General features: G+C 40.9%; 366 protein-coding genes and 4 non-coding genes across 370 annotated transcripts in view; 170 read left to right on the top strand and 200 right to left on the bottom strand.

The window, feature by feature from the left end:
* ATC70_012700 (uncharacterized protein) overlaps nucleotides 1-156 on the top strand; it is a gene marked incomplete at both ends in the record, with an annotated part of 1,939 nt that extends 1,783 nt beyond the window's left edge. The window contains one exon of the mRNA XM_064831871.1: nucleotides 1-156. This exon is cut by the window's left edge and continues 1,134 nt beyond it. Coding sequence (XP_064678151.1) covers nucleotides 1-156 — 156 coding nt within the window.
* A 393-nt stretch (nucleotides 157-549) lies between these two features.
* On the bottom strand, nucleotides 550-3,837 carry ATC70_012699 (uncharacterized protein; the record flags this gene model as incomplete). Its single annotated transcript, XM_064831870.1, has 8 exons — nucleotides 550-639; nucleotides 698-2,890; nucleotides 2,951-3,080; nucleotides 3,142-3,335; nucleotides 3,390-3,529; nucleotides 3,595-3,663; nucleotides 3,721-3,735; nucleotides 3,804-3,837. 8 exons carry the CDS (start codon nucleotides 3,835-3,837, stop codon nucleotides 550-552), a joined length of 2,865 nt encoding a protein of 954 aa, XP_064678150.1.
* Nucleotides 3,838-5,527: 1,690 nt separating this feature from the next.
* On the top strand, nucleotides 5,528-7,059 carry ATC70_012698 (uncharacterized protein; the record flags this gene model as incomplete). Its single annotated transcript, XM_064831869.1, has 4 exons — nucleotides 5,528-6,141; nucleotides 6,198-6,357; nucleotides 6,419-6,521; nucleotides 6,581-7,059. The coding sequence occupies 4 exons, from the start codon at nucleotides 5,528-5,530 to the stop codon at nucleotides 7,057-7,059; spliced, it is 1,356 nt and encodes a 451-aa protein (XP_064678149.1).
* A 373-nt stretch (nucleotides 7,060-7,432) lies between these two features.
* rpl13_2 (60S ribosomal protein L13) lies at nucleotides 7,433-10,335 on the bottom strand (the record flags this gene model as incomplete). Its single annotated transcript, XM_064831868.1, has 3 exons — nucleotides 7,433-7,589; nucleotides 7,668-10,205; nucleotides 10,274-10,335. 3 exons carry the CDS (start codon nucleotides 10,333-10,335, stop codon nucleotides 7,433-7,435), a joined length of 2,757 nt encoding a protein of 918 aa, XP_064678148.1.
* A 210-nt stretch (nucleotides 10,336-10,545) lies between these two features.
* ATC70_012696 (uncharacterized protein) lies at nucleotides 10,546-11,431 on the bottom strand (the record flags this gene model as incomplete). The annotated part of the gene is made up of 3 exons (XM_064831867.1): nucleotides 10,546-10,838; nucleotides 10,889-11,243; nucleotides 11,303-11,431. The coding sequence occupies 3 exons, from the start codon at nucleotides 11,429-11,431 to the stop codon at nucleotides 10,546-10,548; spliced, it is 777 nt and encodes a 258-aa protein (XP_064678147.1).
* Nucleotides 11,432-14,307: 2,876 nt separating this feature from the next.
* ATC70_012695 (uncharacterized protein) lies at nucleotides 14,308-15,924 on the top strand (the record flags this gene model as incomplete). Its single annotated transcript, XM_064831866.1, has 1 exon — nucleotides 14,308-15,924. One exon carries the CDS (start codon nucleotides 14,308-14,310, stop codon nucleotides 15,922-15,924), a length of 1,617 nt encoding a protein of 538 aa, XP_064678146.1.
* Nucleotides 15,925-15,993: 69 nt separating this feature from the next.
* ATC70_012694 (uncharacterized protein) lies at nucleotides 15,994-16,776 on the bottom strand (the record flags this gene model as incomplete). The annotated part of the gene is made up of 5 exons (XM_064831865.1): nucleotides 15,994-16,102; nucleotides 16,159-16,281; nucleotides 16,347-16,496; nucleotides 16,557-16,666; nucleotides 16,741-16,776. 5 exons carry the CDS (start codon nucleotides 16,774-16,776, stop codon nucleotides 15,994-15,996), a joined length of 528 nt encoding a protein of 175 aa, XP_064678145.1.
* A 6,970-nt stretch (nucleotides 16,777-23,746) lies between these two features.
* Nucleotides 23,747-24,994, top strand: ATC70_012693 (uncharacterized protein; the record flags this gene model as incomplete). The annotated part of the gene is made up of 2 exons (XM_064831864.1): nucleotides 23,747-23,990; nucleotides 24,051-24,994. 2 exons carry the CDS (start codon nucleotides 23,747-23,749, stop codon nucleotides 24,992-24,994), a joined length of 1,188 nt encoding a protein of 395 aa, XP_064678144.1.
* Nucleotides 24,995-25,183: 189 nt separating this feature from the next.
* ATC70_012692 (uncharacterized protein) lies at nucleotides 25,184-26,763 on the bottom strand (the record flags this gene model as incomplete). Its single annotated transcript, XM_064831863.1, has 10 exons — nucleotides 25,184-25,281; nucleotides 25,341-25,463; nucleotides 25,533-25,652; nucleotides 25,710-25,792; nucleotides 25,853-25,871; nucleotides 25,981-26,019; nucleotides 26,074-26,115; nucleotides 26,175-26,310; nucleotides 26,395-26,472; nucleotides 26,533-26,763. 10 exons carry the CDS (start codon nucleotides 26,761-26,763, stop codon nucleotides 25,184-25,186), a joined length of 969 nt encoding a protein of 322 aa, XP_064678143.1.
* Nucleotides 26,764-26,899: 136 nt separating this feature from the next.
* On the bottom strand, nucleotides 26,900-27,620 carry ATC70_012691 (uncharacterized protein; the record flags this gene model as incomplete). Its single annotated transcript, XM_064831862.1, has 2 exons — nucleotides 26,900-27,447; nucleotides 27,509-27,620. 2 exons carry the CDS (start codon nucleotides 27,618-27,620, stop codon nucleotides 26,900-26,902), a joined length of 660 nt encoding a protein of 219 aa, XP_064678142.1.
* A 278-nt stretch (nucleotides 27,621-27,898) lies between these two features.
* On the bottom strand, nucleotides 27,899-29,274 carry ATC70_012690 (uncharacterized protein; the record flags this gene model as incomplete). The annotated part of the gene is made up of 2 exons (XM_064831861.1): nucleotides 27,899-28,974; nucleotides 29,037-29,274. The coding sequence occupies 2 exons, from the start codon at nucleotides 29,272-29,274 to the stop codon at nucleotides 27,899-27,901; spliced, it is 1,314 nt and encodes a 437-aa protein (XP_064678141.1).
* Nucleotides 29,275-30,510: 1,236 nt separating this feature from the next.
* Nucleotides 30,511-32,041, top strand: ATC70_012689 (uncharacterized protein; the record flags this gene model as incomplete). Its single annotated transcript, XM_064831860.1, has 9 exons — nucleotides 30,511-30,535; nucleotides 30,600-30,770; nucleotides 30,830-30,978; nucleotides 31,036-31,099; nucleotides 31,159-31,394; nucleotides 31,465-31,483; nucleotides 31,553-31,801; nucleotides 31,856-31,912; nucleotides 31,968-32,041. 9 exons carry the CDS (start codon nucleotides 30,511-30,513, stop codon nucleotides 32,039-32,041), a joined length of 1,044 nt encoding a protein of 347 aa, XP_064678140.1.
* A 2,920-nt stretch (nucleotides 32,042-34,961) lies between these two features.
* ATC70_012688 (uncharacterized protein) lies at nucleotides 34,962-35,930 on the top strand (the record flags this gene model as incomplete). Its single annotated transcript, XM_064831859.1, has 1 exon — nucleotides 34,962-35,930. One exon carries the CDS (start codon nucleotides 34,962-34,964, stop codon nucleotides 35,928-35,930), a length of 969 nt encoding a protein of 322 aa, XP_064678139.1.
* A 422-nt stretch (nucleotides 35,931-36,352) lies between these two features.
* On the top strand, nucleotides 36,353-39,061 carry ATC70_012687 (uncharacterized protein; the record flags this gene model as incomplete). The annotated part of the gene is made up of 4 exons (XM_064831858.1): nucleotides 36,353-36,396; nucleotides 36,457-36,562; nucleotides 36,626-37,489; nucleotides 37,550-39,061. 4 exons carry the CDS (start codon nucleotides 36,353-36,355, stop codon nucleotides 39,059-39,061), a joined length of 2,526 nt encoding a protein of 841 aa, XP_064678138.1.
* A 1,101-nt stretch (nucleotides 39,062-40,162) lies between these two features.
* On the top strand, nucleotides 40,163-42,004 carry SCS2_6 (phosphatidylinositol-binding protein scs2; the record flags this gene model as incomplete). The annotated part of the gene is made up of 4 exons (XM_064831857.1): nucleotides 40,163-40,402; nucleotides 40,452-40,620; nucleotides 40,677-40,817; nucleotides 40,875-42,004. The coding sequence occupies 4 exons, from the start codon at nucleotides 40,163-40,165 to the stop codon at nucleotides 42,002-42,004; spliced, it is 1,680 nt and encodes a 559-aa protein (XP_064678137.1).
* A 1,011-nt stretch (nucleotides 42,005-43,015) lies between these two features.
* ATC70_012685 (uncharacterized protein) lies at nucleotides 43,016-43,393 on the bottom strand (the record flags this gene model as incomplete). The annotated part of the gene is made up of 1 exon (XM_064831856.1): nucleotides 43,016-43,393. The coding sequence occupies one exon, from the start codon at nucleotides 43,391-43,393 to the stop codon at nucleotides 43,016-43,018; it is 378 nt and encodes a 125-aa protein (XP_064678136.1).
* A 3,923-nt stretch (nucleotides 43,394-47,316) lies between these two features.
* On the top strand, nucleotides 47,317-47,595 carry RIB2_1 (DRAP deaminase; the record flags this gene model as incomplete). Its single annotated transcript, XM_064831855.1, has 1 exon — nucleotides 47,317-47,595. One exon carries the CDS (start codon nucleotides 47,317-47,319, stop codon nucleotides 47,593-47,595), a length of 279 nt encoding a protein of 92 aa, XP_064678135.1.
* A 38-nt stretch (nucleotides 47,596-47,633) lies between these two features.
* On the top strand, nucleotides 47,634-49,188 carry ATC70_012683 (uncharacterized protein; the record flags this gene model as incomplete). The annotated part of the gene is made up of 3 exons (XM_064831854.1): nucleotides 47,634-47,909; nucleotides 47,987-48,213; nucleotides 48,267-49,188. 3 exons carry the CDS (start codon nucleotides 47,634-47,636, stop codon nucleotides 49,186-49,188), a joined length of 1,425 nt encoding a protein of 474 aa, XP_064678134.1.
* Nucleotides 49,189-49,519: 331 nt separating this feature from the next.
* On the bottom strand, nucleotides 49,520-49,840 carry SPT23_4 (SPT3 Dosage dependent suppressor of Ty-induced promoter mutations-like protein; the record flags this gene model as incomplete). The annotated part of the gene is made up of 1 exon (XM_064831853.1): nucleotides 49,520-49,840. One exon carries the CDS (start codon nucleotides 49,838-49,840, stop codon nucleotides 49,520-49,522), a length of 321 nt encoding a protein of 106 aa, XP_064678133.1.
* A 318-nt stretch (nucleotides 49,841-50,158) lies between these two features.
* On the top strand, nucleotides 50,159-51,778 carry SRP40 (jun-like transcription factor; the record flags this gene model as incomplete). The annotated part of the gene is made up of 5 exons (XM_064831852.1): nucleotides 50,159-50,215; nucleotides 50,272-50,340; nucleotides 50,398-50,602; nucleotides 50,657-50,879; nucleotides 50,935-51,778. 5 exons carry the CDS (start codon nucleotides 50,159-50,161, stop codon nucleotides 51,776-51,778), a joined length of 1,398 nt encoding a protein of 465 aa, XP_064678132.1.
* Nucleotides 51,779-51,892: 114 nt separating this feature from the next.
* On the bottom strand, nucleotides 51,893-54,754 carry ATC70_012680 (uncharacterized protein; the record flags this gene model as incomplete). The annotated part of the gene is made up of 2 exons (XM_064831851.1): nucleotides 51,893-52,851; nucleotides 52,912-54,754. The coding sequence occupies 2 exons, from the start codon at nucleotides 54,752-54,754 to the stop codon at nucleotides 51,893-51,895; spliced, it is 2,802 nt and encodes a 933-aa protein (XP_064678131.1).
* Nucleotides 54,755-54,943: 189 nt separating this feature from the next.
* On the top strand, nucleotides 54,944-55,829 carry ATC70_012679 (uncharacterized protein; the record flags this gene model as incomplete). The annotated part of the gene is made up of 3 exons (XM_064831850.1): nucleotides 54,944-55,221; nucleotides 55,277-55,471; nucleotides 55,526-55,829. 3 exons carry the CDS (start codon nucleotides 54,944-54,946, stop codon nucleotides 55,827-55,829), a joined length of 777 nt encoding a protein of 258 aa, XP_064678130.1.
* Nucleotides 55,830-56,333: 504 nt separating this feature from the next.
* ATC70_012678 (uncharacterized protein) lies at nucleotides 56,334-56,975 on the top strand (the record flags this gene model as incomplete). The annotated part of the gene is made up of 1 exon (XM_064831849.1): nucleotides 56,334-56,975. The coding sequence occupies one exon, from the start codon at nucleotides 56,334-56,336 to the stop codon at nucleotides 56,973-56,975; it is 642 nt and encodes a 213-aa protein (XP_064678129.1).
* A 174-nt stretch (nucleotides 56,976-57,149) lies between these two features.
* On the top strand, nucleotides 57,150-57,698 carry ATC70_012677 (uncharacterized protein; the record flags this gene model as incomplete). The annotated part of the gene is made up of 1 exon (XM_064831848.1): nucleotides 57,150-57,698. The coding sequence occupies one exon, from the start codon at nucleotides 57,150-57,152 to the stop codon at nucleotides 57,696-57,698; it is 549 nt and encodes a 182-aa protein (XP_064678128.1).
* Nucleotides 57,699-58,042: 344 nt separating this feature from the next.
* ATC70_012676 (uncharacterized protein) lies at nucleotides 58,043-58,705 on the top strand (the record flags this gene model as incomplete). Its single annotated transcript, XM_064831847.1, has 1 exon — nucleotides 58,043-58,705. The coding sequence occupies one exon, from the start codon at nucleotides 58,043-58,045 to the stop codon at nucleotides 58,703-58,705; it is 663 nt and encodes a 220-aa protein (XP_064678127.1).
* Nucleotides 58,706-58,926: 221 nt separating this feature from the next.
* Nucleotides 58,927-59,610, bottom strand: ATC70_012675 (uncharacterized protein; the record flags this gene model as incomplete). Its single annotated transcript, XM_064831846.1, has 1 exon — nucleotides 58,927-59,610. The coding sequence occupies one exon, from the start codon at nucleotides 59,608-59,610 to the stop codon at nucleotides 58,927-58,929; it is 684 nt and encodes a 227-aa protein (XP_064678126.1).
* A 2,830-nt stretch (nucleotides 59,611-62,440) lies between these two features.
* Nucleotides 62,441-63,326, bottom strand: ABD1 (mRNA cap guanine-N7 methyltransferase; the record flags this gene model as incomplete). Its single annotated transcript, XM_064831845.1, has 6 exons — nucleotides 62,441-62,560; nucleotides 62,621-62,848; nucleotides 62,901-63,022; nucleotides 63,085-63,136; nucleotides 63,195-63,228; nucleotides 63,289-63,326. 6 exons carry the CDS (start codon nucleotides 63,324-63,326, stop codon nucleotides 62,441-62,443), a joined length of 594 nt encoding a protein of 197 aa, XP_064678125.1.
* A 2,137-nt stretch (nucleotides 63,327-65,463) lies between these two features.
* Nucleotides 65,464-66,415, top strand: APR1_3 (aspartic proteinase precursor; the record flags this gene model as incomplete). Its single annotated transcript, XM_064831844.1, has 3 exons — nucleotides 65,464-65,563; nucleotides 65,637-65,747; nucleotides 65,832-66,415. 3 exons carry the CDS (start codon nucleotides 65,464-65,466, stop codon nucleotides 66,413-66,415), a joined length of 795 nt encoding a protein of 264 aa, XP_064678124.1.
* A 435-nt stretch (nucleotides 66,416-66,850) lies between these two features.
* On the bottom strand, nucleotides 66,851-68,111 carry ATC70_012672 (RRM domain-containing protein; the record flags this gene model as incomplete). The annotated part of the gene is made up of 8 exons (XM_064831843.1): nucleotides 66,851-66,927; nucleotides 67,002-67,099; nucleotides 67,152-67,297; nucleotides 67,360-67,463; nucleotides 67,526-67,638; nucleotides 67,699-67,778; nucleotides 67,868-67,985; nucleotides 68,068-68,111. 8 exons carry the CDS (start codon nucleotides 68,109-68,111, stop codon nucleotides 66,851-66,853), a joined length of 780 nt encoding a protein of 259 aa, XP_064678123.1.
* Nucleotides 68,112-70,842: 2,731 nt separating this feature from the next.
* Nucleotides 70,843-72,836, top strand: ATC70_012671 (uncharacterized protein; the record flags this gene model as incomplete). Its single annotated transcript, XM_064831842.1, has 6 exons — nucleotides 70,843-71,214; nucleotides 71,275-71,428; nucleotides 71,497-71,923; nucleotides 71,985-72,173; nucleotides 72,231-72,388; nucleotides 72,445-72,836. 6 exons carry the CDS (start codon nucleotides 70,843-70,845, stop codon nucleotides 72,834-72,836), a joined length of 1,692 nt encoding a protein of 563 aa, XP_064678122.1.
* A 52-nt stretch (nucleotides 72,837-72,888) lies between these two features.
* GGA2_2 (ARF-binding protein) lies at nucleotides 72,889-75,071 on the bottom strand (the record flags this gene model as incomplete). Its single annotated transcript, XM_064831841.1, has 2 exons — nucleotides 72,889-74,769; nucleotides 74,829-75,071. The coding sequence occupies 2 exons, from the start codon at nucleotides 75,069-75,071 to the stop codon at nucleotides 72,889-72,891; spliced, it is 2,124 nt and encodes a 707-aa protein (XP_064678121.1).
* A 362-nt stretch (nucleotides 75,072-75,433) lies between these two features.
* HRR25_2 (serine/threonine protein kinase) lies at nucleotides 75,434-76,105 on the bottom strand (the record flags this gene model as incomplete). Its single annotated transcript, XM_064831840.1, has 1 exon — nucleotides 75,434-76,105. The coding sequence occupies one exon, from the start codon at nucleotides 76,103-76,105 to the stop codon at nucleotides 75,434-75,436; it is 672 nt and encodes a 223-aa protein (XP_064678120.1).
* A 7,748-nt stretch (nucleotides 76,106-83,853) lies between these two features.
* On the top strand, nucleotides 83,854-87,884 carry EXO1_8 (Rad2 nuclease; the record flags this gene model as incomplete). The annotated part of the gene is made up of 3 exons (XM_064831839.1): nucleotides 83,854-84,454; nucleotides 84,512-85,551; nucleotides 85,614-87,884. The coding sequence occupies 3 exons, from the start codon at nucleotides 83,854-83,856 to the stop codon at nucleotides 87,882-87,884; spliced, it is 3,912 nt and encodes a 1,303-aa protein (XP_064678119.1).
* A 1,220-nt stretch (nucleotides 87,885-89,104) lies between these two features.
* On the bottom strand, nucleotides 89,105-90,467 carry vip1_3 (Protein vip1; the record flags this gene model as incomplete). The annotated part of the gene is made up of 4 exons (XM_064831838.1): nucleotides 89,105-89,458; nucleotides 89,513-90,057; nucleotides 90,111-90,317; nucleotides 90,386-90,467. The coding sequence occupies 4 exons, from the start codon at nucleotides 90,465-90,467 to the stop codon at nucleotides 89,105-89,107; spliced, it is 1,188 nt and encodes a 395-aa protein (XP_064678118.1).
* Nucleotides 90,468-91,689: 1,222 nt separating this feature from the next.
* FAA2_6 (medium-chain fatty acid-CoA ligase faa2) lies at nucleotides 91,690-92,061 on the top strand (the record flags this gene model as incomplete). The annotated part of the gene is made up of 2 exons (XM_064831837.1): nucleotides 91,690-91,723; nucleotides 91,790-92,061. 2 exons carry the CDS (start codon nucleotides 91,690-91,692, stop codon nucleotides 92,059-92,061), a joined length of 306 nt encoding a protein of 101 aa, XP_064678117.1.
* Nucleotides 92,062-93,328: 1,267 nt separating this feature from the next.
* ATC70_012665 (uncharacterized protein) lies at nucleotides 93,329-95,006 on the bottom strand (the record flags this gene model as incomplete). The annotated part of the gene is made up of 6 exons (XM_064831836.1): nucleotides 93,329-93,433; nucleotides 93,483-93,927; nucleotides 94,002-94,204; nucleotides 94,308-94,493; nucleotides 94,546-94,614; nucleotides 94,692-95,006. The coding sequence occupies 6 exons, from the start codon at nucleotides 95,004-95,006 to the stop codon at nucleotides 93,329-93,331; spliced, it is 1,323 nt and encodes a 440-aa protein (XP_064678116.1).
* Nucleotides 95,007-98,676: 3,670 nt separating this feature from the next.
* Nucleotides 98,677-100,635, top strand: PFA3 (palmitoyltransferase for Vac8p; the record flags this gene model as incomplete). The annotated part of the gene is made up of 9 exons (XM_064831835.1): nucleotides 98,677-98,766; nucleotides 98,831-98,910; nucleotides 98,962-99,118; nucleotides 99,173-99,243; nucleotides 99,319-99,334; nucleotides 99,394-99,497; nucleotides 99,558-100,030; nucleotides 100,087-100,256; nucleotides 100,312-100,635. 9 exons carry the CDS (start codon nucleotides 98,677-98,679, stop codon nucleotides 100,633-100,635), a joined length of 1,485 nt encoding a protein of 494 aa, XP_064678115.1.
* Nucleotides 100,636-101,000: 365 nt separating this feature from the next.
* Nucleotides 101,001-101,650, bottom strand: ATC70_012663 (uncharacterized protein; the record flags this gene model as incomplete). Its single annotated transcript, XM_064831834.1, has 4 exons — nucleotides 101,001-101,054; nucleotides 101,113-101,214; nucleotides 101,272-101,359; nucleotides 101,418-101,650. 4 exons carry the CDS (start codon nucleotides 101,648-101,650, stop codon nucleotides 101,001-101,003), a joined length of 477 nt encoding a protein of 158 aa, XP_064678114.1.
* A 1,619-nt stretch (nucleotides 101,651-103,269) lies between these two features.
* Nucleotides 103,270-105,118, bottom strand: ATC70_012662 (uncharacterized protein; the record flags this gene model as incomplete). The annotated part of the gene is made up of 5 exons (XM_064831833.1): nucleotides 103,270-104,341; nucleotides 104,436-104,501; nucleotides 104,567-104,920; nucleotides 104,979-105,020; nucleotides 105,072-105,118. 5 exons carry the CDS (start codon nucleotides 105,116-105,118, stop codon nucleotides 103,270-103,272), a joined length of 1,581 nt encoding a protein of 526 aa, XP_064678113.1.
* A 1,044-nt stretch (nucleotides 105,119-106,162) lies between these two features.
* ATC70_012661 (uncharacterized protein) lies at nucleotides 106,163-106,589 on the top strand (the record flags this gene model as incomplete). Its single annotated transcript, XM_064831832.1, has 2 exons — nucleotides 106,163-106,320; nucleotides 106,373-106,589. The coding sequence occupies 2 exons, from the start codon at nucleotides 106,163-106,165 to the stop codon at nucleotides 106,587-106,589; spliced, it is 375 nt and encodes a 124-aa protein (XP_064678112.1).
* Nucleotides 106,590-106,842: 253 nt separating this feature from the next.
* Nucleotides 106,843-107,966, bottom strand: ATC70_012660 (uncharacterized protein; the record flags this gene model as incomplete). Its single annotated transcript, XM_064831831.1, has 3 exons — nucleotides 106,843-107,306; nucleotides 107,369-107,452; nucleotides 107,513-107,966. 3 exons carry the CDS (start codon nucleotides 107,964-107,966, stop codon nucleotides 106,843-106,845), a joined length of 1,002 nt encoding a protein of 333 aa, XP_064678111.1.
* A 542-nt stretch (nucleotides 107,967-108,508) lies between these two features.
* Nucleotides 108,509-109,606, bottom strand: ATC70_012659 (uncharacterized protein; the record flags this gene model as incomplete). Its single annotated transcript, XM_064831830.1, has 1 exon — nucleotides 108,509-109,606. The coding sequence occupies one exon, from the start codon at nucleotides 109,604-109,606 to the stop codon at nucleotides 108,509-108,511; it is 1,098 nt and encodes a 365-aa protein (XP_064678110.1).
* Nucleotides 109,607-112,107: 2,501 nt separating this feature from the next.
* Nucleotides 112,108-113,441, top strand: ATC70_012658 (uncharacterized protein; the record flags this gene model as incomplete). Its single annotated transcript, XM_064831829.1, has 3 exons — nucleotides 112,108-112,207; nucleotides 112,490-113,282; nucleotides 113,342-113,441. 3 exons carry the CDS (start codon nucleotides 112,108-112,110, stop codon nucleotides 113,439-113,441), a joined length of 993 nt encoding a protein of 330 aa, XP_064678109.1.
* Nucleotides 113,442-113,568: 127 nt separating this feature from the next.
* ATC70_012657 (uncharacterized protein) lies at nucleotides 113,569-113,907 on the bottom strand (the record flags this gene model as incomplete). The annotated part of the gene is made up of 2 exons (XM_064831828.1): nucleotides 113,569-113,605; nucleotides 113,678-113,907. The coding sequence occupies 2 exons, from the start codon at nucleotides 113,905-113,907 to the stop codon at nucleotides 113,569-113,571; spliced, it is 267 nt and encodes an 88-aa protein (XP_064678108.1).
* Nucleotides 113,908-114,663: 756 nt separating this feature from the next.
* ATC70_012656 (uncharacterized protein) lies at nucleotides 114,664-116,028 on the bottom strand (the record flags this gene model as incomplete). Its single annotated transcript, XM_064831827.1, has 1 exon — nucleotides 114,664-116,028. The coding sequence occupies one exon, from the start codon at nucleotides 116,026-116,028 to the stop codon at nucleotides 114,664-114,666; it is 1,365 nt and encodes a 454-aa protein (XP_064678107.1).
* Nucleotides 116,029-117,055: 1,027 nt separating this feature from the next.
* NAR1 (Cytosolic Fe-S cluster assembly factor nar1) lies at nucleotides 117,056-118,018 on the top strand (the record flags this gene model as incomplete). The annotated part of the gene is made up of 1 exon (XM_064831826.1): nucleotides 117,056-118,018. The coding sequence occupies one exon, from the start codon at nucleotides 117,056-117,058 to the stop codon at nucleotides 118,016-118,018; it is 963 nt and encodes a 320-aa protein (XP_064678106.1).
* A 1,018-nt stretch (nucleotides 118,019-119,036) lies between these two features.
* Nucleotides 119,037-121,347, bottom strand: ATC70_012654 (uncharacterized protein; the record flags this gene model as incomplete). The annotated part of the gene is made up of 3 exons (XM_064831825.1): nucleotides 119,037-120,387; nucleotides 120,441-120,999; nucleotides 121,056-121,347. 3 exons carry the CDS (start codon nucleotides 121,345-121,347, stop codon nucleotides 119,037-119,039), a joined length of 2,202 nt encoding a protein of 733 aa, XP_064678105.1.
* A 3,628-nt stretch (nucleotides 121,348-124,975) lies between these two features.
* ATC70_012653 (uncharacterized protein) lies at nucleotides 124,976-128,083 on the bottom strand (the record flags this gene model as incomplete). The annotated part of the gene is made up of 8 exons (XM_064831824.1): nucleotides 124,976-125,334; nucleotides 125,414-126,294; nucleotides 126,346-126,505; nucleotides 126,563-127,388; nucleotides 127,443-127,571; nucleotides 127,622-127,727; nucleotides 127,779-127,936; nucleotides 127,997-128,083. 8 exons carry the CDS (start codon nucleotides 128,081-128,083, stop codon nucleotides 124,976-124,978), a joined length of 2,706 nt encoding a protein of 901 aa, XP_064678104.1.
* Nucleotides 128,084-128,387: 304 nt separating this feature from the next.
* On the bottom strand, nucleotides 128,388-131,270 carry ATC70_012652 (uncharacterized protein; the record flags this gene model as incomplete). The annotated part of the gene is made up of 5 exons (XM_064831823.1): nucleotides 128,388-129,540; nucleotides 129,602-130,409; nucleotides 130,468-130,724; nucleotides 130,778-130,896; nucleotides 130,950-131,270. The coding sequence occupies 5 exons, from the start codon at nucleotides 131,268-131,270 to the stop codon at nucleotides 128,388-128,390; spliced, it is 2,658 nt and encodes an 885-aa protein (XP_064678103.1).
* Nucleotides 131,271-131,683: 413 nt separating this feature from the next.
* On the bottom strand, nucleotides 131,684-132,417 carry ATC70_012651 (uncharacterized protein; the record flags this gene model as incomplete). The annotated part of the gene is made up of 4 exons (XM_064831822.1): nucleotides 131,684-131,993; nucleotides 132,052-132,191; nucleotides 132,241-132,309; nucleotides 132,370-132,417. The coding sequence occupies 4 exons, from the start codon at nucleotides 132,415-132,417 to the stop codon at nucleotides 131,684-131,686; spliced, it is 567 nt and encodes a 188-aa protein (XP_064678102.1).
* Nucleotides 132,418-133,054: 637 nt separating this feature from the next.
* ATC70_012650 (uncharacterized protein) lies at nucleotides 133,055-134,430 on the top strand (the record flags this gene model as incomplete). Its single annotated transcript, XM_064831821.1, has 2 exons — nucleotides 133,055-133,816; nucleotides 133,867-134,430. The coding sequence occupies 2 exons, from the start codon at nucleotides 133,055-133,057 to the stop codon at nucleotides 134,428-134,430; spliced, it is 1,326 nt and encodes a 441-aa protein (XP_064678101.1).
* Nucleotides 134,431-134,433: 3 nt separating this feature from the next.
* ATC70_012649 (uncharacterized protein) lies at nucleotides 134,434-135,421 on the bottom strand (the record flags this gene model as incomplete). Its single annotated transcript, XM_064831820.1, has 2 exons — nucleotides 134,434-134,810; nucleotides 134,863-135,421. 2 exons carry the CDS (start codon nucleotides 135,419-135,421, stop codon nucleotides 134,434-134,436), a joined length of 936 nt encoding a protein of 311 aa, XP_064678100.1.
* A 1,572-nt stretch (nucleotides 135,422-136,993) lies between these two features.
* On the bottom strand, nucleotides 136,994-138,739 carry ATC70_012648 (uncharacterized protein; the record flags this gene model as incomplete). Its single annotated transcript, XM_064831819.1, has 1 exon — nucleotides 136,994-138,739. The coding sequence occupies one exon, from the start codon at nucleotides 138,737-138,739 to the stop codon at nucleotides 136,994-136,996; it is 1,746 nt and encodes a 581-aa protein (XP_064678099.1).
* Nucleotides 138,740-140,157: 1,418 nt separating this feature from the next.
* On the top strand, nucleotides 140,158-142,130 carry ATC70_012647 (uncharacterized protein; the record flags this gene model as incomplete). The annotated part of the gene is made up of 4 exons (XM_064831818.1): nucleotides 140,158-140,185; nucleotides 140,238-140,482; nucleotides 140,540-141,838; nucleotides 141,897-142,130. The coding sequence occupies 4 exons, from the start codon at nucleotides 140,158-140,160 to the stop codon at nucleotides 142,128-142,130; spliced, it is 1,806 nt and encodes a 601-aa protein (XP_064678098.1).
* Nucleotides 142,131-145,550: 3,420 nt separating this feature from the next.
* On the top strand, nucleotides 145,551-146,191 carry ATC70_012646 (uncharacterized protein; the record flags this gene model as incomplete). The annotated part of the gene is made up of 3 exons (XM_064831817.1): nucleotides 145,551-145,660; nucleotides 145,760-145,886; nucleotides 145,940-146,191. 3 exons carry the CDS (start codon nucleotides 145,551-145,553, stop codon nucleotides 146,189-146,191), a joined length of 489 nt encoding a protein of 162 aa, XP_064678097.1.
* A 2,692-nt stretch (nucleotides 146,192-148,883) lies between these two features.
* Nucleotides 148,884-150,303, top strand: ATC70_012645 (uncharacterized protein; the record flags this gene model as incomplete). The annotated part of the gene is made up of 6 exons (XM_064831816.1): nucleotides 148,884-148,905; nucleotides 148,970-149,154; nucleotides 149,215-149,301; nucleotides 149,369-149,610; nucleotides 149,673-150,160; nucleotides 150,233-150,303. 6 exons carry the CDS (start codon nucleotides 148,884-148,886, stop codon nucleotides 150,301-150,303), a joined length of 1,095 nt encoding a protein of 364 aa, XP_064678096.1.
* Nucleotides 150,304-152,429: 2,126 nt separating this feature from the next.
* ATC70_012644 (uncharacterized protein) lies at nucleotides 152,430-153,038 on the bottom strand (the record flags this gene model as incomplete). The annotated part of the gene is made up of 1 exon (XM_064831815.1): nucleotides 152,430-153,038. One exon carries the CDS (start codon nucleotides 153,036-153,038, stop codon nucleotides 152,430-152,432), a length of 609 nt encoding a protein of 202 aa, XP_064678095.1.
* A 544-nt stretch (nucleotides 153,039-153,582) lies between these two features.
* ATC70_012643 (uncharacterized protein) lies at nucleotides 153,583-157,154 on the top strand (the record flags this gene model as incomplete). The annotated part of the gene is made up of 7 exons (XM_064831814.1): nucleotides 153,583-153,712; nucleotides 153,772-154,088; nucleotides 154,168-155,295; nucleotides 155,361-155,458; nucleotides 155,515-156,476; nucleotides 156,531-156,853; nucleotides 156,912-157,154. 7 exons carry the CDS (start codon nucleotides 153,583-153,585, stop codon nucleotides 157,152-157,154), a joined length of 3,201 nt encoding a protein of 1,066 aa, XP_064678094.1.
* A 46-nt stretch (nucleotides 157,155-157,200) lies between these two features.
* On the bottom strand, nucleotides 157,201-157,728 carry ATC70_012642 (uncharacterized protein; the record flags this gene model as incomplete). Its single annotated transcript, XM_064831813.1, has 1 exon — nucleotides 157,201-157,728. The coding sequence occupies one exon, from the start codon at nucleotides 157,726-157,728 to the stop codon at nucleotides 157,201-157,203; it is 528 nt and encodes a 175-aa protein (XP_064678093.1).
* A 302-nt stretch (nucleotides 157,729-158,030) lies between these two features.
* On the top strand, nucleotides 158,031-161,548 carry ATC70_012641 (uncharacterized protein; the record flags this gene model as incomplete). Its single annotated transcript, XM_064831812.1, has 4 exons — nucleotides 158,031-159,455; nucleotides 159,517-160,787; nucleotides 160,843-161,231; nucleotides 161,289-161,548. The coding sequence occupies 4 exons, from the start codon at nucleotides 158,031-158,033 to the stop codon at nucleotides 161,546-161,548; spliced, it is 3,345 nt and encodes a 1,114-aa protein (XP_064678092.1).
* A 644-nt stretch (nucleotides 161,549-162,192) lies between these two features.
* On the top strand, nucleotides 162,193-163,625 carry ATC70_012640 (uncharacterized protein; the record flags this gene model as incomplete). Its single annotated transcript, XM_064831811.1, has 3 exons — nucleotides 162,193-162,892; nucleotides 162,953-163,432; nucleotides 163,492-163,625. 3 exons carry the CDS (start codon nucleotides 162,193-162,195, stop codon nucleotides 163,623-163,625), a joined length of 1,314 nt encoding a protein of 437 aa, XP_064678091.1.
* Nucleotides 163,626-165,526: 1,901 nt separating this feature from the next.
* Nucleotides 165,527-167,930, top strand: ATC70_012639 (uncharacterized protein; the record flags this gene model as incomplete). Its single annotated transcript, XM_064831810.1, has 8 exons — nucleotides 165,527-165,709; nucleotides 165,770-165,812; nucleotides 165,870-165,929; nucleotides 165,995-166,111; nucleotides 166,165-166,952; nucleotides 167,002-167,148; nucleotides 167,215-167,502; nucleotides 167,559-167,930. 8 exons carry the CDS (start codon nucleotides 165,527-165,529, stop codon nucleotides 167,928-167,930), a joined length of 1,998 nt encoding a protein of 665 aa, XP_064678090.1.
* Nucleotides 167,931-178,216: 10,286 nt separating this feature from the next.
* Nucleotides 178,217-178,504, top strand: ATC70_012638 (uncharacterized protein; the record flags this gene model as incomplete). The annotated part of the gene is made up of 1 exon (XM_064831809.1): nucleotides 178,217-178,504. The coding sequence occupies one exon, from the start codon at nucleotides 178,217-178,219 to the stop codon at nucleotides 178,502-178,504; it is 288 nt and encodes a 95-aa protein (XP_064678089.1).
* A 696-nt stretch (nucleotides 178,505-179,200) lies between these two features.
* ATC70_012637 (uncharacterized protein) lies at nucleotides 179,201-179,593 on the top strand (the record flags this gene model as incomplete). Its single annotated transcript, XM_064831808.1, has 1 exon — nucleotides 179,201-179,593. The coding sequence occupies one exon, from the start codon at nucleotides 179,201-179,203 to the stop codon at nucleotides 179,591-179,593; it is 393 nt and encodes a 130-aa protein (XP_064678088.1).
* A 249-nt stretch (nucleotides 179,594-179,842) lies between these two features.
* Nucleotides 179,843-181,713, bottom strand: ATC70_012636 (uncharacterized protein; the record flags this gene model as incomplete). Its single annotated transcript, XM_064831807.1, has 2 exons — nucleotides 179,843-181,481; nucleotides 181,643-181,713. 2 exons carry the CDS (start codon nucleotides 181,711-181,713, stop codon nucleotides 179,843-179,845), a joined length of 1,710 nt encoding a protein of 569 aa, XP_064678087.1.
* A 529-nt stretch (nucleotides 181,714-182,242) lies between these two features.
* Nucleotides 182,243-182,587, bottom strand: ATC70_012635 (uncharacterized protein; the record flags this gene model as incomplete). The annotated part of the gene is made up of 1 exon (XM_064831806.1): nucleotides 182,243-182,587. One exon carries the CDS (start codon nucleotides 182,585-182,587, stop codon nucleotides 182,243-182,245), a length of 345 nt encoding a protein of 114 aa, XP_064678086.1.
* A 9,309-nt stretch (nucleotides 182,588-191,896) lies between these two features.
* ATC70_012634 (uncharacterized protein) lies at nucleotides 191,897-193,551 on the top strand (the record flags this gene model as incomplete). The annotated part of the gene is made up of 5 exons (XM_064831805.1): nucleotides 191,897-192,139; nucleotides 192,208-192,765; nucleotides 192,823-192,982; nucleotides 193,040-193,281; nucleotides 193,351-193,551. 5 exons carry the CDS (start codon nucleotides 191,897-191,899, stop codon nucleotides 193,549-193,551), a joined length of 1,404 nt encoding a protein of 467 aa, XP_064678085.1.
* A 246-nt stretch (nucleotides 193,552-193,797) lies between these two features.
* ATC70_012633 (uncharacterized protein) lies at nucleotides 193,798-195,729 on the top strand (the record flags this gene model as incomplete). Its single annotated transcript, XM_064831804.1, has 1 exon — nucleotides 193,798-195,729. The coding sequence occupies one exon, from the start codon at nucleotides 193,798-193,800 to the stop codon at nucleotides 195,727-195,729; it is 1,932 nt and encodes a 643-aa protein (XP_064678084.1).
* Nucleotides 195,730-196,002: 273 nt separating this feature from the next.
* Nucleotides 196,003-197,259, top strand: ATC70_012632 (uncharacterized protein; the record flags this gene model as incomplete). The annotated part of the gene is made up of 7 exons (XM_064831803.1): nucleotides 196,003-196,178; nucleotides 196,232-196,334; nucleotides 196,390-196,589; nucleotides 196,648-196,763; nucleotides 196,826-196,969; nucleotides 197,024-197,083; nucleotides 197,147-197,259. The coding sequence occupies 7 exons, from the start codon at nucleotides 196,003-196,005 to the stop codon at nucleotides 197,257-197,259; spliced, it is 912 nt and encodes a 303-aa protein (XP_064678083.1).
* A 100-nt stretch (nucleotides 197,260-197,359) lies between these two features.
* Nucleotides 197,360-197,681, bottom strand: MRPL2_3 (54S ribosomal protein L2 mitochondrial; the record flags this gene model as incomplete). Its single annotated transcript, XM_064831802.1, has 2 exons — nucleotides 197,360-197,379; nucleotides 197,435-197,681. The coding sequence occupies 2 exons, from the start codon at nucleotides 197,679-197,681 to the stop codon at nucleotides 197,360-197,362; spliced, it is 267 nt and encodes an 88-aa protein (XP_064678082.1).
* Nucleotides 197,682-197,948: 267 nt separating this feature from the next.
* Nucleotides 197,949-199,784, bottom strand: ATC70_012630 (uncharacterized protein; the record flags this gene model as incomplete). The annotated part of the gene is made up of 3 exons (XM_064831801.1): nucleotides 197,949-198,367; nucleotides 198,433-198,848; nucleotides 198,910-199,784. The coding sequence occupies 3 exons, from the start codon at nucleotides 199,782-199,784 to the stop codon at nucleotides 197,949-197,951; spliced, it is 1,710 nt and encodes a 569-aa protein (XP_064678081.1).
* Nucleotides 199,785-200,032: 248 nt separating this feature from the next.
* On the bottom strand, nucleotides 200,033-201,439 carry ATC70_012629 (uncharacterized protein; the record flags this gene model as incomplete). Its single annotated transcript, XM_064831800.1, has 5 exons — nucleotides 200,033-200,424; nucleotides 200,481-200,695; nucleotides 200,749-200,812; nucleotides 200,869-201,199; nucleotides 201,257-201,439. 5 exons carry the CDS (start codon nucleotides 201,437-201,439, stop codon nucleotides 200,033-200,035), a joined length of 1,185 nt encoding a protein of 394 aa, XP_064678080.1.
* A 432-nt stretch (nucleotides 201,440-201,871) lies between these two features.
* Nucleotides 201,872-204,032, top strand: ATC70_012628 (uncharacterized protein; the record flags this gene model as incomplete). The annotated part of the gene is made up of 7 exons (XM_064831799.1): nucleotides 201,872-202,143; nucleotides 202,203-202,325; nucleotides 202,376-202,884; nucleotides 202,947-203,177; nucleotides 203,238-203,342; nucleotides 203,395-203,778; nucleotides 203,839-204,032. The coding sequence occupies 7 exons, from the start codon at nucleotides 201,872-201,874 to the stop codon at nucleotides 204,030-204,032; spliced, it is 1,818 nt and encodes a 605-aa protein (XP_064678079.1).
* Nucleotides 204,033-204,038: 6 nt separating this feature from the next.
* On the bottom strand, nucleotides 204,039-204,783 carry ATC70_012627 (uncharacterized protein; the record flags this gene model as incomplete). Its single annotated transcript, XM_064831798.1, has 3 exons — nucleotides 204,039-204,444; nucleotides 204,519-204,691; nucleotides 204,754-204,783. The coding sequence occupies 3 exons, from the start codon at nucleotides 204,781-204,783 to the stop codon at nucleotides 204,039-204,041; spliced, it is 609 nt and encodes a 202-aa protein (XP_064678078.1).
* A 728-nt stretch (nucleotides 204,784-205,511) lies between these two features.
* CPR2 (Peptidyl-prolyl cis-trans isomerase B) lies at nucleotides 205,512-206,026 on the bottom strand (the record flags this gene model as incomplete). The annotated part of the gene is made up of 3 exons (XM_064831797.1): nucleotides 205,512-205,562; nucleotides 205,620-205,726; nucleotides 205,777-206,026. The coding sequence occupies 3 exons, from the start codon at nucleotides 206,024-206,026 to the stop codon at nucleotides 205,512-205,514; spliced, it is 408 nt and encodes a 135-aa protein (XP_064678077.1).
* Nucleotides 206,027-208,202: 2,176 nt separating this feature from the next.
* On the top strand, nucleotides 208,203-210,808 carry UBA1 (E1 ubiquitin-activating protein; the record flags this gene model as incomplete). The annotated part of the gene is made up of 5 exons (XM_064831796.1): nucleotides 208,203-208,383; nucleotides 208,440-209,357; nucleotides 209,415-209,776; nucleotides 209,829-210,221; nucleotides 210,275-210,808. 5 exons carry the CDS (start codon nucleotides 208,203-208,205, stop codon nucleotides 210,806-210,808), a joined length of 2,388 nt encoding a protein of 795 aa, XP_064678076.1.
* A 38-nt stretch (nucleotides 210,809-210,846) lies between these two features.
* ATC70_012624 (uncharacterized protein) lies at nucleotides 210,847-212,265 on the bottom strand (the record flags this gene model as incomplete). Its single annotated transcript, XM_064831795.1, has 4 exons — nucleotides 210,847-211,436; nucleotides 211,498-211,879; nucleotides 211,937-211,989; nucleotides 212,061-212,265. The coding sequence occupies 4 exons, from the start codon at nucleotides 212,263-212,265 to the stop codon at nucleotides 210,847-210,849; spliced, it is 1,230 nt and encodes a 409-aa protein (XP_064678075.1).
* A 2,931-nt stretch (nucleotides 212,266-215,196) lies between these two features.
* CDC15_4 (Protein kinase of the Mitotic Exit Network) lies at nucleotides 215,197-216,489 on the top strand (the record flags this gene model as incomplete). Its single annotated transcript, XM_064831794.1, has 3 exons — nucleotides 215,197-215,320; nucleotides 215,385-215,482; nucleotides 215,533-216,489. The coding sequence occupies 3 exons, from the start codon at nucleotides 215,197-215,199 to the stop codon at nucleotides 216,487-216,489; spliced, it is 1,179 nt and encodes a 392-aa protein (XP_064678074.1).
* Nucleotides 216,490-216,515: 26 nt separating this feature from the next.
* On the bottom strand, nucleotides 216,516-217,276 carry ATC70_012622 (uncharacterized protein; the record flags this gene model as incomplete). The annotated part of the gene is made up of 3 exons (XM_064831793.1): nucleotides 216,516-216,997; nucleotides 217,048-217,161; nucleotides 217,222-217,276. 3 exons carry the CDS (start codon nucleotides 217,274-217,276, stop codon nucleotides 216,516-216,518), a joined length of 651 nt encoding a protein of 216 aa, XP_064678073.1.
* A 988-nt stretch (nucleotides 217,277-218,264) lies between these two features.
* Nucleotides 218,265-219,748, top strand: ATC70_012621 (uncharacterized protein; the record flags this gene model as incomplete). Its single annotated transcript, XM_064831792.1, has 4 exons — nucleotides 218,265-218,420; nucleotides 218,477-218,571; nucleotides 218,627-218,917; nucleotides 218,980-219,748. 4 exons carry the CDS (start codon nucleotides 218,265-218,267, stop codon nucleotides 219,746-219,748), a joined length of 1,311 nt encoding a protein of 436 aa, XP_064678072.1.
* A 239-nt stretch (nucleotides 219,749-219,987) lies between these two features.
* ATC70_012620 (uncharacterized protein) lies at nucleotides 219,988-222,070 on the bottom strand (the record flags this gene model as incomplete). The annotated part of the gene is made up of 3 exons (XM_064831791.1): nucleotides 219,988-220,292; nucleotides 220,346-221,033; nucleotides 221,096-222,070. 3 exons carry the CDS (start codon nucleotides 222,068-222,070, stop codon nucleotides 219,988-219,990), a joined length of 1,968 nt encoding a protein of 655 aa, XP_064678071.1.
* A 605-nt stretch (nucleotides 222,071-222,675) lies between these two features.
* ATC70_012619 (uncharacterized protein) lies at nucleotides 222,676-224,208 on the bottom strand (the record flags this gene model as incomplete). The annotated part of the gene is made up of 3 exons (XM_064831790.1): nucleotides 222,676-223,219; nucleotides 223,276-223,841; nucleotides 223,897-224,208. The coding sequence occupies 3 exons, from the start codon at nucleotides 224,206-224,208 to the stop codon at nucleotides 222,676-222,678; spliced, it is 1,422 nt and encodes a 473-aa protein (XP_064678070.1).
* A 3,525-nt stretch (nucleotides 224,209-227,733) lies between these two features.
* Nucleotides 227,734-229,584, bottom strand: ATC70_012618 (uncharacterized protein; the record flags this gene model as incomplete). The annotated part of the gene is made up of 5 exons (XM_064831789.1): nucleotides 227,734-227,988; nucleotides 228,042-228,091; nucleotides 228,154-229,048; nucleotides 229,124-229,283; nucleotides 229,346-229,584. The coding sequence occupies 5 exons, from the start codon at nucleotides 229,582-229,584 to the stop codon at nucleotides 227,734-227,736; spliced, it is 1,599 nt and encodes a 532-aa protein (XP_064678069.1).
* Nucleotides 229,585-229,878: 294 nt separating this feature from the next.
* Nucleotides 229,879-233,124, bottom strand: ATC70_012617 (uncharacterized protein; the record flags this gene model as incomplete). The annotated part of the gene is made up of 2 exons (XM_064831788.1): nucleotides 229,879-232,977; nucleotides 233,029-233,124. The coding sequence occupies 2 exons, from the start codon at nucleotides 233,122-233,124 to the stop codon at nucleotides 229,879-229,881; spliced, it is 3,195 nt and encodes a 1,064-aa protein (XP_064678068.1).
* A 1,555-nt stretch (nucleotides 233,125-234,679) lies between these two features.
* On the bottom strand, nucleotides 234,680-235,972 carry ATC70_012616 (uncharacterized protein; the record flags this gene model as incomplete). The annotated part of the gene is made up of 5 exons (XM_064831787.1): nucleotides 234,680-235,170; nucleotides 235,225-235,375; nucleotides 235,435-235,652; nucleotides 235,707-235,856; nucleotides 235,918-235,972. The coding sequence occupies 5 exons, from the start codon at nucleotides 235,970-235,972 to the stop codon at nucleotides 234,680-234,682; spliced, it is 1,065 nt and encodes a 354-aa protein (XP_064678067.1).
* A 2,377-nt stretch (nucleotides 235,973-238,349) lies between these two features.
* On the top strand, nucleotides 238,350-239,446 carry ATC70_012615 (uncharacterized protein; the record flags this gene model as incomplete). Its single annotated transcript, XM_064831786.1, has 2 exons — nucleotides 238,350-238,820; nucleotides 238,874-239,446. The coding sequence occupies 2 exons, from the start codon at nucleotides 238,350-238,352 to the stop codon at nucleotides 239,444-239,446; spliced, it is 1,044 nt and encodes a 347-aa protein (XP_064678066.1).
* A 341-nt stretch (nucleotides 239,447-239,787) lies between these two features.
* ATC70_012614 (uncharacterized protein) lies at nucleotides 239,788-243,279 on the top strand (the record flags this gene model as incomplete). The annotated part of the gene is made up of 9 exons (XM_064831785.1): nucleotides 239,788-239,894; nucleotides 239,957-240,581; nucleotides 240,673-240,705; nucleotides 240,754-241,076; nucleotides 241,188-241,525; nucleotides 241,588-242,134; nucleotides 242,205-242,472; nucleotides 242,524-243,007; nucleotides 243,062-243,279. The coding sequence occupies 9 exons, from the start codon at nucleotides 239,788-239,790 to the stop codon at nucleotides 243,277-243,279; spliced, it is 2,943 nt and encodes a 980-aa protein (XP_064678065.1).
* Nucleotides 243,280-243,712: 433 nt separating this feature from the next.
* Nucleotides 243,713-244,277, top strand: ATC70_012613 (uncharacterized protein; the record flags this gene model as incomplete). The annotated part of the gene is made up of 3 exons (XM_064831784.1): nucleotides 243,713-243,779; nucleotides 243,838-243,865; nucleotides 243,920-244,277. 3 exons carry the CDS (start codon nucleotides 243,713-243,715, stop codon nucleotides 244,275-244,277), a joined length of 453 nt encoding a protein of 150 aa, XP_064678064.1.
* A 284-nt stretch (nucleotides 244,278-244,561) lies between these two features.
* On the top strand, nucleotides 244,562-246,114 carry ATC70_012612 (Sphingomyelin phosphodiesterase; the record flags this gene model as incomplete). Its single annotated transcript, XM_064831783.1, has 5 exons — nucleotides 244,562-244,732; nucleotides 244,798-245,232; nucleotides 245,294-245,582; nucleotides 245,645-245,734; nucleotides 245,792-246,114. The coding sequence occupies 5 exons, from the start codon at nucleotides 244,562-244,564 to the stop codon at nucleotides 246,112-246,114; spliced, it is 1,308 nt and encodes a 435-aa protein (XP_064678063.1).
* An 8,373-nt stretch (nucleotides 246,115-254,487) lies between these two features.
* Nucleotides 254,488-258,198, bottom strand: ATC70_012611 (Peptidase_M24 domain-containing protein; the record flags this gene model as incomplete). Its single annotated transcript, XM_064831782.1, has 1 exon — nucleotides 254,488-258,198. One exon carries the CDS (start codon nucleotides 258,196-258,198, stop codon nucleotides 254,488-254,490), a length of 3,711 nt encoding a protein of 1,236 aa, XP_064678062.1.
* Nucleotides 258,199-258,367: 169 nt separating this feature from the next.
* On the bottom strand, nucleotides 258,368-259,921 carry ATC70_012610 (uncharacterized protein; the record flags this gene model as incomplete). The annotated part of the gene is made up of 1 exon (XM_064831781.1): nucleotides 258,368-259,921. One exon carries the CDS (start codon nucleotides 259,919-259,921, stop codon nucleotides 258,368-258,370), a length of 1,554 nt encoding a protein of 517 aa, XP_064678061.1.
* A 905-nt stretch (nucleotides 259,922-260,826) lies between these two features.
* ATC70_012609 (uncharacterized protein) lies at nucleotides 260,827-265,955 on the top strand (the record flags this gene model as incomplete). Its single annotated transcript, XM_064831780.1, has 17 exons — nucleotides 260,827-260,992; nucleotides 261,045-261,160; nucleotides 261,233-261,316; nucleotides 261,377-261,544; nucleotides 261,603-262,021; nucleotides 262,084-262,201; nucleotides 262,257-262,712; nucleotides 262,772-262,991; nucleotides 263,055-263,222; nucleotides 263,281-263,603; nucleotides 263,653-263,750; nucleotides 263,804-264,055; nucleotides 264,111-264,145; nucleotides 264,201-264,612; nucleotides 264,674-265,168; nucleotides 265,225-265,619; nucleotides 265,684-265,955. The coding sequence occupies 17 exons, from the start codon at nucleotides 260,827-260,829 to the stop codon at nucleotides 265,953-265,955; spliced, it is 4,197 nt and encodes a 1,398-aa protein (XP_064678060.1).
* A 198-nt stretch (nucleotides 265,956-266,153) lies between these two features.
* ATC70_012608 (uncharacterized protein) lies at nucleotides 266,154-270,745 on the top strand (the record flags this gene model as incomplete). The annotated part of the gene is made up of 10 exons (XM_064831779.1): nucleotides 266,154-266,489; nucleotides 266,551-266,601; nucleotides 266,654-266,702; nucleotides 266,758-268,163; nucleotides 268,230-268,334; nucleotides 268,409-268,720; nucleotides 268,772-268,807; nucleotides 269,010-269,238; nucleotides 269,303-270,346; nucleotides 270,402-270,745. 10 exons carry the CDS (start codon nucleotides 266,154-266,156, stop codon nucleotides 270,743-270,745), a joined length of 3,912 nt encoding a protein of 1,303 aa, XP_064678059.1.
* A 180-nt stretch (nucleotides 270,746-270,925) lies between these two features.
* ATC70_012607 (uncharacterized protein) lies at nucleotides 270,926-271,597 on the bottom strand (the record flags this gene model as incomplete). Its single annotated transcript, XM_064831778.1, has 2 exons — nucleotides 270,926-271,475; nucleotides 271,542-271,597. The coding sequence occupies 2 exons, from the start codon at nucleotides 271,595-271,597 to the stop codon at nucleotides 270,926-270,928; spliced, it is 606 nt and encodes a 201-aa protein (XP_064678058.1).
* A 592-nt stretch (nucleotides 271,598-272,189) lies between these two features.
* Nucleotides 272,190-273,034, top strand: ATC70_012606 (uncharacterized protein; the record flags this gene model as incomplete). The annotated part of the gene is made up of 3 exons (XM_064831777.1): nucleotides 272,190-272,239; nucleotides 272,323-272,356; nucleotides 272,438-273,034. 3 exons carry the CDS (start codon nucleotides 272,190-272,192, stop codon nucleotides 273,032-273,034), a joined length of 681 nt encoding a protein of 226 aa, XP_064678057.1.
* A 4,364-nt stretch (nucleotides 273,035-277,398) lies between these two features.
* Nucleotides 277,399-279,436, bottom strand: UGD4 (UDP-glucose 6-dehydrogenase 4; the record flags this gene model as incomplete). Its single annotated transcript, XM_064831776.1, has 3 exons — nucleotides 277,399-277,895; nucleotides 277,950-278,757; nucleotides 279,065-279,436. The coding sequence occupies 3 exons, from the start codon at nucleotides 279,434-279,436 to the stop codon at nucleotides 277,399-277,401; spliced, it is 1,677 nt and encodes a 558-aa protein (XP_064678056.1).
* Nucleotides 279,437-282,407: 2,971 nt separating this feature from the next.
* ATC70_012604 (Protein phosphatase) lies at nucleotides 282,408-282,788 on the bottom strand (the record flags this gene model as incomplete). Its single annotated transcript, XM_064831775.1, has 1 exon — nucleotides 282,408-282,788. One exon carries the CDS (start codon nucleotides 282,786-282,788, stop codon nucleotides 282,408-282,410), a length of 381 nt encoding a protein of 126 aa, XP_064678055.1.
* A 279-nt stretch (nucleotides 282,789-283,067) lies between these two features.
* On the bottom strand, nucleotides 283,068-283,502 carry ATC70_012603 (uncharacterized protein; the record flags this gene model as incomplete). Its single annotated transcript, XM_064831774.1, has 2 exons — nucleotides 283,068-283,086; nucleotides 283,156-283,502. The coding sequence occupies 2 exons, from the start codon at nucleotides 283,500-283,502 to the stop codon at nucleotides 283,068-283,070; spliced, it is 366 nt and encodes a 121-aa protein (XP_064678054.1).
* Nucleotides 283,503-286,906: 3,404 nt separating this feature from the next.
* Nucleotides 286,907-288,090, top strand: REV3 (DNA polymerase zeta; the record flags this gene model as incomplete). Its single annotated transcript, XM_064831773.1, has 4 exons — nucleotides 286,907-287,178; nucleotides 287,231-287,249; nucleotides 287,308-287,412; nucleotides 287,464-288,090. The coding sequence occupies 4 exons, from the start codon at nucleotides 286,907-286,909 to the stop codon at nucleotides 288,088-288,090; spliced, it is 1,023 nt and encodes a 340-aa protein (XP_064678053.1).
* A 4,616-nt stretch (nucleotides 288,091-292,706) lies between these two features.
* On the top strand, nucleotides 292,707-293,314 carry GLO1_2 (Lactoylglutathione lyase; the record flags this gene model as incomplete). The annotated part of the gene is made up of 2 exons (XM_064831772.1): nucleotides 292,707-292,782; nucleotides 292,854-293,314. The coding sequence occupies 2 exons, from the start codon at nucleotides 292,707-292,709 to the stop codon at nucleotides 293,312-293,314; spliced, it is 537 nt and encodes a 178-aa protein (XP_064678052.1).
* A 27-nt stretch (nucleotides 293,315-293,341) lies between these two features.
* On the bottom strand, nucleotides 293,342-296,078 carry ATC70_012600 (uncharacterized protein; the record flags this gene model as incomplete). The annotated part of the gene is made up of 3 exons (XM_064831771.1): nucleotides 293,342-295,443; nucleotides 295,502-295,597; nucleotides 295,655-296,078. 3 exons carry the CDS (start codon nucleotides 296,076-296,078, stop codon nucleotides 293,342-293,344), a joined length of 2,622 nt encoding a protein of 873 aa, XP_064678051.1.
* A 345-nt stretch (nucleotides 296,079-296,423) lies between these two features.
* On the top strand, nucleotides 296,424-296,636 carry ATC70_012599 (uncharacterized protein; the record flags this gene model as incomplete). Its single annotated transcript, XM_064831770.1, has 1 exon — nucleotides 296,424-296,636. The coding sequence occupies one exon, from the start codon at nucleotides 296,424-296,426 to the stop codon at nucleotides 296,634-296,636; it is 213 nt and encodes a 70-aa protein (XP_064678050.1).
* A 64-nt stretch (nucleotides 296,637-296,700) lies between these two features.
* On the bottom strand, nucleotides 296,701-297,863 carry vma16 (V-type proton ATPase subunit c''; the record flags this gene model as incomplete). Its single annotated transcript, XM_064831769.1, has 6 exons — nucleotides 296,701-296,764; nucleotides 296,851-297,179; nucleotides 297,235-297,333; nucleotides 297,393-297,585; nucleotides 297,638-297,726; nucleotides 297,780-297,863. 6 exons carry the CDS (start codon nucleotides 297,861-297,863, stop codon nucleotides 296,701-296,703), a joined length of 858 nt encoding a protein of 285 aa, XP_064678049.1.
* Nucleotides 297,864-298,542: 679 nt separating this feature from the next.
* ATC70_012597 (Importin subunit alpha) lies at nucleotides 298,543-299,906 on the top strand (the record flags this gene model as incomplete). The annotated part of the gene is made up of 4 exons (XM_064831768.1): nucleotides 298,543-298,555; nucleotides 298,614-298,712; nucleotides 298,772-298,945; nucleotides 299,002-299,906. The coding sequence occupies 4 exons, from the start codon at nucleotides 298,543-298,545 to the stop codon at nucleotides 299,904-299,906; spliced, it is 1,191 nt and encodes a 396-aa protein (XP_064678048.1).
* A 1,150-nt stretch (nucleotides 299,907-301,056) lies between these two features.
* Nucleotides 301,057-306,220, top strand: ATC70_012596 (uncharacterized protein; the record flags this gene model as incomplete). Its single annotated transcript, XM_064831767.1, has 15 exons — nucleotides 301,057-301,123; nucleotides 301,188-301,468; nucleotides 301,883-302,210; nucleotides 302,262-302,503; nucleotides 302,561-302,648; nucleotides 302,720-303,479; nucleotides 303,533-303,664; nucleotides 303,723-303,954; nucleotides 304,012-304,091; nucleotides 304,167-304,311; nucleotides 304,362-304,622; nucleotides 304,678-304,774; nucleotides 304,836-304,931; nucleotides 304,983-305,920; nucleotides 305,975-306,220. The coding sequence occupies 15 exons, from the start codon at nucleotides 301,057-301,059 to the stop codon at nucleotides 306,218-306,220; spliced, it is 3,993 nt and encodes a 1,330-aa protein (XP_064678047.1).
* A 3,751-nt stretch (nucleotides 306,221-309,971) lies between these two features.
* Nucleotides 309,972-310,964, top strand: SFU1_4 (GATA type transcriptional activator of nitrogen-regulated proteins; the record flags this gene model as incomplete). Its single annotated transcript, XM_064831766.1, has 1 exon — nucleotides 309,972-310,964. One exon carries the CDS (start codon nucleotides 309,972-309,974, stop codon nucleotides 310,962-310,964), a length of 993 nt encoding a protein of 330 aa, XP_064678046.1.
* Nucleotides 310,965-311,629: 665 nt separating this feature from the next.
* ATC70_012594 (uncharacterized protein) lies at nucleotides 311,630-312,856 on the top strand (the record flags this gene model as incomplete). The annotated part of the gene is made up of 1 exon (XM_064831765.1): nucleotides 311,630-312,856. The coding sequence occupies one exon, from the start codon at nucleotides 311,630-311,632 to the stop codon at nucleotides 312,854-312,856; it is 1,227 nt and encodes a 408-aa protein (XP_064678045.1).
* A 149-nt stretch (nucleotides 312,857-313,005) lies between these two features.
* Nucleotides 313,006-314,810, top strand: ATC70_012593 (uncharacterized protein; the record flags this gene model as incomplete). Its single annotated transcript, XM_064831764.1, has 6 exons — nucleotides 313,006-313,015; nucleotides 313,087-313,106; nucleotides 313,187-313,232; nucleotides 313,290-314,131; nucleotides 314,204-314,489; nucleotides 314,551-314,810. The coding sequence occupies 6 exons, from the start codon at nucleotides 313,006-313,008 to the stop codon at nucleotides 314,808-314,810; spliced, it is 1,464 nt and encodes a 487-aa protein (XP_064678044.1).
* A 637-nt stretch (nucleotides 314,811-315,447) lies between these two features.
* ATC70_012592 (uncharacterized protein) lies at nucleotides 315,448-316,825 on the bottom strand (the record flags this gene model as incomplete). Its single annotated transcript, XM_064831763.1, has 6 exons — nucleotides 315,448-315,723; nucleotides 315,779-316,228; nucleotides 316,295-316,362; nucleotides 316,424-316,484; nucleotides 316,540-316,625; nucleotides 316,690-316,825. 6 exons carry the CDS (start codon nucleotides 316,823-316,825, stop codon nucleotides 315,448-315,450), a joined length of 1,077 nt encoding a protein of 358 aa, XP_064678043.1.
* A 2,064-nt stretch (nucleotides 316,826-318,889) lies between these two features.
* On the top strand, nucleotides 318,890-321,416 carry ATC70_012591 (uncharacterized protein; the record flags this gene model as incomplete). The annotated part of the gene is made up of 6 exons (XM_064831762.1): nucleotides 318,890-319,237; nucleotides 319,296-319,409; nucleotides 319,473-319,943; nucleotides 320,005-320,666; nucleotides 320,721-321,158; nucleotides 321,218-321,416. The coding sequence occupies 6 exons, from the start codon at nucleotides 318,890-318,892 to the stop codon at nucleotides 321,414-321,416; spliced, it is 2,232 nt and encodes a 743-aa protein (XP_064678042.1).
* A 10-nt stretch (nucleotides 321,417-321,426) lies between these two features.
* On the bottom strand, nucleotides 321,427-323,004 carry ATC70_012590 (uncharacterized protein; the record flags this gene model as incomplete). The annotated part of the gene is made up of 7 exons (XM_064831761.1): nucleotides 321,427-321,755; nucleotides 321,825-322,074; nucleotides 322,126-322,355; nucleotides 322,409-322,493; nucleotides 322,554-322,702; nucleotides 322,791-322,842; nucleotides 322,894-323,004. 7 exons carry the CDS (start codon nucleotides 323,002-323,004, stop codon nucleotides 321,427-321,429), a joined length of 1,206 nt encoding a protein of 401 aa, XP_064678041.1.
* Nucleotides 323,005-324,253: 1,249 nt separating this feature from the next.
* On the bottom strand, nucleotides 324,254-325,221 carry ATC70_012589 (uncharacterized protein; the record flags this gene model as incomplete). The annotated part of the gene is made up of 8 exons (XM_064831760.1): nucleotides 324,254-324,373; nucleotides 324,434-324,509; nucleotides 324,564-324,735; nucleotides 324,794-324,816; nucleotides 324,873-324,910; nucleotides 324,983-325,042; nucleotides 325,098-325,121; nucleotides 325,177-325,221. 8 exons carry the CDS (start codon nucleotides 325,219-325,221, stop codon nucleotides 324,254-324,256), a joined length of 558 nt encoding a protein of 185 aa, XP_064678040.1.
* Nucleotides 325,222-325,958: 737 nt separating this feature from the next.
* Nucleotides 325,959-327,370, top strand: CDC53 (ubiquitin ligase (cullin) of SCF; the record flags this gene model as incomplete). Its single annotated transcript, XM_064831759.1, has 5 exons — nucleotides 325,959-326,080; nucleotides 326,152-326,303; nucleotides 326,359-326,831; nucleotides 326,884-327,025; nucleotides 327,081-327,370. The coding sequence occupies 5 exons, from the start codon at nucleotides 325,959-325,961 to the stop codon at nucleotides 327,368-327,370; spliced, it is 1,179 nt and encodes a 392-aa protein (XP_064678039.1).
* Nucleotides 327,371-327,883: 513 nt separating this feature from the next.
* Nucleotides 327,884-328,914, top strand: ATC70_012587 (uncharacterized protein; the record flags this gene model as incomplete). The annotated part of the gene is made up of 5 exons (XM_064831758.1): nucleotides 327,884-327,950; nucleotides 328,009-328,031; nucleotides 328,091-328,139; nucleotides 328,191-328,314; nucleotides 328,377-328,914. 5 exons carry the CDS (start codon nucleotides 327,884-327,886, stop codon nucleotides 328,912-328,914), a joined length of 801 nt encoding a protein of 266 aa, XP_064678038.1.
* A 25-nt stretch (nucleotides 328,915-328,939) lies between these two features.
* ATC70_012586 (uncharacterized protein) lies at nucleotides 328,940-329,949 on the bottom strand (the record flags this gene model as incomplete). The annotated part of the gene is made up of 2 exons (XM_064831757.1): nucleotides 328,940-329,697; nucleotides 329,757-329,949. The coding sequence occupies 2 exons, from the start codon at nucleotides 329,947-329,949 to the stop codon at nucleotides 328,940-328,942; spliced, it is 951 nt and encodes a 316-aa protein (XP_064678037.1).
* A 753-nt stretch (nucleotides 329,950-330,702) lies between these two features.
* On the bottom strand, nucleotides 330,703-333,208 carry ATC70_012585 (uncharacterized protein; the record flags this gene model as incomplete). Its single annotated transcript, XM_064831756.1, has 6 exons — nucleotides 330,703-330,837; nucleotides 330,900-331,256; nucleotides 331,314-331,664; nucleotides 331,718-332,916; nucleotides 332,972-333,016; nucleotides 333,070-333,208. The coding sequence occupies 6 exons, from the start codon at nucleotides 333,206-333,208 to the stop codon at nucleotides 330,703-330,705; spliced, it is 2,226 nt and encodes a 741-aa protein (XP_064678036.1).
* Nucleotides 333,209-345,743: 12,535 nt separating this feature from the next.
* ATC70_012584 (Arrestin_C domain-containing protein) lies at nucleotides 345,744-354,441 on the top strand (the record flags this gene model as incomplete). Its single annotated transcript, XM_064831755.1, has 14 exons — nucleotides 345,744-346,362; nucleotides 346,426-347,396; nucleotides 347,449-347,763; nucleotides 347,828-349,033; nucleotides 349,089-349,391; nucleotides 349,449-349,691; nucleotides 349,754-349,916; nucleotides 349,976-351,114; nucleotides 351,172-351,472; nucleotides 351,533-351,840; nucleotides 351,902-352,402; nucleotides 352,464-353,124; nucleotides 353,177-354,113; nucleotides 354,174-354,441. 14 exons carry the CDS (start codon nucleotides 345,744-345,746, stop codon nucleotides 354,439-354,441), a joined length of 7,935 nt encoding a protein of 2,644 aa, XP_064678035.1.
* A 2,460-nt stretch (nucleotides 354,442-356,901) lies between these two features.
* ATC70_012583 (uncharacterized protein) lies at nucleotides 356,902-358,644 on the top strand (the record flags this gene model as incomplete). Its single annotated transcript, XM_064831754.1, has 3 exons — nucleotides 356,902-357,907; nucleotides 357,964-358,037; nucleotides 358,117-358,644. The coding sequence occupies 3 exons, from the start codon at nucleotides 356,902-356,904 to the stop codon at nucleotides 358,642-358,644; spliced, it is 1,608 nt and encodes a 535-aa protein (XP_064678034.1).
* A 7,084-nt stretch (nucleotides 358,645-365,728) lies between these two features.
* On the bottom strand, nucleotides 365,729-366,511 carry ATC70_012582 (uncharacterized protein; the record flags this gene model as incomplete). The annotated part of the gene is made up of 2 exons (XM_064831753.1): nucleotides 365,729-366,141; nucleotides 366,319-366,511. 2 exons carry the CDS (start codon nucleotides 366,509-366,511, stop codon nucleotides 365,729-365,731), a joined length of 606 nt encoding a protein of 201 aa, XP_064678033.1.
* A 665-nt stretch (nucleotides 366,512-367,176) lies between these two features.
* Nucleotides 367,177-369,964, top strand: ATC70_012581 (uncharacterized protein; the record flags this gene model as incomplete). The annotated part of the gene is made up of 13 exons (XM_064831752.1): nucleotides 367,177-367,293; nucleotides 367,362-367,465; nucleotides 367,533-367,633; nucleotides 367,692-367,821; nucleotides 367,898-368,300; nucleotides 368,358-368,489; nucleotides 368,549-368,616; nucleotides 368,671-368,802; nucleotides 368,856-369,025; nucleotides 369,080-369,292; nucleotides 369,344-369,481; nucleotides 369,538-369,645; nucleotides 369,699-369,964. 13 exons carry the CDS (start codon nucleotides 367,177-367,179, stop codon nucleotides 369,962-369,964), a joined length of 2,082 nt encoding a protein of 693 aa, XP_064678032.1.
* A 58-nt stretch (nucleotides 369,965-370,022) lies between these two features.
* On the bottom strand, nucleotides 370,023-370,633 carry RBG2 (Ribosome-interacting GTPase 2; the record flags this gene model as incomplete). Its single annotated transcript, XM_064831751.1, has 2 exons — nucleotides 370,023-370,438; nucleotides 370,495-370,633. 2 exons carry the CDS (start codon nucleotides 370,631-370,633, stop codon nucleotides 370,023-370,025), a joined length of 555 nt encoding a protein of 184 aa, XP_064678031.1.
* Nucleotides 370,634-370,878: 245 nt separating this feature from the next.
* On the bottom strand, nucleotides 370,879-390,918 carry ATC70_012579 (uncharacterized protein; the record flags this gene model as incomplete). The annotated part of the gene is made up of 11 exons (XM_064831750.1): nucleotides 370,879-372,785; nucleotides 372,846-384,635; nucleotides 384,699-385,214; nucleotides 385,274-387,766; nucleotides 387,836-388,132; nucleotides 388,214-388,723; nucleotides 388,793-389,035; nucleotides 389,103-389,339; nucleotides 389,402-390,160; nucleotides 390,211-390,570; nucleotides 390,699-390,918. 11 exons carry the CDS (start codon nucleotides 390,916-390,918, stop codon nucleotides 370,879-370,881), a joined length of 19,332 nt encoding a protein of 6,443 aa, XP_064678030.1.
* Nucleotides 390,919-394,221: 3,303 nt separating this feature from the next.
* Nucleotides 394,222-396,181, bottom strand: ATC70_012578 (uncharacterized protein; the record flags this gene model as incomplete). The annotated part of the gene is made up of 8 exons (XM_064831749.1): nucleotides 394,222-394,646; nucleotides 394,701-394,774; nucleotides 394,825-394,949; nucleotides 395,007-395,469; nucleotides 395,551-395,687; nucleotides 395,745-395,830; nucleotides 395,898-396,027; nucleotides 396,086-396,181. 8 exons carry the CDS (start codon nucleotides 396,179-396,181, stop codon nucleotides 394,222-394,224), a joined length of 1,536 nt encoding a protein of 511 aa, XP_064678029.1.
* A 265-nt stretch (nucleotides 396,182-396,446) lies between these two features.
* Nucleotides 396,447-397,283, top strand: PRP24 (Splicing factor; the record flags this gene model as incomplete). Its single annotated transcript, XM_064831748.1, has 6 exons — nucleotides 396,447-396,481; nucleotides 396,538-396,625; nucleotides 396,681-396,763; nucleotides 396,817-396,900; nucleotides 396,960-397,140; nucleotides 397,194-397,283. The coding sequence occupies 6 exons, from the start codon at nucleotides 396,447-396,449 to the stop codon at nucleotides 397,281-397,283; spliced, it is 561 nt and encodes a 186-aa protein (XP_064678028.1).
* Nucleotides 397,284-398,379: 1,096 nt separating this feature from the next.
* Nucleotides 398,380-399,310, top strand: ATC70_012576 (uncharacterized protein; the record flags this gene model as incomplete). The annotated part of the gene is made up of 7 exons (XM_064831747.1): nucleotides 398,380-398,485; nucleotides 398,547-398,690; nucleotides 398,754-398,774; nucleotides 398,844-398,912; nucleotides 398,970-399,005; nucleotides 399,065-399,119; nucleotides 399,184-399,310. 7 exons carry the CDS (start codon nucleotides 398,380-398,382, stop codon nucleotides 399,308-399,310), a joined length of 558 nt encoding a protein of 185 aa, XP_064678027.1.
* Nucleotides 399,311-399,985: 675 nt separating this feature from the next.
* Nucleotides 399,986-400,694, top strand: ATC70_012575 (uncharacterized protein; the record flags this gene model as incomplete). Its single annotated transcript, XM_064831746.1, has 2 exons — nucleotides 399,986-400,237; nucleotides 400,293-400,694. The coding sequence occupies 2 exons, from the start codon at nucleotides 399,986-399,988 to the stop codon at nucleotides 400,692-400,694; spliced, it is 654 nt and encodes a 217-aa protein (XP_064678026.1).
* Nucleotides 400,695-402,781: 2,087 nt separating this feature from the next.
* Nucleotides 402,782-404,049, top strand: GAA1 (Glycosyl phosphatidyl inositol protein transamidase complex subunit; the record flags this gene model as incomplete). Its single annotated transcript, XM_064831745.1, has 2 exons — nucleotides 402,782-402,913; nucleotides 402,976-404,049. The coding sequence occupies 2 exons, from the start codon at nucleotides 402,782-402,784 to the stop codon at nucleotides 404,047-404,049; spliced, it is 1,206 nt and encodes a 401-aa protein (XP_064678025.1).
* Nucleotides 404,050-404,306: 257 nt separating this feature from the next.
* Nucleotides 404,307-406,027, top strand: ATC70_012573 (uncharacterized protein; the record flags this gene model as incomplete). Its single annotated transcript, XM_064831744.1, has 3 exons — nucleotides 404,307-404,895; nucleotides 404,950-405,112; nucleotides 405,163-406,027. 3 exons carry the CDS (start codon nucleotides 404,307-404,309, stop codon nucleotides 406,025-406,027), a joined length of 1,617 nt encoding a protein of 538 aa, XP_064678024.1.
* Nucleotides 406,028-406,166: 139 nt separating this feature from the next.
* DUS1_2 (tRNA dihydrouridine synthase) lies at nucleotides 406,167-407,235 on the bottom strand (the record flags this gene model as incomplete). The annotated part of the gene is made up of 4 exons (XM_064831743.1): nucleotides 406,167-406,223; nucleotides 406,277-406,534; nucleotides 406,587-406,892; nucleotides 406,945-407,235. The coding sequence occupies 4 exons, from the start codon at nucleotides 407,233-407,235 to the stop codon at nucleotides 406,167-406,169; spliced, it is 912 nt and encodes a 303-aa protein (XP_064678023.1).
* A 2,602-nt stretch (nucleotides 407,236-409,837) lies between these two features.
* Nucleotides 409,838-410,600, top strand: ATC70_012571 (uncharacterized protein; the record flags this gene model as incomplete). The annotated part of the gene is made up of 2 exons (XM_064831742.1): nucleotides 409,838-410,188; nucleotides 410,256-410,600. 2 exons carry the CDS (start codon nucleotides 409,838-409,840, stop codon nucleotides 410,598-410,600), a joined length of 696 nt encoding a protein of 231 aa, XP_064678022.1.
* Nucleotides 410,601-410,927: 327 nt separating this feature from the next.
* On the bottom strand, nucleotides 410,928-412,217 carry ATC70_012570 (uncharacterized protein; the record flags this gene model as incomplete). The annotated part of the gene is made up of 2 exons (XM_064831741.1): nucleotides 410,928-412,043; nucleotides 412,107-412,217. The coding sequence occupies 2 exons, from the start codon at nucleotides 412,215-412,217 to the stop codon at nucleotides 410,928-410,930; spliced, it is 1,227 nt and encodes a 408-aa protein (XP_064678021.1).
* Nucleotides 412,218-413,283: 1,066 nt separating this feature from the next.
* On the bottom strand, nucleotides 413,284-414,582 carry RPS5_2 (ribosomal protein S5; the record flags this gene model as incomplete). Its single annotated transcript, XM_064831740.1, has 1 exon — nucleotides 413,284-414,582. The coding sequence occupies one exon, from the start codon at nucleotides 414,580-414,582 to the stop codon at nucleotides 413,284-413,286; it is 1,299 nt and encodes a 432-aa protein (XP_064678020.1).
* A 638-nt stretch (nucleotides 414,583-415,220) lies between these two features.
* On the bottom strand, nucleotides 415,221-415,625 carry ATC70_012568 (uncharacterized protein; the record flags this gene model as incomplete). The annotated part of the gene is made up of 1 exon (XM_064831739.1): nucleotides 415,221-415,625. The coding sequence occupies one exon, from the start codon at nucleotides 415,623-415,625 to the stop codon at nucleotides 415,221-415,223; it is 405 nt and encodes a 134-aa protein (XP_064678019.1).
* Nucleotides 415,626-415,985: 360 nt separating this feature from the next.
* On the top strand, nucleotides 415,986-417,282 carry ATC70_012567 (uncharacterized protein; the record flags this gene model as incomplete). Its single annotated transcript, XM_064831738.1, has 3 exons — nucleotides 415,986-416,031; nucleotides 416,094-416,460; nucleotides 416,520-417,282. The coding sequence occupies 3 exons, from the start codon at nucleotides 415,986-415,988 to the stop codon at nucleotides 417,280-417,282; spliced, it is 1,176 nt and encodes a 391-aa protein (XP_064678018.1).
* A 97-nt stretch (nucleotides 417,283-417,379) lies between these two features.
* On the bottom strand, nucleotides 417,380-419,259 carry ATC70_012566 (uncharacterized protein; the record flags this gene model as incomplete). The annotated part of the gene is made up of 4 exons (XM_064831737.1): nucleotides 417,380-417,798; nucleotides 417,857-418,629; nucleotides 418,683-419,181; nucleotides 419,244-419,259. 4 exons carry the CDS (start codon nucleotides 419,257-419,259, stop codon nucleotides 417,380-417,382), a joined length of 1,707 nt encoding a protein of 568 aa, XP_064678017.1.
* Nucleotides 419,260-419,843: 584 nt separating this feature from the next.
* Nucleotides 419,844-420,463, bottom strand: ATC70_012565 (uncharacterized protein; the record flags this gene model as incomplete). Its single annotated transcript, XM_064831736.1, has 2 exons — nucleotides 419,844-419,978; nucleotides 420,038-420,463. The coding sequence occupies 2 exons, from the start codon at nucleotides 420,461-420,463 to the stop codon at nucleotides 419,844-419,846; spliced, it is 561 nt and encodes a 186-aa protein (XP_064678016.1).
* A 19-nt stretch (nucleotides 420,464-420,482) lies between these two features.
* On the bottom strand, nucleotides 420,483-421,811 carry ATC70_012564 (uncharacterized protein; the record flags this gene model as incomplete). Its single annotated transcript, XM_064831735.1, has 3 exons — nucleotides 420,483-421,513; nucleotides 421,569-421,613; nucleotides 421,670-421,811. 3 exons carry the CDS (start codon nucleotides 421,809-421,811, stop codon nucleotides 420,483-420,485), a joined length of 1,218 nt encoding a protein of 405 aa, XP_064678015.1.
* A 2,133-nt stretch (nucleotides 421,812-423,944) lies between these two features.
* Nucleotides 423,945-425,701, bottom strand: ATC70_012563 (uncharacterized protein; the record flags this gene model as incomplete). Its single annotated transcript, XM_064831734.1, has 4 exons — nucleotides 423,945-424,629; nucleotides 424,689-425,230; nucleotides 425,308-425,431; nucleotides 425,499-425,701. 4 exons carry the CDS (start codon nucleotides 425,699-425,701, stop codon nucleotides 423,945-423,947), a joined length of 1,554 nt encoding a protein of 517 aa, XP_064678014.1.
* A 482-nt stretch (nucleotides 425,702-426,183) lies between these two features.
* ATC70_012562 (uncharacterized protein) lies at nucleotides 426,184-427,151 on the bottom strand (the record flags this gene model as incomplete). The annotated part of the gene is made up of 4 exons (XM_064831733.1): nucleotides 426,184-426,328; nucleotides 426,387-426,528; nucleotides 426,586-426,887; nucleotides 426,943-427,151. The coding sequence occupies 4 exons, from the start codon at nucleotides 427,149-427,151 to the stop codon at nucleotides 426,184-426,186; spliced, it is 798 nt and encodes a 265-aa protein (XP_064678013.1).
* Nucleotides 427,152-427,436: 285 nt separating this feature from the next.
* On the bottom strand, nucleotides 427,437-428,163 carry ATC70_012561 (Plasma membrane ATPase; the record flags this gene model as incomplete). Its single annotated transcript, XM_064831732.1, has 2 exons — nucleotides 427,437-427,969; nucleotides 428,025-428,163. The coding sequence occupies 2 exons, from the start codon at nucleotides 428,161-428,163 to the stop codon at nucleotides 427,437-427,439; spliced, it is 672 nt and encodes a 223-aa protein (XP_064678012.1).
* Nucleotides 428,164-428,661: 498 nt separating this feature from the next.
* On the top strand, nucleotides 428,662-429,557 carry YEATS4 (YEATS domain-containing protein 4; the record flags this gene model as incomplete). Its single annotated transcript, XM_064831731.1, has 2 exons — nucleotides 428,662-429,264; nucleotides 429,324-429,557. The coding sequence occupies 2 exons, from the start codon at nucleotides 428,662-428,664 to the stop codon at nucleotides 429,555-429,557; spliced, it is 837 nt and encodes a 278-aa protein (XP_064678011.1).
* Nucleotides 429,558-430,087: 530 nt separating this feature from the next.
* CHS3_3 (Chitin synthase, class 3) lies at nucleotides 430,088-431,368 on the top strand (the record flags this gene model as incomplete). Its single annotated transcript, XM_064831730.1, has 2 exons — nucleotides 430,088-430,552; nucleotides 430,610-431,368. The coding sequence occupies 2 exons, from the start codon at nucleotides 430,088-430,090 to the stop codon at nucleotides 431,366-431,368; spliced, it is 1,224 nt and encodes a 407-aa protein (XP_064678010.1).
* Nucleotides 431,369-433,549: 2,181 nt separating this feature from the next.
* On the top strand, nucleotides 433,550-435,083 carry ATC70_012558 (uncharacterized protein; the record flags this gene model as incomplete). The annotated part of the gene is made up of 4 exons (XM_064831729.1): nucleotides 433,550-433,647; nucleotides 433,705-433,837; nucleotides 433,895-434,798; nucleotides 434,854-435,083. The coding sequence occupies 4 exons, from the start codon at nucleotides 433,550-433,552 to the stop codon at nucleotides 435,081-435,083; spliced, it is 1,365 nt and encodes a 454-aa protein (XP_064678009.1).
* A 183-nt stretch (nucleotides 435,084-435,266) lies between these two features.
* Nucleotides 435,267-436,827, top strand: mge1_2 (GrpE, mitochondrial; the record flags this gene model as incomplete). The annotated part of the gene is made up of 5 exons (XM_064831728.1): nucleotides 435,267-435,396; nucleotides 435,450-435,583; nucleotides 435,639-435,845; nucleotides 435,898-436,126; nucleotides 436,187-436,827. The coding sequence occupies 5 exons, from the start codon at nucleotides 435,267-435,269 to the stop codon at nucleotides 436,825-436,827; spliced, it is 1,341 nt and encodes a 446-aa protein (XP_064678008.1).
* Nucleotides 436,828-437,086: 259 nt separating this feature from the next.
* ATC70_012556 (uncharacterized protein) lies at nucleotides 437,087-437,521 on the bottom strand (the record flags this gene model as incomplete). Its single annotated transcript, XM_064831727.1, has 1 exon — nucleotides 437,087-437,521. One exon carries the CDS (start codon nucleotides 437,519-437,521, stop codon nucleotides 437,087-437,089), a length of 435 nt encoding a protein of 144 aa, XP_064678007.1.
* A 994-nt stretch (nucleotides 437,522-438,515) lies between these two features.
* On the bottom strand, nucleotides 438,516-438,956 carry ATC70_012555 (uncharacterized protein; the record flags this gene model as incomplete). Its single annotated transcript, XM_064831726.1, has 1 exon — nucleotides 438,516-438,956. One exon carries the CDS (start codon nucleotides 438,954-438,956, stop codon nucleotides 438,516-438,518), a length of 441 nt encoding a protein of 146 aa, XP_064678006.1.
* Nucleotides 438,957-439,588: 632 nt separating this feature from the next.
* On the bottom strand, nucleotides 439,589-440,065 carry ATC70_012554 (uncharacterized protein; the record flags this gene model as incomplete). The annotated part of the gene is made up of 1 exon (XM_064831725.1): nucleotides 439,589-440,065. The coding sequence occupies one exon, from the start codon at nucleotides 440,063-440,065 to the stop codon at nucleotides 439,589-439,591; it is 477 nt and encodes a 158-aa protein (XP_064678005.1).
* A 906-nt stretch (nucleotides 440,066-440,971) lies between these two features.
* On the bottom strand, nucleotides 440,972-441,367 carry ATC70_012553 (uncharacterized protein; the record flags this gene model as incomplete). The annotated part of the gene is made up of 1 exon (XM_064831724.1): nucleotides 440,972-441,367. The coding sequence occupies one exon, from the start codon at nucleotides 441,365-441,367 to the stop codon at nucleotides 440,972-440,974; it is 396 nt and encodes a 131-aa protein (XP_064678004.1).
* A 6,798-nt stretch (nucleotides 441,368-448,165) lies between these two features.
* Nucleotides 448,166-448,842, top strand: ATC70_012552 (uncharacterized protein; the record flags this gene model as incomplete). Its single annotated transcript, XM_064831723.1, has 2 exons — nucleotides 448,166-448,178; nucleotides 448,241-448,842. 2 exons carry the CDS (start codon nucleotides 448,166-448,168, stop codon nucleotides 448,840-448,842), a joined length of 615 nt encoding a protein of 204 aa, XP_064678003.1.
* A 21-nt stretch (nucleotides 448,843-448,863) lies between these two features.
* ATC70_012551 (uncharacterized protein) lies at nucleotides 448,864-449,583 on the top strand (the record flags this gene model as incomplete). Its single annotated transcript, XM_064831722.1, has 1 exon — nucleotides 448,864-449,583. The coding sequence occupies one exon, from the start codon at nucleotides 448,864-448,866 to the stop codon at nucleotides 449,581-449,583; it is 720 nt and encodes a 239-aa protein (XP_064678002.1).
* Nucleotides 449,584-450,062: 479 nt separating this feature from the next.
* Nucleotides 450,063-450,734, bottom strand: ATC70_012550 (uncharacterized protein; the record flags this gene model as incomplete). The annotated part of the gene is made up of 1 exon (XM_064831721.1): nucleotides 450,063-450,734. The coding sequence occupies one exon, from the start codon at nucleotides 450,732-450,734 to the stop codon at nucleotides 450,063-450,065; it is 672 nt and encodes a 223-aa protein (XP_064678001.1).
* Nucleotides 450,735-451,614: 880 nt separating this feature from the next.
* On the bottom strand, nucleotides 451,615-456,498 carry KCH1_3 (Potassium transporter; the record flags this gene model as incomplete). Its single annotated transcript, XM_064831720.1, has 1 exon — nucleotides 451,615-456,498. The coding sequence occupies one exon, from the start codon at nucleotides 456,496-456,498 to the stop codon at nucleotides 451,615-451,617; it is 4,884 nt and encodes a 1,627-aa protein (XP_064678000.1).
* A 7,792-nt stretch (nucleotides 456,499-464,290) lies between these two features.
* Nucleotides 464,291-465,729, top strand: TGL1_2 (cholesterol esterase; the record flags this gene model as incomplete). The annotated part of the gene is made up of 6 exons (XM_064831719.1): nucleotides 464,291-464,308; nucleotides 464,369-464,417; nucleotides 464,477-464,546; nucleotides 464,605-464,639; nucleotides 464,708-465,641; nucleotides 465,696-465,729. 6 exons carry the CDS (start codon nucleotides 464,291-464,293, stop codon nucleotides 465,727-465,729), a joined length of 1,140 nt encoding a protein of 379 aa, XP_064677999.1.
* A 147-nt stretch (nucleotides 465,730-465,876) lies between these two features.
* Nucleotides 465,877-468,815, top strand: FAR11_2 (Factor arrest protein 11; the record flags this gene model as incomplete). Its single annotated transcript, XM_064831718.1, has 10 exons — nucleotides 465,877-466,029; nucleotides 466,083-466,139; nucleotides 466,230-466,328; nucleotides 466,422-466,464; nucleotides 466,513-466,635; nucleotides 466,687-467,513; nucleotides 467,575-467,687; nucleotides 467,751-467,955; nucleotides 468,013-468,282; nucleotides 468,336-468,815. The coding sequence occupies 10 exons, from the start codon at nucleotides 465,877-465,879 to the stop codon at nucleotides 468,813-468,815; spliced, it is 2,370 nt and encodes a 789-aa protein (XP_064677998.1).
* A 1,331-nt stretch (nucleotides 468,816-470,146) lies between these two features.
* On the top strand, nucleotides 470,147-470,830 carry ATC70_012546 (uncharacterized protein; the record flags this gene model as incomplete). The annotated part of the gene is made up of 1 exon (XM_064831717.1): nucleotides 470,147-470,830. The coding sequence occupies one exon, from the start codon at nucleotides 470,147-470,149 to the stop codon at nucleotides 470,828-470,830; it is 684 nt and encodes a 227-aa protein (XP_064677997.1).
* Nucleotides 470,831-471,302: 472 nt separating this feature from the next.
* ATC70_012545 (uncharacterized protein) lies at nucleotides 471,303-471,632 on the top strand (the record flags this gene model as incomplete). The annotated part of the gene is made up of 1 exon (XM_064831716.1): nucleotides 471,303-471,632. One exon carries the CDS (start codon nucleotides 471,303-471,305, stop codon nucleotides 471,630-471,632), a length of 330 nt encoding a protein of 109 aa, XP_064677996.1.
* Nucleotides 471,633-471,971: 339 nt separating this feature from the next.
* PTH2_2 (Gluconate transport-inducing protein) lies at nucleotides 471,972-472,807 on the top strand (the record flags this gene model as incomplete). The annotated part of the gene is made up of 2 exons (XM_064831715.1): nucleotides 471,972-472,682; nucleotides 472,748-472,807. 2 exons carry the CDS (start codon nucleotides 471,972-471,974, stop codon nucleotides 472,805-472,807), a joined length of 771 nt encoding a protein of 256 aa, XP_064677995.1.
* A 68-nt stretch (nucleotides 472,808-472,875) lies between these two features.
* Nucleotides 472,876-475,623, bottom strand: ATC70_012543 (uncharacterized protein; the record flags this gene model as incomplete). Its single annotated transcript, XM_064831714.1, has 8 exons — nucleotides 472,876-473,066; nucleotides 473,124-473,232; nucleotides 473,288-473,691; nucleotides 473,752-473,837; nucleotides 473,897-475,047; nucleotides 475,101-475,238; nucleotides 475,289-475,441; nucleotides 475,528-475,623. 8 exons carry the CDS (start codon nucleotides 475,621-475,623, stop codon nucleotides 472,876-472,878), a joined length of 2,328 nt encoding a protein of 775 aa, XP_064677994.1.
* A 320-nt stretch (nucleotides 475,624-475,943) lies between these two features.
* Nucleotides 475,944-477,329, top strand: ATC70_012542 (uncharacterized protein; the record flags this gene model as incomplete). Its single annotated transcript, XM_064831713.1, has 7 exons — nucleotides 475,944-476,135; nucleotides 476,188-476,247; nucleotides 476,307-476,492; nucleotides 476,548-476,588; nucleotides 476,643-476,730; nucleotides 476,783-476,866; nucleotides 476,922-477,329. The coding sequence occupies 7 exons, from the start codon at nucleotides 475,944-475,946 to the stop codon at nucleotides 477,327-477,329; spliced, it is 1,059 nt and encodes a 352-aa protein (XP_064677993.1).
* Nucleotides 477,330-477,872: 543 nt separating this feature from the next.
* On the bottom strand, nucleotides 477,873-479,951 carry ATC70_012541 (uncharacterized protein; the record flags this gene model as incomplete). The annotated part of the gene is made up of 8 exons (XM_064831712.1): nucleotides 477,873-478,027; nucleotides 478,087-478,438; nucleotides 478,494-478,629; nucleotides 478,686-478,799; nucleotides 478,856-479,187; nucleotides 479,249-479,412; nucleotides 479,470-479,547; nucleotides 479,606-479,951. The coding sequence occupies 8 exons, from the start codon at nucleotides 479,949-479,951 to the stop codon at nucleotides 477,873-477,875; spliced, it is 1,677 nt and encodes a 558-aa protein (XP_064677992.1).
* Nucleotides 479,952-480,150: 199 nt separating this feature from the next.
* On the top strand, nucleotides 480,151-481,324 carry ATC70_012540 (Mitochondrial pyruvate carrier; the record flags this gene model as incomplete). The annotated part of the gene is made up of 5 exons (XM_064831711.1): nucleotides 480,151-480,419; nucleotides 480,478-480,606; nucleotides 480,669-480,762; nucleotides 480,823-480,927; nucleotides 481,001-481,324. The coding sequence occupies 5 exons, from the start codon at nucleotides 480,151-480,153 to the stop codon at nucleotides 481,322-481,324; spliced, it is 921 nt and encodes a 306-aa protein (XP_064677991.1).
* Nucleotides 481,325-481,762: 438 nt separating this feature from the next.
* Nucleotides 481,763-482,352, top strand: ATC70_012539 (uncharacterized protein; the record flags this gene model as incomplete). The annotated part of the gene is made up of 3 exons (XM_064831710.1): nucleotides 481,763-481,866; nucleotides 481,920-482,079; nucleotides 482,137-482,352. 3 exons carry the CDS (start codon nucleotides 481,763-481,765, stop codon nucleotides 482,350-482,352), a joined length of 480 nt encoding a protein of 159 aa, XP_064677990.1.
* A 38-nt stretch (nucleotides 482,353-482,390) lies between these two features.
* On the bottom strand, nucleotides 482,391-482,999 carry OAC1 (Mitochondrial oxaloacetate carrier protein; the record flags this gene model as incomplete). Its single annotated transcript, XM_064831709.1, has 1 exon — nucleotides 482,391-482,999. The coding sequence occupies one exon, from the start codon at nucleotides 482,997-482,999 to the stop codon at nucleotides 482,391-482,393; it is 609 nt and encodes a 202-aa protein (XP_064677989.1).
* Nucleotides 483,000-486,603: 3,604 nt separating this feature from the next.
* Nucleotides 486,604-488,826, top strand: MET10 (sulfite reductase [NADPH] flavoprotein component; the record flags this gene model as incomplete). The annotated part of the gene is made up of 3 exons (XM_064831708.1): nucleotides 486,604-486,799; nucleotides 486,862-487,134; nucleotides 487,190-488,826. The coding sequence occupies 3 exons, from the start codon at nucleotides 486,604-486,606 to the stop codon at nucleotides 488,824-488,826; spliced, it is 2,106 nt and encodes a 701-aa protein (XP_064677988.1).
* A 348-nt stretch (nucleotides 488,827-489,174) lies between these two features.
* TVP38_4 (Tlg2-vesicle protein) lies at nucleotides 489,175-489,866 on the bottom strand (the record flags this gene model as incomplete). Its single annotated transcript, XM_064831707.1, has 3 exons — nucleotides 489,175-489,279; nucleotides 489,335-489,737; nucleotides 489,799-489,866. 3 exons carry the CDS (start codon nucleotides 489,864-489,866, stop codon nucleotides 489,175-489,177), a joined length of 576 nt encoding a protein of 191 aa, XP_064677987.1.
* Nucleotides 489,867-490,054: 188 nt separating this feature from the next.
* On the top strand, nucleotides 490,055-491,217 carry TVP38_3 (Tlg2-vesicle protein; the record flags this gene model as incomplete). Its single annotated transcript, XM_064831706.1, has 6 exons — nucleotides 490,055-490,152; nucleotides 490,211-490,336; nucleotides 490,392-490,545; nucleotides 490,601-490,751; nucleotides 490,818-490,859; nucleotides 490,931-491,217. The coding sequence occupies 6 exons, from the start codon at nucleotides 490,055-490,057 to the stop codon at nucleotides 491,215-491,217; spliced, it is 858 nt and encodes a 285-aa protein (XP_064677986.1).
* Nucleotides 491,218-491,246: 29 nt separating this feature from the next.
* PEX11_2 (Peroxisomal membrane protein PMP27) lies at nucleotides 491,247-492,449 on the bottom strand (the record flags this gene model as incomplete). The annotated part of the gene is made up of 2 exons (XM_064831705.1): nucleotides 491,247-491,418; nucleotides 491,479-492,449. 2 exons carry the CDS (start codon nucleotides 492,447-492,449, stop codon nucleotides 491,247-491,249), a joined length of 1,143 nt encoding a protein of 380 aa, XP_064677985.1.
* A 175-nt stretch (nucleotides 492,450-492,624) lies between these two features.
* Nucleotides 492,625-494,197, bottom strand: SET1 (histone methyltransferase set1; the record flags this gene model as incomplete). The annotated part of the gene is made up of 9 exons (XM_064831704.1): nucleotides 492,625-492,932; nucleotides 493,007-493,155; nucleotides 493,229-493,269; nucleotides 493,341-493,472; nucleotides 493,538-493,545; nucleotides 493,619-493,768; nucleotides 493,829-493,988; nucleotides 494,047-494,057; nucleotides 494,116-494,197. 9 exons carry the CDS (start codon nucleotides 494,195-494,197, stop codon nucleotides 492,625-492,627), a joined length of 1,041 nt encoding a protein of 346 aa, XP_064677984.1.
* Nucleotides 494,198-498,478: 4,281 nt separating this feature from the next.
* CCT8 (T-complex protein 1 subunit theta) lies at nucleotides 498,479-499,406 on the top strand (the record flags this gene model as incomplete). The annotated part of the gene is made up of 6 exons (XM_064831703.1): nucleotides 498,479-498,620; nucleotides 498,677-498,776; nucleotides 498,829-498,948; nucleotides 499,010-499,091; nucleotides 499,141-499,283; nucleotides 499,343-499,406. The coding sequence occupies 6 exons, from the start codon at nucleotides 498,479-498,481 to the stop codon at nucleotides 499,404-499,406; spliced, it is 651 nt and encodes a 216-aa protein (XP_064677983.1).
* A 102-nt stretch (nucleotides 499,407-499,508) lies between these two features.
* Nucleotides 499,509-500,946, bottom strand: ATC70_012531 (uncharacterized protein; the record flags this gene model as incomplete). The annotated part of the gene is made up of 5 exons (XM_064831702.1): nucleotides 499,509-499,918; nucleotides 499,977-500,236; nucleotides 500,293-500,408; nucleotides 500,463-500,879; nucleotides 500,944-500,946. 5 exons carry the CDS (start codon nucleotides 500,944-500,946, stop codon nucleotides 499,509-499,511), a joined length of 1,206 nt encoding a protein of 401 aa, XP_064677982.1.
* An 884-nt stretch (nucleotides 500,947-501,830) lies between these two features.
* IAH1 (isoamyl acetate-hydrolyzing esterase) lies at nucleotides 501,831-502,635 on the bottom strand (the record flags this gene model as incomplete). Its single annotated transcript, XM_064831701.1, has 3 exons — nucleotides 501,831-501,854; nucleotides 501,924-502,206; nucleotides 502,622-502,635. 3 exons carry the CDS (start codon nucleotides 502,633-502,635, stop codon nucleotides 501,831-501,833), a joined length of 321 nt encoding a protein of 106 aa, XP_064677981.1.
* A 350-nt stretch (nucleotides 502,636-502,985) lies between these two features.
* ATC70_012529 (uncharacterized protein) lies at nucleotides 502,986-504,320 on the top strand (the record flags this gene model as incomplete). Its single annotated transcript, XM_064831700.1, has 1 exon — nucleotides 502,986-504,320. One exon carries the CDS (start codon nucleotides 502,986-502,988, stop codon nucleotides 504,318-504,320), a length of 1,335 nt encoding a protein of 444 aa, XP_064677980.1.
* A 129-nt stretch (nucleotides 504,321-504,449) lies between these two features.
* ATC70_012528 (uncharacterized protein) lies at nucleotides 504,450-505,741 on the top strand (the record flags this gene model as incomplete). The annotated part of the gene is made up of 7 exons (XM_064831699.1): nucleotides 504,450-504,495; nucleotides 504,551-504,650; nucleotides 504,710-504,778; nucleotides 504,837-504,949; nucleotides 505,004-505,115; nucleotides 505,166-505,306; nucleotides 505,366-505,741. 7 exons carry the CDS (start codon nucleotides 504,450-504,452, stop codon nucleotides 505,739-505,741), a joined length of 957 nt encoding a protein of 318 aa, XP_064677979.1.
* A 312-nt stretch (nucleotides 505,742-506,053) lies between these two features.
* ATC70_012527 (uncharacterized protein) lies at nucleotides 506,054-507,428 on the top strand (the record flags this gene model as incomplete). The annotated part of the gene is made up of 6 exons (XM_064831698.1): nucleotides 506,054-506,320; nucleotides 506,379-506,430; nucleotides 506,486-506,535; nucleotides 506,585-506,854; nucleotides 506,912-507,108; nucleotides 507,161-507,428. The coding sequence occupies 6 exons, from the start codon at nucleotides 506,054-506,056 to the stop codon at nucleotides 507,426-507,428; spliced, it is 1,104 nt and encodes a 367-aa protein (XP_064677978.1).
* Nucleotides 507,429-507,452: 24 nt separating this feature from the next.
* Nucleotides 507,453-508,243, bottom strand: ATC70_012526 (uncharacterized protein; the record flags this gene model as incomplete). Its single annotated transcript, XM_064831697.1, has 4 exons — nucleotides 507,453-507,569; nucleotides 507,658-507,851; nucleotides 507,909-507,981; nucleotides 508,043-508,243. 4 exons carry the CDS (start codon nucleotides 508,241-508,243, stop codon nucleotides 507,453-507,455), a joined length of 585 nt encoding a protein of 194 aa, XP_064677977.1.
* A 134-nt stretch (nucleotides 508,244-508,377) lies between these two features.
* ATC70_012525 (uncharacterized protein) lies at nucleotides 508,378-509,704 on the top strand (the record flags this gene model as incomplete). Its single annotated transcript, XM_064831696.1, has 4 exons — nucleotides 508,378-508,752; nucleotides 508,814-509,173; nucleotides 509,237-509,502; nucleotides 509,557-509,704. 4 exons carry the CDS (start codon nucleotides 508,378-508,380, stop codon nucleotides 509,702-509,704), a joined length of 1,149 nt encoding a protein of 382 aa, XP_064677976.1.
* A 269-nt stretch (nucleotides 509,705-509,973) lies between these two features.
* Nucleotides 509,974-513,790, bottom strand: ATC70_012524 (uncharacterized protein; the record flags this gene model as incomplete). Its single annotated transcript, XM_064831695.1, has 11 exons — nucleotides 509,974-510,174; nucleotides 510,226-510,374; nucleotides 510,432-510,575; nucleotides 510,627-511,253; nucleotides 511,307-511,757; nucleotides 511,814-511,981; nucleotides 512,037-512,603; nucleotides 512,661-512,888; nucleotides 512,947-513,303; nucleotides 513,368-513,624; nucleotides 513,676-513,790. The coding sequence occupies 11 exons, from the start codon at nucleotides 513,788-513,790 to the stop codon at nucleotides 509,974-509,976; spliced, it is 3,264 nt and encodes a 1,087-aa protein (XP_064677975.1).
* A 2,687-nt stretch (nucleotides 513,791-516,477) lies between these two features.
* ATC70_012523 (uncharacterized protein) lies at nucleotides 516,478-517,590 on the bottom strand (the record flags this gene model as incomplete). The annotated part of the gene is made up of 3 exons (XM_064831694.1): nucleotides 516,478-516,923; nucleotides 516,989-517,098; nucleotides 517,523-517,590. The coding sequence occupies 3 exons, from the start codon at nucleotides 517,588-517,590 to the stop codon at nucleotides 516,478-516,480; spliced, it is 624 nt and encodes a 207-aa protein (XP_064677974.1).
* A 2,394-nt stretch (nucleotides 517,591-519,984) lies between these two features.
* On the top strand, nucleotides 519,985-521,857 carry ATC70_012522 (uncharacterized protein; the record flags this gene model as incomplete). Its single annotated transcript, XM_064831693.1, has 9 exons — nucleotides 519,985-520,108; nucleotides 520,170-520,279; nucleotides 520,336-520,457; nucleotides 520,512-520,589; nucleotides 520,641-520,795; nucleotides 520,859-521,089; nucleotides 521,166-521,285; nucleotides 521,338-521,531; nucleotides 521,591-521,857. 9 exons carry the CDS (start codon nucleotides 519,985-519,987, stop codon nucleotides 521,855-521,857), a joined length of 1,401 nt encoding a protein of 466 aa, XP_064677973.1.
* An 812-nt stretch (nucleotides 521,858-522,669) lies between these two features.
* Nucleotides 522,670-523,129, bottom strand: ATC70_012521 (uncharacterized protein; the record flags this gene model as incomplete). Its single annotated transcript, XM_064831692.1, has 3 exons — nucleotides 522,670-522,725; nucleotides 522,786-522,931; nucleotides 522,993-523,129. 3 exons carry the CDS (start codon nucleotides 523,127-523,129, stop codon nucleotides 522,670-522,672), a joined length of 339 nt encoding a protein of 112 aa, XP_064677972.1.
* Nucleotides 523,130-526,882: 3,753 nt separating this feature from the next.
* cct1_2 (chaperonin-containing T-complex alpha subunit Cct1) lies at nucleotides 526,883-528,000 on the bottom strand (the record flags this gene model as incomplete). The annotated part of the gene is made up of 2 exons (XM_064831691.1): nucleotides 526,883-527,467; nucleotides 527,521-528,000. 2 exons carry the CDS (start codon nucleotides 527,998-528,000, stop codon nucleotides 526,883-526,885), a joined length of 1,065 nt encoding a protein of 354 aa, XP_064677971.1.
* A 590-nt stretch (nucleotides 528,001-528,590) lies between these two features.
* Nucleotides 528,591-533,921, bottom strand: ATC70_012519 (uncharacterized protein; the record flags this gene model as incomplete). Its single annotated transcript, XM_064831690.1, has 10 exons — nucleotides 528,591-529,834; nucleotides 529,892-531,541; nucleotides 531,600-532,077; nucleotides 532,132-532,411; nucleotides 532,480-532,550; nucleotides 532,600-532,794; nucleotides 532,887-533,063; nucleotides 533,117-533,254; nucleotides 533,309-533,698; nucleotides 533,760-533,921. 10 exons carry the CDS (start codon nucleotides 533,919-533,921, stop codon nucleotides 528,591-528,593), a joined length of 4,785 nt encoding a protein of 1,594 aa, XP_064677970.1.
* Nucleotides 533,922-535,018: 1,097 nt separating this feature from the next.
* Nucleotides 535,019-536,816, bottom strand: ATC70_012518 (uncharacterized protein; the record flags this gene model as incomplete). The annotated part of the gene is made up of 3 exons (XM_064831689.1): nucleotides 535,019-536,392; nucleotides 536,470-536,525; nucleotides 536,588-536,816. The coding sequence occupies 3 exons, from the start codon at nucleotides 536,814-536,816 to the stop codon at nucleotides 535,019-535,021; spliced, it is 1,659 nt and encodes a 552-aa protein (XP_064677969.1).
* Nucleotides 536,817-537,268: 452 nt separating this feature from the next.
* ATC70_012517 (uncharacterized protein) lies at nucleotides 537,269-544,456 on the bottom strand (the record flags this gene model as incomplete). Its single annotated transcript, XM_064831688.1, has 6 exons — nucleotides 537,269-540,832; nucleotides 540,887-541,442; nucleotides 541,498-541,978; nucleotides 542,036-542,411; nucleotides 542,473-543,361; nucleotides 543,420-544,456. 6 exons carry the CDS (start codon nucleotides 544,454-544,456, stop codon nucleotides 537,269-537,271), a joined length of 6,903 nt encoding a protein of 2,300 aa, XP_064677968.1.
* A 5,479-nt stretch (nucleotides 544,457-549,935) lies between these two features.
* Nucleotides 549,936-550,247, top strand: ATC70_012516 (uncharacterized protein; the record flags this gene model as incomplete). Its single annotated transcript, XM_064831687.1, has 1 exon — nucleotides 549,936-550,247. The coding sequence occupies one exon, from the start codon at nucleotides 549,936-549,938 to the stop codon at nucleotides 550,245-550,247; it is 312 nt and encodes a 103-aa protein (XP_064677967.1).
* A 2,917-nt stretch (nucleotides 550,248-553,164) lies between these two features.
* RPN6 (26S proteasome regulatory subunit rpn6) lies at nucleotides 553,165-554,292 on the top strand (the record flags this gene model as incomplete). Its single annotated transcript, XM_064831686.1, has 1 exon — nucleotides 553,165-554,292. One exon carries the CDS (start codon nucleotides 553,165-553,167, stop codon nucleotides 554,290-554,292), a length of 1,128 nt encoding a protein of 375 aa, XP_064677966.1.
* A 451-nt stretch (nucleotides 554,293-554,743) lies between these two features.
* Nucleotides 554,744-557,283, top strand: RPN7 (proteasome regulatory particle subunit; the record flags this gene model as incomplete). The annotated part of the gene is made up of 4 exons (XM_064831685.1): nucleotides 554,744-554,768; nucleotides 554,824-554,855; nucleotides 554,913-554,987; nucleotides 555,043-557,283. The coding sequence occupies 4 exons, from the start codon at nucleotides 554,744-554,746 to the stop codon at nucleotides 557,281-557,283; spliced, it is 2,373 nt and encodes a 790-aa protein (XP_064677965.1).
* A 1,257-nt stretch (nucleotides 557,284-558,540) lies between these two features.
* ATC70_012513 (uncharacterized protein) lies at nucleotides 558,541-560,087 on the bottom strand (the record flags this gene model as incomplete). The annotated part of the gene is made up of 2 exons (XM_064831684.1): nucleotides 558,541-559,938; nucleotides 560,064-560,087. 2 exons carry the CDS (start codon nucleotides 560,085-560,087, stop codon nucleotides 558,541-558,543), a joined length of 1,422 nt encoding a protein of 473 aa, XP_064677964.1.
* A 3,309-nt stretch (nucleotides 560,088-563,396) lies between these two features.
* On the bottom strand, nucleotides 563,397-564,445 carry ATC70_012512 (uncharacterized protein; the record flags this gene model as incomplete). The annotated part of the gene is made up of 4 exons (XM_064831683.1): nucleotides 563,397-563,572; nucleotides 563,635-563,832; nucleotides 563,895-563,981; nucleotides 564,040-564,445. The coding sequence occupies 4 exons, from the start codon at nucleotides 564,443-564,445 to the stop codon at nucleotides 563,397-563,399; spliced, it is 867 nt and encodes a 288-aa protein (XP_064677963.1).
* Nucleotides 564,446-568,231: 3,786 nt separating this feature from the next.
* ATC70_012511 (uncharacterized protein) lies at nucleotides 568,232-568,990 on the bottom strand (the record flags this gene model as incomplete). The annotated part of the gene is made up of 1 exon (XM_064831682.1): nucleotides 568,232-568,990. One exon carries the CDS (start codon nucleotides 568,988-568,990, stop codon nucleotides 568,232-568,234), a length of 759 nt encoding a protein of 252 aa, XP_064677962.1.
* Nucleotides 568,991-569,101: 111 nt separating this feature from the next.
* ATC70_012510 (uncharacterized protein) lies at nucleotides 569,102-570,472 on the bottom strand (the record flags this gene model as incomplete). The annotated part of the gene is made up of 1 exon (XM_064831681.1): nucleotides 569,102-570,472. One exon carries the CDS (start codon nucleotides 570,470-570,472, stop codon nucleotides 569,102-569,104), a length of 1,371 nt encoding a protein of 456 aa, XP_064677961.1.
* A 1,985-nt stretch (nucleotides 570,473-572,457) lies between these two features.
* Nucleotides 572,458-574,753, top strand: ATC70_012509 (uncharacterized protein; the record flags this gene model as incomplete). The annotated part of the gene is made up of 4 exons (XM_064831680.1): nucleotides 572,458-572,503; nucleotides 572,561-572,668; nucleotides 572,727-572,782; nucleotides 572,855-574,753. The coding sequence occupies 4 exons, from the start codon at nucleotides 572,458-572,460 to the stop codon at nucleotides 574,751-574,753; spliced, it is 2,109 nt and encodes a 702-aa protein (XP_064677960.1).
* Nucleotides 574,754-575,089: 336 nt separating this feature from the next.
* On the bottom strand, nucleotides 575,090-576,536 carry STE24 (zinc metalloprotease; the record flags this gene model as incomplete). The annotated part of the gene is made up of 8 exons (XM_064831679.1): nucleotides 575,090-575,141; nucleotides 575,194-575,269; nucleotides 575,327-575,375; nucleotides 575,428-575,465; nucleotides 575,524-575,708; nucleotides 575,766-575,920; nucleotides 575,983-576,040; nucleotides 576,100-576,536. 8 exons carry the CDS (start codon nucleotides 576,534-576,536, stop codon nucleotides 575,090-575,092), a joined length of 1,050 nt encoding a protein of 349 aa, XP_064677959.1.
* Nucleotides 576,537-576,860: 324 nt separating this feature from the next.
* On the bottom strand, nucleotides 576,861-577,713 carry ACU9_1 (Malate synthase, glyoxysomal; the record flags this gene model as incomplete). The annotated part of the gene is made up of 2 exons (XM_064831678.1): nucleotides 576,861-577,232; nucleotides 577,300-577,713. 2 exons carry the CDS (start codon nucleotides 577,711-577,713, stop codon nucleotides 576,861-576,863), a joined length of 786 nt encoding a protein of 261 aa, XP_064677958.1.
* A 335-nt stretch (nucleotides 577,714-578,048) lies between these two features.
* Nucleotides 578,049-578,997, top strand: IPP1_4 (Inorganic pyrophosphatase; the record flags this gene model as incomplete). The annotated part of the gene is made up of 3 exons (XM_064831677.1): nucleotides 578,049-578,253; nucleotides 578,319-578,590; nucleotides 578,641-578,997. The coding sequence occupies 3 exons, from the start codon at nucleotides 578,049-578,051 to the stop codon at nucleotides 578,995-578,997; spliced, it is 834 nt and encodes a 277-aa protein (XP_064677957.1).
* A 34-nt stretch (nucleotides 578,998-579,031) lies between these two features.
* GPA2_4 (Guanine nucleotide-binding protein alpha-2 subunit) lies at nucleotides 579,032-580,394 on the bottom strand (the record flags this gene model as incomplete). Its single annotated transcript, XM_064831676.1, has 2 exons — nucleotides 579,032-579,584; nucleotides 579,646-580,394. 2 exons carry the CDS (start codon nucleotides 580,392-580,394, stop codon nucleotides 579,032-579,034), a joined length of 1,302 nt encoding a protein of 433 aa, XP_064677956.1.
* A 249-nt stretch (nucleotides 580,395-580,643) lies between these two features.
* On the top strand, nucleotides 580,644-582,069 carry ATC70_012504 (uncharacterized protein; the record flags this gene model as incomplete). The annotated part of the gene is made up of 8 exons (XM_064831675.1): nucleotides 580,644-581,059; nucleotides 581,110-581,167; nucleotides 581,227-581,284; nucleotides 581,343-581,439; nucleotides 581,495-581,717; nucleotides 581,776-581,824; nucleotides 581,884-581,959; nucleotides 582,018-582,069. 8 exons carry the CDS (start codon nucleotides 580,644-580,646, stop codon nucleotides 582,067-582,069), a joined length of 1,029 nt encoding a protein of 342 aa, XP_064677955.1.
* Nucleotides 582,070-582,147: 78 nt separating this feature from the next.
* Nucleotides 582,148-583,014, bottom strand: ATC70_012503 (uncharacterized protein; the record flags this gene model as incomplete). The annotated part of the gene is made up of 5 exons (XM_064831674.1): nucleotides 582,148-582,363; nucleotides 582,425-582,623; nucleotides 582,682-582,772; nucleotides 582,860-582,927; nucleotides 582,986-583,014. 5 exons carry the CDS (start codon nucleotides 583,012-583,014, stop codon nucleotides 582,148-582,150), a joined length of 603 nt encoding a protein of 200 aa, XP_064677954.1.
* Nucleotides 583,015-583,245: 231 nt separating this feature from the next.
* Nucleotides 583,246-584,166, top strand: ATC70_012502 (uncharacterized protein; the record flags this gene model as incomplete). The annotated part of the gene is made up of 1 exon (XM_064831673.1): nucleotides 583,246-584,166. The coding sequence occupies one exon, from the start codon at nucleotides 583,246-583,248 to the stop codon at nucleotides 584,164-584,166; it is 921 nt and encodes a 306-aa protein (XP_064677953.1).
* Nucleotides 584,167-584,361: 195 nt separating this feature from the next.
* On the top strand, nucleotides 584,362-585,755 carry ATC70_012501 (uncharacterized protein; the record flags this gene model as incomplete). Its single annotated transcript, XM_064831672.1, has 2 exons — nucleotides 584,362-585,287; nucleotides 585,347-585,755. 2 exons carry the CDS (start codon nucleotides 584,362-584,364, stop codon nucleotides 585,753-585,755), a joined length of 1,335 nt encoding a protein of 444 aa, XP_064677952.1.
* A 12,250-nt stretch (nucleotides 585,756-598,005) lies between these two features.
* DCK1 (Deoxycytidine kinase 1) lies at nucleotides 598,006-599,913 on the top strand (the record flags this gene model as incomplete). The annotated part of the gene is made up of 1 exon (XM_064831671.1): nucleotides 598,006-599,913. One exon carries the CDS (start codon nucleotides 598,006-598,008, stop codon nucleotides 599,911-599,913), a length of 1,908 nt encoding a protein of 635 aa, XP_064677951.1.
* A 132-nt stretch (nucleotides 599,914-600,045) lies between these two features.
* Nucleotides 600,046-600,833, bottom strand: ATC70_012499 (uncharacterized protein; the record flags this gene model as incomplete). Its single annotated transcript, XM_064831670.1, has 2 exons — nucleotides 600,046-600,686; nucleotides 600,740-600,833. The coding sequence occupies 2 exons, from the start codon at nucleotides 600,831-600,833 to the stop codon at nucleotides 600,046-600,048; spliced, it is 735 nt and encodes a 244-aa protein (XP_064677950.1).
* Nucleotides 600,834-601,310: 477 nt separating this feature from the next.
* SVP26 (erv26 superfamily protein) lies at nucleotides 601,311-604,434 on the bottom strand (the record flags this gene model as incomplete). Its single annotated transcript, XM_064831669.1, has 4 exons — nucleotides 601,311-603,156; nucleotides 603,224-603,866; nucleotides 603,925-604,138; nucleotides 604,315-604,434. 4 exons carry the CDS (start codon nucleotides 604,432-604,434, stop codon nucleotides 601,311-601,313), a joined length of 2,823 nt encoding a protein of 940 aa, XP_064677949.1.
* A 1,026-nt stretch (nucleotides 604,435-605,460) lies between these two features.
* ADE2 (phosphoribosylaminoimidazole carboxylase ade2) lies at nucleotides 605,461-606,499 on the top strand (the record flags this gene model as incomplete). The annotated part of the gene is made up of 4 exons (XM_064831668.1): nucleotides 605,461-605,700; nucleotides 605,765-606,018; nucleotides 606,084-606,195; nucleotides 606,260-606,499. 4 exons carry the CDS (start codon nucleotides 605,461-605,463, stop codon nucleotides 606,497-606,499), a joined length of 846 nt encoding a protein of 281 aa, XP_064677948.1.
* Nucleotides 606,500-606,807: 308 nt separating this feature from the next.
* Nucleotides 606,808-609,184, bottom strand: CLP1 (Cleavage polyadenylation factor subunit clp1; the record flags this gene model as incomplete). The annotated part of the gene is made up of 6 exons (XM_064831667.1): nucleotides 606,808-607,001; nucleotides 607,053-607,164; nucleotides 607,223-607,914; nucleotides 607,969-608,224; nucleotides 608,276-608,739; nucleotides 608,806-609,184. 6 exons carry the CDS (start codon nucleotides 609,182-609,184, stop codon nucleotides 606,808-606,810), a joined length of 2,097 nt encoding a protein of 698 aa, XP_064677947.1.
* A 2,189-nt stretch (nucleotides 609,185-611,373) lies between these two features.
* On the bottom strand, nucleotides 611,374-614,778 carry CSN12 (COP9 signalosome (CSN) subunit; the record flags this gene model as incomplete). The annotated part of the gene is made up of 1 exon (XM_064831666.1): nucleotides 611,374-614,778. The coding sequence occupies one exon, from the start codon at nucleotides 614,776-614,778 to the stop codon at nucleotides 611,374-611,376; it is 3,405 nt and encodes a 1,134-aa protein (XP_064677946.1).
* A 475-nt stretch (nucleotides 614,779-615,253) lies between these two features.
* ATC70_012494 (E3 ubiquitin-protein ligase) lies at nucleotides 615,254-616,756 on the bottom strand (the record flags this gene model as incomplete). Its single annotated transcript, XM_064831665.1, has 1 exon — nucleotides 615,254-616,756. One exon carries the CDS (start codon nucleotides 616,754-616,756, stop codon nucleotides 615,254-615,256), a length of 1,503 nt encoding a protein of 500 aa, XP_064677945.1.
* Nucleotides 616,757-618,007: 1,251 nt separating this feature from the next.
* On the top strand, nucleotides 618,008-619,806 carry ATC70_012493 (uncharacterized protein; the record flags this gene model as incomplete). Its single annotated transcript, XM_064831664.1, has 3 exons — nucleotides 618,008-618,644; nucleotides 618,704-618,776; nucleotides 618,831-619,806. 3 exons carry the CDS (start codon nucleotides 618,008-618,010, stop codon nucleotides 619,804-619,806), a joined length of 1,686 nt encoding a protein of 561 aa, XP_064677944.1.
* A 271-nt stretch (nucleotides 619,807-620,077) lies between these two features.
* Nucleotides 620,078-621,500, top strand: toa2 (Transcription initiation factor IIA subunit 2; the record flags this gene model as incomplete). Its single annotated transcript, XM_064831663.1, has 5 exons — nucleotides 620,078-620,177; nucleotides 620,239-620,397; nucleotides 620,456-620,572; nucleotides 620,634-621,116; nucleotides 621,175-621,500. The coding sequence occupies 5 exons, from the start codon at nucleotides 620,078-620,080 to the stop codon at nucleotides 621,498-621,500; spliced, it is 1,185 nt and encodes a 394-aa protein (XP_064677943.1).
* A 132-nt stretch (nucleotides 621,501-621,632) lies between these two features.
* Nucleotides 621,633-623,802, bottom strand: PAB1_3 (Protein phosphatase PP2A regulatory subunit B; the record flags this gene model as incomplete). The annotated part of the gene is made up of 2 exons (XM_064831662.1): nucleotides 621,633-623,496; nucleotides 623,552-623,802. The coding sequence occupies 2 exons, from the start codon at nucleotides 623,800-623,802 to the stop codon at nucleotides 621,633-621,635; spliced, it is 2,115 nt and encodes a 704-aa protein (XP_064677942.1).
* Nucleotides 623,803-624,630: 828 nt separating this feature from the next.
* PIN3 (protein that induces appearance of [PIN+] prion when overproduced) lies at nucleotides 624,631-624,964 on the top strand (the record flags this gene model as incomplete). Its single annotated transcript, XM_064831661.1, has 2 exons — nucleotides 624,631-624,773; nucleotides 624,829-624,964. The coding sequence occupies 2 exons, from the start codon at nucleotides 624,631-624,633 to the stop codon at nucleotides 624,962-624,964; spliced, it is 279 nt and encodes a 92-aa protein (XP_064677941.1).
* A 374-nt stretch (nucleotides 624,965-625,338) lies between these two features.
* ATC70_012489 (uncharacterized protein) lies at nucleotides 625,339-625,617 on the top strand (the record flags this gene model as incomplete). Its single annotated transcript, XM_064831660.1, has 2 exons — nucleotides 625,339-625,500; nucleotides 625,558-625,617. 2 exons carry the CDS (start codon nucleotides 625,339-625,341, stop codon nucleotides 625,615-625,617), a joined length of 222 nt encoding a protein of 73 aa, XP_064677940.1.
* A 3,843-nt stretch (nucleotides 625,618-629,460) lies between these two features.
* Nucleotides 629,461-630,954, bottom strand: ATC70_012488 (uncharacterized protein; the record flags this gene model as incomplete). Its single annotated transcript, XM_064831659.1, has 6 exons — nucleotides 629,461-629,673; nucleotides 629,734-629,780; nucleotides 629,853-629,984; nucleotides 630,048-630,089; nucleotides 630,154-630,861; nucleotides 630,915-630,954. 6 exons carry the CDS (start codon nucleotides 630,952-630,954, stop codon nucleotides 629,461-629,463), a joined length of 1,182 nt encoding a protein of 393 aa, XP_064677939.1.
* Nucleotides 630,955-631,335: 381 nt separating this feature from the next.
* LSC1_2 (ligase of succinyl-coa) lies at nucleotides 631,336-632,581 on the top strand (the record flags this gene model as incomplete). Its single annotated transcript, XM_064831658.1, has 7 exons — nucleotides 631,336-631,341; nucleotides 631,404-631,550; nucleotides 631,611-631,683; nucleotides 631,738-632,065; nucleotides 632,130-632,236; nucleotides 632,294-632,422; nucleotides 632,475-632,581. The coding sequence occupies 7 exons, from the start codon at nucleotides 631,336-631,338 to the stop codon at nucleotides 632,579-632,581; spliced, it is 897 nt and encodes a 298-aa protein (XP_064677938.1).
* Nucleotides 632,582-633,205: 624 nt separating this feature from the next.
* On the top strand, nucleotides 633,206-634,546 carry ATC70_012486 (uncharacterized protein; the record flags this gene model as incomplete). Its single annotated transcript, XM_064831657.1, has 2 exons — nucleotides 633,206-633,823; nucleotides 633,896-634,546. 2 exons carry the CDS (start codon nucleotides 633,206-633,208, stop codon nucleotides 634,544-634,546), a joined length of 1,269 nt encoding a protein of 422 aa, XP_064677937.1.
* A 1,835-nt stretch (nucleotides 634,547-636,381) lies between these two features.
* ATC70_012485 (uncharacterized protein) lies at nucleotides 636,382-636,702 on the top strand (the record flags this gene model as incomplete). Its single annotated transcript, XM_064831656.1, has 1 exon — nucleotides 636,382-636,702. The coding sequence occupies one exon, from the start codon at nucleotides 636,382-636,384 to the stop codon at nucleotides 636,700-636,702; it is 321 nt and encodes a 106-aa protein (XP_064677936.1).
* A 430-nt stretch (nucleotides 636,703-637,132) lies between these two features.
* Nucleotides 637,133-638,416, top strand: ATC70_012484 (uncharacterized protein; the record flags this gene model as incomplete). The annotated part of the gene is made up of 4 exons (XM_064831655.1): nucleotides 637,133-637,288; nucleotides 637,772-637,909; nucleotides 637,965-638,112; nucleotides 638,169-638,416. The coding sequence occupies 4 exons, from the start codon at nucleotides 637,133-637,135 to the stop codon at nucleotides 638,414-638,416; spliced, it is 690 nt and encodes a 229-aa protein (XP_064677935.1).
* Nucleotides 638,417-638,725: 309 nt separating this feature from the next.
* Nucleotides 638,726-639,869, top strand: ATC70_012483 (uncharacterized protein; the record flags this gene model as incomplete). Its single annotated transcript, XM_064831654.1, has 2 exons — nucleotides 638,726-639,658; nucleotides 639,726-639,869. 2 exons carry the CDS (start codon nucleotides 638,726-638,728, stop codon nucleotides 639,867-639,869), a joined length of 1,077 nt encoding a protein of 358 aa, XP_064677934.1.
* Nucleotides 639,870-640,932: 1,063 nt separating this feature from the next.
* On the top strand, nucleotides 640,933-642,252 carry ATC70_012482 (uncharacterized protein; the record flags this gene model as incomplete). The annotated part of the gene is made up of 1 exon (XM_064831653.1): nucleotides 640,933-642,252. One exon carries the CDS (start codon nucleotides 640,933-640,935, stop codon nucleotides 642,250-642,252), a length of 1,320 nt encoding a protein of 439 aa, XP_064677933.1.
* A 599-nt stretch (nucleotides 642,253-642,851) lies between these two features.
* Nucleotides 642,852-646,253, top strand: ATC70_012481 (Fungal_trans domain-containing protein; the record flags this gene model as incomplete). Its single annotated transcript, XM_064831652.1, has 1 exon — nucleotides 642,852-646,253. The coding sequence occupies one exon, from the start codon at nucleotides 642,852-642,854 to the stop codon at nucleotides 646,251-646,253; it is 3,402 nt and encodes a 1,133-aa protein (XP_064677932.1).
* Nucleotides 646,254-647,935: 1,682 nt separating this feature from the next.
* ATC70_012480 (uncharacterized protein) lies at nucleotides 647,936-648,565 on the bottom strand (the record flags this gene model as incomplete). The annotated part of the gene is made up of 1 exon (XM_064831651.1): nucleotides 647,936-648,565. The coding sequence occupies one exon, from the start codon at nucleotides 648,563-648,565 to the stop codon at nucleotides 647,936-647,938; it is 630 nt and encodes a 209-aa protein (XP_064677931.1).
* A 341-nt stretch (nucleotides 648,566-648,906) lies between these two features.
* Nucleotides 648,907-652,461, top strand: ATC70_012479 (uncharacterized protein; the record flags this gene model as incomplete). Its single annotated transcript, XM_064831650.1, has 16 exons — nucleotides 648,907-649,071; nucleotides 649,130-649,261; nucleotides 649,312-649,525; nucleotides 649,584-649,729; nucleotides 649,789-650,060; nucleotides 650,111-650,232; nucleotides 650,288-650,750; nucleotides 650,805-650,909; nucleotides 650,961-651,004; nucleotides 651,056-651,206; nucleotides 651,261-651,291; nucleotides 651,342-651,426; nucleotides 651,482-651,619; nucleotides 651,674-651,888; nucleotides 651,939-652,365; nucleotides 652,421-652,461. 16 exons carry the CDS (start codon nucleotides 648,907-648,909, stop codon nucleotides 652,459-652,461), a joined length of 2,751 nt encoding a protein of 916 aa, XP_064677930.1.
* A 153-nt stretch (nucleotides 652,462-652,614) lies between these two features.
* Nucleotides 652,615-653,754, bottom strand: ATC70_012478 (uncharacterized protein; the record flags this gene model as incomplete). The annotated part of the gene is made up of 1 exon (XM_064831649.1): nucleotides 652,615-653,754. One exon carries the CDS (start codon nucleotides 653,752-653,754, stop codon nucleotides 652,615-652,617), a length of 1,140 nt encoding a protein of 379 aa, XP_064677929.1.
* A 433-nt stretch (nucleotides 653,755-654,187) lies between these two features.
* On the bottom strand, nucleotides 654,188-655,438 carry ATC70_012477 (uncharacterized protein; the record flags this gene model as incomplete). The annotated part of the gene is made up of 3 exons (XM_064831648.1): nucleotides 654,188-654,713; nucleotides 654,781-654,886; nucleotides 655,312-655,438. The coding sequence occupies 3 exons, from the start codon at nucleotides 655,436-655,438 to the stop codon at nucleotides 654,188-654,190; spliced, it is 759 nt and encodes a 252-aa protein (XP_064677928.1).
* Nucleotides 655,439-656,473: 1,035 nt separating this feature from the next.
* Nucleotides 656,474-658,263, top strand: ATC70_012476 (uncharacterized protein; the record flags this gene model as incomplete). The annotated part of the gene is made up of 3 exons (XM_064831647.1): nucleotides 656,474-656,800; nucleotides 656,864-656,977; nucleotides 657,028-658,263. 3 exons carry the CDS (start codon nucleotides 656,474-656,476, stop codon nucleotides 658,261-658,263), a joined length of 1,677 nt encoding a protein of 558 aa, XP_064677927.1.
* A 285-nt stretch (nucleotides 658,264-658,548) lies between these two features.
* Nucleotides 658,549-659,072, top strand: ATC70_012475 (uncharacterized protein; the record flags this gene model as incomplete). Its single annotated transcript, XM_064831646.1, has 2 exons — nucleotides 658,549-658,587; nucleotides 658,644-659,072. 2 exons carry the CDS (start codon nucleotides 658,549-658,551, stop codon nucleotides 659,070-659,072), a joined length of 468 nt encoding a protein of 155 aa, XP_064677926.1.
* Nucleotides 659,073-659,342: 270 nt separating this feature from the next.
* On the top strand, nucleotides 659,343-660,443 carry ATC70_012474 (uncharacterized protein; the record flags this gene model as incomplete). Its single annotated transcript, XM_064831645.1, has 4 exons — nucleotides 659,343-659,761; nucleotides 659,822-660,223; nucleotides 660,280-660,350; nucleotides 660,409-660,443. 4 exons carry the CDS (start codon nucleotides 659,343-659,345, stop codon nucleotides 660,441-660,443), a joined length of 927 nt encoding a protein of 308 aa, XP_064677925.1.
* A 2,455-nt stretch (nucleotides 660,444-662,898) lies between these two features.
* On the bottom strand, nucleotides 662,899-663,187 carry ATC70_012473 (uncharacterized protein; the record flags this gene model as incomplete). The annotated part of the gene is made up of 2 exons (XM_064831644.1): nucleotides 662,899-662,990; nucleotides 663,046-663,187. 2 exons carry the CDS (start codon nucleotides 663,185-663,187, stop codon nucleotides 662,899-662,901), a joined length of 234 nt encoding a protein of 77 aa, XP_064677924.1.
* A 695-nt stretch (nucleotides 663,188-663,882) lies between these two features.
* ATC70_012472 (uncharacterized protein) lies at nucleotides 663,883-664,495 on the top strand (the record flags this gene model as incomplete). Its single annotated transcript, XM_064831643.1, has 4 exons — nucleotides 663,883-663,972; nucleotides 664,032-664,103; nucleotides 664,203-664,307; nucleotides 664,388-664,495. 4 exons carry the CDS (start codon nucleotides 663,883-663,885, stop codon nucleotides 664,493-664,495), a joined length of 375 nt encoding a protein of 124 aa, XP_064677923.1.
* A 147-nt stretch (nucleotides 664,496-664,642) lies between these two features.
* ATC70_012471 (uncharacterized protein) lies at nucleotides 664,643-666,102 on the bottom strand (the record flags this gene model as incomplete). The annotated part of the gene is made up of 3 exons (XM_064831642.1): nucleotides 664,643-665,155; nucleotides 665,214-665,260; nucleotides 665,319-666,102. The coding sequence occupies 3 exons, from the start codon at nucleotides 666,100-666,102 to the stop codon at nucleotides 664,643-664,645; spliced, it is 1,344 nt and encodes a 447-aa protein (XP_064677922.1).
* A 2,264-nt stretch (nucleotides 666,103-668,366) lies between these two features.
* On the top strand, nucleotides 668,367-670,115 carry ATC70_012470 (uncharacterized protein; the record flags this gene model as incomplete). Its single annotated transcript, XM_064831641.1, has 5 exons — nucleotides 668,367-668,445; nucleotides 668,500-668,610; nucleotides 668,683-668,906; nucleotides 668,964-669,234; nucleotides 669,295-670,115. The coding sequence occupies 5 exons, from the start codon at nucleotides 668,367-668,369 to the stop codon at nucleotides 670,113-670,115; spliced, it is 1,506 nt and encodes a 501-aa protein (XP_064677921.1).
* Nucleotides 670,116-670,392: 277 nt separating this feature from the next.
* On the top strand, nucleotides 670,393-674,228 carry ATC70_012469 (uncharacterized protein; the record flags this gene model as incomplete). The annotated part of the gene is made up of 5 exons (XM_064831640.1): nucleotides 670,393-670,529; nucleotides 670,588-670,663; nucleotides 670,722-671,096; nucleotides 671,183-671,266; nucleotides 671,325-674,228. The coding sequence occupies 5 exons, from the start codon at nucleotides 670,393-670,395 to the stop codon at nucleotides 674,226-674,228; spliced, it is 3,576 nt and encodes a 1,191-aa protein (XP_064677920.1).
* A 2,907-nt stretch (nucleotides 674,229-677,135) lies between these two features.
* CCDC25 (Coiled-coil domain-containing protein 25) lies at nucleotides 677,136-678,440 on the top strand (the record flags this gene model as incomplete). The annotated part of the gene is made up of 5 exons (XM_064831639.1): nucleotides 677,136-677,226; nucleotides 677,299-677,347; nucleotides 677,407-677,452; nucleotides 677,525-677,637; nucleotides 677,729-678,440. 5 exons carry the CDS (start codon nucleotides 677,136-677,138, stop codon nucleotides 678,438-678,440), a joined length of 1,011 nt encoding a protein of 336 aa, XP_064677919.1.
* A 637-nt stretch (nucleotides 678,441-679,077) lies between these two features.
* On the bottom strand, nucleotides 679,078-681,658 carry IPP1_3 (Inorganic pyrophosphatase; the record flags this gene model as incomplete). The annotated part of the gene is made up of 4 exons (XM_064831638.1): nucleotides 679,078-679,419; nucleotides 679,475-681,038; nucleotides 681,101-681,542; nucleotides 681,601-681,658. The coding sequence occupies 4 exons, from the start codon at nucleotides 681,656-681,658 to the stop codon at nucleotides 679,078-679,080; spliced, it is 2,406 nt and encodes an 801-aa protein (XP_064677918.1).
* A 409-nt stretch (nucleotides 681,659-682,067) lies between these two features.
* Nucleotides 682,068-683,047, top strand: ATC70_012466 (uncharacterized protein; the record flags this gene model as incomplete). The annotated part of the gene is made up of 5 exons (XM_064831637.1): nucleotides 682,068-682,326; nucleotides 682,379-682,546; nucleotides 682,603-682,698; nucleotides 682,754-682,928; nucleotides 682,981-683,047. The coding sequence occupies 5 exons, from the start codon at nucleotides 682,068-682,070 to the stop codon at nucleotides 683,045-683,047; spliced, it is 765 nt and encodes a 254-aa protein (XP_064677917.1).
* Nucleotides 683,048-683,409: 362 nt separating this feature from the next.
* Nucleotides 683,410-684,831, top strand: ATC70_012465 (uncharacterized protein; the record flags this gene model as incomplete). Its single annotated transcript, XM_064831636.1, has 1 exon — nucleotides 683,410-684,831. The coding sequence occupies one exon, from the start codon at nucleotides 683,410-683,412 to the stop codon at nucleotides 684,829-684,831; it is 1,422 nt and encodes a 473-aa protein (XP_064677916.1).
* Nucleotides 684,832-689,885: 5,054 nt separating this feature from the next.
* On the bottom strand, nucleotides 689,886-690,688 carry ATC70_012464 (uncharacterized protein; the record flags this gene model as incomplete). The annotated part of the gene is made up of 2 exons (XM_064831635.1): nucleotides 689,886-690,464; nucleotides 690,509-690,688. 2 exons carry the CDS (start codon nucleotides 690,686-690,688, stop codon nucleotides 689,886-689,888), a joined length of 759 nt encoding a protein of 252 aa, XP_064677915.1.
* A 498-nt stretch (nucleotides 690,689-691,186) lies between these two features.
* Nucleotides 691,187-692,575, bottom strand: ATC70_012463 (uncharacterized protein; the record flags this gene model as incomplete). Its single annotated transcript, XM_064831634.1, has 1 exon — nucleotides 691,187-692,575. One exon carries the CDS (start codon nucleotides 692,573-692,575, stop codon nucleotides 691,187-691,189), a length of 1,389 nt encoding a protein of 462 aa, XP_064677914.1.
* Nucleotides 692,576-694,517: 1,942 nt separating this feature from the next.
* SUL2_6 (Sulfate permease 2) lies at nucleotides 694,518-694,813 on the bottom strand (the record flags this gene model as incomplete). Its single annotated transcript, XM_064831633.1, has 2 exons — nucleotides 694,518-694,681; nucleotides 694,732-694,813. 2 exons carry the CDS (start codon nucleotides 694,811-694,813, stop codon nucleotides 694,518-694,520), a joined length of 246 nt encoding a protein of 81 aa, XP_064677913.1.
* A 923-nt stretch (nucleotides 694,814-695,736) lies between these two features.
* ATC70_012461 (uncharacterized protein) lies at nucleotides 695,737-696,642 on the bottom strand (the record flags this gene model as incomplete). Its single annotated transcript, XM_064831632.1, has 2 exons — nucleotides 695,737-695,847; nucleotides 695,920-696,642. 2 exons carry the CDS (start codon nucleotides 696,640-696,642, stop codon nucleotides 695,737-695,739), a joined length of 834 nt encoding a protein of 277 aa, XP_064677912.1.
* Nucleotides 696,643-697,082: 440 nt separating this feature from the next.
* Nucleotides 697,083-700,452, top strand: APR1_2 (aspartic proteinase precursor; the record flags this gene model as incomplete). Its single annotated transcript, XM_064831631.1, has 6 exons — nucleotides 697,083-697,449; nucleotides 697,518-697,790; nucleotides 697,866-698,558; nucleotides 698,642-699,153; nucleotides 699,234-699,526; nucleotides 699,600-700,452. The coding sequence occupies 6 exons, from the start codon at nucleotides 697,083-697,085 to the stop codon at nucleotides 700,450-700,452; spliced, it is 2,991 nt and encodes a 996-aa protein (XP_064677911.1).
* An 835-nt stretch (nucleotides 700,453-701,287) lies between these two features.
* Nucleotides 701,288-704,211, bottom strand: RPL6_2 (60S ribosomal protein L6; the record flags this gene model as incomplete). The annotated part of the gene is made up of 2 exons (XM_064831630.1): nucleotides 701,288-703,217; nucleotides 703,274-704,211. The coding sequence occupies 2 exons, from the start codon at nucleotides 704,209-704,211 to the stop codon at nucleotides 701,288-701,290; spliced, it is 2,868 nt and encodes a 955-aa protein (XP_064677910.1).
* A 664-nt stretch (nucleotides 704,212-704,875) lies between these two features.
* ATC70_012458 lies at nucleotides 704,876-704,958 on the top strand. The gene has a single exon. It is a non-coding gene; the product is annotated as a tRNA-Tyr (tRNA).
* Nucleotides 704,959-705,787: 829 nt separating this feature from the next.
* On the bottom strand, nucleotides 705,788-706,975 carry CRN1 (Coronin-like protein crn1; the record flags this gene model as incomplete). The annotated part of the gene is made up of 3 exons (XM_064831629.1): nucleotides 705,788-706,573; nucleotides 706,639-706,848; nucleotides 706,910-706,975. The coding sequence occupies 3 exons, from the start codon at nucleotides 706,973-706,975 to the stop codon at nucleotides 705,788-705,790; spliced, it is 1,062 nt and encodes a 353-aa protein (XP_064677909.1).
* Nucleotides 706,976-707,127: 152 nt separating this feature from the next.
* On the bottom strand, nucleotides 707,128-708,147 carry ATC70_012456 (uncharacterized protein; the record flags this gene model as incomplete). Its single annotated transcript, XM_064831628.1, has 1 exon — nucleotides 707,128-708,147. One exon carries the CDS (start codon nucleotides 708,145-708,147, stop codon nucleotides 707,128-707,130), a length of 1,020 nt encoding a protein of 339 aa, XP_064677908.1.
* Nucleotides 708,148-708,293: 146 nt separating this feature from the next.
* Nucleotides 708,294-712,289, bottom strand: ATC70_012455 (uncharacterized protein; the record flags this gene model as incomplete). Its single annotated transcript, XM_064831627.1, has 12 exons — nucleotides 708,294-708,424; nucleotides 708,481-708,713; nucleotides 708,779-709,179; nucleotides 709,235-709,284; nucleotides 709,346-709,514; nucleotides 709,581-709,683; nucleotides 709,737-709,826; nucleotides 709,886-711,394; nucleotides 711,449-711,765; nucleotides 711,818-712,035; nucleotides 712,094-712,211; nucleotides 712,269-712,289. 12 exons carry the CDS (start codon nucleotides 712,287-712,289, stop codon nucleotides 708,294-708,296), a joined length of 3,360 nt encoding a protein of 1,119 aa, XP_064677907.1.
* A 161-nt stretch (nucleotides 712,290-712,450) lies between these two features.
* On the bottom strand, nucleotides 712,451-714,926 carry ATC70_012454 (uncharacterized protein; the record flags this gene model as incomplete). Its single annotated transcript, XM_064831626.1, has 4 exons — nucleotides 712,451-712,862; nucleotides 712,924-714,625; nucleotides 714,687-714,756; nucleotides 714,816-714,926. 4 exons carry the CDS (start codon nucleotides 714,924-714,926, stop codon nucleotides 712,451-712,453), a joined length of 2,295 nt encoding a protein of 764 aa, XP_064677906.1.
* A 259-nt stretch (nucleotides 714,927-715,185) lies between these two features.
* ATC70_012453 (uncharacterized protein) lies at nucleotides 715,186-716,883 on the top strand (the record flags this gene model as incomplete). Its single annotated transcript, XM_064831625.1, has 8 exons — nucleotides 715,186-715,284; nucleotides 715,350-715,436; nucleotides 715,499-715,552; nucleotides 715,621-715,748; nucleotides 715,809-715,930; nucleotides 715,989-716,092; nucleotides 716,165-716,720; nucleotides 716,786-716,883. The coding sequence occupies 8 exons, from the start codon at nucleotides 715,186-715,188 to the stop codon at nucleotides 716,881-716,883; spliced, it is 1,248 nt and encodes a 415-aa protein (XP_064677905.1).
* A 3,190-nt stretch (nucleotides 716,884-720,073) lies between these two features.
* Nucleotides 720,074-720,961, bottom strand: ATC70_012452 (uncharacterized protein; the record flags this gene model as incomplete). The annotated part of the gene is made up of 2 exons (XM_064831624.1): nucleotides 720,074-720,490; nucleotides 720,545-720,961. The coding sequence occupies 2 exons, from the start codon at nucleotides 720,959-720,961 to the stop codon at nucleotides 720,074-720,076; spliced, it is 834 nt and encodes a 277-aa protein (XP_064677904.1).
* Nucleotides 720,962-721,909: 948 nt separating this feature from the next.
* On the bottom strand, nucleotides 721,910-730,193 carry ATC70_012451 (Alpha_adaptinC2 domain-containing protein; the record flags this gene model as incomplete). The annotated part of the gene is made up of 16 exons (XM_064831623.1): nucleotides 721,910-722,100; nucleotides 722,160-722,448; nucleotides 722,498-724,012; nucleotides 724,069-724,815; nucleotides 724,869-725,102; nucleotides 725,159-726,394; nucleotides 726,450-726,652; nucleotides 726,703-727,037; nucleotides 727,091-727,757; nucleotides 727,813-728,030; nucleotides 728,093-728,628; nucleotides 728,684-729,002; nucleotides 729,065-729,303; nucleotides 729,361-729,546; nucleotides 729,606-730,018; nucleotides 730,079-730,193. The coding sequence occupies 16 exons, from the start codon at nucleotides 730,191-730,193 to the stop codon at nucleotides 721,910-721,912; spliced, it is 7,443 nt and encodes a 2,480-aa protein (XP_064677903.1).
* A 2,683-nt stretch (nucleotides 730,194-732,876) lies between these two features.
* Nucleotides 732,877-733,848, bottom strand: ATC70_012450 (uncharacterized protein; the record flags this gene model as incomplete). Its single annotated transcript, XM_064831622.1, has 5 exons — nucleotides 732,877-733,043; nucleotides 733,095-733,303; nucleotides 733,362-733,505; nucleotides 733,564-733,752; nucleotides 733,820-733,848. The coding sequence occupies 5 exons, from the start codon at nucleotides 733,846-733,848 to the stop codon at nucleotides 732,877-732,879; spliced, it is 738 nt and encodes a 245-aa protein (XP_064677902.1).
* Nucleotides 733,849-734,390: 542 nt separating this feature from the next.
* PHO91_4 (low-affinity phosphate transporter) lies at nucleotides 734,391-735,569 on the top strand (the record flags this gene model as incomplete). The annotated part of the gene is made up of 5 exons (XM_064831621.1): nucleotides 734,391-734,415; nucleotides 734,477-734,660; nucleotides 734,726-735,333; nucleotides 735,387-735,423; nucleotides 735,494-735,569. 5 exons carry the CDS (start codon nucleotides 734,391-734,393, stop codon nucleotides 735,567-735,569), a joined length of 930 nt encoding a protein of 309 aa, XP_064677901.1.
* A 123-nt stretch (nucleotides 735,570-735,692) lies between these two features.
* Nucleotides 735,693-736,511, top strand: ATC70_012448 (AIG1-type G domain-containing protein; the record flags this gene model as incomplete). Its single annotated transcript, XM_064831620.1, has 1 exon — nucleotides 735,693-736,511. The coding sequence occupies one exon, from the start codon at nucleotides 735,693-735,695 to the stop codon at nucleotides 736,509-736,511; it is 819 nt and encodes a 272-aa protein (XP_064677900.1).
* Nucleotides 736,512-737,763: 1,252 nt separating this feature from the next.
* ATC70_012447 (uncharacterized protein) lies at nucleotides 737,764-739,980 on the top strand (the record flags this gene model as incomplete). Its single annotated transcript, XM_064831619.1, has 9 exons — nucleotides 737,764-737,806; nucleotides 737,886-737,969; nucleotides 738,029-738,265; nucleotides 738,316-738,438; nucleotides 738,495-738,617; nucleotides 738,684-738,806; nucleotides 738,870-738,998; nucleotides 739,050-739,547; nucleotides 739,628-739,980. The coding sequence occupies 9 exons, from the start codon at nucleotides 737,764-737,766 to the stop codon at nucleotides 739,978-739,980; spliced, it is 1,713 nt and encodes a 570-aa protein (XP_064677899.1).
* Nucleotides 739,981-740,349: 369 nt separating this feature from the next.
* On the top strand, nucleotides 740,350-741,509 carry SEC11 (Signal peptidase complex catalytic subunit; the record flags this gene model as incomplete). The annotated part of the gene is made up of 8 exons (XM_064831618.1): nucleotides 740,350-740,429; nucleotides 740,517-740,526; nucleotides 740,588-740,713; nucleotides 740,785-740,876; nucleotides 740,932-741,073; nucleotides 741,142-741,216; nucleotides 741,279-741,384; nucleotides 741,457-741,509. 8 exons carry the CDS (start codon nucleotides 740,350-740,352, stop codon nucleotides 741,507-741,509), a joined length of 684 nt encoding a protein of 227 aa, XP_064677898.1.
* A 104-nt stretch (nucleotides 741,510-741,613) lies between these two features.
* ATC70_012445 (C2H2-type zinc finger transcription factor) lies at nucleotides 741,614-743,406 on the top strand (the record flags this gene model as incomplete). The annotated part of the gene is made up of 7 exons (XM_064831617.1): nucleotides 741,614-741,840; nucleotides 741,914-742,017; nucleotides 742,068-742,160; nucleotides 742,224-742,541; nucleotides 742,589-742,770; nucleotides 742,821-743,152; nucleotides 743,211-743,406. 7 exons carry the CDS (start codon nucleotides 741,614-741,616, stop codon nucleotides 743,404-743,406), a joined length of 1,452 nt encoding a protein of 483 aa, XP_064677897.1.
* A 247-nt stretch (nucleotides 743,407-743,653) lies between these two features.
* ATC70_012444 (CUE domain-containing protein) lies at nucleotides 743,654-744,360 on the top strand (the record flags this gene model as incomplete). The annotated part of the gene is made up of 3 exons (XM_064831616.1): nucleotides 743,654-743,714; nucleotides 743,777-743,883; nucleotides 743,938-744,360. The coding sequence occupies 3 exons, from the start codon at nucleotides 743,654-743,656 to the stop codon at nucleotides 744,358-744,360; spliced, it is 591 nt and encodes a 196-aa protein (XP_064677896.1).
* Nucleotides 744,361-744,496: 136 nt separating this feature from the next.
* ATC70_012443 (uncharacterized protein) lies at nucleotides 744,497-746,355 on the bottom strand (the record flags this gene model as incomplete). The annotated part of the gene is made up of 6 exons (XM_064831615.1): nucleotides 744,497-745,358; nucleotides 745,437-745,639; nucleotides 745,706-745,916; nucleotides 746,004-746,080; nucleotides 746,133-746,228; nucleotides 746,287-746,355. 6 exons carry the CDS (start codon nucleotides 746,353-746,355, stop codon nucleotides 744,497-744,499), a joined length of 1,518 nt encoding a protein of 505 aa, XP_064677895.1.
* A 1,268-nt stretch (nucleotides 746,356-747,623) lies between these two features.
* SUB2 (Suppressor of the cold-sensitive snRNP biogenesis mutant brr1-1) lies at nucleotides 747,624-747,899 on the bottom strand (the record flags this gene model as incomplete). The annotated part of the gene is made up of 1 exon (XM_064831614.1): nucleotides 747,624-747,899. The coding sequence occupies one exon, from the start codon at nucleotides 747,897-747,899 to the stop codon at nucleotides 747,624-747,626; it is 276 nt and encodes a 91-aa protein (XP_064677894.1).
* Nucleotides 747,900-751,479: 3,580 nt separating this feature from the next.
* ATC70_012441 (uncharacterized protein) lies at nucleotides 751,480-752,703 on the bottom strand (the record flags this gene model as incomplete). The annotated part of the gene is made up of 1 exon (XM_064831613.1): nucleotides 751,480-752,703. The coding sequence occupies one exon, from the start codon at nucleotides 752,701-752,703 to the stop codon at nucleotides 751,480-751,482; it is 1,224 nt and encodes a 407-aa protein (XP_064677893.1).
* A 1,784-nt stretch (nucleotides 752,704-754,487) lies between these two features.
* On the bottom strand, nucleotides 754,488-756,985 carry ATC70_012440 (uncharacterized protein; the record flags this gene model as incomplete). Its single annotated transcript, XM_064831612.1, has 7 exons — nucleotides 754,488-755,510; nucleotides 755,564-755,658; nucleotides 755,734-755,869; nucleotides 755,935-756,282; nucleotides 756,341-756,449; nucleotides 756,509-756,783; nucleotides 756,848-756,985. The coding sequence occupies 7 exons, from the start codon at nucleotides 756,983-756,985 to the stop codon at nucleotides 754,488-754,490; spliced, it is 2,124 nt and encodes a 707-aa protein (XP_064677892.1).
* Nucleotides 756,986-757,622: 637 nt separating this feature from the next.
* Nucleotides 757,623-758,650, top strand: ATC70_012439 (Fungal_trans domain-containing protein; the record flags this gene model as incomplete). The annotated part of the gene is made up of 4 exons (XM_064831611.1): nucleotides 757,623-757,782; nucleotides 757,846-757,913; nucleotides 757,979-758,258; nucleotides 758,316-758,650. The coding sequence occupies 4 exons, from the start codon at nucleotides 757,623-757,625 to the stop codon at nucleotides 758,648-758,650; spliced, it is 843 nt and encodes a 280-aa protein (XP_064677891.1).
* A 1,076-nt stretch (nucleotides 758,651-759,726) lies between these two features.
* Nucleotides 759,727-760,249, bottom strand: ATC70_012438 (uncharacterized protein; the record flags this gene model as incomplete). Its single annotated transcript, XM_064831610.1, has 3 exons — nucleotides 759,727-759,840; nucleotides 759,902-760,099; nucleotides 760,148-760,249. 3 exons carry the CDS (start codon nucleotides 760,247-760,249, stop codon nucleotides 759,727-759,729), a joined length of 414 nt encoding a protein of 137 aa, XP_064677890.1.
* Nucleotides 760,250-766,093: 5,844 nt separating this feature from the next.
* Nucleotides 766,094-766,924, bottom strand: ATC70_012437 (uncharacterized protein; the record flags this gene model as incomplete). Its single annotated transcript, XM_064831609.1, has 1 exon — nucleotides 766,094-766,924. The coding sequence occupies one exon, from the start codon at nucleotides 766,922-766,924 to the stop codon at nucleotides 766,094-766,096; it is 831 nt and encodes a 276-aa protein (XP_064677889.1).
* Nucleotides 766,925-771,023: 4,099 nt separating this feature from the next.
* Nucleotides 771,024-771,848, bottom strand: ATC70_012436 (uncharacterized protein; the record flags this gene model as incomplete). The annotated part of the gene is made up of 3 exons (XM_064831608.1): nucleotides 771,024-771,479; nucleotides 771,536-771,622; nucleotides 771,846-771,848. The coding sequence occupies 3 exons, from the start codon at nucleotides 771,846-771,848 to the stop codon at nucleotides 771,024-771,026; spliced, it is 546 nt and encodes a 181-aa protein (XP_064677888.1).
* A 710-nt stretch (nucleotides 771,849-772,558) lies between these two features.
* JAZF1 (Juxtaposed with another zinc finger protein 1) lies at nucleotides 772,559-774,006 on the top strand (the record flags this gene model as incomplete). The annotated part of the gene is made up of 7 exons (XM_064831607.1): nucleotides 772,559-772,701; nucleotides 772,757-773,038; nucleotides 773,351-773,432; nucleotides 773,492-773,596; nucleotides 773,651-773,806; nucleotides 773,875-773,928; nucleotides 773,989-774,006. 7 exons carry the CDS (start codon nucleotides 772,559-772,561, stop codon nucleotides 774,004-774,006), a joined length of 840 nt encoding a protein of 279 aa, XP_064677887.1.
* A 149-nt stretch (nucleotides 774,007-774,155) lies between these two features.
* Nucleotides 774,156-775,217, bottom strand: ATC70_012434 (uncharacterized protein; the record flags this gene model as incomplete). Its single annotated transcript, XM_064831606.1, has 1 exon — nucleotides 774,156-775,217. The coding sequence occupies one exon, from the start codon at nucleotides 775,215-775,217 to the stop codon at nucleotides 774,156-774,158; it is 1,062 nt and encodes a 353-aa protein (XP_064677886.1).
* Nucleotides 775,218-780,852: 5,635 nt separating this feature from the next.
* Nucleotides 780,853-782,372, bottom strand: ucp10_2 (UBX domain-containing protein 10; the record flags this gene model as incomplete). The annotated part of the gene is made up of 8 exons (XM_064831605.1): nucleotides 780,853-780,944; nucleotides 781,016-781,103; nucleotides 781,161-781,271; nucleotides 781,331-781,651; nucleotides 781,713-781,838; nucleotides 781,895-782,029; nucleotides 782,097-782,220; nucleotides 782,278-782,372. 8 exons carry the CDS (start codon nucleotides 782,370-782,372, stop codon nucleotides 780,853-780,855), a joined length of 1,092 nt encoding a protein of 363 aa, XP_064677885.1.
* Nucleotides 782,373-782,679: 307 nt separating this feature from the next.
* ATC70_012432 (uncharacterized protein) lies at nucleotides 782,680-783,595 on the top strand (the record flags this gene model as incomplete). The annotated part of the gene is made up of 2 exons (XM_064831604.1): nucleotides 782,680-782,752; nucleotides 782,817-783,595. The coding sequence occupies 2 exons, from the start codon at nucleotides 782,680-782,682 to the stop codon at nucleotides 783,593-783,595; spliced, it is 852 nt and encodes a 283-aa protein (XP_064677884.1).
* Nucleotides 783,596-783,696: 101 nt separating this feature from the next.
* Nucleotides 783,697-786,315, bottom strand: ATC70_012431 (uncharacterized protein; the record flags this gene model as incomplete). Its single annotated transcript, XM_064831603.1, has 4 exons — nucleotides 783,697-785,096; nucleotides 785,153-785,446; nucleotides 785,513-785,648; nucleotides 785,710-786,315. The coding sequence occupies 4 exons, from the start codon at nucleotides 786,313-786,315 to the stop codon at nucleotides 783,697-783,699; spliced, it is 2,436 nt and encodes an 811-aa protein (XP_064677883.1).
* A 2,114-nt stretch (nucleotides 786,316-788,429) lies between these two features.
* On the top strand, nucleotides 788,430-791,461 carry ATC70_012430 (uncharacterized protein; the record flags this gene model as incomplete). The annotated part of the gene is made up of 3 exons (XM_064831602.1): nucleotides 788,430-789,000; nucleotides 789,170-791,319; nucleotides 791,387-791,461. The coding sequence occupies 3 exons, from the start codon at nucleotides 788,430-788,432 to the stop codon at nucleotides 791,459-791,461; spliced, it is 2,796 nt and encodes a 931-aa protein (XP_064677882.1).
* A 280-nt stretch (nucleotides 791,462-791,741) lies between these two features.
* ATC70_012429 (uncharacterized protein) lies at nucleotides 791,742-793,191 on the bottom strand (the record flags this gene model as incomplete). The annotated part of the gene is made up of 3 exons (XM_064831601.1): nucleotides 791,742-791,811; nucleotides 791,875-792,596; nucleotides 792,670-793,191. 3 exons carry the CDS (start codon nucleotides 793,189-793,191, stop codon nucleotides 791,742-791,744), a joined length of 1,314 nt encoding a protein of 437 aa, XP_064677881.1.
* Nucleotides 793,192-793,337: 146 nt separating this feature from the next.
* Nucleotides 793,338-794,759, bottom strand: ATC70_012428 (uncharacterized protein; the record flags this gene model as incomplete). The annotated part of the gene is made up of 1 exon (XM_064831600.1): nucleotides 793,338-794,759. The coding sequence occupies one exon, from the start codon at nucleotides 794,757-794,759 to the stop codon at nucleotides 793,338-793,340; it is 1,422 nt and encodes a 473-aa protein (XP_064677880.1).
* A 102-nt stretch (nucleotides 794,760-794,861) lies between these two features.
* Nucleotides 794,862-795,464, bottom strand: ATC70_012427 (uncharacterized protein; the record flags this gene model as incomplete). Its single annotated transcript, XM_064831599.1, has 1 exon — nucleotides 794,862-795,464. The coding sequence occupies one exon, from the start codon at nucleotides 795,462-795,464 to the stop codon at nucleotides 794,862-794,864; it is 603 nt and encodes a 200-aa protein (XP_064677879.1).
* An 8,664-nt stretch (nucleotides 795,465-804,128) lies between these two features.
* Nucleotides 804,129-807,692, top strand: ATC70_012426 (uncharacterized protein; the record flags this gene model as incomplete). Its single annotated transcript, XM_064831598.1, has 8 exons — nucleotides 804,129-804,341; nucleotides 804,395-804,500; nucleotides 804,553-804,930; nucleotides 804,991-805,193; nucleotides 805,247-805,801; nucleotides 805,867-806,117; nucleotides 806,172-806,274; nucleotides 806,328-807,692. 8 exons carry the CDS (start codon nucleotides 804,129-804,131, stop codon nucleotides 807,690-807,692), a joined length of 3,174 nt encoding a protein of 1,057 aa, XP_064677878.1.
* A 2,122-nt stretch (nucleotides 807,693-809,814) lies between these two features.
* Nucleotides 809,815-811,530, top strand: ATC70_012425 (uncharacterized protein; the record flags this gene model as incomplete). Its single annotated transcript, XM_064831597.1, has 4 exons — nucleotides 809,815-809,942; nucleotides 809,999-811,118; nucleotides 811,169-811,315; nucleotides 811,387-811,530. The coding sequence occupies 4 exons, from the start codon at nucleotides 809,815-809,817 to the stop codon at nucleotides 811,528-811,530; spliced, it is 1,539 nt and encodes a 512-aa protein (XP_064677877.1).
* A 118-nt stretch (nucleotides 811,531-811,648) lies between these two features.
* Nucleotides 811,649-813,076, top strand: VMA8 (H(+)-transporting V1 sector ATPase subunit D; the record flags this gene model as incomplete). Its single annotated transcript, XM_064831596.1, has 5 exons — nucleotides 811,649-811,951; nucleotides 812,010-812,040; nucleotides 812,101-812,131; nucleotides 812,189-812,270; nucleotides 812,330-813,076. 5 exons carry the CDS (start codon nucleotides 811,649-811,651, stop codon nucleotides 813,074-813,076), a joined length of 1,194 nt encoding a protein of 397 aa, XP_064677876.1.
* A 73-nt stretch (nucleotides 813,077-813,149) lies between these two features.
* VAC7_4 (Vacuolar inheritance and morphology protein) lies at nucleotides 813,150-814,436 on the bottom strand (the record flags this gene model as incomplete). The annotated part of the gene is made up of 1 exon (XM_064831595.1): nucleotides 813,150-814,436. One exon carries the CDS (start codon nucleotides 814,434-814,436, stop codon nucleotides 813,150-813,152), a length of 1,287 nt encoding a protein of 428 aa, XP_064677875.1.
* Nucleotides 814,437-814,800: 364 nt separating this feature from the next.
* On the top strand, nucleotides 814,801-816,598 carry ATC70_012422 (uncharacterized protein; the record flags this gene model as incomplete). The annotated part of the gene is made up of 4 exons (XM_064831594.1): nucleotides 814,801-814,922; nucleotides 814,993-815,056; nucleotides 815,118-815,312; nucleotides 815,378-816,598. The coding sequence occupies 4 exons, from the start codon at nucleotides 814,801-814,803 to the stop codon at nucleotides 816,596-816,598; spliced, it is 1,602 nt and encodes a 533-aa protein (XP_064677874.1).
* A 90-nt stretch (nucleotides 816,599-816,688) lies between these two features.
* ATC70_012421 (uncharacterized protein) lies at nucleotides 816,689-817,594 on the bottom strand (the record flags this gene model as incomplete). The annotated part of the gene is made up of 1 exon (XM_064831593.1): nucleotides 816,689-817,594. The coding sequence occupies one exon, from the start codon at nucleotides 817,592-817,594 to the stop codon at nucleotides 816,689-816,691; it is 906 nt and encodes a 301-aa protein (XP_064677873.1).
* Nucleotides 817,595-817,953: 359 nt separating this feature from the next.
* Nucleotides 817,954-818,208, bottom strand: ATC70_012420 (uncharacterized protein; the record flags this gene model as incomplete). The annotated part of the gene is made up of 1 exon (XM_064831592.1): nucleotides 817,954-818,208. One exon carries the CDS (start codon nucleotides 818,206-818,208, stop codon nucleotides 817,954-817,956), a length of 255 nt encoding a protein of 84 aa, XP_064677872.1.
* Nucleotides 818,209-818,965: 757 nt separating this feature from the next.
* Nucleotides 818,966-820,351, top strand: ATC70_012419 (uncharacterized protein; the record flags this gene model as incomplete). Its single annotated transcript, XM_064831591.1, has 1 exon — nucleotides 818,966-820,351. The coding sequence occupies one exon, from the start codon at nucleotides 818,966-818,968 to the stop codon at nucleotides 820,349-820,351; it is 1,386 nt and encodes a 461-aa protein (XP_064677871.1).
* Nucleotides 820,352-823,448: 3,097 nt separating this feature from the next.
* ATC70_012418 (uncharacterized protein) lies at nucleotides 823,449-825,131 on the top strand (the record flags this gene model as incomplete). The annotated part of the gene is made up of 1 exon (XM_064831590.1): nucleotides 823,449-825,131. The coding sequence occupies one exon, from the start codon at nucleotides 823,449-823,451 to the stop codon at nucleotides 825,129-825,131; it is 1,683 nt and encodes a 560-aa protein (XP_064677870.1).
* A 669-nt stretch (nucleotides 825,132-825,800) lies between these two features.
* ATC70_012417 (uncharacterized protein) lies at nucleotides 825,801-826,695 on the top strand (the record flags this gene model as incomplete). The annotated part of the gene is made up of 3 exons (XM_064831589.1): nucleotides 825,801-825,960; nucleotides 826,016-826,119; nucleotides 826,174-826,695. 3 exons carry the CDS (start codon nucleotides 825,801-825,803, stop codon nucleotides 826,693-826,695), a joined length of 786 nt encoding a protein of 261 aa, XP_064677869.1.
* Nucleotides 826,696-826,731: 36 nt separating this feature from the next.
* Nucleotides 826,732-827,331, bottom strand: ATC70_012416 (Fumarate hydratase; the record flags this gene model as incomplete). Its single annotated transcript, XM_064831588.1, has 1 exon — nucleotides 826,732-827,331. One exon carries the CDS (start codon nucleotides 827,329-827,331, stop codon nucleotides 826,732-826,734), a length of 600 nt encoding a protein of 199 aa, XP_064677868.1.
* A 690-nt stretch (nucleotides 827,332-828,021) lies between these two features.
* ATC70_012415 (uncharacterized protein) lies at nucleotides 828,022-828,897 on the bottom strand (the record flags this gene model as incomplete). Its single annotated transcript, XM_064831587.1, has 2 exons — nucleotides 828,022-828,558; nucleotides 828,895-828,897. The coding sequence occupies 2 exons, from the start codon at nucleotides 828,895-828,897 to the stop codon at nucleotides 828,022-828,024; spliced, it is 540 nt and encodes a 179-aa protein (XP_064677867.1).
* A 2,364-nt stretch (nucleotides 828,898-831,261) lies between these two features.
* ATC70_012414 (uncharacterized protein) lies at nucleotides 831,262-832,911 on the top strand (the record flags this gene model as incomplete). Its single annotated transcript, XM_064831586.1, has 1 exon — nucleotides 831,262-832,911. One exon carries the CDS (start codon nucleotides 831,262-831,264, stop codon nucleotides 832,909-832,911), a length of 1,650 nt encoding a protein of 549 aa, XP_064677866.1.
* Nucleotides 832,912-833,029: 118 nt separating this feature from the next.
* ATC70_012413 (uncharacterized protein) lies at nucleotides 833,030-834,289 on the top strand (the record flags this gene model as incomplete). The annotated part of the gene is made up of 6 exons (XM_064831585.1): nucleotides 833,030-833,143; nucleotides 833,207-833,377; nucleotides 833,433-833,554; nucleotides 833,604-833,685; nucleotides 833,733-834,041; nucleotides 834,101-834,289. 6 exons carry the CDS (start codon nucleotides 833,030-833,032, stop codon nucleotides 834,287-834,289), a joined length of 987 nt encoding a protein of 328 aa, XP_064677865.1.
* Nucleotides 834,290-834,462: 173 nt separating this feature from the next.
* On the bottom strand, nucleotides 834,463-836,659 carry ATC70_012412 (uncharacterized protein; the record flags this gene model as incomplete). The annotated part of the gene is made up of 7 exons (XM_064831584.1): nucleotides 834,463-835,142; nucleotides 835,216-835,509; nucleotides 835,569-835,632; nucleotides 835,688-835,797; nucleotides 835,863-836,145; nucleotides 836,211-836,398; nucleotides 836,467-836,659. 7 exons carry the CDS (start codon nucleotides 836,657-836,659, stop codon nucleotides 834,463-834,465), a joined length of 1,812 nt encoding a protein of 603 aa, XP_064677864.1.
* A 2,206-nt stretch (nucleotides 836,660-838,865) lies between these two features.
* ATC70_012411 (uncharacterized protein) lies at nucleotides 838,866-841,031 on the bottom strand (the record flags this gene model as incomplete). The annotated part of the gene is made up of 8 exons (XM_064831583.1): nucleotides 838,866-839,193; nucleotides 839,248-839,414; nucleotides 839,467-839,876; nucleotides 839,952-840,093; nucleotides 840,152-840,370; nucleotides 840,440-840,562; nucleotides 840,618-840,773; nucleotides 840,834-841,031. 8 exons carry the CDS (start codon nucleotides 841,029-841,031, stop codon nucleotides 838,866-838,868), a joined length of 1,743 nt encoding a protein of 580 aa, XP_064677863.1.
* Nucleotides 841,032-841,482: 451 nt separating this feature from the next.
* Nucleotides 841,483-847,488, bottom strand: ATC70_012410 (uncharacterized protein; the record flags this gene model as incomplete). The annotated part of the gene is made up of 6 exons (XM_064831582.1): nucleotides 841,483-841,827; nucleotides 841,884-841,991; nucleotides 842,057-844,722; nucleotides 844,782-845,591; nucleotides 845,649-847,125; nucleotides 847,189-847,488. 6 exons carry the CDS (start codon nucleotides 847,486-847,488, stop codon nucleotides 841,483-841,485), a joined length of 5,706 nt encoding a protein of 1,901 aa, XP_064677862.1.
* Nucleotides 847,489-852,427: 4,939 nt separating this feature from the next.
* Nucleotides 852,428-853,707, bottom strand: ATC70_012409 (uncharacterized protein; the record flags this gene model as incomplete). The annotated part of the gene is made up of 2 exons (XM_064831581.1): nucleotides 852,428-853,542; nucleotides 853,611-853,707. 2 exons carry the CDS (start codon nucleotides 853,705-853,707, stop codon nucleotides 852,428-852,430), a joined length of 1,212 nt encoding a protein of 403 aa, XP_064677861.1.
* Nucleotides 853,708-854,842: 1,135 nt separating this feature from the next.
* ATC70_012408 (uncharacterized protein) lies at nucleotides 854,843-857,838 on the bottom strand (the record flags this gene model as incomplete). The annotated part of the gene is made up of 7 exons (XM_064831580.1): nucleotides 854,843-854,964; nucleotides 855,026-856,686; nucleotides 856,755-856,960; nucleotides 857,024-857,333; nucleotides 857,392-857,478; nucleotides 857,582-857,631; nucleotides 857,692-857,838. The coding sequence occupies 7 exons, from the start codon at nucleotides 857,836-857,838 to the stop codon at nucleotides 854,843-854,845; spliced, it is 2,583 nt and encodes an 860-aa protein (XP_064677860.1).
* Nucleotides 857,839-860,787: 2,949 nt separating this feature from the next.
* Nucleotides 860,788-865,316, bottom strand: ATC70_012407 (uncharacterized protein; the record flags this gene model as incomplete). Its single annotated transcript, XM_064831579.1, has 2 exons — nucleotides 860,788-865,152; nucleotides 865,227-865,316. 2 exons carry the CDS (start codon nucleotides 865,314-865,316, stop codon nucleotides 860,788-860,790), a joined length of 4,455 nt encoding a protein of 1,484 aa, XP_064677859.1.
* A 1,536-nt stretch (nucleotides 865,317-866,852) lies between these two features.
* Nucleotides 866,853-868,415, top strand: ATC70_012406 (uncharacterized protein; the record flags this gene model as incomplete). Its single annotated transcript, XM_064831578.1, has 5 exons — nucleotides 866,853-866,910; nucleotides 866,981-867,144; nucleotides 867,214-867,457; nucleotides 867,523-867,888; nucleotides 867,967-868,415. The coding sequence occupies 5 exons, from the start codon at nucleotides 866,853-866,855 to the stop codon at nucleotides 868,413-868,415; spliced, it is 1,281 nt and encodes a 426-aa protein (XP_064677858.1).
* A 2,354-nt stretch (nucleotides 868,416-870,769) lies between these two features.
* On the bottom strand, nucleotides 870,770-872,461 carry ATC70_012405 (uncharacterized protein; the record flags this gene model as incomplete). The annotated part of the gene is made up of 2 exons (XM_064831577.1): nucleotides 870,770-871,800; nucleotides 871,846-872,461. 2 exons carry the CDS (start codon nucleotides 872,459-872,461, stop codon nucleotides 870,770-870,772), a joined length of 1,647 nt encoding a protein of 548 aa, XP_064677857.1.
* Nucleotides 872,462-872,500: 39 nt separating this feature from the next.
* Nucleotides 872,501-873,982, bottom strand: ATC70_012404 (uncharacterized protein; the record flags this gene model as incomplete). Its single annotated transcript, XM_064831576.1, has 1 exon — nucleotides 872,501-873,982. One exon carries the CDS (start codon nucleotides 873,980-873,982, stop codon nucleotides 872,501-872,503), a length of 1,482 nt encoding a protein of 493 aa, XP_064677856.1.
* Nucleotides 873,983-875,329: 1,347 nt separating this feature from the next.
* On the top strand, nucleotides 875,330-879,325 carry ATC70_012403 (Trimeric LpxA-like protein; the record flags this gene model as incomplete). The annotated part of the gene is made up of 1 exon (XM_064831575.1): nucleotides 875,330-879,325. The coding sequence occupies one exon, from the start codon at nucleotides 875,330-875,332 to the stop codon at nucleotides 879,323-879,325; it is 3,996 nt and encodes a 1,331-aa protein (XP_064677855.1).
* Nucleotides 879,326-881,223: 1,898 nt separating this feature from the next.
* ATC70_012402 (uncharacterized protein) lies at nucleotides 881,224-882,647 on the bottom strand (the record flags this gene model as incomplete). The annotated part of the gene is made up of 2 exons (XM_064831574.1): nucleotides 881,224-882,188; nucleotides 882,428-882,647. The coding sequence occupies 2 exons, from the start codon at nucleotides 882,645-882,647 to the stop codon at nucleotides 881,224-881,226; spliced, it is 1,185 nt and encodes a 394-aa protein (XP_064677854.1).
* Nucleotides 882,648-883,764: 1,117 nt separating this feature from the next.
* ATC70_012401 (uncharacterized protein) lies at nucleotides 883,765-885,871 on the top strand (the record flags this gene model as incomplete). Its single annotated transcript, XM_064831573.1, has 6 exons — nucleotides 883,765-883,786; nucleotides 883,854-883,882; nucleotides 883,937-884,006; nucleotides 884,066-885,085; nucleotides 885,198-885,335; nucleotides 885,393-885,871. The coding sequence occupies 6 exons, from the start codon at nucleotides 883,765-883,767 to the stop codon at nucleotides 885,869-885,871; spliced, it is 1,758 nt and encodes a 585-aa protein (XP_064677853.1).
* Nucleotides 885,872-886,119: 248 nt separating this feature from the next.
* Nucleotides 886,120-887,173, bottom strand: ATC70_012400 (uncharacterized protein; the record flags this gene model as incomplete). Its single annotated transcript, XM_064831572.1, has 5 exons — nucleotides 886,120-886,305; nucleotides 886,394-886,450; nucleotides 886,507-886,765; nucleotides 886,843-887,046; nucleotides 887,112-887,173. 5 exons carry the CDS (start codon nucleotides 887,171-887,173, stop codon nucleotides 886,120-886,122), a joined length of 768 nt encoding a protein of 255 aa, XP_064677852.1.
* A 919-nt stretch (nucleotides 887,174-888,092) lies between these two features.
* ATC70_012399 (uncharacterized protein) lies at nucleotides 888,093-889,759 on the bottom strand (the record flags this gene model as incomplete). Its single annotated transcript, XM_064831571.1, has 2 exons — nucleotides 888,093-889,225; nucleotides 889,447-889,759. 2 exons carry the CDS (start codon nucleotides 889,757-889,759, stop codon nucleotides 888,093-888,095), a joined length of 1,446 nt encoding a protein of 481 aa, XP_064677851.1.
* Nucleotides 889,760-890,077: 318 nt separating this feature from the next.
* On the bottom strand, nucleotides 890,078-891,001 carry ATC70_012398 (uncharacterized protein; the record flags this gene model as incomplete). The annotated part of the gene is made up of 4 exons (XM_064831570.1): nucleotides 890,078-890,326; nucleotides 890,388-890,488; nucleotides 890,547-890,900; nucleotides 890,989-891,001. The coding sequence occupies 4 exons, from the start codon at nucleotides 890,999-891,001 to the stop codon at nucleotides 890,078-890,080; spliced, it is 717 nt and encodes a 238-aa protein (XP_064677850.1).
* Nucleotides 891,002-892,800: 1,799 nt separating this feature from the next.
* gsk3_3 (glycogen synthase kinase 3) lies at nucleotides 892,801-893,850 on the bottom strand (the record flags this gene model as incomplete). The annotated part of the gene is made up of 3 exons (XM_064831569.1): nucleotides 892,801-893,028; nucleotides 893,087-893,486; nucleotides 893,744-893,850. The coding sequence occupies 3 exons, from the start codon at nucleotides 893,848-893,850 to the stop codon at nucleotides 892,801-892,803; spliced, it is 735 nt and encodes a 244-aa protein (XP_064677849.1).
* A 1,913-nt stretch (nucleotides 893,851-895,763) lies between these two features.
* ATC70_012396 (uncharacterized protein) lies at nucleotides 895,764-896,699 on the bottom strand (the record flags this gene model as incomplete). Its single annotated transcript, XM_064831568.1, has 2 exons — nucleotides 895,764-895,874; nucleotides 895,947-896,699. The coding sequence occupies 2 exons, from the start codon at nucleotides 896,697-896,699 to the stop codon at nucleotides 895,764-895,766; spliced, it is 864 nt and encodes a 287-aa protein (XP_064677848.1).
* Nucleotides 896,700-897,139: 440 nt separating this feature from the next.
* Nucleotides 897,140-900,512, top strand: SFB3_2 (COPII coat Sec23p-Sfb3p heterodimer component; the record flags this gene model as incomplete). The annotated part of the gene is made up of 6 exons (XM_064831567.1): nucleotides 897,140-897,506; nucleotides 897,575-897,847; nucleotides 897,923-898,615; nucleotides 898,699-899,210; nucleotides 899,291-899,583; nucleotides 899,657-900,512. The coding sequence occupies 6 exons, from the start codon at nucleotides 897,140-897,142 to the stop codon at nucleotides 900,510-900,512; spliced, it is 2,994 nt and encodes a 997-aa protein (XP_064677847.1).
* A 488-nt stretch (nucleotides 900,513-901,000) lies between these two features.
* Nucleotides 901,001-903,127, bottom strand: ATC70_012394 (uncharacterized protein; the record flags this gene model as incomplete). The annotated part of the gene is made up of 1 exon (XM_064831566.1): nucleotides 901,001-903,127. The coding sequence occupies one exon, from the start codon at nucleotides 903,125-903,127 to the stop codon at nucleotides 901,001-901,003; it is 2,127 nt and encodes a 708-aa protein (XP_064677846.1).
* A 425-nt stretch (nucleotides 903,128-903,552) lies between these two features.
* POM1_4 (serine/threonine protein kinase, CMGC, dual-specificity) lies at nucleotides 903,553-904,566 on the bottom strand (the record flags this gene model as incomplete). The annotated part of the gene is made up of 1 exon (XM_064831565.1): nucleotides 903,553-904,566. One exon carries the CDS (start codon nucleotides 904,564-904,566, stop codon nucleotides 903,553-903,555), a length of 1,014 nt encoding a protein of 337 aa, XP_064677845.1.
* Nucleotides 904,567-908,644: 4,078 nt separating this feature from the next.
* ATC70_012392 lies at nucleotides 908,645-908,717 on the bottom strand. Its single transcript has one exon. It is a non-coding gene; the product is annotated as a tRNA-Met (tRNA).
* Nucleotides 908,718-908,865: 148 nt separating this feature from the next.
* ATC70_012391 (uncharacterized protein) lies at nucleotides 908,866-910,527 on the bottom strand (the record flags this gene model as incomplete). Its single annotated transcript, XM_064831564.1, has 1 exon — nucleotides 908,866-910,527. The coding sequence occupies one exon, from the start codon at nucleotides 910,525-910,527 to the stop codon at nucleotides 908,866-908,868; it is 1,662 nt and encodes a 553-aa protein (XP_064677844.1).
* An 844-nt stretch (nucleotides 910,528-911,371) lies between these two features.
* On the bottom strand, nucleotides 911,372-917,173 carry ATC70_012390 (uncharacterized protein; the record flags this gene model as incomplete). Its single annotated transcript, XM_064831563.1, has 1 exon — nucleotides 911,372-917,173. The coding sequence occupies one exon, from the start codon at nucleotides 917,171-917,173 to the stop codon at nucleotides 911,372-911,374; it is 5,802 nt and encodes a 1,933-aa protein (XP_064677843.1).
* Nucleotides 917,174-917,608: 435 nt separating this feature from the next.
* On the bottom strand, nucleotides 917,609-920,587 carry ATC70_012389 (uncharacterized protein; the record flags this gene model as incomplete). Its single annotated transcript, XM_064831562.1, has 1 exon — nucleotides 917,609-920,587. The coding sequence occupies one exon, from the start codon at nucleotides 920,585-920,587 to the stop codon at nucleotides 917,609-917,611; it is 2,979 nt and encodes a 992-aa protein (XP_064677842.1).
* A 555-nt stretch (nucleotides 920,588-921,142) lies between these two features.
* On the bottom strand, nucleotides 921,143-924,784 carry ATC70_012388 (uncharacterized protein; the record flags this gene model as incomplete). Its single annotated transcript, XM_064831561.1, has 1 exon — nucleotides 921,143-924,784. One exon carries the CDS (start codon nucleotides 924,782-924,784, stop codon nucleotides 921,143-921,145), a length of 3,642 nt encoding a protein of 1,213 aa, XP_064677841.1.
* Nucleotides 924,785-925,439: 655 nt separating this feature from the next.
* ATC70_012387 (uncharacterized protein) lies at nucleotides 925,440-928,809 on the bottom strand (the record flags this gene model as incomplete). Its single annotated transcript, XM_064831560.1, has 6 exons — nucleotides 925,440-926,292; nucleotides 926,366-926,658; nucleotides 926,739-927,250; nucleotides 927,334-928,026; nucleotides 928,102-928,374; nucleotides 928,443-928,809. The coding sequence occupies 6 exons, from the start codon at nucleotides 928,807-928,809 to the stop codon at nucleotides 925,440-925,442; spliced, it is 2,991 nt and encodes a 996-aa protein (XP_064677840.1).
* Nucleotides 928,810-929,249: 440 nt separating this feature from the next.
* On the top strand, nucleotides 929,250-930,182 carry ATC70_012386 (uncharacterized protein; the record flags this gene model as incomplete). Its single annotated transcript, XM_064831559.1, has 2 exons — nucleotides 929,250-929,999; nucleotides 930,072-930,182. 2 exons carry the CDS (start codon nucleotides 929,250-929,252, stop codon nucleotides 930,180-930,182), a joined length of 861 nt encoding a protein of 286 aa, XP_064677839.1.
* Nucleotides 930,183-930,660: 478 nt separating this feature from the next.
* Nucleotides 930,661-931,401, top strand: ATC70_012385 (uncharacterized protein; the record flags this gene model as incomplete). Its single annotated transcript, XM_064831558.1, has 5 exons — nucleotides 930,661-930,702; nucleotides 930,751-930,869; nucleotides 930,934-930,958; nucleotides 931,043-931,187; nucleotides 931,238-931,401. 5 exons carry the CDS (start codon nucleotides 930,661-930,663, stop codon nucleotides 931,399-931,401), a joined length of 495 nt encoding a protein of 164 aa, XP_064677838.1.
* Nucleotides 931,402-932,002: 601 nt separating this feature from the next.
* On the bottom strand, nucleotides 932,003-933,505 carry ATC70_012384 (uncharacterized protein; the record flags this gene model as incomplete). The annotated part of the gene is made up of 1 exon (XM_064831557.1): nucleotides 932,003-933,505. The coding sequence occupies one exon, from the start codon at nucleotides 933,503-933,505 to the stop codon at nucleotides 932,003-932,005; it is 1,503 nt and encodes a 500-aa protein (XP_064677837.1).
* Nucleotides 933,506-933,869: 364 nt separating this feature from the next.
* ATC70_012383 (Cytochrome b5 heme-binding domain-containing protein) lies at nucleotides 933,870-935,033 on the bottom strand (the record flags this gene model as incomplete). Its single annotated transcript, XM_064831556.1, has 1 exon — nucleotides 933,870-935,033. The coding sequence occupies one exon, from the start codon at nucleotides 935,031-935,033 to the stop codon at nucleotides 933,870-933,872; it is 1,164 nt and encodes a 387-aa protein (XP_064677836.1).
* Nucleotides 935,034-936,421: 1,388 nt separating this feature from the next.
* On the bottom strand, nucleotides 936,422-941,300 carry ATC70_012382 (uncharacterized protein; the record flags this gene model as incomplete). The annotated part of the gene is made up of 5 exons (XM_064831555.1): nucleotides 936,422-936,703; nucleotides 936,757-936,893; nucleotides 936,952-940,581; nucleotides 940,642-940,936; nucleotides 940,989-941,300. The coding sequence occupies 5 exons, from the start codon at nucleotides 941,298-941,300 to the stop codon at nucleotides 936,422-936,424; spliced, it is 4,656 nt and encodes a 1,551-aa protein (XP_064677835.1).
* Nucleotides 941,301-941,936: 636 nt separating this feature from the next.
* Nucleotides 941,937-943,595, bottom strand: ATC70_012381 (uncharacterized protein; the record flags this gene model as incomplete). Its single annotated transcript, XM_064831554.1, has 1 exon — nucleotides 941,937-943,595. One exon carries the CDS (start codon nucleotides 943,593-943,595, stop codon nucleotides 941,937-941,939), a length of 1,659 nt encoding a protein of 552 aa, XP_064677834.1.
* Nucleotides 943,596-945,856: 2,261 nt separating this feature from the next.
* ATC70_012380 (uncharacterized protein) lies at nucleotides 945,857-946,519 on the bottom strand (the record flags this gene model as incomplete). Its single annotated transcript, XM_064831553.1, has 1 exon — nucleotides 945,857-946,519. One exon carries the CDS (start codon nucleotides 946,517-946,519, stop codon nucleotides 945,857-945,859), a length of 663 nt encoding a protein of 220 aa, XP_064677833.1.
* Nucleotides 946,520-946,654: 135 nt separating this feature from the next.
* Nucleotides 946,655-948,211, bottom strand: ATC70_012379 (uncharacterized protein; the record flags this gene model as incomplete). The annotated part of the gene is made up of 1 exon (XM_064831552.1): nucleotides 946,655-948,211. One exon carries the CDS (start codon nucleotides 948,209-948,211, stop codon nucleotides 946,655-946,657), a length of 1,557 nt encoding a protein of 518 aa, XP_064677832.1.
* A 179-nt stretch (nucleotides 948,212-948,390) lies between these two features.
* On the bottom strand, nucleotides 948,391-950,322 carry ATC70_012378 (uncharacterized protein; the record flags this gene model as incomplete). Its single annotated transcript, XM_064831551.1, has 3 exons — nucleotides 948,391-949,003; nucleotides 949,057-949,773; nucleotides 949,847-950,322. 3 exons carry the CDS (start codon nucleotides 950,320-950,322, stop codon nucleotides 948,391-948,393), a joined length of 1,806 nt encoding a protein of 601 aa, XP_064677831.1.
* A 381-nt stretch (nucleotides 950,323-950,703) lies between these two features.
* ATC70_012377 (Rab-GAP TBC domain-containing protein) lies at nucleotides 950,704-951,003 on the bottom strand (the record flags this gene model as incomplete). The annotated part of the gene is made up of 1 exon (XM_064831550.1): nucleotides 950,704-951,003. The coding sequence occupies one exon, from the start codon at nucleotides 951,001-951,003 to the stop codon at nucleotides 950,704-950,706; it is 300 nt and encodes a 99-aa protein (XP_064677830.1).
* A 2,549-nt stretch (nucleotides 951,004-953,552) lies between these two features.
* Nucleotides 953,553-954,492, top strand: PRO1_3 (Glutamate 5-kinase; the record flags this gene model as incomplete). The annotated part of the gene is made up of 4 exons (XM_064831549.1): nucleotides 953,553-953,762; nucleotides 953,829-954,124; nucleotides 954,222-954,304; nucleotides 954,365-954,492. 4 exons carry the CDS (start codon nucleotides 953,553-953,555, stop codon nucleotides 954,490-954,492), a joined length of 717 nt encoding a protein of 238 aa, XP_064677829.1.
* A 142-nt stretch (nucleotides 954,493-954,634) lies between these two features.
* On the top strand, nucleotides 954,635-955,519 carry RPT6 (26S proteasome regulatory subunit 8; the record flags this gene model as incomplete). The annotated part of the gene is made up of 2 exons (XM_064831548.1): nucleotides 954,635-954,904; nucleotides 954,962-955,519. The coding sequence occupies 2 exons, from the start codon at nucleotides 954,635-954,637 to the stop codon at nucleotides 955,517-955,519; spliced, it is 828 nt and encodes a 275-aa protein (XP_064677828.1).
* Nucleotides 955,520-955,621: 102 nt separating this feature from the next.
* Nucleotides 955,622-956,831, top strand: ATC70_012374 (uncharacterized protein; the record flags this gene model as incomplete). Its single annotated transcript, XM_064831547.1, has 2 exons — nucleotides 955,622-955,656; nucleotides 955,712-956,831. The coding sequence occupies 2 exons, from the start codon at nucleotides 955,622-955,624 to the stop codon at nucleotides 956,829-956,831; spliced, it is 1,155 nt and encodes a 384-aa protein (XP_064677827.1).
* A 54-nt stretch (nucleotides 956,832-956,885) lies between these two features.
* On the bottom strand, nucleotides 956,886-958,587 carry ENP1 (snoRNA-binding rRNA-processing protein; the record flags this gene model as incomplete). The annotated part of the gene is made up of 3 exons (XM_064831546.1): nucleotides 956,886-957,848; nucleotides 957,937-958,196; nucleotides 958,242-958,587. The coding sequence occupies 3 exons, from the start codon at nucleotides 958,585-958,587 to the stop codon at nucleotides 956,886-956,888; spliced, it is 1,569 nt and encodes a 522-aa protein (XP_064677826.1).
* A 1,019-nt stretch (nucleotides 958,588-959,606) lies between these two features.
* ATC70_012372 (Non-specific serine/threonine protein kinase) lies at nucleotides 959,607-962,817 on the top strand (the record flags this gene model as incomplete). Its single annotated transcript, XM_064831545.1, has 8 exons — nucleotides 959,607-959,652; nucleotides 959,709-959,914; nucleotides 959,974-960,132; nucleotides 960,206-960,639; nucleotides 960,696-961,606; nucleotides 961,659-961,778; nucleotides 961,833-962,525; nucleotides 962,582-962,817. The coding sequence occupies 8 exons, from the start codon at nucleotides 959,607-959,609 to the stop codon at nucleotides 962,815-962,817; spliced, it is 2,805 nt and encodes a 934-aa protein (XP_064677825.1).
* A 105-nt stretch (nucleotides 962,818-962,922) lies between these two features.
* ATC70_012371 (uncharacterized protein) lies at nucleotides 962,923-963,594 on the top strand (the record flags this gene model as incomplete). Its single annotated transcript, XM_064831544.1, has 2 exons — nucleotides 962,923-963,104; nucleotides 963,159-963,594. 2 exons carry the CDS (start codon nucleotides 962,923-962,925, stop codon nucleotides 963,592-963,594), a joined length of 618 nt encoding a protein of 205 aa, XP_064677824.1.
* Nucleotides 963,595-965,921: 2,327 nt separating this feature from the next.
* Nucleotides 965,922-967,070, top strand: ATC70_012370 (uncharacterized protein; the record flags this gene model as incomplete). Its single annotated transcript, XM_064831543.1, has 1 exon — nucleotides 965,922-967,070. The coding sequence occupies one exon, from the start codon at nucleotides 965,922-965,924 to the stop codon at nucleotides 967,068-967,070; it is 1,149 nt and encodes a 382-aa protein (XP_064677823.1).
* Nucleotides 967,071-967,125: 55 nt separating this feature from the next.
* ATC70_012369 (uncharacterized protein) lies at nucleotides 967,126-968,685 on the bottom strand (the record flags this gene model as incomplete). The annotated part of the gene is made up of 4 exons (XM_064831542.1): nucleotides 967,126-968,305; nucleotides 968,364-968,503; nucleotides 968,571-968,587; nucleotides 968,658-968,685. 4 exons carry the CDS (start codon nucleotides 968,683-968,685, stop codon nucleotides 967,126-967,128), a joined length of 1,365 nt encoding a protein of 454 aa, XP_064677822.1.
* A 3,275-nt stretch (nucleotides 968,686-971,960) lies between these two features.
* On the bottom strand, nucleotides 971,961-972,033 carry ATC70_012368. The gene has a single exon. It is a non-coding gene; the product is annotated as a tRNA-Lys (tRNA).
* A 676-nt stretch (nucleotides 972,034-972,709) lies between these two features.
* Nucleotides 972,710-973,870, top strand: ATC70_012367 (uncharacterized protein; the record flags this gene model as incomplete). Its single annotated transcript, XM_064831541.1, has 1 exon — nucleotides 972,710-973,870. One exon carries the CDS (start codon nucleotides 972,710-972,712, stop codon nucleotides 973,868-973,870), a length of 1,161 nt encoding a protein of 386 aa, XP_064677821.1.
* Nucleotides 973,871-974,583: 713 nt separating this feature from the next.
* ATC70_012366 (uncharacterized protein) lies at nucleotides 974,584-980,463 on the bottom strand (the record flags this gene model as incomplete). The annotated part of the gene is made up of 1 exon (XM_064831540.1): nucleotides 974,584-980,463. One exon carries the CDS (start codon nucleotides 980,461-980,463, stop codon nucleotides 974,584-974,586), a length of 5,880 nt encoding a protein of 1,959 aa, XP_064677820.1.
* Nucleotides 980,464-981,803: 1,340 nt separating this feature from the next.
* ATC70_012365 (uncharacterized protein) lies at nucleotides 981,804-982,973 on the top strand (the record flags this gene model as incomplete). The annotated part of the gene is made up of 1 exon (XM_064831539.1): nucleotides 981,804-982,973. One exon carries the CDS (start codon nucleotides 981,804-981,806, stop codon nucleotides 982,971-982,973), a length of 1,170 nt encoding a protein of 389 aa, XP_064677819.1.
* Nucleotides 982,974-985,334: 2,361 nt separating this feature from the next.
* On the bottom strand, nucleotides 985,335-987,434 carry ATC70_012364 (uncharacterized protein; the record flags this gene model as incomplete). Its single annotated transcript, XM_064831538.1, has 1 exon — nucleotides 985,335-987,434. One exon carries the CDS (start codon nucleotides 987,432-987,434, stop codon nucleotides 985,335-985,337), a length of 2,100 nt encoding a protein of 699 aa, XP_064677818.1.
* A 9,769-nt stretch (nucleotides 987,435-997,203) lies between these two features.
* ATC70_012363 (uncharacterized protein) lies at nucleotides 997,204-1,000,606 on the bottom strand (the record flags this gene model as incomplete). The annotated part of the gene is made up of 7 exons (XM_064831537.1): nucleotides 997,204-997,466; nucleotides 997,520-997,862; nucleotides 997,913-998,307; nucleotides 998,365-998,504; nucleotides 998,569-998,743; nucleotides 998,800-999,370; nucleotides 999,449-1,000,606. 7 exons carry the CDS (start codon nucleotides 1,000,604-1,000,606, stop codon nucleotides 997,204-997,206), a joined length of 3,045 nt encoding a protein of 1,014 aa, XP_064677817.1.
* Nucleotides 1,000,607-1,003,209: 2,603 nt separating this feature from the next.
* Nucleotides 1,003,210-1,004,836, top strand: ATC70_012362 (uncharacterized protein; the record flags this gene model as incomplete). Its single annotated transcript, XM_064831536.1, has 4 exons — nucleotides 1,003,210-1,003,470; nucleotides 1,003,535-1,003,861; nucleotides 1,003,921-1,004,263; nucleotides 1,004,325-1,004,836. 4 exons carry the CDS (start codon nucleotides 1,003,210-1,003,212, stop codon nucleotides 1,004,834-1,004,836), a joined length of 1,443 nt encoding a protein of 480 aa, XP_064677816.1.
* Nucleotides 1,004,837-1,005,273: 437 nt separating this feature from the next.
* On the bottom strand, nucleotides 1,005,274-1,006,784 carry ATC70_012361 (uncharacterized protein; the record flags this gene model as incomplete). Its single annotated transcript, XM_064831535.1, has 2 exons — nucleotides 1,005,274-1,006,542; nucleotides 1,006,650-1,006,784. The coding sequence occupies 2 exons, from the start codon at nucleotides 1,006,782-1,006,784 to the stop codon at nucleotides 1,005,274-1,005,276; spliced, it is 1,404 nt and encodes a 467-aa protein (XP_064677815.1).
* A 285-nt stretch (nucleotides 1,006,785-1,007,069) lies between these two features.
* ATC70_012360 (uncharacterized protein) lies at nucleotides 1,007,070-1,009,620 on the bottom strand (the record flags this gene model as incomplete). Its single annotated transcript, XM_064831534.1, has 9 exons — nucleotides 1,007,070-1,007,280; nucleotides 1,007,333-1,007,465; nucleotides 1,007,528-1,007,648; nucleotides 1,007,806-1,008,156; nucleotides 1,008,215-1,008,235; nucleotides 1,008,299-1,009,007; nucleotides 1,009,074-1,009,344; nucleotides 1,009,396-1,009,530; nucleotides 1,009,596-1,009,620. The coding sequence occupies 9 exons, from the start codon at nucleotides 1,009,618-1,009,620 to the stop codon at nucleotides 1,007,070-1,007,072; spliced, it is 1,977 nt and encodes a 658-aa protein (XP_064677814.1).
* A 795-nt stretch (nucleotides 1,009,621-1,010,415) lies between these two features.
* Nucleotides 1,010,416-1,011,007, top strand: ATC70_012359 (uncharacterized protein; the record flags this gene model as incomplete). The annotated part of the gene is made up of 3 exons (XM_064831533.1): nucleotides 1,010,416-1,010,451; nucleotides 1,010,515-1,010,611; nucleotides 1,010,700-1,011,007. 3 exons carry the CDS (start codon nucleotides 1,010,416-1,010,418, stop codon nucleotides 1,011,005-1,011,007), a joined length of 441 nt encoding a protein of 146 aa, XP_064677813.1.
* A 2,092-nt stretch (nucleotides 1,011,008-1,013,099) lies between these two features.
* Nucleotides 1,013,100-1,014,618, bottom strand: ATC70_012358 (uncharacterized protein; the record flags this gene model as incomplete). The annotated part of the gene is made up of 4 exons (XM_064831532.1): nucleotides 1,013,100-1,013,177; nucleotides 1,013,230-1,013,508; nucleotides 1,013,565-1,013,926; nucleotides 1,013,988-1,014,618. 4 exons carry the CDS (start codon nucleotides 1,014,616-1,014,618, stop codon nucleotides 1,013,100-1,013,102), a joined length of 1,350 nt encoding a protein of 449 aa, XP_064677812.1.
* Nucleotides 1,014,619-1,015,635: 1,017 nt separating this feature from the next.
* Nucleotides 1,015,636-1,017,793, bottom strand: ATC70_012357 (uncharacterized protein; the record flags this gene model as incomplete). The annotated part of the gene is made up of 6 exons (XM_064831531.1): nucleotides 1,015,636-1,016,191; nucleotides 1,016,291-1,016,343; nucleotides 1,016,712-1,016,951; nucleotides 1,017,020-1,017,102; nucleotides 1,017,164-1,017,336; nucleotides 1,017,393-1,017,793. 6 exons carry the CDS (start codon nucleotides 1,017,791-1,017,793, stop codon nucleotides 1,015,636-1,015,638), a joined length of 1,506 nt encoding a protein of 501 aa, XP_064677811.1.
* Nucleotides 1,017,794-1,018,027: 234 nt separating this feature from the next.
* On the bottom strand, nucleotides 1,018,028-1,019,223 carry ATC70_012356 (uncharacterized protein; the record flags this gene model as incomplete). The annotated part of the gene is made up of 6 exons (XM_064831530.1): nucleotides 1,018,028-1,018,121; nucleotides 1,018,180-1,018,469; nucleotides 1,018,530-1,018,739; nucleotides 1,018,793-1,018,897; nucleotides 1,018,953-1,018,977; nucleotides 1,019,030-1,019,223. The coding sequence occupies 6 exons, from the start codon at nucleotides 1,019,221-1,019,223 to the stop codon at nucleotides 1,018,028-1,018,030; spliced, it is 918 nt and encodes a 305-aa protein (XP_064677810.1).
* Nucleotides 1,019,224-1,019,663: 440 nt separating this feature from the next.
* Nucleotides 1,019,664-1,020,314, bottom strand: ATC70_012355 (uncharacterized protein; the record flags this gene model as incomplete). Its single annotated transcript, XM_064831529.1, has 1 exon — nucleotides 1,019,664-1,020,314. One exon carries the CDS (start codon nucleotides 1,020,312-1,020,314, stop codon nucleotides 1,019,664-1,019,666), a length of 651 nt encoding a protein of 216 aa, XP_064677809.1.
* Nucleotides 1,020,315-1,024,491: 4,177 nt separating this feature from the next.
* Nucleotides 1,024,492-1,026,523, top strand: ATC70_012354 (uncharacterized protein; the record flags this gene model as incomplete). The annotated part of the gene is made up of 6 exons (XM_064831528.1): nucleotides 1,024,492-1,024,754; nucleotides 1,024,833-1,025,138; nucleotides 1,025,195-1,025,366; nucleotides 1,025,422-1,025,558; nucleotides 1,025,622-1,026,360; nucleotides 1,026,410-1,026,523. 6 exons carry the CDS (start codon nucleotides 1,024,492-1,024,494, stop codon nucleotides 1,026,521-1,026,523), a joined length of 1,731 nt encoding a protein of 576 aa, XP_064677808.1.
* A 101-nt stretch (nucleotides 1,026,524-1,026,624) lies between these two features.
* On the top strand, nucleotides 1,026,625-1,030,269 carry ATC70_012353 (50S ribosomal protein L19; the record flags this gene model as incomplete). Its single annotated transcript, XM_064831527.1, has 8 exons — nucleotides 1,026,625-1,026,889; nucleotides 1,026,944-1,027,095; nucleotides 1,027,157-1,027,506; nucleotides 1,027,562-1,027,771; nucleotides 1,027,826-1,029,588; nucleotides 1,029,643-1,029,909; nucleotides 1,029,965-1,030,143; nucleotides 1,030,204-1,030,269. 8 exons carry the CDS (start codon nucleotides 1,026,625-1,026,627, stop codon nucleotides 1,030,267-1,030,269), a joined length of 3,252 nt encoding a protein of 1,083 aa, XP_064677807.1.
* A 1,716-nt stretch (nucleotides 1,030,270-1,031,985) lies between these two features.
* Nucleotides 1,031,986-1,032,931, bottom strand: ATC70_012352 (uncharacterized protein; the record flags this gene model as incomplete). Its single annotated transcript, XM_064831526.1, has 4 exons — nucleotides 1,031,986-1,032,260; nucleotides 1,032,318-1,032,561; nucleotides 1,032,624-1,032,748; nucleotides 1,032,802-1,032,931. 4 exons carry the CDS (start codon nucleotides 1,032,929-1,032,931, stop codon nucleotides 1,031,986-1,031,988), a joined length of 774 nt encoding a protein of 257 aa, XP_064677806.1.
* Nucleotides 1,032,932-1,034,505: 1,574 nt separating this feature from the next.
* Nucleotides 1,034,506-1,035,497, top strand: ATC70_012351 (uncharacterized protein; the record flags this gene model as incomplete). The annotated part of the gene is made up of 3 exons (XM_064831525.1): nucleotides 1,034,506-1,034,642; nucleotides 1,034,760-1,034,775; nucleotides 1,034,838-1,035,497. The coding sequence occupies 3 exons, from the start codon at nucleotides 1,034,506-1,034,508 to the stop codon at nucleotides 1,035,495-1,035,497; spliced, it is 813 nt and encodes a 270-aa protein (XP_064677805.1).
* A 3,028-nt stretch (nucleotides 1,035,498-1,038,525) lies between these two features.
* EAF3_2 (Esa1p-associated factor) lies at nucleotides 1,038,526-1,040,189 on the top strand (the record flags this gene model as incomplete). Its single annotated transcript, XM_064831524.1, has 2 exons — nucleotides 1,038,526-1,038,630; nucleotides 1,038,687-1,040,189. 2 exons carry the CDS (start codon nucleotides 1,038,526-1,038,528, stop codon nucleotides 1,040,187-1,040,189), a joined length of 1,608 nt encoding a protein of 535 aa, XP_064677804.1.
* Nucleotides 1,040,190-1,040,929: 740 nt separating this feature from the next.
* Nucleotides 1,040,930-1,042,439, bottom strand: ERG10_2 (erg10, acetyl-CoA C-acetyltransferase; the record flags this gene model as incomplete). Its single annotated transcript, XM_064831523.1, has 2 exons — nucleotides 1,040,930-1,042,041; nucleotides 1,042,103-1,042,439. 2 exons carry the CDS (start codon nucleotides 1,042,437-1,042,439, stop codon nucleotides 1,040,930-1,040,932), a joined length of 1,449 nt encoding a protein of 482 aa, XP_064677803.1.
* A 1,311-nt stretch (nucleotides 1,042,440-1,043,750) lies between these two features.
* RAV1_7 (regulator of (H+)-ATPase in vacuolar membrane) lies at nucleotides 1,043,751-1,044,698 on the bottom strand (the record flags this gene model as incomplete). The annotated part of the gene is made up of 1 exon (XM_064831522.1): nucleotides 1,043,751-1,044,698. One exon carries the CDS (start codon nucleotides 1,044,696-1,044,698, stop codon nucleotides 1,043,751-1,043,753), a length of 948 nt encoding a protein of 315 aa, XP_064677802.1.
* A 5,538-nt stretch (nucleotides 1,044,699-1,050,236) lies between these two features.
* Nucleotides 1,050,237-1,055,279, bottom strand: ATC70_012347 (uncharacterized protein; the record flags this gene model as incomplete). Its single annotated transcript, XM_064831521.1, has 1 exon — nucleotides 1,050,237-1,055,279. One exon carries the CDS (start codon nucleotides 1,055,277-1,055,279, stop codon nucleotides 1,050,237-1,050,239), a length of 5,043 nt encoding a protein of 1,680 aa, XP_064677801.1.
* A 394-nt stretch (nucleotides 1,055,280-1,055,673) lies between these two features.
* PKP2_2 (putative protein kinase) lies at nucleotides 1,055,674-1,056,231 on the bottom strand (the record flags this gene model as incomplete). The annotated part of the gene is made up of 1 exon (XM_064831520.1): nucleotides 1,055,674-1,056,231. One exon carries the CDS (start codon nucleotides 1,056,229-1,056,231, stop codon nucleotides 1,055,674-1,055,676), a length of 558 nt encoding a protein of 185 aa, XP_064677800.1.
* A 156-nt stretch (nucleotides 1,056,232-1,056,387) lies between these two features.
* On the bottom strand, nucleotides 1,056,388-1,056,852 carry FBP26_3 (Fructose-2,6-bisphosphatase; the record flags this gene model as incomplete). The annotated part of the gene is made up of 1 exon (XM_064831519.1): nucleotides 1,056,388-1,056,852. The coding sequence occupies one exon, from the start codon at nucleotides 1,056,850-1,056,852 to the stop codon at nucleotides 1,056,388-1,056,390; it is 465 nt and encodes a 154-aa protein (XP_064677799.1).
* Nucleotides 1,056,853-1,057,527: 675 nt separating this feature from the next.
* On the bottom strand, nucleotides 1,057,528-1,062,645 carry ATC70_012344 (uncharacterized protein; the record flags this gene model as incomplete). Its single annotated transcript, XM_064831518.1, has 1 exon — nucleotides 1,057,528-1,062,645. The coding sequence occupies one exon, from the start codon at nucleotides 1,062,643-1,062,645 to the stop codon at nucleotides 1,057,528-1,057,530; it is 5,118 nt and encodes a 1,705-aa protein (XP_064677798.1).
* Nucleotides 1,062,646-1,063,009: 364 nt separating this feature from the next.
* ATC70_012343 (uncharacterized protein) lies at nucleotides 1,063,010-1,064,695 on the bottom strand (the record flags this gene model as incomplete). The annotated part of the gene is made up of 1 exon (XM_064831517.1): nucleotides 1,063,010-1,064,695. The coding sequence occupies one exon, from the start codon at nucleotides 1,064,693-1,064,695 to the stop codon at nucleotides 1,063,010-1,063,012; it is 1,686 nt and encodes a 561-aa protein (XP_064677797.1).
* A 60-nt stretch (nucleotides 1,064,696-1,064,755) lies between these two features.
* ATC70_012342 (uncharacterized protein) lies at nucleotides 1,064,756-1,068,172 on the bottom strand (the record flags this gene model as incomplete). Its single annotated transcript, XM_064831516.1, has 1 exon — nucleotides 1,064,756-1,068,172. One exon carries the CDS (start codon nucleotides 1,068,170-1,068,172, stop codon nucleotides 1,064,756-1,064,758), a length of 3,417 nt encoding a protein of 1,138 aa, XP_064677796.1.
* Nucleotides 1,068,173-1,068,652: 480 nt separating this feature from the next.
* On the top strand, nucleotides 1,068,653-1,068,725 carry ATC70_012341. Its single transcript has one exon. It is a non-coding gene; the product is annotated as a tRNA-Met (tRNA).
* A 2,456-nt stretch (nucleotides 1,068,726-1,071,181) lies between these two features.
* Nucleotides 1,071,182-1,071,880, bottom strand: ATC70_012340 (uncharacterized protein; the record flags this gene model as incomplete). The annotated part of the gene is made up of 3 exons (XM_064831515.1): nucleotides 1,071,182-1,071,306; nucleotides 1,071,371-1,071,609; nucleotides 1,071,669-1,071,880. 3 exons carry the CDS (start codon nucleotides 1,071,878-1,071,880, stop codon nucleotides 1,071,182-1,071,184), a joined length of 576 nt encoding a protein of 191 aa, XP_064677795.1.
* Nucleotides 1,071,881-1,072,724: 844 nt separating this feature from the next.
* ATC70_012339 (uncharacterized protein) lies at nucleotides 1,072,725-1,073,624 on the bottom strand (the record flags this gene model as incomplete). Its single annotated transcript, XM_064831514.1, has 1 exon — nucleotides 1,072,725-1,073,624. The coding sequence occupies one exon, from the start codon at nucleotides 1,073,622-1,073,624 to the stop codon at nucleotides 1,072,725-1,072,727; it is 900 nt and encodes a 299-aa protein (XP_064677794.1).
* Nucleotides 1,073,625-1,073,803: 179 nt separating this feature from the next.
* ATC70_012338 (uncharacterized protein) lies at nucleotides 1,073,804-1,075,108 on the top strand (the record flags this gene model as incomplete). The annotated part of the gene is made up of 4 exons (XM_064831513.1): nucleotides 1,073,804-1,074,334; nucleotides 1,074,388-1,074,628; nucleotides 1,074,682-1,074,867; nucleotides 1,074,921-1,075,108. The coding sequence occupies 4 exons, from the start codon at nucleotides 1,073,804-1,073,806 to the stop codon at nucleotides 1,075,106-1,075,108; spliced, it is 1,146 nt and encodes a 381-aa protein (XP_064677793.1).
* A 1,267-nt stretch (nucleotides 1,075,109-1,076,375) lies between these two features.
* Nucleotides 1,076,376-1,077,190, bottom strand: ATC70_012337 (uncharacterized protein; the record flags this gene model as incomplete). Its single annotated transcript, XM_064831512.1, has 2 exons — nucleotides 1,076,376-1,076,699; nucleotides 1,076,762-1,077,190. 2 exons carry the CDS (start codon nucleotides 1,077,188-1,077,190, stop codon nucleotides 1,076,376-1,076,378), a joined length of 753 nt encoding a protein of 250 aa, XP_064677792.1.
* A 270-nt stretch (nucleotides 1,077,191-1,077,460) lies between these two features.
* Nucleotides 1,077,461-1,079,050, bottom strand: IRA2_2 (Ras GTPase activating protein ira2; the record flags this gene model as incomplete). The annotated part of the gene is made up of 3 exons (XM_064831511.1): nucleotides 1,077,461-1,077,512; nucleotides 1,077,564-1,077,652; nucleotides 1,077,710-1,079,050. 3 exons carry the CDS (start codon nucleotides 1,079,048-1,079,050, stop codon nucleotides 1,077,461-1,077,463), a joined length of 1,482 nt encoding a protein of 493 aa, XP_064677791.1.
* A 1,304-nt stretch (nucleotides 1,079,051-1,080,354) lies between these two features.
* On the top strand, nucleotides 1,080,355-1,081,221 carry ATC70_012335 (uncharacterized protein; the record flags this gene model as incomplete). The annotated part of the gene is made up of 1 exon (XM_064831510.1): nucleotides 1,080,355-1,081,221. One exon carries the CDS (start codon nucleotides 1,080,355-1,080,357, stop codon nucleotides 1,081,219-1,081,221), a length of 867 nt encoding a protein of 288 aa, XP_064677790.1.
* A 1,589-nt stretch (nucleotides 1,081,222-1,082,810) lies between these two features.
* Nucleotides 1,082,811-1,084,289, top strand: PHO88_3 (phosphate transporter (Pho88); the record flags this gene model as incomplete). Its single annotated transcript, XM_064831509.1, has 4 exons — nucleotides 1,082,811-1,082,989; nucleotides 1,083,053-1,083,430; nucleotides 1,083,488-1,083,574; nucleotides 1,083,638-1,084,289. 4 exons carry the CDS (start codon nucleotides 1,082,811-1,082,813, stop codon nucleotides 1,084,287-1,084,289), a joined length of 1,296 nt encoding a protein of 431 aa, XP_064677789.1.
* A 450-nt stretch (nucleotides 1,084,290-1,084,739) lies between these two features.
* ADI1_2 (1,2-dihydroxy-3-keto-5-methylthiopentene dioxygenase) lies at nucleotides 1,084,740-1,087,013 on the top strand (the record flags this gene model as incomplete). Its single annotated transcript, XM_064831508.1, has 8 exons — nucleotides 1,084,740-1,085,048; nucleotides 1,085,108-1,085,158; nucleotides 1,085,207-1,085,276; nucleotides 1,085,327-1,085,451; nucleotides 1,085,514-1,086,307; nucleotides 1,086,359-1,086,472; nucleotides 1,086,523-1,086,616; nucleotides 1,086,675-1,087,013. The coding sequence occupies 8 exons, from the start codon at nucleotides 1,084,740-1,084,742 to the stop codon at nucleotides 1,087,011-1,087,013; spliced, it is 1,896 nt and encodes a 631-aa protein (XP_064677788.1).
* A 131-nt stretch (nucleotides 1,087,014-1,087,144) lies between these two features.
* Nucleotides 1,087,145-1,088,278, top strand: ATC70_012332 (uncharacterized protein; the record flags this gene model as incomplete). The annotated part of the gene is made up of 6 exons (XM_064831507.1): nucleotides 1,087,145-1,087,267; nucleotides 1,087,333-1,087,469; nucleotides 1,087,521-1,087,677; nucleotides 1,087,737-1,087,824; nucleotides 1,087,888-1,088,025; nucleotides 1,088,079-1,088,278. 6 exons carry the CDS (start codon nucleotides 1,087,145-1,087,147, stop codon nucleotides 1,088,276-1,088,278), a joined length of 843 nt encoding a protein of 280 aa, XP_064677787.1.
* A 4,633-nt stretch (nucleotides 1,088,279-1,092,911) lies between these two features.
* On the top strand, nucleotides 1,092,912-1,094,266 carry ATC70_012331 (uncharacterized protein; the record flags this gene model as incomplete). The annotated part of the gene is made up of 3 exons (XM_064831506.1): nucleotides 1,092,912-1,093,137; nucleotides 1,093,227-1,094,099; nucleotides 1,094,163-1,094,266. 3 exons carry the CDS (start codon nucleotides 1,092,912-1,092,914, stop codon nucleotides 1,094,264-1,094,266), a joined length of 1,203 nt encoding a protein of 400 aa, XP_064677786.1.
* Nucleotides 1,094,267-1,097,534: the final 3,268 nt, after the last annotated feature.

The raw sequence follows: 1,097,534 nt of genomic DNA, 5'->3' as shown, positions 1-1,097,534 counted from the left end.
GCACAAGCGATCAATGTCAATTCAAATCATTTGCAAAACTCATTTGGTGGTCGAACAGCAAATCGTGGTGGAGAGGGCTTATTGTCAACTACGTTGGTTGGATCGCCTATTTTTGAAACAAATGTCCTGCCTACATCAACTGATAGCAATGCATAATCACACTCTCTTCTATTTCTTTTCTGAGGATACTCCTCTGTAATACCACATGTGTACATTACCTTTTTTTTTTCTTCTTCTTCTCTCTTACTATATATGCTATATCATTTCAAAGCATTTTCCCTCTCCACAACAACACCTCTCACACGCACACATACATATACTCACCCACACCCGACCCATTTAGCATCCACATTTAGACAGATGTTATACTCGTAATTTCAGGTGCCAATAAAGCATTTTGTATAGTACACACGTTGCATGAATTGTAAATGTTAAAGGCCAAGACAGGGCACACACACACACACAATAAGCTCTGCCACCTGACATGAATGCCATTTCCAATTCATAGTGTGTAAATGTACTTTATTGCTGCACACGTCATTATATCAATTAGGCTCCATTTGTAAGAGGTCTCTCCAAAATTTCACGAATAACAGTCGATGCACCTTCTGTAGGTGTTCTGATAGTGAGACGATACATCTATACAACATGTGATGAGTTCCAACACCCTCCACAGGCCACAACTAGAAGCACTTACGTTTTGTTCCAAGTTCGGTTCCAGCCGTAATAAGATACCAATTTTACCGCCTTGTTTTCCAGAATCCACAATACCAGCACCCACGAAATTATTTGGATTTGGGTCCACACCAGTCAATAACCCAATACCAAAGCCTTGTAGTAAGGATGCTGCTGTTGATAGTTGGATGGGTATCTCGCTTTTGAAAATGACCTGATTCTCACGAGGAGGGCCGCCGATTTGGTTCCATCGCTTGAAAAAGTTGGTGCCGTCCATGGTGGTAATGGGTTCCTGGAACTTGGTCAGGACAATAGGCAACTTGAGATGCAATACTTGTGTTTCAGGGCCCACCGTGTAGGCAATAAAGACCTCTGGTGAGTTGATAAAGACATCATTGCATTCAACTGTGATCAAGCGTTGTAATTGAGCTCCTGCAGACAAGAAGCTGTTACCTTCCAATGGCGCTAAATTGGTCTCTAAACCATCTGCGGGTGTAATCATCACGTTGATATCAGACATGATGTATTGCGTCTTGTTGGTCAAGTACAGCGCAAGTCGGCCTTGTGAGCCATGGTATTCGGATTTGATGGAAGCTTGCATTTGCGAGTCTTCGTATAGCACGCCTTCCGCATTGTACTGCAGTAGTTGGTATCCAAGCTCGTAACCAAGAGCCAGAGGTGTGTTGGTGTTGATGTTGGCAATTTGCTTGGGTTTACTGGTATTGTCTAATGACAGATCATTAAAGTTCAGAAGGTCTGGTTCATCGGATAGCTGTGATACGGTGGTGAGAGGCATTGTGTTGGAGCGCGTGGGCATCGTGGCGGCGGGTACAGCAGGTGATGCAGTGCCTGCTGCTGTCTGAAAGTTGTCGGCAGAACTGGAGCGAACAGACACCATACGCTTGAGACTATCTTGACGCTCCATATTGGCTTCACGACCACCAATGACCCATACACGCTTATCTTCCGTATCACCTTGCTTTTGGTTCAGCTTGAGCAGTAGAGTCGATTCTCTCTCGGGGAAGGGAGGCATTTCTTCGCAGACTGTCTGCAGCATGTCATCAGATGGCATGGTTGAAATCGAAAAGTATTCACAAGCACGTTGTTGAAGTTCTGCATCCAATACGTATCGATACTGGTTGAGCACAGGCAGAATCTGCCCCTTGATCTCTGGAAAGAGGTTGACAAATTTAACATAGGTGGTCAAGAGCAGAGCGCGGGTTTGAAGGGAGCAGAGGTTGAACTTGGCATGAACAGCATTGAACTGCTCAATAGGACTGCAGCCAGCAATGTTGGCAATCAAATGGCCGAATTCGCCAAGGATATAACCACCTACTTTGACCATGGTTTCGTTGTATTGAGGCGATCCCAGGTAGTTCAATACCGTCTTGGCTGCGTATTCTTGCAACTCTTCATTATTGGTGACTATTTGCACGACACGGAACCACACCTCTTCTCCCACTTGCTCGCCAGCCGTTGAGATTAATTGCAAGATGATGTCCACATACCATGAATAAGTGGATGCAAATTTCTCTGCCAGAATAGCAATCTTGAGCACCATTTCCTCTCGCATGGCATAGTCAGCGACTTGCAGGTATCGCAACAGTTCAGACACCACAATCTTTGCATTGGATGTATCGCACATGGAGTACAGGAGATCCAAACCACGTCTACGCACACTGATATCCTTATCACGAAGCGACAACAAGATGGTTTCCTGGTGTCGCTTGATGGGCTCCAATGAATCGACACAAGCTGCTAAATGTGCCATGGTCTCTAAACCAAGGTATCTGACATTAGTCTCTTTACTAGATATGAATCTACCTAAAAGGGCTGCTGCTTGAGCACAAATGCTGGAGTTGCTGTCGAGATGGATAGCGAGGTTGATGGCTTCGAACAAAACTGCATTTTGAGCGTTGCTGTGTTGCACATTCTTGGGAGAGTCTTGTGAGTTGGTGATGATGATTTGCAAGAGTTCGCTGATGTCTGAGCGTAATTTAGCATCATCAGGTGGAGGATAGTACTGCAAAAGACGAAGACACTTGACTTGCAACCAAGGTGTAGGCACTTTGTAGTAGATGTAATCCAAGCTGTAGTCTCTCTCTACTAAGATCCTCTTTAATCGGTTCACAGCTCGTTCGTAACATCCACTGTATTCGACTGGGAAACTCTGTGCTAAAGCAAGCACCAACGTCGTGACACTAAGTGCAACACCCTAAATAGAGGGTATGTTATCATACACAATTTTGTCAAAAACAAGCCATCAAATCTTTACCAAGTCATAGTCGTCCATCAGCGAGATGATTCTCTCTGCCCAGTCAGTAACAGGAATGACATCTGGATGCTTACGGAATAAACGCAACAAGGTCAATGCTGCCTTCTTTTTGACAAAGCTCTTGGATGTACTATTCACAGTGATTACTATCCAGGTTGGTCTCGCCATCTGTTCCATTATTAAATGCTTACGGTGAAATCAGCAGTCGATGCACATCCACAGCAAGACTCTCGGCCATTTCTCGACCACCAATATTGGCAATCGCATGCAATGCTAAACAGTTGTTAATCTCGTTCATATCATCCAAATCCTTCTTTGTTGAATTTACGACCAGTCGTACAAGGTCGCTGTTTTCGTGAAATAGAAGCGTAACTGCCAAATAACCCTACACAGCCATCAATAAACCACTCTTGTCTCCTTTGGACGAGAAACCACCTACAATTTGCTTTTCGCTGTATTTCTGACTAGAGATGAGATTCACAGCTTCAAGATGACCGAAATCGATTTCCCAACCGAGAATATACATGTACAGTAACTTGCAAACGTACTTTTTCTTTTGGTAGCCGTTCAAGTTACCCTCTGTCGTGATCCAATGTGTTAGTGTCTGATGGTTTGTAGAAAGCGTGTGCAGCAGCTGCTTGTACCTTTGAATTTGGATCTGATATTGGCCATCTCCTTGTTGATTCTTTTTTCTTCCAATTCTCGAACTCGACCTAATAGGTATGAGTTTAGTATCAAGGAACACACCAACACCAACACATGATGCCTACATTTTCTTATATCGGCTACAATGGGATAATCAACGCAACATGAGTACAGACACACACATAAATATCAATTGATGGCTATTTACCAATAAATACCGTCAAGCCACGCATAGCACTCATCTTGAATAAAACGAGAAAAAGAGGGAGGATTACGAAAGAAAAAGAACGCAAACCAGAAGGAGCAGACAAACTTAATAAAGCGGAGTGCGTTAATAATTGGAGGTGCACATTTTGATTGCCCAATGTGGTAAATGCTTGAGCATCTCAATTAGAGGCTTGTGATTTGCTGACTGTGCCTATATTGGAGCTTATGTCATGGTAGAATGGCTGTTTACCTTTTTGCTGGATAAGAGGCGACAGCAAAATAATATCTAGTAACCAGCAGTCGCGATGGCACTGCTTAGAATGGCGCGAACGTTAGGTGAGGATTTGTTGTGGATGCGTCAGGACATTTGGAGGAAACTATGGCTTGAATGTATCGGTCTTCGTAGATGCTACCTGCTATTTCTATTGTAACCCGTTGCAAGAGCAAGCCAGGACATCAAATCCACAAAGCCCATCAGGATGGGAATCCAAAGCAGATGCAAGTGCTGTCAAAATACCTTCAAATCACTCAATTTGGCGTATTTTCACACTATAATCGCCAAAATCATGTAGATAAAAGCCATTTCCAGCGTCGAAAATAGCACCAAACGAGTGCTACAGAGTAGTAAATTCGATTTGGTATCATTTTGCAATTTTTTGGCGACCTTTTTTTTTTCACCTCAAAATCTGGCCATTTTACCCTTGTAATAGCAAGGAAAAAAATCTCGAAATCGACAAAGAATGATTTTTCAGCTCAAAAACGGCATTTTCCACTAAGGTATATATTAGACGAATTTGCTCCAGAAACTTGTCTTTATCTGATGAAAAGCTTTATTTGGAACATGCAAGCCAACTTTTTCGACTTTTCCCCCAAAAACTGAAAAAGCAGTTTATTGAGATTATCTCTGTAAATTTCCATGGTATTTAAAAAACAAAAAATATCATGAGATAGAGCACATTTGACTCTATGTATTTCATCAGAATGCCCAAGCATGTTTAGTATGCCAATTGGGACGAAAAAATTCTTTAAAGATTACAAAATTTCCAAAAATGACAATTTGGAACAAAATCGATCCAGATGAACAAACCGTTATTCAAACTCCGTTAGCATTTGTTTTAATGTGTTTCGCACAAGACGGCCTACCAAATCAGCGCTGTTCTGTCAATATGAAATATATTAAATTTTAAAAGGAACAGACAAGAGAACACAGTGATTTTATGCGTGTACTAGCGACATTTGATTAATGTGCATTGTCTGTTCCTTGGTCGTGGGCAAGCTATACTTTTATAGGCCCAAGCGTGCTATGCAGATACATCCAGCTTCACGAGAACATGCTTTTGAAACTTGAAAGTGAGCAGCGATAAATAGAAACATTTGCAATCAAGTGGCGTGCACGTTGCAAAACACAGCACATGCTTGGAATACATCTCCTCTGGCAGTGTTGCTTATATTTCACATGGAGAATTGCTGCCAGTTTGCATATACCCAATATCCACTTGCTTAGCATGCCAAGCTTCATGGAACCCGAGTTGGCACTTTGACGTGCGTCATGATAACCTCTATTCATGTTCGCTCCAGGTTTATCCAACCAATGAAGGGTTGATGTACTTCTGTCAAAAATGGCATTACGTGCAAACAAGAAACTCAGCAAAACCATATTTAGTATTTAAATCATCATTTCAATTTAGACATTAGTTTCTCTCTTTTTTAAAAATTTTTATAACAATGACTTCCATCGTATTCCCCACCAGTTTGAGCCTCGATAACCGCAAGCCAGCACACGCAGGCACCTTGACAGCCGATCAGGTAGACATGCTCAAGAGCATGTGGCTGCGTCTTCTAACCTTGTTCCAACAATCTGGACAAGAAATACAGCTTGCTCATCGTCAGCAAGAATCTCAAGACAACAGCACCAGCAAGAAGGGTGGATTCTTTAGCTTCGGTACCAAAAAGGAAGAGCCAGCGCATGATTACTTTTTGGGAGCTACCAGCGATCCTCGATGGACCAGTTTACCCCTAGAAAAAGCATTGCCCATGATACCAGGTAAATTGTTGCGCGAAGCATTTTGGGGCATGGTAGCGACAGACAACCCAGACTCCACCTTGCTGCGTTTTCTCCGTGCACGTAAATGGGACTTGGACGCTGCTTACAACATGTTGACCAACACATTGCGTTGGCGATTGGAGATGAGAATCAATGAGATTGTGTCTCTTGGAGAAACTGGGCTGATTGAGGAATTGGAAAAGGCCAAGAAGGGATTAGGAGCGGCATTCAAGAAGCAATTGGAGCAAAAAATGGTGACATTGGGTGGCCCTGATAGAAGAGCTCGTGGCGTTTGGTAATTTAGCGTATTAGGGTCGATATCTTGGATACTCATACTGTGGATTTGTCTAGTTTTGTCAATGTCCAAATGCACCACAAGGACGATCAGCCTTTGGAAATCATGAAATTATTGACCATTTATGTGATGGAGACATCTCGTGTCATTTGCGATTACCCTATGGATACCGTGTGCATTGTTTTCAACCTGGAGAATTTCACAATGGCCAACATGGCAAGTATAGACAATGGCATCCCCAACATTTGTGGTTTAACAGCGCCTGTGTTTTCTTTAGGACTTTGAAGTAGTCAAATTTTTGGTAGGCTGCTTCCAAGCATATTACCCAGAGACACTTGGCCTTGCATGTGTGCATAAGGCGCCATGGGTCTTTTCCACCAGTAAGTGATTAAAAAATAGCATGCACGAAATGTTGCCTATACTGAACGCATGTCACTAGTCTGGAACTTGATTACACCTATTTTAGATCCTGTAGTTGCCAGCAAGATTGTGTTTACCAAGAATGTAGATGAACTTGAGAAATACGTAGCCAGTGATAGTTTGCCGATCATCATCACAGGTGACAAAAGCCACCCAGCCATGGATGATCTGAAAGCAGAGACCACACCCAAAGCAGGTTATCGCTTATTGCCAGCCACTGATCCTCGCATCATGAACTATTGGAACACAGTAGTAGACTATGAGAACAAGACAGAGAATTGGTGCAAGATTCGCGAATTCGGTGGAGATGAGGATGCTATGGATCGTTTGAAATTGGGTCAGAATTACCGTGTAACACGAGTTAAAGCAGAAAAAATCATGCGTGGAGAAACTGTGTACCATGTCAAGGGGCTGATTCGAATTGATGACAATGATAGACTTATCATCAACTACAATACCAGCACATGGAGCGAGAAAGACATTACAGATTGGGTATAAGCCATCTTTTAGACATAATAAAATATAGACAATAGAATATCAGCAATTTACATATGAGCTGTCATTTGGTTTGATGGCTGCTTTTGTGCAACATGATGTGCCCACGGATGATTTTGTTGGCTCGACAGCAATTACATGAATGATTAATTTAAAACACATTAGAAACGCTATCCCAATGAAGCTACAAAGAGACGTCTCCCATTTGTCTGCTTGATTACACGATGAAACATGATTTTCGAAGCGGGCGGCATGTTTGACGGTTGAATGATGTAGTTTTGATACAACTTTATTAGTACGAATGAAATGCAGTTGAGAATACAGAGTAATAATGTACAACATAGAGAAAAGACAAAATACAAGCAGAAAAAGCAACTTAATAGCCAACGCCAGAAATGATACCGTAGCCAAGGCAAATGGTAATGACGGCAGCGACACACGACGCAGGCACACCACACAACAAGAAATCCTTGATAGTCAAGTAAGGTTTGCCAGTGGGATCTTCTAGCATGATAGCATTCATATTTGGAAACCTAAATCAGAAACATTAATCACCACATGTCTCTCTCTCTCTCTCTCTCTCTCGTGTCAAACTCTATTAGCAAACTTACCCGGAAACAGGAAGACCCATGGCCACCGAAGACACAAGGCCAGCCACCATGACCATCAAATTGGGACGAGGCACGGGCAACTGACTTCCCACTTGCTTCACAATAGGCAAGATAATCAAGGCAGCGACGGTATGGCTGACAAAGGTAGCAAACACCAAGACCAGCATACCAAAGATGAAGATGATGGACAGCACGGGAAGACCATCGACATTACTAGCAATCTGATGGCCAATGACATCCAACAGACCAGAGCTACTGACAGCAAAACCCAACGCCATACCACCTTGAGCCAGTGTCACTACAGACCACAAAAAGTTGTTGAGATCACTCTTGCTAAGCATATTGGTACCAAACAAGAGTACAAAGGGAATAGCAGCAATGACACCGTTATTGCCCCAGAATTCGTTCATGGAGGATTCAGCACACCAGAGAGCAATGGTAGCCAAACAGACGATACAGACCCACAGTTGAGACCAAGAAGGACGGCTGAAACCGGCAGATTTAATGACATTCAAATGAGGTGTATCACGATCAGGACGGAAATAGAGGAGCAGCAGTAACCAGGTAGTGAGCACAGTGATCACACCGCAAGGAATAGCACCAGCAAACCAGATGCCCCACCCAGGATTGGGGTCCATCAGATTGATGGTAACGATATTCTGAGGAGATGAAATAGGCGATGCCAGACCACCGATACAACTCGCAAGAGCGATGCCCATAATCAAGCAGGGACCCACCTTGGAGTTGGGCTTCAGCGTTCTCAGAATGGGGTCAGCCAGAGAGAAACACAGCACAGGGGTAGCAACATTACTAATCCACATACTGAGGAAGGTAGCCAGATACATGTTTGTCAAAATCACCCAACGAGGCCTAGAACCTGCTTTACTCAGTACTGTAGCAGCAAAGGCTTTAGCAATACCGTGCTTACTAAGGGCAGCAGCGATAGCAAAACCACCAATCAAGACCATGATGGTATCACTGAACATGGCAGAAAAAACCTGCTTGGCAGCCGCGGACGCTGCAAGTACGTTGCCCTCGCTATCTTTCACCAAGTGCATAGGAACCACCATCAGTGGAATCAAAAAGGCAGTAGCAAACAAAGGGATACATTCAAAAGCCCACATCAGAGCAGCAAACACCAGCAGTGCCAGACACTTACTCGCTTCGTACTGGCCCATGGTATCAACGCACATGAGGATAATGTAGATGATGATGCTGACCATGAACCCAAAGATATTGAACATGGTTTTGCGACTGACAAAGACGTTGATTTTTGGAATTGTGATGCCCTTTTGTGCCAGAGAAGCATGAGCGTCTAATTGCTGACGCTCTTTACCGACCAAGTCTTTCCAAACAGTGGTACGCTCAAACTGGATGTGATCACGCATGTGCATCTTGAGCTCGACCTCGGCATTGCGCTTCTTGCCCATGGTGAAAATAGCAGCATACATGCTCAGCACTTGATCCAAGGCAGTGTCGATACGCTGGAAGTTCTCAGGTGTGAAGGCGTCTGATGAATCGACAATCTTTTCAAAGTATACCTCTCGCAAATTGGAGTTGGTCACCTTGTCCCATTTCTTGAGAATCTTGTCAAAGGCAGTGCGATTGGTGCTGGCATAGGCTTTGAGTTCTGTCAGAGAAATGAAGGTGGCAGCACAGCGCACGCGAAAATTGTAGTACTGGTTGAATTCATTGACATCTTCAGCTTGATGCATTGATACGTGAGAACCTCTGCGACGACGGAAACGAAGACCAATGGCTTGCATGATACGCGTAGGAGGTTTCGCAGAGACATCCTCGGCATAGGCAGGCATTGCATCATGCTGGCTCAGTGTTCTCTCGATTCTAGAGCCACGACGAGAGCGAAAATTGGAGGCGCTGATGGTGTTGGATCGTGTGGGAGCATAGGCTGATGAGAATTTCTCGGCTAATGGAGGCAAGTTCAGTTTCTTGGAGTCGTCTGAATCATTGGATGAGATGGCATTGGGTTGGTCGTGCAGGGTATCGGTTGTACTGTGTCGTAGTTGAGCATTGCTATACACAGGAGCAGTAGCAGTAGTAACAGTGGAGGCGCTTGGCTCATCGTCATCTAGATCAGAACCAGCAACAGAGGAATTGAACGTGGTGTAAGTATCTCTTGTGGGCGTTTGATGCAATCCAGAGTCCAATCGCTCGAGTGCACTGGTCTCTGCAAAGCTGGTGGCATTGGGGTTGTTGAAGCTGTCAGGCAGTGGTATCTGGAACGTGTTGAACTCGGTGCGCAGCTCTTGAGCATCCTGCAGAAACTCTTGCTCTTTGGCAGTAAAAAACTTGGTTACTTTCTCCAGCTGTCTATCCAGTTCTTGCAGAAACGCTTCATTTTCACTCTTCATGACCAACTGATCTGAGCCAGATGACAGGCGTTGATTCATTTCCAAGCTCTGCTTTTCACCATGCAAACCGCTTTCAATCTTTTCATCCTGACTCTTTGCACCTTGGTTTTGCTGGTCGACTTGATCTCGTTCTGCCTGATAGACCATCTTTTTGAGTCGATCATAACTAGACATTTCAAACACCAATTCAGTTTAATTTACTTGATTTGGTAATTTAATTGGTGGTATATTTACTCGACGTATTTATCAAGCCATTCCGGCACAGCATTCAATACAATTGAATGTGCAAATTTCATTTTGTAGGTTTTTTTTTCAAGAGAACGACCAAGGAATAAAGTAAGAAGAACAAGAAGAGCGGCAGCATTGGTTTAAACAGGGTTTTAATATGTATTTTTTTTGAATAGTGAAACCTATCTAAAATTCGGGTAAAAAAAAAAAAAAAAAGACAGAAAATGTCAAGTATCAAGGATAAATCCACGCCTAAACATTTATAAGCGGGGCTTTCCTTACTGCATTTGACAGGCATTTGACATGGAAGACCAAGCATCCTTGATACTCTCCTTGATAAAGTTAGATTTTTGCTCTTCGGTAGGAATCACCAGAATTTGTCTCAACCAGTTACAGGTGAATCGTTTGCCGCTGTTGCGTGATTCACACATGCCAACAGCGTGGTATAATTCTCGAATGTGTCTCTGTGTGTAGCTGCTGGATCTGACATTCTGCGTAGAAGTGAATATGACGGAAGGCTGGAATGATCTAGGTAGTTTGTAGATTCTTCTAATTTCAGCCACAAAGCCATCTACAAATCCCATTAGAAGCCAAGCTAGCACATGGATGCTGAGCACTCACCATGACTCTCGGTCACTGCATCAATATTGTCCTCTAAATCATCTCTGAAATTCTCATCCACATGTGTAAACACAATCACTACGAAATTCCAGAAATCTTTACCGAGCAATTGATGAAACAAGATGAGCATGTTTTGCGTATAGGCATCCAATCTGATATCGTTGATGTTGAATACCAAGAAGAATGCACTGACACCATTTTCGAGGGATTTAAAGTATCGAGTCATCTCTTGGATACTCTGTCGATCTTGGATATTGGAGTCGATCAAACCAGGTGTATCAATCAAATGGCAGTACTTGAGTGAAGGTGCATATTTCCACTCTTTGACTAATCCACGCACTTCCTTTGTCGTTGCCTGTGTGTCCTTGCCAATCAGTACCATCCAAACGCTACTAGAATGCAGCTTTTACTCACATTTGTGCCATCTCCCGTTTCAAAGGTGTATTCAGCAGTAATGGCGTTCAATAAACTGGATTTACCCGTGCCTACACCACCAAGTGCAGACACGACATACGTATTTCTTTCTTCTCCGCCTTCAAGCATGATGTCTATCGAAAGAGGCACATGAATATTCGATCCATCACCTTTATCACTCATACTTACTTGAATTAAAAACTAAAAAGACAAGCAAAGAAACCCGTCTGGTAACTTTTTTTTTTCAAAGCCTCGCAATTTTTAAATTTGTTTACGTAGTCCATTCCATGTTGTACAAGTAGATAGTGATGATTTCGATAGCTTCCATAGTGGCATTGTACGCTTATAAACATCTTTTTTTTTCTTTCTCTTTTTGAGTGCCCCTTTGTTGAGATGGCAAACGTTGAAATTTTTAGCCGAGAACCGATAAAAGCCAACCGCGGTAAATTATCTGGATCAAATGCCATTTTGGCTTTACTGCTTACGCTGACATTACCTTTCAGACTCTTACAAAACGTTGCTTAATCAAAGACTACTTTAACAGTTTTGATATGGTACAACGTGAGATGAATTCTGTCAAACAAACAAATCCTCATCGTTGCCTCATGATTTTTACTCAAATCCACTGAGTCTCAAAAACAGGAAATGAATGTAACATGGCATAGCGATCCCGCTATCAAGTACAAATAAGCAGCATATACAGATCTGAAGCGATGGTGCAGTCGTGGAGCAAGGAGATAGGGGAAAGCTGATACATGAGTAAACCACGCTTCCATTGCGCACATACACACAAGAAAACAATGACTTGAACTCACATGGATGGCTTGCATTTCATTCAGCTTACAAGCATGACTACGATTAGCTACGCATTGGCTTTGGAGCTTTACATAGATTTAAAGTCCTTGAATGCAAGCTGATATGGCACTCAAAATTGTCTTGTGTATGGTCAGTCCATTATTACCGATATGAACGATCAAAATGGAATGGAGAGCAGCGAAGATTTCATTCTCAAGAATCGCATCTTCATTTAGGGAAAAACACCAGCTTAGTTCTATCCTTTGCTGCATCTATTACAATGTGAAAACTGTCTGCTTAGTATATGACTGAATCAGAATCATGACCATGGCACATTCGAGAGAAAGCTGCCATTTTTGTGTTTGGTGTGACTACGGCACATTTGATAGAGACCATATTGTTGAGAGAAGATTTGTGCTATTCTCGTAATGGATAACAACTTTAGCAAAGGCGTCAAAGTGCAGTGTCTCTTGTGGTAGCAACTGGCATTCTCGCAAGCTGTACAAGGCATTCTTCATATAGCTACTAATATATTATAGACGAGATACTCTATAGACATGCACGCGATATGCTACTGTCATGCTATATGCCCAGATATGTACTTGAGATGAACACTTCATAACATTATACTCAGGACGTCATTCTTGTTTTCAGATTTTGTCAGCCATAGTATGTTATGATTGATTAGCTGATATAGATTTTACTCTTGTTTATCAAGACTTGAAAAAGAAAAAAAAAAAAAAAAAAAAAAAAAAAAGACTTACAGGATGAATGTTCGATTAGAGAGAGAACGCAACAAGAACAGGGTAAAAACTATGATTTTGATAAATGGTCGTGGTATGATATTCATTTGTAAAAAGCTCTTGTTCTAATTCGCTTGAAAGATCCAAAATCCCAGAAATGCAGTATGCGCACAGAACTTGTTGACAATCCTTCAGGCTTCTGAAACGAGCAAAGAGCTTCTTGCCCTCTGATTCCAGTATTGAAGACGTAGACTGACAGTAACTTCGGTGGCCATAACGATCTGTCGAGGTGAGTTCGCAAGTAAGGCAGATGTATTCGGAGCAACGTGCAGTGCCATTGGAACACCTCTCTTGATGAAAAGGTATAATCGCAAGATTTGTCATCACATAGGCTGCCATCTGCTTGGCTATTCTAAGTTCGTTCTATGTATAGACGGAAATCGAGTTGATACGAGGTTTCATGATTTTCAGCTGGATACAAACCCTTAAAGGTGTTGGAATAGCGTGTTTCAGAGAATTCGCTCATCACAGATGCGGGTTAGTGTCTAGTAGATCCATATTCTGATAGGTCTGGTTTCTATTTTGTATACTTGCTGATTTCGATACCGAATGGCTTCGTTTTCTTTGTTTGGACAATCAAGAAACATGATATACTCAAACATCCAGTTTGCCAGAGGTCAGTCGCCATTTGTCAGGTATATTACAGGTATAACTTTTAAGCATCAATGCAAACTCGCGTCTTCTGTTTCTTTCGTATTTATTTTATACCTTATTTTTCGCGTAAAGGATGGTATGCTACGCTACCATTGAGAAATACCTACCGACACATGCGTTGTGAGAGGTTTTCTTGTGTTTGTAGTTTGATGTTTACTGGGATTCTATAAATATGAAATGATCTATTAATAGACAGTGATCGAAACTTGCTGCAAATCATTGTGAATCCGCCCAGTACAACAGGATGATTGCAACAGAATTGCATTATCCGCCTATTTGACAGCTTAATACGGTTAATAGTATGAGCTTTGGATCAATAAACTCTGAGAGAACCTTGTGTGGAATTTGCGTTGTACAGCTTCAAATTTTATGGTTTAGCCGTACATTGAAATGCGGCAAGTAAGTCAATACAGATTTTTCTATGCGACAATTGCATCCGATATGGAGCAAATACAATGCCCATTCAGTCAAGAAAAGCACTTATAGTTGAGAGTGCATTCACAGAAAGGCACTTGGATTCATTGCACTGCAATTGAAACTCTTTTAGCACCATGTTTTCTATATTTTACTTGATCAAGCAAGAAAGTGAAATGACAAATTACTCGTTTTAGAAAGAACGATTAAAGTTAAGGTCTATTCTCACCATAAACAAGAAAAACCAATAATAACAATAACATCATCGGTTTTTTGTTCGTTTCCTTTTCCTTTTCTCTCTTCTCTCTCTCTTTTTTTTTTTTTTTTTTTTTCTCTAAAATGGCTCAAAGCATCATTTCAGACACTGAAGAGCTACCCATAGCAGCTCATATTTTTGAAGGCCACCTGTATATCAAAGATGAAAGATCAAACAAATGGCTATGGAGGCTGTTTCGCTTTGACGGCACTTCCTTGACATGCTTATCGTCCAAAAAGAACAAGCTGCCGCCGCATACATTGCTGGATAAACCATACCACCACAGCCACAGCATCTCATCTCGTCCTGTCAGCTCATTGACCCACTCGGCATCCACGCATTCATTTACGTCGCCTATATTAGCGACACCCAAACACCGAGCGGATAGAATACTTGCATCTTCTACAGTATCAGCATCATACGACGACAATAACAGCAGCAACAGGAATTCTCAGCCCATCTCTGCAAGCTACTATCAATTGCCAAAATGGACAATCGAGATGACAAACATTGCCTCCATCTCATTACTGAAACCAAAACAAAAGAAATCAAAGCCATTCAAGATGCCCACTACCACCAAGCCGAAATCATTCACCATTCGCACTTATGACGGCGCTTGCTTCCTGCTCAAGGCAAATAAGCAGCATGATCTCGAAAGGTGGATATTTGTGCTGGCAAAGATGTGGAAGTTTGCTCAAGTTACTCGCCAAATGCTGTATAATGGAGCAAGAGATTCAATTGTACCACAATTGAATCCGAACAACGCTATCGCATTAGCAGCAATCGGCTCGGGTTCTACAAGTAATTTAGCATATAATGCCACTGATCAAATGACTACTAGTCCAATCCAAGTAAGCCAGGAGCAGCCATACCACTACAACAGCCACCACTTACCCATGAACGCATTACAGGCTAGCCATGTTGGACAATCGCAGAAGCATCATCATGATACCATGCTTTCAGACGAAAAAGCCCTCTGGATCGAGAATTGGGTGAAATCTCTGGCTGAATTGGAGGCACATACTCCTGCCGAATCATACAGCGATGTGGTTGATATTGTCACCAATACACCTGCTCATATCAACCCGTCAAAGAGGACTTCATCTCACCACCATTGCCAGCAATCTCATATGGGTGACGATGCGCATTCTGTACAGAAACTGCCATCAAACCGCGGTAATCACAGTACGAAAAGTTTTCTCAATGCAACCAAACCAAAACCTAAAGCTTGCCTTACTCGATACCATTCTGACTATCAAAGTTATTTTCAAGACACAAAATCGGTGTATACAAATGAAACCACCAGATCCATCCAACAAGAACCAAAGCCATCACTCAAATACCACACTTCCGTGCGAGGAAAACCCATCCGCAGCCATACAACAGGGCACGACATACCAATGCCGTCCTCTGTTATCATTTCAAACACGCATGAATCATTACAGCATGGATGCTCTCCATTGGCACTACTCGAATACAAGTACAGTCAAGGCGAGCAACAGCTACCCTCACCACCAACGACACCAGCTGCATTTCATGCCACAGGATTGGAAAGTGACGAAGATGTGTGTCTGGCAGATGTCCGAAGATCATTGCAAAGCCTGGAGATAAGCAAGATGCAAGCAGAACAAAATCTGATTGCTAAGCGACAATCAGCGTCAATGATGGTGAATGCCTCCAGGAGACACAGCGATTGGTAACTCGTCTGGATCATTTTCATCTGTATATATATATATATATATAAACATCTGTCATAAGAAACACATCTTTTATTCTCTGTGAATAAGCACAAATAAACCAAGTACACCTAGTAATGCAAATTTCATCCAAGGATAATCGTTCATTAGAATAGTAACCATGCCAACGTAAGGCAAGAATCTAAGGAATTGTAGTTGGTTTCAGCATTTTTGCATAATTGTATAGTCGCATCTTACCCTCTGACTTTTCCTACAACATGCTCTCTGTTGATCCACATCTGCCCTCTGTTGTATAAAGCACGGTCATCTCGAGCATTGTTATCACCCTTTGTCAAAATGTATTCCTTTTTCGTCTTTGCGCTATAATGTGCGAATACAAAATTGTCAGTTTTTTTTTTTCGCCCGTGTTGGTACAGTGTCATTACTCTTCGTGAATCTTGACAACTCTGTGTACAATGGGAATAGGTCTTTCTGGTAACTTGAATACGCAAATATCGTTTATTTCAACAGGTGCTTTTCTTGGTAGTGTAAGAAATAATAAATCACCACGATGAAAGGCTGGCTCCATACTGCCACTATCAAATTGTGTTGCATTAATATCTCAATCGTGTGCTGACAGATATCAATGCTCTTACCTCAGAACCACTACGATGGGACTCTCTGTATTTGTGACAACAGCCAATCCCTTCCAAATCATGAGCGCAGATGCTGCAATTGTCAGGATGTTCAAGAATTGTAAGGCGACCTATTCAGATAATTTACGCGTACTGCATCTTTAGATACATCTAATTCGATGGCAAGAGCTTGCGAGACAACTACCTGTCGCACGTTCATTCGACGTAATTCACTAAACATGATGGATTGTATGTGCTAGATGTTGTGTGGTTGACGAAATGAGAAAGAAGAGTGTAAAATGCGAGAGTGATGAAGAGAGGAGATATAAAATCGAAATGAAATTCGGATGAAGCCACTCCTTGCCGTTGTCTGTCTTCCCTTGAATTTGTATTCGGGAATAGTTTAAGTTTCATGAAATACCATACCATCAATGGCTATGCCACGACACAGTAGAATATTGGCTAATTGATTTCATCATTGCTCAGTGTACACGTTTTAACCTTTTTATGTTAAACCATCAATAGATCATGTTCAAGGTACATATACCACGATAACAGTTTCTATTGGCTTGGTTTGTCGTACGGTACACCAATGGGGATGCACATAAAACAGGGCACACTCGTGTGCTGGTTGGTATTAGTGCATGAATATGAAAATTTGTATTCGGAAACTCTGCTGGAAAAGATCAACACTAAGCTGCTTTTTTTTTCTTCCAATTTGATTTACAGAGCTTTACATTCACTCGTTCATAGTTAGGCTACGCATAATTTCAGTAGCACGTCAAGTAACCCAGTTTTATGCTTGTCAGTTACCTGTTTATGTGACCACAATCCGTGCATCCAGCATTTTTTCTCTCATTTTTCGCTTCTTTGATCACTGGAAACCATTCAAAGTACATAATGTCGAATCCAATTGTAGCTGCACTGTTCAAAATTGCTTCCTTCTTGGATATACAGCAATCTCTACCGATCACCATGACAGATCAAACGGTTCAGCAAGTAGATCCAATTGAACAAAGAGAGGCAATAGAGAGAGAGAGAGCAAGCCGACTTGGATGAGCAAACTCGAATGTCACAGGAGATTGAGCAATGCCAGTGCATTTACCAAAAGATAAACGGCTTGTTTGATGTATTGCTTGCCAAGAGAGAACACATTGAAGGCAAAGTGGAGACTCTGTATATGAAGCTTTACTGCCGTATTCATGCGACAATTGATGGCAACAACGATGATGTTTCTCAAGAAAAATATCAAGGCAGTAACGAAGCATACACACAGACGGGCCATCAGAAATGTAACTTGGAGCGTCGGCTTGCCGAAATTGACGGGGAAATCGAACGGCTGGATGTTGAAAAGGATGAAATCAGTGAAAGGAAAGAAATATTGCTAGAGGAACAACTGGATTTGGGTCTAAGGAAAAAGAGCCTTGATGAAAGAAAAAGGTCTGTTGAGTCAGAAATGCTTAACAAATAAATATAAAACAATTGAATGATGGTCAGTGTTTCTTCCATTTTCTAGTAGTTTAGTTCATAACCACGGACCTTTGTCCATAAAATACCTGAAATTTACACATAATAAGTTGTACATACTTGGTGGTGAAAAACAGTTAGCATCACCTATTATGATGACTCTATTCATAAGCAAAACAGTCATAATCACAGATGCAAAATGAATGTTGTAAATCACTTATTGTCGGTTGAGCGCTTTGTATGTATACATTTCATCTCCAAGTTTGTCGAGCACTGGATGATAAACATGTGGAATACATCCACTCTGATCTGCATTCCGACAATTCATCCAGTTACCAGATTTAGATATAAACTGTATGTACACTGGATTAGATGTACGATATCGATTTATACTATAAGAAGATATGGACTTCAGATACGCTAGTACTATAAGATTCATACTATGTAAGATATAGGCTATAGATGGCACCACGGACATGGATGGCGCTATAGACTTATACTTGTATTCCGACATTGACTACGGATGTTTACCATATCTGGATAGGCACCACCAAGATTAATGCAATATGAGCTTGTTGCTTCAGATGTGCACTTTATGATCCACGCTATAAGACACATGCTTATATCCGTGATACTAGCTACAGATACGTTATGTACTACAGACTTGTGCTATATATGAGACATGCTATAGACATGCATACTGTTAAGCACAAAGAATAAAAGGATTATTATTTGTAGCTTATAAAAAATGTTCGATATTATAAAAACAAGAAAAGACTTATTTGAATAAGATCAGACACAAAAACTAATGATTTATTGATGAAGACAAGAGTTATTCTATTTATACTAAGTTCTGAATGCCAAAGTAGCAATTTATCTTGTACAACGCTTATCACATCTGGTGAACCTCAGTATTTAGATAGCTGAGATGCACTTCACTTATCATAGCTTGTCCATGTTGTTGCACAACACAGACATATCTACCCATCAAGAATACCTTAATCTTTATAGACAGTTGTAGCCCTTCTGGCACAACACATACGATGTGCTATAGACATGCCATATATCCAGATACATGCTAAAGATGTATGCTTAGCGATATACACTCAGATATGTACTATAGATATAGACTAAGGAGACTGTACCTATCGGATACATGCTACTAGATCGATATTAATTATCCTTATAGAAAGGATAGATCAGGGTGCTTCGGATGAGAGTCTAATTATTCATCCAGGCAAAAGCCAAATCATGATTAGCTTGCTGGGGTTGTCTTTTAGCATGATTAGACATTAGTTGATCTGAGTTGACTTATTTGTTAATCTAATTAATAGAAGTTTTATCCATTGTTATAGTATATAAGAAGGACCATCCACCTGGCCAGTAGAGAGACTTCAGTTTACTTTACACCTGTCAGTTTGATAATAAAACATACCTTTATCAAGTTGACTTTTCTGTTTTTTTTATTCTTTTTTTTTTTCCGTGAATTTTAGTCTATCAAGCCTCAAATTCCACAGTGAGATCAAGTCAAGTTTGAACACGAAAATACCCCCACTGCACAATTTCCAATTAGATTGCCGCAATTACGGCTGTCACTGCAGAAGACTGAGGCCAAATCTACTGGTCGTGACGTCGGATAAGGCGCCTTCTCATTTTCCATACATCCGTTTTTTTATCCTTTTTGCAAAACGCGTTTAATATCAAACCATAATGGTTTTGGAACCCTTTTGATTGAAAATAGCATTCTAGCTTCTGATAACACGGTCTTGTACTGTTAATAGTACTTTATACTGCTTCTTTGAAATGGAATATGGTAGGTAGCATTCCATAACGAGCACTGGAAAGCATAGAATTAACACTAATTGAATTTGTTTATTAGGTTTTGATAATTTTTTTGCCTCTTTGACGTCGATGCTGCCGCCATCCCTTTTCTGCTATCTCTGTTGTCTGCTTTTTTGGTCTTTATCCGGTCTCTGCTGGTGTCGTTTTTTCTTTGGTTTTTCTATGGTGCTGGTGTTGCTGCTGCTAGTCAAGTCTTTTCTGGTCTACTATTTTAGGCGTAGTATGCTCGTTCTCTGGTGCATCTCTGGTGATTCCATATTCTGAGGTCTATCTGTGGCTGTGGTAAGTGGTAAGTATCTTTTTTCTTCTGGCGGCGATAATATAAATCTTCTTTGAACGTTTGTATTATTGCTTGCTTTATCGTGATATTGCATTCGTAATGTTTGCCTTGTTGCGCTTTTTTTTTCTTTCTTTTGTTGGCTGTGATATGATCAGTTCAACGGATGCTTGCAATGTCGTTGCTTCTTATGTATGAACAACAAGCATGATGTGCTGCTATATATCTGTATTGCCGTTGCAATACTACTTTGTTATATGGCCGTGGGTTGTTGTCTGTGCTGCCTCTGTCGCTTCACATGAAACACCATTAGTCATTATGTTGTATTACACAATTATACTACCACTATTGCTCATGCAATTATGTATGTTTGTGTTCCTTTGCATCAGACTATTATCATGCACGTTGCTCATGTATGCATCTTTGTTGCAACAACAGCGAGCTGTTCTCAACATTCTTTGATGTTGTATTTCTTATTCTTTTCTTTAACTCACTTTTTTTTTTACGTGAGTGTTGCTTTTTTGCCTACATACTACTACTATAATACTCCTATAGTACTGTAGCATGTTCTTTTCTTTTTCTTTCTTTTATCATGTTTCTTTGAAGCATACCTTTTTTTACGTTGTGTGGATGTGCCTATCCCTGAAGCTCAACAAGACTCTATCCGAGGCTAGGAGATAGATAGGCCGCCTCCACTTGGTTATCACTACTTACTTTAGTGATGATTGAGGGTCCCAATGCCTGAATCTAAAGCTAGGTGGTGTAAGTAAGGCATGCTTTAGCACTTGGGGGAAGTTTGATGATAGCGGCGGCTATATTGCTATTATAACGGCGCTTAAAATTTTGCCTCACATCAAAACAGAGGGAAACCCTCGCAAATTTTTTTTTAGGTCAGCGGAGTTTTCAAGCGATTTGATTGGCTCAGAGGTTCAGGGACCGAAGGATTCTAGCTAGTTGATTTTCTGTTGACCTGCCATATAATATGATTTTGTATTTGTAATAAAAGGGTATCTAAATAATAGATACAATTAGCGTTCTTCTTTATTCAAAAATAAGGCGAGATTCAATTATTTGATCTGGTATCTATCACACAGTTTTATGCGAGGGATATCCTTTTTTTTTTATGAAAGATGTGGAGAAAACTTGCACAAAAGATATCGTTTTAGGCGGGAAAGTATAAAATTGTTCTAATAAGATGTTTTGTGGAATTTGAGGCTTGAGAGACTAAAATTCACGGAAAAAAAAAGAATAAAAAAAAAACAGAAAAGTCAACTTGATAAAGGAATGTTTTATTATCAAACTGACAGGTGTAAAGTAAACTGAAGTCTCTCTACTGGCCAGGTAGATGGTCCTTCTTATATACTATAACAATGGATAAAAGTTCTATTAATTAGATTGACAAATAAGTCAACTCAGATCAACTAATGTCTAATCATGCTAAAAGACAACTCCAGCAAGCTAATCATGATTTAGCTTTTGCCTGGATGAATAATTAGACTCTCATCCGAAGCACCCTGATCTATCCTTTCTATAAGGATAATTAATATCGATCTAGTAGCATGTATCCGATAGGTACAATCTCCTTAGTCTATATCTATAGTACATATCTGAGTGTATATCGCTAAGCATACATCTTTAGCATGTATCTGGATATATGGCATGTCTATAGCACATCGTATGCATGTCTATAGCATGTCTCATATATAGCACAAGTCTGTAGTACATAACGTATCTGTAGCTAGTATCACGGATATAAGCATGTGTCTTATAGCGTGGATCATAAAGTGCACATCTGAAGCAACAAGCTCATATTGCATTAATCTTGGTGGTGCCTATCCAGATATGGTAAACATCCGTAGTCAATGTCGGAATACAAGTATAAGTCTATAGCGCCATCCATGTCCGTGGTGCCATCTATAGCCTATATCTTACATAGTATGAATCTTATAGTACTAGCGTATCTGAAGTCCATATCTTCTTATAGTATAAATCGATATCGTACATCTAATCCAGTGTACATACAGTTTATATCTAAATCTGGTAACTGGATGAATTGTCGGAATACAGATCAGAGTGGATGTATTCCACAGGGGGAAAATTCGTACCTTAAGTTGCAAATCTTAATATGAAACTGGCAAGTAAATACGGCTCTTTTCGTACGCTCCAATTTTTCAAATGCTTAGTTAAATGCATGCTAGTGTGGTGTACACATGCGGAAGGTCAACGGAGCTTCAATTTCGATTGTTCTGAATGAGGATCCAGGGGATTCCGAAATATATCGACCTTAAAATTACGCGTTACGTGATAGTAAACACCCCTTCAAATCTATATGTAACTTGTAGAAAATTCAAAGGAAAATACAATGGTATACATATCAAGCCTCTGGTCTAAATTGATCACCGAATATTTGCTGCGATTGGTTTTGCAATTTTTTGACTGTTTTCTGAAGATTAATCACTATATGTCATCAAAACATTTTGTTGAGCATTACTAAACATTGTAGACCAAAAAATTTCCTATCGAATGAGCTATTGCTTGAAGCTCTGGCATAACTCTGTCATAAAATATGGACAATATTGTCCTGATCAAAAAGAGATCACCCAAATTTTTCGCTTGGTATCACAGGCAGATTTTGAAGGAAAATCAGTGATTTTGCACAATACCCCTTTTTGGCCGTATCGCGACAAATACTCATTGGATTTGCACAAGACAAAGACCATTCGATAGCTCTATATTATATCCATCCTAATGTAGGAGCTTTAGGTACCAGATGTATCTCCCCTTCATGAATTTGCCCAAAACTTTCTATTTTACGCTCTCCCGCCACGGCAGATGTCGAAAGATTCATGATAACGTTATATTATTATCCACGCAACTCGTTAAGGATTGAAATACCTGCTAAAAAGGATCACTCACGTAAGTAATCCTGCGTGATAAAAGCAAATTTTATATTGTATCTTATTGTTAGACAGAGGAAATACGACTATTGTATTATGTTCTTGTTCCATGCTTTATTAACGTGCGTTGTTATGTCAAAATGCAACGTAAAATTGAATTTGCTGCCAAAGAATTACATTTTTACCAAGAATATAATACATCCAGAGAATGCATTTATATACTTTTCATTACGCTAGGGCTTACAGCATGACGCTGAATTGCTATACAAATAGGTTTACTATCTACCTAGCAAATGATTCGTAAGTCATAATTAGCATGATTTACCCCAAAAGCCTAAGAGTAGCTCGAGAAGCCCTTGAGTGGGAGGCCTTCTTGTTAGGGCATTTGATATAACAAACGTAGCTACAAATCCCCTACTACAGATAATTATTTTACCAGGACATCACAGTTCATGGCATTTCCTAGCTTCTTGCAGCATTTTTGATTGATATCCTTAACGTTGGCAATGAATTGTTTGGTGTCAATTTGCAATTAAAGCTGGAGTGTAACGAAGATTTATGGTTCCTGGATGACCTGGCACGCGCAATTTGAAACGACAAAAAAAAAAAAAAAAAAAAAAAATACATGAATAAATTTTTCCATATCCGTATCCCCTTTTCATTATCATTTGTTTTCTTTTTATTTATCTTTAACAACATCATTTAACCAATTTAATTCATTATATACCATGCTCAAATTGGATCCCAAAGATGAAGCCTTTGCCATTAAAATAGAAGAGCTAATGAAACAGGCGCTATCAGAAGAGCTTCAAGAAATGTTAGGAGATGAGGGCCAGCTCGTGGATCTTGCAACAGATGATAATGATGAGACAATTACCGAAGAGGAAATGATACGGATTGTCAAGAAAGAGCCAAACGAAAAGCCATTATCTATGCAAGATTTTGCTACTAATTCATTAACAGTGGAGCAGGGTAATTGTTGGGATGCAAACGATCTTCATTAGAGAGCTTACATGTATCCGGTCAATGTAGAGCCAGAGAGCGAGCCGCTTGAGAATGCACAATACGTTGAACCAGATCATTGCCACAACTTCCGTCGGCCGAGTCAAACTCAAAGTCAAGAGAATGCAGAAGACAATGACGGGGATGCAAGCGAACAACAGAATCCAGCTGCAACTGTACCTGACATGACTATGCCAGAGCCAGAACGACTAGCTGAACGAGTCCCAAACGAACCTGCTTGCATGGATTTAGAAGCAATATATCAAGAAACACTCGTTGATACGAAGCCAACCTCCACAACCAAAGGCGTTGATTTTTCCTCTGTTGAATGCAAATCATGCCAAATCACCTTCAATGACAATTACGGTTTTCGAAGGCATTTGAATCATCTCCATCCGCATGATCCTGACCACATAGAAAGGAACAATGAATACACCTCATACGTAGAATCTGATAGTGGACGATCCTTAAGATCAAGATCTAGGCCAACAGCATCGTCATCAACTTCTTACGCCTTGCACAAAAAGAACCCAAAGTGCAACATCAAGTTTAAACGGCAGTTTCGAGCAAATCTCAAATTAAAGCATCTCAAGACGATCCCACTTCCAGAAACGTATGAAAAACCAGCAGTTGAAATCCAGTGCCGATTCTGTCAACAGGGAGGTTGGAAGGAGTCAGAGTACAGAGTCCATTTATTGCAAAGACACTCTCGAGAACTGAACCCATTATCCAAACAAATTGCAGATTCCAACAGCGAGAGACTCAAAGAAACAGAGGTTACTACGAGTAGTACTGCTGCCAAAAACACAGCATCAACGTCAAATAAGTTGTCCGTTGCAACAAACGGCTCCCCAGCCACAACAGATCCAGATATCATCATGCTAGATATACCCTACGACCCAATCAAGGACATTTCCGAAAACCAAAGACGAACGTATCAATTTTTCCAAAACTACATGCTGGACATCAGTTGAATAATTTTTCTTTGCAGAAGGATCGCTCGCCAATGTATGGTTTTATTTTGTCTTGAAATCTTTAGAAACACCATGCGTTTATAATCTCAAAAAAAACATTCTTTTTAGCAGTTTCAAGCAATAAATCAATCAAATACCATGCATAAATGCCCAACCTAAACACTACTAGTAGATTCAATAGCAATTCAGTCATGTCAGGTTGACAATGGTATCTCGTTGAATTTCGCTGTAAGCAGGAGGAGGTAACTCTGGCTCCTCGAATGGATTGAAAGAAGGTATATCGTTTTCTATAGTGAAAACAAGTCAGATTCACACAGCAATGGCGCTATGCATGTATGATTATTACCTGAAGCAGATCTTTGATTTGAGTTGTTGGGCAGGTAACTATGTCGCTGTGGTTGCTGGTGCTGTGGCTGTTGCTGTGTAGCTGATGGTGGCACAGGATCTGAATGGAAAGGGTTTGTGGTACCTACAGAGAACACAGAATCAAACCATTTTAGTGCCCAAGGTTCTATGACCCAATGTTCTATGCCCTTACCTGTATTACTCTGTCTTCTTCTCGGTAACTCTGGTCGATAAGAGACATTGACTGTAGAATGATGGTCAGGTAATCGGCCCAAGGGAGTTAATGTACCATTTGGATGGCTATTGCTTCGATCTAGGTAATAAAAGAGTGAATCCAGAATTCAATCAAATTGAATCTAAGAGTATTTACTATGCGACTGATAGTTGACATTGGGTGTACTAGCCGAAGATCGAATCCCAGATAAGCTGCCCAAAGGTTTAGGTGGTAACGGACTAGAGAAAGATATCAGCAGGCCATCCCTTGTTACAGAAAAGCTTAAATCTTCAACATACCGTTGATAGCTTGCATGTGCTATAAATGTGATGAGAACAAGATGGATATAAGCAGTTAGTTTTTCTTCTCTTTTTACACACAAACACACACACACACACACATCTTTGATAGCGAGCGTTCGCATTACCTTGGGTATGACTTGATCTGTGGTTAGTGTTGTTACGATCTAGATTGTCGCAGTGTAAGCTTCATTTTTGCGAAGGTTGTAATGGGATTTTACCATGATTCAAAGAAGCCCTGCTTAAATTTGATTTGAACATGTCTAAACAGAGATAGGCATTAGAAACTACATTCTAGTATGGTCTGAATCAAGATGCTTACTTGAAAATGATAGATTTGGAGCAGATGCTGAAGTGGATGCCATTGCTGCTGTAGCTCTCTGTCTACTTTCCTCTCGAAGATCTTGGCGCCACTGAGCCAGTTCCTCCCGAACAGTTAAAGGCTTGGCAACACCAGGCTAAGAAAAGTTCAGGTACCATAGCACATGTTACATAACAAGCAACTTGCAAAAAAAAAAAAAGATAGCACATACACCACTTACCACTAGAAATGGATTTGTTTGACTAATTCTGCTTGCCTGAGATTGATTGTTCGCATTGGATGTGTTGCAAGAGTAGGGCTACAGCCATGAATTGTTAGCAGTTTCGATAGACATGCTCCACTAACGACTACAGCTTACTATAGAGTTGATGCTGCTGCTGCTTCTTCTTACAGGAAGTGGTGGTACCTGCGGCAAAGGCTTGGCTCTACTGTCATGGATGGAGGGAGAGTTCATGTCCAACAGCATATCAAATGCACTGTTTAAATCTCCTTGAGCCGAATACAAGACATCATTGATGATGGAAACATCGACTGTTGGAAACGCTTCTTTCAAGGTAGTGAAGTCTGTGCTTTGAAATGGATTCTCCATAGATTTTTGGCTATACACAAAGGAGTGAAGAGAAGAAGATAGAAAAGAAAGACAATTGTTCATACTGTGGTAATGGCTAATGTAATTTATTTATAGCACTTTAAATCAGTCACTTTGATCAGCCTACATGGATTGTTTATCCATAGCGAATACCAGCATAAAATCCAATCAAAAAGGTAGACTTGAATTGGAGGTTGTTTGTCAAAAAGTTGACAAACTTTTGCCATCTGGATGTAAGATCACGCTTGCTGACCTTGCCGTCCTTATCGACATCCAATGCATTGGTATATCCACCCTCCAAACGATCCCAATGAATAGTGACATATCCCTGCTGAGAGAGATATTGCAAAAACACAAACCCAGTGCCCACAAACGCAGCAAAAATCTTGCCCACCTTCTTTACCAGAAATCCGGTGCAAATACCAAGAAACGTACCGAATGTAAGCTCGCCCTTGTTGAAGAGAGGCTTGCTGTGGTGCGCATTGATCTTTTGGTTCTCGTAGTTAGCGGCTTCAAATGTGTCATGGATAGAATTGAATTTAGCAGCAGCAGCTTGACATTGCACGGAAGGTTTGTAAAACAATGGAGCAGAGGCGGCCGTGGTCATAGTAGCTAAAGCAACAATCTTGGAAGCACCGAATGATGTTGGTTCAAAGACGCGCTTGGCAGGAGCAGCCATCACAGCTATTACACGCAACGATTTAACCGAAATGATTTATGCGCATTTCGCAATTGTGTATATTACCTGTCTTGGCATGTAGCATGGAATAATTTCTCATAGGGATACTCTTTGCAGCATGTTGACGAGCACAGCCCTTGAGCGCATGAGCGTTGACGAGACGAGGAAGACGAAGCATGTTCAATGTGGAATAAAGAGGGGGGGGGAAAAAGGAAAAAAAAAATGCAAGCATGCTTTCATCATCGTCTTTATGCTTTATAAGGAGACACATTCAAAAGTCCTACTGCTTTAATTCAATTGGAAAACTAGTAGTTTATTTGATATTTCGTCATAACCAAGGGAAAGGGTTTTGGAATTTGTTTGGATGGGATTTGGTCTGATTTGCATGTTATATTATATGTGTGAAAAAAAAAATAAGGTGCGAGTGAAAAAGAGAGAAAGGGTTGATTTGTGAGATTAAGAGGTCATGTAGGTGTTGAGATCAACTTCCTCAGGAAGTGGGGAGATGTTGACTTCGAATCTGCTTTGAACATCGTTCAAGACAGCTGTATCCTTCTCATCAGACACGAATGTGATACCAAGACCCTTGGTACCAAAACGACCAGCACGACCCACTCTGTGCAAATAGGTGTCGGCACTGTCGGGCATATCGTAGTTGATGACAATGTTGACTCTTTCAATATCGATACCACGGCCAAAGATATCAGTAGCAACCATGATACGCTTCTCAAAATCCTTGAATGACTTGTAGCGCTTGATACGTTCATCTTGGCTCATTTGAGAGTGGATACAGATACTGGGGAAGTTACAGTCGGACAAGATGCGATTCAGCTCGTTGGCACGAGAGACGGAACGCACAAAGATACAGACTTGGTTGAATTCCAATGTGTCCAAGAGATCGTTCAGCTTGCGGTTCTTTTCTCTTTCCTCCATCTTGATGTAGAATTGTTGCAGACCGTGAAGAGTCAACTTGGCTTCATCATCGACATAGATTTCCAAAGGATTTTGCATGAACTTTTTGCAGACGGGACGCATCTCCTTGGCCAAAGTGGCAGAGAACATCATGACTTGCTTGTGGTGAGGAGTGGCACGGAAGATATCTTGCACATCACGACGCATGTCCAATTGCTCCAACATCTTGTCACATTCATCGAGCACAAAGTGCTTGACATTAGCCAACTTGAGGTGCTTGTCGCGGACCAAAGCCAAAACACGGCCGGGAGTACCAACGAGGATGTGGGGACATCTGGCTTTGTCCTTCAAGATCTCGACATCCTTAGTCATGGGAACACCACCATAAAAGACTTCGGTACGGATATCAGGGAGATACTTGGAGAAACGAGCGTATTCGTTCTTGATTTGGAAGGCCAATTCACGTGTATGACAGAGAACAATGACAGAGACCTCACCGTTGACGGGCTCCAGTTGTTGCAGAGTAGCCAACACGAAGACGGCGGTCTTACCCATACCAGACTTGGCTTGACAGAGGACATCCATACCCAAGATGGATTGAGGAATACATTCTTGTTGAACTAAAAGAGGGGAGCGCGTCAATCACCACGGATTCTCAAAGAGAACAACACGAGGAGCTTACCTTCAGAGGGATGCTCAAAACCACAATCCACAATACTTCTCAAGAGTTCAGGCTTCAGCAAGAAATCACGGAAACCAGTAGAGTGAATACCAACGTAGGAACCCTTCTTGTCCTTTTTGTCTTCATCATCCACATTCAAGGCGTCAGCTTGTTGAGCGGCGGCAGTCTCTTGTTGGATGGTTTGCTCATCCTCCTCCTCGTAGTCGATAAGATCATCAGCGTGGTCGGCAGCAGACATGTTATATACTGAGAGAGAGAGAGTTGTAGAGTATGAGGGTGAGTAAAGTTACATAATCATATACACATGTTTAACAACACAAAAGCGTCTGTCTGATCTTCTTGCTCTTCTTCATCTCAGTCTCTCCATGACTAAACACCTTGCATGTTATTCTCCAGCGTGTGTGTGTGTGTCTACGTATGCTGTTCTCGACTAGTCATATAGACAAAGGGTAAAAGAGGGCGAAAGGGTAGTGGATGACACGTGTACTAGTGGGTGCAAAAAGAAATGGACTATACTAATCAACACATACAGGTGCAACGCAAAAAAGAGAGAAAAGAGAGGTGAATCTCCATGTTGTGTGTATCACTGTACTTCTTTTGGTGTATATATATGGTGCTTGTCAACATCCTTCCACAATACAGAATAGGACAGAGAGAGAGTATAAAAGCGTGTTTTAAGCGTGATATATCATTTCAATGTTGAGCCATTTTAACCACCAAAAAAGTGAGCCTTTGTTCAAGGGATGTAATGTATGTGTGTGTGTGTGTGTGTGCAAAAAGTGTTATGATTACACGGCTTCATCAAAGGAGAGTAGTAGTAGCAGTAGAAGAACAGAGCCCAGTTGCCAAAGTACAAGTTGTTGTTGATGACATACCTTTTGTGATAGATGAGAGATTGGTTTTGGTTTAAAGGTAGTTTGTTGTCGAGATGGATGGATGGTTTCTCGTGAAAAGGTATAGAAAAAAGAGATTCAATGTTATTCTTTTAGAACCAACACTAAAACACCCCTGTGCGAATGAGGGCTACGTGGCCATTTGAGTGCAATGTGTCACCTGATTTCAGTCTCTCTGTGGTGTGTCTTTGGCCATGTCGACGGATGGCCGCCTGTTTAAAATGGTGCGAACCGGGAGAGATCAGTTTCAGCAGTTCATGTCAATGCAAGCACAATGAGTTCTGGCAACATTAACATTAGATCATGAGCAATTGAGTTGCAAACAATGCGCTGCTAGATCAGTGCTACCTTAATGTGAGTAGAGAGTGAACAAAGAGACGGATAAAAGCTGAAGGCGGATACAATGATGAAACGGAGCTACAACTCAAACTGTTCTATATCTTCTTGTTTTGGTAAACTGATAGATGAATCATAGTTATAAAAAAAAAAACCGGGGAAAATCCATATAAATTTGATTTGCAAGTTCATATCAGCTAGTTTGGTTACCTTTCTCTTCTTTTTCTCTAATACAAAGAAAAATCATGACTGACAAGATTGTTGTTCTCGGTACAGTAGGGCCCTATGGAGCTTGATATGGCATAAAAAATGAGTAACATGTTCTATTCAACAGGTGCTGGTGTTACTGGCTTAACATCTGCCATTAGTCTATTGAGAAAAGGCTACAAGGACGTTACTGTTGTCTCCAAGCATGTCCCTGGAGATTGGTCTAGTGAATACACTTCTCCATGGGCTGGTGCTTCCATTCTCACCATCGCTGCTCATGATGACTATCGTCTCCAAGGTATAGTGCGATCTGTTCATGCTACATGTGGCCATGTTGCTTAGAAATGTCTGTTTTAGAGATGGATCTGTACACAATGAAAGAGTTTGAGCGTCTTTCCAAAGAAGAACCCGATGCTCATGTTATGCCCTGCAAAGGCATTCAATATTGCGAGGATCCCGCTTTACCTGGTGAAGACCCTCATTGGGTCCGCAAGATTTACAAGAATGTGAGTACAGTAGACCCAATGCCGCTTCTAGCAAGGAATTCATCCCACGCAATATAGGTCAAGGAGATCCCCAAGAGTGAGTTGATTCCTGGTGTGTCTTATGGTTACACTTTTGAATCTTGTAAGGTTTTTCTCACGAACATGTATGTGGGAGAGATGTTAACCACGACATGTATCTAGTCACTGCCAATGTGCCCAAGTATTTGCAATGGTTGGTAAAGACCCTTAGATCCCTCGGCGGCCGTCTTAAGAGAAAGTCATTTGAGAGCATCCAGCAAGCCATCGAAGAGTTCCCCGAAGCTACTGTCATTGTCAACTGCACTGGTTTGGGATCTTACTATTTGACTGATGTCAAGGATCACACAATGTATCCCATTCGTGGACAAACCGTTGTCGTCCGTGCTCCTCACATCAAGGTAAAGCTGCATACGTTACATGTACCGTGTATCAATCAATGCTAATCAGCACATCTGCTTTTACCTTTAGACCCAACATTATATTGATGGTAAAATTGACCATGTGGCCGTGTAATCTTATCTAGAAACTCAAAGCTAACCTTAACTCCATTTTATAGCCAGCAATCGTTGGACCTACATTATTCCTAGAGACGACGGAACCGTAATCTGTGGTGGCACAGTAGATCGTGAAAACCGCAGTACATCTCCAGATGATGCCATTACCAAAGACATCCTGGAACGTGTCTACAAGTTGTATCCTGAAATCACACACCACAAGGGCCCTGATCATTTCGACATTGTTAGCGTTAATGTAGGTTTCAGACCTGGACGTGAGGGTGGTATCCGTCTCGAGAAAGAGACGAGACGTAAGTATCTATAGTGTGGTTGCTAGATTATGCTACTAACTCCTGTCTCAAAAGGTCGCTCTAATGGTCAAAAGGTCACTGTGTGCCACAATTATGGCCATAGCTCTCATGGTAAGTTGCAACATGAAATTGAGATATCTAGCGTCTATTCTTATATGATGAATAGGCTACCAATCTAGCTGGGGCTCTTGCGCGAAATTAGTAGAATTGGTTTCCAATGAGCGACTTTCCAAACTTTAATCCTGATGTATCCCAATAAAGATAAACTTCTGTTATGCAAGACTACCTAGTTCCCTATCTCAAGCGAGTTATACTGTACATGTAAAACTATGAGGCCCTTTTGTTACGTATTTAAGGTCTTCAAACCAATCTATATCATAATGCTCACAATGCGTCGAGCATCTCTTACCCAGTGCAAATGCTGGCGCAAAACGGGGGATTCACGTACATCTATAGACATAAAGGTCCCCAAACACACTAGTGCGTTCCTTGCTCTGCAAAAATAAGGGACTTTCCTGCATGCCTATGTATCTCTTAAAAGCTTATCGAATCAAGATGCATTCCATATCTGATCTGTAGCCCTCTTCCATTTGTATGTTGAATTCTCCAAAAACAACGAGGTGTCTACCGGGCCCATAGGCATCTTAGACCTTAGTATTTCTTGCTTTTTTTTTTTCTAGCAATTGAGATCTTGAAACGTACTCCCTCGAAAGAAAATCAAAAATTGCTCATCAAGGCTACTCTCATCTCTGCCTTTGTTTCCGTTGCAACTGCATCTACGTGTCTCTATACCAAACGCTGCTATGGTATCGCCTATGGTGGTGACTATGTTTGCGGTCAAGAATATCCTGATGGCGGTAGAGCTACTGGTAAAAAGGTAGCCTGTCCTGGCTTTGCTTTGTACGCTCACGAGTGCTGTGGAATCACCAAGGCTGTCACGAAGGAATGCAAGTGGTCTTACTGCTGTGGCGCCCTTGTTGAAGGTCGAACAACCTGCAATGATAATTTTGGTATATCTGGTTGATTTTAAACAACCAGTTAATTAGTTAGTAAAAGAAAGGTTATATCAGAGCCAGGAGGAGGAGGAGAAGAGGTATCTCCCTCAGCATCCTTTTTGCTTACACTGATATCAAACGAACCCTATTATTGGGACAATGTGAAAGAAAACCCAGGTTTTATACATCACGATCGCCATTTTCTGATAATAGAATTGCCGTACCATTCGCTGCGGCTGATGCTCTTAATAAGATGGCGACATAAGGCTGGCCATAAGTAAACACAGGACTTGTGTAAGATCTACAGCGACTTTTTTGAGATATTGTTATTGCAAAAGACACCTTCATAAGGCAACGCTTCTGAAAAAAGTGTTTGCGCTAAACACTTTCCCTTTCAACCTCATTTCCCCCCCCCCCATTTAATCAGCACCGCAATCATCATTGTCATCAACAGAAAGGCATTTGGGTCAGACAGCAGCAATGCCACCGCCAAAATTAATTCAAACTCAGTTTATTTTTTTCCTGTTCAGGATTGGACAGATATTGTCTTTTTTTCGACTTCGTTAATCTATTTTATGATGTTTGACTATATAAACTGTAATGATCACCCTACGCTTCCTAATACATTCTTGAAGTACTTTTCAAGACGCTTCCAATGATGGTAACTGTATCAAGTGTTTTGACTGAACTTATCGAGCGATTTAATAAAATTTGAAATGAGGTTTTTAGCGAAGATAGCCATGTTTTGCATATGAAAACCTCATAAAAGTGGTTTCAGAGGTTGCTTTGGATCGAGAAAAACATTTTGATTTAATATATATATATATATATATACCATAGTAAAAGTGTTCATGTTCGAGGTCAAAAACGCGATCGTTTGATTTTTGATGAAAATCATGAGGTATCCCTCATGGTTTTTGGTCGGTTTTCGACGATCCCAAAAGAGTTGAGCAAAGGTGCCAGAAAGTAAGTCCTAATCGAGAGCAATTGTTTGGTGTTGCTCTGGCAGTATAAAACGGTTTTTAACGCGAGAGATTACGGCCGAAATGCATCTAACTTTAGCTGTGTTTTGCATACATTTGAGTAATAGAGATAATGCAAGTAAGCTGTCGTTTGTAGTTGCATAGTCCTTATTGGTACAGGCGTGGAGCACTCTAAAAGAGCCAAGTTCAGAAGCGTACGGATGGATCTCATGTGAAAGTAAGTGAAATTTGAGCATATATTGGTAGAGCTCGTCAGGTCAAAGCATTTGTATTAACAATAAATTTAATTGATACTAGCAAACCCCTTTCGATCCGGTAAGTGTGTCTGGCGCACTTTTGAAATAGGTCATGTCGAGTTGTACAAATTGATTACGAAAACCAACTTTGTTTAATTTACATTGAATTAGAGTCATTTGAGGGCCAATTTACAGAATGTAGCTACCATGACAAAGTCTATGCCAAGGCGTCCATTTTGTTATTTACATTGTCAGGCTCTAGCAGTCTTAAGGACACCATGAACCCCTTATTGTGATTCATCATGAAAATAGGATTCTCAAACCAGTCGGATCCAAATAGACCAAATGTTTTGATTGACCAATGCGAGACAGATCCCTTGCATCATTCATGGTACCACCAAATCATTTATAGATTTGGTTTGGTGTCCTCCGTGTATCCAAGGGAATAACAGTGTCTTTATTCAATTTCATGTGGATGCATCCACATCATCTGCCAAGAGACAAGCCAGAAAAGAACGGTTACTGCGCTCAGTACTAACCCTCACTAATCAAATCTGACCCAAGTCATGGTTTGTACCAAGATGAGCAACTCTTTTTATTGTATGCAATTTTTTTTTTAAAAAAAAAAGGAAAGTGTATCTTGAATTTTTTTTTTTTACCCCTTCCATATTTAATACAATTACACAATGAGGCTGCGAATGATTGTTCCATTCAGTCCCATATATAGAGCTAAATTGGCCATCAACCATGTTTGACTTTGAATATCGCAGGATGGATTGCAAGAGAATGTTAACAGTGTATCGCCAAGAAAAGGCTGATGTTTTCTATAAACGAAGTGTTCTAAAAATAACGCCCAAGAAAAAAGTCCTAATATAAAATAAATAGCTTTCTGTTTCCCTTTTATCCCTTTTTTTCTCATTCTCTTTCCCTCTTCTTTTTCACTTTAATGTATTCTCACAACAACAACTCTAGCCATCCTGATCCATTCGCTGGCCAATATCCACCTCCACCTCCACTCCAATCTCCAGTAGTAGAACATCCACCAACGACTGCAGCTGGCGCTTATTATCAAGAACCATCTTATCCTGTCTATTCTACATCAACTCCACCCATTTTATCACAACCACAAGTAGAGACCTATGTCCCATTGCCACCCCCACCACCCGTGGTGAATGACTATTATCAACAGCCCTATAGCCACCGTTTAGATGAAGAAAGCCATGTACAGGGCGTGAACGACTACAATGATCCTCATGGACAATCCCTTGATGAATACTTGAGACAGGAAAGAGAAGAATATCTGCGACAGAGCCAACAACCCACATCCTATCATAACGAATTTGCGGCATCTCCACCGGTACCAGATGTAACTAATGTATCCCCTAGACCAAATCAAACCATTCCATTGAATTCATTCGCCAAAGAGGACTATGAAGAGGCCGAAAAGACACCTATGGTACAAAAACCCATTCTAAGCAAGAAGGAACAAAAGAAGCTGGATAAGATGCAAAAGAACCAACAGTATCAACCCTATCTAGCTAGACCTACACTTGCGCCCGAGAATGAAGCAGAAACATACAAATATAGACCTACACAAGAAAAGGATCGTGGTGGCTGCAACTGCTGCTGTTACAATCCAGCTATTACATGCTGCTCCTTCTTTTGCCTGCTGGTTAGTTGTGCTTTTGTTGCAGCCGGTGTTGCCATGATGATTGCTTCCAAGGTGGTGCGGGATAAATGCAATAATCAATGTAGTAGCGTAGCTGAGGCAGCACAAAATGCATGCGGCACTTTATGTAACACAGTTCTCCATGATGGTTTGCTCTACGGTGGTGCTGTTGTTGCTGGTTTAGCTGGTATTGCAGTGATCTGGAAGCTCATCATGTGGACCTGTGCTGGATACTCAAAGCGTTAAACTTTGGTGATTTCTTTTTTCATCCACAGTTTCGAATGTTGAAAAATCAACAATGATTTTCCAATTGCTGTCATGTTGGATTTCATTACTCAGATACCGTTTTCCCTTTTTTTTTCGCAGTGTACATATATATATATATATATCCTTCACTATTTTGCATAAATGTATATCAAATAAATTAATTCTGATCCAAGCAATGCTTTGAATCAACATGCTCCAATTGGACATGGTGTGTAAAATACGAAATAAACATGAATCACACTGTTTCTGAGTCTTAACCAGTATCATACATCTGTGTTTCTGTTTGATGATCATTTTTTTCTTTCTTCTTCTTTTTGTTTGACATTTCCTGTGAAAATACTCTTTTATATATATATATATATTTCTTTTTTTTTGTATTTATTTAAACAAGAAATACGAAAATGCCGGATGAACATAGCAAACGTCAACGTGTCAGCAAAGCATGGTACCATAAGCATGAACCTTGTCGTCGCAATTGATTTACTCAACATTTGATATTCCATAGTGAGCAGTGCCGAAGGAAAAAAGTCAAATGTGATGGCGCTCAGGCTGTGTGCAGTAATTGTGTTTCATTAGGGCTGCCATGCACATACAAGGAATCAACAAAGAAGGTAAGCTGCTATAGCAACCATGCAGGCATCATATGGCCTGACAGTCGCTGTGCATTCGTGTAGAGAGGACCTCCCAAAGGTTACATTGAAGCCATTGAAGGAAGATTGCATAGATTGGAAGCTCTCTTGGGCAGCATTATCCAAGAAGATGATCCTCGCTCTCAAGCTATTCTGGCCGAATTGAACGCTCCTCTAGAAACTGCTTACGGTGAACTCGTTCGACCTCGTCCTGCTCGCAAGGATGGCCTCGACGATCAACTACATACCACCAATGAAGCTGTGTTACATGATGCACCGTCTATTTCCATTACAAACAATAATGACGAGCATATGCCGCAAGCCAATTCCACTGAAGAGAATGCCAACGAAACCTTGGGAAACCTGTCTATTGATGAGAGCGGTCAGCTGCGCTACTATGGCAAATCATCCGGCTTTTACATGTTGAGAGGTAGTAAAAACTTTCAGAATGGTGCCTTCCATTTCAACTCCAGAGGTTATCATCGTACAAAGCGTCCTGACGGTCAAAAGGTTCTGCCAAATCCCTTAGCCGTAGATCCATTCGAGCTGCCTCCTCCTGATTTATCCAAGCATTTGCTCGATTTGTATTTCACTCATTTCTATCCATTATTGCCACTCCTACACAAGAAATCCTTTTTGGCTTCTCTTGAGCCCGATCAAACACCTCCTCCACCCCTGCTGTTGAATGCTATCTATTGTGTGGCATCTCGTATCTCACCTGACGTCAGAGTGAGATCTGATCCAGCACTGCGTGATACTGCAGGTGATATTTTTCTGGAGAGAGCCAGGATTTTGCTTGATTTCGAGTGGGATGATTTCAGAGTATCCACTGTGCAGTCCTTGTTGCTACTGAGTAGCCATCAAAATGGCGCTTTAAAAAATATCCGTGGTTGGTTGTATAGTGGTTTGGTAAGTAGGTGGACACTATTTGAGATTGCACAATATTGACACAAGTTTCTGATTCGATAGGCCTTCCGAATGTGTCAAAATTTAGGTTTAAACAGAAATTGTGATACTTGGAACCTATCAGATGCTGAAAAAGAAGAGCGGAAGCGTGTGTTTTACTGCAGTTTTGTAGTGGATCGATTGACATGTGCCATGCATGGAAGAGCACCCATGATTGACGCCCGTGATCTGGACACACCCTACCCCTCTGAAGTCGACGAAGACGACAAAAACAACAAACCCACCATTATTGAAGACTTTCACCAACTGATCAAATTATGTGAAATTCTAGGCGAGATTCTGTGCCAACTGTACATGGTCAAGGGACGAAAGCAAATTGCTATGATGGCTTCTCCTGATGCAGTGATATCCAAGCTTGATCGTGCTCTCAACAAGTGGATGGCCAAATTGCCCGCTTGTCTGCAGTATCGACCTCCCAATACTCGCATGGCCGAGAAAGCGCCTGCTCCCAAATTGGAGATCTGTCAAATCCACATGCTCTTTTACACCAGTTTGATCCTGCTCCATCGACCATTCATTCCTGGCCCCACACAAACTGGTACGCCTTCTGTATTCCCATCAGCATCGATCTGTACATTTGCTGCCAACAAAATCCTGGATATTGTCGAATGTTTGATGGCAGAAGGAAGACTGAAGAATGTCAACAACTACGCACTCTATTTCATGTTCACAGCTGGCATCATCTTTATCAACGATGCCCTTTCATCCGATGCCATGTTTGCCTTTGAAGCAAAGATCAGTATCAACAAGATTATCCGTGCCATGGACGAAGTAGAGACTACCTGGATTACATCAGCTCGCCATTGCAATATTCTCGGTGAGCTGGCAGGTTTGAGGGATATCAACTTGGAGAATGTGGATGAGGGATACAACAGGCCAGCGCCTGCTAGTGACGCATTGAAGCCACCAGAGGCATTATCCATTGCAGTGCCAAATTCACCCATCATACCACTCAACAACGACGCACCACCACCATCACCACTGGAATTCAGAAACCCCATCGATGCTCAACGAGGCACCGAGCACAAGTTTCCCGAATATCTTACTCAATACGCGAATAATATGCCAGTGAGCATCAAGAATGAGAGTGTAACAGATTCGCCGTACAATAACAACAACAATACAGCCAGCGCGCAATCTACACCACTCACCTATAACACCACACCGCCAAACAACAACTACGCATCGACGCCAACTAACAGAGGGGACAATGCTAGATTGAGCTATCCTAGCGGTGATAGGCCATTTGATCCCATTGGCACTGCCTTCTGGGGTGTGCCCATGTCGTTTGATATCGATGAGTGGAATAGCTATTTCAGCAACCAGAATTTCAGATCTCAACAACAGCAAGACCAGCCCTCGCAGAACACAAATGAGCCACTGTCCGCCATGAACATGAATCAATCACAGCCTTCACAACAGCAGCAAACACAATTACAATTACAGCAGCAATACGAGCAGCAGCAGCAGCAGCAGCAAAATGCAGGGCCACAACAGCAAAGTGGCATGTGGTAACCTATTCTTACATTAAATGCATTATAATAATTAATTTAGACGTTTTTCTCTCTCTCTCTCTTTTTTTTTTTTTTTTACTCTTTTCTTCTTTTTGTATAAATAAATATATGATACAATACCAGCCGATAGCAAACCACTGGTTTACAAGTCATTGGTAGTGCACCGCGTCTAATAGATTGACCTTGGTGATACACTTTCAATATCACATGAACAAACTTGTGAAATCCGTACACTACTTTACCAAGATAGAGCAGCTTCTTCACTCTTTGAAAGCCTTGAGGTTGTCCAGTCTACTGTTCTCTCTATTCCCGCCATTGTGCACAATTCTCTTTCCTTGGAGCTGCTCATTTCCATACGTATGGCAACCCACCTTGTGTATCCTATGTTTGCAGCTATGCAACATAGAGCTACATCACGACTTACCACAATCCAGATTACTAGGCGTTCCACTTTAGGCATGCAATCGATCGTTTGTTAATTCTAAAAAGTCAATAGTTACCTTTTGGCATGTTTGCTTCTAATGTAGTTCACTTGGAGAGCAAGAGAGAAAGGGAAAAAAAAATTGCTGCGGATCAAATTTTATATCAATTCTTTGATCTGATGTCAAAGCACTTGCATCATCTCGTGGAATCGGATAAAGTGTGTCATATCGTCTGGGAAAAGCTGTTTGCCATCTACTTTATCATGATATCTAGCCGATAAATGGATGTTGTCCTTTTGAGATGGTACTATAATCAGCAGTATCGATGGCCATGCGCGGTTGATCGGGTCTAAGTCGCCGCAATGACCGTAGAGCAGTTTGCATGATGGGGCTCAGATCATTGTATGACAACATTTGCTGATTTTAGACTCGTATTCGGTAGAGAAGAAGTGGAATGATATTGGTATGCATTTTACACGAAAATATTTGAGTCATATAGCTAGCACCATGAAACGTATGAGCTTTTACTTTTTAAAGCAATTTCTCGTACCTGAAAGACCCTGGATGTTGTTGCGCTTTTTCCGCCTGCTTTGTCTGGGGCATTCGATTATCCAATTTCTCCAGAATATATAAAAAGGACACAAGAACCAAACCTTCTGGATGTCCCCTTACACTAACATATGAAACTTACTTTTAAACCAAAGCCATTCTCTGCTGCTTTATGCGCTGTCAGTATACTTGCTGCCTCCACAGCTCAAGCACAGTCGACGTTGCTGGAGCTCAAATCAACAATTCAAAATGCCCAGCGCAAGAACATTGCCTTTTTCTCTATAACGGGTGGTACATCTCACTATAACTGGGTTCTGAGCATCGGTCAGGAGCTTGGCCAAAGGGGACACACGTTTTACTTTTTGTCAGCTGTAAGTATCTTTGCTGCCTTGCTTATTGAAATACTGATTGGCGTTATAGGATGAAGATGCTAAATATGGCGAGCCTTTCACCCTGGTCAAAACTGTGCCAACCGGGCCTAGTGTTGACCAGAGAACAATGGACACAACTGTCTTTGAGGATCCCAACTTTACCTTCTTTCAGTTTATGAAGCCTCTACTTGATAGCATGTTCATCAACTTTTCTAAAGGCAAGTACTCCAACAATATTACAAAAGATACAGCATCCATAACCTTAGCATGCTAGATTTTACATTTGCGAAAAACTTCTTTGCAGAGAACCAGATTGATTTGGTCATTTGCGATCACATTGCGGAATCTTGCGTAGAAGCAGCAATCGCTTCAAATCTTCCCTTCATTGTAACTGCAACTGCTGATTACACAAAAGGTAGGTATCATACTCAAGCACCACAATGTAAGTACTTTGTTAACAGATAACACATAGAATCAAGCGCACCATACATCAATAATGATATCATGATTATGAAAAATCCAACGACAGAGAACGAATCCATTGCTACACGCTTCAACAACAAATTTGTAATGCCTTTGAAGGGCTTTTACCACCTGCTTCCTACAATGAGAGGTTTGGTTGCTCAGAAAAAGCTACTTGGTATCGACGCTAAACTAGAAGATCCTTACAAAAAATGGCAACACTCACTCAAACTAGTCAACAACCTGTACGGATTCACTGCTCCAAGACCCATGTCTCCCATGGTAGAGATGGTGGGCCCAATCATCCCTAAAAAGTACAAGCCTCTTACACCAGACCTTCAAAGCTTTCTGGATGCTCACAAGAAGGTTGCTTACGTCGCTTTTGGCCAGTCCAGCGTGCCATCTACAAACAACATCAGGTTACTTTTGACAGCTGTCATGAATGGGATTGAACGCGGTGCATTGGATGGGTTTCTTTGGGCAACTGTAGGTGCTACAATGGATAGATTCCCGAGCGAAATCAAGACATTGTCTGGTAAGACCTACTTGATGCAAGACATCTTCAACCAAGTGTACCCTCATATGCGTATGGAGAAATGGACACCTCAAACTGCGGTTCTTTTGCATCCCTCTACCACACTATTTGTCTCGCACGGTGGATTGGGCTCTTGGTATGAGTCAATGTATGCAGGCAAGCGAATGATCATGTATCCTTTCTATGGCGATCAACCTTTGAATGCAAATGCTATTGAAAGCAGCGGATTGGGAGCAATCATGCGACCCTATTTCAACCCTGAACAAGCAGCTAATTTGGTTTGCACTGTAGCAAACAGCGAGGATATTGGTAGAAATGTGCAGCGCTATCAAGCACTTGTCCATATTCACTCGGATCACGGTATACTTCGAGGTGCAAATATAATCGAAGAGGTTCTGTACACTAGCAAAGACGGCCGCCTCCCTCATCGTGAAACTGCGGACAAGCGAATGACATACATCAAGGCACATAATATCGATATTTGGTGTCTATTTGGTGTGGCTATATTACTTTCTGTGGCAACCATCGGCGTCTTTTGTGTTGGCACTTGGAAGTTGATACGCAGCAGAAGCTTGGTAAAACAAAGAAAGACCAAACAGAGCTAAATACATGTTTGCAATAAAAGAGCTACTATTCATAGCGTTAGTAATCTGTTTAAATGGGAGTTGAGCATTTTAGCAACACCAACAAGTGATACACACGCAATAAGTCCCTTTGCATTCCTTTGTAACAGACTGGGCCGTACCACAACATTCGTACATCTTGCCTAATTCATTGGCACAAGGTCCAGATTTGCCACAAGGTGTGAAACCGTGAGGAGGTTCCTGGTGACAAGCATAACCATTGCCGTAAGCTGTACCAAATCAAACAGGTGTCCATCAACGCGTAAATGCAGTTGCAACGGAATCGAAGGCAGAAAGGAGAGCTGCTTTGAGAACCATGATCATCGTAGATTTTCAACAAGTTATGTATACATGTACAGTGATAATGCGTAACATTGCATGCACAGTGGCGTAATAATAAACCCTGGTTTTTAGAGTAAACATTAGAAGACACTGGGTTACAGAGCTTGCTAGAGATTGTATCACAATGTACATTCGGATCCCATCCCAATTGTCTTGTAGCAAAGACTAGTTAAACAAAACAGCACACAAACAGCAAACCACAAAGTAGTCGTCTTCCATCCTTACAAACACGTAAAGTAAAGAAAGCGTGTAAACATTCTGATTACCCCTTGTTTGTGTTTGCTTACCTGTAGATCCCACTGCTCGTCTCCTCTTCACATATCTGCATTTTGAGGATTTGCAGAATCCTGTTGCTTTATGTATCTAGATGAAATGTGATTACCAACAGCAGAATCTTCAGATCTCAGGTATGAACAGATTTCCTCTCTGCATTAGCTTCTGAAACTGAGTAAAGTTGAACAGATCTCAGCACTGAACATTGTATCTTTTAGATTATCTTGATACAACATATGGCATAAAGGACGGAGACTCTCGATTCCTGATACTTCAATAATCAATGAATACAGCCAAAGTTTATAATTTCATTAGCACACTCTGTCTCAGAATGTGGGTGTTCAAATTTTATTGATGTATAGCAGAACTGGATCTACACTAGTATGATTGTTCTTTACAACATTCGACTCTTGAATTGGTGAATTTACAGTCAGAAGGCTCGTATTTACCACTGTACTTCCAGCCGGATCCGAAGCTGTCATTGCAAGTAGTTTGACCTGCAATTGTGAAGCCACCACAGTAAGACCACTTGCATTCCTTCGTGACAGCCTTGGTGATTCCACAGCACTCGTGAGCGTACAAAGCAAAGCCAGGACAGGCTACCTTTTTACCAGTAGCTCTACCGCCATCAGGATATTCTTGACCGCAAACATAGCCACCACCATAGGCGATACCATAGCAGCGTTTGGTATAGAGACACGTAGATGCAGTTGCAACGGAAACGAAGGCAGAGATGAGAGCAGTCTTGATAAGCATGTTTGATTTGATGTTTTTGAATGTTGAATTTTGTTCAGAAACCAAGATATTTATATACCTGTGGTCCCAAGCTGATGGCAAAGATTGTTTGATCAAGGAGGGTGATCAGTACCTGATGACACGCAACAAGGCGCGAACTGCATGCACACCATGACTTTACGTTCATCTTCTACAAAGTGAGCGTATATAAACATGGAAGACACGGAGCTTTCGAGATTGCAGATCATATGTAGGTTGCAGCATCCAGGCACGTCATTGGTTATAGGGATATATATGATTGGATAGTATGAGACTACAGTATCAAATCATTTGCGTAATAGAGCGAAGCCAAATTCTCACAGTTTGCACAAGACTTATGCGATGCTCACTTATCCAATGTTGCTAGTATAGGTGCGTGAGCAATTGCTAATTTGAAATTATCCCCGAGAAACCAAGAGCATTGTGTGGCAACATCAAGGGTTACATAACATTGTTTTACAATCTACCATTTGCAAATGCGGTACAAATAAGTATGAGTGCATTATGCTATCAGCATTTGCAAGCTAGCACTACAAACTAATGCAAGAGTGAGCACTGCGTTTGAGATTATAGCATGTAGGTTTGTGTAGAAAAGACTATGATTTCTCAATCAAACTGTTCCAATTTGCAGTATTTGGCCGTTGCATTGCTTGAAAAGAGACCGCGACTCTCAGTGTATTTATTAACATATTTCAATCAGCACCGTAGTCATTGCAAGTCGTTTAACCGTCCACACCATGCGGCGTTGGACATCCCGCAACATGTATGAGAGTGATGTCAAATACCTTCTGTTTGCCTGAGGACTTATATACTATCATCAGGATATTTTTCGTTGCAAACATAGGCATTACTGGAGGCGGTACCCTAGTAGGGTTTCGGTCAAAGGTACACATTGGATGCAGTTGCAACGCATATGAAAGCCGGTATGAGAGCTGTCTTGGGGAGCATGTTTGATTTGGTATTTTGAGTGTCGATTCATGGCTAGAAAGAAGTCGAGATTTTTCTGTTTCTTATCAAGGCAAAGCTTATATTTGGGAAGAGGTGAATGTATACGAAATCAAGGCGTAATTTGAGTATATTGTATTTGCATTACGACTTTATATGCAATCTTGTTTGTCTGGGGGGGGGGAAGAGTATACAAGCATGACATTGCGTTTTCCATGTCGAATACGGCAGGATGCCCTTCAATGAAAACAAGATTCGTGCTTATTGACTATAAGCTCACCAGTACTTGGACATGATGGCATACCAAAAGGAATTGCTTGCGACAGGTAGTGATGCCATATTCTATGGAGTAGACAGCGAATGATCTGTATTACTATACATCTCTTGATGTATCTGTATTTTGCAAAACTATCAATCCTTGTATAGATTTTGTACACTCATATTTTGTGGTGAAAGCATTTTGAGTTGTGCTTTTTTTTTTGGATAGAAGCTAGAAATCTATGCTGGATACATTCAAATTGTTTATTTATACGCTTTTTGGCGGCTTGTGCAAATTGTTATAGGAGGAAAACAGCATAAAGAATTAAAAGTTAAGGCTATACAGTGCTTTGATGCAGGCTTGTAGCATTGCTGGACTGAAAATGAACGTTTTGAACATTGCGATCATCATTTTGTATCTTGTCTGATCCGTTTTTGTATTTTAAGCCTAGCAATCATGCAAGCTGTTGTGTGTCAATCTAAGCAAGCTCATTTCGCGTTCAGTTACTCGCCACAATCGCTCCAAAATGCTCATCCATCTTGTCTTGGTGGAATTTATTTGGGTCCCAAACTTCACTGCTGCTGGTAACGGCTTCTGGCTGTATGATAGATAATGAATAATCAAAATGATCCCCAGTAACAAAGCAAAGGGGTTTGCTAAGACTGTAGATGTGGAGTTGTGCTCTGCTATTTGTTGTATCCATTTTATTATGCTGCTTAGAGATTGAAATCCTGATTGGTATTCATTTCACGCCATGTCTTCCAACTGCAATCCCCAGAGCTTGATCCTGAAGAACATCTGCTTGTGATATTTTTGTTAAACCAAGGAAATGCCGGCATGCTTTTTTACAATATCAAACTTTGCATCGATGTTCACCGTATAAAGGACCTCAATAATTTCAGAACTGACGAACCCAGATTCAGACACGACGAGGAATACTGAATTGCCATTTTCAGAGCATATTTAATAAATTAGTGGGTGGCCGAATGGCAGTATGTGTACGAGCCTTTTTGTTACTCTCTAGCCATTGAAACTGCGGATTTGACTTTTCTGCGATGCTTTCCATCTGGATCAACGAGAAAATTTTATGCACGGGATATCCAATACACTGATATTACCTTTTATTGCTCAAATGTATGCAAAACACAGCTAAAGTTAGATGCATTTCGGCCGTAATCTCTCGCGTTAAAAACCGTTTTATACTGCCAGAGCAACACCAAACAATTGCTCTCGATTAGGACTTACTTTCTGGCACCTTTGCTCAACTCTTTTGGGATCGTCGAAAACCGACCAAAAACCATGAGGGATACCTCATGATTTTCATCAAAAATCAAACGATCGCGTTTTTGACCTCGAACATGAACACTTTTACTATGTTATATATTAAATCAAAATGTTTCTCTCGATCCAAAGCAACCCCTGAAAACTTGTTTGCAAGACCTTGGTACGTAAAACCTCGACTTTTTGGCCAAAATAGCAATTTCATATTTCTATAATTTTCTCAATAACTTTGTTCAAAACTCCTCGCGTAAATAGCACCATTGGATGTGCCTTGAAAAGATCTTTAAAGGTGCATTAGGAAGTACGGGATGATCAGCACAATTTTCATAGTCGAATTCGCAAAACAAATAAAATCAAATCGATATTGAACAAAATCAAGCCAGTCCAGAAAGAAAATACGAACCGAAGTTTTAAATCGTTTTGGCGTCTGGCCAGAATGTCCCTCCTATGAAGAAAATCGATGCTTCTGAAGCGAATAGGAAGGGAATTGCGATCTCAAATGCAATGTGACATAGCCTGACACATATCGCTTGATTCGGTTACGTATCCTCATATCTCTGCTTTTTTATCGCTATAAATTGCTCACTAAATTGCGGTTCCTAATGTAAATGTTACCTTGTCTAACACTGTATGTGATTTTGAGTCAATTTTACATTTATAAATGATGAAAATATAGGTTGGAGCCAAGTTTCCATCAATTTTAGCTAATTCAAACGATTAGTGTTTTACTACTCAAATATCGAGGAGGCAAGAAACGAAGCAGAATGCCGACTAAGTTGCGATGTCGCTGGCGATGGCATGATCAGAGCGAAATAATAGAACATTGAAAGATATCAACAAGCTGTATTTTTAAGGCAATCTCCATCCGAGTCCCCATGTTTTGCAATGAAACCGCATGCATAATACCTGGTTTATGAATCAAATGTTTTCAAGCACGTAAAATTGAATCCAGGCAAGATTCCTAAATCTGGTGTTATATACAAATGTCGCAAGTTTCCCCATCCTATTCGCCATTTGCAACCAAAAAAGACATTTGAAAACTGACAATTTGGTTGTCATTAGAGATGTGGTTGAGGGTCAAACACACACACACACGCAGTTCTAGTTGGTCTCAGGTCTCAGTGTATGATGAGTTCATTACTGTTGTATTGGTTGGAACAGATTCTCATTGGCCTGTATTGCAGCTGAAAAAGAATCCTCCCTATCAAATGTGGAGGATAAAGAAGGGAAGAAAAAAAAAAAAAAAAAAAAAACACACAAACAATTTTTTTTTCTATTCATACAAATATAGAAAAAAAAAAAAAAAAAAAATATGGTAAAGCATAATTAATTTATTTTTTTTTTTGGAGGAATTCCATCTCGAATTTACTCATCTTCTCCTTGACTTCATAGTATCAGCAAGTATATGGTTATGGTCAACATGGCCAAGGAGAACGACAACAACAACAACAACAACAGCAACAACAACAGCAACAAGGGCCATCCAACGGACAATCAGCTCAAAACCAAGGCCTTCATCAACAGCAGCAACAGCAACCTAAACAGCAACAACAACAACAACAACAACAGCCATATCCATACAGTCAATCTTCTTACCCACCTACATCTGATCATACTCGTGGCGCGAGCCTTCCGAATTTCCACAATTACGTTTCTGGTCAATCTGGCGATAGTCCTAGTGCCACTCCAAAGAATCTGAATGAATCATCCACGGACAGCAATAATGCATCGCCTCATATGGCTTTCAACAAGCCCAAAAGCACATCTTTGTTAGCACAGCAGTATCCTTACAGCTCTATCAGATCATCAAATGGACCACCTAATGCAGGCGCTGGTCAGTCCTCGCCTAGCCAGAGAAATGCCTTTCGCAACAACCAAGCAAACGCTGGCAGCCCTGCCGTGGCCACGAATGCAAATGCAACAGCATACAGAAACACGAGCTCTCCTGTTGCTTCGCCCACGGCTCAACTTCAACAACAGGGATCGTACACTAACAGTAACCACTTCCATTCTGTAAGTATATGGCAGTGCGCAAGCATCCGGTAAACGCGTAGTATAGAAATTTAACTTTTTGACACCATCTATCGCAGCAAGATATCGTGGCAGGCTTGACACAGCCAAACTACAACAGCAACGGAAGTAATGCAGTCGACATCAGCCGGATGGTACATACTAACGCCACAGGGACGAATAACGGGAGCGATCTGCCTACTTTGCCGCCTTTGAATTCGCCATCCCCTCACATGAAGGCAAGTAATGGAGCGCATCATCAGCAATCACAGCAGCAGGAGAAGTGGATGGCAGAGAAAAATAAGAGGTATTGTAGAGAGGCTAGATGTTTAAGGTTTGATATTGACATGACAGCGATAGATCTCCCATGATACCACCACCACCCTTAACAACGTCTACAGCACAGTTAGGTCAACAACAACATGCAGATCCAACCGTCTTGATGCAATATCGAACTATGCCTACCAACATGAGAGACGACCGTGGTAGTCGAGTCATGTCCACATCAGCACCTTATCCTCAAAATCCACAACAAAGACAACAATTGCAGCAGCAGCAGCAGCAGCAGCAGCAGCAGCATCAACCGCAGCAAACAACACAACAATCAGCCAATCTGTTCAACAGCAATGGTGAGATTGAAGCATATGGGTGTGGTGTGGTTGGATGCTTTGCTACTTTTTCAGCATCCAATGGGTTATTTTATCATATGAAAAGCGCTCATCCCAATGCAGAGGAGGTTTTCAAGCCCTATCGATGTGCTATGCCAAACTGTCCAAAGCGATACAAGAACATCAATGGGCTGCAATATCATCTACGTGAAGCCAAAGGGTCGTCGGGGCATGGTAACCTAACAGCTGAGGGTGATACTGCCAACGCTAAACCTTATCAATGCCAAGCGCCTGGTTGTAAGAAAGCCTATAGAACTGCGAATGGGTTACGTTACCATCAAGAGCATGTCCATCAGCAACAACAACAACAACAACAACAACAGCAGCAGCAGCAGCAGCAACAGCAACAACAGCAGCAGCACCATCAACAGTTTATTGAAGCTGCTGCTCTTCAGAGACAGCAAATGATGCAACAAACACCTCCACCTCACTTACTGCATTTGCAACAACAACAACAACAAGCTATGAATCAAGCTCATGCTCAACAGCAAGCCATGAATCAGGCACAGGCGCAAGTCATGAGTCAACCTCATTCTTCTCAATCAACACAATTAGGACAGCAGCAACAATATAGCTTATCCCGTGAAAAATGGCAATTGAACAATAACATCTAGATCCATACTATTTTTTTGATCTCTCATATACAATTTACACAATAATCTCCCACCTCTTTCTCATATATACATAGTATACATCAATCTTTCTCAGAACACTAATAAACATCAAAACAACTCACCACTGGCTGTCCATTTGATGTTCTGATACCACTCTCCTCGTTAAATTTCCTACCTCTCCTGACCGCTCAAAGCTCTTCTGATTACACATCAATGGCAACAAAAACAGGACAGATTGATTTGGATGAAGTATAAAATACTGTATGGGGGGTTGGACATTTTATTATTACGAGGTGATAATAAACATTCAAATCTTTTAGATTGAAGCAATTTAATCAAAGAGACCGAAACCCATATCGTCATCAGATTCTTCCTTCTCCTCTTCCTTCTCTTCAGCAGCAGGGGCATCAGTGGAAGCGGCAGCAGCACCGGAAGCGGCAACAGCACCACCAGTAGGGACAGAGGACATCTTCTCCTTACCCTCAGCAATGAGTTCCTCAACATTCTTCTCGGCGAGAGCAGAGATCAAAGAGGAAACACGTTCCTCCTCGGATTCAATACCAACAGAGCTCAAAAGAGACTTGATATCAGCAGCAGCAGGGTTGGCCTTACCACCGGCGTTGAGAAGAAGATAGGCAGCGAGATACTTCATTCTATAGATTTGTTGGTTAATCCATCCATCCATCTACCCATTGATCCATCCATTGAGTGGATGTCTTTGTCAACTTACTTTGATGATAAACTTGCGTAAGTAACGATTTAACTCCTTTGAGATACGAAACGCTCGGAAGATACAGAAAAATGCTTTTCATCATTTTGAATCTGATTTTATTTCAGATTTCGGTGGCGGTGCTAGTATATCAGGCATAGACGGGAGAGCCGCCGAACCACATTGGACCAGCAGTGTACAAACAAGCAACGTATTCAAGGGCCGTTTCAATGGGCTTTCCCTCCTTCATGTGTATTCATTATGGACGCTTTGAATAGTTTAACTGATCATCAAAGAAGCGTTTTAGAGCAATACCAAGTAGGTGAGATGTCTCGTAAACCTCTGACATTGGCTAATAAGTTGCGTATGAAAAGAGCAGAACATATTCAGAAGACATCACAACATCTATTCGCATTTTAAGAGAGAACAATTGGGACATTGAGGTGAGTACCTAGACACGCTGAGGAAGGAGCCTACGCTGATATACATAGCAATGCTAGCTTGCTGAACAAAACTCTTATCAAAATACGGATTCCAGAAGCTACGCAGCCCATCATGAGCAAGATTCCCTTTCCTCCACTTCAGCATTGCTAGGCAATAATGCAGGCACAAATGCCAGTTCCTCGAATAAACGGCTTTTGTGGATATTCATGTGGCCATTTAGCTTGGCATGGCGTATTATTGGAAGTCTGTTTCATTTCACAGGTAAGATGAATGCCAATTGCTGTGTTTTATAGTGGCTCATCATCCCGTTCTTAGCTCGCCTGCTATATCGACCTTCCATCACAGGACCCCGACGAGATGCTCGAACAGAAGCTGATAGATTCTTGCGTGATTTCGAATCAACCTATGGCACAACACACCCAGAATTTTTCAGCGAGGGAGGATACACACAGGCATTGAAAGCGGCCAAAAAGGAATTGAAATACATGCTGGTGATTTTATGTAGCGAGGAGCATGACGATAACAATGCATTTTGTCGGTTGGTATTCCACTGAACAGATTGACTGAGACAACATCTATTCACACATATCTAGAGAGACATTGACAGATGTAGAGCTGTTGGATTTTTTGCACCAGAAGCAAGTCATTTGTTGGGCTGGCAATGTGCGATATACAGAGGCATATCAAGTAAGCAACACACTCCAAGCAACAACATACCCATTTCTGGCAATCATTGCTCTACAACAAACCAACGGCACCTCCAAAATGTCTGTGGTTGATCGCATGGAGGGCCCTCTGTCAGCATCGTCCATTATGCGTCGTTTCGATAGTGTCATTGCACGTATTGGCCATTCGCTCGATCATTTGCGTGCGGAAAGAGCACAACGAGAGACAGAACGTCGATTGCGACAAGAGCAGGATCAAGCTTACAGAGAGAGTTTGAATGCAGATCAACGAAAGCAAGAGTTACTACAGAAAAAGAAGGACGCTGCTCTCAAGGCCAAACAAGCCAAGGAGACATTGGCTCGTAAGCGTCGACAATACATTCAGTACCTTTGCCAGCATGCGTTGAAACGAGATATTACACCGGATCAAAAGGCAACTCGGATCAGCTTTCGATTATCCAACGGCGATCGTGTGATTCGACAATTCAGTGGCGATGATACATTGGCGTCTCTGTACGAGTACATTGAAGCGTATTCTCATATGGACAGTATTGTCAGCGATGTGCCTGTGTCTTTGCCCGAGAACTATGTGCACCAATACAAGTTTACCATGCACTCACCGTTTCCAAAGACTGTCTATCTCCCTGATCCAAGTAAAAAAATCATAGATGAAAAGGGATTGTGGCCTAGTGCTACATTGATTGTGGATACCAATGAAGAAGAAGAAGAAGAGGAGGAGAGTCAAGATAGTCATGAGGAAGACGTAGATTAACTTGGCAAATACAATAATAAGAAATGTAATGTAGTTTTAATGAGTAGGCTATGACAGAGAACAATGATATGAGTAAAAAAAAGTGATATGATTTAAATGAACAAATTATGAAAATTAAGTGTCTGTAGAAGTGGTAGTGGCATGAGCAGCAACAGGAGTTGGCAGGGTTTGACTTCGAACAATGGGTGATTGACCACGCAAACTGTTTTTCATGTTGAGATAGACGATCGCTTCATCCTCCACGAGCTCGCCCAAACCGATCAAGTCAGCTAGTAAACAGCCAGTGTAAGGATCCACCGTAGCTACATCAGCACCGTTTTGAAACAAGAACTCCGCCATGGAGAAGACGCGCGACTTCGTGGTTGTGCAACTAGGGCTGCTGCTATGCGTGCTGCTTTCATCACTACTCATACTACTCATGTTACTGGCACTGATGGAAATATCATCGACAGTAGCATTGGACAAAGGACCGACAACACCACTGGCACTGCTGCTGCTGTTACTTTCAACGTCCTCCAACTGGTACTGCTGTGGCGATAATAGGGCGTAATGCAACGCATACCTCACAACAAACAAGTCTTCCCCCTTGGGTGGATGTTGCTCCACGTCAAGCGTGCGACCTGGATACTCATTCCCCTGTGCGTCCAAAAGAGGCAACTTGAGTAGCGAGGATTTCTTCTTTTTGATGATAGGCACTAACACATCACTTGGTAAGGGCTCGTTGACATTGGCTCCTAGTGCAATAGCGTACAGTGCGCTTGGGATATCATCGTGTTCAATGGCCCTGAAAAGCAGTTTCATGGGATCCAGGATGCCCGATGTGGGCTTGACTAGAGATCTATCCACGTATTTTGCTTGGATATACTTCAGTTTGGTATCTCTGGTATCGGTTGGTATAGGTTTGCTGATGGCGGAAGTGTCATGGAGTTGTGATTCCCAAACTGCATTTGATTTCGCATTACCGATAGACAGTAAGAGCTGAACAATGTCTGGTGTGAATGAAGCGCTGTCCAGTGTCAATGACCTTACTTTGGAGATGTGTGTTCCGAGACTGCGGTGGATACCCGAGCATTCTATAGACAACTAGTCATTTAGATTTGATATCATCTGACGACACGACAATCGTTACTGACCTATACAGATAAGAATGCCCAAGTTGAGAGAACACCAATCTGGATTCTTGGCTGAGCAGTCTGCACAAATCGTGTTGGACAGATCCCTTCTTAATTGCGCTAGTAGCTCAGTGTTGGGTGCTGTGGCTGTGGCTGTCGGTTCATTGGATGTGGTATGATTGCCCGTAGAAAATGGATAATTGGGCAAAGGAGGTGAAATGACTAATTTTTGATCGCCGTGATGATGGTGGTGATGGCGATGACTATGTCTCTTTTTCAAATACTTGTCCTTGGCAGCTGCTAAACCACTCAGGGCACCGCTCAATGATCTCGCCTGCTTCCATGTATTTGATTTCTTTAAGGTGGTGCCATTCTTGAGATCTGTGGAGCTGCTCATCCCGTTCAATAGGCTGCCAATCGCATTGTTGATGGTCGCCATCCAGCTGGACAGCTCCTCGTTGGAAGTCGCTTGATACATTCTACGGAAATTGGGTGTAATGATCTCGAAACAGAACCGACGATCAGCATTACGTGCTTCTCTCACAGTGGCAAACCTTAAATCGATAGGCTCCATGTGCGTTTCCAAGTGCTTTTTCCAATTACTGTACTCGTGCAAATGCCCACCACTCAACACGCACCAGTACTTGTGCCAATTGACGGTCGACGACATGTCAAATGAAGGCGTGTTGGTGTTCTTGATGGGTTTGGAGGGCGCAAATAGAAACCCTTCCTTTTTGCGTCCACTGCTGTGAATCAGATCTTGATCCTGTTGCTCCAGATCACGGATGCCTTTGAATTTACTGTCTGTTGGTGCTGACGCATTAGACACATGAATGCCCAATCCAACAGGAGGAAGTGGTGGCGGTTCATTGGTATCAGTTGCACTTGATCCAAGGTCTAGATGAGGTGGCGACGTGGGTGTATTCAAGAGCGATTCGTAGTTGGTAGGTGATGTTGGGCCCATAGAGGTTGGTGACAGCATGGCATACAGTGATTTTCTCTTGATTTTTTCGTCTTCTGTCGGATTGGGTGTGGTGTATTTCTCTACTAACATCTTTCTCTTTTCATGTCGTTCCTGATTCACGGCTTTCTGCTCACGGGAAGCTTCGGCAATGATGGTTGCCAACTGATCCAAGCCTTCTTTGTGAGGCTCCAATGTCTTTTGCACTGATTGATAGTAAGCATATTGCTTTTCATGGTGATTTAACAAATGGTACAAGATCTCTTGCTCTTTTTTTCCGCCATGAAGATCCCTCAAGAAGGTGTAGTAGTCAAATCGTACCAGATCAAATTCGCTCTTCTTCACCAGGAATTCAGACTCTGTCTTTTGCTTTTTTGTGTTTCCAGGAGTCTTTATGCTGAGGTATTTTGATAGATTTGAATAGTATTCCTTACTGACATCCTCAAATCGCTTTCGTTTTGCGTCCACTGTCTTGATGTCCATATCGTACAGCTTTTGTAGTGGGCTGATCAGCAGGTTCTGCATACAAAACGACAGTCTTTCTTGTTGCTCATGGAGCTTGGACCATGTTGAATCAAGGTAATGCGTAAACAATGGCTCTGTGAAGGGGGCTTCTTTAAGTGCTTCAATGAAGAGCTTGTCTTGTTCTAGCAGGTTGTTTTTGGCTTCCAATGTCGCACTGGCTGATTTGAGAATACGTTTCAAATGAGCTTTCAAAGCACTGGTCCGGCCTTCGTATTCCTTGATGGTTGCTCTGAATAAAGGCCCATCTTCAAGGTCAACTTCACTTGCTGATGCTGCTGCTGTGCCAAAGGGGCGAGCTGCTGTGGTGCCAGGATCGGAACTTTTTGATTCTGGCACATCTGGATCAAGAGGTGCTGTAGCCATTGACTGTTCGTTCATTTCAAGATGAAGAGCCAGAGAGAAAAAAGAGAATGAGAGTATGAGAGAAGAAAGAAAGAAAGAGAGAAATGACTGTTTTAAGCAACTTGTTTATCCAGTTTGTAGCAGCATGAAATAGGACTCCGGTTATTAAACTCATGTGCTCTACATCAATTGCCCCACGTTTTTTTCTCGTTTTCTGCTAAAAATATGCCATCCAAGGTCATCATCATCACAGGTGCCAGCAAGGGTATCGGTAAGGCTGCTACTCTGGAAGCCATTGAGAAATTCGATGCCAAGGTCGTTGCCATTGCTCGCAGTGAGGCTCTGTTGGAACAGCTCAAGAAGCAAGTCCAAGCTGACTATGGTAAGGGAAGCCATTTGGAGTACGTTGTGGGCGATGTTTGCGATGAAAAAGTCATCCACAAGGCTGTCAACATGGCTGTGGACAAGTGGGGTCAACTTGACTCTGTTGTCGCCAATGCAGGGTAAGCATATCTAGCATGGCATCGCTGTTATGATGACTGAGAACGATTTGTCTAGTGTGTTGGAGCCCATTGCACCTGTTGCTGACGGCCCTCTTGAAGGCTGGAAGAGACTCTTTGATATCAATGTCTTTTCCATCATCACACTTGTGCAAGCTGCCTTGCCTCATCTTCGCAAAGCCAAGGGATCCATCATCATTGTGTCTTCCGGTGCTGCCCTCAAGGGATACAAAGGATGGGGTGCTTATGGCGCGTAAGTAAAAGTTCATGTCAAACGCAACTGTCAGCTAAGAAATGGTTTGAATAGATCCAAGGCCACCATCAATCACATTGCCAATACGCTTTCTGTAGAGGAACCAGAGGTCACTACCATTGCTATTCGTCCTGGTGTTGTTGATACCGCCATGCAAGACCTTATCCGTGCTGAAGGTGAACAGGGCATGAAGGAGGATCATGCCAAGTTTATCGAACTCCATCGCACAGGCAAATTGGTACAGCCCGAAGATCCTGGCCATGTGTTGGTTGCTTTGGCCAACAGCCCACCCCAGGAACTCTCTGGTAAAATGTACAGCTGGAATGACGAGGAAATGAAGCCATTCAATCGCTCGTAGACGTTTGATTTTGTGATTTAATAAAGGTGCCTGATTCTTTTGATTCGTTTGACAGGCGATAGTGCTTATACTTTTGTGGCTTTCATGCTGTGTATGATTCGAGGTTTAGAGATAGTGATGTTGGTTGTGGAGAGCTCCTATGTCGCTGTGAGTGAGATGCATAAGCAGCAATGATCAAGTGACAAGTTTCAAAAGCGTTGCATTAATCCATCGCTTCACTACGGGCACTGTAGTACTCTGTGCAAGATTTTGATGCCAAACTATGGTTTGAGCCATCTGCTGCTAATTCAAATGTAACTGCTGTTCTGAATTCAACAAGACCACATTTTCTGCGATTTACATCAACAAAGATCAGAGCTCGAACAACGTTATCAGCTTGTACCACAGGCATTGAGACTTTTCCTAGCGCTGTTGATCCAGACACACCCTGCCAAGAAAGTCTTGCGCGTATTTAAGACCAACCGAATACACAACCTTCTTCTTCCACTAACCATCGTCAGAAAAATGGCCAACCCATTCAACACAAGCGACGCCAATGTTTCTTTTGAGCAAGATCAAGACGCTATTCTGCTCACATCACATGTCCTAGAGACGCACACGACGACGATAGTTACTCCAGAAAAGCATCTTTTGTATGTGGAAAATTATGATAGCATGCCCCCATCTTACAGTGATACACAACAACAAGGCCAGCAGACACTGCACATGTCGAGTGAAGCAGTGCGGGGCGATGTCTATGATAATAGCAGTAGATTGAACGAAGAGCCAGAGCTAGAAACAGCGCCTCTGATGGCAGCAGAACAAGCACAAGATGATCATTACCGCTACCCGCCCACAGCGCCATCCATAGATCAAATGGAGTTTGGCTTACGTCGTGATTCCTATAGCAACCCAAAGACGACAAAGACAAGGAAGAGGTGCTCCGTGTATCGCGCGTATCTAGCATTCGCCATCTTTGCCATAGGCACCACACTCATGTCTGCCATTCTCGCTGTCATTGATTGCTACAACGTTTGCGAAGAAAATCAAAACTGTGATAGATGTCCAAGAGTACGTCGAGAAGGATTCACAGCGTTTTGTTACATTACCTTTATCTTGGCTAGCATTGCCGTCATGGGCAGGGCGGCTCAATGCATCTTGTCCTAATTGCTGCTGCTATTATCCTACCCATTATACCTCTCGTTATAGTTTTGCCTGCTTCTGAAACTGTTGTACTATGTGCGAAGCTTTTCTGGGAGTCTCATCAAGAGATTCTTGTGTTAATAAATGCAGCAATTATATAAAGCTAATCTGAAAGTCTACAGTTACCTCATCCGCATCATGTCGAATACTATCAGTCAAACAAACATCCTCTCTCTGCATCATCAAAACCAAGATGCAAACTCCATCTCTGATATTCTTACTCCTCCTCCCTACACGCTTGATGAAGAGAGACAGGACCATGTGTCTGACGATGAGAAACGATTAAGAGCCATATGCCCAGATGCCGATGATTGTCAAAATGGCAATGCACCTCAAGCTCCTGTTCCAAATCAAGCCGTCTTCAAGGAAGAGTTTTATGAAAGCAGGCCGTACCATCAACGGCGAGTGTGCTGTTTGTCCTTATTCTGGTTTGCCGTGATTTGCGATATCTGCGCAACTGTTGTGGCGTTACTGGGCACTATGGGCGCTACTCTCCAGTGCAGAGCGCGTTGTGTGGATAACTGCTATGACATTTGCAACCCCAAGTCTGAAAAGGGTCTTATTGCAAGCTTGGTGATTTTTGTCATTTTGAGTAGTGCCATTCTTGTGTTTAAAGTATCATGTTGTTGTAGAGGACGCAAGACGAAATTGCAGCATGGTACTGATGATCCACCTGCTAGCAAATAGACATAAATAGCTTCTATCGATCCCTCCTTCTCCTTCTGATTTTTGTACAGTGCCAATTTGACCAAATAAACCACCACCAAATGCTTGATTCTGCAGATTGTGAAATGATACACTGAAATTGCCACACTAAAAATACACTCACTGGGTGCTTGAAATGATCTTAATATGGAGAATGTACTGCCTCGGGAAGATGCAACACGTACCCTTTATTTCTTTTAATTGGACATGTCCAGAAGCCGCCAAGATTTGAAAATTTTGATGGTATTACTAGTTTAACTTTAAGGGGGGTGCCATTATAATGTTTCTTTTTTCCTCACAGCTATCATCGATAGGAAGCTATAACCATGTCTACAACACCAAGTCATCTACATCAGCACACAGAAGAACCCGAGCAAATCGTTGCTTTGCATAATCCATTTCTAACACAACCACCATCAGCACCACCCTCACAACGACAGCATGTAGAGAAACACATTGTCTACTTTGATGATTATGGCCTGAGTCCGCCTTCTTACAATGTAGCACAGGAAAGCAACCACCACAACCCATTAGAAGGAACACACCCCTCAGATGGAGATTATCACAGATCTGAAGACATCCCATTACATACTTACTCTGAAGACACGTTCTCTTCAGTGTCTGACACAGCTCCATTAATGATGGAGGAGCCTCGACCACTGGCCAGCGACTACACACCGTCAGCACCATCACTTGATCAAGTACAAGAAAGTAGGTTCGAATCCATGGACGACAAGACACCCAAAAAGAAGAGCAAATTGACACTGACTCGCCTGTTTCTTGCCTGCTGCGTATGGTTTGTGGGCATTACATTCATGTCAGTCAGTGTCTTTGCATACGAGTGCTTTGACAAGTGCAAAACCGATGAAGAATGCCATGGTTGTGTGTTGGGTATCCGGAAGGGAGGCATATCGCTAGCATATACCTTCTTTGTCCTTGGCTGTGTATTCACTACCTATAAAGCTGTTCGTTTCACCCTGTCTGCATAATGAACCGTCTGCCAAACACCATGATACCTGTTTTTTCTCTTTTTACCGTCTGTGCATGTAGAATCTCTTTGAATAAATCGTGCTTTACAAGTGCAACGTAGACAATGCCAAGATGCTGTGTCTAGTTGATATAATCCATACATTGACTATAGGCGAAAGAGCAGGATGCAAAAATGATATTTATTGATGAGTTCTTTTACAAATGATATATGTACAGCGTGTTAGAGCACTGCGTATTTTATGAATCTCCAGATAATGCAAAGGCTAACCAAGATGAAGAAGCTGAAGCCAGCTGCCTGGATTCCTTTCTTAGTCGTGTTTTCGCATCGCTCACAATCCACATCATCCATACATCCATCATTATAGCATTTAATGGTGGCGAGTGCCGTTGCCATCAGTATCACACCCACCACAAAGACGGCGAAAGCTAAAATGAACCTGGTAACAGAACAATGTCGTACTCGTCTGGATCTATCCAAAGGATTGTATACACAAACTTCTATTCGATCGGATAATGGTGCTGTTGGTGGCGAGTGTCTATCTGAATCAGTCTCCATCAGTGGAGCTGTCTCTGGCTCGGAGGGTAGCTGTGCATGATATGGGTCTAAAGGAATTGCATCTGGTGTTGACGCTGGAAACCCTCTGGCTGGTGCTCTCATGTCCACATCTGAGCTATGATAAGCTTCTTCTTGTCCTTGTTCTTGCGCTTTGCTATAGGACGGCGGATGATCTTCTTCTGTCGTATAATCATCAATGTAAAGCACATGCTTTTCATTTCTACGAGTCGTCGATGGCGCTGGTCGATAGGGATCATGCTGATCTAAATTGCTAGTCTGTGGTATCTGCTGGTTTATCTGTGGTGCGTTTTCATTGACGTCGATTCCGTTAAGATATGGATTGTGCATTTTCTATCAATTGTTTGTATAAAAGAACGAAAGAAGAGGGTTTAGTTTTATGGACCAACAAGCTTTTATAAGTTTCAATAATTCTTGGCGGGGTGAATAAAGTGAAAAACTCGTCTATAGTGAACAAAATCACTGCAAAATGTAGGCAACCCTCCATAGTATACCATCTAATTTGGGCATATCACAGAACTTGGCCTATTGATATCTATTAGCATTTAATTTGAAGAACAGTGTTGCATCCTAGTTTCCGGAATGCGGATCAAATGAAAGAGTGGTGGGCCTTTTTGAGCTCCTTTGCGGGATGATGTACATCTTAAGGTTGGGAGATTTCAGGCTTTTCGCTCTCCAATTGTTCTGGACATGATGCTTGTCTTGAGCTGAAAAAGTGTATCAAGCAGTGAAATAAAGCTGGAGTGGCAATGGAGGTAGCTTTGAGTATGATATACAGTTTTTGGCAACGGAGGACATGCCTACAGCTTGATCTTTGGGCTTACATCGCACGTATTAGACTACATGTGGCGTAGATACAGTGAAAAAGCTTACCGATAGCTTACCAGAAATAGTGCTGCAATCTATATTACTTTCTTGGCAAATACACAAGCTCGCATGAGCTCTCGTGTCAATTCGTATATACCTCCAGTAAAAAGATGCTTGGCATGGCCAATATGTGGTGTGCGTGTGATTAAATTACAAATCTTCTGCTTTGAGCCATATCCACAGTATGCTGAGCAAACGTTCTGGCATTTACATCCACAGGGATACCCACAATAGTGATGGAGGCCATCAAAGAAACCAAAGCTAGTTGCGACTCCTTTTCAGTAAGGTACAAAGGTGGTTCCTTAACATTAGTGTCGTTCAAATCTTCATCTTCACTCTATATACCGTAAAACATTCAAAAGAAGTAGAAAAACAGATCATATCTTTTCAAAAATTTAAAGAATTGAGTACCGTACAAGGTAAATGAAGCTGGCATTGGGGAGAGGGTTGGAGGAGGTGCTAAGCCGATCCGCCAAAAACATAACGCATCTAATTCAACATTTGGCAACATTGACCTGTGAGGCAGTTTTGCCGTAGCGAAGTGAAGTTGAAAAACCATGGCAACTAAGCTTCTAACCCAACATTTGGTAATATTAATCTTAAGGAGGAGTTTACCGAAGCGAAGCGAAGGTGCAAGACCATGGTATTCAAGCAGCAAATTCGGTTTTTTATTTCCTTTACTATCAAGCTTACCAACAACATAACATATCAAAATTTGCATGAATTAGTCTTACCAAAATCAATATGCTTCCTATTCGAATTAAAAATTGCTCATCAAGTTACAGAACTGCCTTTCCAGTAAAGTGCAGCCACCAAAGATGTGATTTATGCCGTGTAAATAAATTCTATAAAGCAATACATAACCAAATTTAACAGCTTTCAAGCCTTCATTTCTCGACATGTAGATCTTTCTGAGCAACCAGAATGACGCCAAACAATTGTACTTGAGTAGTAGTAACTTTCTAGTACCTTTGCTCAACTTTTTGGGCCAAAAAAAACATGGTCAAACATCGGCCAAAAAGCATGAGGGGTACCTCATGGTTTTCGTCGAAAATCAAACGATCGCGTTTTTCACCTTGAAAATGAAAACTTTTATTATGGTATGTATTGGATCAAAATGTTTCTTTCTATCCAAAGCAACCTCTGAAACCACTTTTATGAGGTTTTCATATGCAAAATAAGGTTATTTTCGCTAAAAACCTCATTTCAAACTTTATTAAATTGCTCAATAATTTCAGTCAAAACACTTATTACAGTTAGCACCATAAGAAGCGCCTTGAAAAGTATTTCAAGAATGTATTAGGAAGCATAGGGTGATCATCACAATTTATATAATCGAATATTATAAAATAGATTAAAGAAGTCGAAAAAAGACAATATCTGTCCAATCTTGAGCAGAAAAAAATAAGCTGAGTTTAAATTGATTTTGGCGACGGCGCTGCTGCTGACTGACCCAAATACCTTTCTGACGACAATGATGACTTCGATGCTGATTAAATGGGGGAAATGGGGTTGAAAGGACAATTGCTTAGTGCAAATACTTTTTTTGGGGGAGCTTTGCCTCATAAAGGTGTCTTTTTCAATGGCAATATCTCAAAAAAGTCGCTGTAGATCTTACACAAGTCCTGTATTTACTTATGACTAGCTTTATGTCGCCAACTTATTAAGAGCATCAGCAACAGTGAATGATATGGCAATTCCACTATCATAAAATGGAGATTGTGGTTTACAAATGCTGCATAAAGCTTGAATTTTCTTTCACAGCGTCTCAATAATAGGCTTCGTTTGATATCAGTGCAAGTAAACAGGGTGCTGAGGGAGATACCTCCTCTCCTCCTCCTCCTCCTGGCTCTGATATAACCTTTATAATATCCAATTTAAAATGTCTTCAGTGAGAGCCCGTAGGGCAACGCCGACATCGAGCGTAGCGAGATAGATCGACTAGTCGCATTTGGGTGAAAGAAATTGTCCATTTCGTTATAAGCACTAGTTTTTTTTTTTTGCTATAATTTACAGGAATCAACAACATTTACTCTAGCAAATGATCCATTTTATTTATAAAAGCAACGAATAAATATGTATTATGGTAGTATGGGTAAAGATGACAAAGGGGGCAGGATCAAAGAGTAATTTTAATGGATGTGAGTGTATGTAAAAAGGAAGGTACAAGGGGTGATTATTTATGTGCAAAAGAAAAATATTTAACGAAGCCTAAAAATGGGCTTCAAACATGTATATCTGTGAGTATATACCATCAAGCTGATTCTATTCAGCCTTGTGTATATCTGTTGGACTAAAAGAATTCAGTCTTGCTGGGAGGCTCAGGGAAATCCTCCAGATTGCGAAGCTTCTCATGCATATTCGTTCTACGCAATCTGGTAGCGTAGGCGCTGATGGCTGTGGCAAAGTAGAACTACGCAGGGTACAATCAAATTAGGAAACGAGTTGTGTGGCTGATTCTCTAAAAGCGTACCTGAATAAAGCTGATCACTATTGACACGACGCAAAAGATGATCATAAGGGTTCTGTATCCTACAGAACATGTATCTACTGTTTCCTCTGGATAAAGCGCCGCACAGTTATTAACGATATCTGTTCTCTTTACTGCAAGAATGATGATTGCAGCTACAGTTACAATGAATTGTACAATTGCTACAAACCAGTATGATATTTTGAAGGTGGCAATCATTTTTCTATGTTGCTATAAAGATACATCAGCTTGCTGTGGTAGAGAGTGTGCTAATCCAACTTACTGTAACACTGCCAAGGACACCAAAGAGAGAGGCAAGAGCAAAGATAATAGAAACAGCGATGAATGTATAGTAGACGCCATTGACAATTTTCATGTCAACTTCAACATTTTCGTAAGTTACGCCTAGTTACCAAAATCTCAGTCCTTCAGACTGCCAGGCAGCTTTTGAATGTATGTGCACTTACCAGAAGAAGGCTTCAACATGAACAAACCAACAGTGGAGGCTATGTAAAGAGCCTAAGCGAAATCAATTAATTGAATTGTTCAATGAATGATGGGGACATCTGAGACTTACAGCAGAGAGCAAAGCAATGATTAAAACACCAGCCCTATCAGATGTTTCAAAATTCAATTCAGGTTCTTGACCCAGGCATAATGTCGACAGTTACCTGACGGGAATGCAACAGCAGCATTTGTATTGACCCATTTTATCGACGATTAATGTATTTACTGAAAGAAAGATGTTTGGGTAGTTTTTTTTTTGTTGTATAAACCGCTTTTGTTTATCAATAAAAGTAACTAAGAAAAAAAAAAAGAAGGCAATAGCTTGGATCAGGCTTTATATATGTAATTGTTTTCGATTCAAGCGAAGCCTCATGATAACAACTATAACGAATTAAGCAGTGAGTGCAAAACCAAAATTAAGCCCAGACGAGTTACACTGGTTCTTTTTATAGTGTGCTCTTGCCATCAAGCCAAAAAGATAGAGCATTGTTCTATTTTGGGTGTCTTCAGTTCTTGCTCTCTGCCTCTCTCCCTTGTATTTTGGCTGATGAGTCTGTTTTGCTAGTTTGATAAATCCCTCCATCTTGAGTGATGGGGCTTAAAATGAATGATCCATCCCAGCAGGGATTGCTTCTTTTTTGTAAATATTCGGCTGATCTGTAAGACATTGGAGAATTCCTGGTAAATTAAGAGTTTGCAAAAATTTAGCAGCCAAGTCCAATCTATGTGCGCGTCAAGGATGGTATAGATACATGAGTCTGGCGTCAAGGAGGGCATTAGATAGTCGATTTACAGTTGCAGCTCTCGGAGTATGTTCCAAGACAAGCTCATGTGTTATGTCAAGCTACATGTCACCATTCAGGTGGGTTGCTAAAGGCCTCCATGATAACAACTCGGATCAGGAAAGCTTTTTGTTTCCTCACGGAAGCGGAAGGACGCCCAAGTTTGGTAACGTGTAACCAACAAGCTTATACCATCACAAATCATCTTAGCACCATTTGTGCACCATAATGTGAGCACATTATTTTTAGCCTACTGAATTTGCTGTATTCATTAGAGGGGATTTGATAGGGTCATATGCTTGTGATATTATAATTAGGGCAATACCAAGTGCCACATCCTGGTGTGAAGTTGCAAGACATTGCGAATGATCCTGCTTGAATCGATAGGCTTAGTTGAGTGCATTGATAAAATACCGAGATTTGCAAATGCAGCTTCAGTGCTGAAACAAACTTTTAAGCAGAGATTTCAGGGGCATCATTGCTGTGTGTTTAACATGAGAAATGTGCCAAGCGATGGCATTGGATTTATATGTATCAAATACCATGCTTTGAACTAAGCTTAACTGTAAATCATCAACTTTGTCACATTTGTTATGGATCGTAGAGATAATCCTAGATTTGCTTTTACGACTTTCTATCTTAAGGATCCAGGAACGATTCAACCTTCTTATGCTGCTGAACATCAATGTATTCAAAGAAGGATTGAAATGAGTATAGAGCATTCCTTTCAAAGCCTCCCAGAATATGCTTGGTCGACCAAATCAATAACATTTATATGCAATTTGTCCATTCATTAATATAATTTAATCTGATTAGTACAAACTGATAATTCAGGATTGTTTCCAGAGCTTCCTGATGGCCAGACACAGACAGTTCATCTCAAGTTTCCTTGATTTCTCGAGGAATGCATTATTCCCTCGAGTTGAACGTTGGTAATGGTACATGAATCACTGCATTTCCTCATACAATTCAAGCATTACAAATGCAACAGATAAAGTAATTGAGCATGGAGCTTATTTACATTTGACCGCCTTGTCGTTTATGTGAAAACTTAATGTTGTACTGTCTAATAATTTGTAAACCCAATTTACAATATTCAGATGCCCCAGGGAGATCTACCGCCCTGAATTCTAATACCTCATCCCCGCTTATCAAACTAATAAAATGAGTGCAAACCCCAAGATGAAGTGATGCTGATCTCCATTACTCAGTGCTTTGGCAACAATAATTTTAGTTGACAGGCCATGTATTTATATCTAGAATAGACGTCATTTGTTTACCGGTACAGTTCAGAACCAAAAAGAAATGCCAAGGTATCACATTTGAACGACAAGAATCTTTCTGGTGATGGCAAGTATTTTTAAATCGCCTCTTATGGGTTTCTCGAGCAGAATAGAAACATCTAACTCGATTCTTCCTGTTTGTGCATCCGTTCAGTTGCTATTTTAATACATCTTGAAACGTGATTAAAATACTGTTTCCTGTCCTTCTTCATTGTTCCCCCCCCTCTTTCTCTCTTTTTTTTTTTTCTTGGTCTTTCTCGATAAACTACAAATCATGGTATCTTATGCTACATCACCATCACTGCTTAGTTTGCTAGGTCTGGTTGCTGTCACCAGCAATGTGTGGACCGGCGTTAGAGCCCAGGACAATGGAGGTAGGGATCGACATTGAAATGACATTTTTTTTTTTTTTTTTTTTTGTATATGAATGTTAACATCAATGATTAGAATACGATAATGGACAGAGCGATGGAAGCTATGATGGCGAAACTACTGATGATAGTGGAGATGACACAGAGACTACCACCACGAGTTATAATGATGGTCAGTGGACATCAGGTAATATACAACAGACATATGCCCCTACCCCATATGAGATATACCTTGTCATGTCTAGGTTATTAATAGCAATTTCATTTACAGATGCACCAACCGCTACAACAGATTATGTTGAAACTACAACTACCAACTGGTGGGATACAACAACGACATCAGATCCCAACGATGAAACCACCTCCACATCAGATCCATATGCAACTCCTTCAGTTTCGTCCGATTCATCCGTGATGCCAGAGACAACCTTAACAGAGGCTCCAGCCATCACTTCATCTCAACAAGTTGAGCCATCCTCGACTGACATTCCTGCAACCTCTTTATCAGCATCATCAAGTGCTATACCCTCTGCTACTGCCTCATCAGTGCCTCAAGACTCATCTTCTTCAACCAACAAGGGTGCTATTGCTGGCGGTGTAGTTGGTGGTGTCGTCGGTGTCGCACTCATCGGTGCCATCGCATTTTTATTGATCCGTAAGAGAAAAGCAAAATCAGCAGCTGATCAAGAGGTATTTAGACCACAAGACGACGATGATGAGTATCAACAGCAGCCAATCCACCAAGACGAAACTACATGGAGAAACTCAGAGTCTAGCAACTATCCTCCCATGTCCAGCCCAGCACCTCCACCTCCTCGCCATACTTATTACGCAGGAGAAGATCAAAGATATTAAAGCACATGTTGTGTGTGCTCTCAACACTGCCATATGTTGATTATTTATTACATTACAATTTATATATTACACTACTTAATCCATCCCTCTTTCTTTCCACCTTAAAACAAATGTATCTGTATTTTTATATATACGCTCTTCATCCATTATCATCAAAACCAAAATAAATACAAAGCGAGATTTCTTGATGAAATTGATTTTCAAACAAGATCCCGTTCTTAGAAATGTGAAAACACTCTTTTTATAGCGTACTTGTGTAATGTAGAGCGCCATCACGTTTCCTTTTCCTTGTTCGAGCGTATGCTACATCAGAAAGTCTAGATGCTGTTCATCATTTTTGACATGTTGCATGTCGACGCACTGACTGATTTCTGTTTCAGGTACATAGTTTCTTTTTTATTGGGTAAATCGTTGACACAAACGGGTGCCGTTTATCTAGAAAATAAGATCCTCATCTTCATGATCCAAGATATCAAGCTGTCCAGTTTCATTAGCTGTTTGAAGTGTTGGTGCTAAAAGTAGATGGATCAGTATGCATGAATATAGCACTCTCTCTCTCTCTCTCTCTCTCTTTCTTGCAACTCACTCTCTTGACCGACCAACTCGGCATCGGCTGCTTCCTTGGCTCTGACAGCATCTTCAGCAGCAGCACGCTCCTTCTTCTTACCTTGAACCTTCTTCAATCTACTCGTAATATCAGTATATGGTATTCTGCACCGACGATGTGCAGTGTTACCTAAAGAATTCTTCTCTGTCTTGCTCATCCAATTCAGAAATGATATATTTGATGGTATTTTCGTAGCGAGGAATGATGACATGTTCAATGGCGTTGACACGGCGGTTAGTGGCCTTGATAACTTCATCCAAGATGACGAAGGCAGTCTATATTGAAAATGGTCAACATGAGTGTCATCCATGTTACTTTATGCATCTGGATAAAGTACCTGCAAACTGGCAAGCTCGACTAGCGTCTCAACAGCTTTGGTATAAACCTCTTTGGCTCTTTGAATCTGTTGTCCACCACGGCCGAGACCAGTGAATTCAAAAGCTGGATGACAGGGTTATTTGAGTTGCATGATTTCGCTGGCAAAATGTTGATGGTGCGCTTACCATTGCCACCTTCATTGTACATTTCAAAGGCAGGAAGCATGACACCAGATACGTTTTCTTGCTTGGCACGAACACGCAGTTGAGCAGACTTTGAGGATTCTTGAATCTGATAACTAAGAGCCAACACCATCTCATTACAATCTGTTGATGTGCGCTTTGCAAAATAGACCTACCTGATATCACCAGTAATATATTGAACTTCAGCGAGAGAGAAAGAAGCAAGTTGCATAACTTGACCCATCTTGCGCTTGAGCTACGATATGTATATAAAAGATAAACATGTTAATCACTATGGCTAGACTGAATGTGCCGAGAAACATGAATATTCCATTTTTGATTTACCTCGTCAATCTTGACTGTGATACCTCTGAAACGTTTAGTCAAAGCTTCTGACTTTCTCTTCAAGAGAGAGTGGCCAGTTTGAGCTCCTTTCAGCTTGAGCTTCATGTTGGTGAGAGCCCTATTCATAAGATGGATAGCATTTGAGTCGACTTGAAACATCAAAGGATTACAAAACAACAATAAACTGTATGCACACATACATTCGCGTAGGGAAAATGTTGAGACGAGCGTTGTTTCCAGACATATTTTCTAGTTATTTGATAGTCAAGAGATTTGCAAGTGTACAGGTTATTGAAAGAGAAGAAGAAGATGAAAAAAAAAGGCAAAACTTGTTATCAAACGCTAGGAAAAAAAAAGGGGATGATACACCTCTTTTTTTTTTTTCATACCAAACAAAATTGTCTTGTTTGGTAAGAACGACTGCATCTCCGCCTTGTACGGTGGTCATCACGTCACTTCTTTGTGTGTATGTTGCAACAGAACATAGATCAGGACGCTTGGACATCACTGAATGTGCAGTTTGGGCATAGAAGATCGAGGCTTAAGACTACTACCGCAAGACGTAAACTTATGTGTACATTGACAATGAAATTGAGAAGAGCAAGAATGATCTCGATGGACATGGCAAGCTCAAAGATGCTACCTTCGAAATAACGTCGAGATGTGAACTTCTACGCATAAACAGACGGAAACCAAATGATTCAGAGACCGTAGTGCATCTATTTCTTTTGTAGCTACCAGAGAGAAACGGTATGAGTCGAAGACCTAGATGGCCAAGCATGAACGAGCACTGATGGGCGAAATCATCGTACTAGTGGTAGTATTCTATATAGCAGCCTCTTTAGCCATTGAAAACTAGACATTAAATCCTGCCTTCTATGTTTGAAGGTCTATTATGCATACTGCTTGAACAAATCTGACTTGATTGCATTGCAAAAAATCGGCTACTATCTTTACATTCAATTGAATAAGCCTTGAATATCATCTAGCTCCTTGTATGCTAAAATAAAGACGATTTTTAGGTATGGAACTTTGAATAAGAGCATCATGAACGTCGAAACGCATTCAAGCTCAAGTTATACAGGATAAAGCGCCATCTAATGCAATGGTACCAAAATGCTTCGCAACAGAAGCGAGATCTCGCACAAGCCAACTAGAACGATTTTCCTTACCTGTACGATATCGATGCTTTGAACCATGCTCATGCCAATCACGGATGACAAGCCTGCTTCATTTTCTTGTATCTCACTGCCTCTTGTTCCATCTATATTTGCTTCAATGTTAGTCTACATTTCACGTTATAACGCGAAATCTATTTTGTGTGTATATTCACTGATCCAAAATATTCTATTTATCTATTGGATGGATGTACATGTTTAATTGATAACACTCTTTCACTTTAGATCCGTTAATAATATGGATTTGACTTTTCTTTCATGCTCTAAATCTATATACGCGAGAAAAACTTGTCTATAAGGCACCTAACGTACTAACATTAACTCTTGCTTGCCCAAAAATATGCAAAGCACAGCAAAATTTGAGAGCATCTGGATTGTAATTTCTCGCGTTAAAATCCATTTTAGACTACCAGAATATCGCCAAATCATTGCTCTCGATTAGCACTTACTTCCTGATGCCTTTGCTCAACTTTTTTGAGAGTGACGAAAATCGCCTACGAACCATGAGGGATACCTCATGGTTTTCACCGAAAATCAAACAATCGCGATTTTGACCACGCAAAATTTGACTTTTACTAAGGCATATATCAGATCAAAATGATCGCAACTATCCAAAGCAGCCTATGAAACCTTAATTGCGAGGCCATAATATGTAAAATTTTGACATTTCGGCCCAAAACCTTATTTCATATTTTCAAGTATTGTTTATTAAGTTTATTCAAAACACCTGTTTTATTTAGCACCATTAGATTCGTCTTAAAAAGTGTTCCAAGAAAGCTTAAGCGTTCATGGAAAGATCATTACAATTTATATAGTCGAATTTAGCAAAATAATCTGAATTGGGTCGATTTTGAACAGAAATGAACAAATCAGGAAATAAAAAAATCGGAGTTTGGATTAATTTTTGGCTAGGAGCGGGGCGAAATCAACGCCATCCCACACCTTAAAAACGTAATGGACACTGTTGCAAGTCCATGAAAGGGAGGTTGCCAACTGAGCAGTATTATACACCAATAGTATAGTCTCTATGCTTTAGTTTGTGGAGGCGTTTTTGTATTTGAACTTCTTAAAAATTGCTGCTCCAAACGCGAAATCCAATGCGAAATGCTGATCCTTATATTCAAATAGACATCGAAAGACATGCGTTCGTTGGAATCAGCATTGTGTCAAACAAAAGCTTTGCTTGCCCAATCATGCAATTGTAAATGAGTGTGAAGTTAACCCAAAAACCTCTTAGGTTACGCCAGTTGCGGCTATTTATTGGTTAGACTTGTCCCTCTTAACAATTAGAGTATTTAAATGAAGGGTCTCTGATGTTCTTTTCGTCTCTAATCTTCCATGACGTTTGAAGTCTAGAACACCATCTCTATGGCTACATGCAAGCATTGGGTCGATAGTTTCTAGCGTTGTCTGTAAGTTTAGAAGTCGAAAGTATATTTTGTGTGATGGCAAAAAGTAGAATACATCATTTCATCCATTCGTATACATAAACAAACACACCATGCACGCAGATACACAGAAAACCGCAAATCCAGGTCCCACGTGAAAGTGCCCCTTCATGTAGAAAAAAAAAAAAAAAAAAAAAAAAAAAAATACGAGAGAGACCCAGACCTCTACACTTTTTTTTTCTTAGGTAACCTCATTTTGATGATATTACAAATGTAATCCTTTTGTTGTTTATTAACAAAAAAAAAAAAGAGGATTTATGTTTTCTTCCTTTTTTTTTTTTTTTTTTTTTTTTTATCTCGCTCTCATTTTCACTTTCCACATTACCCTCAAAAGTTTCATCTTGTTAACATGAGTGCATCTTACAACACCAATCTACCATCTGCAGACGGACTTTCGCCAGTGCACAGCAATAGCAGCAATGGCAACAAAAAGCTACTAGACACATTGCCTACTGTAAGAAAGAGTGTATCTCGACACAACATGAGCAATGGCACCAACAACAATAACAACCTTCACATCAATCACTCTCCGACATCGACATCCAGAGCCTTCCACAAGAATGCTTCAGATCAACAACTGCTACAGAAACAACTGACAGTAGAGACTGCTGTGTTTCCAGAGCATCAATCAAACTTGTTTCATAATACATCCAACGATGGTCATTCCTTGACCAAGAAATCCAGCAGTACACCAGTCATTGCACCCAATGCCACGACAACCGTAAATAAATACACTGCCAAACAAATAATAAATATTCTAATTCTTGTATTTTTGCTATAGGGCGATGCACGCAGCGTTGTATCCGGCAGCGAATCGACTAGATCTATTTCAAATAACAACAAGCGCAAAAAGAAGGCCAACATTGCATCGAGTTTTGTGAACCCTACCGACATTTTTGCTCAGAATCTGAGTGATGCTGTGATGGATGCTGATGGTGCGGTAAACCAAGATCAGGCTGATTGGATGGCATAACTGTCAAATGCTGATACTTTTGCTATATAGATTCGGATGATTTAGAGTCTTATGTGTACCGCGATAAGCCAAATCCTTCATATACCGTACCGCCCTGGACCTACAACAACAGCACCAACGACCATATGCTAGATCATTCGTATTATGATCGACATTATTCATCGACAGGCACAGAAAGCAACACGGACGGATGTGATTACAATTATACAAAGGAAAAGTTCTTTTCATCTAGAAGACCGGTGCTTCGATCCACTGTATCAGAGATACGGCCCACATCCTCATCCTCCCTGAGCAACAAGAATAGCAAAAAGCTGAGGCCCTCTTACAAGTACCAGACATCCAGTTACTATTACGGCGTTGCGCCTACTAGCGACGATGAGTTTACACCGCTTGTTAGATTGAGACCAGCGCGCAGAAGGAAAGGGTCGAGCAACCATGGTAGCCATTCTGGATCCAGGTAAGAAAGATGGAAGCTTATCGCGATAATGCAAAACATGGTGGATCTAACAGTGCTATAGTAACAACAGCTGCTGCAGAGCATGCTTCACTCTACTGTTTGTGCTATTAGGCTGTGCTTTCTCACTGTGTTTTGTGTGGCTATTGGTTGCTATCTATGCTAGCCCTTTGACGGATGTAGAGGTTGTTGGTATTAGTAATGTATTAGGGACGCAAAAGGAACTGATATTCAACCTACAAGTGCGAGCAAGGTTTGTGTTTGGCACCGACAGTCGACAACCTCCTTGAAATTAACAATGCTCAAATAGAAATAGCAATTGGTGGACCATTCGTATGACAAACACTGCCTTCAGCGTATTTGCATCTAGCCATTATGTGCCCACCACTCTCATGTCACTTGACAATAATACACATCATAATGACACTGTATCAGCATCATACAGTGATAGCAATATAACTTCTTTTGGTACGTGTATATCTGATAACTTTACAGCATACATTACTCACATCATGATTGTACAGGAGCAGATCCAGCAGAGTTTCTAGGAACAATCTATCACCTTGAAGATCCACTCATCTATCAATCAGGAAGTCTGTTCAATCCAGTGCTCAGTACAGCCACAAGCCAAATTCAGATAAGAAACCCGGGCTCTACCAAAGACGATAACAGTGGCAATGAGAGATGGTCCTTGTTGATCCGCTATCCTTACGAATTGACCGTCAGAGGTGTGCTCAAGTACCAGATCCTGCCTTATTTACCAACACTCACACAACTGCACTCTGTTCGTGTATGCAAGATTTCTCGCATTGATCCTGCTACAGGCAAGATTTCAGATGATGTTACTATACCCAAAAAGTCGATATGCGATGATCCTTCCCCGGTTGAAGGCTCTAAAATCAACCATTTTTCATAGACTCAACCATTTTATACCCTTTTTTTTTATCATTATTCTCATATAAACACAATCAAGCCCAAACATCTTCTTGGTATCTATTTTGCTTTTTGAGATCAGCAACGAAACGGATGGCGTCTGCCTCGGTCATGCTGCCATGTTCGATAACTACATCGATAATACAACGATATACATCACGCGCCATCTTGTTGGCGTCACCACAAACATACAAATGGGCTCCATGACTAGATAGTAGATCCCAAACCTCTTGACCATGGATCTTGATTTGATGCTGCACATACATTTTAGAGGCAGTCTCCCTAGAAAAGGCAGTGATGATCTTGGAACTATTGCCTAGTGTTTTGAACAATGATGGCCATTCATCCTTGTACAGATAGTCTTGATGGTTACGACAGCCGAAAAACAAGATGGTGGTACCCACTTGGGCATTGTTTGATTGCTTCAGGAAGGCACGCTCACGCACAAATCCTCGGAAAGGTGCTACACCAGTTCCAGGGCCGACCATGATGATGGGAATAGAAATGTTTCGAGGCATCTTAAAATTATTTGCTTCCCGGATGTAGATAGGCAACTTGTTTTCAGTTGGTGCAGCGTACCGAATGGGTAAGATAGACTCAATATGCTCGCTGTGCTCATACACACTCCAAAGGTAGTTGGTGTTGATGCCGTATACGGTGCGTTTGCTGGATTTTATGGGCTGATACTGAAGGGTGACACAGGTTACGGAGGCTGAGGACGCATTTTCCGTGTTGGAGGATGAGATGGAATAAAAACGAGGTTGAAGTCTTGCAAAAATGTCAATTAAAAGAGCAAATGGAACACTACTAAAGGTCTCGCCTTCTTTGCAAACTAGATCCAACACCTCCACTAATGTCAAACGTGCATCAACAACAGTTGTTTTGTATCGAATCAAATCACCAGCGAGTTCAGCAAGCAGTGTTTTGGAAGCAGCAGATGAAGCAAAGACATTGATTAGTTTCAAATCTTGACGGCTGGGAACTTTAGAGATATCAAGATGGCGGCGAAGAGCTGTTTGGTATGTAGTTGGCGTAGGGAATGCTGATTTTCCGATTGTATTTTCTGCTGTGGGTATAATGTGGATGACGGTGTCGAGTTTATCGGCAATACCAAACATGCTAGCTGTTCTCTGGACCATTTCCTCGGTATGGATTGGAAACATGGCTATGTGATCACCAGCTTGATAAGTGAGATTAGATCCACTTAGGTCGATATCAATATGCATGCAATGTCGCTCGTTGGAATCGTTATTGTCTAGTAAGCTGCGAATCTGGACAGGAGCAAGGTATGGGTTGGACGAGCTGTATGAAGCCTTATCACATGGAGAGCTTTGCTCACCAAGACATACGCAATCTGCCTTCAATTTCTCAATCTCTGTTACTGTGTATGTTGTCAAGATGGAGGCAACATCATCCTTATTATGATCTGCATCTACTGTCAAGCTCAGAGCTTTCTCCAATTGTGGCCACAGAACATGATTAGACCATTGCATGAAATCTTCTTCCATAGAGCTATTGTCATCTCCCTGGCCTCTTTCACCAAGCCGTTGTGCACCCAACTGATTCATCCTTCTATCCAGCGTCTTGGATGCTCCATTGAACACCGGATAAGAGCTGTTTCCCAATCCAAATATGCAGTAACGAAGATGAGAGAAAGGCAGATCATTTTTGGCAGTGTATCTATCCAGAAGACTGTAAAAAGAAGCAGCATTGTCTGTGGGCTCTCCTTCACCATAAGAGGCAACAACAAAAACGGCAATTCCAGGGACTGTGTCGAGATATTTCATGTCATACTGATCGAGACAAGCAACCATGGCATCCAGATGATACTTTCTCTTGTAGTCTTTTGCAATCCTGTGAGCATAGCCTTCAGCCGTACCAGTTTGAGAGCCGTAAAAGATGACGAGCTGCTGATTCTGAAAGTCAAGTTAAATAATCATGTCGCAATGTTGAGTTTTACATTCTATAAACATACGTTTGATTTCATAATGGATGAAATGGTGTTCAGTGTCTGCTGCTTGATAGCATTCTTCTTTTTCTGCTGCTTTTTGTTTTCGTCGTCAACAGTGTACAGTCTTCTTAGCATTAGAATGGCGGTGCCCAAAGAAAACAAACATTTCACGAAAAACGTCAGCATTCGATATGGTGCTAATGCGAGAATAAAGCCTGATCTTTTGCGTTTGTTTCTTCTTACGGAGGTCGATGAAGAAGAAGCCATTTTGTGTCGTAGAAGGAGAACAAGAGTTGAAAGAAAAGTATTTTATTTTATGGCCTCATTTTGTAACTGCACTTTCAAATGTCAAACCTTAGACTTTGAGGTGTCACTGAGATGCAAATGAGAGAGCTTAACTATTGTTTGGCAATATAAATGTTAAACAGATTGATCTATTTAGATCACGTATGCATATTATGTATGTGTTTTCTGTATCATGATATGAAGGCTATATTAGATTTTAGTTATTCTTAAAGCCATAGAGACTGACCATTTTAATGAGCAACAATATTCCTTTATTCAGCTGGTTTTACAAAAGACATATTATGTAGCATAATAGCGTGATTAACGTACGTTCTCATCTTTCTTCAGATGTTTCTTGCGCGTGCTATGTCAGCATTGATTAACGGATACTCTGAATACGAGAAACATGCCTTCAACTTGTCTTCAAAAGCAAGTCTTTGTTCAGATTTATTGAGTTTTCCTATCCATATAGCGCAGCCCTCGCCTGTAAACCAATTAGCATCCTTCGTGTAGTGAAGGTGAAGACATTCAACCATTCCATGCTGATTCAAAACTTCCAGCAAGACATCTCGATGCTTCAAGGGGTCTCCTAGTTGTTCAACATCACTTATATGGAGTTGGTAGGCTTCGCCATTTCCTTTGTTTAAAGTCTTGCTGAATTTGATAGCTTGGCTTTTTATTTCGAAAGGTCTTGACAATGCTTGGGTGAGCAATGCCTTTGAGTCAAAAGCAATCTCTAAATATCGCTTTGTTTCACAATACTGCAACCTATCTCTTCTAGCGACAACGGATCTTGAGCGCTCAGTGATAGCAACACCTTCTGGAAATTGATTTTTCAGTAAAGATAGCAAGCTTGAGGGCCCACTAGAGTCAAGTTTGAGGCTATCAAACTGGGAAGTCTCCATAATAAGTGAATAAGGTTTGCTGCTTGAATAGAGCTCTGGTGCAGGGCAGCTATCTTTTATTTCCAAGTATTTTGCCTTGATGTCTGCGTGTTTGATGTTTATGCCTCCCATGCAAAAGTGTTTGAAAGAAATGGGGGATAATAATTTCATCATCAAGTGATATTCATACATCTTCCTTGCAAAGCCTCTCTGTTTGACAGGGACCTTGGTTTCAAATCAGCTTGATGTAGCAGTTATTCATCACAATGGAGGATGTTAATAGCAAAGAATGAGATCCATGAAATCAAAAAACATGCCATAAACAATCTATATTACTTTTCAAATTGAATTAACATTTATAATAATTTAAAAGCTACGTATAGAGATTGTGGATGTCTGACAGCTGCTCATACCAGATGCTGCACACTTGCCGTGGGTAGAAATGTAGTTTTACAATAGACTACTTACGAATGAATATGATTTTTGATTTAAAGTGGTAATCAATGCAAGAGCACTGGCCATAAGGGTCGATTTGAGTAACCTTGATGGGCTTGGGTGAGCTATCGTCATAGCATGATTTAATGTAACCTTGATGGTTTAAAGTGTGATGTTTGTTATTGAAGTATGGAACCCTTTATCTGAGATATTGTGTAACTATGGCAGCGGGGCATAGTTGTCATATTTGAATATGCCTGTTATTGATTTGATTTTATTTGGATAAAGATAACATCTCTTGTTACGACCATCATGGGTGTGATTGAATACACTGTGATCAGGAGTGATTCATTCACACGATGTGCGATATAAGCGTGCATCTTTACTTTAGTATGTTTAAATGGTTTTTTGATGTATATTTGAGCGCTTTTATTAATAGATCCAAATAGCATGAATTTGAATGAGTGCTATTTGATGAACTTCGGTTTTCAATTAAGTTGCATTTGGGTGGCTATTTCATTACATATTGTATAATATATTTGCCTCTCAGATATGATCTATATCCAAAACAGAACAACGTGTGTAAACTTTATTAATTCTTCTAATTTCACGGCTAGATATGGCATCTCTGTGTGGACAACCATTAAAAAGTGTCCTGTTAACCTGATAAACATCTTGTTCAATTTGCGCAGGTTGTTAGATTGAGATTTGCATAATATCATTATTGACGTTCAAGTTATGCAATTACTGTAATCGCGCATTTCAAAAAGAAAGATCCGAGCCTTAGAATTAGAATAAAAGTGTCGATTGCCTAGGCGTTGAGCTCCGTACAATGCAGAACATCAGAGACATCAGACAGAATGTTAGTCTATTTACTTCTCTGGCAACACAACCTACTACGACTGAATTTTAGGTCGAATTTTGTTCAAATCTAGCCATTTTCAAGCACAAATAACTCATGCCACAGAGCGTTCTCGGCGCTTGGAATAGCGCCAAAAGGCTCTTCTTTGTTGTATTCACACACCTAACTGTTCCTGAATCACAATATCGTAGATTGAATTCAGTAATAAACTATGCACATATGGAGCATATGTAAATAAACTGTATCAACATGTAAACGATAACCATGATATTCACATAATCTAAGTTTCAGTAAGCTATTCTCTATATGTCAAAAGATAGCAGATAAGGAATGTAAGTAATTAACGTTGCCAAGAGCAACTAAAGATATTTAGACTGATCATCTATATCTGAAATAATTACCATTTAGCATAAGTGAGGATTGACACTAAAACTTAGCATGAGAACACCATTCTAGACGGGTGTGTAAGCAATCCATAAATCATACATATAAATAGCAGTAGACATTCACTCTTCCCTCTCCTCTTCATCTGATTTTACTAAAATAAACTTATATCCATTCTCACGTACTTCCAGATTTACAACATTCTTTGATACGCTTTACTTACTGATGCTTTATCTCAAAATTTTTTAGGTCATTGCAAATTCATGAAAATCCTCATTTCTACATGTGTACTAGCAAAGGAAAATTCTTGAAAATCAAACGATCGTGTTTTTCATCCCAAAAATGAAGACTTTTCCTATGATACATATTAGATCAAATTGATCCTAAAGATAAAATGCAACATTGGAAACTCTTTCTATGAAATTTGTATATGCTAAATTTTGACATAGTCACAGAAAACCTGTTTTCATATTTTTGCAAATTGCTTATTATTTTTGGTCTGAGAGCTAAATGGAACCAGCACCATTCGATGCGGCTCCTTTAACCCCGTAGAAATGTATTAGAAAGTTGGGCGTCACAACGAGAGTTTACATAGTCAAATTTAGCAAAAACCTTTAAAGGATGTCAGATCAAGTCAAATTTGAACACGAAAATACCCACTGTACTGCACAATTTCGAATTTGAGTGCCGCAGGGACAGCTGCTGTGGCAGAAGGCTGTGGCCTAATCTACTGGTTGTGACGTCGGATAGAGCGCCCTCTCATTTTTCCATTCCCCCATTTTTTTTTACCTTTTTTGCAAAACGCGTTTAGTATCGAACCATGGTGGTTTTGGAAACCGCTTGATTGATAATAACACTTTAGCCTCTGATAACGCTGTATTGTACTGTTAGTAGTACTTGATACTGCTTCTTTGAAATGAAATATAGTAGGTACCATTCGATAACGAGCACTGGAAGGCATAGAATTAACACTAATTGAATTTGTTTATTAGTAGGTTTTGATAACTTTTTTGCCTGTTTGACGTGGGTGCTGCTTCCATTACTTCTTTGCTATCTCTGCTGTCTGCTTCTTTGGTTTATTATGTCTGGTAGTTGCTTCTTTGGTCTCTATCTCTGACGGTTGCTTCTTTAGCCGTTGTCTGGTCTCTGGTGACGCTCGTTCATTCTTTGGTTTTTCTATGGTGTTGGTGTTCTTGCTACTGGTGCTGCTCGTGTTGTTGCTACTGGTGTTGTTGCTACTTACTGGTGTTGTCGCTACTGGTGTTTCTTCTGGTGTTGTTACTGCTTGTGTCGTTGCTACTGGTGTTGCTTAATGGTGTTGCTGCTGCTAGTCTTCTGGTCTTTGTTGGTCTGCTATCTCTGTTGTATGCTTGTCCTTTGGTCTATCTCTGTTGATTGCCTATTCTCCGGTCTACCTCTTGTGGTTATGGTAAGTGGTAAGTATCTTTTTTCTTCTGGCCGCGATAATATAAATCTTCTTTGAACGTTTGTATTATTGCTTGCTTTATCGTGATAATGCATTCGTAATGTTTGCTTTGTTGCGCTTTTTTTTTCTTTCTTTTGTTGGCTGTAATATGATCAGTTCAACGGATGCTTGCAATGTTGTTGCTTCTTATGTATGAACTACAAGCATGATATGCTGCTATATATCTGTATTGCCGTTGTAATACTACTTTTTATATGGCCGTGGATTGTTGTTTGTGTTGCCTCCGTCGCTTCACATGAAACAACATTAGTCATTATGTTGCATTGCACACTTATACTACTATTGCTCATGCAACTGTGTGTGTTTGTGTTCCTTTGCATCAGACTATTATCATGCACGTTGCTCATATATGCATTTTTGTTGCAACAACAGCGAGCTGTTCTCAACATTATTTGATGTTGTATTTCTTATGCTTTTTTTGATTCACTTTTTCGTGTGAGTGCTCCTTTTTTTTTACCTACATACTACTATACTACTACAGTACTCTAGTATGTTCTTTTCTTGATTTCCTTTCTTCTATCATGTTTCTTTGAAGCATACCTTTTTTACGTTGTAGTGGATGTGCCTATCGCTGAAGCTCAACAAGGCTTTATCCGAGACTCGGAGGTGGATAGGCTGCCTCCAATTGGTTATCGCTACTTACTTTAGTAATGATTGAGAGTCTCAACGCCAGAATCTAAAAGCTAGGTGGTGTAAGTAAGGCATGCTCTAGCACTCGGGGGAAATTTGATGATAGTAACGACTATATTGCTATATATATCGGAGCTTAAAATTTTGCCTCACATCAAAACAGGGGGAAACCCTCGCAAAATTTTTTTTAGGTCAGCGGAGTTTTCAAGCAATTTGATTGGCTGAGAGGTTGAAGTAACGAAGGGTTACAACTAGTTGATTTTCTCTTGATCTGCCCATTTAACATTATTTTATCTTTTGTATTAATAAAACCTTAATCAAATGGAAACGATTTAAATCATTATTCGTTCAAGTATAATGTAAGTTGCAATCATTGAATTCATCATCCATTAAATAATTTTATGTGAGCGATGTTTTTTTAAATGTCTTTTGAGGGGAAATTCTATAATACGCATTACAGTAGTACACTGGGTACAACGTCATCCTAGTGTAATGAAATAGCCACCCAAACGCAACTGGATTGAAAACCGAAATTCATTAAATAACACTCATTCAGATTCATGCTATTTGGATCTATTAATAAAAGCGCTCAAATATACATCAAAAAACCATTTAAACATGTGGAATACATCCACTATGATCTGCATTCCGACAGTTCATCCAGTTACCAGATCTAGATATAAACTGTATGTACACTGGATTAGATGTACGATATCGATTTATACTACAGTGCGCGAAAAAAACGTTCCAGTGTTTTGCCAAATTGCACTTATAGCCAGTTTTCTCTGCAAATATCAAAGCTACTGAGGTTTGCTTAGTTTCATAAATAGCCTAAGTAGTTGGCTATCAGATGATATATTATGCACTTTATTCACGTAATTAGAAAAAGAATGGTAGCCTCATGAAAAGTGAAAAGTCGAATTTATTAAATCTTATAAAAAAGCTCAATATTTAGTTGGACCATGTTGTGCCAGAAGGGCTACAACTGTCTATAAAGATTAAGGTATTCTTGATGGGTAGATATGTCTGTGTTGTGCAACAACATGGACAAGCTATGATAAGTGAAGTGCATCTCAGCTATCTAAATACTGAGGTTCACCAGATGTGATAAGCGTTGTACAAGATAAATTGCTACTTTGGCATTCAGAACTTAGTATAAATAGAATAACTCTTGTCTTCATCAATAAATCTTTAGTTTTTGTGTCTGATCTTATTCAAATAAGTCTTTTCTTGTTTTTATAATATTGAACATTTTTTATAAGCTACAAATAATAATCCTTTTATTCTTTGTGCTTAACAATCATCATTCAAAATATTAGAAATTGTATCTCCGTTGAGCTTTCGTATGTGTACGCCACACATGTATGCATTTCAGCAAGCATTTTAAAGATCGGAGCGTACGAAAAGGGCCATATTAACTTGATGGTGGTTTTAAGTTGTCAATAGATACTTGACATGATGAAAAACCTTGCTTTGTTCAAGAATAATAACTTTCCCAATTTAAAGTATTTATATTCCCCCCGCTTAAAGATAGCATCTCCAATGTCCATTATCTCATGAAGCCGGAGTTTTCGATACTGCTTCCCCACCCTAAAAAGTTCTTTCGATTTTCAGTTTTTTCGAAAATAATTTTACTCCTCTTCTTCACATATGGCTAGGCGATGCTCCCGTCTTTATATATAAGCTTTTGGTCCGGTCGATAAGGGGTTGGCCGCTATTATGGAGATTGGTGGTTCGACCCATGGCAGTTTCGATTTTTCGCATTTTTTGAGATAATGTGAGACGTTAATGACCATTGTGCTAGAGCGTGCTCGTATTACCTGTGCTGTACAGAAATTAACTTTTTACCACTTTTGTAAATGGCCTGAAAATTGCTAAATATATATTTTGCGCAACAGAAAATAGGAAATAAAGATCTGGTAACAGCTTATTTGAATGATATATGAGGAATTGTATCTGACCATATGTGCAAGAAGGATTGGGAACTGCTGGTTATAACATGTGCGAAAATTAGAAGCATGATAGAAAATGAAATTAAAGAAGATGTTTGAAGAGGACATATTCGCTACTTGGAGCCTTGAGCAATGATCCGCAGACCTGAACACGTCGTGTTCTGTAACATTACCAAACTTAAACTCAGGAATTTATGAAATATGATCTTCATAGTCACCCACATTCTGTCGGATAGAAACCGTACCAAAGCCCTTGATAGCTCTTTGTCCCTCTCTCATCTCAAGAAACAGCACCTTTCCGAATTTCTTCAATGCAGTTTGTAACACATCGATGTGTATGCCTTGCTCTAGAAGCGTCGAAGACAGACTGATCTTATGCACTGTATCTGTGTGGACAATATCTTTGCATGCCAGAGCCTTGGTTTGCATTGAGCCATTGTGTCTATACGGTACGCCATTGATTGGAAATGCTTATTCAATAATCTCCATTGGGTAAATCGCCATCTACGATACCTTGGTTGAGATTATACTTAGCTAACACCCCATATTTCCGGAAATGAAAATTAGATTACTGCTTATCCCAATTCCAAGTCCTTCAATTGAGACAAAAGATTTTTCGTGGTGGATTGTCTTTGTTCAATACAGGATCCAACTCTGCCTCCTTCCATAGATTCATTGCAGCTGGGCTTCTCAATGACTAGAGTATAACCTATTATTAATGCCATCTTTCTTGTGGACGTAACTATACCGACATTACCTCATAGCCCCCTGTCTATCAGCCACTGCCCAATCCCTTAAAAGCTGATTCCTTTCGTTTTGTTAACCGCATTCTTGGTTTTCACAATATCTGCCTTGGGCTTCTCTGTGTCGCTCTGGATGATTTGCATGACTTAGGCGGATGCGTTCGTTGGATTTCTCTCTGTTTGAAAGCTTCAAAGAAATCTTGAATACCTAACTCGCTGTAAGGGTAGGGCCATTCGCACCGCCAATATTACTGTTTACAATACAATATTATTTTGAGTACAAAAGCAATAAACATCTGAAATTGATCCTGTTGTTTACCTTTCCGATAAACTGGCTTCTACTGGTGAGATCAAAATGAGTAAGAAGCGAGGAAAAATAGCGTTGTAAATGCGGTTTTATACATAATTTATGGTATATCGAAGAGATCACTAAATTAAACAGTGCGCATAGTATTTTGTTAAGAATCAGGAGCATTTACCGCTCTTGAAACCCCGGACGGCGCATAGCAGCGACCCCTCTTCTTGAAAAGATATTTTCATCAATGGAGGCATCAGAGAGAAGAGTTCCTTCAAATCACCCAGATACCCAATTTATATAAAAAGGTTGAAATTTGAAACGTTAAATATATAATGTTCTTATTGTAAACAAAATTATCATAGCCACAAGGCATGATTTGAAGCAAAGTTTTTTTCTACTGTTACCACTACCGAATATCCAATTTTTTTTACAACAAGGTTGTGTCATATCACACCTCTCCTGCTAAAATCCATGCCATTAACTCCATATAGATCAGCAGTTCAGACTAGAAAAATGCACAGTATGCATAAACATTACTTAGCAGAGTGTGATGGATATTACGGACTAATTTTCATTTGACCATTCAGGAATCATGTACGTGGATGATTACAAAATGAGGTATCCTGTCATATATTGAGTCTTTAAAGTTGGTGCCATGTTTATTTGGTGACCCGTCAGAAAAGAATGATTCAAGTGGTACAACGCCATTTCGGAAGGACCGCCGCACCAGGCTTCTATGAAAATCGTGTGTTTCTGCCTTCGGCGCATAAAATAGACTTGGAAACAATGAAGATCAGAGTATTGCCTAAAGATGTTCAATAAAGGATCCTATAAATATATGTTATTCATATAAAATCATTGCAAATCCAGTTGTCTTCATTCATTGTTTAAGCTAGCCTAGGTATGCTTGCAACATGGGAGTTGGCCGATGGAAGATGCTTGATTTTCTGCGTTTCGCTGCGGTACTTCATTGCATCCTTTGTGTCTTGAACAGGAAATCGGCAAATCTCTTATAAATACCCTTCATTTTTGAAAATATTTCGATCTGGTAAATCACTCTTTTTACTATATCTTCATTTTCGTATTTAGCATGTCAGACACAACAAGTATAGAGCTAACAAGCACAAACACAAAGCTACCGCTCTCTCCGAATACTGCTTCAGATGTTTCTTCTGCTGCTGCCCCTAAATCAAAATCAAAAAACAAGGAAAGCGTCGCCATGTTGAAACTGTTTCGATTTGCTACACCTCTAGAGCGCATCCAAATCATCATTGCAAGCATATGCTCGGCTGGCTCTGGTGCTCTACTACCTGTTTCCATCATCATTTATGGAGCTTTCATATCGAATGTAACCACATCTCTTGACGACTACAATGCATTGCTTAATGCGACATACCCAGTGATTCATACCATGACCTACATGGGAACTGCCATCTTGGTGGCGTCTTATATCTCCAACTGTTTGTGGATCATGACGGGTGAGAGTCAAACTCGTCGTATTCGTACTCTTTATCTCCATGGTGTTCTTCGTCAAGATATGAGCTGGTTTGATACAGCTACCGAGGGGTCATTGAATACAAGATTGGCTTCGGATACACAAATAATTCAAGACGGCATCTCTGAAAAGTTTGGACGCTTCATCATGTCACTGTCTCAATTCATCACAGGCTTCGTTGTAGCTTTTGTTCAAGGTATGTACTTGCTTGGTCAGTATGGCAGTAATGTGTACTCATCGAGCTGATATGTAGGTTGGCGATTGGCTATTGTCATGTTTGCTGCTACTCCATTCATGTTCATTGTTGGCGGATTGATGGGCCATTTTACCACCAAGTATACTTTGGCTTCTCAAGATGCCTATGCTCAAGCAGGCACTGTTGCTGAAAATGCTTTCAATTCCATTCGTACCATCTACTCATTTAACCTAGAGAGAAGATTTCTGAACCGCTACAAGAAAGAACTCGATAATGCTTTCTCCAGTGGTCTAAAGCGCGCCACTGTTTCTGGTCTCGGAATGGCTGCTAGTATGTCTTCCATGCTCTGCATCTATGCTCTGACCCTTTGGTACGGCTCCACACTGGTCATCAAAGATCAATTAACTGGCCCCACTGTCTTTATCGTTCTTCTCAGTATGATTCTTGGGTCTGTTGGCTTGTTTACCTTTCCTATCAACCTCGCTGCCATCTCTGCCGCTCAAGGATCCGCTTACAGAATGTTTGCCATTATTGACCGCGTACCTGATATCGATGTTGATGCTAAGGATGGTATTATACTTGATTCTATTACTGGAAATATTGAGTTCAAGAATATCATGTTCAACTATCCCACTCGTCCTGGTGTCACGATCCTGAACAATTTGTCATTGAAAATTTATGCTGGCATGACGGTAGCTTTTGTCGGTCCAAGCGGTTCTGGTAAATCAACCGCTATCCAACTAATGCAACGATTCTACGATCCTCTGTCTGGCTCTATTTGTCTCGATGGCCATGATATCAAAACACTGAATGTCAAAAACTTGCGTCAAAATATCGGTATCGTTCAACAAGAGCCTACACTATTCAATTTGAGTATTCGCGAGAATATTTTGATGGGGTGCGACGAGAAGATCTCTGATGAGGACCTTGTGTCTGCCTGTCAAGAGGCCAACTGCCACACATTTGTTTCACAGCTACCCGATGGCTACAACACGCTGGTTGGCGAACACGGTGGTATGTTGTCTGGTGGTCAAAAGCAGAGAATTGCTATTGCTCGTGCTATTGTGAGAAATCCTTCTATCTTGCTATTAGATGAGGTACGTTAATCGTCATATAGACCCACATTCTTAACAGTTGCTAATATGCATACTATCCTTAGGCTACGTCTGCGTTAGATACTCAATCAGAGCGTCTTGTCCAATCTGCCCTGGATAAAGCCTCTTCTAGCCGAACAACAATCGTCGTTGCACACCGTTTATCCACCATCAAGAATGCTGATCTCATCGTTGTCTTGAATCATGGCTGTATTGTTGAGCAAGGCAAGCACGATGAATTGCTTGAGAAGCATGGTGTTTATGCTGATCTCGTCAGCAAGCAAATGATCACTGATATAACGGATGACAGTGTCAAGTCGGAAGATGCAGAAGTCCTTCTTCAACAAGAGAAACTGGACGTGCAAAAGCAAGCTAAAGTGATAAAGAATGAAGTAGCTCTCAATCTCTCGCAAACGGATACTTTCGCCTTCCAAGACCACAAGAAGATTCTCGAAATTGAAGGCAATTCCCCTGTTGATGTTGCTCACACCACTGCTGCCTATGACCTTAAGCTCAAGACTCTCCAGGAGGAGAAAGAAAAGCTCAAGAAACAAAAGGCACCCTTCAAGAAAGTTTTCATGCAAATGCGTCCCGAATGGAAATATCTAGCCATAGGTGTTCTCAGTGCTGCTATTGCTGGTGCAGTCTATCCCATTTATGCGTTTTTGCTTTCCAGAGTTGTCACTATTCTCAGTTTACCAGGCGTTGATATCAGTCCTGGACCCATGCAAGGCGCTAATTTGTATGCTTTCTGTTTCTTTATGCTGGCTGTTGCTTCTTTTGTTGGCTACGGTGGTCAAAACTTTTCCTTTGAGCTTGCTGGTGAATTCTACACAAGACGCTTACGAGGCGAATTGTTTGCTGCTTTTTTGCGTCAAGAGGTTGGTTATTACGATCAGAGCGAAAATACAGCTGGTGCCCTTACCACTCGCTTGGCCCTGGATACACGCAACGTGAATGAAATGATTACCAAATCTTGGGGTGATGCCACTCAACTGATTGCTACGGTCGTCGTAGGCTTGGTAATTGCTTTTGTTCATAGCTGGGCTCTTACCTTAATTCTTTTGCTCATGGCACCTTTCATCATCGTTGCTACTGCCTATGAAACCAGTGTTCATCGTGGATTTGAAGATAAAACGCAGAAGGCCAACTCGCTCTCAGGTGAAGTGGGCGGTGAAGCAATTCGTGAGGTCCGTACCATTGCTTCTTTAAACAAGCAACTCTACTTTGAAGATCGCTTCTTTCAAACAACCGAGCATCCCCATAAGCTAGCTCAACGCAAGGCTTACTTGTCCTCCATTGGTTTCGCTTTAAATCGTGGTATTGGTCTGTACACAAATGCTGTAAGTTTTTATGCTGGCATGCGCTTGATCGTCAATGGCACCATCTCGTTCCCCCAAATGTTCACCACCATGACAGTGATGATCAGTACTTCTGAGAACATTGGCAACAGTTCCGTGTTTGCTAGCACCCTTGCAAAGGCTAAATACTCGGCACTGGCTACTTTTGAAGTTCTGGAACGTCAGCCAAAGATTGACCCTCAACTGGAAGGCATTGAGCCTGCTCATGACACTGTTGATGGAGATATCAGCTTTACAAATGTTCAATTTGCGTATCCTGCTCGTCCTGATGTTGATGTTTTCAAGGGTCAATTCAATCTTTATGGTAAATCTGGTCAAACAATAGCGATTGTAGGTCCCTCTGGCTGTGGTAAATCGACCACTATTGGCATGCTCCAACGTTGGTACGATGCTCAATCTGGTACTGTTGCCCTGGATTCACACAATGTCAAGTCTTACACTCTGAGCAACTTGCGAAGTCATATGGCCATCGTCATTCAGGAGCCAGTTCTCTTTGACATGTCAATCATTGACAACATTCGCTTCGGTGTGGATGATGGCATTGAGGTCACTCAGCAAGAAGTCGAAGATGCCTGTAAAGCTGCTAATATCCATGAATTCATCATTAGTTTACCAGATGGATACAATACCAAAGTCGGAAACAAGGGCTCTCAGCTCTCTGGCGGTCAAAAGCAAAGAGTCTCTATTGCCCGCGCTCTGATTCGTAAACCAAAGGTGCTTTTGTTGGATGAAGCGACTAGTGCTCTTGATAGTGACAGCGAGCGTCTGGTTCAAGAAGCTCTGGATAACATCTTGGAGAAAGGAGGAAGAACTACTATTACTATTGCTCACCGTCTCTCTACAATTCAAAATTCAGACTTGATCTGTGTCGTGAAGGATGGTCGTGTTGTTGAACAAGGCTCCCATCAGTATCTGTTGTCTTTGAATGGCATCTACTCTGAGCTTGTTCATGAGCAGTCGCTCAAGGTAATATAAATTTGTATATAGATACTCATCGGTTAGCTTCATACATATTGGAACATACCATTTACTTGTAATAAAGCAAAAATACTAAAGCACAAAGTCAGTGATGATGCGAATATTTATTAATATAAGCGGGTGTATCTACGCTTCGGCGAAAACCAACCTGCGCAGCTGCAGCTCGTGCTACCAACTGCTCCTACTGATCTTATCAAAATTATGCTACTTTCATTTTAACTCTTATATTATCTGTGGACCTGACTCTTATGCGATGCTCCACATCCGTATACACGCAGATATTTCATATACAGGCAAGTAGCATATAGATATTATCCCTTTTCAGTCCTTAGTGTCCCTGATACAGCAAAACTTGGGTGTATTCGTGCTGTGTTTTCTCGCGTTAAAGGCCATTTTAGATCGTCAAAATAACACCAAATAGTTGCTCTCATCTGGCAGTTACTTTCTGACACCTTTGCTCAACTTTTTGGGGACCTAAAAAACATGACCAAAAATCATGAGATACCCTTCATGGTTTTCATCGAAAATCAAACGATCGCGTTTTTGATCTTGATAATGAAGACTTTTAATATGGTGTATCTTGAATCAAAATGTTTCTATTGATCTAAAGTAATCGCTGAAATTATCTTTGTCGGACTTTGGTATGTAAAATTTCGACTTTTTGGCCAAAAACCTCTTTTCATATTTTCGTAAATTGCTCAATGAGTTTATTCAAAACATCTATCTTACTTGATATCATTGGAAGCGCCTTGAAAAGTACTCCAAGAAAGCTTAAAGGAGCATGGGATGACCATCACATTTTTTAGTCGAATCTGGCAACATTGATCGATCAAGTCGAAAATTCATTAAAATTTGGCCAATCTGGAGTAGACTAAGAGTCTGAGTTGAAACTAATTTTGGCGGCTGGTTGTGCCAACTGAAAAACCCAATGCCCTTTCCATCATGAAGGCAATACAGTAATAGATGAAGTAGTGTATGGAAAGTAGGTGGCAAATTACATAACACTATCTTCAATCATACTATTTTTCTTGTATTATATACTTAATAACGCTAGTCTCTTGACATACTTGCTAGATCAACTTTTTTCTTTAATGAGATTTGAAAAGTATTTAGGGGGGCAAAAATTTTTAATAATGATGTGTGTATTAAAGAATAAGAGTGATATTACAAATAAACGGATATTACTTTTACATTGCACTAGAGCTGCTACTTATAACCTAAGCCCATTCGCCAATCAATGACATGAGACCAGCACCAATGTACATTGAAACGAAACTGCAGACCTTTCTGATCGTGGATGCGTTTTGGAAAGCAGTGCTATGACTGATCTCCATACTCATGAGTGATACGTAGGCATTGTAGAGTAAAATACCAGCTGAAAGAGAGTCGAGAATAGCAGAAGACAACACAGCAGAGTAAGAGTTGGGGTTGAACGAAGAGTGAATTCCAATACCAATAGCAATACCAATAGGAGTCATAATAATGTAGAGTAGACCCATAAGAGCAGGCTTGTACCATTGCTTGTAGCTCAAATCATTCAAACGAGTTCCGAGAGCCATGCCTTCAAAGAACTAGTTGGAAGCTTAATCAATATATTGTATTTTATATCAAGACCAAACACATACCTGATGGAACACAAGGGCAATTAAAAGTGTAGTGAATTCGCTATTTCCAGTTGTAGACAGAGTAATACCAATAAGAATAGAGTGCATCACAATACCAAGCTCCAGAATATATGTGCCAATATGTTTATAGGCATCCTCTTCCTCCAGAAAAGCGCCGCCATGAGAATGGCCATGGCTATCGCCAATATGGTGGTGATCATGAGTATGCAATTCAATTCTCTCTTCATCAGCAATAGTGTTCTGCTTGGAAATTTGAGAGCCATGTACATAATCAGAAGGTATTTTCTCTTGTGCGAAGTTGTTGTAGCGATGCATGTTGCCTAGCTCAGCATCAACTTTGTCTTGCTTTCTCTTGCGAAGTTTGTTCATGTGAGCGACAGATACCACTTCCAGTAATTGAAGAGCAAATGAAGCAAGCATACAGAAGACACCAGCAAAAGCACCATAAGAGAGCCAGCCTTGTGTCAAACAGGGGCTACTAAAGTTATTAAAAGCGTCAGGAAGCATATGGACAAAAGCGGTGGCCAAGATGACACCAGTACCAACTAGAGAAACGAAGATGTTAGATGCTGATATTACATATCGAATGATTACTTACAAAATTTGCCTACGGTCAGAAGCCAATCACGGAAATCACCAGGCTTGTAAGGACTGATACGATGCAAAAGAATAGGAAGGTATGTTCCAACTGCACTAGTTCCCAAGATAATAAAGATGGATCCCACTCTGAGGCCCATGTTATAGTCTTCCAGGGGCAAAAGTGCACAGGCATCTTCTTCTTCACCCGAAGCATTGGTTGCATCAGCTGAAAAACACAATAGATTAGAATGTTTGTTAAAATGTTTGTGTATGAAATGTTCAATTACAACTCACCTTCAGTATTAGACTGAGCATGCACTTGGGACAAGTATAATAACACCAAACAAGGTATTAAAACGTTAATGTATTTCGCCATATTTAGTTGTTTTGTATATAAAAAAATAGAAGGTAAAGAATGATAGGAACGGTAAAGCTTTCTCTTGGTCTATTTATACAAATAATGACTTGAAACCAACATAGAGCATGCAACATGGCACATCTCGTAAAGATCAGATAACCGATAAGGTACATACAATTTTAGTACCTTCAAGGTGACATGCAGCCAATCAATGCCAAAAATTTCTAATATTTAGTCACGAAAAGGTCAAGACATCACCCACAAGGTACACAAAATCACTATTACGCCGAGGCTTTCAGTAGATGAGAAGGTTTCAAACCAGAAATATTTCCATTTCAAGTAATTGAATGTGGTACCATTTGGGTGAGATGACATTTAAAAATATCAAAAATTTCTGTTGCTATGGATATATTACATCACAATCAAGACGTTACTATGGTAATTTAGCTGATGTGAGACACATTAGTTTCTAAGATGTCGACGGCAATAAGAAGGAGAGCTGTTCGATATGCGTTGCATGAAGCTATGATACTCTATGAGCCATAGACAGTAAGCAATAGTAATAATTTTTGAGGTTACAAATCAAACAAAATGTTCCTATCCAGGCAAAATTTTCTATTTGAAATGTGGATTATGATCCCGCAGAAATTTTTGGGTTTAGGTTGATGATCTAGTGCACTAAATGCTGCAATATGCTGATGTGATGAGTAGTAAATCTTTATAATCCCAATTCTACGTACATATCTAGTACCTGTATATTTGATTACTGGATGCAGTCTATAATTTTAGGTATCTCAGCAGTCGCTTGCAAGTGCACTATGTACTATTCATTGGAAAGTGGAATTTTTGTACTCAACGCAGCGTCTATATTAATAAGACAGCTATTTGTACAGTGCCTCCAGTGCCAATTCGCGCTTTTGAAAACTCACTCACGCATTTGAAAATCTCAAATGGCGTATTTCTCAAGACCCAATTCGCGCTTCCCAATAACCCAAATTGCGTTTTTCATTATCTTAATTAGCGTTTATGGTAATCCCAAATGGCGTATTCAATAAGTATGAAGTGGCATCCAAAGCAGCGCCCGTTGTCCTTTCTTTCGTTTTCACTGTTGTGATGAGCTTGAAGTTTTCAAAGAAGATGGGCTTGGAGGCGTTTACAATGAAGATGGAAGTGAAGCAATGGATTGGGATGAAGTAGTTGACAATCCACACAGAACGCAAACACTTACTTCTCTACAACAATGGCGATCACATCAATTAGTTTTGGAACCAGAGGTCCATAATCCAGCAAGAGTAGATGTTGTCATTGGCAGAGCTGAAAACCAACATCGCACGTTCAAGCAAAATCCTACAACGCATATTCCGATGAGCAAAAGGAACTCTTCTTATATCTGCTTAGGTTCAAGTTTTTGAAGGCAAAACCTGCTGCTCAGCGGGCTGGAATCAATCCTAGAACAGCTCAAGGATCGGTAAAGCGAATGAACGAGGAACCAGAGTGGGATATCTACGGCAAGCTTACGAATAAAGTCAATCGTGCTGGATCTCAGTTGCAAGATGAACACAAGCATTTCTTGCTGATGCCCTCGCCGCAGCCTTCGAAGGCTTCAGTTTAAAGGAGTCCCAGGTGGTTACATTCATCAAGAATTAATGCAACTTGACAGTGAAGCGTATCACTCGACATCTCAAGATGAGAAACTCTCCCAAAACGCTTCTCAAAAGGAAAGAGTGGGTCGAAAAATAATCGCAAATAGACATGGGCTACCTGAGCAATTGCGTCTTTGTGGATGAGTCTGCATTTGATATCAATATGAGGCCTTCAGCAGCAAGATCTGCAAAAGGCACACCAGCAATTGTTACAGCACCTTCACCTTGTCCAGTCAGTCATACCATTCTAGGGGCCATCTCTGTTATAGGCGTGGTGAATATTGAGATTAAATAGATTGCCCAATATGAAGCCAAAGAGAATCAAATTCGATGACACTCGCAATAGAAAACAACCGTAGCCTAAGAAGGCGTTGTCAAAGGGTACTGTCACCGGCCAATACATGTTATTCTTGCAGGATATAATGAATTTGATGGACCAGTATCCCGATATGAAGAGTTTCTACATCGTCATGGACAATGCCCCAATACACATTGCTAACATGAGTGGCCGAGACAGGTAATGGAATGAGAGCTACCGCCCTCTTGAATGTGAGCCAGCATTCTGTGAACATGTTTGACAAATGTCTTTGAACGTAGCCTATTTAATAAGTTTTACTGCAATTTTCAGATACATTTCTTGTAAAAAGATCGGTTTTGTTTATTGAATACGCCATTTGGGATTGCCATAGATGCTAATTGAGATGTAAAAAAGCGCGAATTGGGTCTTGTGCTGGGCATATTATGTACCAGCAGGAGTAAGGCTTATGGATTATCTTTAGATAATAAACAATCTGAACTAAGTTGAAACCTAGAGACAGAAATAAGCGTCTGCTGTTTTCCTCTTGCTCTAAATTTAGAGTACACTACATCTTGTAAATTTCATAAAAAAACTATTCTTTAATGAACAAAATTGCTGCCGCAATATAGAGAACATCCTAAATCCGTTCCTTTGAATCATCAGTGCGATAATACATCTTTTTGGATGAATCAATTTTGTAGAAACTCTTGCCAGTAGTCTTGAGAGCTTGAACCGTTTAGCATTTTCATTAGAAACATTTACAGGACTACTGATAGCAAGAGCACCTAAGATGCAACTTGCAAGCAATTGTTATTGGGCTTGAGGGGTAAGCAAATTGGATTTATTAAACTTTAACATGATTGATAAGACAAGATGGATGAGGGAGTGGTATATATTAGAGATGGAATTATATAGAAATTTTTTGATATACTTAGAGGTTACAACAGGCAATGGGCTACAGTTTCGTGTTCGGGCACAGGCACTAGGCCCAAGTTCACCAGTTTCAGCTGTTTGAAGACAGATTGTTGTTTTTGAATATCATCCTATCAAATTGTTAGACAAAGCTGTATAGACACCTGCTTCAAAACTTACCAACATGTATGCGAAGAGTTCAAAAACTCTCATATAATCGAAGCTGTTTTCAATAGTGAGTGGCGCTGAAGCTGAACGGCATTCAACGACTTTCCAAGTTGTTCGACATTTGACAGCGTATTTTATCAGAGTGACCTTGTCCTCAATGATTTGGCAGGAGAAAATGTTCACCTTCTTGATGGTATCAAAAGAGGCGTTTCGGTACTGACTAAACAAATACTTTAAATTGTCATGGCCATTCTTGATATTCTTGAGAGTATCGTTGAGGGAATGAGGGACCATCTTGTCATTGCTAAAACCGCTGCTTTCCATTACTAGGTATGTACTGTCAACTTTCACCAAGGTGCCAACGCCATCAAGTAGTTTCAGATTATCTTTCTTTTCCCTGGAAAAATCATTTGACACAAGCCAGACGAAATCAGCATCCTTTGCTTTTTTTTCACACCTATATGTTGAAAGTTTGAAATGTTGATTATATTTACCAGTGTCATATGCCTTCTACTACTCCAGTTGGCTTACCATGTATAGTTCAATGCACTAAGGCAGTTGCCAAAAGCTTTGAATATTGGGATATATACTTCACAAAAGATGCTGCGTTCGTCGCTTTTTCCATTAAAACTACCTGGTTTCAGTAGATTCAAAGTGAAATCAATCAGGGTGTACTGGACAAATTCAGTAAAAGCACTTGATTCAGCAGGGAGGTCCATAATTGCCTTCTTCATCTTCAGACGATCTTGGATGTCCAGAATCACTGGTAGTTTGTCATAAAGTTCACCAGGCACTTTTTTTAAGAAACTTGTACATTTTTTGTTCCTTCATGCAAACCATAAACTCTTGCTTGGTTTCTTCGGTAGCCTTATCTTGACTTGTCCCAATGCAGATGTCAAAATAGTTCTTCAGAACACCTAAATCGTTTGCTTGAATGATGGGTTTGTGAGGTGAAATAATATTCTGCGCTGGTGCTTGGTACTTGTATATGTTTTTCTCTTTAACAACCTTCAGAGTTGGGAACTAATTTTAATCGTTAGAACTCACGTCCATAATGTAAAATGCGTGAACATACCTCCTCCTCCTCTTCGACGAACGGGTCATCGAGGGTAGCAAACGTCTGGTCATCAGGGGTAGCAAATGTCTAAAGTCAAAACCAGTGTTAAGATATGCCTTTCTCCTTCACTAATGACCAAAAAAGTCTACGCCAAATTAACTTACCTGTAAATCTCCTGATTCTTCAGTCTCATCCTCGTCAAACATTTGATCCAGTTTTTGCTGCATTGTTTGTCTATAAACTCTAGCCTCCACTGTAGTCAAGATGCGACTTGTCTGACGAGCTTCAATCTCTGCTTCTTTCTCCATCTCCTCAATTTGTTGTTCGTTAATCAGCTTCGTGTATTCCTTTCTGAATCTTTGCTTGTTTTGCTCGGTTTCAAATTGTTTGGTGAGAGATAAGCTATAGTCTTTTAATCTTGCATCAGCATCCTTGTGTTCGACTATCTTGCGAAAGGTGCAATTTATCATAGCTATCATCTGGTTTGGTGAGTTCTCCGGGCTGTATGCATTTTGGATGTAAGAGCGCACCAAAGAAGCCTCCTTCTTCTATTCACGTGCTTGCAATTGAGAGATAAAAATGGGAGCCTTTATTTGCTTTGCAAAATCCTCAGTCAGGATAAAGTCGCCTGGAAGACTTTTCAGACAAGCGCGCTTGTTGTTACTTGGTAATGCTTGTGTTGCAGGTTCTTTTTGCTTTTTTTTTATTCGTGGTCATGATGAATGATGGGAAAAAAGTGATAATGAGAGAAGGAACGCGATGATATAGTTCAAACATGCAGGTGACGTCAGCTTATAATCTATCATTTCATTCCCACACAAAAAGTAATAAAATTTCATTGATAGTTGGATATACAATTTGTTTCTAGGATATTATGTACCAACAGGTGTAAGGCTTATGGATAATCTTTAGGTAGTAAACACCCGAGCCAAGTTGAAACCTAGAGATGGAAATAAGCGTCTGTTGCTTGCCTCTTGTTCTAAGCTTAGAGTATACGTACTTTTTGTTAAGGGGATAGCAACCTGAGCAAGTTGCAGTGCATGATAATGCTGGTTATAATCATACATTCAAATCAAGGTAAGCTATGAGCAGCAGCAAACACTGTTTATCATTGCAACTAATGCCTCTTCTCCTGGCGCGTATTTTTCAAATTGTGGAAACGTTGTATTCAATACCAAATGATGCAAGCTTTTGTTAGTCTACAGATTGTATTCATGTCGCTCAACCCGTGCAATTGATAGACATGTTGTATAAGAGTAGCTTAAAGTGTATTTCCGCTAAGCACATTATATACGTATTTTGTGTTATGAAGATGGCAATTCGTGGGATACGGCATCAGCAATGTTCAGGTATTGGGCAACAGGTGTGTGGAAATAACGGCTTTTATTACCATTTGCCAGAGTAATGAAATTGATGGAAGCAATTATATCTGCTATATATCTTCTCGGCGCTTGGTTCGGGAGCTTTGCTTCATTATAAGGCGTTGGCAACAAGATAATCTCTGTGCAATGCTACACATCGCTGCCATTCACTCTACGTTCAAGTAAGTGGACACATTCCTTGCAAATTTATTTATTACAAGCTTCTCACACATATACATAAGTATATACTTGAATGAACATTTGGCGATCTTTAGCTGTTGCAGCTTCCTATCAGCCTTGTGAAAATATCCGCAGTGATCTTGCTATTGCCATCTCGATCTGATTTTCTGGATGAAAGCAACGTACTTGCGCTAGTCACGTCTTCTTTCCCCTGAGATAGCATGCGTGTGATGGAGATGGCGATCTGCGCACAGTAAGTCTTGATTGGTATATGAGCTGTGATAGAGTCTGGTCTCTGCCATGGTTGTGCTTAATAGTTGAAGTCAAGTGTTGCCGTCAATGCCTGGTTCTGCAAAGGCTGGAAAGGTTTTGGTATAGTCATTATACAATAATGTCCTGATCTAGTTGTATTATGCAATTAGCAGAGCTATATAAGTGTGTAACTCTTCTTTCATGCTACAGAAGGCTCCTTATCATATCATATCATAACATATAATAAATGTTCAGTCTCTAGACACTTTTACAGCCCTAATATGAAAACTGAGTTGCCTGGCATCTGTCAAGCCTGGCTCATATATGATTAACCAAAATCACTACATTATAGACAGCAGTTTACTCAAATGATCTCACTTTTCTAATCCTTGATGAATGCTAAATAGGCCCTCAATTAGCATCTATGGCAATCCCAAATGGCGTATTCAATAAACAAAACCGATCTTTTTACAAGAAATGTATCTGAAAATTGCAGTAAAACTTATTAAATAGGCTACGTTCAAAGACATTTGTCAAACATGTTCACAGAATGCTGGCTCACATTCAAGAGGGCGGTAGCTCTCATTCCATTACCTGTCTCGGCCACTCATGTTAGCAATGTGTATTGGGGCATTGTCCATGACGATGTAGAAACTCTTCATATCGGGATACTGGTCCATCAAATTCATTATATCCTGCAAGAATAACATGTATTGGCCGGTGACAGTACCCTTTGACAACGCCTTCTTAGGCTACGGTTGTTTTCTATTGCGAGTGTCATCGAATTTGATTCTCTTTGGCTTCATATTGGGCAATCTATTTAATCTCAATATTCACCACGCCTATAACAGAGATGGCCCCTAGAATGGTATGACTGACTGGACAAGGTGAAGGTGCTGTAACAATTGCTGGTGTGCCTTTTGCAGATCTTGCTGCTGAAGGCCTCATATTGATATCAAATGCAGACTCATCCACAAAGACGCAATTGCTCAGGTAGCCCATGTCTATTTGCGATTATTTTTCGACCCACTCTTTCCTTTTGAGAAGCGTTTTGGGAGAGTTTCTCATCTTGAGATGTCGAGTGATACGCTTCACTGTCAAGTTGCATTAATTCTTGATGAATGTAACCACCTGGGACTCCTTTAAACTGAAGCCTTCGAAGGCTGCGGCGAGGGCATCAGCAAGAAATGCTTGTGTTCATCTTGCAACTGAGATCCAGCGCAAACATTGATCAGGATAATGATTAGAATTTGCTAAATATACGAATGCTCACATCTTAGTACGCGGTTAGGCTAACCAGCACCTTTACTAATAGCTAATACATGAAAATCAGCTTTAGTTTCTTAGATATGTGGGCGAGGATAACAATGGCCCAATTTGTAGAATTACTGACTTAAAAAAGATGCCACATTGGCATATAATACTGTATTTATGTCTGAGGTCAGGATTAAACGTAGAGATATCGCTGATTTGACTATGTGCACAGTATCCAAACATTTGCAGTGAAGCGAACAGTTCATAAACAACATTGTGGTGGTTTTGAATCCCAAGCCATCTTTCATTTCCATGGCTAAATCTGGTATCTCCCATAAGCAAAAGCTATGGATGGGTTTGGTCACTTGCAACATGACATACAACGCACAACCCACACAGCCGGAAACTGAATCACATCGTTTTTGAAGATTTTCAATGGGCTGCTGTCCAAACCATTATTTTGCAATATGATTTACTCACCAAAGGCTTGAATTCAGCTTAAGCGCTTCGAAACGCCTGAAACTACTCTCACTCCCGAGATGAAACCTGATGCCTTTACTTAAGCGAACAACTATAGAAAGCTACTAGTTTCTGGAATAACAGAAAGGCAAACATCCAGAAAGCATTCAATCCCATTCCATGCTCGTAGTGTCACAAACAATGTCTTGCGTTACAAATATCGAAAATATGACAAATATCAGACAGCCAGACACACGGAAGATATAGGAACAGTTTTAAGGGGTAAAAGTGGGGGTCAGAATACACAGCCTTGTCAATTGGAAAAAGGTAAAGAAACAACCTGCAAACCAAATCCTCAATTGGTAGAAGGCTCCACAAGTAGCAATGCTTGCAAGAAAGATATCATTCGCTTATGAGAAAATGTGGGGTGGTGGATCGTTCAGACGTCATTTTCAATCGGAGAAGTGCCCCTTTCATACTAATCCATGAATCATCATCGTTGAAATCAACAATGCGGAAAGGAAGCATGAAAAAAGGCACCCCGGTCTATTTCACCAAAATTTAAATAGAGTATAAAATTCGCGGAGAAGGGCTTGCCTCTCTTCTTTTCTTTCAAATCACACACTCTTTTCACATTTATCAAATGTTGCGTGCTACTTCAACCAAGTTCTTGGGCCAAGCTTCTGTTCTCAACCGTTCCAGCCGTCTCTTCAGCAGTGCTTCTATTGCTTTGGTAAGCAATTGGTACCTGAATTTTTACCATTATCTCTCTTATCGTAACCTTTACCTTTATATAGCAAAAGTTCCGTGCTGAGCGTGATACCTTTGGCGATCTTCAAGTTCCTGCTGATAAATATTGGGGTGCTCAAACTCAAAGGTAATATAAGAAACTGTCAATGAAGAACACTGTGATGCTGACTACATGCAGATCTCTCCAAAACTTTGACATTGGTGGTCAACATGAGCGTATGCCCGAACCTTTGATTCGTGCTTTCGGTGTCCTCAAGAAGGCTGCTGCCACTGTCAACATGACCTATGGTATGGATGCCAAGGTCGGTGAAGCTATTCAAAAGGCTGCTGATGAAGTGAGTTGATTTGATGGTTCTGAACGAGTACAAATGAGTGAACCAGTTGGTTAGGTTATTGATGGTAGTTTGATTGATCACTTCCCTCTTGTTGTCTGGCAAACCGGTTCTGGTACTCAAACCAAGTAAGTTGTGCATTGAACATGTAACAGCATGTTGGACTGACGGACCTGGATCCTGTTTCTGTTTGAACAATTTAGCATGAACGTCAACGAGGTAAGGCATTGATAATATATGAGTGCAAAGAGGATGATGAGATTGAATGGATTCGATAGGTTATCTCCAACCGTGCTATCGAACTTCTTGGTGGTGAACTTGGTTCCAAGACTCCCGTTCACCCCAATGACCATGTTAACATGAGTCAATCTTCCAACGATACGTAAGTTTTGCCTTGATTTAGGCATCTCGAGCCAGTTCTCATCTAATATCCCGTCTTTAGTTTCCCTACTGCCATGCACGTTGCTGCCGTTGTTGAAATCACTCACCGTCTCCTTCCTGCTTTGAACACTTTGCGTGATGCTCTCGATGCCAAGTCCAAGGAATTCGATCACATTATCAAGATTGGTCGTACTCACTTGCAAGATGCTACTCCTTTGACTCTCGGCCAAGAATTCTCTGGTTACACTCAACAACTGACCTATGGTATTGCCCGTGTTGAAGGTACTTTGGAACGTCTCTACAACCTTGCTCAAGGCGGTACTGCCGTCGGTACTGGTCTTAACACCAGAAAGGGTTTCGATGTAAAGGTCGCTGAGGCTATTTCCAACATCACTGGTCTTCCTTTCAAGACTGCCCCCAACAAGTTTGAAGCTCTTGCTGCTCACGATGCTATTGTCGAAGCTCATGGTGCCATCAACACCGTCGCCTGTTCTCTCATGAAGATTGCCAACGATATCCGTTATCTTGGTTCAGGTAAGAACTGCATATGTATAGAGATGTAGAGACATGAGATTTGATATGTTGCATAGGCCCTCGTTGTGGTCTTGGTGAGCTTTCATTGCCCGAAAACGAACCTGGATCTTCCATCATGCCTGGTAAGGTTAACCCCACTCAATGTGAGGCCATGACCATGGTCTGTGCTCAAGTCCTTGGTAACAACACTGCTGTTTCTGTTGCTGGTTCTAACGGTCAATTCGAAGTAAGTTTGATACGTGTTCGGATCCCTTTACCAATTTACTAAATTTGAATTATAGCTCAATGTGTTCAAGCCTGTCATGATCAAGAACTTGATCCAATCCATCCGTCTTGTCTCTGATGCCTCTACTTCCTTCACCAAGAACTGTGTTGTTGGTATTCAAGCCAACGAGAAGAAGATCAACAACATTATGAACGAATCCTTGATGTTGGTCACTGCCCTTAACCCTCACATTGGTTATGATAAGGCTGCCAAGTGTGCCAAGAAGGCACACAAGGAAGGTACTACTTTGAAGGAGGCTGCGCTTTCTCTCGGATACTTGACCTCTGAGGAATTCGATCAATGGGTCAGACCTGAAAACATGATTTCTGCTTCTGATTAGATTGTTTGATCTACATCCTCCTTTATCGTAATTTTCCTCCCCCCCTACTTTTGCTTGTCTCTTGTTATCTCTTTTGTATTTCATATTCTTATAGATCTGTGCTGTTGAACCAAATAAAGAGCTTATACTACTTTTTTGCAGACAGAATTGAAAATGACTAAATAGCGTAATTAATATCAATATTTATTCACTAGTTTTGGATTTTCTATAGCATATGTAGGCGTCTTCACATCCACAAAATCATCAACCAGAAGGCCATTCAAGAGACATTCACAAAACCATCCAGTTGACCAAATAATCTGGAAGCATTGATCCACATTATTGAGACTGTTTCATTGATTAGTAATGATATTGGTTTTCAGCAATTAGTTCTTGGAGATGTATTCCAAGATTGTGTTGGCAACCAAGTTATGATCGTCCTAATTCGCATGACCATATTCGTTAAATGAGATCCTCGCTGCTTATTCGATCACTTACCTCTTGAGAAAGGCCGGAAACAGTAATTGTGCCAACAACACCCACATTCTTGATCTTCAATGGAAAAGCGCCGCCATGGGTAGCATAATCTTTTTCGCTGACCTGCAAAACGGTATCAATACACAACCAATCCAAACATGCCGAGGGTTTGCCACTTACAAAGTACTTTTCTTCGACGGTTTTACCTTGGCTAGCAATATAACGACCAACATAAAAACTGGAGCGACCGAAACGGTTGACAGTATTACTGCAAGCACGAGATACATGTCAGAAAACCCTACATCTATTGACAGGAAAACACTTACTTTTTACGACGAACCCATTCATCATTATCCTTAGATGTACCATTCATGGCATAATGGAAGAGTTGGTGTCCATTTAAGGCGATATCAATAACGACAGACTTCTTGAAAGGTTTGGCATTTTCCAGAAGAGCAAGGCCCAAACTGAGAGCATCTTCAGAGGTAAATGAGGTGAATTGACACTTTTCTTCTTGGTCAATGATGGTTTGAATGAGTTGTTTGAGTGAATCAGACATGATTTAATATTTATATGAGAATTGGATAAAGAAAGAAAAAGGGAAACAACGGGATTTTGGATGCTCTTCTAGATACCGAGGAAATAGACCATCAACCGGAGTGTTTTTTTCGCTCCATTATTACGTAGTTGAAGATCTTCCCAGTTCGCTAGTTCAGGGTTGGCGAGAAAGATCATCAAAATTCACTGATATTTCAACTACTAACATGCCCTCATGAGGGGCCTGCAAATGTGAATCCGGCTCTTCTAGGATGCTCCACATTTGTATGCAAAAAAAAAAAAAAATTCATACACGGTCAGACTGCATGCGTACATTACCTCTTAATCCTCAATTATATGCAGTACACAGCGAGATTTTTATGTACTTGGGTCAGGATTTCTCGCGTTAAAAGCGAGTTTGGGCCTTCAAAATAACACCAAACAGTCGCTCTCGTCTAGCCCTAACTTTCTGACACGTTTGCTCAACTTTTTTTGGAATTGTCAAAAATCGACCAAAAACCATGAGAGATACCTCATGGTTTTCGTCAAAAATCAAACGATCGCGTTTTTGGCCACAAAAATGAAGATCTCCACTATGGTATATATTAATTCAAAATGTTTCTATCGATCCAAAGCAACCCCTAAAACCATATTTGTAAGATCTTCAAATGTAAAATTTCGACTTTTTGGTCAAAATAGCATTTTCATATTTTTACAATTTGCTTAATAGGCTTGTTCAAAATACCTCGCATAAATAGCTCCATTAGATGCGCCTTAAAAAGTACTCCAAAAAAGCATAAGGGAGTACGGGATGATCAGCACAATTTGTATAGTCGAGACTCGGGAAAATAGACAAACCAAGTCGAAATAATCAAAATTTGACCAATCTGTTGAAGAAGTGAAACGGGGTTTAAAATATTCTGGCAATGGCCAGGTTGTGTCTCTAATGAAAATCATTGATGTGTCCTTGGTGGTTGGGCATAGTGGTAGAAAGTGCGTTTGCCAAACGCAAGGTCACCAGCTCAAATCTCGATGGAAGCAAGAATTTTGGTATGCAGAGTATGATACTGTAGTCGCATTTTGGTGTTTAGTTGTTTATCAGGTGTTACAAGTATGACAAAAATTAGCAGCCGCATCAAGTGCCCTGCTCTGGACACTGCCCTCTCTGGTCGACGAAATCTTTCCCAATTGCACTCTCTTCTTGAGGAACTCCAGATAAAATTCTTCAATCATCGAGACCACTTGATTGGCTTCTCAGCCTCTTTCTCAATTCAGATACACTTTGCTTTACATAACGTTACGTAGGAGTTTTGTAAGTATTAGGTCAATCATTAAATAAAAGTATATCCACTACGGTTACAATATATATATATATATATAAAGAAAATCATTGATGTTTGTGAAGCCAATGAGGAAAGGATTGCAGATCAGAGGATACTATAGCTCAAGCTGATTACCCTCCTTTGCTTTGACTAAGTTAGCTCAATGAAGTTCTATTCACAATGTATAATGCATATTTGTATCTGGTAGTTTTAATCATTGCAAATTGCTTCTCAAACCCTGGATTCTACTGCGAAATGCAAACTATCATTGAATATCACGCTGAAAACATAAGCGTTTCATATGTACAGAAAGTCAATTTTATTTACGTTCAAGATCATGAGGAGTAAAATGATTTGAGTGTTGATGAACCGACTCTACAGCAGGCTCATCATTGCGGTTGAGGGCTCTCGATTGCATGGGAGGCGGAGGCATAGCCAGGTCTGGTTGGTAATGCTGTAGTGGAGATTGTGGTACTTGCTGCTGTTGTTGATGCTGGTTGATGGCTAATTCATCAACTTCATATGTGCTGTTACTTTGTTGGAAATTAGCAGTTGGCTTCTCATCGTTCGATTGCTCCTGCAATGTTGAATTTGATTTGATGCCTAGTGGCTCCAACGGCAGTGCATTAAAGTTATGATGATACGGCTGCTGCTGGTATCGACTGTCTTCATCGTAAAGCTTGTTGTTTTGTAGTGATGGTGCTGGTTGAGCCAAGTATTCATGAATAGACGTAGCACTCTCGAGCGCCGTTGCAGTCTCTAGATCACGGTCAGAGGGCGATAATAAATTATGTTCGTCGTCGCTAAGTCGTCTTTCTTTTCGTAACTTGATGCGCTTCTTTGCCAGCACAACTGTATCTCCACCGCACATGAATACATTCTTTACAAATTGTGGTATATAAGCCAAGAATCCATCTGATACTGCCTCGAAATAGCTGAATTCGGGGTCTTCTGTTTGGTATTCCTTTGCATCTAATCCAAAATAAATCTGCATGAGCATAGCGACAACGGCCATACAAACGCAGATAATCAAAACATAATACCCATTTTTGATAGCTGCTGCAGTCCAGTAGGTGCCACCAGGAGTACTAGCTGGCTTATCCTTTATCACATTAAAGTATCCCAAAATGGCCAACAGAATATCTCCAAAGTAGAAAATCACCATGATGGGTCCTTTTACACACCAAAACATACCATGTGCTCGAATATTTCCCTCCTTCCATTCGTCGTTGTATACTGACAAGTAGGTGAAAAGTGCCATCAGGATAATGGAAAGCGATATAAATTGAATGGTGGCCAAATAAACGTATGCTCCATGAGGGCTGAACTGGCCATCGCAATAAACACCTTTGATTTGTGTAAATATTGATATCAATGCAGATATGATGTTCCTGTAAATATAAAAAGTCAATTAATGAACTCTATTCATTCATTTTGTGAATGCAATCATTCTTTGAGTGAATGATTGCTTGCTTGATTGATTACCAAATAGGGAATTGAAGCACAAGAATGTCTGTTATTACTCGAAAGTGAAGGCCCCATTTTGATTGACTACAAAAACAGGGAGCGCGAGATTTAGGTATGCAGCGCATTTCATGTGAATATAGAGCACTTACAGCTTGAAGTTATAAAATCCAAAGACCTTTGTGGAAATAGGCTCTTTTTTGCCTTGATTTCTTAGTCTGTATGGCTGTAAATATGACTGTAGACACATGTATAGGTTATATACAGCAAATGATTCGAACAGACGAGCGAAAAATAGAATCACTGTTTCATAGTCATATTTCAAGTACGACAGCCAAGCTAGAATCGCATACGCTGCTGGATACGCTATTACTCTCACTTTATGGCGTTGTATATCTGGTGTGCAATAGTGATGAAGATGCTCGTTGATTGTATGCGATGCGATGGTTGTGGTTACCAAGACAAGAAATCCTGATACTAACCAACCCCAAACATGCATTGTATTACTAAAGTTGTGCTCAAAGTTAGTAAAGAGCTTGGTTATGTTGTATAATCAGGAAATACTTTGGATTCAACACAAGTTGCTTCAGATCGAATTCTGGATTACTATGCAGCATGATTAGCCGAGTTCAATTCATTCGAATAGAATCAACCTACAATCCATTCTCACTTAGACCGCCCAATGTAGGACAATGTTCAGCCATGATGTGTGTTCAAAAAAAACAATAAGAAAAGGGGTATAAGCAAATGAAAAAGAAAAAGGGAAAAAAGGAATGAAGTGCTATTTAGTTTCAATCAAAAGTGTAACATTGATTTGAATGTGTGCAACTGTGAGTGAGGCTTGTTTTGGACCTTTTTTCACCCATCCCTTCTATTTCGCTTTAAGGTTTACATTTATACATTTGCTGGGCCACGTTACCAGGCTTTTAATCATATCGAAAAGGAAATTAGCCCCTTTTAATCCAAGACAGCAAAGCCCAGACTTCCATGCAGAACACATTACGACAAATAGATCTGAACAATAGCTACTGTAGTAGATTGGGAGCACTTTTGTTTAACCTTTTCTTATGTACAAGATGGCACATAGTTTCAAGCGATCCATAACTACGCGTATGTTCCGCATTCCTGAATTGAAAAAGCGAGGTTATGCCAAGAAAACTCTTAGATTGCAGCAAGATTTGGTTAGGACTTTAACAATACTCATGATCAGAACCTTTATACTTGCAACTACTTGCTTAAATGTCGTTTGTATAGATGGTTATTTCTTTTCTTATCCACAATCTCGAAGGTATCTCATAATTTCCTTTTTTGAAAATTATTAACTCCGACATATAACCGTATATGATTGGCCGTATATTGTCGGCCAATAGCATTCCAGGGATCCCCAGAACCAACAGATGTTATAAGAAAAGGATTTTTATGCTATCTGTCGTAGGATCCTCAATAAACTAGTATAATATAGACCTAGGAATTAGTATATTAGCATTTTTAAATTCAAGACTATAGTAAATTTTTCAAGTTATGCCGAAATTTGTCAATTTCATCAAATGAAAAGTAAAACATCACTTGCAACTCTCATGATGGACTTTTGAAGGTTCAGGACCAAATATCGAGCTGCTGACGTCACGCTAGATGTTCAAAGCAAGGAAGGGTGAGTTTTTTTTTAGTTTATTACCCCATTATTTAAAAAAATCAAACCTTTCAATAATACATTTACTCCCCACTCTCTTAATATAAACTAATAGAACATGGCTCAAGACTTGGCTCCCGCTCAAGGATATCCCGAGATTAAATATCGTCGTTACTTGCCTAAGCGTGGCCCATCTGGTATGGTCATCCTTGCAGGTGTCACCGCCTTTTGTGGTTTTGGTTTTTACAAAGTCTTCCAAGGCAATCTTGAAAGAAGGTAAATGACATCTGCCATCACACAGCGACCATTGATTAACAGACTAATGTAGAGAATTAAAGCGTGAAAACCTCTGGGCTCGTATCAACCTCGTCCCACTTTTAACTGCTGAAGCAGACCGTGATACTTATCGTCGTACTGAAGCAGCAAAGGCTCGTGAGGCAGAAATCATGAAGGATGTTAAGGATTGGAAGGCTGGAGAATCAGTTTACAACAACACCAGATATTACAACACACCAAAGTTCGTCATTGTTCCTGAAGAAAACTAAATGCAATAGTCAGCAACATCATCAAAGATACATCGCAAAAGAAAAAGAGATCATGTTTGGATTCCACTCATCCCCGGGTTTTTTTGGATTTAGATATATAGTATATTCATTCATCTGTTTTTTTTTAAAGGAAAATCAAATATACATAATTTATAACCCTTTTCATTGACACGATTTGTTTGATTGACTCGAACATTTGGTTTATTGGTATTATAAATACATAGATGTCTAACTACATTCTAAGAGGGATCGATTAAAGATAGCAAGCCAGCATGACAAGAGCAGTAATAGAATACAAAAAGACGGGTAGAGTCAGTGATGCAGCAGAATTATCACCAACTGGATCAGGTGTGTTGCCAGTACTGAATTGGATATTCTTGTAATATGTTGATGTGTCAATGGGTGTCGCATAATCTGCTGTTCCTCCACCAAAGAATGTACTAAACATCATACTAGAGATGCCGATATCGTTACTGGATCTGAACTGAATTGCTTGCTGATTGATCCTCAATGAACCGTCTTGCCATACTTGTAAAATGCCATTGGCATTAGAGCCAGAGTTCAGCTTGACGTAGATCTCCATACGAGTCCATTTTGCAGGCGAGAATTGAATGATACCACGGGAGAATGATGTACCGTAATCACTATTGCAAATGACTTGTTTTGCTTTACATAAACTGTCAGAAGTTGGGATATAAGCATAGGCTTCACCAGCACCTGTTATGCACATATATCCTGAATATCTCGCTGTATACATCATGCTCGCGTAGCTACATTACCTGAACCTCTCCACATTAGTCGAACTGAGAAGCAATTGGAACCTGTGGCCTTCTCCCCACCAGAACAACCCTTACCAGGAGCGCCTAGAAATTCAACTCATTAGATTATGAATTAGTAGAAATGACGTTTAGTGTACTACATACCTCCAAAGATACCTGGAAGCTTCCCTCCTTTGACCCAGTCAAAGCCAGGATCAAATGCAAGATCATAACTCAAAAGAGCAGTATTGTAGTAAGTTCCACTATCAGGAACAGAATAAAATTCAAGGCCACCAGTGGTTCCTGTATTGTCGTTTTTTGTGCCAACAGGAGCATATGAGCCAGCTGGGTAGAGCACTTTGACAACATTCTCTGTGCTATTCGCCCCAAAAGGGTCCTGGACAAAGCTCACATCATTGGCACCGTACAGCGATTTACTTGATGTGAACCATTTTTCAGCAATGTAATTAGCGGCCGATGATGTAGCAGCGTTGGATAATGGAATAGGTGCATTCCATGTCTGAGTAATATTCAATGACGCTGCCCTCGCTGATGCTGTATCAGCTTTTGCAATTGGATATAGAATCGATGCAATGAGCAGGCTCTTTAAGATAATCATTGTCGATTTATGTGGTTGTATGGTTAAAGAAGAGAGGGAAGTATCTATAAGAAACAAATATTTTTTTATTTTATTTTTAGTTTCTTGTGAGACTCGTCCATTGAAATTTCGTAAGGAGGAGGGTTTGATGGATTCAAGACATGTAGAACACGCGGGCATTGTTATTGGATGTAATGAAATTGCCATTGTAATGGTAATTCATATTCGAAAATGGCTAATAGAGCAGATCTCCTGCATCAAAACGATCTTCCAGCGCCTCATGACTATCGAAATGCCAGTATCAGCAATCAAATATGAATCTTGCGAGTTTAAATTACGTTTTTTATTAGCTTGGGTTCAGCTGGCACAGCATCATAGATTGTTAAAAGAGTATAAAAGGGGCTTCTTGCTTGCATCTTTTCTTTATAGTTTTTACATGTCATAAAGTGTTGTATATATGAGTATTAGAATTGGAATTGTTTGCATAGAATAGAAAATCAAAAAAAGAGAATATCATAAAAGGAGTGTAATTTGAGCATTGTCAGGGGCAAGTTGTGTGATCCTCAAGATCGAGTGCAACCACGATGACTGTAATTTGGTTGATTCTCATCACTAAAGTCATCGTCGTCGTCGTCTTCTTCGTCTTCGAAATCAATATCTTCTTCAAACCTATTGTTGTGAGTGTTCGCGAAGAATGTTGAATTTGACTGAGGTTGTGGTTGATTGTTGGCAGAAGAATAAGAGCCATCACTGTCGCCATTATATTGATGCGCATGCTTGGCTGATTCGTGATAGTGCTGTCCATTGTCAATGTTATCGTAGTCTTCATCAAGGCCATCCATGGCATCTTCATCATCGCCTTCATCATCAACAAATCCTTGCAAATCATCTGCTTGTGGATGCTCACTGTGCAACAGCTTTTTAAGCATTTTTTCAGCCATCATCTTGCCACGAAGTGTGTCACATGTAGCTTTCAGTTTATCGTTATCTCTTCGTACATGATCTAGTTGTCTTTGTAAGAGATCATTTTCTTTTGTCAAGGAAGAGATGATCATCCGCATTTCACCATGCTGTTGGTTCTTCTTTGCCCTATATTTAGCAGAAGCAGCCTTGTTGCGCTGTCTTCGCTCCTTCAAAGTCAATGGAGGCGCTGTGGCAGATGTGGCAGATGATATGGATGATGATCGGGTCGTGCGATAATGGCCGTACTGATTACTGTTGCTATGTAAGTTGACAGGGTAATGAGAGGCCGCACAATTAGTGTCACGTTGCTGGTAAGAATGATGTCTGCTTTGATGATGTTGATCGATATGATATGGCATATAACGGCGCTGCTTCTGTTGCTGATGATGGTTGTGATATTGGGGATGGGGATGATGAATAGCAGCAGGAGATGTATGTTGGAAAGTAGGGCTATCCGGAGAGTTCGGCATAGACATTGGATAGTATAGCGTGGGCGAGTTGGGTGACCTTGAGCTGTACTTATGACTCAAGGGAGGGGATGACAAGTCCGTATTTGTCTCTGTTGGTGAATTAGTAGCTAAGCTTACAGAATTAGGGAGCGGAGAAGAGGTGATGGATGAAATAGACATTGGTTTCTGCTGAAGATGCTGCAAATTGTTGGATGTACCAGTTGAATTGAGGTTGACTGACAGCGACATGACAATGCTTCGTTCTTTTGTAATAATACGCCCAAGAAACAGAATATACAGAAGAGATACACAGAGAGAGAGAGAGAGAGAGAGAAAGAAAGCTGAATCAAGGTACTACTGCTATTATATATGTTTATTTCGTCTCGATCTGAACGGCCTCAATGCATCGATTTATTTAGGGTATATTAAAAATATCCCAGGTTCACATTAAAAACATTGGTTGGAAACGCCACTAGTTTGTAGTTTATATGGCAGATAGTTAAGCATTAAAAATTTAACAACATATGATGAGTGCCGTTAAAGATGCAACCATATTATCCTTATTTATCTTTTGTAGGTAGATCAATTATCAATGTCACTAGACATCTCAATTAATACCCATCAAATTTTGCATTGAAGAGTGTAACAATCAGTACCGATCATTATCTTGAGAATGGTGATGGTATCATAACTTTAATATTTCGAGTACAATCGCTGCCTATGTTTCTAATAGTGGTCCTCACTACCTATTTCACACATTTAAAGAACATCCAACGGCTTGAGCGAGCTCAATCACTGTCAATAATTTCTTTCTGCATGAAATCAAGCGATAGTATCGGGCATCAACATGACAATGTACTTGGACTAATTACCCAAACAACAGCAGTCGACCCTTATAATACAAATGCTATACTATCCTTGGCAGCAAGAGCTTTTTACAACTGGTCTAATTTGACAGTAATATTGCTAATATCAACCATGCTCAGCTTTTATTAGTCATATATGTGAATAGTTCAATTAAGATGCATGCATAATGAAATGCCAGGGTTTTGAATGCTTGGGCTCCAATGGATCAGTCGACGTGGTAGAATTTAGATCTCTATGTACAACAAGATGAACACCAGTAGCTTAAACTCCTATGGAGTAACTGTAGTGTATCTCAAAGCAGTGTGTCATTAAACCATGATTTTTTAAAATAAATCATACAATCGTGTACAGCATCAGCTTGTGTGTGGATAAATCATATAGTACCAATAGTATATGGATGAGCAAGCAAAAAGAGAGAGAGAGAGAGGAGTCAGTCGGTTTGCATTGTAACCTGCATCTCCTATTATGGTAGCTACATTTCGCAAACAACTGTTTACATTTTGAGAGGTTTTCGATGTAGCAACTGCATCGATAAAAACTGCTTCTCAACCTGATCGACTCCTTTGTATTATGAACTAGTTTTCTAGAGATCTGGATAGACATTTTGCATGTATGATTACGAACTTGTTGCAAAATCAATCGAGAAAACTGATCTACGAGTAAACTAGATTATTTCATGTCAAATCTTGCATCAGATATACGCATTTCTGGATGATCTGGAGCGATTTGCTGGCAATTCAAAGTAATTTGTTGAATACTATAGTACGCTAGTGATACAAAACCGCATTTGTAGCAATTGATTGCTGATTTAGAAGAGATTTGCGCTTACTGAATTACGTAAGCAACAAGTACAGAATGCTGGTTACAGAGAATCAATTTGTGGTGATTGCATTTACGATGCAGCAAAGAACACATCAAGCTACGTATGAAAAAAGACGCAAATACTATCAAGTTATTGCACATATGTAGTGCATCTGTTACAGCTATTTCCTCTCCTTTGATAGAATCAAATTGGGACACAGGAATCTCGAGATATATGAAGCGTAACATGAGATCCCAATATAAAATGCGTTGAAAATGATGGGTACTGTACATAGTAGACGCTACCATAAATAGCTCGGAGAATTTGTTTGTGTAAAGCTCCATTCGTTGTCATATGGCGAATACTACGTCTTGCTGAATTGCATTTTGTCAAAATGTACAGGCAATAGACATTGGAGGGTGATTAGACAAATAATCATGTTTCTTTCTAAATTTTTGTATATACCATTCAATACTGCTAACCTTCTAGCTCTGATAGAATAGAGAGCAATGCCTTAAAATCTAGTTCATGCTCCCCCCCCCCTTCTTATTCAATTTACATTACGATATTACAAATGCGATTATTGGGTCTCCACACCACCACATGCTTGAGCTAAGGCCTGCATACATCATACGAACATAATGCGATATGTATGCAGAAACTGACATTTACACAAAATGTATCAAAAAAGAAGGTCGTATTGCTAGAGTGCACCATTTACTCCTAGTTTTCAGATTACACAAGTTGCAAATGAATTGAAATAAATTTCATGTTTTGTCGCACAACATACGACAAGATGATCAGCTTGCACCGCCACACTTTCAACATGTCAGGGCAAACGTCGAGACCATACACCAAATGTAACACCAAGGGCAATCCTGAAAATGCCGAGGTAACATCGATAAATTATCACAATAAACATATCTTAATGAGAAGCACTGTTGTAATTTATCCTTTGTACAAGCACATTTTCATTTACTTTTTGGTACATCCTCTCAAAAAGTGTATATAAGCCATGTCTCGAATCAACAAATTGTTCAAATTCATCCAAATCATTCCATTCCTTCTCGTTCAATAAAATATGAAGTTCACTGTCGCTATCACTTCAATCGCTGTTGCACTCGCTCTCAGCTCTTCTGCTGAAGCTGCTTCTTGCAGCTCTGTCTATGGTCAATGTGGTGGTAAGTAAACGTTCAATTTCACTTCAAATGCACTCCCCCCCCAATGATTTACACCCATCACTTTCTTTCAATAAAGGCATTGGCTGGACTGGTCCTACATGTTGTGATGCTGGATCAACTTGCGCTGCTCAAGAGAATAACAAGTACTATTCTCAGTGCATTCCCAATTCCAAGAGTTCCTCCTCATCATCATGTAGTTCTGTCTATGGTCAATGTGGTGGTATAGATGATTCATTTTACCAAGTTTCGGCATTCGATATTAACTCAATCCTCACAATATAGGCATTGGATGGAGTGGCCCTACCTGTTGCGAAAGTGGCTCAACTTGTGTAGCTCAAGAAGGCAACAAGTACTATTCTCAATGTCTTCCAGGATCTCACAACAACAATGCCACAACCACTAAAAAGACTACTACTAAGGCATCTACAACTACTACCAAAGCTACTACCAAGGCCACTACGACTACCACCAAGACAACCACCAAAACTAGCACTACTGCCGCCGCCACTACTTCCGCTTCCTCTTCTGCTGGCTACAAGGCTATCTCTGGCGGTAAATCCGGTAGTGGCTCCACCACTCGTTATTGGGATTGTTGTAAAGCTTCTTGCAGCTGGCCCGGAAAAGCTTCTGTCACTGGTCCTGTCGATACTTGTGCTTCCAACGGTATCTCTTTATTGGATGCCAATGCTCAAAGCGGTTGTAACGGTGGCAATGGTTTCATGTGTAACAACAACCAACCTTGGGCTGTCAATGATGAGCTCGCTTACGGTTTCGCTGCTGCATCCATTGCTGGTTCCAATGAAGCCGGGTGGTGCTGCGGCTGTTACGAATTGACTTTCACCTCTGGTGCTGCTTCTGGAAAGAAGATGGTTGTCCAAGTTACCAACACTGGTGGTGATTTAGGTTCCAACCACTTTGATTTGCAAATGCCTGGTGGTGGTGTTGGTATCTTCAATGGCTGTGCTGCTCAATGGGGTGCTCCCAATGATGGCTGGGGAGCTAGATATGGTGGTGTCAGCTCTGTCTCTGATTGTGCTTCACTTCCCTCTGCTCTTCAAGCTGGTTGTAAATGGAGGTAAGCATGTCAACATAGAAGCAGATAAACTTGAAACTGAAACTGACATTTTGAAATAGATTCAACTGGTTCAAGAACTCTGATAACCCTACTATGACCTTCAAGGAAGTTACCTGTCCCGTTGAATTGACCACTCGCTCAGGTTGCGAAAGAAAGTAGATAGCGCAACGAGTTGCTAGCTTCAAATATGACATTTTCATTCCTTTACAGCTTGAATACATAGAAAGAAAAAAAAAACAATGATATCAATTCAAATTAAAACAGTAATTTTATTCATTGAAAGCTTTCAAATTGGAACAAATGCAGAATCATCTTCAACTTGTCTATATAAGATAAAAAAAAAAGTGAGGTTAGCAAAAAACACTTTAAACTAGAAATGTAGTAATCGATCTTACTCTTTGCTTTCAGACACCTTGATGAAAGGACTATCATCAGACTCCTTGTCGACAACAAAATGTTTATCAACGTTGACATTTTCAGAAGAATCTTGCTTTCCAATTAATTCATCAGGATTAGCTGAAATTCTGCGGCGAGGGGCTGCTTCATTATCACTCTCGGCAGCAGAAACAGTACACAAGACTGTAGAAATGGCAACAACCAAAAGTAGAAACAAGGATGTACGCATGCTGTAATGTCAAATATGTCAAGATGGAGGAAAAAAAAAGAAGAATTGCAAAAGCAAGCGTTTTGTCTGACCAGATTGCTTAAACCCCAGTCCAAATGTCCACACCCTATTAGCTTATCAAAAACATTGCATGACTGGATCATGATCCTCATTTGTGTGATTTGATGTTTTGGTTGAATTGAAAATGTTCAGAAAACAATCTTCTGCTGAATGTTTCAGAATATATTTATTCTGCCATTTCCTAAACAAAAATCTTGCTCCTTTATTACTTAGAATACTATTAGCCAAGAGAGGCCAGTCGGAATGTTCCGACGTTATCTTTTGAAACAAGGATTATACCAAAGATGATTGTTGCTTACAGGACATGCTGATAGGGTAAAAATAAACTCCCTATTTTCTGCTCTTTGGTTGATCTAAGCTTTTGATGGAAACCGGTGCTATTTTATGCAGTCAGTTACACTAGATGTTACATGAATCGGCATTGGAAGAGCGCATGTCCTGACAAAATGAATGTTCCTGGTACTCCAAAGTATACTGGACATTCTCCACGAACAACACCGTTCTATACCTCATGTTGATCTATAAGAATCAGTGGTTTTTTAAGATGTGTTTTTAATTTTGAGTTGATTTATGCTGTAAACAATACAAGCCCTGACCAGGAAATGGGATTATCTTGCACAACACGCATTGCAACAGTACATGGAATTTTGTTCAGCTAATAATTGGTATAATATAACGATGAAATATGGCAGAGAGCTAGTCCAAGCAGATAGTTTGACTGAATATCTTGTGATTTCCTTCGCCGTGCATATGTAAATGGTGCAGCGAGTAAACTTGAACAGTGATGACAGATATCTTTGCCGAGCGAACTCTGTTTCTCTGAGCGGCATGGCTGGTATATCGACTAGTGTCATTTCTTGTAAACAAATGAGCTCTACTCCACTTGCTTGTTCTGCTATAGAATACAGTGTCCTCAGAATTTTGAGCCTCGATTGCTACTGACATGCTATTGACTTGGGTGTTGAATGAGAGGATGGTGGTGAAATCAATAGATAAGTAGTCTAGCTCCAACTCGCTCAAGTTCAATGTAAGGTTGCTGTTATTATCCACAATACGATTCAAACCACATGAATGAAAGACAATCACTCTCAAATTACGAAAGTTCTCATTGAGTCCTAGGACTACACTGCGAGATACATTAAAGCCGTCTGCAAATATGATGCGTCTAATGGGCAAGACTGTATCCACTACAAGTGCTGTATTGAAGGCGTTATCGATTGCTGCCAAATTCTCGAAAGCGCTGTGATTTACTGTCAATTCGAAGAGATCACTTGCTCTATCGTGAAGATATTCAAACAGCTCCTGGCTGATGTGGTGAGCGCTCATATCTAAATAGATGAGCTGGAAAGGACCATTGTTCTGTTGAATGGTGGTCTTGTCTTCGTATATTCTGAGACGGCTTGACGAGGAGGCGAAAATCAGCTGCAATGACGCCAACTGGGGACATGCGGATAACAAGCTATGAATATAGATGGTACAACTGAACTTTAAGCTCAAAGTTGTCAGTGCTTTGAAGTGATCCAGATACGAGTTCAAACTGTTGGCGTATTCAAATCCATTAAAGGTGCTATTCAACACTAAGAGGTGCAGTCGATTAATGCGCTGATGGTAATGCCAGTTTACAAGAAGGTAGCTGTTGATGTTTGAGTATTGCCCGTTGATATATTGCAATGAATCCAAATGTAAGGTGTTTCTGTATCGAATCATGTACTCCAGGTAAGCTGTATCAAATGTGGCGTCCTTGAACTCGAGCGTTCTGAGGTTGGTACATTCGCTCAAGATACGCAAAAATACCACTCTGTTGATCTGGGCTTCAGCGAGCCGACTATTGTGAGACAGTGAAAGATGGCGTATGGTGGAGCCTTGAACTGAGCTATTTCTTTGACAGAGCTTTTCAAACAGAATGATGGTATCGTTGGTGTTTCTGAGATGGATGGTGTTATTCAAGACTGACAATGCTGTTGCGCACCATGATTTGCAAACGATAGCACATTGCAGTTTATTTGAACGGGAAAGATGGCCAAATACTTTAATCAGTATTTCCACTGGTAAATCTCGCATTTGAAAGTGGTGTTGAGAAGAGAAGAAAGAGGATAGACAACATTTTGGGCTGCTCATCAGAAATCAATGCCTGCATTGACTCCGACTCACTATTGGTACTATAATATTCACTGCGTGCCTCCCTCATTGACTTGATTCATTGCAGCAACATGATAGATTGTGTTCATGACATCAGAGGCAATAACTAAAATTGTACTCCTGTATCAAAGTTGATTTGATCTACATGCACGCTGGCCATCAAACAATCAATTTTGCATGAAGATCTTCTCCAGACACATTCTGTGAATTTTGCTCTTTTGATTTCACGTTACCTCCCCCTCCCAATTCATCTCACACACCCAAAGGTTTCTGGAGCTTCCAAAGAGGAGCATCAAACACAGTAAATGCCTCCAAATAAAGTTCAAGCTGGCAAGTATCATAACATAATCAATCTATAGACCCTAGACACTTTTACAAACCTAATATAAAACTGAGTTGCTAGACATGGTTTATATATGATTAGACATTTTATATTAAATCACTATCAATCATCAACCAAGTTTCTTCTCAAGTTTTAGCTATTATTAGTTTTGCAATATTAGCAAAAGATCCGCAGTAGCGTGAGCCACCTGAACGTAGTTTGGCTTCCATCTAAGCGAAGCGTCGATCAGGAAACCACCCAAAGAGTCGAAATGCTCATCGTAACGTAATAAATGTATGATCCCTAAACACTTTCAAAACCTCATCAAAAACGAAAGAAGCTGATCTACTAGCAAGCATTTTGATAGACTGGCGTTATTAAATATATAATGCAAGTAAACTAGCATGCTATTGATAGCATTATATAATTTTCCATCTACTTTCCATACGCCTCAAAAGCATCTATAATTGTATTGCCTTCGTGGTTAGAGGGGGCATTGAATTTGCCAGCTGGCCCCACAAGCCAAAATTAATTCAAACCTAGAATCATAGTCTGTTTTAGATTGGCCAGATATTGATCGTTTTTCGACTCGATTGAACTATTACGGCAGATTCGACTAAGTAAAGTATGACGATCACCCTATGCTCCTTTAAGCTCCCTTCTACTCACCCCCATTTCTCTTCTTTCACAGCTCCAGATCAACTGTTTGACCGACATCACGCCGTCCAGAAACTGCTCGCAATAGATGTGTTTACCTTTGACTTCGACTTACAAGTGATCCGTCTTAGAAACTGGACCTTCCTTGAGTTTTGCCATTATCCAAGAATATCTCATCGAGTTGCCCGTTGGATTGAGGAAGGCCAAATCTACCTCCAACCATTCTTTCTCGCTCTCTGCCGTCAGGCCCCTCGCCATTCATTTACCAGTGCCTCCTTTGGTGCCAACCCCCACAACATCCGCCCACTCATTCGCCGTCTTATCAAACCTATAACACCACTACCTTCAACAGTGCCACTCAACAGTATTCAATACTACAAACACTTGGTTTCCACTGACATGCCCACCATCAACACTTCACCTCTTTCCCCCTCCCAATGGCGCCTCTTTTGGAAACTACCTATTCTCCTACAATCCCGAACTGTATGGTATAGACTTATCCATCGAAAAATTCCCTCCAAATCGATCCTCCACCACTTCATCCCCACAACTCACCCTTCACCTTCGTGTCCTCTCTGTTTGACCCAGAGCCCGGAGGATATCCAACATTTCTTCTTTACTTGTCCTCTCAAACTCGCTGTATGGCGGTTCCTTGCCACTACATACCTATCCCACACACCGATGACCGACGACGTCCTTCTCCCATTCCTCCACGGCATTCAAACTCTATCCATAGCTGAACCCACTCGCTCTGCCTCCTTACCTTTTCCAGAGCTTACCGTTTACCAAGTTTTCGCTACCAGTCTACTCTGTATATGGCAAGCCCACTGGCGCTCCATCTTCGACCATGTCCCTTTTGTCACCCTCAACGTTAACACATCTATTGCCCGTTCTCTGTCTCGATTGGAATCGGAATTACAGTTTGATTTGTAAGTATGTACCCCCACGTATTTTATGGTCGTATTCCACTTCCTTGCTTCCCTTTTTCATTTCCTTGCCTTTAAAAATATATCCAGTCTTCTTCTTCCCTCATCATGACATTTAGAGGACTTTAAATAAAAAATGGAGTACAACTCCCCTACAAAAAAAAAAAAAAAAAAATGCTCCTTTAAGCTTTCTTGGAGTACTTTTCAAGACGCATCCAATGGTACCAAGTAACGTAGGTGTTTTGAATAAACTTATTGAATAATTTATGAAAATATGAAAAGAGGTTTCTCGTCAAAATGTCAAAATTTTGCATATGAAAGTCTCATTTAAGTGGTTTCAGAAGTTGCTTTGAATCGAGAGAAACATTTTGACTCAAGATATACCATGGTAAAAGTCTTCATTACCAGGGTAAAAAAATGCGATCTTTTGATTTTCAATGAAAACCATGAGGGGTATCTCATGCTTTTTGGTCGATTTTTGACCATGTTTTTTTGATCCCCAAAAAGTTGAGCAAAGGTGTCAGAAAGTAACTGCCTGATGAGAGCAATTGTTTGGTGTTATTCTGATAATCTAAAACGGTCTTGAACGCGAGAAAACACAGCACGAATACACCCAGGTTTTGCTGTATCGGGGACACTAAGGGCTAAAAAGGGGAAATACCAATATGTTGCTTGCCCGTATATGAAGTAGCTACGTGTGTATGGATGTAGAGCATCACATAAGAATCAGATCCACAGACAATATGAAGGGTTTTTATGTGTAGGTAGAGGGTCAGCATGAAAGTAATAGTATTTTGATAAGATACGCAAAGGCGATCGGTAGCGCGAGCTGCCGCTTCACAAATTGGTTCTCGCCGAAGCGAAGCAAAGGCAGAGAGCCATCCCAAGCATAAACACTCTTATAAATAATAAATAACTTGATTTTATTAATAAGTTAAAGAAAAGGATGATTAGAATAAATCTAGAATGAAAGAATGAGTAACTATGATGATAAATAGTACAGTATTTAAATAGAATAATATAATTTAAATAGCAGAATCCAAGGGCAAACGAGACCAGTATCTTTGTTGGATAAGGGCAGCTTCGAAAGCCTTTTCAGCATTAGCTTCAGAATCAGCAACAATGACACCATCCATCTCAGCAGTAGAGTTACCAGCAGGAGGCATATCAACACCAGCGTACTCAAGAAGCCTGGAGCCTTCAGCAGAGGTAGCGATAGGCTTACCGTGACGGAAAGCATCGAGAACAAACATCTTGGGTTCGTCATAAGGGAACAAGGAAGAGCGAGAGGTCATGACTTCAAGAGACTTGTTACCACCAGGAACGTAGACAGCATCCCAGAGAACAGAGGAAGTAGTGAGGTAAGACTCAGTGATGTTGAGACCATCTTGAGTGCCTTGACGAATACCAACAAAAGCGGGGTAAGCGCCTTTCTTTTCAAGGAAATCGTACATGGCTTGAGCATCAGAGTTATCAGAGCCAGGGGCAGTAAGGATGGCAACAGTACGAGTTTTGATGCTGTCAGCCTTGGGATACTCCTCAATGGAGATACCAACAGAGGTTTGGTTTTGGTTTTCAACAATCTTGTCGGGGAGATCAACGCCAATAGTGTAGGCAATACGACGAGCCATGTCGTTATCAACGTGGTTAAGTTGGTTGATCATTCTCTTACGGACATCCATGGAGGCAGATTTACCGATTTCGAAACGAAGACCATCAATCAACTGTTGCTTCTCAGCAGCAGTCAAAGAGTTGTAGTAGAGTTGAGGTTGAGAGTAGAAATCAAAGAACTTGGAGGAGCGTCCACGGATCTTGGTAACGTTGTTGATCTTCTCAGGGTATTCAATGTAACCGCCCTTGTCGCCATCAACCATAGAAGGAGTGTTACCTTGCAAGCCGTTGGGGAAATAAGCGACTTCGCCCTTGTGAATTTGCATTTGCATGAAGCCATCACGTTGGTTGTTGTGGACGACGTTGAGAGGACGGTTGATAGGCAATTGCATGTAATTAGGACCACTCATACGGTTAAGCTGAGTGTCGAGGTAAGAGAAGAGACGGCCTTGGAGAAGAGGATCATTGGTGAAACCAACACCACGGACGACGTGGCCAGGATGGAAAGTTACTTGTTCGGTTTCGGCAAAGTAGTTGTCAGGGTTGCGGTTAAGAACCATCTTACCAAGGGGCTGGAAGGGAACCAAAGACTCGGGTACAAGCTTGGTGGGATCTAAGAGAGAAAAATCGTACTTGTTGACGTCTTCTTCAGGAATGAGTTGAACACCCCATTCCCATTCAGGGTAATCACCCTTCTTGATGGCAGTGTACATGTCGTTACGATGGAAATCAATGTCTTTACCGGCAATCTTTTGAGCTTCATCCCTATGAGTAAATGTGAGTACATAATTTGGTAGCATTTCAAACAATCAACGTACCACAACAAGTTGGAGAGACCTTGCTTGGGCTTCCAGACAAACTTGGCATAAGTAGAGACGCCTTGCTCGTTGACTAAACGGAAAGTGTGGACACCGAAACCTTCGATTTGACGAAGAGATCTAGGGATACCACGACCAGAAAGAGCCCAGAGAACAGTGTGCATGGTTTCAGGGAACTCGGCAAAGAAATCATAGGCAGTTTCGTGAGCAGTACCAGCTTGAGGAGTCTCAGTATCAGGCTGAGGCTTACCAGCATGAATGAGATCCGGGAACTTGATGGCATCATGCACAAAGAAGGGAGGTACGTTGTTACCAACAAGGTCAAAGAGACCTTCATCAGTGTAGAAACGAAGAGCGAAACCATGGACATCACGCACAGTATCAGGAGAGCCACGAGAACCGAGGACAGTAGAGATACGAACAAACATGGGAGTTTTCTTTCCCTTTTTCCTCAAGAAACTGGCAGCAGTGATGTTGGAGTAGTCGCCATAGGATTCAAAGTAGCCGTGCAAACCAACAGCACGAGCGTGAACAGCACGCTCAGGGATTCTTTCATGATCTATGCCAACATGTTAGGATAATCGGACGACTGTCGCAAGTATGATAGAAACCTACCAAAATGCATAATCTTTTCTCTCAGTTGAAAGTCTTCGAGCAGCGAAGGACCATCCAAACCAGCCTTCAAACTGTCAGAATTGTTGATCTTGACACCAAATTGAGATGTTTCTTGTCCACCGTTGTCAACAATGGTGAATTGAGCAAGCTGTTCATCCTTGGCATTGACAGAACCGTCGTTGGTAGAACCAGTGAGAGCACAAGCGGCATCAGTGCTGGGATCAGAAGCAGCAGCAACCAACTGAGCAGCCACGAAAAGGCTGACAAATGAAGTGATAAAACTTGTCTTCATTGTTGTAAATGTTTGCTAATATAAGGCTTGATATATCGGTTGGTAGATCGAAAGTTTTTCTCCTGTATTTATACAAGAAATCGACAGGCTGTTTCATTAGCTCGACAATAGAGTTCTCTGAGCGCCTCCGAGATCACTGCTTTTAGGAACCATCTAAGACCGTTAGGGGCCATACATAAAATACTGTGCATTTGTTTCGCATCTCGGCATTTCAAGATACATGAGCCTTGGCCCAAGCGAGGCTTGTTGAGATATCACTCACCTTACTATCTAAATACGGAAATAAAGAGTTGCAGTTTTAGTGTATAATACAAACGTTGCTGTTCATTGTCTATATTGTCTTTTTTGACGGATGTAAATACAGATATCCCGCTAGAAAGCTATTCTATGTAGCATTGCTATTTCAAAAGACATATTCAAGCTATACGCAATTGATCCAATAGGAGATTGCTTACTGATGCTTCGTGAAATCAGAGCCAATCATTTTTGTATTTGTCATGGATACCATAGTACGATGTCTTGTGTGATTTATACAATGTACTACAATACAGCATGAGCAACCGGATAAAATGGATTCCACGTGAGGGAGTTCATTCAAGAAAGACAATGCAATACCTTGTCATTGGCTGTGGTTACACTCAACATCAGACCACTTTTGTGCATTGATACATGAGTATACTCATATCTCTCATCACCGTTGAATGAATGTAAAACCTTTTTACTGTTTGAAGATCTTAAAAAAAAAAAAAAAAAAAAAGAGGTGGCCTTTAAACCCTTGCTATTAACAGGGCTACATACGTTAAGCGTACTACTGAAACTCTCCATTGCACTGCACATATTACCATAAATCCTACAGTAAGCTATATATCACATAGATTTGAAAAATCAATTTACTACCCTAGGCGCGTCCGACTAAAACAGAAGTCTAGGATACTTCCTGAGAATCCGCATTGTTTGAGTTATCGTAAGTTACATGAACCAGGTATCTGATCATGTAAAATACACCCATTCAGAACTTCAATGTTTAGTAATAAAGTATGCTATATCACATTATTACGAGAAATAAGCTACCAGAGAATGTCTTGATAATACGCTGCATTGTAGCATGGATTAATTTGATATAAAGTGCTTATTTCAGCTCGAATAATGAGCTTATAGTTGAAGAAACGTGGATGCATTTTACGCCAAATTTACCCGATGAAAGCACCTTGGTTTCATTGAATAAGAAATACAAAAGCTGAATCAACACTACCTTACCCTGAATTACGTATGTTATCGATAGCGCATGCCAAACCGTTTTTCATGTGTTGCTGCCGCAATTACTAGCTCATTTAGCAGCGTTGACATATTGGAGCTACACACCGAGAACCGTTTTTTTTCCATTACATACTGCGTGTAGTTGGCATCCCTCTTTTCAACCAAAATATGCTTATGCCCCTTGTGTTTGACATTCGATTTGAGTTGCACCAATCAATAAACCAACGCTTGCAATCTAAAATTGACATTGCATTTTACATAGATATAGTTGAATAGCCTTATGTATAAGCGTTGCCCCTCTTCATCGCCTTCCTCGTGGACAATGAAAATAATGGCATTCTGTCTTCAAATCCGTGGTATCACTCACTTGAGGTTTTTCTCCTTTGTCACGGCTTACAAATTGCGATCTGATATGATTAAACTATATGAACATGTTTACCGTAGTCCACACCTTTTTGACAACGGTTGTCGAGATTGGTATTGATAAGCCATGTTGGAGCTTTGTTTGTAAAGTTAGTGTATAAACGAAAACCTAAAATTTGCATATGAAACTGGTAAAATTCAATACACAATGGAAGAAAAAGAAGACAAGGTTTACAGATTAAAGGCATGTCAATTAAAGACACTGCTTCATATGGGAAAGCAGAATGCATTATGTATATACGTGTATTGCAGCCTGTCAATAAGTAGAGCCTGCCTCTGTCCATCAATGGTAGTTGTGGTTAGACGCAAACCCCCCATCCCCACAGCCCAAATCGTTGTGTTATTGTCTACAGAATCCGAACTCTACAATAGCACGCCATTCTTCCTGATATATGAAAAATAGTAAAACACGATACCTCTTTGATGGATGCAAAACGCATTGTTACCAAAACGCCAGAGATCACTGTACAATCCTTTGCATAGTTTCTATCCACAGCATGCTAAATTACATAGGTTATTGTAAAACCATCTACAAACCATATGTCAAATCAAAATCAGAGATTCAGAGTGGTTTTTTTTTTTTTTTTTTTTTTTTTTTAGCTATGTTGTACCTGAACTGATACAACTACTATGTACTTGACATGAATATTGTGTGCATTGTAGTTTTCATGACGCGAAAGACTGTGCTCAATCAGCAAAAAAAAAAGTCATATGAAAATATAAATCAGTGCGATGGTAGATGCATACTCACGCAAGGAATGCAATTTCCAAGCGTAAACCATCAATGCGAGGTTGACTGGTCTATGTACATGATATGTAATAGATTTTTGGCATTTTAACGCGCAACAATGATTTATCTCCTTAGTTTATTGACACGTAATCCAAACACTGCATCAATCTCTACGTACAGCATTGTTACAGCTCTACAGATGCTTCATACATCGGATGGATCTTGATACAATAGGCTAAGAGGCGCGCAGCAGAGGGATTTCAATTGATAGCTCGTGTAGCACTGTCAAAGCTTGGACCAGTGCATTCTAGCCAATGAGTATACTATCTCTTCTGGAATTTTGCAGTATATGATGCGTTTGAGATGCTGAAAATCATGTATCAGGCCATTGAATGCATTCTACACCGGCGTCTGGCACAGCACATATGTAGTAAGTGCCTAATCACAGCAAAATCGCCAAAATCAGCACCTTTGGCGACGTGCTTGTTACGTTTTAGGCTGTTTCCAATGCTCAACATCGTACCAAAAGAATCACCTCATGCAACGACTTCGATTTGATCCATTTCCACGTTTTTTTTTTCAAATATCAAAAACATGGCCATTTTCCATGAGGTATACCTCATCCAAAATCGTCGATCGACAAAAATTGGATTTTTCTGCCGTAAAATGCAATTTTCATCAAGGTGTTGCTAGACATACCATACCTAAAACTGAGCCCTCTATTATCTGAGAGCATTAAATTGAAGTGTTTTATAGGGTGTTTCTGGACTTTTTTTGCCAAAAGTCGAAAAACCGAATTTTCCAAATTTTCACCATGATCCTTGCTTGATTTTCAAAAAACAAAAATACAGCCGTGTAAAGCATCCAATTTTGCGTAGGCCTTGATAGACAAGCGTTGGTGTTTGATAGTGCCATTGTGCCGAAAAAATTCTTTAAAAGTTGAAAATTTTCCAAAAAAATGTCAAATGAGATCCCAATTCACATCGTCCGCCACCTAATTTCAAATCCCGCATATGGTTGCCAATGCATTGTAAATCTGCCAAATGATGCCAACAAGTTATAATCAACGGCCATTTTCGCTTTCATCGACCACTCTTGGGCATACATGACTAGTACAACCAGCATCCATAGATTTATGATCCATATTCTTTATTGCATTTTTTCGTTAATAATTATAAGACGAAGACGTCATCCTTGATTCCACGACGACGACGACTATTACCAGGTACGAGTGACAAACAAATGATAGGTTTTCGACTTGTATTCAGGAATGTTTGAATCTGGCTTTGTACAGTTCGCAGTGACATTGATCTTGATAATGTTGGTTCCTCGTGTCAATGGAACCGTTTGCCATTCAGCCAATGTAGGTGTATTTAATTTGATGTTATTTTGCAACACAATGATGCTGAGTCGTCTCTCCTCTGCCTTGAGCGCCTTCACCAGTTCAGGCTGAATCAACAGTGTTTCGACGTTGGAAGGAACACAGACGGAATGGTTGGTGTATTCGCCGTCAATGGTCATGTTGACAGTGGTGTTGTGTGGGCTTGTGATTTTTAATTCATTTATAAATAGGTTTACTAATGCACACGAGGGAGATTAGTCCATATTTATATATATATATATATATATGATAACATGACAGCATTCAAAACTTACATTCATTTTGACATGTAGCATAGAATTCTTTGGATGCTTTGGGAAATGGTGAATTGGGAGAAGATTGACTGACATCTGCAGAATAGATGGAAGGCGATGCTTTGTTAGTATTGTTGACAGCAGAGGCAGCTGCAGCAGCGGCAACGGCAGCAGCGGCAGTAGCAGCATTGGAAGCAGCCATTGCGTTGGTATTGGCATCAAAAACTTGTTGCTGTGATTGCTGCTGTTGTTGTGGAAGAGGTAATGATGGAGGGGGCATCATCATGATAGGTGTACCTATGTGAGGTTGTTGAGATGGAGCTTGTGCTACCATTCGCTGCTGCTGCTGTTGCAATAAGAGTTGCTGTTGTTGTTGCTGCTGCTGAAGCATCACTTGCTGCTGCAACACCTGTTGAGGTGTTTGCTGTTGTTGCTGTGGGAGATGGGGATGGTGCAACATGTAGGCGGATTGATGATCTGTAGGCGGTTCACTGCTCTGTGTTCTCGACTTATTATTCGACAGGAACCGTTTAATTTTACGTTTATCTTCACTCAATGCATCCACATCAAAAGGTCGACTGGTCAAATCCAAGCTAAACACAGCGTCTTCCTGGCTGATAGGTACCAACAAGCGTGCCAAGATACGTTCCTTGAGGCGATGTAATAAACGCAACAACAGTTTGGCGTCACGGAATATTCTTGATCCAGGTTCGTTGTAATTGAGCGCATTATCAAACACTAATTTCATATCCACCATCCATGCATTCAAGTTGCGATACGCTTTGGTCTGCATCTTTTCAGCTATTTCAGTCAATGATCGTGGCTTCTTGATCTCCTTGTAGTAGTCTGGATATTCTCTGCGATCAGGCAAATCTTCAAATTGTTCAGAATACAGACGGCCCCTAGGAGGGTTTTATTACTACTGCATTGAACGTCTTTTGAAGCTTACTTACTGGTTGTCGGTGTGGGTTCGAATAGCGTTGAATAATTCAATCTCAAAAGCTACAGGATCAAACGTACTGATATCGATTTCTGCTGTGGGTCTAACAGAGGCTGCGTCTGTCTCACTCTTGGGTGGTCTGCCTCTTCTCTTTTTAATCATGGATCCATCACCTGTATCAACATGTTTAGGCTGGTACATGTGTGCTTCAAATGTGGTTGAAATCCTACCTGCAATGTTGTTATTCGTATTGGCGAGTGGAAATCTCTGCAACACAATTTGTTGCTGTTGCTGCTGTTGCTGTGCTGGTGATGCTGGCTGCTGATTAGGTTGTAATTGCTGATGCTTTTGCGCTTGCTGCTGCTGAAGCACTTGTTGTTGCTGCTGCTTTTGTTGCAACTGTTGTTGCTGTTGCTGTAATTTAGGTGGTAAATTGATAGTATTGGTGTTGGCAGCGGCGGTAGCTTGCTGTGGCTGATCAAAAAGCCCTACCCATCGAGGGTCTTCTTGATCCGACACCACGTCAAAGGGCACTTGCCCATGCACATTTTCTGCTTTCGTATTTGCATTGTATTTCGACACCAAGAGTTTAACTACCTTGTCTCTATCACCAAATGCAGCCCAACCCAGTGGTGTTGCAGAATACCATGTGTCATTCAGCTCAATGTCGGCTCCTCTCGCTATTAATGCCTCTACTAATTTGACATCACCGTAATAGGATGCTGCGTGGAGTGGTGCCCAGGTGAATTTGTCATTGAACATTTCGACGGATATCAGCTCATTTGGATCCAAGCTGGGATCTTCCGCTAATATTTCCAAGCATCGCTTCGTTTCTCGTCTACTAATAGCTGCCATTAACGTCTTCGTATTGCTCTTGGACTTTTGCTTATCCACTGCTTTCAGTTTGATGGCTTTGATCTTGGAGGGCGGTGAAGTAGTGGCGCTCGATGCTGCTGTGGTGTTGGCATGCTTTGACGATGAGGATGACGCTGTTTTCGCTGGAAGCTTTACCGCCGCCTTTCCTTTGGACTGTGGTTGCCAATGCTTCACGAATTTCTGTAGCTGGATGTAAATCACACTAGACTCAAATTATCACTTGTGCTCTTGTACCTGGATTTTAACTGCATCTTCGTACACTTGAGATCCCTTGACATTGTACTTTTTTGCATTCGTGGCCATTTGATCGATATCTGCTCTGAATTGAGCCAGTTGTTTATATTCGCGTGCATCAATTTTGGCCTATTGAAATGGGTTAGAGACATGACGCGTCGATAATGTGTTTACTCTACCTTGATAACTTGTAATGCAATTGGGTGTCTGATGATTTCATAGTAGTCTGGATATTCATCTTTGGAAGGCAGTTCCATAAAGATGCCACAAAGGTCGTATTCCTCACTAATGAACAATGAGTGATGCGTTGTATCTCTAGTGTCTAGGCTTGCTTACTCTTCTGGATCCTTCAATTCCAATAACTCTTTGTAGATACTCTCAATTGTACCTTGAACGTTGGCGTCCTCTTTGGATTCTGTTTCCTTGCTGCTGGACTGATCCTTTGTGCTGCTTGCCTTGGTGTTCACTTGCTTGTTGTTGGTGGCGGCAATGGGCTACACATCACAATTGAGATACGCATCCAAAATATTTCCATTTTACAGATGATGCCTTACATTGTCAGTACTGCTTCTTCTTCGAACTCGCTTCCGTTCTCTATAGTCTTTTTCTACAGCGTTGGAGCGCTTTGGCCTTCCTTCCATGGTCGTCTGTTGCTTGATGTTTTAATAATTGAAAGAGAAAAAACGCCCTAACGTTGTAGGTGAGTATGCTGTTTATGACAACATGAGATGCCTCCATTACCGAAAAATTAATGCTCAGAATATTAATGTGTGTGTGTTTTGTATTAAATAGCTTAAGAAAAAGCCATTGATTAGGTGTTTATTAAAAGAGGCAAAATTAATACAGAGAAAGAAAAGGTAAAAAAAAAAAAAAAAAAGATAAACTGCGTATGCTCTACTACTGGTAAATTTTTCCAACGGGATTTGAATAGCTACAATCAGCACACTACTCCAACACGATCTCTGGTGAGTACCAAATGTCATAGTCCTGATCATTGTCCTCGTTACCAAATGGCTTGAGTGCCATCACCTTGAGTCTGTAGACACCTTTCTCTAGTTTGGTGCCAATTTGAGAGACATGCTCGTTGATGGCTGTAGCAGAGAGATCTTTTACTGACGCCTTGATATCCTGTGTCTTGCTCTGTCTTGAAAATGGGCTCAATGAAGCTTGCTCCGGCGTAGTGGCAATGTTGCCGTACCAAGACATAATCAGTACATCCGTAGGGTCATCGATGTTGTTTTTTCCTACATATCTTGAATAGCCGCCAGGAATGAGACCGTAGTTTTGATTGATATCGGCTGCATTGACGACGGATACACTGAGGAGTGGCGATGGCTCTGCTAGTTGCATGGATAAAAGAGCAGGCGAGAAGACGTTGATGCGTTGACTGAGGAGGTTGGGTGTTGTACTGTTGATTAGCAATACAGGGAGCTGTGAAAGGCTGCTTGTAAATCCAGCATAAGGCACGTACTTGACATCTTCTCGTTCGTTGCATTTACTGATGGCAATGTATCCTGAATAGATGGAGGGTGGTATGGATGCAGCGTTGACTGGAGGTGCAATACGAACAGTGACATTGAGCTCTTCGTTGGCCTCTACCAAGACAAGTGGGCTGTAAATGTCGACCACGGCATCCGCTTCGTGATTGGAGAGAATGATGGGCTTCTCGAGGGGGAAGATGGCCTTACTGGTGCCCTGCATTCTGTATCCTTGTGCAGTGCTGGCTGCCATGTGGCTGATCGAGTATTCTGAGGCGAGTCGACCATTGTTTCTGATAGTAAACGTGTATTCATTGTTGTCAGCACTATGTTCTGCATCGTTGAGACGGATCTGCTCAGGATAGACGGTGGTATCCGACTTGATTGCATGGTAGACATCGATAAGACCCGATCCCTGTCTTGCTACAGATTCCAGTGATTCAGAATTGAGGATCTTGAAAGGATGGCCGTTGTTGATCAGCATTGTTCGCACCTCCTTGGCAGAAATAGCACGGTTGCCGCCTCTGGACTCCTGAAGCAATGCGACGACGCCAGCGACATAGGGGCTAGCCATACTTGTGCCACTAAGGGTTGCATAGCTACCAAGGTTCACAGGATATCTAGTTAGTAACAGCATGGTTAGTAACAGCTATAAGCTACTACTCTTGCTTGCATACTCACATCGAATAGATTTGTCCTCCAGGAGCACTGATATCAGGCTTCAAGCTTAGATCAGGCCCTAGACCCCATGAACTGAACTCACTAATGGAGCCAGCCGTTGGCACAGGGAAACTCAAATCTTGCTTCAAGAACTCTACCAAGTCAGCATCTGGATTTTTCTTGAGGTAGTGAAACAACTCATCACCGTCTGCCTTGGAGATACCGCCATAGTCAATATTCACCTTGCCATCAGGAATCGATGGAGTCACTGGACCAGGGATATTGTTGTAGATGATAGCACCAATAGCACCTGCTTCTTGTGCGTTTAGGATCTTTTGAGAAAACATGCAACCACCACGGTTCATCAAGACGATTCTCCCCATAGCATTCACCTTGAGTGGGTCGCAGCCATCTCGATCAGCCAAGAATTCATCAGACGACGCAATGAGACGGGCGGTTGTCGTATTAAAAATGGCACCACTGGCCGTCAAGTACCCAAATGTGAGGTTGTTTTGCAGTCGAATGGTGTGAGAGAGCACATGCATGTTATCAACACTGGCAATGGATAAGGCGTGTTTACCAAGTGAAGGAGCACCGACTTCAAACATACCCTTGGACCCTTCGTTTCCAGCAGCAGCACATACAATCATGCCCTTCAAGGCCAGTTCGTCAGCCAATAAGGATGCAGGCGATTCTGGCCATCCAACATCTCCCAACGACAAATTAATGATATCCATACCATCAAGGTAGGCTTTTTCCATGGCTTTCATAATCACGTCGTCCGAGCTGCTGCCAGAGCAGCCAAAGATTCTATAAGCACCAAAAGTAACTTTAGAGGAGCATTAGCAACCGAGTAAACAGCTTCATTGCAAAAAAAAACAATTTACCATTAGGAGCAATGCCTGTAAAATGCAATGTTGTGTCCCTTGCACCAATGATGCCAGTGACATGAGTGCCATGGCCATTGCATGTATCTCTAGGATCGTCATCAGGATTGGGTGTGTTTTCTCCAGTATAATCATCGCCCACGAAATCATAGCCATAAGCAACACGACAGTTTTCACCAAAGCAACCGCCCAAAGCGGGATGCATATAATCCACGCCTGTATCGATGATACCTACTTTGATGCCTTGGCCTGTGATGCTACAGAGATGTCAGTATCTAGGTATCTGGCTGAACACCAAGTATACACATACCCTAATTCATCCCTCACTCTGCTAATACCAGTGGCATTGTAGAGCTCAAACAGCGATGAAACATGATCATTGCTATCATGGCTTTTTGCATGATACACGCTTGGCTTGGACACCGTATTCTAAATCTTTTGTTTTAATCGTCCGTTCACTTTCAGTGTTCATGTTCACCTACCACAGGCCATGCTTTTTTGACACCCAATGCCTTTTCAAAGAACAGAGAGGAATCTTGTGGTGATTTAAACGCAATGGACACTGCATTGATCACTTCATATTCATGGCGAACCTGGTAGCTAATGTTGTACGCTTCCAATTGCTGGTAAAATATCGATCTTTTGCTAAGGACATGTCGCTTTGATGCAAACGAGTGGATGGGTCGATCGAACTCAATGACAAATGTATTGGGTACAAAATCGACTTGTGCTGCGTCTATGCAGACTGTGCAAAATATGAGCACACAGGCTACCGCACACCACAAAATGCTGCGATGGCACATTGGTGTTGTTTTGATGAGTAGGAAGAAGAAGATGCAAATAAGACAACATCATCGATGACACCTTTTCTTTATACAATAAAAAAAAGGGCCTAGGTGGATCCCTACCATCTTGACAGGCTGGTAACTGCCAGAATTAAGCTTTTCATTGTTTGTTCATAATGTGGGGTCAAAAGGAAAAAGGAATTCGTTTGGATCAGATTGAAATCATGCGTAATTGACGAGGCATATTTCTAGTCGGTGGCCCTGGACACTACCACATTGTCTTTTCTAATTTCAAAGGTAATCACTCGTGGTATCTCTTGGTGAGCTACTGCACTGTCTCAGTCAAGATTCTTCCCCTCCCCCCCCCCCACATTTCCTACACGCATGATCCCACGGTAGAGTCTTGATGGTTCTGGTGGTATTTTATTAATTTAATCTTTAGGTATGAATTTAGCGTAATAGTCTTTTGTCTTGTTCTCGTACAACTCCTGTGTGCATTCAGGCAGCTCATCCTGATATTTTCCTGGTGATCCAGAATAGACACTGAATGATGGCACAACTGTGTTTGGTGGTATAATCGTATTGTCTGTAATGGAACAGCAATCCTTAATGATGGCAAATCGTCCAATGATGCAATTCTTTCCAATGTTGACATGCGATCCAATGGTGGCTGCCTCCACAATACTGCCCTCGCCTATAGTGACATGGTCTCCAATCTTCATTGGATAGTAACTAAAGATGCTTTGTATGTCCCTCTAGTCAACATCAAGCAAATTTGCAATGTGCATGCCTACTCTACCCTTTGTATGTCTTGTAAGGTGGCCGTATAACCGAACTTTGAGATAGCAAGCAATATCTACCAATAGCTATAACTACCGCATGCCCACCTCCCGTGCGACGAAGATCACCGCGAATCACACAATCTGTTTGGATGATAGTCTGCTATTCATTAAATGTTTGTTTGTAGACGGAATCGATCAAGACGTACTTTTCCTCCAAGGATGATGTTCTGACTACCACAAATGACTGATTTTCTACTGACTTTGTTTCCTGTATCCTGTTGGTACATGGTATCTTAATGTCGTGATGTCTCTGCATAATAAAGCCTTCCACTTACGGTCTCGATATATTCAGCACGGTTATAGTGAACAATAGGGGCCTCCATGTTGATAAAGCTAAAGTTGTAGCAAACAAGAAAAAAAAAAAAAGAGGAATTGAGGAACAAGCAAACAAAATTTAAATATATAGCCCCGAAGACGAAAAGGATGCCGTCCAGCCAAATGTGCCAGCATGATTCTCCTATCAGTAATCTTAAAGTGTGCCTGTCTCTACAGTGCGACAAACAATTAGTGCTGTCATCTTTAGCGATTGACCTAGGAAATGCCAGCAAATATTAATTACAGCGTAGCAAGGGACGCAAAATTTAGCACTTGTCATGACGGTTGTCTTGTTGGCAGATCTAACTGCTATGATATTTACTCACGGCGTTAAGAAATCAAGCTATTTGATGCTAGTTTGATGATGCTTGCTTTAGCCTAATGTGCTCGATGATAATCTAATCCAGATGACGAGCTCTGGCATTAATGTAATTTCCATGTTTTTTCCAATTTTTTTTTTGGGTAAATGACAGAGAGAGAGAGAGAGAGAGAGAGAGAGAGAGAGTGTGTGTGTGTGTGTGTGAGATGGAAACAAACAAAAAAAAAAAAAGTCAATAGACGACGAAAGGGTCCATTTTGAATGTTGCATTGGCATAATCCATCTTTTCGTTTTTCATCTCTGATTTTGTGCGTTTTGCGAGTTTGATGAACAAGCGCAAAGAACTCTATTCTTTTGTTCCGCAAGAGATCACTAGGCATTTTATTGAATCCAACACAAGACCATCAGATCCAGCTAATGACGCTCATGCGACATCCATCGCCACCACGACAGCCATTCCTGCTACTATTCTATTGAATCAAGACATTGACACTTCGTCCTCCTCTTCATCACTATCAACAAACCAAGAAGACGACGACGACGACGACGACGACGACGACAATGCAGAGCAAGATGAAGCGACATTGTATGAATATGAGTATGACTACAGTGATGAAGACGACTCGACGCTATGTGATTCTTGCTCTATACAAGACAGCAATAGGAGTATAGAAGAACATCAAGGCTCGGATTTAGAAGTATCTCAACCACAGAAGCTGTCGTTCATGCGTGGACTCTTCTCCAAATTGAGACTCCATAGCGACAACCAGCAATCATCGCCACAGCAGCACCAAGAATTTGGAGATGCTTCACCCTACTTGAGCACCTATGGCACGTTGATCAACAAACGCATCGGAGCAGGCGTATCAGCCACCGTACAGCTAGCCCATCGACAACAAGATGATGCCGTGTTTGCTGTCAAGATATTTCGAAAACGCAAAAGAAGAGAGACATTGACTGGGTATATGAAGGCATTAGCTGGCGAGTTTTGTATCGCATCTGCTCTGAACCATAAAAATATTATTAAAACCTTGGACTTTGTGCGCATGGACCATGACCATGAACGATACTGCATTGTGATGGAGTTTGTAAGTTAATAGCGCCACAGAGCTGGCTTGATCTGACACGTTCTTGCTAGTGCCCAGAAGGCGACATGTATTCTCTCATCAAGCAAGGCAAATTACAAGACGACAGGATTTACGCTTATTTTAAACAGTTGCTGCTTGGTCTCAACTACCTTCACTCACTGGGTGTTGCACATCGAGACTTGAAACCAGAAAACTTGCTGGTGCACAAGGGAGTACTCAAGATATCTGATTTTGGATCTGCGGATGTGTTTCGAGTAGCCTGGCAAGAGCATAGCCGACTCTCGGATGGACTCTGCGGCACCACACCCTACATGGCACCTGAAATCTTCTTGGATCAAGGCTACTGGGCAGCACCTGTGGATGTATGGGCTGCAGGTATCATTCTATTTTGCATGAAATTCGACGGTGTTCCCTTTGGATCCGCCTTGTTGACAGACACCAATTATCCCATCTATCTACGTAAACGGCCGTTACGACAATATGACCCATTCAACAAGCTGGCAAAAGAGCCTCGTACGCTCATGTACGCCATGTTGAATCCTGATTGTAATAGACGTATTACCGTGCAAGATGTGCTGAATATGCCTTGGATGCAAACGATTGTATTGCCATGAGCTTTATTCTTGCATTTTTAATTTCAATGTTTGAGGATCATAGCCATGAACACCCAAATCGTTTCTCGTTTCAGAGGGATCATCTAATGTTTGCTCTAAATAAAATGCTAAAAAGCCCTCCTTTGTTAACCATCCCTTCTTGTTGGCTCCAAAGCGAAGGCCTATTTGACGTAAGAATGCTGGTGGCGGATGTGCTCCGTTTGTAGTAAAGATGAAACTGTCCAGTTCTTTGGCATTCAATGCGCCGTCGTTGTCTGCGTCAAACTTGCCAAACACTTCCTCCAATACGTGTGTCAATGCCTCTGATAGTTGATTGTCGCGCAAGAGCTCTTCTTCTCCTTTGTATCCTTTGACAATGCGCTCAATCTCCTCCTCCAACACTGTGTGATGTCAGTAATCAAACATGATGTCAGCCTCTCCCCACTCACTTACCATCCACTGGCTCAAAGTTGGGATCTACGGCTCTGCTCATTTCCAATAAAATGATAGCTTCTTCCAGCTTGTTCAGCACAAACAGGATGAAGCCCAGAATATAGTAGCATCCTGCATGACCAGGAAAAACGTCCAAGATCCACATCATCTTGCAAGCAACTTGAACCAATGTTTCGACATTGCCGTCTTGTTGGAATGATTCAAGCTGTGTTTGTGCATTGGCGTATTCTTGATCAGCTTGATCCATCAGAGCAGTATCGTTGTCATTCACTGTGCTGTTCTTTTGTAAGTAGTATTTACGCCAATCACTAGGCTCTTGGCTAAATTTCTCGGTTAAAGCAGAATCCAGAGTGAAGCCTGTTGCTGTAGTAAAGATGGTATATATTTGGAACAAGTCTCCAAAGTCGTGCAAGGTTTTGCTCTTCCATACATTGTTGTCCATAAAAACTTGATAGAGCGATTTGGATGCAAGACCTAGCTGAAAGAGATCCTTGGGCTCCAAAATAAGAGCCAGATTTTCTATAACAATAGCAGGGAATTGCTCGATATGAAAGACCATGTTGTTTTATAGGTAAAGTACAGCTGAAGAAAATAGGTTGGGCCAGCAAGAAAAAGTTTTGGGCCAGTCTTAAAGAGCTGGGACAGCAATATTGAAAATGGGACACTCTTTTGAAAAAGGGACAACGTCTGGAAATGTATTATTAGTGCTTCAAAAATGGAACAGCCATGAAACAGAACAACGATATTCATGAGGGAAGTAGATAGCATCCAATGAAACAAGATGGGTATTCAGCCTGCTTCGCGCTGGCTTCCCTTTCCCCTTCATCAAAGCTGTGATCTCTCTTTCTCTTGTCTAAATTAACCGAGTCCAACTTCCTGCATCTTTGGAAACTGTGATACGACTCGCTCCAATCCATTGTTGCAGAGCGTCGGATCAATGTGATTTTGAGGTACAAAAATATAGATCAGGAACAGGATATCGCACTTGACTTGAGCATAGGTTGGTCAATTCGACCCGTTTAGCAACAGGACGCTTGTTTCTCGTTGATATTTTTATAATGAACGAGCCTTTCGACACTTTGGGTGGTTTCCTGACCTACGCTTCGCTTCAGTGGAAACCAGCCTACGTTCAAACGGCTCGTGCTGCCGTAAGCCTTTGGCTAATATCTCAAAATTAATAATAGCTAACATGTTAGAAGAATCCTGATTGTTGATTGATATATAATCACTAATCATATGAGAGTTCATGCTTCGGATGGTTCTCTACCTTTTCTTCGCTTCAGTAAAAACCAACCTGCGCAGCGGCAGCTCGCACTACCGGTTACACTTGTGTATCTTTTCAAAACACTGCTACTTTCATTTTGATCCTCCACTTACACATGAAAAGCCTTTATATTATCTGTGGATCTGATTTTTATGTGATACTCTACATCCATATACATGCAGCTATTTCATATACGGGCAAGTACAATACAGATATTATCCCTTTTTAGTCAAGAGTGTGCCTAATGTACAATAGAATCTGAGCGCATTTGAGCTGCGTTTTCTCGCGTTCAAAGCCGTTTTAGATCGTCAAAATAGCACCAAACAATTGCTCTGATGTAGCAGTTACTATCTGACACCTTTATTCAACTTTTTGGGGATCAAAAAAACATGGTCAAAAATCGACCAAAAAGCATGAGGTACCCCTCATGGTTTTCATTGAAAATTAAACGATCACATTTTTCACCTTGAAAATGAAGACTTTTACTATGGTATACCTTGAGTCAAAATGTTTCTATCGATCTAACGTAACCCTAAAATTGTCTTTGTGGGACCTTGATATGTAAAATTTTGACATTTTCGCCGAAAACCTCATTTCATATTTTGAAAGGTTGCTCAGAACGCTTATTCAGAACATCTATCTTACTTGGTACCATTGGATGCGCCTTGGAAAGTCCTTCAAGAATACATTAGAGAGTATTTTTTGTAGGGGAGCCGAGCTCCATTTTTTATTTTAAGTCCTTCAAATGTCGCTATGAGTGATAGGAAAGACTGGGTATGATTACAAGAGGATCGGAGGAACGAAAGAAAAAAAAATAAAAATAACAGATAGAAAAGAGCAAATGGATAAAGAGGAAAAACTGAATACTTACGAATCTAGCTTTAACTCGGCATCCAAGCGAGCAAGAGAGCGAGCAAGACGATGTTGAACAGTGTCAGCGATGAACGGGGTTCGGTCGAAGATCCAGCGCCAGTGCGCTTGCCATATTGTCAGCAGAGTAGTTGCGAAAAGTTGAGGAATAGAGAGATCATTGAACGAGAGAGAGAGATCACGATCAAGATAGGGAGAGGAACAGAGTAATATTTGTTGGAAGAAATGAATCAGATCAACATCAGAGATTGAGGAAGAAGCAGAGAGATAGGTGTGGTACATGTGTCGCCAGACCAATAACTTGGGAGGGCAGGAGAACAGAGTATGGGTGATATCCTCCGTGGTAGAGGCAGAGCAGATGGTACATAGGGGAGAAGGGTGTTTTTCGGGGATGCGTAAATGTAGCAGAGCTCTTGAAGGGATTTTTTCGTAAATAGCTCGGTACCAGACCGTGCGAGCAGCCAGGGGGATTGAGATTCTCCAGAAGGAGAGCCATTGAGCCGGCCGGAGAGGAGAGAGTGAGGAGGAGGTAGAGGAGAGGTTTTGACGTAGTTTTTTGAAGTAACGAATGCTGTTGAGCGGCAACCGGCCTCGCGAAGGCAAGGAAGAAGGAGGAACGATAATGCTACGGCAGAACGCTCGAAGGGAGGGAGGTTGATGTGGGTTGAGGGTTGGACGAGGAGCAATGAAGCACTGTTGTGCAAAGAAAGGTTGGAATAGTAGTTGACGCGACTGAATGAAATCAGCAACACGTTGGGATACAATAGGATGGCGAGCGAATTGGAAGGAAGGACGAACACGAAGCACCTGATGATCAATATCTAACTGGAAAACCTCGCTTACAAGAAGCTTTCTGGCAACGTCAGAGCCATCTAAAAGAAGATTCGGTGGTATAAAGCTAGAAGAATATAAATTGTTAATAGTAGGAGGAGAATGTAAAAGTATTTCATAAAGAGGGAGTGAGTAGCAAGTAATAGCATCAACATATAAGTTACGACGTTCTGACATCTGAAAGATGGACAAGCAGGACTGAAGATTAGTGATTGGATTGAGATAAGTATTGCGACGGGATGGACTTTGAGGAAACCACCACCGATGGCGAGCATGCCGAAACAAGAGGTAGTAAAAGAAATGAGAGAAGACGGTAGAGGAGTAGCACCAAGAAAGAGTATAAGTTAAGACAGGAAGCGAAGGAGTGTTGTACTTGGAGAAGGCCGGAGAGTCAAGATATTGAAGCAATAGAGGGCACACCCAGTACCATTGCAGAGCTTGTTGTTGAGAGAGAGGATCTAGGAGCCCCAAACCACCGGCAGAGCGAGGTAAAGAGAGAGTAGCAAAAGAGAGTCTAGGGAATATACGAAAATTAATGAAGGCGGTACCCAGGCTTCGTAAAGAGAGCAACTGGGCCTTGGTAAATGTTGTGAGTCGTAAAACATGCCATAATTTGGAATAAATGAGTGAATTGAGAATGGTGACCCGGCCACGGATAGAGATATTGCGTTGGGAGTGGATAGCAATAGCGTTACGGATGGAGTCATACAGTTTTTGAAAGGCAACATTGCGTTGAGTAATGCTGGAACAAATTGGATAACCGAGATAAATGAGTGGAGTGGTGGATGTGCGATCATGCCAAGCGGTGATGCCATAAGATGAGAGCAGGGCTTGCCAAGTTGTTGATGGTTTACCTGAAAGAGATGTAGCTACTGTTTTGTGATAATTCAATAATGCGTTAGAAGCTTTCATGTAAGTAGTGATGGCAGCCTGCAAACGATGGAAATCGTGCGTGTCGCGAAGATACACCAAAGTATCATCCGCATAGGCAAGGATTTTGACCGCCAGAGGCGATACATTAGAGAGTATGGGATGATCATACCATCTACATAGTCGAATCTGGCAAAATAGGTCGAATCAAATCCAAAATGTTAGAAAATTGACAAATCAGAACAGAAGCCAAATCTGAGATTAAAATGGATTTGGCTGGCAAACTCTGTGCTATACTTATCCTTCTAGGCATAAATGATGGTCTTGATAGCCCATAAAAAGGGATTGTGAGTGAAAGAGTATCTACTACAATAGCTTATCCAAGCTAGCTTTTGCTTATCTCATTCCGTGTTTCCCCATTCAAAAGATTCAGCTATTACAAGATGCTCATCCATTGTCGAGGAGCCATCCTATTCAACGTTCCGGAGCACACGTACGAGTCTCAGATGAGCATTACAGGGATCCGAATATAATGTGCTAATTTTAGTTTTATGGATGAGGTTGCAGATAACATTGTCAGTACATTCTCCGGACGTCATGCTATAGGTGATTTTATTATATAAAAGGCAGGAGTAGAGAGACAAGAGACAATCAGATTAGAGACTTCAAGAGACTTATTCAGAATATATAATAGGATTAATGAATGGCATAATTGACGAAGAGAGAAAGGAACTGGGAAATTAGGAAGGGTATTTATAAAAAAAACGTGAATGGGTTTAGTTCTTGTAGAGAACTAGGTGGAATAACATTATGCTCTACGTTATTGAACTGATGGGGATATGCGTTGGTCGATAGTAATATATCAACTCTTCCAGTGTAATTCCCATATGTCTTTTGATTGTAAATAATATTTTGTTGTGCAGTACGTTGTGATGACAGCCGCACTATATAAGCAGTAATTTGACAGGCGGGGTAGCTATGATGGGGATAGGTTACTTATAGAAGATCTGCAATATAGCTGTGTTAGTAATTGAATAGCTTGGCAGGTTCATAACAGCTATTGTTGTATTTCTTATATTGCTAAGGTTTGGACTCTATTCTTTCGTTAACAAGTAATAAGGATTCAAATGCATCTTCGTCTTGACAAATGTCGACATTTTCAAAGTTTTCCAGTTTCTTCAAAAGATTTTTCATATTAGACTCTGTCTAGACTTAACAGAAGAAGGTGCATATTGCCTGATCTCTCGTTGTATTTTTGACTATGAGTTTAGCAGCCAAGGGTGGGGAAAGACGATCCAAAAAAGATGAAAGCAAACTTGACCTTTCGAAAAACCAAGTATGGGAATTGGATTGATTAGGGAAGGATGAGTGGCTTGTGGTCTCTGAAAAAAGTAAAGCGGTGTACCTATCCAAAGTTGGTGCTTTTCTTTCTTTACCACACTTTATTACACACCACGACGATGGATCCCTATAGAAACAATCAATACGGTAAGCATCGCATGAACGAGTGCACGTAAGATGTCATCTAACACGAGTATAGGCTTTCGACCACCACCATTACAGCAACCACCTGGAGGATATCCTCCAGCTCAAATGCCACCACTGGGAATGCCACCCAATGCAGCATCGCCTATGGGGCTTCCACCTGTTGCTGCTGGCCCACCATCAGCTGCACCAGTGCCCAGTACACCTCCCAGAGACGCACAAAAAGATAAACTAAACACACTATTCGTCGGTGCCATTGCAGCTGGCGTGTCTGATGAATGGATTGAAACATTGCTCAAGGTAAAAGAAGCGTCCAAATGGGAGAGGGTTCATAGTGTATACTAATGGTATATCTAGACATGCGGTAATTTGGTGCATTGGAAACGTACCAAAGACCCCTCTGGAAACCCCAAAGGGTTTGGTTTTGCCACCTACGATGATCCAGACAGCGTGTTGTGTGCTTTGCGTGTTTTAGGTGGTGAAAAGACAGATGGTGTGACATTAAAAGCACAGGATGGCAGCAACGTTGAAAAGAAGATGATTGTGAAGGCAGACGATAATGTACGTACACATTTAGAGGGGCATCAACGTCAACAGTTACAACAAGATGAAGCTAAAACTGTAGCATCAGATGATGAAAAGTACAATCTCGTTCAACAGTACATTCATGCCATCAATGCAGGCCAACAACCAGCATCAGCAGTAGCAGCAACACCTGAAAACGCCGAGACCACGGCTGAAGCCTCTATTGATAAAGAGCTTGCCTTCTTCAAGGAGCGTGCTGCAGAGAGAGACGAGCACCACCCTCAGCAACACCAGCAACGACAACAGCATGAGGGACGCAGAGATTCAAACGACTATCCAAGACGACGAGGCGATGGTTTTGTCAAGGGGCCCACCGAGTATCATTCACATCAACCACCACCACACCTTCAGCATCAACAGGACATGGCTACAGATGAAGAGATTGAGAGAAGACGACAGGAAAAGCATGAGCGTGATGTGGAGAATGCTTATTATCAACGAGAAAAGCGATTCGAGACAAGAGAAAACCAAAAGCTACGTGAATACAAAAAGGACATGAAGCGAGAACTGGAACTGGAAGAACGAGAGATCAAAGACAAAGCCTACTGGTTGGAGCGTCTGGCCAACTGGGACGACGACGTAGAGATAGCCAAAGGGGAGGAGCCTTATTACCACGACCGATCCAGATGGAGACGTATGAGAGAATCACAGCGCAGAAGAGAAGAGGAGCGTGATGAAGAAGACAGACGCAGAGAGATACAAGAAGCTGAAGATGAACAGGCTCGCTTGGAGGAAGAAGAAAGACGCAGAAAGGATAGCAGATTCCTCAACAGAGAAGCAGATGATGGCAAGATTGCTTTGAAACCTACCAAACTCAACTTCAATATGCCCATTAAGAGAAACACATTGGGTGGTGTTGATGAAGATGAGGAAGAGGAAGCCAAAAAAAAGCGTCGTGTCCTTGTCCCTCTGGATTATGGAGACATTGATCAAGTCAAGACGGATTACGACGACGAAGAACCTATATCTTCAGAGGAGAGACAGCGCAGAGTGAAGCAATTGATTGATTCTATACCTAGCTCACAGGAAGACTTGTGGAAATATACAGTGAAATGGGATGAATTAAATGAGGTAATATGCGGACATCATTGCCCCTACTTGATTGTGCCTAACAAGGTGGATATAATAGGACTTGATCGAAACAAAATTGCACCCATTCGTATCCAAGAAAATTGTTGATCTACTAGGCATGGAAGAGGATGATTTGGTTAAGTTTGTTTTGCAGTTTATCAGAGAGAGGAAAGGCCCCGATGAGCTTGTGAGTGAATTAGAAGGTGCTCTAGATGAAGATGCCTTGGTGTTTGTGATGAAATTGTGGAGAGCTCTTATTTTTGAGACAGAGAGAAAGTACAAGAGGTTGTAGAGTTACTCTAGTTTATTACTATACTATATACATGCAAGGAAAAGTAACTATTTTACTACAACAATAAACCTTGACATTTCAATGACATCAAGTATCATCATAATAATCTTGAAGGACACTACAAACAGCTGCACCTGCGAAAATACAGCATTAGTTATTCCACCGCGAATTACCAACGAAGCTGCTTCGTCTTCAATTGAGATCTCTAAAAAAAAAAAAGTTAAAGATGCTTATCAACATTGCATGAACCAATGGGAACTGGCGATAAAGCAAAAAGAAAAGAGTTTAATGCGCAAAAGAGCCAAAATAGAACGCGAGGAACTTATTATTGCAAAGAGATGTAAAAGATCAATTTAGTCAATGAGATACTTGAATCGTAACTAGCTGCCTCGTATACTTTTGTTGAATAAAATAAACATTTAACGCTATTCACAAACTATTATATTATACTGGTTTTGCGAATTCCATGACAGTTGGTTTTCGAACGGCATGGATACTACACGTAAATTTCATTAGGTGAACTTGTATGATACTAAATGCCCATACTCCTTCACTTGAGACGATGCCATTGGAGTGCTTGGTCCATGACAACCAGGTATGGTATATAAATGAAGAACACCGCCGCTATTGTTTGCTATATCGTAAAATGGAGCCTTCTTTACTTGATAGCACTTGTTGCTCACTATATTTGCCTGAGGAACCCCATTGACAGTAACTGATTTCTCGATAGCAAAGACAGAAGTGTGGAGACAAGCAACAGCAAGCAATAATAAGAATTTGACCATGACCTATGTGCATATAATGAATAAATGAGATTCGAGATGTAATTTTCATTACCTACCAAAAGTAATGAGAATGTAAATACAGGTGAAATACAAGAGAAAAGTTTTTGATGGGTTATATACTTTTTTCTGCTTGAAAATCTTGAAATGTGAGCTGCAGATCATTTACAAGACCCTTGGATTATCAATTGACTCCTGAATCTGATGTTGCATAGAAAAAGTTGGAATATCATATGCAGCTCTCAATGGCAATGGTTCATCAACGATAATATGCAATTTGTCAATAACAAAGCTGACTATACAGATCTGGAGTAACCCACTGAGCCTAGAGTATCGAGGTTCAGGAACACGAAGCTGCCAGAGAAATGATATTCAGGGGCAATGCTAAAATGTACACTAGCCAGCAAAATAAGCTTTGAATGTTGCATAATTCAACTGTTGTCAATGCACGATTTAGGTACAGTAATCTCTCAACTTTGGTTCAATAGATCTAAAAGGATTCAAATTATAAGTGATTTACCCAATTCTAAGTTTATGTTTATTGTAAATTTAAATAATATCAAGTAGATACAGATGCAGCCAGTACACACTTCGTTTTTATATTCTTGAACTCTTTTTCTTTAGACTTTGCTATTGCTTTGTCTTTGTCGTTTATGTGGCCAAGTAGTTGTATGTTCAAAATGAAAAAGCCTCTCATTCAACATTTGTTCAGTCATCAGGATAACTTTGATGCTTCTGCTCCTTTTCTCTTCATATCCAGGGGCTAATGTGCTTGTCCAAAAACGCCAAAAACCACCAATGCCACCGATGCCAGAGTCTTGAGGTTACTAAAAATGAGCTTGCTGTAAACTGCTTAAGACAGAGATCTTCAAGCTTTTCCTTGCAAAAGAATCCAACCAAAGCGTTACAGAGAGAGACGTTCTCGTATGGGCAAAAAAGAGAAAAACAACATCAGTTCCATCACATTACATACCAAGATTGAGTATAAAACGTATTACCTGCACGTGGCTGTGAGCGAATCAGTTGCAAGAAGAAATATTAACACCTAGACGGACATATTCATAACAACAAAGCTTGTTGGAAGCGATGTTCTTACAAATAAGTGGGGTTGTCGCTTCTCAAGGGATAAGTGGCCAAGTCTAGCTTATGCTGTGTTAAGCAGGCGGGCATCTTTTATCTTATATTCCCAGAAGGAATCCCTTAACGATAAAAAGAAGCCGGGTTGTCGAACTTACCTCATAGTTGAATATGAGGTGAAGAGTCCTAGCCTGTCTCCTTGCTTTTGAAAACAAAACATTGGTAATATTAACACCTAGACGGACATATTCATAACAACAAAGCTTGTTGGAAGCGATGTTCTTACAAATAAGTGGGGTTGTCGCTTCTCAAGGGATAAGTGGCCAAGTCTAGCTTATGCTGTGTTAAGCAGGCGGGCATCTTTTATCTTATATTCCCGGAAGGAATCCCTTAACGATAAAAAGAAGCCGGGTTGTCGAACTTACCTCATAGTTGAATATGAGGTGAAGAGTCCTAGCCTGAGCAATGTTTTGCTGATTCTTACAGAAGAGATGAAAAGCCATTTCTTTTTTTTTCTGTCGCGTTTGAATTGTTGAGATAGTGACGTATGCGTTGGAGAATATATTATTAAGCGATTGTCACAACGCATTGCACAAGGTTAATGAGTTTTGTTAGAGTCTGCATAGTTTCTTAAAAGCATCATCGATGCTGTACCTATGCGCGACTATAAACACCTTAAGTCAAAAGATAGTTTCTTATCAGAATACCCTCTTTCTGAATGGGATTTGCCTAACTACATTAAATATTACGAAGAAAAACACACAAAAAAGAGTAAAAAAGCCCTCAAAAGTACATTTTTATACCATCTGAAATGCATTGCAAGAAATACATCAACCAGCGAGGAATTAAAAGACTTTGTAAACAATATCGTTGAAGAAAATGAAAACAAAGATGAAAGCCAGGTACGTGAAGGAAATTTATAGTAAACGGTTAGGTTATTAAGCATTACTTTGCATCGATGTCTTGTTAAGGATGAGTCAAGTAACTGTATAAAAATAAACGGCAATGTGATCTCTAGCAATATTAGCCTTGTCGCGTCGTCAAGCAATACCACTATTGAAAGACAAACTACTGAAAACCTTATTGAAGGAAAGCAAGAATTGAGGTATTTATTCAAATAGCAACAACTGCAAAATTAATTTAATGACAAAATTTTTCTTAAATGATGTAGAGATGAGGTCGACGACCTTTTTGTAAATATACAAAAGACAACAGTTACGTTTATAAGCATAACATAACTTTGTTTTTTATAGAATCCGCTTCCAACAGGAAATGCTGCAAATAAAAGTATGTATATCCTACTTGAAAACTCGATGTCTTTTTCTGATAAGATTTTACTTGGTAGGAAAAATAAATCAAACAGAAATACTCTGCGACTCCGTCAACAGACCGATCATCCTAGCATCACAAGTTCGCCACGAGGTATATTTACTTGGAGTAAAAAGGGTGAATCATTCATCTAGAGAAATAACTATGTTATTAGGTCGCTAATTTCTTATATTTATAATTACTATAGCTCCATGGTTCTTTAAGCCAAATTGAAATCTCCACTCTCGAAAAAATGACAAAAAATTCAAAACCTACCACAATGGCCGAAGAACTGGATCTCATGTCAGCCAAATTGATACTGGATCTGAATGATGGAGACATTAATGAAGTAAGTGCCTTGAAGTAAGTAAACATTTGAAACCATTACTCTTTTAACGTTTAACACTATATCTCCTTTCTCTTAGACCCCCTACCAAAAATTGTGAGTCTCATCAACTTTAGCACTTTGAAAGTTTTCCAAAAATATGTCAAAAACGAATCATTTTGGGAAGAGGTCAGCAGTGTAAATATAGAGCTCGCGCCTGCAATGTCCGTTACATCGGAGGAGGTCTTTAACCGTGTGATTGAGGTAAGCTATAATTTTTCATAATGAAATCCATCACTGACTTCTTCCTTTATTAGCTTAGCAAAGATCCAAAAGGCAGGCTTGCTCTCAAGCAGTTAAGATTGACCATTGCAAAAGAAAAAGTCAAGGCAATTGAGGAGAATGAGGACGACATTACTGCAGTTTTAGACATAATGGAAATTATAGCCAGAAATGTTGTAGCTGACGACACATTAAAGCCAGACGAGAATGATTCAGAACTGACATGCTATAGAAAAGTGGCATCCATTCTGGATATTCTACTGAAAGATTTGAACTTAACTTGCTAGAGTAAGTAGCTAACATAAAAGCCCTTTTATTAACGCTGACCCGAAATGTGCTTATTTGTCTATTCTCTATAGTGGCGAAACAACATGTAAAGCTAGCAAGTCTATTGCAAAAGACCATGAAAACATCTATGGAATTAGCATACCTTTAAATCGAGGCTTCGGTCGTCGAATCGATCTTTTATTGTCAACAAAAAATATTGAACTATCAACTAACGAATGGAAGCGAAAGAAAGCTACTCAGAAGCAATGCCTGGTTCAGCAAGTAAAAAACATTAGAATGAACAAAGCCATTCTTAGTAGACTCCTTGAGCTACCCCTTTCTGAAAACGATTCTAAAGATGTTTATACGCTTGGTATGGACTGGGTTGGTAAGTTGATTCCCTATTGTTTCTAGTACATACATACATACATACATACATACATACATACATATATCTAAATAATAGGATTGCTGACTATTTAAGAGACTCATAGGCCCACGTGGTTACATGTTTGCTGTAAAGAAAGTCAATAATATCTACATAGCCAAACACACCAACAATCTTTCCACGCCAGAATATCTATATCAATTGCCTTCGTTTATAGCCACTCTCAAAAACTTGTATATTTGGGAAAATCATCATACCAAGTTACAGGATACAATCTTAACAGGAGTGATTGCAAAAGAAGAAGGCGACTTTTTTATAAGCATCGCTGGTGGTACTGATGATGTTGGGTGTACCTCAAAAGAACCATCACCAAATATATATTTAACTTCTACAAAGACAAAAAAAAACAATTAAGACTATCAAAATGATACATGAAGAAGAGATAAGAATATATATAAATTAAAGATATTTATTAAAACCAACTAAATGTAATGTTATTTGAATTGAGCTTGCATGAATTAAATTAAGTATAAAAAGCATACCTGGCCACTACTGCTGATTTGTCTTAAAACGTTGTATCTGTAAGTACAGGGAAATAATTGTGGAAAGAAGATAGGAAAGAAGTTTTTATACCTCAATCGAAAAATCAGACGAAGCTGACATTGGGAAGAGGCGAAGCCCCTCCACCAAGAACATAACGCATCCAATTCAACACTTGATAGTATTGATTTATAAGGGGTTTTTACCGTAGCAAAGCAAAGGCGCAAAATCTTGGCGACTAAGCATTTAATCCAGCATTGGATAGCATTGATTTATTGGGGGGGGGGGTTACCATAGCGAAGCGAGTAGCAAAACTATAATATTCAAGCAGCAAATTCGATTTCTCATTCTCATTATTAACAAGCTTACGAACAATATAACGCATCAAAATTTGCTTTACCAAAGTCAATATGCCTCCTATTCGAATTAGAAGCTGTACAAGCTAAAGAACTGCTCTTCCAGAAGACTTCAGCTACCAGAGATGTAACTCATGCCGTGTAAATAAAGATATTATAAAGCAAAAATACAGCCAAATTCGATAGGTTTTAGGCCATCATATCTTGAAATGTAGATTTTCCTGAGCCGCCGGAATGACACCAAGCAATTGTACTTGAGTAGTAGTAACTTCCTGACACCTTTGCTCAACTTTTTGGGGACTCAAAAAAAAAATGGCCAAAAATCGACCAAAAAGCATGAGAGGGGCCTCATGGTTTACATCGAAAATCAAATGATCGCATTTTTTACCTTGAAAATGAAGACTTTTACTATGGCATATATTAATTCAAAATGTTTCTCTCGACCCAAAGCAACCTCTGAAACCACTTCTATGAGGTTTTCATATGCAAAATATGACTATTTTCGCTAAAAACCTCATTTCAAATTTTATTAAATTGCTCAATAATTTAAGTCAAAACATTTATTACAGTTAGCACCATTAGAAGCGCCTTGAAAAGCACTCCAAGAATGTATTAGGAAGCGTAGGGTGATCATCATAGTTTATATAGTCGAATATCATAAAACAGATCACAGAAGTCGAAAAAAGACGAAATCTGTCCAATCTTGAACAAAAAAATAAACTGGGTTTGAATTAATTTTGGCGGCGGCATTGCTGCTGGCTGGCCCAAATGCCTTTCTAAGGGTGACAATGTTGGTTGCGATGCTGATCAAATGAGGATCACGCATTTGAAAGAACAATTACTTAGCCCGAATACTATTTTTATTGGGAGTTCCTCCCTGTAAGGTGTCTTTTGCAATGGAAATATTTCAAAAAAGTTGCTGTAGATCTTACACAAGTTCTGTATTTACGCATGGCCAGCTTTATGCCGCCATCTCACGAGCAACATCAGCGAATGGATACCTCTCCCCTCCTGACTCTGATATAGCCTTTTTTTTTTTTTTTACTATTAATTGATTGTTTAAAATCTACTTTTATGCCATATTTTTATTATCTCTAATTAGGAATCTTTTCAGCGAAAGCCTGCAGGGTAACGCCGTCATCGAGGGTAGCGAGATTGATCGGCTAGTTATACTGTATACAGTACGAACTGTGCAACACTCTTTTTTTAAAAGCGCGACATCATTTTGGTAAAAGGTGTATATCCTTGACCACAAACATGGCATCTCAGTTCCCCCAAATCTAAATTATTAAAATCACACACGCAAACACGCACGCACCAACCAAGAAGCCCTTTCTCCTATTTGCACATTTCCCTTTTTCTTCTCTTGTTTACTTTTTCTTTTATCTTTTTCCTTTTTCCCCCTCTCTTTTAAATCTTATATAAATCATGAATGGTTTGAAACTATCAGGTACGCATGAACAAACATCTCATAGTAATAGTGGAGCTGATTTCAACCTCAAACAACCCAATAGCAGAACCGTACAAAGTAACTAAAGTCTCGGCCAAAGACGGTAAAACTGGACAAGATATTCAACTGCATTATACAAAGTACAAGGTGGCTGGCAACGGCTCCTTTGGTGTTGTCTATCAGGCCAAGCTACTTCAAACGGGCGAAGATGTTGCTATTAAGAAGGTGTTGCAAGATAAAAGATTCAAGGTACACAGTGCATTGTATAGGAGGAATGCAAGACAGCTAACAATGAACTGATATATTCAGAATCGTGAATTGCAAATAATGAAAACAATCTCTCATCAAAATGTGGTATCCTTGAAAGCGTTTTTCTACTCTCAAGGTGATTCCAAGGTAAGATTTTCAGGCTCAAATTCATGTGTGTCATGCCGAAACTAAACTCGTAACATCAAACCAACAGAAGGACGAGGTATATCTTAATCTAGTATTGGAGTATATACCAGAAACCTTATATCGTGCAACCAGACATTATGCTAAATCAAAGCAACTGATGCCACCTCTCTATATTAAACTCTACACCTATCAAATCCTGCGTTCGCTTGCTTACATCCACTCGGTTGGTATTTGTCATCGTGATATCAAACCACAAAATTTACTCTTGGATCCATCTACTGGTGTAGTCAAATTATGTGATTTCGGAAGGTACAGTCAATTATCAGTATATAAACAAACAGTGAATCTAAAATCCAAATCCAAACAAACAGTGCTAAAATGCTTTTACCTGATGAACCCAACGTATCTTATATTTGCTCACGTTATTATCGCGCTCCCGAGCTTATATTTGGTGCTCAGAATTACACCGTAACTATCGACATTTGGTCGACAGGATGTGTTATGGCTGAACTCATGTTATGTCAACCTTTATTCCCAGGCGAAAGCGGTATTGATCAATTGGTAGAGATTATCAAAGTCTTGGGTACACCCACCAAAGATCAGCTATTATCCATGAATCCAAATTACACCGAGCATCGATTCCCACAAATTAAAGCTCATCCGTTCGCCAAGGTATTCAAATCGAAAACACCTCAAGACGCTATTGACTTTGTTGGGCTATTGCTCAAGTATTCACCCAATGAACGATTAACTGCATTTGAGGCGATGGCACATCCTTATTTCGATGAGTTGCGTGACCCAAATGTCAAAATGTTGAGTGGATTAGCGTTGCCAAAGTTGTTTGATTTTACAAAGCAAGGTATTTAAATTGTGTTGATACGGTCGTGTGTATTTGGAGCATTGATGGTGTTAACATGATATACGACATTAGAACTTGCATCAATAAGGCCAGAGCTCTTATCCAAATTAGTACCATCTCATCATTCACAAAAGGCAGTTTAAATATCTTGTCCATTCAATACCCCCATACTCCATTATTATATTACTATTTGTATCAGAAATTAAATTTAGGAATCTTATCTTGTATTCGCTTCATGGTTTAATCGGGATTCGGTTGTTTGAGAGAGAGAGAGGTACATAGAGATGCAAGGCAAAAAAAAACAGTATTTTGCCTGCTCATTCGGGCAGAAGCTATCTCATACCGAATACATACAGTGTTTTCAGTTTATCAGTCAATAGAAAACATTTTGGCTAATATTTGAGATGAGGCAATCAACCTTTGGTTAAATTGGCTACAAGAGGCTCTATATTTATGCTCAAATTTTCATAAATCGAGTGCAAATAACGTAGCCTGTATATTTAACAGAGCCATCTATGGCAGTTTATTAATGCTCTTGTTGATAACGTTCACAACAAACTATTATGCTTGCTGCTCCTACTCAATGTATGTCATGGTAATGCAAAAACCCTTTCTTCTTTTGAGCATTTTGATGCTCTGTATAAAGCGCTAAACATGAACAGACATATGTGTTGCAAATCAGCTGAAGTATACATAAATTTTGCTTTAGATATTGCCCCACACTCACTGTTTCCACACTCAAAGCCTCGTATGCAATTTTGGATTGGATAATAGAATAGCAGTTCTACATTTCACAGTTAAAAAGGAGCAATTTGCAGCGATCAAATATAGGTATCAAGTAATGAGCTCTCAAAAGCATATATAATAAGCCCTTAAACCAGAGTGGCATACAAATTGCCAGCCAAAAACACCAATATTCGATGCGTATTTTTTCTGATGATTTGCTGATTTTTGTTCAAATTCGACTTTGTTTAAACTGTTTTGTCAGATTCGACTATGAAAGTAATGCCAATTGACCTATACTTCCTTAAGCTTCCTTGAAGTACTGTTCAAGGCGCGTCTAATGGTGCTGAATAAAAGATGTCTTTTGAATGAACTCATCTGGCAAAGTTTGAAAATATAAAATGAGGTTTTTAACCAAAATGTTGAGATTTTACATATGAAGGTTGCACAAACAAAGTTCTAAGGGTTGCTTTGGATCGCGGAGGACATTTGGATCTAATATATACCATAGTAGAAGTCTTCATTTTTGTGGTCAAAAACACGATCGTTTAATTTTCAATGAAAATCATGAGGTATCCCTCATGGATTTTTGGTCGAATTTCGACAATCTCAAAAAAGAGTTGAGCAAAGGTATCAGAAAGTTAGTGCAAGTTGAGAGCAATTGTTTGGTGCTATTCCAATGGCTTAAAACGGCTTTAAGCATGAGAAAACACGATTCAAGTGTATCTGATTTCTGCTGTGATTTGCATACTTTTGAGCATTAGAAAGCAATGCAGGTGTACTGTATGTCTTTATACGGATTACTCCCATTGATACAGATGTGGAGCATTCGAAAAGGGTCAGTCCCACAGTTATAAGGGCTTCTCATGCAATAGCAGACACTTGATAGGTCTCTATTTGCAGGAGATTTGTTGAAGGTTCCAGTATTCTAATGAAATGAATCAGGGTAATCAGTGATACGTGCCGCTGCTGTTCAGTAAATATTTCGGATCCCTGTCATTCCTTTTCAGATGAGAGGCATCGATACTTTAGAGGATACAGAAGGTGATGTTGACCGACATCAATAACCATCAGCCTGTAAGAAAGCCTGCATTTCCATGGTCAAATTCTATTCTATCACTCTGGAATTCGAAAGTAATTAGGTTTCTTATTCTCGATATCAAACACGTCTGTTGCACCAAACTTTCAACTAAAAATTTATGCTTAAAGCCTCATTGATGACGACCAAGAGAACGCCAATGTTATCTATGCTTGATAATATCCACCATGCGATGGTGGCTTTTGAAGTTACAAGATATTCGTATGATCAAAAATGGTACATGCAAATCTGACCAAGACATCAGCTTTGGTTGCGTTCCACTGATAGAATCAGTAATGCGTATTGGCAAAGGGCTTTTGTTTCCAAAAGAAAAGAAAGTTTATTTCATATATCAGTGTAAAGATGGACATCTGTTGAGAAAAATGAGATGAAAAGATATACAGTAGCTCTTGATGAGAATGATTTATTAGCTATAAGGGAAAACAGATGACCTCATGAGCGACGTAACTAGCCTTGTTGTTTGTTGTTGTCGTTGTTCATGAGGGCTTTGAACATTTCAGTAAGGTCGACCACTCTTTGATAGATGTCATTAATACCCAATTGATTCGTATCCTTCTTCTTGTTCTTGGGCTGAGCTTTGGCTTTGGTTTTCGGTGGCTGCTTGTTTGTCTCCTCCTCCTCTTCACTCTCCAATCCATCTGTCTCTTCGCCATCGCTATCTACAGGTAAGATCTTGCTTCTGGAAACATAATTGACTTGAGGAGCTCTGATAAGACCATTCTCATTCTTGCCAGGGTCCACATTTTGAGGGTTATGAAATTCATTGATATGGTTAGCGAGGGCGGTGAGAGCATTTTCGTCACAAGAACAATGGAACCAGCAGGAGGGGCATGAGCAATGGTAAACTTCAAAGTCGGTTCTCTTCTTAGGGTCATTAATATAGACAAAGTTAGGGTTTTCAGGTCGTCTGCGACCTACAGAGCGACCATTGATCTTGTAGCCATGAATGTTTTCAAGGTGATTGATAGTTTGCCTTGCCTTGCTAAGAACACTACCACAGATGTAGCAAGGATATTCAAAGGCAATCTTTTGCTTGTACTCTTTGGAATATACCATTCTGTGTGATGGGTGAATGGATTGTTAGATGTATAGAACGAGAGAGAAAGAAACAAAGCACTCGAGCCTGATCCATTTGTTATTTATAAGCTCCAGTTATCAATGCAGCTCGTAGGTAGTTCGCACAGGTATATATCACACTGACCACTTTTCTACATACGAGTTTTGTCTTTTTAACATGCAGAGATGTACCAGCAAATAACGGGTTTAAGAGGGTGTGAAACAAATCAAGCATTTTCAACAGAGTAAATTGGAATCCATAGCACAACCTCTTTGATGTTAGGTAAGGCCATGCTGATTGAAATGACATGAGTCGACTGCCCCCCCCCTTTTTTTTTTGATCCATGCTTCACTTTTGATTTACATAAGCAACATGTGTACCTTCATCAGCTCTTTACGGTCACTGCTCCATTTCAACTCAGTGATAATTTGTCTGTTATACAAAATGCATCACAAGTTTACACGTATCTACTGTTATTTCTACAGAGCTTTTTTCTTGTTTTTCTTTTTCTTTCTTTCTCTGTTAAACACAAAATCAACCAATATGGAACAGCAAAGACCATCACAGATGGGTGTTCGACCAACCACTCCCAATGGGATGCAACCACAGATGGCGCCTCATCCACAGCCTGGCGTACCTGGTGTTCGACCTCTACATGTTGTTAGTGGTGGAGGTAAGCTTCTCTCGCAAAGACAAATGTCGAGATCATTCTAACGAGGACAATCACCGTAGCTCCCATTCGACCCGTTATGCAAGGACAACCGATGCGTCCTGTGGGCACTCCTCTAGGTGCTCGACCACCCATGATGAGACCCAACATGAACTCGCCTACGAGGCCCCCTATGATGTTGCCTCAAATAGCACAACAGCAGCAAAGACCAATGATGTCTTCTCCTCCTCCTCAGCAACAACAAGCACAACAAGCAATGAGACCAGTCGCTTCTCCTCCTCACATGAGGCCTTTATCGCCACAACAAGGCAATTTGGTTGCACCTATGCAAAGCATGAACATCCAGCAACAACAACCAACAATGTCGCCTCCTCAAATGGTAAGTGTTTCTTTGATAGCTATACTTTCGTTGTGTGTGTGTGTGTGTTTTTTAGCTGATCCCAATCATGTAATATTAGCAACCACCTGTTCCTCAGCAACAAGTGCGTCAACCAACAACTGGCAAATCGAGACGTGTCTATGTCAGTCATGATACCAATGTTATGGGTCAACCTGCTCCATCTCAACAACAACAACAGCAGCAGCAGCAAGGTCCTTGGCCCAACAGCCTACAACAGCAGCACCATAACCCACAAATGCAGCCTCAACAACAACCATTCCAGCCTCAAGCCATGCAGCAGCAACAACAACCTCAATTCAGCCAACCTAGGTTCCAAACACCTCAGCCAACCTCTGTTGCTTCTTCTCGCTCTCACCACGCACACCATCACCAATCTGCTGCTGCAGGTGTTGGTTATACCAATGCGCCTTACAGCAACACAGACCAGCAACTCCCACCTGAATTACGACCTCCCACACAACCACGTCCACGCATTGATCCCGATCAAATGCCTGCACCTGTTCAAGTTCGTGAGCAAGATCAAGAGCTCTTTGAGGACAAGTTTTTCGGTACATTGGAGCGAGATCGAGTGCCATTTGCTACCACCAACTTTATCGGTCTAGACCAAGGTAACTGCAATCCTCGATTCATGCGATCTACCGTGGATCGTATGCCATGCAACAAGGAATTGGCCGACAGGTCCAAATTACCACTGGGTCTGGTGGTTCAACCATTGGCTAAATTGAGATCGGATGAAGTGGGTATTCAAGTCGTGGATCACGGTGAGGAGGGGCCTATTCGTTGTAGTCGTTGCAGAGCTTACATCAATCCTTGGTGCGTGTTTACACATGGTGGTTCCAAGTTTGAGTGTAATATTTGCACACACTCCAATGCAGTGCCTGATTGGTACTTTGCCAACGTGGATATGTCGGGTAGACGTGTGGATGTCAATGAGAGGCCTGAACTGCGCTATGGATCCGTTGAATTTGAAGTGACCAAGGACTATTATTCCAAGGACAGACCTCCTGTTGCTCTCAACTATGTGTTTGCTTTGGATGTTTCGGTGCAAGCTATTCAGAGTGGTATGCTCCAGAGTGTGTGTGAAGCCTTGAAACATGCTCTCTATGATGGTCAAGGAAACCCTAAATTGAACAACAAAATCGGTATTTTGACATTCAACAAGGATGTCCATTTCTACAATTTGGCAGTAAGTTGATCTGGCCAAGGATGTTGGTAGCATGACATTGATTTGTTGTATGTCTTTTATGATAGCCTGGATTAGCAAGTGCTCAAATGTTGGTGGTATCAGATATCAATGATGTGTTTGTGCCTCTTCAAGCTGGATTTTTGGCTGATCCCTTCGAGTCAAGGTAAGCGTCTGCATATCAAGTTACATCTAGCTCGCAATTAACCTCTGGATCTATAGACATGTCATCATGGAACTCTTGGATAGTTTACCACAGATGTTCAAAGACACCACCCGTGCTGAATCTGTGTACACGGCTGCTGTTCGTGGCGGTTTACAAGCTCTCAAGGACACGGGTGGACAGATGTTTGTCTTCCAAACATGCCTCCCCAACTATGGCTTGGACCTCTTAAAGTCTCGAGACGACAAGTCCTTGTATGGCACAGACAAGGAAAAGAACCTATTAGCAGCACAAAACGACAGATACAAGGAGCTGGGCGAGGCATGTGTCAAGAGCGGTGTGTGCGTCAATACCTGGGGCTTCCCTCATCAATACATGGATGTAGCTACACTCAACGTAGTCTCTCACTTGACAGGTGGCGATTTCCGTTATTTCCCTAACTTTTCTCTGGCTGAAAAATATCGCATCATCTATCAACTGGACCATGATTTGCACCGTGAAACTGGATTTGATGGTATCTTCCGTATTCGTTGTTCTGACGGCTTGCAAGTGATGGATCATTTCGGTAACTGCCACATGAGTGTATACACGGAATGCGATGTGGCTGGTATCGATGAAGACAAGACGATTGCAGCTGTACTGAAGCATGATGGCAAGTTGGATCCCAACCGAGGCGCTTCCTTCCAATGTGCGCTACTGTACACCACCCGAGATGGCCATCGTCGTGTCAGAATCCACAACTTGCAACTGGCTGCCACCGAGCAAATTGCAGACGTCTTCCGATATGGCGATGTAGACACCACTGTCAGTATTATGCTGAGACAGGTCATTTTTGATTTGCACCACAAGAATAGAAAGGATCTGCACAAAAAGATGACCGATGCTTGTGTGGATATTTTGACAGCGTATCGACTGAACTGTGCTGCCGCTACATCTCCTGGTCAGCTGATTCTACCTGAAGCCTTTAAGCTGCTCCCTGTTTATGTTCATGGTGCTATTCGATCTGCAGTTTTGAGAGGAAGTGAGTATGGTATAGATAAGTGTTTGTAGGCAGTAACTCATCGATGTATTATAGCTGGCAACGACGTCAACATTGATTCAAGGGCTGCTGGTATGAGCATGTTCAACACACTCAGCGTAGCTGAACTGGTGTGGACTCTATATCCTCGCATGTATCCTTTGCATGACCTCAGCCTACAATACAACACAGCAGATTTGAATGGGCAAAGCAAGCTACCCAAGATGATCCGATGCTCGTATGATAGACTGGACAGTAAGGGATGTTATTTAGTAGACACAGGATCTGATCTGTACCTCTGGTTGGGTAAATCACTATCCACTGAATTCATTGAAAATCTGTTTAATGTCAAGACGCTGGATGAAGTGGACCCCAATATGGTAAGCTGTCGCTCTTAGAGTGAATCATAGCCAAATGGACTCAATTACCCTGAATTAGATTACACTGCCTGTGCAAGCCAATGTGCTGTCTGAAGAAGTGCACGGTCTGATGAGACAGCTGCAAGCCTCTCGCGTTAAATATCTGGCGCTGCATGTGGTCAGACAGGAAAAGGATGCTCTCGAATTCATGTTTGCTACTTGGATGTCAGAGGACCGCAATGTCGAGGTTCAGACGTATGTGGATTACATGTGCGTATTGCACCGCAAGATACAAGAAGAGATGAAAAAGAATAGCAATTAATTGCAATAAAAAGAAAAGCAGCAGCAGACAGCATGATTCCACTGATTTATTTTGGTATATCACTGTTCTTTGTAGCACCAGCAGCAGCCTCTGCCGCAGCTGAAGCAAATGTCACTGGCATGCCTCTGTAACGACTGAAGGCTGTGGTATTTGTGCTTGCGTTTGCATGCGTTGAGTGGGCCAGTATGGCATTGGGTGCTTCCAGGATGGAATTGAAGCCAAAGTAGGTGCCTTGCGAGATGCTTGTATAGCTGGGAGGTCCGTCTCCCCAGCCATCTTCTGTTACAGTCGTCTGTGATGGCGTATGATTCCAATGGCTGGTAGATGATGATGATGGATCCCAGTCCGAGGTTGTATCTGTGTTGAGGTAGTTGGTTTTGTTCTGCACGTCTCCACTGTAAAAAGAAGGCTGCTGTGATGGTGATGGCTGTGTTGGCTGTGATGGAAGACTAAAAATGGATGGCACAGTGGGTGTGGATGCTATGTGTGTCTTGTTCAATGCCTCTGTAATCTTTTCTTCGCTTGAGGATATGGAGAAGCTATTCAGTTGTTTGGAGAGATCATCCTGGTTCATTTTAATGAGAGCGAGACCGAGAGAAGAAAGAGAGATGAATTCATGCCATGAACTAGTTATATGACTCGCTTTCATAGAGAGACGTTGATACAAACACGTGCTACAGAGACAACTGATGTGAGAGTAACCCGACATTGTTTTATCAAGCAACACAAGCTAAAAATACAGAGATACAATCAGTTGTGTGCACATCAGAAACTTTAAACGAGAAAGCTCCTTTTATCTAGAGATATTTTTAACTCATTTAAATCACCTTTCTTCTCTCTTCTTCTCTCGCTCTCTTTCTTGAATCCCTCAAATACATGTCCTCCTCTGAACAAGACGATACATGGGCTTACATCAATCATCAGCGAGGACAACCACATACCAGACGATTGACTACAAGTCGTTCGTCCAGCACCGTCTCCACCTCTCGCTTCTATAACAGCAGCACAACGCCTACTGCTACAGCCAACAAACCAGCAGCAACCAAGCCTGAGTGGCTCACCACTCAAATGATGCCTCCACGCAACTCGTCTGATTCAGAGGTGAGCAACCTTGTGCCCTCTTACCTGGACATCTTGAACAACACTCTAGAGCACGATTGGCTAGACACCTACGACTCTCCTCATCCACAAGAAACCACGGCTATCCACCAGCAGGACGCTCCCTCGAGATCCACCAACCGACGCACATTCCACCACCAAAACCCCACCACTGAGAAGGAGCCCATCACTGTTCGAAAGACCAGATCCATGAGAGACCATACGCCCAGAACAAAGCTAAGATCGCCTCCACCTCCACCGCAACATCCAGACATCTTTCATGACCAACCTCGTCTACCAGAGAAAAAGCAATCCATGCAATTCATGAACAAAGTCAAGCGAAAGCTAAGCTTCAGCAAGGACAAAAAGACGTCGCCTCAGCCAAGCAGCAATGATCGACTCAGTTTGCCTGCTTCAACTCGTGAGCCGAGAAGAACGGTGTCTTCCAGCATATTACCACACGATGCTCCTCCAAAGTTACCCCAATCTACGAATACTACTACTACTACTACTACTACTACTACTACTACTATTACTACTACTACTACTACACCTAATCATAATACTTCTAATATTAATAATGGATTGTCTGAATATCAGGGATATTCTCGTCATAGTCGACATCGATCATTCACCTATTCCCCACCGCCACCTCGAACGAGCAGCCTGAATGCATCCGACGTACCTGCTGTGCCTCCCATTCCAGCCGTGCCCAAGCTGCAACAAGCATTGAAATCGAGAACAAATTCAGTTGTTGTGCGAAAGAAAAAGAGTGGAGATAGTACCATCAGTGGCGGCAGTGATTTGTCCAGTGCAGTCAGCAGTAGTCGACCTACCAGCGATAATAGCAAGATACAGCATCGACAGCAGACAGCAGACAGTAAATTGACATCACCTACACTGACGCCCATTGAGCAAACCATGCAATTGACCCCAGCAACCTCTATCTATGCCATGAACCTGAGTCATGATCTAGCAGAGATTGAAAAGGACATCAAGGAGCTGGAAATACAAAGAGACAGGCACTCGTCGTTTATTAATGCGAGCGAGCTCAAGGCAAAAAGGCATGAATCCACAGTGGATCCACCTGTGCGGGAACAGTCCTTGCCTCTATCACAGTCTATGTCTCAGCACGCCATAGCAGCAGCACCCGTCTCCAACAGCAATACGACCACCAAAACGATCGGACGTAAGCGAGGAAAGGTAAATAGCATGTCTCTCCTTTTTAGAAGCAAAACCCCCTAATAACTGTATGTACCATTAGACATTGCCTGGTAGTTTGGCTACACCTCCACCTATACCAACGATGCCATTACCCCCAATGACCTTGAATCCTATACAAATGACCATTCCCAGCAACTTGCAAAAGAAGCCTTCCACAGCTGCATCGATACAACTGCGACAAAGTACGTCGACAACGCCTTCTTCAAGTAGTAACAAGATCAAATTGGCTCATCTCTCGTCACTGGATGATTTCTCTCCTGCAAACAAGAAACAGCCATTAACCAACAGCCATGCCAAAGCGCCTCCTGGCCACGATCTTGGCTCGGGTGGTCTGGGATACGACATTAAACGACTGGAACGGAAACCATCACTATCCAATGTGATGCCCAAACGAAAGAGCCATATCCCCACGTCAAACACCAGTAAAGATGTTTCATTGACAGCAGCAGCAAGTAGTAGCATGAGTACGTCTGCCAGCACAAAGGTCAGAAGAGCTGCTAGTTGCCGTCAGCCGAATACCCAGCATCAAGTGCCCATACAGGCTGCACCAGCAAAGATACACCTGAGTCAGCAGTTACTTTTGCAGCAGCAGCAGCAACAGTACCAACAGCACCAACAACAACATGCGCACCATCATCACCATCACCATCACCATCACTCACATCGTCATCATCACCATCACCATAGCAACAGCAATGCCAGCAAATCTGCAGCTACACCTCCACCACCTTCAGCCAGCGCTAATGCTGCAGCTGCTCCCTCCCCTTCAGTCGTCGAAGGGGCCAGATCGCCCAAGAGCATCTCGACCGCTCTCAAATACTACGGCCAATACCTGAGCGACTATGAAAAGCAAATCGAGATTCACGATTACAGCCAAATCTACTTTGTGGGACCCCACGCACAGACAAAACACACAGCTGGTGAACACAATTTCGGATTTGACGACGAAAGAGGAGATTACAAGATTGTGATGCAAGATCATTTAGCCTATAGGTACGAAGTCATCGATGTCCTTGGGCGCGGTTCATTTGGTCAGGTTGTCAAATGCTTTGATCACAAGACGGCACAAATGGTAGCCATCAAGTTGATTCGCAACAAGAAGCGGTTCCATGCGCAAGCCATTACAGAAGTGAACATTCTAAAGAAGCTGGTGGAATGGGACCCACAAGACCAGTTTCATACCATACAGATGACGGATTACTTTTATTTCAGAAATCATCTGTGCATTGCCTTTGAATGCTTGTCGATGAACTTGTACGAGTTTATCAAGAGCAATCATTTCCAAGGTTTTAGCTTGAGTTTGATTAGAAGGTAAGCTTCAGTTGGACAAGTGGGAATACATCCATGCTCAATCTTTATGGAATAGGATGACTTTTCAGATACTGCAATCACTCTCCATGCTGGCAGAACACAATGTCATTCACTGCGATTTAAAGCCTGAAAATATCATGTTGAAACATCCTGCAAAAAGCTCAATCAAGGTCATTGATTTTGGCAGTAGTTGCTTTGAATCAGAGCGCGTGTATACTTATATTCAAAGTCGATTTTACAGATCACCTGAAGTTATTTTGGGTATTTCATACCACAAAGCCATCGACATGTGGAGTGTGGGTTGTATTATAGCAGAGTTGTATACGGGATTGCCATTATTTCCTGGCGAAAATGAGCAAGAGCAATTGAGTTGCATTATGGAGACCATGGGATTGCCGGATAGACACCTTGTTGAACGATGCTCGCGAAGGAAGCTGTTTTTCGGTAAGCTCGCCACGCTGCAATGCTACTCGCATGTATAGACTCATTTGTATCCTTTAGATTCCATTGGAAATCCTCGCATCGTGGCCAATTCCAAAGGCAAGAAACGATATCCAGGTACACGATCCCTGTTCCAAGCACTCAAATGCCATGATCTTGTGTTTATCGACTTTGTTGAACGCTGTCTGCAATGGGATCCATCCAGACGTATGACGCCGCAAGAAGGCCTGAAGCATGAGTGGATCACCCATATCAGCGCCAACGATGCCAACCCAGTGTCGTTTCTGTCTTCATCGGCTCTATCCAACAATAGGTATTGAAGACAATAAAAAAAAGTGATCTTGCTTGATGTATATATAAATACTTGCTATTTGTCTTACCTTCGGGTTAACCGGCAAAAACAATCAGTATTTGACCCTGTGACAGAAATCCAACTACCTTGTTTGTATCACAAGCGTAAGATGTGCTACTCTATATCACAACCCATTTGTCATGGTACAACGCTTGATGCTCCTAGTTGAATGTCCATCAAAGCCAGCTTGGAAGAATCCATCATGATGAAATGTCAAGTGGCTTGAGGCGAACAGGGTTGGATAGGAAAAGAAGAGTGATCTGGGATGACACAAGTGGGAAGCTACAGTAGAGCGTCATTAGACCTAAAGTGAACTGTGTGGGGATCGATATCACATTGTCGTTTTTTTTTTTTTTTTTTTTTTTTTTTTTTTTTTTTTTTTTTACTGTAAAAAAAGGTACACAAACTCGGGTCCGGAGTGAATACCGACCGAAATGAGGGATAGTATAGATAAATAGAGGGGTTTGCTGAATAAGGCACGCACAAACACACACACACACACACAAAGAAAGAAAGAAAGAAAGTGAGCCATTACACAGCAAGCCAACGTTTTAATTATTGTTTCTTTCTTTCCTTCTCTTTCTTTTTTTACATCTGCTCTCGCTCTCTAACATGCCTTTTGAATCGCCTCCTACCTCATCCTCATCCTCATCCTCATCGCACAGCCAACAGCAACCATATCAACATGTCAATCAACAGCAACAACAACCACAGCAAAAAGTGTCAGTGGGCCGACTAAATTCGCTCAAGAAATCCTGCGAGCAATGTAGAAAACGACGACGTGTCTGCAACTCGGAAAGACCCTGCGCTCACTGCAAAGAGGCAAATCAAGATTGCGTTTACAGCGTAGTGACAGACCATTCTCGAGGCGTCTTTTCAACGCAGGCAGCTCGAAGACTCAGTTCAGGATCAGCTTGTGAGACATGTAGAAGAAGAAAGACAAAATGTGATGGAGCAAGTCCATGTAATTTCTGTGCAACGAACAATATTGATTGTGTAAACAATTCAGAGCGAAGACATGTTAATAAGCACCATGGTGGCGGCAAATCGACCATCACTGGCGCAACAACAGCGGTTGCTCCAGGTGAAGCCATGGATCGTATTGAAGATAGACTCAGACGTATTGAAAGACTAATGACTGCATTCACGCCCAGCCCTCTTTCCACCCCTTCATTGCTCATCACAAATGATCCTCATCATCTAAAAACAGGTGGTAGTCATAAGGTCAGGCCTTGTCGTCATTCCGTGCAAGGCATCAATGTAGCCAAAGAGCAATTGGAGCTGAAGAGCAAATACGAAATCAAGCGACGAGGTAAGTCTGTAGGAAATGCAATCATGATCTTTAGTGATGCTCACTCTCGTATCAACGCAGCTTCGCCTTATTCATCGCCCACACGCTATGGCTCACTTTCCCCGCCTCCTCATCCATCCACACCTCCTCCGCTGCCTCCTACATCACCCGCGACAACAAGCCCAGTTTCGATCATGCGACCATCCAATTCACAAACAAGTATAGCACATTCCATGCTCAACCTCTCGATTTCGCCCTCCTCATCGTCCACCATGTCCAGTGGCGTAAACCTGAGCCAACCTTATCCACTCGCTTCCACTTCATCACCCTCTATATCCACACAGTCCCCCATGTCCATGTGGCCACTGTCACCACCCTCTTCTTCGGGAAGCACTAGCAAGCGGCATGAACTGGATAAGTTTTTGATGGAGCAGCAGCAACAGCAACAGCAACAGCATCTGCCAAGTCCACCGACCTCTGCACGCAGTACATCGTCCCTTAAGCAGCAGCACGATCACACCAATGAATGGAAGACTTCAGGTGCGATTCCTAGTTTGATGGGTAAGCGTTGCTATGTGCCTTGTCTACAATGCAATCAAATGACTGATCATTTTACATAGATCAACTCTCTAAAAGAACATTTGCTACATCAGCAGTAGATTACACCATTACACATTATCCCATTTATCCACTCACTCCACCGCCGAGTCAGTCTCGTACCTCGCCATCATTGCAACGACCCACATCCTCATAGTCATTTTCTTTATTTGTCAGTTTAAATTTAATCTCTTCTTCTTCTTCTTCTTCTTCTTCTTCTTCTTATTCCTCCTTAAAAAATAAATATATTTATGTCTCTTTCAACATTTGATATGCACCTTCATCATTTTCATTATGCTGTAAAATTTATAAACAAACAAATGTGATTTACGGACAAAAGCATCAAGAATTTGAGATGGCAACAGATCGCATGTGCAGCAACGGAAATTATCCCGCACACACTTACACATGCAATGATCAGCACAGACAAACGACGTTAAATGTGGCCAGCATGAGGCATGTTGTGTTATGCAATGTTTGTAAGCATCCAAGGCTGTAGCATTTCCAAGGTTAAACTTTTGCTAGCAATGCAGTGTGGCGTCTTACAATCACCTTTATCCAGTATAATCTCATCTGAATCAGCTTACGGTCAGTTGCTGCACAGGGCCCATCCATCAGACGTAGCTTCCAAGCATGGATGATGCGCCACCTGGATCAAAGCTGGGAATAGCACTGCAAAAGCGTCACGGAACATTGCTTTAATTGTATCGTATCACAGGCGACTTGAATTATCCAGGGCCCTTCTTTCACTTTTTTTTTTTCCTTGCATTGTATACTATGGCATCTACACTCAAGGCAGCAGCTACACAAGCAACCAAAAGCACAATTACACCCACCCGTGCCTTCTTCCGAGTATCTGACAATATTCCTAGCGTAGCACATGCTCGGGAAGTCTTCAAGACATTGGGCTCTTATGGTGACATGGTGGAATATAAATTACTGAGAGTAAGTGATGGTAATGACATGGCAAGCATGACGATTGAACCCACAATGATAGTGTCCCGAAACATTTCAATACCTCCGTTATGGTTTCGTTGTATACAAGCATAATCAAGACGCACAAAAGGCCATGGCAGACCAATTCATCAAAGTGCAATCCGAATTATTCGATAAACCATTAGATGTCAAAGTGGAGAAGTCTGTAAATAACAATAATAACCGTAGAAGCAACAATCACTATGGTAACAATAAGCAACAACGCCAACAACAACAACAACAACAACAACAACAACAACAGCAGCAGCAATAAATACATAAATAAAAAGAAATGACATGTTGAATGTCTGTGTACACTATGTTTTGATAGATCAACATCCCACCATCATCGTCATTCATAGAGTGAGGGTCTATTTTTTTTTTTTATTATTCAAGGGATAACTTGTGGTGTATATGGATAAATAGAATCGTCATATAGAGACTCGAGTTTAATTTGAAAGAAAACCGTGTTAATAGTTTATACTCAAGGGGTAGGGATAGATTGACTCAATTTGGTAAATATGAAATTTATGACAAATATAAGCACTGTCGTAGAGTGAGAGAGAGGGCGATGCATAATGTTTATATGCCCTGATGAATAAATTTCCTATCCACGAATTTTCTGCAAAACCAAGATCAGCATGACATGTTGCTTTCTTATAGAGAGAGAGAGAGAATCAGAGGCACATTCGATTTTTAATGATTTTTAATTTATTCATTTCAAAAGGGGATATAGCTATTAGAGCATTGATAAAACAACCAGCTACGAAAAAAGGACATATTTATTACTATATTTGAGGTGAAATAGACCATTCCAACGACACCAAATCAAGTAAAAGACTCGATGTTTCATGTTCTTTTTGATTTGTGAACAAAGCTTCACCAGGGAATAATACAGTTACAACTGCAATTTGCACATGTATATCTATTTTCATATATATACACGGCTCACAGACGCAAATACTGCACTCATCACAACAAATCTTTTTTCCACTGGTATAAAACCCCTTTGGGATTTTTTGGTGTTTATTTACTCTTTTTCTTTCCTTTCTCCTTTCTTCTTTTCTCTCAATTCAAGACATCATGTTGGCTTGCGCTCAAGATATTTTTTTCGCCTCCAACAACAACGACTCGAATGGGAGCAACGATCACTTCAATGGCTCAAAAGACAAAAGATCACGCCAATATCGACACGTCAATAATCAGTTTCAGCCACGACAGCACATGTTACAAAAGGACATGAATTCAAGTAAAGAAAAAGAAGAGGTTTGTTATTGTCTATATGAAAAAGAAAGCGCATCTGTTCCTAATGATGCCGTTGTACAGCAACAAGTGTGGCCACCAGATGTTGAAGATGCGTTCATCAAAGGTACATTTTAATTTTTAAAAGCTCTTGTCATTTTCACTGACAAAAACTGTATTTTAGCATTGGAGACAATCCCAAAATTAGGCAGAAGAAAGATCCTAGTCAACGGAAAGCCGTGTGGTAAGCGTTTGATGCCATTGTTCTGATCTGACTCGTGGAATATTTATGCAAATTATGATTTTCAGGGCGAAATGAATTGATTTCTGATTTTATTTTCCGCAAAACGGGCAAGGTACGCACCAGAAAGCAAGTATCATCGCATATCCAAGTCTTGAAGAATACTCGCAAAGGAGATCCTCACTGTAAGCTTGCCAGCATTTGTTATTCCAAACAAGAGACTCAAACTATCATCTAGTTATGCGTTTATTGACTGATTCCATCGAAGATGAAGGCTTTGCCACAACAACTCAGACGCATAGAAAGCCTAAAATAGCCACCATGCCTCGCCGTCAGAGCAGCAATACTAACACACACCATCATCACCACCAGCAAAAGCTTAACTTGACAGATCTCTCCTCTGATGAATCTTCCATGTCTTCCTCTCCGTCGCCGGCCGACTATGTTTTTGACATCATGTATAATGATCAACAAGCCTCGCTTTCCATGTTGGATATCAAAGATCCATTTTATGAGCCTTTCTTTGGTACTCTATCCAATGGCAATGCCAATAATAGCAACAACAGTGGCTCAACAGCAAACACATCCGCTTCATCAGCAGATGCAAGTGTTGGTGGCATGGCTACTTCCTTGTCATTTCAAAATCTCGCTAATGCCACTACCAATGATGTATTGCAACAATTGTTTCCTTACGATAATGCGTCAAATGCAAACCAGAAACCCACAGTAGTCGACTTGTTAGACTCTAATTTTGGATCTTCCTCTGTAGTCAAGCAGCTCAAAAAACCCAAAAAGCTGAACACTGCTCGAAAATACAACAAGAAACAAAAGAAGCCTTTTGCTATGAACAATAATATGCACTTTCATACTGCTGCCTCCTCTAATATACACATGATGATGGAAGGTCCATCAAGTATGACACTACCTAGCAACTCTAACAATATCTGGATTGATCCGTCCATCTACCCTTTATGGCCAAATTACATATGCTTATACCTCGAATACTCACTTCCCTATGACCCATCTGTAAGTGTTCATCAGGGGCTAGCTGTCATCTTGTACTAACGTGTTTTAGATTACTATTCCCCATACACTTGCCAATTTACCAGAATGTGTACCTAATTGCATCCCTACAATTGATGCATCTTTGGTCGCCAAGAACAAATGTCCCTCCCTGACGGATCTTTCGACTAACCCGGCTGTCACTACATTAGCCGCCAAGGTACAGTAGGAGCGTAAAAAAAAGGAGTGCTTCATCATACTTTGAACTCACATAGTTGACATTTAGGTCAAACTTGATTTGAATTTAAACATGACAGATTTCTTCTTCAATAATACTTCGTTTTTCGAGACACAAGACCGTCGCACCATTGAATGCACCACCACCATCTACTCGTTCGGCAATGTTGTCTTGGAATCAAAGGAAGTGCAGCAGGCTCTCTGGATCAATGAAGGCAAATACATGTACAGCTTTGTCTATGTCAATCAATTCTTTGATGCCTTTATGAAGGGTATCCGCTCGCTGCAATCTTGGGATGAAGTGGATATCGCAATCAACAATTTATGTGTCGTACAGGTAGGTCGACACATAGTGATTAGATGTAAACATAGACACTTACTCCTTAAATGCAGGTGTTTGAGGATATTGAATCTAGAGTAACACAGCCTATGGAAGGAATGCTCTCTAGTAGCACTGACATAATGACAGATGATCTCACTCCTGCTGCAGTTGCTCCAGAATTTACCCCTCTCTTAGTTATGGTGTATGAATTCGAACGTGGTCAAGGTACAATGGAGATGAGCATCGTGGATACCTTGTCTAGTATCAAGAAGAATTTTGTTGATTTTCTGTCAACTACCCAGGCTACAACTCATGGTAATGATACAGTAGCATCAACACTATTGCCGGCATCTTCGTCGACTCTTTCTCCCCATTCCCAACATCCGTCTTCTACTCCTCCATCTTGTTTATCGCCTTCCAATATTGCCCATGTAGATATGTAATAGCATTTCATACCATAATTCATCAGCCCATCCATCTCTCATGCTATGCTCCCTTCTCCCCCCTTTATTTTCTTTTTCTCCTCCATACATTTCTCTGAAAGCCCTCAATAGTTTAAGAATTCTACAAAAAATTAAATGCTAAAAATAATAATCACCATCATTCCGTTATTGATCTTCCCTGTGCTCCCCTTTCCATTCTTGAGCCAAGTCAACCTTTACAATAAAACATTACAGCAAACACTGTATGTACCCGCCATACTGTGCATGAACGCTTTAACCTGGCACTCTTCAGGTGTGGCCAAAGAACTTGACAGAATAATTAATCATTGTGTCAACGCTTAACAATGTCTATGGGTGAGGATGGCTGTATCCATGAAATTTATAAGTGCATGCCATGATTTTAGCCTTTTCATCATCTCATTGGGTTGCCGCACTAGGAATGATATCCTTCCTTTAATCCTCGTCTGACCATTTTCTCACAATCAGCGACAACACTGCTTTCTATGATCGACTTTTATAGCATCTGGCTGACACTTGCATTGCTAGCATACATGCACACAGCTGCAAACGTTGCTTGAGATAATAGTCAGCTTGGCGGCAGGTTCAGGACGTTTATATTTCAAGGCGGGAGACCAGAAGGAGCTCATAGGTATAGGATAACAGTAGATTTGGATGAAACACAATTTTGCCAGATGTGATAATGACCAGCATCGAAAATTTTCGAGCTGCTATCGACAATATTTCAAAAACCAAGTGTCAGGCTGGTCATAGCAAAATTAGCATTAAATACAACGTATTTAATCTTGGTCAGAAACCAGAGAGTTATATCATCTGCAGTATACACGAACTTTTAGGAAGAGCTCTTTTACAAACAGCAAACATTTTTATTGATAATCCTGTATTATGTCAAAACCAAAAACAAAACTTAATATTAATGTAATATGGCATTTTTTGTATCGTTCTTTGTTTTATATGTCAATTGATGTAACGTTAAAACAGCTCCCTTGCGCCAACACTTATATTCCAACGAAATGGATACAACTATTGGCATGCAATCATTTTTGGACCAAATACAGTTCTCATGGATCTACAGCGCTCAATAAGTTAGTCCCTGTTAAACTGTCAAAAAACGGTCGCTCAAGTCTTGCTTCTTTGTGCGCTAGCATTAGTCGATGCATGCCCTGAATTTATATCATAGACTTGAACACTGTATAAATGTTTCCGTGCTGTTATTAAAGAAAAGGTTTTGTGCCACTGTAAACTCCAATTTGAAGGGTTGGAATCCGATTTTTGAAAGTAAGTATCGTAATGGGTGCCCAAATGATGCCTCCTTTGGTAGAGCAAGCAAAAAGGAGAAAGATCTTATTCATGGAAACAGACTTGATTGAGTTGGCAGTACTACAGATAATAGCGTCTAACCACTGTTTTTTGTAATGTTGGTTACGTTACATTTTACTCGCTTATTATCTGACAGCCATTGTAGCGACTGAAAATCCGTTTATATGTTTGTTAGCGACCCCTCAAAATAAGCATACGATTACTGTGATACGAAATCTCTAACATAAGCATATGGCGTGAAAACCCTATTCTTCTCTTTTGATGAAATGTGCCGCACACCTTTGACCTTTTACCAAATCATAACGGACAAAGGTTTAACCAAAAGGTTTTGACTACAAGGTTTTCAGTACAAGGTTTCACTAAAACGTTTCCCAATGCTAATCCATCAATCTACCGCTCGCAATCTCTTGTAGCTACCAGCTTCCAATAAGTTTTATACGTAGACCTTTGCTCAAAATTGTCTTCTTTCCAAAATCTTTCGTTGATAATCAGTAACTCATCATCCCTCCTAAAAACCAACTACACTTTCGTTTTTCTCCCTTAAATTTGGTATACAAGAAATATGCTACCTTCAAAGCGAATTTCAAAATCGAGCTTCAAAACTTGATTTTATAAATGATGGCCCAAACCTGAAAACCGGAAACATTTTGTACATCCAGAGTTTGATGTGAGGTAAAAGATAGCAGCCCATAGAAGTGAGACATGTGGGAAATCGGTGATAAACGATAGATGCTTGTTGAGACGTTTAACACTGGAAGGGTCTGGTGCCTAGTGTATTGCTATACTTATACTGTATATGTTCCCACAACGTAATACTACATTTAAAAGACATAACTCACTTCGAACTGCGTAATAGATGCCAGATTCAGCAACTTTACCTTATATCACTTTTGAACAGAGAAGGACTTAAATTATGTTTATTTGGCTACTACGCACTTTTACTACAAACACAAAATCATGGTAATAAATGGCAGGTCAATAGGAAATCAACTAGTTGTAACCCTTTGGTACTTCAACCTCTCAGCCAATCAAATCGCTCGAAAACTCCGCTGACCTAAAAAAAAAATTGCGAGGGTTTCCCCCGGTTTTGATGTGAGGCAAAATTTTAAGCGCCGCTATAATAGCAATATAGCCGCTGCTATCATCAAACTTCCCCCAAGTGCTAGAGCATGCCTTACTTACACCACCTAGCTTTAAATTCAGGCATTGAGACCCTCAATCATCACTAAAGTAAGTAGCGATAACCAAGTGGAGGCAGCCTATCTACCTCCTAGCCTCGGATAATGTCTTGTTGAGTTTCAGGGATAGGCACATCCACACAACGTAAAAAAAAGTATGCTTCAAAGAAACATGATAAAAGAAAGAAAAAGAAAAGAACATGCTACAGTACTATAAGAGTATTATAGTAGTAGTATGTAGGCAAAAAAGCAACACTCACGTAAAAAAAAAGTGAGTTAAAGAAAAGCATAAGAAATACAACATCAAAGAATGTTGAGAACAGCTCGCTGTTGTTGCAACAAAAATGCATATATGAGCAACGTGCATGATAATAGTCTGATGCAAAGGAACACAAACATACATAATTGCATGAGCAATAGTAGTATAAGTGTGTAATACAACATAATGACTAATGTTGTTTCATGTGAAGCGACAGAGGCAGCACAGACAACAACCCACGGCCATATAACAAAGTAGTATTGCAACGGCAATACAGATATATAGCAGCACATCATGCTTGTTGTTCATACATAAGAAGTAACGACATTGCAAGCATCCGTTGAACTGATCATATCACAGCCAACAAAAGAAAGAAAAAAAAAAGCGCAACAAGGCAAACATTACGAATGCATTATCACGATAAAGCAAGCAATAATACAAACGTTCAAAGAAGATTTATATTATCGCCGCCAGAAGAAAAAAGATACTTACCACTTATCAGAACCACAACAGATAGGCCTCAGAATATGGAATCACCAGAGATGCACCAGAGAACGAGCCTACTACGCCTAGAATAGTAGACCAGAAAAGACCTGACTAGCAGCAGCAACACCAGCACCATAGAAAAACCAAAGAAAAAACGACACCAGCAGAGACCGGATAAAGACCAAAGAAGCAGACAACAGAGATAGCAGAAAAGGAATGGCGGCAGCACCGACGTCAAAGAGGCAAAAAAATTATCAAAACCTAATAAACAAATTCAATTAGTGTTAATTCTATGCTTTCCAGTGTTCGTTATGGAATGCTACCTACCATATTCCATTTCAAAGAAGCAGTATAAAGCACTATTAACAGTACAAGACCGTGTTATCAGAAGCTAGAATGCTATTTTCAATCAAAAGGGTTCCAAAACCATCATGGTTCGATATTAAACGCGTTTTGCAAAAAGGATAAAAAAACGGATGTATAGAAAATGAGAGGGCGCCCTATCCGACGTCACGACCAGTAAATTTGGCCTCAGTCTTCTGCAGTAGCAGTCTTAATTGCGGCAATTTAATTTGAAATTGTACAGTGGGGGTATTTTCGTGTTCAAATTTGACTTGATCTCACTGTGGAACTTGAGGCTTTACAGACTAAAATTCACGGAAAAAAAAGAATAAAAAAACCAGTAAAGTTAACTGGATAAAGGTATGTCTTATTATCAAACTGACAGGTGTAAAGTAAAACTGAAGTCTCTCTACTGGCCAGGTAGATGATCCTTCTTATATACTATAACAATGAATAAAGGTTCTATTAATTAGGTTGACAAATAAGTCAACTCAAATCAAGTAATGTCTAATCATGCTAAAAGACAACTCCAGCAAGCTAATCATCATGATTTATCTTTTGCCTGGATGAATAATTAGACTCTCATCCGAAGCACCCTGATCTATCCTTTCTATAAGGATAATTAATGTTAAGCACAAAGAATAAAAGGATTGTTATTTGTAGCTTATAAAAAAATGTTCGATATTATAAAAACAAAAGACTTATTTGAATAAGATCAAACACAAAAACTAAAAATTTATTGATGAAGACAAGAGTTATTCTACTTATACTAAGTGATATATCAGAAATAAATTATTTATAAAAAAAAAGAGTATGAAATTAATCAGGTAAAGAATATCGTTTATTACATTGAAAATAAGAGGGTTTATATACTATTCAAATTGAGGGATTTGATGTGAGGATAAGGTATTAGATGGGTTGATTTGGGTGATAGGATAACAGATCCAATCCATTATCCTGAACATGCCATGATATGGATCGTAACTGAATCCTGTTTCACGTCAAAGTTTATGATCTGATGTGACCGGTGCTTGAACTGCTTGTTTCTACGCATTTGGAGATCCGGTTTAGAGAATGATACATCAGTACACATGCGAAGGCCAAACGGAGATTGAATCTTTATTGTTCTGGATGATGGTCCATGAGTTTTCTAAATCTATTATCGACCTAAAACTATTTGATTCTTGATAGTAAACACCCCTTCAAGCTTATATAAAACTTGTAGAGAATTTAAAGCAGAATACAATGGTATTTATATCAAGTCTCTGGTGTATATTATTCACCAAATATTTGGTACAATTGTTTTTGGGATTTTTTGACTGTTTTCTAAAGATTAATTACTATCTGTCATCAAAACATATTGTTAAGCATTACTAATCATTGTAGACCAGAACATATCCTACCGAATGAGCTATTGCCTGAAGCTCTGGCATAACTCTATCATGAAATATTGACAATATTGTCCTGACCAAAAAAAGGTCACCAGATTTTTTGCTTGCTATCACAGGCAGATTTTGAAGCAAAATCAATGATTTTGCATGCTACCATTTTTTGAACATACCTCGACAAATACTAACCGGATTCGCACAAAACAAAGACCATTCAATAGCTTTACATTAGATCCATCATAATGTAAGGGTTTCAAGTACCAGATGTACGTTTTCTTTATAAATTTGCTGAAAAATATAAATTTTATGAGCTACAAGCTAATATATTCAACAAGGTGCTAGATAACTAAAGTCATACAAATGAATGTATCAGTAAATTATCAGTTTATCATTCTGTGCAAAATTAAGACGATCCTTTATTGAATGAATTGTGTGGTCCCATTTATATCTTTGTGAATAATGTCAAATCCTGAGGTGTAAAGACAAGTGTGATGATCCAGTAGATTTTCGTAAATGATATGTGTAGATAATCTACAGTTAAGTGTAATTGTAACCGTTCTTGTATGTCATTGAATTAAATGATATTGTTTCAGTAATAGTCATCCTACTAGTTGACTATTTGTTGGGTCTTGATGTGCGTGTAGACTGTAGTTTGATGTGCGTTTAGTAGTGTATGTAAAAACCGATGGGATGTTGATGGGTTGTATTAGGTGTAATATAATGGATTATGGTGTGAATTGCATCAAATGAAAATAAGAAACCAAATTTACTGCTTTATTATGGCTTTTCACGTTTGCCTCCTTAGGGTTATTATACCTGTTTAAGGTCAAGGTCAGCAAATGTTGCCTTGACACCACAAATCACTTAATCCACAGCTAAGTATAGCAGGTATTACATCATTAAAATTAGATGCAGTGTGTTCTTGGGACAAGGGCTTGCAGTCTCTAATTTGCTACTACGACGCTTTTATGTTCAAAGCTTCCAGTATTTATTACTTGCCCATTCATCTCGCTACGCTCGATGTCGGTGTCGCCCTGCTGGCTCTCATTGAAGCCGTTTTAAATCAGACATTATAACATTTTGGTATATCAAGTAGATTTTAAACAATTTATTATTAGTTAGTAACAGAAAGATTGTATCAGAGCCAGGAGGAGGAGAGGAGGTATCTCCCTTAGTATCCTTTTTGCTTGCGCTGATATTAAACAAAGCCTATTTTTGGGACAATGCGAAAGAAATTCAAATTTTATGCAGTATTTGTATATCGCAAATGCCATTTTTTGATAATAGAATTGTCATATCATTCACTGCTGCTGATGCTCTTAATAAGATGGCGACATAAAGCTGGTCATAAGTAAATAAAGGACTTGTGTAAGATTTACAGCGACTTTTTTTTGAGATGTTGACATTGCAAAAGGCTCGCTTGTAACAAAAGCACCCAAAAAAGTATTTGGGTTAAGCAATTACCCTTTCAATTCCATGATCCTCATTTAATCAACATCGCAATCATCATTATCATCAACAGAAAAGCATTTAGGTCAGCCATCAGCAATGCCGCCGCCAAAATTAATTCAACCTCAGCTTATTTTTTTCTGCTCAAGATTGGACAGATTTCGCCTTTTTTCGACTTCTTTAATCTATCTTTTGGTATTCGACTATATGAACTATGATAATCACCCTACGCTTCCTAATACATTCTTGAAGTACTTTTCAAGGCGCTTCCGATGGTGCTAACTGTAATAGGTGTTTTGATTGAAACTATTGAGCAATTCAATAAAATCTGAAATGAGGTTTTTAGCAAAAATAGCCATATTTTGTATATGAAAGCCTCATAACAGTGGTTTCAGAGGTTGCTATGGATCGAGAGAAACATTTTGATTTGATATATGCCATAGTAAAAGTCTTTATTTTCAAGGCGAAAAATGCGATCCTTTGATTTTCGTAAAAAAACCATGAGGGGTACCTCATGCTTTTTGGTTGATTTTTGGCCATATTTTTTAGGTTTTCAAAAAGTTGAGCAAAGGTGTCAGAAAGTTACTACTACTCAAGTGCAATTGTTTGGCGTTATTCCGGTGGCTCAGAAATGTCTACATGTCAAGATATGAAGGCTTGGAAACTGTCCAATTTGGTTATGTTTATGCTTTATAGCTTTTATTTACACGGTATAAACCACATCTTTAGTAGCTAAAGCCGTCTGGAAGGGCAGTTCTGCAACCTGTGCAACTTGTAATTTTAACAGGAGACATATTGATTTTGTAAGACTAATTCATACGAATTTTGATGCCCCATGTTGCTGGTAAGCTTATTATTAACAATGCAAATGAGAACCCGAATTTGCTGCTTGAACATTATAGTTGTACACCTTTGCTTGGCTACGGTATATTCGATCAGGACTAATATCAACAAATGTTGAATTAGATGCAATATCACTACACTTGACGACGGTGTCACCCTGCGGGCTGTCGCCGTAGACATTCCAAATCATTAACAATAATAAACTCAGCTATAAATGTAGATTTTAAACAATCCATTATTAATAAAGAAGGAGAGAAATCGAATTTACTACTAAGATACTACGATTTTGCATATTCGCTTCGCAACAATCAAGCCCTCGTATAGATCAATACTATGAAAGGCTGGACTGGATTATATGTGAATACAACACGTAGAAAGACATGGCTTACAAATTTACTGAGTTTATTAAAGATGCATGCATTGAATACCCCAAAGAGTAGCACACATTATTATGTTGCCTTTGTTGCAGAAGCGGGCCCATACTGTTTAATTTCATTAATAGGATGCTATCTATTGCACGGCATGAGATAGTAAAAAGATAACATACATGAAAAATTGTCTTTTAATACTATACGATACAATGTTTGCCATAATATTCATTAGATACTGTTTCTCAATCGCTTGATGACCGTGTGAAATATACAAAATAATCCAATCAGACTGTAGATAATAATCTTCATAAACTGCTACTGTAGTGGAATTAGGTTCTCGAAACTTTGTGGTACTATATTCGCTTTTACTATGCCATCGCGTTGTTGAACAGTTCGTAATATATGAATGTTATTTTGAATGTGTACTAGAGCTGATTCGTTTAAAAGTTACTGGCAGATAAATGTAAAATTATCAAATAGTTTCCGCATAGAATGTTACAAAGTGTTTGTTATTTAATGGTGTTGTGAGTATAAGTAACAGATTTAGATAAATGTATATGTCTCAGCAGTATAAGTGAGAAAAAAAATAACCTTTATTATTTTTGATATTCATATTAACTATAAAAGTTACTAACAAAGTCTGTGTGCACCTGTGTCGTGTGTATAGGTATAGTTTTAGAGTAGACTTAGATAAATGTATATAAAAGAATAGAATTGAGATATAAGATGATCTTTATTGTTTTACAAACTAAGTTGATATTTATACTAAATTAAAAAAAGTTACACACAAAGTCTGTGTGTACCTGACACCTGACAATGAAAAAAAAAAAGGAGGGGAGCTTGCTTCTTTTATACTGACGCCGAAAGCTCACGTCTGGGCCACACTTCTTTATATAAAGACGCTGATGGTCTCACGTCTGACATTTAACTAACATTGAATTCTTATATATGGTGAGAAAATCTTAGTATTGTCAAATTGTGGTTTTTTTTAAATTTATCACATTTTCATGGGTAAGAATGTAATGAATTGAAAGGTTTGAAATTGTTTTGATCGAATTGACTATTCCCAATAACGGAAAATAATTTAGTTAAAATGTAATGGCAGAAGGTTCTTTAAATTATTCCGGTAATATAAGTATTGCTGGTTGCTGACTAGCAAATTCAGAGTGAATTCTTTTGGAGTTGTACTGTATAAACGTGCATTCAACTACTATCAAGGTAAGCTCTAGGCCATGGTATGGTATAGCACCACGGAGGTTTCATATATCGGATACTGGAAAATATGAACACAAAAGCGCTATCGTAGTTAATCAGAGATTAAAGGCCCTTCTTCCCAGAACATGGCGTATCTGATCAAGTGATTTCTTGTTTGCTATTTGGCTATGGATTGCGTGATATGTTGTTTCAAGGCAACACTTGTTGGTATCATTGGCCTTGAAGGGGTTATACTGTAGTCAAACGAAGGTGAATGGCCATTACAGTCCAGCATTTAATCCAACTTTTGTTAGCATTAATTTATATAAGGTTTTATCTAGGGAGGCGAAGGTGCAATACCAAAATAGTATTCAAGCATCTGGCCCAATACATGATAACAGCGATTTTAAAGGTGGTTTTACCGTAGCGAAGCCAAAATGTAAAGGCTTGGTGTTTAAATAGCATATTCGGTTTCTCATTTCCATTATCATTTTGAACTGGTTTTACAAGCTCATCGTCTATCAATCCATGACAACTGGGAAAGAATTGTACCTGTGGAATACATCCACTATGATCTGCATTCCGACAGTTCGTCCAGTTACCAGATTTAGATATAAACTATATGTACACTGGATTAGATGTACGATACCGATTTTTACTATAAGATATGAACTTCAGATGCGCTAGTACTATGAGATTCGTACTATATAGGATATAGGCTATAGATGGCACCACGGACATGGATGGCGTTATAGACTTATACTTGTATTCCGACATTGACTACGGATGTTTACCATATCTGGATAGGCACCAAGATTAATGCAATATGAGCTTGTTGCTTCAGATATGCACTTTATGATCCACGCTATAAGACACATGCTTATATCCGTGATACTAGCTACAGATACTTTATGTACTACAGACTTGTGCAATATATGAGACATGCTATAGACATGCCATATATCCAGATACATGCTAAGATGTATGCTCAGCGATATACACTCAGATATGTACTATTGATATAGACTAAGGAGACTGTACCTATCGGATAATACATGATACTAGATCGATATTAATTATCCTTATAGAAAGGATAGATCAGGATAGATCAGGGTACTTTGGATGAGAGTTTAATTATTCATCCAGGCAAAGCTAAATCATGATTAGACATTAGTTGATCTGAGTTGACTTATTTGTCAATCTAATTAATAGAACTTTTATCCATTGTTATAGTATATAAGAAGGATCATCTACCTGGCCAGTAGAGAGACTTCAGTTTACTTTACACCTGTCAGTTTGGTAATAAAATATACCTTTATCAAGTTGACATTACTGTTTTTTTTTATTCTTTTTTTTTTCGTGAATTTTAGTCTATCAAGCCTCAAATTCCAGAGTGCCAGCCAAGTTACCAACTGGAATGGCTTGTTGGTATACAAGCATGGTTGCTAAACAAGGTCGTTTAACTTGGTCCGAATTCCGTACAGCAGTTATCAACAAGTATGGTCGATCAAGCATTGATATGAGAGATGCGGCAAGAGAGCAGTTGGAACGACTAGTGTATCAACAAGGAGAGGCTTTCAATCAATTTGTTGACAAATTCCAACAATTGCGCAATCAGGCTGAAATCCAGGATGAGGATAGTATCGTTCGTTATTTGATCAAGGCCCTTCCAGAAGAGTTGGCGAACTACACCAAGTTTTCTCTCAATACCAATTCTAATAAGTAGGAGATCACCGTGGATTTGGTGGTCAACAAGATAACAGCTATCTACAACGCTCTGTTTAAGGACAAGTGGGAAAGAGAACGTAAAAAAGCAACTCCAGTAACATCCTCCGCCTCAATTTTGAATAACAATAGTGCTAGCAAGTGTTTAGGATATAGATCATCTCTGAGAGGCAAATGTATTAGGCGTTGTATATTACATAAGAGGATCTGAGAATGAGCTGAGATGCATAGTAGAAGTGAGAGGTCTTTATTCAAGCAGCACGAAGGAACATGAGTGGTGCCATCAAATGGCTAATCTATATCCTTCGTTCCTGGAGAGTGGTAGCCTATGGCCTTTCGTCCCTGGAAGTGGGTTTCAATTCCGACAAATGTTCTTCCGTCAAAGCTATTAGGAAGAACATTCTATCCTGGATTATCTTTGTTGTTTATCCTTGACTGGTGGTTCATGAGTTCTTATGCAGCACATCCTCGTTAACTGGTTCAAGGCTTATAATACAATTATCCCGCATTCAAGATCAAGGTCCTATTGCTGCGGCACTGTCAAATAACTTTAAATACCTTTGATATCTACACTATTTTTGATCCCTATTCAATCTTGGAATAACATAATAAAAATATTCAGTTCTAATTGTATTTACTCTGTCTATATTTCGTTCTTCTAAACACCAAGGTCACCAGTCACTCACCCAAACGATGCATGTATCATCCGAATGCCCACAATCATCGCACCAAGGATTGCAAAGCATCTGACAGCATGAAAAAACGAATCGATGAGGCACAAAGGAAGTTTGGTGAGGTCAACACTCGTATTTGTCACGATTGCAAGGAGTCAGGATGGACTCCAGCGCACAGGGCCGTGTGCAAGATGAAGAATAATCAACCAAGATTTCGAAGTAAGGTCGTCAAGAAGACGATCGTCCCTGTGCCCAATCAGCAGACTGATTACAACTCTGATGACAATATGGATACGGATACGGAATCCGAAGAGCAGAGCATGACCTTCGCAGCCATGAGCATTGTTTGGTCTTTGTCTAGTCTTTGTCCGGTCTTTGTCTGGTCTTTGTTTAGTCTTTGTCTGGTCTTTGTTTAGTCTTTGTTTGGTCATTGTCTGATCTTTGTCTGATCTTTGTCTGGTCTTTGTCTGGTCTTTGTCTGATCTTTGTCTGATCTTTGTCTGGTCTTTGTTTGGTCTTTCTCTGGTCTTTGTCTGGTCTTTGTCTGGTCTTTGTCTGATCTTTGTTTGGTCTTTGTTTGGTCTTTGTCTGGTCTTTGTCTGGTCTTTGTCTGATCTTTCTCTGGTCTTTGTCTGACCTTTCTCTGGTCTTTGTCTGATCTTTCTCTAGTCTCTGTCTGGTCTTTGTCTGATCTTTGTCTGGTCTTTGTTTGGTCTTTGTTTGGTCTTTGTTTGGTCTTTGTCTGATCTTTCTCTGGTCTTTGTTTGGTCTTTGTCTGGTCTTTGTCTGGTCTTTGTCTGATCTTTGTTTGATCTTTGTTTGGTCTTTGTCTTATGTTTCTCTGGTCTTTGTTTGATCTTTCTCTGGTCTTTGTCTGATCTTTGTCTGATCTTTGTCAGGTCTTTGTTTGGTCTTTGTTTGGTCTTTGTTTGGTCTTTGTTTGGTCTTTGTTTGGTCTTTGTTTGGTCTTTGTTTGGTCTTTGTTTGGTCTTTGTCTGATCTTTCTCTGGTCTTTGTCTGGTCTTTGTCTGATCTTTGTTTGGTCTTTGTTTGGTCTTTGTTTGGTCTTTGTTTGGTCTTTCTCTGATCTTTCTCTGGTCTTTGTCTGATCTTTCTCTGGTCTTTGCCTGGTCTTTGTCTGGTCTTTGTCTGGTCTTTGTCTGATCTTTGTTTGGTCTTTGTCTGGTCTTTCTCTGGTCTTTGTCTGATCTTTGTTTGGTCTTTGTTTGGTCTTTGTCTGGTCTTTGTCTGGTCTTTGTCTGGTCTTTGTCTGGTCTTTGTCTGATCTTTCTCTGATCTTTCTCTGGTCTTTGTCTGATCTTTCTCTGGTCTTTGTCTGATCTTTGTCTGATCTTTCTCTGGTCTTTCTCTGGTCTTTGTCTGGTCTTTGTCTGATCTTTCTCTGGTCTTTGTCTGATCTTTCTCTGGTCTTTGTTTGGTCTTTGTCTGATCTTTCTCTGGTCTTTGTCTGATCTTTGTTTGGTCTTTGTTTGGTCTTTGTCTGGTCTTTGTCTGGTCTTTGTCTGATCTTTCTCTGGTCTTTGTCTGATCTTTGTTTGGTCTTTCTCTGATCTTTCTCTGGTCTTTGTCTGATCTTTGTCCGGTCTTTGTCCGGTCTTTGTCTGGTCTTTGTTTAGTCTTTGTCTGATCTTTGTCTGGTCTTTGTCTGGTCTTTGTCTGATCTTTGTCTGGTCTTTGTCTGGTCTTTGTCTGGTCTTTGTCTGATCTTTGTTTGGTCTTTGTTTGGTCTTTGTCTGGTCTTTGTCTGGTCTTTGTCTGATCTTTCTCTGGTCTTTGTCTGGTCTTTGTCTGATCTTTGTCTGGTCTTTCTCTGATCTTTGTCTGGTCTTCGTCTGGTCTTTGTCTGGTCTTTGTCTGATCTTTCTCTGGTCTTTGTCTGATCTTTGTTTGGTCTTTGTTTGGTCTTTGTCTGGTCTTTGTCTGATCTTTCTCTGGTCTTTGTCTGATCTTTGTTTGGTCTTTCTCTGATCTTTGTCTGATCTTTGTCTGGTCTTTGTCTGGTCTTTGTCTGATCTTTGTTTGGTCTTTCTCTGATCTTTGTCTGGTCTTTGTCTGGTCTTTCTCTGATCTTTCTCTGATCTTTGTCTGATCTTTGTCTGGTCTTTGTCTGGTCTTTGTCTGGTCTTTGTCTGGTCTTTGTCTGATCTTTGTTTGGTCTTTGTTTGGTTTTTGTTTGGTCTTTGTTTGGTCTTTGTCTGATCTTTCTCTGGTCTCTGGTGTCGTTTGTTCTCTGGTTTTTCGATGGTGCTGCTATTGCTGCTGCTGTTGCGAATCTGGTCTTTCCTGGTTTACTGTCTTTGGTGCATGCTTCTTCTCTGGTCTATTTGTGGTTGTGGTAATTGGTAAGTATCTTCTTTCTTCTAGTCGGAATGATATAAAACTTCTTTGAACGTTTGTATTATTGCTTCCTTTCCCGTGATAATGCATTTTATCATGATGTTTACTTTGTTGCGCTTTCTTCTTCTTTTGCTGGTTGTGTTGCCTCTGTGGCTTGACATGAGACAACATTAGTCATTATGTTGTAGTGCAAATTTATACCACCATTGCTTTTGCAGTTGAGCGTATTTGTGTTACTCTACATTCGACTATTTACCATGCACTTTGCTCATGTATGCAATTCTGTTGCAACAACAACGAGCTCTTTTGAACATCTACAGTGCGCGAAAAAAACGTTCCAGTGTTTTGCCAAATTGCACTTATAGCCAGTTTTCTCTGCAAATATCAAAGCTACTGGGGTTTGCTTAGTTTCATAAATAGCCTAAGTAGTTGGCTATCAGATGATATATTATGCACTTTATTCACGTAATTAGAAAAAGAATGGTAGCCTCATGAAAAGTGAAAAGTCGAATTTATTAAATCTTATAAAAAAGCTCAATATTTAGTTGGACCACCTTTACTCTTGATAACCGCTTTGATTCGGCGTGGCATGCTGCCTATGTATTTAAGACAGTCTTCTTTTGTGAATTTATAACATTCCTGTTCAATTCTGTCTTCTAACTCAGAAATGCTGGTGGCCCTAGTAGGGTACTTGTTCAAACGACGTTTTAGTTGATGCCAGACATGTTCAATGGGGTTTTGGTCAGGGCTTTGGGGGGAGGCCAATCAAGAACATTTTGAACAGAGAATCCGTGATGCGTGAACCATTTTTTAATGGGACCAGAAGTATGTGGTCTTGCGTTATCTTGCTGGAATCTAAACGTTTTCTTGTCCAGCCCATAGTACTTGATAGTGTCTAGCAAAGATGAGTCCAGAATTTCAGCATAAACTTCTGAGTTAACAGTTCCTTCGGTAATGGTGGAACCATAGCTTGGTTCCTCCGCTGTTATCATGCCCCAGAAAACAACGCCACCACCATCTCCCTGAACTTGAGCCTCAGTTTGATGAGGCATCAACTCAGTGGGCCTGTCAGTCCAGTAGAAAGATTCGCCGTCAGATCTGTTGTAACTGTCTGAAATACGTGAGAATGGATATGTCTTTTTATTTTCAGTAAAATCAGATAGAGAGAAAAGGGAAGGGTGAATGTCTACTGCTATTTATATGTATGATTTATGGATTGCTTACACACCCGTCTAGAATGGTGTTCTCATGCTAAGTTTTAGTGTCAATCCTCACTTATGCTAAATGGTAATTATTTCAGATATAGATGATCAGTCTAGATATCTTTAGTAGCTCTTGGCAACGTTAATTACTTACATTCCTTATCTGCTATCTTTTGACATATAGAGAATAGCTTATCGAAACTTAGCTTATGTGAATATCATGATTATCGTTTACATGTTGAACAGCTTATTTACATATGCTCCATATGTGCATAGTTTATTGCTCAATTCAATCTACGACATTATGATTCAGGAACAGTTATATGTGTGAATACAACAAGATCCCCACATGTTGACCCTGGTTTCATCGGAAAATCCCCATTTACGCCAATCGTCCGCAGTCAAATGTCGATGTCTCTTGGCCCACACAAGACGCTTTTTCCGGTTCTCCGCAGACACGAAATTGGTCTTTACCTTTCTTTTAGCCTTGAACCCTTTGCGCTTGAGTATATACTGTATATTCCTCAAAGTCATCTGAACTCCCATATGAGCAAGGTAGCACTGCACACCCTTGGGGCCGTCTAAATTACCATTGCGGAGATTCCTCTCAATGTAGTTCATATTTTGCGTAGTGATTTTGCTGCGTCTTCCGGGTTTGGCATGTTTTGAATGACCAAGAAACTTCTTCCTATAGCGAGAAAGTACACTGACGGACAAATTTGGGAAGATTTTTTGAATGGCACGGAGGGAACAACCTTGGTTGAAAAGAGCCTTGACAGATCCTTGAACCTCCTGAGGAATGGGACGTGTCATGTTAAAAAAAGTGATGAAGTAAAGATGGTAAAATATAATGAGGGAAAAGACCAAAATCTCAGGCTTCTTTATACTTTTTTAAGCATTCCTCGGATAACTAACATTTTAAACATAACTGATATAAAAAATTACGGCTCTCAGATTATTTTCGTGGAATGTATACAAACAATAAGGTCATCAAGCGATATTTCCAATTTTACAAAATCGAAATTTTTTACTTTACGTCAGTTGCACTTGCTTAATATCTAGTGTATCAATTATTTTAGTAGCTCATTTTGTGGCTAAAAACTCAAGCTTTCGTAGTCTTACTTTAGTTTTAAAACTGAAAAAAATTGACAGAGCTGTAAGTGTAAAACTACGAATTGGCAAAACACTGGAACGTTTTTTTCGCGCACTGTATGCATCCACTATGATCTGCATTCCGACAGTTCATCCAGTTACCAGATTTAGATATAAACTGTATGTACACTGGATTAGATGTACGATATCGATTTATACTATAAGAAGATATGGACTTCAGATACGCTAGTGCTATAAGATCCATACTATATAAGATATAGACTATAGATGACTCCACGGACATGGATGGCGCTATAGACTTATACTTGTATTCCGACATTGACTACGGATGTTTACCATATCTGGATAGGCACCAAGATTAATGCAATATGAGCTTGTTGCTTCAGATGTGCACTTCATGATCCACGCTATAAGACACATGCTTATATCCGTGATACTAGCTACAGATACTTTATATACTACAGACTTGTACTATATATGAGACATGCTACAGACATGCATACGATATGCTATAGACATGCCATATATCCAGATACATGCTAAAGATGTATGCTTAGCGATATACACTCAGATATGTACTATTAATATAGACTAAGAAGACTGTACCTATCGGATACTTGCTACTAGATCGATATTAATTATCCTTATAGAAAGGATAATAGATCAGGGTACTTCGGATGAGAGTCTAATTATTCATCCAGACAGAGCTAAATCATGACTAGCTTGCTGGAGTTGTCTTTTAGCATGATTAGACATTAGTTGATCTGAGTTGACTTATTTGTTAATCTAATTAATAGAACTTTTATCCATTGTTATAGTATATAAGAAGGATCATCTACCTGGCCAGTAGAGAGACTTCAGTTTACTTTACACCTGTCAGTTTGATAATAAAACATACCTTTATCAAGTTGACATTACTGTTTTTTTTATTCTTTTTTTTTCCTTGAATTTTAGTCTATCAGGCCTCAAATTCCACAGGTGTGATTGAATACACTGTGATCAGGAGTGATTCATTCACACGATGTGCGATATAAGCATACATCTTTACTTTAGTATTTTTAAATGGTTTTTTGATGTACATTTGAGCGCTTTCATTAATAGATCCAAATAGCATGAATTTGAATGAGTGCTATTTGATGAACTTTGGTTTTCAATTAAGTTGCGTTTGGGTGGCTATTTCATTACAGACTTTAATGTTTTTTTATTCTTTTTTTCCGTGAGTTTTAGTCTTATAAAGCCTCAAATTTCACAACAATAGCACAGAAGCGTTTATAAGGTGCTCAAGTCTATAAAAAACTCCAGGGCATGTATTGACTAATATTGGCGCAAACCAAAAAAAGTATATGCGCCCATATATTGTAGCAGAAAACAGTGTTTGAGTGATTGATTTTGGAGCATTTGCCTTTTCGGCAGTGTAGTTCCGTGAATAATCCATTTAAACCCGATTTTATCGTAGTCTGCTTATGCCGACCATTGTATTACAAAAGTTACAGGTATTATGAATCTTTGTTTATTAGTCAATTTTGATATATTGATATATAAGTTTGTTGTTTGCTTCCCACATTGTGTTAACAACACCGACTCGGCGTGTTCGGTCCCAGTCATTATTTGTTTTGAGTTATGAGTCTCCAACATTATGGATAGGCTTTAAACTTAGTTATATAGCGTAATATCGAATCATCTTGTTGTGGACGACCGTCAACAGTGTACTGCTGACCAATGATTATCTCGTTTAATCCAAGCAAACTGTCAGATTCAAACTTGCACAATATCATTGGCACGCAAGTCTTCAAATAACTATAGTCGCGCATTTCAGGAAGAACGTTCCACGCTTTAGAATCAGAATGCAAGCTCTTATCACTTGCGCTTTGAGTTTCTTCGTAAATACAGAGCATCTAGATCATCAGACAGTTTGTGATTTACATACTCGCTCGGCAATACAACCTCCTGCACCATATTTTTAGGTCAAGTTTTGTTCAAATCTAGCCATTTGCAAGCACGAATAACTCATGCCACAGCGCATTTTGGGCACCTGGAATAGCACCAAACGGCTTCTCTTGGCTGCGCTTTACTTACTGGTGCTTTATCTCAATTTTTTTTGGGTCATTGCAAATCCATAAAAATTCCCATATTTTCACGAGTATTAGCAAGGGATAATTCTTGAAAATCAAACGATCGCGTTTTTCACCCGAAAAATGAAGACTTTTACTATAATACATTTTAGACCAAATTGATCGCAAGGATGTAATGCAGCATTGAAAACTCTTTCTATGAGGCTTGTATATACTAGACGTTGACATATTCAGAGAAAACCTGTTTCATATTTTTTCAAATTGCTCATTATTTTCGGTTTGAAAGTTGAATGTAATCAGCATCATTCGATGCGCCTTTATTGACTCTTTATGAATGCATTAGAAAGTAAAGTATAACAACGATAATTTTCATAGTCGAATATAGCAAAAACGTTTAAAGAATGTCAGATCAAGTCAAATTTGAACACGAAAATACCCCCACTGCACAATTTCAAATTAAATTGCCGCAATTACGACTGCTACTGCAGAAGACTGAGGCCAAATTTACTGGTCGTGACGTCGGATAGGGTGCCCTCTCATTTTCCATACATCCGTTTTTTTATCCTTTTTGCAAAACGCGTTTAATATCAAACCATGATGGTTTTGGAACCCTTTTGATTGAAAATAGCATTCTAGCTTCTGATAACACGGTCTTGTACTGTTAATAGTGCTTTATACTGCTTCTTTGGAATGGAATATGGTAGGTAGCATTCCATAACGAGCACTGGAAAGCATAGAATTAACACTAATTGAATTTGTTTATTAGGTTTTGATAATTTTTTTTGCCTCTTTGACGTCGGTGCTGCCGCCATTCCTTTTCTGCTATCTCTGTTGTCTGCTTCTTTGGTCTTTATCCGGTCTCTGCTGGTGTCGTTTTTTCTTTGGTTTTTCTATGGTGCTGGTGTTGCTGCTGCTAGTCAGGTCTTTTTTGATCTACTATTCTAGGCGTAGTAGGCTCGTTCTCTGGTGCATCTCTGGTGATTCCATATTCTGAGGCCTATCTGTTGTGGTTCTGGTAAGTGGTAAGTATCTTTTTTCTTCTGGCGGCGATAATATAAATCTTCTTTGAACGTTTGTATTATTGCTTGCTTTATCGTAATAATGCATTCGTAATGTTTGCTTTGTTGCGCTTTTTTTTTTCTTTCTTTTGTTGGCTGTGATATGATCAGTTCAACGGATGCTTGCAATGTCGTTGCTTTTTATGTATGAACGACAAGCATGATGTACTGCTATATATCTGTATTGCCGTTGCAATACTGCTTTGTTATATGGCCGTGGGTTGTTGTCTGTGCTGCCTCTGTAGCTTCACATGAAACACCATTAGTCATTATGTCGTATTACACAATTATACTACCACTATTGCTCATGCAATTATGTATGTTTTTGTTCCTTTGCATCAGACTATTATCATGCACGTTGCTCATATAAGCATTTTTGTTGCAACAACAGCGAGCTGTTCTCAACATCCTTTGATGTTGTATTTCTTATGCTTTTCTTTAACTCACTTTTTTTTTACGTGAGTGTTGCTTTTTTGCCTACATACTACTACTATAATACTCTTATAGTACTGTAGCATGTTCTTTTCTTTTTCTTTCTTTTATCATGTTTCTTTGAAGCATACTTTTTTTTACGTTGTGTGGATGTGCCTATCCCTGAAACTCAACAAGACATTATCCGAGGCTAGGAGGTAGATAGGCTGCCTCCACTTGGTTATCGCTACTTACTTTAGTGATGATTGAGGGTCTCAATGCCTGAATTTAAAGCTAGGTGGTGTAAGGCATGCTCTAGCACTTGGGGGAAGTTTGATGATAGCAGCGGCTATATTGCTATTATAGCGGCGCTTAAAATTTTGCCTCACATCAAAACCGGGGGAAACCCTCGCAATTTTTTTTTAGGTCAGCGGAGTTCTCGAGCGATTTGATTGGCTGAGAGGTTGAAGTACCAAAGGGTTACAACTGGTTGATTTCCTATTGACCTGCCATTTATTACCATGATTTTGTGTTTGTAATAAAACTGTGTAGTAGCCAAATAAACATAATTTAAGTCCTTTTTTGTTCAAAAATAAATTAAGGTATAGTCATTTGATCTAGTATTTATTAAACAATGGCAGGTGAGGGATGTTCTTTAAACTTGATATCATCATCTTGTGGGGGGCAGGAAAGTCATATAGGTAGAGTAATACACTACCGTAGGTACCAGAGGAGAACCTAATACCATATGCCCCGCCAAACATGCGTTGTTGTTTATTAATATTAATATCCAGCATGTTTCAATTTAATGGGTTGCTATTATTATCTTGTACCTCATATCAAAAATTTCGGATGATGTACAAAAGTATTTGTTGTCTTAAGGGTTGGGACATCCAAAATCAAATTTAGATTATTATTGATGCCAGAACTTTGAAAGTATAGCATGTTTGTACAGACAAATTTTTGCGGAAAGAAGGATGACGGAGGAGTAACTATTATTGAAATTTAGAATGGATGAGTAGTTGTTAGTAAGAAATAGAGAGATTTTCAAAATAAGGCGAATCTGAGTAAGGAGGAGGTAGATATATAAAAATCTGATAATTACCTGCAATTGCTAGTTATCAACTGGTTCTTGTATGTAGCTCAGCCCTCAAATTTGGCTTATTTTGAAGAATTCGCCGTTTCTTACCAACAACTCATCCAAACTGTGATTCAATTACACCATCGTTCGTCTTGCATATTTTGGCTGTACGGATGCGATACTCTTCAGCTAGCTTCTTTCGCAAACCAGGCTTCTTCTCATGTCCTGACTGAGTAGTTTATAGCTTCCTCACGCGAAGAAGCGTAAGGGATTAACGTTTGCTTTTGTTTTCAAATGAGGTTTTTATTAGAAGTTCCTACCTATTAACGTGTAACAAAGCTCGTAAAAGCTTGGCCACTCTCGCTATAAGCCTTTGCTTAGATTAACTTACTAGTAACTGCAGACTAATGCCTGTATACAAGACCATGAATTGGCTTCGTAGTCATGAAGTGCTTGAGTCCGTCTCAGCAAAGGATGCAATTTTGAGTATAAGATCGATATAAACATGGGACAGAACTAACGATCTGTTTTAACAGCGGGCTATGATCAAAAAGAAGATATGTATAACGGGATATATTACAAATCAGTTGTGTATGTTGATGCAAAATCGTCGTGATATGATGTACATTGAGCTTTATTCATGAAGCTTTTAAAGTAAGGGATGATACAACTTACGTTCTATCGTATGGTTTCCTCGAATAAAAAGGTATAATCACATGTCAACTGTGGCGGCTCTCGTAGACACTTAAATTATCTCACCTCATCGGTAGCTCTTGTACACTGCCACCAAGATTCTAGCAATACTCTGTTGATTTTTCATGATGAAATTGGCAATGTTTATGTAGATTTGGATCGTTTCCATCGCAATCTCATTCACAGAGCATTGTTCTGGCTTGTAAAGTACGTGGAGCTTTTACTGCAAGACGCGTAATGGATAGAATCAAGACCGCGATTAGTGAAGATATCTGAATAGTTGCTGTAATCAATATATATATATACGCACAATCAATGCCCCAAATCGGTCTCGCTGCCTGTCTGTAGCCACACTTTTATCATTTGCGGTAACAAAGGGATTTTACGGTATATAATTGTTGAATGGTTGAATCATGTAATACAACAGACTACAGATGTTACGTTTTTTAACCGTGGTAAACATTATGTACTCCTGTAATAGGTGGAACACATACGGGAAGAACCTAATTCCCTCGGATCTACTTTTTAATGTTTATAATGAAGTTTATTGTCAATGATAAGTAATGTAATAATGATTTCTATGTGTAATTCTATTGAGGTATCTATTGTGTTGTATATTTAAAGGGTACATATGCTTGTTGCTTCTTTTCTAAATCAAAGATGGACAAGAGGTATTTTTTTTTATAGATCAATTGATAGCAATTGTCTTGTTTGTGCTCTATAGTGCATGTGGCAATAATCGTAGTAGTGGCATAAGCAAGATGTGGAAAACTAGGGGGATACGGGACAATTCTATAGATAGACATTAGTTTATAGTCTAGCAATCAGAGGGTTTGAAAGCACTTACTCTTGTCATATGTACAAAGGAACCGCAAATCAAACAATTCTTACCGCCATTTTGTTGCTGACTGTAAGTTGATGCTAATGTTGATGCAAGGTCAGGGGTGCCAGAAACAGCAGAAGCAGAGTTTCTTTTCACAGTAGAGGTAAGAGTGATTATACAGGGCATTTTCTGTGGACGATTTTGGGTGTAGTGTGAAAAAAGAAGAAAAAGGCAATTGAGAAGAGGAATTGGGGCATATTTATATCTTTTTATAACTTGAACGTAATGATGATGACAATAAGGCAATAATGGCTATTTCTAATATTACTTTATCATCTCTTAATAACGGTTACACTATTAATATACAACGTGGAACTGATATTGAGACAGGTAGGGGATCTTGATGGAGAAACACATTGCCCGTCATCCCACTTTTTTGTAACTACGTTTACCTTTTTCTTACAAATGTTGCAAGGGGTAAATCATTGCTCGAGTCAAAGGCCAGGTCGCACTGTCATCCGTTAAGCGCTTGTGATGGCATGTCTATATGACATTTACTGTTGATTAACGACTGTATAAATAAGGTCTAAATTTGATTTAATAATGCCTTTAAAACGTTCATATGCCTGTGTGTTACATGCTTGCTATAATTGGATAAAAATGGGGAAAAAGTTTAAAATGATTACATATGAATATTGCATTCATCCAAGAAGCCACTTCTCAATTTTAGATAATATGAGAAGAAAAAGAATCCTTAGAACAACTTGCTTATTTAATAGTAGAGCCGCGGCCAGCTATTTGCATGGGGCGTATTAGAAGCCTGGAGAGGCGGACAGCTTGTCAGACCATGATCAATATACGATAATCCTTCGGTAATCAGGAAGAAAATCTTGTGATAATCCCTAAAAGACGCTTGTCTATGGAGTCGAACAAAAAATCACATGTTAATTGAGCAACTGTCATTCATGACTAATTGATACCTCAAAAGGTGGTTCCAACTTTCTTAATCTGATTTATACATTGTATTCGTATCCATGGATCAGGATTTTTCTTAGATCAGTTTTTTTTACAGGGTCTTTGACAGATCTCTCTTTTTTTTTCAACAAATGTACATTTACCTCGAGGTATGAATGTTTAGGCAATTATAAAAAGAAGTGATGTATTACAATGAAATGGGTATCACAGAACCTTGGAAAAATGAGTAATTCTTTATTTTTGTTCACTGATAAGGGGGGGTAACAAGGCGCTCAGATCGTATCTTTATCTCGTTGAATGACACAATTCTCCTTGATGATCCATGATTCTGATACATCTTGAGGCGATAGTAGACACACTGAAATACGTCGATGCGGGTTGTCTACTGTAATAAATGAGGAGGCAGATTTTGAGCGAAAGAAGGATCTCTCTGTCTTCAGAATGAGTGTTGTTGCTGCTGCAGTTTTATGTGTGGCCAATTCAAACTGATGTGGACTGGTGCTCTTTGCCTGCTCTTTTGCACGACATGATCTGGAACAAAAATTACTACCCAACAGCTAGTTATCAAATAGACATATGAGTCCAAGCACCCTATTTTATTTGATGAGCCATCTCCTAGTTACACTACTTTTTCAGACAATTGATTTTCACAAAATAAACAAATCTCGGTATTCATGACCTTCTGCACAATCTAAAAAAGATAAAGAATTCAAAGGAGCATATCCTTCTGTGATATAGAGATTCGGAGCCTTTTCAGCATTTGCTATGGATGATTCTGTCAGATTTCACTGATTCAACAAACATGCACATCATTAACACACCAGTGATGGTCACATTGAAAAAGGAACTCAAAAGCAGGATGCAAAAAAAAAGATGTGCATGTAGCTCTTGTTCTCTCATTTACTATTAGCATTTCATTATATTTGGTGTACGATGGTAGCTGCTGAATACAGGCCTTTAGAGGGCGATGATGATATACCCATCCACATCAATGCAACACCACCAACAGCGACAACAACAGCACAATCGACATCAACAGCTATCACACCACATCATTTCATTCAACCCGCCACGATCTATGTACAAGACTATGAACAGCAACATGCAACTGCTTCGCCGTTTAGTTGCGTTATCAATCTAGCAAATACTATCCTGGGAACAGGTATGCTTGCTATGGTAATAAGAAGTATTTCCCCATCATCCGTTAACTACAAGATGTATTAATCACTGTTAAACACATACAGCCGTCAGCGATGGCATCTGTGGGTATTTTACCCGGTATTTTGTTGATTGCCTTTTCAGCACTGGCGTCAGGAACGGGGCTTTACTTTTTAACGAGATGTGCAGCACGAACAGAAGGGAGAAATGCATCCTTTTTCGCCATATCCAAACTGACATGGCCCAAAGTAGCTGTGCTGTTTGATTTAGCCATCGCCATCAAGTGCTTTGGTGTAGCCGTGTCTTATTTGATCATTATCGGTGATCTCATGCCGCAAGTAATAGGTTCATTCTCAAACCATGCCAGTATTGCCTATTTCCTCACAGACCGACGTTTCTGGATCACGATATTCATGTTGACATTAGTATTACCGCTGAGTTTCCTGAGGAAACTGGATTCACTCAAATATACGAGTTTAGTGGCATTAGTAGCTGTTGTATATCTCTGTGTCATTGTCATCTATCACTACTATTCGCCTACATACCCATCGCCACCATCAGATGCCATTCAATTGGGTACTTTCAGCATCAATGTCTTGGGACATATACCGGTATTTGTGTTTGCATTTACATGCCACCAAAATGTAAGATGTGGGATTAGACACCCAACCACAACCACGACTCATCACACAGTTGGGTAGATTTTTTCGGTTTACAATGAGCTCAAGGATAACAGCAAACAATCAATTACAAATGTGATTACAGTGTCCATTGGCAGCTCTGCCTTTATCTATGAAGCCATTGCTATTCTCGGATATCTGAGCTTTGGCAAGGATGTGAGGGGAAATATCATCATGGAGTGTATAGTATAGCGTTTGTTGTGAGTGCATGTCGATGGATGGCTGAGTCTTTGTATAGATCCTCCCAGCTACTTTGTTGCCGGTGGTCGATTAGCCATTGTGATATTGGTGATATTCAGCTATCCATTGCAAGCTCATCCGTGTAGAGCATCACTGGATAAAGTGCTGGCCTGGGGATCAGCTTCAGCAAGAGGATCCAAAGTACCACCACCACCATCTGCTTTTAAATACTTTGCCATGACAACGTCCATATTGATCCTGAGCTATATTGTCGCCATCACCGTAACCGAGCTGGATCTGGTAAGAGCACTCTAGAACAGGGCACCATACAAAACCATGAAAAAGACTCATTCATGCTTGTTCAATTAGGTCTTGTCTTTCGTTGGATCTACTGGATCGACCACCATCTCATTCATATTGCCAGGCTTGTTTTACTACAAGATACATGAAAATGATTCCTGGAAACCAGGCAAGATTATTGCTGTATTATTAGCTTCCTATGGTATCTTTGTTATGACAGTATGTCTAACATTTAATATTATGCGCCTCACCAACCATGTTACAGCATGAAGCCCTTCATAGACAAATAGCCCCTCTTTTTTTTTTTTTTTTTTTTTTTTTTTTTTTTTTTTTTTTCTAATAATGACTACCATTCGCAATGGAGGATTCCTTATTGTACAATGTAATTTGAGATTCATTATCCTTGTATTCATTCATAACATTGGCATCAATCTATCTAATGGTGTATATATATACTTGCTCTGTTTTCAAAACGTTGGTCAGTCTTTAATCGTTCTTTTTTTCCCCCCTCTTTCAATGTTTAATTCATCTGCACTTTCACCCAACACTCCCCCTACCATGTCCAGAACCCAGAAAGAGCAAGATGCTGCCAACAGTCTTGTTGAACTTCAGCAAATCTTCTCCAGCAACGACAACACTATGCAACCCAACAGCGGCATAAACTCTCCAGCAAAGTCACCTATTGAGCCAAATCATCCTGCTACTACTACTTCTCATTATATCAACCCTCAACAATATCCCCGTGATGCGTCTGCCACTATCAGTCCATTTTCTCAGCAAGCGCCTCATCCTCCTGGCTATGAATTGATCATGCTGCCATCCATTTACAGACAGAGAGAATCAGCTGTCAGATCCTCTTTGAGTCGCTCTTTGCCTGCCTTTGGCTCGCTGGTCCATAAAGAAGATAAAGAATTGCGTCGAGAGTCTGCTATCCAGAATGACCGCCCTTTCCCACAAAGGCAAGCTCAACTACCTTCCAGGAAGCAATTGAAGTTATTCCAGGCACAGTACCGTTCAGTCTATCAGGTCCATCACTCACATCAAGGGCCTTCATTTCAATCTCGCCTTCCTCATCGGCTTCCCCAACTGACTCCAGCTCAGGCCTTTGCTCATGTTCATGCTCAGGCTTATTACTTGGCTCATGCTAGAGCTCAAACTTTTGGTTATCCTCAACAACAGCAGCATCAGCATCAGCAGCCCTCTCCAATCAATAATCAGCAACAACCTATTATGAATCACTATGTGCGTGCGTTAGAGGATCGTCATAACAATCAGCCTTGGCCAGAATCAAACAGCAACAAAAGCAGTAGGCCAGCCAGAGCAAATGATCCAACATCTATGCAAACTTCTTTCTCTATCCGTGGCAATGGAATTCATATCCAACGCAGTACCTTGCATCCGGATCAACAACCTACACCATCTATTCCTTCTCGTCAACATCAGGCTACCGATAGAAGCTCGTCCCAGCAGCAAATGGCACATCAAAAACAACAACGACTTGCAGCCGTTTGCTCTCGAAAATCCAATATACAAGCAGCTCCATGTAATTTGGATCAACAGGGGATGTCACGCAGCAAAACGTCATTGAATCCAGTTACCTTTTGCCATCCTACTACCAACATTACTCATCAAGTGTACAACCAAAGAGAGGCCATTCAACAGCAAGCTCACCGCCAACACCAGCAAGCTCACAAACAAGCTGTTCACCAGGTCAATCAGCATTTCAAGCAGCAACATGCAAACCAGCAGCACCGCTATCACTTACAGCAACATCAACAAGCCATGCATCAAAGCATGGAGTCATCTCGCCAAACTAGAGAAGAGATAGCTCAGCAGGAATCACTGCCTCATTGTCAACCATTCACACAACGGCAGCCACAACAAGAGCAGCGTGCCATTACCATTTCACCATCCACGACCTCTGAAACTGTCTTGACTACAGAAGCTGAGGAAGATGAAGATGAAGAAATGTATGGATTGGAAGAAGATGACGAGGAAGACGATGAGTATTTTGAAGAAGGAGACGACAGTGATCCCGAGTTTCAAGGTGCCAGTAAATTAAAAAAACACAGTGGTCATAGCAGCAACAGCGGCAGCTCCAACCACCATCATCACGACAGCAATGGCAGCAGCAGCCACACCCGCAACAAGAAAGGTAAATACGTCAAAGAAAAGCCTCGCTGGACAGCTGAAATGCGTGAATCTTTATTGAAAGCCGTGATTACTTACAAAAACTTGGATGACATGACAAGCTTTCATTGGAGTCAAATTGGCAAGCAAGTGGGTCGATCAGGTAAAGCTTGTAAAGACCAATGGCGAAGAGCACTCTTACCCAAGATTCAACACACATTTGATCGCTGTGATCAAGATTTCAACACCGGTACTCCTGGTGCGTCCTCCTACCCTGCCTCTCTGCAGCCACAGCAACAGCGTAACAACAAACAATAGATAAACATAGATGTAGATATAGATAAAGAGATGCAAAAACGCACTTTGCACTTGTTGAAATTGGAAACTTAATAAACCCTTTCATCTCCCTATCCATCTCTATTATACGAATTAACGCATGTAACCCTTGCATGGCCCACACTGATAAGAGCCGTTTTGTTTACATTCATTTATCATGAACACATCTCGATAGCATAAATAAGCGCATAGAGTTATTTTTCTCCTCCCCCCCTCTTTTTCTTTACACTTTCCACCTTTTGTAGCTTCCACGTAATGACACATTCATCCAGATATGAAAACTTCAACGGCAAGGTTGTCGTGCTTACAGGTGCCAGCCGTGGTATTGGTAAAGCAGTTGCCGATGCACTTGTTGCAAATGGAGCACACGTTGTCATTGGAGACCTTTTGGAGAAAGAAGGGCAGGCTGTTGTCGATGCGTATAATAGCGAGTACGTACACATCCATCAATGCTCATACTGGGACTAATGTATCTATACCGCAGAGCTAAATCAAAGGTAGCAGCCTTCCTCCGCACTGATGTTACAAAATACAAGGATAATCAAGACTTGTTTAAGCTGGCAGAAAGTGAATTCGGTGGCGTTGATGTTGGTTCAAACTGGTAGAGCAGAGGAATACATAAGCTAATGATATATTGTACAGCATGCTGTTCTGAATGCTGGAATTGCACTCAACTCCAATTCTTATTTCAGTGAAATGGACGACGATCTGGAAGAGAAAATCATTGATGTGAATACTACTGCTGTCATCAAAGGGACCAAGGTTGCTCTTTTGCATATGGCAAAGAGAGGGGGAGGAAGCATTATACATGTAGCCTCAGTTGCAGGAATTGTAGCTTCACCGTAAGTGGAGCTAGATAGAGATCTATGTGATGAATGATCTACTGACCGCAGAGAATAGCTCTTTAGCAAGTTACAATGCTTCCAAACATGGCGTGATTGGATATACTCGATCCTTTACATTGATGCCATACATTTGCAATGTGCGCGTCAATGCTATCTGTCCCTTCTATGTTGGTAAGTCTGGCTTTTATTTGAGTCTCATGGCTAGAGATTAAATATCAATACCTATCGTGTAGACACTGATCTGGTGAGCACCCAGCAGAAGAATGAAACAGAGACGAACACGTCTCTTCGCAAGCTTATCTATACATTTGAGTTTACGCCCATGAGTGTAGTAGTCGAGGGAGCATTGCAACTGATGGCGGACGATACAAAAAATAGTGAGTAAACTATAACGAGAGAAAGCCGACGTCTGACAAAAGCCTCGATTTTAGCTGAAACTGTATTGTGTTTACCAGAAGGAAATATACCAATGGAGCGGCCCACTTTGCCAGGTATTTACCAAGTCTATTAGATGTAGATATAACTAGATCGCTTAGTCTTTTAATGCTCCATAGGATCTCTTACAACAAAAGAAAAGACTGAATCACTTAAACAGTACGCCACGGAAGTGTCTATCCCTCTTGCTAAATCCGCATTGAAAGGAGCATTGCAGCGATATGGTATATAATGAAGCGATCTTTATATTATGATATGATAGCCTTGTATTTCTCGAAAAAAACACTTTGGTAGAGGAATAAATAAATAGTTTATTGAATGGAAGAGTGGGTTTACAACTTTGATTTGGTTGCTATGACGGATTTTACTCAGTGAAAACGCTCTCATCAGTCATCACATCAACTTACCTTTGGTATCAGCATCACCAATGACGCCAATTTGCATAGGAAGACCAACTCTTTGCATGATGGCATCGTTGTGGAATGTGTTGAATTGCTTGGTAGCGTCCTTTCCTGCCATCTTGGTGAGGACCTTCTTACCGCCTGGGTGCTCATTGATAAATTCAGTCAAATCAAAGACTTTCCCATCAACAATGATCCAAATATCTTTGGCAGTGTTGTGTTGAGCGACTTGTTCAATAGTGTAAGATTTCATTTTATGTATAGTAAAAGAAAGAAAAAGCTAGGATGACACCAATAAATCGCAGGGTCGGTTCAAAGATGGATATATGCTGAGTGATGTTGAATCGAAATTTGTAGTCCAGATAGCATTGACAGTAATCCATCAGCATGTGATGTGAGATAATTGACATGTCGAGCACGTGAGCGTGGTAGTTAACAGGCACCAAAGGTACAACAATACACTACATGATGATGAAACATCAAGCCAAATAAAGTAAATGGAACTGTAGTATAGTATCATTTATTTAGCAGTGGCAGCTGAGCATTTTCTAGCATAGACATGGTGCATGTTCATGAATGCCTTTTGTGAATCCATTTCTCTATTCATGGCCTCTATATCCTCATTGTAGGAAATAGTATCACTAAAGCTACTGATACTTTCATTATCACTGGCCTCTGTATTTTGGTCGTCATGTAGACAGAAATCCGTAAACAAATCATTGATGCTATCTCTAAACATGACGCCCAATCGTCCACCCCATACACCCAATGGTAGCGATGTGTAATTTGAACTGTAGTGCTTTTTCTTTTTGCTTCTAATTTGATCTGTATCTTGATCTAACGGTTCTTGTCTGTGAGTATCAAATATATCAGACGTTATATCTCCTATTTTTCGAGCTAATCTTGGGTTTAAATTGTGTGTTTCCATGGTTTGAAAAACTAGATGGCCAATGTGTGAATACAACAGCATCTCTGCACACACTTGATGATAGCAAAAGCCTTACCTTTGGCATTGAGTCTATGCGTCACAGGTCCAGCCTTGGGATTGCCATAGATTCTCATATCTAATTCGTAGAGTTCGAGATAACCCTCTGGTTTGCAGATACGATGACACTCTTGCACCAACTCTTGATAACAATCATCGCCGTACGCATCCAATAAAAACCGAGCATAGATAAAGTCGAATGAATCTGCGGGGATGTCTTTGAGTGTCTTGAGAATGTCGTAATAGCATCGAATGTATTTGAAGTTTTTAGGCACTTTTCGTTGATCAGGAGAGTAACCACCTGTCGTGTCATCCATACCCACTACGAGCCAGTTGGGGAATAATTTGGCTGTATCTGTGCACCAGGAACCATCTCCACAACCAACATGCAATACATGCTTCTTTGAATCGGTAGGGATGGGGCTTTGAAAAGGCCTATATATTGAATGATGTCAATGCATTTGCTCTCACATTAGATCTCGCTAAGCATATTTACCCATTCAAGGCAAGTCGAACCAAGTCATTACGTATCACAGATCGTGTAAACAACCTTGATTTTGCATATTCTGTTAACGGCTGATTGGTTTCATCGTAATCTTCATCACGCTCCTCCATGAACGTGCTCAATTCATCCCAATCGATCATGTCACCGTCTTTTCTGAGCTTCTTGAATCCCACCTCAGGCTTGTCAATGTCCTCAGGGAGTGAAAAGACTGAATTTTCTCGACTGGCACCTGTAAGACTATGCGTACTAGCACCATCATCACCGTTGCTCTGCTCCACTGCCTCACTAATGTGTGTATTGCATAGACAAGGCGGGTGCTTGGTCCAGTCCTTTGAACGGACACTGTCGTTCTCTGCTTTCTCTGGCTCCTCGTGCTCATCATCCGCATCATTAGTAGAAGTGCCATTGGTGTTGCAACAGGCACAGCAGCTGCTATGTGAATCTGTCGAATTCTCGCTGCCCTGGCGCTGCTGGTCTTCTTCGTTTTCGCGGTGTTGATGATCATGATCCGCCTGGTTTGCGTGGTTCTGGAACAGAAGCCCGTGAGGTCTGTGGAAGTGAATCAAGTTGTTTTTGAACTTGCGAGCACCATTCAGTGAGAAGATGGAAGCAGGCTTGCTCTTGGTGGAAGACTTGTCATCGTCATTGACACTGTTGGCATCGGCACTGGCACGAGCAGCCACTGGGGGCTCTACATTGGCTATCACAATGGGCTTGCCCTGATGCTCGTGTTCCTCCATGATGACCGGATCACTGACTACATACTTTTGTTCATTGGGAGTGACAATGGTGACAGACGGTCTCTTGTCATGGTGATGCTTGATGTGCTGTAACCAACTTGTAAGACTGAGGTTTGCCTTTGACATTTTGCTTGAGATAAAATGTTGAAAAAGGAAAGAAAAAAAAAAGAAAGAGAAAAGAAGAAGAACGGAAATCCACGGAATTTATGTAAACAGAGTATCCTCTTTCATCACTGCCAAACTGAACATCTAATAATATCATGCCATTATCACCCCACTACATCATTGCCAATGTTGGCGGCCTTTTTTTTTCCCCCCCATTCTATCAAATCATGTTGCAGTTCTTTTTATTCTAAACATGTTCCAGAAGCTCGTCATTCTTTACTAGAAGCAGAAGAAGAGGGGGCTTCCGCTACCGTCTTTCTTCGATCTCGTTTAATAGACTCCCAATCTATGCCTGAATTCACTCTTTGCTTCAGCCTCAAACTGGTCGATGATCCAATAGCAGGTGCGTTCTTTTTCCTCTCCAGTTCCTCCTGTTGCTGGCGAGCATGTTCAGCTCTGGCTCGCATCGCTGCATTTTGTCTGGGCTGTTTCAAAATGACAGATGCGGATCGAGTGGGTGGCGCGGTCGATGTGCCTGAAGATGAAGGTGATGCGGTTTTATTTTGACGTAATTGTTGTTGTTTCGCAGCTGTTTGAACGAATTTGGACGACGGTGGGGCTGGAGCGACCGTTGCTACAGGAGAATCACAGACAGGTGGTGCTAAGAAATGGAGAGGATGAGCGTTTATAGATGTCAGACTGAATCAAACTCCTTACATGATGTACGGCGCTTTGGTTTAGCCACCACTGCCTTGGAGTTGGATACATTGGGAGGTGACCCTGCGGCTATCGCTTTCGTATGGGTGGTATTTAATGAGCATTTCTTCTTGCTGCTCGCTGCCGCCGAGGATGAGTTGGAGGAAGGTGCAGTGCGAGATGGGGTTAGTTTGGAATCTTCAACGAGATAGGATCGTAGGTCTGGTATAATCTGGCTATATGTTCATTGTTCAATGGTGGCTTGCAACGCCGTACAATGTGTCCTCACCTTCTTGCTCTTTCCATACGATGATGTGTCGTTGTTGGCGTGGAAGTAGGTTGCTGATTCTCCCCTGAATGACATGACATATCAGTATAGACTGGGCCGTGAGTCTTTTGCTCCACTTACATGATATCCACGAAGTGCCAAAGCTCTGAGGCAATGTCTTGTCTTCATGTTCACCGTGCTGAATGGTCGTTTCTTTGCGCTCTACTTTATGTGGCTCTGATTCACGATGTCCCCACCACTCTGGAAATGTATTCGGCATGTTGGACTTGTCAGTTTGTATGGTTTCTCCTGTTCGAATGTTGTAGAGAGGTTTGGCTTTGAGTGCTTGTATTTCATGCTCGGACTCTTCTGCTATGGGATCAATGCGCTTTTCTACAGGTACAGTGACATCCTCCTCCTCTTCCTCCTCCTTCTGAGTAATGTCGTCGTTTTCAAACTCATGTTGGTCCTTCTATTCACTCTGGATGAGTGCGCAGTTGACCTGTTGCGTGAGTTCGTTTATACTTACATTTTCTGATTGCTGTCTTTTCTTTAAAAAGTCGCTTGTCGACTGATTTAGTTTATCACGATCTTCAGAATACAGCACAGCAAAGCAAATCAGCTCTCTCAGCAAGTTGAAGACATCTGTGGGGGGATATCTGTCCAGAAATTCATGGACGTACGGTGGTAATGTTGTTAAAAATGCTTCCATTTTTAGTGAAACAAAGAATGATGAAAAAGAAGGCTGGCGAGTCTCTTTTTATTTGTATGAATTCAAGGGGCAGCAAATATCAATCTGGTCGTACAAGATACATACAATTTGAGAATTGGCTTTTGCAGTGCAAATGTGCATAAACTCATGCTTTAATTTAATGAATGGTTCGCCTAGCTAATCCTAAAGACACCGCCATAGCAAGTGTGATACGTGGCAGCCACAAGCAGAATCCATGATGCCCTGAATAGAGAGTGTCATTTGAAAGATGATACGCAATCCCCCGTCTTGCCTCAATATAGAAATCCCAGCTACGACGAAACAGTAAAATTACGTGGAAGCGAAATTACTAGAAAAATCAACTTCTTAAGTCGTATAAAACATTGCTTTTCTTTTGCTTTTATCTTTCTTTTTCTTTTTCATTAATCACACATGTCTGAATCTGTGAAACTCTACGTTTATGATCTATCTCAGGGCATGGCTCGTTCCATGTCCAGACAACTGACAGGCAAGCAAATTGATGGTATTTGGCACACTTCCGTAGTCGTATTTGGTCAAGAGTTCTACTTTGGTCAGGGCATCATGACCTCAATTCCTGGAACAACACAACATGGACGTCCTTTAGAAATTGTGGACATGGGCCAGACATTCTTGCCATTGGAAGTTGTTGTCGAATATATCGATAGTCTTCGCTCAGTCTATAGGTAAGCCATGATTCAATGCGATTCAGGCTTGCGTGTCCTCACCCACTCTATCTTCATAGTGCCGAAAAGTATCACTTGTTAGACTTCAATTGCAATACATTTTCAAACGACCTTTGCCAGTTCTTGGTCGGCAAAACTATACCTAGCCATATCAGTGATCTGCCTGCTGAATTCCTCAACACGTAAGTGCAGCTGTGGATGAGAGGTGTGCCATGACCTAATACCATGCTAGACCTTTTGGGCAGTCAATCTTACCCATGATAGAGGGAATGTTTGGGCAATCCAAGCTGAGCAGCAGTAGCGGCAACGCAGTAGCACCACAGCAACCATCAGCAGAAGCAGCATCCATGTTGCAAGGCATCTCTTCTGCTGCGATATCTGCGGCACCAACAACAGTGAATCCAGTACAAATTGCCAACACAGCAACTGCAGTAGACGGCTTTATCTCGGCCTACAAAGCAGTTATTGTGTTCTTTACATCAGCATCATGTCCTCCATGTCGTATGATTAAGCCTGATTTCGAAAACTTGATCCGAGAAAAGAATGGCGATAGTGAGAAGATCAAAATATTGGGCGTTATAATGGATACCTCCATGGCACCCGATGCAGCGAAATACGGTATTCGTGCTACACCTACTTTCCAGTTGTTTTTGAATGGACAAAAGTATTCAGAATTCAAGGGTGCAAACTATGCAGAGTTGAAAAGCCAAGTGGATATCTTGCTGTTTGAAGCATTTCCTCGTAAGTTGTTGGTTTTGGGAGCGGGAGAAAGAGCGATGGATTGACCGAACCTTTTAAAATAGCTCATCCGCATAGAAAAATTCTGCTTAGAGCTGTGGTGGATCAACCCAATGTGCCTATCTTGTACTCTACACCAGGAAAATGGGAGATGATCTACACTAAATTGCACTCGTTTTTGGAGACACAAAGTATCACTTTGGATGCGGATCAAAAGAGCGTGCTGGATCAATCCAAGGCTTTTCTGGAAAAGAAGGATACCAACTTGAATGCTGGTCAATGGAAGCTGTTGGTTGGTAAGCTATACATACAGAGGAGAGTGACGCTATCAAGAGACTCAATTGCGATTCTTGTAGATGTATTGTTGCAAAAGCTGACAGTGGATCAACTCTTCCCTTTGTTTGATATCTATAGGTCTTTATTGCTATCAAAGACTGTCTCTGATTTCTACGTGAATGATCGTAAGTAACCAGCATTACACAGTGGATACGGATGACTCACATCATGTTGTAGCTTCTCAAATCGCAAGCATTTTGGAAATCGCATCCCAGAACGAAACACCTGCCAAAGCAACATGGCTTATGATTTTGAGAATTGCTTGTAATCTATTCGCCAACACAACATTATCCACCACACAATTCACTTCAAATCTTGCGGCATCGCATCGTTCTCAGCTTACACAACTCTTGGTTACAAGCCTATTGGCCTCAGATGCTCAAGTCAGACAGGCAGCAGCCTCTTTAGCATACAACTGCTCCACTTGCATTGCAGTCGAGAGGTTGGAAAAGGAAAAGGGCACGTTCTCAGGTATGGCTGAGCAAGAGGACGATGATTGGGAAGTCGAGCTATCCAGTGCTGTAATGGACGCATTGATCAAGGAGATGGATGAAGAGATTAGTAAGTGCACTTCATGCCATGTGCGACAAGTATGCTAAATATTGACACTATGCTACCTAGTTCATCGTCTTTTGGCGGCCATGAGTAAATTCTTATTCCTGGCACCTCAAGATAGATCCTCAGTCGCTGATCTGCTCTCTGCATTAGACATTCAGCATGTGATTGAAGAGAAAAAGACATCCAAAGTGATCAACAGCAGCAAAGTGCTGGCATTAGGGCGAGATATATGTGAATTGGTAAAGCAAATAAACTAGGTTTTATTAGGCTGATTTATCCTCTATCAAATAATTTGGGTTGGACGCCAACTTCCTTGACAGATTCTCGTACCAGGTTTGGAAGGTCTTGAGAGGTAAATAACCATTCTCTGTCAATTGGCCCAGTGGTATGGCGTTGGGTGGTAAATTGTGTGTTGCAAATGATGTACAGTAATTATACAAGTTTTCTAATACGCGTCCTGCCATTTGACCCACTTGAGACACATTGACGCCAGGCTTGACTAATGCAGATGATGTAAGGGGTTGGTTGATGGTGGATAGTTCTTGTTCGACCACTTGAATGGGCTCTATGGAAATGCCGAGGGTTGCTGATGTAGACATTTGCATGCTGTTGATGGCTGATTCCTTTGTTTTAATTCTAAAGATGGCACTTGGCTTTTCGTTGGATAATCTATAATGTGATACAATGTGATGTGAGTGATTTGGATATCAAAGCAATTATCGTTGCTAAGTTCAGCAGCTTACCCTCCCAGCAATTGCCAATCTTTATTTGGCCACAGTAAGTGCACTGTAGCAGCAAATCCAGGCTCGAATGGAATCGTGCCTAACAAGAAGACAGTGATGTGGTTGATGGCTTGTGCATCAGCTAATTCAAAAACGTATTTATTCACATCCACTTGCTGTAAGTTTGTTTGTACCTACAGGATCATGTTAGTGCCTAGACAAGAGACTAACATGCCAAGTAATCTTAAATACTTACTAAGCGGCCAGCAGCGATACAGCCAAACATATTTAGGGTATGTCTCTAGTGCTGAAAAGAGTATAATGATGAAAGAAAAAAAAAAGTGGCTCTTTATAACGAAAAAAGTGGCTCGGGTTCATTTTTTGCTGGAAGATTTTAGAAGTTTCCTTCCTTACATCATGTCCATTTCGAGCTGCAACCCCGCGATTTATGCGTAATTGATATGGCCTCTCAATCACTAAAAGTATTTCACCAAGCTTGTGATTATATCCAACAGTGTTGCCGTGTATCAGCATGCAAAGGATACAGATAGATGTATATCTAGAGTATGATTGCCAGTACTCTAGGAATACAGCCCTTCATTATTAGATCAAAGCTCAAAATTAAACATGTTCCATGGTTTCTCACAGCAGATTCGAAAGCTCGAAAGCCCACTTCACATCCCCAAAGCATTTAGCTAACAGATCTGTCACATTTCTTGGTGACCAACAAGCTTGCTCCAAGCAACCTCACCATCATAGCGATTACGAATATGAGTACGTGACGAGGATGTAGGCGCCATCACTCAATGATGATTGCCCTTGCTTTACAATAGGACTTTTGAAGATTTCGCAACTTTTTGGATGCTTCGTTTGGTCGAATATCGGGAATACTACCAGATGAAGCCAAACATCTGGTGTGGATTCTGTTGTCGACTTTTCGAGATTTATTCTTGTGAATTAAATATATAGATATATACAGTGGTAGTAGTGAAAATGTATGCGGTGATGTATCATCTATTGCTCAACAGCTGAAACAGTGCTATATTGCTGTCTGGTAGCACGTTCCTAAGCATTCCATTGATATCAGCATCCATGAATCTATAATACTTGGAAATAAAATACCTTTTGCCACTTGTCAACAAATGGCTTTATGATCGAAAAGAGGATCAGGCCAATAGTGATAATTAAAAATGATCGAACAATGATTTCGTCTTTATAAGAATCGCGTGCTGTATACATGGTTAGCGTTTTGGCTCGACATGCGTTGGAAAATAGTTACCAAAGCAGGCTGTTTTAAAATCGTTACTAGGACATGTTGCATCTGCAATGCCATCACACATGCCATCTTTGACATTATCCAAACAGAATTGCTTTGTACAGTTGCCGCAAGGTTTTGGATCAAGCAATGGGAGCTCGAACACTGTAGAGTTTGACCCACAAAAGCATTTACAGAACATCTTTATGTCGGCTGCATGTATCGAGGCAGCCAATGTACTCAAAGCAAGCAGTAATAGTAAGTAGTGCTGCATTGTGCTTCCTAATTGTCGTCTATTCAATGTTGTATTGAGTATAGATGATTTGACTCTGCAAATACGATGGGATGAGCAGAAAGAAGATCATTTTAAACATGGAAGCCATCTGCTAGCTAAATTACTAGATTTGAGCATCCGCTGTGTCGCGCAAACGTGTGTAGCTATTGTATCCTAGTAAAATAAACCTTTTTGATGTGTATATTATAAAGTCGACTAGAGAGAAAAACTCAACAAGCTTAGTTTATTCAACTATAGTCAGTAGAAGAGTACTGCTTGAACAAGAAACATCATTTTCGTAGTGCCATGGACAGTAAGAACATTGCAATGCTCTAACAGTAATCGTCGGCATGGTGCTTGGGAGATATCGAGGTTAATCTGTACTGAATTGGCTATGTGGATGAAAAATGGGTTCGAGATTGGGTCAAAGATATTGATAGTAAATGAGTCCTCTGAAAGAACTACCTCATTCTTCAAAAGCTCTTTTAAAATGTCGCCTGTATGTTCGTTCTGAGTGCAAGCCCACTCGAAATCCTGAATTATATATGACACAATCTCCTCTTGACTAAACTCATAAATCTCAATATATAATCTTCTATAAACTTGCATAACATCGTTCCAAATGTCTGCATCGATGTTGTGTAAATTCTGCTGTTCTAAAGCGAGTAACATGTGCCATTTAGCGATAATGCTTGCGCACATGAGTTGAGTCGAGGTAATTCAATGGCTGAGGAAGAAAAATAGTTGAACTTCATCAACAGGTCAGGCACAAAATCTGCAAATGGTACCATCTGACAAGGAATGGGATCCTCGACCACATTTTTCAACAGTGGATTCATATCGATCTATAGGAAAAGAGAGTAGTTGAGAAATACTTTCAGTTGTTAGGCTAGAGAGTCAGGTACATACTAAGCGGATAGCAATGTTTCGTTGAATGGACGATTTCGCCTTGATTTCTTCCACTTCTTAAAGCATTGATGAGGCACTTTAACCACTTCCACAGATGTATGATTGCATCTAAGATAGTACAACATTTGGTAACATGGACCTGTGAGGCAGTTTTACCGTAGCGAAGCAAAGGTGCAAAGCCATGGTAATAAGGATTCTAATCCAACATTTGACAACATTGATCTGTATGAGGGCTTGATTGTAGCGAAGCAAAGGTGTAAAACCATAGTGTTCAAGCAGCAAATTCGATTTCTCATTTCTATTATTATCAAGTTTACCAGCAATATAACGCATCAAAATTTGTACGAATTAGCTTCAAAAGAATCAATATGCCTCCTTTTCGAATTAGAAGTTGCACAGGCTGCAGAATTGCCTTTCCAGAAGACTTCAGCTACCAAAGATATGATTTATGCCGTGTAAATAAAAGACATAAAGCAGAAATACAACTAAATTGGACAGTTTTGAAGCCTTCATATCTTGACATGTAGATCTTTCTGAGCCACCGGAATAACGCCAAACAATTGTATTTGAGTAGTAGTAACTTCCTGACACCTTTGCTCAACGTTTTGGGAACCCAAAAAACATGGCCAAAAACCGCACAAAAACCATGAGGTACCCCTCATGGTTTTCATCGAAAATCAAGCAATCGCGTTTTTTACCTTGAAAATGAAGACTTTTACTATGGTATATCTTGAATCAAAATGTTTCTTTCGATCCAAAGCAACTTCTGAAACAGCTTAAACGAGGTTTTCATATGCAAAATATGGCTATTTCCGCTAAAAACCTCATTTCATATTTTACCGAATTGCTCAATAAGTTCAGTAAAAACATCTATTACAGTTAACACCATTGGAAGCACCTTGAAAAGTACTTCAAGACTGTATTAAGAAGCGTAGGGTGATCAGCACAGTTTATATAGTCGAATATCGTAAAATAAATTATAGAAGTCGAAAATAGACAAAATCTGTCCAATCTTGACACCCCTTACTAACTATCACTTCCGATTAAAAATCGAAAAAAAAAATCAATTTTGGGCAATCGCGGCAAGTAAATGTCGCCTCTTCGAATCAACATATTTAAGCAATTTCGCAGGGCAGAAATCTAATAAATTGTTGTACCTCCTTCGTGTATCTTGACTAATTTCTTGCTTCTTTCTCTCTTACTCTTTTGTTTTTCCTCCCTCTTCCTCTTTCTCTCTGGCTTTACACGTTGTACAATCTCACATTCAATGACAAAAGTAATCGATTCGGCAAACGATGCAATTTTGCAAAAGGAATTCCTGCCGGAACAGCAAGAAAGCATCAATTTTTACTCTGATGATTCCACAGACGAATATGAGTTTCATGGTACGGACTCCATTGTTTTGAAAGCAAAGGCCAATAACAAGCAATCTATCACTGAATCAGACAGTAAATATAGTATAGAAATCAAAGATTTAATATTAGATTTAATAACTATAAATTAGACTCAGTTATTGTAGCAACCTCAACACCACTTGCTGAAGATGATGATTCCTCATCTGTAGCATCATCCATCGATTCCACCTCTTATTTTGAGAAGCCATTGCGCACATATTCAGAAGATACCATCCTCACACCACCCATTAAATTACCAAGCGACAAGAAAGAAGTGATTCAAGAGGAAAAAGAGGAACAGGATGCAACAACAACATCTTCTCCTATTGTGGATCGTCCTCCCTCTCAATCAGAATCTCGCCAATCAATGTCTACCATTTCATCACTATCTGATATGAACGACATTTCATTAAATGATCAGCAACCATCTTCATTACCCAGTGAAGAAGAGAAAGAGGAATACAATCCACTGAAAATCATCACATCTGCTCTTGTGAGTGGCGAGAAACCACAAATTACCGCTGTCCCTGTACCCACCCGCCTTCAAACATCCGCTCCACCACCTCCTCCGAAAGATGTCATCTATGAATCAGCGATATCTCCATTGTCTCAAGCGCCATCACCTCCTTCATCTCAAAGAGACAGCATTGACAATGAGTCCATTGCCAGTACATCGACAACCCGTTCTATATTCGCCCTTTGGTCACCATTTCGCTCCTCCTCTTCCGCAAACACATCGCCTGCATCGTCCAGAAGGCCATCCAAACAGAATACTGTTCCTATTATCAATACCACACCTGCAGCTCCTCGACCCTCAGCATCATTTGCAGCTAGACAAACCAGATTGTCAAGGCCTACCAGCATTATCTCACCTTTGCCCGGCTTCCAAGAAGCTTTATTAGCACAAATGGAGCAGCTCAACGTCTCCAACACCAACGATCCTAAATCCAAAGTTATCAAGAATCTCAAAAGACAATCTATACGCCATAGCCTCGTGTCTCAAAACAAAGGCGACGGCTACGATTGGGGTAAGACAGCTTTGCAACCAGTATGCACATGAGATTTACTTATACACACCTTTCCAGACTTTTGGGCCGGCGTCATGTGCGACTTTCAGAACCTCAACAAGGTCAATAAAGATCTAATTAAACACATTCGATTTGGCATCCCACCTTCTATTCGTGGTATGGTTTGGCAATTACTGGCCAAGTCAAAGAACGAAGAGTTGGTTACAAAATACATGGATTTGCTGAAGCTGCCAAGCCCGTATGACAAAATGATCCAGCGCGATTTGGCTCGTACATTTCCAGGACATACTTACTTTAAAGAGACTGACGGACAGGGCCAAGAGGGTCTCTATAATGTTGTTAGAGCTTATAGCTTATATGACAAGGAAGTTGGTTACTGCCAAGGTTTAGCGTTCATTGTGGGACCGATGCTATTAAATGTAAGTAGTTGTTGATTTATTCAGCATTACTTACTGACAATATCAAACATAGATGCCGGACGAGGACGCATTTTGTGTGCTCATTCAACTGATGAACAAGTATGGTCTACGAGGACACTTCACACCCGATATGGATGGACTTCAGTTGCGCTTATACCAATTTGATGCGCTGGTCCAAGAGCATCTTCCACATGTAGCTCGTCATTTAAAGCAACAAGGCATCAATTCAACAATGTATGCCTCGCAGTGGTTTATGACGCTCTTTGCTTACAAGTTCCCTCTGAATCTTGTCTATCGTATATACGATGTCATTTTCACCGAAGGCATTAGTTCCATCTTCAAGTTTGCCATTGCGTTGCTAAAGAGAAACCAAACAACCATCCTCGGCTTTGATTTTGAACACTTGCTAGACTTTCTAAAGAACGGGTTGTTTGAAGAATACAAGGTGAGCACAGGCATTTGCATGAAAGGTTCATTTGCTTACTTCAATCCCACCAGGATGATGACCGTCGCTTTGTCAGTGATGCTTGCGAATTGGAGTTCCCAGCAAAGAGATTGTCGCAACTAGAGAAAGAGCATAAAGCCCTGATACAGAAGGAGCTAGCAGATGCCAGTATCATTGAAGAACTACAGAAATCAAATCTCGAAATGAAAAAGCAACTGAAAGCACTCGAAGCAAAGAAGAAGACACTCAAACAAGAACATAAGGATGTCGATAATCAGTTACAAGATACCTTGCGAGAGCTCAACACACTCAAAGATGAAGGCTCTTCGCTGAAAACACTGGTAGCTTCGCTGGACAAAGCTGTTGCTGAACTGCCAGAAAAAATTGAATCAAAGACCAAAAACCAGTTCGAAGGGTTATGCAGTGAAAACGCTTCATTGATTGGCCATAACTCTACGCTGGAAGATCAGTTACAGAAAGCAGAATCTGTCCTGATTGACATCAAGATACGCTATGCACAGAGTGAAAATGACAAGGAGGAACTACATAGACGACTTTATGAATTAAAGAAGCTAATGAGCTTTTAATAGTATGAATAAAATTACAAATGATAAGGGCTAGTTCTTTAAATTTCATCAATGGTTCTAACGAGATTATCGCGATGAATTACACAATCCGCATCGACATAGCCCAAGATATTGGGAATTTCTGTACTACGGCAGCGCTTGATGCGATTGATTTCAATGCTGGAATAGTTGGCCAGACCCTTTCCGATAACAGTGTCTTCAAATTTGCCGTCTGCTGTCTTTTTACGAAGAGTAATGGCAACTGCTTGTTGTGCTACAAATTGACCTTCGACCTGAATGATACCAGCAGCAAACAAACTGCTCTTTAAACGAGGAGTCAACATGGCTTTGGCTGCTCCTTCGTCCACATAGATGGTGCCTGCTGTATGCAAACCGTATTGGATCCACCATTTGCGATCCAGCAAAGGATTATTTTTAGCAGCGAAGCGAGTGTGCAGAGGATGATCAGCAGTGAATTCAGTCGTGGTGCTATTTTGTGTATCGGCTTCAATGATTTTGGCAATATTATAGGTTTTGGATCCATTGGTGATGATGGTGGTTACACCAGCTGCAATGGCCAGATCAGCGGCAATCAATTTGGTTGCCATGCCACCTGTTCCAAGAGATGAGCCCATTGAAGCGACCGAAACTAGTATCAAGTTGAAGGGGTTAATAATCCAAGCAATTGAAATCAAACGCCAAAAAGTTACCTTGCTCTCTCAACTTGACCATATCGTCGCACACAGTAACAGGTTTAGCGTTAGGATTAGTACGAGGATTATCCGTGTAGAGACAATCGACATCAGTCAACAAGAAGAGATAGTCGGCCTTGATCATGCCAGCCATTACTGCTGCCAAAGTGTCGTTATCACCGAAACGCACACCTTGAGTCGAAATGGTATCGTTTTCATTGACAATAGGTACAACTCCCATATCCAATAGCTCTTCCAAACAGTTGACCGCATTCAGATATTGTGACCGATCAGCAAGATCATTTTTCGTTAATAAGAGTTGGGCAACAGGTTGATGGAATTGGCCAAATAAATCATCGTACAGCGCCATCAAACGGCCTTGACCTACAGCAGCAACAGCCTGCAATGATGGTTAATTGCTGAACAGGCTTTTGAGAAACATGCCTTGTTGATTTACCTGTTTAGCTGCCAACTTGGAAGGTTTATCTGCCATGTTCAATCTACGAAGACCTGTGTTGCAAATGAGGATCCATGAGCTGGCTGTTTGTCTGATCGAGGCCAAAAAAAAAACGACTATTTACCTGTTCCAATAGCAGCACTTGTAACGAGGATCACACGATGTCCACTGGCCCTCAAGCTCAAGACGGTCTCCACCAAGGCTGACAAGTTGGACAACAATGGGAAATGTGTCTTTTCATTACAGATGGATGAGGTACCAATCTTGAGCACAATTGTGAGTGAGGATTTGCAGCTACGATGATTGTTTTGTTGGTTTTTATGGAGCATGCTGGGAGATAAAGAAGGAAGAAATCACAAGAAATTGAGAAATGACTCACAGTTGCTTATAACCAAGAGAAAAAATTTAATCTAAACAGTTGATGGATGGACTCCGCCCACTGTTTCTCGCATATCCATTAAATGTTTGTGCTCTCCAAAATGATATTCCGTTGCCATCACAGGCTAGTATAATAAAAGTGTAGATCTCGACAGCAGCTAATGTTTCATTGACTCCTGATTGCTCTGAATGTATGTTTACAGTAATCTAGCCAGACTTGCCTTATATATTCGTCACATCTCACAACATGGGCAGCATTTGGTTCATGTAGAAGATTGTAAAGGTAAATAGTTTAAACAATGATTGCTGCCGCAGCTTGTATTACATGTCAGGTAGGCATGTGTGTGTATTCTGGGAATAGCTGAATACCAAGATTCCTTGTTTGATCAGACGAATGAGCTCTCAGGGCAGTCTATAGATTTGAAATAAGGTTTTTAATCTTGTAGGCTTCGAAATCCGGTTAGGTGTGCTACATCATGTCAAACCGAGAGATTTGTTTGACCAGTGCACTTGAATTTCACAAGGTGTAATAATCGTTTATTTCTGATTGATTTGCGACTTGATTAATCTATTCTACACATTTCGATTGTATGAATTGCGATAATCATCCCGTACTTACTAATATTTTTCTATAGTACTCTATAAGGCGCATCGAATGGTATTAATCAAAATAGGTAGTTTGAATAAGCTTAAAGAGCAATGCTTGAACATAATAAATGAGGCTTTGGGCCAAATTGTTGAGATTTTACATATGAAGGTCCTATAAATGTGGGTTCAGGGGGTTGCTTTGAAACGACAGAAACATTTTGGTTTAATATATATACCATAGTAAAAGACTTTATTTTTGGGGTCAAAAATGCGATCGTTTGAATTTCAATGAAAACCATGAGGAGTAACCTCATGCTTTTTCGCCGATTTTTGACGATTCCAAAAAAGTTGAACAAACGTGCCAGAAAGTAAGTGTAAGTCGAGAGCAAATGTTTGGTACTGTCCCGACAGTTTAGAATGGCTTATAACATGAGAAGTCATGAATAAATGCGTCCAAGCTTCGCTGTATTTTGCATGCTGCTTATCCGTATATGATTTTTTTTCCATCGATCCAGATATGAAGTATCCCAGAAACGTCAGATTCACAGACCCGGACCAGTTATAGATAATTTTCACACAATAGTTACAAGCTGAAACGCGAAGCCTTAGTAGCAATCGGCAAGTCTGATTTTTAATCCCTTGGATCAATCGTGATCCATGATCATGGCAGTGTGCTAATCACTACATGACAGTTTTACCGTAGCGAAGCCAAGGTGTAAAACCATAGTGTTCAAGCAGCAAATTCGATTTCTCATTTCTATTATTATCAAGTTTACCAGCAATATAACGCATCAAAATTTGTACGGATTAGCTTCAAAAGAATCAATATGCCTCCTTTTCGAATTAGAAGTTGCACAGGCTGCAGAATTGCCCTTCCAGAAGACTTCAGCTACCAACAATATGATTTATGCCGTGTAAATAAAAGACATAAAGCAGAAATACAACTAAATTGGACAGTTTTGAAGCCTTCATATTTTTGACATGTAGATCTTTCTGAGCCACCGGAATAACGCCAAACAATTGTACTTGAGTAGTAGTAGTAGCTTTCTGACACCTTTGCTCAACGTTTTGGGAACCCAAAAAACATGGCCAAAAATCGCCCAAAAACCATGAGGTACCCCTCATGGTTTTCATCGAAAATCAAACAATCGCGTTTTTTACCTTGAAAATGAAGACTTTTACTATGGTATATCTTGAATCAAAATGTTTCTTTCGATCCAAAGCAACTTCTGAAACAGCTTAAACGAGGTTTTCATATGCAAAATATGGCTATTTCCGCTAAAAACCTCATTTCATATTTTACCGAATTGCTCAATAAGTTCAGTCAAAACATCTATTACAGTTAACACCATTGGAAGCACCTTGAAAAGTACTTCAAGACTGTATTAAGAAGCGTAGGGTGATCAGCACAGTTTATATAGTCGAATACCGTAAAATAAATTATAGAAGTCGAAAATAGACAAAATCTGTCCAATCTTGAACTGAAAAAACAAACTGAGAATGAATTAATTTTGGCAGTGGCATTACTGCTGGCTGACCTAAATGCCTTTCTGTTGATGACAATGATGATTGCGATGCTGATTAAATGGGGATCATGGAATTGAAAGGACAATTGATTAGCCCGAATTCATTTTTAGGGGAGTTTTGCCTCATAAATAAAGGGGTCTTTTGCAATGGCTATATCTCAAAAAAGTCGTTAGAGATCTTACACAAGTCCTATATTTGCGCATGGCCAGCTTTTTGTTGCCAACTTGAGAGCAGCAGCAACAGCAGCCAATGGTATGACAACTCTACTGTCAGAGAATGGAGATTATGGTGTAAAACTGCTGCATAAACTTGGATTTTCTTTCACATTGTCTCAACAACAATAGGCTTCGTTTGATATCAGCGTATAAGCAAAAAGGATGCTGTGAGAGATATCTCCTCTCCTCCGCCACCAGATTCTGATATAACCCTTCTTTTACTAACTAATAAGTGGTTGTGTCAAAATCTACTTGATTTACTAAAATTTTATTATAATTGATTTGGAATATCTTTGGCGAGAGCCTGCTGGGCGACGCCGACATTGAGCGTAGCGAGATAAATCGGCTAGTTTCTGAGATACTGAGAAGTTGTCTCTCTGCCAGTGAAGTAACACGCCGTTTGAACATCAGTTACAATGTAACCTGGTGACGTATGTTGAATTGAATTGAATTTGACGCGCAATACTCTTTAGAAAAAGGCATAGAATGCTTTGATTTTATCCTTTCCTTTTCTTTTTTTTTCGTATATACACCTCCCTATTAATTGCAAAAATGAAGAAAGAAGGTATCAAATCCTATTACCAAGCCAAAATCGAAGAATGCGAGTTGGTCATGAATGAAAAGTCTCAAGATTTGAGACGTTTAGAAGCACAGAGAAACGCTTTAAACGCCAAAGGTAATTTTTGATGCCATTGCTCTGTAATCTTGACATGTTGGCTCACATGGTGTTGCCCCATTAGTTCGTCTTTTGAAAGAAGAGCTCCAATTGTTACAAGAACCTGGATCTTATGTTGGTGAAGTTGTCAAGGTGATGGGCAAGAAGAAGGTCTTGGTCAAGGTACGGATGCGTTGGCCATACAACACTGCATAGCATTTACATTAGAATAGGTCCATCCTGAAGGAAAGTTCGTCGTAGATCTCGGCTCTGATATTGACATTGCACAACTCACACCCACAACTCGTGTTGCTCTTCGCAACGATTCGTATCAACTCCACAAAGTATTACCCAACAAAATCGACCCTCTTGTATCTCTCATGATGGTTGAAAAAGTACCTGATTCCACTTATGAAATGGTCGGTGGTCTTGACCAGCAAATCAAGGAAATCAAGGAAGTGATTGAATTACCTGTAAAGCACCCAGAACTCTTTGAAGCACTCGGTATTGCTCAACCTAAGGGTGTCTTATTGTACGGTCCTCCTGGTACCGGTAAGACACTTTTAGCAAGAGCTGTCGCTCACCACACCGATTGCCGTTTCATTCGTGTATCCGGCTCAGAATTAGTGCAAAAATACATTGGTGAAGGTAGTAGAATGGTTCGTGAGCTCTTTGTCATGGCTAGAGAGCACGCTCCTTCCATCATCTTTATGGATGAAATTGATTCCATTGGTTCAGCTCGTATGGAAAGTGGTGGAGGTGGAGATTCTGAAGTGCAAAGAACCATGCTGGAATTATTGAATCAGTTGGATGGTTTTGAAGCAACAAAAAACATCAAGGTCATCATGGCAACCAATCGTATAGATATCTTAGATCCTGCATTACTGCGTCCTGGACGTATTGATCGTAAGATTGAATTTCCTCCACCAAGCGAGGAAGCCCGTGCTGATATTCTAAAGATTCACTCTCGCAAAATGAATCTGACTCGTGGCATCAACCTTCGTAAAATTGCAGAAAAGATGAGTGGAAGTAGTGGTGCTGAAGTGAAGGCTGTTTGTACAGAAGCTGGTATGTTTGCCTTGCGTGAGCGTCGTGTCCATGTCACCCAAGAAGATTTTGAAATGTCAGTTGCAAAGGTCATGAAGAAGGATTCTGATGCTAATACCAGTCTGAAGAAGCTTTGGAAGTAGAGTAATCATAATAAAAAAAATACAGTTTATTTCTTTTCATTCAATTTCTTTTCTAATTCGGCTAATTCGGCTTCTAATGTCTGTAATTTGGTATCTAATAATTCGTTGTATTCGTCCTCTGATAGCTGATGAATAGGAAACCACGAGGGCAGGTTAATGTACTTGAGCAGACTGAATCCCTCCTTCTTCTTTTCCTCCTCCATGTTGTTCTGTTTCATTGTGAGCTGGAAAGTGGGTCCATCCAGTTTGCCACTTTTTAGAATGGACTCTTGTCTCCAATTATTGCCTGCTGTGAAAACTGCTTGGATGCCTGTACAAAGAGCACCAAACATTACTGCTCCTGACACTACGCTCTTTGGCCCTCTATAAGCAGCTGATAGTAAGCCTCCAGTAGTTGCTCCTGCCATTGCACTGCTAAATAGATCATCAAAATCTCTGGTCTGCGAGTCTTTTAATCCAAATTGTGAGTTTTTCTGTCTTTGATATGTGATAAATGTTTCTCGGACCACTACATGAAAGTCAGTAAATACTTGTGGTATAGTAAACATGCAAACTCACAGAAGAATGTGGCACCGAATACACCGCAATTCAAGCCTGTAGATACTGTCCATTGCTTTACGGGCGCATTCTTGAGAACAGCAACGGTAGCACCTGTAGTGGCACCTGCCAAAGCTATCACAAACCATTTCAACAGATGATTCAAAAACACCATTGTATTGCGTATAGTAATACCTGTTAATCCTGATCCAATAACGACACTTTTTGCGGTTTCTGTGCTTCTACTCATGTAATCAATTATTTAACCAGGGGCAATATGTATGTAGAACGAATTAAGATGGAGAAGCAGCAGGTTGAGAGGTAGATTTCCTGTTGATCCCGAGAGTAATTCGAGTCACAGGATGTTCATCACAATGCAAACATGAATTTGATGCTTATTAGCATTTGAATTTGCTTGCAAACAAGCAATTCAGGGTTTCATTGTATGGCAGATCAGGACCAGATGTTTTACAGCATAATTGAATTCTTAGAGTATGAGTGTAAGATCGAGGGCAGAAGAAATTTCTGGAGACATTGCACTGCCAAAGCATCACTTGCATGATGCTGATGGGTTAACAAGCTCAATAGAGCTGTCATATGCTAGATTCTAATACTAGACCACGCACAGTACTGTCTGAACACAAGCTACTTTTGATTGTCTGTCAGTGGAGCTTCCGACTACATGTTGAGAGTGTTACTGCACATTGATTGACATCAAGGGATATGAACGCATAGGCTATTGTAAAGACATCATTCCAAAACTTTGCAAAGCTTATTAGACGTAGTTAATGGCTCTTAAAAATGTTATATGTAGAAAATCATATGCTCTTGAGCGTGGTAAATCGCAGTAAACTGATTAAACACTGCGTAAACAATGCATTGATAGTTTACCATCAAATGTCGCATGGCTGCTTTTTGAAAGCATGTTGTTTAGCTGTTTGGAATCAGATTACTTTAAAAGAATCAGCCCCTAGACACTACAGCAGGTAATCAAGATGCTAGCTAGTTTCTAACAAGATGTTTGTGCACGACATGCTCATAATGAGCCTTGAGAAATCAAGGCACCATAGATCATGAAGCGGATAAAATAGTCACCTGTCATACCACAGTACTTGTTCTTTCTCCCTTTCACAAGCCTCTTTTTTTTTCTTTTTTTTTTTTTTTTTTTGACAATTAACAAGTTTGATTGATCAAGCAAATCTACTTTCTTTCCTTTATAGACACAAGCAATATACATTATGGGTAAAGAATCCACAAAACAAAAGGGAAGCCGTGCCCAGCGCCATGATCCTTTGCATGTGCAACTGGCTGATATGCCAGAGAACAATACCTTGAAAAAAGCTCCCCGTCAAAAATTTATAGATCGTAATAACAGAGCTGAGGAAACCGGCGAGGTAATAGCAGCAGCAGCGCCACTGATTTGGAGCATCTTCTGATAGTCTACATGTAGGAATACTTGGATGCTAAACTCTCCAAGAAAATCTTGAAGATTGCAAGAGAGCAACAAGAACAAATCGAAAAGCAAAATGAGGATGAAGAAGAGAGGTACCAGCTATACACACATCTAGCAATGACTACGGCTAATCACCCCATACCACAGAGATACTTCTGCTGAAGCCAAGAAACACTATCCTTTGGGCTTTGACATTGACGAGGAAGAGATTGAAGAGATTGATCAATACGCAGACTACGAGGAATTAGAGATTGATGCTGCTGATGCTGATGTATTGGAGAAGTTTTTACCCAGTGCACCTAGAGAAAAGAAAACTTTGGCCGATTTAATCATGGAAAAAATCAATGAAAAGAACGCAGCTGAAGGTAGAGAGGCTAATGAGGATGAAGACGAATTATCGCCCACTGTCAATCCCAAGGTGGTTGAAGTATATACAAAGTATGTGTCGAGGGGACCCATTTGATCATGGTACAATGCATCATCTAACACTTTTTGTAAAGGGTTGGCCAATTATTAAGTCGTTATAAGTCTGGTAAATTGCCCAAAGCTTTCAAGATTATCCCCTCATTGGGAAATTGGGAAGAGATTTTATACTACACTGCACCAGAGAGCTGGACACCTCACGCCACCTACGAAGCCACTCGTATGTTTGTCTCCAATCTCAAGGCTAGACAGGTTCAACGTTTCTTTTCTCTTGTGCTCTTGGATCGTGTTCGTGATGACATTGCTGAAAACAAAAAGTTGAGCTATCATCTCTACTTGGCACTCAAGAAAGCACTCTATAAGCCTGCTGCTTTCTTCAAGGGCATACTGTTTCCTCTTTGTGAGTCTGGTAACTGTACATTGAAGGAAGCCGCCATCTTGGGTAGTGTTCTCACAAAGGTGTCTATTCCCGTGTTGCACTCTTCTGCTGCTATTTTGCGTCTGGCTGAAATGGAGTACACAGGTCCCAACTCCTTGTTTATTCGTATCTTGCTTGATAAAAAGTATGCTTTGCCCTTCAAGGTGGTTGATGCGCTTGTGATGCACTTTGCTCGTTTCATGAACGATCCTCGTGATATGCCTGTTCTCTGGCACCAGTCCATGTTGGTCTTTGTTCAACGTTATAAGCAAGATTTGGTAGGTGAGCAAAAGGATATCTTATTAGAGGTGATGAAGAAGAAGTACCACAATGGCATTTCCCCTGAAGTGCGCCGTGAAATTGTTCACTCTGAAGCAAGAGACGAAATGTTGACCGAAAGAGACGACGATATCATGATGATGGACTAAACAACAACATTATATATACACACACACACACACACACACACACACATTACAATCATTTTGCTATTGCTATTTTTCTAATTCTTCCTTCCCAACCTCTTTTTTTTTTTGCACATATTTTCTATATATAAAATCATTATTCACATAAAAGCGGAATGGCTGTATGATATGGCGAGTTTTATTATATATACGATACTTGTTTATAGTTGGGTGTTTGATATTAGTATTAGTTATTCCATGATTTATAATATGAGCGATGATGATGGTGGTGGAGGTGATTGCGCTGGTTGTGATGGAGGCGATAATGGTTGCTGTTGACTAGCGGCCAATCTTTTACCCTTCAGCATGTTCTTTAATGCTCTCAAGGCAAACACAGTTAATCCAATGCCAGCCCAGTCTTCATCGTGCAAGTCCCGCAAATCACCCACTGTCATGATGTCTTGATTCTGTAGCTTTCTAGCCCATTCATGTGCTTTATCTGCTCCACGATGAGATGCTTGGGCACAATCTGCTACAAATACACCGATATCAGTATCATCTGAGTATTCTACATGATCATTGTCAGCACAAGAAACAACACTATAGTCAAATACACGTTACCATCCAAGATGTGGTTCACTAGTTTCTCGCGTTCTTCTTGTGAGTGTCCATTAACCAATGACATGGTGGACACTGTGTCGCTCAATCCGCTTTCTGACAAAGAGGTAGGGGACTTTAACTCTTCCAATTCTCGCAAGTTTCTCAAGGCATCTCGGTATCTGTTCTCTGCGGCACGAGCTCTGTTTTCGAAATCATCACATTTCAGTTCAATCTCGTGCACACGATCAGTAGCATGATTCAGCTCATCACGCGTACGGTCCAATTCGTTGCGAATGTCGCTTTCTCGTCTCCAAACAGATCTTCTCACTTGTTCGGCTTGCTCTGACTCGGTGGGCTTATCGATATCACGCAGAATGCGGTTGATTTCCTTTGTGATGTGATGTTGATACCGTTCAGGCAGCACTTGTTCTTCGATCATTTCACGCACAACTTCTTCGGCTGTATCTGTTTCCACATTAAAGTCGAATTTGACAGATAGCTTGTCCATGCCCTTGAATACGACTTGGAGAGTGAGGTGAACATTGTCTGGATCTGCAGCCAGCAAGACCACATCGGGCTCCACTGCTAAAAACGAGTGTTCCAAAATTTCCTGGGCTGACATACGTTCATCTTCGTTGCTGAGACAGTTTTCAATCACATTCAGCACCTCAGGATTCTGCACTTTTAAGAGACAAGCAGGTTTGATGCCCTTGAAGAGAGATAAAAACAATTTAAGCTGATGATGCTTGAGAATAACGACACTATACTTACAGCAGAGACCTTTTTGTAAATCTGTGCCGCATTTTTGCATTCGCCATAGGGGTATTCGCCTGTCGCCATCTCCAACAAACACATGCCAAAAGCATAAATGTCCACCTTCTCGTTGTAACCTTGTTCCTCGTACATTTCTGGTGCCATAAACTCGGGAGTACCAATCACAGTGTATTTTTTACCCAATTTCATTTCTGCTGTACCCATATCGCCAATCTTCACCTCGCCATGAGCACCGTTGATAAAGATGTTGTCGCACTTGATATCTCTGTGGATGATAGGAGGATTATGGCCATGCAGGTAAGCCAAGCCCTTCAAAATTTGACGAGACCAACGCTTGATGATTTTGAGGTTGGGCAATGGGGCCAGTTTTCGAATGTATTCACGCAGTGTGCCAGAGGTCATGAGCTCTGTGATAAAGACAAACTCATTCTCGCCATACCAAGCATCATGAAAGGCGATAATATTTGGATGACGGACAGACTTTAGAATTTGTATTTCATGCTCCAAATCCTTGTTGTTGGGCGATTGCATCGATTGCATTGTATTCCATGCTACCTCGTATCCTTCCTCACGATCAATGGCTTTGTACACTACCTTGTAGGCACCCTTGCCGAGCAGTGTATTCAGCTTGACATAGCGTTCGTTGGGAGATACTTCAACTACCTTTTCAGAGTCGTGAGAGCTGGACTGATCGTTAATTTCGCTGGGTGGCGGAAGCATGCCGTATGAGTTATGCTGAAATGATGCGCGCGTAGGGTAACTGTTGTATAGATCATCTAAGTTTTGCTGTTGGTTTTGGATGGTATCATTGGCACTAAATGATTGTGAGAGTGGTGCATAAAAGTTGGAATAGCCTTCGTTGGGTTTATCATCGAATTTGGAGGTTGTTGTTGCTGTTGAGCTGTCTGGACTGAAAGTTACGTGTAAGTTGTTGTTCGGGTCCAGCGATTGTTGCTGATTATCAAAAGACATGTTGTAGCAAGATAAGAGTTGGAGGGGGGGGGGGAAAGAGAGGAGACGTATTTGGATGATAGAAAGAGAGGGGAGGAGAAGTGGTATTGATAAAAATCTAGAGCTTTTTTTCTCTTTTTCTTTTTCACAGGAATTTTATCTTTTTATACGGCTTTTGCAAGATGAGAATGATACAAAATTGTGTACAGAATCAGTTCAGACGATTTTTTAATCAGATGCAGAAGATGGCGTTTTTCTTCAAAATGGATAAATGTGTGTGTGGGGATGTGGAAAGATAACAGAAAAAAGAAAGAGAAAGATTCAAAAAAGAAAAAGGCAGTTTTGTGTGTATCGGCTGAATGGCGCTTAAAGCTGGGCTTTGGTAATGAAAGTTTTACTATTGGTGTTAAATATTATTAATCTGGGCCAGAGATGATTAATACAGCAGTGAGCAAGCTCAACATGTTACATAATAGAATGGCTCTTCCTTCATTTCCCGCAGGCCCCTTTGAGTAAAATCAGGTTTGGGAAGAAAGATATATACTGTAACCTTCATCTCGAGTATTTTTCATTTCCGTCAGCACAACTGTACCATCAACATGAGTAATGCAAAAAAAAAAAATAACTCAAGCCAGCTCTTTAGTTTTTATTTTTCTTTGATAACTGCCACTCGGTGGATGATTTAATGATGACAATACATTTTGCAGCCGTAATAACTCGGATTCCGTGTCAATCGGCTGAGTTAGGTTGGCAACGGTGTCTCTTGTGGAAGGCGGCTGCTTGTCAGCAGTAACCAGTGAGTCTAACTCATTTTCTAAATCCTCATTCGTCATGCCTATCGTTTGATTGGATATCTCTTCATTGCCTATCGTCATAGCCTCCTCAACTTGTTTTTGATCTTCCAATGTGTCCTGTAACTTGTCCATCGTCTGTTCCACAGTGTCCTTCTCACTCAGTAACGACCTTAGTGTGTTTGCGCCCATATTAAATGCCTCGACTACTTGTAAATCGTTTTGGGATGTCTCTATTTTCAACAGGATCGTCTCCATTGTTTCCAATGTCTTGAATCTACGATCCAGAATCCCTTCAATTTGCTTCTTCTTTCGTAACATGTAGACTGCTTGAAGCTTCTGATTTTTCTCGTTGTACTCTCGAGTCAACTTTAAAAATCTATACATGGCATGGGTTACTGCAGCTATCCATCATTCATCGCATTTGCTACTCACTCTTCGCTCTTTGATTGTAGTTCATCCACCTGCTTATGCAATGTGGAACACGCAGTCTTCAAGTTGATGATAGCCTTGTCATTGTCTGTGATTCTGGCAGTTACTTTGACGGCTTCGTTTCTGTCTGGAAATTTGATGACTGTGCTACTGCTAGTTGCTGCTCCAAACATCTTGACCGCATCTGCAATTGCAACACCATAACAATGATGCAAATATCTGAGAATGACCCACACATCCAAACTACTCAACTGTACAATTGTCTCTTGATGGCAGGTTAGCGTTCCGTATTCCTCTCGAAACTCCAGAAAGGTAAATAGATTGTCTAGAGAGCTACATAAGGGTTTGCTGTAATGTCGTTGAAGGATTATCTTGGCATACTCTTGCACTGTGGGTAAGACAATGTACAAATGTGCTGATGCCTCGGGTATAAGCCAACGATATGGTGTATGATAGATCCATTGTAGCCATGTGAGCTTTTTGCTGGATGGGTTTGTTGCTTGGATAGGGTATCGTTTTTCATACTCTTTCTGGGTAATTAAGTCGTGTGTTTTTTCAGTCATGTCTTCCTATTCTCAAGCTCATAAATATCATCATTCACGACACACGCTCTGTATTACTCACAACGACATGGCTCAGTGAAAGAGGTTTGCCCTTTTTAGGTCGATAAAATAAATCTGCAAGCTCGTCTTTGTCTATGAAGCAGCTGTAGTCCTTTGTTGTCAAATAACCATGAAGATTGCAGTCCAAAATAACGGCTCTCCAGTAGTTTACATTCGCATCGTACCCATATGGATTCAAGATTTTGAGTTTGGAGAAATCAGAGTATAGTGATTGTAGACGATCTGTTGTTGTCTCTCGATCAAAATCTACATATTGTGAGGAAAGATGATCTTGTAGACGTGTGATCCTCTCTGTTAAAGAATTTGAATTCATGGATTCTAGCAGAAGAGAATATATTAGAGAAAGAAAAGGTAATCCATATTGGGTATTGTTCAAATAGGCCTATGAGCATTGAGGGATGCTTGTAGGGGCATGAGCTACTAAACATAATTTTAAGGGCCAAAGAATCAAAGGCAAGGCCTGCTTAATCTTCGGCTTTTTTTGCACACAGGATCACGCAATCCGCAAATAAACCCCCAAAGCTGCAAATATTTTACCTATAGGCCATCAACGCTCATTTTCTACTACACAGAATATCTTCCTGTTGTGAAGGCGGGTACTCTTTACCAGATAATTGGTAAAAAAAAAAAAAAAAAAAAAAAAAAAAAAAAAAAAAGGTCCACATGCTGGTGGTGGTTTTGACTATCGAAATACCAGACCACAATGTCTTGCTGTTATCCATGAGTATCACAATACGCCTAACATAAATAAACAGTCGATGCCTTGCTTTTGACAACTTAAATGCAAAGAGTCCATAAAGAAGCCTCAAAAACTGAATATTATTTATCATCAGCTGCTTTCAGTGTGTCCGCAACTATGGGCGTGAAATTGCTACTTTCCCAACTATTTCCTCGTAATTGCAAATAGCAGACAAGTAGATAAAATGTTGGAAAGCAGAGAAGTTGAACCGCTTGACCGTAACTCGCTTCGTTGTGGTGTGGTGATATTATCAGTGAAAGGCACTTACGTAGGAGATGTTTTATGAGTCTGGTAGTAGAACAGCCTCAACAAAAGACAGAATATAAAGGTTTCAACATATGCTGTCGCACAGTGCTGTGTATAAACGGTCCAATATGACTTGTAAATAGATTGAGTTGTAGTCAGGGCTATACCTTGGAACCATCGCTCACGCACCTTTTTCTCTAGTTCTTACGCTTTTCTCTTTGTCATCTCTTTTGAATTCTCTGAAATTCGCTTTGAAGGTAGCATGTTTCTTGTATACCAAATTTAAGGGACAAAAACGATAGTCTAGTTAGGTTTTAGGATGGATGATGAATTGCTGATTAAAAGCGAAAGATTTTGGAAAGAAGAAGACAATTCTGAGCAAAGACCAATGTATAAAACTTATTGAAAGCTGATAGTTGCAAGGGATTGCGAGTGGTAGATTGATGGATTAGGCGCTGGGAAACGTTGTAGTTAAACCCTTTTGGTTAAACCTTTATCCGTTATTATTTGGCATAGACTCAAAGCTGTGCGGCGCATTTGATTAAAGAGGAGAATAGCATGGCTGCTAGCGATAGTACTATTATGTCATTTGCCACCTACTTTCCATACGTTTCAAAAGAGTCTATTACTGTATTGCCTTTATGATAAAAAGGGCACTGAGTTTGCTAGCCGGCCCCACTACTAGCTGCCAAAATTAGTTTCAACTCGGACGTAGTCTACTCTAGATTGACCAGATTCTGATGGTTTTACGATTTGATTCAACTATTTTGACAGATTCGATTATATAAAATACGATGATCATCTCATGCTTCCTGATACATTCTTGATGTGCTTTTCAAGCCGCACCTAATGGTATTACGTAATATAGATTCTTTCAATAAACATATTGAACAATTTATGGAAATATGAAAAGAGGTTCTTGGTTGTTTTTAAGCCGGGGAATATACATACTTTAAATTGGAAGACTCATTATAATCGAACAAAGCAAGCTACAACTGTCTAGTCTCAAAAGCAAGATTCTCCAACATGTCAAGTATCCATTGATAATTTGAAACCAGCAAGTTAATATGGCCCTTTTCGTACGCTCCGATTTTTCAAATGCTTAGTTAAATGCATGCTAGTGTGGTGTACACATGCGGAAGGTCAACGGAGCTTCAATTTCTAATAATCTGAATGATGATCCACGGGATACCGAAATCTATCGACCTTAAAATTACGCGTTTCTTGATAGTAACCACCCCCTTCAAACTTACATGAAACTTGTAGGGAATTCAAAGGAGAATGCAATGGTATACATATCAAGTCTTTGGTGTACATTGCTCAACTGGTTTTTGATGAGATAAAATTTGCGATTTTTTGACTGTTTCCTAAAGATTAATCAGTATCTGTCATCAAAACATTATTTTAAGCATTACTAAACATTGTAGACCAAAGAATTTCCTGTCGAATGAGTTATTGCTTGAAGCTCTGGCATAACTCTATCATGAAATATTGACAATATTGTCCTGATCAAAAAAAGGTCACCCAATTTTTTCGCTTGCTACCACAGGCAGATTTTGAAGAAAAATTCATGATTTTACATAGCAGGGTGCCACAAAGATGACTTCAGGCGCTACCTTAGATTGATAGAAACATTTCGATTTAAGATAGAATAGTATGCTGCTTGCCCTATACAAAGTAGCTACGTTTATATAGATGTAGAGCATCGCATCAGAGTAAGCTATAAGGTCAACAGATAATATGAAGGGGTTTCGTGTAAGTGGAGGGTCAAAATGAAAGTAGCAATATTTTGATAAGATACGCAAGGGCAATCGGTAGCACGAGCTGCCACTGTGCAGGTTGGCTTTCACCGAAGCGAAGCGAAGGTAAAGAATCACCCGAAGCATAAACTTTCATCTGATTAGTGATCTTACATCAATCAGCAATCAAGGTTCTTCTAACATTTTAGCTATATCAACTTTGCGATATTAGCCAATGGCCTGCGACAGCGCTAGCCGTTTGAACGTAGGTTGTTGGTTTCCACCAAAGCGAAGCGTAGGTCAGGAAGCCACTTGAAATGTCGAATGGCTCGTATTCAATAATAAATCTCAATTTCTTATTGATAGATATAAATATGCATCCGTGTTTGATGGCTCACTCAATAATATGAGTACAGTTTTGGTACGCTTCTACGATTACATGGCAGTAGGCATCATTGTAGAGACTTTCCGATGTAACAATTTGGCCAAACGTTGGGAATATCAGTGATCTGTATCAATTGGAAGAACAAATATGCGTATTGAGCTATCAACCTTTAGTGTATTATGGATGAACATTTGAGTAGGATTCTAATAACTAGCGTTTTCGCAGCAACAAGCTTTCCTGGATGCACTGTCTACTTGATCACTTTGAATAGGCCATGCAATGAGGAGATGTCTCGTAGATACGCATGCTTTCAATGCAAACGACAGCAGGTTCTACACAACTTGGCGTTTACGAAGAGGCCAAGCTCCAATTGCTGCTATAGATTTGAAATTATCAAATGATTTTTGATACAAAAGATTGGAGCAATACACAACTGCCAGCTACTGTGCAACAAGATATCAGGCACACTAAAGATTTATATTCGCATGTAATGTTTGTACATTTTGACTGTTTTAGCAAACAATTATATATATATATGCAGTTTATACATGTACAATATGTAGGCACAGTAGTAACCACACATACACACATGGACATGACACGGATCAATTGCAATCCTATATTGTTTATTAATAGAAACGTTCTGAATGACTATTATGATAGTGTATAATAGGTATTAATTATGGTATGAAGAAATAATAGTGGTATAACATGCGAATATCTATCTATCTAATGCACGGTGGGTGTCGATTGTCTCTTGTACAGCCCTTTGCGGTAGATCGCCAGCGACAGAATAAACGTACACAAACAAGCTGATAAGATACCAATGAAAAACGTCATTTGATAACAGCCGGACCCATAGCATTCACCCGACTCTCCTTGTCGCTTGGATTCCTTTTCGTAAAATGTACCGAAAATGACATTGAATAACTGACTTCCAATAGCTGGAGCACACAATAGCCAGCCCCAATTGCGAGCAAATGCCTATACTCGAAGGATCAGCAAACGAAATGTAACACAAAGCTCCACAGACAAACCTTTGTTCCGAATTCACTGATAATTGCTGGTGCACAACCGAATGCAATACCTATCGATAGCGTGCGTGTGAGTGAATCAGTATATACAACACGACATCGCACTACAACATACCATATACGATGGCCGTCATGATGGTACATGAGATTAGCTCAGCTGCAGTTGATACAGAAGTAATAAGATAAGTCATGGACATCACCAGACCCATTGCAGCACACCAAAAGAACCATAGACGGTGTACCCCAACTCTCCTTTGCAGAATATCGCTCAATGTACCAAACACAGCTCTGGCCCCGCAATTAGCGATGCTAAAGATAGAGACATGCACATTGCGAACATGCTGTGCCTGTCCCAATGAAATATCTGCTGGCGATACGGACAGGACCAATTGACCCAAGTTGGCTAAATACACATACCCCAATCCCAAGATGACAAGCAACGCAAAAGCAAGTGAGAACCCAACTGGATCAGTGAAAAATGCAATACCAGAGATGCTGGGTTCTTCTTCAATTCTGATATCTGGTTGATATTGATTTGCCATCTTTTTGATCATGGAGATGTTGTCAGCAGACACAATGACATTTTTAGAGATCAAGGGCCTCTCTTCCCCGTCTCCTTCTTGTTCCTCTTCCTCGTAGCGTGTAGATGAAGTACTGAAACTGCTGATACTTTGCGTGTAGGTGTGGTAATTGAGATTGTGTGTCACTTCATCTTCCTGCTGTTGTTGTTGTTGCTGCTGCTGTTGTTGCACAAGGTCATTGGGTACTGATATCGCTTCGGATTTGTCAACAGGGCCCAAAACAAATGAACCAAACAATGTCACAATGAAAATACATGCACCTACAAAGATCAGGAAATCAAATGTACTGGTGTCTTGCTCCCCATGGCCGTCTTCTGCTTGTGATTTGAAGAAATGGTCATTGATTTGCGAAAAGATCAATCCGCTGATACCCAAGGAGGCGCTTGTAAGCCCCATACTCATGCCTCGATGAGATTTAAAGTTGTGAGCCTAGATAAACAAGTGGTTAATATGATGGCATGATGCGGTAGTAGGGCACAATTGATGTATTGCTATGTTTGTTACCTGAGAATCCAGAGCGCACAAATAAGAAGCAGCACCAGCAGCACCGGTGCATGCCAAATAAATAGAGCACAACATGTAATGGCTCGACAAGTATCCTGCATAGGTCTGGGCTAATAGAAACAATCCTGTAAGTGCTGTAAATGCGGATATTGCCAAGGTCCTGTTTGAGGCGATTGTTTAGCTTCACATTCTATTCATACCAGGTCAATTAGATGCACATGCCTTCTAAATCCAAGGGTCTCTAGCAACCAAGCGCACAATGGGCCCGAGAAGGAGACACCTACAAATGTCGCTGTGCTGACCATGCTGTTCTCCACACCATTCCAATGAAAGCGGTTCTTCAATGAGGTGCCGTATGTGGGGTAGATGTATTGTGGTCCAGATACATTAGCTACGGCCAATGCTGTAATGAACGAAATGGCAAGCCATTTCTTTGATGAATCAAATGGAATAAGCGTCATCTTTTTTTTTTATGTTTATGAAAAAAGAAAAAGAAATGGGGAAAAAAAAAAAAAAAAAAAAAAAAAAAAAAAAAAAAAAACCACTAAATGTTGCCTTTAATAGTGGATTGGATAAGGGTGTTTCTAAACGCATGATTGGTTTACTCCTTTTATACTACAAAAGATGACTCTCATGCGTACAGTAGGTTTAGCTGGCAAACTGAGCTCCACGAAACATGCATTAGTAGTAGTAGTAGTAGTTGTTGTTGTTTATTGCAAGTAAAAAGTGTTTATTTCTCTCTCGCTCTCTTTGATTTAAGCAGCATCTTCCCAATCACGATGTACTCTCTTTCTACCATTGTTTGTACCATACAACATATCCGCTTCATCGCCTGTAGGCGTACCACCAGGCTGTTGTCCTTGCTGTTGCTGTGCTTGCTGTTGTTGATATGCAAAGCTAGACATGCCAGCATTATTGTACAACAAGGCACTCATGGTAGCAGGATCCATATTCATTGAACCAAACAAGTTGGCGGGATCGAAATTAGTAGGTGTATTAGTAGAATAAGGCTGTGGTTGTTGCTGATGATGTTGCTGCTGTTGCTGTACTGTGGTTGTGGTTGTGGTTGTTGGGATCCCAAATAGTTCCGTATTGTTTAAAAAGTTGGGGTATGCATTGGTAGTGTTGTTTGAATTATTAGAATTATCTGCGGTAGTAGATGTAAAACTAGTCTGTGTATTAGTATAGGAACCGGCAAAGGTCTCTGTAAAGGGTGCTGCAGAAGAAGCACCGCCGCCGCCAGAAGGGTAGTTTGTATTGGTATTAGGTGCGTTGCTGGTACTGCTATCAAACATGCTGTATATTCTGCCATCACCAGGCCCACCAGCACCACCAGGCGTGGTCGGGTTGTTCAGATCAAAGCCCATGTTTCTTAGCAACAACTGATCCATGTCTCCACCGCCCTGAGTTGGCATATTGAATCCCATTAAACTGGTAGGGTCGTTCAGAAACATGCTGGGTTCCACCATCATGCCCGAGCTATTATACACACTGTTGTTGGGTTGTTGCTGTCCTGCAGCATTGGCTGACGAAGAGGGTTGTTGAGAGAGGGTTTGCTGTTGAAACATGCCAGAAGCGAGTTGCGAAGGAACACGTATGGTTGACGACGAATGTTGAGATTGAGGTGAATTCATCATTGTGTGCTGTGATTGTACAGAAGGTGATATAGAACCAGAATAAGACATCGTCTGTGGTTGGTGGTGATGTGGGGGCTGTTGTTGTTGCTGCTGCTGCTGCTGCTGAGGTGGTGGTGGTTGTGGTGCTTGATGTTGATGTGCTTGTGTATGATGAGGATGATGTAGAGGTGCTTGATGGGATGGTGGCTGATGCTGGTGTGGTTGCGGTTGAGACATCATGTGTTGCGACTCAAACACAGCAGGATGGAACACAGAAGAGATGGATTGTTGGTTGATGGAGTCCTCATTGACAGCAGGCAAATCACTCAATTCAGATGACAGACCATTCTTCTTCAAGAAGCCTTCAATGCTCTCGATGATTTCGCACACTTTGACCATGTACATCAATGGCGACTCCTTTAGCACACTGGCAGTAATGATTAAATTGCGTTGGGCCAAGCAAGACACCTCCTTTTCGTTTGAAAGTGCATTGACTTGATGAATAGTGACACTCGCAATGATGCCATCCATGGCGTAAAAGAACTGGCACCAATTCAAGCTGGAAGCATAGATACTGAGCATGCGCGTAATGAGGTTGGCAGACTTGGTACAGATGTTGAGAGACAGCAGAGCAACGGGCGTGGCAGTTTGATCTTGCTTTGGCAAGAAGAACTTGTGCAGCATGATCCAAGTGGTTTGGTACTGAATGTTAAGAATGAGACACGCTTCATCTCTGAAGGAGCCCGTCTTTTGGAACACAGTGGATTGGTCATCATAGTGCAGATCTTGAGGTAACTCACTCAGCCAATTGGTAAGCGCATTTTCCAGCCTGGAGATGGCAGACAGCAGCGATTGACCCGACTGTTCAGAGGGCAGATGCTTGGTGATGTCCTTTCGGATACGCATCAGTTTGATAGAGTACACTGTAAAGTGAATACGATAGCCGGTCTCTTCGTCCTCATGATCCAGGCGCACAGGGTAATCCAGGTCGCAATCTTTATCATCCACCATGGTAGGACGGTTGGATTCAAGAGCAGCACATAAATCAAGCCAGTAAGCAGACCACCACAATCGCTTGTTGGTCTCACGTTGATTCAGATCAGCCGACATATGTTCCTTTTTGTGAAACTTTAGATCCTGAGCCATACGGATAGCAAGGCCAATGTACAGATAAGCCAGGCTTGATCTTTCACTGCTCAATTGATACATGTACAGGTTCAAAAGAGCATGAATGGTAGTGGGACTACTGATATCAAAGCATTTCTTCAGCAACTGACGAGCGTTTTTAAAGTAGACTTCGCCCATGGTGGTTTGCGAGTTGCCGCCATTGGCATTGTGATAGATGCAGCCGTGCTTTGATACCCAAGCGTTGATAGAATTGGTTAAAAGGGGGTCCAGTCCTTCGTCTGACAAGTACTGCTGCATGAAATGGTCCTTGTCCACTACTTGGTAGGCCAAAAAGCACGTATGATAGCATGTGTGCATCAAATTATCAAGCACTTCCTTGGGCAAGGTATCTTCGTTGGATTTCTTTTCTTGCAGAATCTTTCTGGCTTCATTATCGTCTACTTCCCATAAGCGCCCTCCTTTATCGTTGTTGTCCATCATGCCTGCATCCAAATAACTCGTTGTGCTGCGTCTGCTGTTGTTGCTGCCTGCACTGCTTAAATTGGCTTTTGTTGGCTGCTTACGAGCACCTACAAATGGGTTGGCAGAGGAAGCAGAGTTCGATGACGAGCTTTCAGGATTGAATAGACTGGTGGTGGAATCATTGTTGATGTTGAGTTGACTGATGCCGTTGAGCAAGATGCGGTAGAGATCAGCTACACTGGCAATGTTGGTGTCAATTCTGAGGCCAGAAGGCGAGAGAGATAGTTTCCAGGTAACTGATTGATCAGAGGAAGACGAGGAGGAGGTGGCCAAAGCCATGTTGTTCTGACTACCATCCGTCATCATCATGTTGGGCGTGGAATGGCCTGAATCCATATCATCAGGGTTGGCAGTTGCGGAGGTGGATGCAAATGGGTGTAGGTTGTTCTTCATCATGGCGAGTTCTGATTGCATCTTTTGCATTCTTTCTTTAAGCTCTTCTACATGGTTACCAAGTTGATCGAAAGCGTGTCCATCTACTCTGCGGGGAGGCGTGGCATAGCTACAGGGCAAACCTGCAATAGCGCAACGTCCACACGTTGGCTGCACGAAATCACACTTGACCTTCTTTTTGCGACAACGAATACACTATAGAAACATCAGTAATCCCTCTATGCGAATGGCGCCTGCCAAACTTACTGCTAAGCTGGATCTGGGTCGTTTGGGTCTTGCTTGTTCAGGCTGTTTCTGCTGTTGTGGTGAACCGCTGTTTTCGGGTACAAATACAGACGACATGAGGGTTTGACGTTGAAAATGAGTTGTGTATTAAAAAAAAAACTTTTTTTTTTTTTTTTCTTTCTGTTTCTCGAGACTGGGAGGCAAGTTTGTAGCAAATGAAACGTATTTAAGCTTTTTTTGTAATGACGAGGATTTGTATGGAGAAAGAAACAGGAGGAACAACTGAGAAAGAAGAAAAGAGAGAGAGAGAGAGAGAGAGAGAGAGAGAGAAGAGAGAAGGTAAAAGAAAGATTTGAAATGGTGTGTGTGTATTTTTTGTTTGCAATCAACAACATGAGTGATTTGAAACGACGATGCAGCAGCAATCAATCAACACCGTCTCTACCGGTGCTATCATCCTTTTACTAGGAACAAATCGCGTTTGAATTGAGTCATCCGCAGAGAGGGTGTTGAGTTGCGGATCTATAGCATGGATGGTGAATGAATCGCTGGCCATGTAGCATCGATGGTAATAATCAACATGAACGAGCCCATTTTAAGGTTCGACTAATAAACGCCAAGGTCCTATCCTGTATAACGTTATCACCAAGAACCAATTACACATCGATAAAGGTGCAAAAAAACCAAACGAAGTTTGCATGTATTAGCCTTTAGTGGCATTGTTGTTGATCTTATTATAAACTTATCATGTTGTGTTCAATTGATAATTCCAATCACATGGCTAAAACGGTGTGTTCGCTACTCTTTTACTTGTTCATTCAACATGTAGACTAACGCCTCAAGGCGTGCATGTCTACAGGTGTTACACGCTCCAGTTGAAACCAACAAGCACGCACATCAACAAGTACAAAAGCCAATTTACATGTGTGTTTCCTCACCTACCCTCATCAATCCCTTCTTCGTTCTCTTCTTGCTCTCTATTTCTTGACCCGAATGAGCGAAAGGGAGCTTCATTACGGAAAATCACATTACCGAAACCCCGTATGCAGTTGAGTAATACAACTGTGCATCTCTTGATAACTCGCCATGACTCACTCTTGACCGTATGAGATGTATATGTGTGCCAGCAGTGATATCCCACTGTAGTATATACCTAATCTCTCATTGACAGTGGTCTTCTTGCATTCGCGTTATTGACATGCGCGTAAAAGATGTGTCAGGGCAAGGCACGGTATGCCAACATCAAAGGCTCGACTGGAGTGGGTGTGGCCCTCGTAAAGTCATAGCCAGAAGCATTGCTGGAACTTCCTGCTCTCTACCAGCCTTTCATCTCCATGGTAACACTCGTCTGGCCGCATTTTAGTCTAGCATACTTTTACCTATCAAGTAATTAACGGATGGAATGCCTAGAGGAAATACACCTGGAAGATGAGGTTAATCTGTTGATCTCACTAAGGATACGATGGTGCAAGCCAGATTAAAGCCCGGCGTAAAGCATATGGAATATTCCAAATCTTCAACAAAGCCGCAGTAAATTGATACAAACACCTTGAAGTTTTTGTCTTACGGTGATCTTCCGTTTTCAATTCTGTTAAGGAACATTGTGCAACGTGAAAATTACAGAAAAAAAGCTTAAACGATAAGCACTGTCGTCAATGTCATTTACTTCAAATCAATTCTTCAAAACAAATCTAAATCTGGGCTTTCCGGCCTTAAAGTCCTTGAGAGCCTCGTTGACCTTGGACATGGGATACGTGGTGACCCAAGGAACAATATTCTTTTCTACAGCAAAAGCCAGCATCTCACCCATCTCTTTTGGGCTACCAATAAAGGAACCGTGAATGTAGACTTGATGAAAGATCAATATGGCTGGATTGATAGGAGGAAACACCCAATTGCCCAGCATGACATTGACAAAGTGGCCATTGCTTTTGATAAGACTGAAATAGTCATTCCATTGAAAATCGGCTGGGTTGGTGCCAGTGCAAAGAATATGGGTCATTTGTTTCTTGTAAGAGGACATGGCCGTAGCATCACTGGTAACAAGAAATTCGTCTGCGCCCAACTCCAAGGCAACGCTGCGCTTGGATGCAGTTTGAGACATGGCAATGACCTTGGCACCCATGGCCTTGGCAAATAAGACAGCAAAGTGACCCAATCCTCCTATAATGATAATGAGCAGACTATCCACAGAGGCACACATACCAAATTATGTACCTATACCCATGACATCCACTACAGACGTTGAATCTACATTGGTTCTCCTCAAAGGTGAAAAACAAGTCAATCCAGCGCACAGGAAACTACTAGCGGCGACCTCACTTGGCATAGAATCAGGTATTTTGCAAACAAAGCGATAGTCTCCTCTCTTGAAATTAATTAAGAATTAGCCAAACATATATACGTATGTGCCATTCAGATACTAACCCAACGGTTGGCATAGCCTCCATACGTTTTTTCGCCGCTAAACCATTTGTCATTATACGTCAAGACAGGGCGAACAGTGCACATATTCTGATTCCCATTCAAGCATTCTTCACATTTACCACAAGAATCAACTTGACAACCAACACCAGCTCTATCACCCACATTGACATTGGTGACATTCTTACCCACTCTAGTGACCTTACCCACAATCTCATGACCTTGATAGAACCTTAGTAAGTGCATCAAACGTCATTCAATGTTGACATATATACCAACGACACATGGCCAGAGAGTGCCAGGGCCAACATTTTCTTCAAGGATATGAAGATCAGTTCCGCACATACCGCAACAAATAATATCCATATCTACGCAGTTTTCATCCCAAGTTTTGAGAGGTAACTCCATTTCTCGCAGCGGTTCGCCTAATCCACAGATATAGGTTAGCATTTTTGAGCGCTCTACTTGACTAAACCATCAACTTACCTTTGGCAGTGCAAGCCCATCCGGTGAAGGTATCGTTAGTAAAATCAGACAACATGTGTTGAAGATAAAAGTAATAAAGAGGAAAGAAAAGTAAGGTGCGCATCTATTTAATACTCTGCTATGTTTATGCGTGCGTGTATGTACAAAGAAAGACAATCAATATAGTGTAACTTGTATGCAGTAAGGGCTACCATTTCGCCATACCATGTCGAATTCGAATCCAATGATGCCCTCTGCAGTTACAGCTCGTTGAGTTCAATTATATTGACTCTATTTAAATCAGTTGGATTATAAGCTACTATAATATAACGTGTTATCATATCGCATGCCCATAGAATATGCGACAGAACAAAGAAAGTGTATTTACATGCATTATTAAAAGGCCTCCTCGAACATTTACTCGTGTCACCTAGATCAGGCATTGGATATGTCGGATATTCATAGCATTTAGTCTTGTATTGAGTTGTGCATACGTGGCTATTCTTTGTTGCAAAGTTTAAGCTTCAATGGATCGTGAAAAAGGGATATTGCATGCTTTCACGCAAAAGCAAGTAGTATATATCCTGATAAGGCCTCAATAGGGTTTAGTTATTACTCAACATATAACGCCCTCAGATACAAGAGAATTTTTGAGTCGACTACACCAAAGTGGTACATAAGTATAACATATACTTGGAGTGTGGCATCACAGGTAGGGTGGTCGAATCTGCATTTCGAATCAAGATCTGTATTTGGGCGAACAAATTACTCTGGCGAAAGCTGATGGCTATACAAATTCATTGCAAAACTAAAATATAGTATCCAACAGACTACGCGATATTACTTTTCAATTCGCAATCCCTTTTTCATGAGCGTTTGAAAGCATCAATTACCTCAATGATCAGGATGGCATTGACCTCGCCTGTTGCCGCCTATCAAATCGATTCATTCTCCGCTCGACATTCTGTCCTGATTTGTGAATTTTTGGACTTTCTGAACACGATTCGACCTATTTTGGCAGATTCGACTATGAAATAGTACGAATTTTCCAGTACTGCCTTAAGCTTCCTTGAAGCACTTTTTAAGGTCTATCTAATGGTACTAATTATAAGAGGTGTTTTGAACAAACTTATTGAGCAGTTCATGACAATACAAAATGAGGCTTTCGTCGAAAATGTTGAGATGTTGCATACAAAAGTGACACGAACAAGTTTTCAAGAGCTACTTTGGATCAGTACAATCATTTTGATTCAATATATGCCATAGTAAAAGTCTTCATTATGGTGGTCAAAAACTCGATCGTTTGATTTTCAATGAAAATCATGAGGTACCCCTCATGGTTTTGAGTCAATTTTTCGCGATGATTTTTTGGTTCCCAAAAAGTTGAGCAAAGGTGTCAGGAAGTTACTACTACTCAAATACAATTGTTTGGCGTTATTCCGATGGCTCAGAAAGGTCTACATGTCAAGATATGAAGGCTTCAAAACTGTCCAATTTAGTTGTATTTCTGCTTTATGTCTTTTATTTACACGGCATAAATCATATCTTTGGCAGCTGAAGTCTTCTGGAAAGGCAGTTCTGCAGTCTGTGCAACTTCTAATTCGAACAGGAGGCATATTGGTTTTGGTAAAGCTAATTTATGCAAATTTTGATGCGATATGTTACTGGTAAGCTTATTTACAATGGAAATGAAACACCAGAATTGCTGGTGAATACTATGGTTTTGAACCTTCGCTTCGCTACGGTAACCCGCCCCCCCCCCCTATAAATTAATGCTATCAATTGTCGAATTAGACACGTTATGTTCTTCCCCCCCCAAACCCCCCCCCCCTCCCCGCTGCCGGCTTTGCTGATGGTTTTATTCACCTTGTACGGCACACAATTCTACAAAATTTTGAAAGGATATGATTTGTTTGTCTACTTTTTTTGAATGTTTTACAGTATGTATATTAGTTTCGTATATGAGTTGTTTCCATTGAAGCAGACGCGGAGCACTGTATAAAAGTCAAATTTGCAATTCCAAGGTGTCTATGGAGGGACATTTCAGCAAATAATAATGGTATGCCTCAATACAGCAACATCCCTTCATTTCAACCAAGAGGTCTTTGCATAGAAGTTTGTATCCATCCTTGAAAACCCACTTGCTATCGTCTTGTGAGGAACTTCTGACCCGTATAGAAATTCATACGGTTGAGCTAGTTCACTAGCGTCAAATGAAACTGTCGGTGCGTTTTATCCTGCACTTTTGGCAATTCGAAAACGTAAGTTGATGTACATAAAAGGTAACATTCAAACTAAACCCATGTTCTTGGTAATACCATGTATCGAAAACGGAAACTGTCAACGTAATGTCCCCTATAGGGCTTGTAATGAAAATGAATATATAAAGATGGATGTATTTCTTTTGAATCCATATCAACTAAATCAACTTTTATATTTACCTTTAAAAAAATATGCTCAACACCACCACTGAAGATTTCCCCAAGATGGAGTATGTTCGCCTCGGAAACACTGGCATGAGAGTCAGCCGTCTTTGTCTCGGATGTATGTCTTATGGTAGCTCAAAATGGGCTTCTTGGGTCAAGGACGAAAAGGAAGGTATCGAGTTTATCGAAGCCAGTTACAAACTTGGTATCAATTTCTTTGACACGGCTGATACTTACTCTAATGGTGAAAGCGAAAAGGTGCTTGGTAAGGCCTTGAAGAAGATTGGTGCTCCTCGATCTCGTGTTGTCGTTGCTACCAAAGTGAACTTTCCCGTTCATAAGGATGTGGGTACTTTTAATATGAACATTAAAGACGATGCCGAGTATGTCAATGAATTTGGTCTTTCTCGCAAACATATTTTGGATGCTGTCGATGCTTCCTTGAAAAGACTTGATACAGACTACATTGATTTGTACATAATTCATCGTTTTGATCCCGTAAGTTGCTATATGGCAGGATTGTGATAGTCTACTGACTGATTGTTACGTAGAATACACCTATTGAAGAAACAATGGAGGCTTTGAATGATGTTGTTCGCTCTGGCAAGGTGAGATACATTGGCGCCTCCTCCATGTCTGCATGGCAATTCCAAAAGATGAACTATATCGCTGAAAAGCACGGATGGGCCAAGTTTGTTTCCATGCAAAACTTGTACAACCTGATCTATCGTGAAGAAGAAAGAGAGATGGTGCCTTATATTTGCGATGCAGGCATTGGAATGACTCCCTGGTCTCCTCTCAGCGGCGGTGAACTTGCTGGCAAGAACAGAAACACAAAGCGTGAAGAGTCGCCCTTTACCTTAAAGAACCTTCATCCTACTACACAGCATGAATCTAATGAAATTATTATGGACAGAATTGGCGAGTTGACAAAGAAGTACAATGCTACCTACGCTCAAATTGCCATGGCATGGCAGTTTACCAAGCCCTATGTCACTTCTCCCATCATTGGTGCTAGTAAAATGGAGCAATTGCACGATTTGGTTCGTTCACTGAGCATCAAGCTGACAGAGGAGGATGTCAAATATCTGGAAGAGCCCTATGCTCCAAGAAATGTTATTTAAATTGAAATAAAGCTATATTTGATCTGTAATTTTTATCCCTGAACGAACACTTCCTGGTAGACAGCCCCTTTCCTTCTTTACTGTAGCGGCAGAGGTCCATCATGTCTTGTATATATGGTGATAAATATGGTCTGTATTTCAAGGCATTTATGGAACACACTGTGGCCCATGGTAATTCTGCAATTTATATCTGTAATGCGCATACATCTTAATTACTTTTTCTCTCTTGTTTTTCTTCTTGCTTTGATCATATATTACAATATTTGAAACGATTATAGACTTGAATGCCTACGATTATATCATTAGTATAGGTGAGTACGCCATAAATGCAGCTCATTGCAATGCTGCCCACTCACTACTCATCTGCCGTAGATCTGGGCAACACATTTTCTGGAAGCTGCTACACTTGCACCAAAGAAAAGGATGCGATTGTGCACGTTACAGAATGGTAATGCAAGATGACGAACCAGAGTACTAAAGAACACGCTTATCCACTATTGTGAACCACAGGCCACATCAAGAAACATTCGAAAAGACCCCCTCAGTTTGTCTCTACGATACAACTCAGCACCCACCTGCAATGATAAAGTGGAGACAAGCAGCAATGGACCACGCGACACTGCATCCCAATGATGCGAACACGCTACTCATGTCAGACTTTAAGTTTAAATTATTCAACCTGGACTCCACAACAGATGCTGCTACTACAGATTTAGCTGTCTCATACCACACTGCCGCCGTTGATTATCTACGAGCAACCCACACCTATACATTGCAGCAGTTATTGCAAAACAACCCAACAGCCAACGAAGCCCAAGTTCGCTACGTGTTAACCATCCCTGCTACATGGGTGAACAGCAACTCGGAAGACCTACGTCAAATTGCCATTGAAGCCAATGTCGTCAGTGCATCAGAACCAGAAGCAATCCACAAGGCTCGGTTAGCAGTTCTCAGTGAAGCTCATGCTGCGTCGTTATTCTGTGAACGAGAATATTGTGCTACATCTGTCACACAGTTGCTTAAAGGGCATCGTTACACTGTCGTGGACTTGGGAGGGGTTACTGCTGCTCTGGCGACATACGAATGTACTGAAAACGGACAGGAACACTGCCAGTTGGCGTCGGAGTCAATGGATGTATGTGGATCTACTATCTTGGATCAACATATGGAATCGTGTCTTAAAGACGAGATGTTTTTTCGGATACTCTAATGAGCGTTTGTTCAAGGTATTGATAGAGCAATTCAAGACCGAGATAAAGGTATTGCTATCAATTTATTTTTTAATGTGTACTAAGTCAAGACAATAGCACTGTTTCGGCGAGGATAGTAGTTATGTACCACCAGCGACAAAGCAGGCTGTCGAGCCAGACATTGCAGGCGACACTCACTTGATGGTAGTAACGGAAACAAAGGTCCCAACGTACATGATGGATTATCAGCAAAATGGCCACGGCAACAATGCATTTGACGATTCTTATTACTCTGATGACTTTATCAATGATGCGCTGGACGAGAGAGAAAGTTCTTTTGAAGATAATGACAAAGATTTCGCAGGCAATCAAGAAGATGCAAACAGTGATTTCGAGCAAGTCCATGAAGCTGATGTTAGCCATGGCGAGATAGACGAAAAGTATATTTATTTATCATTGCCACCGAACGTTGAAGTCTTTCTTCAACCATGGGTCATTGAAAACTTGCAAATATGAAAGGACTTGACAGCAACAAATCAAATCCGCGTTAGCCATACAAAGATAGCCAAGCATGTGTTTGATCCTGTGGTTGACAGAGTCATATCGCTGATCCGCGAGCAGATTAGAGAATCTGGCACAACAATCGACATCTTGTTCTTGTTGGGCGGCTTTAGCCAGTCTCCTTACTTGCAAAAGAAGCTGCACGAAGGGTTTATCACGAGAGCTGGCTCTGTTCAACGCATCATTGTGCCCGAAAATAGGTACAGAGCTTCCATGCGCGGCGGCATTCATTATGGCCTGGATTGTGCCAAAGCAATTCCCGAGTATTATCTCAAGGATAAAGCTGGTAATCTGATATACAACAATTATAATAGACTCGTATCAATAGGTAAAGAGGGAGAGGTGGACGAGGAGACAATATAGCAACGCAACTTGACATGTACTTGCTAGATTTCAACTTTGATGAAATGACAGCCATGTATTCCATCATCAAGCTGAATGACTACTCTAAATCGTTGCTTACATCAAAACTGAAGAAGAAGATCCGCTCAGCAAGCATCAATTTCGGCATGCTAAAAGAGGGTGACAGTGAAACACGCTTTGCTCTGAACTTGCATGCAAAACACTCGTATTACATTCGTAATGGCGGTTTAGAGAATATGAAGAATTACGAGACAAGCAAGGTGATCATATTTCATTTATCGTTCGCAGAGTTTGGATCGCTTCATAAACCAAACGAGGTGCAGAGTCGGTTGTCGAGTCATTCAAGCGTCAATCTAGCAGCAGCAATGCAAACTCAGAAACGGGGTCTAGACAAAGTACATAGCATGGAAAGAGGAAGCCTGCTTACGCACAATGCTGTGACATTCTTTGAAGAGCTAGATTTTGCTGGTATTCTTCAGCAAGAACCAGAGACGTTTTTAACCAGTGCCGTCGAGATCTTAGAGCTGATAACCGCCGGAAACTTTCCTGTCCACCATTTGCTGACTTTTTTTGGGTACAGAGACTAATTTCATGTCGAGTGAACATGTCAGGGGCTACGTCAAACAGCAGGTAGATCTTTCTAGGCAGAATGCAGTGCACATAATTGGTGATGTCTTTTTGGAACCAAACACGGATAATGTAGTGTCTATTGAATACCAAGAAGCAAGCGGCTCGATGAAAACAGCCATCGAATATGCTATTCTAGTCCTCAAGAACATGACATTCACCACCAAGCATGTCACAGAGCTCCTGTTACTTCCCTGGATAAGGCGTGTCTTGGCGTCAGCCGTCATGAAGGCGCATTCGAATACTTTCAAGAGGCCGGAAGCGTACATACAACATAATACGGCTGTCAGAGAAAGTGTCTTTGTGTTTCCTGAGCAGATTATTCAAACGAATTAGCAAAGCCGGCATCAGAGGTTTTTAAGCAGCAACAGACAGGATAGTGCGGCTTATCTTTTTGAGGCTCTCAAGAGAGAGGTTAAACAGCTCACACTGAGTCGCTCTTTGCCAAGCGACAATGAGATACACAATCTAAGCGAGGATGACGCGATATACGAAGACGCTGGTTGTATCATCAATGTAGTCCGTATGCCTAGGCAGCAAGAAGCTACCAGAATTGCCAGGAAAACGTACGCCATTCAATTCTTCAAATACTTTGTCCAAAGGCCCAGCCAAGCTGCAGCAGTTGTTCAAGGTCAGGCAGATGCACAAGACGCACAAGCAGAGGATGGAGGTCCTAGTAACAGGCAGGAAATAAACATCGGTGTTCAAGATCACCTGACGCTGTATCCATTGATACAAAAAGATGCAAATCTCGCGACTGAATGCCACAAACTAGGTAGTAACCGATATTGCATCCAAGACAAACGCTCTGTCGCAACAGGTAAATATACGCACACACAGACACCAATCATTTCAGAAACTCATATTTCAATAGTGTTGTATGTTTCTGATGAGATACCGCTACCTGACCAATATTACACTTCAAATACGAGCTTCCGGGAATTGAACCAGTTCATCATCCCTATTGAGGACCCCACACAACCCATTCGCATTCAATGCACACCCGAGGATTACTCGATTCTGTTCACGATGAGCCAAGGAGATGACTATAAAGATGGTTTTAGATGCCATGACCTCATGTACTATGGTTAATTATGAATATACTATAAATTTAAATATTACAAGCACATTTCATACATGCAAGCCCTGAAAGAGGGCTTGTAATGCAACAAACACCATTTGTCGATTTTCTGCTTGAAAGAGCCAATGACTTTTGACGATTACTAGTAAACTGTTTCAACATCATGATTCACTGTAATATCCACCTAAAACAGTGGCAGTAATCATTTCTCATGAAACTCACCGAGTGATACACGCCACTTGCAGCGATATTTGACTCAAATCAAGATGACCAGCTACAATGGACATGGGTTCTTGAAGTAGATGGGTGTCAGGCGAGACTCAAAAAGGATATGGATCATAAAAGGTATCGGAGGAAAATCACAGTGCAGCAAAAGAGTATAAAAAGGCAGAGAGATGAAGCCAAAGCATGCATAATTTTTCACCTATACAGAACTTTTCAACAATGAACGCTAAATTATTGATTGCTCTTGCTGCTGTCCTTGCTCTTGCTCAAGTAGATGCTCAAGGAGGTACATGTGAAAATCACACATAGCTTATATGTATTAAACTCATCTTTAAATCTTGTAGTTCCTGCTCTTAGCTCTCTCTCGAGCAAGTAAGTTGATTGACATGTTACCCCAATATACGTTTCTTAACCAGCGTGCATTAGGATCGATTCCATCTCCTCTACTGTCAGTGGTAATACCAGAACTCCCTTGTTGAGCTCTGCCTCTTCTGCTCACAGCCGTGTCTCTGCTGGCATTGCTTCATCCGCCATCAGAGGTTCTTCCACTCAAGCTGGCGCCATTAGCTCTCAGTCTGCTTCTGCCTCAATGGCCTCAAGCTCTGCTGCTAGTGCTCAAAGCTCTGTCAGTAACGCTCACAGCTCTCTCGCCTCCTCTGCCGCTGCTTCGCAAAGCACTGCTTCCAATGCTGCCAACCCCTTGGTTGGCGGTAGCAACTACTTGCTCCAGTTGTCTGCTTTGGCCGCTGTCTTTATTGCCAGCTTTGTTGCCATCCTCGCTTAAGGGATGCAAGTCTCTCAATGTGTCTTGACACTGTTTGATTTAATGTAAATACTAATTTTAATAATAAAACTTGATAAAATGATCAGCTTATCACAATGAATGGGATCACCATGGTTATTGTGAGCCGAATGTCCGCACATCTCATATATCTCCCCGGTTTCATGTTGAATATCTAAAACCCTTTCTATTTTTTTTCCTTCTCGTTAAGACACACCATTTTGATGCGACATCCCGGGGCCATTGCTATTGTTCCCTTTTTTTTTCTCTTACCTTTCTTGCCAATCATGGATGCGCATCAAGAGGATGAATGGGAGAGACTTCCACCCAGAAGAAGGAGATCCATAGCTTCATTGGCCGCCAGTGCTAAACCTCCACCAGTGCACTTTCATGCTCTGCGAATGGGCCAAGATCAAATTTCAGCTATCCAAAATAAGGCTGTGAGGGATTTTTACAAGGTTTGTGTGCTGTCTACGCCATGCGTTTAAGACCTAGCTATTGATGTGCTCCATGTACGCAACAGCATCAAAATGAGATGATTGATCGATTTGAGGAGGTGGATAGAATCATTGAGCGTATCCAACAATCCCTTGAGGCTCTCAATTATGGATCTGTTTCCACTGCCAGCTCAACTGTGTCTGTCCAAAACCTGAATACAGAGCAAGATGAGGAATCAAATGTGGGAACACCACTGTTACGGAAACCAGCTTCTCCTACCAACCCGAATGCCAACGGAGGACCCTCGCCCACATGGCTTATTCATTTAGCCATCAACTTGTCCATGGTGGCCAATGTCGCCTTGTTTGCTACAAAAATCTTTTTGGCTGTCTTGTCAGGCTCCATGGCTATCTTGGCTTCTGCGTTTGAGAGTTTCTTGGATATCCTTAGTAATGGCATCATTTTCCTTACCATCCGAGTGATTCGACAAAAGAATCTTTATGATTATCCGGTGGGCAAGGTAAGATCTCCCATCGGACATGCTAGCAATTTACTGATCTCTCTCTCTCTCTCTCTTGTAGGCTAGAATGGAGCCATTGGGCATCATTGTATTTGCTGTTGTAATCACCACATCTTTCTCTCAAGTCTTGATTTCATCCATTGAACGTTTAACCGAGAGTTCCCCTACATCTGAACCCATTGATTTGGGTCCAGTCGCATTGACGCTGCTCGTAGCCAACATTGTTATCAAGGGTATCTTGTGGTTATGGTGTTTGACAATCAAGGGAAGCTCGAGTGTCCAAGCACTGGCACAGGACCATGAAAATGACGTTGTGTTCAACATTGCCAGTACAATTTTCCCTGTTCTTGGTAGGTCAAACATGTGGCAAGGCGACAAAAATGCCCGATGGAACTCATATGGCATATTGTAGCTGTTTGGGCAGAATGGCCTTGGCTGGATCCTGTAGGCGCTATTTTGCTTTCTCTGTATATCATTTATGAATGGATGATTGTGCTGCTAGGTAAATTTTAGGATGTGGCTTGCCCGCAGCATCTAAAACTCACTTTCCAATTTGCAGAAAATATTCGAAGACTGACAGGCCAAGCAGCCAGTGTGGATGATATCAAGCAATTGACCTACATGGCGTATCGATTCTCTACCAAGATTGTTTCAATTGAAACTGTGCGTGCGTATTACACTGGTGATCGCTGTATCGTGGAAGTCGACATTGTGTTGCCTCCTGAATGTCCGTTGCGAGAGGCTCATGATGTGGGCGAGGCGTTGCAAGATGCCTTGGAGCTACTGGATAATGTAGAGCGTGCATTTGTTCATTTGGATTTCACATCTGAGCATCAAATTGAGCATCGACGTGTAGTTGATGATGTTGGCTTTGGACAGTAGATCATGCCTTGTTTCTTGACAATGTGCCATATCCTTCTTTCCCTCTTGTCATTCCCTCCTTCTCTTTATTAAATGCCTACTTTTCTTAATGGATCTAACGAGTTCCTATGTGTGTCTTGTGGTTTCAAATTGTGATGGAACTTGAAATGGGTTTAGCGTGCGACATCTCATATCGAAAAAGTGTCCTACATGCCCAGAAATCATATGCAAGATGTGGATTTTTTGGGCTCTGGGGCTGCATTCTGATGTCTACATAGTGGCATGCGTACGGATCAAGCGTTTTCTCTGGTTTGCTATCTGTAATTGGCATTCTATCCATGACAATCAGAAGCGATATGGAGTGACGTAGATGCGAATAATGAATATCCGACTATGGTGCGGTCTGTCTTGGCTCGCTGCTGCTGCTCCTCCTTTTTGAAATGGGAAACTTTGTGCACTGAATAGTGTCCCAAACTCAGGGAAATCAATAGCTTCTCTTTTTTCTCTCCCTCCATCTTTCTCTTTCTCTTTCTCTTTTTCGATATTCCTTTCTCTCTATTTTTTTTGTCACTGAAAAAAATAAGTTAAACATATCCAAGAAAAAAAAGACTATTTCTGTTCTGCTTGTTGCAACATTTGAACGAAATATAAGCTTATAGTCACCCACCACACCCACCCACACAACACACCCTAAAAGGCGATACATACCGGAACAACACCTTTTCTAAAACAACTCAAGAGCAAAACCCCCTTGACCTTTTCTTTTTCTTTTTTCTTTTTTCTACTTGACAAACTCACATCATGGCTCAGTCGCAAAACAGGAGAAACACTTGGGAAGGGTAAATATCATATTGTGGTGTGCTATGCAACAAGAACGGGCTGTTGTATGCGACGAGGAGATTGCAGGGCGAAAATGCAACGACGCAATGAGGCAGCAAAGATGGTTACATTTGCTTATGCTCTTGATGGCGATTTCATTGTATCTCTGTTGTTTTCTTTTGCTTTGTTTGGGGATTATATTTATATATTAAATAAGGAGTATCTCTATTGACACACACACCTCGTTTGATTTCTTTGTAGACCTAATGGACGTCCAGCTGAGGCCAAGGCAACGGAACTCTTGCATCTCTACATATACGATTACTGCAAAAAGAAGAAGTTTGTACAAGCTGCTCGAGCATTTTCATCAGAGGCCAATGTACCAACAGATCAAGCCCCTCCCTTTGAGTCTTCAACTGGTTTTCTGGCTGATTGGTGGAGTGTGTTCTGGGACATTTATTTTGCTAAATCAAAGGAAGCTGAAGCAAGTAAAGAAGCCAATGTGATGGATGAGGTAAACTATCAGTGGTTTGCATGAGCGTGTGTCTTTGTGTATTTACAAGTGTCATTTCCATAGTATCGCAGCTTCCTCCGCACGAAAAGAGAAGAAGTATTACAACAGCAGAGAGCATTTAATTTACAGCAAGCGCAACAACAGGCGCAACATCAACAGCAGCAGCAGCAGGCTCAACAACAAGCCCAGTTACAAGCGCAACAGCAAGTACAGCGTAGAGCCTCTGAGGCTCAGAGAGTTGCTCAGTCTCCTCAGCTGTCTGCTCATCAACAACAGCAACAGCAGGATCAACAGCAGCAACAACAGCAAACACCTCATTTGCAGCAACAGCAAAGCGTCGCTTCACAACAGGCTCAACAGCAACAGCAGCAGCTGTCGCGAGATGTGAGACCATCGCCTGCTAGTAGTACGGCTTCCTTGCCAAATAACGGTGGTATGCCACCACCTCCTAATAATAACAACAACACTATTGTAAATACGCCTCAGAGCATGCCAGCTAATTTGCCTCAGCAACATATACCGGGAAGACATACTGCATCCCCTTCATTTTCACCTCAACAATTGCAACGCGGCGTGGAAGTGATGGCTGGAGGAGGAGGACCTCATCCACAGCAGCAGCAACCACCACCTCAACCTCAACCACAACCCCAGCCTTCCACTATGGGACCTGAAGGCATGATGACCTCGCCTATGGTGGGCCAGCAAATGCCAATGCAACAGCAGCAACCCATGATGACGGCTGCTCACAGAGCGCAACAACAAAACGCGATTGTCAATGCTGCCATGAATTCAGTTGGTTTGGGAGGACGTGATCAGAGCTCATTGACACACGAGGAAAAGGTGGACATTTAGAGAAAGAGAGCTTCAATAGGGGAGAAATACTGATGTTTTTTTTTTATTGGTGTAGATCATCTTGCACAACCAGATAAGAAAGATGACCATGAACCAGCATTTGAACATGATGAGAAATAACCCGTACGTTATGTGCCCGTGAAAGTTTGGAAGATTGCGTATTGATATTTTGTTTGAATAGCATGCTAGCAAACAACCCTCAAGCTCAAGCGAGACTTCAAATGCAACAGCAAACCATGCTACAGCAACAGCAGCAGCAGCAGCAAGCCATGTTACAGCAACAGCATTTACAGCAACAACAACACGCCCAGCAGCAGCAACAGCAGCAGGGCATGCCCCCACAACATGTCCAGCAACAGCAACAGCAGCAGCCTCAAGGTACACCTCAGCAGCAGCATCAAATGCAACAGCAGCAACAAGGAACACCACAACAGCAACAGGCCCAATTGCCTCCTCATACACCACAACAGCAACATCCCATGGGCGCAAGCCCTCAGGTCGATCCTGCTCAGCGTATGGGTCCTGTAGGTCCTCCTAGTAAGACATCTATTTATTTGTTTATTGTTTTTTTTTATATATACTTACAACATTTGTAAAGTGAATGGACAACCGAGGCCACACATGGTAGGTCCTGGAGGTCAAATGGGCATGAACCCCAACATGCAAAGCCCTAACCTAATGAATGGTGGTATTCCATTTAATGGTGATGGTAAGTCAAATCAAAAAAAAAAAAAAAAAAAAAAAGGACAGCATAGGACATGTTACTGAATGGGCTATATCCACTGTATAGTCAATCTGATGCTAGCTCAACAAATGATGAATAAAGGTCAAATGCCAGCTGGATTAACACCTCAACAGCAACAGCAACATCAGCAACAGGTAAAGTAGACAGGGCAGGGCGTTTTTTTTGTGGATGGCAGTATTCATTATAGCTCATAGATGATGGTTGCTCAACAACAACGTGTGATTGCACAGCAACGTCGAATGATGCAACAACAACAAGCACAACAGGCACAGCAAGCGCAACAGCAGCAACAACAGAGCCAAGGAGGAGGGCCTCAACAACTGCCAGCAGGAGGGCCACCTCATTCTCAACAACCCACACCACAACAGCAGCCTCAACCATTACCGCCTGGTGGAGGTCAAGGTGGTGCGAATGGAGGACCCCAAACACCCCCTAACATGGGAAGCCCCAATCCTGCTGCTATACCCGGTAGTGGATCTCCCGAAGGTGGAGACAAGAAGAAGATTGCAGTTGCATTATATCAACGCCGTCAGGTACACCATGCCATGCAACAGCAGCAACAAGCGCAACAACAGGCTCAATTCGTTCATCCTCCACCACAAAAGAGACAACGCACCAACAACAATAACGATGATACGCCTGCCACTACACCGCAACAAATGCAGCAATCCCCTCAATTACAACATAAGATGAGCCCACATGTCATGAACGCGCAGCAACAACAACAGCCCAATCCCAATGAATCACCCGTCATGGCCATGCAACAAAGACTCGCTGCTCAGCAGAGAAGCCAATTTGAACAGCAACAGCAGCAACAAATGAACTCTCCTCAATTGACGCGCAACAGCATTTCAGGTACTCCGCAACAGCAACAACAGCAATTGCACCAGCAACAGCAGCAACGCATGTCATGGAACCCAGATATGGACCCGCCTATGAATGATATGCAATCCCCCGCCAATAACATGAACAATCCAGGTGGCATGGCTGCTGCTGCCAATGCTGCTGCTGCTGCTGCCGCCGCCGCCGCTGCTGCCAACGCAGCTGCTCAAAACAGCAACAACACCAATGCCATGAACAACAGCAATGTTCTTTCATTTGATTTGGAGCGTTTTATGATGGGCGATAGTGGCGATTTTGGAGAAATGTTTGCAGCAGGAGACGAGAATCCCGACCAGAATCTATTGATGGGAGGCGATGGCGCTGATTTGGACCCATTTGGAGGCGGATTTCTAGCCAGCATGGGAGGAGGCCTCGACTTGGACAGTGGTATGGGCAATGGCAACAATAGTGGAAGCAACGGTGGTGCACCTTCTTCTCATGCCATTAATATGAGCGTCAACACTGCATTGCAACCCTACGCCGACCTGTCTGGTCACACCAACAAGGTGTCTACAGCTGCATTTTCGATGGATGGACAATGGCTGGCCAGTGCGGGTCATGACCGTAAAGTGATGATTTGGAGTGTGCAGGACAAAAAGACGTTGTATACGCTGGATGGACATACTGGAAATATCACCTGTGCTCGATGGAGTGCTGATAACCGAAATTTGGTGGCGACGACATCGTATGACAAAACACTGAGAATTTGGGATGTGGGATCTGCTCTCGCGGCGTCAGGAGCTGGTGTCGCTAAAGAGGACAAGGAAGACGACTCCAAAATTGATCATGCCACAACCAACCCCAAGCAGTTGGCAAAATGGGATTGTAGAGCTCAAGTGACAGCTGTGGATTTTGCCCCAGATAGACCTGACACCATCTGTTCTCTGGATGCAGAGGGTGAATTGAAGGTCTGGAATTTGAAAACCTCCAACTGTGAGAAATCACTCAAAATGGTAAGTTCGTTTAGCATAGTCAGGCACCATGGACTAACCTCATTTGAATCTTTAGACACAATCCAAGTCTGGGTTTGCACCCAACCCTATGCGCTTCCATCCACGAACAGCGTCCGTCCTTGCTTGTGCAGTGGGCAATCAAATCAACATTATTGACATTACCTCGTCCGGCAAGAGCAGCAGCGGCAATAGCAATAGCAGCAGCAGCAATAACATCATCAATGCCGATAATATGGGTGTACGCACCATTGCAACAGATCACGGCAAGAACATTTGTTCATTTGATTGGTCTCCTGACGGCCTTTTCCTTGTCGCCTCCTCTGAAGATAAGATCTGTGTCTATGAAACCTCTCATTGGAAGTGCGTGATGAACCATATTCCCCAATCCAAAATATCAGGCTGTGCATTTGTGAACGGGGGCAGTGAAAAACTGCGTTTGCTGTATGGTGGTTATCAGGATATCTTTTTATGGCAATGTGGCATTCCAGGTGCTCAGCCAAAGAAGGTCGGTTCTCAGTCTGGTATGGTGGTGAGTATTGCTTGTTGCTCGGTGGCAGCAGGTCAGACGCTCGTCGCTTCGGCTAGTCATCATCAAAAAGAAAAGAACCTTATGCTATGGACAATTTAAAAAGATAATATCATACATATATATACGATCACACCATTTCTTCCATCTCCACCATCATATTTTCCATGGTCCTCCTGCTCCCTCTTCACGCCGTCAACAATGCCAACCCACTTCATATCTGTTTCTCTCTCCCCCTCCTCTTTTTCTTCTTCTCCTTAATACTGATGCCCATCTTATCTCATTATATATTTCCCTTGTCTTCAGACACACACTCTTATTATTTCAGTCTCTAGTTTCCAAGAAACTACCAAAAAAAAACTTTTTTTTCCTCTTTTATATATATACTATAAATCATCAACAATATTCAGAGCAATCTTGAGAGCAAAAAAGAACTTTGACATCGTTTGTGTACCATACTTTGACTCACAAGTAGCATGTGTAGTTGCAAAAGTTTGAAGCTATTGATGGATATATGCTATGTAAAGATGCCACAAAGGCAGCTGAGACAGCTCTATCCAGCATCACTGTATCGAGCAGTAGCCTCTTGAAAACCTGGTCCTCCTCGTTGCTATAAGCATTAATTCCAAGATCAAGGGAAAAAAAACCAAATACATACTGCCTGATCACACTGGATGTACGGATTAGATGGGCCATGCCAGTCAATGTTGAATCTGTTCGGCAAAAAACTACAGATGATGAGAACAATGACAATGATTCGGATAAGCAGGTATCTCATTTCACTGCATAGACTGGCTCCACATCGAGGCAGTTACCTAATTATTGCATGATAAATTTTCTCGCTTACATTAACTGTATTGGAGTTGTCGTCCTACTGAAAAAGCTCATCCTCCTACCTAATATTGTTCTCAATAGACGCCATCATTTGGTGCATACAACAGGTTTGCCTATCGTTGTTTTGGTATAGAGAAAACCCCCTAATTGCATAAAATCAGCATGACGATGTGGATCCGCAGACAGAATGGTTGAAATGAACTTTCGTTCTCATTGAGGCTGACATCGATGCAGTTGGATATTCTCGAATTTGTAGTCGGTTTGAAAGGTGGTGGCATATAAAAAACAGAACAGTAGAAAGTTTACTTGTGTCTGTAATGACTTTGTGACAATGACAGTGCCTGTGAGAAATTGGTTCAGTAAGTGACATGACAATAGCAAGCAATAGCAGTATTTCTGCGTTGTCTTCTTTCCATATAGCTCATCCTATCAAGCTAACTTCACGCATTCAACTTGGTCAAAACTACAGTCTTGGTGTCAAAGAGTATGGCTTGTTAAACAAACTGCTACTGGAAGGTATCAGAAAGGTAATCCTTCTTGAGGTAAGCCGCCAAACGTTATAGAACGATGGTAGAGCAACAAAGCCTGCTGATGCTTGATCACCGAAAAAGAAAAAAAAAAGAGCAAAATGGAGGTTTATTTATACGCTTTTTGGCGGCTGGTGCAAATTGTCACAGGAGGAAAACAGTAAAATATTCAAGGTCATAGCCATACGGTGTATTTAATACAGGCTTGTAGTATTGCAGTGATAAAAAATGAATGTAAATTCGATATTTTGGAAGATTGTGATTATCTGATCAGTTTCTGTATGCCTCGCACAAACTCTAGATATTTTAAATCCAAACAATCATGCAAGCCGTTGATTCAATCTAATCAAACTAATTTCGTGTTTACTTACTCGCCACAATCGCTCCAAAATGCTCATCTGTTATCAATTTTAAAATGTATGTGTCTTTGATAGATAAAATACACTATAATTTTATGTGCAGAATTCTCAAGAACATGTCTTTGCCTACCACTCGACATGCACTGCCTCGTATTTTACCATTCATTGTAATGAATAAAATGGTTCTCAGTAACAAGGCAAAAGGTTTTGCTGAAGCTGTTGATGCGGGACTATGCTCTGCTATTCGATATATTCATCACATTATGCTGCTTACTGATCGAAATCCTGATTGATGTTGTTTTCATGCCATGTATTTCATCTGGCAATTTCCAGAGCTTGATCCCTTGATCCTGAAACATTCACCGATGCTTCCTCTTGCGATATTTTTGTTAAAACCAAAGAAAAGCCTGCATATGACACTTTATATAATATCAATCCTAGTAACAAAGTTCATCCCATGAAGGTTCTCAATAATTTCAGAAGCAAAGAGCCCTAATTCAGATACGTCTTGGAAAATTGAAATGTTATCTTCGAGGTATACTTAATAAATTGTCATTTGTATACGATTTTAGTATTGATTGGGGGGGGGGGAGTATATGTATGCTTCTTGGAGCTGTTGAAACTGTGGATTAGACTTTTCTACAATGCTCCACATTTTTATGAACAAGAAACTTAATGTACGGGGCATCCAATATACTAGCATTACCTCTTACGACTGAAAGATATGCAAAGCACAGCAAACACAGGGCACATTTGAGCCGTGATTTCTCGCATTAAAACCCGTCTTAGGCTGCCAGAATAGCACCAAACAATTTCCCTCATCTAGCAGTAACCGTCTGACACGTTTGCTCAACTTTTTTTACGATCGTCGAAATTCGACCAAAAAAGCATGAGGTACCCCTCATGGTTTTCATCGAAAATCAAACGATCGAGTTTTTGGCCGCTATAATGAAGACTCTTACTATGGCATATATTGAATCAAGATGATCGTATTGATCCAAGGTAGCTCTTGAAAGCTTGTTTGTGTCACCTTTGTATGCAACATCTCGACATTTTCGACGAAAACCTTATTTTATATTTTTACAAATTGCTCAATAAGCTTGTTCAGAACATCTCTTATAACTAGTACCATTAGATAGGCCTTGAAAAGTGCTTCAAGGAAATTTAAGGCAGTACTGGAAAATTCGTACGATTACATAGTCGAGTTTGGCAAAATAGGTCTTTTTTTTTTTTTTTTTTTTAAATTTTGTTTATTGATTGAGCCGCGTACACTAGGAGTACTGGGTCGAAGTGAAGAGGCGGGTGCAATTAAAAAAGAGATAATAAAAAGAAGGTGAAATATTAACTAAACTAAACTAAGCAGAACTATCGAAACTATCAAAACTACAAGAGGGAATGGATTTGATCCTCATCCACTGTCTGGCGAACAGTGGAGCGGACATTCACCAGAATCGCCTCAGGGACAAGGATGATGTTGTCAAAAACAAAGCGCATATGGGCTAGCCATATTTGAGACAGGGTGATAAGTAGGATTCTGTAAGGATGGATGCCTTTGACTTGGGAGTACCAGATATCCGAAAAGTCCAGGGACAGAAGAGCCTCTTTGATGTCAGTGATGGACGTCGTGGGCCATAGGAATTCAAAAATGACGCCTAGCCATACCTTTTCTTTGGATGGACAGTCAAAGAGCAGGTGGCTGGCAGTTTCATTGGGAGACAAGCAGACAGGACAATTGTGAGACTCGAAGACTCCAGGCATCATGTAGTGTAACCTGCTTCGAGAAGGGATACAGCCTGTGATGAGCCGGTATATCACATTACGTTGAATGTAGGTAAGAGACAGGGACCAAAAGAATTTCCAATGAGAAGCTGAGACATTCTGCAAGGCCAAGGGTTGTTCCATCGACGACAGCACGGACAGACGAAATGTTTTGGCCGAAGCCTGAGCATTTCCAAGGGGTTGGCCATCGTGTAGACAAAATTGATGCACTAGAGGCGCAAAGGAGACATCAGAATCAACCAGGGGAGCAGGACTACACACTGGATGGAAGTAGGGTTGAAATTTCAGCTGGGCAGACGCAAGACCTTTGAACACTGTAGAAGGAGCACGTTTCCAATTGAGGAGGGAAGGGTCACGAGTATCTTTCCAATGAACAAAGTTGAGCCGAGCATCATATTGAAACACATCAGAAACCATCATCGCTTTGACTCGACGAGGAACCACCAGTGAAGAGGATGGAGGGACATAGAAGGCAGCCTGTAGTGGGAGAGCCATGGCAGTAGCAGTATTGATCCGAGCAGCTTCATACGACTTGGGAAGATAGTCGACTGCACGATATAACATATCGACAGTTCCCGTGCGCTGTGTTTTCAAACCCTGATTGCGACGAGCAAAGGGGAAGAGGAGCGGAATATGGTGATACTGGTATCCATTCATGTTGCGTAGATGGTAACTGAGAAGGTAGGACACCGGGTGGGCATCAATGACAGATTGATCATATACCAGCAACGGATGTAGCCAACGAAAATACAGAGCCGAAGCTTGAGTTTGGATGTCGACAACACCCAGTCCACCTTTGTCTTTTGGGAGAATCCATGTTTTCCAAGGAATGACAGGGAAAATGTTCTTTCTCAAGAAAAGAATTGCCAGTGACCGCAGCTGCTTGACATCGGGCTGGGTGAGAGGAGTAACACGTAGAACGTACCATAACTTGGACAGAAGCAGAGAATTCAGCACAGTGGCCTTTCCAACAACTGACAGGGATCGGACAGAGTGGATCTGGATGGCCGTCTTGATCTTGGTTGTCAGTGCACCCATAAAGTTGACCCGCTGGATCCTGCTTTGTACGAGAGGAAATCCAAGATATATCAAAGGTTCATCATCTTCCACAGAATGCAGATGGGTGATGTGGGCATGCGATAACGGAACTTGCCAAATGTCCCATGTATCCCGACCAGACACCGAAAAGGCTTGCACCTTGTCATAGTTGAATTTGGCGTTGGAAGCAGCACAATAGCGAGACATATGAAGTTGTAAGCGAGACAGGTCCTGTGCGTCATGGACAAATACCAAAGCATCGTCCGCATAACACAATAACTTGGTAGTAGCAGTACCCATCGTGTATCCGTGAAATTGACGATCATGCAAGATTGCCAGTAAAAAGGGTTCGAAGGCCAGGTTGTACAGGATAGGCGAGAGAGGATCTCCTTGCTTGAGTCCACGCAGCTTGGCAACCTCTGTTGACATATGGCCATTCAGATTAATCCGTATGAGATTGTCGCCCATCAGTTTGTATATGCACTTGATGAGGGGACGAGGAAACCCAAACTTTGTCAAGACTTTCTTGAGATAGTCCAAATTCACACGATCGTAGGCCTTTTCTTGATCCAACAAAAGACCGATATCTGCATCCAAGTTGCGAAAGGTGGGGTCGTCATCCTGTTGTTCCGCAATTGTCCATTTCCTTTGAGCATCTTCCATGATCAGTTGACAGATCATGCCATTTTCAGCAATAAAGCGTCCAGGAATAAATCCAAGCTGATGGCGACTAATCAATTGAGAAGAGACAGCCATGATACGACGATTGATGTTGCGAGTGAACAGCTTGTAATCCGAATTGGCCAGAGACAGAGGACGGTAGTTCTTCATTTCAGCCGGATCACCCTTCTTGTAGAGCAAACACATGACAGATTCGTTCCAAGATGGCGGAAACTTACCCTTCGTCAGTGCTTCATTGTAGACTAGGTTGATGAGTGAATGAAATGGTGGGAATTTCATGATCAGGTACAAAATCTCATATGGCAAGCCATCCGGGCCAGGGCTGCTAAGGCGTCGAGTGTGTTTGCTGTCGGCCAAGAGCTCGTCTACATCAATCGGCAACATCAGTTCCTCCTGTTGTTCGCTGCTGATCTTTAAGTGCTGAGGGATGCTTCGAATCACGGTACTGAGTGCTGTTGAATCTAGAGCCTCTGGTGTGAATAATGCAGTGTAAAAATCAGTTGCAATGGCAGATATGCCATCCTGTGCCTGACACATTGAACCCGTAGAGGGGTCTCGCAGCGCCACAATGGACCGACGGTTCTCTCGAGACACCGCAGAGCGCTTGAGGAATCCGGGTGATTTCTCACCATGTTCACGATAGAACTTGCCTGCCTTCAAGATTTCTATTTCTGCAATTGAGTGCTGCAGGGACTGAATTTGCTGGTTGATGGAGTCCAATCCCTGAAATATCAATCCTCGATGCTTCTTATGTCTCATCATCTTGTTCCTCTTTGAAAGCAGTCGATGTAGTTGTTTCTTCCTCCAGTTCAAATCCTCAATTTGATACTGCTTGATGAATAACTTGACCTCTGCTTTGATCCAATCCCATTGTTGTTGGGGAGATGTAAACCGCTTGATACCTGCTCTTCGTTCCTCACTGCCAATGAGGAATTCCGCCAGTGCCTTGCGAAAATCTTTGTTGCGAGCCAAGTAGGGATTAGCCTTCCAGACACCAGGGCCACGACCATTGGAATCTTGAAATTGATAGGAGAACCCCAAAAGCTCATGATCAGTCCACTCCGGAGAGAGGTATTGTTGACTAGTACTAGTTACAAGGTGATGAGCATTGGAGCTACAAAAGATATAATCCAAAATCCCAGCATTTCTGCCACTATGCCAGGTGTTGTGCTTGTCATCCCCAAATACATCAATGTAATAATCATCCAAAAGATCAGTCCATATCACAGGTGCACTGATGAGAGAGCCATCAGTTCGCCGATCCTTGTATTGATAGTTGAAATCGCCCATTATAAAGATAGTGTTTGTTGTATTAGTGATAGTGTCCTTGACAATTGGTATATCAAGTAATTCTGAATAAAATGCTGTGCGTTCGGTGTGAGCTGACGCTCGACCGTAAATGTTGAGTAGAGTTGCTATTGGTGGTGTTGTTGCTAAAAGTTGTACATCTCGAGTAAGGTGAAGGGAGGCCAAAATAAAACGACCGCCATCAATGCCTTCTGAGATGTGTTGAAGTGTATAATTGGTGTTAAGTGATATAATGCCGCAATGTGGAGTCCAAAGACTCGACTTGGTGTTGAATTGTGTATTGAGCATGTCTATAATAGTGGAGTCTGTTGCATGTGTTTCTTGGAACACTAAGATATCATAGCCTAGTGTTCTAAGGTATCTAATAAATTGTTGTCTTTTTTTTGGGTTATCTATTTTTTTGAGGCCACGGCAATTGAGGGTGGCAATTTTCACTGTATGTTGTAAATTCATCATATTAATGTTGAGATGGTGAGGGTGGGCCTGTCAAGCCTTGTTGTTGTCCCTGTGCTGCTGCTGTAACTGCAGCCTGTTGCTTGGCAGAAGTAAAATCATCCGCACCATCAAATTTACCTATTTTCTTCACTGGGTGATCCAGCGCATTCTCGGATGCACTAGTAGGATTGGCAGGAGATTCACCCATTTCAGTATCAGTAGACTCAGTACCAGTGGTATTGTCAGAGTCTTGAGCCAGAGGGAGCTCGTCCATGTCGGCATCCCTATCAGCACCTTGCTTTTGAGCAATGGTTTGGCTATCAGCACCACCTTGTACGCCGCTGTGGACCACATCTTGGGCACCACCTTGGCCATCACCTTGATTGTTACCTGGAACAACACCAGAATCACCACCACCGGGAGACCCACCACCAGCAGTATCACCACCAGGAGTACCAGAACCAGCACCAGCACCAGCAGCTACTGGAGGAGCTTTGGAGACCTTGGGAGCGGCTTTCTTCTTACCAGATGATGTACCGCTCTTTGCCTCCTGAGACACTTTTCGGGGCTTCGAAGCAGCCTTACTGTCTACCGCACGGACTTTGTTTGGACTTGTATTACGGGGACAGTTGTACTCCACATGACCATATTCATCACAGTGGTAGCACTGGATCCACTTCTTGTACTCAGGGCAATCCGCCCTACAATGATCGGCACTATGACAGATACGGCAAAAGTTGGGCATCTTGTCCCATTGCAGCAGAACCATTCGCTGATCGGCTGAACGAGGATCCCAGATCATCACTCGGCTGAGTTTCTCCAGGTGTCGATGACCAGGGCAGGGCTTGTCTTCGGGGTGCAATTCATCACAGGCATAATCAGGGGAGGAAGGCACAGTAAGGTTAAGCGTAGCATAACCTTCACCTTGGAAGATGCCATTAGTTCTTGAGATGCCATGATCCAGGACATCACCATATCGGGAGAGACGAGTCGCCATTTCCTCCTTGAGTTGCAAAGCTGGCAAGAAAGGGAGATTCTGTAATGTCAACTTGACAATGGTGGCATCGCCAGGGTAGGATGGAAAGCCCCTCAAATAGGTACCATCTTCCAGGGTAATGCCGTCGTTGATGAGTGTGGTGCGTCCTACACACTCAGGCAGCCACATTGTCTCGAGAAAAGCATGGCCAAGGTAATGTCTTGGTTTGCTACGGTAACCAAGAAAGTCTTCATAAAGTTCAGAGTTGGTTGTAGCTTCATTGAACTTGAGAAGGGCCTTGTTCAATAGATTACGATCTTTGACAGGTGTCAGATCGATGAAAACCGAATCCTCCTCGATACCCTTGAGGAATGGACGTATGACAGCCATAGGTCCTGAAGAGGCCTCTCCATTGATGGCCTGTTGAGATGCCTCTGCCTCCGTAACTGGTCGTTGGATGAGCGTAGGATTGAAAGAAACAATGGATTGCTGTTTCTTGCTGTTGCCTTTGCGTTTTGAGCCGACTACATGAGTCCACAGCAGAGGGGTCTCAGCGTCGGGTTGAGAGGGAGAATGATGTATATGACTAGTGTCAGACATATTCAAAAGATGATAGGATACAAAATAGATTGCAAAATAGATCGATCCAAAAACGTTTAAAGGATGAGCAGAATAGATTCACAAAAAGTTTGCCAGAATAGGTCGAACTATGTCCAAAATGCTTGAAAATTGGAAAATAGGTCGAATCGTGTTCAGAAAGTCCAAAAATTCACAAATCAGGACAGAATGTCGAGCGGAGAATGAATCGATTTGATAGGCGGCAGCAGGCGAGATTAATGCCATCCTCATCGCAAAAGTAATTGAAACTCTGGAAGCCCTAGAAAAGGAACCACGAAATAAAAGATGTTGCTGCCAAGACAAAGCTTTTCCCAAATATAGTAATCGGTTATTGCCTACAGGCATTCAAGAGATAAAAAAAAAAAAACTGGCCCAATGTCTTGATACAGCACATCAAGCTGTATGTGGACATTGCAATCCATTTATGATACAGTGCTCAATAAGCTTTATCAGGTTTGATAATCATATAAACTTTTTTTTTCATGCAAAATCTTGGTATCTTTGGTATTTCATCCATTAGATCCATGCGTGTATGCAATAATTTATTGAAAGAAGGGGTATCACAGATACATAGTTTATGAATCCATACTACATGGGATCCTTGAATGCGGACTCCAATCTGGTGTATGATATTGGGATAAATGTTGCAGTTGAATTAATATCTTGCCATAATGTCCCATTATTTAAAAAACTCATTCCGCATATTGCATGGAGCAGTGTTTGATCGCCCCTGATTATACATTGAGTGGCCAATAGATACGTGTGGGTAGTGTGTTGAACTAAATCAATTAAGATATGCGGCACTCGAATCTGATGAATTAAAGCTTATTGTAATAATCCACTCCCTCTCTTTTTTTCTCTCTCGTACTAATTAAACACTCGAAACCATGGACCTCGCCCTCGATATCACATCAGCATGTCGAGTACGCGTACTGTTAGTCCCTGTGTCTCCCATCAAAAAGTCGACATTTTGGCATCATGTTGAACTTGTCCGAAAATTCAGTCTTGTTCGTCTCGGGGATGTTACGCCTGACCTCCATAAAGGTGCAAATGGTATGTTGACAAGCTGCAGGGAATGCAGTAAACTCATGTGTATCATGTATAGCCAAGTTCAGTAGCCAAGTGTTTCAAGAAGGACAAATGCATTTCCAATTTGTGACAAAGTACAACCGAGATCATTGCCATTTGGAAGATTTTCAGCCACATAGACGTATCTTTGGTGTAAGTTGCTATGTGCTATTTTTGCCCCTGAATTTCAAAAAAGCTGGACCTCTGAAACCGACACATGTATAGGTTATTGGTATCATGGATTGTCAAGAATGGAAGGACAAAGACCTAAGTGAAGGGTATAAAAAGTTTGTCGACATGTTAAGCCAGGTACCACCACCCAAAATGCATGTGCATCATCGGATTCGAATGCTAAATGCAAATATATAGTATCCAACGGCAGTCGCTACGAGATGCTTTGCTTTCGATCCAAACGAAAATCAACCAGATGATACCAAGGGACTCATTATGATTCCCAATGTAGGCAACATGTCATTCTATATGAGCACCATGATTTGTGATTTTGCAAGCGAAATTTTGGATCAATTTGCTTCCATCGTAAGTGCTGTTAATTGGACCTGACATGTACTATTGTCTTAGCCTATTTTGAATATAGGCAGAACGTATTGAGAGCTTAAAGGTTTTGGAATCACCCATTCCTGCTGGATATATACCAAGAAGTTTTGATACCAGCAATGGCAACAGTAGAATGATTCAGCCTCAACCTTCCAGCAGTTCACCTCATCAGCCCAATCGAAACTCCCAGCCTGTAGGACCAACACCCACATCCTCTATATCTTCGTCTTTCCTCAAAAGAGCTTCTACCACAGCCGCCAATTCTCGCAGGAGCCTTGCATCCGCCAATTCACCACCGACACCGAAGCCCTCCTTGTCTCGATCTACTACATTTACAGGATCGCCCATGACAGTCGCTGGTGACGCTGGCCGTACATTGCAAAGAACACCTGGACGTATCAAAAAGCTGCTGGCTGATTTTTATCTATTGGCAGGAAGACTACCAGATGCAGTCAAGCAGTAAGTAATTTACAGATGCCCCTTTGCGCTGCAGTAGCATTGATTAACTTTTGATTCAACAGTTACCATGAAGCCATTGCTATGGCACAAAACTCGTACGACTACTTGTGGCTCGCTAGTGCCAAGGAAGGATTAGCATGCACAAATATACTATTAGCATTTCTTCAAGCAGATACTGGTGTATGTTGAGAAAAGTTGAAAGAAAAAAAAAGAGGTTATACTGACATTTCTATAGCATATTGTATCGAGACAAGCACTAACAAATGAAGATGATGCTGTTGCAGATCCCACACCCACGAATACCACGACAACACCGCCCAACGAAGAAATCAAAAAGCCGCTTACTATTGTCACTGAGATCACTGATATGTATGAAGATTTACTGCAGATCTATGTCAAAGTCAACACAACCACCAGTATTCCCATCCCTAAACTCGTTTTTGCCGAAGCTTGCTTAAAGATCGCGAGGTTTCTAATGATCATCTTTTTGAACGGCGGATGGAACGACACGTTACTGACGAAAATAGTGCAATCATCACCATCAGAGAGCATTTTGAAGCGAGAAGGAAGATTTATGTCTGTTTCTGATTTGATAAAATGCAAGGGAAGCGGGCTCGCTCGATTTTCCATTGCAAAATGGATTACCAAAATCTGGATTATGGATGTGGATGATATGCCAATGATAGATCAAGTAAGAGACATAGGTGGGGGGGAGAGAGGGAACATGGCAGCTCAATCACCATTCCATAGATCAATGTCATGACTCAAATGTCTTCCGTCTTGTCCACGATTGGCTATCATCGCAAATCGGCGTGGTTTATGTATGAAACGTTGAACCGCATGATCCCGCTACTGATTCAAGGTAGAGCCGCAATGGCTAGCTCAGGTCCCAACAAAAAGGAAGCTGAGAAAGGAGATGACGGCATTTTGGAAGTGCTGAAGAGGATATGCGAAATATACGGTATCGGTGGTAAGGCAAAATCAGCAGAATGGATAGACGGAGGAGGCGTTTAACCAGCGTATCATTCAACAGAGAGTAATGTACAAGACGGAGGCACGCTTCAAATGATGCAGAACAAGTTTAACAGCCACCAAGAAAAGACAGATCATGCAATCAAGACAGATATTGTAGGCTTTGGCTGGGCTGTACTACAGATTGATATTTTACGAGAATGCATTGTTATTTCAGAGGCCATCCAAGGTAAATCTATAGGGCGTAACTGAAGGATGGGAATCACGAGATTGACGTGTCTGCGCAGATCATGCCTCTATGCTCTATTATACTACAGTGCTTTTAAAGAACCTCTACCAGCACATTTCCAAAGATGAGCAAATCCGACTTGCTTCCTCGATCCAGCGCATAGTCAACATCAGTAAAAGGTCCGGCCAAGTGGACAACAATGTCAACTACTGGGGATTCAACATTGTAAAATCGATTCAGCCTATCCCTCCCATACCACGAAAAGCCATCTACCAACATCCGCTCTTGATTGCCAAGGCATTGGCTGCATCGAAAGAAGGTCGCGCTAGCTCGGGTGACCCTTTCATCTACAATCCCTTTGCCAAAAAGAAGGACGACAAGGTGAGTATGCATGATGCTTTCAATTAGTATAATTCTTAATCAGTAGCAGCCTCAAATCAACTTGATAAAAGACGAAGTGTGCGAATTCAAAGTGGTTTTGGCCAATCCATTTGGATTTGATTTGGAGCTGAGTAACGTTGTATTAAGGTAAATCAGCAAATGCAATATGCACTTGAGCTTTCGTCTAATAATAAGGGCAGTACATCTGGCATTGAGTTCTCAGCTATACCTACTGCGACAACTATTCCTGCAAATGAAACACTGGCTTTGAGACTGATGGGTACACCTCTGGAAACTGGCTCTCTGGTCATCCGTGGCTGCTTCATCAAAATTACCGGTTTTGCAGAGCAAGAATTCTTGAACGAAAAACAAGAGGTGAAGAAGGTAGAACAGCCAAAGAACAGCAAAGACATTGTGCAGCAGTCAATTGAATCAGAGCGATACAAGTATACGTAAGTGCGCACGCTCATCTGCCATATGTGTGATGTTTAACCATGTCCTGCATAGCGGCCTTCAAGCACTGTCCAAAAGATCAGGTCCAGGCAAGTAAACCATAAAAACGCATCAATGACGTATCTGCTTACAGTTGGGAAACAGAACACAAGCCTTTAGAGAAAGAGACAGCAGACGCTGCTACGCAGCAAGAAAGTTTAAATGTCATTGACGATCAGCCTTTGCTAAAGATCAGATCCACCTCACTTTTGCACGGTGCAGTCATGCTGTTTGAGGGAGAAATGACGCATCTGTCTATCCAGGTGGAGAATATTGGCAACATCCCTGTGGATTTCCTGACCTTGTCCTTTACGGATTCTACTACGATTCACCCCAAACCTATCAATCCAGAACTACCAACCGAGGAACAGTACGAGATTGAGCTGTACACCAAGGGAACACCTGTCTTTTCTTGGGAGGGCTCCAAGGCGGACAGTAATCAAATTGGCAAAAAGATCAATCTGCCTCCAGGTGAACACACAGAGATCATTGTGAATATTTACGGCAAGCAGGGATGGTAAGTGACTCTCTACCAAGAGAATGACAGCGATAAACTCATTCCGTTATGCTACTAATAGTACGGGTGGTGCCATTCATGTGGATTACGGCTACTTGGATAGAGCAATCAAGGATCAATCAGAGAAAATGTCAGGAGCGTCAGCAGCGAATGACGATCTGCCCGCCACCTTGTACACAAGACAGCTGTACTTGCCCATCATGATTACCGTGTATCAAAACTTGGAACCTTTGCATTGGGATGTTTTGTATTTGCGAGATAACATGTCAGTGACAGAGTCTATGGTCAACCAAGCACAAGAAAAGATAGCAGGTCAGACTATTCGACAAGTGGAATCAGCCGAACAGCCAGTAGAGCAATTGCTCGTAATAACACAACAAGCCAACGACAAAGATGACAAGAACCCTTACTGTTTGTTGACACTCGATGTTAGAAATACATGGACCACACCATTTGATATAGAATTCACAGTGGATAATTCCAACGACAAGGATGATACGAGTGCAAACAGCTTGCTCAAGTCGGTGGTCACCATACAACCAGCCCTCACCAAGCGGTACATATGAGATGTGTGTATATTCTGATTCGCTGTAACTAATACTATCTGCTTAGAATGGTGCTGCCGCTAAAGAAGCTGTTCCTCACGTCTGAAGAAAGGCTACAGCCGATCCCAAGCTTTGATCTGAACAAGCAATTTGTCGTATCTCAGGCACCCAAGATGGCACCTGAGCAAGAACGTGCTCGACTGCAAATGTTCTGGTACAGGGAGCAATTGCTATCTCGCGTCAAGGCTACCTGGCAATGTAGATCAAATGGTCGTGGCGGTATCATCAATTTAAGACCATCGTTGCGATTGACTGGCCTTCAATTGAATGTGCTCAAGAAACAAGATATTGAGTTCATTGTAGACATGTCAAAAGAGGGTGCAGAGACAACTGGACATCGACAATTTCGATGTCGAGTGAATTCTTTTGTACATATGAATGTCACGATTGCCAATAGACAAGGTAAGCGCACTTGTGGCACTCATTGCTTGCTGTATTATGCTAATCGTCATTTGAATAAATGTAGTGCGTCCTGTCAAGTTAATACTTCGCGTGCAGCCAGTGCAGAGCTACAATGATGGCGCCAAGGAGTATGACCTCACAGAGAAGCTTCTAATGCAAGGTGTTTCTCAACTGGTCCTACCAGAGATACCACCCAACGACGAGATTACACATGAGATACCTCTTTGCTTCTTATCGCGCGGTAAATTTGAATTCTTGTATCATGTAGAAGACGTGCACACGCGTGAAATGTACTATGATCATGATTGGGCTTTTGTCAGTGTATTGGATGAATAAACCAATATCTGTACTCACGATTAAGGTTCTTATCGAATAGCTGGGATGTCTGCTATCCTAGTTAATGATGCGTTGACATGGCAACCAATCTACTACAGACACTGCTTCAATTGTATTTAACCCGGCTAGTGAATTAATGTTTCGGGCTTGTTCAGCTCTTTCCTTTCTTCGTTATCTTGCTTTTTTGTCCCATATCTCATGTCAGATATTCATGCACCATTAATCTCCCAAAGAAGGACTCGAGAAGAGCAACGACAGGAAGAGGAAGAAGATTACGACCAACAGGCCGATTTTCACGAGCCTGATAGACATACAACAGACTACGGCAGTGGGGTGTATCATTATCCACCCCACCTTCAGCCTGGGCACTTTACATCACTCGAGAAGCTGTTCTTCTTCCTGTGTTCATTACTGCTGATATTGCTGTTTATATTTGTGGGATTGTATGCAAGAAGCAGCCAAAAGGACGATGATGATCCGGCGTCCAGACTGCCATTACCACCCAAGATACCCAAGAATCACACCCAAAATCAGGTACGAAATGGATTATGAGATTGTACATGATTATTTATTTGTTTGTTTTCCTGTGTGCTAGTCTTATTGTTTGGACTATAGTTGTATCATCACAGCAGCTCATATATTGCAGGCAAGTGGCTCTCGTTTGGCTTGTTTGCTGTTGCTGACTGACTCAATGATAGGATGTGGATCGTGAATTGGATCCTTGTGATGACTTTTATGCATATACTTGTAAAGTGCTCCTTAAAATCAACTGCAAATCAGCCACTCACACTCATTTGATTAGGCAATAAATGGGAGCAGAGACATCTGATACCTGACGTGAAATCAAGAATTGACGTGCAGTCCATGACAACAGACGCCATCCATCATCGACTAGATCAAATCTTAAGCCGAGACTTTGGCAAGATCAACCCCACCGATGGAGAAGAAACAGAGCTACCCAGTCCTGATCGCATTCTGGATAGACAGCTATTCATCAAACTGAGCGACTTTTACGCATCTTGCATGAATCAAGATGCCATTGAAGCAGCAGGAGCAGCACCGCTCTACAGACTATTCCGCACGATCCGCCAACTAATACCATTAGACCAGCCTGTTAACCCTGACAGTTTGCACAAGACGCTGGCTTACTTATCAGATCGAGAAATTTGGGCCTTGTTTGAAATGAAGATTGTGCCTGACACACTGCATCCCTCGAAACCAAGTCTCTCCTTGTCACAAGGCCAAATAGGGTTGCCTCATCGAGAATTGTACGATGATCCTGACACCATGGCAGTCTACATGAAAGCGGTTACTTCGATATTGGATATCATCTTTCGAAAGGACACAGACAACGAGTTTGGATGGAAATCATGGAGCACGATTGCAACAGCACGTCGCATTGTGGAATTCGAAAAGAGATTGGCACAAGCAACCTTCACTGATGTCCAGCATCCCGAGCGATGGAGCTTAGCACGACTTCAGGAGGAGGTACCGAGCATTGACTGGCAATCATTCATCCAGCACCACACAGTGGTGCCTGATCACATCCTGATCCCCACACCCACATTCATTGAAAACTACAACAGTGTTTTGAGATCATCGAATGGACGCACCCTGCAAATGTATCTGATTTGGCGTACTATTTGGAAGTATTTGGATGTCATGGGAGAGGAATTCGTAACGCCTAAAAGAACATTGGATGCTAAATTGAGTGGGATCCAGCCTAGAGCAAAGCCAGAGCGTCGTGATACTTGCATTGATCTCATTGATCAAAGCGCCATGGGCTTACTGATGGGTCGCTATTTCCTCCAGGATCATCAACAACAACATATTATGCAAGCCAAATCAAAAATCCAAGACATGGGACACATGATTGTACAAATGCTGCAACAGCGTGTGCCTTATTTGGAGTGGATCCCGAAGGATGATGATGCCACTCGTAATGAAATCATGACCAAACTGCAGCACGTCGAATTTGAGGTGGGGTATTCTACAGCAGAGCCTAGTATCGACAATGTTATTTCGCTGGCTGAGCACTTTGGAGATGTGGTGATTGACAAGGACGATTTCTTTGGCAATATAATGGGAAATAACAAGCATCGTGTGAGACAAACATGGGCATCCCTAAGTCAAGTGAGCACTGATAAACACGCATGGAAGATAAATGCTCAGAGCGTGGATATATCATACAATAGAGAATTGAACAAGGTAAAAAGAAAGAGAGGAAAAAAAAAAAAACGAAACCCGGGAACCTGATGCCTTTAATGTCCCAAGGTGATCATACCTGGAGGCCTATTACAGTTGCCCTATTTCGATACAAACGGACCTCACTACTTGTATATTGGAACTATTGGATGGCTAATCGGCCACGAAATCATGGTAAGTTTAAATTTAAATGCCCAATCATATGATACAAATCAGCTCGTCTGACCCCACGTGCATTATTCATGTAGCATGGATTTGATACAATAGGAAGGAACTACAACACCGAGGGAATTTTCGGGCAATGGTGGACAAATGATACAATTGTTCAGTTGGATTCTCAGAATCAGTGTTTAATAGACCAGTACAATGCGTTTGGAGTGAATGGCGAGAGAACGCTCAACAACAATTTTGCGGATCATGGTGGACTCTTGATAGAATACCTGGAAGCAATTCCAAATAACTCCACAAAGATACCTGGTTTAGATCCTTGGACACACGACCAATTGGCTTATATTCAATTTGCTCGAATGAAATGTAGCAAGAGTACAGCTGAGCAAAAGGTAAAATCCATGATGATCATGATGGATACAGTCGACTCATCTGTTCATTAGCTGCTGGAAAAAGACTGTGCGCCTGATCGACTCCGTGTAAATGGTCCGTTGATCAATTCAAGACACTTTTCAAAAACTTTTCAATGTAGAAAGGGTTCGTTTATGAATCCGAAAAGAGAAAAATGTCAAGTTTGGTAATTTTTTTCTTTTTTCTCTTTCTTTCTTTTACTTTTCTTTTGGCTTTTTTCATCCTCTTATAATTTAATGATACCTTGAAAATAAACATCTTGAAATGAAGTTTGGCAAGCAACTTGAAACTGAAGCTGAAGGTATTCCTTCAGAATGGAGACCCTACCTCATCCAATACAAGGCTCTCAAGAAGCTGATTACAAAGGTTGCCGAGGAAATCGAAAGTAGAGGTCTGTCTACTTCGCTACTGCATGAGTGTTTAGAAGAGGATGGTGGATTGTCTACTCTGAATGATGAGGAAGATGAAAGTATTCCAAAAATCAAGTATTACTTTACTGGTAAGTCTGGGATACATGGAGTGTATCATTGCTAGATTACAGAGACTGAGCGACCATGATGTAGGCGAGCCTCCTAATGTCAAACCCAACATTGAATTCACCTATGATTCAAAAGAGCCAAAGGTGCAGAAAGTGCTCGAGAAACTATTGTCTTCATCCACATCAACATCTGATCAGGTAGAAAGGCCCAAATTGGAATTCAAGAGGAGCCACAACAACAAGGATTTTTTCGCTCTGTCGCCAGCTGTTACTGCCGCTCATGATGGCGCTTCAGCAAATGACAAAGGTGCGGATCAACACGATGAGACAACACTGGATGATCATGAACAACAACAGCAAGAGGAGCGTAGTTTGATTAAATCTCCGGCTGTAAAGAGACAGAGAAGAAGCTCGACAGTAACGTTGGTCAAGGAATTACTGACATTGACTTTGGAGGAAAAGGACAGAAACAAGGACGCCGAAAGGGAAGATCAGGAAACAGAGGAAGACCAAGAAAAGCACGAAAAACACATCAAAACATTGGTGGTTGAACTGGAGCAGGACGATGAATTCTTCAAAATGCTGATGGAAGAATTACAGCAAGCAGCCATGCTGCAAGATGTTACCACCCAGAAATTTCAGCATGACATATCTGATCTGGAGACAAGGATGACGAAAGTAGCAGCACCTACACAAAAGACAGACATGTATAATTGGCGCAAGATATTCTCGATTTACATGGACGCACAGATATTTCAGGGAAACGCAGAATCAGATCGAACATTTCGCTCAGTGGAAAGAGCCAAGAAGCAAATGACTTGGTTTCTGGATCAGTTGGGCAAATCCAACTTGCTCAACAAGTTGAAATCCAAAGAATCCAAATTTGCTTTCGAACAATTCGTGGCGTTAAATACCGAGCTGATTACCATGAAACACTACCAAATGTTGAACCAAACGGCAATGCGAAAGATCCTCAAAAAGCACGACAAACGAAGTGGATTAACGGCTAGCCAGAGCTTCCCGGAAATCGTATCAACAGACGCATTATTCAGTCCAAAATTGGCAAAAATGCTGTACTCGACCATCACAACCAAATTAACCACCATTATACCACAACCCGAAGATTATGGTAAGCGGTCTCGAGCTGTATTAAGAAGCAATGATGTACTGACCTGTATACACAGCATGTCCCGTTTGTATGTCTGTAGCATGGAGACCTATCCGATTGGCTTGCAACCATGTCTTTTGCGTCCGGTGTCTGATCAAAGCACAAAAAAAGAAAATGGACAGCTGTCCTCTGTGTCGACATCCTACCGCCGTGAGATCTGCCACAGCGCTGAATTTAGACGAAGGTTTACAGAACTTTCTCAAACTCTACTTTCCACAAGAAATCAAGGAAAAGAAGCGAGAGAACGAGCGTGAGCAAGCCATTGAAGATGTGCAAGCAATGACTGGGAAAAAGTACACTGAAGAGCAACTGCTGCGAATGAGTCAAAATCGCTCTAATTCCAAATGTAACATTATGTAGACTTGTAGGAAAATAATACATGTAATTTATTAATATTAATTCGAAATAAAAAAAAAAAAAAAGAGAGAGAGTAGAATAGTAAAGAGCTGGGATATATGTGTGCTTATTGACAAGTATGTACAGGGAGTTATGTTGGAGTTGTTGCTTTTTGTTTATGGTTCTCATGGGCATTATTCAGGTTTAAGGCTGGTAAGGTGGAGGTGGTAATAATGAATTCGGGGATGAAGAACTGGGTGATGAAGATGCTGTTTGATGCAGTGTTGTGGGTACGATTAGATGTGGGTCAATCATCAGCTTTCTTTCTTGTTGCTGTGCCTTTTGTTGCTGTAACAATTTCAATTGCAATTGGTATTGTTGCATCATTGGACTAATGTCTTCCACATGAGTCACTGCTGGTTTGGGTGGTTCAACATGATTATCAAAATCACTGGCAAACTGGCCAAATCTCAAATTATTGCTATTTTCAATGCTTGTTTGGGTCATATTGCTTTCAATGTCGTTCGCTGCACTGGCAGTAAATGCTTTCCTGTTGTGCGAATCACGGCGACGATGACGCTTTCTTTTACACATGAGAAATATGGTCACTGCCATGGCAACAGCACCAACAATACCAATGACAGCGGCGATTATATGTACAGTATTAAATGCAGGTGTATGTTCTGTATGTGCTGCAAATGTAGAACCTCCTGAGGCTGATCTTTTAACGAGATGACTACGGTGTCTTGTTACACTAACGAAAAAAAAAAGGTTCAGATGAGGATTTCTACTTTTTACAATTTTCTGTTCAAAAGTTTACCTCTTGACATGAGGATGAACAAGGTCTTCTTGTATTGGAGCAATTATTGGCTTCATGGCTGGCTGGAGTTTATTTTGAATGATGGTATTTTAAAGCGGGTCGAAAAAAAGTGAAAAACAAGAATTGTATTTGATGAGATGGCTCTTTGTCACTCCAAACTTCAAGGAAAAAGGCAGTAGATGGTATGAATGTAGAAGAACAACAAAAAAGAAGAAGGAAGAACCAAGTTTATCACAAACGACATTTTATGGGTGTTTCGGGCTTATAAAAAGCAGCTCAGAAGGTAAAGAACGTCAGGAAGATACTTGAAAGTTATATTACATGTATACCACTACGCTTCCATTCTTATTTGCACTGCGAATGCTTGGAAATCTGTGAAATTTGCTATGACTTTAGGTAACCATCATTCGCTGTAAAAATTTGGTAACAGCACTTGATTGGGCAATGTGAAATATATATCACACTCATCGGGGCCCCCTTTTTCCAATGTGTGATTTAGATCTCTTTGTCTCTCCTTAATGCTTGGATATAATTACATTCATTTTGAATTATCATATAGCAGATGCAATGAAATAAAAAAGATCCATTACCTTTTTCTTTCCTTCTCTCTTCTTTTGCCAGTACAAAAACATAAACTTCTTCTGTCCAATGTTGCTCAAGCGATTGCAATCCTTGTTTAATGAAGACAAATCCATCAAGTAACTATTGATTAATCTTGCGGGATGGATTGGCTGTGTTATATTTACACACACGAAAAAAAAAACAAATTTGTTATTTTTAGGGCTCAATTGTATTCTCAAGAATCTATTCAACAGGTAATAAAAGAACAGAAAGAAGGAAATCATTCTCCTATTTTTTTCCAATGCTGTGTTGTATTGACCACTGTGGTTCTTTAGTCGTCAGCCTCTTTACCTTGTTCCATAGCAAGATCAGCCATCAAAGACCAGCAGATAGACCAGCATGTCCAATCTGGCATTCAACATCATGAACTAGGCCAACTGGAAAAGGCGACACATTGCTTTCGATTAGCATCAAAAGAAGGCTGTCCAATTGGTATGTTTTTATACGGCATATCTCTGCGCCATGGATGGGGCTGTAGATTAAATACTTCGCTTGCGTTTCAGTATCTACAAACAGCAGCTGAGCATGCTGTGGATGATCTTTTGCACGGGGATGAATATGCACTTGCATCCAAAGGTGAACTGATTATGGCAATCTATGAGTTGGGAGTCTCATTTCAGCAGGGCTGGGGTGTTACGAAAAGCAAAGAAACTGCATTTTATTACTTTGAAATTGCTGCCAAATTGGGCGATTGCGATGCTATGAATGATTTAGCATTCTGCTACCACCATGGACATGGTGTGAAAAAGAACATTTATAAAGCAGCGCAATACTATAGAATGGCTGCAAGGCAGGGTCAAGGCCAAATTGGAAATTCATGGATTTGGAAAGAGAAATACAACATTGTAGATGATCCTGACTGGGAGAAATAAGTGCTCTTTGTTTGGCGTATACTGTTCTCCCTACCATTCTTATTATTTATTAATATATTACATTGTTGTTTATTTTTTGCTTGTCTGGTTCCCTCCCTGCTCTCTTTTCTTTTCTTATTGGTAGCAACGATTTCCAAGTAGCGTTTTCTCATCTTCCATGTCCATTTTTTTTTTTACACCTCTGGTTAGCTCAGGAATGGCGTATCTTGACGTATTTAGATCTTTATAGCAGAAATATAGATTCGACATGTCAAATCATTTATTCTAAACAGAACCTATACCCTTATTCTATTATGATCGCACAGGAAAACTTTTCAATAAATGTAACATGGAGAACTTCGGAATCAATTTTAAAAGGAACAATAGATGTTGTATTAAATTTTAGGTTTGGGGCGATAGATACCATCTATCTTTTTTCTGTATGACAGGCAATACCAATCCCTCATGTTGCTGAAACACGCAGAGCTACCACATGTGCAATTTAATAAACTAAACATCTTAGTTTGCATGACTATAGACTATTGTGATACATCGATTAGTCTCGATAATCTTGGCTATCATTGAATTCTGTGGAAATCTTTTTAATTCTGCATACAAGAAAGTTCCTTTCGCATATAAATGTCGTATTTAAGTCCTTCTATCATGGGTAAACGCTATCCGTGCTACACTCATGCGCCTATAGAGCCATTAACCATATGATGATGCTATGATGCCAAAGCAATGTCCCTTTCTTGTAGGTTGACTGAGCCTCCAGGCGCTAAAAGCATGCAATCAAGGTCTGGTACATAGCACACAACGTGATCTGATGCGTATTGATGTATAGTATGCTTCTAATTGTGGCAGATAGATTCATTCTATTAGATGGCCATAGCAGATCTTAAAAGCATCCAAAGATGAGAAAGTACCGAGGATTTCACACCAATTTAGCGATTAGTTACAATTTTGATATTAGAGCTTACGGTGCCTGGTCGCAGCACAGAGCTTGATTGAAGAAACCAGGCAAATAGTTTTTGAAAATAACAGGCCTGCTTGAATATAATGGATTTAGCCGAGATTTTAGGCATGTGAAGCTCTATGGTGATGTGAAAGGAGATTATAGTGGCAATATTTCTTTACTATACATTAAGTTTTGGATATTATACGGGCCACATATATTTCAGCTAAATTTAAAGTATAGTTTTACGAGATGCAGACTATCTCGCCTCACTAATAAGCTGTATCATTGCGCTATGATACAGCAATACAGCATGGCTACTCAATCTAATATTTCTAGTTAAATATTTGAATGTAACAGCATGCTCTAAATCAAGATTAATGCACACAATGTTTTTGCACGTTTGTATCATAACAAACACGCGCCTATTGACAAGCAAATGTATAAACACAGCCAAATTTGACAGCTTTCAAGCCTTCGTATCTTGACATGTAGGCCGTTCTGAGTCACTACAATAATGCCAAACAATTGTACTTGAGTAACAGTAACTTCCTGGCACCTTTGCTCAACTTTTTGAGGACCCAAAAGACATGGCCAAAAATCGACCAAAAAGCATGAGGGGTGCCTCATGGTTTTCATCGAAAATCAAACAATCGCATTTTTCACCTTGAAAATGAAGACTTTTACTATGGTACATCTTGAATCAGAATGTTTCTCTCGATCCAAAGCAACCTCTAAAACCACTTTTATGAGGCTTTCATATGCAGAATATGGCTATTTTCGCTAAAAACCTCATTTCAAACTTTACTAAATTGCTCAACAATTTCAGTCAAAACACTTATTACAGTTGGCACCATTGGAAGCGCCTTGAAAAGTACTTCAAGAATGTATTAAGGAGCGTAGGTTGATCACCACAATTTATATAGTCGAACATAATAAAATAGATTAACGAAGTCGAAAGAAAGCGATATTTGTCCAATCTTGAACAGAAAAAAATAAACCGAGTTTAAATCGATTTTGGCGGCAACATTGCTGCTGGCTGACCTAAATGCCTTTCTGTTGATGACAATGATGATTGCGATGCTGATTAAATGGGGACCATGGAATTGAAAGGACAGCTGCTTAGCGCAAACACTTTTTTGGTGGAGCTTTGCCTCATGAAGATGTCTTCTGCAATGACAATATCTCAAAAAATATCGCTGTATATCTTACACAAGTCCTTTATTTACTTATGGCCAGCTTTATTTCGTCATCTTATTTAGAGCATCAGCAGCAACGAATGGTATGACAATTCTATTATCAGAAAATGGAGATTATGGTGTACAAATGCTATATAAAACTTGAATTTTTTTCATATCGTCTCAATAATAGGGTTCGTTTGATATCAGTGTAAGCAAAAAGGATGCTGAGGAAAATACCTCCTCTCATCCTGGTGGTTTTAATATAACCTTTCTTTTTTTTTCTTTTTTTACTAATAATAAATTGTTTAAAATCTACTTGATATGCCAAAATTTTATTATGACTGATTTAAAATGTCTTTGGCGAGAGCCCACAGGGCGACGCCGGCATCGAGCGTAGCGAGATAGATCGGCTAGTGTTAAAATACTGCAAATCATGATTAGGAAGTTGCTATTACAAATATCTTGGTGGCGAGCCAAGCTGACTGGCTTTGTCAGATATAAAAATGCCCAAAAAAAGCAAAAGAAAGTATTCAGGCTAAGTGGTAGTTCTTTCAATTCCATGGTCCCCATTTAATCAGCATCGCAATCATCATTGTCATCAACAGAAAGGCATTTAGGTCAGCCAGCAGCAATGTTGCCGCCAAAATCGATTTAAACTCGGTTTATTTTTTTCTGTTCAAGATTGGACAAATATCGCTTTCTTTCGACTTCGTTAATCTATTTTATTATGTTCGACTATATAAATTGTGGTGATCAACCTACGCTCCTTAATACATTCTTGAAGTACTTTTCAAGGCGCTTCCAATGGTGCCAACTGTAATAAGTGTTTTGACTGAAATTGTTGAGCAATTTAGTAAAGTTTGAAATGAGGTTTTTAGCGAAAATAGCCATATTCTGCATATGAAAGCCTCATAAAAGTGGTTTTAGAGGTTGCTTTGGATCGAGAGAAACATTCTGATTCAAGATGTACCATAGTAAAAGTCTTCATTTTCAAGGTGAAAAATGCGATTGTTTGATTTTCGATGAAAACCATGAGGCACCCCTCATGCTTTTTGGTCGATTTTTGGCCATGTCTTTTGGGTCCTCAAAAAGTTGAGCAAAGGTGCCAGGAAGTTACTGTTACTCAAGTACAATTGTTTGGCATTATTGTAATGGCTCAGAACGGCCTGCATGTCAAGATACGAAGGCTTGAAAGCTGTCAAATTTGGTTATGTATTGCTTTATAGAGTTTATTTACACGGCATAAAATACATCTTTAGTAGCTGAAGTCTTCTGGAAGGGCAGTTCTGTAGCTTGAGCAATTTTTAATTCGAATAGGAGGTATATTGATTTTGGTAAAGCCGATTCATGCAAATTTTGATGCGCTATGTTGTCGGTAAGCTTATTAACAATGGAAATGAAAACCAGAATTTGCTGCTTAGATACTATGATCTTGCACCTTCGCCTCGCTACGGTAAACCCCTCATTAAGATTAATAATACCAAATGGTGGGTTAGAGGCTTAGTTACCATGGCTGTTCACCTTCACTTCGCTTGGTAAAACTGCCTCATAGGCCAATGTTACCAAATGTTGAATTAGATGCGTTATGTTTTTGGTGGGTGGACTTAGCACCTCCTCCAAACCTTCTCCCCAATGCCGGCTTCATTCACCTTGTGCGGTACTCAATTCTTTGAATTTTTGAAAGGATATGATTTGTATGTGCTTTTTTTTGAATGTTTTACAGCATATAGAGTGAAGATGGCGTATAGGCGGTATGGGTTTCATCGGTTCATTTGAAAGAGACTATAAGAATTTGATGTGGTCTATATCAAGCTTATTAATTTTCCACGTTTGTAGTAATCGTCCTATCCCTCATGCAAGCCAGGACGACTTTCGAAGGTATATTTGTAAGCAGCCTTTGTATGCAATGCACGGTAAATATTTACTCTATGTATAAGCTATTCCGTCAACGCAATACGATAGATTTTTAGATAGTGAATTAATCATAATAGAAAGACTTCATTAGTGATCAACCACATGTTTGAAGAAACAGTAGTACAACCATCGTTTCCTCAGATATGTATGTCAGAAAAAAGAGTACATAAATATTTATTAATAGCGAAGCAATCTAGTAAGTGTTATATTACAATGAAGAAAAGGGAAGGATACTATACAATGATGGTTGTGAGCGTGGGAGGATAATAAACATGCTATGAAGTAAGTGGCTAAAGTAAAGAATCAACCTTCTTATGCCTTTTTCTGTAAACTGTTTACGTTCTATGTTTAGCAAATACAGATTCACGGGTCCCCAAGTGGGCTAATTCTTGATAGGGCTTCTTTGGTGGTGGAAAAGGGCCTTGGAACAAGAGCAAAAACGCTTTCTTTATGAATCCTTTTTGCTTTGTATTCGGCTTGGCTTTCTTAGGTTTGGGTTCTTGAGTAGATGATGTCGAAGAGGATGGAGTAGTGGTGTTGACACTGTTGGATCTACGAATGGATCTGCTACCAAGTATGCTTCGCTTTTTTTGTTGTATGTTGGAAAGTGGCGGACGTCTTGCTGCTGTTGTGTTGTTATTGTTGTTGATAAAAATGGGTCTATTGGCTTTCATTGTGTTACCAGTATGGTTATTGTTGTGATTGTTACCATTATGATAATGATCCAATAACAGCGGCCTATAGTACTTGATCCAAGGATGATAAATAATCAAATCCAATGACGCGCGTGAAGAATCAGGAGCCAGCATGCGTTTGATAATATCTTTGGCATCTACAGTTCCATGTCAGTTCTCAGGCCATCGCTTGTATAACAATAACAACTTACCATCCGATAGCTCATTGGGGATACTAAAATCGCTGTGCAACATCTTTTTGAACAGTTGCTGATCATTTGCAGCAGAGAAAGGATATTTTCCAACCAGCATGCGATACAAAAAGACACCCAACACCCAGATGTCTGCGAGTTCGCTTTGATACTCGACATTTACCGAGAGTTCAGGTGGAACGTACTGAGAATTGCCACAGAATTTGTGATATTCGGATTTTCCCTGACGCACCATACGCATCATATCAATGTTACCATCCACATCAAATAATAGAGCCATCTGACTAGGCCTCTCGTCTTGTTCTTGTGCTCGTTGTTGTTGATTTTGAAACTTGTTAGCAGCGAGCACCATCTTGGCGAACTTCCTTTTGCAAAGTTCTTCGTTACCTACAAGATCAAGTGGCATGTACCGGTCGCTAGGAGTCTTTTGAACTGCTTTAATTTCAGGCCATGGTTTGCTTGAATCAGTATCCAATAAAGAGGAAGAAGCAGAAGGAGCAGCAGGAGCAGCGGAAGCCAATATTTCGGGTTGCTGTTGTTGATCTGCAGAAGGTTCCTGAACACTAGAAACAGCAGCAAGTGAAACTGTTTGCTTGTTGTCAAGATGGTCGAGTTGAATGGATGAGGAAGAGTCAGTTGCTGCATGACTTGCTCGAGATGAACTGTGCTGTTGTATTTGACTGTTGCTGTTTAATAGGACATTGGATTCGTTTGAGTCTGTTGCCATGGTTTCGCTTTCTTCGAGGATCGGACACAAAGGTTGATAGTTGTCGACGGTATTATTTCTACTGTTGGAAGCAGAAGAGGACTAGAAGAGAAAGAAAGGAGACAGAGGTCAGTACGAGTGGGAAATTATTATATACACGCAATGCTGGTGTTATGAAATTCTCATTGTAGGTAAAACAATAACAACGAATGTGAGGGATTCGATTGTTGCCACCATTATAAATAGCACTCGTATTTCGGAAGCCATAATTCCGGGTGCTAAATGGTGTGTGCAACATCAAAAAAAGAGAGAGGAAATGTCATGTAATGTACGATGGGATAGATGCATGGTGTAAAACGTGGCATATAATGCATTGTATAAATAGACGAAGAGAAAACAATGTATTTACCTTGGGTATGCTATTATTATCTTTGGTATTTTTACTATTGGAGTCTATGCTTGGGTCAATTAATGTAGTGTCTGCTAATAATGCTGGTATAGATGATATAGGTTTTTTATCGATGAGGTTGTCATTATGGACGGATGTGGTGGATGAATTGGATGAGTTATCGGACAGAAAGAACGGGAGTGGAGGACGATCAGGAGAGAGAGATCTCCAATCAAGCGTTGTTTGAGAGGAGGAATCATCTACACTGCTGGATTCGCTGTTCCTCTTGAATTGATGCCACCATGATTTGATTTGTGTTTTGGTATTTCGAAGATCATTCATAAATAATCGAGGCATTCTGTTCTTTGGTTTTCGAGTATCATCATTCAACATGTGCTGAGTCTATTAAGGATCATAAAACCAGCAGCGTTTGTTTAAATAGATTGAAAATGTCAGGCACCAAACTGAATATTCAAAATGAAGATGCCAATATGGCTGGATGTGGTTGAGAAGAGAGAGTGGAGAAGAGAATAAAAGAAGAAAAGAAGGCAGTTTTGAAAACGACATTTACAAGTTTTTTATTTTTTTAATTCTCATACCCGAGTAAAATTTACTTTTCAGGCAAATAGGCTCTACTTTTCTTGTGTGCTTCAAAGAAATACAAATTAAATCTTGTATTCCTACACAATATTGATATCATCATTCTTTGCTACTTTTGTTGTATAGTTTCTACATGCATTTAGAATATACAGCATAGCTCTTACATAGAAAAGCTGAGTACAGCCCAAACTTTTATAATTTAAATGTTCATTTAGCTATGTGTATATGATAGTAGATCATCATTCTCACAAAAAGAAGACAGCCCCTTAAAGGTTTTGCCACGCGAATTTGAATAATAATTCATGGCAAATTAGCACTCTTGTATTGCAATGACACCATCATCACTCCCTGTAAAGAGTGATCATCTTGTTTATTCTAAATGTATATTGAATGGCAATTTGTCATAGTAACACTGGGCACGTTTTTTCTCTTTCTTATTCCTTACAATCATTTTTATCGGGATTTCAATTTATCAGTGACGATGATGGCAATGAAATCTATTAAAAGGCACGACAGGTACAATATATATATGGTCCAAGTTACATTAAGGCGCGCGGGTTTATTACATAACCTCCTTGATCTTCAGTGTTACCAATCAGGTAAATAGATTGTGGAGTCATGTCATGTAAGAGTCAAGTGCTCGCAGCATATCAAGCAATGCTACTTTGAGGAACTGTTTCAAATACAATTCAAGCGTAAAAGAAATGCTATATGATGTAAGCGAGCGGTTTTGACACGTCAAGTTCATTCAAATAATAGATGGTTTGCAATAAACAACATTGAAGGGTGCAGTAACAGGTAATTCCGCAAGATCTCCTTGTGCAGCATGTTTGTTCTGGTGCAACATTCTAGTCAGTTACCGTGTTAATGAACGAGAACGTATAATCTCAGTCTATTTCATATTCTGCTGTCATCGTGCTTACGACCGATCGAAAGCCAACATACGAAAAGCGTATACACGCTTATAATGCGAATATGGCCATGTTGATGAAATAAAAGGAGCTCACACATCTGGTTGTTGTTTTCTACTTTTTCAAGCAGGAAGCAGCGTAAAATGTGCTGCATCCTACGCATTTCCATTCTAAAACATACACCAACGGCAACAAAAGTCAAATCAAAAGATAAATAGATACAGTATCTGTGCCAAGTCAAGGCACTTCACTGATAATATACGTACTCTGTAGTTTGTTGTCTGATAGTCGGGCTCCACAAGCTAAATAATTAGATGAAGCAAGCAGCGCCTACTGTTCATGACACAACGATATTATATTAATACGATATTGGTGCATTCCACAGCACAGAAACAGGTTTGTTTAGTCCAATGCTTTTCAAGTCGCTGCTAAATATGCATTACTACGTCCGGTGTCTATTAAATAGATTCTGTCCTTTATATTAAATGAGTATCATCCTCATTCGCGCATCCAATACCCAGAGAAAGTGTATTACCTCACTGTGGTGTATCACCCAAAATCAAGCGCATAGCGTTACAGGCTAAAAAGGATCGCCATTAGCGTGGCACTTTCTTTTCGAGTTGCACTATCATCGAGCCCTTCCATATACGATTCTGTCATAATGTATAAAAGAATGGTACCGAATTGATGTCGATTTACTTTCAGTGCTTGCACTTAGTATGCCCTGCCGATGCCAAACTATTATCCACAAAAAGGGAGCTCATGCGAAATACTAATTTTTAATAATAAATCATTCTTTATTGTATAGTAGCCAGTTTTCTTTTTTATCTCCTGAAATTCCATAAGATTGACATTTACTATACCTATTTGAAGATAAGGCACAAACGGAGAAAAATACCTCGCTCATTCATCTTCATCTTGGTATTCTTCTTGGTACTCTTCTTGGTACTCTTCTTGTTCTCCGTCTTGAAGTTCAGATTCGACTCTTCTTCGGCGAGATCGAGTAGGCGTCAATGATGAATTTGTAATAACAGTCGATGATAATAATCAGTTGTCAGCTGTATCTAAAACGAAAGCAAAGAGCTTCTTTATTACAGGGCATCTAACTAGTTTAAACATGATAGATCCTTGGTAAATGATTACTACGTTGAGATGGTATATAAATAGCTGGCCACTGGGGCTTTATGGATTGTTGGTATAACTTGTTGAGAGGCCACCTAAGTCGATATGTCTCATGTAGTGTAGGTGGATCTCGATATCTTGACATTAGGAAGATTGAATCTATTGTAGTTCCTGAGGCACCCGTGCACACACAATTGACTGGATTTGTAAACATAGATGTAATGTGATACGATAAACATCATCTATGTTGCTACACTGTAAAAAGTGGCTTGAGGAGAAAGTGAATGTACCCTAAGATGCATGCTTGTATGCAACAGTCAAGTAAACATTGGGTGAGGTATCGCCATCAGTATTGGTGGTAGTAGAGGAGCCAAGCACAGAGGAAAAAACTTCTCTTTTTCGCGTTTACAGAGAGCTTTGAGAACAATATCCTTGATATGAACATGATAATTACGCCATGAATAAAGATGGTCAAGAGTATCAATAAAAGCAGGCAGTTCATCAATATATGTGGTTATAGCGAGCGTACATAATGTTCTAGCGACAAAGACATCATCAAGTGGCTTGACAGCAAACATGTACCCCAAAGTGCTCGTCCAATCCATTCCAACAGTTACTACCTTGCTCTTGTCAGTTCACTTGCATCGTCATTAGGGCAAATGCCACGGTCAGTAAGACAATGTTTGGTGACTACGTCGAGTATATCCAAGATTTGTAAGCATTTTGCCTGGTCAGACTTCAGCATTGACAGCTTTTTCTTCCGCAATTGCAATTCTTATCTCCTTGTCGAGTTTGCCATTCACAGTGCCTCTTGTCAGTATGTCTTGGTATAATTGCTTATCGGCGGTTGACATTCCTTCACTTATATTCATATCTATATCATTTATTTTCTCCCAAACCTGATTGTTCAAGTATTGACGGAATACAGACATAACACCATTGTTGACTGTGTCAATAATGCGGGACAGCGATAACTTCAAGGTATTGACTTGCGTGATGTCGCTTAGATCGATTGCCATCGCCAGCTTCGCCGACATTACGTCTAGCTGTTCATCAAGTGTTGTAGGGTTAAATGCTTGGATAAGTTTTTCTAGGGCAAAAGCATCTGCCATGTGGAATGTTTTAGACAACTATATAATCATTGTCAATAAGTTAACACCAAGCATTTTCTTCTAAAACATACGGCTTTAGATCCGTAAACAAGACCCGAATGGGTCCGCGCGAGGTGTCGTCTAAGCAAAAGTTGCGAAATCGAAATAATCTCTATCTAGGCAGGTCAAATACATGGAATTTTGAAAGTAGTTGGTATTGTTACGATGCTGGTGTGTCCGCGGCCTCGGCTGGTAGGATAACCCGTGTCCCCTCTGTCCCTTTACAGGCCCTTATCAATCTTAACTTGTATACACTTTGCTATTATCGCGTTAAAAAAATTAATAAAACTGCTCCACTTGGCTTTCACTTTAGAAAAAAAATACATACACTAAACTTCGGAATTCTGAAGGAGAAAACGATGGTATAGGGGCTGAAAGAGGATTGTTAAAGAGACTGTCCAGGACATCAGAGTCGTCAAGCGGTAAAGGGGTCTGCAATTCACTACTTTCTTCAACCTCAGTGGCTTTTCTTTTTCCATTGTTTGGAGCTGGCATTTTGCTTGGCACAGCCGTAATTTCTGTTCTATTTGAACCACTTGGATCTGGATCTGAACTCTTGTTTGACGCTAGTGAATAAAAAACAACACTTGCATTTCCTGAACTCGATACAGCACATTGAGAGTAATTGTTTTTAATATCAACTTGAGCAGCTTCTTTGTCTTTGGAAGTTTTCATCTATATAAGAGAACGATTTTGTTAATTCAATGCATTTACTATTGGTAAAATTGAATTTAGCAAGCATTTAACATTATTAGGAGTTTCTTCACTCTTTCTGATAGTTTCGAGCGTGTTGAAGACTTGTTATGAGCATTCTCCAATCTTTTTCACGCTAGAGCTAAGCTGTGTGTGTTGCGCAAAACCCTGAACACTCCATCTGCTTAGTGGCGTAGATTTAAAATATGAAGAGCATTCAGTAGTAGAACTGTCTGGCACATGGTAGCTCAGAGGGTCGTTATTCATAATCAGTTTTTGAAGTTACAGGAAAGAAAAGAATATTTAGATAACACGGAAATAAACGGGACACTGTTTATGTTTATCAACATCTGCGTAGTATCTTTCTCCCACCGATTCTTGAAGAAAGTCTTTTTTCAACTGATGATGACAGACATTGACTGGTAACGCAATGTTTTTTTTATATATAAATTACCATCAATCAACAATCAAGTTTCTTCTAACGTTTAGCTATTATTAATCTTGCAATATTAGCCAAAGGCCCGTGGTAGCAAGAGCCACCTGAATGTAGGTTGTTTTCCTGACCTACACTTCTCTTTGGTGGAAACCAACCGAAGAGTTGAAATGCTCATCGTAACGTAATAAATTTATGGTCCCTAGACACTCTCAAAGCCTCAAAAAAAAGGAAAAAAGTTGGCCTAACAAGTATTCTGATAGACTGGCATTATTAAATATAGAGTGCAATAAAATAGCATGGTTAAAGATAGTGCTATGATTTGCCACCTACTTTCCATATGCTTCAAAAGCATCTATTACTGCATTGCCTTCATGATGAAAGCCGGCATCACTAGTTAAATTTAATTCAAACGCAGATTCATAGTCTGTTCCAGATTGGCCAAATCTCAATGATTTTGGACCCGATTGAACTATTTTTGCAGATTCGACTAAGATATGATGATTACCCTATGCTTCTTTAAGCTTTCTTGGAGCGCTTTTCAAGGCGCATCCAATGGTACCCAATAAGATAAATGTTTTGAATAAACTTATTGAGCAACTCATGAAAATATGAAAAGAGGTTTCTGGTCAAAAAGTCGAAATTTTACATATCAAGGTACCACAAAGATGATCTCAGGGATTACGTTAGATCGATAGGAGCATTTTGATTTAGTATATACCATAGTAAAAGTCTTCATTATTGGGGTGAAAAACGCGATCGTTTGACTTTCGGTGAAAATCATGAGGGGTATCTCATGCTTTTTGGTCGATCTTCATCCATATTTTCTTGGTCCCCAAAAAGTTGAGCAATAATGACAATAAGTAATTGCCAGATGAGAGCAATTGATTGGTGCTATTCTGACGATCTAAAACGGCCTTGAACGCAAGAAAATGCAGCTTAAATGCACTCATATTTCGCTGTATCAAGGACACTAAGGACTAAAAATGGGAAACACCAGTATGCTACTTGCCTGTATATGAAGTAGCTACGTGTATATGGGTGTAGAGCATTACATAAGAATCAGGTCCACAGATAATATAAAGGTTTTCATGTGTAAGTGGAAGGTCAAGATGAAAGCAGCAGTATTTTGATAGGATACGCAAGAGCTATCGGTAGCGCGAGCTGCCGCTGCGCAGGCTGGTTCTTACCGAAGCGAAGCGAAGGTAAAGAACCATCCGAACCATAAACACTCGTAAACAATAATAAATATATTTATTTCGTAACAAAAGCTTTAATTTTGGGAGCCACCTCTGCTGAAGGTCTCATCAAAATTAGCTCGAGGAAGCCTATACTATTTTTTAAAGAAAAGAAGGCTAGATGGTGGCAAAAAGCAGTAAACAAAGGGCACAGTAACCAATTGTTATGTTAATTTCATCAAAGACATTCTTGCTGAGATTGACAAGTTTCCTGAAATGAAGAACATTATCTGATTATGGATGGTGCGCCAATACACACAAGCAAAGCAATTGGTGAAATGACCACTTTACTCTCCAGAAGTCAACATAAGAGAACAATTTTGGTTTGTTGTTAAGAGTAGTGTGAAAAGGTTTATACGCAAAAAGGATACTATTACCTCTAATAATTGCAAATGTTAGCAACCAAGCTACCGAGTCATCTTTTGAAAAGTTTCAAGAGATGTTACCAGTGCTCTGTGAATAATAGAGATTTTAGTGAATATCTTCATATTCTGCAAATGAGCATTTTCCTTGGCTCGCATATACCAGGTAATTTCTGTATTTTAGATGATCGCCTTGGGGCCTTTTTGCCAGTTGCATTTACAGATTGCAATAAAAATAGGTCAAAATAATGGCATCTAGATAGATACCATGATGTTCGTAGTACGACATTAGGATTAGCAACTCCAGTAAGATACTTGCAGCCGTGCACTCTCTGTGGATATCAATAGAGTATTTGAGCAGCTATAAACATGCAATTTATCGCACAGCAATCCATAAATACTTGGCTAGATGCATAGGTATTCAGAGGCCATCAACTGATTGAAATGCAGTCAGACCCCCAAAAAGTAGGTGCGTATTTGATACAACAGGCGTTTAAAATCCTGATCTTGGCATCTACATATACAGAATCTGGTTAAACCTTAAAGTGATTGATACAAGAACAAGTCCAGCGGCGCCAAATCAACGAAGATCTCCAGTGTCTTGGGTCAGTTTAAGAGTGTGCGCAGCTTCATCCAATAGCTAAAGTCTTCATGTATATCTTCCACTTGATGGCATACCTTGGGTCATTTGAATTTGGTAAGAACATTGATTACCCTGCTGGAAGACTTGATCTTTCACAGGTGGTTTTATTGAGTAGGAGATTATCCTGGGTGTCACTAATCAGAAATGAATTTGAAACTCGCTTTTGGGCCCTGCCATATCAGAAGGAGTGAACCTTTTTCATTTTCTGCAAGCTTCATTGTGTTTCTGATACTGTATTCGCATCCTCGTGTTACCTATTCCAGTGTATTGTTTCTAAAAGTAACGAAATGATGAAAATTACCCTTTGCTGAAGCTCGTAGTGATTCCAACAATAATGTCAATTTAGGAAAATTTTGGTCCCTGGAAGTTTCTATTCCTTGGCTGGGTTGAACCAATTTCAATGACGATATGTATCATGTACCGTACATGACCAAGCTGTAATCTATATGTAAATTTGAGTTATATTTGTAGTATACGCCTCTGTATCATTAAGGGGTTCAGAGGGAGGACACCAAAAAGAAAGGCGCAAGCTCTAGATCATTATTTATTGGTAATTAGCCCGAAATGGAATACGAGATTAACCTTTTTGTTGGTGCCAAACAAAAGAGACCAAAAAAAAAAATATATTTAAATAGAGCAACAAAGCCTGATTTCGATATCATCTTTCTTCTCTCTTCTTTCTTTTCCACATTAATATACCACAAAGAAAAATGGCAAGCAAGATTGATTATGGTTACATGTGGTTGGGGTTGTACTTTATCCTCAACTTATCATTAACGCTTTATAATAAGATCATCTTGAACAATTTCAAATTTCCATACACATTAACTGCCATCCATACATTATGTGGCACGATTGGCTGCTACATCCTCTATCTTATGGGGGTTTTCACTCCTGCAAAGTTGGGCGATCGCGAAAATATCATCATGGTCATGTTCTCCGTGCTTTATACCATCAATATTGCTATTAGCAATGTGTCATTGTAAGTCAAATTGCAGTGTCTTGTTGCTATTTTTACTAACATTGTATCATAGAAATCTTGTATCTGTGCCCGTAAGACAATCTTTCTGTGATGACAACATTTTCACATAAGGCTAACATCTAAAAATAGTTTCATCAAGTTGTCCGTGCTATGACACCAGTGTTTACTGTCATCATATCCATCCTATTCCTCAGAAAATCATATCCTAATCAAATCTATCTGTCTTTAATGCCTGTAAGTACTCTACATCTACATGTGTGTGATACAATGCTAATGGAAGGTTAGGTCGTTCTTGGCGTCGGATTTGCTACTCGTGATGAATACTCGTTCACTTATATGGGATTCTTCCTGACAGTATTAGGTGCAGTATTAGCTTCAGTTAAGACAATTGTGACAAATCGTGTTCAAGTGGGCAGACTCAAGTTGAATCCTCTCGATTTGCTATTTCGTATGTCACCACTTGCATTCATCCAATGCATTGTTTATGCATACGCCACTGGAGAATTACAAAGTGTGAATGAATTTGCTGGGGAGAACATGACCATGAGGTTGGCCTCTGGCTTGTTGCTGAACGGTCTTATCGCATTCGCATTGAACATTGTCAGTTTCACTGCCAACAAAAAGACCAGCGCTCTTACAATGACTGTCGCTGGTAATGTCAAGCAAGTGTTATCTATCGTCTTGTCGGTCGTACTGTTTGATTATATCATTACCGCAACAAATTCATTCGGTATTATTCTTACTTTGGTAGGTGGTGCTTGGTACGGGCATGTGGAATTAAGCTTGAAGAGAAACGCTGCTCAACAATCTGTATTGCCAACAACTACTCATATCCGTGATGATAAATACGAGCAAAATGCTTCCCTGCTTCATGAATCACACTCCATGTCTGAAAAGAGAGATGTCGTTTAATAGAAAGAGTTACCACCTAGAGCGTGTATATTTTGTATATTTTAATTAAATCAATAAAAAAGCCCAATGGTCATAAATGTAACATGGGGCTATTAGATAATTTTTCGCAACCCAGCCTCATCATTTGCATTGATTTTCAGAAGCTTATGGACTGATAAATCATGCTTTATATCTTTATAAAAAGACACCGTAGAATATTGCTAATTTATTCATCAATTTGCATGTAGATGCCATCAACATGTTTAATCCTGGTAAAAACAAAAAATTATCGGTTACACCGCGTTGCTCTTTGTTTGTGTAAACGGTTTTAAAGCCGTTGGCACATGATAAATTCTATCAAAATACTTAGCTGCTATTTTTAATATTTGTCTAAAAATGATGCATGCAAATAGAGCGACTCATTAGACATCAACAATTACGTACCATAATAAGTTTCAATTTTAAAAGTCGGATTTCGACCCAAGTTTGTCCATCACATGAAATACTAGGGCTGAATTCTTCTGCAAGTAAATAATGAATTTTAAAAGAGATAATAGACGATGCAGTGCTTATCATCTTTTGCTTCAGATACCCTGAAATTAAACGTTACTAAATAGGTTTAGAGTCCTGTACTATGCAGATGTCGACTCTCTATTTGATTTAAATATGAAGTCATTTCAAGAAGATAAGATCATATCTTCATGGGTATAGTACATAACCCTTTAATATACCACAAAGATGCTTCGAAAGCCTCTTCTGTCTGTATACGCAAATAGATATCAAAGAGTAGAGCTTTGACTGTGAGGTTTGCATGCAAGAGCGTCAACTCTAAAATCCAAGTAAGCCTTTCTATGCAGACCTCATCCGCATTATAAACCGTCTTACTTCTGTCGATTTTACAACGAGAACTGCCTTATAAAAGAGAAAAACGCCAAGTTGTCTTAGACAAGAAGATTGCTGAAAAGCGGTTCTTGACGAAAGCGCGCCTTTAGCGAATAAAATAAGTTTGGTTTGCATACATAACAAGAAACGAAAAAGAAAGCAAGAGCAAGCTTTCCTGATTATTGGGTAGCGACTGTCTACTAAATACAAGAAAGAGTTCAACACTCTTTTCTGAAATGAAGAAATTCAAATAAAAGCATGCACAGTGGCATCCTCATTAATCAAGCTATCGATCACTGATAAAGGTAGATCATTAGACTTTATCCTAGCATCTCCTCCATATGAAACACAGTAGCAAAAGCAGAAAAGTTGGACTCACCGAAAGTTTTCTGCAGTCGCCTTTATGACAAATTGAACTGACATCTTTCTATGCCAAAGAAACGGTTGTGCAGCGTAAGTTTGCGTAGCCAGTACAGTAGCTAGAAAATTCATGACTTAAGAGGTAGGTACTGAGCAGATACTACTAACTGCTTATGAACAAATATAGTAAACGTTGCTCGCAATATGTTATTAATATCGCCTGGCTGAGAAGGGTATTGAATGGAAAAAGCATAGAGCGGTCGAAGGGGTACAGGTTTTAGTTTCGAGGTAAAATTTGGTCGACCATTGTATATTATCTGTTAATTACGAATGATCAATCCATAAACGAAATGCAAGAAAGCACCCTAGTCAAAACCTCTTTGGCGTGATAGAAGTTGAGTTTGCAGTGTGCCATAGCCTCCCTAATAAGCTGTTGATCTCAAGTTATCGGTGAATACATAACATGCTGATGATTCATGGTTTCAAGACTAGATGGTTGTAGCTTGCCTTGCTTCACTCCATTTGGCCTTGTGGCATAATGTACACATATTTTACCCATAAAATATGCCATTCGTACAATGCCGCCAAACTTGTCTAATAGGTCTCCCAAGCTTCCCAGTAATCAAGTACACTTTATTTGTTATCACTGTAAAACGGAGTTCACTATTGTGTGATGTTATATCTCACCTCGCATAAGGTCTTGAATGTAAAAAACTGCCATCGATGTCAATGCTTAAACAATCCAAAATCGAGTTTGGAGGGAGGTATTACCGCTACAGCTTCTAAACTAGCATGTTCACAAACTAGTCTGTTGCCAAGAGGAAGATGCTCTAAAGAAACTTGCCTAAGTAGCATGGTTGTTAAGAAAAAAAAAAGATTTTAGAAAATAGTTCATTTTGAATAGATGCTGCTAGTAAAACTTTTTAAATTACTATATGAATATGGAATGTATGTGTAGTAAAAGTTGTAGAGGGTACTTTGATTGACTAGGACATGTTTGATGTGGAGCTATTGGTGGCGATGTCAATGAGTAATGATGGAAAATGTTCAAAATGACCGATTTTCAAAGGGCCATACCTCTGGATTTTACTAAGTGAACGAGAGCATCAGACTTAATAGCTTCTGTTTCTCTTTCAATTCTCTATACGATAGTATGATTATTATAGATAAATAAAAAAAAATTGAATATCTCCTGCTTGTAGCTCATAAAATATATAATTTTGAACAAATTTAGGAAGGGAACGTACACCTGATACTTGAAACTCTTATATTATAATGGATATAACGTAGAGTTACCGAATGGTCTTTTTTTTTTGTGCGAATCCAGTGAGTATTTGTCGAGATATGGTTAAAAAAAAAGAGTATCATGCAAAATCATGGATTTTTCTTCAAAATCTGCCTGTGATAGCAAGCAAAAAATCTGGTGATGATTTTTTGATCAGGACAAGATTTTCAATATTTCATGATAGAGTTATGCTAGAGCTTTAAGCAATAGCTCATTCGATAGGAAATTTTTTGGCCTACAATGTCTAGTAATGCGTAACAAAATGTTTTGATGACAGATACTGATTAATCTTTAGACAACAGTCAAAGAAATTGTAAAGTTTATCTCATCAAAAATCAGTTGAGTATTGTACACCAGAGACTTGATATGCATACCATTGTATTTTCTTTTGAATTCTCTACAAGTTTCATATAAGTTTGAAGGGGTGGTTACTATCAAGAAGCGCGTAATTTTAAGGTCGATAGATTCAAGAATCCCATGGATCCTCATTCAGAACGATATAAATTGAAGCTCCGTTGTCCTTCCACATGTGTACACCTCACAAGTATGAATTTGACCAAGCATTTTAAAAATAGGAGCGTACGAAAAGGGCCATATAAACTTGCTGGTTTTAAGTTATCAATAGATACTTGACATGTTGGACAATCTTGCTTTTAAGATTACACAGTTGTAGCTTGCTTTGTTTGATAATAATAAGTTTTGCAATTTGGCGTATGCATATTCCTCCGCTTAGAAATTGCATCTCTAATGTCGATTAACTCATGAACTAAGCCATTCATTGCCACTTTCTCACTTACAGAACTCGCTTATTTTCTGTTTTTTTTAAAATGCTTACGTAATGTTGTTGATAGCTCAGTGGTAATACATCTTGCTACCGATGGAAAGTTTTAGGTTCAACTCGGGAACTGTTGTTCTATATCTGCTTTTACTGTTTTTTTGAATATCGTGAGTTGTTACTAGGTTTGTTTCTGTTATTGCCGTTTTTTTGTTGGTGTCGTGTGTAGAGATATTGTAAGATTAGACTTAGGTAAGTGTATATGAAGGGATATATATATATAGGATAAAAGATGGCCTTTACCATTTTGCTAAATGATTTGATTTTTATGCTAATTAAAAGGTTATACACAAAAAAATCTGTGTGTACCTGAAAACCGAACGATATAATTCAATAGGTCTAATAATGGGCGCTCTAGGTAGCAAATTCCTGGAAACTTACTGAAGAATAAGAAAAAGCCACGGATTGAGTGTCTTACACATCATCCCAAATAAAAAACGATGATCGTATACTAGTGATCTCTCAAAACCTAACTTTATTATGACACATAATAACGCTACAGTGCAGTATAAGGCGATATATGCTCTCTCGAGCTTTGTCCGCTTTATGTTCCCATTTGCAATAGCTTAAATCTCTTCACAGCACCTTTAATACCGAGTGAAGAGGTCATCACCTCTGAAGAATTATTTTTTACGTTTTGTTGATCAAGTTATCTCATTCGCTGTTTTCTTTGCTCCATGGGTAATAGACATAGTAGTTCTAATAATGCAAGCTACATGTCTAAGTATATGGTCAAGGATCAATGTCGTTCAGTCATATTTTGATTAGATGTTGCCTTTTGTGACATAATCCAAGAGCTCTTCACTCAACCCATTGCGATATGTGTAGTTTTGCTTAAAGCGGTTGGCACGTACTCGTGCGATAGACTCGAATATTATACCTGTGTTCTGCGTTTTTACATACAATTAACATTGATGCTACTATGATTCATTTTTTGTCAAGGATCTCAGCCGATTGCCGGCTCTAATCTTTATTTCCAATAAATAACGATGTTAGGTATCCCCAATCAGCTGGTATTGCTTTGATTCTTTATTATTTGCTGTATAAAAGTTGCGGTTTGCGTTAATCAAGCATTTTGCGTTTGGAATGCTGGCTACTATAGGTTAACTGACTGCTTGTGACTGGAACAACAATACCCCCCCTCAACTGGCATCAGATGAGAAGTAAAAACAAAAAAAAAAAAAAAAGTATTGCCCCTACTACTTTAAGCTGTCTACCGGGGTTTTTTTCTCTTTCTTCATTTTGACATTTTCCAATCGAAACCAACTCTAGAAGATGAACGCACTCAGAACTGTAGCTACTAGATTATCCACACAGACCTTGCGCCCATGCGTCCAAGTTGCCTCCAAATGTAAGTCTTTTTGATTGAGACTCTTGTATCTTGCTTAAAAGAGAAAGAAAACCAACGCAAGCTATCCATAGACAACTACACAACAGCAGCAGCAGTTACAAAAGTACCTAAAATCAATGTCATGGAACAAATCACACAACAACAAATCGAAAAATCCAACATGGATGGTCGTCGTGAGCTCTTTAGCCGCAACAATCCTCAAGGCGTGAAGCCTGGATCTATTGTCCTTGTCGAGACATTGAACGGACCTGGAGAAACCACCTCATCCACCTTCATGGGTGTTTGCATCGCTATTCGTAGAAAGGGCATTGACACAAACTTTACACTTCGCAACATTGTTATGCGTGTTGGTGTCGAGCAGAGGTATTCGTTATATTCACCATTATTAAAGAGCATCAAGGTCATGCAAAAGCCCAACGAAATCAAGTTTAGAAGAGCCAAATTGTTCTATTTAAGAGATCAACCTGGTAAGGCTTTCCAACCTCTTCAAGCCTTGTGGAAGCAAGAACAATTAGAAAAGAGCAAGAAATAAATTGGTTTATTAGTTGTAATAAAGGATCTAGCTGATCGTCTCACTATATAATGGGATGGAGGGGGAATAGTGAACCTTGGCGAGACCAACACCGCCTCGGATGGTCAACAGGGCGTTGTAAGGTAGATTGTCTCTGAGGGTAGTGAAGGCAGGTAATTCACCTTGTGTCCAGTCGTCATAGATGCAGCTGAATTGAGCTTCACCTGCTGATCCCTCTGTTTGGTGAGCATCATAGGAGAGATCCCAATGCATAGTGCTTGCTTGCTTCTTGGAGTAGGCAGTCAATGCATGAATAGTATCGCTTTGTCCTGGCTGAATATGATTACCGTTGATCCATGCTTGCAAGCCGTCCACCTTGGGGTTATTGAACTGCAGTTGACACAATAAACTGTTCTCGACTGTGGTGGTGATATTGAGGCTACACGTTTTGGAATCACAGATGACTGGCCAGTGGAAGACCTTGATTTCCTTCTCGGGGTGTCTGCCGTAGACAGGTGTCAATGCTGATTGGAATGTACAGCGTGTCTGATACGTCAAGTAGCTCTCGCATGCCATTGTCTCGTATTCTGATGCAGGCAACACACTCTTCAAGGTTCTTTGCAAGACGCCAAATGAAGATCCAGTGATGAGGGCGACTGTTGACATGGCTTCTGTAGCATTGTACTCTTGAGTGAAGAGAATACGGTTGGGCGACAACTTGCCATCAAAGGGAGATGCCATCAAGGAAGCAATAAAGAGCACAACAAACACAACGGCGGCGCAAGCAGTTGTTTTTTGGAGTTCACCCGCAGCATGAACCCAAGGCAGCAGATGAAGAAGGATTAAAATGATGGGCGTAGCAAGCAAGACGTAAATGGCTCCTTCAGGTGTGCCATCTGCTGTAGTGTGACGCATGGAGTCCATGCCAAGCAGCAGAAATTCAGTCATCAAGATCACAGGCATCAACACTTGGATCAAGAAGGCAATGGACCAGAAACGACTGACGCCAGCAGCCACTTCACTGCCGCCTTCAATCGCCTTGGGAGGAGTGCCTACCAAGAGCACCGTCGCCAATGTACTGCTGATCAAGAAGTAGACTGCAAAATAGACAGCAGCTACCTTTTGAGATCCCAAATACGTGGCAAACACGAGCAATAACCACCAAAATCCAGTGAGGCCATAAAATCCAACTTGCATGTTGGCCAGATTATTTCCAAACGACGTTGAGCATCGAACCATAGCCCACTGAGAAGACACCAAGCCCAAAAATGCAGCCACTGTCAAGTAAAGCGCCACCAAGTTGACGCTGCCATAGGTGACAGAGGGGTTGATCACAATCATGAGCCAAGCAAAAAAGGCAGTGAAGACTACCATAAACACCAAAGCAGCCAAAGCAGCAATGAATCCCTTGCCGATGAGGAAAAGATTGCCCTTCAACAAAGCCTTCTTGTCTTCAATATTGGTCGTAGTAGAGAACCAGAACCAAGTGAACAAACCGAGAGGCACGCAAAACAAGGCCAGCATGTTGATCAGTTGACAAGTAAAGAAGCTATAGACCAACATGATACGACCCAAAATATCGTAGTAGATGACAGGCTCAGGAGCACCTGCTTGATCCAACATGGTATCGCTGTTATCAATAGCCAAGACAGATCCTAATGCCATTTGGCCCATGTGTTGAAGGGATTCAGGGGTGGTGTGAGCCAAATCATCACGCTGTGTGTGGTAGTGGGATCGAGGCGTGTAAAAGGCAATGTCGAGGCCAGGAACGCCGTGCTTGGTGAAGGTAGTGTAGTCGGTATCACTCTTGAGCAGCTTTGCTTGCAACAGGTCGTTTCCCAGGGGCGATGCGTGCAAGAGTCGAGCACCAGAAGCAGCTAAACCATGGACAGCTGCCAGCGTATTGCTTCTAAACAACAAAGCACGACCACCAGCACCTGTTCCCTCCAAATTGACAAACAACTTGATGGTAGAGAACCATGGATGCTGGACAAATGCATCAGCACCGATTAGACCACCTTCCTCAAAGTTGTTGAACAGGAAAATGACGGTATGTTGAGGTGGGTGTTGTACAAAATAGCGTAGTAGTTCGATGGCAACTGCTGTTCCCATACCGTTATCAGTAACACCATGGCTGGTGGATACACTGTCTATATAAACGTTGGTCAGCGTGTTGGATACACACCAGGCTCATCAGGCGCTCCTTACCATAGTGGGCGTTGACGAGGAAAGATTCGCTCGTGTTGTTGGATTTGCCAGTAAGTCTGATAATGACATTTCTTGATTCGACCAGCCAATACTCGTCTACGATACATCCCAATGTCAGTAAAAAGTCGATGGCTTGTGAGCAGTAGATCTTACCAGTGCTAAACTTGTTTCTCTTGGATACAAGATCAGTAGGATCATCCTCAATAATCTCCATAGGCACACCATTGGCAGTAGCTTCGATCTTGAACTCATGTGCCAACTGGACGATCCAATCCTTGATCACTTGGTTATTCTTTTGGTTGGCAGAATGCGGTTGATTGAAATGAGACAAGTACTCGTTGTAGCAATGAATACCGGGAAAGTCGTTTAATTCACGAGCTTGTACATCAGACAAGGGCGTTGGCAAGGTGCTTCGAATGTTATAGATAAAGGTCACCAGCAACAGCAGGAGACCAAAGACATATAGGTAGATGAGCTTGGTTGTGTTTTTTCGTTCCGGAACATGAGGTGTGTCTACTATCCTTGATAGCAGTGGTGTTGTCTCTTGCGCTCTTGTAGCAGATGATGGAGAAGCCATGAGAGAGAGAGAGAGAGAGAGAAAAAAAAAAAAGAGCCAAATGTAAATTCTCCTGCTACTGTTGGCGTGTGTATATTTTATACCTCAAGAACCTCTTTAAACTCCATTGTATTCATGCGGCTAAACCATTGTTTGAAGCTCATAAGCTTTTCTTGCAGCTGGATGTGATGAGATTCATACAGTACAGACAGGTTTTGTTTATATTGCCCATTAAATGTTTATTCGAAATGAATCTCATGTTTTAGATGTTTTTTTTTTCTTCTTTTCTCCTTTTCTCTCTCTCTCTCTCTCTCTCTTTTTATCCTTTATTTCTTTGTGTTCTCTTGCCCTGCTCGACCTTATAAGATGGCCCTCCACTACATTATTGGATTCCTGATACTATTAAAGATCATTGTCAACTACCTCAAGCGCCACACACAGCTATTGGCAGCAGAGGAAAAGCCCCACAAACAACAGCCAGCACAAGATGACAACACAGCAAGCAAACAGCTGCACGATACGAGCCATCTTGGTGGCACCTCATCCAAATACATGTCGACCCTAGCTGCCACGATATAAGCTCTCATCATTGCAATGTACAATATATACCCCACTTTTTTATTACTAGACATGACTTGTTTGTTTACTTTGCATGTGAATTTTGATAGTCGTTGATAAAGTAATCTCGTTCATGATCCTGAATAAATCTGTATATTCGCCGCCTGTTAGTCTTTCTTTCTTTCTCTCTCTCTCTCTCTCTCTCAATGCGTGGCAGAAAAGCCATGTAATTTACCTCAATGTAGCCTCCAGCTTTTCTCTCACTTCCAGCAATGTATCTGCATCCATGTTGGTCTCTACCACTAGGCTAGGCATTTCAACAAATAGACGCAGCAAATGCTCTGCTCCGTAAATACTGCTAGGCTGCTTTCCTGGCTGTTCACCGAATATTTCGTCGTACTGCTCATGTTCGGTTCTGTATAGTAGTTGTGTATGTAATGTCTTGTTGAAATAAAGCTGAATGCCTTGGATATATTCATCTAAAACCTCTCCTTTGTCTGATCTGGATTGCTTGAAATCGCTCAAGATGTTGTCTACTGTCACCTCCCTTGGTAGTTCGTGGATCTAGCAGTGTCTTAGCATTCGCATATCACCACAACACATCAGATTGTCCCCCTACCTGTCTGTTCTTTGTAACATGCTCCCAATCATCTACCAATAATCCTTTGAGTGCATCTGGTATTGCTAATTTGAAATCTGGCTTCTTCGTTTCTTCCTCCTGAAAGGGTCGTGTATCCATGAGAAACGGTATTCTGGCGTGGTATCAGCGTTGCTTACCATTCTTGCCTTGTCTATACTCGAATCACGGTTTCTCTTTCTGCTTCTAGATTCTGATGAATCGTGTAGTGCTGATGTACTGGCAGGTCGTGATGGTTTTCTTTTGGAGTTCAACTCTTTGAGTTGCTTTTGCTTCTGCAAGTTGGCCTCTGTATACTTGAGGACACGGTCTTCTGTGATCCATTCATCCCATCTACATATCATTTTAGCCGTTACAGTATATAGTGCTAATGGGCCTGCCTTACGTCTGCTTCCAGCCCTTGTAATGAACAAAGTACTGGTATGATTCTTGTGGCTCTTCGCCCTCTTCTTCCTTCTTCTCTCTTTTTAATATCTACGATAAAGTCAAGTTAACAATTAGCTCCTCTTCCCCAGGTAAGCATTTACCTTGGCTTCGTATATGAAAGGGCCGTGATAGCACAGCACTTTTTCGTCCTTTTCAAACGTAAGCTTGCTCTCGTCTTTTGCCATGGTTGTATACTATATGAATTGTAAAGAAGCGTCTCTCCGCGTCAGAAAGTGCATTTTTAACAGGCATCCGGCTATGCCACTCCTTAATTATAGTCACGCAGGTGAACATCTCGCTTGGTGGTGGACACTCTCCACATCTGTTTCATGCAACATTGGGTGCAGCGTATCTTCTGCCAACTGCGCGCATAGTATCCTGAACATTCGATATTCATTTGAAGCATCCTGGATTCGTCATTGAACGTTGGTTCACAACAGTTGGAACGACCAGACATTGGGGCCAATGATCAGCGGAGTAAATAGTGGATCAGAAGGCCTTTCCACAATGAACGAGCCAATGCTGGACACACATGCATTGACTCTGCTAGCAACACAGAGACCCCCACTATCAATGCGACTAGAGTAACCATGCTTCTCTGCACTCAGTTCCATACCATACATGTAAACGGGCATCTTGCACTCGGTTTAATTCATCTTCCACCAGGTAAAACCTGTTTGTCAGATTAGAATTGATTGGGCTAAAATTCAGTTTGGTTTGAGACAATGGAAAGCATCCAAACCCTGCGTCCTAAAGGATAAAAGAACGCGTCGAGGCAAGTTCCCACTCTTTTTTTTTTTTTTTTTCCTCTTTTCCCAATCCATATTTATTTAGTCCTCATCTTGATATACAGCAACTGTGAAAATGGCTTCTCGTGGTATGTAACACAAATCCAGAGCAAAAACATCAGATCAAATGATTGATCCCTGATACAGACGTATACATTTCTGCTGTGAGCCGTACTCCTATTGGAGGCTTCAACGGTTCCTTGGCTTCTCTTCAAGCAACTAAGCTTGGCTCCATCGCTATTGAATGTAAGATGGCAATTGAAATGGAATGCAATGCAAATGGTGTAACATTTGGATATGATTAGCTGCCATGAAGAAATCGACTGTCCCTGTGGAAGCCGTTGAAGAAGTCGTTTTTGGTTGCGTTTTACCTGCTAATCTCGGCCAAAACCCTGCTCGTGTTGCTGCTCTTGGTGCTGGTCTTCATGACACCACCATTGCTACCACTGTCAATAAGGTGTGTGCTTCTGCTATGAAAGGTATGGCTCAGTCCAATGTGTGCCAAGATGGATGTCTCATCTTGTGATTTGCTTAGCTGTCATTATCGGTGCTCAAACAATCATGCTTGGGCAAGCAGATGTCGTTATTGCTGGTGGTATGGAGTCCATGTCAAATACACCTTACTATCTCCCCAAGCAACGTTTTGGCTCCGTCTATGGTAACACTGAAGTCGTTGACGGTGTTGTCAAAGATGGTTTGTATGACATTTACAACGACTACTTGATGGGTGTTGCTGCTGAAGAATGTGCTACTGAATATGGCATCACGCGTGAGCAACAGGACGACTTTGCTATTGAATCTTACAAGCGAGCTCAAGCTGCTCATGCTGCTGGTCTTTACAAGGATGAGATCGTGCCTGTCGTTGTCAGTGGTGGACGTGGTAAACCTGATCGTGTCATTGAACAAGATGATGAGATGCTTAAACTGAACGAGGATAAGTTGCGTGCTGTTCGCCCTGCTTTTGCTGGCAAGGAGGGTACCGTCACTGCTCCCAACTCTTCTCCGTTGAGTGATGGTGCTACTGCCATTGTGCTTTGTTCCAAAGAGGCTGCTGACAGGTACGGTTTAACCTTGTTGGCCAAGATCAAGGGCTGGGGTGATGCGGCTCAAGCACCCGCCCGCTTCACCACCTCTCCTGCCTTGGCCTTGCCCAAGGCCATCAAACATGCCGGCTTGAAGCCCGAGGATATTGAGTACCATGAAATCAATGAAGCCTTCTCTGTTGTTGCTTGTGCCAACTCCAAGATTTTGAAACTGAATAAGGAGCATGTCAATATTTGGGGCGGTGCTGTTGCTATGGGTCATCCCTTGGGTTGTTCTGGTGCTAGAATCATTGCTACATTGACCTCTGTGTTGAAGCACAAGAAGGCTAAATATGGTGCTGCTGCTATTTGTAATGGTGGAGGAGGAGCATCCGCTATTGTCATTGAGCGTGTATAGCGTGATTGTACACCTTTTGCCAAAATGATGTCGCACTAACAAAAATTTTTTAAAAAAAAAGAGTGTGTCGCATAAATAGAAAAAAAGATGTCGCATTTATAGAAAAAAAAAGATATCGCATTTATAGTAAATCTTTCTTGTCAACAAAACACAATTAAAATGAGTTACACATTTTATTTCGAAGATGGTGCAGGAAACATTGTAAATGAAAATGGGGAAGGGCCTATAAAATTTACAGTTAGTTACATGTAATGAGAGTACAATGGTAAAATAAACAAGACAACTGGCAGTTTCTACAAAAGACAATTTTCATCTTTAGAAATCATAGACAATCTCACAAGACTAATAGGTATCAGTGCAGGAATCGTAACCAAAGAGAGCGATGCAATCATGGCCGTAAAGGTACACTCATGCATACCAAGTAATCCTGTTGTCTTGTTGAAATGAAATACTTATCTTGCAAGGAGTATTTGTCTTGATGTCATTCATTCTGTCACAATATCAACAAAGGAGGGATCTTGTATACTATTATAATAAGGCACTCAGTTGCTGGATCTGATTCTCCTGTTTACAAACAGATCATTCGATATTACCAAAAGCCTGTTTTTTAATGTTTGTAAGATATTCAAGTCGGTTCTGCAATAATCACCCAATTGAAAGTATGATGTGGGAGAATACAACAACAAACTTCACTTACGAAAGTGGCCATATTTCTGTAGATGAAGAGCCTGTATCTAAAAGACAGACGCCCTAAACATTGGTGAGTGTATGTATGTGTTTTTGATTGTAATAATGATGCTGTATGTCACAAAAATGGGAACAGATAATTAATTACATGGAAAGCCTGCACAACCCACTTAGAACCACTTACTTGGAAAGGAAGCGCGACCGAAGAATTAACCGCCTTGTATATATTCTGGTGGATGATATTGAGCCAGATTATATAGAATGTAGACAGAATTAGGCTGAACATTGGCAGAATGGGGCCAACGGCTAAAAAGAGAAATGCAACTAAAGCAAGGATTTTTACGCGTGAAAAATAATAATAATAATTGGGACGACAGATGCAGAGTCGCATTTAAGCTTGGCATCGATTTTCTCATTATGCAGCGGCAAGATAGGACTTTTGGTACTTTCCTGTTCTTGTAAAATGTCCTCCAACGAAGTGTATTATTCGATGACTGAAGTAGCTGACGTAAATTTACTTGTTGAAGCTGGTAAGTAATTAGTTGGAAATCTTCAAAAAAAAAAATTAACATGTTTCTAAAAATATTATAAAAGGTGAGGCCGAGCTCTTTGAAATCTATAAGGTGATTCAACACAACAATGACATAAAGGATTGGAAGGTGCTCAAAATCTTTCAACATACCATACAGAAATTTTACTCCGATGACTATACACAAGCAGTAGATAGCTTCAAGAACTCCTTCAAGAAATTTTTAAACGACTATAGCTCACCAGACAAACGACAAAAATTGGCCATAGAGAAAATGAGAAACAATGTTGGTGCGTTGTTAGCATCAAAACCTGCCCAAGTTGCATTTGAAAAGAGGAGGAGTGGTGTAAGTAGTTTTTGATGTATCTTTTTCTTCTTTGATAAGTTAAATAGGAACTTGAAGAGTTGTACGGCGCGCATACCAAAAATAGTGTATACCAGGATAAGATCACCCTCGTTGATTCAACCAATATTGAAAATAATGCTGGGCCTTCAACCTCCAAGCCGCAGCCAGTACCTCCAAATAAGAAAAGAACAATCGCCAAGCCAAAGACACGCTCAAAGAAAAAAAAACAAAGCGCTTAGAAGTCAGGGATATTAAACACTTGCCATTCGATCAAAAGATACATACCTTGGTTGGTAATTTGTAAGTAGTTTGTTTTATAAACAATGTTATCGTAAATTATCCCATTGATTTATTTTTGTTTAAACAGTGATTCAAATAACATCTTGAATCTTGCTAGCCCCGGATTGATTCCAGAAAGATTCACCTATTCATTATATCGGTTGTGATGAACTAGCCAGTGCCGTTCACGCCAGATTCAGGTCCCATTCCAAACACGAGCGCTTTGATCAACGCGTGGACCGCATCCGAGACAGAGTGCGAGATACCCCTGACTTGCTGTTTCGTATACAGGCAGATGGATCACTTACATTTTGGGGTGTGCAGCATCTGAATTCAGTGCCTCGTCGAATTCCAAGAGTGTTTGTAGTGCTGCGTGTGGACAAGGCCATTGATCCGTTGGATGTTATCTACTTCTTAAATCCGACACACATTTTGCATGATTATTCACATATTCAGTCAGCATGTAAGTTGAAAGAGCTTGTTTGGGCGTGCCGTCATACTGAAAGATATACAGCCACAATCAAACCCATCGAGTTGTCGCTGGTGGCCAGAAATCTGCACGGACAATTGCGCTGTTACAGTCTCAATTTGATTGATTTCCTCGATTCAACTTCATTTTCACCCAGACTGCACTTGAAATACACATGGTTGGGCCATCAGCACTCCATCTCAAAACTGTATCAAACACAAAAGAACCGATTTTGCACAGTGGGTGTCGATGGACAGATCAATGTGTGGAAATATGAGCTGAGAGAGGTATTTTATTAACTGATGAAGTATTGCCCTGAGAGTGCTACTCACAACATGCGTTAGACATGTGGCAAAATGACGACTCAGTTGCAACTGGACTGTTCATTGTTTGTTGAATCCAAGCAACTCTTGGCTGTACCTGTGGATAAAGGTAGAGATCATCTCTGTTATAACCAAGGAGAAGAGCACTAAAAAAAAATCAACATTAGATTAAATTTTTAGCAGTGTATGATGGACATCACGTCAAGCTGTACGAGTTTGATAAACAAAATTGCCATTTACACCATTTCATCACATGCGAGACGGAAGCTGCTTTGGATCTATCATCATTACATGTATACAATAGGGAGGAAGCAGATTCAGGAGAGAAATCATTTTTGCTGATAGGTGTATCCACCACACTGAGACAAATCAGTACCTGGCATTTGACCCGCAACCATCTGCAACACATGGATATCGCATTTCGAGGTACACAGACTATGCCTTGGACAGTGGATCCCAATGTAGTGGGATCAGCCAGTCAATGGGCAACCAACACGGCTTCGAAACTATTCCACAAAATGGCGTTACAGAAGAAGCCTGTATTGATCGTATCATTGGGACCAGAGATCATTTTTTATGGCATCAACACCGACACAACCAACATTGAATGGAATGCTTTGTTCAGCATGGACACTTCCAGCAGTAGTCGTATACATCAAATCAAGTGTGCGCCAGGCACAGTGGCATTGGTGACTGGTCAAGATCACAAAACCTTGTCTATTTGGATGGAAATACGATCAGGCGTAGCACCCAGGTGTGTCAAGACATTTGAGTTTGATGAGCCTGTGCGTGATATTGCTTGGAATGTTACTTCAGATGCTCAGTTTATCCTAGCTATTGCATTTTCCAAGAGTGTCGGTATCTTTGGGCAAAAGAGAGCATCGAACAATGCAAACAATGATGATATCTGGGCTTGTTATACTACATTCAAGGTGGATACGTGAGTAGACTTTGTTGTAGATATGAAAGAGTGTTGCTTACTTGTTGGAATAGCCCAGAGGATATCACTGCGCTGGCTTGGGTTGATTGCGGTTTATTGACAGTGGCAGCAGGAAACCAGCTTAGATGTTATTTGAAATGGCTGATTGACGATGATAGGATATCCAAAGGTAATGAAGTGAATAGGTACTGTGTTGCCTCTTTACTGACTTGCGGCTTTAGCTGTTTGAGTGCATGGAGATAGTCAGGTGGAGCCCATGTCCAGTATATTTGACATTTCTTATGAAATGAACGGCCCTTTGCCCTTTTACCATCCAGATCATCTTATTCATTACATCATGTGGGGCAAAATGGATCTGGTACACAGTGTCTTGGTCTCTCTGTACACTTTCTTTAAACAGTTTGTCGATGATGAGGACAATAGCATCAACGAATTTCCTCCAGTGTCCTTTTCCAAGATGTTGAAGCTTCAAAATGTATGTTATAGGCATAGCATATACCTCGCATTTGGGCGCTAATCATGTTGAATATAGGGCGAGTCCAAGAAGGGTGCCAAGCAAGAGTACAATGGGTTATTTGAGGACGATGATGACGCAGACGATGCTGACACAATGTATGTATAAGTATTCGCATCATGTATTGTTTCTCTTTTGCTTTCTTCCTTGTTATTGATTTACCATACCACTAGACAAAACGAGGGCGATGACACTGTTCGAGCATTGACATCAAATGAAGCCAAGAACCTGGCTCACTACCTCAAGGTGAAAGTGTTGCCTGGATTGAACGAAAGTGAGAGAATTCACTTGATTGCTATGGTGGATACCATTGTTGAAGTAAGCTGACCTTGTGCCTCTCCATTAACACAGCGACTAACGCTACACAGATCACCAACCAAGGCGACTCACTGGATGAGAATGGTGCTCGATTTACGGCACTACTAGAAAATCACTTTCATCTAAACAAATCACTGCCACCAGAACAACGACAGATGCAATTGGAATCAAGGGATTATGTATGGGCATTGCACAGTCAATCGCAGGATCTACTGTTGGAAAGATGTATTCGACTCTGTGACAATACACTGGTTTGGCAAGATGCTCGCAATTTGGGTCTGTTTATATGGCTGCAAAAGATTGATGTCGTGGTAAGTGATTCAGTAGGCGCATTGCTTCGTATACTCACTCTCAATGTGCTGGCAGAGAGACCAAATGGCCACCATTGCAAGAAATATATACTTGTCAAAATCCGCTGAAGCAAGAGATCCAGTAGACTGCACACTGTACTACCTGGCACTACGTAAAAAAGAATCTCATCGAGGGTTTGTGGAAGACAACTTCGTCTCACAAGGAACAAGCAGCCATGAAAAAGTTCCTGGCAAATGATTTCACGGATCCACAATGGCAGAGAGCAGCGTCAAAGAATGCGTTTGCACTATTGGGAAAGCAACGATTTGGTAGGTGTATATCAACAAACCAGTAGATGTACAACGTTAACACATCGATAGAATACGCCGCTGCCTTCTTTTTGTTGGCAGACAAACTGAAGGATGCCGTCAATGTCATCCTTAAAAACGTCAAAGACTTTCATCTTGCCATCGCCATCTGTCGTGTGTATGAAGGAGATCATAGCCCTCTGTTACGAGACATCCTAGAGAATTCCGTGATCCCCATGGCGATAGAAAACAACGATCGCTGGCTGGTCAGTATGACTTACTGGTTGCTAAACAGACACAAGGATGCAGTGCGTGCCATGGTAGTGCCATTGACCCAGTTCACTGACAAGGACATGGATACAACAGGCGCAGATTCGGCAGCAGTAGTGCATGATCCTAATGCCTTTATTCTGTACCACCATCTGAAAAAGAATCTGACGCAGGATCAAAAATCCATTGTGCCTTACGATATTGAATATGGATTCTCTCTGCTTGTATCGCGATCGTATGAACGGTTAGGCTGTCCCTTGCTGGCACTGTACATTTTGACCAAGTATTACATGAAGCCACCCTCTGCCGCTGTAGAACCACCTCCAAAAGAGGCTCGATTAGACAAAGCTGAAGATTTGTTTGGTTCCGATGACACCACAGCACCAGCTTACGCCACAGATTTGTTTGCTGATGATACGAAAGCCACACAAAAATTTGCTCGTGCTTCTGATCTGTTTGCTGATGATGACGATGACTTGTTTGCAGACCCCAAAAAGCCATCCTATGCCAGTAATCTGTTTGATGACGATGACAACGACATATTCGCTACCAAGAAGCCAGCGTCGTCTTCCAAAGGCTTATTTGATGATGATGAGGAGGGTGACATATTTGCAAGCACAAACACCCCCGCAACTGCACTATCTGATGCTGAAGAGGAACAAGACACCCTGGATCCTTCAGAAAGAGAATACGATGGTTTGGATAGTTTTAAAGCCTTGCTTGTGATTCGTTTGCTTCAGGTAAACGGTGCCCATATACTCCTTGACACAAACAGCTCACACTCTCTTAAATAGACCTTCTTCCATGCTGCATCTGCGCTGTACAACGGCTTACAACAGCCTGACGACGCTTACGTAAGCGTCTATCGCTCCCACTTTGTTCGAAATCGTCAAGCACTACTGGATTTAGGTGAATCTGTCAAGATTCCGCCTGACATCTTTTCTCGCTTGCTGATGGAAAAGAGTATCAAAACAGACGTATTCCCTCTTTACTTGTATATTCTGAACGAAGGCATTCCCAAGGACTTTGATGTCCATTAATTCTTGAGAGCCTTGTGCACTGAAAGGCTCGTGCACTCTCATTAGTAACCTAAATCTGTAATGGCAAGTGGTAAATGCATGAAATCATGCCGAGTATTTATTCTTGAATGTGTCATTTGGCTCACGCAATGACCTTTTCTTGCTAAGGTCTATATATAAAAAGACTTGCTGTAGTATGTTTATACTCCAAATGTGTTTCACACTGTTTTAGGTCCCTGGAACTAGTATATTATCCCCTCCTTGATCTGTCTGATCTGTTTCATATAAGAAACGGTCTTTACAAAACGAGAAGGAAGAGGCAAATCCGAGCAAAAGCCATCCTATCAAGAAGAGATCAGTGCAGGTGCCACTTTTGATCTAGCTCCTTATTGGTGTCCTCTTTGAACTACTTTCCATCATCACCATGACTCAAGAAGCGGCATAGTCGGCACCCCCCCCCCAACTTTTTGTCAATACATGATGCTGTTGTACTGTATAAGGTCTTATTTGCCTTCATGCTCTCTGTCAACGTATGTAGTATGCATTTTCTTCCGGCTTAAAGGAGTCTTTATGTTGGAGGTACGTATCTGTCAAGCATAGGCTATGCCACATATGATGTTTGTAAAAAAAAGCATGGTATGTTTTCCCTGTCAAAATAAACAAATGCATGTGATTGACTTTATAGGCTTGTCGCTTTATCGACGTCCGTCAGCAACAGTCAGTATATTGGACGCTACTGATTCAGTATTTGATCGTGTTTGATATCTAAAGTAATATATAATAGCGTAAAGTATTAGAGACTGATGAATATGAGAAAAGACGACAAAACTCACAGTGATCTTCCAATATTATCCTTCTGTACTGGTTATCAAAGAGCTACTATAATAAAAATATCTGCGTCAACAATGTCAAAATCAACCCTGCCGAAGCGATCATTTGCAAAAAGCTTTATAGTTTTGGAGGAAGAGAAGATATAGGTGGCAAGGATAGCTCCATGGCCTGACAGCTGTCAGAGAGGCATTGGGCTTGTTGAGCATACTAAGCATCCTGTACACCTCAACCACATTAGGTGCGACTTTTGTTTATGCATTTCTTAGATTTGTTCTTTCCTCTAGCAACTGGACTCGCGCAGAGTCCCTTAAAAAAATGACTACAATATAAATGCATACTCTGATCTTTGAAATCAATGTAGCCCATTTTTGCAGCAATTTTAGACGGCAATAATGTAGTGAAATTGAAAAAAAAAATTGACCAAGGATTGAATGACAAATAACATTCATAATATCAAAACCATTTATTTAAATATGCTTTCAGTCATAATCAATGAGACTAGTAGTCAAACGTTGCTCTTCTTAGCTTCTCAAATCATAGAATGATTTGATACTGACAGGATTAACCTCGAGAAGGTGAGAGCGCTCTAATCCCAAAAAGTGATAATTGTGGCTTTCACCACGGTGAGGCGATTTATACATTCGCTTGTGAATGGCACCTCCGGAACAAGTTCACTTGGCAGCACTACCGCCCCAACTCCCCAGGAGCAACTCAAGCATGGAAACCCGAAGGGAGAGGTACCCAAAGGATACGAAGGCAGAATCTGATGACTCATAACCAAGCAACTCCCTACAAATTGAAGGCAGTGAGAGTATCATTTGGTTCAGTTCTTACCCGTGATGGCAAAGGAAGACTACAAATAAGATTACATTTAGTAGATGCTGCTTGATTCATCAGCATTGCTTCTTCTCTTACCTCGAGTACGGCATGTATTTTGAAAAGAAAATAGGGGGCAAATGTTTCGAAACAAGGTGACACGAGCATATAAAAACTTCTGTGCTGGAAATAGAGTTCATTGCAAGTAAACAACAGTGTCAATTGATAATGGGTTGCCATACCAGCATATGGTGAATCTCTCTCTTTCTTCATTTCGTATATTACCATGGTTGCTACGACATTGTTGATCAGTTTTCCAGAAGAAATTTGGGAGCAAATTTGCTCCTTCTTGAATTTTCAAGACAGATTTCAGTTGGCAATGACAAGCAAAAAGTCTTACGATATTGTGAAAATGATCAGAAGCGATATTTACCTAGCTGTTGACCTGAACGACCAGCGCCAAAGCAGCTTCCTTGTGCATCAGGTTGAACATTTACAGATTTCCAATCCTTCAGTCTATTTTCATGACCTTTATAAGGTTCTGACACAATTTCGATTTGTTAACCACCTTGATCTTTTACCCTTTTGGATCAGGAAAACTTCAACAGCGGTCGATTTTTGTCTTGCATTGATCAAACAAGACGCTCGTATAAAATAACTGTCAAATCAGATTATTTCATGAATATTGGCCAATTCAAAAAATGGATGCTGCAATTCATTTACGGCGATGAAGAGAGAGATGCCACCAACAATGAATTAACATTACTGAACAAGAATTTCTTGTATCAGAAATTTCGAGCTTTCAATGACAAAAGAATGAAGCTGATCAAGTAGACAGTTGCCATTTGTTTATCTTTGAGATAGAGCAATTTGTTAGTTGAGTTGCTACGACTGTATTTTTTTATCTTTATAGTTGTACTATTCTTTCTATGTATACATCAAAATATATTTCCTAGTCTGAATCATTGACATTTATTGCTCATCGTATGTAGTGGCAAAAAACGTATCCATATCTTTGGCAATATATAATGGTTGTCTTTTATGAAGCAAGTTGAGGTCTCGACGAAATCATTTTCGATTTATTGTCATGCGTAATAGAATACTGCATCATCTGCTGCTGCAATGATGAAGCCTGCAGCTGATCCGCTACTGAGCGACCTCAAAGCGATTTGGCCCCCGCTCTGAGGTTGAAGCGGCAACGACATTCGTGATCGAATCGACTTAAATCGACTCTTTTTTTTAAAATTGTGCGACAACTTAAATTTTTGTTAGTGCGACATCATTTTGGCAAAAGGTGTATATCATCTTTTTTAGATCTGAGAATAAAATCAGCATAACGATTTGTCCTTTGTTACACTTGTTGATTGAGAGGGCATTTACCATTCCCAATACCATGACATGGTGTTTGACTCGGACTAAAATGCAAGAGCAAATAGTTATGAGAAGCGACTTGCTCAGTAACAGAGATGCTTTCGATAGTTTGACATTTGACTACACCAATGCACTCTCTACGAGCATGTATCAAGAAGAGTGCTGGTCTATCAGACATTTCTGACCAAGTGTTGTCAATATAAGTGACATATACAAAGTCGTTGGTGCATCCCTGATTGAAACCGCTTAATATGTAAGCTGGCCAAGACATTAGGTCTTGTGCAGAGTATGGTTCTGTCTTGTAGCAACTTCCATCAACCGCCTTTTCTCTCAGCATCCCGCCTCAGTCGAGCGATGATGACTGAAACGCCATCGAGTACCGCTGGAGGATCTTGTTTTACCTGCTGTCATCAGCCAGGAAGGAAATGTGCTTTTTACTCAAGATTGACGCTGGTGATGACCATGTAAGTCCTCCCAATGTTTACATGATCCCCGCAAAGGCACCAAGGAATCCACCAGTGATATCATTAGCTCTTCTGAACTTCTGATCTAAGAAGCAAAGAGCCGCATTGTATTTATAGCAACATCTTTAAAAGGCAAATTTGCGGCTTGGCTTGTGTCTACAAAACGTTTCTATAAAAAGGTCAAATGTTTTTATGAATAGCACTAAATCAAGATTTCAAGCATATATAAAAAGAATGGATTTATATCAAAAGAGTTCTCTTATCTCACTTGTTTTTTTCCACCATACACCATGCTCAGTGCTCAAGAAAATGCCTGGTGTGTTTACACTGCCCTGTTTTTATTCTTCTCCATCATTCTGACATGCAGATGTCGACACAATATTTTGTTGATTCCGTTTGCACTATTTGGCCTGCTGATGTCCATTGGAAATATTTGTCTTTTGGCTGCTCATTACGGTGAAACAAGCGTGCCTGTGGATTGGGTCAGCAAAAGCTTGGTATTGAGCTTGTTGCCTGCTGCTTCCGTGCTGGTGTTCGTGGGCATCATGGAGGCGCAATTGATCTTTATCCGTCATATCGCTACTGCCATCCATAACCGTGATCATTGGGGAAGTCTCTATCTGCGTGAACCCGAGAAAAGAAAGCCTAGCACCAAAATGCATCCTGCCAGACCGTGGACCTACTATACAAGCTTCGTGTCACTGGCGCTGTACACGTTGCTGGCCATGGCTTCTGTCATTCTCTTGGCAGCTGCTACATCCATCACCCAAAAGAAGATTGGCGGCGCTGTGTGCGTCACTTTGATGCTCCTGGTTGTGTGTTTCAACACGTTGGTTATCATGTCGTATAGTAAATCAACAAACCATGTCCGTCTGATTCGTCGCAATCGAGATGATATGCTCTTTTTGAAGGTTACTCCCATCTTGTTCTCGGTCTGCATGGCTGGAATGACTGCACTTTCCTGGATCTACTGCCTTGATGATGATCCAATGACCATCTCCATCACGCTGTGGATTGTGCTAGAATCCTTTGTTGTTTATTTGCCATTAATAGCCATTCTCATCATGTGCATTTACACTGGTAAGATCAAGAAGATGGGCCGTCAATACCGCATCGAAACAGATCAGAGAAGCTTCAACAATCCCTACTCTTACAAGACTGTTACTGATATCGAATCTGTCACCAAGAAGCTTTGTCAAGAGGAGAGCAATACACTGGCTTGTCCACCACCGCCCGCGTATCAGCCGGTCCACAAACCCTCTCCATTGGCATCTTATGCTTAAAAACTCCCCCTTTTCATTTTGTAAATTTCCACCTCCTCTTTCTCTCTTCATTCATTGTATAAAGTAATCACAAAACATATCACCTGCCTTAAATGACCCTCATCTAATCGTAAATAAACAAAAAAATTTAGCCTTTTTGCACATGATTTTCAAAGAGAAGGATGTAGGCACATACACCATGGCCATTGGAATAGCACCTGTCCTTTGTTTCGCAGTTAGCAGTGGCCAACTCTGCTCAATCAAGTCTGGATCAACGACGGCGATGGCTCATGGGGATTGGCTGATTTGCATCTGATGTTGATTTGTGAGCAATTTCATGTCATACAAAAGACTGGCTATCATTCGGCATTAACCCACTAGCACGCATAAGTCACTAACAAAAAGCAACTTGTTTCAATTTGGAAATAATCTCTGTGCCATGGTGGTGCATCATCATGCGCCCTTGTAGGCTATATGCAGCCTCTACTTGCACTCAATTCTGAAATGAATGAATAACAAACGGGGGAGGGGGGATTATCAAGGAGGGAGTGGTACAAAATGTGAATGTGACCGTAACAGAGCATATGTAGGCATGCAAAGGAAAGGTTAAAACTGCTTACAAAATTCACATTGTATTTTCTCAGGACCTTTTTCTATCTTTCCTTTCTTCCTTACCTACACAAAACATGAGCCTACTGACATCTTGCTCAAGAAGGAGACTCTCCACACTGGCAGCCAGTATCTCACCGCAGCATCCAACACCACCTGCAATACAAGCACCATCGCATGGCCAGCATTTCTACATGAACAAGACCTTGGATACATACTACTCGCAAAGTCCGACTCCTCTTACATTAAGACAGTTGATCTTTTATGAACGACACATCAACACAGAGCGTCTATTGAAATCAGCAAACTACGTGCGAACAGAGCTGCCCATTCGCATTGCTCATCGCATCCGAGAATTTCAAAAACTACCGTACATTCTGGGCACCAATCCACACATTGAAAACGTATATGATCTCTATTGGCAAGCATTTGAACGCATCCGCAAAGTACCAGAGATTACAACCAGGCAGCAAAATGAGGCGTTTTGTGATCTGCTACAGGAGTCGCTGGATGCCCATTTGGTGATAATACCACAATTGGCAAAAGGCATCAATGAATGTGAGCAACAGCATGATGGGATCATGTCGATGGATAGGCTGGATCGGTTCATGAATGCTACGCTACGGTCTCGTATCTCAAGACGCGTTTTGACGGAACACCATCTAGTGCTATCCAACAGGAAGAAATCCATATTCAATGTCTGCTCCTCGCACAATGTATTAACTAAGTGCATCCATTTGGTCCAAGCACATGCGTCTTACTTGCAGCAGCAGCAAGATCCCTCAGAGCCAGCGATGGTGCTACCCAAGATTCAACTGAACGGCACAGACACAGAATTCACGTACCTATCAGATCACGTAGAGTACATTATATTCCAGCTTTTGTCCAATGCATTTCGACATGCGACACAACCCTATTCGGCAACAGCACACACGATACCCAAAGAGATCAGAGTAACTCTCTGCTCCAATGAGCAAGATGTCTTGTTTCGCATATCGGATCAAGGAGGAGGCATGAGCAAACAGGTGTACAAGGATTTGTGGTCGTACGGCAATTACAAGCGGTTTGGCAACATGGAGCATGTCGATCAATTGGAGGCCAAGCTGAACGAGCATGACAAGATGGTGATGAGATTGGGAATTGGACTACCCATGAGTCGTGTGTATGCAGAGTATTGGGGAGGTGATATCAACATTGTCACTATGGAGGGCTATGGCACAGACGCCTATGTTCGCTTACCAAGACTAGGCACTCAAAATGAAAACATCATTACAGAATCTCCCTTGGATGAAGTGATCATGTAGCTTTTGATTGGCTCAAAAATCATTTTTTTTTTTTTTTAGTGTATCCATTGTAGTTTTAAATTTATAGCATGCCTAATACAGGATTGTTTCTTTATCTTTTCTCTTTCTTTTTAATTGTTTCGTCCCGTTTCTTGTTCTAATACGCCAAGATGAGCTCAAGTAAGTAGGGTTTGCACACGCACTCTGATTCTATAAGGGCAATTACTCATTCAAGAGGTACACCATCTTAGATTTAAAAATTGCCTGTGTTGTAAATATTCTACTTGCTGCTTTATTACCCCCCCCCCCCTAGTGTTTCAAACGTAGACCTGACACATGGATTCCTTATAGATGGTTGGCTTGCCTGCAAGAGGCAAAACGTACATTTCGCAAAAGGGTATACATCGCAATCCATGGCCCCTCAAGAAATAAGAAATCTCACCCTCTTTTAAAGTTTGCAGATACCTCACCTGGTTGGGCATCAAGACAAAGGTATTCAATGTTGGCAATTACCGCCGCCAATTGCATGGTGCCAATTTACCCCACACATTCTTTGATCCACACAATACATTGGGCGAGCAACAGAGACGAGAAGCAGCAGCAGCAGCATTGGAGGACATGATGAGATGGTTCCGAGATGATCAGGGCATCGTTGCCATCTACGATGCCACAAACAGCACGACTGCAAGACGTCGATGGTTGTGTGAAAAGCTGGGAAGCGAGGATATTCAAGTGCTGTTCATCGAATCCATCTGCCAAGACGAGGAGTTGATTTTAGCAAATATCAAAGACGTCAAATTATCATCCCCCGATTACGCTAAAATGGATCCTGACGAAGCTGCCGTTGATTTCAGAGCTCGTATCGATCACTACAAGGAACAATACGAAACGATCACCGAACAAGAACTGACTTACATCAAGCTGATCAATGTCGGCAGCCAGAACATTATCAACCAGATCCAAGGCTATCTAGAGTCAAGAATTGTCTACTATCTGATGAATCTCCATATCGCACCCAGAAAGATTTACTTTAGTCGACACGGTGAATCGCAATACAATCTCGCAGGTAAAATTGGCGGTGACTCCAACTTGTCTGAACGAGGTCGCTTGTATGCTGTGAAGCTGCCTGACTTGATAAAGACAAACCTGGGCGATCAGGATTTGACTGTGTGGACATCCACCATGAAGAGAACAATTGAAACCAGCGAGAAATTAGACTATCCAAAGCTACAGTGGAAAGCATTAGATGAGCTGGATGCTGGTGTCTGTGATGGAATGACATATGAAGAGATTGAGGTAACAGTCTACATTGAGATCTGGCAATGGTGTCAACACAAAACTGACACAGTGACACCTCTCCTTTATTAGCAAAAATATCCAGAAGATTTCGCAAACCGCGATGAAGACAAGTTCAACTACAGGTATAGAGGAGGAGAATCTTACGGCGATGTTGTGCTCAGACTGGAGCCTGTTATTATGGAACTAGAGAGACATGAAAACATCTTGATCATTGGCCATCAAGCCATCCTGAGATGTATTTATGCCTACTTCATGAACTATAGTCATGAAGATTTGCCATACATCAAGATCCCTCTCCATACCGTCATTGAATTAACACCAAAAGCATATGGATGCGAAGAAAAGCGATTCAAAGGTATGTTCAGCTAGACGTTTGGAACGGAAGCCACTCACCTTTTCTTTGCTATTTTGCATAGTTGACATTGACGCTGTGGATACGCATAGACCCAAAGTCAAGAAATCTACATCGATTCGCAAGCTGATGCCTTCATTGAAACTGCCTGCTGTCGGTGCTAGTGGTGAAATCGTCAGAGATCCCATGAGTCCTATCATTCCTATTAGCCCTCAGTTGTTTCCAAAGGGCAGTACTTCAACAACAACAAGCTCAAAGGCCAGCAGTAGTGCTCTTACCAACCTTGACCTGGGCGATACCTATTTTACTAAAAAATCTGAATAATAAAATGCTGTGGCAATCATCACAAATCTGTTGATCGTCAGTAGACACTTTCAATTCACAATCCCCTTCTGGATACGACAAGTTGGAAAAGCATCGGTTACAAAGCAAGAGCATCATTATTGGTGATTTCATGATTCGCATCAATTTTGGTAGATGCGTTCATGATCCCAGACAGCTGGGGAGCAAAGGTATCAGCAGAAAGTAACTGCTAGGTGGTGAGAGCATTTGTCTTCTGGTGCTGTTCTGGCAGCTACTGTCTGCAATTAAGAAGTTGCCTTTCAGTATATTTATTTAGGCCGTCTGCATCGCATACACTAGGTTGTTTGATATATAAAACTTGCCATACTGTACCATAAAGCACATTTAATTCATCCTCGCAACCATTACTTTCATACGCTTCATGTTTCCTCTTTGTTGCCATCCAACAAGATGCACTTGCACATACTATAGTTATAAAATCAAAGGCTTATTTCTAACAAATTTTTGAGCCAACATCCTTCGTTTATTGATGCTTGTATGAAGAAAATTCATGTATAAAATGGTAACGTATGAAATCAATGTAATGAAAATAGAGTGAGGTGGGGGGGGGGGGATAAGAAATATACAAGAACAAGCGAGAATAAATAAATGAAAGAATCTAATTCAGTAAAGGTCTACGTTGATCAACATCTGCATCATCTTCGTCATCTTCCTCTGCTGCACTTCTTCGAAGAGATGATGAAGAAGGACCGTTGTCAACATCATCTTGCTTCTTCCTTTGCACTCTACAGCAGAAACAGCAAAATACGTACACCAGTCCTTCCCAAACATGGGTCAACACCTGCTTAATATCTTGAAACAAACTGGCTCTTCCGTTGATGATCTTCTCTGGTCTTAATCTATGACGGCTATCAATGACAACTCGAATGCACGACTGGATCAAACAGGGTTAGTCTAATTAGCGAGAATACCAATACGGTAGGACTTACCACAACGGCACTCAAGACGCCCAAAGCTGTGCTTGCAGAAATCAAGAACATGATGATTTGTTGGTATTTCACAGCATTACTCACAGGAGCACCACCCAAAATTTGACCTGTCATCATACCAGGGATGGCAATCAAACCAATGACAGACATTTGGTTGATAGTTGGCAGCATGGAGAGTCGAACGGCCTCAATGGCAATGGACTGACCCGCTTCCCAACGGCTTGCACCGAAAGCAAGGTATGTTTCAATTTGCTCTTTGCGAGTGCCCACACTGGACAAACAGCTGCTCAGGGCAACAGCCATACCACTCATAGCATTACCCAATAGCATACCCATGGTTGGAATGAAAATCTCAGGGATCCAAAACGGTGTTTGCTTCATGGCAAAACGAGTGCCTACAATACCAACGACTAAGGTGGCAACGCCTGATGAAAGCAAGACTGAAATAAACTTTGTGTTGCATGATGGTCAATATACAGAGATCAAGTAGGTCTGAAACGAGCGAAAACGTCTTACCATGCCCTTATATGTTTGTTTGGATTTGTTGTATACTGTTTCATAGGCTCCAAGGAAGATTAACACAACTAGCAGAAGAGACCGTGAGTTTCATGTATACAGCAGTGATTTCCATCTAGTGAATGTTACATGTCATGAGCATCACAAGTGCTGGGTGTCTTGTTTTGAACACATCTTCCAAGATGAAGCCCTATCATTTCGACGTCAATATCAAGCATTGCAACAACCTCCACCGCCCCGCTTACCATCAACGTTAGTTGAACCAAACAGCGAACAGCAGCAATGATCAGTGTCTTTTCCAATTGCAAGCCCAGTATAAGCGAGATGAAACCTAATCATCATGCCGAGAATAAACATCAAGCTTATCATTGTCATGTAATTCATGTAAAACAAACCATTGATGAGGATAAATGATGAAGCAATAGCTACATTTACCCAGGTGAGAGTGGGTGCTGGTTTATGCTCTGGTGAGTCCTCGGCCAACGTAGCTGTTAGGTTTGCTACAAAGCCAAGTACATCCGATGAATCCATAATGTTTGTAATGTGAAAGAAAGCAAAAGAAAAAGGAAACAGAAAAGCCTTGGTCAAATTTGAAAATGAAGATTGAGACAGACACACACACGCAGACAGAGAATCTCATTGGGTAGACTGAAAACTTTTTTTCTTTGGATTTGAATGTAATGATGCCTCTTTTTGTGTTTTTATTCTAATGTAGTCATTCAGCATACATTTTAGCACTTTCCTAGAGCATGAAAGGCTGCGTATTCATGGCAACCACGGTCATGAACATGCTGTTGTGAGAGACCGCCATTGTGGTGATGTACCAAGAGAGAAAGAGAGAGGCCTTTGCTATAGTTGATGAAGGGCGCTTGAATTTGACTTTTATTCAAGCATCCTGTGATTTATCTGATCTTGGAAAATCACCTATTATATATCGGGCTAGAGTGGCCTAGTAGATCCATCTTGCCTTCGCCAGTATTCTTCACTATGCCCTTTGGACCTGTTGGCATATAGCAAAGTGCTGCGATGGCAAACAGGCATCTAAATGCTGCACTATGATTCACATTTAAAATTAGTTGCCTGGATCCATCATGTCACTAGACGGTCGCAATGTGTAACAGGGGATCATGCAGTCAACAAAGCTTGTATGATCGTAGCTTCCTATTATAATATAATAAATGTTCAGTCCCTAGACACTTTTACAGCCCTAGTATAGAAACTGAGTTGCCTGGCATCTGTCAGACCTGGCTCATATATGATTAACTAGCCCCACCAGCCAAAATTAATTCAAACCCAGACTAATAATCTGCGTCCAGATTGGCTAAATCATGATAATTTTCGACTCGATTGAACTATTTTTGCAGGTTCGACTATGTAAATCATGATAATCACTCAATGCTTCTTTAAGCTTCCTTGGAGTACTTTTCAAGGCGCATCTAATGGTACAACGTAACGCAGATGTTTTGAATAAATGCATTGAGCAATTCACGAAAATATGAAAAAAGGTTCCTGGCCAAAAAGTTGAAATTTTACATATCAACGTTCCACAAAGATGATTTCAAGGGTTACGTTGAATCGATAGAAACATTTTGATTCAAGATATACCATAGTAAAAGTCTTTATTTTCAAGGTGAAAAACGCGATCGTTTGAATTTTTGATGAAAACCATGAGGGGTACCTCATGCTTTTTGGTCGATTTTTGACCATATTTTTTTGATTCCCAAAAAGTCGAGCAAAGTTGTCAGGAAGTTACTGCTACTCGAGTACAGTTGCTTGGCGTCATTCCTGTGGCCCAGAAGATGCTGTGTATCAAGATATTAGGGCTTGAAAGCTGTCGAATTTGGTTGTATTATATACATTTACTTGTCAACAGACGCGTTTTTGTTATGATATAAAGGTACAAAGACATTGTATGCATTAATCTAGATTCTGAGCATACTGCTGCATCCAAATATTCAGCTGGAAATATTGGGTTGAGTGGCACTGTTGTATCGCAGTATCACAGCACAATGGGACAGCTTATCAGTGAGATGATGGCGGTTGTAAGGCACGCTGGTCATATTAGATGCAATAAATAATCTGCATCTAGGACCCTTTATACTCCTATTTGAATAAAGGCAATGAACCCACTAGACAAGCAGCACATCTTAATGTATTTGCTACTGCTATAATAGCGATATTGAAGGTAGTGGTGGCCCTACTCACATTCTATCAGTGCCATACTAATTGATCACTGGTCGTCATGTCAGGCGCACTTGGCGTCAATCACAGCAGACCCCGTTGTTTTTTTTTGTTTATAAAGGATCATGTATTCATTCCAAAAAATGACTTTTTGCAAGTGATACAATACAAGAGAAGCACTGCAACGTCGTTGGAAAGCAATGCTTCCGTGTCGATTCAAAACGTACCTGGATGTTGAAGATGATCTTTTACCGATAGGCGTGATCGCATCAATACACGAAACGCTTCATTTACAGATTGCTATCTGCTCTATCAATCTAAAACCCAATTCACCATTGAACACGATCGTCGCGTGTAAAACATTCGAATCTCCCTTTCAGTCACGAATTTGCAATGCTAAACTCAAAACTGCAAATGGACAATACATTCTTTTTTCTTGCATTTATCCCTCTTTCGCTCTTCCTTATAGAAACTGTCAAAACCGCCATGAGTGAAATGGAGGCTGACGAAGACTTTTTCGAAGATGGCTTTAATGAACAAGATCTAGAGATGACTGTGGCCTTTGAAGAGCAATGGGTGTCTTCTCAAGCAGCTCCTTTATTTCCAGCCTTGGACGATGAACCCACTGACGCAGCCTTTCCAATCGCACCACTACCGCCACCATTGTCAGAACAAGCACCACCTTCATTACCAGTACCACCAGCACGACAGCAGTATCATCACCATCAGCAAAGACATTCTCAAGGGGAACCAGCAGTCGATGTACGGATCTATACCCACATACAGACAGAAATCAGCCTACTAACTAGATGATCTGTAGAGTGAATCTGCCAGAATCATTGCAGAACTAAAGCACAAATTATACATTAAAGAGCACGAGAAGAAAGATTTAGAGAAAAAGTTGCGAGATAGCCAAGACGTACTCAGGACAAAAGCAAGTATCGCTTGTCATTACATGTAAATAATACCATCAATCTCATACAGACATAATGTTTAGGAGTTAGAGCATCTCAATTTGAAGCGTCAAGTGCTATCGAAATCCACACAGCCATCATCCTCCACTCAAAACAGCAAACGGGTATTTCCTCAAGCCCCTCCTCGCCCCAAATCCAAGATCAGAAAGACTGTTATCACACCTTCTCAAAGCTTTAGATCACCCACAACATCATCTTTAGAGATTTCCAATGCAATGGAGTCCATTCACTTGTCATCTCAGCATCCAAGTCCTGCTATTCGTCAGCCCTCATCCATGCAATCACTTACAGCTTGTACACAGCAAAATACCCTTTCTATCAAATCAGAACCAATGGTTGTTTCCGAACTTAGAACTATCCCCCCCTCTGTGCTAAATAGTAGCGAAAGTCGATCTGCTTTACCGCCTAGACCTCCATCATTGTCAGTAGGCTGTTCCGATGCACCACAGCAGCAAATGTACATATCGAAAAATTCATACCATCTCGAAGCGAACGCAAGTAGTCTATCCTCTTCTAATTGGGATTTCTTATATTAACACAATGTATATTCTGTAGTTGAGTATGCTCAAATTGCTCTTTTGCGATGTGTTTAAGGAAACTCAGAAGAGCAAGTCTGAAAAGCTAACCATGATGCTGGTGCCCGAAAAAATTCCAGGATTCGCCCGTCTGTTCTGCTCAAAGCTCAAGCCTGCTGATAGTGCTTGCTCACCCAACGCCAAAGAGGTTTTGTCTTTGCTGGTGTCTGATATCCAAGATATTATCATACGATCCGAGAACCCTGACTTTACGATTCCTTCATTACTGACTCAATTCGGCCTATGTTTGCCCATCTGCATTGCAGAAAAGCTCCACGACATTCTCTACACCATTGTAAAAGTTATACAGAGATTAGCTACTTTTTTTGATACGGCTGCAGATCAGTTGACCAAGGAAATCAAGCGCAATCTGGCCAACTCAATTGTATACAACTTGATATCAGTTTTTGCACTATACAATTTCAAGAAACCACCATCCATGTACTACGTTGTAGAAGAACACTCAGAGACAATGCACGCCAGTTCCAGTGATATCATTCGTTTGGCTCAAAAGTATTCTACCATGCCTCGCGAGATTGCTGAAGCAATTGAATATGAAAAGACACCACCGCAAGCCCGAGATACAGTGCTTTGTGTATTGTCCGTTTTATCTACTGTGGGTGCTGGCTACACTAAATCGACGTAAGTTCGTCCATAGTTGATATTGCAAATGCTGGACTAAATGCTTTCAATTAGACTCGCGTTTCTCCTGACTGACATGGCATTCCTCAACTTGCTTTCTGTTAACACGCCGCTTGATATTCTTGACAAGGCATGTGCAGTGCTTGGATTGAGTATGGGAGACATGGATTTGATAGACCTAGAAATCACTGCTTGCGATAACAAGCCACTGTTTGTTGTCACTCAACTATGCGGGCTGTTACTTATCGAAGAGCCATCTGACTATCATCCACCTACAAGATCCAACAAGCAAAGTGATAAGAACTCCCCTTCACAATGGTACTCTGTGTGTAAGAGAGTATGCAATCTTCTCAAGTGGGTGGCTATGTTGAAGCTGCCTGACAGCATTGCTCTTCTCAACAAAAAGACCATTTTATCAGATATCATTGCTTTTTCAATGCGTTGTTGTGCATTTGACCCGAGCGATAAAAGAACAGATCATATTCGCAATCAGTAAGTTGGCATCTACTTGAACTTGGTCTTCATGTCATACTCACACAAAGGTTTTACAGCGAAGCACTGGTGCAGAGTGGTTGCCAAGCATTGCTGACTGTTGTCAAATCAGATGCAGATGCACAGTTGCTCGACGAAGACACGGTTACAAAGCTACGCAACTTGGTTATCTTTTATGTTGACAAAAATGACGACTGCCACCCTGCCAAAATCCCACTTTTGGGCATTGAAAAATGGCTGGATCATTTAGAAAAGTAAACGTCTTTAATTAAACAGTAAACGTGCCAATACGTTCACCCATTGTAACTACAGTTTCAATTGACTTTTTGGAGTTGGCTACGAGATCCTCGTCCCAAGCAACAGTATCTTTAGGAAACACAGCAATTACAGTGGATCCACCGTATTGAAAGTATCCCATCTCTTGACCCTTTTCCAGATCCTTGTCTTCCTTGGCATGTGTGTGCACGATGGATCCTACCAAAAGAGCACCGATGGAAACAACGGCAAATGAGAAACCATGATGGCTCTTCAGTGTAATAACGCTACGATGGTTTTCTGTGAATACGTTCAAATCTTGATTGACGGTACAAGGATTCACTGGATACATGATAGAGACTGTAAGTATGGTCTGCTTGCCCATCTTATACACATATCGCTATTCCATACCTGTGTAGTATGTGCCAACAATGGGTTTGATGGATTCAACCGTGCCCTTTGCTGGCGCATGGTATCGATGATAGTCCTGAGGTGCAAGACGGAAGATGGCCAACGAGCCGCCTTCCAGCTCTTCAGCCAATGCATCGTTCTGTAAAAGGTTGGATAATGTAAACGCTTTTCCCTTGATCCAGAACGTAGTAGCAGCATCAACTGAATTAAAGACAGTCAGGCGGCTATCGGCTGCTGCAACAAGAATATTCTATCCTGAAATGAGCACTCATAAGCATGTATATACCCTACTCCATCTTACTTGGTCGTCGGCTTCAGCAATAGGTCTTTTCGATGGCAAAATGGCTCTGGTAAAAAAGTCGTTGAAGCTCTTGTATTCATTTATATCAGAAACAACATAATTATTCATTTCAATGTTGTAGTGTTGTACAAAACTAGGTATTTGTTTCACCGATTCAGGTTGGGTAAAGTATTGTCCCTGTCGAACTGTTTCTTTGAGGAAAAGATCATGCATTACGTTGGAATTGTCCACTACACACATGGGATGAGTATCTGCGATGTCTCATCAAAGAGGGCGTACACACCTTTGCCTCGATAGTAACCACCAAAAAGTAGATGCATGCCAATACGAGTGTAGATTGGCATTTCCTCATACTGTAATTCGCCTGTCTGTAACATGTTGTCAGGTTAAAACACGCCCCTTTGATCTTGCGCAAATAGCCTATTTACCGAACGAATGATCACAAAGTTTCCAAATTTCTTTTCAATGGCCGTTCTAAACCCTTCAGGAACCAGATGAGTGTGAAGCCAACCACCCAACTTTCTACGATGCCATTTTGAAGGAATCTTGGAAGATGGAGCATGAATACCCGTGTCTTCTTATATATATATATATATATATATATATATATATATATACAACATGTTAAAATAAGTCCTATGTTTGTGTACATTCTTCATCTTTACCTGTGATGCAAGCATCAGGCTTTGTGCTCTGATCTATGACAAAAGTAAAAGACTACATATCGTCATGTTAATATCCATTTTACAACATCTTGTGTCCTCTTACTCTCATTAAAGCATCTTGATCCTTATTTTCAATGTACTCTTCAAGTTCAGGCTTGTAAGGTTCTGCAATTTCTTTTTGGTTGGTCTGACCCAACAATACAGCTTCATCCATTGCTATATATATTTTTTTTCTTGTATTCAATGATTAAAAGAGGTGAAAAGAAATAAAAGAAAAAAAGAAACCAGCCAAGAAAGAGGCAAATAAATAGATGTAAGGATGATGAGAGAATGTAGTACCAACTAACCTTAAAATAAATAAATGACCAAATTTAGGTAATTTAAACGGTCGAGTTGTTGATTTGGAAGTCTACTTATTGCACATGACGATTGAATAGCGGCATATTTAAATAGCTGACCTCACTGTATCTGCAGCTAAAAAGTGTCAAAAAGCGCATTTTTTGTGATGGAAACAGTCAGCGCTACATCTAAATTGACTTTGGGTAATCGTCAAATGGTATATCAATCATATTTGTGCATCAGGCATCACTCTGCAAGCCTTCATGATATGCTGCGCTGCTTTGAGCAGTCGTTTACGGAGTTTAAAACCGATAGTGCAGGTTTGCTGAAAATTGTTGAAAAATCAATTTTAGAGAAAAAAAAAAAAATTAACAGTCGAAGGATTTTTTCTCTCATTTTATATAGTAAATACCACTTTTACAGAGACAAATCTACCATGAAATTAACTGCTCTATATGCTGCAATTTTTAGATTGAGATTTTGTCGATTCTAACAGGAGATAAGTTAAGGAGACCTGATTTTCAAACATCCAGTCAAAACGCAGAAAAATTGATACAAAACACTTTGGTTTATATTTTCAGATGAATGAGCAAGTCTTTGTGATTCTTTTAAGCTTATATGTATTATAGTAAAAAGTACCAATTTAAACGTGAAAATGGCAATTCTGCTTCAATTGACATTTGTGCCATATGGATGCACGTCCAAAATCAACAAAAATTGAGCATCTGGGGAGATTCGTGTTTTTGCATTAGTAAGATTATGCAGAACAAGAGCTATCGATTGATATGCATTTCAGTACTCAAATCAGTCTGAAAGCTACAAAACGCGCGATTCAAAGTGCTAATTCTCCTAATGTGGCACCTTTGTGTTGTACAGTGATGTATGATATCAACGTATACCAATGATGCCATAATTGCGATGGCCTAGGAGGAAGAACGGATAGGCTTTATGCTAATAAAGTTAACACGGAGCTTCATCTTTTTGCAGATGAATGACGAAGGAATTAGACAAGAGAGACATGTTGTGTATACGCAATGAGATGTGAATTACCAATGATTTGGCTTGTTTATTTAGCATTGCAATTTTTGCACGGATGATGTTTACATATTAAATACATGTCTGGATTAGATATCCTTTTTGTTTTCCTGTTCTTGTTCAACAGGTTCGAGTCGGGTAACATGATCCTCGATGGGAGTGGTGTCGATTTCCTTGCTTGCCTTTCTGATAGCGGGATCCTTGGAGACCTTTGGCGAATAGCAGATATTGAGTACATGCACGCTTGTTTTACGCAATTCAACACTTACAGATCCTTCAAGTTCAATGAATTGGTCCTCTAGTCTAATATAATCCATGGCCATGGTCTTGATTTTGTTCAAAATGCTGTGCGTATGTCATTAGTATACGGTCCTTTCTATTGGTAACCAAGAAACTTACAGTAATAACAAGATGGTGAATCCAGTGAGATACAAATTTCTTTGAGCGTAAAACTTCTTTGCAGCTTGGCCCACTTGAGCTCTAAAGTCAGAGTTACCTGCAGCTGGAATACCACCGTTCTCGTCTTCACTGTTCACTACTTCGTAGAAAGCGCGGAGGGTGTTGACGGAATCTAGGGTGTTGTTAGCATGAACCCCATTTACGTAATACCGGTTTCTTTGAAAATTTACCAAGGAAGAGTACAAAGATGAATCTATGGTAGAATGTCAATGCTATTGTACTGAGAATGTTACATGCTATACTACTTACACAAAGACAATCTTCATGATATATTGAGCATGTGCAATCTAATTGACACGATGAGCATGTGTATACGCGCGTGGATCCCACTCAACACCACTAAACTCGTATATACTTACAGTAGGTGAGGTAGCTAACCAACGGAACACTGGTTTTTGCCAGCGGGTTGGGATAGGCAACTAGCATATCAATGAATACCTTGATTTACAACACGGTGATATAATCCTAGCTTACCAAGAATAAGAAAAAGAGAAGAATCTAAAGAAACATGGGATCAATCACCATGCCATAGCGCATTGCTACCAATACTTACCTCAAATGTCAAGATACCAAATACGATGCCGTAATAGAGAGCCATTTTTTTAAAGTATATATATATATATATTGATAAAAAAAAAAAGAGAAACAGAAAGCGATCATGCAAAACTGGTTTGCGTTTTATAGTGAATTATAAAACCCCAGTACGTCATTCTGAGGCCATATCCTACCTAAAAGAAGGCAAAAAGTGCATGGCAGTTGTGTACACAACACAGATGCTTCGAATGTGGGTGTAGTAGAGATTAAGATTTATGATCCGCCAGATGGATAGTTCCTATTTCCAAATCGTTCCTTTCTCTCCACCATTTTCTTTGAATGCAAGTGTGGCTCAGTGAGATCTGTAGAGAGCGACAATGATTAAGCTTGTTACACACCGAAATCATCGCTCCATCCTGGATGTTGAGCCCTGTTATTGTGACTCGAACAGGATGGCAGATGCACCGAGATGGACACACACTGCATCTAAATATGCTAATCACCCCTTCATTTCAATTCTCTTTGCTTTCAGATAGTAGCATCCGTCGACATTCCTTTCTGCTTTCCATCTCTCCAGTTACTCGTATCATTCTCTTTTTGGACTGTACCCATTGAAAGACAGAAAGTGAAAAAAAAAAAAAAAAAAATACAGTTGTACAAGAAGAGAAGGAAATTTTTCTTTTTCTCCTTTTTTTCTCTGTATATAATTAGTAACTCTTTCTTCTTTTTTCAATCTCTCTCTTTTTCCACTCAACCCTCTTGAAGCACACACACACACACATACACACACATACACACAACATGGCACAGCGAAATCGGAGCGTACTGTCTGGTAAAAAGACACAAAGTAAGCACGGCTATGTGGAAAGGTTCTTTCGAGTGACCCCAACAAGGAATGCCGTTTTCATCACTAAACTGTATTCGTAAGTAACACATCACATATGTCGAATGAGATCAGTCATCTGAACGATATCCTCATTTCTGGTCTACACAGCATGGTGGACGATGATGAAACCAAGGACCTCATTACTTGGACAGGCGCTGGGGACCAGTTTACCGTCTTCAACAATGTTGATTTTTCACGAAATGTATTGCCGCGTTATTTCAAGCACTGCAACTGGTCCAGCTTTGTACGTCAATTGAACAGTAAGTGTTTGTGAACCCTGTTATTTGCAAACGGGTGGCTTAATACAGACGACAGTGTATGACTTTCACAAAGTCAATGAGCAAAACGACGATGACAACTTCAATGTCAACAACAACAGTGACAGCAACAGTAGTGGCCTTGAAAACGATAACATGGTTCAGAGATGGGACTTTAAGCATCCTTGGTTCACAAAAGCTGGATATGACAGACTACATAAGATACGCAGAAAGCCGCCAAGAAACAGACTGATACCTCAGATGAGATATTCTAATGCAATGGAGCTGATAGATGATGGTCCTGAGCTGGTGTCAGATAGTGCACCGAGCACGTCCACACCATCTCCGTACACACCCAGCCAGTTTGCAGCGGCATCCTCCTCCAGCTCAGCGTCTACGTCTATGGAAGCTGACAGTGTCCAGTATCTCGTTACCCAGTTGCATGACACGACCAAGAACTTTGAATCAAAATTGGACTACACTTGCAATGAAATTTTGTATTTACGATCTGTGGTTGACAGTCAACAGATGGTATGTTTGAAATTTCAATTTGATTTGAAAGAAGCTCATGATAAGGGTGTAGGTATTGAATGAACTGTACAATTCAGTCGAGTACCTAAAGTCAAGACAGATGCAAAAGGAGGCCGATGGTGGTTTCAACAATGCTAGCAGCAGCAACCATATGAATGGCGAGGGGGCTAGAAAGCCCAGGAAGATTCATGAGTGTATGTTTGTCTATTTCTATGGGATGAAATGTGTATTGACCAGTTCATTTGATAGTGCTTGGGATCAATCATGAAGCACAACGTTTGCCGCAGCTTCAACAACAGCAGCAGGCCCAACAGCATCAGGCCCAGCAGCACCAGATTCAGCAGCAACAACCACAACAACCACAACAACCACAACAACCACAACATCAGGAACCATACGCCAGACACAATAACAGCCGCTTTGCTCGCCCATCTCATAATCACCTTGAAGATAACAAAGACGATGATTATAACGAATACGATGATTATGATGATAGGCCGCACGGTAGGCACAAAAGACGTTCACTGATTGAAAAATAGGCTGCTTTAAAGATTACGAGGCTTCCGAAAAAGCTCTCTTCATTTATTGATAGAGTGTCTTTTGCGGCTTTTAATCTTTAAAACGGCTTGTTGACGGGGGATAAGGAATAATAAAACAACGCTGACACGGAATAATCGAGATTTTTCTCTCGCAACAAGAAGAATCGTTCACCCACACACACTTTCGGCTATATGGTGCAACGCTCTCCCGGCATCAGACATAAGGAATGCAAGGAGAGTTCAACAACTGCAAATGTGCAGATCTAGGATCGAACTGGTAAAGAAACCCCCCCCCCCCCTTTTGGTAGACTCGTTTAGGAGCACCGCAGTTACACAGTTGATTTTGAAGGAAGAACACACACACACGTTGATTTCTATTTGTAGGAATTTAGCGCACAACCCAAATTCATGTGCAAAATACCCTTCTTTTTTCTTGCCTTTCTTTCTTACTTACACTCTCTCCACACACACACACACACACACACACACACACTCGCAAATAAAACTACCATCATGTTTGAATTCATATCTACGCTTTTCAATGGAAATGCAGATCCAAATGATCCTACAAAGCAGCGTGGTAAATTATACATTGTGTCATTGTTGATGCTTGGATGGTATCTAAAGTGATGTAATAGTCTATGTCAATGTGTATGATATGGTAGATACGATGTGTGTGCTCTGATAACATGCATGTACAATGCTGACACTCGAGATTAGATACAACCAAACTACATTACACAGTTTGGCTATTATGCACTGGGTGTGGGTACGATCATTTCACTGTTGTCACTTGTACAAAACTAAATGCCTGCTACAGGAGTGTTTCATTCGGGTGTAGAGATAGGAGGCAAGGAATATTGCTTTGGTGGCCATGAAATTCCCAATGTCACTGGCGTGTTTGTGATTGAGCCGAGGATCGGCATACCAGAACTAACGCTCAAGTAATGCACCATAGGCCATCATCATGTAAAAGGGGACTCAAATGACTAAACGTGCTTTGTAGACAAACATTCGATATGGGCACAACAAGTCTAACAGAAAAGGAAATTGAAGATCTATTACTGCAACTGTCAGACGAATTCACTGGACCGTCCTACAACCTACTATCGAGAAACTGCAATCATTTTACAGAGGAGTTTGTCTTTAAACTGACTCAAAAGACAATGCCTGCGTGGATCAATCGAGCAGCGAAATTGGGCAATATGTTTCCCTGCGTAGTGCCTTGGGAATGGATTCAGCCTCCTGAATTGGCAGAGGAAGCAGAGGAAGAGGTAGCAGAAGAAGAAGAAGAAGAGGAGGAGGGTGACGAAGATAGACATGTGCAGTCGAGAAGATCATCCACCATATCATTGCTGTCAAGTAGACGGACAAGATCCAGCTATACTTATAATAGTGCACAGCATGACGGAAGAAATGGTAGTCAGGAAAGGCTCATTTTGAGCGGCAACCATGGTGGCATCTACCACCCTCCCATTACCAAATTTCAGGGGATTATTTATGGGGATCAACAAGATGTACCTTCTTCATCATCAACAACATGACTTATCAAATAAACACAAAACGGCTTTATTTCTTTCTTCTTGCCAATGTTTGGGGCCCAACATAGGCTGCATCCTGCAGATAAGCAGGATCCATATCTGATCTTTTAAGACATGTCAAGCACACCTTGATGTTTGCTCTACCTACGACCGCTTCCAATCGCTTTGGCAATGGTCTGACAGTGAGTTCTACCATGGGGTAACAGGGCACATGGATAGTGGACGATGATGGCTGTGTTGTTGGTGAAGACGATGAGGCAGAATTCACCACGTCTTCATCTGCAAAAGTAGAGATGGGTGATGTGGAATAGACAAACTCGCTTGATTTGGATCCTTTAGGTGGTCTTCCTCGTCTTGGCAGGGATTGAAGTGATGTGGCAGAGGATACATCATCGCTGGGCAGGACACCGTGTGTTGATAAAATGTATTTTTCTTGTCGATACAAACTGTGCTTGGGATGCTCGCATTGCCCTAATCGAGTGTTGGATTTGGAGACTTTCTTCCTGATGACTTTCCTATCCTTGGCTTGCCTATTCATGGTGTCTTTGGATCCGCTTTCCTCTGCTTCTTCTGTGGTCGCCTCAGCTTCTTTTGGTTGATTGCTATCAGGTGCGAAGAACGTGGAAGGGCCCCGTGGTGATGCTCTGACGGGTTGCTCATTGGTGGACAAGGAAACCAGAAATGCCATAAACTGAGGATCATTCATCGGATCGACTTGATCTCGGGCAGAACTGTTGCTGTTGATTGAGGCATGATCCATTGGATACGCATCCATCAAACTACTCTCTACAGATAGGCAGTGATGTTAGTAGATGTTGCGACTTCTTTGTATATAGGAGCAATACCACTGGTAAAACTCAAGATGTCGCTATAAAATTCTTGGTATTGTGGTGACATTTGTTTGAAAAAGAGATCCTTGCTATTGTTTGATAATGGAATATCTATGCTTGTTGATGGATGCCCATAACGACATTCGGGATGCTTCTTCTCCTCTTCTGCTTTATTGGACTCTTGCACGCTCTGATATATATTGGACATGTCAACAGAGGATTGTTTGCTTTTAAAAGTGAGAATGTAGCTCTTTTATAGTCGCTGAATGGAGATGAAGTGATGGAAAATCAGGTGAAAGTGTTTACATCGCCATTTGTCAAGACATTTTGCCAACTCTCTCTCTCTCTCTCTCTTCTGCTTTGCTCCGTAATCGAAAAATTCAATCAAGAATCAAGTTGATAGCAAGATCCAATACTACACAAAGTGTGGCATTTCATGATGAGTTCACAGTGATTAAATCCATGAATAAAAAGGGTGACAGAAATCCATCAATGGAAAAGATGCTACACACCCAATGAACGCTATATATATATATAATTCTTTGAAGACAAAACGTCAATGATCAAGAGGCAACCAACGCCTCCTTATTTTATTGGCTGTCTGTCCATTGATTGCATATATCATTTCACAGGTTTAAAAGAGGAATTGGATGATTACTTGATGGCATCATTATATATATATATATATATATATGCAGATACATTGATGGGTAAGTTAACCTAGAATTAATGAATTTCTTTTGGGCTTGATCACAAAGTGTATCTTGTCAGAACCAGCTATATAGTAACTGAACCATTCATGCAGCAGATTCCAATATATAAGTGCAAATAGCGAGAGGTCAATGCGCTCCGTTTTGCGCAACATATTAATTAGTCAGAATCGAGTAAAATCAGGTTTATTGGGTCATAGTGTGCGTTTATTATTATAATTCAAATCAAAATACAAATCAAAGGCGCTAATTTACCACATGGTACACTTGTTCTGTGGGTTCATTGGGCTACCAGCAGGACAATTGAATGCCTTTGCAAATTCAGCACTATTTTGCACAATGCCATTGACGCGAGCAGTGGTGGGTGAATGTACATCTACGTAAATCTACAATACAAGCATAGTTAGAACCTATTCCATCACGGATCACACTATCATCATCAGCTTACTGATTGTTGAGCAATTTCGTCTCTTTGCTTGCTGCACCAAGAACGGCCCAGATTGACGAAAAATAGAGCCTCAGGTGACAATTTCTCCAATCCTGGTAATGCCTGCTCTTGTTTAGCAAGTTTCTTGTAGGCAGTCAGCGCAATAGATGCGCCACCATTGTCAGCCAAGTTTTCACTCAGAGTCAACAAGCCATTAACATAAAGAGTTGAGTTATTGGGTCCAGAAACAGTGAATTTAGAGTATTGATCAATAAAGCATTTCGTCTTTTCTTCAAATTGGGCAGCAGTGGCATTTGTCCACCAATCAGTCAATATACCTTTGCCATCGTATTTTCTGCCAATGCTATCAAAAGCATGCTAAGCATATATTTGAGTGAATTTACAAATGCAGAGCACGAGAATGTAATAACTTACAGTGATTTCGTGGCCAGCAACCATACCAATGCCACCATAGTTCAAGTATTCCGGCTGTGTAGTGTTGTAGAGTGGGTTAACTAAGACGCCTGCCAACAGGGCTATTTGGTTGCTGTTGGGAGAATAATAGGCATTCACGGTTTGAGGAGACATGAGCCATTCATCATGGTCGACGGGTTGTCCAGCCTTCTCCCAGAGCTTTCTTGTGTACCAAGTGGTGAGGATGTCTTCCGTATCGTAGAAGCTAGTTTCATTGATGTAAATTCCATCATTGTACTCTTTGATAGCATTGGGCTGTCTCAAATCAGGAGACACAATACTGTAAGCAACCTGGTGCTTAATCAAATTCACCTACATAGACTAGTGAGTTTGACAGTTGCAACAGCACATTGACCTATACACACTTTTTCAATAGCTTTGGCTCTAGTTTGATTATCAAGCCAGTCAATTTCAGTCAAACGATCCAGCCAGGTTTCATGAATGTTGGTCAAAAAGGTTTCCACCTTTTTACGCTCTGCTTCACCGCCAAATTTTTTGAGAACATAGAGTCTGGCCATGGAATTCGAGATGGCATTACTGACATAGTTGGTGCAAGTTTCCCAACGAGGACGCTCTGCTGTTGTACCACTGGAAATCTCACCCTCCATCTTTCGAGAGGCTTCACGCGATGTGCTGTCCAAGGCGTAAATTTTTTTAGTGACAAATGTGATGATACAGTATTCTTGCAGGGTCCTTTCAGTGACATTGCCGCTAGAGAGTAACTCATTGAGCCTTTCAAAGTAGGGCGTGGCTCGAATGACAACACTGTCGGGTGGTTGAACGCTGCTGGGAACGAGAGCTGCGATGAGAGAAGTCCAGTCAATATATGAGTTGTTTGCTTGGAAATCAGACACTTTGATAGGATTATACAGCTTGACAGGATCACGCATTTCCTCGCCCTTAAGGGATATGTTGGCCAATTTAGTCTCAAAGTCAATGAATCTATCCACAGCAGCTGCAATTTTCTCGCTGGACCATCTTGTAAAGTTGGACTTTTTGCTTTCCGTATCACGCAACTTGGCATCCTCCGTGTGATTGGAATAGGTGCCAATAGTCTTTGTCAGAATATCGTTCAAACCAGTCTTGTATTTGGCCAATGTCTCTGGGACTTCGTAGTACTCCTTTGAGGGCAATCCAAGCGAGACTTGATCCACCAGAATGGCATTGATGTTTGGAAGTTTGTCGTCAGGGTTGATGTAAAATACATTGAGTGCAGCGATGGAAAGCTGATTCAGTTTAGCCAATGTTTGGCTGAGCAATGGTGTAGTCTTGTTGGAAAAAATTTGCATATCATTCTCGACCGGGAACAGCACATTTTCTAAATTAGCAACATCCTGATAAATGGGAGTAGGCCCTAACGAATCGATGCGGTTCTCATTCAAACACACTTTATAGTATTTCTGCATGGTATCGAAGTTTTCCTTGTCAGCATCTTGCTGATCTTGTGTGTGGAAGCCTTCATCTGAGCCAGCAAGATTGGCATACACGTCGTCGTATGTTCCCTCCAAGATGGATCGCATGATTTCTGTATTGACATCATTGGCTTTCTCCAATGCTCCTGTAGCTGTTTAAAGTAATGAGTATACCAACATGTATCCGTCGCTGATGGGTAGACCTACAAACTTTGTCGTCAGGAATCGTGGTTTTTGCAAGCCAACTTCCACCTAGATTGAACAGATGTTAGCACACAATGATCCAGCAAACAGGAAACACTTACAAGTGTATTGGTAAAAGTCAGAGCATGGATCCACATTGAGGTCAAGATCACCAAGAATAGCATTAGCAAGTGTGGTACATGCTAGTGTGGAGCATGGTGTTGAATTGGTAGTACTACTGGTAAGGGAGTTTGTTGCCATTCTATCTTATCTTTTAATGTGTAAGAAAAAGATAAAAAGGGTATTGATGAGGAAATCTATAGAGGAAAATCCTGGTTTTTATACAAAAGCAGGAAAGCCTTGGCGAATAAAGTAGTTGCATAAAATTCGTTTCATTCTCTCTATTCTTTATAATAAGTTCAATGACTCAAACGTGAATCTCCCCCCCTAAAATAACTCGACATGCTATTATTCCCCGTATTTTACATGCCACTCCCTAAACGTTGCTTTTCATATCAAATGTCGTATCAAGACCCGGGTATAGGATGGTGTTTTCTTTGGCAATCATTTCATTGTCTTGATGGAATCACAGCAAACAAAATACAACAAAGCCCTGTTTGGATCACGGTACACTCAAACCTACAATATTTGTAGTTAGCTTGGGATAAACCTCTTTCTTTTCTGCAGATTCCTGCATACGTTACAAATAGCACCATGTGGCGATTTGCTTGGTATAAATAGAAACATTCAGGCTACCCTTTGGCTCCACTCGCTTTTATGCGTATAGTGTAAAATAGGTGAACGTGTTCATTGGCTGTGCCATTGGGATTCCATATGAATCAGAGCAAGTTCCGCCTTCATACGCCATGAATTGACGCATCATAATTTGTATCATGCGCATGCTATGCAAACCATCAAATAATAAATGCTAGCTCTCATATTATATCAATGGTTTTAAGGGCCATCATTGTCCTTCCAACTACTGCATTGGATGACGATTGCAAATCGCCGGTAGGCAAGTACATAAAAGCCCACATTACTATATCGCTTTATGGTATTTAGAGCATCAACATCTTTAGACCTTCTCCCATTCTTTATGAGCAAATTGCTGCTGATTTTTACAGCGAAGCAGGGCCTCAACCCTATATTGATTGGTATAAAAGTAAAAAGATCACCAAATAAGTATTTTCTACCATTTATGTACACATATTCTCGACATCATCATGAATTTTGTTACACGGAACTGCTTTAGATTCAAAAATGCGCACTTTGTTTAATAAACCTCAATTCCCATCGTTGCTCTAATCGTAGCATTCATGAGTAATGCTAATGAGCTACTAGGCATCTTAGAAAGATGAGATATTTACTGCCGATACGAATGTTTTATACAAGGCTCAAGTAGGCAAAATGACACACAATGCTTCAATAAGACATAACAGGTTATCGTCAGACAAGATATTGTAAATAAACTTGATTTTGATTCCCTATTGTACCATGCAAAGCCTCACATATTGATACTAAAAATCGTCGTGCTCCGTATTCATCAAATTAACTGCTGTCGCCATAATGTACGATAACATCTTTTGTGGACTCTAACAATATGTATATTATCCTTTGGATAATTGCTTGATTCTACTAGTAGCAACAAAGGTACGACTAGTTTAAAGGTTTTAGATATCCACGTTGGGAAAATCATTTAATACCCTCCCTAGATAATGCCACTTATGTACAAGTAGCAGATCCATTAATTAGCTATTAGAAGATGCTCTAGACAAAACCTGATTATATTTTATGTTTCGTTCTACTGTGCTAGATCCCCTCTTTTTAATACTATCATATAACTTCGTGATGTATTCTCTGTGTTAGAATATAACTACTGCTCACAAACGCGATTAATTACAGTAGAGAATAGCATTACTGTAATAGACGTATTGACCCTTCTATTAGTTACCACAGTAGCTCGTAAAGACTCTCGCTTTTAGTAACGCATTGCATTGTTGTCCACGAAAATCATATTGATAGTAATCAGCTATAGCATTTTATCGGCATTTTTTCTGCTTAGAATAACGAAATACAGACAGAGAAAATACAGTTAGAACTGACTATGTTTATTATGTTAATCCAAGCTTGAATGAGAGGCGATTGTACTATACACCTTGAACCAGTTAGCGAAAATTTGCTGTGTGAAAGCTCATCGACCACCAGTTAGGAACGAACAAAGATGAAGATCTAAAATCGAATGCTCTTCATAGTAGATTTGACAGAAGAGCATTTGTCAGAAATGGAATCTGCCTTCAGGGACAAAATATTATAGGCTACAACACTACTACAGGAACCAGGATATAGATTAGTCATTTGATGGCATCGCTCATGCCCCTTTGCAATGTCTCAATATAGACATCCCAATATACTACCCGTCGCTGCTTATGCTCAATCCTTATCGTATCTTAAGCAACGTATAATACGTTTGGCTCTCAGATATGAACTGTATCATAGACATTTTCATAGTAACCACTGTCCCCAGTCCATATTATTAGCTTGTACAGAATTGAAATGCGCATCGAATGGTACCACTCTTGATAGTTATCTACAGCTTCTATTCAGACAAGCCTGTTTATCGAAAACTATGAGAGTTTTCAAAAGAAAGCAAAAATTAAATCTGTACTAACTTGCCTATGGAAATAATCATTGTAAAAACTTGAAAACTACCTATCGTTTGAGACTTTATTCTCTTCTTTAGCGTATTTTTCATGGATTTACAGCACCCAATAGGTCAAACCCTGCCAATTTGCCGAAAAACGATCGCTCAAACGCTAATAACTTTTGGTACAGTAATGGTGTATATAGGTTTTCTGTTGTGTGTTAACCAACATTAGTCAATACACGCCCTGGATTTATTTTATAGAGTTATGCAACGTATAGACGCTTTTGTGCTATTATTACTGAAGAAAGACGTATTTTTGCCATGGTGCACTTCAGATTTGGCAGCTACAAAATCGATCTCTGAACGAAAACATCGCAGTACGTATCCGAGCAAGGTCTCATTTTGTAGAGCAAACACAAGGAGCAAAATTCAGTTGATAATAGAAATGAAGCCTGGTTGAATTGGCATGCGTAATTGTACTAATAATAGTGTCGAAACACTGGCTGTTTTCTTTATATTTACTTGTAGCGACTGAAAATCCATTCATACGGTGGTGTTTAGCAGCCCCTCAATGTAGGCATATAATTGCTCTGATATATAAATCTCCAACATCAACATGAGCCGTAAAAAACTAATTCCCTCCCTTTTGCTAAAATGCGCTGCAGAGCTGCTTCAAACCTTTGCCATACTACAACGAAGCAAGACATCACCAAGCCATTTTCAATTCATTATTTTGCAACACCTCATCTGCCAATCTATTACTCCCAATTGCTGGTAATTATCTGATTCTTATATATCTACCTCCTCATTACTCAAATTTTCTCTATTATTTCTTACCAACTACTACTCGTCCAATCTAAATTTCAATAATTAATTCTCCTCCTCCTCCATCCTTCTTTTCGCAAAATTTGGTTGTACCAACATGCTATTTTCAAAGATCTGACATAAATAATAGTCTAAAATTTGATTCTGGATGGCCCAAATCTCGAGAAAAAATACTTTTGTACGTGTGAGATCTTTAATATGACGTGAAAGATGGCAACCCATTACATTGGAACATGTTGGATACTAACCATTAACAACGTATGTTTGGCGGGGCATCTGGTATTATTAGGTTCTCCTGTTAATACTTAAGGTAGTAGTGTACCACTCTACCTTTATGACTTTCCTCCCCCCATATAATATCAAGTTTAAAGAACATCCCTCACATACCACCGTATAATGCATACTAGATCAAATGATTGCATCTTATTTTATAGCTTTAAATAAAGAAGGACTTCTATTGTATTCATTTGGTTAACCTTTTATTACAGACATAATATCATGATAAATAACAGACTAATAGGAAATCGGCTAGTTATAATCCTTTGATGCCTCAACCCCTGAGCCAATCAAATCGTTTGAAAACTCCGCTGACCTAAAAAAAATTTTGCGAGGGTTTCCCCCTGTTTTGATGTGAGGCAAAATTTTAAGCTCCGCAATATATAGCAATATAGCTGTAGCTATCATCAAATTTCCCCCAGGTGCTAGAGCATGCCTTACTTACACCACCTAGCTTTAAATTCAGGCATTGAGACCCTCAATCATCACTAAAGTAAGTAGCAATAACCAAGTGGAGGCAGCCTATCCACCTCCTAGCCTCGGACAGAGTGTTGTTGAGCTTCAGGGATAGGCACATCCACACAACGTAAAAAAAGGTATGCTTCAAAGAAACATAATAATAATAGAAAGAAGAAAAGAACATACTAATATAGGAGTATAGTAGTACGTAGGCAAAAAAGGGATACTCACACAATGTGAGTCAAAGAAAAGCATAAAAAATACAACATCAGAGACGTTAATAACAGCTCGTTGTTGTTGCAATAAAAATGCATACACGAGCAACATGCAGCATGGTAATAGTCGGATGTAAAGCAACACAACCAACAAAAGAAGAAGAAAAACGCAACAAAGTAAACATCATGATAAAATGCATTATCATGAGAAAGGAAGCAATAATACAATCGTTCAAAGAAGTCTTATATCATTGCAGCCAGAAGAAAGAAGATACTTACTACTTACCACCACCGTAGATAGACCAGAGTATACGCAATCACCGGATATAGACCAGAGAGCGAAAATGCACCATACACAGTAGATCAGGAAAGACCATATTAGCAGCAGCAACAGCAGCAACAGCAGCAACAGCAGCAACACCAGCAACACCAGCACCATAGAAAAACCAAAAAATGGACCACACCAGAGACCAGACAAAGACCAAAGAAGCAATCACCAGAGATAGACCAGAGGACAATCATGCACCGAAGACAGTAGACCAGGAAAGGCTACATTTGCAGCAGCAGCAGCAGCAGCAGCAGCAACATCAGCACCATAGAAAAAACCAAAGAACGAGCGACACCAGAGAAAGAGCATGCACCAAACACAGTAGATCAGGAAAAACCATATAGCAGCAGTAGTAGTAACACCAGTACCATAGACAAACCAAAGAACGAACGACACCAGCAGAGAATAGACAAAGACCAAAGAAGCAACCACCAGACATGATAAACCAAAGACGCAGACAGCAGAAATACCAGAGAAGTAATAGCAGCAGCATTCACTCAAACAAGCAAAAAATTATTAAAACCTAATAAACAAACTCAATTAGTATTAATTCTACGCCTTCCAGTGCTCGTTATCGAATGGTACCTACCATATTCCACTTCAAAGAAGCGGTATCAAGTTCTCCCAACAGTACAAGACAGAGTTATCGGAAGCTAGAGTGTTATTATCAATCAAACGATGTCCAAAACCACCATGGTTTGATACTAAAACGCGTTTTGCAAAAAGTGTAAAAAAAAAACTCAGGAATGGAAAAATGAGAGGGCACCCTATCCGACGTCACGACCAGTAAATTTAGTCTCAGCCTTGTACCGTAGCAGCCGTAATTGCGGCATTTTAATTTGAAATTGTGCAGTAGTATTTTCGTGTTCAAACTTGATTTGATCTCACATCCTTTAAATGTTTTTGCTAAATTTGACTATGAAAACTGTCTTTGTCACATCCAACTTTCTAATACATCTTTAGAGGACAAAAGAAGCCGCATCGAATGTCGCTGATTGCTTTCAGCTTTCAGACCAAAAATAATGAGCAATTTGCAAAATTATGAAAACAGGTTTTCTGTGAATATGTCAAAATTTAGTATATGAAAGTCTCACAGAAAGAGTTTCCAATGTTGCATTCCATCTCTACGATCAATTTGATCTCATATGTATCTTAGAGAAAGTCTTCGTTTTTGGATTGAAAAACGCGATCGTTTGATTTTCAAGAATTTTCCCTTGCTATTACTCATGAAAAAACGAAAATCTTCATGGATTTGCAATAACTTAAAGAATTTTGAGATAAAGCATCAGCAAGTAAAGCGCAACCAAGGGGAGCCGTTTGGTGCTACTCCAAGCGCCCAAAACGCTTTGCGGCATGAGCTATTTGTGTTTGAAAACGGTTAGATTTAGACAGAATTTGACCTATAAGTAAGGTGTTGTAGGTTGCATTGCCAAACCAGTAAGTAAATCACATTTCTACTTGATAATTTAAATATTCAGCATTGTACAAAGCACAAGTCTTACGTGATAGATGCTTTTATTGTAATTCTGAGGCATAAATCTTTCTGTTTGAAATGCGCTATTACTACAGTAATTTGAAGACTTGAACGTCAATGATATTATGCAAACTTGAATTTAAAAACTTGCTCGGATTGAACAAAACGCTCGTTAGGTCAGCAAGGCACTTTTGATGGTCTTCCACAACAGAAATACCATATCTATCCAGAAAGCCAGACTGAAAGTCTATCTACAATGTTAGACAACACTCATGATCCGCAAGGAGAAATGGCTGATAGTAGTACTAGACACGCTGAGTGGGTTTCAGCACAATATGGGGAACAAGCAACAAAATCATGTATCAAAATCGATTGAACAGAGATTCATAATACCTAGAAACTCTGCGATAAAAGAGTCGACATCTGGAAGCTGTACTGAAATCGAATTTACAAAGCTGCACTACCGAAAGGCAGATAATCCAAAATCAATCGCTCAAACGCTATTTTTGACTATAGTATAGTAACACATATAAGTTTTCTGTTGTACGTTAACCAACATTAGTCAATGTACGCCCTGGATATACTCCATAGACTTGAGCACCGTATGGATGCTTCTCTGCTATTGTTATTGAAGAAAGACGTATTTTTGCCATGATACACTTTAGATTTGGCAGCTAAGAAACCGATTTCTGAACAAAAGCATCGCAGTAGGTATCCAAACAAGGTCTCATTTTGTAGAGCAAACATACAAGAAAGAGCAAAGTTTAGTTGATAGAAAGGAAGCCTGATTGCATTAGAAGCTTTACTGTCAATAGTGCCGAAACACTGATTCTCTATTATTATTGTTATATCAAATGTTATAGCAAGGCCTCACACTAAAGGTTTTAGGCTATTCTTAGGTCCTTTGGTTAAATCATGCTAATCATGATTTACAAATCAATTGTTGGGTAGATAGTAAACCTATTTGTATTATAGTTCATCATTATGCTGTAAACCCTAGCATAATGAAAAGTATATAAATGCATCCTTGGGATGCATTCTCAATAAAAGTGTAATTCTTTGGCAGATTCAATTTTACATTGTATTTTGACATAACAATAATTTCCTTACGAGTGTCTATACTTTGGATTGCTCTCTACCTTTGCTTCGCTTCGGTGAAAATCAACCTGCGCAGCGGCAGCTCGCGCTACCGATTACCCTAGCGTATCTTATCAAAATACTATTACTTTTATGTTGACCCTCTACTTACACATGAAAATCCTTCATATTATCTGTGGACCTGATTCTTATGTGATGCTCTACACCCTTATACACGTAACTACTTCATACACGGACAAGTATCATACAGATATTATCCCTTTTTAGCCAAGAGTGTGCCTAATACAGCAAAATTTGAGTACATTTGAGCTGCGTTTTCTCGCGTTCAAAGCCGTTTTAGGTGGTCAGAATGGCATCAAAAGATTACTCTCATCCAACGCTTACTTCCTGACACCTTTGCTCAACTTTTTGGGGATCAAAAAAACATAACCGAAAATCGACCAAAAAGCAAGAGGTACCCCTCATGGTTTTCATCGAAAATCAAACGATCGCTTTTTTCACATTGATAACGAAGACTTTTGCTATAGTATATCTTGAATCAAAATGTTTCTATCGATCTAACGCAATCCCTAAAAACATTTTTTTGGGATTTTAATATGTAAAATTTTGAAATTTTGGCCAGAAACCTCTTTTCATATTTTCATAAATTCCTCAATAAGTTTATTTAAAACATTTATCTTACTTGGCACCATTGGATGCGCCTTGAAAAGCACTCCAAGAAAGTTTAGAGAGGCATTTTTTTTGTAGGGGAGACGAGCTCCAGTTTTTATTTTAAGTCCTTAAAATGCCATACTGAGGGAAAGAAAAGGCTGTTGGTGGACCCAATGTCTGCAATGATGGGGAATAAGAACTAAGTTGGGAAAGAAATCTACTATTAATCAGGTGCGACACCTAGAGCCAATACAATCATGCGAATCGTCAAAATACGGATACTGGATAAGAGCACAAAACACCAAACGAGGACATCAGTACTATGTCAAAATAATCACCAAAAATGCATTCACCGAGATTTGAACCAGGATCATTCAGATGGCATGTTGGATGCTTAGCCACTTCGCCCTACCACCACGGGCAGCTTAGAGAAGCATATGATGTTTATCATATTTTATGTAGTCGAATCTGAAAAAAAGCTAATCGAGTCGAAAATTATCAAGGTTTGGCCAATCTGTAACAGACTATTAGTCTGGATTTGGATTAATTTCGGCTGGTGGGGCTGGCTGGCAAACTCAGTGCCCTTTCCATCATGAAGGCAATACAGTAATAGATGCTTTTGAATCGTATGGAAAGTAGATGGCAAATTACATAGCATTGCCTTTAATCATGCTATTTTCCTTGGACTTTATATTTGTTAACGCCAGTCTATCATAATACTTATTACATCAGATTGTTTCCTTTTTGAGGCTTCGAAAGTGTCTAGTAGGGACCATAAATTCCTTACGTTACGATGAGCATTTCGACTCTTCGGTTGATTTCATGACTTATGCTTCGCTTTGGTGGAGATTAACCTGCGTTCAAGTGGCTCGCGCTGCCGCAGACCTTTGGCTAATATTGCAAAATTAATAATAATAGCTAAAATGTTAGAAGAAACTTATTTGTTGATTGATACTGATTTACTATAAGATCTTTGATCGTATATGAGCCATGCCTGACATATGCCTGACAATTCAGTTTCCATATTAAGGTTGTAAAAGTATCAGGGACTGAACATTTATTATAATATGATTATGCTTCATTGTTGGCACTTCATAGGCATTCAAAATACAATCGTCTGTCAATCCACTGCTAGATGCGGGTGCTGTAATTCTGATAGATCACATAGCTGTGAGTAACTATGGAAGCGTTATAAGAATTTGCGGTTGAGCCCACCAATGGTCTGCACCTTATTTTTTATTAGATTAGAATTATGATAAAAGCTTGGATTTCAGTAAGCTATTTTCTATAAGTCAAAGAATAACGGCAGGTAAAGAACATAAATGATTAGTTTTGCCAAGAGTAATTGGAGATATATAGACTAATTATCTATATCTGAAATAATTATCAATTAGCATAAGTGAGGATTGATACTGAAATTTAACATGGGAACATCATTCTAGACTGCTGTGTAAGCAATCCATATACTATACTCGATATCAATACCATTAGGCATTCACCCTTAATCCTACTCTCCCCATTTAACTTATAATGAATAAAACACTACATTCGTTCTCACGTACTTATCCACTACATCTCATTTATTGCACATTCACAAAATGGCATTATTAAAGGAATACCAACAACCTGAAAGAAAGTTCATTTCTTTTAAAGTGTGTCTCAAAACAGTGTTCAGCCAATTCGTTTGCCTAAGATTTCATGTTGCGAATAAGCATTGTTTTGCATCGTTTTATTGTTCTGGATAACTTCTCTGCTGGCATTCGATATAGAATTTCTGATCTCCATAATATAGTCCATTGTTTAATTTGTAAGAACTCTATATAAGCAGACAGTTCTTGGCCGACTCGCCGAACTATAGATAGCTATAGCCGGAAGTGAAGACACTATCCTATTGTGTTCGCTTAGGCGCTCATTGTAAAAACTGAACGCAACCAAAAATGATTCATGCTCAATGTTTATTGCGCCAATACATTATGCTTTTATCGGCTGTCTTCTGGTCTAGCCATCTTATATGGTTGGGCTCACATTGTTTGCAATTCGCTTAAAATTAGTGCAATGTCTCACGCCAACATATATGAAATTACGCATGGGATTACAGATACAATTACGAACAGACAGAGATGCATATTTGGTGTTTATTCAGGTGCTACGATGGTAATTACACAAGTTTGTATTTGAGTGCCTAATACTTGTTGTGTGTTGGTAGTGTCATTGTTTGTAATACAGCTTCCCATCAAGTTTGTGCCTCAAACACGACCTATTCACCATATACAACTATCAACTGCATTTTGATAAATTTTGGTGCCTGATAGCACTAGTGTTGTCAAGATTAGTACGTATGATGTATAGACATAGGGCCTATACTGTGCATTGGAATTGAATTGAGAAAGTGAGAGCGAGGAAAACTTGCTTTTAATAACAGTGTAGCGGATAATGTTGCACATAAATTCAACCTCCTGCTTTGGATTTTACAGTAATTAAAGGCCAAATCATTTCAGATGATAAATTCCACATGGTGCGTGAGCTCATGCTATATCTTATAGTGTTTCTCGAACCGATACGAGATCTTAAATCTAAGGAAAATGCCACAGCTTTTGCCACTGGGCTAAATTATCTGCTCCTGTTCTGCTCCGACGGCTATATGCTACATCTATCTGTATTAATTCAATGTAACATGTTGTACAGATCTAGGTGAGTACAATTTGTAATTGCAAATGATTGCGTTTTTTCTATATACCAGGGAAAAAAAAGCATATCTATAAATAAAATTTCATGCCATGTCTTGGATCATGCTTTCAAGTTTATGAGATGCCATTGACGTTAGCTGGCTACTTGGAGATTGCAAATATGCAATGCAAAAGTTTTTTTAATGGAGGTCTTCAATAAAGAAGGAATTTTAATAGGTAAACCAAACCATCGTATCATCTTTCAAAATGAACGAATAAAGAAGGTTTCTCCAAGATATCTTCAAGCATTCAATTTACCAAATATATCAACTTTGTTACACTAAGGAATGAAAAATGTTTTTTTAAACGTACCCTTCAATACACAGCTTGATTAAAGTGGCCTGATTGAATGCAGTAAAATACGTAAACAGTGAGCACAATTAGGAAATTACTACCAAATTTCGGGTTTTGCAACAGGCCCAGTTTTTTAAAGTTTAAAGGGGGATACAGAAGTGGTGAAAAGGAAAGAGGGGCAAGAAGGGGAGAAAGATGTCTTGATTTCATTACTTGAATACCGCTTGATGTACATAGTAGTTATATTTAAGAAAGCATCGAAGATCGCTGCAGCAGGTCCTTGAGTATCCAGGAGCATGTCTCAAATGTTGCTAAGGCAACAAAGTGAATTTGAATTCAGGAACTAAGTTTTGCCTTAACAGCCGCTATACGATTTCATATACGAAAGTTGCGCTAATGAGGAAAATGAAGCCATCAAAACGGATCAAGCTAATCCGCTTCAAGGACAGGCATATCATTCATACGTCGCATACATGCATTCAAAATATGACAAGAGTGTCCGTTTTCATTATCAATTTTATACACTAAACGAAAGATTATCCAGGATACGCTACATTAGAGCAGCTAATTGCATTTCAAATCGTTTCTAAATAGCAATTATACCGGTTTTTATGTAAATATCTTTTTTCTCCTTGTCAACAGGCTCCAGAGCCATTAGCAAAATGCATAAAATACATTAATATGCGCTGTGAAATATTGGGATGATTAACCTCGAGACACATTGCTTAGTAAATCACATAAACCCAAATCTTAAAACTGGCCAGATAATGTTCCATCGAAATGCAGGTACCTGTCATTTGCGAGAAACACGAAAATTGCCTAATCAATGACTAAACATCGTTGGAGACCGAGTAATACATGTTGACATCAGACAAGCAAATGCTGACAGCAGCCATTCATGATGGAAATGTCTCGACATCACTCCGTGTTGACTATCTATCTAGGTTTAGCCGGCATGGAGAAAGTTATAGTATGATATTTACAGCGTGAGAGGGGAGTGTGGAGGGTTGAGCATGTCAACCAACCAACGTGAACCTTAGATTCACTCCTTTTGAGTGAGGGTCTCTTTTCGTCTTTCTCTATGCCGTAACCCCGCTTTGCCCCGAGCTAAATCCACTGTCCTTTTGGGTGTGCAAAGGGCTCTTGGTTCATTATCTTTTTTTTTCTCGTCCTGTCCCCCCTTTCTCTTCTTTGTTTTTTTCTTTGTAACCTTCAAATCTCTTTTATTTTCCATTTTGCATTTTTCACAGAAATTCATCATAACATTCCACACAATTATTGCATGCTATTCTGATTTATTACAGTCATAAATGAGTCCAGATACAAAGCTTATCGCGAGCTTAGTGAATCGCATACTTGTCAGGGTAAATTGAACAGTAACAGAGGCAGCAGCACATAATGAAAGCTTAATTCAAATCTATCAATTTTTACTCTTTTTGGATCTCTAGTTGCCCAGCAACAGTGGAAAGAAATTGGAGGTTTTAGAGAATGATCCACTTGTGAATCAAACGTATGCCTTCATTGTTTGATTGATTGAATCAGGAAACCAAATCACTAACTTGATTTTTTTTTTTTTTTTTGTTTGTGTAGAGGTACAAAGTTATATGATGTATAAAAGTGGGGGTATGAAACTTCGGGGTTGAGCTAATCTCGATTTATGGTTTATTATAGTTGCTGCCTTGATTGAATTATCGAAATTTAGGCTGCCGACAATTACAGTTACCTTGTTGAATCTGCTCGATAGTATCAAGGTACAGCTTCAGTCGTGTCATTTATGAAGCAACGTGAATAATAATAGGACATTAGATGCCATCGAATGAGGAGCAGTTTCCTTATGAAAATTTACAATCTCAATTATTCGTTCTCCGTATGCTATCAGCCTGTATGCAACACCATTGGCAATATGTTCGTGATGTTAGACCAGACAATTCATCAGCAAAAGCAGCTTCAACAGCTGGGGGCTACGAGGGATCGATACATAGTCTAGACAGCTCAACAAATCACAGTAGATGGTCTATAGCAGATGGACCACTGCCAATCGAGATGGAAGATCCACCACCTTTTGATGATTCCATTGCAAAGAGCCTTGTAAATGTTATATCTCGAATCATGCATCAAACAACCATCATGGAAGAGAGAGAATATGGCCAGGCAACAAATCATGTTACGCAGATCACTCGAACTGAATATTACACTGCCAGCAACATTTCTAGAACATCTGCTGACATCGTGCTTGACATTTACAAAGCTTCGAGTAGAGTGATAGCCTATTTGAGTGCTAGTAACTGGAATGTTGTATTTGCAAAGATCAAGACGCGGATTCTGTACCTGTCGACTACTACAGACGAGAACCCAGAAACATCTGATATGCGACTATTGGAATGCTGCTCTTTGAATTCAAAGAGACTCAGCATCGTGCTTTCAGGTAAGCACAATGAAACGAAGTGGGATATCATTTGGGACTAACATGGGCTGCATATGCCATCAGAATTTTGTGCTGGTTTCTCCAATTTGAAAAAGTCGACACAGTTAATTGTGGCTGCCATTCTGAGACGAGCGATTTGGGGGTGGATCGAAACATATCCTGGCGAATTCATGCAACTATGCCAAAGTCAAAAGAAATTAGAAGGAGGTCCAGATGTACTATTCGAAATCTGTTTATCGCTCGCAGACACTACTAGAAAAAAGGCCATCCTATGGCCTTTGCAGACGATGCTCCTCATCCTTTGCCCAGATATTTTATACTCTTCGGCAAATCCAGATGGACACCGCAGCATGAATACTAAAAAGACACTCTTTCTCGCCACACTGAAAAACTCACTAAAACCCGGTCGAATGGCAGAACTAGCAGCCATTTGCTATGTTGACATTTGTAAAGCTGCCACCTATGTTGCAAAATCAGACGCCTCTGCTCTTCGACATATTGTGCCAGATGTGGAAAACGAACTAAGAGGACAGTTGTTTGATCCAGAGAAACCGTTGATTGCAGACAGTTTGATGAGTGGATTAGGTATCATCATTGACCATCGCTCCCTGCTGGCCGATTGCTTGGTGGCCATGTTCCGCTTGAACCCTCGACATGCTCTACGAAGCCTGTTTCCAGCTTGTCTTGATCAACGTGCACCCACCCTGTTCAAAATCAGCTTGGTCAAGGCTTGTTTAGCCATCGCCTCTGAAGAAAATAGACTGCCATGGAACCCTTCTGTCACCGTGTTATACGATTCATTGTCTGGGCCTCTGAGGAAGCTGTTTATCGAATTCGCCAGCAAAGACTACTCAAAAATCGACTCTGGCAGCATTAACTATGGACCCAACTTGCGCAAAAATATTATCAGCAATAATGTCAACGATAAAAAATCCAGAAAAGATGTCGCTCGAGTAGATCAGAACAGTGAGCGTTTAGAATTGATTCTCGACATGTTGCGATTGTATCAGACAGACCCCAAGCTAGCCATCAAGGTATGTTGTTATCTATGGGCTTTCTACAATGGCTCACCTTTTTCGAAATTAGGGTGAAAGTGAGGATCGATTTGAAAAGAACGCACAGGCACTCGTGGCAATTACAAACTGCCTACGAGAAAGCAACCAATATGTCAGAGATGCAGCTGCCATGTGCTTATTCAAGCTTCACTCACCCACCTACATTGTGGAGTGGAGCCCTTCTCCCAACTTTATAGAGTCATTTTGGAAGATTTCATCCCAAATTGTGTTTACACTGGCCAAGCAGCTTTTAGACAATCGTGAGCGGGATGATGGCATCAAGCGACTATTGGAATTGCTTAAAAAGCTGTTTGAATCACGAAACGCTTTCTTGAGAATGCATCAGGTACGGACAGCAGTCAGAATGTAGGATAGATTGACAAGACCTAACTTGATTCTACCATTCAAAGGACACTGCCATGCAAGGATCAGACACACGGGAGAGATTACAAGCATCCATCGGCTTGGAAGTAGCATTGCTAGTCCTGTTATGTTCCTCTGATATCGAGATTTGTACTTCTGCTATTGCTTGCTTCGGCCATATTTGCACAGAATCACAACTTACTGACAGCGCGGATGACCCACACCAAGCTATCCTGATGGTGGTAGAGAATTTGCCCATTTATCAGCAATTGTCAGCCAACAACGGCATTGTTACTGGTAGGAAATCACAACAAAAGCAGATTAGAAAGCTGTTACGCATGATGACGCACTACGCACCTGGCAATCTTGCTGCTTGGGAAGAAGCCTTCAAGCGATGGAAATACATGACACCGTCCATGATGAAGCCTCATGAAGACTCAAAAGACGACATTCAAGAAAGCATCAATATTAGCAACAGCAATGCCAAAAAGGGCGGCCAAGCATGGCATGACAAGCTTCGAAACCCTACCTCATCATCCAACAGACAAACCCACTCATTCACCGTGGTCAATCGGCCAGAGACAAATGCCTTCAACGAGGACGACAAGTCGTCAGAGTGGCAAAACTATGCAGGCTTTTTGGCTGCTTTGGGTGGCATCTGTTTGATGGCAGACTCCACACCCACAACACCCACATCTCCAGCAACACCTCGTGGCGGTTTCAACGAGCAATCTGCCTTTAGACGCATTTCAGCACCCACTGAATCTTCTGCTATGGTCAACAAGTTTGTGGTGGATATGGTAGATCTGCTGTTGTGTGATAATATCATTGTGCGTGAGTGGGTCAAGGAGATTTTGGGCACTGATCTCTCACCTGCTCTGTATCCCATGCTGTTCCGTTACATGGAGACGGTGTTGGCAAAGTACTTTGGCCCTGATGGAGATCCCATTTGCAGTGGTAGAAACACCTTGTTTGTAGAGCAAGCCATCAGTGTGCTGAAGCTAGTTTTGGATCGTATGGAAGACTCGCCCGAAAACCTCTTGACAGTTGATTTTAGCAGCCTCATCAACCAGTACGCCAAATACCTGAACAAACTTGGCAGTGGACAATCTGCTCTCAAGATCAAGATCAAATTCTGTCAGCTCACCGAGGTGTTGATGATGAAGAAGGACAAGGTCACTCTGCGTCAAGAGTTCAGATTAAGAAACAAGTTGCTTGAAATCATTGTGGAGTGGACCAGCGATTTCTCCTTGGTAAGTACGACATTGCGTAGAGTGCTGAATGTTGTTTTACTGATATCGGGACTAGAAACCCGAATCCTCCTCTGGCCAATACTCTTCATTCGAAGTAACTCAAAGCGAGAAACTGCACAGAGAGCTTGATTTGGCCTGTCTAAGCACTATTGTGGGGCTGTTGCACCAACTGCCACTGCAATCAGCCGACCCTGTACACGAGGCTGACTCGACGCCCATCAAAAGTCGCATCTTCTTCAAGTATTTCACCTTTTTCCTCAAGCTACTGAACAGATGCCGAGACTCAGAGACGGAGTCTGACAACTCGATTCATCGCCTTCGACACCCAGAGCTGATGTCGCATGCTACCAATGGAAAGGTATGTCATGATGCATATTTGAAATGCTTGTGCGCTAAGCTGTTGAGTCTTTTTTAGAACAAGGAGAACATGTCGACCTATTTGGCTCCCTTAAAGGAGAGCACCATCCTTGCCATGTCAAATCTATTAAGTGCAAATGTAGATGCTGGCCTCAAGTATTCCCTCTCCATGGGCTATCATGACGATCCTCAAATGCGAACTGCCTATATGAAGGTGCTGACAAACATCCTCAATCAAGGTACAGAGTTTGAGACATTGGCAGAGACCGTAATTACAGATCGGTACGAAAAGCTAGTGGATGTAAGTAGCGCTTGTCTCTTTTTTTTTTCCAAAGTATATCATCTCATGCGTCTGCGTTATAGATGCTGGTAGGCGTTGATCTCAACATTGCTCTTTCTCTCTGTGATGTGTGTCCTGCTTCGGATATTGAAGATGCTGCAAACGCGTTGCTGGCATGCTTCTCTTCAAGGGGAAAATCCTTGGTTTTGCTCAAGGCTGTGATTCAAAAAGAAGTGCAAAATACAGGTAAGACGGCCCCATGTGAAACTGCTGAGATCGCATGTATTAACATGGTCATGAAATAGATAGCGAAACCGAATTGCTGAGACGCACAAGTATTGCCACACGATTGCTATCCGTATTCGCAAAGCAAAATGGAGCCGACTATGTACGATCTGTACTTCAGCCCGTGTTTACCAAACTGGCTGAGAAACCTTTGGAAGAACGTACCTTTGAGCTTGATCCCTCCAAGGTAGGCAGCGGTGAAGATGTGTCTCGCAATAAGCAGAATGTGGTGAGTGCTACGGAGATGTTCCTGAATGCCATCTGTGCTTCAGCCAATGAGGCACCTCGTGCATTCCGAGAAGTGTGTCATTGCATTTTAACATCTGTGCGTGAGCGGTATCCTGAAGCTAAATACACGGCAGTGGGTGCCTTTATCTTTTTGCGTTTCTTTTGTCCAGCCATTGTATCACCTGAATCTGAGGGTCTGATCAAGCCGAATGTGGTGGTGTCTCGAGACATGAAGCGTGGTCATTTGATTGCTACCAAAGTGATCCAAAACCTGGCCAACAATGTGCTCTTTGGTGCCAAAGAGACCTACATGATCGTATTGAACGACTTTTTGACCAGCAACATTTACAAGGTGACAAGCTTTTTGCGCGAGATCTCGAATGTGCCAGCACCCAGCATGAGCTCCAACACGCCACCACCTATGGAGCGCACACACAGTCTCAGTGTCAAGAGTGACACAACCAGCGTGATCAGTGCCATCAGCACTACTGATGATGCTTTGCTTGAAGTACGACCCATGGAAGAAAAGGACTATAGCTGTTTGCATCGTGTGCTGTTTGACAATATGGAGCGCATCTCAAGAGAGCTGACTACGCGTAGAATGCGACAATATGCAGATCAAGACAGTGCCTCTCAATGGAAACGCCAATTTGACAAGTTTTCCAACTTGCTCGCCCAGTTGGGACGACCACCCGAGATTTCCAAGCAGGAATTCAGCGGGTTGAGAAGCTACACATTTGCAGCTGCCAACCAGTTGTATGCTGAATTCATGCGAAGAAATAGCCATCGTAGTGTCGAGTCTATTGTGTCTAAAAACATCTTTTACGAGGGTGGTGTCTCCAAGTCGAACCGACCTGTGTTTTACTTTATTGCGAGAAACATCATTGCAGATAGCATTGATTTCGAACTGATGGTGTACCATATTTTGCAGGTAAGCCTTGTTACTGAGATTTATGTTGTGCCCGTGATTCACCATGATGTTGTTTAGACCATGGAGCGCGCATCCAACAAAAGCTTGGAGGTGGTGATTGATATGACCTTGTTCAGTGCTGCCAATGAGATCCCCACACAATACGTCAGTCAGATTTTGCAGTTGCTGCCATTTGATGCATCCGACAACATTGCTACCATCCTGGTCTACAATCCCAATTCTCATTTGCGCAAATACGTCAAGAAATTGCCTCGCCCTCTCTCGCACAAGATGACCAAACGCACCTTCTTTGCTATTACATTGGCTGAACTGTATGAATACATTAATCCTAGTGAAGTTCGTTTGCCCAAATCAACTAGTAAGTTGTCTTACACATACGGAAATTGGAGACTATATGACTAACACAAACATCACACAGCGTCTCTGGACACTGAGCAATGCCATGTATTCCATCCAGTCAACCGCCTGTCGCAATACAAAATGAACATTCCCATTACCATCAAGGTCAGCTCAGAATACGTGCAAGTCATGACTGTGCGCAAGCAAGAGTTCTTGTACGGCGTCTCCACAGTCATCAACGATGTGTTCTTGATCTCTGAAATAGACGATATCACCATTGTACCCAATGCTCGCAACCAGGAGACTGCCAATGAATTCCACTTTAAATACAACAAGGGCAAGTCGCACCATGTATTCACTTCCATGAAGCGTGAAGGCATTGTGAATGTAAGTGTGTTGGTCAGAGCGTGAATACGTACATTCAAGTGCTAAACCACAGTTAAATTAGACTATCCGCCACAACAGAAGAAGACTGGAGATGGCTAAACCAAGCAACATGTCGGAGAGAACCATTAGACCAAACGATGTGCCCGGCAGACTTCTCAACATGGCGCTCTTGAACATTGGCAGCGTCGATCCCAGTCTAAGACTTGCTGCGTACAACCTGTTGTATGCCATCAGTATTACTTTCCACTTTGAAGTCGGCAATCAACTATTGGACGCAAGAGATCTCTGTCTTCCTGCCAACAGTACTGCGTTCATCGTCAATATCAGTGAAAAGATTGCACAGAATCAACAAAATCTGACACTCGAGTTCCTTAGCGAGTGCTTTATTGGCTTTCAAAAGTCCAGCGAACCACTGCGATACCTGTGCTTGGACTACATGATGCCCTGGTTGCCAAATCTCTCTAAATTCTGTCAGAATTCAAGCGTGGAAAATGACAAGGATACGTTGAAAACAAAGGAAGTGTTGAGAAATCTGATTGATCTGACAGTAGCTCGTACAGATGTAAGTTGTAGCAGCATCAGCTATACTATTCATCCAGGATACTGACACACTACTTGCATAGATGTATAAGCTTGTGCAAGCCAAAATCTGGAAGACCATTGGCCAAATCGACGATATTCTCAACCTGGTATTGGATTCCTTTATTCAGTTCTCTATTGAAAACGGCGTAGGCTCACCTCAAGCAGAAGCCATGGCTGACACATTTGTCACATTATCCAACATTGCCGTGCGAGGCAAAGTAGTGGCCAGACTACGTAAAGTATTACAAAAGACATCGTTCAAACCCTCCAGATCACTGACGGACCATTGGACCTGGAATGAGATTGCCATCCTCATTCGTTTTGTACTGATGCTTTCCTTCAATAACCGTGGCCCTGTCAAAAGCTATGTGCCTGAAATTTTCCATATCGTGTCTCTAGTTGTGGGTGTGGGTCCTACCATCATTCGTGCGTCTGTGCATGGACTCGTTGTCAATATCATTCAATCATTGTGTACCACCATGCCAATCCAAGATGCTAATGTCAAGAAGCTGCAGTTGGTGTTGAGCGAAATATCAGATACAAAGTACCGTCTCTTGTTCGGTCTGTTCAAACCACACGCCAATGCTTTCACCATCAGCCAGGACACGTTGACTGATGTGTCAGAGCCTATTCCACTTTTGGCTTTGGAAACCATCGTCAACAATTTGCTTGAAGTCATCACCTACAGTGCTCCTTCAGCAGGTAAGTCAGACACTCGTTTTAGATGCATAGACGCTGATAGGCAGCTTTTTAGATATGGCAAATGCTTGGAGAGCCAGGTGGATGAGTTTAGTAGCCAGCACAGCTTTCCAGTTCAATCCTGCTATTCAGCCTCAAGCATTCGTTGTTCTCGGCTGTCTTGGCAGAGAAGAGGTCGATGATGACCTGTTGTATCAAATTTTGGTTGCTTTGCGAGGTGCCCTAGCTATCTTTAATGAGTCTGATCCCAACTTGGTGCTTAGTATCATGATGTGCCTAAAGAACATTGTCGAAAGCTTGCCCTCTGACTCAAGATATCTGCTGCCTCTCTTCTGGATAGCCATTGCTCTGGTTGAAATTAACAATGGGCCCACCTTTGCCATGGCCATTGAACTACTGCTGGCTATTCTTCGTGCTCTGGACGCGGACGAGTACTTTACAGGCGATAGCGTGGTGGACATCTTACTGGCTGCGCGTGAACCTTTGGTAGATGTGGCTCGTAAATTGGATCGACTGTGTGGTGTCAACTTTGACTCCCACTTTTCATTCGCCATTGCCAGCATCTTTTTGAAGGGATTACGTTACAACAATGCCAAAGAGATTATCTTCCAAGGTTTGACTACCTTCCTGGATATTGAATGCAAGCATGCAGACAACATGAACATCGTGGATTCCCAAAACCTGGGCTACCTTGCTGGTTTACTACCTATTGCTGTCAAAAATGAAGCGCTAAAGGAGGTATTGCGTTTGGCTGGTTTAAGCGATCCCGATTTCGATTTTGCCGAAGATGACGATGATGGTACAGGTGAATTCAACGCAAATTATCAGGGCGTTTTTAATCGATTGGACATCAATGATGAAACCTCGGCCTTGTTGTTCATCTCCATGCTGGCCACTCAGCTACAAATGGTGGAGAATACAAATGAAAGGCTCTTTTTGTATGGATTACTTGCTGAAGCTGCTAGCTCCATGCCTGAGATCTTCTCTGTTGTGTAAGTATTCAATGATGGATATTGACGCATACCAGAAAACTAATCAAATCATTGCAATAGATATGATGCACTGTTACCCAAAATGAATCAAATTGTATTGAGCAGCACGAGCCAGCCCATTATTGAATCTGTCAAATCCATTCTCTTGATGGCCTGTTCTGATGCTTCGTTCAGTGATGCTTCACGAAAAGCCAATCCTAGCCAAAAGGCCTTGCTGGAGCGTGTAGGTTTCTCTGCGCTAGGCGATCCTACGTTTGGTGCCACCTCTATCAATGTCTTGCAAAATGCTAAACTCGCAAGTGAAATCATTGAATTGATCATTGCTTAAAAAACATTGTATAGATTGACTCTAAAAATTAATATATTCCCCCCTCACCTTTATATATACATTATTCACTCTTATTGCCATTTCCCCCAACCACTTTTATATGTTTGTTTCGACATACGTTTTTTCTTTTTCTATATCTAATCTCTTTTTCAAATTTATAACTAATACATAAAATATACTCTCTATTGTTCTTTCAAGTCAACCATATGGCAATTAATGAATGAGACCTGTTTACCGTGAGTTTTGGGCGGACATTCGTAGTTGAATGGCACTACCTTTCGCGGTATGCATCGTAGTATGGTGCGTTGATGAGAACATCTCTATATGTCATAACGCTATATTTGTAATATCACATTTGATACCTATGTAATGAGGTTTAATGATTCATACATTGCCAGTCTGGATTAAGTGAACAAGAGCCATATGCAAGTTTGATGATATGATACTTTGGCCGATAAATGGGCTACATCATCACATGTACTAAATAATAATAATAATAATAAAAACGTTATGAATCTTTCTTCTGTTTGTCTTCTCCAGCTGCGATTATACTTGGTTAGAACTCGGCAGGTCAAAATCTCTTAGAGGTTACTAAGAATCTGCATTCTCATCTGAGATTTCATATGGAGCCTTGAAAGCCTTTTTCAAATTTGGAGGTTGTACATCGCTGCAAGCGTTAATTTACTAGTACTCTTGCTTGGCTGAACACTACACTCAGCAGTTATTCTGCAAAGCGTCAGATCCCAAATCAAATAGATTAACAAAATCAAAGCACAATACAAAGCGAGACATTACAGCGTAAAGTAGTCGCCCGTTTATTAGCTGATGTTGAGGCATTGCGATTATCCACAAAGTCAATAGGACTTTTTTGAGTGAAAGAAGGAGCAAGGTATCAATAGCTTAAATGGAATCAAGCGTATTAAACCTCTGGACGAAATTAAAGGTACACCACAGGATATGAAACGTGCTTTGGTACAAATCATATATACGTTTATCACAAAATACAGGCATCAGCAGCGTCGTCTTCTCAAATAGCGCCTCCATCACAAAGCAATAAGAATTTCATGCTATTTGCCCCAAAAGACATTCAAAACACCATACCGAAAAATAGCCATGTTGAACTGCTTAAAATATCCAGACAATTCAAATGAAAGCATACTTCAGGGCAAAGAAAGCCAAGATCTTTATCAATGGAGGCCTACATGAAATCCTGTAAGTAAAGCCATTTCTTTTATGTAACAAGCTACAGTAGTCGCAGTATTTATGGCCGTCCTGTAGAAGGCTATGCGGGAAATAATGCTGCAGATCTTCAAAAACTTTTTCTTAACATGGATTTATCTTGTTCATCCATTGAGATCGTACGATAAAGGATATTTTCATACGCAGGTTTCAATTTCTCTCCCATCTCCATCTTATCAATATGGCTGTTGTCCATTTTCTCCTCCTCTACCCTGAAGAAATAAATAAAGGAAGTTTATTAGAGAAGTGTCAAATTAATATATGTGATTGTCTGTTTTAGTAAATCCACGAATGTGACTTGTTTTTGCAGCAGTCACGCGCATCGTTTAATGCTATGCTGGAAATATGGCCAAAGAAACCTCATCAAGAAACTAGCCTTAAATACCGCGACTACTGCTATTTCATTACATCTTTTATTATACAACGTATTGTCAAGCACAAAGAATAAAAGGATTTGTGGAATTTGAGGCTTGATAGACTAAAATTCACGGAAAAAAAAGAATAAAAAAACAGTAATGTCAACTTGATAAAGGTATATTTTATTATCAAACTGACAGGTGTAAAGTAAACTGAAGTCTCTCTACTGGCCAGGTAGATGATCCTGTGGAATTTGAGGCTTTACAGACTAAAATTCACGGAAAAAAAAGAATAAAAAAACAGTAATGTCAACTTGATAAAGGTATATTTTATTATCAAACTGACAGGTGTAAAGTAAACTGAAGTCTCTCTACTGGCCAGGTAGATGATCCTTCTTATATACTATAACAATGGATAAAAGTTCTATTAATTAGATTGATGACAAATAAGTCAACTCAGATCAACTAATGTCTAATCATGCTAAAAGACAACTCCAGCAAGCTAATCATGATTTAGCTCTGTCTGGATGAATAATTAGTCTCTCATCCGAAGTACCCTGATCTATCCTTTCTATAAGGATAATTAATATCGATCTAGTAGCATGTATCCGATAGGTACAGTCTTCTTAGTCTATATTAATAGTACATACAGTAGTCGCTCTTCTGTATAAGGCTACTTTTTTGGCGGGGTTTTTTTAGCCTTATTGCCCGCATAGCCTTAACTGACGCGCGTGACTTCTGTCAAAAAAAGTCGTGCGCGTAGGATCTATTACTATAATAGTTGATCGAATAAATCAATTTGACACCTCCCCAGTAACATTCATTTATCTGTTTATTTTACTTCTATTGAACGTAATATCCTATCATGTGCCTTAATCAAAGATCAAGAGGTCGCCTCACAATCGAGCAAAAGTATCGCATTATTATGCACAACATGCACTTTCCTAATCTGACGCAAATGCAACTCGGTCAATGGGCTCAAAAGGAATTCAACCTTCATCACTCAGTCAAGCAAAAAACTGTATCGAACGTCTTGAATTCACAGGACAAGGTGATCAAAGCTTACGAAGGAGGAAATTTGAAGAGAAAAAGCAGCAGAGCCTTGACGATGCCACAATTGGACAATGACATTTTGGAGTACATTCAAGCCATGAATGCAAAATCTCTTCCTGTCAATCGTGGAACTATTGCAGCTTTTGCAAAAGTAGTCGCACACAGAAAGTACCGCATGCATGAATTGCCAAAGAATAAGCAAATCCATTTCTCAGATGGATGGCTAACCGATGTTTTCAAGAGAATTGGTGTCAAGTCAAGACATTTATATGGTGAAAAAAGCTCAGTCGACTTAACATCATCTAAGATTGTCGAAGAACTCAGAAAGATTGAAGAATTGTTGGAGCCATATGATCCCAAAGATATTCTCAACTTTGATGAAACTGGCTTATACTACGAGCAACAACCAACTCGCACCATTTGTCAGGAACCTTTAGGTGGATCAAAGAAAAGCAAGAACAGATTCACAGTTGGACTAATCACCAACTATGATGGATCCTATAAAGGGCACCCCATTGTAATTGGGAAACGAAAGACACCAAAGGCAGCAAACAAAAAACCTGCTTTGTACAGAAGAACCACCAACATCGGGCAATCCCATTATGTGGAGTACCATTCATCTCCCAATGCATGGATGAACACCGACATCTTTAGGAAGTACATCAAACGTTTGAATGCGTCTTTCGTTTACGCCGGAAGAAAAGTTGCTCTCTTGGTTGACAATGCTTCAGTGCATAAATTGAAAGAAGAATTCAGCAATATTAAGTTGATTTTCCTTCCAGCAAACACAACAAGCAAGTTGCAGCCTTTGGATGCCGGTAAATCAACAAATTTCATTGATATCCGTACTCATCTCTAATCACACACTCGATAGGAATCATTGCGAACTTCAAGGCTCAGTTTCGTTGGCACCAATACTACAGGGCAGTGAACAAGTATCTTGCTGGGGTAAGCCTTGATCTTACCGAGGAATACAGAATGGATGAGGTGGATGCTCTGTATTTTCTTGCTGATTCTTGGATCAAAGTTAAGCCTCAAACAATCCAAAATTGCTGGGATCATACGAAGATCCTTGATTTTTAAGTTTGCTCAGAGACAGAGAGTCGACTCGGAGGATGTACTCCCATCTTTCGAGCTACCTTTAGACGATGATCTAGTCAGCCAGTTGAACGAAATCATCCCTGAACTTCCTGGAAACAGAAGTAATGATGGGGTTCAATTGGTAACTGAAGTAAACGACTTGGATCTAAATGCAGATGAGTCTGATGCAATCGTTTTTAATCCCGTGATTGTTGAATTTGAGGATGGCGATGATGTTACCCATGGATCACAAGAGCTTGAGGTAGAGGAAGAACCAGTAGAGATTTACGATGTTGATACGAAGGAGATAAGAGAGAAGTTGAAGCATGCGTATGAAACTATCTTGTACCATACCATCCCAATGGATGAAAAAGAAAAGTCTATGCTGAAAACTATCCGTAGGAATCTGAACGATATCAGATCGGAGGAAGTAGCAGAGAAAAATCAAACAGATTTACGTGATTATTTTGTTTAAATGTGTTATTTTTCAATAAAAGCTATATATTTTTCATTATCTGATTGGCCTTAAATTCAATCTCAGCGATCACCACTATGAAATAAGGCTAAAATTTTTAGAATCTGTAGCCTTATATAAAATTAGGCTATTAAGGCTAAATAGCTGGTAAAAAAAAAACCTGAAAAATTTCAGCCTTATTCCCCGCATAGCCTTATATAGGACGGCCTTATATAGAGCGACTACTGTATCTGAAGTCCATATCTTCTCATGATCATAGTATAAATCGATATCGTACATCTAATTCAGTGCACATACAGTTTATATCTAAATCTGGTAACTGGATGAACTGTCGGAATGCAGATCATAGTGGATGTATTCCACAGGATTATTATTTGTAGCTTATAAAAAATGTTCAATATTATAAAAACAAGAAAAGACTTATTTGAATAAGATCAGACACAAAAACTAAAAATTTATTGACGAAGACAAGAGTTATTCTATTTATACTAAGTTCTGAATGCCAAAGTAGCAATTTATCTTGTACAACGCTTATCACATCTGGTGAACCTCAGCATTTAGATAGCTGAGATGCACTTCACTTATCATAGCTTGTCCATGTTGTTGCACAACACAGACATATCTACCCATCAAGAATACCTTAATCTTTATAGACAGTTGTAGCCCTTCTAACACAACAATAAGCATGCATCTTTACTTTAGTATTTTTAAATGGTTTTTTGATGTACATTTGAGCGCTTTCATTAATAGATCCAAATAGCATGAATTTGAACGAGTGCTATTTGATGAACTTTGGTTTTCAATTAAGTTACGTTTGGGTGGCTATTTCATTACACATGGATTGCTTGTTGCATACAAGCATGCATCTTAGGCTACATTCACTTTCTCCTCAAGCCACCTTTTACAGTGTAGCAGCATAGATGATGTTTATCGTATCACATCACATCTATGTCTACAAGTCCAGTCAATTGTGTGTGCACAGGTGCCTCAGGAACTACAATACATTCAATCTCCCCAATGTCAAGATATCGAGATTCACCTACACTACATGAAACATATCGACTTAGGTGGCCTCTCAACAAGCTATACCAACAATCCATAAGGCCCCAGTGGCCTGCTATTTATATACCATCTCAACGTAGTAGTCATTGACCAGGGATCTATCATATTTAAGCAAGCTAGATGCCCTGTAATAAAGACGCTCTTTGCTTTTCGTTTTAGATACAGTTGACAACTGATTATTATCATCGACTGTTATTACGAATTCATCATATGTGATGCATTCTACGCCATAATCCATCACACTTCACATGATCCAGCACATCAACATCTCGTCGGTTTCTACATACATTGCAAAGCACACATCAAACCATAGTCTACACGCACTACATGACACATCAAATAGTCATCCTACTGGTTGACTATTACTGAAACAACGCCACTCACTGCAATGACAAGAACGGACTACAACTACATCTATCTCTAGATTGTCTACACATATCATTAACAACAATCTACTGGATCGTCACACTTGAATTTACAACTTAGGATCTAACATTCAGAAAGATATAAAAAGGACCATGCATCTCATTTAATAAACGATCATCTTGATTTTGCACACAGTGGAAAGCTGATACTTTATTGTACATTTCATTTGTGTGGTTTTAGCTATTCAACAAGGTGTTGAATACATCAACATGTAATGATTAAGTCTATAAAATAAATTCAGGGCGTTGTATGACGCATGCTGGCAGACAGAAAGAATCTTATATGCGCTACCGGAGCAAAATTTAGCTTTGAGCTATTGACGTTAGGCAATTTGCTCGGAGCCGATCTTTTCGGCAATTTAGGTCCGTAAAACCATTTAGAACCAGTTTCATTATAATCTCCTGGTATCGAATCTTTTAATACAGGATCTGTGGGTATCATGAATCTCTATTCGCTCGACTTTGATACGAAATTTTGTTGCTTGCTTCCCCCAATTGTGCTGACACCGAATCAGCCTGTCTGGCTTCAGCCATTTCTCTTTAAATATGGGTGTTGTTTACGACTAGATATGGCATCTCTGTTGTGGACAGCTACCATCAAAAGCGTTCTACTAATCTGATAAGCATCTCATTTAATCTAAGAAAGTTATTAGATTCAAATTTGCACAACATCATTGATGTTCTAGGTATGAAACTACTGTCTTCGCACATTTCAAAAAGAGAAACCTGAGCCTTAGAATCAGAATAAAAGCGTCAATCACTTAGGTGTTGGGTTTCATACAATGCAGAACATCAGAGACGTCATACAAAACTGTAATTCACTTACTTTTTCGGCAACTCAACCTAATATGCCTTATTTTCAAGTCAAATTCTGTCCAAATTTAGCCATTTTGAAGCACGAATAACTCATTCTACAAAGCGTTGTGGACGCTTGGAATACCGCCAAGCGACTCCTGTTTGTCACACCTTACTCACTGATGCTTTATTTCAAAATTTTTTGGGCCATTGCAAATCCATGGAGATTCTCATTTTCTTCATGTGTACTAGTAAGGGAAAATTCTTGAAAATCAAATGATCGCGTTTTTCGCCCCAAAAATGAAGACTTTCCCTTTAATACATATACAGTCAAATTAATTGTAAAGACGGAATGCAACACTGGAAACTCTTTCTATGGTATTTTTGTATGTAAAATTTTGACATTTTGGCGAAAGACATGTTTTCATATTTTTGCGAATTGCTCATTACTTTCAGTCTAAAAACTTAATGTAATTGGTACCATTAGATGCGGCTTCTTTAGTCCTCTAAAGATGTATTAGGAAGTTGGGTGTGGCAACGAGAGTTCTCATAGTCAAATATGGCAAAAACGTTCAAAGGATGTCAAATCAAGTCAAATTTGAACACGAAAACAGCCACTGCACAAAATCAAATTAAATTGCCGCAATCACGACTGCCACGGCAGAAGACTGAGACCAAATCTACTGGCCGTGACGTCGGATAGGACGCTGCCTCATTTTTTCCGTATTCCTTTTTTTTCTCCTTTTTGCAAAACGCGTTTAGCATCAAACCATGGTCGTTTTGGAAGCCGATTGATTGATAATAACACTCTAGCTTCCGATAGCTCTGTCTCGTACTGTTGGAAGAACTTGATACTGCTTCTTTCGAGTGGAATATATTAGGTACCATTCGATAACGAGCATTGTTGGAAGGCGTAGAATTAACTCTAATTGAATTTGTTTATTAGATTTTGATGATTCTTTTTGACTGTTTGATGCGGGTGTTGCTGCCAGTGCTTCTCTGCTATCTCTGCTGTCTGCTTCTTTGGTTCATCATGTCTGGTGGTTGCTTCTTTGGTCTTTGCCTGGTCTCTGGCGTCGTTCTTCATTCTTCGGTTTTTCTATGGTGCTGGTGTTGCTGCTGCTAATGTGGTCTTTCCTGGTATACTGTCTTAGATGTATGCTCGTTTTTTGGTTTATATCCGATGGTTACGTATCCTATGATCTACCTGTAGCTGTGGTAAGTGGTAAATATCTTTTTTCTTCTGGTCGCAATGATATAAACTTCTTTGAACGTTTATATTTTTAATTCCTTTCTCGTGATAATGCATTCATGATGTTTGCCTTGTTGCGTTTTCTTCTTTTTTTTCTTTTGTTGGTAGTGTTTCCTCTGTGGTTTCACATGAAACAGTGTTAGTCATTATGTTGTATTGCAAACGTATAATACCACTGTTGCTTTTGCAGTTGTGCGTATTTACGCCATGTTGCTTTACATCCGACTATTACCACCATGCACGTTGCCCATGTATGCATTTTTATTGCAACAACAACGAGCTTTTTTGAACATCTTTGATGTAGTGTTTATTATGCTTTTCTTTGACTCACTTTGTGTGAGTGTCCATTTTTTGCCTACGTACTGCTATACTCTTATAGTAGTATGTTCTTTTCTTCATTCTTTTTTTATATTATTATGTTTCTTTGAAACATACTTTTTTTACGTTGTGTGGATGTGCCTATCCCTGAAGCTCAACAAGACTTTATCCGAGGCTAGGAGGTAGATAGGCCGCCTCCACTTGGTTATTGCTACTTACTTTAGTGATGATTGAGGGTCTCAATGCCTGAATTTAAAGCTTGGTGGTGTAAGTAAGGCATGCTCTAGCACTTGGGGGAAGTTTGATGATAGCAGCGGCTATATTGCTTTTATAACGGCGCTTAAAATTTTGCCTCACATCAAAACAGGGGGAAACCCTCGCAAATTTTTTTTAGGTCAGCGGAGTTTTCAAACGATTTGATTGGCTCAGGGGTTGAAAGAGAAAAGGTCTACAAGTAGTTGATTTTTTGTTTATCTGACATGTATTATAATATTGCTTTTGTAATAAAAGGATATTTAAACTGTGGAATACACTCACTATAATCTGCATTCCGACAGTTCATCCAGTTACCAGATTTAGATATAAACTGTATGTGCACTGGATTAGATGTACGATACCGATTTATACTAGAAGAAGATATGGACTTCAGATACGCTAGTACTATAAGATTCATACTATATAAGATATAGGCTATAGATGGCACCACGGACATGGATGGCACTATAGACTTGTACTTGTATTCCGACATTGACTACAGATGTTTACCATATCTGGATAGGCACCAAGATTGATGCAATATGAGCTTGTTGCTTCAGATGTGCACCTCATGATCCACGTTATAAGACTCATGCTTATATCTGTGATACTAGCTACAGATACTTTATGTACTACAGACTTGTACTATATATGAGACATGCTATAGACATGCATACGATATGCTATAGACATGCCATATATCCAGATACATGCTAAAGATGTATGTTTAGCGATATACACTCAGATATGTACTATTGATATAGACTAAGTAGATTGTACCTATCGGATACATACAACTAGATCGATATTAATTATCCTTATAGAAAGGATAGATCAGGGTGCTTCGGATGAGAGTCTAATTATTCATCCAGGCAAAGCTAAATCATGATTAGCTTGCTGTAGTTGTCTTTTAGCATGATTAGATATTAGTTGATCTGAGTTGACTTATCTGTTAATCTAATTAATAGAACTTTTATCCATTGTTATAGTATATAAGAAGGATCATCTACCTGGCCAGTAGAGATACTTCAGTTTACTTGACACCTGTCAGTTTGATAATAAAACGTACCTTTATCAAGTTGTCTTCATTGCTTTTTTATTCTTTTTTTTCCGTGAATTTTTGTCTATAAAGCCTCAAATTCCACACAAGCTTTGGAATATCGATGCTAGAGCTTTGAAAATAGCATGCTCCTAGACCAGTTGTTAGCGACAGAATTGGTATTGTAGTTGGATATTTAGATTGGATGATGGGTTGTTGTTCAGGAAAGGACGATTCTCGAAAGAAGACAATTTTAAGCAAAGACCTATGTACGTATAAACCTATTGAACGTTGTTAATTAAAAAGGATTGCGAGCATTAGATCGATGAATTAGGTCTAGCGTAACAAATAACAGATATTTTTCAACGCCAACTAGCAAAGCCATAGTATCTTTAGTCCTTGTCTTCATCGATGAGCGCTCTCAGCACAGTTCTAACATAGTTTTGTTATTACACCTTCTATGAACTTGCTATTCATCTAAAAACAGCATCTTCGACAAGGAAACGCAGACTTGCTGCACTTGTTCATCGCAATCTCGGTTTGTTGAACGTTGAGCGTTGTCGTTCGTAATGAAGAGCACCGTTGTTTCGCCAACGACAATGTTATACATCATTTCATTGTTATTTTGTTCCAGCATTTATAAACCTTTTGCCAAATCAGAAATGAAGTGCAATGCAGACGGTCTGTAGGAGTTGCTTATATGACAAAATCGCTTTCATGCTTGTTATGCTCTTTCAATAGCATTGCCGCGGCTGTCATGATGATGATTGAATTGTAGCAGTTGCACTTCTTTGCTGAACTGCCACTGGTGTGATACTGCCTTTTTGTCAATTACTCTTTAGTTTTAATGCGATGTAGACTTCATTAATCATTTTTGCTGGATGTGTGCTTTATGTATGAAAAATTCCTCAAATGTATCACAATTATGAATGCTGACGTACAGTACACAACACACTCAAAAGATGTGTACTTGCGCAAGACCATTTATCGTGTTGTTACATAGTGATCTACGGCAAATGTACTCAGTAGTATTTCGCACTGAAAATTTCACACAGAGTAATCGTAGTTTTTTTTTTTTTTTTTTTTTTTTTTCTCGCTACGAGCTGCTTGTAAGGTCTTAGAGACCAATAATCAAGTTATCTTTATTTCCTATTAACTAGAAATTCGCTTAGATAGAGGTAGTGTCCAGTATCCAACATTTGCTCTTTCAATAGATTGCCATACAGCTGTAATACACATAACTTTACTCGATGCATGGCGGTTTCAAGCATAATTAACGCTGCTACTTTGTAATAAAACGTAGAAAATTGAATTGCTCCACTTGGGTACAAACATCATAGTCTCAAGGTATGTAAGCATCACTGAAGCATCTCATGTATATTGCGTTGTCATCAGTAGTAGTTGAGTTTTCCAATCTCAAGATGGTTTTGTAGTGCGATCAGTATCTGAGGGATCTGTACACTAACAGTAGCAGTGACACGCATTGATTATTGGGTCTACTCGCAATAGAAGAAAAGAAACATTTAAGGTTCTTTTCACAAATTGTCAAACTTAAAGACAATCTGTCTTTTATAAAACTGCACAAATGAGTTGCATTTTCCACCATCAAACATCTAGAAACGCTGCTCTTAAAAACAGAGTAAACACAAAGCGGGACTCACTACGTGTCAATTGTACCAAAGATGATAAGAATCAGGCTTGTGTACCCATTCTTAATTGGTTGTATTTGTTTGATATATAAAATGATATTTTGTTTATTGAACAGAGAAAGTGTAGGCTTCAATGTTGTGATGGGAAATGGAGTTGAATAGAATATAGGAAAGCCTCTATACCAAATCCTTTTTTGTAGTATGCATTTGAATTTCCAATAAATATACATTTACTCTATCCAGATATTATATCCCTCCCTTCAGTATTGCCCAAGATTTGATTAGGTTCTTACTCTTTGTGAGACTTCTTGGCATCAGCAACAGCAGCAGCAGGGGCATCAGCAGTTGCAGCAGGAGCAGCGTCAGAAGCACCACCAAACATGTTGGCGAGGCCACCAAAAGGATTCTCGGCAGCAAAAGGTCTAGAGAGGTTACCTTCGGGAGCATCACCCCACAAATGAATCAACGCTTCTTTATGAGTCAACAAGTTCTTGATAGGTAAAATAGATTGCATCAAAAGAGGTTGAGTAAACTTGAATTGCCAGTGCATAACAGAGATGATGAGAATTGAGGTGACGGTAGATTGAATGAATGACTTGACTTGATCAACATCATAATCTCTCACGGTGGTGGTAATAGTCTCAGGAGCTCCTTCAGCTTGGCCAGGTTTTTTGGGTGCATCGTATGTCAAAGAGGTAGTATCTATTATAGAATGAATCAGCTTACAATGATTTTTACCCAAAAACTGTGTGCGTTTTTTCAATATTATTCCTTGACTTTCCAATGGCCTTCCATGCCATACCACACTCACTCACGCGTAGAAGCAACCCTCTTACTGAAGCAATCCCTCTCCAAGCAGCCCTTGTACCAAACACTTACCATTCTTCTTTTTAATAAGAGTGATCAAACCATAGGCCATAGCGACGACAAGCACTTGAGCACCGTAGTAACCAATTCTGGCAAAGTTCAAGACATTAGGATCTTCCCAATCAATCTTCTTGGCGAGTTGCATGGAAACCAAAAGGAAACCCATGTTGAACATGGGGTTGGTGATGATACTAGGAGAACCCATTGTGGCAGATGTGATGAATGTGTGATAGTAAGTGGAAAGAAAAAGAAGAAGAGAAAAAAACAATAGAAAAGGGTTTTTATCGTATTTTTAAATGCGCACAACCTAAATTTTTGCCTTGTATAAGTGTTTCTATTGGTTTAAGAAAGAATAAAGGTTCTGCTCGAGGCAAAGGTGTAGCTCTACTGTCGGTCTCAATGCTGGCTATAACAGATCCATTGTACCCTCGCATCCTAGAGAGTTGATCAAGGGGAGACGAGAAATGCCATCTAGTCCAGTGTTCTGGCTTGATTTACTATTCTACAGCACTATTAAATGCCATTTGCATCTCCTTGCCATTGAAAAGCAAAGGATGAATGCAACTGTGATCCTACCGATGTACCCACTGGCAATGCCATTCATCCCATTATACCAGAAAACAACAGACGCACGCATCCGCCATCAGATGTGCAAGCATGATTGCTCTATAGAGCCTTCTTTTGTTGTTTACACTTACGTCACGTTTCTCTTGCTTATTATTTATTTCCCCTTATTCAAGTGATATCCCTTTTCCTCTTCTTTCTTTTCCTTTGATTTACTACTTTCTCTTTCACACAACATCTCATCACACAGAACATTGTGCATTTTCTTGTAATCAGTAGATTTTATTGCATGTTTATTCAATCATAATGTCAGACCAATCAACGGAATATACATTGCCTGGCGTGCTGCACTATCTGCAAGCAGAATGGAGAAAGTTTGAGCGTGAAAAGAACGAATGGATGATTGAGAGAGCTGAACTAAAGGTTTGCATTTCATGGAAAGGATCTCTGTTTCTGCATAAAATGCTAAAAAAAAAATGGTATCAACCAAGGCTCGCATTGCCCTGCTAGAAGGAGAGAGGAGAGGTGTTGAAAATATAAAGCTGACTCTCATGAAGAGAGTTAAAATGCTAGAGTACGCTCTTAGACAAGAAAGGTACGTTATGATGGTAATCTCGGCTGGTTGGTTGTTGTTGCCATGGTGTTAACTTTTTTGATTTTAGGAAAAGACATGCTAGTGTAACCACGACAAATACATCAGACGATCCACCTGCTACTACTATAACTACAACTACAAACCCAACAACAACTGATAATAATATACGTAAGTACAATGCAAAAAGAGGAATCGCCCGGAAAGATGCTGACTTGACATACGGTAGCTTCCACTATTTCTACAACGATGCCACCAGTCGCATCAGCAACGACAACAACAGCAGCAGCATCTTCACCATCAGCACCTGCATTCACGGATAACAAATTGAAAGAAAAGAGTCGCGAAGTACTGAAATCGTAAAGTTTGCTCTCTCGTTTACTATCCTCACGTTGCTTAAACTAACATCCCCCTTAAAAAAAATCCTTGTTTTAGATGTCTCCAAGAAATCAATTACTTGACCTCATTTCCAAGCAAACTTCCACTAACAAATGCATTGACCTCACGTTCACCCAACTCATCAAATGAGCGTTCATCTTCGATTCGTAGAGCGCCGCCTCCACCCAGCAACAGCAGTAATCAGAACTCACCCGTGCTTTCTGCTGCAGGTTCACGCACACAGCAACGCAGTGAGAGCAAATCATCTTCTCCATTAATGTCACAATACAAGCACAATTCCAAAAGCAATGGCTCGAGCCCCATTCCCAAGAAATCAACGCTGAGCCAGAGGGATGATGTGGATGTCGAAGTTCCAGCCAACGTAGATGAAGTAGCCATGATCAATAACATCAAGGAGGAAAAGGAACACTATTCTGCATCACAGGATAGTAAAGCATTGGTAAAGTAGGATATATGGAATATGCATAAGAACAGCTGGATTGATGAATTGCAACAGTCTCAGCAAATACAAGAGAAATTTCACTTGTCAGAGGAAAAGGTAATGAAGTTGCTCAGGTATGCTAGTAAAGGTGGACAAAACAAGGTGGACCACGAGCGTTTGTTAGCAGGTGATTTCGATCCCAACCAAGTAAGTTAATTCATTGTTTAAGGAGAGTGTGTCGTAGTAACATCTACATCCTCTCGTAGATTGGTGATATCGACAGCCATCAGCAGTTACAGCCAAAGATATGGAAACCTAGAGTAACAATCAAAGGGTACTTGGATGAAAGGAATTTTCTGCTGCAAAAGTGCTTATACAATATTACTAGGCATCTAGACTCGATCCGAGCTGTAGGATTTCATCCAAATGAAATGATTGCTGCATCAGGTTCGGACGATGGCACTGTCAAAATATGGAATCTACAGAGGGCAACTGGCAAGGACGGAAATGCGACCAAAAAGTAAGTTCAGTATGAGCCGAGTCGAGGAAATGGGCAGCTAAGCAACATTGTAGAGGCTCACATGAGGAAGCAGACCCCAGCATCACTTTCAGAGGACATACCAACGTAGTGACATCAGTGGCCATATCAGCCTCACAGAACAGAGTGTATTCCGCGTCCTTGGATTCAACCATCAGAGTTTGGAACTTGCCTAAGGAAGATAGAGGACCATTCTCGCCTGTTGGTAATAGCTCAAAGTGTGGACATGATTGGCCTGATATTGACAGTGTTTCTCTAGACCCCTCATTGAACGTAGCGACGTACGTTGGTCATACAGATGCCATTTGGGACTTTAAATTATCGCCAGATAATTACGATGACAACCTGCTAGCATCAGCCTCAGCAGATGGTACCATCAAGCTTTGGGACACACAAACAAGCGGAAACCTACTAAAGACTTCATGGGCATTTGATGGTATTTCGAAAGAGGAGGATTCTCGCAAGAATAGAGGTAAAATGTACTTTTGAAGTAGTATAATCAGAGTCTCATATCACTCAATAGTTGCACCAACGTCGCTCGACTTTTGCCAAACAGACGTGAATAAGATTGTCGTGTCATTTGCTAATGCTAAAATTCGACTATATGACATTGAAACAGGACAAGTTATCCTCACATTTAAGGGCAGTGATGATTCGTATGGTATGCAGGTTTGAGTGTTCAAGGCCGAGTGCACCGTATTGACCGTCTTTTTATAGACAATACATTTGCTACACAGATCAACCGCATTATATCGCATCCAACAATGTCTCTCATAGTGTCAGGGCATGAAGATCGACACATACGATTCTATGATTTAAAGTCAGGTAAGGGGAATAGACTCCAATTTGAGATATGTATTGACTCGTGCTGTTACTAGGTGAATGTACACAATCCGTGTCTGGTCATCTGGATGCAGTTACTAGTCTGCACATTGACTCCACTGGTAAAACCATGGCGTCTGGTGGCCATGATTCCTCGATTCGCTTATGGAATATAGCGTCAAAGTCCTGCATACAAGAATTCTCTGCTCACCGCAAAAAGGGAGACGAAGGTGTCTTGGATATAAAGTTCCATAAATCATTCCCCTGGATGATCAGTGGTGGTGCAGATGGTATAGTCAAAGTGTATCATCGCGGCTATTAAGCATTGCATACATACATTTATAATGCAACGTTTATATTAAAAAAGTGGCATATAGTGTTTAATTTAATTCAATGACAAAGTCTTTAAAAAACTCCTTTGATCCATTCTTATCGTGGCCATACATATAGTGGTCTTCAAACACGCATCCTTCTGTCTCCAATTTGGCCTTTTTATCTGCTGTGTTCTGATGATCACCTGAGCCACCTCCAAATCCCCCCAAGCTGTAATCTGTTGCAATGACTCTATGACAGGGAACTGGCAACGGACAAAAGGGATTTTGGCGCAGTGCTTGACCTACAGCTCGCGGTGCTGATTTCAGAGTGTCGCTTAGTACCTTGTAAGATGTAACTTGACCCTCTGGAATCTGTAATACAAGGTCATACACCTTGTATTGAAAGGGAGTTACTCGTTTTCCAGTCTTGATATTGATGAACTCGCTTCTCTCCAACTGAGATTTGGGGTATTTCTTAACAGCTGTATAGTGTCATAAGAAAACAAGATATCTTCACTTTGGATGCAGATCAACTTACTTTTAACATCATCATCTTTCGCTACAAATGTTTGAACAATGGACTTCATATTGCTAGCAGACTTTTTTTGAACGGCCTTTTTGATATTGGATTGAGCAGGTTTCTTTGCTTTAGCGTTACGGGAGCGTAGTTGAGCCATGTTTGCAAGACTGGTGTATAAAGATGAAAGAGATTGAAATAGATTTGGCTGATCATGCTGCGCAAAATGACATTCAGCAAGCAGTCAAGATCGACCAGCAACCTGGATAAGGTGCTTGGCACTGACTGCATGAATCTCACTTGGAGACATTTAACTCACTGAGATGGACAAACATTTAACAAGCTTGGAAATTAAGTTTATAAGCATTTATTTAAGAGATGAGATATTCATGATAATATAGCTGTTTAACCAATGATGGCATGGCTAACAGATTCAGCCGCGTCGGCTACAGTGGATACGACTCTTTGGAACCATGAGCGGGAGACAGGAACTTCAACTTTGGTGGTGGTGCACAAAACCTTGGTCTCATAAAAAGCTTCAAAGCTCTCGGCGAAAATATCCAGACCATCGAATTCAATGTCGAAGCTATGCTCCTTCTTTCCAGTAGAAAATCTGTTGAGTGATACAGTCTTGGAGCCGTAAGCTTTGGCAGCTTCGAGAATTTCTGGGTTGGATGAAATTACAGCAAGCTCGCTGGCCTTCTCTAGACCAAGAAGCATAGCAGTGTTTGAGACAACTGTTACCTCAGTGCTGGTGCCGTTATTGATAGTACAAGCAGCAAACATGTCAGCTGTGAATTGAGCATGCCAGCAGAGACAACCACTACGAGCAAGTTCCATCATGGTACGGATAGTGAAAGCATGAGAAATAGCAACAGCATAGACACCTTCCAATTGCTTGATCTTACGAATGCTAGCAGAGGCATCTTCAAAGAGCTCAAGATGGAGCCAGGCAGAGGAGAGAGCTCTCATTTCAGATTCATTAAAGGAGGATTCAATAGAGAATTCAGCCAAAACCAACTTCAAGGCAGCAATCAGTACATAGATGTCCATTTCAGAGTGCTTGGCCTTCAAACGTTGCTCAAGATAGAGAGCATACCAGCGAATAACAAATGCGTCAACATCGATATGGGAGAGAGTGCATGCGTTCTTCTTTTGTGCGACCAATTGATACCAGGCCTTGGAGATAGTAAGGCGATAGTTGACAATAGTGTCGACTACATCAAAAGCAAACACCTTGACGTCTTTGAAAGAAGCTGGAATTTGAGCAGTTTCGACCCAGGTAACAGTCTTATCCTCAAAGCCAGCAGAAACAGCAGTTTCAATAGTGTAATCAAGAGCTGTCTGTGTCTTGCGTCTTGATTGCTCCTCGACAATAGCGATTTTTTCTTGAATGGCTTCAACATCGGTGGTGGATGCAATCTCTTGAATGGCAGAGACTTGCTCAGTAACAATGACATAGATGCTATCCAAAGATTCGATAGCTTGCTTTTGAGAGTTTTCAACAGTGGAAGCGACTTTGCTTGAGCAGGATCCAGAAACAGAGTACTTGAATTCAACAGAAGACTTGGATTCGTTGATAATAACAGCAGCTTCTTTAAGAGCATCAGCAACAATGGCATCGACCTCTTTCTTGTAAGAAGTGGCAGAGTTGATTCGAATAGATCTAATCTTGGCAAACAAGATATCGTACCAGAAAGCAAGCTTCTTTTGAGTTTCACCAACAGCGCAAGCTAAAGCCTTCTTGGTCTGCTCTTGAGCATATTCAACAGACTCATATACGACCTCTTGTTGCTTGACTACTAGTTGGGAAGACTTGGAGACATCAACGACGACTTCAGAGCCACCAGCAACTTGACCAACTTGGACCTTGGTAGCATTAGACTTGGCAACTTCGTATACTTCAACCTTGGCTACGGAGAGTTCATGGGAGATAGTCTTCTTAAAATCTTCCTTGACGGCGTGAACATCGATGTGGTGGGTCTTGATATCGCCACCTTCAGCATAACATTCATCAACTGAGCTCTTAATGGAAGACACTTGAGTTTCAATGGATCCTTGGAGTTTCTTGTAGAATGAAGACCATTCTCTAGAGTTGGAGGAAACAACAGTTGCGTTTGAAGAGGACAATTCATGTTGAGACTCTTCGATAATGACCTGGAGCTTCGCCTTCTCTTGAACAATGACCGCCTCGACATCCTCAGCACAATCGCCCACCTCGAGCATGGAGGTTACCTTTTCCACAAAGCGAGCAAACCAACCATAGACAGAATCAGTAACCTTTTCATAATTAGTGCACACCTCAGTGGTATCTATATTTTTAGGTTAAGTGGTTAGGCGGTTAGGCGTACAATACATCATTGAACACTTACATAAATGGCTATCCTTCGAGACGTAAACAGTATCCACGCCAGAAATCTTGCTTCCTTGATCAACACCAACAACACCAACAACAACTTCTCCAGCAACATCAATCTTGGTTTTGCCGCCAACTGCAGCAACGCCAGTTTCAGACACATTAGATTCAACAACGGAAACAGAAGTATGGCCTTCGCTAACTTGAGTATCAACCTTGGTGCCTTCGACAATGACAATCTTATCAGAAGCAGTAGAAGATTTTCTGTCGTCGACAGAGACAGAACCAGAGCTTGAACCAGCAATGACGCCGGTAACAACGCCAGCAACAACACCAATGGCAACACCTCCAGCCACTGTAGTCTTACCGACATAATCATGTTCTTTGACAACTTCACCAACTACAAGTGACTCAGTCTCTTTGACAGCTGTGTCCATTTCAGAGTCCTTTGAAATAACCTCGATAGATTCAGTATTCTCAACATCAGATACATTGGTGACAGTATCAATCTTGTCAGAACCAGAAGCCCCTGCAACAATAATAGCACTATCCGTCTTGGTGCAAGCATCCTTCTCAACAGTAACAATGCTGGTAGATCCAGATTCTTCGATATCAACGTTCGTCTTACTAGAGAAACCACCAAGGACCTTGGTACCGATAGAAGTTGATTCGACCGTCGTGGCAGTATCCTTCTCACCAGCAACGATAGTGACAGAGCCAGATTCTTCAGTAGTAACATCAACCTTGCCAGCAGAACCACCAGCAACTACAATACCAACTGCAGAACCTTCAGCCTTAGTGATGGTGTCCTTCTCACCAGAGACAATGTCGATAGTAGATGACTCAGCCTCAGTGATTTCAGTGGTAGTGGTGGTAGTGTCCTTCTCACCAGCAACGACAGTGACAGAGCCAGACTCTTCAGTGGTAACATCAACCTTACCAGCAGAACCACCAGCAACTACAATGCCAACTGCAGAACCTTCAGCCTTAGTGATGGTGTCCTTCTCACCAGAGACAATGTCGATAGTGGATGACTCAGTCTCAGTGATTTCAGTGGTAGTGGTGGTAGTGTCCTTCTCACCAGCAACGACAGTGACAGAGCCAGACTCTTCAGTGGTAACATCAACCTTGCCAGTAGAACCACCAGCAACTACAATACCAACTGCAGAACCTTCAGTCTTAGTGATGGTGTCCTTCTCACCAGAAACAATGTCGATAGTAGATGACTCAGTCTCAGTAACTTCAGTGGTAGTGGTGGTAGTATCCTTCTCACCAGCAACGACAGTGACACAGCCAGACTCTTCAGTAGTAACATCAACCTTGCCAGCAGAACCACCAGCAACTACAATACCAACTGCAGAACCTTCAGCCTTAGTGATGGTGTCCTTCTCACCAGAGACAATGTCGATAGTAGATGACTCAGTCTCAGTGATTTCAGTGGTAGTGGTGGTAGTATCCTTCTCACCAGCAACGATAGTAACAGAGCCAGACTCTTCAGTAGTAACATCAACCTTGCCAGCAGAACCACCAGCAACTACAATACCAACTGCAGAACCTTCAGCCTTAGTGATGGTGTCCTTCTCACCAGAGACAATGTCGATAGTGGATGACTCAGTCTCAGTAACTTCAGTGGTAGTGGTGGTAGTGTCCTTCTCGCCAGCAACGACAGTGACAGAGCCAGACTCTTCAGTGGTAACATCAACCTTACCAGCAGAACCACCAGCAACTACAATACCAACAGCGGAACCTTCAGTCTTAGTGATGGTGTCCTTCTCACCAGAGACAATGTCGATAGTGGATGACTCAGTCTCAGTGATTTCAGTGGTAGTGGTGGTAGTATCCTTCTCACCAGCAACGATAGTAACAGAGCCAGATTCTTCAGTAGTAACATCAACCTTGCCAGCAGAACCACCAGCAACTACAATACCAACTGCAGAACCTTCAGCCTTAGTGATGGTGTCCTTCTCACCAGAGACAATGTCGATAGTAGATGACTCAGTCTCAGTGATTTCAGTGGTAGTGGTGGTAGTATCCTTCTCACCAGCAACGATAGTAACAGAGCCAGACTCTTCAGTAGTAACATCAACCTTGCCAGCAGAACCACCAGCAACTACAATACCAACTGCAGAACCTTCAGTCTTAGTGATGGTGTCCTTCTCACCAGAAACAATGTCGATAGTAGATGACTCAGTCTCAGTAACTTCAGTGGTAGTGGTGGTAGTATCCTTCTCACCAGCAACGACAGTGACAGAGCCAGACTCTTCAGTGGTAACATCAACCTTACCAGCAGAACCACCAGCAACTACAATACCAACAGCGGAACCTTCAGTCTTAGTGATGGTGTCCTTCTCACCAGAGACAATGTCGATAGTGGATGACTCAGTCTCAGTGATTTCAGTGGTAGTGGTGGTAGTGTCCTTCTCACCAGCAACGACAGTGACACAGCCAGACTCTTCAGTGGTAACATCAACCTTGCCAGTAGAACCACCAGCAACTACAATACCAACTGCAGAACCTTCAGTCTTAGTGATGGTGTCCTTCTCACCAGAGACAATGTCGATAGTAGATGACTCAGTCTCAGTGATTTCAGTGGTAGTGGTGGTAGTGTCCTTCTCACCAGCAACGACAGTGACAGAGCCAGACTCTTCAGTGGTAACATCAACCTTACCAGCAGAACCACCAGCAACTACAATGCCAACTGCAGAACCTTCAGCCTTAGTGATGGTGTCCTTCTCACCAGAGACAATGTCGATAGTGGATGACTCAGTCTCAGTGATTTCAGTGGTAGTGGTGGTAGTGTCCTTCTCACCAGCAACGATAGTAACAGAGCCAGACTCTTCAGTGGTAACATCAACCTTGCCAGTAGAACCACCAGCAACTACAATACCAACTGCAGAACCTTCAGCCTTAGTGATGGTGTCCTTCTCACCAGAAACAATGTCGATAGTGGATGACTCAGTCTCAGTAACTTCAGTGGTAGTGGTGGTAGTGTCCTTCTCACCAGCAACGACAGTGACACAGCCAGACTCTTCAGTGGTAACATCAACCTTGCCAGTAGAACCACCAGCAACTACAATACCAACTGCAGAACCTTCAGTCTTAGTGATGGTGTCCTTCTCACCAGAGACAATGTCGATAGTAGATGACTCAGTCTCAGTGATTTCAGTGGTAGTGGTGGTAGTATCCTTCTCACCAGCAACGATAGTAACAGAGCCAGACTCTTCAGTAGTAACATCAACCTTGCCAGTAGAACCACCAGCAACTACAATACCGACAGCGGAACCTACAGCCTTAGTGATGGTGTCCTTGTCACCAGAGACAATGTCGATAGTAGATGACTCAGTCTCAGTAACTTCAGTGGTAGTGGTGGTAGTGTCCTTCTCACCAGCAACGGCAGTGACAGAGCCAGACTCTTCAGTGGTAACATCAACCTTGCCAGTAGAACCACCAGCAACTACAATACCAACAGCGGAACCTTCAGTCTTAGTGATGGTGTCCTTCTCACCAGAGACAATGTCGATAGTGGATGACTCAGTCTCAGTGATTTCAGTGGTAGTGGTGGTAGTGTCCTTCTCACCAGCAACGATAGTAACAGAGCCAGACTCTTCAGTGGTAACATCAACCTTGCCAGTAGAACCACCAGCAACTACAATACCGACAGCGGAACCTACAGCCTTAGTGATGGTGTCCTTCTCACCAGAGACAATGTCGATAGTAGATGACTCAGTCTCAGTAACTTCAGTGGTAGTGGTGGTAGTGTCCTTCTCACCAGCAACGATAGTAACAGAGCCAGACTCTTCAGTAGTAACATTAACCTTGCCAGTAGAACCACCAGCAACTACAATACCGACAGCGGAACCTTCAGCCTTAGTGATGGTGTCCTTCTCACCAGAGACAATGTCGATAGTGGATGACTCAGTCTCAGTAACTTCAGTGGTAGTGGTGGTAGTGTCCTTCTCACCAGCAACGATAGTAACGGAGCCAGACTCTTCAGTGGTAACATCAACCTTACCAGCAGAACCACCAGCAACTACAATACCAACAGCGGAACCTTCAGTCTTAGTGATGGTGTCCTTCTCACCAGAGACAATGTCGATAGTGGATGACTCAGTCTCAGTGATTTCAGTGGTAGTGGTGGTAGTGTCCTTCTCACCAGCAACGATAGTAACAGAGCCAGACTCTTCAGTGGTAACATCAACCTTGCCAGTAGAACCACCAGCAACTACAATACCAACAGCGGAACCTTCAGTCTTAGTGATGGAGTCCTTCTCACCAGAAACAATGTCGATAGTAGATGACTCAGTCTCAGTAACTTCAGTGGTAGTGGTGGTAGTATCCTTCTCACCAGCAACGACAGTGACACAGCCAGACTCTTCAGTAGTAACATCAACCTTACCAGCAGAACCACCAGCAACTACAATACCAACTGCAGAACCTTCAGTCTTAGTGATGGTGTCCTTCTCACCAGAAACAATGTCGATAGTAGATGACTCAGTCTCAGTAACTTCAGTGGTAGTGGTGGTAGTATCCTTCTCACCAGCAACGACAGTGACAGAGCCAGACTCTTCAGTGGTAACATCAACCTTACCAGCAGAACCACCAGCAACTACAATACCAACAGCGGAACCTTCAGTCTTAGTGATGGTGTCCTTCTCACCAGAGACAATGTCGATAGTGGATGACTCAGTCTCAGTGATTTCAGTGGTAGTGGTGGTAGTGTCCTTCTCACCAGCAACGACAGTGACACAGCCAGACTCTTCAGTGGTAACATCAACCTTGCCAGTAGAACCACCAGCAACTACAATACCAACTGCAGAACCTTCAGTCTTAGTGATGGTGTCCTTCTCACCAGAGACAATGTCGATAGTAGATGACTCAGTCTCAGTGATTTCAGTGGTAGTGGTGGTAGTGTCCTTCTCGCCAGCAACGACAGTGACAGAGCCAGACTCTTCAGTGGTAACATCAACCTTACCAGCAGAACCACCAGCAACTACAATACCAACAGCGGAACCTTCAGTCTTAGTGATGGAGTCCTTCTCACCAGAAACAATGTCGATAGTAGATGACTCAGTCTCAGTGATTTCAGTGGTAGTGGTGGTAGTGTCCTTCTCACCAGCAACGATAGTAACAGAGCCAGACTCTTCAGTAGTAACATCAACCTTGCCAGTAGAACCACCAGCAACTACAATACCAACTGCAGAACCTTCAGTCTTAGTGATGGAGTCCTTCTCACCAGAAACAATGTCGATAGTAGATGACTCAGTCTCAGTAACTTCAGTGGTAGTGGTGGTAGTGTCCTTCTCACCAGCAACGACAGTGACACAGCCAGACTCTTCAGTGGTAACATCAACCTTGCCAGTAGAACCACCAGCAACTACAATACCGACAGCGGAACCTACAGCCTTAGTGATGGTGTCCTTCTCACCAGAGACAATGTCGATAGTGGATGACTCAGTCTCAGTAACTTCAGTGGTAGTGGTGGTAGTGTCCTTCTCACCAGCAACGATAGTAACAGAGCCAGACTCTTCAGTAGTAACATTAACCTTGCCAGTAGAACCACCAGCAACTACAATACCGACAGCGGAACCTTCAGCCTTAGTGATGGTGTCCTTCTCACCAGAGACAATGTCGATAGTGGATGACTCAGTCTCAGTAACTTCAGTGGTAGTGGTGGTAGTGTCCTTCTCGCCAGCAACGACAGTGACAGAGCCAGACTCTTCAGTGGTAACATCAACCTTACCAGCAGAACCACCAGCAACTACAATACCAACAGCGGAACCTTCAGCCTTAGTGATGGTATCCTTCTCACCAGAGACAATGTCGATAGTAGATGACTCAGTCTCAGTGATTTCAGTGGTAGTGGTGGTAGTATCCTTCTCACCAGCAACGATAGTAACGGAGCCAGACTCTTCAGTGGTAACATCAACCTTACCAGCAGAACCACCAGCAACTACAATACCAACTGCAGAACCTTCAGCCTTAGTGATGGTGTCCTTCTCACCAGAGACAATGTCGATAGTAGATGACTCAGTCTCAGTAACTTCAGTGGTAGTGGTGGTAGTGTCCTTCTCGCCAGCAACGACAGTGACAGAGCCAGACTCTTCAGTGGTAACATCAACCTTACCAGCAGAACCACCAGCAACTACAATACCAACAGCGGAACCTTCAGTCTTAGTGATGGTGTCCTTCTCACCAGAGACAATGTCGATAGTAGATGACTCAGTCTCAGTAACTTCAGTGGTAGTGGTGGTAGTGTCCTTCTCACCAGCAACGACAGTGACACAGCCAGACTCTTCAGTGGTAACATCAACCTTGCCAGCAGAACCACCAGCAACTACAATACCAACTGCAGAACCTTCAGTCTTAGTGATGGTGTCCTTCTCACCAGAAACAATGTCGATAGTGGATGACTCAGTCTCAGTGACTTCAGTGGTAGTGGTGGTAGTGTCCTTCTCATCAGCAACGACAGTGACAGAGCCAGACTCTTCAGTAGTAACATTAACCTTGCCAGTAGAACCACCAGCAACTACAATACCGACAGCGGAACCTTCAGCCTTAGTGATGGTGTCCTTCTCACCAGAGACAATGTCGATAGTGGATGACTCAGTCTCAGTGATTTCAGTGGTAGTGGTGGTAGTGTCCTTCTCACCAGCAACGATAGTAACAGAGCCAGACTCTTCAGTAGTAACATCAACCTTGCCAGTAGAACCACCAGCAACTACAATACCGACAGCGGAACCTTCAGCCTTAGTGATGGTGTCCTTCTCACCAGAGACAATGTCGATAGTGGATGACTCAGTCTCAGTAACTTCAGTGGTAGTGGTGGTAGTGTCCTTCTCGCCAGCAACGACAGTGACAGAGCCAGACTCTTCAGTGGTAACATCAACCTTACCAGCAGAACCACCAGCAACTACAATACCAACAGCGGAACCTTCAGTCTTAGTGATGGTGTCCTTCTCACCAGAGACAATGTCGATAGTGGATGACTCAGTCTCAGTGATTTCAGTGGTAGTGGTGGTAGTGTCCTTCTCACCAGCAACGACAGTGACACAGCCAGACTCTTCAGTGGTAACATCAACCTTGCCAGTAGAACCACCAGCAACTACAATACCAACTGCAGAACCTTCAGCCTTAGTGATGGTGTCCTTCTCACCAGAGACAATGTCGATAGTAGATGACTCAGTCTCAGTGATTTCAGTGGTAGTGGTGGTAGTATCCTTCTCACCAGCAACGATAGTAACGGAGCCAGATTCTTCAGTGGTAACATCAACCTTGCCAGTAGAACCACCAGCAACTACAATACCAACTGCAGAACCTTCAGCCTTAGTGATGGTGTCCTTCTCACCAGAGACAATGTCGATAGTAGATGACTCAGTCTCAGTGACTTCAGTGGTAATGGTGGTAGTGTCCTTCTCGCCAGCAACGACAGTGACAGAGCCAGATTCTTCAGTGGTAACATCAACCTTACCAGCAGAACCACCAGCAACTACAATACCAACAGCGGAACCTTCAGCCTTAGTGATGGTATCCTTCTCACCAGAGACAATGTCGATAGTGGATGACTCAGTCTCAGTGACTTCAGTGGTAGTGGTGGTAGTGTCCTTCTCGCCAGCAACGACAGTGACAAAGCCAGATTCTTCAGTGGTAACATCAACCTTGCCAGTAGAACCACCAGCAACTACAATACCAACTGCAGAACCTTCAGCCTTAGTGATGGTGTCCTTCTCACCAGAGACAATGTCGATAGTAGATGACTCAGTCTCAGTAACTTCAGTGGTAGTGGTGGTAGTGTCCTTCTCGCCAGCAACGACAGTGACAGAGCCAGACTCTTCAGTGGTAACATCAACCTTACCAGCAGAACCACCAGCAACTACAATACCAACAGCGGAACCTTCAGTCTTAGTGATGGTGTCCTTCTCACCAGAGACAATGTCGATAGTGGATGACTCAGTCTCAGTGATTTCAGTGGTAGTGGTGGTAGTGTCCTTCTCACCAGCAACGATAGTAACAGAGCCAGACTCTTCAGTGGTAACATCAACCTTGCCAGTAGAACCACCAGCAACTACAATACCGACAGCGGAACCTACAGCCTTAGTGATGGTGTCCTTCTCACCAGAGACAATGTCGATAGTAGATGACTCAGTCTCAGTAACTTCAGTGGTAGTGGTGGTAGTGTCCTTCTCACCAGCAACGATAGTAACAGAGCCAGACTCTTCAGTAGTAACATTAACCTTGCCAGTAGAACCACCAGCAACTACAATACCGACAGCGGAACCTTCAGCCTTAGTGATGGTGTCCTTCTCACCAGAGACAATGTCGATAGTGGATGACTCAGTCTCAGTGACTTCAGTGGTAATGGTGGTAGTGTCCTTCTCGCCAGCAACGACAGTGACAGAGCCAGATTCTTCAGTGGTAACATCAACCTTACCAGCAGAACCACCAGCAACTACAATACCAACAGCGGAACCTTCAGCCTTAGTGATGGTGTCCTTCTCACCAGAGACAATGTCGATAGTAGATGACTCAGTCTCAGTGATTTCAGTGGTAGTGGTGGTAGTGTCCTTCTCACCAGCAACGACAGTGACACAGCCAGACTCTTCAGTGGTAACATCAACCTTGCCAGTAGAACCACCAGCAACTACAATACCAACTGCAGAACCTTCAGCCTTAGTGATGGTGTCCTTCTCACCAGAGACAATGTCGATAGTGGATGACTCAGTCTCAGTGATTTCAGTGGTAGTGGTGGTGGTATCCTTCTCACCAGCAACGACAGTGACACAGCCAGACTCTTCAGTAGTAACATCAACCTTGCCAGTAGAACCACCAGCAACTACAATACCAACTGCAGAACCTTCAGCCTTAGTGATGGTGTCCTTCTCACCAGAGACAATGTCGATAGTGGATGACTCAGTCTCAGTAACTTCAGTGGTAGTGGTGGTGGTATCCTTCTCACCAGCAACGACAGTGACACAGCCAGACTCTTCAGTAGTAACATCAACCTTGCCAGTAGAACCACCAGCAACTACAATACCAACTGCAGAACCTTCAGCCTTAGTGATGGTGTCCTTCTCACCAGAGACAATGTCGATAGTAGATGACTCAGTCTCAGTAACTTCAGTGGTAGTGGTGGTAGTGTCCTTCTCACCAGCAACGACAGTGACAGAGCCAGACTCTTCAGTGGTAACATCAACCTTACCAGTAGAACCACCAGCAACTACAATACCAACAGCGGAACCTTCAGCCTTAGTGATGGTGTCCTTGTCACCAGAGACAATGTCGATAGTGGATGACTCAGTCTCAGTGACTTCAGTGGTAGTGGTGGTAGTGTCCTTCTCACTGGCGATGATGCCGATAGTGGTGGTGTCGGTTTGTTTAGTTGGACGGCTAGTTTCATCTGATACGCCGCCAACGATGATACTGACAGAGTCTAATTTATCGTTTTGGGTAGTAGATTTCTTGTTATCAATGATACCAACAGTTACGGATTCTGAATCATTGTGGATGATATCGACGTTAGAAGAAGATCCCTTGCCATGAGAAATAACTTCAGCAGCGATGCCAGCAGCAACACCAACCACAATACCAGAAGCTATGCCAGTGGAGATGTTGGATGTGGCTTCCCCAGTAATCTTACCGGCAGTGGTAGATTCGGTCTTTTCACCAGAAGTGATAGTGTCAACTTCGGTATCCTTGGCTACAGCAGATGAAGATTTTCCTGTTTCAATAACGTCAATAGTGGCGGAAGTAGATTTCTTGGCCTCAGTTTCAATGGAAGAAGTCTCCTTTTCGTCAATGATCTTGCCAGAGATGACACCCACAGTAACGGATTCAGAGCCTCCTGTGATAACGTCCACCTTGGATGAGGTTTCGGTTTCGCCATGAACAACACCGGTAGAGATTGAACCTGACTCCTTGGTGATGGTTTCAACTTGAGAAATAGTCTCACTACCAGAGATAACACCCACAGCAACAGAATCTGTGTCCTTGACAATGATATCGACAACCCTGTTCTCCTTCTCTTCGGTAACAATGGCTCCAGAAGCAGTAGTTGAAGTACTTGTGGTGGTAACTGAAACATTCTCCAAAATATAATCAATGTTCTTGATGATATCAATTTGTTCTTGCTCATTGAAAGTAGATTGACAAATCTTGAGAATGGATTCCTTGTCAGAATCAGCAATAGAAGCTCTGAATCTCTTCAAGTTGGCCAAAAGGTAGGTTTTCATGCTAATGTAGTAAGTAACAAGACGACGGCGTTCAGTCCATGAAAGGTAAGTGAGGCTAGAAGATAAGACAGACAACAAGGCAACAGACTCGTCAATCTTGGAGATGATGTCAAGTTCAGCAGCATCAACAATGGTCAAGATGTCTTCCTTTGTGCTAGAGCTAGATTCAACAGACCAGGAGATGTCCTTGTAAACGTTGGTGAACCAAGAAATGATGTAAGCCTTGGATTCAGCAAGTGTTGTGACAATCTCAAGCTTGGAGCTTTCAACTTCTTCCTCGGTGATTTGAACAGATTCCTCCTTTTCGCTTTCCAACACTTGAACAGCATCAACATCTTGAACAGTGTTTTTGCATTCATGGAACTTCAAGGACAAAGTATGGTCAACAGCACTAGTCATCTTGTTCCAGTTGTCAACAGTAGTAACTGTAGAGACATCCACATTAGAGACGAAATGGTCAATTTCAGACTTAGACTTCTCAATGACAGCGGTAATAGACTTTTCAAATGTCTTTTTGTACTCTTCAGAGAGGGTTGCAGAGCCAGATAAAGCAGTTGAAGTGGCCTCGCTAATCTCGGTCAATTGGCTCTGAAGATCCTTTTGAGAGTTCTCGATTAAAACGTCAATTTCCTCCTTCTTGGCGCCCTTCTTTGAGGCCTCAAAGATACGACCATACAGAGTTCTGAACCAATAGCGAATAGTAATTTGAATAGTGTCGACAACGACAAGAACGCCATCGACAGCTTCAGCTTCCGATTCGTAATGCTTGGCAACTTGTTGACAAGTAGAGCCAGTGGTGGTAGTGGTGTCCTTGGTGACAGCAGACTCCTTCTCGGCCTTGGCAATGATGCTTTCATACTTCTTATCAATAGAGTGACAACAGCCAGTGACAACAGCAGATACATCCAGGTGCTCGGAAGAAACTTCTTGGTCAGACTTCAATGTCTTGAGATAAGTTGCGGATTTGGTAAACACTTCTGTCTCAAGAGTAGACTTGGTCTCTTCAATGGTAACCTCCAATGCGTTACGCTCTTCCTTAGTGATAGAGGAACCGTACACTTCCAAGTATTGAGCAAAACGGCTATACAAGATTTGGCGATATTGTTCAATAACTTCGAGGTATTCCTTCTGAGTGCGGCAAGTAGATAAACGACGAATAAAGATGATTCTCCACCAACGAATGATCAGACGAGACTCGCGATAAATGATATAAGTGTGCTTGGTAGTTCTACGAGTAAGAACCAATTGAGACTTGTTGGTAGATTCAACTTCGCTGGCACCTTCAATAACAGCACCGTTTTCAATTTCATTGGTGATGTCAGTGATGGTGTTGGTAGTGGTGGTGGTTGTTCTCTTGCCAAAGATAGGGGTAGAGAATCTCCATTGAATAATCTTGACAGAGCTTGATGTTCTAGAGGAGCCAAGCAAAACGCGAGCACCATCCTTGAAACTGTCGCAACCAATCACATAAAAATCGTGGCTATCAAGCTCAATACGGCCCTCAGCTGTCAAATACCACTTTTGAGTGCTGACGCCAGCCTCGGCAGCATGGATAATGCTGGACTTAACGGCAACAGACCCTAGAAGCACATCATACAGTGTCAGTATTCAATATAGGCAGAGCTGTATACCACTCAAATTACCTTGAACATCAATAACAAACTTGCTACCATAGTTAATCAAAAGGCCGTCATTGTAAGTCCACAACTGATTCTTGAAAGACTTGAAATCCAATTTCTTCAATACCAGTTGAGAGCTAGATTCTTGAACAGAAAGAACCAGCTCGTCAGAACCCTTGTAGGAAGCCTTGATAAAGAACCAAGCAGAAGCAGGGAATACACCTCTGCGAGCAGTGGTGCTGGTCAAGATGCTCCAATCAGACTTTTGCTTACGGATCCAGGCATTGGCAGAGGAGATGGCCAATACAGATTTCTTCTGGTATTCAGCATCAGAGATGACAGGAATATGGAGCTCCAAACCTTGAGTCTCCTTGGAGGTACTATCAGAAGTGACATCCAAAGTGTAAGCACCAGACTTGGTACGAATGAAGCGAATGTAGTAGATGGTCTTGGAGATTCTGACAGAGATGGATCCATTGGCATGAATGTAGAAATTTTGGTTGAGCGTGTTATGAGAGTTTGACAAGATCCAGCGATGAGCTACATGGAAATCATGTTAGCGCGGCTTATTCTATCTTAACATGTATGCATATACTTACAATTACTCAAGACTAGACGAAGCATGTATCTGTAGTTAATTAAATAGCCATCAATGTAAGTCCACAAGAATCTTCTGTAGTCCAACTCGTGAGCAATCTCGTAGAGACCAATTTGACTTTGAGCAGAATCACCAGCAGCGAGGAAGTGGTTCTCGCTGCCAAAGCGAATAAAGAACCAACCTTCAGTGCCAGGCCATTGGTTTTGAGAGGTAACCTTGTGGCAGTAAGTCTCCTTGAGCCATTTGTAAGAGATGATAGCAGAAGCAGAGCTAGTGACCTTTTCAATCTTTCCAGATTCAATGATCTTGACGCCAGATTCACCTTGACTGACAGGGATCAATGCAGGCACCAAAATTTCCCAATGCTGTTCAGGACGAGCTTGCTTCTTGACAAGAGCCTTGGCCTCCTGAACATAGACATCAATTTGAGTGTACTTGTCAGAACGCTTAGTTTCCTTGAGAGACAAAACAAAGGAACGCTTAGACTTGAGATGGATGTAGCCCTCAGCAGAGTACTCCCAGGTTTGATCATCGAAACCTTCAGCCTTAGAGTTGCGTGTAGCAAGGTGAACACGCTCACCAGCAACAAGAGCAGCATTAGCAGCATCCAAGACCAACACACGGCCCTTGAGGTTCACCAAGAAGCCATTTTGGAAAGACCACATTTGACTAGCAAAATCAGTGGACTTCATTCTGGTCAACACAGCATAACTACCCTCCTTGACATCACCCACAACATCCAAAACATAGCCGTGCAAAGAACTCTTGATAAAGAAGTAACCAGAAGGATAGCCACCATGATGAGACTTGTAGCGAACAATCTTCTCAAAGCCAGTAGGAATATAGTTCTCTTCTAATTGGAAAGAGTCCTTGCGAGTCAACTTTTGAGATTTAGTAGAATCAGACTTCTTCAAGACAGGGCTAGCAGGCGCACTAGTGGTGTTATCCACCTTGGCAGGGGTTTCAACAGTAGCAACAATGTCAGTCTTGGCAGTGGATTCCACTGCAGTAACGGTGGCTATGGCGGCTTTCTCCTCTGTGGCAGGTGAACTAGTGACAACGTTGGCTGTGGTGCCAGCAGCAACAGCTACAACAGTACCAGCAGCGACAATAGCGACACCAGAAGCAGAAGCAGATGTGTTGGATGAGGATGATGGTGTTTGAACAGGCGTTTGGATCTCAAACTCACTATCATCAACAGCATCCTTCAATGCAGCTTCAGCTTCCTCTTGCTCCTCCTCCTCTTCTTCTTCCTCCTCTTCTTCCTCCTCTTCATCATTTAACTCCACATCCTGCTCCTTGACAGCAACGGCATGCTCCTCACAGTTTTCAATTTCTAAGCTGGATTCACCTTCAGTAGTAGTAGCACCAGTACGCTTACCAAAGATAGGCTTAGAGAAAGACCAGCGCAGCCATTCATCGGACTTCAAGGCAGAGACTTGCTTGCCATCTACATTAGTACGCACGATTCTAATCTTACTGATACCTACCTGAGCACCCTCAACAGATGCATCACCAGAGTGAGCAACACCAATACTCAGTCTCTCGTTGGATCTCAAATGAATTTCACCATTGACGCCAAGGTCCCAGAATTGACCTTCATTGAAAGCCTTCTCCTTGAGATAAACTTGTGATTGTTCACCCTCAATAGCAATATCCTCTTTGGCTTGAGCATCAAGAACAAAGCCAGTCTGCTCATTGATCAAATAGCCGTTGCTGTAAGTCCATAATTGCCACTTGTAAGCCTTGAAGTTCAATGAACGAATGACAATTCTGTATTGATTGGTAGTCTCATCGCGCTCAACTGTCAATGCCAATTTCTTGCTGCCATGAGCGCAACGGATAAAGAAGCCACCCTCAGGGAAGACACCCCAACGACGTACAATGGTCTTCTTGGTCACACGTTCATAGCGTTCAGAGCTGGACTCGGCGATGGAGCAACTGCTGCCAACCTTTTCAAATACGAGGCTGTCCTTGTGAGCTTGTTGAGCGGCAAAAGTAGTGTGGGTGCATTTGCTAAAGACGGGAGTAGCAAAAGACCATTGTTGATAATCGAGGCTCAAATCACCGCGCTTGATCAGTTTCAATTCAGCGCCTTCTTTGGCATGGCTACCAACAGAGCTAAGCACCAAATCAGAGTTGGAACGAGGGTGAATATGGCCATGGACGCTGAGACTCCACATTTGATTCTTGCGGCTGGAACGCAAAAACTTGGGGCTCCATTGAATGATATTGGCGTTGGAGAACAGCTTACCACCAGCAACATCAATCACATAATCAGTATCAAAGTTGACAAGACAGCCATCTTCACGGTATCTCCAGAGTTGGCGTCTGTAGATCTTGGAATCCAACTTGCTTAAGATCAGCTTGGCACCCTTTTTCTTGTCAGATACAGTCATAAGAAGACTATCATCACACTTGGAGCGAATAAAGATCCAGCCCTTGGGGAATACACCATATGAATGAGTGACCAATTTGCGCTCCACATCGTCGTCTACAAAACAACAAGAAAATGCGTCAATTTCACATGCTACCCTCTCCTTTTGATTACTGGTTTACTTACGTTTGCGAATAGTCCAGAGAGTCAATACAACTCTTTGGAAGCTGACAAGGTATGAAATCTCTCTCTTCTCTTGCTCGGAATAGCGGGTTTCGTATCTACCGTAGAGGATTCTCCAGGCATAATAGCTTGTAGTGACAATTTGAATGGTCCAGCTACCGTTGACTTGAACGAGCCCAAGACCGAACTGTTCGTCCTTTTTCGAAATAATAGTGCCGTCGGTTCTCAATGTCCATGATTGATGAAGATCGCCGCTCACTTCAGAGCTCAGTTGAAGCTTACCGCCTTGAGCAAAATTGTCTGTGTGGGGAAGAAGCAAAAAAAAGTGATACGAATTAGCGTTGCACAAATTAAGCAATCAAACCTTATGTAAATAGTTACCTTGGGCGCGCATGACAAGACCCGTAGCACAATGCACGAGATAGCCGTTGCGGAAAGTCCATTTGAAGATGCTCTCGCTGTTGATCTCCAATTTCTTCATGATCAAAGCAGATCCAGTTTCTGATTTCTCAGGAGCCAAAGCGTGACCGTCTGGGCCGCTAATGTAGAACTCGCCTTGAGGCCATTCAGCAACAGGTTGATGGACAAACTTCTTGGTTGTTGTGGTAGTGGTAGTAGTGATACGCCATTCTTTGAGGATGGCAATGGACCAGTGAGAGAGCGTTTGGATACCGGAGCGATAACCAAATTTGGGAATCAAGAAACCCCAACGCAGCTCTTGGGAGTACTTGTGGCTACAGAGGGTAAGACGATACTTGTTTTTACCTTGAGTCTCGACTGAAAGGGCTAGCTTATCGTCGGATTGGCCATATATAAGATAGCCATCGGTGGTCATATACCATTTTTGGGCGGCACTCTTGCTTTGAATAAGGTCAGCACCAATTGAAGCGGCTGTTTGACAGTCGGATCGAGATTTAGCATTAAAATTTCAGGGGTAAATTGATATTTGAGATGACTTACATGGTATATCAATGACGAGATCAGTGGCGTAGTTGATGAGTCTACCAGATGAATATGTCCAAAGTTGATGCTGCCAGTGCTCACGGTCAAGCAAGGTCAATTCGATTGAATTTTCGTTCTTTGCAGTCAACACGAGAGGGCTTTCAGTGGTTGAGCCATAGACAAAAGAGCGAATAAAAAACCATCCGGAAGGATAAGTAGCATAACGGAAGGTGTTGATTTTGGTAATAGCAGTAGAGGCAGCTATACAAGTATTTTAATTTGTTAGTCGTTTGTGCTACATTTGTGGTATTTATAGTTTATACTTTACTTTGCTTCTTTTTGAATACAGGTAGGACAAAATTCCAACATTGCTCCTTGTGTCCAGCCTTTCTCTCAGACAAGTACAGCTTGGAACGAACTGCCTCGCTTTCCTTAACAGTCAGAACAAACTTTCTGTTGACTTCGAGGAAAATAACACCTTCAGGGGTCAACGCCCATTGCTGGTTCTTGTTGTCCTTCTCCTTGCGGGTGTATTGGCAGATACTAGCGCCATTTTCAATGGAGCCTATTTGTTTGTTTATGCTGTGTTAATCTAAGTGGTTACTAAATGATCTGCAATATATTTACCACCGCGAACATCCAAGACCATGTTAGAAGCCTTGTTGATAATGTAGCCTTCACTGTATTTCCAGAGCTGACGTGAATAGTTGGAAGTATCAAGCTTGGTAGCAGCCACCTCGGCAGCAATGACACCCGTTTCTAGCACTGTGAGAACAAGACCGCGAGCTTGACTCTTGACAAAGAACCAACCATCGGGGAACACACCGCGCTGTTCAGTTTTGACAGTGGTCTCGGTGCTCTTTTTGAAGATGGGTAAAACAACGGTGAACTTTTGATGTTGATGTCCCTTGTTTCTCTTTTGCAAATGAAGATGAGCACCTTCACGATTACCAAACCAGCTTTCCTTGAAACCGATAACAAAGCCGTCATTGCTCTTCAAAGTAATCTCTCCTTCGGGGGACAAAATCCAAGCTTGAGATCTATCTTCAGCAGCAGATGAGGTGGTTTGAATGATATCAGATCCATCCTTGACGGCATTGCGCTCAATACCGAGAACGAGACCAGAGAATTTGTTGACAATGCGTTGAGATGCGACATCATAGGTCCAGAGCTGACTATCGTAGTTTTTCTTGCGAAGACTGTCGATGGTCAACTGAGTACCAGAGGTAACAGAAGTTTCGTTTTCAATGCTGATATACAAACCAGAAGCATCTGACTTCAAGAAGAAGGCAGTGTCAGGGAAGGACCCAGTGGGAACAGCATTGGCATCGGCATGATCGATGCTGGAACAGGTGGATTCAGCGGTAGAGTGGACTGAGCGAGTATCTACCATCTCAAATTAGTCATTGAGGCAGTACATCTCATATTTCACTTACCATCTTCCTTAATTTGAGCGACAGCAGGCACCTTGATGCTGGCAGTAGTACTCTTGACTGTACTGGAGCTAGCGCTTCTCTTCAAAGACTCGGATGATGCCTCCCTGACAACAGGAAGCACAAAATCCCAACGTTGTTCCTTGCGATCCAGATGGCGCTTGTCCACCAGTTGGAGATGGACATGGAGGCCTTCACGACGAGCAAAGAACGATTCCTTGATACCCAAAATAAGAGAGGGCTTATTAGCCAAGTAGATATGACCATAGGGAGAGAGGCCGAATTTTTGAAAGTTTAAATCATCCTTGACATTGCTACCAGCTTGGGTTTGTTGCACAATGTCGACGCCAGCCTTTGGTGTGCCTGTGTAGCAATACAATGCAAATGAAATAACGGAGTTAGGTACAACCATTCAAATTTGGAAGATCAGAAAAGTTAAATAAGCGCTGAATTCGGGATGATTTCCGTGTAGCACTTTCTCGTAAGCTTACCTTTAGCAACATCCATCACTTGGCCTGATTTCTTATTGACAAGATAGCCGTTGGGGTCATGTCTCCAAAGTTGAGAAGCGTAATCCTTGGTACGCAAAGTAGCAAGCACGATAGGGCTGCCAGATTCTTGAGATTCGTTATCCACCATCAAGACATAGCCATTGCTGTTGTTCTTGATGAAAAACCATCCCTCAGGGAATTTTTCGCTCTTTTCAAACATGTGTGTGTATATATGTATCAGTTAACCTTGGTTCTGTCGAGTTATGTACAAGTTACTGATGACAAGAAAGCAATAAAAGCTTATTTTTTCTGTTCGCAATGAAAGAAAAGAAAAAAGTATAGAAGAGAAAAAGAAAGGAAAACGAGAAAAGGTTGGTAATTAAAAGACTAAATTCATGGTTTGAATGGTGCAACGGCACTTGTGTGTAGTTCGATCTTGTTACTGGTGATGAGATGCCTATGAGGGCGTATAAGTGTACAAGTTTATTTGGCCTTTTGCAACCTTAATTTCGTGCTTCCCTTGTATCACTTGTTGCATCTATTTACTTTTCGATGCATACGTAGCCTTCAAAAGATGGATGATTTTAATTTAAAAGAAGCTGTACCATTTACATGTGTTGTATAAATCGTATCATTGAGTTTTTGCATGGCATTCACTGCAAACATCTTTGATCTACTCAGGGCAGATTCAACATGGCTGAATGTAAAGCCTAGGCTCTCTTCAGAACCTGGCCATCAAACATGCTCCAAGTAACAAGGAGAAACGGTTGATATGGATGAAATGTGTACGACTTTGAAGGAGAAAATTTCCATTATTTAGAGTCTGGCCGTAGAGAAACTGCCATTATTGAATGCTTTGAGTTACCATCGTCTTGCTCCTTCACCGTAGAGATATATTTAAGGCAACCTATGTTACCTTCAAAGGGCTTAATTATGTGATGTTTGTCTCTCTTTGTGTATCGTATTTGCTGCAGCATCAAAATTAACATTAAAACTGCTACCAGCTCAAAGATACATGCTATGTGTGTTGTATTTTGTGTAAATAAGAAAGGCATATCCATGCAATGCCATGTCCTGTGTAAAGTTAGTATTCTGCAGGCGTCTCGAGCTCTAGTAATTGTTGTCTCCTTGCTGTTTGTTTTTGTTGGGCTCTACATAATGACATACTTGATACAGGCAAGGCAAATCCTTTGGTTATGGTAAACAAATCGAATACATTCAGATGCTTCTTTGTTGATTGTTTCACAAAAATGCTTAATTGGTCTTGAGGCTCTATTTATGCGCAATAAAATGAAATGAACATATTATATTGTTAAAATTATAAGACGATGAAATCGTCAAGAATAATCAGTTCATTCTAAATGTGGGTACAGAAAGAACAAGAATAACGATAGAAATGCCTGCTTTATTCACATGATCAAGAGCCCTTACCCTCATCTTTTTTACACGTACAGTTACACTTTGGAAGATATCACACAGCTGCTGGTTGTGTTCAGCTAACAACAAAATTGTAACATCAGGAAAACTCGGCTTACACACATTTAGACTTTGTCTTTTTTTTCTACCACATGGCCTATTATTTTATATGTGTGATAAGTATTTGTAGCTGATGACATTTTACGTTTTTTCTTCTGTTGTATACAGCAAAGAGGCTTTTTCGTTTGTTTACATAGGGTAAGACCATTAAGAGATCAGTAAGAGTACAAGAGAAACTTAATACCAAGTTTAAAGTTCAAGTCGGGTCGCTCACATTTGCCTCGGTTGGTTAGTTGGTCGTTGGATGCAAATGCAAGGTAGCTTTCTCTTTCTACATACCTTGCAGCTGACAGTCAAGTTTTTGGAATGAAAGTGCCACATTTGTACAGATGCAAGGTTAAATGCTGCATGTATGCTGATTTTGTATAGTAGCATTCCAATATTTAAATGTGTCGCAACCTTCTATTTCTGGATTTCTGAAAACTCGATTTGTCAAGCTTTGGGCCGCAGCCATCAAGTTCAGAAACATAAACAGGCAATGCGTTTGTGTTTCCCCAAAGGAGATATTCCTGCTGCATTTATAAGATACTCTCAGCATAAAGCTCATTCAGAAACGTATCTAGCAACAGGTTCATTTAATGGGCGTTCTTTGCTGCATAGAGTTCTGAATGGCTATTTATTTTGCCCATATACCGATTGTTGTACAAGGTTTAAAACTAGATGCTCGATAGCTGCTCTTTTACGACATGAAGTTTGACAGACGCTCTTTTCCAATCAACTATATTGACTAAATTACAGGGCTGTAGCAATATCGCTGTCTTTATTGTAATTGTATCATATCAAAATCAACGTAAAAATAGTGTGTTGATACCCAAATAGCTCAAGCCTAAAGGCTAAATGTGCATTTAGAAAGATTCGATGTATAGATTTTCGATCCAGGCACTTATTATATCCATGTGCGCTTTCAATTCTGCTCACTTGATTCTGCGCCAGGCTTTCAAAAGTATATAATCAAAAAGTGCTGCTTTGTATCTGTAAGATAAGAATTTGCAGTATATTTCAAACCGCAAACCCCTTCCTATTTGCTTCAAAAACATCGATTGCCCTCATAAGAAAAACATCTTGGCCAGCAAGCCGCTGCTACCAAACCCAATTAAAGTCTCGCTTTGCCTCTGCTCCAGATTGGACAGATTTTGTTCAGAATTGACTCAATTAATCTATTTTAATGGATTCGACTATCTAAACTGTTATGATCGCCCTATGCTTTCTAACGTATTTCTAGAGTACTTTTTCAGGCGTATCCAATGATACTATCTATAACACATAATTTGACTAAACTTATTGAGCAATTTATAAAAATATAAAATAAGGTTTTTTGTCAAAATGTCGAGATTTTACATATGAAGGTCTCTCAAGAGCAATCTCAGGGGTTGCCCTGGATCAAGAGAAACATTTTGATTTAATACATGCTATAGTGAAAGTCTTTATTTTTGGTGTCAAAAATGCGATCGAATGATTTTTGATGTTTTTCCATGAGGTTATCCCTCATGGTTTGTAGTCGATGATTTTGGTCGATAATTTTTCGTTCCAAAAAAAAGTTGAGCAAAGGCGTCAATAAGCAAACCCTAACCGAGAGCAACTATTTGGTGCTATTCTGACAATCTAAAACGGCTTTGAACGCGAGAAAAAGCAGCTCAAATACACTCATATTTTGTTGTTTTAGGGGCACTGAGGACTAGGAAATGGAAATACCTGTATTCTACTTGCCCGTATATGAAGTAGCTAGGTGTATATGGATGTAAAGCATCACATAAGAATCAGATCCACACGTAATATGAAGGGTTTTCATATGCAAGTAGAGGGTCAGCTTGAACGTAGTAGTATTATGATAAGATACGCAAGGGCAACCGGTAGCTCGAGCTGTCGCTGTGCAGGTTGATTCTCACCGAAACGAAGCGAAGATAGAGAACCATCCGAAGCGTAAACACTCGTATAATATAAGTGGGATAACAATCTTTATTTGATCATCATATATTCTATACACTTATTATTTGCTTTGATGATAGCTATTGTACAATCCAACACAATCACTGTCTATGCTCAAGCGACCTTTACTCTCCTCACTGCGCTCACCTTCTAAATGAGCCAAGTATCTTTCATCTACATCACCTGTAACGTAGCAATTATCAAATACAGAGGTGTCAAACTTTTCAATAGCAGGATTAAAGCGACGAACAGATTCTACTAAATCTTCCAAATCTTGATAGATGACTTTATCAGCATTGATCTCTTCAGCAACTTGTTCATCATCTCTTCCATGGGCGACGAGTTCTTGGCGTGTAGGCATATCAATACCATAAACATTAGGATATCTGATAGGAGGAGCGCATGATGCAAAGTACACCTTTTTTGCTCCCGCGTCGCGAGCCATCTGGATGATTTCTTTCGAAGTGGTACCTCTGACAATAGAATCTAGGGTGAAGCTTAATTAACGTAATTCAGATAGATTTGGTTTTAGTAGTGTACCATCAACCAGTAATACGTTTTTGCCATGGAATTCTAAAGCCATAGCGTTCAATTTGCGACGAACGTTCTTACGTCTGGAGAGCGAGGCATTAGTAATAGTCATACAAGTCAGGGTTTAGTTTACCTTGTTTGTTGGCCGGGCATAATGAATGTACGTCCTACATATCTGTTCTTGTTGAAGCCTTCGCGGTAAACAATATTTAGTTTACGAGATAGCTGGAGTGCAGCGACACGGCTGGTATCAGGGACCTACACATGTTACATTAGTAATTCAAGCAAACATGGTAAACAAGACTGCCATTTTACGGGAATAACGACATCAATATTCATAACATCGCCAAATGACCTCTTGACCTTCTCAGCAAGAGCTTCACCCATACTCAAACGAGCCTTATAGACAGAGATACCATCCATAATACTATCTTGGCGAGCGAAATAGACATACTCAAAGATGCAAGGAGTGATTTCCTTCTCATTGACTAGTTGGCGACGAGAGACGTTGCCACCTTGAGTGATGATGACAGCTTCACCAGGCTTCACATCTTCAAAATCAGTAAAACCAAGAGATTCTAGTACAACACTTTCAGATGAGAACATGTAGTCATATCCCGCAGGATTCTTGCGACGGCCCATGATCAAGGGACGAATGCCGTGAGGATCTCTGATGCCGATAATGCCATAGCCAGCAATCATGGCCACACAGGCATACCCACCTCTGCATTGTTGATGCAGATCCTTGATTGCAGTAAAAATATCTTCCTCGTTCACTCTGTATGAGTAATATCAGTTAGAAATCGCCAGTCAGATTCGAGATGTTACAATCACATCTATAGATTCTTGTGATCAATACCTGAATTTCCCGGTCTTTTGAAGATTGTTAGCCAAAATATTCAAGAGGAGCTCCGAGTCAGAATCTGTGTTGATGTGACGATGAGCAATCTTGTCCAGATAGACCCTTAATTCTTCGGCATTTGTCAGATTTCCATTCTAATGCAGACGTTTTCAGTCAATTGAAGCTGGTGATGACCTTTGAAATGAACCTACGTGAGCAAACGTAATGCCGTACGGAGAGTTTACATAGAAGGGTTGGGCTTCAGATGTAGATGATGATCCAGCCGTGGGATATCTGACTAAAACGAGCGGTTGTACAAATGAATTGTTAGATTTGCTCCCTTCACATGAATCAGGAATCATTACCATGGCCAATGCCCAAGCTACCAACGAGACCTGTCAGTTTGGATTGTTCAAAAACATCATTCACCATGCCGTTGCCTTTACATTGATACAGACGACCTTTGGGGCCAGATGTTACAATACCAGCTGCATCCTTGATACACGAGGGTTAATAATCATGCAAAATGTGGGATTTACGGAGAATCATTTACTTGTCCTCGATGCTGCAATAGACCCAAACTCTCAAAGAGATCTGGGCAGGCCGAAGCACTTTGATCAGCCAATATTAAAGCCGAAATTCCACACATGCTCGAGTACCAAAAAGCAAAGAAAAAGTTGAAGAGAGAAAGAGAGAGATTGTGCAATGAGAGACAGTATAGATGTTAGCTTTATAGTAATTGACGAATGAGTCAACGTTTGAAAGCAGTCGCAGCTCAGTAACATTCCCTCTCGGGCAGTAGGTGGCACATCCCTTCTACGTTCAAGCGACAAGTCAGCCAACTAAAAAGGAACCCTTGTCTTTGGCTCAATTTCTTTCCACTTATTTTTTACTTCCACATACACACGTTTCAAATGAGTACAATCAAAATTGGTTCTTTGCTTGTCAAGTATGTCCACATTGCATCATTCAAATGTCCCGCTTGAACTTATTGAGCCTTGATAGAACATTGGCGAAACCCGTAGCAAATTCTATCAAGACACAAGCTAAATCACATCCTAAATTCAAAGCATTTTGTATCAGCGTGGCTCAGGTATGCTATACGCAAATAATATCATCGTTGAATTTACTGCTAATTGGTCATCTAGGGCTCTCATACTCTGGAGATGACCTTGAAGATGAAGTTTTTAGGCTACAAAACCGAGAAAATTAGACCATTAAATGATGCCAGGTGAGCACTTGCAATTTGATTTCACCACATTTTAGATACTGAATGAGTGATAGAGCTATTGAGAGCGGCGCAAACTTTCTCAGTGAAGCATTTGTGTTTGCTGTAGCTGCTTCTGTCATATTAGCAGAGAGTTGGAGGTAGGCAATCATGGGTCTCAAGCAGCTGGCAGACTTAAGGTTGAACATACATTACATAGATCTCGAGCAACTGCCAAAAATCGTAGAAATTATGTGGATGATGCTTTGGAAAACTTAGAGACGCAGAACAAGAGTTTGACTGAAATATTAGAGGAGACTCGTCATTTGAATCAGACAAACGAGGAGCGATTGAAACAAATCGAAGAGGATAATATGCATCTTCGACAATTGCTGGACGAGGTAAAATAGACACTGTTGTTTCGAGAACTTGCGACATTGACATTGCCTTGTAGATTTTGTCTGTCAGTATGGGGCTCAAGCGACACACGGAGTACCAACAACAGCCTACCATCATAACACTCCCTGGAATTGGCAATGAATAAACTATAGAGAATTCATTGTTGTTCCATCTTGAAAGTGGAATATACCCCTCCCCTGAACATATATTATTTATTTCCAACAAGGAGAGCTATTTATTGGACATGGTAGCCATGATGTCTTCTCTGTTCGTTTGTAATAAAAATGCTTAGATTGATTAGCACATCGGAACCTTTTATGACTCAAACGGAACTCTTCAAAACTTTGTCATACAACAAGTGATTCAAGTACGGTGGGTTCAGGGCACATTTGTCATTGAAGAATAGGACAAGTGTCGACTAGAATTATTCAAGATACATGGAGCGAATTCTGCCTGTTACAGATGTTCTGTTTCTTACCCAAAAGAGCTGTGGTCCGTTAGACACAGAAAACTCTATACATGTTCTCGCAAAGCGAGATAAATCCAATGTTTGTCTCAAATCTATTGGCTGTTCAGTTTCAATGTAGCATGCCATAAATTGATGGAGTAAAGCATCATGCACACCCTTAAAACTGGCATTACCGTATGGCACTTCTACTAAAGGTATCTTTCAGAACCTCGTTTATGCGATCTTTGGTGATACCTAAATTGTGTAGCACGATCACTCTATATAATCCTAGCAGGAATTGCGTTGGTATTTAGCTGCTTTGTAAAGGTTTATCAGCAACATCAGATCTACATCTGCGAAAAAAAAAAAAAAAAAAAAAAAAAAAAAAAAAAAGACGCTTCAACCAAAGAGTCGACGTGTAAGAGGGAAAGTGCACCATGATTCCACCAGTATCAAACCAATTCAGCGAAGCCCAATGCCAATGGGTTAATAGATACAAGGTGACACTGGCAAAACCAAGTACCAATAGCTGGTCTGTACGTTAGCTTGTAGTCAAGTGGTTATCTGGTTATCTGCCGTAAAGCCTATATTCACTGGATCTCTTTCATTTGTGACACATGCACACCAAGATTCTTGGATGCCTAATTTGTATCTCATTGACTTGAAAAGGACATTATTGCCAGATTTGCAACCATTTGAGAACCGATAGAAACTACAATAATTAAGCATCATGATAAAGTGCACTTCTCATCTCTTTCTTTTTCCTTGCTCTTCTTCCCATCTTAGTTACAAAATGAAAACCTCCATTGTATACAAGCTGATTTCGCTATTCGCACTGATATGCGTGGTGGTAGCAAATACAGAGTCAGAACTCGAGCAACCTACAAAGCTATTAGGAGGTAAAACGTCCGTAAAACACAATAAAACTGAAACAGAGACTCATATTACGAGTAAATGAAGGCATCGTCAGATCATCGACCAACTGTAAGCAGAAGGTATCAGGCAACTCCAAAGTCAAATTGCATTACAGAGCTCGAGTGTGGGGATCAGAAGAATTCTATGAGAGTACATATCTTAGCGAAAAGCCTCACTCCTATAAGCTTGGTAAGTTGTAACAGCAAGGCGTGTGGTTATGGTTATTTGATATGGTTACATATACTCATCTAGGCAGAGATAAATTGATGAAAGGTAAATTGATGTATTGCTTGAGCACCGTGGTGTAAGATGCTAAATGGTTATATATATGTGTGTGATAAGGTTTGGAGCAAGGCATCCACGGCATGTGCAATGGTGAGATTCGTCGTTTATTGATCCCTGCTGATCTTGGTAAGCAATTACATTCTATATCTGATATTATTGATTGATTCTAAATTATGCTGGCAGCATATGGCCAGATGGGTCTTCCCAATTTAGTCCCAGGTACGAAAAGCAGCTGTTGGTCACACCTGAGGTGTATGTAACCATATCTTTAAATTTAGGAAACACTGCTATCATTTATGAAGTTGAGATGCTTGAAGTCAACTCGCCATTCTAGTAAGTCATCTTGGAAATCGCTCAAATTGAGATGTGCACATTACTTACTCAAACCAATTATCAGTAATCCCTGGTTTTGGGCTGGTCTCTTCACCCTTGGATTCGGTTACTTCTTCATGAACAAATACATGAACATGTCCCAGGCCGCATCGTCCTCGAAATTCTTGGAGAAGGTTGCCAAAACTGAATGAGAACGTTCTATTTTAGACTTGGCCACGAGCATTGTGTATTTCTCACATATCTGAATAAAGAATTGGTTATCAACATAGCGCACCACTACTACTTTGTCAATGGATATTTGAGGACTTGATCCCAACTGAGATCGGGTAACCTAAATTCACTCATTAGATATTACGCTACTGAACAGAATGTTTCAGTGGAGTAATTTTCATATAGATGTTTTGTAGTAGCGCTTAAATCTTTTCTTCGGACTGAATCTAGATCCAGAGCGAAATTGCGATATAAAATCAAATGAAAGCCGAGGAAATGAAATCATCAAGGAAAGAACCTTAAAGCATGTTAATTACAAGAATTGACTTGTATATCTGTGGAAAACGTTTTCCATAGCTAATTGTCAACATTAGAATTGCAAAACCTAATATATTAAATACTGAACCTTGCGCTTGATTTCCTTTTTCTCACTTTAATCAAATAAAGTTAAGAGCATACCGAGAATTTACCCTGCTGAAGCGTCTCACAAGCTTATAATTGACAGCTTTACCATAATTCTATAATTATATCGTCTGTTGGATCAAACGCCCGCCTGACCCGCGGTTACAGGTAAATTTCATATATAAATGCCCACATTCAACCAATCCACACCTTACCCTTTCTTCATCTCAATCAGAATTTTATTATATTTCACCATGGCCACGGCAACTTTACCTAGTGTTTCCTCCGACTTTCAACCCTCTGCCGCTGCAGGATGCAATAGCACCGCCAATCTTCCTGGAGCTCCTGTGATTGCCGACGAAGATCTTCCCAAGACAGAAAAGAAAGACAAAAAGTCCAAAGGCAAGAAATCCAAAGATAAGAAGTCCAAGGACAAGAAAGCTAAGGACAAGAAGAAGAAGAAGGATGCTGCCGCTTCTGAGAAGGAGCCCAAGCCAATTCGCCAGGTAAAGATATAAATAGGTCTTATAGAATTCAGAATTTTAATCATCGTTTGAATAGGCTGTTGGAGTGATTGTAGTTGACCCTGCTACTCGCAAGGTACTCATGCTCAGTAGTCGTAAAAATGAAGGTACTTATGTCCTCCCTCGTGATGATTGCAAGACTGTACCTGCTGAGGAACACCCCGAGAAGGCTGCACTTCGTCTCTTGAATGAAAAGGCTGGCGTTGCTGCCACTTTCTTGACCAGCCGTGTTGGCTCTTACTCTGAATCTAATAAGAAGGGTAAGGTCATTGCTCACCATTGGATGTACGAGGTTCATGCCCCTACCTTGCTCGAGACCTGGCCCAATGCTGATCGCCAACGTGTTTGGGTTCCTTATGAAGATGCTTTGAAGGCTACCGAAAAGAAGCGCATGTCCCATCTTGCTCTCTCAAAGTGTTCTCTTGCTAAATCTGCCTAAATGCAACCTCTTTCTGTCTATACTCTCTCAATTTCAATTCTATATATTCCCCCCTCTACGATCGTTTAACATGTCAATAAAATGCATAAACCTGTTTACAATTCTCCTTGTGCCGCGTCAAATACATATATTTAGAAATGTTGTACGTCTCATAAATAGCTACAAATATGCCTTTAATGGCATCTTAACTCTGAAAACATCGAATGATGTTGATTATTGCTAAGCAGATACCTGCTCATCTGCTGATTGTAGTGATGAAGGGGCATGTTGATTCATTTGTGTGCTCAATATTTGGCATTGCGATTCTGATCAATTCGAAACAATGACAAGCTCGATCGCTATCATGCAATCAATATATACGACTGCCTTTGCGCTTCAGATGGTTCTCTACTTTAATTCGGTTCATCAAAATACTATAGGCTTCATTTTTTGCCATACTGAAGTAGGCTTCCCAGCTAACTACCATCATGTAAAAGCCTTCTGTAACTGCAGACTTGACTCTTGTACAATGCTCCGCACCTGTATCCATGGAAATAACGTATATAAGAGCAGATAGCATACTTGCATTAGCTTTTATTGCCCCATAGTATGCAAAAGACAGCGTAAATTGGATGATTTGAGCCACGATTTCTCGCGTTAGAAGCCGTTTTAGATTGTCAGAATAGCACCAAATAGTTGCTCTCGGTTAGGGTTTGCTTATTGACGCCTTTACTCAACTTTTTTTTTGGAACGAAAAATTATCGACCAAAATCATCGACTACAAACCATGAGGGATAACCTCATGGAAAAACATCAAAAATCATTCGATCGCATTTTTGACACCAAAAATAAAGACTTTCACTATAGCATGTATTAAATCAAAATGTTTCTCTTGATCCAGGGCAACCCTTGAGATTGCTCTTGAGAGACCTTCATATGTAAAATCTCGACATTTTGACAAAAAACCTTATTTTATATTTTTATAAATTGCTCAATAAGTTTAGTCAAATTATGTGTTATAGATAGTATCATTGGATACGCTTGAAAAAGTACTCTAGAAATACGTTAGAAAACATAGGGCGATCATAACAGTTTAGATAGTCGAATCCATTAAAATAGATTAATTGAGTCAATTCTGAGCAAAAACTGTCCAATCTGGAGCAGAGGCAAAGCGAGACTTTAATTGGGTTTGGTAGCAGCGGCTTGCTGGCCAAGATGTTTTTCTTATGAGGGCAATCGATGTTTTTGAAGCAAATAGGAAGGGGTTTGCGGTTTGAGAAGCACCAAAGCTTAAGCTGGCACTTTACTCTTGCTTTTGGCGTGCATATTTATATTTAAAGGCTTAGTTTTTTGTAAAGTGCTCATTCAAATTGCTCGTTCAGATGTGAAATGTCACCATATTCGTCATTGCATGGGATTTACATATATAGTTCTTGATCTATAAGCAAGGTTGATATCAGAAGGCTAGCCAAATGATAAGCAACAACCACAATTCAGCAGTATTTGATGGGCAAGCTATTGCAGTGTCAGTAAAATGCGTCAACTGCCAGCTTTCTAGCACTGAAATGAACGAATAGATTTGTTTGTGATAAAGGAACTATTAAGAGTTGGTACTGATGCTGATATTCCCTTTTGGGAAAAATGAAAAGGTTGATTGAGCTCATGTGACAAATCTAAAAAGCTAAAAATTGAAAGAGGGTCGATCAAACTACTGCTAGCGAGATATATAACATTGGATAAGTAGGTACATGTCATGTATACATTTCGTGAATAGCAAGCGTGTCCAATGAAAAGTATTCTATATATCTTGTATCTTCATAGAACGCTAGAGCAAAAATACATCACTGCTATAAAAGTTGAGAGATACCATCAATTGGTAGCCAAATCAATTTACAAGTAATGACTCACACCAATCAGAGAAGCAATATGCTAAAATGCATTGATCAAAGATTTCTTATCTTCACCCGTTGATTGGGCGATGCTTACATTTCTATGGAGCATGAGCACTCCGAACATGGATCTTTTACTTTGATATAAAAGCAAGTTGAACATGTCTTTCATTTCCCTTCTTCTTCTCTTGCTCATATATATTAATTATTATTCATAAAATGGCTTCTCGTGCTTTTGCCACTGCTATCCGCTCAGCTGCTCGTACTACCCTCTCCCGCCCTGCTGTTGCCATCAGACCTATGTCTATGCTGGCCAACAATGTCAAGCGCGCTGCTGTCAAGTCTACTACTGTAAGTTTTTTTGGTTCTTTATGGTATGGGCAATGCCACCGACGCTAACCGTCAATTCATAGATCACTACCCAAGTCCGTGGCATGAAAACTCTTGATTTCGGAGGATCCAAGGAAACTGTCTACGAACGTTCTGATGTCCCCAAGGAAAAGTTGCTCGAAACCTTCAAGAACGACACCATTGCTGTTCTCGGTTACGGTCCTCAAGGTCGTGGTCAAGCTTTGAACTTGCGCGATAACGGTGTCAATGTCATCATTGGTCAACGTGAAGGTAAGACCTATCAACAAGCCATCGAAGAAGGTTGGGTTCCTGGAAAGAACTTGTTCCCTGTCTTGGATGCTGTTGAGAAGGGTACTGTCGTCATGAACCTCTTGTCCGATGCTTTCCAAAAGGAGATCTGGCCTCAAATGAAGCCTCTCTTGACTCCTGGCAAGACTCTCTACTTCTCTCATGGTTTCTCCATTGTCTACAAGGACCAAACCAACATTGAGGCTCCTGAAGGTGTCGATGTTATCCTCGTTGCTCCCAAGGGTTCTGGTTTCACTGTACGTCGCCTCTTCCAAGAGGGCCGTGGTATCAACTCTTCTTTCGCTGTCTACAAGGATGCTAGTGGTCATGCCAAGGAGCGCACTATTGCTTTGGGTATCGGAATTGGTTCCGGCTACATGTACGAAACCACTTTTGAGAAGGAAGTTTACTCTGATTTATTCGGTGAGCGTGGTGTATTGATGGGTGCTATTCAAGGTTTGTTCCAAGCTCAGTACGAAGTCTTGAGAGCCAATGGTCACTCTCCCTCTGAAGCCTTCAACGAGACTGTTGAAGAAGCTACTCAATCTCTCTATCCTTTGATCGGCGAGCGTGGTATGGATTGGATGTACTCTAACTGTTCTACTACTGCCATGCGTGGTGCTCTTGATTGGTGGAAGCCTTTCCATGATGCCTCCAAGCCTGTCTTTGAGGACCTCTACAGATCCGTCAAGGATGGTTCCGAGACTGCCCGTTCTCTTGACCGTAACTCCCAACCTGATTACCGTGAAAAGCTCGAGGAAGAGCTCAGAGAGATCCGTGAATCTGAAATCTGGAGAACTGGCAAGACTGTTCGTCAACTTAGACCTGAAAACGCTGGAAAGAACTAAATGAACAAAACAACTAGATTGATGCAATAATACAAACAAAAAAAGCACGCCCAAACTACACTCTCTACCATAATATATGACCATTTTCTCCTTTTTCTTTTCTATGTACAATAAACCAAAATTTTCGTCTTTTTAACACTCGTAAATTTGATGCCAAAGGTTGTCCTTTTAAGCCTGCAGTAGTCACTAGATTAACGTGCACTCGGGTGCATTTGAGTTTTGCTTTAATCCACTTCTTTCCTTTTGCATTCATCCCAATGGATTCACTACTTGGCGGGAGGAGCTTTGGAAGAGCAGACGATGACGATGATAAAAAGAAGCGTTACTTCAGTAACGCAAGACGCCATTATAAGCCCTCCAGATCTTCCAGTGCACCATATAACGTATGGCCGAAACGACTTCTGTCCCCTACTAAGGGGATATTCACGCTGATAGCCATTTTCTTTTTCGTATTCTTATTGTATCCTGGCTCCGGCAATCGAAAAAACAACAAGATAGTACTCAAGAACCAACCACTGTACGAAAGGCATGAAAGTACATGCACAGCGACGCTTTGCAATCCTAGTAACCGATGCTCGACTTGGAAACCAAATCAAAAATACGCCTGGTCTGATCTATCAAATGCTGGCGTGTTCCGTGATTTGTCCACTATCCAGTTGAGCGAAGGGTGCCGACTCAAGGTCAAGGTGGAAGGACGAGTGGATGATGGAGAATGGCTGACAATACCAGAAGGACAGACACAGTGCACAGAGTCAGGATACGGTGTCAAGTGTCGCAACTTTGTCGAGATGGATCTGCGAGCTGATATACTGATTGTTGCGCAACAAATGAAGAAGTTGATGAATGGTACATGCATATTGAATTCATGATAAGCGCGTTGCTAACACGCATAGTATATAGACAGATATAGTCAGAGCGAAGAAATTGTGCTGGTTCAACGTGCAATGAAGGAGGAACATTCTCCCAATGTAGACGTATCCATGATCAGTCAGTTTTCAGTCAACAGATTGGATACATTCAAAAAAGCTATCGAGGCATGGACAGGACCCATTTCAGTAGCCATGTATGTACATTAGCACCTGCCTGAATTGAGAGATTAACAAATGCCTATAGATACTTGACACAGTCAACAGACATTGACGATCTCATCAGCTACTTTGAAAACGAAGACAACCTGCAGACTTATTCTCGAGTTACAATCACACTGGTCAAACCCAGTTATCTAGACAACTCGCATTTGGCATACCCTATCAACCATCTCAGAAACATTGCCATCACCGAATCATCTACAGACTACATCTTTGTGATTGATGCTGACTTCACGCCTTCCAGCAATGTATACAGCTTTTTGCGATCTCGTCTTCTTCCCTTCATCATGTATCAAGCTGGAAAAATGCCAGAAACAGCCTGGGTAGTTCCTTGCTTTGCTATCCGTGAAGACTTTAGCGACCTACCGATGCCACAAACGTACAATGAATTACGGCAGCTTGTTGGACGCAATATTGCTTATATCACTGATCCTGGAGCTGGTCATGGACCTACACTAGCGGCAGAAGTTGCCATGGATAGACCCTTCTTGCATGGCAATCCATTGGCCTATGAAGTATGCTTTGAATCACAATGGGAGCCTTACTATGTTCTACATCGTTCAGCACCTTTATACGACGCTCGTTTCAAGAATCAAGGTGGAGATAAGCAATCGCATACATTGCACTTGAATGCTGAAAAGTATCGATTCATGGTACTACGAGAGGTTTTCATGATCCACAAGGATCACTCAGCGTTAGTCTGGCCTGGAGGAGGATTCGAAAAATCGCAAAGAGCAGCTACCAACTGGAATTATTTTGAGGATTTTATGAGGGAAATCGAGTATTTGTATGGCTCAAGTGCTCGATGGCCTCGCGGATGTAGTGCAGAAGCTATCGGTTGGCAAGACCAACGCAGAGATGTGCTTGGTTTGGCAGCAGGTGCTGTGTAGAGCATAGCATTCCCTTTCACTTGTAACATAATATGAAAATTAAAGGAATACCATCAAAGTAGATATGATCTATATATTGCTTTATTCGATTCAAGACCTTTTGGAGCATGTGTACCAGACACAGTCCTTTTTAGAGAAGTTACAGCTGGATGACATTTGCCTTTTTATCGTTTTGGCCAAGATCGCCCAGTCCCCACTATAATCAGATCAGTTAGCTTTGACGTCTAAATACACATCATATACGTTTACATTGTCCTCGATTGTCTTTAACAATGAATAGTGAGTGTATTTTGTCTTGTCCTTATTTGATTTTGATTTAGGATGGAAATCAGGACCAAAAAGAACCGTGAGCACCTTGTTGTTGTCCGAAGCACCATCATCTTCATCGAAGGTCACTACAAACATGGTATTCTGATTGAAGGACTTTTGTTTGATACGTGTAGAGAGGAACTTTTTGAGCCAATTCGAACCGAATTTCATGTTTGTGTCATGCGCATCATTGTCGATCTAAAATAACAGTATCAGTATTGACCACTTCACTGTTCTGCTTGTAACTCACATTAGGCGTATAGAACACAAATTGAGGCACGCTATTGCTAGCAATATCCTTGTCTAGCTGCTTAGAATTGACAATGTTTGCACATCTTTTCTTGTTGCCTGATATGTTCTTGAAGGACATGAAAGGATTATGCTTTCTAGCGTATTTTTCGATATCCATCTTCTTGTTACAGTTACCAGGATAATCCTCTTGATAGGTCTTCCAAGTGATGTCTTTAGCCTCCAAGAGATCTACAATGTTCTTTCGATCAATATTGGACTCATCGTCTTCTTTGGTGCCTTTGGTAGATCCGCTAATCATGGCAATCTGAGTTGAGCGATCAATAAAACGCTTCCTTTTGCGACATATGTGTACTCACATAATTGGGCTGAGAGGGGTGTGTTGTAGCAAGGTAGTTTGTCAACATAATTCCGTTTCCATATTCCTTGTTCAATCCTTGCAAAAATTTGTCCTTGTAGGCCACATCATAGTCTTGATTTTCCATAACGATAATGACGACACGGTCGAAATACTTGCCCTTTTTGATAGATGTTGAAGAGGTAGCAGCAGAAGAAGTGTCATTGGCCTTTTTAGTGGTAGGTAGAGCTAAGCAAGCTTGATGGAATGCGAGTAATACGATTGAGATTACTAATAAAAAAGGAGAGTGCATTTTTGACAGTGGTCTATTTTGCATCAGATTGTGTGAAATGGTGTTCTTATATATTAGATCCATCATAATTTACATGCATAAGCACCATTTAATTATGTGCTACACTTATCAATGCATTATTAGCGGGCTTATCTGTTGATCTCAAGGCACCATCCAGATCAAGTACACTCTTAATTACTACACTTGTCGCTAATTAAGACATCTACGAGTGGTAGGTAGCACTAATAAGCGCAATTGCCTTGAGTTTTGGTATAGCCTCCTTTACTCAGATAACTGCAAATAGCAAGTAATTTGACATTCATGGAGTGTAAACAACACGTGAGGGCACGAGACCTTTCTTAAATTAATGAAGGTTTGCAATTAGCTGGAGCTTTATCGAGTTGTATCAATGGCAAGAGATATGCTCACCATTTTAGTTTTATAGTTTAAGACTTACTCAAGATTGGATTAAATAATATGAATTCAGAAACTGTAGATCCTAAACCCCTATTATAACGTATACAACTGTAAAATATTTGAGCATGGGTTGCCATAAGGAACGAATTGCGACAGCTGAGCAAAATTTGCATGAATTAGCTTTACCAAAATCAATATGCCTCCTATTCGAATTAAAAATTGCACAGGCTACGGAACTACCTTTCCAGAATATTTCAGCTACCAAAAATGTGATTCATGCCGTGTAAATAAGCTCTATAAAGCAATACATAACCAAACTTGACAGCTTTCAAGCCTTCGTATCTTGACATGTAGACCTTTATGATCCACCGGAATGACACCAAACAATTGTACTTGAGTAATAGTAACTTCCTGACACCTTTGCTCAACTTTTTGGGGACTTAAAAAACATGGCCAAAAATCGACCAAAAAGCATGAGGGGTACGTCATGCTTTTCATCGAAAATCAAACAATCGCATTTTTCACCTTGAAAATGAAGACTTTTATTATGGTATGTATTGGATCAAAATGTTTCTCTCGATCCAAAGCAATCTCTGAAACCACTTTTATGAGACTTTCATATGCAAAATATGGCTATTTTCGCTAAAAACCTCATTTCAAATTTTACTAAATTGCTCAATATGTTGATTCAAAGTATTAATTACAGTTAGTACTACTGGAAGCGCCTTGAAAAGTACTCCAAGAGTGTATTAAGAAGCGTAAGGTGATCATCACAGTTTATATAGTCGAATATCATAAAATACATTAAAGGAGTCGAAAATTACGAAATCAGTCCAATCTTGAACAGAAAAGATAAGCTGCGTTTGAATCGATTTTTGCGGGCGGCACTGCTGCTGGCTGGCTCAAATACCTTTCTAACGACGACAATGATGATTACGATGCTGACTAAATGGTGATCATGGAATTGAATTGGCAATTGCTTAGCGCAAATACTTTGTTGGGAAGATTTTCCTCATGAAAGAGTCTTTTGCAACGGCAGTATCTCAAAAAAGTCGCTCTAGATCTTACACAAGCCCTATATTTACTTATGACCAGCTTTATGATGTCGCTATCTTATTAAGTGCATCAGCAGCAGCAAATGGTATGATCGGAAAATGGAGATTGTGGTATACAAATGCTGAATTTTCTTTCACATCATCTCAATAATAAGCTTCGTTTGATATCAGTGTGAGCAAAAAGGGAGCTGAGAAAGATACTTTCTCTCCTCCTTGTGGCTCTAATGTAGCCTTTCTTTTACTAATAATTGATTGTTTAGAATCTATTTGATATACAAAATTTTATTATATCTGATTTAAAATGTCTTTGGCGAGAGCCCCTAGGGCGACGCCGACATCGAGCGTAGCGAGATAGATCGGCTAGTAATTGATATACACACAAAATAATACAATGCCCTAATCAATAGCATTCCTGACCTCATTAAGATCTGCAATAGATTCAGGGGCAAACTTATGGTGTGGTGGATATCTGTATTGCGAATTTGAATGGCCCAAGTATGATGTCAAAAAGAAGCCTCAAATCATTAGTCATTAAACAAACGTTCTAATGAGAATACTGGGATTAGCACCGCTGATAAAGCTTCAATACTGCACCGTCTACACAATTGAGGCGTCGTGAATTTGAATGAGCGTTCATATAACAGTAAGCATAAGTAAGCAATGATAAATAATTAGGTTACACATCTCGATTTTCTGAAGCGCTGTAAAAGGCAGAAGCATATGTAAGTCTCACTAATCCATAAAGAAGCAAAGTACCAGGATTTGTCATGGCGGGCATGTTGTAATCTGTTCGAGTACATAGCAGCATGTCGTTATAATGCGTATGGCACCAAGATGCCGTGCACAGATGCCATCCAACCCAATTGATGTTTTCTCATACGCTCTTGCATTGGAAGTGTAAGATTCAATGAAGATTGAGCATTACACACTTGAAACGAGAGGCGTTGGTTATGTAGTAGATCAGATTGTATAACCATGTGCACAGTTGCTACCCAGGCACTGCTACAGATCCTTTCTCTAATAAGGTCACCGAAAAATGACACAAACATTGAAAGGTTTGAGGCATGGCAGGAGTATAAATACAGAATGAAATTGACAAGTTGCTTTTATTTTATCATCACATCTCTTCTAGACGAAGAACACTTTTAACAATGCGTTTCTCTCTTACTGCTGCTTTTATTGGCGCTGCTGCCATGATCTCCTCCGTCTCTGCTGACTACTACAACCGTCTCAACGTCAAGGATGCTGCCTTTTTGTTTGTTGATCATCAAACTGGTCTCTTGAATTTGGTTCAAGATTACAATCCTGATACCTACTTGAACAACGTGATGGGTTTGGCCGAGTCTGCCAAGTATTTCAAGTCTCCTGTCGTCCTCACTACCTCTCGTGAAGATGGCCCCAACGGTGTCTTGCTCCCTGAACTCAAGGCTTTGTTCCCCAATTCTAGCTACGTTGCTAGACCTGGTCAAATCAATGCTTGGGATTCCGCTGAATTCCGTTCTGTAAGTTTATGAGATCAATGCCTATACCAACACATTCAACTCACCACACTTTGTACTTGTTATATAGGCTGTCAAGAAGACTGGCAAGAAGCAATTGATTATCTCTGGTATTGTCACTGATGTTTGTGTTACTTTTGTTGCTCTTTCTGCAAAGAAGGCTGGTTATGAGGTCTTTGTTGTTACCGATGCTTCCGGTACCTTCAGCGAGGCTGTCCGCGATGCTTCTTGGTTGAGAATGCAACAAGGCGGTATTCAACTCATGAACTGGTTCGGTGTTGCTTGTGAATTGGGTCGCGATTGGCGCAAGGATATCAACGGTATGGCTGCCTTGTTTGCTAAGCGTTTGCCTTCTTATGCTCACATTATGGATTCCTTTGCTGGTGCCCAAGCTGCTGTCAAGGCTTCCTCTTAAATTATTTACAAGACTTAGACTATAAACTTAATTTATTGAACAAATTCTCATCACATTTACACTCATAATTCAATTGTTGAGCATTTGCATGATTACTGATTCCAGAAAATTTTGGACTTTTTTTATTTGAAAAGAGAATGAAGGAGAATATGAGTATATATAAGAAAGATTCAAGCAAAATGACAGAAATAAGTGGTTAAAATAGAGAAAAAATTTACAACATAAAAACAACATGGGATAAGGAAATAGAGAAATCAAGTGAAGAAAACGGTCTAAATGATATGAAAATTAAAAAGATTCTTCATGTATTTTGCATTTCGGATTTCCTTATTGTTGAGCACATTGAACACCGGGTCCAGCACCATGATGATCATCCTCATCCTCATAACCATCATGCATATGAGCAGCATTGCTACCTTGTCTAGAGCTTCTTTGATAAGCATCAGCATCTGCCATAACAACATCCTCAACGTGCTTGTCACCGAATGAAGGGATCTCAGGGCGAGCAGGTAAGATATTTTCAAGTTGAGCAATGTTTTCAGGTGTGGTCCAGTTTGGAGCGGGGAAATCAATGGTGAACTTGACAAAGAGATGTCCACGAGTGTGAGTACGGTAAGCAGGCATACCTTCATTGGGAATAACCTTGAGCTCATTGGGCTTGATAGCCTCACCGGGCAAGATGTTGACCATAAGGACACGATCGTCAAGATGGGGTATAGCGAATTTACCGCCAGCAAGAGCGGTCAAGAGATCAATCTTTGCTTCAAAGATCAAATCATCACCTTGACGTTTAAAGTGGGCATGAGGCTTCTCGTCAATTACAATGATAATATCACCGGGAATAATGTTGGGTGCTTGATCGCCTTCACCAGAGAATGTAATCTTTTGTCCATCACGCATACCCTTATCGATATGCACTTCAAGAATTTTCTTTTCGCCAACAACCTTCTTACCACGACAGCTGGTACAACGATCCTTCTCGTTAATAATCTCACCGGTAGCTTGACAGCTCTCACAAGGAACTTGCATTTGTTGCACCATGGGGCCCATTTGACGAGTGACAAGACGAACACCTTGGCCATTACATGTCTTACACTTTTGGACAGCGCCTTCTTTACCACCCTTACCCTCACACTTGGCACAGAGAATGTGTTTCTGAAGAGCAAGCTTGCTGGTCTTACCATTGTAGAGATCTTCAAGGCTGACCTTCAAAGCGTGCACCATATCCTTTCCACGGCGAGGACCTGAAGGGCCTCTACGTCCACCACCGAAACCACCACCAAAGAGTTGAGAGAAGAGATCTTCAGCATCCATGCCGCCCATACCAGGTCCACCGTTCAAACCTTCTTCACCATACTGATCATACATCTGACGTCTCTCAGGGTCAGAGAGGATTTCATAAGCATGAGAGATTTCCTTAAACTTGTCACCAGCTTCAGGATTCTACATGTTACACTGTTAGTATACTATGCGAAGATATTTTGGCAGTAAATCAATGTTATGTACCTTATCAGGATGATACTTTAAAGCTAGTTTTCTGTAGCTCTTCTTGAGCTCGCTTTCAGAAGCATCAGGGCTGACGCCCAAAACATCGTAAAACTTTGTTTCTCTAACCATGGTTTCGTATAAAATTAAAAGAGGATGTAAAAGGGAATGAAAAGCACAGGAAGAGCCCTCTTTTTAGACCTATTTCTAATCGTTCATTAAAAAAAATTTTCTTTCTACAAGATTCCTGACCTTTCTCTACAGTTCTGATTGGTCAGCAATTGTATCAAAACGCTCTGGTTTTCTGTAGGGATTTGATGTTTGTAATGTGAAATGGCAGGCTTAATTGGCATGGCTGTGAACAGTGAATATGTAACCATCTTGGGTGCCATCTGTATTGCATTGTCACGAATTCAGTGCTTCCTAAAGCTCTCCATCATGTTGAATAGACATGTATGATGGCCCATGTGTGTCACATCTCAACGTATTTCGTAGGACAAAAAGCACCGACAACATATCGCAGCAGAAAATAGAGCATAGCAAGTCAGTGCAATAGCGTCTCAAAAGTTACTAGATATTTCCAGAACTATTTGCACAGCAGTGATTCTCCTCATAGAGACCACCAACTATGTATTACGCAATACAATGGCATCTCTTCATTTCCAATGCTATATTCTACCATTCATGGTATCCAACATTTGATGTGACAAAAACGCCAAACAACACAAAACTACATACGCAGCACTTTACCTCGACGCTAGCATTTGTAGATCTTATCAGTCTATTCACTTGGCTGCAAAGAGTCTGCTGCTTATATACATTTGACATTTCATGTTGATTGCATAAGTTTTGTGAATGACAACAACTATCTACATTATGGAATCTCAGAGTGCAATGCTGACATGGCTGGACATGTTGGATTGAATACGCAACATTTAGACAAACAGGGTGCTAGATGTTGAAGCCTTGAAGTACATCCTTCTTGGCAAAATCAGCAGCATTTGATTCCTATACACTATTTTCAGAAATTATTGGGACATTTTTAAAAAAAATTGGTACTAATTCTGAATAAATATTGGGTCTATTTATAATTAAATTTGGGACAAATCTTGAACTATTTTGGAACACTTGCCTAATTAATATTGGGACACTTATAAAAAAACATTGAGACATTTTCAGAGAAAGTAAAATTCATTTATTACAATGGCTCTTTCGCCAAACAAACATCGAATTTCTTAACAGAGTAGCGAGCAGAACCTTCAAGATCACTGTACAATACATCATTGCATGCATCGGTAATCCTGGTCGAAAGTGTTTCAGTTTTTAAGAGCCTCTCCCTCTTGAGTTTACTCTTGACCACATGCCAGAATTGCTCAATAGGATTAAGCTCAGGGGAGTATGGTGGGAGGTAAACACATCTGTAACCTCGCTGAATGATATACCTCTCGATATCCTTGGCTGTATGGATGGGTGCATTGTCCATAACAAGATAAAAATCTTTGAATTGCTCATGCTGGTCCATGATATCAATCGTTTTCGCAATAAAGTTAAAGTAGTGGCCAGTTACAGTACCCACAGTTGTTGTTGCTTTTCCAGAAGAAGTGCCAGCTAACTTTCTTTTCTTGTTGGATGTTCCAGGCAACCTCACTTGAACATTCAACACTCCCCATACGCTAGTTGCGCCAATAATAGTGGTAGTTTTCGCTCTTGTTTGAGGTACAGGCACTTCAGCTCGAGTTCCTTTCTCTGACCAAGCCATTGTTCGCTTCAAGTTAATATGGAAAGCTGACTCATCAATGAAAACACAGTTGGACATGTAATCCATGTCGGTTTGGCTCCATTTGACTACCCAGTCGTACCGGTTTTGAATGTTTTCAGGCGAGTTTCTTTCTTTGGAATGGAAATGAGCTTTCTTGAAAGTCAAGGCAAGATCATTGGTCATGTAGTTGTAAATAGTCGTTTGGCTGATAGTCAAACCCGAGAAAGCCTTAACAAGACTCTCATGAGCTTGTTCGATTGTTACTGATGGATTATCTTCAAATTCTAGTTTTAGGTGCTTCGTATGGTCTTCGTTCAAAATCTTTGGTCGACCTGCTCTCTTAACTGGCTCTTCATCGTCCTCAATTTCTTTGTTAACCTTTTTTTGATCCTTTGCGTACCATCTGTAAGCGGTTGTTCTTGATATATGGCCGTGCGCTTTCCAAGCTTGATTAGGATTCATGCCATGGTCGTAGATAAGGATAAAAAATCTTGCCTTGTCTTTGTCTGTGTAGCTGTTATATTCAGTCTTGGGCACATTTTTCTTATTTTTAATCTTTTTCTCTTTTAGTGCGGTCAATTCTCTTTCAGGTGGCTTCCTATCAACATAAGTATTGTAGTTGGTAATGTCACCGAGAGGGAAGGCTTCGTTGTCTACATCCATTTCAACAGCTTCGTTTCCATGCCCATCGACTGGAGCATTTATTCCGTCTTCGTAGTAAATTCTGATATCTGACATTTTATGAATAACGAAGAAAGCGACTATGATTTCATCTCAAATCCCATTTAGTTTTGTCTCATTATAATTTCGAAAAGTGTCCCAATATTAATTAGGCAAGTGTTCCAAAATAGTTCAAGATTTGTCCCAAATTTAATTATAAATAGACCCAATATTTATTCAGAATTAGTACCAATTTTTTTTAAAAATGTCCCAATAATTTCTGAAAATAGTGTATGTCATGTCTAGTTTGGGTGAATATTTCCACGTGCAACGCGAGTTTTGAAACAAATCTTGGATCAAATGAGGGGCAACTGTGAAAAAGTAGCGTTTGGTCCTGAAAAATTGGATTAATAATCCTGGCAAACGTTTAGTTATGGACCTCCGATCATGTTGTGTTTCACAAATATCGTTGATTGATGCATATGTCCCCCCCCCCAATGTTCGCATCTACAAGAGCAACACTATGACATGGTTCTAGTACAGGCCTCGTTCAATATACTAGAGCCAATTTTAGGTGCTATCAATTGTGCAAATAATCCACAGATCGGATTTCAAAATGACATTTAGAGAGTATTGCCTGAATTTACAAAAAATTGCAAACCAAATGCTACAGGTTATAGTACATGTCAAAGACAAAATTTATTCAAATTGAATGATTATGATTGCTCTTTAGCAAGTTCTAAACGCTCAGCAACTAGTCTCTCGACAGTAGAAATATCAGGACGACCAAGAACAGCTAATTTGCGATCCCAGTCAATGACAAAAGGCCTTTCGAGAAGGCTAGGGTCGGCTTGAATGATCTCATAAGCTTCTTCAAACGAGTTGGCCTTGTCTTGAGCTTCAGGGCGGAGCAAGTAGTTCCAGGGTTTAGTAGAGGCTTCTTTTTTGGTTAATCCGAGATACTCTGACAAGACTTGGAGCGTCTCGGTAGAAGGAGGGCTGATATGGTATTCAATGACATCCAAATCATAGTTGGAATCATGCTTATTGTCCTTCAAACATGCGACACTGCGCTTGGATTTGGTGCAATTGGGGTTATGAAATACAGTTAACTTTGGCATTTCTAATGGTGTTTGAAAGAGAAAGAGGGATACGTTTGTTAATCGCTGAATCTTTGATTTTATCTCTTTTCTGTGGGAGGAGTATACCAAGTTTAAAAATACTTCTTTCCTCCCCCCCCCCCCACAAAAAAAAATCTTGACTTAATAGGCATGTCTGATCTATTTGAATGATCTCTCTTCTTCTTCTTTCTTTTCTTTTCTTTTCTTTATCTTTATCTTTATTTTATCATGTCCACATCAGATTGCTACAAAAGTGACACTTGCAAAGAAGCGCATTGCATTGAAAGGACCTCTGTTTGCTACAGGTCGGTTGACTGCAACTTCGATTATTGCGTTGATCCAGCTACAAATGAATATCAAATGATGGCAGCTGAAGGCTCTGATAGTGGTGCACCAAACGAAACAGGTATAGCCAGCACACTGTGTTCTTATAATTATGAATTGCCGTATATTTACCTCTCACTATAGCCTTGATCCGGCGTTTGGGATTTCTTGATCGCTTCTTGGTTGTGTGGATTCTGCTCGCTATGATTATTGGTGTCATCATCGGTGTCTTTGCTCCTAATGTGCAAGAATCGTTTGAAACTGTACAATTTGGGTCTGTATCTGTACCCATTGCTATCGGTTTGCTCGTCATGATGTATCCTGTTCTCTGCAAAATTCAATATGAGCGTCTTCACATCATTTTGCAAGATCAACATATTTGGATTCAAATATTGGTATCTATTGTCATCAACTGGATTATTGGCCCCATCGTTATGACAGCCCTCGCTTGGGCTTGTTTGCCAGATTTGCCAGGATTTCGCACAGGTGTAGTCATGGTGGGGCTAGCAAGGTAAGTTGTACATACAGTCGAGTGTGATACATAGCCCTGACATAATACATACTGTTTAGATGTATCGCTATGGTGCTCATTTGGAACACATTGTCTGGTGGTGATTCAAACTACTGCGCTATCTTGGTTGCTATCAATTCTATCCTTCAAATTGCCTTGTTTTCGCCTTATGCCGTGTTTTTTATCAACACCGTGCCGTCTTGGTTTGGTGCACCTCAAGACACAGCCATCAACGTTGACGTTTGGCCAGTAGCACAATCTGTGCTCATCTATCTTGGTATTCCACTGGTTGCAGGATTCATCACTCGCTTCTCATTGCGCTGGCTGAAGGGTGACAAATGGTATAACGAGACGTTTTTGCCCCACTTTGGTCCCTTGAGTCTCGTTGGTTTGATTTACACCATCATTGTCATGTTTGCTAATCAGGGCCATCATATCATTGACAATATCGGCTCAGTCTTCCGTGTCGCCGTGCCTCTGTTCTGCTACTTTATCATCATGTTCTTCATCCCTTTCTTTGTTCTCAAGATGGTATTCCATTTTCCCTATGAGCTTGTGGCCACTCAGTCGTTTACAGCTGGTAGCAACAACTTTGAGCTGGCCATTGCCGTTGCTGTTGGCACATATGGCATCAATTCAGAGCAAGCATTAGCCGCCACTATAGGTCCCCTCATTGAAGTGCCTGTTCTTGTGATCCTTGTGTACGTTACGCTCTATTTCAAAAAGAAACTGGATTGGAAGAAAAACCACCCTGATGTAGAATCTGTCCAGCCTGATGTTGCCTTAAGCGATGCTAAAGAAAAGTGTTGTAGCAAGCAGTAAAAACGAATCCATATTGAACTTTTTTTTTATATATATAATAAAAGATTGAATTTACAGACGGGCTATTGACATTTACAATTTACAAAGAATAAGGTGTTTAGTTGCTGGTAGAGGAGGTGGCATTAAAGTAGTCGTACAAGCTGGTTGATCGTTTGACAAGCCATTCTCTAACGCCCATACTGAAATTGGTAGGCAAGGGGCCATTCACGCCATCAGAAAATGAAACGGATGACACGTCTATTCCATCTGCGTATTTGAGGAATGCATTTGAACCAAGACGAGGCAAAGACTTGTCCCAAACGACATCTTCATTCAAAAACGTCATCAGGTCATCAATACGGGGGTTCATTATGTCTGGATTCACCAAACCAGCTGTGTAGTTGCGAATCAAATTATCAAATTCACGTCTAAACTTGGGTACAGCAAGCATGCGAGTGGCTAAAGGCGTCGAATTGAAGCCAGGGAATGTGGTGTAGTCGCCGGCAAAGAGATTCTGCATTTGACCGCCGGATGTACCTACCCATAACAATGTTAGGCGTATGATCAGTGTTAGATAGCGCGAAGAGCCACTTACCTAGGGTCAAATCAAAATCTTGAGCACTGAATACTAGTCTCTCGTTCTCGCGATCATCGTACAAGATGTAGTTGTTGTGAACACCGAGATAGCCGTCCATGCTAGAAGTGATGATTTCAAATGCTAGACCACGCAAAAAACTTGTAACATCAATCTTTTCCTCCCAGAGTGGGATGACAGAATCACTGACTGTTGTGTTTTGCTCCGAGAGAAACTTAGTAAAATCCATGACACGAGTATAATTGACAGTACCAGTAGCAGGATCTTCTTTGGCAGGATAAGGAAGGCTATAAAGTGTGGCATTATCACCGAGATAGGATAAATCAGACTTGACAGTAGTGGCGGTGTTGTTTGCCAAGTCTTCTGCAGTAGTTGTGGCAGTGGTGGTGGCATTGTCCAACTTTCCGTTAGCAGTGCAAACAAATAGAGCGCCTTGGTTAGCATCCTTCTTTCCGTTGTTGAACTCGTTGCGAACCCAGGGAGACTTGAAGTTCTCGGCAAAAGCAAAGAGACCCACTGCTTGATTATTGATGAATACGCGAACATAACTGATTTTCGTGGTGGGAAGGCCAATCGATTCGGCAATTTCAGATACAAGTTTCTCTCTCATATAGGAAGCATCAGTACTCATGGCTCTCAACTTGAAGCGACGGTAACTGTAGAGGTCACTGCCCTTTGGGAGCTTGACCTTGTAGGCTACTTTGTCCAAATACCGTGTACTAAAACCACCTATAGCAAATTCAACATTTTCTATCGTTTGAATGTCATTTGGGCTGTCATGAACAGATTAGTTTCAAGTAATTTACGTCGATAAGTATCCATTTACCTAATATATGTCATTTTCATTCCTTCGACACTCATGTCAAGCTGTTGATGAGCATGAATATAGTCAATAGCTGTTTGGTTTCCAGTGAAATGAATGGTTGGGATCTCGCCCTCGATATGAATCTTGGAGTCAATGCGGTCAATGATAGGGAGAGGATCCAAAATACGAGGAAGTTGAGTCAAGTTCATAGAGTTCCATGATCTACCAAAGTACTCGTTCAATGTGCTGTCTTCAGTAACGGGGCTTCGAGTAAAATTCTCTCTTTCAAGGACATGTGTATTGTTTTTTTCCAGAATAGCGTATTGATAATTTGTAGTGGCAATGGGTGCTTGGCCAGTGTGAAACAAAGACGATGATTCACTGACAGAAGTCAATGGATATACATTCTCGTCAACAATGACAGCGAGAGTCTGATTATCAGGGACAAGAGAGACAACCTTGTACGTAATGTTGGAAGACGCAGCAACAGAGGTAATGCCGGCAAATAGTAATGTGAGGGCTATAGTGTATGCAATTATGAGTTTCAGTGCAACAATCGCAACTGGAGTGTATTATTTGTACCTGAAGAGATTTGCATGTTGTAATGGCAGGAGAAATGATGAAACTAAAATGCCAAATGCTTTTGGTCACCTTTTATATAGGAAGAATCAAGACTTTTCCATGTTGTTTCGTCCTTTACTGCATTTCAATTTAGCAACCACTTGGCACATGGCAAAGCCTCTCTTGAAGGTATGTAATCCTAGAGTTTGGATGATGTACCTTGTATACTCTTTGCTATGGTTAAATTCCTGTAGATCAAGCATTGTTATTTCTGTCAACTATCACCACGACCATTCAAAACGATAATGCCTTTCTCTTATGGTTCCAATGATCCTGAATGTTGCAAATGAGGATACTGTCGGAATATGGAACATGATTTTAGTGGTGATTCCATGGCCTTTTGTGTTTACCCGAAATTGAGGAACACTCTGGTTTTAGTACCAGATGATTGCACCTTCCAAGCAGTGGCCAAGAAATCCATAAAATCCATACCCCTACCCCACTGGGCTAGAAAATTCCACATACCACATTTGGCCTCATCATAACAACGAGGATTCAAGCTCTTAACTCCAGATGTTTATTGGTAAAATAAAAGAAAAAATACAATGGATGAAAAGCAAACTACCACATGGAACATTTTGTTTCTGGATTCATTGGGCTGCCAGCAGGGCAATTGAATGTATTTGCAAATTCAACGCTGTTTTGAAAAATACCATTAACACGAAAGTTTGGAGGTGAGTGCGTATCCACATAGATCTTTAAGAGAGTATTATTAGCATCGATTCAAGCCAATTAAATCATCAACACCATCTTACCGAAAACTGAGCAACTTCGTCTCTTTGCTTGCTACACCAAGAGCGACCAAGGTTGACAAAATATAAAGCTTCAGGAGACATGTTCTCTAAACCAGGCAACTTTTGCTCTTGTTTGTTGAGCCTCTTGTAAGCAGCTATTGAGAGTTTCCCGCCACCGTTGTCAGCCAAGTTTTCAGCCAAGGTCAATGCGCCATTGACATTGAGAGTTGAATTGTTGGGACCAGCAACAGCGAATTTGGAATATTGATCAATAAAGCATTTCGTCTTTTCTTCAAATTGAGCAGCAGTGGCTCTTGTCTGATTGTCAAGCCAGTCAATTTGACTCAAGTGATCAGTCCACGTCTCATGAATGTTGGCCAAGAAGGATTCTACCTTTTGACGTTCTGCTTCGCCACCGAATCTCTTGAGAACAAAGCATCTGCCCATAGAGTTGGATATGCCTTCACTAACAGCATCGGTGCAGGTCTTCCAGCGAGGTTTTGCAGCTGTTGTACCACTGGAGATGACACTCTTCAGCTCTTCTTACAGCTTCCCGGGTTGAACTGTCCAAGGTAAAGGCTACATTGGTGACATAGTTGATGATACAATAGTTTTGCAGTGTTCTTTCCGTGACATTGCCACTGAAAAGCAAGGCGTCGAGTCTTTCAAAGTACGGCGTAGCGCGAATAGTGACATTGTTATCGGGAACCTCTTCGCCACTGGGTAACAGAGATTCAATGAGAGAAGTCCAGTCGACGTATGAGTTGTTTGCTTGAAAATCAGGCAGCTTGACAGGGTTATAGGTGACACTAGGATCTCGCAGTTCTTCAGCTTTCATGGAGATGTTGGCCAGCTTTGCTTCAAAGTCAATGAATCTGTCAACAGAAACAGCAATCCTTTCGTCAGACCATCGTGTGAAGTTGTACTTTTGGCTCTCTGTATCACGCAAGGTAGCATCTAATGTCCCATTGGAGTAGCTTCCAAGAACCTTTGTCAAAATGTCAGTTAAACCAGATTTGTAAACTGTTAATGTTTCAGGGATTTCATAGTACTCCTTTGAAGGCAATCCAGTTTTGACTTGATCAAAATAGATGATGTTCATATCAGGGTTCTTGTTATCAGCTCCAACAAAAAGTGTGCTAAGCGCAGGAATAGAGAGTGAACTGAGTCGACTCAGGGCTTGAGTGAATGAGGGCACAGACTGGTTTGAAAACACTTGCGCATCATTACTGACGGGGAACAGCACATTCTCAAATTTGGCGACGTCTTGATAAATGGGAGTAGGTCCTAACGCATCAATCTCATCTGTATTCATACACACATTGTAGTACTTTTGCATGGTTTCAAAGTTTTCCTTGTCAGCGTCTTCTTGATCCTCTCGATGGAGGCCTTCGTCTGAACCGGTAAGATCTTTATACAAATTGTCGTAAGTGCCTTCCAAGATGGATCGCATTATCTCCTGGTTAATATCAAGGGCGGTTTTCTGTGACCCAATAACTACGGTATAGCTTTAGAACCAAATGGTATGTGTCAATGTAAGTGAAACACTTACTGACTTCATCGTCTGGAATAGTGGCATTTGCAAGCCAACCTCCACCTAGATTAATAAAATACGATTAGCAAGTATATCATACCAGATCAAGCCTGAATTACAGGTATATTGATAGAAATCAGAGCATGGATCTACATTGAGATCAAGATCAGCCATAATAGCATTGGCCAATATGGTGCATTCTGGCGTGGAGCACACTGTAATGTTACTAGTACTATTAGATAGAGAAGTGTTGGTTGCCATTTCTCTCTATTTTTTTTGTGTAAAAAGTACAAGTGATGAGGTAAATTCCACACTCTTTTTATAGAAGATGATGTGGCGCATTATGTAATTAGATTTGGATGAAAGTCAAGTTTCCTGCACATTCATTTTTGGTATACAAAATCTAATTTATTCTCGGTTAGATTTTGCTCAACCTTTCTTCATTTTCTGCATGGAGGCAAACAGAATGTTGCAAATACCAACATGTGGCAATTTCTTTTGGTAGAAATAGAAACTTGCTCTGTTAAAATGCTAAATAGCGCTCGAGTTTTACGTAGTGCGTGTACCCAATGTATATGTCATTGTTGTTCTCTTGGAATCTTGGTCAACTTGTGTTATGCTGAAGTATCCTTGATTTGACGCTTTGATTTTACCTTGTGCAAATGTATGTACATCACCAGGCATCTCTACAGTGCCTATTAATGAGGCTTACAAATAGCATTGCGTAGCCTTTTTCTTTCAATGACGAATACAAATTACAGAATCAAATTTGTACTAGTGTATGGTATAGCTAAGCGATATCATTCATTAGCAACCGCCACAATAAAAATAAAAACGGAAAGCATTTATGGAAGTATCGATTGTGCTATTGTTTATTCTGAGCGCTTCAAAACCATACAGTTAGATTGTCAGTAGTTACATTGAATTACTATGCTTTTACCCAAGAACGTATAATTTGACATCATCATACCATAATACATTTATGGCCTGCAGACGCTTTCAAAGCCTCAAAGAGGAAAGACGTTGATTTTACAAGTATTTCGGTGGGCTGGCGGTATTAAATATAGGCTTTTAAGAAAAATTGCATAATAGCTAACAAGACTACTATGTTATTTTCTACTTACTTTCCATTAGCTTCATAATTAGAAAGGGCATTGAGTCTGCCAGCCGGCCCCACTAGCTACCAGAATTAATTTCAACTCAGACTCTCAGTCTACGCCAGATTGGCCAAAATTTGACAACTTTTCGACTTGATCAAACTATTTTGCCCAGTTCAACTATAAGAATATGATTATCATTCCATGCTTCTTTAAGCTTTCTTGGAGCGCTTTTCAAGGTGCATCCAATAATACCAAATAAGATGGATGTTTTGAATAAACTTATTGAGCAATTTATGGAAATATGAAAAGAGGTTCTTGGCTAAAAAGTCAAAATTTTACATACCAAAGTACCACAAAAATGATATCAGGGATTACGTTAGATCAATAGGAGCATTTTGATTCAATATTTACCATAGTAAAAGTCTTCATTGTCAAGGTCAAAAACGCGATCGTTTGATTTTCGATGAAAACCATGAGGAGTACCTCATGCTTTTTGGTCGAATTTTGTCCATATTTTTTTGGTCCCCAAAAAGCTGAACAATAGGGGCAATAAGTAACTGCCAGATGAGAGCAATTGTTTGGTGCTATTCTGACAACCTAAAACAGACTTGAACGCGAGAAAACGCAGCTCAAATGCTCCCAAGTTTCGCTGTATCAGGTATACCGAGGACTAGAAAGAGAAGGTAAAAGTACGCTACTTGCTTGTATAAGAAGTGCCTACATGTATACAGATGTGGAATATCATATGAAAGTCAGGTCCACAGGTAATATAAAGGCTCTCATGTGTAAGTGGAGGATAAAAACAAAAGTAGCAGTATTTTGATAAGATGAGCAAGGACAAAACTGTATGGATTCTTTATTTTTCATGCCAGTTATCCCCCATGCTAAATTGGCAAAATCTGGTAATAAAACCAAAATCAAGCGAATATATGCAGAAATAGGTTTGCAAAGTATATGGGTCCAGTTGGAGATGTAAACCCTTAATAGCATCTTCTTACAGTTGCTTATTAAAACATCGAAACATATCCTATACTGTGATGGAAATTTACAGATATAAGCTATTCCTTCCATTTTATATCAAATATTTGATTCTATTATATAAGGATGCTATACTCCATCGACGGAGCTGATACATTCGAGAGCTTCACTTTGCTTTCTCGTTGTGCTTTTTATGACACATCAAGTCATAGGTCTAACGTGAGTTATCAGCTCTTGACATATTCCTGAAAACTGCAGAAATCAAAATAATAACTGGTTTATTCCATTGTAAAGCTATACTACATCATTTTCTTTGTTATGGGGTTTGAGTTGCAGTGCAGATCAAATTATACAGCAGCTGGTTCTCCATGTTGACTACATTTCGACTCGAGTAGCTTGTCCCTTGATTATGACAAGTGGTCTCTTCAGTGCCTAAACGATGTACATCCCAGAGGAACATATTATCAAAAGAACGAACAAGGTCGCGCACTGTGTTACTAAATGTCAAACTACGGCCTGTATTCCAAGAGGAAGTGTAAAGGGTGCCACAGCAAAAGTATTGAGGAGTGCGTACAATGATAGGCTGTGTTGGATATACATGTCGTACATTGATCAGCATCTCTTGGAACGCCTCTGCAAATTCGTTGGGTGATACTTTCAGTGCCTGAATGTCGTCATTGCCAAGTCCAACAATAACAAGATCTGCCCTTGTAGTGGTATTTGTGGTGGTATATCTCTCCATTCGCTCCAAAATAGGCTGATTGTTGGCTGTCAGACTACCAGCAACATTGTTGTAAAAAAACTTGGCGTCAATATCCCATGCATTGTCTAATTCTAAAGGCACATGAGGATCTGTCACCCAAGGATATTTAGCTGGATCTTCTCCGTTATCGTTGCAGATGCATGCGGATTGCTTTTGTCTTGAAGATTTACTCAGGACCTTGGAAATAGCTTCTACGTCGCACCATTTGCTACCATCGAAATCAATAGCCTTCAAATTTCTGTTGAACAGTATGGATTAGCCAAGCTTAAATGACTTCTAGTTCCACCACCAATTTACCTTCTAAGATTGTTATCAGCCCACACATGCACTGTCCTTGTGCCGAGACAAGCAGCTGCTTGACCTGTGCTCTTAAACTCCAGCTGACAGGTATCAGGAACAAATACTTTCCCGTTATGGAGGAACTCCTTCTGGTTGTTTTCAAACATGGTATAGATAGATCTGCTGTTGGAGCTCTTGAAGATGGTGGCATTGACCCAGCTTCCTCGAAGATCAGTATCGCTTTGGCACGTGGGTAGCGTTGTTGGGGTCTCTGATTTGGCCACTATCAGGTAGTTCTGGGACCGAAATCTATATGGTTTGTAGCTATGTAAAATGGGTGCCTCCCAAAAGTAGGATCTGTATTCATCGACTGCATCTAGTTTGTAGGTATCGGCATGGTTGAATCTGACAGGGGCAAAGTAGGCGTTTGTCTGTGTCTTGTGGGCTTGCAGTTCGATGGTGATTTTGGTGGAGTTGCCAGTTGCAAATAATGCGATGCTATCTTTGGTGCCAAGATGATCTTCATCTTTGATCGAGGATTGAGCTGGTGTAGGACCAAGCTAAATAAATAAATATATATATATATATATCAATATAATCTAGCGCTTTAGCTTCTGCAAGACATAGCCACTCTTACCAATACAACCACGCAGATTTCGTCACCTTGCTCAATATACACATTTCCCTTGGTAAAAGTGCCATCTTTTCTCATGAACATGGTTTTATCAGCCCACCCATCCCAGTACATTCTGTCGCCGGCTCTTTTTATAAAAGGAAATGTGAATTAATGGTTTGCAACAGGATACATGGTTAGTATTTGTTATTTACAGCCACAAGATGTCAACTTTATCGCATGCATTTTCTACCCTTTCCACTTTGTTGTTTTGCTCTGCCAAATTGACGGTTCCTGAGGCATGTAATGTAGATGATGGCGGTGTATATACAATGTAGAATGCTGTAAAGAAAGACGCAAGTATCAAGGTGATGATGAGCAGCAGCTTATTTTCAGTGTATGGTGGTGATGGCTGCATCTCTCTCCTCTAAAAAAAAAATATAGCGATACACTTTTGGAAAGGAAAGAAAGAAAAGCGAAACAAAAAGAACTAATATAAAAAGAAGGGAGACGATCTTTTTCATAAATTTGTATTACATCAAAACACTGACAAAAGTTTATTTTTGGATCATCATCGTCTTTACTGCCTTTTTATTTGTATGGAAGCTGCGGATTCCTTTGGTGTGCATCAAGAGCTGGTATTGGCATCAAGTCAATCAAGCCAAATTGCATTTGCGCAATCCTTCAATTCCATACAAAATGAACATCAGCAAGCTGGTAATCTCATTTTTTTTTTTTTTTTTTTTTTTTTTTTTTTGTAGATCATTTCCCTTTAACCCCAATTTCCACGCACTAATCAAATCCATGAAAAATGAAAAAAAAAAAAAATTAAATAATTCTATTATTTATCATCTATCTACAAATGTGTAATGGTGTATATATCCCCTGGTGCTTGCCTTCCTACTTTTTGGAAGAGCCTTGTCTTCCATCACGCTCATGCAATTCGTCTGTTAATCTACAAGCATGTCTATATCCGCTGGGCTGACTATCATCTTTCAATTCTGGATTGGGATAGGTGTTCTCCATACTGCCTAAGGATGTGTAACTATACAAGCAAAATAAGTATTTCATTATGCCGTGCTGATAAATCAAAGCTACTCTACCCTTCGTCATACAGTGAACAGTAAGGTATCTTGAGCTCAAGCAAGAAATCCCAGATATTCTTGTAACTCCAATCGATAATAGGCTGGACACGCATGAAATCTGGCCAGCCTTGGTCTGTTTTGTTGAAATGCGATAGTTTCTCTGCACGCAATGGCACCATCAGTCATCCGTTCCCTCACCCCAAAATACGCCACTTACCAGCATAAGGGTCTGTTCTTCTAATGCCAACAAAAATGGCTTTTGTAGGTCTTGATGAGCCATCGATATATTGTTGAAGTGCTTGTTTCATTGGGCCAGGGATATAAACACAATCCAACTTGTAGCGTTGAATACAGACTTTGACAAATGCATCAACGTGAGGAAAGGGGTTGGGGTATGTAACAAATACAGTGCGTAATAATTCATCTTGATGTCCTAAGCGGGATAGCACAGCAGCCACTAAATGCAACAACACTGTGCAGTCCTTTCCGCCGTTGAACGAGAGGGCAACAGCATCAAACCTAGTTTAGAGGTTTGAGCAAGCTGAATCATCTTTGTCTTTCTTATAGTCGTTACCCGTATTCTTGGTACGCCTTCTCGGTCACTTGCAATGCTACCTTCACACTATGACCAAGTGAATCATCTCTCTCAGCAAGGTTGTAGACTGTGCGCTCAATATATTTAAAGTCGTAATGGTGCGTCGTTTCTAGCTTTGGATCCATGTCCAAGTCGGTGCAGCCATGGTTGAAAGAGGCCTTTGATAAACCAGATATAACAGAGGTCATTGCTATTGATTACAAGTGTAGAAAAAAAGGGGTGTTCAAAGAAGGTAGAAGAACTTTTTAATCAAGAGGTTGGGAGGGGTTTTCTTTCTTAAACAGCTCTCTCTCACCAATGGTAAAACAAATTGGTAAGGTGAGATTCAGGTGTAATTAAATAACCGATTACCTATGCTTTTTTCACACACTTCCAATCAGACTCCAAATTACAGCCAAAAAGCATATGTCAGTAGATTATGGTCTGATTTGGAATATAAGGCTTTATTAGGGTAGGAAATGTATAATGAGATTCTAGCATGATACTTGTTGCTGCTGCTGCTGCTGCTGCTGCTGCTGCAACAAATGGCGAATGGCCATCGAGCGATAGGATTCCAGATCAGGCACTGTGAGATCAACGACCTTGGCTGCATCATCCCATTGACGCAATTGCACTTTAAGTTCAAATAAAGGGTCATTTTCAAATAATTGCAATTGTTCCTGAGTGTAAGGGCCGCCCTGATATTTGAGTGACAATTTGGAGGCAGCACTCAGTGTCTCGTAGTATTCAGGGTATTTGCCAGTGAGATAACGCTTGACAGGTACATGCGATTCAACCAATGTAGACACCTTGGACGAAAATCCCAATCTCGCCAGGTACTCTGCTCCGATGCGTTCATGGCCTGTAACACCAACGCTAATTTGCTTCTTGCTATCACTACCTAATGCAGTGGGATCCAAATCAGTGAGAGTGGAGGCATCACAGAGCATTTGCTTTTGATCAGCAGAAGTAGCAAATTGGCCAATGTCATGAAGAAGAGCAGCTAGAATAGTTTCTTCATCGGCATCTGTGATAACCTCTGTCAATCTGATGATGACATTCACCGTATGCCAGTTACTTACTCGCTTCTTGCGCTGAAGCAGCCGCTTGCAAGCTATGCTCAAGCTGTGATATTTTCTCTCCAATGTAGTCTTGCTGGCTACCTTCTATAAGCACCTGAAAGACGGCATCCACAATTTTGGCGGCAGAATCTAGGTTCATGATGTTGTAATGCAGGATCAAGAAACGAACAGAAGCGGAAACCCAGATTTGATGTATTTAAGGCACAAATATGCTACATGTATTTTACGTTTAAAACGTTGGACATGTGTATTTTACCATTCAAATCACGTCCATCCACCACGGACATCCGTGAGTCGGATCTAATGCGACAAGGCGTCCAATCCCACAAGATCAAATAAACATGCTCGATTTAGATATAGCTCTTTCCAGGGGCACGTGCCATAGCGTGTATACATGAACCTCCATCAGGGCATAACAAAGCGAGCTCTCGGCAAGATGGATGAATCTTTTTTTTTTTTTTTTTTTTTTTACTTTTTTGAAACGATTAGACATCTCCATGAATGAAAACGTGGGAATCAAGCAAGATACGATTCAGAACTAAAAAGATCAGATCCATAGCATGAAGCATATATAAACAAGCTTGAAAATGGAGAAATTCTCTCTTTTTAATCATCTTTTTCATTACATAATATCAACATGTCGCCCATCAGTTTAGCTACTCCCAACCGAGAACCCTACACACTAAGCAAGGAGCAAGTCGAGTCTTACCACAAGGACGGATTTCTTTTGATCCCAGACTTTTTCTCGGCTGATGAGCATCGAACGCTCGAAGCTTACTGTCAAGAATTCCAAAACTGGGCCAAAGAGAAGGGCAAATGGATGCAATACTATGAAATCAATACGGTAACTGGTGAAAATCAATTGTGTCGTACCGAGAACTTTACTCCATTCCATGATGGTATGGCAAGCTATGTCAAGAGTCCTCGCCTTTTGCAAGTGATCAAGAAGCTCTACGGTGAAGACTACAACCTGTACAAGGAAAAGGTCAATTACAAGCTTCCTGGAGGTGGTGGTTTCCCTGCTCATCAAGATTTCAAGGCATTCCGTTTTGGCAAGTCCTCGCACATGACCGTGATGTTTACTGTGGACGCCACGACGGATGAGAATGGCTGTTTAGAAGTGGTTCCTGGATCTCATAACAATGAGTTTGAAGGACGGGGCCTCCCTCAAGAAACTGATGGATCAATAGCTGTGGATTGGTGCAAGCAGCAGGAATGGGTGCCTGTCTATTGCAAGCCTGTAAGTAAATTTAGCTCAAGACATGAAAGGACATCGAGTACTGATGTGATGAACAACAGGGATCCATCTTGATCTTTGGGGCATACCTTGCTCATCGATCTGGTGACAACAAAACCGAGAAGCCTAGACAAGCTATTTATCTGACATACAATGCTGCCAGTGAAGGTGATTTCCGTGATGAATACTATGATGAGAAGCGCAAAGTCTTTCCTCCATCATACGAGAGAGAGGAAGGAAAAGATTATAGTGAGGGTGCAACCATTTATAACTTGGCAACGCCTATTCGTTCTTAATTGAATAAAGTATAATATCAAGAACTCAATGCCTCCGTTTAATATGGAAAATCCCCGCGATAAGCTGTGTTGGGCGCACGCGAGGGCTCCGGCTTTCAGACACTTGAGCAATAGTGACATCCAGGGTTTATAATGCGTGATGTTTACTGCATGTTAAAGAAATAGCGCTTGTAACATGATAAGGCACTTTGGGTACTTTTGCCTCTAATCAGGAGTAACATGTCTATATTTGGTCTAATTAACGTTGTGTACAATATTCTGTCATAACACTCCAGGTACTTGACAACATGCTAAAATGCCAGGCAAAAAGAGAGGGCTGTAATTGTTCCGAAATACAATGATACAATGATGTATCATTCCTTACTATCAGAATATCAAACAAGCTTATTATGTGTATGTGTGTATGCTTAATGCATGCCTCTACTTGGTTTTTAACATAATAACAATGCCAAATGAAATCAACAACAACAAATCATCTATTTTTTCCCTCTTTCCTTTCAAAACACCCATTTTTAACATCATCAGAGTCTATGCAGAATCATCAAAGATCGCCCATGTTTGATTTCAATAGCAACAGTTCTAGTAGCTTCCATCAGCAGTATCGATATGGCAATATACTGAATGACGCTGTCGTTGTAGCTGCCAATACCAGCAACCTATCGGAGGAAGAAGACCCATTGCCGTCATTTGAAGAGTTTCAAGGCATTATCAATGACTATCTTCAGAATTTGAGCCCCAAGAAAAGAGACAAGGCGCTTGTGGATCATGCTCGTTACTGCCTTATACAAGAAGTGCTCAAGAATCCTAGAAATACGTCAATTTCAACAGCTCAGTTCAGGTTCTGGGTAAAGAAAATGTTTCAACTACAGCCTGGCTCGTATGATTTGGTTTGCCATGACAACAAGCCTGTTGCTATGAGAGAGCAGATTTACGACATTTTAGTGAATGCTCACAAAGAAGCCCATCATGGTGGCAGAGATAAGACATCAGCTATAGTGAGTATATTGATTATTTTTGACATTTGGATGGACTGGCTCATATTCTACATTTAGGTCAGAAATCAATTCTCCTGGATTCCTAAAGAATTGGTTGCCAGATTTGTACGCCAATGTCCCACATGCATCAGCAGAAGAAATGGGAGTCAATCATTGAGTGCGTACACATCCAAGACATCAAGCCCTCGTATAGACTACTCGGCCCCATCGTCCGCTTTCACCTATGACATGGCTGCTGCTGCTGCTGCTGCTGCTGCTGCCGCTTCTGCTACAACACCTACCTTGCTCTATACACCTTCTTCTAAAGCCGAGAGCGACATGTCTACCTCACCATCCACCACAGATAACACATTTAAGCGATCTCCCAATAGCAACAATTACAATATAATAAGCCCCTCACCTCCCAGCAAGCGCCCATTCTTTGGCCAGGATGGCTTATATGATACCACTAGCGGCGACCATTTTGCTCTAGATTATCCTACACATATGTCTCCTACTACTGGCAATCGTTCACCTTATTATCGCCGTCGTTCATCTGCTCAAACACCTCAGCTGACACCGCCTTCGCAACCTGAGTTTGTTAGCTATACTACTTTTACTGCTAATACGCCTTCCTACTACAAGACAATGATAAGCTCATACCAGCGCCAACCTATGCTTGAACCCAGTGCAAGCACACTTGCTGGTTCTAATGACTTTTCTTCTTCTGCTGCCGTTATTGTTGCTACTCAATCGCCCACATCCGATGCTATTTTTGCAATGGATCGATCTACTAGCATCTTATCCCATAATACAGATACTCCATCATCGATCTAAATAGATGCCATAATACCTTTACACTCATGCTTAATATATATACCTTTTTCGATACTCCTTTTTTTTTTCTTTCTTCCATAATATGATTATCACTACCACTAAACTAGAATCCACACACAAACATGCCCCAACCCCTTCTCATATATATATGTATATTCTAATATAATTTATTACATTATTTGTCTATGAAACTCACACTTTTTTTTTCTCGATGTTGTTAATCATTATTGTTAATCTAGTATTCTTTCAAGCACCTACTATCACAACATAATTGAATAAAGTCATCACATTTATCGGCGAATTTAGCAGCGTGGAATGCTTCATCTGTCAAAATACCAAAAGGTTGTAATGGTCTCAGATGCTGTAATTTTCATGTATATTGAAACAAAAAATCACTGTATTTCATTATTATCGGAGGAGTCCATGACGAGAATTTTGTACATCATATTCAGCGATAACGTCAGCTCTGATTGCAAAAAAAGAAAAAGAAAATACATGTTGTATCAAGTAGCAATTAATAGCATTAAGGCGGGCATGTGATATACATTAGTAAATGCAGTAGACGCAGATTCAAGCTGTTCAGGAGAAATTTTGTGCTTAAATTCATGTAATATCATTGTGTTGCGTGAGCTCAAATCAACAGCATTTAATAATCAAAAGCGATGAAATTACATAGTAGCTGACTGATAGATATGGACAATCATGGCATTTAATCAGCATGGACATCAATGAGGTCGAACAAACGATAGTATAGTGCAATATGATAGCCACAGGTTACTGTACCATACCCATGATAACCCACTTGACATTCCACTATTATACCTTTCTAGCCTTTTGGTATAAGGAAAACTCTTTATCGACGACTTGCTACTGAGTGTCCAGCTCTTCTACAATGCTCCACGTCTTCATCAATGGAACTAAGTCATATACAGGCAGATACCCTACTTGCTTTGCTTATTATTAGTAAAGATGTGCAAATCACAGTGAAATTTGGATGTATTTGAGCCGTGTTTTCTCGCGCTAGAAGCCGTTTTGGGCCGCCAAAATTGCACCAAACAAGTTATCTCGGTTACTACTTGCTTCCTGACACCTTTGCTCAACTTTCTTGAGATCGTCAAAAATCGATCAAAAACCATGAGGGATACCTCATGATGTTCAATGAAATTCAAACGATCGTGTTTTTGACCTCGAAAATGAAGACTTTTATTATGATAAATACTAAATCAAAATGTTTCTCTTGATCCAAGGCAGCCGCTGATATCACTTTTGGGAGACTTTCGTATGCAAACTCTCTATATTTTGGCCAAAAACCTCATTTCATATTTTCATAAATTGCTCAAGAAGTTCAGTCAACTTTCTCTTTATAAACAGCACTGCTGGATGCGCCTTGAACAGTACTCCTAGAATGTATTAGAAAGTATAGGATGATCATTGCAACTTACCTAGTCGAATCTAACAAAATAGTTTAAATCGATTTGATTTCGGACAAGAATTCGCAAATCAGAACAGAACGTCGAGCGGAATTTGAACCAATGTTTGGCTATCGAGTTCAATGCCATTCTCACTAGGAGACTATAGGATGCTATTGAAAGCTCATAAAAAAGGGATTGCGGGTTAACAAAGTACTGTAGCTTAGGTTGATCGCTTTCTTTTGCTTTTTTTGCTCTTCTCCTTATCTGATAGATTCAATACTTGTAAATTGCTCGCTCAAATGAAGCTCCATATGAGGAATGCAAACTGACTACCCTACTATTCAAGGTTCTGCACTTTGATTGTAAATTCTGGTCAAAACTTTGCCGGCATTTTTTTCCGTGGAATCCAATCAAGCTGATCTACAACATAACAGGACAAACACATGGTTGTTGATTTGAGAGAGGAGATGTCAGATATGTATTGCCTATCTAAGGTAGCGTTGGCGTATCCAATCAAACATATGCTTACCAAATTTACATTGCAGACGTCAAAATCAAATTTTGCCATTGTTTGTTATTGTACTACCAGCAGTTCCATTGTGGGAAACGATGCTCCTATTGTGCCTGGACAAACGGAACGGATTTTCGATTAACCGCAATTGAACGAATCATAAGAGATAAAACTTACAAGGAGTTGTTTCTCTATTTTTTTTTTCTTCTCTTTTTACTTTATAGATAGAGAAGAGCCTGTTCTTTCTTATATGTCCGTATGTTTCTGCTTGGCAAAGGATGGCCAGTGTTCTTTATTATTTCATGGTTTACATCATTAATTAAAGCTCAAGCTTCTCCCGAGAATCCATTCATATGGTACGTTCATCTTTTTACTGCAAACTAAAAGACGCTTTTCTGAATGTACATTGCTAGGCAAATCTTGGCTGAATACGATGTAGCTGAATCAAACAAGACCAAAATGTATCTGGCAGAGACTTCCCAAAAAATCTACAGTCAGGATTTCCAGACAGTGTTTGAAAATAAAGACCGTTGGGGTTACAATGAGGTACACAGCCAATGCAGTCATTGTGGGAGCAAGTTACTCATTTTCTTGTATGAATAGCGCCTTGTCATTGATTTTGGCGATGGCTGCCCGCAAACAGCCATAGACGATGTCGAGAGTTTGAACAATAATTGGGCCACTAGCCCAGCCATGATGTCGCAACCATCAATTGCACTTGTTGAGCGGGGAGGTCGATGTTCGCCATGGTCTGACAAGATCTCCACCGTACAGAATCTGTCTGACAAATACGCCCTCAAAGTCTCTGGCATCGTTATTTACGACAACAACCGTTATAACGATTCCACATTCATTCAGGAGTCAACTGAAGATGTATCTTATCCAAAGTGGACCTCGACGCTACCCGATTATCGCAACATCAAGTATATGACTGACAACACCATCGATACAGGCTCTACATTCGTTGCTGTCTATTTTGTGCCTCGAAACTACATTGACTATCTCAACTCAACGCTGATAAAAAAGACTTTGACAATGAACGGCACTCGACAGATGTACACACAGCTTACATTCTCTCTGGGCGAGAACAATTTCCCATCATCAAGTGACCCCAGTGCTTCCACTGGTTCTTCTACCACAAACAACGGCCAGGACGACGAAAATACCTGGGATCTGGAAAGAGATAAAAGAAACTACATCATCTACTCGGTAACAGCAGCTGTGATTATGATTCTTGTGTTTGTCATTACACGCTGGTGTAGAGCATTTGCCAGAAGTCGAGTATTGCAGGATGTGGAAGCTGGTGCTGCTCAAGGAAATTTGCTCATGCAAGAGAGCAAGGGCGCTGTGATACCATTTGAGCAACTGCAGCACTTGGGCCCGATTGAAAAGTATGGCGAGGCAACCATGCTGAATTCGACATGTGCCATCTGTTTGGATGATTTTGAAAGTGATTACTACGTCCGTGTGCTGCCTTGTCATCATGGCTACTGCACTGCTTGTATAGGTAACCTATCTACACTATTCTTTCTATGCTTATCTAATCAACCTCTATTACTTAGATGTCTGGCTGACCAAAAAGTCGAGCAACTGCCCCATTTGTAAATATGATTGTAGAACAACGCTGCAGGAAAAGGGCCTGCTTGTGGTTGAGCAAACAGAGGAGAATCCAATGGACGATTCAGCAACTTCTGCAAGCACTGCACCCGAAGTTCATATAGAAATGGAGCCTGTTTCTCATCCGAATCAAAGAGACAATCCGGCGACAGCTAACAATAACAATGCTCAATAGACCTATGTTCTGTATATGTACATACTTTTTACCTCATATTCTATACATGTCTCGGAAATCACTATATCAATCCGAGCTTTTTTTTTTTTGTATTCATCTTGTCTCATGTAATAAATATTTCTGTATCATCTTTCTCTTTGATGTATGTTTGTTTGATCTTCATTTATTTGCAAACAAACAAAAATGCCTAGAATGAAGCCTATTGTCACGTATTCGCTAGCAGCTGTCATCATCATTTGGGTGATGCTTGGTGCCATCACATTGCCTAATGCTACTCGATGGTTCAGAGGCTCAGGATGCAGTATTAGACAAGGTATGCATGAGGTGCGTATATTTCAATAAACACATATTTATAGCGTTGTCTAGACATTGTATCGTTTCATCTAAACAAATCAGCGACACTACAAGACGCCATTCCAGTAAAGCTTGCTCAGAGAGAGTACAAGGACGGTATTTTCTTGGTAGATAACACTCCAGAAGTGGCTCAACAGGGACTACAAGTGAGTGTATACATCCAAAGACGCTTTACATTGTGCTCACTGTGCTTACCAAAAGGGAATACTGTACAACAGAGGAGAAGCTTGTACTCTGTATTCGCCAAATACATCTACATTCATCTTCCAGAATAACATGTCAAGGATCGCATTGATCGAACAAAGCACAAACTGCTATTTGGTTGATAAAATTATGAATGCTGAGAGAGACGGTGCTGTGGCAGCCATCGTATTCAATAATAGCACAGTATCAAATGAACAGCCTATGGTAATCCTCGGCTTGATATATGAATATAGCTCGCTAATATGATGCCTTGTAGGGTGTGATACCAAAATCAATAAGGATCCCCACATACTACGTCAGTTACAATACTGGTATTGCAATGGTGCATGACTTGGAGAATGTAGCTAAATCACCACCACAAGAAGGCGACACTCCATACATGCTTCGAGTGGGCCTGCTACCCAACAGTAAGCCTGCGTTAGATCATTGGCAATTTGCATTAATCATCGTAGGTGCTATGCTTGTAACCAGCATCATTTCTATTAGTAAGAACTTAAGTGGGCTTGTTATAAGGTGGATGATTGACCTACATTTTTGTATATTAGCTGCATTACAGTGTCATATGTGGCGAATGGCTAGAGAAAGACGTCAAGAAGAGAATGAAATCCTAACTCTGGCAGAGCAACAACAGCTTACGGCTGACGAAAACTACTGGAGAAACATAACTGGACAACCACCGAGACTCATGCCACAACCACGGCCTACAAAGCAGCGTCTGCCTCAATCTCTCGTGGATCTGCTGCCTACTCGTATCTATAGAAACAAAGAGACAGTGTCTGATGAAAAGCTATGCTCAAGCAGAAATGCCTCCAATAGCTCACTAGACACAGCATACGAGCCTTCAAATTGTGTCATTTGTTTGGAACCTTTTGAAAATGGAGATGTTTTACGACGATTACCTTGCAATCACGAGTATCACCGAGATTGTGTTGATGTATGGCTTACCAAGAAATGCGGGTCTTGCCCTCTCTGTTTGCATTACATCGAGATCCCCACTGTCCCTGATGAGACCCATGCACTAGATCAAGATGCAACAGAGCCAAATTATTATGGATCAGGTGATTTAGCTAGTACATGGCAAAGCCTATCAAGGGACGAGGAAATTTTGCTTCGACAACATCCCTTTTCATACAACGCAACACCATCATCAGCAGCCTCGTTTACAAACCCTTATCCTCCCGCCTAAATAGTAGTAAAATTTCGTAATAAAAAGTATATAGCAATAGTATGGAGGGAATGATATTTACTGTAGACACCAAGAGTTGGTCGATTACATGGTATCGAACGCTAACATATTCAAACTGTAAGTATTAGAATTCAAGATTCTAAGAATACATGTCAATATCGTGTTTTGCAGTAAGAATGATTTAAATGACCCAGATCACAGCTTTTGCCAAAAGAGATTGCTTTATTCACGAATGCGATAGTTTACAGTATTACTCGCTCTAGTCATCACCCAATGCTGGTAGCTGAGGCAGCACCGGCAATGCTGGAAGTTCTCCTAGAGCGAATCCTGCGAAAGGATCTAGAGCCGGTAGGGTGGGAAGTGTTGGCACTGCAGGCAAGACAGGAAGAGCTGCAGCAGGCGGAACTGGGAGCACAGGAGCAGCTGGGAGAGGAAGAGCAGGTGGAGCTGGAGGAATGGGCAATGCCACCGGTAAAGTCTCTGGAGCTGCTGGCGATGTTGGGATTGAAACACAGGAAGAGTTAGGAACACCGAATGCATTAGGTGCTGGCGGATAAGCTTGTGGTTGTTTTGGAGCTGGCTGCATTCCGGGAGGACATCTCTTGGATAGTTCAGCTGGAGCAGCTGCTACCTGATGAAGGGTAGTAACAACAGGAGCCAAAAAATAAAATGCTAGCGTAATGGATATATGCATTACTTTTGTTGATGAAAATAAAGACATTTGATTGATTTAAGCGTCTTTTTATATAAGAATGTGCATGATTTCGTATCATCAGTAGCCGTAATAAGAATATGATACATTGCATTTGTAGAAAGAGGTCAAGATAGCGATGGTATATTTGATTTGTGTTAAATTCAATCGCTTATAGAAGAATTCACTGTAAAAGATTTGATCTAGAACTGGCGTTTGCAACAAACGCTGCTTGATAGGTGTAGTGATATAATATTCCCTTCTCATCGTAACGAAATTGAGGGTACTCACCCTATAATTATTGACGTCGTCTTCATCTCTCACTGTAAGCCTTTTGTACTGTGTTTATGTCCACTGAAGTTGTTTGCTGCAATACCTCAGGTCATCGTTCATATATAAAACATAACGAGCCGTTTGAACGTAGGTTGGTTTCCACCGAAGCGAAGCGTAGGTCAGGAAACCACCCGAAGTGCTGAACGGCTCGTAAAACATAAAAATAAACATTGTCTCGCATAATACCACTAAAGAACATCATGTAGACCTCCACAAAATACTACAGCAGTAATGGCTAAAAGTCTCCTGACTTCTGTTTCTTACCCATTTTAACAGAAAGAATCTTGTACTCGTCTTAACTGTTCCCTGAATTCAGGGCACTTGATTTTACTTAACCACTGTTCTATATGACTATCAAAAGTTGAATATGATTCTCCATCCCTTATTACGTGCTATCTTTGGAATATCCTCTGTTATACGATGTGCATGACATGCACCAAAAACTCGGGGAACTAAGGGGCCAGAAGGAGAAGTGTGGATACAGCATGTTCTCTAGATATTAGAAGTGGCAACTAATGAAGTAAATTATTATAGGTATGGATATGATGAGTTCACAAGACATTGCTAGTGAACAATATGCCACGCCACATGTTGTGAAGTGAAATTAAAATAATGGTTGTAAGTTTATTATAAAGCACATGCAATAGCTGGTATCTATGATTGACTAATCTTCGTCTTCGTCTTCCTCCTCCTCATCTTCATCTTTCTTGGCAGCTTTTGGTGCGGGAGCAGCTTGGTATTGTGGTGGATATCCTGCTGGCGCTGGATACCCTGCGGCAGGTGCAGGAGCAGCAGCAGCAGCTCCAGGCAATGCTGGTAGCTGTGGAATTTTGACTGATGACACAGATGATAATAATGGCCCAGTACTGGCAAGAAGGGCAGTAGTATCAGCATTTGGAAGCTGAATGTTGGGCAAAGCAGGCAAAGCAGCAGGAGCAGCAGGAGCAGTAGCGGCATCTCTTTTGTTGTAATTGATACGACGCTTATTGGAAAGAACCAATCTCTGAGATCCATTAGCCACAACTACTTTACAGAGGACATCTTGGATCAATATAGTGTAGATTGTCACAAGAAATAGGAAGGCAATAGTCTTGAAATACAACATGATGTATATGTGTATGTAATGTATCAGTTGAGAAAATGAAAAATAAAAAGTAATGCAATCTTAAAAGCACCATTCTTTTATATTGTGATAAAAGTACTGTCTATGTATACGGGGTATAGGACAATAAGCCAAAAAAAGTTGTCATAGAAAGATAGCTGTTGACTTGAATACTCTCCTCCCTTCAATACGGAGGTATGATAGGAGCATCCCTGATTTCTACATGAGCAAATGTACACTGCATGAAGATCTTTCGTCTTTTTCTACAAAATCTCTCCTATTCGCTTATTTGCTATTTGCATTGCTGAAATTCATTTATGATCTACGCTCTTCTATGCGCTTTCAGCATTGTTACATGCATAATTGATAATGTATATGATGTTGGCAAATCAGGAAGGAGAAGAGAAGCGAGCTCAAATTATAGAACTAACCACATAGACAGATGTATAGTTGGTTGAACTTTGGAATTTTTATTGATAAGGATAAGCATCTATATGTACTCGAGAGACAGAGAAAGAAGAGAAATGAAAATGTGATGGTGATAATAATACTGAGAGCAAACATTGTACTGATAAAGCTCTGTACTTTGATAATACAAATGAACTGGAATTCACAAATGTTGGGATATGCATTTTTTAGGCATCCTCTTGGCCTCCTCCTGGACCAAGAAGACCAGCTACTGTAGTGGAGATATCTGGAAGTGCAGGAGTGGCAGGAAGTGCTGGAACAGCAGGAAGACCTGGCAATGCAGCAGGAAGAGCAGTTGAGAGGTCTGGAAGTGCTGGAGCAGAAGGTACACCGGGCAATCCAGGTACAGGCAAAGCAGGAGCGGCTGGAAGAGGTGGGATAGGTGGAACAACAAGTCCAGGAACTGCTGGAGCTGTAACTGGAGGAGGGCATGCTGGGTCTTGAGGATTAGCTGGGTTAGGGCAGGTTTTAGGGCCTGGTGGGCCTGGTGGACCAGCAGCAGAGGCAGCGGCAGCACTTTGACGTCGTTCAAGCTTTTTTAATATACGCTTGTCTGTAATTCCTCCTTTACGAGCAGCTACTTGCTGGAAACATGTCAATGTGACAATAAAGGCGATGATGGCAAATGTGAACGCAAAACGCATGATGTGGTACTAGTCTTACTCTTGTGTATGGAAATGTAATTTGTGAAAAAAAGTAAAGACCAGAAATAAGAAAAGAAAAGAGAGGATGGTAGAGGAGCCAAGGCTTTATATATACATGGCTGCTTTTATGTCTAGACGTACATCGTCATTAAACGTTATATGCGTGTCAAAATCTTTGTCTTGCGAACCCCTGTTTTCAAGCAACATTGATTTCTTTCCCGGTTTTCCTGTTGTTGTCTCCCCTATATTTTATCATACATATATTTACATGAAAACAAAAGCAAAAGGAGTCGCTGTTTTGTTCATATATTGAGCTCGCTTGTAGACGTCTGTTTGCTTTGAGATTTTTGATCGCCACAATGACTGAAAAATCGCATGTAATGTCTGTCAAGCAGTATGTGCAATACGTCCATGTTTTGCATGTACGTGCGTCTTTACTGTATGTGAATCTACATGCATCGCATGTAAGTCAAAAAGTAACAAGAAGTAAATGACTATAAACTTTGAGGCGGATCAAAAGTCAATGAGCCAAGTTGAGGAGGTGACAATGTTTATCTCTGATGTGTATATTTGCCACTTTGTGCATCAAATCAACGGAGATAGCTATTAGATGGCTAGATTAGATGCTAAATATTAGAATTATACCTAGCAGCGGCAAACTAACACCATGATTCATGGTGGACATCCCTCCCTCTCCTGAAGAAAATCTCAGGAGGGGTCCGTTTAGCTTTATGCAGTTTTCGTTCCCCTGTGATCATCGGCTGTGGATCGCTATTTTGATATACAACTGTATATATATGTATAAATTCTTGTTGAATATGCAATGCTTATCATCAGCTTGGCTTTATTTATATAGAGTAAAGTTTGTTTGATAAAACGACAATGGAATGATAGTTAGCATTTTTTTTAATCTTCATCTTCCTCGTCATCTTCACTACCGCCACCCGATTTGCCTCCAAGATTGGGAAGTGCGGGCGTCTTTGGTAATGCTGGAACTGCTGGAACTGGAGCTGTTGGCAGTGTAGGTAGTTGGGGCAGTGCCAACGCAGGAAGAGCTGGTAATCCTGGTAATCCCGGTAAAGCTGGTAAAGCTGGTAAAGCTGATGGAGGTGAAGGAGGTGGTCCTCTTGGCTCATTGTCGCTAGTAAAGTAATCGCGATAGTGTCGACCTCTCTTGGATAATCTTGCTCTTGGATGGATCCTTTGATCTACCGTTACAGTAGCTGATACCAGATCGTTCGACAAGGAGATGAGTAACACAATGGCCAGGGCAATGGTTGAAAATAAAGAAAAAACTTGCATGATGATGGATTGTTTGTTATAGACTTACCCATGTAGCATCAAAGCCTTTTTATACTTTCTATATAAACTGATTTCTGGATTGTGGAATGATATATAATCTCGAAATTAAACATGTCAAGAATTGCTAATGAAATGAACTCGTCATTATTATACATTTGGTACTTGAAAGATAGCACACACAACTCCTTTATTTCTGCTACAGAAATATCTACTCCTGTTGCGTGATATTTCTGCATAAGTATTTTCATTATGATACAATTCTTTTTGAATTTGTCATTAAGGGGAAACCCATCCACCATTGACGCTATTAACTTTTATCAAGAAGACAGAAATCTTATTTGAATATATAGTAGACTATTAAATTCTTTCTGCTTTTTTTTAATTAATAGCACGACCTTATTGATCCTTTTACGTGTGCCTTAAAACATAGTTTCGCCATGCATGCTGGCGATTGTTTTGCTTATTTAGTACAGGTTTTTTTGTTTTGCCAAGTGCAGACTCTCATGGCTAGTATCAAATTTATCCCCTCAATGTAAGCAGTATCCCTGCAAGCCTATGACGACGACGTGGGATCTCTCATCATACAAAGAGAGATTTGCTTAACCACAGCTTAAGAGAGCGATTCGCAAAGTATACTAATGCATCATTTCAGAATGTTATTGTTTGCGTGCAATAAAACAGGTAAAGATCGACATGACATGTAACACAGTAAATCGTTGCTGTTCATAGCGTATGTTCGTCTTTATTGATTTTTGATACAAATCATTTCAATACAATGGATATGCAAATCCAAATTCATCATTGAGCTTTAATCTTCATCAGGTGCTTGGCCACCAAGTGGGTTCTGAGGAACGATACCGAATATATTGGGAATAACAAGGCCACTCGCAGCACCACCTATTGCAGCTTCTTGTTGTCTATTTGCTGAATCTTCTCTTTTCTCTTTTTCTGTTGATTTTTTGATTGCAGTAGGAGCGGCATACATTAATGGCAGAGTAGCACAAAGGAACATGAGCATGAATAACTTCATTGGTATTGAAAGTAGGCTTGGAGAAAGTAGATGAGGAAATAATAGATCAAGAAACCAACGAGGATGCTCTATCCGTCAAGGAATCCTTTTATACATCTACTGATTTAGAACTTCAGGGAGCATCACAAAACAGTATAGGTAAATATTCGTGTGTGTATGCAATAAACGAGTTTTGTTGTTTCTCCTGAGACTCGAACGAGATATATACAGTGTAATGCACTTGATAAATACTGGCCGTGCTGTGGTTAGTATTTGCAGTGATCCACGCAAGTAGCTTGCAATTAAAAGCTCTAGAATATATACAAATTTTATTCCTCTTGCATACAGATTGCTGGTTTTTCCTGACAGGCCGGTACAATGCATGTATGAAGTACGCAAATGCCCAAAAGGCTGCACTTATATGTTCAGATGCTTTTGATTTACAACAACCACAACTAGAAATAGTTGCTTTGAAGCTTTGGCTTTGAGGACATTATACATAGCATTTTTCAATGAATGAATGCGGCTACTTTGTACTTTATCGTGCCCTACTCAACAACTCCTACTCAATTAAAAGCATTTGTCAAATTTACTCTCAAGGCGTTTGTCTTCAGAACAAGCTCTCGTTCAACAGGCTAAAAACTACTAGTGAGCAAAACTCGATACACTCTCTATTGTACAAACACGACTCTATTGTGTAAACCCTGTTTCTGCTCCATACACACCTCTCTATTGTAGAAGACTCTTTTGGTAAAATGGTACAGTAAATTTATTCCATATCAACCCCATACCCTAATCTTCTCATAACTTCACGACTTTTTATGATGGTTTGAACATTCTGAGGTGCAGCATAAACTTTTGCTGGTAATCAACGAAGTTTGCAGCTTCTTAATGCTTGAAATGGCAAAGCACTGCCAATGGCTTCATTGCTAAGAACAGAACCAGCGTTGTATGTTTTGTGTCGTAAGTTATTTAATTACGAAGCTCCATTTCGGAATGGTAGGTTGAGATAATAAGAACAACACCAAGAGAGATGATCTCGCCAGCCGCCGCCAGCCGCCGCCAAAGATAATTGACGCTCAGCTCAACATACTGCTCTAGATTGGCCAGAACTTGCTCAATTTCGACTCGATTAATGTATTCTGTTAGAATCGACTATATAAACTGTGATAATCTTCCGATGCTTCCTAATACATTCTTGAAGTGCTTTTCAAGGCGCTTCCAATGGTGCCAAGTAAGATAGATGTTTTAAATAAACTTATTGAGCAATTTATGAAAATATGAAAAGAGGTTTCTGGCCAAAATGTCAAAATTTTGCATATGAAGACATCATAAAAGTGGTTTTAGAAGTTGCTTTGGATCGAGAGAAACATTTTGATTTGATATTTGCCATAGTAAAAGTCTTCATTTTCAAAGTGAAAAATGCAATCGTTTGATTTTCGTCAAGAACCATGAGGGGTACCTCATGCTTTTTGGTCGATTTTTGGCTATATTTTTTGCGTCCCCAAAAAGTTGAGCAAATGTGCCAGGAAATTGCTGCCACTCGAGTACAATTGTTTGATGCTATTCTGACGATCTAAAACGGCCTGGAACACAAGAAAACGCAACTCAAATGTACTCAGATTTTGCTGTATCAGGGACACTAAGGCCTAAAAATGGGAAATATCAGCATAGTGCTTACCCGTATATGAAGTAGCTACGTGTATATAGACATAGAACATCACATAAGAATCAGACCCACAGATAATATGAAGGGTTTTCATGTGTAAATAGAGAGTCAACATGAAAGTCATAGTATTTTGATAAGATACGCAAGGGTAATCGGTAGCGCAAGCTGTCACAGCGCAGGTTGGTTTTTACCGAAGCGAAGCAAAGGTAGAGAGCAATCCAAAGCATAGACACTCGTAATGAAATAATAATAAAGAATCAGTGTTTCGGCACTATTAACGGTAAAGCTGCTAATTCAATCAGGCTTCCTTTCTATCAACTAAACTTTGCTCTTTCTTGTGTGCTTGCTCTACAAAATGAGGCCTCTTTTTTTGGATATGTACTGCGATACTTTCGTTCAGAAATCGGCTTTTTAGCTGCCAAATCTAAAGTGTATCATGGCAAAGATACGTCTTTCTTCAATAGCAATAGCAGAGAAGCGTCCATATGGTATTCAAGTCTATGGAATATATCCAGGGCGTGCATTGACTAATGTTGGTTAACGTACAACAGAAAACTTATATGTGTTACTATACTATAGCCAAAAATAGAGTTTGAGCGATTGATTTTGCATCATTTGCCTTTCGGTAGTGCAGCTTTGTTAATCCAATTTCAGTACAGCTGCCAGATGTCGACTTTTTTATCGTAGAATCTCTAGGTATCATGAATCTCTGTTCAATCGATTTTGATACATGATTTTGTTGCTTGTTCCCCATATTGTGCTGAAACCCACCCAGCATGTCTAGTACTACTACTATCAGCCATTTCTCCGTGCGGATCATGAGTGTCTAACATTGTGGATAGACTTTCAGTCTAGTTTTCTGGATAGATATGGTATCTCTGTTGTGGACGACCATCAAAAGTGCCTTGCTGACCTAACGAGCGTTTCGTTCAATCCGAGCAAGTTTTTAAATTCAAGTTTGCATAATATCATTGACGTTCAAGTCTTCAAATTACTGTAATAATAGCGCATTTCAAACAGAAAGATTTACGCCTCAGAATTACAATAAAAGCATCTATCACGTAAGACTTGTGTTTTGTACAATGCTGAATATTTGAATTATCAAGTAGAAATGTGATTTACTTACTGCTTTGGCAATGCAACCTACAGCACCTTACTTATAGGTCAAATTCTGTCTAAATTTAACCGTTTTCAAACACAAATAGCTCATGCCGTAAAGCGTTTTGGGCGCTTGGAGTAGCACCAAACGGCTCCCCTTGGTTGCGCTTTAATTGCTGATGCTTTATCTCAAAATTTTTTAAGTTATTGCAAATCCATGAAGATCTTCGTTTTTTATGAGTAATAGCAAGGGAAAATTCTTGAAAATCAAACGATCGCGTTTTTCAATCCAAAAAACGAAGATTTTCTCTAAGATACATATGAGATCAAATTGATTGTAGAGATGAAATGCAACATTGGAAACTCTTTCTGTGAGACTTTCATATACTAAATTTTGACATATTCACAGAAAACTTGTTTTCATAATTTTGGAAATTGCTCATTATTTTTGGTTTAAAAGCTGAGAGTAACCAATATCATTCGATGCGGCTTTTTTTGTCCTCTAAAGATGTATTAGAAAGTTGGATGTGACAAAGACAGTTTTTATAGTCTAATTTAGCAAAAACATTTAAAGGATGTGAGACCAAATCAAGTTTGAACACGAAAATACTACTGCACAATTTCAAATTAAACTGCCGCAATTACGGCTGCTACGGTACAAGGCTGAGACTAAATTTACTGGTCGTGACGTCGGATAGGATGCCCTCTCATTTTTCCATTCCTGAGTTTTTTTTTTACACTTTTTGCAAAACGCGTTTTAGTATCAAACCATGGTGGTTTTGGACATCGTTTGATTGATAATAACACTTTAGCTTTCGGTAACTCTGTCTTGTACTGTTGGGAGAACTTGATACCGCTTCTTTGAAGTGGAATATGGTAGGTATCATTCGATAACGAGCACTGGAAGGCGTAGAATTAATACTAATTGCGTTTGTTTATTAGGTTTTAAATTTTTTTTGCTTGTTTGAGTGAATGCTGCTGCTATTACTTCTCTGGTATTTCTGCTGTCTGCGTCTTTGGTTTATCATGTCTAGTGGTTGCTTCTTTGGTCTTTGCCTGGTCTCTGCTGGTGTCGTTCGTTCTTTGGTTTGTCTATGGTACTGGTGTTACTTCTACTACTGCTATATGGTTTTTCCTGATCTACTGTGTTTGATGCATGCTCTTTCTCTGGTGTCGCTCGTTCTTTGGTTTTTTCTATGGTGCTGATGTTGCTGCTGCTGCTGCTACTGCTGCTGCTACTGCTGCAAATATAGCCTTTCCTGGTCTACTGTCTTCGGTGCATGATTGTCCTCTGGTCTATCTCTGGTGATTACTTCTTTGGTCTTTGTCTGGTCTCTGGTGTGGTCCATTTTTGGTTTTTCTATGGTGCTGGTGTTGCTGGTGTTGCTGCTGTTGCTGCTGTTGCTGCTGTTGCTGCTGCTAATATGGTCTTTCCTGATCTACTGTGTATGGTGCATGTTCGCTCTCTGGTCTATATCCGGTGATTGCGTATTCTCTGGTCTATCTACGGTGGTGGTAAGTGGTAAGTATCTTCTTTCTTCTGGCTGCAATGATATAAAACTTTGAACGATTGTATTATTGCTTCCTTTCTCATGATAATGCATTTTATCATGATGTTTACTTTGCTGCGTTTTTCTTCTTCTTTTGTTGGTTGTGTTGCTTTACATCCGACTATTACCATGCTGCATGTTGCTCGTGTATGCATTTTTATTACAACAACAACGAGCTGTTCTTAACGTCTCTGATGTTGTATTTTTTATGCTTTTCTTTGACTCACATTGTGTGAGTATCCCTTTTTTGCCTACGTACTACTATACTCCTATATTGGTATGTTCTTTTTTTCTTTCTTTTATTATTATTATGTTTCTTTGAAGCATACCTTTTTTACGTTGTGTGGATGTGCCTATCCCTGAAGCTCAACAACACTCTATCCGAGGCTAGGAGGTGGATAGGCTGCCTCCACTTGGTTATTGCTACTTACTTTAGTGATGATTGAGGGTCTCAATGCCTGAATTTAAAGCTAGGTGGTGTAAGTAAGGCATGCTCTAGCACCTGGGGGAAATTTGATGATAGCTGCAGCTATATTGCTATATATAGCGGAGCTTAAAATTTTGCCTCACATCAAAACAGGGGGAATCCCTCGCAAATTTTTTTTAGGTCAGCGGAGTTTTTAAACAATCTGATTGGCTGAGAGGTTCAGGGACTAAACTGTTACAACTTGTTGATTTCCTATTGATCTGCCATTTAACTTTAATTTGTCTTTTGTAATAATAAAAACGTAATAAAATGAAAACAATTTAAATTCGTCTTTATTCAAAAGAAAAGATGCAATTATTCGATCTGGCATCTATCACATAATAGTTTTATGCGAGGTATATTCTTTAATAAATTCATTATGTGAGAAAAGTCATATAGCTAGAGCAGTACACTAGATACCAGGTCCGCCCAATGCCGTATGCCTTCTTGCCAAACATACGTCGTGTATGATTGATTTCCAACATGTTTTGTTTCATGGGTTGCTTGTTGCATACAAGCATGCATCTTAGGCTACATTCACTTTCTCCTCAAGTCACCTTTTACAGTGTAGCAGCATAGACGATGTTTATCGTATCACATCACATCTATGTTTACAAGTCCAGTCAATTGTGTGTGCACAGGTGCCTCAGGAACTACAATACATTCAATCTCCCCAATGTCAAGATATCGAGATCCACCTACACTACATGAAACATATCTACTTAGGTGGCCTCTCAACAAGCTATACCAACAATCCATAAGGCCCCAGTGGCCTGCTATTTATATACCATCTCAACGTAGTAGTCATTGACCAGGGATCTACCATATTTAAGCAAGCTAGATGCACTGTATTAAAGAAGCTTTTTGCTTTCGTTTTAGATACAGTTGACAACTAATTATTATCATCGACTTATTATTACGAATTTATCATTTTTTTTAATCAAAACCTTGATTGTATCATTACTACTACTCTTACTACTATTACTTCTCAATTTTGTATACTCTGATGTCTGCTCAAAGTACCACCATACCCCCAGTTCCGAATCTAAGCCTGCTGGAAACACTGAGCTGCGTCCTTCAGACGCCAGTGCCACCAAGGCTGTAGATATTACTGGCCCTTCTCAGTTTTTTCTCGCTGAAATGCCTCAGAAATTGAGTGGTCATGCTGGCGAAGCTCCCACTACTACTGCCAGTGAGGCGATGGACCTCGATCCCCCTTCCTCTGCTAGTTCATCTTCTAGTGATGTGGATCTTCAAGGTCGCACTGATCAGTTGAAGCTAATTGTTGACAATCAGCTCGCCGAAGTTCAGCTTCTCTCTACAGCCTTGCTCCTCGAGCAAAGTAAGGAGGCCAGAGCTCAGGCCCTAGCTCGGTTGATACAGTTGAATACGTCCATTCAAAGTATCATACAGATTCGAGATTGTTTGCTTGCATCCAAGGCTACTGCAAATGGTAACCTCGTTTCTTCGGCTGCTGCTTCGTTTGGCTCATCCTCAGTCGATGGAGTCAAATCCAACAAGAGCGCCTCAGTACCAGTTTTCTTTTCCAACAACTTACCTGCATTTCAGTGGGTTGGTATGGATGAATTCGACCCCAAATGCCCTATATTTCCTACAGTCGACGCTTGTCTGTTGAAGTTTGAGGATGTCATGTTCGCTTACAAGATGGATTTCGACAAGTAGTATGCTCGCTTAGTACCACCTATGCTGTTTCCAGAACAACGTACTTGGTACGGCTCGTTCGCTTCTGCTTGCACTGCTCCTGCATCGTGGAATGATTTCAAGTCGGCTATCAAGGCTCGTTATGGCATTAGCGTATTGGAAGAACGTCAACGTTGTGAGTCTGATTTGTTGAGCATTCAACTTTTGCCCGATGAAAACGTAAAGGCCTTTCTTGATCGTTTTAATGACTTGCGTCGTCGATCCCTGGATCAAGCCCCATTCGACTACTTGTTGGCTAAGTTGTTCCTGGATGCCATTCCTTGGGTAGTCAAGGATAAGATCAACACCATCCGTCAATTCAAGGGCATCATTGATAGTTACGATGTTGACATTATCGTCAGTATCGCTCGTGAATCACTATCAACTATGACCGCAAATGAGATTGCTGCCATCTCAGCACCCGCTTTTACTCGCACTGCTGCTGGATCTGCTGCATCACAATGGGCTCCAGTTGCGTCCCCCCGCCGCTCACATACCACGAAGGCATCATCCTCATCTACTGATAGTCCTGCCGATGTGTCTCGTGCTGGTGTCTCTTCTGGCCGCGTGGGCAAGCCTCACTTCAAGGCTACTAAGTCGTGCACTTTCCACCATGGAAAGCCTCACAACTACAGTGCGCGAAAAAAACGTTCCAGTGTTTTGCCAAATTGCACTTATGGCCAGTTTTCTCTGCAAATATCAAAGCTACTAGGGTTTGCTTAGTTTCGTAAATAGCCTAAGTAGTTGGCTATTAGATGATATATTATGCACTTTATTCACGTAATTAGAAAAAGAATGGTAGCCTCATGAAAAGTGAAAAGTCGAATTTATTAAATCTTATAAAAAAGCTCAATATTTAGTTGGACCACCTTTACTCTTGATAACCGCTTTGATTCGGCGTGGCATGCTGCCTATGTATTTAAGACAGTCTTTTGTGAATTTATACCATTCCTGTTCAATTCTGTCTTCTAGCTCAGAAAGGCTGGTGGCCTTAGTAGGGTATTGGTTAAACGACGTTTTAGTTGATGCCAGACATGTTCAAGGGGGTTTAGGTCAGGGCTTTTGGGGGCCAATCAAGGACACTTTGTACAGAGAATCCGTGATGCGTGAACCATTTTTAATGGGACCAGAAGTATGTGGTCTTGCTTTATCATGCTGGCATCTAAACGTTTTCTTGCCCAGCCCATAGTACTCGATAGTGTCTAGCAAAGATGAGTCCAGAATTTCAGCATAGCTTCTGAGTTAATAGTTCCTTCGGTAATGGTGGAGCCATAGCTGGGTCCCTCCGCTGTTACCATGCCCCAGAAAACAACGCCACCACCATCTCCCTGAACTTGAGCCTCAGTTTGATGAGGCATCAACTCAGTGGGCCTGTCAGTCCAGTAGAAAGATTCGCCGTCAGATCCCCACATGTTGACCCTGGTTTCATCGGAAAATCCCCATTTACGCCAATCGTCCGCAGTCAAATGTCGATGTCTCTTGGCCCACACAAGACGCTTTTTCCAGTTCTCCGCAGACACGAAATTGGTCTTTACCTTTCTTTTAGCCTTGAACCCTTTGCGCTTGAGTATATACTGTATATTCCGCAAAGTCATCTGAAGTCCCATATGAGCAAGGTAGCACTGCACACCCCTGGGGCCGTCTAAATTACTATTGTGGAGATTCCTCTCAATGTAGTTCATATTCTGCGTAGTGATTTTGCTGCGTCTACCGGGTTTGGCCTGTTTTGAATGACCAAGAAACTTCTTCCTGTAGCGAGAAAGTACACTGACGGACAAATCTGGGAAAATTTTTTGAATGGCACTGAGGGAACAACCTTGGTTGAAAAGACCCTTGACAGGTCCTTGAACCTCCTGAGGAATAAGACGTGTCATGTTAAAAAAGTGATGAAGTAAAGATGGTAAAATATAATGAGAGAAAAGACCAAAATCTCAGGCTTCTTTATATTTTTTTAAGCATTCCTCGGATAACTAACATTTTAAACATGACTGATATAAAAAATTAAGACTCTCGGATCATTTTGTGGAATGTATACAAACAATAAGGTCATCAAGCGATATTTCCAATTTTACAAAATGGAATTTTTTTCTTTACGTCAGTTGCAGTAGCTCAATATCTACTGTATCAATTATTTTAGTAGCTCATTTTGTGACTAAAAACCCAAGCTTTCGTAGTCTTACTTTAGTTTTACAACTGGAGAAAAATTGACAGAGCTGTAAGTGTAAAACTACGAATTGGCAAAACACTGGAACGTTTTTTTCGCGCACTGTATAAAAACAAGAAAATACTTATTTGAATAAGATCAGACACAAAAACTAAAGATTTATTGATGAAGACAAGAGTTATTTTATTTATACTAAGTTCTGAATGCCAAAGTAGCAATTTATCTTGTACAACGCTTATCACGTCTGGTGAACCTCAGTATTTAGGTAGCTGAGATGCACTTCACTTATCATAGCTTGTCCATGTTGTTGCACAACACAGACATATCTACCCATCAAGAATACCTTAATCTTTATAGACAGTTGTAGCCCCTCTGGCACAACATTGCCCCCCCAGATTCAGGTACTTTTTGTGGACATTTCGCAATCCCAGATTACAAAACATCATGACAACGTAGCACATAAAGCACTTTCCAATAAATAATTACCAAATGACACTGCATCCGAGATCAGTCAGTAAAAACCTTGTGTAAAAACCTTTCATAGGACAAAAATGTAAGGAAAAGACTTGATCCCATTATGCTAGTAGCCATTAAGACCTGTTTGATCTACCACTCTGACCAATTTCGCGAGTAGTAGGAGTTCGCCAGTTAACTGTTTGAGGAGCTAACCTACGTTTACCAGCAGCCTTTGCACCTTCTCTTCGAGCCCAATACAACTCAATGTGTTTGGCCGAATCAAAGTTTTTCACAGGCTCCCAAGTATCTTCACTAGGATCATCGAACCCTTTCCATTTTACCTTATACTCATAGTTACCAGGAGATCCTCTATGATCAATCACAGCTTGAATTTCGTAATGCTCTGCAGAGAACTCATCAATTGTGATTGGCTGAAGATTCGCAGCGACTTGGTACTTGATATGATGGGTAGGCACATTTCGACTAAGGAGTGCACCCGTCTTGTCAGCCAGCACATAGGAACCTTTATCGGTTATACTATGAATCAAATAAGGTCCTTCATACCGTCCATCTAACTTATTTTGACGATGAACATTTTTAATCATAACTTTACTACCAATAGGGTAGGGTTCGGCAATGACCTTATGTTTCTTCGCAAAGTTAGCATGATCATCATTTTGTGTATCCACAATACGCTTAGAAATAGCCGGGATAAGAACATCTTGTACAAAACGGTATCGTTTGTCAATGAGTCTATTATCAGCTTTCTTCAAACGTTTGGAATAGTCCACCTTTGAGTAATCAGCCAGACCATCTGGTTGACGATTAAACAAAAGTGTATACGGACGAGATTTATGTAGCCGAGCATACTTGACATTGATGCAGTAATTCACCCACGGAATGAAGTGCTCCCATTGATCCCTCTTACCTTTTAACAACTTAATAGTCGTTAACTTACATATTTTAATAAATGACTCAGAAACCGAGTTACCCAATGGATTGTACCCTAATGACAGGCGATGGTCTATCCCACTGATGTCCATCATAGCACGGACCACCTCATTTATCCATTCCAGGCCTCTGTCTGAAGTCAACTTGATTGGCCATCCAAAAAGTGAGAAAACTTGAAGCATTTCCCTGGCAATTGTCGTAGCCTTCTTGTCTGGAATGCATCTTATCACAGTAAATCTCGTGAAGTAATCAGTAAGGACAAATAGAAAGTTGCTGCCGAAAGAGCTAGTAACACCCATATCACCGAGATCCATGCACCAATGATCCAAAGGTTGGGCTGCATTGACACTACGGAAAGGATGATATCCCTCTCTAGCGATATTGTACCTGTTACACTCGTCACAATCAGCTAATATTCTTTCTATGTCTTTCCGAATGTTCACCCAGTGAAACCCTTCATGATGAATTGCAGTTTCAACATGTTTGATCCCAAAATGTCCAACCAGATGCTGAGCAATGATCATATTGTCTCTTTCATTAGCAGGAGGAGTGATATAGTCAGCAAAGCTAAGCGTACGCAATATGAATTCCTTTTGCTTTTGCGAGACAGCTGTGGTGGTGCCATCTTTGATAAGAGTAGCGTTTACCGCAGTGCGTGCATGGTTGCTAAAAGAATTAGATCGTAACGCCTTAGTTGTCTTGACCAAAGTACGTTTCATTGGAGGCGAAGGTGTGACAACCTTGAGTTTGTTTTTGGAACCCTTTTTCTTTCTCTTTACACTTTCACCACCATCAGCATAGTACCTGCCCCCCAGAAGATGTCGTGCTGAAGCATCAGCATCCGAATCTTCGTAAAGTCGAGATAAAGCATCAGGAATTACGTTAAGGACACCGGGCAAATGCACAATATCGAAAGTATAAGAAAAAATGGTCTCCCACCATCCAAGCATGAGTGCATTGGGGACTTCCTGTGCATTCAAGTAGATCAGACTCTTATGGTCCGTATGTAAGGTAAACTCTCGCATATACAGAAAACGATGAAACTTAACCAAGGCATAGCAAATCCCTAGCAATTCCCTTTTCGTAGTACTGTAGTTACGCTCAGAAACAGACAATTTACGAGATACGAGACCTACATATCGAATTTCATCGTTGACCACTTGATATAAAACCGCGCCAAGAGCAGTTAAACTAGCATCAGTAGCCAAGTGAAATCGAATCGAAAAATCAGGAGGTGACAGCACAAGTGCCATCGTAAGTGCATCCTTCAAGTCAGCAATCGCTTTTGTATGAGACTCATTCCAAACATCTGTTAGATCTTTGTACTGTTTCAAGCTATCAAGATTTCGAGTCAGACGAGAATAACATGGAATGGCAGCACGAAAGTATGACATTAAACCCAAGAAAGATGCCAATTGACGACCAGTGGTAATAGCCGGCCAATCTGCAATGTTGGTAAGTTTTCTACCGTCAGGCAGTAATTTACCATTAATAACACTCCATCCCAAGAGATAAATACTACGCTGAGCGAAGACGACTTTCTCAGGATTGAGCACCAAATTAGCATCGGTTAAACGACGAATTACCTCAGCAACCAACGCATAGTGATCTTGTAGGCTCCCATTACTACTGCATAAGATGTCATCCACATAGCAGGAAACCGAGTGATCACCATCAGTAGGAAACGAAGTAGAACTAGAGCTTGTATTCAAATCAGAGAGCAGTGTTTGCAATGTGCGTACAACCACCGATCCGACATGGCGAATTCCATAAGCAGCCTTTTTATGGGTGTATTGGATATTCGTGAAGGGACAAGTAAATGAAACTTTATGAGCTTGCTCTGGATCCAAACCAAAGCTAGTAAAGCAAGCATGGATATCGAGACAAGTATGAATCATTTTTGTACCAATGCTCTGATGGATATGAGAGATCAAAGGTAACTGTTGTTTGTCATCCACTTCCAAGACAGCATTCAACTTACGAACGTCACACACCACTCTAGGCTTAGACATTGTGTAATTACCATCAGCGTCCTTTTTCTTTACAACCAACAATGGATGATTGAAACGTGTATGACTAGCAGATCTTTCAACAACACCCTCATCAAGCCATATCTGAATTTGTCTGGCAACAGCATCACGATAAGCTTCAGGCAAAGGATATTGAGCTCGCCAAGCGACAGCACCTGGTCTAGTGTCAAGCTTAATAATCGAATCCGGCAGATTACACTGAGTATTCTTCATATCAATGCGCGAATTCTCTTCTAATAACCCCTTTAGTGCAAGTAGAAACGGTTGTCTCTCTTCCTCACTACCAAAAGGATGTGCGTTTGGAGTAATACCATCATCAATAGGATCTGGTACACGAGGACCTGATTGAAAGCCATGTTGACTCACCAAGCCCGTAAGACCAATGCCAAGCTTGGACAAAATATCCATACCAAGCAATACAGGTACGTTTTCCTCAGAATAGAATGGAAATACTTCAAACAAATGGGTTTTATTTGATTTATTGTAGCTAATGTGCAAACGTACCGCACCTATTCTAGGCACAGTCGTTACTTCATGAGCCATTTGAACAAAGCTCTCATCATCATCATTAGCCTCAAATCCAGCAAGAGAGGTTCCTCCTAAGAATTGAAAGAACTTGTCAGTGACGCACGAAAACGTAGCACCCGTATCCACTAAGCCAAAGCAAATGACATTTTGAACCACAATAGGAACACAAATAGCATTGGTGGTCATAGTAGGTGGAGCACTAAATTTCGCATCGAACTTACATTGCTGAGCAAATATATTTTGTAGCGTATCGTCGTCCACAGACATGCTACTCATCTCTTTTTCAAGAAGAATAGACTGGGCACGATTCACCAGATCAGTATCCTCAAAAATACTACCATGTGCTTCACTCATCACAGCATCTTGGTCTACATCAACATTGTCACTATCACAAGAAGAAGGAGCAAGGACAACATCATCCACCGATTGTTCAGCAGAGGAGACATCAGGGGAAGAAGCACCTTTCTCAGCTAACGCACGATCAACACGAGCAGAGAGAAAAGCAGCTTGGATTGCAGCATCCATCGAATGTTTGCCACCACGTTTCTTAGTCATGGCACGCAAAACTTTTTTACCACCATTGCCCTGATGGGTGTTACCACCACCAGTACGAATAGCAGTGTTGCAGTGATGCATCTGCCCCTTTGGTCGAGGACCATTACATTTGGAGCAAGTCCCTTCAGCAACATGTTCAGCAAATGTTTTGCCAAAACGATTAGCACTAGAACGTGGAGAGTTGGACGAGGGACCATTGGATCTCGACGAAGAGCTACTTTGCAGAGCGTTTCCACTAGAAGAAGGTGCGTACCGAGACTTCTTTGCTTCGTTCGAAACAGGTATGTCAGCAGCGCGTTTTCTTCCATCAAAAACAGAGCCCAAAGATTCTTGACCCGTCTCAATAGCCATCATATCCATCTTGCGCACGAAAGAGGACACATAATCAATGTCATAAAATGACCATTCTGGTGCCTGACTCATAGCAACCATTAGCAACCTAGCTGTAACCTTGGGGAAAGCGTCAAAAAACACCATCGCTACGACACCCTTATCACTGATGTCAGCTCTATTTCTCAACGTCTTAAACCGCTCTACGAAACCATCAACGGATTTTTCGTTTCCTTTAGTACAACGAAGAAACTCCCTAATTCTTTCGAATCTGAGCTGTTCTTTTGGTGTACCAAAACGACCGATGATAGCTCCCTTCAAGGTAGCCCAAGACACAGTGGAGTCAAATGCTTTCACAAACTCATCAAGCCAATTGCGAAGATCGCCGGGAAGACAAGGAGGAAGCAAACGATACCAGTGTTCGTCAAGATCAAGCGTGCAACTGCTCAAATTATCGGAAAACCGGCGACAACACTCCTCAATGTTGGCAAAAACTTCCTTTTTTTCATCTTTGACACGTCCAAACCATTGGAACAAAGGAAGGTCATCAGGTACAGTTGAACTATTAGCCGCACCTTGACTAACCACTGTTACTTGGGAAGGACTCTGATTAGGTGTGACCATAGAGAGAGCTTTCTCTATAGCCTCCAAGTTAGAGGAGCACTTCTTCGACAGGACAGCCTTCAAAGCGTCGACCTGATGAATTCGTAATAATAAGTCGATGATAATAATCAGTTGTCAACTATATCTAAAACGAAAGCAAAAAGCTTCTTTAATACAGTGCATCTAGCTTGCTTAAATATGGTAGATCCCTGGTCAATGACTACTACGTTGAGATGGTATATAAATAGCAGGCCACTGGGGCCTTATGGATTGTTGGTATAGCTTGTTGAGAGGCCACCTAAGTAGATATGTTTCATGTAGTGTAGGTGGATCTCGATATCTTGACATTGGGGAGATTGAATGTATTGTAGTTCCTGAGGCACCTGTGCACACACAATTGACTGGACTTGTAAACATAGATGTGATGTGATACGATAAACATCGTCTATGCTGCTACACTGTAAAAGATGACTTGAGGAGAAAGTGAATGTAGCCTAAGATGCATGCTTGTATGCAACAAGCAACCCATGAAACAAAACATGTTGGAAATCAATCATACACGACGTATGTTTGGCAAGAAGGCATACGGCATTGGGCGGACCTGGTATCTAGTGTACTGCTCTAGCTATATGACTTTTCTCACATAATGAATTTATTAAAGAATATACCTCGCATAAAACTATTATGTGATAGATGCCAGATCGAATAATTGCATCTTTTCTTTTGAATAAAGACGAATTTAAATTGTTTTCATTTTATTACGTTTTTATTATTACAAAAGACAAATTAAAGTTAAATGGCAGATCAATAGGAAATCAACAAGTTGTAACAGTTTAGTCCCTGAACCTCTCAGCCAATCAGATTGTTTAAAAACTCCGCTGACCTAAAAAAAATTTGCGAGGGATTCCCCCTGTTTTGATGTGAGGCAAAATTTTAAGCTCCGCTATATATAGCAATATAGCTGCAGCTATCATCAAATTTCCCCCAGGTGCTAGAGCATGCCTTACTTACACCACCTAGCTTTAAATTCAGGCATTGAGACCCTCAATCATCACTAAAGTAAGTAGCAATAACCAAGTGGAGGCAGCCTATCCACCTCCTAGCCTCGGATAGAGTGTTGTTGAGCTTCAGGGATAGGCACATCCACACAACGTAAAAAAGGTATGCTTCAAAGAAACATAATAATAATAAAAGAAAGAAAAAAAGAACATACCAATATAGGAGTATAGTAGTACGTAGGCAAAAAAGGGATACTCACACAATGTGAGTCAAAGAAAAGCATAAAAAATACAACATCAGAGACGTTAAGAACAGCTCGTTGTTGTTGCAATAAAAATGCATACACGAGCAACATGCAGCATGGTAATAGTCGGATGTAAAGCAACACAACCAACAAAAGAAGAAGAAAAACGCAGCAAAGTAAACATCATGATAAAATGCATTATCATGAGAAAGGAAGCAATAATACAATCGTTCAAAGTTTTATATCATTGCAGCCAGAAGAAAGAAGATACTTACCACTTACCACCACCGTAGATAGACCAGAGAATACGCAATCACCGGATATAGACCAGAGAGCGAACATGCACCATACACAGTAGATCAGGAAAGACCATATTAGCAGCAGCAACAGCAGCAACAGCAGCAACAGCAGCAACACCAGCAACACCAGCACCATAGAAAAACCAAAAATGGACCACACCAGAGACCAGACAAAGACCAAAGAAGTAATCACCAGAGATAGACCAGAGGACAATCATGCACCGAAGACAGTAGACCAGGAAAGGCTATATTTGCAGCAGTAGCAGCAGCAGTAGCAGCAGCAGCAGCAACATCAGCACCATAGAAAAAACCAAAGAACGAGCGACACCAGAGAAAGAGCATGCATCAAACACAGTAGATCAGGAAAAACCATATAGCAGTAGTAGAAGTAACACCAGTACCATAGACAAACCAAAGAACGAACGACACCAGCAGAGACCAGGCAAAGACCAAAGAAGCAACCACTAGACATGATAAACCAAAGACGCAGACAGCAGAAATACCAGAGAAGTAATAGCAGCAGCATTCACTCAAACAAGCAAAAAAAATTTAAAACCTAATAAACAAACGCAATTAGTATTAATTCTACGCCTTCCAGTGCTCGTTATCGAATGATACCTACCATATTCCACTTCAAAGAAGCGGTATCAAGTTCTCCCAACAGTACAAGACAGAGTTACCGAAAGCTAAAGTGTTATTATCAATCAAACGATGTCCAAAACCACCATGGTTTGATACTAAAACGCGTTTTGCAAAAAGTGTAAAAAAAAAACTCAGGAATGGAAAAATGAGAGGGCATCCTATCCGACGTCACGACCAGTAAATTTAGTCTCAGCCTTGTACCGTAGCAGCCGTAATTGCGGCAGTTTAATTTGAAATTGTGCAGTAGTATTTTCGTGTTCAAACTTGATTTGGTCTCACATCCTTTAAATGTTTTTGCTAAATTAGACTATAAAAACTGTCTTTGTCACATCCAACTTTCTAATACATCTTTAGAGGACAAAAAAAGCCGCATCGAATGATATTGGTTACTCTCAGCTTTTAAACCAAAAATAATGAGCAATTTCCAAAATTATGAAAACAAGTTTTCTGTGAATATGTCAAAATTTAGTATATGAAAGTCTCACAGAAAGAGTTTCCAATGTTGCATTTCATCTCTACAATCAATTTGATCTCATATGTATCTTAGAGAAAATCTTCGTTTTTTGGATTGAAAAACGCGATCGTTTGATTTTCAAGAATTTTCCCTTGCTATTACTCATAAAAAACGAAGATCTTCATGGATTTGCAATAACTTAAAAAATTTTGAGATAAAGCATCAGCAATTAAAGCGCAACCAAGGGGAGCCGTTTGGTGCTACTCCAAGCGCCCAAAACGCTTTACGGCATGAGCTATTTGTGTTTGAAAACGGTTAAATTTAGACAGAATTTGACCTATAAGTAAGGTGCTGTAGGTTGCATTGCCAAAGCAGTAAGTAAATCACATTTCTACTTGATAATTCAAATATTCAGCATTGTACAAAACACAAGTCTTACGTGATAGATGCTTTTATTGTAATTCTGAGGCGTAAATCTTTCTGTTTGAAATGCGCTATTATTACAGTAATTTGAAGACTTGAACGTCAATGATATTATGCAAACTTGAATTTAAAAACTTGCTCGGATTGAACGAAACGCTCGTTAGGTCGGCAAGGCACTTTTGATGGTCGTCCACAACAGAGATACCATATCTATCCAGAAAACTAGACTGAAAGTCTATCCACAATGTTAGACACTCATGATCCGCAAGGAGAAATGGCTGATAGTATTACTAGACATGCTGAGTGGGTTTCAGCACAATATGGGGAACAAGCAACAAAATCATGTATCAAAATCGATTGAACAGAGATTCATGATACCTAGAGATTCTACGATAAAAGAGTCGACATATGGCAGCTGTACTGAAATTGGATTTACAAAGCTGCACTACCGAAAGGCAAATGATCCAAAATCAATCGCTCAAACGCTATTTTTTGCTATAGTATTGTAACACATATAAGTTTTCTGTTGTACGTTAACCAACATTAGTCAATGCACGCCCTGGATATATTCCATAGACTTGAATACCGTATGGACGCTTCTCTGCTATTGCTATTGAAGAAAGACGTATCTTTGCCATGATACACTTTAGATTTGGCAGCTAAAAAGCCGATTTCTGAACGAAAGTATCGCAGTACATATCCAAACAAAGAGGCCTCATTTTGTAGAGCAAGCACACAAGAAAGAGCAAAGTTTAGTTGATAGAAAGGAAGCCTGATTGAATTAGCAGCTTTACCGTTAATAGTGCCGAAACACTGATTCTTTATTATTATTTCATTACGAGTGTCTATGCTTTGGATTGCTCTCTACCTTTGCTTCGCTTCGGTAAAAACCAACCTGCGCTGTGGCAGCTTGCGCTACCGATTACCCTTGCGTATCTTATCAAAATACTATGACTTTCATGTTGACTCTCTATTTACACATGAAAACCCTTCATATTATCTGTGGGTCTGATTCTTATGTGATGTTCTATGTCTATATACACCTAGCTACTTCATATACGGGCAAGCACTATGCTGATATTTCCCATTTTTAGGCCTTAGTGTCCCTGATACAGCAAAATCTGAGTACATTTGAGTTGCGTTTTCTTGTGTTCAAGGCCGTTTTAGATCGTCAGAATAGCATCAAACAATTGTACTCGAGTGGCAGCAATTTCCTGGCACATTTGCTCAACTTTTTGGGGACGCAAAAAATATAGCCAAAAATCGACCAAAAAGCATGTGGTACCCCTCATGGTTTTTGACGAAAATCAAACGATCGCATTTTCACTTTGAAAATGAAGACTTTTACTATGGCAAATATCAAATCAAAATGTTTCTCTCGATCCAAAGCAACTTCTAAAACCACTTTTATGATGTCTTCATATGCAAAATTTTGACATTTTGGCCAGAAACCTCTTTTCATATTTTCATAAATTGCTCAATTATTTTATTTAAAACATCTATCTTACTTGGCACCATTGGAAGCGCCTTGAAAAGTACTTCAAGAATGTATTAGGAAGCATTTTTTTTTTTTGTAGGGGAGTCGAGCTCCAGGTTTTATTTAAAGTCCTTAAAATGTCATGCTGAGGGATAGAAAAGACTGTTGGTGGACCCAATGTCTGCAAAGAAGGGGAATAAGATATTTTTGAATTAAGTTGGGAAAGAAATCTACTGCTAATAAGGTGCGACACCTAGAGCCAAAACAGTCTTGCGGAAATCGTCAAAATATAGATAATGGATAGAGTACAAAACACCAAACGAGGACATCAGTACTACTTCAAAAAATCAAACAACTTGCGTTCACCAGGATTTGAACCGGGATCCTCCCGTTGGCATACGGGAGTTTTACCACTTCGCCCTACCACCAGGGGCGTATTAGGAAGCATCGGAAGATTATCACAGTTTATATAGTCGATTCTAACAAAATACATTAATCAAGTCGAAGAAAAACGAAATATGCCCAATCTTGAGCAGAAAAAATAAACTGGGTTTGAATCAGTTTTGGCGGCGGCGCTGCTGCTGGCTGACTCAAATGCCTTTCTGACGATGACAATGATGATTGTGATGCTGATTAAATGGGGATCTTGGAATTGAAAGGACAATCGATTAGTCCGAATACTTTTTTTTTTATTTCTTGGGTGCTTTTCCCTATAAAGGCGTCTTTTGCAACGATAATCTCTCAAAAATGTAGCTGTAGATCTTACGCAACTTCTGTATATACTTATGGCCAGCTTTATGTCGCCATCTTAAGAGCAGCATCAGCGAATGGACACCTTCCCTTCCTGACGCTGATATATCCTTTCTTTTAATATTAATTAATTGTTTAAAGTCTACTTGATATCTCTGAGTTGAGTTGAATAGTCTGCGGTGAAAGCCTGCAGGATGACGCCGACATCGAGCGTAGCGAGATAGATCGGCTAGTGGATAATCTACTGTGTAAAGTGCAGTTCGAAAAAGCCAGACTTGTCAAAGAGAAGTTGAGACACAGTGACATGTACAAAGTGCTAGCAATTCTGGAGAAAGTGTAAGTAGAACAATATACAGAAATCTTGAACATTCTATTGACAACTACCAACTATCATTAACAGTATTAAAGACACTCAGTTGTGGAACGAAGCGGGCGAAGAGCTGGAGATGACCTTCCACCAACGCTTCGTTAGCTATCTAAATGTACTGTTGATTGAAACTGATCTGAATATAATCGAGTATGCGCATAGAACCAAAGTTGATGTTTTTCTAATCATATTTCTCTTATTTTTCTTAGTGGAAAACCTGGCTGCTCTAGCAGCAAACTTGCGCATAAATGCTTCTAACATGAGCAGCTTGCATGAATTTGGTACCTCTCCCTCATCTCTTTTAGCAATTGATATGATAGGTGATGATACGGTGATTTACCGTAGAGGGAAATTATTGAAAAAAATCATATTTTATAAGTTTACACGACTATATCTACCTGTTGACATAAATGGATGACTACTTTGCTGCAACCCCCCCCCCCCACTCAATCCTTGTAATACCAAGACGTTTTGCAGATATTGCTTGTATTGAAAATACTTTCCTAGCTCTTTTCAGATCCAAATGTCTTTTTCTTTTACAAGTACACAGCAGCGTTGAATTGACATAAACGTTTAATAGCATTGTTACACATCATTGATTCCTGCATTAAGAAAGAAAATTGCTACAGATGAAATGTACAGTGATATTGGAAGCGTTAGCGAGATGGATGCTGCTGTCCCTGATCATACTCATGTCAATCAAAATTCTATATTTAAGTCTAAAAAGAGAAAGCATAGTGCCTCCGAGTCTGAAGAGGACAACTAGAATCTTCCTTATATCAATATTTTCTTGTATCATTTTTTTTTTCATCAATAAATTAGTACCTATTGTAATTAATAATTATCATAGAAACTTCATTGATGTATAGCTGGAATATGGTGCATTGAGGTAAAATACTGAGTTAAACGTTGATTTGATCTATCATAAGGCGACAGATATACGCATTTATAACCTCTCTATTATCATAGCTTCTATTGTATCGGCGGTGTGAATGGGCGCATTATACATCAGTATATAGTATCCTTTCATCCCAGGAATGCAATACATTTCATCCATAGTTTTTTGAATGAAACGTAATACAATAACCAGTGACAGTGCTTCTAGGAGCATTCTTTTTTGTCTTGGATAGTGCTTTCCTTTTACGATTTATCTAATTTATTTGGTGAGTTCATTGATACAACATATTTTGCTGAAATTGCACTTGAAACTGTATGTGAAACTGCTCTGGTGCTGGAATTGGTCGTAATAGCTGCAGTACCCTTAGCAGACCATCCTCCAGGAGGTCTCATGTCGATATCAAACCCCGATTCATCCACAAAAACATTGGTTTGGAGATAGTTCATATCTGTCTTGCTCCAGTTCTCAGTCCATGCTATACGATCTGCGATTTGTGAATAATCGTTTCTTGCTTTTGGGTAAAGGGCGAGTTTCTTGAATGAAAGGCTACATTCTTCTTTCATAAAGTTTCTACCACTGATTTCCTTTAATGTAAAACCTTCAAACTTTTTAATGAGTGAAGCAACTGTATCAGCAAATCCTGGCTTGGGAGTTATCATCATAAAAGTCGAGTAGATGAATCTTATGTCTTTCATCAAGCTGCGCCTTTGGTCTATTGACTTTGTTGGTGTGCTTTTTTTCAAGATGCTCCAACGTTTATCTTCTTTGAGTCTCTTGGCCCATGTCTGTGCTGTTCGTTCAGCAATTACCCCCAACTAATCTACCAGATTTAGCAGCATTGAATAGTTTTACCCCCATTTTAATAGACAAAAAGAAGTTTTTGTTCGCTGGAGTAGCCATTGTAATGCTTTTTCTGCGTTTTTACTACTCTTGCAGCTTCCTCCATTTCAGCACCTAAACCTTCATCAAGCGAGTTTTGCTCTGGGCCCTGCTTTTCACAGTAAATTCGTGGGCGGGTTAGCGTTTCTAGGTGATGTGGGTGAACTTCTTCTTCTTCCAATTCCATTGCACCGCGCCCTTCCTCGCCAAACAATTCTCCCCTGCCCATCTTTTAAACTTTCTTAAAAGAGAAACGCCGCCTATTGATATCACAAAATGATGACTCTTAAATTTCTGATCGAGAAAATCGATAAAGGTAAAGCGCTTCATGTGTGTGTGTCTTAAAGTTTTCTTTTTTCCACAACTTATATATTTACGATTATGTCTACCGCTGGTCAAGTAAGCGCTGTCTTTTGGTCAAGACGTCAAATAGAGTATTCACACTGTCCTCATATGTAGGTCATCAAATGTCGTGCTGCCGTCGCCTGGGAAGCTGGCAAGCCTTTGAGTAAGTGAAATTGGTCATTAGTCAGCCATTGCGGATATGCTAACATGGCATGACATTAGGCATCGAGGAAGTCGAAGTAGCTGCTCCCAAGGCTCACGAAGTCCGTATCAAGATTATGTATACTGGCGTGTAAGTAAGAGTATCAAACATGACAGGCGCAATGCCTCACCTTCTGTACACATTGTAGTTGTCACACTGATGCTTACACTCTTTCTGGTGTTGGTAAGTCGTTCATTTCCTATGCGCATAAAGACACAGAATCTAAGCATATTCTACCCTACAACACATAGATCCCGAAGGCGTCTTCCCTGCTATTTTGGGACACGAAGGTGGTGGTATTGTTGAATCTGTTGGTGAGGGTGTCACTGATGTCGCTGTTGGAGACCATGTCATTCCCTTGTACACTGCTGAGTGTGGTAAATGTAAATTCTGTAGGAGTGGAAAGACCAATTTGTGTGGTTCCGTCAGAGCCACTCAAGGTCGTGGTTTGATGCCTGACGAATCTGTTCGTTTCACCTGCAAGGGCCAACCCATCTACCATTATATGGGTACCTCTACCTTCTCTGAATACACTGTTGTTGCTGACGTTTCCGTTGTCAAGGTGGATCCCAAGCCTAGTCTTCAAAAGCTCTGCCTCTTGGGTTGTGGTGTTACCACTGGCTTCGGTGCTGCTACCAAGACTGTCAAGGTTGAGGAAGGTGACAATGTCGCTGTCTTTGGTGTAGGTTGTATTGGTTTGAGTGTCATTCAAGGTGCTGCTTACAATAAGGCCAAGCGCATCATTGCCATTGACACCAACCCTAACAAGGAAAAGCTTGCTCGTGAATTCGGTGCTACTGACTTTATCAACCCTACTGACATTAAGGGTCCTATTCAAAACCACCTTGTCGAGATCACTGATGGCGGTTTGGAATATACTTTTGACTGTACTGGCAATGTTGATGTGATGCGTGCTGCTTTGGAATCTTGTCACAAGGGCTGGGGTGAGTCTGTCATCATTGGTGTTGCTGCTGCAGGAAAAGAGATCAGCACTCGTCCTTTCCAATTAGTTACTGGCCGTGTCTGGCGTGGATCTGCTTTCGGCGGTGTCAAGGGTCGCTCTGAGATGGGCAGTCTCGTTCAAAAGTACTTGGATGGCCAATTGAAGGTTGATGAGTTCATTACCCACACTTTTGATTTTGAGCAAATCAACGATGCTTTGGACGCCATGCACTCTGGCTCTTGGTAAGTCTTGTCTGTTTCTATCATAGCAATAACTAACCTTGTTTTATTCTCTAGTATTCGTGCTGTTGTCACTGTTCAAAAGGACTAAAAAAAAAACTGTTCAATACTACCAAATGTAATAAAAACTGGATTCATGCAACACGTGATGAAAAAGCACCCAAACTACTAGTTGTGGTTTAATTTCGTTTCTTTTTTCTCCACTTTTTCACTTTCATCATTAACAAACACTACTCCAATGTCTGGAAAACGCACATCAAAAAAAGAGATTGACGATAGAAAGAACACAATACCTTCGAGGCCTCCTTTGAAGAAGAGGTTTGTATCAGGATCTACAGCATCGGCTGCCAGTGCAGTGCCCTCCATGTCTAAAAGACCAGAGCTGATCACTGTAAGCGTTAAATTCCCTATCATGTCAACTGCTGACTCATTTATGCCGTCTAGACGCTTCCTGATCATTTATCGAAGAAGGAGCTCTTGGAACATATGTATTCTGTCAAAGTAAGATACGGCACCCTTTCCTAGCACATCCCTCGCTCAAACTCTGCTGTAACAGTCATATGCTAATCAGCAACATGATTTCCCATCTAGAATGCTTATATCCAAGAGAAGCAGCACTTGATTCAATTGAAAGAGAGCAGCATAGAAACAAATGCGCTGTATGGTATGGTTCGGTTGCAATTGGCCATGGTAAGCACGCCTTGATTTTTTTTTTTTTTTTTTTGATCTGATAATTTCCATCGCGAAAACTGCAGGATATACTCACAGTTTTCTGTATTAAAGCTCTGGGATGAATTTGCTGCATTTCCTGCAATCACAATGCCTGGTAAATGATCTATACCCTTTATCAGCGTAGAATTAACCAGATGCATAGAGAAATGTGATGATGGCAACATAGTGAATCAATTAAAGCTGATATGTCTGCAGATAACCGAACATATACAGGCATGGAACGCACACACTAGACAGCTTACATCTGACAAATTTCGACATGCAGGTAGCTTGATCTTTGCGAATGCAAGTCCTATGTATTGACAATACCTACTAGATCCAAATGAACAGAATCAAGCCCTACTGAATTATCTGCAAACAGATATCGAGCAACTTCAAACTAGCGATCCAGAGAGCAGAATACAGCTCTTACAGCATGACAATGAGAGCAAATCCAATATGATTACAAGTATCTCCCATGATATCCAGACTGTGGTGGAGCAACTGGCCAACTCCAATGATGCGTTAGAGGATTGCTTGCAGGCTATTGGTGCTATACAAAAACGTCAAGACCGACTGAATAGCAGCGTTGTGGCCAATGTGACTGAAACTACATCTACTACGGCTGCTACTAAAGACGAGAGAGCCAGCGTGGAGCCATCAGCAGAGCAGCAACCACCGCAGCGTACACAAATGGATGAATTGCAAGAGTGTCAGCAATTATTGGATGCTCGAACGCAAGAACTGGCCAAGAGTCGGCAAGAAAAGGATCAGCTGCATACCAAACTGGATGATCTGCTGGATAGATTCTCGCAATTAAGCAGTGATTACATTAAATCCAATTCAATTTATGTCAATCACCTGCAATCCATGATTGAGTTGGAGTACAGGTTGATAGACTATTACGAGCAAAGGAGAGAGAGTCTCATCAAAGAAGAAGACAGTTTCACAAAAGAAAGGAGGCAATTGATTAATCAACAGAATTCGGAAATGTCGTCAAGGGAGGTGACGCTGGTTACCGAGACGAAGCGCCTGCAAGAGACCTTGCTTCGAGTGCGCAATCAACGTGATGGCTTACAGCAGGATATACAGAGCCGCACAATAGAGGAAAAGCAGGTTTCGGCGTACAATGACCAAATAATCCACATTGCCGAGAAGCACAAGGTAAATATCCCCCCCTCCCCTTTGTTTGACCCGGCGGCATGTTCTCAGTTGTCATTAATAGAGTCGCATGATTGAATTAGAACAAGATGTATTACACAAACGCCAAGCAACAGATACAACGACGCTATTACCACAAGACTATCTAAACTATCGACGGCTGAAATTGCAGATAGAGTAAGTAAGTGTGCACTGTGGAGGACACAAAGAAAACTTAATAAACCTTAATCGTATATGCAGAAAAACACATGGCATCTTGCATACTTTGCGACACCTTCAACAACAACAACAACAACAACAACAACAACAACAACAACAACAACAACAAACAGAGAACAATCAAATGGACGTGGCACCTTACATGGCATCACCGCTTATGAATACGTTGAATCAGCTCATGGACGAAAGAAGCCAGCTGGAACTGCTGATTGACTTTTACCAGAGAGTACGTCAAATGTGCGCTTGTTGATTCGATATTCACTCATGAAGTGGTTATTTATAGACTGAGCCGGGCCTGTATGCGCAGATGGACTATGATATCAGTGACATTGGACAGCGTATTCCCAGTATTCAGCATCGCATTGACGATAAGCTCTCCTATCAACAGAAATTGCAGGCAGAGATAAACAAGTTTGTGTCAAAGAATGCCGAGTTGATGGACAAGAAGCACGAAAACGATGTGAAATATGCACAGCACCTACAACAGAATCAGTTACATGAGAAATCCATCTCGCTCTTGGATGAGAAAATAGCATCGATCGAGGCCAACGTCGTGAGTTTATGTGTCTCTATTTCCTTGCAATTCCCATATTCACGCTTTTTTAGACGGAAAAGGAGACACTTATCAAGCAAGTGGACGCCAATGTAGAACACTATCGACTGATGTTTGACGATATCTCTCAAGAGTGCAATGGGTTGCAATCCAACAGGCAACGCCTTGAAGCACATGTCATGCAACTGCAAGACCTGGCCAGGGACAAGATGAAGATGCTAGAACAAGAGACACTGAATGTCCAGCAAGCCAAGAATGAGTACGAGAAGATCAACAAACAATGGAATTTGATTCAGCAAGGGGAGAATCCAGCCTCTCAGGAATTGGTGGACGAGGTAGAAGAACTTCGTTCCTACTTTAAATGCAGCACTTGCAAGACTCGTCGCAGGGATTGTATCTTGACCAGTTGCATGCACACCTTCTGCCATGAATGTATTCGCATTCGCTTAGAGACACGGCAAAGACGCTGTCCGTCGTGCGCCATTACGTTTGGTAATTCTGATGTGAAGGGCATACACTTATATGGCAAATAAGTAAATAAAGCAGCCCCCTCCTTTTTTCATCTTACTAAACCAATGAAGTGTGTTTGGAAGCACCTCCTTAATATCCATCTTCTGTTTGCGTGCGTGTGTGTGTGTGTGTCATGGCACAAAAATTTGAGAACAATATAAAAATGACAATTCATTTGTCTTTATCTGTCCTTTCTTTCTTTCTTTCTTTCTTACTATATATATATATATACATCTCTGAAATGAAATTATACGCTCTCATCCTCACAATCGTTTGCTTCCATTTGGCCGTTGTTTTTGCTGGTGAAAACAAGGCTCATCTCTCTCGTCGTACCGTCAACAAGATCATTCAAGAGGCTCAAGTCGAGAAACGCTCCCCAGATCATGGTTTGTACTCTTTGAGACACATGTCAGTGCATTACATGTAAATACTCACATTTCCACACTAGTCAATGTCGCTGGCGGTAGATGTCCTTGGATCAACTGTTAAGCTTATTTAGTTGACTGCAATTCTTGTTATGCAATGTAGCATCAAACCCATTTGAATGTCTTATTCGCTCACTCGCTCACTCATAGTGTTCCTTGATAAATAAATATCACCCCTTGAACAAATGTAATAATAAAATATTTTTGTAACATTAAAAAAGGGCTATTTGAATGGATGTTTGTTCAGGAGTGTCCTACTAGACATAGGAGACATTTGTAGGCTCTATGTTCAGCGTCTTTTAATCCAAAGTCGTTTCTTTTATCTCTCTCTCTCTCTCTCTCTCTCTCTCTCTCTCTCTCTCTCTATCCTCTTTTCTATTACTTTACATATTATGAAATTGTTTGCATTATCTACTTCGCTTGTCATATTGTTACTGTCGACCGTGCTATCTGCACGTCCACTACCGCAACAGCCACCTGCGGCTCCAATTGATATTGCAACTCCAGTGCAGCAAGACTTTGCCCAGGTGAATAGGATCCTAACTGAGGGGACCATATTCCTAAGTTTCCCTGATAATGGTCCTAACGAATAACAAATTTTTAATAAAACCCACATTTTTGATCCCAACATCATCTACATTACTTCTTTCTAACCATAAGACGGGGTCTTTTAATATACACATAGTCAAGTGGTTAAACTTCCATGTGCGTTTAAACGCACATTCCAATGAACATGTTTGAATGAATTATCGAGGCAGGCAAAGGGGCTCTTCCTATACATGGATCATGGTAAAAAAAAAAAAAAATGAAAGGTGATCCTTGTGGATACATTACTGCCACATACCGATTAACAAGCTTTCTGTATAAATACAACCGTAAACTCTACATCTCTTCTTTTTTTTTCTAGACCTTATTCATTCAGCAAACTAATGCATATCTTGTCTTTTATCATCTCCATCAGTATAGCCATTGGTTTCATCCATGCTGCTTCCTTGGCAGCTGCCAGGAACAACAATGAACAACAAGCTGTAGATATTTATCCAGTGTCCTATGGTGGACTCAAGAAGAGATCCTCATTAGCCAAACGAGACTATGCTACCACATTGCAGTATTTGCGTGCTGCCATGGCAAGTTATCGCAAGGACGCTGTTACCCCACCCTCTGCTGCATTTGTGCAATTAGAGCAAAGTCTACCTCCTTCCCCACCGCCAGCAAGTGAAGCACAGCCAGTGGCTGTCCCTCCACCAGCAACTGTGGATCCAGTTTGGGCAGTAGCGACAGAGCTCATGCCAGCACCACCTAGTCAACAAGTCATTGCACCGCCACTTGCTCCTGAACAACCGGACCCATCTCAGCAATTGGATGCTATGACTCCTTCTCCTCCCTCTTCAACTCCTGGTACTCCTACTTTTGAAGAAGAAGCTTCAGTTGCGCCTGAACCGCCTATACAAGAAGTATCTGCTACTCCAGAATTAGGTAACGAGAGTACAGAAAAGACAATCCCAATTCATGCAGATATTGAAGAAGACGATGCATTCGATCCTGAAGAAGACCCAGATGATGTGGATGACCCTCCTATCGTCAATGGTATGCCAGTCGATAGAGAAGAGTAGTTGATGTAATTTTTTCCCTCGTCAATTAACAATAAAGTAGTGCATGTGATCATAATACGTTTGGTTCTAAATGCATGTTCACATGTCATATATTCTTTGACATATTAGTAATAGTTCTTCCTCTCCTGAGTAGTCGAGCAATGTTGTCTCACTTTCTTGGTGAATTAGGAGTGTCTCGGTAATAAGAAAAAAAGAGGCGAGACCAATGTTATCCACAGTGAGAGGATTACTAACAGACATCAGTCTTAGTGAGCTGTTGAATGGGCTATATCGACATTCATAAGGCATGCACTATGCAGTGTATTCATTGTTAGGTACATTTAGTTCCAGTAGTAAACCAGGTTTTCCTGGTTTTGGCGAGGGAGTTGAGGGCAAGTATGGATGTTTGAGGAGAAGAGCCCTGGCTTGAAAATGTATATAAAGAGAGCGAACGAGAGAGGCCATACTGCATTAAAACAAGATTTAATATACGATGGCAAAATCACTTGTATTTCTCTTTGCCATGGCCATGCTGGTCATGACATGTTTAGCAGCTCCAGCCACTACCACTCACAAGCACGCTCAATTAACAAGACGCGATATTCCTGATCCAAATACAATGGTCAAGCTGGCTCAAAGCGGTCTTCGCAGTATGATGGTGGTTGCAAAATTGACAGCAGATAATGAATTGAACCTGCTACAACCCAAGAAACCAAAAGTGAGCCCTGCAGATGCCGACAATTCAGAGTTTGGTGTGAGTGCAAACCCAAATGCAGGCAAGCAAAAGACGGTAACTGACAGCCATATCCCAATGAATGCCTGAACATTTGATCTGATATATAGTATGGCATCTCTAATAATAAACTCGCATTTTAATCACAAATCACATCCTAATTGACGGATGGCGCAATCATTTCCTAATACGTTAGCTTGAATATTTTGACATTTTGCAAAGCAGTGTAGTGGTGTAGTGCATTTCATGCGCGGCAACACAATCTACCCAATTCAGACTAAACACATGTTCCCTTTTGGGTTGACAGTGACCGAATGGGCGGTCCATAGTGAAATGAAAGTGATCATCCAAAAGTGCATTTTACCTCTTTTTTCTTTTTCTTTTTCAATTTTCAATCATCATCACTCTTTTTCTATTCACTCCATAACAATGGATGCCCTGAAAAGATACTTAAAACCGCATCAAATTGTGCCCTTAATACTGTATCCGTCAACGGTGTTTGTGGCCTTTTTATATTCCATCATTGGCCATCCACCAGACTCCTACTTTAGCAGCAAACGCAACATTTTCAACGTCTTTTTTGTGAAAATTGGATGGTTCTGGGTGACACTCCTCTACTTTGTCTACCTGTATCTCGTGCGATCCAGAAGTCTGCAAAATACACAAGCCTTTATTGCAGGTAGTGCACGCTATGTATTGGTGACGTTATATTGGTACATTATGACCCAATGGCTGTTTGGACCAAGCTTCATTGACAGAGTCTATGTCTTGACGGGCGGCAAATGCACCTCATTGTTGCAAGACACCAAATTAAATGCAGAGTTGGCCATGGTGGTTCAGCAGCAAGTGTGTCGAAGAATGGGGGGTCAATGGACGGGTGGACATGATGTGTCCGGTCATTGTGTCTTGTTGATTCACGCAAGTATGTTCTTTTGGGAGGAATTGAGTTGGATGTTCTACAATGCGAAGCCTTTCCTCCAAATGAAAGTACGCGATCGTGCGCAGTATCTCTCTGTGGTCAGCCTCCTGTTGTTGGCATCGTTGTGGTATGTCATGCTCTTTATGACAGGTGTATATTTCCATGGCCATTTTGAAATCTTGTCTGGTGCCATCTTTGGGTTACTGGGATGGGCATTATTGGTAAGTTTTAAATGACGCATTGGTATATGGAATTCACATGCTAAAAATTGACCCTGATTCTATAGTATCTAGGCGTATTCCCTAGACTGCCATCCGTGGGTCTTCCCCCAACTACCACCCTCTAAAACGAGAGAGATCATAGACTAATTGTGTACAGTAACAATGTAATAAACGACAAGAATAGATGGATTTATTACTGTCTCTTCAAAAAGTAAAGATATGCTTCTCCAATGGGTGGATTGGGAGTAACAGCCACCTTGTTATCGTTGAACAGGATCCATTCTCCATTCTTGTACACATGGGATACATAGTGGCCACAGTGGACAGATGTGCCTTTGTGAGAGACAAAAGAATCCAGCTTGTAATTGAAAGGAGGAGTGGCATCTAGAATAGAGGTGGTGGTGAGTGGGTTGAATGAGCGTGAAGCTCGAAAATGCCTACCTCCAACAACTTGGGCTGAAGCACCGTCAGTGGCCGTTTGCTCATTCATTTCTCCAGTGTCGTTAGGATGACTAAACAACCAATCCAAGGCTCTTTCAGTATCATTGTTCTATCGTTTTGCGTCAGTATGTTAGAGCACCTCAATGCGCACATCTATACTTTACAGTTTCATGCAATGCCTTCTTGGCTTGTTGAGCGGAGAATCCCATTTCTTGCAATGTGGATATTTGATCTTCAGAGGGGCCTGAAGCAGCGTTTGAAGCAGTGTTACTTGATGTGGTAGGCAAAGGATCATCGATATCTGGATCTTCCATATGCTCAAACATCCAATTCATGGCAATATCGGCTCCATTGTGGCCAGTGTTCAACAATGCTCTCTTGCATCGGTTTTCCGAGAATCCCATAGCTTTGAGTTGATCAATGTCATTTTGGTTGAAAGACGGCTCAGCTGAAGAAGAAGCGGAGGAGTCCGTGCTGTCTTCTGGTAATAGTTCTTCTCCTGGTTGTTGGCCGGAACTAAGGTATTTGTCCAATTGAAGTGGACCCTCAGGAAAAACGATGGGAATATCTAATAAGCACGGTTGAGTATCGCATTGCTTGATAACCTATGGAAGGGGAGAATACTTACTCAACTTTTGAGGAACCCAGTTGATGAAAGCAAAACGACGAGGATTCAGGACCAAAATTTCAGGGAATGTACTGAATTTGACAGATCTACACAACACTGTGATTAGAATCGCGCGCATTCATAGTCTTCCATCAGTGCATCCAACCTTGTAGCAGTTGTCTTTTCATTGCAGTTGGGACACTGATAACCATCCACAGTTTCTTCTCTTACAAACGTATCCAAACACTCGGTAAAATCAACAGGCTCATATTCATTGTCGGTGTTGTCCTTGAGACGAGCAGGTACTTCCATAGAGATACACGTGGTTTGATCCTTTTGATATCTAACCTTCTTACATTGGCCGCATTGAAGACGCTGCTCCGTCATAAAGTCAAATGCTTTGGTGGGATCGTTCTTTGTGGTGTGCTCCTTTTGCTGGATCGTTTTGCACAAGTACTGGAAGAATTCAAAGGCGTCCTGTTGGCGCATGGTGGAGAATTCCTGGTGGTTCTTGCCAACGAGTGCTTTGAACATGCCTGGTGCGATGCCGTCTTGGGACTGAACACCGTCATCGTTGATGATGGGCTGAGAGTATCTGCCAGACAGTAAGCCATCTGCTAATTTGTGCAATTGACAGTGCCAGCAATTAGCAGCATCGGTGGTGCATGTCAAAGCGTGGTCCGCCAGCTGCTGATTGTACCTTGACTGGAACTGCTCAATGTTGAAAACAGACTGCAAGACCGATGCCATGTAGCAACTGTTGCCTAGGTTTTTGAGACCCGTATAGCCTGCGCCAAACTTGGGTTCTAACTGCTTTCCGTCCTCTGTTGTCATGCTGAAATCAAACTTCATGTTCTGCTCCAACTGTAGTTCGGTCATGCTCTTTTCTGTCTTTTGCTGTTGAGAAACGTTGATGCCCCAGTTGGCTAAATGAGCAGCCAAGTTGTCATCCACACGCGCATCATCACAGCTGTAACAGTAAATGTCAGCAGTGCCCTCCGCTGTAATGGTTCCCAATTTGACATTGACGCCGTGGCCAGTCTTTTCAAAATGATCAATAGCGTGATTGTTGCCTCCTGAGCCATCGTATTGCTTGCGACCGCAACCCAGATTACCACAAGCTAAACACAACCACAAGTTTTGATTCAATTCGCAATCAGCGCAGTGGGCTAAATCCTGGCCTTGTAACTGCTTGGGCTCCTCTTGCACTAGGCATAATGTATGTTCACAGGGTGTAATCACTTCCTCCCAAGCCTTGACCTCGGATTGCTTGGCAGAGGACAAGGAGCTCATTACTGCATCGACAATGGCATTCAACTAAAGTGTGATTTCAGTCACTGATCTCCCTTTGGATTGGCAATGCATCGTACCTGAGGTGTCGCTTCTTTACTCTCCTTTGTGCTACAGATATGACATCTGACTATGGTGACATATTCGTAGATTGGTTCCTCGTTCTCCATAACAATGGCAATCTTGCTAATCTTTTGAGGTGGTGCATCGTCATGGTTCTAATGCAAGAGTTAGTTCCGTTGGAGTAGTACACTTGTTACAATCTTACTCTCTTGTTAGGATTGCTGACAGTAGTGCGACGAATATTGACAGCTAAAGCATGGCCTGTAAGCTGACTATGAGTCAAGGCATGGTGTCTCTCTTGATCCAAACAACCGCCGTTGAAGCAGGTCAAGCAGACGTCGATTCCCTCAGGTCCATCCTAAATAGCGTTTTTTTTTTTTTTTTTTTTTTTTTTTTTGCATTAGAAACGACAATGAATGATTTGGCATGTCTCTGATCCATTACCTGATTGTCAAAGCATTGGGTACATTCATCTTTGTGCACTTGAGTGAAGGCTGAAGGCAGGTTGAATGTAGCATTTTCAATGTGAAGACAAACCATAATGTAAATAGTGTCGTATTCAGGAAGAAAAAAGTGATAGAAGACTACGTAGTTTTCAACCGCGTAATTATAGCATTTGATACTGGTTGCTCCATAGTCACGAGAGGGTGCGGCATATGTGAGTCGAGTTTGACACCGCCGAGATGATTCGCAAGACGTTGATAAATGGAATCATGATCCGAATGTATGAGTGTATGTGCCATCATGTCTCATGGCGTAATACAAGAAGCTTCGGTAAAACCTAATTTGCCGTTTGTCATTATTAAGAGTACCTGGGAAAATCAGAATGTGGGGTATCTTTCCTTTTATCCTTTTTTCCAATGTCAGTGTTTGATAGCAAGATCAACTTTAGAGACAATTACGATGAGGGAATCATCGAGAAGGTGGAAGAAGAAGTCGATTTTGCACAAAAGATGAGAAATGCTGTGGATGTTCAATTGATTGATACCAATCTCTACATGAGCAAGGAACCGTGGCTTCCGTGGGGATCAAGAGGAGCATTTGGAGGACAGGTAGGTTGGAATTCTGGGGCAGTGTATGGATGCTGACAGTGTATATGTATAGATTGTAGCGCAGTCATTGAGAGCTGCTTGGGATACAGTAGAGGAAGACTTTGCTGTACATGTAAGTTTAAGTCATTCATCATGGATTTCACAGATGCTGATCCGACAACACGCTGCTAGTCTCTTCATGCCTACTTTATCCTGGCTTGTAGTGTTGAAATCCCAGTGATTTACAGCGTACAACGAGTGAGAGATGGCAGATCCTATGCTACTCGTATGGTGAAGGCCATGCAGAGAGGCAAAGCAATCTTTGCATGCAGCTGTAGCTTTGTGAAGCCTGATGATTCCGTTACGCTCAGTCACCAAGTAAGTGTGATAGTAATCTAATGGCTGGATAGCCTACTCAAGCATATTACTTTAGACAACCATGCCTGAAACTGTGGACCCAAACACATTGCCTTCGTAAGTAGACAGCACTTTTTCTCTACGTAAATCAATAAGCTAATCTTTCTGCAGTGATATTGAGGTGCTGCAAAACACGCTGGCCATCACTGAAAGCATTCCAGAGGCTGTGAAGCAGAGAGCTCAAAAGAAACTCGAAGACGTATGTGTATGCTAGTGTATCTACAGAACAAAAAACTCACTCTGTTGTATAGAATCTTCCTGTTGACTCTCGCGCAGTCCTTACGTTATCCCCTCAACAGGTGATAACAGGGAGCGTAGAGCCTAATACGCACAGTGTAAGTTTCATTGACAAATACTACTAGTTGTATGATCTATTCACATGTCGTTTAGAGACGATGGTTTAAAACAAGAGGATTACTCAACGATGACATGAAGCTACATGCCTGTATTATCGCTTACGCCTCGGATAGTGGCTTTATTACAACCGCTGCTGCTGCCAACGGTTACTTGATCAATTCTCGTAGTCTAGGTATGATTGCTTCTTTGGATCACAGCATATGGTTCCATACCCCTGCAAGAGCAGACAAGTGGTTACTCTATGATGTGCATAGCCCTCGAACCAACAGTGGAAGAGGCATGGTGTTTGGTAAGATATATAGTCAAGATGGTACTTTGGTTGCTACCACTGCCCAGGAAGGCATCATTCGTTTGTCTGAAGGAGAACAAGAAAAGAGAAGAAAGAAAGCTGCTGCTGCTTTGCAAGACGACATCAATGCCCCAGCAGTGAGCAAGCTTTAGTTTGGCTGATGATATTGCAGTAATGATAGTTTTATTTGACAGTAGTAATGGTGATTCTTAGTTGCTCGTGTTGGACGGTTCAACAGACCACTTGTTTTGTCCAATAACAGTGACTACAATGGCTGTAATAAAAGCTGCTACAAATAGAATTCCACCGATAAGATAGGCTGTATGCTTGATCTTTGCACAGCTTGCTGGTGTAGTATTCATCCATGCCGTAATTCCCATTTACACATTGGCGGATGATGCTTCTTATTTGGGCCAGCGTTTATCGTTGATGCAGTTACAAATGTGATTAGTGCAAAATAAACAACTTTATCGAAAATTAGGGAGAGGCACAACAACAAAAACAGGCTCGAGTCAGCACCTCAACATCTACACAAATTAGTACCATTGCATCATGTCAAGAGCAATTGATCTGAATTTGTCGATTTGCCCCTGAATTTGCCGAGATCGCGCAGGAAATTTTCAACAAATGATTGATTTACATTACCACCGTAAAGTCTATCTTTATTTTTAAATGTGAGTACATGTCTTTCAGTGCTATTCTTTCATCTCTACATCGCCATCCATGTCTTCAGTTCGCTGGCTGTTGCTGGTCATGGGTTCCTCATCCTCCAGTTCATTGAAATCGTCATCATCATCAAACTCTTCGAATGTGTCAATCATGTCCAAATCAATGTCTTCAAGATCATTGGCTGCAGAATAGTGCTAATGAGAACATACTCTCACTGTAAAGCATAAGATATATACATACCCAGACTTTTGTTTGCCGATTCCAACTGGTCGATATACTCATCTGCAAATTCTTGCAATCGTTTACTCGACCCTTCGCCATTATTTACAGCATGGATGGCATATGTAGCTGCCTTCCGAACATCAGCATCTGTCAACATGTTATCGTCCTCCTCTACATCCACTTCATAACCCTGTTCGTCTCCATTATTATCTTTCTGGGAAGCAATCTCTTTGGCTATCTCTTCAGCTAATCCTGCATCGATGTTGTGTATACGCTGAGCGACACCCTTGTCCAGTAATTCAGCATACTTCTTCTTGAGGTTTTTTCGCAGACGCTCGAAAACGCAATTGTAGAGAAACCCAGAGTATTTCTGCATACCCATGTGAATACACTCACTTCCCATTATCGCCTGCTTAGGCACTTACCGTGGTATACTCCTTGCGATGATCTGGGTTCTGGAAGAGAGGCATAATATCAGGATCTGTAATATCGCAGAATTGATACACAGAAGATGAGCCAGGCTTTCTTATACCATCAAATAAATGCTGATCTGGTTCCACACTATACAAAGAACAAGTTTGAGTGTTGATAAAGTGTGCCAGCTACATTCTACTTACTTGGACTGAACGTGTGAGCCTCTCGTTCGAATGGCATTTGGGTTTGCTCTTCTCGACATGATCTTCCTTTGCGACCCTTCTTTTACAAATCGTCTGATGTCCACTAGCTGATAACTGCGAACGACACATCGTCAATCGATTGTGCGCCAATGTTTCAAATAGCAACTTACATGTAGTATTTGGGATCTTTCCTCGGATCCAAGCCATACTTGATCCAGGCATCACGCCAGGCACCGTTTTGAAATGTGTAAGCTACGTGTGCAAGCGCCTTCTTTATCAACTTGTGATATTTGACATCCAATTTGTTTTTGATTGCAAAACGAGACCAAATAGGACGCTCTTCAAACAAGTCTTTGGTAGCTTGAATTGCCTCGATCTCCAAATCTGCGACTGGAGGCTTCAGGTTGTGCCATGATTTAGAAGGGACGTTCTCGTCTTCGTACTGTATGCTTGTGGTCTCTAGGGCTTGGTATTTATTGCGATTAATCAACTTGATGCTGAACTAGTGTGATGCGTATGAGCACAGTGTAGCACATGGAATGGGACATGTCATATTCACTTACTGATCCATCAGGCTGTCTCACTCTCACTCGAACCACAGAAGCATTCTGTTTATAGCTATAGTTGAATGGTGTTTCTACAGTTGTAAATACGGGAGGTGGAATGTTGCGAAGATTCTCAAAGTCATCGTCATCAACAGGTATCTTGTAATTCATGATTGTTTCCACTATGTGTCAAGCGCGTGTGAGCGTGTGTGTACGGTGTGAATGCATGATTTCATTACCATCTCCACCGCTTATAGCTGTCTTTAATTGCCGTATCTTGTCGTCTTTGGGAACAATGTACTGGAAATCAGCCAGCGCTATCAGTTACTGATCAGTTGTCTATGCGCATCTCTTTTGTCAGGCTCAAGCACCCACCTCTGAATCGCACGGTTTTCTCCACAGTGCCTACGACTTGATGCTGCCATGGCGAATCGTCCTCCACAACCTCTCCCGTCTTTTTGCTCCTCTTGACTCGTCTAGTGACCTTAACCAGCAGTTTGCATGAGTCCAGTACATCACCATTGATCGGGTGCGAAAAGATGTCTTTAGCTCTGTATCTCAATTGAACTTGCCAGTTGTTTGATAATGCTTCGCTCAACGCACTCTCTCCCCCTAATGTCTTGATGGCTCGCTCTGGTTTCTTTACGTAACCCGGGTATTCCACACACAGGAACTTCTTTTTTTCAATGGGAATGAGTGGACTTGGTTCATGACCTGACATGATGTGGATTCTAAGAGTAACGTGTTTGTGTAAAAGAGTAAAAAGTATATAAATTTTTTTCTTCATGTGGCATAATAGTCGGTAGTACGGTCACTCTCCATCATATCCAACCTAAATTCAGCGTAAAAGCTTAAATTAGTTGCTACACTCCCTGGGGTCCTTTTTTTCCTCTTTCCTTTCCTTCTATTTTATATACATCATGCCATCTATAGAAGAGCAGCACATACAGACACTGGAAACAACAGCTTTACTGCCGCCACATGCTGCTGTACAAGTTCATACTTATGCAACCGTTTCGCAAGATGCAGAGACAGGCAATCTAGTTGTCGTAACTCAAAAAGAGAAGAGGTCATGGTTTTGGACCAGCAACTCTTATGCCTGGTCGCTAGCAATGTTGGTGCTCCTGTTCCTGATATTCACTGCCTTGGAATACACTCTCATCAAGCTCAGCTTACCGGCTATGAATCCGTGAGTGCCACCCTCATTGTGTAGTCTCAAACCAATACTGACAAGTTGCATAAATTAGACATGACAGAGACGCTATCAAGTTTCCAAAGAATTTGGAGGATCTAAGAAAGCTGAATGCTGTGCTATCAATGTATATGGACAAACATTTCATCAGTGTATATGTTGCATTCATCATTACTTATATATAGTAAGTTTTATGTTGTGCTGATACTTGTAATTATCCGACCTGTATTAAGCAATTAGAACTAGTCTGCAGAGCTTTTCGATACCTGGATCCATGTGGCTATCCATCCTCGGCGGCACTTTGTTCAACTTTTGGCTCACACTATTCACAGTATCAATGGTAAACTCAATGGCATATGCTTGTCAACTACAGAAAACTAATCTGCATTGATTTTGACAGTGCTCTGCTATCGGAGCAACATTTGCGTACATCATATCAAGGAGTCTTGGATCCGTTGCTGTCATTAAACTCATGGGCGAGAGGCTCAAGAAATGGAATGAGCAGGTTAGTCAGGCATTGTTAACTGAATACAGAGAGAATAAGTGATGTATAACATGTCTGGACAACTTTTGTATAGCTTGTACAACATAAACAGCACATGTTCAACTACATGATTGTCTTGAGAATATCACCATTGCCGCCTAATTGGACAGTCAATCTAGGCTCGCCTCATTTGGGTGTACCCATTGGCCCTTTCTTCTGGGGCACGTTTGTGGGTGTCGCTCCACCTTCCTTTATACATGTCCAAGCAGGTGCTGCATTAGATCGCCTATCCTCATCTGACAAGTTGGAGCTATTAACGCCCATTAATGTACTATGTCTGCTGGCTGTTGCTGTAGTAGCCTTGATACCTGTATTAGTTAGACGGCGATTTCAGAGCCCTCCTCCTATTTCCATTTAAACGATACCCCCCCCCACCCTTATCTTATCCTCCCATTGCAATGTACCATATAATCCTCGAAGCATGATCCACCAATGTAACAAATATACATAAATTTCAAAGAAGCCCCCAACTGGCTTTGTACGAGCAATAAATAACGATTCCGTAAGCAGTTGGCATCCAACATTTTGCATCATGAATGCTCCAGATCAGCCTCGTTTTTATGTGATTGTGAACGCATCTAATCAAAGCACTAGATCTATTTAGTCGTAGTTGGTAGGATTCATATGCGAAATGTCTCTAATAAAGCCAAAGCAGTGCTTGCAGTAGCATTCATCATTCATGTCGTCGCTGTAATTTGGAGTCACAACAGAAATCGCAGCTGCAATGTTAGGTTTACCAGATTTCGCGCAAGTTAACAATTTTTTCTGCTCTTTCAAACAATACACACAACTGCAAATGGATCAAGAAGCACAAAAGAGAAAGGAGCGTCTTGCTGCTATTCGAAAGAGAAAGTTAGGAAGCGCTGCTCAAACTGACCGTACTGCAGAAGAAGCAGAGAAGTAAGACTACTTGAACGATATGCTTTACATACATACCAACTTAAAATGAACAGAACCCTCAAGTTTAGAAGCTATACACCCAATGACGAAAAATTAAAACAACATGTCGATATTGCCCAGCCCATTGACATTGGCAACACACTAGAAACAGAAACCAAAGATTTCACAAAAGAAGCATTAGCACAAGCTGCAGAGAAACAAAATGAAGAAGTGGTAAGTAGCTTAGTCACACATAGATGCATCGATACTAATTCCTTGTGCTATTACTAGGATCTATTCAATCTAGCACCAAAGAAGCCTAATTGGGATTTGAAGAGAGATGTTGAAAAGAAAATGGAGAGATTAGACCGTAGAACACAACGTGCAATCTATGAAATCATTCGCCAGCGATTAGAAGGGGACAAGGATGCCACATTAGCTGAAAAGGTAGCAAATGCTGAAGCAACTCAAAAGTTTGAAGCCGAAAACCAACTACAAGACGATTAACAAACACAGCATTGTAAATAAGAATAAAGCACATGATTTTAATAACTGATGCGGGCAAATTGGGGTCTCTGCAACGAACTGTTTGGGTGAAAATCAAGTGGAATGATCATTGGATCAAAGGTAGTAGGGACTTCCTGGACACGGATACCACGATACAGCGGTTCTTGTTTACCATCATCATATACTCGCATTGGCTTGGGTAGAATAGGTGTGGTTGTGGTGGAAGTGGTGGGATTAGTGCTCCATCGAAACAGGTGCTTGGAAAACCTATTTTCTCTCTTTTTTGTTGATTTCTTAGTGTATTTGATGGATGCATTGCCCGCAGAGAGTGAAGACAAGCGCTTGTGATTGGACATGGATAGTTCAATGGCTGCTGCTATCACATTTGACATGTTTTCTAACGTGAGATCATCACCGCAGCATTCGGTAATGGAGGAAGATGATGAAGAGCTACTCGTTGTGGAGTGTAAGCTACAACCAACTTCATCAGTGCAAGTCGAATTGAGATCAATTTGTTCGAAGCCGTCGTCAAACATGGACAAGGGGGAGGAGGGCGGCGAATTCATGATCATTTGTCGAAACCTGAGACTTGTTGTGCGTGGTGGGGTTTTGATGGTGTTTGACGATATAGTTGAATGTAGAGGCATGTTGGCTGAATATGATGAAGCGATCTTGTTGTTTACAATGTGAAAAAGAGTGGGAATAAATCAAACCATCAAGAGTTGAATCCATGCATTATGCTAATTGCTTCATTTAATCGGGCGTTGTAAGGAGGTAATTACATTTTATGGACAATTACAAATTTGGCATTGTCCATTATCAACGCCATCTCCTTAAAAAAGCAACAAATAGTACAAGATGTCAATAAACAGCCTATGTATTTAGCATTGGTATGCATTTTGCTACATCATGCTCCATTGACAGCAGCATGTTGAGCTATCGTGATTCCACGTAGTTGCAATGCATCATCATAACAAGATAAATTTATGATTCCTAGACACTTTCAAAGCCTCAAAAAAAGGAAAGAAGCTCATCTAGCAAGTACTTTGATAGACTGGCGTTATTAAATATAGAGTGCAAGAAAAATAGCATGGCTAACTATAGTTTAGAATAATTTGCCATCTACTTTCCATACGTTGTAAAAGCATCTATTACTTTATTGTCTTCATGATGAAAAGGGCATTGAGTTTGTCGGCCGGCACCACCAGCCAAAATTAATTCAAACGCAAAATTATAGTCTGTTCCAGATTGGACAAATCTTGATAATTTTGGACTCTATTGAACTATTTTTGAAGATTCGACTAAGCAAAATATGATGATCACCTCATGCTTCCTTAAGCTTTTCTGGAGTACTTTTCAAGGCGCATCTAATGGTACCAAGTAATATAGATGTTTTAAATAAACTTATTGAATAATTTACGAAAATATGAAAAGAGGTTCCTGGCCAAAAAGTCGAGATTTTACATATCAAAGTCCCGCAAAACTGACTTTGGCAGTTGCATTGGATCGATAGAAACATTTTGATTCAAGGTATACCATAGTAAGAATCTTCATTATCAAGGCCAAAAACGCGATTGTTTGATTCTCGATGAAAGCCATGAGGGGTACCTCATGCTTTTTGGTCGATTTTTGGCCATGTTTTTTTTGATCCCCAAAAAGTTGAGCAAAAGTGTCAGAAAATAACTGCCAGGTGAGAACAATTGTTTGGGGCTATTCTGACGATCTAAAACTGCCTTGAACGCAAGAAAACGCAGCTCAAATGCATTCGAATTTTGCTGTATTAGGCACACTTTTGACTAAAAAGGGATAGTGTCTGTATGATACTTGCCTGTATATGAAGTAGCTACGTGTATATGGATGTAGAGCATCACATAAGAATCAAATCCACAGATTATACGAAGAGTTTTCATGTGTAAGTGGAGGGTCACAATGAAAGTAGCAGTATTTTGATAAGATACTCAAGGGCAATCGGTAGCGCGAGCTGCTGCTGCGCAGGTTCTCTCCTAAGGGAAGCGAAGGTAGAGAGCTATCCAAAGCATAAACACTCAAATTATATTAACAATAGTTCGTATCGTCCTGTCATTATAGTAGATCGTTTTGTGGAAACATATACAGGCAATTTTGATGGACAATAAGATGAAATATGGCTGAATAGAGGAAGGTGTTGATATTATTAATCAACGCTTGCTTTGGGTCTCTTCTACACACAACCAAGTCTTCTGCTATATCCGATATTCGGATTTGTGGCTCAGTTTTGGTACCATACATGCTCGGTTACATTACAAATCTTAAAAGAATGTAAACTGACAAACTCAAATGTAGCTTTGCACACGAAGCAATCAGAGAACATCCATAACAAAGAAGGGTCCAACTGTTTCAAAGGACCCAAAAAGATCTAAAATTGCAATCTAATTTAAATGGTTACATGTGACAAATCAACAACAATAAGACCATTTATATTATTAATCTCTAGAGCAAAGTGCCCGCTTCCATGGCATTTTCAACCTAAAGTATAAAAAGCGTCAGACGCTATAACTTATACCGATAATTAGAGAACTGCTACTATGGAACAGGAATGTTTTAAACATGCAAGCAAAACAAGATTATCTCGGATTCAGGCAAAACCAAATCCCTTAACACTACTACTGATTGCATAATATATGGCTACAGACATCAGGTTATTTTGGACATCGGGTCAAAGTCCTGATGCGCAGTAAGCGAGGAAAGAAAGAGAGACTCGTGAGTCATTTCCATTGTTGCATCATTGTTTCACATTCATTATGTAACGATCGTATTGGGCTGTGTTCTGAATACAAGAAAAACAAAAGTTTGGTAAGAAGTATTAGTATACAAAATATGTTCCATCTTATCGAAGTCTATTGCCAAGATTCAAATCTATGATATAGCTATACCAAGAACAGCTTCTATTTACAACTATTTTAATGTCACTCAAGTGAAGCTTTGTACAACAACAGCAATAGTAACAAAATATCGCTCATAAGAAACTAATTTTCTACTCCAGTAAGCTGGGGAAGCAGCATGTTCAAGCTGCTTGGAACCCATCATTGAAACCTATACGAGAACCAAAAAAAAAACAAACGACGATTAAGCAAAGAAATGCGAGCCAGTGCATGAATAGATGCTGTCAGAATGATACGATCAACATCTCAACATTTAGATTTGAATAAAAACTTCTCCCCTCCTCATTCTCATGACAAATTATTATAACTTTAAAGAATTGGTAGGATTGATATATAAAGAACTAATCTTCATTTCAGGAAATGCCACCGTTGAAATAGATATTTGAACTTTATCAGGTGCTATTGTGTCACCTTAGATACCATGTAGATTGTGCCGATCGTAACTACATTTGGATTGCCGGTTAAAATGGCCAACAACTAAAAATCCATTTGACAGTATTTCTATAATCCAATTTCGCATTAGATGGCACGCTTTAATGACATCCGGAACTTTGCTTTATTGATCTCGAAAAGTAAAACGAGTTACTGAATATTTTATATGTTAGACTGAAAAGAGGATCCTTTTTCTACTTGGAATGTCATTGGGCCAAAGCTTAATTTATAAATATGCTGATATGATATAAGGAGATTTTGATAAAAATGAGTTAGGACATTTGCAGGTGGGCAGTATTAAAGCGCCATCTCCGATATCGAATCAACTTACACGGACTTCTAACTATAGCCAAGTTGACTCTAATGAGTCATGTGTAGAGTTGTAAAAACATGTACATGCCATCAATGTTAACAAGTTGAAGAGAATTCTGTATTATATCTTTTTGCTAAAAGCGAACAATTTTTCTAATATGGAGCATATAGATAACAGCTCAGAAAAGTGCCACGTACAACACTAGCGTGATAAATAGATAATTTGTACAATTCCATGATCTTTTTTACCCTTCTGATCCACCATGATAGATAGAAAATATATACCAAAATTGGACTGAATTGCCTAATTCAGTATTTTCTTGAAGGGGGGATTGGTATCGTGCGAAAATGAGCAACAACTGTGCGAAATGCCATTTGCCCTGCTTGATTGGCTATAAACGCCATCTTTGTATTGCCATTGGTTCAGTTTGATGCTCTTTGGATGTTACATTTGATAACTCGCCTGTTTAAAATTTGAAATGTAGAACCTGGAGTATATATAAACCTCGTTGATTTACCTGCTTTTTTTTTTTTGTACATCTGCTTTATTCTCTCTCTCTCTCTCTCTGATAAATACATATTGACTATGCCGGACGTAGCAGCAACACCACCTTCCCCTCCTCCTCCAGATTACAAAGATGAAAAATTTGAATATGACATCAACTCAACTGATGAACAAGTGATGGTGGAAGACAGCACCTCTAGCCGTCAAATCCAGGTTGAAGAATATCAATTCACATGGCGTGCAACTATTGTAGGCTCCCTCTTGGGTTGTTTAGTTGGTAATTTGATCCAGTATTTGTCTCGATTTGACATTTGTCATTAACATTTCGCAATTGTATAGCCGCATCAAATACATATCTTGGTTTGAAGATTGGTTGGACATTTGGTGCCTCGCTCTTTGGTGCCATTTTCTCCTTTGCCATCATTAAGCCTATTTCCAGAGTGCTTCCTCCCAAGTGGGGTGGTGGATACTTTGGCCCCAAAGAAAATTGTACTGCTCAATCTGCAGCAACTACCGCAGGCGGTCTCTCTGCTGGTTTTGTATCTGGTATTCCTGCCATGTATAAATTAGGTTTAATGACAACTCCCAAAAATGATGCCGCTGCTTTAGTTCGTAAGTCAATCCATCCTTTTCGATCCGACCAGTCTGAATTAATCGCATTTGACAGTTTTCACAATTGCCTCTGCCTTCTATGGTCTTTTCTTTGCTGTTCCTCTTCGTAACCACTTTGTCGTCAAGCAGGACTTGACTTTCCCCACTCCTCGTGCCGCTGCTGTCACCATCATGTCTCTTCACGATTCAGTTGAAGGTGAAAAAGAAGCCATGAAGAAGGCTTTGTGGATGGGTATCTGGTTCGTCATCTCTTTCATTTGGAGTTTGATCTCTTACTGGATTCCCTTCATGGACACTATTCACATTCTCTGGTGGATCGGTCATAGCGCCAACTACATTCCTCTGCAAAGTGCTGATATGGACTGGAATTGGAACTTCAAGTGGGATTTCCCCTTCTTTGGTGCTGGCTTGATGACTCCCGGTTCTACCGTCAATACCTTCTTTATTTCCTCTCTTCTTGTCTACGGTATCATTGGTCCCTGCTTAGTCCACACCGGCTACTTTGTCCAACCCATGGGTATCACTACCAAGGGTGCCACCACGCAGTCTTTCTTCTTGTGGCCCGGTATTGCTCTCATGGTCTTGACTTCGTTCGCTGAACTCTTTGTCCGTTACGATACCCTCTGGCGTGGTGTCAAGGGTGGTGTTGTTGGTCTCTACAATGGCTGTATCAACAGTTATCTCTTGTTCAAGACCCACATCTTGAAGAAGGACTTGAACGAAAAGGAATTGCTCCAAATGAACCCTCCCAGAGACGAAGATGAGATCTTTGCTGAAAAGGAACTCGTTCCTGCTTGGTGGTGGATTCTGGGTGTCTTTATCTCAATCATCTTTACTTGTGCCATCATGGGCGAGTTCTTTGGTATGCCCGTCTACCAATCCATTGTTGCTGTCATTCTCGGTTTCGTCTTGTCCTTTGTTGGTGTCCAAGCTGCTGGTGAGACTGATATCAATCCCACTGGCTCAATTGGTAAAATGTCTCAATTGATCTTTGCTGGTATGCCCAGTGATACTCTCAATCAAGTGCGTAAGAACAACCTGATGGCTGGTAACATTTCTGCCTCTGCCGCTGCTCAAGCTGTCGACATGGTTGGTGATCTCAAGACTGGTCAATTGGTCGGTGCTTCTCCCAGATCTCAATTCTGGGCCCAATTCATCGCCTCCTTCTTCGCTATCGGTATCGCTGTTGGTCTTTTCATTCTCTTTGCTGAAGCCTACCCATGTGTTACCAGCACTGATCTTAACGAGGAATGTGAATTCGGTTTGGTTGCAGTCAAGGCTTGGTATAACGTTACATTGTTGCTGACAGGCGGTGGTGAAAAGCTCACTAGAGAATCCATCATCTTGACTGGTGTTGCCGCTGCTGTTGGTGTCGTTGCTCCTTTCGTTCGTGAATTCTTGGTTCCCAAGAAGTATCACCGCTACTTCCCTTCTGTCTCTGCTGTCGGTATTGCCATGATCAACACCAGTCCTGAAGTGCCTTTGTCCATGTTCATTGGCTGGGTTGCTGGCAAGATCTGGAAGCGTGTAGATCCTGTTGCTTACGAAAAGTACATGTACAGTACTGCCGGTGGTATGATTGCTGGTCAAGGTATTTCCGCTCTTCTTCAAGCCGTCTTCAAGTTGAGTAATGTTGCACCTTACGCTTACACTGGCTCTTGTATTGAGGGTCTTTTGGAAAACTGCCCTTAATTGCGCACAACTTTAATATCTACCTCGTCACATGACATGTATTTTATCAACATCCTTACAAACTATCTTATTTCTAAAAACGTAATACCATTAATCTTACTCGTCTATATATCTCTCGCGTACATTGTACAATAAAACAACAATTTATCTTTGAACACTAAAAATCTGGCATTATCATCCACATTGCAGCTCTGGCACTAAGCCAACCTGTTGCAACTTCCCTCTCTTTTGTATTGGATTACATATGGTCTTGATCTGACTACCACATGCCATAAAATGACTCTCCACTCATTCATCGCAAAACAGTCAATGTTCATGTACAAAATGTCGAGGTGGGTTTATACATCTTTAGAAATAAGCAACTGTATGTAAGATGGGGAATCCTGGATTTCTAAGCGTGAATTCTTCAATGATGCCATCCATATCTGCATCGATATCATTCGAGGCTTCAATCTAATAAAAACTATCAGACACACACTTTTCACCTGCATTTTTCATTATTGATTACCATCTGAGCTAGCTGTAATATCGCTCTACCACCCAATAAAGCATCTTCATGATTATCCTTGATTTCGACATTAATGACATGTGTGCTCTGGTTTAGATTTTGTCCACGGTTTGATAAATCCTCCACCACTGAATCAAAGCAACGTTCTTCACAGGTAATAATGACATCAAACAAATCTCGCGACTCATGCCATCTTTGTGGTGCTTCCTTGGTTTTGCGGTTACGATCAAGCATGCTTAATAAGCCATTTTGTGTGTACAGTGCTTGATCTTGCTTCTTTAATTCTTGATATACTTGTTCGTAAGGTGTACCAAAGGGATAGATGTTGGGTTTATCGATAGCTGGACCGGGTAAACGCACCATAGTACCTGTACCATAGGAATGCACGTTGAACCCCTTCTTACTAAGGATCGTTTCTCGCATGTTGGGATGGGATGGGATTGCTTTGGTTCTGCAATACTTACTTTAACACATGGTGTGCTTCCATTGATCTGTTTTGGTTACTAGCGCAAATGACAGCGTACTTGGCCATGGTGGAATATGAGGTGATAATGAATTGATGATGAGAGGAAAATGGACCTCAAGCTGTTTCGAGCAAGACAATCAAGAAGGAAATGTGACTTCAAGAAAGCGGATGGACAGGATTATTTGGCACAATTACAGGACACGTAACTAATCGGCCACCTACTGCCTTTCTTCCTGCTTTACATTTACTACAACATGGCTGCTATTCAACAAATCTCCAATGCTTCTGATTTCCAAAAGCTTCTCACTACAACAGACAAGTTGGTAGTAGTCGACTTCTTTGCAACTTGGTGGTAAATGCTTACTACGCGTAGTGGTAGATGACAATGATGATTAATACTCTTTCCATAGTCAACCATGCAAAATGATCTCTCCCTTCTATGCCCAACTCTCCACCAAGTATCCTCAAGTAGTGTTTGCTAAAGTGGATGTAGATCAAGTTAAAGAAGTTGCTGCTGCCTGCAAAGTTACTTCCATGTAAGTGGTAAAGGGCTGGATGAAATGCTATTTATGCTAAACAACTACCAACTAGGCCCACCTTCCAATTCTACAAGAATGGCAGTAAAGTTGTGGAAATGAAAGGTGCCAATCCTCAACAGCTTGAACACTATGTCAAGCAGCATTCAGGTGATGCTGCTGCCTCATCCTCAGGTTCTGCAAAGAAGAGTGTCGGTGTTCCTGGCTTCGTAAGGCATGAAAAGTGGATAATAAGGGGGTTGCTTGCTGATAGTCATTGTGTAGGTTGACTTGACTGAATTCATCACACCTAACCAAATGGACGCATTGAACCAACAAGAAGAGCATAACGTCAAGAACATTTTCAAGGACGATGATACCTTTTTACAAAGTGATGTCGATGAACAATTGATCATTAGTGTTCCTTTCAACCAACGTAAGTAACCTAGGGACCTGAGAATCATGTACGCATATGAGACTGATGTGTATCCATTGGTTTTAGCTGTCAAGCTCCATTCTTTGAAGTTCAAGGTGTCTAATATAGGTGAGTGAGAAGAGAAATTGACCTGTTGTGAGTGTGTATGTGTATAAATGCTGACCTTTGTTTTGACATAGCCAATGCTCCCAAGACAGTCAAGATTTTCACAAATAGATCCGTACTGGGCTTCGACGATGTTGATTCTGTCAAGGAAACGCAAACACTTGAACTCACTCCAGAGAATTTCGAGGAGGATGCAGTTGTCAACTTGAAATTTGTCAAATATCAAAACATCACCCACATCATGTTATTTATTGAAGACAACCAAGAAGATGAAGATAATACGCAAATCCAACAACTTGTATTCATCGGCTGTCCCGTAGAGGCCACCAATATGAGTGATTTCAACAAGGAACAACAATAAATTGCTTTATTAATTGAATGTGTATAAATTTATTCGTCATCTGTCACCCATTGCACAATTTCCTCGACCTCCTCTTCCTCTTGTTCGTCTATTTGAGCATTGCCATGTAGATTCCATCGTTTATGAATCATGAGTAGCGCAAGGAGAACTGGTAAATGGATCACACTGCCAAAGAACAGCTGCTTACCGGTTTTATCATTGCTGCATAAATGGAGAATGTTAATAACAAATGTGTCAAATCAGCATACTCGATGAATTTACCTGTTTCTCCAAAATTTATATGCGCCATAGGCCATGGCACCATTGACCACTGTAGAATCAAGAGCAAACCACCATGAAGTCATATCCAAGTAAGGCACAGCTATGCAGAGCGGGAACATGGCCAAACTGTATCGTAATGAGACACGAGCATTCAGTTTGGGATCGGTAACAGCCATCATACGATATCCGGCTTTTGAATAATCAGCACGCAGATTCCAAGCCAATGCATTAAAATGTGGGAATTGCCACGCATACAAAAGACCACCTAATACCCAAGCAGCTGGATCTGTTAGTGTGTCAGTGACAGCCGTATAACCCATCATGGGAGGAATAGCCCCCACCACAGCGCCTATCCACGTATTGGCAATGGAAGATCTCTTCATAGGTGTATAGACACAGGTATATAACAGGATGTTGGCAGCACCCAATGCAGCTGTAATTGGATTGACACATGTAGCCAGCAAGGAGACACCGGCAACGCCAGTAAGAGTACCAAATCCAAAGGCATGTGTCTGTGATAATGCTCTTCTACCGAGTACTCTGTTTCTTGTACGCAGCATTTGTGCATCGTATGGAGTTTCAATCCATTGATTGATTGCGTTGGCAGAGCCTATACAGAGCCCTGTACCCAGTGTAGTTGCAATAAGCGTCGTGACGGTACTTTCACCAGGGGCAATAGCATAGCCCGCCATGGTTGTCAATGTAACTAGTGCTGCCAACTTGAATTTAACAAGTTCCTTATAGAGGCCTGGCATTTTACCGAGTGGTGGGTTGGATTCTATCACTTTGAATTTCGTTACACGTTGAGGAGGCGAATCTGTCAAATGTTGTTTTTGTTGGAATATGGTTGGACATGAACATACTCGGATAATGTGTGATGAGGACGATGTTGATGGAAGCGATTTTGCAATGATGGGATTTCTCATCTGAACCGCATGTCTGGACAATGCTGTTACTTGCAATCGCAACATGATGGTAATGCGCTGGATATCAGTAACAAGAGCTGAAAGAAAGAGAAAAGAAAAAGAAAAAGAGAATCACAAGAAATTTATTTAATTTTCAGACTATGTGTGTGTGATAAGGCCATGAGCCTGCCCTCCTCCCACATCTTTGAACTTGAGAGCAATCTTTTTGGGTTTGGTAAAATTATGCAGTTTCCAATACTTGATCAATACCTTCATTAACTGGCTGAATATTGTTTTCACTGTTTGTACTAGAAGAACTGTTCTTTAAGCTATGTCCAAAGTGATTTGAAAGAGTAACCATGTTGATGGCCTTCTTGAATGTGCGACGGGCATTGAAGTTGGTACGCAAGTTGGGCAACAAATCTCCACCTTCCTCAGTGGATTTGCTTTCATCTGAAATGGTGAGCAACCATTCATGTTCAAGAGCCTGGTGTGCAGTGATACGCTCATCAGGATTGATGGTTAAACAACGGTCGATAAAGTTCTTGGCTGTTGTGTAATATCAAACGAAAAAAAAAAAAATCAGCCACCACTCCCCACTCTCCATATCAAGAAAGACATACCTGCTTGGCTGATGTTCTCCCAACAAGGATCGTCATAGTTATAGTCAGCATTCATGATGGCTTGCATCTCCTCAACATTGTTTGATCCCTCAAATGGAGTGTAACCAGATAATAAAAAGTAAGTGATTACACCAATTGCCCAAAGATCGCTAATGCGAGAAGGGATTATTAAAGAAGGTTCCATGTTTCCATCTCGATTTAAATATTCTCCACTAGACTTACACTGGCTTTCCATGTCCTGTTTTCTTGAAAATCTCGGGTGCCTAGCATATAAAAGGTGAGTATCTAAACTTGTGTGCGCACACTTGTAAAAAAAAAAAAAAATGACATGTACCATGTAACCAGGAGTACCACATGTCGTCTTTAACGTGTGGAATTTATCAGTATCAATGATACGAGACAAACCGAAATCAGCAATCAATAAATCAGAATCCTCATCACGTTCACGAAACAAGAGATTTTCGGGCTATACATGGCGATGAGCAACTGTGTTCGCTAGTGCTTGCCTTCTTGTACAGTGTTATAAATTACCTTTAAATCTATACAACCGAGATTGATGAGATGCTTGTGTGATTTATTGGTTTTCAAAAGGAGATGAATATTGTCACTTACCGCGATGAACAATTCCATTATCATGGAGATAAGCAACAGCACTGCAGATAGTTTGCACAATTTTGGCAGCATCCTTCTCAAAGTAACTGCCCTTTTCACAGATACGATCAAACAATTCACCGCCTGATGCTAAGTCTGTCACAAGGTACACTGTAGAATAGACGCTTGAGTCATCGTAATGCTTTTACATCATCTTCCAAAGTTACTTACAGTTGTTGACAGTTTCAAAGTAATCAACCAAGCTCAAAATATTCTTGTTCCCTTGAGAAATACGTTTCAAGATGTTGATTTCGTTACGAATCATATGCTCACGACCCTCCATCAACTTTTTGTTGATAATTTTACAAGCATAGTACTTGCCTGTATCGATCTATACACACAATGGCTTCATTAACACTCGTTTTTGAACTAGAATACGTTTGGCTTACACGCATGGCCTCTGTAATATATAGGCACATTAGAGTTATGTCGATTCAAAATATAAGCTGCAATATTACCTTTGACTGTGGCGTAGGTACCGTTACCAAGGACTCTTCCGGTTTTGTATTTACAAGGCACTGTTACGGGTTGGCGAGACATAATTACTTTTTTTTTTATAGATGGTAAAATGAAAAAGAAAGAAGAAAAGAAAGAGAACGAAAAAAAAAAACAAGCTTTAGCTTTTTATGAATTGTCCTGTTGAACAATCAGAAGTGGAGAATCAAAATATATCACATTCATATTTCAGGCAAGCAATAGAAAAGGGAGAGTCGCCGAGCCACTTTTAGTGTGTACATCTTTTTCCCTTGAACAATCGATATTACACAGAATGTCTTCTGGTTGTACAGTTTCCGATTTATACATGGAGCAAATCCGTGTTTGCTCCATGCGTCATTTTTGCTTTTTCAACAATCGATAAATGCTAAGCAATTTCAAATGCAGTAATAAATGCGCGCCTACTGAGCTGATGTTCTTGAAGTCTAAATAATGAGATTTGCTAAATACAGATCCAGTGGCCATGAAAATTGAGAGATACAAGTGCAGATTGGTCTCAAATGCTGGATCAGCGTACCTTTCAGCCATTTGTGTCAAGATTGGGGTTTATACTTTTTCGAGACGTTTCTGTAAATCTAAATTAGACGTATTTATCATTTTGAAGGTGATGGTTTGATGGTGCAGTGAATACAATTGACAGTTGCATTTGAGTTTAATGGTAGCTGTAAGACTTTTTGAATATCTGCTTCAGATTAGGCGATAGACTCATTGAATTTACACTCAAGGGTGTCTATATTATAAATTTGCATCAGGCTTGTTGCGGGCCACCTTAAAAATTCTTATAGACCACCAACTGACTCAATATTTATGGCACTTCAGTGCAGTGTTAGGTATATTGACTCGTATAATACAGAATGTTATATATGAACACTTGTCTCTTTCTATGACGACGCACGTGCTTGAGGCCGGACTTGCCATTGCTTTACATTGTTTATATGTATATATGAAGGTGTTGTTTGTCAATGCTAGGCAGCGATCTAATATTGAGTACAGGACAAGACTCAAAAAACCTTGTTCGCATTCACAAGCACGCCCATGGGATCCTGAGTGAAGAAGAACGACAAGCCAGAAATCATACCAATGAGGATGCTTACACTCAACTAAATCTTTAAATAAGACTGGAGCTAATTCTTGGTGAAGATAGGCGCATTCAGAGTATGTTAACTGTTAGTGAGATTGTATCCATCACTCCCAATGAATATTCTGATACAAATTCTCAAGATATTCTCACCACATACCGAAATAAGTCTTCAACCACTGGCATGAGTCTCTTTTAAACGAATCAATGACACGCTTACTGCCTACATGCCATGTTGAAATGCTGCAAATCATGATTAGGAAGGTGCGATTACATATATCTCGGTGGGGAGCCAGGCTGACTGGCGTTGCCAGATATAGAAATGCCCGAAAAAAGGAAATGAAGGTATTTAGGTTAGGCGATAGTCCTACATCCAAAGTACCCTCTACAACTTTTACTGCACATACAACCATCATTTATAGAGTATTCAAAAAAAAAAGTTTTATTAATAGCTTCTGTCCAAATTTCGCAAATTTCAAAAATCACTGATTCCTCATCATTAACGCATTCCATCTAAAATCAAATTGCACCATCGTCTTCTCCGCAAAAATTCGCTATAATAATATGCTACTTTCAAAGCTCTAGCATCACTTTTTCAAAAATCGATGTTCGATCGTCCAAAAGTTGAAAACCTCAAAATCAAAAAACATTTTGTACATCCAGGTCCTCATAGGTGAAAAAATTAGAATCACATAAAACTGAAATATGCTGTAGAATAATGGTATTGGAGCAACTTCTAAGTGGGAATATTATATTGGAAATGCATACTTCATGAGATAATCAGCATTGGAGATGCTATTTTTAAGCGGGGGAATATACATACTTTAATTTGGAAAAGTTATTATTCTTGAATAAAACAAGCTACAGTTGTCTAGTCTTGACAACAAGATTCCTCAACATGTCAAGTATCTATTGATGACTTAAAATTAGCAAGTTAATATGGCCCTTTTCGTACTCTCCGATTTTTAAAATGCTTGGTCAAATGCACACTTGTGAGGTGTACACATGCGGAAAGTCAACGAAGATTCAATTTCTAATATTCTGAATGATAATCTATGGGATTACAAAATCTATCGACTTTAAAATTACGCGTTTCTTGACAGTAACTACCCCTTCAAACTTATATGAAATTTGTAGAGAATTCAAAGGAGAATACAATGGTATTTATATCAAGTTTCTGGTGTACATTGTTCACCTGATATTTGGTACGATTGTTTTTGCGATTTTTTGGCTGTTTTCTAAAGATTGATCAGTATCTGTCATCAAAACATTTTGTTAAGCATTACTAAATATTGTAGACCAAAAAAATTCCTATCGAATGAGCTATTGCTTGAAGCTCTGGCATAACTCTATCATGAAATATTGACAATATTGTCCTGACCAAAAAATCGTTATTAGATTTTTTGCTTGCTATCACAGGCAGATTTTGAAGAAAAATCCATGATTTTGCATGATACCCTTTTTTGACCATATCTTGACAAATACTCACTGGATTCGCACAAAGCAAAGACCATTCGATAGCTCTATGGTTTATTCATTATAATATATGGGTTTTAAGTACCAGATACACGTTCCTTTTATGAATTTGCTCAAAATCTTATATTTCATGAGCTACAAGCAGGGGATAATCAAAACTTTTTTTATTTCTCTATAATAACCATACCATCGTATACAGAATTGAAAAAGAAACAAGAGCTACTAAGCTTTAGGCTCGGGTTTACTTGGTAAAATCCTGAGGTACAGCCCTTTGAAAATTGGCTATTTTGACTATTTTTCCTCATTGTTCGTCCACATTGTCCTCAACAAGCCTAATTCAAACACGCCCTAATCAATCAAAGTACCCTCTACAACTTTTACTGTACATACAACCTTCATTTATATAGTATTCAAAAAAAAAGTTTTATTAATAGCTTCTGTCCAAATTTCACAAATTTCCAAAAATCACTGATTCCTCATCATTAACGCATTCCATCTAAAATCAAATTGCACCATCGTCTTCTCCGCAAAAATTCGCTATAATAATATGCTACTTTCAAAGCGAATTTCAATTCGAAATTCAAAGAGAAATCAAAAGAGAAATCAAAGCGAATAGAGAAAAGGCAGGAACTATGATGTTGTTCTATAACCTTCAAGGAAGGCTGGTTTTTGAGACGGTTTATCTCGCATGGCATCGATAAAAAGTTATTCAGAAACCTAAATATAGTTACCATATCTTCTATCTCAACAAAGCCTTACAGTAGTGTTACCATGATCTTTGAAGATAGACAGTATCGCTCAGGATTGAAGAATGTTAAGGACCTAGCACGCATAAATAAGACGGAGACGATATTATAGTAAAAGTATTGAACATGGATGAGAAGAATTAGGCCCAAAAAGATGGGTTGAGCAACAAGGATATAGCAAAGTTTTCAATGGAGAGCCAAGGACATATTGTGTATATTTGTATATTATTATAGGCATAACCTGCAAAGCGGGTTATTGTAAGCTATCATCAGTTGATGAGAACCGATAATCAATAGAAAAGTGCCGAGCGAAAAGGATCAGATTACACAGCTTGAAAACTATGCTATGATGAGGATGAAATGGAAGGTTTGATAGTGATAGCAATGATTTGGATTGGAAAGTCAAGTTACTTTCATGTAACCGTCATGACATTTGCTACAATAAGGGTGGTTCTGGCTACGTGTTGCTGTATAAGAAGTGCTTTGTAGATGTTGGTTGTACTATGTGCGGTTTGTTGATGTTTACCTTTTGTACCATCTTAAGCGCTGACTATTGGGAGTGAGGATTTCATTTGATCTTCATCCATATATCTAGTATTACACGTACATATAAACAACAGCACTATGGATCGATTTATTTACTGTTGCAATGTGATACGCTTTACACTCATCATCGCCATTTGTTCCTCCAGAGAGAGTCATTTTTCATGATATTGCTCCACTTGCTTTATTTAAAAAGACATTGTAAATAAAAATCCTTTTAAATGCCAAGCTGCATATTGAAGAGCAATACTAATTGCTTGGCCATTTTCTTTTACATGTCAAACCTAACAATAGTATCGAGGTTATCCCACATTGAGTATTGTTGGCCCACTCAACACAGTGATCCAAGTACTGGAAGCTCCATGGTAACGTATACCTGAGATTGAACTGCCTAAACACAGAAGCCACAAATTGACAATGTCTGGTTTCTTTTATGGTTGCATCTCTTTTCCTCGTTTTACACTAATACAGCCACAACACAGTATGTCAAACTATGAATGCAGTCTTCAAGGTATCATCATTGGACAAGCACAGAAAGAAAAGTTTATGCAACGTCTTGTTGGCCTTTGCGGAAACGATTCAATGGTAGACCTGTTTGAACACGAACTCGTTTTTATCCCTTCCAGTAAGATGTGCCTCTTAACTGTTTCTCGTGATTAAGAAACTGATACGCTACGCTAGCACAAACCCCAGTTGGGCCTGCTCGTAACGATGATGTGGTGCTTCGACTTCAATCCAAAATCCACAACGAAAAAGAATACAGCATGAAATACAGACAATGGTTAGACACAGCAAACTCGATAAGCGTCATGATACCTAACATAACATTCCAGGTTTCTGTGTTTACAAGGCAACCCTGAACCACAGCGCGCAAGAACAGTTACAGTGCGTCCTATTTCTCGTGTGCAATTGTCTGGAGATATCTTTCGATTTATGAAATCACTAGGCTATAGGTAAAATGGAGCGATTGTGTCTGTGTGAAATGCTCCTCATTGATTTTTCGTTGTTACGTAGTTTTGCGTTTGACGTTGTGCGAAAGGGATATTTGTTGGCTTATGACAAAGTCTTGAAGATTACAGTTACTCAACTTTACAAGGTAAATTGAATAGGCTATGGCAGCGAACTGGGAATTGATTTTCTCCTAGTGCAAGAAAATTAAGGTGGAATCAGCAGTACCGATAGCACAGGAAGAGACTTGGATTATTGAAGTAGCATGCACAGCTGTACCTCAAGAGCAAGTGAATCAAATGGCTGAACATTTGAACAAATTCAAGAATTTACTCATTGGGTAAGCAATGACTGAAAAAGTAAAATGTGATTATAACCAATACTCATGTTTAAATTTAGTGTGGTCGACCTTGAATATGTGGATACAAGGGCTTTACAGAATAGAATTCCTTACACAAGCTAAATAAATTTGATACCATTTGATTTGATTGATATATGTCTTTATTGGTTGCAACTATGTATAAGAATGGGAAATTGTGTATGTGTATATTTACGAATATTAAGTTTAAGCAGAAGGGGCAGCAGGTTCCATGTCTGTCAAGTTACCACGAATGTCTTGCTCCATTTCAAGACTCTCGAATAAGCTCTTAAAGTTACCAGCACCGAAGCCATTGTGGTTGTTACGTTGAATTACTTCGACAAACAAGGTGGGACGATCCTCAAGGGGTCTGGTGAAAATTTGCAAGAGATAGCCATTCTCGTCGTAGTCGACCAAGATGTTCAAGCTTTGCAACACATCCAAATCCTCGACAATGGGGCGCTTGGAGACCTTGTTGTGAGTAACCAATGCAGCACGGAGAGTGTCATAATAGGAAGCGGGAATAGTGAGGAAATCACAGCCTCTTGCCTTCATATTTGTAACAGAAGTGATGATATCATCTGTATTGATAGCAATGTGTTGGACACCAGCACCACCTAGAAGCAGGGTATTGTTAATATCTTATCGAGCTGCTGCATGCCTTATTCAACGTACCATAAAAGTCAACAAATTCTTGGATTTGCGATTTCTTTCTACCGACGGCAGGCTCGTTGATTGGTACCTTGATGCGTTCCTCAGGATCAGCCATGACGACAGAACGTAGAGCACTGTATTCAGTGAACACTTGCTTATCATCAACCGACCAGAAACGATGGAAATCAAATGCCTTTTCATAGAAATCGGCAATAGGGTTCATCTCGCCATCAGCTTGGTTACCAACAACATGATCAATGAATGCGAGAGGGACATGGGGCCTATTCACAGCGTGTTAATTCCATATCTGACCAGATAACGAAAAATCAAGTCTTACAAGATAGCATCAAGAGGATCCTTGTATCTTAATGAGGTGAGAGAGTCCTTGTAGCCAGGCAAGAAGATGCCCTTGTAGTTCTTGCGTTCGATCAAGGTGTGCTCAACATCACCGTACTGTAGAGATGTGAGTGGATGCTATTTATCTGCAACTGTATTGCTTCTACTTACTGTAGCCAAAGTAGCCATGATAACTGTACCGTCCTCATCAGTGATCTCCTCAGGCTCCTTGATAGATTTAGCACCTCTGGCAATAGCCTTGGCATACACAGCTCTACAATCCTTGACAGTGAAAGCAACATCTTTAACACCATCACCACGGCGAGCGATTTCGTTTGCCATTTCTCTCATTGTTTCGGGATGAATAGGGCTCTCAAAGACAAAGATGGCATCACCTTGCTTTACAACATGAGAAGCAACATCTCTGCTGCCAGTCTCCAAACCACGGTAAGCGAGATGTTGGAAACCAAGTCGGGTACAGTAGTAAGAAGCAGCTTGCTTGGCATTAGTTACAGTGAATTTAAGGTGATCAAAGCCAGAATAAGGGTTTGCGACTTGTCCATTGGAAGTTCCGTTCAATGCTGGGGCCTAAAAAGCAAGTTTTACATGAGTTTTTGCATTGCAATGGATCATTTCTGATCTGCAATATTACCATTTTATATAAGATTGTATCAGAGAAGGGGGGGAAAGCTTAGAAAGAGTGTTTGATTTACAAGGAAACAAAATAATAATAAAAAAAAAAAGACCAAGAAACAAGGATTGAAAGCATCCCTTTTATATCAATTTTTGATGAGCATGGCATTTTCTGGAAGAGAGAGCCTCACAGTGGTAGACAGAGGGATAGTTCCCACGGTTGCCAAATAAATTGTACTAGGATAGGCAGTTGTTCACTGCTTGATCATGGTTCTTAAATGCTGAAAACCGAAAAATGAACTCAGGAGGTTAGGAGATAAACTGCTCCGGGCTTCACCCATCTCCATTTTGTGCATTGAGAGTCCATCAATTACAGCTATATCTCGCTCATAATCTCAACATGCTCACTCTTATTGGAACATCTTGCTCCTTTATATGCCGACCTTTTGTCTTTGAGTGCTTCATGTTATGTCCTTGAAACCACATCCGGAATTTTGACTTGATCCATGTGACCAATTGCCTTACTGGCTCTGTTTGTTTGAAGAATGATGCATGCAGTGGGGTATGACGAACGGCTACAATCTCCTGGAGACCGCCCGATGAATCAACTTTATAGTTTACGCTTGCTTTCTCACGGGTTCACTTGGCTCTTTCCCGCCCTCGACTCACAGTGTATATTTGATGAACGGCAGATCAATTCTCCCTCGCATATACAGTCTCCTTTTCTCATACAATAACATTTCCGTGTTTATACATTTAAGCACAGCAAACATTTGCACTTGAATCCCATTTCTTTCCTCAAATTTGCATTACACAATCGACACGCATGTATAATTGTTCAGAAATAAAAACAGCCTTTTCTTTTAATGATTCAAAAAAAACAAAGAGTAGATTATTTCAATATGTTTAGATGTTGGAAGGGTAGAGCATCTATGAAATCAATCACAAAGATATATTAGTAACCATGGCAACCACCAATACATCTCAGATCAAACTTACAACACGAACGGAAGCACCGAAAACCTTGGGAGGCAAGTTCTTTCTGAAACGAGCCTTAACAACACCGTTGGTACCGTGAGTGCGAGCAATACGACCCCAGATGACACGGATCTTGGAACCATTGACTTCACGTTGAGCACGGTAAACATAAGCAACACGCTTACCAAGGTAGAATTGAGCATCCTTGGTGGTTTGGACACCTTCAACTTGGATGAGAGAAACGTTAGGGTTTTGGGTGCGCTTGGCACGCTCGAAGCCCAAAACACGGCCCTTGCTGTAAAGACTAATAGATCCAACAGAGCGTCATTAGTCTACTTGTGCGCCTTGTTGCCATCTATCCATAAGCCAGCAATGCACATCCAAAGCGAACAATTGAAGAGATTGAATGAAAACCCCATGTTTGCAAATCAACTATTATCAACACTTGACGGCAGCTGTGTAGTATAATTTGAATGCTGAAATTGCTGATCATCGTCATGTAAATGTGCTGGTTTTCGTATCTATCATCTCGACATGATTTGCCATGACTCCATCATCAACCCCTTTCCTAATTTCAAATCCACACTTTCACTGGTCGCATCGTATCCCGTTGTGTTCTCTCTTTCTCAAGCTCGATCGCCATTGATGTGCATCACTGTGTACGTAATCGCATGGATGCATGGATGGATGGATGGATGGATGGATGCTGAGGTACTTACCGATCGGATCCCATGTCTAACTAAATGTGAGGAAAGAGAAAGGACTCAAACTGTGCTGTGCGTTGAATTAGTTGTGCACCCAATCCACCCACCAAAATTCTAGCTAAGCTGAGCTTACCCAATCAGACAGAACACATACCGGACACATGGTTTTCATGGTAGATCCCGACAGCAATTACTATATCACAACCGCACATGGTCTTGATTGAAACAATCAAACATGGTCTTTTTGGCTGTATTCTATACCAAGAATAAACAATACTTTAAGCATAGAGAGGGTTCAAAGGAGATTTATATTGGAATACCCCATGAATAACTCAGTGAAAAGGAGGACCCTCCCTTTTCATCCTTTTCTTCCATCTACATGGAGCACATTTTGCCTGAACATCAGCAGTTGAATTCTAGTCTCAAGTTCATTAGACCTTCTACAGCGGATAGATTGAAAGAAAGCATAAAAGAGGTTCAGAAAACATTGCTGTACAGTTATGGTATTCGTTCAGAGCCTGTCAACAGTGACAAAAATGATAGAATCCTCCTCCAAATCAGTGCCGATCCGTTGAGGCTCCAGTATTCTCCACCAAAGCATGATGACAACATAGATGATGCCATATTCCAACAGCTTCGTTTTCCCCATCTCAAAAGACCATTGCTCTCGCCAGCGCCATCCAATGCTTCATCGGCATCCTCTTCACCCGCTTTGGGTCTAAATTCTGCTGCTGCTTCAGTCTCCAATGAAACGGCTCATGCATCGTCCATCAACACATCATCTGCTGCTTCCTTCCTTGCTAACTTTATGTCTCCTGTAGCGACCAATTCGGCATGCAAAGTAAATCAGCATCCAGATGAACCAAACGCAACCGTTGATGACTACATACTGGGCGATTCGATTGGATTTGGCGGATTTTCTACAGTGCGAAAGGCAACACATGCACAGACGGGTCACATTGTAGCTGTCAAGATCATCCAGCATCAACACATGAACGAGTTGAGCTTAACTAGGCTTGACCGAGAATTATCCATCTGGCGCTCGCTGAATCATCCCAACATTGTTCATTTACTCAAGGTGATTCACGTAGAGGCACAACACATAGCGTACGTTTTCAATGATTACTGCAGTGGTGGTAACCTGCTGGGCCATCTGAACAAGCACAAGCCTATGGAAGAGAAGGAAGCGAAACTACTGTTCAGCGAGCTATGTCAGGGCATCCGGTACCTCCATGTAGATCGCCGTGTGTGCCATAAGGACCTGAAGCTGGAGAACATCTTGCTTGATGGTGACGGACACATCAAAATTTGTGATTTTGGATTAGCCATCGACATCCCTCAGCAACAGATCCATCGACATTGCTACAAAAAGACAAGAAAGCAAGATGGCTGCTGCGAGCTAGAAACAGCTGGTGGCTCTCTGGCCTATGCAGCTCCTGAGCAGATTCGACAAAAAATGCCTTTAGTATGCCCCAAAACAGATATCTGGTCTCTGGGTGTAATTTTGTATACGCTGACTGTAGGCTCCCTGCCATTCATGGATGATTACGATCTACGATTGCAGCAAAAGATATTAGAAGGTCATTTCGAGGTGCCACATGACTTGGCCTTGTCAACCGCCTTGAAGGAATTGATTTATGCATGCTTGGCTTACGAGCCTGAAAAGCGATTTGATATACAAGACATCTTGCAATCCAAATGGATAAACGAATAAAGAGAAATGTGTGTCATATGATTTAAGGTGACGCTATTCATGCGCATTTTGATATCAATATATATATAAAAAAAAAAAAGATAAACCACACTTGTATCATCTTTTCTTTCATTTTGTATATACGACAACATGGAGAGAAGCGCTACACATGCAGGTTCCTGGTATACTTCAGATAGTAAGTAGCTTTTGTCCGTTTGCTGCTGCACAGAAAGTTTGACAACACTTGATAGAAACACGTTTGAACGAGGAGCTCGAGTATTATCTAGACAAGGCAGTAAAGAAATCACAAGAAAAGCTTCCTATCAAGGGAGTTAGAGCTATCGTTGGGCCGTAAGTATCTCCATTGAAATAGTCTATAGCAACAGGCTTAGTTATAATCCTACCTATAGACATGCAGGCTTTAGATACAGTGGGCCTACTGCCGGATTTGCTTATAAAGCAGTTGATACTAGCAACATGTAAGTTGACGACAACAACAAGATAGATGAGCAGAATCTGACAACATGCTACATGCAGAAAGCGTGTCTTTCTTTTAGGACCTTCTCATCATGCTTACATTGATAGCTGCAGTTTATCTAAATGCTCCACATACGAAACACCATTTGGCAATATTAGATTAAACAGAGAGGGTAAGCTGATTTTGCATATGACCATGGATGATAAGGTAACTGATAGACACGTAGTGATTGACGAGTTGCATGAGACTGGAAAGTTTAGATGGATGAGTCAAAGCGTGGATGAAGATGAGCATAGTCTTGAAATGCATTTGCCATTCACGTACAAGATCTTTGAAGAGTATGTATACAATAGCGTAAAGCAGATGGAGTGCTCACATCTTGCCCTAGTAAAATTGATGATATTTCTCTTATTCCCATCTTGGTAGGCTCTATTTCTGCCACCAAAGAAAAGATGTACGGCCAGTTGCTTGCTAAATACTTGCAGGATCCTCGAAATCTGTTTATCATTTCATCAGATTTCTGTCATTGGTACTTGTAGACAGTGATATCTCGATTGTGTATGTAGTTCTCACATTGTAATGGTTTAGGGGTTCTCGCTTTCGTTATACTTACTATACAAAGTCTGATAAATTGGACGAGAAACCAATGAATCTTGGATCCACCAACAAGAATCAGATTGAACGACCTATTTACGAATCTATCCAAGATCTCGATATCCAAGGCATTGACATTCTCGAAAGCTTGAGTTTTGATAAATTTCAAGCCTATTTAGCCGACACTCAAAATACGATCTGTGGCAGACATCCTATCGCTGTTCTCATGGCTGCATTGGAGTCATTGCGTGAAAAGAAGGGGTCCTCCAAGCAAACCCTCAAGTGCTTGCATTATGAGCAAAGTAGCCAATGCAAAAAGTACACTGATAGCAGTGTAAGCTATGCTAGTATCTATGTCCAAATTGAATAAATACAACATTTCCAAGTCATTGCAAATGCGTTTGTCAAACAGATATCCCCGCATCCAAGAAAAGGGAAACATGCCATGCTTTCATCAGTCTCCGTCTCTACTGGAACGAGATCTCTAATGGCGATGCTTTAAAGCAGCTTGTGATTGCTCTCAACCTCTGCTACCATCCTGCTGATTTGATAGTATGGCACTGTAATTACCTTTGCATTCATTCTCGTGACTGGTGCGATGTACGAGTATAGTTTCTCTAGGAGATGGAATTCATAATGGATGCTCTTTTTCTCTTATTTTTCTCTGCAAAAGTTGACATCCATGGCTGACGATAACCAAGAAGCGCAACAGCAAAAGTACAAGAAGCAACAGCAGCAACAAGGCCAACAGCAGCAGCCAAATTCACAGCAAGGACAGCAACAACAGCAGCAAGACCAGCAACAATATTATGCACAAATGCAGTATGAGCAATCCCTTCAAAACGATAGCCACTCTGTCATTTTGGTCACTGCTGGATACGATAATACAGTGAGATTCTGGGAAGCGCTTAGTGGCATCTGTTCAAAGACAATCAAACATCCCGACTCAGTAAGTGATTGCTTGCGTATGTCTGCAATAGCAACTGAATCCATGCATGCTATGATAGCAAGTAAATAGACTCTGTATCTCGCCCGACAAGACCATACTCGCTGCAGCAGGTATACTACAGTCATCTTTGGTTGGTTGTGTCAATGCCAACACTCGTTTTGATAGGAAACCATTCTGTGCGCTTATACGACATTGCAAGCAACAACGATAGCCCAGTAAGTGATAGAGCATACGGATGGCCCATTTGACTGAAACGACTTCTAGTTTATTGTATTTGGAGAGCACACAGGCAATGTGATTGCTACTGGATTTCACGGCGAAGGACGCTGGATGTTTACAGCCAGTGAGGATGGGCATTTGAAGATTTGGGACACTAGATCAGGTCGCAATCCAGTTCTCACTCGTAACTTTGATAATGGAGCACCCATCACTGATGCTGTCATGCATGCAAACCAAGGTGAATTGATTACCTGTGATCAGAATGGCGCTGTCAAAATTTGGGATTTAACGGCCCATTCATGTACGCATGAATTGGTAAGAGAGTGTACTGGGCTTTGGCGTGTGTAGACGACTGACCATCGCATGATGCAGGTGCCTGAAGAAGGCGTGCCCATGAGATCAGTTACTGTTGCCTCTGATGGCTCCATGTTGATCGCTGTCAACAACAAGGGCAACTGCTACGTGTGGAAGCTCTCCAACGGCCCCGATTCAAATGAAGTAGAGCCCATCCATCAATTCCAAGCACACAACAACTACATTTTGAGGGTCATGTTGAGCCCTGATACCAAGTAAGTCTCTGTGTACACTCTCAAGAAGTTCAACTCACGCACATTCATCCAGGCTTTTAGCTACTTGCTCGGCAGATAATACAGCCAAGATCTGGAACACAGAAAAGAATTTCGAATTGTTATTGACACTGCAAGGACATCAACGATGGGTGTGGGATTGCGCGTTTTCAGCAGACTCGGCCTATCTAGTGACAGCCTCCTCTGATCATGTTGCAAGGTTGTGGGAGCTTCAGAACGGAGAGACGATCAGACAATACAACGGCCATCACAAAGCAGCAGTCTGTGTTGCATTGAACGATCTTTCCGTGGCGTATTCATAAATAAAAGGGTTGATTATATACCATTTATTGCTTTGCGGTGTAAAAGGAGTCGAGTATGTGGTTTGGCTTTTGCGTAAAGATGATGGTGCGAGTGCCTTGGTAGGCTCGTAGCAAAAAAGGCTTCAACCTTGGTAAAAGGTGCTGTGTGTGTGTGTGTGTGTGTGTGTGTGTGTGTTTTTTTTTATATGAGTGTCTGTATAGGATGTGATGCGAAAATAGAAAAACTCACCTCGAATACAACGACCATTTTATCCTCGTCTTTTACCAATATCGCCATGTATGATTTTATCTGCCAAAAACTGATGCCCTCGTTGATGATCACATCGTCTATTTTGTTCCTGTTGATGAAGCGCGACACTGATGAGCCGCCCCAGTAGGTTGTTTTGACTTGTATGCCCACATCGCGGATAGCTAATATGCTTTCTATATGCATCACAGATCAGCACGCAGGCCTGGCATGAGCCACACACAGCGACATACCTTGTCGAACCGATTTCCGCTTAGCAAAAAGCCATATCAGCGCTGTTGTGATGGCATACTGGTAGAGCCGAGACTATACGAGTAAGGTCTGGTAAATAGGGCTGATCCAGGCAGCATGGCCGGGTGATAATTACCTTGGCAAGGTATAGTGCAATGGACCATATGAACACATCCAGCAGATGGATGGTATTTGATGATGACTTGACAATGTATTCGCGCGCTTGAAGACCGGGCAAAATACGACATGTCATGGATTCTAGTGTGTATATCGACTCTTGTTCTGCTGCTGCTGCTGCTGCTGCTGCTGCTGGCACATTGTCTTTTCGCTTTGGCATGGCTCAAATTTGGAATGGAAAAAGAGAGCATGTCTCCAATTGAAACTCCCAGCTTGTATTAAAAGTGGCTCAATCCTAGCGCCCATAGGTGATTCTCTGTTTCTTTTTTGCAAAAACCTTTTTATTACAACATCATGGCCAAGGGAAACATGGATTTGGATAGAGCCCTCGATGAGACGATCAAGCTAAATTCAAGCAAAGGCCGTGGCGGAAAGAAAATGCCGACTTCGGCCAGCAGTAAGAGAGTTGTCGATAAAGCGAGCAGCAGTGGGAGAGGACGCCAGCAGACACACTCGAGTGGCAGCAACCATCCCCGCAGTCAACATAATACTGTCCACAACCGAGCTTCCACCAGAGGCCATGTCAATCAGCGCATTGGTAGTAAGCCTGTCCATCAAAGAGTCGGCAGCGGAAGCGACACGTTGATCAACTCGAGGTTGGGACGAGGTATCAATAAACCTCACCGCGGCCCTGGGGTAGTAAGCAGTCGAGCTGTGTCTGCAGGAGTAGTAAGTTTGCTTTTATAGGCAGCGTGCGAGAATACAAGCTAAAGCTCTTTTTCATATGAAGCGAAATGGGTCCCTCATTATCAACAGATCGAATAAAAGCCCATCAGAGAAACTGGATCCTTCAAAGATCATCATTACAAAGCCAGTGATGAATCGCACTGCCAGCGTGAAAAAGACAGACAAAGGATCCGAATCGCTTGTCATCCAAAGCAAGATCACTAAACCTCTTGTATCAGCACCTGACACCAAATCAAAGTCTAAACAACACAACACACATCCCAGTAAGAATCATCGCACACGATCTTCACCAGCACCATCACAACCACAGCAACGAGCTACTGCTACTCCAATACCTGAACCTGAAAAGAAGATTGTGCTGGTCTGTAATTTGGACCCTCGAGCAACAGCAGAAGATGTTGGCGTAAGTTGCGAGAGCAAGTGGATATGTGTTGAGGCTGCGTGTATTGAGCTTTCTTTGATTTAGGAGGCATGCTCCGTGTTTGGACCCATTCTCAGCTGTGATATGCTACTGGATCCAATGGGCAGACCATTGAATGAGGCCGAGATCGAGTTTATGTTTGCGGATTCTGCAAAGGAATGCGTAACAAAGCTGGACAATACACTCGCTGATGGTCGCTTATTGCGTGCCAAGCTACAAGATGCGCCCACGCAGTCTGTAAAGCCTCGCTACTCATCTCGATCTGTTGTTGCATCTGCCAGACTTCAACCTGGGGCTTTCGACAATCAAAGGTAAGGATAAAAGCGATGGCTCATTTGTAGGTATTGACTCTAATGCACTATCAGCCCTATGCTACAGCAACAACAGCCAATACAGCATCATCCATATCAACAACAAAACTACCCGCCTGTATATTCTTCACAACCTTATTATCCACAGCAACCACCACCACAGCCTCATTATAGTCAAAACCAATACTATCGTCGATACTAACTTTTTTTTTTTTTTTTTTTTTTTTTTGTTAGATTTAATCATGTCATTTCAATTCAAAGCATACAGTTAAAAAGAATAAAAAGCATTGCCTTTGAGAGATATAAATTAATGTAAATAATGATATTGTTGTTGTTTTTAGAAATAGGGGGGAGATGATGAATGAGTAATTAGCAAGGTTAGTAGTAGAATCAGTTGTGAGGGTAGTAGTGATTCAGCATAGTAGTAGAATACATTGTATATGATAGAAAAAAAAAAGTACAGATAAAAGCTTATCGATGTAATGTGGATGGTTCAATAGAGGTAATGTCTTCCTCAATCGAGTGTTCAGCAGCCAATTGAAGCTTAAACACAAACTGGTAATTATCCTTGACAGGATCTGCCATGGAACCAAAAATCAGGGGCAGTTCGGTCTTGTGGCCATTGTTTAAGCATTTCATTTGTTTTCCTCGAATGATTTGTTCAATGGCTCCCTAGGATAAGAGGTTGAGTCATTACCACAACGAAGCATGTGGCGCACTTACTGTAATCACATTGCGAATCTCGATGAATGACGCATCAAATGCCATCACATAAGGGTAACAGAATGCAAATGACTCTGGTGTGCCTTCCCATTCGATCAAGAACTTGGTGAACAGACGATTTCCCTTGCTGTCAATGTAAAAGGCGTACTCTGGATATGCGATTATAAGTATTTCATCTTGTATTCCGCTCGCTCAAACTCTCTTACCATCATAGCATATGAAATAGTGATTGCGAGGGGTTCTAAAGATGGCGATGCGTTTGATGGGCTGGCGCAGGTTGAGTGATGAAGATACCTCTTTTTCTCGCTCCAAGATAAATGCCAGGTTTTTATCACCAGGATTGAGTAATTCTAGTCATCCTGTTAGCTTCAATTCGCAAGGCTTGCCTTTTGTCCACTTACGTTGAGGTTGATCTGTCCGCATGTCCACCATAATCATGCCTCTGGATGAAGTAATCAACATCATGGAAGCAGACAACTCGACGGCATAAGCTTCACTGGGTACATAGGTGTCCTTTACTTTGCGCAAGTGAAGATCATCAGCAGGCTGTGATAATGCTCGCATGGACATGAGCCTATCCAGAATACCGCTTGCACGTTTACTGGAACCGCCTGTTGACGATGGCAGAGAAACAGACATGGCACCCGCTCCCATGTTGCCACTGTTGCTCATCAGATCGGTTCTCTTGATAGCTTCGAATACAGTGATGACGGATCTCAGGGTGGAGATCTTTGGCACACATACCATCATTCGTTTGAGACACGTACCCACGTAGAAGAAAGGCACATGTGTTTGCACCAGACGACCTCGAGGCTGTGTTTCTGGCTTACCGTTGACAATGTCCAGCGGATATTCCCATAATGTGCGGTCTGCCAGTACAAGCAGGGTTTCTGTGCTTTCGATGGTTTGTATCTGTGTTACTTTCTCAAGTGACAATACTTTGTGTGGTGTGGTTTCTGCGTGTCGATAGTTGTGATGTCCAACATAGACGCCGTCATCTGCTGCCAGCAAGTACTGTTGACCGCCATCTAAAGTAGCCGGTTAGTCCCCTGTGAGCAATTGATATATAAACAAAACTTACTAAACGTAATGAAATGATGGATTCTGTTGAGCACGATAAACTGATGCTCTAGCACAGAGGACACCATCTCAAAAATAGGGCTTCGTTTGTTTTTAGCCTCTTGCTGCGATCGTATCTTTTCGAACCAAGGTTTGCGTGTAGCATGAGAAGGTGCAAAGAGGATGTAGGGAGCAGATGTTGAGCGTCCCAGATGTTGAAATGCGATGGGATATGAGTTTGGTTTGGTGCTGTTGCTGCTGTTGCTGCTATTTCCATTGGTAGAGCTACCGGTGCTGGTGTTATGATGCAAATAGGGACCTAGATCAGTCGAGGCTCTCATTTGTGCTCCTGGTACTGCCATCATTGGATTTGGGGTATTCATGGTCAGGTACGGTAATACGAGCGTGCTTGACCTTTTACTGGCTAGGTTTGTATCTGGTAGATAGACAGACAGCAATTCAATAGGAATAGGCTGCAAAATGCTTGTGAGTGTCTGCTGTCTCAATTGAACATCATTCGTATGCTTACTCGCTTTTGAATTACATAACGTTCAGTGCCATTGATAATTTTGAGCTTTGCAATAACTAGATAATGGTCAAATAGAATCACTTGATATTCTACGGACTCCAGCTGGGCCGACTTTTTCAGTGTGCCTTGCTTGACGATACTTCTGTTTTTGGCCAATAGATCAAGGTTCTACGATATATTGCTGGTTAAGATTGCAGAGAACATAACCATCTACTCAGCTTACCACTTCATCTGCTTTGTATTTGAAGGACAAATTGTAGTGAATGCGTTCCAAATCAAAGCGATTCTTCGCTTTGCCTGTCTCTGCATTGACTCTGGAGAGAAACCGTTTGATGATGGTTACTGCTTTTGGTAGATCTTCCAAATCAGGGTGATCGGCAGGCGTATGCTTTAGGATTTCATTGAACAGTAAAGTGTACCTTCCCAGCCGTGTGGTTGGTTTGGTGAGATAGCCGTTCAGTTCCAATTTGAGCGAGTCAGGGTGTCTCTCTGTGGCCTCCACAAAGGCATCGAAATTGGGGTTGATAAATCGCTCGTTTTCCAATGCGAATTTAGCCTCGTACTGCTTTAAGCCGTAGCTGATGTAAGGCTCAAAGTCAATGACAAAATCCAGTAAAATGTCGCCCACTTGATGGATAATGGAATGCTGACTTTGGCGTTCTTGCAATGCTCGCAATAGTTGAATGTTTATCCTGTAGATGTCCTCGATGCCTCCAAATACCTTTCGTAACAGTGTTTCTTTGCGTGATGCTGGGATAATGGGTCTTTCTGTTAAAGGCTTGATCCACATCTATAAATGCCAGGTTAGGTCAGAACAAAATAGACTGTGCAAAAGCCAACAACATACATTCTGCAGATACTCTAAGCTCTGAACATAATCTTTCTCTGTATATATTAGTTCGTATAGGTTTTCTTGCCTCTTTCGCTCTGTTTTCGACAATGAATCATACATTGACTTTTCGACACTGTCTGCCCAATAATCATGATGCAAAGCAGACTTTGACTTTGCTATTGTCGATCTGGAGGATGACAGTGATACGAGTAGATTTGAAAATGACTCGCTGCTCTCTGTCCGCTTTAGCTGGATATTAGGTTAATTCCACAATATAAGGTTGGAAACATCCGCATAATACCTGTGTAAATCGCTTTGGACAGATGGGGCTATAACAGGGCTTGAGATCCCAGCAAGTTGGTACATAACAGTGCGTCAAATCAACAACGATGCCATTTGGTATAATCTGATTATTGTTGGTAACATCCACATTGTGCTCGCTCAAGGACTCGCTGCCACTCCAATCACTGCCGCTTTGCTGATGTTGCGTACTGAGTGCATACAAGGTTCGATTCGTAAATTCGTATAGATAAATCGAGGAATCCACAAGCTGCGTTTCGTAACTGACATCGTGAAAGAACCGCTGTTCGCTCAGCATTCTACCAATCCTCAAAGCGAGTTTTCTGTCCGATGTTTGCACAATCAATGCAATCTTATCCTGTCGTTTCACCACTTGATCAATAATCCCCCTTCTCTCTCACTCATGAAAAAGCAAAACCTACCACCACTTGCTTGCCATCAAATGTGTTCTTGTACTCGATATCGTCCTTAATATGATCTGCCAACGTTATTCGCTGTCTCAATTCAATGGCAATTTTAGACAAAAGTGCCGAGTAAATGTTGCTCTTTCGTTTTACTGTTGCTGTGCTACTTGTTTCTGTCGTTGCTGTGGCAGTTGCGCTCTTTGTTCCATAGGCAAAGCTTTGGGATCGCTGTGCCATGATTTCCTGTGTCGTTACTACAGGAGGCGTTGGGTTATCTTGGAGTTTTATTAGCTTAGGACACTCGGGCTCAATCCAATATACATTACTTTTTGGTAGGATAGTGGTGCCATCACGAGCTGCTGCTCTCTTGTTGTTGCTTTTTCTCCTAGATGAGCTTATCAAATCCCATGGCTGTAAAAGGCTTTCTTTACGTCTAGCCATTTAGACAAAATTACCAAGCAAGAGTGAAAGAGAAAGAGAGACAAGAAAAAAAAAAGGGGGAGAGAAAAAAGTGAACCATGTATCCAAAAACAATAACCTATTTCCGGACTTGAAATCCCACATCCTCTTTTGCCAAAATGAACAACTGCTCCATTGTAATGTGCGCCTTTCCTCTCAATTTACGAGATGCCTGGAAACACCGCCCCTTGAGCAATTAGTAATGCTTGGATGTGAGGTTAGATTGCCCGAAAACATAAGTAATTTTTGTATGACCCAATATCTTAGTAAGAAGACTCGACTCAATGTTATATTTACAGATGATTTATATACGTATCCAGAAACTACATTGACTGAGTGCTGAGTGAAGTTTTGTACGGATTGAACTTGAAGAAAATGCTTCTGCATTGGCCAATTCACCCCTTCCATCTCGGTTCATATATGATTAGAAGAGATTTTATATTAAATTACTATCAATCGACAATCAAGTTTCTTCCATCATTTTAGCTATTATTAATTTTTCAATAGTAGCCAATGGCCCGCGACAGGGCAAGACACCTGAACGTAGGTTGATTTTCGCCAAAGCAAAGCGTGGGTCAGAAACCCAACGGAAGAGTCGAAATGGCCATCGCAACGTAATAAATTTATGGTCCCTAAACACTTTCAGAGCCTCAAAAAGAAAAGAAGCTGATCTAACAAGTATTTTGATAGACTGGTGTTATTAAATATAGAACGCACGGAAATTATCATGGCTAATGATAGTACTATGTAAATTACCACATACTTTCGATACACTTCAAAAGCGTATATTACTGTAGTGCCTTCATGGTTAGAGGGGCATTGAATTTGCCACCAGCCGCCAAAATTAATTCCAGCTCAGACTCGTAGTTTACTCTAGATTGGACAGATCCTGAGAGCTTATCGACTTGATTCAACTATTTTGCCAGATTCGACTATTAGAATATGATTATCACCCCATGCTTCCTTAAGCTTTCCTGGAGTACTTTTCAAGGCGCACCTAATGGTACCACGTAACGTAGATGTTTTGAATAAACGCATTGAGCAATTCACAATAATATGAAAAGAGGTTCTGGCCAAAAAAGTCGAGATTTTACATATCAAAGTTCCACAAAGATGATTTCAAGGGTTACGTTGAATCGATAGAAACATTTTGATTCAAGATATACCTTAGTAAAAGTCTTCATTATCAAGATCAAAAACGCGATCGTTTGATTTTCGATGAAAGCCATGAGGGGTACCTCATGCTTTTTGGTCGATTTTTGGCCATGTTTTTTTTGATCCTTAAAAAGTTGAGCAAAGGTGTCAGAAAGTAACTGCCAAATGAGAGCAATTGTTTGGTGCTATTCTGACAATCTAAAACGGCCTTGAGCGCGAGAAAACGCAACTCAAATGCACTTAGATTTTGCTGTATCAGGGACACTAAGGACTTAAAAGGGATAATATCTCTATGATACTTGCCCGTATATGAAATAGCTACGTGTATATGGATGTAGAGCATCATATAAGAATCAGATCCACAGATAATATGAAGGGTTTTCATGTGTAAGTGGAGGGTCAAAATGAAAGTAGCAATATTTTGACAAGATACGCAAGGGCAATTGGTAGCGCAAGCTGCTGCTGCGGAAGTTGACTCTCACCGAAGCGAAGCAAAGGAAGAGAGCCATTATTTCAACGTCGACCACATCTGGCTGGGCTAGCACTCTCGAGCTGTCAATTGGCTCAATGTGAGATCCGCGAGCTCCAATGTGTCTTGACACTGCTTTTCTCTCAAGAGCTGCTTGATCAGCGCAGCTGCAGATAGGAACTTGGTATGCTCGATGATGCTGGATATTTTTCCTATAATTACAGTACCCCACAAAAGTGAAATATGTGATAAATCCATGATAAACAAAGTATGTTTAACTTGATACTGGCATGGCCTAGCCTGCGAGGTAATCAACATGGCATTCTCAAGCGAGAAGAACATGTATGCCTTCAACTAGAATATTCTTTGGCCTTTAGCTTGATGATGAGGGCTCAGTATATTGGGCCCAACTTCTGTAAGCAAGTACTTCCATTGGTTGGTTGAATCTACCATCCAGCATATAACTACTTTGTATTTCCAATCATAAACTAGAGTCTGTTCAAGGTAAATGTTAAACTGTCGTGTTCTCGTCTTCAGCAAATGTAAGCATTTGCTAGCAAGGAAGAAAGGGCGCATGCATTGATAAAACCCTTTATTTTTTCAAGATAAAAGAGCCAAATCATAAACGGCATCATCCTATTCAAGAACCACATCTCCTTAAATAGCCTGGCAAGTACGCTGTCTGTCTAGATACACATTCAATGAAGAGCTACTGGAGCCATTATTAGTATCGCTGTCAAGAGTCCTCTGGTGCTGGCTGTCTAAAGACACATTTCATGAAGAGCTTGGATAACAAATCTTTGTTCAGCATCTGAGCATTTAATAAAACTATTTCGACATTCTGAGCGAGCGTCTCACACACTTTGGTTATGATTCTATACAATCGAACCTTACATCAAGCACCCAAAATTAATCGAAAAAGCGAGCAATAAACATAGTAAATTAAAAAGATGACACATCCTCCCCCCCCCCTCAAATCAATATATGTGTATGATGGAAATTATTATCTATTTTAGTAAAAAAAAAACTAGTAAACACTAATAATTTATTGACGAGCTTCGAGCTTCTCGGCCTTCTTGTTGGCACGACGTTCACGGAGAGCCTTGTTCTTGGCACGAAGGACATCAGCTTGTTCAGCAAGAGTCTTAGCACGGACCTTCTCAGCCTTGGCCTTGTGGATGTGTTCCATCAAAACACGCTTGTTCTTGAAACCGTTACCCTTGGACTTGAGGTAAAGGTGGTGATACAAGTGCTTATCGATCTTACCAGCTTCTCTGTACTTGGCAAGAAGACGACGGAGGACACGCATACGACGCATCCAGATGACTTGGCTACGCATACGGGCATCAGCAGTACCCTTTCTCTTACCATGACCCATATGACGACCGTTACGCTTGGCAGCAGCACGTTCGAGGACACGGAAACGAGATTGAGAGATCTCGGGCTTACGGATAATAAGACCATCCTTTACGAGCTTACGAATGTTAGCACCTAAACAAGAACACTACATCAGTTCCTACTCAATCACTCCCTTCCCCATGGGCAAAATGACTTACGAGAGTTGGCGTTGGAGATCTCGTTGACCTCATTGGGATCCAACCAAATCTTTCTTTGACCACACTTGAGGACGGAGGCAGCGAGACGCTTTTGGACAAGAAGACTAACCCTAGAATTCAATTTGGCATTTCATATGAGTATTTGATATGGTAGCCGGTATAAATCAACCCATTGATAGCAGATAAAACAAGCAGAATGCAGACCACTGCTATATCAAGACGCTGATAGTATTATAGCGGCAAAGATATATCATTGATTCGTATGAAAAGCCACTGAATAAGCCAACATATTGACTGATTGAAATGCCAAAGATCAGCAATGATACAATGCCATTTTTTTTCAAATGCTATGCCAAATGTTTGCTATTTTTTTTCCATTACTGCTGTTCTACTTGCTGTCAAGAGGGGAAAATCAATAATATCTTACATTGCAATGTCTAGAAGTTAAAAGAGGGGGTTTCTACACTTGCAAGTTCCTCGAAGCAATATCAAATTGCAAAAATTTTCTTATTTTCTGTGACTAGGGTAACCTACTTTGTTGGAGTCACGGGAGAGTGGATTTCAACATTCAAATGTTCGATGTGAGGCCAGCTTTCTATCATTTATGCTTTGACTGGCACATACAGCGATGCATTTTACGCTCGACATAGCCTTGCTGTTCATCCTTTGCCAAAATAGAGCAGTTTGATTCAAATAAATATAATAAAAGTATGGATTGCTGAAGGCATTGCTACGGTGATTATAGCATGTCAGCACCTCTTTAAAGAGCAGCTCATTTCCACTTCATTACGCTCTTGCCGTGCAATATAAAAAATATAACGACATTACTGACGTCTCCGAGTTGTATGCGCAATTGCGTTAGATGGGGTAGCTGGATGTCTTGGTCTCGAAACAATCCTTTAAAAACTGCCATTTTACACTCATTTGCCACTTCAACCCTTGATATCTCCCGTTTAAACTGGTTTTGAGACCTCAGATTGGCACCAAATGTCATGGCTCAACTAGACTCATGTTCCAATGTTCATTTCTCAGAAAAAAAAAATTTTTTCAAAAATTTTGGCAATTTTCCATAAGGGATACCTCATCAAAACTGTTGATTTTTTACACTTGTCCATCCCTTGATGTGTTTAATTTATTTCTAATAAACCAAATATCATCCAAAAAAAAAAAACTGTTGATTTGCAAACGATCCCATTTTTCACCTCCAAATATTGACTTTTTACTATGATATATCATTATTCAGAATGACCGCGGAAGCTTAATCTATGGATCTGAATGATCTGTTTTGAGTTTATCTAGTATAACTGTTGACTTATTTGCAAAAAACATGTTTTCTGATTTTCCTATTTTACTCCAGACCCTTGTGTGGGGAATAGTTCTTATAATAGCACCATCAGATAGAGCATCAATGCTAGTTTTTTTGTTACTTAATTTACTTGGTGTGTTTTCTTATTGTTTTTCCGAGTTTTGATCCCAAAACGATTTTTCTTGTCCAAACATGGCCGAATGATCTTCTAATTGGAATCTGTCGGGATTTAAATCTTTTGCCAGCACCATAACTACAATGAATCTTATGGCTATCATTAGCATGCATTACCAGTTGTTGAATGCGTGTATTTTATGTCATTCGTAATATATGCATGCCATGTGTTTTGAAGAGCCAAACATGATACATAAATATGTTTGTTTCTGAAACAAGCGTTGCAATTATCCGCCTCGGATTATCGATCATTCGAGTTTCTGGAGGCGGTAAGCTAATCGATATATACGGTATATTTGAATCAGGTATACGCCATCAAACAGGCATCGCATGAGGCATTCGCATTTGGTGATTCGTTGAATCAAACATTGTAATGGCCACCAATGCACATGTGTTAAATTTAATAAACGAATAACTTTGATAATAATCCTTGTTTTAATAACGGTCAATCAGGAACATTGAATTTCTGCAAGTTTTGTATGGGCAAAACGCCTCTTCTCTCATGGGATTCTATTAAATTGCTCTAAAACCATATTGACTTTTCTAATCTTTGGTTGTATATCCTCAACTGCAAATATACTATCGGATGGCTAATAATTGAATCATGGATGTCAAATCTGAGATTTCAAATTATGTATATGTCCGCGGTAAATGTATTTGATATATATTTATTACGACAAGCCCATCCATACTAATAAAATCGCCTGTTAACTCATGATATACTCACGTTATTATTTGATTTCTTTCTCTAAAAGCAATCCAATCTGTATACTATGTTTATTGCAGCATATCTTAATATGTATGTATGTTCCTTCTTTCATTAGTGTACAAAACCAAGTCGATGTTTCAAATGTAATACATGACTAAGTGAAATGAGATCTTGCAGCAATGCATTGGACCATTCAAGGAATCAACCCACCTCGCCCAAAGTTAGATATATGCCCGAGTCAAATGAAACCGCCATGAAGAGAGATATAGAACAAGCAATAAAGTTAGATCAAAAGTTCCTGACTCTTTGATTCTTCAATTAGAAATCCACATTCCAGTACATTCTACATGCTGCTTTGCATTGTACCTGCAGGCCAGATCAAAGATCTACATTGTCGTCTTAAAGCTATAATAGATCAATCTTTTGGTGCTCCTTTCGGGTGTTCAACGTATGAAAACGTTTCAAAACTGCCCTCTGATGACCCAATGATATTCTGGTTAAGATAATGTCAATATCATTTGTATTTTCCATTATTTGTATTCCTTTCTCTCTCTTTCTCTTTTTCACTTTTTTCTTGAAAAAATCTCTTGTATTGTACTTCAGATTTTGACAGACATCATACATGCCAGATTCGATGATTGACTTTGTTGTTGCTTTTGCAAGCAATCCATCAGATGCAAATCTGGCAATTTTACAACATGTATTTCAGAAGGGTAGGTAGAAAAACCATCGTTTCACATCATACCTTGTATTCACTACTGTATAGTTCATCTAATTTCGAGCTTGCAAGAAGCCATGCTGTTCATCATGGCCAAAAAGCAGCACAGTCTTCCCTGTATATTCATTATTGATATAGATCGACACTGGGATCTATTTGGAAAAATATGTCAGTCGATTCAATACTATTCGTTGTTACATATTGTGCCTATAGGTAAATTTACGAATTTATCACAATCAAAATGGCATATTTCACTCACTTTTTTCCGCTTTAGCTTGTTCTGAAAAGGATGACACCAGTTTGATGTTGAAGTGCATTCAGATGGGTGCTTTTGATTTCGTTTTGAAACCATTCCGGGAACCTGTCATTAAAACGCTTTTTTTGGTATGTGTATGTACACTCGTGGTCATGAATTTATACTGAATTCAAGCACAATGTAGAATTTATTCAGGGATTACAAACCACATCAGTCAAAATTAACAGACAAAACAAAACAATCCGCCTTGAGCCAGTTTCAGGGCCGACTTCAAAAACTATACTCGACTCAACACGAGCATCATTGGTAACAAACGTTCGAATAGAGATGATAAATGCTAAATTTTAACTCGACTGAAAGGTTATCGGACGCCATTATAAAGCAATATACCCCACAACCTACCATAGAAGGAAGATCGCGAATGTCTTCTCTGACCAGGTAAATTACGACATAAACTCTAAACGATCAGCCCTATTCATAGCATGATAGCGAGAGAAAGTCGTTTTTGCAAAGCTTTATCAAAGATTGGAACTTTTCTCCTCTTGGATTAGACGACATTGATTTAGTCTATTGCGTGTTTTATATGCTGGACCAAACATTTCAAAAATACCACTCTCAACTCAAATCACTTCAAATGACGAATGGTATATACATGACAAACAAAGTTTACTCGAGTAACACATGTAAATTAATATATCCAAAAATAGATGCGCTGTACAACTTGATTTTTGACGTTTGCAATTCGTATCACAACTCAAATCCGTATCATAATTTCAGACATGCAGTTGATGTGATGCAGTCCACATGGTATTTCTTGAATTCAATCGCTTCTGAGAGCATGGCGTTATTACTGAGACCGATCGATGTACTCTCTTTACTGATGGCAGCAATTGGACATGATGTTGGACATCCAGGAGTCAATAATGGTTTCATGGCAAGTTGGATAGAGCAACAGCAGGAAAAAAAAATGGCATGTTGATTTTAGTATATAGATTACCACTGCGACGCCTTTAGCCGTACTGTACAATGACAAGTCGGTTTTGGAGAATTATCATTCTATGGCATTCTTCAACTTACTCCGTAAGCACTACTTTAATGCCATGATCGACATCAAATCACATTGTGAATACAAAGGTAACGGGTATTGCGCGGTGATGGTGAGCGTATGAACTGAATTACAGTATAGATTTCCGCAAGATCATAGTACAGAGTATTCTATGCACTGACATGAGCTGTCATCAGGAATACGTGGAGAGCTTCAAGGAACAACTTCAGCGTTTGCAATCACACACCATGGATTTAACAGACGATGCCTCTCGAGACAAAGAGAGAATGATCTTATGCAGTATCATTATGAAATGCGCGGATGTCAGTAACTGTGTTAGTATTGCTATCATGCTTAATGGATTGAAGATAGGTTGCTAAACGATTTCTTGTAGGCAAGACCTTTTGACAATGCCAAAAATTGGGCTATAACACTAGCCGAAGAATTCTTTATCCAAGGCGATCTGGAGCGTGAATTAGGAATCCCTTCTATAGCCATCCACGAACGCGGTAAAGTGACATTGGCTGATTTCCAACTTTCATTCATGAGAAATGTAGCGCTAGAGCTTTATCAAACTGTGGGTGAATTGCTCCCTCCATTGAAATTCTGTGCTGAAAATATCAATCGCAACATTGATATATGGACATCTGTTCGGCAGTAAGCCATCATACCTTGTGCCTTTATTGCTAGCGCTTGAAAAGAATTATTTATCCACCTTGTACAAAATCCGCTTTCCTCCGTTGTCCTTCCTCTCTCTCTCTCTCTCTCTTTCTTTCCTTGTTAAAAAAAAAAAAAACGCGTCCTACACTATTAATCTATCACTAATTGGCAAATGACAAATAGCTTCCTCCTTGACATACTGTCTCATGTAAATAAACTAAAAAAATAATCATCTTCGCAACAATAGCAACTAATACAGATTTAGACTCGTGAGATTGTGATTACTTGTACTTTTTTCACAATTATTTATTTACGGTCAATCCACATGGTTTACTTTACAGCAAGTGCCATCGCAGCTACTCTGGTTGCCAAGATGCTCAAGAATATAATCAAGCAGCCACGTCCGCTACCTAGCAAAAAGGAGAAATCTAAAAAGAGCTATGGTATGCCATCATCCCATTCGACTGCAATCAGCTTCTTCACCAGCTATCTAACCTGCGTCGTACTTGTGACACCGACAATCCCATATAAATATTTGTTGCTGATCGTCTTTCATTGTTTCTCTTTGTCTGTTATCTGGTCTCGTGTAAGGTTGCAGCATCACACACGAGCTCAAGTGGTGGCAGGCACGTTGTTAGGCGTCTTATTGGCTGTGGTCTTTTTTCTCATGTGGAAAAGCTATTTTTCGACCATTTTACCGCCTCTAATACAGAGCATAGACGTCTTGAAAGACATTCTTAGCTGAGAGAATACATGTAAATTTTATTTAGCTTGATGCTTTTATATAAAAAACTATGATATGGTACATTTAAATTAATAATCAGGACAGGTTGGTTTGCCTAGCAAGGGGCAGCATGGATCAGGGGAATCTATTATAAAAATTATGTCAATAAAGAGCATTCGAAAATGAAGTATATTCGTTAGCTTACCCAAATAACCACAGGATTGAGGGCAATCTTTTGGACACGGCTTTAATTTCATAGAGCAATATCGCTTGCTGCAGTCGCTGCTCTTCTTGCTCTTGCTTTTGGTCTTATTCTTGCTTTTGCTATGCGATCTTCTTTTTACCAAGAAGCTTCATGTGGTGTGAAGTATGAGCCAACTGTGATCTCAATCTACCCTAAAAGATTACATACCTGGCAACATTTCTACTGTGGCGGTCAACGCTGGAAACAATCATGTCTAGTGGGTGCGAGAGTGCGTTTGAAGATTCGATCAAAAATGCTGTGATTACAAGCAGAAAGATGGTGATTGAGAATACAGCGGATTTCATGGTGAATTAAATAGATATTGTACAAGAAGAGTGTTTTTAGGATAGAAAAAAAAAGGGAAATAAAGCTTCTTTATATACATGCTGTTCTATACAAGTTTAAAATGACAAAAAGAAAGAGGAGATTTAGTGTTACAGTATGATGATTACTTTAGTATGGACTACAGAAAGTCATGTAGCCAATTTAGCAGAGTATCCACGCTGAAACGGCTCTACAAGAAGATCGTTATATGAGATATAAAGAACCCGGAGAATTCAGGAGTCATCCACAAGATTGCGTACGGGACGATTAAGAAATTCATATAACAATGCGATTTTTGTCATCAACTGCAAAATTTGCCTTCATTTCTGTACAAGAAGATGACGTTCATTTCATGTGGCCCCCCCCACTCCTAATAGCGCTGTTTCCCGCTAAAACAAATACAACAGGCTTGATTGCAATATATGCAACTAAAGTATATACCCAGGCCAAGCAATATCCGCAATGGACATCATGATTCTGGCTAATTTGAACTGTTGCATTTTAAATGGGAAACATTGCGAATTTCAATAAGCAATTTATTCGCTCAGATATACGTCGATTTTAATAAAAAGTATATATATTAAACAAACCTAAATAGACAATACTCAACCAAAACGACACATGATGAGAGGAAAAGAAGGTTGGATGAATGGCATAATCTTTTCGATAGCCCCTTTAGAACACATACACTTATGTGATTCTCCTTGTTGCTTATTGTGCTACGATAGTAGTAGTAGCATATTTGTTAATTCAATCTTCAGGAGTTGCTATGTCCAAAGCATGAATGATTCAATATCGAACTCTCCTGAAAAAGAGTATGTAGAGTTATTTTCTGCTTGAAATACATGCTATATTACATAGTTTTGACAATGTAAACCTTTACCGACATAGCAACCAATATCATCATTTATGAAATCTCATTCTTGACATTTGGTGCAGTTGATTTAGCGACACATAGCCTTCAGAGATGGAGGGAAAACTCTCAATTGAATCTGATCCTAGTTTATGCGACTCACTGCAAATATAAACATTGCAAATTAATACTTCTATTATGTATCAGTTTTGTAGATAACATGGAAATAAAATGTGCTGTTATTGAATCATCAACACAGTGAATGAAACGAGCCTCGTAATTATTCTTGCATAGCATAGCGTACGATTGCCCTTCGTCCGTATCATCAAAATGCTGTAAGCTGTATTATAACTCTTCAATTTCATACAAGAGCCCTTCAAGTATGTGAATCTTGATGCTCCAGCGATATATCAAGTCTTATCAATAAAAGCAATTCATAAGCGGATATGCAGCTTACTTGCCTTACCTCTTACCACTTGAAACTATGCAAAACACAGCAAAATTGTGCGAATTCGAACAGTGATATTTAGCGTTAGAAGCTTTTTTAGACCGCCAGAATAGCGCCAAACAATTACCCTCATCCCGCAATTACATACTATTAGGTTTGCTCAACTTTTTGGGGATGAAAGAAATATTGCCAAAAATCGACCAAAAAGCATGAAGGGTATATCAAGGATTTCACCGAAAATCAAATGATCGCATTTTTGGCCGCAAAATGATTGTACTGATCCAAGGCAGCCCCTGAAACCGTTTTTGTGAAGATTTCATAAGTAAAATCTCGATATTTTGGCCCATAATGCCATTTCGCATTTTCACACCTTGCTCAATAAGTTGATTCAGAATATCTCTAATAATTAGTACCATTGGATAGGCCTTGAAAAGTACTTCTAGAAAGCTTAAGGGAGCATAAGATAATTCGTGCAACTTATATAGTCTAATCTGGCAAAACGAACTGAATTGAGTAGAATTTGATCAAGAATTAGCAAATCAGAACAATAAATTTTAACGGGAATTTAAATATTTTGCCACTGGCTGAATGCCTTCCTATGAAGGCAATGATGATTTAGGAGGCTCATAAGGAGCTTACGAGTCGAATAGCTTAGCTTATGTATTTTCATCTACTTTTGTTATAGAGCTTTATATCTGAGGTACTGAAAGTGCCCGCCTGTTATAAATGTTCATGCCATAATGTAGGTTAGCAAGGAAATGAAGCCTTCTTGATGTCGAGTCTTCATATCACTGTTGCATTTGAACATTAGGTTTCCTCCCGCGTCAAAGACAATGACTTTTATGAGAGTATGTCCATGATAGAATCTCAACAAGTGATCATAGATCTAATTCAAGCTCTGAATCGTTCGTTGCATGATCTCATCCCCTGTACACATAGTATCTCTTCTACCATTTTTTGAATGCGTCTGCTATTATCATATTATAACAAATGTTCAGTCCCTAGACACTTTTACAACCCTAATATAGAAACTACGTTGCCTGGCATCTGTCAGGCCTGGCTCATATATGATAAATGACTTTAAAATCAATCAACAAAACCCATTGTTATTTCTACCCTCTTTCCTCTGCTCAATGCTGTCAAAGTTTTCTTTGAACGACGACCTAAAGCCTCAGAGATTTCCCTATTTACTGCAGATATGTTATACAGCCCATAAATCGTCAATGTCCAGACTAACTTTATTAAATATAGAATGCAAGAAAATAGCATAATCAACGATAGTTCTATGACTTGCCACCTACTTTCCATACGCTTCAAGGGTATTTATTACTGTATTGCCTTATGAAAAGAGCATTGAGTTTGCCAGCCAGCCTCACCAGCCAAAATTAAGTCAAGCTCAGATTCGTAGTTTACTCTAGATTGGCCAAATTTAAAAAAATTTCGACTCGATTGAACTATTTTGCCAGATCCGACTAAGTAAAACGTGATGATCATCCTACGCATCCTTAAGCTTCTTGGAGTACTTTTCAAGGCGTATCTAATGGTACCAAGTAAGACAGATGTTTTAAATAAACGTATCGAGTAATTTATGAAAATATGAAAAGAAGTTTCTGGCCAAAAAGTCGAGATTTTACATATCAAAGTTCCACAATGATGATTTCAAGGGTTACATTGAATCGATAGAAACATTTTGATTCAAGATATACCTTAGTAAAAATCTTCATTATCAAGGTCAAAAACGCGATCGTTTGATTTTCAATAAAAACCATGAGGGGTAGGTACCTCATGCTTTTTGGTCGGTTTTTGGCCATGTTTTTTTGATCCTTAAAAAGTTGAGCAAAGGTGGCAGAAAGTAACTGCCAAATGAGAGCAATTGTTTGGTGCTATTCTGACAATCTAAAACGGCCTTGAGCGCGAGAAAACGCAACTCAAGTGCACTTAGATTTTGCTGTATCAGGGACACTAAGGACTTAAAAGGGATAATATCTCTATGATACTTGCCCGTATATGAAATAGCTACGTGTATATGGATGTAGAGCATCACATAAGAATCAGATCCACAGATAATATGAAGGGTTTTCATGTGTAAGTGGAGGGTCAAAATGAAAGTAGCAGTATTTTGATAAGATACGCAAGAGCAATTAGTAGCACGAGCTGCCGCTGCGCAGGTTGGTTCTCACCGACGCGAAGCGAAGGTAAAGAACCATCCGAAGCATAAACTTTCATATGATTAGTGATTTTATATCAATCAACAATCAGGATTCTTCTAACATTTTAGCTTTATTAATTTTGCAATATTAGCCAAAGGCCCTGCGGCAGAGCGAGCCGTTTGAGCGTAGGTTGGTTTCCGCCAAATCGAAGCGTAGGTCAGGAAACCACCCGAAGTGTCGAATGGTTCGTAAGATTTTGTAAAAAATCATTTTTTTATTGAATTTAAACTTGGAGTATAGCCGCTCTTGGAGTGTAAGGCTCTTCAAGGTATTTAACCTCTTCATTGGTTAGTTTAATCTTTAAACACCCTACTAAATCGTAAAGTTGTTCCATCTTTGAGACGCCAATGATGGGAGAAGAAACATAGGGCTTGGCCAAATGCCATGCCATAGCGATTTGAGAATACGTGGCTTGGTATTTGTTTGCGAGCTCGCCTATTCTATCCATAATGACGTTGTTGCTCTCTTGCAAACTAGAGGGATGCCAGTTATCAGCAGTAAACACGGATCGACTACGCTCAGTAATATCTCTCTTCTTTCCAGCAAGTGAACCAGCATTCAAAGGAGACCATGGTGTCATTCCAATCTTGGCATCCTGAACATATGGGACCATTTCACGCTCTTCCTCACGGTAAACCAAATTATACAAGTTTTGCATAGAGACAAATTGAGCCCATCCATTGCGCTCGGCAATATGGTTCATCTTTTGGAACTGCCAAGTAGCCATTGAAGAAGCACCAATATATCTCACTTTGCCAGAACAAACGACATCGTTGAGTGCTTCCATAGTCTCTTCAATGGGAGTTTCCTGTCAAACATAGCATTAGTATTGAAGGAGTGTGTCACAAAGTTTAAACTTACTGGATCAAAGCGATGAATGATGTAAAGATCGATATACTCCAAATCAAGTCTCTTCAACGAAGCGTCCACAGCATCCATAATGTGCTTGCGAGAAAGGCCAACTCGGTTAACGAATTCAGGAGCCTTACCAGCGAATAAATCAAAAACAGAGACATCGTCTTGGACGGGAAAGTTGACTTTAGTAGCAACAACAACACGAGATCTGGGAGCACCAATCTTCTTTAAGGCCTTGCCAAGCACTCTTTCACTTTCGCCATTGGAGTAAGTATCCGCAGTATCAAAAAAGTTAATACCAAGCTTGTAGCTTTCTTCGATAAATTTAATGCTTTCTTCCTCATCTTTTACCCAAGGACTCCACTTGGAGCTGCCAAAAGACATGCAGCCCAAACAAAGACGGCTCACCTTCATGCCGGTGTTTCCCAGACGAGCATACTCCATTTGAGGGAGATTAGTAGGGGTGTTGATAGTAGTAGAAGACATTTTTAGATGTAAAAGCAATGCTTGTTGATACCTGCCAACAATTCTGATCCAAACTCAAGCCTTATGTATTCTTTTGATTTACTCTTTTAGGTAATAGGAAAACGCAATGCATTTCGTCTCGACATTCCCTAATATGGTTTCGTCGTAAAATCTAATTCTCCTCTGACCTAAATTCGGACATATATGCTGGTATTCAGTGAATTGGATTTCTTTTTCGCTCGCCATTTCCTCCATAATCTCCCTCTATATTCGTCATAGGGCTTGTATGGAAGCTGTGGTTAATAGCAGGACGTACTTTCAATAGCACGGAATATACAGCAGACTACGGCTATTTGAATCTTCTCGAAGCTTTACCCACAACTTTCAACATTTGGTTGGTTATGGAATTGGTTTACGCAATGGGTATTCCTAAACAGGAAAATGGTTTGTGTCAACATGCTAACGTCGACGCTTTTTCGCATACTTGGGTTTACAATGGATACGAATCTCAATTGCAGTCCACTCTTTAAATACAGACCATCCCACAGATGACTTGAATGGAGCAAATGTGATAGTTTTCAGAAGGGTGATTTATTTACAAAATGCAGCGTCTATTTATTGAGCTTACTTTCAACCATGTTGAGTAGCATTGCAGAGTATTTTTCCAGCAGATCAATCGTCTCGGGCGAGGTTTTCTCTGTGGCTGTGCTTTGGTCAGTTGGTTTTGGAGGACTATCCTTTTGTAGACTCTTGTTAATCTTGTCAGCTACCCCATTTAGTTTCTCTTCTATAGTAGACATTGCTCTCTGCTGCCGATGATTGTTATTAGCTGATTTCAATTTAGTCAGATACACCTCCAACACACTATCCAGAAGTATAGAAACGCCATCCAAGTCTGCAAGTGCATTGTCCAATGATGAATCGTCGTGCTGTTGTTGAGCAGTAGGTTTAGGCTCACTCGTTTGTTTGTCGGTAGTCTTTTTTGAGGGTGCGATGATGTCCTGTTTCCTTTCCTCAGGTTGATTAGGAGGTGCAATCTCGATAACTAATTTTGCGTTTGGTATAACTGTTTCCGAGTCGTCATCCATCCACACATGACGTATGGGAGATGTTGGTGGCAGAGTCGATGTTTTGGCTGTCGGCTTTGCAGCAGAAGCAGCACCACCGGTAGACGAGAGTTCCTGAAATGTGGTCATGACGTGATTTAATGAAGGTCTTGTCGATGACGGTGCTGCAGCAGGCAATCCATCTAATTTTGTCAACGAAGACAAGAATCGAGCCGTGATACTCTGTCGTTTAGCAGCTTTTTCCAGTTTCTTTTGGATTTCCTTGAAAGCAGTGTTTGATGGCGTAGTGGCGGTAGCATTCATGGATAAAGTCGTGTCTTGCTCTTCACAGGGAGGAGAAGAAGGCAGTAGCAGATCAGAAGATGTTCTTCCAGCAGTGTCAAACAAGTTACTACGACGGCGGTTACTATTGGCAGAGCTTGTTGTTCGACTAAGCGAAGTTGAAACGCGAGGTGGCTCTCGAGCAACGATATCACGATTAATTGCATCATCTACATTATCTTCGCTTGATCCATCTTCATCTTCATCTGCTTTACTATGTGTTTCATTGTCTGAAACAGGCGTGTTTCGGCCATCTTCATCATCCCCCACTTCTTCAATGGACGGCGCGTGGTGCAGCGAAACTTCAAAGGGCTTGCTGATCTTGTCCTGTTCCGGCGTAAATATGATCTCCTCCTCCTCCTCTTCTTCTTCTTCCTCTTCTTCGTCGTCTTCTTCTTCCTCTTCTTCGTCGTCTTCCTCTTGGTCTCGATTGTTGTCATCCACATCAGCATCATTGTCTGATCCGTCTTTGATTTCGCTTAGTAAGCGCTTCTTACAGTAGTTTGATAGATCAGCAAGCTTACCTTCAGTGATGGATTTGCATGTTTCATTCTCAAACGTGTCTCGTGTATCAGCCTTCACAGTAACAGGATGATCGCTCAACCGTCTGTTTGTAATGTTTGCGTTTGAAAACGCAGGCTGGCTGCTTCTTCTGTTGATCACGGGCGATCCAGATGTTTCTCGTTCCTGAAGTTGCTGTTTCATATTGTATGGCGTAGGGGACTTTCTACTAGACTCGTGCTCCTTTTTCAAGGTATCTTTGGACATGGCTCGACGGAGAACCGGGTTCGTTCTGCCAGCATGATTCGAAGGAGACGAAAGAACCTGCTGCTGTTGTTGACGGTATTGAACCAGACCTGCTGGTGGCGTCACTTGGCTCATCGTTCTGTCCCTGCTACCATTGCCGCTAGTAGGAAGGCCGTTATAGAGTCTGTCTAGTTTGCCCCCGATGCGCTCAGGAGGAGACTTTCTATCATTGCTGGCGTCTTGTAAGGCAGGTTGAGAAGTGGCGATTCTATTATCTTTGCGTCCAAACAAGGCTCTGTTGCTGTTAGGGTTCAAGATGCGGTTGGTATGAGGCGCTGTTGTAGTGATAGGTGACACTGGTGCCTGAGTGTCGCCAGTTTGTGTTTGATGAGGATGAGAATGCATAATGTGGGTGGTATTGTTGGGTATATTCGTGTTGCTTGGTACGTTATCTCGATTGTTGTTGCGCCGCCCCGAGGAGATGGCAATTTTCTTGTACAAATCATCGTACTTTTGCTCTGCGGGTGACATGGTTGAAAATGTTCTTCTTTCGCCTTGCCGGATCATCTGTGAGATGCTAGCGGTGGGGCGTATGGCTGTAGCCGTCGACACTCGTCTAACCCGCTTGTTGCTGTGCTGAAGAAGCAAAAGATCCCTCTTCTCGTCTGTAACATAGCTGGCACTGTCCTCGTCGACTGATGCCCTTTGCTGTTGTCGCATCTTGGAGTCTCGCTCGCTGGCTCTTGCGCACATCTTGGCTATGATTTCTTGGCTGACTTTCCACACAAATATCGTACCATCTGAGCATGTACTCACTACACGTAAGCCGTTTTCCTCTGTGTTGGTTCGAACAAATTTAACAGCAGTAATCAGCTCTGAATGAGCACACACTTTTTCAATGCAGGTGCTGTTTGTGAGATCAAACAATCTGACGCAGCGATCAGAGCCACTGGTAACAGCATATGTGCCAGAGAATGGGTCCAAGTCAATGTTGATCAAACTGCCTCCCGAGTTTTCCGACGCTTTTCCAACCTCTTCTGATGTCTCTGGCTTGCAGATGCGAAAAGGCTTTCCAGATTCCACGCTCAAAACATACAGCTTTCGCTCGCCAGTGACAGTAGCCACATAGCGGCCGTTCACGTCAAGTGCCATGTCGAATACGGTGCTTCTTCCCGAGTAATTGTGGTATGTAGAGTAAGGTCGGGGTGATGGATCGTGGAACGGTGTCACTGGATGGGTGCGATTGCGAAATATAATGCCTTTATCAGCACCACAACTGATGAGTCTGTTGGCATCTTCTGAGAATTTCACTGCTGTGATGGATGAAGAATGATCGTCTAAGCTCTGAACAAGCTGACAGTTGGCTTTCATATCGAAAATATGCAGTAATCGGTCTCTGCTGGCGGTAGCAATCAAGCTAGGTGCATCTATCAAGCAGGGAATCACTATGCTGGCTCTGTCGTAAAGTACGCTGCTACTACAAACCTTTGCTTCGAGGCGTTGTGAGATCAATAGACAAAATTTCAGAATCATGCGCTTCTTGATAAGCGAGCATCTCCCAAGAATTCATATCGTGCACCCTTAAGTTACCATTTCGATCACCACTGGCCATGATGTGTCCATCAGCGCTCATTTTAAGTGATCGAATTCCAAAGTCAGGGCATTGGTCCTCGGTAAATTCGAGGTCTCCTTTCACCTTTGAAAATTCAGCAGCGTCTGGATCAGCGTATATCATCTTGACTAGCTCTCGGGAGTATATGTTACGGCGATGCGCACCCACAGCGGTACTGCTGCTGGGAGACATGATGGCTCGATTCAGCTGTTGTTGTGGCGATAAAGGAGATGAAGACGAGGAGTAGATAGGGTTGTCCAGGTTCCAGATGCGAATGGTGCCATCTCCTGAAAAGGTGGCAAATGAATTCAATGGTATGGCATTATCCTCGCGCTCTACAGTTGGACATGGCTGAAGCCGGGCGTGAGTAATGCAAAACAATGTACTGTGCATCTATAAACATACCTCGACACCCCACACACAATCACTATGAAAGATGAAGCTGCGGTACTTGCCAATCTTTGTCAGGTCCCGAATGTCCCAAACGTACAGACTACGGTCCGAGTAAACCGAGATGACTCGCTGCACCTTTTCATCGTACACCATGGCCACAGCATCTGGATAGCATGTCGAGGCATCTGCTGGACGCACCATATCAGGCGATATGACCAAGCTAATGTCAGTACCCAAAGGATGAGGTTTAGGCAATATTCCTGCATATTTTAGTGTAATTGGTTCAAACAGCCTACGGATTGAAATAGAATTAGTGGTACAGTAAGGAGTACATGACATTTTAATAAACAGCTACACTACCGAATGACGCCTTCTGAACAGGTACATATCACATAATTTGACGAAACTGCAATTGAATAGGCATTTTTCACCTAACGATAGTATAAGACAACTGTAAGAGAATGCTTTCTCTCAACCTACCTGAAGATCCACCCATTTGTCAATGACTCGTCCCTCCTTAAAGATACACAAAATACCAGCGTCCGTGATGAAGTAGGTGTAACCAGTATTGCTACTCCGGTCGCAAGCGACATTGACAAAATTAGCATCTCGTAGTACACCCAGTATTCCTGATCTACCATCTAAAACTTGCGTTTCCCTGGATGACAAGTTGCCCTAGTAATTCCCGTAGCAAAAAAAAAAAAAAAAAAAAAAAAAAGAAATGAGAATGCTTTGTCTGGATCCAGCGAATCACTCACTAAACTTACTCTTTTGGGAATTCGACCTCGCGCATCCAAATACCAGAATTTGACATGTCTCAATCCAGCCGTGACAAAGTAAGATCCATCTTTTGAAAACGATACAGCGTTTACTCGACTCGTCACCTTGTTGCCAGCCAATTTAATCCCCTTTTTCCAATCCCACACATAGAGATATCCATCGTGCTAATTGACTGTTAGATGTGCCCTGTAGGTCAGCGTATCAGATCAAAGTGTACCTGAAATCCAACTGAAACCAAGTATCGCATATTCGGGGAAAACGTCAATGAAAGCACTCCAAATTTGTGCGATCTGAACTCTCGAAGCAGCTTTTTCTCTTTGACATCCCAGATGAAAATGCGAGGTTGATGGCCCATCTACATACATCTCATGTCAATTGATCTGCTCTTATAGAGATAGTCGCTCCTCACCTCTCCTGCGGCCAGGTAATTTCCATCAGGTGAGAATGCCAAGCAGCTGATGGGTTTCGCACGATTGCTGGCTGGTGTCGATTTCTTCTCATCCGCAGGTATGTTCTGTGATGTGGTCAGTATTTCGTTATTGTTGTTGTTTCCTCCGCCCAGTGGTGTGATCAATGGCATGGAGGAGGGCTGGTTCAAATTGCTGCTGTTGATGTTGCTCGCATTGTTTGCTGTTGTTGACTGAGTGACAGCTGGGGGATACAGAAATGCCACTTGTTTGTTTCGTTTGTGGTTGTAAATAACAACAACAGCTCCTGCTGCATAAGCAATCAAGTCATTTGCTGTTGCTAGTATATTAGACGATGTGGATGTGAGCCCAAGAATCCGCTCCAATTTCAGCTAGATAAGCAAGGCGTCAGCGTCTCTGGCTTGACTTCACTGTACATACAAAGCATCTCACCTTTGTTGTGGAGCGCACGGTTTCCTTTGTTTTTCTTCTTGTGCCATTGGTATTAAATTGAAAATTAGCATAGGTGTTGTTGGTGAGTTGATGTGAAAGCACATTTGTGGGCTGTGTTGGGGGTCGAACATCACCAGAATTGACCTGGAATTGCTCTTCCATTATTAGTAGAAATGTTGAAAAAGAAGAAGAAAAAGAAAGAGGTTAAATTTGGAGGTGTGTTTTTATATACATTATATATATATATATATATATATTTTTTTTTTACTAAACAGACATCATACACACACGCACACACAAATACACAAGCACAAACACTCACATTTCACAGTTGTTTATCCTCATCCATGTGCTACGAAGCCAGTCACCGTAATGCCCCTTAGGAAATCAAGCTGTGCTACATGAGCCATCAACAAAGCAATACGTGATTCTAAACTTAGTGAGTCATATAGCGCATAGTGAGGAATGCCCATGCTTGAAACCTCACATTGGAAATTTTCATTGCCTTTTGAGCATCATTGGATGGAAGATCCACTATCAAAACAAGTGCCTGATGATGAGCAGGGCCCCCCTTAAACCAACTTGTGATCCTGTTAGATGTAGAAATCTCGGGTCAAAAGAGATTGCACTACTATTTGTTTGCATTTCAATACATACCGCAATATGCAGTGCTCAGTAGCATTATCAGCGCACATGTATGACAATGAACATGCCTTCTTAATGATATTAATGGCGTCCCTATCATACATTGCATGTAGATCCAATGTGGAAAAGTCATCATTTTGCTGAAAATTGGTGAGCAATGCCAACATACATCATGTCTTTGGCCGCTAATCAAAGGATTTTATCAAGTATTGAGAGACAACACAATGTGCCTGGAGTAATCAAAACGATGCAACCAACAGACACTGAGGCGTTTACTGACTGATGAGCGAGCATAGACATTTCAATAATAAGTTATGGGCAATGATACGGTCATATACGCACTGACTTGCATACCTTTACAATGCGGTATTCCTCATTTTGAACTATTTTGAGGTAAAGAGTCGTTTCCAGGTACGCATCTAGATCAAACAATCGCTTTATTGATAGGATATTTGAAGGAGGAAAAATAATAGTATGCATATAAAATCAATACATGGTCAATTGATATAAGAGATGGGGAGTATGAGGTAGCAGAAATAAGTAGATAACAATGCAGCAAGTATAGTATACAAATAAGTTAATGTGAGAGACGAGGAGGGGGGTGATTGATACTCTTATGCAGATATTTGGCCGTTGGCAGCATAGACAAAGAACAAAACCCAAGCTACAATCAAACAGGCGATAAAGATGCCCAGATAGACATAGTTGAGCTTCTTGCGTGGGGTATCAGAGTAAGAATCTAATCCTTGTCTGTTCAACTCAATTTCTTTATCGTTTCTCTCCTTCATCGCCACAAGACGCTTGGTGCGACTCATTTCCAGCAGATTACCGAGGAAAAAGTACTGAGATAGCCATAGACCAGCAATGAGGAATAAGCCAATACATGACAAGGCCAAAAAGAGGATCATAACGCCTGTGTAAGCTTGGTTTGCAGTGTGATCTTGTACGACGCCGACGATAATATCCAAGATGGTGGTACCAATATTATTCGAACTCTTGTACATACCAAGACCGGTGCCAATGTAATCTGACGGCAAGATCATACCAATCGAAGTGATCATACCAATAGGACCAAAGGCCAGTGAAATACTATAGAACACCATGCCCACAGTGGCATTGACATAGGTCCATGCCAGTAAGCAGCAACTGAGAATCAAAAAGATGGCGGAAATCATCAAGATGGAGATACGAAGACCAAACATGTCCATAATGATGCCAAGGATGGGTGTAGCAACAATCGGGACTGATTGAGATGCACTTGCAGTATAGCCAGCCAATATGTTGCTGCCCTTTCCGAAATGGAGACTGACAAACTCGGTGCTGATGGTTTGGAAAGAAGACCACACAGCAGCAAAGATGAACTCAATCAAGAGAATGTGCCAAAAGAAGATGGGAAACTTGAGCACGCTTCTCCAGTGGAAGGCCTTGCGACGCTTGACATTCTGAATCTCTTGCTTGGATAGAGCCAATCCACTGGCAGCGAGAGCCTCCTTGTTTTCCTTGATGGCCTTTCGACGCAAATGTCTCACCACCAGAGCATACACAAGATTCATCAGGATGGAGAAGACACAAATGATGAACGATAACCAGAATGCCCACACCCAATCACCTGTTCTTTCTGCAATGGGATTCGCTACCAACGTACCCAAGAAAGTAGCCAAGCGACTGATGGACAATTGCAAACCTATGGCAATAGCGAGATGTTGCGTTCTAAACCATTTCGACAAGATGGATTCTTGCATTGTCACAATGAGGCCAGATCCAATACCAAATATGACACGGCCAGCGACCATCAAACCAAAGGAATTGTACTTGGCAGCAATTGCAGTAAGCAAACTTCCAATAATAACCACTATGTTGATGGCAAGCGTGCCCCAGACGGAGCCAAATACATCCACTAAGATACCGCCGAGGATGGGAAACACGGTATTGATGATGGAGACAGAGGATGAAATAACACCATATTGGGTATTATTGATGCCTAGATTCTGTAGCAACGTATGTACACAATATTAATAAAGTTGATAGTGGCACAGCAGTAAAATTCTAAAATGATGATATTTACCGTTTTAATAGGGCTTTTCATCGCACTAAGTGCGCTTTGTGAAAAATGAGCACCCACTATTTATAAAAGGTGGGTTAATATTTTTTGGTTTCTTCATGTACTGAAGTCATCAACTTACGAGGAAACAAGAGAGCTGTCACCAGCGCAATAAGTTTGTATTGCCATGGTGAATTTGCCAATGCAGCATCACCAGCTTGCTCTGATGTGAGGGGCTTGATCTCGCTTGCAGAACTGCTGTCTGGACCATGATCTGAATGAGTGTCGTTGATCTCAGATGCCTTGTCCGAAGCCACAAATGTCTCTTTGTGATGCTGATCGACAGCAGCCGTTTTCTCGTCAAAAGACATGGATGCTGATATAACAAAAAAAAAGGAAGAAAGAGAGAAAAAAATAAATGTAATTTGTAATCTGATTGAATACTTTTTATATACTAAAGAGAAAAAAAAAGAGACCAAATGTGTGAAACACAAGAATGAGCTACTTTTGGAGATATTCCTTAATCTGATCTCAAAATGCCATCTAATTGGGGCTAGCACGGGTAAAGTTAAAGCAGTTGTTTTGACGAAAGATCAAGCTTATAGATGGTAGGTGTGATGTGCAATCCATTCGTCATACGTGCATATGCCAGTGATAAAAAAGATCAAGACTACTGCGATTTCTCCATTTATAACAAGATCAGATAAAAAAAACTGCTACTAGACAGTCTCGGCATTATGCTTATCTGATGCTCTCCCTCTCTCTCTCTCTTTTAATACAAACAAATGGTTTATTTAGTTTACACAAATAACTATATTTCTATTTACAATACAGCGTCGGGAGGACAAGCTTCTTTCACTGTTGCACCTTCCTCTGCACTCAAAATCAGGATACTCAGTTTATCCAACTTGTTTATCATGAGATCCTTGAGTTTTTCGTTTGATCCCGTAAGCTGATTGCCTTCAGTTACACCAATGTAATCAAAGACACCATTGAGGCCAGTATAACCATCTTTCCAAAAGTGGATGGCGCCCCCCTGTTTAACACGAGCATAGACCTTGACATAAACGCCTGCCAATGGACGCTTGGATTTCTCGCTCATGACACGGACCACACCAAACGATTCTGCGAGATGAGTGTACAGACGATTAGCATAGTAGGCCTGACGTCTTTTGATAGAGCCACTGGACATCTCGACAAAGACATTCTTGTTGCCTCCACTGAAGGGAATCTTGACTGTTTGCAATGTGTTGACTTGGCCTACACCAATGATATCAAAGTCTTCGTCTTTAGGCTGTTGCTCTTCAGAGGCAGCAGCCTTCTGCTCTGGCAAGTCCATGGTAACAGCATAGCTTGGCTTAATCCAGTTGAAGTTTTCACCGCTTGTCTTGTCAGTACTGCTGTTCATGAATGGGTTGTTGGAGAACATAACCTCAATATTCATGTCGTAGTATTTGATATCAACTGATCTGATGTTGGCGTATTGAACAATCAACTCATCGCGACGCTGATCAACTTCAAACTCGAGAATGGGCTCAGATAAGATGCGTTTGCTCTGTGAAGCATTGTCAGACACGGCAAGAGAACCTTGCTCTACCTCGCACACAAAATCGTGTAAATGAGCGAACAGTTGACGCCATCTAGCAACGCCAAAATCTCTGTATTTGGTGGCGATGTCTTTGATTGATTGAAGATCTAGCTGTTGCATTTGCTCTTGGTTTGAGGTCACAGGAATACGCGTCTTCAAGTAGGCATCAAGATAATCATATTGCACCTGATGCGTAGGGCTAGTATCGTTTTGAATGCGAGCAAAAGTAGCTTGTGCTTCACCAATGCGATCTTGCAAGAGCAAATACAGTGTCAATATGATGAGATCAGCGTCTGAAAGAGCACTTGTCTTGAGGCTCAAGTAGTCGAGGAACTTGTTGTATTGTTGATAGAATTGTCGATTGAGGATCTCTGGTGTAGGCTTCAGAGGATGGGCCCTTGCATTTAAGAGAGGATAATAGTCAAACAGCAACATCTCGTGTTGTTCTAGCTCGTTGCTGACTACCAGAGGAGACTCGAATACCTGGCCAACCTGGCTCAACAGCTCGCTACTATGAAACAACAACAAATCACCAATGATATCATGGAACTGATGAGAGACGCCGTACTTCCAGACATCTTGCGCAAAGAAATAGCGGCTCTTGAGCGTATCAAATACAGAGCGAGCGAAATCTCGACTGCCCATTCTCCAAGAAATCAAACTAAAGTCAAGCTTGTCCAATTTGCGATAGGAATTGAGGAACGCAACGACCTGTTCATTCGAACTGTTGTTTGCAATGGCTGACCACGATTGAGAGGTGGATGAAACATCGTTGACCGCGTTATCCGCAGAATGGGCGGCGCAGGGTTCCACGACACGGATGGGCATGGCCTCCATCATGCCAATGAGTGTATCGCCCGAAGATGTGGATACAGTAACAGGTATAATGGCATAGCCACCAGCACTAGGAAAGTAGAATGTACCAACAACTTCGTGCCATGTTGAGTAGGGCTCGATACGGATCGTGGTGGACTTGCAATAGGTAGTTGTTTGGGTAGGCACAGATCCAGTAGGGACCTGTACAGTGACCTGGCATGTAAGAGGCTTGGAAGAGACATTGCTGATAATCAGATGAGAGCCATATTCCACAGAGGTTTCTAATGCTTGAGAGGACGGGTTCACCTTGATGCATTCCTCAGAGTCGATGGATGCTGCAGGATCGTAGACAAAGATCTCTTGGCCCAGCATCAAATTGTGGTCATTGTTGCTAGTAAAGCTGCCTTGGTGCTCGGTTAATGTGCGATAGAATACCATCAAAGGCTGTGCTGATGCGGAAATCACCAATCCTTGGTCGCCTGATGCGTCAATATTCCAGTCCACACTAGAACTAAAGGGTAAATCCATCAACGTCAATACATAGAATAACTCTGCTTGACTATCGAGGCAGTAGATGAAGTTTTCAGACAAGAAATAGCCATCAGCCGATTTGCATTGAATATGGTGTTCAATGTAATCAATCCAGAATTGCTTCAAGGGAACTTGGTCTTGGTAAAAATAGCCTGTCTCGACCCATTCGCTGGTAGGTTCAGTGTACTTGTAAGTGACCTTCTTGCGTTGCTCCTTGGCCTTTTCTCTAAGCTGATTGACGACTTCCTCGTCAGCCTCTTCCATTTCATCATCGTCCTCGTCCTCGTCTTTATCGACATAAGCACCACCAAAGGCTCCTGCTGGACTAAAAGCAGGCGAGGCAGGGCTGTATTGAGAACCCACAACATTAATAGCGGCAGCAGAACCACTTACGATAGAGGAGAGCATGCGAGGAGCTGCTGAGCGAGAGAGAAAAGCGTCGGCAGGAGGCGCTGGTCGAGCAGATTCTGATGCAGACACCTCGATAGTTTCAGTGACAACACTCGTAGGCTCTTCCGCCAAAACAGCGGCATTGTGAGCCAGGATGGAGTCAAAGATGGCATCACTTCTGTTATCCAGCTTTTTATCGTCAAAAGACTCCTTGAACAATCGCGCAACTGTGTGCATAAATTCCTTGGATTGAGTCGTAGCGCAAAGAGCCTTTTCCACTGTGCTGAGCTGGCTGAACCGGTAGAGATCACGCTGATACAGAGATACGTCTTGGTCCAGCAAATACAAATCCATAAACGACTTTTGAATCTTGCTTTGAATGGCAGGCTTGACATGCGCATCAAAGAAGGCGACATCCTTCTTCTTGAGCCACAAGTTGAGTTCATGACAAACATGTTCATCGTGCAGTTCCAATTTACTACTCAAGTTAAGACCTGGCCATGTTTTGAGGAAGCCAAACTTTTGAGCAAAATCCTCGCCAACGCGAGAAACGGTCTTGATGGTATCAAACAATTTTTCAAAGCTGTCAATGGTCTCGTATTCATGGGTATTCAGCGTCAAAGTATCGTTGGGAAGCACGTTGGAGATGACCTTGGAGCGGATTAGCGCCTTGTTACTAACCTCGCTTTGACAGAGGTCTTTGCGTTTCAAGCTGCCATCGTTCTCAATGACAGTCTGTTGATAGGCAGTTTGCTCACCTGAAATGACAACAGCCTGCAAGAACTTGCCACCATGGCCAAGCGACTGACGGTCAATAGTAAGGACACCACCTTCAGGCACAGGGAATACCAGGATAGGTGATTGATGATCCAAGAAGGCCAGGCTAGAATCCATTGTCTCACCCACACTCGACATGAGCATATCGCAATTAGCACCCAATGCGTATCTTTGAGCACCAAACATCGCCTGATTCATCATCCTCTTCTTCTTGCTCATTTGTGCATTATCAAGGTCCACATCACGTTCAAGATGTCTAGCAGTAGACGCCGTGCTTGCATTTTTCTATGAGATAAGAAATGAGTTACTTTAGATTCCATAGCGCTTGATATTTATTACCTTGGGATACATGAGCAAGGATGGCTTGGTGAGATTACTGCCAACCCACTTCTCTGCTCTGGAGCGATTCAAGATGTACTGATATTCTTCACCGATACGCTTGTCTGTTAAAAAGACAGAGCATGTGCTGATAGATTCGTCTTGCTGCGAAATGGGGCGAGTAAGCGAACGCTTGTCAAAGAGCTGGCTCATGAGGGTATCATTAGAGGAGGGAATAAAGGCGCTGGTAGTCACTACGACAAATGCCTTGGACGAAGAGCCGTTTTCGACTTGCAGTTGAATGGACTCATCAGACACAGATGTGCTGGAAATAGCCAAAGGCTTTTTCAAGACAGATCCATTCTGCTTGCCACGCTTGGTCTCACCAAAGAGCCAGTTAGACCATAAAGCTTGCTGGGCGCTATCAACCTGATCTTGAATAACAGTACATTCAATGTAGTCCATGCTGCCAGAAGAGGAGGGAATGTGGAGCATATATTCGCCCTCAGGTAAGCCAGAAACAGTAATGTAGCCATCTTCCAGTTGAATCTTGCTAGAGACATCCCTGACGAGGATTCTACAAGGTGCTGTTAGCATCATTTTCTTGTGGAGACCACATTTCTAATACTTACGATCGAACACCAGTTGTGTACAGTGAATAGAGCGATTGAGGAAGGTGAGTAGGACAAGCAATCTTGACATCCTTGCCAGCAGGGATGCAAATGGCAGGAGGCAAGCTTGATTTCGCGTCGTCTCTTAAGACCCATTGCTTGTAGGCGGAATAAGAGCTGTTATAATCAAACCATTGAATGTCTTTTAGCTCGCCTAATTCAACCACGCCTTGCTGATCTGTCTTCAGAAGAACCTCAATGTTGCGGTTGACAAAAGCGTGTTTGAAACGAAGAGACACCTCGAAATCCTTCTTGACTTCGCCGTTCTTGCCAAAGACATGGATGAAATAGCCATCGCTTGTTCTTTGAAGCTGAATGCTGGATGGAACGCCACTGCTATTGGATGCAGCATTGATAGAGATGGTGCGGTTGGCATCAACTTCATGCTGTGTACCGTCAACGCCCTTGATTTTTCCCCTGAGGTGAAATTCAACGGATGTCACTACAAGAGTCCAGGTAAATACACACTGTCATCATTTACATATAGGTAGACATTTACATTGCTCAGGCACAATAAAATCAAAGCAAATATAGCTCGGGTTGAAGTCAATGTTTTGACAGACGGAACTGGTCTTGACATCGCTTGCATTGGTACAGTTCACATTCAACACCAACTTTTCTTGTAACAAGCTCAAAGGAACAGTAAGGCCGTTAAGAGTCAGCTTGGGAACCACTACTACGGTAGCCTTCTTACTGACATTGACCATTTCGGGATTGACGTAGAAACTAGCCTCCAACGAGTACTGCTCGATATGGTGGTAGAAACTAGCTGGCTCGCAGAAATTGTCAGTCTCGGAAATCAAAATGACCTTGCTCATCTTGGAATAGCCATCAGGAGACAAGTAAGGGATCAAAATATTGCTCGCGCCATCAGCCTATAGTATGCTTACTTTTAGCAACAGGATAATCTTAACATGTACTGTACCTGAATCTTACCTCGTAGTATTGGTTATTGTACCAAATCTTTGCCTTGTCCACAATGTGTCCATCTTCACTGATGATTCTGGCTACATGCCCAGCTGGAGTCTCTTGCATGACATGTCTTAGGTAGCCCTTTTGCACAATCACTCGACATTGATTTTGACCACCCACAAACTCAACTACCCAGAGGCCTCGACCTTCAAAGACATCAGAAGCAAGACCGTCTTGACCAAACACAAATTCACTCGTTTTAACAAGAAGAGCTGGCTCAGAAGAATAGTCCAAATCCTTTTCAAAAGTAGGGCAGAGACCATCCAGATTGATGTTGCTATTGGCAGAGGCAGAGTCATCGTCCTCCAAGTGAATACGCCAGTAGTTTTCCGTGTCGATTTGGAATACGCGAATAGCAAGACGAGGAATGTTCTTGGTCTTGATTTGGAGCTTGACAGCGTCAGAGGGCTTTCGTTTGATAGAGGCGTTTATGGTAGACGAGGCGAATGATACAAACGACTTGGCGACTAACACTTCATAAGCACGAGTACCGAGTGTTTTAGCCCACGACTCTAGATTGGTAGTTCCTGCTAAAGGCGTGGTTAGCATGATCTCGGCAAACATGGGCTTCAACACATTATGGTAATCCAAATAAGCACCGAGCGTTTCCATAGAAGCAGCTAATTTCCCATGTGCCACCAAGCCTGTCAAATATTCTTGGACGACCAAGCGTTTATCCGAATCAGAAATAACACACGAACCGAGCAATGGCAATGATATTGACGTATTTACATTGTCAAAGGAAGAAGTGTTGTCGCGAGCATCAGTGAATCCAAATGCACCTGAGCGAGAGGGAACGGGGGATAGTACTTGGGCATTGTTATTGTTGTTGTTGGATGAAATAGACAAATAGCTGATAAACAAACAAATGAGATTATGTATCTATTTTGTACCTGAAACAGGAAACTTACTTTAAAAGGCGCTCCTCAGAATAGTCTTGTCTAACAATATCAATACGTAGCTTGTGAAACTTGATTGCGGCGTTCACATTAAAATAGATGCTTGGTAACTTTTCAGCAAATGTATCCAAGCGGCTTAAATAGCCATTCAAGACATTGGCATCATCATCCCAGAAAGAGATCGAGTCGACAGAGCGGTATTCAGCAGGGATCAGCTTTTCGACATAGGCATTGACAAAGGATTCATGCAAAAACACAATATTGGGAATCTCTTGTACGAGTTGATCCAGTTGATCCAAGGTAAAGTTGTAAAATGGCAGGTATTCCAGTTCCCAGTTGGAGTCATCTGGTTGCTCTTTCCATAATGTAGCCAGGCGTTGCATGACATCGGAACCAAAGGCCCTTTCCGAAGGCGTATTTACAAGCTTTTTCAGCAGGGCCACTTGCTCACGTTGAGACAAGGATTGCCAGAGGCTGGTATCGCCGGCGACATAAGGCAAGGACAAGGTCTCGAGATCAAGGACAGAGTAGCCATCTGTGGAGGAGGAGAACTCTTTGAAGCTCTGCTTGATCAAGTTTTCACCATCAATCAGTGCTGAATCAAGCTTGGATGGCGCAGTTGATTTGTTGGAGACCGGTGCTGTCGTGGGAAGGCTATCTTGCTCTTGAGTGGCTGCTGGCTTTTGGATATCAAGCGATTCAAGATGAAGACCCTTCTTGATGAATTCGATGGATGTACTTGTCTCGAATGGGTAAATCAAGAGATAAAACCGAGTTGTAAGCTCCTTGAAGCGCTGGCTGTGATTGCTAAACTTGTCGAGAAGATCCTTCATCTGCTTTGAGAGTTCCTTTTCCTCGTCTGTCGCTTGGCGTGGTGTTACTGGTTCATCATGCTTCATGACCTTCTCATAGATCTTTTGCAATAACACCAATCCCTTATAGTAATGAGCATCTTCCGTGTTGGCAGCCGCCAGTTTGTCGACAACAGCTTGTCTGTTCTCAATGGGCGCAGTAGCAAAGCTCTCCTTTAACAGAGAAATGAATGGCATCCTCAGCTGATTTTACAGAAAAAGAGGAAAAGAAAAAAGAAAGGTTAGGTCGAGCAAAGTGCACTATTTATAACATTGGCTTGCGATTAAACTTGCGCACTGTTTCGTCTTTTTTGGCGCACACAATAATGATTTAGAGTTTGTACTCCTCTATCGTTTTCGTGCATAATATATTTGTGTTTACACTCACTTGATCAACTAAATGCAAATTCTTGAAAAAGAAATGCCACAGAACTACATTTGAATGTTCTTTGAGTGAGAAGCGCCCGTGATCATTTGAAGCGAATATACAGTGTAGAAGAAATATGCTGGCATTTATGATTGGCAATGTATGAAATCAGACGCGTTTGATTTGGCTGGCTGGTAGGTGCACTGTTAGTCGCATCAAGCAGTGGATATGCCATTTTGTAGCAGACACCGAGATAGAGTTTGCTTGTGATAGTGCTTGCTGCCTCTCATTTGGAAAGTTTATCATTACAGTAAACCTTGCTCCAAAGAGACATTGAATGCAAACTAACGTCTGATACAAATGCACTTGATGTCAACAATTCATTTGGCTTTATACTTTTGTAATCCATGTCTAAACGCACCGTGTAACGGCATCAAACTTGTATTGCCTCTCAAGTATTTAAACTACCAGATTACGGCTGAGGTCTTGAAATAGCCTTTTTGTATTACGTTTTATCGCGTTTCAAGCTAGATATGCCCAACTATGTGTACCGCATTAGACTGCACTAAGGTGCCGTACAGACATACACTATGTGAATACAATGCTATGTAAAATGGTAAATACTTACTGCACCAAATGGAACAGACGATGTTTGATGAGACAGAAACTGTATCCAATGAACACCATGGCTTACCTGTTTGTTGTGTTGATTAGGTAATCGTAGGAGTTCATGAAAGAAAAAATGCTCAAGTGTAGAAGAGCAATACATTACTAACTCGTAATAGGCAAAGCCAAATTAAAGAGCGGATATGATACGGGCCATCTAGTGATTTGAGCTACCGAGTTATGGAACACTTATATTTGAGTTAATTGTATATCGTGCTTTACGACCGTCGTCATCTCACTAAGAAGCTGTATCATTGTACTATTATACCGCGATATAAAAGTGCCAGTCAGCCTAATGTTTCTAGCTGGGTATTCGGATGCAACGGCATGCTTTAAATCTAGATTAATACATATAATGTCTTTATGTGTTTGCACCATAACAAAAATGCGCCTATTGGCAAGCAAATGTATAAAACACAGCCAAATTGGACAGTTTTCAAGTCTTCATATCTTGACATGTAGAGCTTTCTGAGCCACCGGAATAACGCCAAACAATTTTTCTTGAGTAATAGTAACTTCCTGGCACCTTTACTCAGCTTTTTGGTGACCCAAAAAACATGGGTAAAAATCGACCAAAAAGCATGAGGGGTACCTCATGGGTTTTGACGAAAATCAAACGATCGCATTTTTCACCTTGATAACGAAGACTTTACTATGGTATACCTTAAATCAAAATGTTTCTCTGAATCCAAAGCAACCCATGAAACCACTTTTGTGAGGCCTTCATATGCAAAATTTCGACATTTTGGCTAAAAACATCGTTTCATATTTTCAAAAATTGCCCAGTAAGTTCAGTAAAAACATCTATTTTACTTGGCACCATTGGAAGCGCCTTGAAAAGTACTTCAAGAGTGTATTAAAAAGCGTAGGGTGATCATCACAATTTATATAGTCGAATCTTATAAAACAGATTAAAGAAGTCGACAAAAGGCGAAATTCGTCCAATCTTGAACAGAAAAAAAACGAACTGAGTTTGAATTAATTTTGGCGGCGGCATTGCTGCTGGCTGACCTAAATGCCTTTCTGATGATGGCAATGATGACTGGGATGCTGATTAAATGGGGTTAATGAATATGAAAGGACTATCGCTTAGTCTGAGTATCTTCCTTTGCTTTTATTGAGCATTTCCATATCTGATAACGCCAGCCAGCCGAGCTCTCTACCAAGATATATATGATCGCATCTTCCTACTAAACATGATTTGCAGCATTTCAACCTGGCATGTAGGCAATAAACGCCCCACTGATTCGTTGAAAAGAGATTATCGCCACTGGTTGAAGATTTATTTGGTATGTGATTAAAACATCATGAAAATTTGTATCAGAATACTCATTGGGAGTGATGGATGCAATCTCGCTAACAGTTAACAGACTCTGAATGCGCCTATCTTCAACAAGGAGTAGCTCCAATCTCATTTGAAGATTGAGTTGGGTGTAAGCATCCTAGTTGGTACGATATCCGGCTTGCCGTTCTTCTTCACTCAGAATCTCTTGGGCATGTTTGTAAATGCGAACAAAACTTTTTGAGTCTTGCCCAGTACTCAATGTTAAATAGCTGCCGAATATTGGCAAACAACATCTCCATATCATAACACAGTAAACGTATTGTCCTTAGACACTTTTACAATCCTAGTATGGAAATTAATTCGTCAGGCATTTGTCAGGCATGGTTCATTTATGATTAGGAGATTATATATTAAATTACTGTCAATCAACAATCAAGCTTCATCTAACATTTTAGCTATTACTAATTTGGCAATAGTAACCAAAGGCCTGTGGCAGTGTGAACCACCTGCAGGTAGATTGGCTTTCACCAAAGCAAAGCATAGGTCAGAAAGCCACCCAAAGAGTCAAAAGACTCATCGTAACATAATATATTCATAGTTCCTAGACTCCTTTATGGCCACACATAGGAAAGGAGTTGATTTAACAATTATTTTGATAGACTGGCGTTATTAAATATTGAATGCAAGGAGAATAGAATGGCTAGCGATAGTACTATGTAGAATGCCACCTATTTTCCATATGCTTCAAAAGCATCTATTACTGTATTGCCTTTATAATAATGAAAAGGACATTGAGTTTGCCAGCGGGCAACACCAGCCAAAATTAATTCAAACCCAGAATCATAGTTTGTTCCAGATTGGACAAATCTTGATAATTTTGAACTTGATTGAGCTATTTTTGCAGATTCGACTAAGTAAAATATAATGATCATCCTGTGCTTTCTTAAGCTTTCTTGGAGTACTTTTCAAGCGCATCCAATGGTACTAAGTAATATAGATGCTTTGGATAAACTTACCGAATGATTTATGAAAATATGAAAAGAAGTTTCTGGCCAAAAAGTCAAATTTTACATATCAGAGTCCCACAAAGATGATTTCAGAGGATGCTTTGGATCGATAGCAACATTTTGATTCAAGATATACCATAGTAAAAGTCTCCATTTTCAAGGTGAAAAACGCGATTGTTTGATTTTCGATGAAAACCATGAGGGGTACCTCATGCTTTTTGGTCGAGTTTTGTTTATGTTTTTTTGATCTCCAAAAAGTTGAGCAAAGGTGTCATAAAGTAACTGCCAGATGAGAGCAATTATTTGGTGCTATTCTGACGATCTAAAACGACCTTGAGCGCGAGAAAACGCAGCTCAAATGCACTCAGATTTTGCTATATCAGGGACACTAAGGACTAAAAAGGGGAAATACCAGTATGCTGCTTGTCCGTATACAAAGTAGCTACGTGTACGTAAATGTAAAGCATCAGGTAAGAATCAGATCCACAGAAAATATAAAGGGGTTTTATGTGTAAGTGAAGGGTCAAATTGAAAGTAGCAGCAGTGTTTTGATAAGATACGCAAGGGCACTCGGTAGAGCGAGCTGCCACTGCGCAAGTTGGTTCTTACCGAAGCGAAGCAAGTGTAGAAGAGAGCCATTCGAAACGTAAACACTCGTATACGTACAAACAATGTACAGTGTGTAATAAATCCACTATGATATGCACTCCGACAGTTCATCCAGTTGCCAGATTTAGATATAAGCTGTATGTACACTGGATTAGATGTACGATATCGATTTATACTATAAAAAGATATGGACTTCAGATACGTTAGTACTATAAAATTCATACTATATAAGATATAGGCTATAGATGGCACCACGGACATGGATGGCGCTATAGATAGACTTATACTTGTATTCCGACATTGACTACGGATGTTTACCATATCTGGATAGGCACCAAGATTAATGCAATATGAGCTTGTTGCTTCAGATGTGCACTTTATGTTCCACGCTATTAGACACATGCTTATATCTGTGATTCTAGCTACAGATACTTTATGTATTACAGACTTGTACTATATATGAGACATGCTACATACATGCATACGATATGCTATAGACATGATGCCATATATCCAGATACATGCTAAAGACGTATGCTCAGTGATATACACTCAGATATGTACTATTAATATAGACTAAGTAGACTGTACCTATCGGATACATGCTACTACTAGATCGATATTAATTATCCTTATGGAAAGGATAGATCAGGGTACTTCGGATGAGAGTCTAATTATTCATCCAGACAGAGCTAAATCATGATTAGCTTGCTGGAGTTGTCTTTTAGCATGATTAGACATTAGTTGATCTGAGTTGACTTATTTGTTAATCTAATTAATAGAACTTTTATCCATTGTTATAGTATATAAGAAGGATTATCTACCTTGCCAGTAGAGAGACTTCAGTTTACTTTACACCTGTCAGTTTGATAATAAAATATACCTTTATCAAGTTGACATTTCTGTTTTTTTATTCTTTTTTTTTCCGTGAATTTTTGTCTATAAAGCCTCAAATTCCACAGAGAGTTTTATTTGCTAAATTTTGACATATTCACAGAAAACCTGTTTTCATATTTTTGGAAATTGCTCATTGTTTTTGGCCTGAAAGCTGAAAGTAATCAGCACCATTCGATGCGGCTTCTTTTGCCCTCTAGAGATGTATTAGAAAGTTGGGTGTGACAACGGCTGTTTTCATAGTCAAATTTAGCAGAAACGTTTAAATGATGTGAAATCAAGTCAAGTTTAAACAGGGAAATGCCACTGCACAATTTCAAATTAAGTTGCCGCAATTACGGCTGCTACGGTACAAGACTGAGACTAAATTTACTGGTCGTGACGTCGGATAGGGTGCTTTCTCATTTTTTCATGCACCACCCGTTTTATACCCTTTTTGCAAAACGCGTTTTAGTACCAAACCATGGTGGTTTTGGAACCCTTTTGATTGATAATAACACTCTAGCTTCCGATAACTCTGTCTTGTACTGGTGAAGAAACTTGATACTGCTTCTTTGAAGTGAAATACATTAGGTAACATTCGATAACGAGCACTGGAAGACGTAGAATTAACACTAATTGAGTTTGTTTATTAGGTTTTAATAATTTTTTGCTTGTTTGAGTGAAAGTTGCTGCCATTACATCTCTGGTATCTCTGCTGTCTGCGTCTTTGGTTCATCATGTCTGGTGGTTGCTTCTTTGGTCTTTGCCTGGTCTCTGCTGGTGTCGTTCGTTCTTTGGTTTTTCTATGGTCCTGGTGTCACTGCCACTGCTGCTATATGGGTTTTCTTGATCTACTGTGTTTGGTGCATGCTCTTTCTCTGGTGTCGCTTGTTCTTTGGTTTTTTCTATGGTGCTGGTGTTGTTGCTGCTGCTGCTGCTGCTGCAAATATAGCCTTTCCTGGTCTACTGTCTTCGGTGCATGATTGTCCTCTGGTTTATCTCTGGTTTATCTCTGGTGATTGCTTCTTTGGTCTTTGTCTGGTCTCTGGTGTGGTCCGTTTTTTTGGTTTTTTCTATGGTGCTGGTGTTGCTGCTGCTGCTGCTGCTACTTTTGCTAATATGGTCTTTCCTGGTCTACTGTGTATGGTGCATGTTCGTTCTCTGGTCTATATCCGGTGATTGCGTATTCTCTGGTCTATCTACGGTGGCGGTAAGTGGTAAGTATATTTTTTCTTCTGGTTGCAATGATATAAAACTTCTTTGAGCGTTTGTATTATTGCTTCCTTTCTCACGATAATGCATTTTATCATGATGTTTACGTTGTTGCGTTTTTCTTTTTCTTTTGTTGGTTGTGTTGCTTTACATCCGACTATTACCATGCTGCATGTTACTCATGTATGCATTTGTGTTGCAACAACAACGAGTTGTTCTGAACGTCTCTAATGTTGTATTTGTTATACTTTTCTTTGACTCACTTTGTGTGAGTAACCCTTTTTTGCCTACGTACTACTATACTCGTATAGTAGTATGTTCTTTTCTTCTTTCTTTTATTATTATTATGTTTCTTTGAAGCATACCTTTTTTCTTTTACGTTGTGTGGATGTGCCTATCCCTGAAGCTCAACAAGACTCTATCCGAGACTAGGAGGTAGATAGGCTGTCTCCACTTGGTTATCGCTACTTACTTTAGTGATGATTGAGGGTCTCAATGCCAGAATCTAAAGCTAGGTGGTGTAAGTAAGGCATGCTCTAGCACCTGAGGGAAATTTGATGATAGTAGCAGTTATATTGCTATATATAGCGGAGCTTAAAATTTTGCCTCACATTAAAACAGGGGGAAACCCTCGCAAAATTTTTTTTAGGTCAGCGGAGTTTTCAAGCGATTTGATTGGCTCAGAGGTTCAGGGACCGAAGGGTTCTAGCTTGTTGATCTCCTGTTGAGCTGTCATCTTTTATAATGAGTTTATAGTTGTAATAAAAGGGTAGCGAAATAGATACAATTTAAAGCCTTCTTTATTTAAAACTATAAAATATGATGCAGTCATTTGATCTAGTATGCATTAAACAACGACATGTGAAGGAAGTTCTTTAAGCTTGATATCATCATGTAGGGGCAGGAAAGTCATAATATAGGTATAATGATACACTATTACCGTAGATACTACTAGGAGAACCTAATTCTACCAGCCCCGCCAAACATGCATTGTTTATGGTTAATATCCAACATGTTCCAATTTAATGAGTTGCTATCTTGTACTTCATATCAAAGGTTTCCAATGATGTACAAATGTATTTTTTGTCTCGAGGTTTACGCCATCCAAAATCAAATATTAAACTATTATTTATGTCAGAGCTTCGAAAGTAGGATGCTGGTACAGCCAAATTTTGCAAAAAGAAGGACGGAGGAGGAGGAGGAGTAATTATTGAAATTTAGATTGGATGAGTAGTTTTGTTGGTAAGAAATAGAGAAAATTTATAAAATAAGGCAAATATGAGTTGTAATGAGGAGTGCAGTGAAATCAGGTTTAAATAGATTTCACAAAAAAAAATAAAGCAATAGTAAAATACAATAGAAATCAACTGTATTTTATTTTGTGTATAAAATGAACTGAAGATCCTGGAATTGAGTAAAAAAAAGAAGAGTATTTATACATTTGCAACTAGCTTGTAGGATTAGTGATGATAGAGAGCAATAGGTGCTGCTATTGCGATATCTGGCAAATGTTGTCGATGTTTGATTTAAAGTGGTAATCAATGCAGGAGCACTGGCCATAAGGGTCGATTTGAGTAACCTTGATGGGCTTGGGTGAGCTATCGTCATAGCATGATTTAATGTAACCTTGATGGTTTAAAGTGTGATGTTTGTTATTGAAGCATGGAATTCTTTATCTGGGATATTGTGCAACTATGGCAGCAGGGCATAGTTGTCATATTTGAATATGCTTGTTATTGATTTAATTCTATTTGGATAAAGATACCATCACCTATTACGACCATCATGGGTGTGATTGAATACACTGTGATCAGGAGTGATTCATTCACACGATGTGCGATATAAGCGTGTATCTTTACTTTAGTATTTTTAAATGGGTTTTTGATGTACATTTGAGCGCTTTCATTAATAGATCCAAATAGCATGAATTTGAATGAGTGCTATTTGATGAACTTTGGTTTTCAATTAAGTTGCGTTTGGGTGGCTATTTCATTACAAGGAGGTAGATATATAGAATCAGATAATTACCAGCAGCGATTACGAGCAATAGATTGACAGATGAGGTGTTGCAAAATGATAAAGTGAAAACGGCTTGATGATGATATCTTGCTTCGTTGTTGTAGTGTGGCAAAAGTTAGAAGCAGCTGTGCAGCGCATTTTAGCAAAAGGTAGGGAATTGGTTTTTTACAGCTCATGTTGATGTTGGAGATTTATATATCAAAACGATTATATGCCTACATTGAGGGGCTGCTAAACACCATCGTATAAATGGATTTTTAGTGGCTACAAGTAATCCATATAAAGGAAACTCCCAGTGTTTCGACATTATTATTAATTGATGTTGAGGCTGGATTCAACAGAAACATGCATCGCTCTTATTATGGTTGGAGTGAAGTAGGAACGCCTTGCAAAATCCAAGTTGAAACAAAGGAACCAAATGTGAGTATTTTAGGTGCTATTTCCAAAGACGGTGTTATTACCCTTTTACGAAAGGAAATCATCACTGCAGCAACAGCAGGAAAAGACAGCGATTAGATGACACCCCAGTTGTAAAAAAAAAGGCACAACCAGCAACGACTGTTTAGAATTTATAGAGCAAGTTCTCACTACAATTGATACAGCCGGTATGAATTACAAGTATTTCGTACTTGACAATGCATCCATTTACAAGTCTCATACGGTGAAAGATTAGGTGGAGCAACGAGGATATCAGATGGTGTGTTTTTTTTTTTATCACATCTGCTTCGGTATTCAAAAAGACCACCAACGAGAAGAATTTTTTTTGAATTATTATTTTTTTCATTCACCCATCCGTACGTGTTCTATCTCTCTCTCTCTCTCTCTTTCCTTCTATTTCTCATCTTAGATAGCCAACGTTCAAAAAATGAGTAATTGGAATCAAGCCCTACGACAACAGCAACAAGGAAATAGCTCTGCAGACGTTTCTGACGAGTACACAAGCGAAGAATATACAGATGATGAATATGAGCCTATTGAGGCTACTGCTTGGGGCAGTCAATCCATCGCAGAGGATGGCTCTACCAATGTTAGCTTGAGTATGAGTGGCTGGCAGAGCCTCATCGATCCTAATATCAAGACAAAGGCTGGTGGTATTGGTAGTGGTCAACTTCATCGTCGTGGTGCCAACTATCAACCTGTGGATGAACAAGCCATCATCGACAGACGTTTAGGTAAGCCTATCCCAAAGGGTGGTCTGGGTGGTAGCAAGAAGAAGAAGAAACCAAAGAAGCCCAAGGCTGCTGCTGCTTTCCCTCCTCCCCCTAGAAGACCAGTTCCTAGCTCTTTGGTCCCTCCCTCATCATCTGCGTACCGTGGAAGAGAAGCAGTTACTACAGGTCCTTGGGGATCTGCTCAACTCTCATCAACTCCTTTCTGGGAATCACCTGCCAACAAAGCTGGTAATGGATCAATGGCTAGTAAATATGCTACTGTTCCGCCTGCTGCCTCTGCTGCTAGAGCACAAGCCGCTCCTCCTGCTCGTGCACCTGCACCTGCTCCAGCACCAGCTCCTGCTCAACAATTTAGACAACCTGAGCCTGCTGCTCCTGCTGTAGCACCTCCCAGACCAATTGTACAATCTACTGCTCCTTCCACATTTATTAGAACTAATCAAGGATCTGCTGCCTCAAAATACGCCTCGTCTTCTTCACCTGCTCCCTCCGCTTTTACCCAACAACCTCCTCAACAAACACAACCACAAACACAACCACAAACACAACCACAAACACAACCACCACAACCTATATATCAAAAAAATAATGAGGTGCCAACTGTAAGCCTCAAGTTAGAGCAACCAATCATCAACCTGAAGATCGAATTGAATCATGGTGTGTATGCCAGTCTCCCTGTTTATGCCAATGAGCCCTCGGATAATGCAGTAAAACGTTTAGAGAAGGAATTCCACTTACATCTTGATCAATACCATCAAGACAACGTTAAGAAGTTTATTGAATTCCATGTTCAACAATATAACGAGAGACAACAAAAGTGAAATAAAGATTAGAAAACATTTTGAATCACATCACATCTGGAGTTGCTTTTGGGACAAATGGATGGGGCTTTTGATCTATCAGTTGAAAGTATAGACGCTCTGGATGAAGAGGACCTGAATTTCAGCAGGTTTTGATTGCAACGTTTAGAAAATTCAAATGCATTATGCACGTTTCAGGAATATGTATTCCGTCCTTTCAAATGTCAGAAAACAGAACACCATCTGCCTCTATAGCTGTTGTTTTGTGCAATCCAGTTGCAATGTAGCACAAGAAGGATGGACTGCCTTAAACGCGTACATGAAGCGCGATGGTTGATTAGTAAAACAGCTTCATGAAATGTAAAATTTTCTTTTCAGTCACGCGTAGCAATAAAAGAAGCATCGTTTCTTCATTTTTTGACCCTCTTTCTCCTCTTCTTTCCTTCTGAAACCAATAATATAAATCAGGATTATGCCCATGTTTGTCTACAAAAGAGGTATCAAACGGTCATTGCCATCATGAAGTGCTAGTGTTAACGGTATTGTGCCTAGATGGAAGACGTGAAAGAGTAGCTTTCGATAAGGTAAGTTGTTTTGCCGTGTAAATATGGAGCATTTCACTGAGTCATTTCACAACGTAGATTACCGCCAGAATCAACAAACTGTGTTACGGTCTTGATATGAACTATGTTGATCCAGTGGCCATTACTCAAAAGGTAGGTGCCTATACAGTGAATAATAGAGTCGCAGCTAATCTGATTCATACAAAAGGTCATTTCCGGTGTCTATCAAGGTGTCACCACCATTGAACTTGATAACCTTGCTGCGGAAACAGCTGCCTACATGACGACTACTCATCCTGATTATGCTCAATTGGCTGCTCGTATCGCCATCTCCAATCTTCACAAGGAAACCAAGAAGGTCTTTTCTCAAGTTGTAGAAGACCTCTACGTGTATATCAACCCAAAGACAAATAAGCACTCTCCTATGATCGCCGAAGACATCTACAACATTATCATGGCTAATGCTGAACGTCTCAACTCTGCCATCATCTACGACCGTGATTTCAAGTACAATTTCTTTGGCTTCAAGACGTTAGAGCGCTCCTACTTGCTTAAAATCAATGGTAAAGTTGCTGAAAGGCCTCAACATTTGATTATGCGTGTTGCTGTTGGTATTCACGGCGAGGACATCGATGCTGCTATTGAGACATACAACTTGATGTCAGAGCGTTTCTTCACTCATGCTAGCCCTACCTTGTTCAATGCTGGTACTCCTCGCCCTCAATTGTCTTCTTGTTTCCTATTGACCATGAAGGAGGATTCAATTGAAGGCATCTATGAGACTCTCAAGATCTGTGCTCAAATCTCCAAGACTGCTGGTGGTATTGGTTTGAACATTCACAATGTCCGTGCTACTGGTTCCTATATCGCTGGTACCAACGGTTACTCCAACGGCCTTTTACCCATGTTGCGTGTGTTCAACAACACTGCTCGTTATGTTGATCAAGGTGGTAACAAGCGTCCTGGCGCTTTTGCCATGTACCTGGAACCCTGGCATGCTGATATTTTCATGTTCCTTGATCTCCGCAAGAATTTTGGTAAGGATGAAATTAGAGCTCGCGATCTGTTTTATGCTTTGTGGGTGCCTGATCTCTTCATGGAACGTGTCAGAGATAACGGTGAATGGTCTCTTTTCTGTCCTAATGAAGCTCCTGGTCTTTGCGAGGTTTGGGGTGATGAATTCAAGGCTTTGTTTGAAAAGTACGAGCGTGAGGGTAGAGCTAGAGAAACTATCAAAGCACAAAAGCTGTGGTATGCTATTTTAGAAGCACAAACTGAAACCGGTAATCCTTTCATGCTCTACAAGGACGCTTGTAACAGAAAGAGTAATCAGCAAAATTTGGGCACCATCAAGTGTAGTAATCTCTGTACTGAGATTGTCGAGTATTCCAGCCCTGACGAAGTTGCTGTTTGTAACTTGGCCTCCATTGCTTTGCCTTCATTTGTCATCAACAGAGAAAAGTACGATTTCCAAAAACTGCATGATGTTACCAAGGTTATTACCAAGAATTTGAACAAAATTATTGATGTCAACTACTATCCTGTGATTGAAGCCGAGCGCTCCAACAAGAGACATCGCCCTATCGGTTTAGGTGTCCAAGGTTTAGCTGATGCTTTCATGCTGATGAAGTTTGCTTTTGATTCCCCTGAAGCCAAGGAACTCAATATCCAGATCTTTGAAACAATCTATCATGCTGCTTTAGAAGCATCCAATGAGTTGGCTGAACAACTTGGGCCTTATGAAACTTATGAAGGTAGTCCTGTCTCTCAAGGTATCTTGCAATACGATATGTGGAATGTCACCCCTACTTCTCTGTGGGATTGGGCATCTTTGAAGGAAAAGATTGCCAAGCATGGTGTTCGTAACTCTCTTTTACTCGCCCCTATGCCAACTGCCTCTACATCGCAAATCATGGGATTCAATGAATGTTTTGAGCCTTACACTTCCAACCTGTATACCCGTCGTGTTCTTGCTGGTGAATTCCAGATTGTTAACCCTTGGTTGTTAAAGGATTTGGTAGAAATGGATCTTTGGAACGAAGATATCAAGAATATGATTATGTCTGACGGTGGCTCCATTCAAAACATTCCTGGCATCCCACAAAATCTCAAGGATATCTACAAGACTGTTTGGGAGTTGAGTCAGCGTACTTTGGTTGACATGGCTGCTGATCGTGGTGCTTTTATTGATCAAAGTCAAAGTTTGAACATCTTTATTGGTGAGCCCAACTTTGGTAAGTTGACCAGTATGCACTTTTACGGTTGGCAAAAGGGCTTGAAGACTGGTATGTACTATCTACGTACTCGTCCAGCTGTTGATGCCATCAAATTCACTGTCGATCAATTATCTTTGCGTGAATATCGTAAAAAGAAGACTGAAGAGGAGAATGCAGCTGATATGGTCTGTTCTATTGATAACAAGGACGCTTGTGTAAGCTGCAGTGGATAAATTTATAGCTTCCTTCCTCATAATTTATTGACACCAACCAAAGCCTGTATATATCTTATATTTAAATTTACTCATCTCGTTTTCCCCTCTCTATTCTTTTGTTTACTTTATAGCCACAATAAATTTCAGTATGGAACACTTTTAAACCTGCTCATCTTACTCGAATCCATCGTATACGCACCAGATTTACTCTGCCAGGTACATTTTAAAGTAATTGCCATACTAGTAGCCGATCAATCTCGCTACGCTCGACGACGGCGTTGCCCTGCGGCCCTCGCTGAAGACATTTTAAATCAGAGGCAATAAAAATCTGGTATATCAAGTAAGTTTTAAACAATCAATTAATAGTAAAAAAAAAAAAGCTATATCAACAGAGTTAGGAGGGGGGAGTATCCAATCGCTGATGTTGCCCTTGAGATAACGGCATAAAGCTGGCCATCTGTAAATATAGGACTTTTGTAAGATCTACAGCGACTTTTCTGAGATATTGTCGTTGCAAAAGACATCTTTATGAGGTAAAACTCCCCAAAAAAAAGTATTTGCGCTAAGCAATTGTCCTTTCATTTCCATGATCCCCATTTAATCAGCATCGCAATCATCATTGTCATCAACAGAAAGACATTTAGATCAGCCAGCAGCAATGCCGCAGCCAAAATTGATTCAAACACATTTTATTTTTTTCGTGTTTTTTCGACTTCTTTAATCTATTTTATGATGTTCGACTATATAAATTATGATGATCACCTTACGCTTCCTAATACACTCTTGAAGTACTTTTCAAGGCGCTTCCAATGTTGCCAAGTGTAATAGGTTTCTTGAATCAAATTACTGAGAAATTTGGTAAATTATGAAATGAGGTTTCTAGCGAAAATAGCCATATTTTGCATATGAAAGCCTCATAAAAGTGGTTTTAGAGGTTGCTTTGGATTGAGAGAAACATTTTGATTCAATATCATAACATAATAAATGTTCAGTACTTTTGCACTTTACAATCCTAATATGGAACCTGAGTTTCAAGGCATCTATCAGACCTGGCTCATATCATAACATAATAAATGTTCAGTCCTTTTGCACTTTACAGTCCTAATATGGAACCTGAGTTTCAAGGCATCTATTAGACCTGGCTCATATCATAACATAATAAATGTTTTTTTTTTTTTATAAGGAAGTAGGCACTTCTGTTTTTATTTAAAGTCCTTAAATCGTCACCTAATATAGAGGGAGGGGATATAAAGACTGGAGGATATAAGGGGAAGCTCAGATAATTGTATCGAAGGAAAGTTGGGAGTCTAAATTGAGGAGAGTACGATGAATGGAGTGGATGACAGTAGACGGGATGAAAGGGACGTGCTGGAAAACTTGGCGGTAATGAGCAGACCAGATAGCCTGTTGGATGCAAGCAAAGACCTGGAACACGGATAATGCAGGAAAAAGTTCATGAGATGAGCGGTCAATATCGAGGCGAAGGTGGAGGATGGCAATGTATTCCTCGTACGCAAAGTAAGAGAATCGAGGTGAGATGTAAAGAGAGAGAGTTTGTCGCCAGACGTCCAATTTTCGAGGACAGGAAAAGAGGAAGTGCTCAGTATCTTCGATGATGGTGGGGATTGTGGATGACGAAGACTGACAGTGAGGACAGTACGGGGTAAATGAATCGCGAAGCCGTTGATGTAATAATTGACGAGTAGTAACTTTTTCATGAAGGATCCGGAACCAAGTATTGCGAGCATTCAAAGGAATCTGGAGAGTCCAAAACTGCTTCCATTTGGCAACACCTAAAGGGGACGAATAAGAGGAAGGGTTAGTGTGAAGGGGGAGGGATTTGAATCCTTGATTAGTAGGGAGGGATAAAAGGAATGAATGAGACTCAAAAGAAAATGAAGTTGCCAATAAAGAGAGTAGAAGGGTGGATACGAGGCTGATACTATCGGAATAGTTGGTGATGGTGGAGAGGTCGATATGTGTGATGTTTGGACGAGGGACAAGGAGCAACATGTTGAAGTGAATGAAGTTGGTGAGCAGTAGGTTTTGAGCCTGAAGAAAATTGATAGCGCGTAAGCTGGTGGGTTGGTGGGGTAGGCCAATGACCGAAGTGCGAAGTTGAAGAGCTTGAGTGGTGGTATCAAAGATGAAAACATCATTACCTGTAAGTTGAAGCACTCTGGGGTAGTGTTTTACCACTTCCTTTGGTGAGCGAAATGTAGGCGATAAGCTATGGTTGGGTGGAAGGTTATGTTCAACCAAGGTCGAAAATGGCAGGCGTAGACAAGTACTGAAGGAAACATGACAGACACCAAACTTACGAACAATGGTATCTACGGCGCGAAGAATGTTGTAGAGAGGAGCGATGACCTTTCTGGCGCTTGATGGCCTACAGGCAGGAAAGAGGAGAGACCAGTGGTAGGTGGGGTATGAGGGAGTAGCGAGGAAGAAGTTGAGGATGACACGGAGATAAGGAAGAGAAGTCTTGGTAGGAGGAGTGGGATCGGATGGGTGCAAAAGTGGATGAAGCCAGCGCCACTGAAGGGCGTTGATCTGCACAGCAGGATCCAAAAGACCAAGGCCGCCATGAGAACGAGGGAGGCAGAGAGTAGCGAAAGAGAATCGAGTTAGTTTGGCATTTTGGTTAACGAACGAGGCGCCCAGCTGTTGTAGCTTGTGAATATCGTTAGCCGAAAAAGGAAACAAGCGTGCAATATGCCACACTTTAGAGAACAAGAGTGAATTGAGAACAGTAACCCGTCCTCGAAAGGTAAGGTTGCGTACCGAATGAAGGCGACAAAAGTCCCGGAGACGAATAACATAATAAATGTTCAGTCCTTTTGCACTTTACAGTCCTAATATGGAACCTGAGTTTCAAGGCATCTATTAGACCTGGCTCATATCATAACATAATAAATGTTCAGTCCTTTTGCACTTTACAGTCCTAATATGGAACCTGAGTTTCAAGGCATCTATTAGACCTGGCTCATATCATCATAACATAATAAATGTTCAGTCCTTTTGCACTTTACAATCCTAATATGGAACCTGAGTTTCAAGGCATCTATCAGACCTGGCTCATATCATAACATAATAAATGTTCAGTACTTTTGCACTTTACAATCCTAATATGGAACCTGAGTTTCAAGGCATCTATCTGTCCTGGCTCATATCATAACATAATAAATGTTCAGTACTTTTGCACTTTACAATCCTAATATGGAACCTGAGTTTCAAGGCATCTATCTGTCCTGGCTCATATGAGAATAATGATTTTACAATCAATCAACAAAAACCACTGTTGTTTCTACCCTCTTTCCTCTGCTCAATGCTGTCAATGTTTTATTTGAGCGACGTCTCAGAGCCTCAGAGATTTCATTACTTACTGCAGACATTTTATGCAACCCATGCATTGTCAATGTCCAGACTAACGTTATTAAATATAGAATGCAATAAAATATCATTATGAACGATATAGAAGGCAATAAAATATCATTATAAACGATAGTGCTATGACCTTCCACCTACTTTCTATACGCTTCAAGGGCATTTACTACTGTATTGCCTTATGAAAAGGGCATGAGTTTTCCAGCTGGCCCTACCAGCCAAAATTAATTCAAACCCAGAATCATAGTCTGTTCCAGATTGGACATATTTTGATAATTTTGGACTCGATCGAGCTATTTTTGCAGATTCGACTAAGTGAAGTATGATAATCACCCCATGCTTCCTTAAGCTTTCCTGGAGTACTTTTCAAGGCGCTTCCAATGGTACTAAGTAAAATAGATGTTTTGAATTCACTTATTAAATGATTTGTAAACATATGAAAAGAGGTTTATGGCCAAAATGTCGAAATTTTACATATCAAAGTCCCACAAAGATAATTTCAGAGGTTGCTTTGGATTGATAGAAACATTTTGATTCAAGATATACCATAGTAAAAGTCTCCATTATCAAGATGAAAAATGCGATCGTTTGATTTTCGATGAAAACCATGAGGGATACCTCATGCTTTTTGGTCGATTTTTGACCATGTTTTTTTGGTCCCCAAAAAGTCGAGCAAAAGTGTCAGAAAGTAACTGCCAGATGAAAGCAACCATTTGGGGCTATTCTGACGATCTAAAACGGCCTTGAACGCAAGAAAATTCAGCTCAAATGCACTCATATTTTGCTGTATTAGGGACACTAAGGACTAAAAAGTGGGAATACCAGTATGCTGCTTGCCCGTATATGAAGTAGCTACGTGTATATGGATGTAGAACATCACATAAGAATCAGATCCACAGATAATATGAAGGGTTGCTATGTGTAAGTGGAGGGTCAAAATGAAAGTAGCAGTATTTTGATAAAATACGCAAGAGAAATCAGCAGCACGAGCTGCCGCTGCGCAGGTTGGTTCTCTACCTTCGCTACGCTTCGGTGAGAACCATCCGAAGCATAAACACTCATATGATTAGTGATTATATATCAATCAACAATCAGGGTTCCTCTTCTAACATTTTAGCTATATTAATTTTGGGATATTAGCCAAAGGCCCGCGGCAGCGCGAGCCGTTTGAACGTAGGTTGGTTTCCACCGAAGCGAAGCGTAGGTCAGGAAACCACCCGAAGTGCTGAAAGGCTCGTATACCATAGTAAAAGTCTTCATTTTCAAGGTGAAAAATGCGATCGTTTGATTTTCGATGAAAACCATGAGGTATTCCTCATGCTTTTTAGTCGATTTTTGGCCATATTTTTTTTTTAGCCCAAAAAGTTGAGCAAAGGTATCAGGATGTTACTACTACTCAAGTACAATTGTTTGGCATCACTCTGGTGGCTCAAAAAGGTCTACCTGTCAAGGTATGAAGGCTTGAAATCTATAAAATTTGGTTATGTATTGCTTTATAGAGTGTATTTACACGGCATAAATCACGTCTTTGGTAGCTGCAATTTACTGGAAAGGCAGTTCGGTAGCTTGAGCAATTTTTAATTCGAATAGGAGGCATATTGATTTTGGTAAAACTAACTTATGCATTTTTATGTTCTTGTATATATAATGAAGATTTGAAAGTTATTAAGATCGCTCGGCTGCTTTCCATATATAGTGATCATTATTTGAAGGAATGTATACCTTCATTGTCCTCAACGTAGAGAACTGTAAAAGTATCAAATATCTAGACACGTTAGGGTTGGACCTAAGGTTGCTACATATAGCAACTCGGTTAAGCGTCTGTATGCAACAGTTTTACTCCCTAAACAGCTATGCCATATTGTCAAGCATGAAGTGGGGAGCCTTTTCGAGGCATTATTGCAAAAAACGTTAGCCAATCCATGCCATATTAATCACGGTCATTAATCTTGTTTAGCCCAAAAGCTGTGGAACGCTTCATAGAGTCAATCACAGTTGTTTGAATTACCTTTACTATTAGAGTGTCACGATTACATACGTCGTTTAGAAATCTTTTTTGCATGATATGATATATGCTCAAGATTTGTTAAAGCAGATGCTTAAGAACACCTCTGCTCCGTAAATCAAAATATACTTGCTCCATTAGTTTTTTTATTGTTTCTCGTAGTGCATGATCTGCTGAGGGCCCAATATTTGAGAAAAGTTAATGTAACGTTATCAATCGGTAGACTCTCAAGCGGTAGGAAGTCTGTCAGCATCCTATTTTTGACGAAAAATAATGTTAAAAAATCATATTTGAAAAGAAATTTCTTGTTTAAATAACTTACAGTTGGGCAATAAACCTAAGCATGTTGAAAAGAAGTAGTGGTTTGATTAATGTGATTGATGCAATAGTTGCTCCAAATACTTACCCCAAGGTTGGCATCAAATTTCATTGATGGCGGCTTGGCGCTGCTCTTTAAAAATAGCTGATTCCATAATGCTTTTGCAATCCACTGGTGACCCTTCAAAGATGGATGGAAGCAGTCAACATTACTTGAGAAATGTATATAACAAGTTAACTCTAATGTTTGATAGCAAAGATAGGCCGATGATTACAAACCTTAAGGCATCAATAGGGAAGGTAGAAATGTCAATAGGAGCAGGACTATACATAACAGCAAATGTTCCATTAGGTTGGCCTTTGTACTTGTTTGCAATAGTTTGTAATTGTTGGTTATACGCTATGTGTTTTCAATAAGCATTCAACGGATAAAGTTCATGTCCACAGGCTTACCATCGGATAAGGCATCCATCTTTGTCAAATTTTCAGCAGAGCTAGAACAGGAGCATTCTTTTTTATTCTCCAAGATGCCATTGGGTACACAGTATGCCTGGCCAGCAGACAAGGGAAATACACCAGATACTTTAAATGTGCCAACTAAAAAGCATTTGATCAGATTTTCCCGCATGAAGAGACCGCTTTTGTATTGTTTTACTTACGCAAGTTGACAACAGTCTTGGGGATTTCAGCTTGGATTCTCTTGATAGCAGCTTCAACGTATTGACCGTAGGCAGTAGCGGTGACATGATCCTTGATGCTGCTGTCACATGAAGCACACTGATCGTTACTACCAATCTGAATTGTAATGAGTTTCCAATCATTCTTGTAACTAGTTGAAAGAATATAAGATTTCATGCCTGTGAAGCAACATAATCATGTTAGGGCTATAGCAATCAAACAATCACTAGGTAATGCATACGAGGAATGAGATAATCCAGTTCGTAATCAAGATTCATGGCAACAGCACCACTTTGACCAGCGTTCAAATTATCCCTCAGGGGTCGATCTATAAGCATAATTTTGTTTTAGCTTTGCATTCACAGACAAGGTATAACTATACTTACAGAGAGTCTCTGGAAAACCGCAAGTATCACCGCTACAATAGGAAACAACATGAGACAAGATGGAAGCACCCTTCACATTTGGTTGGTAATTTTTGATAAAGTTGGAAAGGGTAACGGCACCAGTGTCGCCGCCAATTGCATAACTGTTGCCTCGGTATTCCGAAACAAGACTGAGGTTCAGAATACCAGCACCCTCATAATCGATGCCCATCATAGCAAAACCTGCCATAATACTATCACCTAAAGCACCCACAATCTTGAAATCATCGATCCTGAGATCAGTAACGTCCTTTGCAGGAGTAGCACGAGGCTTCAAGGCAGGGCAGCTAGCAATATTGGCTACATTAGCAGCAAGAACACTGGCTACGGACACAGAGAGAACTATGATTGATTTGAGAGAAACCATTGCGATTTTCTTTTGTATTGCTGCATTGAACATACTTTGAAACCGTTGCTTATATACTAAAATAAGGTTACATCTTGTAGCAAGGTGTAGCTATATTTGATTGCAAATGACCTTCCGGTGAAGCGTTATACATTTTTAATGAAGTGTGAAGAAGTGCTGGTTCTCTCAAGATGTGCTAATGCAACAAGAAAGAGAAAAAAGAGGGTGGAAACACATTGTGTTTACACGTATAAACCACATGGTTGATTTTTTCAGGTACAATATACTTAGCCGAGGTACTGTGTGTAAATTTCAATGTGTACATGCTACAAGGTGAGCTTATAGCATGGCTACTAGTTCTTGAGAGCTGCTTTTATGTGCTCCCTACGTTTTTCGGCCGTAGGTTTATCCATGGTTTATGCTAATTGTTGTTACCAAGTATGTTGGGTCATATGCCTTTATGTCCTGCAATTGCATATGTACAAATGTCGATCAGCCAAATATGCGGCATTGGCTGATTTAAAATCATAATGTCTAGCTATTGTACGTTAGAACGCGGTACCCACTTAACATCAAGAATGCATCGCTTGTCTTTGAAATCCATGTGGCATGAAGAGACCCTTTCATGCAATCCGATCGTGTCACAAGATTCAATGAGTGGTATAATTACCCTATTAGAAGGTTGCCATCCTACTGATCACCTGTGTAAATGTTCTACAGAATGTTAAAAGCTTGAAATTCCTATTATATTCCATATTCGAGGTTGCTACAAATAAAAATTACGGCAAAAGATGAATTTTTATACATTATACGCTCTTCTACAGTCGACGAATTTTTGTCGCTATAGGGATTCAATCATTCCACTAGATGAATTGATGTAGCCGCCTATCTAATGGCAAATTTAATATAAGCATTGATCAATACTAACTCAACTGGTGATATAACCATTCTTGTAACTACTTATGGTATGTGGGATTCAAGATGAGTAAGGCATTTTCACTATACTGTAAAAGAAGAATAGCTCCATATTCAATGTTAGGAACAGCGGTACATATTAGCTTTATAGCGTAACAAATGAGCTCATTTGTTCCACGCAGGGAGAATCACTTGTGGGGTATTTGTACCATCGTAAGCAGAGAAGAACGCTGGGACACATGTAACCATACAATTGCTATTCGAGAAAATCAAATATTTGTTCAATGCTACTGATGTTTTAGCAATCAATACCACTTGCTCGCTACATATAGCTTACCGTTAGAAAAGGCATACATTTTTGCCAGGCTCTCTGCATAATTGACGTCTGTACTGTTGAAATATCCGTTAGGTACACAGTAAGCCTGTCCAGCAGAAAGCGAGAATATACCCGAAACCTTGAATCTAGCAACTATCAGATGGATGTTTACATGAGACTGAATGCTTGATTACAGTGCAGCAGCTTAAAAAGATTAGCCACGACTCTTAGGATCTCTGCTTTGACACGCTTGATGGCCGCCTCTACGTAATTATCATATGCATCGTCAGTAACATGATCCACTATGATACCGCCGCACAATGCGCATTGATCGTTGCTGCCAACCTGAATGGTAATCATCTTCCAGTCTTTTTAAAACACGGTAGAGAAAACATAAGTTTCATGCCTATGGCCGTAGAATCCTCACATCGTTTACATTTATGCTTACAAGAAACAGTGCAATCCAACTCGTAATCCAAATTCATGGCAACAGCGCCACATGATATGATTCAATGTTTTCATTGATGTCCACAATATCTGCCACCTAACCCTCCAATCACTGTGATGTCTACTCGCAGGCCAGTAACGTCCTTTATCGTATTATTTCTGACAGGTAGTCTTAGACAGTCAGCAATGTTAACTACGTCGAAGGCGAATGTGCTAGCTACAGCAGCAACGGAAAGTGCAAAAATGATTTTGATCGACAGTATACTGTAAGGTGTTGGCTGAAGATCACTTTGCCAATGCTTATCCCATTTTATATCAAAAGATTCAATTCATTTAAGAGTGTATTTATAATCGAATCCACTGCTTCCTACCAACGTGAAATGTACATCTCACTTTGGGAACATGAGCAAGTACAGCTAAGCAAATCTCCAGCACCAAACGAGGTATCAAGACATAATAACCTTTGCTTACCCATTTGAATCCCGTTCAGGGGGGGAAGAGCTCTGAAAGTATATCGAGCCTGATCGGTATAAAAACTGTATACTAAGGTAATAGGCAGCACTCAGGTTTAGATGTATTCTTTGTCACTTGAATTGCTAGGCACTCTGTCAGTATCGTGGCCAGCAACAGCTCTATTCATTAATGCAAAGATGGAGGATGTACACACTTGACCTTTAATATACTTGAGATACAAAAATAGGTGTATAGTAGCTTGTACAGAAAACGCAGACTTGCAAAGAGTATACCTGAAACCACAAATGATGAATACGTCGAAATATCGCAAATCAGAAATAGCAATCGTTTACGGATTTACAGTTATACCGATATTGTATCGCACAGCGACATTCCAAAAACCATAACACCTGATAAATGCATTCCTTAAATGCTACTCTTTGCCATCAAAGGAAGTTATCGAGGACCACTAGCTCTGAATATCCACTGTCATTTGATTGACACAAAAAGTATGCGTGATCCGTAATACAGGAACACAGATAACGCTTGATTACCATTGAATGCAACAGCGATTGCTGTGTTTGCAATGGGTTTCCTGTTTTCATATGAAATTCACTACGAAGGTAAACGCGTTGCCAATGAATGAGTTCATTTGGCAAATGATGACTACAAAGCTTCATCCGAGATCGACATCAGAAAATTTAAACGAGACACAATACAACATTCGGTGGCAATACTGCCCATCGGCATTGCCTTGATTTTGCTAATCCGATTTCATTTGAGAACATTCCCAATACATTGCTCGAACCGTATCCGTCAGCACTGTACTTGCAATGCATAAAAGTCGGTCGTTTTTTGCTTAATTCGTGCTACGTTACATGCAAGCACTGGGGTGTATGCCTTGAGCACATTGTCGTAGCAAGTTGAGTAGTGTGTATGCGTATCCCGCGTTCAGAAAAATCTGATGATTCAAAAGAACTTTTCTGTACCTTAGTGAATTCCCAACTTGTACCAGATTGTACAGATCGATCTTGCTTGTACAAGTACTTGGTACACAATTTACACACGCTTTAGATGAGTAGTCTGTAAATAGGTGCTCTTACTGAATAAGTTTCAGCGCTTATGATATATGCTTGACGGAAGTACCATTTGCTTGTCGACAGCCAAATGCCATGCCGAAACTCATTGAATTATCTAGGTGCTATATATCGGTACTAATGAGATTCGTTTGTATACGGGCAGGCAGCATACTTGTATTGTCACTGAATTTTCAAATTTACGGAAACCACAGCAGGATTAGACGCAATTGAGCCGTATTTTCTCGTGTTAGAAGCGCTTTTTGGCCATCAGAATAGCATCAAACATTTGCTCTCATCTAGTACTCGCTTTCTAACGCCTCTGTTCAATTTTCTTGGGATCGTCAAAAAACGACCAGAAAGCATGAGGTACTTTTTTTTTAAAAAAAAAAAAAAAAATGTTTTTATTGATTGCTCCGTGTAAGTAGGTCCCTAGGGCACTACCAAGAGGCGGGCGCAATTGATATGATATTCAATTATATTTAGGATAAAGCAATAGATGACAGGAACAGATGATAGATGACAATTGTGATTAGAGAATTAGAATTGTTTGTGAATTTCAGTTTGGGCATGTAGTTGAAGGAGCTCGTTCTTGATCTGCTAGACCACATCGATCCATGTAAATGGAGTCGAGTGAAAGATCATACGAACTTGAGCTCGCCAAATGTTGCCAAGTGTTACCAGTATGACCATGTGAGCAGTGGTGTACGATTTGGAGACATGTTTGATGTTTTCAAAGTCAAGAGAGGAACAGGCTTGGATAATATCACCAATCGAAACGGTTGGCCACAAGAATTCAAAGATGATAGCTTTCCAGATGGATACCTTACTGGAGCAGAGGAAAAGCAAGTGTACAGCATTTTCTTCGTTACCACAGATTGGGCAGAGAGGTGATTCAGCTATCTCAAAGTAGTGTAGCAGGCGTTTGGTCGGGATGGTGTGGGTGAGGAAGCGATAGATGACATTACGGTGGACAAGGTTCAGGGACAGAGACCAGAAGAAATTCCAATTGGACCTGGCAATGCTGGAGGTGTGAGCCTCGATGCATGCTGTGCGGAATGTTCTGGTTGAAATCTGTCGAGTGATGCCTTGCTGGCTGTTGAGGTCATAGGAGTCAATGAACGGTTTGAAGGAGATGTCGGTTGTGCGTTTGGTGCTATCCTGAGGAAGTTGTAGCATGAGGCTAAAGTACAGTTGGATAGGTACTTTGTTCTGGTTGATTTGCTTCAGGATTTTCTTGCAAGCGCGTCGAATGTCAGCTAGGATGGTTGGTGCTTTTCGTGCTTCGAGTTGCAGAGGTTGGTCAGGATTGGGTTGATAGAGATCCTTTACTTGCAACTGAGTGGCCCTAATTGGCATTTTGGAGACAGTGACAGACGGCTGCAGAATGGCTTTGACAGGTAGGATTAAGGCGGTAGCAATGTTGAGGTGAACTGGTTCATGGATGCGTTTGAGGCGGTCAACTGATTTTTAGATCATTGTTACCGTGTTGGTGCGTTGTTTAGTGAGACCAGTGGTTCGTGTGAGGGGAAAGAGCAACGGAACCTGCACATACGCACTCTGATTTTGCTTATTCACTAGCATGACCAGCATGAGATCTAGGGTGTGGGGCGAGTCAGAGGGATGGAGGAGCGGTTGAACCCAACGAAAGTATAGGGCCGATTGTTGCAGGGCAACATCCAGAACACCTAATCCACCTAATGGCTTTGGCTTGGTCCATGTGGCCCAGGGAATAACAGGAAAGATGCCTTTTCGTAGAAACTTGGTACAAATGGACTGGATAGCTTGGACATTACTTTGAGCAAATGGTGTTACTCGTAGTACATACCAGCATTTGGACAAGATTAAACTGTTGAGCACTGTAGCTTTGCCAACCACGGAGAGACTTCTTACACTGTGGATTTTGGTAGCTGTCCGGAGATTGTCGACAAGACCACCGATAAATACTTCACGTTGTTGAACCGATTGCAGCAGAGGAAACCCGAGATAGATCACTGGATTGGAATCCATGTTGGATGTGAATTTTGTGATATCCATTTCTGAGAGTCGTGCTTGCCAATATGACCATGTGTTTTGACCAGAGAGCGAGATAGCTTCGACCTTGTTGTAGTTAATCTTGGCATGGGTTGCATTGCAATAGACATCTAAGTGGTACTCGAACCTTGCCAGATCAGGAAGGTCTTGAACAAATACAAAAGCATCGTCAGCGTAACATAGGATTTTTGGCACATGAACTAAAGGGTCATTAGCATTATAGTTGGGATGGTCAGTTGCATACTGCATTTGATAGCCGTGGTATAATGGATCATAGAGAATTGACCACAGAAAGGGTTCAATAGCCAAATTGTACAAAATAGAGGAAATGGGGCCACCTTGCTTTAAGCCTCGCAGCTTGGGAACATCATCGGTAAAGTAACCATTCACATTGATGCGCAAGAGATTTTGGCCCATCATGTTAATGATGCAGCGAACAAGATTAGCATGGAAGCCATAGGTAATGAGTGCAGTTTGAAGGTACGAGAGGTTAACTCGATCGTACGCTTTTTCCTGATCAAGACTAAGGCCAATTGCTTTGGGCATTTGGTGTATCACATTGTTCTTCTTGGCCAAGTTCATGGTTCGTTCAGCATCTTCCATTATGACCTGACACCGCAGAGCGTTTTGGGCAATGAACCGCCCAGGTACGAAGCCCGCTTGGTTTTCGTTGATCAGTTGCTTAGCGACTTCCATCATTCGATGATTAAGCAAACGTGTCAAGAGTTTGTAGTCAGTGTTGCAGAGGGAGATAGGTCTATAATTTGCCATGTCATTGGGTTCATTTTTCTTGTAGAGGATTGTCATGAGGGAGACGTTCCAGGACGCAGGAAATATGCCTTTGGTGAGTGCGTCATTGTAGACCGTGGTGATGAGAGAATCAGCCAGAGGAGTTGGTAAGGGATGCCATTGCTGCCGGGAGACGCAAATTTAGGCGATCTTTTACATTCAAACAACAAATCATCTAGCTCTACTGGTAGTTCGAGGAGTGATTGCTGTTCACCGTCAAGTTGCATGTCAGGTGTGATTTGATCCAACAATAACCGCATTGATCTGGCATCGGGTGAATTTGGTGTGTACAAATTCGTGTAAAAGCTGCCAGCGATCTCGCTCATAGTACCTTGATCAGAATGCAATTCTTGAGTAACTGGATGCCTCAGTTGTTTCAATTGACGTTGATTCTGTCTGGATACGGTGAGTTTCTTCAAGAACCCTTGAGCATGAGGTACCCCTCATGGCTTTCAACGAAAGTCAAACGATCGCTTTTTTGACCTCAAAATGAAGACTTCTATTATGGTACATATTAGATCAAAATGTGTCTCTCGATCCAATGCAACCTCAGACACTTTAATTAGAAGACTTTTGTATGCAAAATCTCAACGTTTTCGTCAAAAACCTGATTTCATATTTTCAAGAATTGCTCAATGAATTTAATCAAAACATCTATTTTATTTAGCACCATTAGATGCGCCATAAAAAGTACGTCAAGAAAGCTTAAGGGCGTATGGAAGGATCACCACCGTTTTATAGTCAAATCTGACAAGATGGATCAAACAAGTCGAAATTGAGCAGAATTTGGCCAATCTAAATCAGAATGTCCAGTGGAGCGTTAATCAATTTTGGCTAGCAAAATGCCTTCTAGTGAAGACAATCGATAATTTGGTTGGCAGGGTATTATCTCTGAGTTCCTCTGGCCCACGGTAACCACTGATGATATCCGCCATTCCCTCCTCACTCTCGACTTTTACAATATTCGATATAGTCAGCGGCCTCGTGCTTCCTCCCATCATATAGTCATCATTGCGATGTCTAACATTTGGAAGGCTCACTATCGTCTTATCTTCGATCAAACTTCCTTCGCTCCCGCCGCTGTGCTGAATAGTATCCGACTCGACATCCAAAAGATGGTCAATGAAGATCTCATTCATGCCAGCCTATAATAGTCCCTCTTTTAAATCGTTCTCATACTTTGTCTAAACATATATAATATTGTCACAGAAAATTGCGCCTGCCGCTTGGTTGTAGTCCTGCTACTATTGTCTACGCGGAGCAAGTAATAAAAACCTTTTAAAAATCGATAATTTGGGAAGCTCATAAGAAGGGAAGTACGCATTGAAAGTGCTATCAGTTAGCCCGACTACTAATTTTTGACTCTGCTGTGCATTCTTATGTCAAACATATAAATTTAATTGTCGCTAATTTAATAAAGAGTCCTAGCCAAAATTTTTATTCTCGCTATGCCTATCTTGAACATGATAATATTGACATTTAAAGCATATCTAGATCGCAGATCATTCGTTAGCAATCGATTAGCACTTGTCAATGATCTTTCAAACATGTCGTAGAACATCATCTGGCGCCGTCCTAAGGAAGCAACTTGGTATAATCTAGACTTCTATACGGATTTTTTATTATAGCACTGCACAGGCAAGAGCCAGCATCATTCGGCACTTTGGCCTGCATCTCTTGAAATAAAGCTTGCATCAATCAAGCTTAGAGAACTAAGCGGGCAGACAAAATAGTCAACGGTCTAGCGGATTTAAGGCCTTAGAGCTGGTCTAGAGGGAATAAGGTTTAGAGCTGGTGCACAGGAGATTACAGCGAAATGGTTCGGTAGCCAGGACTTAAGAGCGAAATGCTACCAATATCCATCCTGACTCATTTCAACCCCCAATCAAATTGACATTTGTAACAACGATCCATATTTTCCGGATTGTTTAAATAGACAGGACTTCAAATTTAGATTATCTTGCTTTAACCAACTTTTTCTCACTTTGACATTTACATAAATCATGTCTGCTGCACTTCGTAACGCATTTACAACTGCTAAAGAACAAAGTAAGCACAAATAACAGTACCTGGTATGATTACCTTGAAGTTAATTGAATCTTGTAGATCGTCCTGCATTTGTTACTTTCCTCACTGCTGGTTATCCCAGTCCTGCAGAGTCTGTAGAGAGCTTATTAGCCTTGGAAAGAGGTGGCGCCGATGTCATTGAATTGGGTAAGTTGTTGTTTGTTGTTATGTGTGTGCTTGGGTGCTCATGAATCGTGTATTGTAGGTATTCCCTTTACCGATCCTATTGCAGATGGACCTACTATTCAATATGCCAGTACTGTAAGTTGGACGAGATCTCTCTTTAATGCACCAATGAGTAGCAGAGTGACTCATGTTGTACACACAATGTAGATCGCCCTCAAGCACCAAACCGATATCAAAATGTGCCTTCAAATGGTGCGTGATGCCCGTGCTCAAGGATTAAAGGTACCTGTCGTTTTCATGGGTTACTACAACCCTATTCTTGCATACGGTGAAGACGAGATGGTACGTGATTGTAAGGAGGCTGGTGTCAATGGTTTTATTTTGGTGGATTTGCCTCCTGAGGAGTCTCATGTTTTCCGTGGTGTCTGTTACAAGTATGGGTTGTCTTATATTCCTCTCATCGCTCCTTCCACCACTGAAGCTCGTATCAAGTTACTTGCTACGCTTGCCGATTCATTCATCTATGTCGTCTCTCGTATGGGTGTCACTGGTGCCAAGGATACCGTCAGCTCAGAGTTGCCTGCTATCATTGCTCGTGTCAAGAAATATACCCAAGCTCCCTTGGCCGTCGGTTTTGGTGTCTCCACTCGCGAACACTTTGTCGAAGTAGGTGCTCATTCTGAAGGTGTCGTTATTGGTTCTCGTATCATTACTGTCATCAAAGAAGCCATGGAACAAAAACAAAAGGTAGCTGCTGTTGTGGAAAGATATGCTGCTGAAGTTACCGGCCGCACTGAGCCTGTTCAAACCATTGCTGGCACCGATGCTCCTCTTGCTGATATCGAAGTCAACGATGCCGCTGGTCGTGGCCCTTTCTCTCCTGATGATATCAAGAACTTTTACCAAATGGATCCTCGTTTCGGTACCTTTGGTGGCGCTTATGTGCCTGAAGCCCTTGTGGACTGTCTCACACAACTTGAAACTTGTTTCAAGGATGCTATGGCTGATCCTGCATTCAAGGAAGAATTCGAATCTTACTACGACTACATCTCTCGTCCTTCTCAACTTCAGTTTGCTAACCGTTTAACTGAAGATGCTGGAGGAGCCAAGATTTGGTTGAAGCGCGAAGATTTAAATCACACCGGTTCCCACAAGATCAACAATGCAGTAGGTCAAATTTTGCTTGCCAAGCGTCTGGGTAAGAAGCGTATTATTGCTGAAACTGGTGCTGGTCAACACGGTGTCGCTACTGCTACCGTTTGTGCCAAGTTTGGTTTGGAGTGTATTGTCTATATGGGCGAGGAGGATTGCCGTCGTCAAGCCCTGAACGTGTTCCGTATGCAAATGTTGGGTGCTACTGTTGTCCCTGTTCAAACCGGATCCAGAACCTTGAAGGATGCTATCAACGAAGCCATGCGTGATTGGGTCGCCAATGTCTCTACCACTCACTACCTTGTTGGTTCTGCCATCGGTCCTCATCCTTTCCCTCAAATTGTTCGTGAATTCCAATCTGTCATTGGTAAGGAAACTAAGCGTCAATTGCAAGAAAAGGCTGGTAAGTTGCCTGATGCTGTTGTTGCTTGTGTTGGTGGTGGTTCCAATGCTATTGGTATGTTCCATCCCTTTGTCAATGATGAGTCTGTCCGCATCGTGGGTGTTGAAGCTGGCGGTGATGGTGTAGATACCGAGAAGCACTCTGCTACTCTTACCAAGGGTACTCCCGGTGTTCTCCACGGTACTCGTACCTATCTCTTGCAAGATCCCAAGGGTCAAATCATTGAAACTCACTCTGTCAGTGCTGGCTTAGATTATCCTGGTGTTGGTCCTGAGCACGCTTACTTGAAGGATTGTGGTAGAGCTGAATATCGTGTCGCTGACGATGCTCAATGTTTGCTTGGCTTCAAGAAGTTGACTCAATTGGAAGGTATCATTCCTGCCTTGGAATCTGCCCACGCTGTCTATGCTGCTCTTCAGTTAGCATCTGAACTTCCCAAGGATAAGGATATTGTTATCTGTCTTTCCGGTAGAGGTGATAAGGACATGCACACTGTCACTGAAGTGTTGCCCAAGTTGGGTCCCAAGATTGGATGGGATTTGCGTTTCTAAACTCTAGACCCTCTTTTTTTTTTCAATTAATCCATTGAAGTCATTTACCCCCTTTTCATCGAAAGCATTGTATATTATTGTTGATCTATTCATCTAATTAAAATAAAGTAATTTTGTATAAACACTTCGCCATTTGGTCAAGATCGAACAAGCAACTCATATGCAGATCACGCAAATGTCTAAATGCCAAAATGTCTAAATTAAATAATAGTCATTCTAAACACATGATCGAACAACGTTAAACGTGTCCTTTCAAAAGCAAGTGCTAACTCTATTCCATCAAGAATGCATGAATTTATATGGTAACAAGTGTACTCCCAACAGGACGGACATACATCAGTATACATTGTATATATTATCTTCACAAGTTTGAGATATGCCGAAATAGCTGTCCAATGCAAGGATTAGTGTTGTATCAGGAACTCTATATAGATACCTACGTGTAATGATCATCTGCCTCTCCATAGCTCAGACTGCTCGAGCAACTCTTTGTCTCATAAGGTCCAGGGCAAACCACTATACACGAGTCAGTGCACAAAAGTCAAAGCTTCATTCGTCTGCATACTGTCTTACCTATTTGTTGTGTCTTGTTAGAACTTAGCCAGTATTCGTCGCCCTCATGCTAAATAATACTAGTCAATAAACAGTTTCTGGTATCAAGCAAATCAACTTACAGCGTATCCATCAGCAATGCTCGGTAAATGCGAAAGATCTATTTGTATATCATGTTCAGTCAACAGGTACTTTATCCTCAAACTGACAGTACTTGCCATCTGCTACTTGAACAAAACGCTTGATTGTAATTTTTTTTTCAGCTACATAGGTTGCATACGCCTGATTGCCTACTCGAGGTTTACCTAATAGATAAGCAGCAAGATTCGTACTATTTAGCTGTGGAAGACGTTGCGCTAAATCAACTGTCAATAAGGAACCGATGCCTGCACCATAGGAATGACTAGGAAATGTACATTTAGTTTGCACTTTTTACAAACAAACTTTACTTTACAATTACCCTGCGACTCTGACTTGATAATCCGGATGCAGTTTCAATTGATCTCTGATGGTGCGGTATACAATATCTCTTATATTGATCATGGAACTAAGCAAACCAAGCTGTACCTTTGCGCCAGGAATTCGAGGATGAGGTACGAGTTTTCGCTGCAGGTTCTATTTGAAATAGCTTATCAGTACACTTTACCACTCGCTGACCAAAAGCACTAATTTGTTACCAAAATCTTGTCGCGGATGGATGAATCTGTTCTGAGCATGACATACAGCTTTTTCTCTCTAGAATGACGGGAAGAGTCAGTTGTCATACAGCCTTATTCGAACAGACAAAGACCCACTTTTGAGATCGAAGCACGTATCCATGTACACCTAAAGGATGTGTGGCAAATGCACGAATCACCACACCGTCAGGCACAGTCGAGTTACAGTACTTTCCGCAATCCCACTTGTCATAGCTTGCCTTGCAATTAGAGGCAGCACATAATTGAGCGTACATCACAGCTTCTTGGTACACGTCTGATGTGTTGCTGTAGGTATAAGTCTTGGACGCCGTGGGGAGATTCGATTCCTCTTTTCCAAGCGCTCGATGATAGCTCATGGATCCCAACAAGTCATCTGCCAGGCGAGCGAGATTAACTACTGTGTCCATGATGGGGGCCAGTGTGCTGAAAGCGTCCAAGGTGGGATTTATGCCCTGTACGGATGGCGATGGAAGCTGTTGACATTGGAAGGCTGCTGTGGACAGCAGGAGAATAATCAAAATGCGGAAAATCATGCTAATTGCGCAGAGAACATCGATGAAAAATCAGACCCGTATTTATAGATGGCCGCTCAAACATTGACATGAAAAGCATACAGTTTCGAAGCATTTGAATATGAGTAACAAACACGACCAATAATTCAAATTTTTGGAATGTTAGCATTTGAACCAAATCAAACTTTGATTGAATGCGTGCTTGTGGAAGATCAGAAAAGAAATGCTTTATACTCTAAAAGAAAATAATGATAGATAGATATATATATATATATATGTGTGTGTGTGATATAAAATAGTAAGTAAAATGTGGTAGTATATGGTAGTAGTAGCAGTAGTCGTGTCTTATCCATTTCCAGCATGATGATTCAAACCATAATTCTGCCTGCTATACAGCCATTGTTTATCCATGTCATCATCAGTTACGGCAGCTGGCGTCGTGGGCGTAGTGGGTGTGCTACTATCATTCGATTTGGAGTCCTTGATCGTCAGTCGACTGAATGGCCTATCCATGCTACTGCCATGGTGATGATCTTGTTCTTTGTGCACCACTTCTCTTACTAGCAGCGACTCCAAATCCTGCGTCTGATGCCACAGCTCCAGCAAATTATCTCCATATGACTGCAGCATATCAATATCCACAAACAGGCTGTAATTGTTCAAGCGTAGAAACTCTAATTCCAAGGCATTCAATTCAGTAACAGGCAATCCACCCACCTACAATTTGGACGCTTATCGTCAACAGTGGCCATGGCGATAGTCTTGTGATGTGCCTATACTTTACCTTGGCATACCTTGTGTTTGTGAAGAACACATCAGAATACAGTTTGCTTGATATCATTAAACCTGTAATGATCAGTCTGTGGATATTGTACGAATCGATATGGAGTGGTTTGAGGCCCAATTTAGGGTCAGGCTGTGTCATACGGTCGAAATAGACAAGGATGGCTATCAGGCATTCATTGGCGCAGGGACAATACTTGAGGATACGAGTGAAATAGGCATGGATGGTGATGCTGGGTATAGAGCGAGCGTGGAAGCAGGTATACGAGCGAGACTTTTGCGGCTGCTGAGCATCGCTGTTCGTGTCAGGATGCAGTCGATCATTGTTGTGGGTAATCTTCTCCAGCAATGTTGTCAGTAATTTGATGGTATCTTTCACCGGATGAGTAGCTAGATTGAAGTGAACAGACTCCATGGTATAATAAAAAGAAAGAAAAAAGAAAAATAGATATGCAGCAACAGAACACAGACTCATCCCGTCTCTTTTACTATGGCTACAACATTGAATGGATATCACGTCATCAACATGAAAGGGGGATATTATATAAGGCAACATGTCTCGAGGTGTACATCCAGTTCATGAAGCAACAGCAGCGTGTATATCTCTATATGGCCTTTGCATAACCCAAGCACCAACGAGCTTTGTTCTTGAATAAATTAGATCAGCGAAGCAGCAGATTGACATGAATAAGCCTCTTTTTTCCCTTTTTAAAAAAAAAAGAGTTTTCTACTCTCTGTTTCTCCTCTTACATGAGTCAATCAGATAACCAGCCAGAGCGTCGCCCTGACAACGAAATCGACCCCGAGCGCTTGGATGTGCTGATCCAAAGAGCCCAGGAAGCCATCTCTAAAGACGAGAAGGAAGTGCCAGCATTTTGGAAGTCCAAATACAAGAAAGAAGCTGCAAAGAACTGGGATCTGTTCTACAAGCGCAATACTACAAAGTTCTTTAAAGGTAAAGACACACCTACACAATGAAATGCACAGCGCCATCAAACCTTAACAGCCTACGTCTATTAGATCGTCATTGGACAGATCGTGAATTCAGAGAGCTTGCAGATCAAACCAAAGAACAGCAATGCCTGGAAGTGGGATGTGGTGTGGGCAACTTTGTGTTTCCTCTGCTAGCAGACAATCCCCGCATGTTTATCTATGCGTGTGATTTCTCTAAGCGTGCTGTGGACATGGTGAAATCAAACGAGCATTACTCTGAGGATCGATGCAAAGCATTTGTGTGCGATTTGACAGCTGATGCATTGACAGACACTATCCCTGCCAACTCGCTGGATTTGGTAAGTTGTCATCATCCTGCTTGTAAGCACTTGCTCACTCGTTTCGCTAGGTGTCTGCCATTTTCGTCTTCTCAGCCATTCCGCCAGAAAAGATGAGCACGGCCATCAAGAATATATACAGCGTATTGAAGCCTGGAGGACATGTGCTGTTCCGAGATTATGGCATCTACGACGAAGCGCAAATCAAGTTCAGTGCAGCATCGGATAAGCGACTCGACAGCAATTTCTATGTGCGTCATGACGGCACCATGAGCTACTTTTTCTCCAAAGAAGACCTGCAAGCCAGATTTGAAGCAGAGCAATTCAAAACAATAGACTGTCAGTACATATATAGAGAGACCATCAACCGTGGTATGGAAAAGAGAATAGACAGAATCTTTGCTCAAGCAAAGTTCCAAAAGCAATAAATAGCAAAATATCAGGTACACACACTTCTTTTTATTATACACGGGGATCATAGCCATAGGCTTGATTCAGGACTCTGAGCTTGTCCTTTAAGGAATCCAAGTTCAAATAGGTACCCTTGAGATGTCTATCTCCACTAGCAGGATCAAACGAGGTTCTGCCGTGCAACACTCTGCGATTAGCAAACATGACGAGCTGTCCAGGCTGCAATGTCAATTGGTATCGAAGCGATTCATCTTCAATGAAATCAGCAAACTTTTGGAAAGCACCGTAAAACTTGATGGATTCTGCTGGTGTCAAATCATCCATTGGTCCCTGGAATTGAGGAGCGTAATTCACATGGCTCTCCCAGGCAGGCCCACTTTGAGACTCGCCAGTAACAATAGTCGGTCTCTTGTAATACATGTGATGGCCATTGTTGAGGTAGTGGAAAGTGACAGGTGTCTTTCGGAGGATCTCATAGTCTTGGGGATACTTTTCTTTTAGCAATTCTACTGCACGGAAGGAATCCACAAAGATGCTGGCACCGCCTGTCACTGTGTTTTGCAAACTGTGTAGCAACTGAATGCCAGGAGGACTATCCATGTACCTGCAGATTTGGCACTGTGCTTTAGTCTTACGGATAAACGTTGTGTGTGAATTCGACTTACATAAGATCCATATGAAAACCGAGGTATAAACTAGTGTAAGCAATGTTGATGGATTTGGCTACATTCTTGACATCAAAATCTCTGCCGTAAAATGTCTCTTGGATAGGGCCGATCCTCTCTGCCACTTGAGTGCAGGCTTCGTCCTTTAAAGGAACATCCTTGAGGAACACGAGTCCTTTGTTGTACAAACGTTGAACTACCGTATGAAGGCCCTCATCTGTATTCATGTAATCATCATACGATACCCAGTCTAATTTGTAGTCATTGGCTTTCCATGTTTGAGGCACCAAGTGGTTGAATCGAAACTGTTCGCTGGATTTGCTTGATTCATAGCGCTTGAGGAATTCAAGAGGAAATCGGCTGACATGTGAATCTGTGTCATTCGAGCGATGTCTTAAAGGTTGATTCCAGGTAATCTCGGCTTCCTCGCCCAGGATCTTGAAGTCAATGGGCTTGATGTCGAGGGGAATGTCGGCCGAGGAGTGGAGCTTTTGACGGCTGGAGGGGTGCAAGCATTGAGGACACTGGCAGTTGTCTCTCAACCACAGAAAACTATAGGTGCTTGCTTGATTGGCCCACTTGACATGAAGAGAATCCTCGGTCAATGAAGTGCCTTGAATCTGCTTTGCCCATGTAGATTGAAACCTAACAGCTGCTGTAGCAGAGGCAGCAGTGAATGACAGCAAGCTATTTTTAGACCAGGGCTTCAGGGCTGATCGAAATGATTGACTGGATATGGCAGCAAACATAGTCTATTGCAAAGAATGAGAAAATGTAAATAAAAGATGATGATGGCCCAACAAATCCCCAGACTTTAATGTGTGGAGATATTAGACATCCGCGCATCTAGCTCTTGTACAACCAAACGTATATTACAATAGATCATTCTACATTCCTCAAACGAACCCATAAAGCTCATTGATGTAGTTGGATCTCGTCTCTTTCTTTCTCTCTCTCTCTCTCTCTCTCTCTCTCTCCACCTTTACCCATCGTCAGACATGCTCAAATCCTGCACTCAGTTGCTGCTCATCAGCGCCGCCCTGCATTCAGCTCTCTGCATTAGAACACAAAGTGCTGGTCCCGATGCTTCATGGCCAATCATCTACTTTAGCAATGGAGAATCCGATGTGAGCTCCAATGTGTACGATCAAATTGGCTTCGAGTTTAGACGCAGGATTGATGAGTACAATCTAGTGCCGCCTGCTCGAGATGTACGTCGGTATAACAACACCTCGCCAGAGTTCCTGAATGCTCAGTTTCATGCTGCTTTGTGCAGAACATCCAATTGCAGAGCCAGCTTTGACAAATGGGACTGTGGGGAACTTTGTGATACTTACTTGCCTGATGGCCAGGTTATCAGATCATTCAACACGTTTCCAATGGGCGTTGCAGGCTATGTCGTGCTATCACATCAGTAAGTTGGATATGCTGCTGAAGAGTGTATTCATTCATACGCAAATGTAGGAAAAAGACAATTTACGTGCTCGTGAGAGGCGCTTCATCCCTCAGGAACAAGATTACGGCAAGTACTCTAGTAGGACTCATCGATCAGGCGACTGTGTATACTGACAGCTCAAGTAGACCTACAATGTCAAATTCACTAACCATCCATTCATTGAAGGAGCCAAAGTCCAGCAAGGTTTGTATGAAAGGGATGAGCGTTGAATGCATTCTCAACAGGATGAAAAAACACGTAGGCCTTTTAGCAGCAGAAAACGACATCTATCAGATTGTGCACACAGCTCTATACGACCAGCTTTTGCTGACACCAGACTACAAGGTGGATGTGACAGGGTGAGTTGCCATAGTGTCGTGATGTACAAAATGCATTGATACATTTGTATAATAGACATTCATTTGGGGCTGGTGTGGGATCGCTCCTTGTGGCTGATCTGAACCATCGTCATGAGCTTGTTAACTCTACGAATCTGTCTGGCCATTTGTTTGGCAAAGCCAGGGTGGGCTCTTACAAGTACGCTGCTTACTTTAAGGAGCATGATCTTGATGTACGCAGATATGTTCAGGAAGGAGACGACATTGTCCATGCGCCTGATATTCAAGATGGCTATGTGGTAGGTGCATTAGGCATTGTCTCGATACGCCATTGAGCATAATGTATGATTCATGTAGCATGAAGGCGATGAATACTGGCTGGAAAACGATATCATCCAAGAAATGAGTATGTAGAGCTATCAAATGCGCATGTAGCAGAATGGTATACTTAGTTCGTGGCTCTAGTTGTATGTTCTGGGCCGTACGAAACCAGTGATTGCTCCAACAAGGTGACATACACCAAGACAACACAGCATTTACTGTAAGTATCGCGCGCAAACATACAAGCACAAAACACTCACGCGCTCGTTGTCTGTTAGATACTGGAACATCAAGCAGAATTGCGATTCAGACTTTAATAACATTATTTAATTAAAGTAGATGAAAAACGGCATATATATATATATATATATGCTTTTACAGCCATATTTTAAATGTACAGTGTGTTTGTTAGCGTTTAGCAAACATTTGAGATAAGCTAGGCATGTCTGACAGCATCTTTTGTGCATCGGCTTGCGATTTGCTAATCTCATTTGCTGCTTCAGGATCCATATTTTGCAGAGACTTCATCATTTTAGGCATAAAGAACATCATGATGGCACTGGCGCCCATCATGAGCATCATTGGGTTCTTGAACATGCCCATGATATTGAACCCTTGACGTTGCTACAACAAGTGTTGCATTAGGAGAAAGGGGGGACGCCTAATTTAAAAGTGGATTCCTTACCATAAAGTATTCTGCTTCTGCCTTGGCTTGAATCTCTAATGGATAGACAACCGAATAACCTCGTTGATTCCAGTCGATACCGAGTCCCGTGTAAGCTGCTTGTACTTGGTTCTCCTCATTGATATCGACTCGGATCTTTGGGTAGACGTGCTCGATGCTTTGAACTTCTAACAAATAAGAGCCGGGCTGAACATGAGGGCTGGTGAATTGTGTGTTTGTTAGTCTTGGAGAGATAAACACATCTCCAACTGTCTTACATGTTGAATTCCCCGTTTGATTGAATATGAGCTGTGTATTGTGCGCCATTAAGGACAATTCTGGTGGTGGAGGAGTCGATTTTTGACACGTCTATGATGCGAGTGAGTATATATAAATATATATATAAATATATATATTTCTATATACGATTTACAGGTGAAAGATGAGATACATTACCCTCCAACACAGTATTTGGTATGATTTTTCCTTGGATGTTGAGTGCAGATGCGATTGCAACGAGCAGACTGTTACATTTGCTGAGTCATTTCATGGTACATCTACTGTATCATTGTCTCTGTTTACCTTGTAATATAAAAACCAAGCAACTTCATTATTTTTGTGCTTCTGTAGAAAGAAAGTATTGCACAACACAGGACGACTATGATGCCTATCACCCATCTCAATTTTGAGTATCCGCAACAACCAACTTCCTGACATGAAAATGTTTCAACTCGCTTACTTATTTATAAGGTTACAAAACCTCATTGTGGGTCACTCCAATTCTCTCTCTTTTCTCTCTTTAACTTTACATATATATATATATATATATCACTTTTTTCCTCATGGTCACTGCTAATAGAATCAAGGCTGCTTGGGCTGTGGTGCTTACAAGCTCCAATGACTACATCAAAGGGGTCATTGCTCTCAAACACGCTCTGCATGATTCACACAAGAGTGAATATCCATTATTAGTGTTGTATACGCCATCTGTGGTCCCTGAGGTCATCAAAACCTTAATTGACATTGGCTGTATTATGAAGCCTGTGGATCCAATTCATCCAATGGGCAGTGTAGAGTATAAATCCGAGCGGTTTGCAGAGACATGGACAAAACTAGCTGTATGGAACCAGGATGATTATGACCGACTCGTCTTGCTGGATGCCGATATGTTGCCTTTGCAAAATATGGATGAGCTATTTCACATGCATTTACCAAACAAGGACTGGGTGGCTGCTGCTTATGCGTGTGTGTGCAATCCTCAAAAGATCAAACACTATCCTGCTTCATGGATTCCCGAGAACTGCGCATACACTGGACGAGATGCCACGGCGTGCACCGATCCTACCCCCATTGGTGTTAAAGCTGATTATTTCAATAGCGGCCTCATTGTACTAACTCCGGATACCAACAAGTTTGATGCCATGGTCACCTATCTTAACAGTATTCCGGATCTAAATATTTACCCTTTTCCCGATCAAGACTTTCTAAATGAGATCTTCAAGGGGAAATGGGAACCAATTTCGTATGTATACAATGCTCTCAAGACACTGCAATGGGCGCATAAACCCATGTGGGATGTAAATCAGGTGAAAAACGTGCATTATATTCTGACAAAGCCTTGGGATATCGACATTCAGCAGGACTTGTCCGATCTAGAAAACATTTATAAGCCGTTGTACAAATTGTGGTGGAACAGCTATTCACAAATTACGCAAACAATGAGCAATCTGAAACAACTGAACCTTGCAATTTCGCGCAAGTAAATCAATCCATCCGCAACACACTTACATTATCTTTTAATATAGACTCTACCCCTTTATTCTGCATGTTAATAAATCAGATATCTGCAACCGTAGCATGTGCCGACTGAAATCCTATATATACGCTTGATAACACTCAAAGTTATAGTATTTGCACGTACACACACACACACACACACACACACACACACACACATCATGGTTCCACTTCCACCCAAGCACAGATCGTTCATTACAGTTGAAGAAGGCCTCACATCAAGCAATGTTCCCGCTCCCGAAGGCTTCAGCCTTGTCACGTCCCACATTTACATCAAATTCATCGTCTTTTTCGAAAACACAAGGAACGACCCTCATTTTATGAACCCAGTTTGGTTCAGATCCAAGTTGGCGGAAGCTCTGAATCTTCATCACCCCTACACTGGCCGATTGATCAAAAAGGAGAATGGCCGATACGAGATTGGACACTTTGATAAAGGTGCTCTGTTTGAAGTTTGCGATTCCGCAGATGATTTTCAACAATGGAAAAAGAGCAACTTTTCATACAATGTGGTGCCTTATGAGGACTTGATCCCTATCAAGAAATACGTTGGCAGAGACTCTGCTTTGCTCGGTACTCGCTTGACTTTTACCAAAAATGGTGGTTGCGCCCTTGCCATGTCAGCTCACCACAAGATTGCAGATGGCATTTGTTTGACACAAATGCTCGATAAATTTGTACGTATCTGTCGTGGAGAGGGCCTGGAGGAAGACGAAATCTGTATCTACACTGACAAGATGAGAAAGCCTGTAAAGCCTCTACCCAATGTGGATCACAGCATCTTATATCCTCGCTATCCCGTTGGAGAAGCACCTGCTCCCACTATTCAGCCTGCTCCCTCCAAGAAACTCATTTTTGAATTCGACAAGAACGCTCTCAATCAACTAAAGAAGAGTGTCATCGAATCTGGAAACGAGCCTAATGTGAAATTGACACAGTTTGAAGTCTTGACAGCAATGATCCATAGGGCCATCATCAAAGCTAGAAGAGATCAACCTGATCAGTTGGCAGATTTGCTTTGCATTGTCAGTCAACGCCATTTTCACCCTGATGAGAATATGATCAACTATTTCGGAAATTACATTGTGTAAGTATATGCATAGAGTCTATCATACACATCTACTGACGGTGTTTTGGCTATGATAGACCTGTTCCTGTGCCATTCACTGCCAAAGAAGCGCTTGATAAAGGCTTATTCCACGTTGCAAGGGAGTTGGGCAAGGGAATTCGCTCCATGACTGTGCCTTACATGGAATCCTTGGAATACTACATTAATAATAGCGAAAACGTTGAAGAAATTGTCAGTCCTATCAGTCGCTTAGGTCATGGTGGTATCGGTATCTCAGATTGGTCAAGATTTGTAAACAACTATGATATCGGCCATGGGCAGGTGCTTTGTCTTCGAAGTTTTGTGGATACTTCTCCAATCCCGCTTATTACGGTAATGCCTTACAAAGCCAACAGTGTTGATGTAGTTATCCAGCTTGATACAAAAAGCTTGAAGAGATTGGTTCAGGATCGTGAGTTCATGGCTTATGTAAAGTCTATCAATTAAGAAATACACAATTTAGTAGAAATAAACTTTGGTTTGTTGTTGATATACGTTTGTAATTGGCAAGACATGGTCAGGTCCACTCAAGTTACTCGAGCGACTCTTTGAAAGTGAATCATTGCACTAGAAGACTCCTCACATGATATGAAATTCCACTTTTAAAATTCTGAATTGAAAGTTGAAGAGTATTTCGATTCCTCGCACAAAACAGCATACTTTTATATAGCAACTAATTCCAACATCTCATTAATCACGATAATAATACAACTCACATTTGAATCGGGGCATGATGTGCAATGTTGTATAGTTTCGACAATGTCGCACTTTGTATAGTAGTCGCATTAGAATGGGCAAATCTTAGCGGTCAAATGAATTTACAGAAAGAAACAAAACAAAACGGACACACCAAGCCATAGTACATGGCTTTTTGCAATCCATTTCTTATTAGCTCCAGCATCATCAATTGCCTTGATGCGAGAGCGTTTTGCTAGCCAAAATTGATTAACGCTCCACTGGACATTCTGATTTAGATTGGCCAAATTCTGCTCAATTTCGACTTGTTTGATCCATCTTGTCAGATTTGACTATAAAACGGTGGTGATCCTTCCATACGCCCTTAAGCTTTCTTGACGTACTTTTTATGGCGCATCTAATGGTGCTAAATAAAATAGATGTTTTGATTAAATTCATTGAGCAATTCTTGAAAATATGAAATCAGGTTTTTGACGAAAACGTTGAGATTTTGCATACAAAAGTCTTCTAATTAAAGTGTCTGAGGTTGCATTGGATCGAGAGACACATTTTGATCTAATATGTACCATAATAGAAGTCTTCATTTTGAGGTCAAAAAGGCGATCGTTTGATTTTCGTTGAAAACCATGAGGGCTACCTCATGCTTTCTGGTCGATTTTTGACGATCCCAAGAAAATTGAGCAAAGCCATCAGTAAGTTGATGATAAACGAGAGCAATCGTTTGATGCTATTCTGCGAGCCTACAACGACTTCTAACACGAGAAATTACAGCTTAAAGGCGTCCAAATTTTGCTGTAATTTGCATACATTTGAGCAATAAGAGACAATGCAAGCATGCAGTTTGCCCAAAATGGGCTGTTTCCGCAACTGCAGACGTGAATCATATTCAGAAGAGCCAGATCTGCAGCTGTAGGTGATTAACAGAGGGCTTTCATCAGATAACGAAAGATTATATTGTGAAATTTTGGAATATCGTCTGGGAAAGAGCAAAAACTATAGCAACCAGTGTTCCTTGTGGTCCCTGTAGTGAAGTTAGGTTACTAACAGATTCCACAAGAAAAAAAATAAAGTAACAATCAAAGTACAATAGAAACCAACTTTATTTTATTCTTGTATAAAGATGAACTGAAAATCCTGAATTTGATAAAAAAAAAGTACTTTTATACATGAACTAGCTTATACTAGTGTTAGTCGTGATAGAGAGCATTGGGTGCTGCCATTGTGATATCTGGCAAATGCTGTTGTAGTTTGATCAATGCAAGAGCAATAGCCATAAGACTTTGATTTTTTGAGTAACATTTGAAGTGAACTAGACTAGATTCCCATCATAAATAAAGACCAAAATAAATGTCATCTCAATCAAACCATGCTACCATCAGCAGATAAGCATGCATAATAATAGTATTAACATGATGACAGCAAGGGTTAAATGCTCTAAATTAAGAGATGACAGATACTAAAGTAAATGTCAAGGGTATTGTAATGTGTTGTTGTTTAGAATAACGAAATATAGACAGAGTAAATACAATTAGAACTGAATATATTTATTATGTTATTCCAAGATTGAATAGGGATCAAAACTAGTGTAGATATCAAAGGTATTTATAGTTATTTGACAGTGCCGCAGCAATAGGACCTTGATCTTGAATGCGGGATAATTGTATAAGCCTTGAACAAGTAACGAGGATGTGCTGCATCAGAACTCATGAACCACCAGTCAAGGATAAACAACAAAGATGATCCAGGATAGAATGTTCTTCCTAATAGCTTTGACGGAAGAACATTTGTCGGAATTGAAACCCACTTCCAGGGACGAAAGGCCATAGGCTACCACTCTCTAGGAACCAGGATATAGATTAGCCATTTGATGGCACCACTCATGTTCCTTCGTGCTGCTTGAATAAAGACCTCTCACTTCTACTATGCATCTCAGCTCATTCTCAGATCCTCTTATGTAATATACAACGCCTAATACATTTGCCTCTCAGAGATGATCTATATCCTAAACAGTTGTAACATAAATATACCTAAAAAGGATACAGGCTCAACAATAAAGAGCTATTCTTTACGCATGATTCAAAAACCATATATTGAAATACCGTTCTTGATCCATCAGATCAACAACTAAATGACCCAACAAAAATATATAAAGTAATGGAATCACTGGCAACTACTAAACTGCTGCCAGATAAGAGATATAAACCAAATAATATAAATAGAGACGTAGAATATACATTTTATTGCACATCATCCTAATTTCAAATAAAGAAGGATTTTAACAGTATTCTGCCTGCTTTTTTAACCCCCTTTTTACTGCATACACAAATAAAATACAGTTGATTTCTATTGTATTTTACCATTGCTTTATTTATTTTTGTGAAATCTATTCAAACCTGATTTCACTGCAGATCGGACGAGATTCGGTGCATTCTCATCGTAAATATGGTCGTAGCTTATAGTTTCAAGCGTTACAGTAATCATGTGCTATTATTACACCCATGATGACAAAAAATGCACCCCGGATTAGGTACACTTTACTGCAGTATACTGCGCATAACATTGGTTAAGTTCTCTAGAAGTTAACTAAACTTTAGTAATTCAGCTGCATTGAAGCAGTAGTTCTTGCAACTTCCCCGAATAAATGTAGTTGTTAGAATGAAAACGTAAATAAAACTATTGCACTGTAGTAGTAGAAGTTATATAACTTCCCCACATAATAAAATTTAAGACCATTCCACGCATCACAAAACTGTTTAATGCATGCTAGAACAAACCATAGCATCTTATCTTATAATTGAATAAAAAAAGTTTATATTGTAGTTTAATTTGAACACCCTTTTATTAAAGATACGAAATCACAATAAATAACAGATCAATAAGAGATCAACTAGCTGGAATTCTTCGGTCCCTGAACCTCTGAGCCAATCAAATCGCTTGAAAACTCCGCTGACCTAAAAAAAATTTTGCGAGGGTTTCCCCCTGTTTTGATATAAGGCAAAATTTTAAGCTCCGCTATATAGCAATATAGCTGTTACTATCATCAAATTTCCCTCAGGTGCTAGAGCATGCCTTACTTACACCACCTAGCTTTAAATTCAGGCATTGAGACCCTCAATCATCACTAAAGTAAGTAGCGATAACCAAGTGGAGACAGCCTATCTACCTCCTAGTCTCGGATAGAGTCTTGTTGAGCTTCAGGGATAGGCACATCCACACAACGTAAAAGAAAAAAGGTATGCTTCAAAGAAACATAATAATAATAAAAGAAAGAAAAGAACATACTACTATACGAGTATAGTAGTACGTAGGCAAAAAAGGGTTACTCACACAAAGTGAGTCAAAGAAAAGTATAACAAATACAACATTAGAGACGTTCAGAACAACTCGCTGTTGTTGCAACACAAATGCATACATGAGTAACATGCAGCATGGTAATAGTCGGATGTAAAGCAACACAACCAACAAAAGAAAAAGAAAAACGCAACAACGTAAACATCATGATAAAATGCATTATCATGAGAAAGGAAGCAATAATACAAACGCTCAAAGAAGTTTTATATCATTGCAACCAGAAGAAAAAATATACTTACCACTTACCACCACCGTAGATAGACCAGAGAATACGCAATCACCGGATATAGACCAGAGAACGAACATGCACCATACACAGTAGACCAGGAAAGACCATATTAGCAAAAGTAGCAGCAGCAGCAGCAGCAACACCAGCACCATAGAAAAAACCAAAAAAACGGACCACACCAGAGACCAGACAAAGACCAAAGAAGCAATCACCAGAGATAAACCAGAGATAAACCAGAGGACAATCATGCACCGAAGACAGTAGACCAGGAAAGGCTATATTTGCAGCAGCAGCAACACCAGCACCATAGAAAAAACCAAAGAACGAGCGACACCAGAGAAAGAGCATGCACCAAACACAGTAGATCAGGAAAACCCATATAGCAGCAGTGGCAGTGACACCAGGACCATAGAAAAACCAAAGAACGAACGACACCAGCAGAGACCAGGCAAAGACCAAAGAAGCAACCACCAGACATGATGAACCAAAGACGCAGACAGCAGAGATACCAGAGATGTAATAATGGCAGCAACTTTCACTCAAACAAGCAAAAAAGTTATTAAAACCTAATAAACAAACTCAATTAGTGTTAATTCTACGCCTTCCAGTGCTCGTTGTTATCGAATGTTACCTAATGTATTTCACTTCAAAGAAGCAGTATCAAGTTTCTTCACCAGTACAAGACAGAATTATCGGAAGCTAGAGTGTTATTATCAATCAAAAGGGTTCCAAAACCACCATGGTTTGGTACTAAAACGCGTTTTGCAAAAAGGGTTTAAAAACGGATAAAAAATGGGTGCATGAAAAATGAGAGAGCACCCTATCCGATGTCACGACCAGTAGATTTAGTCTCAGTCTTGTACCGTAGCAGTCGTAATTGCGGCAACTTAATTTGAAATTGTGCAGTGGCATTTTCCTGTTTAAACTTGACTTGATTCTACATCCTTTAAACGTTTCTGCTAAATTTGACTATGAAAACAGCCGTTGTCACACCCAACTTTCTAATACATCTCTAGAGGGCAAAAGAAGCCGCATCGAATGATGCTGATTACTTTCAACTTTCAGACCAGAAATAATGAGCAATTTCCAAAAATATGAAAACAGGTTTTCTGCGAATATGTCAAGCTTTAGCATATGAAAGTCTCATAGAAAGAATTTCCAATGCTGCATTTCATCTTTACAATCAATTTGATCTAATATGTATCATAGGAAAAGTCTTCACTTTTAACGTGAAAAACGCGATCGTTTGATTTTCAAGAATTTTTCCTTGCTAATACTCATGGAAATACAATGATTTTCATGAATTTGCAATAACCTAAAAAATTTTGAGATAAAGCATCAGGAAGTAAAGCGTAGCCAAGTGGAAGCGTGCGGTGCTATTCCAAGCGTTCAAAACGCTTTGTGGCATGAGTTATTCCTGCTTGAAAATGGCTAGATTTGAACAAAGTTCGACCTAAAAAGAGGGCGTAGTGTGTTGTGTTGCGAAGCATGTTAGTAAATTATACTTCTGTCTGACAGCTCAGATATTTGCATTGCACCAAACTCGATTCCTAAGTGGAAGTAACTTTTATTTTGATTCTAGAACGCAAATCTTTCTGTTTGAAATGCTCAACTATAGCAACTTTAAGGCTAAAGCGTCAATAATATTATGCATGATGTTGTGTCACAATGACTACAAGTGTCTATAAAGATTAATATTTTTTGGATGTGTAGATACGTTTGTGTTGAGTGACAATATGTACAAGCTATTGTTGAGGATATGGATCATCTCTGAGAAGCGAGTGTTATACGTTGTATGATGCAGGAGAAGATGTGAGAACGAGCAGAGATGCGTAGTAGATTGAGAGTTCTCTATTCAAGCAGCACAAAGGAACATGAGTGTGCCATTAAATGACTAATCTATATGCTGGTTCCTAGAGTGTGGTAGCCTATGGTGGTCTTCGGTCCGTGAAAGTGAATTTCAATTCTGAAAAATGTTCTTATGTCAAATCTATTAGGAAAAGCATTCTATCATGGATCATCTTCTCTGTTGTCTGTTCTTGACTGGTGGTATATGACCTCCTACGCAGCACATCAATGTTAACTGGTTCAAGCCTTATACAACTATCCTGCATTCAAGATCTAGGTCCTATCGCTGCGGAACTGTTAAATAACTATAAATGCCGTCATAATTTACACTAGCTATAAACCTCATTTAATCTTATTACTTGGAATAACATAATAAAAATAAATATTCAGTTCTACTATTTTCTCTGTCCATATTTCGTTGTTCTTGATATATTCAACACCTTGTTGAATATCTAAGATCACACAAATGAAATGCACAGTAACGTATCTGCTTTCCACTGTGTGCAAAGTCAAGATGAACCTTTATTAAATGAAACTCATGGTCCTTTTTATATCTTTCTGAATGTCAGATCCTGAGATGTAAACTCAAGTGTGATGATCCAGCAGTAGATTGTTGTAAATGATATGTGTAGACAATCTAGAGATAGATGTAGTTGTGGTTCGTTCTTGTCATTGCAGTGGGTGGTTTTGTTTCAGTAATAGTCATCCTACTAGTTGACTATTTGATGTGTCCTATTGTACGTGTAGACTATGGTTTGATGTGCGCTTTGCAGTGTATGTAGAAACCGATGAGATTTTGATGTGCTGCATCAGGTGTAATATGCTGGGTTATGGTGTGGAATGCATCAGTTCTAAACAGCTATGATAATTGAAGTGAATCTCAGCTATCTACGTTGTGATGAAGTTCACCATATGTGATAAACGTTGTACAAGAAAAATTGCTATTTTGGTATCCAGATTTTTGTATAGATAGAATTACTCTTGTCTTTATTAATTAATCTTCAGTTTTTGTGTCTGGTTTTATTCAAATACGTCTTTTCTTGTTTTTATGATATCAAATATTTTTTATAAGCTAAAGATTATAATCGGTTTATTCTTTGTGCTTAACACATGGGGCTTTTTTTGTGACTACACCAACCCAGCGTTGTATCCCTTATCAGCCATTTCTCCTTAATAATTATGAGCTTCCAACATTGTAAATAGACTTTAACTCTAGTTTTACGGCTAGATATGATATCTCTGTTGTGGACAACCATCAAAAATGCCCTGTTAATCTGATGAGCATCTAAGTTAACCGGAGCAAATCGTTGGCTTCGAATTTAAATAATATCATTGACGTTCAAGTATCAAGATTACTTGAATAGCGCATCTCAAAAAGCAAGATCTGAGCCTTGGAGTTGGAATAAAATCGCCTATAACTAGGAAATTGAGTCCTGTATGCAGTGAAATCAGGTTTGAATAGATTTCACAAAAAAAAATAAAGCAATAGTAAAATACAATAGAAATCAACTGTATTTTATTTGTGTATAAAAATGAAGTGAAGATCCTGGAATTGAGTAAAAAAAGAAGAGTATTTATACATTTGCAACTAGCTTGTAGGATTAGTGATGATAGAGAGCAATAGGTTCTGCTATTGCGATATCTGGCAAGTGTTGTTGATGTTTGATTTAAAGTGGTAATCAATGCAAGAGCACTGGCCATAAGGGTCGATTTGAGTAACCTTGATGGGCTTGGGTGAGCTATCGTTATAGCATGATTTAATGTAACCTTGATGGCTTAAAGTGTGATGTTTGTTATTGAAGTATGGAACCCTTTATCTGGGATTTTGTGCAACTATGGCAGCAGGGCATAGTTGTCATATTTGAATATGCTTGGATAAAGATAACATCTCCTATTACGACCATCATGGGTGTGACTGAATAAACTGTGATCAGGAGTGATTCATTCACACGATGTGCGATATAAGCGTGTATCTTTACTTTAGTATGTTTAAATGGTTGTTGTTGTACATTTGAGCGCTTTTATTAATGGATCCAACTAGCATGAATTTGAATGAGTGGTATTTGATGAATTTCGGTTTTCAATCAAGTTGCGTTTGGGTGGCTATTTCATTACACTGTACAATGCAAATATCTGAGTTGTCAGACAGAAGTATAATTTACTAACATGCTTCGCAACACAACACACTACGCCCTCTTTTTAGGTCGAACTTTGTTCAAATCTAGCCATTTTCAAGCAGGAATAACTCATGCCACAAAGCGTTTTGAACGCTTGGAATAGCACCGCACGCTTCCACTTGGCTACGCTTTACTTCCTGATGCTTTATCTCAAAATTTTTTAGGTTATTGCAAATTCATGAAAATCATTGTATTTCCATGAGTATTAGCAAGGAAAAATTCTTGAAAATCAAACGATCGCGTTTTTCACGTTAAAAGTGAAGACTTTTCCTATGATACATATTAGATCAAATTGATTGTAAAGATGAAATGCAGCATTGGAAATTCTTTCTATGAGACTTTCATATGCTAAAGCTTGACATATTCGCAGAAAACCTGTTTTCATATTTTTGGAAATTGCTCATTATTTCTGGTCTGAAAGTTGAAAGTAATCAGCATCATTCGATGCGGCTTCTTTTGCCCTCTAGAGATGTATTAGAAAGTTGGGTGTGACAACGGCTGTTTTCATAGTCAAATTTAGCAGAAACGTTTAAAGGATGTAGAATCAAGTCAAGTTTAAACAGGAAAATGCCACTGCACAATTTCAAATTAAGTTGCCGCAATTACGACTGCTACGGTACAAGACTGAGACTAAATCTACTGGTCGTGACATCGGATAGGGTGCTCTCTCATTTTTCATGCACCCATTTTTTATCCGTTTTTAAACCCTTTTTGCAAAACGCGTTTTAGTACCAAACCATGGTGGTTTTGGAACCCTTTTGATTGATAATAACACTCTAGCTTCCGATAATTCTGTCTTGTACTGGTGAAGAAACTTGATACTGCTTCTTTGAAGTGAAATACATTAGGTAACATTCGATAACAACGAGCACTGGAAGGCGTAGAATTAACACTAATTGAGTTTGTTTATTAGGTTTTAATAACTTTTTTGCTTGTTTGAGTGAAAGTTGCTGCCATTATTACATCTCTGGTATCTCTGCTGTCTGCGTCTTTGGTTCATCATGTCTGGTGGTTGCTTCTTTGGTCTTTGCCTGGTCTCTGCTGGTGTCGTTCGTTCTTTGGTTTTTCTATGGTCCTGGTGTCACTGCCACTGCTGCTATATGGGTTTTCCTGATCTACTGTGTTTGGTGCATGCTCTTTCTCTGGTGTCGCTCGTTCTTTGGTTTTTTCTATGGTGCTGGTGTTGCTGCTGCTGCAAATATAGCCTTTCCTGGTCTACTGTCTTCGGTGCATGATTGTCCTCTGGTTTATCTCTGGTTTATCTCTGGTGATTGCTTCTTTGGTCTTTGTCTGGTCTCTGGTGTGGTCCGTTTTTTTGGTTTTTTCTATGGTGCTGGTGTTGCTGCTGCTGCTGCTGCTACTTTTGCTAATATGGTCTTTCCTGGTCTACTGTGTATGGTGCATGTTCGTTCTCTGGTCTATATCCGGTGATTGCGTATTCTCTGGTCTATCTACGGTGGTGGTAAGTGGTAAGTATATTTTTTCTTCTGGTTGCAATGATATAAAACTTCTTTGAGCGTTTGTATTATTGCTTCCTTTCTCATGATAATGCATTTTATCATGATGTTTACGTTGTTGCGTTTTTCTTTTTCTTTTGTTGGTTGTGTTGCTTTACATCCGACTATTACCATGCTGCATGTTACTCATGTATGCATTTGTGTTGCAACAACAGCGAGTTGTTCTGAACGTCTCTAATGTTGTATTTGTTATACTTTTCTTTGACTCACTTTGTGTGAGTAACCCTTTTTTGCCTACGTACTACTATACTCGTATAGTAGTATGTTCTTTTCTTTCTTTTATTATTATTATGTTTCTTTGAAGCATACCTTTTTTCTTTTACGTTGTGTGGATGTGCCTATCCCTGAAGCTCAACAAGACTCTATCCGAGACTAGGAGGTAGATAGGCTGTCTCCACTTGGTTATCGCTACTTACTTTAGTGATGATTGAGGGTCTCAATGCCTGAATTTAAAGCTAGGTGGTGTAAGTAAGGCATGCTCTAGCACCTGAGGGAAATTTGATGATAGTAACAGCTATATTGCTATATAGCGGAGCTTAAAATTTTGCCTTATATCAAAACAGGGGGAAACCCTCGCAAAATTTTTTTTAGGTCAGCGGAGTTTTCAAGCGATTTGATTGGCTCAGAGGTTCAGGGACCGAAGAATTCTAGCTAGTTGAACTCTTATTGATCTGTCATTATCATGGTTTCGTGTTTTAGATAGAGGAGCTAATTTTGATAGGTGGTGAAGACCGAGTTTTCTATTGATTTAAATAAACGAACTTTGCTGATTGTTAATGGACTGTAGATAGTACAAAAGCTATGGTTTTACTAGAATAGTTGTTGATGTTAAGTTTGAAACTGAAAAAACAGTGTAAGAGAAGATATGATAGGGCGGAAATACCAATATTTATACAGTTAATTTGGCAGTACTGAGATCAATGAAGGTGGATTTTCGACAACAGCATCTAGGTGTCCTCAGAGCAGTTTGTAATAAAAGGGTTGCCATGTGAATACAATTTATGTCCTTCGCTATTCAAAAGTAAAATAGGATGCAATCAGCTATACAGCATTGATTAAAAAGTAGTCTTATGCGAGCGATATTTTTTGAACTTGCTATTATTATGTGCGAAAAGTCATATAGATACAGTAGTACAGCAGTACACTAGTTATTAAGTCCTCCTGATACCAAATGTCCCGCCAAATATACGCTGTTTATCATTGATTTCCAACATGTTTCGATTTTATGAGTTGATATCTTTTACTTTGTATTATAGATTCTGAAATGTGTGGTCATAGTGATTTCAGAATTGGAGCGTGTACGAGTATGCAAATTGGAATCTAACGAGTTGATCGGAGCGAATCAAATGTTTGTCAGGTTAGCAGGACACTTTTGATAATTGTCCACAACAGAGAAACCATATATAACCTGGAAACTAGACGTAAATCTTATCCATGTCGCTGAAGACTCGCAATTAAGGAGAAATGGCAGATATATTTGAATTACGTTAAGTCCATGACAGCATGTTCGGTGGAATCAAACGACGAAACTTTTTATTACCGTCGAGAGAATAGAGATTTTTGATACTTACAACTTCTGTTATACCAAAATTGACGTCAATATCCTAAAGTGAAATTGAATTGTTTAAATGTTGTTACAAAACGAAGACACGTAAAATAGAAATACAATAACGAGCGATTAACAGTGGCTTTATTAGGGTCGGATATGAACTGAAGAGCTTGCACTTGAGTCGAGAAAGAAGAGTATTTATTCATTTGGATTTGATGGCTTGTAGCGTCAGGCTCTTTGACAATCCATGTAGCGAGTAGCCCTTGCTTCGCTGATCTCTTTGCCATGGCTTGCTTTGCTGTCGTTTGGCAGAGGGCCAAAGTTGGGCTGGGCATTTCATCAAGAAAAGGGGATTGCTTTTTTACGCCCTTAATGATGATAAAGCCTTCCATTAAATGCTCACTTTGAGGGACTTCTAAACATAAAGCGGGCTCAACTACAAGTTGTTTCAACTCTCTGTCGATTTGCCACTCATAATTACTCGCATTTGACAAACTGTAAATGTCTAATCCACCATGAAAAGTTGGCTAAATCAAGTTATGCTTGTGCAGCCCACAATTAAATTTCGAGACAGAAGTGCGCTTTTTACGTAGAGTACAACGTTTTACTTGGCCTGTGAGCGGATAAAGTCTGTACTAGGCGTAAGCCTTATAGAGTGTAATAGTCAATACAAATCAAGATCGAAAATCATCAACAATAAGCAGTAGTGAAAGCACTTTATTATACTCGCTCTTTCCACATAAAGTATGGAACGTTGTACATAACAGATAAGAAAAATATATTTTAAAAATGAAACTAATTTTGGTTATTAAGTTTTCCTTGAAGAAACCGAATTCAATGCAAAATGTATGATCTCATTTGTAAGCGTCATGTCAAAACAGTATATAAAATTGAATCTGCCAAAGTGCTGCTCTTTTATTGAAAATGCATCCAAACGATGCATTTATAAACTTTTCATGAGGCCAAGGCCTGTAGCGTGATGATGAGGCCTCGCTAGGACATTTGAAATAGCAAAAGGACCTAGCATGCAGTGAAGTCTCTAGAAGTATGATATACAATCACCCTCAACCTGTTCGGATCAAACCTATATTTCAGATTCAAATCATTCATTTAATGAAACAGTGAGCCCTAGATTAATCTTAAAAGGAGTGTTTTTGGGATTTTATAGCTATACATCCAAGCGGTTTATGCTGCAAAAGACGAATGAGCTCTTCACATGTCAAGAAGGAGAGCAGCCAAAAAAAAGTCACACATATTCATGCAAAAACAAAAGAAAAAGCCCAAACAAACAAATCGATTTTTATGCATTTCTTTCTTTTCTCACATTAAAATGACACAAACTACTCATTTACCCACTGAAATCTTGATACAAATAGTCAACTACCTAACACCACAAGAAAAGCAAAATGGTTTACTCATATGTCAAGATTGGTACAATGTATTTCGATGTGGTCTTTATCACAACATCTCCATCAAAACACTGCATCAGCTCGAAATGCTACTGAAATCACTCTCGATATCATCTTCAGCATCTAGCGTACCCAATGGACATCTCGTAAAGATTCTTTCTATACAAAAAAGGACGGTAGCTTGCCTCGAAAAGATGATCCAGGAGCGTTTGATTATACCTCGCTTTTTGTTGGAGCAATTACCTGATCTTTGCCCCAATCTTGAGGTGCTGGACTTTGACCCCGAGATGTGGAAGTTTATATGCTATCATAGTAACGTCAGTAAATGGAACCACATACGACAGCTACCAACATTAGCAAGCTTGGGCGCCAATCTGCCTATTCTAAAAGACTTGGGGAGGGGATTGAGGTCACTTTCGATTCAGAGCAAAATGATTATGGATATATCGACCCAGGGACGTCTTGTTTCAATTTTGTCATTGGTTCCCCACATCAACCAGCTTACTATCCAAGGAGACCAGGAGTCCACGCTTAATTTGACGTTGAATGACATGGAAATAATCCACAAACTGCTACCCAGTTTGAGGAACTTACGCATTGTAGGAGACAACATTCAATTGTATACGATGAACGATGAAAAAGAAACGATGCACAAGGTGAACAGTTTTCCCACAGCCCCTCAAGTTACAACACTCTGTATCAACACTCGCCTGACTCCCATAACGTGGCTCTACTATGTTGCACACAAATATCCTCAATTGAAGCATTTGGGTATTGATGTCCATTATGATACCAGCAACACCATGGAAAACTTCCAACTTGAAAAGGCTTTGCTCTTGAATCTGGTCCACAAATGCCGTCATTTGGAGGTACTTGAACTCTCATGTCCTATTCTGAGCCATTGGTTCAACACATCGTTTTTTGAAACCCTAAAAGGTCATCAGTGCATCCAGGAAATCAGGCCCATGGCTCGCAGGAATGGTCAAATCAAGTTTGACGCTGATTTTAGTTTTGCCCTTGAGCAGGGCAAGGATCTTTTAACCGCATTGGAGATTGAGCAGTGGAGACTGGATGCCAAATTACCCTGTACCATGCAGCGATTGCGTAGCTTCACTAAACTTGCTTCTTTGGAACTGAAATGCGACTCGTATCATGATGAATATCATATCAACACCTTGCTGGAATCCTGTCCGGTGCTGAAGACATTGGTCTTGGAGTGGGGATCACTGATCACACCCAGTCAATGCGTATGGAAAAGAAGACGGCATCCACTAAAGTCACTCAACATGACATTCGCATCATTCTCCACCAATTTGTTTGACTATCTTTCCTTAAGCTGTCCATATATCAGCGCGATTTCATTGACGAAATGCAAACAAATCTGTGTTATTAACGATTTAGCGTCTCAAACAGTTATAGAATTGAACTTGCCAAACCACCATTTGAATTGCCTGGTATTGGATGGTGTCAGACTGGATTACTCAAGCGCATCTATGTTTTACCACGGACTTTCGAGCTACATCAGGCTTGCTTCTGTTCAGACAGCACAAGATACCCTATGGCATCACCATGTCGGCTACAAGACAAACAATCGCAAGCTGCCCATACTTGTACCATTGGATGCGAATGACTCTCAAATCACCCAAGCATACTTTGATAAGCGAAAAAACTCTCAAGTCGTCTATAGTAGTAAGAGTTTCTTGGAAAACCTTAGCGAGCAAAAGGTGGACAATCTGCTAAAGACAAACCTCATGTTTGGATACATCAGAATCAACTGCAAATCCATTGATCATTTCTACTTGGACGGTAACGTGAATTGCCAAGCTTAAATTCTAATAAAAGACACCATTGTAAATACATTCAAACGATAAAGATTCGGTACTGATTACTGAATAGAATGACGTGATTTATTTATTACAAGAATGTGTATATGTATTTACTATGAATGAATGCTTATAAAGCTAAACTTGAGCGGAGCAGGTATCATTCAACTTGGTGAGGGAAGTCTCGCTATTCAAAGAAGAAGTGATGTTTTGGAAAGCAGTTTCGTCCAGTGTATTACTACCATTGACCAAGAGAAGTTGATAGGGAACCTCAGAAGCTTCATCACGACGGACAAAGCTGGAAGCGCCTTCATCACTAGGAGCAACAGCAGTGAAGTTAGAGGCAGAAGCCAATAAAACGTCGTTGACACCATCGTTCTTGCTAGAGACGAACTTGATAAAGAGGCTGGCCTCATAATCAGTGCCATGAGGTAAAGGATCGCTGGAGTTGCCACCAGATAAGGCACTATCGAGCATATGAACCTGGCTAGCAACAAGACCTCTAGCAATAGAAGGAAGGGACAACTGAACATCAAAGTTGGCACTACTGTTGTCAGTGGTATTAACGAGAGTGATCAAACCACTCAAGGAAATGTTGGTCTTTTGAGTGGATTGAGTTTTGGCATTGTACCAACCGAATTCAATAGAGGGTCGAACATAGGCAGTGTTGCTTGTGTTACCAGTAATGTAGACTTGAGGACAATCTACTGTCATGTTGTAGATTTGAGTCAATGCCTTGATCTTGACAAGCAATGTGCTATCTAAACCACCGATCGCCCCTAAATGATAACTTGTTAATCAATTGCTTACACTTTCGGCATAAACCACTTACAGGAACCATTCAAAGAAGACAAGTCAAATGTACTTTGTGCAACAGCACCAGCAACAAGCACTGAGGCGGCAGCGATAATTCCAGAAAACTTCATATTTGTAGGGTTATATAAAGCGAAAGATGTAGGTGGGATAAAGGGCTGATTGCCGCTCAGTTTTTATACTTCTTTCTATACTTGTTGGGCTCTTTGTGCTAATAAAACTCATTGGAAGGGTAAATCCATTCCGATGGCAAGCAAAAACGTCATGGCATGTCAAACATGCACTTAATCTTTACCCGAACGCAGTGGTTTTACTTCAAAGCTGCGCTTATAAAAGGCGCCAAATGTGTAAAGTGGATCATTCACAACTTGCACATTGTTGACAGTAAGTGTTAGATGAGCTGGAGCAACTCTTGCGGCACATGACGTTCTATAACTTGTACTTTTGATGTTTATTTATAACAGGATTCTATGAAAAAGAGAGACGTGGTGGATACAAAAATGGGGATGTGAATCTATATGTATATATTTACTTTTTTTTTTGTTTTTTTTTCTTGTTTCATTCATAAACAGGAAAAACAGATATGAGAATCATGGTTCACGAGGGAAATCCCAAGGATTCATCAATAAGCCCATCATGGATTCATTTGGCGAGTCAGGGATGACAGGATCCATAGGAAATGAGGCATGATCAATTACCATTGGCTGATGATAGATCTCTGGTTGCTGTTGCTGTTGCTGTTGCTGTTGCTGTTGCTGTTGCTGCTGCTGCTGTTGTTGTTGTTGTTGTTGTTGTTGTTGCTGATATTGGTATTGCATTTGATGTTGCTGCTGCTGTTGTTGTTGCAGTTGTAGCTGCTGCTGATTTTGTTGTTGATATTGATATTGCAGTTGATGCTGCTGATGCTGCTGTTGCTGCTGAAACTGATATTGCTGTTGTTCTTGTGAAGTGATTGGTATCATATATGGGTGTTGGGTATTGTTGCTCATAACAGGAGCTGAAAAACGGTTATTTCGAACTGCCATAGCATGTAGATTTCGAGGAGTACTGGTTACGTTGGTGTTGGTATCAAGCATAGATGTGTTACTATGGGGAGGGACAAATGCAATGACATTGGAAAGGTCAGGCGGCGTTGTGTTGGTCAGTGTATGTCGACGTGGGTTGATGTAGGGCCGAGATGAAGTGCGTGGTGGTCTTTGAGATGGCACAATAAACTCGCCAGTCGATGAAGCACTACGACGTAGACCTGTCTTTCTTGACAGAGATGTAGTTCGACGAGGCGTTACTGGAACTGCAGACGCATTGTAATCAGTGTTTCCGCTGAATTGGCTCGTTGTCGGCGAAGATGGTTGAGAGTAGCTAGATAGTCGCTGCTGTTGCTGTTGGTGTTGCATTTGGTGATGTATCTGCTGCTGTTGCTGTTGCTGCTGTTGCTGCTGTTGCTGCTGTTGCTGCTGTTGCTGCTGTTGCTGCTGTAGCTGTTGCTGATAAAAGTAAGGCGATTGTTGGTAGAGGGATCCCAATAGAGGAGCCGACAGACGATTGCTTGCGTACGGTGATCTACCAGCGGGTCTCATACGATGAGTAACGACTTCAGGCACAAAAGAAGCACTGGATTGCATGACGTACGACATGTCAGAGGCTGGAAATTGCAGAGACGACCTCGAGTGTCTTTTTCTAATCGTGGGAGCAGGAATACTTGGACTATGCGGTGAGTTGAGCGATGGAATCAATGGCGATGAACGCGCAGACGATGCATTGGAGGGCGATTTCGCATGCTGATCCGTTTTCCCTGTATTGAAAAAGCTATCTGTAGCGCTTGTTTCTAGCTCTGCTACAGGAGACTTGCTTGCCATGCATTGTAGAATTGAATACGTCTTGTCGTACATGTCGTTTACAGTTGCCTCCGTGCTTTTGAGTGCGCGTTGAACTGTGATGGCTGCAGTCAAGCAGTAGATGATTTGCTGATGTCCACGAAAGACGGTGGCAAATGATTCAGCGCCTTCCGTGTTGAGTATCTGTTCCGTAACCTGTGTGATAGTTGATGCAGATGTCAGGCATCGGCTCACGGAAGTAGCTTGTCTGTCTTTCAGTGCGTATGGTCTGTATAGCAAAATAACAGTGAGATGGTATATAATATGGACAAAGGAGGCGTGTAGTCCTCCTTCACTCATGCTCGGTATCCCAGCTCCTAGTTCCGAGAGGGTATTTTCTATCTGTTGGAATTCATATGCTTCATGGTTGCTGGATTTGCTGTCAAGAGAGTACTTTGATCGCATGAATTCAATGACAGCAGCTTGTATGTGTATCACCTTGGCGAGCCAATGAAAAGTGGATGCAATGCTAGCATCAGAGCCAGTTTCATCAGAAAGGACGTGCGGATAGTCGACCGTGCACTCTTTGCTTGCTAATTGTAATGCTGAACCTTGCTCAGTACTATAAATAGAAACATACACAAACTGCATTTAGATGGAAAGCCCTCTGTCAAATGGCGCATGCTCACCTCATCAACACCTGGTATGCGTACACAGCCCAAAATGTCCTTCTTCTAAGCTCTGTGGCACGTTTGCATTGTGCTGTTTCCATGGCCATGTTGCTGGATAATCCAAGGTTGCTTGCCATGTCGACAGCTAGTTGTAGTAGAAACTTGGTTCTCCAAAAGAATCCAGGCCGATGAATATGTTCATGGTACTTGACGAGCAGTAGCAGTGCCTGGATAGTCGATAGTCGAGGCACGTCCAAATACGCATCCATGAGGCTCATGGCCATTTTGTAGTAGGTCCAGCCTGGAGGATCCATGGACTTTGGGGCCGTAGAGGATGCTGAAAATGACGTTGGTACGAATTTGCACGATACTGCATAGATTGCGTTCAATAAGATGGGCGGTGGCTTCGATTCAGTAAATGCCGATTTATCTATAAATGGCATGGATGGATGAATACGGTCGAAATAGCATTGAATCAAATCGAATCTCAGTGTAACAGATGCTGCATTATCCATGATGCTGGGCTGAGGCGGTTCGAAATCGACATTTGCGTTGTGTAGCGGCTCAATGCGATCATTCCTAGCAGGCAAATCAGGCATGTACAGCGCACGGCCAACGGCAGTGACATTCAGATGGGTGTTGGTTTCAATAGCGGATGGATCTATGCGTTTTGTTTGAATATGGGTCTTGTCGCTTTGATCTCACTCCCTCCTTTTTACCTTTAACATCCCACGAATCATTGCCCTTTTCAACTTCAACATGGTTCGTCGATATCTCGAGTTGTTCCAAAACCTTGTCAATGGTTTTCAGTCTAGTTTCAAACGGTTCCAAGTACTTTTTTGGTGGTCCTCGTTTTGGTGTCACATTTGAAAAGATGCATTCGGTGGAGGACTTTTGACATCTTGCACAAGGTTGAGCCCCATCACATCGAACCTACACAGAAAGGGTTTGCTGAGTTTAATACACAATGGATTCGAAAGACTGAAACTTGGCGAGTCTCGATGTAAGAATGCACCATTGTAATGCATCAAGACATCCCAAAGAAAAGGTACAAAAGACCCTTCCTCTTTCCCGCCCGTCCCCCAAATAAAATCAAGCAGAAATTTTACCTTTCTTTTTCTACATTCATCACATGCTCGGCTCACTTTGTTTCTCTTAATCCCACCGTTAGAAGATAATCGGTTCTTACGTTCCGGTAGTTCTGGTGTGAGTGGCATCGAGTCATCCATCCTTGCATTGTTTTCTTGATGGTCCAACTCGTCAAATATATCTCTGTCCAAATCCAAGTTGGTCTTTAAATTGGATTCTGTACCGTAATTTTCTAGCTGGAATGTCGTGTTTTTCGTCAATGAAAAACTGGAATATAGAGCAAGAGGGTATATGTGTGGGTAGATGCGAGAAAAAAAAATATTCAGAAAAAGAAAGAGGAAAGAAAAGAGGACAGATTATTTCGAAAGGAAACCGCTTTTTCAGATGAAAACAACAGTCTGTTTCAGGCTGAGTTTTGTGGGCATGGACATCAACACGTTTTCAATCTTGTTGGATGGGCCATTTTATTGTGTAGTTTGCCATGTCTGGAAACGAGGATGAAATTTGCATTTTTTTTTGGGGGGAGTGGTTAAATGAGTTGTTTGTGAGGTAGCTTTTATTATTTTTGTCATTATAGCATGTTTTTATTTGCTGTGTTATGCTCTTTCTATAAACGAAGATAAATAAACATTTAATTGAATGATTAGCAATTAAGCAGATGTGCAATTAAGTATGAAAACTTAATTTGATCCGTCTCGGAAATTCATTGTCATGGCAACCAGGTGTCAAGTTGTGTTACTATGAATCTCGTTTTTTCGTCTACTTTGATTTGCATGTTAATTGATTGATAGCAACAACCAATTTGCACTGAGTTGTAATACATCAAATCCCTTGACATCCAGAATAAAAACCTGATCCTTCTTGAATATCATTCAAAATGGCAATAAACAAGTAGGCTTTCAGTCGTATCTGTTAAGATGTCGCATCATAGGTTGAACTTTTCTTGCTTGTCTGATGATTTGCTATGAATTCAGGTGCCATGTTCCATGTAAGATTGCGATCATATTCTTCAAATCACAACAAGCCACCATGTAGTGACCACCAAGAAACATGTCGGCAGCCTAATTGACATGACATTTGGTAGGGTGCCCTACCCCATACAAACTTGATAGACCTTTAGACTTGAACAAGCGCTTCTTTTTCTCATTCAACATCATATCACAACTATGGCTTTAAGCTTATTTTCAAAGTCTTCACTCGCCGTCATGGCCATGAACGGTTCTATGAACCCCATGCGTTCAGTTGTTGCAGCCACATTTCACACCAGCACATTTACTTCTCAAGCAACCCCTGCAACTGCTCAATGGACCACAGATTCAGTTCGTACTGGTGTCATTGCCAAGAAGAAGGGAATGACCTCTGTTTGGAGTGAATCTGGTATCCGTATGCCTGTTACTGTCTTGCAGGTAAATGCTTTACATGTCGAAATGATCTACGGTGCATAGTTTTAACGATTTTTCTTCTGATTAGTTGGAAGATGTTGTAGTAACCGACGTTCGCACTGAAGAGAAGCATGGCTACACTGCCTTACAAGTTGGATGTTCACCAAAAAAAGAGAAGAATGTCCCAAAACCCATGATTGAGCACTTTAAATCTTTGGGTGTTGGTCTTCGTGAAAAGTTGTATGAATTTAGAGTGACCAAAGATGCTGTTTTGCCCATTGGAACAGAATTGACAGCTGAACATTTCGTAACTGGACAATATGTCGATGTTACAGCTCCCTCGTAAGTTGATGCCAAACAACAGGCTAATGCAAAGCTGATAGATGTTAATTGAATGATCATTTTAGCATTGGTAAAGGTTTTGCTGGTGTTATGAAGCGTTGGAATTTCAAGGGTCTTCCCGCATCTCATGGTGTTTCTTTGACACATCGTTCTGGTGGTTCAACGGGTCAACGTAAGGTAACGTATCTACGCACTAGTGTTGAGTTGACTGGAATCACAAGTGATTAAATTATGATAATAGTGGCCTAGTAAAGTTTTCAAGGGCAAGAAAATGGCTGGTCGTCTTGGTGGTGAAAGTGTTACAGTACAAAGTTTGAAGGTGATCAAGGTTGACCCAGAGTTGAATTTACTGTATGTGAAGGGCTCTGTTCCTGGATTCGATGATCAATTTGTCAAGATCAAGGATGCTGTTAAGTTACGCGGTGAAAAGCTCTTCCCCAAGGAGTCCATGCCACCACCATTCCCCACTGCTAGTAAATAATCGCACTCACACACCCTTTTCATTATGAAAAACGAACCAAAATAAAAATGTAAATGTAGAATAGATCAATAATCAACCTTGGCAGAAGTTTTTTGGGTTTGTGTTCATGTAATGCGAGATTTTCTAGATGTTGGATCAAGATCTCTGGAAAACGAATAATAGCTGGATATGGAATTAGGCTGACTATTGCTGGCGGCAGAATGACAAACGCTAAAAAAAAAAGTGTATTTAAACATGATGTTATGCGAAAATATACAGAGAAATTTTATTCGAATTATATAAAACACACAAAAGAACCAAGAGGCTGATTATGAGATCATTGACTCTGCATTATAGCTGCAATTGCTGTCAGCAGAGGATTTTTCGATATCATTGGCACAATAATCATCGATATTTATAAGAGCAGCTTTACCGGAACCTTCAAACGCAAGCTCCTTGTTACAGAGGATGATTTGTCTGTAGATGCGTTCCATAGCTGGCATTTCTGGTCGATTTTGAAAAGCTAATCATGCATGAGTAACATGTAATACTACCGCCATGATGCATAGTTTACCTAATATAGCTGCATTTACATCTGTAGCTAGAGCGTCTCTTCTTGAAATCTTTAGCAAGTGAGCTTTTGGGCTAGAATAAGGATCATTGTAAGCGAGCAGAGAAAAGATATCCTATAACAGAGGTATCAGATGCAATTCAGAGGCATGAAAAGCGGCATGCCACACTCACCACAAGTTTGGATCTTGTCTTTTGGGTATCATTCTGATATTCGTTTTGCAATTTTTGACCATATTGCATCACCAGCTTTAAAGAGTCTGCTACCTCAGTGCTGCTTGTACTGTTCTCTTCATTCACTGGTACTGAAAGATAATCCCCGTTCACTGCATTGCTACTACTAGAGGCTGTGATACTTGGCCTCCTGCTCCAGGCATTGCCATTACCATGACTGGATGCGGTACTGTCAGGAGCTCGATCCATTTTAGAATTGGGATCCATCTCATCATCCACATCCATCGAATCGTCTTGCTGGCGAGGGACCTCTGTGCTGTTGGAAGGTGACAATGAGGCAGCAATGGCAGCATAGCTTAGACGTCTACCAGGTGGAGGTACTGGATTTGCATGAGAAGAGTGAGCAATGACAGGTCCTGAGACCGAGTTGGATCTCGTTGTGCGATCTTCATTAGCATTCAAGAACTGATCTGACGTTTCCGCTGATATTCTGCTATCTACTGAATTTGTCCGCAAACGTCGACTTTTGCTGCACTCGCAATATTCCCGCATCATTTCCACGAACTTTCCACATTTCAATGACAATTGCAGTTCTTCACCACGACCCTCTTCTTGTAACACGCCAGGAAAGTACTTGTTAATGAGTGTAATGGCTTGATCGATGTGTCCATGTATAATTGCAGATCGAATCACTGTGTAATGGGAACGTGAGTTCTTGGTATGGCAAGTGCAAATAACTAACTTACACTGTCTTTCTTCCATATCCTGTTCACCCGCTTTCGATATATCATTGTTGGGTGACAAGAATAACTCCTGGCCGGAAACATGACCTGCATTTTGTACAACAGCCTTTGCTGTTCCTGTATACCCATGATGGACTAAATAGGATAGGATCAGTTGGTCCATCACTTCCTTAGAATATGACTCTTCTTTGCGGTTTGCTTCTTTGTGTCTGGAGCTGTTCTGCAGCGTTATTTCATCAATAAACTTGATTCGCTGGTCCTAAATTGTCTTGTTAGCAAAATGACCTTTTGCAACTTTGATGCTACTTACACTGACATATTGCGCAATATCATATACAAATGGTTCATGGCCGAAATTCACTGTAACTTGCTCGCCTGGTGTACGCAAACCAACAGCAGGAAAAATAGGCTGCTTTAGATTCATGTCTGTAAATGCAATCCCAATAAATTTGCCGTTCTTTGTGTAAAAGGCAGTGTTGTCTGCGAAATTGACACCGCATCCGACAACGTCGCCCGTAGTAAAGCAAGGCCCATAGTTTTTACCTGTACCAGAGCCAGCAAACGAGTGGCCGTCATCCCCATGATATCCCCAAGAATCAGGATCCCAGCCTGGCAGTCTTTCCACCTTGTTCGAAGCAGCGCAAAATCCAATGCCAATATATCCATCGTCTCCCTTTGATATCACTTTCATTTCGTAGTAAAATATGCCACATTGAGGTCGCATTGGGAAATTTGATCGCGCTAGTGCCGCATGAGTTTCCTGCTTCCCAGGTCCTTTTTACCATAAATAATTTGCTTAATTAATGCAAACGAACACTAACCAACACAACAGCCACTTACCGATATATGCTAAATCTATACCATTAGTTCCAATTTCTATATTCTTAGATTTATCTCTCGAATTCCATAAAGTGGGTAAGCGTAAATCCATCTCTTCCAGCTGCTCTTCTTCCAAACAAGTTGTGGTCGACTTTTTACTTGCATTGTTTGGTAGAGGCTTGATTTCATGCTTTTGTTGATAGAATTTATATTGCTCCAAGGCCAATTTTGCGTAGAGCGTCTGTTTAAGATAGCTGGGAAACTTTGGAGGTGCTATGGAACGTTGTATAAATGGAGGCGTTGTTGGATGATGATGAGCACTTGCTCTTCGCTGGGAGATGAGGCCTGTTTGATGTAAGGATGGGAATGCAGCGTTATATGTTGGTGTGATAGAAGCCATATCGATGTTAATATGCGTATGTAATTTCCCAGGAAAAAGACGAAAGAAAGGTCATTTGCATGCGTTTTACATTTTTTCTTCCATTTGAAACAGCCAAAAGTGGTGTGGTACGTCACCTCACGCCAATACTCTCTTGTCTTACAACATCATATAAATGTCACTACAATTGCTCCAAAGCAAGCACTTTGTTAAAGCACGTAAAGCTCATGACGATATAGACGCGGAAATTGCTTTGTTATCAGAATATACACAGGGGTCGTTTAGATTTGATGAATTTTGAACTATTCGAGGCCAATCCTTGATAAAGCAAAATGTCTCTCATCGTCATTTAAGATTGAGTCAGCTTCAATAACTTTAGTTTTTTTGGTTTGTTCTTCTAGCACGAGGAACGTCAAGCATGAAGCTTTTAAAGATTGGGGAGGGGGAAGTTTGAAGAAGTACAAGAGTGACATTAAAAGGTTTAATCGCTCTTAACATCCACGTCTTCTTTAGGCTGCTTTATGTATCATCTACAACCCTAACTTAATAAGTTTTATTATTTGCTTTTCTATGTTTCTTCCACTTTAGTCAAGTAACTCTTGCTACCTAATTCTAAAAGCATTGACGTATGGAAAAGACTTGGATACCTACCTTTGTGATCTGTTAATATCCACTGCAGCATATCTAAGGGCAGCGCCAAAGGAGAAAGGCACTACAATGCCAACATCTTGGACGGAAATGTTGATTAAGATTTTCATAATGCCAAATATTGATCATTTGTTGTGTGCTGACAACCTGACCCATGTCTGTTCTACTTGATGAGACACAATGCTTTGATTCAAGATACACTAAATATCAACGTTTGGTGCAATGCATATAAACAGATTGAATGCATATGGCCGGAGTTGATTCCACATTTGCATGAACAAAGATACATTTAACTCAGTGAACGCTTGGGATTTCGACATACACCCTTTGAAATGTAACATGGTAGCATGAGAGTCAAACATTGGATCCAATTTCTGTGATGGTATGTTATGCTGATAGAGAGAAATATCGTCCAGTGATATATTCAAATGAACTGGAAGTAGCTTCCATGTGTCACAGTCTTCATTTCTGTAACACTGATGACAAATTTCACAGTGGCATCATATATCAACAGAAACAGAATACGGAGATTGAACAGAATTTACATTGCTTGACATTTGAATGGTATTGACACTGCAGACATTTTGTGGAGCTTAGCTATATAAAAATATCATCTCTATCTCTAATACATACAGGTCTTTATGCTTTGGATGGCTCTCTAACTTCGCTTCGCTTCGGTGAGAACCAACCTGTGCAGCGGCAGCTCGCGCTACCGATTGCCCTTGCGTATCTTATCAAAATACTGCTACTACTTTCATTTTGACCCTCCACTTACACATGAAAACCCTTTATGTTATCTGTGGATCTGATTCTTATGTGATGCTCTACATCCATACAAACGTAGCTACTTCATATACAGGCAAGCAGCATACTGTTATTTCCCCTTTTTAGTCCTTAGTATCCCTGATACAGCAAAATCCGTGTGCATTTGAGCTGCGTTTTCTTACGTTCAAGGCCGTTTTAGATGGTCAGAACAGCATCAAACAATTGCTCTCATCTAGCAGTTACTTATTGCCACTATTGCTCAACTTTTTGGGGATCAAAAAAACATGGCCAAAAATCGATTAAAAAGCATGAGCGATACCTCATGCTTTTTGACGAAAATCAAACAATCGCAATTTTCACCTTGAAAATGAAGACTTTTACTATGGTATATATTGAATCAAAATGTTTCTTTCGATCCAAAGCAACCTTTGAAACCACTTTTATAAGGCTTTCATATGCAAAATATGGCTATTTTCGCTAAAAACCTCATTTCAAAATTTTTTAAATTGCTCAATAATTTCAGTCAAAATACTTATTACAGTTATCACCATTGGAAGCGCCTTGAAAAGTACTCCAAAAATGTATTAGGAAGTGTAGGATGAGCATCACAGTTTATATAGTCGAACGTCATAAAATAGATTTTTTTTTTTTTTTTAAATTGTGTTTATTGATTGAGCCGCGTACACTAAGAGTAATAGGTCAGAGTGAAGAGGCGGGTGCAATTGAGAAATGAAAAAAATATAAATATAAATGGAAACTAAACTAAACTAACAAAAGGAACTATCTAACTATCTAAATTACAAGAGGGAATGGATTTGATCTTCATCCACTGTCTGTCGGACAGTGGAGTGGATATGTACCAGAATCGCCTCAGGGACAAAGATAGTGCCGTCAAAAACAAAGCGCATATGGGCTAGCCATATTTGAGACAGGGTGATGAGTAGGATTCTGTATGGATGGATGCCTTTGACTTGGGAGTACCAGATATCTGAAAAGTCCAGGGACAGAAGAGCCTCTTTGATGTCAGTGATGGACGTGGTGGGCCATAGGAACTCAAAAATGACGCCTTGCCATACCTTTTCTTTGGATGGACAGTCAAAGAGCAGGTGGCTGGCAGTTTCATTGGGAGACAAGCAGACAGGACAATTGTGGGACTCGAAAAATGCAGGCATCATGTAGTGTAATCTGCTTCTAGAAGGGATACAGCCTGCGATGAATCGGTATATCACATTACGTTGAATGTAGGTAAGAGACAGGGACCAAAAGAATTTCCAATTAGCAGCAGAGACATTTTGCAAGACCAAGGGCTGTTCCACCGACGACAGTACAGACAGACGAAATGTTTTGGCGGAAGCCTGAGCGTTTCTAAGAGATTGGCCATCGTGCAGACAAAATTGATCCACCAGCGGCGCAAAAGAGACTCCAGGATCTACTACAGGGGCTGGATTACACACTGGGAGGAAGTAGGGCTGGAATTTAAGAGTGCCAGATGCGAGGCCTCTGAACACTGTTGAAGGAGCTCTCTTCCACCTGAGGAGGGAAGGGTCACGAGTGTCTCTCCAATGTACAAAGTTAAGCCGGGCATCGTACTGAAATACATCAGAAACCATCATCTCTTTGACTTTAAGAGGAACAACCAGTGAGGAGGATGGAGGAACATAGAAAGCCGCCTGTAATGGAAGAGCCATGGCAGTTGCAGAATTGATCGGTGCCGCATCAAACAACTTAGGAAGATAGTCAACTGTACGATATAACATATCGACAGTTCCCGTGCGTTGCTTTTTCAACCCCTTAGTACGACGAGCAGAGGGAAATAGCAGCAGGATTTGATGGTGGGGGTAACCATTAACATTGCGAATGTGGTAGCTTAAGAGGTACGACACAGGATGGGAATCTATGACATCTTGATCTTGAACCAGTAATGGGTGGAGCCAACGAAAATACAAAGCTGAAGCTTGTATTTGGATGTCTACAACACCGAGACCACCTTTGTCCTTTGGTAGAGTCCACACCTTCCAAGGGATGACGGGGAAGATGTTTCTTCTCAAGAACTGAATAGCCAGAGAACGCAGCTGCTTGAAGTCAGCTTGAGTCAAAGGCGTAACACGCAGGATGTACCATAGCTTGGAGAGCAAAAGAGAGTTCAGCACTGTAGCCTTTCCAACGACCGACAGGGAGCGACCAGAATGAATCTGGATGGCAGTTTTGATCTTTGTTACCAAAGCACCCATAAAGTGAACTCGCTGAATCCTACTTTGGACGAGAGGAAATCCCAGATAGGTCAACGGTTCATCGTCCTCAACAGAATGGAGATGTGTGATACCCATTTGTGATAATGGACCATCCCACATATCCCATGTATCCCGACCAGACACTGAAAAGGCTTCCACCTTGGCATTATTGAACTTGGCGTTGGAGGCAGCACAGTAACGAGCCATATGGAGCTGTAACCGAGTCAAATCATTGGAGTCATGGATAAACACCAAAGCGTCATCAGCATAGCACAGGAGTTTTGTTCGTGCAGTACCCATCAAGTAGCCTTGAAATTGGCGATCATGCAGGATTGCAAGCAGAAAAGGTTCAAATGCCAAGTTGTACAGTACAGGAGAGAGAGGATCCCCCTGCTTCAAGCCTCGAAGTTTCGCCACTTCAGTTGACAGATGGCCATTGATGTTGATACGTATGAGGTTGTCACCCATCAACTTGGAGATACACTTGATAATAGGGCGAGGAAGCCCAAATTTCCCCAATACCTTCCTCAAATATTCCAAGTTCACCCGATCGTATGCCTTTTCTTGATCCAGAAGAAGACCGATGTCATAATCCAAAGTGTTAAAGGAAGGATCATTTTCCTGTTGTTCAGCGATGGACCATTTCCGTTGAGCATCTTCCATTAGGAGCTGGCAGATCATTCCATTTTCAGCAATGAATCGACCAGGAATAAACCCAAGCTGATGTCGGCTGATCAAGTTGGAAGAGACTTCCATGATTCGACGGTTGATATTGCGAGTGAAGAGCTTGTAGTCTGAATTAGCCAGAGACAGAGGACGGTAGTTCTTCATTTCAGCTGGATCGCCTTTCTTGTAAAGCAGACACATGACGGATTCGTTCCAAGATGGCGGGAACTTACCCTTCTTTAAAGCTTCATTGTAGACTAATTGGATGAGATCATGGAACGGTGGAAATTTCATTACCAAGTACAGGATTTCATAAGGTAATCCATCAGGTCCAGGACTACTCAAACGACGAGTCTGCTTGCTATCGGTCAAGAGTTCCTCCACATCAATCGGCATCATCAATGATTCCTGCTGCTCGCTGTTGAGCTTCAAATGACCTGGGATGTTGCGAATTATAACACTGAGGGAGGTTGAATCCAGAGCCTCCGGTGTGAACAGTGAGGTGTAAAAGTTGGTAGCAATGTTGGAGATGCTAGGTTGATCTTGACATAGATCGCCAGTTGTAGGGTTCCTGAGTTCCACAATTGAACGACGATTTTCTCGAGACACCACAGAGCGCTTCAGGAAGCCTGGAGATTTCTCACCATGTTCCCGCCAAAATTTTCCTGCCTTCAAGATCTCTATTTCTGCAAGAGAGTGCTGGAGAGATTGAATCTGTTGATTAACCGTGTCCAAGCCTTGAAACACCAAGCCTCTTGTCTTCTTATGCCGCATCATCTTGTTTCTCTTTGATAGCAGTCGGTGTAGCTGTTGTTTCCGCCAGTTCAAATCCTCCATTTGATACTGTTTGATAAACATCTTTACTTCGGCTTTGATCCAATCCCATTGTTGTTGGGGAGTGGAGAAACGCTTGATTTCTGCCAGACGCGCCTCACTATCAATGAGGAATTCTGCCAATGCCTTCCTAAATGTTTTGTTGCAAGCCAAGAACGGATTTGCCTTCCAGTTACCAGGGCCACGGCCATTCGCATCTTGATATCGAAAAGAGAATCCCAAGAGTTCATGGTCGGTCCAGGCAGGAGACAGATACTGCTGGTTGGTGCTAGTGACTAGATGATGGGCGTTTGAACTACAAAAGATGTAATCCAGAATCCCTGAATTGCTTCCACTATGCCATGTGTTGTGTTTGTCTTCCCCAAAAACGTCAATAAAGTAATCATCGAGTAGATCGGTCCATTCTACTGGTGCACTGGTGAGGGTGCCATCGACTCGACGATCCTTGTACTGGTAGTTGAAGTCTCCCATGATAAAGACGGTGTTTGTTGTAGTAGTAATAGTTTCTTTGACAATTTGTGTGCCAATGAGTTCTGAATAGAACGCTGATCGGTCGGTGTGAGCGGACGCACGACCGTAAATATTAAGTATTGTTGCTATTGGTGGTGAATTGGGTGAATTTTCCAGGTCTCGAGTAAGATGAAGGGAAGCCAAGATAAATCGACCCCCATCAATGCCTTCTGAGATGTGTTTGAGTGAGTAATGAGTGTTGAGGGAAATGATGCCGCAATGTTGAGTCCAAAGACTCGACTTGCAAGTAAATTGAGTGTTGAGTATGTCTATAAATGTGTTGTCTGTTGCATGTGTTTCTTGAAGCACTAAGATGTCATATCCTAATGTTCGAAGATATCTAATAAATTGTTGTCTTTTTTTGGTGTTATCTGTTTTTTTTAGGCCACGGCAATTGAGGGTGGCTATTTTCACTGTATTTTGCTGATTAATCATATTAATGTTGGGGAGGTGAAGGAGGGCCTGTCAAGCCGAGTTGATGTCCAGTCTCTACTTCATTAGATGCAGCTTGTTGTTTGGCAGAACTAACATCATCCGCGCCATTAAATTTACCGATCTTCTTCGCAGGGCGTTCAGGGCGCTCCTCTCGTTCATTAGCAGAATGGGTAGAAGAGTCGTACATGATAATATCATTGGAAGCCCCTTTCCCATCGACTTCTTTAACTTGGAGTTTTGGAAGATCATCCATTTGAACATCTCTATCAACTACCTGCTTTCTAGCACCTGTTTGACTATCAGCGTCACCTTGAGTGCTACCTTGCTGGGTAGCAGTAGTTCGATTATCGGAATCACCTTGGGAACCACCAGATGCAACATCCTGGCCTTTTCCTTGGGCATTACCTTTGTTTCCAACTGGAGCACCACCAGGAGTTACTTTGGAGCCACCCTGAGTACCCTTTTTACCCTCTTTGGCCACCTGAGAGCCCTTTCGGGGTTTGGCAGGAGTGTTTTCCACCGCACGGACCTTGTTTGGGCTGTCATTGCGACTGCAGTTCTTCACCACATGTCCAGTTTCATTGCAATGATGGCAGCGGACCCACTTCTTGTAGTCAGGACAATCAGCCCGACAGTGTTCAGAGCTCTGACAATTACGACAGAAAGCCGGCATTTGATCCCATTGGAGTAAAACTTTTCTTTGATCCGAAGCTGTCAAATCCCAGACAATGACACGACTGAGTTTCTCCAAATGGCGATGACCAGGGCAAGATTTCCCAACGGGATGTAACTCTTGACATTCATAACCAGGGCTGGAAGGAACCGTTAGATTAAGTGTAGCATAACCTTCTCCTTGATAGATCCCATCAGTTCTCGAGATGCCGTGATCCAAGACATCCCCGAACGCAGAAAGTCGGGCAGCCATTTCCTCCTTCAACTGAAGGGCCGGCAAGAAAGGAAGATTCTCCAGGGTCAGTTTCACAATCGTAGCATCAGCATGGTACGAGGCAAACCCTTTCACAAAGGTGCCATCCTCTAGAGTGATACCTTCTTCAATGAGAGTCTTACGACCTTCGCTGTTGGGCAGCCACATGGTTTCCAAGAAGGCATGGTTGAGGTAGTGTCGAGGTTGTTTCCGGTATCCAAGAAATTCTTCATACATGTCTTCAGCATTAGAGGCTTCGTTGAATTGAAGAAGAGCCTTGTTCAAGAGATTGCGATCCTTGATAGGTGTCAGATCGATGAAGACGGAATCCTGTTCCACGCCTTTGAGGAATGGACGGATAACCGCCTGAGGAGGTGGCGAAGTATCCCCATTGATGGCCTGTTGCGAGGCCTCTGCTTCCGTTACAGGTCGTTTGACGATAGTGGGATTGAAAGAGACGATGGATTGTTGTTGTCTGTTGTTCCCTTTGCGGCGTGAGTTAACCACATGAGTCCACAACAGTGGAGCCGCAGTGTCAGCTTGCGAGGAACGTTGATGTACTTGACTAGTGTCTGACATGCGAAAAGGGATGACAAAGTAAAATAGATTGATAAAATAGATTAACAAAGTCGAAAAAAGACATCATCTGTCCAATCTTGAGCAGAAAAAAATAAACTGAGTTTGAATCAATTTTGGCGGCGGCACTGCTGCTGGCTGGCCCAGATGCCTTTCTGATGATGACAATGATGATTACGATGCTGATTAAATGGGGAAAATGGGGTTGAAAGGACAATTGCTTAGCGCAAATACGTTCTCGGGGAGCTTTGCCTTATGATTGCATCTTTTGCAATGATAATATCTCAAAAAAGCCGCTGTAGATTTTACACAAGTCCTGTATTTACTTATGACCAGTTTATGTCACCATCTTATTGAGAGCATCAGCAGCAGCGAATGATGTGACAATTCTATTATCAGAACATGGCGATTACGATGTACAAATGTTGTATAAAATGTGAATTTTGTTTCGCATTTTCCCAGTAATAGGCCTTGTTTGATATCAGTGTAAGCAAAAAGGATGCTGAGGGAGATGCCTCCGTTCTTCCTCCTGCTGGCCCTGATATAACCTTTCTTTTTACTAAATAATAATTGGTTATTTAAAATCTACTTGATATACCAAAATGTAGTAATATCTGATTTAAAATGTCTTTGGCGAGAGCTCACAGGGCGACGCCGATGTCGAGCGTAGCGAGATTGATCTGCCAGTAATTCTACTACTAAAAAACGTGGCACGAACGGAGAATGTAGTGTATAATTGCTGCATAAATCTTGAACTCTTTTTCACATCTGATAGCTTCCGTTTGATATCAGTATATAAGCAAAGAGAGGGTGCGGAGGATACCTTCTCCCTCATGGATTTGATATACTCTTTATTTTTGTTACTAATTAACTGTTTAAAATCTACTTGGTATACCAAGTTTTTTTTTAGTAATTCTGATTTGAAATGTCCTTGAGCGTAGCGAAATCAATCGGCTAGCATCAGTATACTAGAGGTTTTCAAGAGCACTTTCCAGCTGTTTTCAACGGTAAGCATCACTTTTCGGTGCATCTAATATCCTTTGAAATAAGCATGTCAGATTGCCATTTGAAATGCTTGACACCATATTTGGAATTACTAAAGCTGCCCACACAACTTCCTGATGAAAGCGACATGAAACAGCACAAGAATACTTTACATCGAATGTGTCACAGTCACAGTGGATGTGCTATATCCCTTGCTTCCTTCTATAAAACCCATCTTGGAAAACTTTTCTTGACATCTTACATCTCATCATGGTTGATGCAGTAGCAGCAGAGCTGGATCCCGTTGATTTGGGCGAAAAATTCGATCAAAACTGCAACATTGACAGCAAAAAAAAGAAGAAAAAATCCAGCAAGAAGAAGACCGTTGCTGTCACTCCTCTTCCATCGTTCTATCAAGAAGCACTTGCCTCGTACCCAGTGAAATTGAACAATACCAAGGCAAAAGGTCGACATGCAGTTGCTGAAGTTGGTTTGGAAGAAGGCATTACATTGTGTCAAGAGCAAGCGACCGCTTTTGTTGTTCGATCCGAGTATATCGACCAGCAATGTCATGTTTGCTTGTCTGATTTGAAGCAAAAGATGATGTGCTCTGATTGCAAAAAGGCTTTTTATTGCTCTCAGGATTGCTTGGAAAAGGACAACGATTTACATGTTTTAATCTGTGCGCCTGTTGCGCAAACAGAGGCCATTGGACGTGCTACTGATGTGGATGCTGACTTGCTTCGTTTAATGACAATCCTGATGGCTCGTAAATATCTTGGTACACAAGACCAGGATAGCACAGAGGACGTTGCTACTCGACCTACGCCTTACTGGTGCGTAGAAGATCTGATCAGCCATAGAGACAATGCAGAGCCAGCTTTCATCAAGGTGCTTACTGAGGCTTGTGAGTTGCTATCGAATATACTAGACGAGCTATATTTACTGATTGTTCACATCTTGTAGCTCAGCGCCTGGTCATGGAAATGCCTGATAAGATTCAAATGCCTGTGGATGAGATGGTGACGCTTGCTTGCAGGTAACAAATTCTGCTCTATTTACTGTGTGTGCGGCTATATTAACGTCTTGCTAGAATCAACTCAAATGCACATGGTTTGGGCGACAACCACTCACGAAACACAGATGTCGCTTTGGGGTTGTTTCCGCTGGGAGCTTTGTTCTTCAATCATGGCTGTAACCCCAACACAGCATTTGTTGGACTATCCAACGGACAACTAGCATTCAGAACAATCCGACCTGTCAACAAGGATGAAGAGCTGGTAGTGAGTTATATCGACCTGTATTCAGACCGTGATGAACGAAGACAAGAGCTCTTGCAGTCAAAGCACTTCTGGTGCAAATGCAAGCGTTGTACTAGTCCCTTGGAGAAATCAATCGACCGCTTCCTTCAAGGTGTTGTCTGCATAAAGTGTAAAGAGGATGTATATATTATTCCGGCTACATCAGTCGAACATTTATCAAAGGGAAACCGCAATTTGTACCTGGAGCAAGGTAGTTTCAAATGCGGCAAGTGTGGATCGGAAGCATCGTGTGATCAAGTGCGAAAACCTTTGGAAAACGCCAATAAATCTTACATGCTAGGTATGAGCGCTATTCGCCAAGAACGCAACTATAGACGAGGAGCAGAAAAGTTAGAGCAAATCACCAAATGTGACAAAAACCGTGGAGGCGACTTACACGCATTGAACGCTTTTCGACTTAACTCGCTTATTCCATTGATGAATTGCAAGCGACACAATGGTGATTTGAAGGGCGCCATTGAGGTGAACAAGTCGATCCTTGCCATGATGGAACAATATGCCAGTGAGGGCTTGCTACCAGCAAATACATCTGAGATCTCTGATTTCTGGCAGAATTTAGGTGAATTATGCTCCTCCATGGCAAATGAAAGTAAAGGACGTAGTTCTATATTGGAAAAGAAGTGGCTTAAGGAAGCTCGCACTGCATTTTTGCGTGCTCTCGCAGTTCGTAATATAGTGTTTGGCAAACCCCATCCTAAAACCAAGCTCATTGAAGAGTACATGGCAACTCTGTCCAGCTCTTTATAAAGATGATGATTTCCCAGGCTCTTCATAGACATCAGAACGCTATTTTGTACATATTCCACAAATAAACCTATTTTACAAGCTTTCATTTAAAGGCCTCAATCAATTAAATGAAACTTCAGGACAATGCAATCAAGGTGAGTGCTACAGAGTCCACAGGATTTCTGCCACAAATTGCACCACGTGATTGGTCGTTCAATCTCGACATCCTCGGCTTCAAGTGGTAATTAAATAAGTTCTCTTTCATCCTTCTTGTTAAAACTCTCTTGATAATATGGCAAAGAAAGGGTCTGTATTTGGGGGCCTCCGGCAATTCGATGGCTACGCTAAAACCTTGGATGATTTTCGCGTAAAGACCACGGCTGGTGCTTCAGGTAATTTCATTTGTTAAACCTTAAAGACATTGTTATTGACAAACACACACTCTCTGTTCAGTCACCATTATCAGCACATTGATCATCATTACACTTGTGTGCTCTGAGATAATCGCATATACCACCCCACATTGGAAGCCAAGTCTTGTTGTCGACAAGAGCAGAAAGGAAAAGATGCCCATCAACTTTAACATTACATTTCCCAACATGCCATGCCACAGTAACTATCTTGAGGAAACAAATCGATTGTTGTAAATAACACACCTACTGTCATATAGTGCTTAATGTGGATATCATGGATGATTACGGAGAACACTCGCCAGGTTACTCTCAAGATGTAACGAAGGTCAGACTTGATTTGTCTGGCGTGCCAGTGGACTTGGGAGAGTCAGTCAGTAAGTGCCATTCAGCAATAACAAAAACAGAAGATCCTGATATGAATTGCACCGAAAACAGAGTTGGGAGACAGCACAGCGGGCGCATCAAAAGCATTGGAGCCAGCAAAAGAATGTGGAAGCTGCTATGGTGCAAATGCTCTGCGTGAGGATGGCTGTTGTAATACATGTCAAGAAGTACGTGAGGCCTATGTCAAAATGGGCTGGGGTATGGTCAATGTCAAGGAAATTGATCAGTGTATCCGTGAAGGCTGGTTAGAGCGATTTGAAAAGCAATCCAACGAAGGTTGCAATATTCATGGACACTTGATGGTGAACAAGGTCAGGGGTAATTTCCACATTGCTCCGGGAGATGCTTTCCAAACCAACACAATGCATGTGCACGATCTCAAAGAATTCAATACGGGTGCTCCTGACGGCCACAAATTTGATTTATCGCACACAATTCATAAGTTGAAGTTTGGCCCTGATTCAAGGGATGAAACTGAGGACATTTTGGCCGTGACAAATGCGTTGGCTGGCGTCTCCAAGTCAGCTGGCGAAGGTACGCAATTAATCCTCTACCGAGCAAGAGACTAGACACTAATTTGAATCTTATTCAGGGCGTTCTATATTCCAATATTTTGTCAAGATTGTATCCACAAAGCTGCTTCCCATTACTAGTATTCCAACATTCACAAACCAATACTCAGTAACTCAAAATGATGTGGAGGGTGCCAAAGGGGGACTGCCGGGTGTCTTTTTCATGTTGGAGATCTCACCAATGCAGATCAGTTACAAGGAGACTCGCAAGTCATTCAGCAGCTTACTGACGGGTGTATTGGCCATCATCGGTGGTGTCTATACTGTGGCTGGATTGATTGACAGAGTAGTCTACAGGGCTGAAAAGGCATATAAAAAGAAAGTAGAGATGGGAAAGACACTTTAGGTAGTGTCATGGTAATCAATTAAATAAATTGGTCAGTACAGTTTTGGCATTTTGCCATACACACTGTCTGTTTACTACTTGCTATTTAATGATGAGGATATATCACTTTATTTATTAAGCATGTCTATTATTTTACAATCTTTCTTTAACCCAGCCTTCAAGGCCGTTAGCTAACCAAATTTCCTGGACACTCTTTCCAAGAGCACCGACTTTATACAACTTTTCTTGACCATTGTCTTTACGAACAACAACTTTGCCCTCAGCAACATGAATATCAATATTCCAACCAGTACGCTTTGTGAGATCAGCAGTACCAACTTCAGCCTTCAGGTCATTCACAAGCTCAGGGGATTCAATCAGTAACAAGGCATTGTTGACAGAGTTACGTTTGAAGATGTCAGAGTAGGATCCAGCAACCATGATTTGAATATCTCTGGATTTGATGGCTGTGGCAGCTTGTTCACGAGAGGAACCAGTACCAAAGTTAAAGCCACCCACAAGAACATCACCGCTTTGCACAACGTTGACAAAATTGGGATCATAGTTCTCCATGACAACCTTCTTCATATCATCGGTGGTCATATCATCATTGTAGGTATATTTGCCAGGATAGATTCCGTCAGTGTTCAAGTTATCAGCAGGGCAGAATAAGATTTCACCCTTGATCACAGAGGGAAAGTTGGGAAGGACTTCAGCAGTGGCAGCTTCTTCATCTGGGGAGGCTTTAGGGGCATCTGTTCTGATACTGAAAGAAGGTGTTTGTGTTGCACTGAATGAGGCAGGACCAGAAATACGGCCAGAGAGAGCAGATGCAGCAACAATAGCGGGAGACGCCAAGTAAGCAAGAGCACTGGGAGATCCCATGCGACCCTTAAAGTTACGGTTGGTGGCAGAGATGCCAATTTCGCCATCCTTCAAAAGACCAGTACCCAAACCTACACATGGACCACAGCCAGCAGGCAAAACCTTGGCACCGGCATCTACTAATGCTTGCCAATCACCAGCCTCCTCTGCTTCCTTTTGAACCTCTGAACTAGCAGCAGCAACATAGAATTCAACACCCTCCTTGATCTTTTTACCCCTCAAAACATCAGCAGCTTGCTTGAGATCACTTGCACGGGAATTGACGCATGAAACCAAGTAAGCCTTGTTAATTTTGATATCCTGGGCTTCGAGGTCAGCTAATGCAGTGGCCACCTTGACTGAATTGGGGCCAGAAACATGAGGAGATAGAGTAGAGAGGTCCAGTGTAAGCGTCTTGGCATAAGTGGCATTGGGAGATGGCTTGACAGGGTTGTCAATCAACGATTGAATGGTCTCATCGTTGATACGAGGATGAATAAAATTCTCGCCTTGCTTGAGTTTGGGCAAGTTTTTGTTTTCGAAACGAGTCAGATCAATGCGTCTTTGACGCTTGCGAAGGAAATCAATGGTAGCTTGATCGACAGGGAACACACCAGCCAAAGCGCCCCATTCAGTTGTCATATTTGCAATAGCTAAACGATCCTCAACAGACAATCCTTTCAAAGCCTCCTCACCGTGAAATTCAATTGCAGTGTTCAACACTTGATCCTTGTTGAAGAGGCCACACAAGGTAATGATCACATCTTTACCTGTAACACCAGCAGGTAATTTACCTTGAAGTTCCACTTTGACAACGGGAGGGATTTGCCACCAAGTGCGGCCTGTTGCCCAAATAGCAGCAGCATCAGTACGAACAATAGGAGTACCGAGAGCACCAATACCGCCATACATGTTGGAGTGAGAGTCTGATGCTACAGTTAATGTGTTGGGAAAAGCGTAGCCTTCTTCAATCATGACTTGATGGCCAATACCACGACCAGCAGGGTAGAAATCGACGCCTTGCTCCTTGCCCCACGCTTCAATATTGGCATACTTGACCAAATTCTTTTCTGATTTGTTTTGCACATCATGATCCAAGGCATAGACAGGCTGCTTGGGATCATGGATCTTGGTAGCTCCAATGGATTTGAACCTGATTTGGTCAATTTAATAACCAAAATCAATCGCAATCTGGCACGCGCACTTACTTGGGAATAACGGCACCCGTATTGTCGTGAGTCAGTACATGATGAGGTCTAATTGTCACATAGTCGCCACTCTTGACCTTGTATCCTTCAGGCAAATCCAATGCGTACTTTTGAACAATCTTTTCGATCAAGTTTTGGGTGTCTGTTGTATCTGTAGCATAAGTCCGACGATACAGGACACTTGGGATTAGTCTGCTTGTGTTGGTAGATGTTGCTCTACACAAATTAGCTCGGGAAATTGACAAAAACATTGCTATAAGAGTGGGGAGTAACAAGTAAGAGAAATAGAGTTGCTTTATTAGAATGTAAGCGCTAAAATAGGTTTATAAAAGTCAAGAAAAAAAGAAGATTAGATTATCCATCAGTGTAAAAGTCTCCAAATATGGTAGGCGACATCTTTCTCTGTCGTGGGTACAAGAGAGCCTTCGTAGATGATCAACATCGGAGATAATTACCATTAACAGAAAACTCGATCAAATGTGTAGTTGATTCCCCTGCTTGATGGCATTCAGGGCTCCCTATGAAATTTCCTGCGTAATCTCAGATGCCTTCAAGCAGAGTCGGATGCCTTGGACGCATTCTTTCTCTGAGCTTCTCTGATGAACGATTCGTCGTATGCGCAACATCCAATTGACATTTGAGCACTATGCTACAGGGATGAGTGCTGTATAATGATCACAAAAGTATTATTCAACCCGAGAAACCTTGGGTTGTTTGCTATGAAAAAGCTTTTCTGAATCAGTTGAGATTTATTTCAAGCAATACAGCAACATGAGCTATATATTAGAATAGTGTAAAAAATCGGCAAATGCGATTCTAGTGAAGATAAACTACAACACGAAGCCTATCAACTCGTTTGAGCTTCATTTGACCAATTCCATGGTCGTCAGATCATACTGCATTAGACATAAGATTATGCAAGACAAAAACTTGAATCAAATACCTGCCATATGTTTTGATGTGGCTTTTATGGGCAGTTTACAAACTTGATTGCGGGAATTTAACGCTTTGTACTAGAACGAAAAAAAACGAATTTCCCGGTACAGGCTTCTTCTTTTCCAATTGACCCAACAACAAAGATGCCAGATACCTATACCCAATTGACGAATAAAAGGTCTTACAACATATCAGAAGCCAAACTAAAGAGAATTTTGGAATATAACGAGCGATTGAAGGAGCAGTTGGAATTACCACGTATCCCGGTCTCAGAGGCATCTTCTAGGTAAGCAAAGAGATGTGGATTGTTTTTCGACAGGTGTCTCATGCCTGTCAATTAGTCTAGTGGAATACTGTAATGCAACTAGAGACCCTCTTATTCCTTCATTGTGGGGTCCAGTCAGTAAAGAAGAAGATCCATTTGCGCCGGCCGCAAGAGGAAATAGGGGAAGCACAGGCTGCTGTGTTGTGATGTAAACTCTATTATTACATTCTTCATGTCCCCAAATTATACTACACATAACGTTTGTTTTCGCTTTTTCTTCTTTTTAGCTTAATTAATTACAAATAATCATCTTCTTTCTCTCATTAAAATGTAAATATGTTTCAACGTCTTTTGCTTTAGCTTGAAATGCTTAATTTTCTCTTAGTGGATGAATGTAAATTGGGTTGCTTCCAGTGCTATTCGACATCGAGAACCCACATCAACCCCGCAATATTTAGCGAGTTACATCATCATGGGAAGCTTGCTTCTCGACACCCCTATTGGAAGCAGAGCTAGAAAAAGGTGTGTTTATTTTGATATTTACATTTTTTTCCTACTTTCAAAACTTACACTATATATCATTACAATGGCTGAAGGTCTTAAAGTTGATCCCGCTATCGAGCGTTGGGCTTCTCTTCGTGAAAACACCCATCTTTACTTCAAATGGAACCAAAGAAATGTTAGACGCTCATTATTCTGGGGTATTGCAATTCCTGTTGGCCTCACTGTTCTCGCTTATGGCACAGACGTAAAATACTGAAAGTTTGAACATTGGAAATCGGCAACTAACAATCTCTTCTTTTAGCGTAAATGGGACTTTGCAGCTGCTCAAACCGCTCAAGATTTAACTCCTGAAAAGAAATAGATTATTTATATAAGAAAGATCAACGCTAACAATAAATACGGATACAGAACATAAATATCTATTGGAATACCTTGATTTCATTGCGCAGAGATCGGCAGCCACCTTCTAGCCCGTGAAAATATTACATTTCATCCGAACCACAACCAAAGAAGATATGCCAAATGATGACCAGTGTCTGGAAGATGTACTTACAGCAAGATGGAGTCATTAAATACAGGAGGAATTGTCATGAGAGGTTTCCTTGTAACGTTGCTGGGGAATTAAGATTTATTAGCGATTATGAAGCAATGCAACGACAGCCTCTTGATAATGCGCAACAGCATGAAGAGTCGTCTATTAATGATGGAGTTGGGATATGGTAAAATCAGAGGAAGGATCCGCATGTGGCCTGGAACCTGGTATTTCAGCTTCACAGCTTGTAGAAACAACTTGAATAGTTGTGGGCAAGTTTATTTCAATCTTTGGTTGAATTAGGATGACATTTGGAATTTGAATGAACAGTAAACGGATTTTTATTATTTAGTACAATCCATTGGATATTTCTTTCAAAACTTTGCATATACTGTGTATATCCTAAGTGTAAAGGTTAAAATAATGCGTACAGTCAAAGGGGGGGGGGATATGTGGTATTACATACCCATTATGAGCACACTCAAGGAGCTTGCGAAACATTTAAATTGTGGGCGAGCATGTGTGAATGAGTGCGTTATTTGAGCAATCTCAAGCTTCGCAGAACCAGCATTGTCAAGTAATGCACGAAGTACAAGCCGTGTAAAATTTATCATGTATGCTCCTTTTCCTCTTTATTTGAATGCGTATCTTTGGTATAGGAACCACACATACCAAGGCTATAATATACTAGCTGTGCACATCCACTGTTAAAGTACTGATATAATTTGCACCTCAAACTTGAGCAACCTCACTGATTTATCTGGGCAGCATCTCTTGGGCACAGCTCTTTTCTTTTTTTGGAGAATATTCAATCCTTCGTAGTTCACAACGAATCTTTGTAGGGCTAACTCAAGCCCATATTGGCATACGTAAACAAAGGAGTGCTACTCAAACATTTGCTGATTGACCATCAACACAAGCTGATTCCTTCTCCAATTACATTTTCGCCTTTCGGCATCTCGCTTCTGTTTAAATATGCTATTATTATGAAACGAGCTTGTGTGGCAGTTGCTTAACAAGTCTGTTAGTAGAGCAGCCTCCACAAAAGACAGGAAATACAACGTAGTTTGTGTTGTCGCACGATCCTGACTATAAAACGGTCCAATATGACTTGTAAACAGTAGAGTCGTAGCAGGGGCTATAACTTGGAATCATCGCGCGCAATCTTTTCTCTGCTTGGTTTACTTTCTCTTTTTTCTCTTATAATTTCTATTTGGATTTCGATTTTGAAATTCGAGTTTTGAAAGTAGCATGTTAGTATATCAATTTTTTGCGTAGAAGACGATGGTGCAATTAGATTTTAGATAGAATGCGTTGATGATGAGAAACTGACGATATTTGAAATTTGCAAATTTTAGACAGATGCCTTTAAATAAAACTTTTTAGATTACTATATGAATGTGGGCTGTAGGTCTATTAAAAGTTGTAGAGAGTGCTTTGGTTGACTTGAACGTGTTTCATGTGAGATTATTGAGGGCGATACCGATGAGTAATGAGGAAAGATAGTAAAAATGATCAATTTTCAAAGGGCTGTACCGCTGGATTCTACTAAGTCAACGAGAGCTTCAAGCTTAATAGCTTCTGTTTCTTTTTCAATTCTCTATACGATGGTATGGTTATTGTAGATATATAAAAAAAATTGAATATCCCCTGCTTGTAGCTCATAAAATATATGATTTTGAGCAAATTTAAGAAGGAAACGTACATCTGGTACTTAAGAACCTCATATTATAATGGATATGACATAGAGCTATCGAATGGTCTTTGTTTGTGCGAGTCCAGTGAGTATTTGTCGAGATATGGTCAAAAAAGAGTATCATGCAAAATTATGGATTTTTCTTCAAAATTTACGTTGATAGCAAGCAAAAAAATGGGCGACCTTTTTTTGGTCAGGACAATATTTTCAATATTTCACGATAGAATCATGCTAGAGCTTCGAGCAAAGGCCCATTCGATAGGAAATTTTTTGGTCTACAATGCTTAGTAATGCTTAACAAAATGTTTTGATGGCAGATACTGATTAATCTTTAGAAAACGGTCAAAAAATTGCAAAAGCAATCGTACCAAATATCAGATAAACAATGTACACCAGAGACTTGATATGAGTATCACTGTATTCTCCTTTGAATTCTCTACAAGTTTTATATAAGTTTGAAGGGGTGGTTACTATCAAGAAACGCGTAATTTGAATGTCAATAGATTTCGGAATCCCATGAACCATCATTCAGAATATTAGAAATTGAACTTCCACATGTGTACACGACACAAGCATGAATTTGACCAAGCATTTTAAAAATCGGAACGTACGAAAAGGGCCATATTAACTTGCGCATTGATCCTAGAACTCTGACAATAGCATGCTCCTTTAGCAAACTTTTATGAAAATAAAACAATAGTGTAGGGGATCTTAGATTGGATGGTGGGTTGTTGGTCAAACACAGATGATTCCGAAAGTAGAAAATTTGAACAAAGACATATACATAATAAAAGCTGCTGCAATTGAAGGCTGTTGTAATTGCAAGTGATCAAAAGTATTAGATCAACGGAGGTGATGCTGGGAAACGCTGTAATAATAGCTTGGGTATATCTTCCTTTGTTAAGATTTGGTAAAAAGGCAAAGGTGTGCTGCGTATTTTTACAAGTTTTGAGTAATGGGATTCATATAAAACGTTGTTAATTACGAGCGACCACGAGTAATGGATCGATGTAACAAATACTGGAGAGTTTAGACTAGGCTAACATGTTCTTCAAACTGCCGCTTCCCTCCTTACCTTCAAAGACATCGACCACCTTCATGAGAATACATTATCATCATCATTGCGATCAACGTGCAGCCACTAAAATCCAATTCAAGTCCAGATTGCCTTCTGTCCTAAATTGGTCAAATTCTGTTCAATTTCGACTCAATTGATCTATTTTGTTAAAATCGACTGTATAAAATTTGATAATCATCGTAGCCTTCCTTAAGCTCTCTTAGAGTACCTTTCAAGGCGCATCCAAAGGTGCCCAGCAAAGAATATGTTTTTAACAGGATTACCGAGTAACCTGCTAAAGTATGAAATGAGGTTTTTGGAGAAATTCTCGAGATTTTGTATAAGAAGGACTCATAATTGTAGTTTTGTTAGTTGCGTTGGGCGATTAAGATCATTTTGATATGATGTGTGCTATAGTGAAAGTCTTCATTTTCGAGGTCAAAAATACGATCGTTTGAATTTTGTCAAAAACCACGAGGTGCCCCTCACGGTTTTGAGTTGATTTTTGGCAATGTTTTTTTTGGATCCCAAATAAGTTGAACAAAGGTGTCAGCAGGTAGCTGCTGGATGAGAGAAATTGTTTAGTGCTATTCTGGCAGTCTAAAGCGGCTTCTGATGCGAGAAAACATAGCTGTGTTTTGTGTACTTTCAAATAGTAAGAGGTAATGCTAGTATGCTATCTACTCATGTATGGATTTCTTCAATTAATACAGGCGTTGAATATCACAGAACAGTCTGATCCATAGGAAGAGGTAGCTTGTTGTGGCGAGTCCTCGCCTGATTTCAGAGAGTAAAAGTGAAAATATACATATCAACTACTGGTCAAGCATTGAATCGCAAATGAATGATTTCTGTAGGTCATCGCAATGAGGAGATTTATTGTAATACATTTACATCCAATGTCAAGTGTGAGCTCTACTCAGGCAGACGAAGGTGCATTCTTTGATAATGTGTACAGATAGGCATCTAAACCACCAATGCCTATTGGCAAAACCTCCTCTACAGTCCACAGGTTTTGGCACCAGGGATAATCCAAGACCCTTTTCATCAATTTATGCCCCTGAGTCACTATGTAGGCTTTTCCATCTGGTTTCAGCACTCTGTATATTTGCTTGACGAATTTTGGATAAAGCTGCTCAAATTGATAGATTAGACATGCGCAACATTTTTTTTTTTTTTTGTACGGGTTTACCCCTTGGATTTGTTGAAAAGAATTCTCTCTAATTCCCCATGGCCAATCTAAACGACAGTAAATCACATTACATTCAAGAAATCTCTTAGACTATAAAATGAGCACACAAATACACATACCTGAAACAATAGAATCGATCACACCGTCTCTGAAGCAAAGTTTTCTACCATCACCCAGCATAAGATCTATATTTTTAAGCTCACAATGCTGAACATTCCCCAGAGCTTTCTCTGCCACTGTCTTGACTTTAACTAGATACAAACAAAGAGCCATGTGAGCGTTGAATAATGAAAATGTCATCATTGTGCTTTTACCTTCACCACCTAACCAAAAAACGTCTTTGAAATGGGATGCACCTGTACAGCATACCACTGATTTAGTCACTCTGCAACACAGCACAATACTAAGCAAAGCGATTACCTTCAATTGGGATAGTCCCAGTACCACAACACATGTCCAAAATGACCTGACCTGGCTTAGGATCCGCTACCAGAGCCAAACAATAAGCAATGCATGGATTTAAGCTCGTACGTCCCACAAAAACTCTATTTCTCTGTCGCTGATCTTTCAAGGGGATATCAACGCCCAGTAACAAAATAATCGATTGATCGTTCACACCAGCAGAAAGACGGTTCAAGTAAGCAGCATCCGATGTTTGGAACCACAGCGACACGATTTCATATGTAAAATTTGTCATTTTCACCTTCCAATGCTTGAAGAAATTGCTGAATGCAAAGCCAATGTAGCCAGCAATTTCTTGGCTTGGTGCTTTGTGTTTGATCTGCTCCTTTTTGAAGGTAGCTCTAAATGAGATTGTTGTGTTTTCGTCCTGAGGATCTTCTGCAATGACGCTATACCAAGGTGCTAGCTTTGTTTGATCGCTGATATAGTCATATGTAGGTTGTAACTCTTGAAATGTGTCAGCTGGTATCACTGATTCCGATGCAACTAATGTCGCACTGTAGATACTGAGAATCTGTACACTCTGGATATATTGTTTGAATGTGTCGATACTGTCAACTGCACAGAACAAATGAACTCGGCCTGTCTTGGGCTCAAAGCTGTATACAGGGTTCTGGATATCTGCAAGTGAGGCTTCAATGTCTTTCCTTGCTATTGACTCTAAGCCTAATGGGTGTTAAATATTGCCACAAAATGCGCTTGTTGAGGTGGATTTCTACCTTCGGGCACATGAAATAATACATGAATATCCTTTGACATTGTTGTGTCGTAAAAATGAAAGTATCCATCATTGCAGATTAAAAGATTTTTCCTAATGGGATGATCGCGGTTTTCAAACACAGATTCAAAACTTGAATCAAATCAACAAAAACCGCTGCTTGTCCATGCTGATGAAACGGATACTTTTGTACAAGCTAAAAACTGTTATCTCTAGCCTATAGAAATGCTCGCTAAAGATAGAGCCATGCATTGTAACGTTTCCAAACGGGCTGATCATTCACTCAAATGTCAAGCACTGCGGCCATTTAAATACAGGTGAACACACGCACTTTCTCTCTCACAGATACAATGCGTTTTTGTTGTTGTTTTCAGCGTATACAGAAAAGACGCTAAGCTGAACTCTCTTTTCACACAATTATAATGGAGGTATGCTGTATATATGTACACCGTCTGTATATGATGCTAAATACCAGTATGTGAAAAACTAGAGTTTATTTGGATTGTCGAAATCACCAGTAGATGTCGACATAGTGTTCCACAATGAGGAACAGAGAAAGCAAGCAGACATTAAAGTTGAGAAGAATAGACGTTTGAGATACCCAATCTACGCTGACGGAGAGACAGTGTCTGGCAAGGTATGCTATATGTATATTCGTACCAAAATTTATACTTGAATACCAACATGTCGAGAATAGATCATAGTCAAATTACGCGATGGCAAGCGTATTGAGCACCAAGGCATAAGAGTCAACTTTATTGGTAGTATAGGTATAAATTAATTAATGAACACATGAGGATAGGCGTTAATTACTCGGTATACAGACTTATTCCATGAGAGAACTAAATCGTATCCATTTCTCAGTTTATCACAAGATTTAGCGTCTTCAGGCCATCTAAATCAACAGAAAACAGAGTTTAATTTCGAATTCAAAAACGTGGAGAAGCAACACGAGTGCTTTTATGGCATTAATGTGCGGTTACGATACTTCATTTCATTCGAGATAGCACGCAAATTCTCCAACATTGTGCGAGAAAGGGATATCTGGGTGTATGCTCATCCAACATTGCCATTGGAGATTGCTACCAACAAAAAGATGGAAGTTGGTATTGAGAATTGTTTACATATTGAATTCGAGTACAACAAAGACAAGTGAGTCAGAAGAACGAAATGGGCATCAAGTTACTATACTCTAACTGTATTAAATCAAATTCAGGTACCACTTGCGAGATGTCATTGTTGGAAGGGTCTTGTTTTACCTGATCAGAATTAAAATAACAACGATGGAACTATCCATCATCAAGCGAGAAACAACAGGATCAAGCAAGTACATGGGGAATTACACAAAACTCATTACTGATAGTTTCTCATATTAAACAGTGCCTAATCTGTATAATGAAAGTGAGAACATCACTAAATTTGAAATAATGGACGGTACACCCAACAAAGGAGAAACAATACCAATTCGATTGTTTCTTGGTGGTTACGAATTAGGACCCACGTTTCAAGGTATCTCAACATAGTGTAGAGTGATCGACATCCAGCATTAACACGTTTATAGATATCAACAAGAAATTTTCTGTTCGATACTATTTGAATCTGGTGCTAGTGGATGAGGATAACAGACGATATTTCAAACAGCATGAAATAGTCATGTATCGCAAGTGAATTTCACCTGATAGGTTCATTGTCGTCATAGTCATCTATCACCCTCATTGAGTGTGTGTGTGTGTGTGTGTGTGTATTCTGCTCATGGGACGTTATATATATATATATATTTTACAAATTGTAGCACAAGAGATATTACTTTATAAATTTCTTGTAAATTGGGTTAAATTCTCTTTTCTGACCTGTGAGTGTCTGAAAACACATAGGCACAAATGATGTATTATTTGTCTCTTGAGGTATTTTATCTATTTGCATCTAACCCAAGATTTTCATATAGAGGTGATATGCGTACATGTAGTGAATTGTAATAGACTTTCATCTTGATCTCTATATTTGGAAGCATCCTCTGAAAAAACACACACAACCCGGAGACTCACGGGCGTCGTTTGTGCCATTGGATATATAAGCCACAACTGATCTCCTTCTCAATATCGCAATTGAGGCATTTTCGCAATCTTGTTCTGTGTCAGCCAAGAATACACCAAATTTGGCACTATTTTTTCGGTTGCTGTGTGATACAACAAGACACTCTCCTACTGTATTTCTATATATAAAGGAAGATTTTTGATTTCTTTTTACGTAAATCATTTCTCTTTCTCACTCACTCACATTCTTCCTCTAAAAATGAGCTCCACAACAGCCTTCAATGCTAGTTTGCATCGATTATCGCCTGGAGACATTTGGCTACCCGACAGCAGAGCATCGCCCCTTATAGTCAATGAGCTTGCTAAACAACAAGCAAATTTACCAAAATCCAATTACTTGAACATGAGTGAAAATAGCTCAACCACATCATCAACAAACTCTTCCATAGTATCCATCCACAACAAAATGAACATCACTGCCGACGACTGCAATCAATCTCTTTCATCTGCCGCATCCATCACCTCAAACCACAACAACCTCTCAAGACGTTCCTCCACCAACGGCGGCGGCGGCGCAAGAAGACATCGTGCTGACACTGCCAGCCTGAAAGAATACGGTGAATGCTACAAGAGACTAGGTCAAGGCACTACTGCTGTCGTGATGGTAGTGCGGAAACTGGACCAAGACGGTAGATCAGAAAAGCTGTATGCCATCAAGCAATTCCGCAAGAAGCAAAAGCAAGAAAGCGAAAAAGATTACATGAAGAAGCTGACCAGCGAATTCTGTATATCCTCCACATTCCAACATCCAAACATTGTCGAAACGATTGATTTAGTTTTAGACGATAAAAAGAGATACTGCACAGTGATGGAATATGTAATGTATACATTCAGTTTTTTTTTTTGTTTATATGACAAATTACATCCCTTCCTAACATAACAAACACAGTGTCCTGGTGGAGACTTGTTTAGCAGCATTTTGGCAGAGCGTATGACTGACATCGAGAAGGCATGCTGTTTCAAGCAAATGATCCAAGGCTTATCTTACCTTCATTCGATGGGTGTTGCTCACCGTGATATTAAACCTGAAAACCTGTTGCTGACCATGGACGGTACACTCAAGATTACTGACTTTGGTGTCTCTGATGTGTATCGCTTTCCTTGGGAATCCAAAGGCCGTTTGAGCAGAGGCCTTGTTGGTTCCGAGCCTTACATTGCTCCTGAAGCCTTTCAAAATAAGGAATACTTTGGTGCTGCTGCTGATGTTTGGTCTGCTGGTATCGTCTTTTACTGTATCAGTCTGGGCGGTCTTGCATGGCACAAGGCAAAGAAGACAGACAGTGCTTATTGTGGATACATCCGTGCCTTTGAAAAGAATGAAACATTTGAACTGTTTCGTCCATTATCACACCACCAGAAATGTATCTTGCGTAGAATGCTTGATCCCAACCCGCAGACTCGCATTACAGCCAGTGAATTGCTTGCAGACCCTTATTTGGAATCCATTGCTGTTTGTCACGATTCAATGGATGCTCATGGTCAAGTTCACAGGCATACGGATGGAGTTCAGCCTATCTGCACTATATCAAGAAAAAAGTAGCCTACATTTGAAACCTTTTAGATTTTTTTTTTTTTAGCATTCTTTCATTCACTATACCACTTGCTAATTCCCTCACCCTCCTATGTATAATATGCAAATTATTCCCCCCCCCTCCTCCATGTATTGACTCTATAAGCATTTTCTCCCTGTTATGTAATACATTCTACCCAATCTCTTCAGCACACATGCATCCCATAAATAAACAGTTTATATTTATTGACTACAAGGCAGCCAAACGTTACTCAATGTATGCACATTGAAATGTCATTAAACCAGTTTTTACCTTGCGTTATAAATAACCTCTACTGCGGCTAGAAATGTTTATATTGGACCTCTGCCCCCGCCACATATTAGATGTAACCTGATGGTTGTGCCCCTCATACACACACTCTCTCCCCTCTTGAAATTTGTCATTTCATATGGTATATTCCTGTCTTTCTAATCTCAAAAACTCTATTCTGCAGTCTTGGCAAATACAATCCTGGTTTATATCATGAGGAGTCAATACCGAGGCTAAAACGTGAATGATGTTATTGAACATCATGTTATACATGCTCGACGCTCAACCTCAATATTGGCTCGTTCTACATGAATCTCATAGTACTGAGGTATTTTCTGCATCTGTTGTATATAGATAAGTACGAGGCAATTTATACAGTTGAACCTTAATCGAGTGAAACCATCCATTGTGGCTCTATTTAAGCACCTGCTTGTCATGGTACTACACGATTTCATTGAGATTCTAATTATCTGTTCTGAGTATACACACAGTCTCATAGCTTCTTCCCGTGTTCCGAAATAGTTGGCTCCGTGGGCGACTGTCCATTTTAAAATGGCCATGTCCATGTGCCATTATAGCAGTTAATAAGGAGCCTAGCCAGCAGCCAATAGCACCGATCGATTGCTTGACATTTTGGGTCCATCATTCCCCCCCCCACCAACATGTCAAAGATGGGCTTATGTTACAGTAGTAGACATATGTTCAAATATAGAATATTTTTCATGTGATGAGACTCGAGCAAAGAACGCATCTTGAAAAACTTGATCAGACATCATACACTGTAAAGATTGCTTCTGCCTAGATTTATCATTCCAATGTATTGACAATGCTGAAGATAACAAGCAAAACCAGTCAATACTTCACTGGATCTCAACTACAACCTACCTGTACCTGGATGTAATCACTGGCCTTCAAAGATATCGCGATGTATTTGGCCATCGTTTTTGAAAAAATATATAGACACGCTAAACGAAAGCATGCCTGATCTGTAGGCTCAATTCAGGACACATGTGCCTGCGAATATCACCTCTTTCAAGTGCATTGAGACACTTGATTGACAGACAAATAGGCAACTCTGATTTAAGTCTCTCGCGGATGATAATTTGCAATAGTCTTGTACATCATGCTGCATTCTACGAGATGGATGAGAAAGAAATACGTAATCTTATCATTATTTCGATATGACTCTGTAAGACGATTTGTTTAGATAATCTACGTTGGATAGATCAAGCAAATCATTGTGCCTAAAGTAACGTTGATTCAGGGTGGATCAATGATTCTTTACGTGCGAATGATCTCATACAAGGTTACTAGTTCTCCTGGATTGAGCTGGCGCTTATCATCGTCTTGTCAAATTCATTGTTTGGCTGCTGATAATCTCTCCAGTGTATTCAATAAGTGTACATTTCACATTACACACCCCTGGGAAACGATCTCAAGTGAAACAGAAACCCCCCAAGAAATTCATGCTCTAAAATGTATATAAGAGCGTTCTTTGGAAGCGCAGTTTCTTGTTCTTTATACTACCTACACTAATCATATACACCAATACACAATGGATCCCGGTCAAGAACGACTTCAACACCTCAAGAGTGTCCCCAATTTGGTGAGCGAAGAGCCAAGCATCATCACACCATCCAATACCTCATTTGTCGATGTGCCATGGAGCGACTTTTCTAAAATGTTGGCATCCAAGAGCGAATCAACAGCCAAAAAACTAAAAGAAAACGCTACCCCTACTGCACAAGATGACCATTCTCCTATCAGCAAAGACGAAGGGTCTGTGGAAGACTTTACCTTGGGAAATTGGGATGCTGCTACGGGCTATCAGGATAAGCAGCACGATGAGGAGGTCTGCAAACATGTAGAGCACTAGACTTATATTCCAGCCAGTGGATTTATGCTGTGCAACACGAATGATCCTTACCAGTCAACATGTTATCTACCAATGTGTATTGTGAATAAACATCAAAACTAGATTTATCCTACAATAAGCTTGCAAAAAAGGCCCATTTTAATCTAGATGTCGGGCTGTCTCTGTTGATCACAAATGTACTCCTTTATCACAATTAGTACTTCTTATTTTGAACATCAACCCATTCATGTAACCCTAGTTGATTGGTCTCTTTTAATGAGATTCACCACTAGGTGACGTATCGCTGTTGGTGGAAAATTTTTCTATTTACAAAATGGAAATCCTAGCGAGATTCACAACTGATCGTTTTTTCTTTCCCTTATTTTCACACAAACCCACACAAGCCTTTTCCCCTTTACCCTCACCCAAACACATATATACAACTACAAACATGAGTAACCTTGGAGCTCTCGACATGGCACTTGACGATGTCATTTCTCAAAACCGCACCAACAAACGCAGCAGCAACAACAACCCTGGTGGTCGCCGTGGTGGTAACTCTCGTGGCGGTATCAGCAAGAGCCGTTCTTCAGGTGGTCGCCCTTCGGTATGTTAACAACTCCTTTATTATTATTCCCTCAGAGAAAAAAAGAGCACCTATTCCTCTATTTCCACTATGAAAAGAAGAAGAAATCATGGGAAAGGGTTACCTGCAAATCATCATTTGCTATTCCTTGCTTCTTGCATGCCTTGCGCGCGGAAGGGAAAAAAAAAAAAAAAAAAAAGAGAGAGATGGAAAAGGAGAGAAGATCGTTTTGTGATGATATATCTGCACCCTCAATCTTTGCACACAGTCAACTGTATATACACTCGGCTCAGGTTGTATGAACCAAATCGAAGGAAATTTACCCGTGTTTCTTTCTTTTTGCTGTATGTGGACGAACACCTCTTTCTTCTTGGATTGGAAATACGAGTATTGCTTTCTCTTTTTTTTTTCTCGCAATTTTATTTTACACATGTTATATGAAGAACAGCTATCCTAATTGTCAACATCTCGTTTCTCTTTCTACCTTTGTTTGTGTGTTCTAAGCCTTACAATGGAGCCAGACCTGCACGTAACAACGCACCTGTTAGAAACAGTAGACCAGCAAGCAGCACCCCTCGCGCCTCGAATAACAGCCTCGTTGTAGCCAATTTACACTTCAATGTCACCGAAAAGGATCTCTATGTAAGTAAGGTGTACGAATGAAATGGGCCATGATATTCATCTCTATTGCAATTAGGATCTCTTTGGTCAAATTGGTACATTGAAGAGAGCTTTCCTCCACATTGGTCCCAACGGTAAATCTGCCGGTATTGCTGATATCGTGTTCCAATCTAGTCATGACGCTGAAAGAGCCCGCACCACATACAACAACGTAGAATTAGATGGTAAATTATGAGATGGTGGATCACGAGTAGCAATCAATTTAACATTCAATCGTCAGGCCGTCCTATGCGCATCACAAATGCCTCCATCATCTCTGCCGTGTCCAATGCTCCCTCCAGCAATGCTCCCCGTCGCAGTAATCTTCGTGGTGGTAACAGTGGCGGTCGTCGTGATAACAACAGCAGCAACAACGCCCGTCGCAGTGGTGGTAACAAAAGAGAATCTCGCCCCAAACCAAGCCAACAAGATTTGGATGCTGAAATGGACAGTTACATGGGCAACAACGAAGACATCCAAATGAACTAAATAAACTAGTGCAGACAACGAATAAATAGTACCTTTTTTTTTTTTTTTTTTTTTTTTTTTTTCCTCTTTGCTTGATTGAAAGGAGAGTTGATACAAACTACACATGAAATAAAATGCCATACATTAAATGAGTTTACACCAAATTGGTATCATTGAACAACCAAATTTCACCGAGGTTCGTATACAATCAATTGAGGAACCAAAAATATTTTTTTTTTCTCAAACCACTGGGTTTCAACCTTTGCCATATTCCACACTTGTCCTCTCTTTCTTTCTTGTTTTGTTCCATCACATTCGAATTGATACAACATGTCTGAAAACGACGTGATTAGCAGCCCAGAGAAAAAGGAAAAAAAGGAGAAAAAGGACAAGAAGAAGGACAAAAAAAAGAAGAAGGACAAGAAGAGAATTGATGCATTGGGCGATTCTGTCGACTCTTTGAGTCTCAAGTCCTCAGATGATTACGATGACGAGAGATTCAAGCCAGTGCGCAATCCTGCCTTCAATCCTGCCTTGATTTCACCTCTCGCGTCTCCCACTACGTCAAGAAATTCGGTCATTTCAGATTCAAATGGTAGTAACAGCGATGAGAAATGGACCATTTCATCAAAGAGCAAAGACATGCCTCTCATTCAACCCAATACTGGAGCCAATGCTGGGCCAAACAATGCCACTACAGCCGAGAAAAGCCCTCTGACGCCTGCTGAATTGCAAGGATACGCTGCCCTAAAGTTTGTGCCTACCAACAGCTATTCTCATTTGGATCCATCCAAGTCTGAGAATGCTTATGCTGCTTTCAATCATTTACAAAAGGTCATCATGGCAAACAAGGATGGTGCCATTGATGCTAAACAGCCACCAAAAAATGATGCTATTGCTTCGTCACAACAGCAACGTGTTCAACAGCAACAGCCATCTCAACAAAAAAATCAACCTCAGCAGCCTCAACAACAACAACAACAACAACAACAGCGAGCACAGCCTATGCAACAACTAGCCAAATCAGTTGCTCAGCAACTACCACCTTCCAAACTATCACCATCCCCTAAGCAATCGTCCCCATTGAAGCAATCATCTCCTACCAAGCAGCAACCACAACAACAACATCGTCAACCGCAACAACGTCCTCCACAGCCTCAGCAACAGCAGCAATCATCCAAGCATAAACCTCGCACTGAGCGACTAGCTGATGGAGCACCCGTATTACAATATACTCGTGCAGTATGGAATTACACTGCTCAGGTAAATATTACTCTTACTGTGGTGGTACAAGATCATGAAATAAATAATAACCAAATTTGGTCAATAGATCCCTACCGAATTATCATTCAATGCAAATGATAGCTTTGCTATTCTCAATCAACAACCTGATGGATGGTGGTATGCTGAGTTGCTTGATCCAAACAGAAGAAAGAGAGGCCTCGTTCCTGGCAATTACATGACACCCAAGTAGTACGATTCAAACTGCTCGCATTGAATTAAACACGACCACATTGATCGACAAACCCATTGATCTCTCCTCATTTATGTATAAATAAAACATTTTAGACAATCTACGCCAAGAGATTATTGAATTGCTTGTGTGTATAGACAAAAACAAACTTGATGCAATTTCTTATTTCTAGAACCTCCTTATTACTGTTCGTACTGTTCATATGTTGTATTGATAGTGAAGTGTTTGCAACAAGAAATGCTCTTGTTTCAATCAGAATCTTGGCTAAGGTGAGCAACTGTGCATTTTGCATTAGCATGCGCATCTGGATGAGCAATTTGTAGTACTCGAATTCATTACACATAAAATCACACCATAGAGGTGCTGGAAAGTAGCCAAGCTAAGCGATAGTATTCTACAATTCTTTGTTCCCTTCTTATTAGCTTTACAAACATTGATTACTTTCTCAAGAAAGCCTTCTGTCAGCCAAAATTTATTGAAACCTCAATATACAGTATATGCGGTACGTTTCGTTCCAGATTGGTCAAATTCGGATCAGAATCGAGTTTCTTCAAGCATTTTAGCTATTATTGTTAATTTTGCAATATTAGCCAAAGACCTGCGGCAGCACGAACCACCTAAACGTAGGTCGGTCTTTAGCAAAGCGAAGTGTAGGTCAGGAAACCACCCAAAGAGTCAAAATGCTCATCGTAGTAACATAATAAATTTATGGTCCCTACTAGACACTCTCAAAGCCTCAAAAAGGAAACAAGTTGATCTAACAAGTATTTTGCTAGACTAGCGTTATTAAATATAGAATGCAATAAAAATAGCATGGCTAACGATAATATTATGTAATCTGCCACCTACTTTCCATACACTTCAAAAGCATCTATTACTGTATTGCCTCCATGATGAAAAGGGCATTGAGTTTGCCAGCGGGCAATACCAGCCGCCAAAGTTTATTGAAACTCAGATTTTTAGTCTATTCCAGATTGGTCAGATTGGCCAAATCTTGGTAGTTTTTCGACTTGATCGAACTATTTTTGAATCTATTCTGTAATCTGTTTTGCATTTTGTATCAATGACATCGCAACACCCACTTCCTGAGTTGTGGACTCATGTCGTTCGCAACAACAAGAAGGGCAAACTACGACAACAACAGCAAAATGTTTCATTCAACCCTACGTTGATCACCCCTCCTGCCGACTCGATCCAGAACGCGTCTGCAGCTAACACCACTCCTCCCAAACCTATTGCAATGGTTCGACCATTCATGAATGGGATAGAAGAGGACTCGGTATTCATAGACTTGACTACAGTTAAAGATAGAACTCTTCTGGACAAGGCACTTGTCAAGTTCAATGAAGAGGCAGAAAGAGATGATCTGTATGAGGATTTTCTAGGATATCGAAAACAAACTAGACACTACCTTGGTCACCAATTCTTGGAAACTCTTTGGCTACCAAATGCAGCTGGCCGAAAAACTCTCATCGAACAGGGAATTACCTTGGAGGATGGGACCTACCTGAAGGGCTTTCCCTCTTTTACCGAAGATGCCAACATTGTGCGTATCACTATGGAGAAGCTACCTTTTCTTCCTGCTGTCCAGCTGAAGAAAGAAATGGCGGAGCGCTTCTCTTGTTTTGGAGACGTATTGGATCATGGTATTTTCAAGACAGAGACTGGTATCTTTCAAGGTGAAGGATATGTCACCCTCAATCTCACCTTATCCAATGTTCCTGGTAATGAATGTATGGATTCACATGAAGCTGGAGTTGAATGTAGTGGACAGCGACACTTGGAATCTCTCAAGAGAGTTATCATTTGGGACACTCGCTCGAAGGAAGATGACCAGCGACAAATCCTATTACAATGGGATCAAATGCCAGCCTTTTGCCGCCAGTGTCAGAAACCTGATCACTGTCGTGCTGACTGCCCAGACTACCACAAATGGGCAATATGCTACCACTGCAACAAACGTGGACATGTATCGAAGAATTGTGATAGAAACAACGCAGAATCGGTACCTGCAAAGGTTCGTGCTGTTGACAGAACTTCTGCTAAGCCCAAGGAACGAAAGGGAGCCAAGCCTACTCTTCCAAAGAGGGCCGATTCTGAACGTCGAAGCAAACCAGTAGAAGACAAGGATCATATCATGCAGGATGCTCCTCAACCTAATGCTGATGCACCCTCCCCTGAAGCTTCTCAACAACAAACCAAAATAACTGGAGATACCATTATGGAAGAGAACAACACGAATACAAAGTTTTCTGATGCGGATGCATTAAACAGTGTTTCCAAGGATGTGCGCAGATCTCATCCTGAATTTGATCCCTCGAAAGCAGCGAAGAAGTTAACCCGCCAGGAAGGATCTTTAGATATCGGTTATGCCAGATATTAACACGCTGAAATCTCTAACCCCCACAGTGATGCCAGGCGCATGTCTGGTGATGATACGGATACGATTGATAGGAATTTGACACCACCTGCACCTTCAGGTACACCACCTTCCACCAATCTTTAAATATGAATAATATCCACTATCAACTCAAAATAGCCACCCTCAATTGCCGTGGCTTAATCAAATCAGAAAATCCCAAAAAAAGACAACAATTCATTCGATATCTTCGAACACTAGAATATGATATACTGGTGTTACAAGAAACACATGCTACAAACTCAACATCAATTGACATACTCAATAATCATTTTATCAGCAAATCAAGTCTCTGGACACAACATTGTGGCATCATAGCCCTCAACAAACATTTAACAATTAATCTTATATCGGAAGGCATCGATGAGGGACGCTATATACTAGCTTCTGTTCACCTAACTCGCGATATACAGGAATTTACAACTACAACACCAATTGCAACTATTCTAAACATATATGGTCGATCATCGCTCCCGTCAGCTCGATCAGCCTTTTATACAGAACTCCTTGACATACCCATTGTTAAGGATACTATTACCAACACACTACACAACACTTTTATTATGGGGGACTTTAATTATCAATACAAGGATCGAAGGATGGACGGAACATTGTCTAGCGCCCCTAAGGAATGGACGGATCTGTTAGATGACTACTACATTGACATTTTTGGAGATGACAAACAGATAACATGGCATAGTGGGAGAAACTCGGCCATCTTGGATTATGTGTTTTGCAGTACGAATGCTCATCATCAAATTCCTAGTATCCATCAACAGTATCTCTCTCCAGAATGGACGGATCATGAATTATTAGGCTTCACTTTCAAGTATCAAGACAACAATGGACGAGGACCTGGCAGCTGGAAGGCTAACCCATTTTTGGCTCGCAATCGACAGTTTCGCAAGGCATTAGCCGAATTTCTCTTGGCTAATGAAGAGCAATTTACACTAATCAAATCCTTTTCTACTCCTCAACAACAGTGGGATTGGGTAAAAGCTGAAGTCAAGATTTTCATCAAGTCATTTCAATTAGAAGATCTGAATTGGAGGAAGAAACAACTGCATCAGTTACTGTCCAAGCGAAACAAGATGATGAGACAACACAAGCATAGAGGTTTGGTTTTCCAAGGCCTAGATCATGTCAATACTCAAATCAAACTACTGCAACACACTATAGCGGAAATTGAGATCCTCAAAGCCGGCAAGTTTTGGAGGGAAAATGGTGAGAAGTCTGCTGGTTTCCTGAAGAGGAGCGCTTTGGCCAGAGAGAATCAGCGCTCTATCACTGAATTGAGGGACCCCACTACTGATGAACTCTGTCGCGATCAACATGGTATCTCCACCATAGCGACTAACTTCTACTCTACTCTATTTACTCCCGACCCAACTGATTCAGTAGCTCTTAGTACCTTGATCCGATCCATTCCTGGTCATTTGAAAATCTCTAGTGAACAGCAGGAATCTCTGATGTTATCAATCGACATGGAAGAACTCTTGGAAGATAGCAAACACACCCGCAGACTCAGCAGCCCTGGCCCAGATGGCCTGCCTTACGAGATTCTGTACTTGGTTTTGAAATATCCTCCGTTGCATGCCCTTGTCACCGATGTATTCAACACAGCTCTACAGAAGGGTAAGTTTCCTAAATCTTGGAACGAAACCATTATGTGTCTTTTGTACAAGAAAGGCGATCCAGCTCACATGAAAAACTATCGACCTTTATCCTTGGCCAACTCGGATTACAAGCTTTTTACTCGATGCATCAACCGGCGTATCATGGACGTCTCTACCCAGCTTATCAGCCGCCACCAGTTAGGATTCATTCCAGGACGATATATTGCTGAAAATGGTATGATTTGTCAACTAATCATGGAAGACACACAACGAAAATGGACAGTTGCGGAACAACGGGACGACGATCCTACATTTGGCTCTTTGGATGCTGATATTGGCCTTCTCCTTGATCAAGAAAAGGCATATGATCGTGTAAATTTAGACTACCTTCGGCACGTCTTGCTGAAATTTGGCTTCCCCCGCCCTTTGGTGAAATGCATCTACAAGTTAATGGGTGACAACCTGATTCGCATCAACCTCAATGGACACTTATCGTCCGAAGTGGCGAAACTGAGAGGTTTGAAGCAGGGTGATCCACTGTCTCCAATCCTATACAATCTAGCTTTTGAACCCTTCTTGTTGGCCATAATTAACGATCGTCAATTCCAAGGGTACCTTATGGGAACTGAACAAACCAAGCTTCTTTGTTATGCTGATGATGCCTTGGTATTTGTCCATGATTCTGCTGATCTCGCTCGGTTGCAAATACATATGTCCAGGTATTGCGGCGCTTCCAATGCCAAATTCAACTACGATAAGGTGGAGGCCTTTTCGGTATCTGGCAGAGATACATGGGATATTTGGGAGACCTCGTTGGCTCAAATCCACATCAATCATCTACATTCCGTTGAAGATGATGTACCTTTAATCTATTTGGGGTTTCCTTTGGTTCAAAGTCGTCTCCAACGTGTCAACTTCATGGGCTCGCTGGTAACAAAGATCAAAATTGCCACTCAAATACATTCTACTCGATCACTGTCGGTTGTCGGTCGAGCTACTGTCTTGAACTCTCTTTTGCTCTCCAAACTTTGGTACATCCTACGGGTTACTCCGTTGACTCTGGCAGACTTCAAACAGCTGAGATCTCTTGCCATACAATTTTTGAGAAAGAACATATTCCCCGTCATCCCATGGTCTGTCTGGACCCTCCCAAAGGAACAAGGTGGTCTCGGGGTGATCGACATCCAGCTACAAGCTTCGGCGTTGTACTTTCGATGGTTGCAACCTTTGTTGGTGTATGATCAATCCACCATTGATGCCCATCCTGTGTCATCTCTTCTCAGCCATCACATTCGAAATGTTAACAACTGCCAATTTCACCAAATCCCTTTGCTTTTTCCCTCGTCTCGTTCTCAAGGGTTACTGAAACAACGAACTGGCACTGTGGATATGATATATCGTGCTATTGATTATCTCCCTCGTTCTTTTGGCTCTGCCCGCATTAATACAGCTACAGCTATGGCGTTGCCACTGCAGGCTGCAGTGTTTGTCCCTCTCTCCTCCAGCTTCGTGCTTCCTCTTCGTGTCAAAGAAATGATGGTGGCCGACGTTTTTCAGTATGATTCCCGGCTCAATTTCGTCCATTGGAAGGATACTCGCGACCCCTCTCTGCTCACCTGGAAAAGAACTCCCTCCACAGTGTTCAAAGGCCTAGCGACAGGGAAATTACAGTTTCAACCTTACTTCGAGCCAGTCTGTAGCCCAGCTCCTTTAGAGGATTCAGTCGTCTCATTTGCTCCTTTGATTGAGCAGTTTCGTCTCCTTGATGATCAACCTCTTGGTAATGTTCAGGCCTCGGCTAAGGCATTTCGTCGGGCTGTCCTTTCGTCTGTGGTCTCTCCTTTGGCATTGCGCAAAATCTCTGCGTCCAGCTGGAAATTTTTTTGGTCCCTGTCTCTTACCACTGTCCAACGTAATGTGATATACCGTCTCATTCTGGGTCGAATTCCTCACCGTCGATTTTTGCATTTTATTATGCCCAAAGTCTTTGTGTCTCCTCTCTGTCCAGTTTGTTTGTCTATGAACGATTCCCCAAGTCACCTCCTCTTTCATTGTCCTTCTAAAGAGAAAGTTTGGCAGGGAGTCATCTTCGAGTTTCTGTGGCCTACCACCTCGATTCTAGATATTAAAGAGGCTCTTCTGCAACTTGATTTCTCCAACGTTTGGTATTGCCAAATTGCTGGAATCAAGCCTTTCCGAATCCTCATCATCACCCTTGGTCAACTGTGGCTTGCCCACATGAGGTTCATCTATGACAATGTTCCTATGGACCATACAGCGATATTGGCCAGTATTCGAACCAGTGTTCGTCAGACCATTGCGGAAGATCAGTGCCATTCCCTCCTGTAATCCAAAGCCAATTATTAGATAGTTTTTTTTTATATAGTTTAGTTTAGTATATTATTCTTCATATTTTAGCTTATAGTTATCCAATTCTTTATCTAAATTGCACTCGCCTCTTCACTCTGACCTATTACTCTCAGTGTACGCGAATCAATCAATAAACAAAATTTTAAAAAAAAAAGAACTATTTTTGCATGTTCGACTATATAAAATATGATGATCACCCCATGCTTCCTTAAGCTTTCATGGAGTGCTTTTCAAGACGCATCCAATGGTACCAAGTAAGATAGGTGTTTTCAATAAACTTATTGAGTAATTTACGAAAATATGAAAACAGGTTTCTGGCCAAAAAGTCGAAATTTTACATATCAAGGTCCCACAAAGATGATTTCAGTGGTTACATTGGATCGATAGAAACATTTTGATTCATAATATACCATAGTAAAAGTCTTCGTTATCAAGGTCAAAAACGCGATCGTTTGATTTTCAATAAAAACCATGAGGGGTACCTCATGCTTTTTGGTCGATTTTTGGCCATGTTTTTTTGATCCTCAAAAAGTTGAGATAGTGGCAATAAGTAACTGCCAGATGAGAGCAATTGTTTGGTGCTATTCTGACGATCTAAAACGGCCTTGAACGCGAGAAAACGCAGCTCAAGTGCACTCAGTTTTCGCTGTATTAGGCACACTCTTGACTAAAAAAGGATGATATCTGTATGATATTTGCCCGTATACGAAATAGCTACGTGTATATGGATGCAGAGCATCACATAAGAATCAGATCCACAGATAATATAAAGGGTTTTCATGTGAAAGTGGAGGGCCAAAATGAAAGTACCAGTATTTTGAAAAGATACGTGTGGGCAATCAGTAGCGCGAGCTGCCGCTACGCAAGCTGGTTCTCACCGAGGCGTAAACACTCGTATGTCATAAAGTCATCACTTTTGGTGTCCAAAACGCGAATAGTCTATTTTTTTTTATGAAGAAAACCACGAGGTACCCCCTCATGGTTTGGTAGCGGTTTTGGCGATTCCAGAAAAGTTGGACAGGTATCAGCAAGTAAATGCTAGATGTAAGCAACTGTTTGGTGATGCTCTGGCAATCTAAAACGGCTTCTAACGCGAGGAATCACGGATCAAGTGCATCCAGATTTCGCTGTGTTTTGCATAGTTCGGAGTAATAAGAGGCATTGCAAGTATGTTGTCTTATTGCACTTGAATTGTTTCGATTAATACAAACGTGGAGCATCGAGAATCACAGTGTACTGGCTAATGAAGCGCCCTCAACAAGTGAGAATAGAAAGCAGAAAAGTGAAATTCCAGTTTGCATTGAAAGCATCCTTATCATTGAAACGCCATTTACTTGTCAAGTACGAAACCAACCATTTCTACTATTGAGCTTCACCGTAATGATGGCTTTTTACCTTAGAAACATCAGGATGCGAAAGATTTATCTGTAAAAAAAAAAAACCCCCCATCACAACTAGTTTTTACTCTGCCATTGTTACTCTTCCTAGTGAAGACCCTAAACCATTCTTTTCTGCTCTAGTTGTTCTGGAGCTTTTGATACGAGCATAATATCATATATCTTGTGTTTTTAGAATGCTTTTTATTATTTGTTGATTGCAAAGATTATTATTTGAATGATAGATGATTAAACAAATAGACAAAGTGGGGGGGGGGGGGAAAGTTAAGCTACACCTTCCCAATAGTCTCTGAATTTATCCAAAGGCTTCATTATAAGAGAAGTTACAGCGAGTGGCCATCCTTGAGCTGGAGCACTTGGGTGAGGTCTTGTAACAGTAACAGGCTTGTGCGCCTTGAAGGAAGCACCAACCTTTTCCAGGTCTTCTTCAGAGCAGTGTTGAGTCAACAAGGGCAAAACCTCCTTTTCTTCTTGCTCAACATGGAGGAACACAGAATGCATGGCATTGTCCAGCTTAAAGTCAAATTGCTTAGGATTGGATTTGATATCTGCGTATCGTACGCGATACATCAATTCACGCAACTCTTGATGTTCAGACAAACTGCGAGAGTAATGACCCTCACCAACGGCACCACCAACCTTCTCTCTCAACAAGGGATACATGAGCAATTGCTCGCATTCGTCGTGCTGGACCAAGGCCTTGACCAAGCTGTTTCTCAACTTGACCTTTTCATCCACATCATTAGTCTCCTTGTACTTTTTGTATAATTCCTTGGCTTCATTGTGATCAGCAATGATCAAATCAACGATATTATCGCCTCTCTTGAATGCAGGAGCACCAGTCAAGCCCACACCAGCACCAAATTTGCTTGCAGCTTTAGAAACGTTGGCCATGTTTGTTTAAGATAATATAAGAATGTAGTATGTATTAGATAAAAAGACAATGCAAAAAAGATGACTGGATGTTGCTCGTTTTATGGACAGATCCATCAATCATTGTATGATTACTACGTGACATCATGTTTCTGAGGAGTTGCCATCAATGTTACAATATGAAACAAGGTTGGGATAGGTCATATAGTGATCATCCTTATGCTAGCGAGAATTGCCAATGCCCTAATCATGAAATTATGGCGGACTCAAGTATGCAATCATTGATTGGTCATACGAAACCCCAAAACATTCCTGCTCTGGAAATAAAGGCGTTGTTGCCTTTTGTGTGTGAACTTTCTAGAATGCCATCTGCCTCACCTTCATTCGAGGAATTTTGTATTTTTCTCGAACAATTGAATGCCATTAAGAGTAGTGAAAAGAGAGAAAGATTGCGCAAGTTTATCTCAAAATGGGTTGAACGTTGTGGTCCTGATGTGTATGACGCGATACGCTTACTGTTACCAAAAGTATGTTTGTTGATATATCCAAATCACAGCAGAATGACGATATACTCATATAATACAGGGAGATGAGAGAACGTACAATTTAAAGGAGGACAAATTAGCATCTGTCTTGACGAAAGCATTGGCTATTAATCCAACGTGTGCTGACGGCATCCGTCTGAAAAAGTACAAACAACCTGTGGCTCATAATGAGGTATTGTTTGTGTGGGCTTGCCTTTTCTCTTGCTAAAACGTGCTTTGCAGAAAACTGCTGGCAATTTCCCTCTTATTGCCTATGAGGAAATTGAAAAACGATCCATTGTGCGAAAATCAACACAGACAGTCAGACAAACCAATGAGTTCTTGGACCGATTAGCAGACCCTGAAAAGAAGGAGGATCAGGCCGACATATTCAAGGAAATGTTGAGCAAATACACAGCACAGCAAATGCAATGGATCGTCCGCATCATTCTAAAAGGTATATGTTCAGGCCGTGATATGGTTGATGATGGTATACTGATCATGTACCGCCATAGATTTAAAGATTCAGTGTGGCGAAAGAACCATCTTGAATTCTATCTACGATGGCGCGTATGACGACTGGACGACCAACAAATCATTGCAAGCAATATGTAATCTGGCATCATACACTGAAGGAGAAGGAAGCACCGCTAGACTTCGAGTAATGGCACATCAACTGCTTTTCGATACTACTAGACTCACACATGATTATCTCTGTAGGATCAGAGACGGCAGAGGCTCCAATTATTCAACATGTTCATACCTCAAACCTGCGAGCCATTCAGCGAAAAGTGTTACAATCAATTGACAAAGCCATTTTACGTCGAGAAAAAGTTTGATGGAGAGCGAGTGCTAATGCATTATGACAAACAAAAGGACCGGTTCTTGTGGCATTCCAGAAGGCGAATAGACGAAAATTACTTGTATGGATCCTCCTCCAAGGAGTTGAGCAAGCTTTCCAGTCGTATTTATAAAGGCATTACTACCAAAAAGTAGGTAAATTATATAGATGATGCAAGATTCAGCACTGATCATCTCATAGAGTCATCTTGGATGGTGAAATGTTGGCCTACGATCCAAAGCAAGACATCTTCTTGGAGTTTGGCACCTTGAAAGATGCAGCAAAAAGAGACATCAGAAATGACCAGCTTCCACACCCTTGCTGTAATGTATCGATTTATGTTTTATGCTATTGATTGTAGCTGACACGCTCAAATAGTTGTTGTTTTTGATATTCTTCTTATTGATGATGCCCTAATGACTGGATTCCCATTCGAAGAGCGTTTGCGAGCACTGGACCACCTGATAACAGAACAAGGCATGTATTTGCGATTGATGCCCAGGCTCGAAATGAACACCCAAGAAGAGATCAACGAGGAGCTGGAAAAAGTGTTATTGAATCGAGAAGAGGGCCTCGTTATCAAGGATAGAAGCTCAGTATATCAAATTGATAAGCGATCTTCTCAATGGTTAAAGTACAAGCCCGTCTACATGGATTCGATGGTGGACACGTGTGATCTGCTGTTGGTGGGTACAAAGTACGGTAGTGGTCGTTTAGGCGGAAAATTGGGTAGCATCTTGTGTGCCGTTCGAGATGACAGGATTCCAGACACTGAGCCGCCCAGGTTTGTTACCTTTACATTGGCTGGTGGCATGAAAGCAGAGACCGTGAGAGAGCTCGAGTAAGTCAATTAGTCCAAGCGCATGCCGAGTACGTTATACTGATGACAGCGTAGGCATCTCATGAAAACAAGGTCAAAGCATGATCCTAGAAAGGTGCCAGAATGGATGGTCCATCCTAGACCGGGTGAATCCTTTGATCAAGTCGTTGTTTATCAAGAGTATGTATAGATAACTGCGAATTGTTCTAGTCGTATTAATATGTCGTTTAGCGGTATTGTAGTAGAGGTCAAGGGCACTGAGATTGTAGATTCGAGTAGGTAAATATGCGCTAGTTTCAATGAAGCGACTAATGAGCAATCAATAGCTAAATTTGGGACTCAGTGCACCTTGCGATTTCCAAAATATGTCGGGTTGAGATCAGACAAAGGATGGCAAGATGTAATGACCTATTCAGATGTCATCAAGGCGAGATCTGAAGGTGCTGTAGGCAAGAAGAGAGACGCAGCTGACAGAATGTAAGTGATAGACAACATCAAGCAGGATGTACATGGTCTTATATAATGTGATAGTGTGCGAGGCAGCGAAAAAAAGTCCAGAAGGGTAGGCATCATGAATGACACTGACAGACTTGCACTGACAAAAAATTAAAGGGTGCATTGCTATTACCTAGCCAGCAGGGTATAGACTCAAGTAACGTGGTTCAAAAAACAGCCATTTTTGAGGGAAAAGTCTTTTGTAAGTGTGCTATGAGAGGCTACCAAGGGCTCTAAACTGATCATGGTATTTTTAGATGTCATTACGGGAACCAAATCGTCAGACTTTGATGTTGGTGGTATCTCAAAGAATGATCTGGACCTGCTGATCAAGGAGAATGGTGGTGAATATCGACAGAACAAGACAGCAGACATACTCATTGCAGGCATATCGAGTAAGTAGTGTGCCCATCTGTAGTGTATATGTGCAGACTGTTGACATAGACCAGATTCACGGGTAGACAGTAGCATCAAAGCCGATGAAGATTGCGATATATTGCATCCCAACTATATTCTAGACTCTATCGAAGCCAAAAAACTGTTACCTATTACACCCAAATACATGTATTATACATCGTCCAGAACCCAGCAAGATTTTCTGAAAACCATGGATGCCTATGGAGATTACTACAACAAGAAAATAGGAACCAAAGACTTGCTTGAGGTACAAACTGACTTTGTGTTGATAAAAATCTACTGCTGACTATACTATAGATCATGGATCGCATGGACACAGATCAAAACCTAGGCGATACCTGTTACCGCAACTTGGCCTTGGAAACAACAGAACGCTATTTTTCAGAAGGAATCAATGACATGCTATTTTTGAACTGTGTAGCCTACTTTGATTTTGATACTTCCATGCCCAAGGAACAGCCTACGCCAATCTCGATGGAATGGGTCAATTGGAAACGGTATCAGGAAGATTTGGAGCTGGCTCAACTTCTGTTTGAGTTTCAGGCAGGAAGAGTAACGGCAGATGCTTCAGATTCAAGAATAACGCATGTTATTTTTGATCCACATGATTTATCGCGCTTACCCAAGTTATCAGAAATATTCAAAAGAGAGCCGCTGCCTCGGTTTGTTACGCTGGGCTGGATCCATCGATGCCATAAAGAAGAAGTCCATATGGATGAGAAGGGTAGGTTGATATAAATACGTGTGTGTAAGGGGCATAGTTTTAACAAGTGTCATAGAATTTGATCCAAAATTCTTTGTCTCTCGTGCTGCTATGTAAATGAAACCATCAAGATGTCTCAACTTCTCCCTTTGCTGTATATCAAGGTGATTCTGCTATGAATAATGTCAATAAAAAGGGGATTCTGTATATATATATATATATACGAACGACACAATGTTGTTGTTTTATTAGATTTTAGGTCATAAATGGCTAATATATTGGAAAAGCTGGTTTTAGAAACTGAGTGGCCAAATGTCTGTTGTTTTTGTTGTAACCATCGCTATCGCTGTTATCCACGGCTGTCTTCAGTGTATCATTGCCATTGCTAGACTTGCACTTGTTGGTGGTGTGATACAAAGGACAGCACTCTCGTTGATACAAGGCCACCAACACAATGATCAGTGCAGCAATAGCTAATGGCTGCTTGTCTATCTGTTTGGAGGATGCGCTTGATTCTGATGTGGTCGTTGCAAATGTCAAGTTGGCTGATGATGAGGTGTCTCGCACACTGGCTGAACGAGGTCGTTGGTAATACATAGCTTGATTCAATGATCGAAGTGAAGTGGAGGATGTCAATGGCGCATCACTTCTAGCGGATGGTTTACTACATGCAATGGACTCTGAGCGCTTTGTTCTGTTCCGTATGTTGTGCCTCTTTTCTGCCCTCACTGATGTTTGGTACAGATGCTGCTGCTCCATTGGTATTGACTGTTCATACTCTCGTAACTGATACAAAAGCTCCATATTAGGGCGAATTTTGGGTGCCTTTTCCTGGACAAAGTTCAACGCGCGATCAAAGGACCAGTTCTGTCCTGCCAGAGCATCCTCGTCCACTTTTGCATTGATTCTCTTTGTACAGCGAGTTGATTTTATCAAGAATGCCACCACCAAAGCCGCCGAGCGTTCAATTCCTTGCTGGCAGTGAATCATGACAGTTTGGTGGCTATTATGGGCAGTGCGGATCAATGCAATGGCTCGCTCGAATCCTGATGTTGCAAGGTCGAGCTGATTGTGGGTCCACTTTATATGATGATACTCAATGTGCTGTGGCAAGGACACAACGTCAATTTCACTGGCTACGTTGATAACGCATGTAATGTCGTGGCGAGCTAATTGTGTGGCATTGAGAGCATTGTAATAAGCACCTAGATATAAATTGGGTAAAATGCAAGCAGGACCCTGTTGATATATGTTGCTCGTGCATTCTTGCATATCTTGTGCGTGCTTAGTGTTACGCTGGTCGCTAACCTTGTTTGACATGACAACGGGCGTGGCTGGCATCATCTCTTTACTGGACGACGACGACGACTGTAGATTCAATGCTAACCTCTTCAGATTTCTCTTACACATCTCTTTGAAATACAGAAGGAAGTGGAATAGGAAGAAGAAGAAGGGAAGAAGAGGCAATGAATTAATTGACTTATCTGCATGTAGATCTTGTTAATTTATGGCTGGCCAACCAAATAGAATGGTTATATAGGAGATGTTAAAATACGATGGCTCACTTGAATAGGCTTGGATTGCCCTTATTGTTCATTTATAATTAAATCAATATAGAAAAACGCACTAATCATGCCTCCTATTCATTATTGTTCATTGTAATATACGAGAATATCCCATGACTCCTTCTTTCAAAGCTACCTACATTCTGACATGTATCATTATATATCTCTTCTCCATTTCAATATATTATACAAACAAAAAAACGTGTCAGATTTACAAGATCTTATAGATGTTTAGATAGTGTTTATTGTTTCTTTTACAATGACCAAGAAAAAATGATTTAAGCGGTAGCACCGAGAGTAGGGAAAGCAGAGGCATCTTGGAGGTTGACAGCGGGGGCAGCAGCGTTCTTGGTGGAACGACGGTTGTTCTTGTTGTTGTTACCACCACGACCACCACGACGATCGTTCTTGCGGAACTCGGGACGAGCCTTCTCTTGGAAACGTTGCTCAATTTCAACAAAGACCTTTTCCTTGCGGACCTTCTCGGTGGTCTTCTTGGTCTTGGTCTCCTTGGAGACGTAGAACTCCTCAAATTCTTCCTTGGCAAAGGCAACGGTACCCTTGAAAGCGGAATCATCGGCATCGTTAGCCTTACGGGCTTCAGGAAGAGAAACCTTCAAAGACTTGTTAGCCTTCTCAGCCAAGTATTCATCCAAAGTCTTGACTTGTTCCTCTTCTTCAACAGGGGCAGCAGCCTCGGCTTCAGGAGCATCGGGGTCAGCAGGGTTAAGAGTGTCCTTAGCAGCTTCGGCTTCAGAAGCACCAGCCTTACCCCAGCCCTTGTTGACCTTCTTTTCAGTATCACTACCAGATTGTAGATCACAATTAATATACCAAATGTCATTTCCTGGATCGATATCAGTCCACTTACACAATACCGGTACCGGAGTGACGATCGAATTGACGACCACGTTGAGGACGACCGTTTTGTTGACGGGCACCCTTGGTAGGCTTACCACCCTTGGCGGCACGAGCAGCTAATCATGAGAATAAACGTTAGTTTCCATGTGCACAGAAAAATTTTAATTCCTTTCGAGATTGATTTGTTCCAAAATCTTTAAACCCAATAGATGAAAAATAAGGCACTGTCCAGTTGAATCATACATCAATTGTTGTCCATATCGATATCAAAGCGCAACACTGATCAGATCCCCGGGATTTCCAAAGATCAGGCCGATATCAGTGCCTTCAAGTCCTTTTAGATACGAATGTCAAATGATTAAACATGTGCCCTGATTGTTGAAATTTAAAGTTGGAGCATTTGGCATTTATGTCAAACGAGGGTTGCCTTGCTTGTTGAATTGTGAGCGGTATGTTTCTCTCATTCTCTCCATCGTCGAGAAGGGTTTAAAGATAATGTACTATTTCCTCTGCCTCGGAATTTTGTTAGCTGAAAACTTACCATCCTTGTTGATCTTGGAGACGGACTTCTTGTCAATAACGACAGGAGCCTCTTCCTTGACGGGAGCGGGGCGAGGGACCTCACCATCACCAAGGATGTCGAAAAGATTCTTAGAGTAAGTGGACATATCTATAAAAGAGCTTGTATGCGATGGATGCCTCAATCAAGGGGATGGATGGATATCGCAAAAACACAAAGGGAAGGATTCTTAAATTACCTGACTGAACATAAATTTTATATTATAAAAAATTTCTTGCCCGGCCCCCCTCTTTTTTTTTTTTTTCTGATGGATCCATTTGAATTTAATCCGATCAAACAATGTAAAAATAGCTTAAATAGATGCTCGGACTTGAGGGTGTGCCTCTGGCTCGTTGCCATGCCAACAGTAGCAGACATGATGACCACCATGTATGAGGATCAGACATTGCAATCACCTTGTTATCGTTTGATCGCTTGCAAAAATTCGCCTGATTCGTAGTACTTTATCAGAGGTGTCAATCATGATGGCGACATGAGCTAAATCAACCTGTCCATTCCACTTCCTAATTTGGTTTAACAAATGATGGCAACATGTGCTGTTTTGAACTAGAAAATGTGCTTTTCTTATCGAGGTGGTGCTTTGCAATCTCGACTCTGCTGAGGTAGAACATTGCAATGGGATGTCATATGCATTTGCAATGAACATTTGTACCCACATTCGATAAAAACTTGACATTCCGTTTTGCCATGCTTCAGAGATCAAATGACAGCTCTAATTCTAGAGGATACACCAGAGATTTGATAGCCAAATCTACATTAGAAGCAGTCGTTAGAGTATCTTATAATCCTAACAGCATATTCTGTGGCCCTCAGAGCTCTAGATCATTGCAAACAAGTCTGTAAGCTACATTGATTTTATATGCCGCAAATCATGTATGGCTGCAATGTCTTTTGTTTGCATTTGAATACTTTTTTCAACCCTCATTCTTTTGTTTATCAAAAGATAACCATATATATCCCTGCTCTATATACCAAAACAAATCACTATTTAGTCAATTAAAGGTGCTGTAGTGTGCAATGAACTGCCAATGGTACGACCATGTAAGATTTTGTGACCTTTTAAAAGGCAAATCAATCAATGGAAAAGTTTTTCTTCTTGCTGGCTCTCTTTCAACAGCTAAATATGGATGACAGCAACCGCAGCGACTCAATAAATTACCTCAAGGTAATGATTCCCCAGTCAGCGCATGACACTAGAGTCAGAAAGTATCTCTTGAAGCACTACAGAACAGTGGTGCGATCAAAGGAAAACCTGCATCGAGCATTTGCAAGACATGAAATCACAGTAAACGGTCGCCCAGTAGAAGAAACTCGTATGCTGAAGCAGGGCGATGTAGTAGAAGTGAAATATGACAAATCAATTGAAGAAGCAAACACTTTGAAAGCAGTGCCGATCAGAATATGCTATGAAGATGATCATTTGGCTGTAGTGTGGAAACCCTCAGGACAGGTACAGCGCAGACAGAAGGCTAATTCAACATGCCAAACCTTAATTTTGTGTGCCATCATATAGAATTTTGTGATTTTTGAAAAAGCGATACATTTCAACACGGCTCTCAAGGATCTGGAAGGGAATCGGCAGAAAGTATGGTGCATCAATGATATACAAAAAGCAGCATCTGGATTGGTATGTTCCCAGATCAACGTGTGGAAGCCAGATATTCATGCTCGTTCTAGATCATTGTGGCCAAAACCGAAGCAGTGAGAGACTTGCTGGTGGAGCAATACAGGAACAACAGGATTCAAATCACAATGCGTGTCCTCTGCCATGGATTTGTGCCAACAGCGGACGCCAGTAAGCTATTCAGCCCTGAAACGAATAAGCGAGACGAAGAATCTGAGAGCATTATACCCGATCAAGTGTTGAAGAGTATTGACATTGTGTCACAAACACCTTCAAACAATGCACGTCATATTTCCAGGCTGGATTTGCAACTATGCACGCCATTGTCTAGCACGCAATTACGAAAGCTCTTTTACTTTCACTCTGACTATCCCATCATTGGCAATTCCACCTTCACAAAGCCCTTGAAAGCCAATCGAGACAAAGGCTTATGTGCTGCTTTGATTGCGGTAACATTCACTCACCCCATACTCAACACCCAAATATCAATCAAAGAAGACGAGCCAGCGAAATTTGGCGTCATGTGTGATCGAGAAGCCAGATTTCATCAGAACAAACTAGACCGAGAGGCGGATGAAATCAAAAAATCTGGTGTACTTGCCGTCGATTTGGAGGAGAGACAGCAAGGCCAGCTACTGGCATACATGTTGGGACAAAAGGAGTTCAACGGTCTGATGTTCAAGGTCACCAGCGATTGTCTGATTCCTAGAACGAGCTCTGAAACGCTTGTGGAAGCAGCTGTTACAGCATCCAAATCCATAAATAGCAGCAAAATCCATGTGATTGATGTGGGTACAGGTTGTGGAAATTTGCTGATTTCCATCCTTGATCAGATTTCTTGTGCTACAGGTGTTGGAGTCGATATCAGCGAGGCGGCGTTGAATGTAGCAAGAGAAAATGCACGCAGATTGCTTCCTAACCAACAGTGTGAAAGAGCGACATGGCGTATACAAGACATGGCCATGTTGAATGATAAGAAAGCCTATGATATACTGGTGTGTAACCCGCCGTATCTTGATTTCGACAAGGCTAGCAAGAGCAAAGAGCAAATGGTCGCTTTGCAGCAGGAACCCGCAGAAGCACTGTTTGCCAATGACCACGGCTATGAATGGTATCGTGTGCTTGCCAAGGTCGCACCCACCATTGTGAGAAAAGACGGCTATGTGATTTTAGAGTGTGGCAAGGGTATGATGGAAAAAGTATTAGCAATCTGGTCTGATTGGGAGCAAGTTGCCGTGTACAAGGATGCTCAGGGTTGGAATCGCTGTCTTGTTCTCAAAATTGCATGAATTTCCAACAAGCAAACGACTCCGCTTTCGACATGAGAATGGCCTGGTTATACTTGGAGACACTCCATGTTCGCCACAATTGCCATGCAACCGTTGATCAGTGTATCGAATGTTTAACAAGATAGAAATAAAGAAATTTAATGAAAATTAGCTCCAAAACTTGATTGGTTACATGTAAATGATAGCATCTATTGGATCGATTAGACACAAGGGTTCATGCTGACACTATAAAAAGAGAAAGCGAGAAAAACTAGTTTTCATCAAGTTTTTTCCACATTTAACAAAATGGCACAGACGACTAACACCCCGCCAGACATGTCAGACGTAAGTAGGCTTACCCAACACATCCACCATGTCTTGACACTCATGTTGCCTGATAGATGGTACATCGACTCAAAGCTCGACTGGCATTAGCAAACTTCAAGCGCGAACACGGGTACGAAAATGTTGATTTGAGAACCTTGGAATCCCCATTATACGAGCACAAACTGAGGCCAAGCCAGAGCTCACCTACGACTACGACAAAGACCATCACATCGCCCTTGATCCACGACAAGAAGAGAAGAAGAGTGCTCTCGCATCACAGATTCTATCCCACCTCACCTCCTATGCAGCACAACGACATGGATCGTTTAATAAAGAAAAACGCGTCCAGATCTCCCTCTCACATCCCTTTGTCAGAGACAAGATCACAGCATTCACCTCTCATTACAGATAATCGCAAATTGTCAGCAACGCTCTCCTCGGACGACGAGGATGCTGCGCATCTGTTGGTTCTAATGCATCAAAGCCCCACCATGTCGTCTTAGGATCAATTACCACTTATCTGTACATATCTGCTGCTACTACTACTATTATTACACTACTATGCTTACCAACCGTTATCTTTCTCTTTCAATGACTATATTCTAACCAATGCACCAATGATCGTGCACATTTAACCTGCCAAAATCAACTACATGTATACATTTACGGCTAAATTTTCTACGACATCCAATCAAATAAACCGAATCGCATACATTTATGGACATCCTGTTTCTGACATGAAGCGATCTCTCTTTCTTTCTTGTTTCTATAAAATGGATTTGTATGCAGCCAACGTTACAGGACCCAATGTCATGGGCTTTTCGGATCCTTCATTGGTGCCTGAAACCGCGCTCTTCTCATTTCATCCTCTTATGTATCTGTACTTTACGTTGTCATTTTATATTGTACCATACCCAGTCTATCGTTACGTAGCCAAAAAGTACAAGTGGGAAGTAAATCAAAAGACAATTGCAAGGCATTGGAGCGATACAATGCTAGGGTTCAGTTACGGGTTGATTGTATTCATATTTGGTAACTATAGCAAAGCATTTAGCTGGATCACTGTCGTTGCCTTCTATCCATCGTTGTTTGGCTATGCTATTATTGCTGAACAACCTTATACAAAGACCTCCTTGCCTAATATCAAGCATTGGCCAAAAGGAATGTGGATTGTATTCCTGATTGCACTTGGGTAAAACAGTGGTGGATGTTTTTTTTTTTTTTGTAAGCCATTCAACTGACATGATAATAGTATCATCCTAGCCTTTGCTGGTATTCACATCTATTTCGCATCTCAGTTTAGTCTACCTTTCGTGATTTACTATGTCTGCGGGTTGCTGATCCCGATTTTTTTCTTGGTTACATCGGTGCTCCTGATTAAGGAAGTCAATTCAAATTGGACGAGAACAACGTATTACACATGGCGACATCAGCGACAACTAAAAGCTACAACGCCGCCCTCTACTCCATCTGCAAACTATCTAGATGAAGCGGCAACTCACGAAAATATGCAAGGCAATAAAGACATTGCTTTAACAGAGCAAATACCCTCTCAAGAAGTAGCCATTTTGCCACCGCCAAACCCGTACACCAACAAAGTTAGACTGCATATACATCACTGGCAGATATTCTACGTTCTAGCCTTCTTCACAAGGTACATGAGCAAGAGACTTGACATTGCCAAACATATATAAACGAATATCATGATAGATTTAAGCACCCTGTCTCTCAGGTCGCCGCGGGGATTGTGCTTGCTTGCTACATGCAAGGGATCTGTGCTTGTAAGATTGTACCTTTCTCTCATTTTTAGTTCTTACTGATTTACGTGATTACATGTAGATGGATACGACCCCTTGGTGAACGATGACAGATAATTTTTAGCGATACAAACAAATGGCGTAGATGACCCTACACTAAAGATATTACGAAACGAACAACCCATTTCATACCCTCATTTCTATGTTATACACGGATTTTCATTACCATTCTAATAAAATGGCACATAATGCCTTCATTCGAAATGCCTATTGATTTCAAGATTGTATGTTACATGTATGAATAAAAGCGATGCACAACCAAACTTGCTTTCGCATACCAGATACTCGTATATTCTGTAAGAGCTGAAGCATCAATATGGCTCGTAACAGCGTGAGCTTTATGTAGTTCTATGCAATAACATTGCATGGTGTTGACATATTGATTTGGATGTCAAAAAGCTGTCGAATCTAATTGATCTCAGGGTCGAACCATTAAATTGCCGCCAAGAAAGACCTGAAGCGGATCAGGTAGTATTTGATGCTTAGTTAAGCTAGATAGCCATAGGACAAGAAAGCACATCACATAATGGAGAGATCAGAGGCCCTAAAAATAAGAAAGAAAAGGCCGTTTTCACATCAAAGAATCATGGTCTAAACATGGAGACATGTAAATTGAATTAAGATTCCAATAGTTTATGTTCAGCAATAGCATACAACTATCCGGTCAATCTCGCTACTCTCGATGACGGCGTCGATCTGCGGGCTCTTGCCGAAGACATTTCAAATCAGAGACAATAAATATCTGGCATATCAAGTAGATTTTAAACAACCAATTAATAGTAAAAAAAAAAAGCTATATCAGAGTCAGGAGAGGGAGTTATACATCCGCTGATGTTGCTCTTGAGATGGCAACATAAAGCTGGCCATAAGTAAATATACGACTTGCGTAAGATCTACAGCAACTTTTCTGAGATATTGTCATTGCAAAAGACACCTTCATGAGGCAAAGCGCTCCAGAAAAAGAAATTATTTGGGATAAACAATGCAATTTCAACTCCATAATCTTCATTTGATCAGCATCGCAACCAACATTGTTATCATCATTGTTGTCATCAACATAAAGACATTTGGGCCAGCCAGCAGCAGTGCTACCGCTAAAATTAATTGAAACTCAGTTTTTTTTTCTGTTCAAGATTGGACAGATCTTGTCTATTTTCGACTTTGTTAATTTATTTTGTGATGTTCGACTATATAAACTGTGATGATCACCCTACGCTTCCTAATACATTCTCGAAGTACTTTTCAAGGCGCTTCCAATGGTGCTAATTGTAATAAATGTTTTGAATGAAATTATTGAGCAATTTAATCAAATATGAAATAAGGTTTTTGGCCAAAATGTCGAAATTTTGCATATGAAGACCTCATAAAAGTAATTTCAGAGGTTGCTTTGGATCGAGAGAAACATTTTGATTCAATATACACCATAGTAAAAGTCTTTATTTTCAAGGTAAAAAATGCGGTCGTTCGGTTTTCGTCAAAAAGCATGAGGTATCCCTCATGGTTTTTGGCCGATTTTTCGCCATGTTTTTTGGGTCCTCAAAAAGTTGAGCAAAGGTGTCAGGAAGTTACTACTACTCGAGTACAATTGTTTGGCGTTATTCCGGTGGCTCAGAAAGGTCTACATGTCAAGATATGAAGACTTGAAAGCTGTCAAATTTGGTTAAGTATTGCTTTATAAAGTATATTTACACGGCAAAAATCACATCTTTGGTAGCTGAAATCTTCTGGAAAGGCAGTTCTGTAGCTTGAGCAATTTTTGATTCAAATAGGAGGCATATTGATTTTCGTAAAACTGATTCATGCAAATTTTGATGCGCTATGTTGCTGGTAGGCTTATTAATAAAGGAAATGAGAAATTGAATTTGCTGCTTATATACTACGGTTTTGCGCCTTTGCTTCGCTGTGATCAAGCCCTCATATAGATCCAAGTGTTGGGTTAGACGCCTTATTACCATGGCTTTGCACCCTTGCTTCGCTACGGTATAACCCCCCCTAATATCAATGCTATCAAGTGTTCCCCCAAACCCCCTCTCCATTGACGGCTTTGCGGATGGTTTTATTCATTTTGTACGATACACAATTCTTCAAATTTTTGAAAGGATATGATTTGTTTGTCTAGTTTTTTTTTGAATGTTTTACATTATATATAGTGAAGATATGATGCCGTCCAGATGAAGCGTATATTTTCGAGATCTGGAAGGGATCTTGTGTCACCAAAACATATACACAGGTCGGTGTGAGTTTGTATGATGGAATTGCTCAGCAAAACAAGGCCAAATGTAGTTATTGAATATAGTTACATATATAATTTTTTTAATAATGACAAAACCAGATGAAAATGACACTGTACAATACATAGTAGATATATGTATACATCTGTTGAATAGATGGGAATAAATAGATTTCAGGAACAACACTCTTCTAATCCAAAGCACAAGCACAGAGCAGCTGCACTATAAATACATAATATCTCAATTACTAAATTTAGGGCAACTCTATTAGCATTCTGTTCTTACCATCCCCAACAACATGCATCGTTCGTTTTCTTTGGCACTGAATGAACTACTACCGTCTCTGGTGCAGGCGTTGGTTGATAGAATTGAGCTATTTCATCACAAGTTAGTTTATGGTAATGCCGCACTGACAGTTGGATTTATACCTTGACTTGTTGCTAATGGGTCGTCGTGAACAAAACGAGGTTGTTCTAATACGCCTTTAGTAAAAGATGCACTTTGAACTTGACGTTGCCGTGGTGGTCTAATGGGTTCTGGTTCTTTAAATGTATCTTCTTCTTGCTTCATTGCATATTTAATTGAGAAATATGATCTGTAATTGATAAAAAAAAAGAAAAGAGAGCCCTTCAGGAAAAGAACAATAAGATACAACAATTCGGGGACCTTTCTCTCGGAGTTTTTCTCATTGATATTGGTAGAAGGTATGTCCTCCAATCGTCCAAAACTTCATGACGTACAGAAATAGTGCCTGCAAATTGTTATTTACGTTGGAGGCTGGCTATCTATTTGTTCAGTTCACTAAATATATCTGACAGGTCGGCAAAAGTGCACCTTGAATAGCCAATCTGTTGCTATAGTAACGGACCACATCTTTATTTGACAGATGTCGAGATTTTTCTGGAAAATGGACATGATTCGATCTTGAAATGAAAGCAAATGTTATTGGGTTTGAGAGGATGCCTTCACTTGCATTCTCTATATTAAGATTCAAATGCTTCATCTACATCCAAAAAGAAGCCGCAGCAATCACAGATAAAGATCAAGAGGTCAAGTATCTGCATTCTGGAGCCTTCAAAATGCGTTCGTGCGCCAAAGATACGTTAAATTTGGAAGCTTTATGGCCCAATCATGAATAGAAAAAAAAATCTTTTTCTGTGTGTGTATTTGGTGGACGCGTTTTTCATACGTATTTATTCTTTCCATTCCCTTCTTTCTCTCCTCTTTTTCCTTTTCATAACCTATAAACCAACTTGTTATTTAAAATGGCTGATATCACTACAATTGCTAACCAATTCACCACTTACTATTACCAAACTTTTGATGCCAACAGAAATAATTTAGCTCAACTCTACGTAAGTTCAGAGCACATGAAATGTAACATCTTGATAAATAACAAACTATTCGGCAATAGAGAGAAGCCTCCATGCTTACTTTCGAGGGTCAACCTTTCCGTGGTGCTGCTAGTATTGGCGAGAAGTTGGGTGTAAGTAGTTGATAAAGAGTGAACTTGGAGAGTGAGAGAGCGTGTGTGCGATATTGCCGGTTTGAAAGTGGAAGGCGATATTCATCACATTTGTTACAGAGCCTTCCTTTCCAAAAGGTCCAACACAGAGTCTCTACCTTTGATGCTCAACCTGCTGATCCTTCTGGCAGCAACATCCTTGTTTTCGTTACTGGTCAACTTTTGGTAAGTGATTTTCTTTTGCACTCCCTGCGGGATTTTGCCATGTTGAAATTTTGCGGTGACTAATACGTGCAAATGCACAGATTGATGATGAAACCAACCCTCAAATGTTCTCCCAAACCTTCCACTTGGTTCCCGAGAATGGTTCTTACTACGTCTTCAATGACATTTTCCGTTTGATCTACGCTTGAATCAATAACTCATATACACACGAATACACATAATGCAGAAATCATTTGAAGGGTCTTTTTCTCTTTTTATTGAAATAAACGATTCATGTGCATTCAAATGCCATTTACAATAAAATCCTTGCGTATTATATTTACAACTTTTTTTTTTTAATTCTTAACAGGGGAAGCCTTCTTATCAAAAGCACCCAAAATGTTTTGACGAATACCGAAATCATCCAATTTGGCAGAAGAAACATCCTCAGAACCAGCAATCTTTGCAAGACGAGCTCTTTCAGTTTCAAGGAACTTTTCACCGTTGGCCAACACCTTTTCCATGATCTTGGCATAGTAAGTACCATAACGTGTACCAATTTCCTTTGCGGCTTCAACAGCTTCAGCATGAATCTTTTCGCGTTCGCCAGCATTTTTGATGAAACGAATAGCAAGCTCATCCAATTTACCGATACGACCAGCAACAGCTTCTAAACCACCACCGACTTTACGTTGAGTACCGCAATGCTTGTTGAGGAATTCGACAAAAGCAGCTTCAGTGCGGCCACCTTCATAAGGGATAGGTTCACTCTCACCAGCAGGGAAGAACTTGATGGTAGGGAAGCCAGAAATATCAAATTCGCTACCGATGTCTCTCTCTTCATCAGCATCGATCTTTGCAATGATACACTATTTAGATGAACGTATTAGACGTTGTACAAGTGGCGAAGTGTTACAGGCGACTTACGTTTTCTTCATTAGCAAAAGTGGAACCAATTTTCTCCCAAATAGGTGCTATTATCATAACAACGTTTATATCCAATCAATCGCGCAAATCAAAGAAAGCACTTACCGAGATTCTTGCAGTGTCCACACCATGAAGCATAGAATTCAACGAGAACATTCTTCTTGGGGTTCAAAGCGACTTGGTGAAAGTTTTTCGTGGTTAAAGTGACAACATCTGACTTTTGGGACTTGATACGAGGAGCAACACCAGACTTTTCCTTGATGAAGGCAGCCAAAGAGTTCAAATCACGGCCTCCCTTATAATCCTCAACACCTTCAGGTGAATGAACACCCTTAGGGAACCATTTAAGAGTAGGGAAACCTTGGACACCAAACAAAGCACCAGTATCGCGATGTTGATCAGCATCAATCTTTGCAACCAAAACCTTATCCTTGCTGGAAGAGAAGGCATCACCTAACTGAGCATAGACGGGAGCCAAGTTTTTGCAATGACCACACCAAGGTGCATAGAATTCAACAAGGGCAGGCTTGGAGCCATCAATGACATTCTTAAAGTTGGCATCAGTCAAGACAACGACATTGCCATCCCATTCAATAGAGCCAGCGCCAGCACCAGTGACGGGAGCTGTCTTTTCACGAATGATGGCCAGAATGTCACTGGCAGAGTTGATGTTTTTCAATTGAGCAAACGCGTTGTTAACATGGCCAGCTAATTTCTCTGGTGTAGTGGATTTGATGTCGGCTAAATAACCATGGAGTTTATCGCCGTTGAGTTGTTTGGCGTTTTCTACCAAGTTGAAAGCAATGTTGCCTCCTTGATAGTAATCATAACCGAGAAATGCTGCATTGACTGCGACAAGCAAGAAAAACAGCTTTTTAAAAAAAGACATTTTTGTATGTTGAAGGTATATAGAGTCAAGAGAAGAAGAGAAGAAAAAGAGATACGAAGAGAAATTTATAGTAAAAACAAGAAAATTTAATCTGGCAAATCAACTGGCTCCAAGTGTATAGTTTAGCCTTCCAAAAACTAAATAAAGGTCGACTTGCGCTCCTTTTCAAAAGACTCTCATGAGGATAACGCATTATGCCATGCGTGGGGTTGCCATTGAAGGACAGCAAAACTCGTTTATTCAGTCACCTTCCCATTGTTACAAATCAAATTGCAAAGCATTATTAATCCATGTTGCCATTTGTTTGCTCCAATGTAGCATAAATCATGCAATACAGCATTTGATAGCTGGCCCGTGAATGCTACCATTTCCCTGGCATGCTTCAGCTACCGATGGGCTCCAGAGTGTCTCATATTCATCTATAAAGTGGTTCAATGAACACTATTACTACGCATCTTTAGGCTATTGACATGCCGATTGAGAATGTGTAAAATCAAATGATAATCTCCCTTCGTCCCTTGTTATCAATGAAGGGTAGCTGATACATGCTCCAAACCGCGTAGTATGGAGAATTTTCTTGCCATTTTGCGCTATGCCTAGCTACTCTACCTATACAACATTCTCTAATGCACAACTAAATGCTTTTGCTGCCCAATGGATGGCATGCCTTTGAAAGAGCAGTTAAAATTGACTAGATTTCACCGATACCGAGTTTTGTAACAGAAACAAAATAGAGGAGAGCCAAACTAGAGCATAATGCTCTTAAATTTGCAACCGCCTCATTATAGCTTCGAAAACATTGATTGCCTTCATGAGAAAGGCATTATCATCACCTTTTACCAGCCAATATGTATTTTACGCTCCGCTGCGCAGCTACTTCAGATCAGTTCAATTTTGTTCAATTTCGACTCCATAAATCTATTTTGCTAGATTTGACCATGTAAAAGGTGCTGATCATTCCGTACTTCTTGTTACATCTCTGTCGTACTTTTCAAGGCGCATCCGATGATGCTAATTAAAATATGGTTTTTGACTGTAGATATTAAGCTATCCTAAAAAATATGAAATCAGGTTTTTAGCTAAAAGGTCGAGCTTTTACATATGAAGGTCGCACAAACAAAATTTCAGGAGATGCCTTGGATCGAGAGAAGTATTTTGATGTAATATACACCATAACAAAAGTCTTTGTTTTTGCGGTCAAAAACGCGATCGTTTGATTTTCGATAAAAACCATAAGCGATAGCTCATGGTTTTTGGTCGATATTCGAAGATCTTAAAAAAGTTGAGCAAAAGCATCAGCAAGATAGTGCTAGCCGAGACCAATTATTTTGCACAATTCTGGCAGTCTAAAACGGCTTCCAGCGCAAGAAAACACGCTTCAAGTGCTTCCAAATTTCGCTGTGGTTTGCATAAATTTGAGAGGTAAGAAGTAATAAGAGTACGCTGTAGGCTCGAATATGAGCTGCTTTTGTTGATACAGATACGTTGTATCGTAAAAGAGTCAAATATGCACTTACAAATTGTTTGTGGAAGGTTTTCATGCAACAGTAACTCTTGAAGCGTGAAATTTCAGGTTTATCAGAAAGATCCAATTACTATGCGAGCTATGTGGTGCATTGAACACTCTTGAGCGTGAACCACGATGATCAAGATAACATTAAATGGCTTTCTTTCGCTGCTACAGTAGGATTTGGCAATGTTTGGCCACCCATGAGTTATTCTCAAGCTGTAACATGGAGTGTCAATTGATCGCATCTTTTTGCCTCAAAAGCAGTATATCAGATTAAAACACTTCTGGCCGGCACGACAGCCCAGACTGTTGATCCTAGATCTGCCTATACAAACCCAAAGCATCCTGAGATGATGGATCTCACTAAACGGTCCATTCTTTGTCCATTATGGCGCTTAAATTCTGAAGGATCATGTTTACTGCGACCTACCCTTGAAAAAAAGCGAGTCCAAGCCTGTCATTGATCCGTTTCCCCTTTTTTTGAGACAAATGACAAAACAAGCAATTTGCCTGTGATATTGCGTGCTCTCAAGTAGAGGCACTTGGGCTATAATAATAAAAATTTATGCATACTACTAGATTCATCCCAGGCTGTTTTCCTATTGCCCATGGTTGCCACCCAAAATCAAATCCCCTCGTTTCAATTGGCGCACACATCTCTCAACGTTTTAGATAGTCTATTATCAACCCCAATTAAAATTGTTCTCTTTCTCTTTTTCAATACTCCCGATAAGATTTCATTTCAGGCCTGATCATGGTAGCTGCCAAGGACATTGACAATGCATCTGAACTTGACACAATGTTGACACTCATGCAAGAGATGGTCATCCAATGTAAGAATGTAAATTCTCTACTTGAAGAGAAGTAACCCATCTTTCATTTGACAGATGTGCGTCAGGGTCAAAATGAGACAGGGCCTGTTGTCACCTTTCAACGTCCCGAACAATTGTACAAGGCCATGGATTTTTCACTACCTACCCAAGGCACTGGTATAGAAGGTGTGTGTGTGTGTGTGTGTGTGTGTGTATTTATCTGTTTTTAGTGTGTTTCTAAATGGCAACAATATTCAGGCACATTTGAGCTTATCAAGTCAACACTTAAATACAGTGTCAATTCATGGAACCCTCGATTTATGGATAAATTGTACGCTGGCACCAACCCCATTGGCGTTATTTCCGAGCTGCTGTTGGCTGTATTGAACAGCAATGTTCATGTGTACCATGTATCACCCGTATTCACCTTGATGGAGATTGAAGTGACCAAGGCAGTAGGACGATTATTAAATATGGGAGAAGTAGGGTGCTTTGTAATTCAAGCTAAAAACGCAATCATCTTATACATTTTGCAATAGAATTCAGGCGGTTTATTGTGTCCAGGCGGTTCAGCGTCCAATTTATTGGCACTGGTTACCGCTAGAAACAAGCTATTCCCAATGATCAAATCAGAGGGCTACTTTCCACGACCCATGAATCCAGCAGCCAGCTACGGCAAACTGACAGTATTCACCTCGCTGCACAGCCATTACAGCATTGATAAATCAGCCCAGGTCCTGGGGTTAGGCACAGACAATATAGTCAAAGTACCAGTGGATGACATTGGAAGAATGCAAGTAGATGAATTAGGTAATGATTGGGTGATTCTATAGGCGCTTTAGACATAAATTCACACACCATGTACATTAGAGAGATTGCTGTTGCTGAGTATCGAAAAGGGTGAGACGCCATTTTTCATCAACGCAACAGCTGGAACAACAGTGTTGGGCGCATTTGATCCTATCCGCAAGATATCAGCGCTTGCCAAAAAGTACAATTGCTGGCTTCATGTGGACGGTTCTTGGGGAGGCACTGCCATCTTTTCAGATAAAGTAAGGACAGAGAGAGATTGGTTTGACGGCTCTGAATTGGCAGATACATTCACATTGAATCCACACAAACTGCTCGGCGTTCCATTGCAGTGCTCCATGCTGATCACACCCCATCATGGCCACTTGCTGTTTGCCAAAGCCAACTCTTTGCGAGCCGATTACCTGTTTCACGGTAATCCCTATGATCTGGGAGCGGGCACCATTGGTTGCGGTCGTCGTCCCGATGCTGCCAAGGTGTTTTTGGCCTGGAAGTTCTACGGCCAGCAAGGATTGGGTGCTCGCGTAGACAGAGCCTTGACTTCAGCGGAGGAATTCACTCGACTGGTGAAACAACGCAGCTCGTTTGTACTCGTCAAAGATCCAAGCCCTTTCCTACAGATCTGTTTTTGGTTTGTACCACCACAGCTGGCGGAAGCAGGTAAAGACATTGACTTATCCATGGTAACAAGAGAGCTCCATCGCAGGGTGAATCAGTCTGGTGAATTTATGGTCGATCACGCACCTCTGGTTGGTAAACCAGACTTCTTTCGCATTGTAGTCAATGCGCCCACAGTGAACCTGCATCGTGACCTAGAAAGACTCCTTGATGCAATTGAGGAGGCCAATGCAACTGTCGATTGGAGCACTGTACAGTGTTGATAACGTGTTGCAATCAAATGACTTGGGAATTTCATTCAAGGCGGACTTGGCTCAGGTTTTGGCTGGGCTGGCTTCATGCTCTGCTCTTCTTCCCCCACCCCCCTCCTTCTCTCCTCCCTTTGAGAGAGCCTTATTTGTTGCTGCTCTTTTTTTCTATTATTTTCCTTTCTCACTCACTCTCTCTCTCTCTTTTTTTTTCGTCTTGTCTATTCCCACCTTATCAGAAAACACTACATTAGAAAGTGGCTTTCCACACTCGTCATTAATAAATATCTCCATGGCATTACCTTCTCTGTTATGTAGAGTACAGGCGCTCTATTCTTTTGAATCAAACGACCCTTCTTCATTGCGATTTGAGGAAGGCGACTACATAGATGTATTAGCCAAGCTACCGTCTGGCTGGTGGGATGGATGGTACATAGTCACCAACAGACTGCAGCAACACAGAAACTCACATCGTTTGCGTACATAGGTGCAATGGGAATCGTGGTTGGTTTCCTAGCAATTACGTTCGAATCATTGAAGACTACGGTAGTACAGGACTTGTGGTACGCATAATAGTTGAATTGGAGTTACATGCTATAGCAACTCATCCGTATCTCTTAGTCGCCGACGTCGATGAAGCCCAAGGGCACCAGCAGAAGAATCAGCGCACAGACAGATTTGTTTGACGACAGAGTGGGATCAAACGGAAACGAATCCAGTAGACGAACATCCCTACCGCCCAACTGGTCAATTCAGAATCGCGAAGATGGATCCGCAAGTTATTATTTCAATACGCTCACAGGAGAAATGCGGTCCACTTATCCTTACGATGATACTGCTTCGTATTACGATGGCGAATCGGACGAGGACTCTGCTACTTCCACCATTGACAGCAACTCGAGATCAGACTCTGTGCTTGAAGTGAATTTCATGCCAACGTCTGAAGAATCCATTGCGTCTGATCAATCACTCAAAGACTTCCAGCAGCAGGGAAAAGTAAGCTTTTTGATCTTGTACAAGGGACAGAGAAAAGGAGCTACAGAGCTGACCCCTTAATCTTTTTTCATTATTGTATATGATAGTGGATCCAGCGCACCACACCTCAAGGCCTCCCATTTTTCTACAATCTGTCAACTCACGAGACTGCATGGCATGCAGATTCGCAGGTAGTTATTCAGTCAAATTCAAAATGGAGCACAACAACTTAGTAACTCCCTTTTGTAGGAACAGCAGCAGCAGCAGCAGCAGCAGGGATCACCTAAACCTCAACCTAGATTGGCTTTAGCAGCTACAGCGCCTACCACCCCAACATCCACCAAAGGATACTCTTTCCAGCCTTCTCCTCACTTTGACAGTAATGAAACACTCACATGGAATAAGCTCTCGGTTCATGTCACCCTGTCCATCAATAATTTAATTGGATCTGCAAAGAACTCACAGAGATCCTTGTACAAAAAGTACGCTGCTCGTGTAGTGGAAGCTGTAAGGTTCATGCTGGTTGCTTCAGGTACCATCAGCAAGGAATCATTGCATATCAAAACAAGCAATGTCCTCCGATCACATCACCGTGCCATGATGGCTTCCATGTCCAAACTCGTCTTGTCAGCCCAACTGTGTGCGGATGGCACTGTCAGTGATGTGAGCAAGCTGCTGACGGATTGCCACGAACTGCTGGTGGCTGTTCGCAATTTCATCAGCACATGTGAGAGCATACCTGTCGATGTAACCCACGTTGATCCACACCTGATATCCTCACCGCAAGACGAACGAAACAGTCATGCTGCTGCACCATGGGATGCTGCTTCCACAGCCATCCGACGGCAACACTCCATCTCATCTGCTTCGGGATCCATGGTAGATCAAGGCATCCGAGCAAAATACGAATTGCAATCTGATCTAGTCGACAACCTGGATGCTTACGGTGCTAGCATGCAAGAATCAATGGAATCACTCATGGCAAATCTCACACGCCATAGCGACTCCCGCTGTTCTTTGGCTGTATTACTGTTCACTCAATATAGAAACTTTGGTAACCAGAATGGCCAGTTCTTGTCCATCATTGAAGACATTGATTTCGACGGAGTCATTCAATCGCCTCTGATGAAGGAGCTGGCAGTTGCGAAACAAAAGCTGTATGACGGCCTGGGTCTACTCTTTTTCAAAATGCAAACAATGACGGATGAAACTGTTCCCATGGAAAAGGCCATCTCAGAGATGCAAGAGGCTGCTCAGTCCATTATTGACGCTATCAGACTGGTGTGCGATCGTATGGCTGATCTGGTCAACGAGAAGAAGCGTCTGATGAAGGAGCAAGGCAAGCTCACCAATGGCACTACATCCAGCAATCGTAGCAGCTTGCTTGGCTCAACCGACAAGGACAATTCTCTTTGTGATTTCCTACGCAACTCGACTGGAAGTCACGATTTATCCTTTGATTTAAGTCTGTCTTCATCCATGACCCTTAAAAACCCTTCTTTAACTTCTATTGAAGACTTGAAGAAGCGATCTCAATCATTGTCTGTAGACACAGCGCTGCAACCAAGCAACAGTAACAGCAACACAAAAGTAAACAACCGCTCCTCCGCTCCTGTAACTGAAAACACACCTACATTAATGGGCGAGACATTGAAGAACAGAGCTCATACATTGACGGAGGCTCAATCCAAGCATACAAGCGCTAAATTGAAGCAATTCTTTGGTGATGATCTGCCTGATGCCAATTCCCCTGCTAGCAATGCGGCACCTACATCGCCCACAATAGCCACAACCACAGCCGCAGAAGGGGGAGTAAATCCTGGGCAAGGAGCATCAGCAACAACAAGACAAGTCTCCGCCACGGCAGTGCCCAATACCAGTGTCAATACAGCGGCATCCGTGCAGGAAGATGAGCAACGGTATCTTCAATACGACTACAGTCCCAATGAGATTATCTTCACCGTTGAGGGTAGTGTCAAAGGGGGTACTCTTCGTGCACTTGTTGAGCGCATGACGTTGCATGACTATTTAGATATGAACTTCAACAGCACCTTCTTACTTACTTACCGGTCGTTCTGTACCTCGATGGAGCTATTGGAATTGCTTGAAGCCAGATATAATATACAACCACCTGCCGATCTAACACCCGAGGAACTGGAAATCTGGGTTACCAAGAAGCAAAAACTGATTCGTCTGCGTGTATTCAACGTGCTCAAGATTTGGCTGGAGCAATACTATTACGAGGAAGACTCTGTGATATTAGATCGCTTGCTGTTCTTTACGAATACCAGCATCAAGGATACACTCAGCTTCTCTGCATACCAATTAGAACGACTGATCCACAAGCGTAAGGACGCTTGCAAGAATCTCAAAAAGCTGGTTATTACTCAACAACAAGATTCCCCTGATCCCATATTACCAAGAAATTTGAAAAAGTTCCGTCTGCTTGATCTGGACACAACTGAAATGGCACGTCAATTAACTCTAATGGACTTCAAGCTGTACAGCTCAATTAAACCAGTTGAATGTCTTGACAAGGCTTGGTCTCGGGATGCTACACTTAATGACGACCACCGCACACCGGTAGCACGTAACATTCAAGCGTCCATTGACTACTGCAATCAAGTTACTACCTGGGTGTCGGACGAGATTCTCAGCCAATCTGAGGTCAAGAAGAGAAGCGCACTTATCAAATACTGGGTCAACGTTGCTGAACGTTGTCGTATCTTTAACAACTTTAATACCTGCATGGCCATTCTGTCTGCATTCGACAATAGTGCTGTGGGTCGCCTCAAAAGAACCTGGGAAATGGTGGGTGCTCGCACAAATCATATTGTTGCACACATCCGCAAGCTCATGGGAGCAAGTCGCAATTTTAATCAGTACAGAGCTTTGATCCACTCTGTGAACCCTCCCTGTATTCCCTTCTTGGGCATCTACCTCCAGGATCTCACGTTTATTGAAGATGGTAATCCAAACTTTCTAAAAACATCAAAGGATTTGATCAACTTTGCAAAGCGCGCTAAAACTGCTGAAGTGATCCGAGAGATTCAGCAGTATCAGACGATGGGATACCAGTACAGAGCAGTCGAAGAAATTCAAAACTTTATCCAAGACAACCTACACAGCTCTCGTGACGAAGATCAATTGTAAAAAGAAAGCCTGAAGCTAGAGCCCAAGTAAGTTTTCAGTTGCAGTATGTGTATAGACAGCGATTAAATGTCTCTATAGGGAACGAGATGATGAGAAGATTACACGACTCTTGCAGGAATCAGGTTTCTTGTAAATAACCTTACCTTACTACTAATTCATAATCGTAATACTATACACCCTTTATCCCCTCCTACTCAATCATACATACACACTCAACATTAAAAATCAAAGCATACAAATATCCCTCAACAACCCCGTTTTTCTTTTTATTTTTTATTTTTATTTTTTTTTTTGGCCATTTCATTCATTCTTCTGTTATCACACATACAACCTATATACTTCATTTCTAAGCTTCACCTTATTGTGATTACTATTCATCGAATTATATAGCATCACCTCTTTTTTTTTTTATTCAATAAATTGCATACCTGTTAAATTATATGATTGAACATGGAGCAATACCAGCTTGTTTCACGATTGATGCTCTATCCTGGTTAGTAAAGACTCGCATAGGATTTAAGCCTGCAAAATTCATACATCAAGTGCTTCTCGATAGGCATTGCTAGTCATTCAAACAAAAGCTCCTTGTACAGCTCACTGGCCATCGTTGAATGCTACAAATGACGCATCTGCGCATAGTGAATAATGATTCACTGAAGGTCATAGCGCAATGCCAAAAGAGATAGCCTTTGATCTAGTAGAAGATGACGGAAACATCCATATACACTTGCAGCGTCCGTAAATTCGATCAACATTCTGTACCCTGGGTGGTGATTGTCAACCTTTAGTGGAATTGGATAGCCAGAACAGATAAAATCACCCCAGTGCTGATACTTGACTGTGCCTCGCAGGGTCAATTTGAAGTTGGAGGTGTAGACATGATGTTGGCCATTCAAGGATTATATGAATTCTTTTGAAGGATATATCTAAAATTAGAATCATGATGGGTTTGCCGCTTTCTATGCCAGCAATAGATGGCGAATGCGGAATGGTTTCAATGATTTATTAGAGCAGGGCTATACTAGATACAACATTACACTACAGTGAGTAAGCAACCCAATAAAATTAAGTTATATATATTTGTGAAGCGTGCGCACCCTCTTGCTCCGAATGTTGCTGCCTAGAATCAAATCAACCAATTGCCCCTTTCGAGATGCCCACCGTCCGACAGTTGGAAAGATGCTTCATGATGGAGATGCCATGTATAAAATAAATCAATTGGGAGAATGAAGGAGGTACATGGTGGATAGGCCAAAAAACAGGATCGATTGTTTTGTCAAAACAGTTTTCTAATTGAATATTCCATTCAAATGCCAAATTGAATTTAGACAATATCACAAAAAGAAAAAATGGGATTCTTGTGCTGATTAATTAAAATTTAGGTTAAAAATATACTACACGGCGTAGTGAAGAGTACACATGTAATCATGATGTTGTTTTGTGTATTTGTAATCGCCCCGTCTTTGTTGCTGGTAGCTGTCAAAATCTTGTTTCCTTAAATGCATACATGTGCATGCATGCATTCGTCGCATGAAATCAATCAGATAATGTATGTGTTTTGCGCTTTCTCAAGTCAACGGGGTGGATAGCTGGTCTTTATTCGCCATGCCGATAGCTTGGGATCCATCATAATGTCCTACTTGAGGTTTAATGAGCACCAATGTCCATATATTAGCTCGGCTAAAAAGACAATCAAGTGTGTAACTGCAAATTTGAGTTTCGAAAGTAGCACAAGGTGTGGAGTACTTGGTTCAATTTGTGTCGAAAAAATAAAGATCGATCGTCGAAATGAGCTGTAGACGTATGGACGAATGTATGTTCATCAATGTACTTTTGAGCAATGATATCATCCATGTAAAATTACCTATTTCGCATGAATTTGTTTGCTCTTTTTCCATGATCGAATTGGTAATAATTCACTTGCATTTGCTCTTGAATAGATGCTTTTGCGCAAAGCACGTGTGTGCGATTTCAGCTACCAGCATGACCATATTATTTATGGTTAAAGCATTTCTAATTCTTGGAACATACAAGCAAGACTGAGAGAACCCGGTCCTATATGTACATTGTGTACATGTATCAAAAGAAGGGGAAAGAAGGAGCAACTTGTAACGCCTCTTTTGGGGGGCTAATTTGTATAACAGAGACCGAGAAGGGGGGGGGAGAGCAGATGGAGCAAGTTTAGAGACGCATGGAATATCAAAAGAATTGCCTAAATGGATTACACATTTACGTTAATTAATACGAGTGCACGAACTATACAATAGCTTTATCAGGAAAGCCAACTTTTTCTAGCATCGCCGATCGAGACGTTAAAGAATGATGTGGTGGCAACATCCAGTAGGTTGTGATACCTTTGATCTTGATACAAGTTTTTTTCTCTACCATGAAATCATGCGGTCCTGCAGCAGACATGAATGAATAATGGACCCTGTGTGTCGATAAACTATCGCATCTCCCCCCTCCTTCCTCCCCTCTCCTCCTCCCCCCCCCCAAATTCAAGCTGATAACGATTCTCTCTTTGTTCGACAATGCATAAATCATGATGCTATGATTGATTCATCTGCGCTATTTTGACTTTTAGAGGGGAGGAGAGAGCAGGTGAGGGTGGGGGGGGGGGAGCAAAAAAATCAAGGCAAAGAAAGGACCGAGAGATGAGGGCAAATTACCCTTTTAGATGGTAGCCAAAAAAGTAATATAAAGCTTCCAGTCATTTTATCGATCAATGTGCTCTTCTCTCTCCTTTCTTTCACTTCTCTCTTTCTTCACTATAGCAGCCATTATTTTACATTCCATATTTGATACATCCATAACACGACTACAGCGACAACAAACAGTAACATCCAAAAGCAACAGCACACACACATTGAAGCATTCGTATTCAAGTGAATTAAACCAACAAAGGCTATGGAAATACTTGAATTAATCGACAATGAGACCCAGCTCGGAGAATCTAAAGCGCATCCATGCACGTTGCCAGGCTGTTCAAAATCTTTTGGTAAATTTACACAGCTAAATCCAAACGGTATCGATGCTAATCGGGTCCCTTTTTTCTTTTGCAATGTATAAGGCAGACGCTCCGACTTGGCTAGGCATGTCAGAATCCACACCAATGAAAGGTAAATTGCCGATGGGCTCCGCACCATAAATGTAACTGTGTCTAACCTTCCTTTACCAGACCATATGTGTGCCACGAACCAAAGTGTGGAAAGAGTTTTATTCAGGTAAATATTGTAAACTTGTTACATTTATGCAAAGAGTCAATCTAATCTCTAAGATACAATCACAAAAAGTAGCGTTCAGCATTAAAAGTTCATTTGCGCACGCATTCAGGCGAAAGACCACACCAATGTGAATACCAAGACTGTGGAAAGACATTCGGCGATAGCAGTTCGCTGGCTAGACACAGGTAAAAAAAAAAAAAATGATAGCATCTCGATCCAAAGGAAGCACTCAGCGCTAATACTAGAATAATCTATTTGTGTTACGTGTTAAATTAGACGTATCCACACAGGCAAAAGGCCGTACAAATGCACATTTGATGGTTGCAACAAGTATTTCGCAAGAAAGATCATCATGACAAAACATCAAAAACAGGCGCATGAATCCGGCACCAAACGCACACATCTACAGTGGAGACCATTGAACGAAATGCTGATGAACGGAAAGAAGCCTCGAGCAGGCAGAACTTCATCGTGGAGACCCTTGGATGAAATATTACAAAGTGGCACATTACTTCAACAGCAGTTGGACGCAGCAGAAGTCGAAGCAGCAGCAGCAGCAGCAGCAGCAGCAGCTAGTACTACTTGCAGTGACCATGACGAACTCTCAGCAACACCAGCATCGCCAGTACCCTCTGAGCAGAGCTCTGCAACCGTCGATGAAGACATGATATATAGCCCGATCGATTATCATCAGCATTACCAACATCCACAACCACAGCCACAGCAACATGACAATCATCAAAAGCACCATGGCACGGTTATCACCGGGCATGATGACAACTGGTATGCCTCTCCTTTTTACCATCATCATCAAGCACAGCCATCGCAGACACATCCACATCATGCACCCGCCATGCAACACCACCACCATCATCAGTGGCTGCCATCACTGTGTAAAGAACGATCTTACTATCCGCCTATTATCACAAGCCAAGATGCTGCCAATGCGCCAATCTTTCTCAACTATCAACCATTCGATCTACTCTAAGGATCTTTAGCCATCCCACTCCTTAAAATGCCATTTCACGTGTTTGCAGCCTTCAGCGCACTATTTTGAACCACATGTATGGAACAGAAGAATACGTTATATATGAGAATATCTATGTGGAATTACGAACAGCAACCTCTTTTTTATGTCCATCAATTACTGCCCCCCCCCCTTTCCTTTTTTTCTTGGTTGGAGTAAACAACAAATATGCTAGAAATAAAGAACAAACATGTCAATTATCCAACATGTTTAAGCGATGCATTATTATGTAACATTTTGTGATCATTTTATCGGCTTGCACGGAACGGCTTGCTAGACCATGCGATTGAGAGTGGATAGACGCACACCTTGATGCATTACAAATCAATGCCATCTCCACGCAATACGCATCCATGCAACTGTACAACATCTTCTTTTTGTTATCTACCCCTTAATTTGCTTGTAGTACAGGAAACCAGCTAATTTCGCTTGCCGATGGTAAATCAGACACATTTGATCTGTAACAGGCACAAGGATTTACTACGTGAGGATGGCTGACATCATTTTAAGCCAAAACCAGCCATGTTGTTTACTCTCTTCGTTGGCATTCATAATACTGGGATGAAATCTACGTCATGCCATGCTTTATTTTGACATTTTAAGCTTGGGATCTACGCAACAAATTGCGTCTCACTCGAAGAGCATTGGCACCAGCGCCTTCTGTGCTCTGTTGAGTAACGTATGGCACCTTCTTCCAAGGTATATTGGCCACACCAGGTCCCTTTTCTAATTTTTGATCCAGCATGCTCCACAACGGCAACTGAATCTCGCCCTTGACTAGGCCTGATACTTTCTCCAATGTACTGGATGGAAGTGGTGTCAGCAGTAATAATGCATGGCGAGAGGGATCGATCGATCGAACAATGGCCAGGCCATGGCAAGTCATCAGCTGAGGATTAGGTGCTGGCTTGTCCTGTGTATTGAAATATGTCGGAGGGGTCTAGTGGCCAGTATTAGTCTTACACTGTAAAATCCTTCCTCGGCAACAAACTTACAAAGGTATCGTCCTCGAATGCTGCTGACTTCTTATTAGGTCCAGGCTGGTGTCTGTAGTCTTCAACATCGCCAATCAAGCCAACAAGGCTTCCATTCAAAGCATACAATAGTTCGTTCTGCTTGACTTCCTCGTAGATCACCCAAATGGCACTTAAGCCCTGTCGCCAGTCCACCATCCAAGGAACGCGATGAATCATGTGCTTTTTGTAATCCCAACGAGGCAATAAACAATGGTTCACGCCCATACCAGACTGATGAAAATAAGAGCCCAGTGTAATGTCTCGCTGTTGGATGGAGGTGAAACTGTCTGCCAAAGTAACCACGTTTGGATCCTGTAGCACACAGTCCAAATAATGCAATGTGGGTGCCTCTTTGGCTATTACAAAAGCCTCAGTGCTGGGCAAAGGCAGAATGTCCACATTGAATGAAGGATGCAAGTTCTTATACTCGAGCATATGGTGTCGCATGGCAAAGACATCTGTTGGCTCAATCTTTTGTATTTGACTGATGAGCAAATCATAGCCTACACCAGAGACCCAGCCCTGCGTATTCACTACCAGAGGAATCCATTCTCTTTGATCCTCATCTCTGACTTGCTTTTGATCGTGTCTCCAGTGGTCTACTAGCTCATGGATGCATGCCAAGTAGTAATCAGGGTTGCTTCGAGGCGATGTGGACCCAAAATAGAAGCTTCTCTCTGGTTCCAGCTGCTGATGGGTGTAAGGAGGGCCGAGAATAGGGTTACTGATGTAATGAAGGGAGAGCAAACCAGATGGTGTAAATTCGCTCTGTCCGACGTCAGTTTCGAGATAGGCCACGCGGTTGTATTTGGCCAAAAGACGGTTAATCAAATACCTGCTATATGACGATTTACCCATATCCTTGGCTCCACAAACGACGCTGACCAAGGGACTGGTTGCTTGCTGTGTTGCTTTGTCGATGGCCATTGTGGTGCGCGTGTGCCAGGATGATTCAATGCGAAGCGACTTGGCGCCTGGTGTGGGTGTGAGAATAGGATGAAATCCAGGTAAAAGGTGGATGCTGAGGCTGGTGTCACGACTGGATTCCTTTTTCGTCAGTCTGACCAGGTTTTTGTTGAAGGATGGGATAGCATCACACATATCTTCTAACCCAGAGCCCTCCAAATCCTTAATCACAATGATACTCTCGAAATCAGCGCACTTGAGTTCGTCAAATACTGCTTCTAGTAGGTATTCGTCGATTTCAACGGGGCTGTGGTGCGATTGAATAGATGCTGTATCCAGGGATTCGGAACTGACGCTTAAGAGTGAATGTGTGCGTGGTGAAAATGCAGGATAGAATGATACGAGCAAGTCCTCTTTTACTGCTGCTCTCGGCACGGGCCTTCCAGATGATATCACTGCTCCTGCAATGGACATGGATCCGTATAAAGGTGCTGCCAGCACTTGGCCCATAAACACAACATGTTCCCCTTGCTTCAGTCCTAGAAACAGATACGTGTCCTCTTCCTGGTTGATGATGCAGCTGTTGTGTTGGGTCGGTGTAAAACGACTCACTGAATTGTAATCCATCAATGCAGGTCTATGATTGCGTACATGTCAGTGGGGCTCATCTCCATTTCCCTTCAAACTGCAGTCCCTTACATTTTGTTTTTCGGCTTGCTAGGTTCCATCGCCGTGGCTGTCAAAGGGCGAGGTGGTGTGGATGTTTCGTTAGGTGTGGCAGCTCCACTGATGGGTGACATGACACGATCTTCTCCCAGCTCGTCTCCCAATGCTTCGTCTTCCTCGTCTGTCACGCTTTGTATATCAGCGCCCTCAGCAGCATGCTGCAAATGCTCATCGTCGTCGTCGTCCAATTCCTCTTCAGAGTGATCCACAGGCTCAGGGTTGTACAGTCCAGCATTGATGGCTGCTCTTCTAGCTGCAATGGCACTCAATGGGGCTGCATTCGACTCTACAGTCTCTGCTATCGCTTGATCCACTGCCTCGGTCTCCACAGTCTCGGTTTTCTCCAACAAGATGGCTGGCTCTTCATTGGGTTTGCTTCGTGTCTGTCTCTTGGATGTCACTGTGATTGTTGTTGCTACGATAGCAATGCATCAGAGGCATGTTCTCCCTGTGGAATCTAGTTGAATACTTACTTTTGGCTACCTTCTTGGACTTGGGCTGCGTTGAAGTCGTCTTTCTTTTTGGAGGCATCTTGGAATGATCAAATCAAATAAAAAAAAAGTTTTCTCCTTTTCATTCAAATGTTGAATTGAAATCATGTCAAAAAAAGAAGGGTAATCAGTCACACAGTAGAGAAAGTTTTCGCCTGGCTGAATCAGGCATTCATGGCCTTCCAATGCTGTACATGCCAATGGTACATGACGCAGATTTAAGAGGGATTTGTCGCTGCGAACATGCAGAATGCCCGAGCGATATGGAGATGAGGGCAGTGGCATGCACCTCTCAGCTTCTCCTTGATGATTGCAGGCTTTTTTGGCCGTCAATCTCTTAATGTTTCAGTCATTTTTGGGGTTTCCTCCCCCCCCCCCCAATAAATTGATGGTTGAAGCAGGGAGAAGCATGGGTCATCTTACTTGAACTTGCAATCATCACGACAAAAATGTCCAATGAGAATATACATTACACTCGAGATATACTGAGTGGATTATCACCACTCGTGTTGACGACATCTGACGATGAAGGCGATGAAGAGCATCAATGCATTCCCGGCACCAGCTTATTGAAATACGATCCAAAAGACAAAGCATTGAACAGCTTACTGGACAACAACAGAAGATGGGCTGCTGCTGTCATGAAAGAAGATCCACACATATTCAGCTCCATTGCTCAAAAACAAGAGCCAAAGCTACTATGGATTGGTATGGCATATAACGTACAAGACACACTACGCTCGTACTGATGGCCATCAAGGTTGCTCTGACTCTCGCGTACCAGCAAATGTTATTCTAGCGTTACCACCAGGCGAGCTTTTTGTGCATAGAAACATTGCCAATGTTGTTAACCACAGTGACATGAACGTGCTGTCTGTGCTACAATACAGTGTCCAAGTATTACAAGTGGAGCACATCATTGTGTGTGGTACGAGATGCATACTTGATACAGCTGAACGCCTCCTAACCTGTACTTGCTCATAGGCCATTACAATTGCGGCGGCGTCACAGCAGCATATGGAAATAAGCAGTATGGACTAATTGACAACTGGCTTCGTTCTATCAAGGATGTCTATAGACGTAAGTTGCAATGAGGAGGAAGACATGCAGACGAGCCTCAAGCATGTCGGATTAGTTCATCAAGATGAAATGCAACAGCTAAAATCAGACCGAGAAAGAATCAGATTGCTTGTTGATCTCAATTCTGTTAATTCAGCTAAAAATATTTGCCACTCTACTATCGTGCAAAACGCATGGAACAATGGTCAGCAATTGACAGTGCATGCATGGACTTACGACATCGAAGATGGGTAGGTTTGTTGAAGCAAACCACCGTCTCAAAGAGACTCACATGTTGGTTAGGCTGATCAAGAAACTGGACTGGTGCGTAAGCGACAACAAATCACTAGAGGAAATTTACCACCATTGAGCATTGCATTAAATCAACTAAAAACACGGCATTTGTGCACTTGACAAAAAGCATTGAACGGAGCTGCTCCTGCCAGTGAAGCAAATGTATTGAACATGACCAAAGCAACATCTTTTCTAAACATTTCAAACGTGGTGGAGGGGTGGGGGACGCAAGGGTGAAGGGGATTTTTCGATACTGACTGCATTAAGCGTTTATCTCCTCGCATACATATAAAAAGCACCATCATACATATAGAAATGCGGCACACACACACACACACTATGCGAAAAAAATACGCGGCTATTCAATGAGAAACACAACAACCCGCCTCTCTTTTCCTTTTCTTTCTTTCACTCTTTTTCCTTTCCTTGAGCGAAATTATGAAGGAAAACAATAAATTCGTTATGGGAGAAGATGAGGCTGCAAAACCGACAGCAGAAGCCATCAGTGCCTCGCCCTCCGCAATCACAGCGGCTGCCAATGCACAGCACAAAAGACCGGTAAGACACCACGTCAAGAGACGCTCAAGTGGCCGAGTTCACGTAGCCAAACTCGCTCCAATGGTGAGAGCCAACAGCTCCAATCACACTGATACCGAAGCTGATTACTATGACGAACCCAATTCAACAACAGAATATAGCAGACCTACAATGAAACGATCTCAATCGCAGCGCTCATTACATAAAATGTCTTTTGACAGGAAGGGATTTGGCAATCTTACAGCGGCTCGAAGGAAATCCACAGCATCCACTGCCAGTGATAAAATTAGTGTCTCTGAGATAGCTCCAGCAACCACCACCACCACCACCACCCCTAAAGCAGTAGAAACATTGAAAACATTCTCGAGCAATCCTGCTTCGTTGAGCAGCAGTAACATTGCTGAGCCTGTAGAGATTACCTTCAATGCAGTAGCCAACAATTTGGTTATCCCCAAAAACGAACTGTTACCCACAATTGCATCTCCTTTAAAATCATCCACACATCATCACAGCAATCCTGAATTGACAGATACACAACAACAGCATTCATCTACCACTACAAACACGACCAAGAAGCCGCTGCTTCGATCTCAATTTGTCAATTCGTCTTATGAAGAGCCCACCATGACACTCACATCTAACAAGAGACCCACTGCTTCAAACACCACTTTATTCAATCAAAGCAGATCCAACTCATCTTCCAACAGCATGACCAATGTATCTCGCACACAGCAAAAACTGCTATTACAAAAGCAACAAGCATTAGTTGAAGATGAGAACAGTCCAGTCCATCCTCGCAATATGCACAAATTGAACAGAGAATTTGACATGGTTGGTAGAGAATATAGATGCATTAAACGATACGAGGATCCCATGCGAGTGAGTCTGATGCGATGTATAGAAAAACTCGACTCTTTACCGCCACCATCCTCATCCTCACCACCACAAAAGCCTGTCAATCCACAACTTGCTCGACTTCAATCGGACGCCAGCCAGCACAGCACGTCCACATCCATTGTACCCACCATCGCCAGTGCTGTTACTGCTGCTGCCACAAACACAAACACAAACACAAACACAAACACAAACATTCCCCATTTGGAGCAACGACAAATAGCTCATCGTCATCATCATCTCAAATCCATCGCATTAACCCGTACTACCAAGAATTATAAACGTCAATCAACTATATCTCCCAACGTACTCGACAGTAGTTTAAAACAGACATCAAGCAATCATGGTGGAAATGTATTTACAGGTTTCCCTTGGAACGCTGTTGCAATTATAGATAGAATATTTAGTAATACGCCTCAGCAGCACTGATTCAGCTTCATTAAATTATAATGCACGTGTACTTTTTTTTTTTTTATATCTTTTCGAGACAACAATAGCCAGTGTTCTCTGTCTTGACTATATGTAAATAAACAATATGCTCAATGATGTAAATGTAAACAAAGATGTAGTCTCTTTGCTTATTTCGTCACTATCCCAAGGGATAAACGCCAGATTGCTATTATTGCTATCCAAGTCAAGGCCAGAGAGCCAGGATGGATGCTAGCCTTCACAATTAGTCTATAACTAATGGGTGTCTTCAAAGAAAAGCATATACCAAACCAGTAGCATTTTATCTCTGGAACTCTTCATTGCGCCTAGCCAAAAGATACTAGCATTTTGAGGCAAGGACATCGTATAGTTCATTGTACGTTAAAGGAATACAAGTACTATTCAAACAATTGAAGGGAGTGAAATGAAGACGAGGCTCTGAAAGAAAAAAACTGCGTGATAGCACAATAGATGCTATCTATTGACATGAACATGCGACCATGAGGGAACCAGCAACTCACTTGGCAGCTTAATTGGTTTTCATGATTTGACGTAGTAGTAATTTGCGTTAAAACTTGATCTTTGTTTGCATTTGAGGCCTTGCTGAAAAACGCGACATCAATAATATAGACATCAAGCTCCTCGATCTATGTATTGTGCATTACAAATGGTATGCCAATTGGGCTGTTGCTACAGCTTGTTTGTTTCTGGGACTACATGAATTAGGATAACTCATCCTCTGGATAGACTTTAAGTCTAGTTTTAAGGCTAGATACGGCATTTCTGTTATGGACGACCATCAAAAGTGCCTTGCTGACCTAACAAGCGCTTCATTCAGTCCGAGCAAGTTGTTAGATTCAAGTTTGCATAATATTATTGACGCTCAAGTCTTCAAATTACTGTAATAATGCGTTTCAAACCGAAATATTTATGCCTCAGAATTACAATAAAAGCATCTATCACTTAGGACTTGAGCTTTGTACAATGTTGAATATTTGAATCATCAAGTAGAGATGTGATTTACCTACTGGTTTGGCAAGCAACTTACAACACCTTACTTATAGGTCAAATTCTGTCCGAATTTAACCATTTTCAAACACAAATAGCTCATGCCACAAAACGTTTTGTGCGCTTGGAGTAACACCAAACAGCTCCCCTTGGTTGCGCTTTACTTCCTGATGCTTTATCTCAAAATTTTTTAGGTTATTGCAAATTCATGAAAATCATTGTATCTCCATGAGTATTAGCAAGGGAAAATTTTTGAAAATCAAACGATCGCGTTTTTCACGTCAAAAGTGAAGACTTTTCCTATGATACATATTAGATTAAATTAATCAGAAAGATGAAATGCAACATTGGAGACTACTTTTATGAGACTTTCATATGCTAAATTTTGACATATTCACAGAGAACCTGTTTTCATATTTTTGGAAATTGCTCATTATTTTTGGTCCGAAAGCTGAAAGAAATTGGCACCATTCGATGCGGCTTCTTTAGTCCTCTAGAGATGTATTAGAAAGTTTGGTGTAAACACGACAGTCTTCATAGTCAAATTTAGCAAAAACGTTTAAAAGATGTGAGATCAAGTTAAGTTTGAACACGAAAATACCACTGCATAATTTCAAATTAAATTGCCGCAATTACTGCTGCTACCATACAAGACTGAGACTAAATCTACTGGTCGTGACGTCGGATAAGGTGCTCTCTCGTTTTTTCATGGACCCGTTTTTTACCCTTTTTGCAAAACGCGTTTTAGTATCAAACCATGGTGTTTTTGGACATCGTTTGATTGATAATAACACTCTAGCACCGATAAATCTGTCTTGTACTGTTGGAAGAACTTGATACTGCTTCTTTGGAATGGAATATATTAGGTACCATTTGATAACGAGCACTGGAAGGCGTAGAATTAACACTAATTCAGTTTGTTTATTAGGTTTTAATAATTTCTTGCTTGTTTGAGTGAGTGCTGCTGCCGTTACTTCTCTGTCATCTCTGCCGCCTGATTCTTTGGTTTATCATGTCTGGTGATTGCTTCTTTGGCCATTGTCTGGTCTCTGCTGGTGGCGTTCGTTCCTCGGTTTGTTTATGATGCTGGTGTTGCTGCTGCTGCTGCTGCTGCTAATATAGTCTTTCCTGGTCTACTGTGCTAGGTGCATGCTCGTTCTCTGGCCTATATCTGTTGATTGCATATCCTCTGGTCTATCTGCGATGCCGATAAGCAGTTAGTAACTTCTTTGGTCTTTGTCTGTTCTCTACTGATGGCGTTCGTTCTTTAGTTTGTCTATGGTACTGGTGTTACTGCTGCTGCTGCTGCTAATATGGTCTTTCCTGCTCTACTGTGTTAGTTGCTTGCTCGTTCTCTGGTCTATATTCGGTGATTGCGTATCCTATGGTCTATCTACGGTGGTGGTAAGTGGTAAGTATCTTTTTTCTTCTGGTCGCAATGATATAAATCTTCTTTGAACGTTTGTATTATTGCTTGCTTTATCGTGATAATGCATTCGTAATGTTTGCCTTGTTGCGCTTTTTTTTTTCTTTCGTTTTGGTTGACTGTGATATGATCAGCTCAACAAATACTTGCAATGTTGTTGCTTCGTATTTACGAACAACAAGCATGATACACTGATATATTATAATTGTATTACCCTTGTGATACTTTGTTATATAACCGTGGATTGTTGTTTGTGTTGCCTTTGTCGCTTCACATGAAAACAGCATTGGTCTTCATGTTGTATTACATACTTATACTGGTGCTACTGTTGCTCCTGCAATTGTGCGCATTTGTGTTCTTTTACATCATCAGACTGTTATCATGCACATTGCTCATGTATGTATTTTTGTTGCAATAACAAGAATATAATAACGTAAACATTTTTAATATTTTATACATAACATACTTTCCTTTGGCTCACTTCGTGTGAGCATTCTTTTTTTCTTTTGCCTACATATACTACTATACTTCTATAGTATTATTATGTTCGCTTCTTTTATTATTGTGTTTCTTTTGAAGCATACCTCTTTACGTTGTGTGGATGTGCCTATCGCTGAAGCTCAACAAGACTCTATCCGAGGCTAGGAGGTGGATAGGCTGCCTCCACTTGGTTATCGCTACTTACTTTAGTGATGATTGAGGGTCTCAATGACAGGATTTAAAGCTAGGTGGTGTAAGTAAGGCATGCTCTAGCACCTGGGGGAAATTTGATGATAGCAGCGGCTATATTGCTATTATAGCGGCGCTTAAAATTTTGCCTCACATCAAAACAGGGGGAAACCCTCGCAAATTTTTTTTTAGGTTAGCGGAGTTTTTTAGCGATTTGATTGGCTCAGAAGTTCAGAGACCGAAGGATTCCAGCTAGCTGATCTCCTATTAAGCTTTCATCTTAATAAATTTATATTTGTAATAAAACCGTAGCGAAATAGGTACAATTTAAAGCTTCCTTCTTTATTTAAGAGTATGCTAAGGTGCAAGCGTTTAATCTAGCATCCATTGCATAATAGTTCGACGTGAGGAATGTCATTTAAATATATTTATTCAAGGAAAGTTATACAGTGCGCGAAAAAAACGTTCCAGTGTTTTGCCAAATTGCACTTATTGCCAGTTTTCTCTGCAAATATCAAAGCTACTGGAGTGTGCTTTGTTTTCATAAATGTAATGAAATAGTTGTTTAAAATAACGAAATATAGACAGAGTGAATACAATTAGAACTGAATATATTTATTATGTTATTCCAAGATTGAATAGGGATCAAAACTAGTGTAGATATCAAAGGTATTTATAGTTATTTGACAGTGCCGCAGCAATAGGACCTTGATCTTGAATGCGGTGTGGAATACATCCACTATGATCTGCATTCCGACAGTTCATCCAGTTACTAGATTTAGATATAAACTGTATGTACGCTGGATTAGATGTACGATATCGATTTATACTATAAGAAGATATGGACTTCAGATACGCTAGTACTATAAGATTCATACTATATAAGATATAGGCTATAGATGGCACCACGGACATGGATGGCACTATAGACTTATACTTGTATTCCGACATTGACTACGGATGTTTACCATATCTGGATAGGCACCAAGATTAATGCAATATGAGCTTGTTGCTTCAGATGTGCACTTCATGATCCACGCTATAAGACACATGCTTATATCCGTGATACTAGCTACAGATACTTTATGTACTACAGACTTGTACTATATATGAGACATGCTATAGACATGCATACGATATGCTATAGACATGCCATATATCCAGATATATGCTAAAGATGTATGCTTAGCGATATACACTCAGATATGTACTATTAATATAGACTAAGAAGACTGTACCTATCGGATACATGCTACTAGATCGATATTAATTATCCTTATAGAAAGGATAGATCAGGGTACTTCGGATGAGAGTCTAATTATTCATCCAGACAGAGCTAAATCATGATTAGCTTGCTGGAGTTGTCTTTTAGCATGATTAGACATTAGTTGATCTGAGTTGACTTATTTGTTAATCTAATTAATAGAACTTTTATCCATTGTTATAGTATATAAGAAGGATCATCTACCTGGCCAGTAGAGAGACTTCAGTTTACTTTACACCTGTCAGTTTGATAATAAAATATACCTTTATCAAGTTGACATTACTGTCTTTTTATTCTTTTTTTTCCGTGAATTTTAGTCTGTAAAGCCTCAAATTCCACATGCGGGATAATTGTATAAGCCTTGAACCAGTAACAAGGATGTGCTGCATCAGAACTCATGAACCACCAGTCAAGGATAAACAACAAAGATGATCCAGGATAGAATGTTCTTCCTAATAGCTTTGACGGAAGAACATTTGTCGGAATTGAAACCCACTTCCAGGGACGAAAGACCATAGGCTACCACTCTCTAGGAACCAGGATATAGATTAGCCATTTGATGGCACCACTCATGTTCCTTCGTGCTGCTTGAATAAAGACCTCTCACTTCTACTATGCATCTCAGCTCATTCTCAGATCCTCTTATGTAATAAACGACGCTTAATGCATTTGCCTCTCAGAGATGATCTATATCCTCAACACTATCCATCCAAGATCCAGGAACCAACGGCCAACACTACTCACATTCAGTGGGCGGATGTGGGACAGAGCATCTACGCTGCGAGCATTGACCATCTCAGCAATAAGATCCATTCGATCGTGTTCAGAGTAGGCATCGTATTGTGGGTCGGCAATATTAGCAGGATTCAACGGGTCAAAATCCTCCAATATTTCCGATTCACTTGCACGGAGCAGAGCCAAGAATTCAGCAACATATTGGGTATGCAGGAGAATACCAATAGCTTCGGAGGCAGGGAAGTTGATGTCGAGGATACGAGACGTATCCACCCCAATGGCCTTGAGAGTGCGTCGAATTTCAGAGCGTAAGATCTTACCAGATCTACCAATATATACATATTGATATCCTTGGGGACCCTTAGCAGCAGACGTTTTGAAGAGACGACCAGCAGCCAACTTTCTCTTAGCAGCTTTAGTTGGATCAGGGCGATGTGCAGCCTTCTTAGCTATAGCAGAATAGCTAATAGTACCAGAATCAGTGGTGGCAGTAGCAGAGGTGGTGGATCCAGATGCCCCTTTGATGGGGTGCTTGTAACAGAATCCTGTGACGTGGCTTGCAATTTTTCAATGACCAGATCCTTGTCGTGTAAAATTTTTTTCAAGGCTTGGTTTTCCTTTTCCAAAGCATCGAGACGAGCCAAAATACCATCATGTTGATTAACACGTTCAGAGAGAGAGGCAAGTTGTTGTTGTAACTGTTGCATGATAACAGTAACCTGATTCATATCAGTTGGGTGCTGAAACTCGGGCATATTGCTGATTATTTTTTTAGAAATTGTTGAAGATCCAAAAAAATATGAAGGAGATGTTCAATAAACTTGAAACTATAACACAATAGACAGAGACTAAAGGCAAGTATACTGGTATAGTTTTGGAGTTGATTGAGTTGCTGATTGTTGGGAAAATAGCGTTTTTCGTGATTTTAAGGAAACTTTTTACGGAGAGGGTGGCAAAAAGTCCCGGCTTTAGCTCAGTTTAAGATTGGTTTTTATTTATATGAAATTTAGTGGGCACTCGATGGGAGCATAGCCTAATTTCAAGAACAAATATAGAACAAGTAACTAAAAAAATCCTCCAGAGCACTTTCAAAAGGACAAAAAATGCAGTGACAAGAGTGCAGGACATGGAGACTAGTGATGCTCACATTGAGGATCTCGAGGGACAACCAACGGATGGGAACTTTGATAATGACTTACCACCGAGGAGCCGCACGTAGAAAACAACAATGGAACATGTTCATCCCTGTCAGATCAACCAGTACGAGAGTACCAAAGAGACGCTGGATCTGGATCCGGAGCAATGACAGCCAGAGGATGCACAAGGCAATCGATAGCATACAGTAGGTTCAGTAGAGCAGACCAGTAAGCAGGAAGACCAGCAGAGGCAGTGGTTGGCAGGCAATTAAGAGCATGGCCAATACGGTGCACACCAGGTGGAGCAGGCGGCAAGGCATCGATCAAGTCAGGATCAAGAGCACGACAGTACAAAAAGTGATCACGAGAGATGTGAACACCTGCAGGTGACATACATGGGCACTCCTCTCGCATGTTTGTGAAACGACCAAGGCGCCAACGGACCAAACGACTTCGAGCAATACGACCAAGAGGCAGGTAAAGTATGGGATCAGGCCTCATGGTGTCAGGACGACAAGCACGAAGCAAAGTATGACGACCAGTGACAGTAGCAGCAGAGAGCTGGAGATCAACCTGATCTTGCCAATAGGCAGCAAAGGTAGTGCGCAAGCCAGCAGAAGAAGGAACAGGGTCAGGCAGCGACTGATACAGAGGGTTTTCACATATAAAACGATCCAACCTTGTATAGTGCAAATGGGCACGAAGCAGAACCAGCAGACAATCGTCAGGCAGAGTATCAGCACGCAGAGCAAAACGGGTAGCCAGGACATTGTAGCGATGTTTGATACTGGGGAGACAGGTAATGTGCTTGGCGACATTGACCCAAGTACTACCCACAAACATGCCAACAAGTCGGTTTTGCAAAGTATCCATAGCAGTAAAATCACGAGCAGAGAGATGGGAGATAGCCAGACCATATTCAAGCTTAGGACGAATAAATGTCCTGTACAGGCGAGAGGAGAGCAGCAAAGAGAAACCATTGCGGTTGACACCAACAGAGTTTAACAGAACCATGGTCTTGACAGCACCAGCAGAACGCAGAGACAGAATACCAGGAGCATGCAGGCCTTTGTATCGGAATGGCATACCAAGGTATGTAAATTCGTCAACGACAGGCAGAGCTTCATTGTATAGTACCAGAGGAGAGCCAGCAAGAGCAGCAGCAGTACCAAGCACAGCACATTTGGAAGGCTTCCACCTATATCCAAGAGAGACAGAATGACCAGCAGCAAGATCCAACATACGCTGAACCTCAGACTTTGAACCAAAGACAGCCACATCATCAGCGAACAGGAGACTATTGATAGCAATAGGAGCATCAGCACCAGGCACAGGCAGCATAGTAGCACCAGTAGCACCAGAACGCAAAAGACTCGGTAAAGAATTGATATACAACGAGTACAAGTGGGGACTGAGCACTGAGCCTTGCAGAACACCAGTAACAGGAGAGAAAGCAACCGAGTTGTGATTAGCAATCAAGACAGAAACAGACACATCATCAAACATGTTGATCAACAGACCCAGAACAGCACGAGGAAGACTAGAACCAGCCAAAGCAGACCAGATTGTGGAATTTGAGGCTTGATAGACTAAAATTCACGGAAAAAAAAGAATAAAAAAACAGTAATGTCAACTTGATAAAGGTATATTTTATTATCAAACTGACAGGTGTAAAGTAAACTGAAGTCTCTCTACTGGCCAGGTAGATGATCCTTCTTATATACTATAACAATGGATAAAAGTTCTATTAATTAGATTAACAAATAAGTCAACTCAGATCAACTAATGTCTAATCATGCTAAAAGACAACTCCAGCAAGCTAATCATGATTTAGCTCTGTCTGGATGAATAATTAGACTCTCATCCGAAGTACCCTGATCTATCCTTTCTATAAGGATAATTAATATCGATCTAGTAGCAAGTATCCGATAGGTACAGTCTACTTAGTCTATATTAATAGTACATATCTGAGTATATATCGCTAAGCATACATCTTTAGCATGTATCTGGATATATGGCATGTCTATAGCATATCGTATGCATGTTTATAGCATGTCTCATATATAGTACAAGTCTGTAGTACATAAAGTATCTGTAGCTAGTATCACGGATATAAGCATGTGTCTTATAGCGTGGATCATGAAGTGCACATCTGAAGCAACAAGCTCATATTGCATTAATCTTGGTGCCTATCCAGATATGGTAAACATCCGTAGTCAATGTCGGAATACAAGTATAAGTCTATAGTGCCATCCATGTCCGTGGTGCCATCTATAGCCTATATCTTATATAGTATGAATCTTATAGTACTAGCGTATCTGAAGTCCATATCTTCTTATAGTATAAATCGATATCGTACATCCACTACGGCCCAACTGATGTTCTCATGAGAACATCGATGTGCTCATATGAGAATCTATTTGATGTTCCCAAATGAGCACATCGATGTTCCCGAAAGGTGAAAAATGCTCTCATATGGGAACATCGGCGTTCCTAAAGATCTATTATAAGTCGGCCGATGTTCTTATGAGAACATCCGAAATGTTCCCATGTGAGCACATTCATATTCTTATATGAGCACATCGATTTTCACAAATTTGAAAAAAAAAGAATGCTCCTACCGGGGTCGAACACACAACCGACAGGTTGTGGGTCTGACGTTCTTCCCACTAAACTACCCGAATATCTTATCGAAATATATTCTTTTACTTTAATAAGTAGTTATTAGGTAACTTTAAATTGCCATTTTCTCGTGCAATTTATAATACGTTTAGTAATTTTATGAATCTTACAGATAATAAAAGTCTCTCTGTTGCCTACACTACGGCCCAACTGATGTTCTCATGAGAACATCGAGGTGCTCATATAAGAATCTATTTTATGTTCTCATTCGAGAGCATCGATGTTCCCAAAAAGTGGAAAATGCTCTCATATGGGAACATCGGCGTTCCTAAAGATCTATTATAAGTCGGCCGATGTTCTCATAAGAACATCCGAGATGTTCCCATATGAGCACATCCATGTTCTTAAATAAGAGCAAATGTAGCTGTTTATGAGCGCATCGATGTTCTCAAATCAAAATATCGATGTTCTTAAATGAGCAAATCCATGTTCTCAAATGAGAACATTCATGATCGCGCATGAACCTATCGATGAGCTGAAATGGGATCATTGAAGGTCTGAATCAGCTTAAATATTTGTAGCTTTTATTGGCCCATAATTCGTGGTTTAAATATTGGCAGCTTTCATTGGCTCAGAAATTGTGGTTTAAATATTTATACATTTATTATTGGTTAATTTTAATGGGTAAACGAAGGCTACGTGCCAAAAACGTGCAATAGTAAAGCCTTGTAGTGGTAATGGTCATGCTGTAGGCTATAGTAGAGTCAAAGATAATTGAGAATAATAGCCTGGATCAGTATGAACTGTTTCGTGTTTCCCAATATTATCAGTTTTTAGGGCAATATAAAAGTGATGTTTCCAGGCGAGATCCAGAGAGAGCATAGAATGAAAAGGTTGAAGCCATCAACAGTGTTCCATGTAGAGCAACGAATTGTACAAAAGCCAGCATAATATCAAAGATGTGCATGTACCTATCAGCAAAGATGTGAACTGAATCAAGTTAGTAAAGCGTTCCAGCAAAGGCGTAATGACTACAATACCTCTTTCACAAGACAGATAGAAAGTACAGCACACCACCAGGCAGCGACTCATTGGGAGCAGACATTCTTGAAAAGAAAACATCGAACGAATGTTAATGCGTCTTATGCCGTCAGAAGAATCAGATGTATAGACCGCATCATTCAACTATGAAGCATCTGCCATTGTTCACTGGATGCAAAAGGGGATCCATAAAGTATGCAAGAGATGTGCTCAGTTATCAAGCCAAACCCGCCAGACCCACTCGACGCTGGCACTAGTTAACTTATCAGGTGAGTAACGACTGATTTTTCCTGATGATGCAGCAAAAGATGACTTACTACTTGAACAGTGATAGCAAGAAAGCAGATAAATGGAACCAGCAGGATGGAGGGAAACGGTTAACCAAATGGCATACTTGCGACATCGAAATTGACCTGGCAAAGTCGCCTTTACATTTCTACAAGATATTTGTTAGCTTTTATATGGCAAGAAGCATTGGACATACCATAAATTTGTTGTTTCGAAAGGATGTAAATGAAGATTCCATCCTGGATACTATGGCAGGGATATGAAGCTTCCCACGGCGCACATTTGAAATGGTATTCCTTCTTCAATGGCATTGAAACCTAGCCTCCACCTTTAAAGCCATGGACGGTAAATGCTGCCTCTTCTTCTTGCTGCTACAGAGCACATGTCTCTTATGCTGATAGAATTAAAGTGAAAATAGATGAAAAATGAAGAAAAAAGAGAAACAAAAGCACTTTTTTCTCAAGGGATGACCTAAATATACAAAGTTTCGATCTAAAAATATAGAAACACGCTCTAATCATGCACAGTATCAGACTGATGTAACCAAATCAAGTAACTTTTTAAGCTGAAGTGACCTATCAAATGTGATTTTAAATGTGGCATCGCAGCTAATCCATCATCTCAAATCCCAATAGAGCAAGGCAGCATCAAATGTACAAAAGCAAAGTAATTTTATTTTGGATGAAATATACAAGATCTCACAAACGCACACACCATTACATATTGCTAGTAGTACTAAGGTTGTCATCATCCTCAGCATTACCAACACCGGCAGTTTGAGCAAGCTGGGCAATATCACTGTCTCCAACAATTGCTGATTCAGTCTCCTAAAAGCATTTGAAATGTTTCCAATACTTAGATGTTAGCCATGGCCAAAACAAATAATAGGAGCTACTTACCAGAAGATGGCTTCTTGCCTCGTTTTCTTGCAAAGACACATTGGCAGCAGCATTGGCAGCATTGGCAACATTGGCAGCAGCATCAGCAGCAGCAGCTCGGTTTCTGCTTGCTCTATTTGCTTTGAAGGCCTGGGAGAGCAACAACCTGGCACACCACTGCTTCTTGCAGAGACAAATCATGAGATTGTCCCGTTGCAGGGCCTGCTCCTCCAGTGCCAGGCTGTAATATACCTGTTCATCCTGCACATGGTCCAGGGCATTCCAATGCGAGATATTCGGATGCATCACCAGTATAGCCTCCAAGACCCTCTTTGCTGTGCGGTGGAGCTTCTCCCTGCGCGATTTGAGCTGCCCTGGTGTCAAATCGGGTACAGATGCCCCATTGCATAGTTTGTGTAGATGCTGGAGCATTGCGTTGTATCTCTCCACAGGAGAAGCTCTGGCCCTGCCGGTAGGGTTTGCTTCAATTACCCGAGGACCTCTTCTGTTGCTGTTTGATAGTACCTGGCTTCTGTAAGTGGGATCCAGGATGCTTCTTGTTGCCAAATCGCTGCCTGCGTCTTCCAATGGCGACATGAATTGCTGTCGAAATCCATCATTCAAGACGTTCAGTTGTACGCCTTGTTGGCTGATTTCGGATCTCATTGCCATCATTTCTTGCAAGAGTCTTGCGGTGAAGTCAATGCTGGCAGCGTTGTTGTTGTTGTTGTTGTTGTTGTTCATGGTTCGCGCTGATAATAAAAGTTTAGTAAGCAAAGAAAAGATATGTTCAGAGTTGTGTTGTACCGTATATCTCGTTGCGCACACACCACCACGTTGTTGAACGTCATTCGGTTCACAGGCTTCATGCAAGTAATGCTGACCTCATTGTACGCCCATAGTATAAGCATATGTGCACAGTGAATACCACTCGATTTGACATGATGTTGAAAGTGAAATGACGTAGAAGTAGCCTGAGGCGACATATCACATCATAGGAAACACGTTCCTTACTTGATCTTGGACTTTGAGTTACCAAACGTTATATGCAAGACTACGTATCACTTGCTTGTAAACGATGATAAACGCATTTGTTGGCGAGCGCAAATAAAACTTGAATTAGTATATAAAGCTGCCACTTGAAATTTGTTTTTACTTGCCTATTTTTCTTGGTTTCTCCAAACATGTCATTCTCAATCCGTATATCACGAGAAACAGAGCCATCCTTCTGTACAAATTGCTATACCAGCTTTGACAGTGCCCGTGCTCTACGCAACCATCGCCGAAACTGTCGTGCTCCCATTTTGAATGAAGATCAAGATGTTGAAATGGAAGAGCAACCTCCAGTGGAAACAACGCTGATACAGCCACAATCTCCCCCCAGTGCGCTAGTCACAGCCAATTCAGATCATGCAAACCAGCTGCATGATGATGATGCCATGAGTGATATTGAAGAAATGATTCCTGCTGCTGACGATGCTGATTATGACTACGCAGGCTTTGAACAGACGCCGGGTGCTGCTGATCTGCTGCCTATTGTCGATAATAATGGTAAGGAATTGCAGCGCTAAAGTAGATGTATATACTCACAATAGCGGATTCCACACATGCGATAACAGGAGACAATCCAGAAGAACCAGGGCTTGAATTTGATTTGCTAAATGTCAAATACAAGACAGTTGGAGTAGTCGACCCAGATGCAGAAGATCAGGCTTGCTTCTACGATTGCAGATCCCTCGAAGACATCAACCAAAATACATATACAACCACAGAACTGGTTTCGATTGAGCTGTATGATATCGTCAATGATTTTGCTATACCACGGGATGCATACAGAAAGTTGGTCAGGTTGATGAACACTGTTTTGAGAGATACAGAAAAAATTAGTCGAGGTAATTCGCATTGCAATGACATGTCATTTATACAATAACTCACCAGCTTCCGATCCTCCCCCCATGAACTGATAGAAAGCAATCCGGAGATCATGCATGGCCCTCGTGTGCAAAGCATGCTTCAGCGCCAATCATCGTTGACATCCCATGAATATGATGTGTGTATCAATGGCTGCAAGCTGTACGCATTGGAAGTAGACGACGAGGAGACAATTTGTAATATTTGTTCCCATGAAAGATACGATGCACGGGGAGATCATCGAGCCCTGTCAACAATGAAAGTCATGTCAATTGGAGACATCGTATCACGATTAGTTGCGAATCCAATAACGAGAGAGGAGCTTCGGTACCGACATGCCTACGACAACAGAGACCTTGAAGAGAATCCATCCGATGTTATCATTGCTGACGTATTTGACGGCGCCACGTACAAGTCCATCAAGAATACGCATTTCACAAATGACCTGGATATCGCAGTTGCGATCATGAATGATGGCTTTGTAGTTGAAAAGAGAGGTGATCGGCTATTCACAATTATTCATCTGATGGTGTTCAATTACGATCCACACAAGCGTTACAAGGAGGAGTACACGCACGAGCTTTGTATCTTTCCAGGAAAAAAGAAGCCCAAATCATTTGACTCGTTCATTTCCATCATCTTGGCAGAGCTCCAGTGGCTTTCTACGTATGGAATGGTAGTCGAAACAAATGATGCTGGGCCAATTCGTTTGAAGGTTCATCCTCTAATTTGTGGTGGTGATACTCCAGGTAAATATCCTGATTGATAAAGCAACTAATCAGCATCCACAATGGCTAACATGAAATTGATTTACCTACCTGCTTTATTCTAGCCGTGTTTGACTGGAGCAAGTGTGCTCATCATGCATCTGAGTATGGCTGTCGTTGGTGTCTTTCGCGTGGCATGCACCCTGATAATCGCAGCCATGGAATGTACTTTCCAAATGCTGGAAGCATGCGTACGAATGAAGATTACGAGAGGGCTGAGTCCAACCTTGGATTCAACGGTGTCAGCCTTTTCAATCAGCTATCGTCATGCATTGCACCCCAATGCTTTGGATTCGAAGAAATGCATACATTAGCACGAGGTGTTGGTTCAGAACTCTTCGAGATGCTCACTGTCGACCTGTCTCCGAACAACACAAAGTTCTTCTACACATATCCAGATGGTGAATTGGAGCGAGAAAATTATCCATTTTTCATTCCAAAGCAACGGCTGTTCGAGATTGGCAAAGCAATTGAGGACACAAGATCACATATACCAGTTGCATTTGATGGAAGCTTTTTGAATCTGGTGGAGAAGCTACGAGGCACCCGCAGTGTTGACTATCTTGATAATTTGCTGGTAAGATCAGATCCACTGTAATCTGCAAACGTACACATGTAAGGCGTGAATTAGGATCTGATTATTCTGATTTGAAATAGACCATCATACCTACTCTCTTTGTCCCAGAATTAGCCAGTCCACAGGCTAGGAAAGCAATCATGAAGCTGGTTAGAGGCGTCTGTCTTGCATTGCAATGGGAGTTCACTGAGTCTAGGTTGGCAGAGATTGATGAATGCATTGACTTCTTCATTGACTACTGCAAAGCTCAGAGAGATGCCATGTGCTTGTCACTTTCGGTCTTCCGTCCCGTAATGCATCAGCTTACACATGTAGTGTGGATGATAAGAGAAATGGGGCCAATTGTAGCCTACTCCTCACGAAGTCAAGAACGGTTAGTCATCTATACATGCTATGTTTATCACACACATCCAGTTACTTACATAACAACATCATCCATTTTACAGAAGCATTGGAAAGTTTGGTGATTTGATAACTGGCAAGTCAAGGACAGGCAAGCAATCTTCCAACTTGATTGAAATTGTTGCAATCAGAAACCAGCTGAAAAGGATCTTCGACTCAAATGAGTTCCTCCAAGGCATTCGACCGCAGCCATATGCATCCACCACATACCTCAATCATCCAGAATCTCTAACAAGCTCACAGTTGTGGGAACCTGATCAAGAAGAGACAAATTTGGATCATCATTTTGGCTTCGATGGTACTGATCGTGCTGAACTCCATGGTGTTCCAATTGCAAGATTCAAGCGTGCTTTGTCGAAATACTATTGCAAGATATTCTTACTTCAAAGGCTGAACAGTCCATTGTCAATGACCATCAAGGTTGCCCATCGTGCTCTAATCGGTTCTACTGCCATAGGATCAGAAATATACAGAGAGAAGATGCATGAGTTTCGTAGAAGCAACCATCTGGTCATGTTTAGGTCAACTCGCCTCAATCGACTTAACCACCCTGTCTCCTGTTGGTTTGTTTCGCGAGTGATATTCTTTTTCCAACATGTCTATGATGGGTCGACCTACTTTTTGGCTTTCGTTGAAACCATGAAAAATCATGGTGTTGCTTCTCACGACAGGTCTGTCCCTTTTGTTCGTATGAATGAGCCTGTCGAACAACAAATTGCAAGAAGGGTGCCGAGAGTGATTGATCCCAAGTATGCTGTCATTTCTATTGACGATGTTGAGATGCAAGTGGGATTGGTGAAATCTTTGGATAACGACTTGCACTTTAGCGTCATTGCAAACTACCATGCGTTTGAACAAGATATGTCGATCGATGCTGGCGATATTCGCAACCTTTAACGAGGATTGAAATCGCATACAGATTTTTTTTTTTGCTTTCGCGTAAAACTACCCACTTGAGGCTACGAAATAAAAGATAATACATTTGTCAATACAATACATAGCTACATTCATTAATCATACTTGTATACCTCTTACAGCTTTGTTGTCCATGAAGGCATGCGCAAAATAATTATAAAAAAAAATAATAAAAGAAAAGGATCCGCATCACTGACCATCAAAGCATTTTGAGAAAAGCATAATTAACCCAGCAAGGTTAACGTCCAACGAAGAAAAAACGAGTTTGCTCGGATTCGAACTGGCGACCTTCAGTTTGTTAGTCAGGAATATTACCACTTTGACATAGCGACTCAAAGTAACCAGAAACTCGGGTCACGTGATTTTTTCTCCTGATTTGTTTCAAATTGAGCAAGTTTGGAGGCTTCTAACTTCGTAGATAATGATGCTACGAATTGGCGTTCGGTACGAAAAATAAACAAAAGAACTCAAAAAGTCTGACCATACCATTTAAAAGCGCATATCTGATAACTATCTTCACAGTGTAAAGCCAAATGTTCTGATATGGGAACATCGAGGTGCTCACGAGAACATCGATGTTCCCAAAAGAGCGCATCGATATTCTGTGAGAACATCAGTTGGGCCGTAGTGGCCTACAGTTTTATAGTTTAGCTATTCAAACCATTTTATTCATGTGGAAAACTACACCTTCTCAAATGAGAACATCAATGTGCTCATGAGAACATCGATGTTCCCAAAAGAGCACATCCATGTTCTGTGAGAACATCAGTTGGGCCGTAGTGATCTAATCCAGCGTACATACAGTTTATATCTAAATCTAGTAACTGGATGAACTGTCGGAATGCAGATCATAGTGGATGTATTCCACACAGATAACACGACGATCGACTGTGTCATATGCTGACTTGATATCCAAGAAAGCGACGACAGGACGACGACGGTGCGCAACAAAGTAATCATGCATCAAGTCATGCAAGCAGAGGGCTTGATCCAGAGGACTACGTTGAGGGCGGAAACCACCTTGGGCAATGTCAAGGGCAGGAGAATGGGCATCCAGCTCAGGCATGAGAGAGAACTCAAACAGTTTGCGCACAACAGAAGTCAGAGAAATAGGCCTATAGTTGGCGGGATCAGAAGCATCACCTTTCTTGAAAATGGGAAAGACTTGGGCTTGGCGCCAGAGAGCAGGAGTATACGACCATTGATAGCACAACTTGAAGAGCAACGACAAGACAGGAGCAATCTCAGAGACCAAGGACTTGAGCATCTCAGCCTTGATATGATCTGGACCAGGAGCTTTATGTGTTGGGAGCCGTCGAATATGAGATACTAAAGTATCAACATCAAACAGTGACATGTCCACAGGCACACAGAAAAGCAGAACAGAGTCAAAGGTGGGAGGAGCAGCAGGACGAGTAGCAGTGGCAAGCAGAGAGCCATCATACACCGAGGCGAGATGAGAACCCATAGCAGAGACAGAAGCAGCAGGACCATCAGGGTGGCTGTACGTAGGAGAGGATTCTTTATTACGCTTGATGCGCTTAATAGCAGCAGTAGCTTTTGAGAAATCACACTCCAGGGCAGTACAAAATTGTTGCCAGGACCTTCGCTTTGCAGCTTGTACCAGGGAACGAAACTTGCGATGAGCAACTTTGTATAAGAACCATTTTTCAATTTTGGCAATACCAAAGGCATGCCTCCATTGACTATATGAGCGATCGCGTGCAGTAACAGCATCCTGAATTTCTTGTGTCCAGTACTTCTTCCAATGGCCAGGACGACCAGATTTTACACCAATAGAACTATCCAGAGATTCATACAAACATTGATTCAAAGAATCGTTGAGTGCATCAATATCCGGACGAACACCAGGAGGAGCAGACACCAAACCAGAAAGAGTACCAACCAGAGGAGCAACAGAAGATCGAAAGGATTCACGGAGTAAGCCCAAAGGCTTCTCTTTCGTCAATTTTGAGAGCTTCCATTGACGCCGAGGAGCCAGAACAGAATCACCAGGAGCCACAGTGTCATCGAGAGGTGGCACATACCCGAAAGTAAGTGACATCAATCGATGGTCAGAACCAAGAGACAGATCAGACTCAACCACCAGTTGAGGATTCACCAACGCAACATCACCAATATTTGTCAAAAACAAATCAATGACACTACTCAATTCTTGCTGCTGCCGAAAAGAAGAATACGTCGTAACGCCAAAAGCCAAAGACGCATTGAGCACAGACAAGCAATGTTCATCAAACCAAGGTTTGAGAGCATTACCACGAGCATTGGAGATAGCGTCACCAGTGAGAGAACCCAACCGAGCATTGAAATCGCCACAGAGGATAGTATCCCTAGTCATAGGTAGTGAACTAAGGGCCGAGAGCACCTTATCAGATGATAAGGGTGGAGGAAAGTAAACACAATGAACCGTAAGGGTGCCAACCTTTAGAGACAGAGTGTGCGGATTATAAGAAGGTAGTTGGGAGACAGTGAAGGGACAGGAAGGAGAGACAAAGGCAGTGACACCACCAGAACCACGATTGAAAGCACCAGGTACTTTTGAACCATAGAGATGGAATTGAGACCAGTTTGTTGGAAAAGAGCCAGATGTAAGCCAAGTTTCAGTAACCAGCAGAACCTGAGTATCCAGTACATGAGAGAGAACATCATGGACTGTTGATTGGCGAAGACCATTGGCATTCCAGAGTGAAAGAGAGACGAAAACCGGGGAGACAGGCACATTAACACTATTAGGCAGTATAGATGGGGCAGAGAAGGAACTCATTATTGATCCACATCAGACATATCACTATCAGATCCAGCCTTGTCCTGGGAATCAGAGTTCAGCTTGCGACGGAACAGGAAATCAGCCTTTTTGGGCTCCTTCTTAGCAAAGCGTTCAACGGCCTGAGCAACGGCAACAGAGAGACTTTCATCGCAGATCCAACCTTTCTGTATAAAGTACTTACCGACACCACTAACATTAAGTGGGCGGAGGAAGGACAAAGTTTGCAGGCAGCGAGCTTCAGTAAATTGGTGGATCAGAGCATGACGATCATCATCAGAGAGGCTGGCGTACTTGGGATCAGCAATATTGCTGGGGTCCAATGGATCAAAAGCAGGAAACAGTTCACCCTTAGCCTTGGTCAATAAAGCAGTAAATTCCTCAACGTATTGAACGTGCAACAGAACACCAATAATATGGGAGGCAGGAAAGCAGATATCCAAGACACGACCCAGATCAACACTAGCATTAGCTAGATGCTTACGCACTTCAGAACGTTGGATCTTTCGGGATCTACCAATATATACATATTGATAGCCCTGGACACCTTTGGTAGCAGGAGTGGTAAAGGCACGACCAGCAGCAAGACGTTTTTTGTCTTTTTTCTTAGGATCAGGCTTGTGAGCAGCAGCAGTAGCGATTTGGGCGAAATTAGGAGCTTCCTTGAGAGGCTTTGGAGACACTGGGATAGAGGAACTTTCGCCCCCCTTGGGTCGACCCGAACCAGGAGAAGTGGTGTGACTAGTAACTGGACCTTGTTGTAATTTTTGAATAACCAGGTCCTTGCCTTGTAAAATTTTTTTCAGATCCTTGTTTTCTTGTTCCAAAGCAGCCAAACGTGTAAGGAGGTCCTCATGCTTGTTAACTTTCTCTGTTACCAAAGTAAGTTGTTGCTGGATTTGTTGCAGTATCGCTGGAAAGTGACTCATATCCAGAGCTTGTAGATTGGTGTCCATGGCGTTGAATATTTTTTGAAATTCCAACAATTCGAAAAAATATGAAACAGGTGTACGACAATTCTGAAATTATAACACAATAAACTGTTGATGGATGCAAGTATACTGGTACAATTTCGAGTGGATTGGAGTACTGGATGATGAGATATTACGTTTTTTGTGGTTTTCAGGATACTTTTTCCAAAGAGGGTGGCAAAAAGTGTCGAAAAACGGGAAGAGATGCCTCCCGGCTTTAGCTCAGTTTAATATTGGATTTTTATTTATTTACAATTGTAGTCAACTGCGGAATCGGTATGATCATATGTTGCAAGACTAACAGTGATTCGGCGGGAAAAAGCATGTTTAAATTAAAGGTTGAGGGAAGCTGCTAAAGGGAGGGGACCAATAAAGTAAACGGCATCAAAACCCACCAGAGAGGAGGAGAAACAGAGGGAGGAATGGCAATGGCCGCGCCGCAAGACGGGGGAGACGAACAGGACTCAAGGTAGAAACCGGCCAGACGCACCGCAGCACACCTAAACGTGCAAGCGCAAGTACCGAGTAACATGCCAGGTTAGAAAGGCGGAAAATATGGATGCGAAGGTGGGATTCGAACCCACGACCTCTCGGCATACTCACTGCTTCCGCATGAAGCTCTAACCAAGTGAGCCATTCAAGCATCCATCCGGCTTTAGCTCAGTTGGTAGAGCGGAAGACTGTAGTGAATCTGTCATCTTTAGGTCACCTGTTCGAATCAGGTAAGCCGGACAACATTTTTTAAAATTTTACATTTTGGATGTAGTGTGTGTAGCATCTAGGTTAGTTTTTGCTTTCAAGAATTTATGTTTTTATAGCTTAACATTGTTACGAATCGTAATATCCACTTTCTTGCCACTACGTACTGTTACAGGCTAGTCGGTAGTGATGTGTATAGTTCTGATAAAAGAGTTTGAAAAGAGATAGTAAATTAGCCAAGGCAGATCGTACTATCAAATGTGAAGCATCTAATGATCAAGGGGTTTTGACTACAGCCTTTTCCAATATCTGGTCCATCGATATATTACGCGTAATCTCTCGTAATTAACAGGCTCTCGTATGAAGCTCATTACTCAAAGCTGGCTAAAATGCTCAACAGCACAGCTTCAAACCTTTGCCATACCACAACGAAGCAAGTTATTCACCAAGTGGTTTCGACTTTCTCTGCGCCAAACGTAACAATAACCAACACAAGGCTCTTGCATTCAACTCAAGGGGCCATAGTAACCTCTAGCCTTATAAAAACAAGTAAAAAGGAGAGAGACCTAAGCAGAAAAGGGCGAAATGTTGAAACTGTACCCCATGAACCTCCCTCGGTAGCCTACCTTTCTGTAAAATTGGAAGCAGACTTCATGGACCCACCTGGATCCGTAGTGGACGTTCATCATTGCCCACTAAAGACGTATATTATGGCCCAAACTTTAAAGCTTGGATCTAGGTATAATGTTCAGTTAAAAGTTAGGATCAGCAAATTTATCTTGATGATAGCTTCTAGTCTCCCAATATGCTCAATATATCTTGATGTGCTTCTCTAGTAATACAAATAGTTTATTTCATAAATTTAAAGCTTTGCAGCCTTCGAATCTACACAAGCAGCCTTTTCCAGCTCTTGTCTTCTCTTACGAGCAGTGATCAATGCAGCAGCAGCTCTTGAATTGGTAGGTCTACCCAATTGCTCAGAGATCCAATCACCAGTATCAATGAGAGCATCCAAGTCAACACCGGTCTTTAAACCCAAGCCATTCAACATGTAAACAACATCCTCCGTAGCCACGTTTCCCTTGGCGCCAGGAGCATAAGGACAGCCACCAAGACCAGCAACGGAGCTATCAACGACTCGAACACCATACTCCAATGCCTTTAGGATATTAGCCAGTGCTTGACCATAGGTATCATGACAATGCACAGCGACAGCTTCAATAGGAACAACCTTGAGGACATGCTCCAATAAAGTAGCCATGGAACCAGCGGTACCAACACCAATGGTATCACCCAAACTGATCTCATAACATCCAGCATCATACAATTCTTTAGCTAATTCAGCCACCTTTTCAGGATTGACCTTGCCTTCGTAGGGACAGCCTAATACACATGAAAGATAACCTCTCACACGCAAATTTTGATCCAATGCCTTTTTCAAAACATCCTTGGCTCGTACAAGTGATTCTTCTGTGGAGCAGTTTGTATTTTTGCGGTTGAATGATTCTGTTACAGCAGTGAAAAGAGCGACTTCCTCAGCTCCGGCAGCAACAGCACCTTCTAATCCCTTGAGGTTTGGAGTCAAGACAGGGTAAAAGACACCGGGCTTCTTCTTGATAGAGGTCAATACTTGCTTGTTATCACCCATCTGGCATTGTGGAAGTGTGTGTCAGTCTTCAAATTTGTAACTGAGACTGCTGCAGTGTGTCTTACCTGAGGAACCCATTTAGGACTAACAAAACTAGTGGCCTCCACAACTGACAAGCCGTTATTCGCTAATCTCTCGATCAATTCGATTTTAACTTGAGCAGGGACAAGAGTCTTTTCGTTTTGAAGACCATCTCTTGGGCCGACCTCGACGATCTTTACGAAATCAGTGGAATAAGGAGAGACTACAGCTCTTGAATAGTTTCTCTTTAACATCTATAGTGTAAATTGCGGCCATTATTAGCATTTCTTCTGTGTTATGATGCATGATTCAAACCTGATTCTTCAATGAGGCTCTTGCTGCAATTTTTGAAAGAGAAAACGTGGATTGAAAGCGCAACATTTTGTTTTATTGTAATAAGAAGAGAGAGAGGAAAGTAAAAGCAAATAGCGTAGTGAGATGGTGAGTGATGGAAAAAAAAAAATTAAAAAAGGTACAAAAATTGTCTCACGGTCATGTGTAAGATATCAAAGAGATCAAAACTGATTTAAGCTCTATGCCCAAACAGTAACTAAACCAATAATCAATCCGGTTAATAAAAGGCTGGCCAGTGCCATACAACAGTTCACTATCTGAAAGGCTCTTTGCTGCTTGTGAAGAAACGTCTTGTCTGATTGCATAAAGAACCGCCATGTGCCAATCCACCAGAGAGGGAACATGATGAAGCCAAATAAAAAGAGAAACATGTCTGTATGGTCGACAATGTTTGACATGGGCACGAGCGTAATAGCAGTAGGTAATTCAGTCTTGAGTGCAATCGCTGTCGTGGCTGGCATCTCATGGCTGTTGGTTGCTGCATCCATTTGAATGCTCATTGCATCGCTTGACCCAGTGGCACCACTTTCCTCCTGTCCAGCAGGAAGAAATAATCCATTACTGTCATCGCTACTACTGTTGTTACTGCCATCATTCATAGCCACTGCCGCCACATGATTGCTTTGTTCCTGAGATGTCAAATCATATGAATAGCTTTCATCTTCATCTTGGCTGACTTGCTCTAGTATCTTTTCATTGTCCAACTGCGGGTTGTATTGTCTGATTGTCTCCCATTTGATGTCCAAGTCTGAGTCCACGCGGGGGGTATCATCATGATTCATCGTGGAGGAAATGTTGCCACTGGTCAATGTGCTACTGTTACTTCGTGATAGGTTGTATATGATGTTAGCCAGTGTCTCTCTCTTCTTTTTCTGTTTTTGCTGCTGTTGCTGTTGCTGATTTTGATAGGATGACCCTCGACGGACAATGGGGGTTGGTGTCACGATTTGGATTTTATGACTATGCCGACGATTCTGAGGATGATGATGAAGCTTTCCTCCAGGAACTGGTTTCTCCAAGGGAAACGTCCTGCGACGGTTATTGTAGTGGTTTGGTTGATTGTGATGGATTTGTCTTGGTGTGTCGAATGATTTATGTTGGATCAAAATGTCATCGCAGCTGCCATTGTTGTGTGTGTAATAGTATTGAACAATGGGCCAATTGACATGCAAACTATCAATTGTGTTTCTACGTTTCATTTCTCTACGGCAAAGAGCAAAGAGTGAGAAAGAATGAAAGTGTTTATTTTTTTCATGCTCGCTTTATTTATACACATAAAAGGTAGCACCTCCCATAATCTGTATTGATGTAATCCAGCAGCTTGTTTATTTGGCAACATTTATCATCATGTCAACATCTCATCGTCAATAGGAATGCGAAGTCGGATCTCTTTCTCCATCATCAAGCTGATCAGTTCGTTGGCTTCCTTTTCATCCATGTTGGCGCCAAACGACTTGACCCCGAGCATGTACAATTCTAACCATCTCATGTCAGCCAGACACCTCATTCAACACAGCAACTGGCCAGCTTACCTTTGGACCACGGACACTCGCGAACTGAACGATAAAATAAGCTGCGAGCCTTTTGAGTGTTATCTTGCATCAACTCAAACTGAATATAGCACTTCCACAGCAAAATAGATGATCTTGTACGAGTGTCCTGCGTCGATCTCTCAAAATAGTCTCTGACAGAGTTGACATGGTATGGCGTATACTTGTGCAATTCACTATAGATGGCAGAGAGCCATAAAATAACATTGGAGTCCCTATTTCATAACACAGTGATATCAGTCATCTTGCCCACACGCATCACCCCGCTCACTCTCCCTACTTCTTGACCGCATCATTCAGTAAATGCTGCACTCGATTGAATATCTTGGTTTTGGATTCGTTCCAAATGTAGAAGCCGAGAAAGATGGTGTTATTGGGAAACAGTGTAAGCGCTTGCTCCATGGCTTGTCGTAATAAACCCGGTTTGTAACTAGTGCTGGTAGTGGCATGACTGTAAAGCAGGGTGGCGTAATCAATCCACACCATCTCTGATTCATATCCTCGCTCTGCTTGACGCTCTTTGATGTAATCAAGCGCACGTTGATACACAAGGCATGCACTGTCCAACCCACTCGACAAGTACTCAAATAAGCCACAGCATGCTACCATATTAATAGCAATGGGTCTCTCTGATTGCGATTGCGATAACGTGGATAGTTGCGCTAGTTTCTGAGTAAAGTACTAGATACACAAGTGTCAGTTTAATAGAGCTCTCCCTTCATTTGTAATATCACACCTCTCTGGTTTTTAGAATTAACGTTGACGTTGGGGGTGGCGTTTGATCATCTAAAATAAAGGAAAATCAGTTTGTCTGCAATACCCCCTTTTTTTCATTTCATATGCTTACTGTAGGGTTCATTACTGGACATGGATGCTAAAATCTTGAGTGCTTCTTGAGGTCTGTTGTTCTCCAATTCCAGCTTGGCAAACATGTGGTATAGGATAGGTGCGTTTCTTTGCTCATGTTCTGGAAATGTGTGATACATGGACAAGGCAGTCAAATACACCTTTCGTGCCTATCGTGTATGATGCAATAAAGGTTATTAGGGGGGCATTTTGACTATATCATGGCGATGGCTTACCTCATCCATACGATCATGGCTTTTTTCCATTTGCGCATAGGCATTCCACAAAGTCAGGCTCGTTCTCTGGTCCTTCAATAACGACTTGGCTAATCGACGACCCCTGAGAATATAATTTGTTAGATATTGAGAAGCAGTATGATTCATGCAACTTACGGTTTTTGACCACAACTGGATTCAAATGCCAAGTAACATATCGTCAAGTGCTCTGATTTCTCGACAGCTAGTAATTGTTGAAACACGGTTCTAATCCAAAATGATCAGTAAGCAGACCTCACAAGCAATGTTGATAGACAAATGCGTACCTTGTAAATGCCTCGTCCACGTCGCACTGTATGTATTCTTTTCCTGCACATTTAAACCAGTTGCCTGGTTTAGCAAACAATTCATTCAAACCCACAGGATAAGAGCTTGGTATATAGTAAGGGTTCACCTCGGAAGCGGTCTCTTCAGGATTCATGGGGACACCAGCAACGTACCACACAAGATGCTTTGTTGTGCTCGGTTTGCTAGGCCAAAAGTGGTTCAGTGCCATTTCGTTGTGCGTAAACGTGTCGGTAAAAAAGTGCGTGTTGGTGCCAACATGAGGTGGTGTGTACGGCAAGCCCATAAAGACGAGCACGCTGTAGATCAAGCTTTGGCGAGCATCTTCTGTCGTTGTGTCAAACAAAAATGAAGTGATATCATCGGATAGAATAATGCGGTATGGATCCTCATCTACACTGTCATCCTCAGCTTGATTCATACGCAATGGTAGGCGGTTCTTTTGCTCGCTTTCCATTTCAGCAGCAAGCCAGTCCTGCAAGGACAGCATGTCGTTATCATCATCATTGTCGTTGGTAGGTGGTTTATCCAATGCAGTGTCTAGTATCTCCTCTCTGTTGTCTGTAGCTCGAAAGTATTCACACCATCCGAGAGCACCTGCCTCACCAAACCGCAATACTTCACTGTCCCAAAACTCCACAAATGCATTGACTTTCTCTTCAAGCGAGTGCTGCTTCATGGTGAAATTAACAGGCTGATACAAGTTGAATTCCACTGCAGCTTGGATGATGGCAAATGCCTTTTCTTGGTATCCAGACTGCTTGATAAACAAGCAAGCTCGAAGTAAAATGTACACCATCAACGATTCAATGTCTTGTCGTCGCTCCACATCGTCCTGTTTGCATCGGTGGGCTTGTCGCTTCAATGTGGATAAGGCATCTTCAAAAACCTTGACACATTGAGTGTAAGAGAAACTTGCAAAGTTGGTTTGGCGCAGGTTGATGTATTCAGCCCACAGTCGAATTGAGTCTGGATGTTGCTTCAGCATCTTGTCCCATTCTCTCAGCAATTTCAGTGTCTCCCATGTCTCTGCTCCACACGTCAGGTATTCATAAATCAGCTCTTCGTCTGTGGGGTTGTGATCCAAAGCCTTTTCAAAGATGCTCAACTTGACTTCGTTCAAGCTGGATTTATTGCTGCTGGCAGAAGTGGTTGTGATGGAGGGATCCAATCCTGCTGCTGCTTCATCTTGAAATCGAATAAAATCTAACCACAGTTGCACATTATCTGGTTGCTGATCCAATTTGCGATTAAAATCAATAGTTCTTTGACGTATATGATCGTTGAAACTTTCGCCCTCCTCCTCGTCTTCTTCCTCATCTAGCTGTCTTGGCTTCACTTTATTTCCTTCTAATGATCGATAATCAACTCCACTACTTGCGTAGGTTTCGTTCTCTAATACATGTTTGCTGAGGTGATTGTCAAATGGAATGGTGTCTGCATGTGATGCGAATGGATCTGGTGTGTCGTGTTTTGGCTTGATGCGAATCCTGCACTTGCTACTAAGTCCATGTATTCATTTCCAACCATGACATACAGCCTACCTTTTGAGGCTCTTATCTAGTTCTTTCCAAGCATAATTTGAATCTGTGTATCTCGAGGGCTTTTTATCGAATCGATCAATAAGAGACACTTGGCCTGCCTTGGTAACCGAGTTATCAATGCGATTGTCAAGCGGTAATCCCACCACTCTTCCTCCTCCTCGTCTCTTGTACTCTGGTATTGAATAGATGTGATTGCCTCCATACCTCAAGTTATCGGCATCTCCTCTTCTATCCATCACAAACGTCATGCCCGTGTTCAGCGTGCCAGTGTGTACAATCTCTGGTGATTTCTTTCGATGGCGATGTGATGATGATCTCTGATAGATGTTTTAGCCTCATGTCAAAATGCGATTGACACTGCATATTTACCTCATGGCGACGGCTGCTACTGTGATGTGATGGTGAACGGGATCTATGCCTATGTCTGTTGCTACTGCCTCTATGGGGTGAACGGGATCTATGACGACGAGATGGAGAACGAGAACGATCATGGCGACGAGAGCTACTGCGGTGTGTCGATGATGTGTGATGATGTCTTGCTTCATAATTGTCAGGCGAGGATGATTGCTCACGTCGAGATGGCCTGCCTTTAAGAGTCGTCAGTCTATCTTTTGGCGAGAAAAAAGGCTCGAACATGAATCTTACCTTGACGGCTTGTTGCTGAGAAGTCAGGTGCACTTGAGAAAGAAGGAATGGGGATACCGGCATGGACGTTGGGTGCAGAATCGAATACTGGAGGTGTTGGGATGCCTCGCACTAATGCCTATTTCGCTACGTATAAGCCTGTGGATGCGAGCACGCAAAACAGAGCTGTCTTTACCTTGTTCTTGTTCGAGTCCATTTGGTGATGAATTAAAGAGAAAAAGAGAAAGACAGCACTTGCATCCAAGGCTTGAAATTCAAATGCACCTTTTGGTGACTGGCGTAAAATGGTGTGTTCATCGACATTGCATGAATGCTTTCTATTATATATCAAATCACTGCAAAACTGGATATTTATTACTAAAAAGAAGTGGCATTGCTGGAGCCATCCGACAAAGAAATACGAGTAACAGCAGCACTGATGCTACCATTGCGCGTAATGGCTCTGGCAGCCAAAGTGGATGTGCGACGACGAAGCATGGCAGCCTCTTCTTCTTCAGGCGTCATACCCAGCATACGATGTTCGCGGATCATTGCCTTTTCAAACAGCAAATCAGGCAGTGTGCAAGCACCTAAGGCACGACGCATTTGAGTCGTCAAGTAGCTGAGACCCACTTGATACGAGGCGTTCATCCAGCCAAAACCTTCTCGAGGAACGCATTTGAAGTCTGTGCCCACATTACCGTATTCCACCTCTACTTTATGGGATAGACTGACGACATCGAATTTTTCGGGCACAACACCATTAAAATCGACAAAGCCCTTGGTGATACTATACACGATGATAAGCGTTAGATCCAATTGTATAACATGTACGAACTATCATAACTCACGTAAACAACCAACGGTAAGCCAATCTGGCAGCTGTATCTCTCATGCCGTATTTGTCTAGACCAACCCAAGTCAGCATTTGATGAGGACTCCATCCGAATGGGAAATCCCATTGCCGGTTAGGTCTTTCAAGCGATGTAACACCACGCGACTCTTCGGTACCAGAGACCAAACCACCCATTACTTCGAATTTGGACAGTGAATGCTTGACCATCTCTTGCGCTTGATGATCACTGGCACAACCAGCCCAGAGCGCCCAAAATGAAGTGACACTCTCGTAGGTAATCTGTTCTTCCTTGACAGTGTCATAGTCGAAATAGAGGGACTCCTTTTCGTTCCACAAATACTTGTCAATGCGCTCCCGTCTTTGCTTTGCTCTCTCCATCCAGTCTTCAGCGCTCTGCTTGACACCATCGAAATCCTCTAAATCATCGTCCAAATAGTCTACCATAGCATCAGCAATGTCCATTTCATACTTGTATAGCAGCGAATTCAAGTCGATAGTGGCCAAATTGGCGCAAACCTTTTCAAATCGATACGTGGTGTCATGTCCGGATTCACGCACTGCTCTATCATGCAAAAAGTACTCGTCCAACTCGGGTTCCTTGATGATACCGTCATTATATTTCTGGTTGAATTCGTCTACAGTGAGGCCGTGTTTCTCTGCAAAGGGCTCAATGATATGTACAAAATGCGAGGCCTCTGTTTCGGGAGGAATACCAGAACCATCAGGTCGATACCTTGACAGCATGGTCTTCTTGTCCAATCTGGGCTCAGACATCCACACCTCCCAATACTCTTTGATGGCAGATTTGAGAATGCGTCTTAACCATGCCTTGTTTTCCTTTTCATCTTGAGGGTGCAGACGCTCAAAGACCTTGAGTGTCATGTCAGTCAAAAAGGGCGGCTGAGAGCGAGACAGATAGTAGGAGCGATTGGCGTTGAGGATTTTGCCGTAATGCTTGATTTGATAGGCGAAATTCTCCACCATGCTGCGAGCCAACTCGGTGCGACCATCTTCCAGTAGCCCCAATGCTGAAAAATAAGAGTCCCAACCATACATTTCGTTGAATCGTCCACCTGGCACAACAAAGGGCTCTCCAACATAGGTATCGTTGCCTTGCTCGTCTTTTGTTTTACGCATAGCCAGCGTCAAGAGGCCCGGACGATCATTGATGCTCTTGGTGTATTCCGCCGTGATCTTCTCAGGCAGGTACACTACTTCCAGATTCAAGTGCTTGCGTACGTGGCTCACTTGCGTGTAAAAGTCGTAGGCTTCCTTGTCGTTGTATGGCACGTAGATGCGAGGGTTCTTGTTAGACGATCTGTTCTTGGGATCAGGACAAATTACTTCCAATGAGTCTGAATCAATGCGACGGGTAAGACCATCCCAAAAGTTAAACTTGATCATGCGAGACAGACGATCCACAGGGTTCTCGTTGAGACGAGCTTCGTCTAGTACAATATGCTTTCGTCCGTAATCGTTGGCCAGCGCCAGTTCCTGCAACAAGTTGGACAACATGTAGGTACCACGAATATCAATTTTGCGGTATCCGCCCGAATCAGCCGTGCCCAAAGACATGGTTTTAGGGCCCAAATCGTTGATAGTGATTTGGAAATCGCCATCCGTGTCTTCTTGCTCCAGAATCTTGCGCTGTGTCTCTTCTACATCAATCAAAAAACGGCGTGCTTTGTTCTTGTCGTCTATAGATACAGTATAAGTTTCTCTTTAAATGACAAGCCCTGTCATTTTGCACACTGTTACCATGAGAAGCACGACGTCTACGAGTGCCTTCGAGATTGTTGCCACTGGCCTGCAAGTCTAGGCGACTTTTCTAAAGGAAAATAGATGTTGGCTGCATAATCAGAGCAACCGATTTTTTGCTCCACCTACCGTATAAGTTCTAGTTCTTTGTCTTGCATTATCGCCAGTCGTGTAATAAGTGGATGCAGGTGCATGGACATCATGTTTGGTATCAGGATCAAAAGTGGGTAATGTAACCATGATCGATAAAAACAGCAAAAAAAAAAGAGAGAAAAAGAGAAGGAAGAATTCTATGTTTGATGAGGAGATATTTTTTTTTTTTTTAGTGTTGAGTTACCAAAGGTTGGATAGTATAGACTCATCGGCATTTCCGTTATAAGGCATCCTGTAGTAAGAAGAGATGCTACCAGTGGCTTGTCATTGGTCAGGAAAGGAGAAACAGAGCTTAAATTACCACGCACACTTTTTCTTTTTGCTTTTTCGAGAATAAACCCATCAAATGGCAAACGAAGCATTGTGGAAAGATCTCTTGAATTGGCAGACGGATATCCACAAGAAAGATGAGGCGCTGCTTAGAAGAAAGCCTGTTCATGACCAAGTACTAGATTAAGAAATAAAGCATGAATTCGAGTCTAGACATATTAAATTCTATATTATTATTAGGCCTTGCCTCCTGTGAGAAAGTCAACTGAAATTCTTGTCGACAATGTAAAGCCTGCAGGTATCGATAAGTTATCCAACACCAGCAAGGTACACCTTTGCATTTAGGCAATGCTATGATACATCACCAACATGCACTTTTTTTAAATTAGACATCCACAACACCTCAATCAAGAGCTGGAAAAGCAGAGGCCGAGAAAGCCAAGGTACGTGTGTCCATCGCGACGATACACATACACACATTCTTGACATACACTCAAATCAACATGTTCAGGGCAATGAGTACTTTGGTAAAAAAGATTACAAGAACGCTATTCTACATTATGGAAAAGCCATTGATTTGGATCCCACTGTGCCTGTTTACTTTGTCAATCGTGCCATGGCCTATCTCAAAACAAACAGGTAACATTGGGGTGATTAGGCTATGTGAGGCGGTTAGAGACTGACATGCTTTGCTTGCAGCTTCCTGGAGGCAGAGAAGGATTGTTCAAGGGGCCTTCAGTTGCAACCCAAGAATGTAAAGGCGCTGTGGAGACGTGGTATTGCATTACGTGAATTGGGGAGAATGAATGAAGCTAGAAAAGGTTTAACGGCAACAAATGATCCATGATGTATTGATGAACTCACATACAAACAATCTAGACTTTGAAACTGGTTTGACGATTGAACCCAGTAATAAATCACTTTTGGATGAGTTGAACAAATTGCCTGCTGTCAAACCTGTGGAGAAGCTCAAATCAAGAAAGGTATTTTTTTTTTTTTTTTTTTTTTTTTTTCAGGATTCTGATTAATACGTGAGCCTGATCTTTTTCTGTTAGCCTGAGCCTGTGGAACAAAAGCGTAGATTACCCATTAATGTGATAGATGGAGCATATACAAAATCAAAGATGGTCGAGCAGCCCACATCGCTAAAGAAAGAACCCGCATCTCCCACATCCACACCCAACGTCAAAAAAGCTGACCCTTCCAATAAGCCGACATTAACGCCTGAACCTGTTCAAAAAGTAGACGCGCCAGCAAAGAAGGCCGTGACTCCACCCGTTCAAACCACCACCAGCACAAAACCACCATCAGTGCCATTGAAATTTACTTGTCCTCGCACTAATTTTGAATTTGAGAGAGATTGGAAGACGTACAAGGGCAGAGGAGACGATGTTTTATACCAATACTTTCAAGTCATCCCACCCAGGGACTATCCAGCCATCTTCAAGTCTTCGCTTGAGTCTGACCAATTTGAAAAAATGCTTGATTTTGTGGACGCACGATATACAAAAGAAAAGACACCTACAGATGTCTATAATGTGCTTTGGGGACTTTCACGAGTGCCAAGAATTGATATGTTGATCATGTTTTTAGACAAGAAACATCAACAAGGTAGGTTTTTTTTTTTTTTTTTTTTTAGGAGATGAATGCAGGATAAATGACATGTCTGTATTTAGTGATTCAACGATTGTTTGACTTGCTGAAATCCTGGCCAGATGAAATTCCTCAAGAAGTGTTGGCAAAATTGTTTAAAATATACGGCATACAACATTGACCTTTGTCATCCAATGCAAGAAAAATAAAAGAAATGCCTTTTTCTTTCGACTCGGCAATGTGAAAAGATGAAATGCCATTGAACTGAATGCACTACCTGCAAAGAAGCTTATTTCAATGTTTCATGACTTGATGGGTATTGCATGTATGCCAGTTTGATTGGAATTAGCACTGTGTTTATCTGCCATCTGACAGCTGTGTGTAACACTTTTAATACATTATGCAGCTGGAGACATGGCATATTACCAGATCGCCCCATGTCAGAATTCCACGTGGAGTGTGCACGAGATGTCAGGGCTTTTCACTATGTTTTCGATGTATGCGAATAGTCATGGCATAATAGAAATATTTCTCTGTCATTGCTTGAAATGTAGCATCTCTTGGCAGCGTTAATGTCACCTACAAAGAGCTGTTTGATATGGAAGGCGAGAGTTTGGTGTCTTTGTTTCTGGACAGAAGGAATATGCGAACGAAGATTTACTATACAGAGTTATTGCCGTACAAATGTTGTACCAGCCGTCTGATCTCGCTAGCGCTTGGTGAGAATCGTACGCTAATCCAGTGGATAGTTTACCTTTGAAAGAGCAGTCTGCAGTGATTAACGTTCACAGAGAAGCAGGATGTAGAAGCCAGGCTATGCTACAGTGCCTTTTAATGTGTTCCTCTCCTTATTACAGCTTCAGATACTTCGATTACCTTTATGAGAAAGGCATTGTCGTCATTGCCTGCAACCGCTAATATTTATTTGCGCTTCGCTTAATATATGTGTTTTATAGCGACATTTACAGGACTTTAAATAAAAACTGGAGCTCGCCTCCCCTACAAAAAAAAAACACTTCCTACTGCACTTTTGGGGTATTTTTCAATGCGCATCTAATGGTGCTAATTAAAAGATGCCTTTTTAACTCGAGTTACTGAGCAACTTTGGAAAATATCAAATCATGTTTTTGGTAAAAATGTAAAGATTTTTTGTATGAAAGTCATATAAAAGTGGTTTTAGGTACTGCCCTGAATCGATACAATCATTTTGCTTTAATATATGCTACTGTAAAGGTCTCAGTTTTGAAGTCAAAAACGCGATCGTCTAATTTTTGACAAAAATCAAGAGGTACCCCTCGTGGTTTGAAGGCAATTTCTGGCAACAACCTCAAAAACGTTGACCAAAGGCGTCAGTAAGTAATTCCTAGATGAGAACAACTGTTTGGCATTACCCTGGTGATCTAAAACGGCCTCCAATACGAGAAAACACGACTTAAATGCATCCAAGTTTAGGACGATGTGGATGAGTAATAAAAAAAAAATTGTAGAAATGATCAATTTTCAAAGGGCTGTACCTCAGGATTTTACTAAATGAACCCGAGCCTAAAGCTTAGTAGCTTTTGTTTCTTTTTCAATTCTCTATACGATGGTATGGTTATTATAGATAAATAAAAAAAATTGAATATCCCCTGCTTGTAGCTCATAAAATATATGATTTTGAGCAAATTTATAAAGGGAACGCACATCTGGCACTTAAAACCCTTATATTATAATGGATATAACATAGAGCTATCGAATGGTCTTTGTTCTGTGTGAATCTAGTGAGTATGTGTCGAGATATGGTCAAAAAAGAGTATCATGCAAAATCATGGATTTTCCTTCAAAATCTGCCTGTGATAGCAAGTAAAAAAATTTGGCGACGATTTTTTGGTCAGGACAATATTTTCAATATTTCACGATAGAGTTACGCCAGAGCTTCAAGCAATAGCTCATTCGATAGGAAATTCTTTGGCCTTAGTAATGCTTAACAAAATGCTTTGATGACAGATACTGATTAATCTTTAGAAAACAGTCAAAAAATTGCAAAAACAATCGTACCAAATATCTAGTGAACAATGTACACCAGAGACTGGATATGGGCACCATTGTGTTCTCCTTTGAATTCTCTACAAGTTTCATATAAGTTTGAAGGGGTGGTTACTATCAAGAAACGCGTACTTTTAAGGTCGGTAGATTTCGGAATCCCATGGATCATCATTCAGAACAATAGAAATTGAATCTCCGTCGAGCTTTCTCATGTGTACACCACACATGTATGCATTTGACCAAGCATTTTAAAAATCGGAGCGTATGAAAAGGGCCATAGTAACTTGCTGGTTTTAAGTTATCAATAAGTACTTTGCATGTTGATAAATGGTCATTAGTACCAAGTTTCAAATATTTGGATACGGAGAAGTGTTTGGATCCAATTGCCAAAAAAAAAAACACACTGAGGAGGAGGATTTGATTATGCAAGGATCAAATTCAGATATTTCTGCCCTGCCACATTATATGTAATCGTAGAACCTGAAAATTTGATAGTGTATTTGAACACGAGGCGTTGCAGGTTTATGGTTTTTTGCCAAGGCGGAATATCAAGCTACGAACAGATACTCAAGATGGTTGAAACCTTTGATTCGAGAACAGCGAGCCTTCACCTTGCCTATTTCTTCTCAAGTCAGTCTCCCAAAGTTAGGTATATTCACCTCTATGACTTTAAAAACATGATCTATGATGGCTATTTATTTCGGATTGCAGCAGTGAAATTAGCTTGTTTCTGTTGTTTTTTTTTGCCAAAAGGACAGCATTGACTTCGGGAATTGAGTCGGGTAGATAGCTTTGTTTATCAGTTCGCTACTGGATAGTTCAGTATTAATCCCTTGGTTTGTTTCTTGAAGACAATCTGTAGCCAAAGTGGGAATTTCGATGCTATATATATATTTTTTTAACGAGAACTTTTGATTTGTGGTTCTGATCCGAGCATTTGGTCCTGTAAATGCAACACTGATGCATCTGTTATACAGCTTTTTCTGCGGCAAATTTTGAGAATCGAATCTTTATGGAACACTGATCTAGTACATCAGATGATATGGTACCCAATGGTGTAAATTCTATTATAAAGTATAAATTACAAGTACTATTTCGCACGAACGCATTTGAATAACCGTATATATGACGAAATTGGTTAGATTTGGTTACAAATACTGGATTTAATGGATTATTGTCAATGTGAGTTTTGATCACATACTGTAAATTAAGATTAATAGTGTAGCATGTTTTTTGTTGTGCAAGTACTTGTACGCATAAGCACATGGAACTATGTATGCATGGGTATTAGATTTTTTAATTAGAATGGAATTAAGCTATTTGTTTAAATGTATATAGTACTATGTTTAATTTTTTGAGGTGGTTGTTGCTACCGTCGACGAGGAAGACGATATATGCAGATTAAGGATTGGTGGCAATAGCACATTGTAGAAATTTTCATCTTCATTATTGTTGCTGAATTCTTCCTTGGATTTGTGTTGATTTATAGATAAGGAAGGTAACTGATGAGGCATTGCAGAGGAGGACGGTGCAGTGGACAGAGAAGACATGGGATTTATCAAGCGCAATCTCTCTAACCAGCTCTCTGCTCGTTGTATAGTATCGTCAATGACTGTATGAATTGAAGTCAACATATCACTGGATTCTTGACCGAAAGCCAACAAACGAAGCGCAACGTCTTCTTGCTTATACGATTCATTGGGATTTGCTTGTTGCGGTATCATATCATCGTTTGCAGTATTTGTCTCATCATACAACAACGCCTATGAACTTATGTTTAGCTTCATCAACTGCGACTGATTGCAACGCGAACGTACCCATCTGCTTGGTAAATTCAATATCGTGCCTCGAATGGTTGCTTTTGCTTGATACGGTAAAGCATTACTGGCATAACATGTGATGATATCAATCACTTTTCTTAATGTAGATACCATATCCCTTTTGATCGTAGCTAAAATCATAGGCTGCTGTTGTTGCTGTGAGCTCGAAGTCGTTGCAAGCGATACAAGAAAACCTCTGAGCAAACTCATCTGCTGTCCCAAATGCCGAATAGCGTACTGTAGCCAGCTAACACAATATCGCAAGCATTTCATTGATTCCTCGCTCACAACGGCTGCTGTAGATCCTGCTGCTGAGCCAGCCCCAACTACTAATTGCTGCCATGTAGAGGGACTGCTGGCGTTGCTGTGCATCGATGTAGGATATGACTCAGTCAATTTCATGGGATGTGTCATTCGATGGTTTATTGTAGTTGTTGTAGTTGTAGCTGTAGCTGTAGAGGATTTGTAATTCATCAGATGAAGAAATCAAAAGAAAAGAATGCTTTTTTTTATACATGATGAACATGCTTACAATACTATCTCTTCTTTTTGTATTTTCACGTGTTTTTTCCCATTTGAAAAGCATTTGAACAGCTTGATTTGATGCATGTGCTATCTGTTTTGACACATGAAAAAAAGGGGTAATGCATTTGATGGTACAGAAAAAACTCTAAATTTTTATACACCTCTTCATAACAGGAGATGAATCCGGGCCTTTTAGATTGTCAGTATTCCACCTTGAAAATAACTATGCTACATGCCGTATTTGACTCGAGCATCCAATTTTCTCGTTTCCATATGATTGTATGTAAGCAGCATTAGTACAATGTTCCTGATTTCTAAACTTTTTTTTTGGGGGGGGGGGGGAAAGAAAGGGTAGAGGAGATTCGAATTTTAATGGAAAAGTGATCCGGTCGTTTTACCTGAGGGCACCTTGCCGCTTGTGTAAGTTATAAATACCCCAAATCTATGCCATGATGGCAATAGAGCAATTTTCGATACGCAATCAGGAGTACGTCGCTAGAGGACTGATAACAGGTTATCTTTTACGATATCTCAACTGGCGTCGGATCAGGATTATCTCAGTCAAATTGATTTCAGCAAGACTGATGACAGAAACATGATGCCATCACACTCGACAACCACTAAAGTGATTTTATATACTAGTTTATTTGAATCAAATCATGTATCACTTAAGCTAAGCAGTGGAGATACCTCAACACCAATTCAGCACTCCTCTCATGAAAGCCATTCTTTGTTTTTGGGCGTGTTCTTCTCTTTTCCTCCCAATGCAATGTAAAAGCTCTTATAAGATGTCATGGCGGCAGTAGCGAATGATATGTACAGTCAACAGCTTCTTTCCTATACCCAACTCGTCCAACCTTCATACATCATACACAGATTATCAACAGATGTAGCTTGCTCTATCGATCTTGCCACTTGTTCAGAGACATTCATCTTGTGCTGAACTCCAAAATCAGCGCCTTCAAGCTTGGATCTAATTCTTTTCATGATCTTTGTAACATGATTGCTTGATGCAGGTTTAATGACATCTGCAACGAATGGCATGTGAATACTACTTTCTATTTTCAGATCTGTTGAGAACACTTACATGGACCCTGCGATATTTGCTGGTGCGTGGTTTTGTCGTCTTCAGCAGCATGGCTAGACTCTTCTTCCTCCACAGCATTGGAAGATGAGCTATTTTTCACGCTATCGGGACCAAACTCTTCCAATGTTTTCAATGCCGTAAAGTAATCCTGCACAGATTTCGACAGGATGCTGATGAAATTCAACAATTGACTGTACGTCCATTCTGATTCGTAGTTTGTCTTTTCGATCAGTTGCTTGTCAAACTTCTTGAGCTCGGCTGTGATCAGTGTAATGGCATCCAAGGCAGTCTATTCAACAGAATCAATACCAGTTGGCGTCTATTCAACGCTCACTTACCTTTGCACTGTTTTGGGCTGGGCGTAGTTCATTGTCTGCGTCTGTTTCAATAATGATGATGGATTCCAAAATAGGTGCGATACCTTCTGCTGGTAATCGAGAGTCTCTTACCAGAGAATACACATTGGTCAGATGAGACTTAACTTCACGAAGCAGATACAGGGGAAGCCTGCCCAGAAATGTGGCATCTTCGCCTTCAATGGTCGCAGAAGACATCACAGCATCATGCTCTAGACTCTGCTCTTCTTCATCACTAGCATCCTCAGCATTCAATGTCTCTGCCTCGATCAACATGGATTCTTGCCATTGGTGTAGATTGTGCCTCAAGCCTGAAAGACTTCCCAATATAATCTTCCGTTCCTTGTCTTGCTCTGCCTGCTTCTTGATGACACGCGTAGCAACCAGACTGAGATTGGCTTGCAATTCCATCATTTGCCTATGGCCTGCTTCCATGGCTTCGCTCTCCCAGTCAACAAGAGGATCATATACAAATGCGTCCAGTAAAGTGATCAAGACCTCTTTGTGCTTTCGGAGTACCCGCAACGTCTCTTCTGCAGCCGCCTTAAACTGTCCATCGACACCGGTGATACCCAATGCACCGTACAGATTCTGAGTCAAACGATACGGCACCAACTCTGGCACACGAAGTCGTTTGCCTTTTTCAAAGCAGACATTGTAGTCAATATGAATCACCTCACCAGAACGGAAGTCCACCAGCATGTTGTCCAAATGTCGATCGCCCAGACCAATGATATAGCCAATCATGGAGGTAACAGCCAACGAACGGGCAAAGGAGGTACTCTTTTTGAACCATTCAGTAGCAGTGGCACTTGAGTAGTAGATCTCTTTCTGAAGCAAATCACCAGGCGTTTCCTTGACCAGTTCCAGATACACCTTTTTGAGCACTTCTTTGGGCCAGTACCTTCTATTGGCGGTTACGCGCAATCCAGCCGATTGGAGGAAGGATGCCACCTTGGCTGTGAATTGTTCAGTAGGTCTCTGCATCAGACTCTGCAGGTAAGCTTCGTTGGGCTTATCATTGTTCAAGAGCATGTGCGCAGTGGATTCTCTCTTTTGCCATTTCTTGAATAACGCAAAGAATGGGGTAGCATCATTCACCCATTGAATCATGCCTGAATGGTCGCTCAAGGGAATAACAGCATATGTTCTGGCTCGCATACCACGAAGCGCCGTGGCTCCGTTTTCACTCAATAAACCATTGGTTGTTGTCAGTAATTGCATGATGCGTTCATCCAGATGAAGGTCTTCCAGGCCCTTGAATAAGTAGGAGTACTTTTTGCCGTCTGTGCCCTTCAAGTCGAGTTTCTTGGGTTTGGTTTTTGTGGGCAATACAATGACACTGGAGCCAAATGAATCAATAAAGCAGGATTCTTGCGTTTCATTCTGACCAGGAATGCCAATAGGCGTGTCCTTCATGTTATGAAGGTAGGGCGATACTTGAGAGAGCTCCAGAATACGCACCTTGTGAGTTTCAACCATGAGTTGACGATGAAACTACAGGGCCAGAAAGTATGAGCATCGTTTTCAACCTGTCTTTATATTGCGCTTACCTGCTGAAAGCATTCCCAGCCTTGACGATAGTTTTTCATTGAAGTAGGCCTTTGAAGTAGATTGCAAGCCTGAGTCAACTGTTTACCGTATGATTTTTGAAACCATTGCTCGTGAGGAGTGGCCACAACAGAGTCATAAGCCGTCTCCATCAAGAACTTGTCAATGGAAGTAATGACAAACTTCATCATGTTATCATACAGTTTCAAAAAGCTTGTTTCCTGTTCAGCTGGATCCATGCTGGACTTTTGCAGACGTTCAGACTCTTGATCTAGCTTGGTAAACTGTTGCATGACATCGAACTGTAAGGAAGCAATCTTGTTGAGCCATCTTTCTTCCAGCAGTACAGTGATTTTCTCTAATTCCTCTGCCATGCGTCGTGTCGAGACCCACAACAGCTCGTTTCTATCCATCATGCGATTGGCAATGGCGTCCAGACTCTGCTTTGTTTCGCGGTTTGTCTTTGAAGAAGTCGAATTCACAATCACATCATACACAATTTCGCGAGGATACTCATCACAAATGCGGCTGATTAGCTTTCCGATGATTTGACGCACAAAGTCATTGGGATGGTTCAATTGAGCAAACAGCTGTGGGATCACTGGCTTCCACAAGTCAACACGCACCATCTCAATGTGCTTGGTAAACAGCGACTGCAGTGCTTTGCCGTATTTCGTCAGAATTCGCAATAGACGAAGAGTTGCTGTGATGATCATGGATGTGGAACTGATATTGGCACTCCTATCAGACTATTCACAGAGGTATTAGTATGCAGAACTGACACAAAAGATGGCAAGCTTACGTGTTGCTGGTTATGAATGTCGAGTGATAGATAGCGGAAATACGCTTGCGCAGAAGCATAAAACTTGCCAATGATCATTTGCTGCACTACGTTCATAGTGTCCACAATAATCGCTTGGCTGCTGGATTCCAGAAAGGGTATCAGTTGCTTCAAATCAGAGTTCAATGCATCGGAATCTGATAATTCCTTGTCGCCCACAGCACTGGAATACTTTAGCAACAGGGCAAAAATGGACTACAGATAGACAGATGAGTGTCCAATTCAAATTGAGTCCTTTGGTATCGTCTTACCTTTTCAACTTGCGTGCTATCTATCGAGGTGTCTTTTACAGCATCACTTAATACACTTTGCATTTTCTTTTTGGCCCAAAGAACAGCTGGCATAGACACATCCGGTTTTGTGATATCATCCAAGATACGCCAGCCTTGCTTGTAGTAATGCGTGGCATAATCAAACCAGGGTCTTCCGTCTATGGTGTTGTTTTCAATAGACTTTTCAAGCGCATCATCAATAGACACTTCCACAGCCGATTGCAAATCAGTTGCTTGCATCTTGACCAGACTAGCATCCAATTGGTGCAACAAGCCCTCCACTTGAGTATCAGGACAGTTCTTGAGGTATCGGGCCACTTTAAGATAGGTTTTGCTCTTCAACTCTTCATATCCAGGAGCAGATGTCACATGCATCAAGACGCTATTGGCAGTTTTCATGGCATGCGCATATTCGCCTTGAGCAAACAGGATCTTTGTACGTTCATACAGTGCCAGATACTCGGTATCGGGAACACGGACAGCCTTGTTGACGAGATTTTCGGCGAGCAGGGTGTTGCCTTGACGACGTGCTACCTTGGCAGCATGCAGTTGGATGAAACCCAAACACTGACTTACTTCAGCGTGCTCAAATGCATTGTTGTGTGTATACAGCCTTTCGAAATACGTGGATAATCTTGCCCAGTGCTTTGTTTCAGGAGGTAAATGATGGAAATTGGACACGTTGCCAGAGGTCATGTAGAGCCAATCTTTAGCGCTGGCAATCAGGTTTTCCCAATCAGATTGGACAAGTTGCAGCTCCAACAAGCTTGAAATGTTGCTAAAGATACCATCCTTGAGCACTTGAAGTATTCTTCCCGTCAAGCGAGTGGTGATGCCAATGTGCAGTGAATCATCTGCACTAGTAGTGGTTGAGGATGACGATACGAGCCAATGCCTAAACGTGTCGAGACGAGACAATTCGAGGCATGATTCCAGTGGAGCATTGGTGATAAATGCCTTGACATTCTTGATAGCCTCTTCCTGCTCTTTTGCAGAAGCTTGATTGCCGGCATTGAAAGCACGTAGACTCTCGCAGATGAAGTCATCAATCACTGTGGATCCGCTATCCAGTGCTTTTTGTAGCGAGTCGTAATCTTCCAAACAGGTGTAGAAGTGGATCAATTGGCGATCAAGCATATCCAGAATGCCAAATTCATCTCGACTCACCAATGATTTGAGGCTGGTCAAAGCTTTGATGGCTGCTTCATCGCGACCCTAGAGCAGAATGAGTCAACCACACATTGCATGCTTATAGATCACAGCAACTTACTGATGCAAACTGAGCTGCTACTTGAAACCAGGTAACATTGCTCGAGGCGCTTTCTTCAGAGCTTCCCTTTGCTGGGCCGATCAAGCCCTCAAAACTCAATTGACTTTGAGGATGGGCGTGCTGCACTCTTCTAATCAGTTTTTTGTACCAAGCCTGCATACCATAGATCAAATCCATGTATTTTTCTCGGATACATGCTTCCACTACAAACGGCGTTAGTTCTGAGCGCTAGATTACACCTTGTAGATCCTACCTAAATCACACAAGTAGCCATTGATTTGCTTAAAGTAATTTGATACATCTGTGGATGGAACAGCAGACTCTAGTTCCTTTAGAATTTGGGTTGCGTGTGTGATGAGTAAATGATCGTTTCTGACAATCTTAGCACCGGCAATCATGGAGGGCCTGATTCTCAAAAAGTAATCGTGGCATGTCTTTTTGTTGGTCCTAAAGAAAATCAGACTGGATCGAGGCACCGCAGGCAGAGATGCAGTAGCGCAGCCATCGGTCGCATTGGATATCTGAAGCTCCAGTCGGTCCAGCAAGAGCAGCAAGTGTCGTAAATGGTCCATGTTCTTATCGCCATCACTAAGTCCATTCTATCAGATGTGTGTGGCATCATCAGTGCACAACTGACTTACCAGTTTTTCGATTCGGCATTTGATAGCAAGGTTTGCAGCATACGCTCGAATGCTGCAAAAGTCTGCTGTGGACCACCAAACGGCGTGCGCAAACGAGAGAGCATACAATACCTGGCTGACTCCCACATGGCCCAATAACACAACAATGGCTCACTGTTATTGATCAAGTCAACGATACATCCAAGTTCCATGTCTTCCTTTAGTTCGGCAAAGAGACTGACGTGCTTCATGTTGTTGACGGTATCACAGTGATGCAACAGGCGTCTAGCCCAACCTGACGAATTTTCCTTGTCTGCTGAAAGGGGCTGACTGGCGTCATCCTCGTGTGCTTCACTACCACCCAGCAAATGCTTTGACATACCTAGATGCTTCATGGCAATTTCGTAATGAACAGGCCTGAATGACCCCGTGTGTGGTGTGGCCATCATGATACTTTGGATAAAGGCTGTCGTGTAGTCGTCAAACTTGTTGACTTCAGATATCATGAATGGATTTAAAGTGGTCAGCAGGTCTTTACTTGCGCGTTGCACCGTGCTGTATGGATTGTTGATGCTGCGTTGTACATGCTCCAGAATGAAGTCTATGATTTCAGCGGATCCAAATACTTGGCAGTAATAGGTAACAAGCTGGAGAATAAGCTGCTTTGTACCGCTGTTCTTTTCCTTGCCTATAAAGAAAAGTATAAATCGCCACAGAGCACAGCATCTACGTGTTACCCTTACCAGCAGCATGGAGGAACCCAGAGATAACGGGCTTAAACAGCGTATGCACATCTAAATGGAAGTTTTCGGTATCATACAACTCGAGCAGAATAGCCTTGACAAAATGGCACGCAGATTGGCGTGTCTGTAAACTCAATTCTTTCCAATGGTCTAGCAAATCAGCAACCAAGCAGGTAATCATCTCTACGGCATATTCGTCTTCCAGCATATAATGCAAACTAGGAATACGCTTGGTTGGAATTATCATTGTCATTACCCACAAACACATCATTTCACTTACCTTGCCCAAAAGTTCTTCAATAGCTGAAAGCAAGAATCAAACACATCATTGCACTTGCTCTGCCAAGCGATACACAGCATTTCAAGCGAGATCAAGGAGTTTTCAAAGCGCAATATAGGCCATACTGCTGCTGTGTCGAGTAACAGATAGTTGAAGAAAAGGGCATCCTGGATCTGCTCGTCATCCACTTGTTTGGCGAGTGTGTCAGCAGGAATCGGCAATGCAATAGAGCCATCGTTCTGATCAATCAAGGCCATCGTACGCTGAAGCATGTTTTTACTACCATTCATGCCATGTTGCTGTTTGAGTGGGCGCTGGTGCTCTTCTAGCTTTGCAATGAGTTGGTGGTTTAGCTGATTTCGACTGTGGTCGGATACAGGCACTCGGATAAGAAACCGCAATAGCAACAAAAGTCCATTTTTCAATCGACTGTGATGGGCATAATGGCTTCGTATCTTGTACAGCGGTGATGATGGAACGTCCAGCAACTGATACACAATCTGCTCGTCAATGTCTTGGCCCCAATAATTGATAAACTAACACCTCTGTTAGCATGGATCCTACGTCCAGCATAGCAACATTCCAACTTACTCGTAAAAGCAAATCAAGGTAATGCTGACAGTCCTCGCTACTGCTGTATGAAAACGCTTGCTTGTGTTGGTATCCAAACAAATAAAGGTATAATTGGTATTGGTAGGCTCGGTATTTGGCGGGTTCGTATGAGATCAGTAAGAGCAGCAATGTGTTGACGGACTGAGTCCATTGATCGCCAGGCTTGGCTTGCTGTGCTTTGACAGCCAAATCCAAAAGCCCTGGCAGTAGCTTGTTGAACGCTTGATAGTTGTGATAATTGCTGGGGGTAGTAGTGGTAATCAGTGGTAAGATGGTATCTAGAATAGCGTGGAAGCAGCTAATCAACACAGCTTAATCTACAACTGCTATAAACAAACACATGCTGCCACCTAGATTTACCTTAATAGACTAGTACATGCTGCCCACTTCCTGGTCTGTGCTTCCGGTGTATGTGTGCTCGTCAATTCGCGGATCAGGGTCTGCATGTCGGTCAAAAAGTGATTTAACAATTCCACTGCAAACGGTAAATAGCCAGCCCAGAATACACTGAATTTCGAGTAGGAAGAAACGATGATTGCTCTCTTTGGTTCCAATAGCTCAGGGTCCATATTCCATCCTACTAGCAAGTCAATGATATCCTATGTTGCATGCCGATTAGTGTCTGCACATGATCCTATGTAACGCTTGATTTTTACATTAAATCTCTGTCCAAATATATTTTGATAGTTCTCTGAGAAATAGACAAGAATCTCTACCACAGTTGGAAGATAGTCTGATGAATCCATTGTGTCCAGAAACGAAATGATGCTGGCCAAGATCATAGGTGACATCTCCACTGTTTGCTTGTATGTGTATTGATCTGCAGCCGAATCTATCAAGATCTACGCTTTGTTGCAGCATGATTAAACAGCCCCTCCCCTCCATTTTTCATCTCACTTGCCTGCTTTAGCAATCTCAACAACCATTTCTTCCACTCTCGATCCTTGTTGGCATCATTGGCAGACGTCTCCCAGACAGAGAGTCTATCAAAGATCCAGCTCAAAGCAAGATCCAGTCTCGTATAACAAGCGAGCCCCGATACAATCTTTAGCATGGTGTTTCTCAATGCTGGCGGCGCTTTTGTGAACTCTACAATACGTCGAAGCCCTTCATCGTATACGCAAATGTCTAGCAATTGCTTTTGTTCCTGTCGAAATTCAAGCGAGTCTGAAATGGTGCTTCTCGACTCTTCCAGCATCTTGAGGAGCTGATTCGCGTTGCCAATTCGACGTGAAAAGAGGGAATCGTCGTCATCGTTGAATATGCGTCTCAGTAATTGAACTGCTCGAGTCTCGTTTGATAAGTTGGGCTCTGCTTTTATGGATGCGTAGGTTAATAGCTATTTGATCATGGATAACAAAGGAGCGAATTTACCATATGATTTCTGTAATGGCCGTTGACTTTTATCTCTATTTTGTCCTCTAGCATGGTTTCTGTTGCTGTATCCACCGCCATTGCTGCTGGAAGCATAGTTTCGTTTTGAACTCATTGTTCTAACGTTTCAGCAAAAGAAAAGTGTAATAGACAAGTCGATGCTTTAAGGGTTTTATGTAATATGCGAGTGGAGAATATGTTTTAAGCTAGTCACTTGTAGGTATTTGTAATATACGTAGGCATCCAATGTGAAGGCCCGCATGGATGAGCAATCGTAAAAAGCGATTGAAGGCAGATTGTTTTTTTTAGCGACTTGAGAGAAGCTTAGAATCAGATGATGTTGAGAGACTTCCAATTTCACTGGAACTCTCCACACTTGGTTGCAGTATTTTGATGGCTGTTGGATTAACCCTTGATTGAAATATCGTATTCCATTTTGAGACCATTAGGCGACAGTTTTGCATTGAGGGCCCACACTTTGAATAAGCATTTTCCACGAATTATGTCCATCAAAAATAAAATGGCACAAACATATTTACGAAATTTAGCTAATATAAACTACACCACCAGCAATTCGCAACTCCCTTCTTATGAGCTTCATAAACATCGATTGTTTTCATGAGAATACATTTTGCAGTTGCCAAAATCGGTTAGAGGTCCGATTGACATTCTGTCCCAATTTGTTGATTTTTGATAACATTGCGACTTGATCGACTTATTTTTGTCATATTCGACTATAAAAATGGGATGTTCATTCAATGCTCCCTTAAGCTTTCTAGAGAAACTTTTCAAGATGCATCTGATGATGCTAGTTAAAATAAATGTCTTGAAAAAATTTGATGAGCAATTCTTGAAAATATGAAATGAGGTTTCTGGCCAAAATGTTGAGATTTTGCGTATGAAAGCCCTACAAAAGTGGTTTCAGGGGTTGCTTTGGATCTAGAGAAGCATTTTAATATAATATACACCGTAGTAAAAGTCTTCATTTTCAAGGTGAAAAATACGATCGTTTGATTTTTGTCAAATACCATGAGGTACCCCTCATGGTTTGGAAGCGATTTTTTGCGATCTTTTTTGGGTCCCTAAAATATTGAGCAAAGGCGTCAAGAAGTTACTGCTACTTGAGTATAATTATTTGGTGTCATTCTGGTGGCTCAAAATGGTCTACAAGTCAAGATATTAACGTCTTCAAGCATTTGAATTCGGTGGCGTTTAACACATTTGATTGTAATACATACGCAATGTTTCTCTGTATTTACATCTTCAAGTAAGTAATCAATGTCCTCATAAGAGCATCTCAAAGGCAAATATATCATCATTGATCTGTGGTTTGGAGTCACTATTTCTGAAGGCCATCTTCACTATAAATACTGTAAAACATTCAAAAAAAAAGTAGAAATCCTATCCTTTCAAAATTTTAAAGAATTGTATGCCGTACAAGGTGAATAAAACCACCGGCAAAGCCGGCAATGGGGAGGGAGTTTTGGGGACGAACATAATGTGTCTAATCCAACACTTGATAGCATTGATTTATAGGGGGATTTTACCGTAACAAATCGAAAGTGCAAAGCCTTGGTAATAAGGCGGCCAATCCAACACTTGGTAACATTGATCTATATGAGGGCTTGATCGCAGCGACGCAAAGACGCAAACCTATGACAACTAAGCATCCAATCCAGTATTTGATAGCATTGATCTATACGAGGGCTTGATTGTAGCGACGCAAAGACGCAAAACCATAGTATCTAATTGTTTATAAGCTTGCCAGCAACATAATGCGTCAAAATTTGCATGAATTAATCTTAACAAAATCAATATGCCTTCTATTCAAATTAGAAATTGCACAGGCTGCAGAACAGCCCTTCCAGAAGACTTCAGTTACCAGAGATATGATTCATGCCGTGTAAATAAACTCTATAAAGCAATGCATAACCAAATTTGACAGCTTTCAAGCCTTCATATCTTGACATGTAGACCTTTCTGAATCACCGGAATAACGCCAAACAATTGTACTTGAGTAGTAGTAACTTCTTGACACATTTGCTCAACTTTTTGAAGACCTAAAAAACATAGCCAAAAATCGACCAAAAAGCATGAGGGGTACCTCATGGTTTTCATCGAAAATCAAAGGATCGCGTTTTTCACCTTGAAAATGAAAACTTTTACTATAGTATATATTGAATCAAAATGTTTCTCTTGATCCAAAGCAACCTCTGAAACCACGTTTATGAGGTTTTCATATGCAAAATAGGGCTATTTTCGCTAAAAACCTCATTTCAAACTTTATTAAATTGCTCAGTAATTTCAGTCAAAACACTTATTACAATTAATACCATTGGAAGCGTCTTGAACAGTACATTAAGAATGCATTGGGAAGCATCGGATGATTATCACAATGTACATAGTCGAATATCTTGAAATAAATTAAAGAAGTCGAGAAAAGACAAGATCTGTCCAATCTTGAACAGAAAAAAATAAACTGAGTTTGAATCAATTTTGGTGGTGGCATTGCTGCTGGCTGACCTAAATGCCTTTCTGTTGATGACAATGGTGATTGCGACGCTGATTAAATGGGGGGTCATGGAATTGAAAGGACAGTTGCTTAGCGCAAATGATTTTTTTGGGGAGCGTTGCCTCATGAAGGTGTCTTTTGCAATGACAATATGTCAAAAAAAAAAAAGTCGCTGTAGATCTTACACAAGTCCTGTATTTTACTTATGACCAGCTTTATGTGTACATGTCATTGATACGAGACTTGTACGCTGATATTTTTGGGTAAATTCAACAAACATATATTTCTAATAGTATCCTCTATCATCTGTATCGCTCTCATCGTCATCATCACTCAGAGCAGCAGTGGCTCTTGATTGGTAAATGGTCTTTTTAGGCTCTTGGTTTCTATCGTCCTCGTCTGCCACTTTCTCAGCAGGGACAGCACCATATTGTGCCAAAATAGCGCGGAGACCTATCCCACATGTCAATCACAATCCCTTCTTCAACTGTATATTTCACTTACTCTTGGCGGTCATTTTCATGCCACCAAACTGGATAGCACCCACTAGATTAGCCTTGATATCGCCCTCGCCATACACCAACAAAGTAGGTACGTTCATGTCAGGATAGTTTGGTATACACATATCGGCTACAATGCGGACAAACTTGGTTGCCTTGAATTGAAGAGCCAGTTCAGATAAGCAACGGTTCATCAACTTGCAGGCAGGAATGCTATTCACAAATAGCTGTCAATGTCTCTTCCCCGCTCTCTCCAATTATACTACTTTACTAGTCCTTGTACAAATGAACCACCACATAGCATTCCTTGCTTGCCTCTGTCACTTCCTTGATAAAGTCAGGCTTCGAGATCTCCTTGACTTCACCAAACTTTTCCTTGGCAGCCTGTGCTTGCATTTCCATCATACGCTTGTGTCTATTTCCGTATGAATATACAACAAAGCTTCCTCGTCTCTCTGACACTCGCACTGTACCTGTATTCATTCAACACCTGATCATCTTCCAAATCCTCCAACTCGTCCAATTCATCAAGATCCTTATTGTCGAGACTATCCAGCTTGGTTTGTCTGGCTCTGACCATATCTACAAAGGCATCCTCGAGCTCGTCATCTTTCTTCTCGTCTTTGGGTGGCAAGATACCCTTGGCGCGTAAGATATCATTCCTGAAACGAATGAAATTTAGAACATTTCGCAATGAGCGCACACATGCAAGGCCATTGTTGGTATTACCACTCGGTGTCAGCGTTGGGGTCATCCATCTTTTGTTCAAGTATATGGAATATGAAAGAAGATCAAATTAAATTGCTTCCAGAATTGAGCGAAGCTTAAATTTGCTCCTTCTTTCTCGTCACAGCGACACTACTACGTTGGTCATGTCTACCTCGTTTGATCCCAAGCTCAATAACGAACAAAGCATGCCGCTATAGCTACTATGCAGCATTTGAACACAATATAACCTATCTGTTGAGGTAGAGTGTAGCGAGAGATCAGGCCGTCCAGAAGAAGAGCTAATTTATATCCATAGAGCGACTTTGCATGGCACACATGTTGGTTGGCGATCAAGTAGATGCTATTCATTGGGTCTATATGCTGTGGCAAAGCCTGAACATCTCTGGTAGGTAGGCGAGCGCTCTCTAGCTTCTTTTGAATTCACTGCGGACAAGAAAAGTGTCTTTACTACGCTATACTGGCAAAGAGAGAATGAAGAAGGCATGATGGGATGGCGTATTTGAACTCCAATCTGCCTACAAAAAAAATTATTTCGAGCTTTTTTCTCTTTCAATCTCTACTCTACTTGCAAATGAAAGACGTGTCCTTAAGTGAAGGTACATATCCCCTTGCAAAAAGCCTCTGAAACGAGCATTAATGTGAATATTGCGTGTGCAGATGACTCAAATTTGTTGGTGATTATCATTGATACAAATCCATTTGCTTGGGAAGACTCGTCCAATGCCCAAGTGCCACTGACGCTAGACAATGCATTGAGCCAAGTGCTGGTTTTTATCAATGCACACTTAGCACTGAAATACAACAACAAAGTAGTAGTGATAGCAAGCCATGTTGGACAAAGGTGAGTGCATGGTGTTCACCGTAGTATACATAGTGCTGATCTACTCAACCGCCATCCCTTCTTAGTAAAATCCTGTATCCACTAGCAGACAATGAAGAAGCCACCACAAGCAACAATGGCAACCGACGCAATGCCAACATGTATCCCCACTTTCAGATTGTCACAGACCAGATTGTATCCAACCTGCAGAAACTACTGTCGAGCACAGATGCCAGTTTTCTGAACAAGGACATGGGCGCTTCACCTACCATCACCGGTGCTCTGTCAATGGCATTATGCTACATCAATCGTGTCACAAAGTTAGATGACGAGGGCCACATCAAGCCGAGAATATTAGTCTTATCAGTATCTCCAGATTCAGCGTATCAATATATCCCACTGATGAACTGCATTTTCTCGGCACAAAAGGCCAGCATTCCCTTGGATGTATGCAAGGTTTTTGGAGAGGAAACAGCCTTTTTACAGCAGGCGTCCAACATTACAGGAGGTGTTTATGTCAAAATGGAAAATCGACAGGCATTACTAGAGTATTTGATGATGGCATTTTTACCTGACAGGTATTCTCGCAACTATCTCAACTTGCCTAGCCAAGACCAAGTGGATTTTCGAGCTGCGTGCTTTTGTCACAAGAAGATTGTGGACATTGGATTTGTCTGCTCTGTGTGTTTATCAAGCAAGTATATGCCAAAACGTGATCTATAACAGCGGCTAATCCGATCTTTCTAGTTTTTTGTAAATGGTCTCCTGTGTGCTCTACTTGCAAGTAAGTATGCCAAACAAAGAAAAAAAAAAAAAAAAAAAAAAGTCATCATTCTCACCCATCAACATATTAGAACCAAATTTGCGTTTAGACCAATGGCACCACCTTCCTCCTCTTCAAATCCATCGAGTAAATTAAAAAAGAACTAGATGTTTGTCCACTTTTGATTGGGCTAAAAATGTGTTAATAAAATGGGACATCAAAGAGGGGATTTACGTTTTCGCCATTTTTCCTTCTTCTTCTTCTTCTCCTTCTTATACACACCTTCTAAAATGAGTCATCAACATGGACCCGGCTGCAATCATGGACCCTCTGGCGGCGGTCATCAACAAACGATCCAAGTCAATGACGCCAACAAGGCTCCTGCCATCTACAAGAACACTGCCAATTACCTCAAGGATGAAAAGAAATCTGGCTTGAAGGCTAGACAAGGTGTATTCAACGGTAAACGATTCGAGTATTTCAAAGGAAAGAGAGGAATCGACGCCATTTTGAAAGAGAACTACGCCAAGGTCACCAAGGGCGACAAGGCACCTACAACCCGTGAAGAGGCATTCAATGTGTTGAATGATTTGGGTAAGTTTGGATTCATTTTACGTGTTGACCGTGGCGAGTCTATTGGCGGCAAGGGCTCTCCTCGTATCTTGCAGCCCAACCCTGTTCAAGAAGTGAAAGAAGATGGTTATTACATGTGGATCTGGGAGGGTTCGCAGGTCAAGTTGTATATGGGTGCTGCTGCTTTGGTGGCTGTGGTGCTGGCAGGTGTGCTCTTCCCTCTGTGGCCTAATTTCTTGAGATTGGGTGTTTGGTATCTCAGTATTGCTATTCTCTGTTTGGTTGGTGTCTTTTTCGGTATCGCCATTGTGCGTCTCATTCTCTATGTTATTACATATCCTGTTTTGCCTCGTGGATTCTGGATTTTCCCCAACTTATTCGAAGATGTCGGTATTGTCGAGAGTTTCATTCCATTGTACGGATTTGACCCAGTCAAGGAAAAGAAGAGCAAAAAGGCATCTGTGAATTCAAAAGCATCAGCACCATCAACAGCAACAGCAACAACAACAACAGCAACAGCAGCAAAGGAAGATTAATCTTATTCATTCATTACAAGCAAATACATTACATCCATCCAACCCCTTTGAAACCCCTTTTAATTTCTCTTATGTGCAAATAAAAAAAACTACATTAGCATACCCTTATTGGCAGTGTTGCATGATGAGCGTCTTTCTGGCAGCAGTGCAGTGCCATCGCCATTCCCAGAGTGCTATTGTATCCATACAATCATCTGTTGTGGGACATGATATTTCATCTTGGAGCGAATCATCAGATTATATAACAAGATCCGTAAGGCGAGTTGTTTATTTTATACATTCCAGGTACTCTCGAGACATTCATAGGCATCTTTCAGCAAGCACGCATGCGAGGTGTTCATTGGACAGTTCATCTTGCAAGAGGACAACACAACGAACCTGAGCAGCAACAACCAGAGCATTTGTAGATGAATTGAGCTTCATTCCAACAGCCAATTCACAAATGGTCAAGTGTGCCCTCACCTCGTTACTAGGATTTGTGTGCAATTCATTTACTCGAAAGCCGTATTTATCATTGGATTTACATTCAGTACATCCAATGCTCAGATAGGAGGGCAATTGCTCTTATTGCTGTCATTGGCATTTTATCCATCTTGGCGAAAACCATGTGTCGCAGCTAGTGTAGTGTTGACAGCTGAGACTTTTTGACAGCTGAATACATCATCATGCCTATTGAGAGTCTTTTCTGTATAATTAAATTCGTGCAAATGCTATTCATAAAGCAATTTGAGGTTGCACACATTCAATGAGTATGCACCACAGTTGCAATATTTCAATTGCCACACACGTTTGGGGACTTCCGAAACCTACCATTGAGTAATTGTCATACCTCCAAAAATGAACCGGGAAGGGGATCCAGACCCATTGAAAAATGGAATATATCGACATGTGGAGAGTCTTCTTTATACCTGATCTTGATACTAGTCGAAGGCTACTGTTAGTAGACAAGAATTTGAGGCGGTCTATCACTATCAAATCCATGGCAAGACATGACAGCATCTGAATGATGTAAGGCAGCCAAGATAAAGCAAGAGGAGACACACATATATATATATATACACACACACACACACACACACACACACACACACACACACATTGCAGCCAGAACGAGTAATATCAATCTCAGTCATATTTCAGCTGCTTGTCGTCGATTCCTTTGCACACATTTTTCTTTTTCCTTCCTTTTTCCTCTTTCCCTTTCGTAATCTTTTCTTATTCTTCTCGATCATCATACTACAAACTACAACAAATGGGTAATTCGTGTAGTAGCTGTTGCTCAAACTGCTTTGGAAGTAAGAACAAGACACAGGATGATAGAACCCAGCATGTTGAACCACATTTCTAACATGTGGATTTGTTTACAATGTGTAGAGCGCAGTAGAACGGGACTTTATGAACCCTTATTGCAAGAGAACGAGCGTGAGGCTATTGCTGAGCTGTTGCAATACCTTGAAAGTACAGTGATGACAAGTCTATTGCAACATGAACAAGACTGAACATCACCTCTTGTATAGATCGCAGTGACACCAATTTCTTTGAGGGAGAGCCGTTACAAGCACTTTCAACTTTGGCCTATTCAGACAATGTAGACTTGCAAAGATCAGCAGCACTCGCATTTGCAGAAATCACCGAGAAAGATGTGCGCCAAGTTGGCCGTGACACTTTGGACCCTATATTGTTCTTATTACAGTCTCATGATGTCGAAGTTCAACGAGCTGCAAGCGCTGCTTTGGGAAATCTCGCTGTAAACAGTAAGTTGATTGATTTAGGAAACAGCATCAAAGCGCTAAACCAGTTCTAGCTGAAAATAAGCTTCTGATTGTAAAGCTCGGCGGACTGGATCAGCTTGTCCGTCAAATGGGATCTCCAAACGTCGAAGTCCAATGCAACGCAGTGGGTTGCATTACGAACCTTGCCACTCATGGTAAATTTGCATACCGTCATCCGTCTCATTGTATACTGACCTCAGCGGATCAATAGATGAAAACAAGACCAAGATCGCAAAGTCGGATGCTCTGCGCTTGTTGGTTGATTTAGCAAAATCCAAAGATCAGAGAGTCCAGAGAAATGCTACAGGCGCCTTACTGAACATGACACATACACGTAAGGGGAGAAATAAAAGAGGCAGCCTTGCTGATCAATATGATTAAAATGCTTGTATGGCAATAGAGGAAAATAGGCAGCAACTAGTGAATGCAGGCGCTATTCCTGTACTGATCAGCTTACTCGGCTCACCAGACGCAGATGTCCAGTATTACTGTACAACCGCTTTATCCAACATTGCAGTCGATGGTAAGCAGTACAATGTCAATGATACAGCGGCGCGTGTTACTAAAGCGACTTGATTCGATGCAGGAGGCAACCGCAAGAAACTTGCTCAGACCGATTCGCGGCTGGTACAATATCTCATCGCATTAATGGACACCAAGAGCTTAAAAGTGCAATGTCAAGCTGCACTTGCTTTAAGAAATCTTGCGTCGGACGGTAATAGCATAAAAACCAAACAAAATGTCTTCTCATGCTTCTGATTTATAGAGAAATACCAACTGGAAATCGTTCGTTGCAAGGGCCTTCCTCCACTCTTACGTCTATTAAAATCCTCCTTCTTACCACTTATTTTATCCTCCGTTGCATGCATCCGTAATATATCCATTCATCCTGCTAACGAATCTCCCATCATCGATGGTGGTTTCGTGAATCCTCTCATTGAATTATTGGCCTACGACGACAATGAAGAAATTCAGTGTCATGCCATCTCCACTCTGCGAAATCTTGCTGCAAGTTCCGAGCGCAATAAACGAGCCATTGTGGAAGCTGGTGCTGTGGAGCGTATCAAGACACTGATCAACAAGGTGCCTGCCAGTGTTCAGACAGAAATGACGGCTGCTATTGCTGTGTTGGCTCTCAGCGATGATTTAAAGCAAAGATTATTAAGCATGGGCATTTTGGAGGTGTTGGTGGAATTGACATCAAGCTCCAACATGGAAGTGGAAGGTAACTCTGCTGCTGCTATTGGAAATCTTAGTTCAAAAGGTAAGCTGGATGCATGCATTCTCTTGTTGATCCACTGCGTTTTCTCAACGCTTTTTTTTTTTTTTTTTTGCAACATATAGTCAAGGACTACACACCTTTTGTCAAGGCCTGGGACTTACCACTTGGTGGTCTCGAGAAATTCTTGATCCAATTCTTATCTGAGGAACAAGATATTGCGTTTCAGCATATCGGTGTCTGGACAATTGAACAATTTTTGGATGGTGGCGATGAACGATTATTAAATTTGATAGCAAATTCTGACACAATCACAGAGTCCATCAAGCGAATTATCAACGAAGGACAAAAACCAAAGATGGAAATAGGAGAGGAGGATGCTGAGGACGGTGATATATTTGCATTGGCTAAACGTGTCTATAATACCTTGCAACAAATTAGAGAGTCTAATGGCGCATCCCAAAAGAAACACCGTTAATGTGCTTTCAATAGTCTTACTAGTCATCTTTATATTCAATAACAAAGCTCTCTTTTTTTTTTTTTTTTTTTTTTTTTACTTGTACTGTACTCTATTATATTTGAAACCCATGTGCTTGATTAGCGATGGAAGCCTAAAGAACATTCAAATCACTTTCCACTGAGTGAATGAAATGAAATGCCACTGCAACAGCAAACCTCTAATTCACATCCGCACAACGCGGGGCACAACACACTTCTGGTGCCCGTAGAGGCGTCATGTCCTGTTTTATCCACGCTATAATTTTGATCTTTCAATTATACTGCAAGACAGTCTTTCTTTTTTCTCCTTTCCATTGCACGCAAAACAAACAGCACAACAGTACTTACAATGCCACCTAAACGCAAAGCTCCTGCAAGCGATGCTGCCTTGTATCCCAGAAAAGTAAAGATACAAAAGAAGAAACAAGCGTAAGTAGTCAGTCATTCAGTTTGGTTTTTGCACCTTTGTATTTCTCGATTGACGTTTTCATTCAACACACTCTATACATTGTATAGCACAGCTCAAGTAAGTGCATCCTCAAAACGAGTAGATCCTGTATTACACACAACTAAATCAATATGAGCAGCAAAAAGCAGAGTTGGATAAACGTACCAAATGGTTCCAACAGTATGCAGACAAAGACGATGCCGACATTATACCACCTGATGGCTGTCAAAAACTCTTTGAGGATCTGGGCGTTTCTCTCGAAAGTGTAGGTTGATATTGCCTAATGAATGAGAGAGCGTTCAAGGAATGAACAATTTTTGACGCATTTTTGTTTAGGCCATTCCTATCATTGTCGGCTGGAAGATGGGGGGAACTACGATGGGATATATCACAAAGGAACAGTGGATCAAAACAATGGAATCGACTGGGTGAGATCGCTGATACATCATCTCAGTCTATTGTGCTAACATGGACGACACATAGCTCTACAACGCCAGCAGATTTCAAAAAAACGTTACAGGAGTGGGAATTGCAGGTATCTCAGGACCCTCTTCAATTCAAGCAGTTATACCTGTTCACTTTCAATTATGTCAAATCAGCAAGTCAAAAGAGTATGGAAGTAGAGGTAAGTTACAGGGCCATTCAACTGTCTGTTTCTGCTGTTCTAACGTGTGTGTGTGTGTGTGTGTGCAGATGGCAATTGCTCTTTGGCATATCTTGCTGGAACACACATACCCCATCATCACATCCTTCACACAATTCATTCAAGTAAGTTTCCTAGAGTTTGCCAATCTGGCATATGCTTACCCATTGGCATCTGTCTTGCATAGGAAAAGAAACCTGTCAAAGTGGTCAACAAGGACCAATGGTCAAGTTTACTCGACTTCTGCATAGCAGTTCCTGAAGATCTTGCAAATTACGATAGCTCCTCCTCATGTAAGTGGATGTGTGTGCGTGTTTTTTTTTAAAAAAAAAATACCTGGTTTTCAACGTTTCTGCATCTGATAGGGCCTGTTCTTTTTGATGATTATGTAGAATGGAGACAGCAACAACGAATGTAAATACTTGTATAAAAAGGTGGTATTTGGGATACAAAATAAATAGGATAAAATTTCATACATGTTCCACACCCTTTTTCTCCTCTTTTCCCGTCTTTTTACTATAAATGGCTGCTTTTGATACGGTTATCTTCATTTCGATTCAAGTCATTTTGTTAACAGTTGGATCAACTCGAGTCGCAAAGCTCCTATTCAATGACTACAAAGCACCCTCGCCGATGGCGCTCAAACATCCGCTGTATATACCACATCTGCTATTTTCGCTGACACTCAGTAGCTCTTGCACTCTGTTTCTGCTTGTGTTTAGTGAAATTATCAACCTCTTCTCCAATACGTAAGCCAGCATTCATGTCTTGTACACAAGCTCTCGTCAGAACTAATTGAGCATCTTGCACGCTCGAAAACAGAGCACGCTCACAGTATTGGAAGCTGAATCTCGACCTACTACTGCTGCTTGTCATTGTCGCTATACCTTGGTTTCAACTGTATGCTTTCCTACATACTACAAGAGGTAGGTTTGTCACGCCAAAAAGGGTGTCTTCTTGAGCTAACGCAACGTAGGATGGAAATCAAAATCATCCATGTATCTGACAACTAGTCTCTGGATTGTTTATCTCTATTTGTTCAGTCAGATTGAGCAACACACAGCACTAGGTAAAAACGATCATCATGCTAATGCAATCTCCGCACGCGCAAAACGTACTAAAAGGCGATTAGCAACGACATCATGGATTGAACTCGGCATTATTCGTATCAGTGTCATTGGGATCACTTTGATCTCTGTATTATCTGGATTTGGTGTGGTCAACACGCCATTTACAACTTGGTCCTCATACAAGAGACATGTCAGCGAACAAGATTTCAAAGTGGCAGAACACGCCTATCAGCAGACAGAGGACATGATCCAAGGCAAAAGGGTCTTGTTGGAGAAAATGCAGAGTCAAGAGGACGCATCAGACAAGAAGAAGGCATCTACATCCGACGATGGATTTTTCGCGCGTATGGTATCATCGATAACAGGCTCTGACGACAATGGTATGTGCATGGGCTTTTGTTAGTAAAGGTTACCAACATGAATGCAGAAATTAGGCTGCTGCAGACTGAAATTGAGCAATTGGAAGGGTTAGCTGTCAATATGAAATCTGATTTGGATGAATTGGAGCGTGGCAGGGCCAAAAGTAGATTCTCGCAGACTTGGAAGGGACGCATCTGGGGTGTAGTAGACAAAATATTCGCTATATACTGTATCTATAAACTGATTGTGGTAGGCGCCGCTGAGCCAACACTATTTGACAAGGACTAATGATTACACAGACGACGATCAACGTATTGCTGCAGCGCTCTGGCAGCTCTGATCCCATCACAAAAATGCTATCCGTAATGATGAGCCATTTGGATAGAAACAATATGGATTTCAAGATTGATCCAGTGTTCTGGTCGCAACAGCTTAGCTTTTGGTTTGCAGGTATCATTGTGTTTGGATCTGTAAGAGGGTTCCTGAAGCTTTTAACTCGAGTCCTTCAAGTGTTTATGCTTAAAGTCACTTTTTCTGCAAGCAATATCTTGTTGTTTGTGGCTCATATGATGGGCATGTACTTTCTGAGTTCGGTGTTGATGATGCAGATGAGCTTACCGCCAGAATACAGGTACAGTAGTTGCATTTGTATGATGAAACGGGAGTACTAATCAATCAAATTTGCATAGATATTTGGTCTCGTCGTCACTGCAGTCTGTGGAGTTCGACTACTTTAAACGCTGGTCAGACATTATCTTTGTGGTTTCATCGCTTATATCAGCCTTGGTTATCTATGTGATATATATCACGCATGATGCAAAAAGTATGGCCACTGATTTCGCAGATATTGAGCTGATGTCTGCAGAGAATGGTCGATATGAATAAATTTTCCTATCAAAGTGGATTGCTGGTAGTAGCGTTGAATGTTCTATACACAATTCTGACATGAAAGCATCAACACTTTAAAGAAAATGCTCGAGTAATGGAATGTGTTTTTAGTATGGTGCTAGAGACCAAATGTCAAGCTTATTGGTGGCTTGTAGTGCAATTCATGTCGCATGAAACGACTGGCTTTCCATTTGGTTCATCCTTCTAAATTTTTCTTTTTTCGAATACAACATTTACACTCAAGATGCCTCCTAAACCACAAACGAAAAAACCTAGAAAGCCATTAACGCCATTACAAAGAAAACGTAAGACTATCGACACTCTGCATCATGAGATGATGGCACTGACATGGTTCAATTTGATGTAGAGCAAAAAAGAAAATACGATCTTATACACAAGGCCCAAGTCAAAAGCCAATACTACAAGGAACTCAACAAAGATTCAAAAGATGATACACCCGACTACGTCAAAGAGGTAAATGAGGCCTGATCTTTGAGGAAATGGCCTGAATGCTGACATGTCAACTAGATTTTTGGTGCTGAGCGTACAATTGATAAAGATGGAAACGTGGTTGAATTAGAGCGAGAGCAAGTTGAGGAGGAGGAGGAGGAGGAGGAGGAAGAGTTTGACTTGGACAAGTCCTCATCTGAAGAAGAAGACAGCGACAACGAAGAACCCTCTCGAAAAAAGCAGCGGTCAACAAAAGCACTCAAACCCAACCCGTTCAAAGCACAATTAGAAGAACGTGAGAAACTTAAAAAGGAATCATTGAATGAAAAGGAGGAGCGTCAAAAGAGGTTCAAAGAGGAAAAGAAGGCTCGCAAAGAGTATTACAAAGAAAGAAGCGAGCAGAGAAGCAAAATGCTGGCAAGAACAAAGAAGGGCCAGCCCAAAATGGCATCGCAAATGGATGTGTTACTGCAAAAGATTCAAAAGAGCATGGATTCATAGACAAAATAAAGGTGGAATTGATTTTATTTTTTCAAAACGAAAAGGAGATGCAGATGTTTTATGATGAGATTACATTATTTAAGACAAGAGGAGGGATTCTGTGGTGAATGAGAAGAAAAAAATGGGAATAAAATACTTAATGATCGAGAATACGCAAACAACCGGTAACAACCTTGTTCTCCAAGATGGTACCAGAAGGAATATCAATGTGTTCACCGTGGTTGGCAACGATAATGACAGTGCCACGAAGCTCAACCTTGGAGCCAAAGCAGACATCACCAGTGACAGTCAAGTGATCCAACTCTAAGATTTGAGGAATGGTCTTGAAACGCGTCAAAAAGTCATTGACCTTCTTGAAGTGATCACCCAACTTGACAAGAGGGACATTGCTGAACATACGGTCAGGGTTGACCACAAGACGGCCGTGAATAAGAGAGTACAAGTTGGAGGTAACCAAGAACAAATCAGAAGTAGACTTGACAGGCAAGAAACGCGTTCTGGGCACATTGACACCATGAGCGTTCTTGAAATGCTTGATGGCAGCACCGACAGCAGTTTCGAGTTGAATGACCTTCTCACCTTGAGGCGTAGTCTTGTTGTTAACAATGATTTCCAAGTCCATAGCCTCTTCGTCCATAACACGCTTGATAGCCTTCAAGTTAACCCACAAGTTGTTGGTGTTGAAGATCTTGAACTTCTTTACAGACTTGAAATCCTCGACATGTTCATCGGGAACTTGAGCAATTTCCAAAAGACGGATATGACCATCATCATCAACGAGGGTACCACCCTTGATATCAGCCTTGGTCTTGTCAGTAACTTCCATAATGAACTCTGCGCCAGAGTCGACCATGTGGTGGAGGATGTTGAGATCAACAGTGGCACCCAAGTTATCGACATTGGAGACAAAGAGGTATTCTTTGCCTTGAGCAATCAATTGATCCAAAAGACCAGAGTTGTAGATGGACTCGTACAAATCACCGTGACCAGGAGGATACCTATATTTTGTGTATCGTGTTAGAAACCCCAATTCGAAATACTTTTGTAGGAAGTTACACAATCAAGAGACTACTTACCATTGTTCAATGGGGGAAGCGGGAGAACGAGGAACAGGCAGCATGGATTCCTTCTTGATACGAGGATGGCGAGATTGGTTGAAAGTAATGATATCCACATTGTGGGTGGCATACTTTTGGACAATACGCTTGGTATCATCATCGGTATTGAACGAGTTCATGAGGATGAAGGGGACGCTGACATCGTTCTTCTTGTTCAAGTACTAGAGACCATACAGGCGTGTCAATACGATGAAATTTGACTCGCTGATATATAAAAGCACGCTTACCTCGATTTGACGAACACTCAAGTCCAAAAAGGTCATGCCGTCGCGTACTTCAATGGCAGACTTGGGGCCAACACAACCCATGGTTGTACCCAACCCACCGTTCAGCTTGAGGACAGCCAACTTTTCGAGATCAGCGGTATCAGTTACTTCGGGAATACTAGCGTAAGGAACAATTTGCTCGGAAGAAGGAGTCTGGATCTTTTCCCAATCCCTAAAGAGTAACAAATAAATAAACATCATCCATGCCCTCACACTCACACGCAGTGAAAGTGTCTCCCCAACAGAAAATGATACTTACAACTTCTTTCCCTTGGACTTTTCGTCCAAATAACGAGTAAAGAGCATGTAGAAGCCGTCCATTTCTTGAGTGAAATACTAGACAAATGTCAATGATGACATGCTGGAGGCATTCAAACGCTTATCTTACCTTGCGCTCTTCTTCATTTTGGATTTGAGAAGCCAAGTTGGCCAATTCAGATTTCATGGCCTTGGCAGCAGCAGCAGAGCTAGCACCTTGGAAATCCTTATCATATGTCATGTCAGTCAGCATGATTTTTACGTGTTTTTCAAAAAGTACTTACAAGAGTGGAGAGAGTATGAGGGTGGTGGCGCTCGTTACCAACAGCAGAGGGCTTTCTAGCAAAGGACATTTTGAAAAAGAGAAGATGAAGATCGATAAGGTACTAGAAAAAAGAAAGAAAAAAAAAAGCGAGAGAAAGCGAAGACAAAGGCCATTTATATAGATTTGATTTCCCATACAGGAGAATGGAAATTTTCGCTTTTCAACACTATCCAACCCAACAACACTCCGCCGGCAAATCCAACTAGCATCATGGCTTTCTTTGCCCTGTTTCTTTAGTCTGATTGCGTCTTTCCGAAACTGGGATGTTTATGGCCGATACAACAACATGAACAATATCATGTCTTTTTTTTTTTTTTTTTTTTTTTTCTGTATCGTATTTTCAGGGAAAAAACATTTATTTTTTGTTGATTACTTGAATCAAATCCTATACCATCTCTCATCAGTTACACAACAACATTTGCTCGTAATCTCTTACATCATCCGCACGGTCCCAAACTTGGTATTCACGCTAATCTCAGAGGGATCTTCTATCCTTCTTCCACTTCTTTCTATGGAGATTCAAAATAGCCAGGTGGTCGCGCATTATATGTTTCACAAGGGAGACAAATGGAAAATTTTATGTGTGCATCTTGATAGAGTAGAAAGCTACAATGCAAACATCTTGAAACATGCCATTTGGCATCTTGGATTCATATTATGCTGATCATTCGGTGTGTGTTCCATGTCAAACGCCCCTTATAATTTTAGTGTATATCAATCTCACTTTTAGACCCGGTCATCATGATGGCATCATGGTTTTTTCTGTATTTTTCTACCCATCTCCAATCAACGCTTGCTAGAAATAGATCTCTGTGGTGCCACAAGTCCCACATTGCCATTGATTGGAAAGGCATTGTTTTGTTACATCTCTACCCAGGAATCTGCGTCTTGTTCTGATGGAAAAGATAATGCTTACATAAGTGCAAGCTTGAAATTGAAGGGTCATCTCAGTTGTAATTCGTAGCTGCGTTAGCACATCCCGTGGTCGCTCACTCAATCCAAATGACAACATAATGAAGTGCACACTAATATAGCATTGAGGCTCTAAAACGAATTTGTGCGTTTGACGAAATACTAGCAGGAATGTCCATTGACTTTCAGAGATCATTCTTGACGCATTCCAGTGATTACCATAAGAGCTGAATAGCCTATTGCACAGACACTTCCTAGGACAGAAATTCTTAGAGTGTGGGGCTCTATGGTATTTCCACCAATTTGTAGAGGCGTAGTTTTAGTTGCCAAACAGCATGTTTGCTGCTTCTTGAGCTACCACGACTTTATTTATGTAGAGTTCATTTAACAAGGCAATTTACCGGGATCTTCTGTAGGTCCTACGGGCTCTGAGATGGCTTCACCGGTGCTTGTGTTAACACAAACGCAGTAACCTGTAGATCCATAACATTGTCTTGGACTGTAGCTTCCGTTGGACTGACATTGTGGGATGTAATTGCCAATCACATGAAGATTGAGTGCTTGCTGGCGTTCTGCTTGACACTTGGTAAGGGCTCCTTGTCCATTTGCTTGAACCAGAAAGATAGCCATAATCATGAGTAGGATACTGGAGTACTTCATATTGAATGAAAGTTTGATCTGGAAGAGAGAAAAGAAAGACACTGGCCAAACTGGAGAGCTTAAATACCTTCGAGAACGGATCAATCAATGCAATCTATCTTTCAATGCATACTATTTAAATGTGAAAGATGTAATGTAACCCTGGTGATGCGCCCCTTTTATTGCTTGAGAAGCGCATGAATTACATAGAACATTTTTATTGTTGTTCTGATATAGTCCTTGGTATAAAATTAGCTTTATCAAGAAACATGGAATCGGATCACGATGTTGGATAGCATAATTGTGATCCAGCTGAAATCAGATTGCCCTTGCAAAAAGGGTGCTTATAGAAATTGACGATGTATTTGATTTGACTCTCGATGTATTTGTTGAATGCTACCGCAATATTCTAGTGATGACAAAGGTGATTTTATATGAGCCATCATAATGGCGCAAAGCCTGAAGCATCAATATCCCGTTTGAATCTCCGTAGTGCTTATCGTTTGATTCGTCGATTTTTGATCAAAATCGACTCAATTGATCTTTTGCTTCATCCAAAGTAAAGGTATGGCAAGGCGTCATTTTCGAATTCCTTTGGCCCACCACGACTATCACTGACATCAAAGAGGCTCTTCTGTCCCTGGACTTTTCGGATATCTGGTACTCCCAAGTCAAAGGCATCCGTCCATACAGAATCCTACTCATCACCCTGTCTCAAATATGGCTAGCCCATATGCGATTTGTGCTTGTCCCTGAGGCGATTCTGGAGAAATATCCGCTCCACTGTTCACCAGACAGTGGAAGAGGACCAAATCCATTCCCTCTTGTAGTTAGATAGTTTAGATAGTTCTTTAGATTAGATTAGATTAGTTAGTATTTTATGTTCTTATAGTATTTCTTCTCTATTGCACCCGCCTCTTCACTTCGACCCATTACTCCTAGTGTACGCGGCTCAATCAATAAGCACTTTTTTTTTAAAAAAAAAGATCTTTTGCTTGATTCGACTATACAAAGTGTCATGACCATCTTGTACATTCTTAAGCTTGTTAAGAGCACTTTTTGAGGCGCATCCAACGGTGATAATTGAAATGGGTGTTTTGAAGAAACTTATCGAGCAATCCATGAAAGTTTGAAATAAGGTTTTTGGCAGATTTGTCGAGATTTTGCATATGAGGGTCTAGCAAACGTGCTTTCAGGGGTTGCATTGAATTGAGGGAGACATTTTGCACTAATAGATACCATAATAAAAGTCTTCATTTTTTGGGGTCAAAAACGTGATTGTTTGATTATTGTCGTTTTTCCATGAGGTACCCCCCTCATGGTTGGAGGCCGATTTTTGGTCATGTTGTTTTGATCCCAAAAAGTTGAGCAATGGTGTCAGTGAGTTAATGATAGATGAAAGCAGTGCTTTGGTGCTATTCTGGACGTCTAAAACAACTTCTAACACGAGAAATCACTGTTCGAATACGCCCAAATTTTGCTGCGATTTGCAATGTTTTGAGTAATAATGGCCATTGCAAGTATGAAGTGTGCCTTTTTTTTCAAAGTGTTTTTATTGATACAGACGTGGAACACTGCAGAGGATTTAGGTTCACAGCTATAAAAGACTCTCATATATTAGTGTGAATCCAAAAAAGCTTAATTAGTAGAATTTTTGATGAACCTTACAGTATTGGAATGAAATAATGGACAAAGTCGACCGAACGCCACATGAAACTAACGGAGCGAGATAAAGGTAGAGAGACACCCAAGATCTAGAGGCTCTCATATAGTCGCCATTAAGCTTGAAGTCTGGTGCTTGTATGTCATTGTGCTTGCAAAAAGACTATATGCCAAATTAAGCTTGACAAATGAGAAGCTTTATTGATACTGATCGCAGCGAATGCAAAATTTGATATATCATATAGCAGTAAGCTAAAATTATTTTGTTCTACTTCTTGCAGCCTTTTCTTTAAACATCCTGACGTATTGCGAGAATGTTATGGTCCTCGACCTTGGCAATGCCTCCTCTTGATGGTATGATTCGCAACAGAAACAGTTTCCGCTTAGATTTTTTTGCAGTGCATCAAGGGATGTCAAGACTTGGGTACCAAAAGCTATACAGCGCGCTGCTTGCGGTTGGATTGCCCCTAAAATACATTGAACTCGGCGATGGCTTTACTGTACACCACGAGATGTTTGTTGAGCTCAACCGTAACTGTCAGACACCAAGTTACAAAACAGCGGTTTCAGACCTGTCATGGTTCAGAACAAACAGCCTCACTTTGAACTTCAATGCATTGAACCTTGACTGCCTAGCTACCAATTTCTCGAACGCGATTTCTGCCAAAACAGATCTATTTGTGCACTGAGCTTGGTGATTGACCGAAATGAAGCAGATCCAATGCATTATCATAGAATATCAAAATGGAGTCCTCAACATTTGTTCATCAAAAATGAATCCCCAAAATACAGGGATGAGGCCGCACAGGAAAGACGATTGAGCTCGTTATGCTGCTCCGTGATTTTCATTGAAGCAAAAACGTCGACCTTCTTGCCGATGCACCTTTATGGGGTCTTCAACCCAATAGCGAGCCCTTTAAAAACACCTTACTGAGCTTCTCTGTCTACTGGAATAAAACACATATGATACTCTTTGAATGACACAGTTTTTGTTTAGGCAAACAGCATTACACTGCCGGTTTGGGACTATGACAAGTTTATTATTCAGTTATTACAGGGATTTAACGTGGCGGCTCACCTCTAACAGGTTTAGAGATTGTTTCATCAGTTGTAGGATGTACACAATGACAGTATTCAGTTGAACCACTACACTGTTTCAAGCTATAAGTGCCGTCGACATCACATTTTAGTACAAGAGCGCCAATTACATTCATATGGGGCGCCTTTTGATGTTCCTCTTGACATTTACCAAGGCCGCTTTGCCCGTTTGCTTGAGCCATAAATACGGCTGTAGCCATGAAGAAGTGGCTAACGTATTTCATAGTGTTTTTTAAAAGTGCTGCATTAAGAAGATGAAGTAGAAAAATGGTTATCTGACTACTTTTTAAAAAGTTCCGTGCATGCTCGATGTTGATCGTTCGCAAGGATGATCAATACTTAAGCGCACTTGCTCCTTGCTTCATGCCAGAATAGTTTAGTGTGCCTTTCCTGCAAGTGCTTGTGTAGGATGATTGCTCAATAATGATACGTCATGTTGACTGTGTATGCCTGCTGCCGCTGATATGTAAACAAGACAAGATTTTCCCAATGGTAACAGCAATGAAAAATGGCAGAAATGTTGTTTGTTTAACGCAGTTTTTTATAGTTAAATTACATAGACTTTATTGGTTGTTTACAATGTTATTCTGGATACTAAAGAAGAAAGAAATGGAAGTAGTGGCATACAAATAAGTCATTTAAATGATGGGGAAGGTGGAAATGTTGATACAAATAAGATGTGAAATAAATGGCATGTTTTTTTTTGTGTGTGTGTGTGTGTGTGTGTGTATATATATATAGTAGTGAATTTGGAACTGTAGAGAAAGAAATGGGTATAAGGAAGGGTATGTGACATAATAAAGATAAATGAAATGATTGACAAACAAGCGAGCGAATTTACTTAGGAGACGACATTGGGAGTTTTGGATAACGATGGCCACAATTTAGCCAGGATGTCCATGTCTTGATGAACGCTGCAATTTGAATTAGAGTACAAAACTGCTTCTTTGCTATGATTCCAATGTGTGTGAATGTTTTCATTGGACGATACCATGAAAAAGGGTAAATGAACGACTTGGGTTTGTTGTTCTGTTTGTTGTTGTTGTTGATTTCGTTTGACCAGTTTTTCTAATCGGGCAAAATCTTCAAATGCTGTATTCAAGTCGTGTTTTGATTTTTGGATAGACTCAAGCAGTTGCTGTTGACGCGATTCTTCCTGCTGGATTTCTTGTTCAAGTATCGTCTGTTTGATGTCCAGAGAAGCAGCAGCGTCATGTTGCTCAAGTGGGGCGAATTGTTGTTGATGATGATGTAAGCCTAACCATTTGATCTGTTTACGATCTTTGGTAATGATTTCCATAGCCATCAGGACATTGAGAGCATCATAGACGCGTCTGCGAATGTTTTTCTGATCTACAGGTACAGTGCTCTTTTGCTGTATCTCGGCTGCCAGTTCGTCTGCCACTTCATTGTAAGTAGTAACACCTCTTTTAGCTACTTTATCGCAGACTTGCTTGGAAAAGAGTCGCAATCCTTTTGTATTTCGATTATCATCCAATGCTGGTTGTTTTTTGTTGCTGAAATAGGGTAAGGCTGCAGCTCGTTTTCTTTTGTCGATCTTTTTCTTTTGAAGTGTCAATGGATTTGTTTTTGGAGGGATAGAAGACAGTCTATTGCGCTGATCTTCCCTTTCCAGAGCAAGAAGTTCTGATCCCGAGTTGAGAAGTGATTCAATGGAACATCCCTTCTTCCTTGTAGTTTTTGTTGATGTTGATGTATGATGCTGTGGAACATGGCATGGACTAAAAGATGTGTCAGGCACTGTATCGGGAGATGAAGGCAGCGATGAAACAGATAGAGACGAGCAGGATGAATACGGAGGTGAGTCAGGCAGACTAGTAGGCGGTGGTGAATAGCTACTTGCAGCAGAAGCTGTTGGTAGGATAGGCGGTAGTAAGATGTCTGTTGACATGTGGGTTTGAGCGATATGCGATGCCTGATAGCAGCTTATCATTTGCTGATTGCTGTTGAACGCCCATTCATCTCTTGTTGAATAGACTAATGAAGGCAGTTTGATGGCAGGTAATTTTGTTGTTGGAGGCAATTGCAGTTGAGATAGTGTCATTGTGGTTCTTTATTTTTTTTTGTGAATTTATATGTATTTTTTTTTTGTTGTTTTTAAAAGTTTTTCTGATAAATGTTTAATTTGCTGTAAGGATACTGTAAAGGGACTGATGTGGTGAAGGGAGAGAGAGAGAGAGAGAGAGAGAGAGTTTATATTCAAATAGTTAATATAAATAGGAAGAGAGAGAGGAAGAGGAAGAGGAACCAAGCTATGAAAAGAGTATTGACTATATATCTGTTATGTTTACATACAATGTCTTTGTATATAAATTGATTTGGTTTACAAGTGGCTTTTTCTATTATATAATGCCTAACTAAATCAACAACAATTTCTAGCATCACACCCTGAGTCGTTTCCGGGATACGGAAAGACTTATTCAAGAATGACTACTGACAATAATGTTAGAGAGAAAGAGGAAAACCTTAATTGATTGATGGAGCCCGCCATTTTTAGTTGCCTGAACGGGATACCACATTTGGTAAAGAAATAGAGACACATTATCATATGAATTTACAGATACAAGGGGCTAGATTTATCAGAATAGGAAGGGACATGAGGATGAAACAAGTTTTATAGTGAGAAAAGTGATCTTTTTTATATTATGTACTGAGAAGCTTTTCGTACTAAAATCAAGAAAGTTGATGAGAAATGTCAGTGCGTGACAGCCTGCATCTCCCATCCCATCGACAAGCTTATATATGGACTGGTGAAGGAGAAAAATGCTCCATTCTTAGCCTAATATATACGTGTAAATTTAGAGTTTCAAAAGTTGCAAGATGCGTAGGTTGCATATTCGTTTTACAACTCGAAAATGTTGAATTCAGAGCGTGTTTGTTGGGTGACAATATTTGTGATTTTACTCAAGGTTAGAGCCTGTTTTTAACTCGCTTTTGTTGTTGTACCGTTCTGGTAAACAATATCGATGCCCTAAACAAGTAAAATTTGATACACGCTTCGAGATGGAGAAGAGAGACACAGGCAAAGTAGCTTAACCATTTAAAGATGTACGAAAAGATGACTTGAATTCAGCTATGCTATAATAATTGGGAAGACCAGAGCATCGCAAAGGCCGATAGGCATCTCTATAAAGTCGTGAAATGTTGTATAGTATAATCGCAAAGCATGCTTAGATTAGCCCTGATGCGGATGCTAATTTGATGAATGTGGCGTTCATCTTGGATCAGTTCTTTATCGTATTCCCAAAGCCTAGGTCAGTAAACCGTATCAGGAATTGTCGTTACAGTAGCACACTATAAAACAAGACGTGCAACAGAGGGGTGATATCTCTAATTCAATCGATGCACAATGCTTCGAAATGGCTCATTCGATGGCTGTCCTTGGTTTTTCTGTTGTTGGTACTGTTGAGATCAAGTCCATTTCCAAGAATGCACCATGATTCAAATTCGTACAAACCAAGATACCTTCGTATATAACTGTTTGCTGCTTATTATAACATGAGCCACAAGCTGGCATTGGATAGTCAATTCCGACAGTAGCTTTAGACTTTTTTTTTTTTTCAGTTTTTACCCATCTTGCTGTTTCCACTTAATTTTTGTACAAAATGTCGGGCGAGCTTATGCATGCCACTCGGCATTGCAGTTGGTATAGGCAGAGCTATTGCCTAAATTCCATCCAATTCAGGTCTCGAATATTAAGTTTATTGCAAATAAGGAATGGGGATACTATTAATATTGAATGGTAACTATGCGCGAGGAGGGGTAAATGAGTGGAGGGGTGTCATTTATACATGTCTAATTCTATGTTTTCGTTGTTCACTTTAGAAATTAATAACGGGTATTTGAACCACCTGTCAGTTTGGAAATGGTAAATACACCTAGAATTACGACACCCAAGAATGTAATGGCTGCAGGCAACAGCATGTCTTGAGGAATAGGTAAGTTGTATTCAGCAGCAATGTCTCTCTTCTTCATTGTGTGTGAGGAAGACAGTGATCTCGACTTTTTGTTCTTAATCACTGGCTCATCCTCTTCTTCATCGTCTTCCTCCTTGTCTGTTTCTGCAACCTCGCTCAAATCTTCCAATTTTCTGTTTTCTGCTACAGGTGAGGTGGCTGCCAACAAGTGGCCCAATGTCGTAGGTTGGCTTGCGGGCGCATCTATCATGAATTGACTCGAGTTTGCCAGCTCCTCTTCCTGCTGCTTTTTTTGCAACTTTTGTTGTTCTGCAACAGCATCAGCAAGCGAATCATGGACAAACAAACGCACACGATCTAGTCCTGATTTTCTGGCAATTTGCACAGCATCAGCCAGATCAGAATCACAAGTCATCAGGACCTGGTCGTTTTCATCATCCAAATAGGCCACTGTGAGCCAGTCTTCATCATGCTTATCGCTCTCTCTGCCAACAGCAATGTAGGATTGTGAAATTGACAAATGCTCGACCATGATCTTTTGTTGGATGGCCTCTAGCAAACCTTGAAAGTTGCTGCTATCATGGCGAAGTCGATGCGTTTTGTTACCATAGTTGAATTTAAAAGAGAAGGTGTTGTTGATGTGAGAGGAAACGGTTGAATGATTGTCGTCGTGAACTACTGAGGCTGAATCTGCAGGAGTGAGTTCAGCAGCATAACCTAGACCAGTATAAGTAGGAGCATGGCCGGGCATGGGCGAGATTGAGGACAAGCGAGCAGAGTGCTCGTATTGAGGCGAGGAGGGTTGAAACATGTGCGAATTAGCAGCTTGAGAAAGTGAATCAGAGATGGCTGACTCGGTCTCTGTATGATCACCTGCCGCAATGCTACTCCAGAATTTACCACCATCCCCTTGATTACCTTCAATGCTGTTGATCTACATGAATGTTAATATCACTGTGCAGTACGCTGTCTCTTCCACAACGTTACCTGTTCAAGAGTAGCATATGTCAGTCTAAGAACATCAATCAAGCCTACAATATTCCTGTCTTCATCCAATACAGGTAAATTCAAGTAATGGCCATCTGATTAAATAAAAGATTTTTTTTTTTAAAAAAAAAAAAATAATCACGCGGTAAATTACCAAATGTTATAATTACCATGCATTTTCTTGAGAGCATCCAGAATACTTGTTGATGGGAGTGCTGTGTCTGGATGAGGCGTCATGACACGCACAACAGAGCAGTTATCAGGAGCAAGGCCAGCAGCAATGACTCGCAATACAATGTCTTTGGACTACACAGCATAGGGCGGATCAGAAAACACACATCTCATGCACATCATTGGATCAAGGCACTTACAGTAAAGATACCAGCTAAACCTCCGTGATCCATGACCAGAACTGCGGTAGTATGGTATTCCTTCATCAATTTAGCGACTTCTCGAACCTGAGCTTTGACATTGACTTGAACAGGGCCTGCTTGATCAAGCACCGTAGTTAGATCAGGGCAGGACATTTTATCCCTCAATGCCTCCATGTATTGCACAAACTGCACAGGACTATTTGCCCATTCACGTTCCACACCCTCCAATGCATCGTACAGCTTGCGTGAAGATCCGTAAGCCTTTTCCATTTTGTGCAATGCCTCATAAATGCATTTGGTGATATCGAGCAAGCCAAAAATATCACCTTCTTCATTGCAAACAGGCTATTTGTTTGTGAGTGATATTAAATCGAATGATTTTTTTTTCCCCTAAATACTTTACCAAATGACGGAAACCACGGGATACCATTAAATTCAAAGCATCTTGCGCAGATGTATCAGCAGTGACACACATTGGGTTCTTAGTCATGATATCAGCCACGGTAGTTGCTCTAGTAGGTATATCAACAGTTAGAATCGAAATGCTGTGATGCTGTATCGTGAAATGTACCTTGCATCCAAGTTATCTGCAACGACTCGATAAGCCAAATCCTTTGCAGTGAAAATACCGCTTAGATGCTCCTCATCATCTACCACCAATACACAGTCGCTTCTCTTTGCTGCCATCAATTGAGCAGCCTCAATGACGAGAATGGTCTCCCTCACAGTAAGTGCCTGAGCAGGCCGGAGAGCAGATACTGTACCTGCGATTTTCTTGGTTTGCTTGATACGTGTAGAGCCACCCCTCTTCTTCATCAATTCCTGTTCGATTTTCTTACGGATGGCCTAGAAAAGCAGTAGTTTGCCGTAAGCAATGGACTGAAGTTGGCATTTCTTGATAGCAACATACCTCATCCTTCTTGGATTGCCGTTGTCTACTGGATACAGATAGCATATCAGATTCAGAAGATTGGATTGCAGCTAAATTGGTGCTTAGCGAGCTTGGTGGTCTACCAGGTTTGTTCTTGTTAGATGAAACAGTCGACATTTTTAATGATAAGAAGAGAAGGAAAAAGAGGAAAACAAGGAAAAAGAGCGAAATAGCCTTTTCACTCACTTCTCATTACACAACACACCCTTCCCCTTATTAATTTTAATGGATTTTCCCCGCAAGTGGTATTTTTGGACTACATGAGGCTTTTGGTTGTGCGCATTTCCTTCCGAATGCCATTGGATGATATGAATCCCTTCTTCCCCCGATACATCTCATACGTTACCTTATTGAAAGATCCAACAAGAAGGGAGCGAGAGAGAGAGAGAGAAAGAGAAAGAGAGAGGAAATGGCAAAATGTAACATATTTCAATATAAAGCATCAGGTGCAATTCATCTGTAGCTTGTTTAGCGATACGATCAATGATGATACCATGTGTAGAGAATGGAATCATCCATCACTGTGACTATTGCAAGTCATTGGGTCTCTATTTTTATTGTTCTTCATATGGGTGTGCAAATGGTTAAGATTTTGAACACAAGAACAGGAAACTCTATTTGCTTCTCTCTCTCTCTCTCTCTCTCTCTCTCTTTTTCTCTGCATTCTCACAGTTGATCTCTTGATCTTTTTTTTTTTTTTTTTTTTTTTTATCTCTCTCTTTCATACTACAAAATTAACAAACTCAAGGAATTTATGGGACACGCCTGTTCCAAAGTTGTAAATACAACTCATCTCACATCTGTCGACCATGGGTCATTGATACCGCAGGGTATCTACACGGCAGATAACGATTATGATATCAACATTGTTCGCCATTTAATCAGGAAGGGCCAATTAGCTCCTTTCTACACAGGTAAGCTCATTCTGCTCCTCGACACCAATTGACATGTGAATCTCTGACGCTGGCCATGCGCAGGTTTGATTGAACCTTGCTCCAACTACAAAAAGCTTTCCTATGAGACTGAATGTCCCATCTGCTTCTTGGTGAGTGTGAGACATCAGAGGCATTTTATCAATCAATGTACTGATTCAACGTATGCGCTCTATAGTACTATCCTTCTAGAATGAACAGGACGAGATGCTGTGATAAATCGATTTGCACAGAGTGCTTTCTACAGCTCCGAAGATCTTCATCGTCTCCGCTTGTACCTGCTGTTTGTCCCTTTTGTGTACAACCAGACCTGGGAGTATTGTACATTCCACCAGAATGGAGTAAGCATTATACGGCTTTCAAGAAAAGAAGACTGGATCTGTTTAATAATACAGAGGAAAAGAACCCAAGAAGAAAATGGAGACTGGATCGAGATGATCCGGATGTGGTGCTCGTCGGTAGGTGGATTGCACATGAGGATGATGGAACACATGCTCAACCCATGCTCGCTATAGACACGATCAGACCTAGATGGGAGGAAATGCTGGAGGAGAGAAGATCTTCTGCTGTTGGTACCACCCGCCGAAGACGCGTTCAATTGAATAATGGAGAGAGAGGCTCGAGATCAGCAAGAAGATCATCCTCATCTTACAACCTAGAGAGATATTCATCACAGGAGAGCACGCATACAATCTACGATACATTTGCTAATGTTGATTTGGAAGATATACTCGTTATGGAGGCGATTCGGTTATCCTTGGTCGCAGCAAACGCTGCACCAACTACTGACAATGATACACCCCCGAATGCCACTACTCATAATACTACGACTACCACCACCAACATTTAATGTATAATATATCCCAACACAATCAACCTGTTGCCTCTAATTCACCACTTTTCTTTTCTTGCTTAATATGATAATCTACTAATTCTCCCTTGTATTATATGCTTTCAATAAATCGAAATTAACCTGCCTGCCTGCCTGCCTGCAAATGCCCTACATAGTGCTGCTGTTGTTGTTGTTGTTGTTGTTGTTGTTGTTGTTGTTGTTGTTGTTGTTGTTGTTGTTGTTGTTGTTGTTACATGCAATTTGATTGTCTTTGTTGTAGCACTTTCTTCACTCCGCTTTTGTAGTGTGTGTTTGTGTGTGTGTGCCTGATTTGCTTCGCTCTCCCCCCCCATTTAAGAATGTGCTTGATTTTCTGCATGATAAGTGACATGATGTGATATCATGTGCATTACAATGGATGTATTGCGTCTAAGCAGCTCATGGATTTTGTCAATCAAAGCTCCTTGAACAAAACAAAAATGGTAGCTTTCTCGGGTGTCGGATGCAATCCCGGATTACTTTAAACCATTTGTTTACAACGAAACACTAAAAAAAAAAGAGTGTTACCATAAAGCGTGTGGATGGTATCACATTGAATCTGGTGGAGAGTTGGTATAACTGATTGCAATAAATTGATATAGGCGTTTTTCATTTTATTTGATTGTGTAGATCAGCTTAGATGAGTAGGTAGTGGAGAGTATGAGAAGAGGGGATAGTAGTGTCATTTACTGGAACGGTATCTATGGTAGAGATGGCATTTGTTTATAATTAATTGGTTTCTAGAGGGCACTATAAGAGCTGTCAGTGCACATGGTAATTCATGTATCGAAAGCGGTTCGAACAGGGGTTGGAAGAAGGCTGTAGAGTGCAATCACAATATATTACATTGGAATTGCCTTTTTCTCAACAATTTCTTTCTTGGTTTAACGGCTACTTGAGCTGCGAGTTTAATCACATCCTTGACATTGATATTTGCCTTTGCACTACACTCTCCGTATTTAGCTCCTATTTCTTTCGCTAATTTCAGACCCTAATCATGTATAGAATATTAAACATCTGATAGTTTTGATGAAAGAGAAAGCCGTTGGTTTTCATTATACCTGCTGATGGCTAATGGTGACGCTTGAATCCGTTCGTAAATCAATTTTAAGCCCCACTAAAACTAATGATACGTTATTTCCACAATAGTGCTTCACTTCAGGTAACCACTAGATGATTTTCGTTTGTTTAGTGAAATGTACGAGTCAGTTAACCGGTTCGAGTGTGTACCTTGTCCCTGACATTTTGATACGAGTTCATGTTATCCACTGCAAAGCATATAACCACGACATCTGTTTCAAAATAAGAGAGAGGACGTAGTCTGTCGTAATCTTCTTGACCTGCTGTATCCCACAAAGCAAGCTCAACGGGCTTGTTATCCAAGTCAACCCGAGAAATGTAATTCTCGAATACTGTTGGTAGATATTTCTGTCTGCTGCTTTAGAGAATTTCGAGGCACATATGAGTAAACATTACCTCTGGAAATTTGCCGTTTTGATATACTATCAACAAACTTGTTTTTCCACAAGCACCATCGCCTACAATGACAATCTTCTTACGTAACGTTGTACGCACCATTATTCTAGATTTTTGTGAAATGCGAAAAAAGAATAAAAAAAAGAGAAAGAAGATTTTTTACATATAAAAAGGAAGCATCGAGTATTTATAATGTCCAAGAAATATAATTGACAGCAGCCACCATTTTTTCCACCCATATTTGGTGTAACTCACAAATCATTTAAAGGTACCTAAACTATGTCATTGGCCAACAAGCCGAGAAATTTTGAACCCCAGTTTTCATTTGTCTCATGTGGATGAAAAAAGGCAGTTATTGATCATGAAGATTTCATTTAGTGTTTCATATGTGGTGCAGATCGGCTTGTCTGGTAACAAGCTTAAGGAGGGGTTTCGTCGCCATATAATCCTTTGATTTTCTTGCACCATGGATGATATCGATTAGGCCGCGAATGATAGACAATATAACTTGAACAAAGTAAGCCTGCTTATTTTTTTGCGCTCATGTAAGACATGGATTCTCTCTTGGTACACGTAGTGGATACGCTCATCTGGTGAGGATTACAAACTTCAAATGGGATCAATCGCAGACGAATCTTATTGATCTAGGTTTTAAGCATGATGGCCGTAGATGGTAATTTTCCTTCCCTTTGCCTGAAGATATGTCATACATACGTATGGTCATGTATGAACGGAATAGAAAAGGCTCATTAGGTATCCAGAGTTATCATCTTTTGTTTGAGATCCTCCAATATATAAAGATTCAAAAAAGGCACTGAAAATATAAGCTAGCCCACGTTCAATGCATTTGCTTCAAAGTATTAGACAGAAATTAGGGATATCTGATGTGCACACATAGATAAGAGCCAGGAATCGACTTTGCGTCTCAAATACTGCAAGCTACCTTAAATGAAGGTGATGTAAGGCTATAGTATGCTGTAGTCAAAAGCTCATTAAACACTGGATATCCGGTTTAAATGATAGGCAAATGAACGAGGCGCAGCATCAGACGAGATCATCGCTCGAGTGGTACACCTCTATATTACATCCTAAGTAGTAGAATGGTAATATACCTGCCACGTATATTGGTATTGAAACTTCAATCACTTTGAGAGCGTCTTTGCTCAGTTACCTTTCTCATGTAAGACCTGCCGATTATAAGTAGGATACTGATGGATAAGGTATTGGAAAACATTGTAGTCAAAACCGCATGATCATATCAAGCTTCGTTATCGTTTGTTTAACAAAGGGTCAAACTTGTGCTGCGCATTATGGTACTACTAGTAACAACTAGTAACAACTAGTAAGGAGGCACAGCTTTTTCACGCGTTTTAGCAAAGTTAAATGCTTTATTACAAGGTCATAATGTACCCTCTTTTGGGAAGTAGTGTCAGAAATATAAACAGGTTTTCAGTCGTTACATTGGCTGTCAAATTATTAAGACAGTAAAGTGTAAAGTAACCAATATATTAACAAAGAACAGTGTTTAAGCACTATTCTTTATTCAACTGCCAACTAAACACGTCCTCTCATATATTGAATTCTGTTCACCTATGTTTGCTCTACAAAATGAGGCATCGATTGGATACCTACTGCGATACTTTCTTTCAAAAATGGAGTTTGGCATGGCAAAAATACGTCTTTCTTCAGTAACAATAACACAAAAGCGTCCATACGGCGCTCAAGTCTATAGAATAAATGCAGGGTATGTATTATGGACTAATGTTGGTTAACGCACAACAGAAAGCTTATATGCGCCACTACTGTAGCAAAAATTAGCGTTTGGGCGATTGATTTTGGATCATTTGCCTTTTCGGTAGTGTAGCTCCGTGAATCCATTTAAACTCGATTTCATTACAGTTTCCAGATGTCGACTCTTTTATCACAGGGTTTGTAGGTATCAAGAGTCTCTGTTTAATCAATTTTGATATATGATTTCGTTGCTTGTTCCACATATTGTGCTGACACCGACTCAGCATGTCTAATACTATCAGCCATTTCTCCTTATGAATCATGAGTATCTAACATTATGATATGGATGGACTTCAAGTCTAGCTTTCTGGCTAGGTATGGCATCTCTGTTGTGGACGACCATTAAAAGTGCCTTACTGACCTAACGAGCGTTTCGTTCAATCCGAGCAAGTTGTTAGATTCAAGGTTGCGTAATATCATTGACGTTCAAGTCCTCAAATTACTGAAATAGCGCATTTCAAACAGAAAAATTTATGCCTCAGGGTCATAATAAAAGCATCTATCACTTAAGGCTTGAGCTTCACACAATGCTGAATATCTGGATCGTCAAGTAGAAATGTGATTTATCTACTGGTTTGGCAATGCAACCTATAACGCCTTACTTATAGGTCGAATTCTGTTCAAATCTAGCCATTTTCAAGCATGGATAATTCATGCCACAAAGCGTTTTGAGCGCTTGGAATAGCACCACACACCTCCTCTTGGCCACGCTTTACTTCCTGATGCTTTATCTCAAAATTTTTAGGTTTTTGCAAATTCATGAAAATCATCGTTTTTCCATGAGTAATAATACCAAGGGAAAATTCTTGAAAACCAAACGATCGCATTTTTCACCTGATGAATTCGTAATAATAAGTCGATGATAATAATCAGTTGTCAACTGTATCTAAAACGAAAGCAAAAAGCTTCTTTATTACAGGGCATCTAGCTTGCTTAAATATGGTAGATCCCTGGTCAATGACTACTACGTTGAGATGGTATATAAATAGCAGGCCACTGGGGCCTTATGGATTGTTGGTATAGCTTGTTGAGAGGCCACCTAAGTCGATATGTTTCATGTAGTGTAGGTGGATCTCGGTATCTTGACATTGGGGAGATTGAATGTATTGTAGTTCCTGAGGCGCCTGTGCACACACAATTGACTGGAATTGTAAACGTAGATGTGATGTGATACGATAAACATCATCTATGCTGCTACACTGTAAAAGGTGGCTTGAGGAGAAAGTGAATGTAGCCTAAGATGCATGCTTGTATGCAACATCACCCCAAAAATAAAGACTTTTTCTAAGATACATATGATATCAAATTGATCGTAGAGATGGAATGCAACATTGGAAACTCTTTACATGAGACTTTTATATGCTAAATTTTGACATATTCACAGAAAACCTATTTTCATATTTTTAGAAATTTCTCATTATTTTTGGCTTAAAAGCTAAGAGTAACCAGTATCATTCGATGCGGCTTCTTTTGCCCTCTAGAGGTGTATTAGAAAGTTGGGTATGACAACGACAGCTTTCATAGTCAAATTTAGCAAAAACGTTTATTTTTTTTTAAATTTTGTTTATTGATTGATTCGCGTACACTGAGAGTAATAGGTCAGAGTGAAGAGGCGAGTGCAATTTAGATAAAGAATTGGATAACTATAAGCTAAAATATGAAGAATAATATACTAAACTAAACTATATAAAAAAAAAACTATCTAATAATTGGCTTTGGATTACAGGAGGGAATGGCACTGATCTTCCGCAATGGTCTGACGAACACTGGTTCGAATACTGGCCAATATCGCTGTATGGTCCATAGGAACATTGTCATAGATGAACCTCATGTGGGCAAGCCACAGTTGACCAAGGGTGATGATGAGGATTCGGAAAGGCTTGATTCCAGCAATTTGGCAATACCAAACGTTGGAGAAATCAAGTTGCAGAAGAGCCTCTTTAATATCTAGAATCGAGGTGGTAGGCCACAGAAACTCGAAGATGACTCCCTGCCAAACTTTCTCTTTAGAAGGACAATGAAAGAGGAGGTGACTTGGGGAATCGTTCATAGACAAACAAACTGGACAGAGAGGAGACTCAAAGACTTTGGGCATAATAAAATGCAAAAATCGGCGGTGAGGAATTCGACCCAGAATGAGACGGTATATCACATTACGTTGGACAGTGGTAAGAGACAGGGACCAAAAAAATTTCCAGCTGGACGCAGAGATTTTGCGCAATGCCAAAGGAGAGACCACAGACGAAAGGACAGCCCGACGAAATGCCTTAGCCGAGGCCTGAACATTACCAAGAGGTTGATCATCAAGGAGACGAAACTGCTCAATCAAAGGAGCAAATGAGACGACTGAATCCTCTAAAGGAGCTGGGCTACAGACTGGCTCGAAGTAAGGTTGAAACTGTAATTTCCCTGTCGCTAGGCAAAAACGTTTAAAGGATGTGAGATCAAGTCAAGTTTGAACACGAAAATACCCACTGCACAATTTCAGATTAAATTGCCGCAATTACTGCTGCTACCATACAAGACTGAGACTAAATCTACTGGTCGTGACGTCGGATAAGGTGCTCTCTCGTTTTTTCATGGACCCGTTTTTTCACCCTTTTTGTAAAACGCGTTTTAGTATCAAACCATGGTGGTTTTGGACATCGTTTGATTGATAATAACACTCTAGCACCGATAAATCTTTCTTGTACTGTTGGAAGAACTTGATACTGCTTCTTTGAAATGGAATATATTAGGTACCATTTGATAACGAGCACTGGAAGGCGTAGAATTAACACTAATTCAGTTTGTTTATTAGGTTTTAATAATTTCTTGCTTGCTTGAGTGAGTGCTGCTGCCGTTACTTCTCTGTCATCTCTGCTGCCTCATTCTTTGGTTTATCATGTCTGGTGATTACTTCTTTGGCCATTGTCTGGTCTCTACTGGTGGCGTTCGTTCCTCGGTTTGTTTATGATGCTGGTGTTGCTGCTGCTGCTGCTGCTAATATGGTCTTTCCTGGTCTACTGTGCTAGGTGCATGCTCGTTCTCTGGCCTATATCTGGTGATTGCATATCCTCTGGTCTATCTGCGATGCCGATAAGCAGTTAGTAACTTCTTTGGTCTTTGTCTGTTCTCTACTGATGGCGTTCGTTCTTTAGTTTGTCTATGGTGCTGGTGTTGCTGCTGCTGCTGCTGCTCTTAATATGATCTTTCCAGATCTACTGCGTTTGTTGCGTGCTCGTTCTCTGGTCTGTATTCGGTGATTGCGTATCCTCTGGTCTATCTACGGTGGTGGTAAGTGGTAAGTATCTTCTTTCTTCTGGTCGCAATGGTATAAAACTTCTTTGAACGTTTGTATTATTGCTTCCTTTCTCATGATAATGCATTCATGATGTTTACTTTGTTGCTTTTTCTTCTTTTTCTTTGTTGGTTGTGTTACTTTACATCCGACTATTACCATGTATATTGTTCATGTATGGATTTTTGTTGCAACAACAACGAGTTGTTCTGAACGTCTCTGATGTTTTGTTTGCTATACTTTTCTTTGACTCACTTTGTGTGAGTATCCCTTTTTTGCCTACGTACTACTATACTCCTATAGTAGTATGTTCTTTTCTTTCTTTTATTATTATCATGTTTCTTTGAAGCATGTCTTTTTTACGTTGTGTGGATGTGCCTATCGCTGAAGCTCAACGAGACTCTATCCGAGGCTAGGACGCAGATAGGCTGTCTCCACTTGGTTATCACTACTTACAGTGCGCGAAAAAAACGTTCCAGTGTTTTGCCAAATTGCACTTATAGCCAGTTTTCTCTGCAAATATCAAAGCTACTGGGGTTTTCTTAGTTCCATAAATAGCCTAAGTAGTTGGCTATCAGATGATATATTATGCACTTTATTCACGTAATTAGAAAAAGAATGGTAGCCTAATGAAAAGTGAAAAGTCGAATTTATTAAATCTTATAAAAAAGCTCAATATTTAGTTGGACCACCTTTACTCTTGATAACCGCTTTGATTCGGCGTGGCATGCTGCCTATGTATTTAAGACAGTCTTCTTTTGTGAATTTATAACATTCCTGTTCAATTCTGTCTTCTAACTCAGAAATGTTGGTGGCCCTAGTAGGGTACTTGTTCAAACGACGTTTTAGTTGATGCCAGACATGTTCAATGGGGTTTAGGTCAGGGCTTTGGGGGGAGGCCAATCAAGGACATTTTGAACAGAGAATCCGTGATGCGTGAACCATTTTTTAATGGGACCAGAAGTATGTGGTCTTGCGTTATCTTGCTGGAATCTAAACGTTTTCTTGTCCAGCCCATAGTACTCGATAGTGTCTAGCAAAGATGAGTCCAGAATTACAACATAAACTTCTGAGTTAACAGTTCCTTCGGTAATGGTGGAACCATAGCTGGGTTCCTCCGCTGTTATCATGCCCCAGAAAACAACGCCACCACCATCTCCCTGAACTTGAGCCTCAGTTTGATGAGGCATCAACTCAGTGGGCCTGTCAGTCCAGTAGAAAGATTCGCCGTCAGATCCCCACATGTTGACCCTGGTTTCATCGGAAAATCCCCATTTACGCCAATCGTTCGCAGTCAAATGTCTATGTCTCTTGGCCCACACAAAACGTTTTTTCCGGTTCTCCGCAGACACAAAATTGGCTTTTACCTTTTTTTTAGCCTTGAACCCTTTGCGCTTGAGTATATACTGTATATTCCTCAAAGTCATCTGAACTCCCATATGAGCAAGGTAGCACTGCACACCCTTGGGGCCGTTTAAATTACCATTGCGGAGATTTCTCTCAATGTAGTTCATATTTTGCGTAGTGATTTTGCTGCGTTTTCCGGGTTTGGCATGTTTTGAATGACCAAGAAACTTCTTCCTATAGCGAGAAAGTACACTGACGGACAAATTTGGGAAGATTTTTTGAATGGCACGGAGGGAACAACCTTGGTTGAAAAGAGCCTTGACAAATCCTTGAACCTCTTGAGGAATGGGACGTGTCATGTTAAAAAAAGTGATGAAGTAAAGATGGTAAAATATAATGAGGGAAAAGACCAAAATCTCAGGCTTCTTTATACTTTTTTAAGCATTCCTCGGATAACTAACATTTTAAACATAACTGATATAAAAAATTACGGCTCTCAGATTATTTTCGTGAAATATATACAAACAATAAGGTCATCAAGCGATATTTCCAATTTTACGAAATCGAAATTTTTTACTTTACGTCAGTTGCACTTGCTTAATATCTACTGTATCAATTATTTTAGTAGCTAATTTTGTGGCTAAAAACTCAAGCTTTCGTAGTCTTACTTTAGTTTTAAAACTGGAAAAAATTGACAGAGCTGTAAGTGTAAAACTACGAATTGGCAAAACACTGGAACGTTTTTTTCGCGCACTGTACTTTAGTGATGATTGAGGGTCTCAATGCCAGAATTTAAAGCTAAGTGGTGTAAGTAAGGCATGCTCTAGCACCTGGGGGAAATTTGATGATAGCAGCGGCTATATTGCTATTATAGCGGCGCTTAAAATTTTGCCTCACCTCAAAACAGGGGGAAACCCTCGCAAATTTTTTTTAGGTCAGCGGAGTTTTCAAGCGATTTGATTGGCTCAGAGGTTCAGGAATCGATGGTCTACAACTAGTTGATTTCTTATTAGTCTGTCATTTATCATGATATTATGTTTGTAATAAAAGGGTAGCGAAATAGATACAATTTAAGTCCTTCTTTAGTTAAAGGTATAAGACGGTGCAGATATCTGATCTGGCACTTAATGCACAATTTGATTTGAGTGATGTCTCTTGAATTTACTATATAGTAGGAAACGCATATACGTACCATCACCTTAACAACGTAATACACTGCTTTTACGTATGATGAGCTCTTAATAATAAAGACGATAAATCAGTCAGCTGTGAACTATACCTAAAGCAAAGCAAAGAGCTTCTTCATTACAGATCATCTATTCATCTTAAATATGATGGTAGTAGTAGATTCCTGGTTAATGACCACTAGGTTGAGATAGTATATAAATAGCATACTACTAGGGCCATATTGATGTTGGTATAGCTAGTTGAGAGATCATCTAAGTCGGTATGCTTCATATATTGTAGGTGGGTTCCAACATCTTTATTACATTGAAGAGATTTAATCTATTGCAGTTCCTGAGGCACCCGTGCACACGGAATTGACTGGACTTGTAATCATCATTGATGTGATGCGATACCACCAACATCATCTAAGTTACTACATTTTGAAAGTGGCTTGAGAACTGCAGTGAAATCAGATTCAAGAGATTTCTCAAGAAGAATAAAACAATAATAGAATACAATAGAAATCAACTGTATTTTATTTGTGTGTAAAATGAACTGAAGATCCTGGAAGCGAGTAAGAAAAAGAAGAGTATTTATACATTTATAGTTACCTGGTAGGGTTAATGATGGCATAGTGCAATAAGTGCTGTCATTGCGATATCTGGCAATTATTGCTTATTTCTGATTTAAAGAAGTAATCAGTGCAAGAGCATTGGCCTTAACGGTAGTCAATTTTAGTAACCTTGATAGGCTTCACTGAGCTATCGCTATAATATTCTTACTTGATGTTGTAACCATGACAGATTGAGGTGGTGTGATATTTGTTTTTAAACTATGGATTGATACCCACTTATAAACAGACTTGATATGAATTATCCTAAGAACTTCTATGTATCTCCTACTGGTTCCATACTTATAGCTTTTGACAGCAATATTAGACTTATTGATTCTTATAAGACAGAATAATGCTACAAATTTAAAATTGCAATTGTCTCTTTCTATGGCGACGTATATATAGTATTTGAGGTTTAGTTTGTTCTTGCTGTGCATTATTTGTATGCATATATGAAGATATTTCTTGCCAATATCAGGCAACTATTCATCGAAATGGCCCATGTGTTGTATACTATACTCAAATACTATGAAGTCAGAGGCATATAAGATTTAAAACCTTGAGCACTGGACAAGGCTCAACAAGCCCTTGTCCGGATTGACAAGCATGCACACGAGATCCTGGTTGAAGAAGAAGAACGACAAGCCTGAAAATCATATCAACAAAGATTCTCACATTCGGTTCAACCGCAAATGAGATGGAACTAATCGTTGGTAAAGATAGGCATACTTATTACTATCAATGAGATCGCAGGCATCCTTCGCAACCAATGAATATTCTGATACAAGTTTTAAAGATATCCTCATTGTATCCCAAAACAATAGTTTTTCAGCCATTAGCAGTAGCCTCGTTTAAACGAGTCAATAAAACTACTGCCTACATGCCACATGATGTTGAAATGTTGCAAAGAATCATGATTAGGAAGTTGACATTACATATATTTTTGACGGTGATGAGCCAAGCTGGCTGGCGTTGCCCGATATGAAAATTCCCAACAAGAGTAAAGAAAGTATCCAGGTTATGCGATAGTCGTCTCGACTTCATGACCCACATTGAATCAGCATCCGAATCATCATTTGTCATCGTCAAAAAGGTATTTTGATCAGGCAGCAATGCCGCCCGCCAAATTCTATTTAAACGCAGAACAATTTTTTTGTCCAAGATTGGCCAAATTTTGCTTTTTTCGATTTGATTAAATCTTTATCCAAAGATTCGACTATATCAATTGTGATGGTCGCCGGATACTTCTTTAAGCTTTCTAAGAGTACTTTTCATTGCGCATCCAATGGTACCAAATAAAAGAAAATTTTTGAATGAACTTATTGAGTTATTCTTAAAAATACGAAATGATGTCTATGATAAAACTGTCGAGATTTTATATATAAAGGTTTCACAGACAAGGTTTCAGGGGTTGCTTTGGATTGAGAGGAGCATTTTGATCTAATATATACCATAGTAGAAGTCTTCATTTTCTTGGTCAAAGACGCGATCGTTTGATTTTCGGTGAAAACCATGAGGGGTACCTCATGCTTTTTGGTCGATTTTTGGCCATGTTTTTTGGGTCCTCAAAAAGTTGAGCAAAAGTGGCAGGAAGTTACTGCTACTCGAGTGCAATTGTTTGGCGTTATTCCGGTGGCTCAGAAAGGTCTAAATGTCAAGATATGAAGGCTCGAAAGATGTCAATTTTGATTATACTCCATGCATTTGCTTGTCAATAGGCGCATTCTTGTTATGATACAAAGGCGTAAAGTCATTGTATGCACTAATCTAGATTTAGAACATGCTATTACATTCAAGTATTCAGCTGAAAATATTAGGTCGAATGGCACTGTTATATCGCAAAATTAGAGCACAATGATACAGTTTAATAGTGAGCCGATGATGGCTGTAAGGATGCATCTAGCAAAAGCCATACCTTAAAATCAGCTCGAACATAGGTTATCTATAACTCGGTAGCTCGAATTATTAGGTGTTCCGTGTCCTATCCGTATATAAACAATCACAGCATCATTTGACAAAAAAAAAAAAGGTTTCCTCTCTAATTTCGTGTTCTTGTTATTGATGTATGCGTTACCTTGCAAGCATCTGTCTCAATAATAGCTCATGATACTTGTTATTGATGTATGCATTGCTTTGTTGGCATTTATATCTGTAAAAGTTCCGTATCACCGATGGTTTCGTTCCTGTTAGTGATATGTGCGTTGCTCTACTGGCCGCCGTTTCTTGATACACAGGTATACTTTTTGCTGGCATTGGGGTCTGGTTAGAGAGCAGAAGGTCCTACACCTTCATGTGGTTGCTCGTGAATAGAAGCGTTTTGCTTTAAAACAAAGAGGGGACTTTGGGTTGTTGTTGTGGTAGTTTAGGTTCTTGATCAATGCACACTCTTGGTACTAGACAATAGAATGAACTGAGGCCAAGAAATCAATTGCAAATAAAATATTAAGACCACCTTATGTGGTGTTTTGTTCGTTCTAACACGCTTGTGTTATGATTTTCGTCGCCACTCTCGAGATGTTAATCAAACCGCTTTCTTCATTTCCCAATCTAAACCACTGTCTAGAGACTAATGCACAGTTGAGTTGAATGTATCGATTTTTATTCTTTCTTTGTTTGTTATATATATTAATGATAACATTATTTCTACAGCCATTTTGCAACAAGCATGTGTATGCAATTTAGACCTTGAAACCACGAGAAGCACGCTTACCACGAGCACGTTCAAACTTACGACCCTTGGAACGGACGAAAGGCTTCTTGTTCTTATGGGGACCCATACCGAAATGCTTGACAGACTCACGAGAGTTCTTGGCACCACGGACGAGGATAGTGTTAGCACCAGTAGGAGCACGGAGGGCCAATTGATCCAAGGTCAAGACCTCACCACCAGCCTTCAAGATACGAGCCTTGGCAGTCTTGGTGAAGTGAAGAGCAGCGACAGAGAGCTTGGGAAGATCCAAGAGACGAGAGTCATCAGTGACGGAACCGACAACGACAACGGTCTTACCCTCCTTGTTGTTCTTGACAATGCGAGAGACAGTGACGGGAGGACGGTTGACACGAGACATAAAGAGACGCTTCAAGACAACCTTGTTGAAGTTGGCATCAGTACGACGAGCGAGGAAACGGTAAAGCTAAGCTGTAGTTAGTATCAACTCTTTGTATAACGGACAAGCAAAAAGAAACTCACCTTGACGAGCAAAGCCAAGTAGACATTGTCAGACTTAGGAGCAGTACGGTTAGAGTTCTTGACGTGGTGTTTCTTGAGATCGATACCCTAATGATTGCATGGTATTAGTCGTCTGGTGAAGTCCTGTATAATGGCCATGTCTATATCTCTCGCTCTTTCAATGAACCCAAATAATTCACAATCATGCATCCTTATCCCCACTCCTGCCAGCATCCATCTAAAATTCTAACATCCATCCCATATCTATCCATTGATTCCATTTCACCTAATGTCTCCATTTCTCCCGTAGTGTATGTGTTGGATGCATTACCATTTTTTATATCTAGCAACCGGTCGTTAGGCTGTGTCCAAGAAGAGAGAATCTTTAAATGGATTACAAGTTTGAGGCTTCTTGTTCATTTCCATCACACACCACACTCCTGCCTCTCGATCGCCCAACCTCCAACGCTTGATTTCGGTCCGGACGGACATTGGAAGTGCACTAAGATGTGTGATCAACATTGGAAGCATGGGGATGTTGTTTACTCAGAAAGAGACTCGTTGCCAATGTAGTAGAGTATCATCACATGTATTAAATCTAGTAGTGAGCATTCGATGATACGCTTGTTTTGCGATTATGCGTGAAATTGCATGTTTAACTATTGAGTCGCTTTCAATTGTAACATCTTCGGACATTGCAAATTGAAATCTGTACTTGAATCAGAGGCAAGAGCATTATTGAGCCAGGGCAACCTGTCAAAAGGGCATTCATTATTGTACTGTTTAATGCATGCTATCAAAAATGACATTGGCAGTGGTGCTCCAGCTTAGAAACTGTTGCCACTCTAAAAATGGCTCAAACGTCATGAAAAGCACCTAAATGCAACGTCGCAAAGGTAAGAAAATCATGCCATATTCACATCAAACTGCATTGGTTTCATCACCAGCGGTGACCGTTGATGGGGGTTTGATTTACATTCATAAACAATAACGGTGTGAACAACCTTTTTCTTACTCTTTGTTCCATTTCCACCAGATACAAGCATGTCTGTTATTCGATCTCTTGCCGCTCGATCCCTTCGCCAAACACCAGCCTTATGTCATGTTACATTGCGTGCTGCTCCTGCCGTCAGTTTGCAAACAATGGCTCGCCGTACATATGCTGCTTCTGCTTCCGATGCCACAGTGTAAGTCATGCTTACCACATCACGTCCATCCTAAAAGACTAATGCCAGCTGCTAGACCTCCAGCAGTTGAAGCGCCTAAGAGTGAAAAGGCATTGCCACCACCTGCTTCGCAAGATCCTCGTTTGGAGATGCTGTATGCCACGATGCCTTTTGTAGCTCAATATGGCTGGTCCATGGAGAGTTTAATACACGGCGCTCGCTCTTTGGGCTATCCCTCTGTGGCTCATGGTATGTTTCCCGGTGGAGAAGCTGGTTTGATTGATGCCTATCTCACTGAACAACGCAAACAATTCGCTCAATTGGCAAAGGAAAAGTATATTAGTGGCGATTTACAAAAGTAAGTGTTTAGACAGTAGTCTTTTTTCTTTGTCTCTGAACCGCGCACCACACCTGCCTCGAAAGTTGTGCTCAACATTGGACATCTTGCAGTAACCAGCAACGCACACAACACGAGTATCAGCTGAATTCAGGGCTCTAAGACTGTGATTTATGCAACAGACATGGTGTATACGTCAGAACTGATAGTGGAGCCCTCAGTGTTAAACGCAAGATGGACTTGTGTGGATCAGGACATACTGATGCGCGGCTTCAAGCCATAGAGATAGAGGACATCTGAACAGGGACACTCATTTTTTTTTTGCGAATATAGCCTATCTATGAATGAGAGAGTTCAAATTTTGACATCACTTCGTTTGGATATGAACAAACCCTATATCCAAAAGTGGCCCGAGGTAAGAAAATTATGCATCCTCACAAGCCGAAATCCAACAAGGAGCTAAACAAGATATAGGCACTTGCCATCATGGCACGTCCATCCAATGTTGCCATGTCATTAAAGCATTTGGGAGATATTGCTGATGATATTTGGTACTATGCAGGTGATAGAAGTCCCGACGTAGGTCCATCTGATAGCAAATCAATGGCAAATTGCTAATTAGTCTGGCTGTAGATGAACTGGTACACAAAACGTGCTTCTCTAGCTGCTGTTTATAGTACAGCCGATCTTTATATGACCAAAGATTCCAGTCCTAATTATGCCGAGACTGAGCGATTCTTGAAAAGAAGATTAGATGAAGCAGCCTGGGTCGGTTCCTCTGCACGTCAGGTACAGTTTTTGTTGTTGTTGTTTACATCTTCCACCGAAATAGTTGAAATTAATCTGTATATTTTTAGCTGAGTACTATGTTGACATTTGGTGCCAAGAGTATGCTAAGCGCTTTAGCCAATGTAAGTTATATAAGCGTACAGACGAATTGCAAGTGAATTTAATCCTTTGTTGTTAAATAGCGCGGAGGCAGATTTTAAATTAGGACATATATATATATATATATTATTATTATATTTTACAATAGTGATGTATGGGTATGTTATATAATGAAATGCGTATAAACAAGTATGCAGTGTATAATTTGAATTAAGGAGAGAAGCAAGAATAAAAAAAGGGTGGGATTATACTAGATTAAGCTGTCGACATTTTCACTAGAGTTGGTATCTGTTAATGCCTTTTGAATAAGCCATTCGGATGTTGCATCTAGAGTGAAATCAAACCAAGCCCTTGAGGTTGTTTTTGATATGCCAATGTAGCTCACCAAGTGACAGAAGGTATCAATTTCCGGCCTCTCCTTTGTGGTGGACACCAGCTTCTTTACAAGATACTCTGACGAGCTTGAAAATAGACCAGACCAAGTGCAAGCTTCGTTGTTACTATTGTTGTCATGCCAAAAGCACCAAACAGTTTGAATCATCATAATCAAGCTATTTGCTAGATTGCGAGCGATAAATGTCATGCCGTGCTCCAAGGCGTACCAAAATCGATGCTGGATCTGTATCACAGAGTTGCGAAGCACACTGTTGTTGGTGCAACTGATTTTCTGCTGTTCTGGTTGTTTCTCCAAGGAGGGCTTCATCAAGCAGAGCACTTTCCCATCTTCAATTGCCATGACAGTGAATTCAAACGTTTCATCGTCGATAAATCGCACACAAAATGTAGCAATGACATTGTATTTAGTCGCTTGTTTCAGTCCAGCACAAAATTGTTGCACATCGTCTGAATGGATATATCGCATCATGGGCTGGCCAACTGCCAGTATCGTGTTTTGCTCATCCGATTGAAATACGGCATCAATGGTACCATACATTGTTAACCGAGTGATAGCCACTTGACTATATTTCTGACGACTGGCAGTATACATGTGATTCAGTTCGGTCATATCGGTGCAGATGATGGTTGTGGTTGTTGGCTTTGCAGAGGTTTTATCATTGTTCACATGCTGACAAATTTCTAGCACCTTCTCGTTGACGGTGGATACAAGGCGTGTGGGTGCTGAAGGAGAGATGTCTTTTTGTAACGGCTGCCAAATGTCATCTAATGATTGTCCGACTGGATTAAACCCTAATAGAGTGATGATATCGCCTGTAGCATGAGTGACAGTTGTCTGTTCATTCACAGTGATCCAGGCCATGGATCTTAAAGGGCAGTTTGTGGTAGAATGAGTATGTTGATCTTGTTGGCGCATTTTGGGGGGGAAAAGAAGAACAAAAAAAGAACATTGAAATGTCCGTAAAACTTAAGGGTTTTTATACATATATGCGGAAATGTCGGTTTCGCAAAAAGATAAATGGCTTTAACCATAAAGTGATTGGCCCGTTTGTCATTGGATTGTCATCAATTACTGGAACAATCATCAAAATTGGAGCATGTGCCGTTTGTTCAATAGCTTTTTCTGGTGAAATCTATAAATCAAATGGCTGCAATGCCTCTTGGCTTATTGTCGAAAGACGCTACAAGTCAAACTACGAGCCATATCGACACAAAGTCAACTTTAAATATCGCCATCACATGCAAAGGACTCTTGGGCATCTGCCCTGTGAAAATGTCCATGATCTCCCATTAATACGTAGCCATAAACAGCCTCTGTCTCACGAGTGCTACATTTAGCAATCGATTTGTTGCTACGAGTGAATTGTGCATGACAGCTGTAAAATACAGAGATGTAAAGAGCATGGCTATCATGATTTATGCCCTCAACTCTAGTAAGACATTTCGATTTTGTTGGGGCGACATTTCATGTAACATTTGGAAATGAAATCAACCTGCTTTTTACCATCAAGTTGTTACTTTGAACTCATCACCTCATTCTAATCTCAATGCAAGGATTATACTGTTTGTCTATTTAGTAAGGTGTGTTGTTGGCAGCTGATGCAATGACATCTGTGTATGTATAAACACACAAAAAAAAAAAAAAAAAAAAAAAAAAAAAAAAAATGGGGTATTAAGGTTCAAATGCGCTCACATTTTAGGCAAGCTAGGGTTACCTGATACCGGGTGCTTATTGGTTTCAACATTGTTTGACCAAGTTGATGTGAACATTATTGTATGATGTGCAAGTACACTATTTTTGGTATATTTTATCGGCCCAGTATCCCTCAGTTGAATTCAACATTAAGGATAAGGAGAAAAGTACACGCAACGATAACCTCTGCTTTGAACATCTTGCTCAAGTCCTTTAGAGCTGGATTGAAGCATTATCCATGACCAGATTGAATTCTTTTGTGTCATTTTTATCAAGAACATCCATAACGTTAGACACTAAGGCAAAGAAATGTTTACTGGTAGTTTTCACTCTTAATAAACTACTGTTTTCTACCAAAGGAAGAGAGAAAATGAACCTGCTTCTGCCACTTTTGCTACACGATTTATTACTATAATAGTAAAAATAAGAAATCGTCTCCATACTCTTAATTGTTTGGATATAACTGGATGTTGAAAAACCGAGACATACAAAATTAAAGCACGTATTAAACTAGTTGAGATGAAATAACATCGATCTCATATTAATTTTACGTCAATGCCATTTGTCTCTTGTTGGATAATGGAGATGGGTAAAATAGCCTTAGCCAGACTTACTCTTGTATAATAATAAGTCAGTGCCTATTTAAGGAATTGCCAAAATACCATTAAAATATGTTTGAGACATAATGGAGCATTGTAGTAAACAAACCATTAAATTATACGAGTGTTTATGTTTCGGATGGCTCTCTATCTTCGCTTCGCTTCGGTGAGAACCAATCTACGCAGCGGTAGCTCACGCTATCGATTGCCTTGGCATATCTTATCAAAATACTGCTACTTTCATTTTGGCCCTCCACTTGCACTTAAAATCCTTCATATTATCTGTGGATCTGATTCTTATGTGATGCTCTACATCCATATACACGTAGTTACTTCATATATAGGCAAGTAGCATACTGGTATCTCCCCTTTTTAGTCCTTAGTGTCTCTGATACAGCGAAATCTGAGTGCATTTGAACTGCGTTTTCTTGCGTTCAAGGCCGTTTTAGATCGTCAGAATAGTACCAAACAATTGCTCTCATCTGGCAGTTACTTTCTGACACCTTTGCTCAACTTTTTGGGGACCAAAAAAAAAGATGGCCAAAAATCGACCAAAAAGCATGAGGTACCCCTCATGGTTTTCATCGAAATCCAAATGATCGTATTTTTTACCTTGATAATGAAGGCTTTTACTAAGGCATATATTAATTCAAAATGATGCTATCGATCTAACGTAACTCCTGAAATCGTCTTTGTGAGACCTTGATATGTAAAATCTCGACTTTTTGGCCAGAAACCTCTTTTCACATTTTCGTGAATTGCTCAATAGGTTTACTCAAAACATTTACATTACTTGATACCATTGGATGCGCCTTAAAAAGTACTCCAGGAAAGCTTAAGGAAGCATGGGATGATCATCATATTTTACTTAGTCGAATCTGCAAAAATAGTTTAATCGAGTCGAAAATCATCAATATTTGGCCAATCTAAAGTAGACTAAGAATTTGAGGTGAAATTAATTTTAGAGGTTTGTAGCAAAAGAATGCTGTAAGGTAAATGTAAGTCGGCCCCGTTTTTTGTATATTTGTGGGCAGGAGAAAAAGATTACTTTATTTAAAAAGATTATGTGGCGTTATTTGCAAAATCTACTTTTTCTTTTTTCTTTCGTATCTCATCTATATAATCAAAGAGCAAAAGCTCATTAAACACCTGGTGAATGCTCATAACAAAGGTGATTACGTTGGTATGCCCCCCCCGCAACGAGATACTTTGTATCGGATTGCGCATTGTAATCTTTAGTCCTGGTTTTGACCCGAGGCCTTGTGGAAGAAACGTCATCTAAGCATATGCTCCCAATTTATTTACTTTATTGCCAGCATTTTGTTACGGACGGCATACTGATGCGTTTCGCTGCCTAGCTTGTAGATATAGAGTACGTTCCTTTCAGTAAGTATTTCTATTTAGTATTTAGTGTAAATAAAGAACTAAATTATGGCTTTGACCCAACACTGTGTGGAAGATGATAACCAAGAAATCTAGGCCTAAAGAAGATAATTCAAGGTGAAGTGTTATGCATATAAAAGAAATAGGAGTCTATAACTTGATATAATGGCTAACAGTTATGGTAGTCGAGTATCTTATCAACCCTGCGAATTTACGAATAATTAGTATTTGTACTTGATAATAGTAAAAATAGTTGAGTAATGAGGTTCCCAGTTCTTGATTCATTTGAATAACACAAGTGATAAGCTTTCGCTATTTCTCAATGGTCGATTCAAGAGAAAGGCAATATAAAATATGCCTTGTGGATGGATAAAAAAATACAGCTAGAAATTAAAAATATTGCCCTGTATAATAAAGACACACTGTAACCCTAATAATATACATATATATGAAGATACTATTGAGTAGTTTTAATTATTCATTTCTGAATAAATACGTTTATCTTTTATTATCATATTATATACCCTCTTTTTACATCAAGGTCGGATAGGCTCCTTAAAACGAGTTTTTGATTCATCCACACCTTTCTCGGTTTTATCAATACGTACTGTATTAGCCAAGGGCCCGCGGCAGCGCGAGCCGTTTGAACGTAGGTCGATTTCCACCGAAGCGAAGCGTAGGTCAGGAAACCACACGAAGCGTCGAAAGGCTCGTATGATTAATGATTTTACAACCAATTAACAAAAACCATTTTTGATTTTACCGTCTTTCCTCTGCTCAATGCTTTCAACGTTTTATTTGAACGAAGACCCGGAGCCTCAGAGATTTAGTCAACGGCTGCGATCGAGACAACAAAACGAACGTACTCGACCATTGAGAAGACCACGTCGTAATAGAAACCTAGGTGACATATTGTTTGAAATATTAAAGAAGGTGGAATTGATGTTTATTTGTTCCAAAGTTGATATTACTGATAACACCCAGTTCAATGAAACTGACCATCTCTTTGAGTCAAATGCTGATTATGATTCAAATTCCCCTACTTAATGCAGACATGTTATGCAGCCCATGAATCGCCAATGTCCAGACTGACGTTATTAAATATAGAATGTAAGAAAATAGCATGATTAACAATAGTGTTATGATTTGCTACCTACTTTCTATATGCTTCAAAAGCATTTATTACTGTATTGCCTTCATGATTAGATGGACATTGAATTTGCTAGCCGGTCCCACCAGCCAAAATTAATTTCACCTCAGATTCTTAGTCTACTTTAGATTGGCCAAATATTGATGATTTTCGACTCGATTAAACTATTTTTGCAGATTCGACTAAGTAAAATATGATGATCATCCCATGCTTCCTTAAGCTGCCCCTGGTGGTAGGGCGAAGTGGTAAAACTCCCGTATGCCAACGGGAGGATCCCGGTTCAAATCCTGGTGAACGCAAGTTGTTTGATTTTTTTTGGCGTAGTACTGATGTCCTCGTTTGGTGTTTTGTGCTCTTATCCATGATCTATATTTTGACGATTTCCGCAAGACTGTATTGGCTCTAGGTGTCGCACCTTATTAGTAGTAGATTTCTTTCCCAACTTAATTCAAAAAATATCTTATTCCCCTTCTTTGCAGACATTGGGTCCACCAACAGTCTTTTCTTTCCCTCAGCATGACATTTTAAGGACTTTAAATAAAACTTGGAGCTCGACTCCCCTACAAAAAAAAAAAAAAAATGCTTCCTTAAGCTGGTCCCTGGTGGTAGGGCGAAGTGGTAGAACTCCCGTATGCCAACGGGAGGATCCCGGTTCAAATCCTGGTGAACGCAAGTTGTTTGATTTTTTTGACGTAGTACTGATGTCCTCGTTTGGTGTTTTGTGCTCTTATCCATGATCTATATTTTGACGATTTCCGCAAGACTGTACTGGCTCTAGGAGTCGCACCTTATTAGTAGTAGATTTCTTTCCCAACTTAGTTCAAAAAATATCTTATTCCCCTTCTTTGCAGACATTGGGTCCACCAACAGTCTTTTCTATCACTCAGTATGACATTTAAAGGACTTTAAATAAAACCTGGAGCTCGACTCCCCTACAAAAAAAAAAAAAAAAAAAAAAAAAAATGCTTCCTTAAGCTTTCCTGGAGTACTTTTTAAGGCGCATCCAATGGTATCAAGTAATGTAAATGTTTTGAGTAAACCTATTAAGCAATTCACGAAAATGTGAAAAGAGGTTTCTGGCCAAAAAGTCGAGATTTTACATATCAAGGTCTCACAAAGACGATTTCAGGAGTTACGTTAGATCGATAGCATCATTTTGAATTAATATATGCCATAGTAAAAGCCTTCATTAACAAGGTGAAAAATACGATCATTTGGATTTCGATGAAAACCATGAGGGGTACCTCATGGTTTTTGGTCGAATGTATCCATGTTTCTTGGGTCTGCTGTTGTATCTGTAGATGCAATATTAACAGGAAAGCTTCAAAAGCAACCAGATACGATAACTAATTGATTCAAACACATCTTTTTTATACGAAATCATTATCGCCAAACCATCAATACATCTTATTGTTAAATAAGTCAATACATCGAATCCTGTATATTCAATATCAACCATTGTAAAGGATCCGATCATCTGTTCAGTCAGGATGATACGATTCACAACCCATCACCGTTATTCACAAGCACAAACTTTCATAGCCAACCATATATAGTTCACTTCTTGTTGAATCTTGCGTCCGAGCATAGACAATGAGTAACAATGTAAATCATGATCAGACTACCGCTGGGTTACAGCTTTTTTGAGGTTATTCATAATTGAAGAAGATTAGGATGGAAACAATGCTAGAAGTATAAAATCGTTGAGGCAATTTCGGAAAACCTTTTATGTATACTTGTAAAAGGGGACTGTATAGATGATAGTAGAATATGGGTCAACGTAATAGCCGTTGGAGGGTGGCGTAGGATATACATTATCTATGCATACATGCAGATTAGTGTTCAACGACGTATAGAATGCCAGTGCTTTTTGTTGTTGTATACTTTACTATGATAACCATTATTGTATTCAATACCATTTATGCTACTAAATGCTTTGTTGTTGTTGTTGTTGTCGCTGTTGTTGTATCCGAGATACTATAGGGATAGATTTAGACATTGCCCATTCATATGTCCTTATACACACTACTGTACCGGCATACTAGTACTGTTTATTTGATAGTTGCAGCGGTTATTGTAATGATTGTTGCAGGGATATTGACGATAGCAAACACGAATGACCTTGTCCTTGTAAAGAGCACCGTTCTATGTCGCACTGGAGCTTAGAGCACATGCAACTCATTCATGCAAACTGACATACATACCTCTGAATCAATAGCCTCTTTGGTCTCCTTTTCGCCTTGGTACTTTAAAAACGCAAACACCTTCTTATACGTGTGGCGATACACAGGCTTACGGATCAGGTGAATATCCAGAATATGGCCATATTTTGTAAACTTGATAAACAAATCCTCCTCGTTGATGGACTCGGGCAAGTTGCCAATAAAGATGGTATGTTTATCCAAGCGACAAGTGGTACCACAGACGCCATACACATTATCATTGTTCAGATAAGCTGCCCACTCTACAAACCATTGCTGATGGGAGCGTTCATTCATGATGTTCTTCTGGGGAAACTTCAACTTCTAAACGTGTCGTGTGAGAGAGAGATATGAACGTCGCTATTATCTATAAATGACAGCTTACCGTGTATGCTCTGATGGCATCATCCCTGAACTTGAACTTGATGATGATGGAATGGAATTTGCCATGAGGCTGCAGTATATTCATATCCTCAATCTCGCCGTATTCAGACAAGATGTTGGCCACATGCTGTGAGCGTCATAGTGAGTCAACGGGTATAGCCGCTCTTTTTTATTTGCACCTACCTTCTTACTGAATGGCTGGTTCAACGAGATCAAACAGATGGAGCGATTGACTCTAGCAGGCTCACATCGAATACGTCTACCATGGATGGAAGTCTTGGGTGCCTCCCTCAATGCTTGTTTACAATCATCGACCGCCTACAGACCATGCCATGTGAAAAATGATTAATGAGTGAATCTCTCGATATATTACATAAGCATATACCTCATATTGGACAAATGCGTAGGGTCGTTCCAACCAATCCTTGAATACTTTGACACTCATGATAGGGCCCCATTTGAGGAAATGCTCGTAAACACTTGTCTTTAGATCAGCATCTTTTAAATCTCTGTTTAAGCTGCTTGAGATATGAGTAGATGTTGCCCAAGGATTCTGTCCAACATACCTTGCTACAAAGACACAGGCTGCAGGATTTTCTTTCTTTTGACTATCACTGCTTACGCCGTGGTTTTCTGGTATCTGGAAAGGCACTACAGACATGATTTTACAATGCTGAAAGAATGAAGGCGAAAAAAGAAAGAAGAGCAGAGAAAAAAATAGCTCTGATGTGTTGTTTTTCATAGAGACAATCCTGCTTTTTCTTTTTTTTTTTTTTTCGTATGATTGACATTTTGATATATTATGATCTGCTTACACACACACACACACAGAGTGTAGACAGGCAGAGAAATCTGGGTGCCAAATGAACCAACTTACTTCATGAGACGCAAAAACAAAAAAAAAAAAAAAAAAAAAAAAAAAAAGAAAAAGAAAATTTTCAACATCTCCTTTCTACCGTAATTAAAGAATGGAAAGCAAGAGAGAATTACCAACGAGACACAATTTCTTAACAGAAGCTGTGCAGAGCTACTTGGAATCAAGTAAGTCTGGCACCACCGTACACACATCAGGCCATTCATCGCTTTCATTTACCAAAAATCGTAGAGAATGCAACAACGGGGCCCACATTCGACATGAGAACAATCCTCACTGTAACTTCAGACGCTTCATCCATACAGCACTTTGAATACCATGAAAACCCAGCACAGGAGCCACCATCCATCATTGAACACATGCCTCACGTCAAGGTGATAGAGCCCATCATAAGCGCTAAAAAGACTAAGAAGGCCGTCATCGTAGACGACGATATCATAGACGACGAATACTACCTGAAAAGACACCGCAGACATGAATTGGATGAAAAAAAGCAGAAAAACCGAGAGAAGGAACGGCTAAAACACGGATACTACCAGCAAAAGCAGCTGGTGGAACGCATCAAAACCATGGACAAGAATCTGTTACGGTCCATTGTATCATCGATTCGACATAGAACGCACAAAAACGAAGACATGAGCGAGGAGGAAGAGGAGAAATATCTAGAGGATTTACATACAAGCTTACTGAGAGAGGCACAAGAGCATTTAGACAGATACGAGACACTGGGCATAGGAAAGAGTGAGGAGGAGCCAGATCAAGCGGCCGCCATGGATCAGACGCCAACTATATCAGATGAATTTACACAAGCGCTCAAGACAGAAGAGAAGCTACAGAGACAAAGGCAAATACGATCATTCTCTGGGCGTGCTGTATTCACTGGTGCTGTAGCCAGTGCAAGAGGATCTCGCCGTTCAACACGTAATATCATAGCATTTGGACAGTTACTGCCACCATTTGAAATTGTAGAATTTGAATTACCAAAGGCGTGGCTAGAGAATAAAAACTGAAAACAGAAAGAAAGGAGAGAGTGATGCTTTTTATTACACATGATATGGAAAAAAAAAAAAAAAAGATATATACACAAAATTATGATTTGTACAAAAGGGATTTAAACAACGAGATGATGGACATTGCCTGATTCTTTGATGATTTGCTTGGCATCCAAGCTGATTCCAGGACACTGGCTGATGTTGAGGGTGTTCAAGCGGCCCCATTCCAGAATGGCTTTGATACAAATGTCTGTAATGCGCACGCAGCCTCTCAGATTCAAGGAATTCATGGAATCAAAGGAGCCGGATTTCAGCAGAGCCCTTATGGAGACATCAGACACTGCAGCACCGCAGAAGCTGGCATCCAGTTCTTGCAAATGAGGCAAGGAGATGAGACCTTCAATGGCATTGTCAGACAGAGCACAGCAAAAACTAAGAGACAGATTTTGCAGTTGAGGTGCAGCGGATACCAGGTGAGAAATGGCTTGATCTGTCAGGAAACTGCAGTCGGTGAGGTTGAGATACTTGAGTCGAGGAAACTGAGTGTCGGCCCACTTGACAAATCCTTGATCTGTGATACGAGTGCAACGTTGTATATTGAGTGATTCTAATGTGTTGCTGCAGAATTCCGCTAAATGGCCCATGGTCATATCCGATAACTTTTTACAATAAGAGAGCGAGAGTTCCTTGAGCTCTGGAAATCCACGCGTCTGCTTTTCATCCAACATTTTGAAAATGCCGATATCGCTGATCTTTCTGCAGTTGGACAAATCGAGCCGGGTCAATTGAGGACAGCTTGCTGCTAACAGTGCCAAGCTCTTGTCTGTCAACAGCCAACATGAGTTGAGATCCAAGGTTTCCAAGCTGGGTAGCTGTTCAATCAGTCGCTTGAATCCGTCGTCTGTAATGTAAAAGCACTGCGATAAATTCAGCTCCTTGATGCGAGCACCACCACCACCATCCTCACTTGCAACCAATGCCATGATGTGATCCAAGGCAGTGTCTGTGATACGTTTGTTGAGATGACTGAGATCGACGTGTTGCATCACTGCATCACTCTTTTGCACAAATTCTCGGCACTTTTTGGAGACAGCAGAGAATTGAAGGATGGAGCTGAAATCCAAGCAGTTGATGATGCGGCTCAGTACGACTTGATTGAGCAGCTCAAATCTACCGTCGCCCGCATACTCAGGAGGCTTCATGGTGGTGTCTTGTTGGTCTGCAGTGCTGATGACGGCATTCCCTTTCAATTTGGATTCTTTGACTGGCTCCTTGATGTTGCGATTGGCAAGTGCCACCAGGTTAGGATCAGACCAGATAGCTACACTGCCTCGTCTTCTTCTGGTTTCTGTGGTTTTCAGCACATTGGCAGTGGTCGGTGGTAGCAGAGTTGGATCTTGGTCACTGGTGGTGCTGCATACTGAGTCCAATGTGATAGGAGGTGTTGCATAGGCGACAGTGGATGAAATGCCGTCGAGTGGTGTATCCGTGGGCGATTCAGGCGGTATGGCAGGTGTTGCTTAAAGTAGGGCACTCAGTCTCTTAAACTGCCAATATGACACACGCTGTGCTTACCTGTTTCTGCGTCCACCTTGGTCAGCAACGATGCCTTGAGTCTCAGATCATTCAGCGAATTTTCAGCCATCATCCTGAAGTGCTTTTGTAATTCAGGAAAACGACTGATAACATCAATGAAATCACACTTGTTCAGCACATACAACTCGATTGTGGTTACAGCTCGGGCATCAGCAGCACGTGGTGCGTTCAAAAGAACTGCTATGTCTCCAAAGTAATCACCTGCGGATAAACGTGCAATTGGGGTCAAAGGGTCTGATGTGGCTGTGTCCATATTAGCCACTTCCACTGTGCCTATCACAGAGCATGTTATTAGGATCCAGATTTCACACTGACATGCTGGACCCAACAATAGCTTACCACTGATGATAAAAAACAGCTCTTTTCCCTGATCTCCTCTCTTTAGAATCAAGTCGTTTGGCGAGTAATGACGGGGTTCCACTTTGAGTGATATCAAGTGCAGAAACTCCTCTGGACAGCTCTGGAAATAAGGAATCTAACGAGAAATATCTAAGTACGCTTTGGGAAACGTCATTATTATGTGTGATATGCCTTACCTTTTGCAACAGATTACGAGCGCTTGTCAGATCTTCAATGTTGCGTTCAGTCAATGGCTTATGGCTGACTTTATCGGCCACACTCAAGTTTTTGCTCTTGTTCAACATGGTCAGTCTCTCTTCGGCTTCAAATCGAAGTATCTTCTCGACTTCTGGATACAATGGCAGGATGGTCTTGACTTCATCGGCTGTGAGGGCTGCAACGATGCATTTGGTGCTTGCAATGACTGTGGCTGTACGAGGCATAGAGTACAGGATACCAATTTCACCAAAGCAAGAGCCTTTGGGCAATGTTGCATAGATACGTTCGAAATCAGCGCTGCAGACATCCACAGACCCTCGCAGCAGAAAGAACATGGCTTTGGCCTGTTCGCCTTCAACGATAATCACATCGCGCGGACCATATGTTCGAAGATGCATGCAACAGGCAAGTCTCTCTAGAAAGCTCTCGTTGTTTGTGCGCTGAAATAAGGAGTGTTGTCTAAGAGATTGCAGTAATTCAGGTGGAATGGAACGATTGTCTGAAAACTCCATCGACGAAGTGGATGATGAAGCAGAAGAAGAAGCAGCAGAAGCGGCGGAATTGGTGGATGAGGTTGGCCACATTGTTTCTTTTTGTATGTCAATCATGTTGTGTATATACAAAGAAATTGGAAAAAATAAATAAAATGGAAAGAAAAGGTGTTAAATCCCAAGGCTACTTTTTTTACGCATTTTTTCACTCTTCCATCAAAGTAGGTGAAACCCTAAAAAAAAAAATGCATCAGCAACAAACCGGAGTTGTGGGTTCGTTATTAAGCAAACCTCTCTTGTCTGGTTAACTGGCTCATTCTTCCTTGTCATTGCTGTTTCCATGACAACGAACCCTTGCAGTAGCATCTACATCTCATGTATCTTGATGGAATTGCACAGTTAGATCGACCTCGATCTAAAAAGATAATCAACAGCTGGTGTTTTGTTGGGTTCAGAAATTACCTTTCGATACAAATCATGTACGGAGAGCTGTGGATGAAATGCCAAGATGTGCATGTGCTATCCACTCTTTCAAATGGTTGTCAATGAATACCCATTGCTAGTTGGTATTCATTCTTCTCATTATTTTCAGCTGAGAGCCGTCTTGTATGGGTAATCTGATGTGTACATATCGCAATGATACGTAATATACACACATCACACAAGATCATGGATGAAACATCTCACTCAGTAGCATGATAAAATTCTGATTACCAAGATATCGATTTTAAATTCATGTGTCATTCCCGAGATTTATAACAAATATTCTCTTGATACACTGGTAATCTAATTGAGGTTCATCTTGATAGCCAATATAAGTATTTCACTTTGATTAGACGTAGAGGCTGGTTGTCATGAAGTGAGTGCCCCTATCAGATAGATCTATCAAAGTCTCAAGTTCCGATTATACAGATGATGGGCTCTTTCAACTGAGGATCCTGTTTAATCTACAATGACTTTATGCGTGCCATTGTTGTCACACATCTGGATACATCATTAACAAGATAATGAGCAATTTTTATCAAAAAAGAAGCATTACACACAAGCTGCACCCATTATTTACAAAAAATCAATGAAATTGGCCATAAGAACACTTTGAACAGCGTGTTTGATTCAAGCACTTTGTTTCTAGATGAAATTGATGTGTCAACTAGAAATTGACGTGCCACTGTGTACAAATTACTCGTATGCACCACATTTAGGCGCTGGTTGTGAGCTGTAGTGCGTCTTTGCATATACATTTGATTACTGATAGCCCTCTGATGGAAGCAGATCAATGATGTTGTGCTCTTACAAAAGGTTGAGTCAATGGTAAAACTGCGGCTTTGTAATCACTCGATGGGCGTACCACAATGGTCTTTAACCTTTACAAAATTGCGCTGTAATTGGAAGAGAACCTCAAGCATACAATCTAAACATACTCCTTATTATAAGCAATGCTATCACTGTGACACTGAAAAGCAAACAAGGGCAGTGTTGCATTGTTGTGCTACATTCAGAGTTTAAAATTCAATACGCTGATTATGCATAGCAACTAGTTGTCAAGATGGTGGATATACACTTTTGAGTGAATGCAACCATGAAGCCATCTAGACCATTTTTTTTCTTGCAGTCCAAATTTCAAGATGATTTGCAATTAGGGAAATCATAATAAGCTGATGAAACCTCACGTTGTATAGTCAATCACTATAAATAATATTGCAAGTTTGTCAAGAAGAAAAAGTATGTTAATAGGTTTGTATGTAAACGCATTTCACTTGATTACGCCTTTCTAACGCAACAAAACCATCTCACAGTAGTACACCAAAAATTAAATCAATTTGGATGGAGAACGATGAATTGATTCAAGGTCATGCTTCTTAAGCGAATGAATGACTACATACATTAGCTTTACAATGCCTTCATCTTGATGATTCATGGCAGTGTACTAATGTTTAGCAAGTCAATAATCCCCTCGTTATCTTGCTGCCTGTACTATACAACATAGATAGAGGTACACACATACACACACGCACACACAAAAATGCTCTTATATGCAGTGAATTGCATATAGACGCTATGCATTATGCTCCTATTTCAGCTGATTCTCTCTTTCTATCACACACATACAGAGCCAATGTATGTGATATATGCTTTCTCTTATTCATGTATAATTTTAGCATCTCTCTTTTCCCTCTTTCTTTGTTTTTCTCATTCGGCAAACCCAAATGTCCCATCTTCAGTATCATTCTCCTCATTATGTCAGCAGCAGCAGCAAAATTGCTCGCCCATCGTCTATTGCACTACCCGCATCCAGTATTCAAGCAACACAAACAATAACAAACAATGGCAGCAAAAAGAAACAAATAAAACAATCTACTTCTCGCCTATCGAAATCACATTCAATGCATCGGCTATTACTACAACAAGACGACGAAATGGAGGAGCCCATGCATCGCAGAGCCCTGTTAAGCCGTGCAACCACTACACCCATGCCGCGGCCATCCAGCTTAATTCAACGGTTCTCAGACCACACTGCCATGAAGCGATACAGTTCACTGATGAACCCACCTTTGAAGCAATCGCTTTCCAATACCACAGATCAACCAGACGATGAATATACCGGTGGTGGGGGTGGCGACTTCGTTTGCAACAACAAAAAGGAACATGATTTCAGACTGGGCCAAAGAGTATGTGTCCCTAGTCATCATGTTGTTGGCACAGTGAGATATTTTGGGGAAACAAAGTTCAAAGAAAAGGGTGTTTGGGTTGGCATCGAGCTGGATATCATAGGCACTGGTAAAAATGATGGATCAATTCAGGGGTAAAATAAGAAACAAACATCAGATTTAAACAATGATAAACTGATCCCTTATTTCTTCTTTCTTTTACTCTCTCTCTCTTCCAACCCCTTGTAGTGTTCGCTACTTCTCCTGTGCTCCTAATACTGGTCTTTTTGTCTTGGCAGCTAAAGTCATTGCCCTGGAAGATAGCCAAAAAAAGAAAATTGTGCCTCGCATTAGCAAAACTACTGCCATTGCCACTACAAAAAAGAGCCATTCCTCCTCCACCAGCGCCAGTACTGCCAACAAGCGAAAGAGCATGATTGTTGCGTCGGCTACCACCACCACAAGCACATCTACATCCACCAATGCCACCTGTAAATCCATTAGCAGCACGCCCAAGCGACATCGATCTGCGACCACTGCAACAGCGCCATTGAACCCAAGTAAATCAGCTCGCACACTATCAACAGCACGTTCTTCCAATGCCCCGTTACCCACACGAAGCACTCCATCCGGTGCTACGAAAAAGATGTCCTCATCGACAAAGACAAACAAATCTGCATTGAAAAAATCATCATCCATGAGTACAAGTAGCACAGATTGTTACCACCACCATCATCGACCGTCGCAGCAGCAGCAGCAGCAGCAGCAGCAACAGCAAAAGAGACTCAGTGCCGATATTGAATTAGAGCGTATGCACGCACTGCTCGAAAAATCAAGACAAGAAAAACGAGCACTTTCGCAGCAAATGGACGGTCAAGAGGCAGCATGGGAGCGTTTGGTCAGCGCCAAAGAAAGCTATGCTGTACGTGTGCAAGAAAAGGACGATGAGATTGCCAAGTTAAAACGGCTGTTGGACAGCTCGAGCCAAGCAACACATGAGCTAGTCAAAATGACGAGCGAACGTGATGCTGCACTCTCCAGAGCATCCATGTCAGAGGCAATGGAGAAGCAGCACAGCAAGGTCATTGAGAGACTGGATTTGCAAGTAAGAACATTGCTGCAGCAGCTCGAAACACAGCAGCAACATCATGAGGCTGCACAGCGTGATTTTGCAGCGCAGCTGGATCAAGTACGCAAACAGTTGACAGAACGCGACGAGGCAGCAGCTATTGTCGAGCGCGAATGCAGCGAGCTTCGTCAAGCCCATGTCAAGACGATACAAGCATTTGAGGCTACTATAGAACAACGTGAAACGGAACATACAACCGCAGTGACTAACAAGGACGCACATATAACCAAATTACAACTGATGGTAAATGATCTCATGTACCCCTCTACTGCATCGCCCATTGTTGAAGGTGATTCCACGCGACATCGATTAGAAGCGCAGCTAGAGCTCACTACATCTGAACTGGACAAGGAACGCGAGCTCATCAAAGCACAAACACTGGAAATCAGTCATCTCAAGGACGAAATCAAGCGACTGCACCGTGTATCCGTGTGCTCTTCATCTGATTTCTATCAATTGCGATCTGAATTGGAGCATGAAATCGAAGACAAGAGGCGCATCATGGAAGAAGCCAATGCAGCGCTGGAAGTGCAGGCCAGATTAGAGGAAGAAAACGAACGCATCAAGCTTACCAATGAAAAGACACAGCGAGATTTAGCAGACGTACTGCGAAAACTAGCCACCACTGAAAAAGAACGAGGGTCTGCTGATTTACTAGCCAAATACAGCCAACTGGAATCAGAGAATGAGAGACTTGCGTTGCAGCAAAAGCAAACAGAGCACGAATGCATGCGTTTGATGGACGAGTTACTTGCTATCGAGAAGGTGGAATCCAGTGCGACTCTGCAGGACGACGATAAAATGTACCGACGCGAGATTGAGCAGCTAAAATTGCAGGTAAACCGAGAAGTCAGAAAGTATCAAGACTTGGAGCAGAGCAAGGAAGCCAAAATTCAGAAGCTGTACAAGGAGTTATCTGATCTGGAATCGTTGGTGGAAAACAAAGTGTTTAATGAAACAGAACTAGAGGAAGCCATTGAATGCGAGAAACGAAAAGTGCGTATGCTAGAGGGCCGATTGAGAGAAGAAGAAGAAAAGAATAGAAGGTTGTCTATTCATGCACCCTTGTCGCCCACATCACCGCAGTATTTCCTGTTCAACAGACAGCAAAATCACCAGCAGCAGAAGAGATCTTCCACAGGGTCCTTTTCTCTCATGACAAGCACCAGCATGGACACTGTATCTGATCATGGCAACTTGTTGGAAAGCATCTACTGCGAGATCTGTGAAGAGTATGGCCATGAAGTGATGACATGCAATGCGTATAAGCAAAAGACAATCTTGGGCAAAGACGATGACCTTTATGAAAGCAGATATTCTGTAAGTTGGAGACATGAACACACACACAAACCAACATGTATACTCACAATACTGTCATTTTCCTTAGTACTATTGTGTCAATTGCGATGTATTTGACACGCATCCCACAGAAGCGTGTCCAAATCAAGACGAAACATTCTAAGCAGTTCATTTTTTGTATAAGATTATTCATGTACATGTAATTTTGTTAATCATCCTCTAAAAAAAAAACCAGTGTATGTAGTGAGAAAAAAAAAAAAAAAAAAAAAAAAAAAAGACAGCACACATGTATACATAGCAAAATAAAAATGTGTCTCCACGCACTTTGCAATATACGCTTCTTTCATGGCACATTGCATGTACATTGTAGTAGATGCACGTGTTCTGATCGTAACTGTATATTTATGTAGATGTATGTCAAAAAAAAAAAGGTATCAGGTCAGCTATGGAGTAGGTGTTGACTGCGCATCTTCATGCTCTTCAGGTACAGTTGCAGGATCAATCATAGGAGGACTACATCATGAGAGAGAAATTAGTTTACAGTGCTGTGGCCACGTCAAGTACACTTTTACTTACCTTGGTCGACGGCCTTTGTTCTTTTGGGCTTCCTGTACTTTGGCAGCTGAAGGGTGTTCCATAGGTGTTAGCAGCTCAAAACTACATAGCAGCTCCTCGTTTATGCTCATGATGGCTCCAAAATTGTCAAATTCACCACAGTAGTTGGGCGCACTGAACACGGTAACCAATGTCCTCTCGTTAAAGAATTGATATCCATCTTCCACCACCATATGAGCTCTGCACACGAGATCCAAATCATGCTTTGCCAAAAACTCATTTACAATCTTTTTGCCAAAGCAGTAAGACACGCCTCGCTCATTGTCCTCCCATTCAATGGCTGTGTCGGATGGATCCGACCACAGCAAGTCGTTCAAGAGCCCGTATTCAGGCACGTCGGTGGGTCGCATGATATTTCGTACATCGTCCATGGTGTGTAGCGAAGGACTGAGACCGCCATGAACACAGAATATCTTTCCTGCTACCAACGCTGCAATAGGCAGTGTATTGAATACATCCACAAATGTCTTCCACACTTTGGTGTTTGTTCTACGCTTGCATTCGTCGTAAAATCCATACACTCGAGTGACGTTGGCACACTCGTGATTGCCTCGTAGCAAAAAGAAGTTTTCAGGATACTTGATCTTGAAACAAAACAGCAGCAGTATCGTCTCTAAACTCTGCTTTCCTCTGTCCACATAGTCGCCCAGGAAGAGATAATTTGAATCAGGAGGAAACCCACCCTAGCATCGCAAAAAGAGGGATAAGTCAGGACTCCTTGCCTCACACACATACTCTCTCTTTCCAACCACTTACCATTTCAAAGAGGCGTATTAAATCATGGAATTGGCCGTGTATATCACCCAGAATTTTGACGGGCGGGTTCAGTTCGATCAGACTAGGCTGACTCAGAAACACTTCCTGCGCTGCTCTGCAAATGGCCACAATCTCTGAATTTCTAAAGCAGATGGATTTTGTAATCTTGTTCTTGACGCCCACCTCCATGAGCCGGTTTATGCATTCATCAATGTCCAGATTCCAGCCAATAGATCGAATGGATGTTGCTGTGAGCTGATTTTGTGATGTAAATGTGAGCTGATTATCTGCAATGGGGCTATGCAATGGTGGTGATATAGGCTGCTGTTGCTGCTGTTGATCCGCAAAGGCGTTTTGAGCTGCTGGTATGGATGTTGGCTTGTTGTTTCGTTGGATGCTTGAATTGACAAGAATCGAGTTGACTGATGTGGCTGTGGCATTGGATATCTCATTGTCTGGCACTTCAGATCGCACAATACTGGGTCTATTATCTTTTCTCTTTTTCGAAATGTTGTTACCCATACTATGACTGAAGGAAAGAAGAAAGGAAAAAAAAGAAAAGAGAGAGAGGGGGGGAGGGGGGAAAAGAAAAAATTTATTGCTGCTGTGTGAATATATATATATATATATATCAACAATGTGTACTACTTGAAGGTGTATAAGCAACCTCACGTGAAGCTCTTTAGTTCTGATCTCTTCAAACAGTGACGAAGAAGCGCCTTTGCCTTTTTAGTGGAATAATACATTTGCTTTGGAACCAGCTCTTCCTGCTTGGCAACTCCCATTTTCACTGCCATGGAAATGCTGGTGGCCTGCATTTCATTGATGTTGGTGCGCCAGACGGGCTGTTTGTCCAAAAATCCTTGCTTGGGCTCGCCATGGTACACAAAACCAAGCTTGTCCACCAGGATGGCGTTGGTCTCCTCTGTCGAGTCTGTGAATTTAATGCAGTGGAACATATAGTCAAAAAAGTAGCAGCTACTACACATAGTCTGATCATGGATGGTCTGTATGATGGCTATCAGGGAGGATGGAACGTCATTCATGTCCTTTTCCAGCAGTTGTACAAGAACTTTATCCAGATCTGCTTGGCCAGATTTCAAAGCAAGAACCAATAGGCCCCAAAGCATTGAATACGACGTTCTGACGCTCGAATGCGCTATTTCCAACTTGCGATTCCAGATTTCAAAACCTTTGTTGCTCATCGTGACAATGTTGGCAGGCGATCCTTTGCACTCGTACAGCAGTGTGCACAGAATAGGCTCCAGAACACGGTCATCGCACAGAAGCTTGTCGAAATGCAGTCGAACCAGCAGGCTGTAGATGCTCATTGCCTTGGTGTAGCGTGCTTTTCTGTCAATCACAATCTCGGGGCTGTTGGCTGCAATGGACAAGATATCGTGCAAGAATCCCGGCGCTTCATTTTCCTCGGGGTGCAGGTATTCAGAGCACATGAACCGAGAGTACACGGACCATGCTCGATTCTCCCAGTAAGTGCGTCTCGAGATATCGGCTATAGGGATCTGTCGAAATGCTACCCAGCAGAGATGCATTACAATACAGGGCGTAGCATCATTGACAGCATCTCCCATGGCCTGGTACACCTGCCATCCGTACTCAAACTGACTGTTGCTGACAGCAACAAATATCATGGTATTGTCATTGTCTGTGCTGATGCGGTCCACCTGCTGCTTCTTGGTCTCGATCTGTAACTGAGTCATTGCCCAATCTTTGGCGCCGTCGCCTTCTTCTTCATGCTGTTGAATCGCTTCCATGTTCTCTTGCCGTAGCTTTTCATAGGCCAACTTTGTATTATGCCATTCCTTATCGCTCGTACTGAGTGCAGACTGATAAAATATCCATAGTTGAAACTGATCTTGCTCAGTCACTTCATGCATCAAGGGCATTTCCATCCGAATGGGCGGGAGATCATTGGGCGCAATGGGATTTGCAATCTCTAAATAAGGTTTACCATAATCAGATAACAGACCCTGTGCTTCTTGACTCTGCTTTGGATCTTGCAAAAGATGAAGCAGTACAGCTGTTCGATAGCATGCTGTGTCCCATTCCCGTCTAGGGAGCGCATACATGGCTTGAAGTGCAAGCGATTTGTGGTTTCTTTCTATGAGTGTGTTGACGACCGCTAAATGAGCGTCTCTCTATAGATGGCACTGCTGTTAAAATCCATAGGTCTACAATACATACATGCCACTTGCCTCAAGAACGTAGCCTGACTCGACCACTTTGGTGAATAATCGCCACAAGACAGATTCCTGGATATCGGGCACTTTGCTATCCTTTTTCGACATTTCATCTACAATGCAAGCAATATTGGGATCGCAGAGTGATTTAATGATCTGCGAGTATATCTTGGAAACATCCCCTTTATCCTCTCCTTCTGTACGAGTCATTTGTAGATGATCAAGTGCTTGCTGTAGTATCTGAATGGCATTGGAAACATTGTCGTTGTCTAATAATTCGCTCATCACTTGTCGCCCTAGTTGCACGCTATTCTTTCGTCTTGGTGACATAGATTCGTCACGAAGAATGAGCGAGGCACGCGTGCTTGTACTTGCTGTCTGGCTGCTTAGCGTGGAACAGCGATCACTCTCATAGTCTTGCTGCTGTTGCTGGTTGCTGATAGCTTGAGGAGATGCTACTTGCTTGTCTTGATTGTTGTTGTTTGAGAAAAAGCCTGACCAGCCTTCAAAGAAATTGCCAAAGATAGGTGGTGGTTCGCTTGAATCATCATCTGGATGGAATCGAGGATGATTCTTCGTCTTAACCTGTGCCATGAGTATAATGAAATAGTACAAAGAAAGAAAAAGATTCGCAATTCATTTCCCTGTTCTAGACTTTATCAAATTGACCGTTTCCAAATTTCATTTGACATGTTTGGAAAGAGATGACCACAGCAAAGTAATATAAATGAAACATGCCAAGAAGCAGCTTGACATCACATAGCAGTATATTCCTGTTGGATCGAAAACCAAACATCAAGTCATCCAGACCGCCTTTTTGAGTTGGTTTTACTATTGATGGTGTAGAATGGTCGATGTCTGTTTCGCAGAGTTGCTATTGTACGAATTTTGCATGATTCGAATACCGAGTGCTTTTGTTGGCTTTACAGCAGTAGGAAAATGCATGCTTGCACCCTTCTATCGTTTAATCATGTCAGAATCTATACTAACCATTATCCTCATTCCATAATAAGTTTGAATAGAATTTAAATGCACATCGAATGATACTACTCATAAAACGAATCTCACAGCTTGTACACAAATGAATCTGATAATTTGAGGGTTTTCAAAAACAAAAAAGTCTGTACAAATCTGTGAAATTTTGCTTGTGCCAGCCATTCATTGCGTAGGTCCAATGTTACCATAGCTTTAGGCCTTAATCGAAGCCGTAGCACCAGTTTTCATGGAGCTACGCTGACGAAAAGGTCAGCCCCAGATCAGCCGCCAAAAATTGATTGCTTCAAGCTAACTTTTACTACAGTGGCCTATATAGTTTCTATTGTTATTAAAGGAAAACGTATTTTGTCGCTACTGTAAACTGTTATTTGAGGGTCAAAAACCGATTTTTGAAAGAACATATCGTAGACGCCCAAACAAAGTCTCATTTTGTAAAGCTAGCAAAGAGAAACAAAATTCAATTAATACAGAAGTCAGGTTGAGTTGACAGTTGATCGAGAAATAGTGTCCAAACATTGTTCTTTTTTATATTGGTTTCGCTACAGTTCCCTCACTTAATTCTTTGACCACCAATGTTGCGACTGAGAATTCCTCTAGATGTTTAGCAACACCTCAAAGTAGACATAAAATGGCTTTGACCTAAATGCCCTAGCATCAACATTGGGCTGGGAGCAGCCGCTCACCCTTTTTCCTATTATGCACATCAAACCTTTGACCCTTTGCCAAACCACAACTAAGGAAGATTTGCCCAAGCGATTTTCAATACAGCGTTTCCCAACACCTAATCCATTAATCTACGACTCGTAATCACTAGTAGCTAATAGTTTCCAACAGGTTCTATACAAGCAGTAGGCCACTGCTCAAAATTGGCTTCTTTTTTTTTTTTCGAAAATCAGCCGTTTCAAACCAACAAATCACCATGCAATCAAGGATTCAACTATACTATTGTTTTCCTCGCAAGATTTTGCTCTAGGAGCATGGTTGGCAGCAGAACATTTGGTACCAAGAGGACCTGGTACCTAATTGGAAAGAAAAGGGTTTATATACTATTTCAACTATTGAGGGAGGACTCGATATGAGGATAAGTGGGATGATAGGATAATAGATCCAATCTATTATCCTGAACATGCCATATATAAGTGGGATCGTAGTCACTGGATCCAGTTTCATGTCAAAGTTTATGATCTGATGTGGTCTGTCCATGAGTTGAGTATTTCTTCGCAATTACAGATTCTGTTTGAAAATGGTACATCAGGTACTACTTTCTGTAGCAGCAGACAACTTTTTGGGAGTATTGTTAACATTTGATCCAAAATACAGAAATAGAAAATGGACATAAGATTCAAAAAAGATTACGTGAGAAGTACTGAATTCCTATTCTTTTTGTGGTCTTCTCAATGCTAAATGAACGTATATATATATCTATAAACTATCAACGAATATTCTGAAGCTGAAAAATAGCAGAAATTATACCTTTCAGCAGTGCTGTAGCTCCGTAAAACCATTAAAACCTAATTTCATTACAGTTTGTTGATATGACTCTTTTGTCATAGGGCTTGTTGTAGGTATCACGAATCTCTATTTGCTCGACTTTGATGCAAAATTTCGTTGTTTGTTCCCCTACCATGCTGACACCAACTCAGCATGTTCGTTATTAACCCTTTTTTCTTCACTGTGATTGCCCAACATCATGGATAGATTTTAAATCTACCTTTACCGCTAAACAGCATGGTTTCTCTGTTGTGGACGACCATCAAAAGTGACCTACTGACCAACCGAGCATCTCCCCCAATCCGAGCAAGTTGTTGGATCCCAATTTGTTGTGTAATACTGACGTTGTTCCACTCTTCAACTTACTATAATAGCGCATCTCAAAAGACAGATCTGAGCCTTAGAATTAGAATAAAAGCGTCTATTACCGAGGAATCGAGTTCCATACAATGCAGAACGTCTGGATCGTCAAGTAGAAATGTGATTTATCTACTGGTTTGGCAATGCAACCTATAACGCCTTACTTATAGGTCGAATTCTGTTCAAATCTAGCCATTTTCAAGCATGGATAATTCATGCCACAAAGCGTTTTGAGCGCTTGGAATAGCACCACACACCTCCTCTTGGCCACGCTTTACTTCCTGATGCTTTATCTCAAAATTTTTTAGGTTTTTGCAAATTCATGAAAATCATCGTTTTTCCATGAGTATTAGCAACGGAAAATTCTTGAAAATCAAACGATCGCATTTTTCACCCCAAAAATAAAGATTTTTTCTAAGATACATATGATATCAAATTGATCGTAGAGATGGAATGCAACATTGGAAACTCTTTGCATGAGACTTTTATATGCTAAATTTTGACATATTCTCAGAAAACCTGTTTTCATATTTTTGGAAATTGCTCATTATTTTTGGTTTAAAAGCTGAGAGTAACCAGTATCATTCGATGCGGCTTCTTTTGCCCTCTAGAGGTATATTAGAAAGTTGGGTATGACAACGACAGCTTTCATAGTCAAATTTAGCAAAAACGTTTAAAGGATGTGAGATCAAGTCAAGTTTGAACACGAAAATACCACTGCACAACTTCAAATTAAATTGCCGCAATTACTGCTGCTACCATACAAGACTGAGACTAAATCTACTGGTCGTGACGTCGGATAAAGTGCTCTCTCGTTTTTTCATGGACCCGTTTTTTACCCTTTTTGCAAAACGCGTTTTAGTATCAAACCATGGTGGTTTTGGACATCGTTTGATTGATAATAACACTCTAGCACCGATAAATCTTTCTTGTACTGTTGGAAGAACTTGATACTGCTTCTTTGAAATGGAATATATTAGGTACCATTTGATAACGAGCACCGGAAGGCGTAGAATTAACACTAATTTAGTTTGTTTATTAGGTTTTAATAATTTCTTGCTTGCTTGAGTGAGTGCTGCTGCCGTTACTTCTCTGTCATCTCTGCTGCCTGATTCTTTGGTTTATCATGTCTGGTGATTACTTCTTTGGCCATTGTCTGGTCTCTGCTGGTGGCGTTCGTTCCTCGGTTTGTTTATGATGCTGGTGTTGCTGCTGCTGCTGCTGCTGCTAATATGGTCTTTCCTGGTCTACTGTGCTAGGTGCATGCTCGTTCTCTGGCCTATATCTGGTGATTGCATATCCTCTGGTCTATCTGCGATGCCGATAAGCAGTTAGTAACTTCTTTGGTCTTTGTCTGTTCTCTACTGATGGCATTCGTTCTTTAGTTTGTCTATGGTGCTGGTGTTGCTGCTGCTGCTGCTAATATGGTCTTTCCTGCTCTACTGTGTTAGTTGCGTGCTCGTTCTCTGGTCTATATTCGGTGATTGCGTATCCTATGGTCTATCTACGGTGGTGGTAAGTGGTAAGTACCTTCTTTCTTCTGGTCGCAATGATATAAATCTTCTTTGAACGTTTATATTATTGCTTGCTTTATCGTGATAATGCATTCGTAATGTTTGCCTTGTTGCGCTTTTTTTTTCTTTCGTTTTGGTTGACTGTGATATGATCAGCTCAACAAATACTTGCAATGTTGTTGCTTCGTATTTACGAACAACAAGCATGATACACTGATATATTATAATTGTATTACCCTTGTGATACTTTGTTATATAACCGTGGATTGTTGTTTGTGTTGCCTTTGTCGCTTCACATGAAAACAGCATTGGTCTTCATGTTGTATTACATACTTATACTGGTGCTACTGTTGCTCCTGCAATTGTGCGCATTTGTGTTCTTTTACATCATCAGGCTGTTATCATGCACATTGCTCATGTATGTATTTTTGTTGCAATAACAAAAATATAATAACGTGAACATTTTTAATATTTTATACATAACATACTTTCCTTTGGCTCACTTCGTGTGAGCATTCTTTTTTTCTTTTGCCTACATATACTACTACTATACTTCTATAGTATTATCATGTTCGCTTCTTTTATTATTGTGTTTCTTTTGAAGCATACCTCTTTACGTTGTGTGGATGTGCCTATCGCCGAAGCTCAACAAGACTCTATCCGAGGCTAGGAGGTGGATAGGCTGCCTCCACTTGGTTATCGCTACTTACTTTAGTGATGATTGATGGTCTCAATGACAGGATTTAAAGCTAGGTGGTGTAAGTAAGGCATGCTCTAGCACCTGGGGGAAATTTGATGATTGCAGCGGCTATATTGCTATTATAGCGGCGCTTAAAATTTTGCCTCACATCAAAACAGGGGGAAACCCTCGCAAATTTTTTTTAGGTTAGCGGAGTTTTTTAGCGATTTGATTGGCTCAGAAGTTCAGAGACCGAAGGATTCCAGCTAGCTGATCTCCTATTGAGCTTTCATCTTAATAAATTTATATTTGTAATAAAAAGGTAGCGAAATAGGTACAATTTAAAGCTTTCTTCTTTAAGAGTATGCTAAGGTGCAAGCGTTTAATCTAGCATCCATTGCATAATAGTTCGACGTGAGGAATGTCATTTAAATATATTTATGCAAGGAAAGTTTTACAGTGCGCGAAAAAAAACGTTCCAGTGTTCTGCCAAATTGCACTCATTGCCAGTTTTTTCTGCAAATATCAAAGCTACTGGAGTGTGCTTTGTTTCCATAAATGTAATGAAATAGCCACCCAAACGCAACTTGATTGAAAACCGAAATTCATCAAATAGCACTCATTCAAATTCATGCTATTTGGATCTATTAATAAAAGCGTTCAAATGTATATCAACAACCATTTAAACATACTAAAGTAAAGATACACGCTTATATCGCACATCGTGTGAATGAATCACTCCTGATTACAGTGTATTCAATTACACTCATGATGGTCGTAATAAGAGACGTTATCTTTATCCAAATAAAATCAAATCAATAACAAGCATATTCAAATATGACAACTATGCCCTGCTGCCATAGTTGCACAATATCCCAGATAAAGGGTTCCATACTTCAATAACAAACATCACACTTTAAACCATCAAGGTCACATTAAATCATGCTATGACGATAGCTCACCCAAGCTCATCAAGGTTACTCAAATCGACCCTTATGACCAGTGCTCTTGCATTGATTACCACTTTAAATCAAACATCAACAAAATTTGCCAGATATCGCAATAGCAGAACCTATTGCTCTCTAGCATCACTAATCCTACAAGCTAGTTGCAAATTGTTGCATACAAGCATGCATCTTAGGCTACATTCACTTTCTCCTCAAGCCACCTTTTACAGTGTAGCAGCATAGATGATGTTTATCGTATCACATCACATCTATGTTTACAAGTCCAGTCAATTGTGTGTGCACAGGTGCCTCAGGAACTACAATACATTCAATCTCCCCAATGTCAAGATATCGAGATCCACCTACACTACATGAAACATATCTACTTAGGTGGCCTCTCAACAAGCTATACCAACAATCCATAAGGCCCCAGTGGCCTGCTATTTATATACCATCTCAACGTAGTAGTCATTGACCAGGGATCTACCATATTTAAGCAAGCTAGATGCCCTGTAATAAAGAAGCTCTTTGCTATCGTTTTAGATACAGTTGACAACTGATTATTATCATCGACTTATTATTACGAATTCATCACAAATGTATAAATACTCTTCTTTTTTTTTTACTCAATTCCAGGATCTTCAGTTCATTTTATACACAAATAAAATACAGTTGATTTCTATTGTATTTTACTATTGCTTTATTTTTTTTTGTATTCAAACCTGATTTCACTGCAGTAACAATTTACTTTGCTGCGTTGACAAAAAGGTTTAAAGCTATGCTGCGCATTTTACAAAAATGGAGTAACAGCTATTCCAAGCTCCATGTTGATGCTAGAGCGTTTATATCAAGGTTATTAAATGCTTACTTTGAGGGGTTGCTAAACATCTAGAGGAATTCTCAGTCGCTACATTGGTTGTCAATTAATTTAGTGAGGGAACTGTAGCGAAACCAATATAGAAAAGAACAGTGTTTGGACGCTATTTCTTGATTAACTGTCAACTTAACCTGGCTTTTGTATTAATTAAATTTTGTTTCTCTTTGCTTGCTTTACAAAATGAGACCTTGTTTGATCATCTGCAATGCTTCCTTTCAAAAATTGGTTTTTGACCCTTAAATTGAAGTTTACAGTGGCAAAATCACGTTTTTTTCTAATAACTTCACAGAAGCATCTATGTGGTGCTCAAGTCCATAAAATAAATTTAGGGCGTGGTATAAGTAATAGCAATGCGCAAAAAGAATTTTATATGCGCCACTGTAGCAAAAGTTAGCCTTGAGCGATCGTTTTTGGACAATAATTTGCTAGGGGCTGACCTATTGGGTGCTGTAGTGCCATGAGAACCGGTGCTGTAGCTTCAAATAAGGCCGCAAAAGATAGGTCAGTTTTAGGTCTACCCAATAACTATTACTATACGTAAGTTGGTAGAGATTTATCAGATGGCTTCCTTTCAAAACCCTCAGAATGTCTTATAATTAAAAAGGATTGTTTGAACTGAAACCATGGGATAATTATCAGGAGTGATACCATTCGATGCGCATTTAAATTATGTACAAGCTTATTATTATGGACTGAGGACAATGGTTACTATTGAAAAAAATTACCTGGTTTTTAGTTTTTTATAGACATTTGCTTGCCGTCTTTATAACGTAATAATGAAAAATTAAGAAAGAGTATTGAGTGGTTGAACGGACAAGGCATCTTTTAATAACGGAAAAGTTCATAAGTTTGATTCAGGGCGGCTGCCACCTTTTTGTTGGTTCTTGTGATTTCTTTAGGTGGTTGCGGATGTAATGGTAGGATTGTATGTGTCGTAGCTATTTACATATTTTGTTACACAGTACAGACCAAATAGTATAAATGCTAGAGCTAGCAACTGTCAAATTTAATAAACATTGTCTTTTAATTTGTTTATCTTATTACTTGTAGTATTATCACGACAGATGGAAGAGAGTATAAACGAGATATCAGACAGTTTTTGTTTTGTTCGTGGTCCCAGGTACAAACAAATTTTGTGTTTAGGATGGATGGCGCTATAGACTTATTCTTGTATTCGTACTTGCGACGTGCTACAGATACGCTGTCATGTACTTGTGTAATCATTGCCGAATCCGATCTGAGGTGCTCATAAGAATTAACACCTCGTTTGACTTTTGGTCGGTATTGAGAATGTTTGCGTATATGTACGTGATGCATGTAGGGCCAAGTTTAAAGTAGGCAATGCCATCATTTAATGATAGTGGATTGGATTTGACATTTTTGAATCTTTAAGGAAGAGGCACATGTTTATGGCCATCACATGTGTAGCGAACACAGAAAAACCAAGAAAGAGAAAACCCGCTAACTTTTGGTATATATAGCTTTCCTTAGATTGAGGATGTAGGATCATTGAGTCGTCAGCAGATATTTCAACACAAGCTAACAGAATATGAAATGAGAATGCTGTGAGCCATTAAACATGATATTTTAAGAATGTGGCATCATCTGGGCACCAACACATGTATCAATAAGGATAAAACACCATCTTCACAAGCCCCAAAAAAAACCATTAGGATATCTGTAAATATGTTGTAAAACTATTTAAACTAATTAAACATATTTAAAAACTCGAGGTATGCATGTTAATGTAGAGTTGACAGAAGTTATGGATATGTATTGTAATTTCTCTATATATCCATATGCGAGTGTACATATACAGTCGAATAAGTGTTGCCTGACCCCACATTTGCATGCAGACACACATCTTGTTTACACAAGTAATGCAACAAAATGGAGTTTAAACCTTGTATTGTATAGCATAGCGAAAGAAATGAAGTTTAAGAGATTTTTATATATAAAAACTTTAGAGTAATGTTAAAAAATCAAGTCATTAGTAAGTTGTAATGGTTGTACCAAACCTGGCAATATTCAGCAACAAATTGGTCCAAGCGCAGTGCAAGGACCGAGACGAAGTATTTTCTCATGAGCATAATAGGTTACTCTAATCAAGTCATCAACGAAATCAGATGGTATGATCATGTTTGTGACGAAAAGAAAGAATAAGGAGTGGGATGTTTGACAAGGCTATTCGAGGTGATCTACAGTCCATACTCACACACTCACACACGATTTCAACTAGTGCACTAACTCGTTCCTGAATTATTTTCGAAAGATGATGTGGCTCATTTGACCTCTTTTCATCAACATAGAGTAAGGCAAACAAATAAAAACGTGTGACTCCGTCGCTGTGTCCTCTTTTCCTTCTTACTCTTCTTCTTTTACAAAATCATTTAGATGGTGTCTGCCATAGTAAACAATGATGTCGATTGGCAAAATTGTCAGGCATATTCGTTCTATACAAAGCCGCTGGAGAAACCTGCAAACGATGACCGTGAATATCGTCTAATTAGACTGTTGAATCAGTTGGAAGTTCTGATCATTAGTGACCCACAGACTGATCGTGCAAGTGCTGCTTTGGATGTGCATGTCGGCAGTTTGAGTGATCCGGTAAGCATGGTGTAGCTTATGATCTAGCAATCAATTGATCTGTGGTATTTTAGGAAAACTTGCAAGGTTTAGCTCATTTTTGCGAGCATCTGTTATTTATGGGCACCAAGAAATATCCCAAAGAGAATGATTACTACAGCTATCTCTCAGAGCATTCAGGTAAGCGTTGCTACTGCGAGCAATCCCTTGTTTACTAAAGAAAATGCATTAGGTCATGCGAATGCTTTTACTGGCACAGAAAACACAAATTACTTTTTTGAAGTGGGACATCAATGGCTGGAAGGAGCATTGGATCGTTTTTCACACTTTTTCATTGATCCCCTCTTCTCCGAAAGTTGCACAGACAGAGAACTGAGAGCTGTTGATTCAGAACACAAAAAGAATCTGCAGTCAGACTGCTGGCGCATTGCTCAGGTAGAAAAGTGTCTCAGTAATCCAAATCATCCATGGCATCTGTTTGAAACCGGTAATCTGGAGACATTGATGGAGAATCCCAAAAAGTTGGGCCTTGATATTCGTCAGGAGCTGCTCAAATTTCATGATACTTACTACTCTGCAAACATCATGAAGCTGACCGTTATTGGCAAAGGTATGCACTCTCTATGTATACAATGCCAGATTATGCACACATTAACGTTGTCTCTCAAAGAATCACTGGATCAGTTGACTGAATGGGTTGTTGAAAAGTTCTCTAGCGTCACTAACAAAAATATACCAGTGCCCTCTTTCCCTGGACATCCATTGACCAAGAATGAAATCATGAAGCAAATCTTTGTAAAGTCGGTCAAGAAGAATCGCACATTGGATGTGACCTTTCCGTTCCCAGATCAAATTCCATACTATCAGAGCCAGGTAAGTTATTGAGCATTTGTACAAATTTTCAGGTCCTCATCACTTCTCTACAGCCTGCAAACTACATTTCTCATTTGACAGGTCATGAAGGCCCTGGATCCATTCTGTCGTCTCTCAAAAAAAAGAACTGGGCTACCTATTTAAGCTCGGGCATGTGTTTCAATGGCACTGGATTTGGATTTTTCCACATCAGTGTTGATTTGACGGAACAAGGTTTGGCTCATTATGAGGATGTCGTGGTTGCTATTTTTGAATACATCGAGATGATCAAGGAGAATGGGGTAAAGAAGTGGATATTTGATGAAATCAAGACATTGGCAGAGATGGAATTCAAGTTTTCTGAGAAATGTCCTCCTTCTCAATACACTTCAGTCCTGGCGCAACAAATGCAAGAAAACTTACCACCTCAATGGACCATCAGTGGAAGCGCGTTGCTGAGAAAATACGATCCTGTCTTGGTAAACCAGCATTTGGCTCTTTTGAACACTGACAATTTTCGTCTGACGTTGGCCTGTCAAGAATTCCCCAATGGTGTGCAGCCTACCAAGGTGGAGAAGTGGTATTCAACAGATTACGAAGTATTGCCCATCAGTCAAGAGCTGACAGATGTAAGTATTGCCGCTTTTGGAGGGATTCTGGCCGCACGATGGAGACTGACAGACACGCATTGTAGAGATTGGCACATTTATCAATGAATGATGATTTTTCTTTGCCTGCCATTAATGAATTCATCCCTTCGAATCTGGATGTGCATATTACTGAGGTACCAACCAAGAAGAGCCAGCCTGAATTGATTCAAGATACAACTATTACTCGCATTTGGTACAAGAAGGATGACACTTTCTGGGTTCCCAAGACAAATATGTGGATATTCTTTAAGAATCCTTTGTTTTATGCTACTCCTCGTAACTCTGTCATTTTAGAGTAAGTGTGGCTATTGTGCGATTAGGGATTCTTACTCAAATGCTATTCCTCTAGATTGTATATAAACCTATTGACTGATTCACTGTCGGAATACTCTTATGACGCCGAAGTTGCTGGCTTGATCTACTATCTCAACCAAGAGCCAAAGGGCATCACTGTAAGTAACCTTTTATCTGCCCATAGTTTACATTGACTGACACCTCAATCAAGCTTCATGTCGGTGGTTACAGCGACAAATTACCGTTATTGCTGGAAAAAGTCATTGACAAGATGAAAAATCTCCAGATCGAAAGCGACAGATTCGACATTTTCAAGGACGAACTTACTCGTAGCTACGAAAATTTCTTTTTGGAAGCACCCTATCAACACTCTGCTTACTACATGACCTACGCACTCTGTGAAAAGCGCTGGACATGTGATGATTTCTTGGCTGAAATCAAGGATATTCATATGGAGGATGTGCAAGGTTTTATTCCTACCATCTTTTCCAACTTGCACATTGAAAGTTTGGTCCATGGCACATTGGAACAAGATCGGGTCGTCGGTATTTTTGATCGCATGTTGAAGGTGTTGCAGCCTCGCCCATTAATGCCTAGCCAGTTCATTGGAGAACGATCTATTCTTTTGCCTACAGGCACCAAGTTTGTGTATGCTTTACCTGTGCGAGACAAGGATGATTTGAATTCGGCCATCAATTACAATAGTCAAATATGTGATGTAAAAGACATTCCGCTTCGAAACCGCCTCAGCATGATAGCTCAAATTGCACAGGAGCCTTGTTTCAATCAGCTTCGTACAAGAGAACAATTGGGTTACTTAGTATTCAGTGGTATTCGCCGTCAGTTGAGTCAATTGGCCTTCCGCTTGATCATCCAAAGCGAACGTGATCCCACGTATCTTGAAAACCGAGTGCTTGAATTCTTGGAGTCACTCAGAGACATCATTGCAGACATGAGTGAAAAGGACTATCAATCTCAAGTGGAGTCTTTGACCGCCGAGAAGTTGGAAAAGCACAAGAATCTATGGGAGGAGGGAAACAAGTACTGGGCAGACATAGAATCTGGATATTACGAATTTGATGAAATCCGAACAGATGTTGAGGAATTGAAGACGATTACTAAAGAGTCCCTGATTGAATTCTACGACAAATTCATTCTACCGAGCTCATCTCAAGCAAGCACCATCTCTGTACATCTTCAATCACAGAAACCACCAGCAATTGAAAAAGAAAGAGAGGACAATATTACGGTAGATCAGCTATACCCTGTCCTGGCCTATCTTGGTTTGATCAACAAAAAAGAGGAATCTGAGGAAGACTTGAAGAGCAAAGTCAAGGACAAGTCCATTCAGACAGAGTCTGGTCTGGTTGAATTTCTCAAGGATTCCATTCACTTGAACCAAGACGACATTGATCAAGTCCTGTTGAAGTTGAACCAAGGTCCCAGTGGTTTGTCCAAGCGAGATCATGCCAATTTACCCAAAGATTGCATTGTTATTCAAGATTTGAATAACTTCAAACGAAGCATGGCGTTGTCTGTTGCTGCTGTGCCATTCTATCCCTTTGCTAATGTATAATAGATTACTTTATTTTTGTGTAAACTATGTTTTTTTTTAATTATTATGTTTATCTACTTGCTGTTTAGAAACCAATAAGCCCCAAATATCCAAGACTTTGCAGTTTTCGGAGCTATTTAGCAAAGACTAATAACAGTGTGTTTTTATATCAATAGATATACTATGTCAATGACGGAAGCGTCGGGAAAACTCCAGTGTTCGCCGGATATCTAGCAGTTTATATTGATGGAATGGGAATAGCGTCCTACATACTACAGCATACTTTGAAAAGCACAAATGCAAAGCCTAAATTCGGAAAAGGAATAACGCTATGCAGGGTAACACGCATGTATACACAATGTTAAACAAACACTGCAATTGCAGTACAGCAATGAATCAATTCGCAGGGCAAAATGTTATTTTGAATGTTTATACAAAAGCTTGACTTGGAAGCTTGTTTATAATGATGTTTACGGGGTACACAAGGCTACTTCAGAACGGGACACATTGGCTAAAGCAGATGCAATAGAGATTATTTGCAACTGAGCGTTACAATCACCATAATAGTTGCTGTAGATCACTTAGCCCTTCCCACCTTGGTGCATACAAGATAGCCTAATTGAATATATCAAAACAAGCATGGTTGTAAATGGCGTATATCAAGTACGGCAGATTCTGCTAATATGTGGTCTAAAAATCCTCGCAAAGAAAAACGCGACTATACAGCTTATTCATAAGCAGCATTTCCAAGATGTTTGATGCGCATAACATACAAACGATGTCAGTATTAAAGTAGCATTCATAGTCGTAGTCGCCTACAGATTCAGTTGCATATCGTCCAACGTAAGGGACTAACATTGAGCATTTTGTAGATCATCTTATGCAGATACATATCTTTCAAAATCCACTTTTGTTATATAAAGATACAGGCATTTCAATGCCAAAGATGGTGGCAAGTTATCAGGGATTACTTCAAGAATAGGGAACCTTGAGGAAACTAGCTAATTTTGTATTTCACACAAAAATTCGAAATTGGAAAGATATTTTGCAACGGTTTAATTCTATCAGATATTTAAATGAGAAGCACCAGTAAAATTCAATAGTATAATTATTCTTTAGTGTCCTTTACTTTGCAATTCCCTTCAAGAACGTCGATTGTCTTCATGAGAAAGACATGCTACGCAGCAGCCAAGACTGGCTGTAACTCTGTTCGATATTCTGCTTCAATTCGTTGATTTTTAATCAAATTGCGACTTGATTGATATATTTTGCAAGGTTCGATTATATAAAATAGGATGATCATTCAATGGTTTCTTAAACTTTCTAAAAGCACTTTTCAAGGCGCATCCAATGGTGCCAACTAAAGCAAGTGTTTTGAAAAAAACTTATCGAGTAACCTAAGAAAATACGAGATAAGAGTTTTGGCCAGAATGTCGAGGTTTTGTATACAAAAGTCTCATAAACAAAGTTTTAGGGGTTGCTTTGGATCGAAAGAAACATTTTGATCTAATATATGCCATAGCAAAAATCTTCATTTTTGCGATGAAAAACGCGATTGTCTAATTTTTGATGAAAATCATGAGGGATACCTCATGGTTTGGAGTCAATTTTTGATGATCCCAAAAAAGTTGAGCAAGGGTCTCAGCAAGTAGCTACTAGATGCGAGTGATTGCTTGGTGCTATTCTGGCACTCTAAAACGGCTCCTAAGACGAGACATTGCGGTTTGAATGCATGCAATTTTGGCTGTGGTTTGCATCCTTTTGAGTAATAAGAGCCAATACAGGTATGCTGATTGCCCGTATATGAATGGTTTCGAGAGATCGAGACGTAAAGCATCGTAGAACGGCCAGATTTCCACTTACAGGTTCTTGGTAGAGGAATTTTGTATGATAGCCGAAAGCTACAAAGCGTAGCATCATTACACACCAGTGGGATAGAATTTATGCACTTGGATCAATCATCATCTTCAAGGATAGGGTTTTGTTGATTGATCTCAGAATCTCAGTGCTCGGTTGATGAAAAACGTTGTGATTTAGGCTGATGTCCTTTCGTTTACCCGATTAATTTCCTTTTCTTTCATCTAAACTTCTTGGGGAAAAAATGACAGAACTTAGCGTGCCTAATTTCCCTTTATTTAAACACATGGTGGAGAATGCCGCCAACCAAAATGGAGTTGCCATTGTCGATATTCGCCTGCAAAAGAGCTTCACTTACCTTGAGTTGATTCATGCTGCAAGCAAATTACGCCTTGAATTATTGAAGGGCAAAAGGTAATTCCGCTACTATTGCAGAGAAAATGAATACACCAATTAACTTGCTACCGTAGCTCATTAGACCAAGAGAGAATAGCCATCTTATGTCCTAGTGGATTCCCTTACGTTGTAGCGTTGTTAGCAATTTGGGCTGCTGGAGGTATCGCTGTACCACTGTGTACCACGCATCCTGCACCGGAACAAATCTACACATTGCAAGATTCTCAAGCATCATTTATCCTTGGTCATCCTGTATTCGCTGATCGTATTTCTGAACTATCCAATGCCACCAAACTACCAAGCATAATCAAAGACGATGACAGCTTTATCGCCATGACTAACGTGGATAGCCTCAGCCGACCCGACATTGCATTATTCGATGCTGATTTTGATGCGGGTGCTCTCATCATCTACACCAGTGGCACAACAGGCAAACCCAAAGGTGCTGTCTCTACGCATTCTGTCATTGATGCCCAAGCATCTGTGTTAGTAACGGCCTGGTATTGGACATCCGAGGATCGCTTGCACCATATCCTCCCTCTGCATCATATCCATGGCATTGTCAATGCGCTCATCTGTCCATTATGGATTGGCGCCACAGTTGAAATGCACCAAAAGTTTGATACTACTCAGGTGTGGGCTCGTTGGGCAAACACAGAGTTGCCTCGCCTCAGCGTGTTTATGAGCGTGCCTACGGTGTATTCAAAACTCCAGCAATTCTACAAGACGCAAGATAGGGAAACACAGGCTGTCTTGACAACAGCATGCAAGCAATTCAGATTCATGGTGTCAGGTTCCGCTTCTTTGCCAACAACCTTGAGAAACGATTGGAGAAAACTGAGTGAGGGTCAGGTCTTACTAGAGCGTTATGGCATGACCGAGATTGGTATGGCACTCAGTCAAGAATATGTGATTTGGGAGCGAGTACAAGGCACGGTGGGCATTCCTTTACCTGGCGTTGAAGCCAGAATCATTTCTGCAGAGACAAATGAGGATGTTACTGAGGCAAGAAATGTTCCTGGCATGCTGCAAATTCGCGGCAAAACTGTGTTCAAGGAGTATTGGGGACGCCCTGATGCTACTAAAAAGGAATTCACCGAGGATGGCTGGTTTATTACTGGCGATGTTGCTCAGAGAGTGGGGCATCATGGATATTTTCAAATCATGGGCAGAAACAGCATAGATATTCTCAAGGTATGTTGAAAGAGACAATAGCTAGGCTAGGTAACTCATATATGTTGTAGACTGGTGGAGAGAAAGTGAGCGCATTAGAAATAGAAAGAGAATTACTATCCTGCGATTTAGGCATTCAAGACGTAGCTGTTGTTGGTATTCCTGATCCTGAATGGGGTCAAAAAGTTGCAGCTGCTGTCGTTTTAGAAAATGGAAAGGTACTGCAATGTGTGATACTTTGATGTGATATTACAGTGTGAAGTGTACTGACAGACAGCCATGAAATTAGGATCTTAACTTGGCTACAATGAGAAATGCCATGAAGAAGCGAGTGGCAGTCTACAAAGTGCCTGCATTACTAAAGATTGTTGATGAACTGCCTAAAAATGCAATGGGCAAGGTGACAAAGAAGGATGTGGTCAATTCATTCTAAATAAACTAGTCGGATTGTTGTTGTTGCGATATCCAAGAATGCTACGTTGAGAGTCTTGTATAAATTCATTGAGTCTTGTTGCCTGATTTCATCTTTATCTTTCTCATTCAACTGAAATATGCTTTATTCAAGCTTGAAATTCTCGGCATTTTTAGTTCTTTCACAGTTTGTCTTGCATTCACAGCAGCAGTGTCTGGGAACCTCCAAGATGCGAGGCATCGATTATACATTTGCATTGGCTCAAGTCAGTAACAATAGTAACCCACTGGGCCCTCAGGAAGCCTGTTACTTTAACTGTGGCGCTCAGATTGTCACTCAATCCTCAAATCGAGGCGATATGGCACGATTGACGTTGATGGACAATGCTGCTACTGTATTGACCTCCTCTGGATTTCTGCTGGCTGGGCAGACGTATTATTTGGTAGGCATTTACATCGAGCAGCATGGTAGATGAGAATGCTCATTGTCGTCATTTGTAGAATCACTTGGGCTTGGAGGAGAATGAAGGAGGTAAGTTGTGTGCTGTGCTATCACGGTAGATCAGACAATAAATTTCCGTACCATGATCAGGCAACGGCATTGGCTGTATCCAAGTGCTTCCGTAAGTATAGTAGAATCATGTCGCAGATATTGCAGGAATGCTTACGATTATGATCAGCGGTAATCGCATTACTCATTACCCTAGAGCACATCAAATATGTCAAAAGGCAAATGTAGCCATTTGTGGATTCTGGGGCAAGGTTTGTTTGCAGACAAAAGATGTCAAGTAGAGTAGAGAGTCTCTAATACATTGATACAGCAATCTATTCCAGTAGATCCTCGTCCAAAACCCTCCATCTCGTCTACTCCTGCAACTACAAACAGGTCTCCACCACTACGTATCGATACCACACTCACTGTCATGACCACAAGCGTATCTCCATCAAGTATCTCGCCTACTACGTCTGACACATCTATTACCACGAGAGCTGGAAGTCCTATACCCACACAGAACCCTCCTTCTGATACAACACCCACAACGCCTGCGCCAAGTCAGACTATAACAACAACTGGAGATACGCCCTCTTCTTCTTCTTCTTCTTCTCCTCCTCCTCCTCCTCCATCTTCCGTTACAACAACAGAGGCAGCAACCCCATTTATCCAAGAAATCTTGCCTGAAATCGAGACCATTTCTGATCTCGCACCTTTTATTGATGAAAAGCTACCCACTGAACAACAGCCATCAAGCACCGATATACTTCATCGATTCAATGTCGAGGGTCGAAACTACCATGTAGTCAACAAGAACGGCAACAGTCTTGCTCAAGCAACTATGAGCTGTCGAAAGAGTCAAACCAACATTGGCGGTGTCACATCAGCCGGCTATCAAGCAGTAACTCGAAATCTGCAATATGTGGTTGACATGACGGGCAATAAGCTCATTATTGGATCATGGAATGGAGACAACTACTCGCTGCGTGGTAATACCTGTCTTATCATGCAGCTGAATAACGGTATCTATTCAGGCGACTGTGCAGAAGCCACTGCTGTGTTGTGTCAATCCTAAATTTATACAGAATAAACCACCATTGCTTTCATAAATACGGTTGTTTATTAGTGGGGGGATGGCACTGCTACTGCTACTCTTGGACCGCTTTGGCCAGTTCAGAGGATGCGGATGAATAGGTAGATAACGTGGGTGATTCTGGTCTAGGTGATGCTCCTTTTGTCTGTTGTTGTAGTTCAGAGATTACTGCTGATGCCACGTTTTTTTTGCTGTAATCCTTGTTGTTTAGGACGAGGCATTTCTCTAATAGGTTCAGGTAACGCTCTTCGTTTGTCTGGCTCCTTGTGCACGCCTTTTCACATATATTTACAAACTTCATGTTCATCTTGTGCATGGATTCAGCATTTGCCTTCATCATCTCTATCTGTGTGTTTTGCTTATCCAGCGTCTTTTCCATAAACACACGTTGTGTTTCCAAGAGCTTCATGTTGAGATCCATCGCACAAAGTCGTTTGGTGTGAAATGTAGTTGCTGCTGTTATCTGGTCAGACGAGTCGCTCTCCTCATTGTCTCTTTCTCTACGTTTACGCTTGAGAATGCAATTCTCGGGAATAGGCACATGGCTCAAATAGCTGTCCATGTATTGAAAATGGTTCCAATAAGAGACAGTGGGTACGGGCTGCTGCAGTCCTTGAGGTCGAGGCATGATGAGAAAGGCTCTCTCTGCATTGTATTTCGCCATGAGTTTCCCCCACTTTTTGATCAATGCTGGTGTGCTACGATTGTCTGCTGTAATGGCGTTGTATTCAGATGTGAGTGCAGTCCAGGCCGCATTCTGTTGATCCATGTCCATAGATGTCACACCGTTGTAGTGTTTGCGATGCAGTTGAATCAAAACGGCGACATTGGCTTCAGACCACACTCTCTCGTACCCAACCACATCATAAGGGCCAGGAAAACTGGGCTGTATAATGATATGGGGATGCATGATTTGCTGCTGTGGCGAGACTCGGGGCTGAACTGGTATGGGTGTTGCTTGCGGCTGCTGCTCTGCAGCTGGAGATGGCACGATGGGAGCCTTGGATGACGATGAAGATGTGGGTATGGATGTACGGCTGGTATGTGAGGATTTAGTCCGTGTATCAATGACTGACTGGGAGGATGCATACGGCTTGATGGCAATGACTTTGGCTTTGGGAGAAGCATCCACTGCATTGGTGTCAGGCTTGCTGTCTTTCTTGGGCTCGCTGGAAGGGGCATCGTTGGTGGCAGCAGTGGCATCTGGAGCAGGATGTGATACGGTAGTAGCAGCGGTTGCCTCTAAGGATGTGGAGGATGAAGTGGGCGTGCGCTTTGTGACATTGACCATCCTTGCACCATTGAATGTCTGCGGGACGAATATGCTGTTGTTGTTTGCCATTGAATGAAATACTGTTCAAGGGAAGCAATCCACTGTTTGATTCGCTCTTTATATATACATTGCCTATATTTAAGTGACGTACATCTATCAATATAAACTTCCACAACAAGAGGTGCCGCACGCGTTGGATTTTGAACGAATGAAAGAGATTTTTTTTTTTTCATTAAAAAAAAAAAAAGATCTTTAACCTTCACTCTCCTTCTTTCTCTTTGACAGCCTTCCTCTTTTCTTTTCTTTTCTTTTCGTGAAAAAATCACTTGATTCTATAGAAAGATGTAAGTTGCCTACTACAAAAGGCATGCGAGATCATACATTGTATTGACTGTTTCTCTTTGCACACATCAGGTCTTCCTCTGCCCTGAAAATGATCAATCCCAACTCGGATGTTGCTAGACGTGGTCAAGCACTCCAGCTCAACATCACTGCTGCCATCGGTCTGCAAGATGTACTCAAGTCCAACTTGGGCCCTAGAGGTACCATCAAAATGTAAGTAGGCACACGAGGCAGCAGAAGCGCGTTCCACATGTCATTGTATATGCTAATCCATGCCATGTAGGCTGGTGGATGGTGCAGGCGGTATCAAACTCACCAAGGATGGCAAGGTCTTGTTGAGTGAAATGGTAATTGAAAACCCTGAGATTGCGATATTTATATGGGTAACTAACATGCTTTGTCATTTAGCAAATTCAACATCCTACTGCTGCCATGATTGCTAAAGCTGCTACTGCTCAAGATGAAATCACTGGCGATGGTACTACTTCTATCGTCTTGTTGGTCGGTGAACTGTTGAAGCAAGCCGAGCGTTATATCTCTGAAGGTCTTCATCCTCGTGTCATTACTGAAGGTTATGATCTCGCTAAAAAGGAAGCTCTCAAGGTAAGTTTTGCTTTTTTTTTTTGTTTGTTTGTATGACACTAGACGCTGATGTGTGAGGAGGGTAGTTTTTGGAAGACTTCAAGACAACCGACGCTGAAATCGACCGTGAATTGCTTGTATCAGTCGCCCGCACATCGCTTCGCACCAAGGTGCATCGCGCTTTAGCCGACACGTTGACTGAAGCTGTTGTCGATGCCGTGTTGGCTATTCGCCGTGAAGGACAACCCATTGATCTCCACATGGTTGAGATTATGAAGATGCAGCATCGCTCAGAAACCGAATCCAAATTGATCCGTGGTCTCGTCATGGATCACGGTGCTCGTCACCCTGATATGCCCAAGAAGATCAAGGACGCCTTTGTTTTGACTTTGAATGTTAGTTTGGAATACGAAAAGTCTGAAATCAACTCTGGCTTCTTCTACTCTACCCCTGAACAGCGTGATAAATTGGTCGAAAGCGAACGTAAACATGTCGACGACAAGGTGCGTCGCTTGGTTGAATTCAAGAACGAAGTCTGCAGTGGTGAAAATGCTGGCCGTGGATTTGTTATCATCAACCAAAAGGGCATTGATCCCCTTTCGCTCGATATTCTGGCCAAGAACGGTATTTTGGCTCTTCGCAGAGCCAAGAGAAGAAACATGGAACGTCTTCAATTGGTGTGTGGCGGTATTGCTCAAAACTCTGTCGATGATTTGACTCCGGAGGTGCTCGGTTATGCTGGCAATGTGTACGAGCAAGTCTTGGGCGAAGATAAATATACGTTTGTTGAGGATGTCAAAGATCCTTACAGTGTCACCATTTTGATCAAGGGCCCCAACCCTCATACCATTGCTCAAATCAATGACGCTGTGCGTGATGGTCTCCGTGCTGTCAAGAATGCCATTGAAGATAAATCTGTTGTCGCTGGTGGCGGTGCTTTCGAAGTCGCCCTCTCTCAACATTTAGTTCAATATAAAAAGGAGGTGAAGGGTCGTGCCAAGATGGGTGTACAAGCATTTGCTGACGCCATGATGGTTATTCCCAAAGTGCTTGCACAAAACGCTGGCTTTGACGCACAAGATGTCATTGTCGCCTTACAAGACGAACACATGGATGGCCACATTGTGGGTGTTGATTTAAAGACGGGCGAGACTATGGATCCCAAGCTCGAAGGTGTTTGGAACAACTACCGCGTACATCGCCATATGCTCCACTCATGCTCTGTCATTGCAAGCAATCTCTTACTAGTCGATGAAATGATGCGTGCCGGTAGAACTTCATTAAAGGGACCTCAACTTGGAGAGTAAAAGAGGAGAAGGGCAAAAAAAAATTAGTATATATTTTATAATTAAAAAAGACTTGTGTGTAGTAGTAGTGCTTTCTGCTTTATTTTGTCATTAATAGATCAAGTCTGAGAAATAGCTATGATTTAAAGCATCTTTGGCTGATATTCTTAATTGAGGCTGGTATTGCAACATGCGATTTAATAGATCGATGCCATGTGCATCAATGTTGGGTAACGTTTGGCCAATGCTCTGGTGGGCGTACCTTTCCTGCGGTTGCTTGTATTCTGGTAACTGAGTGATGCCTGGCCATGTTTGCTCTGTTGGCGTGCCCATCATACGAAATATCTTTTGCAGCTGATCTACGTTGGTGGTGCCTGGAAATAAGGGTCTGCCGGTGTACATCTCAGCCATGATACAGCCAGCCGCCCATATGTCAATTGAAGTAGAATACGTGCGAGAGCCTAGCAACACATCTGGTGCTCTATACCAGAGCGTTACTACTTCGTTTGAAAAGGTGTTGACAGGAATGCCAAACGCTCTCGCTAGTCCAAAATCACCCAGCTTTAATTCGCCATGCTTGTTGATCAACAGATTCTGTGGTTTCAGATCACGATGCAGCACTCGATTTTCATGGCAATAAGCGATACCTTTCAACAGTTGATACATAAATGATTTGATGGTGGAGGTGCCAAGAGCACCGTGAGTCGCTTTTGCATTGGCGTCCATAAATTTCTTGAGATCTTGGTCCATGAATTCAAAAACGAGCATTAGTTTACTTTCAGTATGGATCACATCAATTAGTCGAAGAATGTTGGGGTGCTTGAGTTCCTTCATGAGGGAAATCTCACGAATAGCTGTAGAAGGGGCACCTTCCTCTGCATCCAAATGAATCTCTTTCAGTGCTACAATCTCGCCAGTGATCCTGCTCTTGCCCTTGAAGACCGTTGCATAGGTTCCTTCACCTAGCTTCTCTTGTCGCATGTATCTCGCTTCAGGACTAATACCGTTTTGTGCCATTTATTCAGGTGTTTTGATTCAGGGCAGCTTGTTATTTGGGAGAACTGTTGTCAATGAGTGCTGATGCTTACAGTGTATAGATTGAAATATAGAGAAAAGGAAGGGAAACAGAGAACGAATGATAATGCTGATATTTAAAAAAAGATTGAAAATTGCCAAAAAGGTGATTTCCGACTGGCTCTTAACAAGCATTGGGCTTGGCGAGGCCTTTTTGATGAACTGGTATCGAACCCTTACATAAGCAACATGTTACAGTAAAACCCATTTATTTTCTTTCTATCAATCCACTAGATTCTGTATGTATAGTTTGGTTTCAGTGCAATGTGCTGCTAAAGTGGATGAGTAATGTATGTACATTGCTAATAAGGTCTTCTTTCGGCTGCCATCTTTTCTCTGACAGCAACAATGTTTTGCTTGACCCAATGATCCTTCTCTCTCAGCTCCTGCTCTTCTCTTCGTAGTCTTGCAATCTCTTCTTTAAGTTGCTGTTCCCGAGTCAAAAGAGTAGCAGTGGAAGATTCTCTTCTCACACCTCTTCCTCCAACCTTTTGAGAGTCATCCACGATACGAGCAGGCGACATTTTTGATCTGTGGTAAGACATTGAATCTGCCATTTTGTGTAAATGTAGAATAACAAAAAGAGAGGAAGAGAAACCAGCCAAGATGATTTAGCATGTTTATATATCAAAAAACGATAGCGATGAGTTCCCCTTCATCAAAATTATCACCAGCATCTTTAAAACTAAAATATATATAAAAACCCCTTTATTTTCTTCCAAGTTTCTCTGTTGTAAACGAGATTCAAGCAAGCGCCCCCTTTTCTTTTCCATGATAATCTCTCCTTTTTGTTCTATTCTCGCTGAGAAGCCAAGACTAAGAAATGATAATGTTTTTTTTTTTTTCCTAGCAATCATCTTGCATAAACGATACAATACATGTAACACCCATCTTTATGTAGACATTACGAATGGAGGTGATGGTTTACACTCTATAAATTATCGGATTGCTATTCGTCAGATGTAGGATTCTATACATTGACATGAATATAGGATATCCCATGCGAAACCAATGAAGACTAGATGTATAATATACAGCCTAGACCCTTGATTTACTGTCTTTTGGTTTTTTCTTGGCCTCACTTGTAATAATCCAGCATGAGAACAGGAGAGTGTCTATATGAGCTCAATTGCATACATGTTTAGCTGCTTAATACTCAGAAGGGCCCAATTATCGGACTCGTATTAAAACAGCTTCATGTAGAGACGCTGTACTAGGAGCATCCTTATTATTAGTTTTCAAATGATATTGACTTGATTAATCTAAATCTAACAAGATCAAGAAGCCTTTTCGTACCAGCAAAAGTACGCTCAAATGAACGCTACCCAGAAGCATGTATGTGAGACCATCACCTCCTCCATCAACAGCAACGCCAACAGCTCACATGTCTTTTTGCAAGGTCCAGCTGGCACTGGCAAAACTTTCATTTACAATACTCTTTGTCATTTTGATAGAAGCCAGGGAAAAATTGTTCTCTGTGTTGCCTCCTCTGGCATTGCTGCTTTGCTACTTCCTGGTGGGCGTACGTCGCACTCTCGCTTTGCCATTCCACTCAACATCCACGAGCAGTCTGTGTGTGCGATCAAGAAGAACGATGACCTTGCTGATCTCATTCGAGAGACAGCATTGATAATTTGGGATGAAGTGCCAATGCAGCATCGATATTGCTTTGAAGCTCTTGATAGAACACTGCGAGGCATCTGCAGTTGTGGTGAACGTGTCCTCTTTGGTGGTATTCCTGTTGTTCTTGGTGGCGATTTTGCTCAAATTTCTCCTGTCGTGAAACAAGGTGGCCGTCCTGAAATCGTTGCTGCTTCGTTGATGTCCTCAAGGTTGTTGCCCAGACTACAAAAGCTGAGCCTGACTGAGAATATGAGACTTGCCAACTCCAATGACACAGATAGGCAATTTGCAGATTGGATAGGAAAAATGTCGTATGAACCATCCATGATTGGCAGCATTGCTTTGCCCTCTTTTTTGAGGCAGATGACTGATCTTGATCAGTTCATTGAAGATATCTATCCTCAGCATGTTCTGCAGTGTCCTCTGCAAAATAGTGATTTCTTCAAGGAAAGAGCTATTCTCTGTTCAAAGAACGTCAACGTTGATGCTATTAACAGCAAGGTGATGGAGAACGTGATTAGGGAAAAGGTCACTCTGTACTCTGCTGACACAGCTCAGCCTGATCTGACCAACACGGAGACGCAAGCCTATCCTTCAGAGTACCTACAAACTCTTTCACCTTCAGGGCTGCCGCCAGCAGTTTTGGAGTTGAAAGTAGGTCTTCCTGTCATGCTCCTAAGAAACATCAACCCCGAGAGAGGCCTATGCAATGATACAAGGCTTATTATACAGCAGATTGGACAATATGTACTGAAGGTTAAAATTCTTGGAAGATCAGATGTAATAGAGTTGATTCCTCGCTTTACATTATCAACATTGCCTGGTACATTGCCATTTATTTTGACTAGGAAACAGTTCCCTGTAAAAATGTCTTTTGCGATGACAATCAACAAGTCTCAGGGGCGATCCCTTAGAAAAGTCGCTGTAGACCTCAGGAGTCCTGTTTTCACACATGGCCAACTCAATGTTGCCATCTCGAGAGCAACATCTGCAAATGGTATCACAGTTCTGCCGCCAGAAAATGCGACTCGGACGGAGGATGTAGTAAACCAGAAGTCTTATAATAATATAACGTAAATGCTTTATAAAAAATATTGATTTGTACCTCCAAAGTTCTGACGTTTATATCAAGCTTCATGCCTAATATAGTCATTGTTTAAAATGTACTTTTATTGCAGAGTTTTACTATCTCTTCTAATTTGAAATGCCTTCGGTGAGAGCCCGCAGGGCCACGTCGTCATCGAGCGTAGCGAGATGGATTGGCTAGTCTAAAATATATATACTGGAAAACTATGAAAAAAAAAAGTAGACAAACAAATCATATCCTTTCAAAATTTTATAGAATTGGGTGCCGAACAAGGTGAATAAAACCACCAGCAATGGGGAGAGGGTTTTGGAGAAGAACATAACGCGTCTAATTCAACACTTGATAGCATTGATTTATAGGGGGGTTTTATCGTAGACAAGCAAAGGCGCAAAACCATGGTAATAAGGCGCCTAATTCGACACTTGGTAACATTGATCTATATGAGGGCTTAATTGCATCTACCAAAGATGTGATTCATGCCGTGTAAAAAACTCTATAACAAAGCAATACATAACCAAAATTGACAGCTTTCAAGCCTTCGTATCTTGACTTGTAGACCTTTATGAGCCACCGGAATGGCGCCAAACAATTGTACTTGAGTAATAGCAACTTCCTGACACCTTTGCTCAACTTTTTGAGGATCAAAAAAACATGGCCAAAAATCGACCAAAAAGCATGAGGTACCCCTCATGGTTTTCATCAAAAATCAAACGATTGCATTTTTCACCTTGAAAATAAAGACTTTTACTATGGTATATATTGAATCAAAATGTTTCTATCGATCCAAAGCAACCTCTGAAACCACTTTTATGAGGTTTTCATATGCAAAATATGACTATTTTCGCTAAAAACCTCATCTCATATTTTACCAAATTTCTCAATAACTTCAGTCAAAACACTTATGACAGTTATCACCACTGGAAGCGCCTTGAAAAGTGCTCCAAATATGTATTATGAAGCATCGTCTGAAAACCATATTTCATATAGTCGAATATCATAAGATAAATTAAAGAAGTCGAAAAAAGACAAAATCTGTCCAATCTTGAACAGAAAAAAATAAACTGAGTTTCAATTGATTTTGGCGGCGGCAGAGGCATTGCTGCTGGCTGGCCTAAACGCCTTTTCTGTTGATGACAATGAATGATTGCGATACTGATTAAATGGGGATCACGGAATTGAAAGGACAGTTGCTTAGCGCAAATAAGTTTTTTTGGGTGAGCTTCTCCTCATGGAGTTGTCTTTTGCAATGACAATATCTCAAAAAAAGTCGCTGTAGATCTTACACAAGTCCTTTATTTACTTATGACCAGCTTTATGTCGCCATCTTATCAAAAGCATCAATGACAGCAAACGATATGACAATTCTATTATCAGAAAATGGCAGTTGTGTAAGCAAAAAGGATGCTGAGGGAGATACCTCCTCTTCTTCTCCTGGTGACTTTAATATAACTTTTCTTTTACTAACTAATAATTGGTTGTTTAAAGTCTACTTGATATACCAAAATTTTATGATATCTGATTTATAATGTCTTCAGCGACGACGCCGACATTGAGCGTAGCGAGATAGATCGGCTAGCAGCAATATACGTAAATGGATGGGATGCATAAAGACCATCACTTACCCGAGGCTTTGCTCATTGAGAATACAAGAAAAGACCCTGAATATTTGCATGATTTGTATGCGCTCCATTGTTTTTAGGTTTATATTACTATATTACAACATGGGATATACACATTGTATGTACTAGCGAGTACACAATAAATTTGTCGTTTCAGCAAGCGTATACAACTATCGGTTTGATCCATTGGAGCCGTTTGGTTGCAAATGCAATTGATTTTCCTCAAGGCACCTTATGATTTGGCAGGATTACAACATTTGCGCGAGCATTTCTCAACATAGTATGACTGGAACGTCAGCAAATTAGCTTATTGAGCAACGAAATGTACTTTCAAGGTGAAGCTGTTCTCATTATATAGTGCTCAAACAGATTAATGTCAATAGAAAGCCATAGACGAAGTCTGTATAAAGCACATTTGAGACGAAATGCAACCATATCTCCGCACTATACAGAATGACAATTGACAGAGTTGATCTCCGATGTCAAACGCTAAAACGCTCTTACGCAAAGAACCTGAACTACCAAATGTCTCGAAATCGGAAGTTGTATCCTTTCTATAAAGAATACAGCAGACGCTTATTTACTGCGTGATTGAAAAGTATCTCAATTGAACCTTAAAAGTGCATTGCTAAGCGCAAATACTTACATATCCATATCAGATCCTTGCTACTGTTACACATTGTAATACCTTGTTTGTAAACAAAAGACCCTGAACTGATGTCAAAACAACACCTGCTTGTTTAGCCATCGTGTAATGAAAGTAAAACCAGGCTAATGGTTAAAGATCAGTTGAATTGACATCACATTTGATCCTTTGGGTAATGCGCGATATCCGATCATTGTTTGATCAGCCTCATTTGAATGGAGAAACCCCTTGAGCGAATTTTGCACTGTGAGACTGCATTGATGGCCATGAAATTGACCCAAATGCCCATCCCATGTTGGGTGATTCTCATGGCATTACAATAACCCAATGTTACTAGTGATTGTCCCGTTGCGCATGCAGTGTACACTAACGCATCCTTGAGCCGGTATCGCCGCTTATATCTTTGCAACCTAAAAAGACTGGTTCCAACTATACAAACCAAAGAAAACTTGGCCTATCACTGCATACCTGTCAATGAAAAATTTTATATATAAAAAATGAAAAAACCGACCAGCTTCTTCTCTTTCGAACGACTACCCCTTTTTTTGTTTATTCATACAACACAAAAAAGACAACACTCATCAAATCTAACCAGGAGAGAGTATTTTTTGTTCAAAGTAAACGTTTGAATTTTTTAACCTTTGGTGAAAAAAAAAAAAAATCATAAAAAGTCGCACTCTCTCTAAACTTGCAAAAGTCGACGCACTAGAAAATAAATAACAAAAATCATCATCATTTTTGTTTTTTTTTGGATTAGTCAACACACATATCGTTTTTTTTTCTTTGGTAAAAACCGAAATTATAAACAACAAACTTGCAACAATGATCCACAAGGTCAATCACCATAGCAACAACGACGAAGATCTCGTTCAATACAATCAAGTCGAGGAGGCCGCTGCCAACATCCCCCGATTCGCTACTGAAGAGGAAATCCTGGCTTCGTTTGGCTACAAGCAGGAGATGAACAAGACCATGTCTACCATCTCCAATTTCTCAATTGCATTTGGCTGCTGCTCTATTCTGTCTGGTCTGACTCCCATGTGGGGTGATGCCATGATGTCTGGCGGATCCATTGCCATCATCTGGGGCTGGATCTTGGTCTCTGTCTTCACATTTGGTGTAGGCTTGTCTCTCGCTGAGATCTGCTCTGCGTATCCTGTTACTGGTGGCCTCTACATTTGGGTTTCTCGTCTCGCTCCTCCTGAATGGGTGCCTATCATGTGCTGGTTGACAGGCTGGTGTAACTGGCTTGGTCTGACTGTCGCCATCACCTCTGCCGATCTTGGCCTGGCTCAGTTCATGTCCTCTGTGATTGGTATCACCAACCCTGATTACGATGCTGGTATTTACTGGCAGTACGGCATCTTTCTGGTCATCTTGTTTGTGCATGGTGTCATCAACTCCATGCATGTCAAGTACAATGGTTTCTTCAACCAAACCTCCTTGTACTGGCATCTGGTTGGCACGCTGCTTATTATCATTGTCGCTCTCGTATTGACGCCTAATAAGCCAAGTGCCAAATTTGTTTTCACTCAATTCGAAAACCTCACTGGATTCTCCTCGAATTCTTATGCATTTTTGATCGGTCTTTTACAATCTCAATATACCCTCTCTGGTTTTGACAGTGCTGCTCATATGTCTGAAGAGACCCGCGATGCTGCTCGCAGTGCTCCCCGTGGTATTCTCTACGCTATCGGTGCTGCTGCCATCACTGGTTTTGTTTTTATGCTCTCTGTGAACTTCTGTGTCCAAGACTTCCAACGCCAAATTGTGGAGACAACCATGAGTCCTCAAATGACTCAAGTATTTTTGGACGGTGTTGGCTATAGATGGACCGTGGTTTTCACTGTAATCATCATGGGCGCCATGTTCTTTTCTGGTTCTGCTCTGACGCTGGGTAGTTCCCGCATGATCTATGCCTTTGCTCGTGATGGTGCTACTCCATTCAGTCGCTGGTTGAGTGTCATTAACAAGTCTACTCAAACACCTGTGTATGCTGTGTGGGCTAATATCATATTTGCTGCTGTTGTTGGTCTGCTCTACATTGTTAATGAAACAGCCTTCAATGCCATTGTATCTATTAACACTATTGCTTCATCTCTTGCCTATTTTATTCCCATTGCTCTTCGTTTGACTGTAGCTCGCAAAACCTTTAAGCGCGGTCCCTTCCATCTTGGTCCCTTTTCTGATGTTGTCAACTTTATTAGCTGTTTCTGGATCCTCTTTACATCTATTCTTTTTGTGTGTCCTACGCAGTATCCTGTCACTGCTGATAACATGAACTATGCTTCTGTTATCTTTGTGTTTGTCATGCTTTGGTCTGTCAGTTACTACTACTTCCGCGCTCGCAAATGGTTCACTGGTCCAGGAAAGAGCCTTGAAGATGATCCTCAATTGAATCCGGTTACATTTGATGACTCTTTCGAATCGGTGACATTTGATCCTGGAAGGAAAGACGACTTGTTGGATTCTTACGATTTTAAGAAGGGATCGTCAGCTCAGTGAATGATATAACTCGCCTTTGTATATATATTCCCTACGAAATGGTCAATCATAACAGTGGAATTTCATGCTTGGCAGGCAAAACTCCATCTCTTTATATTATTTTTTCTTGTAATATATCCACTTTAATTTTAATAAATCTTCTTTCCCTACTCTACGCTATTGTGTTCAGGAACAAGTGTTCGAGCCTTATGCAGTTGTGCTTGATTCACCAGGATTGTGCGACAATTTTGGATTTCAGCAGAGATGCTGCAAAGAAACCTCCATAATCGCAAAGGTAGAGTATTGTTTGACATTATGAACTACTTGACATTGATTTAGATAGCTACGGTTTACACTTGCTACTTGTCAATGCAACCAGTGAAATGTTACTTTGGCAATATACATCCAAGGCGTGTAACATTTCAAAAAAAAAAACTTACAATATGCATCATTTCCAGCCTTTGGTGCTTCATATCATCGATGATCCCTCTACAGCCCCACGCGTCAAAGGTAGAGATCATGCATCAAGCATGTAGTGTAGCATGGGTCAAGATTATCGAGCAAACTGTTGAATAGCCGCCAAAAGCCACCCTTGTGAGTGAATTGTGTCGGGCATTGATGGTGAAACTGGCTTAAATAGGCTTCGAATGTGCAAAACACCTTTTTCCTTGATATCAAATATACACTGAAATGTCGGCCAGCTTGGAGATAAAATGGAATGGTAAACGATTTCCTGTCGAGTTTCCCAGCGTCAAAGAATTGGAGCAAACTACAGTGAAAGAGCTCAAGCAAATCTGTGAACGCATTACAGGTATCAGTCCCAGAGACATGAAAATTAATGCCTTTGGAGGTGAGCAATGCTACGATTGTGGCGGCAGTGGCAGTACACTGACAGTGAGCGATAGCCTTAATGAATAATGACGATATGCCTTTGAGCGTGTACGGTCTTCGACCTGGTTGTTATGTTACTTTAAAGGTTACTAAGCATAAAAAATCTGCTTCTCGGGAGGTATGTAACATGATGTTAGTCTACACGCGTAGGATTGACACATTGCAAAACTAGGAGAAGCCTCATCACCATCATGGCCATAATCACCACAAAGAAATGCCCAGCAACAAACAGACTCAACGTGGTCCTCCTCCTCCTCCTCTTCCCAACCGATCAACGCCCACAGCATCTGCTGCAGCACAACCATCGCCAGCACCAACACCACCAGCCGTATCAACTCCAGAATTGCAAGGCGAAGCAGTGTTGTTGGAGCAATTGCAAAAGATTCAAGATAAAATAGACAAGGACATCACACCTCAAGTTAGAAAGTACGAAAAGACAGTAAAAGAGTTTTTGAACCAACCTACCAAGACGGACAAGGAGAAGAAGAAGCAAATTTACATGGGAGCATACCTTGGTGAGCAGCTGATGCATGTTTTGTTTGATTTAGATGGATTCGCTTGTGGGCCAGATAACCTGAATGCTCGTCAAGCTAGAAAACAGGCAGTAAAAAGCGCTCAGTCTTTACTAGACACTGTTGATGAAATCAAATCTGTCGTCAAGAATGTAGCTGTCATCGACCCAAAAGAGGAATAAAAAGAGAGAGAGAGAGGATTACATAGACTTTATTGATCAGGGAAAAAGAATGAAATCATCGCCCATGAGATCATCATCGAGAGAGGAGGAGGAATTAGAGGTAGTAGTAATAGTAGGAGATAGAGGTGGAGAGTAGGGAAGGTGCAGAGAATTAGTGATACAATCAAGTTCTTGGAATACCATCTCATCATCCAGCACAAGCTCTGTCAAATCACCTTCACGAGTAATAGGTGGAGGTGGTGTAACAGGACCAGATGTTGCAGCCGAGGTGAAAGCCAAGGAAAACGAATCCGCTGAGGGCACAGGACCAAACAGAGCGAGATCTTGATCATTTTCCTTGGCCTTTGCAGCAGCAGCAGCACTAGGTTTCTTGTAAGGCATAAAGCGCAACGATGTTGACTTGCTTATACCAGGAGATGTAATGTTACGAGGAAGCGATTGAATTGAGTTATCCGGGGAGTAGTTATCATGAATAGTAGAGCAGCAATTTTCAAAGGTGGTGTTGTTGTTCTCTATTCGTATTAGGGCGGTTGGAGGGGATTTTCCAGGCGAAAATCCGACTGAATGGCAGCCTTGAGAGGGCCCTGGCGGCAGTGATCTTGGGTGAGTGGTGAATTGAGATAGAGAGGGGGACATTGCTTGTACATGGTGGTCTTGTTGGAAGCATTGCTTTTCAAAGTGGTGGTGTTGGTGTTGTTGATGATAGAAACGGTCATTTTTAGCTTTAATAGTCAAAACGAAATTGAGATTACTGGACAGAATTCAACTATGTGGTTTACAGGGTGTTATTTCACAGAATAATGCACCCAAAAGGTTTATAAAGGTTCCTTTTTGTTCAAAAACTGTTTTTTTTTTGAATAAAACAAGAAAGAAAAAAAAATTTATAGAAAGGGGGAAGGGAGATGGGTATCAATTCGGTGATACACCACCCTGAAGATTGCAAATGGGCTGATTGGCCCCTATTATCGTCACAGATCTATTGCAAGAGATGTGTGGTAGATGGCACATTGCGGCCCTTGATAACAAGAGTGTAGACTATCTCCTGTGCTTGTAGACATTACTCTGGTACCTAGGATTGCTGTGTCCATGCATTTCTATCATATAAAACGTCGTGAGAATATCAAGGACGCTGGGGAGACCAAGGGAAAACGGCACAAACAAAAACAGAAATGTGATACCAATTTAATTGCACTATAAATGTTACACTGTTTTGCCCATCGTTGATCAAATGCGCTTTGCCATGCCACTCATTTGCTGCATAAGTAAACTGGTAGAGGAATAACCAAATAGCTCATTTAAATTTTATTGATTTAAAAGAAACTGCATTTAAGCCTTGTAGGAGATGACACCGTCGAAACGTTGCTTGAACCATTCCATGGCTTCCTCCTTCTTGATTTGGTGCTTGACACCAACCTTGGCCTTGCAGTGCTTTCTGCGAGAGACACGGTTGCCAGGACGACCCATAACAATGTAGTAATCCATACCATAGATACCAATGGAGGGATCGTACTTGATACCCAAATCGATATGTTCATCAATACCGAAACCAAAGTTACCGGTTTGAGAAAAGTTACGAGCCTTGAGTTCGTATTCCTTGACCTTCAAACCACGTTCAAGAATTTCCTCGGCCTTGGGACCACGGACAGTAACATGAACAGAGATCTTTTCGTTACGACGAATAGAGAAAGTACGGACAGTGTAACGGGCCTTGGAGTAAACAGGAGTTTGACCAGTCAATTGTTCCAAAACCTTGGCAGCACGAGTAAGTCTATCACCGGATTCACCAACACAGATGTTGAGAACAAGCTTCTCGATCTGGAGGTTACGCATAGGGTTCTTGGTCACCTTCTGTTCTTCGGCGCTCTAGAAAAACGGTCGATTGTGAATGAGTTATACATGTACACACATATAGTGAATCATGCAGTAGTACACTAGTCCTATATAAAAGATGTCGTAGAGATGAACAGGTGTACCAGTCGTTGTTGAAGGCGGTTTACAAGCTGAATAGGCTGCCATAGTCTGAATCCTGCCAATACTGAGCAAGCGTGTGGTACATCCCTTCCATCATCACTCTTACACACATAAAAAAAAAAATCCACATCACATCATCCATCCATTCAATCATCCGTCGTATAGTGCAATCAATCCATCTCTCTTTCATCTCTTATAGGATAATGTACAGTGCAAAATGTATCCTACCATGGTGTTGTCTGACGATATCGAAGTAAAAAGAGGGAGAACTAAAATTTACCATTCTTTGTCTATATGCTTGATTTTTTTCTGCGACAGCTCTACTCTCCTCTTGCTCCCCCCCTCAACATCACCCTCTCTACCTCTCTCGCCCATCTCCACACCCCAAGAAGCTTTCATTTGATAGTGAATAGTCCGGTTCATGTCCGGAAACCTGCATTCCAGCATCTGTCATTGGTTGTAACACACTGATCTGAATAGCTTGATCGTTACGCTTTTGAATTACAGCATCCTTCAAAACCCTTAATGCAACACTGTAGTATGCATTCTCACTAGCCGATCTATCTCGCTACGCTCGATGTCGGCGTCGTCGCTGAAGACATTTTAAATCAGATATAATAAAATTTTGGTATATAAAGTAGATTTTAAACAACCAACTATTAGTAAAAGAAAGGTTATATTAGAGCCTTCAGGAGGAGAAGAGGAGGTATCTCCCTCAGCATCCTTTTTGCTTACACTGATATCAAACGAAGTCTATTATTGAGACGATATGAAAGAAAATTCAAATTTTATGTAGCATTTGTACACCACAATCTCCATTTTCTGATAATAAAATTGTCATATCATTCACTGCTGCCGATGCTCTTAATAAGATGGCGACATAAAGCTGGTCATAAATAAACACAGGACTTGTGTAAGGCCTACAGCGACTTTTTGAGATATTGTCATTGCAAAAGACTCCTTTATTAGGCAAAGCTCCCCAAAAAATGTATTTGCGCTAAGTAACTGTCCTTTCAATTCCATGATCCCCATTTAATCAGCATCGCAATTACCATTGTCATCAACAGAAAGGCTTTTAGATCAGCCAGCAGCAAGCCGCCGCCAAAATCAGTTGAAACTCAGTTTGTTTTTTTTCTGTTCAAGATTGGACAGATTTTGTCTTTTTTCGACTTCTTTAATCTATTTTGTGGCATTCGACTATATAAACTGTGATAATTACCCTATGTTTTCTAATACATTTTTGAAGTGCTTTTCAAGGCGCTTCCAATAGTACTAATTGTAAAAAAATACTTTGACTGAACTTATTGAGCAACTTATAAAAATATGAAATGAGGTTTCTGGCCAAAATGTCGAAATTTTACATATCAAAGTCCCACAAAGACGATTTCAGAGGTTGCGTTAGATTGATAGAAACATTTGGATCTTATATATTCCATAGTAAAAGTCTTCAATATCAAGGTCAAAAATGCGATCGTTTGATTTTTGATGAAAACCATGAGGTATCCCTCATGCTTTTTGGTCGAATTTTGGCCATGTTTTTTTGATCCCCAAAAAGTTGAACAACGGTGTCAGGAAGTAACTGCCAGATGAGAGCAGTTGTTTGGTGCTATTCTGACGATCTTAAACGGCCTTGAACGCAAGAAAACGCAGCTCAAATCCACTCGGATTTTGCTGTATCAGGGGCACTAAGGACTAGAAAGGGCAATACCAGTATGCTGCTTGCCCATATATGAAGTAGCTACGTGTATAAGGATGTAGAGAATCACATAAGAATTAGATCCACAAATAATATGAAGGGTTTTCATGTGCAAGTGGAGGGCCAAAATGAGCGTAGCAGTATTTCGATAAGGTGCGCAAGAGCAATCAATAGCACGAGTTGCTGCTGCGCAGGTTGGGTCTCACCGAAACGAAGCGAAGGTAGAGAGCCACCCCAAGCATAAGCACTCGTATATATAATGATGATACGAGGTCTTGTCGTTGATTTTGAAGTAGTTCTTTGAAATTGAATACGGGATGAGATAATACTTGGTGAGGTCCATTCAGGTCAATTCTGCGACTGCATCAAATATCGCTGCAATGTCACTCACTTTAAGTTACAACAACTGAGAATGCTATATATCCGTATTGATTTGGTTGTTCGTTTGATAATGCTGCAGTAATGTACATCATTTCTCTGGGTACATATTGCTTTCCAGTAAGAGTTTCTGGCATTCATCTGATCAGAATGCTTAAACTAGTAGAGAGCAGATGTTCGCAGGCATGCAAGATTATCAGCTAATATCAGTGGCTATTCTGCGGCGATCACTGATACTTGCATAAGCGTAAATATGCTATCTAAGATGTTCATTCTAAGGTTGTTATGTAAAACTACGCAAAGCCGATGTGTTAGGCAAATACTGAGCATCATACACTTTTACATGAGCTTCTTCTTGTAAACATCACATTCACATGACATCAGTGCTTCTAACTTTGTAATGATGATCACCAAACGGTGCATGCAACGTATAGCCAACTTGCATAAATAGATATGCAAGACGCTGCTTATAAAATACATCGATGCTAAAGCCGCTTTTTTCATGCTCTTTACCCACAATCATGCTCTATACATCCAAAATAGCTCCTCCTGTGATCCCTGATGGCAATAGTTTGTATCATGTTCTACTGGGAAACAACACAAGCGTACCATCAGACAAGCCTATCCTTGTTGACATTGAAGCTCCTTATAAAACACTCACTCACGGACAACTGAAGAAGCAGATACTCGTTGCAGCTGCTGGTCTCAAGCGTGTATTTGATGTGCAAAGATCGGATGTTGTTGCTATTTGCTCACCAAACCACATTGATTATGTCTCCATTGTACATGGTATTATCTGTGCTGGTAAGTTTTTACAAACTCAAGAAGAGAGACCCCCTACTCACAATGGCATAGGCGCTATTGCTGCTCCTTTGCATTATACATCGATGGTCGAGGATATCGTCTATGATATCAGGACCGTACAAGCAAAGTATATGATCACTCATGTCGATGTCATAGACAGGGCACTTCTGGCTGCCAGAGAAGCAGGCATTGATAAGTCAAACATTGTCATATTCGGCGATACTGAGGTTCAAGGCGTTCGTGCAGTGAATGACACCCTTCTCAGAGACAATCAAGAGGCTGAACCGTTGATGTTTACTGCCGAGCAGATGCAAAACGACCCAGCAGTGCTATATTTCACCTCAGGCACAACAGGCCGAAAGAAAGCGGTTATCAGAACACAGAACAATCTGCTCTATAGTGCATTCAAGTCAAATATCGATACATCTGCTGTGGTGGTCTCTTATCTGGACTTTAATCACTCGACATCCCTTGTGAGCATCCTGCTCATGGCACCGTACTATGGATACACAAACTACCTGCTCAACCACTACTCATTCCGCAACTTGTGCGCTGCAATCGAGAAATACAAGCCTAGCTTTATTACTTGCGCGCCCTACGTGGTGTCGTCGTTGATGAAGGACAGTATTGTCAAGGAATATGATATCTCATCTCTAAAGATAATTGGCTGTTCAGGGGCTCTGTTGAAGCAAAATGTCATTTTAAAAGCTCATAAGCAACTTGGCATTGTCGTCCTGAATATGTACGGTCTGACTGAAGTACTTGGTTTGTTCGCTACGACCCCTGAAATATCAGTAGGCCTGGCTGGTATTGGCATGTTGAACAGCAGATTTACAGCGAGAATAGTGGATGAAGATGGACAAGATGTAGCTGTGGGCCAAGTTGGAGAGCTCTTGATCAAGGGCCCTACATTAACACCCGGGTACTACAGAAGCTCGGAAAGCATCATCGACCCAGAAGGCTTTTTCCATACAGGCGATTTGTTTAAATGCAATGAAAACGGCGTGTTTTTCTTTTGTGATCGCTTGAAGGATCTCATGAAGTACTATGGCACTCAGATTTACCCAGGTGAGATAGAGGGCGTACTTCTGAAGCATCCCAAGGTGGCAGACTGTGCAGTTGTGGGTGTCTATCAACCAGATGTGGCTGCCGAATTCCCTCGTGCCTACGTGATGCTGGTGGATGGTGAGCCATCTACGCATGAATTAATTGATGAATTGCAAGCCTTCTCTGACAGACAATTGCCTAAAAAGAAGCGAGTGCATGCAGGCATCGTTATTGTGGAGTCGCTCCCTCGTACATCATCGGGTAAGGTTCAACGACGTCTTCTCAGGGAATCTGCCAACAGCATTCAAGCACTGGCTTGATCCTATTCATCACCCTATCATGTTTGAGAAGAACAGCTTATTAATAAGGCACATACACACACGCACAATAAAGAATTCGTTTCCCCCCTTCTTTTTCATTTTCCACCATTTTACAATCATGACAGAAACCTTTTCTGAAATATACGCTCAATTTCTTTCAAAACAAGAATCTAATCAACAAGATTGCTTCACTGCAGCGTGTATTCTCTTCCTCAGCTTTGACCGTACTCGAGTAAACTATCAAGCAGCAACACGCATCATGAGCAGAATGAGGTACTAAAGTATCTACAACTAGGCGCCGTCGACTAGATTAGCCATTTTATACGTATTGTACAGCTGCTATGCAACTGCACCTTTAGAAAACAACCCCTTTTTAACATTCTTTCTACAACTGTTGGAAGAATTGCCTGACAAGTCTGCTGAACAGCATTTTGTGTACTGCATTCTAGAGGAAACATTGTCCCGCGTGAGTTGCGTCGATGATAAGGGGACGATATGGGCTGTTTACTAACAGTGTGTAGATTGGCGACGACTTACCGCAAGATGTCTGGAATGCGCCTGACAGTAAATTACCAGCGATTCAAATGAATCAAAGTTTGGTGGACTCTTTGCGGTTAAAAGTAGCACGATTAATTGATGATCCGTAAGTGAAAAAGGCCCAGCCCAACATGTTTATGCTGAAACAAATATAGCGATATAGTCATCTTGAATGAGCAGACCAAACAGCTGTTGTCTGATGCATGCTGTCGGATACTTTCGTTGGCAGAGAATGAGGTAAGCAAGCATACGAGTGAACGACATGGCGCTAATGAACCCATCAGACACTGCGAAACGAACGACTGTCAGATTACCCGTTAACAGACTACATCCCACCACACCTACTACCGAGCCTGATCGATTTGAACCAGTTTCTTGCATTAAGTATCGTGCCACTGTTACTGAGAAAGGATCTTGCCAGTGCATACTTGCAAGCGATACTGGAAGCACCCATCACACTCAATTCCATAGAGGTGGTCCATCATGCGCTCATCAACAACATTCACGTATCGCAAGAATTTTTGCACTACTTTATTTCCAAGAGTATTCGATCTTGTGATGAAAAGCCGAAACGAGACCGAAAAGTGAAATTGGTAAGGCTTGATGAGCTCCATACAAATTGCTCCTGTCGGCTCATGTAGTCACTGCGTAGGTGGCTCGATTTGTTCAATCGCTGGTGGAAAGGAATATTATCGCGATGAAAGACTACTTTATTGAGATACAGGCGTTCTGTGTTGGTTATATGAAGCTGAAGGACATCACAGTTCTGTATCGATTGGCATCAAACGAAGCTCAAAAGCAAATCGTATTGAACCAGCAAGTGGGAGCAGTGCCGCGCTAAAAAAAACAGGACATTTTGGTAAGCAAGTAATAAATCAAAAAAGGAGGCGCCATGTAAGACAAGGCGAGGACCATTTTGCATGCGTTTATCAGGCACATACAACAGTTTTTTTTTTTTATTGTTTGATCAGAATCGAAAGTAATATACAACGCATTTTCTAAATTTTATGTTTTTTAACCTCTCAATGCCTTCAATTTAGCAGCGGCATCAGGGAAATCATTGGCAAATCGAGTTTGAGTCTTGGTAGCTTCCACGTAAGAGATGGCATGCTCCAATTCAGCTTCAGTTCTGGCTAAATTGATGGCCATTTCATAGTACTTGAGAGCTTCTTCGGGTTTGCCTTGTTCCAAGAGGATTTGAGCAAGAGATGCAACAGCGGCATCACAAGCAGGATCAACTTCTAAAGCGCTTTGACATAATTGAGTAGCTTCTTCAATGTTACCCATCACTTGATACATTAACATGGCCTTGTTGATATAGGGAAGAGGATTCTTGGGGTCCAAGGTCATGGCCTTGCCAAACATGTCAATGGCCTCGGGCAATTTTTGTTGATCTACCAAAAGCTCACCATAGTAGTTGTGAACATCAGTGCTGTTGGCAAACTTTTTGAGCGTGTTGTTGAAAGTAGACATGGATGAGGAAATAGAACCGAGCTTGTATTGAACGACACCGAGTTGAATGTGAGCGTACACAAAGGAATCATCCAACTTGATGCTTTCGCTATAATCCTTGGCAGCAGCGTCGTAGTTGCCACTGATATAGTTGACTTGACCTCTGTGGTAATAAATATCAGGATCACTGGGGTTGATGGCGACGGCATCTTCAAACTGCTTGAATGTAGTCTCCACATCACCTAATAAGTACACAGGATCAATATCTCATCCATTGTGTCTTACACACACACGCACGCAAAAAAAAACACATACCTTGTTCCATGTAAATGCTAGAACGCTTAATGTAACTTTGAACATACTTGGGATCAGCCTCAATAGCCTTGTTGAACCAAGTCAATGCATCAGCTGTGTTACCCTTCAAGAAAGCAAAGGTACCCATCAAATTCAATGCATAAGCTTGATAAGTCTTGGAACAACCCAACTCGACAGCCTTTTCACATGCTTCCAAAGCACCGCTGTAATCCTTCTCGGCAATAGCACGATAAGCCTTTGCATAATAAGCATCGCCAGTCTCCTCATCAGGGATACTGGCTAAATCTTGAACAACTACAATTGCACTCTGTTAATCACTGATTCCCAGGGTACCATCAATGTATGCGCCTTACCAGGACGGAAAGAGTCAAGATAGGCACTGACAAAAGTAGGAGAAGGCAAACGAGGCTTCTTGGTCTGTACACGCAAGACATCAACATCAAGCTCCGTAGTGCCTATGAAGACTACTTACCTTCATAATTTCCTTGGCTCTGTTTTCTGAAACAAGCTTTAAAACACGTTCCATGGCCTTACTAGCAGCATCATTCTTGAAAGCATCGAGGATACAGACACAGGTGAAATCTAACACCACAAGCATCAGTCAGTCTGGCGACACGCTCCTCTTCTTCCTCTTCATCACTGCTTACCATAGAGAGAGTTTTCCAAATCGCCCTTCTTCTCCAATGCATGAGCACGTCTGTTCAATGCCTTGACGTAGACGGGATCCAAGCGCAGAGCTTCATTGCAATCCTCAATAACGCGATCATTGAAACCTAAATTGGCATAACAAGCAGCACGGTTGGAGAAAAAGATGGGATCTGCCTTGTATTTGAGAGCCAAAGTATACAATTCAGCAGCTTCTTCATAAGATTTGCCACTGAACTTGGCGTTACCCTTTGTCTTGAGAGATTGAGCAGCTTCAGCACGTTGCTATGTTCAACAAGATTTCAATTGATTGATGTGTGCGTCTCTGAAAATGTGGCATGTCTACATACCTCGTCGGTTAAAGCAGCAATTTCAGCCTCGGATAAAGTGGCATAATCAGGGGCAGTGGTGGTAGTGGTGGTTTCGGTAGTAGTGGTGGTAGTGGTGGTAGTGGTAGCATTTTCAGCTGGTGTGGTAGCAGTAGCCGGGGTGACAGGGGCTTTTCCAGAAGATGTGGTGCTGGTTGTCTCCTTTTCAACTAATTAACAGTGGTCGTTCATGAGATACACGCTCAATAAACTGACTCGGGCGACCTAAAAAGCTTACCTTCTCTCTTGGATATAGGCTTTTTCTTACCCTTCTTGCTACTACCTGAAGTAAGGTAGTAAGCACCAGCGCCTGCAAGGGTCAAACCAGCAGCGACAGCGCAGTAAAACTTCCAGTCCTTGTCTTCGAATGACTTTTTGATCTTATCCAATGTAACGGAAGATGCTTTTTCAGTGCTTTGAACAGGTGCCATCCTTAAGATATGATTATAGACTATACACAAAGTGAATAAGATGTCTTGAAAGAAAAAAAAAACAAAAATATACAAAATTGTCTGATATGATGATATTTATCCCTGCTACCCCCAGACCACACATCACACACACTTCACAATGGTATCACAACCTTTTTTTGTAGCCGGACCTAGTGTCATTGATTGGTAAATCCAGCCGAATCAGTATGGAGATGGAAGAACTTCATTGAAACGGCGAAGATCTTTAGTACAACATGTTCATACGTCACCTAACGCTATAACTATCTAAAAGATATAGTAAATGTACAGCTCAAATTCTCGATTTGCAGTCAATAACTTAATTGATTCATGATATGCTTATAATAATGCAAGAAGTGTGATCATCTAGAGGCAACAATGGCATATGCTTGCCTAGTCCTGCCAAGTTTGATCTTCCGAAAGTGCATTTCATCGTTTAGATGTCCGGCATTATGGTATGTCTACATCTCATGAATTATGTTGCTCATTGGGCTTGTATGGCGTATGTTGAAGCTTCTTGTGTATCGAAACTATTGACACAGCGAGATGCTGGTAGTGGCCAGTGTATTACCGAACTCAAGGATCTTATCCTGAAACGTAGGCAGGCCACCAGCATTCTTTCAGCGATTCGAAGGGCAATTCATGCTTAGCTTTGCATTGCATTAACCATTTCTTTGTATAAGCCAATGTAGACCCATTGAAACCAACGACCTTATCGCTGGCAGTGCACATCCAATAAATTTACTATATCGCACCAGCATCTAATATATATCTGCTGAATTACAGTCTACTGATGGCCATTAAATCATCTTTAGCCTACTCCTTTCATGTGAAAACTGTTCATCATCAATCGGTGACTATGGATCTGTCTCTATTAACATGTTCTATGTTGGTATCAATGGAAACAGCTCGTATCCAGATAGATAGCATACTGGCGTTACCACTTATTATTGGCCAAGACTATGCACTTTGTAGCGAAATTTGGATGCTTTTGAGTCGTATTTTCTCGCCCTAAACGCCGTTTTGGACCGCCAGAATAGCGCCAAACAGTCTCTTTCACCTAGCATATGCTTACTGACACCTTTGCTCAACTTTTTGGGGACGAAAAAAACATCGCCAAAAAATCAACCAAAAAGCATGAGGTACCCCTCATAGTTTTCATCGAAAATCAAACGATCGCGTTTTTGATCTCAAAAATGAAGACTTTTACTAAGGTATATATTACATCAAAATGTTACTACAGACTCTAGGCAGCCTCTGAAACTTTGTGTTTGAGATCTCTATATGTGAAATCTCAATATTTTTGCCAAAACCCTCATTTTGTATTTGCTGAGATCTCTCAATAAATTTATTCAAACCACTCCTTTTAATTAACACTAGTAGATACGTCTTGAGAAGTACTTCAAGAAAGCTTAAGGAAATATCTGATGATCAACACAGCTTATATAGTCGAATCTCGTAAAATAGATCGATCAAGTCGAAGAGTGGTCAAATTTGGCCAATCTTGAACGATAAAAATTAATCGAAGATTCAATGAGGATTGGCCGCCCAAATGTCTTTTTGATGAAGACAATCAATGTTTTTTTAAGGTAATAATATGAAAAAGATTGCCAATAAAAGTGTATTATATCTTAGCGTAACTATCTCGCTCTACTTTTCTTGCCCATATATATATTTCGGATAGCTTTATTTTTAATAAAACGCTTCCAAATGCTCCTCCAAATGACAAATGTGAGAGCGTGACCTAAGCCAGCATCGCAAGTTCATTCCAGTTCGTTCATATTATCATACGCAGAATATTGTACTGTGCATCGTATTGTAAGTTTCAGTTGCATGCTTTATGTATTATGAGCAACTGTGCTTCCACATCGAGCCTCATCTCGGATGGCATCAGCTTTTCAACACAAACTCCTGGTTAACTCATACCGTCAAGGACAGCTAGCAGGACAATGTTACAAACGACAACAAAGAAGCTCAGCCATAATAAAAGAGAATTATCCAGGTCATATTTACACTCTAGTGCTTGGAATTTTATTACAATAGTTATTATATAATAATGCAAAAATCAGATGAAAAGGAAAAGAAGGGAAACACAAATCCAGATTTGTTTTGTCGAAAAAAAAGGGGAAGGTTATAATGTGTAAATTACAAATGTGTGTGAAGAAAATGCTTGGAGGTGGCATGGAAATCAGCCCAGGATGGTCTTTTCAATTCTATCCCAATTACCCACACGAATTTGAGGTTTAGCAAATGGTGCTGCAATATCATAAGAGTTGACCAGAGGGTCCTTTGAGTCCCAGAACAATGTAATGAAATCAGAGATGCAATCAGCACGGGCAGGCATATGGGCTGTGTTAGTGCTAATGCCCTGTTTGAGGCCGAAATCCTCCATGTGTTGCTTTGGACGAACGAATGTGGATGCAGCATGGCTCATGCCAGAGACCATCATTGAAAAACCAAGGTCTTCACAATTCAGTTGACTATCAACGAGTTGATGCAACTTGGGTTCGAGCAAACTAATCAAAATGTCAGCTATCATCAGGCCTGTATACTGACATTTGAAACCTTACCAAGTATAACTGAACAAATAGTCTGATCTGATAAACATACTCTTTGTTAAAATGATGCTATAAGGAGCTTTTCCAATCAACTTGTAGGTGGCGTCTTTTGTGATGGAATCATAAGTATGCAACCGAGGAAAATGACCTACAACGCTATCTTTACGAGAACGCCATACCTATTCAGGATTAGTCAATAAAATCATACAAATAGAATCCATAGCCACTTACAGAGAACGTGAACTCTAAATCTTCCAAGTCGACATAAATATCATCATCCATGATATACACAGCGTCGGTCTTTAATTCATCAACAGGGTTGAAACGATTGTTTAAGGAATCAAAAGTTTGACCCAGCACCTTGACTCGTTCGTAGTCGTTTTCGCTGATATCCTGATACAATGAAGCAGGTACTTGCAAAGCTGGATTGTGCCATGTTATAAACACGGTGTGCACTTGATCAGACTTGAGTAGATGTCGGATAATCAGTGAGAGATGCTCGATACGCTCAGGGTTGTAAGTGCTGATCATGACAGAGAACTTATCGTGGACAGGGAAGTGATTGACATTTGTAACTGATTCTAAATAGGAATCGCAGACCATACGCTGTCTTGCCTCATTTACCCAATCTTTTGTAGCAGCTATAGATATATAAAAAAAAAAAGAAATGTTACTAAATTTACATTTTTTTGTTGGGGGGGGGGCAGCTTTCTTACAAGGATCAAGCAGATGTCTAACGTCATTACTGATACGGCGCCATTTATAGAAGCCTACAGGATCATAATGCTTCTTCCAATCGATATCACTGTAGGCATGAAAATTCCAGGGCTTCATGGGAGCAGAATACACATGAAGGCTCTATAGGGATGATGGTGTCAATATACGGTTCCTGTCTGCTCAACATCCGCGTTCTTACATTTGCAATCTCTTTGGGTGGGATTCTCGACTTGTATTCGAAATATGAGTCTTGCAGTAATTCAGGGAGAGAATAGTTGCCTGCAGATGCCTTTCGGTAGTGTCTAACAAGACTCTCGAATAAATGTGGGTTTGGCTCTAGTACAAAGAGTGGGGTATCTTGGTCATCATTCAGAGATAAGGCTGAACCGGGCAAGTAGTTGAATAACTGATCGACATTCTAAAATTATGAAGAAGGTTAGAATAGCGCTTTAAAATTTTTCAGCAAGCTGTCGTATATATGACATACATTATCAAATACAACATCAGGTGTAAAGTAAACAATCTTTTGATAATCAAACAAAGCCCACAAATTGATAATTGTATTACAAGCATCATCGTCTTGATGTGAGATTGATTGAGGAAATGCAGTCTAAATAAAGGAATCAGTGGTTTTTCATATGATTCTATCAGTGAGTAGACCTTACTCGAATGACATGTGCGCCAAGCTTTTCCAGACGGTGGATGTCTTGCTGCTCAAATCGAATGGATTCAGGAATAAGCACAATAACATCGGTTTTACTAGAAGGCTTCTTTGCAAAGGCAGTATTGAGCGAGTAGATTGAGACCAAGGTTGCTTCCATCTGTATTGTGGAGGATGTGAGTTACACTTGATGATTTCTGTGTTCACAACAAAATTTTACCATATTAGGGTCACATAACATTGTGGCCAATGCACCCTTTCTATTGAATATCTTGAAGACCGAGTTCCTTTCATCTCTGGAGGTGTGTGATGTCGATGCAAAGGCTCCGGATGATTGCCTCAATGACGGATATAATGTGAAGATCAACAAACAGCATAAGAGCGAAATCAGCGTCAGTATGTAGAATCTTCTGTTCATGATGGGGCGAGTTCAGTAGGAAAAAGAAAAAGTGATGTAAAATGGAAAGAAAAGAAAGAAGTGAGATAAAATACCTGCTCTTTTTAAACAGATTGCAGTTTTGGGTCTAGAAACATTCAAATGTGTAAAAACGGATAACTTCCAACTGGTTCATCCTATCCAGAAAAAAACAAACTCCATTTAACCCACTTTCCATTGCTATCTTTCCAAGCTGATGACCACATTGCTGTAGGCCGCCGATCTGTCCGAATATCATTACAATGGCTTTTTCAGGGCAATCGCTTTCACTCACTGCTCAAACAGCGTCTATTTCACCCTGGAAATGGGGTTCTTTTTTTTTTAGTTTTCATTCATTTGAAACATAAAGGATCGCCCAACATGTTCAATTTGTATTAATAAAGTGTCAAATGGAGACTATAATGGTGTGAGACAAAATCATATATTTTTATTTTCAATCTGAAAATGGTAACCTTAGTGGAACCCTCCCAATCATTGATTTCAGCGTCCTGACCCATTCCTCACTGTCATCCAAATCATCACTGACGCAATCCAAATAATAGTCGGAAAACGTCAATCTAAAGAACCCCTTTGTGTCTGATGAGTGAATGGAATCTGTAAACACTTTGGAGGTATCTTCTTCCATCAGCGTGATGATGACCTTGTCCGCTGCCGCACTTAATTTCAAGACGTCCGCTATATTGTAGTGATCCCAGACCTGTCGATCACTCCCGTTGTCTTCACTTGTATAGCCAATTAATTGACTGCCAATTAACCGATAAAAGTGTCTTTCCCAAATCTAAAATGTACACTTTGAGTAACCAAACTGCAATCATATTAATTTATCCAAGTTACCTTGTTTCCTTGGCATCTGGTGGTCAGGTAGCCACTTTGCCAGCATGTATCGTGCCACTGGCGAATCTTCAATGTCAAGTCGCATTCACGCAAACTTCTTGGCACTTGCTACACATACAGTAAATCTGTTAACACACGTGCAACCCTCCATAATGCATATGGCACACACTTACCACAGAGGGATTAGACACAGGCAGATACAGCATCTCTACATTCAGTTTACCCACAATCTTGAGAAAGTCTTCCTCGTCTCCAAACTGCTCTCTTCTCGCACGCTCTCTGTTTGTTCGGGCATACCAGGAGTTGAAGCAGTCGAAATGAGCCTCATATGTCTTTTTGTAGCATCCCGGCACCATATGATCCACTGCAAATCGAGTTTGTCCAATAGCACCATCATCCGGATGCACGTAGCCACTGAGATGCTCCTTTTGCTTACGAATGGATGTAAACCAGCGACTCCAGCCTGTCCTTGGCTTTACATGATAGTCGGGTCGAACATGCAAAGAGACGGTGATAATCATGCCAGGCTTGGTATCTATAACGCACTCGTAGTCCATCAGAATCTGGTGTCCCAGTATCTCGTAGCGCGACATGTATTCGTATTCTCCATCACTGATAACACAGCGAACATAGGTGATTTCCTTGGGCAGAGGTAGCAGCATATGATGGGCCCCACTGACCCCAATATACATTTTGCCATACTGACTGGCTTCCATGGACGACATGGAGATTTTGCCTTCCTCTATTGCTTGCATGTTGCTCATGAAATGCTCATTGACTTCGTGCGCGTTAGGGATGCCCCGAATAGGGTTCAGCTCTGTGGTTGGCAGCGCTGCTTCCGTGTCCAATTGCGCCTGATCTTTGGTGGCAATGGCTCGCTTGACAATGGCATCTTGCTGCTGATCAAGATCAAATACGGATCCACCTACATCTCTGCTGTTGCTACCAAGAACAGGCAGTGCGTTCATGTAATGAGAGATATCTTCAACGCGAGGATGATTGGGGTCGTGAGGCACAGATGCCTGTACAGTCCCTGCATCAGCAATATCGACAGTGCGAGATGGTACCTTGTAGAGTGAATACGTATCGTCGTTATCGTGAATCTCTGTTTTGACAGAGAGAAAGTCTCGTTGCGGTGCTGGTTCACTGGTGCTTGAATGCAATGAGTTCATGGATTGATTGTGAGCTACTACTTGTTCAGATGACTGATGGAACTGATGATTCATAAACACGGTTATCTCTCCCTCTTGTTCGTGATCATCTTGGTCGTTGTCGTCATTGTGTTGATAATAGCTGCTCATTCCTTTTGCCTCCGTACGATTAGAAGGCGATGATGGCTTTGTATGCAACATGGTAGAGTAGTAGTCGTCCTCCTCGTTGTGACCAAGCGATGCTGTGGACGTAGTGGCTGTTGCCGTAGTCAACTGGCGCGGTGGTGCGTCTACTGTTGGTTCTCTGTTTGTATGTAAATGAGTAGAATAGTAACTATCGTCTACATCTTGGTGGCTGTCATGCGTGGTGGGGGCTTGGCCTTGCTGTGAAGGACTTGTGTGTAGATTTGTGGAATAGTAGTCGTCCTGGATAGCATCATCTACATGCGCTGATCCATGAGACATGATAATTGGAGATGCAGCTGTACCATGTACTTGATGAGCCTCACTATGATTCGGCAAGGTTGACTGCACTGGAGACTTTGTTATATCATCGCCATCACTAGCGTGCTCTATCACTGCTGTAGCTATTATAGGATGAGGAATTGCAGTAGTGTTCAGTTGACGAGAGCTTGTCTCTGTATCGGCAGATTTCGCATGTAGATTTGTGGAATAATAGTCTTCTTTTTCACTGTCGCTATGACGATCAATAGTTGCAGTAGCAATAGCATTGTTAGAGAGTGTTGTCGTGTGCAGCTGACGTGGTTGAGCATTTTGCGTGCTTGGCTGTGGGGGCATTGAATGTAAGCTGGTGGTATAGTCATTGTCTTCTTGGCCATCATTAGATACTGAACGCAAAGATGGAGGCAGCACATCAATCACAGATTCTCTGCCATCAAATCTTGACGGAATAGCATGTCCATCAGTCGAGTAATAGCTCTCTTGTCTTTGTTGCTTGTCATTTTCATCGTCATTACCATCATAATGTACGTGCTCTTGTTGAGATTGGCTCGTAATGTGGTCATATCGCACTTGCTGTTTGTAATAGCTGTATTCGTCGCTATTCTGATCATCATCATCGTCCTCTAATCTTGTATTTTCAGTCAAATCAGAGTGTTTGTAAGAAAATGCGCTGGAATCGTTGGAGGAATCACTCTGTCTGTTTGCTTTCATCTGGGATTGTCTTCTAGAGTCCACCGTCCAGTCATCGTCAGGATCAAACCACTGTTCACTGCCTGTCTCGCTCATGGATTGAGCAGCCACACTGCTAGCAACAGATTCTCTCTTTTTAGCAGCGGCAGCAGCGTCTACCATTTGAATGCCTGTAGACCAGTAGTTTCTCTGACTACCGCTCTGTCGTTTCTTCGCAGCAGCAGCAGTGGCACTCTTACGGTTATCTTGTGTCCATTGATCAAAATGTTCTTCTTGTTGCATATTAAAACTTCTAAGAATGCTTGTTTCGTTGGTGTCAGAGCAGTAGGAGGTTCTATTGTCTATTTGGTTGGTATCATCGTGAAATTCAAAGTTGTCTCTCTGATTCAACAAAGCGTCAAGCTGCTTTTGTTGCTCTGGTTGAGGATTGGCTAGCGTAGGTGTTGTCGCTGAATCTTGATCTTGATCATCCTCATCATCACTGCTTGTAGTACTAGCTGTAGTTGTATTAATTTTAAGGCGATTATTAAAAGTGTCTAAAGGAACAACTGTTAATCATATAATTTTTCCTTTTTTGTAAATTAAAGATACAAACCTAATTTACGGTCTATTATTGTCGTTGATTTCGTAGCGAGTGAGAGATCCTCCTGGTATGTAGTTGTAGTAGGTGTAATAGGTGTAGAAGGTGCAGTAGGTGTAGTAGGCGTAGTAGATGCAATTGATGTGGTAGGTGTATTAGGTACAGCAGATACGGTGAATGTAGTAGCTGAAAATTCTTCCATCATAGCATTGTTTTCCACCTTCTGCTGATCCTTGTGCTCTTCTTTGTTCTCGCGTGATTTTTCTTCGTGGGCCACTGTTGAGAGTGACACCGATGTCAGTGCAATTGGGAGCGTATGATCTACAATATCATCTTGTGATACACGGCGATGCTCTTTCGTGGACGCATCTCTTGGCATGCTCATTAATTGTTGCTCCTCTTGTACCTCGGGAGTGTTACTAACATGGTTGATTGATCTGGAACCTGCCAAATTAGGCTCTGTCATCTTCTCTTTATCCGTAGAGCCTTGTCGATCTTTGTCGGAATTAGGCACAGCAGAACTTGTGGTATCCGAATGAGCTTCTTTCTTTGCAGAGATCGCTCTACTCGTAGGCCTAGATTTGCTCTTTGCAGGCAGCGATGGCTTCAAAATCTTATTGTTACCATCACTAAATGCAGTCGATTTGTCTATAGATATTCCAATAGATTTATCGATAGATCTGTCAGTAGGCTTTTCAGTAGGGTTGTCGATGGATTTTTTGATAGATTTGTCGGCGGATTTATCAATGGTGGGCTTGTCAATAGCTTTGTCAATGGGCTTGCTAACAGATCTGTCAATAAAGTTATCAATAGACTCGTCGATGACTACAGGTTTTATACGTTAGTCATTACTTTATACTCTTCCCGCCAACAGAAGCTCACCTTTTGACGCCGCTTCCTTATTGACGATCGACTTTTCCTGCTTTTCTTCTACCAACTCGCCATATTCATTCTTCTTCCATACTGAAAAGACTTTGCCAGTAGAGTAAATTTCAATAGCTTCCTCGTCATTCAAATGTTCATGCACATTGACGATTTGCTTCACTTTGCTAGAGCCAACAGTATCTGTGGCTGCACTGGTTGATTTGACTTCTTTGTTTGCAAGGGATAATTTGCCAACAGATAGTGCCTCAATGTCATTTTCGGCTGTCTTTGTCGCGGTTGCTGCGTTATTTGCATTGCTGGCTACTTTTGATACAGGTGTATCAAGTTTGACATCCTCCTTGGAGCTCTTGACTGACGGCTCTTCCTTAGTTACTGCTAAGCTGTCAGCCTTGGTTTCATTGTTTACTGCAGAGGTTTCAGTTTCAGGTGGATTGTTTACTGCGTCAGTAGTCAAACTGATATTTTCCTTGGTTGGCGTAGTGATTGCGTGCTTGTCCTCAATGGGCGATTTGCTAGACTCTGATTTGTTTTTTAGTGGCTCCACTGCTCCTTCCTCCTCATTGTCGCTCACATTAGGCGATGTTTCTCTAGAAATCGATGTTGTTGGTGCTGACGACCCAGCTCTTAGCTGAGCCAAAGTAGGCACCTTTAGTTCATTTTCATTGTTATTCGGCCCTGCAGCAGTATCTGATTGTTGACGAAACACACTTCCCGAAACGTAGGATCGGTCCTTTAGCGAATTGATCACTCGAGAGCTACGACGGATCTGATCTGCAGCGCCCAACAGTTTTTTTCTATCACGAATGGCAGAAACAGCTGAAATGACAGGCTTTCCTTGTTGCTGCTGTTGGCCCTGTGTTTGCTCCTCAAACTTTCTGAACAGTGGGTTGTTTTTGACAGCAGATCGCTGTGCAAGCATCTCCACTTCTTTCTGTCTCTTGAGTCGTTGTTTTTCCAATTCTGCTTCCTCTTCTTCACTGAGCACTCGACGCCTTCTTTCCTCTAGGTGCCCAGGGCGGAAATAGCGGCGCGTTGAATTCTGTCTTTCAGAAATGGGCTTGCTGCTGTTGGCGTTGGGTGATTCTGCTAATTCACGCAATCGCTTGAATCGGTCTGATGCATTAGCAGGGATGCGTTCCTTATTAACTGCTGCTGCTTTTGATTTGCTGATCAAGAGTTTCACTTCTGGTTGCGTATCTTCTTTTGTTGGCTTGTCAGATGCTGGTGGTGCTGATGTCGCTGTTGAGTTCACATCATTTTCTGGTGTAACTCCAGCGTTGGTATTTGTAGCATCGTCCCCACCCGTGGTTTGCTTGGTGGGCAAATGTCCGGATTTGTTTGGTATATTGGTCAAGGCACCTTTATCCATCAATTGTTGCGTCAACTCTGGCTGATTGATCAAGTACGCAAGGTGCATTACTGTGTTCTGCTCTTTGCCCCACAGACATGTATTGAGCTCGTTTCTTTTGGTGTGCTATCGTTGCATGTTACTTAGCACATGTGCTTGCAAAATTCTCTAGCATGTCAAACAACAAACCTTTAGAATGAAATCCACCAATTCAATACGCTCAGGGGCCCACTCGTCTCCTTCTAATCCGTAATCAAACAAGATGTGATGAAGTGCATACACTGGACGTATCGATGTGCCCAGTAACTTGAAATCTTCCAGCTTGTTTATGAAATGAGAGAAATCATTCTCAAGGTGTGCCAGAGGTTGTAACGGTGTCCACAATAATTCAGGTTGCATGTCAAATATCTCTTGAATAGATATCAGGTCGAGTGCCTCGATGGCTGTAGTCCAGTCTAATATGAGCTCCTCTTCTATTGCTGTCGCCATATTGTGTTTTGAGTTGAAAGGGATGAAGAGAGTATTGTGGAGAAAAGAAAAGGATAAAAAAGAAAAAGGGGCAAATAGAATTAATGTGGTGTGTGTGTGTGTGTGCTTGTATGCTTGTGCACTAGTCGCTGTAAAAAATTTGTTGATGTTCTTGGGCAACTTTTAATTTGGCCATCAAGCAAAGCAAGACAGGTTTCCATTTCAGGTCTCTGGTTAATTTAAGCTCTATCTAGTTATCACCACAATATTGGACCTCATTAAAGTGCCGAAATTTGCTCTTGATGTTCTTCTCGCTCAGCATTACCTGAACTAGTTAATACGGCATCTATTGTTGTGTCGCCTCCCATCCTTTGGTCGGCACGCATTCACTTTAGCTAGGATGTGCTTTTTGAAATGTTTAAGAGTCTGCACCATGTCGTACTTGTTACTGACGATGGTATTGTTGTGTAACTTTTGATTTGATCACTAATTCACTCATATCCTGTTGATTGCAGTGAAACCAATATGTAAGATAGGCATCATTTCATGCAAGCATGCCTCTCCAGAACATGATGATCGGCAAGACAAGTCAGTCAACCATCAAAATAGCTACAAATGGACGCTCTTCTAATCAGGCAACAGGTTCTGCAGCCTTAACCCTCATCTTCACTTTCACTATATACTGTAAAACATTCAAAAAAGTAGACAAGCCAATCATACCCTTTCAAAATTTTATAGAATTGTGTGCCGTACAAGGCGAATAAAACCACCAGCAAAGCCGGCAATTGGAAGAGGGTTTGGAGAAGAACATAACTCGTCTCATTCAACACTTGATAGCATTGATTTGCGGGGGGGGGGGGTTACCGTAGCGAAACAAAGGTGCAAAACCATAGTATCTAAGCAGCAAATTCGGGTTTTCATTTCCATTGTTAATAAGCTTACCAGCAACATAGCGCATCAAAATTCGCATGAATTAAATTTACCAAAATCAATATGCCTCCTATTCAAATTAAATATTGCTCAAGCTACAGAACTTCCCTTCCAGAAAACTTCAGCTACTAAAAATGTGATTCATGCCGTGTAAAAAAAAAAACTCTATAATAAAGCAAAACATAACCAAAATTGACAGCTTTCAAGCCTTCGTATCTTGACACGTAGATCTTTATGAGCCATCGGAATGGCGCCAAACAATTGTACTTGAATAATAGCAACTTCCTGACATCTTTGCTCAACTTTTTGAGGATCAAAAAAACATGGCCAAAAATCGACCAAAAAGCATGAGGTACCCCTCATGGTTTTCATCAAAAATCAAACGATTGCATTTTTCACCTTGAAAATAAAGACTTTTACTATGGTATACGAGCCTTTCAGCACTTCGGGTGGTTTCCTGACCTACGCTTCGCTTCGGTGGAAACCAACCTACGTTCAAACGGCTCGCGCTGCCGCGGGCCTTTGGCTAATATCCCAAAATTAATAGAGCTAAAATGTTAGAAGAGGAACCCTGATTGTTGATTGATATATAATCACTAATCATATGAGTGTTTATGCTTCGGATGGTTCTCACCGAAGCGTAGCGAAGGTAGAGAACCAACCTGCGCAGCGGCAGCTCGTGCTACTGATTGCTCTTGCGTATTTTATCAAAATACTGCTACTTTCATTTTGACCCTCCACTTACACATAGTAACCCTTCATATTATCTGTGGATCTGATTCTTATGTGATGTTCTACATCCATATACACGTAGCTACTTCATATACGGGCAAGCAGCATACTGGTATTCCCACTTTTTAGTCCTTAGTGTCCCTAATACAGCAAAGTATGAGTGCATTTGAGCTGAATTTTCTTGCGTTCAAGGCCGTTTTAGATCGTCAGAATAGCCCCAAATGGTTGCTTTCATCTGGCAGTTACTTTCTGACACTTTTGCTCGACTTTTTGGGGACCAAAAAAACATGGTCAAAAATCGACCAAAAAGCATGAGGTATCCCTCATGGTTTTCATCGAAAATCAAACGATCGCATTTTTCATCTTGATAATGGAGACTTTTACTATGGTATATCTTGAATCAAAATGTTTCTATCAATCCAAAGCAACCTCTGAAATTATCTTTGTGGGACTTTGATATGTAAAATTTCGACATTTTGGCCATAAATCTCTTTTCATATTTTTACAAATCATTCAATAAGTAAATTCAAAACATCTATATAACTTGGTACCATTGGAAGCGCCTTGAAAAGTACTCCAGGAAAGTTTAAGGAAGCATGGGGTGATTATCATACTTCACTTAGTCGAATCTGCAAAAATAGCTCGATCGAGTCCAGAATCATCAAAATTTGTCCAATCTGGAACAGACTATGATTCTGGGTTTGAATTAATTTTGGCTGGTGGGGCCAACTGGAAAACTCATGCCCTTTTCATAAGGCAATACAGTAGTAAATGCCCTTGAAGCGTATAGAAAGTAGGTGGAAGGTCATAGCACTATCGTTTACAATGATATTTTATTGCATTCTATATCGTTCATAATGACATTTTATTGCATTCTATATTTAATAACGTTAGTCTGGACATTGACGATGCATGGGTTGCATAAAATGTCTGCAGTAAGTAGTGAAATCTCTGAGGCTCTGAGACGTCGCTCAAATAAAACATTGACAGCATTGAGCAGAGGAAAGAGGGTAGAAATTACAGTGGTTTTTGTTGATTGATTGTAAAATCATTATTCTCATATGAGCCAGGTCTGATAGATGCCTTGAAACTCAGGTTCCATATTAGGATTGTAAAGTGCAAAAGTACTGAACATTTATTATGTTATGATATTGAATCAAAATGTCCCTATCGATCCAAAGCAACCTCTGAAACCACTTTTATGAGGTTTTCATATGCAAAATATGGCTATTTTCGCTAAAAACCTCATCTCATATTTTACCAAATTTCTCAATAAATTCAGTCAAAGCACTTATTACAGTTATCACCATTGGAAGCGCCTTGAAAAGTGCCCCAAAAATGTATTATGAAGCGTCGTCTGAAAACCATATTTCATATAGTCGAATATCACAAGATAAATTAAAGAAGTCGAAAAAAGACAAAATATGTCCAATCTTAAACAGAAAAAAACAAACTGAGTTTTAACTGATTTTGGCGGCGGCTTGCTGCTGGCTGACCTAAATGCCTTTCTGTTGATGACAATGGTAATTGCGATGTTGATTAAATGGGGATCATGGAATTGAAAGGACAGTTACTTAGCGCAAATACATTCTTTGGGGAGCTTTGCCTAATAGAGGAGTCTTTTGCAATGACAATACCTCAAAAAGTCGCTGTAGGCCTTACACAAGTCCTGTGTTTATTTATGACCAGCTTTATGTCGCCATCTTATTAAGAGCATCGGCAGCAGGGAATGATATGACAATTCTATTATCAGAAAATGGAGATTGTGGTGTACAAATGTTGCATAAAATTTGGATTTTCTTTCACATTGCACCAATAATAGGCTTCGTTTGATATCAGTGTAAGCAAAAAGGATGCTGAGGGAGATACCTTCTCTCCTCCTCCTGGTGGCTTTAATATAGCCTTTCTTATTTTCTTTTACTAATAATAAATTGTTTAAAATCTACTTGATATACCGAAATTTTATTATATCTGATTTAAAGTGTCTTTGACGAGAGCCCACAGGGCGACACCGATATGGAGCGTAGCGAGATAGATCGACTAGTGCAAACATACTCAAATGTATGCAAATACAGTGGCTCTATTATATACCATTGTGCATTTTACTTCATGACAGTTTATTCCATCTTATACAGACATTACGCTAGATTAGAAGTGGGTTCTCGCTTTCTCGCAGTATGATCAATAGTTCATGAGCTTTAGGATAGCGCGGCTGCGTCCGGATTACGATATAAGAGTACCTTAAATTAAGTATGTTGACAAGGTATGGCTCTCATCCTATATAATCCATCGAACTTTGACTTTTTAACTCGTTATCGATATGTAAAATTCTTCCATAATGCACCTGTCATTGCAAATATGTCTTTTCCACAATGCTCTATGTTGGTATCAACGGAAACAACTCCTATTCAGGTAGATATCATACTGGCATTACCACTTATTAGCCAAAACTATGCACATTACAGCGAAATTTGGATGCTTTTGAGTCGTATTTTCTCGTCCTAAACGCCGTTTTGGACCTCCAGAATAGCGCCAAACAGTCTCTTTCACCTAGCATGTGCTTACTGACACCTTTGCTCAAAGGTGCGACACCTAGATCCAATACAATCATGCTAACTTGTCATACAAAGATACTGGATGAGAGCACAAACACCAAACGAGGACATCAGTACGGAAGTCAAAATAATCACCAACATGCGTTCACTGAGATTTGAACCGGGATCCTCCAGTTAGCATGCTGAAGTTCTACCGCTTCGCCCTACCACCAGGGACACTTAAGGGAGGATGGTATGATTAGCACTGTTTACATAGTCAAATCTGATAAAAAAATTTTTTTTGTAGGGCAATTGTATTGCTTTATTTAAAGAATCTGATAAAATAGATCAAAGAAGTCGAAAATTGAACAAAAATTCCCATTTCGAGTGAGAAAATTTTATGCGTAGATCAAATTGATTTTGGCTCGCAAATGTAGAACCATGCATATCATGATTGCTTCCGTACGCTCACAAGAAGGGAACTGCATACCAAAGAGTACAAAAACTTGAACTAGATACTTGGTTTACTTCTGTTGCGCATTTTTATACTTTATACAAAGATTGAATCGTTGGGAATTGCTCATCCAAATGATAATTGTCACTCCTATCCAAAATTGCACCTGCTGTTGTGAGCATAAACCCTAGTGTAATTTACCTAGTAGATATCGATTTTTATTACATTAAATAAGTATAAATGAAATAGGTTGTATTTGTATGCGCTATTGATTATGGGTGATTACAATCCAGAAACCTGTATACGTGTTTCAGGCTGGGAACAGCTTCTTCATCAATGAATCAATTTGTGTTTGCTGCAATTTCACTTGCTCCATCAAAGTAGCAATCTTCTCGTCCTTTTCTTGAACTACTCTTTGATGCTCTTCTCTGGTCACATAATCACTGCTGTTGTTGTTAGGGACACCATAGCCAGCAAGCATTGGATAATTTGCTTTACTTCTCCTCTCCTCTACCATATTGATGTATTCTTGAGACTCGCTAATGCCGCCTTTACGTGCAATATCAAAGTGGTGGTATGCTTTGTCGAGGTCAACGCTTGTGCCCTTTCCATCCAAATACAATTCACCTAGGTTTTGGTGGGCTTGATGGCTGCCTTTTTCTGCGCCACGTTGATAGTAGTGAAACGCTTGCTCAAAGCTCAACATGACGCCATGTCCCTTCTCATAAAGGTAGCCTATATTGCACAAAGCATCAGGGTAGTTCTCCTTTGCGGCTTGCATATAATAAGTGAACGCTTTAATGTAATCAGGTTTTGGAGTTGCAAACAAACTAGTCGTAGCGTCTCCCAACCCAAATTGATACATGTAGCCCGCGTTGTATGAAGCCAAGACATGTCCTTGTTCAGCTGCTTTTTCGTAGTGTTTGCGAGCTCGAACAAGGTCCACTGATACGCCCATTCCCGTATGATATAAGCGGCCTAAACGGTAAAATGCCTCTGCATTCTCTTTCTCAGCAGCTTGGAGGTAGTGAACGTAAGCCCCTGTATAATCTTTAAACAGTCGACCTAGGCCTTCCTCACTCATGATGCCCAGATTTAACTTTGCTATCGTACTGCCATTTGCAGCTGCTTTTGTATACCACTCAATGGCTAGACCATAATTATGCGGTCCGCCGTAGCCCTCCTTGTAAAGATCACCTACTTTACATTGAGCTTCGACATGGCCAAGTGTTCCTGCTTGTATAAAGTACTTTAGAGCCCTGTCTTTCTCTTCAAAGCTGTTTGCAAAAACGTTATTATATATTGCCGTAGCCATTGCAAAGAGCGTGTTGGCTTCATGAGATGTTACTTTGGCAACACTACTCCCAAAAAGGTTTGTGGCTGGCTTATAGAAATTGGTGTCAGAAGCAGGCTTTCCAAAGCAAACTATTATATTTTAAAAAGAAAATCATGAGTATTATACTATGCTACGGCTCCAGGCATGATCCACTTACGCGCTGATCCCGAATATGTCTGAGAAGGTACCGAAGATGGAGCTGGAGTGCTTCCAAATCCTGGAGCAGAACTTTCATTTGTTGAATCAAGGGCCATTTTTTTTTTTTTTTGGTTTGATGTGTTTCAGATAGATCAAGAAGAATAGGTAAAATGAAAATAGCTACCTTGAAACTGATTTAAATATACATATTTCAGTCGCACAAAGCAGGATAGTCTCAACCGCAGCAGCAGGCCAGCCAAATGTCTATAAAGTAGTACATGGATTGAAAGTAACAATTACCAAGGTCCTTGACATCTTATTCCGCGCATCTTGATAGAATTGAGGAACTGAATATCAATTATATTGTTTACTGCCATTAACTCTTATTCGTTGGACATGCAAGATCAATTTCAGAGCTTGACTTCGATGTAACGCCCCATTCGTTTTATTTTCATCATTATGATGGATCATGATATTGAATAGACTCTTAAGAATTCTACACGTTATGGAAAGGAGTTTTGTCATAATGCAGCGCCATTGTATCGTGTGCGAATCAGTTTTTTTTTTTTTGTGATCACATCAACGATAATGATGGTATCATTGTCAATGTAATGACTCCCTCGGCTAATGCAAGTTAATTCCATATTTAGCATTGCACAGCCAAGATCTTGCTCTCCATTCGAGTGAAGAAGCAATTGCTGCTACCCAGGTCTTACTCTTGTGGTGTTTCTTCACTTGATCGCGCAGACCTCATCTTTTCTAGAGTTATTCTGCAATCGGCCAAACTGGCTCATTGTTCAAATCAATAAGCACAGATTGGAATGCCCCAATCCTGTATTTATTGGGTGGATTTCTGATTCATAAATTCTAATTGCGATTTAATACAAAGCATGGGAGCCGTGCCACGAAACATGGCTTGACGAAAGTTGAGTGTCCATTAGGTAATGCAACTTTAATCCGGACCCTGCGTTGATTTGTGGTATCATTTTGATCATTGAACATGAGTCATTGAAAATAGACTACCCACAGTAGTGCGGGTGCTGATTATATACAAATTATGACAAATATAATAATGTCATGTATATAAATATACAGAGCATTAGACTATGGAACTTTCTGTCTTTCTGTGAATGAATCTTTTTTATTGACAGTGTCGAATGGTATATTGTAGGATGAATAATGTCACAAAAGAAAGAATAGATGTCAGCTATGCTAATCATGTGCAACAAAAAGTATTTAGGAAATAGAAGATTAGATGTGATATAATAATGAGCCTCCATCTTGGACTGGAATGGCTGCATTTGTCAGATAGAAATCAACGCATGGACTTATAGCTATAGTGTTGCGCTGATACAACTGCGATGCAGCATTAACTAGAAAGAAAAACAATGCATTAATAAAATTGTCGAAATAATAGAATGAGGAGAAACTTACCGAATAGATTGGGTAACCAAGAGACTGGGCTCACTTTCATCTCAGGAGACTGGACACTTGTATCCAGAAGCTGTCTCTCCATGTCACTGTATTCAACGGGATTCAGCATGGAACCAACAAGATCAATGGGAGTGCCAATGCTAGATGCCATGCCTACACTTGCTCCAGCTTTAAGCAAGAGTTGGATAATGATACTTGCTTTTGAATGGCAGCCAAAATGAAGAGGAGAGACACCATTGCGATCTTGAGATTGAGCCAAGGCAGGGTTTCTGGAGATCAGGAAAGCAGCCAGTGTGGGGTAGTTTAGATAGGCGGCAAGATGAAGCAAATTTTGGCCCCCTAAAGTGGTTTGAGCGAGACAAGAGCTATCAAAACGGGCAGAAGACAAGACATCTAATATGTCAAGCTCAGTGTTCTGCTGGTAAACTGCATTGAAGTAATTGCTCGATGCTTCACCATGAGAATCAATGGTATAAGATGTGGCAGACCTGCTCATGGGTGAAGATTGCTGACTAGGATTTGTTGACGTGGGAGCTTGCTGAAAATAGCCACCATTGGGGTTTGTAGTAGCAGCAGATGGCGTGTGGGTACCAACGACTCGATTGGATAGATTAACCATATCTTGATGTGAGGAGTTGAAGTAATCAAAGAGTGGAGGCACTGGGCTTGTTCTGATCAGAGGGTGCTCCTTGAATGATACGATAACTGGGCCATTGTGTTCAGCAGGAGGAAGGATACAAACAATGGAGTTGGAGTTGCAACTCACAGTGGTTGCAGCACGGTTCCCAAACATCAAGGTTAAGCCGTAGTGGAAGTTTTCACCCACAATTGTCACTTCGACGCCGCCTGTAGTAGGGCCTTGCGATGGCACAATACGGTCTAAAGTAGGTATGATAGAAGGGTCGGAAGACGCAACAGCAGTGGGAGACACAGGGGCAGAAGAGGTCATGGCGTAAGGCGAGTAATCTGAGGTAGTCAATGATGGTACGGAAGCGACAGTAAGCAGAGATGGAGAGCATGTATCGGGAATCATGATGTCTTCCATCATACGTCGGCGGCGAGGGTTAGGAGGAAGATCGAAATCATTATTTTGCAAAAGGATAGGATGAGATAATCTTATGGATGTTGGCGTGCTTTGTGTACAACGATGATGTAAATTTGACATATCATTCGCCGGGAGTTGAACGGAACCGTAAGGCAGCATGTTTTGCCAAACGGAGTCAGATGTCGCTGTGGTTGGCGTTTTGGGAGATGTGGTTAGCATAGAGATGTTCTCCTCACTCGGTGTGGGCAATGGAGAGGTAATGAAATGACCAAGCACAGATGGTGTATTACTGCTAGTAGTCTTAGCTGATGCAGACACAAAGTAACCGGGATCCATGGTGGCAGCAGTAGAAGCATTGATAACGGGCGTATCATGCGGACTCTTGTCGTATTCGGGCTCACTTCCGCAAACACTGGTTTTTCTTGAGGAAACAGGGGTGGCCAATGCGTCGAATTCGTCTTCAGATTCAGATGGCACGGTTCTACGTCTCTTTCTGGAAACCGAGAGGGAGGGAACACGCTGCTTGGGGCTCTTATGATCGTCAGTGATCATGATTGGAGGGGACTCTCCAGTTGCTACGATCATGCCTTTGTCATTTCTCAAAGCAAAACGGACTCTAAAAATATCAGAAACAATAGAGAGGATTAGCTTCCAAATCAATGTGTGGTCTAAAATAAATTTTACCGAAATCCAATGCGTTCATTGTGGTGGCGACAGTAGCAAGTGATACGGGTGGGTAAAATGGCATCACCAATGCTGAAATTCACAAGTGGCTCGCAATTGAACAAGAGAATACGCTGGCGGTCTCTTTCAAAAGCTTCATCCAAGACATCAGCGTTCATTTGATGGAGAGACGGCTTTGAGTCCTTCTTTCTTTCGGCTCGTTTACGCTAGAAATTACGAAACGTGTTAGCTATGACAGATAAATGCCGATTGTGCATATGGATGCATACCTCTCTGCGGACACAGCCTTGACACATTTTGATCTTTTTGTTTTCGTCGCTTTCACAGACGACACGAGCCTCCAAATCAAGGACCTTGGATTCGTCAGAGACCATAGCAGCAGCACTGCCATCAAGCAGCTTTTGTTGCTGACTTTTTCGCAGTTTTGATCTTGCCAGCATTGAATCAGGAATTCTGATGTACGACCAATAAGGAGCTTTCATGCCATCCTTTGTAGTGAGCGACACACAAAGTTTGATTTGAGTTTCTACTCTGGACTTTGCACCACTATCGGGAATGCCATCCACGCGGATTTGTAACCTATCACTAAATGGAGAATGAGTTTCAAGTGACAGACATGTAACACATGCAAGCATACTTTGAAGTGATGATGGCTGTAGTTTCAGATCTATCCCCAACTGGGTGATACGTGCTTTGATTGTGGTGGTGGAATTCATATGATGGTCTATTTGAAGGGTTTGGTGTTAATTCGACATGGCTCTGATTCGGAGTTACCCTCAATGGCAGTATGTGGTCAAAGCGGTATGTATGTGCGTCTCCATACTTACGGTTGATAGACGTTTGAGTGATTCAATGCATAGTGTTGATGTTGCTTTAACTAGATGAATTGACAAAGCTTTAGAAATCTACCAATGACAAACAGACACTCAACACTTACGCTATCCTCTAGAGATAATAATTCGTTTTGCAATTGATAAGGAGAAAAGGTGTTCTGATCAAGGGGCGATGTGGGTGGAGACATTGATGATGAGGATGAAGATGCTGCTGCAGGTGCCAAGGCGTTGGTTGTACCAAATTGAGACATATAATAGCGAGTCTTGGAAGTCATGGATGCCAAGGGCAATGTTGATAAGAGGAGCTATAGTAAGATGAAGGAGCAGAACTAAAGGAACTTTATTGAAAATAATGCCTCTCTTTTAAATGTATTTTTTGAAGCTGGAAAAATCGAAAACCAGAGCGACGGAGGCGAGGTTTCTTATTCATATTAAAAGCGAGCCATTCAAACTAAACTTTAATCAAAGATATTTTAAAACATGTCAAGATGGCGGGTGTTCATCAACACCATTTCTTCTGAATCTCTCGTAAGATAATTCTAAAACCAAATGTACCAAAAAAAAAAAAAAGCGGTCGTTTAACAGCTTGTTTTTGTTTTGGAAAAAGAAATGCAACCAAATGTTCCAAATCATTCAGAAATCCTGTATCATTTCAATCCAAGAACATCAAAAATATACCGTGTGCTTAGAGCGCACGTTTTCTCCCCAGCGTATATGATGGAAAATTTGATTCTTCCACCGCATGGCTCGTATGGTGCGTGTGTCATTCATGTCCTTGGATACCTAACATGTAGACATTTCATACAGTCTGCGCAGGGTTTGGAAACAAATGAAATGCCCACTACATCTTTTACTGAAATCACTACGTTCCTGACTGTAGAAATGCGTATTTGGAAATCAATCATATCAAAAGAGCGAATCCAATACAAAGCAGCAAGAGAATGTATCCATTGGCATTGCCTAATTGGCATCCTTGGCGAATTGGTCACAGTCTTTTTGGTGGCGAAATCATAAAACACTATAAATTCCCTGTGTAATTTTGTTTTGTAAGACTCTATATACACAGTGGAAGGTTTCAGACTGTTAACAGTGAGTCCTGGATTAGAAGAATCCTGCAGCATTCCCTTTGAATTTAACAAAGGTTTCATGCAAAGCTGTACAAATGCGTATATTTCCAGGCGGTAAACCATGCAATTTTATACATCATTGCATTATACAACTCCAGGCCAGACCTGCCATCAGAATGTTCTCGCTCAAGTATTTTTACCATATTAGCACTTTTGTATAATGGGTATCAGCGTGACAAACAAAATATTTGGAAGCATAAGTTGCACAGACCATCATGTTCTTGGATAGGCAAAGCACAATTTGGCAAACAAGCCTCCGTGTATTCGCACTTTTGTGGTATTCATTCATGACAGCCTAGGTTAAGCTGCCATAGCGTAATTCAATATATTCAGTTACTATGGCGCCTGTTTGCTCTCTTTTATCCTGCTATGCCTAAAAAAAAGCATCACATTGTTTAAGCTATTGGATAAGTTATTCTTCTGGCGGCATTCATTAGAAATACACACATCTCCTTATAAAAATCAATATGAAGCGTTCTGGGCAATCATCCATCATGTAATAGAGTAGCTGTGTATTTAGCCATGATGTATCTCATAGCGCATCCATATCAGACGCAATCTTCGGCTTGTACAGATAATTAGCTGTGATCTGTACCGGATCAGAAAATGTGGAAATGGCATTTTCAGAGATGTTTGCATTGTATTTCTTTCTACGTTATAACGATCGAGTCAAATCACAGATTAGAGTCGAGGTCAAAGTCTTGGGGATAAATCTAATGCGTCCGGGTTTTATATTACCAGTGATTTGAATTGGGCCCTTTACCAACAGAATGCCTAACTTCTAGGGTATCAGTGACATGGATATAGCTGTGCCATCATGAACGCATTTGTTCAAGAGCAAATTTGCTGAATCAGGGTGTCCTGAATAGATTGCCCTGCTTAATATCGTTGTATTGGTTTAATCCTAAACCACAATGTTTCATTAATACTACTCATCAGTTTCGGTGCATTCATTGGCTACATGCGAAAACGATGCTTGATCGATTGCACACCAAATTGCAGAAATAGCACCTGTGATGATTTGTGATATCAGAAATCATCATCAGCGTCAGCCACTCTTCAATAATAGAACATTGATTTTTCCGAAGAATGTAGGAAATATATGGCAATGATCCACATTAGAATATAAAGCCCTTGACATTTGGAAACGAGTAAATGAACACAAGTGCACATTGCTGTGGCTAGTACTCATCGATAAGAATGGCAGTGTTTTTTACAATAGAATACTAGAACACGATAGAATATTGCAAAATTTCAACTTTACTGCGCATTCGAAAGTTGTCTGCTTGATACAAAGAGAGAAATTATGTAGAATGTTTATCCACGCCAAAAAAGGAGCATCATTATTTGATGTTCACCTAACACTCTATTAATGGTGAGTTGCCAAAAAATATGTCCATGAGACAATGAGACGTGGCAAAGCTAATCATAAGTGATCTCCAAAAGCGGCATTCAGAGGCGTTCTGGAACGTGTAAAGACGCTTCAACTTGGCAAGAACGATATGAAACTATCAAAAGACTCTATCAGGCCCCTTCTTCTATAATTTCTCTGTTTGATGGTCTAAAATATAGTCAAAGATCTAAAAAAAATGCCTTTGTATTGCTTATGCTAGCTTTGCCTAATAACGGGTTTTAAAAAAAACCAATAATTTCCATGATATTGTGCACTGTAAGTCTATCGTTATCTAATTCTTGCTTTTCAGTCCAGAAGCCGTGATAGACTGTGGGCGCAATAATGTTTGGGAGCATCTGAATACATAATTACTTATTGATGAATCCTCGTGTCTCCTCAATCACATAGGTACATATTGTAGCTCGTCTATCCTTTGCACCCTTATAATAGAAGGGTCTTTGTCCACTGCTGAATTCAACGAGCTGGCTAACTAGCCGATCCATCTCGCTACGCTCGATGACGGCGTGGCCCTGCAGGCTCTCACCGAAGACATTTCAAATCAGAAGAGATAGTAAAACTCTGCTATAAAAGTACATTTTAAACAATGACTATATTAGGCATGAAGCTTGATTTAAACGTCAGAACTTTGGAGGTACAAATCAATATTTTTTATGAAGCATTTACGTTATATTATTATAAGACTTCTGGTTTACTACATCCTCCGTCCGAGTCGCATTTTCTGGCGGCAGAACTGTGATACCATTTGCAGATGTTGCTCTCGAGATGGCAACATTGAGTTGGCCATGTGTGAAAACAGGACTCCTGAGGTCTACAGCGACTTTTCTGAGAGATTGACCCTGCGACTTGTTGATGGTCATTGCGAAAGATACTTTAACCGGAAATTGCTTTCTGGTCAAAATGAATGGCAATGTACCAGGCAATGTTGATAATGTAAAGCGAGGAATCAACTCTATTACATCTGATCTTCCAAGAATTTTAACCTTCAGTACATATTGTCCAATATGCTGTATAATAAGCCTTGTACCATTGCATAGGCCTCTCTCAGGGTTGATGTTTCTTAGGAGCATGACAGGGAGACCTACTTTCAACTCCAAAACTGCTGGCGGCAGCCCTGAAGGTGAAAGAGTTTGTAGGCACTCTGAAGGATAGGCTTGCGTCTCCGTGTTGGTCAGATCAGACTGAGCTGTGTCAGCAGAGTACAGAGTGACCTTTTCCCCAATCACGTTCTCCATCACCTTGCTGTTAATAGCATCAACGTTGACGTTCTTTGAACAGAGAATAGCTCTTTCCTTGAAAAAATCGCTATTTTGCAGAGGACGCTGCAGAACATGCTTGGGATAGATGTCTTCAATGAACTGATCAAGATCAGTCATCTGCCTCAAAAAAGAGGGCAAAGCAATGCTGCCAATCATGGATGGTTCATACGACATTTTTCCTATCCAATCTGCAAATTGCCTATCTGTGTCATTAGAGTTGGCAAGTCTCATATTCTCAGTCAGGCTCAGCTTTTGTAGTCTGGGCCACAACCTTGAGGACATCAACGAAGCAGCAACGATTTCAGGACGGCCACCTTGTTTCACGACAGGAGAAATTTGAGCAAAATCGCCACCAAGAACAACAGGAATACCACCAAAGAGGACACGTTCACCACAACTGCAGATGCCTCGCAGTGTTCTATCAAGAGCTTCAAAGCAATAACGATGCTGCATGGGCACTTCATCCCAAATTACCAATGCTGTGTTTCGAATAAGGTCAGCAAGATCATCGTTTTTCTTGATTGCACACACAGACTGCTCGTGGATGTTGAGTGGAATGGCAAAGCGAGAGTGCGACGTACGCCCACCAGGAAGTAGCAAAGCAGCAATGCCAGAGGAGGCAACACAGAGAACAATTTTTCCTTGGCTTCTATCAAAATGACGAAGAGTATTGTAAATGAAAGTTTTGCCAGTGCCAGCTGGACCTTGCAAAAAGACATGTGAGCTGTTGGCGTTGCTGTTGATGGAGGAGGTGATGGTCTCACATACATGCTTCTGGGTAGCGTTCATTTGAGCGTACTTTTGCTGGTACGAAAAGGCTTCTTGATCTTGGAGATATGACATTTCATTGAGTATCAATGAATTGCGCTGTATGCCAGTCATTCTGCTTATCAAGCCATTCCAGTTGAAGAGAGGCAGAGGCAAATTGAACTGACCTAGAGATCTGTCTTGTGCACCAAGAGATGTTTGCAACAGATATAAGCCGTAATCAAGACTACGCGTTCCACGGTAAAATTCAGCATCAGGTTGCACGCTGAGCAGCTGCGAACGCCCTTTTTGCACGATTGCATGCTCAAGATCATCACAGAAACTTTCACGGAATTGATTCCAAATCTGAACAGGCGATACCAATGAGTTGAACATGAGCGCAGAGACAAACATTGAACGCATTGCGTAGCCAGAGGCAAATGTAGCAGCTTCTTCAAAGGCTCTGGTCCATTCTCCATCATCTTCAACCAAATGCAGCATCATACAGGCCTCGCGAAAGGTGGCGTACTCGTGATTATTGACAGTTCTCAGATGAGAAAACGACGTGGCTCCTCTGACAACTGTGAGCAGCAGACGCAGATAATACCTCTCGCCGGCAGCAGGATTGCAGTAATACATGCGTCCAATTGACATTCTACTCGAAGACCTAGGCTTCCACTTTTTTGCGTTCTGTTGCCAAGGTTGCTCGTTTTCAAGATGCACAACAAGTGGAGTAACAGATGGGCTTTCCTCATGCATTGGGAATTCAAACAACCTCCATGCAGCTTCAACAGGACTAACATAGCGGCCATTTAAATACTTGGCTACTTCGTCATTCTGAGTTGTTGCTGTGGTAGTGGCATTTGCTGTTTCAGTGGCTGTGGTGGTGGTTGTAGTTTTGAGCGTTGTCTGATCAGAGCCTTTGTAAATATACTTGTTGTTGATGTACTTAATTGCCTGGACGCTACCACATACTTCGACATTTACATGGGCATTGTACTTGTTTGACAAATAAGGGTTGTATGGCACCACCCACTCATTCGTCATGTGGAAATCGCGGTAGACACCCACCTTGTCCTTGACGCGCACCTGATGAGAACGACCATCTCTTCTTCTTCTATAAGTAGGATAACCATCAGCACTGGTCACCGTTACTGGCTGGTAGTTTTTGGGAAATATCTTTGAGCATACATCATTGCCAAAAGCATCTTGTACCATACACGGAGACTTTGAGTTTAGCTCGCCACATGGGCCATGCATCATACTGCGAGTGATGATTGCATGCAATTCAGGTTCTTCTTCAACATTTGGGATCTCAGCGCAAATGATCTGATCAATCCTCTCTGGCGTATCAAATCTATCTGTTTCTGCATCCAAAAACAATAGCATATGGCCGTGAGGGAGGCCACGCTTTTGATACTCAATAGTCCTTACAATACCTTTATAACAGCCAAAGACCTTTCTGTCTTTCAAGTCTTTAAGCAGCTCTCGGTGCTTAAGGTTGAATACGCGAGCAACCAAGTCGGGGCGATCAGCGGCCGTTTGGCCTGGCAACAAGTCATCTTGGATCTCCGTCCAGTTTGGGTTGGCAGTAAATGTGATGAATAATGTCGGCTTGCCAAAGAATCTAGAAATAGCCATTGCATTTTGATATAGCTGCATCATGAATCGCGGTCCACCAGTGAAGCTACTGGGCAAGATGAACGTCTTTCCCACCTGTTCGAGGTCTGAGTCAGCAGCAGAGGTAGCATCAGCAAGTCCCTTATACACATCAGCGCGAAGATTCGTCTGATTGACTTTGATCCAGTTCAGTTTTGTTTGCTCACAGATTGCCCAGGCATCAATCACATATTGTTGAAATAGACGTCTTGACAAAAAAATGATCTTTGACTCGTTGCTTCTAACATGCAATCGAAATCTGTAGAACACGCCCTGGGTAAGTCGGCCATCTGACACTTGTTGTTGTTGTTGCTCTGCTGGTGTCTCATCTTCTTCGCTCTCAATAATCATGGCATCAACAGTTTGCGCTGACGATTGCAGTCGAAGGCACCAATTCCACCCATATTCACCTCTAGGAAAAAGCAAAGCATAATGAAGAGGCATATATGCAGCATGTGTCTCATTGATACGCTTAAACTGGCCTTGAGCCCTGGCCGAGGAGTTGCTACGATATGTGATCAAAATATCTCTGAAACACCTGTCAGAACACTCGTTTGGAATGATGGCAGCAATCTCGTTGACAGTTGGCAGAGTTTGAGTGCGTCTGTCCTTGCCAACAACCAATTCCATTTGCGTCTGAGGACTGAGCCTGATGTGAGCATTCTCGCTAACACCATCTTGAGCTTGCCTCTCCTCTTCTTCTTTCAGGATTTCGTGAGCATGTTTGTAGATGCTTACAAATGGATTGCCACAAACTACAGGATCAGCAATCATTTCACTCAGTTGCTCAATGATCGTGTCGTCCAATCCTTGATTTCTGGGGTCTGCACAGCGAATCGCAGCGGCATACTCTGGGTCGTAAACGTACAGCTGGCTATACTTTGGGACATTGCTCAAATTTAGTGGTGCTTGCAAGTGATAGAGTTCCCCATGAACACGAACCGGCGTGATGCTGCCTCTCATCTCATTCTCTCTATCCCTTTGGAGCTGCTCAGGCGTAGCATCGGTGCCAAATGATGTAAATGCGAACAAAGTGTTGTATTGTCGCATGTGCTGCAAAAAATGAGAGGACCGAGGATGGCTTCCGTTGATCAAGCTATTTAAAGGCTCGGGAGGCTTTTGCAAAAGGGGCAAGACAGCTCTACCTTTTTTGCAGCAAGCATGAAAGCAGTTGTCGTTTACTCGCTGTTGAACAGCCCTCTCTGCGGCCCAATGCAAAGCTCCACATCCATCACATTGGTTGTCCATTCTGCCCAAATCTGAACGTTGTACTCTTCCAAGTTCTGATACAAACGCTGCAGGTGCTCTTGGTGTTCTTCGATTCGCTGATCTTCTTTGCCTGGCGTAATTTCGCGCTCGTTCCTAAATTTGAGTAAAAACAAAATAAACCATTGCGTCTCAGGGGTTTATTAGGCGCTAAAAGCCATTTTACTTACTCGACATGAATCACATTTCCGATAAGCATAGTCTACTGGAAGAGCAGCTCTACAGGTCGTGCAATGTCTTGTTTGAATAGTAGGAGGCATATTACGTATAATAACAAAAAGCTTTGTATCAAAATTTTTTGGTACCGTATATTCTTGGTGGAGGGGCTAAGCCCCTTCCCCGAAACGCCCTCCCCATTGCCGGCTTCGCCGGTGTGGTTTTATCCACCTTTGTTCTGACTCCCAATTACTATTAAATTTTGAAAGGATATGATTGGCTTGTCTACTTTTTTTTTTCAATAGTTTTCCAGCATATATATTAGTGATACATGCCTTCTCTGAAATACATATTCAAGTATTATGCCGTCCCAGTCTAGGAAGTTTGCTGAAATGCTAATATGTTTGCATTCAGAAACATCGTGGTCATAGAGAGCATTTTACTGACAGCTCTTTATAGAGCAATCTGGAGTTACTGGTATTATTAGTCTTGTTTTCAAATCACATCTAACAGTACGTGCCATTCTGTCGAGCATTTCATCCTGAAACTAACAATGTCCTGGTAGATCAAAGTCGCTCTTTTGAGAATTGAGTGCTGATGATATGATTTAGTCATCCTTGAACATGATCAAGTGCATTCCATCAGTTCCAAAGCTTATGCTACGACTCGGTATTATTTCAAATTCATTTTACATCATCTTTTTGAGAGATTGCCATATAATATTAATTTTTCCAGGAGTGTTTCATCATTCACTACTGCCCCCTCTAAAAAGTAAAATTCATTAGTTTCATGTTTTAAATCATTTCATTATATATTCTGTCAGTTCCCAGGATGGTGGATCAGTAAAATACAATTTAAAGGAACATCTCTAGGCATAGATAAATAGAGGTCATCACTTTTTCCAGTGCTGGGTTGAAACGTAGCAAAGTGCAATGCTTACCGGCAGTACATCGACTACACTATAAATCAAGCTCTGTGAGCACATGCATGGCATGGATGCTTCCTCACAATGAAGATGCTATTTCAATTTAAGCTTATTAGGATCCATGCTCTTTCATGTAAATAAGGTGCTGATGTGATGTACTATTCAGCCATCTTCCAAGATTTTACAGCTACTTTTATGAATGTAATACAAATGGTCGAATTTGTAAAGAAATGGAGAGATATCAGATAAAGAAGATGAGAGCGAGAGCGATATGTCACACAGCACACACATGAATATGAGAGGGTATTGCTGGTTTTTAGTCATAAATGACCCTATTTCCCACGATTCGCATTAAAGAAAAGGCAATTCGCTGTTGCTTTCACATGAGATGTTTAATCAAGAAATGAATTTACTTTTTCTTCCAGATATCAAATTACTTAATGCTATTTAGCTATAATCCAATGTGGGGTATTTCTATAATTTTTTCTTTTTGTTTTACAGCGCTCTTCTTTCGTCTCTACAGAAAAGAAACAGGTAATGTTAATAATAATAATAATAAGACCACAAAATTGCAAGTAAAAATAGCCTTGACTAAAAAGCATGATCAAACAATTAGATTCTTGGAGTGACTCCTCTTAACTCATCCAAACATCCCATCTATTCACGACAAACGCCGAGATTTCAATTTCCAAATAAAACCCGCATCTTTTTCAACATGTCCCACTCTCCTTCCAAACGTTTAAACCAAATTAACCAACACATCAACATGACTAGTAAGTATATGCTGTAATCTGCCCGCCAGCACGCACGCAGCGCAGTATCGTTGACCCTTTGAATACACAGATACTCTCTCTGTTTTCCAAGAGGTTCCTCAAGCTCCTCCAGATGCCATCTTCAATCTCACAAACCAATACAAGGCCGACAAGGACCCCAAGAAAATCAACATTGGTGTTGGTGCATTCCGTACTGATGAATTGAAGCCTTACGTGCTTCCTGTTGTCAAAAAGGTGAGTGAGAGACATGCTTATCTTGTTTTCCATGAACAAGATGGTTAACCTCTCTTGTGTATTGTATAGGCTGAGGCTATCTTATTCAATGATGAGACCCTTGATCACGAATACCAGCCCATTGCCGGCCAAAAATCCTATACAAATGCTGCTGTAAAGTTAATTTTGGGTAAGGATAGCCCTGCTATCGCAGAAAACCGCTATGCTGGTGTCCAAACCATCTCTGGTACCGGCGCAAATCACACTGGTGCTCTTTTCCTTTCCCTATTCTACAACAAGAGCAAGAAGTGCTACATCTCCAATCCTACATGGGGTAAGATTCTAGACTATAAAATTGATAATGAAACTGAACCTGTTTGTTTGTTTACCTTCTTGTAGCTAACCATCGCAATATTTTCAGTTTGGTTGGTTTTGAGGTGGAAAACTATGCCTACTGGAACCTCGAGACTCGTGGTTTGGATTATGAGGGATTAATACAGTCAATGCGTGATGCACCTGAAGGCTCAATCTATGTCCTTCATGCTTGTGCTCATAATCCAACTGGTGTTGACCCTACTCGTGAACAATGGAAGGGTATTGCCAAGGTAATGCAGGAAAAGAACCTCTTCCCCTTCTTTGATTGCGCCTATCAAGGTTTCGCTTCCGGTGATTTGGATAACGATGCTTGGGCTGTTCGTTATTTCGTCGAGCAAGGTTTCGAGTTGTTTGTATGCCAATCATTCGCAAAGAATTTTGGTCTTTATGGTAAGTTCGCTTTTTTTTTTTTTGATCTGATGAGAAAATCTAGGGGGGAATGAGGTATTAAGTGGGTTTCACAAATAGGTGAACGTGCCGGTAACTTGACCATTGTTACAAAGTCTACAGAGGAAGCCCAACGTGTCTTGTCTCAATTCGAAAAGCTCCAACGTTCTGAGATCTCCAACCCTCCTGCTTTCGGTTCCCGTATCGTAGACATTGTATTGAACGATGCTGCATTATACAAGGAATGGACCGAAAATTTGAAATACATGTCAGCTCGTATCATTGAGATGAGAAAGGCTCTTTACAACAATTTGATCCAGCTCGAAACACCTGGCACATGGAATCACATCACTGATCAAATCGGTATGTTTTCATTCACCGGATTGAAGGCATCTCAAGTCAAGGTTTTGAAAGAGAAATATCACATTTACATGACTGAAAATGGCCGTGTTTCCATGGCTGGTGTTTCTACTACCAATGTCGACTATTTGGCCAAGGCTATTGACGATGTTGTTCGCAATGTCAACTAAATTAATAAATCATTCATGTACTTACCCGCCCTTTTGCTTAATTATACTGTTTTGGCCTTTTGAATTCTTGCATGATGTATTGTCATTTAAGCTTTTTGCTTCATTTAATACATTGGTAGGATATAGCAGCAGAAAGGCCGCTTTTTTATTTCCGCGAGTTTGGAAATGGTTGCAAACATGAAACCACATCGTTGTATACAAGGTGAATCAAACCATGCATTTACCTCGAATTGACGCGAGGTAGACCTTTTAGCCATTCAGATAAGCAGACTTACAGATGTGTCTCAGAATAATCAATTCGTTTTTTTTTTTCTTTTTCTTTTTTTATAAAAAACATGATGCCGACTACTCTCGGATGCAAAGAACTGTAAGAATAATATATTTCAGCAGCAGTTCTAAAGCAGTAATAATCGAGTTTGCAGAAGGCGAAGATTATTCTCTTACTAATCAGAAATTAATTCGCCGTGCTTATAAATACATCTTGGACATGGCAGCTCTAATTTAAGCATGCTCAGAGTTGAAAGTTTTCCAAGTTTCCATTATTTGACTGACAAATCCAAGAAAGGACTCTTCTGTTTGACATTTCTTCTGATTCAAAGCGGCTTTTCTCATTGAGGGTCCTCCTCTTCTCCCCTGAACATCACAAAGAATGAGATCCCGTCCTGTTCATAATGCCACGGAAATCACTTCCAATCAACCAAACCTTTAAAGCGTATCAAATGCCTTTGGAGCATACTACAGAGCTTTCCTGTAAGTCTTGTATCAAATAAATCCCAAAAGATCAGCTTATTCAAGATTTGAAGGATTTAAAGTTGCACAACGAATACAATTTGCATTAACACTATGAGCTTTACCTCAAACACAGTTGGCATAATTCTCGAATGGACTTTTGGCTGTACTTTCAAACCTCGGAAATGAGATACTATTCAGCTGGTGTCAAACTAATGTGCGTCATGTTTGGTAAGAATACATACTAATGGATAATGGTACCCATACCCGCGTCAATGTATCATTTGTTTGCAGGGTGTTTGTAAATACGGAATCTTTTGATAGAATCTGTAGGTACGTTCTATGAAATACTTTAGAAGAGGAACCCGCCACCTTTGTTTTAAACTTTATTGCTCGGTTACGATAAAGAACATCCGTACGTACAAGCTTGTCAGCGTTTGAGACCAGTGGTGACATCCAGATTGGATGAGCTCAAACATTTTAGTGATTTCAGGAGAAACATGCAAACGGGAACCGTTGTTTCATCAATGACCATATATCCTATTCATAAAATAAATATAGACTAGAAGATGGCGTGTTGAAGTCATTTACCAATATAGAAATATTGCTATAAGGGCTCAAAAGAGCACTTCTTTCGCACTAGTCATCTTTCTGAAGGTAGTACTTTCAGATGCTGAAACCTCGAATGTACCGTTGAGATACACTACTTGCAACTGAATCATTTGATCTTTTTACCTATCACTGTAACTGTAAAAATAATTGGAGTCGCAAGATGTGCTGATTTTTCGCTCTTTAACTTGTTGCTAATACATAAGAGCCTTCTGTAGCCTACTAATAACAATGAATCTGGCTCTTCCAGGCCGCTACACATTTGTATTATCAGGAACAATTCATACATAGGTAGATAGCATAATTGCATCGTCCCTTACTACGCAAAATTATGCAAAACACAGCGAAATTTGAATGCATTTGAACCGTGTTTTCTGGTGCTAGTATCCGTTTTAGGCGGGCAGAGTAACACCATACAATTCCTGTCGTCTAGCACTAACTTTCTGGCACTTTTGCTCAACTTTTTTAGGATCGTCGAAAATCGACCCAAAACCATGAATGATACCTGATGGTTTTCGTCAAAAATCAAACCATCGCGTTTTTGACCTCAAAAATATAAGCTTTTACTATGATATATATTAAACCAAAATGTTTCTATTTTCTCAACGCAACCCCTGAAAGTTTTTTTAAAAGACATTTGTACGTGAAATCTCAACATTTTCGCCTAAACCCTCACTTCTTACTTTTGCATATTGCCCAATAAGTTTATTTAAAACGCTTCCTTTAACAAGCACCACTGGATGCGCCTTGAAAAGTACTTCCAGAAAGCTTAAGGAAGCATTGGATGATCATTACATCTTAGTCGAATTCTACGAAATATTTTTTTTTTTTTTTTGTAGGGGAGACGAGCTCCCTGTTTTAATTCTACGAAATAAGCCGAGCAAGTCAAAAATCGATCAAAAGTTACCGATTCGAGATAAAAAATACGAAAACTTGAATCTTGCAAGTATAATAATAAATGACAAATTAGTAAAGCAGTCTTGAAAAAGCCAGATTGAGCACATTATCTTGAAGACTCAAGCGTCCGCTAATGCAGCACCGCTGCCGTCCCTTTTCTCGTTTCTGTTGCAGAAAGAGGTGGTCTTGGAAATAATGCCAGTGTTGGATTGACTAGGTTTTGGATTGAATACAGGCAATGGCTGCTTGAACAAGAGAATGGAAAGCCCAGAGACAGCAATGGCCAAAGCAGATGTCTTGTCTCTACCTTGAATGGCTCTGTGATTGAGAACGGACGCACAGGCAGGATTCAAGCACAGGAATGCATCATGAATGGACCTTGTCTTGGTCTTACCATCTTTTGCTTTGGTGGTTTGTGTGGGATGAGAGGTGGGCCCAAAGCAGTACATGCAGGTGAGAGGAGAGAATTTATTATGCAGTGACAAGTGATATTTGTATTTGTTCAGATTCATGCCAATAGCTTCTGTCATTACAGCCAGCCCGTTATCAGTACCCGAAAACACCATTGAATCGAGATGTTGGTCAGAAGGAGGAGGCTCGTAATTTGATACAAGAGGGATGTCTTTGTTTCTATATTCAATGGCTTTCCTTGTCAAAAAGGCACGAGTTCTCATGTTGGACAGCTGTTGCTTGGTCTGTTTGATGGCGATGAACAACTGGTATCTTTGAGCCTTCGGCTCTTTGATTTCTTGGTGTTTGCTACGATCAGTGTGCCATTGCTTCTTCGAGTCCTTGATCCTTGTAGAATACTGCTCCTTCTTGTGGTCCTTGTTTGCAGCCTTCAGCTCATCAAACACAGTCTTGTTATCGATTTCCAGTTGGCCAGTGTCTTTCTTCAGTGTTTGATTAGTTCTGGTTTGAAGCTCTCTCACGGTATCCCAATCAATATCTAGAGGTTTCTTCGCATTGGAAACTGACTTGTTAGAACTTGGTTTGGTACCCAAAATACGGACAGAGGTAAGACCAGGCAGAATGGTAAGGTTGTGAACAAATGTCAGACCAAAGGACTTGCATGCTTGCGTGATGGCACGAATGTCGAAAAAAGAATTAAACACGGCATCCTTGTATTGTATTGCTATTCCAACGTTTTCTATGACAAATCCTTAAAAGTCAAAGATATCCATTTGATCATCACCTCTGGTACATAAGGCATACAGAGAGGCCGCGTCCACACGCATTGCATGTAATGAACCACAGGAAGAAGTTGGACACAGATCCACGGCAAACTTGTGGTAGCCAACAGAGCAAAAGATATCATTGGCCAACAATAAGAATGGCAACTGGAAGCCAATGTAGCTATAATGATCTCTAGTAGGTAAATAAGGCAGCAATAATTTTCCCAGAAGCATGCACACGCGATTCTCTTCTTCCGTGATATCGGGACGTTCCTTCTTGAGCTGTGTATGGGTAATAGACTTTCCAACTTGCCTCACCAAGAGATTTCTCAGGGTAGCTTTGAGAACCATAATTCGTCTTCTAGGCAGATCACGGGTGCCTTCCTCTTCTTCTTGGTCGTTTTCTTCATCTATCAGTTCAGAAAGAGGGAGCAGTTTGTCAATAGGCATATCAGCACTATCAAGATCAAAACTAGCATTGGAGGCAGTAACAGCGTCAGAAGTGCCAGAGGGAGCGGTAGGAATAGATACAGTTGTAGTAAAAGAGCCTGAGCCAGAAGCAGATACAGCAGCTTGATCAAGTGTAGTACCAGAAGTAGAAACAGACTTGACAGGACGCTTGGCATCAGCGTACATGTGAATTATGCGCTTTTGACTATTTCTGGCCAGCTTCACCTAGTTGTTGTCTTCTGGTTTGCCCTGTGCCTTTCTTTGATATCTTTGAAGTTTGTACTTCTCTGATCGGATGGCGCTGCGAAACGAGTTTCTGATCGACTTGACAACTTGCTTGGGTTGCTTCTTTGCTTTGGTCTGCTGAAGCTCCCAGTAATGCGACTCTCGTTTTGGAGCGAGATGCACGCGAAGAAGGATCTCCAGTAGCTTGTTCAGTGATCTGTTAAATGCCTTATTACTTGCCCACATGTTTTCGAGATTTGTTCTGTACAGTCCTCGAGCCACCATCATGAGTTCATTAGCAGGTTGAGGCGTATCCCTTGCGATAGCATCGAGTATTGGCTCATTGGCGGACGACAGAGCAGCAAATGTAGGATGCGAGATCTTGGTACCTCTTTGGCCAAACAAAGCAGTATGCAGGCAATCAATGTGTCTGCTCTGGAAAAGATCCTTGACACCGTTGCAAAAAGCCGTAAACTTCAAGTCATTAGAGGGTAATGGAGGAGCAGATGTAATGACATCAGTTTTCATATTGTAGCCTGCTGGGAGGATGCCTTGTATTTGGAAACCACGAGCTTTCTTCAGCTGAATATTACCACTATGAGCTACGAGCTGCGAGGACATCATTGAGAGCATCAATGTGTATACCACCAATTGCAAGTCTATAACATAGTCGGATACATCGTGCAATGCAGTATTTAGCTTCTGCAAAAATGACTCGACAAGATCGTAAGGCACATCCTTCCGTAAAAGGCTCTTGAAAGACACGGTACAAGTGCGGTATTCTACATTGTCTGGGGGGAGCTTCAACCATGGATATATATCAGAGGGATTATGCGAGATTGAAGACATTGCTGCATGTGAAGGGGCGCCAGACACAGAAGACATGTCGGATGCCATGTCCATGCCAGAGAGGTCGCGATGAAGAAACGCTACAGAGTCAGAAGGAGTAATAACTGGTGTAGCTGGAATGGATGCACTTTCACCAGTGGATGTAGGCGTAGTGGCCTGAGGCTGTAAAGATACTACAATAGCATCGAAATAATCCTTGACGTACTCTTGAAAGTACTGAAAGTTTTGCTTAGTACCATGGTGTTCAAGATGATTTTTCAACTCATCTTTGGCACATTGACAAATCTTTTCAGCAGTAGTAATAGCACCTAGGGGTAGTTTCTTCACCGAGAGTAATGTATTTTTGAGCGCATCCAATTTACTGGGCTTGTCAATGATGGGCCTTGCTTTGTTTTCGATGATTTCCCTCATTGCTTGAAAAAAACTATCCATCAAACGCTGCAGCGAGACACCGAATGACTTGGGCCTTTTGACAACAGGCTGGTAACCTGATGTGGACATGGCACTTGTGGATGCTACAGCTTCGTATTCTCTTTTTTTCCCCTTAGCAGCGACTTTTCTTTGGGGAGGACGGCTGGTTTGAGTGCCAGTAAACGGATCTCTTTGCTCTACTTTTGTTCGCGCACTAGACATTTGACACAGAAAAAATAACTAGACAAGAAAAATGTGAGCATTTGTAATGGTACAGCAATTGACCAGATCAATACATACTGTAATAAGAGTAGCGCTTTATAGATTTGGTTATAAATAAGAGCTGTCAAGACACAAAAATATGACGAGAACTAAGAAATGGTTTTAGGTAGTGTTGATGCTACGCAAACAAAGAGTGTAAAGGAACAAGAAAGAGTGGAGAGAAGAGAAATACATACTGAGATTGGCTGCAGCTTTTGTGAAGGAGTACTTCAAGCGTTTTAACAGGTTAGGCATCAATATATCAGATCTAGAACAAGTTTGGGGTGTCTTAAATAATGTTGTCAATAACTGTTTGACAGATGAAGAGATATGCCGCCACATATTAGACAGCAGTTATCTTTACATTATTCAAATGTTACTTATCATGTCCTGAAGAGAAGACATACAAGCTTGATCAATAAAAAGTTGTATAAAAAGTAAACAAAGCATTGTGCAGTTCAATAAGTACAAATACATTCGTTAAGATTACATTGAAATATTGGAAGAGCGTACACTTGCTTTACAACTGCTCCACAACTGACACCAAGTATCTGCCTGTGAAGCAAGTATTTAGTTGTGCAAGAGCTCTGTAAACTAAGCTGTGTGTACGTTTGATATTCAGTATAATAGACTAGCCGATCAATCTCGCTACGCATACAGGACTTGTATAAGATCTACAGCAACTTTTTTGAGAGGTTGTCATTGTAAAAACACCGCTATTATAGGGAAAATTTCCAACAAATGCAAAAAAAAAGGGTATTCAAGCTGAGCGATTGATCTTTCAATTTCATGATCCTCATTTAATCTGCATCACAATCATCATTGTCATCAACAGGAAGGCATTTGGGCCAGCCAGCAGCATTGCCGCCCGCTAAAATCGATTCAAACTCAGTTTGTTTTTTGTCGTGTAACACCATATCAATGGTATAAAGATCCAAGCATCCACATCAATAAACGTCAGTCTTTCTTCTTCCTACATATTATAGTGGTCCCTTTATTCCTGAACAATACATGGTGAGGCTCCCTAACTGAATTCTCGAACCCGGAAACCACTAGATATATCAAAGGCTCACACTCGACTACACCAAATCACACATATCGCAAGATCACACATATCGCAAGATCACAAAACATCGCTCCAGCACACAGCTGCAATCACCTACTCGCAAACAGGCCCGAACAACAGAACCAAAAAACTACTTCACGCAGCAAGTAAAATTTATCGCATCCCTTCGAAAGGTTTACACCACAACAAACAGTACCTCGTCTATCACATCATCTTATCACACCACCCCACAGTCCGTTAACATGGCCGATTCCAACACCAAGGAGTTCATCCAATACATGAACCTTGAAAAGGTCAAGTCTATTGACATGCCACGGTATGAATTGCATTCTAGCTTACGTACCTACATCAAAGAATTTGAATTACAGGCAAATTTCGTAGGCATTGAAAACATGGATATCTGTACCGTCCAACTAGGTCGCTTCATGCCTCCCGTCATCAAAAACTGGTTACCTACCTTACCTTCCTCAGTCAGACAAAACTGGGCCAACGTAACTGAACAAATGCTGTTACAATTTGGTCGTCCTGCCGACGAGGAATATCGAGAGTTCAAGTCCAATTTGAAGCGATGTCAACAACCCAAGCAGGAGTCCATCAAACTACATAGTGCTAAATGGAAACATTTGCTAAGTCTGCTGCCGGATAATCATATCTCGGATGCTCATCAAATATCTTTATTTACTCAATCGCTACACGACAGAGGATTACGTGCTACATTAACAGCGTATGTAGAACTCGCTAAGGTCACAACGGTGCAAGAAGTTATCACGAAGGCCATCGATTTTGAACACAAGGCTAGGCTCAATGATAATACTGATGAACAAGCACACTTTTCGGGATCCCACACTCAATCCACGATGGATGACCCAATGGAAGTTGATTATGTTAATAGCTCAAACTCGTACAAAGACAAAAGTACTAAAAGACCATTCAGAAATAGCAAAAAGTCATTCAATTCCAAACCTCGTTCACGATTTCCTCCGGATCCTGTACCTCGATTATACAACAAACAAGGACATCCTGTCTGCGGTCACTGCTTCGGCGAACATCGAAATTACGAATGTCCCACACAGGCATCCTCTGTGCATCAGACAGACACTATTGAACACCCAGAGGATGACTCAGGATTAATGGAATTGGGGTCCCCGGTTCCTCTTAATCACATTCGTGCTACTTCCATGCATGCTATTCGAACCACTCAACATGACAGTTTCACTCCCACAACTAAAATCGTCATTGGAGATCACACTATTCATGCATTATGGGACACAGGTTCTGCTATCACTGCCATGGATTATGACACATGCGTTACACTGCAGTTGACAATAGACAACAATCAGATCATCAGTTACACAGACGTGAACAATCGTACAGCACAAACGATGGGTATTACTAAATTGAATCTTTTTGGTTACGAAACGAAATTTCATGTTATACGCGGTTTGGCTCGTCAGGCTATCATCGGCTGGGATTTCATGTGCAGATTTCAGGTCAATATGAATACTAAACTCAAAATGTTCACACTACAAACTGACAATCATCTTATAAACTTACATTACGAGACCACGGCTACGAGGCGTTGTAACATCCAATTAACCGATTCCCAAGACGCTCGGATACAAGATGTATTACAAGAGTTCAAAGAATTATTACGCAAAGACTCGGACAAGCCCTCAGTTACTACCAAAATGGAATTCACCATCGACACGGGAGACCATCCTCCCATTTACATTCGACCAAGACATTACCATCCTGACATACAATCGAAGATCGACGCCAAGCTCTCTGAACTGGAACGCAATGGAATTGTCAGCAAAGTCAACTTCACGGATTGGGGCTTCCCAGTAACAGCGGTCCCTAAGCCAAACGGCTCTCTTCGCATATGCGGAAACTACGTCAAACTAAATGCGATCACAAAGACTATCAAGTATCCGTTTATCAACCTCCATCATGCACTGCAGTCTCTGGGCAACGCAAAATATTTTTCAAAAATAGATCTCCTGTCAGGCTATTTTCAAATTCCCATTGCTGCTGCTGACAAGCCCAAGAGTGCCCTGGTAACACCTAACTCTACATATGTTTTTAACACGATGGCCATGGGGATGAAAAATGCCCCAGCACACTTTCAATTATTAATGGATCAGGTACTCGGGGACATGAGATACAGAACTGCTATCGCTTATCAAGACGACACCATACTGTTCTCTGATACCTTTGACAATCATGTGCTCCAGTTACGCAAACTCCTAACGAGACTGAGGGAAGCCAATTTGACCATCAACATTGAAAAGTGCCAATTTGGGCTAAATCAAATCAATTTCTTAGGTTTCATTGTCTCTGATCAGGGTGTCCATGCTGACATGGATAAAGTTACACCTATCACTAATCTACGGGCTCCCACAAATATAAAAGAGGTTGAAAGGTTACTCGGCATGGCAGGAGTGTATTCCAAGTTTATATCCAAGTATCAAGTAATGGTGGAACCAATTCGACGCTTGAAGATCAAAGATGTACCATTCGCTTGGGAATCCGAACAGGAGCACGCGTTTCAAGAACTCAAAAGGTCTCTCGCTGCATTACCTTACTTGAAACAACCCAATTTCAAACTTCCATTCGAGCTTCATTGCGATGCTGCCACCTCAGCAGGCATTGCTGTCATACTCTGCCAACGGTACGATGACACACCTTACCCTCTCTCCTTCGCATCCCGCAGTGTCACCAAGTTTGAAAAAAACTACTCCATCCGTGAATTGGAAGCTTTAGCCATCATCTTTGGGGTTAAGAAATTTAGAATGTATCTTGAATGCAACCAATTTACCGTATTCACTGACCATTCATCCCTCCAGTGGCTTCTTAATACCGATGCGGACAAACAACCCAGACTTTGGCGATGGTGCCTCTTTCTACAGGCTTATGATTTCAAGGTTATATACATACCTGGAAAGGTGAACCATGCTGCGGATACACTATCTCGTGCTGCGATTCATGCAATTGCCTCTCATCATCCGGACATCGATTGGGCCAAGGAACAAAGACTGGATCCCATGTTACGACCATACTTTAACAACACGAATGTCAAGTACTCCAAGCATAAAGTCGTCGATGGCATAATATACAAGGTAGAAAACAAACAGCACAAGACCATAGCCACAGACATGTACATAATGGTACCTAGCCATCTGGTAGCGAATCTGATCAGCAAACATCATGACTCCAAGTTTGCAGGACATGGCGGTATCGCCAAGACCAAGGCTTCCTTGGTAAAAGCGCACTTGTACTGGACCAACATGACTCATGATATCAATGCCTATATTCAGAAGTGTCAAATTTGTCAAAGAATCAAGGGACATGTTGCTACTAAGCATAATATGACCACTACCCATGGAACAGCTCCGTTCATCAAGGTCGCAATCGACTACTTTGGTCCTCTGCCAACGTCAAGCGCGGGACATCAATACGTGTTGGTGGTTATAGACACATTCACAAAATACGTAGAACTATATCCTACCAGGTCTACAGCATCTCAAGAATTGGCTTCCATCATGTACACTCAGTTTATATTGCGACATGGCGTTCCCAACGAGATCATGTGTGATAACGGAAACAGCCTTGGATCACAATTCACCCAGCAAGTAGCAAGATATGTAGACATCAACATCGTATACACACCGCCGTATCATCCATCATCCAACGGGATAGTGGAACGATTCATGAAAACACTACGAACAATGATTTTATCATACACGGATATCAACCAGATTTCTACAAGATGGAGCAGCAACTTGAGGATAATTCGATTTGTATACAACAATATGTATCACCATTCTATCAAGACGTCCCCATTTGAGTTGGTCCACGGGCGCACAGCACGCACACCATTATCAACGATAATACCAGAGAAATTACCGGATTCATACAATGAACAAGACACCCCGGAATCACACTTCGCGAAACAGTTACAAATCAAGCTTCAAGTTACATTTGAACATGTACACAAACATTTGGAGAAAATATATGATAATCAAAAACTAACACCACAATTTGAAATCAATGACAAAGTATACATTTTCAACAATCGTATTTCCACTCGCAACAATCCAAGAAAACTACAAGTAGATTGGATAGGTCCTTGCACAATACAGAAGGTCCTGTCCACCACAAGATACGATGTAATCAATGATGCCACAGGTCAAAAACACAAAAACACCCATGTGTCTTTTCTGAAACCATCTCACTGATCAACTTCTACCTATCATCAAGCTTTTTCCTATATTAGGTTTTTTAACGCGATTTTCATTCATACATTTATATCATAGTCCTTATTTAAATTCTATATCTTATCACAGCGGTGGGATGTCGTGTAACACCATATCAATGGTATAAAGATCCAAGCATCCACATCAATAAACGTCAGTCTTTCTTCTTCCTACATATTATAGTGGTCCCTTTATTCCTGAACAATACATTTTTCTGTTCAAGATTGGACAGATTTTGTCTTTTTTCGACTTCTTTAATTTGTTTTGTAATTTTCGACTATATAAATTGTAATGATCACCTTACGCTTCCTAATACATCCTTGAAGTACTTTTCAAGGCGCATCCAATGGTACAAAGTAAGGTAGATGTTTTGAATAAGCTTATTGAGTAATTTGCGAAAATATGAACAGAGGCTTCTGGCCAAAATGTCGAAATTTTACATATCAAATTTCCACAAAGATGATTTCAAGGGCTACGTTGGATCGATAGAAACATTTTGATTCAATATCTACCTTAGTAAAAGTCTTTGTTATCAAGGTAAAAAATGCGATCGTTTGATTTTCGATGAAAACCATGAGGTACCCCTCATGCTTTTTGATCGAATTTTGTCTATGTTTTTTTTGGTCCCCAAAAAGTTGAGCAAAGGTGTCAGAAAGTAACTGCCAGATGAGAGCAACTGTTTGGTGCTATTCTGACAATCTAAACGGTCTTAAACGCGAGAAAACGAAGCTCAAATGCACTCAAATTTTGCTGTATCAGGGATACTAAGGAGTAAAAAAAAAAAAAAAAAAAAAAAAAAAAAAAAAAAAAAGAAATACCAGTATGCTACTTGCCCGTATGTGAAGTAGCAACTTGTAGCTATATCAATTTTGCAATATTAGCCAAAGGCCCGCGGCAGCGCGAGCCGTTTGAACGTAGGTTGGTTTCCACTGAAGCGAAGCGTAGGTCAGGAAACCACCCAAAGTGTCGAAAGGCTCGTTCTGATAATGAGATGTATTGCGATATCATATGGTGATGACCAGTTCTGGTGAAGCCAGCGTAGTGGTGGCCTTTCTATAAACTCATCTTTAATAGAGTACCTAGATGCAACAAATTTACGCTGCATCTCCTCAGATCTCAATAGTCGATGCTAGTGAATTGCTGAGCGACGCATTCCATGTATAGCTTGGCAATAATCTTTTATCCGCCTATATCGAGTTACTACTGTAACATACTACGAAAAATGATCTAGATTTATTTGGACAAATCACAGGCTTAGATTTAGTTGCCCTTTTAAGATAGAGTTACGAATAATGCGTAGTTGCATGTGTATACCTCATTGCATCCAGTGACACGCTGCAAAACATCAATATATTGACCAAGAGTGATAAAATTCATAGCAATTACAAAATGAAAAAAAGGTAGTAATAAGTATAGTATTCCCTCCTTTTTTTTTTTGCTATTTTATTTATTAAACGTATATATACCTTATTCCTAAGTATTTTACTTTTTAAAACTTTTAAAACTATATATTTCCTTTCAAATGGACAAAAAACACAACCATTGCCTTTGTTTTTTCTGTGATATTTTTTTTTTGTGATTTTTTTGGTGTATAAATACTGCTTATACCTTTTTTTGATTTTTTTTTGTCTGTTTCGGTTATGTAGATATTGTGCTGTAGTTGATAGTGGTAGTGTTGTTGCTGCTGATTTGAGGATTTTGTACATATGAGGGAGAAATAATAATAAAGAATTAGAATGCTGTAAAAGAAAAACAATGGAATATAATAATAAAAAAGAATAGTGCAAAAAAAAAGAGAGAGTAATTAAGGGAAGCGTTGTTGGAGGAGGAGATTGTTGTTGAGATAGGATATAACAGGAGAAGGATCCCAGGGCAAAAGGCTATTGACAGATACGTTTATTGATTGTTACTGAAGAAATGTCATCATCGTAATATTGTCTTTTGGTTGATCCTCCTGTGGTTGTTGATAAAGGTTGAGAAGAGGGTGGAGAGAATATATCAAATGATACGCCAGAATCAGATCTTTCATAAGTTGTGGCCATGTTGCACTTTTTTCTTTGTTGCTCTTGTTGCTGCTGAACAGAACAGGGAGATGGTGGTGACATTGGTTGTTGATGATGATGAGCCACCAGCTGTTGTTGTGGTTGTTGTTGTTGACCATAAGCTGGATTATTCGTTTCATCGGGAGGAGGAGAAGGATAATTGCTATCGATACTAGAGGTCATTCGTTGGTGCTGATAAACGTTATTCATGTTGTTCAACGACAGGTTGATGACAGTCGTTGGTGTTGTTGCGGCCGAGCAATTGTTGTTTGAAGGTAATTCGGATTTAGCATTGTATCCCTTCTGAATGTGTCCATGTAACTGAGTGTACCATCTGTCAAATGTGGGTTTACTAACGTATAATCGATAGTCAATCAATTTCAAAAAAGCCATTTCCGCAGCATTGATCTCTTTGATATCAAGTCCGGTGATTTTGGACCAAGCTTTGTTGTGGTAGTTTTTGTCATGAAGATATTTCGAAGCAAGCATAAGGGAAGCCAGAAACATGCGTCGTCCGCAGCACATGAGATCGTCCATCTGAGTAGTAGTTGAACAAGTGCTTGTCGGCATGTTTCCTGACTGCTGTTGCTGCTGTTGTTGTTGTATACGTTGGTAGAGTTTTTCGTGAACGACCTTCTTGACACGAAAGACATAGAAAAGGCTGATTTGCAATGTTGAGTAGGTGGTCTTTGATCGTTTCAAGATTTCATTGCAGAATCCTCGAGTTGGCATGACTTTGACTTTCTGGTGTTCGATCAAGAATTTCGGATGCCAGATTGAATCAATGGCATTAGCAAAGGTTTCTATCAGGATAAAAAGAAAAGAAATCAATACATGATTTCAATCCGACCAAAAGGGCATGCTGCTAAAACGAGCAGCAAAAAAAAAAAAAAAAAAAAAAAAAAAAAAAGAATTCGCATACACATTTGTAATCGAACAAGGGCATGTACATATTGCCTGATTGGGATCCAAATCGCTATTGCCAATTTCGTATGCGCCTTTTTTTTTTTTTTTTTTTTTCCTTGAAGATAAGGGTACTTACCAACCAGTTTTTCAATCATAAAAGTGCGTTCTTGACGAGAGAAATCCATAAATTGACGGTATTTTTCACAAGGGAGTTCTTCAGAGTATTTACAATCATTTGTCGATAAGGGGGTTGGGTTGTTGTTATTGTTGTTGATGGTGGCTACAAGAGGCCCAGCAAAGTGAGTTGCTGCGGACGGTAAACGTCCATTTTCAGGTGGTTGTAAATCATTTGCCATTTAAGAGTGTTTGTTAATAAGCGTGCGTTGTTCTTTGTATAGTTAAAAAAAAGATGCTTGGTCTTTTTTTTTTTCTTTTTCTTTTTGGTGGATGTGTATGAAAAAAAAAGAAATGAATTTAACTTGCAAAGATTAAATGTGTTTGAAGAAATAATTTAAAATAATGGGGGAGGGAAGGGCTGATGAAGAAGAAAAAGTTTTTTTTAAGAGAGTTTTTTTTTTATAGAAAGAGTAGTGAAAAGAGTGAGATCTTTTTCAATGTTCAAATGTATTTAAGCTAAAAGGGGGGAAGAGAGAAACGAAGAGAAAGAAAGAGTGTGGAAATTTAAAGGAAAAGAAAGGTCTTTAGAGATGACTAGGATACATTTAAAAGCGGGAGATTGGAAATGTTAGAAGATGTGTTGTAGTTGCTGTGGTTGCTAAGGTAAGTTGAGTTGCGTAGTTGAGTTGCGGTCGATGTGTTGTTGATTTGTAAGTAAGCGTTCTTTTTCTCTTCGTAAAAGCGATGAATTTAAAGGAAAAAAAAATTGTTACGCAGTTCAAGGAGGGGATAATTGATTCGTTTTGGCCTTTTATAGTCCCCCATCTCAACAGACCATAACGAAAGGGGGCCTTCTCACTGGTTGGTGATACAACCAATAATCTCGTGGCGCAGCATCTCTAGAATGGTCAAGATTCTATTCATTTCATGTTTAGAAATGGCCCACAGTGACGTGTGATAAGCTCAAAATGAACATTTAACCGAGTGAAGAAGCTCAGTGAGAAAAAATTGATAATGCGGCACTCCATTTAGAGCTTGGATTTGAGTAACCATCAAGTATACCAGTTGTGCACACACATATATATATATATACACACACACACACACACACACACGCCGACTCACAATATATCCTACATGACTGTATTGGTAAGAGATTGTCCTTCTTATTCTCGACATCTTGTCTACATTTCTTTAACATCGGTAGTCATTATTTTGCATGTTCTAAATTCGACAGTCCTTATCGATAATAGTGGTTTAACAAAGGATAATCAAAACGCATATATATATATATAGTGAGATCACATCAAATCAAATAACCTTTCAAAAGATTTGTATCTCGTAAGAACAATCGAAATGGCTTTGGAAACAAATGCTGGTATGAATCACAACGTACATTTTCAGAATCTCGTAAACATTGACATTTCGTGATTTGATATCCATAGCCAAGCATGTTATGAATGCTCCAGAAACCGTAAGTAGTTGCAACCATGTATGTTCAGCACATGCTGATGAATGTCATCTATAGCTTGTATCTGATAGTATCAAAGGCCTATGCTATGCAAATCCACATTTGCGTCTACTTGAAAAAGAAAAAGGTACAGACATGCTCACATCTCAACTATCAGGCCTCGCTCTTAAACACATCTGTATATAGTTGTCTACTACGCCAATGTGGATGAAATGGCGTTAAACCAAGTGACCCTTATTTCAGGTGGTGGTTCAGGTCATGAACCTGGTTACGCAGGGCTCATTGGTGAGAATTGTCTTGCAGCCAATGTCTCTGGCCATGTATTTGCATCTCCCAGCTCTAATCAGGTACTGTCTGCTATCGAACGAGTCCAGTCCCCCCATGGCACGCTGGTCATTATCATGAACTATACTGGTGATTGCTTGAATTTTGCACTGGCTGTGGAAAGAGCGAAAACGAGAGGCATTAAAGTAGATCTCATTGCTGTTGGCGACGATATTGCTGTGGGTAAATCCAAGAACAAGAAAGTAGGTAGACGAGGCATGGCTGCTACAACACTCGCTATCAAATTAGCAGGCGCTCTGGCTTCTCAAGGGGCCACTTTGGAGCAAGTGAAGGAGATCACTCAATACGCTATTGACAACTCTGCCACTATCGGCGTGGCACTTGATCATTGCCACGTACCTGGGTCCTCCAGCTTCTCTCAACTAGGACCTCATGAAATGGAGATTGGTATGGGTATCCACAATGAAACTGGTTTTCTCAAGGCAAACATGATGCCTGCCAAGGAGCTGGTTGTTAAAATGATGGACATGTTGGTAGATCAACATGATAGTGATCGATCCTACTTGAATTTATCGGCCGACGAGACCAGTGTGGTGTTGCTGGTCAACAATTTAGGTGGTATGCCAATGGTGGAATTGAATCTCGTAGTAAAAGAGGCCGTGGATTATATCACTTCTCACCAACTGAAATTGGAGCGCGTCTATGTTGGTCCGTTTGTAACAAGTTTGAATATGCCTGGCTTCTCTCTCTCGCTATTGGTTGTAAATCACGATAGAAATGTGCTGCAATTGTTGGATCAACAAGTGCACGTCTCTGGTTGGCCGTCGACTGCTGCTCAATTCTTCTCTGATGCCATCCATGGCGATAATTCTGCTGCCATCAAATCCCCTGAACTTGTCATTGAGGGACAACACGGCCAAGGTATAGAAACAAGTATTTACATGTGAAGAGGATGATTTATTTATTTATTTGTTTGCTTGTTTCCACACACACACACACACACACACACACACACACACACACACACACACAGTTTCGAATCCTCAAGTTATTAAAAATGCTATTCGAGGTGCTACCAATGCTGTAATTGCAGCCGAACCTCGTATTACAGACTACGATACCATTTTAGGTGATGGCGATTGTGGACAGACACTGAAAACTGCGGCACTTGGTAATCATCACATTTGAAAACAACACGTACACATTACTCATCTCACTGTCATTTCAGCTATTCAAGAGGCCATGCCTTCTTTTGACCTTACATCGGCGCCAAAGACTATTTTAGGCATTGCTAATGTGATTGAGCATTCAGTTGGTGGCACATCATCAGCAATTTATTGCATTTTCTTTAATGCATTGGCTAGTGGTTTGTTGGAATATGCAAAGCCTTCAGTTGATGCATCTGTGTGGGTTCTTGCAGCCAAACATGCTCTCTCTACTTTGATGACCTATACGAAGGCTCGAGTGGGCGATCGTACCTTGATGGACACTCTGTGCCCATTTATCGATACATTAAACAAAGATGCAGCCAATGTTGATCAAGCCGTTCAAGCTGCTCGTGAGGGTGCTGACAGCACATGCAATCTGTCTGCAAAAGTGGGCCGCTCATCTTATCTTTCAAACAAAGAGGTTCTTGAATCAGGTATTCCTGATGCTGGTGCATATGGTTTGGCAGAACTTTTAGATGGTTTGGTTGGAAGCCTTTAATAAAATGATGTGTGTGTGTTATATGTACAGTATCAGGTCTTTGTGTATATATATGTGTGTGTCTGCGCAATGGCATGCTAGGTATCTATTGCCAAGAAGTTGCCTATAATTACAGTCTATTCAGAGATGTCAGTATTACGTGCCATGTGTGTGATGGCTGCATGCTTCATTCTCTTACTGGGCTACAATATATATAAATTGTGTGTTATTTAAAAAAAGATGAACACAAGGGAAACGAGGGTAGACACTTACATGTTGAATTTATCTCTTCTCACGGTAAATGAAAAGCAACAGGACATGGGAATAAGGTCTTTCTTGTTTGTTGTCTCTATAATCTTATCAGCATCAGCAGTATCACTGTTTTTTTGTCGATACAGTAAACATGAAGTCAATACAGCCTTTTGCTTTGGATCAAATGCGATGTTTCCATATTTCTAACAGGGCAACAAGGGGCACATTAGACATCACATGATATCATTTTCGAATGTATAACCGCATTTATATATATATATATATAATTACCTCCCAGTAATTCACAATGGAGTCCTCAGCCATAATTTCATAAATACACAGTTGACCCTACATCATTCACGGCTGGGTTAGCTCACAGTATACCACGATACAAAGCAACCTACATCACGCAGTTTGTCAAATGGCACCTTGATTAGGTCAGCAAACTCTTTGTTGCCCTTGTATATTTCACCTGTACGCCTCCATAAACACGCAGGAATTGCCATTGCACTAAACACTCGGTCGTAATCCAGCAATAACCTCTCAAACGATTCCTCCACCAGTATCAGATCAATGTCCGTTAAAGACTGTGCTACATCACGGAAAGTTGGTCGGAACATACCCATTACATTTAAAATACGTTGTCGACTGTCAGATGACATACTGTAAGAAGATTACATGAGCATCATATATTCCTCACGCATGGGCTGCTGTAAATAAACTCTAATTTGAATACTTACTATTGCTCCATGTAGCGTTGCAGTCTGGCATATCCATTGACGTAGTTGTAAGGCTTTAAAAATCCTGCTTGATATTTCGCATTTATCACTTCGTTCAATCGATCCTCGATGCGGCCATCTTTCGGATCTGCAGCTGTAAGGTAGAACTGATCCTGGACGTTGGCCTTCTTGGCTGCTGAGGTGGGCATGTCTTCTATGTATTCGCTGTTTGTGTTGAGATGGGTTAGTGAGGTATTCAAACGTGTGTCATCACATAAGCTCGACGTTACTTTAAAATATGGACATCGCCGCCACCGTCTTCATTGTTGCTATTCGAAGTTGAATCTAACATGGTGAATGCTAAAGCCATGCAAATGTGGGATTCATAAAATATGAAGGTAGAAAAGAGAAAGAGAAAGAGGGAGAGAGAAAAGAGTGCAAAAAAGGCAAATTAAATAAAGCCAAGAGAGTGGTGTGAGAAACTAGGTGCACAACACTGCATAAACGACTTGCCCCATGCTTTGCTTCCATTTTCAATGCTATTATTCCTCTTTCTTTTGCCTGCAAGTTTTGCCATTGCGCTTGATCTTGATTTATGGCCATCATAGCACTTGTCCCCTCTATTTCTTGCCAAGCATTGCTCGCAAGGTCGACCTATATTTGTGCTTGTTGAGCCTATAATCTCGCTGAAACAGCTATTAAACAACTACCATGATCGCCAGTCAAATGAGATTGTCTACAGTGAGCGCAAGCTGTTGTTTTATATGAATAACAACCACAAGTACTATACAGTGTTTCCGACTCTAACCTAACGCTTTGATATTATATTCAGCTGAATTCATTTGAGTGCTATGGCAAAGAAAGAAAGAAACAAGGAGTTCATTAATTACTGAGATGTTACATGCTGGATTTTGTTCAACCCCTAAAAAGAAGTAGCCTCTCCTCTCCCCACATTTAGCAATGTTGCACCAAGACAAAGCTATGGTTTCGCATCAGTTAATCCAGGTCAACTCATTACGCTGCATAAATAACACCGCTTTTTTTTTTCCAGGCAGAATGTTCGTATGGTCATGATTGATCTGTGATGTCCATGATCCATTAAAACCTCAAAATTCGACATATATTCAGGTACAAGTTTTGCCAACATGTGTGCATGCAAAAGGCTCTCGCTTGAAATCAAAGACCAACCTAAAAAAAAAGCACTGCTTGTGTATCGTGTCATACGTCTCTTTTTGCAACAAACATTTGTTAATTTCAGGGGATTTTCAGCTTTATTTTGTTGCCAATGCTTCTTGCTCGAGTGGTACCGACGATGGATCGTTTTCTACTTTTTGTTGCGGAGACGTAGAGACAGTTGTTGATGAAGAAATAGAGGGAGAAGGAAAACAGAGCACCCTGCCTTTCAATAGAGGCTCATATCTATTGGCAACTTTGACAACAAACGGTGGAGAAATGCAGAAAGCAATAGTCCCCGTGGTCTGCCCATCCTCATCATACATCAATTGGCCGTCAAAAGGCTGCTTTCCTTCCCTGACATCCACAGCAGTAATGCACACCTCTTGCCCTTTTATTGCTGATCCCAAATTCATTGTGAATTCCACTAGGTCGCGCAACTTTTTACCGTACTCGTTCGCCACAGCCATTGCCTGCTCACTGGCCGTAGTATCTGACTTTTTCACCAAGTAGGTTGGATATGCTTTTTGTAATCCACGATATAGATGATTCCAGTTGCGATCCACAAATTTCTTCCAAGTCTGTTGAATATCGCCGGCACCGCTGTCTGTATTATTCTGAACAACTATCATACTAAGTTCCTGACGCAATCTCGTGGAAAAGAATGTTGATGTATCGTTTTGATCGAACCATTGGTGTAATACTAGAAAGTCGTTGTTGCATGAGAGACCTGGGAATACATTGATATTGAGGTTCTGAACAAGCACATCCATCATGAATTTCTCTGTCAACATTTGAATGCGCTCTGGAGGCAATGGCTTCCCTAATTGATCGATGGAAGCGCCGAGATTGAGCCATAGTGTGCTTAGCTTCTCAGTAGCAACAACTGGTTCTGCATGAGGCAACAATTCGCTGGCTAAAGAATGGATCTGTTGTCGAAGCTGAAGTAACTTTGTGGCTATTGTGTCTGATGTATCATCGCTAGAGCGCACAGAACGCAAGTGTGTTTGATAATTTTTTTGTAAAAGATCCATGTCGTGTGAGCGTTGCTTGATCTTTTCGTTCATTTTGGATAGTTGCTCTGTGAGGGTTGTCACCTCCTTAGTATAAAATTGCTTTTGTGAGTCCAAGTCTCTTAGCACTTGTCTTTGCTGCTGTATCATTTGCTGGATATTCATGGATCGATTGCTTCTGAGCGACATGTTTCTAGTCAGCTTGGAGTTGCTGGAGGCTATAGCATTGTTTGAAAATTCTTTAGTTTTTAAACGTTCCCCTCGTTCCCCTGGATTTCTCCAATATCTTGGTAGTAATCAGACTCCTCTCTCGGCCACCTCCTCTTCCCTCCATGGCCTCCCCTCTTTTTCTCTCTCTCTCTCTCTCTCTCTCTCTCTCTCTCTCTCTCTTTTCGGTGAGTCCAGCCAGCTACAATCATGCACCTCTCTAGTGTCTTACCAGCATCGCTATTTATTTGAATATTGCGAGTGTCCAAATATGAATTTCTATCAGATGCGTCGAGATATTGCTGTTGCGGTGGAACACTGATTTGAGAGCTTGCTATACTGGATGAGCTCTGATAGGTCGATTGCTTCGATAGGCCTTGTTGCTGTTGTTGCTCTGATAGGGATACTGAGGATATGGAAGGGGCCAGACTACTGCTCTTCTTTTTAGGCTTCTTTTGGAATAACCTCGATATCCTACCAACAGTTTTGTTCTTTGAGTGCAACTTTTCGTCTTTGTTCAGGTTGATAATTGGCTCCTCGTTCATTGTGTCGGTATGTCTAATGTTCCTTGGTAACTGAAAACTTCTATTGAGGAATACAAGAGAGAAAAAAAAAAACACAATAAAAGAGTAGATGGAAATTTAATAAACATTTGGATTAAATCGCCGTCGACTATCTCTGCCATATCCCCATTCTTGGCAAGCTAAAATGTGCAGTGCACCGCATCCTTTGACCCGAAAACAATCCGTTCAATACAGTGAAAACATAAAAAATACGGCTTTGCAGAGTGGAATATAACAAGAGGGCGATGAGGAGTGTTTTATTTGATGTTTAATGACTATTTTCTCTTTTTTCTTTATACTTTACATGAAATCATAATCATCATATCCATTGTCAGCGTAGTTGTCATCAGCCGTAGAGTTCTTTCCTGCAGCAGCCAATTGAGGTCTACTCTTTCCTTTACCCTTCTTTGTTGCTTCCTTGGCAACTCTTTGTTTCTCGTTAGCGATAGTAGTCAGGGATGAGGCAATCTTCTTGACTTCAGGGTGGTTCAAAGGTACAGCAATGTCACGCAATAACTCGTCGATAAACCAACCATAATTGTTCCATTTCTGCAAATGAAAGACATCAAATAAATGTCAAATGTATAACCAAACCACAAGCACAACTTACAGCAGTAGGAGTGATAATTTCGACTAGGCGCTTGCGATAAGCATCCATCTCTACACGGTTTCTAGGATTCCATTCCTCCAAAGGCTTGTCCTTCATATCGGCTACATAAACGAAAATTTTTAACCTTCAAATGGTTGATAAATCCTTACTCCTACTTACTGACAGACACACCAGAGAACAGGTCTGTGGCACTCGCCATATCAGCCTCCAACTCCAATTGACGCAAACGCTCTTTACGTGCAAAAGCGTCTTCCTCTTCCTCTTTATCGTCCTCACCGGCCAACTTCTTGGCTTCCAATTCCTGTCGCTTCTTCTCCTCGGCAGCTTGCTTTTCAGCAATCTTCTGCTTCAAGGGAATCTTCTTCTTCAAAACAGGTGCAGGCTTCTTCTCCTTGGCTTCCTTTTCGTCATCAGAATCCTCCCAAGATTCTTTAACTTGGTCCTCGGCATCTTCATCATCCCATTGATTCTTCTTGGGGATAGCAATCTCTACTTCGACATCAAGCTCGTCCTCTATTTTGTTCAGGTTATGAAAGAGTTAATGTATGTCAATACACCCTATTTCTCTCTTTTTCTTGCGATTCATCTTATGTTGCTTTACCCCAATCACTCATTATTTCGTTTTCGTTTGTTTGTATAGATAAATCAGAAGAGAAAAAAAATCTTTACTTCATTTGTACGCGATATGTAATAAATGTGACTTTGAAGAAGTGTTTAAAAACCATCATCAAGGTCCATGATCTGATCTGTAGCTTTGTAATATAGACAACAATCTTGCATCTATCTTTGATACATAAAAGCACTGCATAATTATTATCCTTGTTGTAGCGTAGAACGAATCTGATGAAACTTGACATTCTGGAAGACGCTGCCGAGTTGAGCCAAACATCAGATTATCACAATGAGAAGCATCGATCCAAATCTTGAAGAAAGTGCTTGTCATCCTGTTCGCTTTCTTCCACTCTCTCAAATAAACTTCCAGTTTATCATATTGCATGCTTTTCAGCTATCGTAAAGTCATGTCTCTTTATTTACAGCCTCCTATATACTTAAATGCTCCAATTATAAAAATCGCATACTTTCCCATTGTTTGTGAATTTAGGTTCGAAAGTGCATTGGAGAATCAGCCTGTCGACTTGAAAATTGCTGTTGCTCTCGGATATATCTCGAAACTATACATTCACATAGCTTAGACTCATATAACTCAGTTCATATAAAGAATTGTTAATCAAACACTTCTTGGTGGCTCATCCGCTTAACAAACTGCATGCGTCTGTAGATCAACATTCGCTATTCAGCACCTCATCTCCTAAGTGACAAACTGTTAATTGACGATTGTTGCATATAAAATTGCCTGTGGATAAGAGTTTCACAAAACACAACATGGGAAATCCATTCCACGTCGCTCAATTCTGTCTACCACGCAGTCCAATATGACTTCAAAACAGGTAATTCCATGGCAGGGGCTATACATTGGAATCTTCGCGTGTTGCCTTTTCTCTATTTTCTGATTTCTCTTTTGATTTCTCTTTGAATTTCGATTTTGAAATTCGAGCTTTGAAAGTAGGATATTATTATAGCGAATTTTTTTGGAGAAGACGATGGTGCAATTGGATTTTAGATAGGATGCATTGATGATGAGAAACTGGCGAAGTTTGAAATTTGCAAATTTTTTTTTTTTTGTAAGGAAGAGTTTATCTCTTCTGTTTTTATTTAAAGTCCTTAAATCGTCACTAGATATAAAGGAGAGGAGGTAAAGACTGTGGGATATAAAGGGAAGCATAAATGATAGTATCAAAGGAGAGTTGTGAGTCGAGATGGTGCAGTGCACGATGAATGGAGTGGATGATTATTGACGGAATGAAAGGAGAGTGTTGGAAAACTTGGCAGTAATGAGCAGACCATATGGCCTGTTGAATGCAAGCAAAGACTTGGAAAACGGATAGATCAGGAAAAAGTTCATGAGAAGATCGGTCAAGAGTAAGGCGCAGGTGAAGGATAGCTAAATATTCCTCGTAGGCGAAGTGGGCGAAGCGAGGGGAGATGTAGAGAGAGAGAGAATGGCGCCAAACTTCCAATTTGAGGGGACAGGAGAAAAGGAAGTGCTCTGTGTCTTCGATGGCAGGTGGTGTGGTGGAGGATGAAGACTGACAATGAAGGCAGTACGGCGGAAATTGGTCGCGCATGCGTTGGTGGAGTAGCTGCCTAGTAGTAACTTTTTCATGAAGTATCCGAAACCAAGTATTGCGAGCATTCAAAGGTATCTGGAGGGCCCAAAACTGCTTCCATTTGGCAACACCTAAAGGAGACGAGAAAGAGGACATGTTAGTATGTAGAGGAAGGGATTTATACCCGTGTTTAGTAGGGAGAGACATAAGGAAGGAATGGGACTCAAAGGAAAATGAGGATGACATTAAGGAAATGAGAAGAGTAGAGATATGGGTGATACTTTCGGTATAGCTGGTGATGGTAGAGAGGTCGATGTGGTGGATGACTGGACGAGGGACGAGAAGAAGCCGGTTGAAATGAACGAAGTTGGCGAAGAGTAGTTGTTCAGATTGTAGGAGTTGAAGGGCTCGACGGCTGGTTGTAGGATGAGGGAGGCCGCGTGTTGAGATTCGAACTTGGAGGGCTTGAGTTGCTGGGTCAAAGGTTAAAACATCGTTACCTGTGAGGGTAAGAACGCCAGGACAGCGTACAGTCACTTCCTGTGGGGGGCAGAATGTAGCCGAGAGGCTATGAGATGATGGCAGGCTATGTTCGATTAGGGTTGCAAGCGGGAGGCGCAGACAAGTACTAAAGGGAACATGGCAGACACCAAACTTGCGGGCAATAGCATCGACGGCTCGAAGGAGGTTGTAGAGTGGGGCAGTGATAGCTGTTGAACGGGATGGCCGGCAAGCAGGGGAAAGAAGGGACCAGTGGTAGGTAGGATAAGAGGGAGTAGCAAGAAAGAAGTTGAGAATGACACGTATGTAAGGAATCGAGGTCTTGGTAGGAGGAGTGGGGTTTGCCGGATGCAAAAGAGGGTGTAACCATCGCCACTGAAGAGCATTGATCTGTTTAGCGGGATCCAACAGATTTAGACCACCTTGAGATCTAGGTAGACAAAGAGTGCTGAAAGAAAAACGGGTTAGTTTGGCCTGGTTATTAACAAATGAAGCGCCCAGATGTTGTAGTTTGCGGATATCGGTAGCCGAGAAAGGAAACAGACGGGCGACATGCCACACTTTTGAAAACAAAAGGGAGTTCAGCACCGTAACCCGGCCACGAAGGGTGAGGGTACGAATGGAATGGAGACGACAAAGATCGCGTAAACGAGATAGTAAGTTATTGACGTATGAAACCCGTTGTACCGGCGACGAACAAACAGGGTAGCCGAGATATGTAATGGGACTAGTCGCAGTCTTATCATGCCACGAGGAGATGCCTGTCGCTCTAAGACCGGCGATCCAGGATGCATGTGAGGCGCCAGAGAGAGACAATGCTTGCGTTTTGTGGTAGTTGAGGGAGGCATTGGACGCATCGCACTACGGCCCAACTGATGTTCTCATGAGAACATCGAGGTGCTCATATAAGAATCTATTTTATGTTCTCATTCGAGAGCATCGATGTTCCCAAAAAGTGGAAAATGCTCTCATATGGGAACATCGGCGTTCCTAAAGATCTATTATAAGTCGGCCGATGTTCTCATAAGAACATCCGAGATGTTCCCATATGAGCACATCCATGTTCTTAAATAAGAGCAAATGTAGCTGTTTATGAGCGCATCGATGTTCTCAAATCAAAATATCGATGTTCTTAAATGAGCAAATCCATGTTCTCAAATGAGAACATTCATGATCGCGCATGAACCTATCGATGAGCTGAAATGGGATCATTGAAGGTCTGAATCAGCTTAAATATTGGTAGCTTTTATTGGCCCATAATTCGTGGTTTAAATATTGGCAGCTTTCATTGGCTCAGAAATTGTGGTTTAAATATTTATACATTTATTATTGGTTAATTTTAATGGGTAAACGAAGGCTACGTGCCAAAAACGTGCAATAGTAAAGCCTTGTAGTGGTAATGGTCATGCTGTAGGCTATAGTAGAGTCAAAGATAATTGAGAATAATAGCCTGGATCAGTATGAACTGTTTCGTGTTTCCCAATATTATCAGTTTTTAGGGCAATATAAAAGTGATGTTTCCAGGCGAGATCCAGAGAGAGCATAGAATGAAAAGGTTGAAGCCATCAACAGTGTTCCATGTAGAGCAACGAATTGTACAAAAGCCAGCATAATATCAAAGATGTGCATGTACCTATCAGCAAAGATGTGAACTGAATCAAGTTAGTAAAGCGTTCCAGCAAAGGCGTGATGACTACAATACCTCTTTCACAAGACAGATAGAAAGTACAGCACACCACCAGGCAGCGACTCATTGGGAGCAGACATTCTTGAAAAGAAAACATCGAACGAATGTTAATGCGTCTTATGCCGTCAGAAGTATCAGATGTATAGACCGCATCATTCAACTATGAAGCATCTGCCATTGTTCACTGGATGCAAAAGGGGATCCATAAAGTATGCAAGAGATGTGCTCAGTTATCAAGCCAAACCCGCCAGACCCACTCGACGCTGGCACTAGTTAACTTATCAGGTGAGTAACGACTGATTTTTCCTGATGATGCAGCAAAAGATGACTTACTACTTGAACAGTGATAGCAAGAAAGCAGATAAATGGAACCAGCAGGATGGAGGGAAACGGTTAACCAAATGGCATACTTGCGACATCGAAATTGACCTGGCAAAGTCGCCTTTACATTTCTACAAGATATTTGTTAGCTTTTATATGGCAAGAAGCATTGGACATACCATAAATTTGTTGTTTCGAAAGGATGTAAATGAAGATTCCATCCTGGATACTATGGCAGGGATATGAAGCTTCCCACGGCGCACATTTGAAATGGTATTCCTTCTTCAATGGCATTGAAACCTAGCCTCCACCTTTAAAGCCATGGACGGTAAATGCTGCCTCTTCTTCTTGCTGCTACAGAGCACATGTCTCTTATGCTGATAGAATTAAAGTGAAAATAGATGAAAAATGAAGAAAAAAGAGAAACAAAAGCACTTTTTTCTCAAGGGATGACCTAAATATACAAAGTTTCGATCTAAAAATATAGAAACACGCTCTAATCATGCACAGTATCAGACTGATGTAACCAAATCAAGTAACTTTTTAAGCTGAAGTGACCTATCAAATGTGATTTTAAATGTGGCATCGCAGCTAATCCATCATCTCAAATCCCAATAGAGCAAGGCAGCATCAAATGTACAAAAGCAAAGTAATTTTATTTTGGATGAAATATACAAGATCTCACAAACGCACACACCATTACATATTGCTAGTAGTACTAAGGTTGTCATCATCCTCAGCATTACCAACACCGGCAGTTTGAGCAAGCTGGGCAATATCACTGTCTCCAACAATTGCTGATTCAGTCTCCTAAAAGCATTTGAAATGTTTCCAATACTTAGATGTTAGCCATGGCCAAAACAAATAATAGGAGCTACTTACCAGAAGATGGCTTCTTGCCTCGTTTTCTTGCAAAGACACATTGGCAGCAGCATTGGCAGCATTGGCAACATTGGCAGCAGCATCAGCAGCAGCATCAGCAGCAGCAGCTCGGTTTCTGCTTGCTCTATTTGCTTTGAAGGCCTGGGAGAGCAACAACCTGGCACACCACTGCTTCTTGCAGAGACAAATCATGAGATTGTCCCGTTGCAGGGCCTGCTCCTCCAGTGCCAGGCTGTAATATACCTGTTCATCCTGCACATGGTCCAGGGCATTCCAATGCGAGATATTCGGATGCATCACCAGTATAGCCTCCAAGACCCTCTTTGCTGTGCGGTGGAGCTTCTCCCTGCGCGATTTGAGCTGCCCTGGTGTCAAATCGGGTACAGATGCCCCATTGCATAGTTTGTGTAGATGCTGGAGCATTGCGTTGTATCTCTCCACAGGAGAAGCTCTGGCCCTGCCGGTAGGGTTTGCTTCAATTACCCGAGGACCTCTTCTGTTGCTGTTTGATAGTACCTGGCTTCTGTAAGTGGGATCCAGGATGCTTCTTGTTGCCAAATCGCTGCCTGCGTCTTCCAATGGCGACATGAATTGCTGTCGAAATCCATCATTCAAGACGTTCAGTTGTACGCCTTGTTGGCTGATTTCGGATCTCATTGCCATCATTTCTTGCAAGAGTCTTGCGGTGAAGTCAATACTGGCAGCGTTGTTGTTGTTGTTGTTGTTGTTGTTGTTGTTGTTGTTATTGTTCATGGTTCGCGCTGATAATAAAAGTTTAGTAAGCAAAGAAAAGATATGTTCAGAGTTGTGTTGTACCGTATATCTCGTTGCGCACACACCACCACGTTGTTGAACGTCATTCGGTTCACAGGCTTCATGCAAGTAATGCTGACCTCATTGTACGCCCATAGTATAAGCATATGTGCACAGTGAATACCACTCGATTTGACATGATGTTGAAAGTGAAATGACGTAGAAGTAGCCTGAGGCGACATATCACATCATAGGAAACACGTTCCTTACTTGATCTTGGACTTTGAGTTACCAAACGTTATATGCAAGACTACGTATCACTTGCTTGTAAACGATGATAAACGCATTTGTTGGCGAGCGCAAATAAAACTTGAATTAGTATATAAAGCTGCCACTTGAAATTTGTTTTTACTTGCCTATTTTTCTTGGTTTCTCCAAACATGTCATTCTCAATCCGTATATCACGAGAAACAGAGCCATCCTTCTGTACAAATTGCTATACCAGCTTTGACAGTGCCCGTGCTCTACGCAACCATCGCCGAAACTGTCGTGCTCCCATTTTGAATGAAGATCAAGATGTTGAAATGGAAGAGCAACCTCCAGTGGAAACAACGCTGATACAGCCACAATCTCCCCCCAGTGCGCTAGTCACAGCCAATTCAGATCATGCAAACCAGCTGCATGATGATGATGCCATGAGTGATATTGAAGAAATGATTCCTGCTGCTGACGATGCTGATTATGACTACGCAGGCTTTGAACAGACGCCGGGTGCTGCTGATCTGCTGCCTATTGTCGATAATAATGGTAAGGAATTGCAGCGCTAAAGTAGATGTATATACTCACAATAGCGGATTCCACACATGCGATAACAGGAGACAATCCAGAAGAACCAGGGCTTGAATTTGATTTGCTAAATGTCAAATACAAGACAGTTGGAGTAGTCGACCCAGATGCAGAAGATCAGGCTTGCTTCTACGATTGCAGATCCCTCGAAGACATCAACCAAAATACATATACAACCACAGAACTGGTTTCGATTGAGCTGTATGATATCGTCAATGATTTTGCTATACCACGGGATGCATACAGAAAGTTGGTCAGGTTGATGAACACTGTTTTGAGAGATACAGAAAAAATTAGTCGAGGTAATTCGCATTGCAATGACATGTCATTTATACAATAACTCACCAGCTTCCGATCCTCCCCCCATGAACTGATAGAAAGCAATCCGGAGATCATGCATGGCCCTCGTGTGCAAAGCATGCTTCAGCGCCAATCATCGTTGACATCCCATGAATATGATGTGTGTATCAATGGCTGCAAGCTGTACGCATTGGAAGTAGACGACGAGGAGACAATTTGTAATATTTGTTCCCATGAAAGATACGATGCACGGGGAGATCATCGAGCCCTGTCAACAATGAAAGTCATGTCAATTGGAGACATCGTATCACGATTAGTTGCGAATCCAATAACGAGAGAGGAGCTTCGGTACCGACATGCCTACGACAACAGAGACCTTGAAGAGAATCCATCCGATGTTATCATTGCTGACGTATTTGACGGCGCCACGTACAAGTCCATCAAGAATACGCATTTCACAAATGACCTGGATATCGCAGTTGCGATCATGAATGATGGCTTTGTAGTTGAAAAGAGAGGTGATCGGCTATTCACAATTATTCATCTGATGGTGTTCAATTACGATCCACACAAGCGTTACAAGGAGGAGTACACGCACGAGCTTTGTATCTTTCCAGGAAAAAAGAAGCCCAAATCATTTGACTCGTTCATTTCCATCATCTTGGCAGAGCTCCAGTGGCTTTCTACGTATGGAATGGTAGTCGAAACAAATGATGCTGGGCCAATTCGTTTGAAGGTTCATCCTCTAATTTGTGGTGGTGATACTCCAGGTAAATATCCTGATTGATAAAGCAACTAATCAGCATCCACAATGGCTAACATGAAATTGATTTACCTACCTGCTTTATTCTAGCCGTGTTTGACTGGAGCAAGTGTGCTCATCATGCATCTGAGTATGGCTGTCGTTGGTGTCTTTCGCGTGGTATGCACCCTGATAATCGCAGCCATGGGATGTACTTTCCAAATGCTGGAAGCATGCGTACGAATGAAGATTACGAGAGGGCTGAGTCCAACCTTGGATTCAACGGTGTCAGCCTTTTCAATCAGCTATCGTCATGCATTGCACCCCAATGCTTTGGATTCGAAGAAATGCATACATTAGCACGAGGTGTTGGTTCAGAACTCTTCGAGATGCTCACTGTCGACCTGTCTCCGAACAACACAAAGTTCTTCTACACATATCCAGATGGTGAATTGGAGCGAGAAAATTATCCATTTTTCATTCCAAAGCAACGGCTGTTCGAGATTGGCAAAGCAATTGAGGACACAAGATCATATATACCAGTTGCATTTGATGGAAGCTTTTTGAATCTGGTGGAGAAGCTACGAGGCACCCGCAGTGTTGACTATCTTGATAATTTGCTGGTAAGATCAGATCCACTGTAATCTGCAAACGTACACATGTAAGGCGTGAATTAGGATCTGATTATTCTGATTTGAAATAGACCATCATACCTACTCTCTTTGTCCCAGAATTAGCCAGTCCACAGGCTAGGAAAGCAATCATGAAGCTGGTTAGAGGCGTCTGTCTTGCATTGCAATGGGAGTTCACTGAGTCTAGGTTGGCAGAGATTGATGAATGCATTGACTTCTTCATTGACTACTGCAAAGCTCAGAGAGATGCCATGTGCTTGTCACTTTCGGTCTTCCGTCCCGTAATGCATCAGCTTACACATGTAGTGTGGATGATAAGAGAAATGGGGCCAATTGTAGCCTACTCCTCACGAAGTCAAGAACGGTTAGTCATCTATACATGCTATGTTTATCACACACATCCAGTTACTTACATAACAACATCATCCATTTTACAGAAGCATTGGAAAGTTTGGTGATTTGATAACTGGCAAGTCAAGGACAGGCAAGCAATCTTCCAACTTGATTGAAATTGTTGCAATCAGAAACCAGCTGAAAAGGATCTTCGACTCAAATGAGTTCCTCCAAGGCATTCGACCGCAGCCATATGCATCCACCACATACCTCAATCATCCAGAATCTCTAACAAGCTCACAGTTGTGGGAACCTGATCAAGAAGAGACAAATTTGGATCATCATTTTGGCTTCGATGGTACTGATCGTGCTGAACTCCATGGTGTTCCAATTGCAAGATTCAAGCGTGCTTTGTCGAAATACTATTGTAGGATATTCTCTCTTCAAAGGCTGAACAACAGTCCATTGTCAATGACGATCAAGGTTGCCCATCGTGCTCTAATCGGTTCTACTGTCATAGGATCAGAAATATACAGAGAGAAGATGCATGAGTTTCGTAGAAGCAACCATCTGGTCATGTTTAGGTCAACTCACCTCAATCGACTTAACCACCCTGTCTCCTGTTGGTTTGTTTCGCGAGTGATATTCTTTTTCCAACATGTCTATGATGGGTCGACCTACTTTTTGGCTTTCGTTGAAACCATGAAAAATCATGGTGTTGCTTCTCACGACAGGTCTGTCCCTTTTGTTCGTATGAATGAGCCTGTCGAACAACAAATTGCAAGAAGGGTGCCGAGAGTGATTGATCCCAAGTATGCTGTCATTTCTATTGACGATGTTGAGATGCAAGTGGGATTGGTGAAATCTTTGGATAACGACTTGCACTTTAGCGTCATTGCAAACTACCATGCGTTTGAACAAGATATGTCGATCGATGCTGGCGATATTCGCAACCTTTAACGAGGATTGAAATCGCAACATACAGATTTTTTTTTTTGCTTTCGCGTAAAACTACCCACTTGAGGCTACGAAATAAAAGATAATACATTTGTCAATACAATACATAGCTACATTCATTAATCATACTTGTATACCTCTTACAGCTTTGTTGTCCATGAAGGCATGCGCAAAATAATTATAAAAAAAAATAATAAAAGAAAAGGATCCGCATCACTGACCATCAAAGCATTTTGAGAAAAGCATAATTAACCCAGCAAGGTTAACGTCCAACGAAGAAAAAACGAGTTTGCTCGGATTCGAACTGGCGACCTTCAGTTTGTTAGTCAGGAATATTACCACTTTGACATAACGACTCAAAGTAACCAGAAACTCGGGTCACGTGATTTTTTCTCCTGATTTGTTTCAAATTGAGCAAGTTTGGAGGCTTCTAACTTCGTAGATAATGATGCTACGAATTGGCGTTCGGTACGAAAAATAAACAAAAGAACTCAAAAAGTCTGACCATACCATTTAAAAGCGCATATCTGATAACTATCTTCACAGTGTAAAGCCAAATGTTCTGATATGGGAACATCGAGGTGCTCACGAGAACATCGATGTTCCCAAAAGAGCGCATCGATGTTCTGTGAGAACATCAGTTGGGCCGTAGTGTCGGCATACCTACTGACTAGTTGTTGAAGCTGGTAAAATTCACCAAGATCGTTGAGGAAGACGAGAGTGTCATCTGCATACGCAAGAACTTTGACTGGATCGGCTACAGGAACGTGATGAGTAAGTGGTGTGGGGAAACGTGAATTCGTGTTAGCAATATAGTCAAAATCAAAGCCCTGAATATCCGGATGGTTGTTGATAGCACGAAGGAAGGGATCGAAAATGATGTTGAACAATAGCGGACTAATGGGATCCCCTTGGCGCATGCCGCGGTGGGTAGTAAACGGGGCGGACAGATTTCCATTGATGTTAACCTGTACCTGAGTGGTAGCCAACAGCGCAAGCAGTGATGATGTTAATTGAGGAGGCATGTTAAAGGCAGTGAGTATAGCGGAAAGGTAGTCAAGATTGACCCGATCATATGCCTTCTCCTGATCTAACAGTAAATCAATGGACGTGGATTGAGTGGCCGTGGCAAGAGATTGGGCGCAATGTAAAATCATAGCTGGTTCACCAATGAAGCGCTGAGGCATGAAGCCAGATTGAGAGGAACTCAAGCGGGTGCGAAAGTGTTCCATGAGACGAGCGTTCAATAGCCTGGTGAAGATCTTAGCATCACAACAAATGAGACTGATGGGGCGCCAGTTCTGTAACAGTGACAGGTCGCCTTTCTTGGGAAGCAGCACCAGGCAAGTTTCCTGCCAAGATTGTGGGAACAGACCATGTAACAGAGCGTCAGAATAGACTCGAAGGGCGACAGCAGCTGTGGAAGTATGAGTCAGTAGAAGTTGAATGATGGCGTAGGGTATGGAGTCAATGCCAGGACTGGATTGTTTAGGGGCCCGTGTAGCGGCGTCGGCTAAATCATCCAAGGTAAAAGGCTCACATAATGCCGGGTGTTCAGAATCTGGAATTTGGTCAGTAGCAGGAATTTGGTCAGTGAAATGCCGGATCGCGTCAATGTCCACCGCATCAGCAGTATATAAGCGGTCGTAATATGCGACTGCGGCTGCCTGCTTGTCAGTTGTCGTCTCACAGGTGGTGGTCGAGATGGGATGTATCAAGGTGGGGATGGCCCGTTGTTGAGTGCGTTGGGTGGCCAACCGCTTGAGGAAACCGGCGGATTTCTCACCTTGTTCTCGCCATTTTATGCCGGACCGTAGTGCTTGGATATCGGTTAGCTCCTGCTGAAGGTGGCCGATCATGGCTTCGATTTGTGGGAGGCGATCGTTGCGTATCTGCGTCGTCTTGTAGAGGCGAAGGTACTTGTTGCGTTTGCTTTGGAGGCGACAGAGCAGACGACGACGCCATTCGGCCTGTCGACGACTACAACTTCTTGCGACTTGACGGGTAATTGCTTTAAGCTGATCCCAAACTTCCTGAGGCCTGATGCCAGCGGATTCGGAGGCTATTTGATCGTGGAACTCGTCAAGTTTAGCAAACAGACGTTGTTGAAAGAACTTGTTGTGAGCTAGTTGGGGGTTGATTCGCCATAGACCTTTACCAAAATCCGGGTTCGCAAATGTCAGTTGTGTAGAAAGTAGAGCATGATCGGTCCATTCAGAATGAACAAAGTGATCGGTTCTGAAATCTAAAAGTTGAGGATCCATAAACATGTAATCGATGGTAGAGAGTGTGGTGTTGCGGCGAAATGTGGGCACCAAAGGGTTCTGACTTAATTCATGCGTACTTTCCTGATAATAATGGGTAAGCACCGAGTGGAAAAGCCATTGTGGATGAATGTTAGTGGATGCCACGGTGGGTGGTGGGCGATATTGGCGAAAATTATAGTTGAAATCACCTAACACAATAGAGGGAGCATCAGGGACGGTGGCCAGGTAGTTGTTATGCATCCCATCAGCGGTGTGCATGTTGTTGAGAAGGGCTTGAAAGAGAGGCTGCTGAAGTAGTTGGTCATAAAAGGCATATCGGTCGGAATGAGTGGCAGGTGCGTAGATATTCATGATCTTTAAAGGGGGAAACTTGTTAGTAGAATGGGAAACATTGCAATATATAACTCGACCGCCCTCGGAAACAAAGATAGGATCTAGAATAATGTGAGGTTGAAGACTTACTATCCCGCAGTGGGATGTCCAAATGGATGATTGAGCTTGTAGTTGTATGTTGAGGCGGTTTTGGATGGTGGGTTCGTGGGCGTGGGTTTCTTGGAGGCAGAGAATACTGGGAGGCGGGTCGTATGAATGGCGCAGAAAGCGACAAAAGGATTGACTGGCGGGGACGTTGGATGGTTTGGATAAGCTACGACAATTAAGACTACGAATAGACAAGTGAGTGTGTTGAATATTATTTGAATTAGAAGATACCGAGGGGACAAAGACATTAGGAAGAGGAGCCGAACGATTGACTAGAGGAGATAATGAAGGCTCACTCATTGATGAGATTCTTCGGGGTCAGTCGAGTGTGCACTAGGGTGGAATTCTTCGGTGACCTCCATGAAATCGGATTCGACGACATTGCCAAAGAGATCGTACAGCACAGGTTTGCGTAATTGAGATGCTATGCTGGGCTCAAGTAATAGTTGACCGAGGTTGGAGTGAATGTTGGGAGTACGTTTGGGAGGGCGAGGAAGCAGTTCAGCGGAAAGCGCTTGAGCTTTGGCTGTGGAAATCCAATTTTGGGAAATGAAGAACTTGAGAACACCTGGAACAGTATGAAGCTTGACAAAGCGTACTGTGCGGACGCATCTGTCGGCGTGAAGAGCGGCGGCGATACGAACCAATTGAGGGGCAGGCATATCAGCAAATTTGGGGTCGGCAACGTGTTGAGCATCGAGAGGGTTGAAATCAGGGATCGCTGTGAGCCCACCTTCAGTCAAACGGCGAAGGATGTCGTCTCGGTAGTCAGTGTGGATCAAGATGGTAGCGATATTGCGAGCCGGGAAAGTAACGTCGAGGATGCGCTTACTATCGATGCCAACGGCAGCGAGAGTGGCACGGTATTCGGCGTGAGACATACGGTGAGCACGGTGGAGATGAATAACATCATAGGCAGGAGTGTCAGTAGGAGTGCGTGGTGGTTGAAGAACACGGATGGCATGTTCGCGGCGGCGTTTGGGGTTGGCAGAAGCAGGACGTTGAAGGACTTGTGTCCATTGGGGTGGCTGGGTACCTGATGGGTGGGGTTGAGGCTGTGGAGCTGGCGTCGTAGAGGCATCCGAGTTGACAGTGTTGGGAGGGTTGGCGGGAGCGGTGGTAGGAGAGCGGACGAGCTTCTCGAGATTGCTGATAACAGAATGAAGGTTATTCACATCCTGTCTGAACTGATCATTCAGGGCCTGTTGAGCCTGTTGCGCTTTTTCAAAGACATCGAGACGAGAGTGTAATGCCTTCACAGATTCCACAAGAGCGAGAATGGCGGATTGGTCGATCACGATGTTTGACATGTCGATCAATCGTTACAATGTTTATTTGTTGTTTGCGATCGCTTTTTCAGGGATTTTTCTTACAGCGAGGATCAAACTATGTAAAATTTGAAAAGCGAAAGAAAGGTGATTTGCAAATTTTAGACAGATGCCTTTAATAAAACTTTTTAGAATACGATATTATGAATGTGGGCTGTAGGTCTATTAAAAGTTGTAGAGAGTACTTTGGTTGACTTGAACGTGATTTATGTGAGATTATTGAGGGCGATACCGATGAGTAATGAGGAAAGATAGTAAAAAATGATCATTTTTCAAAGGGCTGTACCGCTGGATTCTACTAAGTCAACGAGAGCTTCAAGCTTAATAGCTTCTGTTTCTTTTTCAATTCTCTATACGATAGTATGGTTATTATAGATATATATAAAAAAAAAAGTTGAATGTCTCCTGCTTGTAGCTCATAAAATATATGATTTTGAGCAAATTTATGAAGGGAACGTACATCTGGTACTTAAAACCCTTATATTATAATGGATATAACATAGAGCTATCGAATGGTCTTTGTTTTGTGTGAATCTAGTGAGTATCTGTCGAGATATGGTCAAAAAAGAGTATCATGCAAAATCATGGATTTTTCTTCAAAATCTACGTGTGATAGCAAGCAAAAAATCTGGTGACGATTTTTTGGTCAGGACAATATTTTCAATATTTCATGATAGAGTCATGTCAGAGCTTCAAGCAATAGCTCATTCGATAGGAAATTTTTTGGTCTACAATGCTTAGTAATGCTTGACAAAATGTTTTGATGGCAGATACTGATTAATCTTTTGAAAACAGTCAAAAAATCGCAAAAACAATCGTATCAAATATCAGGTGAACAATGTACACCAGAGACTTGATATGAGTACCATTGTATTCTCCTTTGAATTCTCTACAAGTTTCATATAAGTTTGAAGGGGTGGTTACTATCAAGAAACGCGTAATTTTAAAGTCGATAGATTTTGGAATCCCATGGATCATCATTCAGAATATGAGAAATTGAAGCTCCGTTGACCTTCCGCATGTGTACACCTCACAAAGATGAATTTGACCAAGCATTTTATAAATTGGAGGGTACGAAAAGGGCCATATTAACTTGCTAGTTTTAAGTTATCAATAGATACATGACATGTTGAAGAATCTTGTTGTTGAGACTAGACAACTGTAGCATGCTTTATTCAAGAATAATAACTTTTCTAATTTAAAGTATGTCTATTCCCCTGCTTAGACATAGCATCTCCAATGTTGATTATCTCATGAAGTATGCATTTCCAATATAATGTTCCCCCTAAGAAGCTGCTCCAATACCATTATTCTATTTTTTTTGAATAACTCTACAGGAACATCTATGTAATGCTCAAGCCTGTAAATTAAATTTACTGCGTGATATGAATAATAGCAATGCAAAAAAAAATTAAATACGCCACTATAGCAACAGTAAGGTTTGGGCGTTCGTTTTTCGACGGTTTGGCTGGGGTGCCGTAGAGCCACGAGAACTGAGGCTACAGCTTTGAAAATGGCATGTTTCTATGACAGAACTTTGAGAGAAAAAGAATGGTGTAACTGGATTTTAGATTGGATGGGTTCGCTGCTGATAAATAGATGGTGTTTGGCATAAGGTAGCTTTGAGTAATGAGATTCATATAAGCGCGCATAAAAATCCGTTCATTTCGTATGATTACGCGTAAAAGATCGATAGTTGAGGTGTTGCAAACTGACGAAATTAGCGTAAAACGTTTTAGAAGATGTTAACGGTCACAGTTGAAACCAGTATTGCTGTAGTAGCTTAAGGAGCTAGGAACTTGTTAAAATTTGCTACTGCAAATGGAATATGCGGTACTTGCTATTCTTTTGTTTATAAGGAGGGGAGGGACCAAAAAATTCCAATTCATATTGTCGAAATATTTAAATTGCTGTGTAATGATTTACGTTACATAAGCTTCAATTGGAAGGATTAAAACATTAGTTTAATATATACCGTATACATGGTCTTCTTTTTTGACAGGTATTAAACGTTAGTGAAAATATTTCTCATTAATACTTATACTTCTAAATATATCTATCATTAGTCCTAATACCATTACTTGTCCAATAATATTTACATTTTGTACATTGTGAGTATTGTTCAAAGACCTACGAATAGTAACACCAACCTCCGCATCCCCAGTATATCTGTCTTTCTGTTACAATATCATTATACTCTTATTATACGCTGAAACGTTGCCATTATTGGATAGATCAGAGTTACTCTCCAAGAAGATTGGAAAACAACAGAGGTATGTCGACGTGATTCTTAGTAATGTCATAAGCGTCTGGCCATCAGTATTTAGCATACTACATGCGTTTCCAGGTTGTATTAGGTATTATTACAGGAAAAGCCTGCTGGTTATTATTTTTATAGACGAATCTGTTTTATTTCACTAAACTATGCACACTACTTCCATTGTCGTGTGTATAGATATAGTGTTACAAAGTGGTTTGTTATAGTGTGAATAGTAAGAGTGGAGATAGAGTATATATATAGATAAACAGCCAAAGCAGATTCGTCTATAGAAATGAGCATCAGGTTTATAGTTGTCCAACTAGTAAAGAATATAGAAATAAGGAAAGGGATGTGTAAATAAAGTGATAAAAGTAGATAAAGTACAATGAATTTAGGTGTTAATGTATGCAAAGGATTCAAGGGATCTTATAATTGAAAAGTTCAATAAAATAACAAAGACAATGAGCTATAGAGCTATATAGATATGGATCTAGGTAGGAATAAGATAATATTTTATTGTTTGATATCATTTGAATATTTATATTAAATTGATTCTATGAATTATGTGTCCTGAATTCTGTCTCTATATGCTATAATTTGTAATGAAGGACTGGCCCTTCTATAATTAATTTTGATACCCTTAATAATCCTAAATGCTTGAACAGTTTTTATAGCTGGAAAGCTATATTTGTTGTTGAAAGATGGTGAATGATGATATTGATAATGTTACTAGAGGATGAAAGGATGGGTAATGTGGAGTTGCGTCCCATTTGTGTGCTTCCATTAGTAAAGAGAGATGTTTAAGAGTTTGAATTGACATCTGTCAAAATAATACGAGACTGAATGGTAACTGACTTGTCATTCTTGAGATAGGGTTCAGTGTATATTTGAACATAGTGCAGTGAAATCAGGTTTAATGGATTTCACAAAAAAAATAAAGCAAAGGTAAAATACAATAGAAATCAATTGTATTTTATTTTGCGTATAAAATGAACTGAAGATCCTGGAATTGAGTAAAAAAAAGAAGAGTATTTATACATTTGCATCTGGCTTGTAGGATTAGTGATGATAGAGAGCAATAGGTGCTGCTATTGCGATATCTGGCAAATGTTGTTGATGTTTGATTTAAAGTGGTAATCAATGCAGGAGCACTGGCCATAAGGGTCGATTTGAGTAACCTTGATGGGCTTGGGTGAGCTATCGTCATAGCATGATTTAATGTAACCTTGATGGTTTAAAGTGTGATGTTTGTTATTGAAGCATGGAATCCTTTATCTGGGATATTGTGCAACTATGGCAGCAGGGCATAGTTGTCATATTTGAATATGCTTGTTATTGATTTAATTCTATTTGGATAAAGATACCATCACCTATTACGACCATCATGGGTGTGATTGAATACACTGTGATCAGGAGTGATTCATTCACACGATGTGCGGTATAAGCGTGTATCTTTACTTTAGTATTTTTAAATGGGTTTTTGATGTACATTTGAGCGCTTTCATTAATAGATCCAAATAGCATGAATTTGAATGAGTGCTATTTGATGAACTTTGGTTTTCAATTAAGTTGCGTTTGGGTGGCTATTTCATTACACATAGGAAGCATTTACGAGTGTAATGTCAAATTGTAATAACAGAAGTAGGATCCAATATAGTAAGTAGTGAAACGTAGTTTATTCGATAGTGTAGGCAATTTACAACAAAAAAAGAGAGATTCAGTTACAAAAGAAAAAAAAACAGTAGTTACTCCTAGCAAAATGTCTACAGGCACTACGCTTGCAAAAAGTAGTAAAAAAGATGCTCCCTGCCAGGATCGAACTGGCGACCTTCAGATTATGAGACTAACGCTCTACCGACTGAGCCAAGGAAGCTATTTGATATTATGTCAGATGCTAATACGTAGAGATAGTATATGCAATCTGAGATCTGATCGAGATATAAATGGAAGTAGATATAGAGAGTGTGCAGGAAGATGTTATAGCCTTTTAGTTGAATGGATAAAAAGGTGCTTTATTAATATTAGATTTGAACATTGATTTTATCCAATATAGTTTGTGTAATGTTGTGCGCTATCCAGGTTAATCGCTGTTTAATGTTCCTGGTAGCTGGCGCTCTAGGTTTAAACCTGCGCTTCTTATTCTTGTTTGTGTTTAGTCTGTCAATGATATCCTGCAGATCTAAATCACTGTCAGAATACCCTTCAACCCTGACATCACCCCCCTTCGAGACAAATGTTCGACCCTGAACATCACTTGAACTTGATGAACCAGTGGCAGTGTTTGGCATATGAGAAGAGAGATCGACGATTTTTGCAGGTTGGGTGGTCTCATTTTGCGTGTGGATCTTTGGAATGGCAGGAGTTTTGAAGACAAAAGTACTTTTTGGTGGCCCAGGACGAGAAGTAAGTGCAATGGGAGTTTGGTTTGTAGCAGCAGGAGGGAAAAAATTCACAGTAGTAGTGGAATCAGGTTCTGGAGTAGCTTGAATAACGGAAGGTGGGCTGGCAGGAGAAACAACATGAGGTTCATTTCGAAGACCTGGCACCATTTCTGTGTTTTCTGGCTCTGATACACGCTCATCCAGTTCAAGACCTGTATCAACACTGACTGTTTCATTGATTATTGCTGCATCACCACTACTTATATTCGATACTGTAGACTGAGATGACAAATAAGACAATTCTGTAGAAGGAGATGGTGGTGGAGACATGGTATGTGGTGGGGATAGTGTTGGTGGTTGATCTGTGTCTTCAATATCGCTATCAGTAGATGACAAAAAGTCGTATCCATCCATGATTTGACCCAATCCACGTTCGTTGTCCTCTGTTTCATCCATCACACTACTCCCATGTAGAGAGCTATCCTCATCTGATATTTGTTGTGTAAGTATGTGATGATATTGAGAGTGAGTTGGCGGTTTATTAGTGGTAGTAGGTTGTGTAGTGGAGCTGTTGTTTGGCGTGCTCTGATCAGAAATTGGCATGTCGATAAAATCATCTTGAGGTTGATTTAGACTTGGGTTTGATGAGAAAATCGAAGGTGATGGTGAAGAGGAAGTAGCAGTGGTACCATTGGGGTCAGTGGAACTAGTATTTGAGGCCATACGAAGAGAATCGGCTTCACGAACAGCACGACGACTAGTAGTAGGATCATACCATGGCTCCCTGGGTTTGTCACCTTTCGCTGCTTTCAATCTGTCCACATGTACTAACGATTGCAATGGTTCACCAGCAATAGTTTCCAGTTGATAAGTACCAAAATCAGGGAACACCTTTGTCACAATGTAGGGTCCTTTGTAGCGAGGTTCTAGGCCAAATTTGCCTTCATGAGTCAGCATAACCATATCACCCATTTCGAAGTGCGTGGGTTTAATCTTGGCATCCCAACGCTTCTTGTCCGCTTCGCTCATGGCTTTCAAACGAAATTCAGCAGCAGCACGATGTTGACCAAGTAGTTCTAGTTCACGCGAGGTTAGGTCAGCTACCGTTCGTTTGTCCAACAGCATTTCCTTGGTGATATAGGGTCTCAAAACATCTCCAGGCAGTCTAGGTTCACGTCCATACACCAAGTAATAAGGGGAAAAGCCTGTTGTTGAGTGCACTCGAATTCGACTTGCCCACAAAGCCGCATTCACAAAGTCATCCCAGCGATGAATAGCACCATTGACATACTTACGAAGCATTTGCTTGATCACGCCATTGTATCGCTCTACCTTGGAGTTGGTGCGCGGGTGAAATGCCGAGGTGAGCTTGTGATTTATTCCAACACGTTTGGTGTAAGTGATGAATTCGTAATAATAAGTCGATGATAATAATCAGTTGTCAACTGTATCTAAAACGAAAGCAAAGAGCTTCTTTATTACAGGGCATCTAGCTTGCTTAAATATGGTAGATCCCTGGTCAATGACTACTACGTTGAGATGGTATATAAATAGCAGGCCACTGGGGCCTTATGGATTGTTGGTATAGCTTGTTGAGAGGCCACCTAAGTCGGTATGTTTCATGTAGTGTAGGTGGATCTCGATATTTTGACATTGGGGAGATTGAATGTATTGTAGTTCCTGAGGCACCTGTGCACACACAATTGACTGGACTTGTAAACATAGATGTGATGTGATACGATGAACATCATCTATGCTGCTACACTGTAAAAGGTGGCTTGAGGAGAAAGTGAATGTAGCCTAAGATGCATGCTTGTATGCAACATTACCCCCACCCAGCTTTCGACCAGCCACAAACTAGGATATCATACGAGCCGAATGCAATAATCGAGGATACAACACAGAACGAAGAGACAGAACCAAGAAACAAGAAGGCGATACAAACAGGTAGACAGGCAAAGCGATGGAAACCAATATGAAGTAAAAAAAACCGAGATGGTGCCAAAAAAAACAACATACATGGGGTATACGAGGAGAGGTTATCAGAAGATGATAGCAGCAAAGGGAATAGCAGATCGAAGAAAAACCTTGTAAAAAAAACCATATTCAGGCCAAAAAAAACAAATCAAGGACAAAAAGATCACGGCTATTGCTGAATGTTGTGGTTACGAGAGTTTGGAATCGACGGATAACGCAATGTGACGGACGGTCCTGCATGCTTACGACGACTATAAATCTTGCGCTTATTGACAGTGTTGGGAAGGAGTCGATTGGGATTCTTGTGATCCGGTGCAATGCGATCCCAGTAGTCGCGAATAGGTCGTTTGGAATCAAAATCGCTTTCATATTGCCAGGTATTGTCCTTCGAGGACGGATAACCTACCCAATTGACAAGAAACTTCATTCGACCAGTCTTTCTTTCAACGCGATGATTGACGATGGCTTGCACTTCATAGTGGCGAGGAAGTAAGCCTTTTGTAACATGATTGTCCGAGAAATCGACAACGCGAATGTGCTGGGTAGGCACATCACGGGGCAGCAATTCACCAGTAATGTCGGCTAAAGTATAACTACCATTGCGAGTATAGTTCTTGATGAAATATGGACCGAGCCATCTGGGGTGAAGTTTAGTTGATCTGACAGGGTCGAAGAGCATGACCTTTGAATTGATGGGATACTTCTCTTCAATGATCTTGTGATGCTTTTCGAAGCGCTCATGGTCGCGCAATTGTGTTTCTTTGATACGCTTATGGATGGCAGGGATTACCACATCCTTAATGTTCTGTAAGCGGGCATCAATGACTTCCTTGGTAGGATCCTCGGGTGTCTGGTCAGCATTAGGCAATTGAGTGTAATCCTGGAAGAGATTTGGGGCACGCCCAAACATGATAGCAAACGGCTGCGATTGATGCAATCTAGCGTATTGAATGTTCATGGCATACTGAATGACATCGAGATACTCATCCCATGCCTCAGGTTCTGCAGCATCGTGTGTCAATGATTTAATGATAGATCGTTTCGAAATGCCCACATACGCTTCGACAACACCATTAGCTTGTGCAGCGTACGGCAACGAGGTCAAGCGATCCATGCCACTAATCTGACTGAACTCTCTCATAAATGCTCCAACAAATTCAGAGCCATTGTCACTAGTGAGTCGCTTGGGAAATCCAAATAGACAACATACACTAAGCAATGCTCTTGCAACAGTGATTGGACTCTTATCAGGAAGAGCTCGTAGAATGGTGAATCGACTGAAATAATCGACAATGACTAGCAGGAAGTTATTGCCCGAGGTGGAAGTCGTAGCGAAATCACCTAAATCGATAGCTATATGATCGAACACATTGTCTGGCAACACGCTACGAGGAGGATGATATCCCACTTGGTAGATACCATGCGATTGACAAGCATGACAATCCTTGGTTACTGTGGCGATGTCATTGCGCATGTTGGTCCAATGTACCTTGTAATCATTGTGCAAAATCTTTTCCATTGAATTGATGCCCACATGACCGAGTAAATGCACTCGCATAACAAGCTCTAGACGATCCTTCTTCGGAGGAGTCATGTAATCAGCATATTTCATAGCACGTGAAATAAGAGCATTACAATCTGACTGTCCACCAGATGAACCATTGTATGAACTTTTGGCATCAGCAATCAGTTGATTCTTTAAATCTTGAGCGCTGACAGATGGCATGTTGTAGGTGCTCGCATCAAAAATATCAACATTGCTATCATTCAATTCCTTGGAATAATAGTGTGGATCCAATTCGGTTGGCATCCCAAAGGAAAGCTGCTGCAATTGCTTTCGATTGTTGAACTGCTTCTTGCGTTTGAACTGCGTACGATTGGAGTGATTGGGCTTAGCAAGAGAAAATTGAGTGACTTGGGACTCTTTGGCGTTGGTGAAGCCATGTTTGTTCTTTCGCGTAGGTTTACGCTTTTTTTCAGGTAGCATAATACTTTGATTGTTATAACGATTACCCCCACCCAGGTTATTGCCACCCTCGTCATCGTCAGAGGTGAATAACCGACTGAGTGCATCAGGTAATAGGTTACGCGTACCAGGGATATGAACCAGCTCATACTTGTAATCAAAGAACAGTTTTTCATACCACGTCAACAGCATCCTGTTGGGCGTACTTTGCGTTTGAAGCCAGATTAAAGAGCGATGATCTGTGTGCAAGACAAACTCAATACCGAAAAGCCATTTGTGGTATTTGGTAAGCATGTAGACAATGGCAAGCAACTCACGTTTGGTGGTAGAATAGGCCATTTCAGAAGGGGAAAGCTTACGACTCGCCATGACAACGTAATGAACCACGCCATCCTTGATGTAGTAGATGATACCACCGATAGCAGTAGCTGAGGCATCAGTAGCGACGTGCAGCTTGTAACGAAAATCAACTGGGCTGAGAGCGACTGGAGACGACAAAGCATTCTGCAACGATTTGAATGCCTTGGTGTGCGCATCAGTCCACAAACCAGAAAGGGATTTACAATTGCGCAATGCATCGAGAGGTGCTGCCAGTTCGCTGTATCCAGGGATGACATTTCGAAAGTAATTGCAAAACCCCAAGTACTTCATCAGCTGCTTACCAGTGGTAGGTATAGGCCACAGATGAAAATTGGTCAATTTGCGAGCGTCAGGCACAAGGCGGTTCTGAATGATGCTCCAACCCAGCACATGAGTACTGCGCTGAGCAAACACAAACTTGTCCTGGTTAATTTGGAGATTAGCCTTGGTCAGACGACGGATCACCTCAGCGACTAACGCAACGTGCTCATCCAGAGAGTCAGTGTACGTAAGGCACCCTAAATCGTCGATATAAAGTGACACCTGATCAAGCATGTCGGTAAACAAATTGGATATCAAGCGCATAGCTAAATTGCCCATGAAATTTACTCCAAAGCAAACCTTCCTGTGGACCCATTGCGTTTGCGTGAATGGATCGGTAAAGGTTAACTTGTGGCGATGACGTGGATCGACCAAGAAACTCGTGAAGAAACTTTTGATGTCGATGGAACTTGTCATGACAGCGCGGCTGTGACGAGCATGGATCTCATCAATGCGAGGCATAATGTACTTGTCAGTGGAGACCAAGATTTGGTTGAGTAGGCGAACGTCAGCAACAATACGTGGCTTGTCAAACGAATATTCACCATTAGAATTCTTTTTGGCAACGACGAGCAAAGGAGAATTCCAGCCATTATGACTTGGACTGCGCTCAATGACACCATCTCGTTCCCACTCCATCAACTGCTTAGACACAGCTTCCTTATAGACAACTGGAATAGGATAGGGAGCACGATAGGCAACCTTACCAGGGATTGTCTCGAGTTGGACAATCGCACCAGGCAAGTTACAATGAGTAGTGGCAAGATCAATGGCAGCATTTTCTACCAATAACTGTTCAATAGGTTTGAAAGCCTTTGCACGCTCAGCAGGTGATCCGTATGGATCGTTATTAGGCTCGATGTCAGGATCAATGGGGTCGGGAAGTCTGGGTCCAAGCTCTTCAAACCATGTTGAAGCAAGGCCAGTGATTCCAATCTGTAGATCAGGCATGATATCCAACCCAAGCAACATGGGGCAATCATCCGAATCAGTAAAGAAATCAAATATCTCAAATGTGTGAATAAAACTGCGTTTATTATACGAGATTTTAAGTGAGCAAGTGCCAATACGAGGTTTAACACTGTCTGTATGGCCTAACTGGACCTGACCATGAACAGAGCGGTTGATTTGAACACCAAGCTGGTTGGCGAAACGAGGGGAACAAATTGAAAATGTACATCCCGTATCTAAAACACCATATACCTTGTGCGATTCTACGACAAGCGGAATAAGAAGTGAATTAGACTTATTGACAGGCAAGATGGAACGTTGATTATCCTTACATTTGTGTGCATGAACTGCAGTATGTAGATCAATGTCCATAGGCTCAACAGCCGAGTGGCAATCACTTTGATCGTGACGACTCTGTTTAGCAACAGCAGCGGGCACCAACAACGAGGAACCAGATTCACTCGAGTTGTTGTTACTTTGCTGATCTTCCTGAACAACAACAGAATTACCAGTAGTAGGTTGGGCTTGAGGAGACGAAACAGACGATGACAACAATGCGGCACTGCGGCCACCATTGGTCTCAACAGCAAGACGAGATTGAGAACGCGGAGGGTTCTTTTTGATCACTTGCAAAAGCTCAACACAGTCGTCAGTGCTATGGGTCTTGCTATTTGGATGGTATCTGCAGAACTTGGCTGCACCAGCCTCAGACAACGAGCCCACAGTAGGATCAACAGCAGGAGCAGTTGCAATAGCAGTGCTACCAGCGGTGGTAGCAGACGACACCACGCCCTCTTGAAGGCGCAGCATACCAAAACGATGTAAAGTACTAGTAGGAGCATCACCAGTACGCACAGCCGTGTTGCACTCATGGGGACCAGCAGAGTAATTGTGGGCACCACAAGTACGGCATCGATCTGATGCCTTGGCATCCGCAAGCGACATCATGTAACGACGACCCGATGCTTGGTTGCTGGTTGGCATTGAGTTGGCACCACCTTTGTTTTTCAACTCTTCCAAGAAGAGCTTACATTCCGAGGTGTCATGGTTGTGAGGCTTTCCATGGTGGAAAGTGCACGACTTGGTAGCCTTGAAGTGAGGCTTGCCCACGCGGCCAGAAGAGACACCAGCACGAGACACAGCGGCAGGACCATCAGTAGATGAGGATGATGCCTTCATGGTATGTGAGCGGCGGGGGGACGCAACTGGAGCCCATTGTGATGCAGCAGATCCAGCAGCAGTGCGAGCAAAAGCGGGTGCTGAGATGGCAGCAATCTCATTTGCGGTCATAGTTGATAGTGATTCACGAGCGATACTGACGATAATGTCAACATCGTAACTATCAATGATGCCCTTGGATTGACGGATGGTGTTGATCTTATCCTTGACTACCCAAGGAATGGCATCCAGGAACAACTTAGCCAACAAGTAATCGGATGGGGCTTGATCCAGGGATCGACGACGCAAGTCAGTAAAACGATCAAGAAAGGCCTTCACGTTTTCACCGGGCAAAAGTTGAATGCTCAACAAATCAGACGCACAACGTTGACGTTCTTCCAATACGCTAATGCCATAACGAGCCTTGATAGCCGACTTGAAATCATTCCACGATGCAGGAGCAGTGCAAGCAGAAGTGAACGAGCCGTACCAAGTACGTTGTTCTGGAGACAGCATAGGTGGTACTAAGCGAGCATATTCCTTGTCGAAATCCATCTTGTAAGCGAACATGACATCCTCAAACTTCAACAGACAAGCGTCGACTGTAGGAAATATAGGGCTTTTGGGGTCGAATTCATCCATACCAACCCACTGAAATGCAGGTAAGTTGTTGGGAAAGAAAACCGGAACAGAGGCGCTCTTGTTGGATTTGACTCCATCGACTGAGGATGGGCCAAACGAAGCAGCAGCCGAAGAAACGAGGTTATCATTTGCAGTAGCTTTGGATGCAAGCAAACAATCTCGAATCTGTATGATACTTTGAATGGACGTATTCAACTGGATCAACCGAGCTAGGGCCTGGGCTCTGGCCTCCTCACTTTGCTCGAGGAGCAAGGTCGTAGAGAGAAGCTGAACTTCGGCGAGCTGATTGTCAACAATTAGCTTCAACTGATCAGTGCGACCTTGAAGGTCCACATCACTAGAAGATGAACTAGCAGAGGAAGGGGGATCGAGGTCCATCGCATCACTAGCAGTAGTAGTGGGAGCTTCGCCAGCTTGACCACCCAATTTCTGAGACGTTTCAGCGAGAAAAAACTGAGAAGGGCCAGTAATATCTACAGCCTTGGTGGCACTGGCGTCTGAAGGACGCAGCTCAGTGTTTCCAGCAGGCTTAGATTCGGAACTGGGGGATGTGGTGGTACTTTGAGCAGACATCAGAGTATACAAAATTGAGAGGTAGTAGTAGTAAGAGTAGTAGTAATGATACAATCAAGGTTTTGATTAAAAAAAATGATGAATTCGTAATAATAAGTCGATGATAATAATCAGTTGTCAACTGTATCTAAAACGAAAGCAAAGAGCTTCTTTATTACAGGGCATCTAGCTTGCTTAAATATGGTAGATCCCTGGTCAATGACTACTACGTTGAGATGGTATATAAATAGCAGGCCACTGGGGCCTTATGGATTGTTGGTATAGCTTGTTGAGAGGCCACCTAAGTCGGTATGTTTCATGTAGTGTAGGTGGATCTCGATATTTTGACATTGGGGAGATTGAATGTATTGTAGTTCCTGAGGCACCTGTGCACACACAATTGACTGGACTTGTAAACATAGATGTGATGTGATACGATGAACATCATCTATGCTGCTACACTGTAAAAGGTGGCTTGAGGAGAAAGTGAATGTAGCCTAAGATGCATGCTTGTATGCAACAGTAAGCTGTTACAAGACCACTAGTAAAATTGGCACCTCGATCCGTCACAATTTCAGAGGGACAACCAAATCGCATGACAATCTCCTCATAGATAAAATCCGCTACCGCTTCCATAGATGCTACTGGTACTGATCTTGCAATAGGCCAGTTTGTGAGGTAATCCACAGCCGTCAACAACCATTTGTTTCCGTTTCCAGTTGTAGGCAATTCACCCACAAAATCCAAATGCCAACGATCAAAAGCTTGAGGTATTTGCAGAGGATGCATGACATCTTGATGAACCTGATCACAGCGACTATTCAGCTGACAAGCAGTACAAGTTTTCAGCCAGTCTTGAATATCCTTTCGCAAACCTGGCCACCAGTACCTTTCAGTGAACATTTTTAGCATAGTCTTGATACCAGCATGGCCAAAAGCTTCATGATACTTGAAAACCAAATCAGCACGATCCGAGAACGGAATAAATTTGACTTGCTTTATGCTTCCATCCTCCATCTTGACTAGTCGATACACTGTTCTTTGGCGTACCACAAACTGATCCTCCTCTTTTTCCATGCGTTTTCGCAATGCATCTGATTTCATTTTTTCGTAGTTCTTGTCGACATACAGAATAGGCCAATCAGTCTTGATAGTATCAGACAACTGATTCCAAGCAGCATATAAGTATTCAGGTGCCAACGAAGGTATATTCTCTCCATTTTCCACAAGTAAATCTGGTTTTCTTGAGAGAGCATCCGCCACTTCGTTGTCTTTTCCAGCTTTGTACTCGATATTTGGCGAGAATGCCTCATAATCTGCAATCCAACGAACAAGACGAGGTGTTGGGTTCAGTTGAGACTTGAAGTAGATCAGAGGCTTGTGATCACTATACACAGTATAACCACCTTGACAACCGTCCACAAAACATCGCCATGTTCTCAAAGCATGGATGATAGCAATCAGTTCACGTTCCTGGGCAGGCAATTTTTGTTCAGCTTGAGATAATTTCTTGGATTCATACGCAATTGGCAACCAAGTAGAAGAATCAGGATCCTCCTGTAAAAGCACGGCGCCTACTCCAAAGTCACTTGCATCGGTTTCAATGCGGTATGGCTTGCTCATATCAGGTAGTTTCAATAAAGGAGATGATGTTAGCATTTGTTTGATAGCTTTGAAACTAACTTCACATTGATCATTCCAGACAATAGCACGTTTCTTAGCACCATTACCATGAGTCAATTCAGTAAGAGGAGCAGCCACAGAAGAGAAGTTCGGGCAGAAACGGCGATAATGCTGTGCTAATCCAACAAATTGACGCACCTCTTGCACATTAGTAGGTCTTGGCCAGTCTTGGATAGCTTTCACTTTCGATGACGATGGTAAAATACCATTCGCGGAGACCTTGAAACCCAGAAATTCTAGCTCACGCTTACCGAATTCACATTTCTTCAAGTTGACAATGAGCCCTTCCTTTTCAAAGATGGAGAGTACTTGACGAACGTGCTTGATATGGTCTTCTAATGTCTTGCTAAAGATGCAACAGTCGTCCAAGTAAACCAAAGCGAATCTGTCAATGCAATCTTTTAAAACTCCGTTCATCCAAGTTTGGTAACTGGGTGGAGCATTTGAAAGTCCGAAAGGCAGCACGAGCCATTCCCATTTACCATATCGGGTATTAAATCCAGTAAGTGGGATATCAGAGTCTTTTAGCCTAATTTGGTGGTAGCCGGAACGAAGATCCAGGCAAGTGAACCACGAAGCGCCTTGCAAACGATCCAGGCATTCATCAATGCGAGGCAAAGGGGTAGAGTTGCGAATAGTGACCTTGTTCAGAGCGCGGTAGTCAATGCACATTCGCATTTCACCATTTTTCTTCTTGACGAATAATACCGGAGCACCCCATGGTGACGACGATGGTCGAATGAGGCCCAGAGATTGCAGTTCGGTCAGTTGACGCTGCAATTCATCAAGTTCAGCTGGACTCATACGAAAAGGAGGTCTGTTGATGGGATTGACACCTTCAGGAACGTTGATCACATGTGAGAAATTTTGTCTGTTGGGTGGTAGGCCAGGTAATTTGTCTTGAAAAACCGTTGGAAAATCCTTCATCAGTTGATCTGTCCATACCACATTCTCTTGAGTAATTCCAGTACTTGCGCCATCCTTCTCTCCTTGATCCATCATATACAAGAAACATGCATTTGTGCCTTCCTCCTTCAACATTTTCTCTGCTTGAAGATGAGATACCAAGTAATTTAATTCAGGCGGTTGTTGAGTTGGTGTGCTTGACACACAGGAAGACGACGTGGGTGAGATAGTGGTTTTACCAGGACCACAACAAGACAAGGTCCACGTATCATCAAACCAATCTGCAACAGGCTTGTGTTCCTTGAGCCAGGATCTACCAAGAATGACATCGAACTTTGTATCAAAGACGAATGCTGACATTGGGCTTGTATGACCTTGCAAATTCAAATCGTAGACAATCTTTTCATTAATAGGAGATACATTGCCACCTGCAGTTTCAACCTCTCTTCCATGGATCACGCTACGATGGCCTTCAATCATGTTTGCAATTCTACCTGAGATGTAGTTTTCACTAGCACCATTGTCAATTAGGCACTTGACTTTGACTACACCCAGAGAATGTTTGAGTCTGACGGTTGCTCCATACAAAGGTAGAGTTGAGGTATTTGCTGCATTCAATAAATTTGTCAGGTACACAGAGTCAGTGGTGAGGTCAATGGTGGTTGACGTATCCAAGTCTTGAATGATAGGAGACAATTCCACAGGACGACGAGTATTTGAGTTCGCAACGACAGGGTTTAAATTCACCACTGGATTGTTGTCTGGCACAGGTACAGAGACATTATCCGGGGTAGTAACAGGCACAGAAACCAAAGCAGGAGAAGACGCAACAGAGGAATCCATCATGGCAATGACTTTGTTAAGCACAAAGAATAAAAGGATTATTATTTGTAGCTTATAAAAAATGTTCGATATTATAAAAACAAGAAAAGACTTATTTGAATAAGATCAGACACAAAAACTAAAGATTTATTGATGAAGACAAGAGTTATTCTATTTATACTAAGTTCTGAATGCCAAAGTAGCAATTTATCTTGTACAACGCTTATCACATCTGGTGAACCTCAGTATTTAGATAGCTGAGATGCACTTCACTTATCATAGCTTGTCCATGTTGTTGCACAACACAGACATATCTACCCATCAAGAATACCTTAATCTTTATAGACAGTTGTAGCCCTTCTGGCACAACATTGCCCCCCCAGATTCAGGTACTTCTTGTGGACATTTCGTAATCCCAGATTACAAAACATCATGACAATATAGCACATAAAGCACTTTCCAATAAATAATTACCAAATGACACTGCATCCGAGATCAGTCAGTAAAAACCTTGTGTAAAAACCTTTCATAGGACAAAAATGTAAGGAAAAGACTTGATCCCATCATGCTAGTAGCCATTTAAGACCTGTTTGATCTACCGCTCTGACCAATTTCGCGAGTAGTAGTAGTTCGCCAGTTAACTGTTTGAGGAGCTAACCTACGTTTACCAGCAGCCTTTGCACCTTCTCTTCGAGCCCAATACAGCTCAATGTGTTTGGCCGAATCAAAGTTTTTCACAGGCTCCCAAGTATCTTCACTAGGATCATCGAACCCTTTCCATTTTACCTTATACTCATAGTTACCAGGAGATCCTCTATGATCAATCACAGCTTGAATTTCGTAATGCTCTGCAGAGAATTCATCAATTGTGATTGGCTGAGGATTCGCAGCGACTTGGTACTTGATATGATGGGTAGGCACATCTCGACTAAGGAGTGCACCCGTCTTGTCAGCCAGCACATAGGAACCTTTATCGGTTATACTATGAATCAAATAAGGTCCTTCATACCGTTCATCTAACTTATTTTGACGATGAACATTTTTAATCATAACCTTACTACCAATAGGATAGGGTTCGGCAATGACCTTATGTTTCTTCGCAAAGTTAGCATGATCAGCATTTTGTGTATCCACAATACGCTTAGAAATAGCCGGGATAAGAACATCTTGTACAAAACGGTATCGTTTGTCAATGAGTCTGTTATCAGCTTTCTCCAAACGTTTGGAATAGTCCACCTTTGAGTAATCAGCCAGACCATTTGGTTGACGATTAAACAAAAGTGTATACGGACGAGATTTATGTAGCCGAGCATACTTGACATTGATGCAGTAATTCACCCACGGAATGAAGTGCTCCCATTGATCCCTCTTACCTTTTAACAACTTGATAGTCGTTAACTTACATATTTTGATAAATGACTCAGAAACCGAGTTACCCAATGGATTGTACCCTAATGACAGGCGATGGTCTATCCCACTGATGTCCATCATAGCACGGACCACCTCATTTATCCATTCCAGGCCTCTGTCTGAAGTCAACTTGATTGGCCATCCAAAAAGTGAGAAAACTTGAAGCATTTCCCTGGCAATTGTCGTAGCCTTCTTGTCTGGAATGCATCTTATCACAGTAAATCTCGTAAAGTAATCAGTAAGGACAAATAGAAAGTTGCTGCCGAAAGAGCTAGTAACACCCATATCACCGAGATCCATGCACCAATGATCCAAAGGTTGGGCTGCATTGACACTACGGAAAGGATGATATCCCTCTCTAGCGATATTGTACCTGTTACACTCGTCACAATCAGCTAATATTCTTTCTATGTCTTTCCGAATGTTCACCCAGTGAAACCCTTCATGATGAATTGCAGTTTCAATATGTTTGATCCCAAAATGTCCAACCAGATGCTGAGCAATGATCATATTGTCTCTTTCATTAGCAGGAGGAGTGATATAGTCAGCAAACCTAAGCGTACGCAATATGAATTCCTTTTGCTTTTGCGAGACAGCTGTGGTGGTGCCATCTTTGATAAGAGTAGCGTTTACCGCAGTGCGTGCATAGTTGCTAGAAGAATTAGATCGTAACGCCTTAGTTGTCCTGACCAAAGTACGTTTCATTGGAGGCGAAGGTGTGACAACCTTGAGTTTGTTTTTGGAACCCTTTTTCTTTCTCTTTACACTTTCACCACCATCAGCATAGTACCTGCCCCCCAGAAGATGTCGTGCTGAAGCATCAGCATCCGAATCTTCGTAAAGTCGAGATAAAGCATCAGGAATTACGTTAAGGACACCGGGCAAATGCACAATATCGAAAGTATAAGAAAAAATGGTCTCCCACCATCCAAGCATGAGTGCATTGGGGACTTCCTGTGTATTCAAGTAGATCAGACTCTTATGGTCCGTATGTAAGGTAAACTCTCGCATATACAGAAAACGATGAAACTTAACCAAGGCATAGCAAATCCCTAGCAATTCCCTTTTCGTAGTACTGTAGTTACGCTCAGAAACAGACAATTTACGAGATACGAGACCTACATATCGAATTTCATCGTTGACCACTTGATATAAAACCGCGCCAAGAGCAGTTAAACTAGCATCAGTAGCCAAGTGAAATCGAATCGAAAAATCAGGAGGTGACAGCACAAGTGCCATCGTAAGTGCATCCTTCAAGTCGGCAATCGCTTTTGTATGAGACTCATTCCAAACATCTGTTAGATCCTTGTACTGTTTCAAGCTATCAAGATCTCGAGTCAGACGAGAATAACATGGAATGGCAGCACGAAAGTACGACATTAAACCCAAGAAAGATGCCAATTGACGACCAGTGGTAATAGTCGGCCAATCTGCAATGTTGGTAAGTTTTCTACCGTCAGGCAGTAATTTACCATTAATAACACTCCATCCCAAGAGATAAATACTACGCTGAGCGAAGACGACTTTCTCAGGATTGAGCACCAAATTAGCATCGGTTAAACGACGAATTACCTCAGCAACCAACGCATAGTGATCTTGTAGGCTCCCATTACTACTGCATAAGATGTCATCTACATAGCAGGAAACCGAGTGATCACCATCAGTAGGAAACGAAGTAGAACTAGAGCTTGTATTCAAATCAGAGAGCAGTGTTTGCAATGTGCGTACAACCACCGATCCGACATGGCGAATTCCATAAGCAGCCTTTTTATGGGTGTATTGGATATTCGTGAAGGGACAAGTAAATGAAACTTTATGAGCTTGCTCTGGATCCAAACCAAAGCTAGTAAAGCAAGCATGGATATCGAGACAAGTATGAATCATTTTTGTACCAATGCTCTGATGGATATGAGAGATCAAAGGTAACTGTTGTTTGTCATCCACTTCCAAGATAGCATTCAGCTTACGAACGTCACACACCACTCTAGGCTTAGACATTGTGTAATTACCATCAGCGTCCTTTTTCTTTACAACCAACAATGGATGATTGAAACGTGTATGACTAGCAGATCTTTCAACAACACCCTCATCAAGCCATATCTGAATTTGTTTGGCAACAGCATCACGATAAGCTTCAGGCAAAGGATATTGAGCTCGCCAAGCGACAGCACCTGGTTTAGTATCAAGCTTAATAATCGAATCCGGCAGATTACACTGAGTATTCTTCATATCAATGCGCGAATTCTCTTCTAATAACCCCTTTAGTGCAAGTAGAAACGGCTGTCTCTCTTCCTCACTACCAAAAGGATGTGCGTTTGGAGTAATACCATCATCAATAGGGTCTGGTACACGAGGACCTGATTGAAAGCCATGTTGACTCACCAAGCCCGTAAGACCAATGCCAAGCTTGGACAAAATATCCATACCAAGCAACACAGGTACGTTTTCCTCAGAATAGAATGGAAATACTTCAAACAAATGGTTTTTATTTGATTTATTGTAGCTAATGTGCAAACGTACCGCACCTATTCTAGGCACAGTCGTTACTTCATGAGCCATTTGAACAAAGCTCTCATCATCATCATTAGCCTCAAATCCAGCAAGAGAGGTTCCTCCTAAGAATTGAAAGAACTTGTCAGTGACGCACGAAAACGTAGCACCCGTATCCACTAAGCCAAAGCAAATGACATTTTGAACCACAATAGGAACACAAATAGCATTGGTGGTCATAGTAGGTGGAGCACTAAATCTAGCATCGAACTTACATTGCTGAGCAAATATATTTTGTAGCGTATCGTCGTCCACAGACATGCTACACTACGGCCCAACTGATGTTCTCACAGAACATCGATGCGCTCTTTTGGGAACATCGATGTTCTCGTGAGCACCTCGATGTTCCCATATCAGAACATTTGGCTTTACACTGTGAAGATAGTTATCAGATATGCGCTTTTAAATGGTATGGTCAGACTTTTTGAGTTCTTTTGTTTATTTTTCGTACCGAACGCCAATTCGTAGCATCATTATCTACGAAGTTAGAAGCCTCCAAACTTGCTCAATTTGAAACAAATCAGGAGAAAAATCACGTGACCCGAGTTTCTGGTTACTTTGAGTCGCTATGTCAAAGTGGTAATATTCCTGACTAACAAACTGAAGGTCGCCAGTTCGAATCCGAGCAAACTCGTTTTTTCTTCGTTGGACGTTAACCTTGCTGGGTTAATTATGCTTTTCTCAAAATGCTTTGATGGTCAGTGATGCGGATCCTTTTCTTTTATTATTTTTTTTTATAATTATTTTGCGCATGCCTTCATGGACAACAAAGCTGTAAGAGGTATACAAGTATGATTAATGAATGTAGCTATGTATTGTATTGACAAATGTATTATCTTTTATTTCGTAGCCTCAAGTGGGTAGTTTTACGCGAAAGCAAAAAAAAAAAATCTGTATGTTGCGATTTCAATCCTCGTTAAAGGTTGCGAATATCGCCAGCATCGATCGACATATCTTGTTCAAACGCATGGTAGTTTGCAATGACGCTAAAGTGCAAGTCGTTATCCAAAGATTTCACCAATCCCACTTGCATCTCAACATCGTCAATAGAAATGACAGCATACTTGGGATCAATCACTCTCGGCACCCTTCTTGCAATTTGTTGTTCGACAGGCTCATTCATACGAACAAAAGGGACAGACCTGTCGTGAGAAGCAACACCATGATTTTTCATGGTTTCAACGAAAGCCAAAAAGTAGGTCGACCCATCATAGACATGTTGGAAAAAGAATATCACTCGCGAAACAAACCAACAGGAGACAGGGTGGTTAAGTCGATTGAGGTGAGTTGACCTAAACATGACCAGATGGTTGCTTCTACAAAACTCATGCATCTTCTCTCTGTATATTTCTGATCCTATGACAGTAGAACCGATTAGAGCACGATGGGCAACCTTGATCGTCATTGACAATGGACTGTTCAGCCTTTGAAGAGAGAATATCCTGCAATAGTATTTCGACAAAGCACGCTTGAATCTTGCAATTGGAACACCATGGAGTTCAGCACGATCAGTACCATCGAAGCCAAAATGATGATCCAAATTTGTCTCTTCTTGATCAGGTTCCCACAACTGTGAGCTTGTTAGAGATTCTGGATGATTGAGGTATGTGGTGGATGCATATGGCTGCGGTCGAATGCCTTGGAGGAACTCATTTGAGTCGAAGATCCTTTTCAGCTGGTTTCTGATTGCAACAATTTCAATCAAGTTGGAAGATTGCTTGCCTGTCCTTGACTTGCCAGTTATCAAATCACCAAACTTTCCAATGCTTCTGTAAAATGGATGATGTTGTTATGTAAGTAACTGGATGTGTGTGATAAACATAGCATGTATAGATGACTAACCGTTCTTGACTTCGTGAGGAGTAGGCTACAATTGGCCCCATTTCTCTTATCATCCACACTACATGTGTAAGCTGATGCATTACGGGACGGAAGACCGAAAGTGACAAGCACATGGCATCTCTCTGAGCTTTGCAGTAGTCAATGAAGAAGTCAATGCATTCATCAATCTCTGCCAACCTAGACTCAGTGAACTCCCATTGCAATGCAAGACAGACGCCTCTAACCAGCTTCATGATTGCTTTCCTAGCCTGTGGACTGGCTAATTCTGGGACAAAGAGAGTAGGTATGATGGTCTATTTCAAATCAGAATAATCAGATCCTAATTCACGCCTTACATGTGTACGTTTGCAGATTACAGTGGATCTGATCTTACCAGCAAATTATCAAGATAGTCAACACTGCGGGTGCCTCGTAGCTTCTCCACCAGATTCAAAAAGCTTCCATCAAATGCAACTGGTATATGTGATCTTGTGTCCTCAATTGCTTTGCCAATCTCGAACAGCCGTTGCTTTGGAATGAAAAATGGATAATTTTCTCGCTCCAATTCACCATCTGGATATGTGTAGAAGAACTTTGTGTTGTTCGGAGACAGGTCGACAGTGAGCATCTCGAAGAGTTCTGAACCAACACCTCGTGCTAATGTATGCATTTCTTCGAATCCAAAGCATTGGGGTGCAATGCATGACGATAGCTGATTGAAAAGGCTGACACCGTTGAATCCAAGGTTGGACTCAGCCCTCTCGTAATCTTCATTCGTACGCATGCTTCCAGCATTTGGAAAGTACATTCCATGGCTGCGATTATCAGGGTGCATACCACGCGAAAGACACCAACGACAGCCATACTCAGATGCATGATGAGCACACTTGCTCCAGTCAAACACGGCTAGAATAAAGCAGGTAGGTAAATCAATTTCATGTTAGCCATTGTGGATGCTGATTAGTTGCTTTATCAATCAGGATATTTACCTGGAGTATCACCACCACAAATTAGAGGATGAACCTTCAAACGAATTGGCCCAGCATCATTTGTTTCGACTACCATTCCATACGTAGAAAGCCACTGGAGCTCTGCCAAGATGATGGAAATGAACGAGTCAAATGATTTGGGCTTCTTTTTTCCTGGAAAGATACAAAGCTCGTGCGTGTACTCCTCCTTGTAACGCTTGTGTGGATCGTAATTGAACACCATCAGATGAATAATTGTGAATAGCCGATCACCTCTCTTTTCAACTACAAAGCCATCATTCATGATCGCAACTGCGATATCCAGGTCATTTGTGAAATGCGTATTCTTGATGGACTTGTACGTGGCGCCGTCAAATACGTCGGCAATGATAACATCGGATGGATTCTCTTCAAGGTCTCTGTTGTCGTAGGCATGTCGGTACCGAAGCTCCTCTCTCGTTATTGGATTCGCAACTAATCGTGATACGATGTCTCCAATTGACATGACTTTCATTGTTGACAGGGCTCGAAGATCTCCCCGTGCATCGTATCTTTCATGGGAACAAATATCACAAATTGTCTCCTCGTCGTCTACTTCCAATGCGTACAGCTTGCAGCCATTGATACACACATCATATTCATGGGATGTCAACGATGATTGGCGCTGAAGCATGCTTTGCACACGAGGGCCATGCATGATCTCCGGATTGCTTTCTATCAGTTCATGGGGGGAGGATCGGAAGCTGGTGAGTTATTGTATAAATGACATGTCATTGCAATGCGAATTACCTCGACTAATTTTTTCTGTATCTCTCAAAACAGTGTTCATCAACCTGACCAACTTTCTGTATGCATCCCGTGGTATAGCAAAATCATTGACGATATCATACAGCTCAATCGAAACCAGTTCTGTGGTTGTATATGTATTTTGGTTGATGTCTTCGAGGGATCTGCAATCGTAGAAGCAAGCCTGATCTTCTGCATCTGGGTCGACTACTCCAACTGTCTTGTATTTGACATTTAGCAAATCAAATTCAAGCCCTGGTTCTTCTGGATTGTCTCCTGTTATCGCATGTGTGGAATCCGCTATTGTGAGTATATACATCTACTTTAGCGCTGAAATTCCTTACCATTATTATCGACAATAGGCAGCAGATCAGCAGCACCCGGCGTCTGTTCAAAGCCTGCGTAGTCATAATCAGCATCGTCAGCAGCAGGAATCATTTCTTCAATATCACTCATGGCATCATCATCATGCAGCTGGTTTGCATGATCTGAATTGGCTGTGACTAGCGCACTGGGGGGAGATTGTGGCTGTATCAGCGTTGTTTCCACTGGAGGTTGCTCTTCCATTTCAACATCTTGATCTTCATTCAAAATGGGAGCACGACAGTTTCGGCGATGGTTGCGTAGAGCACGGGCACTGTCAAAGCTGGTATAGCAATTTGTACAGAAGGATGGCTCTGTTTCTCGTGATATACGGATTGAGAATGACATGTTTGGAGAAACCAAGAAAAATAGGCAAGTAAAAACAAATTTCAAGTGGCAGCTTTATATACTAATTCAAGTTTTATTTGCGCTCGCCAACAAATGCGTTTATCATCGTTTACAAGCAAGTGATACGTAGTCTTGCATATAACGTTTGGTAACTCAAAGTCCAAGATCAAGTAAGGAACGTGTTTCCTATGATGTGATATGTCGCCTCAGGCTACTTCTACGTCATTTCACTTTCAACATCATGTCAAATCGAGTGGTATTCACTGTGCACATATGCTTATACTATGGGCGTACAATGAGGTCAGCATTACTTGCATGAAGCCTGTGAACCGAATGACGTTCAACAACGTGGTGGTGTGTGCGCAACGAGATATACGGTACAACACAACTCTGAACATATCTTTTCTTTGCTTACTAAACTTTTATTATCAGCGCGAACCATGAACAATAACAACAACAACAACAACAACAACAACAACAACAACGCTGCCAGTATTGACTTCACCGCAAGACTCTTGCAAGAAATGATGGCAATGAGATCCGAAATCAGCCAACAAGGCGTACAACTGAACGTCTTGAATGATGGATTTCGACAGCAATTCATGTCGCCATTGGAAGACGCAGGCAGCGATTTGGCAACAAGAAGCATCCTGGATCCCACTTACAGAAGCCAGGTACTATCAAACAGCAACAGAAGAGGTCCTCGGGTAATTGAAGCAAACCCTACCGGCAGGGCCAGAGCTTCTCCTGTGGAGAGATACAACGCAATGCTCCAGCATCTACACAAACTATGCAATGGGGCATCTGTACCCGATTTGACACCAGGGCAGCTCAAATCGCGCAGGGAGAAGCTCCACCGCACAGCAAAGAGGGTCTTGGAGGCTATACTGGTGATGCATCCGAATATCTCGCATTGGAATGCCCTGGACCATGTGCAGGATGAACAGGTATATTACAGCCTGGCACTGGAGGAGCAGGCCCTGCAACGGGACAATCTCATGATTTGTCTCTGCAAGAAGCAGTGGTGTGCCAGGTTGTTGCTCTCCCAGGCCTTCAAAGCAAATAGAGCAAGCAGAAACCGAGCTGCTGCTGCTGATGCTGCTGCTGATGCTGCTGCCAATGTTGCCAATGCTGCCAATGCTGCTGCCAATGTGTCTTTGCAAGAAAACGAGGCAAGAAGCCATCTTCTGGTAAGTAGCTCCTATTATTTGTTTTGGCCATGGCTAACATCTAAGTATTGGAAACATTTCAAATGCTTTTAGGAGACTGAATCAGCAATTGTTGGAGACAGTGATATTGCCCAGCTTGCTCAAACTGCCGGTGTTGGTAATGCTGAGGATGATGACAACCTTAGTACTACTAGCAATATGTAATGGTGTGTGCGTTTGTGAGATCTTGTATATTTCATCCAAAATAAAATTACTTTGCTTTTGTACATTTGATGCTGCCTTGCTCTATTGGGATTTGAGATGATGGATTAGCTGCGATGCCACATTTAAAATCACATTTGATAGGTCACTTCAGCTTAAAAAGTTACTTGATTTGGTTACATCAGTCTGATACTGTGCATGATTAGAGCGTGTTTCTATATTTTTAGATCGAAACTTTGTATATTTAGGTCATCCCTTGAGAAAAAAGTGCTTTTGTTTCTCTTTTTTCTTCATTTTTCATCTATTTTCACTTTAATTCTATCAGCATAAGAGACATGTACTCTGTAGCAGCAAGAAGAAGAGGCAGCATTTACCGTCCATGGCTTTAAAGGTGGAGGCTAGGTTTCAATGCCATTGAAGAAGGAATACCATTTCAAATGTGCGCCGTGGGAAGCTTCATATCCCTGCCATAGTATCCAGGATGGAATCTTCATTTACACCCTTTCGAGACAACAAATTTATGGTATGTCCAATGCTTCTTGCCATATAAAAGCTAACAAATATCTTGTAGAAATGTAAAGGCGACTTTGCCAGGTCAATTTCGATGTCGCAAGTATGCCATTTGGTTAACCGTTTCCCTCCATCCTGCTGGTTCCATTTATCTGCTTTCTTGCTATCACTGTTCAAGTAGTAAGTCATCTTTTGCTGCATCATCAGGAAAAATCAGTCGTTACTCACCTGATAAGTTAACTAGTGCCAGCGTCGAGTGGGTCTGGCGGGTTTGGCTTGATAACTGAGCACATCTCTTGCATACTTTATGGATCCCCTTTTGCATCCAGTGAACAATGGCAGATGCTTCATAGTTGAATGATGCGGTCTATACATCTGATACTTCTGACGGCATAAGACGCATTAACATTCGTTCGATGTTTTCTTTTCAAGAATGTCTGCTCCCAATGAGTCGCTGCCTGGTGGTGTGCTGTACTTTCTATCTGTCTTGTGAAAGAGGTATTGTAGTCATCACGCCTTTGCTGGAACGCTTTACTAACTTGATTCAGTTCACATCTTTGCTGATAGGTACATGCACATCTTTGATATTATGCTGGCTTTTGTACAATTCGTTGCTCTACATGGAACACTGTTGATGGCTTCAACCTTTTCATTCTATGCTCTCTCTGGATCTCGCCTGGAAACATCACTTTTATATTGCCCTAAAAACTGATAATATTGGGAAACACGAAACAGTTCATACTGATCCAGGCTATTATTCTCAATTATCTTTGACTCTACTATAGCCTACAGCATGACCATTACCACTACAAGGCTTTACTATTGCACGTTTTTGGCACGTAGCCTTCGTTTACCCATTAAAATTAACCAATAATAAATGTATAAATATTTAAACCACAATTTCTGAGCCAATGAAAGCTGCCAATATTTAAACCACGAATTATGGGCCAATAAAAGCTACCAATATTTAAGCTGATTCAGACCTTCAATGATCCCATTTCAGCTCATCGATAGGTTCATGCGCGATCATGAATGTTCTCATTTGAGAACATGGATTTGCTCATTTAAGAACATCGATATTTTGATTTGAGAACATCGATGCGCTCATAAACAGCTACATTTGCTCTTATTTAAGAACATGGATGTGCTCATATGGGAACATCTCGGATGTTCTTATGAGAACATCGGCCGACTTATAATAGATCTTTAGGAACGCCGATGTTCCCATATGAGAGCATTTTCCACTTTTTGGGAACATCGATGCTCTCGAATGAGAACATAAAATAGATTCTTATATGAGCACCTCGATGTTCTCATGAGAACATCAGTTGGGCCGTAGTGCTACTCATCTCTTTTTCAAGAAGAATAGACTGGGCACGATTCACCAGGTCAGTATCCTCAAAGATACCATGAGCTTCACTCATCACAGCATCTTGGTCAACATCAACATTGTCACTACCACCAGAAGAAGGAGCAAGGACAACATCATCCACCGATTGTTCAGCAGAGGAGAGAGCAGGGGAAGAAGCACCTTTCTCAGCTAACGCACGATCAACACGAGCAGAGAGAAAAGCAGCTTGGATTGCAGCATCCATCGAATGTTTGCCACCACGTTTCTTAGTCATGGCACGCAAAACTTTTTTACCACCATTGCCCTGATGGGTGTTACCACCACCAGTACGAATAGCAGTGTTGCAGTGATGCATCTGCCCCTTTGGTCGAGGACCGTTACATTTGGAGCAAGTCCCTTCAGCAACATGTTCAGCAAATGTTTTGCCAAAACGATTAGCACCAGAACGTGGAGAGTTGGACGAGGGACCATTGGATCTCGACGAAGAGCTGCTTTGCAGAGCGTTTCCACTAGAAGAAGGTGCGTACCGAGACTTCTTTGCTTCGTTCGAAACAGGTATGTCAGCAGCGCGTTTTCTTCCATCAAAAACAGAGCCCAAAGATTCTTGACCCGTCTCAATAGCCATCATATCCATCTTGCGCACGAGAGAGGACACATAATCAATGTCATAAAATGACGATTCTGGTGCCTGACTCATAGCAACCATTAGCAACCTAGCGGTAACCTTGGGGAAAGCGTCAAAAAACACCATCGCTACGACACCCTTATCACTGATGTCAGCTCTATTTCTCAACGTCTTAAACCGCTCTACGAAACCATCAACGGATTCTTCGTTTCCTTTAGTACAACGAAGAAACTCCCTAATTCTTTCGAATCTGAGCTGTTCTTTTGGTGTACCAAAACGACCGATGATAGCTCCCTTCAAGGTAGCCCAAGACACAGTGGAGCCAGATGCTTTCACAAACTCATCAAGCCAATTGCGAAGATCGCCGGGAAGACAAGGAGGAAGTAAACGATACCAGTGTTCGTCAAGATCAAGCGTGCAACTGCTCAACTTATCGGAAAACCGGCGACAACACTCCTCAATGTTGGCAAAAACTTCCTTTTTTTCATCTTTGACACGTCCAAACCATTGGAACAAAGGAAGATCATCAGGTACAGTTGAACTATTAGCCGCACCTTGACTAACCACTGTTACTTGGGAAGGACTCTGGTTAGGTGTGACCATAGAGAGAGCTTTCTCTATAGCCTCCAAGTTAGAGCACTTCTTTGACAGGGCAGCCTTCAAAGCGTCGACCTCTTCGTCCGACTTGTACCCACTGTTCGCAACTTCAGCGATCAACCCATGAACCTCCTGACGAAGTCGCTCTACAGCTCCTCCGTATGAAAGCTCGCTTCCAACAGCTTGAACATCTGAACTCTTGTTCTGTTCTGCAGGAGACACAGTAAAATCATTCATAGTCATATTTTCGGTTTAAATTAGATAGGTAGGTTAAAATCTGGAAGATTCTGATTTACACGATCTTAAAAAATGTTAAGCACAAAGAATAAAAGGATTATTATTTGTAGCTTATAAAAAATGTTCGATATTATAAAAACAAGAAAAGACTTATTTGAATAAGATCAGACACAAAAACTAAAGATTTATTGATGAAGACAAGAGTTATTCTATTTATACTAAGTTCTGAATGCCAAAGTAGCAATTTATCTTGTACAACGCTTATCACATCTGGTGAACCTCAGTATTTAGATAGCTGAGATGCACTTCACTTATCATAGCTTGTCCATGTTGTTGCACAACACAGACATATCTACCCATCAAGAATACCTTAATCTTTATAGACAGTTGTAGCCCTTCTGGCACAACAGACTTGATTCAATTCATCCATCTGTGCGTTTCTTTTCTCAACCGCAATTTTATCACACAGGGACAACAGGTAAGAGGAACCGCTAGCTTTATTACTACTTTGACATTGGTTGCAATCACAACCATGGTTATCCTCTTCTCTGTATTCAACATCCAAAATACAGTTCAAAACACCAACATTCTTGAAAAGCTTGCGTCTAGTGTCCAGATCCAACTTGTCAAATGCATGCATAATTTCAGTGGCACGGGAGAGGCAATTCTTGGTGGTATGTCCAACTTTCTTGCAGTGAAAACATGTGAGGCTGGAATCATACCTATTACGGCCGCGATTATTGTTGTTTCTCCTGTTGTTATTTCTGTTTCTGTTGTTGTTGTTGCTGTAGCTGTTACTGTTGTTGTCGTTGTTACGATGCATGATGGCATCTAGGTCCATAGGCTGTACATCACCGTTGTTGTTATTGTATCTAGTGTTTGTCTGAACACCAGCACTGATCTCCGGATGGTGGGCGAATTCATGAGCCAGAGCATCAGAGAACAGCTTCTCCAACGTACGTGATTCAATAGGCATGGCGCGAATTTTGGCAATCAATTCCTTGTCCTTTAAACCTCTCATGAAACGATCACATTGCTCACGTTCACTAATATCCTTGATGGGAATGACAGCATCCATAAAACGATCCACATAATCCCGAATTGAACTGGTTTGGCGAATGGTGACCAAAACATCACGGGCCAAATCTTGATCGTTGGTGGGACGGAAATTGCTAATCAAAATGTCCTTCAGCTCCATCCACGTTGTAGGTGTGGTAAGATTACTGTCGGGATCTTCATAATGGGCAACAATAGTGGCAGCACGTCCAGATAGCAAAGAAGAGGCAAAATTGTAGGTGCGTTCTTCATTCCAGCTGTTGTGCAGCTTTTGTTTGTCAATCAAACGAATCCAGGCATCAATTTCACTTGCATTGCGAGTGCCACTGTATGTAGGTGGTGTTGGCAACTTGACAGCAGGTGCTTGATTTTGTGCCTGAATGAAGGCAGTCATCATGCTGGTGAGCATGTGTTGGTTTTGTTCCATGAATTGAACATAGTTGGGTGGTATTTGTGGTTGTTGATTGTCTTCAGCCATGTTGTTTTAATAAAATGTGGTGAGAGAGACCAGAGAGAGTGTTGACTCGAGATTTGTGTGTTTGTTTTGATAGTTGGATTATTATTTGGGATCTCCGAGTTCGTGGAATAGGAATCAACAGCGAACGAGATGGGGTAGGTAGTGTTCACAGAGAGGAACTATGAACAACTGTAGTAAAGAGGGTTGACTATTATGATTCAGTAAATGCAAAGATCTAATATAGATGTTTCGATCTTTCCCTTTAATGAATACTTAGCCGGCGTGCCTTGATGATCGACTTTTGTTTACTATCTGTTATAGGCGACAAATAGAAAAAAAGGATTTAAAAAATAACAGAAGTTGCTACCAATTGTCAGATGCTAATACGTAGAGATAGTATATGCAATCTGAGATCTGATCGAGATATAAATGGAAGTAGATATAGAGAGTGTGCAGGAAGATGTTATAGCCTTTTAGTTGAATGGATAAAAAGGTGCTTTATTAATATTAGATTTGAACATTGATTTTATCCAATATAGTTTGTGTAATGTTGTGCGCTATCCAGGTTAATCGCTGTTTAATGTTCCTGGTAGCTGGCGCTCTAGGTTTAAACCTGCGCTTCTTATTCTTGTTTGTGTTTAGCCTGCCAATGATATCCTGCAAATCTAAATCACTGTCAAAATACCCTTCAACCCTGACAATTATGGCCTTTTAAAAAATTTAATATAATTGTAAAAAATAAGTTTTTGGTCACGTGAGCTGTTTTTTTACAGCACTCTTGCAGGTATTGTTGAAAGCCATAATATCATCAATATGGTGCCAAAAGTCAAGATACTAGTAGTTCACAATGCATTTTTTTTAGTATTAACTAAAGTTTTAATTTCAAAAGCGTAAAATGCTCGTTTTATGGACACGGAAGGAAGTAAAACCGTTCTAATGATTATAATTTTGAGTAGATTTTGCAGCGTATGTAAAACAATATTCACCGGCTCACAAATACAGTTGGCACAATAGATGAGATATCAGCTCTTCTTGTAGTGTTCTATATAATCTATTATGAAATAATACGCATTCCCGGGTCTTGGGCTTTCTGTTGTCACTCAATGGATGCAATATGTCAAGTATTTTCTTTGGTAACCTACTTTATCCAGGTCGAGTTTCACTGTAGCCATTGTATGTTTTGAAGTCAAATATTTTAAAGTATATTGTCATCGCGAATAGTCTTTTGAAGAAGGCAGTGGCTAGCATTGTATGGCTTTTGACTGTGGCCAGAATAATCTGACCATATGTAGGCAGCGATCAACTAAATCAAAATTCTGTAGAATCCATTTATTTGAGAACATTAAACGACAAATTTTATTTAGATATGTAATTTTTTTTTTGGAGGAGAGTTATATACTATTTATTTACTAATGATAATGGTGATTCTGACCGCGCGATAAAGTAGAGACATCATGCTTACCATCGCAGCATTGTCTAATGTTCACCATATCATCTGAATCGTCAGAGTCATACTGAGTGACATCCAAAATATGAGGAATACTTCTATCAGATGTTTTGGTATCAATTGCTGCAGAGTTGACAGATTGTTGATGTCCAGCATTTTCAACACTGCTGTCTGATGTGAGTCTTGGTTCCTCTATTATTTGGTTATTGGTATCGTTGGGTCGGTGTAATAAGAAAGACAAGGACTATTCGTGTGATTAGATGCATTGAGTTTTGTTCATGGAAAACAGTACATTACCTTGAGCCATAATTCGTGTCGTTCTAAGGATGGTGCGGTTATCTTGAGATCTCTCTTGGGAGTGCGAATCAAGAGACTCATTGGAGATGCGCCAGTAGTGTCATGACTTGGCACAGCAGATACAGATTCAATGAAGGCTAAATAATTGAGCAGTTTGTTAGTCTATAAGAATATACATTTGAAGAATAATCTTACCACTTTTTGCTTTGGCACCGTTTCCTTCAAAGCCTGGTTCCACCGAGCTCCAGTATAAAGTGCCTGTGTAAGGGTGCACCCAAAAGAATCTTTGATGCTTGTTCTCTGATATGCCACCACCTACATAGCGACGCGTATGCTTTGACATCCATTCACCAATCATTGTTTGCGTAATAGCTGAAATCACCTGGATATCAGTGCCACCATTGGTAGAAAATCCACTGAAGCTCTCGTCAGATCGCATAGGCATTGGCATTCTACCATGTGTGTTTTGGATATCATCAATGGAAGACATCGTAGAAATAGAGGTAGAGCTGCTCTGTTTGTTGGAAAGGTCTCGTAAACTGATGGACGATTTGGATTGAAGACGATGTGAGCCATACTTGGTGCTCTCCAGAATGCGGAAACTGCCAAACGTATTTGATGTGCTGTCTGTGCTAGGACGTTGGCTCTTCTGTATATTGTTTTCCTTTCTACCAGACCCTAATCGTAACGAAGACACAGAGCTTGATAATTTCAGCTTGCGGCCAGTGTTTGTAGGCGTAGAGATGGATGGAGCAGGCGATACGTTAACAGACGGAGTGTTCAATCTTGATGTAGACACGGAACGCTCAATAGACTTGGGCGCTTCCAATTGGTCTTGTGAACTGAATCTTGTAAACACAGGACTCTCATTATTCACGGTAGTCGGCTTGCTCTTGTCGTGCTCCAGTAATGCGATTTGGACAGCCTCTTTAGTATTTTGATCGGCTTCTTCCTTGCTGATCATACGCTCTTCTTTTTCACGTAATGCCTTTCTCTCCTTGGCCAGCACCAATGCAGATTCTGCTCTCTCTTTGTCTACAGCCTCTCTTGCAGCAGCCTCTGCTAAAGAATCAGCTTCCTCCTTGCTGATCAGTTCCTTTTCACGAGCAGCCATTGTTTGACGTTCCTTGACAATGGCATCTGCAGCAGCAACCTTGGCGAGGGCTTCAGCCTCTGCCTTGGAGATCATTTGCATTGCTTCTGCTTCTTCTCTCTCACTAGCCTCCTTTCTCTCTGCCTCTAATGCCTTGGCCACTTCATCTTGCACCATACGTAAAGCGAACTCTCTTGAAATCATACCCACTATAGCCTCAGCATGCTTTTTATCAGCAGCCTCTAACGCATCTGCCACAGCACGTTTCACCAGCACATTGGCACTGTCTTTTGTAAGCATGGTCTTCATTCTTTGAACGTTTTCTTCTGATTCCTTCTTGTAAGCTTCAATGTTCTTGGTCAAGGTATCAATTTCAGCTTGCTTGGCAATATTTGACTCTTCTTTTTGCTGCTCAATTTCTGCGATTCTTGCTTCAATTTCTTGCTTTTGCTCATCCAACTTGACTTGCATGGCTGCTTGGAATTCCAATCGTTGCTTTTCCAGTTCAATAGTCTTTGTAGTTTCAAGCTCTCTCTTTTGGCCTTCCAAATCTGCCTCTTTTCGAGCTTCCAATTCCAAAATCAACTTGTCCAGTTCAGACTTTTTGATAGTATCCATCTTTGCTTGCAGCTTTTCCAATGTCACTGCATTCATTGCTTCCAATTGCTTCATTTCAGATTGCTTGATTGACTCAAATTCGGATTTTTGCTTTTTCAATGCAGTTGCAATTGCCGTATCGACCTTGTTCTTCTCAGCTAACGATGCTTGTTGCGCCATTTCTTCGGCGTCTTCTTTTGAAATCATATCAGAGACTAACGCATCAGATTCTTGTGTCTTCTTTTTGATCAGCTTTCCAGTCGCCAAGGCAACAGCTGCCAGAGCCATTGAGTCTGCTTCAGTCTTTGTCACCATTTCCTTTTGAGCTTCCACGATTGACTCTTGGCGCACTTTTTGGATCAGAGTGTCCACCACGTCCTTTGGCATCATATTTTTCTGGGCCCGAACTGCTTCGGCACTGGCCTTTTCTGTTGCTTTTTGGACCACGGCGTCCACCTCTGTTTTGGGTATCATAGTTGCTGCTACTTCTTTCTCGAATTTGATTTTTTCTTCCTGCACTGAAGCTGCAATGAGCTGTTCGACTTTAGACTTGTGTATCATATCGACTGTCTTTTCAATAACGGCTGATTCAATCAGTTTGTCTACATCAGATTTAGGTATCAATTGGCTTTGAGATGGTTCGGTATGCTGAGGCGTTGATGATGGCAGGTTGCTGGCATCATTTCTGACTGGCTTTGATGTGGAATTTGTAATCGAGTCGTCCTTATTGGGTAATAGCGTCTCTATTTGTTCAGGAGAAAGAATGAACTCTGCACGCTTAACTATTTCCTGTCTCTCCTTGATCAATGCTCTAGAAATTTTTTCCTGAATGTAAGTTTCGGCGGGTAATTCTGATAGTTTGTTTGTATTGTCGCCTGCATTGGCTGCTGTTACTGCTGTTGTAGCACCATTTACACAAGGCGTCTCCTGATCATTAAAATGAGGAACATCTCTGTCTTGTACGACAAAGGAGTCAGAACGTGTATCACTTGTCTGGTGTTCATGTTCATGCTTGACAGGTAAGGACGATGAAACCACCAAAGTAGAAGGCGACAGCAGCGAGTCAGAAGAATGGCCATGAGCACATGGCTTGAATTCCATAGGGTCGGTATTGGTGCCTGCATCAATCACTTGTACCTTGGCTTCCAATTCAGAGGACAACGGCTTCATAGAAATTGAAGCAAATGGAGTGCTGTTCGCAAACATGCTGTCCAGTGTGTTTCCAGTAGCGTTTCCAAAATAGCTCATTGGGTCTTCCTCACCACTTTCATAGTCGTTTTCCTCCTCGCTATCTACTGGTAATTCCTCCTCTCTATCGCCCTCCTCCTCATTCAACTGGAGTTGCTGATCTGTATCTGATTCGTTAGCAACAAGACCCCTGGGTTGTCTTGCTACGCCACCTCTTTTCTTCTTTGTCAAGGGCTTCTTTTTCCCATTTGCTCTTGTACGACCATGGCCACCATTTTCTAAGGAGATGGTATTGTTGGCATTCCAACTAGACATTTCCTTGCTCATTTGCTCAATGGTTTCTTGACTATCAGACAACATCTTTTTGAGCTCAAACTTCTCTAACTTTTCCTTGTGGTAAGAGCTTCTGAGATTCGAGATGATGCGGTGTGCATGTGCTAAAGATTGCTTCAACGTTTCAGTTTCCATAGCTTGGTTGCGAGATTGTGGTGAAACAGTTGCTGTAGATGCTGCATTGATGGTTTGATCGGATTCTGAATCTTGATCCTGAATGGGCTCTGCGTTGGGCTCGATTGGATTCAGCTCTTCAGCAGTGCGAGATGTTGAAGCGAGTTTGATGGAAAGTTTGGCTTTGCAGATTTTAAGCTCTGTGTTGAGTGCCTCGACCTGCTTTTGTAGTTGCGAATTATCGCGTTGTGCGCTGGCTGCGTGTCGTCGAAGATGATATGTCTCCTGTTCATGGCGAGCCTTCATTGCCTCCACCACAGATGCATTCTTCTCCTCTTGTGCTTTCATAATGTCAATCTGCTCAGACTGGGTCTTTAGTTGCTTAGTCACTCGACTGAATTCTGAGTTGTGTCTGGCCACTGCTTGGTTTGATTCTGACAAGTGTGCACGCAGCTCTTGATTTGCAACTTCAAGATTCCAATTCTCTTCCTTTAGTCTCTCTGTGTCAAGCTCAAATTAGTCCTTGTTGCCATCAGGGTAGCACAAACATAAGGACTTACCCTCCACTTCTTCTCTCTGCTTCAGATGCCTCAGTGATGCCTCTTGATTTCGCTCTTTATCAGCCAGCGCCAACTCCAATTGCTTGATGGTTTCATCTTTTTCTTGAATATTCACTTGCAGTTTGCGTACTTCAATCAACAGCCCTTGACCAATTTCAGTTGCGAACTCAATATCAGGATTTCGTCTATTTCCATTTGCTACTTTTGTACGCTGCTTTGATGGCGAAGAGTTTGTTGGAGCAGGAGGTAGCAAGAGAGGAGACGCATTCATGCTGTTGTCTTGCAAACCAGTTGACTATGAGACAGGATTAGAACAAGTCCCGTTTGGATAACAATCATAACTTTACCTTGGAGCTTTTCAGGAACTGTACTTCATTTGCCAGACCTTCCAGCTTGAGTCGAAGATCATCAGGCAGCTCATCTTCTTGCTTGAATCGATTTAAATCCAATAATTCCTTGCGAATGACATCTGTTTGTTTAATCAGGGCATTTCGGCTGATTTGGCTTGTTCCGACTCTGCTTAGCATCTTTTCCTTGTCGTTAAGTTGTGCTGTGAGCTCTGATTTCACTTGATTCACATTCATTCCAAAGAACGAAATAGGTCTCTTTTGCTTGGACATGGTTTCCGAGAGGCTGTTTGTTGCTGTTGGTTTTGACATGTGCCAGTGCAAAAATAAATAGCCAAAAAGAAAGAGAAAAGAAAGGAAGAAAAAGAGAGAGAAAGAAAGAGAATATACAATCTATATATATACCATACAACTTTTTTGATGTATAACAAAACAACAAGAAAACAACGTGGTGACTAGAGCGTCACACAAGCGAAATACACTTGGTTGGTGGCTCGAAATAGAAAGCTGCCTGATGCTTCTGCAACTCCTTCACTCCTACAACATCTTACTCTACATCGCCAATAAGGGAAACCTCCTACCTTGTGTCGGAATGCTAGTGGCTCTGTTGAAACATTTTAATATAAGAGTTATGGTAGGCATTTGAACCTTGAAAAGCGCTCGTTTTTATATTCACTGATCTAATGTGCAATGACCTGCAAATGCGTGCGTGTGCGTGTGTGTGTGTGTGTGTGTGTGTGTGTACATGAGGCCAAAAAGCACCTTCTTTTAAGCGTATTCATTGTTTACCCAAGTCTTTTGGAACAGAGATGTAAATGACATAATCTATGTAGCCCCAATGTGCTCCTGATTCTCTGCTTTTCATAGCTTATTTTTCTGATAAAAATGAAATCATGCAATGTTTTTTATACCATATGATATGACATTAACGTTTATTACAGATTATATTTACAAAATGGTTGTATCAATAGGTCTCACGGCAACACCTGATTCCTTCACAAACTTCTTGACAGATTGAAGAGGAACCTCCTTGCGATGGAAGATACCAGCAGCCAAGGCAGCTTCAACACCTGTCTTTTCAAACACCTCAACGAAATCTTCCACACGGCCAGCACCACTAGAGGCAATTACAGGAATCTTGACAGCATCTCTAACGGATTGAATCAGCTCAAGCTCGAAGCCAGAGTTGGTACCATCACGATCCATACAATTCAACAAGATTTCACCAGCACCCAATTGCTCACAGGCAGTGACTAACTGAACTACATCCAAATCACGACCCTCACGACCACCCTTAACGGTACATTGGTACCAGCAGTATTGCTCACCATTGGGGCCAGGAATGGAGTTCTTGACAGTGTTGTGAGTGGTATCCTTGGGATTCTTGACGTATACACGGCGAGGATCAACAGAAATGACAACAGCTTGCGAGCCGTAAGCTTCAGCAATAGTCTCAATGGCAGTTGTGCCCGTTTTCTTGCCACCACTGGCGATAAAGTTCTCTGCGCAGTAAACAGCATCGCTACCAATGGACACCTTATCAGCACCAGAACGGAAATATTCTCCGGCAACCTCGAATGCAGGGTGAACAGTGCCATCAGGATCAGTAACATCACGAATACCGCCACCAATAGTCAAAGGAACAAACACGCTTTCAGAAGTACGCTTCAATACCTCCAACATAGGTGTGTCACCCAAGGGACAATTACGGAAACTTGTGATGTTTAAAAAGGTCACTTCATCGGCACCTTCTTCAAAGTAACGCTTGGCCAATTCAACTGGCTTACCCAAGTTACGAACATCATTACCACCTTCAGTTTCACGCACATCGTATTGATCTCCCTTGGTCACCACCAAATCACCACTATCGTTAGCACGCACATCCAAACAAGCAATAATACGTCTAGTAAATGTATCTTGATCGAGCTTGGCAGGAGCTTTAGTGGTAACAGTAGTTTCATCGACAAGGCCAGTACCCGTAATGAAAGATTTCAACAAGTTGATACCAGCGTAACCACTCTTTTCAGGGTGAAATTGAGTAGCGAAAACATTGCCCTTTTGCACAGAAGAAATAAAGACTTCATCACCGTATTGTGTAGTAGCCAATACCCAATCCTTGTTGTCTTCAGAGTAACGTGCGCAGTAGGAGTGAACAAAATAGTAAACTTTGTCTTCATCAATGCCGTAATTGACAGGTTGGCCTGCTGATCCATTGGGTTGCTTTTTCAGCAATTGTGTGTGGTTCCATCCCATGTGTGGTACAGCCTTGGTGGTGTTGTCGAATTTGATGGTCTTTCCAGGAATAACGCCTAAACCGGGTTCATCGCTTTCAGAGGAGCCTTCAAACAAGGTTTGCATGCCAACACAGATACCCATAAATGGCTTTCCAGAAGCAATGTAAGCTTTCAATGGTTCAGCATATCCCTTTGAACGCAAAGCACGCATAGCGAAACCAAAATCGCCTACACCGGGGAAAATGAGCTTATCGGCAAGGGCAATATCTGAAGGTTCTTTGACAAAGGTAATGTCGAAACCCAAGTGGTTGATGGCATTGACTAAACTACGCACATTTCCGGCTCCATAATCCAGCATGTAAAGACCAGGCATTTTTTGTTTAAGTTGTTGTGGTGGTGATGGAGTATTGTTTAAGTCGTCTAAGTTGTTGTCGCTGTGTACAAATAATGAACTAGCTCAAGGTAGAACTAGTTGTTGTAGAAAGATGAAGGGAAAACAAAGATGATTTGAAATGTAAATGTTACTGAAATATTTAATTTGAACTGTAGTGGCTTGGATGACTCACTGTGATGAGTTTGATTTGATTTCTCCAAGATGATGATATTCTATGACAAGTATCAGTGCTACTATCACGTCAGATAAGATACAACTGATGCTGTTGACATGTTGCCAAACGTGTGTAGGTAGAACTAGCTTGGTGTGCTCATTCGTCATTGCGTTAAACATGGAAGTTTTGATTTCGTCGTAATTTGAGATGGATTACAAATACGGCAACCTTTAACGAGTTACAATAGCAATTTCCTTGAATTTATGTCAGGAACAACCATTAGTTTTGCAAAAGAATCATCAAATGATTGACCAGATGCAGTTTTTATGGCTCAACTCGACTAAGAACATGCTCTATTATAACAGGAGTGTTCAATTTGAAGGTTCAATTGATCTGCACAGCTGAATAATCCTCTCCTGAGTTTAAATTCGAAAAATCAAGCTTGGCATTTTTTCCCTCCTCGAAGCAAATTTGACAAATTTTGGAAAAATCTCAACCTTTCAAGGATTATTTATTGACCATCTTCAATCTGATAGGTTTTGTAGTTCTAACATGATCAGCATGAAATTAAAAGGGCTATCTGCCCGTATTTTTTGTTTTTCTGTTTAGCGCCTTCGTCCAAACCTATCTTGAGAAATTGACGATTTCATTAAATCAAGCAAACGTCAGAAAAGTCGATACGAAATATGCCATTTAAACATTTTCACATAAAAGAGCGAGTTTTTCTACCTATTTTGTCCCTCATAACATCATAGTGAAAAGTGTCGAATTTGGATCGAAAAACAGCAAAAACGTCGAATTGGTGAAAAACCATGAGAGGGTACCTCATGAAAAATTGTTAAATTTTGATCAAAAATCAACCACCTTGAAAATTTGTAAAAATGCATTATATGAATTACGCTGACTGAGACAAGTCTTTTGATGTGATTTAGAGCGTCAGGCGAGCTCTAGAAGTGCTCAGATATGGTCTCAAAAGCATTGAATTCTGGCCATTTTTGATCTATTTGGCATGATTTTGTACAAGCAAACCTTTCGGAATAATTATGTCTGTTGTTGAGAGCCGAGTAAAGATGAATAAAACCACTGACGAATCCGGCAATGGGGAGGAGGTTTGGAGGAGGCGCTACGCCCATCCACCAAGAACATAACGCATCTAATTCAACATTTAGTAACATCGACCTATGAGGCGGTTTTACTGTAGCGAAGTAAAGGTAAAAACCATGGCAACTAAGCGTCTAACCCAACATTTGGTAATATTACTCTTAATGAGGGTTTTACCGTAGCGAAGCGAAGGTGCAAAACAGTAGTATCCAAGCAGCATTTTCGGTTATTCATTTCCAGTGTTATTAAGCTTGCCAACAATACAGCAACGCATCAAAATTTGCATGAATTAGCTTTACCAAAATCAGTATGCTTTCTATTCAAATTAGAAGTTGCACAGGCCGCAGAACTACCCTTCCAGAAAACTTCAGCTACCAAAGATGTGATTCATGCCGTGTAAATAAAAGCCATAAAGCAAAACATAACCAAATTGGACAGTTTTCAAGCCTTCATATCTTGACACGTAGACCTTTCTGAGTCACCGGAATGACGCCAAACAATTGTACTCGAGTAGTAGTAACTTCCTGACACGTTTGCTCAACTTTTTTAGGACCTAAAAAACATGGTCAAAAATCGACCAAAAACCATGAGAGGTACCTCATGGTACCTCATGGTTTTCATCAAAAATTAAACGATCGCATTTTTCACCTTGAAAATGAAGACTTTTACTATGGTATATATCAAATCAAAATGTTTCTCTCGATCCAAAGCAACCTCTGAAGCTACTTTTATGAGGTCTTCATATGCAAAATTTCGACATTTTGGCCAAAAACCTTATTTCATATTTTATCAAATTACTTAATAATTTCAGTCAAAACATCTCTTTTACTTGGCACCATATGGAAGCGCCTTGAAAATCACTTCAAGAATGTATTAGGAAGCTTTTTTTTTGTAGCTAATATTTTATTTTATTCAAATATTATTTTATGAGGGACACATCGCAGAGTGGTGGACCTCGAGCAACGGAATAAGCACCTAATCTAAATTATGTTGTAGTAGGTAGCAGTCTATCAATTAGACAGACTGTCCTGGAGGAAAAGTGCTCTATGGAGGCGGTGGAGAGTGGTACAGGGTTCTGTGAACCGTGAAGCCAATACAGATTCCACATTTGCCATAAGGTAGTAGATATGACGGCGATATACTTGGATCGATCTTTTATAAAGCGAGGAAGATGTAGATACCGCATTGTGCCATATATGATCTCGGAAGTCAAAGGATATTTGGCGTAGTATTGTGAGATCACAGATTGCCATAGGTGCCATTTGACGGGACAGTCAACGAGGAAGTGTCGCAATGTATCGATGCCTAGGGCACAAAAGGGACAGATAGAGTTTTCCACAGTGCCAATTGTGTACAGGTATGATTTATGAGGGATGCATTTCGACAGTGCCCGATAGAGGACCGTTCTTGCCGCTGGATGAGCAGGTGCTGACCATAATGTCTTGACCATTGAATTGTTGAAACGATGGTCCGACGGAACCAACTGTCGTTGCTGCTGACGAAAGGTTACGGGATGGTACTGAGTCCATAGGTCTTTAGTGCCCAATTTGCTGAAGAAATCAAAGCTCGTCCAATCTAAGGTGGAGGCGGAAAGAGGCTGCAGAATGTGCGGCCACATACCAGGAACCAGTTTGACGGTTTTGAGCATGAGAATATCTTGATAGAGCGGGGCACAAAGAAGCGAGTAGCTCGAATATTCAGAAGCAACACGAAGACGCAGCCGTTGTTGTTGGCTATCAAAGATTAGGAACTTGTTTGCTGGAAATTTGGGATGACGCCGGAGTCAGTGATCATCGCTAAGGCCTATGAGAAGCTTGCGCAAAGGCAATTGCAGGATGGTCTGAACCGGAAGGAAATCCACTTGTTGAAGTCCACTGAAATCAAAATAGTTATACATGGCGAAGATAGAATGCCAAATAGAAAGATCCTTGTGTATCAGGGAGGACTTGCGGTATTCAGCATCGACGAAGGCCAAGTAAGGAAACTCTGATGACGCCGGTAGCAGTGATACGTGATAGAGCATGAAGGGACGCAGGAAGGACAGATATTTCTGCGGTTCAACGAGGTAATTGAGCCAGCGTGTTTGGAGGATCAATTGTTGAAGAGAAGGGTTGAGAACAGCAAGACCACCTCTGGACTTGGGTAGGAATATAAGTTCTTTGCGTAGTAATGGCCGCTTCTTCTTCCAGACAAATTGATAAACACAGGACTTTACGTTCTCTACAAACCGTTTGGTAGGCTTCAGCATGCGCAGACTGTACCACACCCAATTTTTGAGCAACGCAAGTAGGCCCTTCTTGGGTAGTAAACGAATACGCAGATCATGCCAGGAAGAGGGAAAGATACCCTTGAGAGCATCATTGTACAGCCGAAGGACAAGCTCTTTCAAACGGGTCATTTGAAATAGGAGCGATAGAAAAGGGTAGGCCAGACCATCACTACCAGGAGCTGCGGCCTTTGTTGAACGATTTGCCTGCTGCAGCAGCTCATCCAGAGTAATGGGATCCATCAACGATTGCTGTTCATCAACGGTCAGCACTTTCTCAAATGTCACAGTGTCCAAATATGCCTCAATGTCACTAGGCTCTACATGATCTGCTTTGTGTAGGTCGGTATAAAAATGCCATGCGAACGATTTCATATCTTCAGTATTGCCGGATACCCAAGGCTGCTCACCCGAAGTCTCTGTGCCTACCTGATCCACCTCATCACGATCTGATTCGAAATCATTGTCAGAGGAGTCAGTACTCAGTCCATCCAGAGATAGCCTCGTTTCATCTTGCTCGACACCAATATTGTCTGCACCACCAGTATCACCAGCATCACCAGCATCACCAGCATCACCAGCATCACCGTGAGCCACTGCAGTATCACCCAGATCGCCTTGAGCCGCATCTGTTGACGAGTTCCCGGTAACAACGTCATTGTTCACCACCTCTTGAGGGACCTCAGCACTTGGTCCACCATCGCCTCGATCTCTGTAGGAGTCGGAGGCTTGTAATGAAGCTATGTACTGTTGAGATGTTTGTTTTTGATGTAGTCGCTTCAAGTACCCAGCGGATTTCTCCCCTTTCTCAAGCCAAGTGTCCCCAGCCTTGAGTGCAGCAATATCCATCAGTTCCTGTTGTAATATCTGTAACATAGAGTCAATCCTTGGCAGTAGGATGCGGAGAGTAGCTTTGGGAGGCTTGGATCTCAATAGTCGATTCCGTTTGCGTTCCATATGCTTGATACTCATCCTACGCCAGTTCACATGTTTCACTCCAAACTTTTGGATAACCTTTCTAGTCACCGATTTGATGCGTTCCCACTGTTTTTGCGGTGTCATATCCACGTCCATTGTATCTATGGCTGTGTTGATTTTCTCTTCCAGCTGTTTCCTGAATGTTGGGTTGTTAGCGTAACATGGATTGCCTCTCCAAAATCCTGGGCCCAGTTTGGATTTTCCAAGTTTGAGAGCAACTTCAAGGATGGCATGATCCGACCAAGAGAGAGGAATAAATCCAACATTCGCATCGCTCAGCAAGTGTCGTAGCGCATGTCCAGCGTATATAAATCGATGGTGGATAAGGCACGTTGATAAGTTGGCACCGAATCCATGTCGTTAAGGATCAAGCAGTTGTGGAAGTGCTGATCTAAATAACTCAACCAATTCAGCGATGTCTTGACAATACGAGTAGCATTGGTGATGTCCCGCACATAATCATAATTGAAGTCCCCTGATATCAGTAGTCGTTCGAGTTCGATGGTCTCAGAAAGGGTTGAGAGCAGGTTGTAGATTGACTCGAAGAATTCCTGTCGAGGGCGATTGTCAGAAGTTGCTGGTGCATATAAGTTGAGTATGTAAAAAGGTTCATAAAAGTTGTGAGGGTGATGAACCTTGCAAAGTATGTATCTATCAGAATCATATAGGTGACTAGTAGCAATCTTGGTCAGTATAAAATCTGAAGAGAAGGAGGCAATACCGCAATAGTATGTCCATAAATATTGTGTAGCTTGTAGTTGTAATTCAATTGTAGTAATAGTAGTATCAGTAGCGTGAGTTTCTTGGAATGATATTGTGTTGAACTGTTGAAGTCGAATGTGGCGGAGGTATGATGATTGTGTTTGTGGATGGCCTACTTTCACTAGACTGTTGGAGTTCAGTGAAGCGTATTTAAATTGGATGTTCTTCGGCATAGTTACAACAATTTCTGGTGGTGAGCCGTAGAATCATTATAATTTGCGGGAGAAGCTACCGTGGAGTTGTCGTTGGTGTTGCTATCACCATTGTCAAAAGTCATGTGTGCTGGATGTTCCTCCTGTTCACGCTGGAGGTTGGCGACTTCGTCGTCAGTCGCTTCAATGTCGCTCATCAGTTCCGCCCCGTTCTCGGATTCGCTTGCTGATGGCTTGTGGTCATCATCGTCAGTATCCTCGTCCTCAGACATAGGCTTGACCTCTGGGGTGTTAGTTTGATCTGTGGAACCTGCCTGCTTCTCTGCCGTGAATTCTGGCTGCAAAATTGTCCGAGTTACTGTGGTGGTCTGATCACTTGACGTAGTGCCGAGTTGCTGGTTCTGGCGCTGCTGTCGCTGTCCCTGGGGTTGTGGCTTACCCGCATCCGAGTTCTGGATATTGCTTGGTGCCCACTTGGACTTGTCAGCTTCCGCAGAAGAGGTGGTAGATGGGATCTTTCGAGCCTTCTTGAATTCACGATCCGAGGATCCTTTCTTGGGTTTAGGGCAAGTATCTTGACGATGACCAATGTTATTACAATTGTAACATATAATGCGGGCCAATGCCTTGGGACATTCAAACTTCGTATGGCCCTCTTCGTGGCAGTAGCGACACCAAGTGGCCATGTCCGGGAAGGTTGCATGGCAAAATTCTTCAGCCTCAGAGGCGGTCTTCCAAGTAATGCTGTGATGCAGGGTTGGATAGTTGGCACCGGGTAATTGTTGAAGAATAGCATAGCCAGTGCCCATGAACCAACCCATAGACTGCTCGTAATTCAGCCCGAGGTCCAAAAATTCCTAGAGCCTTAGACAGTTCTTCCAACAATTGAGCTTGAGGAAGGAATGGAATATCCGTAAGAGAAAGTTGGATGAGCTTGCCTTCTCCATCGATTGCTTTGCATGGGAAGAGTCGAATCTTTGACTGTTCAGATTCGTAGAGAATACCTTCGGTTACGAAGCGATCGACAATCTCGTTGTTGGGATAGACTTCGATGTATCTTTGAGCATTCTTGCCCAAAAACTTGATGCCAAAGAAATTAGATGCTTTGTACTGTTGATCGATGGTCTGCAGATGCTGTTGTTCAGTCTTGTTAGGGATCTTGGAAATGTCAAGAAAATAACCATTGTCTGTTCGAGCATTTCTCCAAATTCGAGTCTTAATTTTGCCGTTTGTTGAAGTGGTTGTAGATGCGGTAGGCGTACCATTGCTGGCAGGAACAACCTCTCCATGCATGAGAGAGTGTGATGTGGTGGTAATGCGAGATTTGGCTGCGACAGCATAACTTTTTTTGACCAGGTACTGGTGTACCAGGTGGTTTCTGTTTTTTACTGGAAAAAGCCATGTGTATTAGGAAGCATTGGATGATAACTACAGTTTATATAGTCGAATATCACAAAATAGATCAATGAAGTCGAAAAGAGACAAAATCTGTCCAATCTTGAACAAAAAATAAAAATAAAAACTGAGTTTGAATAAATTTTGGCGGATGTCGCTGTTGTTGGCTAACCCAAATGCCTTTCTGATGATGACAATGATGATTGCGAAGCTGATTAAATGGGTATCAAGACTAAATTTTGAAGACTTGGTAATCAAAGCGAGGATAAATTATGGTCTTCAGAGAACGGGATACACTTTGAAGCTTTCCGGTTTGATGAACCATCGTTCCGCCAATTGTCTCATCAACTCCAGCATCACCAACTTGAACGACATCTGCTTCTGATCCAATGGCTTCAACAATGCCAATCTCAGCTCCACCAGCGCTTGATTCACTCTCTTTGATTTACCAGCATTTGATCCACCAACCTTTGGTGCAGCAGTTTGTGCCTTCGCTAGTTCCTTCTTCAAGTCGTCGATGAATGATTTGATATATTTCGCGACAGAAATTTTCTTCGCATTTCGTAATCGGTTAAACATGTGGTGAGTCCATTTTGATTATATGTCGTCCAGCTCTTTTTCCATCACTATTTGGACGTTGGGCACCACCTTGCTGAGTAACGACTTGGTTGAAGGCGTTATCTTACAGTCATCGACTGTGCTGGAGGATCCTGGCATTTTTTGGAACTCTTTCTATTTGTACTGGCATGCTATGTAGGCTTGAATCTTCAACAGCCCCATGACTCTATTGTCTGACTTTTTACTGGAAGAAACATGCTTGTGCCTCGTCTTTTTGGATCCTTCAACAAACTTTGTGGCCACAATGTCATTACTGACATTTGAGCTTTTGACAGCAGTAGCGGAAGAGGCCCTAAGGATGGAAGCATTGGGATCAAAACCTTGCTTGTGCATGAGAGAGAACCAGGTCGCCTTTTGCAGATAGGAATTGCGATGAACCAACAGTGCTGTAACAGTGATATATATATATCTATCTATCTAGAGCTGGTATAGCGTTGATTTGATCAGGTCACATATGCTGTCGTTCAAAAAGACCTTACATTATGTTCAAGAGCTCCATCTGGTAACATCAAGTCCCCACTATCGATGCTGTATATACAATTTCAGGAAATCATATCGAGTAAAAAGTGTCATAAGATGACTACACTAAAGTAAGATTGGTTGGATATTCTACTGTTTTCGCATAGATGCCTCTGTATCCAAAGCATGAACTATCGGTGATCTGAATCCCTACTTATGACCTAATTCTCCAAGCGCTTCTTTTTCTGAATATTTACCACCTACATAGTCTGCAGCGTATAGACAAATCAATGGAAAAGCAACGATAGAGATGCTTATTGCTTACATGCCTCCAATCAATCTCTTTATATTATCCTCTGCACTCCTATACGTTCTCAGACTCAAGCTACCATACAACACAATGTTGACATTTCGCAGCTCATATGTATAGAATATGCCAATGCAATACCAAATCATCTTGCAAGAACGACGTTCCTTAGTTGTGCACGGCGTAAAATTGAGAAGAGAGTGATAGCCGATGGTGCACATAGCAATATCCTGTAGGAAACAGGTTGCTTTTTTTTTTTTTTTTTTTTTTTTTTGTAGGGGAGCTCCACAATTTTTTTCTCTTCTTTTTTCTCTTCTTTATTCCTTTGAATATACATGAGTTTTGCAATGGATAGAGCCACAGAAGCAGCGGCCAATGACTTGGCTGAAGTGAGAAAGCTTATCGAAGGTATGAACGCTTTGGTGAACAGCCAACAGCAGCAACAGCAGCAGCAACAACAATTGCAAATGCAGCAACAGCAGCAATTGGAGTTGGAGAAGCAAAAAAAGTTACTGTTAGAGCAGCAGCAACAACAATTAGCGCAACAAAGACAACAGCAATTACTACAGCAACAACAGCAACAACAGCTGCAGCAGCAACAAATGCAACAACAACAGCAAATGCAACAACAGCAACAGCAACAGCAACAGCAACAGCAGCAACCAACCCCTTCTTTGAATGAGAATAACGCACAAACCTGGCCATCACAATCTACCCCACAAAGTGATGCATCTGCAAAGAGATCACAGTCTTTTAGGTAAGCCACGTTTAATCTATCTCTCTTTCCCCTGTAGTGTTAATGCTTTGATTTGCTTTGATAGCCCACAGCAAACACATCAACAACAGCAGCAACAAACCGAGCAATCCGTGTCTCAACAATCTCAAGCAGAGGCAGATGCACAACAACAATCTAATAATACCAACACTACTACTACAGCACAAGCTCCACCTAATGGCGTTATCATTGAGGTCAATCATTTGAGCTTTATCCGTACATTATATTTCCAATTATCTCGTAAGTACACTGTTGATACATCCCCTCCTTTTAAAATGTGCTTATCAGACAAAAATGATAGCTGATGCAACTATCGAGCCACTTGTTGCCTGGTTAAAGCTTTCGTTTCAAGACAATTCCATTTCTGGCATGGTGTTGCAATACAAAGGTTTTGATGGATTATGGAAATGTTTATTGAACAGGGACGATTCATTGAAGCGAGTGTTGAAGCAAAGCTTAAAGAACCATACTATGTTGCAAATGCGAGTGCCCCGAGAGCAAGATTTATTGAGTGTAAGTGTGTGTGTGTGTGTATGACTAAAGAGAGGCAGATGATATCTGACTTGATTTTCTTGTAGTCTGGGTATACCGATAAACGACTTTTAGCCTTGACAACTAGACCTACATTGATAGATCCACAAGCAGTGACATCTCCCACTGCCCCAGCAGCTACAACTACATCGCCAGCACCAGCTCATGCCTCTGCCAATTCGACTCCTGCTGCCAACACCGGCGCTTCTCCACCACCTCCACCTCGTGCTTCAGATGAAAACAAACTTCAATAAAATGCCATTTGTCTGATTGTAGTATTGTATGTCCATTCTCCTTTTGTGTGGTTGTCCTAAACGATGAGCACACATGAAGATTGTCACTTGTCCAATGTTTAATAGCCGCATAGTGTGTGTGTGTGTGTGTGTGTGTGTGCTGTGATTTATTGTTTCCCTTTTTCTTTCGTTTAATAAAAAAAACATGCAAAGAATCCCTTCACCTTCGCTTGAACCTCTTATCGATTCAAATCAAAACACAACAGCAGCCCAATCTTGGGATCAGCTTCGAAAAGAAGCCCGAACTCTGGAAGGAGAGATTGAGAACAAACTCGCGGTATTGACAAAGATTGGACAATCCACAGGTCTCGACAATACAGGACAAGAATCCGAGACAGAAGACTTGTTGAAAAAGGTAGTTAAGAACGATGGCACACAGCAGCAGCAGAATGGTGAATTGACACACAAACACACACTCTAGTTACAAGCCGTCATTACTGGCATGGGCGATTTCCTGGACAAACCCAGTGCAACACCCACCAATCCATCCATGATTCATTTATTGAGTCGACACAAAGACATTTTATACGACTATACCAAGGAATTTCGACGAGTCAAATCCAACATCAAGCAAGCAAGAGACAAAGCCAACTTGATGAACCAAGTGCAAGATGAAATCAGAACATTCAATTCAGGAAACAGAGATAATGCAGACTATTACCTGACAGAGCGTAATCGCATTGAGAGTTCGCATCGCATGACAGACATGGTGTTAGAGTGAGTAATTGGGTATTCAGAATACAAAAAGAGGAGCAGTAATTGACTAGCGTATATATATGTGTGTGTGTGTGTGTGTGTGTGTGTGGCTACATAGACAAGCTTATGCTACCAGACAAGATGTATCCAGACAAGGGCGTATTATGCACGGAGTGAATCAACGAGTTGGAGGCATCGTGAGTAAGTAACATTTCAGAGAATGGCTATTGTTATACATGTACCAACCAAACGACACGGTAGATCGTATACCTGGCATCAATAATATTATATCAAGAATCAATACGAGAAGAAAGCGTGATACGTTGATCATGGCAGGTGTCGTGTCTACTTGTACCATTCTCATCATTTTGTATTGGTTGCGTACCTAGATGTGTGCAGTTTATACAAATAAAAACGGAGTTTTTTGGGGGGCAAGAAATCAACTCATTACAAAAATCTAGTTGAAAAGAAAACATGTGCCTTGTTCCCCCTTTTAAAGTTTTTTTTTTTTTTTTTTTTTCATCACAAATCATGTCCAAACTAGCAAACGCTTTTGAACAGCAACAAGAAGAGTACATCCGTAGACCACCTCTTCATTTGCGCACATCGAAAAGCTCCACCATAAGACACAATCTCCTCTTATCGCCTACCAGAACAACCAGCGGTTCTTTGCGTGGAGGTCCAACCAGCAACAGCAGAAGAAGAACAAACAGTTTACACACAGCATCGCATCTCAAGAAGGAAAAGGACCTCAAACTGCTGCCAAGACTAGAAGAGGAGAATGCCAGTCTACCACCGCAGGTAAGCGTTTCGGCCACGACCCCACATTATCGATCCAAACTAACCCACCACACCCAGGATTCTGTAGAGTTCATTCTTGCTCAGATTGAAAGACAAAATGCAAAGCTAGACGAAGATCCAAAGTCAGTGTGTATTCAGTCAAATCAACTCAAATGCCACTTGTCTACGATTCAAAACCTGGCTGTAACTTTGCCGGATCAAGACGACGCTGCTGAAAAAGACAACATCGATTGGGAATTTTGGACCGCACTGACGGAAGATTTTAGTGCAGTGGCACTCAAGTTACCTCACCTCGTTTCAGCTAAATTACGAGCTGGCATTCCCGCCAAAGTGAGAGGTGTTATTTGGCAGGCCATGTCGCAATCTGCTTCCTTGAATCTGGAAACAGTCTATGGACAGTTGGTCGTGGAGCATTCGCCTTATGAGCGTATCATTCAGCGTGATTTAGCGAGAACGTTTCCTGGCATTGAAATGTTCAAGCAAGAAGGTGGTACAGGGCAACAAGCGTTGGAAAGAGTATTGAAAGCATACAGCTTGTATGACTCTTTAGTGGGGTATTGTCAAGGTTTGGCATTCTTGGTTGGACCTCTGTTATTGAATGTAGAGTCTCCCTAAATGTATACGTCTGTTTCATTCGCTCACCTCCCTCTCTCTCTCTTTTTTTTTTCTCTCTCTCTCTCTCTCTCTCTCTCTCTCTCTCTCTCTCTCTCTTTGTAGATGCCTGAACAACAAGCTTTCTGCGTATTTGTGAGGTAAGCAATAACAGGATCAGCTACACACATGGACGTCTAAACCCAATGCACCTAGAATTATGGAAACCTACGAAATGAGAACCATGTTTACCTTGAATATGGAGGGACTGCAGCTGCGGCTGTACCAATTCTCGAGTCTATTAGATCAGATTCTTCCTGATCTATCTGACTTTCTGAAGCTTCATGAGGTCAATGTGCCCATGTACGCATCGCAATGGTTTTTGACACTGTTTGCCTATGCGTTTCCTATGGAGCTGATCCTCCGCATCTACGATATCGTCTTTGCAGAGGGCGCTGCTGAAACAATCATGCGTGTATCCATCGCCATGCTCAAGCGCTCAGAAACAAAGCTCATGCAACTCACAGAATTCGAGGATATTTTGGACTTTTTATCAAACAAGCTGTACGACGCCTACAACAACGACCCCACTCAAGTCATTTCTGACGCCGTGGAACTCAGTGGACTCATTACAAAGGAAAAGATGGATCACATTGCAGAGACCTATGTCACCGAATTGGAGCAAGAACAGAAACAAACCGAGCAAGTGTTGGCAGTGCGATTCAATTTCTGGTCCAAGAACCCCAAAGAAACACGCCGAAACAGCAGAAAAAAGAAGACCATGTCCTGGTACAGCAGTGCACCACCAAAAAAGTCAATGGATTCAGATCGAGCCTCTATTTCATCGCTGCGAGAGCCCGATGTATCACAACTGCACCATCAAATTGAAGATTTGCTATTAGCACTCTCTCAAACACAGCGAGAGACGATTGAATTGAAAGACGATTTAATGCAAGCAAGATTGGACAAGATGGATGTGGAAGCAGAGCGAGATGCGCTCAAGTTGACCATGGAGAGCGCATTTCACAACACCAAATATGAGCGTGAATGCATGGAATTAAGAAAGGAAAACAGCCAACTCAAGCAAGAAAACGAGGATTTGCAGCACCAACAAGCCATGTCAAAAGACGCATTGACAGCACTGGTTGAGCGCATGTTGGATATGAAAAACAGAGTGGATATACTCGAACAGGAAAACTTCAAGGCAAATCAAGAATGCCAGCGCTTAGAAAAGGATAGAAAACGATTACAGATGATATTTAATACCAACACATCCATGCATGATTATACCAACAAGAGCAACTCTTCTTCTTCTAGTTCCTCTGTTAAGAGTTGATGATGGGATTATATTTATACAAAATAAAATAAAATACAAGTGATATATCTAGTTTCATGATGATGATGATAATGATAACTGTTCAGGTTGACAGCAATAGATATTTCTGACCCATTCTGTGTCTAATATTTCGTTGGAAGTAATACGCTTCTTTGGATTTGGATCCAACATGCGATAGACAACCTTTTTGGCCTGAATATCAATCCCTTCTAATGTGTCAAATCGTCCTTCTTTCGCCCTCTTTCGAATCGTCTCCCTCGCCTTGAGTACACCTGCTTCTCGCTTGGCTTTTTCTCGAATTCTCTCTTCTTCCGTCAAGGTCTTTTCCAATTTTTTTCGCTGGCAATGCTCTCGTCTGGCGTTTTCGCGCTCTTCGTCTAGCAACTGTCTGAATTTGAGATACTTGTCGTAGGATTGATCTTGGCCGCTTTTGGCCACTTGCCACAGATGTGTTGCTTTTCTCATGGCCATGTAAATGATACCACAGCTCCAGACATCGACTTGGCGCGCATCGTAGTTTTGCTCGATAAACTCCTCTGGTGCAATGTACGGCTCTGAACCAACAAGGCCCTTGATCAAGTGGATCTTGGAGCATGCTTCTTCATCGTCGTCTTCCTCACCATCACTGTCTACCGTTGCGCCCTTGAAACAAGCAGCTGATCCAAAGTCTGAGATTTTGAGGCATCCATACGTCGTCAACAGCAAGTTTTCAGGCTTCAAATCTCGGTGTGCAACACCAATATTATGCAGATAGGTAACACCCCGTATTAATTGCTTGAAGAAACAATTGGCCTCTGCCACCTCCAAACCATCAGGTGAATCATACAAGACATCAAACAGATCTCCACCGCCACTGTATTCCATGACCTGGCAGAATATAGGCGACACCTCGTTTTGTGGTAGAATATCAAACGTCTGAATGACATTGATATGGTGCATGGTGGATGAGATGTAGTACTCTGAGGTGAGTCGATTGATATAGTCTTTGGCTGTTTCTTGAGCTCTTTTACGGAGTTCCTGCGTGTGTGTGTGTGAATGTGTACGCAAAGAGAATGAGTGATTTATATAGTATAGAGTGAATTGAATGAGGCAATTTCCAACTAACCTTGACGGCGTACAAGCGCTCACCTGTTCCATCCACCTTGTGAGCCACCCTGACGACGCCCGATGTACCTTTTCCTATCGTCTCTTGACACGTGCCCCACTTTTCAGCCAGAGTTATTTCGCTTGGTTTGCGATGCAGACGCACATCTAATGCAGCTCGCTCCTTCATGATCTCTTCCAATGATACCTTGCGTTCGGCCCATTGAGTGAGACGCAACGACTTGTTGGCAATACCTGTCACCAGGCCATTCAACGAAGCAGCTATCCGATTTTGAGCCGGCTGTGTCAAATGATGTATATGCGTACCATCTTCTAAAAGTTGGAATCGACGCACGGCGTCGCTGGAAGTGCGCTGAGACAAGGGGGGTGAGTTTGAAGGGTGTGTGCTGGTAGAGTTGGATTGCTGAGGAGATAGTGGAACAGTGGGGCTCGTAGCGGGTAGAATGTGATGAGATGAGATGCTCTGGCGACTACTGCGACGACTGGCGATCGAAGGTTGGTCGGGTATGGTCTCTGTGGTGACTACAGTGTTATGATAAACTGGAGGTGCTGGAGTCTTTGCCGTTGTAATATGCGTATCTTTGGGTGTGATCACTTCCTTTTTTACGTGATGACCTCTTTCCTTGTTGAACAGCGATTGAAAGAACCCCATTGTGTATATGTGTATTTGAATGTTCGAAAGAGAGAAGAGAGAGAGAGAGAAGAATCCAAAACTCAAAAAAATTTATATCTCTATTCAAAATGAAAATGCTCCGTTGGTTTCATTGGATGGTGCTCTATGGATGGATGGGTAGATATTATCCGTTTTGAGAATTGATGATCAGTAAAAGGTGCAAATGACAAGAGAATGACCTGCCTGTTTTATGCAGTACAGTGTCATCAAGTGCCAGTAATCCAGCATAAAACAGTCTTTTCAGCCCTTGAACTGATGCTTACAAATGTTGCTTATTACTAATGGATGTTCCCTGTGCCATCTCTCCGAGCATTGCTTACATGACAAATCAGATCATGGAGTGTATCACACCAGATGCTGTGAAAAAGAACCGACATCCCTTTATTAGGCGGTGTTGCATTGTTAATCAATATTGTGTCATTGTTTATCTTCATTTTAGGCCTTTGGTGCCGTACATCTTGTACGCTCGTCTGAATCCTTGAGTAGAGCATCTATGATGTATTTGCATGTAACTGGAAACAGTTGATCTTGCATCAAATAGAGTGATGCCAAATGTTTTGAATGCTGCTTTGAGTGGGTCCAAAGAATGTCTCGAAATCATTTGACCTTCCATCACCCAAGCTTATTCGGTGCGGGGAGGTAGCTTTGCTCTCTAAACCACTCTTTTGTGAGAGATGCAAAATAGATCTATTGCTCGCTTGAAGATGGCTGACTCGAGTAGCATAGCAAGCCTCGCCTTTAAACATTAAACATAGATTTCTGTCAAAAAGTGATAAATTACTCACCACCACATTTGGATCCAGGATGTTTTTGAGAGCCTGGCAACGTAGAGACCAAATGCCGCTTTGAGTAACCTAACGCCTACAAACTTCAAAACGTCTTTTCCTTGTTCTTCTAATTTTAGGGTTTATTTCCTTTACCCCTCCTCATTGGCAAAGGAAATCTTTTTTACTTTTTGTTTAGCTCTTTGTATTTTCGGTTATTCACACATAGACGCCATGAGCTACAGCAAAAAGTACAACGAGGACGGGCCAAAAGGAGGAGGTAATATGACACTATACCACAACAACATCCAGATGCTTATCCTGTTTCATTTGCAGTCAGTCAAGTTGGGCAGTACTATCATATCGACAAAACTACCGTATTGCAACAAGCTCGCATCTTTAACGACTCTCGCATCAACAACAAGAAATGCAGAATCCTATTGACAAAAATTGTATTTCTGCTGTATACCAGCGAGCCATTCTCGGTGCAAGAAGCAACAGACCTCTTTTTCAATGTCATCAAGCTATTTTCTTCCAAAGATGTGAGTGAAGGGAGCGATTCTAGCTATGAAGCCTTATGGTTGACCTTTTGTTCCTATAGACATCCCTGCGCCAAATGATGTACCTTGTCATCAAAGAGCTTTCAGGTATTGCTGAGGATGTCATTATGGTAACCCAATCACTTATCAAAGACATACAGTCAAAACAAGACACTGTATACAGAGCTAATGCTATTCGTGCCCTGTGTTTGATCACAGATGTAAGTGTGTGTGTGTGTGTGTGTGCTGTTTCTTGCAAATCAAACGCTTATTCTCATCACGTTTCTATGATAGCCCGCCATGATACAAGGCATTGAGCGCATCCTGAAAGCGTCTATTGTAGATAAAGTGCCGTCTGTATCTTCAGCAGCTATAGTATCATCCTACCACCTCTACCATGTGGCCAAAGATATCGTCAAACGTTGGACAAACGAGGTGCAGGAAGCTGTCAATCAAAAGAAACCCTCGGGTCGATCAGCTGCTGCCATTTACTTTACTGCTGGGCAATCCAAACAGCCTCAACCAATTGTATCCAACAGCAACATCAGCCAATACCATGCCATCAGTCTGTTTTACTTGATCCGTCAACATGACAAGATGGCAGTGACCAAAACAGTACAGCAATATTCAGGCACAGGTGGATCAAACAACAGCCAAACACTCAGAAACCCAGCTGCTGTATGTATGCTGATTCGATTTGCGGGCAAGATTGTCCAAGACGACGCAGGGTAAATGAGAAGAGAGATGAGCGATTTACGACGCAACGTGCTCATAGTGTCTGTAGATCCACACAAAGAATATTCATGATTTTAGAGGGCTTTTTACGCCACAAGAACGAAATGGTCGTCCTGGAGGCAGCCCGTGCCATTTGCAACATACCTAATATCCCAGCCAAGGCAATTATTCCTGCAATTACTAGCTTGCAGGTCTTTTTATCATCACCCAAGCCCACCCTTCGGTTTGCAGCCATTCGAACTCTGAACAGTGTGTCTATCGAGATGCCTGCATCTGTTGCACCCTGCAATCTTGACGTGACCCAACTCATTGGCGACCAAAATCGCAGCATTGCCATATTTGCTATTACAACGCTCCTCAAGACGGGCAACGAGAATTCTGTCGATCAATTAATGCAGCAAATCAACGGGTTCATGCTAGATATTGCTGATGATTTCAAAATCATTGTGGTGAATGCGATTCGGTCCCTGTGCCTTAAATTCCCTGCCAAGCAATCCACTATGCTCACTTTTCTAGGGAATCTCTTGCGTGATGAAGGAGGATATAGCTTCAAAAAGACGATTGTGGAGGCCATAATGGCGATGGTGCAGCACATCCCCCAATGTCGAGAGGCAGCCTTGTCTCAACTATGTGAATTCATTGAGGATTGCGAGTTTCCCAAACTGTCAGTTTGTATTTTGCACCTGTTGGGGCAGCAAGGTCATAAGATGAGCACACCCACAAAGTACATTCGTTACATCTACAACCGAGTCATCCTTGAGAATTCAATTGTGCGCGCAGCTGCTGTGAGTGCATTGGTTAAATTCGGTATTTACGGACGTGATGCGTCAGTCAAACAGAGCGTGGTTGTGCTGTTGACTCGATGCTTGAATGATGTGAATGATGAGGTCCGTGATCGTGCTACACTGTATTTGGCCATGCTGAAGAATGAACAGCTTGCCAAGACTTACGCAGCCAGTGGTAAGCAGGAGGGACATGGACGAGCAGACACACTTACTAAGCGCTTTCATAGATGCCACTTATCCACTGGCAACACTGGAATCCAAGCTCTTGGAGTATGTTGACTCCCATGAAAATGCCAAGCAATTTAATTTAAGTGCAATGCCAGTTATCAGTAGAGCTGAAGAAGATCGTAAGCTTATACAGTTTTATATACATTGGATTTTCTCCCTAATATTCTTTGTAGACACACGTGCAAACACCACTTCATCTTTAGCACTACTGTCAAGTAATCAACAGGGAGGTTCTTCTTCTTCTTCTTCAGGCGCCAAAAAGAGCACTGCCCCTGCATCCGTAGGTTTCCAATACGGAGAAAAACTGTCATCTATTTCTCAATTCGCCCACTACGGTACACTCTTCAAATCCACAGCAGCGATACATCTGACAGAGGAGGAAACAGAGTACACCGTGTCCTGTATCAAGCACATCTTTGACAAGCACATTGTGTTCCAATTTGATTGCACAAACACACTGAACGATCAGGTATTGGAAAATGTTCATATGATGATGCAGCCAAATATCGATGAGGAAGGAGAGGCGGTAGGGCTTATTCAGGTGGCAGACATTCCAGCTGATCGACTCGAATATGGTGTAACCCAATCACTGTATGTTGCATTTGAGCAGCAAGACCCTGACGATGAGCTTGCTACGCATGCTGTGTTTAACAATACCTTGGTATTCCAAGTCAAGGATCGCGATCCCACAACAGGAGAAGCGGATCCTGAGGGGTACGATGATGAATACCAAGTAGAGGCTGTGGAAGTTGCTACCAATGACTATATTCGGCCGGATTACATTGAAGACTACGAGCTATTACTAGATCAAAATCCAGTGGTAGAGACATTTGCACTGGACAAGGCCAAGGCGCCCAGTCTCAAAGGTATGTGTGGTTGGGGATAGCCTTCAGATGTTGCATGGAATTGATTCAATTTCTAGCTGCCTGTACATCTTTGATCAGTCTCCTGGGCATGCAACCTCTGGAAGGCACTGAGGATCCTAAAAATAATAATAACCTACATGTCTTGCTGTTGTCTGGAACATTTTTAGATGGAACCAAGATAGCATGTAAATGTAGAATGGCCTTTGATGCCGCACATGGTGTCGCTTTTCAAGTTACTGTCTCTAGCCAAGATGAATATGTATCACAATTTGTGCTTGTAGCAATTTCATAAATATAATGACGTGAATGTAGCAACCTGGTGTCCTTATTTATATCCCTCGTTTCTGTTCTCTTCTTCCTCTTTCTTCTTTCCCTCTTTCTATCACTCTATAAAATTATGTCTGTCCTTGCTGTGCATCCGTTTGATAACACCAACCATGCCAATGTTCATACAAATCTTGTTAGCATAGGTGCACAGCATTCTTATTTCTTCTACCAGCAATTAAACTCAAACGCAAAACCCAGCACATGTCTTCAAAAGCCAAAGCAAATCATTCCTTCCATCCCAAGAAAGCACTTGTAAGTCTCTTGTAATGAGTGGTTTATTGGCATTGCAATTGACCTGTTTGATAGCAAAGCACCCAAAAACTCATCCCTATCACCTATTCGAAGCCAGAAAGTAATGCCCAAAGAATCCATCACAACAACGAAACCCACAGCGACCAAAAATCCCATCAGACTCATTCCAAAACGCCCTTATCCACTTGTAACAACATTTTCATCCCCTGCATCTCTTCAAACAACCACCCCAAAAAGACAGAGAAAAGTGAGTTTTGATGAAAAAGTCGTTGTTGTCTGCACCATTTTCGATGAAGACGCTGATCTGGATCAACAACAACAACCCACCGAAATGAGGAGACACTCGACTGGCGAAACACAGCCCAAATCCATCCTTGTTATACCACCACCGTCTTACAATACTGCATCAAATGCACTGACACTGCCACCCATCAAGCAGAAAATCACTAGATCATTAAAGCAATTCAAAAATCGATTACTATTTGTTTAATGAAAAGGGAATATCACATGTGGAATTTATCTCACGTTCTTGAAATTCACTTGACTTGTAAATTGTATAGTCGAATAAAAGAAAAATGGCATTTGATCTCTCTTCTGTTCATGATTCAAAGTCTCTGCATGGTTGCTGTCGATTCATTTCTGTGCATGTCTTTGATGGCAAGAGTGTTGGGTGTTGGCATGTATCAACATTGCAGTGATACAGCGGATACATACAAGGCAGTAGGACATGTTACATGGCCTTGTAAAAGATTGCTGGCTTTTGGTGTGGCGAAAGCATCATGAGACAAAGCCAACATTTCGTTGATACTCTAAGCCTTGGCCGGCATTGTTTCTGGATTTGCAATGTCGTAGTCCACAGTGTATGGAACCAATTAGCATGATGATTTCAGCTAGAATTTTAGCTCGATTAAAACGAATTTAATCGATCTGCCATGCCAAATTAGACCATATGAACTAGACTGCATGCTATTACTGCTTCTTTCTGTAGTATGGATGTTACGCCTGAGCAAACTTGGCCTGAGTATTGTAATACTGACGTTGTCTAAATAGAGCAGTACTCTTTGCTTATTCGCATAGCTTAGCATTTAGTCCAAGATCAATGATTTATCAAGTTAAGCTTGTTTTGAATCAGAACAGTAAGTAGTTGCAAGTGTGGCAATTAGACTACCGGTAGGTGTTTCGTTTCGTAAGCACAATATAGTAAATCAAGAAATGCGTTTGAATTAAAAACTTGAAAAACATCTTGGCTTTACTAAAGTGGCCATATAAGGATAATTTTGTAATTGTCTTCTGATTAAATCAAGGAGATTGCGGTTATTGACTTTTGACTACTATACCGTTGCTTTCGATTAAGGTTTTCATATTGATTGCAACCGTTTTAATCAACTTTATTGCGACTAGACAATCTGGTGCTGACGCTTGCCTGTTGGGCTATGCAGCTATTTGACACTGTGCCATTGCTAGCAAATATTGAGGCGTATCTCGAATCAATGCAGTGAATACGGCACTCACGTTTTTATTGATCTTAAAACCAGAACAATGAGATAATATGGGGTGCTTTAGATTAAGGCTTACTAGGATATACCATTGATGGTCGTAGGCTCGCAGCTGATTCAACTGGTTTGCAGCTTTTTGAAAAGAGTACTGAGTTGGTAGGATGCTCAATTAGCATTCTTCAAGGAAGAGTCTCAGTCAGTAAGCATTTCTCAGAAAGTGAAAGTGATTTACTGGTTCAACCGTAACGACAATGCCAAACATATATCCAGCGTAAAACTTGGCTGCTACTGTAAGACCGACTACTTAATACACATTTACACTAAAGAGTTGCTATAGAGATTTATATGGAAGTGTCGCTCATCACATGTTCATTGAAAGAGCTCCATATCGGCAATGGCCAAAATGAGTGTATTCAACGCTGGATTCGTTGTAAGCAGCAAAACTTGTTAAAAGCAACAATATATCATGTCCCGCTGATCCCAGCATTGATACTTTAGCTCACCAGAAACCCTCAGATCGCCAAGTTTCTGCAGAAAATTAGTGATATCGTAGCTGATAGAATTGTAATGGACAGCCTTGCTGCTGACGGCCTCGAATTAGTAAACAGTACTAGGATATGGCTTTATTCAAGTGCAACCCTCAGCATCGCATCTTCTCGTTGCCATGGTAACGGCTATAATCTCAAATGGCATGCTAGTGTTGCCTTGATCCGTTAACTGTATTTACCACGTATTGTACTTCTTCTAGCCAAGATCAGTACAGGAACCGAAAAGGCATTCAGAAACACACGTGACGCGCAAGATGCTAGATTTGGGACAATGTTATGTCAATTGATTCATATGAATCATACTTCGGATACCGTTATTGGTATTGCAGACCATTTATTCGCATCTCTGCTGGAAAGCATTCCAATGCAACAAGTGCCAAAACCAGTTCCATGAGAGTAAACAAGTGTCAGATAAGCAGTTTGCTGGCCATGATCAAAAACTCGTTTCATTCTTGTTGGCATTTACCACTTTACGGAGATAATTTTTTTCATTGTGGTTGTGTTAAAAGACTGATAGAGTCAACGCTCACTGCCTCGATTGTTGGCCACGGGAGCAATTGAGTCACTGAAAATTTAGGGTATTGTTCAAAGCTATTGATTGTTATGAATTAGCCAAAAACGGCTTGTCTTTATTGGAATTGGACGATAAATATTATAAGGCATTTTATTATTTGATCCTCCCTGTTTCTTTCCTTCTTCCTCTTGATGAGCCTTTTTCAATGTCACACATTAAAATTAGCAATAAGCTCTTCTTGTGCAATCAACTTTTTATCATGTCTGACCCAAACAATCCAACATTAAAACGAAAGAAGCGTCCTTTAACGTCTCCAACACGTTTAAAAAAGAATGACATGATTAGAATACCACAGGATAACCCTCAAAGCACGTCTCTGAAGAAGAGAAAACGCAAGTTGAATACTCTTGCCACAGACAAACCTCTTTTGACCGAAAGAACCAGTTCATCCTCTCCTCCACCAAATACGCCCACTCCTCTTGCCACAATCACTACTGCCTCTACCGCTTCATCACAACCAGCAGCTCCGCCAAAGAGATCTCTTCGTGCTGCATCACAAGCTATCGCAAAGAGAGAAAGGGAAAGAGAGATCCAGGAAGCAAAGGCTCCTTCTCCACCACCAACAGCAACTGAAACGAGTCCTGAAAAAACGCCTGTGATAAAAAAGAAACGAAAGCTGCACACTCAAAAGGTACTCATTCCCAAAACCTCCTCATCTCAAGAATACGAAGAAATTGGAGACGATAGCTACGATAAATATTTGGATAACAATTGTCCTGCCCCCATCACCACAGCTCCTACAAGAGTATCTGCACGACAGAATCCTTTGATATTACAAAATATACCCTCAAAAGTTGAACCAAAACCAGCAATTGTCATTGGCGTTCCCACAAGAAAGAGAAAGCTAGGGCGCACAACCTCTACTTCTGCTGCTAGATCTACAACGAGAAAAACAGAAAATGCTGGCGATGCCACCACAGAACCAGACGAGGAAATCACCAGGGCAAAATCTTCTATACTCGATTTAAGCCAACATACAATCATACCCAATGAAAGCTACGTGGCGCATTTACCGCAGAGCAGCACTAGTCGAAGAAGGAGATCCACAACTACGGAATCAGCAAGCACGGTGATATCCTTGTCCATTGAGAGCGTCACTAGCCAAAGCAACATTGATCCCGTACCAGCATCACCGCCGGATGCCATGTACACCATGGATAGTTATACCACAAAAAGCTCGCCTACTATATTTTATGATGCTATATCAGATTTTGAAGACATGAATATTGATGATAGTAGCATGGCCGATGAAGAGGCCATGATGATGATGACTGATGTGAAGGAGGAGATTTCATCGCAGCAATCCTCTGGTAGTTTTTGGGGATCCATATTAAAGCCATTCAAATAATAAAACGGTAGTTTATTTCGTAATGATATTCAAGCTAAATGGGAAAGGGGCATGTTTATTCCTCCAGTTGATCTTCTTCGAGCAAATCGTCCTCCTCAAGGTAATCTTCGTCTTCCAAGAGCTCCTCATCGGCAGTAGCTTCTTGATATTGTTGGTACTCAGAGACAAGATCGTTCATGTTGGATTCGGCTTCGGTGAATTCCATTTCATCCATACCTTCACCAGTGTACCAATGCATGAAAGCCTTTCTTCTAAACATGGCAGTGAATTGCTCATTGACACGCTTGAACAATTCTTGGATAGCAGTGCTGTTACCAATAAAGGTGCCAGACATTTTAAGGCCCACAGGAGGAATATCACAAAGGGATGTCTTAACACTGTTGGGAATCCACTCGACAAAGTAGGAGGAATTCTTTTGCTGGACAGCCAACATTTGATTTTCGACTTCCTTGGTAGACAGGCGACCGCGGAAGATGGTAGCAACAGTCAAATAACGGCCATGACGAGGATCAGAAGCAGCCATCATGTTGCGAGCATCAAACATTTGAGCAGTCAATTCAGGCACACTCAAATTACGGTACTGTTGAGAGCCAAATGCAGTTAATGGAGCGAAACCAACCATAAAGAAATGAAGACGAGGGAAAGGAACCATGTTGACGAATGTCTTTCTCAAATCGCTGTTTAATTGACCTGGGAAACGCAAGCTGGTAGAGACACCCGACATGACGGCAGACACCAATTGATTCAAATCACCATAACCAGGATTAGACAATTTGAGAGTTCTAAAGCAAATGTCGTAAAGAGCTTCGTTATCAATACAGAACGTGGCATCACAATTCTCTACAAGTTGGTGAACTGTCAAGACGGCATTGTAAGGTTCAACTACAGTGTCAGAGACCTTGGGTGAGGGGACAACAGAGTACGTGCAAAGCATACGATCAGGATATTCTTCACGAATCTTGGAGAGCAAGAGAGAGCCAAGACCTGAACCAGTACCACCACCTAATGAGTGGCACAATTGGAAGCCTTGCAAGCAATCTGTGTGCTCTGCTTCTTTACGGATGATGTCCAAGACGTTTTCCACGAGCTCAGCACCTTCAGTATAGTAGCCCTTGGCCCAAGAGTTACCAGCACCAGATTGACCAAAGATGAAATTGTCAGGACGATACAGCTTACCATAAGTGCTACCGCGAATGGCATCCATAGTAGCAGGTTCGAGATCAACAAGAACAGCTCTACAGAGACTGCATGTGAGAATTCATTGTTTTGCATATTTGTGTGTAAATCTCTTGCCTTGGCACGTATTTGCCAGCAGAGCCTTCATTGTAGTATACATTGATACGTTCTAATTGTAAATCGTTGTCGCCAGCATAGGCACCAGTTGAATCAATGCCGTGCTCTTGACTGATACTCTCCCAAAACTTTTGGCCAATCTGCATTGTGTAGATTTTGACGTTAAATGACGTTTGATCTAGATTGTGTTTAAGAATCATGACTTGCCTGATTACCACATTGACCTTTTTGTTTTCATAATGTTATACAGTGAGTCGTGTGTGAGATGGCATGCTTTGATTGTGCTTTTAATACCTGCTTGAACATGAATGATTTCTCTCATATTGATTTAGTATTTTGCTTGATGTGAAAGGGAAAAAAAAAGGTGTTGATGAAGGAAAAAGAGTGAAAGAAAGAGAAGGAAAAGGAAAAAAGAACGTGCAATAGTATTTTTTTAGTGCGGTTCCTTTTGCAGATACACACACATGCAAAAACATGTAAAAACTTGATAGATACACACTAAATTGATATCACCAATGCTGTAACAAATTGCTATTTTTATTAGTTGAAGTGATGGAAGGCCTGTCGGATTTCAAACGCAATCGGCCGTTGTGCAATCAAATAAATAAAGCTGCCATTTTGCAGGAAATCTCTAGAGACAAGGGGGACGGATTTAGAAAAAAAAAGGGGTACAAGGGGATCAAGGCACCATTTCTCATGGCTGTCGCTTTTTTCATTCACTGAGGGTTTTAGTATTCAAATGAACTGTCATTTAGACTAAGTTTTTTAGCTCGCTGTCGAGCCATTTAAAGAAGAAAGAGAGCGCAAGAGAAAAGTGTTTTAATAGTCATTATGTCATGTGCAATCCCGTTTTTTTGAGTCAAAAATAGGAGGCTGGATAGTCAAGGGGTAACTGCAGACTGAGATGTAACCAAAGATATCATGAGAGTGTAGTACAAATATTCTTAATTCATGTCAGTTTCTTTTTCAAATTAGTTGATGAAAAAGGCATGTAGAATGACAGGAGTACTGTCTATTGAAATCTAGCATCATTTCCAGATGTACATTTGTATGTAGCACAACACTTGTCAATCTGTAAAAGCAGTACATGGTATAAGGTTTGTCAGATGGACAATATCAAAAGTCGGTATTCTGATGGGATTTGATAGGAAAAGGTTATTTAGAGATTGAGGCTCTTGTTTCGACTGTAGCATTTTTCCTTTAAATAAAAAAGGCATCAAGATAAACTTTGTTCATTTCTCTGAATTTAGATGAATGAACTAAGGATTTCTTATGTTTCATATCTATGGAATAGTTTGTGCATTTACTTGGAAAGCAAACACTTGAAACTTTTATTATGTTATTTTATCCTGCTTGAGATTAAAATAGTTTCAAGGTGGTTACAAAATCATGTAAAAGTTAAGCTTTATATATATCACTGATAGATTAAAGAAAGTGTACAATATTGACCTGAATTTTGCTTAGTGAGGTCTTTAAAGCTGTCCGCCTGCACTAGATTGAGGTAGGGTATAACTCCCTTCTTCATCCTCTCTTTTTAACTACTTACGCTGCGACTAATTGATTTCTATCACTAGCAGACATTATGCTTGTCTAATCTAAATCAGACAATGTCAAATGGCGTTTGGTAGAAGTGTAAGTAGTTGAGAGTAAAGCAAAAGATAATAGATAAATAAGCCAAAGCAGATCTAATTAACTATCGGATGAGCACTAAGTTTATAGCTGTCAAATAATAAAAGTAAATAAATAAACAAGAAAGATGTATAAAGTGGAATATAAAAGACAATCAATGGTACAATGAATCGATAAATCAAGAGGGAATGAATATAAACGATCTTGTAACGAAATAAGCTCAATAGTATAACAGAAATGATGAGCTATAAAGCTATACAGACAAAAGTTTTGGTAAAAATAGAATAAGATCTCTTCATTAATGTATGTATTGAATCTCAATGTTTATAAGTGAATGTACGAAGCATAACCAAATTTGGCAGCTTTCAGTACCTCATATCTTGACATATAGACCTTTCAAGGCCATCAGAATGATGCCAAACAATTGTACTCGAGTAGCGCTAACTCCCTGACACCTTTGCTCAACTTTTTGGGCCAAAGAAAAACATGGCCAAAAATCGATCAAAAACCATGAGGGGTGCCTCATGGTTTTTATCAAAAATTAAACGATCGCGTTTTTCACCTTAAAAATGAAGACTTTTACTATGGTATACGAGCCTTTCATCATCGACAACATTCAAATATCAAGAAATCAATATTGCTTATTCGATCCATATCTAAAATAGCTAGAAAGAAAAAAATTAGTTTTGTCTTTTTTTCAGAATTTTATAGATAGCATACGATAGAAACGAGGCCAGGCCATATATTAGCAATGGTAGTTTATAGAGTGTCTAAATAAAACTTTCTTATTCCCATCATAAATTTTATCCATAGTGCGTTATAGCTCAATACCGTTGTTGTTTCATTGAACATGGTATTAATTGTAAGATTCCTTAAATTTCCTATATATCTTATTATACTAGATTCATTGTACTTTTTATATGTTTTCTACTTTCTACTTTCGTATGTTAGATTCAAGGGATCTTTCAGATGAAACAAGTTCAATAAGCAATAATAACGATATGAGGTGTAATAGATATATAGATTAGGTTGAGATAAAATTCATATTGAGCTAAATGATAACGTTTATTGATTGAAGTGATTGAAAATATCCCTACTAATTTTTTACTAAGAATTCTAATTTGAGTGAATGGATTACAGAATACGATTTATATGATCCTTATAGATGATTGATAGTATATGTTGGAATATAAAGCTTGGATAAGTAGACTAAAATGGTTGATAACATAGGTTGTGAAAAGATATTTGAGAGTTAGAATCATACCAATTCGTAGCATTGTAAATAGCTAGTAGCAATAGCTTCCGGTAAGGTATCCTGGAATTGCTGACACTGCAAACAGCAAAATTACCTCAAATGTGTCGTGAAATGAGATCCAGTTTCTTATATTAGACTTCAATAAATGCATAGAATTAAGATAAAAGATGATCTTTTATTGTTTTGCCAATTGACTTGATATTTATACTAAATTAAAAGTTTATACACAAAGTCTGCATGTACCTGACAAAGATGTCGTGATAATAACATAATATATAATATTGTTACGAATCGTGATATACACTTTCTTTTTTTGCCACTACAACAAATAAAATACATCACATTTGGTACCGTTTAATTTACACTCCATCCACAACTCAATTTGACTGGAAAATGCCGCATATCAAGCGGGTATATATTGTATAAACCTGATGCTCATTTGATAGTAGATCTGCTTTGACTAATTTACTATCTTCTCTTTTCAAAATCTTATATTAAAACTATACATACTACTGCCGACTCGCCTGTAACAATATAATAAATCAGTCATAAGTTAAAAGACGACATTTATTAAGTTTGGCAATTAGCTCTAATATTTATACTATCAGACTTGTATAACAAAACATGTAAACAGCTACTACAAAAAACCAACATAGAAACGTCTCATATTCAAAATCGCAAAAAAAATCAGTAATTCTTGAATCAAAAACAAAAGCTTTATACGGGGCTCGAACCCGTGACATTCAGATTAAAAGTCTGACGCTCTACCAACTGAGCTAATAAAGCATGGATGCTTGAATGGCTCACTTGGTTAGAGCTTCATGCGGAAGCAGTGAGTATGCCGAGAGGTCGTGGGTTCGAATCCCACCTTCGCATCCATATTTTCCGCCTTTCTAACCTGGCATGTTACTCGGTATTTGTGCTTGCACGTTTAGGTGTGCTGCGGTGCGTCTGGCCGGTTTCTACCTTGAGTCCTGTTCGTCTCCCCCGTCTTGCGGCGCGGCCATTGCCATTCTTCCTTCTGTTTCTCCTCTTCTCTGGTGGGTTTTGATGCCGTTTTCATTACTGGTCCCCTCCCTTTAGCAGCTTCCCTCAACCTTTAATTTAAAACATGCTTTTTCCCGCCGAATCACTGTTAGTCTTGCAACATATGATCATACCGATTCCGCAGTTGACTACAATTGTAAATAAATAAAATCCAATATTAAACTGAGCTAATAAAGCACCTTTCTTTCCGCTAAAGAATTTTTTATATACTTTCATAGCCCGAATTATATCGAAGATTCCTATAACCCATCATCTCTCATCAAGTACTTGCTATATCAATACCATAACCGAGCAAAACACTTTTAACAAGATTACACCTGCTGACACCCTTTCGTCCGGTCAAAAAAGGCCAATTTCAACCCTCTCTCCACCTTTCTTTGCTGCTGATATCTCTCAACATTTAAAAGCAAAGAAAATGCAACCTCAAGACCTCTCCAAAGCATCTCATTTCACATCCTCGATCGATGTTGACCCCAACTCGATTGACTTTGGTCTCACTTCCCTCCCACCTGCTTCGCCCACTGATCAAACTGCGTTGTCGACCTTTATGGTTGAGGTCAGACATCGTTTGAGCAGATTAGAATCTGCCCATGTCGAAATTGCGCAGTTAAAAACAGCCCTGGCTGAATCAGAGGCTGCTAGAGACGCCCTTGCGGCTCAATTGGCAGCTATCAACGCTCAATCCACCACCAATGTTGCTCCCACCACCATAGACGTTGTATCGTCGAACACTCCAACACCACCATCAACAACATCTGCCTCCAAGTCTACCCCCAGCTACTCCCAATCTCAAGTTACAGCACAACCATCTTTTGCTGCCGTCGTTGCATCCAATGCAGGTGCAAAGCGTAAGAAGAAGCCTGCTGCTAGTCCTCCTCCATCTGCCACCAAGGCATCCGCTACTCTTGCTCGTCTTTTTGCTCCTCAAAGTGGTATACCATCTGGTTATCAATTTGTGTACTATGCTACTCCTGTCCGCCGTCGTCTTTCTGAGCTGCGTCGCCTTGTTCAAGGCGTAGGATTGAATAACTCTCGTGTGCTGGATATTCAATATCCTGTACAGAATGTGATTTCTTTCCTTGTTCATAATGACTATGTTCTCACCCTCACCAAAGCCATGCATCTCCATGGTCGTGGCTCTTCTCCGTTGATTGACTTTGATCCATGTGATCCAGTCAATCTCAAAGATCCCAAATTTGCTTCTCTCTCTCGTGATCTGCGTGTCCAAAAGGCCATTGAGGTCGAAAACCTTCGCTGCCTTCGTTCGCTGTCCTTTGTCCGTCGCTCTGTCCGTGTTTCTGTTGCTCGTTCTTTTCTTTTGTATGATCGCATCAACCAAGCCCAATTTGATGCCATTTTGAAAGAAGAAATGCTTGCTCGTTCCTCCTCCTCTGCTGCTGCTAAACCACCATCCCGATCCTCTGATCAAGAGCGTTTAGCCAAGAAACAACGTTTGAGTTATCTTGGCTACCTCTTGCATCATGATGCTGAAACTGCCTCTCTCTTGGCTTATGCTGTCTCCCCAACTCTCTCTGCTACCAAGGATCTTGAAATGTCAGAGCCTTCTGATAACTGATTGACACCTTGTTGTTGAAATCGTTTTGCTCTCTCGTTCCCACTCTCATTGTTTCTGTTTCTGCTGCCTTTGTGGTAGTGTCTGTATTCACTTTGTCCTCCTTCTCTGCTTCTTTCTCGTTTGGTCTTTGTCTCTCTACTCATTTTGCTATATGCAAATGCCTCGTTTTCTCCTTTTTTTCTTGCTTTTTTTGTGCCACTGAGGTCTGTGGGTTTATTTTGTCTGTGCTGCTGTCTGAACATCGAGGTATCCTCAATTGCATGTCTCATACACCATAGTTTCTTATTCTCTACCCTTTTATCTCACTTGTTTTACTCCTTTTTCCTGCCTGTACTTCTTTTTTACCAGTTTAATTTTTAGTTTAGGACCTTTCTCTTTTCTGGACACTTGCATGTTGTTCCTGCATGGAGATCAAACTATCAATTTAAGCTTTTTTGCTGTACGTCGCTTCTCAGGACTTGCAACTAATGATCCAAAGATCGCATGCATATAAGTCTATATTTTTTACATTGCTAATTCATTGTAATCAATAAACAACCATAAATTTTCGCCTGAGCTAATAAAGCATGGATGCTTGTGTCAGATGCGAATACGTAGAGATAGTATATGCAATCTGAGATCTGATCGAGATAGATATAGATATAGATGTAGGGATTATGCAGGAATGTATATAGCCTTTTAGTTGAATGGATAAAAAAGGTGCTTTATTAATATTAGATTTGAACATTGATTTTATCCAATATAGTTTGTGTAATGTTGTGCGCTATCCAGGTTAATCGCTGTTTAATGTTCCTGGTAGCTGGCGCTCTAGGTTTAAACCTGCGCTTCTTATTCTTGTTTGTGTTTAGTCTGTCAATGATATCCTGCAGATCTAAATCACTGTCAGAATACCCTTCAACCCTGACATCACCCCCCTTCGAGACAAATGTTCGACCCTGAACATCACTTGAACTTGATGAACCAGTGGCAGTGTTTGGCATGTGAGAAGAGAGATCGACGCTTTTTGCAGGTTGGGTGGTCTCATTTTGCGTGTGAATCTTTGGAATGGCAGGAGTTTTGAAGACAAAAGTACTTTTTGGTGGCCCAGGACGAGAAGTAAGTACAATGGGGGTTTGGTTTGTATCAGTAGGGGGGAAAAAATTCACAATAGTAGTGGAATCAGGTTCTGGCGTAGCTTGACTAACAGAAGGCGGGCTAGCAGGAGGAACAACATGAGGTTCATTTCGAAGATCTGGCACCATATCTGTATTTTCTGGCTCTGACACACGTTCATCCAGTTCAAGATCTGTATCCACACTAACTGTTTCGTTGATTGCGGCGTCATCACTTGTATTTGACACTGTAGATTGTGATGACATATAAGACGGTGTTGTAGAGAATGACGATGATGGAACCATGACAGGTGGTGGAGATGGTGCTGATGGTTGATCTGGAATTTCAATATCGCTATCAGCCAACGACGAAAAATCGTATCCATCCGTAATCTGATCCAGTCCATGCTCGTTGTCCTCGATTTCATCCATCACACTGCTGCCATGTAGAGAACTATCCTCGTCTGATATCTGTTGCTGTGCGACTATATGATGATACTGAGTGTTGTTTGGTGATTCCGTTGTAGTGGTGGTAATGGCGGTAGTAGGTGGTGTAGTTGAACTGTGTGTTGGTGTGCTGTGAATTGGGACAGGCATATCGATAAAATCATCTTGAGGCTGATTCAGACCTAGATTTGAGGGAAAACCCGGTGTTGATGATGAGGCAGTAGTGGTAGTAGTGCCATTGGGATCAATGGAATTGGTGTTTGAATCAATACGAAGACGATCAGCTTCACGAACCGCACGACGACTAGAAGTAGGATCATACCATGGCTCTGTTGGTTTGTCACCTTTTGCTGCTTTCAATCTGTCCACATGCACCAATGATTGCAATGGTTCACCAGTAACAGTCTCTAGTTGATAAGTACCAAAGTCAGGGAACACCTTTGTTACTATGTAAGGTCCTTTATAGCGAGGTTCCAAACCAAATTTGCCTTCATGAGTTAGCATAACCATGTCACCAATTTCGAAATTTGTAGGCTTGATCTTGGCATCCCAACGTTTCTTGTCAGCTTCCCCCATGGCTTTCAAACGGAATTCTGCAGCAGCACGATGTTGACCAAGTAATTCTAGTTCACGCGAGGTCAGGTCAGCTACAGTGCGTTTATTCAACAGCATTTCTTTGGTAATATATGGCCTCAAAATATCACCAGGCAGTCTAGGTTCGCGTCCGTACACCAGATAATAGGGTGAAAAACCAGTGGTTGAGTGCACTCGAATTCGACTTGCCCACAAAGCCGCATGTACAAAATCATCCCAGCGATGAATAGCACCATTGACGTACTTACGAAGCATTTGCTTGATCACGCCATTGTATGGTTCAACTTTAGAGTTGGTGCGAGGGTGGAATGCCGAGGTCAGCTTGTGGTTTGTTCCAACACGCTTGGTATAAGCTGCTACAAGGCCACTAGTAAAGTTGGCACCTCGATCCGTCACAATTTCAGAGGGACAGCCAAATCGCATGACAATCTCCTCATAGATGAAATCCGCTACCGCTTCCGTAGATGCTACAGGTACTGATCTTGCGATAGGCCAGTTTGTGAGGTAATCCACAGCCGTCAACAACCATTTGTTTCCATTTCCAGTTGTAGGCAATTCACCCACAAAATCCAAATGCCAACGATCAAAAGCTTGAGGTATTTGTAGAGGGTGCATGACATCTTGATGAACATGATCACGACGACTATTCAGCTGACAAGCAGTACAAGTTTTCAACCAGTCTAGAATATCCTTTCGCAAACCTGGCCACCAGTACCTTTCCGTGAGCATTTTCAGCATAGTCTTGATACCAGCATGCCCAAAAGCTTCATGATACTTGAACACTAAATCAGCACGATCCGAAAATGGGATGAATTTGACTTGCTTCACTGATCCCTCCTCGGTCTTTATCAATCTATATACTGTCCTTTGACGTACTACAAACTGATCCTCTTCCTTTTCCATGCGCTTCCTCAACACATCTGATTTCATCTTCTCATAGTTCTTGTTGACATACAATATTGGCCAGTCCGATTTGATGGTGTCAGATAGCTGATCCCAAGCAGCATACAAGTATTCAGGTGCCAAAGAAGGAATATCCTCACCATTGTCCACAAGCAAATCTGGCTTTCTTGAGAGAGCATCGGCCACCTGGTTGTCCTTTCCGGCTTTGTATTCAATGTTCGGTGAGAATGCTTCATAGTCTGCAATCCAGCGAACAAGACGGGGTGTGGGGTTCAGTTGAGATTTGAAGTAGATCAGAGGCTTGTGATCACTATACACAGTATAACCACCTTGACAGCCATCAACAAAACAACGCCAAGTTCTCAAAGCATGAATAATAGCAATCAGTTCACGTTCTTGGGCAGGCAATTTCTGTTCAGCCGGAGACAATTTCTTTGATTCATACGCAATTGGCAACCAAGCAGAAGAATCAGAATCCTCTTGTAAGAGCACTGCGCCTACTCCAAAATCACTCGAGTCAGTTTCAATACGGTATGGCTTGCGCATGTCAGGTAGTTTCAATAAAGGAGATGATGTTAGCATTTGCTTGATGGCTTTGAAACTAACTTCACATTGATCATTCCAGACAATAGCGCGCTTCTTAGCACCATTACCATGGGTTAATTCAGTAAGAGGGGCAGCCACAGAAGAGAAATTCGGGCAGAAACGGCGATAATGCTGTGCTAATCCAACAAATTGACGCACCTCTTGAACATTGGTAGGTCGTGGCCAGTCTTGAATAGCTTTCACTTTTGACGAAGATGGCAAGATGCCGTTTGCCGAGACCTTGTAACCCAAGAATTCCAGTTCACGCTTACCAAACTCACACTTTTTCAGGTTGACAATGAGCCCTTCCTTTTCAAAGATGGATAATACTTGACGAACATGCTTGATATGGTCCTCTTTCGTTTTGCTAAAGATACAGCAGTCGTCCAAGTAAACCAGGGCGAACTTGTCAATGCAATCCTTTAAAACTCCGTTCATCCAAGTTTGGTAACTAGGTGGGGCATTTGAAAGCCCGAAAGGCAGCACAAGCCATTCCCATTTACCATATCGGGTATTAAATCCAGTAAGTGGGATATCAGAGTCTTTTAGCCTAATTTGGTGGTAGCCTGAACGAAGATCCAGGCAAGTGAACCAAGAAGCACCTTGCAAACGATCCAGACATTCGTCTATACGAGGTAGAGGAGTAGAATTACGGATAGTAACCTTGTTCAGCGCACGGTAGTCAATACACATTCTCATTTCACCATTTTTCTTCTTGACGAACAATACAGGAGCACCCCATGGTGACGATGATGGTCGAATGAGGCCCAGAGATTGCAATTCGGTCAGTTGACGCTGTAATTCATCAAGTTCAGCTGGACTCATACGAAAAGGAGGTCTATTGATGGGATTGACACCTTCAGGGACGTTGATCACATGCGAGAAATTTTGTCTGTTGGGTGGTAGGCCAGGTAATTTGTCTTGAAAAACCGTTGGAAAATCCTTCATCAGTTGATCTGTCCATACCACGTTCTCTTGAATAATTCCAGTGCTTGCGCCATCCTTCTCTCCTTTATCCATCATGTACAAGAAACATGCATTTGTGCCTTCCTCCTTCAACATTTTTTCTGCTTGAAGATGAGATACCAGATAGTTTAGTTCAGGCGGTTGTTGAGTTGGTGTGCTTGCCACACAGGAAGACGACGTAGGTGAGATAGTGGTTTTACCAGAACCACAACAAGACAAGGTCCATGTATCATCAAACCAATCTGCAACAGGTTTGTGTTCCTTGAGCCAGGATCTACCAAGAATGACATCAAACTTTGTATCAAAGACGAATGCTGACATTGGGCTTGTATGACCTTGCAAATTCAAATCGTAGACAATCTTTTCATTAATAGGAGATACATTGCCACCTGCAGTTTCAACCTCTCTACCGTGGATCACGCTACGATGGCCCTCAATCATCCTTGCAATTCTGCTTGAGATATAGTTTTCACTCGCACCATTGTCAATTAGGCACTTGACATTGACTACACCCGGAGATCGGTTGAGTCTGATAGTTGCTCCATACAAAGGTAGAGTTGAGGTATTTGCTGCATTCAGTAGGTTTGTCAGGTACACCGAATCAGTGGTGAGATCAACGGTAGTTGACATATCCAAGTCATGAATTATAGGGGTCAGTTCCACAGGACGACGGGCATTTGAGTTGACAACCACGGGGTTTGAGTCTACCTTCTCTTCCACAGTATTCGATACTAAGCCCTGATCCAACGAGGGTGGCGAAACGACATTTACCACTTTATTGTTGTCTGGCACAGGTACAGAGACATTATCAGGGGGAATAACAGGCACAGAAACCAAAACAGGAGAAGAAACAGCAGAGGCATCCATCATGGCAATGACTTGATTCAAATCATCCATCTGTGCATTTCTTTTCTCATCTGCAATTTTATCACATAAAGACAGCAAGTAAGAGGAGCCACTAGCTTTATTACTACTTTGACATTGGCTGCAATCACAACCATGGTTTTCCTCTTCCATGTATTCAACATCCAGAATACAGTTCAAAACACCAACATTCTTGAATAGCTTGCGTCTAGTGTCCAGATCCAATTTGTCGAAAGCATGCATGATTTCAATGGCACGAATGTAGCAGTTCTTGGTGGTGTGTCCAGTTTTCTTGCAGTGGAAACAAGTGAGACTGGGGTCATGTTGTCTACCACGGCCACGGTTGTTTCTGTTGTTGTTTCTGTTGTTATATCTGTTGTTGCTGCTATTGTGGTTGTTGTTGTTGTTGCGATGCATGATGGCATCTAAATCCATAGGCTGTACGTCGCTGTTGATGTTGTATCTGGTGTTTGTCTGAACACCAGCACTGATCTCCGGATGATGCGCAAATTCATACGCCAAAGCATCAGAGAACAGTCTCTCCAAAGTACGTGATTCGATAGGCATGGCACGAATCGAAGCAATCAAATCCTTGTCCTTCAAACCTCTCATAAAACGATCACACTGTTCACGTTCACCGATATCCTTGATGGGAATGACAGCATCCATGAAGCGATCCACATAATCACGAATTGAATTTGTTTGGCGAATGGTAACCAGAACATCACGAGCCAAATCTTGGTCATTGGAGGGACGGAAGTTGTTGATCAAGATTTCCTTGAGTGCGGTCCAAGTGGTAGGTGTCGTGAAATGACTGTTGGGGTCTTCATGATGAGCCACAATGGTGGCAGCACGCCCAGATAACAAGGAAGAAGCAAAATTGTAGGTGCGTTCGTCAGTCCATTCATTGTGCAGCTTTTGTTTATCAATCAAACGAATCCAGGCATCAATCTCGCTTGCATTGCGATTTCCACTGTAAGTAGGTGGTGTTGGCAACTTGACAGTAGGTGCATGATTTTGTGCCTGAATGAAAGCTTTCATCATGTTGGTGAGCATGACCTGGTTTTGTTCCATAAATTGAGAGTAATCTGGTGAGATTTGAGGTTGTTCTCCTTGAGGATTGGGTGCTTGCTGATCAGCCATGTTGGGTAATATGTTGGATGTTTGATCGAGAATGAGGGAGAGTATTGATTTGAGGTGTGAAATCTTGGTTGGTTGTATTGGTTGTATAGTAGTGTAGTTTGCTGAATGTTTGTGTCAATGTATATAAACAATTCAGTATCAGGTTTGGGTTCTCCGAGCTGGTGGAATGGAAATCAACACGAGCGAGATGTATAGCAATGTATAGTGTTCAAAGATAGAAACTAGGAACGACTATGAATATAGGAGGGTTGACTATTATGATTCAGTAAATGCAAAGATCTAATATATCTGTTTCGATCTTTCCCTTTAATGAATACTTAGCCGGCGTGTCTTGCTGTTCAACTTTTGTTTACTATTCTGCTGTAGGCGACAGGATAGAAAAAAAGGAAATAAAAAAGTACGAAAGTTGCTACCAATTGTCAGATGCGAATACGTAGAGATAGTATATGCAATCTGAGATCTGATCGAGATAGATATAGATATAGATGTAGGGATTATGCAGGAATGTATATAGCCTTTTAGTTGAATGGATAAAAAAGGTGCTTTATTAATATTAGATTTGAACATTGATTTTATCCAATATAGTTTGTGTAATGTTGTGCGCTATCCAGGTTAATCGCTGTTTAATGTTCCTGGTAGCTGGCGCTCTAGGTTTAAACCTGCGCTTCTTATTCTTGTTTGTGTTTAGTCTGTCAATGATATCCTGCAGATCTAAATCACTGTCAGAATACCCTTCAACCCTGACACTTGAATGGCTCACTTGGTTAGAGCTTCATGCGGAAGCAGTGAGTATGCCGAGAGGTCGTGGGTTCGAATCCCACCTTCGCATCCATATTTTCCGCCTTTCTAACCTGGCATGTTACTCGGTATTTGCGCTTGCACGTTTAGGTGTGCTGCGGTGCGTCTGGCCGGTTTCTACCTTGAGTCTTGTTCGTCTCCCCCGTCTTGCGGCGCGGCCATTGCCATTCTTCCTTCTGTTTCTCCTCTTCTCTGGTGGGTTTTGATGCCGTTTTCATTACTGGTCCCCTCCCGTTAGCAGCTCCCCTCAACCTTTAAATTTAAAACATGCTTTTTCCCGCCGAATCACTGTTAGTCTTGCAATTTATGATCATACCGATTCCGCAGTTGACTACATTTGTAAATAAATAAAAACCAATATTAAGCTGAGCTAATAATAGACCTTTACAATACATAGCAAGAACACCATTCCAGACGACACCAAAGTAAACCAGGCATTAAGCTCTGCGTCCTCTCTTTCTCCAGGTCAAAAACGGCCAAGTTCCTCAAGATCTCCACCTTTTTTCGCTGTAGATTTCACCCAACAGTTAAAAACAAAGAAAATGACACTCTCTCCAACCTCTCAGCACCACCATCCACAAACATCAATTGATATCATCAACATTTCTACTGATTTTGGACCAACAACTCCTCCATCTGCCTCTCCAGAGAGTGAACAGCAACTTTCAACCTTTATGATTGAGGTTCGAAATCGCTTAGCTCGTCTAGAAACCGCCCATGTCGAAATTGAGCGGTTAAAAACAGCCCTGGCAGAGTCTGAAGCTGCTCGTCAGGCTCTCGAAGCCCAACTTGCAGCTGCTACTGGTACTGCAACTAGCCTGGCTCCCAAGCCATCATCATCTCGCCCACCTCCTGCTACTACCACCACCACAACAGCATCAGCATCAGTATCAACTACATGCACCAATGCTACCTCTGTCACTCCTTCGTCTCCAGGAAATCAATTGTCATTTGCTTCCGTTGTCGCATCTAATGTAGATGCAAAGCGTAAGAAAAAGCCTGCTGCTCGTCCACCTCCTCCTCCATCTGTCTCGAAAGCATCTGCTACTCTTGCTCGTCTTTTTGCTCCCCAAAGTGATATACCATATGGTTATCAATTTATTTACTTTGCTACTCCTGTCCGCCGTAGTCTTTCTGAGCTGCGTCGCCTTGTTCAAGGCGTAGTTTTGAATAACTCTCGTGTGCTGGATATTCAATATCCTGTACAGAATGTGATTTCTTTCCTTGTTCACAACGACTATGTTCTCACCGTCACCAAAGCCATGCATCTCCATGGTCGTGGCTGTTCTCCGTTGATTGACTTTGATCCATGTGATCCAATCAATCTCAAAGATCCCAAACTTGCTTCTCTCTCTCCTGATCTGCGTGTCCAAAAGGCCATTGAGGTCAAAAGCCTTCGCTCGTTGTCTTTTGTCCGTCGCTTTGTCCGTATTTCTGTTGCCCATTCTTTTCTCTTGTATGATCGCATCAACCAAGCCCAATTTAATGCCATTTTGAAAGAAGAAATGCTTGCTCGTTCCTCCTCCTCTGCTGCTGCTAAACCACGATCCCCATCCTCTGATCAAGAGCGTTTAGCCAAGAAACAACGTTTGAGTTATCTTGGCTACCTCTTGCATCATGATGCTGAAACTGCCTCTCTCTTGGCTTATGCTGTCTCCCCAACTCTCTCTGCTACCGAGGATCTTGAAATGTCAGAGTCTTCTGATAACTGATTGACACCTTGTTGTTGAAATCGTTTTGCTCTCTCATCCCCACTCTCATTGTTTCTGTTCCTGTTGCCTTTGTGGCAGTGTCTGTGTTCACTTTGTCCTCCTTCTCTGCTTCTTTCTCGTTTGGTCCTTGTTGTGGAATTTGAGGCTTGATAGACTAAAATTCACGGAAAAAAAAGAATAAAAAAAACAGTAATGTCAACTTGATAAAGGTATATTTTATTATCAAACTGACAGGTGTAAAGTAAACTGAAGTCTCTCTACTGGCCAGGTAGATGATCCTTCTTATATACTATAACAATGGATAAAAGTTCTATTAATTAGATTGACAAATAAGTCAACTCAGATCAACTAATGTCTAATCATGCTAAAAGACAACCCCAGCAAGCTAATCATGATTTAGCTCTGTCTGGATGAATAATTAGACTCTCATCCGAAGTACCCTGATCTATCCTTTCTATAAGGATAATTAATATCGATCTAGTAGCAAGTATCCGATAGGTACAGTCTACTTAGTCTATATTAATAGTACATATCTGAGTGTATATCGCTAAGCATACATCTTTAGCATGTATCTGGATATATGGCATGTCTATAGCATATCGTATGCATGTCTATAGCATGTCTCATATATAGTACAAGTCTGTAGTACATAAAGTATCTGTAGCTAGTATCACGGATATAAGCATGTGTCTTATAGCGTGGATCATGAAGTGCACATCTGAAGCAACAAGCTCATATTGCATTAATCTTGGTGCCTATCCAGATATGGTAAACATCCGTAGTCAATGTCGGAATACAAGTATAAGTCTATAGTGCCATCCATGTCCGTGGTGCCATCTATAGCCTATATCTTATATAGTATGAATCTTATAGTACTAGCGTATCTGAAGTCCATATCTTCTCATGATCATAGTATAAATCGATATCGTACATCTAATCCAGTGTACATACAGTTTATATCTAAATCTGGTAACTGGATGAACTGTCGGAATGCAGATCATAGTGGATGTATTCCACACTTGTCTCTCTACTCATTTTGCTATATGCAAATGCCTCGTTTTCTCCTTTTTTTTTCTGACTTTTTTTGTGCCACTGAGGTCTGTGGGTTTATTTTGTCTGTGCTGCTGTCTGAACATCGAGGTATCCTCAATTGCATGTCTCATACACCATAGCTTCCTATTCTCTACCCTTTTATCTCACTTGTTTTACTCCTTTTTCCTGCCAGTACTTTTTTTTTTACCAGTTTAATTTTTAGTTTAGGACCTATTCCTTTTTTGGGCACTTGCATGTCGCCCCTGCATGCTGTTCCTGCATGGAAATCAAACTATCGATTCAAGCTTTTTTGCTGTACATTGCTTCCCAGGGCTTGCAACTAATGATCCAAAGATCGCATGCATATAAGTCTATATTTTTTACATTGCTAATTCATTGTAATCAATAAACAACCATAAATTTTTGCCTGAACTAATAAAGCATGGATGCTTGTGTCAGATGCTAATACGTAGAGGTAGTATATTGTTTTGTTCAGGAATAAAGGGACCACTATAATTTGTAGGAAGAAGAAAGACTTACGTTTATTGATGTGGATGCTTGAATCTTTATACCATTGATATGGCGTTACACAACATTCCACCGCTGTCATAAGATATAGAACTTAAATAAGGACTTTGATATAGATGTATGAATGAAAATCGCGTTAAAAAACCTAATATAGGAAAAAGCTTGATAATGGGCAGAAGTTGATCAGTAAGATGGTTTCAGAAAAGACACATGGGTGTTTTTGTGTTTTTGACCTGTGGCATCATTGATTACATCGTATCTTGTGGTGGACAGGGCCTTCTGTATTGTGCAAGGACCTATCCAATCTACTTGTAGTTTTCTTGGATTGTTGCGAGTGGAAATACGATTGTTGAAAATGTATACTTTGTCATTGATTTCAAATTGTGGTGTTAGTTTTTGATTATCATATATTTTCTCCAAATGTTTGTGTACATGTTCAAATGTAACTTAAAGCTTGATTTGTAACTGTTTCGCGAAGTGTGATTCCGGGGTGTCTTGTTCATTGCATGAATCCGGTAATTTCTCTGGTGTTATCGTTGATAATGGTGTGCGTGCTGTGCGCCCGTGGACCAACTCAAATGGGGACGTCTTGATAGAATGGTGATACATATTGTTGTATACAAATCGAATTACCCTCAAATTGCTGCCCCATCTTGTAGATATCTGGTCGATTTCCGTGTATGATAAAATCATTATTCGTAGTGTTTTCATGAATCGCTCCACTATCCCGTTGGATGATGGATGATACGGCGGTGTGTATACAATGTTGATGTCTACATATCTTGCTACTTGCCGGGTGAATTATGATCCAAGGCTGTTTCCGTTATCACACATGATTATTTCGTTGGGAACGCCATGTCGCAATATAAACTGTGTGTACATGATGGAAGCCAATTCTTGTGATGCTGTTGACCTGGTAGGATATAGTTCTACATATTTTGTGAATGTGTCTATAACTACCAAAACGCATTGATGTCCCGCGCTTGACGTTGGCAGAGGACCAAAGTAGTAGTCGATTGCGACCTTGATGAACGGAGCTGTTCCATGGATAGTGGCCATATTATGATTAGCAGCAACATGTCCCTTGATTCTTTGACAAATTTGACACTTCTGAATATAGGCATTGATATCATGAGTCATGTTGATCCAGTACAGGTGCGCTTTTACCAAGGAAGCCTTGGTTTTGGCGATACCGCCATGTCCTGCAAACTTGGAGTCATGATGTTTGCTGATCAGATCCGCTACCAGATGGCTAGGTACCCTTATGTACATGTCTGTGGCTATGGTCTTGTGCTGTTTGTTTTCTACCTTGTATAGTATGCCATCAACGATTTTATGCTTGGTGTACTTGACATTCGTGTTGTTAAAGTATGGTCGTAACATGGGTTCCAGTCTTTGTTCCTTGGCCCAATTGATGTCCGGATGATAAGAGGCAATTGCAAGAATCGCAGCACGAGATAGTGTATCCGCAGCATGGTTCACATTTCCTGGTACGTATATAACCTTGAAATCATAAGTCTGTAGAAAGAGGCACCATCGCCAAAGTCTGGGTTGTTTGTCCGCATCGGTATTAAGAAACCACTGGAGGGATGAATGATCAGTGAATACGGTAAATTGGTTGCATTCAAGATACATCCTAAATTTCTTAACCCCAAAGATGATGGCCAAAGCTTCCAATTCACGGATGGAGTAGTTTTTTTCAAACTTCGTGACACTGCGGGATGCGAAGGAGAGAGGGTAAGGTGTGTCATCGTACCGTTGGCAGAGTATGACAGCAATGCCTGATGAGGTGGCAGCATCGCAATGCAGCTCGGATGGAAGTTTGAAATTGAATTGTTTCAAGTAAGGTAATGCAGCGAGAGACCTTTTGAGTTCTTGAAACGCGTGCTCCTGTTCAGATTCCCAAGCGAATGGTACATCTTTGATCTTCAAGCGTCGAATTGGTTCCACCATTACTTGATACTTGGATATAAACTTGGAATACACTCCTGCCATGCCGAGTAACAACCTTTCAACCTCTTTTATATTTGTGGGAGCCCGTAGATTATTGATAGGTGTAGCTTTATCCATGTCATCATGGACACCCTGATCAGAGACAATGATTTGATTTAGCCCAAATTGGCACTTTTCAATGTTGATGGTCAAATCGGCTTCCCTCAGTCTCGTTAGGAGTTTGCGTAACTGGAGCACATGATTGTCAAAGGTATCAGAGAACAGAATGGTGTCATCTTGATAAGCGATAGCAGTTCTGTATCTCATGTCCCCGAGTACCTGATCCATTAATAATTGAAAGTGTGCTGGGGCATTTTTCACCCCCATGGCCATCGTGTTAAAAACGTATGTAGAGTTAGGTGTTACCAGGGCTCTCTTGGGCTTGTCAGCAGCAGCAATGGGAATCTGAAAGTAGCCTGACAGGAGATCTATTTTTGAAAAATATTTTGCATTGCCCAGAGACTGAAGTGCATGATGGAGGCTGATAAGTGGATACTTGATAGTCTTTGTGATCGCATTTATTTTGACGTAGTGTCCGCATATGCGAAGAGAGCCGTTTGGCTTAGGGACCGCTGTTACTGGGAAGCCCCAATCCGTGAAGTTGACTTTACTAACAATTCCATTGCGTTCCAGTTCAGAGAGCTTGGCGTCGATCTTCAATTGTATGTCAGGATGGTAATGTCTTGGTCGAATGTAGATGGGAGGATGGTCTCCCGTGTCGATGGTGAATTCCATTTTGGTAGTAACCAAGGGCTTGTCCGAGTCTTTGCGTAGTAATTCTTTGAACTCTTGTAATACATCTTGTATCCGAGCATCTTGGGAATCGGTTAATTGGATGTCACAACGCCTTGTAGCCGTAGTCTCGTAATGTAAGTTTATAAGATGAATGTCAGTTTGTAGTGTGAACATTTTGAGTTTATTATTCATATTGACCTGAAATCTGCACATAAAATCCCAGCCGATGATAGCCTGACGAGCCAAACCGCGTATAACATGAAATTTCGTTTCATATCTAAGAAGATTCAATTTAGTAATACCCATCGTTTGTGCTGTATGATTGTTCACGTCTGTGTAACTGATGATCTTGTTTAGAATAACGAAATATAGACAGAGTAAATACAATTAGAACTGAATATATTTATTAAGTTATTCCAAGATTGAATGGGGATCAAAACTAGTGTAGATATCAAAGGTATTTATAGTTATTTGACAGTGCCGCAGCAATAGGACCTTGATCTTGAATGCGGGATAATTGTATAAGCCTTGAACCAGTAACGAGGATGTGCTGCATCAGAACTCATGAACCACCAGTCAAGGATAAACAACAAAGATGATCCAGGATAGAATGTTCTTCCTAATAGCTTTGACGGAAGAACATTTGTCGGAATTGAAACCCACTTCCAGGGACGAAAGGCCATAGGCTACCACTCTCTAGGAACCAGGATATAGATTAGCCATTTGATGGCACCACTCATGTTCCTTCGTGCTGCTTGAATAAAGACCTCTCACTTTTATTATGCATCTCAGCTCATTCTCAGATCCTTTTATGTAATATACAACGCCTAATACATTTGCCTCTCAGAGATGATCTATATCCTAAACAGTATATAAAGCTCGTAAACTACATTCTTGCTTCTAAATTAACAAATCTAAGCGACATTACACAATTTTCGTGTAGATCCACCATTTTTCCCAGTTCTATTGTTGTGCCAGAAGGGCTACAACTGTCTACAAAGATTAAGGTATTCTTGATGGGTAGATATTTCTGTGTCGTGCAACGACATGGACAAGCTATGATAATTAAAGTGCATTGCATCTCAACTATCTAAATGCTGAGATTCACCAGATGTGGTAAGCGTTGTACAAGACAAATTGCTACTTTGGCATTCAGAACTTGGTATAAATAGGATAACTCTTGTCTTCATCAATAAATCTTTAGTTTTTGTGTCTGATCTTATTCAAATAAGTCTTTTCTTGTTTTTGTAATATTAAACTTTTTTTATAAGCTACAAATTATAACCTTTTATTCTTCGTGCTTAACACATGGAAGAAGCTACTATCAACCCAGAAGAATCAAGCAACATTATACACATTAGACGATTGATGACTGATCGTACAATCTCCAGGCATAGTGGAAGAAACACTATTGATAATCGTTTGGTTGTTCCTCATAATCTTTATTTGGTCGCTAGATACAACGCACACATCAATATAGAGATTTGCAGCCAGGTCAACTCGGTCAAATAAATATACAAATATGTATACAATGGCCATGACAGAGCACAGGTATACATGGGTTCATCTGCTCAAGGTGATCACCAGAATGAGATCAAAAAGTTTCTTGATGCAAGAAATGTCTCGGCATCTGAAGCCTATTTGAGAATCATGTCTTTCCCTATGCATAAGGAATACCCCTCTACACAGCGTCTGGATATCCATTTGGAGGACATTAGAAGGGTGTGTAGTGAAACAGCCACCCAAACGCAACTTGATCGAAAACCGAAATTCATCAAATAGCACTCATTCAAATCCATGCTATTTGGATCTATTAATGAAAGCGCTCAAATGTACATCAACAACCATTTAAACATACTAAAGTGAAAATGCACGCTTATATCGCACATCGTGTGAATGAATCACTCCTGATCACAGTGTATTCAATCACACCCATGATGGTCGTAATAAGTGATGGTATCTTTATCCAAATAGAATCAAATCAATAACAAGCATATTTAAATATGACAACTATGCCCTGCTGCCATAGTTGCACAATATCCCAGATAAAGGATTCCATACTTCAATAACAAACATCACACTTTAAACCATCAAGGTTACATTGAATCATGCTATGACGGTAGCTCACCCAAGCCCATCAAGGTTACTCAAATCGACCCTTATGGCCACTGCTCTTGCATTGATTACCACTTTAAATCAAACGTCAACAACATTTGCTAGATATCGCAATAGCAGCACCTATTGCTCTCTAGCATCACTAATCCTACAAGCTAGTTGCAAATGTATAAATGCTCTTCTTTTTTTACTCAATTCCAGGATCTTCAATTCATTTTATACACAAATAAAATACAGTTGATTTCTATTGTATTTTATTATTGCTTTATTTTTTTTGTGAAATCTATTCAAACATGATTCACTGCAATAAATAGCCTAAGTAGTTGGCTATCAATGTTATGTCAAAATACAATTAATGTAAAACTGAATCTGCGAAAAAATTACACTTTTATTGTGAATGCATCCCAAGGATGCTTCTATATACTTTTTCATTATGCTAGGACTTACAGCATGATGATGAACTATAATACAAATAGGTTTACTATCTACCCAACAATTGATTTGTAAATCATGATTAGCATGATTTAACCAAAGGACCTAAAAATAGCCTAAAACCTTTAGTGTGAGATCTTGCTATAACATTTGATATAACAATCAGATGATATATTATGCGCTTTATTCACGTAATTAGTAAAAGAATGATAGCCTTATGAAAAGTGAAAAGTGGAATTTATTAAATTTTATAAAAAAGCTCAATATTTAGTTGGGCCATCTTTACTCTTGATAACCGCTTTAATTCGGCATGGCATTGTTGCGTACAAGTATGCATCTTAGGCTATAATGACTTTCTCCTTAAGCCACTTTTTACAGTGTAGCAACATAGATGATGTTTATCGTATCACATCACATCTATGTTTACAAGCTTAGTCAATTGTGTGTGCACGGATAACTCAGGAACTGCAATACATTAAACCTCCCCAATGTCAAGATGTCGAGATCCACCTACACTACATGAAACATATCAACTTAGGTGGTCTCTCAACAAGTTATACCAACAATCCATAAGGCCCCACCAGTGGCCTGCTATTTATATACCATCTCAACGTAGTAGTAGTCATTGACCAGGGATCTATCATATTTAAGAGGGTTAGATGCTCTGTAATAAAGAAGCTCTTTACTTTCGCTTTAGATACAGTTGACAACTGATTATTATCATCGACTTACTATTACAAATTCATCATATTCAGCTAAAAGTCTATATATCTAGATGTTTGATCATTACTGGCTACTAAACTAACAAATTCATAATAACAACGACAGGCTTATCATTACGCAATACCGTTATTACGGGGTAAAATGTGTTATTACTGTATTGAAATTGGGGTATCCCACTCAGTTCTATTGAAAAAAGCAAGTATATATGAAAACATACAACCATAGCCACTATATACCTCACCACATTGTCCTTTAACCCGTGTATCCACATCCTGTATCCAGTAAACCTATCTTACAAATGTGTTTCAGCATCTTGATGTTGGGAAAAAGCAGCAATGCTTGACATCTTTCATTAAATGTATGTTAGTTTATGTGTTTGAGAGATATATTTGATGCAAAGTTTACCTTATCATCTCGAGTGGAAGACATGACAACAATAAGCATAGAAGAATTGGAAGGGTGTAATCTATAGATGTAATAAAAAGATTAGCGAAAGCATGCAGTATCCAAAATTGAGATGAAATCACTAGATATATCTGATCAAACAACAACAATCCTTTTGAACAAATGAGTTATATCCACATTAAAGTCAAAGATGTATGTTGTTCAGAATCGGTATTATGGTTTAAAAGCGTATTTGTTGTAGAATTACCTTTAAATTAAAGTGAGGATCGATTCAGAGAGAGGAAGCAATTGTTTTAGCATCAAACCTACAAAATAGATGTTAAGCACAAAGAATAAAAGGTTATAATTTGTAGCTTATAAAAAAGTTTAATATTACAAAAACAAGAAAAGACTTATTTGAATAAGATCAGACACAAAAACTAAAGATTTATTGATGAAGACAAGAGTTATCCTATTTATACCAAGTTCTGAATGCCAAAGTAGCAATTTGTCTTGTACAACGCTTATCACATCTGGTGAACCTCAGCATTTAGATAGTTGAGATGCAATGCACTTTAATTATCATAGCTTGTCCATGTCGTTGCACGACACAGAAATATCTACCCATCAAGAATACCTTAATCTTTGTAGACAGTTGTAGCCCTTCTGGCACAACACTCTAGCATCAATATTTCAATATTCCATTTTGGACGGTCTCAACAACCTCGAAATCGAAACCACTTTTGTTAGGGTGTCTTTCTATCGCAGATAGTATCCCAACATCAAAGCCGCAAATGATACTACTGTAACTGTCTAACAGATTCATTGGGCTCATACAACCAATTCGCAAGGAGATTGTGAAATCAAATAAATCTATAGCCCTATGCATTTATGGCTGACGAAAAGGTATATTACTACTCCTTAAAGCATACAATGTTGCACTATAGTTTTCATCTGTTAGAAAGATTGTCTGGTGGTGGTGGGTTGTCCAGAATAATACAGTTATAGCAGCAACGCAAACACTGTGCTGAAGTAATATTTATTTTAAAGTTCTTCTTGCAGAAATATATTTAAAGGACATTCCTCACGTCGAACTATTATGCAATGGATGCTAGATTAAACGTTTTCACCTTAGCATACTCTTAAACAAAGAAGGCTTTAAATTGTATCTATATCGCTACCCTTTTATTAAAAATATAAACTCACTATAGATGACAGAACAATAGGAAATCAACTAGCTGTAACCCTTCGCTGCTTCAACCTCCTAGCCAATCAGATCGCTCGAAAACTCCGCTGACCTAAAAAAAAATTGCGAGGGTTTCCCCCTGTTTTGATGTGAGGCAAAATTTTAAGCTCCGCTATATAGCAATATAGCTGTTACTATCATCAAATTTCCCTCAGGTGCTAGAGCATGCCTTACTTACACCACCTAGCTTTAGATTCTGTCGTTGAGACTCTCAATCATCACTAAAGTAAGTAGTGATAACCAAGTGGAGGCAGCCTATCTGTGTCCTAGCCTCGGATAGAGTCTTGTTGAGCTTCAGCGATAGGCACATCCACACAACGTAAAAAAAGGTATGCTTCAAGGAAACATAATAATAATAAATGAAAGAAGAAAAGAACATACTACTATAGGAGTATAGTAGTAGGTAAGCAAAAATCAGATACTCTCACAAAGTGAGTACTTAAAGAAAAGTATAACAAATACAACATCCGAAACGTTCAAGACAGCTCGTTGTTGTTGCAACAAAAATGCATACATGAGCCACATGCATGGTAATAGTCGGATGTAAAGCAACACAACCAACAAAAGAAGAAAAACGCAACAAAACAAACATCATGGTAAAATGCTTTATCATGAAAAAGGAAGCAATAATAAAAACGTTCAAAGAAGTTTTATATCATTGCGACCAGAAGAAAAAAGATACTTACCACTTACTACAGCCACAGATAAACCAGAAGAGTATAGGCAATTACCGGAGACAGACCAAAGAACGAGTATGCACCAAATACAGTAGACCGGGAAAGACCAGATTAGCAGCAGCAACAGCAGCAGTAGTAGCAGCAAAACCAGTGCCATAGAGAAACTATAGAACGAACGCCATCAGCAGAGACCAGACAAAGACTAAAGAAGTTACTTACCACTTATCATCACCACAGATAGACCAGAGAATAAGCATACAACAATACAGTAGACCGGGAAAGACTAGATTATTAGCAGCAGCAACACCGGCACTATAGAAAAACCGAAGAATGAACAACACCAGAGACCAGACAAAAACCAAAGAAGCAGACAGCAGAGGTAGCAGAGAAGTAATGGCAGCAACATCCTCATCAAACAGTCAAAAAGAGTCATCAAAACCTAACAAAAACAATTCAATTAGTGCTAATTCTACGCCTTCCAATGCTCGTTATCGAATGGTACCTAGCATATTCCATTTGAAAGAAGCAGTATCAAGTTCTTCCAACAGTACAAGACAGAGCTATCGAAAGCTAGAGTGTTATTATCAATTAAACGGTTTCCAAAACGACCATGGTTTGATGCTAAACGCGTTTTGCAAAAAGGGAAAAAAAGGGGGTGTGGAAAAAATGAGGCAGCGCCCTATCCGACGTCACGGCCAGTAGATTTGGTCTCAGTCTTTTGCCGTGGCAGTCGTAACTGCGGCAATTTAATTTGAATTTGTGCAGTGGCTCTTTTCGTGTTCAAACTTGACCTGATCTGACATCTTTTAAACGTTTTTGCCAAATTTGACTATAAAAATGTCGTTGTTATACCCATCTTTCTAATACAGCTTTAAAGAACTAGAGAAGCCGCGTCGAATGGTGCTAATTACATTCAGCTTTTAGACAGAAAATAATGAGAAAATCGCAAAAATATGAAAACATGTTTTTTGCCAAAATGTCGAAATTTCACATACAAAAGTTTTATAGAAAGAGTTTTCAATGTTGCATTTCATCCTTACGATCAATTTGATCTAATATCTATCATAGGAAAAGTCTTCATTTTTGGGGCGAAAAACGCGATCGTTTGATTTTCAAGAATTTTCCCTTGCCAATACTCATGGAAAAACGATGATTTTCATGAATTTGCAATGACCCAAAGAATTGAGATAAAGCATCAGGAAGTAAAGCGTGGCTAAGAGAAAGCATGTGGTGCTACTCCAAGCGCTCAAAACGCTTTGTGGCATGAGTTATTCGTGCTTGAAAATGGCTAGATTTGAACAGAATTCGACCTAAAACGACGGCGTAGTGAGTTGCGTTGCCAGAAGAGTATAGTAAATTACATTTCTGTCTGATGACCTAGATACTCTGTACTGTACAAAGCGCAAGTCTTAAGTGATAGGTGCTTTTATTGTAATTCTAAGGCATAAATTTTTCGGTTTGAAATGCGTTATTACAGTAATTTGAAGATGATGTATCATTTCTAAACCGGATCTCCAAATGCATAGAAACAAGCAGTTCAAGCACCGATCACATCAGATCATAAACTTTGACCTGAAACAGGATTCAGTTACGATCCATATTATGGCATGTTCAGGATAATAGATTGGATCTATTATCCAATCACCCAAATCAACCCATCTAATACCTTATCTTCACATCAAACCCCTCAATTCGAATAGTATATAAACCCTGTTATTTCCAATGTAATAAACAATATTCTTTACCTGATTAATTTCATACTCTTTTTTATAAATAATTTATTCCTGATAAATCAGAAGACTTGAAGGTCAATGATATTTTACACACCTGAACCTAATCACTTTCTCGGATTGAACAAAACGCTCTTTAGGTCAGCAAGGCACTTTTGATGATCATCCACAACAGAGATGCCATATCTAGCCAGAAAACTAGTCTTAAAGTCTATCCACAATGTTAGAAACTCATGATTGATAAGGAAAAATGGCTTATAGTACTGGGCACGCTGAGCCGATGTCAGCACAATATGGGGAACAAGCAAGAAAATCATATATCAAAATTGGTTAAACAAGGATTCATGATACCTACAAATCCTGTGATAAAAGAGTCGACATCTGGCAACTGTATTGAAATCGGGTTTAAATAAATTTACAGAGCTACACTACCGAAAAGGCAAATAATTCAAAATCAATCGCTCAAACGCTAAATTTTGCTACAGTACTAGCGCATATAAGTTTTCTGTTGTGCGTCAACCAAAATTAGTCAATACACGCCATGGATTTATTCTATAGACTTGAGCACCATATGGACGCTTTTGTGCTATTGTTACTTAAGAAAGGCGTATTTTTGCCATGGTACACTTCAGATTTGGCAGCTAAAAAACCGATTTCTGAACGAAAGCATCGTAGTAGGTATCCAAACAAGGTCTCGTCTTGTAGAGCAAAATTTAGTTGATAGAAAAGAAGCCTGGTTGAATTGACATTCGTAATTGTACTAATAATAGTGTTGAAACACTGCTGGTTTCCTTTATACTGATTACTTGTAGCGACTGAAAACCCATTCATACGGTGGTGTTTAGCAGCCCCTCAATGTAGGCATATAATCGCTTTGAAATGAATATTTCCAACATCTACATGAGCCGCAAAAAAGCAATTCCCTCCTCCACTGTGCTAAAATGCGCTGCACAGCTGCTTCAAACCTTTGCCACACTACAGCGAAGCAAGATATCATTAAGCCGTTTTCAATTCATCATTTTGCAACGCGTCACCTATCAATACATTGTTTGTATTTAAGTGATCATATGTGGGAAGATGATAAAATTTGCGTTTAAAGTTGATTACAAACCACTATGAACAGCTTGCACCAGGAAAAAAGAAGCCAGTTTTCATCATGGTAGCAAGAAATTTCTTTGAAAAGCAGGTTTCCACTTAGTTGCCAAAATTTTTGTAGAATAGTTCTATCATGCAGTGATAACTGAATCTAGGCAGTATGAATATCATCGTTTATCTTAAAAAAAATCATCGGGAGCTGCTTCTGATGTCTCTTATCTAAAATAGAGTAAACGTAAATGTCATGGAGACAAATCTTTAAGCGCATAGCAGCATGAGAAAGCAGTGGATTTCTTACAGTAAGGAGGTGAAGAAGAAGGATCAACGTTGGATTACGCTATAGCGTTTTAATTACTAATACAGGTTCTTATCATCTGGGTCAGTGTATTTTACTAGGGATATATGTCAATATTATTAAACAAGATAACAATCCTAAATGATGAGTATATATGTTTTTGGATGAAATGTTTTTTTTTATTCATTTTAACGCATATTGGGATTAAGAGTTAATGGCTGTCAAATGAGAAGTATGGATAGGGTCAAAGTTTCTGAATCGAGTAAATTGTAGTACATATAATGTAAATCATCAAAGCATTAACAAGTAAAATCAACCAACGTGAAACAAACATTGTCTGATAACACGTTAGCTCAGAATGTTGCTCATTCCAGTATATGAAAGCTTTTGACACGCTATCTGCTAACTTGAAGTAGCAGAACAGGTCTTAAGAGTAGTTACGCGGCTCCATTTGCTATTCTTGACAGTCAATAGTCATGTTACCTTTATTCTTTGTTTAGCTGCACCCACGATGAATAATTTGATTTCACTACTCAGCGACATTATTCCTCTCAAGTGCAACACCACATGGAAGCACAAACGTGCCACTGCTAAGCAATGCAAGACACAGGTACTAACCTTGCATTAAGAAGTTTTCAGATCTTAGATTCAACGCAGATTTGCCACAATAAGCTTAAACAAACTACCACATCAACTCTAATAATATTTCTAATCTTACGTATACACGTACATTTCATAATAAACTATATTAAAGATATGCATTATAAAAATAGTTATAAACAGACTAGGCCATTATAATTGATTCGACGAGTATCACTCACGGCAAACATATTTTAAATGCTCAGCAATAGCAATGTGTGTAACAAAACATCAGTGACCACAACAATGTGAATCAATTTATATTTAAATTACATTTGATGCTTCTTATTGTGAGTTACCCAGGCCAAAGTAATAAAAGAAAAAGCATGCTTGCTTCCATTGTTTTTTTTTCCAAACGATTAATTCGGTGGTAACAACAAGCCATTCACATTATCTGAAGGATGGACAATAATGTAGTCAAAATTCCCCCTTTTAATGAATTTTCCCTTTATAAGTAATGATGCTATTGATGCAAGTTCCCGGTCCCTTCCATGAATAGAGAAGGGGAATATTGCGCGTTGTGAATGTGAGATGGAGGGAGGAAAGAATTGAAGGAGGAGGAGGAGGGGGGGGTATATGAGTTATTCATTATATAAATTAACAATTATTAGGGCTGCCAAACATGAACAATACCTTGTGCACCAGCTACGCCTGCAGCGATTGTCATCGTGTCTTCGTTTACAGCTAAACTAGTGACACAGTTTGCAGTTGGGTAGCTCTTCAATAATTCAGTTGTACCCTCAATGTTCCAAACCTTTACAGTAGAATCACCCCCACCTGTAACAATGATGCGACTGTCTGACATCCAGTGTAAACCGCCAATACCAATGCTTGAATCAGGGGCAATCAGTGATTGATCCACAAGCGTTTCTAAACAAAAGAGTTAGCAGCCAGCAAAACGAGACAGGTTCAACGTAACTTACGATCATGACTTAGCAGATGGAGACTTCTCTTGGCGTTTCTTACATCAAAGATGACAACTTCACTCTTTTCTTTTTCAGCGTTACCAGATGCGACATACCGTTCGCAAGGACTTATTGCGACGACGTTGACATCGGGGTGTCCCGAATAAAACTTGGAGACAATCTTGGGCTTTCTGCTGTCGTGAAGATGAATGAATCTGTCACCAGTCATATTGTCGAAGCGATTGTAGTTTCCAGATACAATGTATCTACCTGAGCTAGATACTGCAAGTGTAGAGACACAGCCATTCATAGAGTCGTACCTTGTATGGGGTTTTCCGCTACTGATGTCGTAGGTTTCTACCTAATATTAAGGTCAGCCAGCCACCATTGATAATACTTTCAATATCTTACATATCCAGGGCGATCCGCGTCTTTTGTATTGACTCCCAAGAACAGTACGCCATTTGTAGCATCGTGTCCGAATTCAATACAGTCCACATGGGGATCAGAGTAAAAACCAGAGCCCAAACCAGAGTCCAATTCACAGATAACACCAGAACCCGTTTTACCATTTTTGCTCAGTGTCCATACGGTTGCTGTGCCATCGTTAGAACAAGTGGCAAGCACGTTTTCATTTGTCGAATAGTTGACAGCCAACTGATTGATAGGCTTGCTGTGATAGCTGAGTGTTGAGACGTGTTTGCCGGTTTTTGCTCGCCAGATATTAGCACGACCATCATGCGACGATGAATAGATTAAGCTTTGGTCTTTTGACATTTTCACGTCAGTGACAGTTCTCCAGATTTCTATATGTTACGCGTGCTTAATAGCCTACATTCACGTCCATTACGCAGTGCACATACCTTGCCCAGTAGTTTCATGTAAAGTTTGATGCCCATTCAGTGATTTGCAATCATTTGTCTCGGAATCCCATAATCTCAGGTTACCTGGGACATTGTACTGAATGTTTTCATCACAGAGAGAACCCGCCGCAATTCGTACTCTAATAAAACGGACATACTTAGTCTCCAACTATCGTAGTGTTATGCGTTGTAAAAGTAATTTACCCTTTTGTGGGATCATTGAATATTGCCAGTGTGATAGCATCCCCACTGCCACCTTGGATTGTACTTTCCCTGCTCATATTTGCCCAATGTATGCTTCTCAAAGCATTACCGTTCAATGCACCAGTGCGAGTACGTTTTGATAATAACTGATATCGAGATCTTCCCTTCTTCTGAGCTAAAATACACCATGTCAATATGCTAGCATACTTCTTGCACACGTATAAATCATACCTTTGTGTTTTTTTACCATAATGACCTTGTCAAATAATTTGTATTGGCCGTCCTTTAGGTCAGAGTAGAAGCATTTACAATCCAAAGGTGTTCTGCCAGGAAGTAGAGTGGACACATACTGCCAAAATGCTTCCACATCCCTCGCAATCCTTGATCCTTTAAATTTGTATATACAATGTTCGATGATGGAGATTTCTTGCGTTGTGAATGGATAATGTAGAATATCGGCAGTATCTAACTGAGCCCAATCCTCCCATGTTGAATTATACCAGACACGGCTTGGAACGTACGGTGTATTGGGTTCTTGAGGGTGTAGTGTTGGTTGTACCTGTAAATCCATGCTTGATTTTTGTCTATAGTATACAACTGGCGATGAGTTTTCTGTATGTCGTCTGCTTCTGCGGGAGAAACGGTCATTTGTGCCCATCGAGCTGGTTACTGAAGGCGGCTCAGACACAGATTGAATGTACATCTCCATCATGCGAAGCAACTCCAACTTTTCCACATTGGCAGGTATAAAGGTATTTACAGTTGTAGATGGCATGGGTTCATCTACAGTTAATTGTGTCATCTAAAAGATGAATTGAAAGAAAAAACACAGGTTAGTTCAACAAACATAGTCTTCAAAAGGTTGTGATATACAACTTACTGTTTCGGTAATATTGAGCGCATTGTGAAGTTCCTCTTCCTTAACACTGTCTTCGTGAACAGAAATCCTTGAGAGCTGTTCAAAAGCAACATCAGATAATTCTGATAGAACAGAAAACGAATCATCCAGTTGTTCTTCAATCTGAGCGTCGCTTTGATCATTGATAACATTGTTATTTTGGGCATCGTTTAGATCCATAATTTGATCAGTGCTTAGTGCACTATTCTGATTATCAGCTGGATTGTCAACGGCCATCGCCTCACCACTCGTTTCCTCAGTGTTGGGATCCTCATTTACTGCGTAAGTGAACTCTCCAATCAATCCGCTGTTCAAACCGCCTTGTAGTCCAATTTTCAGTTCTTCAGTTGACCCAGTAACCATATCTTTGGTTGATCCAGTAATTATTTCCTTGTCTGGCTTACCGTTCACTTTGCTGCTCAGCTCTTGATTCAACTCTTGATCCAATTCGTTATTTACTTGTTGGTTTGACTCATTATTCGCTGCTTGATTCCAATTATCATTCAAGTCTTGGTTCGCATCGCTGTCCATTTCTTGATTCACTTCATGGATCACCTCTGGATTCATACCATCGTTCAGCACTTGGTTCAATTGATTATTTATTTCTTGGATCAATTGGCCATTCAACTCATCTTTCTTGTCCTCCTCTGAATAGCCAAAAAATTTCGTGAGGTTCTGTTGGAATGTTTCATCATCCATAGGTGGCTCGTTGTCACCGTAATCCTCATATTGAGCCATTGGTGATGAAGCAATGCTACTGACGATTGATTGCGTATGGTTGTTATCAAAAGATCCTTTTTTCAGGTTCGAGAATGGCTCTGGTGGGTCAATGATTTCTGCCATATCATCGTCTGAATCGTCAAGGGAGATTGGCGCATTTTGGCTGCCTTCTATCTTGCGTTGTTTGTTGGGTCGTGAGGAAGCTGATAAACTCACAGTTTGCGGCTCCTCGTCCATGGGTTGCCCTGCTGATTGCACTGGCTCCTCGTCATCCGAATTTTCTTCATCACTGCTCAGTATAATCACATTCTTGGCCTTCTCCTTGATAACATATCTGATGTATGATGGAACATTCGCACTGGTGTTGTTTGGTACAAATGTCTGGGCTGGTGTTTCTATACGTGTTTGATTGATAATCATTCTAGTTTCTCCGTGCTTGGAAAGTATTCTGGTAGGAATAAAGAGTCGACAACAATTTCTTTATGACTACTAGAAGCTGGATTCTTTAAACAAGAGAGAGAATATATATATATATATATATATATATATATATAAAAAAAAAAAAAAAAAAAAAAAAAACTTTTCAGATATGTAGAAAACAACAAGAAAAGAGCAAAACAAATTGGTTGCGACTCAAAGCATGCTGCCGGCGTTCTTGATTGGCAGCCAGACATTGTTTCTGGTTGGTCAGAAAGCTGTAAATCAGGTGAAGAGATGGAAGAGCAACGTTTATTGTTTGATTTATAAGAATGAATAGTAAAGGAAGAAACAATCAAATATATATATATACAACTATAGTAAAATAGACGCCATGTGTAGAATAGCTTTTATCTGGTCAGGGCATTGAATAACTTCATAAAATGTAATAATAGTAATAAAAATGATTTACCAAATGCAATCAATCATAGAAAGTATGTAAAATTAAGCATGTAAATAAGGGAGAGTATAACTTGTGGATGCAATTATGCCAGCAGAATAGGTTCGCCATAGTGTGGTTCAAGAGAAAAAAGGAGAGCGAAAGAGCCAAAGTGATGGAGAGGCCATAGATGATGATGTCGACTGTATTGATTTACATTAAAAGGAGGGCAAATGGAGACCAGAAATGAATGACGTTTTGCGAAAGAATTGTTGTATATCTAGAATTTTTTTGAGTTTATGCGTACATTGGACAATCTGAAGATGCATGTTTGGTTGAACCACAAAAGTAGCAGATCTTATTAGTCTTTGAGTGGCGTGTCTTGAAATCCATGGATCTCAAATGTTGACGATTTCTCGGTACCATTGAGTTAGATTCATTGTTGGCTTGTAGATGTTTTTGCTGAAGAATCATTTTATTGTGTTGAATATAGTGTATATACAAATTTACATGTAATAATCAATTGTGTTGATTATAATCAAAGGCTAATATTTGCAATGTTTAAATTGACGATAAATTGAGCTGTGAGAGAAGAAAGAGAAAAGAGAAGAAAGAAGAGAAAAAGAAGGCCAATGTCCAAGAAATGAGAGGACCCTTTTTATGTGCGAAAATATATATAATGAATCTAGCTGGTGTAACAGAACCATGGCGATGCAAACGATGGGTCGAGATCGGCAAATGGCTTTATACAATATATAATAATGAGGGCACACGTGGGACATGTCAGAACTACACGGCTTGTTGAATAATAAAGTTACACCTGGTGACGGGAACTGTGCAATTTCTTGTTTTGCTTTAATCCACTGAAATTGCTGGATTCGCTTGACGCCTAAACTAAACTTAGGAGCCAGTATAAGACAAAAACTTCAGAAAAGGAGAAAATAATGCACACGGCAAGATGATTGTTGTTTCTCTTCCATCTTAGAGTTCGAGACAGTTTCTCAAATCAAACATTACATGGCTTCATACATGTGTGATCTAGAGCAGTAATGAGCTGATATCCAGATATTGTTGTTGCTAGGCAACGAGCGAAAGCAATCAAATGTTGATAGGGGGGTTAGCAAAAGCAAATGGCTTTCCCATATCTACATACACCTCCTGACCATGACTCCCCTCTAACATCGTCATCATTAACGACATTATCAATACAACTGCCTCCAATTACACTTTCCCTCTATGAAATTCTGTTTTTTTTTATCCCTTGGTTATTCAAACCCTTTATCGAGATCATCTCCCTACATGTACATTTGAATGCTGAGTATTGCCTGACTGCTCGCACATTACTTCGTCTGTTAATGAATGAATAATTAAATAGAGATTACAGTAATACACAAAGAAATATACACATGAAAAAGGCTAACCAAAAACAAGCTTATTTTGTGAGACCCACTCTCGTCACAGAGTCATCACCCTTCTAAGTTGTGAAAAACCTATAGAAAAAAGCGCGTGTTTGAAAGATAAAAATAAGCTTGCACGAAACTTGTTGAGCTAAAAAGCACATTAGGGAAAACAAATAAGCAATTTCAGAAAATAAATACGGCCAAAATGCTTATTTGCGTGAGTTTGTCTCCACTAATGTGGTGAGACAACATCAGCAATCACTGTTGTAATATAATGGGATATTCTGCCCAAATATCGATCGCCTAGATTGAGTTCTCGGCCAAGCTAATCTATACTATCTGAGCAGGATGATTAAGCCACATACAAATGTTCATATCTATCAATATGCGCATGAGATCATTTCGCAATACCCGAATATGGTGATTTGTGATTTGTGTATATTTTAATGCCTTTGTTGAATGATTACTTATTGTGGCGCTTCTGGTAAAATACAAATGTGATACTCAGAAAGACCATAATGGTACATTATCATCACTGACATCAGACATCATTGATCACTGATGACTCTATTCCCTTTCAATTTTCATTTTACCAGATATTTGGTATCAAAAGCGAACAGTGCATCGTTGTGACAATCATAAAAATGGAATTTTAAATTTTTTCTTTCCATTGATATCCTTTTCATCTCTCGTCTCTTCCATTACAAGTATTCATCATCTTCACATATATACAAGTTATACATTAGTTATATATATGTACCCTTTAAATGAATAACGCTAGTCGAAACCGTAATCATCCTGATCATCAGCTTGAACAGCAAATACTAAAAACCGATTTATGTCATTCTGTAATCAACGATATACAGGAACTTGTGGTCCATTACGCTGCAGATTTTGACTTGGATTTCTTACCGACTAGCAGTGATTATAGCAGACCCAATGTTCCATTACTAGACGCAATATCAGAATTATTCAACAAAATTAGACTATTATTCAAAAAGAGCAACATTGATTTTGATAATCACTGGGTACGTTATCAGATGATACATCTTGAACGTTGTCATGGCAACTAAAAAACACCCTTTTTTTTAGAATTGGATCGTACCATGGAGACAGGCAATTTGTTTTGAAAGTTTGTCTGAGCTTGCTAATGATGATGTTAAAACGTTGATCACATCATTTCATCCAAAAAGTCATAACGCTCTGGTCGCTATATTTGATCATGGTTTAGAGGGATATATGCGCTGGTATCCATGGCGTTGGTTTTCGGATCTTGTCTTTTTGGGAGCAGGTGGATTTTCTGCGGTCTACGGTGCTGATGTGACACTACCTTACGATGCTCCAGAGAAGGGTAAACGATTTGGAACACAACGCAGAGCTGTTGCTCTGAAAATTGTAGATGACAAGATATTGAACGAAGTAAGTTAAACGTTTCGCAATGTTGATTTGACAATGGTGATTGAATGGCTGCGCAATAGATTACTGTACAATCAAAGGCGTTTGTTGCTCTTTTGTTTCATGGAATGACTGTATGTGAAAGCACTGGTGATCTGATGATGATTTTGACATTGGCTGAAGAGGGCAATTTGAATCGACAGATTCAGAAAGCTCACAAGACGAGCTTTGCAAAAATTGCGGATATTGTTACGCGACTTGCGTTCAACCTTGCGAGTCTTCATGACGATATTGGCATGTGTCATCGCAATATTCATTCAGAAAACATTTTGTGTGTTGATGAGGATTACTTTTTGGTGGATTTCAGATTCTCTACATCAGCAAATGAAGCGTCCGATGTAACAAAACAATCGCAAGTTCACTACGGTAAGTTCTGCTTAATTTGGAGAGCAGAATCGCGAGATTAATCAGCATAAACTACTTGTAGGTCGTGTGCCATACATTGCGCCAGAAGTGAAGAATGGCTTATATACTGAAAAATCAGACGTCTACAGCCTTGGTATTATAATGTGGCAATTAGTATCAGGTGTCATATTTCCATCGCCAGAAATCATTGCAAACAACCCAGATCTATACAGAATTGAATGGGTGCCAGGTGTATCTAGGTGGTATCAAGAGGTCACCATGGCTTGTTTAGAACCGTTTCCAGAGAATAGACCTACAGCAGAAGAGATTGGATTAATCATGCGAAAAATTGCATCAACAACAAGTAAAACAGCAATTGCTGATGAAGGTTGGAGGGCTTATGTGAATAGTAGACGTCAAAAATGTAGTGTACACATGCAACATTTTGTGTCGGAAGGTCCTTCCACTGCCTCTCGTGTATATACCCTTAGTGAATTCTCACAAACTAGCGACCTTTTACTCAAAAATGTGCCGTTTCATTATCGTTTGTTTGATGCTGACAGCATTGCGTTTAGTATCGAGTCAAATAAATAGTACACATTTGTTTAATTCCAATATCTGGTAATACAAATGGTTTCAATGATTGCAGTGTCCAATGTTGTGTATCTTCCATGGACATTGCTAAGATGTTTTTTTTTTGCAATATACCCTTGTACACATTAGATTGCTATTGACATGCAAACAGCTAAAAGCCATCATGATGTGGATCCGTTCTTAAACACATACACTATCACTGAGGGATTGTTCATTGGAGCAATCGGCGCTGTACCAATTTACATTCATGCGCTAAACAGATGAAGAGTTTACAGAGGAAATACATTGATTTTTTTATTGTACAAAAACGTGTTGAACTTTTTACAGAGATATGGAAAGGTGAAAGAGGGAATTATAAAATGTTGGTGTAAGTGTTGAACGTGCTTGATTAAACATATACAAGCAACCATCATAGAATGAAGTAAAAGGATAATGATTTAGATGGTAACAGTGGCATTGATCTTGGAAGCATCAAAACCGGGCATGGGGAAGCTGCGGGCGAACTCGATGACCTCCTTCTTCAATTGAGCAATTTCCTCATTACCTTCAAGAGCAGCAACAAAGTCCTTCATCAACTTTGAGCCAGACTTTTCTTGAACGTCCAAAGCAATTTGAACAGTTCTATGGAGGAATTCAGCAACCTTAACAAAGTCATCTTCCTTCAATGAGCGAGAGGTCAAGGCAGAGGCACCAAGACGAACACCACCGGGAGTGACAGCAGACTTATCACCAGCAATGGAGTTCTTGTTGATAGTAATGTGAACCATATCACAGATACGTTCAACCTTGGAACCAGTCAACTTTTGAGGCTTCAAATCCCAGAGAACCAAATGGTTGACAGTGGTACCAGTTGCCAACTTGTAACCGTAACCAGTAAGGGCTTCAGCGAGCTTCAAGGCGTTAGCACGAACTTGCTTGGCATATTGCTTGAATTCAGGAGAAGCAGCTTGCTTCAAGGCGACAGCAACAGCAGCAATAGTGTTGTTGTGGGGACCACCTTGACAAGAGGGGAAGACAGCTTGGTTGACACGAGCTTCGAGCTTGTCACCCTTGTCACGACGGAAGAAGATCAAACCAGCACGAGGACCACGGAGAGTTTTGTGGGTGGTGGTGGTAACGATATCACAGAAGTCGAAAGGAGACAAGGCTTCCTTACCGGCAATCAAACCAGAGATGTGAGCCATATCACACATGAGGTAAGCACCGTGTTGATCAGCAACCTTACGCATGGTATCGTATTCCCATTCAGCAGGGTAAGCAGAAGCACCACAGATCAACAATTGGGGACGGAAGAGAGCAGCATTCTCCTCGAGACGCTTGTAGTCAATCAAGCCAGTGGCGGGATCAACTTGATAGGGCATGGAAGCAAAGTAGATGGAAGAAGCAGAGATCTTCTTCTTGGCGGTTTGATAACCGTGAGTCAAATGACCACCAGAGGGAAGATCAAGACCCATGAGACGATCTTGAGGTTGGATCAAGGCGGTCAAGGCGGCAAAGTTGGCAGTGGAGCCAGAGTAGGGTTGAACATTGACACCCCATTGCTCAGGGTTCAAACCGAAAGCAGCTAAAGCACGCTTTTGACAGAGAAGTTCAAGCTCATCAATGAACTCATTACCACCATAGTAACGAGCACCGGGAAGACCTTCAGAGTATTTGTTGGTCAAAGCAGTACCGTTAGCTTCAATGACAGCTTGAGAAGTGAAGTTCTAAAAGGACAATCATGTCAATACAAGTTCAATTTCACCACGCGGCAGGGATCTTTCAATTAACTGCCATTTGCAATCCATGTCCAATCCACCAACGTAGAACTTACCTCAGAAGCAATAAGTTCCAAACCAGACCATTGTCTGAGCTTCTCGTTCTCAACGATATCGTAGATTTCCTTATCCTCTTGTTCAAGAGTAGTGTTAAGACAGGTGTTCCAAGGATCGGTAGGTCTGACGGACATTGTTGAGATAGTTGTTTCAAAGAAAAGGAGAATTGAAGTTGAAGAGAAAAAGAAAAAACAGAAGGATCCACGTTTGCTTTAAAATAGACATTTTTCAAGTGGCTTGCTTATTGATTTCATCGGGATCTCAAGTTGAAGCAAAGATGAAGATGAAAAGATGGATGATAACCCAATCAATTTTGAACAAAAAGACTTCAACATTTATCAAATAGAATGGAGATGGAGAGATTTTAATATGGCAAGACGAGTCATCGCACCAACTCAGCATGTTTTATTTGTTTAACATCAAACGACTGTGGTGCCTCGCTTTAAAATGTCAAGCTCGATACACTCGATAGCCTCAGATACCTTCTTGAACAAGTGATTTTCGCCAACGAGGTACAATAAACCTGATTTCTTAAACATGCCAAGAGGCTGCTCTCTTAATCTGACAAAGTAGACCTGCACTGATCTGCTTTTATAAGCTTCCACGACTTCGTAAAGAATCTGAATAGCACTATATCATATGTCAGATCACCATGGCAACTGTTTTTCTGATCTGAATTTACCTGGCGTCAATCGTAGGCATGGCTCCTACATCAAATATGGTATACAGAGACTCATCTCGACGGGGGCTCTCGGAAGGATGGATAGACATATCACCAAACATTTCCAAACGTCTTAATCTGTCTTTCAACTGACCTACAAAACAAGATTGATTTTAGCATGAATGAAGATATGACTCTTCTAGGAGATCTACCAACCTGTATTGGCGAAGAACAGAGCTTCCTCGATACGAACAATCAAAACGTCTTGTAAATGCTCAATTTCCGAGGGGTCATCTTGTACAGGCTTGAATTTGTTGACAGACCCTTTCACTCTACCCTATAATAGCGTTGAATTCATCAAAATTTTCAAGATGTGTGTCAGAGTGTTAGTCATAGCGTCTAGAGTCACACACATTTTGGAATTCCACCATCCCCTCCCTTCTTCCCCACACGCCACCAATCACTTTACAATGATAATGTCAATTGGTCCTTACCATAATTGAAATCCGAGGATAACTAGTTTCACGAATAGTAACAAGAAGGGACAAGGTCACTGCTAAAAGAGTGCCAAATTCAAGCGAAATGATGATGGTAGCGAAGAATGTAATGAGAAGCAAGCCCAAGTCTCTCCAGGCGCCAATCTTGAAGATGAAATGTAGATCCTCAGGGAGCTCTGAAAGGAGGGAGAGCACAGCGACGAAAATGATGGATGAGAGCACGGCTTTGGGCAGATAATGAAAGTAAGGCAAGAGGAATAAGATAGCCAAAAGCGCAATGACGCCAGTGACGAGGCAAGCCATTTGAGTGCGAGCACCAGCCTTGTCATTGATCTTGCTTCGAGATACCTAGCATTTTTTCAATATTTATATAGCCATCGCGCAGATGAGTCGATATGATGCTTACCGATCCAAAAGCTGGAATCCCCTGAAATAAACCACTGCATATATTTGCTACTCCTAATGCCACCAATTCTCTATTGGCACTTACCGAGTAATTATGACGACTAGAGTAGATTTTGGCAATGACAATCGACTCGACGAAACCAATAACGGAAATCATAGCTGAGGTCACTAGGAGGTCCTTCATGTGCTTACTTGGAGGGAAAGAGGGGATTGATGGAAGAGGGATACCAGCACTTTCAATCTTGCCTAATATAGCCAATCCTTTACGCTCCCAACCAAAATGATGTGTTAACAGGATAGACCCCACTACGACCAGCAAGACATCTGGAAACAGTTGAAACCACTTTTTGGATTGGCCGTACTTTGATTTGATAATACGCATCGTCAACAGGATACCAACAGAGATGATGGATACAGCAGAGGAAAGACCATGTGCATATTTGATATTCGTAAATAGAAAATATAAGCGTTCGATCGTGGTCGAAGCTTCTGAAATGCCCCATGCTCTACTACGTTCAACCAAACCTAGCAATGTAATACCTTGTTGCACCATGACCACCAGCGCTACACCACTGATGAAACCACGCAAGAGTGCTCTACTCATGAGACTATCCAGAAATCCAAGTCGGAAGATGCCGAGCAGCAATGTAAATATTCCAACAAAGAATGTCATGAGGCAGGCCCAAGCTAAAGGATCAATTTCGTAGTCATCAGAGTGTTTTAGATGTTCTTGTTGTGCGATGGATGACCCGATTAGCAAGGCCAATGTTGCTTCAGGCCCAACTGACATTTGTCTACATGGATATGCATCATGTATATAAATAACTCGGGCACCTCGTAGTGTGGTCATGAATGTTTACCTTGACATCCCAAAGAAGGCATATGAAATGGCCGGAAAAGCAATACCATACAGACCATGGATCGCGTCCAGCTTGCACAGTGCAGTTGCATAAGACAAGCCCTGAGGAATCAATAAACAGGCAAGCGTAATTCCTGCTAAGCAATCACCCAAAAACAGCTGTCTGTTGTATAATGGCAGCCATTGCAAGATGGGAAGATAGTATTTTGAACGGATTTTCAAGGTGCTCCAAGCTCCTTTGGGAGTCTCTTGACTGAGTCTAGCAGAAGGTACTATAACCATGTAAATGTCGCTATTCTACATCATCAAGCCAGAAAACTTACGAGGCGATGCAGTGAGGTAACGAGGAACAGCATCTTCTGCGGTCAATAACGCTTGAGTCTCTGCAGTGGAGGCATTTGGAGGAAGATGGTGAATTTCGTCGTCGTCAGTGTCTTCTAAATGAAAGGAACGGGTACCTAATGTCCCACATTTGGGTAAAAATCAGGAGTATATAACAGAGTCTTGAGCTGAAAATACTTACTAGGGGTGTCATTCGGTTGAAACATGCTGAAGTCTAGAATGTCCTAATGATAATGATAGAAGGAAAAAGAGCTTTTTTCATGATTTGCATCTTTTTATATGGAAGCAAAAAAAAAAAAAAAAAAAAAAAAAAAAATAGAGAGAGAGAGAGAAAATAAAACTATCATGCAGAAATTATTAAAAAATCAAATCGGATTCTTCTTTTGATGCTTGCATACACATCCTGTGGCCGTTTACATACCTGCTGCTGCTTCAATCGAAACTATTTCTTGGAGAGGTCTATGGCTCTTGCTGTTTTGTTTGTAAAAAGAGTGAGGAGGGCTGCCTTCATACATATTTCAAGGGGTTGATATGGTTTGTATTCAGGTAAAGAAGCTCTCCTAATCTAAAAGTGGATACGTTTTATTGAGTGGTTTCTAACCATACAACCTTCTTCTCGCAATGATTGTCTACTGCTCACATCAAATGATGGTATTCTCCGGCTCAAAGAATGGCCTGAAAGAAAATCTGATTTCAGGTACCTAATTTGACATTTTATGCACAGGTGGGATTCTTTTCTATGAAGCTCAGCAAAGGCTCCCCGAAACAATGCGTAAAAAGAAAGTGCCAGAAGACTGATTTTGATATTTGATGATTGGACCGGTTGAGCATCCCGTAATTACGAAGGCTTGCGTAATGCATTTTGAAACGAAACTTTCCTTTTATAGCCTTCCATCTGCGCGGTGCTTTTATGTTGGATGGTATAAATACAACCAGAATTTCGCATTACCCCAGTTTTCATCTCGTCCTGTTCGAAAAAATACAACTATAACAACTACAAAATGACTGCTCTCATTATCCCCTCTGAATACGGTTATGTAAGTTGCTACATTTTCGCTTAATTGATGTGGGCAGTATCCTAATTCAGTTGCATTGAATAGGTTCTTGGTGTCGCTGTCGCCAGTGCCCTCTACGTTTTCTCTTTAGCTCCCAAGGTTGGTGCCGCTCGTAGAGCTGCCAAGGTTCCTTATCCCTATGGTAAGTTGTTACTTCCTCTCTTCCACTTATGTGTGGAGCGAGACAATGCGTGTTTGTGTGGACACAATTGACTAATCTGTCAATTTAGCTTACGCTGAAAAGAGTGAAGCTGAGAAGGATCCCAAGAAGAATATTTTCAATTGTACTCAACGTGCTCACCAAAACACTCTTGAGATCCTCCCTGTCTACAACACACTGTTGTTGGTTGGTGGTCTTAAATATCCTGAAATCTCTGCCGCTGCTGGTGTCGTCTTCCTTTTGGGCCGTATCGTCTTTACCAGTGGTTATGTTACTGGTGACCCTGCCAAACGTACTCGTGGTGCTTTTGGTTTCCTTGGACTCATTGCTCTTCTTGGTACATCTGCTGCCACCGTCTACAGCCTTATCAAGAACTAAATGACATTTTTTTCTATTAATCTCGTCTCTTTTTCTTTGCTTACTATTGTAATATATATCTCATAACCTTTTTTCAGCTTAAAATTTCATCATTTATGTAAAATTTTCCCGCCCATTGTGCGAATCTTTGGCTTGAAGTTACAAATAAATCTTTTTGTTGCAAATCATTCCATTTTTGTATTCTCTTTCGACAGACTTATTTATAGCTAACAGAGCCTGATACATCACTATCAAGAATGTCGCATTGACAATTCAATTGTCCACGTAAATATAAAGTTTGCATAATTTTGTTTCAATTGAATGTCAAGGCATATCGCAAACATCATCATCTCATCATACCACAGCCACGTGAAAACCCTCCATGATCGATTTCTAATTGTGGATCCGACTCTTTGGCAACAATCCACGTCTGCAGCAATGGAAACACTTTACATACAGGCAGCTTACATACTTACATTGTCTCTTATTACTCAAATGTAGGCAAACCACAGCTTATTTTGAGAGCATTTGAGCCGTGTTTTCTCGTGTTCAAAACCGTTTTAGACTGCCATAATAGCGCCAAACAATTGCTTTCATCTAGCATTTGCTTGCTAGCACTTTTGCTCAACTTTTTGGGGACAAAAAAATCATTGCCAAAAATTGACCAAAAAGCACGAGGGGTAACCTCATGGTTTTCATCAAAAATCAAACAATCGCGTTTTTGGCTGCAAAAATGAAGACTTCTACTAAGGTATATATTAGATCAAAAGGTTTCTACAGACTCAAAGCAACCCCTGAAACTTTGTTTCTGAGGTCTTTATATGTGAAATCTCGACATTTTCGCCGAAAACCCATTTGAAATTTAGGTAAATTACTCGATAAGCTTGTTCAAAACCTTTTGTATAGTTAGCACCCTTGGATGCGTCTTGAAAAGTACCTTTAGAAAGCTTAAGGGACTATGGGATGAGCAGCACGATTTACATAGTCGAATCCTTCAAAAAGAAAGAATCAAGTCGAAAAAAAATCAAATCTGGCCAATCTGACGAGAAATATGTTAGGCGAAGATTTAATATAATTTTGGCTCGTAAAATGCTTTCTGATGAAAGCAATCGATGCCTGAAGCTATTTACGAAGACATCTAAAGTAAAATGTACGTTAGCTTAACCTGAATACACTATTTTGCTTTGGTGTGCAGTTATATTCTTGGTAGCGCTCAATGTCTCTAATATGGTCTTTAAAAGTGCCCAGCAGTTATGCAAATGTGCCTGGGCGTCCCACAAGAAGAAAAGCATCAAATAATCTTGGACTAACCTATTGGAAAGCGAACAGAAAAGGCAAGTACTACACCCAATCGTATCTAGAGTATCTAAGATAGATATTAGCACTAAATTCCATCCTTTAATTCATTTAATAGCGTGTAAATGTCCAAAACAATTAGTTTTCCTTCTTGACGTCGTCAACAAGCTTTATTTCGACGCATCGATGATTATTTCTTTTGTCACAAAAAGTTTCTTCAAGGCAGTCTGCATCAATGTTGCAAGGATACCTGACATGAGCTTATACTACAGTGCTGACCAAGACCAGAAGACCCAGAACAGCGAATGTGGATTGATAGAAAGCAGCAATTTTCCTTTTAAAAACGTATTGTAGATGGGAGAATTACTGCTCGTTGTATTTGACAATAATTCTTCTTTTCCAATGTCAAGTAGAATTCTCCACCACATGGTCAATGTAGCACTACTGCTGAAGCAAGACTTTGCCAACTATAATGCTAGTATGGAGGGTAAGTATACCCAGTACTCGCTTCTGTACGTTAGAGGCGAATAGATCAGAACTCGGTCATACGCTCACAAGAGGGTATAAAGGAAAGTGATTGCTGTTGCATGATGAGCTACTTTTTCAAGCTGTTTTGTATAATACCGATCCATTTACCACATTTTCTCAAGGAAACTGCACGCTCAATCAAGTACTGTTGAATAAATCTTGAGATCTGTAATACAGTACAAATTGCAAATATATGCTTTGATGTGGTGGTTATAGAGAGAAAATGTTGAATGTTTTATGCTTGGTTATTTATTATGTAGATTGAGAGGGGGCTATTTTTTCTTGGCTTCTATAAACGTCTATCAGGAGAATCTTCACAATCTTTCACAATGGCAACAATGACACTAATGTCATCTGCCTTTCCTCCCTATCATTTGTGTCAATGCCAATCACTTGCTATTGCTAAACAATTATCTTACCTGGTAATACAGGCCTTCATTGACGGCACGCACTTGGAACGGGCTATCCACATTCAATTTAGAGTTGCTTACTGCTTTTGCACGTTCTGCTAATGCATCAGATATCTTTTGTGGCTCTATTGACAACATTCGAGGAGGTCGATTCCCTGAACCAGGCAATGTAAATGCTGATAACTGGGATTTCACAATCGACAGGATCTCTCTATCAAACAAATTATCGAACAAACCATCTGAGCCCATAATGATAATGTCTCCCTTTTCCACTGCAACAGTAAAAGACTAGTAGAAATCGATGAACAATACCGATCAGTTGCATACGAACAGACTAAACGAACCTGAGCATCTTTGGGTCTATCTGGAGAGCTTGTACCCAATTGATATGGGAAATTGAATGAATGTTGCTGTTCTTCGCTTCTGAATATATAGTCGTTGTGTCTTATCACTGAAATACCGCAATCACCCAGATTCGCAATTCGTAATTCTTCATGTCGTAGGATGGCTAAACAGGCAGTACAGGAGCCAATGATGCCTTCTTGTTGAGCCTCTTGCATGCTTTCTTCATAGCTCTTTTGTAATATACTCACAGGATCTGCTTCATCATAATGATAAAAGCAAGGATCATCCACATTATCGAATCTTTCCAATTCAAGGTAGGCATGATGCATTAATTTTCTAGAATAAAGTGCAGCATTCGCCGCTGATCCATGCAAATAATTTTAGTCATTATGCTGTGAAGCCCTCTCCCTACATCAGTTTACCTGATACACCTTGCCATCCTCCTACTCCATCAGCTACACCAATGGCATCTGAACGTCTGAAATATGCATCTTCACCTATCTGTATACTGTAATAATGCTCGTTTCGATTCCTGTTCGAATCCGGGGTTGTGTAACGTTGCCTTTTTGCAAATCCTGAAGCACCATGAGCAAAGATATAGGAGGGAACTGGTTTTGCATAAGACTTTGAAAAGAAGTTTAGCAAGGGTAGCGACTTGTGGTTTTGTGGGTCGTGTGGGTGCTCATCGTGGAATGCCAGTGCATTGCTCTGATGACAAGAGATGGAGCTACTGCTAAGAAAACGTTTTTGTTTGTAGCGTGAAGAAGGCTGGTTGTAAATAGGGTAATAATGCGCTGCTGTTGCCACTGCCATGTTTCTAATCTGCTCTCTGTTCAATGGATTCTGATTTGCATTGCTGTTGAGATCTACAGCATGAGGATGAGTTGTAGTAGTAGGAGTGTCATTTAGAGGTGTCGATGCTGCTGGCGAAGAGAGATAAGGTCGAATGGTTGTAATGGTGGGGAGCGATTGCTGGTATAAGAGAGATTGCTGATGCTGAGACAATTGGTGCTTTGCAGCAGAGCTAATTGATAACCAGGCTTTTGATTTCATTTCAGAAAGAGGTAACCAAGGAAATTGTGCAAATGTATATATAATAAGAGTGTGAGTGTGTGTGAAAGAGCAGCAAAAAAAAAAAAAAGAATATTGCAGTGCTTATAATTTGAATCAAATTGGCTACTGGTACTGTTTAGTGGCCCGATGCGTATTTCCTTTTGCAGTGCTTTAGCCTCATCCTCCCAGCCAGGTCTCCTCTACCCAACCCATACCTTCAACTCCTGGCTTCCCTCCTGGTCTTGCATTTCATGTACGTGGACAATTAATTAGTCGAGTGGTATAGATCTATATTTACTTGCAAGCGTTTGTATCAAGAGATGGCAAGGATACCATTGTGCCTTTCGAATGAGAAGAAAGCCTTTAAAATTTCCTATTTTCGAACAGTAATCAATCTCACACTTCTTATATATCCTCGTATTCTTTTGTTTTGAGACGGAATATGCACAGAGCATTGCTCTATCAATAATCGAATCTTCCGAAACAAGCTTTTATACTGTATACTGAGCGAAATGGCAAGCGAGGATGATTACAGATCAAGATGATGGGCCGTATAATCTAGACCAGCAGTAATGTAGTGAGAATGCAGTATAAGCAGTAGAGCTTCCAGAGTATCCAAAAGTATGGTAATGATCACAGTACCTACTCCTTTTGCAGAGGGCGCCGCAGCATGGACCTGGTTACTACATTACTCATCATCACATTCGCATACCTTTCCATTGACATCCATCTCGCTCATCGTAACAATCAGTAAAGAGCTATCATTGCTTACTCTACGTATGGATGTAGTTTGATGTATAGTGTTCGCTCGCAAAGTTCTACAGGCTGTCGAATCAATCCTGAAAAACTGCAAAATATCCAGTCTAGTTCCAAATGTGAACCAGCTTTCCTTTTCCCTTTCTTTGTATCCTTTACTGCGGCTTTCAGCACAATACATTACAGACACAATACTGTGTTTTTCATGATGAAAATGATATATTTTATTATGAATTAATAATAAAGAGTTTGTAAGTGCATTTATTGACGAGCTTCGAGCTTCTCGGCCTTCTTGTTGGCGCGACGTTCACGGAGAGCCTTGTTCTTGGCACGGAGGACATCAGCTTGCTCAGCAAGAGTCTTAGCACGGACCTTCTCAGCCTTAGCCTTGTGGATGTGTTCCATCAAAACACGCTTGTTCTTGAAACCGTTACCCTTGGACTTGAGGTAAAGGTGGTGATACAAGTGCTTGTCAATCTTACCAGCTTCTCTGTACTTGGCAAGAAGACGACGGAGAACACGCATACGACGCATCCAAATGACTTGGCTACGCATACGGGCATCAGCAGTACCCTTTCTCTTACCATGACCCATATGACGACCGTTACGCTTGGCAGCAGCACGTTCGAGGACACGGAAACGAGATTGAGAGATTTCAGGCTTGCGGATGATGAGACCATCCTTTACGAGCTTACGAATGTTGGCACGGGAGTTGGCATTGGAGATTTCGTTGACCTCATTGGGATCCAACCAGATCTTGCGTTGTCCACACTTGAGGACAGAGGCGGCCAAACGCTTTTGAACGAGCAAGCTTACCCTACAATGATGATGGATGAGTATATTGATTCCAAATCAAAAAAAAAAAATTTTTCATTGATTTCTTGTCCGGATGCTGCCCGGTAGATGGATTACTTACATTTTAGAAAAATCAAAAAGTTGGAAAAGAGATAGAACTAGATAGCCTATGCTCTGAAGGCCAAATTACATTTGAAAAAAGGTCGTCATTGACATTTCCAAGCACATCATTGGCTATTCGCATCATTCTGTTACTCAAAACGAGGTTTGCATCCACCTATCCATCCATCCATCTCATTGGATCATCCGGTTTTACATGTGTTTTATTAGGGGAGAGAAGGTTATTCTGTGGTATCTTGTTCTTGTTGCTCCTGCGTGTTGGTATTTGATAGCTTCTCAATCACTGAATATGTGTCGCAGCAAATGGTCGAGCAGAATCGATATAGTACAGGGATATGGTGATTGCCAAGCACATTTCTCCATACAATTTCCTCAACATCAGGCGAGTGGAATAGTAGTCGACAGTTTTCGCAATTATTTACATGAGAAACGGATTTGAATCGGCTAACGATATCAGCTGGTATAATATTGGTGCTGTCTGCTATCAGATTGGGTAATTCTTTGAGCAACTTTCTTGTCGAAATCTCGACTAATGATCGAATGGCTGTGGATTTGATGCGCTGTCGATGCGATAGGTCATTCGGTAAAGAGATATATGGGTTCGGAAAGAGAGATAGCGTGGATAATCTATTTAAACGTAGTATCTCTGCCGGTATTTGTTTCTAACCAACACATGATCCAAGATACCCGTCAGTATCTGTTGATTTACATCATAATCCCCAATACATACCAGCTGGTTGTTGCCCAGAGAGAGCTCTACTAGATTCTCGAGTAACGCAATCTCTGGTGGAATTGCTGTTAGACGATTGTTTCCTATACACAGTTTCATTTAGAATTGACGCAGACCGTTCACATGTATCAATTCAGCACTTACTCAGACTGAGTACTGTCAGGTTCCTCAACCTGAATAACACCGGATTGATAGACTGCAGCTCGTTGTTGTATAGATAGACTTGCAGTGAGGCTGCTTTGACTATATCATTGTGGAGCACTGTAACATACTGAAGCTCCCCTATTTCATCCGGTATTTCAGTTAGACCTATATTGCTGATAAAATGTAAATAAACGAGAGAGACCAGAGATGCATTCACACAAATATGTACCTCATGTCTGCTTCATCGACTCCGTTATCGATTGTTGCATCAATAGCTCGACGCACTTTATCAAATGGTGTTTCTGTGCTCAATTTCCTTCGAAACAATTCTCTTGTGTTTATATCCCAGCTGAGCGAATTCATGCGTACTCGTTTTCTGTCTTCAGCATCGCTTTCCTGGTCGTTCTCTAGTGAATGAAACCCGCTTTCACCACTGCTGCTCTGGCTACTTAAACTACTGGCACTGAATACTTCATTATCTGCTTTTAAAAAGTAGTTTTTGATCGATGGTGCAATAGGAAATTGTTCTTGACGAGGAAACTGTGGCAAATAATCTTCGTCTTCCGAAGCATCGGTGTCATTCCAGTCGACTGGATCATAGGTGCCATTTTGAAGAGACGAATAGAGCATTGGTAGAAAAAAAAAGAGAGAGAAAAGAGAAAAGAGAAAGAAAGAGAAATAAAAAAAAAAAAAAAGTCATGGCATATTTTATGTAAAAAAAAAAGAGCCCAAGCTTATATGAATGATTAGGGTTTTGGACATGCCCAAACTAGGCAGACTTGTGCCAGCATGATTGGAGCACCGAAGCCAGAGGCCAGGAGCTCACTGCAGCAGACTTTATTATCAAACTATGGCAGGATTCTATTACCAACCAAGAGAAGCAATGCTACTGTACATTGCTTGTGCTATCTTCTCATGTATTGCAGTTGTAGGGTGCAAATTGTTCCACCAAATCATGCTACATTGAAAGTATTTCAGCTACATGTTGCATGTAATCATGTACTTATAACGCTTACTCTCCGCAATCAGCTCTTCCTCCGCAATCCATTTTTGCGTTTCTCTGCAATTCCTTTTGACTGAATGCTGTTTCCAATAACTGGTATGTGTCAAAATATGAGGCATTGACGTCCCGATGCTCGGTCTTGAATTGGTTTAATAGTTCAACGAGTGCTGCATTGTAGTATTTGACAAGCCTATTGAATGCTTTCTTTGTGTCAGAAGGCTTATCATGATACAATGGTGTGATGTCCAATGGTATTAATCCCAGTAGTATAATATATTTGGCACCCACATCATACAGTCGTTGCTGTTGTATATGTAAAGCTACATAAGTATGCCTGATGACACCCTACATTATAAAACTCACCATATCATTGCTGATGGAAGCAGCTATACTATCGACCATGGACCGTCTAGCCAAGTCATCATCCTCTTCCTCGAATAAGAGCCTTACATCATTGACGCCAGTCCACAAGACATGCAAAGCCGTATCCTTTGGCTCTTTGGCAACATTTGAAGCAAGATAGCGGTTAATTTGATGAGTCATATCGATCGAGCCTGGATGAGCAACCAAATCCTGTAGGATTGTTTGAGTATGATGCACATTCAAGTCCAAAAAATACAAGTTACGTTGTTTGCAGTAGCACCTGATTGAGCAAAATCATACAAAGATGCATCGTTCATCCATTTAGATAGATACTCGACCCACATTATGCCATTGGTAGACCGTTTGATCTGTACTGTTAATGTTAGAGAGGCAAGATGTATAGGCAGAGTGCATAGCATTTACCGTTGAAATTGTATCTGGATGCAAGCTGGTAGAAGCATCAGCATCGAATTGAATTGATCAATCATGTCTAAACTTACTCTGCCTCGTCAAAATCCACATCATTGGCGGCATAGAATTTCTTCAGGGAGCCATTTGCAGTGTAAGAGTCTCCAAAAGCAAAAATAGTGTTGAATTTTGATATGGATCGTTTTAGATAGCTCTTATACGGCACCACACTCGCTTGCACAAGAACTGTATTGTAAATCAAGCAGCACAACAAAAACGATCGCATTGCTTGTGTATGTATTTTGCAGAATCCAAGAATGAATAGGAAAAAGGAAAAAAAGGAGGGCATTTATTATACAACAGCATGATACAATCTAACGCGGAACGAGTTCTCATCAGACCTATTTTCAGTTGTTTCTCCTAGTTTGTCTTATAGATGTGGTATTACCTGCATTTCATATACCTCCTGTTTCTTGATAATCCCCTATTTTTTAACGACGTTTCCATTCCACAATGCCTCAGAGGAGGAGAGAGTAACATTTTGACTATCCTTGGTATAATAGACAAGCTGAGTGTATACAGCAAGATGCTAAATGCACGAAATAACGTTCTTTATTATTATTTAAGTCTTGCTTATAACATTAATGGATTATATAACAAATACAATGACAGTTTTGTTTGTTTGATTTTTATAACTTGTCTGACACGATGAACAAGAAACAGGGCTTAGAGACCAGAAGCAACGCTGTTTACAACAGGTAAACCACCAGCGAGGTTAGTAACACCGTCAGTGGGCAACCCGCCCTTGGTCACTCCTCCTGCGAGACTAGTAACTTCATCTGTGGGTAAGCCAGCACCAGTAACACCGCTTGCAAGGCCAGCTACTTGATCTGTAGGCAAGCCACCAGTAGTTGCACCAGTGGCGAGACCCGTAACTGTATCGAGAGGCAAGCCTGAAGCAAGGCCTTTAGTAGCAGGTAAGCCTCCTGCCAGTAATTCAGAGGCAGGCAAACCTTTAGCAACACCACCGAGAGCACCAGTGACAGCTTCAGTAGGAAGGCCAGAGTTTTTCTCTTCCTCTTTTTCAGCAGCACCAGCACTTCCAGTAGCGGTACCAATAGTACCCTTGGCCTTATTCTTGGCTTTACCAGCAGGAGCAGGAGGAAAATCTTCGTCACCTTCATTTTCTTCGGCTTCATTCTCTGAACGACGATAGAGTCTAGCAATGCTAGCTGCATCGCTATAGTTGACGGTTTCTCTGTGAACAACGGCGCCTCTATAATTGATGGCATCGTTGGTCAACGGCGAAGGAGCAGGAGCAGCGAATGAAACATTGGCAAGAGCAAGAGCAGCAACAATTAGTAATGTGAAGCGCATTTTGGTGATTTATGATTGTAGTTTGATATGCGATTTAGATAAAGAAGAGCGAAAATAAAGATGGGTGAATACTTACTGCTTATATAGTAATCCTTGCTAGAGAATTGAGAAAGATGTTAGACAGTCAATACCCATAATACATTGGATGCATGTACATGTGTATCAGATATCCCGTATTTTTGCAAGAAAAGGATGTTTAGCTCTGCTTCTTTTTTTTTCTAGTTGAAGATAGGAGTAGAAAGAGATCTACAAGCTTGGAAAATATCGACACTTCTAAAAGCACTTTATAGTACCTTTTGCATACAAGCTATGTGATCTGCCCCCCCCCCCCTGAAGATCTCAAGCCTTTAAAGTTCATGTCAGTAAACAAAACTTGCCAAAGAAGTTTTTTGTGCTCATCAATTTGAAACAGCTAAAGACAAAACCATTTCAAAAGTTAATTGCTTATCACGGAAATGCTGTATCGCGCGCCATTTTGTGTAGACACCACTCTTTTTTTGAATAGCCATGCAACGTTCCTTAAATTATGCACTGTTAATCTAGAAAGTAGGTAACACTCACTCTGCGTTTTTGGACCGTCCACGCGATCCTTTTTTGGGCTAAAACCAAGACAACTTGAGGAGGTTGTTCTTGATATCTATCTTTGCGTTACATATTGCGCAATCTTGTATGCAAATCAAATGTAGATTAGGGCGCAGATACCTGATATGTGCGCTTGAACGAACCACCTGCTTTTCAAATGCATTCGAATCATTGTTAGCCCAGGCATTGGGATGTTTGTAAGCAGTAGAGTGCCTTTTGTACAATACAGCATCTACTGTTTCATCTTCGCTTAGTGGTGTTATATTTGAGTGTTTGCACTGGACTGATATATGAATACAAGCTTATTGGAGAGTAATCGTCAATTATATTGAGGATGTAGAAGACATGTATGCAAATTGCATTAGCCTAATGCAAGCAATGCAACCCAAAGTGTGTCTGTTTCAAAGGTATTTCATTATGGCACGTACACTCTATTCATAAATTCAGTTGGCAAGTATTGAACAGAAACCGGCAGCATTGTTTTAATATAAGATGGATGTCTTTCTACAAGATAAGAGGTGTACAATAGTACTCAATAGTAAAATTGCATCTCCAATCAATTTATCGATTTTCATAGTACTTTTTTTGTTGATCACTCAAATATTCTTGAAAATCTGCGCTTTCTTTTGTTTCAACTTTCCTGGTTCCTGATTATACATTGACAATGCTTGGTAGCCAGAAACCGTCTATGAACAAACATCTCTCAGTATCGCAGCTGTTAAAGAAGTAGCGAACTTGATGCGTGAGATGTATTCAAACAATTTCAGTGAGAGAGCCCTAGTCATCTAATCTAAATCTAGTCATATCCTTTCGAAATTTAATAGTATTGAGAGCCAGAACAAAGGTGGATAAAGCCACACCGGCGAAGCCAGCAATGGGGAGGGGGTTTGGGGGAGGGGCTCAGTCCCTCCACCAAGAACATAACAATGCATCTAATTCAACACTTGATGACATTGATTGATAGGGGAGGTTTACCTTAGCGAAGCAAAGGTGTAAAGCCTATGGCAACCAAGCATCTAATCCAACATTAGGTGGCATTGAGATATAGGGGGTTTTACCGTCGCAAATCAAAAGTGCAAAGCCATGGTAATCAGGCATCTAATCCAACACTTGGTAAACATTGATCTATATGAGGGCTTGATTGTAGCGAAGAGAATATGCAAAACCATAGTAAATAGTAGTAAGCAGCAATTTCAAGTTTTTATTTCAATTGTTAATAAGCTTACTAGCAACATAATGTATCAAAATTTGCATGAATTAGCTTTACCGAAATCAATATGCCTCCTGTTCGAATTAGAAGCTGCACAGGCTACAGAACTGCCCTTCCAGAAGACTTCAGCTACCAAAGATGTGGTTCATGCCGTGTAAATAAAAACCATAAAGCAAAACATAACCAAATTGGATAGTTTCCAAGTCTTTATATCTTGAAATATAGGCCTTTCTGAGCCACCGGAATAACGCCAAACAATTGTACTTGAGTAGTAGTAACATCCTGACACCTTTGCTCAACTTTTTGGGCCAAAAAAAAACATGGCCAAAAATCGACCAAAAAGCATGAGGTACCCCTCATGCTTTTCATCAAAAATCAAACGATCGCTTTTTTCACCATGAAAATGAAGACTTTTACTATGGTATATATCACATCAAAATGTTTCTCTCGATCCAAAGCAACCTCTGAAGCCACTTTTATGAGGTCTTCATATGCAAAATATGATTATTTTCGCTAAAAACCTCATTTCATATTTTACCAAATTGCTCAATAATTCCAGTCAAAACACTTATTACTGTTAGCACCATCAGAAGCGCCTTGAAAAGTACTTCAAGAATGTATTAGGAACCGTAGGGTGATAACCACAGTTTATATAGTCGAATGTCATAAAATAGATTAAAGAAGTCGAAGAAGCACAAAATCTGTCCAATCTTGAACAGAAAAAATAAACTGAGCTTGAATTGATTTTGGCGGCGGCATTGCTGCTGGCTGGCCTAAACGCCTTTTCTGTTGATGACAATGAATGATTGCGATACTGATTAAATGGGGATCATGGAATTGAAAGGACAATTGTTTAGCGCAAATACATTTTTCGGGGAGCTTTGCCTCATGAAGATGTCTTTTGCAATGGCAATGTCTCAGAAAAAAAGTCGCTGTAGATCTTACGCAAGTCCTGTATTTTCTTATGACCAGCTTTATGTCGCCATCTTATTAAGAGCATCAGCAGCAGCGAATGATATGACAGTTCTATTATCAGAAAATGGAGATTGTGGTTTATAAATGCTGCATAAAACTTGAATCTTCTTTCACTGCGTCTCAATAATAGGCTTCGTTTGATATCAGTGTAAGCAAAAAGGGTGCCAAGGGAGATACTTCCTCTCCTTCTCCTGGTTCTGTCATAATCTTTTACTAATAATTGATTGCTTAAAATCTGCTTGATATACTTTAAAATGTCTTTGGCGAGAGCTATCAGGGCGATGCAAACATCGAGTGTAGCGAGATAGATTGGCTAGTAAATTCTATAACTGCAAAAGAATTGACGCAGAGGTATTCAAACTGTCATGAATCAGTGGATTGTTCTCATCAGAAAGCATTTTACCAGCCAAAATTATATTAAATCTTCGCCTAACATATTTCTCGTCAGATTGGCCAGATTTGATTTTTTTTCGACTTGATTCTTTCTTTTTGAAGGATTCGACTATGTAAATCGTGCTGCTCATCCCATAGTCCCTTAAGCTTTCTAATACTTTTCAAGACGCATCCAATGGTGCTAACTATACAAAAGGTTTTGAACAAGCTTATCGAGTAATTTACCTAAATTTCAAATGGGTTTTCGGCGAAAATGTCGAGATTTCACATATAAAGACCTCAGAAACAAAGTTTCAGGGGTTGCTTTGAGTCTGTAGAAACCTTTTGATCTAATATATACCTTAGTAGAAGTCTTCATTTTTGCAGCCAAAAACGCGATTGTTTGATTTTTGATGAAAACCATGAGGTTACCCCTCGTGCTTTTTGGTCAATTTTTGGCAATGATTTTTTTGTCCCCAAAAAGTTGAGCAAAAGTGCTAGCAAGCAAATGCTAGATGAAAGCAATTGTTTGGCGCTATTATGGCAGTCTAAAACGGTTTTGAACACGAGAAAACACGGCTCAAATGCTCTCAAAATAAGCTGTGGTTTGCCTACATTTGAGTAATAAGAGACAATGTAAGTATGTAAGCTGCCTGTATGTGAAGTGTTTCCAATGCTGCAGACGTGGATTGTTATCAAAGAGTCGGAATCACAGGTATCGAAGGTTTTCGTGTGATTGTGGGAAGCCAAGGTGAAGCGTACAGTATTTCAATAAGATGAGCAAGAATTCTTCGCGTATTTTGGCCCTCACCCAAGTAAAGCAAAGGTAGAGAGTAATTCAAAGCGCAGAAGCACTCGTTACCAACACATAAAGATCGCGAGAGAGCATAATTTTCTCAATACACAAAATCACAGCATGAAAATTTCTGCACACCTATACATAGTGAAAGGACTGTCACTTGCCATTGTGAAAGCTTTATAAAAAGTTTAGCAAAATAAAACACGTTTTGCCTTTTCTTTCTTCATTCCATTATCATCATGTCGTCCAGCAGCGAAAAGAAGGAACTCATTGGACCTGCAGAAGAGGAAATCAGAACACTTTTATCTCAATCAGGCGATCCATTGGAGGCTATTCGTGCTATACAAAAAGACTATGGACTTGATCTTGCTGGCATTGACGATATGTATCCATTGCTGGATCTCTGTGGCTACAGTCGTTTGGAGATACATGGCACTTGTCTGGACGCTTTGAATAAAGCGACTGTGCATCACATTGAACAGCCTACATTTCAGCTTGAAAAGTAAAATAGACACATACGACTGGATTTGCAAGCATCAATCACTAACGCTCCATCTCCCTCCCCCCCCCTTCTGTATAGCTTTTATGATTTATTCGAAAAGACGTTCAAGTACATCCATATTCCTCTTATGCAACCTATTCCTATGGCATTGTTAAAGAAGTTTGAACGTCATATTGGAGAGGACATCATCGACAAGCTTAAGAGCGATTTAGCGGTGTTTGAGAACTGTCCGTTGAATATCAAGCAACGTATTTGGAAGCAGGATGAGTCTTTCTTTCAGCAGACTATGATCTCTTTATTGAACGATTACCATCACGATGAGGCATTGCAGCTATTGGCATTGGACTTGAGACCTGACAATTACCAAGAAATGATTGAAGAAAGGTAAAATGCTGCTGAGCATGTTATTGGCTTTGTCACTGAACGATTTGCATTGGTAGACGCACACATCCCATCGTCCTCAAAGTTATGGACACCATCAGCCAGGACCCAGAAATCTACAAAATGTTTATGCAGATGATTCGCATCGTATTCGCAGCTACACCGTATCCCAGTTTGTGCTCCTTGCGTGTCGATGTATTGATGAATTTCCATGACTTGGACTGTGACCCTGTATGTAATCAAACTCTTGCGCTAATAAGATGTATTTACATTTAGTAACCCATAGATTCTGAGAATCGACAAGTGTCATCAGCTCATTTGGTCTCTTGATAGTTGTGTGCGAAACCAAAACATGGACGAGACAATCATTGAAAAGATCAAAGAATGCTTTGATAATGTCAAGAATGGATCTATACTTTATGCGTAATGTATACTTTTGCTGGCCATCATTCAAAGACGTGTACTAATCATGTCTTTTGTTAACAGGGACTTTGCCATGGTGTTGATGGACCCAATGATTTCAAACTTTTTAGCATCGACTATTGTCAAATGGCTAAGATACAATGTGGAGGACAGTACACAGCAAGAAGATTTAGAAGACTTGACAAACTACAATGGCAAATTGCTCAATCTAGCAGAACATGCACCCTACGCCATTGCCAATGCCGCAAAAATCCCCAAATTAGACAAGGATTTGAAAGAGAGTTACTGGAGTGCTATTTGCTCGCTCATGCTGGAGGAAGGAAACGACGTTACAATGCCAATGGGAGAGAAGCCAGCATCCATTATCCTGCCGCTACTGCGTCGCAGCGATATTGCCCGAAAGGTGTTTGTTCACTACCTCGTGGACCGCACATTTGAAGGTGATGTAAAGACGTTGACTCGCTGCTTACCGCTCATATTGGAAACATGGCCAGCACCTGACTTTGAGGAGGAAGGCATCATCTACAGACAAACCTACTTGAGCTTCATAAAGACAATGATGGATATTCTGATCAAGCGCAACTTGTATGACTGCATTGCTGATATCAAATGGAGACAGGCAGTCGTGGAAGGATTTCTGTTGAAGGTGGTTGCCTGGGATTGCAGAATCCATGAACAGATGATTCGCTTCCTGGCAGAGTACTTTTTAGATCCAAAGATCTTGGTCAAGCTGGGGCCTCAGGTTGGCATCATTGTCGAATGGGCAGATACAATTGTAGTGAATGGATTGAAGGATGACAAGGTAAGTGCTCTCGCAATCACAGCCTACGCCATACTCACCCCATGTTTAGCACATGAAGGCACTCAAGGATCTCTACGCCTTTCTATTATCGAGATCCAACAGTATACTCAATGGCGACTACAGAATTAGCCCACCATCCGTCATTCAGTTTGTCTCTTCTTGATTTCCCCTTTTTGCTCTCCGCGAAATATGTTGTATAAAAATCTTTTTCTCTCTCTCTCTCTTCCAATTCACTTTTTACTTTTCTCTTTAAACTAATAAATTATGCCTGCTATTACTCCAGCACAATTATCACTATTACAGCACAATACCAAAAACATTCGAAATATCTGCATCCTGGCACATGTGGACCATGGAAAGACCACCCTGTCTGATTCGCTGTTAGCAACCAACGGCATCATTTCATCGAAAATGGCAGGCAAAGTCAGATACTTAGATTCTCGTGAAGATGAGCAGGAAAGAGGCATTACCATGGAGTCCAGTGCTATTAGTTTGTATTTCAAGCTTGTCAAATCTGTCAGCAATGAAGGTAATGGATTCAATGCATCATAACCGCAGCAGCAAAATGTTGACATCGCGATAGAGGCGCAGCCAAAGACAGTAGAAAGTGAATACCTCATCAATTTGATCGATTCGCCCGGTCATGTTGATTTCTCCTCTGAAGTGTCTACCGCTTCCCGATTATGTGATGGCGGTCTTGTCCTGATTGATGTTGTAGAAGGTGTTTGTACCCAGGTAGATGTCACTGTCACTCTCTGCTTGCTTGGATCCAATCTGAAATTTATGCATATTTTAGACAGTCTCCGTGTTGAGACAAGCATGGATCGATAAGGTGAGACCTGTCCTTGTATTCAATAAGATGGATCGATTGATTGTAGAGCTACAAATGACGCCACATGAAGCTTATACTCATATCAACAAGATCTTGGAGCAAGTGAACGCTGTGATGGCCACGTTTTTCACGGGTGATTTGATGGAGAGCGAAGCCCGAAAGATGACAGATGAGAGCAAGGAGGAGGACGAGGAATTCGACGCCAATAAAGTGTATGACTGGAGTGTAGAAGATAGAGATGATTCAGATATCTACTTTGATCCAGCTAGAGGCAATGTCATTTTTTCCAGTGCTGTAGACGGATGGGCCTTTAGGTAAGTTTGTCTCTGCAAGGCTCAAGTGCTTTCACGTACTTATGGGGTATGCTAGAGTGCAACAATTTGCTTCGCTGTACGCAAAGAAGCTTGGATTCAAGGAGTCTGTCTTGCAGAAATGCTTGTGGGGTGAATACTACTTTGATCCCAAGGCCAAGCGAGTGATTTTACCGAAGCATTTGAAGGGAAGAAACTTGAAGCCCATGTTTGTTCAGTTTGTGCTTGAGAATATTTGGGCTGTTTATGGTAGTGTTGTGATTGAACCGTAAGTATAGGTTCAAGTTTATGCTGAATGAGCATGGTACTAAGACGTATGTAGCGATCGTGAGCGAGTTGAAAAGATTGTCGGTGCCTTGAAGATCAAAGTCCTACCTAGAGATTTGCGTTCTCGTGATCCTCAAATCTTGCTGTCCGCCATTTTCTCTCAATGGCTTCCTTTGTCCACATGTGTCTTGCTCGCCATTATCGGTCAACTGCCTCCTCCTATCGATGCCCAAAGAGTACGCTTGCCCAAAATGCTGTATCCTAATATCCACCGCAAAGACAATGATCCTCTGGAGCCCACCAATGCTGTTGAAAAAGCCCTTTACAACTGTGATATCTCTCCTGAGGCTCCTGTTGTTGCCTATGTTAGCAAGATGTTTGCCGTTCCCGTCGAGTTTTTGCCTGAAAATCGTCGTACTCAAATGACCGCTGAGGAAATGCGTGAGCGGGGTAGACAACAGCGTGAATTACGTGCTGCTCAAGCTGCTGCAGACAAGTCAGGTGAAGGCATTCCATTAGATCAAGTCAATGCTCTCCCGTTACAGGCTGAAGCCGCCGAAGAAGAACCAGAAGAAGAAGCTGCTGAAGAACTCAAGGGTGAAAGCTTGATTGGTTTTGCTCGTCTTTACAGTGGCTCTATTCGAGTTGGACAAAAGCTCTATGTCATGGGTCCCAAGTATGATCCTAAATACCCCAAGAAGCACATTTCTGAAATCACTGTGCAAAGCCTCTATTTGATCATGGGCAGAGACCTTGAATCATTGGAAGAAGTCTGTGCTGGTAATGTTTTTGGCATTGGTGGATTGGAGGGTCATATTCTCAAAAACGGAACACTGGCAAGCACTCTTGAAGATGTTCGTAATATGGCTGGCGTCAAGATGGAGACCTCGCCTATTGTTCGTGTCGCTCTGGAACCCGAGGATCCCACTCAAATGGATAAATTAGTAGAGGGCCTTCGTCTCCTGAATCAAGCAGATCCCTGTGTCGAAGTCATGCTGCAAGAAACTGGTGAGCACGTTATTCTGACAGCTGGTGAATTGCATCTCGAACGATGTCTGCGTGACCTGAAGGAACGTTTTGCCAAGATTGAAATTCATGCGTCAGAACCTATTGTTCCTTTCAGAGAAAGCATCGTTCGTGCTGAACTGTCTACCAACAAGGAGAAGGATGGTGTCATGGTGCCTCGTGGTCAAGCAGAGATCAAGCTGAGCAGCAAGTTCTTGACGCTCAAGGTGCAAACAGTGCCTCTGCCCAACCGTGTTACTGAATTTCTGACCAAGCATGCTGCTTCTATCAAGGCTGTCGTGGAAGAAAAACTGGCTAAAAAGACCAACAAGGAAGAGGAAGAGGAGACGGGCGATGCTGCTCCGCTTGGCACCAGTCAACTCTTGTCTGCGTCAGAATTGGAGCAATTACTGAAGGAAGAGTTCGAACAAGCAAAGAAGGAAGGTGGTCCATTTGCTTCTTTATGGGACAATGTGGTGGATCAGATCTGGGCTTTTGGTCCTCGTCGTATTGGTTCTAATCTGTTGATTAATCGTATTCCTGGCTATGTGAGAAAGCCCTTCTTCCAAGTAGACTCCAAGAAGAGTGCTGATGTTGCTGGTGATCATGCAGATGAAGTCCTTAAAGTGGAAGACGAGGATGCTAGTGCCCTTTCTATCTTGGACTTTGATTTCCACATCCATACTGGATTCCAATTGACCACGTTGACAGGTCCTTTGTGTGCTGAACCCATGACCGGTGTATGTTACATTGTGCAAGGTGTAGAGTTCCACTCCGAAGAGATGGTATCTTCCAGTGGAGAAACGATCGATGGTAAGGAAATGATTCACGCTGTATTTAAAATGAAATAGCTTACATGGTAGCTAGTGCGTGGTCGTCTTCCTGTCATTCAGGGGCATGTCATTGCTGCCACTAAAGAAGCGTGTCGTCAAGGTTTTCTTGACTGGTCTCCTCGCCTTTTGTTGGCAATGTATACCTGTGATATCCAAGCCAATGCTGAAGTCTTGGGCCGTGTCTACGGTGTTATTTCCAAGAGAAAGGGTAAGATTATATCTGAAGACTTGAAGGACGGCACCTCATTCTGGCAAATCAATGCTTTACTGCCTGTTATTGAAAGTTTCGGTTTCTCTGATGGTAAGTGCTGCTAAACTGGTTTATGTGGAATTTTATCAACGTAGTTTGTCTTTAGAAATCCGTAAGAGAACCTCCGGTGCTGCCAGTCCTCAACTAGTGTTTAGTGGATTTGAAATGTTAGATGAAGATCCATTCTGGGTCCCCACTACAGAAGAAGAATTGGAAGATTTGGGTGAAAAGGCCGATAAAGAGAATTTAGCCAGAAAGTACATGGATACAGTTAGAAAGAGAAAGGTAGCGTAGTGCTCTATGTTGATGATTTTCCTTGATCTAACAACCTGTTATTCAATGTAGGGTATGTTTGTGGAGAAGAAGCTTGTCGAGCATGCAGAAAAGCAAAGAACTTTAAAGAAGAATTAGATATAATTAGTTTTTAAAGAATAAAGCAAATATTAGTTGTTGGCTATTAGGTTTTTCCTACTCAAGTTATGCTCGAGTGTATGGTGCCTGAATTGTAATGCTACAGGATCAAAGTAGGAACAGCTTGTTCTTCTGTATCACATGCAGAAAGCCAGATACTGTGCCTGGTTGTCTTTCTTATTGTTGAATCTTGAATTTCGGTTGGATCTGTAGCTCCTGAAGGGAAAATGCTTTACCAACTCATGCATTAGAGTGTGCATCTAATATATATACTGCAAAACATTCAAAAAAAAAAGTAGACAAGCAAACCATATCTTTTCAAAATTTTGTAGTATTGAGAGCCGGGACAAAGGTGAATAAAACCACTGGCGAAGCCGGCAATGGGGAGGGATTTAGTCCCTCTACCAAGAACATAATAATGCATCTAATCCAATATTGGGTAGCATTGATATATAGGTGGGTTTTATCGTAGCGAAGCAAAAGTGCAAAGCCATGGTAACCAGGCATCTAATCCAATACTTGATAGCATTGACCTATATGAGGGCTTGATCGCAACGAAGCGAAGGCTCAAAACCATAGTATTCAGCAGCAAATTCGATTTCTCATTCTTTAAATGAATAATTGATTGTTTGAAATCTACTTAAATAGCAGATTTTTATTATTACTGATTTGAAATCTCTACGGCGACAGCCCACAGGGCGGCATTGTCGTCGAGCGTAGCGAGATTGCATCTAATTCAACATTTGATAATATTAGTCTTGATAAGTTTTACCGTAGCCGAACAAAGGTGTAAAACCATAGTATTCAAGCAGCAAATTCGGTTTTTAATTTCTATTGTTAATAAGCTTACCAACAACATATCGCATCAAAATTTGCATGAATCAGCTTTACCGAAATCAATATGCCTCCTGTTCGAATTAGAAGCTGCACAGGCTACAGAACTGCCCTTCCAGAAGACTTCAGCTACCAAAGATGTGGTTCATGCCGTGTAAATAAAAACCATAAAGCAAAACATAACCAAATTGGATAGTTTCCAAGTCTTTATATCTTGAAATATAGGCCTTTCTGAGCCACCGGAATAACGCCAAACAATTGTACTTGAGTAGTAGTAACATCCTGACACCTTTGCTCAACTTTTTGGGCCAAAAAAAAAAACATGGCCAAAAATCGAACAAAAAGCATGAGGTACCCCTCATGCTTTTCATCAAAAATCAAACGATCGCTTTTTTCACCGTGAAAATGAAGACTTTTACTATGGTATATATCACATCAAAATGTTTCTCTCGATCCAAAGCAACCTCTGAAGCCACTTTTATGAGGTCTTCATATGCAAAATATGATTATTTTCGCTAAAAACCTCATTTCATATTTTACCAAATTGCTCAATAATTCCAGTCAAAACACTTATTACTGTTAGCACCGTCAGAAGCGCCTTGAAAAGTACTTCAAGAATGTATTAGGAACCGTAGGGTGATAACCACAGTTTATATAGTCGAATGTCATAAAACAGATTAAAGAAGTCGAAGAAGCACAAAATCTGTCCAATCTTGAACAGAAAAAATAAACTGAGCTTGAATTGGCGACGCCGACATCATGCGTAGCGAGATAGACTGGCTAGTTTATTGTATACGAATTAATAAAAGATGCTTGGTTGTTTATGATAAAGATATGGGGCTCTAAATATAATGATTGCACTAAATAAAAGTAATGGCACGGCTATTCTATAGTAATGTCGGGTGGGTATCTATTCGCTTGGTTGATTTGCTGTCTAATTTTGATTTTGTGAATCATTCTACAATAATCAGCATCGTTTGGTAAGTCGTTGGCAGATATAATTTTATCCTTGATGCCATATACTCTTTCAATGTACCAGCGAGTTAAGCTCCCAACCAATTCAAAATCCTTGCCCAAAGTCAACGTCGGATCCAGCTTTTCACTCGAAATAAAAAGTTTCTCATTTGTCAATGAGCCAGGGCATATAGTCGACTTTCCTGTTGTTAGATGTTAGTTTCTGTGGTGCCAATTCAGAAAGCCATGCTGGCACTAACCTGAAATGAACAACAACCAAGCATCATACCAATCTTTATCGACAATGTGCGTATTAGAATATCTGAATTGAGCTTGGTATAAGCTTAACTCAATGCTTTGTCTTCCCTTTTGGATACAAGCTTGCAATACATCACTATCTTTTGCTGGATCAAATGTTGCAATCTCTTGTACAAGCTTCTTCATAAAGTAGTGTTCAGTTTTTAAGCCTTGATTTACATGGCTAGCAAAGCCATCAAAACCGACCTACAAGAGTGTTAAGAAAAACAGGAATTGCATTGACTTTGGTAATAATAAAGGAAACGTACGGCTTTTACACAAGAGTTGCACCATAACTCTAAAGTGTGTAACGGTGATAACTTTAGTACAATCGCATGTTTTGTTCCTTGCTGATGAAGATGACAATGATAAGTGTCGTATTCTTTGGTATTTCCTATTGTAAATGTAAGTGATCGATTCAATCTGTTGAATAAGATTCGACTGTACCAAAATAATTGCATGAAGGATGCAAACAAAGTATGTAGTTTCCTGCATCCAACAGGGAACGAGTATTCCAGAGTAATTGCTTCTTTTCGGGCATAGCGTCAAACAGTGATTTGTGTAAATGAGGGCACATTTTGGTAAGATGATTTGACTGATACAATTCTTTCCAACTTGATTCAGGATGGCAATAATGGATACCATGTAAACGACAGAGATCAAACCAAAAAAAGCTTTGCATTGAGCGGTTGTATAATGCTGAATTGCACTGAACAAAAGATACAATATCTTTATAGCTCAAGTTGGATAAAACTTGCAATAATATTTCAAACGGTAAGTCTTGCAATTGCATGTTTGGTTATAAAGCGTTGAGATTTTGATGGGAAAAAGAGATAAAATGTGAATGAAATGGACCCTATTTATTTACATTTGTCCTGCTACAAATTTTTTTAAAATTGACAATTATAAGATGATCCGACCCTTGATTTTAGCTTAGATAATGCAGATATACAGGCTGTGGAGAAGAGCGAGAGGAAGTGAGAGGTTATGTTTGCGTCAGATGATTTTCCTTTTTTTTTTTTTTTCATCTGTATCTTGAATATGCTTAAATGTCTTAAATTTTTGGCCAGTTCTCGAATAATGCGTACTATGTCTGCATTATGTGGGACGCATAGGGCCATGATGCATGAGATGCTACTCTGAATGTGTAGTTTGGGCTCACATGAAGGGATTGATGGCAGCTCGTAGACGTCTTGCGCTCGAAGCGGTCGGTCATTCAAAATGAGGAGTGAAGAAACTCAAGTTTCATAGATTAAACAGCTTCAACAATTTCCGTAAGAAGAGAAGGCCATAATAGAGATGAAAATTGATGAGCAATGCCAATATCCTTATCAAAAGCTATGAGAGAAGGCGTATTCATATAATCGTTATTTTGTATCAACTGCTTTAATTTGTACATTTGCTTAAATGTCATCAATGATTTCTTCAATCAAACATCGGCAAACTTTTACATAATGGGTTATGAAACCTGTTAGAGAGAAATAGAAAAAAGAATCTAATTAGCCTTTCAAAGGCTCAGCATACTTTGCATTCTATCAATCGTGACATGCAGACATATAGCTGCACAGATGCTTAAAAAAAATGTACTCCCACAGACGAAAGAATCACACCACAATGATCTAATCATTCAAGATCTACTAGTGCTCTCCATTATCCATGAACACACGATGTTGAAGAGGAGCTCAAACTAAAGAAAAACCTTACAATTACCATAAATGTAGCGTTTGAATCATCCGATTAGCATTCCATTCCAACCTTGAGTCAAACTTCATGTACAAAGATAGAAGCATCGTTTCAATGCAATCCAGGAAAGAGCGATGTATTTATCAAAATGATTGCAATAAAGTGATGGCATCCTAAAAAAAGTAATAGATAGGCGAGGGTGTTTTGAAATGATGATTGTATTATGAGCAAATATGTTGTGCCTGAAAAACTCCCGCACTGTATGTGTGTGCATGCCACTTTAATCGAGGCCCTTGTCCTCCCCTCATCCAACCCCTCACCTTGTGTATGGTACGTATGAAAAACTTTTTTTTTCTGTCTTGTTGAAACTCCACGAAAGGAAAAATCATATAAAAAGGGTCTAGAAAATGTGCCTCCCCCTTGAGTCTCTTTTACTCGCTTTTCCACATTTATATATACACATCAATCATGCCTGCTGTACCATCTACTGTCACAAGCAATCCACCAAAGAAGCAACGTGCAAAGCAAAAGCTGTTTCAATGCACAGGCTATGACAATTGTAATATGGTCTTTACTCGTTCTGAACATTTGGCCAGACACACTCGGTAAGTACTTTTTTTTTTTTTTTTTTTTTTTTCAAGAGAGAGAGAGGGGGGAGAGTTTGCGTAGGTGAAGATGGACCTTGTATTAATCCAATATATGGTTTTCTTTTGCTCAATTAGTAAACACACTGGCGAGGTAACTATCTGCTCAATTCAATCATTGGTACCTTTGAATACACTTGCTAATATTAAAAATAGAAACCTTACTTATGCGTAGTACCTGGTTGTACTAGAAGATTTAGCAGATTTGATAATATGATGCAACACACTCAAACCCATAAGTCGCGTAGTAAATCGCCCGCTGCTACTTCCTCTTCTGCAAATACCAACACAAACACCAGTATGGATGCTACCAATGACACTCCCAATGAATCTACCGATGAAGCTATCACTACTACTTCTCCTACCCCTACTACTACCACTACACATAATAACGATAACGAGACTGGCGCTCCTCCTACCACGGAACCATTAATGACTAATTTTACTTCTTCAAACTCGAGAGAGCTGAGACCTTCAACTATTAAGTATGAACCTGAGACTACACCTGAATTTATCATGTCATCTAATACAACCGCTGCGGATTCTTCTGATGAAGAAGGACCCCTTATTAGTAGAAGAAAAAGAAGAAGATTCTCAACAACTACAACTACACCAACAACAATATTGCATCCCATGTCACCACCAACAAACACAACAACACCACCAGCACCACTACTAAAAGAATTACATTTGACACAGGACGAATTTGAAGCTTTACAAGGATTTGGCAGATTTAAGCATACTCCTATATTTATTGATTCATTCCGAGATTTGGCTTCTGCTGTGTATATTGATCCCAATCCTGTTCGTAACTAGCACCCATCTTGCAAAGCAAAAAAGAAAGAAAAATTACCCCTTCCTTCCCCCCCCTCTTCTCCTCCCATGCTTCATTAAAATCAACATTTATACATATAAAACCAAGGCAAACGAAATCGAAATACATTCATCTCAACCAATTCCTTCTTGTAACTTATTCTTATCATTATTCTATTAATTTTTCTAATAAAGACAAAAAAAAAAGCTTTGAAAATCTGTCATTTGCCATGGTAAAATTTTTTCTCTTGGTATGGTTACATCTCTCTAGGTTACATTGGATCCAGACCTTAAGAACAGACCCAAATCATCATCAGTGTCAAGTTTCTTTTACTCGAAGTCTATTTGGAAACAGTGGGCATTGCTATCCATATACAATCATGTACTGCACATAGCTTTTAGTGCTTAAATTAAGTTTTTCTTTTATACATTGCTATGACGCGCGCTGACAGATCGTGTTATTTAGGGCGCTTAAATCAAAATCCGTTGTAGATTCCGTAAAGAGCATGTATTGTTACTTTATCATTTTTTTTTATATATATAGAACTCTCGATTACCGTCATGACATCGTGGTTTTACGTACAATTGACGACAAATCATCAATTAGAGTTTCCGTCCATTATAATTGATCCATCCGTATAATTTTCCATTTGCAATTCCTGATAAATGATTCAATTAAAGCAAGGTCGCTATGCATAATTTGAAATAAAGTTGTTCCTTTTTGATTTCAAGGGGTTTTTCATTTAACCATCAACAAATTTTACTTTACCTTTTACCCGGGTGTTTGTATGATATAAAATCAGGCACATTTTCAACCATGATATGATGATGATAAATCTAGCACTTGGCATGTATACTCCGAAGAGACTACCTTTGTAAGTTGTTATCATGTCGAAAGATAATGAATGACTATTCACTAATTACGCCAGGACGGATGTATCGCTCTATTGCATTGATCTTTTTTTTGGATTTATAGAATAGCGATCAAGGTACGCAGAGGTATACATCAAATATGTTTAGATCACAAATCAGCCCCCCTTTTTTCGCTCTCCTTGAGTATTCGGACCTGATGGTATAATGGATACAAACATCGCAAGTTGCCATGTGAACCAATCAATACAGTTTTATGTACACCCCGAGGAGTCATAGATGTTGTTGTTGTACCTGAATTATCCAGACGAGATCAACGATCCAAGGCTGTTATTATTATCGTTTTTCTTAATATGGCAAAAATGTAAGTTAGAAACAATACCATACAGCACCGCAATAGATTAGAATTGAATTCAACATTTAGTGCATCACCATGGCAACCAGGCACCATTTTTGCCTAGTAATCAGGTACCAAGAAAAACTGTTCAGGACCCTAGTCTTGGAAATTTCGAAACGAAGAGTATGTTTTTCTTTATTCCATCTTTCAAATCAGAGCATATTGGTAAATCTGACACACTAAAATACTCTCGAAATAATTGAGATTCGGCTATCGCATCAAAAAGATAAATATTTGTATGCCAGGCACCGCTTTTTTATAATTTGAATGCTGGCAACTGAAAATGTGTGCCAATCAAAGCTGGTTTTAACCGCCAAATCGAATTGGATGATTTAGATCACACGGCTTCTCTTGATTCGAGCTCTTTATTTCATAGGTTCCTATGTATACATGTTGACTTACCTACTTCTAGGAAAGGGAACCCCTAATTAGTATCTCTTTTCAAACTACATCAATGAAATGACGCTTTTTGTTATGATCTGAGTACATTGCCCCAGTAGTGTTTTATACCAGATTCAACATGGGGATAAACAAGAATGTAGTAACACTTTGTCCAATTGGTTTATTGTCTTCTAGGCACAAATTTTGCTCTGTTTGCCCTAGCTGCCCCATAGATTGATTTTGTAGCACTGATCCAGATATCTCGAATGATGCTGGAAAAAGCCTAAAGACTAGACTTGCTCAAATGTTGTCGTTATTCTAGCCCTGCGATGGGTAAGTGTCTGAGAACAGGTTGCTAAATCTCACACGTTCATGTGAGCACTGGAAAGGAAAATGCACAGCTTTGCCATGTTTTCGTAAACACAAATACATGTAGCAGCAATTTTTGCTTAACGTGCCATGTGTTGTATCAGAAAGAACAACAGCTTTGCTTCAAAAGATGCTGCGCTTCTCTTCTTCTGTGTTACTCGAACTTCAAACGTGGATATCTTCATCCAACCACCGTAATGCACTGATATATTCATCGCAGAGAGCCAGGGGCATGTGCCTCTGTGCTAGTGTGCGCTTATTTATATAAAATCTTCGAATACTGTATGGAGAAATACGGTGATACTATATTTACATCAACAGCAGCCATTAGAGTGCACGTTTGAGGCATATATTATACTGGCAGTATATATAGGCTTAAAAGACGACAATCATGCGGTCTATTCGCCAAAAATGAAGGCTATTTTGAATTTAGTAATTTCTTGGTCCAAATCATTACCAACAATTTGCAGTGTCTGATCTACATGCTTTGACTTTTGGGATTTCTTATAAAATGAAACACCCTTCAACGTCAAATCTTTCGGGTTTCCTGTCCTTCTTTTACTTGGACAGGGATCGACTCGTATAAAAAGCACTCTTTTCGTAAATATGTCCGATAAAGGATGATTTTATCAAATTGAACAAAATCAGTTGATACACGCAAATCGAAATAGAATACAGAGAAAGAACACATACAAAGATTGACATGCTCAAGACAAAGCAAATTCAAGCGTGGATTGTCTACTGTGGATGATTGGATGAAACGTCGAGCTTGTGCTACAGAGTGGGCAATATGTTGAATGTTACCAAGATTTGGTATACACTTTATATATATATATAATATAAACAATAGACTATACCACATGGTTAAAACGATTGGCTTATTTCAACCAGCATCAAGCTGAAAGGCAAAGATTGTCATTGTACAACTTTGATGAAGAATTGACTATATATACTCTTGTAGTTTGATCAATGTTTTGGGTTTCGCTCACCTTGTTTGTCTTTCATTAATCTTAAATGTCTTTTGAAACAGAGCATAAGACCATCCAAATGGAGGAGGCTATCAGTCATGATCAGCTTGCCCTAGATGCTCTTGAACGTCGTCGAATCGCTTTAGAAGAGGTACTTGATAGATATGCATCACTTTCAATGCAATACTGACTTTCATACTTCTTTAGATTGATAACGCTGAATTCGGTTGGTTCCATATTCGTGCCTGTATCGTCTCTGGTATCGGTTTCTTCACTGATGCTTATGATATTTTTGCCATCAACTTGGTTTCTACCATGATTGGCTTCGTCTACTTTTCTGCTAGCAACAACAAAACTCCTTACAATGTTGATACTGCCATCAAAGTATCTTGTTCAGTTGGTACTGTCGTTGGTCAACTTGCCTTTGGTTATCTCGCTGATCGTGTAGGTCGTAAGAGAATGTATGGTGTTGAGTTGATGATTATCATTATTGGTACTGTTGGTCAAGCTCTTGCTGGTAATGGCCCTGCTGCTTCTTTCTGGGGTGTCATTACTTTCTGGCGTATCATTGTTGGTGTTGGTATTGGTGGTGATTACCCTCTTTCTTCTGTTATTACCTCTGAATTTGCTACTACTAAGCGCCGTGGTGCCATGATGGCTGCTGTATTCGCCATGCAAGGTATTGGTCAATTGTCTGCTGGTCTTGTCGGTTTGATCTGTACTGCTGCTTTCCAAAGCGCCATCAAGGCTGACCCAACAAAGTTAGATTATGTTTGGCGTCTTGTTATCGGTCTTGGTGCAGTTCCCGGTGTCTGTGCTCTCTACTACCGTCTTACCATCCCTGAAACCCCTCGTTTCACTATTGATGTTGAACAAAAGGTTGAGAAGGGTATCCGTGATGCTAAGGCCTTCATTGAAAAGGGTGCTTCTGCTGGTGATTACACTGATAACATTGCTATTGCTCGCACCAACGCTTCCCCCAAGGCTTCATGGTCTGATTTCTGCAGACATTTCGGTCAATGGCAAAACGGTAAAATCTTGCTTGGTACAGCCTACTCTTGGTTTGCTCTTGATGTTGCATGGTATGGTCTTGGTTTGAACAACTCCATCATCTTGAGCGCCATCGGTTTCGGTAGTGATTCTGATCCCTACACTGCCGTCTTCCGTACCTGTGTTGGTAACATTATTATCAACTTGCTTGGTTCAGTGCCTGGTTACTGGATCTCTGTCTTTACTATTGACAAGCTTGGTCGTAAGACTATTCAAATTATGGGTTTCGCTATGCTTACTATTATGTTCGTTGTCTTGGGCTTCGGTTATGAGAAGATCCTTGCTACTTCCCAAGTCCTCTTCATTGTCCTCTATACCATCACTCAGCTTTTCTTCAACTTTGGTCCTAACACTACCACCTTCATCGTTCCTGGCGAATGTTTCCCTACTCGTTACAGATCTACTGCTCACGGTATTTCTGCTGCCTCTGGTAAGATTGGTGCTATCGTTGCTCAAGTTGGTTTCGGTCTTTTGAAGGATATTGGTGGTCCTAACAAGTGGATCAACCATCTCTTGCAAATCTTTGCCTTCTTCATGTTGACCGGTCTTGTTTCTTCTTTCCTTATTCCCGAAACCAAGGGCAAGAGTCTTGAAGAATTATCTGGTGAGCTCCCTCCTAGAGAGGTCTCCGATGATGGTCAAGTCAAGGGAACTTACTAAACACAATCATAACTAATCTTATCTCCAATGTACTACTTAATAACCTGCTATTGCTTTTATAATTAACATATCAATCTAATCTTATTTAATAAATATGTCCTGTAAAAATAATGGTATTCTTATTAATTAACTAATAGAAAAATTTGCTGTATATTCTCTTTCAACTGATGACAGACATCCGAGAATTTCCTTTTTGTTACACCCATCGAGATATATACAAGTACCTGCCCGTTGTCAGTATTAAGTTAATCATATGTATGATGATGCTGTGTACAGTGCAACCATGATCCATTCATCCATTTTTATACATTTAGTCGAAGCATGAACTATCAATCACTGATCCCACATCTTGGAGTGTTAATTTCATGCCCTCTGACTGGACCAAACTCTCTTTGTGTAATGTTCCTCTTAGATTGGGCAAATTCTTTAAAGCAAGCACTTCTCGCACTGAACACAACAAATCTCTTTGTGGAGTAATTGGTGAACAAAAATGTTAAATATTGCCTTCTCCAGAATCTAAACTTGCTATTTGAACATCTCAACTGACGGCAAAGTCAAGCGTAGTTTCTTCAGAGGAAATTGAACTATCAATCTGAATTTTGATTTCATTCAAAAGCTCGAGTATAAAATGATAGATACATGGTTTATTTGGAATCATTTCTTTTCTGAAAGTTATTAATGTACAGTTTTGATATTTAGCTACAAAGAAGCTTTTGCTTCTTTCTCTTTGAAAGGTTTGTTTAAACAGACAACTCGGCTTTGGTATTTTCCTTGAGAATTTCAGCATAAGGAGCTAATGCAGGCTTGACATGCTTGGCCAAGAAGTTATCAACTTGTTGAGGAGCACGACCAATGAAGGTGGAAGGATCCAACAACTTGGGAAGATCAGCCCAGATGGGTTCAAAGTATTTAGTCTTCTTGATACGTTCAATCAAATCATTTTCGCCACCTTCCATTTTGACTACATGGCCAGCTTGATGGGACAAAACACGGATCTCTTCGTGGCACTCTTGACGATCACCACCCTTCTTCACCATAGCCATGATGACGTTCTCAGTGGCCATGAAAGGTAATTCTTGGAGAATACGACGTTCAATAACCTTGGGGTAGACAACCATACCTTCACAAATGTTTTGGAGGGTGGTCAAAACGATGTCAGTAGTCAAAAAGGCCTCAGGCAAAGAAATACGACGGTTGGCAGAGTCATCCAAAGTACGTTCGAACCATTGAACAGCACTGGTTTGAAGGGCATCATTAACAAGAATCATCAAGTGACGAGAGAGAGAGCAGACGCGCTCAGAACGCATAGGGTTACGCTTGTAGGCCATGGCAGATGAACCAATTTGATCCTTCTCAAAAGGCTCCTCAATTTCCTTCAAATTAGCCAAAAGACGGATATCAGTGGCAATCTTGTGGGCAGTAGCACCAAAGCCAGAGAGAGGGTGCAAGACATCAATATCAATCTTGCGGGAGTAAGTTTGACCACAGACGGGATAAGCTTCCTTAAAACCAGAGAGCTCAGTAACCAATTGATCCAATTCCTCGACCTTGTCATGGTCACCTTCGAAAAGAGCCATGAATGAAGCTTGGGTACCGGTAGTACCCTTGACACCACGCATTTTGAGGTCATCACGAGCACGCTCAAAGTTACGCAAATCCCACAACAATTCTTGGATCCACAGAGTAGCACGCTTACCTACAGTGACAAGCTGAGCAGGCTGGAAGTGAGTGAAACCCAAAGTAGGCAAAGCACGGTATTCTTCAGCAAATTTGGAGAGGATATCAATGACATGAACAAGCTTCTTGATAACAATATCATAGGCATCTCTAAGGATGATCAAATCGCCGTTGTCTAATATTGTACAGATCAGCAAATTGAACACAAACGCACCGTACCCAGGCGTATTACTTACCAGTGACATAACATGAAGTGGCACCCAAGTGGATGATGGGAGCAGCGGCAGGAGCAACAAGACCAAATGTGTGAACGTGAGCCATGACATCGTGTCTGCGCTTCTTTTCCTCCTCGGCAGCAACAGCATAATCAATATTGAAAATATTGGCCTTCATTTGTTCAATAGCTTCGTCAGTAATATCTGTTAATCCGAGTTGTTTTTCGGCAATAGCCAAATTAGTCCAGAGTTGACGCCATGTAGCATAACGCTTGTCTTCGGAGAAGTTGTAAGCCATCTCCTTGGAGGCATAACGAGAAGTCAAAGGAGATTGATACTTGTCGTGGACGTTGGCCATTTTTTGAATGTATAGAAAAGGGATGAAAGAGGTTTAAGGCTATTAAAAAAGGTGGGGAGATCTTTTTTATGTGTGTTAAATGATGGGTTGGATTGACAGCAAAAAAAAAAGGAGTCAGACGCTGACTCTTCATCTAAGTGGCTTATGCCAGCATGAAATATAGATTTCGTGGTTACAACTCAGAGATCCATCCATAAGGCTCTACATCAGACAGGCTGAGAGCTGTGCAGTAAATGCATGCACACAGAAAGCCAGTAGCATATTGTTCTCTTTTATAAGCAAAGCTTTATACCTTGATTTTTTCGAATGCAAGAATATTCAAGATCCTTGATCTGAATATGCTCTATTCTTCCGCCCTTCTCCGGAAAATCACATATATGCTGTAAAAGATCTCAGCTCCAGTTTCAAAAGATCTACAATACAATGATTGCATAAGTTTTAGTCATTGTTCTTGTCTTGTGTTATCGTGGACTCCTTTTTTTAGCACTTTTGTAATTCCAATTTGAAGAAATATCAGTGCTTGAACTCATTATACCACAAGGATTTGATATATACAGTACGTCAAGTAGTATAAGTTAAATCAAGCGTACTACTTTGTAGTATATATATTGTACTAGCCGATCTATCTCGCTACGCTCAATGTCGGCGTCGCCCTGTGGGTTCTCGCCAAAGACATTTTAAATCAGATATTATAACATTTTGGTATATCAAGTAAATTTTAAACAATCAATTATTAGTAAAAGAAAGATTTTATCAGAACCAGGAGGTGGAGGGGAGGAGACATCTCTCTCAGCACCCTTTTTACTTACCCACTGATATCAAACGAAGCCTATTATTATGTGAAAGAAAATTCAAATTTTATGCAGCATTTGTACACCACAATCTCCATTTTCTGATAATAGAATTGTTATATCATTCACTGCCGCTGATGCTCTTAATAAGATGGCGACATAAAGCTGGTCATAAATAAACACAGGACTTGTGTAAGGCTTACAGCGACTTTTTGAGATATTGTCATTGCAAAAGACTCCTCCATTAGGCAAAACTCCCAAAAAAAAAAAAAAAAAAAAAAAAAAAAAAAAAGAAAGTATTTGCACTAAGCAATTGTCCTTTCAATTCCATGATCCCCATTTAATCAGCATCACAATCATCATTGTTGTCATCATCAGAAAGGCATTTTTTTAAAGGTTTTTATTACTTGCTCCGCGTAGACAATAGTAGCAGGACTATAATCAAGCGGCGGACGCAATTTTCTGTGATAATATTATATATGTTTAGACAAAATATGAGAACGATATAAAAGAGGGACTATTATAGGCTGGCATGAATGAGATCTTCGTCGATCATTTTTTGGATGTCGAGTCGGATACTATTCAGCACAGCGGCGGGAGCGAAGGAAGTTTGATCGAAGATTAGACGATAGTGAGCTTTCCAAATGTTAGACATCGCAATGATGACTATATGATGGGAGGAAGCACGAGGCCGCTGACTATATCGAATATTGTAAAAGTCGAGAGTGAGGAGGGAATGGCGGATATCATCAATGGTTACCGTGGGCCAGAGGAACTCAGAGATAATACCCTGCCAGACCGCTGGCTTGGGTGGACATTCAAAAAGGAAGTGGTCAGTGGAATCTTCAACTGAGGAACAGACAAAGCACAAGGGGGACAAGTAAACAGAGGGGAACCTCAGATTCAATAGAGACTGATGGGGAATGCAATTGTTGATGAATCGATATACGACATTTCTTTGGATCATGGTCAGGGACAAAGGCCAGAAAAACGACCATTGGGGAGATGCTATGGCAGCCAATCGTTGAGGAACGACGGAAGCAGATGAGCATGCCTGCCGAAACGATTTGGATCTACAGCCAGTGGAAGTCATTGCAAGGTTGTTGTCAGTTGTGAGGTGATCAACAAATGGTTGCAATGAAGGACTGGATGGTGAAGGAAAGACAGCGGAGGAAGGAACACACAGAGGGAGAAAGAAGGGTTGCAACTTAAATGTGCCTTTTGCAATGCCCTGAATCAGTTGTCGAGGTGCACGCTGCCATACAGCAAGTGTGGGGTCGAAGGAACGTTTCCAGTGGAGAAATTGCTCAGTTGTATGCACAGCAAAGACGTCGGCGACAGTCATTGAATGGATTTTGCGAGGCAATCTGACACCAAGTAGAGGGTCGGAAAATATGACGATGGATAGAGGTAGCATGAGAGCAGTGGGCAAGTCGATCACGACGTCGTCAAAGTTCCTCGGTAACATGTCGATTGATTTGTACATCATGTCAATGGTGTTTGCGCGTCGTATTGTTGTGAGCCGTCGTCGTGCAACTGGAAAGAGCAGCGGTAGTTGATGATGAGAGGAACGGTTGTGGTTGTTGATATGATATACGAGAATAGCCAGCAGTGGATTATTAGTGAAAGACGAGGAATCCAATTGTAGTAAGGGAGATACCCAACGAAAGTGCAATGCAGCATACTGGAGATTGACGTCGAGTATGCCGAGACCACCTTGGGAGCGGGGGAGAGTCCATATTACTGTATTGCCTTATGAAAAGGACATGAGTTTTCCAGTTGGCCCCACCAGCCAGAATTAATTCAACCCCAGAATCATAGTCTGTTCCAGATTGGACAAATTTTGATGATTCTGGACTCGATCGAGCTATTTTTGCAGATTCGACTAAGTGAAGTATGATAATCACCCCATGCTTCCTTAAGCTTTCCTGGAGTACTTTTCAAGGCGCTTCCAATGGTACCAAGTTATATAGATGTTTTGAATTCACTTATTGAATGATTTGTAAACATATGAAAAGAGGTTTCTGGCCAAAATGTCGAAATTTTACATATTAAAGTCCCACAAAGATGATTTCAGTGGTTGCTTTGGATTGATAGAAACGTTTTGATTCAAGATATACCATAATAAAAGTCTCCATTTTCAAGGTGAAAAACGCGATCGTTTGATTTTCGATGAAAATCATGAGGGGTACCTCATGCTTTTTGGTCGAATTTTGTTCATGTTTTTTTGATCCCCAAAAAGTTGAGCAAAGGTGTCAGGAAGTAAGTGCCAGATGAGATCATCAATTGTTTGGTGCTATTCTGACAGTCTAAAACGGCCTTGAACGCGAGAAAACGCAGCTCAAATGCATTCAAATTTTGCTGTATTATGGATACTAAGGACTAAAAAGTGGAAATACCAGTATGCTACTTGCCCGTATATGTAGATACGTGTATATGGATGTAGAGCATCGGATAAGAATCAGATCCACAGATATTATCAAGGGTTTTCATGTGTAAGTAGAGGGTCAGCTTGAACGTAGTAGTATTAATTATGATGAGGTACACAAGGGTAACCGGTAGCTCGAGCTGTCGCTGTGCAGGTTGGTTCTCTACCTTCGCTTCGCTTCGGTGAGAACCATCCGAAGCATAAACACTCATATGATTAGTGATTATATATCAAGCAACAATCAGGGCTCTTCTAACATTTTAGCTATATTAATTTTGCGATATTAGCCAAAGGCCCGCGGCAGCGCAAGCCGTTTGAACGTAGGTTGGTTTCCACCAAAGCGAAGCGTAGGTCAGGAAACCACCCGAAGTGTTGAAAGGCTCGTATACTATAGTAAAAGTCTTCATTTTCACGGTGAAAAACGCGATCGTTTGATTTTTGATGAATTTTTTTTTTTCGGTGGATAATATTAAAGACTTTATTAGTAGTCTTGCGCCCAATAAAGGCTTTAAATGTATCAAAATACGAGACAAGTGTATGTGAACAAAGTGACTTGCAAGAGAAAACTAGAGTGATAATAACTACATAACTATAGACGGAGGAAAATGTTTGTGTGGAATTTGAGGCTTGATAGACTAAAATTCACGGAAAAAAAGAATAAAAAACAGTAATGTCAACTTGATAAAGGTATATTTTATTATCAAACTGACAGGTGTAAAGTAAACTGAAGTCCCTCTACTGGCCAGGTAGATGATCCTTCTTATATACTATAACAATGGATAAATGTTCTATTAATTAGATTGACAAATAAGTCAACTCAGATCAACTAATGTCTAATCATGCTAAAAGACAACTCCAGCAAGCTAATCATGATTTAGCTCTGTCTGGATGAATAATTAGACTCTCATCCGAAGTACCCTGATCTATCCTTTCTATAAGGATAATTAATATCGATCTAGTAGCATGTATCCGATAGGTACAGTCTCCTTAGTCTATGTTAATAGTACATATCTGAGTGTATATCGCTAAGCATACATCTTTAGCATGTATCTGGATATATGGCATGTCTATAGCATGTCTCATATATTGCACAAGTCTGTAGTACATAAAGTATCTGTAGCTAGTATCACGGATATAAGCATGTGTCTTATAGCGTGGATCATGAAGTGCACATCTGAAGCAACAAGCTCATATTGCATTAATCTTGGTGCCTATCCAGATATGGTAAACATCCGTAGTCAATGTCGGAATACAAGTATAAGTCTATAGTGCCATCCATGTCCGTGGTGCCATCTATAGCCTATATCTTATATAGTATGAATCTTATAGTACTAGCGTATCTGAAGTCCATATCTTCTTATAGTATAAATCGATATCATACATCTAATCCAGTGTACATACAGCTTATATCTAAATCTGGTAACTGGATGAACTGTCGGAATGCAGATCATAGTGGATGTATTCCACAGTTTGTCCCAACACAAACTACCAGGCGAAACCAGACTGGATAGACTTCAAGATTGTAACTTCAACGGAGATAGTTTTATAATGGCTATCTCTCCGCGCAAGCGCCCTTGTGTCTCGATTGCGCAGCTCACGGCTGAAACGCTTCAGGTGCGAAAACCACTCTGACAGCGACCCCGAAGGGCTTTTTGATGGAAAACCATGAAGGGTGTCTCATGCTTTTTGGTCGAATTTTGTCCATGTTTTTTTTGGTCCCCAAAAATCTGAGCAATAGCGGCCATAAACAACTGCCAGACGAGAGCAATTGTTTGGTGCTATTCTGACCATCTAAAACGGCCTTGAACACAAGAAAACGTAGCTCAAATGCATTCAGATTTTGCTATATTAGGGACACTAATGACTAAAAACGGGAAATACCAGTATGCTGCTTGTTCGTAAAGTAGCTATGTGTATATGGATGTAGAGTATCACATAAGAAACAGATCCACAGATAATATGAAGGGCTTTCATGCGTAAGTGGAAGGTCAACATGAAAGTAGCAGTATTTTGATAAGGTACGCAAGGGCAATCGGTAGTAGCGTGAGCTGCTATAGCGCAAATTGGTTCCTATTGAAGCGAAGCGAAGGTAGAAAGCCATCGAAGCGTAAACACTCGTAAATTATAAAAGAAGTTGCATATTTTCTAAAGGCTACTAAACTGGAATCGCAGTGATGCTAAACTTCGCGATTCTTCAAAATAGAGTTGGTAATCTGAGAAATATAGACTCTTCTTTAAGACTCTTTGTTCTTTGCCTCACACTTTAGTTTACAGATTCGAAACACCAAGAAGAACATTTCTGATTTCCAAAAAATCACTCATAATGGCGATATTTTTTAAAATTTTCGATGACAAAACAAGCCATATAATCTACTACAATGAAACTCTCCTTGAATACGCTAGTTAGCCAAGAAAAAATCCTAATATCATCTCGCATCTACTGAGTGACAACAAAAAGCCCAAGATCCAAAAATGCGTATTATTTCATAATAAGCTATACAATACATTATGAGAGGAACTCATTTATTTTATGTTGTGGCAAATATATGTGTGAGCTGTTGAATAATATTGGTTTATGCATACTGCAAAATCTGCTGGTATTTATCAAAAATATAGCCATTAAAGTATTGTAACATTTTCCTGTATCCACAAAACGAAAAGTTTATATTTTTAAAATTGGAGCCTTCTTGATATTGAATATCATAGTACAGTAAAATACTACTAGTATCTCGACAAATGGCGCCACTACAAGCACCTGCTGCCATGCCATACTATAATTATGTTATGCGTCTATATTACATTCTTAAAGCTTTAATATGTCGTGCTCAGATTTAGGCTTAAGCCCGATTTGAAGAAAGCGACTAACAGGCACCAGCGTATACTCGAAGGTTCTGGAAACTGATAGCAGGCATTGATCTGATTATCAGTTGCTATATCAAGTATTATATCTACTCGAAAGTTCTATTGATTAAGTAATTATCGATCGTAGAAATAGTATGAATATAAGTTGTAAATGCAATCAATAAACAGTATCTTCGAACATAATCTCAAATCTATTAGTAACACCCTAAGTTATTTGTTAACTCCTACCATTGGATCTATCTGTCAAGACGACACCTAACAGAGATGCTTCCTTGGCTCAGTTAAATATTGGTTTTTATTTATTTACAAATGTAGTCAACTGCGGAACCGGTATGATCATATGTTGCAAGACTAACTGTGATTCGGCGGGAAAAAGCATGTTTAAATTAAAGGTTGAGGGGAGCTGCTAACGGGAGGGGACCAGTAATGAAAACGGCATCAAAACCCACCAGAGAAGAGGAGAAACAGAAGGAAGAATGGCAATGGCCGCGCCGCAAGACGGGGGAGACGAACAGGACTCAAGGTAGAAACCGGCCAGACGCACCGCAGCACACCTAAACGTGCAAGCACAAATACCGAGTAACATGCCAGGTTAGAAAGGCGGAAAATAATATGGATGCGAAGGCGGGATTCGAACCCACGACCTCTCGGCATACTCACTGCTTCCGCATGAAGCTCTAACTAAGTGAGCCATTCAAGCATCCATGCTTCCTTGGCTCAGTTTAAAGATTGTTTTTATTTATATACAATGTTTTATAATTGGGCACTCGGTATGAGCATATGCCATAAAACTAGTAACTATATAGACTAAAGAAAGAAAACCTCAACAGAGACAACGGAAAAGATGAGGAAAAAAGTTTGAGATGGCAGTAAAAGAGCAGAAGACTACTTGTAGTGGCACGATTGATCTTGAGGGATGAACCAACGGATGGGAACTTTGATTTGACTTACCACCGAGGCACCGCACAAAGAAAACAATCGGCCAAACGTTCATCTGAGTTAGCCATGAGAGGGAGGATAGAACCACAATGATCCGGGATCAGGATCAGGGGCGATAGTAGCCAAAGGGTGGACCAGACAGTCGATTGCATGAAGCAAAGATAGTAACGCAGACCAGTATACTGGAGGACCAGCAGAACCACGCACTACGGCCCAACTGATGTTCTCACAGAACATCGATGCGCTCTTTTGGGAACATCGATGTTCTCATTTGAGAAGGTGTAGTTTTCCACATAAATAAAATGGTTTTAATAGCTAAACTATAATATTGTAGGCAACAGAGAGACTTTTATTATCTGTAAGATTCATAAAATTACTAAACGTATTATATATTGCACGAGAAAATGGCAATTTAAAATTACCTAATAACTACTTATTAAAGTAAAAGAATATATTTCATTAAGATATTCGAGTAGTTTAGTGGGAAGAACGTCAGATCCACAACCGATAGGTTGTGGGTTCGACCCCGTTAGGAGCATTCTTTTTTTTCAAATTTCTGAAAATCGATGTGCTCATGTCATTAATAGAGATACGGTTATTGAGTAGACCTTGGCAAATGTATATAAAAGAATAGAATTGAGATAAAAGATGATCTTTATTGTTTTGCAAACTGATTTGATATTTATACTAAATTAAAAGGTTACACACAAAGACTATGTGTACCTGACACTACCTTCCTCCCAAAAGAAAGTACGGGTAGGCAAAGAAAAAAAAATTCTATTTTGCTCTAGCAACACGAGGAATATACCAAGATTTTTGGGATTTGGCACCATCATACTGGACAGAATGGAGACGATCCGTGTGAACCCAGGAGTTGTAGACTTTTCCTTCGATTTCTTGAATTTGGTAGATGTTGTAATCCAAATTTGTTTTCAAAATTACATATGGACCCATCCAATTGAACTCCAAACCCTTCTTGGATTCATGCCTCAACATGACATAATCCCCCACCTCAAAAATTTGGGCCTTGTTGCTCTTGAGCGCAGCATCCCATCGTTCCTTGTCCTTGCGAGCCTGTAGTATCATCTGTTCCTTGGCCTCAAATCGCTTTTCCTTGAGATCACGAATGCGAGCAAGAACATCTTCAGCAATCAATTCAGGGTCTTCCTCAGTTAAAGGATCCATAAAAGGACGACGAGAATCGCCAGGCAACACAGGCTCTTGACCATAGACCAGGTAAAAAGGACTATATCCAGTAGTAGCATGCTTGCGGATACGACAAGAGAACAGTGATGAATCCACATATTCATCCCAAGAGTGAACCAGTCCTTTGACATACTTAGTTAACATGTGTTTGAATGTTTGATTCAATCTTTCACACTTTGAGTTGGTACGCGGATGGAATGCAGAGGTAAGCATGTGCTTTGATCTAATCTTGTGCATATATTGCTTGAGAATCTTGCTGAGAAAATTTGCACCACGATCACTGACAACTTCAACAGGACAACCAAATTTCATCACAATCTCTTCATAAATGAACTTGACAATTTCATCCGCAGAAGCAGATTTTAGAGCACGAGCGATAGGCCAATTTGTAGCATAATCTACAGCCATCAGAATCCAGCGATTACCATTACCAGTAGTGGGCAGTTCACCAATGAAATCAATGTGCCAACGAGCAAAAGGAGCAGGAACTTCAAGTGGCTTCATGGGAGCATGATGGGTACCTTTCTCGTTACGAGAGTGCAGTTGACATTCAGGACAAGTCTTTAGCCAATAATTAATATCTTTGCGCATAGAGGGCCACCAGACACGTTGCTTCATCAAATGATATACCGTTAATTGACCCGAATGGCCAAAACCACGATGAAAATCTTCAATCAGATCAGCACGACGAGCAAAAGTGATAAATTTCAGTTTGGAAGCCTCTCTACCCGTAGCCTCAAGGTTCAGCCGATATAAGACATTATCAATTATTTCAAAATTGGATTCCTCCTTTTCCAGTTGAGCACGCCATTTTTCGGGCCAATCTTCCCGCTTCTTCTTATAAAATATAGGCCAATCTTGACAAGGATCAGTGAGCAGCGAAGTATCAGAAGGTTGTAACACTTTGTTCAAAATAGTGGTAGACATTTCATATAGGAATTCAGGTTCCATTGACACCGGATCAGGCTCACAATCAGGACCTTCACGACGACTCAAGGCATCCGGAACGACATTATCAACACCCTTCTTGTAGACCAAAGATGGCTGATACATTTCAAGATCTTGCATCCAGCGGACCAAACGAGGAGACACTTTACTTGACGACTTGTAATACTGCAGAGGACGATGATCCGTAAATACTTCATACCCAGACCCTTCCACAAAACAACGCCAAGTCTTGCATGCGAACAAGATAGCTAGCAATTCACGCTCTTGAGTTGGATAGTTCCTTTCAGCATCAGACAGCTTTTTCGATATAAAAGCAACAGGTTTCCAGGCATCATCACACTTTGGATCTTGTTGCAACAAGACAGCACCCACAGCATAATCACTAGCATCACACTCAATGCGGAACGGACGAGACATATCAGGCATTAGCAGCACAGGAGCAGAAGTAATCAGAGACTTGATGGTATCAAACGCCTTTTGACAATCATCTGACCAATCAATCTTGCGATTCTTAGGACCAACACCTTTAGTCAAATCAGTAATACAAGCAGCCACAGCAGCAAAGTTGGGCATGTACGTAGAGTAGTATTGGCAGAGACCCATAAATTTACGCACATCATGCACAGTCTTGGGCGCAGGCCACGAAGCAATAGCATCTACCTTCTTCTGAGACGGCTTGATGCCTTGACCAGCAACAATATCATGACCCAAAAAGGTGATTTCCTTGCGATTAAACTTGCACTTGGCTTTGGACACTACCAGACCAGCTTCCTGTAACTTCTTGAATACTAGATGTAGATGTTTCTTGTGTAGTTCAATGTCATCACCCTTTGTATAAATCAGACAGTCATCAATGTAGCAAATCACGAAATCATCAAGATATTCCTTCAGGACATCATTCATCAAATACATCCATCTTGCACCCGAATTTTTTAATCCCATCGCCATGACCGACCAAGAAAATTGACCATACCTGGTGTTGATCGCACTCTTGAGCGAATCAGAAGGAGTTAGTCTTTGCTGCCAGAAACTACTAGTCAGATCGATGGAGCTCATGAAGGTGACACCATGTAACTGTTCCAAACATTCATCAATACGAGGCAAAGGCACCCGTTGAGCCACCGTCTTGGCATTAAGAGCGCGATAATCGCAGACCATTCGCAATGAACCATTGGGTTTCTTGACAAAGAGTACAGGACTACCCCATTCCGACACACATGGTTCAATGAATCCTTTACTTAGTAAATCATCCAATTGTTGTCGCAATTCCTTCAATTCCAATGGAGACATCCTGTAAGGTGCCCGAGAAATAGGCTTGGTACCAGGCTCCAACTCAATCATTTCACCATCAGTACGACGAACCGGAGGCAACGTATCCAATGATCCCTTGAAAACATCAGGATAGGCTTCAGCAAACTCAGCACACCAGGCTTCATTCTCCTTGTCTTGATCCGTCAACACCACATCCACATTGTTCAAATCCAAAAGACCATGCAATTCCCTTGGGGAGACCAGAAAACACTCCTCCACTTGTTTCTTTCTCAACAACCTCTCAAATTGTCTTGCAGTAATCACAAAATTACAATCATCAACATCATCAATACCCTCAGATCCAACAGTAACATCACCGTCAACTCCTGCATCAACCCCAGAACCAATAAATTTACCCTTAGATCCCACAAAATTAACATCGGCATCAACCATATCTGTACCACGAGTAGAACCAATCTTATTAGTATCAGCATCACCAAACGTAGCATCCATAGCAGCGCCAGCATCACCAGATTCCAGAACCACCTCTTGATTGTGTAGTAGATTTTTGGGCTTCGTCTGCGTTTGAATTGGCATAATTAATGTAGAACCACCATTGGGAAGCTTAATTGACCATGAACTATGGAACCAATCAGGAATAGGTTGAACCTGACGCAGCCATGAGTTGCCCAAAATCAGATCAAATTTTGTATCAAATACATAAGCTTCCATATCATCCGTATAATCACTCAATTGTAAAGAGAAAGTGGCAATAGATGAGATAGCAGATTGATGGCCATTAGCAGTTTCCACGGCTTGACCTTTGACAGCTCTTGATTGTGTAACCACGGAGGACAGTTTCGGACTAATATAATTAGCAGAAGCACCAGAATCAATCAATACAGAGCACAAATGGCCATTCACCCAACCATTGTACAGGGGCAATTTTGTATCAATTTTACCAGCAGACATCACAAATTCCAGATCCTTCTTGATTAGAGTATCGTCAATTACCAGAGGTTCAACATACGACTTAGAGGTAGGTAAGACACAATACAAATAAGCAGAATAATCAAAGTCTTTATTGTCTTCAGAAGCACCATCAAAGCCATGATCAATGTTGCCAGCCTCGGCATAATTCAATTGCTGTCGAGGTTCAGAAGGACAATCCCTCATGTAATGACCGAAACCTTCACAGTTGTGACATTGTACATTAGCACGATCACCATTACGAGCACGGCCACCACGCCCACCACGATGCTGTTGGCCGCCACGACTACCCCGAGAGCCATTGTAACTTCCACGAGTATTGCCACGACCACCACGAAGGCCATTAAAATCCCTACGATTGCCGCCTCCAAAACCACCACGAGCGCCCATTGCAAAACCACCACGACCACTAGAGTTGTTCCAAGATTTCATGATGTTGTATAATTCACGGCGCTCCATCACCGACAAATCCATTGGATCATCCACCTGAAGATCCATAGTATCCACCGAAAAACCCCGAGAAATAGAGGAACTGGAATCTAAACGATTTCCTTCATAGTTATGAGCAGCACGGATGGCCTCAGTTAAAACAGGCTCTTCCATGTAAATGCTGTCCTTGATGTGAATTCGAGCGTTGGGATCTCGAAGGCCAGATAAAAACTTGTCAACTGCTTCTTCGTCTGTCATTCTTGGAATACTGAGTTTGATAGTCATGAATTCTTGAACATATTGAGCAATGGTAGACTTCTGTCGTAAGGCGCGCATGCGATCCCGAGCAACCGAGATAGCATTATCCGGTTTAAAAAATGCTCTTAATTCGGTCTTGAAGTGTAACCAATTAGTAGGCGCAGAATTTAGCAAACGCAGATTTTGATACCAAACTTTGGCAGCACCTGTCAAAAGAGTGATACCTAATTTGGCAATTTTATCATTATCAAACTTCTTGATATCCGCAAAGTCTTCGAGCGTCTGGATCCAAGATTCAATAATGAAGGGATCCCTTGAACCATTGTAACTTTTGGGCCGTTCCAAAAACTCGAAATCGTCTTCCTTGGATGTCTTGGCAAGGATTACCTCCTTCAAGATTTCAGCAAGCTTTATAATGTCACTACTATCACCAGTAGTACCTAATGGACTCCCATCTTGTTCAGTCATATTATTGTCGTTATTGTTATTGTCTAAGTTAATGTTGTCTAATCCAAACCACTTTTTTGCGATACTTGTAGCTAGTTGATTCCAATGTTCTTGTCTAGCTTTTGATGATTTGATTCTTTCTTCTTGAGTAAATTGACCCGGTCTTGTTTTTCTGAACTTGCTGTTATAAGCTTCGATATCACTTTCAAATTTTAGTATTTGAACGACTCTTTCTTCTATTTCAAATTGGTTCTTGAGTTTTTTGATTTCTTCCTCAGTCAAGCTATTCATTCACAAATAAATAGTTTCAAATAAATGATCAAATGGTTCTGCTGCTACCAAATGTCATTAATAGAGATACGGTTATTGAGTAGACCTTGGCAAATGTATATAAAAGAATAGAATTGAGATAAAAGATGATCTTTATTGTTTTGCAAACTGATTTGATATTTATACTAAATTAAAAGGTTACACACAAAGACTATGTGTACCTGACACTCATATAAGAATATGGATGTGCTCACATGGGAACATTTCGGATGTTCTCATAAGAACATCGGCCGACTTATAATAGATCTTTAGGAACGCCGATGTTCCCATATGAGAGCATTTTTCGCCTTTCGGGAACATCGATGTGCTCATTTGAGAACATCAAATAGATTCTCATATGAGTGCATCAATGTTCTCATGAGAACATCAGTTGGGCCGTAGTGGCACTTATAGGCAGCATGTTCAGGGCATTGTCAATGACATGTACACCATGAGGAGCAGCAGGCAGAGCATCCCACAGATCACGATCCAAAGCACGACATTGAGGGAAGTGATTTCGAGAGATGAAAGATCCATCCATGCAGGGACATTCCTCACGCATGTTTGCAAAACGACCAAGACGCCAACGAACCAAACGTCTACGAGCAGATCGACCAATAGGTAAGTAGAGTATGGGATCAGGGCGAGAGACAGAAGGACGGCACGCACGAAGCAGAACATGTTTACCAGTAGTAGCAGCAGCAGCCAGTTGTTGGTCCACCTGATCTTGCCAGAAGTCAGAGAAGTGAGCCTTGAGACCAGCAAATGAAGGGACAGGGTCAGGCAGAGATCTATACAAACTGTTTTCACAGATGTACCGATCCAGTCGAGTGTACGACAGAGCACCACGCAGAACCACCACAAGACTATCCTCAGGTAGAGTAGCAGAACGAAGAGCATACCTAGTTGCCAAGACATTATACCGATGTTTCATTGAAGGGAGACAGGTAATGTGCTTTACAACATTGAACCAGGAACCACCCACGATGTCGTTTACAATATATATGAACAGTATATATATATACAAAATTAGATGAGAAGATAAAGACCCCCTTTATTCAATTCAATCAAATCCCTGTTTATATCCTAGCTATATATTACGGCTGACGTCAGTCACTACCGTTAGCTTCTGCTTCTTTCTAAATTGTCTGCGGACCGGAATGGTTGGCTTAAACACTCGCCTCTTATTGGCGTTGTGTCGCAATACGGCTTCAGGTACCAACCCATCAAACATGTCAATGACATTATCCCCCTTTGAAACTGATGTTGGTCCCTCAACATCCTCTGAATCAGTTGCTAAAGGCCCCACAGTGTCTTCGTTCTGATGTATTGAATCATCTGTACCTCGAAATTTCTGCCATGAAAGTGGTTTCTTGGATTGTTTTTCCACAAAAGCAAATGGCGAAATTCTTTTCGGCGCTGAACCACTGGATCCCATCTTGTCGCCACCTTCAGTGGTGCTATTATCCTTCATCTTGTCTCCATGGCTATCAGTTCTTTCCATTTTGTCGTCATGACAGCTACTTGCACCAGCCTGACTACTAATATCTTGCATTTTGTATCCATGACGATTGATTTCTGGCTGGTTGCTATGACTACTGCTTGCTAATAAATCACCTTGCTGTGTTGCATCCTTCTTTGTCGACACCTTAGCATCAGCAGTTTCATCTTTTTCTTGTTGCTCCTTGTTAAGCACAAAGAATAAAAGGATTATTATTTGTAGCTTATAAAAAATGTTCAATATTATAAAAACAAGAAAAGACTTATTTGAATAAGATCAGACACAAAAACTAAAGATTTATTGATGAAGACAAGAGTTATTCTATTTATACTAAGTTCTGAATGCCAAAGTAGCAATTTATCTTGTACAACGCTTATCACATCTGGTGAACCTCAGTATTTAGATAGCTGAGATGCACTTCACTTATCATAGCTTGTCCATGTTGTTGCACAACACAGACATATCTACCCATCAAGAATACCTTAATCTTTATAGACAGTTGTAGCCCTTCTGGCACAACATTGCCCCCCCAGATTCAGGTACTTCTTGTGGACATTTCGTAATCCCAGATTACAAAACATCATGACAATATAGCACATAAAGCACTTTCCAATAAATAATTACCAAATGACACTGCATCCGAGATCAGTCAGTAAAAACCTTGTGTAAAAACCTTTCATAGGACAAAAATGTAAGGAAAAGACTTGATCCCATCATGCTAGTAGCCATTTAAGACCTGTTTGATCTACCACTCTGACCAATTTCGCGAGTAGTAGTAGTTCGCCAGTTAACTGTTTGAGGAGCTAACCTACGTTTACCAGCAGCCTTTGCACCTTCTCTTCGAGCCCAATACAGCTCAATGTGTTTGGCCGAATCAAAGTTTTTCACAGGCTCCCAAGTATCTTCACTAGGATCATCGAACCCTTTCCATTTTACCTTATACTCATAGTTACCAGGAGATCCTCTATGATCAATCACAGCTTGAATTTCGTAATGCTCTGCAGAGAATTCATCAATTGTGATTGGCTGAGGATTCGCAGCGACTTGGTACTTGATATGATGGGTAGGCACATCTCGACTAAGGAGTGCACCCGTCTTGTCAGCCAGCACATAGGAACCTTTATCGGTTATACTATGAATCAAATAAGGTCCTTCATACCGTTCATCTAACTTATTTTGACGATGAACATTTTTAATCATAACTTTACTACCAATAGGATAGGGTTCGGCAATGACCTTATGTTTCTTCGCAAAGTTAGCATGATCAGCATTTTGTGTATCCACAATACGCTTAGAAATAGCCGGGATAAGAACATCTTGTACAAAACGGTATCGTTTGTCAATGAGTCTGTTATCAGCTTTCTCCAAACGTTTGGAATAGTCCACCTTTGAGTAATCAGCCAGACCATTTGGTTGACGATTAAACAAAAGTGTATACGGACGAGATTTATGTAGCCGAGCATACTTGACATTGATGCAGTAATTCACCCACGGAATGAAGTGCTCCCATTGATCCCTCTTACCTTTTAACAACTTGATAGTCGTTAACTTACATATTTTGATAAATGACTCAGAAACCGAGTTACCCAATGGATTGTACCCTAATGACAGGCGATGGTCTATCCCACTGATGTCCATCATAGCACGGACCACCTCATTTATCCATTCCAGGCCTCTGTCTGAAGTCAACTTGATTGGCCATCCAAAAAGTGAGAAAACTTGAAGCATTTCCCTGGCAATTGTCGTAGCCTTCTTGTCTGGAATGCATCTTATCACAGTAAATCTCGTAAAGTAATCAGTAAGGACAAATAGAAAGTTGCTGCCGAAAGAGCTAGTAACACCCATATCACCGAGATCCATGCACCAATGATCCAAAGGTTGGGCTGCATTGACACTACGGAAAGGATGATATCCCTCTCTAGCGATATTGTACCTGTTACACTCGTCACAATCGGCTAATATTCTTTCTATGTCTTTCCGAATGTTCACCCAGTGAAACCCTTCATGATGAATTGCAGTTTCAACATGTTTGATCCCAAAATGTCCAACCAGATGCTGAGCAATGATCATATTGTCTCTTTCATTAGCAGGAGGAGTGATATAGTCAGCAAACCTAAGCGTACGCAATATGAATTCCTTTTGCTTTTGCGAGACAGCTGTGGTGGTGCCATCTTTGATAAGAGTAGCGTTTACCGCAGTGCGTGCATGGTTGCTAAAAGAATTAGATCGTAACGCCTTAGTTGTCTTGACCAAAGTACGTTTCATTGGAGGCGAAGGTGTGACAACCTTGAGTTTGTTTTTGGAACCCTTTTTCTTTCTCTTTACACTTTCACCACCATCAGCATAGTACCTGCCCCCCAGAAGATGTCGTGCTGAAGCATCAGCATCCGAATCTTCGTAAAGTCGAGATAAAGCATCAGGAATTACGTTAAGGACACCGGGCAAATGCACAATATCGAAAGTATAAGAAAAAATGGTCTCCCACCATCCAAGCATGAGTGCATTGGGGACTTCCTGTGTATTCAAGTAGATCAGACTCGTATGGTCCGTATGTAAGGTAAACTCTCGCATATACAGAAAACGATGAAACTTAACCAAGGCATAGCAAATCCCTAGCAATTCCCTTTTCGTAGTACTGTAGTTACGCTCAGAAACAGACAATTTACGAGATACGAGACCTACATATCGAATTTCATCGTTGACCACTTGATATAAAACCGCGCCAAGAGCAGTTAAACTAGCATCAGTAGCCAAGTGAAATCGAATCGAAAAATCAGGAGGTGACAGCACAAGTGCCATCGTAAGTGCATCCTTCAAGTCGGCAATCGCTTTTGTATGAGACTCATTCCAAACATCTGTTAGATCTTTGTACTGTTTCAAGCTATCAAGATCTCGAGTCAGACGAGAATAACATGGAATGGCAGCACGAAAGTACGACATTAAACCCAAGAAAGATGCCAATTGACGACCAGTGGTAATAGCCGGCCAATCTGCAATGTTGGTAAGTTTTCTACCGTCAGGCAGTAATTTACCATTAATAACACTCCATCCCAAGAGATAAATACTACGCTGAGCGAAGACGACTTTCTCAGGATTGAGCACCAAATTAGCATCGGTTAAACGACGAATTACCTCAGCAACCAACGCATAGTGATCTTGTAGGCTCCCATTACTACTGCATAAGATGTCATCTACATAGCAGGAAACCGAGTGATCACCATCAGTAGGAAACGAAGTAGAACTAGATCTTGTATTCAAATCAGAGAGCAGTGTTTGCAATGTGCGTACAACCACCGATCCGACATGGCGAATTCCATAAGCAGCCTTTTTATGGGTGTATTGGATATTCGTGAAGGGACAAGTAAATGAAACTTTATGAGCTTGCTCTGGATCCAAACCAAAACTAGTAAAGCAAGCATGGATATCGAGACAAGTATGAATCATTTTTGTACCAATGCTCTGATGGATATGAGAGATCAAAGGTAACTGTTGTTTGTCATCCACTTCCAAGATAGCATTCAACTTACGAACGTCACACACCACTCTAGGCTTAGACATTGTGTAATTACCATCAGCGTCCTTTTTCTTTACAACCAACAATGGATGATTGAAACGTGTATGACTAGCAGATCTTTCAACAACACCCTCATCAAGCCATATCTGAATTTGTTTGGCAACAGCATCACGATAAGCTTCAGGCAAAGGATATTGAGCTCGCCAAGCGACAGCACCTGGTTTAGTATCAAGCTTAATAATCGAATCCGGCAGATTACACTGAGTATTCTTCATATCAATGCGCGAATTCTCTTCTAATAACCCCTTTAGTGCAAGTAGAAACGGCTGTCTCTCTTCCTCACTACCAAAAGGATGTGCGTTTGGAGTAATACCATCATCAATAGGGTCTGGTACACGAGGACCTGATTGAAAGCCATGTTGACTCACCAAGCCCGTAAGACCAATGCCAAGCTTGGACAAAATATCCATACCAAGCAACACAGGTACGTTTTCCTCAGAATAGAATGGAAATACTTCAAACAAATGGTTTTTATTTGATTTATTGTAGCTAATGTGCAAACGTACCGCACCTATTCTAGGCACAGTCGTTACTTCATGAGCCATTTGAACAAAGCTCTCATCATCATCATTAGCCTCAAATCCAGCAAGAGAGGTTCCTCCTAAGAATTGAAAGAACTTGTCAGTGACGCACGAAAACGTAGCACCCGTATCCACTAAGCCAAAGCAAATGACATTTTGAACCACAATAGGAACACAAATAGCATTGGTGGTCATAGTAGGTGGAGCACTAAATCTAGCATCGAACTTACATTGCTGAGCAAATATATTTTGTAGCGTATCGTCGTCCACAGACATGCTACTCATCTCTTTTTCAAGAAGAATAGACTGGGCACGATTCACCAGGTCAGTATCCTCAAAGATACCATGAGCTTCACTCATCACAGCATCTTGGTCAACATCAACATTGTCACTACCACCAGAAGAAGGAGCAAGGACAACATCATCCACCGATTGTTCAGCAGAGGAGAGAGCAGGGGAAGAAGCACCTTTCTCAGCTAACGCACGATCAACACGAGCAGAGAGAAAAGCAGCTTGGATTGCAGCATCCATCGAATGTTTGCCACCACGTTTCTTAGTCATGGCACGCAAAACTTTTTTACCACCATTGCCCTGATGGGTGTTACCACCACCAGTACGAATAGCAGTGTTGCAGTGATGCATCTGCCCCTTTGGTCGAGGACCGTTACATTTGGAGCAAGTCCCTTCAGCAACATGTTCAGCAAATGTTTTGCCAAAACGATTAGCACCAGAACGTGGAGAGTTGGACGAGGGACCATTGGATCTCGACGAAGAGCTGCTTTGCAGAGCGTTTCCACTAGAAGAAGGTGCGTACCGAGACTTCTTTGCTTCGTTCGAAACAGGTATGTCAGCAGCGCGTTTTCTTCCATCAAAAACAGAGCCCAAAGATTCTTGACCCGTCTCAATAGCCATCATATCCATCTTGCGCACGAGAGAGGACACATAATCAATGTCATAAAATGACGATTCTGGTGCCTGACTCATAGCAACCATTAGCAACCTAGCGGTAACCTTGGGGAAAGCGTCAAAAAACACCATCGCTACGACACCCTTATCACTGATGTCAGCTCTATTTCTCAACGTCTTAAACCGCTCTACGAAACCATCAACGGATTCTTCGTTTCCTTTAGTACAACGAAGAAACTCCCTAATTCTTTCGAATCTGAGCTGTTCTTTTGGTGTACCAAAACGACCGATGATAGCTCCCTTCAAGGTAGCCCAAGACACAGTGGAGCCAGATGCTTTCACAAACTCATCAAGCCAATTGCGAAGATCGCCGGGAAGACAAGGAGGAAGTAAACGATACCAGTGTTCGTCAAGATCAAGCGTGCAACTGCTCAACTTATCGGAAAACCGGCGACAACACTCCTCAATGTTGGCAAAAACTTCCTTTTTTTCATCTTTGACACGTCCAAACCATTGGAACAAAGGAAGATCATCAGGTACAGTTGAACTATTAGCCGCACCTTGACTAACCACTGTTACTTGGGAAGGACTCTGGTTAGGTGTGACCATAGAGAGAGCTTTCTCTATAGCCTCCAAGTTAGAGCACTTCTTTGACAGGGCAGCCTTCAAAGCGTCGACCTCTTCGTCCGACTTGTACCCACTGTTCGCAACTTCAGCGATCAACCCATGAACCTCCTGACGAAGTCGCTCTACAGCTCCTCCGTATGAAAGCTCGCTTCCAACAGCTTGAACATCTGAACTCTTGTTCTGTTCTGCAGGAGACACAGTAAAATCATTCATAGTCATATTTTCGGTTTAAATTAGATAGGTAGGTTAAAATCTGGAAGATTCTGATTTACACGATCTTAAAAAATGTTAAGCACAAAGAATAAAAGGATTATTATTTGTAGCTTATAAAAAATGTTCAATATTATAAAAACAAGAAAAGACTTATTTGAATAAGATCAGACACAAAAACTAAAGATTTATTGATGAAGACAAGAGTTATTCTATTTATACTAAGTTCTGAATGCCAAAGTAGCAATTTATCTTGTACAACGCTTATCACATCTGGTGAACCTCAGTATTTAGATAGCTGAGATGCACTTCACTTATCATAGCTTGTCCATGTTGTTGCACAACACAGACATATCTACCCATCAAGAATACCTTAATCTTTATAGACAGTTGTAGCCCTTCTGGCACAACACTCCTCTTGCACTCTCTCTTTTTCTTTTGTTGTTGATGATACCTCGGCACTTCCAGCAGTGTGCAAAGAGATGTCGCCATCACTAATCACTGCCTCTTCCAACGCGACTTCATGCTGTTCATCGCTGGTGACATGTACTCTATCAATATTATCGTCCTCCAGTATATCAACATCGAATTCATCTGCTGAGGATATATCATCATATCCTTCTATCATATTCTTGATGATGGCTCGATCCTCCCTTTTTTGTTCCTTACTGGCTACATCTGACATTGCACTGTCGTACTCTTCTTCGTATGATGAAATATCGTCATACGCATCCACAACATGCCTCAACTCATTCTGGTCTTCCTCTATTATAGAGTTGCCATCGCTACCAACATCCGACATTTCTGCTTGTTCTTGTTGTTGAAGCTCCACATGATGGGTCACCACGATCTCAGGTAAGCTTTCTGTCATGTCGACAAATAGTGACACACCCTCTTGGCTGCCATACATGCTGCTAGATAGCTCAGGATCCTGTTCATTCGTAGTAGGGACACCAACATTTGATGTAGACGAGTCAGGCATTGAGGCTGTAATAGAGATAGGTGGAGGTGTGGCATCATTACTTCGACCCACATTGACGTAACCAGTTGTAGCAGGATAGCTACCACCCCCTCCTTTCCTACCAGAAGATAATGATGCTTTGGGCAATCTGCCACTACGAGACGATGTTGCTGCCTTGACCAATCGACGACTTGCTGTAGGATCATACCATGCTTCATCTGGCTTGTCACCTTTTGCCCTCTTGAGTCTGTCACGATGCACTAAGGACTCCAGCTTCTGTCCAGCCATTGTCTCCAATTGGTAAGTACCATATTCATCAAATGCTTGAGTAATGATATAGGGACCCTTGAAACGTGGCTCCAGTCCAAACTTGCCCTCATGTGTCAACAAAACCAGGTCGCCCACTTCATAGTCCACCATGCTCATGGCCTTGTCCCAACGCTCCTTGTCCTTATCCGACACCGCCTTCATTCTTGCTTGTGCAGCTGCTCTATGCTGACCCAGTGCTGCGAGTTCCCTTGCTGTAATGTCTGCCACTGTTCTTGGATCTTGCATGGACTCGTTAGAGATGAATGGAATAATGGCATCACCAGGTAAGCGAGGCTCTCTGCCATACACCAAAAAGAAGGGGCTATAGCCTGTAGTCGCATTTTTCCATACACGAGACGCCCAGACGGCAACATCCACATATTCATCCCATCGATGAAGAGCGCCTTGCACGTACTTGCGAAGCATATCCTTGACTGTACCATTGTAGCGCTCAACCTTGCTATTCGTGCGTGGATGGAATGCACTAGTCAGCTTGTGATGACTACCCAGTAGCTTGACATACTCTTGCACTAGTTCGCTGCAGAAATTTGCGCCTCGATCTGTAATAAACTCTACGGGGCAACCAAAACGAGTGACAATCTCCTTGTATATGAACTGCGCAACAGCCTCCTTGGTCGCTTCTGGCAAGGCACACGCAATTGGCCAGTTAGTGGTGGCATCCACAGCTGTAATCAACCAGCGATTACCGTTCCCAGTGTGTGGCAGTTCTCCAACAAAGTCTAGATGCCAACGCTCAAAGGCACCCACAGGTATTGGCAAAGGATGCATCTCGTCTTGATGCTTGGCCACCTTCTTGCTGTTGAGTTGACATGCTGGACAAGGGGCAATCTACTCTGTGATATCCGTTTTCATGCGTGGCCACCAGTAACGCTTTCCCATTAGATGCATCAAGTTTCTGACCGAAGCATGGCCAAAGCTCTCGTGGTACTTGGACACCAAATCTGCTCTTTGAGAAAAGGGAACAAAGGGAACCTCCAACGCTGGCTTGTCTGCCTCCTTGTGCTTGACGATACGGAACAAACGGCCATTCTTGATGGTAAAGTTGGGCTTCTCTCGCTTCAGCATAGCCTTGAGCTCCTTGGATTTTACCTTGTCATCCGTGCCAGCAGCATACAACAAAGGCCAGTCAGATTGCAACTCCTTGGGCAATTGACTCCATGACGCATACAGGTAAAGGGGCTCCAAAGATTCCTTGGCAGGTTGGGAGGCATCACCAATACGAGACAGAGCGTCCGCCACGACGTTCTCCTTGCCAGGCTTGTATATAATCTTGGGAGCAAACATCTCCAAATCGGCAATCCATCTGACCAGACGAGGCGTAGGCTTCTGTTGGGTGCGGAAATAAGTCAAAGGGTTGTGATCACAACACACCACATAGCCGCCAGGACAACCGTCAATGTAACAACGCCAGGTACGTAACGCGTGCACAATACCAATGAGCTCTCTTTCTTGTGCTGGTAACTTCTGCTCTGCTAAGGAAAGCTTTTTTGACTCGAATGCCACTGGATGCCATTGCTTGCTGTCCCCATCACCAGGCTGTAATAGCACACCGCCAACACCAAAGTCGCTGCTATCGGTCTCAATCCTGAAGGGCTTTGACATGTCAGGGACCATGAGCACAGGTGCAGAGATAAGTAATTGCTTCAGTTGCTGGAAGCTTGACTCACACGCATCCGTCCATTCGATCGCTCTCTTTTTTGGGCCAGAACCTTGTGTCAGATTCGTGAGTGGTGCTGCAATGTGAGCGAACGCCTTGATAAACCTTCTGTAATGCTGTGCAAGACCCATGAACTGGCGAACCTCCTGCACGTTCGACGGCGTTGGCCACTCTTGGACAGCCTTGACCTTCTGCGCAGAGGGTTGGATGCCATGCTGGCAAATCTCGAATCCCAGGAACACCAGTTTTTGCTGTGCAAAGCGACACTTGTCAATGTTGACGATCAATCCTGCCTCCTTGAATTTGTCCAGCACAATCTTGATATGCTTCTTGTGGGAGTCCAAAGTGGGACTAAAGATACATACATCGTCTAGGTAGCACAACGCGAACTTGTCAATGCACTCGTAGCCCAGCAGTTTGTTCATCCAAGCTTGAAAGGTAGGTGGGCTATTGCACAACCCCATTCCTAGTACGGACCATTCAAATTTACCATATCGAGTATTTATCGCTGTTTTGGGAATATCGGTGTCCTTAATACGGATTTGGTGGTAGCCGCTTTTGAGATCCAGGCAAGAAAAATAGGATGCACCCTTCAAACGATCCAAGCATTCGTCAATTCTAGGCAGTGGAAAGGTGTTACGCACTGTCACCTTGTTGAGAGCTCGGTAGTCAATACACATGCGCATAGAACCATCCTTTTTCTTGACAAATAGAACAGGCGAACCCCATGGCGACGTGCTAGGACGAATCATACCGGCAGCAAGCAGTTCCTTCAGCTGTCTCTTGAGCTCATCCAACTCCAAAGGACTCATCTTGTATGCCGGCTTGTTGATGGGTGCTGCGTCACCGGTGTCAATTACATGCTCCACCTCCTGTGTAGACGGTACACCAGACAGCTTGCTTTGGAAAACACCAGGATACTCTTGACTAAGCTGCTTTTTCCACTCAGTGTCCATGCTCATAGTAATTTGCACCTCCTTGTTGTGGTCCTCACAAACATGCAACAGATACACCTCTGCTTCCTTGTGTTTCAACAATCTGTCAACTTGTTTAGGGGTAATGAGATACTTGGCCACCATGTTTTCAACAGTTGTGTCATAAAAGGTAAGTGTATCGTTATCCCAGTTAAACTGAGGCTTGTGTTGTTTTAGCCAAGATCTACCCAGGATAATGTCAAACTTGGAATCATATACAAAGGACGATACAGGTACCTTGTAACCTTGAAGGTTGAGAACATAATCAAGTTTGTCTGTGATTTTGTGCACAGTGCCACCAGCTGTCTCCACTTCTCTGTCAACCTTAGACCAGATACCTTCGAGCTGTTGAGCAATGCTTGGCTTGATGTAGCATTCACTGGCACCACTATCCACCAACACTTTGACTGGAACATGACGATCACCGCCATGAGAGTAGGCAAAGCCGCCATACAAGGGTAAATCACAAGAAGAGGAGCTTGTGGCCGAGTTAAGTTGATCAAGGTGAGGGACATCACTGTCAAGCCTTGCTGACAAAGGCTCAACCATTTTGGCTGTTACTAATTGACACTTGGTTTTCTTATGACTCAATGAAGATCCCTTCACATAGTGTTCACAAGTGGTGTTCAATTTATTATCATCATTGTCATCATGAGCAGTGGGAGGAGGGCTATCATTACTATTGTCCATAGCATTCAATTGTCTCCTTGGCTTCTTGTAGAATTGCTTCTTCTTGCCCTTGGGTGAACCAGAACCACCGTTGTTGTAGCGATGAGTGTTATCCAGCTTGCGAATAGCCTCGATACGTTCACGGCAGTGTCTCTTGACATGACCAGGCTTGTTACAAAAGTAACATACAACAGTTGAGCTATTACCACGACCAGTCATTGCATCAAGATCCATGGGTTCAACACCACCTTGAGTACCACCACCACCACCAGTACCATACGAATAACCTTGTTGTTGAGCACCTCTTGTTACTACCATGCCACGATTACCACCAAAGGGGAAAGAAGAGGTGCCACTACTACCCAAATGAGGTCTTGTAGCTGCATAGTTCAATGCATGGGTAAAGTATGTTTGGATCTTTCTCTGTGCTGGTTGGTAATCACGCAGTTGAGCCTGGAGTTCCATGTCTTGTATGCCTTTTCTGAATTGATGGCACTGTTCCTCTTGTGTCATACCGGGAATGAGCATGATAATATCCATGAAGTTATCGCAATATTCTTGCATTGAGCCAGTTTGAACAAGAGAATCAAGAGCATCGCGTGCATCATCCACACTTCTAGCAGGCCTAAAGTTTTGAAGCAGCTCTGCTTTCAACGCAGTCCAGGTCTTGGGCGCATCATTTGGATGATACTCCTTGTACACACGCAACCATTCAGCAGCACGACCAGCCATTAGAGTACTTGCAAAGATGAAGGCCTTGTCATCACCCCAGCCATAGAAATCCTTGTGTGTCTCAATAGCAGAGCACCAGTTGTCAATAATGCGAACATCACGTTCACCAGAGTACTCATGGGGTTGCTTGAGCTTAACAGAGTTGCTGCTTTCACCCGTTATCTGCTTCACCGCCTGCACCACCATATCACATATTTCTTGAGGGGTGGACATTTGAGATTTTGCTTGTACCAGTGCTTTATTTTACAGTGCTTGAGAGAATACCAGTGCTTTGAGAGGGTACCGGTGCTTGAGATAATACCAGTGCTTTGATTTCAGTTCTTTTACGGATATAACAAATCCTTCCTTTTAACAGTTCTTTCGTAATAAGGCACGTTCAGCAATCACACAGTTAGATCTATTGAGACGTGCTGCTGCTACCAATGTCGTTTACAATATATATGAACAGTATATATGTATACAAAATTAGATGAGAAGATAAAGACCCCCTTTATTCAATTCAATCAAATCCCTGTTTATATCCTAGCTATATATTACGGCTGACGTCAGTCACTACCGTTAGCTTCTGCTTCTTTCTAAATTGTCTGCGGACCGGAATGGTTGGCTTAAACACTCGCCTCTTATTGGCGTTGTGTCGCAATACGGCTTCAGGTACCAACCCATCAAACATGTCAATGACAACGAACATACCAAGCTTCCTTGGCTCAGTCGGTAGAGCGTTAGTCTCATAATCTGAAGGTCGCCAGTTCGATCCTGGCAGGGAGCATTTTTTGCCTTTTTCCAAAAGACAGTGTATGTAGATGTTGTATTTTGCTTTATAGTAATGTTACAAATCAATAGTTTCTTTGCAGTTAAATTTTTGTATTTTTCTAATAATATTGTTACAAGCGAGTTGGCAGTAACGTGTATAGTATTATGAATGGTGGTATACATTTTCTTTTTCTGTCATTATAAAAAATACAATACATCTGGCATTATTTAAACTACATTCTATCTGTTGTAATGAAATAGCCACCCAAACGCAACTTGATTGAAAACCGAAATTTATCAAATAGCATTCATTCAAATTCATGCTATTTGGATCTATTAATAAAAGCGCTCAAATTTACATCAACAACCATTTAAACATACTAAAGTAAAGATGCACGCTTATATCGTACATCGTGTGAATGAATCACTCCTGATCACAGCAGTGTATTCACTCACACCAATGATGGTCGTAATAAGAGATGTCATATTTATCAAAATAAAATAAAGTCAATAACAAGCGTATTCAAATATGACAACTATGCTCTGCTGCCATAGTTGCACAATATCCCAGATAAAGGATTCCATACTTCAATAACAAACATCGCACCTTAAACCATCAAGGTTACATTAAATTATGCTATGACGATAGCTCACCCAAGCCCATCAAGGTTACTCAAATCGACCCTTATGGCCAGTGCTTTTGCATTGATTACCACTTTAAATCAAACATCAACAACATTTGCCAGATATCGCAATAGCAGAACCTATTGCGCTCTATCATCACTAATCCTACAGGCTAGTTGCAAATGTATAAATACTCTTCTTTTTTTACTCAATTCCAGGACCTTCAGTTCTGTTAAGCACAAAGAATAAAAGGATTATTATTTGTAGCTTATAAAAAATGTTCGATATTATAAAAACAAGAAAAGACTTATTTGAATAAGATCAGACACAAAAACTAAAGATTTATTGATGAAGACAAGAGTTATTCTATTTATACTAAGTTCTGAATGCCAAAGTAGCAATTTATCTTGTACAACGCTTATCACATCTGGTGAACCTCAGTATTTAGATAGCTGAGATGCACTTCACTTATCATAGCTTGTCCATGTTGTTGCACAACACAGACATATCTACCCATCAAGAATACCTTAATCTTTATAGACAGTTGTAGCCCTTCTGGCACAAAATATATATCGCTAAGCATACATCTTTAGCATGTATCTGGATATATGGCATGTCTATAGCATGTCTCATATATTGCACAAGTCTGTAGTACATAAAGTATCTGTAGCTAGTATCACGGATATAAGCATGTGTCTTATAGCGTGGATCATGAAGTGCACATCTGAAGCAACAAGCCCATATTGCATTAATCTTGGTGCCTATCCAGAAGATATGGTAAACATCCGTAGTCAATGTCGGAATACAAGTATAAGTCTATAGTGCCATCCATGTCCGTGGTGTCATCTATAGCCTATATCTTATATAGTATGAATCTTATAGTACTAGCGTATCTGAAGTCCATATCTTCTTATAGTACTAGCGTATCTGAAGTCCATATCTTCTTATAGTATAAATCGATATCGTACATCTAATCCAGTGTACATACAGTTTATATCTAAATCTGGTAACTGGATGAACTGTCGGAATGCAGATCATAATGGATGTATACTACAGAAGCTCCGTTGACCTTCCGCATGTGTACACCTCACAAGGATGAATTTGACCAAGCATTTTAAAAATCGGAGCGTACGAAAAAGGCCATATTAACTTGCTAGTTTCAAGTTATCAATAGATACATGACATGTTGAAGAATATTGTTGTTGAGATTAGACAACTGTAGCATGCTTTATTCAAGAATAATAACTTTTCCAATTTAAAGTATGTATATTCCCTCGCTTAAAAATAACATCTCCAATGTCGATTAACTCAAGAAGTAAGAATTTCCAATGTAATGTTCCCACTACTAAGAAGTTGCTCCAATATCATTATTCTACAACATATTTAAGTTTGACGAGATTCTATTTTTTTTTTTTTACCTGAGGACCTGGATGTACAAAATGTTTTTTGATTTTGAGGTTTTCTCAATGGTATTGCCGGTCTCACGGTTTATTATTTGGCCATCCAGAGCCGGTTTTTTGAATATTGATGGCAAGCCAATCATTCTAGCTCGCAGATCTTAGAGTGAGACAATGGAGACCCACTGGAATAATGCATATTCTCCCCATGCCACAGTGTAGACAATAACGGAGTAAACATCAGTATTTGGATTGAAATAAAGAAACTGACTGTCCAAATTTCGTTTCTTTGCTGCAACAAACGTATGTACGTTAGGCATCTTTATTGAAAATAGGAAGTACCCATTCAGTTGAAATAGTATATAGTTAAAGTTGATACCCTTCAATCGCTCATGCTCGAAGAATTGATCGATATTTGGTTCAATGAACTTTAACATACTCCCACTTAATCCTATTTAAGCATGCTATCTCGCTGGAGCATAGCATCTTGGAGAATATGGTTTCTAAAATCTGTGTTATAGGGGTAATTCTTCTTGAGCGTATGTTTTTTTGCTGCGAAGAAATCGACATACGGTACTAGTTTGCGTAATAAAGCAATTAGCGTTAATAATTAGTCGACAGCACTGCCATGTATACTTACAAAGGCAAATGAATAAATTTGATCCCATTACTGAGCACCAGTTTTTGTAAATGCCTTGGCCGTATACATTGGTTTTTGGGTCAATTTGAATGATCTCGTAGTTGCTTCCACTTTTGTCAAAGTCTGCACGAACGTAGATTGGTCTATTTGCAACGTATTCTATACTTGTTGTATTATTAATGATATAGTAGAAATGCACCCCAGTGAAACCAAGCAATGTCAGCCCAAACAGAAAACCTCTATCAATGTGGTTGGTGAGCAGTTTGTAAGTCCTCTATCACAAATCAACAAAACATACAAGACAGCAACAGTATACCAGTGAAAGCTGATGCCTTCTAGTCCGAGTCCTTCAACACCCGTCGATAGAGGTATCCATTTACGGTTGATCATCATCCATCCAACATTTTTCCACAAATAGTAAATGGAAGCAAGGTATACCTTGTAGGCTTTCCAACAAAAATCCAATGTGATGCTTCCTCCAATTTGCTGTGTAATTTTTGTGAGCAACATTAGAGTCGTGTTGATCTCCACCCAACATGAATACACTGTAACATAAAACACAAACAAGAAGAAGTGTTTGTAATTACTAGCATCCACACACCCATTGATCCTACACCTGGTATATTAGCACATCCAATACGGCGCTTGTGACTAATATCATCGTACCAAATACAATGACTAGATGCAAACATACAATTAGATTGGGAATGCAAAATGTGAAATAAAACTTACTGGTCCATCTTGGGTGCACATCTATTGCATTCTCTACAATGATGAGTTCTTTCAGGCTTTACCGTTCTGCATTTCTCACAATAAAGAGGCTCGCCTTTTTCCCCAGATAAAACTAGTGAAACAATGGGTGTATTCTCAGAGTCTATTGCGTGGTGATATTTTGGGAATGGAAATGTATCCGCCAGTTCTTCCAGCTGTGTGTCTTGGTTCAAGGGAAGCTTCGCTGCAGGTGTTAGCATGATGACAGAATAGGATATCAAGCTATGCACACACAAAATCAACGCGCAGACTGTAATTTTATTAGCAGAGAGCAGATGGAATTGACCTCCTTCTCAAGTTACCCGAGTTTATGCTTTTATACCATGGTTTTTCGGCAGTGAGGCGAGATGCTTTTGATGATGCATATTTAGGTTTACTTGTTGAAATGCGCACGTATTCTCACGTACCTTGGATAGTAAAGATGTAATGGTAGCAAGTATAAGAAAGTATTGAAAAGACTAGAACGGGCATAAAGATACCTATCAATATATGACGAGCCATAATAGTAGTATGTGTTGAGGATAAACAGAAATTTATTGTGAAATGGTTTCTATCAGGATGTAAATGGGAGAGAGGGCGGTCATTAAACAGACATTTTCATGTCGAGTTTGCTGTGAGGATTGTAATTTTCAAGTACAAAATCTTCATATTTGAAATCATCAATGCTAGTAATCTTGCGGTTGAATTTCAATGTAGGGAAAGGTCTAGGCTCACGCTCGATCTGCTGCTTAAGGGCGTCTAAATGATCCACGTAGACATGGGTATCACCCATAGTATGGATGAATTCTCCTGGATCCAAGTCAGTAACATGTGCAATCATACGAGTCAAAAGAGCATAGCTGGCAATGTTGAATGGCACACCCAAGCCCATATCACAAGATCTTTGATACAACACGCATGACAACTTGGCACGGCTACCATCAGCAGGAGGTGTGCTGACATAAAATTGACAGAAAGCGTGACAAGGTGGCAAGGCCATAATGGGGATGTCAGCAGGATTCCAAGCACTCAGGATGATACGACGATCCGTGGGGTTGTTTTTAATCTTGTCAATCACTTCCTGTAACTGATCAATGCCTTGTCCTGTGTAGTCTGTATCGCAGTCAACGTATTTTGCTCCAAAATGACGCCATTGGAAACCATACACTGGTCCCAGATCACCTTCCTTGCGATGTGTCAAACCAAGCTTGTCCAAGTACTCGCGAGAGCCGTTGCCATCCCATATCTTGATGTTGCGCTCGCTGAGATGCTTAGAGTTGGTATCTCCACGAACAAACCACAGTAATTCCTCGAGAACACCTCTGTAAAACACACGCTTGGTAGTCAAGAGAGGGAATATGTCATCCTTTAGAGAAAATCTAAGTTGAGGTGGAGCAAAGATGGCCAAGGTACCAGTGCCAGTGCGATCTGCTCTATGTTCTCCTTCATCCATGATGCGTTTGATGAGATCGAGATACTGGTATTCTTCGTGTGTAATAGTCATTGTGAGTAGGGTTCAAGAAACAGAAAGAAAGAGGAACTTATCAACATCGCGTAGTTGATTTTTAACAGACCGCGTTTCAGCAAGTCCAATGCGAATCACAAAGGGGTTGTATTTAGACGCGTGATCGTTGGTGTTGAAACTCACTCTACTTTTTACCTTTTCATCGTTACAAAATACCCATGGCAGGAGAACCATCTACGCATGATACTCTGGAGAGAATGACGAGGGACATGACACACCAGGAAGCTTTGGCGCAGTCCAGAAGAAGGCTAACGTCAAATGCCAATAACCGCATTCAGTTAACGAGGCCCAAAATGACCCCTCCAAACGACACCAGACACACAAATATTGCTCATCATGATCCTGCACTTCTTGGCCGAAAAGAGACGAAGAATGCATTGAATCTGATCGACAGATCGCTGGAAAACCTGCCGCCTATTAGAAGAAGAACTGTGCAAATCAAAGAAATTTTAGCCCCTCAAGAGCCTACAGAACTGATCCACCATAACAGCAACATTGTTGGCAACGAGGGATATGGCTACAATAGGATGGAAAGCAGCAGAAAGAGACTAGCTGCTGATGTGGACGATTTTGCACACATGAAAGAGACAAGATTACATGACCCCGTCAACGTCCATACCAATGATTCCTCTTGGGAATTGCGTCAATGTCAGGAAGAGCTACGTGAAGCACGAGAACAACTACAGGCGGTAACCAAGATAAATCCAGCGTGACGATATGACTCTAATCGTTATTCATCTAGTACAAAGAGCAATTGGCAGAAAAAACAATACAGTATGAAGAAGTGTTGAATGTCAGGACTTCAGAACCAGAAAAGGCGTTGGAAGATTTCCAGCATTGGACTCAGAATACAGAGGAAGGTTATCTTGAGTTACGAAATCAATTCGAAATCGTCTGGAACAAGAGCAAAGAAATGGACCTCGCGTTGGAGGGTGACAGTAAGCAACAACAGCAGGATGAAACTGCGAAGCTTAGAGATTTAGGTAACTACATTATTCAGATTGCAGTCGACATCTGGGAAACTCATCCATTGCAGTCCGTCAGCTTGAGACTGAATTAGAGCAAAAGAATGCAGAGCTAAACGATCAAAACAAAGTATCAACAGAGGATGCACGACATTTACTTGATTTATACACGGATTTGACGGGTCTTATCGTCCGAGATACAAAGACAAACAAAGGTGTCACTTCATACAAATGCTTGATCACTGGAAAGAACGGAGGTATGTTTTGCTGTTGCTGTAAAATGATAACAGATGTACTCACTCTTGTAAAGCCCTACAATTCGCGTTGTCCATTGGAAGAGGCAGCAACGCCTATGTGTTCTATAGCCCGGCATTGGATTGTCATCGAGACTCTAAACTAATTCAAAAGTTCCCCGCTTTTCTAAAGGAGGATATCGAGTTCACAAAAGACAACTTGCACAGCTTTTTCACCACATTATCTCAATTGATGAACAAGTAGAGCAATATCTGCTCTGGTCATGCAAATTATGTATATATACAATAAAGAGTAGCGTGTCATGTATTTGCTTGGCTATCGTCAAAAGCAGGCAAAAGTGGCTTTCTCATAAAATGCCTCAGCGCGCGACAGATAAGCCAGAATGCCTTCTTCCATGGAAACTCGTGAAATGAAATGTTCCTCTTGATACAGAACTCCTTCTTGATTAGATTTGAGTAGGGGGCTTACCAACAACCCGAACGAGTGCATATCAGAGGCAAGGTATACGATAGACATTGCTTCTGATTCATCAAATACAGAAGGCATTCGTTCTTTCTCGGAAAGATACGATAAGCAAGCCTTAACTTTACCGAAATGGCAATTTTCGCCTAAATACTACCAGGTAACATGTCGATGTTCATGAAATGCGGTTTCTTCTTTTTTTTTCTCATGATAACGAGGACGGAAAAATAGTCAGCCACAAAGGGTCTCCTCATGGATGTTACGCTACTCCTTGGTTGCTTAGTATGCTCAATCTTTGGAGGGGATCTTTCGGGGGGGTTTTTTTTTTTTCAATTTGTTCTAATTGCAGTGTCCAGCAGTGCAGATTATTTCTATTCATCTGTTTCCTAGCAACGTGAAATCTAGATTAGATGAAAAAGGCACTATGATATATAAGCTTAGATTTAAATAGAATCCAGATTAAACGAAACTTTAAATGTTCAGACCAATACATCTTTGGTTCAAACGAGATATACCATGAATGACGGAGACAGACGATAGATTCATCGTTACAAATATTTGACGTTTATGTCGTTGCAGCATTCTTGCTGAATCTGGCAAGGCGTAGGTTAATAGCCTTATACAAGCGTATGAAATAATAATATACCAAGTTATTTTAGTAAAAGTTCATTTCATGAAAGTAGTGGGGCGTGTCACTTCGGCTTGTTTAGTACAGATTAAAAAAATAATTGTAAACATGCTTACGCGTATAGTTTTTTTTATCGATCATCCATTTGTTCCATTTCGTCTATATTGGCTCTAGATCATAATCATGCAGGAGAATCTTGGATTATACACCGAGAATCATCATTTGATTCAGAGCAATTTGAATTGTGTTACTAGGCATGTCAAGTAAAATCCACTTTGCAAGTGGCAAGATGTCGAAGTTTTTGGTTGTATCCGCAATTATAATATAACTGCATTTGCATTGCATTGCGCCTGGCATATAGTTAAGCACTGCAGCTGTAGGTTTAATAAACAAATGTTTATTTATTTATGATCAACATATTTAGATTTGATAGTTTTTTCTATTGCGAATATGGGCCACGGGCGGCATTTTGTAGTAATAGGATTCTGTGTCGTTGTCTTCCATTGTCGAAACAGACGAGTCGGATTCAGAGGAGAGGGAGGTGTTGGACAGGGCCAATTGACTAGAGTACATGGTGGCAGCAGCATAAGTTGGGATATCAGCGTCATTTGCATGATGTTGAGCGGTTGCTGTGAGCACTGCTACGGGTTTCGTGATTTCAACCGCTACTGTGGGATTTGTGTATTGCTTGAAGCGGTAGTATGCGTTAGACAAATCTGCAGGAGAAATCAAAACATGATAGTTCTAACATAAAGTTTAGCTTTTTTTTTTTTTTTTTAATATCAAGCAGAGATTTCTATACAAACCATCAATGACAATAGCTGCTTCTCCATCAAGTTAATTTCTGATAGTGTGAAATAGGCTGCATATTTTGCCCAATGTTTGTTCTTTGGCGAAGTATCATGTAATGCCTTTGAAGTAACTATCAATGTAGCCAGGAATATACGGTGCGATGTGCATGGCATCCCCTTTGCAATGTTGGACAGGGATTGTTGCAACCTGTGCAAGAAGACCAGTGATCCCAGCAATGTACCCGTACGCACTGAGGAACGCTTCACCAGGAAGCCAATAAACGAGTGCAATGGAGGTAGCACACCGACTGTAGTTGTTGTTATCGCTGTGTTGCTGTGGCATGGAATAACAAGTGCCGCTTGCTCTGCTACAAAGGCGAGCATTTCAGAAGTAACAGGTCTACGGATCAAATCCTGAATGTCCTTCAGTATGGTTTCATCCATAATTCGAGGCTAAATATTTGTATTAGAGAATAAATAAATAAGAACGAATGCAAAACAACACACGTTAGTTTTTATTTATGTATAATAGGATGAGAGACATCTTGGTAAAATTGCGATACATGTATTCATATTATATCATTCAATTTGTACAATTCAACTAGGCAAGAAATGAAATAAGGGGGGGGGGGTATCATACTGTAGCATTATCGCCTTGAAAAAAAAAAGTTATTAAACTCGTATATATACACTTTTCATTGTTTCAGTTCACTTTTAAATCTTCTTGTTTTTCTTTGCCCAACGAAGACCACACGCGTTACATAGACTGCAAAAAAGATTAGCAACAAAAGCCGTATACATACAGTACATTGCTTACGTTTTAGGCCCATGAGGTCCTTTGCGCCATTCTGGCGACGAGGTGGTGCCGCAATCAGTGCAAAGGTATTCAACACTGGCTTGCTTTTTCTAGATAGATTGTATTAGCTATTTAATGTGTAGAGACATTTATCAAGTATACTTTACTCTGCGTTTCCATTTATCCTTTCGTGCGACATCGAGTGGGATCATCAAGGTATTATCAGACGATGGATAGGACGCTGTTGTAGCTGTTGTTTTTATAGGCATAGTTAAGGTGCTTGTTGAAACTGTTGAAGTTGCTGTATTAGTCGTAGTACTTGGAGTAGTCGTAGTCGTAGTCGTAGTCGTTGCGGCGGCTGTTGTCAGTCCATTTGCTTCTTCTGCTTGGTATCTGCTCATTAGATCCGTTGAAGAGGCTGCAGACGGTGAGTAATTCCACTGGTCCTCCATCATCGCAGAAACCGTAGACGGCCTACGTGAAGATTGAGTTATTTGTGTTTGTTGTTGTGGTTGTTGATGAGCCTGCTGGTAATGATGATGATTATGTTGTTGCTGCTGTTGCTGCAGATACTGTTGCTGTTGATGTAGCTGCTGTTGTTGGTGTAGCTGTTGTTGGTGTAGCTGTTGTTGGTGATGGTGATGGAGCTGCTGTTGATCATTTGTATTGTACATGTCGTCATAAAAAACATAGGACGGCTGCTCTAGATGGTATTGTTGCTGTGGTTGCTGTAAAGTTACCTGTCGCTGACTGCATGTTGGTTCTACTGCTGAAATGGGTGGAGAACGGTTCATACTCAAGAACCCTTCAAGACGTTTTTTTAACCATTCATTTTCCAGCCTCATCTCGAGGAATGCATCCATCAAACCGTTGCTTCTTGATAGATACGGCTGAGCGATGGCAAAAAAGTACTGGGGAGGTTGATTCACAGCATCTTGCTTTGGATGACCTATGGATTCTAGTAGCACGAAGGAATTGTCCTTGCATCGAAGGCGATAGTGTATTTTGATGCGTAACATGGAGCTAAATGCCAACTGAAAGTTCTGAATAAATAAATCCAAATCATCTACATGTATAAAATCGGTCAACGATCTTCCTACAAGTTCTTCGGGCTGGAATCCTATGACAGATATACACGACGATGAGCAGTATAATATTTTTCCTGTTGGCGATAGCACATGGAGTAATCCCGTAATATCCTGGAGTATGCGTTCAGACCAATTTTTACTGTAATTAGTCAGGATTTGCCCGCAATTGAAACTCTGGTCGTTCTGATAGAGCAAGTTGCTAGCATCGAGAGATGTCATATTGTTCATATCTAGGTCTAAGTTACTGGCGTTGAGAGATGGATGGTTGTAATAATGCTCTAATTGTTCTTGTGATTGCTGCATAGGAATATCGGATCTATTAAGAGATACATGAGAGAGTTTGGTTACTGGATCAGTGGCCCGCTTTGTTGAAGAGGATGATGATGGACGTACAATTAGGCTTGTTGCTATGGTAATCATAAGTTGGAGCTGGTATTAATGATATGTCAAATGTATATGTAGATGTTGAATAAGCTTTCTAGTTAAGGATAGAAGACTAAGCCGGAATTGGCAAATTGCAGAAACTTGAATACTGAGGAAATCCCGATTTTCAATAAAAGATTAAAAAAAAAAGAGAAAAAGTGAGAAAAAGAAGAGAGAAAAGAAGAGAGATAGAGCGAGAGAGAAGAGATGCTTTAAAATATAAGGGTTGCGATGCATGGCTCAATTCCTTATTCAGGCACAATTCCCAATGAATCGGGAGCCAACCAATAAGCATAACCAGATTTGCCGATGCTGTCATTGTGCAATTTTGGTGTGAATCATATACTATATTTTACCAAGGCATAGGGGTGAGAGAGAGAGAGAGAGAGAGAGAGAGAGAGCGAGAGAGAGGAGTCATCTCCCCTTGAATCAGTTTTAGGTTTTTTTTTTGCCATGTGCAACGTCATACATGACGTATCTACATAAACACCTTGTATATGATATGATTATATACACATCATGATGCTAGATGTTTTGCACTTGTGTGCTCCCAATTTGTCTTCCTTTTTTATACAAGGAAGATATTGCACAACTGGATAATGGTGTCATTCACCTTTTGAATAAGCTTCTTTCCTCGGTCGTTTCTGTGTAATTGAGTAGTGGGGTAAATATTCTTCATACGACGATCGATCCCAAATGTCAATTTCTTTTTTACGAAAAAATTTTTATCATGATTGTGGTACAAATCACAGTTTGCTTAATAATCGTTGCGTTCAAGCAAATTAAGGAAAAGTATAACTCTCAGAATTGCATGTTTTTATTTATTTGGATAAAAGTGATGTTTTCCAATGCGAAAAGATACAAAATCGGAGGATTGGAGAATAAGATGTCCACAAGTTGTGTGCGACCAATTTACATGTCGATTCGCATTCTGTGAGATTATCTACAAACCTTATTTTTACAACAAATGGGATAGCTTTTCCCAGCTCTGAAACTAACGCCTGTGGTCTGTTGCTATGGAAACATGGTTTGACTTGGCTCGTAGGCACATGGCAACCGCCCATTCTTGATTCTTCAGAAAACATGGAATTTTTACTTGCTAAATGTGAATAAAATGTTGAAGTTCATTGTACAGCATTGACCCCCTCCCCCTAATTATCACAAGTATGAACTGCAGTCTATTGATCATACGGATTAGAAACGAAACATAGATATATATAACACCTTTCCCTCTTTCTATCATTTTTTTCTCCTTTTTTCATCATTTGCAATCTATTCAGATCCTTCTCTTTTTCCCCAGAATGGTTGATAATCAGAAGCAAAATACGAGCGGGTGGCCAAGCGATTGTTTTGAAAAAGAAAAGTTCAATATAATTGAATTCTATCACAAGATTTTGTGGACCAGTCAGCAAGAACAAGAACGGTATCAACAGTATGATGATCACAACAAACCCCGAAAAAGAGTTACGTTTTCTGCTGAACCCCCACAAATATATGAATATGAACCTGAGCATACAACATCCACACTGACCACCAGTTTCCTCTCTGAATACATCAAGCGAAAATTATATCCCGTACAAAATGAGCGATTCCCAACTAAACGGCCGCAACAAAAGTCGCCTAAACCACCACTGTTATTGGGGGACTACTTCATGGACAAAACCACCGTACGAGTTCGCTCCATCACAAATTTCAATCCTGTTCCAAACCAATTTTATAGACAACAGCAAGAGCAACAACAGCAAGAAGCGCCAACTTATTGTAAATCCATGCACACATTTGATTCAACCTTCATGCACATGGATATGTCTTTTGATATAGAACATCAAGAAGACATGTACGCCTTATCTACCTGTGCTCCTGCTAATTTAGAGGATTCCATTACCACAGTACCATCTCCTCCTCCATCTTATAATGACAAAGAGTGCATGATCAAAAGTAAAAAGAGTTTGACTGGTGGGCTTAAAAAGAGAATATCCATGAACTTTTGGTCATCTCATAGTGGCGGATCCGCATCTTCCACCACTACAGATTCCAATACAGCAGTAGCAGAGAAAAAAGGCATCATAAGAACACTACGAAAAATTAAATCCTCACCAAAGTTAATGATACAAAGGAGAGCCTCTGTAGCATCCCTGCGCAAAGAGGCGTCGTTTTTAGGTGCATGATGTAAACATTCTCAAGCATCTATTCTGCTACGACCATCTGAACTGTATATAAAAGATACCCTATAATAGCTATATACATTATTGCCATACAAATAAAAGAAAATGCCAAAAATCGATATTGATTCGAGATGAGTTGGTCCAATTCAATAGGGCATAATTGAACAATCAATGAGTTGAAATCCTGTTATACAAATTTTGTATATATTATACAGTATCTATATATTGAAAATAGGGGCAAAGGAGACACAAGAGCATCATTTTGCATACAAATAAATGAATTAGCTGTACAGGAAATTGCAAGATTTGTTGACATTTTTCCCTTGTACATGTAAAGGCTGCTCTAGGCCGTTTTTACTACGCTTCACATCCTATGGTGTTACATGCAATTTGGGATAGGATGGCAAGTTTGCACTTTGCATTTAGACAAGCAATTTTGAACCATCAAACCTATTCAATGCAAAAGCACGCTAAAAATTCAAAAAATAGTGCATATTATGCTAGGCTGTAGTACTCTTCCACTCGCAATTTTCTTCACATTCGCTTTAAAAAATATTAATATTTTGCATGAAAAGCCATTTGCCAGCCAAAACTGTTGGTTCAAATCCCGCTCGACATCCTGTCTCGATTCGTGAATTTCTTATCAATTTGCGACTTGATTGATTTATTTTGCAGCATTCGACCATAAACATTTGATGATTATTCAATGTTTTCTTAAACTTTCTAGAAATACTTTTAAAGGCGCATCCAATGATGCTAATTGCAATACATGCTATAAAAGAACTTATTGAGTAATAACTGAAAACATGAAATGAGGTTTTTGGCGAAAATGTCGAGATTTTACATATCAAGGTGCCACAAAAACAATCTCAAGGGTTGCACGGGATCCAGAGAAACATTTTGCTTAACATATGCCATAGCAAAAGTCTTCGTTTTTGAGGTGAAAAACGCGATCGTTTGATTTCCGGTGAAAACCATGAGGTATCCCTCATGGTTTTTGGTCGAATTTTGATGATCCGAGCAAAGGTGTCAGAAAGTAGGTGCTAGACGAGAGTAACCGTTTGGTACTACTCTGGCGGCCTAGAACGGCCTCCAACACAAGAAATCGAGGCTCAAGTGCGCCCAAATTTCGCTGTGTTTTGCCTACTTTTGAGCACTGCGAGGTAATGCAAGTATGTTGTGTTCCTTTATATCTATGTATTTATTGATGCAGACTTGGAGCTTCCCAGAAGAGTCAGATTTACAACTACATATTGCTTATAGAAGATTCTTACGAGTAATGAAAGGCGAAAAAGTGGCATGGGACCCATATTGGTAGGGTAGATGCTAATGTTCTCTAATCTTTCTTCCGAAGATAAGATTCAGGGCACTATGATTTTTCATCTCTGAAACCTTTCTACGATTCATCTTCTAAGAAGGGCGTACAGCCAATGGCAATAAGCATCTCATTATTAGAAACGTGGATTGTCAAATGCTATAGGCTCAGCAAGATTGACGCCATATTCAACAAGTGTGTTGCATACATCTAAACAGAATAAAAAAGTATAAATGAGCTGTATTTTTCTTTTTTTCTACCTTATACATTTTTTCCCATGAGCCAAGAACATCAATTCCACTTTGACACACTTCAATTGCATGCTGGTCAGACTCCTGACCCTGCTACCAATGCTCGTGCTGTGCCTATTTATGCTACCTCCTCCTTTGTCTTTAATGACGCTGATCATGGGGCTGATTTGTTTGCTCTTCGCAAACCTGGCAATGTTTATTCTCGGTAATATGCCAACATTGAATATTGTAGTCGTACAAATGCTAACCAATCATCCATACAATATAGCATTATGAATCCTACCAATGATGTGCTTGAGAAGCGTATTGCCGCCCTTGAGGGAGGCGCTGCTGCAGTCTTGACATCTTCAGGTCAAGCTGCACAATTCACTGCCATCACTACTCTTGCTAGTGCGGGTGATAATATTGTATCCAGTGCTTCATTGTACGGCGGTACCTATATCCAATTAAAGGTCTTGTTGCCTCGCCTTGGCATCAATGTCAAGCTTGTTCCTAATGACGATCCTGAGGAGATTAGAAAGGCCATTGATGATAAAACCAAAGCTGTCTATGTTGAAAGTCTCGGTAACCCTAGTTTTAGTATCCCAGATTTCGAGGGTATTGCTCAAGTTGCTCATGAAAATGGTGTTCCGTTGATCGTAGACAAGTAAGTTTTCAGTTGGGAAAAGAGAGCAATACCAGTGAAATTTACACATTGCTATAGTACATTTGGTGCTGGTGGTTACTTGATTAAACCCATTGAACATGGTGCTGACATTGTTGTTCATTCTGCAACAAAGTGGATTGGAGGGTAAAGTATTGTATGGGGATTGCACAAGAGAACTCAAGAAGGCTGACACACTTCATTGTATAGCCATGGTACAACCGTTGGTGGTGTCATGATCGATTCTGGCAAGTTCAATTGGGCCAATGGCCGATTCCCTGATTTCACAGAACCCTCTGAAGGCTACCACGGCATGGTCTTTACCGAGGCATTTGGCAATGTAGCGTTTGCTGGTCGTTTCCGCACTGAAGGTGTACGTGATATTGGTGCTTGTCAGAACCCGTTTGCCTCCTTTTTACTGCTGCAGGGTGTGGAGACATTATCTCTCAGAGTGGAGCGCACAGTTGCCAACGCTCTTGAATTAGCTCGTTGGTTGGAAAAGAGAGATGATGTGAGCTGGGTCTCTTACCCTGGCCTTGAATCACACCCTTATCATGAACGTGCTCTCAAATACATGAAGCATGGCTTCGGTGGTGTGCTAACTTTTGGTGTCAAAGGCGATTCCAAGACCTTTATCAATAACTTAAAACTGACATCTCATTTAGCCAACGTGGGTGATGCCAAAACTTTGGCTATTTGTCCTGCTTTGACTACACACCAGCAGTTGAGCGACGAAGCACAAGTTGCTGCTGGTGTCACTAAAGACATGGTTCGTGTCTCTGTGGGCATTGAGCACATTGATGATATCAAATGGGATTTTGATCAAGCACTCAAGAAGGCCTTTGCTTCTGCTTCTGCCTAGTTTAGTATCTCATTGCGCCCTACTCCTTATATTTTCTATGTAAAATCACTCATCCAACTATATATCAATAAACATTTGATTTTAAAATCAAACTTACGAAAGGGTTTGAGTGGAGTAACTATCAGGATCATCACAAAGCTCATAATTTGCCGAATCTTCTCTCACTATACATTGCATCTCTAGTCTAGCCTACATCTGAGATTCTCCTCTCATGTCAGTGTACCTGTCAAGTTGGGTTGGCATTCAATGACAATGTGAACGGGTACACCCACTATACCTAACATATACGGGTCATGCATTTTCTATGTAGACTAGTAGCCAATGATTTCCATTGCTTAGCAAGTGTGGATTCGGTAAACTTATTTAAGCGGAGGGAATTTAACGAGTTTTCCTTTCTTCCTCTTGCAAGTACTTGTCTAGTATCTATCTCAACTTCTCCCAACACACAATATGCGACACCTGTTGATAACCAGTATACTTGCGCTGGCATTAGCGACACATGCACAAGCCAGTAGTTTGTTTCAAACCTCATTTATTAGCTCACATCAGCAATTGGAAGACGACATCTACCAAGAACTCAATCAGCTATTGCTCAGTAAGGAAGATGACCCCAAGAATCCAGATGATGCGGCCAAGAACTGCAAATCTTGTATCAACCTGCTCAAAATGACAAAACGATTTTGTTATTTTCCTGAATCGATTCAACTAGCTGCAATGACAAATGTCTGCAAACGATCAAAACAAGTGGATAATCAAGTTGTAAGACATGTTGCGTTTGTGCGTAGTGTGTGTCTGGAAAACTCATTGCATATTTCTAGTGCGAAGGCATGGTTCGAGAGCAAGGACCTGTCATTCGTAAAGTTTTAAGGGTAAGTGCATTTATGTATGATTTTATTGGATACTGAATGATGGTGTAGACTATGGACATATCAGGAAGAGATGGACATTTGGCATGTGCCTCCGTTTTGAATGCATGCCCGTATCCAGGCAAGTTATGCGTGATTTGTGGCAAATCAGACTATAAACAATTTTAATAGGCATTGAGCCATGGAAGGTACCTTTTCCAAAGAAAAAGCCAAAACATCCACATGTGCATAAACCAACAAACAAAACAATGACCGTCCTTCATCTCAGCGATTGGCATGTGGATCCTTTATACGAGGTGTGTGTTTGCCATGGTGTATGTCATGATTGAGCGAGCTCTCATTCAAGTGTGCTTTATAGGAAGGAACAGAGACTCTTTGCGATAAGCCTATATGCTGTCGAAAAGAATCAACAGATTTTGACAATATCCTGAACTCGGCATCGCCCTGGGGATCTTATGGATGTGATTCGCCACTCACATTGATTGAATCCATGCTGGAATATATACCTACTGCTTCACCCAATACATCATTTGCCATCTTGACTGGCGATATCCCGCCGCATGAAGTGTGGGAGACACTACCCACAGAGAAAACACAGATGATTCAAGATGCTTCATATGCTTTGCTGCATGCTCACTTTGATTCACCTTTTCTCATTAATACCAAGCTGTATCCAGCTATTGGGAATCATGAGTCTGCACCGACCAACCTGTTTCCTCTCGTAGATTCAAATTTACCAGGAGGCAAGAGACACGACGACCTCACCATGGATTGGTTGTACGAGTCTTTTGAAGAGAATTGGAAGGGATGGCTGCCAAGGAGGCATCTCAGTCGTGTACATAAAAATAGCGGTAGTTACATCAGTCATCCCATGCCCGGTCTAAAGCTGATTAGCCTCAACACCAATTTCTGCTACAATCTCAATTGGTGGCTCTACGAACATCCCACAAAAAGAGATCCTAACGGTATACTGAAATGGCTCATTAGTCATCTACAAAAGTCTGAAGACGTGAATGAAAAAGTGTGGATCATTGGACACACACCACCTGGTGATTCTTCGTGCTTTCATGATTACGCAAACTACTATTACCAAATTGTAGAAAGATATGCTCCTCATGTCATTGCTGGCCAGTTTTTTGGACATACACACAGGTAACTACTCGTCGCATATGCTCTTGAGGCAGTATCTTATGCTGGATATAGAGACGAGATCCAAATCTTTTATAGCCGTGCTTCTCAAAAGTCAAAAGACGCCATCTCGGTCGCTTATTTAGGACCATCAATTACCCCCTTCCCCAACCTGAACCCTGGATTCAGGTAAGCACTCGGCACCGTTCATCTCCCATGTCGTATTGACTCTTTGGTAGAACCTACACGGTAGATACAGGAACTTTTGAAGTAGTTGAATCTCACACTTTTATTGCTGATTTGGATAAATCAATCGCTTGGGATCAAGAGCTCGTGAGTTGTCCCATGCGAAAGTCAAACATGTGAAACTAATTGGGCATTATTCTTCTAGAATTGGCACAAGGAATACTCGGCGAATGAGCTGTATGGATCCAGAGAGAATCCATATAAACCACTTTCAGCTAGCTGGTGGCATCATGTCACTCGAGAAATGGAACTGGATGGCGAAAAGTTTGATTTATATTGGTCAAATCGATACAAGTCATCTCCCATGACACCCGAATGTGATGAGGCATGTCGTATCAATACGATATGTGGCATGCGTGCTGGCAAATCAGAACTGAGGTGCGATTACGATGCTTCAGAGTCAACACCGAGACCCGTTATTTTAGATAGAAAAGAAGAAGAAGCTTGCGGTTTATCACTGCTTAAACGAAAGCATCATCGTTAATAATAAACGCCTGTATCATATACGAATCCCTGAGTTCCAATACTTTCGTGATCACATTTACACATTCACACATACAACTATGCAACTCGCTTTATCTCTTTTTCGTGCCTCTGTGTATCCTTTCGCATACCATGTCTTTATACGATGCTGATATATCAGAGACCATTTGGAATGGAAAGATCCCCTTCAAAGTAACATTGGATCCTACTGATATTGACATCTACGGCAGTGAAAAAGTCTGGGATCCTATCTACGTAGGTTCAAGTGTTGTCCTTCTCGAAACGTTGTAAAAGCCTGACTATGTTACTCTGCAATCCAGTTAGAAGTATCGAGATGTTCATACCTACCTCTAGTCACAAAGCATGTTCAGCAATTACTATCAAACCTTGGAATGAAAGTTTCGGACGAAGTATTTCAATCTGCTTGGTACGATCATGAGCGACAACCGCTAAAATGGTATGCAAAGAAAAGCAATGACCAAACGAGCCTCACTAATACGAGTACCAGGCACTATCCAGTTGGATTGCTCTTTGATTTGCATGCTGCAGACCTATCGAAAACATGGAACCTGACGCTTCATTTCAAAAACTTGCCTAGCGACTCCATTCTGTTAAAGCCTACACCAGAGACAATGCAAGATATGTTTATGTCAATGATTAAAGAGGTATCAAGGCTGATACACGAACCTTTTTTTTTTTCATTTGACTAAATACTGTATTTCAGGCAGACTTTCTTCGCAATGGCAATATCAAAAAGGTCATGAACTTATCAAAACGCGATACTGCGCAATTATGGGATTCGCTGGCTTCAGGTACATTGGCATGGGATACATTCTAATTGACATGTCACTCACTACCAGCAAATGACCTCAAAGATCGATATGGCGAATTTCGAGAAGTCAATAGGCAGCTTGTAGAGTACACTGATAGTTTGCGACATATACCACTTCGAGTCTATTTACCTGATAACTGTCCAGTTGTGCAGGAATTGATATCGTTTTATAACGATTCGGGTAAGCAGTGGTTAATCTAATCCAAAGTCATCCGAGTATTGATATATAGGTAGAAAAAGAAAGCATTCCTACGCTGGGGAATATTCTAGAGAAAACGATACCAGATTTGTTTGTAGCCTCAGAGCTTAATGGAAGAGTGGCCATTGTTGCGCATAGTGTCGATTTACCACTGGATACTCCTATCAATTGGGCTTATGAAAATCTATCATATGCTGACAATTTCCTTCATATTGTGGTTGCGAGGAAGTCTTGATGTATGCAAATGTTAAATAGAATCAATAAACAAAGGGGCGTTCATCTTGTTGAAACATAGAAATGGGATATTTCTATAATATAGATGTACTAGCCGATCTATCTCGCTATGCATGATATCGGCGTCACCCTGCGGGCTCTCACCAAAGGCATTTTAAATCAGATATAATAAAACTTTTGGTATATCAAGTAGATTTTAAACAATTAATTCATAGTAAAAAAAAAAGGATATATCAGAGTGAGGAGGGGAAGGTGTTCATTCGCTGATGCTGCTCTTAAGGTGGCGACATAAAGCTGGTCATAAGTAAATACAGGACTTGTGTAAGATCTACAGCGATCTTTTGTGATATTGTCACTGCAAAGGACACCTTTTTTATAGGGAAAAAGCCCCAATAAAAAATATTCGGATTAATCAATTGTCCTTTCAATTCCAAGATCCATTTAATAATCAGCATTACAATCATTATTGTCATCATCATCAGCAGAAAGGCATTTGGGTCAGCCAGCAGCAATGCTGCCGCCAAAATTGATTCAAGCTCAGTAATTTTTTCTCTGTCAAGATTGGACAGATTTTGTTTCTTTTCGACTTCTTTAATCTATTTTGCCATATTAGACTATATAAATCGTGATGATCATCGGATGCTTCCTAATACTGGCTCTAGGTGTCGCACCTTATTAGTAGTAGATTTCTTTCCCAACTTAATTCAAAAATATCTTATTTCCCTTCTTTGCAGACATTGGGTCCACCAACAGTCTTTTCTATCCCTCAGCATGACATTTTAAGGACTTTAAATAAAACCTGGAGCTCGTCTCCCCTACAAAAAAAAATGCTTCCTTAAGCTTTCCTGGAGTACTTTTCAAGGTGCATCCAACGGTACTAAGTAAAACAGATGATTTGAATAAACTTATCAAATGATTTATGAAAATATGAAAAGAGGTTTCTGGCCAAAATGTCGAGATTTTACACATCAAAGTCCCACAAAGATGATTTCAGAGGTTGCTTTGGATCGATAGAAACATTTTGATTCAAGATATACCGTAGCAAAAGTCTTCATTTTCAAGGTCAAAAATGCGATATATTGCTGGTAAGCTTATTAACAATGGAAATGAAAACCCGAATTTGCTGCTTGAATACTATGATTTTGCGTATTCGCTTCGCTACAATCAAGCCCTCGTATAGGCCAATACTATCAAATGCTGGACTGGATGCTTAGTTGTCATAGGTTTGCACCTTCGCTTCTCTCATAAATCGATCTACAAACTGTGCCCAAATCATCTACAATGGGTGCCACCAAATGAAACGCTAAATCATATTTTTATCTGAATTGAGCCGAGGATATATGAGCATTCAGTGTTTATTTTTGTGACACCTACACCATTATATGATAGTTGATTTATAGAGATTTGCTACCATGTAAAGTGATACATCTGCCAAACTCTAATTCGTATACAATTCTTCAGTACATGTTGGACAGGGCAAACATTCCTCCAGGCAACTCATTCAGATGTCCTTTAATGAACGACAAAAGGTATGTTTTCCTTCGAGGACCCAAAATGACAGCTGAAATATAAGGTTACATTGTCGAGAATATTTGTCATTCGATGTCGGGGAGATGACTCAAATGAATCGTTATCATTTCATTTGACAATGCAATGTATAAATAGATCAACTTTAACAGAGACATTACGATCGACTTTCGTTACGATATACTTCAACATGACAAGACAATAGGCAAAAAAACCCAGATCTCTCTGGTTTCTATACACTTAAGGTGTAATGATGTATCTACTTGTAACACAAACTTTGCCAAGCTTGTTTTTATACTGTTTTTTTTTAATAGAAACGGGCGTTCAAATCAACATGCTGCACTGACTTTCTGTATCACCATCATTGTATACGCAAAAAAAGGGGCACATGTCCATCTAATCGAACGGTCATTACTCGAGTACCTTGACTTCGGGTCTATAAATTGATCCGACAAGCGGAAAAAAAAAGAAAATTCAGGGGTCCAATGCATCAACGAGGTAGCGATATCAAAATAGTACCCCTGGCATCATTTTTGCATCATGAAAACCGTGTGTAAACAATAAACAAGTGCATTACATAAGAATTCTTTTTTTTTTTTTTGTGGAGGACCACCGCCCAACCTTTTGTGCTGTTTCATTGTCAACAAAAACAAAGCCAAAAGCAAGTAAAATGCGTATATTTTTGTTTACAAATTGCTTACTATTGTCAGGATTCAAATGTCGTTGGGTTTCCTTCTCTTGACTGTGTAACAAAATAGAGAGTGAAATCGGCCCAATGTCAATGGATCATACCAGTACCTTCGTCCATCAAAACACTACGTTGCGCTTAATAAACAAGAGATAGTATTCAAGAACCAATATGTCAGCCCATGCGAGCGTTAGGATTAAAATTGCGCATATCATGATTTTTTCAAATCAAGATTGTTGCTGTTTATTGCAACCATACTTCCAACCCTTCGGTTCATTTTAGTGTATACTTAAAGGCACTGATCTATAACGGGCAATTGATCATAGGGGTTTTACCAAACCTTGACATTAATAATAGCGAGTACAAGCATCTTAGCTGGGAATCGGAGCTGTGGGGTGTCTTGATTCAACATGTTTGTATCACGCTACTTGTCTGCTTAAACAGAGGTTTCTTATTTTTAACCAGACGTGTACAGATTTTCGCCTCATCTTTTGGGACACTAGGAAGCGAAAAGATTCGAAACGAATACAAATGCAACCAGGAAATCTATTTGTACCTGATATCTAACTCAAATCAATATATACATGCGTTTTATAAACCCTCATATGACCCGTTTATTTGCTCTATTTTTCTACAGTAATGTTACACTTGCAGGTGTTTGCCATACTATCACCATGAAAAATTAAAGGAATCCAACAAAAAAAAGAGTGGCCTAATGCGCCTATCCAAAGCAATATCCAGCAGGTGCTCCCCGAAATGGTGCTATAATTTTCTTCTTCTCTCCTACTATACTCTCCAAACTCTCAACACCTTGAGAGGAGAGACGTCAATAGTCTAGCTGGATTACGATTGACGATGGTATTAAATGAAATGGTATTGTTAAACGTGCATAATACATGAAAACAGAAGTCGATGTTGTGTTCTCATCACGCGTACACAGCGTCTTGGTAACATCTCTTTACATGGAATTTTCTGTTCCTTCAAATACGCCAACATTTTGTTTTACTGATCTACGCAGAGCCATCATATGAAGGCTTACAGTTTATTCTTGACAGAGTATTCTACCTTTCTATCAATAGAACATGACCAGAGCCGAGTCAGTGGTCTGTGCGCCTTGTTCAACTTGATTTTTTGAAGGATTTGTGGTCATGAACGAGATATGGATCATATCTAGATGAGAGATGTAGATGCCGCACAGAGTTTCCATATTGCATCGCGTCTTCGAGACGAATTGACAATGTTATAAAGAGTAAGGAATGCGCATAAACAGAACATCCATACATCAAACCATATGCACAAAAATCGTAATGATCAATCAGTACACAGTGCAATCAACAATGCATGTAGAGAGATTTAGCGCTTTGACTTTTTCTTTTTTTTTTTTTTTTTTTTTTTTTTTTTTTTTTTTGTGTGGCAATGTTGGCTAAATGCATTTCGTGCGAGGCATGCATTGAGAAATTATATATCAATATATATATCAATATATATATATATATATATATATATAAAAGTGATGAATTAATCACAACGTTTTACAAGCGCAAACCATAAACACCTTTTCCTAAAATGTATGAAAGACGTAAATAGTCAACATCTTCTCCTTGATTATCGCAAAACATATAAGGAAAAAAGAGCAACATCAAATCAATCCGCATGAGAAACAAGACAATGCTCCTCTCGCTATTTAAGACAACTTGAACACTAAGAAACCAAGCTCTTGCTCCCATGATCATTTGGCGGAAATAAATGTAATGCAATATATATTTTCCTTTGCAACAGCAGGGATGATTTGTTATAAGCCATGTGTATTCATCATCCATCATTCACAGACATGTCCTTCTTCGCTAAATGCATCTATGCAGAGCATTTTGTAAAGGCGCCTTGCTTTTCTTTTTGCCAATGAGAGCACAAACAAGGTAGAAGTAGAGGCACAGATTTGTTGTCATTGTGCAATCAGAAAACATGAAAAAAAAGGACAGGTCGGGGCTCCCCTTTGCGTGCGTATTTCATTATTTATTACTACGAGAGCAGAGTTGTTTTTAATTGATTTCCCTCTTCTTTCACTTTTCAACAGATTTTCTGCCATCTTTCCGTATATATATATCCCCTTTTTTATTGTTTTGCATATTCTGGGGCAAGGAGACAGCCTATTCTTCGATTTAAATAAGCAAAAAACGAAGAAAGCACATCTGGATCAGTCGACCGTTTTCTTGATTGTTTTACTTTCATCTAGACATTTTGTATATTACCCACTACTACTACTGCTAAAGCCCACACAATGAACTCTAAAAATGTAAGGTTAGATACAGTTTTAACATGTGGAAAATCCTCAGTTGAATAGATTATACAAAACTTTCATGACATGGCAAGCTAATTGACCCTATTCATACACATCTGTCTTCCTTCTTTGTATCTGCAGATGAAAACATTTACCCCAATAGTGCTATTCAATAACCATCAGAGTAATAACGGCAGCAGCCAGCCATTGTCGGCAACTCATAATAATCATACTCCATCCAATGAAGATCGACACACTCAGGCTCGAATAGAACAGCATTGGATAAAGACCAAGGAAATGCTGGCTCAAAATGCTCAGCTTTGGGAGCAAGAAGGCTATCTCAGAACGAAGCCTGCTTCCATCTCAGGTATAACTTGCAATTAGATTCAACTCTCTTATAACGGAAAACATTTTTTTTCAGCGTCACAATCTAACATGTGGAATCTCTTTTTGTAGCATCAGATCAACATGATACATTACAACAATCAGACCTTTCCAAGGTCAAGATCGATAGCTCGAAAAGTTGCTACAAATTCCGCACATTATTTGCTCCAATTCCACCTTCATTAGACGAGAGTAATGCACAATCCAGTACAACATCATCAGCAGAGAGTGTATTCATGACAACAATCAACGCATCATCCCATTCGCAGCAACAACAGCAGCAGCTACAAAGAGCGCCTCATACCCCCTATGTCAATACAATCCCTAGATCAGAAAGCATCTTGTACAGAGATGCCATTGAAACGAGCCCCGAAGAAGAGCATGATCCGTTCATGACAACTACGTTTATCACAGAGCCTCAATTTCATCATACGTACCGTCCCAACATTGGTAGAAGAAGACGGCGTGGTAACCTCCCTAAAGAAGTTACTGAGTACTTGAAGCGTTGGCTCATTCTCCATAAAAAGCACCCATACCCCACCGAGCGAGAAAAGCAAAAACTTGCTGACGAAACTGGCTTGATGGTGAGCCAGATTAGCAACTGGTTCATCAATGCTCGCCGTCGCATCCTACAGCCTTTACTAGAGTCAGAACATCAGGATGCAATCAACAATGATGGCTCTAGTTCAGTTGCTAACAGCAATGTGCTGCCAAAGAGATCCAGAACATCATCCGCAACAGAGATGAGTACTCAAACTCTTGCTCCAGATACAGCGGATACTCCAGAACCAACCATCAGTACCTATCATCATAAGTACATCATTGGCAGCTTCGATAGCAATGACGAAGGCCGTTCGCACCGCCATTCAATTGATGATACAATGTCGCTAGATGATGATTATCGAGAGCCGAAGCAGCACCATCTTCATCCACATGAGCTTAATGGTATATGAATCTACCCGGTAAAGCAATGCTAGACTGTCTCTAACTTTATACCAACAACTATAGAGTCATCAAAGAGTCAAGTTCCACCTCCATGGGTTCTTTTACCTACCAAACTGCCGTCAATGCATATTCTGGACAAAGACGTGGATGCCTTTCGACCAGAATAATATCCCCCCTCCTCTCTCTTTTTTCGTCTTGTATCCACAATCATGTATCATAGCTCACCTCAACCTCAAAAATAACCCTTCTTTGTCTTTATCTAATGCCACCGTTCGTCACTTGTTTATTTTATGCCATCTTCCGTTTTATTATTCTCCTAGGTTTCATAAACATATGCTTTATCTATCGCTTGAATCAATGCTTGCTGTTCCGTGTTGTCTAATAAGCAGCGCATGCATATTCTAAACGTGTCATTGCGTGTTGTCCATGACTGTCTGGATGGCAGTGCATATCAAAAAGCCAGAACTTCTCCCTATTGCGATGTATAGAGTGCCATACGATGTACAAGCATTCTGTTTAGGCAGCTTAGGCAGGCTATGTTCTGCTTTCATCCAAGACAGCAGCATGGTCACCCGATGCTGTTCATTTTTACATTAACATCGTATGCACGCACTGTTCGTCCACTTGAACATGTTGAATATGAACTGGGCCTTTGAACTCTGTTGACATCGCAAAGTGTTTGTCGATGATAACGTCCCGAATGTAGATTCAAAACTGCTAACATTCAGTCTAGCATAACATCCTCTGTGGATGTGTTGAATACCCAATTGAATTGTGCTTTTATCGACTAGTCTCTTTTTCCAGGTCTTGTCGAAATACTACATGTTGAAAGAGATTGGCGTTAACGCATGCCTACCAGCTTAATTTGGCTGAAGAGACTTCAAGATGTGTATGATAAAATTTGGGTGTATGGATCCAAAGTCTAATGCTGATCATGCCCACGGTTACACTCAATGCTGGGTCAACACAAAGTGATGGCTCCCTCCATTTAAAAAGAGGTATACTGGCAGGAGGTGTAGTAAAAGTTCTATACAAAGTTAAAAGAGTTTGATAAATGTTTTCCAAATAAAAATTCTTCAAACCTTGTACTTGTTGGGGGGGGGGGGTGGCTAACGTACCAACAAAATATGATTTCCTATGGACACACTTTGGTCCTGCAGCGCTTGTTTTACCTGCCATTCTCTCTTTTTTTTTTTTGGATAACGTACCAACAACATATAATTTCCTATAGACATACTTTGGTTAACGTTCCAACAAAATATCGTTTTCTATAGACATACTTTGGCTAACGTACTAGCAAGATATTCTTAAAGCACCAACAAAATATTCTTAGCGTACCAACAAAATATCCTCTTCATTCGCCATACATTTGTTTTTCGATCCTGACATGTCAACTAAATCTAACAATGTATTTGATCTCTTGTATAAGACAAGTAGTCGATCGATCTTGCTACGCTGGATGACGGCGTTGCCCTGGGGACTCTCGCCGAAGACATTTCAATTCAGAGATATCGCATAAATTTTAGACATTCAATTAATAGTGAGGGATTATTGTCATTGCAAAAAAACACTTTTACAGGGAAAAACTCTCAACAAAAGTAAATATATATATACATATATTTGGACTAAGTAACTGTTCTTTCAAATATATGACCTCCATTGGGTCAGTATCGCAATTATCATTGTCATCATCAGAAAGGCATTCGGGTAAGCCAGCATCAGCGAAGCCTGCCAAAATTAATTAAAACTCAGTCATTTTTTTTTTTTTCAAGATTGGTTAGATTTCGTCCTTTTTCGACTTGATTGAACTCTTTTGCGAGATTCGACTATATGGATTGTGAAGATCACCCTACGCTTCCTAATACATTCTTGGAGTACTTTTCAAGACGTTTCCAATGGCACTAATTATAATATGTGCTTTGAATGAAACTATTGAGCAATTTGACAGAGCATGAAATGAGGTTTTTAGCGAAAATAGCCATATTTTGCATATGAAATCCTCATAAAAGTGGTTTTAGAAGTTGCTTTGAATTGAGAGAAACGTTTTGAATTAATATCATAACATAATAAATGTTCAGTACTTTTGCACTTTACAATCCTAATATGGAACCTGAGTTTCAAGGCATCTATCAGACCTGGCTCATATGAGAATAATGATTTTACAATCAATCAACAAAAACCACTGTAATTTCTACCCTCTTTCCTCTGCTCAGTGCTGTCAATGTTTTATTTGAGCGACGTCTCAGAGCCTCAGAGATTTCATTACTTACTGCAGACATTTTATGCAACCCATGCATTGTCAATGTCCAGACTAACGTTATTAAATATAGAATGCAATAAAATGTCATTATGAACGATATAGAAGGCAATAAAATATCATTGTAAACGATAGTGCTATGACCTTCCACCTACTTTCTATACGCTTCAAGGGCATTTACTACTGTATTGCCTTATGAAAAGGGCATGAGTTTTCCAGCTGGCCCTACCAACCAAAATTAATTCAAACCCAGAATCATAATCTGTTCTAGATTGGACAAATTTTGATGATTCTGGACTCGATCGAGCTATTTTTGCAGATTCGACTAAGTGAAGTATAATAATCACCCCATGCTTCCTTAAACTTTCCTGGAGTACTTTTCAAGGCGCTTCCAATGGTACTAAGTAAAATAGATGTTTTGAATTCACTTATTGAATGATTTGTAAAAATATGAAAAGAGATTTATGGCCAAAATGTCGAAATTTTACATATCAAAGTCCCACAAAGATAATTTCAGAGGTTGCTTTGGATTGATAGAAACATTTTGATTCAAGATATACCATAGTAAAAGTCTCCATTATCAAGATGAAAAATGCGATCGTTTGATTTTCGATGAAAACCATGAGGGATACCTCATGCTTTTTGGTCGATTTTTGACCATGTTTTTTTTGGTCCCCAAAAAGTCGAGCAAAAGTGTCAGAAAGTAACTGCCAGATGAAAGCAACCATTTGGGGCTATTCTGACGATCTAAAACGGCCTTGAACGCAAGAAAATTCAGCTCAAATGCGCTCATACTTTGCTGTATTAGGGACACTAAGGACTAAAAAGTGGGAATACCAGTATGCTGCTTGCCCGTATATGAAGTAACTACGTTTATATGGATGTAAAGCATCACATAAGAATCAGATCCACAGATAATATAAAGGGTTATTATGTGTAGGTGGAGGGTCAAAATGAAAGTAGCAGTATTTTGATAAAATACGCAAGAGCAATCAGTAGCACGAGCTGCCGCTGCGCAGGTTGGTTCTCTACCTTCGCTACGCTTCGGTGAGAACCATCCGAAGCATAAACACTCATATGATTAGTGATTATATATCAATCAACAATCAGGGTTCCTCTTCTAACATTTTAGCTATATTAATTTTGGGATATTAGCCAAAGGCCCGCGGCAGCGCGAG

Source organism: Mucor velutinosus (assembly GCF_035048745.1).
Source record: "Mucor velutinosus strain NIH1002 chromosome Unknown tig00001569, whole genome shotgun sequence".
Taxonomy (NCBI): Eukaryota; Fungi; Mucoromycota; class Mucoromycetes; order Mucorales; family Mucoraceae; genus Mucor; species Mucor velutinosus.
Note: the sequence above shows the minus strand (reverse complement) of the source record. Positions and strands in the feature narration are given on the sequence as shown.